Source organism: Phalacrocorax carbo, chromosome 17 (assembly GCF_963921805.1).
Source record: "Phalacrocorax carbo chromosome 17, bPhaCar2.1, whole genome shotgun sequence".
In the NCBI taxonomy this organism is placed as follows: domain Eukaryota; kingdom Metazoa; phylum Chordata; class Aves; order Suliformes; family Phalacrocoracidae; genus Phalacrocorax; species Phalacrocorax carbo.
The window spans coordinates 1,776,580-2,663,540 of NC_087529.1; the positions used below are offsets into that span (position 1 = coordinate 1,776,580).

Here is an 886,961-nt window from a genome sequence, read left to right on the forward strand (position 1 = left end):
TGGGGCTGCAAGGTGAATACTGTACATGCACAACAGAGAAAATGGGAATGTACCACACCCATCATAAAACATGCTGCCACAGCCAGCAACAGAAACCATTAGGGTGGATCATCATACACACCTTCTCATAAAGACAGAAAGATGGCATGAGATCCCAAGATGAACTCTCAAGTCACAGGGAGATGAGCATGACTCACTGAGAGAGAAAAGGAACGTAAAACAAATTATGGGACTGCTGAAGGATCTGTGCCATGTGTCCCTCACGCTCCCCCTCCAAGATGTCCCCCCGAGAGGGTTAAGAGGGTATACCACATTGCCTACAACCCTTAAGCTATCAATAGGTGATTCATGGGAACATCTTACTATTCATCACGCTTATTACACCAGCGCATAGGAAGCAAGGAACAGGTCCACAACATGTTATATATTGGGTACAGAGCAGCTGACAGCTCCTGACCCAAGTTCCTTATTATATCATCCAGTGGTGCTCACGTGTTTTGAAACGTTAACTAAGAGATTAAATATCTCTTAGCATTTGGCTTTAAAACCAACGGACATTTGCCTTTCAATTAAATTTTAACGGTGAACTCTATAAAAAGGGATCTTACAGAAAATATTGTCGATAGCCTGTAGATCACCTTGGAAACCAGGAACTAGAACAGCCACAGCAGAAGGGAAAGGGATACATTGGAATATACCAAAAGACCTAATAATGCGATAGAAGAAAGCAAAGTGGCAAGGACTTTCATTGTAGGGAGAGGAAAGGAAAGAGGATGGATAAAGGAAAAGTCAGAAGGAGACAGCCTACGTAGAGATAGGAGAATGGGGTACTGAAGGGAACAAAAGTTTATGTGAAACAGTGCTATAAAAAAGGCAAGAGTGAAGCATGGATGCAGGCACTGTGAGGGGTACCCAGAGAACAGAGTGGTAACTCCCCAGTATATTCTCCAAGCTTTCAGCAATCTGCAATTCAAGAAGTTTTGAGCCAAAGAAGGTATCTCTTTATCTACCACTCCATGTAATGGCTATAGCTGCTTTATCTTTGCTTACTCCTATGATTTTTTTTAATAAGTCACATGATTGCACTGACAGCTCTACTATACTTGTTGCACCTATGCATTGCTGCTCCCAGACCACTGCAGAGCAAAGCTTTGCTCTGAATTCAGCGCAAAGAATTCAGTTACATACTTGCTATGATCAGCCCGTGAACAGGCTACGCCGTTATCTCTTGTGCTGGTTTGACCTGCCAGCCAAGTTGGTTATTCATTAAAGAATCACACAGTTTCTGTATCATATTAACTACTTCAACTCTTGGAACTGTGTCTGACTTCATGCTTAGAAGTCTAGTATAAAGCAATGAAACTTCATACCCCTCATTCAGGAAACAGCACAATCATTCATCCAGAAAGCAGGACAGAGTATGCAAAGGATAGGGTTTTGAAAATACCATCAGAGTTGCAAAGCTGGTAGGGAGAGCTAACATCTTTTTTCATTAGGTCAACTGGTGTAGTCGGAAAGATGGATTAGTGTTTATTACGATGAGGAAAAAGGTGTGGAGAAAACCAAGTCCAAACGACAAGTTCATTCACCTTCTTAGCTAAATTTTTCCACGCTTGGTTTCTGTTCAATGCTCAGCTCCCTTTCTGCTGAGCTAATTATACTGGTTCTCTGTCAAGGGCTTCCCAAACGATGGGTCTGCCCAGTCTACAAGAAATATGGAAGTTTTTACAGCATTTTTATCTCAGCCATAATGCATTAATTTCTGCCATGTTTTCTGTTCCTGCATAAATGAATACTTTAGCGTTAGAGGTAAAATACATACCCCAAAGGAACAGGATATGCAGTGCAGCCGAGGAGAAAGCCTATGGTCTGCTTTTCTCGATTTTGAGTGAACCGCTGTGTACTTGGAAAATACCTGCTGTGTAAACACCATGGCGTGCCTTCTGGTCCTCCCCGTCCCAGAAAGGCATTTGCTGAACCAGAAGTAGTTCAAGGAAGGGCTGCAGGTGTAACCAAAGGTCTGGAATGGCTTCAGAGTGAGAAATGACTATGTTTCAGCCTGGAAAAGAGGCAATGGTGGGGAGGAAAATATAACAAACCACAAAGTCCTCTGCAGGGACAGACATGCCCCTTCCTTCCTCACAGTTGGTGTCAGAAGTAACAGATGCAGGATAAAATATAAGCAAAAAAGAAAGGCTTGAGTGTTGATCTAAGGATGGGAGCTGGGGCTAAAGACCACAGTGACAGTGACATTCTCTGTATATTCTACAATTTGGGCCCCGCAAAGAGAAGTCCTGATCTGACTTTTAAAATGGGGTTTTTCGTTTTTTCCATATAATAGATTTAGGACAAATGCCTTTTTTTGGAAAGAGTTTGTTTATAGATAGTTGTAGTACTGTATAAATGTGTTCCTATAGCAGATTATGCACCTGCCACAAACACTCCACTTTTCTCCCCACCCAGCAGCATCCGGATGTTCAGCGCTCCTAACCACTGCTGCTCGAGAGGCGTCTCTGGGCACGGTGGCAGTGACCCAAGTCTCTCTGTAACACTGAATAGCAGCGATCACTTGCTATTTAGCCCTGCCTACAGGTAGCCTTTAATGAAAAGAAATAAGCCCTAATAATTCAGGAATGAGCTCCTTAAAAAATGGCATCCTGCTCCCACGTGAATTCAGTACCTTGATGTAGGTGACCCGAAATACTGGTAGACCTCTTCATGGCCTGGGATACTGCAGACACGCTGTCTATCGCTCTTCAATTTCTCAGAGAATTCCTAGATCCAGGCTGCTGCCTTATCATTTTTCCATTTGTCATTACTTCATTTGCTATTTCATGATGCCACCACGTTTCTAACGCCCAATTCCCTTCAGAAATATTTGTCTTAAGGTACACAGTCCTAATTCACTACTATATGTGGACACCAATCGATTTACTTTCTGTTAAATCTCTAATAACAATAATAAATGACATTAGAATTAATCCTAGACCCTGAAGTACCCCACTAGACAACTTGCTCTGTTTAGACTTATCAAATTAAGTTCATCACTATTCTATTCAGGTGTCAGTTCACATAACAAGTCTCAAACCCAAACTCATATGGAATTATTCCACAACCAGATCTACTTGAGCAGAATCTACACTTCTGTAGAGTTCTGAAAACCAACTACCTACATGTAAACTCATCCAGTGTTGTAACAGCCAGGTTATTTACATTGCTCTCAGAATAACTATTCCATAGGAATTGGTTCACCTGGAGAGATGCAACATTAGGCAAGCCGTGATGCAGCTGTAGCCAAAACCCCTTCCCTCCTCGATAGTTACTGTTCAGAGGTAGCAAACGCCCCATGTAATATGATGCACAAAGGGTCTCATAGCTGCAAGCTTTCTTCACCCATACTTGAGATCATCACTGCTCTGGCCCTGATGAATTAAGCTTATTTTCCATGTGCTCCCACTAAATATGCAACAGCTATTTCAAGAGACAGCTAAATGTGGGCAGTAACCACTAGCTAACCATGAGAGAACTGAGCTCAGAACCCTTGAATAAGACAGCAAAAATAGCACAGTTAAATTAAACAAAGACTCACAAACAGATCTAAATTCAGGAGAGAAGAAATTACAGTCCTTAGAAGCTCTGTAAAAGCTATTCAAGTATCCTATAATCGAGGTCCAAGACATACCATAAAGAGAAGCAAGAAAGCAGTAAGAAACTGATGGGGCTAAAGCACAGTTTAGTGCTGTGCCGTACAGACTGAAACCCTGATCCTGAAAATGTCTGCTAAAAATAGGGCAAGGCTTAGTGACACGAATGCTAGAGATCAACAAAGCAATCATAGCTATCACCAACATGATCCAGCACAGCCTTTGGGGTCAATCTGTCAGGAATGAGCTTACAAAGGTCTTGCCTTCATTGTAAGCCACATAATCATCTGATTCTCATTAACAAATTCCTTTTCTTCTGAAAGATTCCCATATAAATAATTACACATAGAAATATTCCTGTAACCTGGCAAGCTTTAGTCACAAATTTTGGTCACTTCTACAATATCTGGAACTTGACATTATTGGGGGGGCAGATTTTTAACTATAAACTGAAAAGTGGAATTCTAAAACCTCATGGCTTCTCTGACTCCTTGCTCATAAAAGACTCAGGGGGAAAAAAAATCCCAAATAGCTACTTCTTTCTCGCATTGGAAAACAGCAGTGTGATTTGGAGAGGAAAGGATGATTTAGTGTTTTGAGGAGGGGGCAGAGAAGAGAGTAGATCACACAAGGCAGTGTCAAGCAAGGATCAGTGAGCTGCCTAAGGCATGCATGCAGAATGAATTACGGACGGGGGAACATCCAAACACACCTTCCTCTCATGAAAACTGATCTCAGCCCCAAGGAACGGAGAGGGCATTTACAGTAACATACAGCGTTTAGAGCGGTTCGGATTGCTTAGCTGGCCCAGTGCCAAGCTCTGGTGAAGTGTATCACCGGCAAAATGCCCTCCAATATCCAGAAAAGACACAAAACCAAGAATTGTTTAAACTGTGGATTGCTGCCACAGGACTCCAGTCATGCAGAGCTAATAGATCAGCTGCTGCTACCTTGCTTATTCAAAGACTCAGCTGAGGTTACAGTTTCTCACTATTTTCTTTTTTTAAAGATAGTTATCTTATCATAGGAGCCTAGGATTGTCACGCAACATTTACAAAAGCAAAAAATGACATGGGCTGGGGAGGAATGGTTCCAGCTACATCTGCGATAATCAGATACTTTTCCCAAATCAAAGCATCATTGTTTTCTTTAGCAAGTCCTACACCTAGGCAGCCCACAATTTCCTTAAGCTCCCTGTCTCCCAGGAACAATTTATTGCAAACGTTCTATTGTAATCCTGATTATTGACAGCCTCCACTGACCATAATTTCTTCCCTCCTAAAGAAGATTTGTCAGTAAGCGGTCTGATTTCTCTTTACTAAAATCTATATTAACAATGCACAGTGGTTTGATTTTTTCTTATATATTATTTCTACAGAATAAAGTTATTCTCTCTAAGGCACATTTTAGAAACAAAAACAAGACTCAAAGAACACTAACAGTAAAGCTTTTTCGGTATGTTAATGTGGCTGTTTCTGTTTATCCGTATCCATAGCCTGCCGTGACACATACTAGTGAAAGTAAAGTCACAAAAATGCTTTTGGAGTGAGAAGTTTGGGCTCCAAGAAAAAATTAGAAAGTCAGAAGTGCGCGGGCAGAGGTTTTTCTCTCTCAGCAAGATGTATCCACAGCACGTCATTTCTAGGATAAGGATAACTTGGAGAGGCAGTTATTACTGACCTGCTTAGGAACGGTGCTGATCTAAACGTGAAAACTGAAAACAGCACTGTGTCCATCGGCTTGGGATTTTTCCCATATGGGAGATCCCTCTGGAATGGATTCTTGACAAAGGCATTAAATAACCACCACTGAATGCAGGTTATCAGCTCAATGTTGTTGTAGTTAAATGAGAAGGCTGCTTCTCATTTAATATTCAGTAGAACACTTTCACTATGCAGGGAAGAATCTGTGTAGGATTAAAATGGCAGTAAGACTACTCCTTTCCTGCCAGCCTCCATGAGACAGCAACATGAAATTCATAAACAGAACCTCGCAAAAATCTTGCGGGGGACAAGAATCATTTGGTTTTCCTGGACTTTGTATTGACTGTCCAGATAACCACAATGTATTAACTCTGCCTTCAGAAAGGAAGTCTGATGGCCTTCAGTAAGCAGAGCCAGACTTTTCTGACCTGTGGAACCCTTTAGATAATGCTTCTTTTTACCTGGTTCCATCACAGATCCTAATGGTAAACGTAATGAGAAGAGAAAACCTTCAGGCATTTTTATAGTCTGCAATCAGAGCTTTTTGACTTACCCATTTTCTTATTTCCATTAATCTACTTTTCTTGAAATCAAGCTCTTCCTTTTTCTTTATTTATGACTGTTGCCAAACGCCTCTTGCAACGCAGAAGTCATTAGGAAGAATCGTAACTGTACAAAAGCTTTTAATAAAATTCTAATGCTTAAGACCACAAATTAGGCAGCTGGGCTGAAAAAGTGCAGTATAAAAGAGAGGCCAGACACAGCTTTGTATAACCTGCAGATAAGTGGGAAACCAGCACTAAGAGGGCAGGCAGCATGGAACACTTACAGACACACACACACACAGAGGTATTTCCTAGTTGTCAGTTCTCCCACCTGCTTCCTTCAAGATAAGCGTCAGTTAGAACACCTCCCCATCAGCCTCCAGTCAAGCTGCTGGGAGAAGAGCCTGCACCTACGACATTTCTGAACTTTATCTAACATCATTTTTTCCCTGATATACTACTATAGGCCTCATACTTGGTTTCCAAGCCCCATTGTGCTTTATCCCCTTGGGCAGCGCAGTCTTACTCATCATAAATACAGATTTCACTTTGAACTATAAGCGCAAAAAAGGTTTTGCACATCTTTAAGTGATATATCTTTGTTAACCAAACCCAATAAACCCCTTAGTTATTTACCTAACAGCCATTTAAACACGTGGCAAAGACTTTGCAAATGAACTCTTGAAGTACAGTGGCTTTTTCTCCCCGACTTGTACACCTGAAATCTAAACTATGAACAGGAGCCATCTTTACATAGGTGCCCACCTGGTGCAGCACTAGGTGCATGGCATAAGAGGAGGATGTGAGCTCTTCTTTTGTAGTTTTCCTGTATGGTTACAGTGAATGAGGACTGGGAAAAAACATGGTAGAAAACAAACTACTAGAAGATTAAATTTGTTCCTCTTAATCCAAAGAACTCCATCAGATGCGTCTCATATATCCAAAGATCAAAGATTGGGAACTTGAGAGGAGATATAGCTAACAAAAATGGGTACGGAATGATGAAGTTATTTATGTATCTCAGATACATTTAATCATGCAGAACAGAACAAAAAGGCTGAAGGGATTGGTACTATTAAAAAGGTCAAAGTGAAAATATAAGTCTGTAGTAACCATCAGCCTAAGTAATGATAGCAAAAACACCCTTTTATTTTATACAGTCCCACTGCAAGCAAAGGGGGTGCACTTGTATGTCAATCTCTCAATAAAGCAATGTCACTAAATTTGCACAACCACAAAGGAATATATTTTCATTATCTTATGAGCCTATAGAAAACAAAGTAATGGCTCATTTTTATAAAAACTGCGTGGTAAATCTGTATAACTCTGTACCGCACCTTCCTTGTAAATGCGCCTAGAGAGCACTTCTGTGAGAGCTAAAACAAAATTCCAGCTGCATTAGGAATTCTGCAGGATGGGTTATTGTCCAGCTGCACATCTAACGCCATCTAGTCACTGTACGTAACAAGATGGTTTCTTCTACAGTTCAAGTTTTAGAAAATATTTATTGTAATTTGATTTTGTCATAACAGGATTTCTATTTGACGTGAATTTGGTAATGGTTTCACTACTCCAAGATCAATCTAATATCAAATTTTCTCCTTCGGACGCTCTGGAAAGGGACCGACAAGACCTCATGAAGACACAGGGGGATTCAGTATCCCCCGTTCAGCAAAATGTGAGTAAGATGACCCAGTTTGGTTTCTCTTTCTCCAGCGGCATGAGTTCAGATACAATATTCAGCAACCGCTGTACTAAGTCTCAGCATACTTACATGTAACAAACACAGGAAGTTTTATTCTTGAAGAGTAGAACCCTGAGTTATTCTTCTGAGCTGAACTTCAGCCCCATGCCAAATCTCCTATTTGATTGCTTAAAAATCTTATTCCTTTAAAAACAAAAACAGGCAACCCAGCTAGCTACTAACCCCGCAAAAATGCAACAGTTAAAGTAATTCTCATCCTGCTTCTAAAATAAATAAATAAAGAAGCAGACAGACCAAGAGACACCAGCGCCTTTCTGCCTACTCCCTGCCAGTAGAGGATACTTTCAAGCAGTACAGAACTCCTTGGGACTTTTTTGGAATAAAATTATCTCTCTCCTGTTGCCTGTATATTCACCACATTTACTTTTCATAGCAAAAGTACAGCTGAGAACAGCGGTTTTCATCAAACAACAGCAAAGTAACCATTGTTATACCTTTATTATGAAAATTTCAGGTGGAGAATTGACAGTACTGCCATTCATACAGCCTAATATAACTAAATATGGGGGGGTTAAAATGCTTACTTAACAAAAGATATCATAAACACATATATTGGGACAATAGAGGAGAGCGAGGAAGTTACAAACTGAGCAACTTCCTGTGAAAAGCCAAAAGCCTCCTGAGGTCAGATTTGCTTTCTGCTGGAACCCCTGACAGACAAAACGTTAACAGCTTTGACACACAGACCCACGTGCCATGTTCCACGCTGCAGAAAGCACTGGCTTTTACGGCAAGTTCCCTTTGGAACTTCTTGAAATCTGATTCTCCCACGAAGGCATATATTCCTTTATCTGTTCCCCTCAAATACTGTACGAGCAACTTGGGTTTAGACGGGGAAAGAGGAAAGGTACCACCTGATAACCTGGTCTGACTTTTTGTGTAACAGAACATTACATTTGCCCCTTCACTGAACACAATAACCTGCTCTTGACTTAAGCATGTCTTCTCCAAAGGCATCCAAGTCGTTACTCATCCCTGATGTCAGGAAAAACACGCATATTTTCCGAGCTGAATGTGTTCAGCTTCAGGATCCAGACACTGGTCCTCGTTAAGCCTTTCTCTTCTAGATTAAAGAGCACTTTAGTAGCTGTCATTTTCTTTTTGCTAAAGTGCAAAAGGGAAGGGAGGAGATGAGACAGGAAGAAGGTTAACATGTCTGCCTAGAGCCTACCTGTCTCACAGGGGGAGTGTGGCTATGTTAATGAAAGGAAGTGATGTAACTAACAACGTATCTGGCAGCTTGTAACACCATAAGAGAATGAGATCAAGATTATTTGACTAAACTTGCATGTGACAAGACTTGCACTTATCATATTCCTGACATTTAATCTTTCATCACTTGATCATACATCATCTTTCCCCTGAAATCGTCAGACCTACTAGTCAATAGTTACCTAAGATGCCCTGTTTTTCCAAGATAGTTGCACAAATTAAGATTACTTCAGTCTTCTCAATGCTTTTATTAATTTACTTTTGAGGAGTTTTTGATACCAAGTAACCAGAAAACCCTCTAGATCTTTTAGAGCTTCCCTGCACGAAGGTGGCTAGGACTAGTAATTTTATACTTCTCTTCCATAATATATTTTAATGTATGTTTTTGTCAATAATAAAAATAATATTTGCTCATACTAATCCTAAATAAATGCCCATAATTCATTGCAGGATAATCCCAGTTATAACTGCCAACCATATGAGTCAGACAGCAGGACAGAAAGGAAGAGTTCAGAGTCTTCTCACAGCCCCAGCCCTGCTTCTCCAGCCCAGGATCAAATTCATGGGAGATACCCTACAAGCCAAGGAATTCACTGTGGCAAGAACAAATTTAAAGCGTCTTTCAGTACTGAAAAATTCAGACGGTACAGTTATGAGGAAAGCACAGTAGGAAATTATGACAGGTTTCTCAAGAGCAGCAGAAACCCCTTTCACCCTTACAAGAGGCAGATCAGCGAAGATGTCTTCCAGGAGGCACATCAAGCTCTCCCACCAGAAGGTTCACCCTTCAAAAATGCCAGAAGCATCGACAGCTTTGAGGGTTTACCAGGATCTACAGGCCCTGACGAGTCAGAGTCATTTCCTACACACATTCCCAACATCTCCACAGAACAACCGTGGTGTACCAGTCTCCAATACAGCAACACCAGTCAAGATCACAGTTCACAAGTCATGGTCAGTATTTTTTCTTTTTTCCATTTTCAATGGCAAAAATATACTTTCGGAATTATTTTCTTATTTCTTAATGTGACTACGTGGACGTTTAGTCTCTTGTCAAGTTGCAGGCTAGAGCTCATGACAGACATCCATACTTATTTGTCAGTTTTGCTATTTTATGGCCTTTCCCTACTGAAAAAACAGTCCTCAGAAAGGTGCACAAGGACAAATGATTTTCCACTAGACACGATACCTTCATCCTAAATATCCAAATTCTTCCCGACAACAGGTTTTATATCAGTAGTTGTCACCAACTAGTATTTTCAAGGCACAAGAGTTCACAAAACAGTATTTTTTCAAGCATCAGGACATATGTATCAGATTTGTTACAACCACCCTGGCTGACCTGCCTTTTCTGGACACAGATAGAAGAAAAACTCTAAGACATCAGTGCTACTTAAAATTAAATATAAGATCTGTTTATGGTATGTGCAGTGTAGAGTTACCTGGGCTAATTCACATACTGGACAGAGGCGACTGCCTGTTTAGGGCATCATAGAGATCCCTGAAAAACAAGGTAAATTACCCGCCAGTATCTCCACCAGGCATCTCTGCTGTGATCCGAAGTGTGAAGCATATCTTCATAATCTAGTACAGACAAACAGTGTCTGCATCTGCCAGGAGAGGGCCCTAACCACTGGTTCTAAATTGCTGTGAGGCAAAGAATTCAAGGGTTACCAAAAGAAAGAGGGGTTTAAAAAAATATATCTTAATTGGATTAAGACAATTTACCAGGGAATGGAGGGATGTTGTCAGGGTACTTGGGGATTGAAGCCATTCAGGTTAAGGTTCAGGTTAAGGAGGAAATTGATCTAAATCTCTTATTTCCTGGATAAATACTCATCTAGGTCAGACGAGTTTAATGCAAAACCTATAAGCAGTTGATGAAAAAAATTCCCACTCTCTTCCCAAATCCCTGGGCTGCGAGATGCGGAGCACGTAAAGCTAGCACTGCAGGAGCCCTTCACCACGTACATATGAGCACTCCGAAGGCTGGCTGCTTGTTAATGTCTCCCCTGGCTCAGTCAGCACGCAACTCCAAAGCTCCTAAACAGCTTACACGCTGCTGGCAGGTTGATGTTTCTGAAAAACTTTGGCTTATGGTCACCAAAATAGCATGGACATTTATTAATACTGGGCATGGCATTCGCTTGGTGCCAGGATATCGAACCAAGTCTTATGTACCCCTACACTAATCTATACCTTAAATGATGGTCATTATGGCCTTGTTTTAAAACAGAAGGATAAGTGCTGCTAGTTCCCTGAGATAGTAAGATGTCTACAACATCAGCTCTCAGAAGAGAATTCCTGGCCGTCAGTGTCTTAACACTTAACGGGGGAAGGAACCCGAGCCAGTCACCAGACGCATGGACAAGGACGCTCCTTAAGACACATCATTCCCCGCACTGTTTATTACCAGCTCTCTCTAGCTCTCTGCCTGGCGTGCAGTGTGTTTGAATTGCTCTTCTGAAGCAGAGGGTGTTACCACCCGCACCGCACGGTGTGCTCCGCGTTCTAACCGAGACAGAAACACACAACATCCAGGAGCCTGAGCCCTTAACAGAATCAAGGCCTGTGTGGAAGCCAGACAGGCAGCCGGGCAGACCTGTCAGAAATTCAGATCTAATAGACTTCTCTTCTGCAGCTGTGGCAATAAACGTAATAAACCACATTCTTACTGTATTTCCTATACCTTGATCCAATTTAGTAGTCAGCCTAGCTCGAGTCTCCCCTGCCACCTCTTTCCTGTGCATTATAGACCTCACCCTCTACCTAATGACAAAACTCCAGCGTCAGCTTGAGGTACTGACAGTCTGCAAGATAAAATCAGAGTATGAAGGAGAGAGGCAGGCACATGTGCACATGCAGGAACCCAGGCTGGAGCATGCAGTTGGGTGCAGAGGGAAAAAAGATAAACAGAAACTGACATTTTGTGAATTGCTCTTTGTATGGAATTTGGACTGGGATTTCCTTTTTCAAGCTGTAATTACATAAACGCAGGAAACAATGTTTCTTCTTGCACCACTAGAATACAAAACAAATTCTATGTAACACTGTGACAGAATCAAGTCCAAATAAATAGTAAGTATAATGAAAGACAAATGAGAATGGTAACTAACAGAATTATTCTATTTTAAATTGAGATGTTTTCTTTAATAACTCTTGCCTTAAATATTTTCTAGCAGGATTCCGACATCAAGCTTCGGACATCGCCGCTGGAAGGGCAGCCTGGTCTGTATTGCTATCAGCCTCAAGTGCAGCAGATGTACTGCCCCTCACATCCCTTCCATCAGGTCAGTGCGATATGCAGACCAAAATCCCCTGTATTTCTAGCACTAGGCTGGTATAGTAGTTATGGTAATAATACAGAAAGGCAGACAAAACAATACCTGCTAAAGTTGTGTTTGCGGGGCCATGTTTGCACACATACATTTTGTTTACGACAATGAGATCTCAAAAGCACCACATCTAAATGCATTTTTAAATGGTCATCCAGGATAAAAAAAAAGAAAAACCAACACCTTGTAAAAACAGAATTTTGCTACTGCTTATTTATATTTTCACCATTATGTTCAAGAAAATTGGCTTTGAAACAAAATACATTATGAACATAACCCTTGGCATTTCAGGAACCCATGGAATTAACTGTGCTTTAACTTCAAAATAAAAAATTAAATAGATGTGACCGTATACTTAAAATTCAGGTCAAACAGAAAAATACTTTTAAAGCAGAATTTTGACAGTAAGGTGATGCTCGCTTTCCTTGTGCTTGACGGCACCCACATCTCTTTCACAATCTTTTGACTGTTACATCATCCCCTGAAAGATTATTCAGCTGAAGCATAATTGACAATAATGCTGATGATGCATGAGAACACACAATACTAAGGTTGTTCTTCCATAATGCAACTATAATATTAATACTAAAAATGCACAGGAGTAACTGACACCTGGTTTTTCTTGAGTGTATTCAGATGTCATTTGAATACACGTCAGTTCGTATTTTCAAAGCAGCATGGACACAGCACCTTTGGAAAATCATACATACGTACCTTAATCTGACATGTGATCCTAGTACATATGTATAGAGGTGAGCAAGGGTGGCCTACTGAGCTTTGAGAACTTGGCATGGAGGGAGGGTGTGTTTCACAGAAAGTAATTTTCCTGACTCTGAAATGTCTTTAAATGATTTCATTATGCATTGAAATTTTCCTCTTTTGTGCTGTTATCTGCAATGCACAAAATTTTCAGTAAGAAAGACGTTTGAGGAGATAAAACTATGCTTGAAACACCCAATTTAAAACAAAAACAAACAAAAGAAACCCACCAAACTTATTTAAGGTGAAATTAAGGCAACGAGGACTTTTCAGATATATAGGCAGAAATCCATATAGAAAAATAGCACAACTACCAAAACTCCCAACCATTAGAACTGACTTAAACTTACAGGGAATTAATATGTATAAAATATTTGAACATAAAAGCTCACACCTGAGTTACGACTCCTTTGATCCCAGTGACTGCTGACTCTTATTGTGGAATCAACTGTACCATCTCATTCAACTTGCTCAAGAAGTACAAAAAATGTGACTAACAGAGCAGTGATTTAAAACTGTGCAGAGAAAACAAAACACAGGCTACCGTGTGATATTTCATTGGGATTGTGAATTCACACGGTGTTACTAGCCTGAGTCATTGAAATAGTAATCGCACCATTCATCATCAGGATTTAGTCAGGGAAAAGAAAGGTTATTTTTGGCATGATTTTCTTTAAGAGGAGATTTAAGTAACTTCTGAATGACCATAAAGAACAAGAATAAACATACGCTGGAATTTCACGATCATTGATAAAATTAAATCATCCATCACAGATGGCTTTTTAGGAATTTAATTTGTTAGAGTTTTGTAAGACGTTACCAAAGAAGAATGAAAATATTTCATACCTCAGTAGTGGATCTGCATATTTTTAAGTGTGTGTTTCTTATGCTTATAAATCCCCCACCTGTCTACTGAAACTTAAAGGAAGATGTCTCATGACTACAGCATACCACCCCTCGGATATAGAGAGGAATAAAACAGGACTGACTCTATCAACCCCCTGAAGAGCTTCAGGGGCTTCTACAGCCCTGCTGAACTGCTTGTGTCCGGGACAGGCTGGTGTGGCAGGGCAGCTCAATCAGCCCCACCAAGTACCAATGCTTGCAGGAAGTACCCTTCTAAAATCAGGTCCCTGTTACCTTTCCCTTCCCATGCCCGCAGCTGTGGCCGGCCCCCGACCACTATGTGGGCTTTGTGTTCCAATCACCTCAGGAACTCAGGGGCACAGAGGTTCTTCTCCAGCTGGGCGCTGCCCAAGGACAGACCAATTTGTTTTGGGCATCCAGCTACCACTGGAGCTCAGACAGTTTCAATACAAAGGGCTGCTTGTGTCCACTGTCCTCAGTGAGTAGCCTTGTAAAGCCTGAGAAGCGTACAGGGAAATACATGTGAGAAGTAAACAGGTGTGAAAAGGCATTGATAACATAAAGAAGTGGTTCTACTGAGTCAGAAAACATGGCTAGAGAATAATCTCACTCCTGGCTTGTTCTTCTGCCTGCCACTCTGGCATTCCACTAGCCAGAATTTACTGTATCTTTCTTTCCCCTGCAATGTGGCAGAAAGGTAACTATCTTCTAAGTTCTTATCAACACCATCGTAATTGATTTACTTGCTTTTTTCTTGTTAGCCTGAAATTCAATAGAAGTTATAAAAGGTAATAATAAAACTAAAATAGAATAAAAAGAAATGAGATATTACACTACCACCCTGACATACAAATCAATTGCTTTTATTATTGTTATTTTAGAAGAAAAGGGTCCCAGATAAAGGATTAACTTGCCACAAAAGCTCTGCTGCAAATATAAACCAGTTCCCCACTGGGGCTGCAGTGCAGACATTGTGGATGTGCCACAGCACCAGTATAAATGTCAGGTTTGCGCATGTGGCTTCAGCAGAAACTCCAGTTAGCTTGTTAATTCATTCCAATATTTCTTGATTTCTTCACTCATTCTGAAGCAGGCACCCTTCCCCTGCCAATGCTGATTCGATACCAGCATGATCTCTATACATTGGCATTAACCACATTCAAAAAAACTACAAAATTAAAGCTGAAACACACCTTCTGGGAGCTGCTGGGCAAGACATGACAAGCACTAAGAGGGAAGTCCTCCATCCACCTGCAGGCTGGCATGGTGACAGATCTCCTGCATGCAGCACGTTTCTGTTAGACTTTTCAATATTTGTGCTTCTTAATGTTACTATAGTAAAAGTATGGCAACATGCTCTACTAATCAGAGGAAGAAAAGAAAACCAAAAGGTATATGCAGCCAAAGCCGTAACAGGTAGAATTGCTGTCCATGTGCCATAATCAGATACTGGGAAATGAAAGAACACGTGATACAAGGCTGAGAAGAAGTGGAATAACATCTTTTGCATGAAGCAGCTCCAGTATTAATACTTTACATTTCAAATTTGCATGGAGCAGAGCAATTTAAATTGCTAGGAAGTTACACTCAAGAGAACGGGCCCTTTAGCCTGAAGTGAAGGATGTTCAAACTACACCTCACTTTTCATTAAAGGGATGAGAGAGATCAACTCCTTCGTTAATTTTGTCCAAATGATAAAATGGCCTCACCTTCCCCTTTGCTGGACACATCACACATGATGACTCATAGGAAAAATTACTTCTTACTGACCTGAAAGAAACAGCAGACACCTACTGAAGTCACTTACCCACCCACCATAAAACAGGGCCACCTTTCATGCCAGTTGTGCGACTGTAAAACCAGCTCAAGCCTGTCATACCAGACCATTCCCCAGCCTCTGCTTCCTCAAAAAGGAGTAATGAAACCAATAAAACAGAAATAATCCTTAAAACGCCCCGTTCTTGCCTTTGGTGGCAACATCACAACCAGTCCCATCTTAGTATCCCTTCCTTTCAAAGAGCCACTGAAACCAATAAAATCAAAATTATTGTATGAATTGCCCAGTTTTCTGCTCTGGTGAAAAGCCTGCACACAACGCAACAAAGCAGGCAGCACAGAACCGCACACGGAAATTCGCTCACAGCTGCTCTGGAGACTGCAGTTCTGTTGGTATTTAGTGTAACAAGGCAGGACATGATTATTTATGTACGTCTCATTTCTCTCACCCTGCTTACTGTAGCAAACAAATCCGTGTATTCAGTGTGTTTTTCCACATTCCATTTCAGGCAGTTCAATGTTAGAAAGATAAAAGCAAACAGGCAAAAACTCAAGCAACAACAATAAAATTACTGAGAAATTAAAATAAATCATTCAGAATCCAGAATACATAAATCACCTATGAATGTTTTGTAAGCACATGATAACCTCTCACAGGCATTTTAAGGGAACAAAGACGAAAAGCAACAGAAGCCCTTGGTCCAAAACCAGGAATGACAGTAAGAAATAAAGGAGACGTATAAACTAACTACACCAAGGAAATTTTCCCAACAAATCTCAAAAGCAACATTACAATCTTTCAGAGGAGTATAAAAACCTCATGACACAGGACTTGTAGAGGTAAGCAGTCCAGCACTAGAACAGGGCTTGGCAACCTTTGAGCACTAGGGAAGGCATGCAGGTAGATTTTTTTAATAGCAGATGACACGACTCCTAATTTTGGCCATGCCCGAGCCCTGGCATCTGGAAAGATTCATCTGTAAGAGGCAGAAATTCCTCTCACACTGAGCTCCAAGTTCAGTGGGAGCCTTTGCCTCACAGAGAGCCAACTGATGGTATCTTACCTCAGCAGGGCAGCGTGTCTTTGTTCTCGAAAGTTGCTTGCCAGCAGGTTTAAACTGCAATTTGGGAAAGAAAAATATGCGACCAGCTGCTCTGTTCAAAAATTAAGAGCAAACCTACAGCAACTCTGATGCAATCGAGGCTATCTCTATGTATTATCACCTCTCCTTCACCTATTTTTCTGCATTGGCATATTTCTATCGCAGTGATCGCCTGATAGGCCAGCTATTTCTTTAGTGTGTCTTGAGAGCTGGACAGGCTTAGGGATCCCTTGAAGAGCTAGCTTAGCATTTCAGTCTCAGGTAGCATTCTGCTGCTAGTCCCTAGGGGTGGTGTGAGGGCAGCATAAATGCTATCTGACTTTAGGTGTCCTGGCTATTCTTTCTAGCTTTCTGATATAGAAATTGGTAAGGGGGGGGCGGGGGGGAAGCAGCTACTTGAGGTGGTGGATACGAGCACTTAATGCCCCGGCCTCTTGGAGAACCCTGTTTCTTGCCATGACTATGGAGAGTAGCCTCAGCTTCAGCACGAGTCAGGCAATATGAAATCCACCTCTGAGAAATGGCTCACGTGCCACTCTCCTGACCCCTGGAACGACATTATAACTTACTCTACAACAATACATTCACTTTATATATATTCTGATGCCATCCACTGAAGATTTTGTTGTTGTTTGGGTTTTTTGCTGCCTTGGCTGGTAACAGCAAATTGAGCGGATGCTCTGGGACGCTAGTCTCTTAGGAGCACATTTTATACAGTTTCAATTTTTGCCCTGTTGCATCCCTCCCCACCCAGCACACAAACCAAACAAGGCTCAGTCTAAACTTCCCTATTTCTTCCTATATTTTTAGTGAGTTTACTTAGTAGGCTTATTTTTTCTATGATGCACATTGTTTGAAGTACTTTATTATGGGGTGTTTTGTATTTATATAAAAAAAAATTACACCATTAATTTACTTGTCTACATAGTGCAATGTTCAGGGGAGGCTGAGCAGGCCCAGATACTTCAACTACAGAAGAGATGGCTGAAGGGAGATGTGCTTTAGGTCTATAAAATTATTAATTATCTGGAAAAAATTAATAGGCTATAGTGACTCCCATTTTTTCACAAGAACACAGTAGCAGAGCAGGCAATAATACAAGAAAGCACTTTTTTACATACTTCCATTCAGAACAGCCAACAAGACAGTGAGTTCCTCCTCACACGCACCCTGTTTCTTCTGCTTCTTAAGCATTAATAGTCATATTAATGCTTTCCAATACCACGCTAGAAAGACTTTGGTTCTGACTTGGCATAACAGCTATTAAATGTAGGCAGAGGACAATATCCTCAGACTAAATAGTTTAATACTGTTATTACAAAAGAAATATTTTTGAGAGCTTGTTGCTCAGCCAAGTAACATCTCTCTCATTGTTTCATCAGTATCCCTCGGGAGGCAGCTATCCTGTGACTTACATTACTTCTTCGCACTACCCTTACCAAAGAATTGCTCCTCAAAGCAGTCAAGAATCCCAGCAGCCTCTATTTCCCAAACCCATCTACTCCTACAGGTAATAAAATATTTTTTAAATCCTTATGTTACAGGAAATACACTGTTTACCCATGGCCCATTTCCAGCCTAATTTGCAATAACATGCTTACTCTTATTTGTCTTGTTCCCAGTATGCTCTGTCCTGTTTGTATGAATCACGAGATGTTCCAGACTCTGGGGCCAAGGCAGAGGGAAATGAAATGCTGTAAAGCATGTGAACAGTCTTGATCACCCCCACAAAAGCTAGACGTTTCTCTAATACAAAATCTCAGGTGTTGCAAATTTCATCAGCACAAGACTAACCACACTCAGCTGTCTCTTCTAAGACCTCTGTTAAAACTAATTTTTTTTCTCCAGTTACTAAGGCAAGGAAATGCCTAGAAAACATAGCAGATATGCCACTCACCACACAGGTTTAGCCCCCAAACAGCAGTCTAACAAAGTAGATCAGACAGTTAAATTTTAATTATACCTTCTGTCACTGTCACTTTGATATTCTCCATGTGGCCTTTATCAGTTTAGGCATTCAAACACAACCTCAAATAAATACAACACACTAGACAGATTTGAAGGCTGGGGTCTTGATTCCACTTTCTATTACTTTATTTTAAACCCAGGTTGGACCTCCTATACGAGCTTTGGCAATCACCTCTAGACGTTAAGCAGTGTCAGGAGATTGCTTATAAACAACTGAGTGGAAACTTTAAGCATCGTTGGTGTATGACAGGGAGAGCCAGAGTAATTACACACAGCATGAAAAGCAGCCGTCTTTGCTTCTGAGGAGTCAAGCAGAACAGGCTAAAACACTTTTCTTTCTCTCCCTAAAGCATCCTGATCTTCATGGCACTCAAAAACAGCAAGACAGGGAGCTTGCCAGTCAGTGAGATTTACAATTTCATGACGGAACACTTCCCTTACTTTAAGGTGAGTTCCACAGGGAGGGGGGGGAATCTCTCTAAGCTTACCTGGCAGCAGAGGGGGAAAGGGAGGGGATTCAATCTGTGCAAAGGGATGATTTCTTAGTAGATTAATATCAAATCAGTCACATGCTATATACCTTCATGGTCACAAACTACCCAGCATTTTAGGCCTAGGCAGAAATTTGAATGTGATACATCATAATATTTAACACAAAAAGATATTAAGAACTGTTCCAACTCCGTGCAGGTAAGAGTGGCCATTCCTCACCAATAACTCATAAAAAGGATAAATATTTTTAAAAAGACATCCATTCCTTCCTCTCGGATCTCAAATACAGGCAGAACTGGTCTTGTGGCTTCCTCTGCCATCAGTAGCACCTCCAGACTCGTGGGGAAGCAGAGGTTCAAGGTTATCTTGCTCTGTTGAGCTGTGATATCCGTCTTAGGCAACTTCATCACTTGCATGCACTGTACAGAGGAAAGTGTAATATGGGATAAATGGTACTAAGCTCATAATTACACAGTAACGTTGGTGAAGGTAAGGGTGTAGGGCTTGCAGCAGATACTATTGAAACTTAAATCCATGCTATAAGTGAATGGTTTCTTGCACTTGGAATGCAAGTGGAAAGAGATTAGTCAGCACATGATCCAGGAGCAGGAGGATTACAGTTAATATTTTAAAAAGAGCCATAATAGAATTGTCAGCTGCTGCTCAACACAGAGCTTTATCATCACTGATTCTTCAAAAACATCTCACTAAAAGTCCAGACCAGGTGACCTGCAACTGTTAGCAAGGCCCAAAAATGAAAATAAAGCAACGTGAGCCAGTCCTGTTTCCTGCTGCAAGTACACATGCAGCAATTAAACCAAATTTGAAGCAGCTACAGAAAGGCAATTCAAACATTTGTATGAAGAAAAGAACACTAAGAGTGTCACTCTCAGTCACTACAAAGAAATGTTCTGATACAATTTCATTATGGTTTTGGACACTGAGGATAAATAATGCCCGCAAAAATAAAAAAAAATTAAACATGTCGGTAATCAGAGAAAAAGAATACACGTCATTGTGAAGGAAGCACTGTTAGGATCCATCACTCTTCTGTATTCCCAGATTCCCTCCCAGAGGAATCACTATTTGTTACAAGCATGATAAGGGAGAAAATAATAAAGAAACCTCCACCATAACTCAGAAGTATCGCATCACAACATGACTGGTCAGAAGCCACTGAAACAAATGTGAAACACTAACTCTGTTAAGTCCCAGGGACACAACTGATTTTTAGGCTAAGCACACACTCACTTAAGTAACGACGGCAATCTAAACAGGGAAAGGAAGAAGGGTAGAACGGCACGGACAAGAACATAGTAGCTGTAAATTTTTTTTTCATTTTCAAACCAATAATAAATTTCAAGATCTGTGTTTTGTCCCTAACAGAATATTAACTCTATTTTCCATGCACTTACCAACTAGTTGCAAGAAATATTAATAATCCAAAGGAAATAGTTTGAGGATTGTGAAAAATGTCCGGGGCCACATCTTGAAACTGACACTTTGCAGAACCACGTTCTCAGCATAATGCACAAGTCATGGGATCCACAGCAAAGTAACACACTCTCATCTGACTACTGGCTTCTAGAAAAACAGCGTGAGTTTCAAGCAGAGAGGTGGGAATATTAGAAGTTTTACAGGCATGTCCACATTTGTCCATCAGACCAATCTCAAATTAATTCTCCTGTGTCGTACAACACAATCGATTAGCTGCTGCTGCCAACACATGCAGAGTTCCTCAGACACAGGACCGTGGCTCTGCCAGGCGTCACCTTCCCACTCGTGGAGTTTGTTACTCTGATGCAGCAGAAACCCGAGGGAGATGTACACCCTTCCCTCAGCCACACACTGCGATGTTTCAGTGCACAGGTAGGCATGTGCTCATGCCTGCCCGCCTGCGTACGCATAGATGTGGGTACACACATGCTCATCTCTGCAGCAGGGATGTCTACCACAGCTGTAAATTAGCTGGTTTACACCTAATCTAAACTTCTCCCTTCTTATCAGAACTTGCCTGTTCCACAGGGAGTGTGTTTTGGTGGTGGGTTGCGTTTTGGTTTGGGTCGTCCCCCCTGTCCCACCCCGATCCTCATGTCTTTTTCTTAATTTAAAAATCATTGAGAATGAGGCTACTGCTGTCGTATGCATGACAGGAAAAGAACGGCGCAGGGGGTACTGCTGGAACATTCACTATTTTGTCATGGCTTTATTTCTGCATTTTACTTACAAATACAGGCGAATGATTGAATAGTTCCATCCCAAACATCCCTAAAATAAGCAGGGGAGATTAAGCAAGCAAATATTGTGTTTACAGGCACTATGCCCCGTCTACCTCTGGTCTTTACAGCAGCCCACAGAATAACCAATATATGGCAAAAGCTAATATCCTCTATCCTCCCTTTTTTTGGAGGGTCTTCAGCAAGATAAAGTAATATAAAAACCAGCACAGAACATCCTGTTGTTGCTACCAGAACTCACTAAATAGCAGGGCACAACAGGGGGAGGGGAAGCAATTTAAGCTGGAGAGAAACAGAGTACAAGTGAACACAGAATCTTGCTGGGAGACATTAGATGATACAAGCCTAGTCAAATTAACTTGTATTCGCTGCCACAGCAAATTTAGTTTCTATGATGCAACAATCTCATTTCTAGTTGAAACAGAGCAATCCAACTCCTACGTCCTAAAAAAAACCATCTACGCAGCTAAAGTTGAATTACTCTTTGATGTACCTCTCCCTTCTCTTGAGACCTAGATTTAAAGAGAAAGGGTTTTGCAAGATCACTGAACTCTTTAAACTTCAAGAGGCGGTCAGGATCAATGGCTCTGTACAATAATATTTTTTGCTTGTCATCCTTTTTTTTTCTTTGTAGTGATTAGTGAGTCTAACAGAAAGCTTTAATCTTGTTAATTGGAGTTATTGCCAGTGGTCCAAGAGGTTAGAAAGGTCTGTGGTCTGACGGAACTTAGAGCAGCAAGTATTCTCTTGCAGCGCCAAATTCCACGCAGCTTCATCCACCCCATGCCGAATTCAGCAATGGCAGAAGGGAGCTATAGCAAGGAGATTCCACTTCTACAAGAGCAACTTCAGTAGCCAAAGCTCAGCTCGCTAACAGACACTCAGATGTTAACTTAAAACACTGGTGACAGAGCTGTAACACACCACCGGAGCATTCCTTCGGGGCCTGCCTGGGTGAACGGCTCTTTTGCGCTGCTCAGCAATACCAAGTTTAATGCAAGAACCTGTTCAACTCCCAGCAGCAGTCTCCAGAATAAATCCGTGTACTTCTTGCTCTTACTTTTCTAAAACTATCCCATAGTTCACACCCCCACACATTCTGAAAACCTCTGTGAAACACATGCCACTCCCGCCTTCCCTGGTGCTGAGCAGAAACACTAATTATCCCGTCTAGATACAGAGGTACATGCAGCCTCACCTGCAGGGCGAGACACAGGAACAGCCTTTCAGGTCAGCTTACTCAGTAAAGTCCACATCTCACCCGGGAGAGGCAGTTTTATGGACTTTTGGAACTGCCGGAAAGCAACTTGAATATGATCTGCAAGGGAGAAAATCTGATTTATTCTCTTTAGCATCACCCTATGGCAGAAAGGGCTTTAAAGGGGGTTTTGTTGGTTTTTTTCTCAAATAGAAACCCCTGTTGTCTCACCTGTGGAACTGGCTGAGAGAGTAGTGAAATGCTGACATCAGGTGGGCCACAAGGGTAGAAACTGTGCTGCCATGAAGGGAAAGTGTTTCTTTTTTTAGTAAATAACACATATTTAACTTCCACCATTGATTAATTTTTTTAATGAGGAGAGAAAGTACTAAATTTGACCCTCAAATTCCTCAGCAAGGCTTCTAACACCTTAACCCTCAAGACAGCCTTTCACAAGCTGGGAGAGAACAGATTTTACATTCCTGGTAAAAGCAGAATTTCTGTCAAAGTACATTCAGAAATTCATGGTGTATCATGTGAGAGCAAAAATGGACACAATCCGTTTATAAAAGATGGTCTTGGAGGAAATCTGTTACACTAGGCAATAATTAGAAAATCTATCAAAAAGCTGGCTTTCTAGGAGAGAAGGATCCCCACCAATAAAGCACGAGAATGGAAACGAAACTTAATGCACAGAAAAGGGAAATTTTAGGTTTTAACCTCTTTAAAAAGACTAGGGAAAATCCTATTTACTTCTTGTGCTCTCTCTTCAGTAATTCTCTGTGGTTGATATAAACAATTATGATGAAAAATATTTTGCACCGATGAATATGAATTGATAGTGGCACATAGACAACTTCACCCGTCAGAGAGTTGTTTAATTTCTTTCAATTCTTATGACACACAGAAGGGGATTTTTTTGGAAACAAGGAAAGAAAAAGCATCCAAAATTGATTTAAAAAAAAAAAAAGAAAAAAGGCCTCACATACACTAGTATGGAAGATCATTCTTTGTAATCTGGTGAGGTCTCAAGTCTCTCTCTTGAGATTTCTCATCTCTGCAAATGCAGACCTTTTGGAAAGAATGTCATTTGACTGACACAGGTAAAGCCACAATTATTTTTTTTTTAAGTGGTCTTCCAGTGACGGGGGAAGCCTGCCTGGACCAGCAGTTGCACCTCGGACAATGAAGTTGGGTTTCTCAGGCTTTTTCCTACCATTATGGAGCGAGTCATTTCTCCTGCTCCCTTTTGGGTTTTTTAAGAAGATAGTTCTACTCAGATACACACAAACAGCACTGTACAGTACCCACCAAAAGAAAGGCGAGGAAGTGACACACCAGGAATTTACAATAGGAATCTTCTGATACGAACGCGCACACTAGTTGACAAAGCCTTCATGTGACGGGCAGCGTCTTCTGGCTGCGTGACTAAGTAAGCAGAAATGAGTGAAATCAAATAAACACCAGAAAAACTTACACGCAATAAAAGGATACAGTGCCATTTCTTCAAGACCAGTATTTCAGACTAGCTAACAGGCATTTCCCATCAGAATCTGAGCGTGACCATTCACTGGGTATATCTCTCTTCACCCCTTACAGCAATATTAATTTTCAAAGTTCTTTTACAAGCAATTGGGAAAATAAAAAGACCGCAAAAATTTAATTGCATGAACAGAGGGTTTGCGCTAGGTTTTCTTTCCTTTCCATTCTTGCAGTTGAATGCAAAACTGTCCTCAGGGAAAAGAGGGAATTTTGTTTCCCTCATTGATCCAAAACAGCCTAAATAGAGAAATCATTTTAAGGAAGCTTATATGTATTGTTCAGTTCAAAGAACCTTCCAGCTTCCGATACTAAGTTAAAAATAAATGCAAGGCAAAGAGATGCCGTGATCAGATGTGGAAACCTGTATCTCATCTGTAGGGCTTGTGATTAAACCATTTGGTTATCTACTTGGCTAGCATACAAAGTTACACCTACGGTAGCAGCCAAAATCCCTTTGAAGTCTGCCCAGACACTTCATTTGAGTCCAGGTAGCACGTAGACCTTCAGTTAAGTGTTTGAAAATTTTCTAGGTGTTCCAAAATAGAATAAGATTTTGGTTCACAGTTCTAGAATATAATTCTTTACACACTTAATTCTTGTAATTTGCAAATTCACTCTTAAGAGTTCAGCAGCCCCTCTGACAAGGCCAGCCTTCTTGCTTAGAAGATCAGTTACTATTTTATCTGATTCCTCTCTTCCCACACAACACGACTGTAACATTTTTGTGGCTTCCTTCTATTGTACAAGTCTCATATGGTAGAAAGTATAACCTATAAGCAGCTTTTCTTATAATCTCACCAGTCAAAATAGAGAAATATATTTATTTGGTTTTTTTTTCTTGAAGTTCCATTCTTAGATTGGATTTGTTTTTCCAGACAGCTCCAGATGGCTGGAAGAATTCTGTACGCCACAACTTATCTTTGAACAAATGCTTTGAGAAAGTTGAAAACAAGTCAGGCAATTCTTCTCGGAAAGGCTGTTTGTGGGCTCTGAATCCAGCCAAAATCGATAAGATGCAGGAGGAGCTTCAGAAATGGAAGAGGAAAGACCCAGTTGCTGTAAGGAAGAGTATGGCAAAGCCAGGTCAGTAATGTCAGTAACAGCGCTTCCCTGAACTTGTCTTTGCAATAGGCAGCAAGCTGTATAGAGGAATTCATACCTGAGTTAGGAAAGCATTTAAGAATTTTTCCTGGTTATAAAGCGACTGGTAAAACAATAGAAAAAATAAAAAGCAGAATTAATTAAAGTAGAATTGGGTTTATGTGAATGCTTCCAAATAGGCACAAAGAAGCTTCACCAATAAAACTTTCTCCCGGACATCTCACTAAACTTTAAGCTAAGAACAACACTGAAATAAGTACTATAGAATAAAATTTGAAATCAGCTGATAAGTATCCAACCTTTAACCGCAAAAATGCAATTTATTACATACTCACTTGGCAATGAACATTTAGAAAAACATTTCAGGCTTCAGAGTTCTTATCTTACATGGGTCAGCCCTTTTGTTCACCATCCCACTCCCCCATCTCCTGAGGAACACTAAAATTCTAGCTGCAAGCTACGAAGATTACAGCTCTGTTCAGAGTAAGTCGGTCATGGGCTTTTTTCTTGTTTTGCAGAAGAACTTGACACACTGATAGGCGACAAAAGTGAAAAGCTGAGATCTTCAATCATGTCCTGCAGTCCGCCCGGCGTTGCAAGTGCATCCCATTCCAGACAGATGGCAGCCCAGTCCCACTCCATATGCGAGCCCGCTCTTTCCTCCGGTATCCCACAGCCATTACACAGCATCCACGCATCAGGAGCTCTACATGTCAAGAACCCATTACCAAATTTGCTCGGGGGGCAGCAAACTGCATGCTATACATCACCGCAGGGCTTTCCTCAAATCTCAAGTACGTTAATGCAGCAGTCACCCGACCCTCAGACCCTGTTTCCTTCTGGGGAGGCCCAGAGCGAGCTCCGAAGGCAGCCCAGCATCACCCAGGATTCTCCGCTGCCGGCCCAGACCCCCCCCAGCTGTGGGGGGAAGATGCTGACGGAGCACTCCACAGCCCGGACAGTGCAGGACACGCTCCTGCAGGAAGGAGATCTCAGCAATGATATCGATGCTCTGAATCCATCCCTGACTGATTTTGATCTCCAAGGTACGTATCTAAGGCGGCTTTATTCTGCAGAGTCAGGCCTATTACACCACATCCCGGCCTCTGTAAGACGCATTTATGTCCTCCTTTTTTAACTCCTGTCCTTGCCACTGGTACAAGGGCCAGCTTATGCTATTTCGCACAACACGGAATTTTGCGTTGTGTCTTTAAAAAGTTTCCCAAGAAATCTACAGATTTACACCCAGGGTTTAAAAAAACCCTGCTTACTCTTGGCTATGACTGCTGGTATTAAATACTGCAATACATTATTTAGAACGTGTTTTTTAAATTCAGACACATTTTCCACTGAAAACTACTCAAGCACAACTATTTAGTGCATATCAAGAACTGTCATGTGAGGAGCCAAAGAGAAATAATTTTGATTCAATTAACATGTTAACATTTTTCGTTATCAATATTTATTCAAACACCTTCCACACCTTTGCTCAAAAGAATGCCATTTACTCCTTCACAAGTTTCACAGGCGTTCATATGACCTATGCCCTGAACAGTTATGTTTTCTGCAGTATGTTCTTAAATATTTAGTCATGTCATACAGACAGTAAAGTTCCTGATATTAAATAATTTAATCATCTTGAATGGATGGGATGTGGAACTCGAAGAACATGGTTTTCCATGCAAAAATAAGAAAAAACCCCACCAAGTTTACATGTGTGCATATATATCTATATTTATGTATGTATATGTATAAAATAAAACCGTGGGTTCCAAATGGTAAAGCTTTTGCTGTACCAAAAACCACGCAAGAACTGCCTTCCTGCACAGCCAGAAGTGGTACGCAAAGCAACCTGAAAGACGGAGCAAAAAACCACAGACGTCATAACCTACGTGACTCAGCAATGGCACTGCCTTGCCACTGCACTGTCACAACAGTCTGCAATCCTGCCACGCCCAGACTGCTTTACCAAGATGAACAACGCAGTTTTCTGCATCCTCAGCTTCCTCCTCTTTCAGGCAGCCGGATCTCACATTCCATTCGTTTCTCTGAACCTCTTTCCACTTTACTCAGTTAATCTGGAGCACGCTCACTTGTACTGAGAGTATTCCGTATGCTTCACCAATATGGTACAATTCCAATTTCCCTCTAATCTTGCCCTTTACCTTAAATTACTTAATCCTATCTGAGCTTTTTACTTTCTTTCTTTCTAAACTTACCTAATCTCAAATTAAGAGGTCCTAGTACTTAAGACAAGGCCTGCACTCTTGGTAAAAAATCATTATACACACAAACACTTAAAAACATTTTTAAAAACCCCCAATCAAACCCCATATTCTAGCAAAAGGGCAAAGTATTTTCCCATCTGATAGCCTGCAGAGAGTAGGTATCACTTTGGAGCAACAGCCTCCCTGCCACTGCCCCCCAAGAAGAAATCTTCAACAAAGAATGTGAAAAATCCAGCCCTCCTGCAGTAAATTATTTAATGCTTTCACTGCGATACACTCGCTCAAGGGAAAGACAGGAAACTTTTCGGTACACGTGAGAAAAAAAAGTAACATTACAGATCTTTTGATTTGTCAGGTCAATCACATATCCAGTAATTTAGTTTGCAATTCAGAGAACACTACGCTACCCCATAAGAACACAAGGCCAGCTGCAAAGCAATATTATTTGCAGATTTGTCCCCTAAAGTGTCATTAGACTTTCCGTACCTTATAAAGATAACAGAGGCAATTTCCTCTTTCAAAATAAGGGGTTTTTTTCAAATAGAAGTTATTCGTCATAAGGATACATTTGTAACAGAATCTTGCCAATTATCAAGTGAAACTTATTGCTTAATTAACTGCTTAAACTAATGCTGCTTTCTCCCCGATTTAAATTCATTATGGAGACAGACAAACTCTATCTACACAGTCTTTTCCTTTCTCGGTCCCAGGTGATCAAGAGTACCTACACACACAGCATGCACAACTATATGATTACCCAATTCTCCTGTAAAACAATGTTTCAAAAAGCATATATAAAGAAAGCCGAATCAATTAATTTCATTTTGTTACAGGAAATCTTTGGGAGGAGCTGAAAGATGACAGCCTAGCTGTGGATCCCCTAGTTCTCATTTCATCATCCCCAACGCCTTCCCAGTGTTTCCCTTCTCACTGCCAGATGGAGAACAGCAGCAGCAACGCCAGCATGCAGAACGGAACCCCGCACAGCAACCTACCCGACCTACAGCTCACTACTCTCTATTCTGCCTTCATGGAACTGGACACAGTGTCTCCTGCCTACCTAAGTAATCCTGGATCCAAACCCATTGCACTAATGTGAACCACGTGCCACCATAATCATTATTTTGTCTAACTACAGTCCTGGCTATCACACGCACTTACCCACCTGATTTGTGTCAGCTCAGATGCATCCATCGGAATAAGAACAACCGTTTTCCAGAACTCACCCGCAGGATGTGTAGCTTTACCATGATAATTTTTTACAGGCATACTAAAAACAAATTTAAAAAAAAAACTATTTAAAGATAATATTGTTAACGGCTGAACTGGTCAACACCATTTTATCAAGCCACTCGTCTTCTGCATCTTCCAGAAACAAATGACTATAAGAGGAAACCAAATGATTTAATGACCTTTTTTTTTTTTTTTTCTTCTTTTTTAAATGAAAGCTGCTTGCAAACAAACACAGAAGTCAAAGCAAACAATAATCTAACTTATTTCCTGGAGCCATGATGTCAACATCATCTGCCACAGACCACTAAAAAAAAAATAATCTGCATATTTCAACATTTATAGTCCCCTTGAAAGAAGTTCTGGGTTTTGAGAAACAAGAACATAAACTGAAAATGCTGCAAGTATTAGAAGATAGAGGACTAGCTGCTGACAGACTAAACCAAAGCAACAAATATACTTTAATGAAAAGTCTAAGTTTTACTGTGTTTAAAAAGAAATTTAAAACTCTGCTTTTTTAATAAAAAAGAACAAAAGAATTTAGTAGAATTTTTACTTGGCTGGAAATTATTAACATTCATTCCTTTACTTTTATCCACATAAGCTGAACATTAAGATGAATTATTCAACTGTTAAGTCAAGGTTTTGAAAAATGCCACTAAAAAAGAGACCCCTAACTGTTGCATTTAGGGTAGAGATGCTCTCTGGATTCTCCTAACACCCTGCTGACATCGATACATCCAGTGGGGTTCATGGTGCTGAACTGGCCCTTGCGTTAGGGTAGCGTACGGTTCCTAACAGGAACTAGACTAAGGCATTGCAGTAGCCAGTTTCTTAGGAACACGCTTCTCTCTCTGGTTTACCATAAAGGTGCTCCTTGTGACACGACACAACGGTTCATTTCAAGTGAAGCAACCTGAAACCAAAGCAATCGGGAGCAGGAACTTTTAACAACACTAAGGAAAACAGTCTGCAAACCAAAAAGATATCAGTGTCTTGAATGACATCTCTATTCAACTATTATGGAAACTGGGAAGAAACTAAGGAGGTTAAAATTTGAGTCAGATCGGGTCACTTGCACTATGAAAAAGAGGAAAGGAAAAAAAAGGAATTACAAAGAGAAGTACAGAGCAAGCAGGACAGTGAGACAGTCTTGTTACAATGAATGCATGCAGGTTTGAGTAGCCGCTTTCGCACAGCAAGGTGGGAGCACTGCCAGTTAGGACTGCAGCCAAACCCAGCTTCAGATCCACACCCTCAACCATGCCTACTAGCCCAGACTTAAAGCAAAATCAGATTAGGGGCAGACGGATAGGGAAGGCTTAGGAAGAACAGATGTGATGCAACGTTGTAATCCCTTACGCAGCTATCAAGAAATCCTCACTTGACTGGAGCCCCTCTTGCTCTGCGTTCCTGCAAACAGAATACGCAGAGTGAGAAATGCAGCCCAGCTTGCCAAGCTGTTCTACACAAAAAACCAGCAGGAAGAGAGCTACGCAAACATGCCAGCGCTGGGTGAACCAATTCTTGACCATCCTAACATTGACCTAAAGAAATCAGGAAGAAATTGAGTATGCCACATCACTAGAAATGGGCATATTAAATGATAAGCCTAAAGCATATAGTAAGTATAAAGCTGCTAAACATCAGATTCAGTATAATTTTAGAGTTACCAAGTTACAAATAAATATCTACCAAGTACAAAGGTTAAGAGCAATAATATTATCCTAGAGAACTTTTTTGAAAGAAAAAAAAAATCCAACAAATATGTATCCTAATATAACCATGCATTGAGGAAAAGCAAAACCTAACCGCCCCCCTGCCCTGCACTCAGACAACATGTTTTCATACCCAGCTGGCTCTGCAACACATAGCTATTATTATTCCTTAAAATATGTCAACATCACTCTTAAGCCAAAAATAATAATAATATTTGGTAAATAATGTTATCTACAAATACTAGACTGTTTACAGCAGATCTGGCTTGTGCTGAGAGACTGGTTTCCGCAGCTCTGTGTGTCTGCTCTCTCTCGGACGTCAAGAGAAGACCACACCACCGTGCTGCACCCCGCCGCAGGGCAGGACCTTCTTTCTCTCCAGGCCCCCTCAAACACATTTCCTTCACCCCAGTGAACAGCCACTCCGACACCAGCGGGACTTGCGCACACAGCTACCTATATCTGTAAGGACTTTTCAGGATAAGATTCCCCTTGTTTGGAAGTCCTTCACTGCAAACACCAGAGAGCTGGTATGCAGATCGACATTCTCAGAGGCCCGAGGGCGTGAGACACTCAGTTCTCGATTACCTTCAATCCCCATTCACATCAAATTCTTGTTAGCCCTTTTTAAAATCCTTATAACGATACGCACTGAGCAGCATACAGTGAACCACTTTATGGCCAGTTTATTGAATGATACAGACCTTTGCAAGACATTACCCTACAGAATTAATGATCTTCCCAATGTTTTATATTTGGCGGAGGAGACAATGACAAAAAAATGCACAAGAACATACCAGATGAAGGGCATTACTCCAAAAACATAGCAAATTTGTAATAAAATATTTGTGATTAAAGCAAATCCACAGCACAGAAAAATCCATTAAAATCAAGTGTATGATTCTGGACCACACTTTATCACAATGAGCTAAGTATCTGCTACAGAAACTCCAAATTCACAGATTTTAAATCAAGAAAAGCTAAGCTTCTTTTTCTGTGTTAGACTCGTACTTCAAGGGCATAGCAATTCATTCATGATTTGTAAATCCAGATGTGTCACCCCTCTGCAATCTGATCTGTGTTTAACAGGCCAGGGCCTTCTCTCAGATGCACCAACCTATTCCATGCTTGTGGCCGTACATGTGGTCACAAGGTGGAGGGGGAAGAGGAAATAGAGAAAGAAATTAAAGTGTCATACCGTATTCTATATTTTTCTTGGCAATAAGTCTTCGGAGAATTATCAGACATAAAGAACAACAGGGAAAAGAACAATTGAACATGCTTCTTCTTGTGTTTTGCTTGACTTTCTCGACATACTGTATTGACACAAAAGAGGTTTGTCCTCCCTATATAAAGTTATTTATTCTAAGCACCTTAAAGTATTTTCTCCAATGCATTCCATATTTAACATGGTTGGACATTTCACAGAAGTTAAGTCATTACATGATTTTTCTCATATTAAAAAAGAGTCATGTTTAAAGGGAAAAAAAAGACTGCAATTATTAACTCATACAAACTGTCTGGGTTTCCCTTCTCACCCCCTTCAGGCTCTTACATCTCAAATTTTATTGTCTTGCTTCAGTTTAGCATTAGCGATTCCAGTATGCACAAAAAAAACCCTGAAATATGCGTGCATGAGGAAAGAGTCATGCTATTAATTACAATTCTGGAACAATTTTTTTTTCTATTTAAATTTATATAGACAAATAATCCTTATCTTAGGCAAGTACTTTTAAAATAATTTTCCACACAGTTTATAGCACAGTAAACATTTTCATCGAACTTGCAGAGCTGGCATCACCTTACTTTGTACCTACCGTAAAAAAAGCATTTTGCACACGTGGCAGATCTATTTAAGATACATTTGCATTAAAGACCATTTTAAGCAGTACTCTGAAAATGGGGAGAAAGGAGGAAAAGAATGAAGTTTCCCCAGTCGGAGGCTAATGATGTTTGCTTAATCAGCCCAAGCCAAACACATTCTGCAAACAGCTATTTCTGTCCAGGAAAAAAAAAAATCTGAGGTGTAATTACCATAAAAATATCTTATTACCAAACAGAAGAAAGTGTTCACTGTTGCCCTCTCTGACATATGATTAGGAGAAATTTGCATTCTAAATCTAAATTTTAGGATTTATTAGTTTAACCTTTCTTATTTTATGTTTCTTCTAAACTTCATAAAATTCAAATTATAGCCATTTATAATGAAACTATGTTTTTAAGCTCTTTTTTCTTGACATGAGCTCAAATTTACTGCTACAGGACTTGTGGCAGAAGTAGGCTGCCTCCCATACGTTTTCCTGTTCTTGGTACAAACCCATCACCCCTGAAGATTTATTTGCTTTTGTTGATACAGTTCTTTCCAGACACGTTCCTATCTTCGTACAACCTTTCAAAACCCTGGCACAACACTAAGCTACTTAAAACCAACAGTGATTAATAGGCAGTATGGAACAAATGCAGTATTAAATAGCACATCAGTGTTACTTTACGTCTCTAACTTTGTACACAAAGCTGGAAAATAAAAGTGCAACTGACTTACTGGCACTTTCAAAAAAGTTCAAACTACTGGCAAAACAAGCATTTGGATGCCAGAACTTTGCTGATCAGCGCTGGTGCTCCATTTTTATCGTTCAGACTTCCAGATTCATGTGTAAATGTTTGTTTAGACTACTAAATATCAAAACCAGTAAACACTTTTACATGAGCCTTTTCTGACCCCTTAATCCATTTCTAGTCTAACACAAACAAAGCTAAAACATTCACTAGTGGAGTAAGACTCTACAGTTCACCATGCATCCTCTCACTGCAATAATGAAAATGGAAGCTTTAAACTAGCGTTTCCCATGTGTGACCGCAACAAAAATTTGAGAACTACTGATTTGTCCTTCACTAAAAATAATTAATGATGGAGTTAATTCATAGAATAAAATCTAAATCCAGTCCTTTTGGGAAGCAGAAAAGGGCAAATATTTTTTTTTTTGTCCATACAAAGAAACAAACGCACGCAAACAATACTTGTTTACGCTGAAAATAAGCAGCGGTAGGAAGACCATTAATGTGTATTGGATTTACCTCCCCTGGCTGCTTCGCCACCAGCTAGCACAGCGATGACAAATCCGGGATACTAGAGATCAATATAGCAAATATCAACTGGATGATGAACTGCCAGACCTCAGCAAATCGCTGTCAACATGAAACCATCAGCAGGCAGGAGCCCTCCCCGGCGGCGGCGGTGCTAAGCTGGTAGCCAGAGCTAGTCAGCACTGTGCAATAATGAGTTTTTGCCTTTTGTTACCCCACACCAAGGCTGGACACCTTTCCAGTCCCCTTTAGTGACAGATGTCTTAAGTTTGGGCTCAATACAGTGAGGGGCATGGGGGCAAGTCGGAAGCCAGTCAGCCTGGCACTGCTTTCTAGGATTCACCTCTCTCAATCAACAAGGGCCACAAGATGCCAATTAGTCGCTGGAATTAGTCTCCAAGAACTACTGAGTTCACACCGACTTCGCAGCAAGCCGTTTTTACCCACAGAAAGCATGCCACACGCCTCAAGGTGAATAAATACCGGTGAGCAGGCGGCAGTTGCTATTAAACCTCCGTAATTCTGCCATCTGAATAACAAAGCGCTGAAGCATTTTGCTGCTTAGATGTACCGAAGCCTTCCTAGCCCGAGTCGATCGATTTTCAACCTGGGCACAGAAGAGGTCAATAAAGCCACTAGATATTTACTCCTTACAAAGCCAGTTAGGCCCGGCTGCGCTCACTGGAGTCGCGTTACTCGAATTCCTTATCCACGCGATCGTCACCAGAAAATTCGTTACGTCAGGTAAGGAGCAGCCGGCGCGGGGGGGGGGGGGGGGCAGCCTGCCGAGCTAGCGCTGAGGTGATGTGCCGAGACCCACCTCGGCGGCAGCGCTTCCCCGCCGCTCGGCCGGCTGCCGTGCCCGCGGAGCCGTTCTGCCGCCTCCCTCGCGGCCGCAGCCCGGGGCGGCCCGGCCAGCGGGGGGCTGCCGCCTCACGGGGTGAGCGCTGACCATCGGCGGGGAGCGGGGAGGGGTGGGGGCTGCCTCCCGGCCTAGCCCGCTGATTGGCCGCCGCCGCCGCAGCCGTTGGGGTTTGAAGCGGAGGGCGGGAAAGGCCGTTGGGCGCGAGCGGCGTTCGCCGCCGCCTCAGCCCCGCGCGACGCCGGAGCCGGGCAGGGCGCGCTCCGTGAGGGGCAGGCGGGGGCAGTCAGTCCCTCAGCCAGCCCGTCCGTCCGTCCGTCCGTCCGTCCGTCCGTCCGTCCGAGGCAGGTGTGGCTCTGCCGCAGCCTCCGGGGCGCCTGCCCTGGCGGTCCGTGCTGCTCCTGGGAGTAGCTGCAGGTGGCCGCGCACCGAGCGCTCGGGTAAAAGCGAATCAGTGACAAATAAATAAATAAATAACACTAAAGGAGGGAATTTACGTGATTTGGATGAGCAAAGAATTTAAGATCTCACTCAGCAGGCAGCTACTGAGGAATTTAATTTCAACCACATGAGCAAGTCTGGCGTGTTTGTGCCTGTCTAAGGCTTAAATGATTACTTAAGGTATTTGTTATACTTACCTTTAACTCCATTACTTTAGAACATTAAAAAAAAAAACTACACAGGAAAAAAAAAACCCACACCAAAACCTATGGAAAAATACTTTCTACCAAATATCCAGTTAATCCAAGGGGATAAACTGCAGTGCTTTTAGTGCAATGTTTTTCTTCGGCTGGAAACGATCTTTCTCATTTCAGCTTAAAGAAATATAAATGTTAGCTGAAGTAATAGCCTTTAAAGTTATCTAAGGGGTGGCTCTTGTGCTTCCTGGAAGCGTCTCTTGCCAGCTAGCCGCAGGAAGCGTACACGTGTCTCTGTCCGCTGCAGAGAACTGTTATTTCAAATTTAGCTTATGGCAAATGCCAGCTGACATACGCCAGCGGGGGGGATGTCTTTCAAAGGTACATGGCACCTCGGTGGTAAAGGGACTCGGCGTGTCAGGGGCAGAAAGTTTTATTTCCTCTGAAATTATAATCAGGTCTCTGTGCACGCTTTAATTTTAGGGGACGTAGTGTAACCTCTGTTCTCCTGACTTATGAAACTGTACAGACATCAAAGCAGCCGGCAGGTTTAATTAGACAATTATATATATGGGTGGTAAGGTATGCATTTGGGAAATAAAACCATGATTTTTTCAAAACGAGTTGAATGCCGGTGAAATGGGCAACATTCGCGTAACTGTGGTACGCCGTACCTTTCACAACATCACCCACAAAGAAAATGTTTTGGGGTTGAGTTTTGGTTTTGGCAGGGTTTGTTGGTTTTTTTTTTTTCACTAAACCAGGATCTAGATATCTCCAGCTCTCGGGTCTGGTGCACGCTGCGAAGCACGCCTTTCACAGCTGAATCGGGGTCTGCGTACGCCCGCTCGAAGGACGCTTTGTGCCCGTTTCATTTCTTGGCTGCGGGCACGAGGAAACGCACTGTACCGCGCACGCGGGACTTGCAAGTGACACCTAAGTGTGGCAGTTTGATATTCAACTGAAAGCTCTACCTCTAACTGCCGGACGTTTCCCTTTGCCCAGGCTTTGCTGCTTGGGTTTTTGCTTGCCTTTATTGAAAAAACAAAAGCTGCGTACGCGTCTGAGGCCAAGCAAGTACAAGGACAGCTGTGCGCATAACTGTTCCAGTAAATATGGTAAAACCAGCATATTCCAATCATTCATCATCTGGAATAATTTTTTACTCTTTGTAGCTAAACTCTAAAGATTATAAAATATCCATTTTGCTCTTCCCCTCTTGTGATCCATTCTGTCATTCAGTAGGAAAGGAAGAACTGACAGTGTTTAGAGCCTTTCTCGCCCGCATGTGGTAACTTCCTTTCGTAAAGTAAATTTCAATATGTGTTTTCCATATTGCTGTTTGTAACTTCCCTGCCTGTTTTTATTTCTTGCTACAAATTACTTTCATATGCAGGCTTCACTAACACGGTTTACGCCCTCTGCTAGAATAATTAAATTATTATTAAATAAAACAGGCCTTTGTTACTTAAGGTCCCATGTCAGTTTTCAAAATAATGGCTGGGAGTCATCCAACTGCAATTATGCTCTACCTACCTAAATTCTCTTTGTAGTTTTAATTAAAATGCATTATCCAGAATGATTTCACCTCCTATTTTAAGTTCTTGTATAGCACTGATTAAGGAAAAAAAATTATCTCTGTAAAGCAATTACTCCTTTTTGTGGACTTAAGTGGGTAGAATACATACCTTTGGTTTATCCTAGCATGCAAAGATGGACGGCTGTAATCTCTAAAATTTTCTTTAAAAATAAGATGCATTTTCTTAACAATATACATTGGGAACCGGGGAACGGCACATCACTGAGCACTGCTCTTACAACAGTTAAGAAATGTTATAGGAACATAAGTCATGGATAGACGAATGCCCTTGAACAACAACAAGAGAATTCAAAGCATGGTGTGAACACGTAAGATTTGCCACAATAGCTGAGCAGCTGACAAATGCCCTAAAAAATAAGAATCTGAGGAGAGGTACAGAACATCTCCGGGATGATTAGGCATATTTATTAATAAATGAGACTGACACACTAGCTAAGGAAAAAAAATGAAAACGCATTGGCAATGCGGTGTATTTTTGGCAGACGTTTAACATGGGAAATTTTATCTAGAATAAAATTGGAACTTTTTTTTTTTTTAAATAAAAAGGTTCTCTTCGATCTCAGAAGTTTTTCAACCAGTCCAGGCAATTATACTGGAGCATCAAAGCCAGAGAAGCTCTTTAACCTCCCTTATTAGCGTTATTAGTACTGACTTTGCTATCTCTTCTCTTCAGGTATTCAGTGAAATCAGCATCTAGTCCCTTCAAGAACTCTAAGAAAATAGACCTGATGCTTCCAGTTGTTCGGGTAATTCCAAGAGTAAGCTTAATCAGGAGAGAGCATCTAACCGCAGAGAACCTGTACAGGCAAAACCAGGAATTATCCTCTGATTTAGAAGAGCCTGTAAGAGAGCCCATGTCAAACTTTGAGTGTATCTTCGTTGCAGATTTCAGATGAGCGATAGTCACACCGCAGCTCTGTGCTCGGGGCATCACCTCGTTGCAGAACTCAGCGGAGGGACTGCATGCGGCTCCAAGGAATGGTCCAAAAGTTAAAGCCTTGTAGTAACAAATTTCTCCCGCAAGTTCCAGTACACAGCAATTGTTCTGCTGGACACGGTGTAACCAAGGCATCCCCAGTAATTCCGAGGGATCAAAATGAGTTATGGCAGATATTTTCAAACACAAAGATTCTACTTCTTTTCCTCTGACAGCAGGTAAGTTGTTCTGCTTCACAGGCGAATACAGAGGTGTTCCCAGGAAGTTTTCACTAAAATATCAAAAATATCAGGACGGAATTACCCCAGGACAAGTCACTTCGGTCTGAGCAGATGTTTCAGTTTGAGTCAATACGGCGGAGACAGCAATTGCCGGTGTCATATTAATTTCAAAAATTGATTCTCCGTAGTGCAGCTGGCAGGTTTTTCAAAAGCGCAACCTGGCACATGAATGTGATCTGTGGAACAACTAAGTTCTGTTAATGGACTTTGAAAATAATTTAATTATGCCCCAAGATGTTTTCACCAATCAGAAAGCTGAATCCTATTTAAACACTTTTAATTTAATAATTTTACTCATGTAACTACGCAAACCACCAAGGTGTTTTTACATGTGCATCGCTTAGTTTGTAACCATCAGGAAGTGAAGCTAGTTACATAAATTTGCACAAAACTGGAGTTCAAATATTGACGGGAGACATCTGAAATGAAAATGTACATGTTTTTCATGTGCTAATAGAAACGTTTAAATAAAATAGACAATTACCCCCATTTCTAGGATCAATAATTTATTTAGGTTTATTTTTTTTACATTTTGCAATATGTTACAGAAGAAACACTTGCTAATGGAAGTGACATGGTTTTTAACCATTTTCCGAGGTAATGGAAAAAGTTAAGCATATTCCCTAGTACGCACATTTGTAACTAAGCTGCCAATATAAAATAATTTTAGGCAAGTGTGCTCCCTATTTAATCCTTGTATAAATTAATTTTAGCACTCTCCTCCTCCTACAGGAAGACTAAATTGTAGCATCTCATTTTCTCTATCCCAAAGCCTCAATCTTTGCTCTCGCTACGGATCTATCGGCAAACAAGTCGAACAGACTCGTTACTGAAGCTAAAGCCACAGAAGTGGAGTCGGTGCCAAGGTTCCTTTTTCTCCTGGCAACCTACTCTAGTTTCCGACTGTCCCAAAGGGAAACAAAAGCCTCCCAGTTTTCTGAAAACCAGACTCTCTGCACGACAGCGCACCGCATTGCCACTGAACCGGCCGCAGTGGATGTGCTGATAGGAAACAAATCGGGGACCTGACAAGATACAAAGAATTATAAATGAACTTGGTAAAAATGTTTCTAACGTTTTCCCCATGGTATATTAACTAGAATCCTACTTTCCTTCCACAAAAAATATATCTTTTTATAAATACATTTTAATACAGACAATTCTGATTCTATGCAAAAAAGTCAATGTCACATTCGAACAGGTTTTCTCAGTGTAGCATTAAGATAGAAGCAGCCGTCACAGTAGGCGTTAACACAGTGATTCTAGGGAGGCAGTTAACTACCGCTTGTGGACAGAAACACCGACACACAACTTCACCCGCTTAGTCACACTGTCCTGTGATTTAGAAAACAGCCCAGCTGCAGCTTGAGGCCCGGAGTGTCATGCTCCGCAAACACACGTCTGTGTTTAGAAAATTACATGAGCTGTCAAGGAGATTTAATAGCTGATTAATACTGAAACGTCTGTATGAACTTGGGGAGTGCCTACGCTGGGGGTGTAGAAACGAGCTGCTAACAGAAGCTACAAGCGTCCGTCTGTCTCAAACCCAAGAGAAACAGCATTTACAGTTACCACGGCCTTAAAGCTCTTGGTTCCAATGAGCCGAAATGAACTCTCTTCCTGCCCTCGCCCCTCTCCCCCGTTTGGCCCCAGAGATGACTTTCACCAGGAGAGCCAACGCGTGCAAACCGGCCTAGCTTTTGTGCAATGAGTGCCGTTCTAGGCGCTCTCCCCCGCCTCCCGTAAGCGATAGCAATAATCTCTCTGGTTTCATTCCTGACCAGATCTAATTAAAATTGAGCTGTTAACCGTATTTTTTCAGGTTATGAATAATTAATAGAACATTTACTAAGTAAGAGAGTTGGTTATTAGCATTTTCTTACCTTAAATAGCCCCCAAATAATCTTTGCATGAATAAAGAGTTCCCTTTAATTTTTGTCACAAATATTGGAACTTAGGTTTTATGGGTCAACCCGTAGCACCATTTCTCCACGTACTTTAATAGTCTGTTTGCTCAAAATGAGGGAGTTTGGAACTCGGTGGCCTGCAATGTTTCACACGCAGCCAGCCGCCGCTTTGACACTCTGCACATGTTCTTGAAATGAAACTCAGATGGAGTACAGAGGTGGCAAATACAGCTGTCTTACCGACCTGCTCCAAAACAAGGCGTAGAGAGAGATTAGGAGCAAGAACTAAACCCCACCACCTTGCTTTCAAACCTGAAGAGACTTTCTACATTTAAAAAAACCCAAAAATTCTCCTGAGTCAGGGAGAGGGGATTATTCAGTTATTTCGTAAGTGTCGCCACATAAAGGATACCTTCACAGAAACAATCTTGGCTATTGTCACTGATCTGAAAGCAAAGTTTCTAGAATTTAAACCATACCTGATGTGTTAATTTTAAAAATAAATTATTCTCTTTCTGCCTCTAAAGTCTGTGAACTATTGGACCATGCAGCATGGCAGTTACCCACAAATGTATTACTGTTGCTTTTCTTTAAAAAAACTGAAGTTTGAAGGAATCCAAGACTGAGGAAGTGGAAGAATGTGTTGAGTTATTTCCTTGTCTCTCGGGAAAATTATGTCACTATCAGCACTCACAGAGACTTAGTTTCTTTTTCCAGGATTAATTCACTCTGTAAAGTACACATATAATCCTGGCTTATGACGGGAAACAGCTAGTCATTATTAGCAGATAATCTTGGTTAGCTCTTAGATGTTTTCTTTCACTTTCAGAAAGTCAGATCCCGAATTTCCAGAGTGGCTCGTTAAAACAGAGCTAATGGCAACAGTGCTAACGGCAATCATTTTTAAAATGAGAACAAAGAAAAAAATACAGGAATTATTTTTCCAGAGCCAGCATCTGGTGATTTTGTAGATGAACTTCCAAAGTAAACCCAATAATGATTAATATTAAAGTACAAAGTAATAACTAGTCAAGGAGACTAACAAATGCCTCTGTGGACGATGCTGTTAAGATTTGATTTGCAACTGGTTTATAATAAGAATCAGCTGCCAAATTAAGGGAAAAAAAATGTGGGTTTCATTTTACAGCTGACCTGAGAGCTCTGGGCTCCCTTTCAGATGGAGTCGAAGATGTTCAGTGCTGTACAAAGCGCGGTCTTTAACATGACATTTTGCACAAAGTTTTGATGCAAAACAAGGACAGAAGTGGCATTAGGACAGCAACTGTGCTGCAAGTTTTTGAAGAAACGCTTTTCTAGTTCTGTTTAGGTGCTACAACATAATGTCTCTTGTCAACACTACACATCACACTGGTGCCTAAACAGGTAGAAAAGGAACAAACCTCTCCCTCGGGCAGCGATGCCACATGTTTGTAAACATCCTGGCTGTAGGTGACCTCAAGGAAACACTAACAAAGCATTTCCAAGTGAAATGGAGAGCTAACAGTGACACTGGCTGCGGTGGGACACAGAGGCAGGCACCTTCGTTACACTACCCCGAGAAGGTTCTGTTATTTGCCTCAGTTTAAGAATCAGAGCCTGTTATTTGTAGCAAACTGTGGGGACTTTTAAAAAAAGCAAAATTCCTCGGACTGAGAAGCTAAAGCTAAAATAGGTTGAAATTTATTTTACTGAGAGTGTCCAATATTTGTTCTTGCTTTAAAAGTATTCCTAATACTAGAAGACAACAAATCCACTCAATAAAATATCTCCTATATGATTCACACTAAATTTTCTGTTAGCCTGAAATTATTATCCAGAGAATCTGACTTATCGGAGCAGTCAGCAGAATTCAGATCAGTAGTTCATCGTTTTACATTTAACCTGAAACCTACCATAAAACGCCGAGTGTCAGAGTCCAGCCACCAAGATACTGCGCTGCTGGGAACAAGGTAACTTCCTCTCAGTTCTCTTGTAAAGGGGCACATCTACCACAAGTTTCTGTTGATTACAGTAGTATTTTTATGGAATTACTTTTGGTTTTGAAGTCCAAAGTCTTAAAAGGAAGTCGCATAAAGCATGAGCAGAGCATGACTCTCTCAGGTCAGCAGACAATGACACACTCTGTGATATGGCTGCCCGGTACCATAACCCAAGACTGATAAGAGTCTGTGCCAAAGTACAACTGCGCTCCCCAACATATGCCGAGATGTATATTTGTTTGTTTGAAATGTACGACCAGGCATTCTGGGCAAGCGCAGTTACTAGAAGGCTTTTAAAAGTCTCATGCACAGAAGCGGTTATTATGAACAGCAGGTGAGAGCTGACAGATTCCCCCAAACGCCTGCACAAGGCGCTGGTTACAAACACGCACGCTCTCTTCCGTCTTCAAACCGGTATATTTTCTCCTTCAGCTGTCAGAGCAAAATTTATAAACACTTTAAACTTGCAAAATATCGTTTAACATCTAGAGAGTTTCATAGCCCTGATGCAAAAAAAAACAAAAAAGGGGGGGACAGGGATGGACACCTCAACATTTTGAAACTATTTTCACCTCTAGTAATTATTGTGCTATAAAATTTAAGGATCGGTAGCTGAAAGCATTGTGCAAGTAATGACGAAATTCTTTGTAACTCTCAAAGAGATAAGTCAGCCGGAGGCTAATTGTATGATTTCATACACTAGAGACAAAAAATAGTGATAAATACAAGTCTCATTATGATAATAGCTACCACAAGATACTAGTTGTGTAAAATCAGGGAACTTTACATACTTTCTTAGCTATCGATCTTGATAAAGAATTCTGTGCTGTAACCTAAACTCACTGCATTTTCTTTAGAAAACCGAGTCCTCTGTCAGAAGTAGAGCAAGCCAAGCCAAACGCACCTGGGACCGCCTGGAATCGTGATCCAGCCCCGGTAAGAGCACAACCCTGCCTGTTCTCGGGCAGGTGGCTCCCCTGGGACCAGCTGTAGCTCTGCCTGACCTGGGCTGTGGCTGGAACGGTGTTGATCATGGCTGGAAATGGTCTTTTATAAAAACTGTTACAGTCACACCTAGCTGAGGCTACACATAACGTTCCACTTAAACTCACAGAATTAGACATGGAGACATCAAGTATTTATAGAAGTATCTACAAACTGCCTTGTGTTTTTTTCAAGTGTCAATGAGCTGACCTTTAGAGTAAGGGTTTCATGACATCGGGCCACGCCGCGCAGCCTCCTCAGGGTTTGGTTTGCCTGTGCCGGTTTACTCTTTTGGTATTGCTACTTCTTTGCCCTCCCAGCTTTCTAAGAAGCATATGTGGTGAAACTTGGGCAGAATTGGTCTTAAACTTCTTAGTCTGAAGAGAGCTTTTGCTAAATTTTTGCTGTGCCTTGAAGTCCTACATTATTAGACACGCTGTTTCACCTGCATCAATACCTGATATGAAACATTTTTTAATAAAGGGCAAACACTGTCATAAACATTCTTCAAATTCAGATACAAATGGAAAACTGGAAATTCCACACTCTCCAACTGCCCCAGACAAAGGAAAGCCCTTATCTTCGCATTGAGCAGAGATGAAAGAAAATAGGTATGGAAAAGGTAGAGCATGAATAGGCTGAACGTTAGCTATGTAAAAATGTTAAATAAAGCTAAAATCCTTCAATTTTTCCTGATTATTCTGCAATCAGCCTGCAAAAACTAAAATTAATGGAAAAGGCTTGTGGAGGTTCACAGACCTCCAGCGCTATTTTGCCTTCACCAGAAACGTAAAAGGACAGTACCTGATTAAGAACAGCTCTGCCATTGAACTGCTCATCTTCACTGTGTGTTTCAGTGTTTCCAAGATTAAACAGAATATTACACAGAAGGACCAAAACGGAAGGATGAGAGACTTATTTAGAGAACTAACCTAAAGATGAAACTTGCTTTGTGAGATGTTATGCTCGACATTTTCAGCTGGGTGTAAAAGTTAAATCGGCCGCGCCTTTGAAGCATTCAAAAAGAGAAGCAAATAAACAACACTGCATCTGCATCCATCCACTCAGGTGGTTTCCCAGATTACATTCGCTGAGATTACAATTGTGTCCTACCAGATACTTGAGGGCAAGAACACAAATCCGCAGAACGAGGGCAAAACCCCCCAGGTCCCACAAGGCCGTTTCGAAGCAGACACGTACAGAACTTGGGGACGTGGTATCCAAAGATCATTGCAGAACCGCTTAAAGTTCTGAGGAACTGGGTCCGCTTCAAAGCTCAAAAAATATGAGACTGGCAATTTAGTCATGAAACTCCTACTGTGGCAAAGAGTCCTTGGTTTGTGGATCCTTGTCCAGTTGACACTGTGGGCACCTGAACTGAAGGTGTTGGTTTCCCTGACGACTTCGATAGGAGGGGGAAGGCCAGCGCAGGTTGGCCATCCCATCCTGTGCTCAAGGTCCTCCGCTGTATGAATAATCTGCCTTGTTGTGCATCACGAGCTTGTTGTCTACAAAGTAGAAACTGTCCGACTGTGTCTCATAGGGATGAAGGATCATCTCTCGAACTGCAGGGGGGGGGAAAAGAAGAGAAAAATAAAATTATTTGTGCTACACAGAAGCCCTCCTGAGGTGTTTGATTGCTCCGGTAGCAGCAGACTCTCAAGTGAAAAACCAACATTGAAAGAGGGCCCTACCCAACCCATAGGATGACAGCGGCTTTCAGAGAACTCAGACATAAACCAGATACATTAAGGCTCCATACATAGGCTCTACCTAACCTCAAACCGGTATCACGCCAGAGTTGAGGGCTTTTGTTTTGTTTTAAAAAAGTGATGAAACAGTGAACTCAAAAGAAACGTGTTCTGGTGCGACATTAAATCAGCAGCAGTGCATCACTGTATTTTCCACAGACTGCAACATCAGTGCGACGTGCGTGGTTATGGGTTGTAAAGAATATCAGGTGACACAGCCTCAGTACTGGTGCTAGTGTGTCTTGGGAGAGAGGGGAGAAAATAAAAGTTACGTTCATACTAGAACTAAAACCTCTCAAGCTATCAATACAGCACGGCAAACAGACCATAACATCCAAGTCACCCACTTATTGGACCTTTTTTTAATCCAAGCTTTTTGGTTGGTTTATAACACAATTATCTTTTTTCTCCCTGACACTGAAGCTTCCCTTCTATGAATTTAAAAAAAAAAAAAAGCAGCAACTGTCTGGTGGGTGACAAGAGACACGCTACTAGAAAGTGAAATCTCTATTAACACAGCTACAAAACCTCCTGGAAGTATTCCACCCTACCCACTTTCTACAGACAGCTCTGAAGAAAGGGCTTCCTCAGAGCACCTTTGAGTAACGTCACTGTGTGGTAACCCCGTAATTAAAGCGAGCTTACTGAGATCCTCAGAGAGCTGTGGGAATTCATAGATGTGCTCACAAGTGTTTTTACTGCTGGGGATGCAGAACCCAAACTCAAAATCAAAACTCTTGAGCAATTGATCCCGGAAGTAGTGCCTCTCAATCATGCGGAAGTTATTAATGGGTTTGTCCCCTACTGTAAATTCCACCCTGAAAAAGAAGGATAAGACTGAAATGAGCTTTCTTCCTTAATTAAGCTTTTCAACCCTTCCTGAAAGGTAGATGAGAGCTTTTCTAAAAAAAGGCAAAAGTCTAAACCAATGGTACCTACCAACTTATCCTTTCCTCTTTTTCTTAAAACATGCTACAGGGACACAACACAGCGTTACAAATCATAGATTATACTAGATTTTGATTCTTTTTACAAAAAGAAAAGGACATACAAGACAATCTTACAATCTTAAACTCAACTTCAGTGAGGAACAGATCCCTCCAACGATCCTGGACAGGCACCTCACTAAATCACTCACTAGCCGTTCCTTAGGGCATTGGGTTTTTATGCAAGTTATTTGAATTCTTCTGGCGGGTACTAAAAAAAAAGCCAGATCTACAGAAAATGGTCTTTCTTCTGTTCCTGCTTTGTAAGTGGTAAAGGGAGACAAGTCCCAGCCAGCACTGTCTCCAAGCTTCTCTTACCAAGAAGCATGACCTCTTGGAGAAAGAGAGGTACCAGTTACACATGACAGGCTATGAGCAAGACAGGAAGCCACTGTTACTAGTTTGGCACGAAGTGAAAGGCCAAATAGTGGCCAAAGCGGTGCTCATTGACACATATCTTCAATTTTTCTTCCAAAACAGAACCTGAACGGTGCAAATCTTAAAGATCAGCAGGAAGTGGTAACGTGCAACCTCACTCTAAATACATTCTCTGACAACACATTTTAATTCTTTTGCATCATAACCAACGCTGAGTTTTAATCAAGCTCTCAAAAACACTTTTTTCTTTTTAAGCAAGACCACTGTACGTTAGTTCTTGTGAATGACATCTGCTGCTGAAGGGCCTGTCAAACTGCACTCCAACATGAGTCCAGTGTAATGATTTCTATATACTGAAACAAATAGGGTTGTGCTGGAAGCTGTAACTGATGCTCGGTTATAGTATTATGGGCTTAGTGACATAACAGCAATGGGCATAAAGCTCTTGATTAGATCTGCTAATTTAAACTTAAGTGAACGTCAAAATAAACAAAGATAATGAACCTGCCACGCTATGACCCAATATCCTTCTAAAATCTCCAGTAAGGACAAAGAAGCCCACCAGCCTTCTCTTTGGAGGGCCAGAAGAGGAAACACCAGCCAAAAATTGCATCTCCCCACGCATGCTACTTAACTGCAGGTAAACCTGGAGTTAGTAGTAATAGCATAGTTAGTAATAATCACTACTAACTTTTACTAAAGAAAAAATACACTCTGTCACCTGTATTACAGTAATTTTGGCCTAAAGCTTTACAGAAAGATGCTTCAGGTGCCAGGTTTGGCGTGGTTTATCGGTGGACACAAGCAGTACTACCAGACAGGTCAAAGACCATGCTGGCACATAAAGCGTCAAACATTACTTCAGCATTTCACGTGCAGCTATGCATTAATGTTTTCTGGCGAATGCAACGTGGAAGGCTGCAGACATGCCTTCCAAAACTGGCAGCACCTCTCACAAACAAACTAGCACTCAGGAAAGAAGACTTGGAATATCCGGCTAGTCTGTCCACCTTTTTTAGCCCCATTTAGCATTAATCTCTCGGTGCCATGCCTACTCCCGAGGTAAATAAACAAGCTAAAGGGACAGAGAAAGCAAGGCACCCAGCAAAGATGTTTGGAGATTGTCATAGTATCAAAAGATCCCTATTAAATCAACTCCCAGAAAAGATCAACAAGAGCCACTTTTTGTAAGATACCCGTTGTATCCAGCACTAGATAAAGTAGCCCAGGAGCAATTACTTACGTGGCTCCCACTTGCCGAAGTCTAAGAAAAGCTGGGGTAAACTGATAGCGTACAAACCGCCCAGCGTTGGGGTCGATGTCCTTCTTGTCATTGTGCTCACGTTCTGGAAAAGCGCAAAGCAAAGCTCTGTCACAGTCACCCAAGAAACAGAAACCCAGCGAAAAATACGTGCAATCATACATTATTGAGTCATATAGGCCAAGAACCTATTCTGAGAAAGCCTGGTGATGCGCTTACCCTCCTCCTATCCTCTCTAAGGCACCCACTGCTGGGCAGTCAGACCGAGAATTGCAGGATGGCTCTTTGGTTTGCTATGCTTCTTCTGAAGTGACTCACTGCTCCTGCCTTTGATTCAGGAGTGCTGCATGGCTCTGAACAAGGCATTTCACCTTAGCACATCTCGTTTGCTATCTCTAAGATGTTTCTATTTCTACAGAAAACTTCCTCTCACCTGCAGGGAGATGGGGAAGATTAAAAGAGTGCTTGAGTAGGAAAATAAAAAGTGCGCTGGGCTTTTATTACCGCTGGCAACAGGCAACACTTTGATGGTTACAAGTAACACTTAAAAATCATGAAGGAAAAAAAAAAAAGGCAAATTTTCAGTTTGTCTGATTTGCACAATTGACAAAGTTTCTCCCTTTTGGAAATACCATTTCCCTGACTCCTGAGTGAAAGACGTTAGGCTAACAGTTAAACTAAGCGCAGGGGGGCTCTAGCTGATGAACAGCCAAGAAACGAACACACGGTGACCTCCTCCTCCTCCTCTGCTTCTGTTTACACCATCCATCTGTCCTTTCTCATCACAGATGGCAATCATAAGAATATAGCAGCAACAAGTTCTGTTCACCGTGTTGGTACAAAGGGACACCTGAAGAGTATTTCTGCTCCAAGCTGGGGCTCTAGCTCTCTTGCAATTGAGAGCATCTCCTATTTGGGGGAAATGTATCAAGTAAAAGGAGCGGGAAAAGGCAAAAGGAAGCAGACACCAGCATTTGTTTGCTCGTGAAAACAGTATCTGTGCGCGTGCACGCTCACCTGAAGCTGCTGGTTTGGTGATTTCAAACAAGACTGTGCCAGACTCCATGTCCCGGATTTTGAACCTGGTGAAATCTATCTTGTAAACATTTTCCTCTGGAGTGCACAAATAATCTGCAGAGGAAAGCAAATTTACATGAAGGCCAGAATTACCAGGTATTTCTGGCTGTTCTTCGGAGGTCACAACCAGCAGTGAAAGCAGCCCAAACGCATTTCCGCTACTACCCTGGTTTTAACCCAAAACTGACACCTGTGAAGACAGCCCCAGTTCTGAACGCTCACACTGCCCTGCTAGGACAGGACAGGGAAAGGCTTCTCTCCCCCAGAACTCGGAGGTCATCACCTTTTTCCAGCCCTGTGCCAGCATCTTCTGCATCCGTTTCCCCTCAGGGTACTGAGAATAGACAGCACCTCCATCAAATCCCAGCCTTTTCAGCGTAAGAGGCTTTGCCTGTTTTAAAAACTGCCCTCTGGCAGAACACAAGCACTAAGCAGCTTTGTGAGCACTAAGCCGGCACGTAACTGCAGCAGGAGTGTCCTCCCTTGTGCCACCTCCCCGATCTCCAGCCCTCTGCAGACAAAGGACGGCCTCTTCCCTCCACCTATGCTTGGCCCATGCAAGGACTCGTTTACTCCTCAGCACTGAAAATGGTGTTGAAGCCTTTCCCTGTACTCGGAACACAGTTGGGGAACAGAGCCCTTCCCCGCTTCACTTCACTTCACAGGGAAGTGATTCACTTCCCTGAATCATTACCTTTGGGAGAAAGTTATGTTTCTGGCTTCAGCCTTGCTGCGCCCTGGGACAGCTAACCAGCCTGGGTACCAGCCTCCTCCCTCCGAGAGGGCAGTGGGGCTCCCTCCTCCCCACAGACACAAGCTCAGACAGAAACCAGAGCCATAAATTACTTTATCCTGGCAAATCTAAATAAATGTGTGTATACAAGCCAGGTTAGCTTCTGAACAACCGTGCATCTGCATGATGTGGGAGACTTGTTTTGAGGTTCTAAGGTGAAAGTAGTACTTTAACATTCTAATTCTAAACCCTTTCTCAGCCTACTAATCCCTGCTGTTGGTCTGAGTTAATCACTCAGCCAAGCACAAGTCTGCTTTCCTATTTCTAAAATTCAAATACAGCCATCCACCTAAGGCTTATTCATTGAATATATGAAAACAAGTTACAGTGCACTCGGAGATCATACCCGCCCATCACAACCCCCACGTCAGCGCCGGTATAACCAACCGGGTACCCACACCATGGTTGGGGGTTAGGGTTCATGGGCAGTGCTTAGCTCATCCCATAGGTAGGGGGGTTAATAAAGGACTGCTGTGGTACAGTAAGAGAACGTCCCAAATGCCACGCATTGCAGCTACCGGGCAGCAAGGTATCTCACGCTGGGATCTGTAATTACGGAAATTGGGTCCCTCCGCAGCGAGAGACGCAGCCAGCTGGAGGCAGTGCTGTGGAAGGTGGCTCCTAGGCGCTGCTGAGCATGGACTGCACATCCGGCGCCTCTGCCTTCCTAGAAACCTTTTATTCTCTGCAAATCTCCTTAACCTGGAGAAGTGTCTGGGTGCTCACTGGTACGAGGAACAGAGGCGTCCAGCGTACTCTCTGGACAGTTTTACTGCTCTCCTTTGTCACCACCATATGGCCAACGCTCAAAGGAATGGGCTTGAAGAGCGAGGACCGTGCTCGAAGCACCTCTGGCATTTGGCAGGGAGGTTTCCCTCTCCTATCAACACAGCTCAAAGGAAAACTAACACCAGCACCCACATTATCAGGAAGAACAAGATAAAAGCTCAACCTTTTTACTGCCACAAGAAAATGCCAGCCTACTGTTAGACAAAATAGCCCAAGAACCGCACAAAATCATTTTTTCTGTCTTTAAAAGTAGCCAAAGAGATGGGACAGACATTTAAATCACCCCCTTGCCTTAAGCCCCGACGTTTAGCAATCCTCAGGTAGATGCCCTGCAATTACACGATGATTTTAGGTTCCAACACATCAGCCAGCCCAAATCCTTAATCCACCCCACGACTTCCCAGCTCCGAGCAGCCACATGCAAAACTCAAATTGAAGGAAGCAGGAGCAGCTTCCCACAGTCCCGGCTTCGCCTCCCTCGGCCCACGGCCACGCTCAGCCCAGCTGCTCTCCACAAAGGCGAGGGGCTCGACCAGAACAGGCTGCCGGTCGCCTGGGAGCCCGGGACACCTTCCCTAGAGCACGCAGGCAACGTCTGAAGCCGCGTTTGTCTGCAAGTTAATTATTAAGTGTTTTTCCTCCTGCAGAATTCCTGCCCATCCAGCACCATGGCAACAGCTTTATCCCCCTCCTTGGCAGCAGCGTTGCTGCAGTAACAGTGTCCATGACTCATCTGGAGCAGAGGAGAGCAAAGCAGAGCCACCGAAGAGGAGTAAACCCCAGGCAGAATCCCCACCAGGCTCCTGCTCATTCATGTTTGCACCCCTGCACTATATTTTCCAACTCTTTTTGCACTGAAAATATTTTTAAAATAATTTAAAAAAAGGTTTAAATCAACATGCCAGATTCTAACTGGATGACATCTGGGAGGATCAGCTGCCAGAGTACTGCAGTCAAGTGCTTTTTCCTCTTCTGGCAGTGCCCAGTCTCCTAGCAGGAAAAAAAAGAGGACTATATATTCCTCTCAGTCTGTATAAAATTTTCTTGCTACAATTCCTGTTCAAAAATCAATCGAAGTAGCCACGTGCTGGTTTTTTCCCCCCATACATAACAGAAGCCCACAGCAACACTGGAAGGTCTTACTGGGAACGGGCTGCTTGCAGTTGGCAGATACTTCTGCTTAGCTGAGCACTGTCAGATTTGCTAATCTCATTCCATACGTACTTATTTTTAAATTACTGTAGGGCCCAGTTGCCCACACTTCCGTGACGCACTTAAACATGTCATCTGCTTTCATTATCCTCATTCACCAGCACCACAATTTGGGGAATGGAGGCAGCATCCGTGTCTATTTTAGACATAAGGCAGCTCCAACCTCCATCGAGCGAAGCAGATCATTACAAGAAAGGCAGGCTTGGTCTCTCAGGACAGAACATTTTCTTGTTTCTCCCATTTCCCCTGAAGCGGGTTGCGGCATTTCACCGTTAACAGCCAAATAACCACAGTATCTCCTTGAAAAAGTCTTCAGGACTCAGCTGGTTCAGGGCGTTCAGAGAGCTCGCTCTGAACAAGGGATGGACACACCAGCACCACCTCAGGAAACCCAACAGATTGGCTTTTGTCCCGCAGTACCCCCATTAAGCAGTGCAAGAACACGTCACAAAAGAGGAACATTTCCTACTCCTTCCTAAAGCCCGGCTAATTGCCGTATCCCAGACCTCCACACCCAAACTCTTCCTGGAAGTTCACCAGCTGAGCTGAACTTGTTCTCAAAGCAAAGAGCAAACTCTTGTGGCTTGCCCAAGCCTGGTATTAGCGGCTGCTTCTCACTCGCACATCACTCTTCCTGCCGGTGCCTCTGCAGCTTCTTCCCCATAACCTCTGGTTCATGCCCAGAGCTGCAGCTCCCCACTATTAGAGACATTTTCCACCTTAAGACCTACCACTGTTTTGAGGAGTTTGGAAGCACAACTAGCAACACTGTGGTGGTCTCGGGAAGCAGCAGCGGTGATGGACTTCCTGAGCCAGACACAAGGGATTCCTTCATGAACCCTCCTACTCCCTTTGATTGAAAAAGTGATTCCAAAAAACCCCAAACACCGATCTGTAGCAAGGCATTCGTTAAGAGGTCTCCAGCTTTGCTATCAGAAACAGCGGATGCTCACTCCCTGTTCACAGTTCTCAGGCGGTACCTCCGCTGCCCAATCCAGAGAAGACCCGGTTCTTGGGAAACCTTCCTCCCCTCCCAAAACCAACCAAGATTTGCAAAAGAAACCGGCAAAACAGCCTAGACAGTGACAGGAGGCACATTGTTGTGAACAATGATACCCAGTGAGCCCTGCTGCGTATTTCCAGCCATGTGTTTTAACAAGCTGGGGATACAAAGGAGCACAAAGGAGAGGAATAATACAATGCTAGGTAATACAAGAAGAAAGCTAATGAAGGCACTTTCCCCTCCTGCCCTCTCCCTGCTATTTCAGTTACCCAACAGATGAGATTAGGCGTTTGATCCTCATCTGAGAAAGCTAAAAAGTCGACGCTATATTTTCAGATTTCCTTTGCAAACACCCTACCAGGCACATTTTACCAAGAGGAGTTCATGGGCAATAGGGTTAGCGCTCCTTGTTGTGCTCCTTTCAGGCTCCCTTCTCCTCTACGACCAGGAGAAAGCACAAGTCCCCTCTCACAGACATGACAGATATTTCTGTGGTGCTCATCAGAGCGTCTAAGCTCAGACTGGGACGCTTCTATTTTAAGGCTTTGATAGCCCACAAAGGAAAGCAGAGTCTACCTGGGGTAGGAAAGAACTCAAAATCTAGTCATGAAAATGGGTGTAAATCAGGAGGATGCTGTACAAGAAAATGATGCAACAACAGCAACTTGTAATAGGGGCGTCTCTCCCCAACACAGGCAATAACAGGAACTTGGGGAACGAGAAGGCGCCTGTAGCTGTGCAGGCCTATTTCTTAACATGCATTGGCCAACAAGGTCAGGAGCTATTTTGAAGACAACTCCCAAGACATAAGCCAGGTATAAAGCAAAAACAACTGCAGATTAACTGCTAGGAGCTGGAGATTAGGAGATTATCAGATTGAAGAGTCTCAGGAGGAAGCGAGCAAAAATAGCACGAACCCTGTGAAGATGCAGAGCAGTAACGCAGGACAGAGTGCAAGACCTCGAGGGGAAGGCAGGGTGAGTTTCAAGCGGTATCGATATGCCTGCTTAGACAACAGGAATTCAATTAAAGAAGAAAACTAAACCGTTTCCCCTGCCCTGCCTCAGCAGTTCAAGTCCCGTAAAGAGAGGGGCAGAGAAACAAGCTAAGCCAGCCAGGATCCGCTCCGTTTCTAAAGCCGTGGGGTTTGGATAAGCAAAGGCAGCGGGGATGAAGGGGCAGGGAGGCACCTGCAGCCCTCCCACCTACCTTAGGCTACTGTGAACGCCCCAGAGGAAAAATCCCGCACCAGGAAGACCCCACGGGGGGTGGTTTCCCGCAGCGCTGCATTTACTGACCAGCACCGTGGATGAAGCAGAGGGGTGCCTCCAGCGGGCTCTGAGCCGGGGCCCGTACGTGGCCCGTAAGACGTACCCACCTGGCAGCGTGCCTGGCCACACTACGCACCGAGTCTATTCCACGGCTCACCAGGCTCTGCTTTTTGTGGCAGCCTGCTCATCTTTTCTTTTTTTTTTTTTTTTCAATTTTTTTAGCTAGAGCTTTCCAGACTTCTCCCTCTCACAATTAATTTGATCACAGCCCTCCAGGCCTTACTGAGGAAGGACAGAGCTGCTCTTCCCCCATCCCCAAGGCACACAAACACTCTTTCCTACCCCCTTGTTCATGCTGATTGCACTCAAATCTGAAACCAGGTGCACAACGTTAACAAAATCAGCTCACTTTGCCCTTACACAGGGCTAAGCCAAAGCAACCAGGCCCTGCCCAAGCTCCCAGGCTGGCTCCCCCTGTGTATGCCAGAGATTCCCCTTAGCTTTGCTATTTCCACCAGGGATGGCCCAAACCCAGGACACTGGAGGAACCCACTCAGCTGCCAGCCCAGCACCCTGTGCTACACACACGCCATGTGTGCTGCCCCTGGAGATCTTTAGAACCCCTATTGTACTGCGGGACTACTAATAAAACCCTTTATCTCACAACACTTCAAGTTGTGCATTATCACAAAGCCTTGAAAAGGTTCATAACGTCTATGTGGTGTCGCTGAGGAAAGAAGTCAGGTGAGAGCGGATTGACACAGCTCTGGGGCATCGCTCTGGACAAGAAATCAGCATATCAAAACGCTTCTACACATCACAGCCCTGGACAACTCCGAACAGTGATTCATTAACCGCCTCACCAACACCCCCGGCTCATCAGGGCTCCTAATACAGTAAATGTTCCCAATTAATTGGGGAAGGAAAGTCATGGTCCAGGAGCGGCTTTGAGGATTGACTTGCGCACATCAGCTTCCCACTAACACTACGGGGAAACTGGTGAGAAAGTCACCCACGGAGGGTCTGCCCTGACCGACCCGCGGAGGCAGCCCTCTGCCAAGCCGGCCTTCAGCTAAAGCCGCTAAGAGACGTCTCAGAGAAATCCTGCGTGACAGCTCGGGGGGAGATTAGTTTCAGAAATGATTAAGTGTGCATTCCTTATTTTTAGGTTTTGTTTTGTAATTGTTTCCAAGTATGTAATCAATTATTTAACCTTTTGGTCTGCTAAAATAAAATAAGCTTTAGAATAAAGCTTAAAATACAAGCTTTAATCTAGTATTACAGACAGCCTGTACAGGTGCCTGAAGCTGTGGCAAGCAGGGCGGTCTCAGAGGCTGAAGCTCGCCTTTCGTTACGTATCTGCTTGAAGCCTCGTACTATTGCACACTGGCAAAAAGGGATGGCGTTACCGGGGCTGTAATACCACCTTTCTGCTGACCACCGGTGACTCTAACCCCAAAGATGGAGGAAGAAATTAAAGCTCTGTTTGAATTAACCTTGCCCTGCAGCTAACGCGGGAGTAGCACAGCATGACCCAGCAAAGCTGCGAGATGCAGCATGGCCAAAGACACGAGGGACGGTGCTCGGGGGCGACAGGCCCCAGCTCCTCGGCTGGCTCCATGAAGCAGAACACGGCATTTACAGGCACCAGCATCCCAATAACTGCAGCCAGACTCCTCCGGTCCTCTGGCTGCTTCAGTAATTAATTGCAATTTGAACTGAGATCTGCCCCGCTCCTTTGCTAATCCTAAATTAATCACGTCGTAAGGTTTTCCCTCTTTTTGTAACCGCAGTTGTGTGAGCGAGTACCAAATCCTGCTAATTGCAAAGAAAATGGTTCATTGGCCTTACACCGAATCCAGCTGGAGCAGCGCCAGAGCCAGCCCAGCCAAAAGGCCCAGATATTCCGGGGCAGCACCCCAGACCCGTGAGGCTGGACCCTAGCGTGCCCGGAAACGTCACGGCCCTGGAGCCGCTGGAGAATTTAACATTGAAAGGACGCAGCATATGCAGGACAGTTTGCACAACTCCCCCTTTAAGCTTATTAGAAGCACATTAAGAGCAGAGCCCAGCTGGCTCTTTGCGCCGGTTCCAGGCGGGGTTTCTCTGGGTTAGCAGTAAGCGTGCTTTTGCCACAGAGCCACATCCTGCACCTCCACCCTCCCAGCCCGAGACATTTAACATTTGGTCACTTATCAGCTGTACCTATTGGAAGAGGAAAGCCCAGCTGTGCTTCCTGATGCAAAAGCAAGGGCTTTCCCTCGACCCAGATCCCAGCGCAGGGCTAACAGCCTGCCTGCAGCCTGCCCGCACGCTGCCTGCTCAACAGGCAGCAACCACAAGCAGCAGTTCGGCTCCACAGAGAGCCAGCTCTTCCAGGGCTGAAGGACGGGCAGATTTGCCCAGCGTATCAGGAAGCATCAAGGAGCTCCGCAGCAGGCAGAGCAAGCATAAGACGGCAAAACCCGGCTCCAAAAGAGTGTGTGCAAGATCAGCACGCCCCAGGCACAGGCAGGGCTGCAAGGGCCCTCCAGGTGCGAGCACGGCGCCCTGCTGCCGCAGGCAGCCATGCACGGAGTCCATGCTACGGAGTTCCCTGTGGAACTGGATCCATACGGGACTCCATACAGCAGCTAGGACTCTGCCTCTCCCCACACAAGCTGGAAGGCCATTCGGAAGCACGCAGGCTACTCGTGGTGTTAAGCATTTCTAAAACACACGTTCCTGCAGTACCGAGCCCTCCTCTAACATGGTTTATCCTGGGCTTTGTTTGCTGAAGCAACGTTAAGATGTGGCCAGACCGCCCCAGGCCCCTGGGCAGCGCATGGCTTAACCGCAGTCCCCCGACGGTGCGAGCTACAGTCACAGGCCGATGAGTTCAGGTAAAGATGAATCAAACGCCATCTGGAACGACAAAGGACATCCAGGGCACCAGGACATTTCCACTGCAACCCCACCGCCAGCTCCCCCTTCAACCTCAAACTGAGTGAAGCACCACAACTTTGGGCATCAAACCCAGAACTGCTGAAACAGGGCATCGTGTCTGCCCCGATCAGCGTCTCCATGGGAGAGATTGGGGCTGGGGTAGCCATGAACTTCTCTCCAGTCTCTTCCAGAAGACTGGAACGGTTTCACGTTGGTATTTTTGGCAATCTGTTTTTAAGAGCTTGCTGTGGCACGTGGAAATCAGAAAAGGCCACAGAATGACCCAAAAATAATAAGGGTCAAAAAAACATACTTGTATCTTTACTCTGTATTAAACCCACAAGGTGGAAACCCCAGCTTGGGTACTGCAAAATATTCCTACGTAATAAGATACAGTATGCTCAACGTGGATGTATCGTATACCCGTATCCCCAAACGCACACGGAGGCGTTCAGGTGCAGAGAGCATTTGCTGGCTCCCACGTACGCAGCAGGACAGACAAGCGCTTCCCACGGGGAGGCATTACCCATGGCTCATTGCGGTGCCTGGTCCGTGTTTGGCATGACCCCCCCCGCACCCCCTGTGCTACCCTCGTACCAGCAAGCCCCATAGCAGGAGGGGAGCAAAACATTTACATGCATTTCACATCCTCCCTGCGCTCCGGAGCATGCTGCCCCACGGTTGGAAGAGGCAGGCGACAACCAGCTCCTCTCCCAGCCTGGCTCTGAAGCCAGGGTGAGCAGCTCAGCCTTCCCTGCGCCCTGGGAACGCAGGTGCTCACCAAGAGCCATCCACGCTGGCCACGGTGATGCCACATGAGGTCCGCACGCCCCAGGAGCGAGGGTGCGGGGTGGCCACGTGCCTGCAGCCCCTCCAGACAGCACCGCCGAAGGCAGGGACACGCAGGCTAACCACAAAGCAAGCACGCAAAGCGCTTAATGCGGCCATCGCTTGGATTCACCATCTAACTGCTGCTCCTCCGAGTGTGCTGGCAGTACGCTTCAGTGCCTGCTGCACAGCTCTCCCGGCTCCAGGCAGGGGACTGCTGGGCCTGGGCAGTGAATCACGCTGCTGCAGCCCATCAGAGCATCTCAGCTCGGAGAAGGGGATGCGAGGACACCCCAGATCAGCAGCCCCTCTTTCAGCGCAGCCTCCCTGACCCCTGCAGCCAACACCAGGTCCCCGAGGGGCTGTTCTTGTTCAGCCCTGCTCGCCACACGCGGGCTCCCGGGGCCGCCTGCACGCACCAACGCTCGCAGCCGCATCCTTCCTCTCCAGGGCTCATCACACGGGCAGCCCCGGCCTGCGACAGGAAACCTGCTCTAATGCCACATCACAGAGCGCTCCGAGGCAAAGCGGGGCGCGGACGGGCACCCAGGCCAGCCCCCCTCCTCCCTGCCAGCATTTTTTCCTCCCCTGCCCAACCTACTGCCCACAGAGAGATGACCCAAAGGTCCCAGGACATGCAAAAAGGCTTTTTTTGGGAGGCAGCGGGGCAAACCACCCCTGGGCATCGCTGGGACCGGGCCGGCCTGAGGCACATGCCGTCTCCCAGCCTGGCGTGCTGCAATCCCGACAGGTCCCACGCCGCCGCCGCCGCGCGGGGCAGCCACCGGTCCCAACCGAGCTGTTCAGCCAAGCGCAAGAGACCCTCCAGCCGGCTCCCGCGCCCGCCGGCCCCCGAGGATGCTCTCAAGACCAGTGGTGCCATACTGGGGAATGGGAGACCGGGGGGCTGCAGGATGGGTCCAGAGAGAAGACCCCCGCCATGCTGAGGCCACGGATGGAGCCTGCCCCACCGCTGTGGGCACGGGCTGGGGGCTCAGCCCTGCGTGAGGGGCACAGGCACAGGAGGGGGTGATGGGGGGGTGATGGGGGCATCTCGCCACTAACCGGGGTGGGGGTGAGATGCTCCACAGCCTGTGCATCCTTGGCGGGGGGGGGCCCAGAGCCGCAGGCCCGGGCATCCCCTGGGGAAGGGCCGGTCCCCGGTCCTTAGGGGTCCCCAGACCCCAGCGCATCCCCGGGGCGGCCCCCGCGGTCCCGCACCCCGACTCCCTGTCCCTTGGGGAGGGGGGGACCGGCTCCCCCTGCACCCCCCCACCTCCCGCCAGCCCAGGCAGCCCCAGAGGGGCCGCGGTCCCCCTCCCCCGCGGACCCCCCGGCACCCACCGCTGGTGACCCGCTGCAGCCCCAGCACATCGTCGGGCCCGATGAGCGCCTTACGGCCCAGCTCCTCCTCGGTGCGGGCCGCCGCCGCCCCGGCCCCGGCCCCGGCGCTCTTCTTCACCTTCATGGCCCCGCCGCCGCCGCCGCCGGTGTGAGCGGCCCCGGCCCCGCCGCGCCGCCGGCCCCGCCGCACCGGGAGGGGCATCGCCGCCCCGCCCGCCCCGCGGCCCGCCCCCCGCCCGGCCCAGCGCCCCGCCGAGGGGGGAGCGGGGTACGGCCCCCCGGCTGCTCGCAGAGCCCCCCATCATGGCGGGGAGGGGCAGAGCCCAGCAGCCGGGAGGGGGCGAATAGCCCCGAGCCCCTATCCCTGCCCCCGGGAGCACGGGGGTGGTGGGCAGAACACCCATAATGGGGTGTGGGGTCCCATAACCGCCCCCCGAGCACCTGGGGCTAATGCACCCAGTGGAGGAGCTGGGCCCCATTCTGGTGTAACCCCCATGTCCTCATGTCCTTTAACAAGAGACAGATCCCCTTAAGTAAGAACAGCCCCCCCCCGCTAACAGTTGAACCCCATAACCATCCCCCCCAGACAGGAGCCAGCCCCCCTAAAGCAATGAGGGGGAGGTGCAGGGGCACACAAGGCAGGAAGGGAGGCTCACACAGCCCCACACCGGACCCCCACCACAACTGGGGGTTTTCTTTATTTATACAGCAGCTTGTTCTGAACACAGTGCAGGGATGGGGGTGCACCCAGGGACCCCCCCTCCCTCCTCTCAGAGCTCAGCAGGGCTGGGTGGAGAGCTCAGGACTGGACTGAGAGCGTCTCCCACCCCTCAAAGGAGCCTCTCTTTCCACTCCGGCATGGTGGCCGTAGCAGACTCAAGCCGAGCTGCCGAGCCCGGCCCCGCCACTGATCTGCGGCACCTTCTTGGGCCACGAGTCCGTAACAACACACTGCACGCAGTGGGGACAGCCCCAGCCCCAAGGCAAAACACCAACACCGTGGGCTCAGTCCATCTTGGTGGGCTCCTTCCTCTGCTGCCTGGCCTCCCGGACAATCTTGGCCAGGGACAGGAGAATGGGGACAGCCATGGGCAGGAAGAGGGGGATGTAGATAGCAAATTTCTGGTCGTCAGGGAAGTAGAGGAGATGGAGGAGAGATGGGTCAAAGAAGGCCCGCTCCGAGGAGGTGACTGCCTCCTTACTGGCCTGGAAAGCCGAGTGCAGGTGACCCATGGCCAGCTCGTCAACGGCGCTCTGCGCTGTGGCCACCGCTCGGTACACCTGTGTGGGAACAACACTGACACTCAGTCCCTGGGCAGGCAGGAGCACAAGAACAAGCCTGGGGGGCCTCACTCGCTGCCTCAGGGCACCCTGGCTCTACCTCAGAGGCAACGTCGTCTTTGATGACGATGTTCCCAATCTTGTCCAGGAGCTGGGCCAGCGAGGTCAAGGTGGTGGACACGGTGGCGATGTTCTCCACGGTGTGGGTCCAGAGCAGGCGGTCCAGCTCCCAGTCAGCCAGGCCCTCATTGCCAGGGCTCTCGAGCAGGAACTCGGGGGGCAGCTCCTCCCGAGATAACCCAAACAGTAACCTGGGAGGAGGATGGAAGGTCCCAGCCAGCAGCACAAGCCCGCGGTCCCACATGCGCTCCCCACTATTCCCTTCCCTGCTGAGTTTGGTCTCCGCAGGGCTCAACCCACCCCCACTGGCCTCCTGTGTCAGGGGCAGGACAAGACAAGCCTCCCAGCCCAGGAGAGGGGAGATGCACTAGCACCCCTGGCCCAAGAGCATTGCTGGTCCATCATCAGCCCCTCAAAGGCCACGAAAAGCCACCCTTGGCCTCCCAGAGCCCATGGAGGAGGGAGCAGGAGGCAGGAAGAGCACATCCTCACCGGAGCTGGGCCAGGAAAACCTCCATCACTCGCACCATGTCCACGTCCACGTGCAGTGGGAGGGAGGCTTGGGGGGAAGCTGGGGCTTCAACATTGTAAATCTGCAGGAGAGTGTGTCATGAAGGCGCAGCCGGAGCCCTGGGGCTGGCAGGGCTGCCAGCGCTCACTGGGGCTGGGGAGCCGCCACCTTGCCCAAGTGCTGCTTGGCACCCCCACAGCCCCGTACCATGATGCCACCCCAGCGGGGGCTGTGGAAGGCGTTGGTGCTCACTGGAGCTCCGTCCTTGTCCTGGATGTACAGAGGGGAGTGGGAGCGCTCCGGCACATACAGCAGGAAGTTCAGCACAGGGTAGAGGGAGGCAGCGCTGGAGCCTGCAGCAGGACAGAGTCAAAGAACTCCCCTGGCCGGCAGGCAAAGCGAGAGCAGATCGCCCACGCGCAGCGCTGGGGCAGAGCCCAGCCCTGCTCCTCCTGCAGCAAGCCCTGAGCAGAACTGCCAGCCCAGCAGGTCTCAGTCGCCCTCGCTCCCACCTGGGGCTGGCAGGGCACGGTGCTGAGGGAAGGGAAGGGGCACAGGACACAGGCAGAGCTGTCCCCGCTCCCTCAGCGGGGCCCGTGACAGCCGAGGCAGGAGCACAGCGCTTACCCAGCCTGGCCTCCACAGGGTTGATGACGTGTGGGAGGCTGTGGGCGCTCAGGAGGAAGCTGGAGGACTCTTTGTCAAAGCGTGGCGTCACTCCTAGGACAGCGTAGTACAGAATCTGCAGGCACATGGCAGAGAAGTGCATCCTGCGTCACCCAGGAAGGCCAGGCCTGGTCTCTCCCCACTGCCTCTCCCAGCCCTCACCTGCGAGTCAACAGAGAAGTTGGCCAGCAAGCTCAGTTTGTCCAGGACGGGCTGCACGTAGCGGTTCACAGCATCTTCAATGTCCCAGTCCACAGTGTGAGACTTGGGGTCGGGGTTCAGCAGGCTGAAGGTGATCTCATACCCTGCCAAGGGCCCGCAGCCTGTGAGGCGCTGGCACAGCCACCACCTGTCGATCCTGAGGCTGGGCACGTGGCCATGACAGAGCTCCCAAGAGCAACAGGACCTGATCCCCTCCTCCCTGGCCCTCCCCGACACAGGGCTGCGCACCAGTGCCCAGCACGCAGCGACCACAGCAGGGATCCTGGCCCAAAGCAACTGCCAAGGACAAAGGCAAGACCCCGGGGTCTGTTATCCCAGAAGACATCCTGGGATGCTACAGGTACAGCAGGACCAGCGCCTGCGCCAGAGCCAGCAGGCCCTTCCCAGGCCAGGGAGCGGGGCTGGGGTGCACGTCCGTACCCAGGCTGGATTTCAAGTGCCGCCGGGCATCAGGGCCAAGCTGGCCATCGGGCAGGCGGTCCGAGAGGGCGGCGGCGATGGAGCTGGACGTGAAGGACATCACCTGCGTGAGCTGCTGGAGGCGGGTGCGGAGGGTGGCCAGGCCCCCCCCAGCCCTCACCAGGGCGCTGCGGTGCTTCCCCACGTACACGCTGATGCCCTGGGAAAGGGGCAGGGGTGAGGGCCAGGAGCAGGGCTGGCTCCTGCCAACGCACTTGAGAACAGCACGGTGCCACCTGCAACAGCCTGGGGACAGATGCTGCCCTCCGGGGCACCTTCGAGGGGTGAAGTGCGCAGAGGCTGGCGCCGCAGGGTGCCAATCCCTACCTGAGGCAGGAGAGGGGAGGTTTCTGGGACCACGTACACAGTCAGAGCGCCCAGCAAGGCATCCTGCAGCAGGTGCAGACCAGCATCAGCCTCTGGGGAAGACAGAGGCATGAGCAGAGCTGGGAGTTTCACTTCAATCCTCCTCCCACTCTGAGATGCAGCAAAGCTGAGTCCTCTGCTCAACCAGCCTTCAAGAGAGGAGCCTGCTCCCCGCTGGTGCTGCCCCAGCTGCCACGATCCCGGTACCTCAGTCCCTCACCCTGGTACCTTGTGCGGTTGCCACATCCAGCGCCGCCTCTTCCTGAGCCGTGGTGCTGCGATACGCTGTCTCGTAGCGGGCCGTGACGCTGGTTCTCACTGCCGGGGAAGAAAACTTGAGTGAAGCCACTAGCCCTGGCCCCCAGGCCCTTCGTAGGATCCAGGTGCTACGAGGGACAAGGGACAGCCCCAGGGGAACACTTGCCACAAGGTTCTTTGGGCACCAGATCCAACCTCCGGTGACCGACCCACCCCGATGCATGCCCAGGGTGCCCCATAGGACATCCGCGCACCGGCCAGGGCTTGTCCCACCTGCCAAGGGCTGCCATCACCCCCATCCCCAGGGAGGAGAGCCGGCCTCTTCCCTGCAGTGCCCTGGGGACCTCACTGTCCCCCGGCACCGCCAGCCCAGGGCGGGGTGGCAGGGGTTCGGGGACCCCCAGGCTGACAGCCCGGCACCAGCCTCCGGGGAGGGAAACCGCGGGGACCCCCGGGACAGGGCGAGGCCGCCCGTGGGGACGGGGACGGGCGGAGGGGGCTCTCACGGTTCACGGCAATGTCCATCTCCTGCACATCCGTGAAGGGCAACGGCCTCGGCAGGTCCCCGGGCACCGACCGCGGCGCGAACACCACGGCGACGGGCACGGCCAGCTGGAACTGAGAGAGGCGTGAGGCCGGGCGGCCGAGCCGCGGCCCCGCGGCCCCGCCGCCCCGGCGCTCACCGGCAGCCGGCCCAGCCCCTCGATGCCGGCGTAGGGCAGCGCGGCGCGGTACGTCTCGGTCGTCCTCCACCACAGCGGCAGCCCCAGCACCACGGCGATGGCCGCGAAGGACAGAGCGGCCCGCCGGCCCCGCGCCCGCTCTGCGGAGACAGCGCTCAGCACCGGCCCGGCGCCCGCGGGCCTGCGCGGCGAGCGGGGACGGGGACCGGGACCAGCGGTACCTGCTTCATCGCCCACCATCGCCGCCGCCGCCGCCATCTTCACTTCCCGGACCAGCCGGGGGGTGGGTCCTAGTCCCAGCCCAGCCATTCAGAGCGCTCAATCCTTACGACAGCCAATAGAAGTGCAGCCTGGAGGGCCGTGGCGCAGACGGGCGGGAAGAGATACCAATCAGAACGCGGTTCCCCCCCCGAGGAGGTGGGATTTGACTGTAAGGCTTCTACGAGTGCTGCGGAGGGACAACCGGCACCGCGGGGCGGGGCCGCAGCGGGCTCCCGTGCACCGCCGAGCGCCGCAGCCGGGAAACGGGGGATGCGGCGGAACAGGGGCTCCTCACCCGCCCCGTGGCCCGAAGGGAGAGCCCAGCCACCGCTCCTGGCTCCCAGAGCCCCGCCACGGGTGTGGGTGGGCTGAGACCAGGCACAGCTCATTGCATGGGTGAGCATGACAGGCTGCAGGTGGTGCCCAGAGCCAGCGGAGGGAGGGGGCAGCATGCGGTCCCGGGGCGCCCTACAGCAAAGGAGGAGGCAGCACAGCACGTCTCTACCGTTTATTTGTTGTTAGGCTATTTGGTACACGGGGTGCACATGGCGAACACAACACAGGCGCCCCAAGGGCGGCAGCAACCAGGACTGCAAAGCTACGGCAGGGCAGGGGCACCCCCAGGCCTCCCCTCCCCCTGCCCCCCACGCGGCCGGGCCTCCCCCCCCACGGGCCTGGCTGGAGCCCACCACCAAAGGGGCACCCGAGCAGCTTCAGGGGCCGGGTAACCCGGGACCCCCCAGTTTCATCTGCGGATGCAGCAGTGTGGGGCTGGCCCACAGGGTGTGCTCCCCTTCCCCTCCCCGCGTGGCGGCTCCCCTGGGTGGCTGGGGTGGAAGCGGGGTGTGAGCAGTGGCGGGGAGGGGGCCGGGGCGGGGGCCGGGGCCGGTGGGGCACCCGGCCAGGGCTCAGTAGGCATGGTTGGCCACGTAGAGGGACTGCCCGGCGGCCCCCGAGTCGTCCCCGCTGCCCTCGTACTTGCCCAGCGCTGCCAGCCCGTTCACCTGGGGGGAAAGGAACAGTTAGCGGCCCCTGCGGGGTCTGGCCCCCAGGGTCCCCCAGTCCCTGGGGACGCGGACATCAGGGTCCCCCAGCCCACAGGGACGTGGCCCTCTGCGTGCGCCACCCCACAGGGACACAGCCCTTGGTGTCCCACGTCCTTGCGACACAGCCCTTGGCACCCAGGTCCCATGGGTGTGTCCCCCCATTCCCCACAGCCCTCGTTGTCCCCTGTCACTCCACAGCTTCTGGCATCCCTCTTCCCACGGGGACACAGTCCTCAATGTCCCGTGTCACCCCAGGGAGCACAGCCCATCCCACAGGGACCTGCCCTTCACATCCCCCATCGCCCTCTGGGGACATGTCCCTCACTGTCCCCCTTCCCGCAGGGAGACAGCCCTGTGTGTCCCCCCTTGGGGACCACGGCCTTTGGCACAGCCTTCGGTGTCTCCTGTCACCCCATGGGACATTGCCCTCAGCAACCCCCACCCCACAGGGCACAGCCTTTGGCGTACCCCCTCCCATGGGGATGCAGCCCGTGGGTCCCCGCCACCCCACGGGGACCATCCCCATCACCTCTGCGCGCTTGACGAACTCCTCGGTGGCGGCAGTGGCGTTGTCCCGCTGGCCGCGCCAGGCGTTGAGCGCCGATGCCTGCAGCGCCCGCCCGTAGGAGAAGGTGAGGGCCCATGGCCGCACCAGCGGGCACGTGTTGATGGCGTTGAGGTTGATGGAAGCCTCCTCCTCACTCTGACCCCCGGACAGGAAGGTGACACCTGCAGAGAGCAGGGTTATGGCACCAGGGGGGCCACAGGGCATCCCCCCCGGTTCCCGCCACATCCTGATGCCAGTACCTGGCACGGCCGGGGGCACGGTGCGGCGCAGGGCAGTGACAGTGGCCATGGCGATCTCCTCCGGGCTGTACTTGGTGGGGCAGGAGTGCCCGGGGGTCACCATGTTGGGTTTCAGCAGGGTCCCCTCCAGGTAGACGTGGTGGTCACTCAGTGCCTTGTAGACAGCTGCCAGCACCTGGGGGAGGACGGGCAGCGTGGAGTCCCCCGGCCTGGCACAGCACAGCGCCCACCCTGCTGCCCGCTCCACTGCTCACCTTCTCCGTCACATACTGGCACCTCTTGAGGTCATGGTCACCATCGGGCAGGATCTCTGGCTCCACGATGGGCACGATGCCGTTCTGCAAACACCAGGCAGATGCCATCATGGGGACATCCCTGGGCATCGCCCCAGCCCCATGGCAATGTAGGCCCATGCCTGGACCTGGGGGACAATGCTCAGCACCAAGGCTCAACACCCACCCTTCCTGGTGATGCCCATCCTAGTGGGGTGAGGCCTGGCCCCATGAGGTGATGCCCAACCAAGGAAGGCCCATTCTTGGCCCCACAGAGCAATACCCATGTTTGTGGGGTGATGCCCACCCCATGGGGCAATGCCCAGTCCTGGGGGGCAATACCATCCATGTGAGATGTTACCCAGCCCACGGGCTGATGTCCAGCCCCATGGGGTGTTACCCAGGTACGGGGGCAATGCTGAGCCCCATGGATCTGTGCCCATCCCTGTGGGGCAATACCTGGCCCCCTAAGCGAACAGCTACCCTATGGGTCAGTGCCCGTCCCGTGGGGCGATGCCCGGCCACAGACGCGTACCTGCTGGCAGATGCTGGCGTAGCGGGCCAGGACGTTGGCGTTCTCCATGATAGCGAGCGCAGAGGGGGTGTTGTCACTGATTTTCAGCACGCAGCGCCACTTGGCGAAGTCAGCCCCATCCTTCTTGTACTGGGCACAGCGCTCTGACAGCCCGTCCAGACCTGCCAGGCAGCAGGTCAGCCCCGCAGCCCCAAACCCCGCAGCCCCCCACACCCCTACCCACTCCACCCACCCTGCGTGGTGGTCTCGCCATCTGTCCCGGCCAGCGGCACGACGCCCTTGTCCACCTGTGGAGAGAAGGGGAAGGCGGTGCTGAGCCTCACCAGCACCCTCCGAGCACACTCGACACCCCACAGACCCACCGGACGCCCCCCACACCTTGATGCCCACGACGATGCCCTTGTCCTTGATCATCTGGACGAAGGGGGTGCCGTCATCAGCCTTCTGGTACATGGTCTCGTGGAAGAAGATGACGCCCCCGATGCATTTCTTCACCCGGCTGTCGGCGCTGAAGAGGATCTGGCGGTACAGCCGGCGGTTCTCCTCCGTGTTCTCCACCCCGATCTGGTTGAGGCGCTTCGCCATGCTCCCTGCGGGCACCCAGCACCCTCGTCAGCCTCCGGCGTGGGGAAAAGGGGCGGTGGGGCAGATCCCCCGCGCACTGACCTACGGACTCATCGGCGGCCAGGATGCCCTTGCCCGGGGCCACGATACGCAGCGCGATGTCCGACAATTCCTTCTTCTGCTCGGCCGTCAGCGCGGGGTACTGGTGCGTCATGGTGGCGGTGGCTGCGAGCGGACGGCGGCTGAGTCACGCACCGGCGGGGTGATACCCCCCCCCCGGCCCCGCACCCTGCGGGGCGCGGGGCCCCCCCCGCGGCCGGGACCCCGGCCCTGCCGCTCGGCACGTTGCACAAGCAGGCAGCTGCCCTCGCCCCGGACGGGCAGGGCCTCGTGGAGGATGCCGGGGAGCTCCCAGCCATTTTGCCGCCTGCTCGCCCGCCCCCAGCCCAGCCATCTTGAGGGAGCGCAGCTTCGGGGGGGGGTCCGGGGCAGGGAACGGGGGGGGCCCGGCGATGGCGGGACCCCGGGGCCGAGGATACCCCGGGTGCGAGGTAGGCGGAGGACGGTGGTAGCCCGGGGATGGAGATACCGGAGGGGATGGGATCTTCCCTGGGAATGGCGCTACCTGGAAAGGGGGAGACCCCGGGGGCGGCATAACCGGAGCTAGGGGTACCCGGGGGCTCGGGGTACCCCGGGGCTGGCGCCGCCGCGGCGCCGGGGAAGCCGCAGGGAGCCGGTGCCCCCCCCCCGGCCCGGGACGGCACCACCGGGGCTCGGGCAGCGCCAGCGGAGGGGGTATCTCTGGGCTCCCCCCCAGCACCCCCGTACCCGAGGCTCCCGGAGCTCCCCCCCCCCGCCCCAAAGCCCTACCCGAACCCCGGAGCCGCACGGAGACACGCCGGCTCCCTCCGGCGGGGTCCCCGGGCCGCCCCCCGGCTGCCCCCCCCGGCTCCCCCTTACCGTGCAGGGCAGGCGGCGGGCGCGGACTGCGGGCTGCTCGCTCCGGCCCCGCGGTAAATGGGGCTGCGGTGCCGCAGAGCTACGTGACCGGCGGGGCGGCACCCGGTAAGACCGGCCCCCCCGGCCCGCTCCGCCCCCCACCTCCCCCACCGCATGCACCCACCCCACCCCCCCCCCCGGCGCTGGTGGGGACCCCGGGGGGGACAACCCGGGGTCGGGGACCCCGCTGTGCCGTCCCTTTGCCACCCCGTGCTGCTGGTGGGGACCCATCTGTGCACCCCCCACAACACCCCCCTGCCCGGGACCCAACTGAGTCACCCCGTCGTGGGCAGGGACCCCCATGCCACCCAGGGACCCCAGTGTGCCACCCCGTCTTGCTGTTGGAGACCCCTCTGAGCCACCGACTCTGTTGTGCCGTTCCTGGTTATGGGTAGGGACACCCCCACCCCCGCCACCCCCTTGCCGCTGTTGGGGACCCACTGTGCCCCCCATTGCCACGGTCAGCTACAGGCAGGGGCCTTCCCCTCATCACCTGTGGGCCAGGGACCCCCCTGTGCCACCCCACTGCTGTGCCAGGGACCCTGGCCATGTCACTTCTGCCACCAGGGGCCAAGCCCCGGCAGCACAGAACCCCAGAGCCCTGGGTCAGGGTGGGGGTTCCCACCGGAGACCAGTGTCGTCCCCCCACCCCAGAAAAGCCGCCTGGAGCCGGTGCAGGGACAATAGCCGTGTCCCCCGCTCACCCCAGGGCCAGCTGCCAGAGCCACGCTCTGCTGAATCCCCGCCGTAAAAGGAGGGCTCAGCTGCCCCGCATGGCCCTAATCCAGGGAGGGGAGTGCATCTCCCCTGCATCCCAGAGCCAAGCACAGCTTGGGGCACCCACTGCCAGCCCCTCGTCTCAGGGAGCCCTATCTGACCCCTCGCCAGCAGGGTCACGGTCACAGCAGGGAGGGAGGCGATGCCAGGGAGCAGCAGGCGCTGCTTCCCCGTGAGCCACCCACGCACCTGGTAGGTACAGGCATAAACACCACCATTTCCTGGGTGCAGAGGTAAACAAAGGTGCCAGCGCCTGGGGTGTCTCAGTGCCTGCCCCATGCGGGGCAGCTGAGCTGCGGTGGAGGGCAGGGGAAGGTGATCCCCCCCCCCACCTCCCGGGCAGGAGAAACAGGGCATTAAAAAACCAGAGCACTTGTTGGAACGCTGCTATTTTGGGCCACGCCAGGGGAGGGAAGCGCTGTGTGGCCCCCATGGTGGCGGGGAGCATCCTTGGGGTCGGGAACACCGGGAGGGGGATCCCACAGGAGGTGCCCCAGCAGGGAAGGAGGCAGGCGATGCTGGAGCTGTGCTGGGAGTAGGGGGGGGCCCTGAGGGAGCCCCTCCATGCAGCAGCAGGGCTAAGGGGGGGCGGGGAGCAGGAGCTGGCAGAGCTCCCAGCGCCTGGCAGGCAGCACTCCCAGTGACCCAGGGGATGCTGCATGCCGGAGCCGCGCTGGGAGGGGAACCGTCCCCACGCAACAGGCGTGTGGCCCACAGCCCCGTGATGGGGGTGCAGGATCCAGCCTCCGATACCCTCTGTGGGGGAAGGACAGAGGGAATCTAGGGCAGGAGGAGGAGCAGGGGCCCGGGGAGGGAAGCTAGGTCAGCCTGGGCATGCTGGCTGCTGCCAGGGCCGTGGGGTGGGAGCCTGGGGAACACAGCGCCTGATTGAGAGCAAGCGCCAGCTGGGGGGGATGAGTGTCCCCTGGCAAGGAGGAGAAGCCCTGGGGCACAGGTGGTGCAGGCTGGACCAGTTGTCCCCACCCAGGGCACCAGGAGCTTCCTGCATCCGTGTACCAGGCAGGGTGAAAGCCAACAAAACTTTATTCAATAAATAATTACACAGCATTAAGAAGAGGAAGGTTTCACGCTACGGGCTATAGCGGCTCAGCAGCTTCCTTGCTGCCACTGGCCGGCTTCAGGCCCAAGTACCGCAGCAGGCCGTGGAGCTCCTGGCAGCTCGCTGCCACGTCAGGCATAGCCAACAGGACCTGGGGAGAGCAGCAGCTTTAGTGACGGCGTTTGGGATGAGGGGTTGGGTCACTGCAGTCACAGCAAGGGTGAGAGCCATGAACCACAAACCTTACCTCTTTCATCTTCTCCTGCATCTCCTCGTGGGTCCTCAGCACTTTCTGGGCATGATGGAGCCTCATCTCCAGCCCTTGGACCTGAAGTGGGAGATGCCTGGTGGGAGCCTGCCCTGAGATTGGGCAGGGACCAGCCCAGGAGGGAGAGGGGACTAGAGCCAGGGCAGCCCCTCAGAGCTCCCCGTACCTGCTCCAGGTACTTGTCAGAGAGCAGCAGATTCTCATCCTCTTTCTCCAGGAGCAGCAGCCGCAGTTTATCCACCTGCAAGAGCAGCAAGTGCCACTGAGAGCTCACTGTGGGGCGAGAGCCACGGGGTGGGGGGCTCTGCTCTGCTGTCCCACTGGTCGCCCGCTCAAGGAGCAAAGGCTGGAGAGATCCCCTGACCAGAGAGGTGGGTGACACGAGGAGCCCTCAGCCCCAGCAGCCCCCCCACCTCACCTCCTGCCGCAGCAGGACCCGCTCCTGGACGTAGGCAGCGTCCACCTTGGGCTCCTGCCCCCGCATCTCCTCCCACAGCACCTTGGCCTCCGTCTCCGCACGCTGGAGTGAGCGCTTCAGCTGGGAGATCTCTCCCTTCAGCCTCTACACGGGGAAAGGAGATGCTGAGAGGGGTCCTGTGGCCAGCACCCCCAGGCGTGCAGCTCGGCCAGGCCCCCATCACGCACTGTGACTTCCCCACTCTTGTCAATGAGTTGCAGCATCTTCTCTTCCTGCTGTTTCACCACGTCCTGCAGCTCCTTCTCATTCTGCAGGGGGAAGTAGTAGTGTCAGGCAGTGCCTGGCCCCAGCCACCCCCAGCACCCCTGGGGGGCAGGGAGCAGGTTTTCTTATGTTTGAGAAGGTCAGATGAGCCAGGAGCACCCATGGGGCATCGCTGGAGCCGGTCACCCAGATTTCTCCGTGTCCTAGATCAGCATCCGTCCCAGTTCGGCTCTGCCCTGGGGTGAGTGCTGGCCCACTTCTGGCACCGGCTCACCTCTAGCTTGCCCCTCAGTGCCTTGTTCAGCTTGGCAATGGTGGCAGCCTGGGCATCCATCTTCTCTTGACTCTCGGCCGTCACTGTCTCCAGCCGGAGCTCCAGGTCAGAGCTGGGAGAGAAGAGCTGGGCTGAGCGGGTGGGGATCGCAGCCAACCACCAAACCCCCTCCTGGGCATCCCACCAGCCCCGTAGTGGGAGAGGCCAACCCGCCAGTCAGAAAAAGCCCTTCTAGCCATGTCAGGAGAGGCCTAATCCAGAGCTGGGGTGAGAGGCAGACCCCGGACAGGCTGCCTGCAGGAGATACCATGCCCGGGAGAGCGGTGCCCATGCCTCGCCCTTGACACGATCCCCCACTGAACTCACATCTCCGTCTGCAGCGCCTTGAACTCGCTCTGCTCCAGGTCCTGGATGCGGGAGCTCAGCATGGCCAGGTCAGAGACCACAGTTCGCAGTTCCTTCACGCTCTCCAGCAGACCGTCCTCGGGCTCTGCAGGCAGGGCACAGGCTCAGGAGCGGCACGGAGGGAACGTCAGCCGCAGGGGACACAGAGCCAAGCAGGAAGGCATGCCTGCTCGCCCCCCTCCATGCAGGCAGCCCTGCAGCTTTGGAGCAGGGTCCAGGGCAGGGTGACAGCCCCAGTACCTAATGGCTTTGGTGTAGAGGCAGGTTTGTCCTTGGTAAACGCGCTCCCACCTCCGGCAGCTTCACTGGCATCTGCAAGAGGAGAGGACAGAGGCGCTGCTCCCACCCCTGCACGCTGCAGGGAGCATGGCCAGAGCTCACCCACACACCCATCTGCCCTGGGGAGCTCAGAGAAGACCCTGGCCACTCGCAGGAGCCATGACCCAACCCACAGCTGCCACAAGGGAACAACCAGGGGATCCACAGGGAAAGGCTCGGGGATGGCACCGGGATCGCCTCCTCGCTCAGCAACAGTGCACATCCCCAGCACAGGGGGAGCGATCCCCGATACAGGGACCCCTGCAGCACCCCGACAGTGGGTCCCAGCTCACCTTTCCCCGACACCGCTTTCAGGACGCTGCCCACGAAGGACCCCCCACTGCAGTACGGGGTGCGGCATGCCGGCGTGCGGCAGGCGGGGGTCCAGGCACGGCGAGGTGTCTGCCAGCCCGGTGTCCGCGGAGCTGGGGTCCAGGCTCTGCTTCTCAATGGGGCATCATCCTTCAGGGGGGAGGGAGAGCTCGGTGCTGGAGCGTGGCTCAGGACAGCTCAGTGCTGCCCCAGCAAATGGCGGGGGGTCTCAAAGCCACGCCATGGAGAGCCACAGGGGTCTGACCCGCTCCGTGGGCCACTCAGTCCGTGGGGCAGGGCTCCTACCTCCTCTTGCAGAGCAACCCTGAGGCAGTCAGCAAGCTCCTGTAGCCGCATCTTGCTCTCAGTGATGTCCGTGGAGCACCAGGAGACTTTTTCCCTCTTGAGATGCAAGTCGAGGAGCTCAGCCTTAGTGCTTTCCAGCTCCTTGCTGAGGGCTGCCTGCTCTTCCCTACAGGATGGCATCAGCCTCAGCAGGGGCAGCGTTCCCCCTCCTTGGTGTGGGACAGGAACATTTCCCACACCTGCCTGCCACTGTGACCCAGGGGGGTGCAAATCCCACAGATTTATGCAGCTTCCCCCAAGATGGGGGTCTGCTGGGCTTCCCCAGAGCCTCTTCCACCCGCCTGGGCAACCACCCTTGGTGGGACAGCAGTGACCAGAGCTGCGTCCCCCTGTGTGTCCCCTACTCCCCAGGAGGGATGCGATTTCCAAAAAATACAGGGGTTCAAGCAGAGGCAGTGAGCAGGGTCAGTACCGCAGGCGCAGGTGGGAGTCCATCAGCTCCTCGTACTGCAGGTTGTGCTCCTGCAGGGCGGCCAGCGAGGACTTGAGCCTGGCCTCCACCTCCAGCAGCTGCGTACGGGACATGCAGTTCTCCTGGTCGAGGAACTGCAAGAGGGCGGGGGAACAGAGCCATGAGCACCTGGCCAGACACCCGAGGGGGCCCACTGGGACCCCCAGCACGGTCCCTCCCACGCCTCAGGGTGCAGTTCCTGATTAGGGGCAGTTTTACCCCAGCAGACCAACCCCCAGAAGACCAGCAGTTTGCCAGGGGCATAGGATGGGCTGGGGGATGACACCATGCCTGCAGCCAGAGGAATTATCTCCAGAAGCTGATCCCTCCTCCCCAGGAATCGCCGCCGGGCAGGATGGAGAACAGCGCTACGTGCGGGATGTCAACCGCCCTTGCTGTGCTTAACCCCCCCGCAGGAGGGCTAATCCCGCTCCTGGCCGGCCGCCGGCGTTTCCACGAGGCCGTGACGGGGCTGGCAGCGCGTGACAGCATGGGCAGGGGCCGGCAGCTCCTACCTCCCGGCACTCGGTTGCCTCCCGCAGCTCCTGGCACAGCCCGTTGCACTCCTGCTGCAGGGTGTCCCTCTCCCGCGCCAGCCTGTGGGAAAGGGATGGGATCGGGGGGTGCCACGTTTTGGGGGCAAGGGGTGGCAGGAGGTGGCTCGGGGCGGGGGGTGGGTGTGGAATGCCCTGCCCCAGGGCTCAGACCCACCACGCCATCTCCTCCCACTGCTTCTCGTTCTCCTGCTGCAGCGCATCCCGCTCCTGCTCCACGTTGGCCAGATTCTTCATCAGGGAGCTCAGGTCTGCGAGGGGCAGAGCCGTCAGCGCGGGGCAGGGGATGGGGGCAGCTCCAACCCCTCCGTGTCACCCACCCCTACCTGTGCTGAGGCGCGAGTTGGCCACCGTCAGCTGCTCCAGCTGAGCCACCGCGTCCCGCAGAGCCACCGAGGCCTCCTCCAGCTGGCAGGATGCCTGCAGACATGGTGCCCTCCAGGCTTGCTTTGGGCTCCTCTTCCCCATGGGGGGTTCCCACACCAAGGGTGCCCCAAGTCCTCCAGGGGAGTATCCCAGACACCCCCAGGCACTGCTCAGCACGAGGCAAGCCCCTACCTCCTCCTTGGCTTGAAGAGCTTCACCTGCTCGCTGCCTCGTGGCATCGCGCTCCTCCAGGCAGCTCCGCAGCTTGTCGGGCACGCTCTCCAGCACGGCCCGGCACCGGGACACCAGGGCCCTCGCCTGCTCCCGCTGCAAGGGGAGACGGTGCTGGGCAGAGCCGAGCACAGCACAGCCGTGTCGGCTGGTGGCTCTGCCCGGCTGCGTGACCAGGGATGGGTCTGGCAGCCAGGCTGCCCGTGGCACCCAGGGCACAAAGTGCTGCGAGGTGGAGCGAAGCAGCACCAGCCTGGACTGCACTGGCAGGAAGGTGAGGGGGCTGAGCCTGCCACCAGTCCCCACGGGGACAGCCCTCACCTCCGCGTCCAGGGCTCGCCTTTCCTCCTCCAGATTTTCAAAGGTGACGTCTATGAATTCCCTGAAAGGCTGAGTCTCAGCAACCAGGGATGCCTGCAGGGCAGGAGAGACGGGTCAGTGCTGCCATGGTGGAAAAGCCACATTCAATGGTGGTGGAGGGAGGTGAGCACCGGCCCCAAAGCCAGATCTGCAGCAGCTTCCCAGCTTCGGCACCAAGAAACCTCTGACGGACCCAAGCCCATGGCAGACCATTGCTCAGAGCATCACCCAAGCCCAGGACACGGGGATGCCCTGCCAGCCCCGCTGGGACCCAGCAGGGAGGCAGCGGTGCCCACCCGCTCAGTACCTGCTGGTCGATGGCATCCACCAGCAGCGTGCCCAGCTCTCGCTGGGAGGCCAGGCTCTGGTCGCGGGCACTGATCCGGGCGCTGGCGTGGGCACGGAAGGCCTCCAGGAAGCGATCGCCCTGCCGAGGGAAGGATGCTGCTCCGGACACGGCATCGCACGAGGGGCAGCTCCCAGGAGCCATCCCCACACCCTGCTGTAGCCCAGGGCTCCTGCTCCCAGCAGGACACAGCCTGAGCCAAAAAACCATCCCGAGAGCTCCGGCCACCCCAGGCAGCCACAGCCCTTCTGGCCTTCCAGGGCCACATCAGGCTTTTCCCCCCAAAATACCAGAGAGACCTTCCCCCTCTGCAGAGACGGGCAGAGCCGTGGGTCACCCCATCACAGGCACAGGGATGGCAGAGCCTGCCCGTATCACCCCACCAGCTGCCCCCCTACCTCCTCCTTGGCTCGGAGGGCTTCATCTGCTCGCTGCCTCATGGCATCCCGCTCCTCCAGGCAGCTCCGCAGCTTGTTGGGCACGCTCTCCAGTACAGTCCGGCACCGGGACACCAGGGCCCTCACCTGCTCCTGCTGTGAGGGGGGACGGTGCCCAGAAGCACCAGGTATAGCCGACAGCTGCCATGTGCGCCGACAACGCCAGCATCTCCCAAAACCGAGGGAAAAGGGTGCCCAGCCCAGCTGCGTGGGGCTCACCTCCTGGTCAAGGGCTCCGTGCTCATCCTGCAAGCTCTGAAATGCAGCATCCGCAAGGCCCCGAAACAGGAGGCACTGCCTGCTCCAGGCACTCTGGGGAAGGGACAAGGGCACCGGCACTCAGGCAGCGCTCCCGGGGCTGGCACAGGCAGCGCCGGGCGTGCGCGTGCCCTGCCAGGCTGAGACCAGGCACACTCGTCACATGCCAGCCAGCCGAGACGCACCGTCCCCGCGGTGGTTAGCTCCAGCTCCCGCTGCAGGTCCCGCTCCGCGCCCCGCTGCCGCTGCAGAGCCTCTGTTTTCTTCCACAGCTCGAAGTAGAGGTTGCGGTAGATCTCTTCCTCCTGAGGGCATCCCGGCAGAGCGGAGGGGGCTTCGCACCGGCCCTGCTCCACCCTGCGGTCCAGAGCGAGCCATTCGGCTCTGACACCACCCATCCCTCCCTCCCGCGGGCCAGGTCATCCACAAATGATTCAAATCCAGCATGCTCAGCAGGTCGAGCTGGGCACGATAACGCGGCTGGAGCTGCTCCAGATGCATGATGCCATGTGCCGTGCCACGCCACTGGGCTGCGGTCCAGCCGGGGACACCGCTCCACCGAGGCCACGGAAAACGGGGTGGCATTGTCCGGGCAAGGGATCTTACCCCTTTGGGGTGGGTGACATCCGTCTGCGTGAGCACATCCCTCTGCTCGGCCGGCCCCACGCTGGGCAGCGGCCGCTGGCTCTCCTGCCAGTCACGCAGCTGGAGCGAGAGGGCTTCGATGATGATGAGGGTGCTCTCCAGCCGCCCCTCCAGCTCTGCCCGCGGCAGGGACTTCAGCTGCTCCCGGGGACAGCTGGGGACAGAGAGAGGGGCTTGAGGCAGGGACAGCCCGTGGGTGCCACAGCCCCATTTCAGGGGGGCACATCCCCACGCTTACTGCCAGAGCAGGGAGTCCGTTTCAGCAGCGCTGTCCTTGGCACAGGGGGGGCCGCCCATGGATGTGTTTGTGCTCATCTCCCGCAGGTCCCGGGGGGTCATGAAAGTGCCAGTGACCGCCGTGGGCACGGGGGTCACGCTGGTGCCGGCGACCGCCGTGGGCACGGAGGTCACGCTGGTGCCGGCGACCACCGTGGGCACGGGGGTCATGCTGGTGCCGGCGACCACCGTGGGCACGGGGGTCACGCTGGTGCCGGCGACCGCCGTGGGCACGGGGGTCACGCTGGTGCCGGCGACCGCCGTGGGCACGGGGGTCACGCTGGTGCCGGCGACCGCCGTGGGCACGGGGGTCACGCTGGTGCCGGCGTCGTGCCGTGGCAGGGGCAGGCTGTGCCGCAGGGATTCCAGCAGGGACGAGGTGTTGAGGCTCTTCTCCAGCCACATCAGCGGCAGCATCCAGGACACGGCAGCCGGGGCCGCCACGGGCAAGGGGGTGGTGGTGGCCGTTGCCTCTGGCCCGGCACGCTCAGAGCCACCTGCCTTTGTGTGAGGGGGTGTGGGGGGGCCCTGCTCTAGGGGGGCAGGGGCCAGGGACTCAGCCCCCTGAGGGGTGTCTTGGCAAGGCAGGGGACCCACACTCCCACCTCCAGACGGGGGCTCAGGGTCCAAGGGGCTGCAGGAGAGGTCGGCGTGTGCCACTCGCCAGCCATGGAAGGTAGCTTCCTGCGGGGTGGAGCTGGTGCCAGGGGGCCCAGGCGTGCAGGGTGCTAGAGTGGTGCTGCCCAGGGAGTTTGGGGTGCAAGGCGCTGAGCTGATGATGCCAGGGGACCCTGGGGTGCAGGGCTCTGCAGTGGTGCTGCTGGGGGGCTCCGGGGTACACAACCCCAGGACGGGACTGCATAAGGGGGCTGGCACAGTGCTGCTGGGGGACTTTGGGGTGCAGGGCCCTGGGATGGGGCTACCAGGGGGCTCCAGATTGGCGCTGCTGGGAGACTCTGAGGTGCTGGGCCCTGGGATGGGGCTGCACAAGGGGGCTGGCACGGTGCTGCTGGGGGACTCTGGGGTGCAGGGCCCTGGGATGGGGCTACCAGGGGGCTCCAGGTTGGCGCTGCTGGGAGACTCTGAGGTGCTGGGCCCTGGGATGGGGCTGCACAAGGGGGCTGGCACGGTGGTGCTGGGGGACTCTGGGGTGCAGGGCCCTGGGATGGGGCTGCACAGGGGGGCTGGCACAGTGCTGCTGGGGGACTCTGGGGTGCAGGGCCCTGGGATGGGGCTGCACAGGGGGGCTGGCACGGTGCTGCTGGGGGACTCTGGGGTGCAGGGCCCTGGGATGGGGCTGCACAAGGGGGCTGGCACAGTGCTGACAGGGGGCTCTGGGGTGCAGGGCCCTGGGATGGGGCTGCACAAGGGGGCTGGCACGGTGCTGCTGGGGGACTCTGGGGTGCAGGACCCTGGGATGGGGCTGCACAGCGGGGCTGGCACGGTGCTGACAGGGGGCTCTGGGGTGCAGGGCCCTGGGATGGGGCTACCAGGGGGCTCCAGGCTGGTGCTGCTGGGGGACTCTGGGGTGCTGGGCCTTGGAGTAGAACTGCCAGGGGACTCCAGGCTGGTACTGCTGGAGGGTTCCGGTGTGCTGGGCACCAGGGTAGGATTCCTAGGGGTCGTGGGGGCATGAGGCTTCAGTGTGGGACTCCCAGGGGTCTCCGAGGTGCTGAGCTCCAGGGTGGGAGTGCCAGGGGGCTCTGCGATGGTGCTGCTGGGGGACTCCAGGGTGTGAGGCACTAGGGTGGTGCTGCTGGAGGGGAGCAGGATAGCACTTCTAGGGGGTCCTGGCGTGCAGGGCACGGGGATGATGCTGCTGCGGGTCCCCCGGGTGCAGGACACTGGGGTGGCGCAATCATTGTCCTACAGGACATTTGGGGGGGTGGGAGGAGAGGTCAGGGCTGCCCTGCCCTTCCCCCCAGCATCCCATAGCAGTTTCCCCCAGTCTCCCCATTTCCCCTACCCCAGTAGATACACGTGTCCCACCACCACCCTGGTACCCCACCCCCGCATCCCCTCCTATTACCCCGACCCCCGTCCCGTCCCGCCCACCACCGCAGCGCTCCGCCAACCCCGCACCGACCTTGAGCCGCAGGCGGCGGAACAGCGGGGTGAGGCTGGTGCGTTCGGCGCCCGGCTGCAGCCGCAGCTCCTGCAGGGGGGCGCGCCGGGGCCGCTGCTGCGCCTGGGGCGGGGGGCGGTACCGGGGGTCACCGGCGGCACCCCCGGCGGCACCCCCGGCGGCACCCCCCACCCCCCCGCGCACGTACAGGGAACGCTCCGCCCTGCACCAGACCCGCCACCCCCGCACCCACCTCCGGGCACGGTCGGGGCCGCGCCCCCCAAACCGGTGGCCCCCCCCCCCGGCCCCGGGCCGCACTCACGGCGGGGATCTGGGCGGCCCGCATGGCGCGGACCCGCTCCGCTCCCGCTCCGCTCCCGCTCCGCTCCCGATCCGGTCCCGCTCCGGTCCCGATCCCGCCGCTCCCCGCGCGCTGCCGCCGCTGCCCGTTTGAAAACTACGCGCCGCTCTGATTGGCTGCTCCGCGCACGCGTCACTCCGCCGGAGAGGCTGTTAGAGGCGGGGCTATGCCCGGCGGTGGGCGTGGCTTGTAACGAGGCTCCGCCCCCCCCGCGGGCAAGCACTGTGCAGCGCCGAGCACCGGGGACGCGCAGACCTTGGCGGGGGAACGGGATCGGGCCCAGCACCCCCAGCAGCAGTCCCGGGGGAAGCAGCTCCGCACGGCCCCCCCCAGGCCTGCCGGGGGAGGGGTGGGAACCAGCCCCGCAGCCCCCCCCAGGGGTCCCACTCGAGTCAAGGCAGCACCGACAGCAGAGCCCGCGGCTCTCGGGTTTATTGCTCCTGTGGGGAGAGGTACAGTGTTGTGGTCGGGGGGACCCGGCCCAGCAGGGTCCAACCTGCTACTAGGGTGTGGGGGGGGGATGTCGATGTCCCTGAGTGATGCCGGGGGTCCCCGGGGCCGTGGGGGCTCAGCCAGGCCAGGGCCGGCCCGGAGGGGCAGTGAGGTCACAGTCGAAGTCAGCAAAGGCAGCGGGGTCGAGCGGGGGCTGCTCAGGGGCACGGGGGGCCACCGCCACTGCCACCGGGTCCTTCTGCAGCAGGTCGGCATCGAAGGCCACCCCACGGAAGAAGGGGTGGCCCTGGAAGTGGTGGAGGTAGCGTAGGCGACGTAGGGGGTTGTGGCACAGCAGCTGGGGACCGAGGGAGGACAGTGAGTAGTGGGGACCTCAGCATCCAGCCTGGGGGTCTGGCAGGGACCCCAAAATCTGGGCAGGAGGGTTACCTCAGCAAGCAACCGGGCCAGCGCACGACTGAGCGCAGGCGGGCTCTCGTAGGTGCTCGTCTTGACGCGCTCCAGCATGGCCACGTGGTCCGCTGCCGGCGCCACAGGGAACTGGGGGGGGCAGGAAGCAGATTTAGGGGCTCCATGGGGTGCCCTTATCCCCCCCACCCCATGGTCCTCACCTCCCCGCTGGCCAGGGCGAAGAGCAGGACTCCCAGGGACCACCAGTCGGCTGTGTGGCTGTAGGGCCCCCCACTCAGCACCTCTGGGGCTGCGGGGACAAGCAAGTGAGCACCCATGGGGGCCATGCCCCCCACCGCAGGCCCTGCTGCAGCCCCCTTACCCATGTACTGCAGGGTTCCACAGATGGTGTGGGCTCGCTCACCCCAGTGCAGGTGCCGGGAGAGGCCGAAGTCGGTGAGCTTGAGGTGTCCTGCGGGGCAAGACACCACATGGGGATCCACAGACGGGGTGTCCCCATGGACGGGGTGTCCCACAGACGGGGTGTCCCCACACTGGTGCCACCAGACTCTTACCTCTCTCATCCAGGAGGATGTTCTCCATCTGAAACAAGACAGGTGCTGGCATTGCCTCTCCATGCCAGGGGGTTCAGAGACCCCCCCCAACCCCCTCCTCTGGCCCCCCCGGCCCCGCTGTCACCCACCTTCACATCCCTGTGCACGATGCCCAGGTCGTGGAGATACACTGGGAAGAAGATGGAGCCGTCAGAGCCGCAGGTGCCCTCCCGGCACGGTGCCTGCTGCCACCCCCCTGTACCCAGCAGGCAGCTGCCCACCCCTGGGATGGCTGTCCTGCCTGCAGGTCCCCAGCAGCAGGGACAGCGGCGGCGGCTGTCCCCAGCATGGCAGGCCACTCACCCAGCACCAGCACCAGCTCGGCAGCGAAGAGGCGGACGGTGGCCTCGGCGAAGCGCTCGGCGGCGCGCCACAGCGCGTGCAGGTCTCCGGTGCTGCAGTAGGTGCACACTGCCGGGACGGGCGACGGGCCTTACCGATGGGCTATGCCACGGGGCCGGGCTGGCACGAGGGGCACCAGGGCGGCGGGGGGGGGGCAGCTGGGTGACTGGGGCCACACATGATGGTGACATGGGCACCAGGACCATGCACGGGGTTGGTGACAGCGCTGGGGCTGTATGGGCAGTGAGGCGGCACCAAGGTGACACAAGCATCAATTTGGGCACTGGGACTAAGGTGACACGGACACCACAGCCCAGGGCACTGGGAGCATACGAGTACTGGGGCCATGCACCGCAGTGACATGGCCACCGGAGCCCTGTGGGCACTGGGAACACACAAGCTACATGGACACCGAGGTGGCACGGCCATCAGTGCCACCGAGGTGCCTCGTTCACCCCATGCTGGTCCTGCTGCGGCTCGTCCCCATCCCCATCCCTGCGGTGGGTGGGGGGTGGGAGCCGGCAGCCAGCGCCTGGATCCCCGCAGGGCAGCGGGCAGTGCGGGGGGAGCGTGCGCGTGTGCAGGGACACGTGTGCGGGCGGCGGGGACACGTGCGCGGGCGGGGGGGACTGGGGGGAGCCCGTGGGCAGATGGTCACTCACTGATGAAGAGGTGGCGCTGGCCCTGCCAGCTGTCCCCCAGCCCGTGGACAAACGGGTGCCTGACCTGTCTCTGGGGACATAAAGCAGAGAGGGTGAGCGGCCCCCAGGGTGGGGGGCTGGGGGGGCTGGGGACCTCCCTCCTGCCACCCTCCCTCCGCAGCCCCAGCAGCCTCCTGCCATCCCCACAGCTGCCCTGAACCCCGTCATGGGCTGGGATCCACCCTGGACTCTCCCAACCTGGATGCTGACTTCTTCCTTGCACTGCTTGAGGGTGTCACGGCGCAGCACCTCCACTTTGGGCATGACCTGGGGATGCGAGGGGCCGTCAGGGGGGCAGGGGGTGGGGATGGGGCACCCACGGGCCCCGGGGACAGCACCCACCTTCACAGCGCAGACCTTCTCCCGCCCACAGTCCAGCACTTTGAGGATGGTCCCGAAGGAGCCTTTGGCCACGAAGCCCAGGATCTGGGGGGCGGATGGGGGGTGCAGCAGGGTCTGAGCACCCCACGGAGATGGGCTGGGGTGGGTCAGGGTGTGGGGTCCTGCGTGGGGTGAGGGGGGGTGGCACAGGACACCCAAGGCAGGCGGTGGGGACACTTGGGGACCAGGAGAACCCGATTGGGACCCCAGTGGGACACATGGGAACCCAGGATGGGGCACATGGAGATGGGGGACAGGGACATGGAGACCCCAACATGGCAGGTGTGGGTGCCAGCAGGATGCACAGGACCCCGACAGGACACACGGGACCCCGGTGAGACACTTGGGGACCCCATTAGGGTGCAGAGGGACCCCAGTGGGACACCTGGGGACCCCATTACGACACCTGGGGACCCGACATGGGGCACGGGGACCTGACGGGGGCAGAAGGGGACCCGGTGGGACGGCCGCGGCTGCCGGTAGAACACACAGGGCCCCAGCACGGCGGGAGAGGAGAGCCGGTAAGAGGGTCGGCGATGCCGGGATGGCGGTGCGGGACGCCCCGACGGCGCGGGAGGGTGCTCGGGGACCCCGGGAGGATGCTCGGCGTGCTGGGGGACCCCGGGAGGACGTGCAGGGACCCGGCACGGGGTGCGAGGGGACCCCTTAGGGCGCTCAGACATCCCCGTGGGACGGCGGGAGACCCCGTTAGGATGCACCGGGACCCCGTTAGGAGGGTGGGGGGGCCCGGGACGGCACCTTGAGCTGCTGCTGGCGGGCGGAGGGGCGGACGGGGAACTCCGGCAAGAACAGCGAGACGAGCTGCGGCAGCGGCCACCCGGGCAGCGGCGGCTCCTCGGCGGGGCCCCGCGGGGCCAGGGCGAGCCCCGGTGCCGGTACCGGTGCGGCGCGGCCGAGCAGCGCCCGCACCCACGACCCCAGAGCGCGGCCCTGCGGAACCGGGGGCAGCGTCAGCGGGGGGACCCCGGGGCCGGGGGGGCGGTTCGGGGGGACCCCCGGGGCCACCGCACGCACCTGGGGGGGCCGCACCGGGGCCGGGGCCGGCCCGGGGCCGCTGCTCGTTGCTCCCATCACCGCGCCCGCCCGGCCGCGCCCCGGGTCCGGGCCCCGGTAATCCGCCGCTTTACATAACCCCGCGGCCCCGCCCCGCCCCGCCCCGCCCGGCCGCGACCACCCCCCGCCCCGGGGCCGGGCACCGGGGCTGCCCCCCTGCGCACCCCGGGACAAGCCGCCGCACCGGGGCTCCCCCTTGCAACGGGTGCGCACCCAGGGACGCCCACCCGGGACTGATCCCCGCTACTGGGCGGGGCACAGCCTCCGGGACCCCCTCCCCCTTGCACGCTTTGGGGTTCCCCTTTCAACCATCCATCCTCCCTTCGAGACCCGCTTGCCGCAGCCCCCCCCCGCCCCGGGGCAGCCGGTGGGGTACCTGCAGCCCCCGCGGAGCCCTGGCACTGCCCGCGGCACCCACGGACTCACGACACCAGAGAGGGACAAGTACAAGGGCTGAGCCTGGGGCAATGCTGATGCTGCAAGGGAGCCCCAAACCCCCAAAGTGGGTGTCCCGAGTAACCCCCAGGGAAGGGGAGGGGGTGAAGCCACAGTGGGTGGGGCGCTGCCGAGCTGATATGGGGGACAGCGCCGAGCCCAGCACGGCAGCGTGAACGGGGAGGCGAGTAACGAGCTGCTGGCCCAACCAAGACTGTTCCAAATTAAAAACTCTTTATTTAAACTCTGTCGTTCCCCCTTTCTCCCAGCCTGGAACAATCCTGCTGCTTCACCGGGCCCAGGGGCCGGGCCCAGCACCCGCGCAGCAGGGAGGGGGGAAGCTCGCAGGAGCCCTCGGCATGGGGGGCTGCACCCCACGAAGCAGCCCCGGAGCACACTGCGCCCCTCATCCCCGTGCTGCCGCGCCCCTGCCCCACAACAATAGGGCTGCCGAGGGCCAGCGTGTGGCTAACCCCCGCCTCGGGCATTGCCGTGCCAAGCAGCGCGGCCCCCCTGCCATAGGGGTGTCCCTCCAGAGGGGGGAGCACGGGGCGCCCCAGTCCCTTCCCGGCCAGCCGGGTGCTGCCGTCATTTGCGCCTGCCGAAGATCGATTTCTTGCTGGGGTTCTTCTCACCCACACTCAGCCCGATGAGCAGACGCGCCTTCTCATCCTCCTCCTGCTGCTGGATGGTCCCGTCCGATTTGTTCTCCAGCTTCCCCCGGGCCTCTGCACCCGCCGCCGGCTTCAGGCGTAGCTTCTCTTTGATCACCTGCCCCGGGATTTAGGGGGCTCAGCACCCCACGGCCACACCCAGGCCCCTTGGCACGGGTGAGAGCCCGAGCTGCCGAGCCAGTGCAGCTGCTTCCCGCGTGGGAGAAGGTGCCGCCTGCCGCAGGGTTAGTGCCTCCGTCCTGGGCAGAGCAGCTCCAGCAGCCTCCCTGCGAGCGGGCAGGAGGCCCCGCGGGCTGGGGTCCCCCGTACCTGTGCCACCAAGGCTTTGCGGCTGTCCCTCTTCACCGCCATGGCGAAGTCCAGCCACGTCCACGTGTTGTTGTGGTACTCCAGGCACGGCAGCACCAGGTTCAGGTCGCCCCAGTCCACGCTGTTCTTCTCGCCCTGGGTGACAGGGGTGGCAGGCAGTGTGGGATGATGCCCCAGGCCACTGCCCAGCCAGAGGGGCTGCGCCCCCTCCCTAGCATGCCCCGTACCTTGTAGCTGACGCAGAGCGGCACCTGTGGGATCTTGATGTAGATGAAGGAGTTGTTCATGGCCGCGCGCTCCTTCATCTTGTCGATGTCATCCACGGGATGCTGGGGACAGAGCAGAAGGCATGAGCAGAAGGGAAGGAGAGGCGACACAGCCAGGAACCAGTGGGGAAGGGACAGCCGGGCACTAGGCCATGGCATTGCTTCACCGGGGAGAGGTGAGAGCTGCTCTGGCGTGGTGTTAGGAAAATGAGATGCTGCAGGGATCGCATCAAGCGTTCAGGTGCTGGGTTGTAAAGGATGCAAATCCTCATGGTGGGAGGGAGCAGGAGAAAATGGACAGGCAAGCAGGGGAGGAGATGGCTGCCCAGCCCCACAGCCGAGGGAAAACAGACTGGCTGCACAGCAGGGCTCTCCCAGATTCCCCCCCCAAAGCAGCAGCAGGTACCTCAGGTGCTTTTCGGAATGATCTCCTGACCCCTGACGTCCGATTCAGTCCTTGAGCGACTCCCTTCCCTGGGCCCAGCGAGTCATCGGCCACCATCAGCTGCCGCGGCTTCACAGGGATCCCTGGGACAAAGAGGGGGTGAGGCGGTGGCTGGTGTCTGTCTGGGGGCGTGCTGTGACCCAGACCATTCCCAGCTTGGCTGCTCTCCCCACTGAATCCCTGCCCACAGGGGAGACCACGAGTCCCCGCTCCTCGACGCGTGGCCTGCCAGAAGCTGCCCACAAATACATCCTGGACGCGCAGCCAGAGCTGCTCAAGGACACGGCTCACGTGCCACGGAGGAGGGTGACCAGGCACCTCTCACCTGTCGTCACCAGCTTGGACTTGTCTTCCTCATCCCCCACCTCCTCCTCCTCCACATTGCGGCCGGGGAAGAAGAAACCCATCATCCTGTGGAAGAACTGGTGGGTGAGCTGGATGGTGAGGGGCACCACGTTCACCTGTGGGGAGAGAGGCACGTCAGAGCTGGGCACACGCTGCCCGCGCCCCACGGGGACCCTGACACCTCCCAGCCCGGCCCCAGCACCTCAAAGTGCTCCTTGATGGAGATTCCCCCCACGGGTGGCCGGACCTTGCTGAAGATCCTCAGTGCCAGCTGCCGGCCGGACTGGCAGGAGCTCTGGGGACGCAACACCACCTGCAGGGAAGAGAGGATGGGTGGCCGGGGTGACAACAGGCCATCCTGGCCGGCGACCCCTGGGTCCCCAGGGTGCAGGGCTGCTCCCCCAGGCTGCCGCTTGCCTTGTACACAGCATTGGGCAGGAGGTTGTTCATCGTGACCCAGCCCAGTTCCAGCAGATGTTCGGCCGTGTCGTCGGACTTGTTGACCTGCGCACACAGACCCGTCAGCCCCGCACATCGCGGGCCCCGGCTCGGGGGCTGTGGGTGCCACCCACCAGCTCGGTACCTTGCTGTAGAGGAAGCGTTGGAGCTCCAGCTCAGCTATGCCCAGCTGCCCATCCTCCTCGGTCAGGCGCCAGCGTGCCTGGGCGAAGTAGAACTCAGTCCGCCGCGCCACGCTCACGTCTTCTGGCTGCTTTCGCAGCTCCATCTTGTTGGCTCGCTGCAGCTGGAAGTCCTTGAAGCACCTGCAGCAGAGAGGGGAGTGCTGGGACGGGGGAGCCCTGGAGTAAGGGGGACACAACTTCTTCTGGGGAAGCCAGAGATGGCCCCTACCTGATCAGTATGTTCAGCTCCTCGCTCTCCAGCTGCAGGTCAGCTTTCTCCTGGCTCAGCTGCTGCTGCAGCCTGTGGTTGAGGTCGAGCAGGCTCTCATTTTTGCTGTCGTCCTGCAGGGACTGAAGGACAGACAACCCTCAGCACCCTGTGCCCCGGAGCAGGGACTCTGGGGAGCCAGGCCCTGCCATGATGCGGGCTCACCTTCACGTTGGAGTACATCTGCTTCTCCAGCTGCCGGATCTGGGCGACGTGCTGCCTCACGGCCTCTTGCAGGTGCAGGATACTGCTGCGCTGCTCCTCGGGGTTGCTGGAGATTTCCAGCTGGAAGCGCACCCGTTGCTTCTTCTCACTGTGCTCCTGGACACAGGGACAGGGGAAGGTTAGGAGTACCCTGGGTGCAAGTGGGTGACACGGTGACCTGAAGCCGCACCGGTACCTTGCGTTTGGGCTCCACGTGCAGCAGCAGGTTGTTGACTATGTCAAGTATCATGGCATACTGTGCGGGGTTAGTGGAGATCTCCAGGTCATGGTGGATCAGCGTGAATGTGTCCACAGCTCCTGCATGGACACGCAAAGGGCAAGCGGGGCCTCAGCATGGCCAGAAATGGGATGCGTGTGGGGGCCAGCCGGAGATGGAGAGGGATGGGGAAAGAGCCAAGGTGGTTACACTGGCTCCAGGAGGCACAGCGTGGCCAGCACCACCTGGGGCACTGCAACGTGGCTGGGGACCCCTCTCACACGCACCCCTCTGATCTCAGCAGGGCTGAGACAGACCATCCCTGGACTTAGCTGGCACCTGTGGGTCAGCACAGAGCCCTACCCACTGGGACGCACTGCCTGGATGTACCCACCCTCCTGCTTTTTCAGCAGATCCTCCTTCTCCTGGTTGGCGGGAGTCTCAGGGGGCTTTATCTGCGTAGCCAGTTCAGGGTCAATGTCATGGCTGTAGCTGATATAGTACATGCGGCAGCTGCAGCGAGAGATGATCCTCTGCACCTGCTGGGTCTGCTGGGCTTCTGAGGGCTGGTTCCAGTCTGGGGACAGGCGGGAGGACCACGGTCAGAGTACCATGTACTGGCACGTTGGGAACCCAACAGTGCGGGGCTCAGAGCATCAGCCAGCTCCCGGAGCCGTCCGGGGACAGGCCAGGTGGTCTCAGCTACACCAGCCTCGGGGTCATGCATGAGCAGGATTGGGGTAGGCACAGCAGCCAGCTCTGCGGGCAGTACCTGTGGTGGTGCTGACCATGCCCCCCACCGCCTGCCCGCTCTCCATCAGCTCCTGCACCGAGTCCAGGCTCCGTTGCCGATGCTCCTCAATATTTTTCACCTGCGGACGCAAGGAGGCATCCCTGGCTGACCCTGCTCTCCCTGCCTTGGCCAGTCCCCCACAGAGCTCTGCCATCACAGCCTCCCCGAGCCGCTCACCTCCAGCCAGAGCTGCCCGTGCTCCCTCTCGGTGGGGCCGCTCTCCGTCGTGGCGAAGTACTGCATGCCATCCAACAGGCAGGTCCAGGACGTCTTCTGCTTCAGTGTGTCCCCGTACCAGGCGGGGTGGTGCTGGCACTGCAGCAGCTGGGCCTTTGCAGCGGACACGATCACGCAGCCCTCCGTCTCCGCGCCGCGTAGCACCATCTGCGGGGGGAGAGACCCTGGGGGTCAGAGGACCCCTTTTGGGCCAGGCACGGCCCCTCTCACAGCAAGGCCGTGGGGAGCGGAGAGCGTGGGGACAGGCAGGCTGGCCGAGGGCAGGTACCTGGCAGTTGACCAGCTCGATGAGGCAGTTGCGGTTGTAGATGTCGTCGGTTTGGCAGGCGGCGATGCCACACAGCTGCTCGCTAGCCCCCGACTCCTCCTCCGTGAAGACCACGAACTTGTCTGTCTCCTCAATGAGCTTCTGCAGCATGTAGGCCCCTGGGGACGGAGAAAGGGTCAGTGCAAGGCTGTGGCGGGCTGGCTGGGGGTGACAGTGGGGGGGGAAAGGCAGGCATGACTTCGTGTTTCCCATTGCTCCCCTCCCTGCAGCACTCACCCCCCGAGGAGGCTCTCTCGGTACGGCCGCTGACGATGGGAGCGGTGACTCTGGCAGGGACGGAGTGAGCAGAAAGCGGGCCCCGCTTCAGCTTTTTGGCTTGCAGCTGCGTGTCGATCTTCAGCCCCTTCAAGGCCTCGGTGGACAGGTTGCGCTTGAGCACAGCTGCTTTCTTGTACCCGTCGTAGAGGCCGAAGGCGATGTCCCGGTTGGTGGTGGTCCAGGATGCCCGCAGGTCCACCAGGTGCAGCTGGTGCGTGTGGAAACCATCGTCCCCATCACGCAGGGGCAGCTCCTGGGCACGGAGGGACAGAGCCTCAGCATGGCAAAGCCACCCACAGTCCCTGCCCACAGGCTTCACACACAGTGGGCTGGGTGCCCTGCCAGTCCCTGCAGGCAGGGCATGGGGTCCAGAGCCCGGGGGACCACCCTGGAGCCCTACAGCCAGGACCTGTACCAGGGATGCTGTGGCTGGAACAAGGTGCCTCTTTGGCCACGTGCTCAGGAGATCAGAGGCCCTGCAGGTCTGTCTCCTCTCCAGCCAAATCCCTCCCCCGTTGCACCCAAAGACCAAGGTCCCCTTGTCCCAGGGGGATGCCATCAGGCCAGCGCAGCCAGGGTTACGCCTGCCGTGCCCCGTGTGTTTACGGCGGTACCTCCTCAGCCGTGCGATTGCTGTGCCTCTGGTAGGTGAGGGAGGACAGGCTCAGCAGGTGGGTTTTCTTCACCAGGGTGTCGAGCCGGTGGTCGGCGTTCTCGTCGCAAGTGGAGGCCATGAGGTGCACAGTGACCTGGCTCAGGTCGCTCACCATCTGCGTGATGCTCCACTCCGAAATCAGGCGTCGCATGACCGTGCCAGCTGGGGGAGGGGGAGAGGGGTCAGCCGGGGCCCTGCCCTGCCTGGAAGCGCTGCCGGCAGGGCCCCCACTCACCTTGTGGGATGAGCCGCTGGGTGCCGCGAGTGAAGATGTGCCCCTGGCAGCACTCCACCTGGATCCCCCGCTGCTGGGCGAAGGAGGCCCAGTAATGCACCTGCAAGGGAGCAGAAAGCAGAGGCTGAGAGCCTGGCGCAGGCAGAACGAGGAGGTAACGCCAGACACCCACCCCCAGGACTTGCCTGCAGCCGGGGGAAGAGCGCGGTATAAGACAGCTGCTTGTAATGCTGCCCCAGCTTCTTCTTACTGGGTTTCATGTTATTGAAGAGCTTCCCGCGGCAGATGGGGCGCGTCACGCTGGTCCATGTGGCCCAGAAGTTCTGCATCCAGCGGAGGGTGCTGCTGTAGAGCAGGATCCGGGGCTGGGAGTGCTCTGAGAATACACCCGCCATCAGCCAGCACCGTGGGGCAGGGACACAGCAGCACCCAACCCAGAACCGATAAGGATCGCTAAAACCAGCAAGCCCTGCCCCGTCCCCCTCGTGTCCCCAGGGCGCTGTCACCCACCCTCACTGGGTCGCGTCAGGTCCATCCGGATGGAGAGGTTGAGGTTCTCGGAGCGGAAGGCACGGTAGGAGTCGTACTGCTGCCCCACTGGCACCTCAGGCAGGAACTCGGGGGAGCGCAGCACCACGCCGTGGTGGTCGTGGGGGTTCCCATGGCACAGCCACTGCAGGTCCAGCGTCATGCACAGGTTGGGCAGGTGCAGGAAGCAGCAATCGTCATATCTGAATGGGGAAAGAGACCCTGGTTACCCCCTGGCACCCGTGGCACCCCCCACGCTCCTATGCCCACACTCACTTGGAGGCTGTCCGGACGTTGATGTCCAGGTTGCCCTTGAAGACAAACTGCCCGGGCTTCCAGTGGAAAGAGAGGTGGCTCCACTCCCAGTGCATGTTCTCCGTGGTGTTGTAGGGGTCCTGCAAGGACAAGCGCGGGGAGATGCAGGTGTGAGCCAGCCCTACGCCGCGCTTTGCTCCCTACGCCGGCGGCACCCACCTCGGTGGCCAGCTGGTGCAGGTTGGCCTGTTCGATGTCCATGTGCCAGTCCCCGTGGAAGAGAAGGCGGCTCTTGTCCCACCAAGGCAATGGGGCACTGGGGTCCTCCGAGGGCTTGGTGAGGAGATCCACGCACTGGCCGATCAGGGTCCAGGCTGGGTCCCAGCAAGGCCCCCAGACGATGGTGTACTGGGAGATCTCAGCTGGGGACACACAGGTTGGCTCAGCCTCACGTCCCACGTAGCCCCGTCCCCACCCCGGCACAGACACCTCTGCCCCTCCAGCTCTTACAGTGGAAGTCGTGGTAGAACTTCAAAGGCGGCATGTTCCTCTCCACCGTCGCGTCCCCCCAGGGCAGCCCCAGCTTCAGGACCTGGCGGCGCCGGGAGCAGGCCTGGCCGCACTGCTCGGCTCCGATCAGCCGGCCCGAGAGCTGCCAGTTCCGGATCTCAAAGAGGTAGCGAGGGTAGTCACGGATCCGCACTGCGGGGCAGAGGAAGGGTTCAGAGATGCGGCAGCAAAGGGGCGCTTCCCCACTCTGGGCCACGGCAGGAGCCGCTGTCCTGTGACATCCCTGCTCCCTTCCTGCTCCCTTGAACCTCCAAATATCATTTCCCCTGCTTGATTACACATCACGTGGTGCCAGCAGGTCCCTGTCACAGAGTCACACGTGGGAGCCCAGGCCACCCAGCCACCATGCCGTCCTCCACGGGCACCCTCACCCGAAGCAACTCACCAAAGAAGCTGCCAACTCTGCCCTTCATCATGCGGCACCACTGGGTGACCATCTCCAGACCCTCGGGGGGGAACGGACTGACACCATCCAAGTCCCTCATCTGCTCCAACACACGCTCCGTGCCATGGAAGGACTCATCGGCCATGGCCACCAGCTCCAGATGGGCCAGTGTCCAGGTGAGGAGGGCCCTCCGCATGGGTGTGTTGGCATAGAGGCGCCGTGAGCGCTGGATGTAGATCTCGATGTTCTTCTTCTCCAGCGAGGCATAGAGCTCCTCGATCTTGCGGGCAGGCAGCAGCTCGCCGTGCTGCTTGCGCAGCGCGGCCACCTTGGCATCCAGCAGCTGCAAGCGCTTGGCGCTCTCCTTGCTCTCGTCCTTCATCAGCTCGTAGTTGTCTCGTAACTTGACCTCGAAGACGTCGTCCAGGAAGACCCAGGAGAAGTGCGTCACTTTGAGCAGGAGGTCGGGGGGCAGCGCTGTGCTGGCAGGGCGCCCGCGCCGGTGCAGACCTTTCAGCCACTTCTGCACGCCCACGGCAGCGTCCAGCGTGCGGGAGAAGTCGTACTGGTAGGGGAACTCGATGGTCACGCTGGCAAAGGAGAAGGCCCAGCCACGGTTGCGGAGGGTGCGCAGGGTGGGGAAGGCGCAGCGGTGCAAGATGACCTCCTCCAGCTCCGGCAGCAGCTTCACCTCCACCTCCTTGAAGCTGAAGATGCTGTGTCCATCAAAGCCGGCGGCCAGCTCGGGGCAGTAGCCATGCAGGGCACCACCATGCCAGCTCACGGAGGTCCTTTCAGCAGCCAGGCTGATGTAGTTGGCTTCGGAGACAAAGGCTGTGAGCTTGGCAGAGCTCAGCTCCAGTGACAGGGACAGGAGTCTTTTGGGGGGGGTCCCATCTGGCTGGAGGGGCTCCAGTGTCTCAGTAGGGGAGGCCGGGTGGGTCGTTGGGCTCTCTGGGGGCAGGGAATGAGGCGTCCTGTGGCCGAGGGCGCTCTGCAAGGCTTCGCGGCACTGCAGGGTGGCCAGGGTGTGATGGTACAAGTGCATGTGGTCGGGTGGGCTCCACAGCACGGCCAGTCCCTCACCACACTGCACCTACAGCGGAGAGAGCGAGCGGGCACTAAGTCACTGCCGGGTCCAGCACAGCACAGGCCCGTCCTCCTCTCCAGCACCTTTCGGTGCCAGCCATTCCTCTCCTGGCCCCATCCATCCCAGTCCCACCACTACAGGATAAAGCAGAGACCTGAGGCCCACACCCACCTCCAGGGAGCGGATGCTGCTGTGGTAGGTGACTGAGAGCATGGAGAGGTTGGCCACCGGGTTGGGGATGGCAGGAGCTTTGCAGCACGGCTGCATCTTCTCCGTGATGCTCTTCACCAAGGCCAGCACCATGCCCTGGACGCTGACCGTGCTGCTCTCGGCACTCCCCAGGATGGTCAACGTGTCCAGCCGCAGCTCCAGGGCACCTGGAGAGGTGGCACGTCAGTGCTGGAGGCACGGAGGAGGCACACCGTGACATGCCAGGTTCCTCTGACCGCAGGCCTGTTCCAGGACAGCTGTCTGGGATCAGCCTGGATGCTACTTACCCACCAGGGCTGAGAGTGTGAAAAGGTTCACGTCCTCCACCTTCAGATCCACCTTCCAGAGCAGCCCCCAGGGCTCGCTTGAGGCAGAGGGCGGCTGCTTGGCAAGCTCAGCTCCGCCGGACCGTGGGCAGAACAGGGGCAGGACCCTGGCCAGGCACTCGGTGCAGGTGTCTGACGACTCCACTTGCAACCCCCGGATGGTGCAGTCCAGGAAAAGCGTGTCCGACTGGGCGCTGGACGTGCCCAGGGGCTGGTTGTAGCTGCCCTGCACGACAAACAGGACAATCACTCTCAGGCTGCAGGATGTCCCCATGCCACCACAAGTCCCCGTGCTGCCTGCACGGAGTTGCAGATGGGCAGCCTGCCCCCCGAGAGCTGCTGCTCACCCCCTCGGCTCGCCCCTCACCTGCAGGTTGAAGGAGTCGAGGATCAGGGCTTCTCCCCACACATGCATGTTGGGGGGATGCGGGGCACGCTGGATGTGCGAGTCGTTGCCCACGCGCCAGCAGAGGTGGTCCACGGCCAGCACCACGCGCTGGTGCACACTCTGTGGCCGCAGGTGCTGGTAGTCTGTGGGCAGAGGGGAGTGTGGGCAGGGCTCGCCGCTGCCTGTGCAGCTGCCCCCTAAAAGAGGCAACCCAGACACAACCAGGCAGGGGTCCACAACCCCTAGCCAGACATAGACATGGGTGAGTAGAGGCGGTACAGCCTTCCCCAGTCCCACCCTGGTGCCTCTCTGACAGAGCCACAGACCCCCAAGAAGAGCCCAGCAGCCACCCTAGGGCCAGCTGCCAGCCCGTACCTGCAGAGATGGAGTTGAAGCCCAAGGCGAAGGGTGGCGTGTCCCCCAGCTGCACTGACACATTGACGTTGGACAGCGAGGCACACAGGATGATGGGCGCTATGATTTGGGGATAACTCCTGCACGGGAGAAGCGGGGACAGGCTGTTACTGGGGCACTGCGTGCCACGGAGCCTGGCAGGGAGCAGGCCCAGAGGGACGCCCTCTCCACACGGACCCCCCAGCTGCCCACCGCCCTCCGTACCAGCCTCCCCATCCCAGGGGCTGTGCACAGGGCAGAGACGGTGCTGGGTGCCTGGGCACCCTGCCAGAGCGTGGCAGGCAAGAGGAAACAAGCTGCGATACCAGCAGCTGTGCCGAAGCCGAGTTTACCTTCCCTTGTGCCCTTGGCTGGGGACAGGCACCGCCCGGCACCTGTATTCCTGTGCCAACAGGCCCAGCCAGTGCGAAAACTCTTGGTGGCGGTAGTGGATGATGCAGGTGTTGAGCAGCACAGCAGCTGAGAGGTCAATGGCTGTGACCTAGAGCAGGGAGAGGGCAGGGTGGCAAAAAGCTCGTGCCAGGAGCCAAACCAGCCCCCCACCGTGGGACAGGACTGTGCCCAGTGCTCGCTCACCTGCAGGCTGGTCTTTAGGGAGTTGAGGCACACGATGCGCTGGCGGCTCTGGGACAGGAGAAGGCCATCTGGGGAGAGAGGGGAGCAGAAGTGAGGGGTGGTGGAGGGCTAGGATGGCAGCCCTGTCCCACAGGCGCCCTTCCTGGCTACTTGCCCTCCAGCTGGAGGTCTACACTCATTTGGTCCAGGTCTGAGGTGGGTGTGAAGTTGCGCAGCGGGATCTGCTCCTCTTCACGCTGATATAGAAACTGCAGCAGCTTCAGGCTCCAGGTGAGGTGCCTGTGAGAAGCAGGGAGTCACTGCCAGAAGGGAACTGCATCATCATGGCCTCCATCTCCCCGTCCCTCATCCCCAGCTGACCGACACGCTGGCACGGACAGACACCAGCCAGTGCCCAGCTGCAGCCCAGCCCAGCGCTCTCATCCCATCATCATCAGAGGATACCATCAGGCTGTCCTGCTGGAGAACCAGCTCATGTGCCTTCCTCCTTCCCCAAGGGCCCGGCCCCCCACCAAGGTCAGCCCTTCCCACTGGGGTGGGATCTAGGACTCGCTCTCTGCGGTCTGGCAGAGCAGGGGATGAGCAGGGAATGGCACAGTTGTCCCCAGGTCCCTGTCCCAGCACTGACTGGGGTTAACACAGCCTCCACCTGCCTCCTTACCTCTTCTGGCTGTTCATAGACAGCACCATGCTGGTGTTCTCCAGCTTCACCTCCACCCTCCTGGGGATGAGCTGCAGCGTGTCCCTGCTCAGCAGAGACGGGGACTCCAGGGGTTCCCCCAGGCCTGGAGAAGGACACACAGAGTCACTGGAAGGCTCTCACCCAAGCCGCCACGCCCTGCAGCGGGAGGGAGCAATGGCACAGCCAAATCCCTCATCTCCAGCGCAAGTACGGGGGCTGCCAGCCCCTGCCCAGAGCCCGTCCCCGTCCCCGTCCCTGACCTGGGCTGGGCTGCTCCCCCACGCCGCTGCGCTGAGCGCCGGCAGTGACGCGGTGCAGCAGCGGGCTGCCGAAGAGCCCTTCGTGCAGCTCCGTCTGCAGGGTCCAGACGCGCAGCCTGACGCCTGCCAGCCGCCGCTTGCTGCTGATCTCCAGCGAGAGGGAGAGCGCCAGGGCCAGCTCCGCCAGGCAAGTGTCATCCTGTATGGGGACACGGGCAAGGAGCAGACGCTGCAGGTGAAGCGCTGGAGCCCAGAGCCCTGCGGGAGCCTTGCAGCATCACCCAGCCTCGGGAACAGGCTGGAACAGGTCTTGGGGTGTCCCAAAGAGCCGGTGTTCCCAGGCCCCAAGTGTTGGATTTCTCCCTTCCCCAGCACTCACCAGCTGGCTGCTCCGGAGCACTTTGCTGTTCACCTTTGCCAGGCTCACCTCGCAGGCCAGGCTGGGGAGAGCAGAGAACAGACGGAGGCTGTGGGCCCTGCTGTCTCCGAACCAAGCCCCTGCCCTCTCTTTACTGTGGGAGACAGGGACCCCAAGTCCCTGCTCCAAGTCCTCCCAAAAGCAGAGCAGACCCTAACACCGTGCACAGCGCAGCAACTCATAATTTAGAGAACACACAACTCGAGCTTCCCGTGAAGTGAAAAGGGACCAGGCCAGCCTCAGAGGAGGTTAATGTGTCACATCACAGGTGACACGGGATGCTACCGAGTGGGACGGAGCAAGGTGAGACAGCAGGGAGCCTGGCTGGGGTCAGAGCAGCCTCCCCGCCCTTTGGGACCCAGGGCCGGGCTGGGGGAGCAGAGCAGGACGCGAGCACAGCGTTACCTCTTCCCATCGCCATTCAGGAGGAGACGGGTCTTGGTGGCCTGGATGTGCCAGAGAGACTCTGAGGTGGCCACATGCAGAACTATGATGTTGATGGAGTCCATGTGGATGGAAAAGAGCTGGGGGGAAAGTGCTACCGTGAGGGATGTCTGACAGCAGCGCAGCCCACAAGAGCCTCTCATCTAGCCTCACCTGGCTAAGGAGCCTCAGCAAGGAGGGCTTAAGGGTCAGGTCTGCTCTGCTCTCGTTTCCATTGGCTTCTCTGGGAGCCTCCGGGACAGACGGCTGGAATACAGGGCCCTTCTGGAGATCCGTGCGGATCCGGACCTCGCCAAAACACAGCTCAAAGTAGCGCCTGCGGAAGAACAGCATGGGCAGCTCTTACAAAAGCTCACACATGGCACACCCGGCCCCATCGGCACCAGCACCAGGGACGCTGCCCGCCCCAGGACATGCAGGACTGGCTCGAGGGCATCCACAAGACATTGCCACCTCGGAGAAGTGTGATTCACTCCCACACAGAGCAGACCATGGGGAAATAGGGACCGCAGAAAGGCGTAAAGGCAGCAGAACCGCAGTCGGCGGGGCCAGGGATGAGCCAGACCCCTCAAAGAGAACAGGGAGGGCGCTGGGGTGGGGGTACGTACGGCAGCTCCCGGCTCAGTTTGCTAGAAATCCAGATGTTGTCGATCTCCTGCAAGGATGCACAGCTAGGTCAGAGAAAAAACAACTTGGTTCTGCCTCGTGATGCTCATCCCGACATGCCTGCTCTGCTCCCAACGCCTGGCATCACGCAGGGAGAATCGGGGAGCATCCAAAAACCCCAAGCTTGGCCACGGGAGGAAGGGCCTGGCGCCAGCCATGGGGCTGCGCAACAGGAGCTTGGCTGCAGGGGCTTGCTGCCAGGCTGGAAGTGACCACAGCCGCCCTGCCTGCCCTCGTCTGCCAGCCACCGCCCCTCGCCTGGGTACCCACCACCGTCTGCTGCTCCCGCTGGAACTTGAGGCTGACGTTCTGAGCCCAGAAGAAGCCAAAGGAGCCGATCTTCAGCTCCGCGTGAAGCTTCTGCCGGCACCAGGTGACGGCCAGGCGACATGCCAGCCACCTGCGGGGACAGGCGGAAGGCGGGGGTCAGCCTCCCCATGGACCCTCTTTGCCCTTGGAGCACCAGCTCCAGCAACCACAGCTGGACCGGGGCTCCCCGGGGCAGAGCCCTGCCGCCATCTACGACCCCACCCAAGCCCCCCATACCCTCCAGCCCTAGGACCATCCCAAACCGCCACAGTCCCCCCATGCCCTCCAGCCCCAGGACCCCTCCAAACCCCTGCAGCCCCCCAGACCTTGGACCTCCCAAATCCATGCAGCCCCCCCCCCCCTCCAGCCCTAGGATCCTCCAAACCCCTGCAGCCCCCCCCATGCCCTCCAGACCTTGGACCCCGCCAAACTCCCCCATGTCCTGCAGCCCTAGGACACCTCCAAACACCTGCATCCCCCCCATACCCTCCAGCCCTAGGACCCCCCAAACCCCCAGAGCCCCCCCATGCCCTCCAGCCCTGGGACCCCCCAACCCCCCAGCCCTCGGATCCCCCCAAACCCCCGCAAGGCTCTCCCCCACACCCCAACACCTCTCCCCCAGCCCTGTGAGACACCCCCAAACTCCTGATGCCCCCCAAAGGCCTCTTTGTCCCCCTTAACCCCTGCTGCCACCCCCCCAGACCCCCAACACCCCACCCTCAGCCCCGTGGCACCCCCCCAGGCCCCCCCTCCACCCCCCCCACCCACGTCACCCCCCCCGCAGCCCTGTCACCCCCCCCCCCCCCCGTCCGTGGGCTCCCCGCCCCCCGCCAAGGCCCTGACCGCGCCAGCAGCCCGGCGAGCAGCGCGACGACGACGAGGCCGAGCAGCAGGGCGGGCAGCGGCGGCATGGCGGCCCCCGGCCCCCGCTCCCGGCCCGGCCCGGCCCGGCCCGGCCCCGCCGCCCGTGGGGCCGCCCGCCCGCGCACCCGGAGTGGCCGCTGGGAGGGGCGGGGCGGGGCCGGCGGCGGCGGCGGCGGCGCGGCCGAGCGGGCGCTTTCCCGGAGTGAGCGGCGGCGGCGGCAGCAGCGCCCCGACGGGGCGGGCACCGGCATGAAGCGGGGACCCCCCGGGTCTGGTGTCGCCCCCCCCCCCCCAGCCCCGCGCGTCCCCGCCACAAACAGCCACACAACCGGGGAAAATTCAGCTCTTTTATGGCCCCCAGGGCACAGGGTTGGGGTACAGCGAGGTGAGGACGGGGTGCAGCTCCCCGGGGACGGCAGTGCTTCCGGGGGTCCTCAGCACAAGGAGGGAGCTACAAGGGTCAGGGAGCTCGGGAATCCGCTCAGGGTCATGTCTGGACATTGGGCTCGGCTTTTGTGCCAGATTTGGGACATGGGGAACCTGCTTCATGCTGGATCTCAGATGTTGGACTCTGCTTTGGGTCAGGCCTGGACACTGGGATCCGCTTTGGGTCAGGCCTGGACACTGGGATCCGCTTTGGGCTGGATTTGGGGCATGATGACCTGCTTTGTGCTGGATCTCAGATATCAGGCTTGGTTTTGGGTCAGGTCTGGATGTTGGGCTCGACTTTGCGCCAGATTTGGGACATGAGGACCTGCCTTGTGCTGGATCCGAGATATTGGGCTCAGTTTTGGGTCAGGTCTGCATATTGGGCTCGGCTTTGCGCCAGATTTGGGACATGGGCACCTGCTTCATGCTGGATCTCAGATGTTGAGCTTGGCTTTGGGTCAGGTCTGGACACTGGGACCTGCTTTAGGTCAGGTGTGGACAGTGGGACCTGCTTTGGGCTGGATTTAGGACATGGGGACCTGCTTCACGTTGAATCTTGGGCTCTGCTTTGGGTCAGGTCTGGATGTTGGGATTTGGGACACAGGGATCCACTCCATATCAAACTCAGGACATTGGGATCTGCTTCGTGTTGGATTTGGGGCTTGGCCTCCTGGTGTGTGTCAGACCCAGGTGGGGACAGGGGCCGTCCCCCGGGCCGAGCGGCCCCAAACACCACAGGGCAGCGCCCAGTGGCTCAGCGGCAGTCTGTCTGTCCATCACAACTCAGCATGGTACTGCTCCGCTTTGAAGACCTCGCTGGGCTGCATGAAGATACCTTCCATCACCTTCCAGTAGTTATTCTGGCTGGAGGCGGCCATGCCATGCACCTCCTTCTGCCCGTGGATGGGCCGCCCGTACTGCTCCCCCGTCACCGAGAGGAAGACGTCAGTGGAGGCGTGCTGGAAGCGCACCTCGCTGTCCCGCACCCAGTAGGTCCCGCTGCACACCACTGTCCAGTCATCCAGGTAGTCGCCCTCGCCGGCCTCCCCGAATGCACTCACCTCCTGTGGGTGACAGAGAGTTTGTTTGGGGGCTGGGATGAAGAGAGGGGGCACTCGGGGGTGTCGAGTTGGGTCCAGAGGGCAAGGCAGGGAGGGGGGAGGGGGGAAGGAAAGGGCTGGGTCTGGGGGACAAGATGGGGGAGCGGGTTGAGACTGGGGGCTCTGTTGGGACTGGGGCCGGGCCTGGGTGGGGAGCAAGGGGGAGCTGGTAGGGATGGGGAGAACCCAGTAGGGTCTGGGGGACAAGGTAGGGCTGGCAGGGACATGGGGGACAAAGTGGGGCCCAGTGAGGACATGGAGGACCAGGGGGAACCTGGCAGGGACCAGGGGGACAGGGTGGGGCTGGCAGGGACAGGGGGGCAGAGGGGACCCATTCAGGACCAGGGAACAAGGTGGTGCTGGCATAGCCATGGGGGACAAACTGGGGCCTGGCAGGGACCAGTCGGTCCCGGGAGAGCCGGCAGGGACTCAGGGAACCCGGCCAGGCCCGGGCTGTGCCGGGGGAGGGGTCCGGGCCCAGGGGACAAGGCGGGGGGTGGGGGTGTCGGTCGATCCCGGTGGGGCAACGGCCCCGCCTTGCCCGGCGCATACCTGGTTGCCGGAGAGCGGGGAGGCGAAGCGGTGGCTGTGGAGGTTGCGGCCGGTGCCCAGGTGGGTGAGGCGGATGGCCTGCCCGCAGCGCACCGGCCGGCCCCGCTCGCAGGCGCCTGCCGTGCGGCCCCGCACCCGCCAGTAGCTGTTCCCGTCATCCGCCGCCGACACCCCGGTCACCGACTGCTGCCCGCTGCCTGCCGAGGGGGAGAACCGCGCTCAGGCCCCGGTACCGGGGAAGGTGGTGATGGGGGGGGGGTAGGGGGAAGGTGGGGTGACCCGTTACCGGAGCCGTAGCGCACGTCGTGCGAGTGCAGGCGGACGTTGTGCCGCACATTGAGCAGTTTCACCACAGAGCCGCAGGTGACGGGCCCGGGGCCGCCGTGCACCGCCGCGCCCAGCGCCAGCACCAGCGCCAACAGCGGCACCGGCACCACCGGCACCATCCCGCCGCCGGAAGCGGAAGTGGTGCCGCTCCGCCCGCCCGGAGGTCGCCGCTCGTCTGCTCCGCCCCCCACACCACCCGCCCCCCCCCCCCCTCGCTCGCCGCCGCCGCCGCCGAGGCCTCCATTTTCCCTCAGCGCCTCGGGTAAGGCCGCGCCGGGCGGGAGCGGGGCCGCGAACGGGCCGGGCGGGAGCGAGCGGGGTGGGGGGGTGGCCCGGCCCAGGGAGCTCCGCGTCGCCCTGGAACGGGGGCGGCGTTGCCAGGGGAACGGCGGGGCCGCGCAGGGCCCGGGGCGGCTCCGAGGCCTCCTGGGTCGGGTGGCGGCGGTGGCGGGCCCGGGCCCCGGTGAGGGCGGCGGCGGCGTGTCGGTGCTTGGTGGCGGGCTGGGCCGCGGGCCTCAGTTTGGGGAGTGTGTGGTGGGGGTGAAGGCAGTGGCCGCCCCTGCGCTCCCGGTCACCGGCCCCGGGACCCCAGCCGGGGACGGTGCCGCGGCAGGGGGACCCGGGCGGGGGGACCCGGGCGGGGGCGGGCAGCGCCTGGGGGAAGGGGAGGCGGTGGCAGGGGGGCTGCTCCCCCGGGAGGGGAGGCGGTGGGCAGGGGGCTGCTTATCCTGGCAGAGACCGCAGCAGAGCCGGGAGCTGCGGGACGCCGCTGACATGGTGGGAAACGCTGGTAAAGGAGAAGTGATGGAGGTGGGGAGCGTCAGGCTGCTTCTGGGGGGTGGGGGGAGAGTGTCTGACCTTCGTTCCGCAGGTACACCGGTGGTCCGGGTCACCCCGCTCCGTAGGTGTAATCCCCGGAGCACCACGTTTGGTTTTGGAAACTTCTGACAAGGTCCTCCATGAAAGGCCTGGGAAGGGCCTTTTGGGGATTAATAGCTGACTAAAGGGTGGCAAATAAAGAGTAGGGGTGAGCAGCTGGCGCTCACAGTGGAGTCAGGTTATCATGGAGTCATCTCTGCTGCTTTTTTTTTCTGAGTATGGTGGTGGAAGGAAGGAAAATTTCAAGAAGCACTGGGACAAGGCCCTCAGAAACATGGTGTGAATTTGGGGGTGTCCTGTGCAGGGACAGGAGTTGAACTCGATGATCCTTGCAGGTCCCTTCCAGCTCAGGGCATTCTATGATTCTATGAAAATTTTTAATCTGAAGTTGTTTAGGATAGCTAAACCTGACTGTGGGAAGTTGCAGAGGCCAGATAACACTCGGTGGCTGAGCACTAGCGTGGTAAACAAGGTACGACGGTGATGGGTGTAATGAAGGTGCCAAGTGTCGCAGCAGTTGACTCTGCACCAGCTTTTATGATTCAGGAAAGGGCTGTTGGTGTCTCAGCAATTGTTTCTTTGCTCCAATTGCTTCAATGCCCCACTCTAGCCTAAAAAGGATATTTTGGAATTACTTTAAAGGAGCAGAGAACAAAGCAGAAAACATCGTTGCGCCGCTGCATAAATGGTCAGCAGTTTGTGCCCTGGCTGTTGCCGGCAGTTCTGGTTAGCCCGTCTGAAAGGGGAGCACTGGAAAAGGCAGGGCCAGGAGCAGTGTGGAAGAGCAGGTTTCCAGGCAAGCAAACCCTTCATTTCCTCACCTTAGGGGAGAAGCTTGCTGACAGGAGATACGATGCAGGTGCGTGAAGTCATGGGCAGGTCAGAGAAAGCAAGGAAGGAACGTATTTTCTGTTTCTTACAGGAAATTATGATGCAGCAGGTCTAAAATAAACAGGCGGAAGTGCTTTTTCACAGAACGTGCTATTAAACTGTGGCACTCTGCCTCGGGATGTTCCACCACCCGATAGCATCGGGGGTGGTGGGACCAATGGGGAGCATTAAAACTAACGAAGCAGGTACAGGAAGTTCCTGAGCTGCGGTAACTGGCTGCCTGGACTTTGGCTGTCGCAGCATCGTTGGTCTCCAGTCATCGTTTTGCCCCTGTGCTCCTTTGCGTACCTACCACGGAAGAGGGTGGGAATGTCTGGTTTAGGTCCCGCCTTCACAAATTTGTAAAACAGCTATAAAAGCTAAATACAAAACTATACGCTGCTGGTGCCGTATCAGGGTTGTCAGGCCTTGGCGGAGGTCGGCCCTATGTCCCTGCCTGTGTCGAGGAGCGGCTCTGACGAAGAGCTCAGTGCTGACGAGGTGTCTGTAAGGGTATTTTGTTGTGGTGCGAGGGCCTTTCAGTGCTTCACGGGGATGTTTTTGTTAGGCTCGTAAGCTTCCTTTGCAGTTCGTTTGGGTTTTTCCTAATGAACCATTTGTTGTCATAGTCTTTTACTTGGGCCATGCTAAAATGAATTTCTTGAGCATTTAATTGACAAAATGAATCAGCTGGGCTTTCTTAGGCTCTATGTTTTAATTGAGTTAAGTCTCCCGGCCTTCTTATTCTCACAGAGCTTTCCGAATCCTCTCCAGTTTAACTTTTCTCTCTGAAACATAGACATGAGAGCTGAGTGAAACTGTTCAGTGGTGGCTTTGCTAATGTGGTTCCATGGACCTACGTGATCTTAAGTGGACTGTGAGTTGAACCATGAAATGACAGAGATTAAAACAATTCCTGTCCAAACCGCCTCCCCAGACCAGTATCAGTGTGGGTCAGGGCCTTGTAGTTTCTCCCATGAAGGATGGGGAGAAGTCAGGACTTGCTTCTCTTCAGCACCCATGCTTGTTTTTGCTGTTTTGTGCATTGACCCTGATATCCTGAGGTTGACTGCTGAATAGTAAATGTACCTTGCTGTGGGGACACTCCTCCGTTATTCTGTGAGTGCTGCTGAGGTCTCGTGCCTTGTTGGCATCCCTGTGCCTGGAGAGCGTGAGATGGTTCTGGTTCCCCTCGCCCCATACCCGCTTAGGCTGTGAAACTGCCGTGGGACACTGTCATCCCAGATGCTGTCCCACACGTGGGTGTGCCCCTGCCTTCCAGAGTGCCACCATACCTGGCAAGGTGCAGGAGGTTTTCCCATAACGTATTCTGATATTTTGCAGGTACTTGCTGCGTATTTCCGTTTCTAAACCTAACGAGTTAACTTTTGCTTGTGTACAATGTACAAAGCTGCGCCTGCCTCCAGCGCTGCGATGTTTTGCAGTCCTGAGCAGCCAGCAGGTACCTGGATGCGTGGCTGAGGCTTTACAGGTATTTGAACATGTGCTTTGCAGAATCCTTAGGTCCATCGCAAAGCAGTGATTGTTCCAAGGGCGCTGCCTCACCTAGCCAGGGAGGCAGCCCACAGCGCCGGCCGCCGATGTCCAGCCCCATCGTGCTGACCCGGTCAGAGATCTATGGTCTCGGTGTTGACAGCAAAGAGACCTATCTGCTCAGGGTCATCCCAGTTAAAAGGAGCTTGTGGACTCTGGACAATTGCCGTTGTGCCTTTGAGCTGAGCAAAGTGCAGACACCCCTGGTCAAAAGCAGAGGCTGTGTAATTGCTCAGCCCTGAGCTACTCTGCCGTCACTGCCCAGCGAGAGAAGCCATGCTCGAGGTGCCTGGCTTGGTGCGGAGGCACCCATGATTCCCTCGCCTGCTGCCATGGTGCCATCGCAGCACTGCTCGCAGCTTTGCTGGGGTCTTTGGTCTGTCTCCATCAGTGTCTGGTGGCCATGGGGTGTCTCTGGGGTGGAGAGATATATATATCACTTGTCGGAGCCTGTCTGTTTGTGTACATGTAAGTGTGCAGGATTAAGCACCGTCTCCCTGCCTTTTTGCTGCTCTAATGCAATTTAGGACTTGCCTCTGTGCTGCAGCAATCTTTGACTCTCTCCCGGGAGCATTACAGGAGCAGGGGTGCTGCTCTGAGGAAAAGGCCCATAGCACGATACAGCTGGGCTGGCCCAAGGAGACTCTTAAACCCTCCCCAAGCTGGACAAGCGGTGCTGCTTGAGCGGGGCTTTCCCTGTGTGACTGGCTGCTGGGGGGGCTCCCACTGGGCAGCACTGCTGGCCTGAGCTCTGCCTCTGCACCTCTGCCTGCCTGCCTGGCCTGTTGTGTTTCACATGAAGGCCTCTCTCCGGAGCGGAGGGTGGGAGAGGCACCTTTAGTCCATATGTGATTCAACATCTCCTTGGTAATAGCTACCCTTGCTTCCGTTTGCCGTGCTAAGTGACATCCCCGCTGTCCTGAGGTGGATTTCACGGGAGCTGAAAGCACCCTGTTTTGTGGGTGGCTGGCTTGTGTGGAACCTGCTCGGCTGGGTCATTAAATGAGACGGGCTTCCTAAGTCATAGCTGTTCCCTGTGTCCAGACAAATTTGATTTGACATGAAGTGAAGTTGCCGAGAAATGGTAGAACAGGTGAGGAGGAACAAAGTTGGAATTGCGAGTGAAGACCTTCACTGGCAGAGAATAGTACAATCGCATGTGGTGCTACGACAAGGGGGTTGGTTTCTTGCTGGATTTGTGTTTTGATCAGGGACAGGAGAGAGGTGAGTTTATTTGACTTAGAAATGGAAACGCACTAGGAAAGGCCACTTAGCCTGCAGTTTTATGTATGTTAATACACCCTGATGGATACATGTAGAAGAATTGGTGAGAAAGTGTGAAGGTGACATAATATTTGTACACAGGCTGGTAAACATAACTCCTGTTCCTCTACTGTGTGTAGATACAGTTCTTCAGTGGCATTTGTTTTGGAAACAAATTTGTTTATTTCTGAGGGACGTTTAAATCCACGTGCATGACTTCTGCAGCGTTCTCTGGAGGACCAGGATCGCCCCGCGCCCACGCGGCAAGCCAGAGCAGCGGTGTCCCGACTGGGTGCTGAGCAGTAGCCTTGGCCTGCCACGGTTTCTGCCTGTCTGGAGCATTGTAGATAGATGTTGGCCACAGCCATGTAGTCTGCAGCCAAGAAGTATGAGCTGCTGCTGTCTGCTCGTGTCTGAAATCTGGTGGAGATCTTTCCCTCGTCTTTGTTGTGGGTTTTCTTTAATGAGATACGGCCGACGCATTCCTTTGGAGCTATTAGTATTATAAGACTTAAAAGATTCTCCAAGATTAGCCTTGCGCTTTTTTTTCTTTAACTGAGAAATAAGTCTCTGTTTTTCTCTAAGTTATTGTTTTTGTGTACCAGATGTGTGGATCTCAGGGCAGAACGAGAAGTCCTGCGCACGAGAAGTGTTGTGGCCAAGCCCCAGTTGGGTTGTCCTGTACGGGACTGATTTCCTTCAGCTATTTGTTTGCAGTGGGGAAATGATTATGGGAACGTTTTGAAGCATGTTTGTTTAGGTATCGTTCCCTGGTGTATGAAATTATTTTCTCTCTTTTTTTTTTTTTTTTGTTGGTGTTAAATTACATCAGATGTAATTTAACATGAAGGTTTTGGCTTTAGATCTGACATCTCCTCTGAGCTGCTTTTTGTACCTTCCCAAAGGCTGGTTGTTCTTCCTGGGCTGGCATTTTCAACTTCACAGCCATTTGAGGAATTGATTTGGTTTTTTCTTATAGCTGCCTTCTGTAAGCTTTTGTTGTTTCCTGTATGTAAAAAGGAACTAAAATAAAATCCTTTGAAAATTTTAAAAATGACAGCAAGTTTTGTAACCACAAGAAGTGAAAGGCTCAGAGAGACAGAACTTGAGCCATGTCTTTATGGACACACGCTTGCCTTTGTGCCAAGCTTGATTTATACTGCTTCCAGGAATGCCAGCTGTGGGGAAAAACATCAAACAAAAGGTTCTGGACAGATAAAATACCCCATTTCTATAGTCTCTTGTTACTTTTTAATCTCTGGCAGGAGGCTGCTGGCCTGGAACATCCCGGCCGCAGCCCTGGCTGTGCGGGACTGTGGAGTTGGGCGGTCGGCAGCCCCCAGCCCTGACCCTGCAGCACCCCCAGGCCTCCCTCCTGCCTCCTCCGTGGGGCTCCCCAGATCTCCGCAGAGCCTTGCTAACAGCCTGCAAGCGTGACTCCATCAGGGCCCTTTTCAGGGTCGCCCTGGCTTCATTAACTGAGCGAGAATTAATCACATTAAAATCCTGTGCCGGACACAGTGCTGCATCGGTGACAGCACGGGGTTGCTTTCCTGGCCGCATGAGAGGCCGCGGGCGGGATGGAGGGCTTGGGCTGCGTGCGCCGTTTCAGCCACAGCCGGGAGCTCAGCCGTGTAAGAAATGCTGCTGTGACAGGTCCTGTCCGCTCGCTGCGACGTGGGGTGACAGGAGCTGGCGGCACTTGGCTGCTGGCTCCGCTTGCCTAACCGCGGGTGACAGGGATGTGCAGGCAAGGTGGACACTGGGTAATTCAGGGCCTTGACAGATAATTCGAAACCCTCTTGCCTTAATTGTCTTCTCTCCAGAACCCAGCAGGGGGAAGTGCTTGTGTTTTGTTCCCGCTGCTGATGCGATGGATGTCTCCTCTTTCCCCAGTTCCTGTGGAGCCGAGTGTGAGACGCTGCAGTCATGTCTGACTTTGTAGAAAGTGAAGCGGAGGAGTCGGAGGAGGAGTACAACCAGGATGGGGAGGTTGTGCCCAGGGTGACCAAGAAGTTTGTAGAGGAAGATGAGGATGGTGAGTCTGCCTGTCTGTTCTGAGTTTGCTGAATTGTCTGTGTGCCTCCCTGCTCTGTTTTTACATCCCTTGACTCTGCAGATGGAGCAATAACCATGCTATAATAGCATGGTCATCTGTAGTCGATAATCTCAGCTGTTTAAGTGCTTCCCTTCTTCAGAGTGCTTGGGTAGTTTTTATATCTGCCAATAGAAAATGCACTGCCTCACCCCTGTGGGACTTGCAGTTGCACAATTTGGTAGTAAACAGTAAAAGCAGAGGAATTCTCCCAATGTGGCCACTCCACCTGTTCCCTCTGCAGAGAGCATGAGGCAAGAAGTGGGGTTCTGGCACGAGCAGCTGCCTGAGATCCATGTCAGTAAAAGTGTTCGGTTAAAACTCTCTGCGGGGATAGTGTGAAGGACAATGCTGTTTGCACCGAGCTGAGAAGGAGTCTCGGCAGATAACCAACGAGTACGCACTTAACACTTGCTTCTCTCCACCAGATGAGGAAGAGGAGGAGGAGAATCTCGATGATCAAGATGAACAGGGGAACCTGAAAGGGTTCATTAATGACGATGATGATGAGGAAGAGGAAGAAGAGGAAGAAGCCAGTGACTCTGGAGACTCTGAGGACGAAGTTGGCCACAAAAAGAGAAAGCGCAGTAAGTTTTATGATGATCATTCATAGCAGGCTACAGCGTAATGCTCTTGCACTGCCCTGTGGGAGAGCAGAGCTCTCCCTCTGCCCTGGGAGTCCGCCTGGGCTGAGTAAGCTCTGCCCTTCCCACTGCTTGGTCCATTCCCAGATTAGTAAAGTCTCTGCTTTCTTCTCTTAGCTTTTGATGACCGCCTGGAGGATGATGATTTTGACCTCATTGAAGAGAACTTGGGTGTTAAAGTCAAAAGAGTGAGTTGTGTTCCCTTGCCCCTGTTGATGGTGCGGCGTGTCTTAGCCCAGAGGAGGGTGGGCTCCTGCCTGGGACGAGCGAGTGGAGCCTCCCATCTGCTCCTGCCCTCTTGGAAGGAGAGCGCTGAGTGCTTGAAGGAAGGAGGATCTCTCCCTGCTGGGGCAATTCTGAGACTTTCCAAAACACTTTCTTCTGGTTCCTAAAGTCAGCTGTACTCCTCCTTTCCCACCTCTGCAAGACAGTCTCAGAGGAGCCCATCTTCCAAGAACTTTCTCCTGCACTGTGCTAACCTCAAAGTCAGCACAGGCTCTTACAGACTCTAAAGCTCCTTCCGTAATTCTCGCTAGTGGCACGTGAAGCTGGTGGTGACAGCACACAGGGGACACAGACCTGGACATGGCAGGCAGTTCTGTCGTGTACACGCTGCGCCCAGCGAGCGCCCGCAGCATGGCTCTCAAGGGGGTGGCTGCTCTCCCCCGTGTGCCTGTGCTGGGCTCCATCCCGCTGCCTCTCAGGTGCCGCCTGGGGAGCAGAGGAAGTGCAGTTCTGGCCTGACAGAGACCACACTGAGCTTGAGTGTCTGTGCCAGGAGTTACGTGCGCTAACAAGCCTTTTTGTTTGCAGCAAAAATTCAGGCGTGTGCGAAAAATGTCCGATGATGAGGATGATGAAGAGGAAGACTATGGAAAAGAAGAACATGAGAAGGAAGCCATTGCTGAAGAAATCTTTCAGGATGGTGAAGGCGAGGAGGGAGGGGAAGCCGTTGAAGCTCCTGTCGCTCCACCAGAAGAGGAAGAGGAGGAGGAGGAAGATGAATCTGGTGAGTACTGATGGTCAGTTACATCCAAAGTTTGTCCTGGGATCAGAGCACAGGAGCAAAGTTAAGACTTTCTCTGAGCTAGAAGTAACCTAAGGCTGTAGGCCTGTCGTGGTAAAGCTCTTGTTGGTCTGACGAGAACAATCTTTAGAATTAAATGTTTCTGGGTGGCAGGTTTAGGTTGTGTAAACTGCTTTGTCCAGAAGCACATTACATGCGCTGAGATGATGAAAGTCTCCTCTAAGCTGCCTCCAAAATGGAGGTGCTTCAAAGGAAGGAAGTGAAGGCACTGTTCAGTACCTAACAGCACAGTGCATGCCTGCCCTACTTCAGCATCAGCCCCTCACTACTGCTAGTACCATACTGAGAGAGTTTCAAGGATTCTTTCTGTCTGCTGTCCAAAGCAACAAGGCCTTTTCTGACTGCATGTTCAGTGCAGTGAGCTGCAGATATTTGCCAGATGGCTTTGCCTGTGTTTGGAAGGTCGATCTAGCTTGTTATTGAGGTTCAGACTCCTGGAATGTCTGAGGTTGGTGTAGGAGATGCTGTGGGTAGCTGGGCTGACTGACAACCAGTGGCAGCCTAAGTCTCTGGTGGAAGCTCATAGTTGCACTGGCTGAGCTGAGCTTTGCTAGAGGTACCAGTTGAATATGCGAGTATCCTGACCACTAAATTGCTTCTCAATGCCCAGACATCGATGACTTCATTGTGGATGACGATGGACAACCTCTGAAGAAGCCAAAATGGCGAAAGAAGCTCCCTGGATACACAGATGCGTAAGTATTGATTGGAAATTGGCCTGGAGCCGTGAAAACAGTGCTCAGCTTACTTTGTTCTTGTAACTGCAGAGTGATTCAGCTTGTGGTTGGATACTGCTGGGCTCTTTCCCCAAAGGAACCCGGTATAGTTAAACATGGAGCTTTTAGCCTGTGATCTCTTAAATGTCTGACTCCTTCCTTTCTCCCCTGGATTTTTTACAGGGATACCAAAGCCAATCCCTTAAGAGATATATTTGCATGTAAAGCTCAGAGTTGTGTACCTATCCATGACTTTTTAGCCTACCTGCAAGACTAAAGCTTAGACTTAGGTGCTCTGGCCACCTCTGTGTGGCTAGAAAGATGTTCTTTGAACTGCACCATGGGACTGAACAATAGCTTTTTGCCTTCCAGTGCTTTGCAGGAAGCCCAGGAAATCTTTGGTGTGGACTTTGACTATGATGAGTTTGAGAAGTACAATGAGTACGATGAGGAGATGGAGGAGGAATATGAGTATGAAGATGAAGAAACCGAAGGGGAGACCCGCGTACGACCCAAAAAGACTGCCAAGAAGCGTGTCAGTCGGCGTAGCATCTTTGAGATGTACGAGCCCAGTGAGCTGGAGAGCAGTCACCTAACAGACCAGGACAATGAGATCCGCATGACAGACATGCCTGAGAGGTTCCAGGTGAGGGAAGAGGGTGCTGGTGTGCAGGCAGAAAGCATTTCAGCTCCCACCGAGTACAGCAGGCCTGTGACCTGCAGGCCAGCTTTCTCACCTGGCTGCTGGCTGGATTTTGGCATCCCTTCTTCCCTTTTTGAAGATCCCGCCTCTCAGATGTACAGACTGAAACTCCACATGCAAACATAACAGTGACGTAGCGAACTGTTCTAGCTGTGTAAGCCTGGTTTTAGCACTGGTCATAGTTTCTCTTTGGCCACTGGGTGCCGGTGTTGGACTCCTGGGAGTGGTGCAGGGCTTGTGCTCTGCTCAGATGTCCTTTATGCTGGATTCTGTTACTAATCACGGGAGTTGTACCTCTGGGTGGCAAGAGGTACAGTGCCAGAGAAGGTTTGCTGGGGTTTCTAGCCTACCCGTGTGTCCGCCAACATGTAACTGTTCCATACGAGGTGTTTCTGTAACCCGCTTTAATCCAGTGACTGGGACTTACACTGCTCTCAGTGTGCAGTCCTGTTTGTGTTGCTAGGAGTCATTCTGGTATCTCGTATTTTTGTCTGAATTTTACCCTCTATTCAGGTTTTCACTGATCATCTCCCTTTAGGGTATGTTAATGTAATTCTGTGCAGAGGCTTGTTACCCTCCTGTGTAAAACGGGACGTCTGATGCCACCAGCTTTTCGGAAGGACCTTTTTTCCCATGCCAGGTGTGCACAGCACAAGGGAATGCTGTGTGTAATGTCTCCTGGCCATACGTGGCCTGTTCAGACTTTTTTTTCATCTTCCCGGGTGTCAGTGATGATTAGAGCGGGCCTTCTGAAAGAGAATTGGCTGGGACTAAATGCCCAGAGAGGGTTTGGAGCTGCTTTATGTTCTGTTATTCTGTGGCTGCAGCAAGAAAGGTGACAGCAAGGCTAGAACAGGCACTTAGAGATTGGAACAGAGGATGTAGCTGCTGAGGGTTTGGGAGCCTGGTAGGAGGCGGGGTACCCTGGCATATGATCGTCACAGAAGATTTCGCACCATTGCAGGCCTTTTCACAAGCCTTTGTCAGAACTGTTAGCTGCCTTTACCTAGTGTATAGCTGATGCAGGTTTCCTATGTACTCTGAAGATGCAGCCGGTGAAGTACTATCCTCAACAAAGCCCTGTGGGCGTGGGAGGTACTGAGACCCTGTAAGCAGCCTGCAGCTCAAAACAATAATTTCCAGGCATCTTGAAGTCATGCTAGCGCAAGCTCTGGCATTGCATGTGCCTCTGCTCATCCTGTTGTCTTCTCACAGTTGCGATCCATCCCGGTGAAGAGTGCTGAAGATGATGAGCTGGAGGAAGAAGCTGATTGGATTTACAGGAACGCATTTGCGACACCCACCATCTCCTTGCAGGTAAAGGACTATGCCTGGGACTCCTGTCAAAAGAGGACTTGGAGGTGTTGCAGATTTCCAGCCTGGAGACATTGTTCCAGGAATGTGATGCACAATATACCTTTCTTTCTGGTTTTCAGGTGTTGAGCGTCATTTAACATGCATTCATTTTTGCATCTATAAAACAGGACAAAAAGGAACACAGTGGAGTTGCAGAAATAATTGTCAAGAATAACTGAAAGATCCCTGAGCCACTGTGCTCTGTGGGCTAAGCTAGTATTCGCCGTTAACCATCAGTTACCTTGGCCAGATGCTGCTTCTCCATTTTCCTTTAAACCAGTCAGGGCTAGGATGCTTTTCTGTGGTCTAAAATCAGAGCGTATACCTAAGTCTGCTCTCCCAGCTAACAAAAGGACCACTGTGTTCCAGCCTGAGCCTGGGCTGGTCTTTCGAGGGTCAGCTCAGGAATAAGGTCAACACAATATGTTTCTCCTTTTAGGAAAGTTCTGACTACCTCGACCGTGGACAAGCCAGCAGCAGCTTCAGCCGCAAGGGGCCCAGCACCATCCAGAAGATTAAAGAAGCCCTGAATTTCATGAGAAATCAACATTTCGAGGTAATCCGCAACTCAGCTTCATTGCCAGGATAAGGTCTGTGTTGCTGACTCCTTATCCCGACAGGAATAACAGAGGGGCTGCTGGAAGCACTTAGGGCAGCAACCTAGAGGGGCTGAAATGCCATACCTGGTTGCCTCTCCTGTGACAAAACAGTACTTCATTGGAAAGTGCAGCTCATCTTATGTGAGCTGGGGCAACGCAGGGTTTTAAGGCCTGTTTGGGGCTTCTGTCATGGTATTTCCCTGATCCTGGACAAATTGATGCTAAGTGAGGTGGAGGAATTTCGGAGTCTCTTGAGCCTATCCTCTGACCTGTTGCCTGATGCTGCAGAAGCTTTTTGGTATATGTGGTGTATTCTTCGGTGGAATGATCTTAAGAGCTGGGGCGTAGCTTGGTACACCTCCCACACTGCTGCCCCGTCAGCTTGCGCTCCCACACAGAACAGGAGCATTCTCTGGATGCCTGCGTGGTGGTGACGAGTCTCATTTCTGACCCAGGTCCCATTCATCGCCTTCTACAGAAAGGAGTATGTGGAGCCAGAGCTGCACATCAACGACCTGTGGAGGGTCTGGCAGTGGGATGAGAAGGTGAGGAGTGTTTTCCCTGCTTGTTATCCATCAACATTTACCGTGCCTTCCCACCCAGCCTGATACTTGCAGCAGGTTTTCTTCTGGCTGTGGAGACCTTGTGTGTCCTTTTTTACCCACGCGTTTTTTCCACGTTTGCTGTCGTGTGGAGGTAAAGGGTTATCTTACAAAAGAGGGTTCAAAATGGTCCTTCCCCTTCACCAAGTTCCTTTTGTGTAGTGACCTTTCCTGCAAGGAGTGCAGGTTCCTTCTCTACCATCAGGTAGATCCAAACCTTGATTTCCCCCACCCCCACCCCGTTAATACAATCCATCTCTGAGATGACACCTGCCATGTGTGTCACACTGGGCTTGGCTGTGGGTGAATATTTTGATGATTATTTTTATATGACAAATATCCCAAAATCCTGGGAGCCGCTGTTTGAGAGGGGAGGAGACAGACACGACACACCACTGCGGTGTGTTTCACTGCAAGTCCCTGTTCTCATATTAGTGGACCCAGCTGAAGATCCGCAAGCAGAACCTGACACGTCTGTTTGAGAAGATGCAGGCCTATCAGTACGAACAAATCTCTGCGGACCCAGACAAGCCCTTGGCCGATGGAATAAGGGCCCTGGATACTACAGACATGGAGAGGTATGGTGCCATGACTTTCTTATATTCCAAAACAACTTAAAATGTGCATTAGCTTACCCAAACAGCACAGGCTCTGTGGCCACTGCAGCACATTGTCTTTAGCCTCCCCACAAAGCCAATAATGAGAAATATTTAAAACTCTCTTGCAAGACGGGCCCAAGCACTCCCGCTGCCTGACCTGTACCAGAGCAGGTTGCTTGAGTGCTCTGCCCACGGCTCAGCTGCAAGCAGGGTGTAACGTGCTGGCTTTGCATGCTGTAGGCTGAAGGACGTGCAGTCCATGGACGAGCTGAAGGACGTGTATAATCACTTCCTGCTGTACTATGGGCGAGACATCCCCAAGATGCAGAATGCTGCCAAGGCTGCTCGAAAGAAGCAAAAGCGTATCCGAGAGGATGGTGAAGAGGAGGAAGGTTTGTCCCCAAACTTGATAGTCTCCTAATTGTGGGCTGCTTGAAAATCCTGGTTCAAAAGAGTAGAAAGAAAGTTTGTTGAAAACCCCATTTGTTTGCGCAGGACACCTCCGCTGTTTGCTTCTCTCTCAGGTTAGTCCCAGGTCTTCCAGGCATCTCTAAAATGCTTAAAGTTTGCCACACAAGGTGCTGCTTTTCCAGTGGACTGAATGCAACCCCGCATGGCAGGGGCCAAAGCAAGGATCAGCCACCTTGATGTGTGTTTTAATGTGCAACCCAGAGATACTGCTATTAAAACTGCAAAAGAACGAAACTGAAGAGAAGATAATATTTGCAGGGTGTTTTTCAATCCCTGAATAATTTTAAGGCTACTGAGACCTTTGAGATGAGTTTATGGAATTTAGGGACTCTGCTGCACAACGTAAGTTGTGTTTGATCCCTTCGCTGTGCTTCTGAAACCCCGCAGCTGTCTGGGTGCTTCTGTAAGGAGGCCTTGCTAAACATATGCTTCCCATAGGTGAAGGGGAGGATGCAGATGATGATGAGCAGAAGGGGCCTGAGCTGAAGCAAGCCTCCCGTCGGGACATGTACACCATCTGCCAAACAGCTGGGCTGGGTAAGGGCTGTGCTCTGTCACGCTGAGCTTGAAGCGGCCTAGCCCACATGCTCTTCTGGGTGGTGTGGCTTACCTGTAGAAGGAGGACTGGTAGTTTTGCTCAGTATAAGCTACAGTACCCTCATCCTCATCGTTTCTGTGGTTTGTTTTTTTTTTCCCCAGATGGCCTGGCTAAGAAGTTTGGTCTGACACCCGAGCAGTTTGGAGAGAATCTCCGAGACAGTTACCAGCGCCACGAGACAGAGCAGTTCCCTGCAGAGCCCCTGGAGCTGGCCAAGGATTATGTGTGTAGGTCAGTGTCGGGGGATCTTCACTGAGGTTCTGCGGATGTGACACAGGGAGGGGATCGGGGGGCATTCTCAAGTCCTAAGCCTTCACGTTGCTTTTTTTGCTTTTAGTCAATTCCCAAGCCCTGAAGCAGTGCTGGAAGGAGCCCGGTACATGGTGGCTTTGCAGATAGCCAGGGAGCCTTTGGTCAGGCAGGTCCTGAGACAGACTTTCCAAGAAAGAGCTAAAATCAACATTTCACCAACAAAAAAAGGGAAGAAGGTAAGGAAGGGAGCTCTGACTCTGTAGGTCAATTCAGGGAAGGATCTAAATAACATCCAAACGCTCATTTTTGCATCTGAAAACTTCTCCCATGACAGTGGCAACTCTGAATAAATCTTAGAGCAGCATGTGGGCTGGGCTGTTGCAGAGGCCAGCTCAGCAGCGTGCTGCGTGTTCAGTCTCAGCGTTTCACCAGACCTGATTCTTGCTGTTGAGATGTTGCCTTCAAATTTATTGGAACAGTCTCTGTTTCTCTGAGACTGGGAACAAATTCCAGTGTGTCCTGCTGGGGAAGGAAATGCAGACTGGCAGGCATAGGGGTGAGGGGCTATTGAATAAAAACCAGTGTCTGCCACGTTATACAGAAGGGTCTGTCTTGGTGAATGCCCTGCGTGCATGCCGACTGTCTCTCCTCTCTCCCAGGATATTGATGAAGCCCACTACGCCTATTCCTTTAAATACTTGAAAAACAAGCCTGTGAAGGAGCTGCGAGATGACCAGTTCCTGAAAATGAGCCTGGCAGAGGAGGAGGCACTGCTGACTATAGATATCAGTATTGACATGAAAGGAGTGGAGGGGTGAGTCCTCGCTGGCTGTGCCACCTGTGCCTTGACAGAGCTCGTTCGTCCAGCGCTGCCATGCCGGTACAGCTCCTCTGTAACCCAAACTGCTGCTGGAAGCCGTGGCCTGGTGGTTTCCTGCACCTTAAAGCCAAGCAGCCTTATGTTTTTCTTCATCTTAGTGAAAACTGTAGCAGACGTCTGGCTTATTCATTTGAAGGATAACTCTGAAGCCTTGAAGATTTTTGTGAAAGATGATGCTTGTTTGCCAGCCACCCTTGCTGTGTGGCTCCTTGGTTCCTTCCCGGTGCATCTGGGGAGCCACACTGCAACGTGGGTGTGCTGGAGTGGCTGTGGGCTGCCCTGTGTTGCGCTGATCAGGCCTCTCTGTGCCGCCAGCATGGCGTTCAGCTGTGATCTGTCTAGCAGCATAGCTTTCCCAGCTAAAGGAGTGTTTGATGGGACGATTGGCTTTTCTCTAAATTTTCTAGGCAGCTTCTCGAATCTGAGGTGCTGCTATGACACCCCTGTGCAGGAGTCTGCCAGTGGTGATGCCAGTGCAGGTGTTTGGAGCCCTTCTGTATCTCCCTCTCTCGTTTCTTGCAGCTACGGTAGCGACCAGACATACTTTGAGGAAATCAAACAGTTCTATTATCGGGATGAGTTCAGTCACCAGGTGCAGGAGTGGAATCGGCAGCGTACGATGGCCATCGAGCGGTCCCTCAACCAGTTCCTCTATGTGCAGATGGCGAAAGAGTTGAAGAACAAGCTGTTGGTGGAGGCCAAGGAGTATGTCCTCAAGGTGAGCTGGGGGACGGGTGGGTTTAAGCCAGAGCTGGGGTTACCAGTGCTAACGGTCCTGCAGCATGCTGGGGAGAGCTACCGACAGGCCATGTGCAGGCGTTTGGGAAGGAGGAGGGGGCGGGCAGGGGTCTGAGTCTGGTGCTTTCCCAGGGATGGAGAGAAGAGCAGATACCTCAGCGGGAGGGGAAGGCGTGGGCTCTGTGGTTCTGGAGAGCTGGTCCCAATCCTGGCAGAATAGACTGTCTTGCCGCCTTGAGCAGTCTGTGGCCTTCCCTCCAGAGAAGGACTGTGCCAAAGCCCCTGCAGTGGATTTCCTCACTCCTCTCTCCTGTTCTCTGTCTACCAGGCTTGCAGCCGGAAGCTGTACAACTGGCTAAAAGTAGCTTCATACCGTCCCGATCAGCAAGTGGAGGAAGACGATGATTTCATGGATGAAAACCAAGGGAAGGGGATTCGCGTGCTAGGCATTGCGTTTTCCTCAGCCAGGTAGGAGGAAAGGAATTGCCTCTGGATCCATGCTCAGCTTTAGCAGTCCTCCATGCCTGAGTGATCTCTGTTTCACAGGGACCATCCCGTGTTTTGCGCCCTTGTTAATGGAGAGGGTGAGGTTACAGACTTCCTCCGATTGCCGCATTTCACAAAGAGAAGGAATGCCTGGCGTGAGGAAGAGAGGGAAAAGAAGGTGAGGCTTGGCGCAGCTATCGTCGAGATGAATGTCTGCACGTTGCTTTTGGTGCCGTGTGATCCACTGTGGGCTGGAGAGGAATAGTCAGTCTGAATACAGCTCAGGCCTTGTCATGCTTGCATGCAAAAATGCTACCTTTTTCTCAGCCTGTAATTACTCTGGCAGAACAGTTGCTTCCAGTTAGATTCCAGTTCATCTCTTCTGCTGCTCTTATGGGGAATGGCATGGCCTGGTCATTCCTGAGTTCTGCCGGAGTTGGGGTTTTGTGAGCTTCTGTGGACCCAGCTACAGAAACTTCCTCCCCTTTCCCTGATCACATAATAGCAAGAGGCTGTGGGACATCCTGGAGCTTGGGGCAGGCTTTTGACTTCTGTTCCTTCTTGCCCTGGTTTCCTGTAATACCAGACCATGAGGCCATCAGTCTTCCCTCTGCAGAGCCTTCCTCTTTGTCCTTACAGTAGTCAGCAGCTGCAAGGCCTGTGGAGGAGGCATTTAGCCGTGTTCACGTCATGGTGGCGGTGGGGGAGGATTTACCCTATGAAATACGAACCCAGGACCGGTAGCTAGCTCTGCACAGAAACCCTCTAGCTTTTCTGCTCTGACCTGTCTCACTCCCCTTTCCAGGCCCAGGATATTGAAACCTTGAAAAAATTCCTCCTGAACAAGAAGCCTCACGTGGTGACAATTGCAGGCGAGAACAGGTCAGTCTTTGTGTTCCTTCCACTTCCCGGTCTCTTTGCAGTCCTTTCCTCGTACCTGTCGGCATCTCACTGCTTCTGTCCATGGTGTGAGGTAACCCATCGGGGTTATGCCTCTAAGTGATTCCAGGACCTGGCTTTGTACTCTCCCCTCAACCCCCTTGGCTGTCTCTCCCTAGGGATGCTCAGATGCTGATGGAGGATGTAAAGAGAATTGTTCATGAGCTGGATCAAGGGCAGCAGCTGTCCTCTATCGGGGTGGAGCTGGTGGACAACGAACTGGCCATCCTCTACATGAACAGCAAGAAGTCTGAGGTGAACTTCCTGTTATTCCAGCTATCCCTTAGCCAGTCGCTCATTTGTGCTGTCTCATCCTCCATTTGTTGTTCTGGCCCTGCCTTCTGTCATCCGCTGCCTCATGTAATCCACCTAGATAGTGATGTACTGATCTTTGGCTCAAGGCAAAATGTCTTATTTAGGCTTCCCTGAAGAGATCAGCACCAGCAGATGTACGACATAGGTATTGATGTAGTCTGAAATGAACCTTGCTCAGCTGAGTGGATGGGGTTGTTTCATCCCTAGCTGCAGCAGAGTTCCTGGGAGCCTTTGCCCTCAGCTGTCTTTGCCCTGAGCACCAGACGCTTCCCTTGTTCCACTCCCTGTCTGATGTGTCTTTGCTACTTGTGCTACAAAGTGCGAAAACACCGTCAGGGCTTTCCCTGATTCTCTGGCCTCTTGCAGAATGAGTTCCGGGATTACCCACCTCTGCTGCGTCAAGCCGTCTCCCTTGCTCGCCGCATTCAGGACCCCCTCATAGAGTTTGCCCAGGTCTGCAGCTCCGATGAGGATATTCTCTGCCTAAAACTCCACCCTCTGCAGGTAACTTTGCCTCGTGGGATACTTCTTTGCAGGAGAAAGTGGTCTGGGAGGCTTGGGACAGTTTGCTGTCAAAGAAAAGTATTCCAAGTTGAACTGGTGCAAGTTTTGCCTGTTCTGTGCCATATTCAGGCTACACAGCACCTTTATTTTTGCCTCCTTTAGCTCATCTGCCTCCTGCCTTTAGGCTGTTCTCAGGGGTAACTCTGAGGTGCAGCACAGCTCCTGAGAGCCAGTCCGTTGCGTTTGGCTCAGCTTACTTATGGCAAAGCGTTGTGCGCATCTCCTTGCGAGGCTAACGCCTCTCCTTTCTGTCAGGAGCATGTGGTGAAGGAGGAGCTGCTGAACGCCCTCTACTGCGAATTCATAAACCGCGTGAACGAGGTGGGAGTGGATGTCAACCGGGCGATTGCTCACCCTCACAGCCAGGCTTTGCTCCAGTATGTGTGTGGCCTGGGACCACGCAAAGGCACTCACCTGCTGAAGGTAAGGAGGCTTCTGTCCCTGCCTGCAACAGCAGTGCGTCGCCCGTAAGGTGCGAGTTGGCCCGATGGCAGTGCTGTTACGAGCTGAGTCAGGGTCCCGTGTGCCAGATGCAGCTGACAGCTCCGTTGATGCGTGTTTTAGTATGTGTTATCTCACTGTGCCTAACCCTGAAGCTGCGCATGGGCTTACGTCCTTGGTAGACCCAAGCAGCTCAGCAGATCTGTCAATCCAAGCTAGCTCCTGAACCCACAGGAGCGGGTGTACTGTTACAGTATCAAGATGCCTCCGTACTGTAGAAAATACAAGGCAAAAAGCCAGTGCTTTTCCCGAGAGTTGGAGCTGTTCCGTGTGGAGTCATCTCCTCTCATACAATGTTGAGACACAGGCAGGGGGCAACAATTTCTGAGTCGTGATGGGCTTGATTACGTCAGATGCTTTGAACGCCGCAGTGTCCAGTGTGAGCCCTCTGCTTGTCCTGGGGAACCCTTGTGTTTGAATAGCAGGGTTTATACCGTTACCTCTTTCTCCAGATCTTAAAGCAAAACAACACGCGTCTGGAGAACAGGACCCAGCTGGTTACGATGTGTCACATGGGACCCAAGGTGTTTATCAACTGTGCTGGCTTCATCAAAATTGACACAGCGTCGCTGGGTGATAGGTGGGTGCTGGGTTGCGTTCGGTGTTAGCACAAGCAACAGGCTGAAGCAACCTTGTTCTGTGGAGTCCACATTCCCAGGAGTTTCTGTGTGGCCCCTCTGATCACTGGCCAAATTGCTGGTTATTAATCTGGTTCTTAAGGGCAGCTAAATTTGCACAGCAATGTGAGCTGCACAACATTAATTATATATAGCTTGACATGGCTTTGAAAGACCCTTTGTGGTCAAGAGGAACTAAACTAAAAACAGTTGTTCCCTAATATAGTTATCATTCATGTCCATCAGTAACCCTCATGCATTTTTGCTTTGTTTCTGCCTAGTCCTACCCTCAGTATTGTATCTTTCTGAAGGTTCAGGCTTGGCATAACTCAGCAACTTAGCTTCCTCTTAAGCTAGTCGCAACACTGGGATGTTTGTATAGTGTTAGGTTACTGGTAACTACACGAGAGATGTGTGTTTGGAGGACAGTGGTAACCTAGTTTCTAAACCTCTAGCTGACTGCTTGGCACAGAAGGGTCTCTTGTTGGAAATGTGCTTTCTCCAGGGCTGGCACGGTATCCTTCTTGCCTTTGAAAAGCAGTCTGAGAAAGGACGCCTGGCTAAATCCTTACGCTGAGTGATCCAACCCCGCTAGGTGCCTGGTTCTTGCAGGATACAAATCCCAGACGTGCCGGGGGCAAAGTGTAGGTTCCTCCAAACCGCTGGATGCAGATGGCTGCGCTGCCAGTTGGCAACAATTAATTTGTATGTGGAGCGAAGCTGTGAAGAGCTGCGTGCTCGCAGAGCAGCTGCGGCACGCAGAGTGATCAAATCCCGGTAGCATCCAAAATGCCAGGCTGCTTCTTGTAGTGCAGGAGCTGCAGACTGGAATTTGTCACATCTTGCCCTGGCTCCTGTGATTTAGCAATGAAAAATTCATTGTGTCCTTTTTAGAGTAGTTTGTTCCACTGAGGGCGGCAGTGGCAAAGCAGCCACGCAGCCGACAGTGGTGCTCGACAGCGTGATTTATTACTGAGCTGAAGGAGGTGACTCTGGAACCCTGCAGAGTCCTTACTGAACATTGCTTTGGTTTTATTTCAGTACTGATTCCTACATCGAAGTCCTAGATGGGTCTAGGGTCCATCCCGAAACCTATGAATGGGCAAGAAAAATGGCAGTGGATGCCTTAGAATACGATGAGTCGGCGGAGGATGCCAATCCCGCAGGAGCTCTAGAGGAGATCTTGGAAAACCCCGAGCGTCTGAAAGACCTGGATCTCGATGCTTTTGCTGAAGAACTGGAAAGACAGGTGTGCTGGGGCTTCCTGGTGCTGAGAAACGGGGGGGAAGCTCAGCTCTCCCTCTCGCTTTCTTATGTTTTATAGCTGGTGACCCTTATCCTTTTTAGGAGCTGAGCATTTAGTTGTTGCCATTGTTAAATGTACGAACAGCCAGGATTGAGTATTCAGTGTCTGACAACAGCATGCAGTAAATGCTTACAGAAAGTACGCTTGGGGCAGAGGGAGGAAGGAGGCAGGAGATAATTATTAGACCATTTAAGCTGTTGTCCATTAAATGATCTAACTTTTTTCTGGATGTATTGGTACTTCTGACCTCCTCAATATCCTGTGGCCAAGTTCCACAGTTTGATGGTACCTTGTGCATTCCTCTTTTCTTAAATTTGCTGTTTGATAAGTTGCTTGAGTTCTTTCATAACTTATACTGGATTCCCTTCTCACCTCCTTCCTGCTGCTCACGGCTTTATAACCTTTGAATACCACCCAGGGCTACGGTGACAAGCATATCACTTTATACGACATTCGAGCTGAACTAAGCTGCAGGTACAAGGACCTGAGAACCCCATACCGTTCTCCAAACACAGAAGAGGTCTTCAACATGCTGACCAAAGAAACTCCAGAGACTTTTTATATAGGTACATCCCTGTTTATATCCCTGGTTTCTGTCATCCTAAGTTGACTTGGGATGTGTAAAGGTGGGGCAGAGGGATCTTGATGAGGGTTATGTTGGGACAGTGCTGTGGTTGCGCGTAGGTGAAGCAGCTTTTCAGGTACCTGGGCAGTCTTCTAACACCTTCACGCACAACTACCTTAGATCAAGGGAGCTGCCCGGCCCTGCTGTTGGCTTTCAGTTTTTCATTCTTTCCTTCTCCTCTCCATCACACCACAGGTAAAATGATCATCTGCAACGTGACTGGGATAGCCCACAGGCGGCCACAAGGAGAAAGCTACGACCAGGCAATACGGAATGATGAAACTGGCCTTTGGCAGTGTCCTTTCTGTCAGCAGGATAACTTCCCAGAGCTCAGCGAGGTGGGGCTGCTTCTCCAAATGGGCCTGCCTTTGTCAGGAGTCTGCTATTGGCAGGCTTGAGCGATTTGTGGGGTTCTCGGAAGACAAGATATAAAAGCCAAGATTGTGTCTGCATTCCCCCAGGATCCCAACCTGCATTGTGGCCTTTGGCTGCAGATGTAATCTGTTCCACTTTTGCCTAATTGCTTCAGTATAGATTTGACAGGTCCTTTATGGCTGCATTATGGATTTTAGTGAACGGGGCTAGGAGTGAAATGGACCTGGGGGTAAGCCAACCAGTTCTTTGCAAATACATAGAGCAGGCTTGTTTGTGGTCTAGGATTGTGCTTTATGCAGAGAAACTGCCCATGACACTGAGAACAGAAGGTTGTTCTGCCGCCTTCTCAATTTTAAGAACTTACCTGGACTCCCTGCTGCTTAATGCAGCTGTACTGTAGGTCTCTTCTGAACACTGCTGAATTCCAGCCTTGGTAATCCGTGACTTTAGAACCCTATAGCATTCATTACAAACCAGCCCTAGCTGCGGGCTTGTGTTCAGGGTCTAAAAATGTTTTGACCTTCCTGGTTGCAAAGCCCCCCTAAGCTGAGCAGAACTGAAGTAGGAAGATCGCGTTACTGGGTAGCATTCATTGAAGTCCTCTGTCCCCTGCCCTTCCACACAGACATGTGGAAGACTGCTGGCTGCACCAGTTTGCTGACACAGCTTTAAGACTTGGTTGAGTGTGAACTGCCAGGGCTGTTTTGTTTCCATGCTGAATGACTTTTACTTTTGCCTTTCTCAAGGTTTGGAATCACTTTGACAGCGGTTCCTGCCCAGGTCAGGCCATCGGAGTGAAGACGCGTCTGGATAACGGTGTCGCCGGCTTCATCCCAACAAAATTTCTTAGTGATAAGGTGGTCAAGCGGCCGGAAGAGAGGGTGAAGGTATAAAAGCAGTGGATTTTCACATATCCAGCAAGAGCTGGAACAGCCTGGAGCCAATACCAAAGATCCAGAGTTTGGTTAATAACACCGTTCCCTAAATGACTTTTCAAACCTTATTTTCATTTAAGGACTTGAAATCAGCAGCAAGTTCAGGTTCTGGTTAGTGTCCTTCTCCCACAGTGCAAATCTCTCTTGGCAGCTGGTGGGAACCATGTTAATCAGTTAACATGTTGCACTGCGGGAGGATTTATTATAGTCTGGCTAAACTCTGGGCTTAGGAGACCAGAAGGCATTCTAATGCAGAGCTGCCCTTTGTTTCTAGCTTTCTAAAGAGTTCACAGCAGTGCCGTTAGATATGCAAGGATCACTTTCCCTCTCCCATAGCTTTTTCTTCTGTCTCAATTCATTTGTGGAGGTCACCTGAGTTACTGGTCTTGTTCAGGATGGGGATTGGGTTCTGAAAGAAACAGATTCAGGTGTTTTTATTGCATGATAAAATAGAGGTTTAACATCTTTGCTGTCTTTTGGGGTCCTTCTGACAGTCCATGCAGGTGATGGATAATTCTGTAAGCTCAGAGGTCTCTCAGCATTTCTTTAACGAGTCATTAACTTTAGCACAGTTAACTGGACTAAGACATTGCGGTTTTTGTGGGGGTGGTATTTTCTGTTTCCCAGTTCATTAGAGCAGTCCTTTAGGTGTCTTCCCCTCTGTTTCTGAACAGACCTAACTGCTTTCATACACATCTTGAAGTCCAGTTTTGCTGCTCCCATTGTTAAAGATATGTAAAATAGCAAACTTAATTGTCCTCAGCCTCCAGACACATGGTTTGCTGGGCGGTATGGAGCATAAGTAGTAGTCATGCTGCAGAACTGCCCATTTCTCATTTAATCTCTTTTGGTTCTAGTCATCTTGGGGATCAGTTGATTTTCCGTTCATAAGGAAGGTTCACTTGTAAAGGTTGTATCAGTCTGAAGTACATGAGGTAATTTGTACCTCCTTACTGGCAGCGTGAGCCCGCACTGATTGCTCTGTAGCGTAGGGAGGCTGGCCTGTCAGCCAGGCCCGCTGATCAGCTTTGCCTGCCCCTCACCGTAGGTGGGAATGACCGTTCACTGCAGGATTATGAAGATTGACATTGAGAAGTTCAGTGCAGACCTGACCTGCAGGACCTCAGACCTGATGGATAAGAACAACGAGTGGAAACTGCCTAAAGACACTTACTATGACTTTGACTCTGAAGCAGCAGATCACAAACAGGAAGAAGACCTGAAAAGAAAACAGCAGCGGACAAGTGAGTCTCTAATTTTTCTCTCCCTCGTAATGCCAGCCTTCTCGGGGTGCTTCAGGAGAACAAGCACAATAAGAACTATAGCGGCAATAACGCAGTTCCTCTTGGAAGCCTAAACACTCTGCTTTGTCCCCCAGCGTACATCAAGAGAGTAATTGCTCACCCATCATTCCACAACATTAGCTTCAAGCAAGCAGAGAAGATGATGGAGACTATGGACCAAGGGGATGTGATTATTCGGCCAAGTAGCAAAGGGGAGAACCACCTGACCGTCACCTGGAAGGTGAATGATGGCATTTACCAGCACGTGGATGTCCGAGAAGAGGGCAAGGAGAACGCCTTCAGCCTGGGCTCCACGCTTTGGATTAACACAGAGGTAAGGGCCCTGCGGAGGGAGGGAGTTAGTGCGGAAGGAGAAGTACCTATTTGGCAGGGACAGGTTGGCACAGCCTTTCTGTCCTTGCAGCTGCTTTCAGACTGTTGGAGAGTAACTTCCATTGCAGTTCTCCAGATTCTTAGACAATACTTGGCGCTTTTTTTTTTTGGTCTCAAAGCATCCACCCTTGCTGTGCAGAATGTGTGACTGAGAGCTATATGCTAGAATAAGAGTTCCTCATCATGCACCCTAAATACATCTTTAAATGTGTTTTGTTCAAAGGAGTTTGAAGACCTGGATGAAATTGTTGCTCGCTATGTCCAGCCAATGGCCTCTTTTGCCAGAGACCTGTTGAATCACAAATACTATCAGGACTGCAACGGTGGAGACAAGAAGGTAAGCCTGTTCCTGGGATGCGGTAGCTTCTGTAGGAGATACAGGAGCATTATATGAATTTCTTTGTCTCAGGACAGGCCTTAAACTCTTTGTGTCCGGCGTGAGCTCTCTGACCTTCCTCTTGTTGCTTGGGGCTTTCCAGCTGTAGGTGTCAGGAGGATTCTGTCTGGGAGCAGTGGAGTTAGGACAGCAATGGGAGTATGGTGTGCTGCAGTGCTGTGCCAGGGCAGCAAAGGGTTGCCCTGTCAGCAGTTACCACTGAAAGGAGAGTAACTGGCCTTCTGAGACATAGTGGCATTTGTGCACCAACCCTGCCCAGAGACAGTGCAATCGGTGGTGCTTGTTGGGTTGCTGGCATCAGGGCTGGGGGGAAAAAGGGCTCACCACAGCATGGAGGGACGTGTCTGTAGGCTCTGTGTGCAGTTAATAATGTGGGCCCTCCTTGAGAATTTCTCTTCCCCTCTCTCTCTAATTAGAAGCTGGAAGAGCTGCTGATAAAGACCAAGAAAGAGAAGCCAACATTTATTCCCTACTTTATCAGTGCCTGTAAAGATCTACCTGGCAAATTCCTCTTGGGATATCAGCCTCGAGGCAAACCAAGGTAAGTGAGAGGCAAGCCCAGCAGCTGCAGCTGCATACTCAGTACCACACCTCAACTTCTAGCTGCCAGTTTCCCCATCCAGCTCTGTCGGTATCCCCAGAAGTCAGACCTCCCCTTAGCCAGGGTTTGGCCTCCTGACAGTAGAGGACCCGTGTCTAGAAGTAAATCTCACCCAGGAGACCCCCAGCTGGCTGCCACAAGCAGTACTGTCCTATGCAGGGGGTGTCACTGGGGTGTAGGCAGTGACGGATGGATTTTTGCGTGGAAAAGGCATAGTATTTTCAAGCAATTGTTTGAAAACAGAATGAAAGTATCTTGGGTAGGTCTATCTGTTAATTATCTCTCCTGCATTCACTGCTCCTCACAGGATAGAGTATGTGACGGTGACGCCGGAAGGATTCCGCTACCGGGGCCAGGTCTTCCCTACCGTGAACGGACTCTTCAGATGGTTTAAGGATCATTATCAGGACCCTGTTCCAGGTGAGCATCCCAAAACCTGAGTGCCTCAGCCATTCATTTCCTGGGTGTCACACAGTAGGGGCAGTTAGTAAAGGACAATTTCATGTTCTTTGCTCCTGAAATGTGTCCTAGGATTTCCTAGTGTGGGAAGTTTCAAAGCAATGTTTAAGTGTTTGGCTTCCACAGACCTGTTGGGATCTCTCCTGAGAGCTGATCTTGCAGCAAAAGCCAGGCTTGTCCCTTTCCCTTAGCCTTCCCTCGCACACCGTTCCCTGGTAAAATAGCATCTTGCAAGTACAAACGTTGGCTGCATTTTTTCAAATCCTGAGCTTCAGACCAGTAGCAGCGCTTCCGTGGGAGCTAACCTACCTCTCTTGGTTTATATTTTATGCAGGTATTACCCCCAGCAGTAGCAGTCGGACCAGGACTCCAGCCTCCATTAATGCTACTCCAGCTAACATTAACCTGGCAGGTCAGTGCAGGCCTTTCCTGGTTGGAACTGGGATGCGAGCTCCAACTCCAGGCTTCGCTTTGTCTAACGTGATGGGTCTTTCTTGCAGACCTGACCCGTGCAGTGAACGCTCTCCCGCAGAACATGACCTCCCAGATGTTCAGTGCCATCGCTGCCGTGACGGGCCAGGGACAGAACCCAAATGCCACCCCGGCGCAGTGGGCGTCCAGTCAGTACGGCTACGGAGGCAGCGGAGGCGGCAGCAGCGCGTACCACGTAGGTGTCTCTTAGTTTTTCTGAGAGGAGGTGCTGCGTGGCTTCTCCTTGCTGCCGGAAACCACCCAGTGGGGGCCCCCCTGGGAGCACAAGGGGTTACTCATTGCCTGGGATCATCCAGTCCTAGTTTGTGCAGCACCACGGGTGCACGAGGAGCGTGGCTGGATTCTTGGAACGGGTTTCTTGTGCCTCCTGTGGCTGAGGAAATGAGGCGTGTAATACAGCCCTGCTCTGGGGAGACTTGAAGCAAGTAGCAAATTGGTCTGGCCCCCAAGGAATGTGGCAGGGTGGAGAGGCGGGCTCCAGCGGTGAGGGCGCACAACCTTCCGATCGTGCCCCTGAGTTGGCAACGTGAGCTGCCAATGGAAGAGATAAGCTGTGAAACTATGCGCTGAGTTTGCAGGGCTTTTCAGCTCAACGTGCTAATCTCCGAGCTGCACCGGCAGGCGAACACCTCAGCCTGGCCAAACACCCAGAGGCTTTGCAGGGAATAAGATGGAATTGGATGGTTTCAGCTCACGCTGAAGCCTTTCCTCATGTGTGCTGGTGCCTGCCTCCTCCCAGCCCATGGTGCCAGCTCCCCAGCTGACACCGAGGCTAAATCCAGCTGCAGGACTGAGGTGCCTGGGTACAAAAAACACACCCAGCCATTAGACCTAACGAAGAGGTGCTGCAAGACAAGGCTTGCAGGGAGGAATGATCCTCTTTTAGACCACCTTGGGAGGCTTTCCGAGTTTGGCACAGTAAAAGCTGAGCTGGGGATAGGCAGGGACTGTGGATAACACAATGTATTAATCATCGAGGCAATCTGAAGGAAAAGGGAGGTGAACACCAGGAGGCAAAGAGAACTAAGCGCTCCATTGGACTAACAGTGAGCCAGCCAGCCTGGGATGTGGGAGGGAGCCGTCTCAGGAGCTGCCGCGCCTTCTCTGCAGCCCACAGGGGAAGAATTCATCTGTTCTTCATGTCTACTGCAGGACATCTTTTCTGCTAGCTCGCCCCAAGTGATTTTTGTGCCCATCTCTTGCAGCCCTTGCCTTTGCTTAAGCATCTCCCCTTGTACCCTGTGTGGGGTGAACAAGGAAGGCAGGCTGGCAGTGGTCCTGGTGGCCCAGGTTGGGTAGGTGATCTCGGGGGAATGAGCGTCCTCTGCTCAGCAGGGTGTTGCTCCTTCTGCCCTGCCGCCCTCCATTCCCTGGGCAATGGTCACTGCAAACCTCTCCTTGCCCAGGTGAGGGGCTCCAGCAGGGCTGGGAGTGCGCAGCGAGGCCGTGCACCAGCTTCCCGGGCGAGCAGGGCAAGGCAGAGCGTGCCAGGCCCTGCCCCGCAGCCTAGCGGGGTTCGCCCTCTGTCCGCTAACAGCATCTGCTCTCTGCAGGTCTTCACGACTCCAGCACAGCAACCGGTGGCCACCCCTCTGATGACCCCCAGTTACTCCTACACTACCCCCAGCCAGCCGATTACGACGCCCCAGTACCAGCTCCAGGCCAACACCACACCCCAGTCCACCCAGTCCCAGACACAGTCGCAGCCGTCATCCAGCTCCAGACAGAGGCAGCAGCCAAAGTGAGTGGCTCCGGCGCCGGGTCCGTGTGCCTGTGTCCTGTCTCGATCGCTTCTGTTGATTTTTGTGGAACCAGCGTGGCGGGGTTACCTTGCGCCTTCCTGCGTGGCACCCTTGGGGAGGGAGGGCAGGGAAGCTCTCCCGCTAGCGTGTCTCACCTTCCGCCCGTGTCGTTGCAGGACCAACAGTCACGCTGCGATCGACTGGGGGAAGATGGCCGAGCAGTGGCTCCAGGAGAAGGAGGCTGAACGGAGGAAACAGAAGCAGAGGTTGACCCCTCGCCCGTCTCCCAGCCCCATGATCGAGAGCACGCCCATGTCCATCGCCGGGGACGCCACGCCGCTGCTGGATGAGATGGATCGATAGGCCGTGCTGGACCTGACCCGCAGCCTCCGCTCCCTTCTCTAGGAAGGGGAAGGGGGAGTGAACAGTTGAAAAAAAATTCCCTTCCCTTAGCCACATAACTCCTGTTTTATACGTCGTGAGATGGTGGGAATTGACTCTTGGTGACGTGCACCTGAGCGAATGAATAGACTTGGCAGGGCTGGTCTAAATATATATACTATATATATATAAAAATATATCATAGGAAGGGACGCTGCAGCAGCCTCTGCGTTCCAGGCCCTGGTTCACTGCTTTGGAAGCTCGGCAAAGTAATTATGAGGTCAAATGAGCCTGTCCTTGTAGATGCACAGAAAGCGGTCCGCTTTCACCGCAAAGACTAGGAAGCAAACGTAGCTGAAAGTGCAGACCATCGGCCTGGAGAGCCTGTTTTATTTGGAATCTCCCAAACCCTGACCATCACCTCTCCTTGTCCTGAGAGCACAAAGCAAAGTCACGGAGGCTGTGACAAGCAAACCGGAGTTCTCGAAAAGCTTCTGTTGTTTGCTCTGTGTTTTCGCGTGTAACGGGCTCTGCGGAGCCTGTGCCAACCCCCAGCTGCGGTCGTAGGGGTCTTGCACAGCAGCTCTGGGGCTCGGCGTCTTGCCGGAGAGAAACGCAGCTGTCGTACCAAAGGCTTGCTCTCTCCTCTGGCTTCTTTTGGAACAATATTTATTTAGTTTTGATTTGTTGTTTTTTTTTTTTAATCAGACTGCAAAGGAAGAACGGTAGCTTTCCCGAGCGCGGGACAGACATGTGGGCTAAAACGCTGCAAGAGCAACCGCTCCTACGGTGGAGAGCGCGAAGCAGCCGGGAGTGCATGACATCCTCCTCCGCATCCGCTTAACCCTGCCCAGCTGTAACCAAGAGGGGTGAATAAATAGTGTTTCTACTGAACGCTAGTTGAGAGGTTTTGTGCCTGCACCCTGTGCTGCCCCCCTGCCCTCTCCTCTTAGCCAGGGCTTTGCTCAGAAGCAGAGTTCGGTGGTGAAAGTCAGTGCTTCGCCTTCCTTTGTCGTGTGGAGCTGCCCTCTGTGTGTTCAAACTTCCACAGAGAAGCTGCTTTCTTCTGAGCTGATAAAGAATAATGTTTTGTTTTGAATGCGTCTTATAGAGACATTGCGGCGAGATCCAGGGCCCCTCCCGGAGGCCTGGGGGTCTCTGGCTGGGAGAGGTACTGGGGGGCCTGGGAGGGGGGCAGACGGCTTCGGTCACGTCAGGAGCAGCCCACCGCAACATCGCGGAGCCACGGCTGGTGCCGAGAGCCGTTCCTGACCTGGAAAGTTCCTGCTGCACACACTTTCCTCTCTTCTGCTTCGTTTAGTAGGGGATTTTCTATGGAAGCAGTCTTTGTTTCCTTCCAAGTGCTCCTGGTTAGCCTCTTCTCGCTAGGAAATGAGCAAGAACAGCAGATCTTGAGAAACAAAGGTCTTTTTGGCATGTAAATTCTCCTGAAGAATGGCAGCAACCGGGAGACAAAGCAAAGCTGTTTCCACAGAGAAATGCAGGTCCCGGCCCTCTCAGCAGTGCTGGGGGTCTGTTCCTCCCCTGCGGGCGGGAGGGCTGCGGCTGCCCGGGGTTGCAGGTGTACTAACTCTGCGCTATTTTTATTTTATGAAACCCTGTATGATGGGAATTTGACTGGAAGCAGCTCCTTACCAGGGATGCGTCGGACCCATATGGTGAAGGGCTAATTGTGCATGTCGGCTCCTTTTTGGCTGTCTTTGTTTTTAGATTTTCCCCTTTACTGTCAATAAAAATTCTACTTTTGGGAAGCGGCCCGCATGCCCCACGTCTGTGCCTCCTGCGCTGACCCTGGGGTTGCCGCAGGGACTTCGCACCCATGAGAAGCGCTCCGGAGGGTGCGATGCCTTGCTACAACCACGCTATTCCCCCCCGGGCTCTCATGCTCCGCTTAGTTCAGGGATTGGGGATTGCACCACACGCTCCTCTGGGAAGAGCGGGGCTTGCACGGGGCAGTTCTGCTCTCAGGGCCTCGGTGCTGGCTGATCCCCCCAAAGCCCTGTCGTGGCAAACCAGGAGACAGCGCTCAGCTCCTCTTGCTCCAGCTTTTTCCCATTCTGGAAGCTGATGCTGGTGTGGGAAGATCTTTCCACCGGCCTCACGGGGTAGGAGAGGGGATGCCGGGCTGAGCCACGCTCCTCACGGGGACGCGCTTTGCAGGAGGCGGTGGCGATGCCCCATCTCGGCGCTGCCCTCGCCCCCCTCACTGGCAGCAGCCCAGTTGTCAGCAAGGGGAACGAGCCAGGCTGCGATCAGCATCTGCTTTTGTCCTGGGGCTGGAAAAGCTGCTATTGTCCCCCTCCAAAGAGCTCTTGGACGGTGTCTGAGGAGCCTCCAGGGAGGGACAAGGCCCCAGCTCCTCCCAGAGCAGCGGCTGCCATTGCTGGGGGCTGGAGAAGGCACCAGTGCTTCCCCAGCCTGGGAAAAGGCAGCGGGTTAAGCCGGGGAGGGAGCCGGGATGGTGCAATTCATTAACTGGTCCTCCAGAGAAACACACCCCTGGGGCGCTGGAGCTCAACCCTTGGTGGCAGAGGAGCGAAAATCAGGGCTCTGCCCTGTGCCGGCGCGGGACGGGAGCTGTGTCCCCCACCGTGTCTGGGGCCCAGGAAGGGGCCGTGAGCTGGTGGGAGCAGAGGAACAGCCCGAACCCCCTCGGTGCCCACCCAGCTCCAGGCGCTTCCCCTCCCTCCTGCAGCCCCGCCAGCGGGCGCAGCCCCGGGATCTCTCCGGGATGGAGCCCTGGGTGCGATACTTTCTCCCCATGGAGACGGGGCCGAGGCTGCACCATCTGCTCGAGCGACCAACTTTATTACACAGCCAAGACCCGCGTGGGGTGAGGGGGGAGTCAGAGCCGCAGCTCTTGTGCGGGCTCTGCCTCCACTTTGCTTTTCAGCCTCTTCTTTCCATTTCTCTCCTTCCTCCTCCTCTTCCCGCTGGCGGTGAGGACCAGGGGTGGGGGAGCTGCAGATGGCTCCCTGCCCAAGCCCTCCCATGCTGGAGCATCCCTTGGGACGGTGTTAGCCGCTTCCCCCACGTCTGGCAGGACGGCCCGTGGGCCCTGCCCGATGGGGGCAGCGGCTGCAGGATGGCTCGGCTCCCTCTTCTCAGAAGGGTCTTTCTTTTTTGGACCTTTCCCCTTCTTTTTCTTGTCTGTCTTCTTCCCCTCCCTCTCCTTCTTGGCTGCCTTGTGGGGGGACAGCGGGTGGGTGGGCACATGATGCTCCACTGGGCCGGCTCCTCCGCCCACGCTGCTCCACGGGGGGCTCAGAGGGACCCCCCTGGGCCTCGCTGCCCGGTCAATGAGCTCCCCACCAAACTCATACAGCACCGGCTCCCTGGGCACTGCAACAGCCACTGTGTTGTACGCCTTGCACCTGCGGAGAGCGAGGAGGCGTGGGGTGAGGTGAGCCCCGGCGAGGCCGAGCTGGGGGACAGTCCCCACAGCGGGGGGCACTCACCAGACGTAGAGGTAGGGCTCCACGCACTCCTCCTTGTAGGCAAACTCAAAGCAGGGCACCTGGATGACGTTGAAGAAGGCTTGGCCCACCACGCGCGAGGCCGTGTCGTTCACCTGCCGCAGGCACTCCTTCAACCTGCCGCAGGGCACAGGTGGGGTGAGGGGGGCCGCGGGGGGCTGCCAGAGGGGCTGGGACCCGCCGGGATGGAGGGGTGCTGCGGGGCATGGCTGGGCGCGGGGCCGCTCACCTGCGGTCGCAGTCGCAGTGGCTGATGGTGTGCCAGCGCAGGTTGCGGTACCCGTAGCGGGCGGTGAAGGGGTGGATGACGTGCTGGCAGTGGTCATGGTCCCGGCAGCACCGGTCCGTGTCCCGGTGCTCCCCTGCAGGGACGGCATGGGGCTCAGGCAGGGCCCGCACGCATGGGCTGGGGCTAGGTGGGGTTGGGATCAGAGCTGGACTGGGGCTGAGCTGGGCTAGGCTGGGATCAGAATTAGAATAGACTGAGGCGGGACTGGAATCATACTGGGATGGGTAGGGAGTGGGACAGGACTGGATTGGCACTGGGATGGGAACTGGGCCTGCACCAGCACCACAGTGGGGATCAGGCTGGGATCGGGCTGGGATCAGAATAGGAACTGGTAGTGGACCAGGTTGGACCAGCACTGGGATGGGGACCAGAATGGGAGCAGGATAGACCAGGCTGGGGACAGAGGGTAGATCAGGACTGGACCAGCACCAGGATGGGGACTGAACTGGGACAGACAGGGATTGAAATAGCATGGGGTTGAGGACTGGAGTGGACCAGCACTGGGCTGGGGACTGGGATTGGTCTGGGGTGGAGCAGCACTGGGCTGGGGAGGGGATGGGGTGATGTGGGGTGTGATGGGGAGGGGATGGGATGGGATAGAATGGAATGGGATGGGGAGGGGATGGGATGGGATAGGGATGGGATGATGTGGGATGGGGATGGGATGATGTGGGATGGGATGGCGTGGCATAGCGGGGACAGGTAGCAGCGGACCCGCTGCCCTTACCCAGCTGCTCGTAGGCATCCGCGTTGCTGCCCGCGCCGCACCACAGCGTCCCAGGGTAGGTGAGCCCACGGCGGGCGCGGGGCCGTCCCGGTGGGGCCGCTCCGGTGCCGGGGGCGGCTGCCGCCAGCAGGAGGAGGAGGAGGAGGAGGCGGCGGCAGAGCAGCCCCGGGGCGCACATGGCACCGCGCCGGTCGCCGCCGTGGGGCCGCCTTATAGCGCCGCGCAGCCCGCCCACGCGGGGCGGCTCGCCACGGGCGGCAGCGTGCGGAGGGGCCGGCGGGGCCGGCGGCTGGAGCCGCTCCCGGGCGCCGCGGCGCGTCCCGGGCCCGCAGCCCGCGGGAAGGGGTTACCCCTCCCGTGGGGCCGGGCCCCGTTGCTGTGGCAGCCGGTGGGGTGATGGGCCGGGGCCGGTAACGAGCCGGCCCCAACGCGCCCGCCCCGTGACGCACCGGCCCCCGCACGGCCCCCGGCCCCTGCACGGCCCCCGACAGAAGAAGGATGCTCCCTGCAGCGCCCCGCATCCCATCCCATGGATGCTCCCCGCGGCCCCCCCACCTCCCCTTCCACAGATGCTCCCTGCAGCCCACCATGTCCTGTCCCATGGATGTTCCCTGCAGCCCCGTGTCCTATCCCACAGGTGCTCCCTGTGGCCCCACGGCTCATCCCGTGGATGCCCCCTGTGACCCATCCCACAGATGCTCCCCACAGCCCCCCACCTCCCGTTCCACAGATGCTCCTTGCAGCCGCCTGTGTCCTGTCCCACAGATGCTCCCCACAGCCCCGTGTCTCATCCCACAGCTACTCCCCACAATGCCACATCCTATCCCACAGATGCTCCCCATGTCCCCACGCCCCATCCCATGGTTGTTCCACGGTGCCTTTCGCAGGGGCAGCCCTGGTGCCCCGTGCCCAGCCAGGGTTGGCAGCCCACAGCTGGCAGCAAACCCAACGGCTGGCTCCCCTGCCACGGCGCCCATTGACAGTCCAGGCACGGACCTGGTGTGCTGGGCAGCCAAGGGAACCAGCGCTCGCCAGGGCAGGATGGCGTCCGGACACCCCAACGGAGACAAGCACAGCCTCAGACCCCGCAGGCTGCGGGGCTGCACCCTGAGCATCACCCCAGCGTGCTGACCCTCGCACCCACCGGGTGCCGCAGGCACTGCAGCACCCACACCGTGCCCTGGCACCGCTGGCGCTGACAGCTGGGTGCTGAGGACACCTGCACGGGGTGCGAACGCCCCAGCCCTGGTGCTCCCCACCACGCAACTGCCTGGCTGGGGCAGCAGAGCCCAGTGGGGGCACGTCACCGGCCCACAGGCAGGGCGCCCGCCTGGCACAGGCCCACGGCCCCGCTGGCCGAGGGTGCTGGCGGGGGCCCAGGGCCGCGGGAACTGACCCTCTCAGCTGTCGCTGTCTGTGACGCTCCCCGTGACAGTCCCGCTCGGCTCAGCCTCGCCACCAGCACCCAGGTACGGAGCAGACCCCGGCGTGCCAGGACCTCAGTGTGCCAACATGTGGGTGTGGATGGGGAGGATGGGGGGGTGCCGAGCCACGGGGAGCCCTGCGGGGTCTGTGGGAGGAGGGTCTCAACCCCATTGCATGCTCAGTGCTCGCAGTGCCTGCTGTCCCCGCGCATGGACCTGTGCCACGTCCCTGCCACCCGGGAGAAGGGCTGGTACCTGGCACTGATGGCCCCCAATGTCAAGGGTCCCAACTACGCCTGGCTGGACCCCTCCCGGCTCTACTGCCACCCGCAAGTACACAGCACCTGGGCTGGAGGGCACCCGTGGGGGGGCCCGGGCGGGCTGCAGCTCCGCGGGGCTGTCAGGGCACCCAGCCGTGCCCACGGGCACTGGCACACGGCTGCAGGTGCCCGTTGGTGGGCTGCGGGCACCCAGCACCTCCGCGCTCTCCCCAGGGCTTGCAGGACTGTGTGGCCGACCTGCTGCAGCCCTTCCAGGAGGACCCCATCGACATGGTGGCTGGTATCGATGCCATGGGCTTCATCTTGGGTGAGAGCGAGGATGCGGGTGAGCCCAGGGTCACCATCCCTCTTTCCCACGGGGCCTGATGGTGCCGTGCCCACCCCCAGGTGCTGCCATTGCTGCCGTGCTGCAGAAAGGCTTCCTGGCCATCCGCAAAGCCGGGCACCTCTGCGTGGAGACACTGGCGCAGCCCTACACCGACTACTCGGGCCGAAAGAAGGTGATGGAGGTCCGCACCGACGCCATCTCACCAGGTGAGCTGGCAGGGCACTCCCATCATGGTGGGGGGGGCTCCCAGCACAGGCACTGGGCACTCAGCCGCAGCCTCTGTCCCCTCCCAGGTCTGCGCATCCTCCTCGTGGACCAGTGGGTTGAAACTGGGGGCACCATGCGAGCGGCCATCCAGCTGGTGGAGCGGCTGGGGGGGGTTGTGGCAGGTAGGAGAGGGGTACTGGGGCACCCCAGTGTGCACCCATGGGTGCAGCGGGAGCATCGTCCCTGTAACCTGCAGTAGTCGGTGCTGAGCCCCCCCACCCCCTTGTCCCACAGGCGTCGCCGCTGTCTGCATCGAGGACAGCGAGGGCGGGCGGTGGATCCGGGAGCGCTACAAGTGTGCCCACTGCGTCCCTCCCAGCCAGCAGCCCCGCTTTGACCACCACCGGTTCGGCTGGGACTGATGGGGCGCTGGCACCCCACGTATGCCCCCTCATTCCCCCGTGGGGGTGTGGGCTGGCAGCTCTTCGGGGCAGGGATGCCTGGGGCATCTACCACCCAGTTGGGCTGTCACCGTACCCGAGATGCTCACCCCTCCGCGGCGATAGACATCCTCCCCTAGCTCCATCCTCCCTCCTGCCTGCGAGCCTCGGGGGCTGCGCCCAGGGGCAGGGGGAGCCACAGCCAGCCCCTGCCCCCAGCTGCACCCCTTTCTTAAAAAGCATAAAAAAGGTTTTATTAAGACAAATGGGAGCCTGGGAGCATCTCCCCCTGCAAGTGGTACCTGGGTTTGCATAGCTAAGGGAGCCGCACGGGTGCTCCTGCCTGCCCTGGCCATGGGTGCCCAGGCAGGTGGGGGGCTGGGGGGGCTGGGGGCAGCTCCTCGGGGCCGGCCGGGGCCGCCCCTCTTTGGTCCAGAGGTGTGAGCGCAGGGGGGGCCAGGGGCTGCCCCCTCACTGGCAACACTTGGGTTTCTTGCGGGGTGCCGACAGGTACAGGTCATTCTCGTTGCTGCTGATCCCTGGAGGGACAGGAGAGAGGGGTGGGAGATGGGGTGGGTGGGCGGGGGAAAGGGGGGGTCAGAAGGTGGGGGTACTCACGCACGGTGTCTCCGATCTTGCGGGCGCTGCTGCGCTCCAGCTCGGCCAGCACGCTGTTCTCGAAGGTTAGTGCCGCCACGCGGAAGAAGAAATCCCGCACGTTCTCCCCTGCCCCACAGGACGAGACCCCCTGAGTGTCCCCTCACCCGTCCGGACCCTGGCGCCCGCATCACCCCAGCCAGGGACCCACCAGTGAGCGAGGAGACGGCCCAGTACTCCGCCTGCATCTCCTGGGCCACTTTCAGAGCATCCTTCTCCATCAGGCTGTACTGCGCCGGCGTCTGCCAACCGAGCCGGGGGGGGTGGGTGGGTGGCAGGGATGACACCCCCCCCGAGCCAGGGTGCAGGGAGCCCACAGGAAGGGGGACACACTCACGCTCAGGTCCTTCTTGGAGCCCACCAAGAAGAGGATGACGTTGGATGGGTCATTCTCCTTCAGGGCATCAGCCAGCCACTGCCTGTTGGGGCCACTGTCACCGGCCGGCGGCTCACGGCCGAGCGCTACCCTCTTGCTCGCGTGCTGCAGCATTGCCAGCAGCCCCCTGCCCAGCTCCCTCTTCTCCATCCAGCCCCACCGCCCCCCACGCTCGTCCCCAGTCCCACCGGAACCCCTTGGCCACATGTCACCTACCGCGTGTGGTCCAGGGATGCCACGTCGTTGACATCGAAGACGATGACGATGGCTGGGGGGGTGGGAAGGAGGGGTGAGATGGGGACAAGGACCGCCAGTGGGGTGGGACATGGGGGGGACCTCACCTTGTGCTCCCCGGTAGTAGGTGGAGGCGATGCACTTGAAGCGCTCCTGGCCGGCCGTGTCCCACCTGGGGGGGTGCAGGAGGTGAGGGGGGGCCGCAGGGGTGTGTGGGGAGGGGGCTGGCACCTACTCACAGCTGCAGGCTGAAGGGCACCCCCAGCACCTCGAACCGCTCCATCTCGAAATCCACCCCAATGGTCGCCTTGTAGTTCTTGTCGAAGGTGTCCTTGCAAAAGCTGGGGGGGGCCCGAGGAGATGGGTTTCAGCAGTCCCCCCATGCCCTACCCCAGTGGCTCAGTGCCCCCCGCCCAAGGGGGGGCCAGCACCAGCGTCTGACTGGAGTCAGGGTCAGTCCAAGGTGCTGCTGCCCTTTATGGGGGGCGCCTCTTCCCCTGCCCCCCCCCCAAGCCTCTCGGGGGGGGTCCCGTTACCGGTTGATCAGGCAGGTCTTCCCCACCGAGAGGTCCCCCACCACGATGATCTTGGAGATCTTGAACCTACGGGGCAGGGGGACATACGGCCACTCAGCGGGGTGGGGGGCTCCCCGCCTGCCTCCCCCTGGCCAGCCCCACAGGTGGGTGGTTCATGGGGTGGGTGGGGGGCCATCACCCCGCAGTGCCCCCGTGTCTGGCAGCACCCTTCAGCCCGGCTCTCCCGCTCCGCCGCCAGCCACATCCCAACCCGGACCCCCGTGTCCCCCCCGTGCCGCATTCCTGCGTCGTGACGCAGGGCTCGGCACACGGGCAGCGTCGGCAGCCACGCGGCGTTTGCACCGGGGACCCCCCACCCGGGGCTGGCGGGGCCGTGGGCCCCCCCACACCCGCCCAACCCTGGGGTGGGGTCCCCGAATCTCCCCGGACTCACCCCACGGTGCCCGTCCGCTGCTCCTGGCAGGCGCTGGCCACCGTGGGGTGGAAGGCAGCGCGGGCGTGCAGGGCGGCCTCCTTCCGAAAACACTGCGGGGGGGCGACAAAGGGGGACCCCGGTGTGGCCACGGGGCTCGGCGAGGCCACCCCCAGGGCCAGCGTCCCCCCCAACTCACTGGGGGCAGGTCGGCGATGACCCTGTCCCTGCGGACCGGAGCCAGCACGTTCATCGTCCCGCGGGGCCGCCGGGGAGGGCTGGGTGGCCGGGGGGAGCGGGGACGAGCCGAGGACCACCGCGAGGCCTGGGGACAGAGGCAGCAGGGAGCGGCGATGTCCCCGTGTCCCAGCTGTCCCCACGTCCCCACGCACAGCATCCCTGATTATGGCCGTCCCTGCGTCCCCAGGCACGGCTGTCCCCAAGTCCCAGCCAACCCCGAGATCCCCACGTGTGGCTGAACCCACACCTTGGGGTGCAGCTGTCCCTATGTCCCGCTGTCCCCATGTCCCGCTGTCCCCATGTCCCTCTGTCCCCATATCCCTGCTGTCTCCATGTCCCAGCCACCCCAAGATCCCTGCGTGTGGCTGTCCCCACACCCTGGGTGAAGCTGTCCCCGTGTCCCTGCTGTCCCCATGTCCCACACCCCCCCCATCCCGTGCATGCCTGTCCCCTCGTCCCAGCCGCCCCCGCATCCCGAGGGTGCCGCCCGGGGGGGGGGGCTGTCCCCACGTCCCAGCCGTCCCTATGTCCCCAGGCGTGGCTGTCTCCACACCACAGGATAGAGCTGTCCCCTGTCCCGGCCATGCCCACGCCCCCACACCCGGGGTACCGCCGTCCCCGTGTCCCGGCTGTTCCCGCATCCCGCCCCGTCCCGGTCCCCTCCGCGAACCTCCCGGCTCCGGTGGCGGTGCTCGGCGCTGCACGCCCAGCCCCGGAGGAGGGGCTCCCCGACCCCCGTGGGGAGGGACCAGGACGCCGGTTCCCCCGGGGCTGGGCCACCCCTCAGTGTTGCACACACGACGGGCCCCCGCCCGCACCGGGGCTCACCCCGGCCCCCCCACCGGCGGGGTGGCGGCGACAGCGGGGGGGACACACGCTCAGAACTACAACTCCCATGAGCCCCCGCGGGGCGGAGGGTTGACCTGCGCATGCGCAATGGAGGCAGTCAGTGAGTACTACAATTCCCGGCGGCCCCCGAGGCATCGCGAGAGTCGGGGGCGCAGTGTGGAGGGGCAAAATCTCGCGAGATTTGGGGCTATAAGCCCTTGCGGCGTGGCGCAGGAGGCCCCTTTCGGCTTCCGCCTGGCCAAGATGGCGCCCAAAGCGAAGAAGGAGGGTGAGGGCTGGGGGCGGCGGGGCCTCTGGGCTGCGGGGGGTGGTCGTGCTGCGGCACCCCCGGGCGCGGCTGTGCGCGGGGGGGACCCGGGCTGAGCGGCGGTGGGGCTGAGGGGGGGGCCTGCAGCCCGGCGCTGGGCGCGGGCACGTGGGGGTGGCGGGAGAGGCCTGTCCCGGCGGGCCCGGCCCGGCTGTGTGAGGGAGGGCGTGGGGGGACGTAGGGGTCTGGAGGGGTCTTGGGGTTGGTCTTGGTTGGATGAGAGAGCGTGGGCCGCTTGGGGAGGTCCTGCTCAGTGAGGTGTGTGACAGGGGAAGCCACGGCCCGTTGTGATATCCCGAAGAAAACAGAATTTTTTTCTAAGTAATAACGATGAGCCACGTGAACCTGGCAAAACAAAATGTGGCGGCCAGAGAAGGGAACTGAGAGATAGGGAAGCACTTGTTTTACGACTTTATCCATGAAGAGAGCTGAGAGACGGATAAAAGGGAACATCCTGCCTCAGAAGATGCTGAGAACTGGGGGATAAAGTATGTAGTCAAAGAGAACAACTAATTGGGATGTTGATAAGAACTAAAACTAAGTGTCCTTTAGCAAAACTGTCCTCATTATAATACTAAAATCACATCCATAGGCCAGAAATCCCCTCCACTCAAATAAGCCCCTCACTCTGAGCATACATGGTAAATTTAAAGGGACCTGTACCTTTAATGTTAAGTGAGAAAGAAATTAACCAGTTATTAGCAGGGGGCGTGAATATTAGCTGTGACTGATACACTTAACTATATAAATACCTTGTAATTTCTCGGGGTGGGGTGCTAGCTTTGGGGGGTTACCACCTAGCACCCATCTTTGCGCAAAAGTGAGTTGACTAAAACACCTCTGCTCTGTGTGGAGTTTGGCATTTTGAACCCACTTTTTGGGATAACGGGTAGGGCAGGTGGGGGAGCTTATACTGGCCCGGCAGAGCCTGGTTGTGCTGACTCAGCTGTCATCGTAGCTGTGCCTCCGAAGACAGAGGCGAAGGCCAAGGCGCTGAAGGCCAAGAAGGCCGTCCTGAAGGGCGTCCACAGTCACAAGAAGAAGAAGATCCGCACGTCGCCCACCTTCCGCAGGCCCAAGACCCTGCGACTGCGGCGGCAGCCTAAGTACCCCCGAAAGAGCGCCCCACGGAGAAACAAGTATGTGTGGGGTGCTGGGCTCTGCCCTGCGGCAGGGCTTGCAGGGTGGGAGCAGCCCCCTGTGTGGGCTGGCGGGGGGGACCCGTGCCGCTTGGCAGGATGCAGGGTGAGACCTCACCAGCATGGAGCCGTACCTTGGTGACAGAGTGGCAGGTGTTTGGGGTGCAGGTGATGATTTCAAGCGACCAAAGCCTGAGAGTTTGTGATTAAAACTTTTTTTGGCAACTGATGCACCCCAGACTTCCTTAGGGGGTACCTGTGGTATGTGAAAGCGCCGAAGCGCAGAGGCAGCATCTGCCAGCCTTGGGTTAACCCCAGGGTCTCTCTCCTGCAGGCTGGACCATTACGCTATTATCAAGTTCCCGTTGACCACAGAGTCGGCAATGAAAAAGATTGAGGATAACAACACTCTGGTTTTCATCGTCGATGTCAAGGCAAACAAGCACCAGATCAAACAGGCTGTCAAAAAGCTCTACGATATTGACGTGGCCAAGGTCAACACACTGATTAGGTGAGAAGAGGGGGCAGAGCAGGTCACTGGTGGGTGGGAGATGCTTCAAGAGCCCGGGGTGGCTTGTAGCAGAAAACAGGAACACGTGTGGGTTTCAGCAGCTGAGGGCACCCTCGGGAGGTGCAGGACTAAGCTCCGCAGCGTTTTGAGCAAAAGTTTTGAGAATTGTAACTGGCGACTGAGGACATCTTAGTGGAAGTGAGAAACCTTGGCAGGCCTGAGGGTTGGCTTCATCAGGGAGCTTCTCTGGCACCCAGGGACTCTTGTGCAAATGATGTGAACGTGTTTTTACCACTGAGTAAAGTGATGTTTCCAAAGGAACCACTGATGCACACTGCCGTGGCGGGAGCGTGGAGCAGGTGGGGAGGACTTATGTGCCTCTGTACTGATGCCTCCTGTTCCGCTTTAGGCCTGATGGGGAGAAGAAGGCGTATGTCCGTCTGGCTCCAGATTACGATGCACTGGATGTAGCCAACAAGGTGAGAAACCTTTGAAACTTTGCAGCTCCTGTTGCCTCGTATCTCCTGTGCCCAGTTGTTCGTCCCGGCGTGTGAGTGAGGTATTCGTGCTTCAAGCACAGCGGCACTTCTGTGGAGTGGCCGTGTAGTTAGCGTCTGAGCGTTCAGAAGCAAGACCGCATCGTCTAGCAAAACGTAATTCTGCCCGGAAGATCGTGAGGCTAGGTGGGAAAAGTCAGAATCGCTGATGTTCTTCAGCTCCTCCAGGGAGGGGCTCCGCACCCCGGCACTACAACAGCTCCAGAGTATTAGTGGGGTGGATCCAGAAACTGCCCTGCAGCTTCTGGGTTAACATGGCATTTGTCTTGGGCCGGCCCTTTTGGCAGCTCATTTAAAAGGGGGAAATTATGTTGAGGCAAAGGAGAGGTTTCTGCGGTGCGGGTGGCTGGAATCAGCGGGCAGGTTAGTCCTTGGTGTGGCTGAGGTCGAGGGGAGGCAGTGGTGGTACGTACTGGAGCAGGGGAAGGTGGGTCAGCGCAGGGGTCACTGGAGCAAATGCTTACAGCAGTTGTGTAAAGCGCTTGGGCCGGTCTGGGACGAAGAAACCTGTCCTCGGATGGCAGGAACCCCGAGGTGATGCAGCCCTGGCAGGGATGTCTGGGGTGGAGGCGCTGCCATTCTGCCACCGTAACATCTGTTTTAACACGCTTTGCTTCTTTCCAGATTGGAATCATCTAAACTGCATTGACCCAGGACTGTACAGACATGATAATAAACCCTGTGACACCACTGAGGGGCTCTTGTGTTTTGTGACAGTATGGCCTGCGTGAAAGAGCGCCAGGAAACATTTGGGGCTTCACTTCAGTAAAAGGGTTCCTCCCTCCCTCTGCCCCTCCTGCTGTAGCCTGGTTCTAGGTGGGCAGAGCGGGCTGCTCCACGAGAGTCCCGCGGCTGGGGTCTCCTGGATCACTGACCTGTTCTCTCGGCTGTCAGTAAACATGAGGCGTTGCTGCCCTGAGTCTCCAATATCAGATATCTCTCTTTACCCGAGACCTCTGGTATCCTCCTGCGCTTTGTAGCCGTGTGTAATCAGCAGGTGTTTGCGCTCCATGTTCTCTGTGCCCTGCGTAGCGTCCTGGAGCGTAACGCAGGCTGGTGAGTGCCCAGGATGTACGTAGTACCCTCTGCGAAAACCTGTTTGTGGTTCAGGTCTGGCACAAGCCGAGTGTTGCACCTTTTTCCGAGCATATGGGCTATTTGCTTACGCTGCAAGTGTCACTCTATGACGCCCTCAAGCTAACGCTCTCACAGGGGCTTTGCGTGGGGTTTTTTCCTGGCATGACCGCCGCTCCCTGCGCTGCAGCGTGTGAATCGCAGCCTGGCTTCCCTGACACTGTTCGTGTTCCCTGTAACCTCATGGGGTTCATGGCCCTTGTCGGGGCTGTTTCCAAACCAGCTGCTGTTGCTGCCTTGGCAGTCTTTTGCTTCCTCAAATTTGCAGCTGAAATCGGCTTTTCAGAGCGCTTGGAGAGTCACGAGAGTGCGGAGCGCTGGCTGGGCAGCGAGTGGAGGTGAAGTATGGGTAAGCCTTTTGGGGTACTTGAGCTTAAGTACGTAGTTACACTCAACTGAGACGGTGAAAGCCGTGACCAAATATTGACTGGGGTAATTGAGCTCTTGGGCAGTGGGACACAGAGTTCCTTCCAGCCTCTTGCAGAGGGTGGCGGCGTCCCAGGGCGGTGGCTTGAAGGGGTTTGAAGGGGGAGCGGGTCCCGGTTGCTGCTGCTCTCAGGACTGTGGGGTGAAGATCTGTGCCAGGTTCTGTGGTCCTTGGCTGGAGACTTCACCTGGTGCTCATGGCTCCGGGGGAGCGCAGCTGGATCTGCCGGGTGCGCTGCAAGCAACTGCGATGGCAGGGCGATGCAAGGGCACCGGGGCAGGCTGCAGAGTGGCCGGGCGCGTCCCGGGGGGCTGTGGTGGTGGTGTGGAGAGGCTGGCTGCCCTCGCGCCCTGCCTGGGGAGGGCGGCTCTGGGTATCCCAAAGCCTGTGTGCTCACCTTCGGGCAGGCAGGCCTTGGCTTCCCTGGGCGCTGGTCCCTCCTGATCCGCTGGCGCTGTGCAGGGCTCTGCTGGCACCCTGGGCGCAGGCCAGAACCTAGGCTCTCGCCCATGTCCAAGCCCAGCTCAGGGGCTGGAAACTCGGAGAGCGAGGGCTGTTGGCCAGCTGTGCAGGGCCAGGTACAGCCGGACAACAGGCAGCTTTACCTGCCTGTGATAGCCCCACTGCTGGGAGTGCAGCGGTGCGAGGAGTTAGGGTGGCCCCGCTCCCTCCTGGGGCTGGTGTCTGCGCTGTGGGTTGAGGGCACCGACCCCACCTCCCGCCCTTGGCCCGGGAAGGGGGTCGGCAGCAGCGGGGGCTCTGTGCAGGTATGCGCTGCAGCGCGGAGGCTGCGGAGGGATTTCACATCAGCATGACTTGCAGTCTGCCCTGACCGTGCCTCAACTTAGCCCGGCGGCTGCTGCTGTCTGGCATTTTGCTTCCCTGCGCTTGCCTATCGCTCTGGGCTGGCAGCCGGCCCGACCCACAGCTGCCCTGGCCTGGCCAGCGCTGCGCTGCTGGGAGATGCTCTGGCTGGAAGCCAGGAGGGCAGTGGTGGGGAGCTGGGCTGTTTTGGGAAGCTTTGTCATGCCTGGCCCCTCCATGCTGCTGGAAAGGCAGTGGGAGCATGGGCTGATCCCCCCGAGTCTGTGACCTGCTGGGGCAGAGCCTTGTCTGTTCTGTGTGGAGAGAGGGAGAGGAGAAAGACGCAGTGATGAGGGTGAGGGGTAACTAAGATTTGGGCTTGATTGTGTTGGGTGTTTGCAGATGGAGTCGGCACACAGAGGCTGTGGGGCTTAAGCCACAGCTGAGAAGATGCATAACTGTTGGGATGTGCTGCTGAGGGTGAGGCTGTGCTCAGCTGGGGCTCTCTGCAGCTCGGTGTGGGGCTGCTGGGCTCTGCTTTGAGCGAGGAGTGAGGGGTGAGGCGGTGGGTTTGGAGCTGGCGTAGGTCCCCACCCAAATACCATGTCTCCCCTCTGGCTGCCAGGCTGGTCCCAGCACACCCGCTGCGCCCACCACTGCATCGGTGCACACCGGGGAGCACCGGCAGGATCCCGGCCCTGTGGGGCGTCTCCTGGCTCTCTGGAGGGAGGGTGATCCCCCACTGCCTCCACTTAATCACCTCCTTATTTCAACCACAGCGCCTGTCTCTGCCTGAGCTGGGCTGGCGGTGGGGTTGGTAGGACGGATCCTGCCCTGAAGCAGGGGCTGGGCAGGAGTCCCTCCTAAACCCCACTACTTTATGCCGGTCTGGTGCGATCCCAGAGCTGTCACGTCAGCAGGATTTGCCTTCCTGATGCTCTGGTGTTCCACAGGACTGGCTCAGCCGGTTCTAGCCGTGCTCCCCCAGGGAGCTGGACCCCGTCTCTTGGGGAGGGGTTGCTGGAGGCAGCCTGCTCCTGCCACTGCAGGAGAGTGCCCAGCACGCTCGCAGCAGGCTGGAATGGCGCTGGTGAAGACTGCTCTGGGGGGATGTGAGCACGCAGCAGTCTTCCAGGAAGAGCCCGTAGCCTCACACGACTTCCCTGTGCCAGCTCTGCTTCATGTGGCTGCCAGGCAAGTCATGCAGCCCAGCCAGGCTCCTTGCTGCCAGGCCAGAGATGGGCAGGTCAGGGACTGCAGCAGGGCTCAGTACCTCTCCAGGCTCCCTTCCCCTGCTCCCTGCACAGCCCTGGGTCTCTGGAAGAGCAGATGAGTGAGGAGGGGAGGGGAGAGACCCATCTGTGGGAGAGATGGGGTCTTGCTATTCAAGGCTCAGCATGGTGCAGCTGGGCTGGTAGGACCCAGCAGGCTTGAGTGTGTGTCCCTGGTGGGTCCCTAGAACAAAGCGAGCAGCAGAAATGTGCCCTCTCCCTCCCCAAGGGCTGCCAGCCCTCCACTGGGAACCAGGGCACAGCCTTTCCCATGGCCCTGTTCCCCCCATCCTCCCCCCGATGCTGCTCTGCCTCACAGAAAAGCCAGCCCAGGCGTGCTGCGGCAGCAGTAAACAGACTGATTTTAATGCACCTAACACCCAGCATCACCGCAGGAGGGACTCGTCCCTTCCCTCGTAACCCTCTCATGCCATCAGCTGTGAAACGCAGCCACCCCTGGCCCTCCAGCTGCCTGTGCAGAAGCTGGCTTGGGCTGCTTTTTCCATCGGCCGTGCCCCTGGCTTCAGTGGTGTCCCTGTGGCTCGGCGAGGCTGTCAGGCTGGTCGGGCAGGGAAGCGCTTTTAGGCAGCAGAGCGGGTGAAGGCAGGGCCCGGGGCCGGGGAGCGAGCCCTAAGGCACATCAGAGCAGGTTTGGAGAGGCTGAGACGTCCAGGAGCTGGAGCCTGGGTCCCCCTCAGCACACACATCTCAGTCTATCAGAAACTTCTCACCATCCACATCTCTCCCCGCAGAGCTCTTGCGCAGGGAGGGGAAAAAATCAGAGCGGAGAAGGCGGGAGAAGTACATGAGGATCATGGCGTCGAGCAGCAGGAGGTTGGCGGTGAGGAAGGCACCCTGGCCCTGCACCTCCACGTAGCGGAGGAAGTACCAGGTGAGGTAAGCCTGCGGCGCCAGGCGGAAGATGAAGTACATCACCAGGTTGACATACTTGTTGGCCTCGTAGAGCGCCGGGGAAGGCACGTTGCTCATCTTCAGCAGCATGCGGATGGTGAGGAAGATGTTGCTCACCTCCACCAGCAGCAGCAGCATCGCTGCCACCAGGAAACGGCCCGTGATGATGAGTGAGATGAAGGCAGAGATGGCCTGGAGGTGGGTGGGAGACACAGCAGGGTCAGCTCTCATCGTCCTGGGGGAGGAGAGTCCTTCCCCACCAAGGTTTGGGCACACGCGATTCTGCTCCCCCCCACCCAGAGATCCCAGCAGGGCCCCAGGGCACACGGGCTAAGGGAAAACCAGTCTGGAGAGCTAGTTCCCCAGGGACCAGTTCCACCTCCCTGTGTGGGGAGCTGGGACCAGCCTGCGGCTCTTCCCTCGCCTGGCGTGGCAGCCTGTCTGGCTCACGGTGGTCGGAGCCGACGCAGGCAGGCATCCTGCCCCACCGGGTATGCAGCCTACCTGGCAGCCAGGGCAAGGCGGAGGGAAGGGCTCTGGCTTGTCCCGCTGTAGCGCTCGAAACCTGGGTGGGCTGAAGCCCTGTGGTGCGTGGCAGCCCCTCGTCCCATGCTGGCCTTTTGCCTCCCTGGGGCCGTACTCACCATGGCGTGGTGCACCAGGTACTCCCAGGAGGAGCGGGACTGGTGGTTGAAGATGATGTCAAGGCTGTCATGGATGAAGTAGCCTGTGGGATGAAGAGAGCATTGAGGGGGGGGTCTGGCTTGTGCACTGCTGCAGGAAGGGGGAACAGTGAGGAGGAGGAGGGTGGCCTGACCATGCTCCAGGCATTGGAAATGCCTTCGCCCCGGCTGAGCGTGGGGAGGCGGCTGGGCCCCGGGGCTGGTGGCCTGCGGGCTCCAACGCTCATGAGTAAGGCAGGAGGCACGGGGAGCCGGGGGCTCGTCCCGGGCGAGGCTGAGGAGGGGAGTGGGCAGAGCCCGGCGGGGTGGCCGCGGCCGTCGCCCGGCCTGTCTCCCTACCTGCGGAGAAGCAGATCAGCAGGTGCCCTGAGACGCTGTAGCCGTCCTGGATGTCGGAGAGCAGCTCCGGGGAGTGCCAGAGGCTGAGGAGGGGAAGGAAGAGGGTCAGCTTGGGGGGATGCTGAGGGGACACCCAGCCCCGTGCCTCCTCCCCTGGGGGCAGCGCCGGGGGTCGTGCTCCCGCCGGGGTGCCGGTTCGCAGGGTGGGCACCGTCCCCCCATCCCCCTGCCCCGGGGTGCCCCGGGGTGCCCGGTACCTGAGGAGGGCCCACAGCCCGGCCAGCACGGAGTGTGCGAAGGAGACGAGGAGGTTCCGCCAGCGCCAGGCGCGGCCGGGGCGGCTGCGGACGGCGGCGGGCCGGGGCACGGCCAGGGCCGCCCGCCGCAGCCCCCCGAACAGCGCCAGGCTGCCGCCCACCAGCGCCGCCGACGGCGCGCGCCAGCCCGGGCCCATCGCGCCCGCTCCCGCGGCGGCGGCGGCCGGGCCACGCCTTCCCAGTGCTGGCCACGCCTTCCCAGTGCTGGCCACGCCTCCCCGCGCTTCAATACCTCCCCCGCTAGCCACGCTTTCCCATTGGCCACGCCCCTCTCTCTAGCCACGCCTCCTTCTTTAACGGCGCGTCCTTCCCTCTAGCCACGCCCCTTTCCCCTCTAGCCACGCCCCTTTCCCCTCTAGCCACGCCTTCCCATCTACGCCCCCTCCCGGTACCGCACAGCTGGCATGGGCCCCGCACCTCTGCCCGGGGCATCCTGCGGGCCGCAGCCCCAATCCCTGCGTGGCAGCAGGGTGCGGCCGGCTCTGCAGGCACGGCCAGGGCTGGTCCCTGCGTGGGGGGCGGGACACGGGGCGTGGCTGGCGCGGGGGGGGTGACATCCCCACACACCCCCCCCGGTGTCGCTAGGTGGCAGCATGGCCGCGTGGCGTGGCCCGGGGGTAGCACCGCCACCCCTGGGGACAGGGTTCGGCCACCCTCCCACGGCCGGCCCCACGCGTGCTCCTGGTCCCGGTCTAAGGCGGGTGTGGGAGGGGCGGCAGGCCCGGGGCACCCCAAACCCCGCACCCCGGGGGGCCGCCAGAGGGGACCCTCACTGGGGTGCCCACGCAAGCCCAGCCAGGCCGCCTTGGGGTGCCATCACCCCCTCCCCCGGCCGAAGGAGGGGGCCCCATTTCCCCCCGCAAGCCCTACACACATGGTTGTGGGGAGGAGAAGGGATGGGCGCGGCTCGCAGTGTTTCGTCCGCCCGCGGCCGCCGTAGCGGCTGCCGGAAGTGTTTCCATGGAGACGGGGGAGGCCGGGCCTGGCCGGAGCCGTGATGGAGAAATACGAGCGGATCCGGGTGGTGGGGAGAGGGGCCTTCGGGTGAGGGCGGCCCCGGCGGGCACCGGGAGCGGGGGGAGTGGGGTGCGGTTTCCAGGCCGTTTTACCGTGGCAGCGCGCGTCAGGGGAGCGCCGGGGGTACGGCGGGGCGGGAGGCCGCGTTACCTTGGCAACAAGGCGCACAGCCCCTTGTCGCCATGGTAACGTGGGGGTCCGCCGGCGTGTGGCACCCTTGTTGGGGGGGGGGTGTCCAGGGCATGGCGATGGGGGTGACACGGCACCGGGTGTGTGACACCAGGGGGGGAAGGCAGACCCCCTGTTACATGGCAACGCGGGGTATAGGGACCCTGTGTCACCCCAGGGTGGTGTCAGGCCCTGCCCGTGTCCCCCCGCCCCGCGCTGAGGCCCCGTCCCCGCCATCCTTGCAGCATCGTGCACCTGTGCCTGCGCAAGGCCGACCAGAAGCTGGTGATCCTGAAGCAGATCCCGGTGGAGCAGATGAGCAAGGACGAGCGGTTGGCGGCGCAGAACGAGTGCCAGGTCCTCAAGCTGCTCAGCCACCCAAACGTCATCGAGTACTACGAGAACTTCCTGGAGGACAAGGCGCTTATGATCGCCATGGAGTACGCCCCAGGTGGGCCCTCGTCTCCCCCAGCGCTTCCTTGGCAGGGCCGCGGGATGCCAAGTCCTCCGCTCTCCCTGGATTGGGCTGCTGCGGCCCTGTGTTGTGCTCCTTGTAAAGATCCTGAGCTTTGGACCCCCAAAGAATCCAAACACGTCTCTCTTGATCAGATGTTTTTGTAGAAAAGGATCTGGGGGTCACAGAATCCCAGAATGGCAGGGGTTGGAAGGGACCTCTGGAGCTCACCCCATCCCACCCCCTGCATGAGCAGGCACCCCCAGAGCAGGGGCACAGGTCCAGGCAGGGTGTGAATGTCTCCAGGGAAGGGACCCCACAGCCTCTCTGGGCAGCCTGTGCCCCTGCTCTGGCACCCGCACAGGGAAGGGGTTTGTCCTCATGTTCAGGGGGAACTTCCCGTGTTCCAGCTTGTGCCCGTGGCCCCTTGGCCTGGCGTTGGGCACCACTGAAAAGAGTCCAGCCCTATCCTCCTGACACCCACCCTTCAGATATTTATAAGCACTAATGAGATCCCCCCGCAGTCTTCTCTTCTCCAGGCTGTCCCAGTGAACACCAAGCTGACCATGAGCCAAGTGACTGAGCACTGGCACAGGGTGCCCAGGGAGGGTGTAGAGTCACCATCCTTGGAGATATTCAAAAGACAGGTCATGGTCCTGGGCAATCAGCTGCTGGTGGCCCTGCTTGAGCAGCAGATTAGTCCAGTTGACTCCCGAGGTCCCTTCCGACCTCAACCATCCTGTGATTCTGCAATTATATGCCTTACGCCTGCTAACTGTATCCAAAACAAAGAGATTTCTAACACCTCTGTCACTGATAAGTGTGCTACCATCTGCCCTTGGCTTAAGTTTCACATCCATTTCCCCCTGTCAGCTCTCGGCCATGCTGTTGGTCCCACAGCTCTGCGTGGGAAGGTGTGATTTCTAGCGAGATTTGTTGTGGAGTTTCAGATGAAATTAACATTTGCATGAGGGTTTGTTAAAAGTTGTACATGAGCCCCGAACCTGAACCTCCCCTTCTCGACAGGGGCCTCTCCGTGCCACGTGGCCTCTCGGACTGCAAGAATTCTCTTTTGCAGAACAGGCTTGTCTTGTTCTGCCATCGAGGTTTATGCCCCCCTCCAAGAGCTGTAATTTTAGCGTTTCTTTTCCTGCTGCCTTTGAAAATATGTCAACAGTAACTTCTCTCTCGCTGTTTCTTCGTCCCACCAACTGCGCTGCCATTGTTCTCCGCACGGTCTCAGGAGCGTTGGAGGACGTGCTGCCCGTCCCACCAGGACGTGTTTTTTTCCCATGCGCCTGGCTCGTTAAGATGCCGTGGCTAAATAAATCCCCCTGGCTTTTAGGCCGGGTTTGCGCTGCCCTGTGCAGCCACCCTTGCCGATAGCCCTTTGTTGTTCTTTGCAGGGGGCACGCTAGCGGAGTTTATTCACAAGCGCTGTAACTCCTTGCTGGACGAGGATACCATCCTGCACTTCTTTGTGCAGATCCTCCTGGCCCTCCACCACGTGCACACCAAGCAGATCCTGCACCGCGACCTGAAGACTCAGAACATCCTCTTGGACAAGCATCGCATGATTGTCAAGATTGGAGACTTTGGTATCTCCAAAATCTTGAGCAGCAAGAGTAAAGCCTACACGGTGGGTGGCTCGGCTTTGTGGAGGAACTACTTGCCACCGTGGCAGCGGGCTGGAACTCTGGACTTGGCTCACAATAGTCTCTTGAAGCCACTGTAGGCAGCGAGGTTGGATGTAGCGTACTTGCGGTAGGCCACGTTCAGGTGCCGCAATGGTGCTTTGCTTCTTGGAGGTTATAGAGGCTGATGTCTTCACGCCCAAGTCTGCTGCAGCTCTGTGGGCTGCAAAAAGCTGAGGAAGGCCTGTCTGCCCAAAACTGGGAGAGGACGGGGTGTCTGGGCCCGCTGGTGAGGGTAGACAGGGTTCCTCCCACTGTCACAGCGGGAGGGGTAGTGTTTGCAGGCTCGTCTGACACATACTTGGTGACCAAATTCCTGCGTGTGCCCCGCTGTCTTGCCTTGTCTTAATCTCCTCTCTCTGCTTGAGACTTAAGTATCACTCCCCACCTGGTCTGATCTGACCAGATGTTTATATCACACTCGTTGCTCTGGGCTGTGATTCTCTCAAGTGGATAGGAGCAAAATTAGAGGTAATCGCTGTATGTGCGAGGGAGGTCAACAGAAAGGTAAATCCTCCTGTTTTTTACTGAGATTGTCAGGCAGATGTTGACACCAGGGAACAAAAGCCCAGCTCCACTAAGCTTTGGTTGTGGTGCTCTAGCCAGCCTGCGCACTGGGCTCTAAACCGAGCCTTTCTCTTTCCACATCGCTGCCCCAGTTTCACAGCATCACGGGAAATTTCTTTGTCTCTCCTAGGTTGTGGGAACGCCGTGCTACATCTCCCCAGAGCTCTGTGAAGGGAAGCCTTACAACCAGAAGAGTGATATCTGGGCTTTGGGCTGTGTGCTGTACGAACTCGCCAGCCTCAAGAGGGCTTTTGAAGCTGCGGTAAGAGAGATACGGTTTACATGGAGCACAGGAAGCCGTGGCCTCTTACGGAGGTGAAAATGTATGCTTGGATTGCTCTTCTCACTGAGCCTGAAGGCGTGAAGGCAGAGGGCAGTGCTGAGAACATCTTGCTCCTTGGCCTCGCCTCTGACTGCCCAGCCACTGTATGTCTCTCTCTTGTTTTCTTTCCAGAATCTTCCTGCCTTAGTACTGAAGATCATGAGTGGGACATTTGCCCCGATATCGGACAGATACAGCCCCGACCTGCGCCAGCTCATCCTTAGCATGCTGAACCTGGATCCTTCCAAGCGGCCCCAGCTGAATGAGATCATGGCCCAGGCCATCTGCATTCGGCCCCTTCTGAACCTCTACACCGACGTGGGCAGCGTCAAAATGAGAAGGCAAGTGACACTGCCACCTTAGAGCCCCTTGGGAGGGGCTGCCACAGCCCACAGGGAGTCTGACCGGCTCGCCGTCTCCATTACGAGCTCTGAAGAGAGCGTTGTCCCCGTGCAGCTCTCCTGTGTTACCCGGCGCGCAGCTGCTGCGGGCCGAGCCTGGCCCAGTGGCTTGAGGCCACGGCAGGTGCCCTGGCAGCTGTGGGCTTGTCATCGCAGTAACAGCGAATAGAGAGTTGTGAGCTCAGGGGAAAGCGCACTGATGCCAACTCCCCTCTCAGGTGGTTTAAAGCACCTACCGAGGCGATTCTGTGAGCTATTCAACCGTGGCTTATGCTGTACCTCTGCCCAGACCTTCTGTGATCCAGGGCTCTGCAGGACCTCTGGGGCTGAGCTGACATTAAGGACTGGATTTTTGTTTGGCAGGCCTGAAAAACCCTTAGCTCCGGTGACGACAGTGACCCACAGCCGGACGGGGGGACGAGTGAGCAGTGCCAGGCCGAGGGGTGAGTCCTGCCACGGTGTGTTCCACACAGCTCCACTCAGGGGGACCCTTTCCTTTGGATGTCAGGGGGTCAGAGAGGCATTCGAGCTTCTGGGGAGAGGAAGTTAAAAGACGTCACCTTCCCTGAGCCCTGGAGGAGCCCACGGGTACCGTGGCTCTGGGGACCAAGCAGCGCTCTTTCTCCGGCTGCCTCTTCCAGGTTTTGAATCCTTGAATTAAGTTTCTGCTGCTTCTATTGCAAAGGCTGGCAACCAGCTGGTGATGCTGAGGGGGGATGTGCCAGCACAGGGCAACGCAGCTGGCACCGGCAACAACTAGCTAGAGCTGCCGAGGCGTTTCTTCCCTCAATTCCGGGGTAAAATATAAGGAGTTGTTCCCATGTGCCTCCCTCAGCCCTGACTGGGAGCTCTGCAGCAGTCCCTTGCCAGCCTTGGACCGGCACTGGTCTGGCCCTGCTGGCTAGCGGGCAGCTCCGCTCACACCCTGACTGGATGGCTGCTGTCATTTCTCTTCCCGTGGGAGGGGAATCAGGGCTCTGTGCTCATGATTTCTCTCTGATCCATAGGTGTTCGAGCTGGTTCAGCCAGGACAGGAATCCCTCCTCCGCTGTCGTCCATCTACACCTGGGGGAGCGGGATCACCACCCCGCTCCGCCTGCCCATGCTTAACACCGAAGTGGTGCAGGTGTCTGCTGGCAGGACACAGAAGGCTGGGGTCACCAAATCAGGGCGGCTCATCATGTGGGAGGTGAGTGATGGGCAGCCTGGGGCAGGTGGTGGCCGCGGAAGCCTCGGATGTGCGATTTCTGGGGAGGAGACGTTTCTGTTCACTGCGTAGGCCCTGGCACTGCATCCCCCAGCACAGCAGTCCAGTCCAGGGTGCGGGTGACACTGCTGAGCCTGTGGGAAGGGGCTCATCTGAGTTCTCCAACTGTTGCTGCACAGAGGTGCAGCACCCGACGTGGCTTCTCTCCACCAGGCTCCCCCCATGGGTGCTGCGGGAGGCCCTTCTCTCCCAGGAGCCACCGAGCAGCTCCAGCCTCAGTTTGTGTCCCGATTTCTGGAGGGCCAGTCTGGCGTGACCATCAAACACGTGTCCTGCGGCGATCTCTTCACAGCCTGCCTCACAGGTGAGCGGCCGCCTCCTGCCTTCGCCTGGCTGAGTCCCAGACGCCTCTGCACGGCAGCTGGCTTGCAAACGCAGCGTGCCTGCCCGGGGAGCCTGCTCGGAGAGGAACCGCAGAGATGCACTGGGCTGCGGTGACACAAAGGCCTCCGCGGCCTCTCGTGTAACATCGGGGGCGGGTCAGGAATGGCAGGCATGGTCCTCCTATGATGCCACACTGGCCAACTCGGCCCCAAAGGTCTGTCTGGTGTGGGGAGAGCCACAGATTTGTTGTCCTGGCCGCACTGGTGTCACCTGAAGCTCGAACTGGCCTGTACGGTGGGGACTGCAATGTGAGGGGTGTCTGGGAAGCTCAGCTTTTTTCTGTCACATACTGTGTGACACAGACACAAGCCGTGATGGGCAGTGACTGGTGTTGCAGTGAGAAGTCAGAGCAAGCTCTTGCAAGGCCGGCTGTCCTTAGCTGCAGGAAGGCAGGGTCTGAAGCCCCCTTAGAGTGGGCCAGGAGGCATTCTGGCTGGGAGGGGAGCATGTACACCAGCCTGAGGCCGTGCTTGCGGAGCAAAGCCCTCCCAGTGGTCCTCTGGGAGCCCTGTTAGCACTTCTGCTGGGGATCAGGGCAGCAAATGGCAGCTATGCAATGGGCAAACTTTGTAGGCATGTTTGTCCTACCTGTCCATGGCATTTCCTGCCACCCCTCTGCTGGGCGGCTGCTCAGTGAGCGGCTCTGTGTATTTAACACCTTGACAGACCGTGGAGTTAGCAGCTCCCGCGTACACAGCTGCAATAATGTTATCTCAGTGCTCTCCTATCATCTGCTGTTTGTTTGGCGAGTTGTCACAGCACATCGAGGCTGTTGCTCTCAGGAAGCTCGCTGCGGTCTTCTGGGGCCCGCAGCGAGTTATGAGTCAGAGCGGGCCCAAGCAGAGCCGCTGTCCCGGGAGCCACGGGCAGCCCCACGGGCTGCGTGTGCCTTGCAGGGCCTCACATGTGCCAGTAACACGACTTCTTTCTGCTTTTCCAGACAGGGGGATCATCATGACTTTCGGCAGCGGCAGCAATGGCTGTTTGGGGCACGGAAACTTCACGGACGTAAGCCAGGTTTGTCAGGAGGATGCTGGGCGCGCTACTCCCCCAAGGTAGAGGATGGATCGTGCCTTCTGCGCCACGCGAGTGGGCTCACCCCAGCTCCAGGGATGCGCATCCCAGGCACGCTCTGGCATCCGACCATCTCCCCCTCCTCTCCCTGTCATTGCGGGTTTTAAAAGACCCAACCTGCCTCTCTTTTTCTCTCTCCCCCTACACAATGATCCCTTTGAGCGTGGGGGAAGTCAAGAGCTGCCTTGTGGTTGCTGTTGGCAGGCTCCCAGCTTGGAGGCTGCCTCCAATCACACACCTGCCTGCTTCACTCTTGGCCTGCAGCTGCCAGGGTTCACTGAGAAAAGTTATTTTTCAAAAGAGCCAGTATTTAAAGAAGAGCTGTGTGTTTCCGATTGGCTCGGAGCGCCAGGGCTGAGGGCCCATCACTCCCTTCCAGCTTCTTCCTTGCCTGCCCTCGGATGTGGCAGCAGCCGATGGCTTCCAGCCGAGCCCGGAGACTGGTGCCATTTGTCGCTGTGGTCAGATGGCTTGTTCGTTCCTGCTCTGTCCAGAGCTGAGCTGCTTGGTGCTTGTTGCTGGGGAGGGGAGACCAGCTGGGAGCAGCAGCCAGATCCCGACAAATGGCACTTTTCACGTGAAGATGATAATGAGAATGAGACTCGCTGTGGCGAAGTGTCAGATCTAACAGCAGGTCACAGCAGGGGCTGGGCGAAATGTGGAGATCCCGGTCTCCTCACGCCCTAACGAATATGTAGCCGGTAGCTCACAGCTCCTCTGCCCAAGAGCCTTTCAGCCAATGCATCCTGCACCAAGCCCCTGCCTGCTCAGAGCGTGCGTTAACAGCCCCTGGCACTCCCCACGTGGGCAGGGGGGCGAATCCCAACCCTTCGGCTGAACCTATTCCTTCTCCAAACCGTTGTGCTGGCTGCTTTCTTCCGCCCCAGAGATGTTTGCATTATCTTTTGTGCTGCATGCACGTAGTCTCTAAACCCTTTGAAGACTGTTTGGAACAAAAATAATTCTCTGGTGTTTGTGTTGGATGAAAACTGGGAGGCTGCCAGCGCTGTGTTGAGGCTGGGGGGCCGGGTGGGAGGGGTGGGAGCAGCATGGCAGGCTGGGAGGTCTCGGCTGACGGCTGCTGCTCTTCCCCTGCCAGCCCAAGATCGTGGAGGCCCTGCTGGGCTACGAGATGGTGCAGGTGGCCTGTGGCGCGTCTCACGTCCTGGCGATTTCCAACGAACGGGAAGTGTTTGCCTGGGGCAGGGGGGATAATGGTAAGAGATGTCTGCTTTGTAAAACAGGGCTTGTGCTTTCCATTGCCTGTTCCTACTCCCCTCGCTGGCCCTGCTTGCCCACGGTCTTCTCCAGATGTGCCAGGCTAGGCGGGTGTGGAAGGGTTGCAGCTGCTTCACTGCATACCAGGGCACCAGTGCTTTGGCTTTCACTGCCTTTCCTGGCGATAGGTCCTGGGCTGGGCTCTCGCAGCAGCTATGTTGATGCTGTTGCTCGTGGGGGTGCACTCAGGTTGTGCATTGCCATGAGCCGTGCCCTGCTTTCTCCCGCCTTCCAGGTCGGCTTGGGCTGGGTACCCTGGAGTGCCACAACTCCCCCCAGCAGGTCACGGTCCCACCGGAGCACGAGGCTCAGAGGGTCATCTGCGGCATCGATTCCTCCATGGTCCTCACAACGAAGAACCAGATTCTTGCTTGTGGGAGCAACAGGTAAGGGTGTCTGTGCTCCAGAGCTTGCCCATAGCCTCCTGGGCCTGTCCATCTGTGTCCAGCCCAGGAAGAGGGAGCAAGGGGCTCCAGACGACACCTCTGTGTGATCCTACTCCCCAGCATCTCGCTGCCGGTGGTGCGGTCATGCTAGGGCAGGGCTCGTCTGCGCCAGGCTGCATTCAGCCGGCTCTGAACTGTGCTTTTCCCCGTGCAGGTGTAACAAGCTGGGCCTAGACAGGATCAGCTCAGCAGAGGAGCCTTCACCAGAGGAGCAGGTGGAAGAGGCCACCATGTTCATGTGTGCCCAGTCGTCCCCCTTGAACCAAGAGCCGATTGTGTGTGCAGACATCGGTACAGCGCACTCGGCTGCAGTCACAGGTGAGGGCTGTGTGCCCAAATCCCTGAGGGGGGACCTGCATTTTTGCTGTCTTCCTCCTGCTTCCATTTCCCATGGGTGGAGGCTTCAGAGAGGCTCAAGAGGCAGCGTGCTTTCGATGTTGGAGCTCTGTGGAGTGGGATGTTCAGCGTGGTAGAGAGCAGTGGGGTTCAGGGGCTTCAGTGCGTCATCGGGTGACACCCAGTTGTTTTTCTCCTCTGTTGTCAGCTTCTGGCCAGTGTTACACCTTTGGGAGCAACCAACATGGGCAGCTGGGCACCAACTCCTCCCGCAACAGCCGCATACCCCACCTGGTTGTGGGGCTCCAGGCAATGAAGGTCACCGTGGTGGCTTGTGGGGATGCCTTCACTGTGGCCATCGGAGCAGGTGAGGCTGAAGCCCCCGTGCCCTGAGCTGCAGCAGGCCCTGGCTTTCCTCCGCCTGCAGTCCATGCTGTGGCCAAGGCAGGCCCTGCAGACAGCCCCGGGTGGTACCAGGGAGACGGGAGGCCTGTTTACGGGTGAGCTCTGTGTGCAGCAAGGCCTGTATATCCCTCTGCAGACGGCGAGGTGTGCACGTGGGGGAAAGGAGCCAGGGGACGCCTGGGCAGGAAGGATGAGGAAACGGGAGCGCCGAGGCCAGTGCAGCTGGAGGAGACGCATCCATACCTGGTGACCTCTGTAGCCTGCTGCCACGGGAACACACTGCTGGCAGTAAAGCGTGAGTAGAGGCTTTGCTACTGCGATTCCTGCCACGAGGGCCCAGCCAGACACAATGCCTTGTGACCGGAGCTGTACCGAGTAACCCTGGCACATAAACTCTGTGTTATTCCAGGCCCTCTAGAGCTGTAGATGAACAGAAATAACTTGAAGCCTATAAAAACTCTCCTTCTGCTAGGCAGCACTGTGACACTGCCTCTTCCACTGGGCTGGGGGAGTGGAGGGACGGCAGAGGCGACAAGTGGGCTGGCCAGGCTGCGGCCGGTGGGGAGCTGGTGTGCTGGCGGTCCACCAAGTATCCAAAAAGAGCATCTCTCTAATTGATGCTGCTGAAATAGAAACTGAGATTTGAGGCGTCATTTTGGCTGCTGGCTTTCCATTGTGGTTTGGAAAAGATAGCAATGGTTTTGTGGTTCTTCTCTGCTCGGGCCAAAGGCAGCATCGCTGTGCAGTTAAAACGTGCCCATGGCGTGACCTGCCCTTCCGTTGCCTGGGTGTACGATGGGAGCCTGGCCCACACTGCTGGAGGGGCCTTTCTTCCTCCTCTGCCGGGCTGATTATGGCCTCAGTGCCGGGCTGAGGGATTCCAGTCCCAGCCCACTTCAAGGAGGCTAATTATACCCCGGAGGGGAGGAGGCCCGGCTGACTGCCCCAGCGTAGCGCAGTCAGCCATGCCTCACGTTCCTCCCCCGTGAGCGCTGAGCTCTCACGTGATGTGTGCTGCCACGTGAAGGGGATGGGGAACGGCCGAGTCTCCGGGCTTGGGAGCAAGTAAGCATTTGTCATAGGAGTAAAAGTCGTTTGTTTCTGCAGGAAGGGTGCAGGCTGCTCTCCCCTTCCGCAGCCGGAGTCACCCTGTGCTCTGGGGCAGCTGGTTTGCGGGCTCCCACCTGCAGCACCGTAAGGTCAGGGACTGAGTGTGTGGCCCCCATCGTAGCCCTGATGCTGACCTTCTGCCCAGTCTGAAACTGCCACCCTCTTTCCCAGTGCTGGAAGTACAGTCTCAGCAGCAGCGGTGTCAGGGCAGCAGCCTCGCCTGCGCCAGCATCCCTCAGTAACCGGGGCGCAAAAAGCATCGAGAGCTCTGTAAAAAGCTATGTTCTGGCTCTGGAGTTCCCCGCAGCTCGCTCCGCCTGGGAACCTCTCCAGAGAGAACACGAGAGCTGGTGACACTTTTGGTGCCGTTGCCGCTGTCGGCTCTGGCTGTGATCTGGCCCGGAGAGGGTGCTGGCACAGGCGAGCGGCGCTCCATCTGTGGGGCAGCAGTTCTGCTCCGCTCTGCGGTTTCCTCCTGTGCATCCAACGCTGTTTTTAACTGGCTTGGGCTTCTGCCCGCTTTATCGTGAGGCCGTTGCCGCACCCTTCTCTCAATCACACTGCAAACACAGGGATAACTGGGAGAAACCAGGCATGAGGAGAGGAGGGTGCAAGCCTCAAGAGATGGCGTTTCCTCCTGCTTGGGCTCCACGTGCTGGGCACTGCCTCCTGCTCATGCTGCTGCTGGGGTCTGGTGGTGGGACAGGGATTGCGGTGCCCGTCTCTTGGGTGCCTGGCCTGCGTGGGGCAGGGCACTGCTCCCTAGAGCTTCGAGGTAGTGGTTTATGGCTTATTTTTGGTCCTTGCCCTTTGTGTTTCAGCTGCTGTGGAAGAGTCACCTTCCCAGTGAGTCTGAGCTGAGAGGGGCCATATCCAGCCTCGTCGTATAGATGCGGAGGCACCCCCAGCCGCCCGGCGCGCCCGTCCTTCCTGCTGCCTGCCACAGCATGGCTCAGACCTGCGTCCCCGGACTCGGGGAGCTCCTCAGCTGCGCCCCGAAGGCAGCGTCTGGAAACAGGGAGCTCCTAACGATGGTTCCCACGGAACCGGAGCTGGTCTCGCTTATCGGATCCACGAGGGTCGCTGTGAACCTCCAGCGCCCGAGAGCTGCTGCCCCAGCCGTGCCATGGGGCCGACATCCCCGGAGCTCCGGTGCTGCTGTCAGGGGGTTGCGCTGGGGCTCTGCCCATCCCCACTGGAAGTGCCGGAGTAGAAGGGCGAGGAGCACAGAGGTTGTTTTCCCCCGTGGAAACTGTCTCTAGTTACAAAGCCCAGGCTGACAGCTTGGTGTCTGAGAGAGCTGTCAGCCTTTGCACAGCAGCGTCTGGAGTCAGAGCCCCAGGCGCTACGCTGGGTGACTAAGTGCAAACCTCTTTTCTAATTAGAGAAGTCTGTCCGTTCCCAACCCCCCCTTAAAACATTTTACCCATTTGTTGAGCTGTTCATCACGCGTCCGAGGGTCCTGGCCTGCACGGCTGGCTGAACCCGGCGCGAGCAGCCTCTCTGTGCCGCGCAGCCCGGCTTGCTTTCCCAAAATGCCGCCTGGAGCTTTCCAATTACCGCCTCCCCTCGCCCCAGGGGCTCCCCGGAGGATCCTCCAGCTGACATTTGTCCTCAGGCCCCTAAATCCTGCTGCTGACCAGCTCACTGGCTCCCAGCTGAGCTAGCAGAAGGCAGCAAAACACCACTAGCGATTGTCAGTAATTGAAGTTTTTTAACCCAGATCTCTCCAGGGAGATGATGAGTTTTCACCAGGGATCCTTTCTGCAGGCAGGAGGGGGCATATCACCATGTCACAGGCAGGAGTTACGGTTTTTTATCTCCAGAAGGGTTGTTTCCTTCCCTTTCCTTTTTTTTGTCCCCCTCCTCTTTTCTTTTTTTAACTTACATCTGCCCTGGGCCATTTTTTGATGAGCTTCTGTCTCTGATCTGTCTGACATTGCAAATGCTCTTGCCTTTCACATCCATCTTTGTGCTGTTGCCAATCTGTTGTGTATAAAGTCAGTGCTTTCATAAGCTGGCTGAGATGAAATCTCTCTAATTATTTTTGTGATTCTTTCCTGTTTTCAATGAGGGAAACCTCGCCGGGCTCTGGTAGAAGCCGACTGATCCCTCTGTCATGTGAAAGGTAATGAATTTCTGCAGGTCTCCTGCGCTTTCCTCCCTCGCCTCCCAGGCTCCGGCTGGGGCAGGGAGCAGGTCCCGTCCGGCCGGGAAAGGCGTGTGCAGCTCTGACTGCAGACGCGGCTCCTGGCAGGGTGGGTGCACGGGTTTTTCCCTGCCGTTTTTGTTTCTTGCGGAGCTGCCTTTTCAGGCGGTTACACCCTGCTATCCCAGGAAGCTGACTTGTGTTCAAAGGCTCTGCCAGTCCCTTGGCACTCGCCTTGTGCTGCCGGTTACGGGGACGGCCCCGGCTGCCTGGTGTCGGGGACGGCGTCCTCCACTCCCAGACCAACCTGGGCACCAGGGGAATCGCAGAGCTGGGTTAAATTGAGTCAAAGCCCCTCTGGGCCGCTGCCATCCCTGCGCTGAGCTGTCGGCAGCACCAGCTCCTACAGCAATGGTGAAATCTCACATGGCTGCGTCGTGCTCAGCTCTTGGGCCTCCCCCTTACCCCCCCCCACATGCAAGCACATCCCAGAGGAAGGGTCTCTCGCCGGGCCGGCTGGACGGAGATCTCTGCCACCCTTTGCCTTGTCAGTGGTGGCACTGAAATGCCACCGCTACAGGGGATGCGCAGCCCGGGGAGCCGGGCTCTCCCTGCTCCACCTGGGCTGCCGAACCCAGGGGTGAGCCCCTGGCAGCCCCCCTGTTCCCGCTGATGTGCTGGCGTTAGGTGGGCTGTTTTATGGCTTAACAATGCCCTTGCACGGCGGTGCCGGGGCTGGAGGTGTCACCGGCTCGAATATTGGGACCCCTCGCTCAGGGTAGGGGGAACCAGTGCGAACCAGCGCGCTCTGGGCTGGGCCGGGGGCTCGCGGCGAGGGCTGGAGCCCTCGGGATGTTGCAGCCTGTGCACTTGGTGCACGAGTTCAGCTGTGAAGCCCAGCGAGATGATTTGAATAATTTAATACCGGGCTGTGACCAAGCCTGGCGCAAGGGTAAAGGAAACAAAGAGGCCCCCAGCCCCGAGCAACAATAGCTCTTGAAACGACAAGCCGAGGCATGTCCGCGCTGCCGCAGGCAGAGAGCAGCCCCGGCAAATAGGCCAGTTGCATTCCTCACGTCTGCTGCTTTGTTTCCCTGCAGAAGCTCCCGGTGAAAACTGCCGGTCTTGGGGCTTCTCCCTTTATCCTTGTTTCTGTTCCCCCCGCGTCTTGCGGAGCTGCCGGTGGTGGATCAGCCGCGTCCCGGTGGCTCTTCCCGCTAAGGCAGGCAGGGCTGAGAGGGAGCGGGTCAGGGAGGCGATGCGGGGGTGAGGCTGCTGCTCCCGCGGGTGCGGGTCCCCGCTGGTCCCTGTCACCCAGCGAGAGCCCGTCCCTGCTCCCCTCCTCGATGAGATCCCGCTGACCTGGGGCCATCGCTGCCAGCGGGAAACAGCCCAGCCCGCCCGCTGATCCCAGAGCTGGTTCGATTTGATTTAATTCTGGCACCTCTGTTGTGGTCGTAGCCCCGTTCCCACGAGGCTTGGCAGAAGGTGCGTCTGCCGGCCGTCTGTCCAGCCACCTCGCTGCCCTCACCCTCCCGCCTTCCCTGGGCACAAGTCCCCAGAAGCAGGGAGAGGACCCTCCCCGCTCCTTTCCCCGGGGCGAAACGCTCCACCTTGGCTTCTTTAGAAGCCGGAGCGTCGGTTTTCTGTCCCTCCCATTGAAGTTAAACCCAGGACAGAGGGACGGAGCCAGGGTGCAGGGCAGGGAGCGGCCAGGGAAGGAGGCAGGAGGCCTCCCTGAGCCCAGATGGCTTCAAGGCCTGACCTGTCATGGGGGACAGAGAACATACCGCCTGCACAAAGGGGACTTGCCCAGCCCAGAGGTTGAGCGTCGCCTTTGTGTGAGACAAACGCCCGGCTGCGATGTTGAGCGCGGGGAGGGCGTTCGTTAGGGAGAGGGGGAAAAGGAGGGGAGCTTTGTTTGCAGGGTCTGACACCTCCCAGCCGTCCTGCCGGCACAGCCAGCGCCTTCAGATGGCTTTGTCAGCTCCTGGCTAATTAGCGGAGATGCTCTTTGGTGAGGTTAGGAAAGAAGAATTTTTAAAACATCAAAGAGAAGCAGTAAATAGTGATAAAAACGCTTCTGTTTCACGCCTGCCATCAGAGACGGGCTTTCTAAGCCTGTGGGAGTGGTGTGTCCTGTGCCTTTGGCGGGGGTCCCAGCAGCCCCATGGCCCCGTGGGTCAGCACCCATGGGGCCAAGGGCCAGCCTGTTGGTCCGGTAGCGGTGTCCAGGGAGGGTTTTTAGGCAGGACCCGGTCGCAGGGTGCTGGGACGGGTGTCTTGGGCTGTGCCTTTCTCTTGCTGGGAGGTGAGCCTGGCTCCAGGGCGCTTCATGGCAGAACCAGACCAACCCGCAGGGCTGCTTGTAGGTCCTGCCCTGGGGGTCACAGCTCTGAGCAAACCGGGGACACCTCAACCCCTGGCTGCCACCCCAGACAGCTTGGCGGTGCCCGGCACACCCCGCTGCTCTCTGTACGGTTGCCCACTGTCGTTTGTTTTCACGTGTTGGGTTTCCAGGCTCTCTGGCAGCTGGTTAAAGTTTAGCTTGCTGCTCCCCACTGTCGGAGCAGGCTGCCAGCTCATCACATCCCTTGGAAAACACCCCACGGTAGCCGTTCACGCTCGACATACACCGGCACGAGCGTCCCGGCGTCAGGAGCTAAAGCCCCGCTGCAGCTCGGGCCGTGGCAGGGTAACCGGTTATCCCTCAGGGTAACCCCAGAAATCAGCCACCCTTCTCCGCGGCTCCGGCAGTGAGCGCAGGCAGGCTGCCTCCTTCCCCCCCCCGGGCTGCCGGAGGATTTTATTTTAAGCAGAGCCTCTTGGGGAGAAGGGTAACGTGAGCTCCTTGAGTGACAAGTGATAGAGCTTGACTTGCTCAGCGTGTCCCCCAGGAATCCCTCTCCTCTGCCATTTGCTAATTGAAAACTGCTAACATTTGGGTCTGGAGCAACTGCCGCCCTTAATGGGAAGCTGGCTGGAGCGCGCGTTGGTGGGACTAACACATGCTCGCAGCCTGTCATCTGCTCGTCGCCATCTCCAGGGAAAGGGGCAAATACTCCCATATGCTGCTCCGGTTTCTGAAAGAGTGAAGTGGGGGCTGGAGCCAGACGGGTTTTTCTTTTATTCTCCCTCCTCCGAGCCCTCGCTAGGAGGTTAGACACCACGGGCTGGAGGGCTGCAGCCTGCGGCACAAGCTCCGAGCACCAAGAAGCCGTGGGAGTGCAGGGTCCTGTGGTGCTGGGGGGGAGCTCAGGGCAGCACCTCCATGTCCTGCTCTGCCATTGCCCAGCTCATGCCGTGGGTGGTGGCTGGGACACAGGTCGCTCTCTGGGGCAGGGGTGGGTGTGGGAGCCGTCTCCCAGCCCATCCCCCCCAAGGCCTCGCTCTGGGGGGAGCATGGGGCTACTGGGGCTGAGCCAGGGCTGCCAGGGAGGGGACACAGGGTGGGCGAGGACAGTGGGGTGTGCGCCCCCTCCCTGGTGTGTGCCCCCTCCCCACAGCCAGAGCCCAGCCCTGGGCCAGGGGAGGCTGCGGCTGGGCTCGGGAGGGGCTCTGCAGGTTGTGCACAAGCCCCTGGGGTGGCTGGGTGTGATATGGGGGGTCCGCACACCCTGGGGGTGGCTGTGCATAATGTGGGAGTCCCAGGGATGTCTGCGCATGATGTGGGCCTCCCCATGCCCCTGGGGGTGGCTGTGCGTGATGTGGGGGCTCCCGGGGGTGGCTGTGCGTGATATGGGGCTCTCCAGACCCCGGTGGTTGCTGTGTGTGATGTGGGGGTCCCCAGACCCCCGGGATGGCTGTGCATGATGTACGGAGGGGACCCCGTGCTCCCCCGGTGGTTGCTGTGCGTGATGTGGGGCTCCTGGGGGGGGGCTGTGCGGGATGTGGGGGTCCCGGGAGTGTCTGTGCGTGATGTGGGGCTCCTGGGGGCGGCTGTGCAGGATGTGGGGGTCCCGGGAGTGTCTGTGCGTGATGTGGGGCTCCTGGGGGCGGCTGTGCGGGATGTGGGGGTCCCGGGAGTGTCTGTGCGTGATGTGGGGCTCCTGGGGGCGGCCGTGCGGGATGCGGAGCCCCCCCACGCCCCCGGGGGCGGCCGTGGCCGGCGCGGTGCCCCGCGCTGGCGGGGTGCGGGGCGGGGGGAGGCGGGGCCGGGCGCGGGGCGGTCTCAGGCCGCTCCCACCGCCCCGTCCGGCCCCCGGGCGGAGCCGGCGCCGAGCGCGGAGCCGAGCGGGGCCGAGCGGGACGGCGCGGGGCCGGGGCCGGGCTGCGGGATGCCGGGCTACGACTACAAGCTGCTGGAGCGGCCGCGGCGGCGGGTGCTGTGCCCGCTCTGCGGGAAGCCCATGCGGGAGCCCGTCCGCGTCTCCACCTGCGGCCACCGCTTCTGCGACACCTGCCTGCAGGAGTTCCTCAGGTGAGCTCCGCCGTGACGTCAAGGCCGCCCCGCCATGACGTCACGCAGCGCACCCCTTCTTCCACCCCCCCCCCCCCCCCCAGATGCGGGGTTCCGCACCCCTGGGGGCGGGGGGGACGGTCCCGGGTGTCGCTGGCGGGTGCGGGGCCGCCCCGCACGCCGGGGTGCCCCGGGGAAGGGGTGCGGGGTGCCCCGGGGTGCCCCGGGCTGCGGAAGGAGTGCAGGGTGCCGCGAGGTGCCCCGGGGTGGGGAGTGCGGGGTGCCCCGAGGGTGCCCCGGGTCGAGGAGGGGGTGCGGGACGCGCCCAGCCCGTGACAGCCGCCCCGCGGGGTGCAGCGGCCCGTGGCCCCTCTCGGTGAGGAGGAGGAGGAAGAGGAGGAAGAGGAGGGCCGGGTGAAACCCGGAGCGGCGAGTTTCGAGCGCTTGTCAAGATTTACGTTTAACTCCTTCCTGCCCCGGCCCCGCCGGTAAAGCGACCGAGGGGGTGGGGGGACCCACGGGTGAGCGTGACCCGGCCGTGGGTGCTCGCTGGGAGTGAAAGAATGGGGCCCCTTCCCACTCCCACCCCCCGCAGCGGTCTGGCAGCCCCCGGCCCAGGTACCGGCTGCCTGCTCTTGGCCGCCGTGCCCGCTGCGGGGCCGGGGGTCTCACGGGGGGCACGGCGAGGGGGTGTCCGTGCCCCCCGGGCCGGGCGTGCAGCGGTGCGGATCGTCACCCTGCGGCCCGGTTTCCGCTGCCGCCTCCGGCTGCGCCTCACCCCACCGAGACGACCTTTGCCCGGGCCGGGGGCCCCGCGGGCACGGCTGCTGCGGGCTGGTTTCTGTGAAACCAGGCGTTCCCGGGGCCCACGCCAGCCAGCGACCCCGCACCCCTCCCGCAACCACCCCACGGGCACCCCGGCTCTAATGGAGCAGCTGGACACCGGGGTCCCCCCCAATGAGCCCCTCTGTTTGCACCAGATCAGGTTTGGGGGTCTCATGGGCTGAGCCAACCAGCCCTGCGTGGTGCCGGGGTGGGTGCTGGGGGTGTCAGGGGGTGCTGGGAGGAGCCAGGGCGTCCCCCGACCCATCACCTCGCTGCACCCCAGCACACGGCGAAGGTCAGAGGCAAGGACGGGTCCCCCCCGGGCGCTGCCTCAGCACATTCCCTGCCCGGCCGAGCGTGAGGAATGGGGAGGCTTTGTCGGGGATTAGGCGCTGGCTTTGGGTTGCCATCCCACTTCCCCGCTAGCCGCAGCACCCCGACACCGTGCATGGGGTGCAGGCAGGGCTGGCTGGCCCCAGAGAGGGAGCAAGGCGATGCCAGCCGTGGGGCGATGCCAACCATGGAGCGATGCCAACCGTGGGCGATGCAGGCTGTGGGCTCCCCAGAAAGGGCTGGGTGCCCAACCCCAGCCGGGAGCAGCTTATCTCGGCAGGTGCCTGGTGACTCTCACAGAAACACCCTGTGTGAACAGACCGGGCACGTGGCAGGGCTGGATGCGGCCGTGCCCCGCGGGGGTCACACCCCAAAGCGCTGGGCTGGTTTTCCTGGCAGTCACTTGGTCCCCCCCCAGCACGGGCGTTGTGGCTGCGGGGGATGTCACCGCGCCGTGCCTGGGTATCCCAGGGCAGCACGTTCCCGGAGGCACCGCTGGCTCCGTCCTACCATCTCGCACCCACTTGGCAGCCCCGGCCAAGGCCGCACCAGCGCCTGCCAAGGCCGCGCGGCGATTAGATGTGCGGGGGCTGCGTGCGGGCAGCATGACTTTGCGGCCTTATCCAGAGCCACCTCGGGGACACCCGGGGTCCCTGCGTGTCCCTGGTGTGTGTCTCTGTGGGCAGCACCCACGGCCTCGCGCCCCAGAGTCCATCGGGCTGTTTGGCCCCATCCACGTCCCTCCACCCAACGCTGCCCCTCCGCAGGTCGGGGCTGAGCGGGACCATTCCCACCTCGGGAGCACCACCCCGTCCTGGGGGCCCAGCAGGATGGGGACCCCTCCAGAGCGGCTGCCTGGCCCCCCTGCCCAGTCCCAGCTCACTGCAGTGGCTGGTGGGGCCGTTTCCTGCGGAGCAGGAGCCCCGGGGCCACACATCCGGGCTGCACATCTGGCGCCCAGCTGTTGCCCCCCCGCTGCCCCCATCCTGCCTGGGCCCCAGCACCTGGGGCTGTGGGCGCCCGTGGCCTCCGTCAGCACCGCTCCTGCCCAGCCACCGGCACCCTGCCTTAATCCTGGGGGGCCTGGGTGGGTGAGGGGGTTGTGGGGGCTCCAGATGGTGCCATGCTCGCAGCGGCTGGCCCAGGCCCCCAGGGGACAGTGGCTGCTGTGCCTGGCTTTGGCGGGGGTGGGGGTGGGGGGCTGCCTGGGGGTGCGTCTGGCGGGGGCATTTCCCAGCTCAGACAGATGGAGCGGGATTAGAGCCACGGCTCCCCCGAGGGTTGCGGCTGGATTTGGCACGGGGTGAACACTCAGCGGCGGAAGGGCAGCGCCGATGTCCTGGGGTGGGATGGCGGGGACCCCATGGGACATCGTGGCTCCCTGGGGACACGCCGTTCCCCAACCCCGAGTGATCCTGACCCCTCTCTGTGTCTTGCAGCGAAGGCGTTTTCAAGTGCCCAGAGGACCAGTTGCCCCTGGATTATGCCAAGGTGAGGCCAGCACCTGGCTGGGGTACCCTGCTCTGGGGGGGGACGCCCCCATCACCTGTGCCCCCCACCAAGGGCCCAGCCCCGGGCTCCGCACACCTGCCTGGCACAGCCGCGCCAGCCTGGCACAGCCGCCCCGGCCTGGCACAGCCGCCCCCTGCGGAAGCAAGAGCCCTTTGTGCCGCGGGGCCGGGGGAACGGAAACCCGCTCCCGACAAAGGGCGCTTGTTCGTGTGCCGGCGGGGGGGATCCGGCCGCGGGCAGCGTGCCTGCGGCTGCCGGCCAGGCTGGGCTGGGCTGGGGGCTCCGTGTGCCCCCGCAGCCTGGCGCGGGATGCTGACGCCCCGGTGCCGCCTCCCCAGATCTACCCCGACCCGGAGCTGGAGGCGCAGGTGCTGAGCCTGGCCATCCGCTGCATCCACAGCGAGGAGGGCTGCCGCTGGAACGGGCTCATCAAGCACCTCCAGGTAGGGTCCGGCAGGATGCGGTGGGGGGGCCCAGGCTGCACCCCACAGCACCCCCCTCACCACCTTTATGCCCCCCAGGCCCATCTTGGCACCTGCGGCTTCAACGTCATCCCGTGCCCCAACCGGTGCAGCACCAAGCTGAGCCGCCGCGACCTGCCCGAGCACGTCCAGCACGGCTGCCCCAAGCGCCGGGTCAAGTGCGAGTTCTGCGCCAGCGACTTCACCGGGGAGGCCTTCGAGGTGGGCGCTGGGGGGGGCACCATGCCGGGGGGCATGGCCGTGGTGGGGACACCCTGGGGGACACAAATGATAGGGGTTTCAGGGGGGCATGGCCCGGCTGGGGGCACCAGGGCGGGGTGTAGCCAGGTTGGGGGGGTGCAATATGGGGTGCAGTGTGGGGACCTAGATGGGCTGCAGGGCACCATGGGGACGCAACCTGACCATGGGGATGGAGCTTGGGTGGGGGACACCATGGAGGACACAGCCTGGCTGTGGGGGGCACCGCATGTGCCCGTCCCGGGCAGGGCTGGCGTGGGCAGCAGGAAGATGACGATGCTGCTGTGGTCCCCAGAGCCACCAGGGCACGTGTCCCCAGGAGAGCGTGTACTGCGAGAACAAGTGCGGGGCCCGCATGATGCGGCGCCTGCTGTCCCAGCACGCCCTGGCCGAGTGCCCCAAGCGCACCCAGCCCTGCACCTACTGCACCAAGGAGTTCGTCTTTGACACCATCCAGGTGAGACAGGGTCCACGGGGACCCTCGCCCCGCCGGCTGCCGGCCCCGGCTGACGGCCACCCTCTGTCCTCAGAACCACCAGTACCAGTGTCCGCGGTACCCCATGCCCTGCCCCAACCAGTGCGGGACGCCCAGCATCGCCCGGGAGGACATGCCCACCCACCTCAAGGAGAGCTGCAACACTGCCATGCTGCTGTGCCCCTTCAAGGAAGCTGGCTGCAAGCACCGGGTGAGTGTGTCACCATGCCACCGTGCTGGTGTCCCCATGGCCATCCCGCCCTGGCATCCCTAACATCCCCACCATGGCGTGTCTGTGCCCCACAGCGTCCCCACACCTCTCCTGCCCTGACACCTGTCCCATCCCCTGCGGCGTCCCAGTTCTGCTCTGTCCCAGCTGTGTGGCTCCGTGGTGTCCCCTTCTTTGTCCTGCCTCACCCCTGTGGCGCTTTGCCACCCAACTGTCCCCACGCCATCCCAACCAGGTGTCCCCACAGCACCCCTGTGCCGCCCTGCTCCAGTACCCCCATACTCCAACAGCATCTCCCTGACACGCCCACGGCGTTCTTCTCCTGCCCTGTCCCACCCCATGTCCCCACGCCGTCCCGTGCCCCCGGCACCCCCCCGATGACGTCCCGCTGTCCCCGCAGTGCCCCAAGCTGGCCATGGGCCGGCACCTGGAGGAGAGCACCAAGGCCCACCTGGGGATGGTGTGCGCCCTGGTGAGCCGGCAGCGGCAGGAGATCCTCGAGCTGCGGCGGGACGTGGAGGAGCTGTCGGTGAGCAGCGACGGGACCCTCATCTGGAAGATCGCCGACTACGCCCGCAAGCTGCAGGAGGCCAAAGCCCGCAGCAACTACGAGTTCTTCAGCCCCCCTTTCTACACCCACAAGTACGGCTACAAGCTCCAGGTCTCGGCTTTCCTCAACGGCAACGGGAGCGGGGAGAGCAGCCACCTCTCCGTCTACATCCGCGTGCTGCCGGGCGAGTACGACAACCTGCTGGAGTGGCCCTTCTCCTACCGCGTCACCTTCTCCTTGCTGGACCAGAGTGACCCCTCGCTCTCCAAGCCCCAGCACATCACCGAGACCTTCCACCCTGATCCCAACTGGAAAAACTTCCAGAAGCCGGGGGCTTCGCGCAGCTCCCTGGATGAGAGCACCCTGGGCTTCGGCTACCCCAAGTTCATCTCCCACGAGGACATCAAGAAGCGGAACTACGTGCGGGACAACGCCATCTTCATCAAAGCCTCGGTGGAGATCCCCCAGAAGATCCTGGCCTGAGCCCCGCTGCCCCGGGGGGACAGGACCCGAGCCGGGCGCCCACCCTGGGGTACCCCACATGGTGCTGAGCCCCTGCCCGCAGCCGGTGCCCCCGGCCCGGGGATGCCGCCGTGGCCGCAGCCGCTGGCTCTCAGGTAGGCAGGGGCTGGGGCTGCCCCTTTCCATGTCCCTCCCGGGGCTGGGACCCCGCTGCAGCCCCAGCTGCCCCCCCCCAGAGCAGCCCCTTCTCAGGTGCCCAGGTGTGCCGAGGGGGCTGGGCCCCCCACGCCTCTCACCGGGGCGCCCGGCCGCCCCCGCCAGCCTCGCTGGGGACCCTGCGGGACCCCACTGCCCAGAGCCATATTTTGTAAGCTGGTGCCCCCCGGGAGCACGGTTGTTATTTATTACCCCGGGCCGGGGCCTGCTGCCCCCTCCCCACCTCTTTTTTTTTTTTCAATAAAGTTTTCTTGTATTTATTACGGCTGCCTGAACCTCCTTCCTCCGCCTGGCCGGGGCCTGGGGGGTGGGGATGACACGGGACCCCTGTCCCCAGCCCCTGCCGGCCCGGGGGTGTAGCCGTGGGTGCTGGGGACAGGGAGAGCCAGGCTGGGCTGGGGGGCACGGCGGGGGGGTAATCCCTGACCCACATCCCAGCAGCAGACGGGCTCAGATGGAGCCGGTTAATTCGGTAATCGCCGGCAGTGGGGACAGCAGGGGAGGGGGTGTCACCAGCCCCGGGGTGCTGTTGTCCTGCAGCCCCGCCCCATCCCCATCCCAGTCTCACCATCCCTTCGTTAGCTCTGGGGCAGTTACAGCCCTGGGCGGGGGGAGGCAGGGATGCGGAGCAGAAATGGGTGGGTGGGCAATGGCTGGAGGGGCACCAGGGCAGGTTGGGGGGGGCCCAGCTGGATCCGGTCCCAGGTGTTTGTGTTCGTCCCCCCCCCCAAATCACCCCAGCAGCAATGGGGGGGGTGGGGTGGGGTGTCACCATCTCCGCAGGCTAATCCCACAATTGCATTAGTGCTGCTCCAGCTTAACACAATTAGCCCCTAATTAGCTGCACCCTGTGGCCCTGGCTGGGCTGGGGGGGGGCACCCGCTGGCCCTGGGGAACGGGGTGAGCCTCCTGCCCATACTGGTGCCCAGTTCTTGCCCCTACTGGTGCCCAATGCCTTTCCTAGAGTGGAGCCGAAAGCAAAGCCATACTGGTGCCTGATGCCCACCAGTCCTGGGGCCCAGTGCCAACCCCCACCGCTGCCCGGTTCCTGTCCATACTGGTGCCGCTGCTTGCCCTGTGCTGCTGCCCAGTGTCGGCCCATTCTGGTGCCCAGTATCAGTCTGTACTGGCGCCCAGTGCCATCCTGCCGCAGGGAGCCCCGCGCAATGCCCAGGCTGTGCCCCGGGGATGGCCGAGCGGCACCGCAGCCCCCCCCCCCACCCCGATGGCATTCACCGGTGCCAAACCCCGCTGCTCTACGGCACGTTCTCCCGTTATTAGTTCTTTTCTCCTACAGAGCCATAACCTGCTTTTTGCCCTGGTTCGGCCTGACGTGGCCTGAGCTACATCAGGGCAAAAGCATCAGCCTGACCTGCATAGATTTTATTTATATATATTTTATTTTTATATTTTATTTATTATATACATTTTATTTCTATAGTTATGTGTACACACACACAGAGCACAGGACCGGTCCTGTTCCTGTAGCCAGGCCACACAGCAGCACGTTGGCAGCCTCTTGTCGCACTCCAGTCACCTTATTTAAAAAACCCCAACAATCCGTAGATTATTTACTGTAGATTAAATCACTGTTGTGGCAAAGCGGTGCCGGTGAGAGCCTGCATGGCACCCCCTGGCTGTGCCCATTGAAAGCCCGGTGCCGGGAAGCCACGCTGGGAGCAGAGAGGGAAAATAAACCCAGGGAGCCGGCGAGCGTGACCCTGCCCTGCCTCAGCCCCATTTGCGGCCCTCTCTGCCGTCCCTGCTTGGGTCCCACCCCCCCACCGATCCCCCCCCATTTTTCTTTTCCCCTCGCCGATCATAAACGCGGCCTCTGCCGTCAGGCGCCGCTCGCCCGCGGTGCCCAGCCCCGCACGGCTGCGCCCGGGGCCACGGCGCCCTGCGGCGCCCGCCTGGAAATGTCAGCTGGATCTTGGAGCTCCTCTTAACCGTCTTAAAATGGGTGGTGATGTAGGGGGGGTGGGTGTGAATCCGCTGCAAGACCCGGGTTGTGAAGCTGGGGGGGGTGAGGCTCTTAATATGGATGGAGGGGGGGAGAAAAAAAAAATCAATTTGCTGCTAAATTTAGCTTCAAATATTAGGTTTAAAAATAAACTTCCTGGAAAGTTGTTGGTTTGATGCTTTATTCCAAAAGCCCAGACCCTGCCAGCTTGCTCCCTGCTGCATTGCCCCAACGGGGCTTGGATGCTGGCTGGGTATCGCACAAGATGCTCAAGCGTTATTAAATGCCCTATAAGTGGAGGAAGCCCCCGGCCCGGCTGGCAGGGGCCGGCGCTGGGCTTGGTTAAGCCCCAGCCACGCTGGCGCTGCCCTTATCGAACCAAACTCCAACGCCTGCTCACCCCTTACCCCGCCTTTGGGGTGCAGACGGGGAGAATTTTTGGCAAAACCCACGTCATCTACTGCTCCGGCGGTGGAGCCCCGGTTTGTGCTGATTATTGACGCTTCTTAGCCGAGACGGCTGAACCAGACATTAATATTTCATCAGGAGAAAAATGCAAGACAAATTTGCTCTTCACATCCTTTATTAAAATTCCGGCTGGGCCTAAAATTGAAATTAACTTAAACTAATTAGATAAACTACTCCAGTAATTTTATTGCAGTTTGGCCTTGCTGAGCACTGGAGGAGCAGGCGAAAGGCGGCCGTTGCTCGGTGTCCGCCGTGAGCGCCCCGCGCCAGAAGGCGAGGAGCTGACTTCAAAGCGCCCCTTTCCCTTGGCTCCCCACCCCCACGTGACCCTCCAGGACCCCCCCATCGGGCAGGACTTTTTTCAGCTCTGATTTATTTTTTGCAGCCCCTGCAGCCGTCGCTCCTCCACCGTGAGACAATGTGCCGCCGGCGACGGACACCTCGGCGCGGTGCCTGCCTCGGGCCAAACTCAACGTTCGCATCCCCCCCACCGTCTACCCGGGTACGGTGAGCTCAGTGTAGGGGGGAAAGCAAACACAGCAATTAAATCTTTGGAAGAAATCCCTGTTTCGCCCAAAAGGAGGAGTTCTAAAAGGCTGAATCTTAGTCTGCCGGCTGCCAGAAGCCTTCGGCGCGGTTACTGCGGCAGCAGGTAGCTCCACAGCGGGGGCAGCAGCTGCTCACGCCAAAGTCCTCGCTGGCTCGTTATCGCACCAGCGCTTTGCTCCGGGTCTAAGCGCAAAGGCAAGGTAGGCGTCTCCTGAAGAAGCTTTGCAGGAGGGATTCCTCCCGTTGTGGGGTACAGATGAAGAACCCAGACACCGAAGGCGCTCCAGCGATGCAGAGTCAAAGGGTGGGTGGAGGGAGCGGCTGCTCTCGGCACGGCCTTTCGGGATGCTAGAGCTCTTCCCAGCTAAGCTCAGCTGGGCTAAGCTGCCTGGTTTAGCCCAAATTCCCGGGAAAGCATGTGGGAACCCAGAAATGGTACCAAAGAGTGTCTGGGGAGCGCTGGCATCAGTACGAAAGGCAGTGCTTTGCCGTCAGAGGGTTTCTGACACTCGGCTGTCGGCACCAGCGCAGAGATGGGCTTCGCGCGGTTGCGTCCCTCTTAGCGACGCAAACACGCGGATTAAATCAGATGTACGCTCACGGGAAAGGGGAGAAAACCCTCGCGGCTCCTGGCTTCCAGAAGGGGTCTACAAACGTTATGAATCCCCTTGAAAACTTTGTATTATGGCGTGAATAAGCAAAACCCTGTGTTTCTGACACACGCCACGGGGTCAGCGCTCTGAAGGGCACGAGCCTCCAGGTCCAGCTTATGGAGCACCCCCATGTCTCCCCTGGCCAGGGGAAGCAGCCCTTGAGGGCACGTGGCAGCCCCAACCCTCGCAGCCGTTGCCAAAACTCTCTCCGAGTTCACCCCGACAGCACTTAAACCGCCGCCGCCTCCTTTTTTAAAATAATCATTTCAGCACCTTTCTGGCTCTCGGATTTTGTAGTTCTTGTTTTCCCAGGCCTTCTCAGTGCTCTCACGAGAGAAGGGCAGCCAGGCCGTGCCCGACGCATTCATACCCCAGAAACCCACGGGGACCCTTCCCCGAATTCCCTCTGGGACAGGCACCCGCCCCGCGCCGCCGCCCAGGGCCAGGCGAGCCTCACGCGCTCGCGCTGCATCGAACAAGGGCGGCGGGACCAGGTCTCTCCCTCTCTTTTATTCTTCCTGTGGACCAAAAGAAACCACGCTAGCTCCTACCCGTAGCACATAAGCAGCAGCGTTTATCATCAGTCTGGGGTTTAATGAAATACAGCAGCAATTCCCAGTTCTCTCCCCGGCGAGCCCCAGCAAACATTTCCGTTGGGTTTCTGAGGGAGCGGCCGAGTCCCACGGGGGGGGACTTTCACATCGTAAGCTTAAAGAAAATTCACGAGCGTATAAAATGTTAACTTTGGGCTGTAACAAACCGGGCTTGCGACTGAACAGCTTCAAAGCTCCTGCTCCAAAGACAAGCCGTGTCAGAGATGGAAGCTTCCTCGTGGAAGGGTTTACACCACTTTCATGTTTATCCCCCCTAGGATCTTTCTAAAATCCACCCCCAGCTGGCGAGGGGGGTGCCAGGAACCACTGGGACAGCGATATCCTGCTCCAGCAGGGTGGTACAGCACCGGGGACAGGCTGCGGCGCTGACAGGCAGTGAAAACAGCTGAGAACAGCTGAGAACACCTTACTCTCTCCTCAAGGAGCAGAACTGTCGCCTGCGAGTGCCCAGGATCCAGCAGGGGAAGAGCAGCCTTGTGCTGGAGGCGGAGGAAGCCGCCGACCCACAGGCGAAGACAAGACAGACCTGTGAGCCCAGCGCTGCGATGGGAACGGCGGCACGAAGCCCAGAGGTTCCACCATCCACGGCAGCCACCTGCGCCAGGGCCCCGGGGAGAGCCCCGGGCGAAGGTGCGCCCCCGGCCTTCGGGTTACTCTTAGCTCTGCACCGGGCAGAGCGTGAAATAAAACCGCGCGTGGACAAGCGTCTCCAGGAGAGCGCGGCTCCTGCCGCACGCCGGCCCCCGGTGCGCCTCAGCCGCGCTCCCCTTGCGCCCCTGGGTAAGCGGCGGGGCCGTGCCGGGAGCCCCACGGGTCCGCTCCCAAAGGCCGTACCTGGGAGCGAAGCAGGGCAGGGCGGGCGATTCTCTTTAGGGAAGATGCAGCGGGGAAGGGGAAGGAAGGAGAGCCCACCAGCGCCAGGCTGCGGCCGGAGGGAAAAGGGCTGGTTTAAAGAAAACAAATCTCACTCCAAGAACAAAAGGAAGTATTTCAGGATATTTTAATAGTAAAACAATCCCTATTTTTCAAGCCACGTCCCACCTGGATGCGTCTCGGGAGTATTTTTGCCTCCCGGTCCTGCTGCACCGGGCAAAGTCTCCGAGGCCGTGGCTCTACCTGCGAGCAATCCCCAGCAGCGCACGGCGCGCTGCCGCCGCGCCTCCCCGGCATCGAAACCGCTTCCACAAACACCACGACACGGGACTCGACTCCGTCTCTCCCTCGGGAGGGGAGCAGGAGGGAAAAAATTAGCTTTTAATAACAGTTTGGGTTGAGATTTGTAGCAGGCTACGGAACAGAGGAGATGGCAGTATTTTATTTAGTAAAAAGGTATGTATTCAGGTAGCAGAACACCTTACAGTAACTAACTCGGCAGGAAAGGTTAAAGTCATAGCACAGCCCTAGATCGATTTGGGGGAGCGGGACGGGGAAGACGACGGGGAGACTGTCAGGGAAGCAGCTTCAGACTCGAACCTTGGCTTCCAATATCATGTATTCAGAAAAATATTGCATGAAAAGCCTCAGGATTTTAGTTCTTTCATAGATGTATATTTACCAGTTTTCACAAAGACTGCAGGAATACGATTATAAACAATAAATTAGGACTTCATGTTGCTATCATTTGGCATAACACAATCAGGCAATTTTTCCTTTTTAAATATAAGGCAACACAAGCCAACACATAATTTAATCCGTCTTTAGTCAAATTGCTTAACTTTGCTAAAGAGTTACCACTAAAGAACGGCTTATAGTACACTTAAAAGAATTTAAATAATGACATGATATTAAGTGTACTAACTTACGCAAGGAGTCAGAAAACGTACTCTGCTAAGCTTTGAAACCTAAATATTTGTTACAGCCCAGGACTACACGTCTAAATTAAAAAAATACAAATAAATGTCTTCTAATTTTTCCATTTACGAAAAACTTTTAAGAATCTCTAGCCAACTATGACGTCACTTCAAAACTTGTTATTTTTTTTTTTTTCAATTTTGTACGATGTCTTAAGTTTGTGTTTTTTTTTTAAACCATGCTCGTTAAGGAAAGTTCAAGGAGCAAATACTTAAGGCTTTGTTTTTCGAAGGGCTGTGAGGGAGGCCAGTGGATGGCAGAGGCCAGTGGGTTCACCCATACACAATGCTACTCAAACCCACACTACCAGGCGACATTCATACAGAAATATTACACTTAAAAGTTACAGTGTAGAGCAATATTTTTAGCCAGTGTACATATAAAGAATCAATGCTTTTTTTTTTTTTTTTCTTTTTTAATTTCCAAACTTGGTTGTGATCATTACGTTCAAGTATTAGTCTCATTAACAGAGATGAGAAATTTTCTACTTACAACAAATTCGGCTGTTAGAAAGGAAAGGTGTAGCTTCGGTACACTGAGGAGAACAAGACGCTGAGGTTACCCAATAGTTAGTGTCCTACGGCCACGGACTCGCCTAGCTGCTGGAAGCGACGTGGGGCAGGAACAGGAGGAGTTAGGCACCGAGACCCTGGGAAAAAGGGACGTTATAAACAGCCTCGCTAATTCCCAGGGAGGAAAATCGTTCCATTAAACCCGCTGCGGCGTTTTGATGGAGGGGAATACGGGACCGTCGGTCCCGCAGCGGCTCGCGAGCGGAGCTTTGCTTCGGATCAACCGCCCCCCGCCCCGCCGGGACTGCTGCCGCGCCACGCCGCCCACTGCACCAGGGACAGATGAGCTCGAGTTACCTCTCCTCGCCCTGAAATGAATTCTAGCTACCAGAGAAGCGGCTGAACCCTTTTTGGAGTTGTCAGTGGGTCTGGATTCCCTTCACATCAGGATGCCCAGACTCCTAGCAGCGAGGGGTTCAGGCAAAGCTAGCTCTTACGCTGGCGAAGGGGAGCGGGGAAGGGAAATACGACACGGAAAGAAAGCAGCTACCTACGGCAGCTACGCTGCCTATGTCCTCCAGCGGCCATTCCTCCCTCCTCTGTACCCTGTCCACACACACAAAAAAAAAAGTGTCAGAAAAACCTCCCAGAGACTTTTGACTTTGGACAAAGTCTGAATGATAAATGTGGGCGTCTCGGCAAGAAACAGCCGAAAAGCTTCTTCCTATGTTAATGCCTAAATACACCCCCCTAGCTAGCTCTTCTCAAACGTAGGCTTCTTTTTCGATTAAAGAGGCCTCTAGACAGTGCAAATGGTCAATGTTTAATGCATTAATGAAATGGGCTTTCGAGTTGAAAATAAGCCCCGCTTGCTGACAAATTTTGTTGCTTTTAATCTTCAGAGGAAATTGAGATGGAAATTTAAGCAGCTACGCTACCTCGCTCTTTACGGAGCTGGCGAACAGATGCAACTGCGAAACCCTGCAGCAACTCGACATCAGTCCAGCAAGTAGCTACTAAGCAGAAGGCAAAAGCTGCACAAAGGGGATTCTGCGGTGAGGAAACAGCTGCGGCGTGAAGTAGTGTAATGAAATTCTTTGAAACAAAAAGGCATGTTAAATATTTGATGCATAAAGGAGATAGATAACATGTAAGCAAAGCTTTTAAATATACAGTATGTCTTCTTCCAATGGTTACTATAATGATCACACAAGTTTGCAAGTTAAAAATGCCTTGCTTATTAATTAAAATTAAGACTAAACCTCTAATTTTTGTCTGTGAAAGTGACTGCAGCCTATCTATACCCTGGGTGTTGAATATGAAGATTTCGACTATCGGTTGGTTCAGGTGCTCGGTTCATGGGAGGCCGATGGACTTTTCCCAGCACGGCCATGCTCTGATCTCTGAAGCAGGACTGCTGGAAGTCCCCGCTTAGGTAATCCATGGTCTGCATCACATTATTCTGGCTGGATGGGCCAGCTCCAGCTCTGTAATGAGTTCCTCCCGCGCAATCGAGCGGCGCTCCTGCTGGCTGTCCCCCGTGGAAAGGCATGGCGAGGTCCTGGGACCCAGAGCTGTCACTGTTGGGCGTGGGCAGAATGTTATTCCAGATGGGCTGGAAATAGTGCCCATTGGTGTATGGCAAGGGTCCCTGCAACCCGTTCACAGGCGGAGAAGGCGTAGGCTTCTCGATGGGGGGCTTCAAGCTGAACGACTGGCCCATGCACAGTTCTTGAGGGTAGTTTGAAGTTTTGCCAGGAAAACTCTGCCCTGCGATCTCTCTCTGAGGGTGCTTCCCTGCGAGTCCAGCAGGTCCAGCAGCATCCCCACACATTTGCTGCAGATGTGCAAGCTGGTGCTGGTTCCACGCAACCGATTTGATTTCGTTCTGGTACGCGGGCGGCACCCTGTTAATATTCACCATGGGCACATTAACAGAGGCAGGAGGAATAGCAGCAGCAGCATGATCTACAGGGTTCACTACACAGGAAGGCATGGGTGTAGGGACATTGTGAGTAGATACCCTGGTACTTGCATTGATAAGCAGGTTGCGACTTATAGGGCTGGGGTTTGCGATCTGTCCCTCACATACTGAGGTAGTGCTAATGCCAGCTCTGGCCTGGCAGAACTGGTTAATCTGGTGCACAATGCTGCTCAGGTCCGGTGGCTGGTTCTGCTGCAGGGTGGCAGCCATAGAGAGGGGAATGGTTGAGGTAGACACGGTCACATTCGGCGGCGCATCTGCATCCGGCATCTTTCTGCTTCCATGTAAACCTGGCTGCAGCAAAGGATTCGGGGGGTGCTGCAGAGTCTGGTGTGCCATGGTCTGAGGATGCTGCAAGCCCTGCGGCTGCTGCATATTCTGAGGGTGCGGCAGCGTCTGCGGCTGCGGTATCCCCTGAGGGTGCGGTAAGCTTTGTGGCTGTGGTATACCCTGAGGGTGCTGCAAAGTCTGTGGCTGCGGTATACTCTGGGGGTGCGGCAAAGTCTGTGCATGCTGGAGAGCCTGCTGGCGAGCAAGCGCCTGGGGGTGGGTTAAAGTGCTAGGTGCAACGTATGGTGTGGAAGGGGGATTCATCATCGCTTCCGGCAGCAGACGTGTGCGTGTCCCGTCAAAGTCTTTGATAATTCCTTTCGCTGGAGATTTCACTATCGCCAGGAGGCCTGTTTTCGTGGTGGCCTGAGACGGGTAGGGACTGTACCTCTGGCCCGAAGTATCAAGTCCGTTCACAGTACGGCGTATGTGTTTCCTCTGGGGAACCTTGACACTGTTTGGAAAAATTTTTATAGTCAGTGGATTGTTGGCGACCTTCTTAGCATAAGCATCCAATTCTGCTGGGGTAGGATACTGTGCAGATCTCATTTTCTGTGTAGTGTCCCCTGTGGAGAAAGGAAAGTCGTCAGTACCGATTCTCGTAAGCAAGGGATCAACCCCAGGGCAAGACAGTTGCACAACAAGGGTAGAAAACCTCCAAGGAATCAAGAGGCAAGACCTTCGTCTTCCCAGACCGGCAGATCTCGTACCAGATACATCATTCCCTTCACTACCTGGTGACCAACACAACCCCCCAGTTCAGCTTAAGGCAAGACCTGCCTCGGGGAGCAAAATGAAACCAGTGGTTTGACCACCGTTCAGTTGGACAAAACCAGGTAACACGCTACAAACATCGGGTTGTCTCCAGCTTGAAATACTTCCTACAGCTTGTGTGGCGGGGTAGTTTCTGTTCTCTTAATTTAAGGCTGCCTCGCCATGGCTCTGAAGCCATTCTCAGTATCTTTACCGTGTTAATTCAGAAATGAGGAAGTTATGAATTAAACATTAAACCCGTGTAATGCTGAGGTGGGAACCATACGAAGCACTTCAGCTCAAGCCTCCATTTACATCTGAGTTCTTTTCTAGATGCTGGCATCTGAAAGCACTTTGAGCGTCTTTTTGTCCATTAGGAAGCCCTTGTCAGTCCAAGTTCAGCAAATGGAAGGAGGCTACACGTGCGTTATTTGATGGCTTGCAATTATTTTTTCAGCTGCATTTTCAGTGTGGCACCTCGCTAACGGCAGCATCCTCGTATCACACAGCAAAACGACGTGATTACCTCACAAGATCAAGAACACACTACTCCCCAGACACAGACAAGGTACTTCTGGAGGCGGGGGTGGTGTTTCACTTACTCTGATTTACCAGATACCTACCTTGCCCACAAGCTCGAAGGGCTTCAGGAAAGAACTTCAGGAATCTAGGGAAATGCTTGTGCCTCTCTCACTATAATCGTATTCCAAGCAGAGTTGGGCCGTTCCCCTACCACAGCTGTGCTGCCTAACTCCTACAGGACTACCGCTTTAGAAGTGATTTTATAATCTTCAAATAATTGCTTGCAGCTTTGACAATCTGATTTTGCTTTTGCTTCTTCCCCGCCAACCTTGTAAACCGTTTACTGGAAAAAACAGCCCATCCTTTTTGCTAAAACTTCCAGCATCCCCGTGCCATCTGCTGCTGCGCTGGAAGAAGGGAAACGCATCAGCCAGCTCCTCCAGAGCCCAAGAGCACCTTGGCCCTGCACCTGGCCCTCTGACCCAAGGAATTCTAATGCTCCAGTAAAAAGCCTGATGCTCCCAGGCAAACAGCCCTTCCTCTTGAAAACCCACCTCTGATTCTTTTAAGCAAATTGCTTCCAAAGGCTCCTGAATACAGCTCACGCCTGAGTACCAGCCACCCCTCCTTGCACCCTGCAGCTTCCAGCCCTCACCGGTGAGGGAGAGCAGCACTGCTCGAAGAACACTCACTGTCAGAAAGTAAGGGCCAGGAAATGGAAAATAAGATGGGTACCAGAAGAAATTATAATTACAGAAATATTAAAAACTCCTTTTGTGAAATAGGAAGCTTTACAAGCAGGCTGTCCTGCATCTCTCGCACAGCACGTACCACGGCCCCAGTCATACTCTTGCTCTCTGCTGTCCCGACACTGCCACACACCGCCCTTTCTCTTAACCGAGGGCAATGCTCATTTGATATTAACCCGAACGTCCCCTCTGTTCATATCCCCGTGCCTGCCGCGGCAGGCGGGTGGTTTGTAGCTGTCCTTCCGAGCAAGCGGCTGTGCTCCGAGCGGAGAGAAGAGCCTCTGAATGGAGCGCGCCGGTACTACCTTGCCTCAACAGCCGAGGCCTTCATGAGCTTCCCAACTTTTGTTTTTAGCACTGCCCATTGCCCGCTGAGCTCTGTTTCTTCCCCAAGAGATGACCCTTGCAACTCACCATCAATCAGAGAAGAACCATCAACAACGGACAAAGGAATCCGCTCCTGTCTGTGTTATGGTTTATGTTACAGTTAGGGCCATTGTCACATAGAGCTTTATTTTTCAGATGAAAAATTAAGTAGATACTTTAAGACACCTTTACCATAAAAATTTCCCAGCCTGGTTTACATTTCTGTAGGCAGATCAGCAAATTAGGTGGCAAATATAAACACTGAACAGATACACTAAATATTCCTTTACCCGACCACCTATTTTTCTGTTATATGGGAACTGCGATGAAGTTTTTCGAAAGCAGCTAAAACAGCAACGTTTGACCAGGCTGCGGCTACCGGTAACAACACATCTGTATCCCCGAATCTGGAAGAGCTCCTTCCTCTGACGAGAGAAAATAAACCCTTGGTCAAACTGAAATGATGCACCAACATCAAGTTTGGCAGCGTACCAAACAGCGAACCACCTTTTAATTACCTTGGATGGGATCTTCCGACACCAACCACCATTTCACACAGGGCCCCTTTTGTGCACAGCTAAGATTATGCTCCGTTTTCTATGGACTCCCTTGGCCATTCTACTTAGGTCTGACCAAGGCGATGTACTTCCGAGTGCCCCAACGTGCTGCTTAAAATGTGCTTTGCTAGTAGCTCCACGGGCAAGATTCGATGACCGGAGTAATTAAGGCAACAAATGAAAGTTAGGAGAAAGGCATTATGGGGCGATCAAGAGTGTGAATAGCCCATACAAATAACCTACAAACCAGCAAAGAACAATGAGGTCTGGTTACTAAGTGAATGGAAAATCGGCTAAAACAGACTGAAAGAAAACGCTGGCATTAGAATACCGCAAGTGTGAGGATTCTGGATCGGGCCATTAAATGACGGGGAGGATGGCAGGTGAACAAGCTACATCAAGAAAACAGTGGGATGAGCTCTACAAAGTTACCTAATGGTAAATGCAAGGCAGAATACTTTTGTTGAAATGTAATTATTTCATGTTTACTGTAAGGTAGAAGCTGTGCATATGAGCAATTACCCCAATAAATTGGTGAGCTGCAAGTTCACGCTCCCGCTAATCCTGTGGCAACCAATTCATCCGGTCACATTCCTGCGCGCGTCTCACCGCTGGAGCTATTTTTATCATGAAATGAGATGTATTTCTCTGCCTCACCTTAGCAGCGATGTAACATTTTAAAGTGCATTTCGCATTAAGGCTTTAAACCCCACTGCTTTTAAAACTGCCTACGGGTAAATTTTCATTAACGTTAAACAAAATACAAACAGGCCTTCAGGATTCCTGCCCTAATGAGAGCATCCGCGCTGGGACAAGTGAGGAACAGCTGTGCCCATCTCCTGCATGAAAATCTCAGCTGCAGCAGTTTCTCTACAGGCTTTACAGAAGGAGCCCTCACCCCTAGAAAGACCTCGATTTTAGCTGGCAACCCCACATTCCTGATCCCAACCTGCTCTTCTCTCTTTTGTCCCCCCAGCCAAAAGCTCTCCAAGAAGTACCTTCCAACCTTGACTTTGCACCACCGTCACGAAAAATCACCCTTTTCCTCCCAGGCCCCGCGGCATGGTTGCCTCATCCAGCTGCGGCTGCGGACGCTGCCCCGACAGTCTTGCCTCAAGTATCCCGGCTGACTGGTCAGGTTTATACTGGAGTTACTGGGAGGAAGGGGAGAATGTCAATATGGAGTCAGTGAGAAATCCCCTGCATGGATAAGGATGAATTTCAGGGTTGGCCCTTCCTGTGAGGCAGGTTAGAATTAAAAGAAAAATACTGAAATTGGAAGTCCCATAGTGATCAGTTTCTAAAGGAAAAAAATACATGCATATTAATCTACAAAACTCCTACTGCACAGACCACCTTTAAGAAAAATACCTCTTATTTGAAAGCGAATAAGAAAAAAAAAAGATAATTGAGCTAATGGGGATTTTTAAGCATTAATAAGAAGTCTAATCCAGAAAACTACACTTAAAAAATTATTAATACAAACACTGTAAGTCTGAATAAAGGCTATCCTGTGGAGTTCTGTGCCTTTTAGAAAAGCAACAGCACTATTATTAAAGGCTGCTTCCAACCCCCCATCAAAAGTCACAAGTCACCGTTCATTAAAAATGCTCATTAACTCAGCTTTCCTTTGGCCAGGGGCTAGAGCGCTTGTGCATATACAGTACGGAGGGAAACGCACCAATTAATCTTACACACATCTGCAGCAGGGGTGAGCAAGGTCTGTACGAGCAGTTTCATTTTCCATATAAATCAGAACAAACGGGCACAGCTGAGCATCACCACTGCCAGCCAGTGCCTGCCAGCTACTTTATGTCCTAAATTCTTTTAAATGCAGTCCCCGAAGCTCCTCGCTAAGCAGGATACAGCAGGGCTTTCAGCACGGGGATAAGCAGCTCTCAGAAGCAGCATCAGGTACCATCAGGTTAAGAAACTGCCCTCATACAGCGCGTTGCCTCGTAAACGTGTAATTAGCAAATACCCGATCTGTGCACAGCTATCCTCACGTGAACCTCAACAATTTGCTTTCAGAACTAAGCCTTCCGATCCACCAAAGCGACTCCACGTAACGCGAGGACCTAGTCGTGTTCTCACCACAGCAGCCTCCCTTTTTCAAAGGCGTGTTTCCGTCACTGAAGCTCGAACTGGAAATGGGAAAGAGAAAGGAGGCGGATGCCCAGTTTCACGCCACCTAAGGAAGTCCTTTTGTGAGTGAAGATTTTTACTATTGCCAAAAGCGTCACTACAGTTACCAAGCCCGTGGAGTCGGCATAAATGCCGTTCAAGTGCTGGGGGGAGCACGCGTTGTGTCCGTGAGAAGCGTCATTCCCCTCTGGCAGGACCTGTAGCATGTCACCCTGAACTGCAGAAGTATCTTACCTATTTTCAGTAGCACCACAAGTCTCAACATAATAACCATTGTAGCTATAACTGGAGTGTAAATTACTTGCTTTTAAAGAGCAACGAGTCCATCGGCAAACTGAGGGTACAGAGGTCATCTCCCAGCGCACGATTCAAATACAAGAGAGAGGTCACAGCCCTGAGAGCCAAGTACACAGATCTTATGTAGAAACCTTGGTATTTCTGAAATTTCAACTGAACAATCAGTGTGCGACTTCAGTGATAAAGAGGAGAGACAGAGTAAGATTTAAAACAAAAAAAGTCTCTGGCCAGTAAACTCACATTTCCAAGCGTAGGTTCTTAAAGATACAACTATGAAAAAAAAAATTACTGAAGTTACCAAAAAAGAATTATCAGAGTACTCTGCAGATGTATTTTCAGAGGCACCAAAGAGACATCAGAAAGAAGACGGAAACTTTGAACTTTGGTAATTTGGGCTAGATCGCTAATATTTGCAGTACATGCCCCAGGTATGTAGAACAACAGAGCTGCTGACCTCAAAAGGTTTGCGTTAGCCTGAGCCAACTGTTACTGGTGTCTACGAGTAATTAAACGACTGGAAGAGAAAAAGAGTCAGGAAAAAGTTGTGTTAAGAAGCAAGTCAGCTGGCACACTTTTAGCACAAAACGTTTTCAGCAGAGAGGCACGAATCTCACAGAAACCTCACTTGCATTTCATCTCGCTGTGGTTAAAATTAACCTTTATAAAGCCAGGAAAGGAGGAGAGCTTGCTGCACACACGTGAACCTCCACAGCGATCTCTCAGAGCCATTATTGATGGATGCCTTGAAGGCATAACAAAAGACAGACTCTCACATTAAATAGTTTTTCCACTGTATCCTGAATGTTTATGTCACAGCTGTACCAGAGCCAGATTTAACAGTTAACCACATCCTGCAGACAAAACGTCACTCACATTTCTGAAGTCCAGTGTTCATCTGCGTGTAAGAAAGAAGCTGAAAGGAGAGGTCACCTGGTCCTGGCAGACAGGCCAGCATGGCAGACAGGCACTAACACAACATGGGGCATTCACTCCTCTGCACACTGCAACAACAGAGAGACAATTCAAAGTTATAATACAAGGAGGAACAGAGACAAGAAAGCGGCAAAGAGCCATCCCTGGGTGAAGGCCTGACCAAGCACAGATGCGTGACCGCTGCTCCGGCCCTCGCTGCATCTCGTAACGGCAACGGAAATACTTCAAGAAGCAAGTCATCTGCAGGGTTAAAACTAAAATAGCCATCTCGCTCTCCTCTGTGGCTTGACACACAGGGGATAATCCATAACTCTGTCCTCAAATTACAAAGGTGGTTGTTATGAATGGTAAAGAAACCACCATCGTTCATTTTACTACGTATTGAAATGTGCTGGCTATCTACCAGGTATAGCCAAAGCAAGTCCTCTGGAGAAATCCTGTCAACGGCTCTTTTACATTTAATAAAAAGGCATGGCATGCATAAATTGAAGGCAAAGTATGCAGCACTCTGCCTTGTGGCAAGATTAAGCTGCATGCTACAGCTTGTAATTTCTGTGGTCCATTAGGCTGAAAAGATGAATGGCTACGACTTCATTTCAGAGGAGACTCGCTAACCTGCGCGGCTCTGGGTTAGACAAACAGCAAGACGTGCCTTCTGCACAACGGAGCTGCAGAGGTGCCACCATCCCCTACTGCCGAGGTTCCGCATTTAGGAAGTCAAACCTCAGAACGAATGCAGGGAGCACTAAAGCTCCTTTACGTATAAACACTGCCCGGCTACCCTCAAATCCCACCATCGGCGTACCGATACAGGGGGGTTTCCAGCAACAAAGCTAACTCAGGCTCAAAGTCTCCCAATGTTACTAGGATTATGGAGAGAAATTTGAGTTGGAACGAGGTCTCCAGAGGCCGCTTGGTCCAAGCCTCGGCTCAAATCTCCCCTGCTGCAGCTCCCAAGGCAAGCCAGCGCCAGCCAGGAGCACTTTAGAAGCCTCTGGGAAATGGGGTGGCTGAGCCAAGCTGGAGAAGTCAGTCAACATCTCCTCCTTGCCCAGATCTCCACAAGCATCGGTGCTGCTATACAGTTAGTGCTTTTGCCAAAACACTTCAGGAGCAGCTAGAAAGGGCCTGGGGCTCGTTATACGGCCCCCAAAACACAGAAAGAGTTGAAGGCTTCAAAAGTTATAGCCTGGTTTATTTTCAGTCATCGTTTCAAAACCCCAATTAAAACCAACTGGGAAGGCATTCAAAGATCAAGGCAGGCGAAGCAGAAAGCTCGAGGCTGGCACGAGAGTGCACGGTTTCTGGCTGCAGAAACCCCGCAGAGACCGATTCTGAAAGAGTCGCACTGTCGAGGGCCGCACAAACGATGCAAAGCCTTCAGATGCCACCCAATGCGGCAACGTCAACGCCGCGTCCTGGATAGCACCACCACCTTCCTGCTCCAGAAAGCTCCAAAAGATGGTTTCTCCACAGGGACATTTTAAAGCCTTTATTTGAAACCTAACCTCTGGCCACCGCCACTAGCGAGACGGCTCAAGGAGTACCTGCACCAATACAGCAAACGGCGTGGACTCAAAGCTTACCCGCAGGACATCAATTACTCACTGCGTGTGATTCATTAGCTGTGTGTTTGTATGCACCTCCTCAGCTCAACACGCAAAAGCTGATTAAACCAACAGCCAAGAAAGCTCATCCAAATATTAAATTTATAAAAACTTCTGCGTCTTCACTGTGCCGGTGGTCTCAAAAGCTGAGCGAGCCCATTGGGTGCCACTGTGACCAATAATTAAAAATAATTTAGGATAGCAAATGTCAGCTTGAGTACTCTGCGCTATGGTCCATTCACCCTACCCGCTCAGAGCGACAGCGACTCGGCGCCGTGAGAAATACACACACACACACACACACACACACACACAACCTCACCAAGCTGCAGGGGCGACAGAGCAACCACCAACAGAACGAGTTCACATTCATTCTCCGTTTCATCCCTAGGAGATAAAAACAACCCACAGTACTGTAAGTTCACGATTCGTAGTTGTAAAACCTTATAAAAAAAGGTCAAAACCTGGATTTTCTTCTCACCCTCAGGCGTGTGCAGCCCCGAAAGAGCGGGCTCTGCAGCACAGCACTGCAGTCAAAGCGCTCTGTGACCGAACAAGCGGTGTTTCTGACAGCAAGATACGCGGAGGGTTTGCTCACCTGCTCCGTCATTAACGCTCATTAGAGCCTTAACGCTGTGCCTCCTTGAGTAAGGCTCTCGCTCAAGTGCCACGGAGAGGCTCTTTGCCACGCACGCAGCAATAAACAGGATAATGGCACATTAGGAGAGAGAACAAGTGATTAAGAGTGGTCACAGCATCCAATTCAGAATAGCCAGGCTTCTGCAGTAAGAGAGCAGTATTTCCTTGAAGGTCAAAACACGTATTTACAGAAGCTTTAGCTCCGATACAGGGAGTAATGTTTTAGAGAGGGCTATAAAGGCGAGCTGTTCCCACAGGCGGATCATCATTTTAGGCAATGCCAAAGGTTCATAAAAGACTGGGGTGGCAATAATCATTTTAAAAGAAATATTGGACTTAGAAAAATCATTTTAAGCAGAAACATAAAATCATTCTTTTAACTTGATTTGCAATAACCAAATTGATGCCATCTAGGTCACTGCTGAGCATTAAAGAAAGAAATTCAGACTAATACAGAAGTGCTGACTGTAACTCCATTGCTGAATTCCATATTATAATTAAAATCCTGCTCCAATTTTTGTTCTTGATTAAATTACTATGGTTTTTCAAAACTCAGATCTCAGTATTTGAAAACAAATGCATCTGAAATACCTTTACAAACAAGGCTGTTTATTTCATTGTAAATTAATTAACGTTTATTCCCTTTGAGATACTCGGCACCTGTCCTGCCTGATCTTCAGCACGAGCTAGCGCAGACAACTCCGACACACCACCCAGCTAAAACGAACCCAAATCCCCGGCACGGACTCTATTTGGGGTTGCGGTGAGCATTAACGGCTGCCTCGAACCGCTGTTACGTACGGTCTCAAGTCGGCAGCGCGGGGTCCTGACACAAGGCAGCTGCGCCCGTCATCCCCTCCTGCGCTCGGCTTTACTGCTTCTAATGAGTCCAGAGCAGGAGATAAACTGAACTTGGCACAGCAAGACTTCTCACCAGCAGACTTGGCTCCACGACGGCAACTTGTGTGGGTACCAGCACCTGCAAAGCTCCCCGCGGGGCTGCTGCCCAGCCCCTCCGAGCAAGGTGCTGTGTTACTGGGGGAACTGGAATGGACACAGTCAGTCAGGAACTGCGGGGTTTTTGCGCTCTTCCAGGCTCGGTAACATCGTCATCTAAACCAGTCAGCTGCAAACCGGAGAGCAAGCTGAGCAGTAGGCTTTGGCACCCAGCAATGGAGGGCAGCTATAAAACACTTACCTTTAAAGTTTTAAAATTGTATTTTAGACTGGTTCTGTATACTGCCAAACACAACATAATGAGCTGTCTTGAAAATATATACAAAAAGATAACGTACATTTCTAGAGGAAAATAATCACTTGCTTGGAATAAATAAATACCCCTCTCTGAAGTGATTTTAATCTAATCTGGCTGCAGGATATAATCTTAACAGCACACATACTGCAGGATGCTCTATGAAATAGTCAGCAGGTTTAGACACATGAACAGATTTTTTTTTCTCCTAAGGTTTATTAACAAAATTAAATCAAAGCATGTTAAGCTTAAGAGGGATTTGCAGCACATGGGATTTGGGGGCAACTGTCACATCCCCACAGTGTTAGGTTCAGCCTTACCTGCGTAGCAGAGTGCTTTTTGTTCCAGGCAGCACAGTGACCCCTGCGCTGATTTTCAGAGTAAGTCCTGTCACCAGCAAGGCTCACCGGGTCGGATGGAAGAACTCACCTACAGCCATTGCCCACAGACACCCTCCCTGTAGAGCTGAGAATCTCTTCCAGTAAAACTTACTGTGATACTGCCTTTCTGGACTAAAAATATGTGGTATTTTCTGGCTGATACTCAAAAGATTAGCATTGCCTCTGCCAGACCCGGTGCTCCTCCGGCCAGGGGGGACTTTTACAAGCTACAGTAAAAGCCAGGTGTAAAGCAAGTCGGTCCTACTAGGAAATTTCTAATACTCTGACACAGCTTTATCATTATATAAACAGACCACATATGCAGAGTTATTGCCAAGTTTTTAAATATGCCAGTCTCTGAAGCTCCCCACAGGCCTTACAGGGTAAGCGCACAAAGGAAACGCTCCCCGTAAACCATCCCCGGCCAGTGAAATATGGGAAACTGAGGTGGTTTAGACGAAAGTGAGCTGGTGAAGTTTAAAGTTAGGCTCCTGAAAGTAAACATGCATGTTTGAAATTCCACGATTAACTGTGGGCTTGTTCACAAAGCTCAGGGCTGGGAGGAAGCAGGAACATCTACCCACACACAAAAGAAAAGCTCCAAACTATTCCAAGTTTCCAGCACCCTGGGGTCCCGTAAGCCCTGCGAGGGTTGTTAAGCGCTTGCGGCTGACTGATACGCTTCGCTTCTCCTCGTTATTCACAAGGTAGCCCCGTGAAATTCCGTAACCACTGGTGGGACTTACAGCAATCCCCAAGCGCACGCGGGGCGTTCCAAGTTCAGCAGATATAAATGCGGCAAACCAACCCCAAAACTAACTTGGGTTGTAAAGTTTCTTTGGTACAAATGGCTGTAAGAGCTTGGCAGGAAACATAATTGAATCCGGGCCAATTTTCATGCTCCAAGGGAAACTCAGTGTCTCATTTACCCCCCGGCAGGCTGCTCGAGACCAAGTGAGACTTGTTCCTTTTCCCTCTCCCAAAGTAACCTAAAAATCTCAGGGTTTCAAAAATGTGTTCGTGTCAACTGCAGCTGCTGAACCCACCCCCACCCCCACCCCCTCCCACTGACCTCAGCGTTCAATACGATTCCTTCCAGTCGGCCATGCCTCGCCTGACGGTGTCTAGACTGATCCTGCAGGCTTCCTGCCATTCTCCAGCCCTAAAACTCCCCTTTATTCTTGGGCACTTACCAGCATGGCCCTTTCCCAGGACTGCTGAAGAGCCAGATATAAATCTTACCGTTTCCTGGAACAAAATTACCAAACTAGCACTGCATTCACCGCCGGCCGGTATCACCTCCTCTTAACGTATTTTATAAATGGAAAACTGCAAAATAATGCGCGGAGCAGTAGTCTTTTGAAATGGCAATAAATCACAATAGCATCGAGGGTACTTGGGGATAAATAAATAGGAAGGCCGAACAATAGAAAGTCGCCTTTTGTAACAAGCGGAGTGCGCCGTCAGCATCTGCCGGCACAGGACCTCTTGGCTTCCTGCGTGCAGGTGGACCTTTTGTAGAGCCCCGCAACAGTTTCGATCAAAATCAATTTTTGCTTCTTGCAGTTTAATTAACTATGATTTTGCTTGTAAACCATCTCACCTTTTAGGCTGACCTCCATTTATAATGTTACTCAGGGAAAAAAAATTAAATAGTTTGGAGGGGAACGCAGAGAGAATTTAAATGTACACGGGGTGCTTCGGGAGAGGGGAGGCACTGGCTGCAGCACGGCTCCTCTCCCCGAGCCGGGATGGCAAGGCTCGGCAAGGAAGAAAATGAAGAAGCTTTGGGGTAACAGCACTTAAATGGAATATTGTTCATATCATGCTCCTCGTGCCCAAAGGCTACCACTAAAGGCTTCTAGGTGAGTAATTTTGAGCAGGATGTAGTGCAGTAAAAAAAAGCCAAGGCGGCGGCTCTCGGCTCCAGGCGGGCAGGTACTGCCACGTGTGCCATCAGCTCCATCAAATTCACTCTTCGGATAGAGCAGCAGCACGCTCAAGGTTATGATCTTAGAGTTTAAAAACCCCTTTTTTTAGAATCATAGAATCATTTCAATAGGAAAAGGCCTTTAAGATCACCAAGTCTAACCGCTAACCCAGCACTGCCAAGTCCACCACTAAACCGAGGGTCAGTCCCAAGAGATTATTTTAAAACACGGTACTACGCATCTGCTGGGGAGTAGAACAGTTGGCTTTAATTGTAAGATGGATTTTTACATAGCTTCTGACCTTTCATCTAATTGAGGCCTAAAGAAGAAGAAAAGAGGAAAAGCTATACGTCACTTCAGTTATTAAAATCCATCAAGCTCAGACTTTAGCCTTGGGATAACCGCAGCCAAAAAATTGACTTGCAAGTAATTATCACTGCTATCTGCAATAAAAGTTAATTGGACATAATTGAACTAAAGCCCTAATCTGAATGAAGCTGTTGCTGGCAAGAAGCCTGCTCCTGCCTGCACTTTGCAAATGAAACTGCTAGCAGTAAAATGGACAAACACGAAGCTGCTCTTACAGTCTGCCCGCTGCAAATCACAGCGCAATTCTGCAAGCAGCTCGTTAGCTGCGCCAAGATAAAGCCATTAAGAGGGCCCGTCCTCTCCAAACACACCCTTCGACAATACCCAAACACCACGAAGGCGTAGAGTTTCAAAAACAAGTTTCAGTTTTACTGACCTCTTAATTACATGGACTGAAACATAAGATTCATGTCACGAGATGCTGGTTTCATCAGCCCCGGAACGCTATAAATGCCAGTACAAATAATGTACTTTTGGAGCACATAAAGATACCAACTCAAAAGGTTTTCAGGGCTGATAATTTACCACCTTCACGCAGTTCAATAGCCTTTCCTGTCGTAGGACCAGCTTCTTTCATCTCCCCAGCGGAGCAGACAATTAGCTGCTTTTTGTGCTCAGCCCGTGCAGGTGGCTGGGGGAAGGGAGCATTAAACTAAATTCCTGCTGATTCGTCCATTTATATTTTGTGTTTTTGTTAACTAACAGACCAGAAAGCGGTCGTCATCCCCCGTACTACTTTAGAACTTCCTTCCAATTTTAATTATTAACACTCTGCCCTTCACCAAAGCATATCAAAGCACTTAACAAACATTACTGAAGCCACATAACCACTCTGAAATGGGCAAAAATTGCACACGACTCCTTTTATGGAGGCTTAAGGTTTTTTGACCGGATTTATGTTAGAAGACTGGTCTCCTGATTACGGGCTAGCCTGTAACAGAAGGGATCAAGGGAAGTATCTGGCTCACCACAGGTTCCTGACGTAATTTTGGATGAAGCATTTAATCACCCGATGCCGTGGTCGCTCCTCGTTAAAAGGATAGGGGTGGGTGACAGTTTTCTACCACTGAAGACGACCGTGAAGATAAATGAAACTGCAGAGCATTCAATAGCACCTTGACTTCTCACGTCAGGCTTACAAGGTCACGGCCTGGGCAGTCTCCTGGGGAGAATTGGAAGCAGACCACGCTTCCCTCTCCTGAGCGCCATTTGCTCACCACCACTCCTCCGCATTCTCACAGCTCAGAACAGAACTTCTTAGCTCAAGAAAGCTGCAACAGAGAACCAGTGACATCAATTCCCTTTCATGACCCAAATCAGTGGCTTATTTTACTTTGCTCAAAGCCCTCACCTCTTTTAAAGCCTATTTTTAGATTTAACTCTCTATTCTGCAACGTGGCAGGAGCTGACAGACAACACAGGCATAAGTGGGTCTTGCCAGGTGTTACAGGCGGCTTCTAAGGCGAGGGAAAGATGTAGAAAAGACAAGTCGGGACTATTGTAGGGCCTGGCCAAAGCTTCAAAGGAGTATTTCTGGCTGTGCTTGAAACACACATGCTAGTGGTCAGCTATGAGACCGATGAGATACTGCTTTTACCATGGGAAGACACGCAAGAAATCGGAAAAACCGACCTGCCTGAAGTCAAAAGCGATTTGAATAACTTGTATCTGCCTCCTCTGAATTTTCACTACACTAAAGCACTCTGACCTTTAATTAATTTTCTCTCTCCTTTTATATGGTAACTTCCAAGTTTTTAACGCTGTGCTGGTGGGAAACAGGGATGAAGAAGCAGCCTGGGATGTATCTTGGTTACATTTCACAGTGCGTAAATCTGCACGGTCACTGAGGAGGGGGAGCCAAGGATGCAACAGTTGAACCGCAGCAGTTAAGAGCAGAGGCCAGGTAAATACGGCGTTGCATTCAAAACCATATATTGCCCAGGATGGTAGGCTTATGTTTGTATTTTCAAAATGCAAACAAGACTCCCTACCCATCACTGTTAACATCCACAGACGATACCATTTTCTTCAAAAAGATACTGAGAGGCACAAACAAACACTCCTCCCTCCGAAGCGTCCGTTATCCTTGGGGCAAACTTTATCCACCTCCTTCCTGGGTGCTCGAGCAGCGTCTGTAATATCACAGCAGCTACTATAAAATACGGAACAGACTTACCGATATGAGCGTGCACGTTTTCGTGTGAATGTGATGGTGTTGAGGTTAGCTGAGATGACTCCTACCCAGAGAAAACCCAATACAGACCAGCAACTACCAAACTACAGGATGCTGCTAACGCAGACCCCGATGGAGGCACCATGCATTCCCACCAACAGACGTTATCCATCCTTGTACGCGACTTCCTTCTGCCTTCAAGTGATAAGAAACCAAAATACACATCAACCCCTTTCCCATAGTGGAGAGAGTCTGCAGTTACAACCTCAATGTCTTCAGCAAGAACGCGCACCGTGTCGGTGCGATGTGCAGCTTTCCTACGTGTTCGATGTCTGGGAGCAGCGTAAGGTTGTCAACATGGGCTTTACTGTACCCCAAAGGACATGCAAGAGCTGTGAGCCTCCTCAGGCCACTCTCAGCCAGAATTCCTCCCTCTTGACCTTCTCACCTTCCCAGATCTGAAAAGGAAGCTTTTCTTTCTTACAGCAAAGGGCTGCCTAAGCGAAGGGGAAAGGAAACATGAAATACTTCCCTCTCCAGTGCTTGCTTCACACAGATCACCATTATCATTATCTTCTCTCATTCCACACTTACTCTACAAAAGCCCAGAATTAAAGTCTTAATCATGACTTACAGAAATCCTTGTGGCTGCACATGACAGAAGGATGACAGTTTTTCCTTCTAAAATATCGTTAGAAGTTACAGATTATGACACTTCCCCGAGCAGGAAAGCAGCTATCTTCCCCTGTTTATTACAAGCTGATTATTTCAAAAAACCCACGTTTTTCAGAGCTAACTTTGAACAAATTTTACCTCTATACAACACACAAACAACAAACCAGACATTTGTTAGATACTGAAAAAATACACTTCGAGTCCTGTTTTAAAAACAGATTCACTTGAAAATGAGAAATATTTGCAAATAAGATGCGGTGGAATGAATTAGGCTTCACACAAAACAAGAAACTGAACTCTCATATTAAGAAAGGGGAAAAAAAAGTGACTCACGGCCCAGGTGTGCCGGTGGTGTGTGAACACAGGCGGGCAGGCTCACGGCGGGATGGAGTTCAGTTTGCATTGGGTACGCACGTGTACCGTTTTGACCCGCACAATTACACTGACAGCTGTTTCCTTTAGCATGCAGCTCTTTGGATACTGAATTAAGGTCCCACCTATGGTGATGTTTTAACTGCCAATTTACAAGACAAGCGGAGGAATGTATGGCGGACTGTTATTTAAGATACAAAACTGGAGATCTCTGTCTACTTGCGCACAGCGCCAGAGCTTCCTGCCGGACCACGAACACATCAGCTCTTAGATACACGTTTTACCATTTGTAAGGGCAAGATAAGACCTTCTTCTGTAGCTGGAGATATTGTGCAGCCTGCTGTAAAGATGAAAAATATTCCAAGGACCTCAAAAAGCTGCAACACGAGCACCAAGCACTCGCCAGCAGAAAACACAAGCCGTCAGGTGAATACCAAAGAGTAGGACCAGGCACTGGGATGGTGTTTTCCTGCCAACCTTCAGAACGAGGTGCTGGTGCCCCGCTGGGTTGTCCTGACACAGACCTAGAGTCCTCATCAGCCTTCCCAGAAACTCAAAGGTCACCTCGTAACAACTCAACAGAAGAAAGGGCGAGAAATACCTTAATTATGAGCTACTGTAAAAAGTCTCTGCTATTCTCAGTGCCTTCCTGAGCAGCACGAAAAGCAGCCAGTTGCACGCCTGGCAGTTCAAAACAGCCACAAGGAAAGCAACATGAGTGTGCAAGATGTTTTCAAAACCTCTGTGCACCACAAGCACCAGAGATTTTTGTCTGCAGGTCTGATAAAACACTTCAGCGTGACCTCACCTGATTCTTGTAGCAGTCACCAACAAAACACCCTTACCCAAAGTTTACCTTCACAAAAGATTTCTTTTTTCACGTTAAGGTTCACTGACTACAGGCGAGCAGGAGATTTGCGTTTGCTTTTGTGCATCCTTCCTCCTCTGCACTTGCATTTTTCTTTAAAAAAATACCCAACAAACACACAGAGCAATAAATAAATTGTACGAACAGGACAGGGAGGCAGCTGTAACCGTACCACAGCCAGTGAGACATCCCTCTGCCGGGTAAGCACAACCTGGCTGCGTGGGTGAGGACAAATACTGCTACCGCAGCCCATACGACCGCACCTCCGCAGCAAACGCAGCACGAACGCTGAGCTCCCGATAACCCGGGCTGCAACGGCCACGGGCAGCCCTGACCTCCACGGTGCGTCTCGCCCCGAAAGGCGGCGCACCCCTCAGAACGCTGTGCGAGAGCCTGGCCAAGCGCGTACTCGAGAGAGTTACTGCGGCAATCCCCAACGTATCACTCTATTCTAATTTCCAGACAATTTGTCTTTCCAACCACGGAATTGCTAGAGTCAACGAATTCAAAAGGTAAATTTTTCTACCTTCAATTAACTGCATTAGTACTGTTTATAACTATGTGATTGATAAACGCTCTACAGAAGCTGTAATTAATGTATCTTTTCCTTGGAACACATACTGAACCCCTTGGCGCTCAGACACTTAATGAAAAGCAATTTATCAACTTGCTTTTGGATAGCTGAATCTGACTCCTTAATGCAGAGAGAAACACACTTTGCTTTAAGCACTACTACTCTGAAAAGTACCGCAACGTTACGAATGCCATCAGACACGGTTCGGATTTTGATCGGGATGACAGCCACCAGAGCGCTCATCTCACTGAGCAACTGGGTGTGATTTAGCACGGCTTAGCTGGGATCCTCTTCGCCGGGACGCCGCTGAGTGGGAGATTTGCAGACGTGCTTTTCCAGGGTGGAGGTCAGGAGCGCCTTTTCAGGACGCCGGACGAAGTTCCAAATTGTCCTGCGTCTGCGTGGCCAGGAGCCTCCTCACCGCTCCTCGTGCCGAGCGGCACCGGCACGCTCGCTGGGAAGCAGCGGCTCAGCGTATTTCTGCCTGGACATGTGTTCAGCTGCTCACAAAGCGGACAAAAATAAAATGCTTACAGAGAGTTTGAATGCGAATTTCTCAAACTGAGAGCTGCTTTGTATAGTTGACATATGCAAAAAAAAAAAAAAAAAAAAGGCATTTAGAAGGAAAGGCTTGACATCGCAGAAAATTTTATGTTGGTATTAACCGCTGGGGGGATTAACCAACCTTCAAAGCCTAAAATCTAAACTCACATTTCTGGAAGTACAGGCTACAGCTTTCTAATGCAGAAAGTGGTCTGTACTCCATGTGGCAGACTGAACGTAAGGATTACATATTTCCATTGCACATGTAAGTCTGTTTTCCATTCCTGCAGTGTCTTGCTCGCTTCCATTTGTCTTTTGATGCAGATAAAAGCCACTGCAGATTGCAACTGCTGATACAGAGAAAGGCGCAAGACACAGTGCGCCTTTAGACTAAGGGGAAAAAAAAAAAAGAAAAGGACTCCGGTCCAGACTGCTAGAGCATGTCAAGAGATTGTCTTTGAAACTACAAAACTAGAAATGAAAGCACTGCGTTTTTACTTGATTTGATCAAAGCAACTGGAGGGGAGGGGGAGAAATCGCATCCTACAGATGCAGGCTAAAATTTAACTACTTCACACATAAAGTGGGACCAGCTGATCCCACACAGACATAAATAAAGGGAGAAAACAAAGAGGTAAAGTCACTCTCACTCTGAATACACTGCTGCCACACATCGCTGCTTCAAGGTCTGCCAAAGAGCAACAGGAACCCATTTCAAAGCCAGAAAGACAGAGGAAGCACATACCCAGCACGCTCACCGCAGGCACACATTTTCAGTCTCCAGTGAAGAGTAGAGGAGCGAGCTCCTGTCAAATCAGAGAAAACATACTCCAAATGTAATGGCTATTTGAATAAATAACTGATTACTCGCTGTGTGACACCATTCCACCGACCTGACTGCGGGATACCGGGAAACCGTGGCAGTCTTCCGGAGGAGGGCTTTGTACTGCAGGCTGCAAAGAGACAAGACCCTAATTCTCCTCGAACGGAGCATCCGCCCCGATATGCGCTCGGCACTGGGAGAACGAGGCTTTGCAGAAGGACAAATTGCACTACAGGTAGCAGCCTTGTAGATCCCAAAGGGCAGCACAGAAGGAACAGATACCTTTAGCTGCCATGCTCCCTAACAGAAAGGATTTTAAATATCTGCTGGATAGGCTGTGCGTTCGTGGAAATTTCTAACTGCAAGAAGGTGAACCATTTAGATTGCCTCTGGGCTGAAACCATCTATGTCTTTGCCTTTCACTAAAAATTAAGCAGAAGTCAATTTAACGAGTGAGGCAGACAACAGTCTTGCACAGGAGATCAAAAAGCTCTCCAGATGTTTATTTTAAATGAAATTCAGAAGCCAGTATAAACCAGATTTTAAACACTGAATAATCCTTACCATAATTTGCATGAGAAAAATGGGAAAAGAGGTTCCATCCTGCCGCTCTGAAACTCTCCAGGAATGTGCAGGGTTAGATTTTGCTCCTAGGCTCTTCAGATGAGAATGTGAAAGATGAACAGCCCCACGCAGCAATCTGATGGCTGTTAAGCACGTTTCTCCCCTGCACTATACACTTTGACGGATGCTCAATGTGCATGTATGGAGGCATCCCATGTGAAGGAAGCTTTTGACCTTCCTCACCAAGACTATTCAAAATTATGGATTGAAAAGAGTCTAAAAACGTCAGTCCTAAATCTTAAACTCCTTCTCATCTTGCTACTTCATTGAATGCCTCCTGATTGTGCAAAAGCGGAATATTCAGGCGTCAATCTAAGTAGCTCGGGTGTTATGCTGACAATGTCTCTGGAGAGAGGAAGAGAAGAGAGGACAGATTTCCAATAGCTCAAATGCTTCTCCGTAAGGAAAGCTGCTACACAGCAAGAGAGATAAATAAAGAGGGAAAGTAACATGCCGGAGAACAACTCCCAAGGTCAGATCAGGATGCTGAACACTACCCATCTGCAGGGGAAGATTTAGGTGCCTGTTCCACTACACGTATCCATTTGCTTGTTGGCAACAACAGTCCTCATTAAACCAAACCGGTTCTAACCATGAAAGGACATCAGGAAGATGATATTAGCTAGCAAATACAAAAGGAAAGCCAACAGAGCCAGTCCGGGATGGGTGCCCTCCGCAGTGGAACACAGGCCCTGCATGAGTCGGGAACAGGCGACACCGGCTACCCCAGCCAAAAGGCTGGGCAAATCGGCTCTAACCGACGCCAGCGGCTCCCAGCTTGCAGCAAAGAGGAGATCCTGTACCCGTTTGGGCAGGAGCTGAACTGGGATCCCATCAGGACCAGGAGCTTTTATGACTGCGGCTACTCAGGGTCACCTACACGTTGCAGTTCCTCATGGCTTTGAAATCAAGGCCGTGGACCTGTGGCATCTGACTGCAGACACACCGTACCACGAAGAAAAAGCCCTGCCCCCCAAAATATTCTATCAGTTACTGCCGTGCCCTTAACAAGAGCGTTTCTTGCCCGTTTCAGCGATCTGAAAGACACGCTGGGCAAAATTTCAAGCTATGACAAAGTGATCTTATCACTTCTGTGCCGTTCTCGCTACACAAGCCCCTGATTCAGCAGCATGTAATAAAAAATCTTCATTTGCATGAAAAGCACTCTCTGATCACAAAGTCTTCTGTTCAACAGTCCTCTTCCCATCTACAGCAGAAGGATGCAAGCACCACCGTCATTTTGCTGGTGACTAAGGTGGAATATCTTATTTATGCTTTGTTTGGAGAAGCTTTCTACGTTTCAATACAATCTCTTCCTAAAATTGTAACAGTATTTTTGGATAACAGAGAAGCTGCACACATCCAAGCTATGCAAGCCCTGCAAAGCTCACGTACTACGCTTTCACCTGCATTCTTAATAACCGCGCCACGTGAAGGACATTTCAGATCAGCACACGGTGACCATAAACAGTTTTAAAATGCCTTTAGCATTCAACAAGTCCAGTCTTTTCCAGTTTGCATTTACAGTGCACAGCGTCATGGCATATAGTGCTCACAGAGGATATATTTCAAAGGAAAGGAAGGTGTAGCCATGCAAAGAACAATGCTCTGCCTGGAACAAGATTAATTGCTGTCATGGGAAACCAATAAAAACAAGTATCTTGTTATCTCTCTTTACAAAGAGACTGTTAAAGCTTAACTCTGTCAGGGAACTTTTTCCTTTGGACTAAATCATGAGCCTAATGTATGTGGGCAACACAGATACCAGCATGTGCAATTAATCGACTCTCTGCGGGAGAAAGTCCACTGTTTCGGAGGCAGGCTGAAGCTTTCACACCACCAACCTGTGCCCTCTCCCAGCTCGAGATCCCTCACCAAGGCCAGCCCCAGCTCCCTGCCCCGTGCCAGGTAACACCACCTCCCGTTTTAACCTGTTTGCCAGAGTTCATCACGTCCCACGCATACACCCCGAAATCACACCCGGCTCCCAGCAAGCTCAGCCAAAACAGAAATACCTTTCATCACGTCAGCAGTGCAGTCCCCATTTAGAAACGGTTTATTTCACGTTAATCCAGTGCCAAAACATTATGATGTATGCTGTGCTGATCCAGAAACGGTGCTAATGATGCCGCTGCCTCCTGTCTATCACCGAATGCCTCATCTAGTGCGTGGCCACACAGCGATGGCCCTGCGACAACAGGCACTTTAAATTGGGCAGCTCAGCAACACATGTACGCTGAATTTTTGAACAAGCTATTTTAAGCTGCTTTGCTAGCAATTTCTGGCCTGTGCAGTTTGAAAGCACACGGTTCTGGCCCTCACAAAGAGCAGACCTGTAAATGACATCTTGAGGATTAAGCTGATTGAGATGCAATTTGCCTAGCAACCATTCATTAAGCAGAGTTCAGAAACAGGCCAGCAATCTATTCCACCTCCTTATCTGAGCAGTAAACAGATAACAGTCTCTACTGTGTCCTCTATCCTCCGGTTCAGACACACTGTAAACAGATTTTTCAGAAGTTTAAACTCCTACGGTAAATCTCGGAGAACAATCCTGCTCTCCAAACGCGAGGGGTTCGGTTTCACCAAGGGCCCTACAAGCGTGAAACAGCTCTAGAGCGAGGGTAATGCACAACGTGAATGCATTTGCAGTTCCTGTGCCTCCACTGTCTTCTCACGTCGAGCACTAAGAGCCCATCCTAGTCGTTAAGAAAACCCAACCCTAATCACACGAGCATTTGGCATTGCCATTCTGATCACTGAAAAAAAAACCTCAGTAAAAATCTTATTCCCCTCCTTCATCTTCTGGAAGGAATCGATCGGCACTTCCAAAGTCTTTGGTAGAGGTTCCCCCCTTCAGAGAAGAAAACAGAAGTCACGTCCTCCCCTCCCATTAAGCATTTTTTTCCTCATAAAATAAGCAAGACAACTTAAATGTCAGCAGTGAAAAAATCAAACTGCCTATTTGAGCTTGAAGAATTTAGCTGAAAAGATTAAGCTAAATCATGATTTTGCATAATTGTTTCTCCACAAGAAACATCTGATAATACCCCATTCTGCTCCAAAATTAAACAACAAAGATTAGCGGGGACATATTTAAGGCTATATACCTGAATGGTTTTCCTTTGGTGTACGGTTCTTCTGGGAAATCACTGTGACATACAGCATGCTATTACAATTAAATATGCAAGAAAGAAGAATTAAACTGACTATGAATAATTAATACCCCATAATACTACTTCATAAGGAGAAGTCTGGCTGAATATTCTCGCAGATGAAATATCCTAAATACAAGGCACAGCAGAGCTGGCAGCTTTACTTTTACAACGGGGTCTAAAACACTGAGTAACTTTATGGCTGCTACTTGATTCTAGGGAAGGTGCCAGCCACCGGTGCTTCCCTTCCCCTGCTCTCTGCCCCTCCAGCTCCAGAAAAGCTGGGAGCAACGCAAGTGTTGCAACCGTCGCCCCGCTGCTCATCTGCATCCGGGAGGTAACAGGTTTCCCAAACGCTTCCCATTAAAAGGTATAAAGCAGTTATCTCACTTCCCAGTAGAGAGAATGAAGCAAGTATGATGCAACAATTACTTACACGATAAGATCAGGCTAAGGTTGTGAGAAAAAAACAATTAAAAAGGTTTGCAAGAGCTAAGGAATGCAGCTTACTTTCCCAGAATCTATCTTAACGAGAAAGATAGCATCAACTCAGAGAGCAGACCTTCCTGTTTCAAGTTTACTGTTTTGGAGGCTACGGAACATCAACTGTAGCAAAGCCACAGTTGGGTGGCTGGGTGCAAACTCTCCATCTCCAGCACAACCCTCCTTTATTAGCTCCTGGTGAAAACAGCAATTAAAAATATGCCTTTGGTTTTTTTTCTACCCACAGAAACCCCAAATCGCTTGAATTAATATTTACTGAAGTCCTCAGAACACTGGCATTCAACTCTTGGCATTTTCCACCAGACACGGGTCAGGTCAGTTCCGTGCCAATCGACACAATACACTTGTCGCACACATTTAGCTGGAAATCCCCAGCTCCCCTGTTTGTCCAAGCAGCACGGCACACAAACACCACCCCGCCGCAGAGCGCTACTTTTAGAGATGTACATTTGAAATCCAACCAACATTTGTGATTTCCACTGAAGCGGAACAGGGCACTACGACTGTATTTGCTGAAGGTGACAGCCCTACAAAGATGTGCCCCCCACCCCTCACCCCCTCAGCTCAAAGCACCTCGCTGCTCTGGCTGCCAGCTCCGCCATGAGGGTCTTGCTCCAGCAGGATCCAAGGCTCTTCTCCTCCAAAGCAAACACGAGCCAGGGGTCCTTCTGCACACAGGCAAAGTCACGTTAGAAGTATGCTAGTTTAATATTAATTTTCTATTAAAAATTCATAGGATTCAATGAAGCTCACAAGCTGGCAGGCACTGAGACAGCTATTTTGCCGACGCACTCGCTGCCCGGCGGAGTGGGATGCGAAGGGCGGGCTGCAGCATTTCTGCAGGATGGTGGCCACGGGGTCCGCGTGCTGGCCTGGAGGAGTAGCGGGGGGCTCTCCCCCACACCCCCAGCGGGACCCCGCATTCCACCAGTGCCGTGCCACTCCACTGGCGAGTGGCTTGTTCCCCCAGCCAGAAACCTACGGGGAAGGTGGAGCCCACGAAGAGATCGTGCTGGTGAAAATCCCAGTGTCTTCTCACAGGAGATCCAGTCTTCCAGGCCCGGATCCTCACGCACCTGCCCCTTTCTCACTGCCAGAACGAGCCCCCTGGCCAACAAGCATCCTGCAAATACCCAGAGTTTGCATAAGCCAAGTTTAACCTTCAGTCCCTATTAACGTTAACAGAATAGAAAAAATTAACCACGGTGCAACAAAAAAAGTCTGTATCTGCATTTCTAATTATACGACACCACACACCACGTGGCAATATTTCCAAGCACCTTGCTGGGAATAAAACCGCCAACGGACTGCGGCTTCCATTTTGAGCAGCGGATGCAAGAGCAACTGGCATTGACATTGTCAGCGTTACGGGATGAAGACGTAAGAATTAAGGACAATGAAGTGACGTACGTAAGCGATGACAACAAAAACGTTAATAATTAGAAAAACAGTCACCTTAAAAATTAAAAATTTTGCGCTCTCTCCTACTTTTTAATGACTTAGCCTACTTTTTCCAACCTAATTTGCATGATCAAAATAGGCCTCCTGCCAGGAAGCGTTAAAATGGCAGCCCCCCATCGAGACAAAACTCCCTTCACCATTCGAGACTGAAGGACTAATAACTACTCCTAAAAACATTTTAAAATCCATTAATGTTGTTTAGTAAACATTTATTTAGAATTAGTGCAGCTATCAGAATTTTCTTCATCATGCTCTACTAAAGCATTTTATAAAAGCCTTTGAGGGAGGTGCAGGTACCCCCACAGACACTGGTGCCATCTCCAGCCCTCTCCAAAACGCCCTCACGCTCCTGCCCTGCACCGCTCTGCAGGTTTTTCCACCCAAAACCCCTCCGAAGCTTTCTCCAATATCAACCACACAATTCCCAACAGCTCTTCGGGGTACTGGGCTGGGCAGCTGGAAGCACCCCACCAAGACACACGGAGCAGCGGGCTGGAGCACACCAACCCCGCCGACCTCTGCACGTGGCAACTCATTCTATCTGCTGAAAAAAACCCAGGCTGGCAGGACAGCAGAATACATCTCGGTATTACTGATGTACTGAAGGTTTGGATTCTGGTACAAATACACGGTGCTTTATACAAATTTGTCTGAGCTACGTGTTATCCTTTCAGTGCCATCTGCACAAAACCAGAGTTTTATCTAAGCGTTGGAAACTAAAATAAATCATTTTCTCCCTATCGGTGATCGTGCTGGAGACAGGCGCCACAAACCTGAGAGCTGGCTAGCGCAGGCTTGTCTAGTTAGAAATAGAATTATATCCACATCAATATGATTTATTTTTTAATAAAAAAATAAGGCAAACCAGACCCTTAATATCAAAACAGACCCAGCCAGCCCCCTCCCAGCCCACAGAAGACAAAATGTACGGTGTTAAATTGTGAAAATAAAACTGGGATCGGCACGGTCACTTCCCCCAACAAGAAACGCCACAATCGAGATACATTTTAATTGCCACGCATAATGAGAAGTACCTGCTCATTCGCCACTTGCTCTATCTATTGCCAACACAATTCAGGACTGCCAGGGCTTGGCAGGGTGTTTTCTGGTATCGCTAATGTTTCGGCCTGCCCGCGCCCCACCGGATCATTAAGAGCGAACTCTGCTCCCCAACACCACGCAACAAACGACGTGGCTCCGTCTGTCCTGCACGAACCGCTCGCGGTTCTTGGGTTGCGTTTCTTTCTCAAAGCATCCTGTCCTGCGAGCAGGGGAACCTCACGGTGATTAGCACGTTCTGATACTGGAAACTCAACCGATACAATCGCGGATCCCCGAAGACAGTACAGCCCCATGATGTGAGACACGCGGGTCCCAGAAGACCCCTTGTTTCTACCTTTGAAAGTCACCGAAGGCTGAATAATAAATAAATAATGAATAAATTATATTCTCCAAAAGCATCGCCAACAAGAGAAACTCCTTTCTTCCAGTTGAATACGTTCTCCAACCAGCAGCTGCAGCTAAGGGTTCACACAGGATCGCCGAAAACACCAAAACTGTTTTGTTTTCTTTTACAGATTAACTTTTGACATCCAAACTCGCTGCTGTGAGATTGCGATGGACTTTATTTGGCAAGCCAAGCTGTCTAAAGCACAGATTAGAAAAAAAATAAACACTAAACATTTTTAGAGCTAACTTTCCTCCGCAGACTGTTTTATGCACTTTCAATAGAAATGTTACATCAGAATAAAATCAGATTTAATTGGCTCTTAAATAACTGAACAGCCACTTTAATTTTATTTCAATAGCAATAATTCATAAATCAGGCAGCTGAAATTCCAGCACAGAATGACAAGTAAATAGAGCAGAACGCACTGAAGGAGAGTATGAACGCCACACAGTGAAAGGTGATTTTTCTTAAATTTCGTGCGTCGCCATTTTATGGACATCGCAAAGCTACCGCCACGTAAATACTTAAAGCTAGAACCTGTCAGCCCTGGGATGCCGCACGGTTTATCAACAGTAACTGCTTAACTGCAAAGTAACTGCAAAGACCAAGGGACGAGATGATCCTTGCCCAACTGGAACTGCTAGGAGAACGGCTGGGATTTTAACCACGGATGCAATTTCCCTCACGCACACTAGATGGAAGTATGTAAAATCTTAATTCTTTCCTGCCTTGACTTAAATTTAAGGGGTTGAAATGTTGTGTCATATTGTCACATTTTGAGAAGCCTGGTTTTTGTTCTTCATCAGCAACTTCACTCATTGATAATCTGTAAGTAAGAAGACGCCTTGAAATATTAAGCTAAGCTGTGCTGGCAATGAATAGTAAATATGAGAGAATATACATCAGAAATAGTAAATATATTATTCAGGCTAATTTCTAAAGCATGCTCATTCCGTTTCTAGATTTTTTCAATAATAATCACTAATGAGATCCTTCAGAGAAACTGAGGTTATATTTTTTCAAACAACAATTCTAAAAATACCACCTCATCAATGAAGAGGCAGGGAATAGAAAAGGTACAAAAGGCTTCATAAACACTGTTTCAGTTTTGACTGGAAAAAACCCCAAATTTCAAGAAGATATTGGGGGAGACACAGGGAGAAAGAGCAACTTGAGGTCTCGCAGAACGAGCTAAACGCAGCTCAGAGCAGCAAACCTGAATGGGATTGAATTACACACAAATCTTCTGGCAAACGATCTTAAAAGTGACTTGTTCCAAACCAAGCCATTTCTAAATTTAAACACGGAAGAGTTCACAGGCAGGAAAACTAAAAATCAGGCAATGGTGTGACCAGGAAAAAGGTGCTGGAAGAGCGGTTTTTCCTTGCCGGCTCTGGCCTTTTCACATATTGATTTTCCTCCACGCTCATTCACAAATGCTCAGCACAGTTGTGAACAATTTAAAGTCAAAGGATGCATGAATTACCAGCTCTAGGAACACGCTACCCATTCCTGGCAAAAGCTGAGGGCTTTTCTGTAGCCAGCTCAGAATCAGACCAGACTGATGAGCTGGAAGAGAAGGGCAAGCAAATACCTAACTTTTCCTGTGCACAATGAAGCCAAAGCACGTGACGTTCCTCTAGCTTAGAAGACAAAAAAATTAAGAAAAACAGGGACAGAATGGGAAGATGACTGAAAAGCAGTGCTGGATAGAGGAATAACAAAGTAGGCACGAAGGGTTCCCCCTTCCAGATGTTAAAAACGTATGCTTTTTCCATTCCAGATTTAAAAAAAGATTAGCAGAGGAGGAAGTTTACTTTGGAGACTGGGAGCATCTGCGTATTTTTTTTTTTTTAAAAGGCTCATACAATGCTATTTCCATCCAACAGAATTTAAACTATATATACACACATGGTATTGGCTCAGGACAGCAATCGTACGACATTTTTCGCAGCGATCTGCGCGCAGAAACTGCCTAGAGAGTGGAATAAAATGAGTGGCAAGGCAACAGCCACAGAGAAGGGCAGGACTGCGATACGCAAGTCCTCCAAAATGCACACTTGAAGTTTAACAACATGAAGGCAAGAAGAGGGATAGCGGGATACAGCAGCGGGATACAGCAGCGGGATACAGCAGCGGGATACAGCAGCGGGATACAGCAGCGGGATACAGCAGCGGGATACAGCAGCGGGATACAGCAGCGGGATACAGCAGCGGGATACAGCAGCGGGATACAGCAGCGGGATACAGCAGCGGGAGCGCTGGGGTCAAGGAATGAAAAAAATCCACAGCACTGACCTACTGACTTATGCAATGTTTTACCACATAAAAATAGGCATGATTTTTTTCTCTCTTCCACCGCGCTGTGCTCTCCCTGTAGCAGCGAACCGCCTGCCTCTGCCAGGAGCCCCACGCCCACCACGCAGGGAGGAATTGGCCGCGAAGGCTGCGCCTGGCTCCCATCTTAGCCGCGAAGCACGGGACAGGGAGATTGCCCAGGTATGAGAAGTGAAATTACAGAAAGCAACTGGATGCCAGATCCACTCCGCATAGCAAAGCGTGTCGTTTCACCTCCGTCCACCAGCTCTCACGTGGTTCCCAAATTAGAAACAATCAGAATCCTGCTGGAAACAATATACAGCACCTTAATTGGGTTGGCTGCGCTACAGACGTCAGCAACGCATCACTCGGTAGATCACTTTTTGACTGGGCTTTTTTTTTTTTTTGAAATACTAAAAATAGTTTCACTTTCATGGTTCACCTTTTCGGCATCACATTACTACAGACATCGTAAGAAATCAAAAAACCGTCTCACTCGTTGCGCACCAAAGATGTCACAGAACCCGCTCCCGCCAGAGGCAGGATCCATCACCTAATCTGACAGAATTTTACTTAAAGGTTTGCCTCAGATGCATTGCATTTACAGAAAACCCGTTTTCTAACACATTTCCCTACAGCATACCCATCAATGCATCTATTTAAAGCCTGGAACAGTTCAGTTATCTCTAAATACATCAATAACCCAGACGTTCAACCCGAACACTCCACGCATTCCAAGCACAACCCAGCAGACCAGAATCGCTGCACGGGACTCCAAAACTTATATTAAAAAATTGCTCCTGGTTTTCTTCCCAGCAGACCCCAAGTAACATCATATCCCACCCCCACCCCCCCCCCGCTATTCTGTACCGCAGCCAAACTGCATTCTGTGAAAGCACTCCAGTAACCAAATACCACCATTTTCTTCACAATCTCTGGAAGCTTGGACTAATCTTCAAACACAGTATGAAGAAGTTAAGCAATGGGAATACATAAACTACACATAATTCCTGCGCACAACCGGGGAATAATTACAGCAACAACACAGCAAATACAAAATGAGCGGGGAGGCACGAAGAAACACCCAGACAGAACGTCCCAGAGAAGTGAAAAGGTGTCTATAGGGTCTGCATAAAGCTAGGTTGGCCACGGAGCACAGTCATAGCTGGTTTTTGAAGCGTCCATTTAAATGAAATTACTAAAAACAGGGAAAGCTGCAACTGATGAACACACCAGTCTGTCAGCTCCAGGCACAGGCAAGACCAAGGCCAAGCTATGCCTATCCGGGTGACTAAGCTTAGCTTTTGAGGAATACAACCCAGTGGAAAAATATCTTTGGGCAAAGTTAAAACCGACTTTTCTGGACTCCAGTCAGCAGAATGACTTTTCAGGAGCTCTGTTCCTCGGCAGCTGAATCACTACTTGGAAAGCAATTTTTTTTTTTAGAAAGAAAAAAGATGAATAGTGTGACAAAGCCATTTTGGCATTCAGAGTTGAAGTCATGATCTGCGATTAAAAGAAAAATCGCTCAAAGACCGTTACGGTTAAGATTTTAATACGAGTCACAAAATACGATGGGAAAATAGGAATGCGGCATACCACAGAAGGAATAAGAATTTAAATTATTCACTTAACTTCCCAGTTTGAAAGTGTTTAAAATGCTGAAAATGGAAAGCGTTGGGGTGATGTAGAGAACTGTGAAACCTCTACCTATCTTCAGGAGCACCCTGCCCTGCCAACAGCTGGAGAGGAGCCAGCAGGCCCCGGCCACGGTCCGCAACGCGACAGTGACCCGCTACTCGACTGCTGGGCGTAGCATTTCAGCGAACTACGCGTTCTTAAAGCAATTATTTAAAAGTTCTGATCATCTGTTAAATAAATCACGCAAGTCAGGCTGTGGCGGTGCTCTTGCTGGTGTGTTTAGTAATTCCATAAATCCTAGAATCCTACAAATTACCAAGCTTTAGAGAAACACAGAATGGACATTACTTCATCTCTCATCTTCATAAATCAGTCGCTCCCCTCACTATCACCTCCCTGAAGACGAGCAAGCCGGCGATGTACAGGACACCAGGCGTTTCAGCGATGGAGGCTTTGGGCTCAGGCAGTCGGGGCACCCACCTCGACCCCCTCCCCATCCCTGCGTGCCAGCTGGCAATGAACCAAGGTCAAAAATGAAGAAGAAATATGAATGGACAAACCAAGGTGGAAAAATAAAAGTATTGCACCGGGGAGGAAGCACCTACAGGCGTTTCTATCCCACGTGCAGGCGTTTCAGCGAGCGCAGGCGAGGATACGAGGTAAGGCTCCTGAACGTCGTACAGCAGCCTGCATTTCTGGGAAATACAGATACTTCAGTCCTCGACAAAATGCTTTACTTCGCCTCTTGATCTGGTAACAGTTCCCAGAAGCAAACGTAGCTCTAAAAGCTTATCTATCAGAGGACAACTTGAAACAAGCACGAGTGAGACTTAAATGAAGGCAAATACCCAAGTTACAGCGCACATTGGGGTTCCTTAATTTTACATTTGGAGAAGAAACAACACTACGTGGACATTCTCCAACATGGTTTTTTAATGTTATTAACACAAACAGCACCCCAGGCTGCGCTCAAGCAGAAAAAGTGTGAATCTGTTTGCAGTGTGAAGTGAAAAGGGGATCAAAAAATACCATCTTATTAAATGGTATTTATTTGGTGATAAGCGCATTATTTATTCTACTGAGAAATTCACAAAGTGCCAGAGGTGTAACCATAAGTAAGGTCACGACTTAGTGTCAGTATCAAAGCTGATCCGTAATGGAATTTAAGCACCTGCCTTGTCTTTTATCTCAGCACAAAATGAGATTTTTATTTTTCTTTTTTTTTCTATTTTTACACTTCAAAAGCCATGTAACATAACAAAATACATGCCAAGCATGAAGGAACAGAAAGCATGCCAGCATCTTTCAGCAATCATCTTTCCCTTGTCATCCATTATGTCAGATTTATCTATTTTTGCTTAATTCCTGTTCCAGCAATACGCATCCTTCCCCCCTCTAGACTATCAGGCTGGTTGGGCTTGAACTCAATATGGCTTCTTAAAATAGTTGAGAAATATTGAAAATATTGAAGCGATGCTTGTAAATTACAGCCTATTCATCAACCTGTCTTTTAGATCCAGCTCAACCTGCGACTCCCCCAGAAAAGGGCCAATCCCCGATTTCTTCACCTCAGAAATCCTACCCAACTGCATGATGTAAATATGATTTAAAAAATAAACAGCCTTTCTTTTATGCAAGTGTTTTTCCCAAAAGCTTAGATGCCGTATTTATTGCAAATCCTACCCTCTGGTTGTTCTGACTCCTACTTGCTTTTGATCCAGACCTTCCTCTACTAAAAATTACTGACCAGTTAATTCACTGCTGCTTGCTTTCTGCTGTAACTGCCTTCCCCCCCGCACCCCTCCAGAGTTTTCGGACCCTCTGGACTAGCTTTACAGGACACCAGATCCACCTGTGCACTCTCCCTGCATCCTTTGCTCCCCCAGCTGCTGGCTGGGAGAGCCTTCTCCCTCCACCTCTAATATCTGTGATATGCTTCAAGAGCACCTTTCCCCACGGCTTTGTGTATTTACTTAAATGAATGGGCTCTAACAAGTTTAAATTCTTTAGGTGGAAAAAGACCTGATCAGAAACACGCACGCTGAAAGGAAAAAGCACTTATCATTGCTATATTCCCTTCCTGCCTACGTAGCACCCATCACAGAATTTTCTCAGCCGGCTGCTGAATCAGACGAAGTTTCTATGGCGCGCACACAAAATCACGAAGCCCGACGCGTCCGGCAGGATTTATTCAATCACAAAGTCATCGCCGTTGCTCCAGCACAAATGACATCACCCGGGAACCCAACCTCATCTGCTGCGAGCGTGCTCTCCTGCATCTACCAGTTCAACAAAGAACCGGGTTTGTGCAATAGAGGGGTAGAAGTATCGTTGTAAAAAAGTTTTCCCAAATAAACTTGGGTTTTCTTGAGACGGTGTGATTAAAAAAAGAAACGATTAGGAGTAGGATAAGAAGCGAGCGCAATGAATTATCGCTGAGCTAACTAACCTGCATCTGCAATTTATCCTGAAACTTGTACCTAGCGATTAGCGGCGATACCAAGAGGAGCACACGACATGTCCGCAAGCCCTCGCAGGTGCTGCTCTGGGGGGATCTTACGCTGCAGAACCCAAAGCATTTAAGTACTTTGCTTGCACGAGTGGACTGAAAACAGATAAGTCAAGCTCTGCAGTTTTCTTCACGCCTGTGTTAAGATGCTTGAAAAACGCTTGGCAGGAAACAAAAACGGCGAGAAACGTATTAACGACACCTCTTGCAAAAAAAGACACTTTCCTCGGGAAAGAATTACACAAAGGATTTGCACACACTGCAGCCGCAACACAACCCCCCCCCTTTCCCCCCCCCCCCCCCCCCGAAGGCATTTCTCTGTCGCGACGGCTGACGTAGTATCGCGATTCCCGCCGTGTGTCTGGGGTCGGGGGAGGGTCGGCGAGGCGCCAGGGCGGCAGAGGGGCCCGGCGGGCTGCCTGCACACCCCCCCCAAGGACGAGCCGGGGAGCCCCGGACTGGAGCACTGGGGGGAGGCCGCCGGGAGCGGCCCCGCCGCGCTGCCGCGACATGGGGGGGGTGTGTCGTGACAACCGGGATACCTCGCGCCGCCTCAGGGGGTGGGGGGAGGGGACACCCGGGAAGGACAATGGGGGGCGGGGGGGGGGGGGGGCTGGTCCCGCCGCCCTGTGAGGAAAAGAGGGGGGTGAGGGGTGGGGAGGCGGCGGGCCGGCCGCCCACCCGCCCGCACTTACTCTCGGTGCCCCTGCCCGGGCCTCATGGCGCCGCCGCCGCTGTGCCCGTCCCGGCCCCGGCCCCGCCGCTCCCCGCCGCCGCCGCCGCCCGCCCTGGCCGTGGTGGCTGCGCCAGCCGCTCCCGCGCATGCGCGCCGCCCGCCAACCGCCCGGCCGCCCCGCCTCCCGCGCATGCGCGGAGCCTCGCGGAGGGGCGGGGGGAGGAGGGGAGCGCCGCGCCGCCCCGCCCCCTGGCGGCGCTGTGCAGCGCCGAGCACGCGCGGGGGGGGGGGGGGGCGGACGGACACACGGACCCCGACGGGTCCCGCCCCGCCACCGCAACCACCCCCCCACCCCCCCCCCGGCCTTCCCGAAGTCGATTAAAACACCTCCCCCGCTGCAGGAAAGCGGCACTTCCCAGCGATGCGATGGGCTTGCAACGTGCTGATTAACCTAATTATCAAACCTCATTAACGCGCAGGCCGGGAAGGGGAGAAATTGCACCCCATCCTGCTCCTTCACTTGCCTGGAAGGAGCCCGGGAAGATGCTCTGCAGCAGCAGGGCACAACCCTGACCCTGCCTGCACAGAGCCAGCCCCCCCACCCCGTACCCCCACCCGATGAAACCCCTCCAAGAACACTTACTGGACCTCTCCCCTCCGCCCCAGCAAGGTCACAGCTTGGGACACGGGACAGAAACTCGGCTGGCAAAAAAGGAAGACAGACATAAAAGCACGCTGGGTTTAGTTGGAATAAAACATGGAAGTGGGCAGCTGTGAGGTCTGGGTGACGGGGAGGAAGAAAGGGCATGAGAACCATCGCTTGTGCCGGGACCTCGTTTTATTGCAAGTAAAATACAAAAGTCAGATAGAAGCGTTCAAGGGATGACGGCCTCCCCAGCACCCACCTCTGGAGGCTTCTTAGCCCGGCTGCCGGGCGATCCCGCGCTGCTGCGGCCCTCGGGGGCTCGGACACAGGCTTCTGCCAGGGCTGGTAAAGCACCTCCCTGACGTTGTACTGGAGAAGGACAGCACACGCAGGATTTGCTCAACAGGTCAGGGTTCCAGGCAGGAGCAGAGACCCCAGCCGACCCCACCAGATCTCCTGTAACTGTCAGCACGGCAGCCAGGCGCCCCTGCGCTCAGGGATGTTAATTTAGGGCAGCACACAAGGATTTACCTGGATTTCTGGCAGGAAGCTGCCCCGTGCTGCAAATACCTGAGCGCAGGGGTGTCAGAGACAGAACTCAAGCCCCCAAACACCGGGTCCATGGGCGAGCGTCAGGGAGGGCAGCGGCCCGCGCACGTGGTGCCGGGCTCCATCGTTCGGTGCCGCCGCGCTCCGCGCCAAGGGCTCCTCCAAGCCTTGCTCACACCCTGAGCTCTGCCAGTGGCTCTCCATCCCCGACACCCCACTAGCCCTCAGCTGCAGAACCCGCTGACGTTCCCAGTTTGGGCTTTTCTTCAGCTGCGACAGCCTCTAGGTTTGTAGCTGTGACCCTGGTGCAGAGAGTAACGACTTTACAGTAACGTCAGTGCAAGAAACTATTCAAATTCCTAAGAAAGGAGGTTCGCTCTGGTTTTGCATGATGAACAAGCTGTTCTTCAGAAGCAAGCATCTGTGAGACCAAATCACCCAACATATATTTGTTAGCCAGAGTGGGGGACACGCAGGACCCCACCACGCACCAGAAACAGGATGTGGAGAGGCAGAAAAACATCTATTCCCTGCTCAGTTTCCCTTTCTGATAAATATGCTCCAGCAAATGCTCACAAGCCCATCCTCTGACCTCCCTGCTCCTCTCACTGGCCGTCAAGGAAGCAGCTCGTACACACACTGAGAACAGGTCACAGTTCCATTTCTCCCTTCTCCAGCATCATCACAAGAGTCTGTGACTCCCTCTGGAGCGAGTACCACGTGCCAGGAGCACCGAACCGCTGAGGAAGTTGGAGGAAAGGATGAGAGGGGAAAGAGAAGGCATAAGCATTTTTACAAGCTACTGCACAGAAGAGGTCAAAATGAAAGCAGCAGCTGGCGGTCAGCTGCGAGGACGGTGCACGCAAGCCTGTGGGAAGCGCTCCTGCACAGGAGTTGGAAACCACTGGCCTTTAGGATCTACAGAGAGTTTGAGAGCTCCCTGTGTCACAGCCAGTCACTACGGTGTGTTTCAGCCAGCCAGCAAAGCCCTCCGCCTGGGCTGCCGGGGCAACACTGACCCCCTACGCAGTCACAGACTCGTGCCCATGAACTCCAACAGGGCAGGGAGCAAAGCCGAAATGAGGCCACCGCATGGGCTGGGGTAGCCTCTTCCTCCCGCGTGACCACGGCTGGAGTCCCTCAGCCTTCAGAAGAGACGATAAGCGTGTGCTGATGATCCTTCACTGCCTCTCTTTGCTAAAAGATGGGAGATGCTCCTGGCCTTCCAGGCACAAACACTTGACAGCAAAGATGTGGGATGGCCCAGAAGCAGCGGATGACAGCTCTGTCAGCACAGGACTAGAACTGCGCCTGCAGCTGGTTCGCTGATGTCTGTCCCCACCTTCCACAAGATAAGGTGCCATAGAAGGTCTGAAGATTATTTTATTTCAGTTTGGGCCATTCCCCAAAATAATAATATATTCTACTTCAGCCCACTACATGGTTCCATCTTCGTCTGTTTCTGGATTGAATAAAGGTGCCGAGACACCCACACGGGAAAATGGGACTGGTTTCTCTGTATGGCCAGAGAGCTCAAGGGCTGTTAAAACTTATGCAAAGAGCTCAACTCTTCATCTCCACCTTGAGCTTCAAGCGGACATCACACAGGAAAACGTTCATCAGGTCCTGGCCAGCCTCCTGAGCAATCCTGCTGATAACCTTACCTCCTCTTCCAATCAACATCATCTGTATTAAAACCCAGAGAGATGATCATCATCCTTATGTTGCTTAGCTGTGGGGAGGAATCACCCGAGAGAACAGCAGCACAGCCACAGCAGCGGTTAAAGGGGGCACAGCAGTTTGAGAAGCCCCAAGATCAAACCATGGGCAAGTGATCACTTCAGAAAGGGCTAAGCTGTTACCGAACAGCCTGTGACTGCGTCGGGCACCCGGCTCTTCCCCACAGAGACCCCACAGCTGCGGGAGAGGGGGGGTCACAGCAAGGATGCACATCCACTGGACCCACAGAATCTCCTTTCATGCTCCCCAGCACCCCATCTCTCTTCTGTTACTCACCATATGAGACTTCCTCGGGACCCTGAGGTTCTGCACGATGAGGAGCTCCCCGCTCGGTCCTTCCTCCCACATCTCAGTCACCTGCAACAGCAAGCACAAGCTCAGCAGTTCCGCAAGGCGCCTCAGGAACAGCAAACGCCCTCAGAGATGACAGACAGCTCAGCTCCCTGACACGAGCACACAAGCGCGGTCCCCCTTCAAACACACAAAGGGTCTCACAGCGCCTGACGTGGGGTGACCTGGCACTTGCGCAAGGACTCCAAAGAGTCGGACAGATTTCACAAAATCAGACAAAGGGATTGCTGTCACACAGCCCGATATTTCCAATAAAATAGCTCAAAGGCAAGCCTGCTCGCGCACGCTTCCCACCTGAATCACGCCGTAGGGCACTTCCAGTGGCAGGTACTCCAGTAGCTTCTCCCTGATGATGTTATCACAGATCTCCTGAGGTGACTGGCTGGTCAAGACCCCGCTGTGGAACTCCCAAGGGCCTGGCTTGGCTTGCATCAGGAGGTACCGCTGTCAGCACAGAACACACACATCACACCCGCTAGCTGTCACATTCCCCTCCCGTGGCGCCACCAAGCCCTGCGCTCGTCTTGCAGCGAGTCGCTACGAGGACACCACTACCAGGGCAGCAGCTGAGTATCTTTGGTGGGGAAAGGAGAAAGGGAAGCTTCTGAAACTCAAACCCTGCCAAAGGGTCACACCTGCCTAAAGCTGCTTGCGTGCGTTAGTGATAAAAGCCTACAGCATCCCTTGTAGCCGAAAGATCACGCGTTGTGTAGCTTCATCATTAGGAACAAGCTGCTGTTTGGAGAGCCCCAAGTAAGAGCTCTGTACAGAAAACTCTGGAGATACAGCAGGGATGTACTCCACGTTGACAGATGACACTTTCCCCCCACACCCCAGGCCGGGAACAGGAGCTCTGCTGCTTCCTCACAGGTGATGAAGCTCAGCATGAAGAACTGGGGTCCCACAAGGGTAAGAGCACGCCACTCTCAAAGCTTAACAGAAGCTCTGACCGCAGTTACCTTGAGCGTATCCACCTCCTCCCCATGGAGAGCTGCCAGCATGAAGATCTCCTGGAAGCACGGCCAGCCCTTCATATTTTTTAGATCTCTGGGTCCACAGTGCTTTGGCCCTTGTGCTTCTTCTGCGACCAGTCTGGTCTCGGAAGCCCTCGTATCACCGCTGTTGTCCAAACTAGAGCCTTGTTGGGCTTGATCCGTTTCCTGCAGACAGTGAGGCTCGTGGGCCCTCTTCTCAGGTGGAGAAGCCCGAGTGACTTGTAGAGGAGACTTTGATGAAGAACCGGAATTATGTGTAAGTGCAGTTCTCACTTCCAGTTTCTTTCCATTTACAATTCCCTCTGTTAGCTCAGTTACTAGTTCCAGCAGGATGTACTTCTTCTTCAGCAGATCCACCTAACGGGAGAGAGGGGTGTCAGGAATTTGTCCTAAACGAGGGCAGCAGCTGGGCCCTGGCTCCGAAACCACCCAGGGGAGCAGCTGCTGCGGGACAAGGCTTCTTGCCCAGACAGTTTTCCAACCACAGGCCAAACCAGAGCACATCAGCAGTTCCAGTACAGTTTGTCCAAGCACCGTCAACTCAACAGCAATGCCCACCCTGTCAGCTCTGCCCAGATTCTCGTCGCCCAGCCCCACTATGGTGCCAGCTCCTGTTCCAGGGCTGATTTAAGCCCCACTCTGCAGCACGTGGCTTCAGGGACACGTGAGCAAGCAACACGTGCACGCTTAAATATTCTGCGAGTAGAGGGGAAAACTGGTGTCCTTTAACACACCCAGACTCAGCGACCTGCAAACACGTCGCTGCCGATGCCGGGCACTGCCTGAAAACACCAGCATAACATCGTGTAAAAGGCAGAAAGAACGAGCTCCGCATTTACCTTGTTCAGAACCAGGACACTGGGGATCTGAGGAAACTCAGAAAGACACTTCAGCACCTCCTTGCTCAGAGAGTTTCGCGTCCAGTGATCTGACACGTCCACCAAAACCAGAACTGCCAGAAAAGAGTAGGGGAACTATGATAAAACTACATTTCCCAAAACGTTAATTTGCAGCTTCTCTGCATTCTACGGTCACCTCCCTCCTGCTGCTACTTCTCTCTCTTCTACAGAGCAGCGCACGGATGGACCCAAAAAGGAGAGTTTTAATTGATAAAAAAAAGAAAATGCAGTTTATACCTGTCATCCTAATGACATCATGCTAAAACTCAATATCCAAGTCCAATAATGAACCCAAGAGCTTCCTCCCCTTGGCGCCAGGCAATTCTCAAACCCTCCCCAGCTCAGCTCCCCCTCCCAACTCACACTCCCGGGGCTGCCTTTGCTGCCCAGTAAACGTCCAGATACCGCAACTACAGGGCTGCAGATTTCTGTGGCAGATAAAGGGCTTGGCTTGATCCAGGAGGAGTTGAGCACCCACCTAAATCTGCGTGTTTCATGCTGTCCCACGGGTCTCTCAGCATGGCTTCCTTTAGTTTATGTCTGAAAGACAAATGCAAATGAGCGAGCCAGGCACAATCACTACCGACTTCCTTTCCCTCAAAAGCGGGGAAAACGGTGTTTTCCACCATCCCAGCTGACACAAAGCTGCCTTACAGGCTGTGACGTCCCTCATTACGTGCACACATGCAGAATCAAATATAACAGGGCTCAACAGGTTCCACAAGCTCCGTGTGCTACCAAAATCACAACAATAAACGAGTTCAGAGACCAAAATAAGACCAAAACCATACATTCCTGTTACTCCTATTTTACAAACTTTGCCCAGTGAAAATCACTCTCTGCTTTTATCAAACCTTGATGGACAGGAACCCCCAGCTCTCCCCACAACTGTGGTGATACCTTTTGGCTTTAAGGGGATTAGTGAGGCCAGGCGTGTCCAGAATTATCTAGAAAGAGGAAAAGACAGATCTCATAAACTTGCCTGCAGGTCGTGGCCAAGGTAAAACTTCTATTTGTGCCACGAGAAGTGACCCCGTGGGATACAAATGAGAAAAGCCCACCCTTGCTGGCTAACACTCCCCCTGCCCCAGGCAGGAGTGGGTCGGGAAGCTCACCAGCTGTGTGTCCTCGTAGGTGACAACACCCCGGGCTTTGCATCGGGTTGTGTGCACTTTCTGAGAGACGGGGAAAACCTGTAAGAAATTGCACACATACACAGCCAGAATGCATCAAATAGCAATTTAGCAGCCAGAGCTTGTTGCTCCACCCCAGCTTTACCTTTCTGCCCAAGAGCTGATTAGAAAGCGTGGACTTCCCAGCGTTGGGCGCTCCGATGATGGCAATTCTTAAAACCTTGGGGTTCTGGGGCTGGTCAGGCTGATCCCGCAACAGGCGGTCCTGTTCCTCTGCCAGGAGAAAGAAGGAGCTCCAGCACTGCTAAAACCCCGCAGCGGGTCCGGACGCTCCGTGACGGCGCCGGGACTCGGGCGGCAGGTGGTACCACTCACCTTTGCTGGTGGCGACGGGCGGTGGGTGCCGGCCCAGGGCACCGGTTGGCTTCTCTGCGGGGATGCCCAGGATGCTGCCGAGCGCGGAGCAGCTCCGGCTCCAGCGGGCGGGGAGCGCGGCGGCCGGCGGAGCGCGGCTGGCCAGCACCCGGGCTGCGGGACAAAGCAGCCAACGTTGCGCGTCCCCAACGGCTGCGGGTACCCAAACCGCCCCAAAACCCTGTCGTCCCCCTCCTCCCGACCCTGCAGCGCCCGGCAGCGCTTCCCCCCTCACGCAACGCCCCCGGGCCGGCCCCGGAGCACCGGCCGCGGCCCCACCACCCCGCCCCGCGGCAGCCCCACCGCCCGGCTCGCCTCGGAAACGCGCCCCACGGCGGCCCCGGAGCAAGGCCGCGGCCCCGGTCGCGGCCACCCCACCTGGACCCAGCAGAAGCAGCCCCGCCGCGGCCGCCCGCGCAGCCCAGCGCACGGCGATGGGCGCCGCCATGCTGGCACGCCGCGAGGCAGGCTGGGAGCGCCTCATTGGCGCAAACCCCGGGAGCATAGAGAGGAGGCGGACGGGGCCAGCGCGCCGCTCGTCGCCGCGGGGGCCTGTGGGGAGGAAGCGGGCGGTGCGAGCGGGCGTGGGCGTGGAATGGGCGGGGCCGTGGGCGGGAGGGCGGGGCCGTGGGCGCGGAGGCGCTGGCGGGAGCGCCCCCTGCCGGCCCCGCCGCGCGGTGCAGGACGGCGGCACCGTGCCGCTCGGCCCAGCGCGCCCGGTGTCCCCGCCACACTGCCCAGTGCCCCCAGCAACACAGCCCAGCGTGTCCCAGTGCGCCCCAGTGCCCCCGGCAACACAGCCCAGTGCGCCAAGTGCCCCCAGTGCCCCCTGCAACACATCCAAGTGTGTCCCAGTGTCCCCCACAACATACCCCAGTGTGTCCCAGTGCACCCCAGTGCCCCTGCAGCACACCCCAATGCACCCAGTGCACTCCAGTGCCGCCCACAACATATCCCAGTGTGTCCCAGTGCCCCCTGCAGCACACCCCAGTGCACCCAGTGCACTCCAGTGCCGCCCACAACATACCCCAGTGTGTCCCAGTGCCCCCGCAACACATCCCAGTGCACCCCAGTGCCTCCCACAACATACGCCAGTGCTCCCTGTAATACTCCCCAGTCTATCCCAGTGCGCCCCAGCATGCTCAGGGCCCCCCCAACACACCCCGTGCATCTGACTGCTCTTCCGTGCTTCCCAGTGCTCCCAGTTCTCCCCTGTGCCCCCAGCAATACGCCCCAATACAACCCGTGCCCCTGCCCTGCCCTGCACCCCGAGTCCCCCTGAACTCCAGCACACCCAGTACACCCAGTACGGGCCCTGCAGCCCCTATGGGACGTGACGGAGAAGGAGAGACAGAGCCAGGGTGCCGTAACCCCATTTATTGCCCCGGGCCTGGGTCCCGGGCTCCATCACCGCGTGTCCGTGCCGTGCCGTGTGCCGAGACGTGTGCTGTGCCACGTGCCATGCTGTGCCGCGTGCCATGCTGTGCCACGTGCCGCGTGCCGTGCCATGTGCCACGCGCTGTGCCGCGTGCCCCGTGCCGCGCCGCGTGCCCAGCCGTCGGCAGAACCGTTACCATTACTAAACTCAGTAATGGTAACGGTTTCCCCGCCAGCCGGGGGGTCCCTGGCTGCGCCCGTTGCTGCCCATGCCTCAGGGTGCCCCACATCCCAGCTCCGCATCCCCCACCCCTCCGTGCCCTGTGCCGTGGTCCCACGTCGCGTCTCCCGCCCTGGGCCCGTCGGCGGGTGCCGCCCGGAGGAGTACATCATCTATACTGTAGTGTCTCATAGCGAACTTACAGTATACGATGATATCCTGCCCGGGGCGGCGGGCAGCGTGCCGCGGGGTGGCCGGAGAGCGGCGCCTGCACGGGGGGGAAGAGCACCGTTAGGGAGCACAGCACCGGGGCCGCCGCCTCGCCGCCACGGCCTCCCCCCTACGCCATCACGGTCACCCCGGTCCCGGTGCCCCGGAGCATGATGGAGGCTCCCAATGGTCTCCTTACTCCATCTTTATCGCCCCCAATCCCACCACCCCAGAGCAGGATGGAGACTCCCAATAGCCCCCAACCACAGCATCCCCTCATTATCCCCCCAGTCCCACCACCCCAGCACAGGCTGAAGGCTCCCAATGTCCCCCCAAATACAGCACCCCCTTCTTATCCCCCCAGTAACCCCACCCCAGCGCAGGCTGGAGGCTCCCAACCCCCCCCCCAACGCCAGCATCCCCTCAACCCCCTCCTTGTGCCCCCCAGTGCCACCTCCCCGGCGCAGGACAGCGGCTCTCCAGGAGGTGTCACCTACCTGTGGGGGTGGCACTAGGGCTTTGTGGGGTGCTGGGTCTGCACCCGCCTTATAAAACCTGCTCTGCCTCATCTGCATATCTCACATCTGCACTGCACAGCTGGATGGGGCCCCTTAACCCCTTCATGCCCGGGGGGGGCACAGCCCCAAGCAGCTCCCCCCAGCCTAGCACAGCCCATGGGGGGCTTGGGGACAGGGGTTTGCAGGGGGCCACCCCTCCTGCCTTGACCACTGTGGTCACCAGGACGGTCCCTCCCCATAGGATGGGGGACCCCAAACTGGGAGCTACCTATTGCAAACTGGTTCCCAGTTGCTGGACAGGGGCTTTGGACATGGCAGTGCGACAGCCCCATGGGGATGGGGCCCGGGGTGGTGGTGGGATGTGTAGGTGCAGGGGGTCACCCTGCACAGGCACCCCCAGCTGAGCTACATGCACATGGGTGTTGGGATTGCTGTGTCCCCTGGCCACATATGCTCCCCTGAGGGATGTGTCCCCCCCAAAAGATGTGCCCCCCAGCCTGCAGGGTCATGTCCCCCACCTGCCTGTGCCCCCCCACAGGGGGATGTGTCCCCTGGAGGGACGTACCCCCCAGCTGTTTGTCCCCAAAGGACATGTCCCGCTGTCCACGCGTGTCCCCAAGTGGGCTGTGTCACCTCATTGCACACAACCCTGGTCATACTTGTCCCTTGGCCACTCGTGTCCCCAAATGGCTACAGCCCCTGGCCACGAGCGTCACCTGCCTGTGCAGGACCCTGCTCATACGTGTCCCCCAGCCACGCATGTCCCCAGCCCTGTCTGTCCCCACAGGGCCACCTCCTGCAGCGAGTGCCATGCCACTGCGCCCGGTTGTTTGCGCCAGGACACGGCGGCGTTCCTGGAAGCCGCCTGCAGGACGGTGATAATCCCCCGCCAGGACCATCTGCGTGGGAGCCCCGATAAGCAGCAGCATCCGTCTATCGGGGACCCTGCCCTGCCCCGCGACGTGTCCCCAGACCCGCTGCCACCTCTGGGTGACGGGAACAGGGGCAGCATCACCCACATTCCCCCCAGCCTGGCCGGACCCTGGCAGAAGGTGGCACAGAGTCAAGCCCTGGCACAAGCCTGGCTGCAGGCATGAGGATGCCAGGACTTGGGGGGCTGCAAGGGACCATCACCTCCTGTCTTTTGCCCCTGCTGTGACCCAGAGGTGTCGTGGGGGGGCTGTAGTGCTCCCCAAACTGTGGCACAGGCACCCAAGCACCTAGAGCAAAGTGTCCCCAAAGCCTGGCCAGCCCCAGGTGAGCCCCATGGCACTGTCCCCACCCAGGTTGGTCCCTGCGCCCAGGGTGCTCGGGGGCAGCCCTGCCCCATGGCGCTGCACCCTGTGGGGCAGAGGGGACCTGAGCACCCCCGGGTGCCCTCCTGGCAGCTGTGCTGCTCCGTGGTGGCGTGTCTGGCTGCAGATAAGGAGCGCTGGGGGCTGCCCGGCTGTCCCCTCCCGGCATATCTGCAGGGCCACCCTGCTGTGCCCAGCACCCTGCGCACAGCACCCTGCCCAGCCCTCGGGGGACACCGAGGGTCTTGAGGGCACGAGGGAACTGCCTTTGCCCTGGGGAGGGCAGTGAGGCAAAGCCCCCCGTGTGAGCCCCACTGCTGGCTGTCACTGCTCCCGCTCACAGGCCGACCCCGAGAAGGGCAGGTACCCCCCGAGCCACCCTGCTGTCCCCCAGCGCAGGGAAGGGCTGGGAAGGGGATACCAGGCCCAGGGGGGGGCCATGGGTGCTGCCTGGCCCCCACGGGGTGCAGGGGGCTCTGGCAGCAGGGCAAGGGCATGGGGCTGCTCAGGGCCGGCAGCAGAGCAGGGGGAGGTGGTGGTGGCACGAGCTGCTGGGACACACAGAGCCTTTGGCCCACGTCAGCCCTGGCCCAACCCGGGGGTGCCACTGGCTGGGGTGCCCCCGCAGTGACCAGCTCCCAGGTTAAGGAGGGTGATGCAGCTGGACTCACCAGCCGCGCTCCGCGGCTCCTCGCTCCGTGCTCAGGTGTGTGGGAGCAGGACAAGGCTTTACCCCTACCTCGGGCTGGCCGGGGGCTGCCCCGGGGATGGGGCAAGGACCCCACGGGGACACAGCGGCCGCAGGGAGGCCATGAGCTCCCAGGGGCTTTGCAGGAGCCAGGACCTCACTTCCACGCACCCCTTGTTCCCCCGTGGCAGCAGGAACACGCGAGGGCTCCAGGGCCAGCAGCCCCCAGCCAGCCCACGCCTCGGCCGGCGGAGCACCGGCTCCGGCACCGCCATGGGTGCCACGGCAGGGGAGACGGGCACGGGAGGCACAAGACGAGAGCCAAGGCAGGTGGTGACAAGGCTTTATTATCGCACAGCAGTGACGGTCCCAGGGACGCAGGCATGCACACGCACATGCAGATAGGGCGCCTCGCCCGGCACGCCCGCCAGCAAGCGCCAGATCGGTGCCGGCGGCCCCGCGGCACCAGCAAACGCCGGCGGCTGATAAGGCCGATCCTCCCCGCCGCCAGGAAGGGGGACGGGGTGCCGTGGGCCCCGCAGCACCCATGCACCCCACAGCAGGTCAGTCCTGGCAAAGGGACTGGCCAGTACCGGGGGTCCCTGCACCCACCCTGTGACAACAGAGGGGTGACACTGAGTTGTGGGGAAAGAAGCCAGCGGTGGGAGCCCCAGCACCCCACAGCAGCGCCAGGCTGACTTCACGGGTGGGTTTGGCTGCTACAGCCACACTGAGCACAGGCAACGAGACAGGCGGGGAAGGGGCACGGGCCAGCGCAGGGCCCTGGTGGCACCGTGGGGAGTATGGGACACAGACACGGGACAACCTCGTTCACATCGTCACTCAGAGCAGCAAAGCCACTGGCCGTAAAAGGCAGGAACCAGAGGTGGGGGCTTCTGCACTGCCTGCCGGGCGTCCCCCGGCCAGCGTGGCTGCTTGTCAGAGCCCCGTGGCCACAGCACCAGTGGGGCTGGAGGAGCCTGTCCCCACCGCAGCACCCTGCCCGGTCCCCCATGTCCCTCTGGCCCGTGGCTTCAGTAGTTGTCAGGGGCGAGATGTACCACAGCACTCGGGGACAGCAGCCTGGGGGGGTTTCACCTGCCTTGTGGAGGATGGGGGGACTTTGGCACGGCCCTATGTTTAGGTGTTCCTGGTGGGAGGACTTTGCCAAGCCTGGCTCAGAGCAGGGCTGAGCTGGGCTCCCCGCTGACCTCTCCCACCTCGGGATCGCAGAAGGAAGCTTCCCTGAGGGAAGGCGGCTCGGGAGCAGGCGCCGAGGGCAGCACCCCGCCGCAGTGCCCGATCGTCACCCTCCCAGGGCTGTGACTGCCACCTCCGGGGAGCCCAGCCTGGGCAGGACTGCACTGCGGGGGCCCTGCGGGCCAGGCACTCAGATGGGGAAAGCCAGCCACAAAACCAGCGTGTGGGCAGAGGCAGGGGCTGGGGAGCGCCCAGGAGGGTCGCTGCAGGAGGGCAGGGAGCCCAGGGGAGGTGGGTCCTGGCTGTTCTCTTCCTACAGCTCCACGCTCTGCATCCCACCGAGCCTCTGCTCCGAGCTCTGGGCGGCCGCCTGAGGACAGAGAACAGCAAGGCACCAGGACTGCAACACCAGACAAGCTGCCAGTCGTTAACTGGGGATCGCACCCAAACCCCGGGCCTGATACAATATACAGTCAGCTACAAAATAAATCCCCTCCCACCCTTTGTAATAAAAAAAAGCAGCTGATTGGACATGCACCTTTCTGGCCCTACAAAATAAGGCACCAGAGCTTAAAAATGAAACTCCGATTGTCTTTGATATAAAAGGAATTCCCACGTGTTGAAGGCAGTTGATGTCTGAGTGCATAACAGAGTGATCTTCACTAGCTTTGGGTTGGCCAGCCTCACGCCTGGGCCCCGGTGGCTTTCTGGATCAGGGGAATCTGTAGGAGGGGAAGAGAGAAGCTGTTAGGGCTGGAGGAGGGGGAGGCAGGGAGCTGCCTGCACTCTGTGGCTGGGGAAGGAGAGGTGCCCTACGAGTCTGAAAGTTTTCAGGCAAGTCCTCATGCCCTAAGAGCCACAGGAACCCCCAGCTGCCAGTGCCCGGCTCACCTTTGTGAGATCCACGCCGGTGATGGCACGCACGGAGGCGGGGATCTCGGCCAGCAGACGGTTCACCTCGGACGTTGTGTTGCTGTTCTCTCCGCTGAGAATAACGATCTCATCCACTTTGGAGAGGGGAGCAGCCACTTTGGCAGCGATCTGGGGAGTCAGGGAAGGAAGGTGGGATGAGCAGAGAGCCGAGCTGCTGCTCACCAGCTGCTGGTCACAGCTGTGGGGCCTCTCTGTGCCCCCAGGAGACCTGGCCTAGCCTGGGAACTGCCCATCACTCGTGCGGAGCAGGGGAAAAGCAGCTCCCTCCTCACCTCGGGCAGCGCATCCAGCACTAGAGCCAGCTGGGCAGCTTCTCCGTACTGTTGGAGTGCTTCAGCCTTCAGTTTCATCCTCTCAGCCTCCGCCATCCCGATGGCCTCAATCACAAAGGCCTCCGCTTCTCCGAGCTTGCGGATCTTTTCTGCCTCCGCCTGAGCAATGAGGACTTGCTTCACCCTGGAAAGGGAAACCCAGGGCTCCAGCAGCCCAGATCCCTGCAGCATACCCAGCACTGCTTCCCTCCCTCCATCAGCCACGTGCCAGCCCCACGGAGAGCCCACCTGCTGGGTCTCAGTGCAGCACCCACCGCGCTTCACTCCCACCTCACCCCGACCCAGCGTGCAGCTGGGCTCCGGGCTGGACCCGGTCAGGGGCTCACTCACTTCTCGCCCTCGGCGATCTGCTGCATACGGTAGGCTTCAGCCTCGGCCGGCCGCTTCACGGTAGCTATCAGCTCCTTCTCCATGCGGATGATCTCTTTCTCTTCAACATCAATCTGCTTCTTGCGTTGCACCACCTCGATTTCAATTTCCTCCTGGCGGATCTTCTGCTGCTCCCGGGCGCTCTGGAGCTCGTAGGCCAGCTGCGCCTCCGCGGTCTGCACGTGGGAGAGAGGAGAAGCGGGGTCTTGGCCATGATCTGTGCACAGACATAAGGACCCGTGGCAGGCCCTGAAAACAGATGTAGCTCTTGCTCTGGACCAAACCTCCACCCAGAGGTGACATTCCTCTCCTCAGAGCTGCGCTTGCTGTCCTTCCCTGTGCGCTCTTCCCACAGTACTTGAGCCGAGCCTGCTCTGGGTTCGGCTTAGATGACCCTCCCCATCCTTCCACCTCCTCCTAGTCCCACCTAACTGCTGCAAACAGGAGAGGAATCTGCTGCAAGGAGCTCACACTGTGACACAGAAACCTGGGTCCTCCACCTCCAGCCCTCCTAACGCGTGCAGAAGGAGGGAGCTGGCAAGTCCCAGAGCTACCAGGACCATCACGAACCAGCCAGGGAGCGGTGGCGGGCTGTGGGATACCTCTCACCTTAATGTTGACCTCCTCATTGAAGGCAGCTTTCTGCAATTCAAAAGCCCGTCTGGAATCTGCTATTTTGGTGTCTGCCATGAACTTGACATCCAGCATTTCTTTCTTGCACTCTGCCTCCTGCAGAGAGGAAACAAGAAAGCAGAGCTCCAGGGCGTGCAGCTGGAGCAAAGCAAGCTGCTGTGGGGAAGGCCAGCACGTCTCCGGACTCACCCGAATGCCAGCATCTCGCTCGGCTTCTGCCACACCAATGTCTGCATCCCTTCGGACGGCCGCAGTCTGAGTCTTTCCCAGGGAGCTCAGGTAATCCACTTTATCGTAGACATCCTGGAGAGGGGAAGAGAAGTCACAACCACTTCAAACAAGCGACTCCATCTTGCTCCCTCCCTGTGGAAGCTCAGAGCAACCACGTTAGGCCAGGCTCAGAACGAGCCACGTCCGCCCGCTGCCAAACAGAAACAGGCGTGACAGGGAGAGGTGGGATCTCCCGGCATCTTCCCTGCGACTCCCTGGAGGCTCGGTTATCAGCGAGCTCTTTCCACGAGCCGTGTTTACAGAGGCAGCCACTGGGTGCTCTTCACCCGGCTGCCTGGACACAGGACACGCTGCGGCGGCTGTCATGGAAACTCCTGGAGGGCTGGGACAGGCTGCCAGCCGGAGCCTTTCAGCCAGCTGCAGCAGAGCAGCCAGGGCCAGGCTCTGTCGTGCTGCCTCTACAGCACTGCCGGGTGCCCACAGCGCAGCGCCCTATGTCTGGGTGTACCTTGATGGTGAAGCTCAGGATCTCGATACCCATGCGACCCACGTCGGGAGCTGCCACCTCCCGCACCAGCTTGGCAAACTGGTCCCTGTCCTGGTAGATCTGCTCCACTGTCAGGGTACCTGCAGAGGGAAGGAAGGCGAGGCATTTTCTTCGGAACAGGTAACACACAGCGGTGCAGATCTAAGCTCAGCAACATCCTGGTTGCCCCTGATCTCTTCAGGTCTGGGCACAAGGGTGTAATCCCCTGCCCAGGCCCCGCAGTGTGCACCAACACCTCAGTCTCACAAGCGCAACCACCGCGCACACGTGCTACCTGTAAACCCGGGGGGACTCAAGCACCTCTTACTGCAGGCACTGAAAACTCAATTTATCACAACACCCAGCCCCACAGCAGGAGCTGCTGGAGGGCAGGAACAATCTGAGATGCCACCTCTGCAGTCAGCAGACAAAGCACCCGTCGTGGCTGCGGCGGCGGCAGCAACACTGCTGGGACCAGCCAGCAGAGAAAGGAGAAAGCTACTCAAGATGCCCTCAAAAGCGTGAGCCCCTCCGCACCTAGGATGGAGCGCAGATGCCCCTCCAGCGTCTGAAGGACCACGTTCTTCACATCCTGCACGTTCTTCCCCAAGAACTGCTCACAGGCCACAGCCAGGAGCTCCTTCTCGGTCATTATCTTCACCTAGAGACAGGGGACAAAACCAAAGGGACTGAAGGTGCCTGTCCGAAGAGGGACAAGCACCCAACAGCAGCAGCAGCAGCAGAAGCAGCAGTACCACCACCAGGCTGCCAGGCCCCCGTGCCACCGATGCTCCAAGGGACCATGCTGAGCTGTCACCACGCTCAGCCAAGGCCACCGGACCAGCCAGCGAGTCCCCGCTCGCCGCTGCCGGGGAGAGCCCTGCCGCAGGCACGCACCTCTCCAAACCCCGACTGCGGCTCGGCGTGGAGAGGTGCTCCCTGCAGCCATCTATCCCACAGCAGCGCCCACGGGGTGACGTGGGGACAAAACCCAGCCCCACAGGTCCCACCTGATGAAAACTCTACCAAAGAGCTCTGCACTACCAGCCCAGCCACTGCACCGACACCAGAGCGAGGAGGAGAGGGCTTTCTGCCACTACCCCGGCCAAAAGCCGTTTCGTTACCCCTCCCTTCCTCCTCCTCTACTAGAAATATTTTTTTCTGACACAGGAAAGGCAGAGAACAAAGAAGAGTCTGAAATGCCCAAGGAGCAGCTTGGGAACAGGGGCCCTATTCAGTGTTCCCTGCAAGGAGAGATGAGATGCGATGGCCGTACCACACTGGTTTGTCCTGCCCGTGGCTGGGAGCCCCCCAGCCACCCCCTGCGGTGACCCCAGCGTGCCGCGGCCAGGACTTGCTCATCCTGCTCCCCAGGGCCAGTCCGGTAAGGATCCCCAGAGGGGGGACACAGCCGACCCAGCACCGCTTCCACCACCCACAGTCAGAGCCAGACGTAAAAGAATCCCTGGGTCCAGACAAGCCAGGGTCTTAAGATGGTCCTGCTGGTCACAGGGCTGCTTTTAAAAGCAAAGCTAGTTAGAAATCCCCCTGGGGTATGTTAGGCAGTGGAGATATGTGCTCACAGAGCTCTGTAGGATCCAGCCATGAGGAGCTACAGCCCACCAAGGCGACAGCTCCCGGTGGGCAGGTCCAGTCTGGGGGCTCAGGCGAAGCGCGGACACAGGGACGCCTGTGTGTCTGGCAGCACCAGAGAAGGGAGCAGGGCCACACCAGCCGTGCAGCTCTGCTGGGACCTCTGGGTGCTGAGCCGGTCCCACAGCACCCTCTCATGGAGATGCCTGGGCTGGGCAGTGCCTCCTGTCCCGTGAGGTGCTGGTGGCACCCTGCGTCCTGCCCCATGGGCCCTGGTGGGACCCGCTGCTACCTCTGATGCCAGTGGTCCTGGCTCAGGGACCTCCAAGGCTTCAGGTGCAGCACAGGGGCCCTCCGAGGGTCCCAATGCACACTCTTGATGGGTTCACGATCTACAGACCTCATCCTGCTGCCTACAAGACCGCTTTTAGGGTGGAACTACCGGCAAAAGCAAGGCAACTATTTATTGAGAAAGCCTGGTCTGATAGCCCACGACTCCGAAACGATCCCACAGCCTGAGCTCCGGAGCCGAACAGCAGCACCCGGCCCCGGCACTGCCAGAGGGCAGGACAACCGGGACCGGCCACCACCTTCTAAGGGGACCACACGTGAACCGTGTTAGATGCGGCGAGCTGACCAAGACTCAGCTGCCACAGCCCTACTCCTAGCAACATGAAGAAACACCAGCTGGGCTGAGCCTATCTCCTTTGCTTCTCAGGCCAGATCTCCCGGTCAAAATACCAAACTGAATCTCGGGCAAGTGTGGCAATCCTCTCCTGCTTTCTCCCGAAGACCTCTGGGCTCCTTACGGGGCCAGGCCACAGCTGTTTCTTGTCCCTGCACCCCAGGCCAGCAGTGTGTGCTTTCTACACAAGGGGGAGTTGGGAGTGCTCTCGCAGCTGCACCGGGGAGCATGGGCCCTGCACAGGGCTCATCTTGCAGCGAGCAGGAGGTTTTTGCAAATACCAGAACCAGTTAGATCCAGCAGGAATGTTTGTGGTGCGCATCTGCCGGCAAATCCACCTCTCTGAACAATCCCCACCCGTCGGGAGCTACAGAGAGGACGGCCCACGGAGCGGGATGTTCGTTAAGAGAGTCCCTGCGGAACTTAACGGAGGCAAGGAGTGATTCAGCCTCTGTGAATTAAGCCAACAGCAGCCTGGCCACACCAGTAAACGCTGGGCAGCCCGGACGGGCCTGGCTGTCCGTTCAATACGGACGTCAACCTACAGAGCCAAGGTGGCACAAAACAAAACAGAGTTGAGCAATTAGCGCTCAGCTCGTTTCCAGTATTTCAGACAGGGCAGTGCGACACTTGGTGCTTCTTCAGATGTCGTTCGCAGCAAAGAGGGAGTTTAGCTGGCAGGAAATCAGAGAGCCTCTATACGGCAATCCCATCTGGAGGATCGATACTGCCGCACCCAGCCCCAGCCAGCTGCACTCACAGCGAGGGGCGAGCAGAGACAACCCAATTAGCTTGAGACTCAGAAAAATGGTACGGAAGGACACGAAGCCCAGCACAGCCTAAGGCAGCAGCATCCCAGTGCCCCCCGAGCACCCAGCCAACACAGGAGGGAGGCTACTGGTGAGTACTCATTACATCTCTCTCCAAAAAGAGAACGCATCCCTATGCACATTAAGCGCTTCTATTATTACGGCGAAGCTTTAAAAGGTGTTTCTCTAGAAATAATCTGTTTGCTTTTTTTTCCTTTCTTGCACAAGCTCTTAAAAGTAAAATCTTTGCCTCAAAGGTACTTCTGCAAAATGAAGGTAGCCTCTGCCACGCACGTCCCCAGCTGCACCAGGCCTGCTTTCTGCATGGTAATTCCTTGCATCTCACAACCCTAAACCTTTAAAATTCATGGACGGTGAAAAAAAATGAACAGTGAGAGGAGAGAATGACATGAATGAGGTGAACTGAGAGCTGCATTTTGAAGTCAAGGCACCTGGCGATCCAGCCTTCTGCTACCACGCACCACCCAGCCTAGACCATTTTGCAGGCAATGGGTGTCCCAAAACTAGGTCACAAAAAGGAAAGCTGGCTTCAGAGATGCCTTTTCCAAATACAGAAAGAAAAGCCTACAGATTTATGAAGCATGTGTGAGGGGAGACGTGGGCGCATGCATTTTGCCAACCATGCAAAGTTGTGGTTATGTGTCACGTTAGCAGATAAACAGATATAAAGAACTGAAAAATTGAAAACAAGGGCGCTGGGTTGCAGCAGTTAGAGCCAGGACGAGCCCAGGGCTCCCATGCCGGTGCTCCTGCACGTAGCCACGCTCCCCAGCGGCAGCGGGGCGATGGATTATCCGCTGCTGAGTCACGGTCGTGCCCAGCCCTTCTGCCACGTGCAACACTCCAGAAACCGCTCCTCGCTGAATTCATATCCCCAGTTACACAGACACAGCACGCAGCTCCTCTGCAGCGTCACTTCAGAGCAAACCAATGAACCTAGGGAGGAATCCGCTGCTCTCGAAAGCACTGGGTGAAATTTGTCAAGCGCTTGGTCTTAAAAGGGCTGCAGCAGCCACGGAGCTCTTCCCTGGGGGGAGATTTTGGTCACATCACTGCGTCACTCAGCAGCTCCCCTCCGCTCCACTGCTCACCGCAGGGAACGTGGCAGTCACCTCTCCTGCAACGACAGACCTGGACGTGCCTTGGGCACGCGGCGACCACAGCCTTGGGTGCACTCTGAGAGCCGCTATCTTGGTTCTGTACACCCAGAAAGAGCTGTCAGGAGCAAATTTCAATCAAAGCATCCAGCTGCCCATTTGAGGAGACAAATTCAGTCGAAAGCTAACAACATTTTCTTCCCAGCATCCTCCCCAAGGCAGGACCTGGTCACAAGGACAGACTCCGTACCAGGGCAGCAGGCCCGGGAGTCTGTGTGCTATCACAAGCAGCAAGAGCTGGTTTTCACGTACGAAGAAGGCACAAGAGAATTAAAATTCAGTTCAAGCCAGAAATTTTATACACAAATTTTAGTGCCTGGAGGGACCAAGTTCGTTCTTTAAGCTTTAACTCACCGTGAATAATTACAAGGTCCGCAACCACGTGCTAATAATAATAATCCAAAGCAACATAACGCTCGACACCATCTCAGGAGCGAATGGCTCAGTCCTGCAGGGTCGCGCACAGCTCCCAGGGCACCGTGGTACGTCAGCGTTTCACAAGCAGATTGAGTCACCCACGCACACCTCATTTGCCACACGGACGAATGAGACACCAGAAAAAAACCAGCACGGAATGATTTTGGCGAGAGGAGGAGAGGTCACAACCCCCTTCGCAACACGGGACATACTGTAGCATGTCTGAACCACCGAGGACAGGGTGGGTTTTGTAGGAGAATTTGTTTCAGAGCAGTTGGCTTCTGTTCCTGCACAACAGTAACCTCTTAAGGGGGAAAACCAGACGGAAGTTAGAGACATGCATTCCTGAAATGATGTTTTGGAGTTACTGTACCTGTGCCACACCTGTGACAGTTAAAGCTACCCCCTCCGCCGTCTCTACGTCCTCACACCTGGGCTGTAACGTCATTATCTCTAGGGAAATCCTGCCAAAAAACGTAAAATATTTGCACGTTTCCAGGTAACACACACTCAGCTCTTCCCCTTGCATCTCCTGCCCTGGGCTACCCGCCGCACTCATCACAGGTAATGTAAGACAGGCGCTGTATGCAGCCAAGGGACCGCATCTGCGACCGGAGACAGACAAGTCACTTTAGCCAAGAAATAGATTTTCCGATAACATTTAAAGGCAATTTATGAGCAGAGAAAGGCCGGGAGCCAGACTGGAAACGATGCTGTGACCCTTTCCCTTCTGCGGGGCTAGCGAGGTGGCCCGAAGCGAGCAGCTTTGGGACCCCAAAGGGCCCTCCGTCAGAGCCTCGCTGCGCCACGCTGCCCAACGCTGGGGCAGCACGTGCTCTCGCTGGCTGCTGTCACCGGTTTAAAAGCACAGCATGGACCCGGGATGCTCCCGCCCGATCCCCGGTGCTTGGCAAAACTTGGTGCTGATGCTGCAAGAAGCAGCCCTACCTTTGCCCTCGGTGGGTTAGCATTAACACAGACATACCCCTTGACCTGGTTCACCTCTCCCTCTCTTTTTCCTGTGTCCTGTGACCCAAAGGCAGATAGGAGCGTCCAGCTCTTTAGGGCCATGTCTGTATAGTATCAGGCACCCAGGAACAGATCCTGCGGCTCCAGAGCTTTCTCAGTCACTGAAGGTGGGCTCAAGGTGCTCTGGCCAGACCCATCAATCTCGGTAAAACAAGAGACATGCTTGGCCGTGGCAGTTTCTGCTTCAGGAAGCAAAGCCTGGCCCTCGTGTAAGCCATAACGAGCCGGGAAGGCGCTGGGAGTCAGGACAGGGAGCCACAGGGCAGAGAGCTCGTGTCAGCGAACGTTAGGTCAAACATCTGAACCATGAAGGGGCTGCGCTGGGCTGCTGCGTGCGTGCCGAGTCGCCCCAGGATTGGCTATAGGTGCCGAAACGTATCTCTGCAAGTTCATGCCTGCCTTGGCCACTGTCCTAATTAAACTGGCACGCAAGCTGGGAGCTGATAAAACAGATCACACTGTCCACGACAGGCACAGGCACTTTTGCCATATGTGTTCACTTCGCTTTAATCAGCGAGTGCAGGATTTTAGCCTTCCGAAGACCTAATCTATACTTTGAATTTAATTTCAAAACCATGCTGCTTCTTAGCTGGCAAGTCACGGGGATGTTTGGTAATTACTGTTACACTGGTTCATAAGCGCTCACCGTGCAAACACTAGTCCTGTGTGTTGAAACGCATCAAGGTCTCTGTGCTGTACTTTCAAACGTGACAACATCCAAAACGGGCACTGTCTCCATGCGGAGGAAGAAGGGCCGAGTGGAAACCCATAACGAAAACTGCAGAGCCAGGTACAGGTGCAATTTCCCCACACGTGTACAAGGTTTCCTTTTGAAACGGCACAAAACCTGCCTTCCCGCCTGCCCCAAATCCCGTACGGGACCCAGTCTGGCCTGCCTGTGGCTCCACACAAAAGCAGATGCCCTTCTGCTCTCCACCAAGCGCACGATGGAAACAGTGCTGTCAAGGAAAGGGTTACAGCTGGAGCAAATGTCTGCAGCCTTATCAGAAGGAGCCAGTACAGCGATGCTGAATTTGGAATTTGCCAAGAATGCATCTGTCTGCATTACCTATAAACTGTGGAGTGCGCCCCAGGGCGAGTGCCGGGGAAGGGGAAGGAGAGGAGGGTATTGAGATTTCAACTATCCCATTAGAAACCCATTAGTTTTTGTTATCCTGCTGCTGCTGCTGCTGTTGCTGCTGCTCAAAACAGAAGAATAAACAGACACGATGTTAGGAAGCTGGTGGATTATTACCTGTGCAACCCCCGTTACGTACAGTGGGACCCCCTCCGACGTCTCAATATTCTCACAGCGACAGAGGATGGTCATAACCTCCAAAGACAGTCTGAGCAGCGAGGAATAAGGGTAGGACAGCAAATATACAAAGCAGTTATCAGAGAGTAAGACACTCATTGCAAAGGACAGACGAGACTTTCAGGTTTCAGCTTTTCCCTGTTCAGAGTTTGCCTTTCTCCCGCTGCCCGCTCCCAGGGGTCCGCAACGCTGGGCCAGAGCAGCGTCCCTCGGCACGGCAGGGAGCTTGCAGCACCCAGCTGCTCCTCGCAACGAGGCTGGACAGGCTGGGGGGGGGCTCGTCTCCACCCTGCGTCCCCGTAAGGCACCGCAGATGAAACGGAACCGCGTATCCCACCTGGACTGCCACCCTGGAGTCAGCCGGCATTCTCTGTTGGAGTAATCTTCGCACACAGAACATTCCTTTTTGTAATACTTTAAATGCTTCTATGCCAACACTTAAGAGGGGCCAGAAAAATGGAAATGCCAGGGACTTGGCTACCCACCCCTGGCTAAGGCACTGAGCAGAGAAGGTGCTTCCAAGTGCTGTCCTGAGAAGCTGAATAACACCATTTGGTTCCCCCAGAGGCATGTAAGACCGAGCTGCCTCTCTCACTGCTTTTATTTCTGACCCTTAAACAGGGACAGGAATTTTTTTCCCTTCCCCCCCTCCCCAGTCCTCAAGGTTGCAGCAGGACAAGAGCCCAGCACCCTGGCAGCTCTAACTGTTCCTTTTGTTCCCAGGTTAGTGCTACCTGGCGGGATGCCGCTGACAGCAACACAATCGCTGCTGTCTCTCTTGCTTTCAGCACTGGCAGTTCCAGAAAAGATGGCCTAATTTCAGAGGAGGAAATCTGCCTCTCTCTTCACGTTAATGCAGCAGGCTCCATCTGCGGCACAGCTTATGGTATTTGGGAAAGGGCCCGTTTTCAAAAGGAGAATGAAGCCCCATATCCCATGGCATGAAGCAGGGGGTATAGACTTTAAAGTAAAAGATTTGTACGGGTGCTGGCATTCCTGTCAAGAGCCCCGTCTGCTAAATAACGCGCAGACCTCTATCATATGACAGCTCATTCCCGGCAAGCAGTTCTTGGCCCCGGACTCTGCCTTTGCTTAACTTAATAAGTCAGCCTCCCGAGTACATCTGTTATCTCCTGTACACAGCAGGTCAGGGTCCTGCGCTGTTCTCTGGGCTTCTCACACCAAAGGAGGAGCAGAAACCTTTCGTTCAAATCAACGGTTCTCCCAACAAGATGCCTCACAAAAATTTGGGAATGAAGCTTGTTTGGATCAAACGCAGTTCTTAAGCACTGAGCCCACAAACCGGGCCTTTCCTTCGCCTCCCACCTCGTACGAGCATCGCTGGAGAGCCCGGGCTAAAGCAGCAGAGGTTAGCTGAGACCTCTTCATGCAGCCGGAGCGCTAGGGTAGGCTCTCGTAGCAATCCTGAGTACCAGCCACCTGGGAGAGGACCTGAGAGCTGTCGTGAGTCAGTTGGCAGCAGCAGCCGGGACCCCTTCGAACAAGGCAAGCTGCCTGAGCCCCGGGTGAACAGCAGCTACGGCAGCGTATCGTCTGCAGAGCGAGGGCAGCAACATGCTCGCTTTGTCTGCTGGTGGCAACACGTGAACAGGGGAAAGAGGTGGCAAGATCAGGCAGTAAGGGTTAACTACAACCTCTGGCCGCCACTCAGTGCAAAAACCCAAAAGTCACGTCTTTTCCCTATTATTTTCAACACAGATGGAGGGAACCTGCATTGGCGAGCATGAGGGAGGTGTTAGGAGAGAGTAACATTCCCACAGATCCTAAAGACGAAGAGCTACGTTAGCAGGACAGCAGCACTACCACAGCATGTTAGTTCAGAGACCAGCATGGTGAGAAGCAGCAAGCAAAATCCACGACCGAGGAAAGGGAGAGAAAGGAAATCCCGTGGTTTTACACAGGCACACAGTTTGCTCCCGAGGTGACAGCAGTCAGCATATCTTTAGAGAACAGAGACTCGAGGAGCAGGAGGGGGCACTGGCCCACTGCATGCCACAAACTTGTCTTACTGGGCGAGAGTTTGGGCCACACAGGGCAGAACTCAACTCCTCTTGTAAACTCATGGATGAGCCAGCCTGGCGGCCCCGCTGCCCAGCACCTCTGCAGAGGCAGCCTCGTAGCTGCGGAGCACCGCAGAGGCAGCAGAGGAGAGCAGGGCTCTCGCCTTCCCCAGCACAGGGAGAAACACGCTGACCAGCCAGGCTACAGCTCTTGAAGCTTGGTGGGTTTTAGGTAAGCCAAAAACAACCAAAAAGGAAAAAAAAAAACCAATCTGAATGCCTGGGGTTTGAGGAGAGGTGTGCTCAGAGAGGCCATTTGAAATGTACTTCAGGTGAAAGCATGGGATTTCTTTTCTTCTCTGTCTTTTGCACTGTAATACCCAGCTGTCCCCACAAAATCAGTCAGCACAGAACTCCCCCACCCTGCGATTTTAGTTTGCACATCATCGATCATCGTTACCGTCAGGTAAGCCTGAAACGCCAGGATTATCTCCTGCAGGGTCCTGGACAACCTCAGCCCCATCACTCAAGGCAGAGGACGGCCAGAAGCTGTGCGGTTGTGAGTGACCCCACATTCCCCGTGCTTCAAGGCAGGCCACAGGGCACGCGTTGCTCCTTCCCGCTACTCGCAGCGCCGCCCGCGAGGCAGCCTTCCTTCGAAGGACCAGGAGCTGCTCGCAGCCAAAGGCAGCGGGCTGGACTGATGCTCATCCATGATTTCCTCTGCAGCGCCCAGTCCCGTGTTCCTAAAGATACTGCTGACAGCCCCACTGGGATGGCTTTGCCTAACGCACACCCCACAAAAACACAAATAATGGGGGTCTCCTTACCTTTGGGTGTCAGTAATGCACCACCAAGCCCAGGCCCAGCCTCCGTATACATACTGCTTTACATCGGAGCCACAACAGCCACCTGCAGCACAGCAGAAAGCACAGAGGTGTACGGATTACACACACGCGCGTTGCTCTCGGCCAGGGAAAAGCCTGCGCCCAGACGGAGTCACAAGCAGAACAGCTTCACAACAAGCCTGCCCAGCCCCGGGGTGCTGAGGAAAGGGCATCCCAGGGGGGGCGATTGGTTCCCCCAGCCCCTCAGAGCAGGGGAAGCACTTTGGCTTGGCCACGTTACAGCGGTGGGTGCTACCAAGCTGAGCTCTGCAACACGACCCAGAGGAATCCAAGCACGCTTGCAGTGCCTGATAAATAATGAACACAGAAAACTCTTTCCAAGATCCACAGCAGCGCTGGAACACCTTCACAGGGTGGCCATAACACAGCCGGCCGCCGGGGAACCCAGTGCTCTCCTCACCTCCACGGCCTTCACACGGCAATTTTCCAAAGGCAACTTTTTTTTTCTGGAATCGTCTTATAAAATTGGAAACCAGCATTTGTAATAATTCAGCGTGACAAACAACAACACACAGAAAGCAACTGTATTTCAAGTCAGGGTTTTGTTTTATTTTAGTTTTGTTAAGCAGTTTATGCATTTTTAGCAAACAGAATCGCCGTAAGCACACGCTTCAGTATCTTTAACTGTGATGCATTAGCTCCGTCGTGGAAAGCCACCTAAGAAATCCATCTCCTTTCCCCCACCCACACTGCAAACCACCCTTCAACCCAGCAAAAAGCTAGCAGGTCAGCGTTGGAGGAGGAGAAAACCCTTGAGCTCCCCAAAACCAACTCTCAGTTCTGGCTCACACAAGTACCGCAGGTCCTGGGGCTTTCACGGTCCATCTCAGAGCTGGCTGCGCCCAGAGCTCAGGGCAGCCTCCAGAACTCCTCTGACACATTTACGATTTGACCCCAGTGAAGTCAGGAGGCGCTGCCTGGATTTCCACACCTTTGACACAAGGAATAAGACGCCTGCTACCTTCCAAGAGAGCACCCTGCCAGCGACCAGCCCCAGGTTTCGCGCCTGGTAAGGGAGGAGCTCTGCAGCTCCCTGGCTCGGACCAGGGCCGCGAGCTGCCGCCGCTCCGGCAGGTCAAGCCAGCAGTCCCTCCCGTGTCTGTCATCCATAATCACACTTATTGCAGCAGCGCCTGAGGGCCTCAGCAAGGCACGGGCTGTACCGACAGAGCAAGAGACAGTTTCAGCCCTGCGGGATGTATCTACGCAGGCAAGACAGAGCCAGCGCAGAGGAAGAGCGGGCGCGCAGGGAAAACAGCTCCCACAGGGCTGCAGCCAGGCTTCGCGCTGCGGGAGGGGAACGGCGGGACTACGAAGCCAGCAGACGGCAGCCACGGACCACAGCCCTTTCAGGGGGGACGACGATTAATAAGTTTGCTGCAATAGGTCAAAACAAAGGAGCAAAGGTGGCACGCTGGCCTGGATGTGGGCTGGCAGGGCCCTTTGGACCGCAGGAGGGGACTCTGTCCTCCCCACCCTCAAGTGTTTGACCATCTTCCACTGTCAGCTAAAGATACCACCTGCTTCCCTGGCTTCCATGCAGATAAACCAGCAGGTCGGCCCCATCTACAATTCTTCACCCTCCGATTTCAGCAGGAAGTAAAACACAAATGGAAGATGGATTTACACACTTTTTCAGGTCTCCTGTGCTCCCGTCACCGAGACGCCCTCTGGATAGTGTCTTCCTGTAGCTGGAACGCTATTTCAGCCAGGCACGGCGTTGCAGAAGCTGATGATACAATATCCTGCAGGATATTAACTGCAAGGCCTTTTAACATTTCTTGGAGGACGTCAGCCCTGTTAGCTCAGCCTTTTAGCCAGGCCCTTGTTTTCCAAGAACAGGAAGGGAGGTGTTCCTGGCAGTCAGGAAAAGCAGTTCTATACGGAAAGGGATGTGGTTTCACAGGGTCTATGTGGTCTTTACCGAGCCCCCGGTAATCGTTTTGTAATAACGTCCTGAGAAAACTCTGCACCCTAAACCCACCGTTGTTACGAGAACGTGCCTCTCCACACAGATGGGTCTTTTCTTCTGCAGGCAATGCAAGGAAACACCTTATTTAGTATCACACCCAAAGCGAGCCCCATGCTTGCTTCCCAGCGCTACGTAACATTGCTGCGCTGCAGTTTGCTAAGCCAGATTATATGCCAAAAAATGTTCAAAGCATAAGAAAAAAACAGGGAAAATTAACACATTAAACAGGAGGGGGATGTCTGCTGGTTGCTTTCATGCAGGCCGGATGTCTGAGTGCAGCAGAGCTCTGTCCTGGTAACCCAAGTCAGATGAGCTCAGCGCTCATTTTCCATTGCAGCCCTGCAGCCTCTTTCCCAAGTCTCAGAGAGCAAGTGAAAAAGGAACCAACAAAGCGAAATCTTTGCAAGGCTAAAGAATAAACGCTCTTGCACAATGAGATTTGGCAGAGAAATTGCCTTTCCCAGCTATAATACGCCCACTGTTCTAGCAGCCCGGGTCTCAGAGCCGCTTGGCCACGGCTTCCACAAACATCCACCGTGCCTCTTCCGGGGCAGTGCGCGGCGGCCAGGCGCGCGACAAACGGAGGATTCATAGCCGGGAAGCTGCCATCCAGCTTGGCCTCTTCCCAAACAAAGGGGTCCCATGTTCAGGCAAGAATTCCCAGAGCCAGGAGAAAGCACATCGTCTGTTCGTTGTTTTGTTTTGTGGTGGTTTTTTTTATATATGAAATGAGATTAATTGCCTGGGAGTTTGTAGATAAATGGAGCTCTCAGCAGATGCAGGAAGCTGCTGCCCTGAGGGACAGCATGCGAGGAAGAACAGGAGCCCCAACACTTACGGGGACACAGGGCTCAAAACATCCAAGCCGGGACAATCTGAGGTTGTGAACGAGCTCTGCGTTTGCCCTCCCAAGGTGACCTGCGGCAACGACCTCGTATTCTGGCAGGAAGCGGCGAGCGTTCAGAAATCGGGTTGCGGCAAACAGGCTGCTAAAACAACTCGGTCACTCCATGCCTTCCCGCAGCCTGCTGAACGCAAGAATGGAGCAGATGCCGCTGCCTTCACGTGCGCGGAAAGAGCTGCCACCTTCACGCCTCGGCTCAGGGCGACCTGGTGCCGGAGTCTCCTCCTCAGGGGGACCCAGTGCCCAAGCTGGGGATAAACAGCTCGGTCCAGTCAGACAGAAGCTGGGTGTGTTAGAAAAACAGCCCGGTGCTGGGAAATGTCACGGGGTGCTAGCAAGCGAGTGCAGAAAGACAAGGAAAAAAGTGGTAATTGAAAGCAGTTACTGACAAAAGACATAACGGAGAGGAGAGAAAAAGGCAAAGGCATACAGAAAGAAACTCACGTAATAAAGCAGGGTCTAGGCTAAAGTCAGTGTCTGGATTCTTAAGCCTACTGTGCATATAAATGAGGCTTCGCCCCATGCAGAAAAGGCACAAGGTTAACAAAAATTAATTTTAAAAGATGCGGGGCTCTGAGCTGAATCCATAAAATCCTTTGATGGTCACTACAGCGGATGAAAGCAGATCCTGCTGGCTAGCTTGTTTTGGATGTAATCCATATCAGAATGACTCATTTTAAGCTATGAGTATCAATGCCACAGAGCGAGTTTAACACACACGTTTAGTTTAACTTATCTTGTAAACAGAACCCCAGGAAGACAAGCCACAATGAAGCTACACAACGAAACCACAGAGATGCTACCCCAGAATTCCTCTTGGAAAGCAAAGGGAAAGCCCCCAGGCTGTTCTGTCCACCTCCTTCTCCTGCTAAGCTTTCTGAAGAGTAGTTTGCAAGTCCTGGAGATTTAAGGAGCAGCTGACAAGGGAAACCTTGAGCCCCACCACCTGCAAAAAGCTGAAGAACCACCTCCCGAGAGGGAAACGCCACAGAGGAGCTGCACCAGTTGCCTTTTGTGCAAGCGGTGAAGAGCTGTACCGGGCACTGGCAATCTCATGCTGCAGACTTGAGACAAGCAGCGATGTCGCACTCCGGACCGCAACCCCCGAGCATCACACGCAGCGCGGAACTGACCGCCGGGGAAGGCTTTTGGCTAGCCAAAAAAGAGCCGAGCTTTGCAGGAGCACTCGGTTAAACCTGGCAGATGACAATCAGTGCTACTACACGTTTTCTGCACAGCTTGCCTGGTGCGAGAGGCGGAATACCTTGATCTCAGCCCTGGGGAACAGTTTTGAACTCCGGCTCCAAAGGCACTGACATGGTTTTAGCTGGGATAGACTTCATTTTCTTCCCTGTAGCTGGTACAGGGCTGCATTTTGGACTTAGTATGAGAATAATGTTGATAACACACCGATGTTTTAGGTGTTGCTAAGCAGTGCTTACACTAGTCAAGGACTTCTCCAGCTTCCCATGCTCTGCTGGGTGCACAAGAAGCTGGGAGGGGAGGGGGCACAGCTAAGAGAGCTGATCCAAGCTGGCCACAGGGATATTCCATACCATATGACACCATGACCAGTACATTAACTGGGGGAAGTTGGCCGGGGGAAGCAGCGATTGCAGCTCGGGGACTGGCGGCGTAGGTCAGCCGGTAGTGAGCAGTTGCATCGCTTGTGGTTTTCTTTTCCTTCAGGTTTCACTTCTCTCTCGTTATTTTCCTTTTCCTTATATTTTTATTGTTGTTATTATTATAATCATTACCATTATTACTATTCCTACTTTATTTTAATTATTAAACTGTTCTTATCTCAACCCACAAGTTTTCTTGCCTTTGCCCTTCCGATTCTCTCCCCCAGCCCACCGGGGTGGGGACAGTGAGCGAGCGGCTGCGTGGGGCTCAGTCGCTGGCTGGGGCTGAACCACAACAGGCACGAACGCAAAGGGCAAAACATCACGTGGAACCCAGCCGAAGCTGCCTCTACTCCTTCTGCAAACTCATATTGCTTTTGAGGTTGAAGAGCTGGAACCGCAGCCCGCCAGTGTCACGTAGGCCTGCAGGTGGAAGCGGAGGGATGAGCCCGACGCCACCAGCCCCACCGCGAGCTTTAGGTCCCGGGCGGCTCTTGCTGCTCACCACGTCTTTCTGCAGGATGCGCCTGGACTGTCGCCACCCGCTCCATTTTCATGCGATCGACTGCTCTCACCTAAGGGTAGTTCTCTGCATTTCTCCATATAGAACTGCATCGTATTTCTTTCAGACCATTCGGTCAATCTGTTGAGTTCATTCTGATTCTAATCCAGCTCTTCAAAGCTCTCGAATCCACTCCCAGCTCAGTACCATCTGCAAATTCAATAAGCACGTTCTCGATTCCATTATGCAAGCCAAAACCAGGAATTGATAAAACCTTTCAGCTGAACAGTGAGCCACTGTCAGGCTCCCTGGCAATGGTCTTCCAGGCAGCTTCATGTTAGTTTTATAGTATCTGAGAAACCAGTTCCTCCTAGCGCTGCAGACTGCAGGCCTCTTGTAGGAAGGGCCTGCAGAGCCTCACGAAGACTTTATTTCAGGCTTTCAAAACTTAGAGAAGTACCATAAAACCAGCACAGTCACATCGGCTCAAAACCATGACCAGTTCCTCTTGCAGGAGTAAGAAGGACACAGTAATGGGATGCGAGAGCTTGGGGCAGCTCTGGAAGGGTTAACTACCCCTGACTGCTGGGGTGAGGCAGGAAATGTTTACACAAAACCGGAATTAACTGCTAGCTCTTCTTTTATTTTGAAAGAGATTAAGGAGCCCTGAAGGGTGCTGCACTAAGGTTTGAGAAACCGAGCTGGATGGTATTTCTCAAGCAGATCTCTGAGGAATCGTGAGAGCATAACAAGCCTTGGCAAAGGCAAGGCGTACAACCTCTGCTGCTTCCCCTCGCCCCTCGAGCACTAACCCAAGTCAGGTTGGCTGGGCACGGCTCCTGCTCAGCAAATACACGTCGGTTGTCTTCTTCTGGGTGTTTGAGCAATGTATTTGTTTCCGTATTCTCCCAGGAAATAAAGCCAGGTTGACTAGGCTGCGACTCCCTAGGCTTTTTTTCCCCCCTCCTTTCACTTCTGTGGAAAGAGCAGTTTGTTCTGACCCAGACACACGGTGGGCTGTGCCAACCTCCCCCTGCCACGTGTCTCCAGGTGCTCACCTTGAAGCTGCTGGACCGTTGCTGTGTGGTGCCACCCTGCAGCCCTCGTCAGCCTAGAGGAAAACGCCCCAAATACAGAGATTCGGGCAGCACCATGTACTTACGGGAACTGCAGGTTAAGGAGATGTAATTTATAACATCCCTGCTCGTTACGAGACTGTGCAGAAATATTACAGTGTTGTATTTCAAAGTGAGCAGATCGATCCTTAGCCGTGAAAGCTGCATTCACCCAGGCTGTAACCCAAACCCAGCATTACACATCTGAGACAACCCATTTATCTGGCGGGAACATTTGGGTATCGGGGTGAACAGGTACTTTGTGCATCTCCCTGAAAACTCAGCCGGCTCCAGCTGTGCTTGGAGAGGACTCAGCGATGGGCCAGGCGCCTGCCAAAGCCTCCTCAGAGCTTGCATCAAACCTCACCGGGAGGCTCCCAGCACCGCTACCCTCCAGCAAAGTTGGACCCACGCTCCAGAGAGACCACCACCGCCTCCGCAGGGCTTTGTGGAGCATTCCTACAAAGCCTGGGCTCTGTATTTCATGGCCAGACTGCCTAACCGAGTGCAACTTCTTAGAAGGACATTGGTGTTGCTCAACAGGGGAAGGATGCAAGTGCCAGCGGAGTGCTGACCCATGCCCGGGAAGCAGCTTCCCAAATAAGGCTGCAAAGCTCCTGCGCACACAGACGGTCCCGAGGCACAGCTGGCTGCTCCTTGAGCACTGGAGGAACTTGAGCGTCTCATAAGAAAGTGAAAAGAAAGAACAGCACTTCTCAGAACAAGCCCATGTGCCAGGGGAGGCATGTGACCAAACTTCCTCCGAGAGGCACGGGCTAAATTTACAATAAAGAAAACTTTCTGATCGGCTCCATGATTTGGAGGTCCCTTCCTGCAAAGCGAAGGTTTTCAGATAACAACCGTATGATGATTCAAGGCTGCAAGTCAAAAGCCTACTTTTAATACCATTTGCTGTGGGTTTATTCCTCCTTTCCCCCTCGCTCCCCAAATCCAACCTAATATCATGCAAATAAACGCTGGCCCCCAAGGTCCTCTCTGCTTTTCCCCGGAGAGAAACAGCTCAACTACAACTGCTTGTAGTTACACGCCTCCCACTAATGCCCTGGCATTCACCCTGTGCGTAAGCACGGAGGAGCTGCAGGGCTCTGCAGAGCTCCCGCAACCTCTCAGGCTGCCCTGAAGCTCAGAGACCACGCTCGCCGGGGACAGCAAGCGTTTGCAGACCACGCTGAGCAGTGACAGAGGACAGCCACGTCTGCTGCCAGCGGCAAACCCGACCCCGACTCGTGGAGCCTGGTGTGATTCGCGCTCCCTGGTGTGATTCACGCTCCCTTCCCAGAACATGGCTGTGCATCGAGGAGCATCCTCAGCTCGCTGCTCCTGGCTGCAGGAAAGCCTAACGCTTGGAACTGCAAGCAGATGCCATGAATTCCTGCTGGCTCATCCTGCAAGCCGTGCTTTGTAAACCTCGGAGCTGAGCAGAAGCGAAACCAAGCTTTTAAGGCTGGAGGGCATCCTGGCACACCTGGAGCACAGCTTCCCAATTCCTCCTGCCAGACGCGGCATTTCACCAAGCGGCGCCGATTTTGACGGGGGTCTCTTTGGAGGGAAGAGCAGCATCAGCTCTAGATCCCAGCTGGGAACTGCAGAAGCATGCGGAAGACCAGGAAAACTGCAAGAAAAACTGCTGCTCCAGGCAGCTGGTGGGCGCGGTTTGTAACTCCTTAGAAGCAGCCGTTACGGCGGGCATGTTTGTTTCCAGAACCACAGCTTGCTTCCGGCATCTCCTCGGTAATTCCCGTAACAGGTCTGTTATTCAGAGATGAACCGATAACAGACCAGCCAGAAGCAAGCGCCACAGCTCACCGGAGGCTTTGGCTCCAAAACAGACATAACAGCATAGTTTCACATGCACAGCAGAGCTGTGATTGTAGAACACCTTTGACATTCACGCGCTTTTTTTTCCTCCCAGGTGAGTTTTAGGTCTGAGCATCACAGTGCCCGCCACGAAACTAGTCCAGCGTTGACAGAAAGGATGTAGCGGGGTCGGGGGCTCACCAAGTGACAAACAGCTGTATCGAACCTGGGTATTACCTGGCACGCAGCCCCAGCCTGTCACACAGACTCCAACCCTTACAGCAAGCCGTTACATCACCTAATGGTAATTAAGCCCTGCCTGCATGCAGCCGGGCCTATGCCAAACTGCGCTCCGGAGCGCTGGCACAGTAGAGAAGCAGCTACAGGTTGAATCAGACACAGGGGATTTCAGTGCTGGTTTATTTAAGCCTAACCAAAGCAACCAGCGCACTCGGTGCTAACGTTACACGTATCTGCCGGGCATCGGCCGCGCCCGGTGGCAGCACCATGCAGAGGCCAGGTGACGATGCAGCAGCAGGATAGGATGGATGAGGAAGGCACCCAGAGACAGGCCGTGGTGCCCTCTCGGCCCCCCGGGGATGGTCACAGCCGGCTCCCCCTCCCCGGCAAAGCCAACCCGCGCCCAGGGACAGGACGGCTTCTGGCAACCCAAGGCAAAGGCTGTGGTGGCGGCCCGGAGCCCGGCAGCCCCGGTGCCGGTGCCGGACATCACCCCAGAGCAGCAGGAGCAGCACCGGGGTGTGCCCACGGCTCTGGGCACCCACCCGGGGTCCCTGGGCCTGCGTGGCGGGGGGCTGCTCACCACCCCCAGGGTCCCCCTCTTGGCAGGGACATCCCCCTGAACCGTGCTGCAAGGTCCCCTCATGACAGGGACTCCCCCAGTGCCCCCTCAAGGAAGGGCCCCCTCCCCATTACAGCCCCCTCCAAAACATCCCCAAATGGCAAGGCACCCTGCAGCAGACGCCCCCCCCCAGATCCCCCCCCCAGGCAGGGTCTCCCACTCCCCAGCACTTCCCAGGGTCCCCCCAAGGCAGGGACCCTTCCCAGCGCCCAAGAATCCCTCCCTGGCAGGGACACCCCCAGGACCCCCATCATAGGGCCCCCCCTCTAAGGACAGGGACACTCCCCCGCGCCAGGACCCCCATGACAGGCACCCCTCCAGCCCCTAAGGGTCCCCTCACAGCCAGGACCCCCCGATTCCCACCGGGGTCCCCCTCAGCAGATCCCATTACAGACACCCCCCCCCCATGACAGGGCTCCCTCAACGCCCCCCCCCGCGATGCTCCGGCCGTACCTGACACCACCAGCGCCTCGTTGGGCCCCACCGTGTGGCAGTTGCCCATGGTGCCCACGCCGCCGCCCGCCCCACGCCCTCCGCCTCCTGCCTCCCTCCTCCTCCTCCTCCTCGCCGCCCGCTCCCACAACCCCCCGCGCCGCCCCGCCCCCGCCCCCGCCCGTCACAGGCGCGACCCGCGGGCGCCGCCATCTTGGGAAGGTCAGCGCGGCGCCGCGCCACAACCCGGGGGCGGGGCCGAGGCTCCCCGCGCTGCCGCCATGTTGGGTGCCGCGTGTCGCGGGGGGGGGGGGGGGGAGCGAGGGGCGCGCGCGCCTGCGCACTGCAGCGCGTGCACGGGCGTGCAAGGCGAGGCGGGTGTGCAAGGACGGGCACGTGCCCTGCAGCGCGGTGTGCGTGTGCAAGGCGGGGCGGGTGTGCCCTGCGGCGCGAGGGGGGGGCGCGCAAGGCGGAGAGTGTGCGTGCCGCAGCATGTGCGTACACGTGCAAGGCAAGGCGTGCAAGGTGTGTGCATGCACGTGTGAGGCAGAGGGTGTGCAAGCTGCAGCAGGTGCATGCACGTGCAAGGCGGAGTGTGCATACTGCAGTATGACATGCACATGCAAGGCAGGGTGTGCTGCACTGCAGCGCGTGCAAGGCAGAGGGTGTGCATGCTGCAGTCTGCGTGCACACGTGAGGCAGGGCGTGTGAGGCGGAGCGTACGCAAGCTGCAGCATGTGTGTGCACATGCAAGGCAATGCGTGCAAGGCGGGGAGCGCGTGCTGCAGTGTGCACACACACACGCAACGCAGGGCGAGCTGCGCTGCAGCGCACGCTTGTCTTTGCAAGGCAGGCCAGCAGCTTTGCTGCAAGCGTAAGGCAGGCCGCGCCGCGTCGCTTGCGCACGCATTGGTGCAGCGCACAGCACCGTACACCACGCGCGCACGCCCGTTGCACGGGGGACGCCGCCCGGCGCTGCAAAACCAAGCGCGACCCACAAACGCGGCCGCTGCCTCCCACCCCTCGGGCTGCCGCGGCCGCGCGATCCCCCCGCGGGACGCCTCCGTCTCGCCCCAGCCCGGCGCAGCAGCCGATGCGCCGCATCCTCCCTTTCACCACCATCACTTTTATTGTCCGGGATCGGTGGGGGCTGGCGAGGGGCTCCCCCCGGCCGCCCCCAGCCCCACCAGCCGCTCGCTGGCCTCCCAGAGCGCCCGGGCCAGCCGGTCGTCGCGACCCGGCGGCCACGGCTCCTGCAAGTGACAGTCGGCAAAGTAGCGGCCGCTGAAGCGCTCGAGGCCCTGCTGCGTGGCGCAGTGCAGGGAGGTCTGGGCGCCCTCGGCGGCGTCGCGGAAGAAGAGCCAGACCAGCGGGAGGAAGAGAGGCTTCAACCACAGCGGCGCGTGGCGGAAGAGCTCCGTGTTGACGAACCCTGGGGCAAGGCGAAGCGGCCGAGTCGCACCCCGGCTCCCCGCGGGAGCTGGGTGCTCTGCTGCAAGAGATGGAAGCGGCCGCGCCAAGGCGGCCTTCGCTGCACCCCGGCCCGGTGGGGGAATGTTGCACTGGGCAAAGGGATGCTTCCTGCAAAGGGACACACTGAGCACAGGGACACCATGCGAGGGGATGCTTCGTGCAAAGGGACACACTGTGCAAAGGGACACACTGTGCAAAGGGACACACCGAGCACACGGACACCATGCGAGGGGATGCTTCGTGCAAAGGGATGCTTCGTGCAAAGGGACACACTGTGCAAAGGGACACACTGTGCAAAGGGACACACCGAGCACACGGACACCATGCGAGGGGATGCTTCGTGCAAAGGGATGCTTCGTGCAAAGGGACACACCGAGCACAGGGACACCATGCGAGGGGATGCTTCGTGCAAAGGGATGCTTCATGCAAAGGGATGCACCAAGAACAGGGATGCTGTGCAAGGGGATGCTTCGTGCAAAGGGACACACTGAGTACAGGGACACTGTTAAAAGTGATGCTTTGTGCAAGGGGATGCCGTGCAAAGGAATGCTTTGTGCAAAGGGACACACTGTGCAAAGGGACACACCGAGCACAGGGACACCATGCGAGGGGATGCTTCATGCAAAGGGATGCTTCGTGCAAAGGGATGCACCAAGAACAGGGATGCTGTGCAAGGGGATGCTTTGTGCAAAGGGACACTGTGCAAAGTGACACACCAAGCGCAGGGACACCAAGCACAGGGACACCGTGCAAAGGGACGCACCGAGTACAGGGACGCTGTGAAAAGTGATGCTTTGTGCAAAGGGACGCTTTGTGCAAAGGGACACACCATGCAAAGGGACACACTGTGCCAAGGGAAGTTTCATGCAAAGGGTGCCCTGCGCATCGTGCAAAGGGGCGCTGTGCAAAGGTTGCACCATGCAAACAGATGCTCCACGTGAAGGAATTCTCTGTGCAAAGGCTGCAGCGTGCAAAAAGCGCACCACGCCAAGGCAGCCCTGCGCAACGCACGCCCCGTGCAGAGGACGCCCCGCACAAAGGTGCAAAGAACACCCCACGCGAATGCTGACGGTGAGCCCCCCCCGCCCCGCCGCCCGCAGGGCCGGGTCCCTACCTGGGTGCACAGCGTAGCACGTCACCTGGGTGCCCTGCAGGCGCGTGGCCAGCTCGCGGGCGTGCAGCACGTTGGCCAACTTGCTGTCGCAGTAGTCCTGGAAGGTCGACAGCGGCCCGGGGGGCGGGCGGCCCAGGGTGTCGGGGTGCAGGCGGCCGGCGCAGTGGGCGCGGGAGGCGACGATGACCACGCGGCTGGGCGCGCAGCTCTGCAGCCGCTCCAGCAGCAGCTGCGTGAGCAGGAAATGGCCCAGGTGGTTCACCTGGAAGGAGAGGCTGAAACCGTCCTCCGTGGTGCCCCCGGCGCTCACCCCTGCAAAGGAGACGCCGCAGGGCACGGTGGGTGCTCTGGAGGGGGGGGGTTGCGGGGAGCGGGGTGGGGGTCCCGGGGCTCACCCGCGTTGTTGATGAGGAGGTGCAGGTGGGGCTCCTGGCGCAGGAAGGTGCTGGCGAAGGCTCGCACCGAGCGCAGGCTGGCCAGGTCCAGCTGCATGAACCGCACCTCGGCGTTCCCCGTCTCCTGCGGGGCGCAGCGCGGGCTCGGGTGGGGGCACCCCGCCCCGGGGTGGGGGCACCCTGACCTGGCGTGAGGCTGGGTCCGGCCCGGGGCGGGGGCTGCGGGGTGCCTGGGGGCTGCACTCTCCTGGGGGGGGGGGGGGTCGTCGAGGGGTGCGCATGGCCGGAGGTGCTCTGGGGTGTCCTGGGTGGGGGGTGTCTCCTGAGGGGCCCCTGGGGTGCCTGGGGGTGCGCCGGGGGGGTTTCCCAGAGGTGCTTGTGGGGGTGTCCTGGGGGTGCCCGTGTGATGTCCATGGGTGTCCCCTGGGGGCGGTGGCTCAGGGGAGCCCCCAGGGTGCGGGAAGGGGGGGCACGTGTGCCACGGGGAGGGTCCTGGGGGTGCCCATGCAATGTCCAAGGGTGTCCCGGGGGGGGGGGCGTCCCGGGTAGTGGTCCTGAGGGGGGGCTGTCCCGGAGGGGGGTGGTCCCGCGGTGGGGGGGGGGGGGCGGGCTGGTCCCGGGGGGGTGTCCCGGGGGGTGCCGGTGCCGCGGCTCTCACCGTGCGGATGCGGCGGGCGGCGGCCTCCCCCCGCAGAGCGTTGCGGGACGCCAGGACGACGCGGGCCCCGCAGCGGGCCAGCTCCAGCGCCGTGGCCGCCCCGATGCCGCCGCTGCCCCCTGCGGAGCGGAGCGGGGCCGGGCCGCGGTGAGCGGGGGGGGGCCGGGCCCCACCGGACCCCCCCCAGAGCCGCCCCCCCGAGCCCCCCCCGGGCCGCCCCGGGCCCGGCGCTCACCCGTGACGATGGCGGTGCGGCCGCGGAGCGCGGGGCGGGCGGGGGGCGGCGGGGGGCGGCGCAGCCCGTAGCGGAGCAGCGTGTAGAGGGCCAGCAGCACCCCGAGCCCCAGCAGCGCCCACCCCATGCCGACCCCCGGCGGCGGCGCCCGGCCCGCCCCGCCCCGCCGCGTCCCGCCCCGCCCCCGCCCCTTCCGCCACCGGAGCGGCTCCGTGCGGCGCCGGGGACAGGGCGAGGGGCGCACGGTGCCACCCCCGGCCCCCCCGCGGGGGCTGCCCCAGCCCTGGAGCCTCCCAGGTCAGGCTTAAGCGGGAGCTTAAGGGGTCAGAACTAGCTGAGGTTGAAAGCGACCCTTCCGACCCAAACCGTGGCGCGGTTCCACGCAGGACCCCCCCCCCCCCCCATCCCGCACCCCGCCCCAGTCGCGCAGCATCCCCCATCCCACAGCCCCCCATCCCCATCCCGCAGCTCCAGCTCCTCTTCTGCCCTCCGAGACTCGGGGGAAGCTCCGGCTGGTGGTGACAAAGAGTTCAGACAGACAGTCGGAAAACAGAATGTGAAGTATTTTTTTTTTATATACAGAATACAGGAAAGTTTCTGTAAAGTCTAAAACGTTACAATTACTCTGTACAGTGGAACTAGCTGTCCTGCTGCGGGGAGGTGGCTTATAAACAAAAGAGACAGACAGGTTACGACAAACGATCTGCTACAATAGACAATCTGAGGAACGTCATACCACATGTAGCACTGTACACAGCTTTAAAACATTGAAAAATGCCATCACTGATGTATTTACACAGAATCCAACACTTTTCCTTATTTGAAATTAATAATAAAAAAAAAAAAAGGATGGACACCAGGAAAAGAACTCGTTTCTCACTGCCCATAATACACAGTAGCTACTTGTAGTGCAACCATAGCGGGGAAGGATGGGAAAAATAACTGTGGGAAGAAGAGCGCTTCTTTACATTAAATAAAACAATGATATTGTATAGATTTGCTGTATGAAAACTGTATTTCTCTTTTAATATAAAACTATTGTCACTGGCACAAAATAGAACAAGTTTCTGATTATTTTACAACTGCATGGGAACTATCTGTCAGAGAGAGTCCTCGAGTCAGACGGCGGTCGTCGCCCCTTGCTCCGACGCGTCCTGCTCTCGCTGCAGTTTTCCTTTTAAAATGAAATGTATAGTACAAATATATGTGCAAATGCCCCTAAAACTTGAGCAAAAAAGAAAAAATTAAAAAAAGTTAAATGTTCTTCATTTCATGCAAACGGCGTGTGAACAGTCTCTGGGCCGACATAGAAAATCCCACCTCGGTCTGTACATTTTTGCATTGCAAGAGTCTGAGGGCGTTTTTTTCCTTACTCCAAAGTTCCCTTTTTCCTAAAAATTCCTAGGGAACCGAGTTGGACCGCAGCACGGGCACCTGGTGGGGTTTCAGAGAAAGCTTCTCCTCCAAGTCCATGTCTTGTACTAAGGCAGCGTCCCCCTTGGGCTGTTTGGTCGCAAATTCGGTAATGCTGAAAACGAACTGCAGGCAGCCCAGCTTGATGTAACTGCCGTGGTGGAGCAGGGCCGTGCCCTCCCAGCCAGCCCCGCTGCCCCCTATCAAGCTGGAGCTGCTGGCCTTGCAGTTACAGGGTTTCCGATGCTGCCCTTGTGCCTGTGAATTCATGACGGCGGCTTCTTCATGCGGCTCCTCTTCTTGTTTTCTGTTTTTATGTCGTTCTGGAAGAGAAAAGCAACAAACCGAACGTGTGAGATTCGGGCGGGCCGGCGGCAGCTTGTTTTCATCAAGGGGGAGCAAGACCCTCCCAGGATGAGGCACTTTGCTCTCCAGGGAGCGGCTGATACAAGGGAAAGGGGAATCTCCCCACAGCACCAGAGGTGTAGAGGCATTTACACATTTATTTCAGCAGCCAAAGAAAGAGGAAGCCGATCAGGCGGAGAGCAGGGGGAGCCGTGTGGGGCAGGGATGCCTGTAGCGCAGCCGGGGTCGCTTGTTCACAGCCCAGGATGGGAGGACACGCGCGGAGAAGCCCCTCAGCACAGCTCTGGGCTGTCAGGCCGGGGCTCGGGTAGCTGCGGCTCCGGGGGCAGCAGCGGGGCTCGCAGCAGAGCTGAGGCGCTCCCCAAGCCCCCAGAGGAAGGTCTTGTGCAACCCAGGCCGAGGCCCGTGGAGAGACTCCCCCCTTTTTGCAAGGGGCGCACCGACCGGTGCAGGACAAGGGGCACCGGGGCGGCATCGATCTGCACCCGCCCGTCCCCCTCCAAAGCCCCCCGCGCCGTTACGCGGGGCTGGCGCCGTCTCGGCACTCACTTATCACGCTCTGCACTTTGGCAACAATACTGCTGGGAGGAGTGGGCGTCATCTTCTCCGAGAAGTCGCACGAATACAGAACGTTGTCCACGGTCGTCCCATGCTCACTGTAGTTCAACAGCTCATAATGTTTTGTATTCTGAAAAAAAAGAAAAGGGAACCGAGATGTCAGGTTAGAAGGGCTTCTGCCCGTGTGCCCCTTCGGAGCACTGAGACACAACCCCTCTCTCCCGACCGCTGATGGTCGGGTAAGAGCGGTTAAATATCCCCCAGCTCCAGAGACCCCCGACCCAAACCTCGCGCAGGCCTCACGCTCACAGGCCTTCCAGCGAGAGCTGCTTCCCGGCTGGGCCGGAGAGCCAAAGCAGCTTCGAAGAGAAGTGGGTCTTACCGACTGCACTTGGACCAACAGAGCTTTTGGAAACAGGGATTCGAGCTGGCTCTCGCATTTTAAACAGGCACGCTAGATGCAAGCTTAGCCCCAGAGCCGCGCCCAGCAGGAAGGTGCGTGCTTTGGAAAGCAGATAGGAGGTGGCCAGAGGGATGCAGTGCGCTGCAGCAGCCACGAGACAGAGATGGGATTTACAGGCCTTTTGCAGACGCCGAAATGCCAGGAGATGTTACCGCGACACACAGCGTTATGCAAGCGGTGTCACGCTCAGCTGAGCTTTGCAGAGGATGTTGACAGAGCGGAGGAGATTTCAGGTTAGCTCACAGGAATCAGCTGAGGGCTGAAGACCTCGTCCCCCAAGGACTACAGAGCTTTAACCAAATTACAGAAATTCCCCATGCACCGGGGAGTAAATTTTCAAGCAACCTGCCCGACGGCAGAGGCCGAGGCCAACCCCGAGCTGCCGATGGCCAGCAGCAGGAAGAGCCGACAGCCGAGGAGGGGGAATTCTCCCTCGAGAGCGACCACAGTGTAGGTTCCCTGCTGGACTACGGAAGAAGTTCAGTGCTTAGAGCCTGATTTAGGATTGACCACTGTGAGGAGAAGGAGCTTCAACACAGATTTCGGGTCTGGATCCCATTACCGAGTGTGTTCTGTAGCTTGTAGCGCACTGGAGGAATGGCTAAAGCCGGCTGTGGGTTAATCCTGGATCCTGCTCAGTAGCTGGTTGACAAATGGTGACATAAAAGACTATCTTGCTTCAAAGACTGTTTCCACACTAAGAGACATCTCCAGCGGCGCTTTTATTGGCAGACCTGCCAGGCTATTTACTTCAAGACCAAACTAATCTCTGGACAGTAGTAAAGGAGCAACTGTAGATCTCTGTTTATGCTGAGAGCTTAGCTGAAATTTTAGTTAAATAAAAATAAATGTATAGAGTGCTGCAGGTGGCACGAACTCTTTGCACCACCATCACACCTGAAAGCAAGAGACTCGGAGCAGCTCCCCGTTTCATTCCAGCCGAGGATCAACACTGACACTTAAAGTTTAGCTTTTATTAACAACGCAGCTGGATCAAAAAGTATCGAACCGTTTCTAGGACTTTTTCTTTCCCTGGACACCAGCAGTGACAGTGCTTCCTTCTGGTCAGCCATTGTCCCCAAGCCGTTAGCTCAGAGAAATCACGCTGGCAGAGCTCTGTGCTTCACAAGAGGGTTTGACAGAAAACGCTGACGCAGCCTTCACTGGAGTGAAACCATTCACAGCCCTGGCTCTCTCACTTTGTAGTCCACAAAGGAGCCCCGCACAAAGGCAACCTGCTGCCTGTGCCCCCAGCTCCTACTGCCGTACATGCCAAGTAATAAAGATTTAAGGAAAACCCCACCACTCCGGCACTCACCTCATCGTAGAATATGCAGGCATGTTTGCCAGACACATAGTTACAGTGACCGTAGCTTGTAAGGCACACATCCATATCGGCTCCTGTCGATGGGGAGGACAAAACAGGTTCAGTTCATTTCAGAAAAAAAAAAAAACAACAAACCTGTCAGGCAGCAGAGAACAACAGACAGAATTAAACTTCAATTAGCAAAACAACAGGGGAGCAACTGCCTTTGTCCGCCCTCCCAGGACTGCATGAATAATGCTGCGATAAGCCAACCAACAAAGTTTCAGTGGGGGAAGGGAAGGCGAGCAGCAACATGAAGGTTGAAGAGGATTTCGCAGTTACTGAGTCTAGCCAGAGCGCCAGAAAAATCTAAGCGGAAAGAAATGAAACCTGCAAGCAAACCATAACTCCCCTCTCCATCAGGCAGGCATTAAACCTCCAGGACAGCCATTCTGCTACCAGCCAGGTCAAAAGGCGCAAGCCCGCAAAGATTCAAGCGGACGGGGAATTTCCACGTTTCTTGGTAGTGAAGAATCCCAGCAAGAGCAGCTGCAATGGGTCTGGCCACAACGGGTCTGTTTCCTTCGACGCCCAGTTGGCAAACACGTCGGGAGGGTCAGGGAGAACCACCCTGATTCTGAAAGGTCAGGGCAGGAAAAAGCTACTCACCTGTCCCAATGTAGAGGGTTCGATAGCACATATTGACTGCACCCCCTAAGCCCATCAGAGGATAGAACACTGCCCGGGCTTGCACTTCCTTTCTTTGCGCTGCAAGATAAAAAGAAATTACTTGAACAATGTTATCGGCTACGAAGGCTGCTCGACCCCAGCATCCCCAGCGCTAGACTCTCCAGAAAGGACAGATCCTGAGGAGGATTCAGTCAGCTTTGGCCTCAACTCCAATTCCCAACCCTCTAGGAATGTTTGTGCATTCAATATCTTCTTGCCAGTCATCAGAGAAAATTGCTCTCTCCAGTAACCCACGCAAGCCATGCAACTGGGGGAACGTTTATACCGAGTGTGCACAATGGAGCCACACTGAGGAAAACGCAAGCCTCCTACCACTAGCTTCTTTCTTAATCTCTTCCACTTTGGGTAATCAAAGAGCTCAGTCTTACTGTCAAAGTGCCACTTAAAAAAAATTGGCGCTGGTGAATGTCACCGACTTAACAGCTGCGATTTCACTTCTTATCGAAGCCGCAGGAAAAACGCAGGGGCTGAAGAGGCCTCGGCCAGGGCCCAGCCCCGCTCCCCGGACAGGGCTTGGTCCCTGCGGCACACTCGGCAGGGGCTGGCCCGGGGCTGAGCCTCCAGAGCAGCTCCCTGGCAGACGAGTTCCGATCACGCATTAATTGGAACCACATTAACCAGACAGAAGATTCATCTTCTGTGGAATAGATATCCAACTCTGGCAGACCACGCAGGCCCAGCCAGGATTTCAGCAGCTGTCTTCTAGAGATAAGCGCCGTATATACTCAGAGTTTAGGCCTCTCCTGATAGTACATCTGCACGACAGTTTTACACCAAGAGTGTGAAATCAAGGAACAGAACACGAGGATTATGAGAGATGGTTTGCAGAGCCACCTACGTCAAGAACACTGGCCACACTGGGTGGCATCGCTGGACGTGCAGCGCTCGACGCAGCTGAGATGTGTGGGCTCCCACCTCTGCCCAGCGCAAGTCCTTTCAGCTGCCTGGCTCTATGGGGCTCACTACAGCCTTTGGATCTAATATTTCATCAGCAATGCTAAACAGTCAGCCGGATGCATCGTTCCTGCCCAAAAAGGGTGACGGGTTACGACAGTGTCAATCCGCCTTTTGAAAAGCGGACGGCTGAAGAATTTCCAGAACTCCTGTTAGGAGCAGCACAGGAACGCAGCTCGTATCACAGCCCGGTGCTGCGTCCTACAGCAGCATTCAAAAGATTGACAAAGCATTTAGAGAATGCTGTGATGCTACGGCAGCGAGCACAGTTAGTGACTGCTAGCAGACCTCCAGAGATCTTATCTTGGATATTTACTCCCAGGCCTAGCAGAGGGGGAGCAGACAACCGCTCCCACAACATGGCTATCCCGTGAGTGCTTGAAAGCAGATTTAAATTGACTGGCCGCAGGCAGAGGAACGTGAAACCACGTTCACCCCGCAGCTTTGGGTGTAACACGCCGATACCAGTGACTGTACACAAAGCCAGCGCTGAATTCGGGAATCTGGCGACTTCCAACAGAAGTGCAAGTTGTTTTCTGTTATTTGCGTTAGTTGCATTTAGCGTTTCAGCTTGAAAACGACATTATTCTGGACGGGCAATGACAGCGTCACACACACATTCTGTCCCCTGGGTTCCTCCTGTTCGCGTGCTTGTCTCACAAGCAACTTCTCCAGAAGGAGAGAGCAGGAATTCACACATTTCTCTTGCCCATCTTAAAGGCGAGGACAAAACAAAAAAAACAGCTGAACTGTCCCATCTCTTGCTAATTCTAAGATTAATAAAACACAACTTTCACTGAAGATTTCCAGCAAAAAATGAGAAGTTACCAAAGGTATTTCCATTGCCATAATTTGTAAATCATTAAATAGGAGTGACTTGAAGGAGTTTCTGGTCAGTGGATATCCAGAGTGGGGGATGAGAGGAAAGAAACATGAAAGGCAGCAGCACCGGACAGACAGCAGAAGAGGGAGAACTCCTTCCATGAACAGGCAAGGGAGCGCGGGCCACAAAGCTCTGGCTCAGCATAACCTGGCTATTCTAGAGCTGCTCTTACCTTCAGTGTGGTTTCCCACGGGAGACTGCTGATGGGAACTGACACTGCTCGCTAGAGACTGAGCTTTGGAAGGAAAGAGCTGATGTATTCTCTGCAAGGCCAGAAACTTGATCAGCTGCTCATCCAACATATTTATCTCAATCTCTGTTAATAAACAAAAAGCAATTAGTCAGTTATTCACGGAAAGGGTGCAATCTCAGCTGCAGTGGATTCAACGGTCCCGCTTTCAAACTCGCCATTTGCTTCAACGGCGAGGACTCGACAGATTTTGTAATACCAAGAATCTCACATAGAGGTGATCTATGACTTCATACTGTCTCCTGCAAAAAGCGTGCGAGGAGAGCGCCAGCAATGGCCAGAGAGCTACAATTCAGGCAGCAAGCAGAAGTTCAGGGGAACAAGGACTGATCATTTGAAAACGTGGTGGTTTGGCTCAGGATCAACGGGTCTGCGGAGGTGGACATTGCGTCCCTTTGGGCGGCAGGTTGGGTCCTTCCTGTGAAGCTTCATTATCTAGGTGGAAAGTCTAACCCTGCATTACAGAGGAAAGCTGTAACCACTTTTGAAGCTGCTACAGGCTCACTCGAGTCACGCGCTTTCATAGCAGCACCAATTAAACCAAACAGGGCAATTCAGACAATATTATTAACAAGCTTTAAAGCAGATCTGTTGCTGATAGCTTTGAAGTATTTATAATTGTAAAGCCCTGCAGAGGTCTGCTTTCTGGCAGCAAACAGGCCGGCTAACCTCTTCTTCCAAGAGCTTTCTCCACATCGACAACAGTTAAAACAGCAAGCAGGAGCCGAGCTCGAGCGGCCTTTCCCGACAGCAGAGAGGCAGTCTGGGCAGGCTGAGCAGTCAGGGTTCACCCAAGAAAAGAGGGTCACACTGGCAACGCCAGAAAGGCTGTTCTTCAGACGTAGGAGTCTCTGGCAACAGCCTCGCTGTGCTACTGCTGACTGCTGTTCAGAAATCTCCTCCTCCCAAACTCACTCCACTAAGGTTTGGCATTTCTTGCCAAGTGCGACAAAAGGAAAACAAAAAATGGGCCAGTCTAGGAGACTGCCAGAAGCAGAAATAAATCAGAAAGTTAACCGACCCATCAGAGCATCACCGCTCAGGTGACCGCTTGACTACAAGATCTATTGCTCTTGGACTTCACGCCCGTCGGGAACAGCTCTGGATTGCAGCTAGCACCACAGCATGGCAGGGCTGCAGGTTTCTGCCTGTGAATTGCACCTGGAACGCAGCCCCGTGCCATAGCTTTGTGCTTGTTCCCCAGAAAAGCTTCAGGCAGGAACAATTTGTTGGCCTCGCTGCCTTGGCAACGCTACAAGTAGGGAAGCATGTGACATATTTAAGGTAATGTATTCCCAGCCCCACCCTCACCTGACTGCAACCCTTCTTTACCCTCTGGAACTCTTCCTCAAGCAGGGACCAAACGCTCTAAGGAAGCAAACACACAGGGCTAGTAGAGACTGATCATGAACTAAATACTCACCGCCGTCCATAAATGCTTTCAGGGAACTGGTGAGGTCCAACATAGCTGCAGAGTTTGAAGTGAGCGATGAGGGTAGAGTTAAAGCGCTTCCTATGGATACGGTGCTGGGGCTGACCTTACCATCTAGAGGGAAAGATGGTGCAGAGGAGATATGTCACTGTGACGTTCGTGAGACATGCACCCAGCCCTCGGGCTGCACTGCGCTTCCGAGCTGCTCAGAATGACTAATTTTGCTCATAGTCACACTTTGAAAAGGGCCTGAACGAGCAGCCATTCGCATTCTTCTGCTCACAGAAGGACTAGTGTGTGCCTTCAACACGAAGCCAACTGCTGGCTTCTGCCTCTCACCTCCACTTGTCGGAGGAATTCCAGACCTACACATTTTAAGCTCCTACTCCCTGCCTGAAGGAGCAATGACTGACTGTAAACCACATCCTACCGAGACTGGACAGATGAGCACCAAGTCCCCAGGAGCTCAAAGAGCTCACTAAACCTAGAGACATTTGCCAAGGAGCTTGTCTAGGTCTGAACACGCATTAAAAAAATACAATTGCCCTATTTTTGTTTCTGCACAATTATCAAGTCTGGGGGGACTTCACTGTCCTGTAATGATGTGACAGTCAGAGGCAGATTTTATTATTTACAAAATAAAATCCTACTGCTTTGGCAGTGACCATGCAGCTGAAAGAGGAAACGGCAAATGCCAGGAAACAAAATCCCTTTAATGCCTTGTTGATACCAGATCTTCTTGAGCTGGTTTGCTTAGAACTACTCTAAGCCTGAAATTTATGGCAAAAAAAAAGGTCATTAATGATTTGTAATTTTGTACTCAGCAACAAGATTTGCATGCTGCAATTTAAGATTCACTATAAATATACGCATGCATTGTGTTAGATGGAAAATCTAAATATTTACACCTTTCCCAAGAGACACAGCACCAAAATGATGTTTTAACCTGCGTTTTGTAGAATGCAAGCTTTGCACCAAAAGCAATTATTTAACTTCTTAAGTAACTGCAAAATTATGTCGGGTTTGCAGTGCCCTTCAAACCACAAGCAAGAAGCTTTCTATAGTATGGTCTCATTTCCTCTACCAAAACGTCTCCCGGTCTTGCATTTCTAAGCAGGGCACGGTCAAACCAGCAGCCTCAGAGTAACCACATTTGTTCAGCAATAAGCACGGAGGCCAAGTACTCTGGGGACAGCTTCCAAACACGAGGTAAAGCTCAGAAGTTAGTCATTAAGGAAGTTTAAAGAGAAAAATAAAAAGATGTTGCCTCTGTCGCTTGCAATCACCAGCTCTGAGCCGCGCCATGCAAGCCTGCCACTGAGCAGCTAGGAACTGCAAGAGAAGCGACGGGCAGCTCTGCCGCACGCTTTTCAGCGGCTGCTTCAACCCAACCTGCAGAAAGGGTTGACTAGTCTGAGCGTTGAGCTGGTGCAGGGAGGAGAATGCTTTAAGCAAAAGCTTCTAGCAAAATTTGGGTTATGGGCAGTTACTCTGACTTACTCTGACTTCAACATCTATCAACAGCTATTAACATCTTTGACTTGATTTTTTCTACTGAAGAACGGGTATATACACTTGAACAGCAAGGTTTATGGGTACAAGTCGGGACAGAGATCGTCTATTCAAGTCCATAACTCCCCTGTACTAACAGATGAGCAGATCTTAAACAGATTACATCTTCCCAAGTCCGCACTTCCCTAACATCAAGGCTGTGCAACTGAAGGCTTCAAACACATCCGTACTAGGGGACACAACATCGCCAGAACAGTTGCCGTACACATGGATTGCTGGATCAGAGGCCAGAGAGCTGCTCTTGTGAGAAGGACCTTGCAATCAAACGAGTGCTTTGAAACAAATCAGTGGTTTTAAATCAGCATTGGGAGTGGCCAGTTGTCATAACAGCAGCCAACTGATTTAAAACTCCTGTTGCCTTCCAGAATTTAACTGATCCGCTATCCTGCTTCTCAGGACAGAGTTCTCCTCTCAGTTATACACAGCCAGCAAACATATCCTGTGGTTCCCATGAAGGGACCCGAGACAGAGGAGACCTGAGGAACTTCTCCCGGCTCTCCACAGAAAGCCCAGATCCCAGTCAGATGAGGGAACACTGCTGGAGCCTTGGGGTTCAGAATAACATTGAGCCTGAACACTTTCTCAGCCCGGGGTGGGCCAAGATCAGCTTTCTGGCACGTACCTGGAGGTGGTGCTGGTGAACAGAATCTGTTTGTGGCCCCAACAGCAGAGATGCCGTCTCCAGCAGCCTGCGGAGGGGTGAGAGCCCTCGTGGCAGTCAGAGGGGAGCCCATAGATCGCAGGTCTGCCGTCAGCGGCGGTCCTATCTGTGTCTGCACGTTCTTTCTTTGCAAAGTGCTGGTGGTCTCCAGGCTGGCACAGGAGCTCGATATGGACGTAGGCATACTTGTGACCGGCACAGAACCCCTTTGTGCACAAGAAACGGGTCCTGCTACGTTCTCCGTTTTGACAATGGTTCCAACGGTGTGATTCAGAAGTCCGCAAGTCGCCGGGGGCGTGAGGGGCCGAGGCCACGTTTGCCGGTGAGACAAAACAGGTATTGTGTTACCAGATCCGATTAGTCTCTGGGAGTCAGTCAACTGTGCTGAAGATTCGGACGAAACGCCATAGAAATGAGGACCGTTTACTTTAATGTCAGAAGCCGTCGGCCCATTCGAAGTCCCGCAAGAAGACACCTTCTTGGATTTATCTATACAAGAGCTGCAGTTGACATCTTCCTGTGACAAAGTCTGCTGGGACTGCGAGGAGCTCAAGGAATTCTGGGTGGTAATCCCTGAGGTGCAGGATGACATGGAATAGAGGGAAGGTGTGGGTGCCTTGTCAGCTGCCTGGTAAGGGTTGGCGAGTGAGCCGTCTGCCACAATAACAGGCTTAATATCAGCCTTCTCTGTTTGTTCAGAGTCCCAAAGCGAAGTCATCTGCTTAGCAGATAAATGTTTCAATATGCTGCACTGGAGCGCAACAACACTACAGAGCCACTGGGAGGAAACAAAAAGTGCAGGTTAGCTCCATGGGCAGACAGTGCTCCAAAACTCAACAGTTACTCCATCGTTCACCCAGCTCGAAGAAATTCAGCTGCCTCACTGTGCTGCTGCCCGCTCTGACGCAGCCTGGAACTACAGCATCTGCTCTGATGCTCATCTAGAATCGGGAGAAAATTTTGTCCAGAGGTACGAAAGTGCAACCAAAATTAGGTACTGTTTGTCTCCGTGCCGGGGACGGTACGCAGAGGAGCTGAGATGAGAGGAGGGAGAAGGCAGCAGACGCACTTCCTCACCCCCAAACTCTTCCCTCTCTTCACCTGCTAAGTGTGGCAAGTCTCCAGCTAGTTGCAAACTCATCTTTCACTGATACGGGCTTCTATCCAAACACAATCCTCCAACTTACTCTGTAGCACGCTGGGAAGAAACGCTGCTCTACCTTTGTGCTATAGGGAGTTCACCTGCCAAAGCTGGGGCGGAGAGCACCTTTCCTTTTACGCAAGGCAGAGGAAGGCAAAAAGATTTATTTGACATTTTAAGCTCCCTGGCAAATGTGCACCTGCCACAGCGAAGAACCCCACCTGAGCTAACAGAAGGACTCAGCCATACCACTGATTGCAAAGCAACATGCCTTCACGTTGTGGAATCTGGCAAGAAGTTTCATACAATATTTAAACACTCATTTGACCTTGATTTAAAAGTCCAATTCCATCAGCAATAAAAAGCAGCCCAGAAATGTGACATTAACATACAAATAAACGTGTCAGAGAGCAGCCTTACATAATCAAAGTGGAAAGTATTTCCCCTCAGCCATAAAAATGGCATCTAGACAGAAAGCCTTGACTCCACTATGGAGGCCAGAAGGCTACTTCACCACTTCCCCAAAGCTTCAAATGAGGAGTTTTACATTTCATCTGGAAAGCCAAAATGAAGTTTTAATGGACAAGGGTGTCAGAGGCAAGACAAGCTATCACCTTCAGACATGATTCTGAGGCTGGTTTCCCAGACAACTGCTCTGATCATGACTGAAATGGAAGGGATTTTTGTACCAAAGCAACTACAGACACAGAGTCCAAGCGTTTGACTTCATTTACCTCCTGTTGTTCTGTCTGGCTGGCTAAGTGCTCAGTGTTCAAAAGGTGCTTCTGCAAGGGTTCCTCAGGGATCCCGTTACAGATCAGCTCGCCATCTCTAATTGATGCAGGCGCAAGTAACGGGGGTGGAAGCCGGTATTGGGACTTTATAGCATCAGGAACCTACATAGAGAAAGAAGATCACACATGAGAACGATTACTCAAGAATGACTAGTTAAACAAAGCGCCTAAGCAGCACTTACAAACGCTTTGTGTTCGCTGCTCCCTGACCCAAAGGAACCCTGCAGACAATGCGCTAGAAATTTCAAGGACTGAGTACTTTAAATTGATGCAGCCACGCTGAAATTAATAGGTTTTATTCCCTCAGGTCAGGCATGACTTCAGCACAACGTGGTGGCTACAGTGTAAGAGAAGTCACACAAAAAAGGCCAAGTAAGAAGGGAAACCTGGATGGCATTTTTCAGGCATTCTGGCAGCAAATACTCTTTGGGGTTTAACACAGAACGCGCAGCAGCCCCAATTCTGACTGTAGGGCCACCTTCAGGAGGTTGTGTCTTGTACTTTCTATCCTTGTGCTAGATTCAAAGACTCACTTCTAATAGCTGAGCCTTCTGGTTGGCAGAAAAAGAGCTTCTCAAATACTACCCGTAGCGAAAACTAACTGCTGACTTCCAGACCGCTCACCAACACTCGAATTCAGACCCCACCCTCCTCCTCCTGCCCCAGGAGGCTATCCCTACAGGGCATGCTGGTTTCCCTTCCAGACTAGAATAAATATGCAGAGAGTTTCACCGACACCGACTTGTTTACACATACCTTCAAACCTTTTCTCTTTACTGATTGAAGAACTCTACGATTCGGAGGATGTTTCTTATGGATTCGGTTTAAGAAATCCACTTTGACAACATGCTGAGATATGGTGTCCTGGAACCGGTCAAATACTCGGCACCGATTACTCAGGGTCAAGTTCTTCTGGTTCAGCTGGGTGATCAGATAATGCCACAGGAGTTAGGGATCTGCAGGTCACTCTAGTGTACCCTAAGACTTTCATAACGCCTCGTAGCACTGGCAGTACAGCATCAGCTCAACTTTAGCCTATTTGTTTCCTGCAGCACTAACCATTTCTGTTAAAGGGCACATTGCTGGAGATGAATACAAAAGCATTTAGAGGCCTGCTAAGCAGCATCAATGCTCTCAGAAGCAGTTTGTCTGGGCACAATCCCTTTGTTTCAGCCCCCTGTTTCCTGAGTATTTTAAGTCTCAAGTACACTGCTTTTCCACAAATGAAAACTCCCTCTTGGAATGAAAGTTTTTTGGGTTAAGCATGCAAAGAATTACTTCCCCTATTTGTAGCACTGTGCTGCTTTGTATCACGGTTCTGGAAGCTCATCTAGATCTTAAGGAGTCCAGTCTGAAAACTAGACAAGCTGTCAGTGAGCCACAGTCTGAGCTGTCAGCTTCAGTTACAGGAAGGAGTTCCCCCATCTTTATATTTTATTGCAGATAGCAGCATCATATTCCTTTGGAGAGCGCGTTGCTTGCAGCAGGAGCTTTACAAGCGTTACAGGGAGCAATATGAGCTCAGAAGCTGTTTTACATTTGTTGTGCTTTGTCCTTTAATGGACCTGCCAGGTTCCACTCCAGCAGCCGGTTACCATACTGCAATCATAGTCCTGCTTACCACCACGTGTTCTATGTGATTTGGGCACATCCATCTACCCAGAGGCATGGCAGTAAGCGGTGGCTCCAGACAATCCATGTGGAACAGGAGTGGGCAATAATCACACTGAATTAGAGGTGCCACTCTGCAACTCCTGTGAAGAGAGAGCCGTATCTTACTTCCCATACAGAATATAGGGTATAAACCAAACACACAGGCAAGCTCGGCTAACCACTTCAGCTTACCTTTCCCCACCAATTCCCTTACACTACGTTACTTGCATCTAAAATTAGGCTTCAGATTTGTAACTCGATCTATATGGACCTTCTGCAGGACCAACCCAAGGCAAAGGTCTTGCCCACACACACGAGGGTTTCTCGGCGCGGAAGAGGTCCTTTTGCAGGAAGAGATGCCAAAGCTGTAAGCACGTGTCAGGTTCACATCAGCAACTTTTCAAGTTGACCTTGTGCATTAGTTCTGAGTGGCTTCAGTTAGAGCAGAATTCAGAGGTGAAAAGGAAATCTCAGATTTAGGCCATTACAATTTTGCTCAGATCAATCTTGTGTGAAGTTGGGACATGTACTTCAACAACATGTTCTCAGAACAAGTCTCAAACTCCAGAAAGCTACTACATCCGATTCCCCCGGCCTTAAAGAAGTCTTCACTCTATGACAAAAGTCATGGGCTGTCACCCACAAAAGCTCCACTCTCCTGAGTCTCCAGCCCACTTCCAGAACCTCTCCCTGCCTGGGTTCATGAAATACAGTTTTTCGTTTTCACCGACATTTGGAATTGGGATTTATCTGTGAATTTTTTATGCGGTTATAAAAAACAGCAGTATTTTGTACGGGTTTTCAGATTTACTATTTCAGCACAATATTCCTATTTGCCTTGGGCTTATATCTCTCTCAGTAGATTTCCTAAAGGTCACCTCTGCCTTGCAATACTTCCTTCATGAACCGTAAACAAGTACCTCCGTTTTTCTAAACCACCATCGCTTTAGAATTTTTCTTAGTAGAAAAATACTGAAGACAAGATGGCTTGCTCACTCTCTTCAGGCTACGTTTTAAAGCTCTTTACAGCCACACATGGCTGCAGAAGCCACACCTACACTTGCCACGGTTAAACATCTGTTATTTAGCAAAGATGATTATTCTCCCATTTGTTTAGAGAACTGTAAGCAAGTAATGACGGAGAAGGGGAAAGGGAACATGTCATCTACTTTTTTTCAGCGCAGACTTTGCTCCTGTGAAGGGTGCAGCTACACCCAACAGCTTCCCTGGAAGAGTCAAGTACCTGTTGCATGTGAAGCAGACTTTCACTGGCAAGGGAACCAAACCATTGTGGTCTAACTCGTGTTGTGCTTTCTTGACATTCTTTCCTGTGGTTTCTTCCTTTCTCCTCCTCTTACTAGTACCTGAAAGTAGATTTTAAAAGGCTTTGGGTTACCCACATAGCAGAGATTTGCTTTCTGGTAGATACACAAAATCATCTCAGGCAGAGGCAAACAGAAAAGGCAGAAAGAGCTGCTTAAGGAACCCTTATCAACCACTAAATCTAGCCTTACATTGACAGAGACCATCTTTACAGGCAGGCATATTTTATACTTAATCATGTCAGTGACATCCTATACATGAAGTCATTGCTTTGTTACTAGATTATCATATCATAAATCAGAAGCAAGTATTGGAATTTTTCTTCAGATTGATGACCTAGGCTAAGGTGAGAACAGTGAGCCTCAATCACAAGTGCTGAAGGAGGTGCAGCGTGTAGTGGCAGTGTCCCCACAGCTCACGCCTGAAAGGCTGTTGGACAGCTGGAGGAGGACCAGGGGTACTTCTGCACCCTCTGCTTTCACCAGTGAGCATCACTGGAGCCCCGGCTAGCAAGGAGTCAAGAGGGAAAAGAGGCGAGATGGCAGCAGGATGCCACTGCGGACACCTTCGCCAACACTAGACAAGCCATCGCTCACCTGGAAGTGCTGTGGTGCAGGTCAGTTCATTCGGCAACTGGAACTGCGTTGGGTTCCTTTCCATGGCAGCAGCAATAAGAAGCTCAAAGGGTCGCTTCAGCTGGGGCTGCCCACAGTCCATTTCTGCAATGGCAGAGTCATCATCCACGTCAATTATGTCCTCATCGACATCATTCTGCTCTGAGTTGGGGGTCTCGGTGCTGGCATTGGATGTGGGAGTGCCAGGCCGGCTTGCTCTCCTTTCCAAGATCCTGGCATGCGCATTAGCCCTGATGCTGCTGCTAGACCTGTCCAACAGGTCTGCGTCACTGGTGGGGGAGGTGGTCCTTTTCCCAGATTTGTCCACCAATCCATTTACCTGCCCCAGCTCTTTCTTCTGTTCTCGCTTCTGCACGACATGAATAGGCAGGCTTATCATGGAGGCCACAAACAAAGCACATCAACCTTGACAAATATGCAATCGAAGACAAACAGCATCTAAAAAGGCTTGAGCCACCTACTACAACTTCCCATGAAGTCATTAAAGCCTTGACCTAGCAAAAAGAGTTTGATTGCAGCTAACATAGGGATGGCAAAACAGCTGAAGCAAACTAAGCACGGGGAAGGAAGTTAGCCTGTCTCTCTCCCTTCAGGATATTTGAGTCCGGATCAGGACAGGGTTTCACAGCATCTAGACCTACTCGACAAATCGCACAACTCCGTTTGCTTTGCTAGCCAACACCGAAAGACTCCACAGCAGACAGTTCCCTGTCGATGCAGTCTATTAACCCTGGCAGTGCATCCAAACCCATTACGGAACGAGAAGGTCAGCTTGAGAATACAAGCAAAATAAACAAACAACACTACTATCTCTTGACGACAGGAATCTTGAACAAGGTGGGCAGGGAGAACCGCAGAGGGAAAACAATGCATTGCAATCACCGCGAGATCCATTTTGCAACAGGACGGGATGCTGCACGGCCTAGCACGGGCAACTGCGCGCTGCTCCAGTGCCCGACAGCATCGCCAATATGAATGAACCAATCTACTCGATCACTAAAATGGTCTATAAAAGGAGCAAAGTGTTATCAGGCAATTTTTAATATAGAAAAGTTGTGGAATTTTTTTTTTTTGTTCCCCCCTCCTCCCTTTATTTATTTTATTATTATTTTTTAATTTGCAACCTCCATTCTACTGTTGGCAGATGGCTGAACAGTACCCTGGAAACACAACAAGGCAATTGCTTCAGGAACAAAAGGCTGAGTACACAGTTTTCTTCCAATCTGTTTTGGGTGTCACTTCAAGGGAACAGTTGCTAGTTTGGTGCAGTTTCTAAACCCTCTGCTATGCAGTCTTACGTAGTCACGGCAATAAGATGTTTACATTGTGCAAGACTGCTTCCTGGAGAAAGAGCATCAAGGGGGGGGCGGAAAAAAAAAAAGGCAAGCCACAATCTTGCCCAATCATCTCCTCCCCATCCGCTTCAACAGCCCAGGAAATCATAACTCACTGTGATTTCACCCTCTGCTGATGTGCCACTGCTGTGAAGTCACACTTCTAAAAAACACACCCTAACCAGAATCCCAGCCCTGATGCCAAAGCTGCGTTAACGTGACTCCTGTTTTGCCTGTAGACAGCTCACCTCCTCGAGCATGGGAGCCATTCTCATTCCCTCTGTGCTCTCCCTCCTTTCCATATGGGGGGGGTGGGGGGTGGGGTGGAAAACAGTTTGAAAAGCACAGCTTGACCAGAAGCTATCAGGCACTTCTGGTGGTTCCTAGTAGAGAGGTTAAAAATACCAGGAGGGTCTCATCAAGACCCCTTAGCTTTAAGCTCATTCCTAACAACACCCTTCACAACTGCGAGCACAAAGCGCAACTCTGGTGGTATATACATGCACATTAATGGGAGAGGAGGGTATAAAACACAGCGTTCACGTTTCAGACAGACAGTTGGAAGGGCAGGGATCACGTCTGTTACAAGAGGCTTTACCTTGCGGCGTACAGTGCAGCGGTGACACATCCACTCCCCCGGAGGCAGCATTTCCTCGCTGAGCGGAGGGTTGCTACAAGAGAAACACAAAGCAACACTTTACTGTTATTTCTGGAACGCCTCTTCTCACATACCCGCGGCTTGAGCCAGGGCAGCTCTGCAGGTTCTGCTCCCGGGCACTTCCTCCTTTTCATTACGGTGATGCTCCCTGGTTTCACTCCCCCACACATCCACTTAGCAAGACACCTGAGCGGCTCGTCTTCCACGACGCCCATCTCATCTCCACAATACAGCATGCTCCACGGTTTCAGAAGAGTCTCAGAATTGAATAACAAAGATAAACGGAAGATTCACTCGTGTGTGACGCACATACCTTCCCCCTAACACCAACATCTCCTGAAATACCTTGATTACTCCACGTAAGACTACACAGATTCCCATGCAGCAAGCACAGACTCATATGTAGGCATTTCCATCCCTTGAACGTGCGGTGCGAGCCCGAGTGAACATGCTGCCATGAATCCTACCCACCGCTTCTCATGTGCTCCATCCCTGGGCACACTTACTTAATGGTGGAAACCACTTTCTATCTTAAGACAACCCAAATAATCTTAAAAATGTCACCATATACAGCTTGCCTTGGCTATGAAGCACAAGATACATCCTACTCATATGGATCTGCACTTACTATAAAAGCTGTATCACAGCGAAATGACATTCTCATTTTGATGCTAGAAATAAACCAAAGCAAATTAGATGAAGGAGTAAGGAGGACTATTCTGAGAAACACTTTTCCTCAGTTAAAGGCAGAGCAGCCTATGTCAGATGATACACTTCCCTTACAGATCCTACTACTAGCTCAAAAACTTTCCAACACCTCTTTGTCATTAAGATTTGTTATTTCAGCAAACTGCTGACTGTTGCAGGAAAAGTGTGCACGCCGTCAGAAAAACAGCCAGTTACCATGCAGCGTGGCTTTAAGATATACTTTAAAAAGTTCTGCCTGCTGATGCTAGAGACAGCTGCATAGCAAGTCTACTCTCGTGCTGAGCAGTCGACAGATAGATGCACTGTCGCAGGACCTGGAAGCTCCACTTCCCACTGGCTGGGAAATGGGCTACAAGGGATCCAGCTGGGACTGACTGGGTTACAAGGGGAACAAGCAGCAGTGTGGCCATGCTAGCAAGGAGATTACAGGACTGGCCCATGAAGCCACAGGAGCATGGGCAGCCAGACTGGGTCACTTCAGGAGTCTCTATACTGTTTATTGCACCTACAGACAAATATCAAACCAAATCCAAGTCAAGCTTTAAGACGTCTCCAGCATTAACAAGCCAGAGAGGATAAGGTGCGCATTTGTTGGCCAGTAAGAGCTGTGCTTTGCAGCAAAGGGAGAGGCTGTCTTCCTCGAGAATCCTGCTCCTAGCACAGGGAAATGGCACAGGATCCCAGCCCAGGCTCCCAAGCTTGAGCTGTAAAAACAAACACGCTTCCTTTGTTTAAACAGAGTCCCGGCGAGCCTTGCCCCGAGCGTGCCAACGTGCCGACAAGAAAGCCTCCGCAGGTACCGCAGCCATCCAGGGTCACACTCGGTCTTGCAACACCGTGCCTGGAAGACTGAAGGAAGAACACAGCAAGAACCAAACTGGTAATAACCTCAGCATTTCTGGTGTCAGGCTCCAGGGAATTCAGTAGAGCCAACACATCTGGCAGCCATTTTGAGGAGGAGCGCAGGGTTTCAGAGGCCTCCGTGTTCCAGGCGCTCCAGAAACGCAGCGCTCTGCATACACGCACAAACATACCTGCAGCTTATGTTTCTCATTTCCTGGAGGACTTGGATGAACAAGAGATCAGGCTCTAGGCGAGAGCACCAAAGCCTCAATTACTGGCTGCTTTACATGAAGTCTCAAATGTTTGGCTGAAGCAGTAACTCCCCCCTGCCCCAAACTAATCTTTTGCTAATAGAAGCGGGGAGCAGGGTGGAAGGAGAGGAACAAATGACCCCTGTGTACTTGCTGCAGCGTAAATCCATCCTGAGTCTTGAGGTGGATCCTGCAATAGCTCAGGTTTTGCTCCTCCTAGAAACTGAGCTTTTAGATCTGCAGCTACAGTGAGTACAGATTCATCTGACCCATTCCCCCCTCCCCTCCCAGCACCCCAGGGGAAAAAAACCTACAGACTTTGATTTGTTTATAGTGAATTTTAGCCCTCTGAAGCTACCGACGAGCGTGCCTGAACTGCTGGAAACACGTCTGCCCCATTCCAATGCACGCGTGGCGTGCCAGGGATCCACGCGCTGCCAGATGCCTCCGGTTATTTGTTTTAACTGTTACCTCAATCTTACGCATTTTACAATGAAACAATTAATACCACGGTGAGTCTTGAGAGATGCCTGGAAAAGTTAGAACAGGTTTCTTCTTAAGTGTGTATGTTATTGTCCCATTTGTTATGTTTGAATTATCTGCTCAACAACCATGACATCCGACATATACAGTACTCTTAAATGACAGCTTAGAGAAGCATTTTAATGAATGCCACTGCCCAAAGGCCTGTGGAAGGAGGGGGAAAGATTAGCTTCAGACCAGCAGCAAGGTTTTAGCTCTCAGACTAGCCTCCTGAGTTTTTTTGCTTGCTGTCAGGGCCTAAACGCTATAGCAAGTGTATTAAAAGACTGATTCTGCTTCTCCTGGTTAATGAACTGTTCATGAAGGCAGCTCGCTGCACTAACAAAGACTGATGAATGCTGTTCCTGCACTACCGGCCTCTCCGCAAGCAGAGAGCATTTCCTGGGTCTTAGCATAAAGCCAGGGAAGCGCTAAAGAACGCCGTTTTAATTGACTAGTTATGACCACATTCTTCAACCTTTTACTGTAAGCGTAAGACAAACTGATTTTTAAATCTGAACAAGATACTTGATCTTCATAACCAAGGTACGAATTAGCACTTTGGCAGGAACACCACGGCCACTTTCTCCCTATCTTTCAGAGGTTCATTAGCATGCAGATCTCCAGCCGTTAGCGTTTGCTGCCAACAAGACCTGGAATTGTACAGTACCAACTTTATCTTCAGTTACAACACATCTCCTTTCAGCTACGCACCGCTCAGCTGTACTGTTCTCTACAATTTCGCCGAAACTTAGTTCAGAAAGTTTCCCCTTTCTATCATCACGGGCAAGAGTGCTGGCCAGCACTATTTTACCTGGAAGTTTTGGTGGGACCTGAATCAAACCCGCTCAGAAATCTGCTCAGCAGAACATGTTTCTGAATTTAAGACAAAGGCAGCTCCAAAAACACAAGTCTCACTTTCAAGGTTAGTATCTATACAAACACCTGGAAGGCCAACTCCTACGAAGCCTCCGAAAATCAAAGCAGGTGGTTATCACTACCTATTCAAAAGCCACCGCACTGATACAAAGTCACTTGCTGTAATACTGGTCTCATGGCTTTTTCTAAAGAAGTAGCATCTCCTGGAATTCATACCAGATTTGTGTTGTCAAGACTTGCTCTTCTAAACTTTTAGACTAGCTCCCATGGTCAGAACATTATGCAATACGCCTCCCTTCAATAAAATTTAAATGGCTATGAAAAAAATCAAAAATCTTCAAGCCATAGATTGAGGTTTTATCAAGAAAACAATAGCATGAAGCCACTTAGCTTTTCAATTTCACACTCTTGGAGCTCTCATGCATCAGATGCCTGTTGTCAGCCTAAATCCCGTAATTACTCCTCACTTTGCTGACCTCAATAAATAAGTAAACAAACGCTTAAAGGAATGGCACCTTCTTCAATGTAAACTGGGCCACAGCTCTCAAAGGAACCAGTTAGAAGCAAACCTGAAGTTATTTACACACGGCATTCCCGGTGGCCATCTTGTACCACCGGCACGTTGACACGAGTGCGAGCAGGCTCTGGACCCAGCAGGCTGCAGCCAGCCGGCACGAAAGCAAACCGGCGCCTTCTTGAATAACTTGTCTTTGATGTCAGTTGCTTTCAACAATCAGACTTAGGTATTTTTTTTTACTGTGCAGGGGAAAACGGCACAAACAAATGTGGGCAAGAACATTTTTCCTTCTCAGAAATCTTCTTATTAATTTACAAAGACTCAATGACAGGCTTGTAACGAAGGATGCTGGCTATGTTTGCCAGTTAAAGGAAGAAGGCTTTCAGCTCTTCCATTGGACTCCTGTTTATCTCAATGATGGATAGAGCTACAGCTGTTCTACCAGCTTCATAAAGAACAAGGCTCCCTGGCTTCCTACAGCAGGGCCTCAATGGCAGCCGTAACTAAAACAAACCAGGAAACCAACCTCTCTGTCAGCGCATTACAAGCGCCCCATTCAGAAACAGAGAAAGTTGCATCATTTACAAATTCAGTTCTTTGAAACAGTTTTACTGCGCCCAAGTTACACACTTCTGGTCGCAGCTACTCCAAAACCCTCTGGGAGGAGGATACCTGGAACCCAGCGCTGTGGGCCCACACGAAACAAGCTAACAGCTACAGCCTGTTTGAAGTTCCTCCCCGTTGCAACTCTATTACCTTCCTACCACAACTCTTATCTCACAGAAGAGTTTACTCTTTTTCTGAAGACTGAAGTCAGACTCCATTACCTGGAAGATGGTTATCAGCAATACTGCCAGCTCCCTACTCTATTCCAGCAGCATCAGGATTATTCCTCAGCACAAACTACTCAGTGAAGGTCTACAAGTTCTTCAAACTCCATCTGCTCCTTTATATGGATGAAGTTGTGACGCTCAGGAGTAAAAGCTTCCTGATGAAGCCAAAGATTTCTCAAGCACCAAAGCAGAGACCACCAAACTTCAGGTAAGGCAGGCACAACCTGGTCACGTTAAAACTAACAGACTAACTTTTTGGCCTCGATTAGGCTCACATATTTTATGTTATACCTACTCGAAGCCAGTAGTTGGAATTCACATTAACCGCTGAGCATCAGCCACTGTACTTTTGTCTGTGGTGCAACTCCTCCTGAGGGAGCTCCTGGAAAAAAGCTTGATAGCAGCCAGCATAACTTCTACATTGAAGTTAAAATCTTGGGCATGCAAATGAAGTTCTAAATCAGTAACACCCAGCGAGGAGACCTGGACATCACCGGACAGGGCAGTACGTGATGATTTCGGCTGCCATTATGCAAATAAGGGAACCAAAATGACCGTTTCACAGGTCACCAATTATCCCATCATCTGGAACACTGCATCTGCTTAGCACGCATCTTTCCAACAGCATGGCCAGAGCTGGAAATAAGGGTTCAGCAACAGACAGAGAACAGAAGCAGGATTAAAACACCATTATATGGCCAGAGAGCAAGAAACAAAATGCACACAAGGAGAAGTAAAGGTACACTAGCACAATCTGTCCACATGCCAGTACCAGAGGAGAGGAAGACTTGAACTCATAAATCAGTTTAAGAAGCAATATCGCCAGGTATGCTATATTCCAAAATTTCATTGACTCTGTGCTTCTTTCTACCTCCTAAACTGGCCAACATTCAACACCGCGAGGGCAGAACACTGACCTCACCTGCGGCTCACCTCCGGCAGCAGCACTACCATGCTCCTAAGAACCAGGTACCGTTTCACAAGCCAAAGCTCAAATTCACAGTACACGAACGCATTTTGTGAATTTTGAAGCCAGTGAAGTTATTTACTTGCATCCTTCCTCAAACCGCTCCTGCTAGTCTCGTCCTGCAAAGAGAGGACTAAGCACAACCTCACGGAAGCATGTTACCTACCGTCCTCGCTTCCCTCCCTGCCTCACCAGGGTCCAGCCTCCTCCCCATGCCCTCGGGTGCGGGCAATGCAGAGACTCACGGGGGAGCAGGAAAGTCCCCTCCAACGTGACTGAGTAGAACTTTTTTGTCTCTGACCTGACGAGCAGGAGAGTCCAATAAACTGGACAGGCTGCATGTAAACATGTGGTCACCCAATGTAATTACTTACTTCTATTTATAGGAAGAACCTGGCCCCCAGAGACCATTCCCTAGACAACCATTAGTTATTACCCTCATTAACAGCTGACAAAGAAAATTTAAAGGAAGCGTTGATTTTTAAGATACTAAATTTCCACACATATATAAAAAACCAAGTATACATCTATATAAATAAAGATGCATTAAAATGTGTGTAATACTACCTGTACTGCACTGAGGTGTTTGTTTTGTTTTTTTTTTTTAATTACTTTGGTTGGTTAGGAACACTGATACTTGGGGCATATCTGCTAGGGAACCATCAGCTTTCTATTTGTAAGCAGAAATCATGGAAGTCAATAGGAAGGCTTGTTGACTTTGGAAAATTTGGGTCAGACACAGAAATTCAGGCATTGTGCACATGCCGATTCCCGTTTCTTTCCCAGGCATCACTCACGCCTGTACTGCAGACAATAGCAACAATAGCCTGAATTCAATGTCCAGGTTCATTATTAAGTGTTCAGATCTTTACAGCACCATCTTAACAGATTAGAAGTCATCTTCTCAAAGCAGGATGACACATAGGGCAGCATCAGGGAAGAGAAACAGGGCTGAGGAACAACACAGCTCTAGCGAGGATCACTTCATCCAATTTTGTCTTTAAAGAACAATAAACTAAGAAACATCTCTAGTGGGGAAAAAAAATAATGAAAACACAGGTCTGAGAGGTTCTGAGAAGTGAACACATTCAGCCCCAGCCATACCGAATGTGTTCAAAGGAGACGGGGGTGAAAGGACAGAAGCAATAAGGTGGAAAAAAGGAAAGCAGCACATCAGAAGAGGATGAAGGACAGACCCATAAAAGCAAAAGCATGAATTTGTCTTCATGCAGGCACAAGTGAAGTATAATTCTGACATCTACATGTGGACTAGGCTTTCCCAAGAACACTGGGGAGGAGAGGGAAAAGCGCAGCAATAGAAATATCCACCAAAAAAAACCCTTAAAGCAGGGTATACATTCTTTTCTGCCTCTTCCAGATCACCTTCATACCCTGCTCCTGTGGCTCTTCTGGACGGAGATCACTGGGAAGTTCACACGATGCCTTGCCCGAAGTCAGAGGCTTTAGAGGCAGGTGTTTCACACCAACCACCAGCGCTTGCCAGAAATTCAGCATGGGGTTTTCAGCCTGCTAAATTGCATCCTCAGGCCACTGCTTTCTGCAGGGTTCAAAGTCGGTAATCTCCAGCTCCATCTAGTTTACTTCAAGTGACTCGTGCAGAGCAGACGTCAGCAGAAATAGGTTAGAGCTGGGTTCAGGCGCTAGATTTCCCCCAGCTGGCTGAGATGCTCTTTGCCTTTTGTACTCAAGATCTAATACACCAACTGGAAGAACGATTTACAGAATTTTTTCTTCTTCATTTTTGGCTATAGGGAGCATTTACTCCCCACCCTAAAAAGGTATGGAATTGCATTACAATCGATATCTGTCAACCCCTTTATTAAAGGGAAGGTGCAACACTATTTTTACTCAGCTTACAGAGCTACTGGATACTGCAGCATTCCTTCGAGGAAGCTGGGCAGGCATCTAGCGAGCAGTAGAGCTGGAGGCAGTGTAAATCAACTCTGTAAGAAGAAAAAGCCAGATTTGACAATCTGACTGTGTCACAAAAATCACAAGTTTAGCCAGTAACCTGACGTGGCAAGATGCTTTTCACTTACACTCACTTCTTTCAAATCCAGTACTTCATACACCCATAACAAAGCCATATTATATGCTTAGATACATTAGCATTTTCACAAGTCCAAGCTTACTTCCTGACTGGTTAAAAAAAAAAGCCAAACCGAGGTACATCCTTCCCACATGGGATTTACATTGCAACAGGCAGCACTCCCTAAATATTCAGACTCTGCTTTCAGGAAGATACACCTCCTTCCTATTCTGGAAGTAACGGCTCCCTTTCTCCACAGCAAATTCCTGCTACTTACTACCGATTCGGGGATTAATAAGGGCTCCAGAGCACAGGAAAAACTCAAGAGCCTGACACCTACCAGTGAGTCAGTCTAGCAACAAAAACACTTTAACATCCACTTGTGTGGGTCAATAAACAGAAGAATTGATGTTAGTGCCTTTACTACGAAGAAAAACTGTTTCAGTATTGACTCTACAACTGAAATACCGAATTGACTCAGCCTGTCCTCCACAGGGAGACAAGCAGGAGCCCTGCCCTCCGCACAGGTGTTCTTCACAACAGCCCCTACAACCCGAGTCATAAAGGTCAGTTTCAGGGGGGGAAAAAAGGATGTTTGGTCCCGACTCTTACTATAAATATAGTTCTATTATACATATAGTGTGTATGTATATATTTCTATATATAGTACAGCTCTGCTGTCAAAAATCTGTAGCTGAGGACAGTGTGGGGGCACTCCCCGTCAGAGATGTCCTTCTCACGGGCTGTAGCGGAAGTACAGCAGGATGCAGACATGCTAATCGTGACTGCTTCCCGTTTGCTACCCCCACCTAAAGCAGCACCGAGATACAGAGAGGGGAGAATTGGGAGAGCATTATACGATTTTGTGTAACACACAGAGTAGGCCTCCCATTCCCAGCTATAAGATCTGCACGTGGCTGTACAATCCTAACAGCACTGAGCTTGTATGTGATAAAAAGGCACAAGGCAAGCTAAACGGAGGTGAATATATTTACGAGATAGTGCTAAGATCTCCATAACAAACATTCATTAGCAGATTAGTATTATGAATCTAATCCAATTAAGAATTTCCTTTGCAAATGCCTGGAGGAGCCCGAATTCCTCTGGGAAGACCTTTCCACATTTTGAAAGGCTCCCGTGAGTCATGCCTGCAGGCCTGACATACCAGGAAAGACCAGCTCCGGAGCAGCAGGAACAAAGCCATGAACCCCACCTCGAAGCAAGCTGTTGCATCCTGCTGAACTCAAGGAGTCAACTCAGAAACAGATCCCGCAGCAGCACAAAAAAGGACTTCTTGGTTCCACAAGGCCCAGCCAACACAAAACCGGCACTTTCTCAAGAAAAGGGACACAACAGCAGAGAACTTTCCTTATTAACAGCCTCGCACCATGCCCGTGCCCTTTTAAACAGCTCCAGATCATTATGGATGTTTGGCCTAATGCAAGTCCATGCAGCAGCCATGCCTGAAGACAAAGGATAAGTTAAGCAGTTAAATGTTGACTTTGACAGAACCTTAATGCCTTGCTCCTACAGCTTTACACCGATGTTTAGAACAGCAGCAGCAATCCACGGCTTGTTCCGAATGCCCAGCTCCTGCCCACGCTGCAAAACCTGCTCACGCTCAGCTTAACACAAGCAACATACAGGCACACGCAGGTGAGAATCGTGGTTTGCATGTCCCAAAATTAGATTAGTTCATAAAATTCTTACTGTGAATGGTTTTCTGGTCCCCTCAGCTTAAATTCATAGATTTAGGCTGACCTTACCTGCCTTTGCATCGAGAGATTTAGGACAAAATAAGGAGAGCGAAAGATCTCACTGGTACAACTTTGCTGAACAGAACTGCCAAGACTGATCATGTTACCACATCTGCAGACACATGCGCAGTGACCCTCCGCACTGAGAAACCAAGCCAGTGCAATTGCTTCCTTCTGGTTTAGGATCGAGACTACGCTGGCCCCAGCACTACCAAAACATCAAAACCAGAGAGACATAGAAGTCGCTGGTTTTCAAAAAAGGTATATTGTTTTAACAAGCTATCAGTGAAGACGGACACTTTTAAACTAACGTTTGGGACAGAGCAGCTTACTATCTGATCTTTAAAATGCAATTACATGAACGTTAAATTAGGTTTTTGCCAGTCATTTAATGGAAAAAAACCAATCCAAAAAGCCTCAAAATAAAAACTTTCTGCAGTTAAACCACAAGCTTTTTCAAAGCTGTCAGAAGCACCCGTGTGCAAGAGTCACACCAACACATGTAATCCAATGTTAGGAAACCCTGCTCCTCTGTGGTTCCCTGTCAGGCCTCAAGTTAGCCCCTCCAAGACCCTTCTGGGCATCCCAGTACTCCTTGCAGCCGCAGATGCTTCAGACCATTCAAAGTTTCACCTGAAACCCCCGAGGCAGCTGAAGATGCCCATTAAGAGGAGGATTAGCTAAGACAATAGACAGGCTAATGCTACCCTCCCCTCCCTCAGAATGGATATTTATGTGAAAAACCCAAAGCTAGACCAAATGCCAAGAGAACGTAGTAGACCTGGATAAAGTGGGGAAAAAGTTACCAATATCTTACCAATCAAAAGCAACTTTTTTCTGTTCCTTGCACAAAGCACTTAAACCAACGTGACTCATAGAAAATATGCAAAACTCGGGCTAGTTTAGCTTCACCTACTTCTCTTTGCAGCTCTGTTACTCCAGTTCTTCGACAACAGCACTGAGGCAAAGGCTGCCAAATCAGGGGGGGGAAATGGAGCCAAACACTCCAAATATAAACATGAAGAGGCAAGCGTTGCAAAAAAGTTAGATGGAGCTAGCAGGCCGCGGTACGGATGCAGAGTACCTCTCCCAGCCCAGCTGCGGGGCGACCCAGCAGCTAAGGGAAGGCTTTTTGCTGGGCAGTGCCACAAAAGCAGTCCCCTGTTTGCCGTAATGGGTGGCTGGTCAGCTTTAGGCACCTCGGGTCATTTTGCCGTGCTAGCAGTGCTTCACAGCATTCAGCAAGGTTTGGGATTTTGGGCTCCTCCAACCAAAAACTTGGGCAGTGAGACTTAAAAAAAAAAAAAAGAAAAACAAACACAAAACTGTTCTGTGTTAGTTCTCCCTCCTGTCGTCCCTCCCCTCCCCCATCTCGTGAACTAAACTTTTCCTCTCCCAGGGATTTTTCTAATCCTTCAGCGAAGCTGCGATGAATTTGCAACATCGGTCAGTTTGCAAACAGACTTCGATGTGAATCAAGTTTACCACAAGCTCAAGAAAATACAGGGAATTCTAACAATCACATAGCCAGAAGGAGGATGTAAACGGGGAAGAAGAGAAGTAGCACTGGAAAATTGGTTTTCAATCACGTAAAGAAGGAGCGTACACCATTCCCAGGGGCCTGGGTTAAGGCAGAACATCAGAATGAAAATGCACACTGCACCGTTACCCAAAGGAGCAGATTATGGGCAAACGACACAACCAAGAGCAGACTTAAGAGCTAAAAATCCTATGTTCTGTTTTCAAGAATTATTAAGGACAGGAAAAAAAACCTGAAGACAGTCACCTGACTACGGTATTAATCCAAGTATGTTGAAACTAAGTATCTGGAAGCGATTTTACACTTTCCTGTATCCCTCCCACCAAGCCAGTTTATCTGCAGCCAGGCTGGTAATCCTCCCAGTCCACAGACCCTCACAGTACCTGCAGGAGTTTTACGCTGAACTAGCGATTCTGAGACGGAGCTGTTGGAAGAGCTGACACCCCAGCAGATGAATTGGGAAGTCGCTTCCACCCACATTAATTCAGGAGAGCAGTCGTTCCACAGCGTCTCAACAAAACTTGTTATTTACCACCAGAGATGTGTAATACTATCGGACTCGGAAAGTTTCGGGGGTTTTGGCCGAGCGCCTTGTTTTCTGCGGAAGACGACAGGTTTAGGTACTAAGCTGAAGTTAAGGCGAACTGCTGAAGTTTGAGAACCTCACACTTACCTAAAGAAGCCAACTTGCTCGCTACAGGTTGAAACACCATGATACAGAAGAGCTTTCTCTACCCAGGAACAAAACAAAACTTAGTTCACGGGCCACTGAGCCGGGTTAACTCCTGGGTTTGTCTCCAGCCAACTGCGTGACTTGGGCTGATCATACCTTTGTCATTCATTTTCTTTGCTAATATGACCTCTCCTGTACAGCTTTAATCGACGGATTACAAATCCTAGATCAATTAAGAGCTGCTCTTCTTTCTTTTTTGCTCTATTGATAGTAAATGCAACCTGGTACTACAGCTTACAATAAATATTTCAGGAACAGGTAAGCTGCCGGCACAGTTCAGTTGGTACGCCCCAGAGCATATTTAAACCACTATTCAAATGACTTAAAACAAGCATTGCATTGCAGCTGCTGTCCTTTACCTAAAAAAAGGAGGCAGAAAGGAAGTTGCAAGTGCTGCCTTTATGCCTAAGTTTATATGCAGAAGGGAGGTTTACTTTAAGGAAGATGTAGGAGGTAAAGAGAAGAAAACACGACAACAAAACCTGAGCATCCCTTCAAAACAACCTGGTTCACTTCAAGGCCTCAGCCCAGCGACGGACAGAGTCCGCAAGCAGGGTGGCAGAACCGGGCCCAAGGCGGAGGCCTTTAGGCGAAGCCTATCGCACAGCTGGCCCACTGCGCCCGCCCAGCCCGTGCCACCCCCCGCTGCAGGGTTTGGGCTACTGTTGAAGTGATCGCCTGAGAGAGACCCCAGGAAAGGCAACAAATGGAGTGCCAAGGTGTAATCTGAATTGCCCCTTCTGTTTTGATTCTGAAAAGGTGACTAGCTAGCCAAAGATTTTTTTTTAATCATCATAATGCAGCTAACTCAAGCACAGCCAAAGCTTTACAGATCTGATTTACTCACTAACTACAAGAAACTTGCCAAATCAAAGCCACAAAATTTAGCCAGATTCAGCAATGCGCAGAGCAGTCTCGTTTACAGTTAAGTTTAACTAGGATTCAGAGTCAACCAGGAAACTCTACAGTGTTAGTCACAGCTCTTCCATCTCAGAATGTGGTTTTAGCCATTGCTCCAGCCTCCACTAAGAGAAGGCTCAGGATCTGTTCAGCAGCATCTCAAAGCAAACACCGAGTTTTAAGCAACTATGCCCGGCAGGAGGAAAAAAAAATCCCAACCCCGCTTAAATTAAAGCTCACCAAGAAGGCTGGACAAAATAAAAATAATTAGTGTCCTCCTAGTAAATATGGAGAGGATCTGCACTACCACCAGTAGCACTTCCTCAGGGCAGGAGGGATGATGTCATGGCTACATGCTACAGCATTGTCGGGTTCGTCTGGCTATACGCTGCTAACGGGACACTCCCTACAGAACTGTGACCGCACAGTCAGTTTTCCTGGTATCAGCAATCAGCTTAAGTGTTCAGAGACCTGCAATTAGCATATAAACACAGTATAACCACCGAACAAATGAAGAAAAAACAGAACAAAAAAAGAGAAACCCGAACAGGAATAAAAAAAAAAGCAAAGAGGAGACAGCTGTAACAGGGTGGCAAACAAAGCTCCAAAGCATGAAAGAGAGAAAGGAATGTGGTTAAAAAATCTTCCCCTAAGGAAGAATACTCAGTTCGCCCGAGCTCCAGCTGTTTGACTTGCCCCACTCCCTCCTCCACTCCATTATCCACTCTGGCTGCACTAATTTAACACAAACCGCCCGCCTGCGTCAACTGTTGAAGGGGAGATTCAGCTAAGGCGGCCTTCGGCTGCGTCTGGGCTCCCCGTGCAGAAAGGAAAAAACTTTGGGGCGGAAAGTTCAGGTGCCTTTGGCGGGTCGTTTTGTGCCGAGGGCTTCGGAAGCTGCAAGGGAGGGCAGCGAGAGTCCTTCCCCGCTGCAGCCTCTACAGACTAGAGCTTTGCCACCGCCTCCACGCGCACCTCGGCTCCCACACGGCACCCCGATTTGCATGCAGAAAGATCTGCCTTCATCAACAAAGCCACGCAACTCCTAGCAAGAGGACCCGACTGCCCCCAATTCACGGCAGTCACTCCCACAGATGAGACAAGCAGGTCCGAAGAGTCAGGAGGAAGGAAAAAAGGAGGGAAAAGAATAAACCCGGCTAATTTTAAAGTCTGGAGGCCTAGATTTCCACAGGGAAGGTTTTTTCACGTTTGAGATACTGGGGGAGCACTGCGAGGGTTTGGAAGTCGTATATGCAGCCAAAATGGCGCTGAGAATAAAAATATAATTTAAAGGAAGGTCGCCATATTGTAAACAGTGAGGCAGGGAGACACAGAGACAGCAACCTCCATTATTCCCAGCAGCTGCAGTAGCACGGAAGCGCTGGGAACGTCAGGCCTGGTGCGGAGCCGCTGCCGCCACTTCCCCCCCTCCGGCCAGGACCCTCCGGGGGCCCCCCCGAAGCAACGCACCCTTGGAGAGGGGTGAGGAGGGGAAGTATTCGGCTTGCAGGGGGGGTGTGGGAGGCCGGGCAGGGGCAGCACAGAAGCGGCCAGGCCGCGCAGCCGGCGGCCTCGCTCCTCCTCTAGGCCTCTCGGCTGCTGCTCAGCACAAAAAGAAAGGAGGGTGGTGGAACCCCCCCGCCACACGCACACAGAAAGCGGCGAGGGGGGCTCCTCACCTCGCCCGCCATGGATTAGTCTCGGGGGGGATGGACCCGAGTGGGGTTTGCACCTCCTTTTTGTTCCTGCCTGCTACCCCCGGCCCTGCGTCCCCCCCACTTTCCCTGCGCAGGGCAGGGACCTAACGGGAAGCGGGAGCTGCTGGAGGGAAGGCGCTGCCCGGGCCGGGCAGACCCGCAGGGAGACAGCGCCGAGCCTTACCAGCACTGGAGGTGGAAAGCAGCGGGGCAGTGATCGCAGCACAGCAGATCCCCTCCTTCCTTGCAGCTATCGCAGCTATCGTGGTTAGTGGCCCTGCCACTTCGCCTGGGCTCCTTCTCGGGCCTCCTGCTCTTCTTTTCCCCATCTTCGCTCTTGGGGGGAGCCAGGAGGGCTTGGATTTGCTACACAGGGACAGACAGAGAGACAGAGAGGGCTCTGAGGGGCTGGGACGGTCCCTGACCCCGAGCGCCCCTCTCCCGGCCGCCCTGGGGTGGGGGGAGCGGCCCCGGGCCCGCCGGGGGAGGACGGGGACGCGCAGGGCCGCGGCCGGGGCCGCCGCGCCCGCCGGGCCCGTGCCCGGGAGGGCCCGTCCCGGGGCCCGAGTCGCCTCCGTCCCTCCGCGCTTCCTTCTATGGCCACGGAGCCCCAGGGGTGGGGTGGGTGTCCCGCACCCGCTTTGCAGCCCCGCGGCCTCCCCGGCCGGAGCCCCCCCCGGTCCCCAGCCCCGGGCCTCACCTCCATGAGCCCCCCGGAGGTGTCCAGGTCGTAGACGATCGTCTTGGTCTCCATCTTCTCCCACATTCATCCAGCCCGGGAGCGGCCCCGAGAGCCCCCCCCGGCAAGAGGGAGCGGGGGGGGGGGGCGGGGAGGCGGCCCCTCAGCGGCGGCGGCTCCGCGTCGAGGGGGCGGGAGCGGGCGGCGGGGCCTAGCCCACGGGCCGCTGCGGCTTGCCCGTCGTCCTCCTCCTCCTCCAGCCGGGCCCGGGGGCGGCGGCGGGGGGAGCGGCTCCCGCCGCCATGCCGTGCGATGGGGAGGCGGGGAGGGGGGTGTGTGAGGGGAGAAGGGGGGGGGAGGCGCGGCCCCGCGCCCGCCGCCGCACGCGCACCGCGCACGCACCACACACAGGCGGCGCCGCCGCTCAGGCCCCGCCGCCGCCGCCCGCGCATGCGCACACCGCGCCTCTCCCCCCCGTCCACCGCCGCCCGCCGCGCGCAGGCGCGGCCCCGCGCCACCGCCCCTCCCCCTCCCCCCGCAGCCTCCCGCGCTTGGCCCCGGGGACGGGGGTGGAGGGGACCCGCCACTATTGCGCAGGCGCAACCCTGGCACCGCCCCCCCGCGCGCCCGCCTCGCTCCTCCCCCTTCCCGCGCGGGAAGAGGCGGGGCGAAAGAAGGCGGCGCGCAGGCGCGTGGACACCGTCACGTTCCGGGGCCAGGAGGGGAGGGGGTAGGGGGAGCGTATCCGTCGGTGACGTCACGACGCGGGGAGGGGGAGCCACGCCCGCCGGCAGGGGGCGCGCGGCGAGCGGCGCGCCGGTGCGGAGGGGGGCGGTACTCTGCGCTGCACGTCATGCCAGCGGAGACCACGCCTCTTAAAGGGGCAGCGCCTACCCGACTGCGCGTGGCGGGAGGGGGCAGTATGGGGGGTGTGCCATGGGGATGACGTCTGGCGGCGTGGGGGGGGTGTGTGGTGGTGGGGGCACGGGGATATGGGAGGGCTCAAGGACCACCCTGGGCGCGGGTGGGTGTTACACCCCCACTCCGGCCCTCCCGGGCCTGCTGAGGAAGACGCCACCGCTTCTTCTAAAACACCAGTTTTTATTAATGAAACAACCAAAAGATGGGGGGGGGGGGGGGTTGGGGCCGGTGTCACCGCCCGGGCGGGACGCGGCGGGGGGAGCAGAGCCGAGCCCGGTGCCCCCCCCCCGGCCCGGACCCCCGGCTCGGCCCCGGCGGGGTGCCGGGACGTGCGGCGGGGACACGCCGGTGGCAGCGGGGACGTCCCTGGAGAGGGCGAAGCAAGCGGGCGGGGCGGGAGGGGGACACGCAGCATGCTCGGGGCACGGGGTGGGGGCACACACACGCACGTCCCTGCGTGGTGGTGGTGGGAGACATGGGGGTGCGGGGGGGGGGATCAGGCCCTGTGCTGGGGGGGGGGGGGGCGAGGGGTGGGGGCCACCCTCATGGCCTCCCAGGCCCCTCTCCCCCCCACCCCCGCCCCGGGGCTTTGCAGGGTGTCCTGCTGCCCCCTCCCCACTGCAGCCCCGGGGAGCCCTGTCCATACCTGGGGGGTCCCCACAGCCCCACGCCCCCTGCCCGGGTCCCTCCTCCGTCGCGGGGGCCGGGGAGCTGCTGTGCACCGGGGTGGGGGGGCAGGATGGGATCCCCCGCTCAGCACCCCGTGAGCCCAAGGCAGGGGGCTGGGTGACAGCAGGGCTCACACAGACCCCCCCCATGGGGGTCTGGGTGGGTTGGGGGTGGCGGGGGTGTGGACGGGCACCCTGGTCGCTCCTATCGAGCGCTCGGCTTGAGTCTCCTTGGGAGAGGTGTGCCCGGCCCTCGGCAGGGGCCGGCGGGCACGGGGGGGCCCGGGAGGGGTGGTGGCGGCAGCGCCCAGCTCCACGCTGCCCGCGCCTAGATGGACACCTCATATTCCCTCGTCTCCTGCAAAGAAAACAGACTGCGAGGGGTTGGACACTCGGCGGTGCGATGGGGTGCCCGGGATGGGGACGGGGCATTGCCCACCACGCAGGGTCCTGGGGGCACGTCCCAGCCCATGGGAGGGCCCAGGGACAATGTCCCATCCCATGCGTGGGCCCTGGATGGTTGTCCCATCTGCTGTGTGGTGCCTGCGTGGATGTCCTATCCTGTGTGTGGTTCTTGGATGGATGTCCCATCCCATGCGTGGTGCCTATGTGGTTGTCCCATTCCACATGTGGTCCCTGGATGGTTGTCCCATCCCATGTGTGGCACCCAGATGAATGTTCCAGCCCATGTGTGGGCTGTGGATCGTTGTCCCATCCCATGTGTGGTGCCTAGATGGATGTTCCATCCCATACATGGGCCCTGGATGGTTGTCCCAGCCAATGTGTAGGCCGTGGATGAATGTCCCATCCCATGTGTGGCACCTAGATGGCTCTCCCATCCCATGCCTGGGCCCTGGATGGATGTCCCAGCTGATGTGTAGGCCCTGGATGGTTGTCCCATCCTGTGCATTGTCCTTGGATGGTTATCCCAGCCCATGCGTGGTCCTTGGATGGATGTCCAACCCACACATGGTCCCTGGATGGATGTCCCGTCCCATCCCATGCGTGGCACCTAGATGGATGTCCCATCCATATGTGGTCCCTGGAGCACGTAGCCCTGTCCCACCCCACACACAGCCCCTGGCACCCATGGCCCATGCGATGTGTGGTCCCCAGGGTGCCTGGCCCCAGCCGGGGCGGAGCGTGGGGGCCAGTACTTACTCCTGTCTCGTAGGTGGGGTTGTCAAAAGCTGACTCCACGGTGATGTGGTCGTAGGGGTGGGAGCCGGCGAGGGGCAGCTGCAGGGCTGGTTTCCCCTGGAGCCTACAGGGAGAGGGCAGCTGGGGCACCATGGGGCTGGGGAAGACCCCACGGGGGGGATGGGGGCCACCCGGCCACTCACTTGGAGAAGTAGAGATAAATGCCCCCGATGAGCAGGGCCACCACCAGCACGGGCAGGAAGACGGCGATGGCGACGTTGGTGCCCTCCAGTGCCGTCCCCGAGGGCACAGCCTTGGCCACGGCTGCCCAGGAGAGCGGGGGCTCACCGAGGGGGCACCCCACATCGGCTGCACCCCGGAGCGCCCATCCACACCCGGGCACCCCAGGCTGCCCCGGCAAAGCCTCGCCCTTACCATCCAGGTTGCGGTTGCTGTAAAACTCATCGTAGGAGGCTGAAGTGGAGCGGGGAGAAAGAAGCCAGCATCAGCAGTGAGAAGCGGGGTGCCGAGCAGTGCCGGCGGGGTGCTGAGGTGGGTGGGGGTCGGCTCACCCGCCTTGCAGATGGGAGGCGAGCCGCTCCAGCGTGAGGGGTGCCCGGGCAGGCAGTGCAGGCTGCCCTCGCCCAGCAGCGCCCGGCCGGCGGCGCAGGAGAAGCGTAAGGTGGCTCCCGCCGGGTACAGCCGCCGCTCGGGGCTCTGCCGCCCACCCGCTGGCACGCCGGGGTTGTGGCAAGGCTCGTAGGTCTCCGCTGCGGGGTGGGGGGATGGTGGCATCAGCACCCACCGCTGGTTTGGGTGATGTGACCGGGGAGGGGGTACCCAACTCACGGATGCACTTGGGGAGACGGTCGCTCCACTTGGGTCCCCCCGCGGCACGGTCGTGGCAGGTGAGGGTCCCGGCGCCCGCCAGGATGTAGCCCTTGTCGCAGACGTACTGCACAGTGGCTCCCACCGGGAATTTAGGGTTGGAAACCACCCTGCGGCTGTGCTCAGCGTCCCCAGGGTCCCGGCAGGAGGTCACTGCGGGCAGGAGGGCCCGGTGGTGACGGTGGCTGCCGGGGACACGCCATGGGGCAGGGGGACACTGGCAGGCGCCACTCACCCCGCTCGCAGGAGGGCAGGTCGCCGCTCCATGTCAAGTCCCAGTGGCACATCAGGAGGTCGGTGCCGGCCAGCTGGAAGCCGGGGTAGCAATGGTAGGTGACCACAGTGCCATGGAGCAGCTCTGGTTGCGAGGACGTCTTCCAGCCGTTAGCGATGTCCGGCAGCTCGGGGCAGGTGTCATTACGGGGGACCTCTGCGGGTATGGTGGGGTGAGCCGGGCAGTGGGGACACTGGGGACGGCAGGGACACTGGGGATGCCATCCCACCGTGGGGCTCACCAGAGAAGTGGATGACAAAGCCTTGCCGATAGGCAAAGGTGCCGGCGCCAGGGTCGGACTGGAACTGGACAGTGACATCGGCGGTGGAGGCATAGAGCTTGAAGCGGCCGCGGGCACCCGTGTACTGGCCCAAGATGCGCGCCGTCAGGTCGTCCCCATCATAGAAGGTCAGCACGTCCCCCGTGCCCAGCCGCAGCCTGGGGTGGCGGGGCTGTGAGGGCGGTGGGGTGCACGGCCCATCCCAGCCTCCCCGGCCCCAGTTGACCCCGCACTCACACGCGGACGTCCAGCATGATGCGCTTGTCCTCCTCCACGTGCAGCCCCCAGATGCAGTCCTGGCCCTTGCCGTACGCCTCTGGCCAGTTGGGTGACAGCACCACGCCAGCCACGTCCGTCAGCTCCCCGCTGCACACCGCTGCAGGCACACGCTGAGCTCGGCACCACCACAGGGGCACCCACCAGCACCTGGCACCCGGGGTCCAGCACCCACCACAGCCCCTGGGCTCCAGCTCCCATATCAGCACCCCAGCTCCAGCACCCCCCATGCCTGCTGGCTCCACCTCCAGCACCCCCCATGGCACAGTGCCCTTAGGATCCATTGCAGCCCATCCCCAACTCCAGCACACACAGCAACCCCCAGCTCCAGTACCCACCTTCCCCTCGGCTCCAGCATCCATCATGGCCTATCCTCAACTCCACCCCAGCACCCCCCAACTCCGCCACCCACTGAACCCCCAGCTCCAGCCCACCCAGGCACCCAGCCCCGGCGCCCACCGCGGCATGCCGGCTCCGTCTCGTTCCACTGTGGGTTGCTGGGGTCGACGCACTCAATGATGGTGGAGCCCTGCTCCAGCGTGTAGCCGGGGTCGCAGCTGAACTCCACCGTGGTGCCCACAGGGTACCGCGGGTCGCTGGCCGTGAAGTTCCCATACTTGACAAAGGGCTCATAGCAATGCCCCTGCTCAAAGGCTGCGGGCACAAGCGCGAAGGTCTGTGGGGGCCAGGCGGGCGTGGGGATGCCCGGGTGTCCCCCTGCACCCCAGCCTCGTACCCTCGTAGCGCAGCGCCATGCCCGCAGCAGCCCCACTGCTGTCGGTGGTGAGCTCTACGAAGAAGTGGCGCCCGGTGCTGAGCAGCCCCTCGATGGGCAGGTACTCCACCTCGTAGGAGTCATACACCGGCGGCGCCTCCACATTGTTGCCGTTGCGGATGATGAGCCTGCCAAGGCACGGCAGGGGCAGGGTGCTGCACCAGCCACGGCCAACACCCTTGGGCATGGCCAAAGTCATCTTCCTTGACCATGGCCAACAGCATCTATCCTTGACCACAGCCAATGGCCAACAGTGCCCACACCTGGGCATGGCCAACAGCACCCATCCTTGGATATGGCCAACAGCACCCATCCTTGAACGTGGCCCTGTGCCCAGTGCGGGGCTGCCCAAGGGCGCCCCCCACCTCCCCAATCCCTCCCTGCCCCAGGGCCAAACCTGTCATCATCCTCTGCCAGTGAGACCTTCTCAAAGTGGAGGTGCAGGCGGTGGCCGGTGGGTGCCTCCAGCAGCCAGTGGCACGTCAGGTTGTTGCTGTAGTTCCCGGGGAAGCCGGGAGAGACGATGCGTCCCACCGTGGCGTTCCGGACCACCCCACCACATGCCGCTGTGGGAGAGGGACGGTCAGCGGCCGGCTGTGCTGCGCTGGCTGTGCCGTGTGCCCCCGGTGCCGGTGCTTACCGAGGCAGAGGGGCTCGCGGGCACTCCAGAAGGGGCGGGTGGCATTGCGGCAGACGAGCCGGCGGGCGCCCTGCAGCTGGTAGCCAGTGGCACAGCGGAAGCGGGCGTCCCCACCGGGGTGCAGACTGCTGACCGAGACCTCCCCGAAAGCCGGCCGCGCCGGGAAGGGGCAGCTCAGCAGGTAGGCTGGGGGCAGGCAGTGGCGTTACTGGGGGGGAACAGATCCCCTGGGACCCCACACCCAGCACCAACCTCCCCAGCCCCCTGGGAGTGACTCGGTGCTGCAGGGCTGGGTGACTTTGTGCCTATCACCACCGGTAATGATGCTAAATGAGCCTGTAATTGCTCATGTCAATTAGCTCTCCATTAAGGTTCTTCGCCTGGTCGGTGCCTGCTTAACCTGCCAGTGGCACAGATTAAGTCCACCATGCGTCGCCACTCTCCAAATTAGCAGGGACCCCGCCAGGGGAGTACTGGGGGGTCTGTGCTGGCGGCGGGCGCTGCCCCGTACCTTGGTAGCGGAAGCGGTAGGAGCCGGGGCTGAGGGGCTGAGGGCTCTGGAAGCGGAGGGTGAGGAGGTTGGCAGGGCTGCGGATGACCTGGCCCCGCAGCAGGAAGGACTCGTTGGCCAGGAGGGTGGGCTCCAGGCCCCCCGCGCTCTCCACCGTCAGCGTCTCCCCCTCTGCCAGGCTGATGTTCTGTACCTGCGGGGCATGGCCAGGCATCACGGCCCCGGCATTGCCGCGGCGCCGGCTTGGAGCCGGTCCTTGGGTGGCTTGCCCGCAGTCGATAGCGCGCTGGAGCTTGTCTCCGCGGGGCAGCACCTTTCAAGCATTATTAGCAGCACCATAAATCATCCCGCCATGCAAAGAGCGGCAGGGCCCAGCCGGTGGCTCCACCGGAGCGCCACGGCACAGCCGGGCCCATGCTGACAGCCGTGCCGACAGCCAGGCGTGTGCTCCGGCGCTCCAGAGCAATTTGCTATTAATGATGTTAATTAAGCGGTGCCGAGTGGTGATTAGTGGCGGCACTGGCGAGCGCTGCTGCGCGAGGAGGAGGAGCAGAGGCTGGCCGTGGAGCCGCTGCCTCCTGCTCGCCGCCGGCTTTCGGCGCGCCATGGCGGTGCCCCGCGGCAGCTCAGGCGGTGGGCTGGGCCGAGATGGGGACGCGCGGCCACGTGCCGCTGACGGGAGCAGCACGTGGCCTCTGGACCACAGGAGCTGCCGCCGGCCTCTGCTCTTGGCAGATGGGTGCCAGGATTTCCTGGCTCTGCACCGCAGCGTCGCACCCGCCGGCGTTGCTTACACCTTCTCCGTCAGCGCATCATTAATTAAATCCCACATCGCTTCTTCCATGGAGGGTGCCAGCTGCGGCAGCCGGTGGGCACGGGGGTCCCACCAGCCCACGTGCCAGCATCCCTGCGCCGGGGCCCGAGCGTGGGCGATGCCCTGAGCCGGCTCTCCTGGCTCGGGGACACAGGGACAGGGACGAGGACAGGGACGGGACCACCTGTTTGCCGCACTGTGCGTGGCCACGCAGCCACGACACAGAGCAGGGGACGGGCCACGCTCGCCTGTGGGCACTTGGCACCCCAAACCACCCACAGCCCCCAGCTCACCTTGAGCTCCACGCCGTAGCCAGGATAGACGGAGACAGTGTAGGTGCAGTCCAGGCTGCCATCGTAGGGGACGGCGGCTGGCTCCGGGGACACCAGCCATCCCTCAGGGCCCGCGAGAGTCCGGTTGCAGGGGGCTGGTGACAGAGGAGACCCCAGCTCAGCTCCACTTCACCCCAGCTGCCCCCAGCTCCCTCCCCGGTGCTCACCTGGCCCCTGCAGCGTGGTGACAGTGGTAGTGGTGATGGTGGAGGTGGTGGTGGTCCCCTCCTCATCCCCAGGGACCATGGCAGCCCCGGCACGGGGTCCCAGGGATGTGCCAGCAGTGGTGGGTGCCTGGCTGGGGGACACGGGGCCTGACTCTGGCACCCTGGTTGGGGACCATGAGGGGTCAGCACCTGGCACGGCCCCCCATGCCTCCCCCCATGGCCCCGGGCGCCCTGCCGGCGTGGTCAGCGGGTCGGTGGGGAAGGCAGCCCTGGGCAGGGCAGGGGTGCGCGGTGGGGCCTCGGGGGCCGGGGGCCCGGGGTCCAGCTGGAGGGTGCCGGCAGGCAGGAGGGGGCCAGGGCCAGCGGGCAGGAACGGCGCCTGGCCCAGGTAGTCCTTCTTCAGGAAGGCTTCGTGCAGCAAGTCTTCCAGCAGCGGGTGGTGGTTGAGGAGCTTCAGCGTGGGCGCTGTGCTCACGAAGCGAGCCTCCGCCTCCCGCTCCGCCGGTGTGGGCAGTGCCGTCGGCTCCCCCTCGGCCTCGGCGCTCTCCCCAGCCTTCCTCGCCAGCCCGTTCAATCCTGGGGAGAGGAGAGAGCGTTGGGTGCCTGGGAGCCATGGACTGATGCTGCATCAGGGATGATGCTGCACCAGAGACCAACCCTTCATGCTGGACCAGTGATGAACCGTGGACCGATGCTGCACCATGGACTGATGTGGCCCTGGGGACTGGTGCTGCACCAGGGACCGACGTGATACCTGGGACCAACCCAGGACATGGACTGATGTTGCGCCGGGGATGGATGCAATGCCCGGGGACTGATCCTGCGCCGGGGACCAACACTTCACCGCGGGCCAGTGCTGCCCCAAGGACTAACGCTTCCCTGCAGACCGATGCTGCACCGCAGCCAGGACAGCAAACCAGCCCATCAACCACATGCAGCGGGGTCCTGCAATGCCCTTCGCTGGGGTAGCCCAGGCAATTGAGCCCTGGCTAATTAACACAGAGCTGCAGCTTGTACCACGTTAAGGGTGCCCACCCCTCCCATGACCCAGCCCTGGTGGGGACAGCCCTGGGTTGGGCGTCCCTGGTCCCTCTCCATGGAGGCGGCCATCCCATGACGAGGGTCCCCCGGGACCCCACATCCCTGTGGTGCAGACTTGTAGGTGGCTGCTGTGACCACCTACACCGGGGAGCCCAAACACCGGGATCCCAGCTCCAGGCCACCAGTGCAACGAGTCTGTGGGAGCTCAGCTTCTCCCCGTCTACCTGCCAGCCAGGCTGTCCCCAGGCAATGTCGATCTGCTGGGGACCACATCCCCCCTCACACCCCCCACCTCCCACCCGCAGCAACCACCCCCACCGTGGCCCTCCTGCGCATTAGCCCCTGAGGAAATCCCTGGCGTGCCCAGCCCAGCCATTTACAGCCTTTAGACCGCATTAAAAAATAATTTAATCAGCCCTAATGAGCCACCCAGCACCTCTCCCTGCCGGATCCGGCACCGCACGGGCCCCTCTCCCAGGGGCTCAGCTCCCCAGCCCCACCGCAACACGGCAGGGCGGATGCCACGGCAGCACCCAGCATCCCTCGGTGGCCCGGTGCAGGGCGCGAGGCCGTGACAGCACGTGGGCACGTCTCGGCGCCGCGCACAGGCGCTGATGACACGATACTGCCAATTACCGAGTAATTATACCGATCCGTAGCAGGGCAGGGCCCCGCAAAGATTAATTACTCTGCGACTGCCACTTTTAAGGGACAATTAAGAGACATTAGCTCAGGCGAGCGGCATAGGGGGAGCTGCCGGGCACTGCCAGGCACACCCACCACCCTGCCACCCCCCTGCGGCCCCACCGCCGCGGGACGGTGACGATGCCCTGGGCACAGCAGCATGGCGGGGAGCCGAGCACCCAACCGCACCAGCTCCGAAACATTCACTTGCCCCCCAGCAAGGCCAGAATTATTTTTTAATAGAATCCATTTATTAGAACATAAAAGTTAATGAGTTTATACTGAAGGGCGCCAAAATATCTTTTAGGTTTTAATAGCAGATTAGTACTCGGAGCTGGGCCCTGCACCACTTGCAAGCCCCCACAGCCCCCCCATGCAGCGAAGGCTGTGGTAGAAATGCTCACCCTGGCCCCCTGTACTCCCTGCCTATGGTTTCAGCTGCCCAGGGTGCTTGGGAGCACGGTGGTCCCCATCGGAGCCGCCGGGTGAGGCTGGACCCCGCAGCAAGGCTCCCATGTGGGTGCCGTGGCACCCTGGCCTGGGCAGTGCCTGGGTGCTGGGCGCTGTCCTGCGCTCTGTGTGGTGCTCAGGGTACCACGGGATGCTCCGGGCACTGGGGGATGCTCAGGACTGGGGATGCTCTTGGCCCTTGGGAGATGCAGGACGCTCGAGGCACCGGGGGAAGGCAGCAGGTGCCCAGATGTTGCCACTTGTGCCCAGACGTTGCCACCCATGCCCCTCGAGCACCACAGGATTAGAGCCTCCACAGATGTCTCTAAGCAGCTTATCTCCAGTGACCGTGCCACAGCTGTGTCCCTCCTGCGTCCCCAAGGTAACATGGGGCTGGTGACAGGGACTCCTGCTGCCCAGCACCCACCACTCCAGGCCCCGGTGCCCAGAAAGGACCCCCAGGGTGGGCACAGACCCTTGCAAAGGGGCCATCAAGCCCCCACTAGCCGGGTGCCTGCCAGGGCCCCTTGGCACGCATAGCACGTGCCCGCGGCCGCAGCTGGGCTGGGGTCCTAATCCCTCGCATCGGCTTTGCTGGGCGGGAGTCTATTAATGGCGGCCAGGAGCTGGGGAGATGCTGGAGAGTAATCTGGCTGCAGCGAGCAGCCACCCCCCCGGCAGGAATCAATGCCGCCTGCTGTCACAAATAAATAAATCGGGCAGCACGCGGCCGCCCAGGGAGCGCCGATCGATGCCACCCGCCAAGAAAGCAATAACACAGCACCCGGCTCAGCAGAGGGGACAGGGCATGGCCCTCGGCTGCCCCAGGAGCATCACAGCCCCATGGCATGGTGGTGCTCCGTGCCTCAGTTTCCCCATCTGTAGGAGGGGGCTGGCAGCCTGGGCAGGCAGGAGGTGCGGGCAGCCAGGCCCTTGGTGCAGGGGGAGGGCAGGGGTTGGGGCTCACAGGGATCCAGGCTTATTTTCCAATTTAAAATCCAATCTGGCTTTGCCCCCCGCAGCCGGCAGCCATGATGAATGAGCTGTCAGGCAACCGGCACCACGCTCCCCCACCCACAGGCCCCCCCAACCACCCCCAGCAGGCACGGGGGGGGGATGTGCCCTGTTGATGCCAGATCCCCACCTCTATCCCCTGGGGACGGGGACCCCCAGCAGGGAGGGGGGCACCCTCCTGCCTGCCTCCGGGTGGGAAGGCACCATGGGCAGGAACAGGCAGGGAATGAGGGTGGGTGCAGGCGGTGGGTGGGCAGGCGTAGGCAGCGTGGGAGTACTGGCAGCAGCAGGGTGCAAGCAGGCGCCGGTGGGTGGTATAAGAGCGCAGGGAGGGGTGGGTGGGTGCAGGCAGCGGGTGGGCAGAGAGCTGCAAGCAGGGGTGGGTGGGTGAGCACAGGCAGGAGCGGGTGGGTGCAGGCAGGGCTCCCCACCATGCAGCCCTGCTCTCAATGCCACGCAGCCGAGCCGCTGGTGCCCACCGCGGTAAGCTGGGCACCCCATTGGCACCAACCAGCACCCACTTGGCACCTACGTCCTGCTGCCCCATGGCCTCCACCACCCCAGCACGCCAGATGTCCACAGCCAAGCCGGGGCTGCCAGAGCAGCCAGGGGTGGGGAACCAGAGGGGCTGCCCTGGTGCCTGGGGGTGCCACCAGCGACCATGGCCGCCAGCCCCGGCAGCTGCCAGAGGAGCCCGGCTTTAATATTCATGGCGGCGCTGGCGGGGAAGCATTTGACCTTGTATGTTTTGCGATTCTCCTTGAATTGAACAGTCATTTACCCGCTGACACATGTCACATGTTGCCGCAACCGGTTCCCTGGAGCATCACGGCAGCGGCGGCCGAGTGCCGGCTGACATACCAAATGCCGAGCATCACCGACACCGGGTGGGCGCGAGGGCAGAGCCCGGCGGGCACTGGGGCGGCCATCCCCAGGGCTTTCCTCCCTCCTCACCCGGTGGGTGCCTTGGGGTGCCAGCGGTGCTCCCATTCCCTCCTCGCCGCCCACGGCCCGTGTAATCCCGCTTCCCCCGCTCTCCCTGCGGAGCTAATGCGTTTGTACAGCAATTTCCCTGAGCGGTGGCGGTGATAAATTGCATGTCTGCTGCTATTTCGGACCCGAGCGCTGGAACCGCACGGTGCCATGCTCCCCCTCCCCACGCCGGCAGCACCCGAATCAGCCCCGCCTCACGATCCCTTGCAATGGACTCGCCACCACCAGGCAAGCACCCACCCCTGTGCCACCCCAGGGTGCCAGCCCCCGGTGGGGCTCTGTGCCAGCTCCAGGCTCCCCTGGGACCCAGTATTGCTCACCGCTCCGGGGTGCCAGGGTAGCAGAGGGGACACCCAGGCTGCAGGGCACCCCTGGGTGCTGGGGGTGCCTGCCTGGCACAAGGCAGGAAGCAGGCAAGGAGAGCAGAGCCACGCTGCCCTCCCAGCTCCCCTTCCCTCCGCCCGCTGCCAGCCACAGTAATTTAAATCCAGTTACAGGAGGCGAGCAAGAGCTGCTTGTCGTGCTCTGTGTTGGGCTGCTCAGCCATGTCATCTTCCCCACAGACACCATTCCCTCCCAGCGGGCGGGAAGCATGGAGCATCGCCGCCTGCTCCCGCCAGAGCCGGCATCCCGGCTGCCCCCTGCGCCCGCCTTCGCCCCCCTGGGAATTCACCGTGAGCATCCCCTCACCAAACCCCTCACCCTGTTCCGTCACTGCTCTTCATGTAGGACAAGCCATCCAATTCTGGAAGATACCAAGGGCTGATGCTACGGCCACATCCCCCCCATCTGCTGCCACCCCGCTGGGCCGCTGGGGACCACCGGAGCCCACCCTGCCCAGGCATTGCCCCTGCACATCACCCAGTGCCAGCTGATCTGGCATTTCAAGCACCTCTCTCCATTTTCACAGGGTCACAGCAGCGCTCTCGCGGCTGATTAATATTTGATCCCTTCAGCTCAGCTCGTTACTGCATTTAAATTATATATGTAATAACCCCTGCTGGCACGGCGAGCGTGCGGGCCAGCTCCTGATGCCTCTCCTGCAGGCAGGGGATCAAATGCACCCCCAACACCAGTTGATGGGACCCGCCAATGCCTTCGAAGATGTGATGAGTTGTGTTGGGTCTTGGCATGGGGCAGGCCAGTGGGGAGCCAGGCAGATGGAGACACCCCCAGCTGCCTCCGATGGGTCCAGGCAGCCCCTTTGCCAACCCAGCATGCCTGTGGCAGAGGAGGTGCCGATCCCCCGGCCGGCCCATCTCCCCGGCAGCCAGAGGAAGGGATGCTGCCGCTCCCAAGCCTCTGCCTGCAAGTGGAGGGAATCATTACCTCCCTGGTTATAGGCAGCTTTCAAAGGCAATCTTTCAATTGTGCGCATTTAAAGAATTGATTGGAGGCGAAATTATCCTCTCCCGCTGGAGCTGCCGGAGACACAACTTCATCCGCCTCCCCCAGGGCCTGCGTGCACTCACGGGGGGGGCCCAGCAGCCCTGGGTCAACCCCGGCCCCCACCCCAGCACAGGGCTGCACAACAGAAGACACAGCCCTGGTGAGGCCTGTGCCAGTCTGGGGGTCCCACCAGCGGCACAGGGGGGTCCCCCCACTGCTCCACTCCAGGCCCGGGGCTGCCCTTGCCGTGTCCTTGCCCAAGCTCCTTTGCACCCCATTTTCCCCACCGTGATCCTGCTGCTCCAGCTCTACCCGGAGGCTACACAAAGCCCAGGGCCGGCAGCCCTGCCCGGCACAGCACCGTGTGCCAAATCCATCCCCACCAGCGCTGACCCGCAGCCAGTCCTGCGGCAACCAGGCTCCCAGGGGAACGGTGGAGGCGGCTGGCCCAGCCTGCACCCCGCATCCCCGCGGAGCAGCCCTGCCCTCCCGCCCTCCAGCTTAAGAGCATTATCCAGATAATCCTGGCCTGACGGCACGGCAGCGTGGCAGTGATGAACTCCTCCGAGGCACGCCGGGGACAAGCGTACACGCCGTTAATTACTGTAGCAGACGTCTGCTTCCTCCACCAGCCCCCTCCTCACACCGAGGCCCCCGACCAGCACCAGCACCCACACCCCCAGGGATGTCGCGTCACCTGGATGCATCCCTATGGACACGGTGCATCCAGCTGATGCACAGCTCATGGGGCACAGCCAGGCCCTGTGCCCCCCCCCAACCCATGCTGCTTCCCATTACCCCAGGCTGCCAGGACCCCCAATGACAAAGCGCTCCCTTCAGCATGGCGAAGGTGACCCCCCAAAAAAAAGCCAGGCCTGCTGCAGCTTTGGAGAGCCGGGGTGGGGGGGAGGCCAGGGTGGATGGACCGTACCCCCGGCTGCACCAGCGCTGCAGGGCCCAGACCCTGCTTTCTGCTGGGGCAAACCCCTGCGGGCACCGGGGATGAAGCTGCTCCACAGCTGGGACAGGGCTGCAGGGTGACAGAGACAGGATCAGGCCCTGCATTGCCACCACCCGGAGGACATCACCAATCCCTCCCAGCCTGGGTGAGGGGTTCAAGACCCCTGTCCCCGTGTCCCCCAGACACATGGCACATCCCCATATGCACCAGTCTGTCGATGCCAAGTCAAGGCCATGGTGACACCGAGCATGGCGGCACTGATTGGAAATCGGGGTGCTGGACTGGAAGCCCTGCCTTATGGAGGACAGGGAGCAAGCAGGCAAGCCCCATGGGCAGGACCCAACATATAGGGGTCAGGGTGCAGGGTGGACAGAACCCCACAACTGCCAGCCCTGGAAAGATCTCAGCACCTCCCAGGGCATCCCTACCTCTAACACTCTGGGAAATGCACATGCAGAGTTTAATTAACTTTATTGATATTCAGAAATTAGGGGACTGACTAGAGGTAATTGCTCATTAGAAATCATTAAACTGACACGATAAGCACCAGCCTCCCGTGGGGGAAGCCTGCCCTGCCCAGGGCCCTGCTCCTGGGACAGGGACACAGACACCCCTCCAACCTCACTGTCCCCCATGGAAATGGGGGGTGCCATGGCCATACCCCGCTTGCTGCCCTGCGGAGGGTCCCCCATACACCCCCTCAAGCAAGAGGGCTGTGGCAGCAGCCCCCGCGTGGCAGAGCAAGACGGGAATAGCAGCGGGCACAGGGCCACAGCGTCCTTCCCTGGCTGGGCTCGGCTGCCAGATGGGGAGTTTATGTAACTCCCCGCACGGCTGCTGCCTGCGGCTCGGCTGAGCCGTGCGGGCACAGCCTGCGTCCCACCGCCCGCATCCCACGGGGCTGGACCCCTGCCCGCTCCTCACCCCCTGCATGCTGCCCACCATCAGTATGGCTGCAGTAGACCAAGGCACCCCACGACCTGACAGGCCCCCCCCAATCCTCCGCAGGTCCCCAATTCTGGGTTTTTTTGGGCAGCAGAGCCGCAAGGCATCGAGGCAGCCCACGGCCCATGGGTGGCAGAGCCAATGAGCCAAGCTGGGTGTTGGCTGCTCTCCTAGAGAACAGCCAACACCCCATCCCTGCATCTCCCCAACGCCCTCCCCAGAGCCGGAAGGGTCCCCCCACACCCGGGGTGGGGGTGTGCAGGGGGGGAAGACCCCCAGACCCCAACACCCCACCAAGCCCCATGGATGGACCAGCTCGCAGCCCACCACCGGGCATAGCCAGCCAGGGGGCAACTCGAAGGGCCCCGTAGCCAGGGGAGCAGGTCCCACCAGGCAATGCAGTGCCCGCCCAGCCCCCGGTGCAGCACTGCCCCCACCCCCCCACCCCGGTAATACCGGCAGAGGGGCTGTCACCGGAGCTCACCGGGGGCGGCGTTGCACCAAGCCCGGCTGCAAACCGCTCTGCACGCCGGTGGCGGCTCCCGGTCCCCGCACCACCGGCGCGGTGGGAGGGGGTGAGGGGTGGGATTCACCGGGGCGGGGGGGTGGAGGGGAAGAACCCCCGCCGCACCGGGGGCGAGCGCAAGTTGGCAAAGTTTGACGGCGACGCAGCGGGGCTGGGGGGTGCCGGTACCGGGGGCGGTTGGGGCGTACCGGGGGGGATGAGGGGGCGTAGCGGGGGGGGGAGGGGGCGTAGCGGGCGGGTGGCGGGGAGGGGCCGTACCGGGGGGTCTTACCGTGCGCGGGCGCGCGGAGCAGCGCGGCGAGCAGCGGCAGGAGCAGGGCGGGCGGCGGGCCCATGGCCGGCGGCGGTCAGCACCGCGGACAGCTCCGCGCTGCGGGCACGGCCGCGCCGTAACGCTCCGAGTGCGGCGCCCGCCAATCCCGGGGCCGGGGGCCTCCCCCGGCCGCCCCCCCCCTCCCCTCCCCTCCCTCCTCCCCGCGCCGTAACGCTCCGAGTGCGGCGCCCGCCAATCGTGCAGGCTGGGAACGGGGGCTCCTCCCTGCCACCACCCCCCCCCCGCTCCGTAACTCTCCGAGTGCAGCGCCCGAAAATGCTGGGAGCTGAAGGCAGGGGGAGGGGGAACCTCCTACTCCCCCCCCCCCCGCCCCAAATACCAGCAACCTCCCCACGGCTGGGGATCCACCGGAAAGCGCCTGAGTGCCCACCCCATCATATCTTACCTCCCTGAGCTGCACCCTCCAGGACACTCACCCCAGCCACACACAGCCCCAGTAGTCCCCCCCGGCTTCTCTTCCCCACCCCTAAATAGCCCCAACTGGGCTGGGCTCATCATCCCCCAAGCAGGAAAACCTGGGCCCAGGGCAGCCATTGCAGCTGGGCATGGCTTGGGGGGGCTTATCCCTTATGGCGAGGGGCTGATGCTCACACCCCAGCTCCCCGGCTTGGGGTCCTGCTCCCTCGGGGCAGCGGGGGACAGCCAGCCCTACAGCAGGCAGATGGCGTTGGCACCAGCGCCGAGCGGCTCCGCGCTGGCTGCTGGACGGCTCTCACGTGTGTTAAAAATAAAAAAAAAATAACCAGCTCTTTGTTTAATAACCCCCTCCCCATCTTCGCGAAAGCCCAGATGGCTTTGCCTCTCCGCGCTGGCGCCGTGCGCGGCACGGATCCCCCGCAGCCCAGCCAGCCCCGGCTGCAAACACGGCCCACGCAGCCATCGCCGGGTGGGTTTTTATTTTTTAATCCCAGGCCCTGCTTTGCCGACATACGCCGCTTCTGCCACGGAGAACGTCAAACCGTGCGCTGCACAGCTCGGCACGGGGAGGGAAGAGCGTCGGCCAGCCCCACGGCGCGGGCTGTGCGCCACCGGCCCCACGGCTGCGGTGGGAGCGGGGCACGCGGCGACGCCGCAGTCCTTCTCGTCCCGGGGGGGCTGCAGAGCAGGCGGGGGGCAGCCAGCGCTCCCGCAAAGCACTTTCAGCTTTAAACCCAAAACTTTGATCCGCCAGTAACTCCATCAATGTTTAATGCACCAAAGCCCTGGTAGGGCTTGGAAGATGAGCGTTTTGAGGCCAAATTGGAGTTTCTAATATTATGATATTCAAATAATTTTAATCCGCCCAACGCTTTCCCAGACACGTACCTGGACTGCTAATGAGGGGCTGCCTTCGGCGGCTGTTGGTTTTGACACAAAGCAAACAAGCCCTTTGCAGATGCCTTCAAAGCATCGGGGATGGCGAGGGCCGGGGAGGCAAACGGGGGCGAGCGCAGCCAGAGCCGGCACGCCGCAGCCGGGCAGGGGGGACGCCGTGCTCCCCGCAGCCGCGCAGCCTCGGCCCCCTGGGGAGCAACGTTGCTCCCTAATTCTTTAAGTGCTGGTTTGTACCTGCTGGAGAGGCTGGCACAGCCCAGCAGGCAGCGCTGGCGTGGGTGGTGGTGGGCTTTCGGGGAACGTCAGCCACCATCGCAGTGTGCAGCCGGTGCAATGGGTGCAGCGGGTGCAGTGGGTGCAATGGATGCAGCGGGTGCAGCGGTGCAATGGGTGCAGCGGGTGCAGCGGGTGCAGCGGGTGCAGTGGGTGCAGCGGGCGCAGAGCTCAGGCCCTGCCTGGCCTTGGCCAATGCTCCTCATTCCCCATTTCTCCTGCCCCACCTGGGTCTGAGCTGGGGCAGCTCCTGCAGCCTGCGCCGGGCTGTTCCCCAAACCCCCACCGCAACCCCCCCGTGCCGGTGCCAGCCCCGAGTTTCCCATCCAGCCGCCCAGCCCGCGCAGGGAGTTCAGCTTTACTGTGCTTGGCACAGCTCTCCCGACCCGCGCCAGCTGCTTTAGGAAGTGGATTTCTTCCTGCCACAAGCATTGCCTCTGGTTAATTTAAACCCAGGTCAAGAGGATGACGGCACGGGTGCCGGAGGGCTGGGACAGGGACCCCAAAAACTCACCCCAAGGCAAGATAAGCCCATGCAGCTGCTTTTTGGGGTCTGGGGGTGCAGACCTCTGTGACGCCTGGGGTCATCCATGCAATGAAAGTAATGGCCTGAGGGGTCCCGCCGAGCCCTGGGGACAGTCAGTGATGCTGGAGGGGACAGGGACTGTCCCCCCACCCCACTGATGGCCTCCCCGGCTCCGTGGCGGCATGAGCGAGGCTTTTCCAGCCCGATCTATTAACACACCGTTAGCAGGAGAGGAGTTCATTTTCGCCATTTAACGTTTCATGGATAATTAATTATTCTTCATCTTCTCAGCGAAAAAGGAAGAGCAGGTAGAGGGGCTGTTCAAAGCAAAAAAAGGCAAGCTGAAACCCGGGGAAATCAGTGAATTATTTGTAACATCAAAGGCAAGGGAGGATTGCTGATTTAATGGGGCACCGCACAACACAGAGCCCTGGGCATCGCGGTGATGCTGAGACTGGCACGCACTCGTTGCGTTAGTGATCCTGGGCAGCAGCACGGAAGGGGGGCCTGGGGAGGAGCCCGGCCTTTGCCTGTGCTCCCCATCTGCCTCCTCTCACCGCCCCGTCACTGTTAGCTGCCGGTTTGGCCTGTGCATGATGCCGGGGTGTCCCCGTGACCCGGCTGGGTGCTGCGGCTGGAGGAGCTGGAAATTCCCCCCCCGGCCCAGCGTGGGCCTCCCACGCTTCCCAGTGCTTCATCCATCACTGGAGGCAAGCAGCAAAATAAATAATGATATTTAACATTTCATAATAACAACAATTAACCAGTAAATAATGTCTTTTACACCACAAAAGCCAGAGTAAATTAATTCCCCTAATTAGCTGTCAGGCAGCGCGGGGCAGTGGCGGTGGCGGGCAAAGCCAGCAGCCCCTGCTTGTGTTATCCCCCCCCCCCCGCCGCCAATGCATCGCTAAGTGTCCCCAAACCACACCCCAAAATTTTCCAGGCTTGCAAAATCCGTCCCAGCTGGTGGGACACAGGGCTCTGCACCACATCCCGGCTGCTCCGGCAAGCCCTAAATCTCCCAGTAAAAAAAAAAACAAAAACAACAACAAAAGATGGCAACAAAATAGTTTATGGCTGTAATAAATATTGCCGGAGGAAGGGAAAAAAAAACCTGTTTGCCTTGAAGCAAGCGGGGGGTTTCCCATCGGTGCGCAAATGGGAGCGTTACGGAGCCCTGCGTCCCGCACCAGCTGGAGCCAGCAGCCACCGGCGGGGAGGGGAAGGGGGATTTATTGGAAACAATTTTCCATCACATTTATCCCACCCCCTCGCTCTGCTCTCACCCAGCTGCTGGCGGTGCGGTGGGGCCGGCGGGGGGGGGAAGGCGATGGGGGGCGCGGTGCCCTGGGGTCTTGGTGGTCCCTGTGCCGGGGCTGGGGCAAGCGGAGGGTGCCGTGTGCGCCGAGCTGGGATAAAAATGCCCATCAGCAGCGGTGCGGGGGCGGCTGGGGAAGAAGGGGGCTGAGCCCCCCGTGCTGCCGGCTCTGCCATCGCTGCCGGACGAGCTGCCTTCCCCGCCGGGCCCGGGCGCTGGCGTTGGTGGGGGGATGGAGGCAGTGGGATGGGTGCAGCCCCCACGTGCCCCTGCCGTCCCCACAGCAGCTGGAGGGCGGCCAAGGCTCCGCCACCCACTAGGCTCAGCTGGACTCTGCTCCTTCGCTTCCCTTGGCTCAGCTCCTGGCTGCCTGTGGGGACGAGGACGAGTACGGACATGGCTGCCCTGGGCCAGCCCCGCCAGGCCACCTACGACGCCATCGTCATCGGAGCCGGCATCCAGGGCTCCTTCGCTGCCTACCACCTGGCCCAGCGCCACAGGGACACCCTCCTGCTGGAGCAGGTACCGGCGGCCCCAGCCCCGCCACGGCCCCAGCCCCGCCGCGCTGCGGTGGGCGCCTGCAGAACTGGGTGCCCTCTGCTGCGGCACGGAGCGGAGCCGCTGCCGCACCCCTGGTCCACGGTGACGCCAACCCCGTGTCCCCAGCGCCAGGATCCCCATGTCCCCAGTGCCAGCACTCCCATGTCCCAGTGCCAGGACCCCCACGTCGCCAGTGCCAGCACTCCCACGTCCCCACTGCCAGGACCCCCATGTCCCCAGTACCAGAACCCCCATGTCCCCAGTGTGTGCACTCCTGTGTCCCCAGGGCCAGGAGCCCTGAGTGCCCAGTGCCAGCACTCCTGTGTCCCCAGTGCCAGGACCCCCACATCACCAGTGCCAGGACCCCCATGTCCCCAATGCCAGGACCCCCATATCCCCAGTACCAGGACCCCCATATCACCACTGCCAGGACCCCCATGTCCCCAATGCCAGGACCCCCATATCCCCAGTGCCAGGATCCCCACATCCCCAGTGCCAGGACTCCCGTGTCCCCAATGCCAGGACCCCCACATCCCCAGTGCCAGGACCCCCACATCACCAGTGCCAGGACCCCCATGTCCCCAATGCCAGGACCCCCATATCCCCAGTGCCAGGACCCCCACATCCCCAGTGCTAGCGCTCCCATGTTCCCAGTGCCAGGACCCCCATGTTCCCAGTGCCAGGACTCCCGTGTCCCCAATGCCAGGACCCCCATATCCCCAGTGCCAGGACCCCCACACCCCGAGTGCCAGGACCCCCATGTCCCCAGCGCCAGGACCCCCCATGCCCTGCTGCCTCCCAGCGCCACAGCTGGCAGGGCAGGCTGTGTCCCCAGGTGCCCGCTGTGGCACAGCACTGGTGCACACGGGGCCGGTGGAGCTGGGGGGGCGGCGGTGGCTGCGGTCGCCCCTACGCCCCTCCTGCCCCACAGTTCATCCTGCCCCACTCGCGGGGCAGCTCGCACGGGCAGAGCCGCATCACCCGCAGCGCCTACCCCCAGGAGGTCTACGCCCGCATGATGCCCGACTGCTTCCGCCTCTGGGAGCGGCTGGAGGCTGAGGCCGGCACCAGCCTCTTCAGGTGACCGGGATGGGGACGCAGCCCCCGCCGGGCACCGTCCCCTCCCTGCGGGGCTGGGCTGGGGGCTGCGGCCGCTGTTCTGTCAGGGTGCAGTGCTGGGCAGGATGAGGCCGCCCCAGCCCCACGCAGCGTGGAGGCAGGTGCTGGCTCTGGGTAATTTATGGAGCTCCATAAAGAAAACGCCATTAAAGAAATGAGCATCTAAACGATCCCCCGCTGCCAGGGTCAGAGGTGATGGCGCTTGCTGTATTTGGGGGGGGTGAGCGTGATGCCGGCATCCAGACCCTCCCCGTGCATCACCCCATGCACCCTTGCCCAGCATCCCAGCAGGGTACAGCACATCCCGAGCACCACCGATGCCGCCGTGCCTCGGTTTTCCCCAGGGGCAAAGCAAGAGGGGGGTCTGCGCGGGGATGGGGTGAGGGGAGAGCTGACACAGCTGCCGGGGCGCAGGCGGACGGGGTTGGTGGCCCTGGGGCCAGCGGGCAACCCGGAGCTGGAGGGCTGCCGGCGCAGCCTGGGTGCTGGCAAGGTCCTTGACGCCACGGTGCTGGCCCGGCGCTTCCCCGGCCTCCGGCTCCACGCCGGCGAGGTGGCCGTGTGGGACGACACCGCCGGGGTGCTCTTCGCTGACCGGGCGCTGCGGGCAGTGCAGGTGGGTGCTGCCGAGGGGATGGGATGGGGGTCCCCCGGCCCTGTCCCCGCAACTGCCTCCTGTCACCATCCCCACCCAGGATGTCTTTCGCCGGCGCGGGGGCACCCTGCGGGACGGGGAGAAGGTGCTGCGCATCGAACCCGGGGCTGTGCTCACCGTCACCACCACCGCCGGGGTGTACCGAGCCCCCCGGCTCATCATCACAGCCGGAGCGTGGACCGGTGCCCTCGTGGCACCCCTGGGTCTCCGCCTGCCGCTGCAGGTAAGGCTCGGGGGCATCGCGGGGCGGCCCGGCCACGGCCAGGGCTAACGCGGTGACCCCAGCCCCTGCGCATCAACGTCTGCTACTGGAGGGAGAAGGAGCCGGGGAGCCCCAGCGCTGACAGACCCAGTCCCTGCTTCTTGGTTCTGGGGCTGAGCCAAGCCCCCCGCGGCATCTTCGGGCTGCCCGCCCTCGAGTACCCCGGGCTGGTCAAGGTGAGCAGGGCACGGCGGCAGCGGGGGCACCCTGCAGCGGCCACCCCCCTAAGCAGCTGCCTCCCAGGTGTGCTACCACCACGGCAGCCCCGCCGACCCCGAGGAGCGGGACCGGGCCCCCCTGGGTGCCCCCCACCCCGATGTCGCCCTCCTGAGCAGCTTCATCAGCAGCTACCTGCCCGGGCTGGAGCCCCAGCCAGCCGTGGTGGAGACCTGCCTCTACACGGTGAGACCCTCCCCCAGGAGCAGGACCCAGGCGTGCGGGGTCCCAACCCCTCCCCCCCTCCAAGGTGGACTTTGCCATCCCTTCCCCCCGCCGAGAGGACCCCTGACCCCACACCCTTACACCACGGCTCCCCCAGAACACCCCAGATGAAGACTTCATCCTGGACCGGCACCCCAAATTCAGCAACATCATCATTGGAGCCGGGTTCTCGGGTAGGCGAAGGCACCCAGCCCCCCTCCCCAGCACCCCAGAGCTGCCTGGGGCTATGGGGGGTGGCTGTGCCCCCCCAACATCCTCTCCTCCCCACAGGCCATGGGTTCAAGCTGGCGCCAGTGGTGGGGAAGCTGCTGTGCGAGCTGAGCCTGGGCGAGGAGCCATCCCACAGCACAGCCCCCTTCGCCATCGCCCGCTTCCCCGGCGTGCTCCAGGCTGCGCTGTAGGCGCGGGGCCCCGGCCGTGCCCCCATGGCATCGCCCTGACACCCCAGCACACTGGCATCCCCGCATCCGCATGTGCCACCGTCCCCATCTCCCTGCGTCCTGCTGTCTCCACCAGCCCAGCACCCCGCATCCCAGCAGCCCTCCATCTGTGCACCCCAGCGTCCCTGTACCTCTGCACCCTGACAACCCAGCATCCCCACATCCCGGCACCCCTGCATCCCCACACCCCAGCATCCTGGTGCCCTGCCTCCCCACATCCCAGCATCCCCGTGTCCCTGCATCCCGTCATCCCCCATGCCACGCCGTGCCAAGCTGTCTCTGTCGAGCACCCGCTCCCGGAAACAAATTAAGGAGCTTTGTCAGCCTCATGAAGATGGAGCTGGAACAGCGCAGAGAGACACACTCGCTTAGGAGTCAACTTAAATGTTTTAATGTTAAATGTGCCATTTTATTATCATTAGATCGCTCCCACTTAATGAAAGCGCATTAGCGCAGCGTGGCTTTATGGCAGCGGCGCCGAGCTTGGCCCATTTGTTTCCAAGAGATGGTGGGGAAAGGGAGCAAATGACCTAGTTTGCCAGAGTCCCAGGGGTGTGGGGGGGTCCCGAGAGTGCAGGGGGTCCCTGGGGCTGGGGGAGGCTGGGGGCAGCGCCCGGCACGGGCCAGCGGCTGCCGGAGCTGAGGCCGAGGCACGTGCAGCACAGGCGGCCAGCAATGCCCATCATCATCTCCGCCGTGTTAAATAATTAACGCCAGCAGGCAGAGGGCTCCCATCCCCGCTGCTCATCTGCATATTTATGAAGATTGATAAATGATTCAGTGCCGGCACCCACGAGGGCCGTCTCCCTTCTCCCCTCCCCATCACCCATGGGTGCAGCAGGCTTGGGGAAGGTGCCAGGCTTGGCCTTCCCATGCAGCCCTGGATCCTCACTGGGGCTGGATCCATCCCACCAGCTCCCACCACCACGCAAACACCCCCACAAATATGGGGTGACCCCCCCCCCAGCACGTGGAGGAGGCGGCAGCCGGTGTCACCGGCCAGAAATTACATTTATTTTCATACTGAAAGTAAAGGGGGTAAGAGGGGGGACGCACAGCTGGGCTAGTGCAAAATGACCAGGCAGGAGTGGGGGGCCAGGGCGGGGGTGACAACAACCTGGGGGGTGTGCGGGACCCTGTCCCCACGTCCCCCTCCCAGCTGTGGGGCGGCTGTTCCCCAGGGCCCGGCCGGCAAGAGACGTCTTTGGCTCAACTAAAAGGGGTTTAAGAGGATGGGGAGGGTGCCTGGGGTTGGGGGGGGGGGAGGAAGTTTAAGTTATAAAATAAGGAGCCAGCAGGCACTGAGGAATAAACCCAGGGTGCCGGAGCTGCCGGCTCTGCCGCCGAGGACAGACAGGGGGGTGGGAAGGTGGGGGTGGCATGGGGGCTGCAGCCAGCGAGCCGGCCGGGCTGCTCCCCCCGCGGCCAGGGCTGGGGGGCGGCTGCATGTCCACCCCCCCCACCCTGCTCCGGTGCAGAAGAAATACCGGCTGCCCAGGGTGGCCCTGCAAAGGAGCTGAGTGTTTCTGGGGCGATGGGAAAGGGGGGTGGAGGGCTAGGCGGGGGTCCCGGTGGCCCGGCTCTCCGCCTCGCTGGCGCTGGGGGAGCTGCGGGAGGAGTGGCGTGTGCTTTCCCTGGCGTCCTGCTCCTCATCCCATCTGTCGTAGGCGAAGGGGTGCCGGGAGCCTGGGGGGCTGTGTGGGAGAGAGCGGGGTTAGTGGGGGAACTGGGGGGCTCCACGACCCAGCGCGCTGCAGTGCCGCAGCAGGGCTCGTCTGCCGGGTGTAGCTCCCCTCTGGCTGCACCAGGAGCCGCGGCGAGCCGGCACGCTGGCAGCCAGCTGGATGGAGCCTCCATCGCCACCTTTTTTATTATTTCTGAGACATTTGGGGCACGCTCCACCGCGACCGACTCCTCGCTGGGCTGAGCCGAGCCCCTGCTCTGCGGCGGGGCCGTGCCAAGCCTGCCCAGCGGCTGCAGCCCCCAGGGGCACCCGGCCCCACGCGCTGAGAAAAAGGCACATGGGCATGGATGCAAATGCGGGTGCTCAGGGGTGTCACCACTCGAGGGTCCCGGTCGCCCTGGAGCTCATGGCTGGGTGCTGGGGGGGTTTCTCCCCCGCTCCCACCCTGGCCCTGGGACAGGCAGCCTGGCGGGCAGCCCAACTGCAACCACGTTTCCAAAAGGGTTTTTTTTTTCCCTCCTCCAGCCCTTCTCCTATTCAAGCCGTCGGAAAGGATCGAATCCGCTCCAAAATTGCTGCCGGTGAGCCCCGGTGCGCCCTCCCCTCTGCCGGCAAACAGGGTGCAGACCCCCAGAGCCGTGCAGGGCGAGGCTGTTCACACCCCGGTTCCCTGTCGCAGGCACCCTACGCGGTGCAGGGCAGCAGGACGCGGCCGCCCTGAGAAACACCTCCGAGCCCCAACTGCCCGCCCCGGCTCGCCCCCCGTGGGCGCTGCCTCCCCCCCACGCTCACACACTGCAGCGGGTGCGTGTTAGTACCCGCTCCGCTCCTCCCCGCCGCCGTCCCCGGGGTGGCAAATCCCCCGGGGCGAGCGGGGATGCTGCGCCGCCTGGAAAACCCTTAAATTTCCTGAAGGAATAAATTCAGCTGCCTGCTGGCTGGTGGCTGGGGAGCTGGGAAGGGATTAGCGCTTCCCGGTGTCCCCCGTGCCACAGCCGCTAATCCCAAACACGCCGCATCCTGGCAGCACAGGCAGCTGCCGGTCCCGCCACGGCCGTGCTGGGGATGCTCCCCACGGCCGGAGATGCGTTGGGGATGCCTTGCAGCACCCCAAAAGCAGGGCTGGCTGCGGGCACAGTGGCGTGCCCCATCCCGGGGCGCCCGGCGGAGGTGGGCTCCGCGCCCGGAGCTGGGCGAGGGTTAGGGTGAGCGGTTAGTGGCACACGGGGAGGTTCATGCTGCACAGCACACACCGCTCCCACCTCCTGCCTCAGTCGCTCTCGGGCCGGTACAGGTACTTCATCATCAAGCTGTCGACCTGCTTCTTCCGCTGCTTCTCCTCCTTCTTGCCCTGGCCGGAGCGTGCCGGCTCCTCGCCCCCCGCCGCCCGCGGGCCCTTCTTGATGCTGGAGGTGCTGCGGTAGGAGCCGGTGGAGCCAGAGGAGGAATCGGAGGAGGAATCAGAGGACGAACCCGAATCAGATGAGGACTGCTGCTTCTTCTTTTTCTTCTTGGATTTCTTCTTGGCCTTCTTGGAGCGCTTCTTGGCACTCTTCTTCTTCCGCTCCTCCTCTTCCTCGGAGGAGCCCGAGCTGCTGCGGTGCCGGTAGGCACGCCGGGAGAAGTCGAGGGCGGACGCGGAGCGGCGGAGGCTGCCGGCGGGGCGGTCGGCGGTGCCCAGGGGGGCCGCGCTCCGCGTGCTCCGCACGCTCCGGGTGTCGTCCCCTGAGTTGGCCTCAGGGCTGGAGCAGCCCCCGGCCCGCGGCGGGCGGTAGCTCAACACCTCCTGGATGGCGGCTTCCAGGTCGGGGTCGAGGTAGGAGCGGTGCCCCACGGGACGGGCATCCCCGGGACCCCCCTCCTCGGAGGCAGGGCTGCGGGGCCGGGGGGGCACAGAGAGGCTGCGCCCCAGGGTGGGCTGCCCACGGGACCCCTCGTCCGCCTCCTCCAGGCGGCTGCGGGCCAGGGAGAGCCGTGACTCGGGGCGACCCTCGGCCCCCCTGGACCGGCTCCGCAAGCTCCCAGGGCTGGAGAGGGCGAAGCTCAGCACCGAGCACCCCTCATCCCCCTCATCCCCATCCTCCAGCCCACGCCAGGAGGCGGAGGAGGCCCGGCTCACCGGGGCGGAGGCGACGGAGGCTTTCTCGCCATCGGCAGCCGAGAGGGACCAGCGCTTGCCCAACCCTTGCCGAGCCCGGCCGCTGGCATCGGCGAAGGCGCGGGCGATGACGGCCGCCCGGTCTTCGGCCTCGCCGCCCCGTGCCGCCCGACGGGCAGCACGCTCGGGGGAAGGCGGTCGCTCGCTGAGCGCGCTGAAGAGCGTCTGCTCGTCCCCGCGGCCGCCTATGGAGTCCTTGAGGCCCGGCCGCTTCCTATAGCTGAGGCAGCTCAACACCGACACCGGCCGCTCCTCGCCCTCGGGGCCGTCCGGCGGGGCTGACCTGCGCGGCGGCACCGCGGCCCCACGCACGCACCGGGGAGACAAGAGAGAGACGGGGATGAGCGGGCGAGGCGGGGGCAGCGCGGCGGCGAGGCAGCCTCGGTAATTTGCGTCAGCGAGAAATAGCGTAGTGGAAAAATGTCATGTAAATGGGGGAATTGTTCTAGCCCGGCACTTTGATTCCCCTTTAAAGTGTTGCGTTCAATTTATTTCATTGTCGGCTACCTGGAGCCGCTGCGTTTGATTCCTGGCTTCAGAAAAGGTGGAATTATCTCCAATAACAAAATGTTTTACATCTGCACCGCCGAATAAATTAAACCAATTAAGAAAAACCGGCTCAGATCTTTCCCCCCTGCTTGGCAGAGGCAGGGGAGCCCCCTGGGACTCCCAGAGCCCTGCTAGGAAATTGGGTTTGGATAAAAGCAATCTGCACTCAGCAGGCGAGTGTCCTCCCGGGGGGATCGGGGCTGTGCGCCCCAGCCCCACGCCGGCCTTGCGCCGCGGAGGCACCCTGGCATGTCCCTGCCCGCCGCCGGTGCTGCCAGGGGCTGCGCGGGCAGCCGGAGCTGGCAGAGAGGTGCAGGGAGGGATGTGGTGGAGCTGCAAACGAGGGGAGGATGGAAGGGGGATCCAGTCCCAGAGCGGGGCGGACGATGCGCAGGGCTGGAGCCCACCACCGCGACCCCCCGGGGAGGCAGACAGAGAGGGGGCTGCCCATGCACCACCGGGGCGGGTCCCTGTGCTGCAGCGGCTGGCTGTGGTGCTGCAGGTGGAAGGCTGGGGAGGGGGACCAGGGGTCCCCCTCCGCGTGGGGACATGCGTCCCCAGTGGAGACAGAGCCACTCACTAGCATTATCCTCTCCCTGGCCGGCCACGCAAGCACCGGGCAGCAGCGCAGCACCCAGAGTGCCATGTCCCACGGGTGCCCACCCTGCAGCCCGGCCGACCCCCAGCACAGCCCACCCTGTCCTCTGCCAGCTAGCGCTGCGCCCAGCCCTGCACCCACCTGCTGCCCTTCAGGCTGCCGTCATCCGAGAGCGCTTTGGAGGAGCCTTTGTTCTTGGAGAGCCAGGACTTCACCCCGTCCACGCGCTCCTCCAGCTCCGAGTCCACGTCTGAGTCACCGTCGCTGCCAGAGGCGCGGGTTGGGGTGGGAGAAAGCAAGAAGTGAGCGTGGGGCAGGGAGATTTTTGGGTGCTGGGGAGGCAAAATTGCGCTGGTGGGCGCCAAACCTCCTCAGCACCCACTGCCTGTGTACCCCGGCATGGGCAAAACCCCATCCCGTGGTCCTGCTCCATCTCCCGGGGCACAACCTGCATGCATACAGCTCAACCTGCATGCCAGGGGCTCCCCGAAGCACAGCCACGCACCCCCCAAACCACCCCCCCTGCCCGGCCAAGGAGCTCCTGCACCCTCTGCCCAACGTCCCCCGCTGCCACGGCACTGCTCCAGGGCTGCAAAGATAAGACAGCGGGGCCGGCACCGGGGCAGCGAGGGGCAGCAGGCAGGGCACGGCTCCAGAAACAGAGGAGATTTTCAGCTCCGGGGCTGGGAAGGAAATAAGCGGGTTCATTTTATAGGCCACTGTCGAGTGCAAAATTACAGCGAGGAAGAGCGATGTTGATGGCCCTGGGTAAACAGGAGTTTAGCAGGCAGAACAGAAACGACTCCGGCAAGGCGGGCGCAGGAGCGCGGTGGGCAGATTTACAGGCCTGCCGTGCCGGCGAGCCCCTGATTTACGTCCTGGCATAAAAAACGCCCTATCTGGCTTAAACCATCTAATTTATAACGGCCGTTCGTAACCATATTGATTGCCTTTAGAAAGAAGGTGCCGTATGCATTGCAAAATCCATTCCTCCGCGTTAAAAGCATCCCTGCATAAATCTCCCTTAATACCTAACTGCTTACTGCTTTCGTTAGGGTTATGGCAGTGCCGGCGGGATCTATAAGGAAATCGAAGCGGCACGAGCCCCTCTCTCCCCGCCCCGCCACCGGCCAGCGAGAGGCGAGGGCTCCCAGCGAGCCGCTGCCAGGGAAGGGATATATCATACGATCTTAAACGGCCGTTTTATTTTCCCGGCTTTGGGCTTATTCCCTGCCTGGGGACGGTGGCAGACGGCACGGGGGACGGGCTGGGATAGACCCTGTGTATGAATCCTCCTTGTTAAATTCAAAGCAACAAGCTGCACTCCATCACACGCGTCTCCCTCCCCTCCAATGCATCCAGGCAACTCTCAGCTTGGAAAAAACCCAACAAAAAAAAACCCCAAACCCTGAACAACAACAAAAAACCCCCAACGAGCCCCATAAACAAACTCTGAGGGCAGCTAAGGTTTTATAACTCGCGGAATTAAACTCCACGTCAAACGCAATTTATGTCCGGGCGAGCGTGCCGTTAGTTAAGCGGGACCCGGGTCGCAGGGGAGCGACCACGGCGGGGAATATTAATTGTGCGTGGCGGCGGGGTTCCGTCACCGCTCCACGCTGATACGCTCGTCATTAGCCACGGCAGAGCATCACCCCCCGCCCCGGCCCGGGGGCTCAGCCCCTGTCCGCCCGCGTGGGATGCGGTTATGTGCCGTGCCGCGGGTGCTGTTAGGGCATGCGGAGGTGGGCCAGCAGCATGCGGGGCCCCGGCCCTTGGGGGTGAGGTGGTGGTTAGGGGAGGGGAGGAAGGAAAGAGGAGCTCCTCACAGTTTACTTTTTCTTTTCTGATACTTTGCCACCATGTCCTGCAAACTGGGAGGGGTTGGGGGGGGGTCGGAGGGGGGAAAAAACACAACAGAAAGGAAATCAAATGAAAGGAAAAAAAAAAAGAAGACCAAGTGGGTGGGGAACGAATGGGGGACGAATTAAATGGTGGAGAAGGGCCAGGAGAGGGAGGTGTGGCTGCCCCCCAGCCCTGGCGGTGGGGCTGCACCCGGCTGGATCCCGGCATCCCAGGCTGGATCCCGGCATCCTGGGCTGGATCCCGGCATCCTGGGCTGGATCCTGGCATCCCAGACCTCCTGCCAGCCTGTGCTGCCCTGGCTCCTGGGGCTCCCCGGGCTGTTTCCAGCCAGGCGGCACGACCCTGGCTGCATTTCGGGCACCTCCACAAGCAGGTGAAGCTGCACGGGGGCTGCGGGTGGAGGGAGGGATGGATGCACGGACTGATGCACGTGTGCACGATGCATGGATGGACAGACGCACGGGTGCACGGGCAGATGCACGTGTGCATGACGCACGGATGGATGGAGGCACATGTGCATGATGCATGGATGGACAGATGGACAGGCGGTGTCCTGCCAGGGCCAGGCAGAGCCGAGGGGGCCCCCTGGCATTTCAGAAGTGGCGAGGAGAAGCGGTGAGCCCCGGTGATGTGCCCCGCGTGGGAGCCAGGCCCAGGCACTCTCACCTGTTGATGAGGTCCTCGTTGCTGTCGCTCTCCATCTCATCCTCAATGGCGGCCTGCAGGTCCCCGATGCGCTTGAAGGCCAGCTTCAGGTCCGACTGCAGGCTCTGGTTGGCAGCTTCCAGGCTCTCCAGGTCCATCTCCTGCGGGAAGGGAGCGAGGTGAGCCACGTACCGCAGGGAAACCACCCCCCGTCCCCCTGCCCTGCCCCGTCCAGGTGCCTCACCAGCTCATGCTTCTTGCGGCTGGCCTCTGCTTCCTTCTTGGCCAGCTCGCCCATCTCCTCCTTGACGTCGCGGAGCTGCCGCTGCAGCCGCTTGTTCTGCTCCTTCTCCCGGTTCTCGGCGGCTGCACGCTGATCCCGCTCTTCCGTCAGCTTCTCCATGTTCTCCTTCAGCCGCGTGGCCAGGCTCTGCAGAGCGGCGGGCGCAGCGTCACCCCGAATCCTCCCATGGGCCCCCCCCACCCTGCAGCAACTCCCACCGAGGGCTCACGCGAGGACGGATCCCATCCCCATGAATTTACACGAGGAGATGGAAGAGAAACCCCCCTCCCAGGGCCAAGGAAGGGGCAGAATAACCTGCAGGGGCTTTGTCAAATTGGAAAAATAGATTTAACTGTGTGTGAAGTAATTACAGCGTGTAACGTAGGGAAAAAATAGCTCCCATTCTCCCCCAGCCGCTGAGCCAGCCGCTGCATATTTATGGCCCCGGCAGAGAGAGCGGGGAAGGGAAATAACATCTAGGAAGATATTAAGAAGAGAGCTAAGCCGCTCCGCTCCCCCGGCAGAGCTGCAAAGGCAGAATATAAAGCAGGCTGCGTTTAGCAGGGCTGGGAGTCTATAATTTCCCTAAGTCAATGCAGGGAAATAGCAGCACTTTGCCGGGCTGGGCGGTGGATTATTGTTATCAGCGCTCGCAGGGAGCTTTCCCTGCGGGGCCGGGGCCAGGCTGCTGGCAGGGGAGGGCTGCGGCGTGAGGGGTCCCAGGGAGGGGATATTGGGGATGCGCTCGGTGGACCCCCTGGGGCAGCTTCCCATCACGGTCCTGTTGCATCCCGGTCCCGGACAGAGCGGAGGGATTGCCCAGCGCCCACCTCCAGGCGCTTGACTTGCGTCCGCTCGAACTCCAGCCTGGTCTCCAGCTCGCGGATCTTGGCCTCCTGTCGGCTCACCAGCGACTTGTCCACCATGGACTGCTCCAGGAACTCCAGCTGGCTCTGCAGGCCTTGCAGCTGCGGGGAGCGGGGGCACAGCCTCAGCCTCGACCACCACCTCCCCGGCCCCCCACCGCAGAGCTGCTGGTCACGCTCTTCCCAGTGGAGAGCTCCCCACGGGACTACTCTGCACCCCCAGGGTGTGGGGGGCCCCCCGATAGTGTGGACAGCGGGCCTCTGGGTGTCCCCCCCTCCCTTCACTTAGCACGCATGCCCGTGTGTGATGTCGGTACTCCCCACCTTCTCCTGCAGCTCCTGTTTCTCCTTGCTGACCTCCTCCAGCTGTGCCTGGAGGTCATTCATCTGTGCCAGGTCCCGGGATGCCTGCAGACACACCGAGGCCGTCAGTGGCTCCAAAAGGGGTGTTACGGGGGGACTGGGGTGCTGCGGCTCCTGCTCCCCCCCTCACCTGGGCCACAGCCGCCTTGTGCTTCTTCATCAGCTCATTCATGTCCTCCTGGTCCTCCTCCAGCCGACTCTGCACCTCGTTCTTCTCCCGCTGCAGCCGGCTCAGCTGCTCCTCCAGCTGGGGAGAGGCACCTGTGTCTCCCGCTGCACCCCAGGAGTGGGGCACCCACCCCCAAAACCACCCCGAAGGGCGCGGGGTCACCCTGCTGGCGTGTGGTGGGGGTCTCCCCTTGGGTGCAGGTGGGGCATGGCCCCATCACGGTGCATCACACCCCAAAAACACTTACCGCTGCCTTGGCCTTGGCGAGGTCATCGATCTGCAGGTGGAGGTCTTCGATCTCCACCTCCATGGACTTGCGGGCCTTGACGGCGGCCGCGCAGGTAAACTCCGACTCCTCCAGCTGTGGGGACATGGCTCAGTGCCTGGCCGGGGAATGGGGACACCCTGCACCCCTCAAGAGCTGAGGTTTTGGAGGGGGTCTGGGTGCACACCTGGTTCTTCAGCTGGGCGATCTCCCTCTTGCTGGGTGCATTGTTCTTCAGGTGGTCCAACATGATCTGTGCATCGGCCAGCAGTGCCTTCGTCCTCTTCAGGTCCCGGCGCAGGCGTTTCTCCGTCTCGAAGTCCCGCTGGTTGGCCTGTGGCAAGGTGGACCATGCCAGGACACCGTGCTGGCGGGACACCCACCCTGCCATGGCCACCCCAGGGTCCCTGAAGCGAGGCACATGCCCAGCTGCCCTGCACCCTACCTGCTCACTGACAGCAGATAACTTGCTCTCCAGCTCCCGTTTTTCTCTCAGCACCTTCTGCTTGTCCTCATACTCCTCCTCCAGCTGCACCTCCATCTGCTTCAGCTGGGGGACAGCAAGGACAGCCCAGTCAGGGTGGCGGGACAAGGTGCTTGCGTGTCCCCACATACCGGGGACACAGGGTGACCCCACTGGCCGGGTGTTTGTGCAACCAAAAGCCCAGCGCACGCCGGCCAGTGCAGCGGAGAGACCAGTCAGACCTGCTGGGCCAGTGGAGCCGGCGTGGGGGCCGGGTGCTGCGTGACAGTGCCCAGTCAGCAGCTCCTGGCACCTGGCTGGGGCGCAGGGACGCATCCCGTCCCCGACTGGGCAGGGGGGCTGCAGCCGAGCCCTACCTTCTTCTGGCACGACTGCCGAATCTCCTCCACCTCCTCATCGCGGCTCTCCACCTCCTTGGCGTGGGTCTGCCGCAGCCGCTCCATCTCCATCTCCAGCCGCAGCTTGGCCTGCAAAATCGGGAGGGAATGTGGTCAGAGCGAAGGGGACACGGGGACCCCACCATGCCACTCCCTGGGTGCCGCTCACCCGAAAAACCTCACGGTCTGAGGCCGGCTGGGCCGCCTGCCCCACGGCGACCTGCCGGGCCATGGCACGGAGGGCCAGGAGCTGTGTCGGCAGTGGCGGTGCCTGGCCTGACGCTGGGCTGAGGGCGACCGCCTCCGCTTCCCGGGCAAGCCCGGCCCAGGTAATAACAGCCCTGCACGAAACCACCCCGCCCAGAAACCTCGCCCCTCCCTGCCATACCTGCTCCAGCATCTGGATGGTCCCAGCCTGCTCGTCCAGTTCCTCCTCCTGGTCTTTGACCTTTGCCTCCAGGTCCCGCAGCTGCTTCTTCACCTTGGCCAGGGACGCCTCATCCTTCGACTCTTGGGAGGAGATGTCCTGCAGCTCGGCCTCCAGCGCCTCCACCTTCTGTGTCAGCCCCGCGATGTCCGAGTCCTTGTCCTGCCAAGGGAGGGGGTCACCGTGAGCCGGGGCTGTCTGCTGGCCAGGGGGCCGGGGAAGGGACCGGCTGCCGCTCACCTCCAGCAGCTGCTTGAGGCCGAAGACCTCGGCCACCAGCACGTCCTTCTCGCGGCTCAGCTTCTCCCGCTGCAGCCTCTCCCGCTGCGCCTCCTCGTGCGCCTGCGAGAGCTCGCTGTCGAACCTGCGTGGGGAGAGTTGGGAGGGTGCTCAGCGCCCCGCGACAGGCACCGGGGATGGGACCCCAGCCCCGTGCTGCCAGCCCTGCACCGAGCATCCCCATCCCACGGCAGCAGGCACCAGGAAGGACAGCATGCCGCCGGGCGCTCGTCAGAAACGTGCTGTTGACGAGCCTTTAATTGCCAGCACGGTGACACGGAGCCACCCCTGATGCCTTCACTCAGCGGCTCGTGGAGACCGCAGCGCCCACGCCAGCAGCCCCACCAGATGCCCCATGGCCCCGGTGCGTGCTGGCGGGGACCGTGGCTGCTAATGGTGGGGGCAGGGCTATTCAGTGGCAGCTGAGGACACCGTGGCCTCCAAGCAGGACATGGCAGGGCCATGGCACATGGTGGGTATCCAGCAGAGTGGGAGCTGGGTCCCTCAGCTGCAGCCCAGTGCCATGGTCCCATGTGGGATGGTACCAGTCCCATCCCCAGAGGGGACATGAGCCCCCAGCAGGGGAGTGCTCAGCGCAGCCTGGAGCCCGGCAGCACCGGGGCAGCCTCTCCCAGTGCTCCTGGGATGGGATCAGCCAGGTTAGCTCCGAAATCACTGCCTTTGGGGCTTGGAAAACAACCTCGTGCTTGAGTTTGTGACCTGCGTTAAACACCTCGGCAGCTAATCCCCATTTTTCCTCATGCTGGGTAATAAACAGCTGCATTAGCACAGACTCCAATCCGCGGAAATTGAAATTAATTAGATTGGTTTCTCTCGCTGTATTTGTGTGTGTGATCATTACCATAATGAGATGAAAGCGTCCCTGCTGCTTAATAACGTTAGCAAACTTTGGGGCTGGGAGAGGGGACAGGATGAGTTCGAGCACTGAGCAGAGCCGTGGGGCACAAGCAGCCTTCACCATGGGGCACGGGACCACACGGGGGGATCACTTAGCTTCGAGCCCCCCAAAACGGTATTGGGGTCCCCCCCCACAATGAACACATCTGACCAGGGCAGCCCCATCCCACTGAATACGCCCCGGCCAAGCGGGAGCTGGTGAAGTGCCCAAATCCCTGCTGAAATGGTAACGCCACGTTGCAAGGGGCTGGCTGTGTGGGGAGGATGCCGTCCCTCCCACGTGCCCCCCCACCGCCGGTGCGCGGCCCCCCACCTCCGCTGCTTCTTCTCCAGGTCGTGGTTGCGTCCTTGCTGGCCCTCGAGGTGCAGCTTGGTGTCCTGCAGCTCCGCGGCCAAGCGCTGGCATTTCTTCTTCAGCTGCTGCAGCGCCCGCTGGCTCTCCTCGCTGTCTGCCTGCAGGTCCGTCAGCTGCGGGCAGGAGCGGGCAGGGCGCTCAGGGCTCCACGAAGCCACCACGTCCCCGCTGCCCTGGCCACACGCTCCCTCAGCTCTGAGCAGGCAGCGGCTGCCCACCCCATCCCCACGCCAGGGGTGCTGGGGGGTCCCCGGGGCTGAACCCCACTCACCCTCCGCTCCAGCTGCCTCTTGCCCTGCTGCTCCACCTCCAGCTTGTCCTCCAGCTCTTGCTGCAGCCGTTTCTTGGTGAAGTCAATCTCCCTCACCGCCCGCTCATATTTCAGCCGCCATTCACCGCCTGCGTGGGGAAACGGGGTCACCGGGGGGTGGTACAGGGCCCCACGGGTGGGCGATGCCACTGTGGAGAGGGGGACATGGTGCTGTGACCACGGGGCACCCAGGGCGTGCCGGCGGCGAGCACCGGAGGCAGGATGGTACCCGAATCATCATCGTCAAGCTCTCCGTTGAGCTCAGCCGCCCGGATGAGCCGAGCCTCCATCACCTCCATCTCCATTGACTCCATCTGCTTCTTCAGAGCATCGTACTTGGCCTGGGAGGGGACAGGGCCACGGTGAGCACCGTGGGGGAGCCGGGAGATGCTGCGAGGCGAGGGAAAGGCGTGCATACCTGTAGGTCCTTCATCTCCTTCTCGGCCCGCAGCCTCTCGGCCGTCTCGGCGTCCAGCAGCTGGGAGGCTGACTCGCCGGTGTTTCGCTCGTCCGTCAGCTCCGACGTCAGCTCTGTGATCTGGGGTGGGGGGAGCAGGACCGTGGGCCGGGGCAGGTGCCAGGGCAGGCTGGCACAGCACCGCACCCCCTCCTGGTGCCAGCAAGGACCTACCCTGCTCTCCAGACGGTCGCTGTTGAGCCGGAGCTCGTTACGCTCCTTCTCCACCTTCTCGAGTTTGCTCTTCAGCTGCTGGATCTCTTCCTGCAACAGAGCGGGTGGTGAGGGAGGGGGCAGGCGCAAGGAGGAGAGGTTGGCAGGCAGGAGCCTGGCAGGTCTCCGCAACCCCCCAGCTCCCCCCCCCAGAACTGGGTGGGCAGGGTGGGGGCTCCCCGGGGCAGGGGCTGCTCTCCCCTGCCAAGGGCTGGGCAGGGACTTTCCCCAACACGCTCCGCCGCCGTGCCGACTCCAACCCCATAAATGGTGTCGAAACACCAGGCAGTCCCAGCCAAGCCGGAGAGGGGTCCCCGCACCCCCTGGGAGAGCGGTGGGAGTAAACCCACCCACCAGCAGCTCGCAGAAGGGTTTGGGTGCACCCAGCCCAGATGGGGAGAGAGGGGGCCCTCCGGGATGCACGGGGATCACCAGCCAGCACCGGGGCAGCGTGCTCAGCTGCCACCTTAAAGCATGTATTTCTTTCCCCTCCTCTGGTCCCAGCACAGGCTGGGGGGGCAGGAGGGGGCCCAAGTGCCCCCACCCCAGGCACCCGTCCTCCGTGGGTTGGCGTGAAAGCTGAGCCAGGCAGCGGCTCCGTGCCCGGAGGGGGCACGAGTGTCTGGTTGCCAGCGCGGTGCGGAGCCCCCGCATATGCCTCTCGGCGCACGGTTTCATTTCCATTCTCCACACCTTGTAATTGGGCTCATGCAACAGCCGGCTCTCGGGATGCTAATGACATGCTGATTCGCAAATTAGGGAGCAATTCGAGCCTGGCGCTGGCTGGGCACGGGGCAGCCACGGTCCTGCATCCTGCTCTTCCCTGGGGTCCTGCATCCCACCCCACTGTAGGATCCTGCATCCCACCCCACTGCAGGGCCCTGCCCGGCACCAACGCTCCCCCAAGCCCCCCTACCCCATCCAGCATCCCCCGGCACAGAGATACCCACGTCTTTTCCGCGGATCTGGTCCTCGGTGAGCTGCACCTCGATGAGGGGCCGCACAGTGGTGAAGAGCTTCCACCAAGGCCAGCCCTTCACTCCCTTGTTCTTCTTGATGTTCTTCTGCACGCACCGGATGGCCAAATCCTGGATCTGCACGGGGTACGGTGTCAGCACGGGGTGCCGCCAGCGGGGTGGGTGGGCGCTCAGCACCCCTGCCAGCACCCCAGCACTCTCCCCTTCGTTAGCATTTGGGCTAATTGCACCTGGCTTATCTACTGTTTGATTCCCTCCTGCCTCTCCAAACTCTAATCTTGTGGAAGGCAAGGCACTGCTGCGATGCCTAGCTTAAGCCCTCTTTAATAATAAAAGTAGGAGCCGATACGCTGCTTCATTCCACTGCGGTGATGCCCAGCACCCTCCCCGCCGGTTCCCCCCGGCCCCCCGGTTCCCCCAGGCCCCCCACGGCTCCCCACGGCTGGGCGGGTGCGGGGGGGGAGGCGGGAGGAGGAGGTGCTGGCCCAGGCGGCTGCAGAAAGGCTGCGCTGCCCATTTTAGGCGAAATTGTTGCGGCAGAACGGGGAGGGGAGAGCCGCTGGGACGAACCTTCCTCTTCTTGAACTGCTGCCGTGCCAGGAAGCCCCTGCACGCCGCCTGGAAGAGGGTGATGTTCCTGCTGGTCTGTGCGTCCCGCTGCTCCTCCAGCCTGGCCAGCGACCCGGCCCGGAAAAACACCTGCAGGAGAGGAGCGGGGTGAGATGCCGATGGGGGCTGGCATCCCTCTGGCCACGCCGTGCCACCCTCCCGCTGCACCGGCTGCTGGGGATGCAGCTCTCCCCTCTGCAGCCACGGGTCCTGTCCCGCCGTGGGGGTTTTATTCCCCAAGCACGAGGAATGCCGTAGGTGGGAGCAAACAGTGCCGCCCTTGTGCTGCCCCGCTGCGCCGTGCCAAGCCATGCCGCCCACCCCTGCCCGCGCCGCTGCTGGCACCCGCTGCCAGTGTCAGGCGCTGTACCCGGCTCAGGCCCATGTGGTAGCTGCTCTTCTCCAGGTCCAGTGACTCCAGGAGCTCCTCCACCGCCTGCAGGGAGTGAGAGGTGTCAGGGCTGGGCTGGTGGCACCCTGGGGTGCAGGGGACCCTGGACCGCAGTGCTGGCCCCGGCACGGAGCACATACCCGCTTCTCATCCACCACAATGTAGTTGCGCCCGTGCTTCTTGGTCAGGTGCGGGGCCAGCACGTCAAAGCGCCGCCTGAACTCCGCGAACACCATGTGGTCGGGGTACCCTGGGGGGGAGCAAAGGAGAGCAGGGCTGCAGGGGGCAGCCAGGACGCCCGGGGCATGGCCGGGGACAGCCCTGCGTGCCCTGACTTGCTGGGCCCCATCTTTTGGGAGAGCTGATGGAGTCACCCCACGTGGCACAAGCTCCCCACGGGGCCAGGCACGGCCGGAGTGCCCTGACCCTCCTCAGGAGGTTTTCCTTGGCCGTGTCCTCCAGCAGTTTTGGCCGGGATCTGGGGAGAAAGTGGCCAGATCCCACCTCGGGGGGAGCACAGGGACACGTGTGTGTCGCCTGTGCAAGAAAACAGGCTCCGCTCCTGCTCCACTCTGAGCCGCAGCCAACTCCTGCATCAGGCTCGCAGTGCTGAGCCTCCACATGTTAATTAACAACGGGGTATTGACGGCACGCTGACCCCGGCACAGCCGGCTGGCCGCGGCCATCGATCCAGGAGGTGTGCGGGCGGCATCGATTTCCGATCGCGGCAGGAAGGGTCCAGCCTCCAGGCAATAAAAACTCGGCTGGGCGGCGGGCCACGTATATTGATAAATGCTTTGCTGAGCACAACCCGGAGTCCCTCGCCCCAGCGGGACGGGGGCCAGCTGCCAGCGGGAGAGCTGCCAGGAGCCGGCGGCACCAGCGGAGACACCCAATTAAGGCCATGCCTGTCCCTGGCACAGATAACGGCCCTGCAGGGGAGGGGGGATGGTGACAGGACCGCCCCGGGGGCACAGCTGGCAGCCACGGGGCTCAGAGCGAGGACGAGTGCCGAAGGGGTTCCCGGGTGGGGCTGGCTCTCCAGGGAGGAGATGCAGCTGGGACCCCCGCAGCATCCATCCCCGCAGCGGGACACGCACCGCAGCCCTGGCATCCCCCAACCCTGGGTGCCAGGGGTGCCGGCGGCACGGCTCACCTTGGCGGTACATGCGGAGGGTGTCGAGCAGGCGGGAGCCGCGGAGCTGGGCGCGCAGGAGGGGCACGTCCAGCTGCATGAGCCCGGCCTCGCAGTGCTCCGCCGGCAGCTCCAGCTCGCTGCCGCTCACCCGCCGGCACGGCAGAGCCCGGGAGTCCCCGCTGCCCCCCGCCGCCTTGGGCAGGAAACAGTGCACGAAGTGGAGCTTGGACTTCTTGATGCTGTCGATGAGGGCATCCTGCAGGCGTAGGAGAGCAGGGTGAGCGGTGACAGGCAGCGGTGCCCCAGCCGGACCCAGGGACGCCCCCCGGCACCTCCTCACTCACCACTTGCAGCTTGATCTGGATGCAGAGGGACTTCTTCTTGACGGCGGCCACGCCGGTGGTGAAGGTCTTGCGCATGCTGGTGGCCCGGCGCAGGGCCAGCTGGGAGCCCCCCTCCAGCCCCGCCACGGAGCCCGACAGCACCAGCGCCGACCCGCCGCGGCCGGCAAACAAGCTGCTGATGACCTTCCTGCAGAGCACAGAGGGGATGTCACCCCCCAAAATCACCTCTCCCCCCTGCCGCGCCCCCCCACCCTGGGACCCCACTCACTTCTGCGACTCCTGCAGCAGGACGGAGGCGTTTTGGGAGGCTGGGTTGTGCTTGACGTGGTTGAGCCAGCCCGTGGCATCGTACTCGACCCAGTTGGTCCCCGAGCTGTGGCCCAGGAGGAAGTGTCGGGGCTTGTCACTGGGGAGCAGCGGGTTGTGCCCTGCGGGGAGACATGGCACCGATGGGCGCAGGACCGGCGCTTCGCCAATGCGTGGCCCCGCAGCGCCGGGCCCCCCCTGACCTTTCTTGTTCCCTTCCTGGGGGCCGTAGTAGGAGAAGAGCCGCTCCAGCAAGGTGTCCTCGTTGCCACCGGGCTGCAGTGCCTCCTCCTCCAGCAGCCACAGCAGCCCCCGCGCCTCATCCGTGCGGGCCAGAGACCGGACCTGCGGGCGACACTGCGCTTGCACCCAGCCCGGCCCGCTGGTGTCCCCCAGGGCAGGGATGACAGGACACAGGGGACCCAGGCCACGCAGGGAGCATGCAACCTCGGCTGCTGCCGGCAGCAAGGCAAAGTGGCACCACATGAGAAGGCCCCTGCTTAACGGAGACCCAGCAGGGAAAGAGTATGTAAGACTCCACGCAGCAAGATGCTCGCTGGGGTGGAAAATGCCGTGCTCAGGCACCCGCAGGATGAATCACAGCACAGGGTTGGTCCTAGAAGCCACCCTCAGTCTCTGCAGCCTCCACCAGCAGGGACTGGAGCACCCCAGGGACTGGTGCACCTTGGGGACCTATGCACCCTGAGGACCAGAGCACCCCAGGGACTGGAGAACCTTAGGGACCTGTGCATCCTGGGGACCTGAGCACCCTGGGGACCAGAGCACCCTGGGGACTGGTGCACCCCAGGGGCTAGAGCATCCTGGGGATTGCCCCCGGGCTCCTCGCCCTCCAGCCCACGCATGGGCAGCTCCTGGGGTGGTGGAGAGCACCAGGGATGCGGGCTGCACACTCGCTCGCAGCCACGCTCTCACAGCCAAGCATTCGGGACAGCCCCTCTCCTCCCCCCCTCTCGCTACAAACTGCCGTGACGCAGCCACAGGGAAGCGTGGCGGGCGCTTACCAGTGCCTGGTGCGAGGGCTGGTCCACAGCGGCCACAGAGCCAGAGAACCCGGGCTCGGCATCAGCCAGGGCAAGCTCTATGTTCTCCTGGCAAGGGGGCACAGAGGCACGGTTAGTACCCACGCGGTGGGGGAGCGGCGATAGGGACTGCCAGCCGCTCAGGGCCTTGGTCTCAACAGGGTCTAGGCAGGAGGCAGGGGTTTCCCAGCATCCCACCACCCCGCTGTGCTGGCACAGCACAGGGCGATGCCGGGTACCGAGGCAGGACCAGGACACATGGAGGTGTCCCCCTGGGCTGTTGGTGCCGAGATGGAGCAGCAGCAGAGGTGTTCCCCGCCACCACCAACCACAGGCACCCCATCGATTCCCAGCCTGGCATATTTGCAGGCAAATCGGGCTGGCTGGGGCCGGAGCTGCCGGCAAAGGCACCGCCGGCAGCGGGAGCGCTGGGGAAGCCCCTGCTGCACCAAGCACTGTGCCAGAGCTGCTTCGCTTGGACCCACTCCAGGGCGACTGTGGGGTAAGAAACTGGGGGGGACATCGTAGGAGACGCTCGCAAGGAGAGGGAAGGGGAGGGCAGGAGGCGATGGCAGCCCTGGGCGTCCCCGTTACCTCCTTGTAGCGCTCCAGCTCGCGGGCGAAGGTGCGCTGGTGGAAGAGGAGCTGCAAGCGCTCCTGGGCGTAGTTGTGGCAGAGCTCCTCGAAGGTGGCCCCCCGGCTCTGCCCCGCCAGCTCGGGGTTTTGCGCCCCAGGGGTGTCCACCACTGTCACCGAGCACACCGAGTGCTGGCTCGACTTCAGCGCCCTGTGGGGGACAAAGGGACACAGCGGGGTGAGCGGGCGCTGCCAGGTCCCCCCGGCTCTCCCCACAGCGCCCCAGCACGTACCTGTTGAGGAGGGAGATGAGGAGGGTGAAGAGCTCAGAGTACAAGCCGGCCGCCATGCCCTCCAGGCACTCCAGCGCCGTCAGCTTGGGACCTGGCCAAGGCAAGCTTGAGCGTCCCCAGCCCGGTGTCCCCCAGGGCCACCCGCTGACCCCACCGTCCCGCACCCTACCTGTGCCACCATCGCCCAGGGGGGGCTCGTCGGGGCCCTGCCGGAAGGAGGTGGATCGCTGCAGGGTGCCCTTGGGCTGGTGCTTGAAGATGGAGGAGGAGAGCTCCTCCAGGCTGCAGCCCAGCAGGTAGGCGGCTTTCTGAGCCCACTCGTGCCGTGCAAACTGCTTCCTCCCGGCTGGAGGGTGGAGAAGGGGGCTCAGCACCAGCTGGGACATCCCCCAAATTGGGGGAGTGTTTCCAGCCAGACCTGGGATGGTCTCAAGGACCCCCAGAGTGGGCTGGGGATGCTGTGCACAGCGGGAGCGCACAGCCAGTGCTGGAGGGCTGGGAAATGCATTTTGGGGTCTGATTAGAGGAGATGGGGAGTGAACAGCTTCGTGCCTCTGCAGGGCTGAGCCCAGAGCCACAGCGGGGATCGGGGGTCACCCCTCGCCACCGCTGCCCTGGGACCCCTGGGTCCTGCGACAGGACTCTGAGCTGCTCCAGCATGGGGACATGCCCCTGCTCGGCCACGTGCACGGAGCATCCCTGCCACGCCGCCGCAGGACAGACCGTGGCTGCTGGACACAAGGACACAGATGCCAGGGGAGGGCAGGGGTGGTGGGAGCAGGTTAATGGGGACACGAAGGGACATGACAGCGGGAAGGCAGTGGCATGTGGGGGGGAGAAGCCAGAGACACTTGCAGGGAGCAAGACTTTACCTTCGTCGGCGTCTGCATTGCAAAAGGGCAGCATGCACCATGCAAACAGAGACAGTGGTTAGAAACATTGGCACGCGACAGTACGGACACGCGGCACGGGGATGCCCTCCTGCCAAAACACGCCACGTGCAGGCACCGCCACGCCACGTCCATGCCAAGCCTGGTCCGCCCCAGACATCGCTGCAGTGAGACGCTGCAACCCAGCGTGGGGGCCCTTCCCCGTGAGCCCCAGCCGCACCGTGGGCACCGGTGGGGAGCAGCTCAGCGCTGCTGCAAGGCATGCGGAGCCGCTGTCGGATCCAGCCCAGTACAAGTGTCAAGGGGCTAAGAAATGGGGGCTAGGGTGGCTGAGCTGACTCTGAGCATCCCCAGTGTCCATAGGGAAGCCTTCAGGAGCAGCACAGAGCTAGGGCTGGGATGCTCCCCCCGAGAAGCATCTGGGGTTCCCCCCCAGCACGCTGCCACGAGGCTCTGGGGTCACCGGAGCATCCCGCTGCAGTGGCTGCAGCAGGGCCCTGCTGCCCTCTAGTGCCTCGAAGCACCCCAAGGGCCAGCAATGCACCCCACTGCACCCCCAAGACCCCTCCGGTCTCTCCTTCCCCGTCCCCAACTCATCTTTTTCCCCGGGGCTGCAAAATCCCTTGGTGCAGCCGCCAGCTCCAGGTGCCCCTTTGGGTGTGCCGTGCCCAGGCCCTCTGCCAGCGTGCAGCACCACGGGGGCTTCCAGCACCACAGGGGGAAGGCGAAAGCCCCGGGGGAGAAGAACAGCCCCACAAATGAATTCACCGCCCCCGGGGACGAAGAGCAAAGCCAGGGCCCATCGGAGCAAGCCCTACAGCCCATGGTGAGCTCTGGGTGCCAGGGCAGCCCTGCCCCATGCCACCAATCATGCCAAGAGGACTGGACTGGGGGGTCCTGACAGACAACAGGCAAATTTGCAGCTGCCAAGACCCAGCCGGGGGTCAGGGTTGGTCCCAGCACACCAGCAGCCTCCCAAGCCCCCATTTCAGCCCCAAAACCAGCACCGCGCAACACCACCCGGAGCAGAGCCCCCCACGGCTCCAATTACCAGCTCCGTCCGCCAGCGGCTCTGCAGGGAGGACAGGGGAAGAGGTGTTACGCTGGGGACGGGGACACACGCACCCCTGGCTCCCTCAGCCCCAGCTAGGCCCCCCGGTCCCCAAAGCTGGCAGGAGCCAGCCCAGGGTCTGGGGGTGTTCGATTCCCACCAGCCAGTGGGACCACCCCAACTGGAGGGGCAAAGCCGGGTGCCCCAGAGTGTCTGGGGTGGCAGGGCACTGTCCCTCAGCTGACATGGCCCTAAACTCTCCCCCAAGGCTCGGCCACACCGGGGGGATCTCTTGCAAGGTGCCTAGGTGCCGGCGATCCCTCCGGGACCCCATACAGGCTCAGCCCTGAGCCTCGGCTCAGTAATGCCTCCCAGCCCCGAGCAGCTCGTTACCTTTCGTGGCCCCCGCAGCCCCCAGGTGATAAATGGCCCCCAGGACAAGCCAGAAGGCTTTTTGCTCGTCGCCGGAGATGCCCATCATCTTCATGGCAGCCTGGAGCTTGTTGAACTGCTGGGTCGCCTTCTGCTTTTCCTCCGGCTGTGGAGAGCAACGGGAACCGTTGGTGTGGGAACCCGGCTCTGCCTCCCCCTGCACCTGAGTGGGTGCCCCCCCAGACCCCCCTAGCAGTGACCTTGGAGAGGGGCACGATGCCAAAGACGTTGTTCTCTGCCAGGTGGTTGAAGTGAAGCTCAGTCCTGTGGGGATAAACACCGAGATTGGCCCCACGTGGGAGACCCTGGAGATCCCCCGGCCCAGGGGCCGTGCCCTCGCCCCCCCAGCTCACCGCAGGGCGCTGTCGGAGCAGGCCAGCAGGTAGTAGAAGACATTGAAGGTGGCCTCGTTGGCCGGGCGCCTGGCGACACGCAGCTTCTCCAGCAGCAGTGTCTGGTGGAAGGAGGTGGGAGGGTTGGAAACCATCCCCGAGGGCCTTGCTCCCATCGATTCCCCCCCCAGCCCATCCCAGCCTCATCTTTGCTGCCTGCCCAGGGTCCCTGTGGAGGCATGAGGGTCTCAAGCCCACCGCAGGGCATTGTATGAATGCAAACATCATCCAAGCAACCCGTGAGCATCCCCTCTCCTGGGGCGTCTGCTACTACAGGAGCACAAAGAGGCTCTCTTGAATTTTAAGGGCTCTGCTGTTATCACACTGGGGTGGTGTCTTGAAGAAAGACACTCCAATATCAGGGCTTGCTCAGCAAGTCGGTCTGATCTGCACACACTTGGGTGTGAACAAAGTTGAGAGCAGGATTCCTGGCTGCTGAGTGCTGCGAGCACAGCTGGGCAGCCGGCGGGGGCCTGCAGCAGAGCTCGCGGGCTAGCACACATCTGGGCTGCCAGGTGGAAACACCCCGGTGAGGGTGGACAAGCTCCCGTGCCAAGGGGGGCCACCCCGGTGAGGATGGACTAGCTCCCGTGCCAAGGGGGGCCACCCCGGTGAGGATGGACCAGCTCCCGTGCCAAGGGGGGCCACCCCGGTGAGGATGGACTAGCTCCCGTGCCAAGGGGGGCCACCCCGGTGAGGATGGACCAGCTCCTGTGCCAAGGGGGGCCACCCTGGTGAGGATGGACAAGCTCCTGTGCCAAGGGGGGCCACCCCGGTGAGGATGGACCGGCTCCTGTGCCAAGGGGGGCCACCCTGGTGAGGATGGACCAGCTCCTGTGCCAAGGGGGGCCACCCCGGTAAGGATGGACCGGCTCCCGTGCCAAGGGGGGCCACCCCGGTGAGGATGGACCGGCTCCCATGCCAAGGGGGGCCACCCCAGTGAGGGTGGACCGGCTCCCGTGCTGGGAGGGCCACTCCGGCCCCCTCACCTGTACGGAGGCAGATGCCACCTGCCCAGCTTGGTCGAAGTCCAGAGAGATGATCTGGGAGAAGCGGGTGGCGTTGCCGTTCATGCCGGTGCTGCTATTGCCAAAAGCCTCCAGGATGGTGTAGAGAGCCTGCCACTTCTCCGCTGCGGGAAGAGAAGCGGGGCGGTGGGGTGCAGGGGCTGTGTGGTGGGCAGCCAGAGCCAGCACCGCTGGCCGGGCAAGCGCTGCTGCTCCTGTGCTGTGCTCTGCACCGCGGCAGCCCTCAACAGCGCGGTAAAGGGACCGGCGTGAGAAGGTGAAAGCTCGCCGTGTGGCGTGTGTCCGGCCACCGCCGGGTGCGGGAGGCTGTGACCGCAAAGCAAGGGGCGTGCGCAGGCGGCACGGGGACCCCGCACCCCGCTGGGGACTCACCAGAGAAGACCTTGCCGGTGCTGCCAGCGATGGTGGCGAGGTACTGGACGAGGTGCTGGCAGTTGGTGGTTTTGCCGCTGCCGCTGGCACCCAGCAGCACGACCGCCTGGTCCTGGCGGCTCATCAGCATGCTGCGGTAGGCGGCCTGGGCCACCGCGTAGATGTGCGGGGACGTGTCCTCCCTGCGGCACCCTTTGAACATGTGCATGACCTGGGGACGGGGGGCAAGCGGGCGAGGGTCAGCACCCCGCCACCCCCACCGGCTCCCAGCCGCCTGTGCCCCCAGGTCCCTCCCCTGCAGTGGGGTCACCTTCTCAGAGTACATGGAGGGGGAGCTCAGCGGGTTGATGATGACCATGGTGGGGCCGGCATAGGTGTGCAGGAGGTTTCCTCCGTAGCGCTGCCGCAGTGTGTGCAGCACGCTGGACTCATTGAGGTAGAGGAGGCTGGCGAGGTCCTCTGCCCGGTCACAGGAGGGGGGGTTTGCCTGGCAGCAAGGAGAGGGGGTGTCACGTGGGGAACGGGGGTCTGCCCCGCCGTCCCCCACCTCACAGCCATACCTTCTCCACGTCGTCCTCCTCCACCTCCAGGACGGCTCCATCGTGGTCCAGCTTCACCTTCACCTTGCCCTCGGGCAGGGGGCTGCCCTCCTCCGGCCGCAGTTGGCTGCCTGCGAGGGGTACGGGGTGCTCAGCGGGGTCATGCCAGCAGCCCCCCGGGGACACCGTGGCCAGGCCAGGGGCGGCTCGCTGTGCCACGGGGAGGACGGGGCACCCCATGTCCCGGTGGCACCGGGCTGACCCCCGACTCACCCAAGGAGAAGCCATCCCTGTGTACCAGCCACACCTTCTCGGTCTCATACCAGGCCTCCTCAGCTGCTATCTGCTCCTCTGTCTTGGCCTGCGGGACAGCAGGACATGGGGTGGTTGTGCTCACCTGCCCCCCATCTTGTCCCCTCCCAACACCCCTGGGGCTGGGGGAAGCAGGGCTGCCTGGCCACAGGGCCACGTACTGGGCAGCCACAGTCGCCCTCCGCAAGCCCCAAGCCCACCCGGCACATGGCCCCGGCTTGCCCACTGCCCCGGCGACCCCAGGGGGCTCGGGGCCGCAGAGACCACCAGGGCCCTGCCACGGCTCAGGGCAGCCATGAAGTAACAGCAACCCACAAGCACATTCACCACGGCCACCTCGGGCAAGCCTGGAGGAGCAGAGCTCCCAAATCGCAGCCCAGAGAGCGGGCACCCATGCCAGCGACGTGCCAGGACGCAGGGACACCAGGCATGCTGTGGGGACACGGGACATGCTGCAGGGACACGGGGCAGGGACACAGGACGCACCGCAGGGACTTAACGGAGGGACACGGGACATGGCACGGTGCTGGCAGAGTACCGCGGCATGGGACATGCCAGGGTGGTACAGCAGGCACAGCGGGGACGTCCCCGCCACCCGGGAGCAGGCTGAGCCCTAAAGCCAAACCTGAGCTGCAGCAGGGACGGGGCCAAATGGGGCTGCCGGGGCATCGTCCGCTTGACCCTGGCAAGGCCGAGAGATGGGGGATGAAGGCGAGAAGGGTTAACCTCTGCCCTGCAGACAGCACAGAAAGCGGCAGGGGGGAAGCGAGTCGGGGCAAAGTGCCGCTGCGCCAAACCCCCCGGGTGCTCCTGGTGAGGGCCACCGCTGCGGCCAGCAGAGCAGCAGGTCCAGCACGGCGCTGGGGACGCACGGAGCCAGGAAGGACATTGCCCGTGAAGCCCTGCCACCAAAGCCCCCCGGGTTGGGGGCCACCGTGCCGACCCGCCGCAAGCCCAGCCAGCGCTGCATGCCACGGCTGCTCCGGCACGAGCCACACGTCCTGCCTGTGCCGGGTGCTCTGCCCCTTTCTGTCCTGCTCCGCACCCCTGCCCACCCCAGTTGTGCCACCTCCACTGAGAGCACCCTCCCGGGACGCCCGGCTCCCCAGCACGGCCCCGCTGGGGAGAGGCACCCAGCCCCGGCCACCCCGGCACCCTCCGGCCCCGTGGGTGATGCAGCAGCCCACGGAGCAGGGTGGGACAGGGAAAGCCTTACGCTCCAGCACGAGGCGCGGGCGCAGACGCCGGCCCAGCGGCAGACAGAGGATGGCGGGGGGTCGCCGGCAGAGGCAGAGGGCTCCTGAGGACGGGGGTACAGTACCTGGCTGGGTGCCGAGGCAGAGGCGGCAGGGTCCAGCTAATGGCAGCGAGGAAGGAGGAGAGAAAGGAGAAGAGGAGTGAGAGGCAGAGAGCAGCAGCACCGCCACACACCACGGGGCCCAGCATGGCCACAACCCCCACAGCACTGCCTGGGCATCGCCCCAGCCACAGGCAGCCATGGGGATGCCACCAGCGGGGCCTGCTGAGCGTCACAGCTCCCCACAGCCAGGCACGCTGGTCCAGGCAGCGGCCCCAAACCCACTGGCATCCCCTGGCATCCCCATCCATCCATCCCGTTGCCGGTGCCACCCAGAAACAGACCACGGGGCTGGCGGCCAGGCAAAGGGTTGTGATCACCCCATGCCGAGCACACGGCACGGCCAGGGCAGCCACACACTGCCTACGCCTGTCCGTCCCCGAGCGGGCGGCACGCGAGCGCCAACATCCCTGGAATTACAGAAGCAGTGAAGATCCTCTCCAGCCGGCGCTGCGCCTCCTCCGACGGGCTCAGCTGGGACGCGGGGCCAGGGGCAGCCTGGAGGCAGAGCACCGTTAGCACCAGGCCGGCCGCCCCGCGGCCCCCGCCAGCACCATGCTCATGGCACGCAGGCGCCGAAGCGGCTATCGCAGAGGCTTTCCAGCCCTGCAGCCCGCCAGCGGTCAGGGTGGGTACTGGGGCGAAGGGTGGCGCAGACCCGTGGGTGCCAAGGCCGGCACGGCGGGGGTACCGCTGGATACCCCGCAATGACCGCGGACCGGGGTCCCTGCTCCCACACACCTGCTGGGGGGGTGCCGGGGCAGTTTTCGCAGGGGTCGACCGCTTCTCACTGGGCTGCAGCTTCTTCTCCGCGTGAACGGCGGGAGGAGACAAGGGGCAGTGTGATTGGGCAGCCGCAGTGCACAAAACCGCCCCCAAAACTGACCCCCACCCAGCACCGCACACCCCAAAACCACTGCAAACCATGCGGGTGAGCTCACACCATGCCGCGCTGGGTGGCACAGTCCTGCCACCGTGTTAGAGTATCCCCCGCCGTGCACACACCGGTACCTTGTGCCTCTCCAGGGCGGTGGGTTTTGGAGCGGACGCCTTTGCCGGCTCCGCTTTCCCTTCCGAAGGCTGCACTGGCGGCTCCGGCTCGCCTTTGGTGCTCGGGGACAGGGACGGCTTCGCGTCCCCGCCGGCCGGCTCGGGGGACTTCTCCTCCCGCCTGTCCCCCGGCCGGAGCCGCGGCCGGTGTTCTTTGGTTTTGCCCTTTGCCATGAGGGTTTTGAGCCCCGCTGAGATCTCATCCTTGGGCTCCGGCTTGGCGGGGGCTGCCGGCACGGCGGGGGGAGGCGGCACGGCAGGGGGAGGTGGGATGGCGGAACGGCCCGTGTCCTCCTTCCTGGGGGGCGGCACTGGCTCGGGAGACTTGACGTCTCGCCCAGGCTCCTTGGCACTGCCAGCGTCCTCCCCCGGGAGGACTTTGCGGACCACTTTGCGCACCACCCGGACCACCCTGCGGCGGGACAGCCCCTGGCCATCATCGCCCTGTGCCTCGGTGCCCGCCGCCGGGCCCTCCAGCCCGTTCACAGCCGCGCCGTTCAGCACCGGCTCCAGGCTCTTCCCTTGCCCGGGGGGTGTCTCGGGGCTCTTCGGGGGCTCAGGATTCGGAGGTGCAGACGCTGCATCCTTCGGGCTCTCTGACTGCAGCCACAACAACACCGGTGTGAGTGGAGGTCCGGCAGTGCTGCGCTTGCCACCGCAAGCACCCGCAGCTTGGGGCATGGTGGTGCCCAGGGCTTTGTGCTCCGCCTCGGGAGCACAGCTCCCAGCCAGACCCTGGCACCAGGGACGCAGCACCCAGTCCTCTTCCCCAGCCAACCTACAGCCCCCCGCCAGACCCTGGGGCAGGGAACGATGGTGACACCCCTGGCCCCGCTCGCAGGGACCCATCGACCCTCGGGCAGCCAGTACAGGGGTAAAACAGCGCTCAGAGCACTGGCAGCCTCTCTGCAATGCAGAGGGCAAGCCGCAAGATTTCCTCCACCAACAGCTTTGGCAGGCAGCACAGGAGCCGGCACTGTAACCATGGGGTGGGCACCGACCCGCCGCCCACCGGGGCGTGCAGGGCAGGGACAAGCCCTGGGGAGGTGCTGACAGCTGGGCACCCCTGCCGAAAACACCCGCCACCCTCCACATGCTGCCCTGGAGCAGCCACCAAGGGTGAGCCCCAGCCCCGTCACGGCTCCACCCTGCCCGTGCCCTGCGACACTTACAGCCCCGTCCTCCTTCCCAGGTCTTTTCACAGCTAAGGATTTGTCCTCGTCCTTGACCTGAGGGTCAGACAAACAAGAGGAGCGCGTTTCAGCCCGCTGCAGGGCCTCGCTGGCAGAAAAGCCACAGGGACCGGGAAAAGCCACCGGGAGCATCACTCCATGCCAGGACGCTGCTGCATGAAACAGCTTCAATCTGCAGCCTGTTGCAGCCCCAGGGACAAGGACATGTGTCCTTCCAGGCTTCCCAGCAGCTGAAAAGGGGCGGGGGGGAAGCACAGAGATGCGCCCCAGTTATGGCAAACCCCAAAGGTGGGAAAGCGCTCTGCCCGCCCGGCCCCAGCCCCCTCCTCGCGTGCAGCCCGTGAGCAAGCGGGTACACAGAGCCCTGTTGCCACTCCCCATGGGGGCTCTGCGTTTCTGCACGTCACCCTGCCGGGTGTCATAGCACGTTTTAAGTGTCACCAGCTAATCTCTGTGGCAGCCACACCACGGGACGTGCCAGCTCCCTGCCGAGCGGGGCTGGGGGGGCGGGCAGCCTGCCTCTGAGCTCCAGGGCTTGGCCGTGGCACCGTGACGGCAGCGCATGGTGCGCCCTGCGGGCAACTCTCCCCGACTCGCCATCGCACAGCTCCTGCGAGGGCTGGCCAGCGGCACCGAGGGGGCTCACACCGTGTTAGGGGCTGCACCGGCCACTCGCAAAGCGGTCGTTAGTGACGGCGTTAGTAATCGCATGCGTGGCCGCGTCGGTGACCGCAGTGCTGCGGTGGGGCACGGGGCAGCTCCCAGCATGGCAGCGCAGCGAGATGCTGGGAGCACCCCTCTGGACGTGGTGCTGACACTGGGCAAACCGGGGGAGCCGGTCAGCAGAGTGACCCGAACGTGGGGTGTGGGCGAACGTGCGAGAGACTTCCCTTCTGCTCCCAGAATGCAAACCGGGATGAAAACGCCATGGTGATGTCTCATGGAGCCGCAGCCCTGGCTGGGGAGAAAGGGAGAGGTGAGACGGGACAGGGCCGGCACATGGGATGCTGAACCATGGCACAGTGTACGTGCCCTTCCTCGCTGGCCCTGGGAGCCCAGGACCCTCTGGAACGGGAGTCTGAGCCCACCTGGCCCTGCTCAGCGTACAAACGAGCAGTGCCTTAAGGAAGGGCTCTGGGGACAGGCAGGTGGCCAGGATGACACCTGACAAAACTCACTGTGCACAAAAAGCCCCTTTAGTCAGGCCACAGGACTGTGCCCCAGTTTCCCCCCGGACGGGCCAGCCCGCTGCAGTAAGCAAATGCCAGGGTGAGGGAAGGGATATTTTCTGCCCTGGGCTCCCTGCTTGCCCTGACAGCCAGGGTTTATTCTGAGCCTGAGCCTGTGCCAGCGGCCAGGCAGCCCGAGCAGGACCCACCGCCCCAGCTGGCACCACGCTCCGAAGCCCAGGGGGGTTGCACCCGGGGCCGTCAGGTTGAACTCCCCCTCCCAGGGCTGGCCATGGCAGGGAGGAGCACCCCAGCACCGAACCAACCCACCCATCAGGGGGCACATCGCCCCATGCCAGAGGGATCCCCTGTACACCCCCCACCACCATAGTGTGAAACACCGGCACCCAGAGCACAGGCTGGGCATGGGGGTCCAGAGACAAACGTGCCCGTGGGTCGGAGCCCCCACACCCTCTGCCCGTGGCGCTCCCACCTCCACGCAGCCTGGCAGTGCCCCAAAGGTGTCCGTAGAGCACCGGTGTCGGGGCAGAGGGTGGGGTCCTTGGGGAGCTGCAAGAAACAGCCCCTGGCCACCAAAGCACCCCAGGGATGGGTGCAGCCATTCAGCCCCCGACCCCAAAGCCAGGACTGGCCCCCACGTGCCCCCCTCGTGCTCCCCCGTGCCGTGCCGGTCACGCTGGGAGTCCCGACCTTACCGCAGGGTTGGGGCGAGCCGGGAGCGGGGTTTCTGCCGGGGCGAGCACGGCGCAGCGCGGTGGGAGAGGCGCGCGGGGCGGCAGCCGGCGGCGCGGGGACAGCTGGGCTGATAGGGCCACCCTAAAAATAGCCGAGGAATGCGAGGGCCTCGCCGGCGCGCGCAGCAGCTGGAGGGAGCGCCGGGGGGGACAAGCGGGCAGTGAGGCCTTGCCGCCGCCACCACCGCCGCCGCCGCCGCCGGAGGAAGTGATGTGGGCTCGCGGCAGCCCGGCGCCGCGGGGGGAACTGCCTGGCCTCCGTCCCATCGCCCGCTCCGGGGGGGAGCAGGGAAAGACACCCCCGGGCTGAGCGCAGCTGCAGGGCTGGGGGAGCCAGGGAGGGTCCTGCGCCATGAGGGACAGGGTTGCACGCTCCTGCACCCCGGGGCTCCCACAGCAGGGTGCCCAGTGATGTAGCGGGGTGGCCAGCGTCGCAGAGGGGTGCCCAGCATCGCAGCAGGGTGTCCGGCATCATGCCGGGCGGTGCAGCCCCAACACCACTTGCACCTCCATTTGCTTCCCCATGAACACAACAGTCCCCCAAAACGCTCCCGCGGACGGACAGCCCCCCCGCCCCAAGGCGAGGGCCAGCGCCACAGAAGTGTGCCGGCCCAGCAGCCCACGGTAAAGCCACTTTCACGGCAAAGCTGCCTCTGGAGGTCCAAGGTCTCCCTGGAAACAGTGGGAGCGGGGCGGCGGGCGAGGGGCTGGGGGCCTCCCCGCGCGGGGCCTGCCGGGAGGAGGCCGGTGGCAGGGAGCCAGGCGTGCCGGCGGCTGGAGGAGAGGCGGTGACCGCCCGGGCACGGCGGGGACTCCAGCCGGCATCTGAGCAGGTCCCTGCCCGACCCCAGGGACGCAGACATGCCCCAAACCAAAAACCGCTCCTGGAGTGAGCAGGGGGTCCCAGCCTGACCGGGAGGGCTGTGCCAATGGCGGGCTGGAAATCCCTGTGCTGGGGATGCCTGCACCGGGCCGCGTCCCTCCTGGCCCAGTTAACACCAGGTTTTGCAGCACCGCCCTCGGGCTGGCACCGAACGGCAGCCCCGGCCCCTCTCCACACCAGGCACGCGCCGGGGAGAGGCCACGGCAAACACCCTTGGCAGGGCTGGCATGACGCAGTGGAGGGTGCCCGTGGTGTCCCCAGGTAGCGCCAGCAGCAGTCACTGGGTTCTTTGCAAAAAGTCAGTGTCACCTCCCCTGACAGCAGGAACAGGAAGCTTTGGAGAGGGCACCGGCTCAGCCCCGGCACGCAGAGCCACCGCAGCCCCCTCCATGGCGAGCCAAACCCACACAGACCTGGGCGATACAACGTGGTCCTGCCTTCCCGGGGCTCCTGAGCATCCCCGAGGCAGGGCACGGAGCCACCCACCAGGTAGAAGCCTGGCTCCCACCGGCCATCTCCACCAGGACCCCCAGCCTGTGCGCGCAACCACGGCACTATTTCTGCCCAGCCAGCAGATTCCTCTCATTCCTTCACCAGGAACTTCAGCAGAGACACACCAGCCCCGTGGACGAGCCTGCTGGACACAAACACCCTCCCCAGGGCCCCGACACCAGGAACACGGCGGCAGCACCATCCCCACAGTGAGGGAAGAGGAAGAGCCAACCCAAGAGCTTCCCCTGGAGGAAGCGTGGGCAAAAGGAGAAAGTGCCTCCAGCAAGATGGGACAGCTGCAGCCCCCACCCCACGTCCCCCAGCCTTCCCACGGAGTCCCCCCGTGGGACACAGGGCACGGCAAAGAGCTGGCACCCACCACGCCATGGCGTGGTGGCCTTGCACCCCGGGGGCAGCGACCTCCGGGGACCAGGGGGCCTGCGGCCAGCAGGCGAGCACGGTGCGCAGGGTCTGCCGGCACGGCTGCCGAATGCCTGTGGTCCCGACGAAGCGCTGGAGCGGTCGGCGGCGTTTCTGGAATATTTCTCCCCGGCCGGCACACGCTTGGGCCCTGCCAGAGGAATTTTCCCGGTAAATAAATAAATACAGGCGTGGAGCCGAGCCAGCCCGGCTGCCTCGCGCCGGGAGCAAAGCTGGGACATGGGGGGGTGGTTTCACCCGGTCCCTGATGCCTGGCCACGCCGTGCCACTGGCCAGCCCCCTGTGCACCCCACAGCACTGAGAACCCCCCCAGACATGGCGGATCCTGCCCCTGCCCGGCTGCGGCGTGGGTCTGCGGGGACAAGGGCGGCTCAGCATGGCCCCCACTGAGGAGGTTAAACCCCCCGCGGTACAGAGGGAGCCCGGCACCATCCCCACTCCAGCCAGGGAGGGGCTTTCAGAGCAACAGCCCAAAATATGCCTATAATTTCCTGTTTCAAAAAGGATCATTTTTATTTAAATTAGGACCAGAAACATTCCAGGGAGCTTAGCGGGGCCTGGGGGAGAGCTGGGCCTCCCTGCGCGCTGGCACCTTGCACGGCCCCGCTGGGTGAAGGACCCCTGACCGCACAGCCTTGGATCCCCAGCTCTGACAAAGCCGCGGCGCATCCCCCAATGCACCCCTGCACCATGCAGGAGGGGGACAGCATCCTGCACCGGGGGTGTCCATGCTGCGGTGGCACCCAGAGATGCCATGGACATGGTCGCTGCCACCCCTCTGGCTGGTTTCCTCCGCACCAGGACCCAGCACAAGGCCGTACGCTGCAGCCTCATCCCCGCAGCCCCAGGGGCACCGGCATCTCCTCTTCCCCTTGCCAGCCGCAGCACCGCGCTCTTGGCGGGCACAAGCACCTCGGCAGCCCCTGCACGCTGGCATTGAATGCACACCTGCTCCCACACCAGCGTGCTGCAGCAAGGGTGGCAGCCGTGCCCCCCCGCCCCGCGGGGTTATCCGGCCAGGGGTTATCCCAGCGGCACAGCCGGCATTGCCCAGTGACGCCTGCCGGGCTCCGGGGAGGAGCTGCCGGAAAACCAGAGCTCCAGCTCAGTGCAGACTCCACCCCGCAGCGTCGGCGCCTGCTCAGGGAGCACATGGAGCCCCACGGCTACCGCCGCGGCATCCCTGCACCACAGCCACCCTCACTTCATCCCAGCCACTGCCCCGCAGGGATGGGGCCCCGCCACGCTCGGCACAGCTCTCCCCAGCACAGGCGACCTACTCCGTGAGCGCAGGCACCCTCCTCTCCCTAAGGAAGGCTTAAAAATACACTAAACAAGCCCGGTTACAAACCAACGCCACGCTGCTGCCATAGATGGGGTCCAGCCCTGCAGGCTGTTGGCATTTTGGGGCCTCCGCCGGGACACTGGTCGGCCAGGACACTGGTCAGCCCGCGGCGGGGTCAGCAGAGCCGGCAGCTGACGCGGGGGATGTGGGTCACCCAGCCATTAAGGTTCTATTTATACGGCACCAACCACGCACGCAGGGCTGCACACGCTGCCAGCAGCTCCCGTCCCCCAGCACACCACGCTGCCCTCCCTGGTCCCCGGGGAGGGGTCCCAGCGTGGGGAGGCTGATGTGAGCAGCGGGGCAGGCAGCGGGGCAGGCAGCGGGGCAGGCAGCGCCCCTCCTGCAAAGCCGCATTAGGGATTTCCCGGCAGCAAGGAGCAAAGCTGCTTTCCCTGCTGGACTATGATGCCTCGGCGACCGGACAGGGACAGACTTCCCTCAGGTGACACAGAGCTGGGTTCTCCCAAAGCCACTCTGGCAGGAGAAAGACCAAACCCAGCAGCACACAGAGCATTTCTGGGGGAAAAACCCACCGGTGCCAGTTCACAAGCCCTGATGCAAACATGCCCTTGCAACTGCTCTACTGCTCCGGGGCACGGGCAGGCATCACCCCTGCATCCAAGCCACAGCCTCCCGCTCCTCCCTGTGCATTGCTCCCGGCTGGAGCAGCCCTGGCACCCACGGGTTCCCGCAGCCCCTGCCAACCCAAACACCCACCGCGGGGACGCTGGCGGGCGGCAGAAACCCAGGGCGCTGGCCCTGCGGCGAGGATGGCGTTACTCACATCCCAGGCAGTGCGGCGCGTCCCCTGGCCGCCCCGCAGCCAGCAGCGGCTCAGCTCGCTCAGCTCCAGGATGGGCTGCACCTTCAGCTGCACCGTCTCCCCCGACTGCCGGATCATCTCCACAATCTCATCCCGGGATTTGTTCTCCACATTTCGCCCGTTGATTTCCACTAGCCGGTCACCCGGCACCAACCCCAACGCCAAGTCTTTGGTGCCGGCTCCGGGTTCGGCGAAGTGCACGACGCGCCGGTACACCTGCCCGTCGGGCGCCCGGTCCAGCATGGTGGTACGGCGTAGGGAGAAGCCGAAATCGCCGGTGTTGCGCCTCTGCAGCTCCAGCTGCCGCGGGGTGGGGGGCTGCGGGGGCACCAAGGCGGGCAGCCGCAGCTCGGCAGGGAACCTCTTGCCAACGAGCTCCGGCACCCTGGCACGTAGGGAGGAGGCGGGAGGGGTGCAGGGGTGTCCCGGAGGGACCCCTTGCTTGGCGAGCTGGGTCTCCAGCATGCGCACCTCCACCTGCGGGGAGGGGGCCGCCGAGTGTTCGGAGGGGGTGGACGTCTCTGAGGTGCTCTCATCCCGGCTCTTCTGGGAGAAGGAGAAGCGTTTGACGATCATCTGAGAGTTCTGCTTGGCCAACGAGCCGAACTTGGCCGCCCGCTGCAGCACCGAGCCCTTGAAGTTGGCATCGTCCACCTTGAGATCGTCACTGGAGCTGGCCGTGCTCAGGTGGCCCGAGTCCAAGATGACGCTGCCCCGGTTGCTGTCGGAGTCAATGTCCGTGAGATGCAGGTCGGAGCCACTGGCCACCTTGATGGGGATGGGGTTGGAGATCTCCAGGCGGGTCTTGGAGTCCCGCTTGGAGGCACGGTTGAGGTTGAAGAAGCCCCGGCGCATGCTCATCTCCTCCAGGCTCTTGAGCTCAGCTGCCGACATCCGCTCCTTCTTCTCCTTCTTTTCCTTCTTCTCCTTTCGGGCCCCATCCTTCTCTTTGTCCTTCTTCATCAGGTTGAACATGGTGGAGGGGGGCTCGGGGCGCGCTCGCCCCCACGGCAGGGCGCTGGGTTGGGGCGCTGGTCACGGCACGGCCGCCTGCCTGCAGAAGGACAGACGGGCAAGGGTGCCGTCAGACAGCGGTACAGCCAACACCCACCCCACCGCCCCTCGCTCCACCCCACGGGTCCCCCCGAGCCCCAAGCCATGTCCCAGTGTCTCCACCCTCCCTGGGGACAGTAGCACTGTGGGGCTCTGACACTGCCCCAGTCATTGCATCCTTGCCCTGGCTGGGCACCAGGCCCCAGGGATGCAGCAAGGGTGGCCCTGCACCCCCAGGGATGCCCTGAAAGAAGCCCAGCAGCCTGGCACCCCCGTGCATCCCCATGCCAGCACCAGGGCTGACTGTGGGCAAGACCCCCAGCACCTCCTGCAGCTCGGGAGCCGTTTCGGAGCAGCACGGGTGGGCAGGGGAGGAAGGCATCCCAGTTGCAGCTGCAGCAGTGACCGCTGGTGTGGACGCTCCCTGGGCAAAACCACCCATCCCTGCCGGCTGCAGCACCACAGGAGTCCTGCCCGCTGGCTCAAAAGCCCCTTGTCGAAGAAACAAGAAGCCTCTCTGCCACTCGTCCCAGCCCCAGCCACCACAAAGTTGCAGGGGACAGACACAGGCAGTGTCCCCACAGGGGAGGGAGCTGGAAACACCGCCCTAAGTGAAGGCTGCTCTAATAAACAGGAACCTGTAAAATCACATCCCTCCCAAACACTGATAAGTGTCTAATTTTAGCTGGGACGACGCAGAAACTCATGACGCTGCCAATGACCTCCAGGAACAGTCGCTCTTTCATTCAGGCGTCCCATGCAGCGGGGGGGAGCACCCAGCCGGCAGCAAAACCATGGCCAGGCAGAAACCCCGGCCCCGCTGGAAAACCCCACGTGCACCCAGAGCCCAGAGGCTCCCACAGCCTCGCCCCACATGGGGCTGTTGCGGGACCCGTCTGCCCCCAGGGCAACCGGTGCCCACCAGCCCCCCCCAAGCTCCATCGAGCGCTTGGGCTGCGGATAAACAACTCCAAACTGGAGCAGCCGGCCGGCAGCGCCGTGCAGGACAGGCTGACAGCTATATATAACGGGGCAGGAAGCCGTGCAGGAACTTAACCTCAGCACAAAGGACAACAGGAAAACTCCCCGCGTTTGAAGCATCTGCTTTAGAGCTCTCCAATGGGCACTGGGATGAGGTTTGGGCAACCCGTGGGGATGGCAATGCTGCCCGTGCTGGCAGCGAGGGTCCTGCGGGCACCCTGGGATGCATGGATGCCATGCCATGCCGTGCCAAGCTACACCTTGGCTCCAGCACAGCCTCGGTGCTGCATCACCACCCTGGCCTGGGCCACCTCCCTACGGGCGCACACAGTCCCCCCTGCCCCTGCATGCACCCAGTGGGAGACGTTGCCAAGGCCTCCCCCTGGCAAAGCCACACGGGTTCAGGGGTGGCAGGGGTGCCCAAACCCCGGCGCCCCTCGGGGCCAGGGCGGGAGCACACGTGCCCCAGGAGAGGCCCGGCCGCAGGGCAGGTGAGGGCAGGGCTCTGCAAGCCAGAGCACGGTGCTGACCCCGGGCACAGGATACAGGGAAAGCAGTCGGAGGGACGGACAAGGTCAGGCATGCAGCGTGGCCGGGCGGCTGCATTCGCCAGCTCCAAGCCTCCTACCCACGGCCAGAAGCGCTGCCATGGCTCTGCCCACACCACTCAGCCCCAGGGCTCTGCCTGTTCTGCCTTCCCCTGCAGCACCCGGGGCTTTGCTTACACCCACAGCCAGGACCAGGGCTGGGCAGGACCCCAAAATGCGTGAAAACAAGCCAGCTCCTTTCTCCTCTCCCAGAAACGCCGGCTGTGGGGTGACCGCTGACCTCAGCCCGGGGATGGTGCGGCTCCTTCCCTTGACCCGCAGCAGGTGCTGCCAGCAAAGGGCCTCGCGGCCGTGCCACTGCGGTGGCTGCTCTCCTCCGGCTCCTCCGCGGTGGTGCCGGGGCCTCAGCACAGACAATGGCAGGGAGGGAACCACTTGCGCCCGGCCCCCTGCTGAGACACCAGCCACCGGTACCCCCAGCTGCCAGGGGGATGCAGAAAGGGCTACACCCCCAGGAGCACCCCGTGCTTGCCCCATGGCAAGGAGGGGGCTGCCAGGACCCCTTGCCAGGTCCGGGGTGGGGACCCTTGGGAGCAGATCCACTCGCCAGGCAGGTGCTGGTTAAAGCTGAGGCGCTGGGAGGCGGGCAGCCGGTGTGCTCTTTGTCCTTGGTGGTTTCTCTCCCCAGCACACACACTCCCTCCGGGCCTTTGTATGCTCAACAAAAAGGGGGAACAAGCGCTACCATCTGCATGGCTAATCAGGCAGCACCGGCAGCCAGCAGCCCGGCCACGTGTGCCCCACACAAGCACCCTACCGCTGGCAGCAGCAAGGCAGGGGGGACAAGAGCTTCGTGGGCCAGGGTAAAGACCCCAGCGTCCCCGCTGCACCGGCATCCCCAGCCCGTGTGAGATGCCATTGCAATTTGCTCCCTTTTCCCCCACGGAGGCTCCCGCCAGTGGCACGAATGCACTGGGGATGCCGGCTGGGTGCAGCCCGACGCCGCAAGCAGGAGACGGCCGCTGAGCGTCTCCTTGCTCCTGAATCAGACCCAACGCGCCTTCCCTGACTCAGCCTGGGCTCGCTCCGGGATGACCCATCGCCAGGCGTGTTCGGGGCAGCGGCATGCATGAGCCGTGACAGGGGAGGGAGAGGCACCCACAGGCGCCAGCTGTGCCCGGGGATCGCACGCGAGGGTGCTGCTGTGACACCTGGGCTGGCAGGGGACAGCGGACGTCACCCTGGAAGGGCTCGGTGGCAGAAAGGGACACCCAGCTCAAGGCCCCCGAACCCAAAACCCCTCCCTGAGCCCCTCAAACAGGAGTGATTAGCGGGCAACTTCTCCCTTGTCCCCCCACCACGGCCATGAGCCCTCACATCCCTGCCACGGCGCCGGGGAGTTTCAGGCAGGGAGGAAGGCGTTCACTGAAACTCCCGGGCCACTCCTTCCCTCCCTGAGACGCAATCTCGTCCGACACGCTCCCCGCGCAGGGACCTGCAGTGCAAGTTTCCCGGTCGCTTGCCCTCCCCACTCTGCTCCCCGCCACGACGCCGGCGGTAGGGCCGCGCTCACCCTCCGCTTCGGCACAGGAGCTGTCGCCTCCTTGGGCGCGCCGTGTTTGGGGCGCCCCACGCCCCAGCTGCGCCCGGCCGGGCAGGGACGATGCCGTGCCAGCGAGTGGGCGCTGCCGGCAGCGCAGCCGAGCGGCCAGCCCAGCTTCCACACAAGGCAAAGGGGACTGACCTGCGTGATGGCTCCTCGCCTCCTTCCCGGACACAAGTTTTCCACAGAACAAGGAAATTTAGGGGGTTTCCAAATCCCTCTGCACTGCCTGCCTTTACGGACAACACTGGGATGTGTCAGGAGGAAAACAATCCCGGATTTACCTGAGTCACGGCCAGGATGTGCCACCAGGCTGCCTCCAAAGCCAGACTTTGGGTCCTCCTGCTGCGGGAACCCTGTCTCCAGCAGCAAAGGGGACCCAGCCTGGCTTTGAAGCGTCACCCTGGGCTGGCGGAGGAGGCCAGGAGGGTGCACAGGGTGCGTGCGTGGGATGCAGGCACCCGCCTCGCCCCAAAGCTGGGTAATAAAACAGCCTGAGAGTCCTTACAAAACAGAGGTGGTGGGATGGTGATCGCTGCCAGGCTCTGCCGGGTGGGAGTGAAAGCAAAAGACAGTTTAGCAACCAGCTGGTGGGAGGCCAGGCAGGTCACAGCCCCGTCGCCATCAGGCACCATCCATTTCTGGACCCAAAGTTGCAGCCTGACCGCCCCGCACGGCCCAGCCCAGCCCACAGCAAAGGTGAAGGGCTGAGCCGCGTCTCGTCAGCGGGCAAAGTTCAGGACTGGCGCAGACGCTGCAGAAACACTCGGCTCCTGACGGCGGACGGGGCGGTGGGAGCTGCCGGGTAGGGGTCCCCCGGTTCCAGGGCCAGCCTGGGGTGCCGCGTGCCCTTGCACAGCCGCTGTGGGCCCACACTTTTCTGTAATTGCCCTAAGTTTAGCTCTGGCGCTTGTTGACCAAACGATTTGCATCTCACAGGCCGGCTGGAAACCACACTATTTCTGGACGCGCGTCCCAGCCCTCGCTTGCCGCTCTATATATTCCTCCCCGGGCAAATTAACGTGCAGGCAGGCGCCGTGGCGGCCGCAGGCCCCGCGAGCCCCCGCCACCCCCAGCGCAGCAGCTTGCTGTGCCACCCACCCCGGCCTAGGCCAGCCACTGCCCCGGTGTCACCCCAGAAAGGGACCCAGGTGCCAGCGCTGCTGGCCCGGGCAGCGATGTGGTTAATAGCTTCGGGTGCGATTCCCCGGTGGTGCGGGAAAGGCCCAGGCCAGCGGCTTCTCCCTGGAAGCGGGGCTAGCCCTAAGGAGCCCTGCTGCGGGCGCTGGGGCACCCAACATGGGCCACCCTGCAGGGACAGGCTGGCAGAGGGTGCGTGCCCACCCTGGGGGCACAGGTGCCCCCACAGCACCCGCAGCGGGGTGCACACACGCCTCCTGCACCCCACAGCCTGCACGGTCAACACGCACACAGGTGCTGCAATGCAACGGGGCGGGGGGGGGACACACACACACGCACAAACACACCCCGCAGCCCAACGCGGGGGGGAGCACGCACAAGGTGACACAACGGGGGGGGGGGCCCCGCACACGCACATGCACGCGCGCACACGCCCGCGCGCGCTGCAAGACACCGGGGGATGCACAAGCACAAGGCGCTGCAAGACAACGGCGGGCCACGCGCATACACGCACCCCGCAACAGCACCGGGGCGGGGGGGGGGGGCCGCACGCACACCCCCCCCCCCCCGCGCACACACACACCCCTCGGCTGTGCAACGCCGCGGGGGCACGGGCACGAGCACGGGCACGGGCACACGCACGGCCCGCCCCGGGGGGGGCGATACAGACGCATCCCGCCCCACCCCGCACCGGGCGGTGAGTGTCCCTGTCCCTGTCCGTGTCCGTGTCGCTGCCCCGGGAGCCGGTCCCGGGGCCGGCGGCGGGTACTCACCCAGCGGCGGCGGCGGCGGAGCGGGGCCCGGTGCTGGCGGCGGCGGTGCCGGGCCCCGGCGGCGGGGCGGGGCGGGGCGGGGCGGGGCGGGGCGGCGCCGCACCGGGGCGGGCACTGCCTGCTCTGCGCGCGCCGCCCGGGACGGGCACGGCCGGGGAACGGTACCGAACGGTCCGGGATGGAACGGTACGGCGGCGTCCGGGCCCACCCGGGAGCACCCCCGTGCGCCCCACCCCCCCCCCCCGGTGCACCCACCCCCGCAGCACCCCCCGAACATACAGACTGCGGGTGCACGCCCGGGAGCGGTGCAGGGGCTTGTGGCACCCCCACCCCGCTGGGCACCCACGGCCGGGGTGCGCCCTGCAAAGCGCGTACCTGCTCTGAAAGGGGAGCGCGCACCCCACGGCGCACGCTGGGACACACGCACACCCATTTTCGGACGGCTGGCGTACGCCCCTGCACGCACACGGTGCGCTCGCACCCCTGCAACACACGCACACGCCGGTCCTCGCCCTGCGACGCAACACACAGTGGAAAACACGCTCGCGTGGCGTGCGCTCACGCTGGCGCACACGCGGCCCCGTGCGTTGCACCGGTGTGTGCACACACGCTCCCGGGGTTCCCCTTTCCAGAAGGATCCGATCCGGAGCAGCGCCTGATCCGGCACAGGGATCAGGCTGCCGGAGCAGGGTGGTCGGTCCGCACCGGCCGGCAGCTGCACAGGCCGAGCCTGGGGAATACAAAGCAGGACATTGCAGAGCCACCTGCAGAGCCGTTTTGGGGCCCGTGCTTCTCCCCACACCGCCTGTCCCCAGGGAGGGCTGTGAGCCTGCAGGAACCAGACCGTTCCGGACAGTGCCTGATTGCTTTGGCCAGGAGACAGCATGGGATTGACAACGAGCATCTCTCAGTGACTGGGCAGTGACAGACGCAAAGCTTTTGTTATGCCCCTTCCACTCGTGTCCAGCTTTGGGAAATCACGTTGGGGTTAGTCAGCCACAGCTAAAATCCTGCGGGCCCCGCCGGGCCGTGCACAGCGTGAAGGCCAGAGGCGGCTGCCCTAGGACAGACAGTTTGAGGACAAGCCCCACAGTCTCTGTCCTGGGACAACCTCCCTTGCCATGGGACATAGGAGCAGCAGGGCCACCTCCAGGCCCTTCGTGGGATGGAGCAGCCCGGGGAAGCTGGAGCAGGGCTTGGGGAACAGGGACCCCAGAGGCAGGCATTCACGAGCTCTTTCCAACAGCACTTTTCAGTGAGTGCTTCATCTCTGCTGGAAAGCTCAGGATGGACAGAGGGACCTATGGGGACAGGGGTCTGCCCCCAGCACCATCCCTGCCACCTCCCACGGCTCCTGCCCTGCCCGGGGCACCCCAGAGCACTCACTCCAAAACCCTGCCACCACCCATCGGAGGCTGAGCCGGGCTGAGCCGTGTGGTCCTGGCTCTCGTGCAATTGAGCTGCGAGCGTGACGGTGAGGGGAACTTGGGTCTTCCCTGCGGTCACGGCCTCGCTGTCCTGCCTTGCTGCACGGCAGTGCTGGGCAGTTTGCTAGCCGTAGGCTGAGCCTTGCCGCGCATGGGGAAAAGGCCCCCTCTCTCCGGCCCTCAGCACAGAGCACCTCACAGCAGCGATCATCACGCCCACGAGCACTGGGAACCACACCGGATTCAACCCCTCTCTCAGGACACGCTTGCTCGAGTGTCACAAGCCCCTCTTCCCTTGCAGCGGTAAGGCTGGGTGTGATTTCCAGCCCACAACATGTGCTCAGGACACGGCCCCACTGCAGCAGCAGAGCAGCACGTGTGTGTGGGAGCATGGCAAGAGCAAGCTGGCAGCCGTGCAAGGGGCTCCACGCTGCGGCCTGGGCCGAGGGACCCGGCGGTGGAGGATATGCAGCTCTTGCAGCAGCAGAGGACGGCGGCAGCGAGCGCAGCCGCCTGCTTTTGTCACACTTTCCTTTGTCCCAAGCACGTGGCGCCCAGTGCGGGGAGCTGCAGCCGGCCGGAGAGCAGTGACGGGGACGGCTGTGCCAGAGGGGAGGCAGAGCCCCAGCTCAGCTGCCAGGAGGGTTTTCCGGCTGCGGTGGCAAGGGGACACATCGTGTGACTGTACCTCTGCCCTGCCTCCCCGGCACAGGTGGGTGAACAGCCGGTTACAGCCTGCGGCAGCTCCTGCTTCCTTATCGCACCAGGCAGGCGGCGGCATGGCCGGTGCCGGTTGGAACCGCCGAGCTGTGAGACAGCGCGGGGTCCCCGGCGTCTCACACAGCCCTGCCGCGATCAGCCACCCAGCGGGGCCAGCCTCCTGCCACCTCATGCCACAAGATCCTGTCCCACGTCGCCAGCCCCTCTCCCGGGGCCCGGCTGCCCTGAGCAGCTCTCCCCCAGCATGGGGTTTCACAGGCACCAGCAAACCCCACGCCCAAGGAAGGTCTCTGCGTCACCCAGAGCTTTCTAGGGAGAAGGGGGAGAGAGCTCTGGTGTGAGCGGCGTTTCATGGTGCCCCCAGCAGGCACAGATGGCTGGCCTGAGCGGCGAGGGCCCCGAGCCGGGCCAGGAAGGGAAGCATCTGTTTCGCAGCGCCGCGGCGTTTCCTAAATAGGTCACTGCTTCTTTATAGTCTCTGGGATCTAGAAAAACCAGTTGTTCCGGACGACCCATGGACCCACCGGCATCATCGAAGTGGTGGCTCCCCAGGCGCTCGCCGCCATCCCCCCAGGTCCTTTTTGGGGGGGACCTGCCCCACCAGCAGTGTGAGCTGGGAGGGCGGCTGGGGAGCCCGCCGCACCCTGAGCCATACCTGGGGGTCCTGCTCTCTGCTGAGGGTGACCTGTCCCCTGCCGTGCCCAACGCGGGCTGTGCAGGGGGGTCTTTACCCCCACCATGGCCCTGGTCTGGGGTGGCTGCCGGCACCAGGCTTTGCCCTGGGACCATTTGCAGCCAGAGCCAGTGTTTTCCCTTCGCAAGGGAAGGCGGGTGCCCGTGTGGGGTGTAGAGGGGTGTGCAGCGCCGTACACCCTACACATGCCGTACACCCGCATGCGCTGGCTGCGGCGCGGCCTGCTCGGGGTGAGCTCTCCCTCTAGTGGCATCAGGCTCCTGGCAAAGCCTCCGCACCGCCGGGGCGGCCGGAGCCATGGCCAGGCCATGCCTGAGGGGCTGGAGGGAGCCGGGGGACAAGCTCCAGCCTGGCCTAGCCCTCGCAGCCAGGGGTGCCCATGGTGGGGTGCGCAGGGAGGGTGCCCGGGGTTTTGCAGGAGTGCTCCCACCACCAGCCCACGTTTTGGCAGCCCTGCAGAGGGCAGGTGGCCCTGCTCCTCCCTTTCCCTGGACCCATGTTTGCTGGGTCGTAGCAGTATGGTCAGCCAGCATGCCGCAGGAGCTGGTGCATCTCAGGGGTGCAGCCCCACACCTCTGCTGTGTGATCCCCCCCCATTTTGCCAACCATGTCCCCATCCCTCCGCAGTGTCCTGGCCCTAGTGCAGCACATGGCAGCAGCCGGTGAGGGGAAAGCTCCCCCCGAGCCCCAGATTCTCCCCGCCATGGTGGAGCCCAGCTCGCAGGAGGGGTCCCCCAGGACCCCACTGGGCCCCCTTGGGCTGGGCTGGGTGGTGCCGTCCCTGTAGCGCGGCCCCACCAGGGTCCCCCCCGGGGTTGGGCGCCAAGCCGTGCCGCGGGCAGTGCTGACGGAGCGCTTTGTTTTGTGCCGGCCACCCGGCGGGGAGACAAAAGGGGCAGTCAGACGCGGGCGGCGCATTATGCCGGCAGCCATGCGCTGAGGCAGCAGCCTGCGCCGCCACGCTCGTGACCCCCAAGGGCCTGGGCCTGCGCCCGCCATGGCACCCCGGGGCCTGCAGCGCCCGCCCTGCCGCAGGGACGGGGGAGCGGGACCTGGTTGCCATGGTTATTGCGAGGCCTGAGGCCTAGGGGTGCCTCGTTGCCATGGTTACCGCAGGCCTGAGGCCTCCAAGGCCTATGGTGGCTCCCCCCCCCCCACCCCGGGCACAGGGCCAGGGCGGTGGCGGTGGCAGCGCTGCATGGAGCCAGGGGCGAGCACCAGCGCTCGGTGCAGCCGTGGCTGTCAGCCCGGTGAATGGGAGACCCCACACCAGCTCCCACCGAGCGGGGAGGTGCAGCCTCGCAGCCCCCCTCACCTGCCATGGGGCCGCAGTGGGAGGAGGGTGTCCACACCGACATGGAGACAGGGACCCGCCGTGGCCGGCGGAGCACGGTGACGCCGGTGTCCGGCAAGCACCCGGCCAAGCCCAGCACCCGCAGGGTCTCACCAAGAGGGTGCCGCGCCGTCCCCACCGTGCCAACCGGCACCAGGGCCGGGCCAGCCCCTGCGCTCGCCCCGCGACGGCGCGGTGCATTGCCCCTGGAAAATGCCAGAGCGGTCAAACTGTTGAGTCGTTTGTGCCCAAGATTATCTGTGCAAACAGCCCGATTATTTTTCTTTTTTTTTTATTATCAATTTTTTTTTTCTTTTTCCCTAAGAATGTGGCTCAGACCATGGGGATGAGCAGCTGAAATCTCCGGGGATCAGCGGGACAATGCCATCGCAAGCTTTGTGCTGACAACTCTGCAAACGCTGGCACCGGCTCCCGGCCAGCAGCACCCTATAAAAGCCGAGCCGCTGAAGTAGGCAAACATTACATGGGTGAAGCAGCAGTAACCGCCTGAGCTAGGTGAGTCCTGGGACCGATTCGCACCTCTCCCACCTCGCCCCCTGCTCGCCCCCACTGGCGCTGGCTGGCCAGGCAGACACCCTTCCTCCTGCCTGGTAGCAAAAGACACCCAGAGGGACCATCACCGTTTCCCATGGCAAAAGACAGGCTCACACGTCCCCACTGGCAGCTGGGGTGGCTGAGAGCCCCCCTACTGTGGGACACCCCACTGCTGGCACCCACCCAGCCCCGGACCCCGGCATGGCACACCGGTTGGCATCTCCCACCATTACCTAGGGCCATCTATGGGAGCCCACCGTGCCTCCCAGGGGAGGCATAGCAGGGGTGCCGGGGCAGGGAGAGGGGAGAAGGTGGGTCTGCTGGACACCACCAGGATCCTGGCAGCCCATGCCCCCTGCCACAGCTCCCCACTCTGCCTCAGGGGTGTTCTTCCTAGTGGTGAGCTGGCCTCGGGGAAGGAGAAAGGGGAGCCCTGGCAGTTGTGTAGGCTCCGTGCCATGGCTGGGAGGAGGGCAGGTGCACCGTGGTGGTGAGGAGGGAGCCCCCTGCTGTGACCCCCACCCCACACCGTGGCTAACAAGAGGGTCTTGCTGCGACTGGCATGGCTTGTCCCCAGCAGCCAGGCAGCTGCCTTTGAACAAACGCTGCGGGCGGTGGGTGCAGAGCTGGCCCCCAGCCCCATGAGCAGGCAGCAGGGATGCACGGGGCATGGTGCAGTGCAAACAGCTTTTCCTTCCTTCTCCAGACACCGTTCCAGCAGCAAAGATGGCTCAGACAAACCCTCTGCCTGTCCCCATGGGCCCGTGGAAGGTATGTCCTTGCACCCCTGTATGTCGCCTTTCCCTGTGTGCAGGTGGGGGACAAGGAGAGGGGCAAAGCCAGTCCTCCAGGGCCAGAAAAGCTGCACAGCGGGCAGGGAGGAGGGGGAGCACAGGAAGCAAGGCACCCCTGCCCTCTGCCAAAGGCAACTTGCCTCCTGCCTGCTCATACACCTCCCGGGTGTTTTTCATAAGCCTCTTTGCAGCACCCTGGCCCAGATGTGCCCTGCTCTTACCAGTTGTCCTGTGCCAGGCAGTTGCAGCAGTCCCTGAAAGCCACGCTGTTATTTGCCCTCCCCTGTCGGTGCAGGCAGGCAGGCAGGGGCAGGCACAAGGGCTGCAAAGGGGGTGGTGGGCACTGCAGAGCAAGGTGGGGAGCAGCTCCGAGGGGTCTGGCAACAGCTCTGGGGACCCAGTTCGAGGAGGGAGCCAAGAGGGAGAGGAGAAGCACGTGCGCAAGTGGGGCGCACCCCGCCGAAGCCTGGAGCTGTCATGGGAGAGGAGAGCATCAGCCGCAGCCCCCCGGGGGAGTTCCCCCTTGCCCTTTCCCCCCGTTAATCCTCTTTGCCCTAGAGCGTTCGGAGCAGAGGCCGGGAGAACTGCCAGCCACAGCCCTGCCACCCGCCCGTCCCAGAATGGCTCCGCTCCTCTCTCCGGATGGCACCGCTGCCCCGGGAACTGATCTCCGCACGGGTGAGCAGGAGAGCGGAGCAGGGGCCAGCGTGCGGCTCCCCCGAGACCAAGGCAGGGCGCCGCGGGGCCAGCAGTGCAGGGATGCGCGGAGGCGTGCAGGGCTGCGTCCCAGCCCAGAAGGGTGCCCGCTGCAGCCTCCGCCGGCTCTTCCCCGGACGGAGCGTGACCCTCTGTCTCGAAGAGGCACTGAATCGCCTGGGGCCGCTGCTGGGCAGTTCCCAACTCGGCAGCTCGCTCTCCGTTCCAGATCACCGTGTATGACCAAGAAAACTTCCAGGGCAAGAGGATGGAGTTCACGTCAGCTTGTCCAAACATCATGGAGTGCGGCTTCGACAACATCCGCTCCCTGAAGGTGGAGTGTGGCGCGTGAGTACCCGGCGGCCAGCGGTGGGGATGCTTTCCCAGGTGGGCTGGTGGGATGAGGGGTGCCTGAGCATGGAGCGGGGCCAGCTGTCCTTGCTCTGCTCTGCCCCCAGGAGCGGGGGATCCCACCCTGCCAGGGTAGAGCAGCAAGCCCTGGGTAGCACTGACAGACATAGGGCCAGAGGATGGCGGCAATGCCTCTGGCATCATCCAAAACTGCCTCCTGCCGCCTGGGAGCAGCCAGGTTTGGAGCTCGCTGGTGGCCCGCAGGGATGCTGCCTGAGGGTCGGTGCTCATGGGTGGCCAGGTGAGAGCTTGAGCTCAGCCTGGTCCCCATCCGCCTGTGTGACCCCGTGAAGCACCGTGCCTATGAACCACGTTTCGTGCCCCAGGGCCCAGCCCCGCTCTGCCCCGTGCTCTCCCCGCACCGTGCAGCTCCCCAGGGCCAGAGCAGAGCCTTCCCGCAGCCTGCGGTGGGCTGCGCCAGTGGCTGACAGGGGTAGGGAGCATAACCAGCCTTCTCCCTGCGCACGGACATCTTCCCTGGCACAGGCAAGACATCTCCCGAGCTGCTCCGAGACGTTGTGTGTAAGGAGCGGTCCCCACGGCAAGCATCCCGCTGGGCCAGGGAAGCAGACAAGATAGATTCGTGCTGCTATATTTAGGATTTGTAATGCTAATGGGATTACAGCGGCATGCGTGCTCACGCCGTAATCAGCTCACTGCTCCAGTTGGCATGTTCCTAATCAGGCTGGTCACCTTGCATGGGGGGAGGCCGATTGCGGAGGGCAGGACTGGGGCTCAGCCTGCCCCTCAGCACCCTGCGTACCCCACCAGCAGGTCTGTGGGCTGCACAGGCTGTGCCAACCTCCTTCCAGCTGCTGCCTTCCTACCCTACTGGGCTCCGCTGGGCTCTGCTGGGCTGCGGCCGTCCTGTCCCCAGCCTCTGTAAGGAGACATGCCCAGGAGAGGTCCCCACCCTGGGGACAGGCAGGCTCTCGTGTGGGCAGCACCAGGGCTTGCAAAATATTCCCCGCAGGGCGGAGGCATCCCTCTCACCCCTCCGTGTTTGTTTTCAGCGAAGAGGGGGAGCCGGAAAGGGGAGAGGCAATAGCTCCCTGCCCTGCCCGTAGCCAGATGGGTTCTGCCTCGGTTGGGCATTAGGAATTCAGGTCTTTCCAGCTGTGCCAGGTTGTAATTGGGAAACAAGTAAGAAATTAGGCCTTTGGAAGAGAAGGGCAGCCACGGGTGTCCTGCGGCATCCTAACGTGATGCTGAGCTGTGTAAATAACCACGGAGCAGTTAGGGGAAGGCGAGCCATCGTCGCAGGCTGGGCCCCTTGCGGGAGGGACCCCATCACCCGCTGGATCCGGGGGATGCTGGCGCTGCCACGTGGGCAGCCTCCCAGGCACCAGACACGGTTACACATCCAGCACCGCTTCCTTTCCTCCCCGACTCGTGGGCAGAGGCCAGACCCCAACCTCTTCCTCGCACCTACATCCGTGCCTCGGTGCCAGCCCCGAGCGGGAGGCCCAGAGCTGCCGCAGGAAGCCCTGGCAGCCCTTCGCTCTGTTTTTGCAGCTGGGTCGGTTACGAGCACACAGGCTTCTGCGGGCAGCAGTTCATCCTGGAGAGGGGAGAGTACCCGCGCTGGGACGCCTGGAGCGGCAGCAACGCCTACCACATCGAGCGCCTGATGTCCTTCCGCCCCGTCTGCTCCGCTGTGAGTGTCCTGGCTCCGATGGAGCTCTCGCGACTCCGATCCCATCAAAATGTCCCAGGCAATAGCAGCAGGCCAAGGGAATGAGGTTAGGAAGGGCAAACACAGCCATGCCAGGGGCTCTGTGGGTGGCAGAGGCTCCTCGGGGTGGCCTCAGCTCACCCCTCCCATGCCCAGTAGGAGCTCCTCTTTTTGTCCTGTTTTCTGAAACTTTTAAGGGAACTTCTGGGCCAGCTGTACATGACCAGAGCTCGGGGACAGCCAGCCTGAGATGGTAGCTGTGGCGTAGCTGTCACGGACACCTCCCAGGCCAACCCCTGCCCCATCCTGGCCCAGTGCCACCCTGCTGAGCACCTCCACACATCTGAGTTTTGGGAAAACCAGCCCAGGGCCCACCAGCCCACCTCCGTCGGGCTGTGCATGCAACCCCCAGGAAACCCCCCGAGCAACGCCACAGGGAGGGACAGCCATTGCCCCTCCACCCCCATCCATGCCGGGGAGGGAGCACCCGGCTCCCCCTCACCCTCTGCTCTTCCTGCCCAGAACCACAAGGAATCCAAGATAACCATCTTCGAGAAAGACAACTTCATTGGCCGCCAGTGGGAGATAAGTGATGACTACCCCTCGCTGCAGGCCATGGGCTGGGCCAACAACGAAGTGGGCTCCATGAAGATCCAGTGCGGCGCGTAAGTGACGGGCAGAGGATGACGAGCAGCAGGGACAAACCGCTGCCATCGCTGTGCTACCACGGCTGGAGGGGGGGACACCCCGTAACCCCCTTGGCTTACCTCTTACGGCCGCCTGACCATTCCTTTTCTTCCAGCTGGGTCTGCTACCAGTATCCTGGGTACCGTGGCTACCAGTACGTCCTGGAGTCCGACCACCACGGAGGAGACTACAAGCACTGGCGAGAGTGGGGTTCGCATGCCCAGACCTCCCAGATCCAATCCATCAGGCGTGTCCAGCAGTAGCTCCCCACTTTCCAGTACATCTCTGCAAGGTTTCTAAAGCTCACCGGCTCCCTTTTGGTGCTAATACTCCCCTCCCGAAATAACCACCCCTTCTTGTACTGCAACTGCTTATGGAACAACACTCCCAAACGGTACCAACTGCCACAATTGCCAATAAATGTGACTGAAGGAAAAAGATAAACCAGCTTGGTGGGTGTTTCCTGTTGTGTGTTCGGGACTGAAGCCACACATCCCCAGCAGCAGGGACCGGACCCTCCCCTGCCCACTTTAAGCAGGACTGAAGCCCAGTGGGGCTCACACCGAGGCAAGTTCAGCCCCCGGCTGTCGCACGCACACACACAGCAGCCGAATCCTTGGCTGCTGCAGCTCCGCAGCCGAGGGGCTTCCTCCCCTTCCCCTGCCAAGGCGAAGGACGCTCCCGGCCGCGCCAGCACCGGGCACCCGCACCGGGCACCCGCGTGTGCCGCGCTGCTCGTCGGCTTTGCGGCCGGCGCTGCCAGGCCTGAGGGACCGAGAAAGTCGGGTCGTCGGCCGCGCAGCATCCCCAGGGCCGAGGGACGCTCCCTGAGAGCGCGAAAAAGAAAGTCACGCTGACACCCACAAACTTTAAAATTTTTATTCAACAATTTACATCACTTATTGTCTGTCTTAACGTATTCGATCTACACAAATTTCTTTTTTTTTTCCTGATAAAATAATAAAATTTGGATAAATTTTGAAGACCTGTTGGTGCAGAATAAACAAAATTTCAGGTAACTTTTTTTTTTTTTTTTTTTAAAACATTTAGTGTGAAGTATGACATCATTGGTAAAGATACATCATGCCATTACAGCTCATGGACATTACCTATCCTTACAGTCCGTGACATCACCCATACCAGCGCAAGGGGCTGCGCCAGACACCGCTACAGCAGGTATTACACTAACTCTTCTAGCCACCCTCTCGCGACCGGGAAAACGCCTACGTTTCCAGCTGGGCACACAGAGTGCATTAACCTAATCGGAAATACCGGGGAGGGGAGAAGAAAACGACGACTACCTTTACCGATTCGTGTGGTCGTACACTACAACATCGACGACAAAGAGGGGCTGCCCCTCTCCGCGGGTCAGAGGTAATTCAGCTCCTGAGCAGGTAGAGCACAACCCCTCGCGGCGATTTTAATACACACCAGGAAAACGAACGGAATGAGAACTTATCGAGGAGGGTGGGCAGGAGGGGAGACGGCTCCGGCGGCTCCGCCTGGAGGGACCAGTCCCGCCCCAGCTCGCAGTCGAAGCCTGCGGTTGTGTTTCGCACCGCCCTTAACACTGAACTATTCAGGGGAGGGGGGAAAGAGGGGCGCCCGCCCCCCCCAGTAAACAAGTTGAGGACCTTCAGAGGCTTGCGAGCCGCTGAAGGTGTGTAAGTACACGTGTGATGGTAGATAGAAAAGCAGCCCTGTTCTGTATGAAAAAAAGCTGTCAAGTTAGTACAAATTTCTGCCATGGCGAAGGGAGCACGAGGAGAAAGCTGTCGGGGTCCTTCTCCCGTCACAAAAATCCCGACCCTCCTGCACAAAGGCTCTGGGCTAAGCAACAAGTTCCCAAAGGTGGTACCCGCAACCCAACGCGCCCAACTCATGAAAACAAAACCAAAATGAAGCTCTTGCCCCGGAGACCGGCGAGAACCCGTCCTCCGCTCCAGCGGGCCACGGACTACAGTCCCCACAGCGGGGACAGCGAGGAAGCCTGTCCCTCCCGCCTCACGGTGGGAACACGCAACGGTAGGGTTTCTCTTCGGTTAATTTTGTCATCAGAAGCCTCAGGTTTGCCCACGCCATCAGCCTGCAACGCGGCCGGCTGCTCTCCATCCCCCCCTCAAAGCTGCTTCGCGTGGGGCCGATCCCCGTCGCCGCCCGCACAGCCGGCGGACGCCGCGGGATGCCGGCGGGTACCACCGCCGCGGCTCTCGACCAGAGAGGAAAAAGGGCACTCGTTCACCCGACAGTACGAAGTGTATCTGAAGCACGAGCCAGCACACCCCACTCCCTCCAATGCAATTACTAAAGTAGGCTCTTTAAAATAAAAAAATAATATATATATTTATATAGCTATACAGAGAGATACAGAGAAAGCAAAGGAGAGAGAGAGGCTACTAAAAACATCAAGAAGCGCCAGTTTTCTGCTACAGCTGTCAGCAAAGAACTGTCACCTTACATCATACCCTCCGAGATGGTGAAGATAACGCAGGCAATGACAGCACAGGAATGCAAAAGAGGGCAGATAAGTCACTTCTGGTAATGAGACACAAATTAAACTTTCAAAACATGTGCATAGCTTTATTCATCTGCTTCAAACTAACCTTTTCACGGAGCTTCAGCGAAACCCGAGTGTGCAAAATGCATTTCTAAAAAATAATGCAAGCAAGCTTTCACATTTACAGTGGCAGAAGTACAGAAAGACTCGGACAGAAGTCACACATTGGGGCGAGTGAGTCGGGAGAGAGATGAAGAAACACGAATTGCACAGCTTTGTTTTCTGAGTCACTGACTGCAAACATAAGCATTTCTATTTCGTTAACTTTAAGCAGGGCGTGTTTGTTTACTTCTCCTTTACAAAAAAAACTGAAAAACCCCCCACAGTAACAAGAACCACAACCTGGAAGGGAACGAATCCCCGGGGTAACGGGGTCCCCGGCGCCGCAGAGAGCCCTAACCCCGGAGCAAAGCCGGTTCCAGACCTTCACTTGTTTTTGCTTTGCAGGCAAAGCATTGCAATGCTTGGCTTTGTCCGCAGGAGAACAGCGAAGCGGCTTCTCCTTCTCTCCCCCCTCGCCTCCCCTCCAAAGTCACAGAAGACAGCTCGCGTTAGGAAAGGAAAGGTGCCGCCCCACAGGACATCGCCCCCAAACTGTAAGACAGCCACTACGCGGGCTCGAGTCCAAGCCTCATTTCCATCCGAGGGGTCACCGGGACCGTGACGAACCCTCGACTGTAGATGGGGCAGAGTCATCGTGCTGCCGGCCGGGAGCCCGGCCGTCCCACGCCACGTCCCAGCAGCTCACGCACCACTACAAACTCTCTTCGGCAAGACTAAGCACACACGCAAGGCACGTTTAGTCAGATGTACACACGCACACGCGCGCATGGGCGTAAAAAATAGCAAACGCTGGCTAAGAAAAGAAAAAAAATCGATGCTGAACGAACTAATTAAACAGGCAGGGTTCTGGCCTAGGGTATTTATGGACTATTTTCCAGGCAGTTGTAATCCCCAAGCGTTTTTCCTACACGACTTTAGACCTTCCTTACCCTTCCCTCACTTTACAGAGGTACTTTATTTTCCTAAAGGATATCCTATAAATAGTCAAGTAAATTCCCTTTTTTCCCCTCCAGTAAACTCCTCCTTCGCCCTCCACATCCCCCCCGCGGCGGTCCAGGTGCGACCCATGAAGACAAGAGGTTCCGGACCTGCCCGTGCCCCGCGGCAGCACCTCGATGCGGCGAGACCTCCCCCCACTGCTCCCTAAGCCGTGGGCTTTCATGCCTCAGCCGTCGCCTTGTGGCTGGGTAGATGGCCCGGCGTCGCTTTTTTTCTCAGAAAACATCCGACTCCGGGTGCCGACGGCTCCCCGGCGCCCGAGGGCAGCTGGAGAAGGAGCCTAGGGCTCCCCAGCGCCGGGGCACGGGTGGGAAGGAGGCCGTGCAAGCGTTAATACTGCTGGTTAAGTTCACATTGGGATAAAGCATTGAAAAGATCTTTCTGCAGAGATGAGCAATTTCCTTCCATAGATTCAACTACAACCCAAAATATTAAAACCGGAGACGAGACAATAGTCGACTGAGATTTCTCTACCTTACGAGTTACTCGGGCACCTTTCCCGCACCACCAGCCGTCGAGGAAGAAGTTGAAAACCTCAGGGATTTGCACTACCCTTCCAATAGCAGCTTGAGAAAAGGAAGGAGAGAAAACAAAAAAAACAAACCCCAAAATGCACAGTGTTCTCTCGAGTTAAAGAGTTCTCCTTTGCTTGCGTTTGCATAGAAATTCCCGTAGGTCAGCACCAAGATCAGGTACGCCCTCTCCTCCACGCCGGCTCCCCGTCCCTACGCTACCCGCGGCTGGTGGCTGTGTTACCGGGGCTTCCATGTCCGCAGGGGATCTACATGGTCATGGGAAAAATAAAAGTGCATCACACATTCTTGATTTTCAGGGTTACTTATAGCAGCAGCAGCATTAATCCAAGACAATGAACAGTTGTAGATTCATTCTTAAATGCAGCAACACTTAATGAAATGTCTTCAGGGAAGGTCATAAGAGGGTCCTTCTCAAAAGGATAAAATGAAAATTAGACTATTCAATATAGACAAAAAGGAGATAAAACAAAAATTAAAGACACAATCTTATTTACATTAAAAAAACATTCTTGTTAAAATATCTTTACAACACCTAAGCAAAAAAATATGTATTTTAAGAATAAAGCAGAAACTCCTAAAGCAGTATCCATTTTTGGAACCCTTATTTAGCACCTGAGGAAAGACCGTATGGAAAGCAGACAGTTGTGGGGTTTTTTTTTTGTTGTGTTTTTGTTGTTTTGTTTTTTTTTTTAAGAAATCTGCAAGTTGTGTTTTTGCTAAACGTTCGTATGTTCGCAGTACACAAGTTTCATACCACAGAGAGAAATGAACTATTTTTTTTTTTCTTCTTTTAAGATACCCTACTCATTAATAAGGCTGTAGAAAAGGGATACTGCTATCTTACAAAATGGCTTTAGAGCTCTGGACACGTTATACGAAGCTTTCTGATTAACAGTCAAGATAAATACAGCTCAGCATCCCCTGCTGAGAGCACAGGTACGTCCCCTGCTCCCGCCCCAGGACAGGGAGCAGCCCGACGCCCCCGGCAGCCTGTCCCCGAGGGTCTCGCGCCCCGAAGCTCCCTCGCACCCCCCCAGACGGCCGCTGCTTCGGCGTCGCGCTGCTGAGCGATGCCGCTTTTGAGGATCTGGAGCGGGATGCAAGGAAGCCAGCCTTACCCTGTGGTGTAACGCGTATTGTGCAAATGTCTAAAGCTCTGTAATCTCTGGAAGGCAGCGCGTCCGGCAGCGCAGACCGAGATCTTCTGCTCCTTCGCACCAGCCCGGGTTCCTGCTTCTCAACTGCTTGCGCTAGGGTTTTTTCGCCTGGAAAAAATGCCCTTGCGGTGGCCAAAGCTAGATTTACTCTGGCTTCTTCAGCTCCTCCACCACACTAGAGTTCTTCCAGCCCCAGCCCTCCTCCTGCCTGACGCACCGGTGTGAAAATGTGTAGCAGCTTTAAGTTACGCGTAGCCTTGTTCTCTCCCCTCCTGACCTCGACCATCTCCCTTGTAAACAGCCTCTGTAAGGAACACACATCGCTATGGACGTACGTACAGAAAAGTCTTCTAGGGACGAGACTCCTGAAAGCTTCGGACACCATAGCAAGTCACTGAAAATGCTGAATCAAGAGCAAAAAACTGAACGCACAGGAAAACTACCAGCAGTTCCGACACACGCCTGTGACCGCCATCGCTCCCGCGTGTCCCCCACCGGCCACTGCTGGAAAGGACGCTATCGCCCTGCGGTAACGCTCTCTTGCAGGTGAAAGGCGCTAAGTGCACACGTGGCTGAGAGAACAACTTCCATCTCTCCTTTTTTAACCTTTTTTTCCTCGCAGGAAGCGATTTTCCTTTCGGTTTAGCTAGGCGGTTCGCCCCGCCGCTCGCTGCCAGCCTCAGCTGCCCAATAGCTGGCACACTCACGACCTAATGAGACTTGGGTTGTGTTTTTTTCCTGCATTTCAGAGAAGTTCACAGCAGCTACGAAAGGCAAACAGCGGGATTTACGGTTCAGAAAGGGCGATGGTTTGAAGTGGGTCGGCGACAGAAACCATGCCCTGGAGCTACCCACGTCGTCAAAGAGACGAGAGGTTTCTACCGATGAAAACAGGGTTTCACAGACGACTGAGGTGGGTTTAAACCAAAACCAAACTCCAACCAAACCTTGAAAGCCATCGCGTTGCCAATCCGCCGGACAGGCGGGGTGGGAGGGAGCAGAGAGGCCGAAGGTCCCCAAACCACCGTCGCTGGGAACGGGAGCACGGAACAGCTTCTAAACTGTCTCGTGGAGTGGAGGAAACACTCCCTGATCCGCCCAAGAGCGCGGATGCCGTGCTGGATCCGGCCGGCGGTACGCGCTCCAGCCCGCGCGGCACAAGACCCGCCGGCAGAGGAGGAGCGGTGCGGAAGGACCGGAGGGGAGAGGAGACAGCCCCTGCCCCTGCAGGAATTGTTATTCCAATAAATAGAAAGCCTGGCAAGGGAGCCGGAGGAAAGGGACTCGTCAGACCCGCACCGGGAACAGAAAGGGGAGAGAAAAGCCTTAACCTGAATTAGTATCTTCATAGCTAATAAAAAAATAGGTCATGATTTCACCCTTAGTGCCACTTTCCGATACTACACGTACGTAAGGGTTTCTGTTTTACAACTTTACTCAGTGTAATGAGAACAATGGCACAAATAAATACACGCTCGCTCTCCGTACGCGAGATGCTCGCACACGCACCGTCAGCTCGTCGCCCCCCGCGCACGCACAGACACCCTCGGGCGCGCACCCGGGAGAGAAGGCTGCCGCACCCCTTCCCGGGCTGTATTTGGTTTATGCTACAGTACTAATACTCTGAGTCAAACAAAAACAAAGGAAACCAAAACATAAGACTTATCAGTAACACCTCAGCATTATTTAAATGTGCTAAATTAGTCACAGCTCAATTTCAGGTTTTTTTTTTATAAGTTTACACAAAAATAATCAGAAAAACAGATTAAATCTTAAGATATTTTTAATAAGTGCTCAGTAAAGAATTGTGTGAGGACTTCGGGAGGACTGCAGACAGCGACAGGGCGAGTTATGTGACGGCACAAGGAAGTTCCTTCCGCGGTCCTGCCTGGCTCTAGGCAATAGTCTATCCCAGAAACCCCGCCTGCGCCGGCGAGCCGGAGCTCCAGGAGCTCAGAGAGAGGATTTCCTAACTGCCCAGCGCTGAGCACACGCCCTGGAGCTCACGGAGACAGACAGACAGACACACGCTTGAAGAGAGGATGGTCAGAAATACAGCGGAGAAGCTGCAGAGGGTGTTTCTGGATGGGTACCACCGGCGAGGGGCCGCGCGCAGCGAGGAAAAGCAGCAGGGGTGAACATCGGGGGCGGGGGGGAACCAACCCAACCCATCACTTGAACCGTGTTTGTTTCAGCGTTTCTTTCGCTATTTAGAAGACGGACCGGACTAGGCCAAGATGAGCGTCCTCAAATATTTAGCAAGACTCGGATCTTTCTAAACACGCAGGGTCAGATTCAGCACGGGCTATTGCTGTTCAGCTTCTGCATCGCGCCAGCCCCGACAGCGGAGCTGGGGCCGGGGGTACCAGGACAGCGCAGACCCCTGGGAAGCAAAACAGGGGTTGGTTTTGTCTTTTTTTTTTTTTTTTTTTTTTTACTCTTTTTTTTGGTCTTTTTGTCTTTTTTTTTTTTTTTTTAATGGAACCCAGCCCTTAAGGCGACAAGTGACTACACAAGGCAAATAAATACACAGCAGAGCCTTAAAGCCAGTAAAACAAACTGGAAACTTTGCTATTAGCCTTCAACTTTTCGAAAATAATAAAGAAGAAAATAAAATAGACCATTTCTTCCACCTCAATCTTCCCAGCCCCACCATCCAGTTTGTTCAACACTTTAAAGCTCAGGAACGCCCCAGCTCTTCCGCAGCGGAGCCGGACGCGATTCCGACTTTTGGCAAGCAGTTGGGAGACTCAACAGAATCAAAAATAGGAGCGTCGGAGGACTAGACGTCGGGCACATCTGTAAACATGTCATACATCTGAAAGTTACACACACCTGTGAAGGCGGTACAGTTTATAGGTGAAACAGAACTATTTGCGACTGGCCAACCACACGTTTCCGAACCTGGACTGATACAATACACGAGCACTATATAGTATTACACTACGGTATTATACTATATAGTATTTTATACATAAAATGGAGTAGGCAATCCATAGTCAAACTTTTAAGACTAAGCGTGGCAGAAAGCTAGCAATCTTACAAAAGGTACAGAATTAAGCTTCATTGTCCCACCATGAACCTAAACGTCTCATTCAGGAACAACCTTATTAAAAGAATAAAGACAATTAAAAAGCACATGCTACATACTCCTAGGTTAAAGAAAAAAAGAAAAAAAAAGTGGATAAATCTAAGCACAAGGGGTAGGCAAAAGTTCTGGGCTTATCTGCTTCCTGTAACGCCCCAGAGGGTCCAGGCTGATTTTGGGGGACACCAACCGCTGCCGAGCCCGATGCCCGGCCACGCATTAGCCAGCCTCCAGCCACATCCCCCCCGGTGAGCACTGGGTGCCTGGTGGAGCTCGGGTGGGTCAGGAAACCCATTGCTGCTGCATTGGCTGCTTGCTCTTGCACTGGACCCTGTAAAACTTTGCACTTTTTTTAAAAAAAAAAAAAACACAACAAAAAACAAGCCAGAAGAACTACCCAACCCCGAGATGATTTGGACGCGCTGCACAAGCTGCAATGGGACAGAGCGGGTTACACAGCTGGAGCCTGCAGTCTGCTCAGCCTTCTCTACCGCTGCCAGGGAGCTTCCCTGTCCTTGGGAGATTTTTAATTTTATTTTTTTTTTAATATTTTTAAATTATTATTTTCATTCCTAAGTCCTCCATTTTTGTAATAAAATATATTTTTATTAAGAGATAATTAGAAGCAGAGCCCGGAAATACACAGACTGCATTAAAATATAAAAGAGCATTTCCAACGGGCAGGTGCGGGAAGCCCAGCCATTGGCCTTCTATGGACAAATTGAAAAGGATTATTTTTTTTTTTTTCCTTTTTTCCTTTTCTTTTTTTTTTCTGATTTTTTTTTTTAAGAGAGAAAAAAAAATAATTCAAGAAGGGTGAAAGTTAGCAGAACTCAATTCCTCTTCCGTTTTCCAATGAAAATGGGAAAAAAATCCGGCACGTTTAGTGTTAGGAGACAGACAGAGCAAATATGAAGCACCTACAGTCGAAAGCAGATTTTTTTTTTTTTTTTGCTCCCAGTAATACAATGGCATTAAGCTATGGGAACAGTGGTTTTTTGTTGGTGTTTTGTTTTTTTTTTTTCCATATTAAATGCCTAAACAGATTGCTTATTTTTGCATGTTGTCTTTTAAAATGAAAGAACTCTTCAGTTGCAATAGTCCAACATGTAACCGGAGCCAGGCCAACTGTGAGGCTTCACCATGCATCCTAGAACTGCAGTGTTACCATCTTTCCCCCAGAAGAATGACGCTTTAAGACAATATCCCCAGCATAGGATTGGCTGCTTTACTCCTGGCAAAACATGCGGATTATAATTCTCTGGAAAATAAAAAAAGAAACTCTGCAAACTTCAAGGCGTTTCTCCAGCATTCAATGGAAAACAAAACTGAAAAAATAAAAACCCAAATAGGGGAGGTGGAAGGGAAAGGGGGGATGAAGGATGGTGAATCACCCCGATTTCCCTGTGATTAGTGTGTCACTACAGTCACAGAACGAGAAACAGAAACCTTGTCAAGTGGAAATGCCTCTCCAGTGGGCTGCTGCTGCCCGTGTAGACGACAGCAGAAACTTTAGAACCGGGCTTGTAAATCGAGTCTGTATTCGTTAATCACTTGCATTCACTCTTTAAACAAAAACAAAACAAAAAAAAAGGAAAAAAATCTATTCAGTACCGGAGATTAAATAATCACGTGTGTAGTCTCGTTGAAATAAATTTTCAGATTCCTTAAGAAGTCTAATTACTTTCAGTTGCCATTTTTAAATAACTATATATATATTTGTATATATTATCCTGTGATTCTAGTTATGGTTCCTCTGCTGCACTGAAGATTTAGAAGGAGCATAAAAGCCTTTTGTCCCCCACGAACAGCACAAATGCTGCAGAAAGGTTATAACAGGCAGTCTCGTCTTGCTACCTTCATTGATCCGGGCGATCCATGGCTTCGTCGTAAGTGATTATCCTTTTGGGATCTATAAAAAAAAAAAAAAAAGCAGAATCCCAAGTTTTCAACAAGCTCCTTTCAGGACCCGTGGCTGAAGCCACTTCCCAAGAGACCTGCTCGGTAGCGGCCCGTTAGCAACCCCTCCGCAGGGCCCGAGCGGCACCGCGTCGGGAGCCCCGCGTGACCCTAACAGCGCAGCGCCCGCTCCCCGCGTCACGCCCCGGGCAGCCGCGCCGCAAGGAGCACGCGAGTCTCCACTTACTGCCCGTCTCACAAGCTAGGACATCGTCACCGGTGAAGCGCGGGGACGCACCAGAATTTAGAACTTATTCTTGGGTGCGACGCCCAACGCCAGAAATAGAAAGCAATTATTGTACGCACACAGGGAAGACTTGTTAAATCTAATTTGATGCTGGATTTCTTTCTCTTTTAGAGACTCTGCTTCCCTCCGAACACCCCATTATGGCACAGCTTACTGCCCCGACTTTTAAGCGATCCAAACCACAGATAAACTCAGACTACGAACAGCAAGTGCTGAAGAACTCCGGACACCGGGACAACCCGCTCTCAACACCCACCCCAACAGACAGAGCAATTCGGTTTATTTATTCCTTCCAATATCCTTACCTTGCTTCTGCAAATTCCAAACCGATTCCATTTCTGTGGAGGCAAAACGAGAAGACCACTGTTATTATGCAGATTTATGCCGCCATCAGAGACAACTCCAAACATGCTTTAGTTTTCCGAGCGTGGCAAGACACCACCGCGGTTGTGCCGAGGCTTTCGCACAAAGCCAACCCCATCCAGCCCAGCCCCAACCAGGCCCCCAGGACTGCACGAATTGATGTGAACGATCCAGCAATAAAAGGCAGAGAAATGGCTGTACCATGGTCTTAAGGGTCAGACGGCCAAACCCAGCATCAGAAACATCATCGCCATTCTCCGCTCCTACAAATCACAATCTAACCTTGGGCTTCACTACTCGTGCCTCCAACGCTGCTTCCCACATCGCAGCCTCAACAAGTAGCCTGCAGAAATCATTTTTACGAGTTGACGACGCTTGATCTCTGTGAAATCAGAACCGCTGGACAAAGCAAGCTCCTCGTGGTTCGCAGCATGCATCTGCTGAAGCACACCGTGCCGAGATTCCTCTAATATCACTGCAAAACTGCCGCCAACATCCGAGAACAAGGTGCAATGCTCCAGATAGCCGGCTGCCTTCCCCCACCTTACCTCTACAACCCTAAAGACAAACCAACCCTCCCCAATCCTCACTGGAAGAGCACATGCTTTTGTTTACCTAAGAAATAACAGTTAAAGTTAAATGCTCTTTTCATTCACATGAATAAACAGAAGGCTCTTCCCCTTAAAATAGCCAGCAAATGAAGTCACATCTTTAGAGACCTATTCAAAATAACTACGTTAAGCCACTACCAAGTTGGAATTTTGTGAGCTAGAATATTTGTAAAGACAGTAAGTGTACCCTGCACCCAAGTTTAAGAGACAAAATTACTGCAAAGGAGCATTTAGTGGGAACACAACCTGCAGGAACCATCTTTCAAGTCTCCCTTCTGCCAGAAAGGAGGGTGGCAGGACCTTGGTAGCAGAGAATGGCAAGGGATTAAGCTGCACGGTACGGGCAGTAAAGCACAAAACAAGGCAGTAAGTAAACTAACCGGCATGGGAAAGGAAGAAGAAAAAGCCCTACAGAACTCATGGCCTCAGCACGATGTGTGCCAAGTGTCACCTCGATCAATCGCCTGCATGTTCGCGTCCCTTCTCCAACCCCTCATCTGTCCTTTGTCCGCTACAATCTCAAGCTCCCCGGGGCAGGAAATTGCATGCAAATAAATATTGCCAGCCCTCTCTGCACAATTAAATCTTTTGTAAGGAAGGTCCTGACAAAATTTTATGAGGTCTGTTATTTTTGCGTCATGACAGTAACAGCAATGCTTTGCACGTTCATTAAAGGGGAACCCTAAGGGCTTTGGGAATCGTAACCAGCCCTGAACATCCCCAGGGGTATAAGCAACCTAGCAAGGGACTACCTCCCTCATCCGCCCCATGCAGATTCCCCAGAAGAAAAATGAACCAGCTACTAAAATTACCTCCTGCAGAGCTAGTTTTCCATTCAGTGAAGTTAGATACATCATCTCCTGACGGCTAAAGAACATCGCCTATTTTAACAGCTTTTCCCGAAGGCTGGGGACAGGAAACTACTCTCAGGTTGTTGGTTCCTCCACGTTAGAACAACGTTCGAGCATCAAATACAAGGGAGAGGCTGGAGCGCTGCCTGCTACCGCATCTCCGTGCAAGAGACCATGCTTGCTTCTGTACTTCCATTTGGTCCCAACTTCACTGGGCACCACAAGAACATGAACTGCTTGTACTACGACGTGCCTGACAGCGAGATACTATCAAAACCACACCAACACGCTTTCAAGTTGTCAAAAATCAGTTGTTTTTTAAAAAACCAAACCCTAACAAACCAACACTCAAACTCCTCAAACTTTTCAGACTTCAATCCTCCTTCTCCTTCTTCAGAAAAAGAGGCAGGGAAGAGGGCGGCGTAGAGTGTCCTGTAAATCCCGAACACCTGGACGCACAGCCTGACAAAGCTACAAAACCAGAGACAGTTGGCAAACTGGATGCGACATCGACTGTTACTGAACATCATCTGCCAGAGGAGCAAGAGCGAGGTCCTCCCCTCTACCTGGCCAGCAGCATGTGGACATGAGATAGCACAGGTTAAGCACATTGACCAACTGAAACAACTTTGCAGAGGAAGAAAATAAGTCTTGGGCTAACTGCAACACAAAACTAGGAAAAAAAGAAAAGGTTTTCCTTCAGTCTTAAGATGGAATTTTATGATTTATTCTGCTTTACTTGGCCATACATTAGAGCAAGTTTTCCTCCCGGTTCTGGATTGGTTGCAGGCTGTGGTCACCTACAACCGTCACAAGGTGCTGTGACAAGTGCCATGACCGCTCCAGCAGCGGTTGGACAGACGTCAGTGACCGACGTGGGGGACGGGCAGCTCAGCAGAGCCACCGCGGCACGCCTGGCTCCAGCTGACCAGGGCAGCACGCATAGAGACGCAGGGTGGGAGAGGCGGCAGCCCCCACGAGTGGCTCATGTAAGAGGCACCAAGCCTGCTCTCAGCCCTGCTCCCTTGGGCTCAAGGAGCTCTTTTCTTGAGCCCACTTTCCCTGGATAAAGCTTCCAGGGCGAGTTCCAGCATGGATTCTTACAATCGCTCGCCCCCGCACGGGAAAAGGGCTATCCTCACCACATGCACCTCCCAGATACGGACCCAGAACCTCGCACTGCAGCTTGCCAAAGCAGAAGGTGGTGACAGTTGGACTTGATGATCCTAGAGGTCTTTTCCAACCGTAATGGTTCAGGGGCCACCATTCCCAAAAGAGGACACGTGGCCAGGGAAATTGCACTCTTCCTTCTCAGTGGACTCCAACCCAGCCGGAGCAAATGCCATCGGCAAACCCTTGCACAACCCAGCATCAAAGCCAGCCCTGCTCCGAGCCAGGGGCAGAACTAGGTCACCTCCTGAGCCCCTTCCAACCTCACGTTTTCCAGAATTTTTTACAATTAGCCAGCCTCTCCACAGCCCTCCGGCTCACGGGTTGCTGAGAAATTGCCGACAGCCCCAGCCACATCCACCTAACGAGCTCCAGGGAGAGGAACCATTTTTTCTGGGGACTATCACTGAAACAAAGGGTCGGTGGAGGAAGGCTTTGATCTCAGGAACAGACTAAGGCACGCTCTGGTGTATTGCGGTGAGATTCCTCATAGGTCAATAAACTTTATAGCAGGACTGGCACATAACCTTGGAGGGGAAAGAAGTCTTTCTGTGATAACTAGTTAAGACAGGCACTTCTATACACATTTCCCTTGCTAGAGAGGCTGCCCCTGCAAAAAGCAGCATCTGCATGATGCCACAGTACTAGTCCTTTGTTCCTAAAAAAATCTAACCTATAAACTGACAATTGTCCCTAAAATGAAGCGCTAAAAAAAAAAAAAAAAGAGAAATAGCAGAGAGGGACCATCCTCATCTGATTTTTCTGTTTCTATCTGCAGGACACAACGACTGAGTTAAGGGATTGCCCTGGAAACAAAGCAAAGACTGGAAGTTCAATGCTCTGGAGACTCATCCTGACAACTGGAAAAAGCAGAGACTTGAATTAAATCAGCTTTTGCCCCACAGCTCAGGCCCACAAGACCATAAGCACCAGACTGAGATCTCACCCCCTCCCACCAAGGGGGATGGGAAACCAAGGCTTTTTATTTTTTTCCTCTCCTGATGTAAAGGATGAAAATTGCTGAATTCACAGCTCTGCCATTTCTTCTGACCCAGTTCACCGTTCCGGCGAATGCCACTCCAGGCTGGCCCACGGTGCCTTGCTCCATTTTCCATGCTGCTTTTCTGCGCTTTCACGCGAGCAGAGGTGCTGGCGCAACTGCGACGCGGAGAAGGGGCAAAGCAGCAGCACAGGCAGAAACTTAGGGGCAAGGCAGAAGAGGGAAACGCTGCAGCTTCCTCTCCCCCACCTCTGTGGTCTTTGCTACTGTGCAGCTGAACTGGAGACCTCGGTTATTTGCTTTTTAGCTAGGGAAGCTCAGCAGTTTGCTTGTCCCAACACAAAGCTTGCCATATGAGCCCGGTGTTAGTGACAGCCAGCCTGGCCTGGAAGAATGCAACTGCCCAAACGTGACGGGATTCCGCAAAGCGTCGACAACCCTTCCGATACGAAACGCTTCACCCAGCTGTCTTTGGAAGGAGTATTAAAGCAGTAAGAAGATACTGATTTCAACAGAAGTAAAGCTGAGATACACCCAGCTTCCTCTTTTGAAGGACCAAAGAAATCTGTGCGGACCAGTTTTACCTCGAAAAAGGTGAGGATTTTGGCAATGCCACACCGAGGCAGAGGTTCAGTTCTCACCCAGATAGGGAGAGCGTCCCTAAGCGAGAGCATCACTCCTTCCTGCCCCCCATACTAAGCTACCATCCCCATCTCCAGCCACAAGAACAGTAGGCCCAGCAGCGCTCGACTAAATCAGGCCTACCTTGCTAAATCGGGTATGTCACCCGCGAGTGTTTCGAGGCACCATCGCAAGCACTGAGCGGCACGAGCTGTCAATGAAGGCAGCCACGTTGAAGGATCGTGTTTTACAGTCAAGCAGATCAGACGATCGAAGGAGCCTTTCTGCCCTTTAAAAAGGGGGAAGAAAAAAGCCAGGCATAGAGCGGGGACACAGGGGAAACCAGCAGGAAAAGCATCCAAGAGAAGAGCAGGGGGGTGTATCGTCAGCCCTGCCAGCCTGTTCCCGCTGCCTTGACTTCTGGGGGAAAAGGAATCTGGGCACACACAAATGAGCACAGCCTCCTCCGCCGAGACCTCGCTCCCTCCGCAGGCAGCCAGCCTCACACCCCAGCACAGCCTTGCCAGCACACACGCTGCTGCGGTGGTTTGAACGGGGTTGCTGCACCAGAGCCAGCCCACCCTGTGCGTTACCTCCTCCGTCCGTCCTTTCCCAGGGAAGCTGTGAAGCAGTTACAGTCTATAGTGCCCCTTGCAACCACCAGGCAAACCGTGACCAGGAAAGCCTGGTTTGCTGGAACAAAGCTACCGAGTAAGCTGGAGGCTTTCCCATAACCTATTTACAGTCCAAGATGAGGATCCACATAACCCGATCACAGCTACACACACAAACAAGGGTGCAAGCTTGCGACAGACGGGTCGAAGGACTGCAACGGGCTAGAGCCTGTTCCTTGCTGCAACACCCAAAGCTTCATCCTTGCGCCACGGGTACCTTGCACTGAACTACTGCGTATGGAAGAGCTCAGGGTAGGGACCCCACCAGTGCTCCACGCTCACCCCTGCCCTTGCCCCACAATCGTCCCTCTTTGCGGCCGTCCATAACCCCAGGGGCAGGGCAGATTCGAAGATCAAACTGTCTTTTGCTCAAAAGCAAACAGATCAATCTGAAGAGGGAGAAGTTCACCCTCCTCTCGAAATCAAAACCAAACAATCTGAGGATCCAGCTGTCCAGAACACCCTAACACTGGCCCCGGCAAACCCACACACTGTCCCGAGCGGGGAGGAGGGGAAGGCAGCTTGTGAAAAATAAGCAAGTGAAACTATTCCTTTCCTATTGCAGAGGAACTCGTTGGCCAGGAGTAGGACCTCAGGAAAACAGCCCAAGATAAACGGAGCGAACAGTGTGGGAATTAACCGCTACACTGCCGACCTGCAAACACGCCCTGGCAGCTCCGTTTCCTCAACATTTGCAGTGCGCCGTGCCACAGGAGCTCACCCACAGGGCTCTGGCTGCAGGACCACCGCCGTGAAAGGGGACAGCGTTTTGTACCTGCTTGGGGCAGAGGAAGGCACCATTCCTCCCCCTTAACCCAACTCACCCCAACAGACCTGAACACACACAGAAACGCAACACCGAGCATCATCACGGGAACACCCACTAAAACCTGGACTGATCTCCTGCTTTGTAAACCATCCATAACACTTGGAGACTAGAAGACAGACAAGCTCAAGCTGTTTGGAGCACCCATATTGCTGCATTAATGACAACATTGATGAGAAACATCCATCATCTTTCACCCCTAAGTAACACCTTGAAGTTGGCACAAACACAGCCTGAGAAGTAAATCAGCAGAGAGGAGTGGTGGGGCTGGCACCCATTTCCCCAGGGCACCCCGAGGGTGCTTGCTGGGGATGCTCAAAGCAAGAGCATTCACACCTAGAAGCATGGAAAGAGCAGAAAATGGTATTTTAAAGACTGCTTTAGGTGCCCATTCTTGCCACTGAATGTAATTAACTCCTGTGTTTAGAAGAACTAAAGGCAGCCAGGCTTTGAAGTTAACACCTCCTTAAGAGGACATGGGAAGGGAGTGTTCTTTATTTTCCTGTTGTTACTATTGTTTTACTGGGGTCTGTCTTTCACACAGCTCGTGAGAAAGGGAGAGCTGAAGAGTCTTGCCGTGGCTTTTCTACAAGAAAGTTGAGGCTGACCAAAACAAAACTTAAGGGTTAGGAAAATCTGCGACTCTTAAGAGGCGGGCTGCCCCTTCTACACCGCGCTACACTTCCTGGTACCCCCATTTTCTGATGAGAAAGTGGGATTTAGGCTGCAGGCAGACACAAGAAATGGGAACAGAAAGCTTGCTTTAGTACTGGAATAGGTTGAGCAGCGGGGAGAGAACGAAGACCCAGATAAAATCGATTTATGAACGCTGCTCTCAAGAATACTAGAGCTTAAAATGTTAACATTGTGAGAGTGTTATGACCTGGAAAAAATATTTGGCGTTCTTATTTTAAAATGACTGGGCTTACTAAAGAAAGCATTCTAAGTTTCCGTATGCTACACAAAGAGTTTGCGAACAGGTAATTTAAGAACTTCGCAGCGGATCAAAACACAGCAAATTTGCCAACGCCACCCAAATACCAGCCCCTCTGCAGGGGGGAGCGAGACATTACCCACACAGGTATGTGGAACAGTAAACCCAAAATGGACAACCTCCTTTTTCCCTTCTGGTAGGTGGATGCTGGGGGAGGGAAAGGGGGTTGAATAAAAAATAAGGAACTGCCCCTGTGTTGTAGGTAAGCAACACCGCGGCAAAAGGGAACGCACAGCCCGGCTCCCGCCAACGCTGAGCCAGGACTAAAAGCCAAGAGCTGCCACAGGACCTCAGCGCTTCTGGGGCCGAGGCTGAAGCAGCAAGCAAGCCGTTCCACAGGCTTCCCTCTCTTCATTCCCTGTTTATAGCATCTGTGTTATGTTTTGAGTCATTTCAGTCTCAAAAAAAAAAGCCCAGGAAAAAAAGGAGCTGGGCTACAAAGGACTCCATGAAAGCAACAACATAAGATTTGGCCTACAAGGACAACGCGAGAACCCAGTCTGGCACTTACAGAAGAGCTGATAAGCAGAGATGCATCTTGCTGTCACCTCAACACTCGAGAAGGGCAGGGGAGAAGTGTGTGTGCAGGGTTTGTTAAAACACAAATTAAAATAAGCACACCATGAAAAGCCTAGAAGTATTTCTTTTCTTCCTTCAAAGCTATGATTTCATGGCCTGACATGCCCAGGGGAGAAGCTGCAACACTTTGGTGGCAGAGGTGTGAGCACAGCTTTCGGTGCCCGAATATCACCTGGTAAAGCTGGAATGGAGCAGGTGAACCTCCCCATCTAACTCCTTCCGATGCCGAGAAGCTTAGGAGGACCTGCTAGCTCCAAAGGAATGAAAATGTAACACACACTAGCTATTATCCCTATGAACATCACTTACGCTTGTCTGGAGGAATGGGGAAACAACTACCTCTTGATGTTAATTAAATAACCGTTTGAATAACCTTCCCAAACCGCTACTGCCATTAGAGATAGGAAAGCAAAAAGCTCCATTTCAAAACGGTCAAAATTGCTGTAAGGAATAGATCATGTTAGAATATTGCACTTAAAATAATTAAGGAAAAAAAAAAAAGAGAATGCCCTTAGGCAGCAAGTTAAGCCATTACCTTTAGTGTGATATAGAATAGCAGCCCTCAGGTCAAAAGAACCCCAGCTATCTTTCCTTTCTAGGCCTCTCTGGTACCCCTGTTCTTTGGCGGAGGCTAGCAAATTGTTCGTAGGAGAGGCCAGAGGATTCTCTATTTCATAGTCTTTTGAAAGAAACACTAAAGCACCTTGGCTACCGGTGTCTGCCTTTTGTAGGTCACCTGTGTGATGCAACTCCAAAGCTAAGACACCACCCTCAACAGCAGTCCCAGGCTTAAGAATAGCACTAAGAATTTGAGGGCTAGTCCGTTTATCCAGCTCATAAGCCTTAGGAAACACAGGTTGTTCAGTTCCTGAGGGAATGATTTCAGCACACTGTGAAACCAAAGTGGCAGGATATTCCCCTTGAAATGTCACTTCCATTAACTGATTATCTGCAGATTTCCCCACAACAGTTTCGGGTCCAGCGCTGGGCTCGTTTATGAAAGACAAGCCCCACTGATTCTGGAAGATATCTCCCAGGTTCTGCTGATTCGTCTGCGATGGGAAGTCGACTTGCGCTGTACCCATAAGCACAGTTTGCATATTTGAAGGGTAGATAAAAAGGCTAGATTTCTTTTGTTCGAGAGCTGTTGAAGTTGTACTCATGTCCTGGGGTACTGACTCGGAGGAGGCTGATGGTACAGTACTAGCAGCAGTTGAGAGCAGTGGCTGGGTCCCTGGAGAATACACGCTTCCATCAGTCCCTGCTAGGATTGGCCCATTCGAGAAGCTAGCAGAAGTCACAGATTTCATAGCAGACATGGGGACTTGGGACAGTCGACTTGATGTTTGGGCCTGAGTTTCCCCGGCAGATGACGAAGATGACGATGATGACGTGGATGGGGTCTGAGCTGCTTTGTTGAGGTTTTCTTTGACTTTACTTGCATAACTTATTTTGGGAACTATTTTAGCACTGCTATTGTCCACTGGAAAAACTGGGGGTGGCTTAAATAAGGTCCATGAGTCCTCTTTAGATGTAGCTGACGATGCGTGCTTCCCTTTGGGCCGGTCATCAAACTTCTTGCTGCTAATCCCAGGTTTGGCATCAGAGTTTTTTCGCTGTACATCCCCAAGCCCAGGCTTTCCCCGGCCTGCTCCACCAGCCCCAGCCTCGTATTTCCAAACAGGCTTAGTATTTTCAATTCGGTTCCCCTTTTGTTCGCTATAATCAGGCTTGAAACTCTCAAGTTCCTGTTTTAAGGTTGGTGCGCTGACCTCCTGTTGCATTATTTTGTCCTGTACTAGATTCAAGTTCTCACAACCCTTGGCACTGTTGCGCCTGCCTTTCCGTTTTTTAGGTGTAGTATATCCACTCTCGGAGCCACTACCATCATTGTCGGCCCCTTTGCCTACGTAGCCATTCGTGATATAGCTAGAATTATTGGTTACCACACCATTTGGAATAGACACTCCCTCTGGCTTGTCTGAGGACTGGCTTTCTCTAAGTTTATTTTCGTAGGACTTCTCATTCTTTTTGTCCATGCTATTTTTCTGAATGAAGTTCTTGGGTTTGATTCCAGCCTTCCCCAAAGCACTGGCCTTCACAGTCTGCTTTGGGGTCACGTTAGTGTCTACGAGCTGCTGGCTGCCATTGGGTACCCTGGATCCTGGGGCGGTGGGTTCATCAGAGCACAGGCCCTTTAATGACACTTCTCTTTCTCCTGCGTTACCATTTAGCTCTCCGTAGCCTAGAAGAAAGCCAAAAACAACAAAAGGCAAGAGTTAGAATGTGAAATGTTAAACTTCTGATTGCAGAAAGCTGTAATCAGTCCCAAACATATCCAGTTTCCTCAAGCAGACATTTTAAAATAGGAAAACATCTCGTCTCCGGCATAAAAAAGCACATGCTGGAAGCCACGGCAAGAGGGGTTAAGCCAAAAGTACCAGCAGCTACTGACTCTCACGTATGAGAGGGTGATGTATAGACAACAAAGCAAAGCGAAAGTATACACAGGTACTAAGGAAAATATATTGTACTAAAGATCACTAGCAAGCTGAGAGCTATTTCATCAGCAACAACTTCCAGGGGATGCAGAGGGAAAAAAGGTTAATTCCCAGGATGCTTCAAGACAGAGGGATCCGCTGCCTTCGCTACAGGATCTGTGGCAGTTCAGAATCCATACTGTGAGCAAGGGCCAGTACCTTGGCCTATCATCTATCATCATCTATCCATCCTATCATCTCCATCAGCTGCCAGACCTGCAACCCCAGCAGCCCTCCTTCCCACCCTCCTCCCAAACACCATCTCCAGATGGGGGGGGGATGGACGGGATGGAACAACCAGAAAATGGGGGAAAAAAAGAGGAAAAAAAGCACGCCATTTTCCAAAGGGACACAGGCAAGTGCAGTTGGAAGTTACACCTCCTTGCTTCATTTGCAAATAGCGACCCACAGCTCCCTGCACGTGCTCTTTAGCTTTGGGAAGGATAAAACTGGGCATAAAATGGATATTTATGAAGGATAAAACGAGCACCCTTCCACCACTGCTGGCACCTGGCCTCCTGCCCACCAAGAAATTTCAGCATTTCAGAGTCCCTGGGAGACCCAGCACTAGCCTGAGACCCGAGCAGCGCCGTTCTTGCCGAGGGCTCCAACTCATCAACCCTGGAGGTTATGCTGTTCACTCAGCTTTCCTTTTTGCTTCTCACGTTCATTTCCAGGCTTTACGGGTCTGAAGTCAATCTCGAGAGAGCAACTTAACTGCAATTCAAGTGCAGCTGGAGGCCCAGGACAGGCCGCACTCAACCACCTCATCTTCAACTTTTTTTTTTTTTTTAAATAATCTCTGGCCAGAGGCCTGTCGCTTGCGAGGACCCCGGCTACACCGCCCCAGGAGAAGCCCCACTGAGAGGCGGGAAGAGCACGCTGTACCCAGCTCAGCAAATACACTCCAGCTGTGGACGGAGCAGAGGGACTCCCTCCTCCTGGACGAGCACTACCCTCACTCCTCCTCTGACTCACCCGTCCTCCTTCCCGCGGGTGGAAAGCCTTACATCTCCCGCAACAACCGACCCACCTAAGGCTCCATCCGCAGCCGCGCGACGTCAGCCCAGCGCACGGAGACCCCCAAGAACGGGAGCGGGCAAAACTCCAGCTCCAAAAAGAAACGTTTTTGTTGTTGCCGATGTTGTTGAAATTAACTGCCACACTATAAAAAAAATCATTGTTATCCTCACATCCTGGAGCCTCAGATGTCTGGCAGATGTAACTGCTCGAGTTATGTGCAAGTCGGGAACACAAGAATCCTTGTAGGAATCTTTACAGGAATTCCACAACCGAGTTTGCTGAGAGGGATCAAAAAGCATTTTGCTAGGCACAAGTATCTGCAACCACCGCAACTTCCACTATAACTTTCAGATACGCTGCTAAGAATACTAACCATAAATACTTCATCCCAGAGAAAAAGGATAGGATGGGATTCTCGGCCGAGGCAAGGACTAGAAGTTAAGTATCTCTGAAAAATGAGCAGAGGAAGCCTTCTCAAGAGCACCGTGTTATAGCTGACCTTGCATGACTCAAGACTTCTGACACCACTTGTTAATGAAACAAAACAATACGAGTGGTCATAAGACCATTGCAGATGAGTGAAAGAATAAAATGAAGAACAAAATCCACTTCAGCAAGTCAGTGTGTCAGCAGTTTCTAGTTCCAATTTTCGAGTATTCACAACTCAGCTGCCCGAGTTTTCTCCAAATCAACATTTGGCACAGCTGGCTCTGGCCTGGTCACAGAGGTGCAGCAACCAGAATTCAAGGGAGGAAACAAACAAACAAAAAAAAGACGGATGTAAAAAATGAACAGGTGAAGAGTATTTGGCAACCTCACGGACCCTTCCGTAGCTGGGGAGGGAGGGGTTTCAGGGTAAGCGCATTATTAAAACCCCGGGCACGCTGCAAAGGGTGAAATGACTCCTCGACTTATTTTCGCTCGGGAACTTATTTTAGCGTAAGCCTGATCGGGTGCTTCCCCTGCCCCGGGCCGGGGGCTGCACGGGGGGCGCCCCGGGCCGGGGGGGTGCGGGCGGGGGTGCCCCGGGCCGCCGCCGCCCCTGCCGCACGCCGGGGCCCTCCCCACCTCCCGCCCGATTATGTAAAGGAAAATTTCAAAGAAAAAAAAAATAAATAAAAAAAATAATCAACGTACGCGGCATTCTGGCTGCTCTTGTAATCACGCACTTGCTCCGAGCCCCCCACAAGCGGGGATTTTTCGGGGCCGCCGCGCCGTACCCGGGGCTGCCCGGCCACCGCCTCTGCGGCGCGGCCGCCGGTACGGCCCGGCCTGCCCCCCCCCCCCCTCCCCCGGCCGGCCCGGGGAGGGCAGCCCCGGCCCCCGCGGCCCCCGGCTACGGGCGGAGGAGACGGCCGAGAGCCCCCGGGCCGGGCCGCGCCAGGCCGGGCCGCCTCCCCGCTCCCCCCCGCCTTATCTGACTCATTGATTTTTTTTTTAAATTATTATTATTTTATAATGTTCATCAATTTTTAAGCGGCCCCTCGCCCCCCGGCGGGGCCCGCGCGGGGGCAGCGCCCCTCAGGGCGGCGCGGCCCGGCCCCACGTGCCCGGCGGTGCCGGCGGGCCCCGCGGCTCCCGCAGCCCCAACATGGCGGACAGGAAGCGGCCCCAGCGCGGCGGAGAAGCTTCCAGCCGGGCCGGGGGAGGAGGAGGAGGAGGCGGAGGAGGAGGAGGAAGGCCCCACCGCCGCCACCCCGCGAAGGTCACAGGCCCCGTCCCGCCGCCCGCCCCGGACCTGCTCTCCGTTTGGCCGCCTCCTGGTGCTGCGGACCGCCGTGCTTGTGTTCGTGTCGGAGCGGCGGCTTGGGCTGGGCTCGGCCGTCGGGCGGCGGCAGGTAGGAGCTCTGCGGGTGGTGGTGGTGGTGGTGGTGGTGACCGTAGTAGTAGTAATGGTGGTGGTGGTGGTGGTGGGGCTGCTCCTCCATGGGGGGCGGCTGAGCGGAGCGGGGCCGGGCCGGGCTGGGCGCTCGCTGCTGGGCCGTGCGGCTCCGGCGCGGGGACGCGGCTGGCGCGGGGGAGGCGGCGGCGGCGGACTGGCAGCGCCCGCCCTGCAATCAGCGAGCCGCGCCGCCGCGCCCGCCCCCCGGCCCGCCCCGCCCCGGCCCGCCCCACGCCGCACCGCACCGGCCCGGCGGAAAGGGAAACGGCGGCCGCCCGAGCCGGGAGGCGGTGCGGTGTGGGGGGGGGACCGGCCCCGCATCGCCCCCCGCCCCGCCCCGGGGGCAGCGGTAGGTGAGGCCGCGCTGCTGGTAGACGAGGCCGCCGTGGGGCGGGGGGGGGGGCTTCGCCCTCCCTTCCCCGTTCCAACGGGGCCGTAAACCGGAAAAAGAGGGTTATGGCGGAGCCATCTCCTTCCCCTGGGCGCTGAGTCAGGCCCCGGGGCCCGGCGGGCCGCCCCCCCCCACCGGATCGGGGTGTTTCGCCCCTCGGCGCGGAGCGGCCCCCGGCCCGGGAGGGTTTCGCCGCAGGGTCACCCGGGGCTGGGGTGGGGGGCTCGTTTTACCGGCAAGGAGCTGATAAACCGCGCCCCGCCGCTAAGGCGGGCGGCTGCGGCAGGGAGGGGTCGTTGCAATAGCCTCAGAGCGGGGGGGATTTGGTCAGGGCCCGTGGAGGGAGCACCGTGAGCTGCCGGGTGTCCAGCGGCAGGCACGGAGAAGCAGCGGCACCCTCGGAAAGGCGCCGGGCTGAGCTGCAGAGGCTCCCGCGGGCGCCCCGGCCTGCTCCCGGGCTCCACCCGCAGCCCGCCCGCCGGCAGCGCAGCCCGGCACCGAGCCCGGGGCTCCCCGGGGCTCCCCGGGGCTCCCCCGGCCGAGCGGGCCGCGCGTTCCGTATCGGCCCTGGTGAGGGGAAAACGGCGTCCGGCAAACGCTCCTGCCCGCCCAGAGAGCAGCACTGGAGATCTGACTGATGCTTGGCAGGTTGTTGGAAAGCCTGAGAGCGGAAGGGAGAGCCAACCTGAAACTTGTCAAAATTAATACCGTGTTTCATATCATTTCAAGCCTCTGATAATCCCCACCAGAACACGTTCAGTGGGGCGATCGGCAGCTCCTGCCTCTGCCCCGAGCATACTCGCCGCCGGAGCAAAGGGCCAGCGAGACCCTCCCCGCCGCTTGCCTCTCGGGCCCGTGGCTCCGTTCCCTCCTCAACACAGAGGCAGACACCACCAGACCCAAGGATTCTCCACGGACACCCCGGCAGTACTGAGACAAGGGGGTCGATCTGAGCACAGAGCAGCGAGGGACGGAGGCAGGAGTTCATCGGGAGGGTAGGGGAAGGGCAGAGAGAGGGATGGGGAGAGCCGAGGTTGGCTGGAGGTGGAGGCAGAGTCCTGCTCCGAGTTATTTGCTATTCCGGTGTGATTAATTGCCTCCAAATGCTCACAGTGTGCGCCACAGCAAACAGGGAGGGAGGGTGACGAGAAAATGTGATCAGGTAGTTAAAGACTTATAGCTGATGTGCACGAAAACAATAAAGAGCTATTTCCTCACTTCTCAGGGCTTCCACTCGCAGCTTTAATGCCCTGCTATTTTTTAAGTATTTTAATGAAGTAAACAAAATTAATAAAGTTCCCGTGTCCAGACAGCCCTATCAGGCCTTGGCTGTGTTTCTGCTGGGCACTGTACAAAAGACAGAGCCCTTGCCCGGAGATTTTACAGTTCCCAAGTTTTGTTTCAACAGACCATAGTTGAAAGTTTATGCCTCAAGCACAGCTTCCCACTCCACCCTCCTCTTTAATACATAGGAGGTAAAACTTTTCCTAGCAGAAATACCAACTTCTGCGTTAACATAGAGGACTTTTTCCAAGATTTGAGGCGCCTGAAATATCGTGAGTTCTGTGCCAAAGCGGCCCCGCAGTTTCCGTTTCTTTCAGCACAATGCAAAGCAATTTAAAATGCAGTGAAACCATTTAAGCAAGCAAGCGTGAACTTTGGGCTTTACCCATGCTCTCAGGAATAACGGTCCTTTCAAACGCTGACTCATAGAGTGACCTCACATTGCTTAGGAGACAAGTCTTGAAACGAGGAGTCAGGCTTTAATCACAGTTGACATTTTATTGGTGGCTTGGAAGAATTTATTTTTAATATAAAGAGTTGGCTTGAAGACATAAACTTCAAAAGACTCTGAAGAAAGTAAACAACGATGGACAAAGCAGCTCTGCGCACACATATACCAGAAATCTGAATACAGAGCGTGGCGGGTTGTCTCTTCGTGAAAAATAAAGCAACTATTTTGCTGCTTAGAAGCGTTATGCTGTCAGTGTTATGTTATCTAAAGCCTGCAAAAGCAGGTTTAAAGAAAAAAATAATCTAAATTAATAGAGCCCGGGGCCCGTCGCCTTCAGCAGACACGCAGGGAGCGAAGCCCAGGCGTCCCGCGCCGTGCGGCGGCTCACCGCACACGTGCCTGCACGGCGGCTCGCCGCCCCGCTCAGCGCGGGGATGCCTTCGGAAGGTACCGCGAGCTCCCGCAGGCAGCGCCGCACCGCGGCCCGGTGTCTCCTACCTGCCACGCTGGGGCACGCGGCTGTTGGAAGCTCCGCTTCGTGTTAATCCCATCGTTGGTGCAATGTTGCGCCGGTTACGCCGCGTGCTAATATTCGGCAGCTCTTTGGGATGCGTCCTCTGTGGAAAAGGGAAACCGGAGATTTCTGTGTCCCCTCATCTGCCGCGGTTTTCCTTCTTACTGCTCTGAGTCTGGCAAGCCAGCAGGGTCTTAAGCAAAGGAAAGGTGCAATTTTCCTTGGAATTCCACGCCCGGTGCAAAGTATTCCCACACCCACCAACAAAGTTAGGCACAGCCGGGATAATTTCTAACTCTGTAATTTCAGTGTTTTGTGAATTTCTGGCTTTTCAGAGAACCTGACATTTAAAGCTGCAAAATGAAGGCAGCAAAGAATGAATCAACTGCTACAGGAATCATCAGAAAGTTTTCCTGGAGAGTTTGACACGAGATGAGTTTTGAATTCCTACGAAAACGTAGTTAAACCAAGAGGCTATTCTAGTGATTTTCTAAGCAGAAATCATTTCCTTTCAAAGCCAATCCTCTTTAAGACACTACATTTAATTTCCATTAAGTGGTTTCAGGTAAGTTAAAACTGAAACTATAAAATTAATCCATGAAAAGAAAATGCTGGCTTTGTAGTATTTCTTGTGTCTGTCCCGCATTTTAAGACTCAAAATTGGGAAACGTCAAAATTACCATATTTCTAGATAGGGGGAAGGGCTCTTACACAAAGTGTGTGTGGCATTTATCGACATTACTTTTGCCACAGCATTTTCATTTATAGCAAAGGCTGAGACTTGCAAAATTCTCTATATTCTAACACATCCAACCTAGCAAAGCACTTAAGCAGGTGTTCAGTTCCAAGCAGGTTTACAACCATCCTGTTCAGAACCTCGCCACGTTTGGCCCCTGAAATCTAATGTATTTCAGTACAACACAGTCACGATTTACTGGATGATATTCAGTTGTTGGAGGAGGACTCGGATCTCAGAAGCAGTTTAGTCGGGATGGATGAGAGGGCTGGCGGTGCTGTCCTCACGGAGCTCACCACACCGGCCTTCGCGATTGCGTTCAGGTAAGGCGGAGCCCCTCCTCCGCTCCATCTTTGTACTCTGCTGTGTACATTATTTATAGGTACAGAGCTGGTCTCTTTAAAGACTTCTCTCTCTAGCGACAGCTTGATAGTAGACTTTGGGTTAGAGGTCTTAAAAAGCAGCCAAAAAAAGGGATTTAACCCCTAACTGGATGATAGGAACTGATACCGTGCACGCTCCTCTTTCCCATCCCTAACAATTTAAGCACTTCCACCTAATAGCACATGCTAAATTAAGACTCCTTTTTTTTCTAAAAACCTAACTTCCAAATGCCAGAAGCACACTACGTTAATCCTTCATTCACTCTGCAGAAAATTCAGACAGCCCAGCACCAAAAATAACCATAGGGCATAGTTTTGTGAAGCAGCAAAACTGACGTAAGGGCTAGCAGCTCCCAAAAGGGCAGGTCAGCTCTCTCCCTCCGCCCGCCCCTGCCCTCGCAGCACCACTGGCACTTCTCTCAGCCCGTTTGAGAAATTAAACTAAAAGACAATCCTTCCGATGAGAAAGTGCACATTTTCATTCTGGCTAAGCTTCCTGAACTGTTTCATGGAGGAGCCAGACACGTATTAATGTCCTTAAGAATGGGCTGTCACTGCAGCAACTCGGTTGTCCTCTTCTAACACGGCCAACCCTGCTGCAGGGATGACCCCTTCTGGGAATTGGGCAGTGGGGACACAGCTGGTGTTGCAGACACTTAAGCCACCTAATTTTATTTTGCTCATATTTGTGAGTCAATCCCCTCGAGTGCCCGGAGAGGGATGGCGTGACCACCCTTCAAAGTGTTTTGAGCGAGCTGTAACAGAATGGCTGTAACCAGCGGGACTTCCTTCTGGTGGGTGCATCCATTGTTAAATGGGACTAGATCTGAGGAACATCCCCTGTTGTAAACACATTGAAGTGTTCACACAGGCATGAGTAACATCTGCTGCCCATATCTGCATGAAAAATTGTTTACTAGAGTGCAGTCATGTAAACGGGAGGCAGCTTCTTGGACACGTATAAGCAGCAGCTCAGGAGGCAGGCTAGCAGGTTGGCCTCACCCAAGTCTCTCATCATTATTTGTCTGGGATTTGTTCTGGCTCCAGGCTTTCAGGCAGTTCTGATCTCCTCCTGCCTATGGGGAAACAAACCCCCTGTTTTTATAAAGGGAGAAAAGGAAGACCCAGGGAACTACAGGCCAGCCAGTCTCACCTCTGTGCCCGGCAAGATCACAGAGCAGATCCTCCTGGCACATGGAAAATAAGGAGGCGATTGATGACAGCCAACATGGCTTCTCTAAGGGCGAATCGTGCCTGACAAATCTGGTGGCCTTCTACAATGGGTTTACAGCGTTGGTGGATAAGGGAGGAGCAACTGATGTCATCTACCTGGACTTGTGTACAGCATGTGACACTGTTCCCCACAACATCCTGGTCTCTAAATTGGAGAGACATGGATTTGATGGGTGGACAACTGCATGGATAAGGAATTGGCTGGGTGGTCGCACTCAACGAGTTGTGGTCAACGGCTCCATTTCCAAGTGGAGACCAGTGACGAGCAGTGTTCCTCAGGGGTCGGTGTTGGGACTGGTGCTGTTTAACATCGCTGTCGGTGACATGGACAGTGGGGGTGAGTGAGCGCACCCTCAGCAGGTTTGCCGACAACACCAAGCTGTGTGGTGCGGTCAACATGCTGGAGGGAAGGGATGCCATCCAGAGGGAGCCTGACAGGCTTGAGAGGTGGGCCTGTGCGGGCCTCGTGAGGTTCAAGAAGGCCAAGTACAAGGTCCTGCACGTGGGTCAGGGCAATCCCCAGCACAAATACAGGCTGGACAGAGAATGGATTGAGAGCAGCCCTGAGAAGGAGGACTTGGGGGTGTGGGTTGATGAGAAGCTCAACATGACTTGGCAACGTGTGCTTGCAGCCCAGAAAGCCAACCAAATCCTAGGCTGCATCAAAAGCAGCGTGGCCAGCGGGTCGAGGGAGGTGATTCTGCCCCTCTACTCCACTCTCGTGAGATCCCACCTGGAGTGCTGTATTCAGCTTGCGGGCCCGCACCATAAGGACATGGACCTGTTGGAGCAAGTCCAGTGGAGGGCCATGAAGATGATCTGAGGGCTGGAGCAGCTCTCCTATGAGGCCAGGCGAGAGAGTTGGGGTTGTTCAGCCTGGAGAAGGGAAGGCTCCAAGGAGACGTTAGAGCAGCCTTCCAGTACCCGAAGGGGGCCTACAAGAAAGCTGGAGAGGGACTTTTTGCAAGGACATGTAGTGACAGGACAAGGGGTGATGGCTTTACGCTGAAAGAAGGTAGATCTAGATTAGATATAAAGGAAGAAATTCTTCACCGAGGGTGGTGAGGCACTGGCACAGGTTGCCCAGAGAAGCTGTGGATGCCCCATCCCTGGCAGTGTTCAAGGCCAGGCTGGACGGGGCTTTGAGCAACCTGGTCTAGTGAAGGCGTCCCTGCCCATGGCAGGGGTTTGGAACTAGATGATCTTTAAGGTCCCTTCCAACCCAAACCCTTCTACAATTCTCTGATTCCTAGGATCATCACAGGGACCGCAGAGAAAGCTGCACCAACACCTTCCATGGTGGTCTTGCAAAAACTGCCCTGCTGTTGGGACCTGACGCGCAGGCAGCCTAGCCTGACTTTCATGGGGGATTGTATCAGTCACTGCTTGCAGTAGACTTTGACCTCTGGAAGACAAATGAAAAAAAACTCAATCCACAAATCCCAAGCACTTTTTATCTTGTTATACAACACAACGGTCACAAGGTCGCTAGTCACTTACATTTCATTCTCATTGCATTTGGATACCAAGCATGTATTATTTTGAAAAGGGGGATTTTAAAAATTATTATTTTTTAAATATGCATTGGGTACGTCTGCATCTGGCACACGGGGGCTCAAAATACTTGTGTTTGGAGTCAGGGCCTCCAACCTAACAATGCCTGGCATTGGCAGAACATGGACTGTGGAAGGGTTATTACTGGAGTTATTACTACTATGGCTGTTTCATTATGTGATACAAGGCAGTGACGGTTCACTATAAGATTAGGGACTGAGAAGAGCCCTTGTCTGAAGGAAAATTAAAAAGACTGGGACCATTCTCCTCTGATGGAGTGAATCAAAAAGTCCACAGTGAAGACATTACAGAATGCATAGCCTGGAGATAGCAGTTTGAGAACTTTTGTTCACCTTATCTCAGAACGTAGGAACACAAGAACATGAAGGGGGAAAAAAAAAAGGTAAATTAAAAGATAAGCAACCACATTTTAATGCTTTGCATAAAATATATATGGAATTCACTGACACGCAACATTGTGAAGAGCAAGGTACTATTAGTATTCTCAAAGGATGGGCATAATTCAGCTAAAAGTAAATATTTAACATCTAAAATAGAGGTGTTAGAACGATTATTATCTATCATTCTTCAGGGCACAAGTGAGCTTCTACCCCTTAGGATTTAAGAGGAGATTTCTGCTAGGTATCCAGCACCTGCAGAGTGGAAATAGAAGCGAGGGACAGAATTTACTCATAATAAAACTGTCTACTCTGAAGAACTCATGAACTGAATATAAACAGGACAGCTGATGGCTCTAGCGAGACAGGGAGGACAATGCGAGGCACCACAGACCAGCAAGGACTGGGAAGGCAAGCAGTGGTCACTGTGCAGCAGATACCTGTTAATACCGAGACTCCACAGAGGGGTTAACGGATCTATATGGTAATTTATAAGATTCAGGTATTTTAGTTACTAAATGACAGCACGGCAGAAGGCAATCCAAGGCTAACTCTCGCCTCATCTTCAGCCCTGCTTCCTTATCTCAGAATTTGGTCCGCAGTGCCGTTCCTGTTCTCCCACGCCATTTCTATACTTCACTGCTTACCTACTCACGGGGACTGAGTTACAGGACAAAGGGCATTGTTCGCAGCAGTTTGTGGAACAGCTATTCTAGCACAGCTCCCCAGGTGGAGATACAGTTCATATAGGCAAAAGAACTCACTAAACCATCTCCTTAAAAGGCAAGCTACACCATCAGAATAAATCATCTCTACATCTTTGCTGTTTGCATGCCATCGTTGCTGCAGGGTTAAGTCTGGGATTTTTACATTCCAACCTGCATAATTATTGTGGCAAGACTAGTAGTTCCTTGACCAGGAAGACAAGATGCACCAGGAAACAAACAAGAAAAAAAAAAAAAGAAGAGCTTGGTTTGTTATCTTAACAAACTGCTTCTTTCTTTTTTGTACATATTGAAAGGGAAGAACGAACGAATGAGCCACGAGTGCTGGCTCTGTTATGAATGGGAGGGGAACTGTGTCCAGAAGTCACCTCTGGGGTGGAGAACAGGAACTGAACAGCAGTACACAGCAGCCCTTACAAAAGGGTTTATTTACTACACATATGGAACAAGAATATTATGTCCTAATGAAGTGATAGTGAAACACAAGTACAATCTAAAGACATAACATAAACAACTCATGTAGAATTGATCCAGGATTCCAGATACAAGACCCTCGCTCTACTGGAAAGCAGCCTAGGAATTCATGCAGCAAGTCCAATTAATAATATTCATTCTCCATTATCATCTTTACACTGCAATAGACCTCATGTCAGCCCCAGGAAAGGATATGAGTCAATCCTTGACTAACTGGCTCTGATTCACTAAGGAACCAACATATATAAAATCACTCAAGATAAAAAAATGCTAAGGTTTGCCTCACTGATAATTTATCTAATGGCTGCTAAGATCGGCGTAATAGGAGAGAGATGAGAGAGAACAGCACTACATTGCTATGGAAACTAGAATTTTCAAAATAAATACCTTTACAGAACTGAGGTTGCAGATCTAAAATAATCCATACCGTTTTCGATGTTACCTCCTTTTGCCACGAGATCCATCCAGGCTGACCAGCCAGGCGGAGGCAGAAAGCTTGCATGCGGTGACATAAGATACCCCACGGCTCATGTTCCTTATGCCAATGCAGGTACGGGCCCCGAAGAGAAACCTCAGCGTTTGGTCTGTTACCTGCACAATTTTGGGAGCCTTCCTGCCACGCAGCCAGCCTGGCCAGGCCAATGCAGAATGAGCCCATAACCACTTGAGGCGGGAAGAGTCACCTTTATCCCACTATGCTGATAATCCCAAATATTTGTAGAGTCCTTTTTGTTTATTTATTTTAAGTGAACTAAGACAACACAATATATACAGCTTTGTGAAGTTCCGATTCCCTTACTCACACTAGGGAACTCCTTACCCTGCAAATGGCTCCACTGCAGTTACCATTCAGCGTATCCAGGCCTTTGCTCCCTGTGGTCCCACTTTGGGAAGACGGCAATGTCCCTGCTCGCGCCCGGGCAAAGGGTTTCCCATTTTAGACACCCGTGTACCTCCGCACCCCACCTACCTAGTACCATCTCACTGACTGCTGCTGTAACAAGCCTAGGCTCTAGAAATGCTGACTCACAATGCTAGGACTATGGAAAATATTGAGAGTTGCTAAATAAGTGAAGCCCAGCAGGTTTCCTGCCCTTCCTCCTTATCTGCGAGCCCCTTGCCGTGACAGGCTGTAATGAAGGACCTTGCTTCCTGACAGGTTCTTGCTTCCTAAAGATAGCCCGGATTCCTTTGCACTCCCAGTTGCTAGCTACTAATTGCAGGCAGGGGAAGAAAACCCCCAGTGCTTACGACCATGGGGCTACAGATGTTGAGACCAACAGCTCCTGGGGAGGCACTCTTGCCTAATGCAGCACTGCTCGTTTCAGCGCGCTTCCTGGGACGCAGTCAAGCTCCTTTAAAATGCCTCAGTATCTGTTATGGGAGGCTATTCTTTACCTGTAGACTTTACTGAACTGGATTTAGCTCCGATTCCTGCCTTCAGCATAGCTGAGTCAGTGCAGACAGGCAAATCACTGTTTGCTTTGGGAGGGTTTGCCACCAATCGAGACACAGGCGAGCAGCACTGGGTTGCAAATTATGATTTACTGCGGGCGTGCCAGCACAGGCAAGGAGAGGGACCTGTGCTCGCGCTGAACTGCGGCGACGGCGGAGAGCAGTGCGGGGAGATCCGCGCTATCGAGGCGGGAGCCAGTCTGGGTGCATTCTGCCCGTGTTAGCACAATGCTGCGCCCAAACTAGTCGGCTCTGGATTTTAGCCAAATGACAAGCTGACTGCCCACCACATCAACAGCCTGCTTTCCCCTCTGGGAAATGACCTCCTGTGCAAAAGGCAGAGCATTTAGGGAAACAACAAAGTTTTATACCCACAAGATTCACGTGGCAAATAACTCCAGAAAGCCTAAGAAGCAGGGAGCCTTTGCGACTGGCTGGGATGGGCAGGTTGCCGAGCTGCCTCCTCCTCCTCCCATTACCTACGCAGCTCATTCGCAAAGAGGCAGGGGCTGATGAGCTACATTTGCGAGCTGGGCAGGGCAGACCAGGGAGCAACTCTCACTGGAGGGAAGGGGCAGGCTGTGGTCAGAGCTGTATTGCAGTGCTCAGAAATGACTGTGCTAAATGGTCATGGGAGTGGTATTGAGTGGATTTTACCTATAACCTAACTGCAGCCTGCAATCACAGCGGCCTGCAGCTTCAAAATGCACTAGAAGCACACAACTAGGGACGCAGAGCTTCCTTTTTTTTTTTTTTTGGCAGCTTACTTTCAGCTTGGCTTAGCTGTGCATCAAATGAAATCCTTAGCGAGCTGATCTTGCCCAGGATTCTCTCCATACTTGTCAATTTGGAGATGCGTTTGGCTGAAGTCTCCCTCTTTCAAGGCAACAGGAGCCATGTTGCATAGGTGGAGACTGGGGCTGGTCCTAGAAGGCTCTCACACTAGTTTAAGAGAACAGTAACTGTAGTGCTTTTGCCCTATTTATAGCGCTTACTCAAAGCAAACCTGAGGTCCTAGCTGTCATTCATCTCAGAAACTGCTGTTATAATGAAGGTGGCTCAGTGCAGAGATGGCCCTATATGAAGAATAGATCAGACCATAAATGTAGAACAGCTGCTTAAGCAGAATGCAAGGAAAAGAAGCAACGATGTTGCTGGGCAGAGAAAAGCATTGCAAGAGCTTACAGATAGCCTCCTTTCTCCCAAGGCACATGCGTACTGCTAGTGTTCAGTCACATTTCTCTCAAGCTTCCTGGTAGCAGCATCAGCAAGTGCATTCCGTCACATCTGACTGGCTACAGGACTCTCTCCTCATCTGACAGTAATGACCTGGCCTCGATTTTTCACAGTTTTGTCACCTCCTTCCTCTCCTTCAGCACCATAAAAATCACCAGGCATGAAACCTGCAGCACAAAGGAAACTCTCGCTAGCACAGCCTGCTGCAGCACGCTTCCCTCAGCGGCACAGGCGGCTGCAGGCACGGCAAACCTCTCATAACCTACATTAGATTCCCGGAACGTTTCAAATCAGGCACTTAACTTCCAAACTTGGCTGAGACTTCTCTCCATGGCCAGACTTAATATACACAACAGAGACTAAAACTCTGTGGATCATGGTGAGCAGTTTTGCTCCTTTGGTAAAATGTGATGCCTTACAACAACAGATGTTCAACCCCATAAAAACAGCCCTTTTTTTGGTCCAAGAACCAATACTGAAATCCCCCTAGAACCAAGGGCCATCTGGATTCCTCCACATGCAAATTACAGTGTAGAAGATCAACTCTGGTTGAACGGCCACAGGTAAACACACTTGACATTGCCACGGCCGTAGCCTCCGACCTGCCGCTGGCCAGAGGTGACGTCATGGGCTGCGTTTGCTGGCTGGGAACGAGGAGCAAGAAACGCGCTGGGCTGGCCAGTCCAGTGACACATCCCGACAGGGGCCCCAGCGCGACAGAAACGGGCAGGCTGGTGCCTCTTACACATCGTGGAAATAAAACCCCAGGGAGAAGGTGCCTGTGCAAAGTGTCCTGGTCAGTGGCAGGGGGACTGCCCAGGCCTTTGACGGTGTTGTCCATCTCTCTTGCTGCACCCCCTCAGTCCTTTCCCACCCCCCTTCACCCCTCTTTCCCCAAGGCTGCTGCCGATCCCCCTTTGTTTACCCACTTCTACCTGCACTGAATGGCAGCAAGAGTGCTCTCCCACTGAAGCCACCACTACCTTTAAGAAAAAAGCTGACCTGCAAGCTATTTTTAGCCACATTGTAAAGTTATGGAGCTATTTTGGTCACAACTCTGTACTGTAAGCTGCAGGACGCTGACAGGCTCTGTGTTCGCCTAGGGCAACAGGGGCTTTAGCTGTGAACGAGAACGGCTTGTGACTTTGCACTAAGGCCTCTCTGCCCTTCCCATGCCATGGGACTCTCTACACCAAGATTTGATCCTCCTGAATTCTGCTTGGATCCCAGAGGCTCTGTAGGGCCTTTGCATTGCTGTCCTCTAGCCTTTGTTGTTTCTAGATCTGCAGGAGGTGCTATTTATTCGGTGGGCTCCCTCGCTCCCATTTGTCTCGCTCGCTCGGAGGAGACAGGTGCAATCACGGGCCCACAAATACACCAGGCAAGATTTTATCAACCTCCCTTTGCATCAGACCTTTGCAAAAGATCAACAAACATTAGGATAGTGCCTGCCAAGGAGTCGGGTGCACGTAACTCCGTGGAGGTAGAAGGAAGAGCAGAAAGGAACCATTTGCACAGCACAACATTGTTCTGAAGACGGAGTAACACCTGGGAGCTCTGGGGTACATCAGGGCATTGGGCAGAAGGTGCCTGGCCTAGACACTTGTTTTCCCTGGGTGCCCAAGGGTGGGTGGCCAAGTTTGCTGGGGCTACGTAGTAGGTGCAAAGCACAGGCTGAGTAGAAGCCAAAGCAGCTGGATTTAATAAAATTAAACCCACAGATTCAAAAGGAAGCTTGAAAGATAGGAAACATGAGGTAAGAGAGAGGAGAGGGAAGAAAATACTGAAACTGGTGTGTTTAGGACAGGGACGGCCAAGTCAAATCTATGAAGGAGGAATAAGGCAGTAGCTGTACATGGAAGTTTTTGAACAGCTGTCAGCCACCCCTCCCCAGAAGACTCCTCTTCGGACTACTGCTGTCTTCAGCGACAGTGCATGTTTTCCCAAGACACTTCAGATCAGTACACAACTGTTGATAACACTATCTCGTTTGGGGCAAGCCTCTCGTGCCACCAGAGGAACCAGAGTTTCATCAAGTCAGGTTTCAAAGTCCATCTCATGTATTTTTTCACCCCACCTTTCCTCTAGAGGTTCTTCTTTAAGAGTTCTCACACTAAAACATACATCCTGCTCCTAAGGCGAGCCACTCCTTACTCTACTGACGCAACTTGTGCCTGTTTTCGTGAGTCAGCGCAACCCACATCTCTCCCCACAGCAGGGTCACCGCCTGCTAACAGGATGGACTGTCCCGGGCAAACACTGGCAACCTGTTGCAAACAAAGATTTGATTTACAGAGCATCACTGTATTTCACTGGGTATTTCAGTGAAAGGAGCTGCTTTAACTCATTTGGTCCCAGGCAAGCATTAATCTGGCCATGTTATATATGTTACAGTCTTCATACCAGTGAAATGAGCTGACCATTAACTAAGATTTTAAATAAATGTTAATATGAAATATTTAATATCATATGTAAATTTCAATTGGTTTAGTAAGAATTTAACTTTTTAGTCAATAGGTAGAATTGGCATTGACAGAATAATCACAGAATCCCAGACTGGTGGGGGCTGGAAGGGCCCTCTGGAGCTCACCCCGTCCCACCCCCTGCGTGAGCAGGCACCCCCAGAGCAGGGGCACAGGGCCGCGTCCAGGCGGGGGGTGAATGTCTCCAGGGAAGGGACCCCACAGCCTCCCTGGGCAGCCTGTGCCCCTGCTCTGGCACCCGCACAGGGAAGGGGTTTGTCCTCATGTTCAGGGGGAACTTCCCGTGTTCCAGCTTGTGCCCGTGGCCCCTTGGCCTGGCGTTGGGCACCGCTGAAAAGAGTCCGGCCCCATCGCCCTGACACCTGCCCTTCAGATATTTATAAGCACTGATGAGATCCCCCCTCAGCCTCCTCCAGGCTCAACAAACCCAGGTTTGTTACATTTAATTTGATGTTATTTTAATGATGTTTATATGTTTATAAACATCATATATGACCATATCATATATAGTAACATATATAAACATCGTATCATGTTTATAAACACCCAGTTTAAGATGATGTTATTTTAACAGGAGAGAACAGAACCACCGCAGTTCACATCAGAGACACGTCCAGCAGCAACAGGGCAAGACCTGTCAGGTCAAAAAGCTCAGTGAAGTGTTTTGTGTTTCAGCTTCCCCCAGAGCTATGCACAAGACCAGCAGTAAGCGTTACATAGCAAAAACATTTAGGTGAGAAGAAATAACATGGCGACATGTTGCATTTTTGCCCTGCTGAGCTTCAGCAGCCTTGCTCTGGGACGCTGCATGAGCAGGGTAACGGACACAGTGCGACAAGAGTGTCTGACAGAACACATAACCTGTCAGCTCCTGTACGGTGACCCTGCTCCTGCTAGCAGAGCTTGGCTGGTGTAGGGAGTTACTAGTTTACCTTCTATCACCTGCCTAGATCCTGATTTTTCATCCATTTTCACACAATTCATCTTACTGCGAGAGCGTTACCGGAATCATCGCTTCTCTCCACCAATTATTTAATGAAGACATCATATTGCCATCTCCACAATGCAGATATTTTACTAGTAAATATAAAGAAAATGCGTTTTTAAATATTCCTACACCTGTTCTATTTTCTGGCACGGAAACACCAGGCGTACAGTAACAAATCACAGGCAGCTCACCCCACAGACGTAGTCAGAGGTCGTCCACCAATTGTGTGGATCCAGACAAGTGCACATAATGCGCTTTAGCTGACAACTGCAATTGTTCCGAGTCTCCTCTAGGGAGTGCAGTCGTAAAGGAAGAAATGAAAACCGCAGCACACATGCCAGCTGGTAATCCGTGACTCAGGATATTCAGGCAGTCACAAATGGTGTCTGCCCGTTTCCAGCCGAGCACAGGGAGCAGCAAGGAGGTGAGCTTGATGTAAGAGCAGGATTCTGCTCGAACCCGAGGTACGCTTTAGTACGTGAAAGAAAAGTCTGCCAAGAAACGAAAAAAATCAAGATGTAAATCAAGCAATAGGACTTCAAATACTGGGTCAATCATTTAACCCCGCACGCCCACAGCTGAATGCAGCGGGGACAGCACCACTGTGGGGTTCCGTCTCTTGCCCACTAGTCTATCACGCTGCATATCCATCGGATCATCCAGGGAAAGCACGCTTGGTCTCCAAACATCATTTAGGCCTTGGCCTCTGTGCAAAGAGCAGCAGAGACTCATTCATTTCTAGAACTAGCTGTATTTTGTGTGTATGTGCACATCTCTGTACCGGAAACTGGGCAGAGCCATCCACTTATTTCACCCTGGATTCACAAAACAGCTAGGCAGATAGCATCTGGCTGACCTTGGTGGTAAGGAATCGCGATGAAAAGGCGTAAGGTTGCCTATTTCCTCCTTACAAATTGCGTGCATGCCTTGACCCTATGACCCTCTACGCCTTCCTTAAAGAAGCACCAGAACATAAAATGAATCCACTCAGAACAGGATCTTTGGAAAAAAAAACCCAAAAACCCAACAAAAACCAAAACCATGTTCCCAGTCTCAAGAAAAAAATTTAAGGAATGTGGGAATCGTACTAGCATCCACCTGAGGCAAAGGGTAAGGGAGAAACTCGCTCGGTAGGAGCCTGGATAGGAAGAGCGGGTCTGCAGCAGGGACAGAGCGACACTCCGACAGGTGCCAGGGCCCATCCCGCAGCGCAGCGGGGACGCAGCAGCTTCTGCAAAGTGATTGACTGCCTTGTGGCAAAGCGGCTCTATTGCATTTCCTAAGGACCGTCCCCTAGTGTCGCCATGACAGCGCACCTTTAGAAGCCGGGCATCCTTCTGTCCTTCCATAGCAGCCACTCTTCACTTTTCTATATAAGTGCTACAGAAGAAGCTGCTGTCACGTTAACTAGGGATTGCCCAGTGATCCACTGAAGCAGAGGCCTTTTGCAAGATCCTTGCTCTCTCACAGAGTGCCAGGCTCTGGGTTCTGCATCGGAGCCAGTGAGGAGCAGCACCTCTGAGGACAGTCGGTTTGGGAAGCCACGATGCAGCAACCGCTGCTGCTTATGGATAAAGCTGCCAGGCTGGCACAGACAGCTTTGCCCCATACAGAAATAATCTACAGCAAAACAGGAATGGACATTCACATATCCTAAGGACAGCAACTGGACCGGTGGCCAGGGATTTCACTTTCAGCCTGGCGTTCGAGCGGCAGCAGGTACCTGTGGGGCAATGCCAGCCTAGTGCTTTTAGAGACTGAAAGTTCCCTCTGTGGCAGGTGAGAGGACGATGGTTTCTGCTGTGTCTGTTACTAGATGTGGGTTCTGCAGTTGAAATGCCAGCAGCTGGCTCAGTTTAGACTGAGCGGCATTGCTAGTATCTGCCGTGTGTAACAGCCCATGGGAAGGAGGTAGAGGCGCTGAGCACAAGCTCCATGTTTACTCAGCAAGCACCAGCTGAAGGGAACCATCTGATTTCTACGCTCCTGTTGCCTCCCACTTTTTGTCTCATCATCACACTACATATCTAAGCTACACACGTAAGGTTCCACCAGCTAACTCACTCCTCCAGTCTCTTTATTATAGCCCCTCTTGCTGTTTTCTCACTTGTCTCCCTCAGCCACCATAGCAGAAGCCCTATGTACTGGTGGGGTGGGGTGGAGGGGAAGAGAGAAAAAGCCTCTAGAAGCTGCGATAAATAAAAAGGAACCATCAGCTCTTCCTTGCCCTTGCAAATAGCAGAGCATCTCTGCCCTGACCTGTCCCATCCTTTCCCACCAGCACTGATTTATATTCCTGTCTTGAATAGTTACAGGTGCTTTTTAATAGAAGCATGGGAAAGGCTGACTTGGCATTAAGAGATCCTCAGGAATCTGTAAGAATATTTCTGGTGAGGTCACATCTGATTTCTAGGGGGAACGTTTATGATGTCTGCACTATCACGGTCTCAGAACTTCGTTCTCCACCTGTTTAGGATTCCCACACTGGATTACAACCTGCCTTCACACATGAGATGTTGAAGCTTTCAGTGAGGTCACACCAGACTCTGACAAGCACTGATGGGTGAGTCATGCTGCAGTAGCCAGAGATACTAGCAACAGATTTGTTAATCTGTATGCAGTCTAACTCTTTTTCTGGTCTAGAATCTTATTCAAGAGTGGAACACAATGTCTCAGAGATAGGTGACTGCAGAATTGCTGAAGAGCAAGGCCACGTTTCACAACTGTTTTACAGGTTATAATGAGAATCAGTTCCTGAGAATATGTTTACAACAACACGTGTTGTTTCACCTATAAAATGGAAGATCAAGATCCAGATGGGGTCAACAGCAGAGCTATTCATTGCAGGTCAGTGGAAGAGCCGCCATGCTAACAAGGAATCTGATGGGTCTCAGAAGAGTTTCACCAACTCTTGCTCCAGCAGTTTAAACCATCATCTCCAGCAAGCCGCTCTTCCAGAGGCTACATCCCTGTACCAGGGTCAGCAGGTGTGAATACACGTCCATACGCCAGCTGATCCACACAAAGGCCAGTGTAGTAACAGGATTGTGAGGCTGGGTTTGAGCTAAGACATCTAACCATAACCCAGCAGGGTCAGGCACAGAACACTCTTCTGCTGGCTCTGCTATTGGGGGCGGGAGGTCTGTGGAGAAGGACTAGACCAGGCAACAGCAACATCCTGACCCGCCACAGCAAAATTCAGCAGAACTTGTCCATGAAAGCTTTGGAATCGTGGCAACAGGGACACAGAAAACCACAGAAGTAGTGAGATATGGGGACCGAGTGCATGACAGCGGAAAAAGTTTCTTCATTTTGGCTAAACTACCGGGCAGCCAGAAAAAGAGCCAGTCAGAATGGGAAGAGGCAAAGCAAACCTAAAAGAAATTCTGTAGAGGGAGAACAAAGAAATGAGGTGCTGTTTGTAATTGCATTGCTACAAAGCTAAATTAAGCTTCCCAAGTCAAGCAGAGAAGTAATTGTTTAAGACTTCTATTCAGAAGCCAATGCGAGCAGCAAATGCCAGTGGGACAACTAACAAAAGGTGTCTTCTCACAGAGAGAAAACCACATGGAGATTGCATAACTCTAATGAGTTTCCTCCCGGTTTCACATTATTAGTCACCTTTCACCCTTCTCTGCCAAAGGCCTCCTCTTATCCATCCATCCGAGGACCAGAGCCAAGACACAAGCCTTTCCTGTGCTGCTTCTTTCCATCAGTCACTCTTCAAGGTCAAGGCCTTCACAATACTGAGCCTTGCTGCCCATTCCAGCCATTCTGAACCAACTCCAGAGCAAAATCCTCTTCAGCCCTGCTGCTGGGAAAAGATCCGAGACACCCGAACAGACTCTCCTTACCCTCAGTTGTCACGGCCTGGGAAAACAGTTAGTTTTTGGACCGACACATTTTGATTTTGCCGTTAAAAGGGCGTCAAGAACATCGTTAGCTACAACTGTGTTTAGGAGCCACCCCACTTGTCTTTAAGCATCCTATATGATGTATCAAAGCGCAGTGCACCTTGTGCCGTGTCGGTCACAATACGTTGTACTGATATACTGGAAGTACTTCCTAGCATCAGTTCGTTTGGCATGTAAGTTAAAAGTTATATATAAAAAAAAAGTACCTGAAAAACGACAGCTTAATCAGCTTATTGTTATTCCCTTGCAAAGAAGGGTAAAAAGAATTCCTGGGTGTCCCTGGGCAGCATATATTACAAAAGACCCTGACAGTATTCAGGGGAAATGTACATCTGGCGAAAAGAGAATTTTTAATAAAGTTCTGGAAACATTTTAAAGCAAAACCATTGCCAAGATCCGTCGAGGAGCCCTCTCCAGCGGAAGACATGCCTACCTAGAGTCCCTTGGAAACCTATTAGACGCAGGTGGAAACGACCCACTGGCGTTTATTTGCAGTTGCCCAGCATGGCAGTTGCCGAGGAAGGGAAAGCTGTTGAGTCACCCTGCGAGCCACTTCTGTCTGGTTGCCCAGAGGGTAGAGGGGGACAGTCAGAAGGCTGAGATTCTGTTCATGCCTCTGCCACCAACTTCCCCGGTGACCTTGGTAAGCGCTGCTTTTGCTTGTGCCACTGTTTCCCCATCTCTTAATGGATAAAACCACTCCCTTGATTCATGGGACAATCGTAAGCGCACAGCAAGGAACACAACTGTTTATCTAATATAAGGTATGAGAGAAGCATTATTATTGTTGTCATATAATACAGAAGTGGTTATGTAATAACATCAGTATTGCTTCATTTCTGTCATTACGACATAACGATCTGTCGGAGGGATACTGTCTGACATGGTATCTTCATCCCAGCGAATGTACCGAAGTGTTTACCTCATTGATACAAAACCAGATTACAACAATCTGGAAGCCTCTACCTCGTTTATTTTGACCAGCCTTTCTCTAGAACGTGTTTTTCCTGTATAACCTTGTAACCCATAATAATGGGCCCAAACTACACTGTAGGAACGACGACAGGTTTCACGAGCTAGTAAAAGCAAAACAATTCCTCAGTTGTGCGTTTCACAACTAGTCACACACTAAAACACGCGAGTGCTTATCTTTTTTGCGACCAGAGAGCAAGCTGAAAGTTAGGTTCTATCTCGGTACATAATACCTACAAAACATTCTAGAAATCTCAATGCCATGAAAGAATTAAAAAACCCTCTGTAATGTGGCTGAATTACATTCTGCTTGTACGACAACATTTTCCTAAAAGAAAAGAATCGACAACTGCAGTTCATAACTACCATCATAATTAATACCCAAATTTCATTGGTTCAAGCTCTACGATTTATTCTAAAATTTACAATTGTTCACTTCAGAAAGGTCAGATTAAAGCCGCATGTGGACTGAAGGCCAAGGAAGGTACGACTGTGATTACAGTAGCTGAGCTCCTGCCCTAATCACGCTCTCATCTTTCTTATCTACTGAAAGTATTTATAAAGCGATGATTACTGTACTAGGCCCCATCACTCCCCTGAGCCGGTTCTGAACCGGCACCTTCGTGTTGCTGTAAGAAGGTTACGCTGCTAGAGGTGTTGCCATTCTGCTGAGACAGAAAGCCAAGCTTCTCATCACTTAAAGTCATTAAAAAAAATAAACTATGACACTTCTTTAGAAGTAGGGGTGTTAACCCCAATGTCCTGGCCAAATTCCCAGCTTGAGTAATTACAATGTGCCTTGAATAAATTCTTGCCACAGTTTCCGTTGGACATAGTATTGTTCTCTACTTCCTCTCCTATAATATTATGGAGCGCTGATGCACGCTCTTAAAGGTCCTGCCTGCACTGGAATGTCGTACGGGTCTACCCCGGGACCAGCTCCGTGGCAGAGCATTGGGAACAACGTGTTGGAACCAGTTCTGCCTGTCAGCTGCACCGCTAGGCAATTTGTAATTTCTATTTATTGATGTTCTGGCACCTCCTCCAGATGGAATTAGCTTTGGGTATAGGCATCTGATAGACAGACTGGTACAAATCCCAGATGCGGTCATACGTAAACCACTTTAGTTCATCTTTAAATGAACGAAATTTGCATCAGGAAATCAGCAAACTAAGCTAAACTGATTTAACTTTCTCGATGCCTCCTCTGATCATCTGAGAAGGCAGCAAGCACATGCCTAGTAGCACAGAGCTGGAAAAGCGTGCGAAATGTGTCTACTTAGTTTAGCCGGCGACAATAAACATCATAGTTTTCATATTGACTGTTCCTTCAGAATTTCAGCGGACTTTTTCTAAACTGGCGGCCGGCAGATGATACTCTCTGTTTCTGAAGCAGTCACTGAATACATATCAAATGCAGATCTAGCATTTTGAGTAAAATACCTGCTAATTAATGGCAAACCATTATTCCCATTTTTCTGCAGCCACCGTTAGAGACTCCAAGGATTCTTACCTAGAGCTATCATTATCTTTCTATATGTGTAACACAAAGGGCTGAGGCCCAGACGCTCTGCTGGCGTTTGCTGGGTTAGCTCCGCGGACCTCAACAACGGAAGCTTTTACTCTCAAAATTCATGAACTTTAAAGGCAATTTGTCTGCAGGGAGAAGTACAAGATCAAGAATCAGAAGAATCCGATTCTCAGTGCCACCTTATGACCCCATGGGCAGATCACTCCCTCTTACTGCTCCATTTAGTTCTCCCATCTGCAAAAGCAAATGATACTAACTTGACAAAGCAAGGACAACAAATTTATATCGATAGGCCACGCTGAGCAGATTCTTGTCAAACACCATTGTTCGAACATTTGAAAACACAAATATTTACCTTTCAAGCTCGTCCTTAGCTTCCCCAGAAGCATGCCTCCAAACCCATATTATTTTAGAAGACAGAAACTGTAGTTTCAGAAAGTGGATGGTTTTATTTTTGTGCCATTACAAAAATGCCTTTTAACTTGTCAAACGATACGCTACAAATATCTTTGGCAGATGAATGAAACCAAGTTTCCTGTCATAGCTGCCAACTTCAAGGTTGAGATAATCAGATAAACCTTTAGTTTGCCTCTCCCAATACTTACAACAACATATGTTTGAAGTGATCCACATTTGTCTTACTTTTCCTACTGGGATTTGAAAACGCAAAGTACTGGACCACTACGTGACACGTTTGCAAACATGAGATGCGGTCCACAATTATTACAGCCAACCTCTGCTCTCAGCTTTCCTCAGGTTTCCCCCATCCCAGGTTAAACAGTCCCCAGAAGCTCTGCTTGTCTGAGGTAAACGCAAAGTTTAGATCACGGTATCCAGCAGCATCCTCGATGCCGCCAGGATACAAAGCCTTCTTATGGTATAAAATACCTGTTAGTTTATGGGAAAATAGGAAGGAAGTTTGCTTCGCTCGGTTTATTCTGTGGAATCAGTGATACTGGATTTACAGAATTGTGCTATTTCATACTGGGGACTCCTCAAAACCATGAATATTTGCAGGGTACTTTAAGAACAGTCCCTTCAGATATAAATTTAAAAGCGGAAGCAATCCCTACAAACAGACCTTTTACAAACTTTGTGTCTTATCTAACTCCCTCTATTAATTTATTATCAGGATGTCAGTACAAATTGTTATTTTGATGGTTCCTTGCCCCCATACTTCTGAAAGGGAAAGCAACTATAAACACAAGGGAGACTGACCTCAGTGATTTCCTCTGTTCAGGCAGGAGCACAATGCGCTCAAACACCATGGCAAGGAGAGGTGGACTGTTTAGAATTCCTCCAGCTGTAATCTACAGTAAAAACAAATAAACAAATACGTGACTACAAGACACGATAATTAATCCCTGCGTGAGGCCAACTGTTATCTCAAGTTCATAGATGGAGATACCAAAGCACACAAAGGCTCAACAACCTACCAAGTTCAAAACCCACTGCTGAGAGCCAAGACTAAGCTCGGCAGCCATGTGCTCGGTCCACAAGATTTTTTTTTTTTGTTTGGGGTTATTTTTTTCCTCCCCCCCATCCTCTGGCCATAAACCGGATACAGTTCGGCCAAGGGCAGACAGCCTGAAACGCGCCCATTTGGTCAGGCCCGTTGCACAACAGTTAGCGCAAGCAGACACCTACCACCTCCTGGGATTATCGCCCGTAGCTGAGCTGCTCCCGGCGAGTAGGGCAGCTCTTCTCAGCCTCGCCCCCCGCTGGGCTGCCCCCAACCCACCTTCCTCTGCCCCACCTGCCCCCAACCCACCTTCCTCTGTCCCCAACCCACCTTCCTCTGCCCCGCCTGCCCCCAACCCACCCTCCTCTGCCCTCCACCCAACTCTCCTTCCTCTGCCCCGCCTGCCCCCAACCCACCTTCCTCTGTCCCCAACCCACCTTCCTCTGCCCCGCCTGCCCCCAACCCACCCTCCTCTGCCCTCCACCCAACTCTCCTTCCTCTGCCCCGCCTGCCCCCAACCCACCTTCCTCTGTCCCCAACCCACCTTCCTCTGCCCCGCCTGCCCCCAACCCACCCTCCTCTGCCCTCCACCCAACTCTCCTTCCTCTGCCCCGCCTGCCCCCAACCCACCTTCCTCTGTCCCCAACCCTCCTTCCCTGTCCCGCCTGCCCCCAACCCACCCTCCTCTGCCCTCAACCCAACTCTCCTTCCTCTGCCCCGCCTGCCCCAACCCACCTTCTTCTGCCCCCAACTCTCCTTCCTCTGCCCCACCTGCTCCCAACCCTCCTTCCTCTGCCCTCAACCCACCCTCCTCTGCCCCCAACTCTCTTTCCTCTGCCCCGCCTGCCCCAACCCACCCTCCTCTGCCCCACCTGCTCCCAACCCTCCTTCCTCTGCCCTCAACCCACCCTCCTCTGCCCCCAACTCTCTTTCCTCTGCCCCGCCTGCCCCAACCCACCCTCCTCTGCCCCACCTGCTCCCAGGCCTCTCCCCTGCCCTCATTCCTCATCTCCCCAGGCCCGTCCAGGCCCCGCCAGCCACATCCCCAGGCCCTCCTTCCCTGCGCTCCTCCCCGGAGCCCCCAGCCAACCTTCTCCCCGCCTTTCCTCAGTTTCCCCACTCCCCTTCAAGCCCCCCATCCCAGCAGCCCCGCTGAGCTCTGACAGCCTCAGCAGCACCCCCCCACCATCTTCTCCCTCAGCCCCCCCTCAGCGTCCCCCGGGTCCCCACACGGGGCTCCCACAAACCCTCCCCCCCCCCCCCGCCTCTAAACACCTCACTCCCTCCAGCGCCCCCCTCGATCCCGCCTCTCCCTCAGCGCCCCTCAGCTCCAACCGCCCCCCCTCACCCCGCCGCCCCCTCCCCACACGGCCCCCGCCGCCCCCGGCCCCGCCCCGCTCCCCCCCCGCCGCCCCCCGCCCCTCCCGCCGTGCTGCCGGGGGAGGGGGGGGGGGGGAGAGGGCGGCGAAGTCTCGCGAGAGGGGCGGGCGGGGGCCGCTGGCTGCGGGCAGCGCGGAGCGGCGGCGACGGAGCAGCCGGAGCCCGGGCGGCGCTGAGGGGAGGCGGCGGGCGGGCAGGCAGGCAGGCAGGCAGGCAGGCAGGCAGGCAGCCATCCCGGCCCGGCCGAGAGACCCGCTCCGCCGCGGCAGGCACGGCCGGCGCCGCCCGCCCTCCCGCACGCCGTGCCCCCGCGGCGCAGCGAGGCCTGGCCGCGGCTCGGAGAGCGGGGCCCAGGCGGCGGCGGCGGCCGTGGTGGTGGTGGTGGCGGCGGCTGGGCGCTCCGCCGCGCCTGCCCTGCCATCTTAGGTGCCGTGCCCCGCCGCCTTTGTGCCCGCCGCGCCCGGGCACCCGCGGGGGCCGGGCCCGACGCCCCTCCGGGGGCGCCTCCCCCCGCGGGGCCGCCGCCCCTTGCCCCGCTCCTCCTCCTCCTCCTTCTCCTCCTCCTCCTCCTCCGCGGGGGGCCGACCGGCGCTCCCAGCCCGGCTGCGGCGGAGGGTAAGGCGGGCATCGCGGCGGGGGGCTCGGCCGGGGCGGGTCGGCGGCGGGGGCGCCCCCGGGAGGGCTGAGGGAGGAGGAGGAGGATGGATTGGGGAGGGGGGGGCCCGGTGGGGCCGGCGCCTCCCCCGCCGCGCTCTGCGGCAGTGCCGCAGGACTCGGGGCTGCCGCCTCGGCCCCGGCGGCGGGCGCCGAGCACCGCCGGGGGAGCGGGAGGCGAAATGGCGCTTCCCTCGGAGGGGCGGCCGCCGGCGCCGGGCTCTTCCCGCGGCCGCCGCTGTCAGGGGCCGCCGGGGCCGGGTCGCGCCGCCCGGCCCTGCCCTGCGCTCGGGGCCCTTTTTGTCTGCGCGGCTCCGGTGGGCTTCGTCCGCCGAGCCCGGGGGGCCGGGGGTCCCTCGGGGGCCGGGGTCCCTCAGGGACCGGCGCCCATTCCTGCCTCTTTCTCCTTTCCCTTTTTTTTCCTCCCTCCCCCCCCCCCCCCCCCCCCGTTTTTTTTCCTCCCTTCCCTACCCCTCGCTCCTCCCCAAGCGGTGAGTTTTCAGTGTAAATACCATTTTATTCGGTGCTGGGATGGGATTTGGATGAAAGTGACCTATTTTAAAGACCTTTTATTGCTTCCCCCTCAGCAATGCATGTGGCGGCCGATTCCGTTAGCCAAATAGCGTTTCCCAACCATTTTAATTTGTCAGATTAAACCATCCTCACAGAGGCTAGATTTCCGTAACCTGTGTGTGGGTATGTCTTTAGAAATATCGTTCAGCCTGCTTTGCTGCAAGCATCTTTGGGGCGTTAGAGTTCACCTTTGTCGCTGTGAAAGCAGAAATAAATATAAAGGCGATACCTGGGCGCCCGTAACGTGCAGTTGTACCATTGTGTTGGGCGCGGTGCGAGAAATGGGGGGGGGGGGGGAGAGCCAGGAATTAAAATGGTTGTTGTCAAATGTAGATCTTTACCCGTCTTAGGGGAAAAAAAATGACAGAACGGTGATTAGCCTTGAGGACTTGCATTTATTTTCTTAGGAGAACGTTTCGTGTTTATCGTGCTTGCCTCTGCTGCTTATCATGGTATGGAGTATTTCATTAGGTGGCATTTTAGTGGCCGAGCTGGTTAAATAGCAGTTGCATTAACTAGTTGAACAAATTGCGTCCTTCACCTTTGACTATTGCATTTTGAGAGCCCTTACAGGAGTGTGTCCATGCATGCCAAGGACGGATTAATAAGATGTTACCTAAAGGTTTGGATGTTATTGATTCCTTACTATTAATGCTATTTATAGTGCGTTTGACATGGCTCTTGTTTTATGTATTTGGGTAAAGGTTATCAGTTGGAACGCTTCAAATGAAATGTTCCCAAAATACCACCCCTAATGTGTTTTTTAAATATAAATATATAGTTGAACTGTATAGTTTAGATCTTCAGTGTCTGAAAAATAGCTTCAGTAGCACATCATAATAGTAAAAACACAGTGGAAAACTGTGATATATTGGGACACTAGGGAAGGTTTGTTTTCACGTTTCAGGATTACAGAATAACAACTTCTGTTGCAGTAAATATGATTTTAGATACATTTTTCCCGAAGCTGCTTTGAGCCTACATTTGCCTTGCCTTTGTGCCTGTTCATAGTGAGCGTGTCGTAGTTTTTGCTACTTGTGTCCAAGGGCAAACCTAATCAACTGATTGGTTTGAGCCTTCATCTTAGATTCTCCACAACATTGGCCTAGTTCTGACTGGTATGTTTGCCATTTTTAGGACTCTTCCTTTTATCTCTATACTCAAATACATTGATACACTTGAACCTTAATTTGTCCTTTGAACTTGAGAGAATGCTTTTCTCCTCTGTTAAGAATGTCTCACTGAAGGGAAAGTGGTTCTGGTAGAACAGCTCAAATTAAATTTAATCCTGTTGAAAAACAGTTGCCTGAAGTAAAAACTCCTTGGATAGTTTGATATTTTTTTCTTTGTAACTAGGCTGAAATTAAGTGCTGCATGGAGAGGACCAGATGTTGGTGTTAAAATTATGCACAGATAAGGTGACCTGGGCCTCAAGTTAGACTATTGGAAAAAGTTATCTATCACATGTCCTTCTGTTAAATTCTGGTGTAAGCTAAGCTTGAGAATTTTAAATGTTTACTTCCATCTAAATAACATTTCAATCTGCACAGCTTTCATCTTTGCCTATCCGTTATAATGCATCAGGTCTTGTAGGATAACATATTTTTAATGAGTTGTAAGACGGCCTAAGTTTTTATGCTTGCTGAGATACATTAGGAGAGAAGCGCGTATCACACTAATAATTACATCTTCAGATGTATCCTAGTAGTGGATTTCCTGTAACGAGGATGTTTCGTAGAGAACAATAGATATGGCAACGAAATCAGAGATTTGTTTTAAAGATGTTGTAGGTTGCTGACTCTGCAGTAGTGATTCCCACTGTGACCCAACCGTTGCAACAGGAACATTGGGTGGTTTCCAGGTACTCTGTTTTCAGGTGCGAATTCTCTTTCTAGCAAAGACAGACTGGATGGACTGCTGATGTTTTCTCTTCTGCAACTACTCTGATTCCTCTGCAAGGATATACTTCTGATCTCGCTGAGTAGAGACTACAGCCATTTGCAAAATATGCCTTGAATAGTTTATTTGATGGTATGGATGTTTTGTCTAATAAGAAGATGTTTAGGGTTGATCTGGCTCTCTTTGTAATCCAGAAGTGGTGAGGAAGCTGTGATAAATACCACTTGTCTTATTCCATTCTCAATGTATTTTGGAGACCACTGGCATAATCGCTAAGATCCTGTCTTAGAAGCATGTTCTGTTGTGTTTCTGTTCATATTAAAATCACATAAACAACATATTATTGTGTTGAAGCGCACACTGAAACTATAAAAATCTTTGGTACCACCAGTGGTGACCCGGGCTCTGGTCATCTGGATGGCAAAGGTTATGGGCGGCCATTGCGTTTTTCCTGTTCAAGTATGTTATGTAGTGTGAAGGCTTTTCATGTTATTTCCTTGTGTGAACCTGGGCAAAGGGAAGAGCTTAACTCCAACTCTGGGCTAGAATCGCCCATTAGAAAGTTATCCTGGGTCTGGCAGCAGGGTTTCGAATACAGGTAACACAGGTATCCTTCCTCCGTTAACCGTCTTTGAGACAAGCTTGCCTATAGCAGTGCAGAGAAGGATGATTTGATACCTTCTGAGTCTGATGGCTCTCCTTGCTTTTATAACTCTTGAACATGTCTTACTCTTCTCCACAAACTGCTCATTCTTGACCGACATGATGAGGATGAACCCCTGGTCCGTGTGGTCTTGCACTCGCTGGTGAGTTCCTGTTACGCTAGAGCTGGATTTAGGTGCACGGTCCTGTCCTCCACCTGCTTTTCCATGTATGTCATTCCATTGGCACTGGTCTTTGATCCTGCGCTGAGCCACACCAGCAGAAAGCTAACCTAAGGAAAAATGCAGAGAGTTTTGTGCAAGCCTGGTGATCTGAAATGGCTCCGTGCACAGTTAGGGGATGCTGGAGACAGCCCAAGGGGCTGGGCTGCACCACGACAGCCAGCGGTTAGGTTGGTTTATGCTGCCGTGGAACCAAAGAGAAATGTTTGGAGACCGAGGTGGTTGGTGGCACTTTTCCCTAAACTTGTAGTAGTTAAGTTTCAGGATTCTTTTGTTTTCATTGTTCTTTAACATGCTGAGGAATTGTTCGTCATACATTGATTTCTGCGTGGAGGAAAAACTGGAAAAAATCCAATGGATAAAGGGTCAGAAAACCACTAATCCCCTCATGTGAAGTTCCAGAGGGAGCTCAGCTGTGCAGAGCTGTGAAGCAGAGCCCTTCCTGTGCGAACAGAACTTGAAATACAAAAACATTAAATCAGAGGTGAAGTGCAAAGCGTCTGAGGGGAAAAAAGTGTGCACAAAACAGGAGGAAAGGATGGAGGGCTGTTTAAAAGCACAGTTGGCTTTTAGACACCGTATTCCCTCCTCCTTGTCTAAGTGCTCATTTACAGTACAAAACATGGAGGAAGGAATACTTTCTGAAGGCCTTTAGAAACACAATGGACATTAGGCAGCACAATGGGTGCTCCAAACATGGTTTCTTAAAGCAGTTTTTAAACAAATATTTGGTGGTCACTGGAATGACAGTATTTTTCTAATTACCAAAGGGAAGCCATTGACAACTTCTAATACTTGGTCAGAAATTCGTGCGTTCTTACTCTTGGCAATTTTTTTTTTTTTTAACATCCTACTAAACCTTGGTTTCTTTGCCAGAAGAAAAGGCAAGGTAGCCACTGTAAACACAGCATGGAATTGCCAAAGCAGCAATAAGTTTCGCCTAAACAGAAGAGCTTCTCCAGTTTCACTGGATCTTGCTGAGGCCAGATATACACAGTTAGTTACACGCCTCCATTGTAGCTCAGGGATGAGGTTTTTCCTTCTCTTAGGGCTATGGTGAGGACGGCCCAACAGACGTTCTGAGTTATGGTGATGATGGCTTCTTCATGCGAGCGGACAGTAGCTAATGGTTTTGCCTGTTGTATTGCTTGGCTAGAAACAGTTTTGATTTTTCTCTAGGGGTCAGGATGGGGTGACAGCATGAGACTCACATATTGAGTATTGTCCTTAGAATGGAAAAGGCTAGAAATGTTTTGTTTTAGAGAAAACTTAGATCTTGAGGAAAGGAGTAAAAATCACAGAACTCTACAGCTGGCAGGCTCTGCAGTTTTCTGTGCCTGTGATCTTCCACTGACCCTTATTACACTCCTGGCTACAGCCATGCAAATATTTTCTTTAGAGTGAGATGTAATTTTATAAAAACAGTTTTCTCCTACGCTCATCAAGTGTAGCGTGTTTACAGGGCAGCCTTCTATCAGAATGTGGGTGAGTGGCGCCTGTGAATTTAGTTGGAAGCTTTTGCTGCATGGCAGTGATGTCAAGCCATATTTGAAAAGTAAACTTTGATGTATAATGTTAATCTCGGAGATAGAATATAGAATATCCTGAGCTGGAAGGGACCCACAAGGATCATCGAGATCAACTCGATGATGTTGCTTATAAGATTGCTTATAGCTTTCAAACTGAAAGCCAATATGCATTATACCTGAATTCTTCAAATCTGAATAAAGTGGCTTTCAGCCTTTCACTTAGTTCAGCTAAACTTCAAAACTGCTTTTTCTTCCCTTTAGCCTGCTGCCATTCACGGAGCATCAGTAGGCACAGTTTTTGAGGGGGCAGGTCCTTCAGGATCAGTCCCTCTCTTCGCATGGCTGGTTTCAGCTTCAGTTCCTTCTGCTCTGGCTGATTTCTAACCTGTGGAAAGCTTTGGGATCCAGCAGCATGGGAAAGTGGAATATGCAAATGCAAGTATGTTGAAAGGCTAGGGAAGGTTTCTTTTAACAGCTTTTGGCTTGTTCCCCGTCCATGTGTTCGGTCTGCTTTCCGAGCATCCAGCAATCCTTCCTTTTCCCTGACATACCGCTACTCAAAGGCGATAACGGACCTGTGAGCCTGTTCCCTGAGAACGGTTGCATTGGGATTTCTTGGAAAGAATCGCATGTGGTATTGCACATGTTTGTTATTTTTGCCTTCCCTCCCCCTTCTTAACATGCAATTCCTATTTCCCGCCTCGGTCCCCTTTTAATTGGTGACTGTCACTCCCTCCCCCAGCCGAGGAGATGAGAGGAGAGGTTATTTTTGCTAACGCTGTTTCTCAAATAGGCCACGGGTATACAGTAAGTAGTGCAGTAATTTTCTCCCTGGGAAACCATCAGTTATTAGGATTTCTCAAGCTGCGTCCCGGTGGCAGTGCAACATGTTTCTTCTTTAGTTCTGGCTTGCAGTTGTCACTAGCAGTAGCTCCTCCCAGTTCCCACTTCCTTGTAACCCAATCTGAATAAAGATCATGGGATTTGAATGTGCCTTGCTTTCCTGCTGTTGCTCTCGATGTTTGGGTTGTCTCTGTGTCCTTTGTAAACCGTATGCCGTGGTCTTCGCTTTTTGGCTTTGCCTGTTCCAAAGAGCAGTTGACAGTTGTTAAAATCAGTTCTGGGCCAGCCATGATTCGATGCGATTAAACTCTGTTAAATATGTTCCAGAACTGTTTCTTGGCCTAGATAGCAAACTAGTTAAACCCTGGGTTTGGAATCTATTTATGTATGATTTGGCCCTGCGCCCCTAGGTAAGCTGTCTACCTCTTCAAGGGTCAAACAGAGCCCAGGATCTCTGCACAGCACAGGATCTTCTGCCTTTAAATCCACCGCCCTCATGTCAAAGTCTTGCCTTGAGAATTATGTACCGGACTAACTGTAGTAATGTGGTTTCACCACCCGTAAAGACTAACTGTGTTGCAGCGGTGATTTTCCCTGGCATCAGCTGAACTGGTACAAACCCCACTTCATACTTGCTCGGTATGTCCTACTATGCAGGCAGGCTCCTAGTTTGAGGTTTTTGTGAAGGTTTGCAACTTTAATTAAAAAAGAGGGTAACCTAGGCCTTGACAAAATTTCATGCAGGCTTCTAGAAGTGCGTATCAAAGTTGGGAAGGAAATAATGATACGTTTCAGAGGCAGTGCCTTACTAAGAATGCCAAGCTCCGTTTTTATTATAGGTTAATTGCCATGTAGGCAAACCCTGAACTCTTACCTGCGTTTTTGGCTTAATTTTCCTTCTTCCCTTTCCACGCAAAACCCCCTCTAACCCGTGCTTTGAAGTATTTAAAACTAGGTTAGTCTCTGGCTGGAGGTGTGTGGTAGAACCTCCTGTTAATTCTTGCTGGGACCTGCCCGTTTTGCAGCAAGAATGCAGGCGAACCCATCTGAATGCTGATCATCTGTCCTTTGTGGAGGGTGGAAGATTATTTTTCCTTCATTTGACACAATGCATGGGCAAAGGAATCCTAGAGCGTCTCCATTCCAAAAGCCGTGCCCGGGTTCCCAGCGCCCTGCAAGCCGGAGGAGGTGGGGAAGGAGGGCTACCTGAGGATGCTCAGTCTGAGCTTAGTTGTTTGCATGACAATCGCTGGAGATATTTCCCTCTCCCGCTATCAGAAGATGTTGCTGTGAGCTGCCAGCTCAGTTGTTCTTACCAGATCAGCCTACGCAGCAGTCCTGAACTGACCAGAGTCTTTAGTTTCACTCCTGCTGACTGGGAAGGCAGAGCACTGGGTCCCACACACTAAGATAACCTGTACCTACGAAGAGGTCGTGATGGGTGCTTTTTATGCAAAATAAAATGTTGCAGAAGAAGCAAGTCCTCATCCTCGCCATTGGTTTTGATTTCATTTCAGTCCTGATGCAATGAATTTATTTGTGAAAACAAGACCAGGCAAAAGATTTGCTCCTGATTTGACAATAACCGGCAGAGCGCTTTGGATACTGGACTAACATGAAAATGGTGGTTTACTAGCGTAGTAACGTAGAACGTTCACTAGCTCATAATTATCTGGGAAAACATAAAGAGCGTTTAAAGAATTATTTGCTACTTTATTGGAAAAGATTTGACATGCATTCTTTGCGCACCGTTTTTTAAAATACTTTGGAAAAGTCCCTACATTTTCCAAAATTTTTTAATGGTAGGTGCTTTTTCTTAAATAGCCCCTGTCTCTTGAAAATAATAATTCACACATTTTAAGTATCTTGTATTTTCCTCCGCTGCAGGGATTGGAAATTGTGGGCGACCGCGCAGGCGGGCCATCACATGGGGGGCTCGAGTCTCTCCACGGTGGCTGGTCCAGCACCAGGGTGCATGATCCCCATTTGAATAGTCTTCCCATTGCACTCTCCAGTATTGAAAATGAATTACTGTAGTGACTATAAATTGGTATAATCCCTATGCTTTTGTAGGTATTACAAATATGTTTAAATAGAAATAGCTATAATTGATATTAATATGATGGGAAATGAAATATTAATACACAAATAGAATTTTAAGTAAGCTACAACACAGAAAAATTACCTTACGTGTGTGATGTTTTTATACTTTTCTCTGAGTTGGCAGGATAATAATAGTAATTCCTGGTTCTTAATTTCATCCATAAATCTCAAGGTATTTTAAACGAAGGATGAATGCATATTTATTTTCCGCATTGACAAGGCGGGGATCCTGAAGTGCAGGTAGCGCAGGCAGTGCTCTGCCCGGCGTAGCTGGCGACGGAGCAGAAGGATTTGCCTCCTTGGCCTCAGTTGCCGCCCGACCAGCAGGACTCCAGCACCTCCTGGGCCGCGAAGTAGAAGCAGAGGTGTTGGAGATGCTGCACTGCCCGTGGGGTGTGGTGGAGGAGCTCGGGCCTCAGAGTTCAGCAGCCCCACCGCCCCAGATCTCTTCCTGAGAGCCTGGCTGGCCTAATAGCGCACGGACGGCTCCTCGGATGAGCGCTATGCAGATTTTTCTTACCAAAACGGCAATTTAATGCTGTTCATGAATGAGCTGGCTAAATCTCGAAATTTGTGATACGACATGTGACCATGATGCGACTCGTTGCCTGATTTTTATTTCTTCTTTAAATAAATCTGAAAGGGGCCTTTAGTGCATTATAGATCAGTCCTTGAACCTGATGAACAGCCAACTAAGTATTTTCATTGTGGGAGTCGGTCACATCCAGGGATAACTGGGGACCGCTCTCCGAAGTAAAAATATTCTTGGGCATATATAATGTCCAGCCAATCCCCAAGTCTTGCGAACTTTATGGGGCTCTGTGGAAGCAGAGTGCCTCCTTTTATCCTGTTTGTGCAGTCTCTACTACAGCGCAATCTCGCATCTTCCTAAGGGCCTAGTTATTGTGTAACGCAAATACATGCTGCTGTTTTCTGTAAAAAGCTGAAAGCGTTCTCACCTGATGCACTAGGAAGAGGAGCTTCGAGCCCCTGTACCTGTCAGGAATCTGGAAGAGTTGCTGAGCGAGCTGTTGTCAGCTCGTCGCAAGTAACTTTCATCTGTTCTAGATTCTGCTTTAACTCTCTCTGCAGAGGGGCTTGCCGTGCTGGCGTTCATTTAAAGCACGTCTGTGCGGTAAAATTGCTGGGCCTTGCTTAGAAATAAGAAAACTAAGAATTTTGTTGCTTCAGTCCTGCTATTTTTAAACTAGAATAACCAAAAAAGCATAAAAACTTTGAAATTTGAGTTCCAGTGTGGAATTGCTCAATATTTTGGGACCTTGGTTTTCTGAGGGGTTTTTGGTCTATGTTGCCACAGCCATGGAGTATGAAATTCAGCAAGTTTCCTCCAAGATCTGCTTTAGGCTTTGGAACCGATGCTACCTGTGCTGGTTTGAAATAGTTCGTACCTGTTTATCATGCGCGTTGCAAAATCTACCTACCTGTTTACATAGGTGTTGGGGAAGAGGGATGATACGGACTAGCATGAGTGCTACGGAGCGGCCTGAGTGGAAGGAGAGTATGGTGTGAGTTGTGATCCTACTTGTCTGCTTATTTTCTGGTTTGGAGGCACGAGCACCTGCTGATTTAGGGGTTTTCTATATGTGATTTCATGCCTGTGATTAACATTTCTAAGGACATGACACATACAATCTCACCACTAAAATAGGTTCTGTAAATAGGTAAACAGAAAATTACAGAGGTGGTCATTGTCCGTCTGTCCTGACTAGTCTCCAGCGGTAACCCGGCAGGACTCGGCACGCTTCGTTGGGCCCATATGATACAACAGATCTCGGACTTCAAACTTAAGAGTGAAATTCCTTCTCTGAGTGGAGTTACCACCTCCTTTTGATGCTTCCTTAATGGCAGTTGCTGGTCTCATTTTCTTTCTTTTTAATCCCCGGGGCAGGAGATGGAGATATTTAGATAGCGTATTCCAGCGCCATACCATTTTACTGTTTAAAGTCGTAAAGTCAAACTCTGTAGAAAACTTCAGCTGCTTCACAGAGATCCGTAATTGCGTTTTATCTGAAATCAACCATCAGTTATGCCAGGATTTCTCAAGGTAGATGATGAATACTAATAACAGGACTTGTAAGATCTGGGGAGGTGCAAGAGATCCTGCACGATGGCATCTTCTAGAAATGTTTTTCTGGACAAAATCCGAGAACGATACCGGGTTAGCTGATGCTGTTGTTGGAGCGTTGTCCCTAAGGTAATAGCGAGGCTATGTTTGTTTTGCTGATTTGAGAAATGATTAGTATTCTGTCTGAATGGAGCAGGCTGCTAATACTGATTGCCATCTCCACCTTATGCACAAGCTAATCTCCTTAATTTCATATTTAATTACCAAAAAATCACAGCGAAGAGTTATCAAATGATTTGTCACCATTGTGCTGTTCAGTAGCTATCAGTGGAGCCATGTGACCGCTGGGTATTTAATATCTTCCTCTTCTATAATTCTCTTTTTTTTTTCTTTGCTGTTTTTTGCTGTTGCTGTTTAAAATTAAGTCATAAATTGTTAGGATCAAGGAAGGTGGTCACGTTCCATCTAGTTTGGTGTTTTGCCTCTCCAAGAAGCATCTCGGAGATTTGTTTCTAAGATCTTTACAGATATTTCTCACTTAAAGCCTTTTATTTCTTAGCTTGCCAGCCATGTCAATCCGTTGAGTTCAGGTATTACATGAAGGATAAACCTCCTTGTGACGTGGAGCAGTCAGTGCACGTGTTAGAGCATGGGCCTCTCCTGAGGTTTAATAAATACAGACAAGGTCTTGAATGCCTCTCCACTGCAAGAGGCGTGTTTTTTCCCTCTGCAGGTGCTACCTTCTGCATGCATACGCATCTAGCAATTCCTCCGTCTCTGGTGGAGCATGTGTACTTGCTCTGCAGGAAAGATGCTTCTTAGAACGCTTACCTCACAGGGAAGGAATAATTTTGTAGAGCCTTTAAGTAAGAGCAGATTCCAATTTACAGCCACTTAAACGTGCCATGCTTTGCTTTGTTTCATCGTGGTGAAAGCCACTTGCCTGTTAACTCAAACAATAATACAACAGGCATGAACAAGCAGAAAACAATGTAGTGTTCAAGGTATCTTTATAGGCGAACAGTAACGAAACACCTTTTAACTCGGTTCTGCCTGGCGTGGAAGGCATCAGGGCTGTCGCCTTCCCCCATTTTGACGGGCTGCTCCCGGGGGCCAGGGGTCTGAAGGGAAAACTATTTTACCCCTGGACACGTCGAGTTTTGAGTTGCCCAAAACGCAGAGCCGTCGTTCGGAGCTCTTGTTTGCGGGAGAGCTGCTTCCCTCCTGTTTGGGTTTTGCTTTTTTTTTTTGTGGGTGTGATGTCATCATTCTGCGAGGTCTGCGCCGCCGCGTCCTCCAGGAAAACAAAACGGGGGGACGAGACCTGAATGTCAAATGCAAAAAACAAGCAGATCTGATTCTTCTCCTCCTCCCTCCCCCTTTTTTTCTTTGAAAGGAGCTTTCAAGCTGACTTTTTACAACAGGAATTAGCTTAATAGAAAAAAGAGAGCGAGAGAAGCACAGTTATTTCCTTTCAGTTCTTACTATCAAGTTCTCAAAAATAACTCCCTCCTGCCTTGTATGCTGGAGGATGTGATGTGTATTATGTGCCAGATGCAATTATTTGGGCATTTTATAAACACCTAAGTCCTCCCTGCTTCAGGGATCTTTTTTCTTTTCATGTAACCTTTCTCTGCTTTTTACTGTTTTGGGGGTATTTAAGTAAGCACGGCGCGGGGACTTCTTGTCACACTCCAGTTGCTTTCTACCAGAGAACTCTCCCAAACGCTCCAAACGTTTGTATAAATGTCGTGGTAGTACTAAGGGCAGCTTTCCACCAAGATTGCTGCTGGGCTCTGGCCAGGGTCAGGGGAGCAGCCAAAACCAACTGCAGGACTGATATAACCAGGCTGGTTTTTTGTTCAAGCCTGTGAAATTTAATATAAGAGTGTATCCGAGTTCTTCCGTCTTTATGGGAGCCCTTTTGTGGCCTAGCAACAACTGGCTTTCATGCAGCTTATTAGCTATACCGAGTAATACGGCTCATGGAAAGATGGACAGGTCTGTTCTTTTTCAGGCTAGAGCTTTAGATATTTCCTCACGCAAGATGACTTTGCAGAATAATCTGTGGAGAGGCTTTTTTAGGTATTTGGAGGCCATAAACTCTGAGCGTTGGTCGTGAGAGGATAGGCTGGGGGTCTCCGAGATGCTGTCCAGATGCAGTGGCAACTTCTGGGCAGCGAACAACACTGGAGCTGGTATTCTTTGCCCCGTTGTGTTCAGGAACGGTAATTACTTCTTGGTTGCTCTTTATAGCTTGCTTCCAAAAAGTAAATACTCTTTTCTGGCATGGTGTGTTGAGTTCTCAGTAGCTCCCTGTCCAGCTGGGCTGCATGGGTGATCTGCATGCACGATGAGGGAGCAGTCCTCGCTTTTCGCTGGTTGTTAGGGGTGTATCTGCCCAAGGTATCAGGAAGTTGTCCTACTTTTCCAGCTCAAAAATCCCAAGATCCCTGGGATTTGTAAAATGGACACCTGACTTCCCCTTTGTTTATTAGCCAACAGGAGCAGTCAGCAAATAGATCTTCTTTTAATAAAGGAAATGTTGCTTGAAACTTTACTGGGGCTTTTTTTCTTATTTGTTTGTTCCTACTGACAAACAAAAGGCATAATCCATTATTCCAAACTGCTGAAAAAGAGGCTTTGAATTGCCAGGTACGGAATTATGCTGCTTGTTCAGTTACCAGTAGGAAATGGCATGTGAGATGTTTCAGAACCTACAAAGGAGAAAGTTCTTTGTACGTGTGAATTTAGTATTCACAAAAGGTGTCAGATTGACAGCCCTGGAGATTGTGGAGATTGGAATTTTATTTATCCCTAGAGTAAGTGCAGTGCAGACTGCAGTAGTGCAAAAATTTCCTATATTATTCTGCTGTTAAACCCTGCTAGTGCCCCTGGCAGGCAGCCTCTAGGGGCCAAGAGCTCCTATTTTCTCTGCGCCCCTTCAAACAGTTGGCTGCCAAAAGGATGTGAGGGTGGGTTTTTTGCGTGTGGTGCGGGTGCCTGTCTCCTGAAATCTAAACAGATGTGAAAGGAATTTGATTACCTCTAAACAGCCATTGGAGCAGAGGCAGCCTTCAGCCCCCATCTTCTCTGGTTGTGTGCGGGCTGGTACTGTCGGGTCAAAAGATGCTAGTGGTTGTAGTTCTGCTGTTCACTGACTTAGCCGTTCTTCTGCAAAGGTTTAACGCTCTGTCTTGTGATAAATGTAAATTATATTGAGATAGAAGATTATAAAATCAGATAAATAATGCTGCTCCTTATTTTAATAGGCTGGGCACTGGGCAAAACTTGAAAAAGAAACGCAGACCCTATGTATTTAATGGTTGGTGTCAGAACCGGGACGGCAGACCTTTCTGTTCCTGCTGTGACCTTGTGTGGTTTTGGACAGGTCACCTCTTAGTTGCATAGTTTACATGTTTGTAAGGTAAGAATGTTTACTGCAACTCTAAGCACTCAAGCAAATATTGGGTGCTATTTAAGCCTTTGTAGTGAAAGTGTAGGTCAGATGGGTGAGTTCTGGCAATTAAATAATGCCCTCTTAGGAGAAAGTAGTGAAAATAGGAAAAAAAAAAAAAGGAGCTGGAGCAATCTTTAGTCCCTAGAGCTCTGCTCTTCCCGTACTTTTACAGAGTCAGCATAAGACCTGAGCTCGAGCAGATCAAAAGAGGTTATCTTCCCCCTCTACTCCACCCCAGTGAGGCCACAGCTGCAGTGCTGCGTCCAGTTCTGGGCCCCCCAGTTCAAGAAGGACAGGGAACTGCTGGAGCAAGGCCAGCGCAGAGCTGCCAAGGGGATCAGGGGCTGGAGCATCTCCCTTACGAGGAAAGGCTGGGACACCTGGGTCTGTTCAGCCTGGAGAAGAGAAGGCTGAGGGGGGATCTTATAAATATCTAAAGGGTGGATGTCAGGATGATAGGGCTAGGCTCTCTTCAATAGTGTCCAATGACAGGCCAAGGGGTGATGGGCACAAGTTGGAACACGGGAAGTTCCCCCTGAACATGAGGCCAAACCCCTTCCCTGTGCGGGTGCCAGAGCCGTGGCACAGGCTGCCCAGAGAGGCTGTGGGGTCCCTTCCCTGGAGACATTCACCCCCCGCCTGGACGCGGCCCTGTGCCCCTGCTCTGGGGGTGCCTGCTCACGCAGGGGGTGGGACGGGATGAGCTCCAGGGGGCCCTTCCAGCCCCCACCAGTCTGGGATTATGTGAATCTGAGACAAGCCAAAGGAGCTGTGAATGGAGACGTCACAGGTGCGGTCTTTGCCTTCCTGTTGAGTTGACACAGTCGGCCGATGTTAGTCATGCAAAGCTGTCCTCCTCGCTCTGCAGGCTGTGAAACCATCGGCCGTGATCTGCTTTCTTCAATCAATGTGGACAATATCACAGCCTGATAATATTTCAGCTTCAGAGTGAATGGTCTTTATTTCTGATAGATGATTTTATTTTACTTAACACCAACAACTAAATGCCATCAACCCCAGTGCAAACCATCGCTTCTGTCCCAAAAGGAAAAAAAAGAGCTTTGTCAAAGCTTCTGCTGTTCACCAGGACAAAACTTCTAATACAGTTTCTTGGTATGATAAAATCTAAACGTGCATAGGTATCGCTAATGAAGCTGAATTTTAGGTAACAACTGGTTGTCTTCTCATGTGCTCTTTTACTTCTTAAATTCCATGAGTTTTCTTAAAATTTAGGTGAAAAATGCTGCAAATTTTTCTACCTCGGAAGAAGGGCTAGTTCACTGCAGCTGTAGCTCTGTATAAGGCAGATTCTTAAACACTGTAAGGAAGAGGACCATTTTAAGGGACAGATACAGTGACAATATTGAAACTCTAATGCAGTCAACTTCTCTTATTTTGTGTAGAAATGTTTGATAAATTCTCCGGGGAAATAGGAGGGTCTCTGGGAGGCATCATGTAAAAAAAAAAAGTGTAGTATTTTGTGTGAGTTGTCCATTTGCTAAAATGAAAATGGAGAAAGAATACCAAGCCCTGTTTCAGGGTGGGGGAGCGTGGGAGGAACCGAGGCCAAAACAAACCAGCAGGTGATTTATATTAGAAAATTTCTAATGTCTGCCTGGCAGGGCCTGTCCCAGGGCCTGTCCCACTGCTCTCCCGGGACTGTCCTTGTCCTGTGCTGCTTTATCATAGAGTCACAGAATGGTTTGGGCTGGAAGGGACCTTTGGAGCCCATCCAGCCCAGCCCCCCTGCAGTGAGCGGGGACATCCCCAACTAGACCAGGTTGCTCAGAGCCCCGTCCAGCCTGACCTTGGATGTTTCCAGGGATAGGGCATCTCTGGGCAACCGGGCCGGGGTTTAATACCCTCAGTGTAAAAAATTTCTTCCTTACATCCAGTCTAAATCCACCCTCCTTTAGTTTAAAACCATCCCCCCTTGGCCTGTCACAACAGGCCTTGCTAAAGAGGTTGCCCTCATCCTTCCTATAGCCCCCCTTTACTGGAATGCCGCAGTAAGGTCTCCCTGCAGCCTTCTCTTATATCCTCTCTTATATCCTGGTAGAGCCAGACCCCTGTTGCATATTTGCAGACAGTCTTAAGGAAGCCCTTCAGACCGTACAGCTTAACCCCGCTCCAGCTCTGCCATGTGGTTACAGCTCTGGGTAGCAGCCTTTGTCACCTCCAATCCCATCCTTCGTTAGGCAGTATGATTGTGTGCCTCTGAGAAGCGTGGTTTAGCTTTGACCAAATCACTGTTTGCCTTCAGATCAGAGGCTCCTCGCACCAGCCGTGTCCCGCAAGGCGCAGGGTGCTGGGCTGGTGGAGACAAAGGCCTTCGAGCGCAATCCCTGCCAGCAGTGAATCCTTAAGTATGAGACTGTTTTAACTGGCTTTTTCTTTGCGATGCTCTTCACTATGTCTCTCAAAGATCAGGTCAGTCCTGGAGAAGTCACCCGGTGGCAGCTCCCTGCCTCACTCACCACATGCAAAAGCTGAGGCCGGAGTCCTTGAAACAGGCAGGACAACCTTGTTTTCAGAAAGCCCAAGTGTGAGAGCAGGTTCCACCGTATCTCAATTAACCTTTTATTTAAAGGCACAGAAAATAGTTTGGTTCATCGACTGAAGCAATCAAATTATTGTTCACCTCAACTAAAGGGTAGGAGCGGAAATGGTTGCTGATTATTTCTTTTTCATTCATTTGCTTTTGTGAATGATTGCTGAGAACAGCTGGATTAAGCGGCTTTGTGTGCGCGCACACAAAGAACCCCTGAAATATAAAGGTGTTTGGATCTGTGCTGTTGGAATAGACCGATTTTCTGATTACAGTTTTCTGTCAGATTTAAGATGGATGTGTTCCTGCTTGAGCTGAAATTGCCTTTTCAGCCTTAAAATACTTCAACGCTTACTAGGTACGTTTAGTGACTTAAGCGCTTCCCTCCTCTCTTCAGGCCAGAAGAAAGCGCTGTATTTCTTGCCTGGGAGCTGAAGAGTCGGTGTACAGGAGAAAAAAATTTTTAAATACTCCCAGTAAGAGTCAACCTAGGTAGGATGGACCTTGGGCATTAAAACCTGCTCTGTGGCCCTTGTTTCTGAATGGTTGTTCCAAGTATTTGCTTCAGGTGCAGATGCTGACCTACCTCTTTCATCCCTTGCATTCAGGACAATTACTAATACTGCCAAAACCAGAACAGAGCCAGATCTTTTTTTTTTTAAAGCAGGTTTTTGGAGAGAAGATGTAGTCATTTACCTCCTGTGCGTGCACAAGGATGTATCGACTTAACCTGTCTTTCTAGTGGGGAGGCAGTCAAGCAACAGGATATCTAAGTCTGATTTGGTGGACTTTTTAGCAAACCTTCTGTAAGGAGAGATCTGCTGAAGGTACTGGGTGTGCCACTGCAGTGGATGCCACGCTTCACTTCTGTAGTGCTTGCAGGTGCTGGTGTTCAGAGAAAGCGCAGCACTGAGCATTCCATGCGTGTGTCCTCCTTCTAGCGATATATATTTATAAAATAATTATATAGGCAGGTAAACATAAAAGTTAATTTATTTCATGTAAGTTCCATCAAGACAGAGACTCTTTGTTTTGCAGAACACCTCCTGAACAGGGGCTTATTCCTTAGTGGGCCCCACTCTCACAGTGCAGCGTGCAGGGGTGATAGGAGGGTGAACCAGCACCACGCGTTGCTTAGGCATTTTGCAGCTCCTGGTGCTGAGCAGGCAGTTTTATCCTCCCTGAGCAGCTGAAGATGCTCCAGCCCTGGGCTACGGGAGATCAGAAGGACTTCTCCCTGCAAGAGAGGCTCCTCTTGTTTCCAGTTCCTAGACTGTCGGGAATCTCTGTCCTGTGTTCAGTGAATCATTCCTGGAGAGCGCCCAGGCAAGTGTGGAGGAGGAAAATGCCTGGTGTGAATGCAGGAGGTATAAAAGTCAGATGAGAGAGGAGAGATAAGAATACGTCAGGACAGAAGTGTAGGGAAACTGGGGCTGCAGAGGGATGGGAGAGGAAGGAGCTACAGCTGGTGGAGAAACGGAGCTGGAGGTTTGCAGGAGGGATGACTTGGGAGCTGGGGTGATGGGGAGGGAGGCATCAAGCAAAGACGGGCTGGCAAGGGAGATGGCTGTCTGAATTCTGACACCTTCTCGTTTCGGAGTGCCTGCCTTTGTAACCTTAATAATTTTGTTCTAATACGCTAGATACAAAAATTACATTATACGTTCTGAGGAATTTGGTTACTATGGCAATGGGTATATAAGTACATAAGAGATAAGATGTCAGCAAACGGAACAGCTGTAATGTAGCACACAAACCTGTGACTGCTTGAATTTGGGAAGCAGGCTGTTGCAAACTTCTCCTGCTTCAATTTCAGCTCACTGCCGGGACGTCTGTTCCTGTGTGAAAGTGGCATCAGAGCTTCTACGATAAAGCTTTTTGTGTTTATGGAATTTCAGCAGATGTGCCCTAAATTCCTGGGTAAACAGAACATGTGCCGCCCTTCCCTGCCAGGTCGGGGAGGTGTCTGTGGTCCCTCTGGAAGCGCAGGACTGGTGCTGAGCAGCCGGATCACACGTGCTCATAAGCCCGCGGGACGGGAGCGGGCGGCTGCTGCCTGCGCCCTGCCCTGGCACCCTCCTTCCCCTGGCTCGGAGGCCGGGGCTGGCCGTGGGTGGGCAGCTCGTTCCCGCAGTTGTACGACCGGTTTCCCCCTCCTCGCTGCTGGTGCCCTGACTAGATGGATTTTGGGCTGATACCTAGTTTTAAGTTTTAAGCTTTGCCAGAAGCCGTTGCTTTCATTACGGCAGCTTGGTCACTGCGTGGTCTTGCTCGGCCGTGGCAGTTGGGAAGGTGATGGGGAGAAAGAGCCTCCCGGGGGGTGTCTGGAGGAAATGTGTGGCAGCTGTTGGCGCAGGAACGGAGGCGATTGTCCCTTCTCGTCCCATCTGCAGCAGGGTTGTTTTGTACGCCCACCCGTACCTTATGAGGTAAAAACTATTCATGCGGCGTTCCTCGTGCTTGGGGATGGAAGGGTTGTGAGGAGCGGCCACCCTTGCCAGGAGGGGGTTGCTGGGGAGCTGGTGGAGCAGGGCAGTGGCTGGGGCGGAGGAGCGCGGCAAGTGCAGCTCATCTCACGTAGGTGGGTGCCAGTGCAGCGTAGGGCACAGCTCCCTGTTGGGAATTTCTCAGTGCGCTGTAATGGTTAAGGGACTGGCTACGGGAAGGGGGGTTAGTCCCATGGAGAAGAACGAAGCGTGGGCTAGAGGGAAACTGCTAGTAGTTTTCAAGGACCGCTCTTCAGACAAATTTTAAATGGTGTTTGGGTCTTGATGTACACGTGAAAGGGCTGCGTTAATAAAATTGGTTGGGGCAAAGTTGGGGGCCCTCGTCAGTCCAGAAGGCTGGAGTCTGGCTCGGCAAGACTGAATGAGCTGGAGGATTTGGAACAGAGACATAAATGGATGGTACAAAGTGTATTGTCATGTAGTGACAAAAAATACATCGTAACATACACAAAAATGTTTATAAGAATAAATGTATATAATATATAAAAATGGGGTTTATTAGTTAGAAGTGGGAAGATGTGAGAGACTTGACTGTATCCATTGATAACATGGTGATTTTAAAACTTTAAGGCTACGTGGTTGGGAAACACACAGACGTGGAGAATTCTGGTCAGGGATTATTTAAAAAAAAAAAAAGCCTTAGTTTGGGACAGATGTGAGGAAGGGCTGTTACGATGGTCTGGGAAGTGAATTCTCCCTCCTGTGTCGTAAAGGGAGGCAAAATTGGCTTGCCTTTTTCAGCTAACAGGCTAAGGGGACACGTATTATATCTCTGTACTTGTGCTTATTCCTCAATATTGAAAAGGGAAGAAACTGTTTAGGCTTTGAAGGGCAGTAAAGAAAAAAGAGTAAACCAGAGTAAACTGACAAATAATAAATACAAACTGTGAATCAGCCTTAATCAGTTCTTAATCTTAAATTGGTTCCTAATGAAAATAGACGTGGAGTTCAGGAGCAGCCTTGTCATCAGCATAGTGACTTTGAGAAGTTCTCAGGAGTTGGTTATCATTTGATGATTGGATTCTGTTATATGGTTCTTTAAAATAGCAGGAACAGGACTTCATTGGACCTTCAGTCCTATGATCTTAACTACCGAACTGAGATATTTCTGTGTCTGAACCACTGCTACCTAAATTGTTTTGTATATTAGTTGAAATGAGTGTTTTCCCCATGAAAGCAGATAAAACTCATACAATTAAAAGGGTACGCTTGTTATCTTAGTACACACTGAAAACTTCTTTTTTGTTTTAAGTGGAAGGCATAAAGAGAAGGAATCTAGACTTTGCAAAACTCACTGGAGAAGCAGTTCTTCAAGTAGGTAAAATAGCAAAAAAGAAGTGTTTTTTGATTTGTTATTGTTTGCTTTTGGTTGTTTGGCTCATCCCATTGGTGTGTGAGGTTTAAAAAATTGTTCTGCTCAGTCATGGGGAGACAGGAAAAATAAATACTCAACCTGAGCTGGAGTGAACTGGACAAATTGCCATGACTGGGGAAATCCAGCAGGAAAGGAGGTGCTCGTGGGCTCTAGAAATAATTGCTCAGTGAAGATACTCCGTTTATGGGTACAGATGACTGCTAAATCTGTTCTACCAGATTATAGAAGGTTTAAACTCCTTTGATGCTGGAACACATTTGAACCCCTTTTTGAACCTGCTTTAAGTTACAAACTGACGTAAGCAGCCATATAACCGTGCCATGCTGCTCATGCCTCTCTCCGTGTGCTCCGTCAGGTTGGGCGCTCCTTCATAAAGAACCAAATAGTCTTTCACTGCTAATCTGTTCCTCAGCAGCTCTTCTGCATTTGCCTGGTGATGGAGGTCCATCACGTACATGCCCCTTACTAGAACCTAGCAAGGTACTTTCTCATTATTTCTGTGTAGTCCTTCAATACATATTTATTTTTCTGTTTATGATAATAGTGGTATATTTTATAAACTGCGTTAAACAAAATTGACCTTTTTCATAACCAAGTGTGTTTTGACAATGCTTGTTTGTCCCTAGAAGAACAGCAACAGGAAAATTGTCACCCAGAATCAAATACACCGCCGGTCTGGTCCCACCTTCTGGTTCTGGCAGTGGTAACGACTGGATGCTTCAGAAGAGGCACCGGGAGCTTTCAGAAATACCTCCCCTGACCTGTCTGTGGATGTTCTTACTCGTGCAAATGTCTAGTTTAAAAAGCAATGTTTACATCTCTTGGGCTCAGTACCTTGCAGTAATTTCTGCAGGTTAATTTTGCTCTTTATAGCTGGATTGGTTGAATTCCTTCACTCTGTTATAGATCTGCTGCTCTTACATTTTGTGGACTCTCCCCTTGTGCTTGAAGCCTGAGCACTTGACGTGGCCACCTTATGTATGATCTTTAACTCTTACACCTTTTGTCTTCAAGCTTAGTTTGTCATCTTGGGCATTTACATCTTCCTATTTCTGAGGCCTTCTTGGTACAGTGCTTTCATTTTATTGCTAGACGTGAGGGAAGAATAATAGCTGGGACCATAGTGGCTCATGGCAGAGACTTCCTTAATGTATTGTCAGAAGTTCTCTATTATTTTCATAATTGATTCTTCATGTTGGGTTTCTTTTTTTTAAAGTTTGACATTGTCTTTGCATAATTGCGCAATTATTTTCACTGAGCTGTCTGCACAAGGCTCAGCTCCTGAGTTACGTTTAGTTTAAGAGTAGGCATGTGCTTGATGGTTCTTACCTTTTTGACCTTTCATCCCCTGCCTTATTGCTCATTCATGTTGTTTTTTTAAGGTTTCTGTGTACTTTCTGGTACTGTCAAGTGCCCTAAATAAAACTTGTCATGTTCCTTTCCCTCCCATTCCAGATCTTAAATGCAACTATTATGCAGGATCTGCACAGTATCTGTGGTCACTCTGGTTGCAAAGGCCTTTTCCCTTGCTCAAAATATGTAATTATATATTTGACCTTTTTTCAGAGTTTTCTATCAGTTCAGAGGCGATGATTCTGTGCTCCACCTATGACTAAATAATACCCAAAATAATTTTGTATCCAAGGCCTTGCCCACTTCTTTTTGAATATCCTTTTGAGTCGTTCTGGTATTTTAAGGACATATAGTCCAGTGCATAAGCGTCTGGCTTGTTAGCTCTCAGTGTGTCCCAGTCACCACGTGATTAGCCTGTTACTTCCACTAATTACTAGTTCAGTTGCTTCTTCAGTTTGGCTGCAGCCATTGTGGGGTCTTTCTCTGGAGCAGCAGCTGCTGGAAGGGGACAGCGGTTGTGACAAAAATATACATCACTCTGGAGCTACGTCAGGTGTTTAGGGCAGCTACTTGCTCATCTCCATAGGTCAGTAATGCTTGATTTACGAGTTTATTGAGGGACCAGCTTTCCTGATGTGCAGTCTGTGACAGCACCATGCCTTACACCAAGTGGTCTTCTCGGTGCAGATGATTTACCTCCCGTCCTGTCCCTCGCTCTCCTGCGTGGCTGTTTGCCGGCCTGGTAGCGGAGCAGGCTGGGTGACCGCCTGAGGCTTCTTGCTGTCACAGCCTGGTTTTTAAGATTATTCCCACAGAATCTTCCAGTTTCCTCTTGCAATTTTCCCTTTGTATTTGACTTTATTTTCTACCTTAGGTCCTTCCTACTGGCTTCAGTTTCGCCAGGTTTGTAACTTGCTCAAATAAGAGTCTGACCTGTGGCCGGGGTGGGGGGTTGGCTGTAGCCTCTGCCTGGGGTGGACGTGTCCCCTGGCCTCCTTCTGCACTCGGGTGGATTCAACTGCAAGCTCAATTTAAACATCTTTTTTTATTTTTTTTTTACTTACTGGTCAGAAAGACTTTAAATTACTTCCTTTCAGGCCTCCTTTCTAAAACTGCATGCGATACTGCTACTTTTTAATTACTTCTTTTCTCAAGGGTAATTATCTATATTGTGAGCTTTAGTAGCTTATTTCTGAGTGAGTTATGCTGAATCCAAAATAGCTAATTTGCTTACGTTTACTATATTTATTGTTCTGGGGCAAAATTGCTTAGGGGTCAAGAAAAGGTTTCTTTAAACTCAAGTCCCATTAGGGTATCTGACTAATTATTTTTTATGGGCAGCTGGAGTTTCCCAGTATTTTTGCCTCTAGACTTAATTGACTCTCATCAGCTAGCCGCTTGCTAACCTCTTCCTGGCCAGTGTGCTGCCAGCACGGCACCTCCCGCGCTGGGGTCGTTACAGCGTACGCTCTTCAGTCCGAGAGACGTGGCCTCTCAGTGATGCGGCCGCAGAACGTGCATTAATGTGGCGCTTTACGTAGTAAAGGAAAAGGGTTGGCAACGACTGTGAACTTAATGAATTGCAAAAGAAGGGGGACAGAAGATTTCATTTTTTCCAGTTGCCTTCCTCATAGCTTTGCTAGCCTAAGGAATTACTAAATTTAGAGCTGACCTTCTTAATAAATGTGCTAGAACTATCACAGGCAGAGACATTCAGGAGATGTTAGTGTTGAAGATGTCAGGGTATGGTTGGCACTTCTTGAACTTCCATGACATTGCTCTTTGAGAAATGACCGCTGGCTGTTCTTCAGTTGTCCTGTAGGTCTAACTTGTGATCCCGTGGGATGTTTTATTTCAAATAGGAGGAAAAATACAGGACACTTTTTGGCATTAATGTTTCTTTCGACTGCATCAGTAATATCTTTTACTTGTGTTATTTAAGTGGTGGGATCAGTGGTAGATTTGGTGTTTCCTGGGTAAGTTACGTTGCAGGAATCGGCAGTGAACAAAACTAGTATTTTCAGGAACACTGGTAGTGCTTGTTTATAACTGGCATATGTGACTTGTCACAATAGATTGAGTTTGTTCAGAATATCTGTCTCCAACACAGGGACAGGCTTACCCAGATAGAGTTATCTTTCCCACTACTTAGAAAAGTTGAAAGATTGTAGAAATAATCAGAAATACAAGAAAACTGTTTCCATTTTGTTTTAAATGAAAAGCATAGGATAATGTTGTGCAGTTGGCTTTACTGCCGGCGCGGATCATCCTAACAAAGACTTACACCCAACCCAGAGACACAGGTCCCAGGCTTGTCAATGGGAGTTTGGGAAACGTTCTGACCCTTTCGCTAGTGACGTTCCTGGAAAGTCAACACCCAAGCAGGCCACCTCAGCGGGATCAGAAGGTGGGCTGGGGTAAGGGATTCAGGGAGTCGATGATGGACATTTTAGTGTCAAAGACTTGAGAGGAAATCGAAGTCAGCCACACAGACTGCAAGTGCATGTGTAAGAGAATTGCAAGCAGTGCTCTAACATAAAAGTGTCTTCCTGAGGCTATTCTGTGAAGAGGTACAATACTAGAAAAAATACAGGTAGAGAAGCAGAGAAAGAAAGAAAAAAAAAATCTGCAAAGAGGTTTTTCCAGGATAGAACCATTCCTCAAAAATCTTTTTAAAAGAAATTGAAAAAGGAGTCTTCCTGGAATGGTAGGCTTGGCCTTTGTCAGATGGAGAAAAATTTACCGTGTTGGGGAAGAAAAGCCTGTTTGAACACAGGTGCTCACACAGGCAAAAGTCTGCCAGAATTCACCACAATATCCAGGTGCAGACTCATCTGATCCTTATAATCTGGTCCTTCTAGAAATACATAGGTGAGAGAATGTGAAAGGGGGAAAGAGGACCGCGTTTGATGACCATTCTTTGCCATAAACTGCCGCTGCGGACCTCGGTTCGCGTGCAGTAAGCAGCGCGGTTGCGACGCGGGCGTTCGTGGGGTTGCATGCCACACGAAGTGCTCCTTCCCGTCGTAACGCAAGTTATGGCAGTGCCCAGCACGGCTCTAAGATCTCACCTGCTTCAGGCTTTGGCAGCAGAAGGGGCTCCTGACTTTTCCCTTCCCCCGGGGACTGGCAGGAAGCAGGGGAGCATCGTGCACACGTAAGCTTGAGACTGAAAAGCACTGCGGAAAAGAGCAATGTCTCAGTGGGGCTTTCCCCGGCCCACAGGTACCTTCCACCGCCCGGTTTTCTCAGCCCATTCCAGGTGTCTTTGTTCTGCTTGTAGTTGGCACTGTTTCAGGGTGGTTCCTCTTTTAATCAGTTTTGTGACAGCGTTTTGGATTTTTTCTGAATAATAAACATTTTCCTGACAGTCTCTTGTAGAATGCCATTCGTCTGCACCTCCCTTTTCCCTTAATGACAGATAGTCCTAGTGGATCCAGTGTGGAGAACAAGTGTACCAAAAGGAATGATTTTAAGATAATTAAAGGCAAATTCATGACTGTGTCAGCATTTTTTCATCTGAGCTGCAGCTCGCTACTTAAGTGGTAGAAGTAAGTCAGCAGGATCCCGAGGGAGGTGTTCCCGAGTGCCCCTTGCCCCTCTTGCAGGGCATGGGAGAAGCTAAGTGCCACTTGCTGCATCTCCAGGTTTTTCTTGTTTCATTTCTGGGATTTTGTGTTTCTTCTTCCTTAATTATCACTCTAGGAAGATTTCCAAATTGCAGAACTAGGAGGTTAAAAAGTAACATGTTGTTAGCTCGGTGGGAGAGGCTTACCCAAGTGCGCAAGTAGTCTGTGGTATGTAGTTTCACATGAATCGAGTGACTAAAATTGCCGTCCGTTTTGAGAGGCTTGGAGATGCTGATAGACTTTCCATTGTGACAGTCACCTAGAATACAACTGTCTTGATACCATCTGCCGTGGTGTAACTGAGCATGGATGGGAAGCTGATTTTTAGCTGTTCAAGGAAACAGCCTTTTTCTGCTGTGAGCAGAGTAACTCGTGTTCCACGTGTGCGATGCGTGTTAAGGCACTTGAGAGTTGCTCTGCTTTTGTCAGAACAGGAGAGAAGAGTCAACTGGGTGGACCAGAGCCTAGATTAAGAGAGGTTTAAAGGAATGTCCGCAACACTTGGTGGGTTGCCAGGACAATTTTTGAATTGGGAAGCAGTAAAACCCATGGTATATAGTTTCGACAAGCTTGCTGGAAGGAGGGGTTGGGCGCAGTGATCAGAAATGTGTTTTCCCAGTAACCGCGAAGCGCCTGATCAACACGTGTCCCTGCGCTTGCTGAGATCTGCAGAGGTGGGTAGAAGACAATCCTGAATCCGGCAGTATTGCAGCAGATGCAGAACCCCTGAATATCAGATCAGCCAACAGAACTTCTGCCTGTGCCCTCTCAGGCACCACAGAAGCAGGTCCTTTCTCTCAGAAAGGATCCGCCGACTCGGGTCCCGTCGGCTGGCCAGCACCTGGCTCTGGATGAACAGCAAAGGTGGTGATAGGACACACAGCAGTTCATTTCTGTCGGCCCGTTTCATTTCCAGGTAAGGTAACGCCACGCATAGAATTCATCTGCCTAAAATTTTAAAGGCTGATGCATAGTCTGTGATTCTATGATATGCAGAACGCAAAATAAGTCAAGGTAGTAGCGTCGTTCCTGAAGTGCCACGTATCGGCACCGCCTGGCGTGGTGGGTGTTCGTTCCTTCCGACGCTTCATCATCTTTTCTGGCTTGTCCCCGCCAAGAGCACAGCCCTTCCGCTTCTGATGCCAGGTTAAAGTCAAATCATCACGCTTGTGTCCCCATGGCTTTGAGGGGCGGGTGTTGCAACATACTGTTGTTGCCCGAAGAGAGAACGCTGGTGTTGCAAAATACCAGTTTTGCCTGAAGAGAGTACATTTCGGAGTAAAACGAGAAACATGTTTCTTCTCAGACAACACGCGTGCCATTCATCGCCTTGTCTTCTCTCTCCATGCGTTGTGGCCTTGTTTTGTGGTGTGGTAGGTCAGGTATTTTGCTCTCAGTCGCGTAACAGCCAGGGCTCGGCCTCCTGGGCTTGGCAGCGCACTCTTGATAAAGCGCTGATGAGCCGTCCCGGGGACGGGGCCGTGTGTTGTGCTGGGATGGCCCCTTCGGCGTCTCCGGTGTACGGCCGAGAAGAAGCGTCCTCTACCCAACAGGCAATATTATACGATACTGAAATTCCAGCTGTGGTTTCCTCTGCACACTTTATAACCAAACAGCTCGTACATGCTGATAATTTCGGTTTGTATGCTAGAAAACTCTTATTTAAGATTTTTTTTTCTGAAAATGCATGGAATAGTGACGACTTCACATTTTGCATGCAAGTGGTAACTTGCATTCTATAATTTAGCTTACTTTTTTTTTATCTTCTAGGCTTTTATTCAGACTCTATCAAAAAGGGGGAGTGATTTGCCTGGTGCTTTCAGGTCAAGCATTCAGTGCTGCACAAACACTTTGAAAAGTCGGTATTTTAAGCATTCTTACCACCTAATCATTCCTGACACATTCTTACCATCCAGCTCTCACTTTAGGCAAAAATTAAGTTAGTTCAATAGTTCCAGTTTACCATATTTATGATAGTGGTGGGAATCTTCAGTGTCAGCTGGAAGCCATTCAGGAGATTTCTGATAGTGCGTTGAGAGGGTGGTTTCATCTCGGCTTCATGCGCTCCCTGGGTCTGACCCATACGCAAGTACGAGAAAATCCCTTTTCCCTTTTTCGACAGTTGCATGGTGACACTCATTCTCCATCTATTTGATGCTCTTGCATTAGATCCTGCCAGAGGAAATTACACTAAAATTTAGCAACTGTTTGCACTATGTGCAATGCAGATGCTTTTTTTAAAAAAAAAATAATATCAGTTTCCAAATGACGTTCTGTTGTGGTGGGCTGTTGGTTTTTGATGGTGGTTTTTTTGTTTGCTTTGCTGGTTTTGGGGTAGGTTGGGTTTTTTTTTTTTGTGGTTGTTTTAACGCCCCTCTGACTTTTTAGTAAGAAGACCTGCCAAGGGTCAGTAGTTTTCTGCGTGGAATACTCTTTGCTGTTGGAGTGTGCAGCTCTAAAGATCACCGGTGCTGTAACTGGTCACCTGGTTGGTTGGCTGGTTTGGTTTTTTGTGTGTCTTGTGTATTCTATCAGGGGAAAATACACAGTGCACCTACTTTTGATACTAAAGGTAAGTTTTTATGGATTTTACTGTGTTAAGTGTATTGTATAGCAGATGAGTATAGCATAAAACAAGATTTATGTCTGAAATTACAAATAATTTTTTGTTTGTAATTCAGTAATGGAGGACAGCGTTCCTGTCATTCTCATGAACCATCGCAGGACTCCGTGTAGCGTGCCTCTCAATAGGCGGTGCAACAGAGAGAGACACAGGATGACGGACGCATAAACCAGTTTGGTGTTTCCATTTTGCGCTCACATGGTATTTGTTTAACTCCGGTTATAATATTCTAGTGTATGGAAGCTAAAGGGTGTTGAATATGTTGATTCCTTAAAGCTTCATTTGTACGGACAAAGCATGCAGCTTTTGAATGCTAATAGTGCACAAGCAAGCCTGTATTGTAATTTGGTTTCTGCAAACTTTTGAACCATCTTAAGGAACTACAAATGCTTTGGTGCATCTCATGGTTAGTGCGAGCACATACCTTCTAGTCGCTGTCACTCTCGCTGAGTTGGTCGGGATGCGGACTTGAGAAATAGTGACGGATAGGTGCAAATCTCAGCGAGCGGGTTCCCTTCTCCTTTGCAAGGAAGGCTTAAGTACCTTCTCCTCTTAGTACGTTGGTTTATTACATGAAAACAGTTATCTATGACACTGACAGCCGTCAGATGTTATACTGCGGACAGATTGTAATTTCTCTGAGGTCTCTGCAGCAAAAGGCTTAAATATGCACTTTAAATATGGCAGCTGACCATTTAGAGCTTTGCTTGTTCTGCTCTGCAGGATCCCGGGGGATGTTAGTCACAGGGGTGGGTCGTGCTTGAGCTTGAGATGACGTGGCAGGGAGGCAGAAAACTCAGAACAGGTCTTACCCCGTCCTCATCTTCAGCTTCCTTATGTCAGTGGTTCAAGGTGTGTGTGTGTACGTTTAATACAGCCGTAATTACAGGGAATGTAACATCTTATTGATTCAGAGACTTTCGTGGATGTGTGCATGCGGTTCCTACTAACTGCTGGTTGTTCAGATGAAGGCAATTTGATAAAACATTTTAGCCTGCACTGGGTGTCATTTACACTAGTAATGGTGGCCATTAGCTAAACGTAGTTGGTTCAGCCTGCTATATGGAAACAGAGTTGGTCCAGCCTGGTGCGTTGGTCATTCCCTGGTTTATTTTGACCCTTGCCCATATTCCTACATCGCCTTGTTGGTTACGAGTGGAATTGATCTAAGTACCAGGAGTTGTTTATGCAATGCAATATTCTTTTTGTGTGTCAGTGACAACTAGGAAAAACACGTGGAATTTGTTTTATCTAATTTTAGCAGCCTGCAAGGTGGCTGGTAGGCAGACCTCTTCTTCGGCCGGCAGAGAGGCGGGCACAGTCAGAGGGTGCCGCGTCCTGTTTGCAGCGCCTGTCTCGTGGCCACAGCCAGGATCCGGCCACCTCATGATCTGAGGTGCTGGTGTTGTCGATTGTTGATGTTTGAGCCCATCTGAGCTGTCTGAGGTGAGATGATCAGTCCCATCCACTGGGAACAGTTGCGTTTAACAGTATGGCTGCTCCGATCCAAAAAACCTGTGGTAAAGAGACTGCATCGGTGGAAGAATTTAGAAAACCAGCTGCCTGCTGGTATGATTTAATTTTCAATGCAGTTTAGTTGCAGGGTTTGTTGTGTTTTTTTTTAATCTTAAAACTCGTCTGTATTTCTAATACATTTAAAATAATGCAATAACCACGTTGCGTGCCACTTCTCCCCGCTTCACTTCCATTTCCCCAAAGCGTTCAGGTGTCGTCGCAAGGCTGGGGGCAGAGCACCCCGGCTGCCGGCACTGTGGGGCTTCGGCAGGCAGCGCGTGTTGTCGGGGCAAAAAGACAACTGAGGAAATCCGATATTGTAACATCCATAAAAACGGGGAGCACTTCATTAAGTGAGACTGTGTAAAGCTTTCCTATGGATGGATTGTACGTTAATGCGTTTTATTGTTCCATCTAAGGAGATCAAATGATAAGCGTGGTGTCACATACGTGTTTGTGACTGTTCTGTTAAATAGGTCTTAATGTTTTTATTCTCATGCATTTCAAAGCGGCAATTATTTCCAAGAATAAAGATAATTAAATTTGTCTCAATGCTCTCGGGATTAAAGGGGGGGAAAAAAGCTGGATGTTAAGGTGTATCGCAACAGATGAGGAGCCGTGCTCTGATGTGCCGTTCGAAGCCCGGCAGCGCGGTGGCCAGTCCCGTACCGCTTCTGCGTGCGCTGCCAGCGAGCCTGGAAAGAGTTTTAGCAGCGGTAAAAAGTGTTGCCTGCGGATGACATTTCAGAGGCACGCTCAGAAACGGTGCCAAGAGCGAGTCTGGTGGCTGGTTTGGCATCGGGGGTAAGTGGGGAGGGGGAGAAAGCCGTAATCCATCTCAGCTGTGTGCGCGCAGGGCTTTTCTCCTGGCTCTGGCTCTCACACGCACGCTCGCTCGCGGGGACATGTGACTTTTGGCCATATTAGCAGGTTTATCCAAGCCTAGCCCCTCTGACTAACAGATGTAGGGAAAAGGGCATTCTGGGATTGCAGCAGTTGCTTTTGAACAACAATGTCCTTTTTGTAAGAATCCGATGCTTCTTAAAAGATGGAACATGACATCATTACCGTCGATCCAAGAAACATTCCTTCAATAATACTGAGTGTGCTCTGGTTATCAGCTCCCTTCCCCCAGCTCCTTTCTCTCGCTTTTCTGACTGACGCTTTTTGTCTATTGTTTCGTCGGGGGCTGTAAATGTGAAACAGTTGTCTTTCAGTGTTATGTGCTTGTTAGAGCTGGAATCAAGTGGAATATTGTTGGCTTATTTGAAAGAAAGAAAGAAAAATAACAAAAAACCCAACTTTTCTTCCAGTCTTCATAAATGTAGCTTCCATTCAGCCCGTACCTGAAGCATGCTAATTATTTCCCTTCCCACGCGGTATTAGTTACTGCGTTATGCAACGGAAGGTGGAGGTACCGCGGTCCCGTCCTCCGCATCTCTCGGCTTCGTTGGCAGCTGCGTGTTGTGCGCTGACGCCGCCCGCTTCGAAGGTTCCTATGATCGAAGGATCCTGCACTGGTACGAAACGCGTGTGTGCGTGCTCTCGAGCGCAGCGCAGCCGAGTTGCGGACAGCTGCCTGTTTTCCCTGTATATGTGTGTATACATATATACAGATACAGTTTTATACGCGGTCCACCACTGGGAGCTGGATGTCATTTTTTCCTTAGCCCCTGAGAGCGGGCTGTCGTGGAAGCGCGTTTCGGGTTGTGTTATAAATCTTTTTGAATGCTGACTGCTTGGAGAAAAGCTATGAAAATGCTGGATTTCGCTCCCCTTCCTTGCATTCTCTCTCCCACGCATGTCTTCATCAGAAAAACTGGAGATTCTTGTAGACTTTACAACTAGGTATGTCTTGGCTGTCTCTCGCACAATCGTGCTCTCCTTGTAGCGATTCTGGCAGTTATTTGAACTAACAAGGAGCCGGCAGTCTTTGGCACCTTAACATGCTGCAACTGTCTAGAGTACCACTGAGCATAAACATGCAGGAGTATGTCTTTTTCCATCCTTGTAGGAATTGCTCTGCAGGGAGGGGAAAACAAATGATTCATTGATGATCTAGAGGCTTGGAGAAAGGTGGAGTTACAGTGTCCAGAAAAGGAGGAAAAATGGATAGGGAAAGGGCCTTCTGATACATTGGTTAAACTCAGGTTTGTTGTCCTTTTTTTTCCTCCATTAAAAAAAAGTTTTACATCTTCATAAAATAACAAATTGAGATGTGAAATATTAATAAAAAAAAGCACAAGCCTTGACCAGACGGGGATTTTTGGAGAGAAGCAAGCAGTGTCATCAGCTGTTTGCCAGCAACAGGGTTGTTTTTATTGGTGACAATTTCCAGGGAATTGAGAGGGAATCCCAACACTCAGGCCCACCCTTTGGGGGGTGGGGGAGAAACATGCATTTTACTTGGAATCGTTGTTTGGCTTCACCTGTTGTACAGACACAGTAAGATTTTAGCGCAACTCGAAAGTATACTTTTATTCTGGATAGATTCCAAGACACACTTTGCGTAAATGAAAGCGAATGCACCGTGCAAACAGAAAGGATTTCATACGTTCCCAACGGTGTCTGAAGTTGCAAGTTCCTCTGAAGAAAGTGCTTCCAATGGGCTATTGTAGAAGGCTGTATCATGTGCTGTCACAATTAAAATGTGTGTTTGCATCTGCTGAGGCAGAGTAGAAAGACGTGTTGTGTGTGGAACTGGGTATCTCCTGTTCTGGATGCCCTTCCCCTAGAGAAGGGGGCTGCTAAGGAGACTCTGAAGAGCAGGCACTTTCAGATGGAGGTCTCAAATTTAGATAGGAGCGAAAACCAAAAAGGACCATGACTGACTGAGTTGTGGAAGGAGAAGCTTTAGAGAGGTCTCCAGGTGCGCGCTGAAAAGAGTCAAAATTGATCACTGGCTGCTTCTTAACCGGAGTACGATTGCAGAAGGAAAAATGCTGAACTGAATTTAAAACATATAAATACAGATTAGTGAATAGAGGCGGAGGTTCCTAAGCGTCACACTTGCACCACGTATCTTGTCTGGCAAAGATGATGATGCATGTACGCAATTGTGTCGTCCACTTCACAGATCCAAACGATACTTTAAGACGCGGTGGGCGTATCTCTTCAGAGGGAGGGGGGTCACGGTGACAAACTGGTTGTCGCTGTAGGTCAGAGAGCTGCTGTTGACCGCTCCGCAGGCGACTGAGCGGATGCTGGAGCAAGGGGTCGGTCTCATTTTGTCTTGATTTTGGTTTCTGTTCTGTAGTAGTGCTTGACTGCTGCCACAGTGGGACTGTGACACTATCCCAGCGGATAGGTTGCGTTGCCTCACGCAACACGGGTGCTTGCTTTGGAAGAAGTGGAAGCTGCTCTGCTGTAGCTTTGTTTCTGGCTCTTTGAGAAGAGGATAATCAGTGAAGGATTGCAATCTTTTTCTTGCAGTAATCCATGCTGAAGAGGCTCCATTCATACAGATGAACCAAGGGTTGAGGCAGCACTTTAAACCCAGATAGTCGGTCGGCTAACTGCCCAGCAGGATGCCATCAACCAGCCGAGCGGGCAGCCTGAAGGACCCAGAAATTGCAGAGCTCTTCTTCAAAGAAGATCCAGAAAAGCTCTTCACAGATCTCCGAGAGATTGGCCATGGAAGCTTCGGAGCAGTTTATTTTGTAAGTAGCTCTGTGACTTGTGAATTTTATGCGTGTCTCTTTTTATCTTTGAACTGTGGACGCTGACTTTTTTGAACGTGTTGAGGAAAAGAAACTGCTGCGAATCTTTTTCTATGGTGTTTGGGGCAAAGGTGTTTTCTCGTGCGTCTGTACAGTCTCATTGCGTTCACGGGCTTACAGTGTCTGTAAGGTGTTTCCATGCAAACTGAAAAGCAAAACTGGAAACCTGGCCCTTGCCCGGTGCTTTTAGGTGCATTGTTATGCTGCAGGCAGGGATTTACCCGCAAATTAAAACATGGACTTGTGCTCCATCAATTCTGACTGGCAACATCTCCTTATCGTCTCTTGTCCCTTGACAGAAATTGAGTTCTCTCTCCCTTCCTGCATACCCCCAGGCTCCCTTAGAGCCATTCTTTGTGTTGACACCTGAACGCTGGTGCTTTTGTTGTCGTATCGCCCTGTCACATCCTTCCCTACTGCAGGCAAGAATCCCACTGTTCATCTGCATAAAACTTACTTGACGTGAGCGTCTGGACAGCAGAATTTTTCCCAGGCTGCTGCCACAGCTCAACCAGAGGTGGGATGTCTCACGGTAACCTCATTTGCAGGTTGCTCTATGTTAACCGAAGTGCGTACTGTGAGACCTTCATTAAAAAACCATTTTCCTCAGAAAACCTTTTCACATTTATAATTATAGGAGGTGTGGCCAAACCTGCCAATTTTCCTTCACAAAACCATTTGTGTCAGTATTTTATGAGATGCCTATTCATTGTTAATAATTGCAGCAGACCATGTTGGGAACCTTCCAGCACAAATTTAATGCAGCACAGATGAACTAATTAGGAAAAGCTTCTTAATTTTGTTCCCTGCTTAGAACTATGAGCCGCCACTGTCTGGGAACAGATCTGGGGGAGGAAGTGTTTTCTAACGAAAGTGCTCACCTGTGGCCTTTCCTTCATCTCATTTACTCACTTTGGTTAAAGCGTGGATATAAAAGGAGGGAGCTGACAAATCTGTCTTCGTGCTGTGTGGAAGCATTACTGAAGTTTTCCAGGAATGCTGTACCTTCTAGAGGCGTGCATGAGCCACACGGGTATGGAACACCAGCGCAGAGCTGGAGGTGACCTGCGAGCCGTATGCTGACGGCATGCCCAGGCATCAGCAAGAAGCTGCCGTCCTGGCACTGGTAGAGTGCCTTAACTTCGTAGTTGTGGTACGGGCTGGCTGCCCGTTACCAGCTCCTTCTGCAAGGACATTGAAAGTCAGAGGTTGTGAATTTGTAGCCCTTCTTTCTCTTTTTCCCCCACCATTTCAGGCTACCAATTCCTTACAGGTTGGTATTTATTCTCTGAAGAGGGCGATTACTTGATGGGCTTTGGATTGTGCTTCTTTGACAGAAAGTACAAACGTAGCACTGGCAAAAAGACAAGTGTAAGCGGTGCATCGCCCTGCTCCACCCCATTTGGGGGCTTTTTGTCAAGTGAGAGAGAGCTTCCAACAAAGGAAGGTTGTTGCTATTTCTGTGTTACGAAGTTTTAACCTATAAGTGTTGTGTTGTGGTATCTTTTTACCAGTAGCAGGTCTGAGATCTTGGATCTGAAACTGTTTCATGCAATGTATTCGATACCGCAAGCAGAAGCCCAAAAGATGAGAAAGACAACATGGAGGGAGGAATTCAGTGTAAATTAAATAAGCATGAAGAACTAAGGTAGAGGAGTGTATGTCTTGGGTCTTTTATTCCTCTGTAAGCCGAGGGGAAAACCTTCTCTTAAGTTTCTTTCACAACATTTTGGTTCTGCTAGTGCAAACAATTAAACTTGCTCTAATCAGTGTAATGTTGGATTGTAGTTAATAACTGCTTGAAAGCGTATTTCCAAAGCTGATGACATACCCCACCTGTTCTCTGCTGAAGTTACTCTGGTCACTGGATGTTGATCCTTTGTACGGAAGTTTTCGGAGGAAAGCAGGGTATTTGCACATAAATGTCTGCTGTAAAACAAGCCTTGTTCCCTCGGATCGTTTAAGTTAGCTGGTCGTGTAACATCCTCGTGGCTTTTGCCTAGGAATTGTCTTTTTTCAGTTATTTGAGATCACAAGGAAACTAAAAAAGCAAATGAAACTCCACGATGGTAACATTCACGGGGAGTCAGCTGCGATGGTTCGTGCTCTCGCAGCCCCGCCGTAGCAGTGAAGGACGGTAGGCGTTAGGCAAACGCCGTCAGGGGTGGCTTGCTTGGGTTTTCTAATCCATAGCACCCCCACCAGCAGTCTGCTTTCATTGCATACAGCCTGGACCAAAAATGCTGATGACAAATAGATGTAGGAGTCATTAACAAGTAGAAAAATCCATAAAACCCTGGAATCTCCCTCTGCTTTTTTTCCTTAAATGCAGTTTAGTCTTTCATTGTTAGTTGCCCCTATCTTTCCTTCCTTTTAGCGGTGATCCCGAGAAGGGGTGATGCGTTTATCTTACGTGATAACTGGCTAAGAAGGTTCCCTCTTGCCTCTCTCTGTTTCCGTTACATCCTGCAAAGGGAAAGTTTCTTCTTTGTCTTTCATAATTGACATGAATTTTGCTGGTTCACCTCATGGTTTTAGTTTCTTAGAAACTGCAAGTCTGGCACCTCTGAATCATTTTGGTGTTATCCTTCCCCTACTCGCTGCTCTGCAGTGTAATAATAGCTTTCCCTCAGCACAGGAAACCTACTACACTGGAACGCTGCAGATGGAGCAGAAGAATAACCCACTCTCTTTTGTTAGAGCTGTGCTCCTTCTGCTCTACTCTAGTATTTTGCTTGCCTGTTTTATTGCGCTTCTTCGCTGACTTTGAGTGTTTCAGAGATTGCCTCTAATGAGTAAAGATCTAGAGGTAGAATTTTATTCTTCCTTTTTTTGTCTCAAAAAACAAAAATAGTCATGTCCCCCCCAACCCTCGAGGTACCGTAATATCAGCAAGACAGCAGGAAGGATCCTCTCAGACAGAAAGAAAACTGAAAATAGTATTGGTTCAAGCTTATCGTAACTGGTTGAAATAAAAGCTGTCAGGGAATTCTGGGTGTCTCTTTAATGGACGGCAGAATGAAAACATGACTGAAAAAGCTTTTTCGAAAAGGCAGAGTCCCGGTACTTCATTAATCCATGTTCTGGTAGGCTGTGCTTGATAGTACAAACACACTAAAAATCAGCATTTTCATCAGTCATCAGTGAGTGCTGTGGTGCACGTTATTTTGATTTATATCGTTTGGCTTCTTACCCGAGTTGATTATTCTTATCAGAGGGACTCGGGGAGGTCTTTTCCTCCACCACCCTCCCCTGCCAGCTGGGGTCTTGTCTGGAGCCATCCTTCCTGCAAGGTGGAGCAGTGCTGCCTCTTCTCCTGCCAGGGTGACCGAGCCTTTGCGTCGGTGCTCAATTAAACAAAACTTCTTGTCTCATCTTATCTCGGGTTGTTGCTCTCTGAAGTCAGGAAGCCTGCCTTTGAAGTGTGAAAAACCGCGTACGCGTACTGTGCAGTGTCAGTGATGATGTTACTGGACTGAGGAAACGAAAGTCTGAATGGGAATCTGCGGACGGGTCGCTTAGATCCCTGCCATTGCTCTATCGTCTCCCTTCCCTTAAGGCACAATAGCTAATCTGGGGGAGCACCGGGGAGAACGCTGCCAGCGCCCGGAGCAGGCATCTCCTGCGCACCCCGTGACGTCTTTGCCTCTGTTTGGGATGGAACGGGGGGGCCGAGCCTTGCTTCTGTTCGGTCTGGAATGGGCCTGGGCAGGGAGAGAAGGTGGTGTAGGGAAAATCCGTTCTGCTCGAATCCAAGCTGCTTTTACAAGCTATGATTTTTAGTTTAGAAGTGGTGGTACTTGACTCCTGCAGAGACTTGCTGGGCGCTGAGCGTGGAAAATTGTCGTACCTGACCTCACAAACAGCAGGTGATCTTTAAATTTGGAAGGAAATTTCTAATAGATGCAGCAGCCGCCCCCCTTGGAAGATATTTCAGTTTAACTCTTTGCAAAAATCAACAAATTAATAAAGATTTTTGATTGCTTCCTTGTGGGCGTGTTTGGTTTACATCTTATGGGAAATCATGATCTGAAGGAACTGACGCATCGTGTTTTTGTGTTTCAGGCACGTGATGTGCGCACCAACGAAGTGGTGGCCATCAAGAAAATGTCATACAGTGGGAAGCAGTCCAATGAGGTATGGAGAACGTGTTGCTGATTAAATCTTGACCAATGCAAACACTTATTATATGGGATGATGTTAATTAGCTTGGGTTACGACGAGAGGTCTTTCCTATAACTGTAAAGGTGAATGAGGGTACAAACCAAATCAGGTTACTGCTCACGGTGTGTTTCTGCCTAATCTGCTCCTGGTAAAGATGGGTAGGACTCTCTGCTTCCAGACACAAAGGGCTCTTTTATGGGACCACATAAACGTGTAGAAAACAAAAAAAGAAAATTAGAAGTGGTAGTTTTGTATGTTAGTATGTCTTGCTGCCCTTAAACCTTCCTTTTTAAATACCTTTTAAAATAACCGTGTTGCTTACTGGGCAAAGGAATAATAGCAACGGATGCAGTAGTGAAAGATTCAGAGGGGAACTTGCCTGTACGAAGTAGTAGGGCAGAACGCACCCTCCCCTGGAATGACACTGCTGATGAGGAGCCGAAACAAAAGCAAACCAGCAGTGAATAAACAAGTGTGAAAATCTGAACAGCAGCATAATTATGGAAGAACCACCAGGGCTGGGGATTAAGGCACCCTTTGCAGAGAGGCCTGTAAAAGTAGGCCTCTGAGATTTAGACGTTAAGTGTTTTCACGGCCACCCCAGATGTGTGTTTTTTCCCTAGGACGCTTAACAGAGATAATTGATTTTATACTTGAAATGTTTAAGTGCCGATACAGGTTCTTGAAAAGCCCAACACGACACGAACAGCTGATCTGGTATTATTTCTGGTGAACGACGTCTATCAAACCGTGGCATGATTTTTCGACAGAAGTATTTATTGTAACCATGTTGTTCAAGGCACTTACGGTTCCCTCCCTCCGTTCTCTATATTCCAGTCCTGGAAGCAGTCTTGCTCCGATGAGTTTCCCTAACAACTCCTTGCTTTCTGTGCCTGCCTTTTGTGTATTGATCCTCTGCGCTACAAGGAGCTGAACCATTCCTTCCTTTCCCTCTGTGTGTGTCTGTATCTGTGTAGGAGGTAGAGGTGGCAGTATCTCTCCAGCAGTCCTAAATTCTGGCTTCGCAGTTAAATTTGCCATGCGTGTCTCTATTTTGTCACTGCAGTGACTTGTTTAACTGTGTACTGATGAAAGAATAATTTGTACTTACTACTTGTCCTACTGTTTTAATTACTGTGAGCTATAAATACTCTATTCACATGAATGAAACAAACTGTGCATGCTTCAGAAATAGCTTTTGTTTGTCTTCAATGCGTATGTTTCTTTATTTTGAAGAAAGTAATAAGACCGGGATTAAAACACTTTCTATTTTACTTCTATATTTATTTGTTTTGTTCAGAAGTTTGCTAGAGTTATGATCCAGCCTATGTAAAGAAAATTGATTAAGGGCATTCTGGTATCGTTTATATTTACTTTGGTTTCGTAATAAGATTTTTTCCTTGGTGGGAGCAATTATTCACTAAAATAGGGACATATTTTATTCTAAAAATAAGTTTAAAGCCTTTGAAATATGTAGTACTGTACTCTTAATGTGATCTCGGAGCTTTTTTTTATGCAGGAAATCATGAATACATCTTGACTAATATATCACCTCTCTCTTCCCAATATAGAAGTTTAGCGTGGTGCTTTCTTGCTTTGGCTTTTATTGCTTAGTACCTCAAAGCCTTTGAGGCTAAAGGTAAAAGGCAGCTGAGTCGTTCTTGTACCGGAACAAGGGTGTCATGAGAGACTTTATGTTAGCAGAGCTGCACGGACGTCGTTCTCGTGAAGCCCCTGCTGTTGGGCAGTGCTTAGTCAATAAGCTGCCACGGGTGTGCCTCCCATGTTCCCTGGCTTCGTTTGTTTCTCTAACCATAAAATTTTTACTGGGGAGGATTTGGGGTTTGTACGTGTTTTCCAAAGCATTTGGGTATACGGGACCTCTGTCCGTCTGTGAACCCCAGCTACACACGTACACCTGAAGAAGTGTGTGCTGAGAGATTAGCAGGACCTGGAAAGCAGCTTTTGAACCTTTCAGTGTTGGGTGAGGATTCTCTGCTTCTGATTAACTTCAGAACTGATACTCTTTCTCGAAAACATTTTCTGTGTCAACACTGCCGTGCTGACGTCTGCTTACTGACATGGATTCAGCCACTGCCTTTGTTTCTGAAAAATCTTTTCTGGAAGTCATAGTTTTGCTGTTGCACTCGCAAGCTTTTGCCTTTCGTGCCGGAGGAGGTGTGGATGTGCAGCAAATGGGAGGACTTGGTGATTTCCTCCAAGGGGAGCGACGGCAGTGCCTGGGCACACGCTGGAAGTGGCGCTTTGGCCTCTCCTGTAGTTGCACTGGCAGAGCTCTCCTTACTATAAACCTGGATTTTGGTTTATCTGTTTATTCTTTTACTCCTGCAGAACCATTCCCTTATCTAGTAGGGAACTCATTTAAAAATCGGTCCTTGTAAAGACTAAACTGATAACGGAGAAACATTATCAAGAACGTAGTCAGATATTTGGTGGCTGATAAACGGAGCCTCATCCCGTGTAATTTAGTTACTAGTAGGGGTAGGTCTTCCTATGCGCAGGGGTTAAGTGGGAGACAGCTGATGCTGCCAAGGACACTCATCATCCTCATCTCTTTCAGGTTGGGATTTATGTTTGATTCGGCAACAGAAATTATATTGCTTAAGAAAACGCTTGCTTCTGTTTTGAGGACTTTCTCAGTTATTAAGTGTTTACCAGTGTATCCTATGCATACATATAAAGTCTTACACGGATGAGAGAGCCTTAGACCCTTCCCATACAGCCTAATCGATCAACTTCTTACTTTGTAGATCTGTTAAGCGAAGTAAAGCAGTGAATATCATGGTGTTGATGTAAATCTATTTTATTTGGAATCTTAAGATGGTTTTTGCCTTTTAAATTAATTAAATGACATACTAACTTAACAACAACCAAAAAAAAAAAAAGTAACAGTTTTACAAAGTCTTTCTATTCCTTTTATTTTCTACAGAAATGGCAGGATATTATTAAGGAAGTCAAGTTCCTCCAAAGAATAAAACACCCTAACAGTATAGAATACAAAGGCTGCTATTTGCGGGAGCACACAGCATGGGTAAGCATCTGCTGCACTCCGCGCTTCTCTTGCCTTGGTTGAGGGTGCTTTAAAATCTCTGCAGCTGGCTTTCGAGGGGCACCTGAACGTCTGCCCGGCACGGGCTCAGACGGGAGTAGCCAAGGACCCTACAGATGCTCAGCAAAACTGACCAGAGTTTTTGGAAACAAGATTTAGGGAAATTTTCCCTTTCGCCTGCAGAGTAGGGGGATTCTGCTGTTGTTCTGGTGCATTTAGCTTGCTGGGTGGGTGTTTAAAATAAATAATGAGCGGGGCTGGCGGGGGATACCCACCAAATCTAACCATCGCTTTTCTTGCTCTAAGAGAAGGTGAGAATTTCACTTGTACTGACTGGGAGGCAAGTGTGGCAACTTTACTAGAGGCTGCTGGGTGTTAATGGTTCAGTACTTCACAGGTTGCCTGAATATGTTCCAGTAGTAAGTGTTCAGTTGTATTTTAATGAAATAGATTAGAATCTCACTGATAATTGTAATTAAATTATATTTTGAGCAGCTAACATTTCTACTATTTAACTGAATTCTTCTGTTGTATATTGTTCACTTCTGTTGTCATTTTTGTGTATGGTGTTTAGGAGACAAAACCAAGTACCTGGTTTTCTCTGGCTGTCAGCTCCTACCCAGTTTCATACATTTGATCTGAACAAACAAAAACCCCCAGCCACCCCCCGCCAAGTAAATCTGGTTTATTTGAGTTTGCATAAAAATGTGTGTGTAGGAATAGACGCAATTGGCTCTGCAGAGGAAGCATTTTGTCAGCTGATAAGTGTGATGTAGCACCTCTCGTTGACAACATTTTTATAGTACGATGTACTGAAGAAATCATATGGTTGAACAAATAGTTTAAATTGTAAGTGTTGTTCGTGTATTAGCTGCGATAAATCTGTAGGACAAAGTTTTACTTGTTTTTTTTTTTTTTAAATCTGACTGGGACAAAATCTTAAGTACATCCCTAAATAGCCCTTTAATACTCTGATAAGCTTGTTAAGTGCAATTTAACATTCCTGTTAAGTACGTGCATATAAAATAAGATCTGTAATAGAACCCATAACTGGTTATGAATATGCTTTTGCCGTACAAGCTCTGCTGCTTGGTGTCTCACCCCGGAAGGCTATGCTAATTCCAGTTCGAGCTGTCCTTGTGGGAGGGGTGAGCGTGGCAGCGCTACGATGGGGCTTATGTTACAAGCAATACTTGTCTTGCTATAGCCTGCACTGTATGCACCAGAGGTTATTTCTAGATTTCTTCATAGAAATCTAGAAAACTTGCATTTACTATTAGAGGTTTTTCTAACAACGATTTTAATTTCTTCCCATACAGCTTGTTATGGAATATTGTTTAGGATCAGCATCAGACTTACTAGAAGGTATGTCACGCACGTTTATTTGATTGAAAGTCAGAAGTATAGTGCTGAAGTAGGAGGTTACAGCATCAGAGTTGTCCTTGAGTACATAGTCTTATCTGGGGGCAGAGTGTGTGTGAGCGGCTGCAGTTTTTCAAGCCCTTGCATGGCTTTTCTGTAGAATATTGGCTTTCCGAGGTGCCTCGTTTGTCCTCGGTTCCCACTGTTTTAAAGTTGTCAGTCAGCTGTTTATTTTCTTCTGAGTTTTAGGTTCTCCTGTCATGACAGTTCAAGACTTATTTCTGAAAAGCCTCGCTGTTGATCCTCATGCTTACTAACAACCGTAGGCCTGTTGACTAACATAGCACTGCAGCAGTATTAGGGTTTTGCTTGATGAGGTCTTTTGTTAAATGGTCGTTTTTCTGTCAGGCTTCTTGACGTGAACTTTCTTTGAAGATGTGTGTGTGGCCAGTAAGTTGTTCATCTCCTTTCCTTGCCAGAAGTGTTTCAGGACAAAGGGCTGAGCTGCCGGAGCATCATCTGTATTGCTACAGTTCATTTATTCATGTGTGAATTGTCGTAAAGTTCTGGGGTTTGGGATTTAGCTTCATTAATGGAAAATTGAATATCGGGTCTCAAAAATGTGTTTGGGCGAACGGACACAGAACTGACAGGAATAGAGTTTATGGTTGCAAAGTCGTCTCTCTTTGATAGTGCGTAGCCGCTGGTTTGCAGTGAGAAGATTACATCTGATTATAGAACTGACTCTACGCCGTGAACTATTTTTACATTTGCTTCTCACACTGAACCTAGGAAACATGAAGTTTTAGTATTTTCTCTCTCTTTACGTTGTTAACAGTACTCGCTTGCATGCTGCAAACTGCACTGTCTTCTTTGATATTGAATTTCAAATAAATTTTTTCCTTAAGTTCATAAAAAGCCATTGCAAGAAGTGGAAATAGCAGCAATTACCCACGGTGCTCTCCAGGGATTAGCATACTTGCATTCTCACAACATGATCCATAGGTAAGTGGTTGTACTTCTGTTGTCTCGATAACGGGTAATTTACCTTGTTGATTGTATCCCCTTCATCCCAAATTTAATATTTGTAAGCAGGGATTTTCTTTTTGCAGTGTCTGTATGCTCCCAAACTAGCGATTTATAGTAGTCAAATACCAGCAGGCTATGCGTCTCCGTGCGCACTGTCTCTTACAGCTGGCGTTCATAATTCCTGCGGAATTGCTTTGACCCTGCTAAGCTTCTCAGTACCTGATACGATGCTGATTGTTCCCTGAAGCAGCGAATAGCAAGGCAGGCCGAGTTCGCCTAAATAGCTTGTAGCAACTGCAAGGCAAAGGTTGCTGGGGCTGGGGGGGAGCGCTGATACTTGAAAAATCAGTTTTGCGTGAACACGCGTGTTGAGGAGCGCACAGCAAGCATGGGATGCAGATGCTCTTTGTGTTTGAAGTACCTGCTGCATTTTAGGAGGATGTAGGATTTGAATAGTTACATTATTAGGACTTAAGATGACACAGTTGGTTCAGAAGGTTTTGCTGAACTGTATATGAAGCTTACCCAGGTGTGCCATTTTACGCTGATTTTTAAGACAAACTAGATTCCAAGCTCAAGGGCCAGGTTAAGCAATTAACCTAAAGATTCAAGATTTTGTATTTGGAAGAAATGTGGGTATTCCGCAGTTCAGGCATGTGAATACTGGCATGTTTTGTGGTCTGTCCTATAGAAGGTTTTCTTTTTTTGGAGAGGAATAATACTGACACTTGTATTCCATAACCAGAGATATCAAGGCAGGAAACATCCTGCTGACGGAGCCAGGACAGGTGAAACTTGCTGACTTTGGGTCTGCTTCCATAGCATCTCCTGCCAACTCATTTGTGGGGACGCCATATTGGTAAGGCCAGAGTTCCGCGCATTTCCGGCTTTGTGAAGTAAAAGGATCGTTTACTGGGTATTTAATAAGCTTGGGCTTTATTGGAGGTAGCTTTGTGACCTTCCGGTTGTGGTAGTGTTAAAATGTACCGTGCAAAAAAAGATTGAATAGTAATCAGTCTCTGACTTCAAGAAAATGTGAATCCTTGTATTTGTAACTCACAAAAAGTAAGAAAAATGTTTTGTTGTTCTACTTACTCTGACTTTAAGTGGTGGAGGTGGGGTTGAATCATCTGTAATGTATTTTAATCGCTCCCCCCAGTGGTTTTAACAATTCGTATGTTCTCACCGCATCTGGTTGTTGCAATAACTGAAGTGTTTTTTCTTTCAGAGGAAAGGCCAGGTTCATTGAACAAAACCCTTTGCAGATCCCTTGTATGCTTTTGATCTCTTGCACCTGATCTGTGGTGTTCACACAACTGCATGCTATAACTGTTTCACCAGAGCTGGCCGGCCGGCTGAACTGTCGGAGGTGTGGGAGGGCGAGGCGGTGGCCGTGCTCACAAACGGAGAGCTGGGCAAAGCGCAGGAGAACGTCGCGCAGCCCCTGTGTAGGCTTGTGCTAGCGTGGGTGCCCGGCCTCTGTTCCCACTATCCCATGTTCATGCCCGATACCTCGGGGAACGATTTGTTTACGGTAGCTGAAATCGGTGAAACGGCCCGTTTCGCTGAAACACTGAGGATGGCAACGTGTTCCTTTGCACACGATTTTATGAGCACCGCTTTCCTATTTTAGGATGGCCCCAGAAGTGATTTTAGCCATGGATGAAGGGCAGTATGATGGCAAAGTAGATGTTTGGTCTCTTGGAATTACCTGTATTGAGTTAGGTAAGTTATTTTCTTTGGAAAATTATAAAATGCAGTTATTTAATACCTAGAACTTCTTCAACTGAATCAGGGTGCACAAGATCTTTGCTTCCTTCCTTGTCCTGGTTTCTCTGGGGCTTGAGTTTTAGAGAAAAGAGTTAAATGGGCTCTCTAGAATTCAAGACCAAGTCTCGAATTTGACGTTTATTGAACTGATGTTTTCATTACCCGAAGAAAGAGAGTTACATAGACAAAGAAAAGAGCTAAGCTGTATCACTAAAGGTGTTCACGTTGTGTGGGAGAGGCAGTTAACTTCTGAACTGAGAACAGTCTGTTTGCTGAACAGCTCTAGAAAGGAACCATTAAAAAATACTAGTGTGAAAATATACTTAATGATATAAGTTGATATTGTTTGCATGAAAATTTAAGGTACATTAACAAGTCCTGCAATAATGAAATTTTGGGTAAGCGGACAGCTTCCAAGCTATGGTCGGGGTATCTTGTCACTTGTGAACAGATTTTGCTGGAAAATGTTTTTTAAGAAAAAGATACAGAATAAGCCAGTTTTGCAGAGGTAACCTATAAATCAAACCCCAAGGAAATGACGGCACTGCCATTACAACAGACTCCTTGAAGCAGAATGTCCGTTTAAAAGGACGATGTTCGTATGGCATTCTATTTAAATGTAACGTGTAGTATTTTCTGGGAACACGAAGCACAGCGCCGCGCGCAGCACTGCGCAGGTTTTAGTCAGGATCCAGCTCTCCAGAAGCACTTCGCTGTAAGTTTTTCTCGGGAAGGTGAGGTTCAGCGCTGCTCGTTGCACCTGAGGCTGTCCTACCATCCTTGTCAGGTCTCATTGCTCACGCTCCAGACCGACCGCGGCGGAGGAGCGGCCCGGCCGGGCAGCAAGAGCACTCAGGAACACGCTAATCCATGTGAACTGCACAGTTTAGCTAAAAATGCTGTCTGGCATTCCAAACTGTCAACTTCATTTTCTTCCAGGACGTGAAATAGATTCTTTCTTCAGAGCAGAGGGTTTTTTTGGTTGCCAATATAAAGCAAGTTGAAGGGGTGTGACTGTCATGACAGAATCCTGCTCCGAGTGGAGTAAGGAGACTTGGCTGGCTGCAGCGCTCCAGGAATGCAGTGAGCTCATGGCCACCACACCCCCGGGTGCCTTCCTGCACGCTGCCTTTTTGCAACATGAGGCGTTAGGCTTCGTCTGCAGCATCTAGCGTGGTGGGAGGTGAGACCAGGTCAGGGCGGCAGAGCGTTGTGGGCTGGGTCGGTGCGGTTATCTCATTTGTGTTGGTTTGAATAAGCATGGGAAGAAGGCAGAAAAATGAGACATGGAGTAGTCTTCTCAAACTATTACTTAGTCTTAGAAATGGCCTCATTAAGGGCTCAGCTTCAGGGTTTCCTAAGGATTTTTATTTTATTTGGGCGAGTTAAGAGAAAAAAGTGAGAGCGGTCCCTTAAAATAGTTTAAGGGGTCAGTTAAAATAGTTTAATGGATAATCAGTCTGATTCTCGATCGTGGCGACTGGTTATCTGGCAGAGGTGGTAAAGTGCTACGTTAGAGGAAAGGCTCAACTCCTCCTCAGTTTACCTGTTCTGAGGAAGTTGTAGGGCTTGGTCCGTCCTCTGATAGCAGTGAGCAAACAGTGATCTCTGATACATAGCTTGCTGCCACTATTAGACTCAAAATTAAAAGCAGAATAAGAAAACTAGCGTTATTTTTTCCTTGTTCGTTTTTTTTTTTCAGGAAGGGAAGTTCTCTGTTACATTTTCAGCAGCGCAGCAACGTCCTCGTGGCCTGAGCAGCTTCTCTGGAATGTTTATGGCGAGGCTGAGCTTTATAGGTTTACCCCATAAACATTCTGATGAAGCTTCAATTTTGTTGTTACAGTGAGATCATCTCCTTCCTCATTAAGCTTTCATGCTGTGTCAGTCTATAAGAGTAACACAAGCTTGAAAGAGAGGAGCGCCAAGGAGAATGCAACTCTCAAAATAGTATAAAGAGTCGGCCTGTGGCTGACTTCCTGCCCATGTGCTTTGGGTCTTGTAACTGGGTTTTCTTCATCGCTGCTGTCCTGCTAGAATTAAATATTTGTTAGATTTTTAGCAACCATGGCTTGAAACAAAAGAGGTGGGGGGGAGGGGTAGGAAACCAAGAATGCTTAGTGGCTAAACACCGAGTCTAGCGCTTACTGTTAACTTACTCCTATTTTAGTACATTACAATGAGTCAGAGAACTCAACTATGATAAACCACGTAATTTAAAAGCTTGAGAGGACAAGGCATTTGATCTTCGCAGCGCTTTCATCTTCTGCAATGGTATAGGACGTACGCCAACATATCTGTCTGATTGCAGGGTAGGGTTGGTTTGGGGTTCCGTGTTCAGGCAACAGTGATTCTGCTGATGTGGTTTTCTTCTTAAAGGGATGTAAACTAAAAAAAGAGCAAAACCATGAGACTGTCTCCCTATATAAAAATTCTTTTCTTTTGTGTGTAGCGGAAAGGAAGCCTCCTTTGTTTAATATGAACGCAATGAGTGCCTTATATCACATAGCGCAGAATGAATCCCCTACACTACAGTCTAATGAATGGTGAGTATTACTGAGGGAGGAATGTTGTAGGGGATTGCTGTAAATGGAGTGCTTTGTCATGCTGAGTTCTTGAAATGGCTGGATTCCTGTCGGGAGGATGTGAGCTGGAAGGTTCTTACTAGGTTCACTCTACATTTTCTATACAAAACTGACCAATTACTAAATATACATTTTAGAGTCTAGAATGTGGTGGAAACAGGACATGCTGCTGGAAGAACACAAGATCCTGTAAAAAGTTCAGTTCATGGGTCAGTAAACTTTTGAAGCTCCCAGGCTAGCCAAAAATGTGGTTTTCAGTGTTTTTTAATCACAAACCACACTGTCAATTCCTAAATCTTGTTTTGTTGAAGTATTGCTTCGCAAGATGAAGACACTGCTTGTGTGTATGGCAAGTGTCTGTGGCACAAACTTCAGAGGAACAAAGCACAGTAGTAGCATTTTGTGTCTCCCAGCCTCAAGAACTCTCTCTTGAAACAGCAAACACAATAAACTAATTTCAAAAGTTAAAGACTTCCTAATTACATTTTTCTGAGCCATAATCCTAGGCCTCTAACAAAATACATTGTGCTGTATTTTTATACAATTTTTCTACTTTTGAGATTTTCTGGTTAGGCTATTTCACACCCTGGCGCTTGGCAAAAGATTCAACTCACTTAATGCATTTTTCTGACCAAAAAATGCAGTAATTTAATTTACTTGAAAAACTGCAGTAGCAAAACCCCCCCATTACATGATGGGGGGGGGGTGGGGGGTGGGGGGTGGAAAGAAATAAAACCTGTAAAAACTGATGTGCTGCTGTTTTCAGCGTATAATCCTGCCCTTCCGAAAACCTGTGTTCAGACAAAAGGGCAAAATACAGAATTTTAGCTTGCGGAGGGAGAAATGTTACCAAACAAATGGCGACGTTCAGCGTTGCTTGTGAGGGATTGCAGAGCCGCGTAGTTGTGTCCGAGGGGCCAAAAGCAACTCGGGAATCGTGCGTTAATGCAGTTTGCAGGTGAAACACCAGCACACAGAGCTGAACCAGGGCAGGGGCTCTGAGACCTTGAAGGGTTTGGGCAATCTAGGATTTGACAGGATTGATGCTCGCACCGAGATGGGTGGGTGTCTGCCTTTATACGGCACTTCCCTTCCTCTTGATCTGCCCCATATTTTCACATTCTTGAGCTGAAACGTTTTGTCTGGAAGCTGAGGTTAAAGGGATCTGCCTACGAATAGCGCTGGGCTTTGGGTGGCGAGGGGTGTCAGAGGCTGTAGTGTGAAGTTCTGGCTCTGCGTGGTTTCCCCCCGCTCTTTCTACGAGCAGTGCCCAAATGTAAATGTCTCAATTCCTTAAAGAGCTTTGAAAATTAAACCGGGTAGTTACCTCAGATGTCTGGGTGTTTTCTCTTCCCTGGCCACAGGTCTGATTATTTTCGAAACTTCGTAGATTCTTGCCTCCAGAAAATTCCTCAAGACAGGCCTACATCAGAGGAGCTTCTGAAGGTAGGCTTGCTTGTCCCTTTTGTTTTCCACGTGGTATTAAAAAGAGACACTCCTCTGTCTCGCCTGCCGTGCTGGGTTACCGTTAACGGTGCCCTCTCCGCCTGTCACCCCTAAGACCTTTGAGCTGCGGGTGCTGCGGAGCGCGCCGAGCTGGCAGTCCCAGCTTCGCAGTGTCTCGGGCAGTTCCCCAGGTGACTCTCCACGCCAGCCTTGTTCTCATCCTAAAAGAACGCCCCAGCAAGTGACACTGGATGACTGTCAACTTGTGGAGAGTTTCGGTTTCTTAAGCTCAGTCTATCCTTGTAGTGATTATAATTAATCCTGACAGAGCTGCCATGCATTAGTTAACAAATACCTTTTGTTACCTCCCTCTTTATGCTATATACACCCCTAAAGGCTTTCTGTCCTCTCCCAGTCACCTATGTGCCTTACGTATAGAACTGAAATTCGCTCTTCTAATGCTATCCCTGGGGGAAGGGGGGCAGAGGAAAGCAGATTTTCTCCGCATACTTTCCCTTGACACGAGTAAGCCTCGGCCGTCTGCAGGTTTTCTCCTGCTTTACTTCTTAGCCTTTTTTTCCTTCACTTGTGCTCCCATATGCTGCAGGTACTTGGTTTCCCTTGCTCTAGCCTGGAAACAAAGCCAGTGTGGTAGGTTGTTGCAAAAAGCTGACGTGTTCCTAAGTGAACGCCACTCGCACAGAAGTTAGGTGTTAGAGCTGCTTTATTGTAAGCGTGACTTTGATGGATTTCCTTTGTGGCACCAGTTGGCATTCAGAATTCTGCTAACTTGTCATTCCCTTTACAGTGCTCGTGACGTTATTTGGGGGGGATTTTTATCCCAGCCATGTTAGCGCTAAACAGCGATTTGTCAAAAATTTTGCATTACCGGGCAATGGATGCTATTTATGAAGGTTTTATCGTCACCTCCTTGCATGTTTTTACTTAAATGGTTCCAAGGACTTTTGCCTCTTTAAAAACTGTGTATTCAGAAAGTAAATGCAATTATCCAGTAAAGGTTTTGGTGTGGGTGTGTAGTCCTGCCATTTCAGAATTCTGCAGATTGGTTTTATTTTGAGCAATGCGCTGCAATTAAAGAGAACATTGATGGAAATTAAACGTTTGTGAATGTATTTGTTCCATATCTATAGTCTGAAACAGCTGCATGCCACTTTACAGGGACAGGTAGGGAATGTGACATGTTGGAAATGGCAATGCGGTTCTCCTAAGGAACAAAATGAAACTAGCGGTGGTGTTAATAATGACTCATGCTTGCACAGCACATTTCATCTGGAGACTGCAAAAGCTGCTTCTGACATACATAGGCAGGACTTGTTTTACCTTTTGGCAAAATGTAGCCACCTCTGCAGTGAAAAGCAGCAAATATTTTTTAAAAAAAAAAAAAAAGCATAACATGGCTAACTGTGCTGGGGCCGGGCTTGAAGGTTCACAGCCTGTTTTATGACTCAGAGCTGTGTGCCGAATATATTTGATTCTCAAGCTTTTCTAAACAAGGAAAAGGGTTTTATAGTGAGAGTTAGCTGATGAGTTAATTAACGTTTGGTTAGAGATACTTAACCAGTCTGACACCTTTACCATTTATATGTTATTTGTTGCTCCTCCCCCTCTAAACCACAAGTAGATGGTGCCTCTAAATACCCCAACATCCAAAGAAGTTTAGGTTTAAACTGGGCCCATTTTCATGGTATGTGAAATATCGTTTCTGCTTTTTTTTTTTAACATCATCTTGGTGGATGTCAGAAAGCAATCATTCTGAAATCTATCTGGATCATGAAGTCTAAAAATAGTGCTAGTGTAAGCTGTGAAGTTATTCTCCTCCTGTGCAGGGAAGAGGCCTAACAAGCCCAGCTAGAGCTCATAATTCTATCCTCAAAGCACGTGCGCTGGAGGCATTAGAGGTCACTCACCTATTTGTGTGTTCTACAGCACATGTTTGTTCTTCGGGAGCGGCCCGAAACAGTGTTAATAGACTTGATTCAGAGAACAAAGGATGCAGTGAGAGAGCTGGACAACCTGCAGTATCGTAAAATGAAGAAGCTCCTCTTCCAGGAGGCGCACAATGGCCCTGCAGTCGAAACACAGGAGGAGGAGGAGGTGAGAGAAGCTTTGGATTTCATCACTGAACCAGAGAATGGTGCTGTCATTTAAATAACCCCAACTCAGATATTGCTAAAGTGAACGGAGGCTGTTGGCGCACCTGGCTGTAAACTCCGTCGTCCCCTCTGTGCTTGGAGTAAAGCTACCTCAAGGCACAGACAGGGTAGATGCCAAGAAGCTGTGCCATGCGTTCATGCTTGAACAGTTAGCTCCCAGTTCTGTAACTCCTGGCTTGCTTTGCCTGTTTCCAAGTCTTCCAGGGGACTCTTTCAGCAGCTGCAGTTAACCTCTGACTTGACCATATGTTCAAGGCCCTTGACAGTCTTCTAGTTTTCTGGAGGATGCTGTTCTGAGTCTAAGACATAGAAATTTGTACCTGATTTAAAAAAAAAAAAAAAAGTCGTCAAGGAAATCCATTTGTCTTTTTTGGGTCTCTCGCTGCAATCACCGCGCAGAAATTGAGACTCTCTGAATCGCGGCGCTCTCGTGTACGCAGAGGAGCCGTGCGAGGTGCGGGGTCCCAGCTGAGCGCTTAGATGATGCTGGTGTCAGAACAGTTTCTGGTGACACGCCGTTGCTGATACAGGATAGAATTCAGCTTGTTAACAGGCTTGCTGTTGAAAAGAATCTGACATCAGCCAGTTAATCTTGACAAGGTTGATTCTTTCTCTCCCCAGCATCCCACAAGAGAAATGTTTCATGGCAATGCCTGGAGGGTGGGAACTGCCATGACGTGGCAGGTGGATGCTTTTAGAAAGGAATAGAATGAACGTTTCATTTGGTAATGACCATAGATACAGCTGTGAGGGATTTGGGTTTTCTTAATAATTCCTTTCTCCTAGGAACAAGATCACGGTGTCGGCAGGACAGGAACAGTGAACAGTGTCGGAAGCAATCAGTCCATTCCTAGTATGTCTATCAGTGCCAGTAGCCAAAGCAGTAGTGTTAACAGTCTTCCAGATGCCTCGGATGATAAGAGCGAGCTGGATATGATGGAGGGGGACCACACCGTGATGTCAAATAGCTCTGTCATTCATTTAAAACCGGTAAGTGCTGGATTTTCGCCTGGATAACTTTGAAGGTGTAAAGCGGGAGAGGGTTTTGTTGGTACCATGACAAAAAGTCAAGGGGTTCCTATCCTAAATCATTATCCGCAGGTTCTGATATTGTGCTCCAGTATATTAATGTGCACTGGAAACTTTGAAGGTTGCTGTGAAGATACTTTATTTCTGACGATTCACGAAAAATTATTTTACTAACTGAATTGTTTCAAGATCAGTTTGCTTTACTGTGAGGGCTTGGAATGGCAGGTTGTGAATAGGTTTGGTTCGTGCCCTTCGCTTGCAGGGCACCGCTTCGTGGGACAAAAAGGGTGGGAGAGTTTCCCCTTCTGACCGCCCGGTTAGTGAATTCTGAAATACAAGAGCCACAGCAGTGGTTGAAATCTGTTCCTGAAGCACGTAGCTTCCCAGCACTCGAGTGTTTGGGTAACGAACAAAGGTGCCTGGAAGAAGAAATGCAGCGCTCTGGCCGTGGCAAGCCGTGGAACTGCTTCCCCTGCCTTACCTCTGCTCGATGAAGGATGAACTGGGGAGCGCCTCTGAACCGTGCTGCTCGTGCCGTGCAGGGGTTATCGCTCCTTTCCTCAAACCAGTAGCGTTTCCCGAGCTAATGATAGGTGTGGTTAGAATGTTTTGTTCTTTGCCCAGATATGCAGCAAAGATGCAGGTATTTCCTCGGGGAGTTAATTAGTGTATCATATCTAACTACTCATCGCTCTGTGAAGAATGACAAACTCAAAATAAGACTGTGGAATACACCGTGACAAATCTTAAAATTTGCTTTGGGGTGTTTCTCTGGTGGGTGTAATGAAAATCTTCCTCTGTCTTTCAGGGTTACAAAGATACGTTTTTTTGTTCAGGCTGGATATAATCTGCTTTATAGCTTTTATGGTTTGAGGAAGTAAACTGTTTAACTCAGTTTTCAGCTATTTATTTTTCTCATTTTCAGCTTTAATTAGTAATTTTCCTCCTAGTAATAAAAATGCACAATGAAATTGTCAAAAATAAGGGTCCGAGATCAGAGCTCTTGTTGCAGCGTATCCCTTCAGCCAGCTTATTTGGCAGGAGGATCTCCCGGGGCTGCTGAATGCACAATAGTTTGTCTTCCTTTTAGAGGTCTTTTGAACCAGACCAACAGCAGCAAAAAAAGTCTCTAACACGGTTTCTCTTTATTCTTTCACGTTAATATTTGCTGATAAGGAGGAAGAAAACTACAGAGAGGAATCAGATCCTCGAACGAGGGTGTCGGAACCCCAGTCTCCTCCCCAAGTATCTCGCCACAAGTCTCATTATCGCAACCGAGAGCACTTTGCTACTATACGCACAGCATCGCTGGTACGTTGAGGCTTTCGTTGTGATGAAGTTGTGTAGGGAGGGACGCCTTTGAACATAGCGCTATGAAACTGCTTAGAGCTGTTAGGGTTTCATCAGAATGTGAGCTATCCTCACTGAGATGTTATCACTGAAATAGTTTAAGTTAATAAAAGCTTAAATGTGACACCTGGGCAAATGTAATTTGTGCATATTAGATATTTTCAAAACCGATACGCCTAGCCGAATGCAGGGAACTGTTTGTAATAATAAGCTGGCGGATGTTTTCACATGCATATTATGTATATTGGCGTGTGTACATATGCATACTCATTGCAGTGGGCTAAAAAACATTATTTAGTACCAGCTTTATAACAATTGTACAGTTTTTCTGCTGGAGCTTATCTTCTACAGCAGAATTCAGTTTTTAATCTGCTCTGATGCCATTAGGATGGGTCGTATTTCTTTACTGAACAGTTTTTCTTTTGTGGTTTGAAGACTGCTGAAAAGCAGATGAAGAAGCATTAGCTTACTTCTGGGCCGATGTGGTTACCTTCGTAGGTGACAAGGCAAATGCAGGAACATGAGCAAGACTCTGAACTCCGAGAGCAGATGTCTGGCTATAAACGTATGAGACGGCAGCACCAGAAGCAACTGATGGCATTAGAGAATAAACTGAAGGCAGAGATGGACGAGCATCGCCTCAGGTTGGACAAAGATCTTGAAACACAGCGCAACAATTTTGCAGCAGAAATGGAAAAGCTAATTAAAAAGCACCAAGCAGCCATGGAAAAAGAGGTAGGGGATTACGGTTTCGCAGACCAGTCTATATTTGTTTAATGACATTGAATTGCCCACTTCCCCTCACTGATGAAGAGATGACATTGTAGTCTCTTACACGTCTGTTTTCAGGAGCCAAGCAAATTGCTAATTAGAAAAAGGCTAATACATCACCTCCTTACACTAAGGGGTTTATATAACTAGAGGAAAGGTATGTCCTTCATCACAGTGCGTTATGCTAGATTTTGGTGTACTGACCCCAGAAAAAATACTGGAAGGGTTTTCCTTTCTCGTGCCATGTGTACGCTGTCAATACCTGACTGCTGTCGAGTGTTATGGAGGCAGTTCAGCCTGCAGAGAAATGTGCCAGCTACGCTTAAACGTCCACCGCCTAGTTGCTTATGGATATGGGGTTTTTATGCTTTTAAATAATTGATAACAAAGTGGTGCCGCCTGCAGCGATTATTATTGATTCTTGTTCATCGTGGATCTCTCGGTGGAGGGCTAAGGATATAGTTCATCATAAGGTGTTGACTTTGTTAGACGAGACTAGTTGAACAATAGGGAAATGAGGCACTGAAAAAGGACTCCTGCTGGGTGCGTTGATCTGGGGGTGGAATGAGAAGGGGTGAGGGCAAACTCCTCGGACTCGCGCTTACTCAGAGGCATGGTGAGTATCGTGGTGACTGTACCACGAGTTCTTGGTCTTGGGGCTGAAATGGAGCGTGAGCTGTAATCCTTCGGGACTCAAACTGATTTGCTGCTGGATTTGCTGCAGGCTAAAGTGATGGCCAATGAAGAAAAGAAGTTCCAACAGCATATTCAGGCCCAACAGAAAAAAGAATTGAACAGTTTCCTGGAGTCCCAGAAGAGAGAATATAAACTCCGTAAAGAGCAGCTGAAAGAGGTAAGTCACCTGTAATGAGAAACGTGAATATAGTACGGTGTGAGATACCGTGCGAGAGTGGTGAACTTTCAGAACTAGAAGTGCCCGGCGCGCAAGAGATCTTTCGCTGGGTTGCAGCAGGTTCTGCGCTTCATGAGCAGAGTCCTCTACATACTGTGTTTGTTTCGTATCTTTGACCTTAGAGTAAGATGTCAAATTCAAGGAATTTGATTTCAAGGTTTGATTTGAAATTCAAGGTCAATGTCAAGAGGCCAAAAAAAGAGGTCGAACGAGGTCAAAAAAAGAACCCAAACCCATCCAAAAGAGGGTTTGTTTATATATGGGCACCTCTATGTTTATCTTGTGAAAGTACAAACTTCTTCATTGTTTAATACTACTTTTTAGCCAGAAACATGCAAATTTGGCGACCCTAAGGAATGAAAAATGGTAGTTTAAGAAAGGTCGTGAACAGTATTCTATACCTTGTTGCTGCAGATACTGACCATGCACTGCAGCATTTAGTGAAGTTTCTTATCGCTTAAGTGATATTCCTGTAGCAGCAGTAAGAAAACAGAGCGGTAAAGATGACCTGCAGATTTTTTTTAATTAAAATATCTGTAAAAGACTACTTAATTTTAATGGAGAAAGCTGGGTAATAGTTCAGTAATCACTGTATTGTAGCGAAGATCATGACCTTTGTGAAACGCAGAGAAACTGTAGAATCAAACTTCCTGATCCTTCTTGTGGAGTGGCTGAAACCGTAAGCACTATAAATAATTTTTTTGAAAGAACCGTTTAGTGCTCAGCCATCAACTTGTGTGACGCAACTTTGGAACTTGCTCCAAAGGGGAATATTCCCAAACATAGACATTTCCCAGGAGGAAAAAAGGCTAAAGAGCAGCAGAGCCAAGAAAGATCTAACAAAAACTACAGTAGCGTGGGCTTTTTATAATAACATAGAATCTTTTTCTAAGTGGGCAGTAGATCACAGAGCACCAAGAAACACTGAGGAAATACAGAGGAGTTCTGTCTCATACTTAAGTTGAAATGTATCACAACAAGCCTAGTTACTGTACGGGCATCTCTAGTGTGCGATTCAGGCAAGCAGAGTGTTTTGCCAACGATGCTTCCAGCTACATATTGAATTTAATACAAATGTGGAAACCGTGGCCTTACGTTTCACCTGTGAGCTTCTTTCTGTTGTTTTTGTAAGTTGCGGAGTCTCAGTGAGCGGCCCGGCCTTGATGAGTTACTTAGAAAACACATATGTGTTCTGATCAAGCGAGACACAGATTTTCTGATGTGCTTCGCGTGGCTGGACGTGTTTCCAAATGAGAGAGGATGACAATGCTTTCCTGCTCTCGGTCCTTTGGGAGCCTGCAAAAACAGTTGTCAGGCAGTATGGCAGGACCTCCAAGTGTCTTTGTCTTCAGTGGCAAACCATCATTTTTGTGTTTTGAGCTAATATAGGCGTCTGGAAACTGTCGACGTGAACCAGCATTTTGGTGGGTTAAAATGGCCAATGCAAATAAAAGTTGTAGTTAAATTCGCTCCGCTGTGAACTGACTCCCAGCATTCCCTTAGATACGTGATGCAACGCGTTTTCGCAGAGGCTGGGGTGGTACCGGCCGCGAGAAGACAAGGTGGAACGGCTTTGTCTGAAATGTAGTTTATTAGGCAGGTCCATCCCGCTGTCCAGGGCCAGGGAGCTTAATGTGACTATTCCACAATTAATTACCTTGCTGTTATCAGGAACTGAATGAAAACCAGAGCACTCCAAAGAAGGAGAAGCAGGAGTGGCTCTCCAAGCAGAAGGAGAACATCCAGCATTTCCAGGCAGAGGAAGAAGCCAACTTACTGAGGCGTCAGAGGCAGTACTTGGAGCTGGAGTGTCGCCGCTTTAAGAGACGGATGCTCCTTGGCCGCCATAATCTGGAGCAGGACCTGGTTCGGGAGGTAAGAGAATAAGCAGAGATGAGACCCGGAACCACCGGTGTGAAATGCATCTCACAGGAGCACCTGCCACCCAAGTCCAACCTCACTGAAGTGTTCATTACGTCATCTCAAGTGTTTTCATAAAATAAGGGTTTGGTACGTTTTGCAACGCCATCTGGTAATCCCTGTGGCATTTGGGGGATCATGCGGAACCAAACGTTCAGATTAGTGCCCTATTGTGGGAGAACTGTTAGATCCAAAAAGCCAGCAGACACAACAGTTACGGTCCTTTCTAGAAAATGCTTACTGTGAATCCTGTTGAGCATCTAGAACAGGAAGAAGAAAAGTGAAATGAGGAAGGAGAAATTACCGGTGGTGGTGCTGTGTGCTTCTGATAAGACGTAAAAACTCTGTGCTCTGTCCTCAAATGCCTTGGAAAGAGAGAAATGCCCTTGTGAACAAAGTGAAATGTCACGCTGTGAACGGAAATCCAAGTAAGTACAAAGAATCTAATAATTCCCTCTGCCCTCCTGTTAGGAGTTAAACAAAAGGCAGACACAGAAGGACCTGGAGCACGCCATGCTGCTGCGTCAGCACGAGTCCATGCAGGAGCTGGAGTTCCGCCATCTCAGTACCATCCAGAAGATGCGCTGCGAGCTGATCCGACTCCAGCACCAGACCGAGCTCACCAACCAGCTGGAATACAACAAGCGCCGGGAGCGGGAGCTGAGGCGTAAGCACGTCATGGAGGTCCGGCAGCAGCCCAAGAGCCTGAAGGTACTAAGTGATGTAGGAGCTCTGGACGCGAGCTGCTGGTGGTGGTGGTGGAAGAGCGGTACATTGCAGCTCCGTTCTCATTTGCAGCGTACGCAGGTCCAACGTACTTTGAAGCTCGTTAATTTGAAGAGGTGTCTCATTCTGTAATGAATACTTCTTTTAAAATGTGTCGTATTTGTCAAGTTGTGTAACTGCCAAGGTGCAACTGCAGCCCTACAAGCACCGTGCGTGTGAACCGTAGCAATGGTGGTCAGGGTTGCGGAGTATTAGAGGCAGGCCGTAGCAGCACTATTCCCTCATTTCATTTGAAAAGCTATTTTGCTCAGCAGCGTGCCTACCTTTTTGTGGTAGTTTAAAATGCATTTAATCTTTGCAGTGCCCTTCCCCCCCGCCCCCTTCTCCCACCTACACCGTTTTCTGATCCTTTTCTCCCCCCATATACAAGAGGAAAATCTATTTTTCTGTAATGAAACAGTGCCATAAAAAAAAAAAGCTTTGCATTGCTGCGTGCATCAAAATGAACTGCACCATCGGTCTTGGCCAGCAGACCTTGTTATTGTTTTTATATTAAGGCTGGTATGCTAGCAAGTCTGGGGGGAAGAGAGAGAGATACCAGCCAACTGCAGTGTCCTCAGGCAGCTCCTAGCACTGACCTTTGCTGTGTTGCGCTCTCATGGCTTTCTCATGCCGCCCTTGTAGCTGCGGTGGCTGACCAGAACTGTAGGGCCTCTGTAATTGAGGCTCTTAGTGTTTTCATTGTAAGCCTTCACTTCAGCCAAAGAAGTCCAGTGGTTTATTCTGAAGTGTCTGAGAAGGGAGTATAAGGCCTTTCACAAAGCTGCCTGGTACATTTCCTTTGAGGAGGCAGACTTCTTCTCTCCACCCAGTGTTGAGCTGTGCCAGTAACAAAATGAGTGTATGGCATACTGAGCATGGGGTTTCTTTGTTGTTCTAGGTCTTTCCTCTTCGTGATATTTCCCATCCGACTTAGTTTTTACCACCTGCAAATTATCTTCTTACAGAGAAAAATAACCAACTTGAAAATAGAACTTCAGGAAAAAAAAAAAAAACAAAAAACCAAACAACCCTGATTTGTCAATATTAGAATAATATTAAATAGTGAAAAACCTAGCGTGTGAGAACAAGGGACCATCTGATGGCTGTTGAGAATCTCCAAGGATATAGTGTATAAATAGCTGATGACTTCACAGGGAAGCTGCACTGCTCTCTGAGCTGAATAGAACTGAAGCAGCTGTATTAGGTTGATCCTTCTGAGATTAGCATGAATGAGTTCTGCCTCCCCAAGGTGATGCGGTGCAAACACGAGTGGGCAGCACGTCCCTTGCCGTCCCCTCGCTGGCCGTCGGCGCAGCAGGGGCTTGGCTGCCCGCTCACCTCTGCAGACCCTTCAACCCCTGCCCTTTCCCAGTGAGGACGGGGCTGGAGCGTTTTGCTTTGCGTGGCTGTTCTGCGATTAGTGAAGGATTTCAGGCTTCAGCTGTCAGTCCAGCACCTTTGCCTACACACAGTGCTAATAAAGCAGCCCGCTGGACCAGCGTTCAGTCTGTAGTGCAATCCCTTATTTATCGAGGCTGTTCCCAAGTGTTAACTCTTCTCTTGCTTCTGACTAACGCAGGCGAGCGTTCTTATTTGGCTATTTGTCCTCAGCAACGTTTTCCCTCGAGGGCACGCGTTTCAGGCTTTCCCTTTGTTATTTAGTGAGGTCCTTTGTCCCGAAAGCAGACTTTTAAACGGTCCGTGTCTGTGGCTGCTATTGCAGCACCAGAAGGACCGATAACTAGAATTCACCCTTCAGTGAAAACTGCTCTGTTATTATTTCGAGTGTGTTAATTGTGATGCAAATACCTTCTTGCTGGTATTTCACAATACTAGGTCAAAATGATCTTGTCAGAAGTCTGACTGGAAATCTTACCCCTCCCTTCTGTTTCCTGTTGTTAAAGCCTTTGGATTGGAAGCCTGTAAACAGTCTGGTGTCCAAGCGAGACTTCACAGAAAGTGGGGACAAAATGGGTTGCTAGTGTTTTGCTGTGACCAGGTCCCTGGTGGGAATGGGTAACCTGCTGACATTTCCCTTAGGGGCGGGGAGAAACAACCTTAAAGGTTTCCTGGGGGGAAATAACTTGCTATGAGTTTAGAAAGTGTAAAAGCAATGTATTCCTCTCCATGATATCTGTTTTGGTTTGAATGAAGCCCATCTTTGTGCTGTTTTTCCACATCAGATTAGCAAAGTGGGATTGTTGGCTTATGCAGCAAAGCGTGCTGACGTCTAAATTGGGCTGGATAGATTGTCTGATCCCACTGCATCTTTCTAGGTAGCTACAAGTGCTGTGCTTATCACCTACCCTGCTGAGCCTTGAGTTAGTGCCAGGAGCAGGCAGCGGAGGAGCTGACGGGTGACATGCACATATTTATATCTGCCTTGCTGGTTCAGATCCCAGAGCTCTTCCAACTTATTCAAGGGACAGGAATCGATTCCTGTGCTGTGTTCCTGCGCCCAGTGCTTCAGGAGTTGAGCGCGGTGGCTGGCAGTGGGAATGGCCCGGTGCAGACCGACTGCCCTGATGTGGGGGCTTAGAGGGGTTTGTTTCCTTGTTTGTTTTTTGTTACCGTGGTGAATTTGACTGTCAGTTAACTGCCATTGCTCATCACTTCTGGGTTTTGCTTAGTTAGAAGTATCCCTGCCAGCCCTCCTGTACAAAGAAAGATACAGGGAACTCCAAAACACCTTCCTGTTCAGGGTCTTAAAGCACTTCGCAGATGTTAACCCTGACAGGCTGCTCTGAAGGCAGGTAAGGCAGGTGAAAGAAGAAAATAATTCATTTCTGCAAGGCCATAGAGCAAAATGAGATCCAGATACCCTTTCCAGGATAGATGTCTCCCAGCCCTGAGTGCAATCACAAAGTTAACAGAGATGCTAGCGAAGTGCGAAGGGAAAACTCAGTCTCCAGTAAGCCTCCACTGGGACTGGGGAATTGTTTTGTTTGCTAGACTAGCACAGTGCTAGTGTTGCTTGTGGCGTACATCTTCAAGCGTCTAATCTTTCCCAGCCATTTTTTGAGTATCTTTATGAAAACCAGGCTGGTAATACCAGGGGTTAGAAGACATCCTTCCTGCGTCAAACCCTCAATGGAAAAAGCGTTGCTCTTTTTCCCTGTCCCTTCCCGTGCACCAGATCTGCTTCTCCTCGTAACATTAGTGCTGTTCATATACATGTGCCATACAAGCACAGTCATGTGTAAGTATGGCTTTTGGTGCTAATAAATATTAGTCCTGTCCCTCAAGAAGTTTTCTTGAAAAGCAACACCCAGGACTGGATCCAGTCCAGTGACAAATGTGAGGCTCTTTGTGCGGAGACAGCTGTATTTAGGCTGGAGCTTTGTTATAAAAGTGTCTGTATTGTAATTGTTTCACACAGTGGCAGTGTCAAAGCAGCTGCAGCAATAGTCATTGCCTCTTGTGTATTTTGCTTCCCTCCTTGCACTGTAGTTGTTAATATACATTTGTGGATTCTTGAACTCATATCCTTAATGTTATCCTAAATATCCATTTGAATGGATATTTCTCCCATTTGAAACGTGCTGTTTTTTTCTTTGTTTGTGTCCCCTCCATCTTTCCAGTCAAAAGAACTACAGATAAAGAAGCAGTTTCAGGATACATGCAAGATCCAAACCAGACAGTACAAAGCACTGAGAAACCATCTGCTGGAGACCACGCCAAAGAGTGAACATAAAGCTGTCCTCAAACGGCTCAAGGAGGAGCAGACCCGGAAGCTGGCTATCCTGGCTGAGCAGTATGATCACAGCATTAATGAAATGCTCTCTACGCAAGCTGTGAGTCGCCTCCGAGGGACCCAGGGTTCCTCAGCCAAATTGGTTAAAATGCAAGCATCCCTATCTGTATCCTGACAGCAGGCTGTCTGCTTCCCTGCCACGCGCGCCGTACCCAGCACGGTCGTTCCTCTGTACCTAAAGCAGCGTTCAAACCGAGAGGAAAGGGGTATTACCCCCTTCAGGCAGGTTGAAGTTGAAGCTGCTGTTGCGGAGATGCAGTGTGATGCATCTGTGTGGCCAGAGGACTGCTTTCGCATGAAGTTTGACAGCATAAACAGCCCTGTTAGAGCATCATTAATGTGCAGCTTGCTGTCTTAAGTCATTTAGGTTTTGATTTGTCAATGACACCAACCAAAGCATGTCCCACCAGCGGGATATGCTCATGGAGTCATGCAGGAGTCCAGAGTTTTGACTGTAAACCTGAAATAATGTTAAAAGTGTTGTGAAAGTTCTGTGATTCCTTCTTTAAGGGATAACTTCTTTAAAGAATAACCACGTGAACAACACTTTGAGTCCTTGCTACAACTGAATGTGGGGTTTTCTTTGCACTTCTTGCGTATTCGTCCTGCTCGCATTACTGTACGAACATGACGCTGTGAGGCAGGGTAGCTGGTTTAATTTGTGTATGGGAAGGTTAGAAGTTCAGTATCTTATTGCTTTTAGGTTTATGCCATTATATTCTTTCACCCAAAGCCCTGCATTGGCAGGGGTATGGACCTCAGTCTCCTGTGCACAGGTAGTTGGTTAACCCAGTTGAACAGAGCAAGAGATCTTCTCTTTGCCTCCAGCAAAAGAAGAGCTGTAGATGTTAGCACCTCCAGCAGTCTGGTCTCTGCGGTATGGATCGTGGCTCCTGAGGCGCCACTGCACATCAGCATCACTTGCATCGGTGCTGCGGGCTCGCTGTCACCAGTCTTTGTCACTGTAGGTCCTCTGTTCAGTGGAACGAAGTACAATAGAGACCAACTGTATTGCTAAGAAAACAAAGTCCCATCCCATTCTCTCCCCCTCCTCGCAGTCCTCCCCCGGAGTGTCATGAGTGGTTACCCCATAGTGAAACGTCTCTATTGTCTCTCTTTCCCAGCTGCGTTTGGATGAAGCACAGGAAGCAGAGTGCCAGGTTTTGAAGATGCAGCTGCAGCAAGAATTGGAGCTGCTGAATGCATATCAGAGTAAAATCAAGATGCAGGCAGAAGCCCAGCATGATCGGGAGCTGCGTGATCTTGAACAGAGGGTATCCCTCCGTCGGGCCCTCCTTGAGCAGAAGGTAAAATGGGCAGGCGAGCATCGTTAGCACGCTGCGTATTTCAGATCTTAAATTGCGCTGTACTTATCAATAGAGAGGGAAATTGCTTTTACCTGGCTGTATATAGTTACACAGATCATTTGGGTATTTGCCTCTCTGGGGTGACAGCTCAGTGACACATAGGCTAAACTTTTTGCCGGCTCAGCCATCCTATGTGAGCAGCCTCTGGCAGGGATAGAGCTGCTTGAAGCGTGCCGGAGGGAGCCAGGCCTCTCTGGGCAGAAGGGAAAGTGTTCTTTCTGTCTCTGAGCTGCAGATTAGCTTCCCAGCTCGCTAGAGGATGGACAGTAACAGCCTAAAGCTGGGGGGTCTTCTGGAATTTGCACAGTATCAGTAGTAGGTATCTTTGTGGGGGGGGTGTGTGTAAAATGTATTTGAGACCCTGTGTTTCACGGTAATGCTATTTTACTGCAGATCTGCTCCATTTGTCAGTCTGTGGAGATCAGGCTGCAGTTTCCTGGTGAAATTACGCTTGTTATGGAAATGCTGCTGTCTGCAGGATCCCCCTAAGCAAACTCAAGTAGCCAGACCCACAGGCACGGGTGACCTGCTGCTCCCTAGATTTCAGCTTCTAATTGGCTATGGGCATTAAGGTGCTCCTTGTTGAGCTACGCTTTTCTATGGAGTGCCAGCCATGTGGTGTGTATAGAAATGAGTGGCCTAGACAAACCAGGGGAAGGGTAATGCACCAGTGAAAGGAAATACACAATCGACCTTCCTCCTGCAAATTTTTTCCCCTTTGATTTGCCCTGTGGGTGCCAGCCATGACCATTCACGCAACTGTTCCCAACTCTGCTGGTCGGCGGTTATTAAATTAGGGCAATTACTCTGTGGCCTCGAGGTTCTTCACACTTTAACTTCTCCCAGAGGCTAACAGATTGATGCTGGGCTGATAGAGGGCCCTTGTCAGAATAAAACTGCTCCACCTCATGGTCAGCTGAGGAAGCATCTCCAAGAGGATGGTACGGTCCTATTGTGCTTTGGTCTCCTGCCAGTAGGCTTGAATCCCTGGAAGCAACTGAATTTGTGAAAACAGAGTTCCCATATGGCACTCGCATGTGTAATAGGTGTTTTTAGACCCCATCGCTGGTCATTTTGCTCCCATCCAGAAGAGGACAGCTCCCATCACAGCCCTGCGCTTGAGTATATATTTATGCTGGGTGTGCATTGCCCTCTGGTGGCACGATCTGCCGAGAGCAAGCCTGCTGCTGGTCACTGCTCCTTGTCTGTGGGAGCAGAAGGTCTTGCATTGCATGTAGTCTTATGTTAAAAGCTGAAGTGAGGCCAGTGACTTAAGGGAACGCGTATCAACCCCTGATAATGTTGTACAGGTCTTTCAGTGTGGCTAAGGGTTGAAGTCTCTCGGCATAGAAAGTCCCTGTAAAGCATTTGGCATCGGTAACAGTGATAGGAAGCTTAGCAGTGCTACGTCACAGAAAAAAAAGGATAAAATTAAGCATAATTTTTCTGTGTGTGTTTGTGCCCTTGTGTCTCTATGTGACTGTTGTGTTTGAACAGTGAAAAATTGGATGGTCCTTGGTTTCCATAGGTGGGAGCCCTTATTTAGCAACCTAGGCAGTGCTAGTGCCTTGCGGCTCACGGAGTCGTGGCCCAGTGGTGAGCCTCTCCTTCCTGCTGGGGTTACAGTCACTAAGCGGCAGCTCAAGGGAAAATGTGTGAGTGCAGAGGTAGATGCCTCCTCCTTCTGCCAGGGTATTCTGTGCTCTGGTTTTGTAAGAATTAAGAGTTGCAAGTATTGTGTGGGTCGCTCAGCGCTGTCACCTGGTGTTCGCTTGCATGTGCTAACTGGAACTGGCAGCCAGAGAAAGGGCAGGTGTGTGAGCGAGATGAACGTCTGAATTTATATCCACAAATATGTACATAGCCCGTGGCAAAGTCAGTCGCTGATGGTCAATAATAAGCCAGACTCCAGAAGTTAGGGCGTGCACAGGGCTCTGCTTCCTTCTCAGCACAGTGCTCTTTATTTTTGGTGATGCCCATCACCATAGTAACTCACCAGAGCGCACACGGCTGACTTGGGCTAGGGAGGGAGTAGCCAGCCTTACCGATGCGCAGCCTTTAAGTGCCAGTGGCTGCGGCGCTGTACAAGCTGCACCCTGGTGCTGTGGTGTTGGTGTTGCACCAGTAACCAGCGCGTCCCAAGAGTGTCTTTAAAAGACTTCAGATGTTCTCATTTCCTTCCCACATGCCTCAGACACCTCATGTTCAGAGTCCTGCAGCCTGAGGCCGTTTCCAGGTGATGTCATTTTGGTGCGGCGTGTTCGGCATGCCTTCCCGTGAAGTCCAGTTGCGCTAAGCCCTGTGTGCCGCGCTGTCGCAAAGCCTGAAAACTGAGCAGCTGGACGTGCTGAAGACACTGTAGTTCTGAAAAAGGAAGAGGAGGGTTCTGCTCAGATAGCAGGACTGGAAAAAAAACAAGCGGAGCGTTTTAAAGGGCTGACGTTAGAGAAGGCACCTTCTTCCTCTTCTGCCTTTTCGGAGGCAGCTGACCTCTGCCTGGCTTCTAGCAGGAGCGAGCAAGGCTGCTCTGTGGAGAGCCAGTGTCACTCACCTAGCACTAAGGAACAGGCAAGTGGATAAGGCAGTTTCTGAAAGCCCCAAATGGCTCAGGAGGTGACTCACGCTGGAGCAGATTGTTTCCTAAATTCCAGATGAAATCACTTTGCATATTCCCTGACTAAGGCAAGAGAGCGCTTACAAGTACGACCTCTGCCCAGTACCTTCAGCACAGACCAAGATACCACCTCTTGGCCACGTTGCCGCTGACAGCAGGGGAGACGCCAGTGAGCTATGCTAAAAGTCTTGGCTGCTGCTTTTTACCCATTTGGTCTTTTCCACCAAGGCCAAAAGTAGCTTTTTTCAACACTGGCAAGAAGATAATGGAGAGATTCTTTGGTTCTCCACCTGACTGCAAAGATTTCAACAAGAAAGGCTTTTCTTCCCTGTCTGACGGGTGTCAGGCCGTAGCCCCATGTTTTCTGTGCTTACAGAGCTGAACCCAGTGCCCCTACCAAAGTACCGTTGGAAACCGATTTGGAACAGTGTTACAGGGAAGAAACTGGAGTTGCCAGCTTGCTTATCATCTAGCTAATAATCTGCCCCACAATTCAAACATCGCTGCCTGCTTGCTTCATCACACACCCTGGAGAAAGTCTCGGGGTAATGAAACATGAGAAGCCAGTTTAGGAAAGGGGTAGATAGGAGGCGATAAACGTGAACTAAGAAAATCTGGCTAGAGAACATTGGAGAGGAAACTGAATGTGGGCTCGTACACTGAATCCTGGAGAAAATAGCAGTTGTCATCATCAGATTCAGCTACAAACAGTGAAGGTCACGTTAAGCTGCGTTGGCAGGTATTTGACTGTACGGGCACTGCTTGGCTGTAGCTGACGGTGCTTTCCCGGTAGGCTTTTATGGAAGCTGCAGACTTTGCTGCCTCTTAAAAGATTAACCTACGTTGAGCTGTTAGTACCACTGCAAACGTTGGCTTTGCATCCCAAAAACTTCTGTAATCACCAGGGAACGGGGACCAAGACCCTCCAACGGGTGTTCACCGTGATTTGGCGTGCGCAGGTCTATGGGCTTACCCTTCTGCCTTCAGAGCAGATTGTGTGTCTGTGGGCATCCGATCTAGATCCTGTCTCGTGTAGAAACATGGGGAGAAGGTTTCTCGTTAGCTTGCTGTTACAAAGCCTTCAGAGAGCTGGGGCCACGCCTGTGAAGGAGTCCTGCTGCTACAGACTGTCTCTTCTTTTTTCCTTCCTAGATTGAGGAGGAGATGCTGGCGTTGCAGAACGAGCGTACCGAACGGATACGAAGCCTGCTGGAGCGTCAAGCTCGCGAGATCGAAGCCTTTGACTCAGAAAGCATGAGGCTAGGTTTTAGTAATATGGTTCTTTCTAATCTCTCCCCCGAGGCGTTCAGCCACAGCTACCCGGGAGCTTCTGGCTGGTCCCACAATCCTACTGGGGGTGCAGGACCTCACTGGGGTCATCCCATGGGTGGCCCACCACAAGCTTGGGGCCATCCAATGCAAGGTGGACCCCAGCCATGGGGTCACCCCTCGGGGCCCATGCAGGGGGTACCTCGAAGTAGTGCTATAGGGGTCCGCAACAGCCCCCAGGCTCTGAGGCGGACAGCTTCTGGGGGACGGACGGAACAGGGCATGAGCAGGAGCACAAGTGTTACTTCACAAATATCCAATGGTTCACACATGTCTTATACATAACTTAAACAATAACTGAGGGTGGCAATTCCACTGGAGCTGTCTGCCAAGAGAAACTGCCTACAGACACCAGCCCAGCAGCCTCCTCAGTGCGGTGCTGACGTGTGGAAGCTGGGTGCACATGGAATATTGTATTCATTTTGTAAAGCATTACGTTTTGTGTTTACTAACTGGGATGTCATAGTATTTGGCTGCAGGGTTTGGGGGGGGTGATTTTTTTGGTTGGTTGTTTTTTTTTTTTTTTGTTGCTGTTTTTTACTTTTTGGAGGGGTCTTGGGAGGGCGTCTGAGAAATATATGCAATTAGTCAGAAGGGTTGGCTGGTGGTTGTCACACTGACAGGACAGAAGGGCCTCAGACTGCCCTTGTCACGCCATCCATAGGAAGTCTGAGGGAGAATGAAGACCTCCTCCCATGTCCATAAATTTCGAACTGCCACCCTGCAAAAACCAGGCGAGCTGCCTTTAAACCAACATCCAGGGGAGGAACAGCTGGATCTTCTGTTCCATTTCCATTTGTCATTAAATTGGATACATTTCTAGCGTATTGCCTCTGCCAAGAGGCCTTGTCAAAGACTTGTAGGTGAGGAAGAAGGGTGAGAAGAGAGGCCAAGAGACACCAGGGCTCGGCAGGGCCCTTCTACCCAAGTGCCCGCTCCGTGTCGTGTAAGAAGTGACGTTCTCTCAGAAGGCACTGGTCAGCTTCCCGAGAAGCGTGTAGGTAAATCTGGAGGGAACAGGCTAGAAATGTTCAAAATCGTATTCCTGCTTTGGCACTCCCTGACTGTGCTGCTGGTAGCTCAGACAAGGTTGGGCAGAGGAGCGTAAGTAATGCACTTGTACAGCTAATACTGTGACATCTCATTTTAGCTAAGCATCGGAATAATTATTGGAGCCCAGCGTAGTCCTTTTTGCTCCATTCAGAAATGTTTAGACTTTCAGCCAATCAGTCTCAAATGCCAGGGGTGTTTTGAAGGATGCCATAGTCACAAAATGCCATTGATCGGGTTTTTCATTATGACACTACATCCACCAATTTATTACCTTTTTGGCTTGTTGCAATTTCCTGTTTACATGTAGAGTGTAGCCAACTGTTTAAATGTTTAGTTGCCACAGTGTACCAGGAGGAGCTGAGCCAATGACTCTTTCCCAGCTGATGACTAACCCACATCACCACTGTAGATCTTGCTGCATGTGAGGCTCCTTTTTATTATTTTCGTTGCTGCAATACTTCACAACTTTTACAGTCCCTTGAGGCGCTGTGATATTTTGGCAGCGTATCACACCGTGCGAGAAGGCACTACTTCCAGAGGCTCGTTGGAGCTGCTGTACTACTGAAAGGAAGCAAAGGAGGTTGTGAAATCCATACGGTGATAAAGGGGTCAGGGAGCCGCGTTAACCGAATGGCTTTGTGGCATCGTGTCACCCCTTAGTGCTGGGAACGGGAGACGCCCCCGTGCTCTTGTGCCGGTGCCGGGGCGGCCTGGGTCAGCCAGCACTGCGGGGCTAGGGAAAGAGCAGGGAGATGACGTTTGGCTTGAGGCAAAGATTTCCGTCTTGGGGACTGACCAGCCAGGGTTCTTTGTAGATGTTTTTTCCTTGCACACTAATCATCTTGAAGAAAACACTAGCTGCTAACTCTAGGATTTGCCTTTAATGTTTATAGGGCTCAAAAGCAAGGTTTTTCCGAATGTGTTTGTCCATGTGACATATTTATATAGTAAATACTCTAGTGTCTCGCTGCTGTTCAGTACTCTCGACAGGGCGACGTTCTCTCGTTAGCTAAATTAACATCCACTCCCGATCCTTAACTCTCTGCCAGTGTCCGGTGAATCCAACTGGGATTTCTAGCATCTTGACGTAGCCCATCGCTCTGATCGAAGATGGAAACTACCAAAATACGTTTGAGCAGCCCCTTAGTAAGGAGCTTTGTCGTACTAACAGTAGACGGAAGCCTGGGATGAGGCGGTGGTCCCGCGGAGGTGACTCTGGTTGCCCCACCCCGGGGCAAGTGGTGACTGTGAATTGTCCTGTCCTTTCCTCTGCTATGTTTTTTTATGTGGAATTGGATGTTTTGGGGTCATTCTTTCGCATTGCAGTGTTGTTGAAATGCCGCGAAACCGATTTAGGAAAGGTTACCTGTATTTTCCTGGGTTTAGAAAGACAAAAATGAAACGAAAGGCCAAAATTGCATGGGATTTACCACGTGAGAGCGGAGGGTGTGCCCAGAGCGTGGTGCTAACACGGCGTTTTGAAGTTCAGCTCCTCTATCACAAGCAGCAGCAGTGACAGCGGGGACAGGCTATACCTGCAAGTTCAGTGGGTTCATTCTTTTGCTTCTGTTATGGTTTGAATTTGGTCAAAGTCTCTGGCTTAAATTGAGCTACTTCAACAGAATTCTCTCAACCCATCTCTTCGTGTAATGTCAAGCATGACTGAATGCTGAATCCAAATGATGGCTATCCCATATTGGCTTTTTTTGTATTCAAAAAGAATTGTGTAGTAACCATTTTTACATGTATATCATGTGCAGACCTGGACTATTCCAACAAGTTAATATTTTAATTAAAATAGTTTGCAAAAACTGATTCAGATCACCTGGTCTAAATGTGTGTGTCCCTGTGTGTACGTGGGGGAAGGAAAGGTGTCCCAGACAAGCCTGATCTCGAGAGGAGGCACCCCATTGCGCAGCTGTAGCCGAGGGACTGCGGGTCAGGCTGAGCCTTGGAGGTGTACGAGGAGGCCCCTGGTGCTGAGAATTTTGACGTGTCTTGGGTACATTTCTGAGATACGTAAACAACCATAAAATACGCTAGAGAGACGCAAACACTCTCTGAATCAGTTTGCAAACTCTATTTTTAAAAGCAGGACCAGTTAATTACCCCATATTGTGCTCCTTGCAGTCATGCCCTAACTTTGGTTTTAAAAATACTGTAATCTGTAAATTGTGGAAATGACTCCAGTACCTCAGCAAAGATGTTCTTTTACATCTTTTATGCTCGTATTTAACACTGGGGAAACTCTTGTGTGTGGACTACTTTGCAAATTGTATTGCAGTATTTTCAAATCACCAGCTTGACCCCTGAAATCTCTTATTCTGTGGTTATTTTTCTCTCCCCCTTTGCAAAGACCTAAAGTTCTGATGTAGTTTAGCCCAGAGATGAAAAAAAAAAACAAAAACAGGAGCCAGCATTTTCACCTCTTTCGGAATTGGATTTCTTTTGATTTTATTTAATTAAAATTGGTGAAAGGGACCACGTTTTTCTTGTTCTCCATGGTCCCAGGGAGGCAGCAGCCACCTCTCCCTTCCATGTTGAACGTTACATGCTTTCTTCCTCGGATGCAGCGCTGAAACGGAGGCCGGCTCTGTTTCACCTGCATTCGCTCCAAGCCTGTGAGCTTCAAAGGGGTTGAAGAAAGAAATGTGGTACGATACCGAGCTTTCCACAGAAATTTCCCCGCAGCCATTCCTTGCCCGGCTTGGGGCCAGGCTGGCATCGCTCTGTGTCCCACCCAGCCCTCCCGCTCCAGAAGACGGCGCGTTGCACGCTAGCTGTAACCTGCACGGGGTGCACCCTGGTGTGGACCCCGGGATGATGCTGTTGATTAACCCCCCGCCCCGGGGGGAAGGGCCCCTTGCGCGTCAGGCTGCCCTGCCCCTTGACCCTGCTTACGTGCCATTTCCTGAGAGGCAATAAATTGTATTGTACCACTGTCTACCATTACTCTGTTGAATACGCACATCTCTCTGGTTATATATATGGTTATCTCATTTGTATATATTTATATACTCTGTACGTACGTGTGTGTGGGTATACGTGCACACACATCATGCTGTGCATTTCTGTCAGGGCGCTTCAGTTCTGCTGTTCCTTAGCACTCCTGTTCGTGAGCAAACGCCACCCCTGCAGCAGGGCTCTCCGGGGCGAGGGCGCCTGCGTCGGCGCAAGCTCTGCCTAGGGCTGAAACGCGGTCAAAAACCCTCGCTTAAATACGGCCCGGCTAATCGCAGCTTGCTTTTTCTGGGGAGCGGGAGGGTAGGCTAGCTGCTACGGGTGTGCTGGAGAGGAGGGGAGAGAGCTCCCAGAGGGTACCAGAAAGTCAGAAGCCAGCAGAGGAGAAAACAGGACGGTGTAGCGACAGGAAAGCAGCTGAGGCGGGGTACCGATGTGCTGGGGGGGCGGTGAGTGGGCCGGTGAGGCGCTCAGCGGGCTGAGCTCAGAGTCCCCAGCTGCGTCTTGCCACGGAGGGTCGCAAGCCCGGCACGGTCTTGGCACGCTGCACCGGCGCTAACTTGTGGCAGTCGCGAGTTCGAGCCGCCGCTGCCTCTGGACACTGTCTACCTTTGTGTGCGTCTAATAACCAGAGCAGGTTCTGTGGAGGATCAAAAGAGAAGCTAAATTGCCAGATTTAAGAGGTACACGCGTGTATGTGTGTACAGCGTGTACGTACGTGCGTGGATATGCCCTCACAGAGACGATTGTGGTCTGTTCCTTGTTCTGCTTGGGCACGTGTGCTGTATTACTCGAGCCCAGTAAGCGGTACTGGGTGCTTGCTCCGCACCTCTAGTAAGCTTCGCCCTGGTCTTTCTCGTAGCAGAGCGGCGAGTGCCGCGCTAGACACCGCGAGCTCCTCAAGCTGCCAAGACCCTTCTAACCTTCTCCTTTGTCCTCCACAGACCCCATCTTAGCGAGGCATCGGGCAGTTCGGGGGCTGGACGGTTCTTGCACGAGTCAAGTCACAAATGTTCACCCAGCTGTGAGATTTACCCCGCCGGGGAAGCCCAGGAAGCTCAGCAGCGCCGGCCGTGGGCTCTCTTCTTTGTGCTGTGAGAATTTGGAGGCAATTCTTCCCCCCGTCCCTTTTGGAAGGTCTCTTGTGAGCTTTTTGAGGCTCGGCTTGGGTTTGGTTCGTCTTTAGCTTGTGCGGCTGCCCGTGGGACTTCCCCGCCGCGGCGCTGGCCGGCAGCGAGCCCCGAGCCGCGTGCCGAGGTCGGAGGGGTGGTGGATGCCCAGGCAGGGGCGGCGGTCGGTGTCCCTCCGCCGTGTTTCACTTTGCACTTTTACGAGGCGATTGAGTCGGAGTCTTGAGAAATACGTGTGAGGCTCTTCGGAGGGTTGTGGGTAGCTGTTTTCAGCCAAAAAAGAAATAGCTGATAGATTTAGTGGTCATAATAAACGTCTCCCCACCAGGGAACGACGGCAGCAGATAACCCTGGTTCTGTTGCACAGTGAGATTTGGCCGGCTGGGGCTGTGACGGTGCCCGCTGCATCCCTGCCCCTCGGCCCGGGCTTCGCTGGGGAAGGAGAGGCCTCTGTCAGCTAGGGAGGGACTTAGTAAATCGGATTTGCCGGCAAACAAGCACCTTAACCACCGAGCCGTGGGTCTCGATACTTGTGCTTCACCCAAAGGCTCCTCTTGGGGGAGGGAGGCAGTTTGGTACGTGACCGTTGGCTTCGCACCCATCTGGCGTCCTCAGAACATCCTAAAGCCATGTCCTAGGGAAAAAGAAAACCCAAACCCGGCATCGGTTCCCTCTCTCCCTGCTTTCTCTGAGTGCACACACTGAGTCCGGGAACCAGTAACCAGGAGGGGTGAGCGTTGCCCCCACGGACGTGAACCAACGCGGGGGTGGGATCGTCCCCCCCGCCTCGCCCCTCCGGTCCCCTGCCCCGCTCCCCACCCCTGAGTACGGGTACCTCAGAACATGCACAGTTTGAATTTTCACTGACAATTAGTTTAATTATTGTGAGTGAAAAGAATTGTAATTATCTGTAAATATGTAGTTAACAAATTGACCTAGTTTCTGTATTTTTTAAGTTTTTGTACTAAAATTTATAGATACAGTATGTGCCAGCTAGCAAAAAGCTACTGTAATTGCCAGTCGTAGTTCAGCATGCATCTAATCCCCGAGACCTGTCAAAGTGATGCTGTGAGGAATTGTGCTTAAGTACCGCGAGCTGGGGCGGCGCAGCGGCCGACGGGCGGCAGGGCTGGGGGGCAGCAGCCCCCCGCCTTCAGCCGGCTTCTCCGCGTCCGCTGCGTGGCACCTCCTTCCCCTCGGCGCCGTGGGCCGTGCGGTGGGCAGCGCGAGGGACGGAGCGGTGGCTTCGAGCTTGCTCTGGGGCTGAACTCTGGGAACCGAGTTCGGGTTCTTTGCTGCAGTTTAATACTGGCTTACGACTATATTTTTCAACCTCTCTAGAAATGATCTGTTTTCCCCTTCTGACTGCTTTTGTCTTAAACCCGAGATCGTCTAAACCTACTGGAGGAAAAAAAAAAAGAGAGAGAAAAAAAAAAAAAAAAAAAAAGGCTTTCATTTAAGATTGTTGCCTGCTTTTAGTGCCAGGATCACGCATTTCTATGGCAACTCTGAGCTCAGCGGAGTTTAGAAATCAGCACAGGGTTGTTACCGAGCTGAAGTACGCGGCCGCCGCTCTTGCCCGGCGCTGGCCGAGCCCGACTGCCGCCGCCACGGGCGAGTCCGTGGGTGCGATGCGGCGGCTTGCGGGGGGTCTCGGTGTCCCTGCCCCGGCGGGCTTGCGCCGCGCGACCTGCTGCCCGGTGAGGGGTGGGCTCCCCTGCGCTTCCTAGGAACGACGTAAGGACCTGTGCTCCTCGTCTTGCGGCAGAGGCAAGTCTGCAAGTCGAGAATAGCTTTGCCGAGCGTCCCGGGAAGCTGCGAGCAGAGGGGTTGGAGCGCCGGTGAGGCCGTGCTCTCCAGGTCTGGTTATCCCGGAGGTCGTAGGGGTCGGGAGCGTGTAAGGATTCAAGGATCAGAGAAGGAGAGGCATACGTGCGCGTACGGGTTTGGCTTCTGGCAAGCAAACCACCCCCTTCCTTTCTTCAGCTTTTCTTCCCTCCTAACCCCCCGCAGCTCTTCCCCCTGCTTGCTTGGAACAGGAACATTTTTTACCTGCCTAGAAACAGCTCAAAAAAAACTAGGAGAGGGGGGGGGGGGGGGCAGCCCTGATGTAAATAATTAACGTTACAAAGTGAAGTGTGTATAACATAAAAGGCGACAGCCCTTTGGTGACTTGTAAATGCTTGAGAAGGTTGTGGTAGGAGGTGGAGGGCCGAGCGACCCCCCTGGGGCTCTGCCGCCGTCGCTGCCCCACCGACACCCGGGGCCGGCGGGTCGGGAAGGGGGGGCCCGCCCTGCCTGCCGTGGCCGCGGGGACCCCCCCCTTGGTTTAGTGGATGGGAGGGTAGCGTAACGTGTGTAATACGGATAGGAGAAGCTGTGTGAGGTGTGTATAGTGTATATTTTTTAAAAATAGCTTGCTTGTATTGTGAAGATTTTAAAGACAAACTTGAGAATTCTAGCCTAACTATTAACACAAGTTTAACATCAGTTACCCCACTGGGTTCAGAGCCTCTTGAATGTATATTCCTTTTTGTAACCTAAATGACCTATTCTTCTACCAGTCAGCCAGACATCCTATTTATATTTTTAATTTTATATATTACTTTCCATTTGTTTTCATTATTTCCAGCATGTTTCTGGTTTCGGTTTTTGTTTGTTTGGGGGTTTTGTTTCTTTTTTTCTTTTTTTCTTTTTTTTTTTTTTTTTGCACAAGCATTGTGTGAAGTCAAGGAAATGTTAACTCAAACCTGGTGTTTTCCAACCTGTTCCCCTCTTCCTCTCCTCCACCCGTTTTTTTTAATTTTCTTCTGCCAACAGTTTGGGATTTTCTGGGCTGGGATGCAGCGGGTGGGAGGAGGGGATGGCTATTTTCCATTTGCAGCTTCTGTGCAAATGCCAAGTCTTTTGCCAGTCAACTGAAAACGCTTCACTTGCTGATTGCTTAAAAAAAAAAGAAAAAACAAAAAAAACCACCAACAAAAATGTAACCTTATCAGTCCGCCGTCGACCATGGCGGGAGGAGGGGAAGTGCACACCTGTAGCCACACAACCCTAGCTTTGCTGCAAAACAAAAGCAACCCTTTCCTGGCGAGCAGGTAACGGTAAGGCAGCCCCCAGCCCCGCCGGCTGCCGACCCCGCAGAGGTTTTGCCGGGCACGAGCTCCCGGTGCCGAGCGCCGCGGTTCGGCCGAGCCGTGCCGTGCCGGGGGGCCGCGTGCCTTGGGCTTGCTCATCCCCGCTCGGCGCCCGCCTGTTCGTGTGCGCAAACCCGGGAGCTGCCTACCGCTGGCAGCAAAGCTGTTGCTGCTTTTCCTCTCCTCCTCCTCCTCCTCTTCCTCCTCTCCCCCTCCGTCAGGAGGTCTAGCTCACCCCGCAAGAGCTCGCCCAGCGCCCGGCCCCAGCGCCGTGGCCGTCCGCTCTGGGGCATCATCCAGGCACAGCAAAGCCCGGCCGCCGCGGTGCCGGGGGAAGGCTCCCGGCCGCCCGCGTTTTGTGCCGCAGAGCGTTAGTTAGAAAAAAAAAAAAACCACACACATATCTGCTGTTTTACTATGAACACTGGTCTGAGGTTTCCAGGCCCAGCACCACGGTGATGGGCCGCGAAGGATTTAACCAGGGGAATTAAACTCCTTCCTGCTTCCGTGTCTGGTAGCACCAGCTGGTATGAGTGAATCTACAGGTGTGCGTTTTCCTTCTTGTAGAAAATGCCACGAGCACTAACTGGTAAGGCTTAATGTACAGTATATTGTCAGTATTCTGGTATTCTTCTGGTTCAACATACATTATAGCTCATATATAACCTGTATTAATTGTATAGATTGTGCATTTAAAGCTGTTACCAAGTTGTCAGAAAATAAGAGAAGAGAAAAAAAAAAATAAGGTCATATGTAATATTTTGTTTGTAAGTATCCTTTGTATCATAGCAAAGGAAATGTTAAAAAAAAAAAAATCAACTGTAATAAAGTAATTTTAGTACACGGAGTGTCTGCCTGCCTTCCTGAGCCCCCCCCCCCCCCCGGCGCGCGCGGGACCCTGCCCGGGGGCTATCGGGTGTAGGACCTCTGCCAGGTGAAGGCGGGGGGCTCGACGGCGGGACCCCCGCGCCTGCGGGGCCGCGGCAGCCCCTTCCTCCGCTCCTCTGCCCGCAGAAACTCGGCCATGGCCCTGAAATACTCCAGCACGGCCTCGTGGCCCCAGCAGCGCCCCGGTCCCCGCCGGGGGAAGCCGCAGTGCCCCCCGCGCGGGGTCAGCAGCAGGAAGAAGTAGGGGCTGCTGCAGAAGAGCTCGAGGGGCAGGCTGCGGGCCGGGGGGCCGCGGACGGGGTCGTCGGCGCTGCAGAGGCACAGCACCGGCACGGCCGCCTCGTCGGCGTCCCGCAGGGGCTCGTTGCGCTCCCAGTAGGCCTCCCAGGTGCTGGGGCGGCTCTTGGTCCGGCAGAAGAGGGCTTCCTCCAGCTCCCGCAGCGAGCGGCTGCCCAGCAGCCTGTCCACGTCCACCGCCTCGGCCAGGGACCCCGCGTACCTGCGGGGATGGGGCGGCCGCTGCGGCGTGACTCCCGCCCAGCGTGGGGTTGTGTGTGGGGGGGGTCCCAGTCCAGCCCCTTGCCAGGGATGCTGGGGGGGGGTCCCCGCAGTGCAGCCTGTTCCTGCCCGGGTTCCATGGCAACGGGAGGCAGCCAGCACTGGGCTCCGTTGCCGTGACAGCAGCACTTGCAATGGGTATCGGGAAACTGGAGGGGGGAACACCCTGCTGCCCACCCCCACCACCTGGCCAACAGAGCCACCACCCCATCACCGTGCCTGGGCTTTGCCGGGGCTCAACCTGGCACCTGTTTGCCCCAAGGTTTTGGGGTTTAGCTGCAGGGCTTTGGCTCTCATTTGCCCACCAGCGGAGCCCCCTTTGTGCCCCCTCCCCAGGATCGCAGCATCACCCAGGGAGGTGTCGCTTGCTCAAGGCTTTGGCATGGGGCAGTTTGTCTCCAGACCCAGCCCTTGGCCCGCCCTGTGTTGGGCAACAGGGACACAGAGCCCTTGGGAAGGGGAGGGGGGGAAGCTGCCACAGCCCCCGGCCTGGCCATGGGGTGGTGGTCGTCCGTCCCCCACCCCACCCCCACAGGGCAGACACCCGGAGCTGGGGGCAAGCAGCAGAGTGGGGGGGGGTGGCGAGCCCAGCCCCCAGTGTCCGGGGGAGTGGGGGGGCTTTGCTTAACCAGCCAGTGCTGCTGTGCCGAGGTGACACATCTCTCAGCTGGGGACCCCAAGATGCTATTGCAGCCCCAGCCCGGCCGGGAGCATGTGGCGGCCAAGCTGGCCCCATGGCAGCTGCTGCAGGCTGGTGTTCATTAACCAGCGTGTTTTGCTGCTCTCAGCACCTCTGCCCCTGCGCTGGGGCTCCCGGTGCCAGCAGCAGCACCCGTTACACACAAGCCCCCCCCCCCCCCCCCCCCCCCCCCCCACTTCCCAGGGCTGGCCAAGGGGATCCCAGGGTGTGTGCACACAGACCCCCCCCACCCCAGCCCCGAGGGACCCCACTGACCTGCTGAGTCCCCTCTTGAGGTGCAGGAGCAGCGGCCACTCATAGAGCCAGGGCATCCCGGCCTCGAACCAGTCCCGGCCACGGAAGATGGGGGAGATGCAGGCGGCGGCGGCCAGGCGGCTGGAGGAGCCGCTCTCCCCCAGGTAGGCGAGCAGCAGCCCCGAGCCCGAGCCCTCGCTGACAGCCAGCAGCAAGGCGGCAGGGTGCCGGCACCGTAGGTAGGTCACCGCCTCCCGCAGGTCCCCAGGGTCCCCGAAGGGCTGGAGCCGGGCGGTGGTGAGGGGACAGCCGTTGTGACCCCGGCGGTTGAAGATGACGGGGATGAAGCCCCGCTCCAGCGCCCGCAGCCCCAGCTGCAGCAGCCCCGCCGTCACCTTCCCAGCAGCGTTGGGGATGAGCAGCAGCACCGAGCTGGGGCCCCCCCCGCTGCTGCTGCTCGCGGGCGCCTGCGGCCCCAGCAGCCAGTCCAGGGCCACCAGCCCGGTGTCGGGCAGCTGCAGGAGCTCCCGGGCCACCGCTGGCTCCGGCTCGGGCGGCTGCAGGAGCTGTCGCAGCATCAGGAGCCGGGGCCAGCACGGCCACAGCCAGCGGCCCCCCTGCAGCGCCGCCGCCTGCCCCAAGCTCCGCACCAGGTGCTGAGCCAGCGCCGAGGGCTTGCACAGCAGCCGGCAGCGCCCTGAGCCGTCCTCGGCGATGAAGGGGATCCCCTCCTCTTCCTCCGCTCCCCGCTCTCCAGGCACCTCCAGCCTCCCTACCCAAAGGCACCAGGCCAGGAGGCCCAGGCCGGCGAGCACCGCGGCTGCGGCCACCAAGCCCTCGAGGGACACCATGGGGGCGGCGGGAGCCCCGGCCGGCGGCCCCGCTGCTCAGCGGGTTCGCGGAGCGATGGCGGGGCCGTGCTGCGAAAGCCCTGCCCCGGGGCTGGGCAAGCAGTGGGGCCACGCCGGGGACAGCGGGGCTGTGCCGGGGACGGCGTGACCGGCCGCCAGCCGGGGCCAAGGGGACTGGGTGAAACGGGAGGGACACGTGGCTGAGCCCTGCCTTGCGCCGGGAGGGGGTGAAGCCCCCCGCAGCCACACCGCGGGGTGGACGGGACCCCCCCCCCCATTGCCGCAGGAGCCAGTGCAATGCTCACACCTTTATTGATACAAATGTACAAGGACACATCTTACAGTAGGGAGCGCGGCCCCGGTGGGGGGGGCAGGACGCCCGGGGAGGGGGTGCCCGCGGGCGCCCCGGTCCAGTGTAACGCTGCGGGTGGCCCCGGGGGGTACCGGCCGCCCGGCGAGGGGCTTTGGGGGGGTAGGGGGTACATCGCCGCCGCCACCGCGGACAGCTAGACAGGCTATGTACAGGATAAGTTAGGCGCGTGCCGCGGGGTGGGCTGCGCGGGGGCGGGCAGGGGGCTGTACAGGGGGACGCAGGCACCTACCCCGCAGGCTGAGCACCAGCTCCTTGGCGGCACGGGGGGTGAGGGGGGGCTCGCCCCACGCCCCGGCCCCCCACGGGCTAAGGCCACTTGCTCACCCCAGGTGCCAGCTGCTGCCGGAGGGGAGGGAGAGATGGAGAGCTTGGGGGCCAGGGGGGTGCAGGGGGGGGACACGGGCTGGCGCTCACTGCTTCTTCTCACGGGTGGTGATGGTGACCAGCTGCTTGGCGGCCTTGGCGATGTCGTAGGCACACTGGATGACCTGCTGGGTCAGGAGCTGGTAGTCCACGGCAGCGCCCGGCTCGGGCGGCACGGTCTTACGGCACTCGCTCTGCAGCCGGTAGGCGCTGGCGTTGAGCAGCCGCAGGGAGCTCCGCACCGTCTCCAGCGCCGGCTTCTGCAGCGGGCGCAGAGTCAGGACCCATGTCAGGGTGGGGACACAGTGCTGGGATGTAGCCACCCCACCCCACGCCGGGGACCCACCCCCCCTCCTACCTTGGGGAAGAGCGATGCCATCTCCGTCACAGCTGAGTGGATCTTCTCCGAGCAGGGCACGAAGCTGGGGGCGAGCAAAGGGGGTGAGCACTTGGGGGGACGACGATGGCTCCCACCACAGGGGTGGCAGGGATGGACCCTGGGACAAGGGGGGGGGGCGGGGCTCCGGAAGGACCCCGTGGACGTGCCCCAGCCCTACCTGTCGTGCTTGGACTCCTGCGCCGCCCGCAGCAGCTCCTGGATGTTCTTGGTGACCTGCTCGGTTTTGAGGATGACGTCCTCTGTGCTGGGCAGCCCGGGGTCCAGCTCCCCATCCAGCGGGTCCAGCTCGTGGGGGAAGTCTTCGTCCTTGCTCAGCTCCACGAACCGCTTCCCCTCCATGCTGCGGGGACCGACCCACGCCCCGGGGTCAGCGCCAGCCCCGTGTCCCCGGCGCTGACCCCAGCCCCGGCACTCACCTGATCAGGACCTCACCCGCCTGGGTGTTGTCGTAGTCGCTGTCGGTGCCGCTGCCGTGCCGGTCCAGCTTGCTCTGGAGGGGAGAGGAGCAGTGTCAGGCCCTGCCCAGCCCCGTCCCCGTGCAGGGCTGGGGTCCCCCCACCCCAGGAGCTGCCCCCCCTCCCCAGTACGTCACCATGTGCCGGGCACCGTCAGGCGGGCAGGAGAGCAGTGGGGAGGACGGGGGAAAGGGCACCGAGGATGCAGACGGACCTTTCCGGATCTGGAGGGGGAAGAAAGGGCAAGCCGGTGCTGAACGGGGCGCGGCAGGGTCCGGAGCCGATCCCAGTGACGTGCAGGGGAGGACGAGCACAGGGGACACCGCCGCCCTGCATGCAGGAACGTCCCGCGGCCACCGTCCCCCGGGGAGGTCCCCGGCCTGACCCAGGGGGTGCAGGGTGGCGGGGGGGCGGGACGTCCCAGGACAGCACGGAGGCCACTTCCCAGGAGGGTGACGGCCACCACGTCCCATGCAGGAGCCGCCCCCGCTGCGGCCCCCTTACCCGGTACACGCTGGCCGGGATGTGCATAGAGTACAGAGCCTCGTCCTCCACCTCCTGGCGACACATGAAACATTACGGCCCTGCGAGGATGGGACCCAGCACCCTGGGGGGCTGGGGGGACTGCTGCACCCCAAAAACCGCCCGCCTGCCCCAGGACACTCACGCCGGTGCCGAAGGGCTGCAGCCGTGTCACCAGCTCCTCCACCGGCTGCCCAAAGGGCTTCAGCGCTGAGCCTGGCTCGTACATGGAGAAGGCCTGGCGGTCCCGGCGGTGCTGGGGGGCCGTGCCCGGGGGGTGCCCGTGCTCCGGCCGCTCGCTGGGGGCCGGGGTTGGGTGCGCGGGACCCGTCTGCTGCCGGATCTGCGTGTTCTCCGCCTGCAGCTTGTGGATCTGCAGCGGTGGGGAAGGGAGGCATCAGTGGGGTGGTGGGGTATGCCAAGGCGGGGGAGGGGTCCCACTGGCCCCGCACCCACCTCGCGCTGCAGCCGGCGCAGCTCGTCGCTCAGGCTGTTGTTCACCTTCATCAGCTGCTGCACCTTGGCCTCGGAGGCCGCCAGAGCCTTCTTCACCTCCAGGTACTCCTGCAGTGTGATGGGGCCGTCCGAGAGGTCGGAGGAGTCCATGCTCTGCGGGGAGAGGGGCTCAGCACCGGGTTCCCGGAGCTGGGGAGGGGGCCGGGGCAGGGGGCCGGGGCTCACCCTGGCACGGTTGTTGCGGGAGGCGTTGCGCAGCAGCTCCTGGTCCGTGTCCTCGTCAGAGGCAACGCTGTCGTAGTCGTGCTGGTCGTCCAGGTCACTCTGGCTCCGCAGAGAGTAGTCAAGGGCGTCTGGGGGAAGGCAGTGGGGTGCTAAGCACAGGGCTGGGGGGGGGGATATGCTCAGCCCCCCTTGCTGGCCCCCATCCCTCACCTGTGGGGCTCAGCAGACTCTTCCCCTGCTGCCGACGCTTGGCTTCCCCGAGGATGTCGATGAGCAAGGTGGCGAACTCCCTGGCGTTGAACCTGGCCAGCTTCTGCCGGCCCTGGGAGGGTGGGGGGCGGAAAGGGGGTGAGCAGGGGTCTGGGTGCAAGCGGGGGCCTCGGGGCCTGGTGGGGGGGCTCACCTGGTTGCGTGTGGCCGAGTACTCGGGGTTGACAGGGAGGAAGGGGACGGCGCTGCGCTCTGTCACCAGCGTGCTGTGGTTCTGCGTCGTCAGCCAGACTGCGGGCAGACACCCGGCATCAGACCCCGGGGGGCTGCAGGGACACCCCCCGCAGCGAGCGGCCTGCAGGGCTTGGGGCCGGCAGCGGAGCCGGCAGGACGCAGGCGCGGGGCCAGCCTGCCGGGACTGGGAGTGGAGCTTGGCCGGGCTGACGGGAGTCGCCTCCCCCAACCGCCCCGTGGGGCTGGGATCCCCCCCCGCACCCCCCAGCAGGGACCCCCCGCTCCTCACACTTTGGGGCACCAGCTCTGCACCCCCTCAGACGGCAGGGAGAGGGTTTGGCATGCCTATAGGTGCCCACCCTGCCACGGAAATGGGGTGGCCCCCACCCCGCCACCCCCCAGCCCAAGGGCACCCCTCCAGGCTGAGCCCCCATCCCCGGGGGGTGCCGGCACCCACCTCTGGCAGCACCCCAGCCCCAGCACCCAGCGGCGGCCCCTTGCGCAGAGAAAACCTCCCCGGCCAGAGGAATGAGGAAGGAGGGGCCTGCGGTCCCGGCGGACGGATCCAGATCGGGGGGAGCGCTGGGCTCAGCCGCAGCCCCGCCGGCTGCTCCTCCCCGCGCCGGGACACCCGCCCCAGCCCGGGGGGGGGCTGCACCCCGCGGCCCCCGCTCACCCGCATCGTTCTCCCGGCGGTCCACCTCGTCGTAGACGTCCATGGCCAGCTCCTCGAAGAGGCGGTTGCTGAGCTGCAGCGGGACAGGGGGTGGCGTCAGGCGGGATGGGGGGGACGGACGGACGACCCCCCCCAACCCTCCCTGGCCCCCACTCACCGCCTGCAGCTTCTTCTTGGCTGCCTTGGCCAACTCAGAGAGATCCAGGCTGGGGGATTGTGGGAAGGGGGGAGACACAAAGCAGGGGTTATTCCTGGCCCATCCCAACCCGAACAGTCCCCAGATGCACCCCACCAGGACAGGGACCTCCCCCGGGCACAGGGGGCTTCACCGAGCGGGGCTGGCAGGCAGGCACGGGGGGATGAAGTGGCAAGGGGCAAGCGGGACCCCCCTCCCCGGGTGCCCCCCATGTGCCAGGCTGGGCCGAGCAGCTGGGGCTGCAGGGGGGCCCACGCCGGTGGCACGGGGGGGCCCCCGGAGCCGAGAGCCGAGCGGACAATACCTCTGTGCCATGCACTTTGGGCGCACCCTGCGCTCCGGAGAAGGCAGCGGAGGGAAGAACAGGATAAAGGCGGATGTTAAACGCGTGGGCACGTGGACCCCCCACCCCCCACCCCACCCTCCCCGGGGATGCTCCAGCGCCGGTCACATGGAGGTGACCGGGGTCCCCCCCTCGGCCCAGCGGGGACGCCGGGGGGGACACGGGACAGGGCAGCGGGGCCGCGGGCGCCGGGCATTCACCTGTCAGCCATCTGCGGGATGATGTAGTGCCCGTTCTTGTGGTCTGCGCAAGGAGAGGGGTGGTGAGCGGGGCTCCGTCCCCCACCCGAGGCCAATACCCCCGCCCCGGGACCCCCGCGCTCACCCGGCTTCCTGCCGCAGAGGTAAAAGGCCAGCCTGTCGGTCAGCTCGTACTGGCACTCCACCAGCCTCTCCGCCAGCTCGTGCTGGGCTGCCTGCCTGTGAGAGGACAGGCAGGGGTGATGCCCACCCTGACGGGGGGGGTGCAGGCAGGGGTGACTCCCCCCCACCCCTTCCTTGCCCTCACCTGGCGTAGTCGATGGGGGTGCGGCCGTTCACGTCGGGCGCCCCAGGGTCGGCACCGTAGACCACCAGCAGCTCTGCCTGCAGGATCTGCCCGGCCTTGGCGGCCACGTGCAGCGGCGTGGTGCCCTTCTCCTGCAGGCACGGGCAGCCTCAGCCCCGCAGCCTGCGGCTCCGGGACCCCCCCCGAAGCCCAGCGCTGCCCCCAGGGACCCCGATCCCCACGGGTGCTCACCGGGTGGAAGAAGTTGGCCTGGGCGCCCAGCGAGAGCAGGCGCAGGCAGGTCTCCAGGTTGCCCGTCCGCACGCTCGAGTGCAATTGCTGCGGAGGAGACGACCGGTAAGGGGGGAATCTGTCCCCAGTGCCAAGGGGAGGGGTCCCTGCACCCCCCCCCCACCCTGCACCCCACCTTGCTGAGGTCCTTGGCAGTGACGCCGTCGTCATCACGGCAGGGCAGCTTGTGGACGAAGGCCAGCATCTGGTACTTGGCGCGGATGAACTCCGACTTGGTGGGGCTGGGAGGAGGGGGAGCAGCAGGTTGCGAAGTGAGGGCGGGGGGGGGGGGCACCCAGCCGGCACAGACCCCCTCCCCACGGCGCAGGGGGCACTTACTGCACTTTGTCCTGGGGGTTTGCCTTCCGGCGCCCGCTCTGCACCTGGGCCGGATCCAGCAGCGAGTGCTCCCAGATGGAGTTGGCCCCGTTGCTCGCCAAGGTGTGCACCATCTGCGGGGGAGAGGCAGGGCCCGGTGGGTGTGGGGGGGGGTCCTTGCGTGTGTCCCCCAATGTCCCCGCGGGGCCAGCACCCACCTGGAGCAGGGTGGCGGGCCAGGGGCTGTGGCGCAGGTGCTTGACGATGGAGATGTGGCGGCCCAGGCTGCGGTGCACGCTGCAGCACTCGTCGCAGATGAGCACCCCGCGGTTGATGGAGGCCCAGCCGGGGTCTGCAGGGTGGCACAGGGGGTGTCACCGGGTGTCCCCGCCACCGCGGTCCCCTCCCGGTGCGGTCCCCTCCCCGTCCACCACGCACTGCCGGGTGGTGGGGGGGGATGCGTTGCCACAGCGACCGTTTCCCCGGTGACGGCGAGGGGCTCAGCCCATCGCCAGGGGAAACCCACAGGTTGCCCCTAGCAACCAGGCACCAGCCAAAAGGGGGGGGCAGGATTTGGCCTCCCCCATCAGTGGGGTGGCTGGTGGCAGGGATGTGACATCACCCCGTGGCACCCCAAGCAGGGGCACCCTGACCCACCACAGCACCCATCGAGGCCATGTACCCCCTGAGCTCCCCGCTGGGCATCTGGGGGGGGTCCTGGAGAGGGGCTGCATGTGCCCCAATGGGTGGGCACCCCCAGCCCAGGGGCTCCCACATACAGTGGTCACCAGCTTTGCAGCCTCAGCACCCCACCGCAGGCTGGCCCTGCGGGGCACCCCAGCTCTTGGGGCAGGTGCTGTGACCCCCCCACACTGCCATACGCCCCCCAAAGCCCGGCTGCCGGCCCTGGCCTGGCCGGACTGGAGCCCTTTGTGTCCCCGCTGGGAACAAAGGGCCATTTAGCGGCTGCGCCGGCCCCGCGCTGGCACCAGCCCCGGCACCCACGGGGGCCCCACTGCCAGCTGGGTAGCCACTCCCTACTCCCGCACCCCAAAAATGGGTCCTGGGGCTGGCCCGGGATGGGCTCCAGCCCCATGGGGTGGCTGTGGGGCTGCAGCTGCCCCAGGCAGCACCAAGGGCAGGATTTGGGGACCCGCCCGCTGGGTCGTGGCCCCCTCCCATGACACGCGGGCAGGCACGGGGTGACGATGCCGAATCATCCGTGGGTGGCCCCTCTGTGGGCACCGTGGGGGAGCCCTGCCAGCCTCTGCCCAGCCCAACCACTCCTTGTTTCTGTAGGGCCTACACAAACACCGCACCGCCCCACGGGAGGGGGGAGCCCCAAGCCGGGGTGTACAGGGCTTAGGGGGGGTGGCAGCACCGGCCAGCCGCGATGGCCCCGGGGGGGTGACGGTGGTCCCATGACCCTGCAGAGGAAGGCAGGCTGGCGGCCAGGCCCCCCCTGCTTCCTTCCTCCCTGCGGGGTCGCGGACCCCTCCCCAAGCCCCCCACAGAGCCCTGGGGATGCCGTTTTGGGGGATGCCCAGCCCCGAAGTGCTGCAGTGCCCTGGGGCCGCGGTGGGGTGGCTTGGGGGAGCGGCGGGCCCCCCCCCACCCCAGCCTGGCAGCCCCGCACACACAGATGGCAGCGCCTTGGCAGCCGGTGCGGCGGCATCTGTGCCTTCGCGCCCGCTGCCCACGGGGTGCTGCCGGGAACAGGACGCTCTGCGCTGGGGGGGAGCTGGACGGTGAGGCCGCCCGCGGCCCTGCAGCCGGGCGGATTCGGGGTACCCGCGGGGCGGCAACCCCTCCTGCTGCAGGGGACAGTCAGGGTACGGTGGGCTGCAGGCAGGCATTGCAGCAGCTCGGGGAGTGCTGGCACGGGGACACCCCAAACCCTGGGAGGATCCTGGGGCCCGAGGGAGATCCCAGCACCTCCGGCCCTGCACCGGGATGCGGGGTGACACCAGGACCCCCAGGACTCAGCCCCACACTGGTGAAAGGAGGGCTGGGGCCAACCAGCATCCCTGCACGGGACCAGAGGAGCAGGATTTGGCCAAGAGAGGCCAGGCAGAGGGACCAAAGCACCCCATGGCCACCCCACCATGCAGGGCCGGGCAGCACATCCCCGGCGGCGGGTGCTCCCAGCGTGGTAGGAAGCGGCCTCTGGACTTTATAACTCATTTCCTCACATGGCTGCCGGGTGATAAGAGATTGGAAGAAACTGGTTTCCATTTCCCCCCACCCCAGCAGGGAGCCTCGGCACCGCCCCGAACACCCCTGTGCCCCCCGCTTGCCTGTCGGCACGGGGGACACACCCCGAGGCAGGGCAGCCCCGCGCCCACTCGTGCCGCCAGCTCTCCTGGCAGGATCCGGCCATTGGCACGTGGCCGGAATAATTTCGGTACAGCCTTGGCCCGCGGGCAGCTTTCCGGGGGCCGGCTCGGAGCGAGCCTCGACTCTCGGCCCCATTCATTCATTGCCGTGGGGGCCACCCACACCGGCCGTAGGCAGGGTTTGGGGGTCTGGCCCCGTCACAGCAAGGTTTGGGGGTCCCAGCTCCACCGTGACGCCCACGGGCTCGTGCCCGGTGTGGGGGCTGTGGGCACCAGCACCGCTGGGGACGGGAATCATCTTGCCCAGGCTCAGGCTCCGGCTTGCAGCGCAGCCGCCGCCGGCCCAGCTCAGCCTGCCTTGCACCGCCGAGCCCGGATCCGGCCAGCATGGGTGCTGGCAGCGGGGTGCTGTGGGGCGCAGGAGGGTGTCCCCCCCATCCCACCCCCATTTGCAGGGTCCTTGGTGCTGCTGGCACCAACCGGAATGTCCCCAGCCTGTCTGCAGCTCCCACGCTGTGGGGTGCAAAGGCTGTGGGTGGTGCTCGGTGGGCGTTGGGTGCGGTGGGGGTACGCTGGGTGCACCAGGGCAGCACTGAGGAGGGCACGGGGGGGTTATGGGGTCACATTTGGGGTGGACCTAGAGATTTCTGGGGCATAAAGGGGGTGCACCAAGGGGGCCCAGGGGCCTCACCAGGGGCACATCAGAGGGTGTCTGGGGGCAGAGCAGGGGACTCAGCGGGGATCCCCTGGGCATGCACCGCAGGGTGCAGAGGGGACTCACCAGGGGACCGTGGGGTCACCCAGCGGGGGCAAAGAGGCCTCACTGTGGGGTGTAGAAGGAGACGCAGAAGGGCTCCCTGGGAGCAAGCTGGGGGGGGGAAGGTGCACCTCAGGGTGCAGAGGGGGCTCACGGGGGTGCCTGGAATGTAGTGCAGCACCTCGGGGTGCAGAGGGGGCTCAAAGGGGTGCTGAGGATGAAGCGGGGGGTGCAGAGCGGGCTCATGGGGGTGCTGGGGATGTAGTGGGGGGGCCAAGGGGGCTCACAGGGGTGCTGGGGATGAAGCGGGGGGCACCTCAGGGTGCAGAGAGGGCTCATGGGGGTGCTGGGATGAAGCGGGGAGCACCTCAGGGTGCAGAGGGGGCTCATGGGGGTGCTGGGATGAAGCGGGGAGCACCTCAGGGTGCAGAGGGGGCTCATGGGGGTGCTGGGATGAAGCGGGGAGCACCTCAGGGTGCAGAGGGGGCTCATGGGGGTGCTGGGATGAAGCGGGGAGCACCTCAGGGTGCAGAGGGGGCTCATGGGGGTGCTGGGATGAAGCGGGGAGCACCTCAGGGTGCAGAGGGGGCTCATGGGGGTGCTGGGATGAAGCGGGGAGCACCTCAGGGTGCAGAGGGGGCTCATGGGGGTGCTGGGATGAAGCGGGGAGCACCTCAGGGTGCAGAGGGGGCTCATGGGGGTGCTGGGGATGAAGTGGGGGGCATCTCGACGTACAGACGGGGCTCACAGGGGTGCTGGGAATGAAGTGGGGGACGCTATGGGGTGCAGAGCGCATACTGGGGTGCTGGGGATGAAGCGGGGGTACCACGGGGTGCAGAGGGCGCTGGGATGAAGCGGGGGCACCTCGGGGTGCGGAGGGTGCTGGGATGAAGCGGGGGGTGCCCAGGGGGCTCCCGCAGCCGCACCGGGGAGCGCCGGGCGGGCTCCCGGCCAGGCTCCGGGGGGCTCCGGGCGGGGGGGGGGGGGGCAGCACGGGGTGCGAAGGGCCCCGCCGGGGGGCGGAGGGGGGGAGGGGGGGCGGGAGGCCGGCGGGGGGCCGGGGCGCAGCGGGGCCGGGGCGGGGGTCCCGGGGCCGGCGGCGGGAGGGCGGCCCTTACCTGGGGCGCTGCAGTCGGCGCACACCTCCGCCCGCGGCGCCTTCCGGGACATCCTCAGCGGCGAGGCGGGCCCGGGCCCGGGCCTCTGCGCCAGCGTGGGGCGGCGGCGGCGGCGCCCCCGGGCCCGCCGGGGAGGGCGGGGGTCGGGGCGGCGGGGCGGGGGGGAGGGGGGGGGGCGGCGGGGGCCCGGGGCCGCGGCGCGCCGGGGGCTGCCGGCTGCTCCCAGCGCCCGGCGGCTCCGCAGGAAGCGGCGCAGGCCCGGCCCCGGCGGAGGAGGGGCCGCGCCGCCCCCGCCCCGCCGCCGGCAGCGCCCGCCGCGACCGCCCCGCACCGGCACCGGCACCGGCACCGGCGCCGCCCCGCGCCCCCCCCCCCGCGCCCGCCCCGGCACCTGCGTCCGCGCCCGCGCCGCCGCCCCCCCCCGCCGCGGCCCGCTCCTGGGCCCGCTCCTGGTTCGGGTATCCCGCCCGGTTCTGGCTCCAGCCCTGCGCAGCCCCCGCCTGGCCCTGCGCAACCTGGGCTGCTCCCGGGCACCCTCCCGGCCCTGCTCCTGCCCCGGCTCCTGCTCCTGGGCACACCCCCAGCCCCGGTCCTGGTCCTGGTCCTGGTCCTGGTCCTGGCGCTGGGCATCCCCCTGGCCCTGGTCCACTTCTTGGTCCTGGTCCTGGTGCTGGGCATCCCCTGGTACCGACCCCAGTCCCAGTCCTCGGTGCCCTCCTGGTCCCGTTCTCAGTCCAGGGCAGCGTCCTGGTCCCCGCCCTGGTCTTGGTCCCCAACCTGGTCCTGTTCATCCCCCCTCTGGGGTCCTGGGCACCCCTCTGGTCCTGGTCCTGGTCCTGGTCCTGGTCCCAGCCCGGGTCCTGCACACCCCAGTCCCAGCCCTGGGCACCTCCTACTTGCCCCAGTCCTGCTCTGGGCATCCCAGCACCGGCTCTGGGCACTTATCCTGCATTCAGGCCCACGCCTGGGCACCCCCCAGACCTGTTCCCAGTGCCAGCTGTGGCACGTTACACTCCCCTCCTGTTCACCCCCACTCGTCACCCTGGCCCTGTCACAGGTGCACCATGGGGTGCAGCATGGGCAGCCTGGGTCAGCCAGGGGGTCCTGTCCTGGGACATGGGGGACCCCCAGGGGGGACCCCAGCAGTGCCGACAGGACACTGCATTGGGGATGTGTGGAGTGGGCTACAGCAGGGGATTTTGGGGGGATGGGGGAGACTGGGGCCCATCTGGGGTCTGTTCCCCCCTCTGGGAGCCTGTAAGCACTTGGAGCAGTGGGGAGATGCCCCAGTATCCCCACGGGGACCCCACAGGCAGCTGTGGAGGCTGGAACCCCGCGACATGGCCATCCCAGGCAGGAGCCATCGGAGTGGGGCCAGATCCTGCCCCCCGCCACCACAGGCCAGGCTGTGTGGCCTGCGCCGCTGGTGACCTCACCGCTGGTTGCCGGGGAGATGGCTCATGACGTCATGGGGCAGCAAGGCTGGCAGGGACATGGGGGATGCTGTGTGGGGACCAGGGCAGGGGGATACGACCACCGCCGCCTTCGTCACGGCTGAGCAGAGAATAATGACGCGGGGGATCCAACCGTCGGTGGCAGCCCCATGGCGGGGTGGGGGGCGGCGGGGTGGGGGGCCAGGAGCGTGGCGCCGGCGGGAGGCCGAGGCGGCCGGCGGAGGCCCAGCCTCGCATTGTTCTCGGGCAGCAGCCGGAAAACGCGACGCCCGCCCCGGAGAAACGCAGGCGGAAAAGGAAACGGGGCCAGGGACCCGTGCCTGCCGCTGCCCGCGGTGGGGGGGCTTGGGGCCCCCCGCACGGCCCCCGCACGGCCCCCCGCCCGCCGCCTTCGCCCCTGCCCCGCCATGTGCCTGGGCCCGCTGGCCCATGGGGGGAGCGGGGGTCAGCTGGGAGGGGGGAAATCAGTCTGGGAGCGGGGGGAATTTGGGAAGGGAGGGGTGCTGAGTGCCAGCGGGGTCACCTTTTGCAGCCACCCTCGCCGGGTCGGAGGCCACGGTGATGGGCTGAGCGGTGCGGGGTTGGACGGGGCGGGGGGGGGGGGGGAAGGAGGAGGAGGAAGAAGGGGGCGATGAAGGGCAGGGTGACTACAAGTCCCATGAGGCCGGGCGGTGCCGGGGGGCGCGGGGGAAGCACCGGGCGGGAGGTGCCGTGCCCGCCCCGCCCCGCGCCCCCCCGCGCCCCGCTCCGCCCCGCGCCGCGCCCGCCGCGCCGCTCCAGCATGCACGGAGGATGCTCGCGTCTTGCTCAGGCAGGAAGGGGCCGGAGGGCAGGTACCCGCTGCACTACCTCGTCTGGCACAACCGCGCCCGCGACCTGGACCGGGAGCTCAGCGCCAAGCAGGTGGGGCGGCGGGCGGGGGGGAGCACCCCCGGGCCCGGCCCGGTTCGGCCCGGGCTGATGCAATGCTGCCGGGCTGCAGCCGGGCTCCTGCTCGCGGCTGGGATGAGGATGAGGATGGAGATGAGGATGAGGATGGGGATGAGGGTGGGCATGGGGTCCCTCCCGCGGCTGGCAGGGCTCTGGGGGCGTCCCGTGTCCCCCTGCACCCCGGGGCTGTGCCAGCTGCCCCCGGGGGCTGGTGCGGAGCGGTGGGTACCACCCGCGGGTCCCCTGCATCCCTCGGCCAACGCAGCCCCAAGCATCCCTCCCCACGTGTCCCCGGCTCCCTGCTAGGCCTCTGCGGGCCCCCGGCACCCCAACCCGCACCCCGCTTCTCAGGGTGCTGCCAGTCCTGCTGGGGGTGCAGCCCCGGCTCCCCACCTTCAGGCTGAGCCCCTCTCGGGGTGGGGACACAGGGCCCTGATGCTACCGGGGTGCAGCGCCCCCAGCCCCAGGAGGCCAGCCAGGTTCTCGGGGTGAGGGGACCCACCGTGCCCCCCAGCCTGGGAACCTTCCAGCCAGCGGTGACAGAGCGGGGCCGCGGGCACGTCCCCAGGCGGGTTCCCAGCCTCCCTCTCCCCCGTGGCGTTGCAATTCAGGTAATTAAAACCCAACCCCGAAGATGCAGGAAACCGCAGGCGCTGGAGAGAGGCCGGCAGCGAGGCTGTGCCGAGCACCCCCGTCCCTCAGCCCAGCTCCCAGCACCCCAGGGTGCTGAGGGCCATGCCGGATGGACCCCTGTGATGCACGAAACGGGGGGGGCCACCATGCAGTGATGCTCCCGCCGGGATGCGTGCGATGGCTCCCGCCACACCCGCCTCCATTGTGGGGGCCGGCCAGGGGGCTGCACCAGCATCGCCACGACCCCCCACCCCATCGCCAGTGGTTTTATTTCCGTGGTAATTTGGGGTCATTTTTCCCAGGAGCCCAGCGCGGCAGAGATCAAAGCTGGGCGCAGGCGGTGGTGGCTTGGCGGGCGCAGGGAGATGCAGGGGCTGCGAGGGCGGCTCCGGCCCCGCTCGTCTGCAGAGGGGATTTCTAACCCACCCCCCCCAAGCCTGGCCAGTGGAGGGGCTCTGCCACAGCCCCCACTGGGCTCCCACCACCCCCGCTGCCATTTGCAGGGCAAGAGCAAAGCCGGCCCTGCGTGCAACCCAGGGGTGCACGGGGGGGGGCCATGGGTGCTGCAGGCCAGACCCCAGAGTTTGGGGGAAGCAGGTGGGGAGGTCAGCCCAGGCTGAGCCCCCCGCCTTCATCCGGAGCATCTGGGGGCACGGCTCGGCCCTTGTCCCTGCTGGAGCATCTCCCGGGAAAGCGGGTCAGGGCTGGTGCTGTGTGGGATGCTGGGGGCTGGGGGTCTCCCTGCCTGGGGGCTCTGCCACCCTGGCGACCTGCATGGGGCAGTGGCACCACACAGGGCCCCCCACTCTACGTGCAGGTGTTTGGGTTTGGGAGGTGCTGGGACAGCTGGCAGCGTTGCTCCTCTCCACGTCCCCACAAGGGCCCTGCATGGGTCACCCTTGAATTGTCACCCTGAGCTCCCATCCACACTTGCCTCCACCTGGGGTGCGAGGGCCAGCGGGTCCCCGTGGCAGGGACAGCGTGGCAGGCAATGACACGGAACCAGTTGTGCCAGGACACCCCACATCGCAGCCTGCCCTGTCATGCGCGGCAGGGCCCTGGGGCTGCACAGGGACCTCCCTGCACTGACCCGTGTGTCCCTCACTGCCACCCGGGAGCAGGCGCTGGGGTCCGTGCCCGCGCTGAGGTCCCCCACCCTGGGGACAGTCATGGCAGGGGGGCTGCGCCGTGCCATGCACCTGGCTGGCACGGGAGGAGGAGCGGCCAAGCTGTCATCCTGCACTGCACTGCTGCCACCCCAAAGCCATCCCTGTCCCCGTCCCCATCCCCTGGGGGATGTCACAGTCCCAGGACGGGCAGCACTCAGAGGTCTGTGCCACAGCCCCCGAGCTGGAGCCATCCCAGCGCCAGGGCCTGGGACTGAGCTCTTGCTGGTGAAAACTGGGTCACGCCGTGTCCCCCGGGGTTGGCTCCAGTGCTGCATCCCCAGAGCGGGGACCCTCGTCCTGCCCGGTGCTGGGGCAGGGCTGCAGCTGGGAGCCCCGCTGAGCCTGCAGCACCCGTCCCCCGGCTGGGGGGCGATTGCTTTAATTAGAGTCATTTCATTAGCGCAATTAAGAAGCAGCAGTCGCCTGGAGAGCCTTGGAGCAGCACGCTAGCTCCTGGAGAACTGGGGGGCTGTTTCGCTCTGGCAGTGTGGGCAGCCTGGGGGGGGGGTCCCCCGGCCAGTGAGCCCCTGGGGATGACGGGCGTGAGGATGCCCACAGCCTGGGCAGGGATGGGGAATTCCCAGGGCAGAGGGACAGCAGGACATGCCCGAGAGCAAGACAGGGACTTGCTGCCGAGCGAGAGCCTGGGCACAGGGGAGCCCACACCCCACCCCTGCCCAGCCCCAAATGCCTCTGGGGTGCCTGGCCCCCTTGGGTGCTGCACTCCAGGTTTGTGCTCCTGGGAGTGGCCTTCCCAAAACCCTTGCCCTGATTCAGGGTGCACCCCCACTGCCTCCTGTCCTGGCAGCAGCTGAATGTCCCTCTCCGGGCACAAGGCTTCTGCCCCAGCTGGGTGCTGGGGGGGCAGAGGCTCAGCACTCCCCTGCTGCTCCATCAAGCCCCAAGCCATGCCCCCAGCCCTGGGCACGGGTGCAATGCTGCACCTTGCGTGGGGAGCGGGGCCCACAGGTGCTCGGGGCACCCACCGCCGCTGCCGGCGGGTGAGGGATTCCTCGGGGCTGGCTGGGCGCCAGGCTCCGGGCTTGGCACAAACAATCGCAGCCCCAGCGCGCGGCTCCCCAGGGCCCGGGGATCCTCCAAGCAGCCGCTCTGCTCACGCAGCCACCCGCCCCCGGCTCAGGCAGGGGAACACGTGCGCCCGCCGCAGCCCACATCGCCTGCCATGCTCCCAGCCCCGACGGAGGGGGGCTGCCGGCAGCTGCTGCCTGGCAACTGGGCAGCAACCCACCCCCCCCACCCCCCCGCCCCAAAGCCCAGAGGTGGGGGCTTTTCCTGAGCTTGCAGCTGCATCAAGCCCTGCAGGGCTCTCTGCACTGTGCCGGGGGCATCTGTGCTCCCCCGCTGCCGTGCTGTGCCCCTGCTCTGTGCCTGCTTGGTGGGTGCAGCCCAGCCTGACCATACCGAGCCGTGCTGGTTGCTGGCAGCCACCTCCATGCTCTCCCCACCCTCCCCATGGGGCTGGCAGTGGCTGTGGGGAGCAGGGAGAGCCTTTTGGGGTGCAGTACATGTGCATCGCTTGGGGGAGCTCGGGGATGGGGAAGCTCGCTGAGATATCAGCAAATGTCGGCTGCTTTCCCCAGCTGCTCCAGCTGGGAGCCTCGTGTTTACGGGAGGGCACTGGTGGGCATGAGATCCCGGTGCCCCCTGAGCCCCGCTCCCTCTCGGCAGGCCGACATCGAGCAGCTGGACCCCCGAGGACGCACCCCACTACACCTGGCCACCACGCTGGGCCACCTCGAGTGCGCCAGGGTGCTGCTGAAGCATGGCGCTGATGTGGGCAAGGAGAACCGCAGTGGCTGGACAGGTGAGCCGGGAGGACTGGCTGCCTCGGTCCTCGGTCCCTGGCACGGGCACAGGCACGGGTGTGCTCCGCCTGGTGCTGCAGCTCCCCGGGGGACAGCTCACGCGGTGGTACGTGTGTGGCTCCTGCGCAGTGGCCGGCTCCGCTGTGCCGTGCCGTGCCATGCTGTGCCGTGCCACCCCCCTGGGCACTGCCCGTCTCTGCCCTGCAGTCCTGCAGGAGGCCGTGAGCACCCGCGACCTGGAGCTGGTGCAGCTGGTCCTGCGCTACCGCGACTACCAGAGAGCCATCAAGCGCCTGGCCGGCATCCCCATCCTGCTGGAGAAGCTGCGCAAGGTACCCCCCTCTGGTGGGGCCACCGGGACGGGGGGGGAGGGGTGCCAGCCACAGGCTCCTCCTGACCCCGCTGCGCTCTCCCCAGGCCCAGGACTTCTACGTGGAGATGAAGTGGGAGTTCACCAGCTGGGGTAAGCTCGGGGCAGAGCATAGCTGGATGAGGGGGGAGCAGGAGTTTCCCAGCAGAGCCTCCCCCATCTCTGGTGCTGCCCCCAGCCCCAGCGCCCATCCCCAGGGTGGAGGATACCTGGCCCCCTTCCCCTCCCCTACACCCCAGGCTCACAGACCCCCATCCTGCCGACGAGCTGGGCCCTGGAGCACATCGCCCACCAGCTCAGCACTGCAGCCCACCTGGGGGGTGCAGCGTGGCCCCATCCCTGGCTGGGCTATCGCCATCTCTCCCCAGTGCCGCTGGTGTCCAAGATCTGCCCCAGCGACACCTACAAGGTGTGGAAGAGTGGCCAGAACCTGCGGGTGGACACCACGCTGCTGGGCTTCGACCATATGACCTGGCAGCGGGGCAACCGCAGCTTCGTCTTTCGGGGCCAAGGTGAGGCGGCACCGGCGTGTGTCCCCTCACCGGGGAGCCCCAGCAGGGCCCCTTGGCACTGCACCATGGGTGACATGGTGGGGACCGCGGTTGTCCCCATGTACCCTGATCCCCCTTCCCCTAGACACCAGCGCGGTGGTGATGGAGATCGACCACGACCGGCGGGTGGTCTACTCGGAGACGCTGGCCCTGGCCGGCCACGACCAGGAGGTGCTGCTGGCTGCTGTGCAGCCCACTGAGGAGCAGGTGATGGGGCGGCTGACGGCCCCCGTCGTCACCACCCAGCTCGACACCAAGAACATCGCCTTTGAGAGGTGAGCTGGGGGTGGGGGGCACTGAGGTCCCACGCCGGGATGCCTGTCCAGCGAGACCATCCGTGGCTCACGGTGCCCTGTGTCACCCCAGGAACAAGTCCGGGATCCTGGGCTGGAGGAGCGAGAAGACAGAAATGGTGAATGGGTACGAGGCCAAGGTGAGGGGCGGGGTGGGGGGGCTGAGCTGCCCGAGGTGGGTATGGCCGGTGAGGGGCAGGGAGTATCTACCTCTGGCGTTCCCCCTCCTCGGCCAGGTCTACGGTGCGTCCAATGTGGAGCTGATCACGCGGACGCGGACCGAGCACCTCTCGGACCAGCACAAGGGCAAGAGCAAAGGTGGAGCCGGCACGGGCTGGGCGGGCAGGACGCTGCGCCGGCTCCGGTCCTCACCCCCTCCTCTCCTGCAGGCAGTAAGACCCCGCTGCAGTCCTTCCTGGGCATCGCTGAGCAGCACGTGGGGCCCAACAACGGGGTGAGTGTCCTGGGGGTCCTGGTGGGTGGGTGGCCCCGTGGCTGGCACCCTCCGTTACCCGCCGAGGTGTCCCGCAGACACTGATCACGCAGACGCTGAGCCACGCCAACCCCACCGCCATCACCCCTGAGGAGTACTTCAACCCCAACTTCGAGCTCGGCAACCGGGACATGGGGCGGCCCATGGAGCTCACCACCAAGACACAGAAGTGAGGGGGGAAGGAGCAGATTTAGGACCCTCCTGTCTCCCCCCCCGACCACTGCAGAGCACCCGGGGAGGGGGGGCAGGCAGGGGTCCCCAGCCCGGCGCCTGTCCCCGGCAGGTTCAAGGCGAAGCTGTGGCTGTGCGAGGACCACCCGCTGTCCCTCTGCGAGCAGGTTGCCCCCATCATCGACCTCATGGCAATAAGCAACGCGCTCTTCGCCAAACTGCGGGACTTCATCACCCTGCGCCTCCCGCCCGGCTTCCCCGTCAAGATCGGTACGGGGAGGGGGGGTCTTTGCTGCTGTCATGGGTGGCACAGCCAGCTTCCCTCCCTGCTTTTTTTTTCCCCTTTCCCACAGAAATCCCCATCTTCCACATCCTCAATGCCCGCATCACCTTCGGGAACCTGAACGGGTGCGACGAGCCCGTCAGCTCCCTGCGGCACAGCCCCAGCAGCGAGGCGCCCTCGCCCAGCAGCGACTCCTCCAGCGTCAGCAGCTCCAGCTCCCTGAGTACGTGGGGTGGGGGAAACATGGTGGGGTGTATGGGAGGGGTGGAACATAGCGGGGTGCCCAACCATGCCGATGCCCGTCTCCCCGCAGCCTCGTGCCGGGCATGTGAGATGGACCCGGCGCTGTTTGAGGTGCCGCGGGGGTACAGCGTGGTGGGCACCCACCAGGACGCCCTGCGGGAGGATGAGGATGACCTGCTGCAGTTCGCCATCCAGCAGAGCCTGCTGGAAGCAGGCAGCGAGTACGACCAGGTGGGCCCTGCCACCCCCCCCCCCCAGCTGGGCAACCCCACTGCCCACCCTGTCCCGATGCTGCCCCAGGATGCTCACCCCACCTTGCCCCATCCCGGCATCCTGCAGTGGTGGGTCCCAGCTCATGCAGAGGGGCTGGGTTTTGGGGTGCTGGGGGAGGGGGTGTGCCACCCTCCAAGCACTTCTCTGCCACTGGCTACAGGTCACCATCTGGGAAGCGCTGACCAACAGCAAGCCGGGCACCCACCCCATGTCGCACGAGGGCCGCCGAGGAGACAGGTTGGTAAGGTCCAGCCAGCCCCCCGGGGAGGAGCGGGAGCAGGTACCGGCCCTGCAGGGAACCCCCCTGAGGCCCTGCTGCCCCCCCCCCAGGACTCCCCAGCACACAGCGGCCCCCCGGCCTCCTGTCGCCCCGGCCCCGGGGGGCGGCGGGGGGCCCAGCGCCCTGTTCCCCAGCTACGCGGAGCAGCTGCGGCTGGCCATGGCGCTGTCGGCGCGGGAGCAGGAGGAAGCCGAGCGCCGGACGCGCCAGGAGGAAGAGGAGCTGCAGCGGATCCTGCAGCTCTCGCTGATGGAGAAGTGACCCCGTGCCCCCGCTGAGCCCCCCCACCCCACCCCGATGGGGACGGGGACACAGCCGGTGCCACGTATGGGGGCACGGAGGGGGAGTGGGGTGGGAGGAGCGAGCCCAGGCACTGCAGGGGGCAAATGGGGAGGGGGGTGCAGGATTTGGACCTGGCGCGGGAGGGGGGGGACATCATCCCCGTAGCCAGGGTGGTACTGGGGTGTGGTGGGGAGGGACCCCACAGCAGGACGAGGCGGGGTGGGTCACAGCCCTGCAGCTGGGGTGGCAGGGACCAGGGGGAGCAACCCCATGGGCTGTACCCCATCCCTGGGACAGGCCTACCCCCTCCCAACTGCCCTATGGGGTGCTGCTCGGCCCCTCGCCCCGGGAAGGCGGTGGGGGGCACAGCCTGCCCCAGACAGGGGAGCTGCCAGCCACGTGGGGTCCTGGGGTGCCCCCGGAGCTGTGGGGCTCTGCTCAGCCCCCTCAGCCCCACTGCCCAGGCGCTACCAAGTGCACTTACCCGGGAGCTGCTCTGCCTGCCAATGGGCGGGGGGGGGGGGCTCAGCCCCATTGCACCCCACAGCCAGCATGGGGCTGCACAGCCACCTCACCCACCACCCTGGCGTGGGGGGCCACTGGGGCAGCCGGGGCGGTGCCTGCAAAAGGGTGCCCAGTGTCAGCCCGCCCCCCCCAATCCCCTGCTCGCACCCCCTTGCCCTGATCGGATGCCCTCCCCCTTGGCAGCGCTGCACCCCCTCGTCCTGGGCGCTGACCCCAAGAGAAACCTTACGTCAAATGGTGCTAACCCCCCGGCCCCCCCACCCCAGGCTGCTCGTCCTTTGCACATGGGGGCCAGGGGCCGCAGGGGGCAGGGGCCGGGCTCACTCCCCCGGGACTTTTCGTAGCTGGCGTGTCCCCCGCTCCCTGCCACGCACCCCACAAGCGACGTCTGGGCCAGGGCTGGGGGAGCCCGAGCAGCTCCGACCGCGGCCAACACCAATAAATGCTCTTTAATGTTTCTCTCTCTTGGCCTCTCTCTGCCTGCACCGTGGCCGTGTGGGCAGCGGGGTGCAGGCAGGGCCCCCCAACGTGGTGGTCCCACGTCCCCGGTACCTGCCACGCAGCCACGGGTGGCTGAGCCCTTTATTAAAGGGGGACCCAGGAGGAAAAAGCTGGTTGGGAGCACCTGCTGAGGGGGGTGATGGGGCAGGGGGAGGCGAGGAGGCACGGGGGAGCACCATACCCCAGTGCATCCTGGCCGGGGCGGCCGGAGCCCCCCTGTCCTGGGAGGGTGCTGGCACCCGGCTTGCAGGTCCCTGAGGAGGGAGGCTCAGCAGCCCCAGCCTGCGGGCACCGAAGCGGGACACCCACCCCCCGGGTGCTGCAGCAGGGTGCCAATGTGCAGGGCCACCCCAGGAGCAGGATGCCACTGATACCAGTGTTGGGGGGCGTCAGGGTCCGACCCCCCCCCCCCGCAGCCTTGGCTCCTGGGGAAAGAACACGGCTCTGGGCTCCTGCCCTCTGCGGGGACTCGGCTTTAATCCCCGGGGCGGCCGGGGCAGTCCTCGCCCTGCCCGTGGCCTTGGCCACCGCGCTAGTCCGTGCCGTTGGTGAACTGGCAGAGTTTGTTCTCCAGGTCGGAGATGCGCTTCTCCTGCGCTTGGACGGTCTCCTTCAGGGCACGGATCTCCTCCAGCACCTCTTCCAAGGCTGGCCGCTGCAGGGCGGGGGCAGGGAATGACACACAGGGTCACTGGGAAGCCCCCTCCAGCACCCCAAGGCCACCCCAGGGAGGGGGACAGTCCCGCCATGACACCCCCATTCCCAGGACACTCACAGAGAGGTCAGAGTCGCAGGACCTGCGGCGGGGGCCCGGGGGGGGCTTGTTGTCCAGGATGTTCTTCTTGACCACCTTCAGCTCCCGGTTCTTGACGGGGACGTAGCCGTCCCGCAGCGAGATGAGGATGGGCTCCGCGTCCTTCCCTGACAGCCACTCGTCCGCCTCCAGGGCTGGCTCAGGCCCCGGCGTGTCGGGGTACAGGTCATCCTGGAAGAGGTCTGACTGCAGGGGTGAGGGAGACAGCGGTGAGATGGGGGGGTGTCCATACCCCCCAGACCCTCCCATCTCCCCTGGGACCCCAGCGGGCTCACCTTGCGCGGCACCGTCATGACGATGGGCTCACACTTGCGCTCGTGCAGCTTGAAGAACCTACATGGGGCAGAGGGGGTTCAGGGTCCGGCTGCGCCCCCCGACCCCAAGCCGCCCCACCCACCCCCCCACCTCTCACCTGGCGATCTCACACTTGCTGACATCCAGCCCACGCTTGGGCATGAAGCCCATGCCCCGCTGCGGCTCCTTGCTGCTGTAGGTGTTCAGGTAGTGCACGTAGGGTGCCTCGTTCGTGATCTCGAAGTACCGGATGCTGCTGTCCCCCTGTGCGTGTGGGGACAGGTGTCAGCCGGCCCCGGCTCCCCCAGGGAAGGGGTGGCACGGAGGGGTTGCTCTCTGGGGGGCGTTACCTTCCCGCAGAGGTAGACAATGCTGGAGTCAGGGTCGTAGAAGGGCAGCAGGACCCCGTTGCTCGTGTCCATCTCCTGCAGGGCGATGGGCTCCTCGAAGTTTTTCTGCAGGGCCGGTGCAGGGGGGCGGGGGTGTGAACGGTGGCCCCGAAACCCCCATCCCAGTTAGTCACACGTGTTAGCCACGGCACACCGCGGGGATGGGGCTCGTCCCACCCTGGGGTACACAAACCCCCAGGCAGGCAGCTTGGCATGCCCCCCCGCCCCTCAGCACCCCCTGCCCCACACCTGCTTACCTGCACAACTGGGTGCACCCCAGCCTGGCTCCCCCCTCCCCCTGCTCCCAGCCCCCTCCCCACGCCCAGCACAGCACGGCACACTTGGGAACTTGGCATCTTTTTTGGGGGGGGGATGTAGTGGGTACTCCAAGCTGGGGCAGGGAGGGGCAGGGGGTCGGGGGGTGCCAAGTTCCCAGGGCAGCACTCCATGCGGCCTCATTACCGGGTCCCACAAGCCCAGCTCCCGCTGGCTCATTCTGGTAAAGCCCGTGGTAAAGATGTGTCCTTCCCGCGTGAAGATGGCCCGCACGGGCCTCAGCCCTTCGTGGGGGGCAAACCTCTCCTGGGGGGAGGGGGAGAGAGTCAGCACGGGGCAGGGGCGGGGGGGAAAATGGGGAGGGGGTCCGGATCTGTCCCCCAAAACAGCCGCTGAGTCCTGCTCCTGGGGGGTGCATGAGGCTCCCGGGGCGCACGTGCTGCCGGAAAGCATCCCTGGCACCCGGCGCATCCCTGGCTCCGCGGGGTCCCCGGGGCGGCGCTGGCCGGGCGGGAGCCGCCGTCTCGTACCAGGTCCCAGAGGCCCAGCTGCCGCTCGCTCATCTTGCTGAAGCCGGTGGTGAAGATCTTGCCATCGGCCATGAAGATGGCGCGGATGGGGCGGGCGCCGTCGTGCGGTTTGGCTTTCTCCTGCGCCGGCCGTTAGCGGGTTAAAACCAAAGACGGAGATGCGCGGGTGCGGGCGGTTAGTAGGGTCAGGCAGACACGGCGGGGAGACCCCGCGGCGGGATGGTGGGGGGACACGGCGGGGGCACTCACCGCCACGACCTGCTGCTTGCGGGGGTCGATGACGCGGACCTTCTTGTCCTTGCAGGTGGTGACGAGGAGGCTGCCGTTGCGGTTCCAGCCCACGTTGTAGATGAGGTCGGTGTGCATGTCCTCCAGCACCAGCAGCATCTCCCCTGTGCCCACGTTCCAGAGGATCACCAGGTTGTCACAGCCTGCGGAGGATCGACGGGGTCAACATCAACGGGGTGGACACCATCACCCCACGGATCCCACCCGACCCCGGGGAGGGTGAGCCTGGGCCCCCTTACCTGCGCTGAGCAGGACGTTGCGGGCAGTGGGGTGCCACGAGATGATGCCCACCCGCTTGGAGTGTCCCTCCAACGTCACCACCGGCTCCGTGATGTTGCGCACGGGGACGTAGTCGGGGATCTGCCACACCTGGGGGGGGGCGTGAGAGCGGGGTGTGGGGTGGCGGGGATCACCCCACGGGTAAACACTAAGCGGCTGAGGGCCTTGGAGCCAATTAACCGCATCGTTAATCCCAGCTCAGGCTGCAGGGAGGGTGGTGAGGGGATGGCAGCAATGCCTGCATCCTGGGGGGCATCCCCAGTACTCAGGGTACTGGTGGGCACAGGGAGGGGGGCACGGCTGGGCCCCCAGCCCCCCCCCCCAGCTATTCCTGGGTGCTGAGTCGCTGGGGCGGGTATATTTAGCACAAACTGCTGCATCATGGGGAGAGCAGCCGCCGCCAGCGCGAACGCATGGCACTGGGGCTAAAAATAGGCCAGTGACACTTCGCAGGCAGCAAAGGCGGGGGGATGCTCTGCGCCGCTCCCCCAGCGCCCGCCGCACCCCTCCCGCCCGGGGTCCGGCCCCTCACCATGACGGTGGTGTCCTCGGAGGCGCTGGCGATGACGTTGTCATTGTGGGGACACCAGTCGATATCCAGCACGGGAGCCGTGTGCCCTGTCACCAGTGGGTGGTTCTTGTCCACCCGTCCCGTCTGCAATACCGAGGTGCCAGGATGAGTCCCCAGAGGCCGGGGGGGCCCTGCCACGAGTCCCCCCAAGTCACCACGTGTGACTGTGGCACAAGTGGGGGCATGCAGGGGGCCCCGGCAGTGGCCAGAGCTTTGCACCCACCTCGAAGGGGGAAACTGAGGCACACAGTGGGAATGGGGCTCACTTAGCACGAGGCCCCATAGGGACGTGGAGGGGAACGATGTGCCCAAGGAGAGGTGGTTTTTTGTCCCCTCTGATGGCAAGGACGGGTTGGGGACCCCCTCCTAGCCCCTCTGCTGGGGTGGGCAGGGCAGACTCCCACCCCACTGGGCATCCCTGGGCATCACATGCCCCTGGGGAATTTGGCCTGGGGAGAACACAGCCAGGGGTTTCCCGTATCACCCCCCGGGCTGTCACCCTTCACAGGTGCCGATGGCCACCCCAGACTACCTCTGCCCTGAGCCCCCACGTGAGGATGGGGATGTCAGGGCAAAGCTGGGGGTCTCTGAGGCCACAGCAGTCCCCCAAAAGCAGAGCCCACCAGCATGTCCCCCTCCCCAACATATCCCAGGGGGACCAGACCCCCGCAGCCTCCCCGCTCACCTTGGCAAGGGGCAGGACCATGAAGGCCCCCCCGCCGCCAGACTCCACGATGATGGCCACAAACTTGGGGTTGACAGCACAGAAGGAGCTGTCCCACGTCACCTTGGAGACGCGGATGTCCTCGTACATCTGGTCGGCCTTCACCGGCTGCCCAAAGACGTGCCGGAACTTGCTCTGGCGCACCACGCGGCGGCTCATGGCTGGGGGGCGCAGGGTCAGGCCATGACCCCCCCGCGGCACAGCATGGAGGGGTTTCGGCCCCCTCAGGCCTTGCGCTCCGAGAGATCCCCCCTACCCTGGGCACTGGGGAAAGCCTGGGGACATGGAGATGGTGGGGGATGAGGGTGCAGGATGGTGCCTGGTGTGGCCCTGACCCCATTTTGGGGACTGGGGGCAGCCCTGGTGCAGGGGGCTGTGGGTGCTGCAAGTGCTGGGGACGGACATCCCGCGGCTGGAGCCGCTTGACGGCTGGGCAGGGACATGGCCGTGCCATGATGTGCAGCTGTGCCATGCCCCATGACTGTGCCATGCCCCACGGCTCCGCCATGCCCCACGGCTGGCACTGGGGCTGGCACATCAGCAGTAGAGAAGCGGGGCTGAGGGGAGTTTGGTGTGGCCAAGGAGATGCCATGTACTAGGTCACAGCTTGTCCCCTCGTGTCCCACCCTCCATTAGTGGCCCAAGGTTGCCTGGCTCAACCCAGCACCCAGGAGGGAGACTGTGCCCCCAGCTCTGTGCACCCCACGCCTCCCGCCATGGGCCCCTGCCCTGGGGCTCCGCGTGTGCCACCCACTCTGCACCCCCAACCCACGCGCCTGGCACTGACCCTGGGCAAGGGCTGGACCCGGCACATCCATGCGGTCCCATGGGCACGCCGGGGTGCGGAGCAGCCCCCGTGCTCAGCACAGCCCCAGTGGGGTCTCCAAGCCCTTGGCCACAGCTGGGCATGTTGCCTGTAACCACCCATCTCTGTCCTGAGCCTGCTCTGCTCCTGGGACCTGCGTGGGGGCGCTGAGCCCCTCAGGACCTCAAAACCGCGGGTGCTGGGGGTCTGCAGCACCCACGAGCCACTGGCTGCCTTGGGGACTCCCCTGGGCTCCTTTGCGGCCTCAGCCATTGCCAGGGGCCGTATCCAGCTGGGGAGCTGGGCACCGCTGCCCCCAGCCTGCGGGGCAAAAGCGGGCAGAGGTAGGAGCAGAGCTGCTCCTCCGCGTCCCAGCCGGTGGCTTTTGGGCAGGGCACGTGCAGCGCCAAGCCAAGCCACATGTGCCCGGTCCCTGGGCGTCCCCAGGGGTCCCCATGGCCCTTCAGCGCTGCCCTTGCCCTGGCAGAGCGGGTGCGGGTCAGAGCCAGGCGCTGGGGGGGCTGGGAGCTCTGCTACCAAGGAGGGGCTGGCATCGCCCCCGTGGCCCCGGGCATGGTTCCCCAGCCCTGAGGGGGAGCGGGTGGGCTCCGCGGGGATGCCCTCCGGTGTTCTGCTGGTGGGAGCAGAGCTTGGGGTGTGGGCACGCAGGGGAGGGGGTGAAGGCCTGGCTGGCTGGGCAGGGTGCAGGCAGGGTGCAGGCAGGGCACAGGCAGGGCGTGGGGTGCAGGAAAGGTGCAAGTGAGGCGCAGATATGGTGCAGGCAGAGTTGAGCAGGGCGCAGGCGGCGTGTAAGGTGCAGGCTGGGTTGGGCAGGGTGCAGGTGGGGTGCAAGCAGAGTTGGGCAGGGTGCAGGCAGGGCTGAATGGGGTGCAGGCAGAGTTCTGGCAGGGTGCTATCAGGGCGCAGGCAGGGCTGAATGGGGTGCAGGCGGGGTGCAAGCAGGATGCTAGTGGTCTGCAGGCAGGGTGCTAGCGGGCTGCAGGCGTGACAGCCAGACGGGGTGCAGGGAGGGTGTTAGCGGGGTGTGAGTGGGGCGCAGGCACGGCGCAGGCGGGGTCGGATGGGGTGCTTGCAGGGAGCAGGCGGGGTGCGGGCGGGGTGCGGGCAGGGTGCTAGCGGCGCGCAGGTGGGGTCAGGCGGGGTGCAGGCGGGGTGCAGGCGGGGGGCAAGGCACGGTGCAGGCAGGACAGCCCCGCTCCCCGCTCCCTCTCCCCGGCCGTGCCATTACGTTGCCACAATTGAATCCGCAGCGGCTGCTCGGGAACGACCAGAGGTCACTTTCCAAATATAGCCATCTCCTGCCGGGCGGCGGGCGGGCGAGGGGCCGGGGGGCCCGGGGGGCCGCAGCCCAGCGCCCCGCCGCCCTCCCTCCCCGCTGCCGGTACCCGCCGCCGGCCCCGGCCCGCCCCGGCCCCGCGTCCCACCTGCGCTCCGCGGCTCCTGCGGGCGCGCCCGGCGCTGCGCCCCGCTCGGCTCCGCCCGGCTGGGCTCGGCTCGCCTGGGCTGGGCTCGCCTGGGCTCGGCTCGGCCCCGCTCGGCTCGGCTCGGCTCGCCGGGGCCCGGCCCCGCTCGGCTCCCGCCCGGCGCGCCTGGGCTCGGCTCCGCGCAGCGCCGCTGCCGCAGAGAACAGCTGAGCCGAGCCGGGCGCCGGGGCCGGCACAGCCCCCCCCGCGGCGGGCACCGGGAGAGGAGCGGGGGGGGGCCCCGGCCCCGCCTGCCCCCGCACCCTGCCCGGCCCCCGGCCTGCCCCCCGCACCCCCCCGCAGGGATGGGGGCAGCCCTGGCACAGCCGGCCCTCGCTCCCCTCGCCAAAAGCGGGGGGCCCAAGGGTGCCCGCAGCCGCCCCCCCACCCCCCATCCCGGGCACGGTGCATGGGAACCCCTTTGCCCAGCGCCGCGGGAGGCTGGGGGGCAGGAGAAGCCCCTCTGCTCCCTCCTGCCAGGCAGCGTCTTCCCAAAGTACTGGGGGGACCAAGGGGGGGGTCAGCCCTCGACACCCCACTGCTGCCACCCCCCCATCTCCAGGTCACCTCTGCCTGGGGCTCAAGCAGGACCCACGGCTGCCGGGCATCCCGCAGGGCTGCCACCCTGCGATGGGTCCCCCCCACCCTGGGGCCAGTGCAGCCCCACAGAGACCCTGGGCTGAGCCCGGGGGCTCCCAGCACCCCGAGGGCTCGCTGCCTGCCCCCAGGAGCGAGGGGGCTGCAACCCCATGGGGGTGAGCCCACGCCAGCCCCAGCCCTGCATAGTGGGGTGGTTACAGGCACATTCAGAAGCCAGATTTGGGATTTAGCAAGGCCCAGCCCCGCAGGGATGCCCTGGCCCAAGGGGATTAAGGGATTGTAGGGCTCGGGGACCCATGGGAGGGGAGCCGTGGTTCCTGGAAAGGCAGCAAAGCCCTGGACCCTACAAGGGCACCGAGCAGAGCAGGGCGAGCATTGGCTGAGCCGGGCAGGAGGGGGCAGCTGGCAAAACGGCAGGGAAAAGGTGACATCCTTGCTTGTCTGGCCAAAGAGGTGGCAGGGAGGGAGGGGGCTGCGGAGGCACCCCCCGCCTGCCCAGTCCCACCACGGCCCTGGTTCGCTCTGCCCTTAGAGCCTGGGGATGGAGCGAGCCCCACGTCCTCTGTCCCCAGCTCCAAGCCACATCCCCAGCTGGGGGAGAAAAGGCCCCAGGAAGCCTTTCCCCAGCTGGTGCTGGGGGGAGCGAGGAGGGATGGGGCACCCCAGGGACGCTGCCAGCCCCACCATGCCCCACAGCAATGCCCCTGCACCCCTGGTCCCACGCCCCGGTGCTCGCTCAGCCCTAGCCCAGCGGGAAGCTTCATGCAGGGATGGTGAGGCTGAGCTCCGGGGGATTTGGCTCTCTCCGTCCACCCCTGCTCACAGCCCCACTGCTTCCCATGGCCAGGCAGGCCAGAGGGAGCCCCCAGAGACCTTTGCACCTTTGCCATGACAGGGGACACGATGGAGCAAACCCAGCTCACTGAGATGGGTGGTTCCCCAGCGCAGAAACCCACTCGTGCTGCAGTTATTCAGTGCTTGGACTTGGCTCAGCTCCCGCATGGGCCGTGGTGGGTCTGGTCTAGGGTCCAGCTAAAACCTTGCATCCTTGGAGCTTAAACCCCAGGACCCTCCCCACAGCTCCTCTGCCCGCAGCAGTGCAGCGAGGGCACCCGCAGCATCCCGACAGTTTTACGTACGCAACCCCCAGCATCTTCTCTGCAGCCGCAGCGGGAGCTGGGAGAGCATCTGCACGAGTGCACGGCCCCTTGGCCCCTGCACGGGAGGTCGCCTGGGACGGGAGGGGTCCATCTATGCTTCTGGCACGGGACACGAGTGAACAACCTCATACCGGCTCCCCAGACACTGCTGCTGCCCCGTGCTCCAACAGCAGCGCGGATCGCTCATCGCCCCCAGCCCCATCCCAAACAGGAGGCGGCAAGCCCGTGTCATCTTCAAAATAAAACTTTATTCATTCGGTAACAAGAACATTGAATCTGCACATCAGTGCACAAAGTTCACATTTAAAAACAGCTGAGCACATCGGTCATAAAATCTTTAAGGGAAAAGGGGACGATCCCAGCCACCAAGGAAGATCCAGGAGGGGTGGACAGAAGCGCTCCCCCTCCCCGGTTTGCAACTCCACCGCCAGCCGTCCCCGAGGACTCACGCTCCAGCACGGACTGCCCGGCCCCCGGGTGATCCCTACAAACCAGTGCACGGACGTTACATCTCCGTACAGGAAAATAAAAGGCACTGGCACCTGCTTTTGTGCCAACAGAGATATCTGCAGCGCGGGCGGGCTGTTAGCACCTCTGGTGACTGAGAGCCCTCTGCCCAGCCCAGACCCCTCCTGCGCCAGGCCAGCGCCCGCCTCTGCCCCATGCCAGCAAGGGCTCGGGGGTCCCTCGCTTAGGGAGAAGCGTGGGGGGGAAGGTTGCATGGAGCTAGGACCAGATTAAGGCAGGACGCACCACAACAGGAGCAGGGGACCTGCGGCAGGTATGGCTTCCTCCTGGTGCTGGGCTGGCAGAGCTGCTGGGCTGGCAGAGCTGCCGGGCTCCCCGAGCCCCCAGGCAGGTGCAGTGCCCCGGTGCCCACGCCGATTCCCGGCACCTCGCTCCTCCCCGGAGGTTCCCGGAGCAGCCGGAGCCGGGGTGGGATGCCTTCCATCACGCCTTTGCTGGCAGAGGGACACAGAGCTAATCCCTGCCCTGTTTCACATCCAAGTGAGCCAGAAGCGGCATCACCTCCTGACCCTCCTGCCACCCGCTGGGACCGTGCCCCCAGGAAAGGGCTGGAAGGGGAGAGATTTGTACATGTCACAACTTCTCAAGCAGACCGGACACACGCACACACACGCACACACACCATCGAGTGCAACAGAACGCAGTGTAAAAACCAGTTTCACGCACACGCTATCCGTTTGTGCAAGGCTCACACGTTACAGTACAGCCGGAGACCGGGCGGGCGAGGGGGGAGGCGATGGCTGAGATATTGTACAGGAGTCAATGTAAACAATAAAGCGTCCTCCGAGAGGGCTTCGCAAGAGACTGAAAGAACAGTTGCTTTGTACAAAAATGCCCTTAAAACACCCCATTTCTCCTAAAACCCCTCTATCGGCAAGGCTTGTCAGCCGCCGAGCGCTCTGGAGGTGCTGCTCCCCGCCGTGCTCAGCGGGTCACAAGAAGCTCTCGTGGGGAGGCCACAGGGCCCAGGAGCGAGCCACCAGCCTGGGGAAGGGACAACCATCCCCAGGCAGAGACCTCTGATGCCAGGGGCTTGGTGGCTTCATTGCCCAGGCACCGGCCAAGGAGGACCCAGGGCCCCCGCAGAGCTGCACATGACATGTCCTCCAGCCTGTTCCCCTCTCTGCCATCCAGGTCAGAGCCTCCAGACCTCCAAGGCCTTCATAACTCTGCCAGAGCAGCACCTTCCCCGACTCCCTCCGCCTGACCACAGGCTTCCCAGAGAAAAACCACAGTTGTGCTGGGCCAGAGCCGAGAAAGGGACAGCAAAGCACCTCCCTGCGAGGCCCTTTGCCCCCTCGCTGCTCTCCCCAGCTGAAGCCCCCGGACAGCAGCAGAGTATTGGAAGGAAGCAGCATTTCTGGTCTGCATGGAAGAGCCTTCCTATAGGCAATTTCTCCTGAGATCAAGCTGGGCAAAGAAACCCAGTCTCCTCCCTCCTCCTCCCTTCTCAAGGGAACAAATTATTCACAGGGCTTTCCCCTCCCAGGCAGATCCTTGTCACCGGGACACGTTTCCAGCCAAGCACACTCCCTCCAATGCGGGGCAGGCGTGGTGGCACCCTGTCCCTGCCGCCCACGGAGGGGCAGGCGGACATGCTCCTGGGGTCAGGAACGGTGGGGGAGGCAAGGACTGAAACTGTCCTTCGCAAGATGATATGAGCCACTTGGCCTTTCCACGCTGCCCAGCTCCGCAGCCAGCTGGAGCTGGCTAGGAGAAGCCAAATGTCTTTCAGCGTCCCAAAGTAGTACCCAGCTTCCTGGTCCAGGGACTTGGGTGACTTCTAGCGACTGAAATGGCCTGGGATGACGTGCTATTTGACCCAAGACAGGGCCCTGCTGGGCTACTTCGGGCTGCGCTGCAGGCCGCAGCTAGCATGAGTGACAACCCCCCCAGCAGAGCTCAAGCTCCTTGGGAGGGGAGGGACGAGACGCTCGCGGCCCCATGCCCAGGCTGAGGGCACACAGGCTCTGCAAGGCAGTGCCGGAGCACCCCTGGGAGCTACGGGAGGGCAGCGAGGTGGGATTACCTTGCAAATGGCTAGGCTATCTTCTGCTGCTGGCAAGCGGGGGGGTTACGGACACCCCTTCCCCTAGGGCAGACACATGCTGCTTCCTAATACTCCACAGCGCTCCGGTGCCATGCGCTCCTCTCCGGATGAGGTTGTCCCATTGGAGCCTGCAAGGCTCTGCAGCATCAGCGCTGCTTTCTAGGCACGGCCTTGCCTGCTGCTCCTCCCACACCGCATCCTCTCCGAGCTGGGCTTTCAGCAGCTGGAGCCATTCTGCATCTTCTCTGGGCTTCGCTCCTCCCCAGCGGGCAGGTCTGGGCCAGAGCCAAGCTCCAGCTCAGACGCGCTCTTCTGCCACGGACCTGCCACAGGACTGCAGACAGGACCCAGAGCTCTCCTGCAACCGCCAAGTGCCTTTCTCTCTGCTCCTCCAGCAATTCGCTGATATGCACGATTGGAAGTGAGGAGCTTTGATTTAGCCAAACTGCTCAGGAACTGTAAAATTAATTTGCTGAAATTTGGAGCAGACCCTTCAAACGCAGGTTCTCCGGAGAAGCGAGAACCTGCAGAATGGCTCGGAGCAGCCGATGGCTTTCCACGTCCGACTGGCACTTCTGAAACCCAGCGTCAAGCGGGAGGGAGGCGGGCAGACACGCGGTGCCCCCTCCCACGGTGGCGTAACGGGGGTTCACGCAGGACTGGAGAAGGGATACGTTTGGCAAAGGCTGGCATCGAGGCTCACTTTCGGAAAGGGAAGACAGCTTACAATGTCAAATCCACCCCCATTTCTGTGCAGATTACAGCGAACAGCACTGAGTTTGAATAAGGTGGTTTTGTTTTCCAGTTTACAGAATGCAGTCTTGCCCTTTTAAAAAAAAAAGAAAACAAAAAAACCCTCATAGAAACAGAAAAAAAAATTCTATATAAATACCATATATACAATTTAGGCAACAAAAAAACCCAACAACTTCCAGAAAAGATCTTCCCTCTGGGTCGAGCGTTAGGAGTGACAGCAGAGAGGACAAAGCTTTGCATTCAGGAGGGGCAGTAACACGCCATGTAACAATTATAACAGCCCCTAGGTTTGGGAGCGACCAGAGGTGCCTGTGAGCGTGGCAGAGGGGAGAGGGAAGCTCAGGCGGCACAAGACAAGGACAGTTTTTGGGCGGAGGGGAGGCAGCAGGAGGGCAGAGGACAGATGATATGGCCATGAACTCGGAAGGCCCACAGCAGTATTCAAGTAATGGGAGGGTTAAAACCCCAATGAGGCGTTTGTTTTAAAAGAACACTCTAGCTTCGGGGGCTCTCCTCCTCTCACCCGCTGGTCCGGGGCAGCCGAGGAGAGGTGCTCGCGGAGCAGCTCTGCTCCACCTCACCACAAAGCGGGGGGCTCGGCGCGACCCACCCCAGGAGGGGGGCGCTGACCTCAGTGCCAGGCTGCCCGGGGTCTTCAGAGCCCATCTGTCGGGAGGATTTACCCCCGTGCGCTCCCTCTGGGGGATGCGCCAGCCGAACCGAGGCCAGGGGGTCTGTCCTGAAGCAGCTTTGCGAGTGATCTGCCAGCATCGTGGAGTTCCAGTTTGCAGAAATAAAAGAAAGGCCAAACAGAGGGACCTTGGCACAGCCTTCACATTTATGGGGGCTCTCACCCCAACAACTGCCCAGCACCATTTCACCCCAGCATGGGAAAAATTCAAGTTAGGAACTAGGACCTGGTTCTAAGCAAAACTCCACCTTGCCGAAGCAAGCCAATATCAGTTTTCTCTCGATAAAGGTGTTCTTTTAAAACAAACTAAGAGAAAAAAAAAAAAAGGAACATTTGAGGTTATCAGAGTTAAAAAACTTAAAAAAAAACCCAAACAGTCCTGCAGTCAGAGTCACACACAGAAGAACCAACCCACACCTACATGCGCCAGGAACAGTAAAATGACAATATATATAAAATTAACCAATAAAGTGCATGTTCCTTATATTACACCTGCCCCTTGCGTGAACGCAACACCACGGGTTCTCAGTAAGAAATCACAGCCGAGGGCTCAGGATCACATAGTATTGTAGAGGGGATTGGTTGTCCGCTTTTTATCATTGGTCTTTCTGAGCCTCCTCAGAGGGTGAGTTCTCCCGTGCTGCTGCCGGGGTGCGACAGCCAGACCTTGAGCTGGAGGCAAGGAGTCCAGGAGCTGCACCTGGAGCAGCGGAGGACCCTCCTCGGAGCTAGTCCATGTCGGATCCACGCTGGAAAACAAACTCTGCTGGCTGGAGCCGCACTCTTTGGCGTACTGAGCTAGCGGCCTCTCCACCGGCTTGCTCTGGGCAATGCACTCGGCTGTTCTGAGCTGTTCCACAAAATGCTTAGCGGGCTCTGGGGAGGAAAGGCGATGCTTTCCGCACACGCTTTCCGAGCCCCTCTCCAACCTCCTCCCGTGAAAACCTCGACCGAGGGCAACGCAGGTGAGAAGCACCGGGTTGGTATCGGAAGAGGCCAACTCCCTCTCGGATAAGTCGTCCTTGGAGAGGTCCAGGCAGTCCAGTTTGGCCAAGGATGCCGAGCGTTTCATGTGGGAGGGTGTGGTGAGCCCCGCGTGCCGGATCCGAGCCTCTATTTCCTTCGCTCGCTGCTTGACCAGCCCAGGGCTGTTGCTGCACTCCTCCACGCTGTGGCTGCTGGAGCTATGGGGCAGGCTGTAGCACAGGAAAGAGATGTCCAGAAGGTCCATGTTTTCAGCATGTTGGCTGGTGAAGTCCTCACCGCTCAGCTGCCTCAAGGTGCCGGCACCCCCCCTGCAGAGAGGCTCGGGGCTGTCCCTGAACGGGAGAGTCGTGTCTCCCTCAACGCCACACGGCGTAACCAGCTCATCGTCTGTACCCGTGCTCTGCTCAGTGACGCCTTTCAGGTGAATTACATAAGGGTAAGAAGAGCGCTCGAGGTTGGCCGAAGGTGTGGAGGTCACCTGGGCAGAGGGGCAAGCAGCACCGAGGTGAACAGATAACCCCCCACCCTCCTCGCTGGGGCTGCCCACAGCGAAGATGGTCTGCTTGTGTACCGCGTGCTCCGGCAGCGAGAGATTTACCGGCGTCAGAGCTCTGGGACAGGTCAGTGCCTTCTCTGAGCACAACGAAGGGTTCAAGTTTTCATCTAAAGACGGGATGGCTGCGGCCAGCCCGCCCTGCTCACAGCTTGCGTCAGGGCGCTCTGCAGTCTGGACTGCAGGAGTGTATTCGATGATTTCAATTCTCTTTGGGAGGAGGGAGGGCAGGGATGGCTCCTCCGTCCCACCAAACGAGACCACTGTCCTGCACTCTTGTGCCGTTCCCTCCTGCCCTGAGCCGGGCTCTGCAGGCAGGGACTCCTGTGCAGAGGCGGCGAGAGCCGCAGGCAGGTGTCTGCCTGCAGGCAGCTCTGCCCCAGGAGGCAGCAGCAGCTCCTCAGCGCCTGGACCCCGTGCCTTGTCATCCTCCAGAGCCAGCTCCAGGGGCGGCTCCTCACTCTTTCCCCGGGGCAGGAGCTCGGCAGCAGGAGAGTCGTTCCTGGAGTTCTTGCGGGTCGGTAAGATGCAGACTGGGGTCACGTGCTGGTGCTCTTGCTCCTGTCTCAAGCGCTCCTCGAACTCCAGGGTGGCTCGCCGGACAGAGCCGGGGCACCACTTGGGCTCAGGGTTGATGGAGCCGCGAGGCTCTTGCTGCTCCCCCCCAGGGCTGCTTTCCTCCAGGTCCGATTTACCAGAATACGGTTGCAGGGATGGGGTAGCTTCTTGCTCAGCTTGCAGAGGGTCCTTCTCCTTTTCCTGGTGTCCAGCACAGGCTCCTTCGCTCTGATCCACCCTTTCCGATGCCCAGATTGCCTCCACTGGTAGGTCATGCACCGTGTTCCTCTTTGGTGTCTGGGTGAGGTTGGCTGAACCCTCCTTCTGCGGGGCAGGTCCTGCTCCCTGATTGATTGACTCGATCTCTGTGATAATTTCTTTCACAGAAATGGCATTTTCCGAGTGGGATCTGGTGAGATGGCCTGTGCTAGGCAGCTCGGGGACCTCCTGCAACACAGAAACAGGAGAATTACAAAGTGGATCAGCTGTGCCGACACAGAGCAAACGACAGCAGCTTAAAGGAAATGGAGGTGCGTTCCCAAAGGAATGAGCCACACACGTGCTAGCGTGTGGGGATAGATTACAGGTGCTGTGATCACTAACAGAGAAGTGTTATTGTCTCCGGGACTGCATTTAACATATTCCAGGCTGGATTTTCACATAGACTGAGATTTAAGAACTTTTATTTAATTGCAATAAATTCCAAGGGAAATTTAGGATTTTTTTTTTTTTTAAAAGAAAAGTCCAGTTAAAAAAAAAATCCTAACACTGCTAGAAGTGCAGTTTTGAACCGAAGACATGAAAGATTCTGCTCACGTATGGGAGCAAGCAGAAGTACAGCATAAAGAATGACCGAGCACTGAAATGCTCTGGTTTCCCGGAGGAAAATGGCCAGAGAGGCTCCCCCATCCACACAGATGCTCCTTCTGCCAAATCACTGGCGAGAGCGTTGGCCTATTATATTTGGAAGAGCCTTATTGCCTCACATGGAGATGGAAAAGATTCAAGCAATGCAGAGTGGAATTTAAATAAGAGAGGCTCCCAGGAAATGATGGCCCCAGACATCATCAATCCCTGCGAGAGCCCTGGAGGGCAGAAAGCAGTTGCAGGAGAAAGGTACCTTAAGTCAGAGGTTACTAAATTTTGTCAGGAACATCTCTCTACCCAGGAGAGAAGTGAGCCGTGACATGCCTGATCCCATCACCCCAGGCCTGGACAGGGGCTCGTTCTCTCCCTGCAGCAGCGGAAGCTCTACATCTGCCTCGCTTTACTATCCCAGTGCTGGTGCTTCCCAAGCAGGGAAAGGTGCCAGCTTTGTCCCGTTCTTTGGTGGACTTCTCAAATCAGATAAATACCCACGCAGGTTCGGGGTGCTGGCTGGCCTCGGCCGTTCAGGGTTCAGCTGCTTTAGTGGGTCAAGTCCCACCTATCTGCTCTCCTGATGCAAAACTCAAAAATAAGTTTCTCATGAGAACAGCGCAGCAGGTCAAGTCAAGGTCGACTCAGCCAGTGCCCCACCACTGCCAACAAACAGATGTTTAAGGACAAAGTGCAGAAAAGGGCAAGTATCTAAAAGTGAAGAGAAAGGGAAGCATCTATCAATCCCTCCCCAAACAGCTACCCTGTTCAGTGAAAGACAGGCCTGGAAAATCCCCCATGCACAGCAACCTCCCAGCAAGAAGACTACCAGCAGATAGGTTTGAGCAGCAGCTCCTAAAAAAAAGAGCAAGTTATTTTAACCTTTTGTTGCTCTTCGTCTGTGGAAGAGTCATCCGATGCCTGAGGCGAGTTTCCAGAGCTGTTCCTTCGAGCATCTGCACCCCCGTCTGCAGCAGGCGGCACTTCCAGCACAGGTACCCTGGAGACCCCGTTCCTTCCACTCCCTTGCTCCTCCGTCCTGGAATGGGAGCAGGTGCGTGACCGGCTCTCCTGGGAAAGCTCCACGAATTTCTCCAAAGCGCTGAAGAAATCAATCCTGTCTGTACTGAAGTCTCTCACTTCTGGCTGGGGATTCTGGTTTTGGTTCGGAGATTGGGGAAAGTCTTTTAAGCACGAAGTGAATTCTTCCATGGGAACCAAGTGCACGTTCATATCAGGCTTAAGGGCATCTTTTTCCAGATCATCCACTGTCAAATCAGGAAACTCTGTTATTTCCAAGGGGTGCTGGAGTTGCATTAAGGCCTCAGAAGCATGGCAGTTATCGGGGGGGACCGAGTCTACGCAACACCCTGCCGTACAGCCATTGATATTGTTCAGGTTCAGCTTGTCCTCCATCTGCTCAGTGTGGTAGTCTCGACACGTAAACTCTAGGTGGATCCTCCTCTCCTTCACACGCATCTCCTCGATCACATTTGCATCCTCTGGGAGCTGCTGCTCCCTGCCTAGCTCAGCTGAGTAGATGGGAGACATCGGCTGCTGGTTGTCATTGGTCTTGGCCTCTGAGATCTGGTCAGCTGAGGTGGTGATCTCCTTCTTGTTCAACTCCAGCCCAGACTTGCAGATGGGCTCGTGATGGTCCGAGAGGTCGCTGTCCGAGTGCGAGCGCCACAGCTTATTATGCCGCTGTTTGCTGTGGGGAAGGAAAGCAAACGAAAACATTGAGTAGTGTTTCCACACACCAGGGCCAGGCCCACCTTGCTGTAAGAGGACGCAACCTACATGAAAACCCGTGCCAAACACTGGAGTCATCGACCACAACTGCAGCTTCCCCTGAACCGTTCAGGGCCAAACCTGCTGCTGGAGAAGTTGATCCAGTAACAAACCACTCTCCAGCAGCTAAATCCCACTGCACTGCTGTGCTCCACACACACGTGCTCCCCAGCAATATTTTATCTGTCTATTCAACAAATGCAATGTTTAACTGACTACAGAATCTGGTCCTTTCTGAGCCTGCAAGTACTCTTGCATTTGCTTGCGGGTGAGCAATGGCCAGAAGAGTCAGGGTCCCCAGTCCTGGACGTGAGCAGACTGTTGACACTGAATGAAACCCCCTTGCTCTTGTGGCTCCTTCTTTGAAGAGTTTCAGTGATCAACAACTGAGCTCTGGCACCAAGAGGGTGGGCTGGGAGGATGTGGGTGTGCGTAAAACACAGAAGACATCCTCAACAGTCAACAAGCAGCCCAAAACACCACCTGCCTTTCACAGGAAGGAAGCTCAAGAGTTCTCCAGCTCTTGGAAAGCCCCTTTAGGAAGGTCTGAGCAGTCACAAGGCCAAGCAACTGCCAGCGGCAGGGCACCACCTTCCTTATCTCCGCCTGCCAAAAAACCCAGCCCCAGGGCTTACAGAGAGCAAAGGAGGCAACTTCTCACAGTGAAACCACAGCCGTTAGCCATGTCTAGCGGCCGCTAGCAAGGGCTTTGCTCAGCGACCACGGCCACAGGGCTGTGCTTCCACGGTTTGCCCCTAGGAGGAGAGCAGATACCACAGAAAGGTCCTTGGATCTGCAGGAGACCTTGCAAAACCCCTCCAGTCCCCTGCTAGTGTGAGCAGGCGCTCCCAGACACATCCACTGGCTGCAGTAAGGTAATTAACACATGCTATTGAACTAACTACAACGCACCCGTTTAGTTTTAGGTGCCCAAAAGCTATGGAAAATAATCTATCATGGACTTAGCTTTCTAACCCCATAATCAGTTACGACTTTCATGTATGACACAGGGCAGAACCAGGTCTTTTCAGAGGGGAGGAGAGTCAAGGCTAAAGGCCAAAGGCATTGCTCTGGCGTGCACGTGCTCTGTCTCTAATGGGTTTTGGAGCAAAATTTGACACTGGCAGCAGATCCAGGCTTGTCCGTGAGGCAGGTTGTTGCTGCGGCTCTGTATGGGATGCCAAATATTTCCCGTGCCTCTGCTCATGTAACCTGGGGAGAAGTCGCTGCTGCTTTCTGAGGGCACTCCTCACCCTGGTGCTTTGGTGCTCAAATCCAGCCCTCTGCTACACACCTGGTTTTGAAAGTCAAAATCACCCTTGCGCATGGAACCAAACTTGCCTAGCACAGCCTTGATCTGAGAACCAGAACAGTTGTCAACAACCGCTGGGAGAGAGAGGTGTGTTTATTAACTTTTAATCTCACACCTCCTCTGGTTTTACAACCTGCAAGGGGTGCTAAGAGCAGGGTCAAAGAACAGGAGCCCCAGTCCCTTCCTAGAGCTCACAGCCACCTCTTGCCCATCCTGGGCAGTGTTCCCGGTGCCGGGGCGGATAGCCCACGGCCGCCCAGGCGTTCGGTGTGCCAGGCACGGCACGAGCTCCGGGGGCAGCACCAGGGCTGGCCAGCTTGTGCCCACACCAGCCTTGGACCAGGAGCCCCCCACACCTCCCCCCACGCTGCAGCCAGCTCACCAGGCTCCGGTATAAAACTATTGCTGTTGATTCATAAGTTGCACAAGGCACAGGGGATCCCAGACACTCTTTTCCTGTAACTTATCCGTAACTAATAAAAGAAACAGGGCTGGCTCAGCCTTTCTGTGTCTATCACCAGAGGGAGGGGACAGTTTAACTAACCCCAGGAAGTACGACAGTCCCAAAGAGCAAAACACGCTTGTTGTGGTGACTAAAAGCAGGCAGGGGGTTTTCATTTTACAGCTGGAAAACATATCCCAGTTGCTATAAGCCCAACACAAAACCGTAACTAGATAGCGCGAGCACATGGCTGCCCTCGCCTTCCCTCTGAAATCGGAGCAGTCACATGAGCGTGAATCTGTTGTTTTTCTGGGTTTTTTTTTGTTTGTTTGTTTGAGTTTGGCTTTTTTTTTTCACCTGTCCTGGAATACCGCAGCAATAAACAAGGCGGCCAGAGGCCAAAGCTAAATAACACAGAGAAGAAAAAGGAGAAAAAGCAGTATGGAGCTGAGAAAGGAACCACATAAAGAGGGACCATTTCTGCAGCACAGAGAGGCTACTCCTTCCTTCAGTAAAGCTTCACTTGCTGCAGGCTTTTTAGTCCTACGCAGACAGATGTAATGCACTGCTCTTGCATTTTTTAAAGCCTCACGAGTAATCCTGTTCGTGCCATTGTATGGGGACTTGCAGAGTAGGTCAGGAGCAGTGGTGTGCTTAAGTGGGAGGGGAGCCACACACCATACAAATGATGGCAGCAAGAAAGATTTACCTCCTGAAAAATAAATTACTGGAAGACAGCAGGGGAAAAAAATATCCTTAACAAAAATGTTTGTACCGGGTGGCTTTGCAGGTGTGCCATCAGCTACCAGACTGACAGATTACCTAAACCAGCTGCAGGGCTGAGGGCTTGAGGATGTGATATACCAGCTGCCACCAGCCCAGGGCTCCTCACAGATGTTCAACAACCTGTGGCAAAGGACACTGGCATGCTTTTCCCACCTGAACAGCTTCTTTTCCTCCACCCAGTCTACCCCAGTGAGATCTAATTTCCCAGTCTGCCCAATGCTACATAGCACACCACACTGGTCAGGTCACTTCTAGCTCAGAGTTACGCATTGACCTTTCTTAACTGGTGCCAGCAGCATGTTTGGTGTCACACGAGGAGGCACCAAAGGCTGGTGTGGTGTCTGTCTCAAAGGATTTCAGTCCAGAAGAGTGCAATTTCTTAAAATATCTATTCCACTGTGATCTGTCCTGAGACTCCATACTACTTGGCTGCTTTTTGTTCAGAGAGAAAGAGGGTCATTATGGCAGTCAAGGTTTGGGGAGCAGAAAGAGAGAAAAGCAGGCATGGGAGGAGGTGGAGGACAAAGATCCTGGAGTGCACCTGATCAGGGAATTAGCTGGGAGGAGCCCTCGGGTCGCTAATCTGTACAGAGAGGGAAGGAGGAAGCACATTTCAGTGACAAAAACAGCTTACATCAGGGATTTGGTGTAAAAATTGGGCATCCAGATGTGGTCCAGCAGCAGAGGTAGCCAGGCTGCTGGGAGCAGGTGGAGAGCACAGGAGGAATGACAAGTCATTAGCATAGAAAAAGGGAAGGGAGATCTTCACAAGTGGATAGGACAGACCTGAAGGGACAAAACCAAGCGGAGGACGGAGGACCGAGGTAAGAAGTATGCCCTAAGGAGAGCACACAGGTACCTGAGTTGCTGTAAAGCACCTTTCAAAGGCACTAAGCAGCTATGAAATAATTACTTTGGTCAAAACATGCTAAGAGCCACCTCCTGCGGCAGGAAGCTCAGCTTGGGTAATTCTGCTTTCTTCAGTCCTGCTCCCTGGCAAAGCACACCAGGATCCTAAACAAAATACCGTAATCTGGTGAAACACGAAGTATCACTACCTCCTTCCAGCTGATCACGTGAAGACATTGCTCAACACAGCGTACAAGCGGATTTCTCAGAAACATGCCATATTTATGTCTTTTTACTAATCAGGTGGTAGGCTTGGGATTACAACACACTTGCCCATCCCAGGCCCAGCTCCAGACCGGCCTCAGGATTCCACGCAGGAATAAACACCGCTGTTGCAATGCACAGAACATCCTGTCCCCTCCCCTAACACCAACACTTACCAAAGGGATCTAAATAAAACCAGACCAGCTGCTGAGGAGGGGCACGTCCAACAGGGAAGTGTAAGGCCGAGATGGAGACAAAGTGAGTTCCCTGCCAAGTGATGTTACAAGCAATAGGGACACTGTTTCTCTCTGCTGGAGTCTGCACAGCTCTGAACGCTGCATTCGGATGGCAGTTCAAGGGATGCTACTCTCCAAAAAACAGCCGTCCTAGAAGCCAAATAGCCTCCTAAAAGCTCTTTATTACACCCATTTTCCCAGGCGCAGCTGAGATAACCCATGAAAAAAGAGCGCTGCCTTTCCCAAGACAGTCGTGAGCTTACATAATGCAGTGATGCAAGTTCTAATTAAAACAACGGAGTCAATCATTTAAGCGTTATGCCTTAACACGGGTAATCCGGGTCATTCCTTCCACTCACCTGGCCAGCAGGATCCCTTGGTATTCCTCCAGCTGCCGCATAAAGCTGGGGTTGGGCTTGGTGACGGTGCGCCGTTCCTTCACGTAGTCGTACGCCCTGTCCAGGTTCCAGCCGTACTCCTTCATGGCGTAGGCGATCACCGTGGACGCCGAGCGGCTCACTCCCATCTTGCAGTGCACCAGGCACTTAGAACCATTTTTCCTGAAGCGGGAGAAAGACAAAAGAGGATCATTAAAGAGAAAATACAGCCTCTGAGAAGCTTAAGAAAATAACTTCTTTACCAGAGCATTATCAAACATTTCCAACACTGTGGCCACAGCTGAAGTCTGGGATGTGATCTGGTAATCCAATTTACAAACTGGAGCAAGACACACAAGAAAGCAAAGAACAAGGCCTTGATATTCTGAACAGATTTTGTTACAACAGCTCTTCCGAAGCTTTTATCGCGAGGCGGACAGACGTCGGTTGTTTGCAGAGATCTGTGAAGACTGCTAACGACTAACACGGCATCCTTGAACTCGGCCCCAGCACCCCACTGGTATCAAGCGGTATTCCAGATAAAAAGGGCATCTATCGCACTAACATGGCATCACAGTTTAGAAACACATCCCTGGAAGATACTGAGCAGTTCAGGGCAGCTCCTAGCACAGAGATGGTTCTTCTACCGCAAACTTTTGTCGGTGTGTTATTGGGTTTGGCAATTGGCTGAACAAGACCAACATTGCTTTAGTCAGGTGTCTGAAACCCCACCTAGCTCCCACCCACATCTCTCGAGGCACCGATAGGTGCAAATCCAGCCAAAAGCCCCACAGACCAACCTGGCAGGTTTTTCTTGATACCACCATTTCTTAGGACTGTCTATAGGTAGAAAGCTCACCTCCTCTGCTCTGTTTGTAACAGCCCTTCACCTCAGTACTTGTCTAAATGCAAGCAAGTGGAAAAGATGGCCTCCCCATGGCTGGGGGCAGAGACCTCAAATGATGGCTGCAGCGTAGAGCCCTGCTGCAATCGGGTGGAAGGTCCTTCTGTTTTAATTGGGTTTTCTTATTGAAGGCAAAGCAAACAGTGCCTTTGAATGCAATGAGCGGCTACTCTGCTTGCTGAGGCTGGTATGGAGCCTGAAAGGGCAGCCAGCGCTCTGCTCCAAGGAATTAAAAAACATTTGTCTGCCATAAAATACAAGGAGGAAGGCGACAGCCGTTCTCTGTGAACTCCATGCGCCGGGCAGCATTGGCACGGAGCAGGCTGGGAGAACCTGCGTTTGGCACTGTTAATTTTCTCCTTGAAGCGCTTGGTTTTCTGGGTTGCCAGCCATGCGAAGCTCCCCCAGGACAAACCAGGAGGCCATGGAGCACACACAGTCATGTGCCTCAACAAGCTCAGACCTCAGCTGCTCACCGCCTGAACCCGCACCCACGCTCCCCAGGCACAGAGAGATGCCTGCACTCTTTGGGGTTTACGGGGCTACAGCAGCCTTTAGACAGCTCTAAGACTTTTCCAGCTTTGCAAATCAAATTAATCAAAACGTTGCAATGCTTTTGGTGACAAAAAAAAAAGCCCAAACACTACAAGCAGACAGGGCAAAGAAGGGGGTAGAGTGATTGCCCCAGTTTGGAAGATTACTAACTTACATCACCTCATACACAGTACTGACGCCCAATTGTTTAAACCCCAGTGGAAAATACTCTGGGCGGGAAAATACTTCTGAGGATGACAATTCAAAAAAATCAATACTTAAGGGAATACAATGATGTCTTTTAAAGAAACCATCTTAAATAAAATAAATCTTGAGCCACACTCAGACAAGTCAGCTTTTAAAGGCTATGAGATATTGCAAGCACCAGCTACAGTTAAGAGATGACAGGCTTCTATAATGGAAATAATACTTTAATGGCAACATATGCCAATCTACTTTCTGACCAGTTTTCCCTTAAGAAGGCTGCTGAATTGACTGGAGACTGCTCGTATAACTGGGATGCAATTCTTTGCAGTAAAAAGGCCCTACTTTCAGCATCCGCTATCAGATTACGCACTGTAACTGACAGCTCAGAGACCTGCACAGGCACTTATCCTGCTAAAGGGAGGAGTTTGCTCTGGAGCATTACGCCACAAGCCATCACTCCCAGGCTGCGGGCTTCATCGTACAACCTCACAGTGCAGCAACAGCTTACATTTGGGTTTGGCTCATAAGGTTTTGCTTCTTACTTTTGTTAAGCCCTGCTCGATTTGTCAGTGCCCTTTCCTCCCAGCAGCACCTCTGCAGATCCACCGCACTTCCCAAGCAGCAGGCAAACTGCCAGCTCTCTTGCACAGAAGTGATCTCCTCCATTGTTTGCCTGGACTGCGACCGGGCAGAACCCCCTGCCTAGTCCTACCCGCTCCTTGTACAAGCACCCACAAGAATGAGAATTTGTGGAAGGCAGCTCTAACGCTCAGACAGAAACTACAAAATAAAAATGCTTTGATCCTAGGTCGGCAAGGAGGAAAAGCAGTTAAGAAAATCAGTAGGAAATATAAAATGCTTAGTATACATCTTCTAAATGTGTGTGTTCCGTTCTGAAAAGACTTACTTTGCCTTGGAGATGAATTTGTAGGTGTCGTTCCAATACGCCAGAAGATCTGTTGCTTCTTCATCATATACCCGAATATTATGGTACTCAAAGAGCCCAGGGAAGAAGTTATCTATTTCTCGAGTCACATTCAAAATATACCGCACCCTGCATGGGAACAGGCAGCAGATAAAAATGCAGACTGTGCAAAACACAGCAAGTTTAGAGAGATAGCGCAGCTGCTACACAACAGCCTTGCCCTGCTTTGCGAGCGGTAAAACTCAAAGCATTTGAAGCTGCAGTCTTTAACATACCTCCTTGGAAACCGGGCCTTAACGCAAGGAAGCAGCAGCTGACACAGACGAAAGGTTCTGCAGAGCAGTTTAGAGCCTAGCCTCTGATAAAACAGCTTCCATCCATACAGGGTAGAAGCTTCCCCTACAGAACGTCAGGTTACACTGCTTGCCCACCGCCTCTCTCCTGAGTGCTGGCACCACTGTGTCCCAGGAGCTCCTGCACAGAGCGTCCAGTTCGCGTTTGGACACTTTCTCAAAGCCCCTTTGTGAATCTCTCCTCCTGCTGCACCAACAGCGCAGGAGGACTGAAGGCATAAGCTCGTGAGCAACACCAGAGTTAAACAAATGCATAAAATAACTATGGAGAGATGTAACAGACAACGAGCCACTGGGGAGGATTTATTTCTTATCCCTAAATTTTCTGGAAAGGAAACTGCTAGAGAAAGCATATGGTATTTATGTACACTACATGCAGTATTTTTAGCCCTGAGGGTTACTCGTAAGATGCTTATGAACAGCACTCATGCGGGGGTATCAGACAGAAGAGCACCGCAAGGGGGTGACATCCCTTTTCCCTAGCAGGTACGAGATCTCGGGCAGTGAAGTAGGACCTGTCTGACCCAAGGGAACTGCAGCAGACCCTGAGCTGAATGAGGAGAGTCAATGTTGCCAGGCTGACTCTCCAAGGCACAGAAGTATGCTATCAATTCAATTCAGTAGAGTGATTAGTTTCTTCCACTGGATTGGCACAAATAAGCCAAATGTGTAAATAATAATTTAATTGCAAAATCTTGGTGCTTAGATCCACCGGGCCTAGAGAAAGGACACTAAGCTTAACCCTGAAAGGTAGAAAGGGCAGGAGCCAGAGGAACCCATCAGTGCTAAGCCCAAGAGCAACAGGACTTCCCTTCCTACGGGGCCCCACTAAAAGCAACAAACGCTATTTACATATTTTCCTTCCTACCGCAGTCTGGAGGTCCAGACTCCAAAGTGCCCCTGTAATCGTGACACCTCAGTCCAGAACAACAGGCTGGAGCAGAGGGCACAGAGCCAATTGCGCAGCATCCAGTTCAGTAATTGCAGCTTTTTTGCTGCTTATAGGTATGAGATTGCTGGCTTCGTCCGCCAAGGGGATGTCAGTCAAGGTCAAGGAACAAAGTTCTTTTACTTTAGGGTGCCTGTTTGTGGACGCGGAGTTTGGAGGAAACAAGAGCTTGTTCAGATCTGCAAATCCTTTAGTAAGACTCAGGTTACGCAGCAGGTATGGAACAGAGTTTGTTGCACAGACAAGTGTTGAGGCCAGGCTCTTGCTTTTAAGCTGATGGCCTGAAGCTACTTACCCTCTGTTCTGCAAGTCTTCCAAGTTGGAGGCGTTCCATTCTGAGCCCTGCAGGGAAAACATGCAAAGGGACACATCAGCCAGAGGGAAGGCACGGCTGGGCGACTGGAAGAGGGAAGGATTAGCCACCAGTGAACTGGAGGAAGAAGTTGACCAGCCAAGTGCTGGAGAGCAGGGGGTCTTTTGAGTAAAGGCGTTCACAGAAGAGTGGTAACAGGGCTGATGTTCAACACCTTATCTCGCCCCATTCACCAGATGCATTCTGAAGCAAGAGGCAGCTCTGCAAAGCAGGAGCCCAGCACCACATGCTGGCACTTCCTGCAAACCGCTGACAAAACCACCTCAGCAAAGACAAGACCACTCCACCCTTTCCCTGGAGGCTGCTGCCAGCTCTACCCCACAGAAGAGAGACTGCCTGTGTTTAAAAACCATCCAGGTGCTCTTTATCCATGAAACACCCATCTCACACATCAAAGGCAGCAACACTGTAAGCTCGCTTGGGTTACATCTCTTTTCCCCACGTTCAAAGCCTGCGTGAGCAGAGGAAGACACGCGTTTAACCCCGGCTAGCTCACTCTCTTCTCTGCAGCACACGCAGGGCCTCCAAGCTGCTTGCTTCCTGCTCAAACACATAAACCCTTACTGAGGACAAAATCACTCAAAGGCTTCTTTCAAAAATTAAGGTGCACAAGTATCTGCTTCCTTGCCCTAAACCAGCTCCTAAATAGAAAGATGGTTCAGATGACACTGCTCTGGTGAGACCCCCCTGCAGTGCTGTGTCCAGCTCTGGAGCCCCCAGCACAGGAAGGACATGTAGCTGTTGGAGCGGGTCCAGAGGAGGCCACAAAAATGATCCAAGGGCTGGAGCAGCTCTGCTACGAGGCCAAGCTGAGCGAGCTGGGGTTGTGCAGCCTGGAGAAGAGAAGGCTGCGGGGAGACCTTATTGTGGCCTTCCAGTGCTTAAAGGAGGACTGTAGAAAAGATGGGGGCAACCTCTTTAGCAAGGCCTGTTGTGACAGGACAAGGGGTGATGGTTTTAAACTAAAGGAGGGTGGATTTAGGCTGGATGTAAGGAAGAAATTTTTTATACTGAGGGTGGTGAAACTCCAGCCCAGGTTGCCCAGAGAGGTGGTCGATGCCCCATCCCTGGAAACATCCAAGGGCAGGCTAGACGGGGCTCTGAGCAACCTGGTCTAGTTGGGGATGTCCCCGCTCACTGCAGGGGGGCTGGGCTGGATGGGCTCCAAAGGTCCCTTCCGACCCAAACCATTCTGTGACTCTATGAATGAGTAAACAAGAGGGTCCCAGGCAGCACTACCATCACCAGCAGAACAGCACTGCTCCCACGGCACAGGCTTCCACACCGCCCCAGGGCCAGGAGAGGCACCGCCACGGTGAGCCGGCCCTCGGAGCATACCCACGGCCAGCCTGCAAACCCAGCCAGCCTGAGAGTGAGAGCCTCCCAGTCTTGCAGAAGCAGCAGTGTCCACCCAGAGGATGGGTTGCTGCTTGCCCCAGAAAGCGTGCACAGGCACCCCGCGTCTGAGATGGGGGAGGTACAAGAGCTCTGATTCAGGCACGCACTCGCGCCCATGGCAGTGCTTGCAGAAAAGTCCTGAGCACTCGCAGCCCGCGTCTAGACATACACACACAGGAAAGGGCTGCATTACTATTCTGGGAGCTACTGGGGACCAGTCTGTTGTCTTGTCTTGACAGTTCAGGAATAGAAAGAAAAAGCAGCTGGTTCTTCCCAAACTGAACTACTTCATAAGGGAAATCATGGTAATGAGGACACCAGTCAAGGGTTCAGCACAGATGGGACTCAATTTCAAGCAGAATAAAGGGGCAAACATTACATGCCACGGTAGCCCAGATTTCAACAGAATCCATCGCCTTCAGCCACAGACCAGGTCAATCCCAAAGTCCAGAGAGGTGCACACTCTGAAGGAGGACTACAGGGGCTCTTGCTATTCAGTATCTACCAACAAACATGTTTTAATCCCTGCTGTATTTACCCTACCCCCCAGATGTACTTAGCTTCATGTCGTCTCTTTCTGGTCAAGGAAGAATACTTTAATTCAGGCCTGAGAACCACCCATGTCCAGAGGTATGGACTACAATGCTGCAGTGGTGAAAGCCTCTTCTCCTGTCCTTTGATCCACAATTACCAGCATCATCATGTCTCTTATTTCCTGCTTAGTCATTTTAGCACTCCCTAAGTGGGATCCCACAGGGCTCTTGCCTCCACCTGGAAGGAAACAGCTCCATGCCTTCCAGTACACACACTCCTGAATTAAGCTGGCGCCCAGCCCCAGCAGCACTGCTCCTCACTGCAGAGAGCTGCTTTGCAAATACTTCTATTCCACACATTAGCCACAGCTCTTCTTGGTGCTGCCTGCAAGCCTTGTTTTAAAGGTCTCGTTCCCACTAAATGTACTCAGAGCCAAGACTACAAGCCCTGCAGCGGACCAAACCGCCTGAACTGCTTTTGACTAGCACTGTAAGCCTGTAACAGGTCTCTCTCTCTCTGGAGAGCAGAGTCTGCAATAAAAGAAAATCCATTGCGCTGTAGGTACTTCAGGTTTCCTGGCTTTAACCCACCACCATTCCTTGGGAGTGCTCACACTAACATACACCATCCCTCTGAGCCATGGCACTAAGTTTCAGGAGATGGGGAGAGGCCCTCTCATTCTGTAAAGACCAACTGGTCCAAAAGGAATGGCTTTGTTTAAAGTTGAGCCAACCTCATAGGCTAGACAGCCCAACCAAACCCGCGTCCGTTGCTTCGGGGCTGGGAAATCCAGTGGAGCACTGACTCACCAGAAGGAGGTCCAGTAATTAGACAGGCCCCAGCAGCAATGAAAGGCAACTGAGCAAGCAAAACATTAAAAGGCAAAATGTTTATGTTTCGTTCAGTGACTTATCTCCAGGATTCTTTGTTAAGCTCCTTTGTTCCTCCTGGATCACGTGAGCTCGGAGCTTTCCATGTTACAGTAGCGTCATTCCACCTGAATGTGACACAGTCCCCCCAACAGCTCCCTTCCCTCTTTGCTGTAGTTATGCCCTTCCCAAACACACGTATACTGAGAACTTGGCATGCGGGTAGCCTGGACAGTTAAAGCTACAAAACTGGTCTTACATCAATGGAAACGGCCCTGAAAAGTAGTTGGAATTAAGACTTTTCCCCTCCCATCCTCTAGGGACAGGGTCTACAGCTAGGCTGGTGTTGTATGGCAAAGTTTAGTACAGCCAAGAAGCCAGGCTGCTCTTGTTCAACGGCACTGGTGTCTTGTGTCTTGCTTAAGAGTACGCGACCCCAGGATCAGCCAACCTCTCCTTCAGAGTTCCTTTAAGTTCCTCCAGAGGCCCCTGTGTCAACCATGACATAGTGAGAAGCGTTAGGCGTGTTTATTCTTGAATTCACTGTTAGACTTACCAAAAAGACATGATCAAATATCTGGGTGGGGCTGTCCATCTGCCCAAGGATCACTATCATTTCATTGTCAATGAACTCTTTGAACTCCCGCAGGTTACACACCATCTGCATCTCCAGCTCAGTGCGTATCTGGGTGGGGAGGAGGAATGCATGGAAGCCACGTGAGGTTTTTGCTCTAGCCTTTCTTCAAGGCATAAAGTGCAGAGCTCTCTAGTTTGCACAACAGCGCTTCCAGTGCTGCTCCCTCACCACTCACCTCTTTTGATGTGATGTTCTCCAAATCCTTCTGCATCATGATCTCCCTCAACTTGGTCTTAATTAGCCGTTCCGTACGCTCCCGCTCTGTTGGGCTATCAGAAGAAAGCAGAGTCACCGGGAGGGGAAACAAACTGGAATCATGGCACTTTTTAAACAGGTATTGTATAGGCTGGATACTCTGCAGAGAGATGTCAGAGTATCTGAGATACACTACCCCCAGGCATGTCCTCAGCTGGAGGGAATTCAGGTGACTGTAAAACCCAGTTTAGCTTCCCAGTTGTATATGAGAGAGACCAACTGAATGCTCCTAATCCATTGTAGTCATCCAGAGAACCTCTGGTATTTGGTAAAATTTAAATTGGGAAGGCTGCATTATACTCTCTGGAGCAACGTCTAAGCCTTCCCCTACCTTTCTTGGAAAGGTAACAGCTCCAAAGCTCCTTACATGGAGACACGAGGGCAGCTAAGCCTCTGTGCATTCCTCCAGCCTCTGCTGCCAGGGGCCTTATCACCAGCTGCAAAAATAGCCTGACTAACACCAGGGGAAGTTGCAACAGAGCAGCAACACAAAGCTGCCTCACCCATCATCTTTAGAAGGGACCCGGCAGTAACATCTCGCACCACCTTCCCGTTCCTCTGGAGGGCCGCCAGGACGGTGGCCGCACAGACACTTCTCTGCTTTACAAGTGTCCAACCGGTCGTTCACAAATAAAAATCATGGAAGCTCCTGGTCCTTTTAACCTCACGCATTATTTCAGGACTCAGTTAAGAGAATGCTGTCTAGGTGTCCCCAGGAAATCATTCAATTGCTCCCACCAGGGAAAGGGTGGGCTACATAAAATTTATACATGAAATGTGTCAAGAGAATAGTAATCCGACAGCCTGCCAAAACTTTTCAGCCACTGTCCTTGTACATTAAAAAACAATCAAGTGTGAGGACTTGTTCACAGCTGAACAACTGCTCTTAGCATTATTATTCACTCACTGAACTCCAACAACAGGAAATATCAGAGCATAAATCAACCGATGGCACTACTATACTGGGAAAGCAGCTGGGGCTAGTGAAGTCATTTCTTCTGCCACAAACGGGGGAACTAAGCCCTCACGCTTGGCATCACATCTGGACACAGACCACCTTTGAAGTTATATGGTATCAGCCCCATCAGCAACACTAAGTACAGGGGTTGTAAATGTTGAATGTTGATACAGCCTACAAATTTTGCCTTTCCAAACTGCCTACCTATCCACCTCCGCCACTGTGTTGGACCACCTATCACCAAACGTCCAACCATGTAGCTGGAGACAGCTTGGGACCTATACACTGTCCTGTTGCACACTTGCTGAGCTCCTCAGAACGATGAAAACCAGCACTGCTCTTTGTCCCCATTCTTAGGTGTATCAGATGGATGCCTGTGAGGATGCTTCCGAGCTCACAGTCTCAGAAGTCCGTATATAAAACCTTCGCTTTACAGCAAAATGAACTGAGTAAGGAAAAAAAGACCCTGTTACTCTAAACATGTGCTCAGATGTGTCCCAGCGAAATAGCGAAGTTCAGAGAAACCTGTTCCTTCCAGGACACACCAGGCCTGGAAACCAGAGGACAAAACCAGCAAAGAGGAAGGTCTAGGTGCTTGAAAATACACCACGCCTCCCTCACTAGTAACATGGGACTTACCTTGCAGAAGCGAAGTGCAAGGTAAACAACCAGGCCAAAAACAGAGGCTGGAGGAGATGCAAGGGAGCCCCAGAAGGGCTAAACTTCCAGTGCTGGTGTTTACCTAACCAGGGGTCCGCTAATTACCTGGAACAGGAAACCTCTCCTCATTAATACCTAATTGAGAGTAATCTCTTGTGGAAACCGCCTCCTCATTTGGAGATTGCAGTGCTTGACAGGCAAATGCTTTGGCTCAGCAGAGCCATACCGACTTACACATCTGTGAAGAGGGCGGGCGAGTCAGGCCGGTGGGACTGGACATCTTGCATGGCGTTCCACTCATTGACAGATGACTGGTCAGAGTTGATATGGCTCTCATAGTAACTGACCCACGTGAGGAAGAGGCTCCCTGGGTAGTAATTGTTGCTCCGTGCCACCTCACAAGCCTTATGTAAACTCTGCAAAGCTGACCTAGAAAGGGAAAAATACTTGCAGGATTGTAATTTCTTCCCCAGGCTGGTATCGAGCACAAAGCAGCAGCCAAATCCAGGATGCTGCTCGCATCCCATCAGCTGGTACAAACCCCAGTGCTACATGCAACAGCCCCTGCACCGAGCAGGAGGCCATCCTGCAAGGGTGTGCGTAACCACGCGTCGCAAGAGCTCGCGTGTCTTAACTGAGGTATGCAAAGGCAAGCCTGGATAGTGGCGAAGATGCCCACAAGTCAGAGGGCTGAGGCACCTGTGTTTCTGGCTCCAAAAACTGCTGCAACTACCTAAGCTGTAAATAAGATGCACAGAGTTCTTGTCCAAGACAGCTCCTACTGTGCCATCAGCTCCCCTGCGTGCAGGGCAGGGACACGCAGCAACGACACATGGAGAGCTGCGCAGCCAAGGGCTTGGGACTTTACTGAGGTGTTTAGGTGTCTGCGCTCTCTTGCTGCACAAGGGATGCCAGAAGTTTCTTCAGCTGCTGCTGGGAAACAAATCCCCCTCTCCTATTTTTAGCTTGTTTTAAATCTTTGACTGGGATCAGAAGGATCCAGGTCAAAATCACTGGGGTGACACAGTAGCATGACACCCTGACAGGCAATGTATTTCTGCAATGCAAAGAAGCTTGAGCCAGGAATACCTTCGTGGCCACTACATTCTTACATGAGCCACCCTAAAAGGAAAGAAAAATGCAGGCAGCTTCTCTTTGCTTCTCTCTATCACAATGAACACATCTCACTGGAGACAGACTCCTAAAATATGCACAGTGTGTATTTCCTTATTTATGACAAGTAAAATAAAATAAATAAAAATTTATTTCAAACACATGCTCAAAGCAATTCTGCTTTGGAGAGATTCAAAGCAGCAGCCGTTTGCACAGGAATTTACCCCATTCCTTCCTGCCCCAGCTGAGACGAAGGTGTGGCTGCAGCAGTGCTATAAACTCACTCACATATACCAGCACTTGCAGGTTTCTTTTTTTCCCTTGGTATCAAACTCCCTTCCCTGTCTCTGAAGGAGACCTCTGGCTGCTCGAGCAGGTCTCAAGATACCAATAAGGCAAAGCAGCACCTGCTTTTTAAAAGCTCAAGCAGCCAACACACCTTGGAAAAAGGATCACTAGGACAGGTTATAGTAAGTACTTACCACATTGCCTGTACAGACACCGGCTTGAATATATGAACCCTGTTATCTGTCGACACGCTGAATCCTCTGGAGAGAGGAAAATAATCACAGTAAAAATGTGTCCCCAAAGCAACTTTTCAATTAATAACTGATAGTTTGTAGCACATTAGATCAGCAAAGGAGCAGCCCTATGCATACACTGCTGAGTTCAGCTAGCCAACACATCAAAATAGCATGCTAAAAGCTCTAGGGTAACTTTTTAAAGCAGCTGCTGTCCGGGAAGAGAACTAGAACAGTGGGACAATGCTGGGCTGTGCCGTTTACCTTGGCAACACAAATTCAGTGCCACAGCTGGGAGCAACAGAGTCCAGCTAAAGTGGTCCTGGGGCAGCTACCAAGGAAAGAAAAGTCATTCCACGCGCTGCACTGGACAGCCTTTGTAACTGGCACAAACAGGAGTCTGCAAGTCAGGTGTCTATCTGGCAGAGAAACATCATTCTTTCTTCATGTTCGGTCGAATGCTGCCTGCTGCAAGCATGATGGAGGGACACATAATAGGATCCCTTTAAGGAGCTTTCACTACACACCCACTCACCAGTAAAAGCTCCTTTACTCCAGCTTAAACACACACACAAGCCACTGTCTCAGTGCGTGTTTATTCATAGATAAGTCAATTATTGGTGCTCCCTGCCACAACCACGGTGATTTAGGGCCTTTGAGCCTACTACCCTGACACAGGGCAACAGCAGGAGCTCTGCTGGACCTGTCAGGGCTCTGCCATCATTTGAATCCTCCATATACCGTGCTGTAAGCTAACACACGGAGACCCCCTGCTACAGACCCAGAACAAGAGACACTCACCCATCCCCATCCAGGTGGATCAAGGTATCACTCCACAGTGGCAGCACCAAGCCCATTGTACAAGTGCTACTGTAGTAAGAGAGAGAAGGTCAGCCCATCTACTGCAACACCGGGCTATTATTCTAATTTCACAGCAATGGTTGCAGATGTCCACACTCATTAGAAAAAAAATGAAAAACCCCAGTGTTGCTTCAGGGCAAACAGAGCCAGTGTTGTTCTACAGGTGTCTGGCAAGGATCATTAGCCAGATACAGGCTGCAGCGGTACTCTTTCAAGCAAGCTTAAAGGGTTAACATACACCCAGGAGAAGAGCAAACTGGATTCAGAAGCAGCAAGCTTTGTGCGGAAGGTCAGAGGGGGCTCACAGTCTTCGGTAAGCTCAAGGCTTTCTTTACAGATTAGTCCCTCCCAGGCTCAAGTGGTTTGGTTCTAGCTCTGATTTTGCAATCCTTAGCTTTGTTTTCTTGTTTGTCCCTCAGCCACAGCTGCGGGGAGCTGGGATCGGTCTAGTGTAACAGCAGGGTGACCGGCAGCGTGGTAGGTTAGCAGTCACAGCCTATCACCCGTTGTTGACTCCTGCCCCTTCTTCTCCCTCCCACTCCTCAAGGATGAGCACAACAGCCAGCCCAAGACAAACAGCTTCTGGCAATCCCACTCCTCTCTCAGCTGCTCTGACCTTTTTACCCTCGCAGTCACCTGCTTTCTGTAAGGCTGAGTGGAAAAAAGCCAAGTTAAAAGCAGAAGTCGAGCGATGGAAAAAAAGGCAGGGGCAGAGGAACCCCACACAACCCGCACCAGGTTGTCAAACAAAAGGCTGCATCTCATATAGCTGTAAAATAGTCCCTAATCAAAGCAGCGTCTTGAAGAAGAATCGGATTCAGCTGCCTCCTGTTCTCATGCTTTGCGCTAACTGCTCTCAAATGTCCACAAGCCCTAACACCCCCACCAGTCTCTGCAGCTCATGAGAAGTGGGGGAAGAGGGCGAGACTCGAGGCTTTGGAGGGTCAGACGGCACGAAGCCTCAGAGCGACTGGTGCCCAGCACAAGGAGACAGTGTGGCACACAGCTATTTCTGTTGACAACATGAGATGAGCTCATGGAAAGATGTGTTTTTAAAAGGCTTCCCAAGGTGGCCGGGTTATTTTTAGTGATACTGTTCAGCAAGCGCTTTTCAGAGACCATAGCAACAAGTCTACATTGAGTTATAAATACCAAGTGGGCTAGGGGAGGGTATATCAGACTGACCATCCAGAACCCAAGTAACTCTACCAGAAAGCGAAAATGACCCTGCTATGTTATTAGAGACTGAATACCAGCGAGCTCTCAGTTATCAAACGTGGCTGTGCTGGTCTATCACAGCCAATAGCAAGTTCCAAGCTCACAGCAACCTGTGCAAGGACAAGTTATTCTTACCCCACCGCAAGAGCATCGCTGAGCTACAGCTGTGCACAACATGCACAGGAAGGGAGCCAGGAGCCGGTGGCAGCATCAAGGCAGTCCCCCTTTTTAGCGGGCGTCACTTGAGCTAAGCATCAATCAAGCCGCTTGGATTAAGCGTGGTGGCTGTTGTGGTCAGCAGGCTGTTCGGAAGGCCATTTCTTAGCCAAACAGTTCAATAAGATTTTCTAGTGACCTGCTAACTACCCGAAAGTCACTTCTAGCGACCAGGGTCAGTAGCAAGACTCATTCCTGTAGCAGCTAGAACTAAGCATGTATATGAAGCCTTCCAAAATGGTTTGAATAGCCACGATTTTCTTTGCCTGCATATGCCAAAACTTACAAGACTAACTTATAACCCTTCAAAAAACCCACATGCCTCCATGCCCTCTCCAAAGTGCCTAGTCTCCCTTTCTAAGCCTGAAGCTTCTAGGGGTGCTGCACCCTGGCTTACGGTCACTCCAGCAGCAAAAGCTGCTTCCCAGCCACATTCTGCAGCCTTTTGGAGAGGTCAGCAGCAATTTAAATGAACGAGGCAAAAGCACTAAACCCTGATGACATACTGATGTGTGGGGAGAGCACACGTGTAAGGTCTGCCACCAGCAACCCCGACATTCCCACCAGGCCCTTAGTGCCGTGGCCTTGGCAAGGGGCTGCCTGACAGTCACTTTCTTATTAGCTGCTCTCCTGAACCCTGATGTCCATCTTCTCTAATTGCAGCTTTTCCCATCTTTGCATGCAAGCTGTCTCTGCCTCTGGTGTGCAGATGCAGGGCGTAGGGACCTCACCATTCAGAGACACTTAAGGGCACTTAATGCCCTCACACAAGCCTGAGGCTCGGAGGAATGGAGGAAACGCTGACCTGCGCTGTTGCCTTCCCATTTGCCACCTCCTTTAAAGAAATAAAAGGGGAATTTTGGATCTCAAGAGAGGTGTTAAGCTTGAAAATCTGAGGCGGTCTATCCTCCAGAAAGCACGGACACCAGACAGCGGTGTCTACACTTGCCACGAGGGTGAACACAAGGACTTCCCCCACCTGGACACTGTGAGTACCTGTCATTGGAAGAGAAATCCATTCCTAGGACAATGCTCTCTTCGGTGTCTTGTCTGCCGTTGGTGGACACCACCACCATGTACCTAGTGCGGTTCTGGTAGGTACTTTCCAGTCTTACAGCCTAAGGAAAGGAAGGGGAGAGATCAGCAGCGCAGCCAGCAAAACACACACTATTACCGTTACAAGCCACCTTTTCATGCTGAGTGACAGGCGCAGAAGCAGTGATGCAGCTTGCACTGGTACGGACGGCCCGTACCTCTCAGCTGGGTAACCAGAAGAGGGAGAAGCGGCTTACTCCCTCGCACACAGTGCTTTCCTCCACAGCTGGCATGCCCCCAGTGCCTTCCGCACACCTTGCTGCAGGCCTGCTCTGCCCCGCCAAGGCTGCCGTTAAGCAGCAGCCCACAAGGCTGGCTGCCACAGTCCTCTCACTGGTCCCAGCCTACTGAGCTTCATGGAGCATCACACGTCAGCGAGAGAGATGGGCATCGAACGTGCTCTTTGCCTCTCACAGGGCTTTGTCCAAAGAGCTTGAGCTTTCCCTTAAGCTACAGTGTGCTACAACACCTCCAAAGAGACTCTTTCCACCAACTTCCCAGATGGCTGGACAATAGGATCTAATTGATATGTGGTTTCTCACTGGTCCTTTGAATTTTTCTAGCAAGCTCCCCAGTGCAGAAGCAACCCTACTGCCTTATAGCTGGCAGGAAAAGATTTCCCTGTTACTAAGGTGTACCCATGGCTGGATTTGGATTGCTCAGAAGAGGTGAAAGTCATTGTGCTTCATTGCTCCTACCACAAACTCGTGCACCCCAGTCCCAGAAAGATCTAGCAGGGCCAGAGGATGCCTGAATTTTTCCCCAAACTCCCCCAAATTAAATACTACTGACAGCATTCAGAAAGCAGCCGTGCCACTAAGTTGTGAGTGTCAGACCAACATTGAAGCTCCCAAAAAGCTACACTGAAGCATAACGCTCCTCCAGAAGCCACGAGGAAGCAAGAACTGAAGTGACTGCGGCAAGTCTCCTTACAGACAGACCGCTGGTTAGCAAGGAGCCCAGGGAAGGGAGCCAGCCTTTCAGGTTTTGCCTATAAACATCTGCAGTAGGCAGCCTTTACTTGCAATGCTTTTTGGACTCTGTTCCAAGCCATTTGCAGTTATTTTAGTCACAGGATCCCAACTAGAGAAACTATGACATCCCTAGAAAGGAAGTGTCTTAATCATGTCTATTGAATCCTATCTTGGATGGCCTAACCCAACCCCAAGACGCTGTCTGGCTTCGGTGTTTATTGTTAAACTGCTTCTTGAACTTTGAGCAGGGCCTGCAGAGAGCAAATACGGGCGAGACTGAAGCGTCACAGCCCAGCCTTGCCCCGTGCTGCGGACAGACACCGGTCTGCTGTGACAGGATCCAGTTGCCGAACTCCTAGCAACCCAACGGTTGAAGCTCAAAGCGGTGTTTGACATCCTTTGCCAAGTGAACCTGAATTCCTCAAACGCCAGCAGCCCTGCTGAGCCACCGCTGGTGTCAACACTTCCTGGTGGCCCACAGGGGTTGGCTCAGAGACCCAACAGTTACTTTATCCTTAAAAAAAAAGCTCACAAAACAACTACTGTGTGAGATGTCTCAGGGTTGGGCTGCTTGTCCCAATACACTCCTGTAGCTCTTTCTAACCTGGTCTTGAGGCCAGAATGGCACCTCCTTGCTTACACGAAGCCCCCTCTGACCTCCTCACACCTCACCTGTCCGCTAGCCAGCATCTCAGCCACAAGATGTGGCAGAATCTACAACAAAGGTTAAAGCACCCCGCACGGCAGCCAGAACAGAGCTCGCTCTTTCATCGGAGTGCTCTACCGCAGGAGGCTATGCTGAGAGCAGCGGGAGAAGCTTCCCAGTGGCGTTGCAGGGAGCAGCAGCTCTAGTGATGAGGGCGGAATAGCAAGTGCAGGCAAGAGGCGGCGTTGACCACGTCTCCTAGACTTGTCCAATGGGACTGAAGAGTAACAGAAACTACCCAAATGCTGATGCCAGCAGACAAGACGTGCTCTGTACAGCGAGAGACTGTGCCCCACCCCATCTCTTTAGGATAAGTCATGCTAAAACCAGCCTTATTTTCCTTCTTGCTCCTTGAGTCACTGAGATTCCTTTGGGAACACGGAGGATCAAAGTGGTCAGGCCTTCAAGGGGTGAATTCTGCCAAAGACGGCTGTTTCTACAACTAACCACTTGTAGCAAAACAGAAAGGGTGCTCTTCAACCTATAAGAGCAAGCAATCACCAAGGTCCTGGTGGTTAAAGTCATTATCTACCTACATTAGGAATCAAACCTCTAACAGAAACAATAAAGACTTGCTTAAAACGGGAGCAGGCAGACAACAGCTGCCCTATGTCCGGGACATCCATGCACAAGCTCTGCTCTGCCTCTCTTGAGGACAGTACAGCAGCAATAGGATTAACATAATCTAACTTACTTTGCTAAACCAATTTGGCTAGCAGTAATGGGAAGTGTGGTCTGAATGCAAGACCCTTTAGAACATGGCCAGACAAACAGCAGCCAAAGGTCACACAGCTCAAGTCACTGGGGTAGGATTTTCAGAGGACCAGTTATTGTGGTTCTCTAGATCCAACACTTACACCCTTACCACAAAGCAAAGAACCACGACTAGAGCAGATAATGTGTTTTGCTAAATTTACTAGAATAACAGAATAGCAAACTTGCCATCCTAAACCAGCCGACCTCAGAGGTTACTATTAGCCCTCCGGCATGCCCATCAAATCAGAGATTGGTCTCTAACCTTTTCATTAAGCTCTAGTTCCTATGGTCACCCAACAGTAGGAACATGCCAAGTAAGTGGTCTGATGCCTTTTAAACGAAGATATTTGAAATCCCACTCAATCTAGGGAAGGTGGCCTAGCTTAGGGACTGTAATGAGATGGAAGGTCGCAACAGCTCATCTACATAGGGCTAGCTTTCTCCTCAGTTTGGGCAGGTTATTTATATTCTTGCTCATGAACAGACGTTCTTTCTATTCCTTTCAGGGCCAGCAACACTTTTCTTAGTTTTAGGCTCACATAAACACAAGCCAACTTTATCTTCTGCTGCATTCTTGTCCATCAGAAGCGCAGTGTGGTATTTTACCAGCCCTTATGAACAGCACATTCCACTAGGCAGGTTCACACTGACCTTTCATCTTTTTAATGCTACACAATAGTAGGTATTTCATACAATAACACTTCTCATTGGGATATTTGATTTGAAGACAAAAGAGTGCCCAACTTTCTGAAGTCTTTTATTACTGGACACATGTAAGGGACCAAGTCCCCATTCTGCTCAGCTACAGGAATAGTTTTAATCAGTTTATATACTTTTAACTCCTTCCTACTGATCTTACACTGGTACCATTGCTTTAATCCTGCTCCCATGGAAGGCTAAATACTCTGCCAATAGCTCCAAGAGAAACAAGAGTTGTTCAAAATTTTAAGTGTAGGTTTATAGAGGATTCGATTCCTCTGCTGCCCTCTGAGCTGTGAAATCTGCCCTCCGAATGACAGCAGCCAACACACAAAGAGAACGCATTTCTCTCAGTACTGTTTACATTTCAGATCTCATTTGTATCTACTATTTTATGAGAGAGTCTATTGCAGCTCTGCACACCCTTCGTTCGTCAAGAATCAATTAAATTCAAGTAGACTATCGAACTTAACCTCATGCAAGATTTCAGCATTCCAAATGCAGCTCCAAACAAAAGGGTTTATGTCTCAGCCCACAAAGTCCTTATTCAGCTCTTAAGGCTAATTTGTCCCAAATCACACAATGTAGCCACTGATATTGCTGAACAATGACTTGTTCAATAGCTTCCAAAGTTGTAACCCTGGCTCAGATTCTGAAAAGCACTGAGAACCCCCATTCCCATCACTTTCACTGAAATTCTAGTGACAGCAAGGTGGGCCTGACAAAGTTTGGGAGTAGGTCCTCTACTTCATTATGGCAAATTATTTTCAGTCGTCATTTTTAAAGTTAAAGCATTCCATAGTAATCTTGGCTGTTCCCTAGCTATACTCATAAGATCAGTCCGGCTCCAGCACAGCTCAGGAGGGTTCAGCAAACCCGAGGTGCCAGAACAACACTTCTGATGCTGGCAGTCCTACTTGGGGCACACGTTGCTAAGATGCACCAAGACAACACAGGAAAGAAACTCCAGGCTACTGAGTGATGAGAGATACAGATACACTGCAGTCATGCCTGACCTTGTAGAGCACTTCAACATGTCCTAGGCAGATTCCTCCCTGCTCTTCTTTAGCTTCTGGAGGTCTTTAGGACAGCACATCAATGCTATAAACAGCAGTGCCCAATTTTCATTACCTCATTACAGGAAGCAACAACCCAGAGACGCAGAAAGACAAGGCTCAATATAGGTGCGTAGCAACACGGGGATCCTACGTGCTCCTTCCTGATAAGCCGCGGCCTTTTGGGATGCAACAAGTTTGGAGAGCAGAGTGAGGAACACAACCAAACTAACGTGGAAGGGCAGGTGTTCGCCCTGGTCAGACATAAGTCACTACTCTTGATTTAAATGGGACATCAGGCTAATTTACCCAGCTTCTCTGGCAATTGTCACAGTGCTTTTGGAGAGCATAAGTACTCGGTACTTCGTTCAGACAAAGGTACCCTTCCAGCCATACAATTTGTCTCACTGAACAACCAAATAAGCAGGCCTTTCGTAGCTGGCTGCTCTTCTGCCTTTGTGGTTGCAAAGATGACTCCCCAAACCCACGGATGAAACCACTCCAACATACACACACCACTGCTTTAATGAGTTACACGGTGTATTTGTCAAGTGGAACTCAGCCATTGTATTTGTTAACAGCAGATAGCAAAAGCCCAGCCTACCAGTCTGATGTTATCTTCTGGGCGGAGCAGTATGAACATGGCCTGCAGGTGTTGCTGGAGATCCCCTGCGGGAAAGAGGGAAAAGTGAATGCACAAAAATAGCTTTAAATCACATGCAAGTTCCCGGCTCTCCAGCTAGAGCAAACATCTACCAAGAAACCTGACACGTCACCGTGAGGGATTGCCACTTCCACACACTCCGAGATGACAAAACTCCATCTCCTAGCTGCTCTTTGCTCTGTGTGCTCACCTGTTCCCCTCTTACCACGCTCTCTCCTGCTAAATCCTGTTACCTTTTTAACAGAGGTAAAACACATTTCAGTACTCTGTTCCTTTAAAAGACACAGCACACTAGGTAGAAATGGACCCCTCCCCCCGATGGCTCAACATCTCGTCCTACTGTGAGGTTCAAATCAGGAATCTGTCATTTCTTTTAGACCGACATTACTTAGCACAGAACTACTACCCAGACAAAAGTATCCCCTTTGAAGTGAGATTCAGTCCCACCTTAGAGCAGCACATGCCCACATACGCTTACACGCCAACCCCACCCAAAAGCAGCTAAGAATTGCCACCTGAAAAATCAAGCAACCGTGATTTTTGCTAGAAAATACTTGCTACGCTTTGACTGGTGAGGCTGAGGAAGGCTGGAAGGAGGGAATCAAAAAGGACACCACAGTCAGGCAGCAGCTTTAAAGTCGTCTTAAAAAGAGCCGAGCGTCCCAGGTTCCTCAAGCAGCAAGCATTTCAAAGACAGGCGAGATGCCTTTCTGTTGGCACAGCCACACCGAGTTCTCAGCACTCCTCCCCAGCCCGCAGAGCGCCAAGAGTCTCTCTAAGCGCAGTGTCCTCTGAGCGTCAGTACGCAATAACACCTCCAGCAACGGGCTGGTTTTTTTCAATCGCTACCTGGAAAATGAATCTGCATTCCCAGAAAGGAGAGCGCAAGGCTGCCAGGTGGGTGGCACAGAACGGCAAGAAGAGGAGCCTTTGCTCTTCCGCCCTCTCCCGCTCCCACACGGACGGGAGGCCGAGTTTAGGCAACACTGCGGGGAAGAGCACAAATGCTGGAGCAAGTATTCAGCACGAATGGCTACGAGAGCATTTTCTGGGAAGGCTGACTAACCTTCCTGACCTCCCTTTCTAATTCATCGGTGGTGCTAGAATCCATGCTATTTCATGGACTTTCTGAAATGAGGAAACCTCGGACACGGAGCAGCATCCAGAAGTGCCACAAAAGGGAAGGGGAGGAAAGGAATCGCTGCCCAGCGAGAACGTGGTACCTGGTTTCCTAATGATTTTTATAGCTGGTGGAACAGCAGGGCTGAAGGGCTGCTGCAGCCTCTCTCCTGATGAGACAGAGGAAAGCCTGCATGGAGTTGGCTATGCAGGACGCGGTATCCCCTGCTCTCCCCTTCCTTCCTCCTTGAAGCACATTTCAGCATATGGAGAATGAGTCAGTGCCCTGGGATTGCATTTTTAACTGCGGGTGGGAAAAACTGGCACTCTGCAGTGCTAGGGAAGTCACATACAAAGTACCAGCAGTGACGAGCTCCTGAAGCTACTTCCTGCCCAAAGACGTTCCCAGCGCTGGAGTAGCTGGCACATGCCCCCCTAAACAGCAATTATTTAGGGAGATGGGTAACATAGGAAAGGCCAGCTCATCCATCGGATGCTTGTCCTCCCAGACAGGATTTGCCCACGTCAACACCAGTGCACAGTCTTGGCAATGCTGCTCAGTCCCAGCAAGTTTCAGCGGCTAGCGCAGGTGGGAATCGGTGAGAGCTGGACTCAGAGGTCCCCCTGCTTCAGGTGGCACCTCCTGCCTGCAGCCTGGAAGAGCCCAGCAAGTATTTGACTCAAGACAACCACATGACTGACGCAGCTTGAAACGAAAGATGCTTCGCCTCAGTTTCCCCCTGCCTCGAACTGTAACGGCTCCCACCTACTGATACCAGTAATTCAACATCAGGAACCAGTTTAAGAGCTGAAGTTTCCAGAGTTTAAAAAAACACCGCCAGGACTGCTGGATTATCTCAATACTTAAAAAACAGACAGGAAGTTTCTAAGACAACCCTTTCTGCAAGGCTCAGTCAAGGAGCTCCACTATCCCTCATCCTCAGAAAGTTTATTGCACTCCTCCCTGTTCCCCTGCCTCAGGAGCTCCAGAGCTGGAACATAAAGTATTGCTTCCTTGGCCGGCTTTAATCGACTTGCAGCATTTTCAGCCCCAAACACACAAGGCGTTTTGTAAGCTTCCTGGATTAAGAAAAAGCAAAGGAAAGATTTTAGCATGCCAGAATCAGCACAAAGATACCACATCCTGTCCTATGAAGAGCTGTCGGCTTCGCTGACATTCATGGCGTGACTGCTGCTTCCTATCACTATTGTCCGGCAATGAGCAGATGCTTTTGTTCCCTTGGAGCTGGCAGGCTAGGTGTAAAACATCAGCTAGAGCGGGATCTTAAAACTGATTTACAGTATCCCAGAGATGACAAAAGCCACGGAGAAGCTGCATCCTTTTCTGGCCTCCCCCAGCACTGCTGGAATGCAAAAGCAAGCCCCCCGTCCTAGAGAACACAGCCCGCTTGCCAGGTGGCACAGGGCGCGGGACCGCCCAGCGAGAGGAGGGTGGACAGCTGGTGCCTTACCTAGTCAGTCTGCCAAGTAGTGATTCCCACTGCTGGAGACGACACGCTTAAAGAAATGGGTGTGAGTGTTGTTTCCTGTTATGCATTTACTCTTTATGCTGGATTCTAGCACCTCCGATGAATTAGAAAGGGAGCCCAGGAAGGTTAGTCAACCTTCCTAGAAAATGCTCTCGTAACCACTTTAAATACTATTGCATCCATAGGCAGCAATTTCATACTGGAAAGTTATGTCCGCTCTCCACCCCGCTTCTAATTTCGTGTGCCAGAGATAAGTCACGACACACACACGGGAATGAAAGTTGAGCACAGATTATCAGAGCCCAGGAATGAAGACGGTTTTCTTCACCACACACTCTGCCAGCTCACTGCCAATGGCCGGTTCACCTCTCGGAGCCACGCTCTCTCCAACGCTATTTTAATTTTGGTGGCACGGATGTTTTGCTCAGGAAGGTAACACATTGATCCCTTGGTGTCTTGGTCTGCTGGCATGTATTGTACGTTAGAAAAGTTCAAAGAAAGGCGGTGCGCTCTCATACAAAGGCCTGTTTTCAGTGAGACCTCCAAGCACCATAAAAAAATACTGTATCATTCACATCACTTGGCAAGCAGGGAAACTGAGGAAAGGACGAGTAACATGCCTCATTAAATCTCACCCCATAAGCTGAAGAGACAGGAAAAAAGAAAAAAAGAGTCTTCTAAGAACAAAAATCCCATCCCTTGGGCAAGCCAGCCTCCTAAACACAAAACATCTTGCTGTAAGCAATTACAACACACCAGATTTGCTTTCTTGGCAACCTGGCTTCTAAAAGCTCTGGGCTGATTAGACAAGCAACTCAATTTTCCACCAACATCTCCAGACCTGGTGTAAGTCAGCTCTAGGCAAGCAGATGAGGCAGCAAGAGAGACTCAAAGCTGTTTGTGCTGCCTTGCTCGGGTTCACAAGGAAACCTACCCAGTGGGTCTCCCCGCCAAGGCAAAGCCAAGGCAGCAACGGACCTGGGCCTCGATTACACAGAGTTCTTTGGAGAGATTAAAAACCAAGACAGGCCAAGATAAACTTTTAAAAGACTGCTGACTCTACTTTCACACTGAAAACCATTGCCAGTCTTAAACAGAAAGGCCAGCTTAAATTAAGTTTTGAACAGTTTATTTTCTTTTGATAACTGGTAATTAATGCATCTCACCCAAAGCTATGTGGGTGCTGCTTCTACTATGTCCGAGTGGGAGTAGGTAATTAATTGCCTTTAGACTTAAACTCTTTCTATAAAGATGTTTGTACACAGACTTGGAGGTGGACTGGTCATCAGGTGCGTAACTCTGCCGGATGTAGAGCTGGATTACAGTTTGACGGTATCAAAGTACAAAGAAACCTACACCCAGAACCAAAGCGAATCACCTTTCGGCAGTCACTTTTTTTGGCAAAGAAAGTGGACTCCAGCCTCTCTGTTTCTGCCTCTGTTCTATGGGCAAAAGCCTGAAGGTCTCAGTGTTGTTTTTTTCCTGCTGATTGTTTAATGGAAGGGAAAAACCCCACACTATCTGATCCCTGTAAAACACCATCCGTGAATAAGCACCATATACATGATGGAAAACAGCCTACCCTGAAATGTTTGACTTTCATTATTCAGACTGACTTTTCAAACAAAGAGTCAAAGCAAAAAAATAAATCAAACTTTCAGCAGATAAAGGGGGTGGAATTATGACTGACTGTATTATTCACTCTGCTCACATGTCTCAAAAGTCACACCGACTTTGCTCAGAGGTTTCTTCACCACCACGTAGAGGTAAGTCTCCTCCCCTTCTTCCACCGCAACCAATTACTTTCCAATCAGGAAGGACAATTATTCATCCCGTATCACCACCTCAAGCCTCCCAGTGCAATGCACAAAGGCTCTGATGGCAATCCTCCGGCCCCAATCTCATACAAAAACTACAGGGTGGTATTTTGGGGGGCAGTTGTTCTCAACTCTCCACGATGACACGATTGCTGCCCTGGTGTCTCTCATTTGTTTGATTCTGCAGGATAAACAAGAGTACTGAAATCTCTTTTTCTATCAGCATTACACATCGCAGCCTAGAGACTGGCAGGTCTAGTTTTAATATACACTTGGTGCAAACAGAAACGTGTGTCATCTGGTGAGAACCCCCTCAATGAAGGTGGACTTGGAAACGGGAGTGGGCAGCCAAGCCCCAGCTGTCGGATGCAACGCGTTTACCTGCGTGCTTGTTGCGCCTGTGACTGATCCTGGGAGTAGACGACCCATTCCCTCGCGGCAGGAAGAGCGCTGCACCTTTCACAGTGAGGAAGCTTTCGCTGATGCTGTAAGGGAAGAGGCAAACAGTGAATAAGGAAAGCTTTACTTTGTCTTCAGAAGGAGAGAAGCAATGGAAGAAGAGAGGTTCAAGGCACTGAATGCACGCTCTGCTCTTCTGCAAGGAAGCGATTTAGACCAAATTACTTCGCTGGTAAAGAACTTTTCCCCCCCCAAAGTCTGCAAACATTCAAAGCATAACTGAGAACAACATGAACAGAGGAACACTGAGAAGCAGAACATAGACCTGGTGCCGTTCTGCCTGCAGAGGTAGAACCTGAGCAGGCAGAGGGGATTAACCTGTGGCTACATTTTCGATTTGAAAGTCAAGATGAGAGATCCACGTTTCTAAATGGCGATTAACACAGCAAGCCCATGCACCTCTGTAATTACAGGTTCTGTTAACCCTGTGCTTTGTGGTTCAGACGCAGCCGATGCCCTGCAGAAACAAATGCCTCGCTTCAGCAGTTAGTCAAAAGAAAATTGGTGTACATAACAGATTAAGGAATCATGAAACTACTGTCTATGAGTCGTATAGTAATTATCTCTCAAAGGCTTATAAATTAAAAGCAAAACTAATGTTGCTGAATTCAGACACCACTTACTGCCTTGATTTTGGCCTTTCTGATGTCACATGAGGAAGGAGGTTTGTGGAAAGGGGCAATAAGGAGTTCTCAAGTTCTGTGGAACAGCTGATATTTTAAGCACATCTTCCAATAGTTTACTTAGAGATGCTGTGGCTCACGGAAAAAGCCAGGCACTACAGATTTTGCAATTAAGCCATCCTGTTGCATAGCTAAGGGTTCCTGCTTTTCTCAGAATTGATAAGATAGTCATACATGCTTTGAAGAAAGCCAGAAACAATTCTACAGTCAACAGGATGGTTGATGAATATGATAAGACAGGATGGGAGAGTCCCTGGCATCGTGCACCCCAGCAGCTCCACGGCTTGAAAAAGAGGTTGGCTTGCTCTCTTCAACTGAAGAAGAGACTAGGAACTACTCAGTTCCTTTCTCTGCTTAAACAAATACCAATCCTAATTATTTATTCCCTTCCTTTAAGAGACAAGGACTGGGAAATAATAATAGAGTAAAAAACCCCCTCATATGTTTGAAGAAATTCCATGTTACAAAATGCAGGTGAACGCTAGAACGTGCCAAGTCACCACCCGTCACAGCCTCGGAATAAGCGAAGGCTAACTGCTGCCCGCAGCCCCCGCTCCAGGGACGCGTTTCAGTAGCTCCTCAGAGGCAGGCGTACACCTAAGCACGACGGAAGACAACGGCATCAGAGAAATCAAAGTCGACCAAGAACCACGACAGCACGGCACGAGCCTGCGATCTAGTTTCACGACTCGAGGCTGACCGCTTTAACAACAGGCTTTGCTGACTACGTTTTTATAGCTACGAGAATTATAAAGGCTTGTGTTAAAGCTGGATTTCCCCCTAACCTCAAGCACATTTCTGGGCACCTCTCCATCTTCCTGGTGGGGATATAAAAAAAAAAAAATCAAGCGTTCTGAGCTCCAGCAAAGCAGATGCACACACTCAGAAAGCCCTTCTTCTTTAAGCCTGTAGCACATCCCAATGTTATGTGCTGTCTGTCATAACCTCAGCACTCCTCCTTACTGGCGAGGTTTCTCCCGGGACTATTTTCTAAAATTAAACCAGATGTCAAACATGCGCTGGATGTTTCAATAAAACCAAAATTTTTAAAAGGAAAAAGCCATCACTTGTCCCAAACTAAAATGGATCAGAGATCTTTACCTATGCTAAAGTTTAAAACAAAACAAAAACCAAAATTTAAATTCATTGGGCACACTGAGCACAGATGCTTCCTCAGACCCTCCTCATATAAAGAAGTTTGACTGGGCCTTTCTAGCTTTTGGTGACAAATAGGTCCTCTGAAAGCCCTCAAGCCACACAGCTTCATAAAGCCTGAACTGGAGAAACACTGAGTTATCCTGAAGCCATTAACTTTTTTTTTTTTAAAAAAAGTCATTCTCCCTGACTTAGCTTGAACATGTTTGGATTCAGCAGTGCCCTGAGGTCCTGAAGAAGCACACTTCTGCTTTCAGACTGGCACCCAGAAGCAGGAGCGGGGCAAGGCAGCACGCCGTGCTTTGCTAAGCCTCTTCAGGAGGCAGGACAGCGAGGCAGGAAGAGCGAGACGGCCTCCTCTCCTCATCCTTTCCCTTTACAGTCTCACCAGAGGCAAATGAATTTCAAGCTGCACAGGAGGAGATAGAATTCAGCAGTCAAAGACAGTTTTCACATAGTTAATTTTATCAGCAAAGCCAACAACAAATATTAGCAGTCCTTTAGCCTGTGCCTGAGGCTTCCCCAGAAGATTGAATTAGCAACTATTTTTAGTGGATAAAGCAGCGTGTAGCTAGAGGGCTGGGAGGTTAAAAATCTCACTTCCATGGCTTTCTCTTATCACCAGCGCTCTGCTGTTGGCCACCCGCCTGGAAAGGCAACATGGGCAGAATCGAAGAGATTCCCACCAGGTCCAGCCTTGCAGGAGGCCACCTTCTCTCCTAAGGCCTCGGAGAGCCTTGTTTTGAGCCATTAACCACAAGCAACAAGTTTGACTTGGTAAGGCTGGGGAAAGGGAAATGAATGTAATTTCCCGTAGGAAAGGTCGGAACAGGTGAAGGATGTGGCAAAGCAGACCATTCTTGCAGAGCAGGGAGGTCAAGCAGGCAGGGCAGCACCTCCTGCAGGAGATGGCCATCGGCACCCTTGGGAAAAGAGCAGATCAGCAGAGACAGGAGCCTCGTCCTTCTGCAATTACAGCTCTGGGGACGCCCACTGTGCGGATGAGGGCATGGCATGCTATCGGCATCACCTGCCCTGAGACCCTAACCCCAGACACACGGCACACCTGTACCCAGCACAGCGCCTGCAAAAAAGCCTATAATACACCACAACCAAGCCCTTGCTCTGAGATTCAAGCAGTAAAGAAAAAGTTGGGAGGCAAGGCAAGGAGTTTATAGGAAAGCCCAAACAGTTGCAATAACAACTACCAGTGAAGCTTAACGCTGTTCTTTTGGAAGATGCTGATTTTGGTGCCCGTGATGCACTATAGGGACAGAAAAAGCAATCGCTGGCCTGACATCCCCTTACCACCCACGGCTGGCTGCTCCACTTGGGTCCATCCTGCCTGGATAACCCCAGCCATGATCCTTCCCCAAAAGCATCATACTTCAGGGCAAGATAACCTTTGGATACTGCCCCAGATATATAAGGAGAAAGGATTGCTCCAGTAGGATACGAACAGCAGGCCCCACTCTGAGATGCTTCAGAAACCCAAGAGGTGGAAGAGATGTGTGTGAAAAGGGCAATTAAAGACTCAGAACAACTCTCATGATGTGGGACTGTGCTCACCTAACAGCAGAGCCATGCTACCATCCACCACTGCTTTTGCCCTGCTGACAGCTCAATGGCTCCTAGGCATAATCCGGGCTTTGAAATACTTCATAAAATCTGGTTTGCCAGAGCCTACTAGAGCACCAATGCCCTCTGAAACAGCCTCCTGGAAACAGACTGGGTATTAAAAGACACTACGTGTGGTTAGGGGAGAAATTGAGTCCAGGAGAACAGAAAACAGGGAGCCAACTTGGCAGAGGTAACAAGCTGAGCTGTCTTTATCAGCACACCAGGCTTGTCATCAGTCCTCTGCACTACACAGTGGCTTTCTAGTGGAGAAGACTTCCCTGGGACACATCTATGAAAGCAGCACTACAGCTGTGGGGAAAAAACAGCTTCTGTTCCACGTTTAGCCCGTTCGCCTCTGGAGTGAGGCGGCAACCTGAAGGCCACCAGCGATGTGCCGTTTGTAATGCATCGCTCGCTGGGAAGGGAAGCAACTTAAGCGGAAGACAAACTCCTACAGGAGTTACTGCTTGTACCAGTTTTTCTCCCAGGCAGAAGAGGGTTTTGTAGAAATTGTACGAGGCACTGCATCAAAACTATTTAAAGCCTTTTGCACAAAAAGCACAGACATTCCCTTCGGAAGACCCAGTTTCTGAACAGCAGTAACTGCACAAACAGAAGCGATTCCTGTGCTCCCTGACTCGCTGCCCAGCGGCTGAGCTCCTCGCGCGAGGGACGCGCTGCGCGCTTCATACCAAGTTCTCATTATGGTACAAAACTGGGGAACCACGTAAAACTTACAGATGGCAAACAAATAGCGACTGCCTTCCCAGCGGTCACCCTGCACAGCTCTGTTCATAAATTGCAGGCACAAACACCAAATAAAAGGTTTTGAAGACACTAAAGAGAAAACGTTACTGGGTTATGGGCTATGCCAAAGCTGTGAGATAACGTGAATCGTCGGATGCTTTGCCATGAGCCCCCCATTCGACGCCTTCCACCTAAGGGGCTGCTCGGCTGGGAGCCGCTCGTCCAGAGCGCTGCGTCGCCTGCCAGGAGGGAGGTGACTCTGCACCACCCACTGGTTTTCAGTGAAAACTTCTCAGTCCCCAATGTAAAATACTCAGAAAAGCACCCTGTAGTCTTCTTTAGAAACTATTTCATAAAGACAGGAGAGAAAACCCTTTAGAAGTACAGCACAGAAAGCAAAGAGGCACCTAACAGCTTCTGGCAATGGTTTATCCTAATAAACACTTAATTAAAAGTTATTGCGAGCCTGAGGATGACTTTCCAGTCGGCTCTACTTCCTCATCGGAGCTGCTCCTTCGCAGCAGCCTCTGTCCTGTCCAGCCCAGCCTTTAGTCGGGCACTTGCCAAGTAGCACAACCGGCAGAGCTGGCACCATCCCCTGGATGGTTCAGCTGGAGAAGTCCTCCCTGCACAGCGCAGAGCAGCGGGTCAGCGCGGCGAGGAGCAAACCTCCTCGTGCTGTCAGCTCCTCACCGGCCGTGCCCGCCGCACGCACGGCGGCAACACCGGCGCTGCACGGAGCTCGCGTCCTCGCTCCCCCTCGCCGTTAGAGAAAGGGGGAAATGAAAAGGGGAAATTAAGATCAAGATACTTGACATTTGAATAAAAGTCCACTACCTGTATTATGTACAGAAGCACAAACATAATTTCTCTGTCAGCCTCAGGCATTTATTAACCCGAACCCTGCAGAAAAGTGCTCCGAAGCAGTGTCCCAGCAGGGTTTGTGAGCTACAGCTCAGCACCAAGAGGCTGCGTTGGGCTTTCAACGCCAAGCCCGGCCCCAGTTGTATCTCCCCATGACAAGAGCATTGAGCAGTAACCACGGAGGCTTCCAACTCCTGAGCAAAAGGAGGTTTTTCTAAAGGGCACCTCTTGGGACACAACTGCCATGCAGCACAAGCTTTGCACACGCAAGAGGCTGCCCGGCAGGACTGTGCACGGGCAGGAAGGGCTTTGAGTTTCCGACCCATCTGCAGGACGTACCCTTCCCCTCCAGCGGCCGGTTAGACCAAAGGCAAACAAAAGAAAAGCAGAAACACTGACTGAAAGCAGGCAGGGAAGCCTGACAGTAAGGAATGACACAAGTTAACCCTGGTGTTGACTAACTGGGAACATTCAGCAGCCCAGGCCCTGAAAACGGGAAGTGTCAATGCAGACATCTGTACTAAAGCGCTGGGGATTTCAGCCGGGAGCCCGCTCTACCAAACGCCGCTCGCGTGTGCAGCGAAAGGCAGCCCCCGTCTGAAGAGCCAGCAGCTAAAGAGGCGTAGGACGGGGAACAGATGCACTGCAGAAGGGTGTCTACCAGGAAGTGAAAAAATCTTGTGTGCCCCACTGCTTTCCCTTGTTTTAAGCCAGGTTGCTCCCTCAAGAGCCCCCGACATTTCCCTCTAACATGAGCGGTCGGAGCGTGCTGCAGGGGGGAGTGCACATCTCTGCATTGCACATCTCACCTGCTGCCAGCTCAGCTCTATCATCCTCCTTTAATCCATAGGCTGCAAAACACAAAATCAAGAAAAAGACCAAAATTCAGACGCTGGCAGGAGTGGCGTCGCAGGCGTCAATACTTAGCTCATTCCCGAGGCCACGGAGCCAGGCGTGGAGGGAGGGCAACCAGGGACATGAGAGCAAGCTCTTGTAGCACGCCAAGACTCACCCTGCAAGAGCAGCAATTCCAACTGCAGCTTGCTGTGCCTGATGTGGAAAAAGTTACAGGAGGGCAGCCCAAGCAGCCTGCTGTTTTTCTCAGCACCTCAAACCATTTCCCTCCTCCCTCCTGCTCCCCTTCCCAAACTGACTGCTTCCCTTCCTCCGCAGGCAGGCCCAGGGCACGGCATCCCTGCGGGACCAGCTCTCACCGCCAGCCTCGAGAGAAGTCCTGGTTAATAAAGCATCAGTCCCTCAGCCAAGGGTGCAGCGGTGGCTGGGCACGCAGCTGGGAGCACGTGCAGCCTGGCAGCCATGGGCACTTCTCCTTCAAACCACTGGACGAGAGCACCCCGCACCTCCAGCATCCCTCCCTAGAGAAGCACCCGACTCCTTCACCTCCGCTGCAGTTTGATCTTCAATGACCACCACCCCTATTTCCCTCACCTGCTATTTAAAGCACCTGGTTTAATAATTGCCTGTCACATCAGTATTAGTGAATAATTCAGAGGAGAGCAATGTTTGGCTTCCAGTTTAAGCCTTTGCTCCTAGGCAAGTGATGAAGGCACCCAGTTCTCTTAACACACAGGGCAGACCTCAGGGCTGTGCAAAGCAAAGTAGTACCAGGAACTAAAAAAAAAAGCCAAACCCAGTAAACAAAACCCCCCCACAACAACAGGGAAATGGGAAAGGCAAGGATAACTCAGGATTGCTCTACACTGACATTTGTATTAACAGGGTCAGCTGGCAGCACACACAGACAAGTCTAGGCTTCTCTGATATCCAAAATAGAAACAAACCCAGTGCAGAGCAAAACAAGGGCCATGACTTACCAAAAAGGGCTCTGTAACACTGTCAACAGAGGTGACAACACTGAGGGCAGGGAGAGAAAGGGGAAGTGGTTCTCCAAAGGCCGTTTCTCACCACTCAGCACTTTTGCAACTCAAGAAACAGCACAAGGAGAAAAACAAAGCAAGCGTGGGAACCCACTCCATCGCAAACATTTGACGCAAACGGCATTTTTAGCAACATCTGCATTCGTGCCTTTTTTTTTTTTTAAAGGAACTGTCTACAGGCACTTCCTCTGCTTTAAGGTTGGGCTCCCTGGAGAGATAATTCAGCTGCAGTGACAGGCATAATCACAGAAAGGTCTGCAATGCCAACGGTAACTCGGTTGTTCTAACCTACCTACTGATCCCTTCTCACCATAGCCAAGTCATCTTACCCTTGCTTCCATCTCCAATATCAATAGCTGGGCTAAGGCAATGAGAACAACTTACAGGTTGCTAGAAGATACCCAAAGGTAAGGATGATGGGTGTGAATCTGAACTCTACAGGCATTCCTCTTACTTGCTCCCAGCAAGGAGCGAATTGATGGTAAATTCAGGGTACAACTTGCCCAAGGGAGTGCTGCTGAGCACGGCTGTGCTCGCAAGCGAAGAGCAACCACTTCAGACGCACAAAACCACCCTGCTCATGGACAGAGTTTCAGAGACAGGATCTAACCAGCCTCAGGTCATCCAACAAGGCTGTAGGGAGTGCTGACACCCACTCAATACCCTACCGCGTTAACAATCTACAAGGAAAAGGTCATCGCGCACACGTGCCATCAACGCTCCTCTGCCACCAGGATCGTTTGAATTGAACTCCAGAAACCATTTTGCAAACTTCAGCGCCAAAGCAGCTTGGGCAGCCTGGGTATGCTGGTGAGAGCAGTGGCATCCTCTGGAGACAGCACCGAAGACGACAGCTCTGGGCGGAGAAACCCATCCCTGCCAGAGATGCCGTGCTGCCGGCAAGGGGAGCACTGACAGCTGCTGTTTGCAGCCAAAGTTTTCGGCCCACGCAGCTGCAATGGGCCGAAGACAACCACAACCACCTGCAGCATTCCTCCGCCTCCCGGTGCCCTGAGCCTCGCTCTGCAGGGTTGAGCTGACCTTTGGACTTCTGTCAGATGTATTCCCCCTTGCAAGCAGGGCTGGGATTTGTTACAGGCACAGGAAAGCAGAGCCGGTTTTGTTTTAAACTGGACTCCAGGAGACGGCATTTTATCATTTCATCTGCTGCTCCAGATGTCAAAATCTGCATGGGTTTCCCATTCCCCTCACGTACCCCTGGCCTACGAATGAACCAGCTCAACAACGCACGAGCTCCTAAATCACAGGCAACGCAGGCAGACCCCTCGCACAGGCAGGGCAGCGCGAACGCGGCGAGCTCAGCGCTGCCCTGCCGCCCATGCCTGCTGCCGGCAGCTCCGCGTTACGTGTCACCGGGCTGCTGCCGAACGCGTGCTCGTAGGGTAACGCACACGCGACGCTCGCCGCGTCACCTCGCCGCTGAGCCTGTCTGCATCGCTTCCTGCCGGCGACGGATGGCCCGCAGGCAGCCTCCGAACGGCTTCGGAGAAATGGTCCAGAGAGAAAGAAAAATATTCCAAAAAGCATCAACAAAACAAGTTGTACAAACAAAGCTTGGACGTGCCCTGGAATTTGGGGCTGGAGATATGCACAAAATCATTTTTTCATACAGTTTGAGCGCAGCAGGTCACGTCCTAGAAAGGGGGCAGCTAACACAATTAGGATGCTTATTAAGAAATCCAGGCACTTGGTGTTTACAGAAGAAATCTGATTCTGTGCACTTCTCCCACACCGGAAGCGAGACCGTGAAAGGAATTTGTTTTACATGATAGTCCCCGAAGGATTCCAGGTCTCCAAGTCAAGACATTCCCAGATTAAAGCCCTACATGACATTCTTGCACTATATACTGTTTAAACATCCACAGACTTTGATGCATACCATCGGGTTCACGGAGCGGGACAGTTATACCCAAGAGATCACTCCGCGATGTTTGACGACCCCGCGCCGCGCTCCTACCAGCTCAGCCTGTCCAAAATCAGGCAGCTGCTGTGGTATGAACAAAATGCTTTCAAAAATACATTCTTAAAAACGCTTTAATCAACATGAGAAAACTTCGTAAGGAGAATCTATTGCATCAAGGATCAAAAAAACCCCTTTTTGATTAGTTATATTTGGAAAGAGCACGCCTCTGATTGACACGTACTCATCTTTTTTCCCCTCTCAGAATTAACACGGTCCATGTTGATCATCTTTAAACCGCGCAACCATCTCCTCTGACACCGCAGTTTGAAAGCGTTCCCTTCATACCCAGCACGTTTCTTTCTAAACCTTAAACAATAGCTGACACATCCTCCACAAGTCAGTTAACAACCAGCAAGCCTGAAGGGTCTCCCCACTACTTAAATATGTTTGAGAGAGGATATTTTATAACTAGACTTCACTCTGGTCTTCCTGCACGTGCGGGTGTAGGATTCATCGCTGTCACAGACCTGACCATGTTTGGCCTGACTGGCAGCGCCCTGCAAGAAGGACCCCTCTGCTTTAAATACGGCTGTAACACAAGTCGAAGGAGACACGCTAAGGTCAACATACTGTCCCCTCCCCGCAGCAGCCAAGTCCAGGGGCACCTATATTTAGACAAAGTATGCCCAGCATTTTAAAGATGGAAGGAGACCACTGACTTGCCTGAATCACTGCCAGCGCTGGCCGTCTCCCCGGGACGGGGACAGTCTGACCAGAAGCTGGCAAGCCCCCTGGCACCCGCCGAAAGCGGGGCACCCTGTGCACCCAACACAGCCCGGCGCCCTGCCCGACGGCCACGGCTCCCCCAGGCACGAGCCCAGCCTCGCAGGCTCGGGAAGAGCAGAGCAGCCACAGCGCGGGCACAGGCAGGTCGAGGAGGCCATCGCTCCATCACTTCTTTTGCAGGTTAGGGCGGAGGTGGCCAGCACCGAGCGCGGCTGCGGTCAGCCGGAGAGCAGAGGGCCTGCCGCCTCATGGAGCGGCTCCGTGCCAGGACTCGGCTCTGCAACTGCCCCGACGCACGGAGCGGAGGAGTTATGCTGGGGAAGCAGCCTGGCCCTGGTCGCAGCCTCCTTGCCTGCCCTCAGCAAATACATTAATGGACCCCTGTAAATAGAGCACCAAAACAAGGACCACTCTGTCTCCACACAAATAAACCAATGCTGAATAATAAGCCTTTTCCTCTGTGCTAAAAAGAAGCAGATGCTTATTTACCAAAAGCATCAAAAATCATCAAGAGGCTCTCGGATTTGATTCTTAAAAAAAAAATAGAAGGAAGTTACGTGTTCAGTATTCTAACTTCTGCGGCACTCAGCACTTTCCATTTTCTCTCATTCTTATTGCATCCTCCCCATGCACGAGGGCTTTTTGATCCCTAAATGACAGTTTCCAGCAGAAACAGTAAAATGAGTTTAGGACTGAGTGTCCTTTTAGATTAGCAAAAAGGACAGTCAGCTGTAACCAGCAATGTGAGATGGTGTGTGAACAGTTTCAGAGAGAACAGCCACGTGCCAGGTTTCTTTCAATAGGTTTTGAATTGAAATTAGAAGTTGCAGGGAGCTTTACCTGTTGTGCTGATACAGCCCGTAACCAGGCTATTGATCACCCTTGCAAATACGCCAGCGACTTCATTTTATGGAATAGCAAAGCCACAATTAAGGGAATACAAACTTTAATGTGGCTGCAAACAACTTGAAATTTTAAGCAGTTAGTAGTGAGAAAACAAAAGACAAAGGATCAGAAACGTTTTATAGTTGGAAGTTTCACGGATTCTGCGTCTTTTCTTCAATCCAAGGCAACACTTAGAGGACAGTCCTTAGCATAAGCAAGGTTAACCAAACTTCAGATTCAATTTAAAGCTGGAAACCAAGCAAGAAATTCAGCATTGCTCCGGGTGAGCCAACCCAACGCCACGGGGGATGGGGTAACTCGGCCTGTGAAGACAGCCGGCTCCCCAGCAGAGAGGTGACGCACTGCCTCGCCCGCTGGTGCCCGGAGCAGGCAGCCCTCCCCTGCAGAGCACACCTACCCCGGCAGAAGCCGTGAAAAGCACTCCAACGTCTTGCTGGTGTAAGCCAGCCATCAGGAAACGCTCTCCAAATCAGACCACGAGATATAATTATGATGCATTTCAAAAATGCAGACTCAGCATCGCTTTCCAATCCAACTCTTCCCCCTGCGGATGTAGCACGTTCTTCCTGGAGACAACATCCCTTGTGGCTCTGCTTTTCTTTTGGCTCTCTGAATAGGGATCAGCTTACCAGGAGTCCTTTATTCCTGAAATAGCTTCCATTAACCACTCACCATACACCACTTTAAACAGAAGCTGACAGACTGTGGGATGTCTAAGGCTGCCGCAGCATCTCCCAACTTGAATAAAAGCTGAAACCAAGGGCAGCCCAAGAGGCGAAAGAACTCGGAGATTTCCAAGTAGCAGACAAGTGGACTTCTTCAAACTGTTCCTAAGCATTGCAATGTTTTTATACAGACACTTTAAATAAAAGCAGGAAAGCAATACCATTTGAACCATCCGCTCTTCGTGAGATCTGCTCACAAAAAAGGGAAATAAAAGAAAACGCAGCAACGTGCATGATTTTGAAGCTTCACACCGTGGTTTTGCATTTGTGATCCCACAGTACAGCTGCAAATTAACCTACTCTTTTAGCACCTTAACGTGACTTTTGGCTAAAGGACGTGTCAGTGCTTAACTTCAAAATGCATTTTAAGGAGTTTCTGACTCAACATAAGAACCCTGCAAAGTTTTGCTGACTAAGACTCAGACTGGAAACACATTAAATAAAAGTTTTATTTTACAAGAGCCTGAACTCCGAAGAGTAGAGATTCCAGATGTGTTTATCCCTGCAAAAGTCAGGTGCTAAATTTCATCAGAATTAGCACTTCAGGCAGTTTGGCAGCCTGTTTTCAGTGGTTAACTCAGGTCTTCGTATTTCCTAAAAGCATGCAAACCCCTTTAAAAACCACATATTAAAGTAGAAAGATCAATGGAATACTAAACACTGCCGAGTATCACAGACCCAGAGAAGTCTCTAACGAGAACAGAGTGTACTTTAGGGAAAAGGCTCTTAAACGGCTTTTAAAAGGCTCTAGAACAGCTATTTGCTTCATTTCAAGCTAGAGAGCCTCTCGTAAAACATTTCACAGTGTACTTGAAGGAACTAAGGACAAAGAAGTCAGTAACTTTACAACAGCGTCAAGGTTTTGCTCTGGCGACTGTGCTGGGCAGCTCGGTGATGTCCTGCCGAGCAGGCGCTGCTCCCCGAAACGGGGGCTCCCGGCTTGCTCGCCCAGCGCGGCGTTTGGGGGGGGTCGGCTCAGCACCACGCGCCGGCCCCGCTCCCCCGCACGCGCCGAACCTATTGCCACGAAACTCTCCGATGGACGTTTGCTCCCTGCTTGTTAACCGGGCCCGTGAATATTCCTCCGTTCGCTTTCTTACAACTTTCTCATCGTGGCAAACCAACAGGGGGGCTAGAAATGGTGCTGACAAATTGTTTGTTTTTATTTAGACTAACTGGCTTTCGGGCTTTGCAACACAGAGGAATGCAGCTGTTCCGCTTTGCATTTGTTTTTTTTTTTTTTAATTTCTCCATCTTTTCCAAAGCAAATAAAGGGAAAAAAACAACCCTAACAATAACAACAACAACAAAGAAGCCAGTGACAAACTCTTCACACACCACCACACAGAGCCTTATAAAAACCCAAACCAAACCAATTCTGGGTTCACTTTAATCCAGCACCAAGCTGCAGGAAGCAAGCAGAAGACTAACAAAGCTTCAGAACACAAAGGTTAAGAATAACGACAGATAGCCTTTCCCATCTGTACCTTTACACAAACGAGGTTCCCTCTTAAATTATCACCTGACAAAGAGAAATTTATCATTTGCTAATCAAAACGACCCTCCTCCAGTCCCACCTGCCGTTTGGAGCCTTTCACAAAACATCGGCAATGCACCCGGAATACGGCTGCCCGCGCCCGCCCGCCACCGCCGCGACGAGCCGGAGGCGGCTGAGCCACAGCACAGGTAACAGCCCGCTCCAAAGCGTCCCGCGAGGACGCCGCAGGAACGGAGCCTGCAGGGCAATAAGGGGCTCAGACGAGGAGATTCGCGCTCTTCAGGCTGGCGAACGAAGCACGGGGTGAGAGGAAATACAGCACCATTCGTTACGCACAGTAACGCTGGCGTACAGACAGTTAAGTCTAAGCTCAGCTCATCAAGAGTCCTCTGGAGGGGCAGGAGTCCCAGCCCACCCCAGGCACTTCAAGACAGCACTGGATCAAGGGATGAACTTACTCTGCTTCATCCCTGTGCCTCCACCAGACCCGCAGCACAGAATTCACCTGTAACAAATCTGTGCTCTTCCGGTGAAAAGCTGGAAGTTTAACAGAGTGAAGCAAAGGCAGAACCGCGGAGTTACCGAGGAGATCACAGGCAGGACAAAGCCCGGGCTGGTGGGACAATGTGGACCTCAGTAAGCCATTGTGAGAGGCGTGTGAACAAATTAAGGACTTCACTACTAAGTGACAAAGATCATTTGTTTAAAAGAAAGGACTAAATCATTTATGGTTCAGCAGCCCCTGGATTTATCCTACTTATAACAAAGGTGTTTTGAGAAAAAGCATACTTCTTAAATGGCTTATTACAAATAAACCCAGAGACCCCAACGGGCTGAGTACAATGTTGATGAGGGCCAGATAAGTACGGGATAAACAGCAAAACGCAGTGACCGAGGAGCCTGTGGCCTTAATACACCTAGAAATGCCCAAATTTGAAAAGCTGCCAATGCCAAGAAGCGCCGTCCCTATGCGGAGAGTTGACGGGCTGGATTCCTCTGTCGGCCCCAGCCCTCCCCAACGCTGGGGTACGGCTTAATTTTACCATTCGCCTCCACAGGGTTTTCTTTCCCCCACCTCCCTCGGTTGCGGGCTGATGTCCTCGAACCAGGAGGGTCCCCTCTGTCCCAGAACACTTGGTTAATCCTACGCAACACCGCAATAGGTGCCTGCAGAACAACTACCGCCAGTCTCCAGTTGCTTCCCAAGCTGCCGAGTTCAAGCTCGGGCCCAGGTGCCTCGGCAAAGCAAAGGGGCGTCTTCCGAATACTTCGGCAAAAGCACGAGCATTCAGAATTAGCGACAGCCACGAATTTTACTCCGTGCGTTTGTGGAAGTAAAAGTCTTCAGCCAGCTGCTACAGAACACCAGGGCTGGAAACAAGCTGCAGATTCGCCCTGTACACATCACATGCATTACAACGGGGAAAAAAATATCGCTGAACTGGTTTTAAACCCATACAGGCTGATAATTTAAATGCTGTTTGCCAGACTGATGCAGAGGAGACGGCAACTCTTCAGAGCCTATCGTAGAGCAGGATGCAGGATTTTAAACTTTCTCTGACCCCACAAATACGCGTGAGAAGCAACATTTCAGGAAAGTTAGCTTTAAGTTGTTTAAAAAACAATGAAGTAATATCTTAGCCAGGGGCTCCCAGATAAAGGTACAAGGAAGTACAGTCCTGCAAAAAGAATCCCAGCCAGCCTCTTCACTGGCCCCAAAAGGTCCTTTTCTGCTGATAATCTCACTCAGGTCCTTCTGCTTCATAGCCTTTCGAAAAATCCCAAGCACTTCCAGAGAGAGGAACATCTGCAGAAGTTTCAAGAAAACACAGAATCTCAGAGGTAACCTCTACCATTCACCGCCTTTTAAAACCTGAACTTGGCAGCCCAGAGCGTGGGCTTCCTCACTAAACATATTGCTCAAAAACTGGTGGCGGTGTGGGGGTTTTGTCCTTGAAACACTGGTTTGCTGCTCAAGTTTTGATTTTACGTCTGATAACCATCTCTGTCTCTCTTCCAACCCCCTACCAGGAAGGATCGGTGAGACAAATACCCACAGCTTCCAGGGCAATAAAAGGAAAAGCCAAGCAGGAAAAGGAGTTATGAACAATACAGCCCTGGCTTAGTTAATGATCAACTTCAGAGCACACAGCATACTACCTTTACACAACTACCACAGCTGATTTGCATAGAGTTTTTAATTATCAGAGGGTAGTAGGAGGCCTTTTACACACTGCATTTGTGTTATTGCAATCAGCAAAGAAATAAAAAAAGATGAGAGATCGCTGACGGCCCCGCTCAGTCAACAGGAAGCCTGATCACTGTGCTGGGGGAGCTCAGCCGCGCAGAGGAGGAGTGGGCAGGAAGGGTAAGGGGTCAGGTTCCCCTGCCTGCACATTCCCACCGCGTCCTTGACGGAGCACGAGGCTGTCTTCAGCAGCCATACAAACCCCGAGGACATAATGCACACTTAACCGGAAAGCAGCGCTGCTATAGTCCGTACCGATCCCACCATCCTGTACGAGAGGTGAAGAGCTAATCAACTTGTCTCCGTATTTCAAACACCTCCAACCTGAGTGACCCTCTGCTCGTAAGGCGGCCTCAGCTGGAGCCAAGAGCGGTAACCGGCATCACTCTGCTGATCCTCAGTCTTTTGAGCAGCTGCTTCCAAGCATCTCCTCGTCAGCTCTTAAAAACCATCGACTCTCAGCACAATGGTAAAACGCTCACAAAGGTACAGCACTTACAATGGTACGGAGGCAATTAAAGATTTCCAATAACCCGCTGCTTGGAGGATTAGGGTCTAATGGCTGAAGAGTCAAGGTTTTTGGCAGCAATAACATTCTGGGCAGATAAAATGGTTGTAAGGCTTCCCGTATGATAAATAAATAAGCAGCTCCCCAAACAATGCCAACAGCAGCCGCACACCTACCTAAAGTTCCTGACTTGGCACTTGGCGTAATTTAAAATTAGATGGTCATGAAATTTCCTAGCAGATAGGCCGCATGACAAAGGTACGTGGAAGGGGTGGGGGAGAACAAGGGCCAAGGCAGGCTGGGCACAAAGGCAGGCTGCGGCGAGGAGGAGGAGGCCATACAATGAGGTGTTGTTAACTTAGCGTACGGTCTGTGATTACCTGCGCAGCCTGGGACTTCCTCTTAGCTGTGAAGTGGTGTTTCTTCACACTATGCAGAAAAAGGGTTGTCACTTACAAGAAAACTGATTAGGTGAGAGCAGGAGGCTGCTAAGCCAAGTCTGCAACAACAGCGTGGCTACCTTTAACCTTTCGCTGAAAATAATTCTGTTGAACTTGTGGGTTTTACTACTTTTTTTTAAGAGCTCCAAGATATACCTAAAACACTGTGAAGAAACTATCTATTCTAGCTCCTTTTCCCCCCCCAAAAGTTTAAAATACTTATAAAAACTATCAGTTAACATCTTATAATAGAAAACAGACTGGTATGAAGCAAGTACAAGAACCGTGGACATATTCATGTTTTTAGATCCATCTGGCTCCCACAGCGTCGGGAGGATGAAGCAGTAAACGGTATCAGAGTGCGTTAACACATGCTTAACGCGAGCCCAGGGAGGGCTCTCACGGCTGCTTTGCGGAAAGGGAGCTGAGGCAGAGACAAGAAGATTTAAACACCCCCAAAAATGCCAGGGGGTGCGGGAACCAAAGCTAGGCTTTGGTTACTTCTCAGGTTCAACCACAAGGCGAAGCGCCCATCGCACTGTCAGGCAGCGCTCCCCTGCTGAACACCCGCCTGGTGGGACCCGGCCACGCACGGCTGCTGAGATAAAGAGGAAAACTAAGTGACAGAGGAATCCGCCGTTATCGCAGGGACACGGAAAAAACACTTCAGGGGCACCAACACAATGAATGAGCTACCTGAAACTTGGCCAAAGGCAGAGGAAGCGACTGCAGGCAGGAAGAATGGCTCTACGGCAATCTCTGCAGGTTTCTTCTGTTAAAAATGCTTTGGTATTTGCAGACTGTCTGAAGTTTTGCTTTTTTCTTTCTACCTTTCCATCAGCTGCCTTAGAGTTTCAGCAGACCAAAGTGAAGTTTGAATCCTACGCACAAACAGACCAGCAGATCAGCACAATTCCCACGAGGTTCAATGAGAGCAGCAAGACTTTCTGGAATGAGTTACAACCATAAATTCTGAGCGTTCTGCTAAACACAAGTCTCTCGGACATTGATTTGAATCCTTGTGAACCTGAAATGAATTAGTCCCAGACCAGCTGACTACGTTACTGACTAAAAGCGTCAACACAAGAGTAATTTCTGCTGATCTCTGAAAGTCAGAGCTGATTAGCCAAATACATCTACTAAAGAATACACTGAAACAGAAGTTTCTGATAACGTTTGGGTCACTACTGCCCTTCCCATTCCACAGAGAACACATTTTTAGCACGGCAAAACAATAAAATCTGGATTTTTAGGCCTTACCCACGATGAAATAAGGACATCCAATATTAACCAGACTTTGTGAACTTGTAATTAGGAGTATAAACTTTAAAAGAGGTCCTTCTTATGCCAGCCCAAAAGCCACAGCACCGGCCTGATTGACAACGCTATCGAAATATTAATCCAGTGCTCAGCCTTGTGCAAACATTTATGTGTGGGCCAAAAGCTCAGTCATTCTCATGCTTATTAATCTTTCCTTCCAGCAGGCAAAGGACAGTGTAAGCTCCTCTGATAACCCAGTTATCTCCCTCCCCAGAAAAGGAAAGGGTGGTCCTTCCCACCTAGTGGCAATTTAAACCACTACTAGACACAAGACCGCAGGGCTACTGGCGACGGAGGGAGCCGAGACAAGCTGTATTTCCCCTCTCTTTTGATCCCTTTCTGTGCAGTCTCAAACCGAGGGCTAAGTGTTTGAGCAGCATATAAAACAAACATCTTAAAAGCACTTAAATTGTTACCTACCTAACATAGTTTGGAAAGTCATCCTGAGCTGTAAGGAAATGTTTCAGCCTACAGTAGGCTGGGTTTTTTTCCACAATTCCAAAATTACTGCCCAGGGCATATCCAGTTCGCACCCGTGCTTCCACAGACCACTTCAGGTACATCACCCTTAAACCTACATTATTGGCAGCCACAGGGAAAGCCGTCATGTTCACAGGCAACACCCCCAGCGGAAAAAAAAATGACTAATTGCAAGTATTTTGGGTAGACTCTGAAAGGCTCAGAGAGACTTAACTGATTACCAAATAGAGCAGTGATTGCTTACGCTCCAATTAAAGGCCATGGAGTCTAGGGACTTATTTCCCCGTCAAGCATAAGCAGGGATATCTACTGAAGACCTCATAGGCGCGAGGCAGCTCAATTTCTAGCAAGACACTGTCTTCTTGCAACAAGAACACGGTTCCAGGTGGGACTCGGCATTTTATCCTACTATCTTTAAGCCTTTCATGATGTTTCCAAGAGATAAAACAGCCGTTGGCTTCTTTAAAGAAATAGCAAGCGTGACTAGACCGCAGGGACTATCTCCGAAAGCCTTATCTGCCGCCCCATAGCAGCCCCTTCCCTCCTTAATCCTTCCAGCCAAACCCCCGCAACTCAGGCGGTTGATGTTTAATTGTCTACAAATTAAATGATTATTTATATCTGCATTTCAAAGGAGGGTGTGCAGCTGGAGAGGCTGATTTTGCAAGCGGCTTAGTCTGAGGCACAGAGACACTCTGCACCTCATAGCTGCCCAAGACTGGCAGCGCTTAAAAACTGGCATCAGCTCATGTCTCTCCCTCACGACCTGCAGGTCCCGGGTGTAAGGTCTCGCTCCTGCTCCTATTGCACCGACCTGAAGAACAAACCCCAACCCCGCAGCCCCCATCTGCTGCCTCGTGACGAGCCAAACCGAGAGATCAAATCAGGGGGCTAATCTCTGCTTTAAGCCCGAGAGAGCGCCAAGGTACACGGCCAGGGGAAGCCTGTATCTCCTCTCAAGGCACGGCACGGCTGTGTGTCTGCTGGGGGGCAGCGAGGGGAGCCTGCGGCATCCCGGACCCGGGGGGGTCCCCGCGCCGCCCCCAGGGACCCCGCACGGGGAACCGGCGGCTCCGGCAGGAGGACGGGCAGAGCCGAGCTTCCCCCGGGCAGTTCCCGTATCACCGAAGCGCTCGGGCGGGACCGGGAGGTTTGTAGGGGGAAAGCACAGGGCGGAGGAGCGGGGCCGGGGAAGCGGACAGCCCTGCGGTGCCAGCGCTCCCCGCAGCCCCGCTCCCCGCAGCCCCGCTCCCCGCAGCCCCGCTCCCCGCAGCCCCGCTCCCCGCAGCGGTGCCGGCTCCGGCGCCGTCGTGAAGTTTTGCTCGAAGGAAACCTGCGGCGGACGCGGCTCCCGAGAGCGGGGCCGGCGGGGCCGCCCGGCCCGGGGGGAAGCCGCGGGGAGCCGCGCCGGTGGGTGCGGGTGCGGGACCCCCCCCCATACTCACAGCTGGGCGATGGCGCCCTGCGAGATGACGGCGTTGTCGGAGAAGTAGGGGATCATCGCGGCGGCCCGCGCAGGCGGCCGCCCTGCCCCGCGGCATGGGGAACCGCCGCCGCCCGGCCCCGCTCTGCCCCGCCGGCCGCCCCCCGCCCACTGCGCACGGGCGGCCCCGCCCCGGCCCCGCCCGCGGCCCCGCCCCCGGCCCGCACGTGGCGGCGCGGGGCTGCGGGGCGGGAGCAGCGGGCGCGGGGCACGGGGAGCAGCGGGGGGCAGGGAGAGGGTGCTTGGGGGAAGCAGGGGCAGGGGGGAAGCTGCGGGGGGCAGGGGGGAAGCTGGCAGTGAGCAGGCGAGGAGAGAGGGCAGGGGGGAAGCTGGGGCAGGGGGGAAGCAGCGGGGGGCAGGGGGGATGCCGGGGCAGGGGGGAAGCTGGCAGTGAGCAGGCGAGGAGAGAGGGCAGGGGGGAAGCCGGGGCAGGGGGGAAGCAGCGGGGGGCAGGGGGGATGCCGGGGCAGGGGGGAAGCCGGGAGTGAGCAGGCGAGGACAGAGGGCAGCGGCAGCGGGGCACACACGTCCCCCCTCCCTCAGGGCTCAGGATGAGACCCACCGCTGGCTCCTTCAGGAGAGAGGGAAGGGGGCGGCGGGCACCACCACTGGTGGCTTTTACTTCCCCCCCTCCCCCAAAATCTAGGCCAGAAGGGCCGGGGAGGGCTGCAAACTTTGCACATCAAAAGATGTTTTGCAAAAGGCAGGCAGCGACAGCTCAGGTGCTTAGGAAACGACCTTAATTTCTCTCCTGCAGGAGACAGAGGAAGTAGTTCTTGGCAATAACTTTCATACGCAGAGACCTGACAGCTCCTCTTCTGCCAAAGGAGAAGAGAAGCAGCTGCCTTTCGCTGCTATTTAATCTTTAGCTCCATCGCCCCTCAGGAGAAAAGGAAGAAAGGAAGTTCTTTAGAACAAAAACCTTGTCCTCTGGGTGCTGGGAATGCCGAAGTTGCAGCCCAAGGGAATAATCTCCTACGGTTTTCCACTGAGGAGAGGCGGCAGGGCAGGTTGCTTAATCCAGCCCTGTGCACAGGGCAGCCCCAGAGCAGACACTATTCCAGATCTGCGTTCTCCAACCCTTACACCGAGCGAGCAGTTTAACTAAGGAGTGTGGGAAAACAGCCGGGAAACCTCGGAAGCTAGCTCCGTTTTCTGTTTCCCATAGGAACGCGGGACATCCCAGCGCAGAGGGACACAGCTACGGGGCCACTCTTAAGTAGTCTGGTGCGGGTGGCACGTGCTCAGAGCCAGTAACACAGCACCAGAAGATGCCCCATTAAATGCATGTACTTATTAATGGTTCCTACTCAACAGCAAAAAACCACTGCCCCTATGATCAGACAGCGGAGCTAGAAGCCAAAAGGCGGCTTCATCTAGGGTTTATTTCCAACTATGAACTAAAACCTTCAGAGAAGCAGAGAAGGGTTTAAAAAAAACCCAACATAGTGTGACAGCAACTGCTTCAGGTCTGACACTTCACAGGAGCAAGACAGACACGTGTCCCAAAGGTCTCAACCATCCCCACTTCAGGGGCTCCCAGACAAAAGGACAAAGCAGTAGAATTTGCGATTCTGCAAGTTTTGCTACAATATGGTTTGGTTGCATTAATTTAAGCGATGTCATCTTATATAGCCAAGAGCACATCTCTGGTAATGGTTCCTCACAGCTGTAAAGAAAATGCAGTGCCAGCTTGCTGCAGCGCCAAAAAAAAATCATTTTGTTAGGCAGAAATGAAGTCAGTTGCAAGAAGCAATGGAAAAATCAGGACATTAGAGAAATGGAGGGTAACTCAGTCCTTCCCGAGGTCAAGAGACTGGCAAGAACCTCATGCTCAGTAGTAATGCATACCACACATTCATAGACTGAAAAACAAACCCAGAACTTCTGTTCTATTCTAATTAATAACTTCAGGGCTTTATTCAAGCATTGTATTAGACTAAATGCACTTAGATACTGTCCAGACCAGACTCACATGCAACTCACATGACAAAGGCAAGCCCCTAAAAACAAGTTCAGTGATTAACTACAAGCAATACCTTAGAGCAGCTACTCATAACATACGGATAATAGATTTGTAAATGAATTAGTCCTGGATTAAATACAACCACACACTGTGTCTCCATATGCCAGGAGACCAAACGATGACAGAAATATCCCAGCTTGTTTCTTTTTCAACCTTTAGAAAACAGGAGTAGGGAATCCTCAAATAAGTTCATCTGTTGAAATCGGCACTAATAAAATGTATTTGAACGTGGTTTTGTTGCCATAAAGACTGAAACACCAGCTTGAGACTGACACTGCCTTCAGGCTACGTGTTAGTGAGATTAGCAGTTCAGTTCCCCCCTCCATTTGTATAGCGTGTGCCATTTTCATATTCTGCTTTTTAAAATCAGGCTTAAGGAACACCCTATAGCTTTGTCAAAGTTGCATCCTACACTTAGACATAAGCAGAAGTATTGGCCCAGCGACCAGATCTCGGCACGCAGGAGCAGGCAGAAAGAAGGGGCTGCGAGGGGTTGCACAGGAGGGAGTTGAAGGCTGCAGGTCACCAGAGAGCCAAGAAACTGCTCCTTGCTGGAAGCAGGTGCACTCTGCTGGGACAAATACATAAAGAATTTAAAGTGCACAAAATTGCAGTGATGACAGGTAACGGCCTAAATCACTGCCGTGCTGCAACAGAGCATGTGAGCACCGCCATTAATCACTGCGTGACAAGATGTAAATAAGTCTGTCCGGGGCTCCAGCGCTTCCCAGCCCAGGGCATGAAACGACGCTTTGCGGCAGGGGAAAAGGGCATTGCCCGTACCGGTTCGGGGCCAGCCTTTCGTGCTCCCCAGGAGGTCACAGGATTAGCAGGGCCATGCCGGCCGCTGCAGAGGAGTGGTAAACGCCACCGCATCCGCACACCGTACAGCACGGCCCTTGTTGGGCAGCAGGGTTGCATTTCATCTTTGAATACCGCACCCACTAATGAACTACAATTACATACATCGTGCAAGACACGCCGTTAAAAAAAAACATTCCAAAATCTTTGCCAAGCTAAGCCAGCTACTCTCCAGCACCTAGAACCAGTTATGGAAGCATCGTGGAAAAAACCATGAAGAAAAGCACACAGGGTGTCTGGCCAGGCGCTTCAGGAGGAGGGAACAGAGGGAATGCCCACCAGAGCTGCCTCTGGAGAGAAGAATAAGGGGATGGAGTGAGAAGACGCATGCACAAATCTCTTGCATTGACTGGTAGTGTTCTGTCTGCAGACAACAAGGCTGAAAACACATGGTTTATTCATACAATCCATCATCTCCCCCAGCGTCTGTATCTCAAAGCAACACAGTCACCGTAGCTTGCACCGGTGACTTCAGCTGCCTTACTTTGTGCGTTTTAACACGCTTTGACCTTGCAATGATGTGATAGAGTAATTCTGTGTCCGGCGCGGGGCTAGCAGCTTGCAAATGGGATTCCCCCTGTACAGCTGAGCCTGCGGTACATAGGTCACCAGTAAAAAATGCATGAGGCACTCTAGTCAGGTTTTGCATTAGCATGCACAGATTTGACGCTTGCAGAGAGCACGCCTACTGCTGGACACGGAGTCCTGTCGGTGCACATGGTCCCCATGCAGAGAAGACATTAATCAAGCTAATGTTTCCATCCAAGATCAACAGCTTAAGGCTGAATTGCTGCTTCTTGTCAGACCACACAAAGGTGTGGGTGTCACCGTATTCCGCCCACTCCTATCTCACAGAGGTTTGCTGAGTGTCTGCTCACATGCTGAGATGATTAAATCTGGAGCATGGATTGTCTTATTAGGCATGTTCAAGTCTTAGCCTACACTGGGGCCCGGCGACCTCTTTTTGTTACAGAATATGTCTGCCAGCAAGACTTTTCTCTGCTCCTCTCAGTTCTCTCCTTTTGAAGAACCCTCATGAAGACGACATATTGCCATAGTCTCTCTCAACTTGGGTATGAAGAATTGGGTATTATTTTAAGTCTGTTGGGACTGAAGTCCAGGTACTCTCAGCAAAAGCAAGGAACGTTTGTGTCTTCCTCCGACACAGCAGGGTAAGCCTGGGGAAGGCACTCCAGCCCCAGTGTCAGTCATGTTCAAGGTAAAGGGAACACCGGGATGTTGTCAGGCGTAGGAATTTTGGCCTCCATCTATTAGCATCAGTGTGATGGAGAAGGCAATGCAGAACCCGAACCCATGTTTTCAGGGGATTATGAAAAAACTGGTGAAGCTGCTGCGTTAGGCAAACAAACCTCCCCCTCACCACCATCACATCCTCTCCCACAGGGCGATGAGCTACGGCAGTGCCTGCTCAGCCACCTTTACTGCGCGTACGGAAAGTTTGTTCTTTACTGCTGGGCAGCTGTTTCCGGTGTCGTTTATGAAGAGTTACAGAATTTTGAAAACAACACGCAGCCGAGCACTGGAGCCTTGCGCAGGCACCGCTGGGGAGAGCAGAGGTAGCGAGTTCATTTCCGTGCGCAGAGGTGGGGCCAAACACTTTGTTTTTCTCACCAGCAGCGATACTCAGCCTTTCCCCACAAAGACAGCTGTCTCAGCATCAGGTCTGATGGGTAAAAAGGGTCCCGAGAGGTAGCTTTGAAGAATACTGTGCCACACTCCAGCTGTTTGAGGGTCAGAGGATCGGATGCCCCTGCTTTTTTGGTGGGAGGTCAGTTAATTTATCCTATTGCTGTGAGGACACGTGGCTTTCAGCAGTGAACAGAGTCCGCAGATGAGTCTGAGTGGATTAAGAGTCCAAACAGATGACTTATCTGGGGAGAGCCTTAAATGAGCGCAGCAAACCTGTAAACAAGTAGAGACTGATCCGTTGGGAGCAGCACCTCCTGTGCTCGTCCCCTCCTGCTGCCTCCCCACCTCGGAGGGAGAAGCTGATCTGTCAGAAGTCTTCTGGCCATTTTTAGCATGGGAGACAAAGCTACTGTGTTACGTAGTCCCGTTTATCAAGAAAACATGAATCCATTTCAGTAGCAGGGATCATAAACAAGCCAACGCACGCAGGGCAGAACGAGATAGAGCACAGTAAAGAAACAAAGATTTCCCAGTAAGCGAGAGGCATACCACCCACCGAGGCAGCGCTTTATTACACCAGCTTTATTACACACCATACGGGAAATTTAACAAAGTAATTATGAAGGAGCCCATATCTAGTTAAAAAAAAAAAGGGGGTGGGTGGGGGGAGGAACAGGGAAAGCATGCAAAACTATACTTGAATCCTGAAGAACCAGTCAGAACAGGAAGCCACATTCTAAATTTGGTTATTTAAGCTGTCAAAGAGTACTTCTGTTTCCAGTTCTTGAGCAAAGAAATCAGACAGGTGCAGGGGCAGAGTGATAAGCATCACAGAAAGAACAAACCCCTGCTTTTAAAGCCCGTTTGGTCAGTTGCCCATCGTGATCGATGATTAGGCTTCTTAGCTGAGAATTCAACACCTATTTTGCAATATTATCACTTCATTAAACCCTTCCCTCACAAACCCCACACCCAATCATTGTATAGCGCACTTATCATTAAATCTTAGAGGGTCTGACACACCGAGGTCAATGCTCAATTACACCCGTTTTACAGAGGCGAAGCAAAGATCACCGAAGGGACCCAAGCAGTGCCACCAGGCAGCAGGGGTAGGAAAAGGGGCACAAGCCTCTGTCACTCCGGCGTCTCAACAGGCAGCACTGATGTTGGACAAGGGTAACGCGCCGAGACAACTTCTGCTGAAACATCTTCTCCCACAGCCACCTTCTGCTTTCTGGAGAGCTGCCTTCCCCATGTGTTCGAACAACTCAAAAGAAGCTTTGAAGAAACTAGTTCTTTGGATGCAAAACCTACAGTGCATCCCCTTTGCACAGCAAACTGCCCTCCATGCAAACATCTACATCGCTACTAAAAAAAGTTAATCCAGACCCTCACAAACTGCTACAGCACTGCTCCAAGTCCAGCAAGGAAGAAAGATGTGTGAATGATGTGTCTGAGGTCGTAAAATAGGCAGTGTGTTATTTCAGTGACCTATGAAAAAGGAACATCTAAATCCTCTGAACCGTCAAAAACACCCCCCTAATTCTATAAAGGAATGTTTTTGATGCAAAGATACCAAAGAGCTGAATGGCAACAAGTCCAGCAACCCTGGCCCAGATTCTCAAAATACATTTAAGAGCCTGAAATCCACACAGAACGGAAAACTCCTGAGGATTCACATTTAACTTGGAAGCCTTGCCAAGGTGCCCTACCAGGAAAGGGACCAGAATGGCTATTCTGGATTTTCCCTTTCCATTTACAACCAGAACCTTTCCTTAACTTAGATTCCTCCTGCTTTGAGCACCTGGTTCATGCTCAGCAGGAGACACAAGCACGTACGGAATCCTTCTGGCACCTCCTGGTCTGCCCCTCCTTCGCTAACCTCTGAAGGAGCACAAGTGCATGCGGGCGGCTGTTCTGGGCTTGCTCGGTGCCCCCTTCGGTAGCTCAGGGATCTCACCCACCTTCATTCCTTTTACTTCCCAGTTTGTCCTTGCCTTGTTCCTCATTCACATCCGTTCACACACTTAGAATGACAAATTTTAAAAAGCCCTTTTTTAAGCATTTGTATTTTGAGCGAGCTCCCTGCAATGGCATCGTACGGTTACCTGGTAATTTGGTAACGCAACGATATTAGTCTGCTTGATCCGTCAACCCGAAGATCACACCTGAAGTCATCTTCCACATCACTGTGACCCACAGGTATGCAAGCGGACTGGACTGAGCATCTTGTAACCGCAGACATAGACCTTGCAGTGAACTAGCCCTGCAGATATCTGTTACTAATCTCATAAACCCAATTTTACTACCAGGGCTATGCCTTTGCTCACGGTTTGGTGATAAAGCACCTGGTATTCAGAAATGAAGACCACAGACCCACTTTCACAAATCGTGATGTGCGGGCCACAGCACCTTTTCTGGTGGTCAGCAGAGCTGGCAGATTAACAGAAGAACAGTTCTTTATCTCGGTATTACGCTTTCCACAAGCAGCTGGAGTGAATGCCACAGGGAGGCTAAGCTGTCACTGAAAGGAAAGACAGAAAGATGGACTCAGGAAACACGTTCTAAAGATAAGGGTCATACTACAAGAGCTTAGTAAACTCTGGCATGGATAAACACAAGCTTTCCTGTACATGACACACAGTCCCCTCTTACTCACGATCTGGAGTTAACAAGCTGCCTTGCGCACCCCTTAGAAGATTCAGCTACTGTTCAAGTACCAACAAAACGAACGTTTGGCAGCTGCAGCCACAAGCAAAGGAAGGGCAAAGAAGGTTTCGTGGCTAGAACTCACAGCGCATGGCTTTTGTAAGTCTCTCTTGTAACACAAGATATGCTTTAGGGCTAGCCAGAAGCGTCAGGAGCCTGCCACAGAGCACCGAATGGCGACGATACCCATCTCCAGAAGTCACAACAGACGCAGGATGCTGCAGATTCGCACGTCTCGGTGCGGACTGAATGAGCCTCCCGAAGTGCAGTCAATTCATATCACAGAATCGCCCCCCTCTCTCCCAGAGACGAGCACGTCTGCTGCAACCCTCAGGGAGTGAGAAGCCTACAATAGGTCTCCGTTTTAAAAAACAAAAAATCAAACATGTTGGCTTACAATTATTGAGCTGTTGCCCTATACACGGCAGCACATGCACCAGTTCCACTTACTATTTGAAAATCAACTTTTATAGTGTTATAAACCATAAGCTCCTGCATCAGACTGTGGTCTTTTGCTCCTAAAACAAAGGTATTTACTCACAGCTTGAAACCTTGAGGCATCTTGGCACATCTAACTGTTATCATGGCAATAATCTGATTTGCTTTCCTTCCCAGTTCACTCCTGGAAGGAACTATCTTGACTAAAAAAAACAAGCCAGAAGGTAAGCATACTTAGGCTGCAAAAGGTGTTGGGTTTGTTGAGGTCTTTGTTTGTTTGTTTTTCCTTCTTTTTTAACAGCACCCTCCCGCCCCCACCTGAAAAGGGGAGGACAAGCACTTTTTGAGCACAGTCTCAGGTAACAAACCCCAGATGTCGAGCAGGACCGAATCGCACGCTATGGCACTTCAAGGGAACGACAGGCTCCTCGGCTTTACCAAAGCAAATGGACTTTAGTCTGACCAAGTGCCAGGCCATAAAAGCTCGAAGAATTGCTCTGAAGCCCCCAGCAGCCTCACTAGGCAATACAGCTTGCTCAATTTTACATGTAGCTGTTCCTGTGCAGCCTCAAATGCTGCATTTCAGCAACAAGAGCTGTTTCAAGGCACACAGGACTGGAAGATACACAGATAGTGTGGAAATGGAGGCACCATTTCAAACACAAAGCCAAAAAGCAACCGGCAGATCCTGACAGCAAATCCAACGCAGACTGCAGCACCGCTGCTGCCCCGGGCCCTGGAGATGTCATTTGTCAGCAAAACAAAGATGCTGAATCCTTGCAACCTTGGCACAGAGCACACAAAAACTGAACGTCGATACGTCGGTTGGTGTAAACACAACTCAAAGCTCGATACACATGCGTTTTAGGGAAGCGTTAATAACACTGGGACGATGCAAAGAGATTGTTAACAGAAATGCTCCATTAAGAGCGTATTCAGCGCGGCAGCAGCACGTCTGGGGACGGGAGGAGATGCGCAGGCCAGCTAGCTGTACAGCCTCCAGATAGCCTAATAAAAACGTCTAGACGGTAGCTATGAAGGTAATAAATGTAATAAATAGACTGTTCGGGACATCTGCGTATGCAGTACTCTGTCTCAGTCCCATTAGCCAAGAGTGAGACAGGTGACAAGGGCTGGCTCCATCAGGGACTCCAGAGCAAGAACTTGGACCCGTGTGTCAGGGGTTCGGGGATCTCGCCCATAAGCTGCAAGAATGGTCACAGCTACGGCAGGGTGCAGAGACCCTGCTGGCCTTCCCCAGAGCAGGCCTTGGGTGAGAGAGAAAAAATTCCACAAGCCTAGCTGGTTTTCACCTGTTTGCTTGACTTCAGGTATTTGCAGTGTTAATTTACTGTGTTTTTTAGTAACAGATAGAAGTCTTTTTAAAAATTAGGTCTGTGTTCACAATACCTAAGAACTTTGCTCAGGTAGGAAGACAAACCATTCCTCTCTGCATCGGTACAAAAGAGTTTGTCAGAAAATACTGTTCCAAGCATCTTCCAAGGATAATTGCAGAGCCCACATTGACTCTCTTTCTGCATATGTAATAGCTTTTTCCATCTTTTGGAGAAAAGCTTTAAGTGGATTCTGCTAATTCATGAAGCAGAAAACTCCTCATTCCGTGATGGTGCCGGTGGAAGCAGCCTTGTGGCGAGTGCAGACTTGTCACATCGTTTGCTCTGTAGAGCAGGTTTAAGTTTAAACAATGATTTCACGCACTTCCTCTCCCGTCTGCGGGACTCGAGCCCATGCAATCACAGTCGCCTGTGGTGTTCGGTCCTAAAGACCCAGATAGGTTATTTGTTCTGGGTATGATGATCTCGATGTACCTACCTACAAGTTTAAGCTCCCCTTTGAAGGTGATTTCTCTGCCTCTATGGAGGACATTTAGACTGATTGCTCTTCATAGCCTCAGCTCAACAAGCAGTGCTCACTCCCGCTGTCAGACTGCCAGTCTTCTCTGCATGTTCCCCTCACCTCAGTATAAACCCCGTATCTCATCAGGGAGAAAAGATCAACAGCAGAACCCTAACAGAAGAAGCTCTCTAGAAATTGCTAGCCACAGGTCTAGCAATGCTGTTGAGCTGGATCTAAGTGGAACATTCATCTCATTTGAGGCAGCAAAGCCTAGACCGTGCAGACACACATGGGGACTCAAGGGGATGGAAATGAAGGCTGCACAAAGTGACCTTCAAGACAGACCTCTGCAAAAATTCACCAAAAAAAAGACACCAAAAAAAAGACACCAAATATGTCTACGTGCTTTTGGTTAGGTCTTCCGCTAATTCCCTTGCAAGCATTAACATTTCTGTGCACTAACATCCTATTTAATAAATATTGAAAAGTTATTTTATTAGCCCAAACATGCTTTAGCCACAGCAGTACTCTTGTAATTTAACGCCCCGTTAACAGGATGAGTTTGGGCATGCTTGATGCCAAACATGCTACCCTGAGGTAGTGTCTGAACAAATTTTACATGAGTGCAGGAGACAAAAGGACTCCTGGTCAGAAGAATTTTACAAATAGCAAAAATCCCACCCCAGCCGACTGTAGCTACAGCCAGGTCACCCGAATTATGCCTCAGGAGAACTTCAGCAGCCTGGCCGTGCCCGGGCAGGCGGCTAGGAATGTCAGCCTGCTGCAGAGCGCTGCTTCGGCGACACTGCAGCTGGTAACGTGCCTTTCTTTAAAGGCCAAACTCAGTTCATTGCCTTTTTACTGTCTGGATTTTTAATAGCTACTATTTGCTATGTTCCCTTGAAAACTGGGGATCAGATACACCCAAAAGCTGTTTACAGACCACTGCTGCTCCTCCACAGCAGGGCTCCAGGTTGACTACTTACCACATTTGACTGTATTATTTTTATCCTACTGTAATCAAACACATTTAACACCCACCCCCTTGTTTTCCCTAAGAAGGATCTTGATTTCAGTTAGCTTTCTGACCCCAGCAACAGGAGTCACGGAGTTCAGATCACCACATCAACAGCAGGTTGTCATTTCCTACCGCAGGAAGTTATTTAAAATATATTAAAACAACACTCGTTTCAAACCTAACCTACAATTGTTGCTAAGTGCCCACAACAATTACATACCTCCCATCCCCTCCAATACATTATGTATACCGAGATCAAGTCATGAGTTGATCTTGTGACTGCTGGAAGGCTAAGTGAAATTGAAAATCAGAGTTTAGCTGAGTTCAGTTCGAGCCTTTGGGAATTGTCCTTTCCAGCTTTCCTCTCACTCATGAAAGTTGTAAAATGAAGAAACGCAATTCTTAAATCATCATTTAAGGGTAGAAGACTGAAGGAAACAGACCAGTCACCTTCCCCGGGCCACACAATCGCAGGACTACACTGAAATAATGGGAATTTGTAACCAGGACAGCTTTTCCTTTCACAGATTCATCCAAGCTGGCCCCAAATCCAAAGCCCAAATCTTGTTCAAGTCTTAAATACTAGAAATTACAGCTTCCGTTGTCACCTACTCACACAAACAACATTTAAGTGAAGAACTGTAACAGCCAAAAAGCTCATAAAGTGAGCACTGTTTCACCTTCACTTCCCCTTTACTCCCTCTGGAGGGAATCTTACACCTTTCATAAAATTTGACTGCAACATTTTAAGCCAAGAAAGTGCTCCTGCTCCTGGAGAGGTTACCTAGTATATACAGTTTTTGCTTTTATTAAGTTTAGCTGAAATAATTCTGATGGCTTAGAGGATAGGAACAAAGCTTGCGAGACTAAGAGGTCTACACTTAAGACTACAACTATGTTATAAAACCAGCATTAATACTTGTCACTGTTCGATCAGCTGAGTTTCATGTTTGTTTGGTTTTTAGGGATAAGCATTTATCGAAGAAGGTTCTTCCTGAAGCAAATGAAACCTGCATTTACTAAAGTGAACATCTCAATGCAAATCAATCCCAATTTTTTTAAAAAATCCTGTAAATTCTCAGTGTTTTCCCGGCGTTGGAGTAGGCGTTTGGCTATCTGCATCAGTAGCAAATACCTACGCGTCCACCAAACGTGCTATTTTAAGAAGCACGTGCCCTTACGGCGTAGGGTCACCCTGTGCTTCAGCTGCTAGAAACTTCTCACAGATCCCAAAGATGTGCACAAGGGCATAACCAGGAGGTGAAGAAACACAGTTCAAGGACAACTATCACTGCTGAAGTCTCTCCTGTGATGCTCCTACTAACTACAATAATCCAGTTCAGCTCTTGATCGCAACAGAAGCTTTTTAACCAGAGAACAAGAGTTTATTGGTGTGGTTATTCCTCTCAGAATATTCTGATGATGGACCAAATCCTGAGAAACAACACACAACACTGGAGGGAGCTAAGGAACAACACACCCAGGATTTGCTCCTAAGATATAAGCTAAGTCTCCACCTGCACCGAGAAGTGGAGTATCACCATCTTATTCAGAACACGTCTGCAGGCAAGACACCACTCCCAGCAAGCAAACAGCAGCCTGGAGAATATACTCGCCGACATCTTCGTGAACTGTTCCCCATATATATTTTTTTAGGGTGTAATCTGACTTCTCCTGTTTCCTGCTACAGCAAACTCTTTACTGGGAGCCTCATTTAGGCCACGGTTAAATGTCTTTTCCCGTAAGGTACACATAAGACAGTTGTGCAACATTAACAAGAGGCAGAAAATGATGCACGTTTGCAGAACATGCCAGAGCAACAACAGAACCCCCTGTGGAACATTTCCCACAGAAAGGTGTTCTCGAGGGCTCCTGCAAGCCTCAGGTGACAATCTTACCTTCTGGGCTGGGACCGGCATTCTTCTTCCCCACTGTCTGCCTCCTGCGTACATAGGAAAGGAGAAAAAAGTTAATGGGCTTTAATACATGCAGAATCCAAAGACTTACATTTCACTGGTTTGATTGCAGAAGGCAGAGGAAACTCTCACTGCTTCTGCATGTAGCTGCCACTGCAGAGGAACTCGCTTTCTGCTCAGCTGTCACTTTGTGTTCTCTCAAAACTCTTAAAAACTCTATATTACAAGACTTTTTGCCACTGCAGGATTTAGCATGCTGTTGCATGGACTTCCAGTGACCCCTGCCAAACAAGGCAGGCCAAGAGCCAAACACACAGTTTGCTTCTGGGTAAAAAACTCTGGGTTTTTACTACCTTTAGGTAGATCATATTAAATCATAGTCCAGTGTCAGCAATCAAGTGTAAGAATCCACAAAACCAAAAAATAATAAACCTGCCAAATAGGACTGGGTGAGCGCAGAGAGACTATAAAGTGGAAATCTGACATACTGTGCTGCTTTAGATGCAAAATTAATACGCACAGTCTCTAACGTGCTGCGGAATTTTACTAGGCCTACCTACCAGAGCCCAAAGCTAAACCTCGGTAGGGAGATCTCAGCAACTAATTCCGCTTCACAGTACAGTTACGTATGCATTGCCAGGCACCGGCTGGAGATGGGGTATAGGATCTGATTTATCAGTGAAAACTTACTACGGTCATGCAGGTCTGAGGGAGCAACGCGTTTTAAAACACACGAAGCGGCCAGTCAGTGCAGGGGCATCCCAAGAAAACCGGAGTTCAGCGCAAGGTGACAAAGGAAGCAAAGTGACAGTTTTGTGCCTAGCTTGCTTTGGGCTCCCCCCTGCAGAAGATCTCTCCAGTGAGCACGTGCCGCTTGCGGGCAGCGTACAGTCCAACAGGAGCTGCACAGAACTGACCCACAGGAAAGAGCAAGACCTCGGTACGGCGCCATGTGCTCTGGTCATTTTTCAGGACACAAAGCACCAAGTAAGTGGTTGCAAGACCACCATGACCACAGGGGTGCTAACATTTCACTAACAAAGTCATGTGGTGGGCACTTAATTCTCTGAAGTGCTCTCTGTTTTTTTTCTTTTTAATGGTTACAGAGTTCTTTTCTAGCTTTTACTGAGCTCCAGCACAGTTACTGCATTTCTCTCATTTTTCTACCCCTCATCCCACCATCCTTTAAGATGAACACATCCTCTCATGAGCAAAGACGCTGGCATGGATTGTCCCGTGGCAATAAGAGAGTGAACTGTCATGTTCTGTAGCTTGCGTTACTCCTGAGCCCACAGGTCACTTTATCAACACAAAATGATGCACCTGTACTGTGCTTGTAAAGCAGGAAAGCAGGGACAAAGAAAGTCCAGAGTTGCTCTTCTACAAACACCTGCAGAAGAGCGGAAGCTCTGAAGCCCAAACGTCAGCAGAGAGCGATGGCATTTCACACAGGGATGAAGTCAGAGGCGATTTATACCAATGCAGTCACCGTGCTCTCCTCCCCAGCCCTGTCCCTGCCCAAACACCTCCGCAACAGGCTCCCATAACCGTCTCCCACAAACAACCCCAGGGGGGACTCTACAGCTCTTCTGAGAAGGGAAACTATCCTCTTCCTCTTCAGCTTGCTTCAGGAGAGCAATTTGAAAGGTGGTCCATCATGCACGCACTGTTTTCTGTTTTATGTACCATGGCACACAGATGGGAAACGAGAAAAGGTGTGTAAGAGATTTCATGGGCTGGGGAAGGCTGGGGAACGAGATAAACGTCAAATCCAAGTGGAGTCAGTGATAAAAAGGAAAAGAGGAACTGCGAATGGCCAGGCCTCTGGTTCAACCCCAACAAAGAGGACATGTACGCACCTGCGCCCAGGGCAGGAGAGGAAGGGAAGCAACAGGAGAGGGGCAGATTCTGGAACAGACACATTTACAAAACCTACAGAAACTAACACATCTAAGCGTCAAGCTCAGAAAAGGGGAGGAGTGGAAAAGTTAAGTTTCCGTAAGATAACCATATAAACAGCTGGTTTTTTCCGGCAGATCTTTTGAACTACGGTCTTTGGGCTTATTGCATGCAAAGCTCATACGAAGTTCATTTTTTAATACAGAGTTAAATGCAGATACTCCTGCCGGGTATTCTGTTTCTCTCTTATTTAAATTATCTGAATCTGTGAGATATAACAATAACTGGAATATGCATGCTTGCTACTGGTGTTCTATTTCTAAGAACAGAACTAGAACACCACCATGAATTAGTTCACTTGGAGCCACCTGCAACCACAAATTCAAGCTAAAACCTGCAGACCATCTACAACAAGCAAGAGCTGGCAGAAATACCTTCTACTCATCATACCTTAGAATTACCTCAGCGACTCCATCAAGAAGCCAGCATTCCTGCCCCCTTCAAAATGAAAACACCGATGAACTCTGTGGTCAACAGAAAACAAGCTGTAGCATCATTCAGAAGGGTGCAAATACCCAGATGAACAGCAGCGATCGCATGAGCAGCCACAGAGCTCTTTCAGACCAGGGAGCCAAGCCCTCGTTCCCAAGATGAAGCATCGGCTGTGTTCCGTGGCTGGCAGGACACTCTGGGATACTCTCGGGGTTACAGACCCAAGACTGGCCTTGCTAAAGAGGAATCCAATGGCGTGGAGTCCTTTTCCATTATTCAAGCTTTTGCAATAACCACACTGGCTCAGGACCCCCCTGAGCCAGACCATTTGCTGTCCACGGCTCCAGATGCCGGACAGCTGTCCTGGCGATCCCTGTTCCCCACGCAGCCAAAGTCTCCGCACATTGTGACTCCCTTCCTTAACACCTCAGGAGCAGTAGCTATTCAATGGACCATGCTGCTCGTTCTGCATTTTGGCCTATTTCGGCTTGACAGGTGGTAACAGCAGCACTTTAAGGTTGCAAAAGTAAAACATCAAGTACTTCCAAGCAGTTGGCTAGTGCTTAACTACCTTGGCGTGCATGAAGGCAATAAGTAGCTGCATTTCTAGAGCAAGGAAAAGTCTACTTCAGTCCTAAATACTTCTCATCCCTCCTTGCCTTGTTCCTCTTCCACTAAATTTGTAATCCTAATTACTAGCACTTCCCAGGAGAGGGTATATTCATTTCTCACCCCAGTACTGGAAAGCATGGGCAATTCCTAGTAGGTTGAAGTGGAAAATACTATGGTGAAAAAGACAGGTCCAGCCCCTGAGATCACACAGTGGCTCTCTCAGCCAGGCAGCCGGTGCCACCCCAGAAGCCACAGGGACCACCTCCACAGTGCCACACACCAGTTACAGCACACAGGTATGGCATGCAGGGTTAACCTCACCGGCTCTGCCAGTGCAGCCAACTGCCCATTGCCCCTGCGTTTGAAAGCAAAGGACCTTCTGGATAATCCTGAGCAGACTGCACTAGCTTCTAGAGACCTGCCTGCAGAAAGAGAGGGATGCAGCACATCCCTTACACTACTAGCTGCTAAGTGCAATGGACGAATCTCGTGAAACTTTACACAGCTCAGCGGGTTCTCCTCAATGGAGCCGCATATTAGAAGTCTGTAGCCGAAGTTAAAAAATAAACACAAATAAAACACGCAGATGAGATTTGCAGGATGAGGATTCAGATCTCCAAAGGGTCAGTCACTCAAGTATCACCAGCAACAGAGCCCCACTGAACCAAGAAAGACACCAGCACTACAGTGCTCTGCCCAATCCCCAACCCAAGCTGCTACTTTGGGTTGCATGACCTGGTGTAACAGCATTAGGACGGAGGTGTTAGATGGGGATGAGAAACTTGAGTGTAGGAAAGATACTAGAACCACCCCACCTTTCATTCAGGATGCTGCATCACCTTAAGGACTTGGTGTGTGAAATGTCCTAAACCACATGGGCAAGACCAGAAACTGGAAGCCAGCATCAGGTGTGCAGTTAGACTCCTTTGAACAAATTTAGTATTTATCTCAAGTCCTTCTGAAAACACCATTAGCTGTTGTAGGTGTGTTTGTTATTGCTGGAACCTCTCAGATCCTGCCAGAGCATAAGGTCTGATGAGTTCCCTGTGGGTTGACAAAAAAAAAGTTGACTTGGTGGGACAAGAGGAAGAGGTCAGAGGGGAGGGGAAGAGGCTTCATTACATGCAGAATAGCGAAAGACATGATGGGGTTTTTGAATAAGCCAAAACAGCTCAAAAACGTATATTCGGCTAGAGGACAAGTTCCTCAAACCCACATCAAGGAAAAACCACTGAAAGAGCGCTTGAGATCTGTAGTGCACTGTTCAGAACCAAGACTACGCAAACATTTTTAGTATTATAATGAACGGCCATTTCCACACGGCAAAAAAATCCTCGTCACAGCAACTGGCAAGCCTGGTATGCCACAGCCCAAAGTCCCACAAATGACAGGAGAAGATCCTGAAATATGCCGATCGTTATCTTAGCTCCACTCAAAATTCAGCCCTCAAGAGCTCAGTGTGGAGGAGGCTTGACGTGGCCCAATCAATTACCATCTGTCTCTGCTGAAGCTTTTTCAAGTTCTCTTTAATATTAGACATAAATGTAGCAGATTTGTGCGAGAAGCACATCTATTCAGAATATAGCTGACCATCTACAGAAACAGAACTGTAGACGAGGGCGTTTTGAGCAAGAGATCCATCGCCAGTACCGGGATGCTATCTGGAACAAAACTAACCTTTACTAACCTCCTCCTCATGAGCAACTCTGACCAGCGTGCAGCCTGCTCCTTCCCTGCATCTCATGTGTTTCCTGGTACTTACAGCGCGGTCAGGTTCAGATATCTGAACCATCTCCACCCCATCAACTATCTCCTTTGCAAATGCATCCACACCGCCTCTCGGACAGAGGGCATTCAGTATGGAAGAAGATACAGCCAACACTCCCATATTTCACATATCCAACCACTACTATTTCTCCTCTTCCCCAAGTCCGTGCTACCATCCGGTGTTCGCCATACGCGCCCTGCGGTTCTCTGTGCTGCATTCCGGTCACGATGTAATTCTGCAACTGCAAAACATCACAGAAACCTCCTTAGTAACTGTCAGCACCAAACTAAGCTGCAATGACAAGTCATCCCACTAGAGGGGAGGGCAGGACAGAGAAGACATGCCCAACGCATGGCCAAGTGCAAGCTTCCGTGAAGGAAATTACTCCAATATTGACTACTGAAACGAGCACCTTCCAATTTTCTTCCCATTTGCAATTCACTTCCGAAGAGGATGAAGCACTGCCGTCAGTGCAACAATTCATCAGCCAAAAAGTGCATCAAAATCCGTAAACGTTCCTTTCTGGGGACACTTTTGAGAAGGCAGTTTACACTTTGAGAAGGAACGTGCTTGGACCATATCCTTGGACACCAAAATCAGCCATCTGGAGGTGTGACCTGTGACAGTGACCCACTTCAGCTTTCAAAGCTGTCTTCATGGGCAGCAGCGAGAACCTTGGACCTTGCCCCGGCCCCAGGTTCCCCGTGCCATGCAGCACCCGTGCTGTAGCCACGGCAATAGGTGCAAGACAGCAGCTTCCACAAACACTCCTTGGGAGATTCCTGATGCTGCATTGCTCCAGCCTCAAACCAGCCTCCTCCACCAGCCTGCACCGAGGAGGAAGCTGAGCAGCACTGATGAGCTCCAGAGGGAGTCGTGCCCTGCTTTCCTTGACCAGAAACAGAGGCCTCGGGGGAAACAGAAGGAGCGAGTTGCATAGCTCTAACTAGGCCACGATATTAAATGCAGTTTAAAGTGAAAGATGAAAAATTCCATGTCTGCTCCTTTCAGGCCCTGTAGGACAGAATATGCAAAACATTAATCCTGTTTGTGCTTTGATCCACTGCCAACTATCTGTCATCAAAAGGGCAAGGGAGAGGAGAGAAATTTTTGAGTGCTATTCTGTTCTATACAATGGGAGTCACTCCATGTCATGCAAACAATTCTGCTCTTATAAATCTCCTTTTTGCAGACTGATGTAATGATAAACAAGATGCAATCTGCATTCTTACTTACAGGGACTGGAGCTGTCTGCCTGTATTTAACCTTAGGAACATCACAGCAAGTTCTTTTACTGTAAGAGATAAGGTTATTAGCATAAGTCATGCGTCTAACATTCACTACATTTCTATTAACCAAGGATCATTTCACACAGACAACACTTCACACAGGCTATGCCTCAAAAATACATCCTTCAAACCTTAAAAGAGATTCCAATTTAGCAACTGCTTGCTATCTGTGATTTTATGCCAACTTACCTGACTGTAGAGACAATGCCTGGGAAGTGTTTCTATCCATCAGGAGTGTGAGTGGTCACAGCCATCAGTATCAAGGGAACACTGACAATTTAGACAGGACAAGGAGTCCAGTTTTCACCCCACGCATCAACATTTTGCTCATAGTTGAGATGTGCAATGGCTGAAGGGTGCACAACTTCTCTCCCCTTCTCCATTTTCTAAATCTTGGCCAGGTATTGCTCTCTGGATGGGCAGCTTCGTTATTTTCGTTGTTTGGTACACTTTCACTTGCACAGCAACAAACACCAGCAGTGAGTGATCCCGAATTCCTCACAGGAGGGCAGAACCAAGACGTGGATATGAAACTACTCTCATTTCTTGAGGCTGTTAATCTTCAAAGTCAATATTGTTCATTTTAAAAAAGATTCTTATTAACGGGGCAGAGGGGCCTTGTGCAAGAGGAGGGACACAGAAGCTATTTTGTGAGAAGCCACATGAGACAAGGGACTTGAAGCCTTTTCACCTCTCCTAGGGAAGTGCAACTGGCAGCTTCTTATTTTTACAACAGAAACCTAGTTAATATAGATCCTCCAGAACCTGCTGCAAGATTCAGATGTAGCCACGCCATCAGAAAGGCTTTTCACTTAACACTGTCAAGCCACCATCATGCAAACAACTCTGGACCCCATCTCAAATGAGGTACTACGAAGAAAAGGCTTGTCATTAAATAAGCTGTCTCCTAGGTCTCTGCCTACCCTTTCCTTGGCTAGATCCCGTCCAGTTGTTCAAACACACGCTAAGTGACTCTTGAGCCGAACATGACCCTTGCTGGGAAGAAGGCAGCTGCTTTAGTCAAATCAGAGGCTGTGCATCCAGGCACCGATCCAGCTGTTAAACCGTGCAAATACTCCTCTCCATAGCATCCACCAGTCTCCCAGTGTATGTTTGTTTGGGCTACAGCTGGCACAGTGCATTGCAAGCTCCTCCATACAGGAGCTCTCCTCGTGTGTCAGCAAGTATTGAGCAAGTCAGTACAAAAACCACCCTCCCCCAACTATTACCCAACGCATGGATAACCCAGTCTGGTCGAGTACTGCAGAGAAGGTGCCTACTACTGCAGCCACAGCCTCTCCTCTAACGCAATACAAGTCACCCAGAGATAAGAGCATCCACTGCACGTTCAGGTTCCTTAGGGCTCAACTCAACTCTTGACACAGTCACATAGTGACATTAGAGATGCCCTGGGGTATCCGACATCTGCACGGGTCTGGCGTTAGATGCCCCAAAAAGCAACTGAATAGAGGCCCTTGAAGGCCAAAGGACTGAGATCTGCACGTGGACATCACATAGAACTGAAGTTCAACATCTTCCAAGAGGAAATAGTTGACAGATGCCTATTCAACAGCAGGCCCTGCCCAAGGCTGGTCCCATCAATAATCTCAAATCATCTGCTGGAACAAAGTAAGACAAATGTTTGAGTCAGATTGCCAAATATCTTACACATTTCTGTGGCAGAGAGACTCTCATACAGTAGTCTGAGTTGTATCAATCTCTTAAATAAACTGTGTTAGCAAAAAGCCCACACATACTGCATTTGCAGTAAGGCTGAAGCGCCAGCAACAACACTCTGGCTGGTAGAAAGAAACAAGGGCTGACTCGAAAACCTGGGTTGATAAAAGGTTTCCTTTCTTCTTGCAAGAAGCCCAAGACTACACACAAATTCACCAGCTAGAGCTTCTGGGGCCAGAGGGGGAATGTTGAACTCTAACAGGTACCATTTCCAGCCTGACCGTGTCTAGTAGCAGTTTGGTATTCAAAAGGGTGACTTGACCACCAAAAAAATGGGCAGCCAGGGTTTGCAAGTTCCACAGCTGCAAGATGGAGAACAAAGACAACTAGAAATCTGCAGCAGTTTGTGTGAACCGATTTATTCGGTATATTATAGAAACCATCAACATGGTAGCCGTGTGCAAGTACTCACGTATAGAGGATAGGACTCAAAGCCAAATTGCAAACCAGCTCACTTCAGAATCCCTCAGTCTCTGGGGACGGTTAACCTTAACCATTACTAAAAATTATGAAACTAATTAAGAAAGCCACCTAGTATGCTCTAGAGAGCTAGCTCAGTGCTACTTTTTGAAATACTTGCATTTGCCATCAAACACACTTTAAAAATAAAGGCTGCTACCTGGAAGCCTTTAAGTTTGACATAAGAGTTCTTCAGAAAGCTAAGCCGAGCACACTAGGCCACAGACGGGAAAGGGGAGAACCGCGCTGTGTTTTGCATAGTCCTTTTACCTCTCCAAAGCTACGGGGATAAGGGGTAAGCAAGCAGATTCCTCCAGCCATCTCTCTCTCACCCATCACTATTTGCATGAAATGTTTTGAATGAACACGGTTTTCCTCCTCACATTTCTTCTGTGTTCGAGGTTTCACATAAGCAATAGGTTTCTGCAGCCAAGTGTTCATTCAGAGGTTGGCATTCCTTCTGGATTGTTTTCTGTATCACTTTGCTGTGTCAGTAATTGGTATATTTAGGTCAAAGACATTGTGCTCCTGCTCTGGAGAAAGAAAAAAAACAAGTTCCTTATCAAAGCTTTCATCTTCTCACTGGAGCCAAGAGATTTATGCAAACCTTGTTTAGGTTAGGCCTCACTAAAAACTGCAGAAATAAAACTCAAACACTTGAAGACAAAAATTAGAAGCCTCCGACTGGTACAACAAGAGTCAGGATGAGAAATACAGTGTGACGCAGCCTGCTACACTACACCACAAGAACAGATTAAAAAGGAGATTACTGTCAATTGAATTTCTGCAGTGAAATAAGCTTGCCTGATGGGGAGTACAACAGCTTTTGCCTTAATCACAGAGACGCACCCAAGGGAAGAAAAAAAAAAAGAATACAAGCATTGCAGACACATATTCACATGAAATACCCCTACATCAAAGGGGTATTATACATAACTTCTCCCTAAAACCGTGTAGTAGCATATCATCTCCAGACACTTACAGACACTATGCAAAAAAAATCTATTGTCTCCCTGAATAGACCTTTTCTCTAACTTTTAGAAGGCCTTTCGACACTGTGCAAGTATGACAGAAGGCGGCAGATATTTAACATAATTATGATGCTTTGCTAGATTTAATGCCTCCCAGTACCTTGAAGATACATGCTCAGTCTCCTTGTAGGCAAAGCTAAGGAAGATGTCCACTGGAGATCTTAAAAATCTAGAAGCATTTGTTTCCCTACAACAAAAAACAAATGCTTACGAAGATGGGACAAGTGTGACAAAGCTCCCTTGCCGCATAAACACAGGCACTTAACTGCAGTTTTCATGCTGGGAACTGTTGCTGATGCCAAGGGTATAGTTTGACTAAGGCCAAGTCAAAGATACGTGTGTGTACACTAGTGAATCTCAGGGCAGGGCTTCTACACAACCAACAGCCTGTGATTAAAATTAAAACCCAGCTCCACAGGTTACTGCAATCAGCAGCCGTTCATTATCCATTCATGCACGGTGACATATTTACATGTGTGAAATTACCCCTATGCAATTATGAGGGATGGACATTCACACCTCAGACCCTCTCCAGTCACTACCTGTTAATACACAGACCTTGCTCAACCTTCCAACGCACTCAAGAGCGTTCAGAAGCAGCATGGCCACATGCACCTCCTCACCCAGAGGGCTGACATCTTCACCTTAGAAGCTAGGCCTGTTTCCAGCTGGGAGAGAGACACTCCTGAACTGCTGCATTAAAAAACAAAACAAAACAAAACAAACATGCAGATAGAACTAAACAAGGTTGAAGGAGCCTGAAAAGCAGCCGACCTATGAGCTGTAGGTAGAGAAGTTGGAGACCTGGAACTGCAGCTGATAATCTTTCATCATTCGTGAGCAATTCTATTACACTTTACAAGGAATAAGGACATAGAGCAGACGTAGCAGATGCACAGCATGAGCTTTGGTTTAAGTCAGATTCCCGTTGAAATGAACGAACGTTAAACCTGCTCTTACAAGAGGGAAGTAGTTGGTTTTCACTCCTCTTGCTGAAGGGCTATTTTAGGAGGAGGAGGGTGGAAGGAAGGGAGGTACACTGCAATGGGAAGGGTCTTTGTCTTGCAATCAGCCATCTTCCTGTTAGCATCCAGCTCACCTTGGTGCACACTCACAGCAGCCTCATTTGTGTTCCTGCTACAGCTATCTCCATTAAAATCCAGGACATTACTCTAAGGCTCCACGCAGGCACAGTTCAAATTACAACTCCAGAGCTCTGACCTCCCAGAACGCATAGTAGGATCACTAAAGCAATGCAGATTCACCTGCATCATATATTAAATATATTATTCCCACAACGGGACAAGAATAGAGCTACCTGGATACTACTCCTGTCTATGTCTGTGTCCTTATCTAACTGTGCCCACAGAATGAAGCTGCACCAGCACAGCCCTCTTGATAAGTCTAATCCCTGGTCAGCAGCAGCACAACCAGGCACGGGCTTTTCATTTTGACAGCTTGCCTTAAACTACGCAGAGGAGAGCACACGCAGCCATCTACAAGACACACTTAGGTTGCGTCTTCACCCCGTACCGGCTCAGCAGAGTGCTCTTAAAGCCGAGCGGCTGACTGCAACACGCAAGCGTCTTTCTCCCTGCCAGAGCGTTAGAAGAGACACTCACCCACTCAGTTCCTTGGAGATCCAATCCCTGCGAGCTCCTGTCAAATCTCCCCTTGACGTAACGAATGTACGGCAGAAAGGATGGATTAGGAGCAGCACAGAAATCTTCATGACCTACCTGAACTAGAAGCACCAGCAGGCAGGCCACTTAGGGCCCTTGGCCTACTGCATCAATAATTAAAGGATAATTTTCTGGATGAAAAAATTTCTCCAAGTGAGAAGTTATTTAATACTTAAGAAAGTGAAATAAAGGCTCTGAAAAGGAAGCAGAGCCACACTCAATCTTTTCAAACTCTATGATACGTATCCTCTAAAAAAGCAATTTGGAGGGGAAGGCATTAATATTTCCAATTCCTAACACTGCTTACCCTGAATCTGTGCTCAGTGATACAATTATAAGTTGCAAATTGTTACCTAGTGTTTTTGAGAAAAACAACAACAAAAAAAGAGGTATCCAAGCAACTACATCGCACAGCATGTCTGGATGCAGCAGCATCCGCGTTGGCACTCGCAGGCTGCTATTGCGTAACCCTGGATTCAAGCAAGAGCACAGCCAGGGAGTCTCTGCTCTGTTGCAGTGACATATCTAGAACAGAAGTGGCTCGTAGAGGTTTAACAGCAGGAGTTTAGACTACATCAGAAGAGAAATTGGCAGGAAAGTCTCTTCACCTCTAGCCTCCGTTTGGGTAGGGTTAAAAACCCAAGTGTTTTAGGCAAAACTTCAAAAGCAATTTCTGGGACAGCTTTCTGCACACACAGGACACAAAGCAGAGTCTTCGGAGAGCAGAGGAAAAGGAACGCCTGAAGACAGTCCCGTGCAAGACACTGCGGAGAGAATCACACAGTACAACGCATACTCCTTGTTCACATCCTCATTCCCCAGGTCGCAGAGCAGCCTCCCAGCTGCCCCGCTTCTGGCAGGGAACCACCCCTACTAGAACTAGAACACAATGATTATAAACTACTTACTTAAAAAAATACACCCAGGAATTAGTCTCATGCTGTTGGACCTTAAGCCAACATGCTGAGCCATTTTACTGCCTGATACAGCTGGTTTATAGGCTTTTGTACGCTGCTTCTCCACAGCAGAGTTCTGCCTACACTCTTTCAGCACTGCACGTCTACAGCCAACTGGAGATACAAGGGTCTAAGCAGTTCCGAGGGACCAAAAACAAGGCAGCAAATATAATGATATCTCCTCCAACAGAGGTTGAAGGAGGGGAAAAAAAAAAAAAAAAAGAGAAAGGAAAATGAAGCTGAGGAGTAGAACAGGGTTTTCTGCATGAGTCAAATATGAGCAGAACAAAGTTGCATAACGAGCGTCCCTTGACTTTTGTTATTTCTCCCAGCCAGCTCCTCCAAAAATCTATTTGTTATTGTTTATTTGGGTATCAGTCCAAATTGCTGTGGGAGGAGAGAAAAGGAAAAAAGGAAATGCTGTCAAGCCATTAATTCTAGTACCGTAGTCATCTAGTACTCTCCACCTATTAATGAATCAGTGTCCTGTTTACTGCAACACTCTCTAGAGCCTGAAAGTTAAATACAAAAAAACCCAGATCTTAATTAGACTCTCGCAAAAGCGGCTCCAGCGCTGTTTCTCCTTGGCCAGGATGAATTCTGCCTCTGCTTATTTACCCACCGCTCAGTCCAGAACGGCAGTGTCGTTTCACATCTCTCTCCAGAGAGAGCAGGCAGCAGCGGGGGAAGCAGGCGCCCGGCGAGCAGCACGCAGCTGGCAGCACCACTCCTGAAATTTAAGCCTCCACGAAACATTATATTGCAATAAAGGCCAGGCTGTGTCAAAAGCCAGGAGCGACTGTGGCCACCACCCATCCTCCCAGGATAGAAAAGAAGTCACGTTCCTACATGTGTACATCAGTTACAGGAGAAAAGCCGTACTAAACCAGAATGCAGCATTATGCTGGACCACACGGCCACTTGCCCTCGGTCTCCCGTGCCAACCCTGGCTATTCCCAGGAGCAGGAACGGCTCATGCAGAAGCCCACTCTCCAGAACAGCCTTGAACGACAGAAGGACAGAAACACCGTGCCAAAGGCAAAGGAACTGCAGTAGTCTTGGCACAAGACTGGATTTGCCTGACCCCTGAAGTTCGATAGATGTATCAGATTTGCGGCCCCTCTATAATGCCAGCCTCCCTTGTACCATCTGTTTCCCCTTCATCAGGCTGCCCATTAGAGACAATGCTAAAACTCATGTCTCCTTAGTAACAGGTTTCTGTTGATCTCTCCTGCGCCTCCCAATCTTTCTATCAATCCTGTAATCTACCAGGATTTTCCCTGCAGGGGATGCCTAAGAGCATCAGTGGGAAAAAAAAATATGGGACAAGAGACACACTTTAGGACAAGGGTAAAAAGTGTAAAAGGGGAGGGTAGAAGGTGTAAAAGGGGAGGGTTGAAGGTGTAAAAGGGGAGTGCATGAAGTTAGAAGAGCTACAAGTCTATCACAACCAGATGTTCTCATTATATCAGAGCAAGCAACCGACACACCTTCTCCGTGCCAGGCTTAAGATCTCATCTGAACACTCAGCACTTCAATAGTTTTTTTCTTAAAGAGATGCCAATTACGAACGCTTTGCCATCAATACACAAGTCTTAACAGAAAACACCCTACACATACCCTGCATCCCTAAGACCATCTTCTCTAAAACCTCAAAAGTAAAAACACTGCCGATCTCAACACTATGTAGGTAAGGAAGGACTGTATTTCCAGTCTATAGAGACCAGCTCTCTTACAGCTGGTTTTAAGCCAGTGATTGCTGGCTGCCTTTGGTTCCTTAATCCCTAAATCCCCATCCCCTCCTCTTGAGGTTAATCCAGTTAAAACTCTCCTTTCCCTTTGGCTGGTGCCTTGCATGAACAACCACCTGAAGAGCAGAGCTGCAGAAGCCAATGCTCAGAGCATGGCACTTCCCAGAACTTTGTTCTGCTGCAGGAGACAGCACAGAGTAAGTACTTGCTGCCTATGCCAGAAAATGAAATCGAGATTAGCTAGGTAAGGGCAAAAGGCACTCCTCATGGATTGTTTAAATCAGCAGGAACCAATCATCCAGCCCAATCCAAATCCCCCAGTCACTTTCTGCCTTAAGATAACCAGAAACAGGTTTATGATATCCTAAGATAAAGCAGCCTTAAACCAGTATAAGCCCTTATGTGAAAATCCCCCTTTTTGGGAGGAGAAGACGACTCGCCTTTGAGGTCAGCTCTAAATGACATGGCTATACAATTATAGTCATAGAGGCCATATGGTATTTGGAAAAGCAACACTGCTCAGCAGAAGAAAATCACTTCTTTAGACTTTGCCTGGCTGATCTGGCCCAGCCAGCACTGAGCCCCTGTGGGCAGGAGAGCAAAGGCAGCACTAGCAGCAGGCAGCCAGCCCTCGGTGCACAGCCTGCCAGGAGAGGCCAGTGCAGAATAGTCGGGCACACGCAGACCATGAGGTCTGTCTCATTACAGATGAGGCATCAACAGACTCATGCAGTGAAGATGTATATTTGCCCTGCAGAAAAACCAAAACACACCCAGGGAAGATGCAGAGGTATCCCGAGAAGAGTCTTGCCCATTCCCTGCTACAGCACAGAGAAAACGAGGACAAGTGGCTGTATGAAAGCATCTCCCCGTCTGACAGGCGAGGCCGTACCCACTTCCAGTGGCACTTGTCCCCTGGGAGGGAGCCCTGCGCGACCTGGCACCAAGTCCCGGGCAGGCAGCGAGCAGTCACAAGAGAAATCCTTAAGCTGGGACAGGCTTTAGGTCAGTGACCTGACGGACCACACGGATCCTGCCCCCACACGTAGCCGCAGGTCTTACTCTCACTGTGAGCCTGGGCCAGAGGCTCTGGCGCAGCACGCGGTGCCGTGGGCAGCCTGTCAGAGAGAAAACGCTGCACATGGGCTCCCCGGCGCTTGCCAAGCTCTTCAAGCTATGCACTAGAGCCAGGACGCAGACCATAAGCTCTTTGTGTTCCTGGTCATTCACAACCAAGAGAAACAGAAATCTGGTTCTGAGGACTGTTTATCAGCCTAGTCCTTCCAAGAGCCTCAGTCCTGGGGGCAGTGAGAATGAACAACCCCATCGGCTTGCTTGCCCAATCGAAGAGATAGCAAGCAGAACACGCCTTCTGCTTCCCAGGCCAGAAGCAGTTACACCGAGCTAAGCAGGCGTGGGGTAGGAGGACAAAACAGTGAGCAAGGTGCCTGCACAGCTCTGAGCTGCAGTACGTTTCTAACTCCATCCACGTGGATATGGAAAGCCGCCGCTCAGTCTCTGGTGCATATTTAAATGCTCATTCTGAATGGCCAATTAGTCAGAAGTGGAATGTTTCTGCATTCATGGAATAGCTATTTTAAGATTACATTATGCACTCTGCTTCCATTAATAGGTACACTTTAATAAAAAGAAGGAAAGGCGTTACACCCAGCAATGCATTTGCCTCTGCGGGCTTGAGCGCTGCGTGTACTAACACCCAGCACAAGCAGAGGAAATCTAACTAATTCTGTTATTGACAAGCCGTGTTCTTCTCCAGAGATCGCCAAGTCATTAGGCTTGCCAAATCTTGATGGAACAAGTCAAATCTCTGTGTTCACCAGCCACCTCCGCTACAGGCCTGTCAACCTGCATCTTCCACGGAGATTTAACGCAGCCATAAAGGTCACCAAACTGAGAGAAATGAAGCTGGACTATTGCAGCATCTCTGGAGGAGACCGACCCAGATGCTCTCATTCCAGAGAACAGTTTCCCCGCTCGCATTGCCCCTGCTCTCCAGCACCGCCTTCACTCAAGCATAACCGGTACACGTCTCTACCCCTCCAGGACCGCTGGGTCCCCTTAGAGGCCCTGGAGTCCCACCATTATTTGACAAGCTGAAAGTCTACAGGAACTTGTTTTGGAGCAAGTCAAGAACTCTAAGGATTTTTTAAGCTACCAAAACTCAAATTATTAAATGCTGTCAAGCTTTGATGAAAGCCAAAGGCAATTTTAGGGAAAATACAGGCCTGGGATTGGCTGAGACCCTAATACACGCAGGAGAGACTGGGGGGATGGCAGCCGTACCCATAAAATTCACACACAATCACCCATCAGCTGTAACATCCAGGTTTGCTTCTCGCACCCTCTCCAAGCCTGAGCTGCGATATCAGGGTTTGATCAGTGTGGTTTCCTGGGAGGGAGGACTGGAGGAGCTAAGAAAGGAAGCACAAATACACGCACTTTGCCAAACACCACAGATAAGTTGCACGCCAATGGCGCAAGGGATATTATTTCAATTGCTAACACGGGGCAGATTCAGTATAAAGGGTCAGTTTTCTGCCAACACTTTTGCTTTACTAACAGGTTTATGCAGATTGTTTTAAAGATGAAAGCTGTAGAATCCAAAAGGTACAGGTATAATAAATCTCATTAAAACTAGAGCAGGTCAGCCCTCTGGTGAACTTAAGCTGTAGATCCGTCTAATGCTCTTGAAAGCTCGAGTGACCAGCCAAATGAGGATTCCCTCGGCTCACAAACCCACATCTTTGGAGCCAAGTGGAAGTACTGTATGAGCTAAGCCAAACAGAGTTCTGTGTGTGGGTTGGGGTTTGGGTTTGTTTTTGTTTTTTGAACAACACGAAGAGCAAGCAAAAATCCCCGAATTATGAAGCAAAGAATACTAGAGTCAGATCGAGAATAAAATCCAAACTTGGAGGAAAAAAAGTGATATAAAAACCATTGTATTAAACCAATGTTGTTTGGATGTTGGATTCAAATTTAGAGAAATGCATTAGCCCACGCAGACATAAAAAGTACAAAAAAGTCTAACAGTATGTGAACCCTAGAGCACAGCCCATCTGCTGAAGAATGAAAGCTCCTCCAGATAGACAGCTTTGCTGTCAGGGCATCCACACAGAGACTTCAGGACACTGCACAACTTCACCTGACAGTCGTCCCTCCCAGAAAGCCTTCATCTCAGGGAGTTAAGAGCACTGAATTATACCCAACAGCAGTGGCTGTATTGAAGGCGGGGGGGGAACACAGAGGACTAGACGGCAGTAGCAGCACAGAGTATATATATACACATGAAAAACAGTATCACATGGCATCAAGGAGAGAAAGTAAAGCTAAAGAGAAGGGTGCCCAAATGCTTGAAAGCACTGCTCAGAACAAACCTCATATGAAGTCTGACCTTGTCAGCCCTCAGCCCTGGGAGGGCCCAGCTGCCACTGCGCGGAGGTGGAACGGACGCAGGCATCGCACGCTGGCAGCGGCACTAGCAGCTCTACACCCGCTCAAAAACTTTGGCCATTGGGGAGAAAGAGTAAGCACTTGGTACAATATGGTCACTTCAACTTTGTTCAGTTTACCGCAGTAATAAAGACATTGCTTTACAGATGCCACAGTTGATATACGCAAAAATGTGGAAGAGAGTAGATAATTTCTAACTCTGTTGGTCAAAGAACACACCTCTCACCAAGGTTTAAAAATAAAAATTTAGAAATCTCTTCCTCCAAGATTTCAAGATATCTCCTTTACCAAAGCATGGGGATTTTTCCCCCTCTCTTTTTTTTCCAAAGTGGATAGTAAGGAAAAAAACAAACAACACAACAAAACCACCCCAGCTTCTAAAGCAGAAAACAATTCTGTGAAAATATGAAAGAGGTAGACAATCCTGGATTGTATTTAACCAGTGAACAAGGTCAAAAATTAAGTAGTCTGAGAATTTCTGGTAGCTTAGCCCTGAAATAGTCCCCCTTTTTCCATCCCCCAACCCCTCCACCCTTAGCTCAAAATGCAAGACCAACATGAACACATGATACAGCCTGCCTTGGTACGGGCAAATACACGGCTGAAGTCACAGGAGCACATTCTTCAGGGCTCATGAACCATCACATGACAAACATCACAAGAAGCCAATTTACTAAACAGAATTTAAACTTGAAAAAGTTCATAATAATAATAAAAACCATTATGGAAACATCTCTTAGGAAGGGAGGAGCTACACTTAGAAAGACAGCAGCAGACAACAAAGCAAAGATCAGTCCTCATGTTATCTGGAACTTTGGATTTCTAGTGCTACGCAGTTAGTATTGGTTACAAGTCCCTAACAGATACTTCTAGTCACATAGCTTACAGCCAATAAAGAGTTGGCCAGCAGTGAAGTCAGTGAAGACCTTATCAATAAGCCTCTCATAAACATACAAATATTTTACTTTAATTGCATAGAACTGAGCTAAAACCTTTCTGATTCTGCATGTTTGAAACCTAGCAGACTGCTCATTTGCTATACAGCTTACAGGTAAGAGTGACTTCTTTTTTAAGAAGCAAGAGGACGTGCACCCACAATCCTTCTCCTTAGCTGTCCAGAAGTACTGACAGCTCTTCAGCACGCATACAAGGTCTGCTTCCAACTCCAACCAGATAAATGGAAATGAAAGCGGAACTGCCTCTTAACAAGACGGCACTGTACAAACTGATTTGCACACTTACTTCTCCTGTCTGTACTGATTCCTGTACCAGGACAAAGGAACTTGGGGTTTTATTTCGTAAGAGCCACCTTCACTGGAAAAGTGTCAAAGCTATACTAACATTTTGACCTGACAATTTCATTAGGGTTTGTTCCAGTCCTGGAGTAGCGCTCAGCACTCAGGGATCCTGAAGGCTCCTAGCTGTTTAAAAAGGTTACAGAGATCTGCAGGGCCACTGTCAAACAGATCACTGTAGATTCACCCTTGGGATTAAGTCATCTCTATTTGTAAGCCCTTATGTGATGATCTGTCTATTACAGAGCACAAGTAGTGCATGAAAGCCTCTTCAAGGCCCTCACCACCATCTGTGAATTACATTATTAACAATGGTATGAACTTCCTAAGAGCATCTGGTTGTCTCCCCACCCCCTTCTCAAATCACTGCAGAGGGCTCTTCAGGATCCAAACTGGCAGGGGCGAAGCCATTTCCCTCCTGCCCTCCAACAGCAGAGGACAGAGGGGCTCGGTTCTCCGTCTCCATGCCCGACATGTACCCTGCACAACTCTTGCTATTGTTAAATGAACTAAACCAACTAAGTGGCGCGTGTACCACTGGCGTCTTACTGGGAAAAGCGGAAATTTATCTCACGCTCTTGCAGAGGCAGCAGCTGAAGTACGCCCGAGCTGCTGCTGCAGAACACGCGTGCTGAGGCGCGACAAGGCCTGCACAGCCCTGCCCCGAGACCTCGCTTCTCACCAGTCCTGAACTTAACCAAACCAGGCAGCAGCCATTAAGCCGGCTTGAACAGCTACTGCTGTAGCTAACTTTCTAGATGCAAACAAGTATTTTGTCATCCCAATCCTCCTCCCCACCAAGGGTGTTTCAGAAGCTTATTCTGAAAACATGCCAGCTCCTTGTAAACAAGAGACAGTATCACCCGGGACATCAGAGCACACTCTCATCTGAACTTTACAGAGAGTTCACATCAACCAGCCTCCTCGGCTACTCTAAGGGATCATTTGCTCTTACAGAAACAGAGTTCTTCCCATCTAATTTTCTGCTGCTTGCTCTTCAAACCCAGCTTCTTTTCTTGCTCTTGCATAGCCCTCTTGCGTAGGGCTTTTAAGAGCTTCTCGTCATCTCAACTTTCTGTATACACCATCAGCAGTTTTTCCCTTCTGTTTTGCACAGTATAGCCCTTCAGTTGCATTACAGATCATGGGTCAGGCAACATTGCTACAGCCCTGCAAGACACAGCATCTTCCTCTGCCTTAAGTTAGCAGCAGTATTTCTTGAAAGAAAAGAGCAACATTACGGCCAGCTTGATAAAGACTTCTATTCAGCAGGAAACAGCATCCAAAACAAACAATCCTGTAATGTAAAATAACAGACAGAAAATACTGGGTGGGGGGAAGGAGACAACAACATTTGTGCACAAATTCACATGAACTCTTCTTCTAACATACTGCTTCTCTTATGCCCATGCTTCAAATAAATAAATAATCGGGCATACGTTGAGATGCTGGACACTGGCATCTACAACATACTCCTACTGCAGTTACAGGTAAATATAGAATCTTTTCAAGTCTATGAAGTAACGGGCACGTACTTTTATTCGAGGTCACCACCACGCCGATGTGCTGCCCGAACGCACGCTCTTTGTGCGGGTTGTAAGAGGAAGGCTGCAATTACTGTTGACCGCAAGCTACAGGAGGGGAGGAGGCCAGATGCGCACAGCAGCTAGCCTCCAGGACGGTTCTGCCAGGGTTTAATTGTATTTTGGTCATGACCAGTCACTCCGCTTCGGGTGGCAGGTCAGGCTGAAGGGGAACCGCTACCCAGACTCCTGGGAAAGGACAGAGCTGTGTTTTTATGCAGCTGCTTAAACAAGTCAAGAGACCCATAAGAAAATTAAGTTTTATGAGTGGCTTTAGAGGGATGGCTTAATAACAGAATCCCAAACTCTTACTCCCTATAGCTTATTGGGAGGGGTACAGGGAGAAGAAAAGGAGGAAATCTGGAGCAATTTAGTGGCACTTAGAGACAGGCTCCGCCAAGCCCAGCTCCCAACATACAGTGGGAGAACAGCATCCTGTCAAAAGGAGTTTAGGATTGCAGCACTAGATAGTTCAAATGACAGCAGCTAGAACTGGAATGAATTCCCATCTTTCAAATAGTATGTACAGGTGACCATGTAATCGAATTAGCTAATATTTTGCTAAATCAGTGCACTGAATATCAGCCAATGAGCTCATTTTTGGAGGCAGTTCAATGTCTCACTTCTAGGACTGATGTCAGTGTCACATGCTTGGAGAGAATCAGTCTGCAGCTGGATATTTTAAAGCCTTCTATTAGGAGTACAGAAAAGTCAGCGGATTTCAACAGCACCAACTAATGAATTTGTGTTTTATCATAACAATTTAGGCCCCAGACCCATCTGTCAATCTCTCTGTGAGAGTATCAGGCCATTTCAGACAGTTCCCTTTCCCTCTGCTTTAAGCCACTAGCTGGAAACTGAAGAGTGCAGCAACTACGTTGTTTCAACAGAGAAAGTTGTGTTTCAACAGAAAAGGAAATCAACAAAAAGACAAGGAAACAGGAAACTCTCACTGTTTCTGATTGGCTCGTGATATAATGAAAAGCCACTGAGAGACTAAACTCCGCAGTTGTAAAAACAAACAAACAATAGCAGGACCAAAGGTGCTGAGCATTGGTAGTGCAAACGCGTCAGGCAGTGACATTCAACCCTACCTTCAAATCCCATTCACTCGCAGACCAACCGTGAAGTCACTTTTTATTTATCCCTATCTTAGGTCAGTCACCGAAGTTCAGAGGCAAGTGTTCATGCAGTATCTGTGAAGTCTCCCGCGCTTTGATGCTCACACTTTGTACTGACAAGTAGGAATGGATTTGCGTTACACAAATAAGCAGTGTCTTCATTGTGCAACCGCATGCGACTTTTTTGGAGGAAAACAATGCTCAAATACAAGGAGTGTTGTGTGCATCGGGCTACAGGGTGGGTGGTGGTGATGTTGTCAGCAAGCACTCGGCACTGCTTACCTCCACGCCCATTGACTTCGGTAGAAGGCTACATAGGAAAAGTCGCGGAAGATGAAGTGGAAGCGTTCCCTAACCCAGGGCGCTGTCCGTACACTATACTCAAGAAAGAGACAAAACAACAAAACCACAGAAGTGAGGCAGCATGAAATTGTAGGTTTGGTTTGGGGCTTTTTTTGAGACTCCTGCAGTCCCCACTCTAGTTAAGAAGTCAGATGATGACCCCTAGCTCTGAGCAAGCCCTTCACCACCCTGCCTGACCCTTTTACATCGCAAGAACGTAGGATGAGAACAACAGTGATTTACCGCATGCCTATGTTGCTCCCGGAAGACCTTGGATGAAGGCACCTTAAAGCTCCACGTTCTACTAACTGTTAAACGGCTCAGCGTTACTCAGCTAGTTCAGTCAGGGGCTGTATGCAAACACACAGCCCTCGCACACAGCGCAGGGCAAGGCCCCTTTTAAGGTCCCTGGGAGCTCCTCTCAAGCTCACAAGCTCTGAATCTGTTTCAAGGGCATTTCAGTTCACCCTCGCTCAGGCTTCAACTTTTGTTTGTAATAGTTTTAAGAACAGGAGAGTCAAAGGCAAGGAGCACTACACTGCCAGGAACGTGCAGCCCCACGTACAGGATTATACGCAGGAGTGCCAGAGCAGCTCGGGTACTCCCCGAGGAGCCGGCGGAAAGACGGGGCACTCGAAGCACTTCAGCGTGCGTGACACACACCCTGCTTGCACCGTGTGAACCTACAGGTGGGTAAGTAGGCCTGGTGTACAGACTGCAGCTGGGGTCGGGGAAGGTTATTGTAACCGGGCCAAACTACCTCACGGTATTACTTACTAGTAGTTAACTCCCAGAGGCTTATGACTTATTTTCTGACTGCAGTTTTTATCCTGGGCATTCAGTCAAAGAGACTAAAGGGAATAACAAGATTCTTACACATACAAGTTCTTATTTAGCTGCTTGTGGCTCAGTAAGGTATTCCCTCTCATTTTAAGATGAGGCTTATAAATCCAGTGTGCCTCAAAGGTTTTGAAGTGAGCAGAATACACCCTTAATTCCAAACTATCCCATTTCAGCCAGAACTCCCCTATGCAGAGCTCTATTTTTTCATATGTTTGAAGCTATTTGGCAGTTACATGCAGCTCAGACCAGCCTGCACATTTTTCTCTCTCTCTCTTTTTTTATTTATTTTTAGACTTAATGTAGCATGTACTCTCAGAAAGGTTTACAATGCAGCCTTTTGTAGTGAACTTGCTCCAAGCTGGGCCACTGCCAGGTTGTTATCAATGACATTTTAAAGCAGATGAATGAAGTTCTTATGTACGGTGACAAGCAGAATTGTGATATGGCACATGCATACACTGAAAGAAGAGAGCTTGCTATTAGTTTGTCAGGTTAATAAATAAATAGTGATTTCATGAGTAAAAGCCTTTTATTAGGAAACAAAAGAGAAAAATTAATATTTATAAAGCTTTAATGGTTTAGAGCGCTCTTTAAAATAAGATTATTCCATTTCAGTCAGAGCCACCATCGTGGACTGGAGATTCTTGAACACGGCTTCCCCTCCTAATTCTCTTTATCATAGCAGTTCGAGACAGAGAACAAAGCTCTGCCTTCTGATCTGGTTCAGGCCAGGTTTAGGCCTGATCCACTACTCCTTCACAAGTAAGCTACTCAGTTTGAGATTGACAGTCCTGGAGGCTCAGGGCAGCAAACATTTCTGTTAGGGCTCCAGGACTGCAGCTAAAGGCTGCACCTGTTGGAAGAGCCGTCGGTTCCTCATCGCAGCAGGAAGCTCTCACGTTTGGCACAGCCTGCTTCCGCACCACGCCGAGGCACTGACACCAAGCCAGGAGGAGTGACGCTACGCGTTTGCAAAACTGGCTGCCATCAGAAGTCAGCTGGCGAATCACTTGCCATCCTCTGCCCCCAGAAATGATTCTTCACTAACACCCTGTTGGTATCTCTCAACCGCTTCAGGGTTCTTCAGTATTTCCCCCAACATGTACAGAGAAGTGTTTACCATCAAATCAAAGTGTAAGAAGACTGAAGTATGCCCAAGATGTCCTATCTCACAGCAAGCAAATGAGATTCTGACAAATACAGATCGCTTCTCACCTCAAGCTATCTTTGCACCTACTCCCTTGGGCCCAAGGCATTCCGTGCTCATCTGTCCTAGAGCCAAACTTGCAAGTTAAGTTTAAACAAGATGATTAGTTTTGGTTTGGGGTTGTTTGAGGTTTTTTGGGGAGTGTTTGCAGGAAGGGGTGTGTGTGTTTGCTTGGGTTTGGGTTTGTTGGGTTGTTTTTCGGTGGTTTTTTTTTCTTTGTTGGGGTTTTAATTTTTTAATTTTTTGAAATGAGGCACATCTCAAGTTCAGAATTAAGCTTGAATACTTGCTCATGTCTTGAAAATTTACTTGGGCTCACACCATCTTCTCCCCAAATACTACAAAGATGTCAAACTTTTCCCTTCTCCTCAAGGGAAAGCAAATGTTTGAACACCCTCACTCATAAGAGAACCAGATAGAAACTGCCCCAAAATAACTGTCTCGACCATCCAACTGGACGCCAGAGGGAAATTTTTCACACTGAGGACAGTCACCACTGGAATAATCTCCCCAGGGAAGTGGTTGACTCGGCCACATTGGACACCTTCAAGAGTCGCCTGGACAGGGTGCTGGGCCGTCTTGTTTAGACTCTGCTCCTCCTAGAAAGGTTGGATTAGATGATCCCTGAGGTCCCTTCCAACCTGTGTGATTCTGTGATCTACAGTCCACATGAACAAATTGAAGTTAAACAGAGCTTCCTCCAGGCAAGAGCAGTTTCTAGTGTAAGAGAAAAATTCCACTTCAAAGACCAGAGGCATGGGTTGCAGAAGCCTGTGGCGCATGAAGCACAAGTTGAGCTCAGGGATCTGTAAAGTATACGTGAACAATATTTGTTCCACCCTCCAAGACTATGCAAACTCTATTCCAGTCATCCTATAAACGTTAACTGACAGTGTCTCCCTTCCCTTAAAGTTTATATAACTATGCCCAACTTTTGGGAAGGCATCTGAACATACGCTCCGTTCCTGTTGTTTTGCCCTGATAATCTCTTTTAAGATTCAGGAGCGGAGCGGAAGCTGCACAGGCAATTTGCTCCCGGCACATGACGGAGGCAGCCACCCCCAGCAAAGTGCTGAGGGACACCGGGGCAGGCTGACACAGAAAGCGAGGGATAACATATATTTGATTTCCACATGCAACCGTATTGACACGTTTATACAATATTAGACTTGACCCGCACTACAGGGGTAGCAGCTGTCTGGAGGTTTACTTAAATGTTGAAATTTAGGCTTCCATGTTCTATTAACTGCTGTGCAACCAGAGCGCCACAAAGAAGGAAGAAATGCCAGAAAGAACAACAACAACAAAGACTAAGCTGTCCTGTTTCACTTCACTTTTTGAAGTCACAAGCTTGCTACCCCACAGAAGGACAACTCAGCTGAAAACAAAACCAGAGGAAACTCCCAATAACAAAACTCACTGGATGTTACATAAGAAAAACACTTGCTCAGAAAGTGAATTAAGTCTTTGCCAACCATCCTGCAATTTTAAAAGGCAAAGGCGAAGGCTGTCATTCCAAGGCTTACCCTTCACCCAGGAAGGCAATATAATATGGCAGCTAGTTAAACTGTTTCGCACCACATTTTGAAGCACTGTATTTAAATACAATGGTTACAGCATCATCTGGAGAACATGCCCAGAACTGTTTGTCCTTAAACTATTTTAAACTATTGAGGAGGATTGTGGAAAGGGAAACAAAAACAAAAAGGCAACAACAAAAACAAAGAACAACAACAAAAAAAGACTTAATCCTTATTCCAGAAACATCTTTATCTTTTCACCTAGCATTTCCTCCTGCAACTAGGTTTAGCTCCTGCCTGTAGGTCAGAGAGCTGAGTCACTTTCCTGCTTGCCCCACATCTACTTAAGAGCTAAATTTTCAGCGCGACATCCTGCTTCCTACAAGAGATGCTCCAGAAGTCAGGATTACTGCAAAGAACCAGCAGACTCCGTACAAGAAGCAGGCCACCTCACAGATGACTGCTGACCCTCTGCTCCTACGCAGACATTCACATACAGAAGTTCTGGTTTTTTAATTACAGTTTGCTACGGACGGGCCCCTTCCTGGCTGAGCAAGACCTTGCAAATTGTTTTCAGACAGAGGGTCAGCAGCCCACAGGTTTTTCCACATGCAAGTGAAGGTTAGGGACTTTTGGTTTTAAATGCCTGGAACGTGGCACTTGGGACACTTAACAGCATTCAGCAGCTTCAGAGGTTCGTGGGAAACTCCAGCTGCAGATATATTAAGCCGAAGGGTTGGTCCTGCATCACGCAGAAGACTCGGACTACCTCCAAGTACCAGCAAAGCTCTCCTCTGGAAAGCCAAGCTTTTTACACATGCAAGGCATATGCCCTATCCCTCCCTCTCATCATCACACTAAAAGGTATAGAGATGAAACGCTTCAAGGGTTTTGGTTTTTTGCTTAAGAATCCTAATGTACACATTTCTCAGATGTTAGCCGTTGAAGCAAAACCAAGCTAGTTGAACAAGTCTTAAAAGTTCTTGCTGCAATTTTCAGTGTGATAATTTTGTACATCAAAACAGAAGGGCCGTGGCAGCAGCCAGCAGGAGTGATAGGACAACCACAGTCCCCTGCGACAGGACCAGCTTTCCGCATTAAGAATCCATTTCTCAGGTATTTAATCCAGTTAAAAGTTGAAGACAAAGGTGCTTAGCACAGCAGGTTTTCCCTTTTTCCTAGGGAGGCCTTGAGACCTAACAAATGAATGCAGTATTCCTCAACAAAATCCCTACGGTGCCATTCTTCCCCAACTACTTCCTATTGCTTAGTGTCTGTTCCAAGACGGAGAACAAACTCTTGGATTTGGAACCTGCTCCAGATGCCCTTTGGGCATCCCCACTCATACAACAGCAAAGCCAGTTACAGGCAAACTAACGGAAGCAGCCTGCAGATTTTCTCCTAAGAAGAGAGTATCATATACCAACCGCTACAGCAAGCGTGTTAACGTAGAGAAAACGTGTGACTCAGTGGACTTGCAGTACACAGGAGTCAGGTTATGGCCTTCTGCCTTTCAGATCCTGCTTTATCTCGCCGCAAGACTTGTTTGTGGCTCACCCCACGGGGGTGTGGGCGAGGGGTAAGCTGTGCATCAGGGATCCTGGCATCACAAGACCCAGAGCCATGCAACTCCTGAGACATCATCTCTGGAATTCACTTTCTAGAGATGTCCCGCACTGCTCTACTTGGAGCGCAGTGGAAAGCTCAGGCATCCAAGCCACCTCCTGAGCTCTGGTATGAGCTCAGCACAGGGACAGCACGATCTGTGATAAAACAGTTCTTTCAAAATAGGTCAGATTAAATATTCCAATGTCTTTGATTGCCTCAATACAAGAAGTTTATACTGCGGCCTTGATTTCCTCACTAATTTCACCTTGAAACTGTTACGCTGATGCAGTAACTTCATTATTTCCGTGAAGCCTCAGTTGAGGAGCTCCTCGGTAGAAGGAGCACCAGTATACCCAAAACCAGGGAGCAGCGTTTCAGCGAGTGCCACAGGCTGTTTTACCAAGGCCATAAGAAGTTCACGTCACAGGGTATTTGCCAGGAGTTTCATGATTGCTGGCACACACAGCAAGGGTGCCACGGAAGCAACAAGCTGTTTAACCGTGTGACTCATCTTAGAGCAACTTTTTATGCCTTCTGAGAGGAGATCAGCCTGCAATGAGCAACACTGATAAGATGCATATTCAGAGCAATTCTATTCGGGCAAAAAGCTATTGACACATTGAAAACGGCATATACAGAAGCCTGCCCAAAGGCTAACTGAAGCACACGAACACACACGCTGCAATACTATACTATTGCAATAAGACAATTTGCAGATGGTTGACAAATATCAGAATCAATTTATACAGCCCAACTCAGAAATGCAAAAATGGTTTTTAGCCTTCATAACTTTTTTATCCCTTTAAACAGAGCACTCTGGAGGAACAGCTTCCAGCCAAAAGGTAAGAAACCCTGCATGCTTTGTTTAAATCACTGACCACCTCCAATAGATATCACCTATTTCTCTTGCTACGAAAGATATGAGCTTCACTGTCACTACCCAAAAAAACAAAAGGATGCTCAGGCAAATCAATGGAACAAAGAAGAGACCCTATTTAAATTCGCAGGCTGAGCTAAACAACTGGAAGTCTTGTCAACTGCCTGCTCCAAGCCCAGTGCTTTCATCTTGCAAGGCCAGTTTACATAAAGGAAGTATCCGTCACAGAAGACCAGCAGCTTAGTACAACTTCTTGCTAAGGGCACCAGCAAGAGTCAGACAGGAAGGCAGTAAAAGCTTCAGGTCAGTCAAACTCTAAAAGTACAGAAGCATTTTTTAAGCTTCCCATCCATTACATTCTTGCAAGGACAGCATGAGCTTCCAGCGGACAGATGTTCCTGAGAGCCAGTCAGCAAAACAGCCTTCTCGCTTCAGCGGGGTGAAGCTGTGCTGTGGTACTGGGAGGATGTGGTTTGTTGTGACTGAAGAATGAAACCTCGAGCTGCAGGCTGTGATCAGGGAGCAGCTACACTGAGCTAAGCTGCCCAAAGGCTATTTTCTTTTTTTTAATTTCCCAAGACAGAATAGTTGCAGCTATAGATCTTTCAGGATTTTTTTCCGCAGTAACTGCAAATCCTCAGGCATTACCCCTGCATGCAGGCAGCCCTCTTACACTAGAATACTTTCAGAGACTGCTTTTTGAATGGCAGTCTCCACTCAAAATAGCATTCTCCACGTAAGTAAATGTGTCACAGACTCTCAGAATAACTGTAGATATTACAAGTACCCTGCCCTTTTCAACTGCCATTCATTACTTAAATAGCAAGAATCAATATTGGTCAGATAATATTCATTACAGCATCACAGGCTATTTGCATTTTCAAATTACAAGCTCCTTTTCAAAACACAGGAATTTATGTACCGAGACAACAACTTCAGTGCATATTTCACTCTGTTTCAATGTAACTTCATATTTTGAAAGCTGCACTGATAAAATTTCCCTCTGAACCTAAAAATGGCCACTTTAGGTCAACACCGACAAAATACTACAAGAAGCCTGACTTTCCCCAAGAAAAGCAGGCTTCAGCTTGTAGGCCAGCTACCATAGCCTCTCTTGGCTGGACTTCACTGGTCAAGGCATAAATACTACAAAACTGACAACTTGTAAAGCAATGCCCCAGTAAACTAAACAAAAAGAAAGGGAAGGATATGGGAGAAGCAGCTGCCACCTTCACGAAGAAACCTTGCACTGAGTGATCTAACGTAAAGCACAGTATGAAAGAGGTATTTTATATTTGGTGCATCCTTCAGCTCAATAAGCACAGTAACAAATAGCGCGACATATTAGACCCAATAGTCAGTCACAGCCAGGTCCAAATTTACACCCCTCTTCTCACAAATCAGATTAGAAAAAGCCAGGAAAAACAAAACCACTCCACTACACAGTCCAAACCTAACGATCATCAGGTTAGGTAAGGTATGAACACTCAGAAAAATCTACAAACATATCTGGGAAATGCAAATAAAGGGTTGGCTATTTCTGGAAGAAATTAACAAAAAATAATCAAGCTATAATTGCTACAAAAGGACAGTTAGATCCCTTAAAAAAAAAAAAAGAAAAAAGATACAGACTCTTTCTCGTACTCTGCAAGTTTTAAGAATGTTCCTATGTAATCCTCAGTGAGGTCTCAATTCAACTGTCATCATCCTCCTTCTCAGCTCCAAATACTGTTCCCAACCTGAAAAAGGACCGCACATGGACCCCGGTCCAGTGCCCCCTGCTCTAGGTGTGCCTGCTCAAGCAGGGGGTTGGACAGGATGATCCCAGAGGTCCCTTCCAGCCCCCACCATTCTGGGATTTCATGCAGATCCCTAGAAGATCCTGCTCTGTGTGTGGACAACAAATCTTCAGGAGAAGGATCAGTCTTTTGTCACAAAGTAGCTTCAGCTTAACCATCCAGCTGCTTAAGGAGCTGAGTTTCACCACATATTAATGCATTTACACACACAAAAATGCTCGGCAACCCAAGCGCCTGGTCTTGTGCAGCTGGATAGAAGCATTTTAACAATACAGCATCACACCCAACGCCAGGCAGACACCTCCCATGTTCCTTGCAAAGCTTTCAACAGAAGTTTCAAAGATAGAGAGGAAGTTACAAATCACCTCACTAATATAGTTTTATCTCCCAACGGTGACAGCTGGCAACACAGGAAATTGAGGTATCTGTGAGGCCCTATGAGAAGTTTGCCTGAAGCAGGAATCAGCACGTTCTTCTGGTCCACTGCCTCTGAAAACTGAAGTTTACAGAGTGAGCTACGCCTATACCTGAAAAACATCTGTTGAGGAAAACCAACAAATACAAGATGACACCATCTTGAAAGATTAGGCATTTCTAAGTCTACTAAATATTTCACAAGAAGCTTCTGTTCCCCTAGCTACATTGTAGTCCCTTCCAAAAATCAACTCCCCACAACCCCATACAAGCAGCAGCTAACAAGATCTCAACTAATTAAGAAAAAAAGAAAAAAAAAAAGTTCTATGTTAGATAGACCGGACTTACCAAGGATTAAGTAAACTCACAAATACCACATTGTTTAATAGCAACTGCAGGACCAGGGGTAGAGAAATGTTATATTTAGCTTCCCCATAAATAAATGGGAAAATATTTCCTTTCTGTTCCACCAGCAAGGAGCTCTCAAGCACAACATGACAGAGACTCCCCAAACACATTTGTAGGGCTCTGCTTCCTGCTCAAGCTGTTCTCCTGGGAATAAGGAGGGGAAGTCAAATGGCTTAAGTTTTCATTTGCTTTAAACTTTTTTTTTCTTAACTGTGCATTTTAGAACAATATCTGCAGCATATCCTCTCTTTCTGGGTCAGTCACTCCCTTCCAATAAAAGCATATTGTCTCCCTGAGGGTAGGGAAGACAAGTGAACTGCGAGAGCTATCAGGGCCAGACTGCCTGCCCAGCTTCTTCGCTTCTCAGGAAGGAGTCGTGATAGAGAAAAGAAAACCAGCACTTAAAAGAAATTACAGTTTTTGTTCTGTACAACTGTGCAAAAAATTAATTCAAACAGGCAAGTTCCAATAGATTATTTCTCAATACAGATATCATCAGACGTCTTTTCGAAAGCTACAGAGTGTAAGAGCAGTTTCCACCGCTCCCGTCATCATGCTGACACAGATTCGATGCTAGCCTGGTGACTGAAGTTACCCAACAACTCCCAGCGCCTTAGAGAACAAGGCTCACAGAGGATTTTGAGGCAGGCCTCTTTTACCAGCTCTCTGCTTCAGCTAATGCTCCTTCTTGCACCTTGTCCCTAGACCTGACAATGCGGCTGCTGCGCCCACACTTCGCTACAGAGTGAGCAACAGAGATACTGCGTGTTTGTCAGCCAGAGCGAGACATCGCAGCTTCATACCAACAGCAGGTTCAGAGAGACGGTTCACTGCTTAGAGATCCAAGCAGCAAAAGTAACTTCAAAATGATACGCAAACAAGGACAGTGTTAACAACTGCATTCAACAACAATGCATGCACACCAACAGCCCACACAAAATAACTTACTCCCTTTTAAAATGTTATATTTTGGTTAACAATGCTGAATAACTTTTTTTTTTTATTTAAACCCCAAAAGCAAAGGATATAGCAAGTTAAGTTCATTCCGATTTCTTTCTGTTCACTATCTTACAGTTGTCAAGAAAGAACCCAAAGAAAATATGCTTTTTTTTTTACCCCTCTGAAATTAAGATACTAGAAGGGATGGATGGAAAGCCCTACCACTTGACAAGATACCATCCAGCAAGTCAGGGGATATGGCACAGATGTTTGGAAGTAGGGTCAAGAAGTCTGGGGTATGGGGAGAAAAAGCAACAGGCTAGGTTTTTCAAATCGCCCTAGCAAAGCTCTGCCTGCATGTCTGAGCAGCACTTGGTTTTATTCACCGCTTTCGATCACAATGGGGCTCCTGTGCCCACCTGCTGGAACACAGACGCACACTCCAAGGACCCTTCTTTCACTTTGACTTGAGCCATCCTCCTCCTCCCCAAAAAAAACTTCTTTGGGGGATGGGAGGGAGAACAGCCACGCCCCTCAACTCCCCCCAAAAAAAAACACAGAAGGGGGAAGGGAAAAAAAAAGAGGAAATCTTATTTTGTGTGACAAGATAAACAAAGGCCTTGCTCAGCACCAAGCAGCCCCTCTCCGCTCATGGCATCTTTACATTTTACTGTTGTTCAGCCCTGCCTTGTGCTCTGTTAGCAGAAAATGGTACATCAGAAGACAATTGTTCTGCCGTATAGAAGTGAAGATTGCAGCCCTATTTCTCCAAAGCAACTGCATAACCAAAGGCCAAAACAAACAGACAGCAGAAGTCTGGACGGACAATTAAGGGAATTTTACAAGTCATCAAGCAACCAGAGGGCTGTAAATGTATAATCAACACTTTGTATGAACTGCCCTGAAACTAATACTCATGAGATGCTCTATGGCAATGAGAACAAGATAAAAACCTATAAATAAAAGCCATCCAATTTCAGAGTGATTCAGATCAGCTATTCCCCTGAATCCGTAAGAGCCAATTATAACTGTTTATAGGGCACACTTAATGCAAAAAATCACTTTGAGGGCATCAATTTCACCCTTTCTCCTTGTCTGAGAAGTTCATCTCTAAAACAAAGAGACATCAAGCAATTTAAAAGGGAATCCATCTCTGCCCTCAAAATTCTGAGTGACCTGGAAACAGAACTAGACATAGCCATATGCTTGCACACCAACATCCTTCTTCCTAGCCTACAAGCTGGAAGAGCAAAGCTCCAGCAGTCACCACATAATCCTTCTTCAGAAACAGCAGGATTTCATGCAGAAAGTTCAACCCTTATACAACTCATAAAATTATTTAGCCAGATGAGCTGTCTTTTAAAGAAGTAATTTAGAGCTAGACTTATCAGTCTGTACAGAAGGAAGCTACCACCAGTTTACAACAGACTGTTTCAACCAATTTCACTCAACACTGAACGAATCGAGCCCCCCTGCTGAAGTCAACAAGGATCCATAGGAACAGCAAGCATGGCAGGCTTGCAGGACCAAAGCCTTCTTAAGGACTGAAAAGGTGGCTGCCCTGCGGACAAGCCCTTGGCAGCCCAGGAAGGATCATCAGCTGAAACGACACCAAAGTTTTGGTTAAGAAACAACAACTTTGTGGCAAAGGAGGAACACACACAAGCTCAACAACATTGTGACAGAAGAACCAACCAAGCCCAGCTATCTAATAAGAGGCTAAAAGGGCAGTCAAACTCCTCAAGTGTGGTTAGGAAGTTATTACAGGAAATGCAGAAGTACTCAAACAATAGCAGTTAAGGGCAAAATATGATGAATATCATTTCCACTTTGGACAGCAAGAAAAGTCTGAGAAAGTAGAAGTAATTGTAAGAACCAAAACCAGGCCAGGAAAACAGTCACACGCTTATTTTTCGCATGGGGCACCAACAAGTTACAAATACCGCTGGTACAGAATACACCTCCGTACTGTGAGACTGAAGAAAGATAATATAGATAAATATGGAGAAAGCTGCATTCTCTTGATCTATCAGGCTCTGGAGGGAGTTGTTTATATATTAAAAAGTAAGTAGTGTTCAAAAATCAGTACAGTTTCAATTTAATTGAATGGATAGGGAAGCAGCCTGGCTGTTCCAGATGTGAAAGCTTTACAGAATACAATTAATTGTTCATATATATCAAATATTTAACAAAGGAACGGGTTATGTATGCACCCACGCGGGAGAAAGGAAGATGCCAAGAGACACATACCTATTCCCATAAGATGCCTTAAAGGCAAGAAATGTATGAGAAAGACAGTAGTGGAAAGGGTAAAGAAGTCAAAAGGCAAAAGCAACCTGTGAAGTAATGCAGCGTATTAATATTTGTAGTAGAGAAATAAGCGAAATTAACCCGTGTTGCTAAATAAACATACTTTAGGAGAGACATGGGAGTGAAGGGGGGAAGTGTTCTGACAGTTAAAATGCTGTCAGGGCAGGCAGGACCTGTCAAGTAGCTGATCTAGTTTCAGAAGAGGTTACCTAACGCAACACAAAATCTTTTCAGAGCAGTTGGCTCTTTCATCCCCCCACCGTGATGGAAGCAACTGGGATCTCAACTCTCCTCCTGCCCAAACATTTGCAAACCAGACATAACACCAGTGTGATAATGCATGGGGTCTTTTAAGGAAGAAAGCTGAGAACTAAGCATACAGAAAGCGAAAGCAAGCTCACTATTTTCATCCTCATCCTTAGCTGTATTAGAACCAAGCCACATAATCAGTAGGCAGCAGTTTAAGGGGCGAACGTGCAAGATTTTACAATACAGAAGTACTAAAACAACACCCTGTCCCAAGTTTAAAGATCATGGAAAGCAAGAAGTCTTTGGAGCTGCCTCCCTCACTTCCTGACTGAGGGCAGTGATGAGAACATCTGCTCATTCTGCACATCTCACCCAGGGATGGGAAACCTGGCCTTTATGTATCTGTCTTGGGCTTGACACGGCCTCTTGAAGATTGCATTCCACATTCAAAATAAAGGAAAGAAAAAAGAATTTTAGCTCTTCGCAAAGGGCCAAGTACCGGAGATACCCAGAGGGTACTGTCAGATTAAATCATCTTAAAACAGCCGTAACTGGAACAATGTCAGTTTGCTTCCACGCACGCTTCCCGCCTCTCTCCCACTACGTACAATGAAAACAAAACTAATCCAGGCTGCTTTATTTAGCCAGTTCCGCGCTGCAGCTGGGGCAGCAGCACCTTACACAGAGCGCTGGGGCTCAGCCGGTGCTGCAGCACCTTCCCGCGGGGCGCTGGGGCTGGGGCTCTGCCCAGGACCCTGCGGGAACCACCCGGGCTGCGCTTCCCGAGAGCCCGGAGCGCGGAGCCCCCCGGGCTCCCCGAGGCCGACCCGGGCCCGCTGAGGTGCCCCCGGCACCCCCTCCTCTCCCCTCGCCTGTCACCAGGCCACGGCCACGCAAGCGCGACTCGAGGGCCCCGCAGGGGGGTCTGACCCCGTTCCCAGGGGCCGGGGGGCGCTGGGGCAGGAGGGCCGGGGGGCTGGGGCTGGCCGGGGGGCGCTGAGGCGGGGCCGCCGCTGCCCACCCACCCCCCGCCGGTCCTGTCAGGGCCCGGCCACCGGCGGGAAGGGCGTGAGGGGAGGGGGGGTGTAAAGCGAGCGGTCTGGCGCACGCATGCGCACCGCCGCGCGCCGGACCCTAACGGCCACCAACCGCCGCGCTCCCCTCAGCGCCGGGCGGGCGGACGGACGGACTGACTGACGGACGGACTCACCGAGGCGCAGGGGCTGGAGGTGGCGCTGGGGGTAGGCGAGCGCTGCACCGTAACCAGAGCCATCGAGGCGCGGCGGGGCCCCCCGTGCGGCCGGCGGGGCCTCACTCCATGGCGGGAGGGCGGGGAGGGGAGCGGGGGCGGCGCCGGCCGCAGGGGGCAGCAGCTCCGCGCGCGCCAACGGCCTCTCGCTGACTGAGGCGCGCCGGGGCTGGGCCGGCCGGGCACAATAAGGCGGCAGTGCGCATGCGCCAGCTGTCAGCGCGGCGCCGCCCCCGGGGCCGCGCCGGAGGATTAACCCTTGCCGCGCCGGCGGGCGGCCGCGCTGAGCCTGGCCTCGGCGAGCGCGGCCCCGGCAGCACCTGCGATGCCCGGCCCCGGCCTCGGCCTGGGAACGGGTCTCATCGTTCCTCCTCAGGCCTCTCAGCCCCAGAGATGAGTTTTAGGAATGTCAGAACGTGCCTCCCGTAAAAAGTGGAGTTTTTCTGGAATCCCAGCCTGCTGGGAGCTGTAGCAATGCGTATGGCACCTACTCAGTGACACTAAGCTGGCCTTAATGCTCACACGCTGTGGCTTTTCCTTGGCTTAGGGAGCAATAGTAACTCCTTCTGTAATAAAAACAGCATATAACACCTATTTATACCTCAGTGCACAAGCCTAAACACCAAAAAAACAGTCTAATAAGTATATGTGACAAAGCATTTAAACACCCCAAAATGCAATACTGCTTCATAGTTCGGGTTCTGAGACACAGAGCCTATTAAGCTTTTTAAGACACTATTAAGCTTTGTGTATTTTGCGGTTTCAGCCTGGTACTACTGAAGCTGTGGGAAGGTTGGCATCACGAAATATCTTGGGCATCCAATGACAACACTACATGTGACAAACAGAAGCCAGTCTGAATATTAAACAGAGCAAACTCTTCTTTGTCAGGAGTGTGTATTAACCCACTGATTCCTTTTAAGCACCTGGTCCGTATTGCGTTCATGTGCTCCTCAGACTGACAGGGCTGCATGAGACTCTTGCCCCTGTAAATCTAAGCACCAGAGAAGCCACACGGTAGCTCTTCGGGCTATTCCCCAGAGCCCTGCAGTCAAAATAATTAGCAGGGCTGCTCTGGTAGCTGGGCTTCACTGCAAGGGAGAAGTCAGGCTTGCTAATGAGGCATTTTGCCTCCTGGTGGACAAGAGAGGATGAAAGGCCCTAAACTGGACTAAAACTGAGCTTACAGAGTGAACTGCACAGCAAGCCCAGATCTTGAACATGAAAGAGCCCAAAAGAGCCCCCAGTGGGATCTGAGCACATGGGGAGAATAAGCAAAACCCGTAGGTAAACAATGAGTCATTGTCCTGCCTTTTACAGCCATCATGTTGTTATTTTGAAACACAGTATTTATGGAAAGCATGCTAGCAGCGCACTCAGGTTTATGGCACAGAGGCCAAGAAAATGTCTTCCAGACCCCCTTTAAATTAGTATCCCCCAAGTGCCGAGTATCTTTTCCTGAGCAGCCTCTTGTCCGGCCCCTCCCTCTCATTTATTTATTAAATGCTTTATCTTTTTTGTGGGCGAATCTGCAATACAGAGTGGTTTTAGTGTATCTCCACAGTACATATAGATTGGCAAAGACCGTTCCAAATACAGACATCCTTTTGCCATTATAGATAAAGCAAGTTGCAAGTTTTGGGAGAAAAAGGACTCCTCTGTGCTTGCAAGTTGCACGGACCAGATTTTGTCACACTCTGGAATGACTTAGCTGGAGCAGTAAGGCTGTTAGGTGTGGCTGCTGAAAAAAGCTCTATCTGTACTTACAGCAGAACTTCTTTCTTATCGATATTTGCTACTCGTTCCAGCTGTATAACTAAACTGCCTAAAGTATATTTTCAGACCATATTAGTCACCTTTTTATTTAGTTCATACCCAGCTCAGGAAAGAACAGGAATAAAACCTTAACTAAAAATGTCATGGAATGACACTATAATGGAGCACGTGGGAACCTTTTTGTTTTCAGTAATTTTAAAGATTATTTAGGTTTGCTGCTACATCCATTGTAGGTGCTTTTTGTTCTATTTCACTTTTTCTGCCCTATCTTCCGTGAAACTGAAAAAGAGCTTTGGATCCTGGCAAAGCATTTCTTTCTTTTAGGTAAAAATGATCCTGCGTCACTTAGGAGTCCCTTGGAGAAGGTGGTGGGAACATAAGAAGCGAGGACTTGAGTGCTTGGCTACACATTGGTTACACAAAACATTGTGAAGCTTAGCAGAGAGAGAGATCCTCTGTGGTTACCAACCTCCGTGTCGAGGCGGTGGCCAGCTACGAGGCCTTGCTGCTCTCAGGTTTTTGCCATGATTTTCAGTGCAGGCAGGAGTCACACTGGAGGGTGGGAAAGTTTTTTCTTCTCTGGTGTATGACAGGAGTCATAACGCTCTTCACCTTCCTCTAAAGCATAATATCCACGTTACTGTTCTGTTTCACGCAAATAGATTCCTGCAAATAACAGGGCTCCTTTGAGGCATGTAGCTTCTGCCCAGGTACGTCTGCACTGAGGCAGAGGATAGGTGGGAGGCTACGAGATCCCGGAGCATTCTAGCAGTTTCCTCACCTGGGGGGTGGTGTTTCTTCCTGGATTTTGAGCAACAGTCACACAGGGATTATTACCAAGGAATGATTATTTAAACCAGCTTCTAAAATAGACTTTTGTGTCATTTTCATAACCCTGGTAGCTCTTCCAGGTATTTGAACAGCAAACACTTTTAAAAAACATTTACCGCAAGTAAATAATGGAGTTGCTATCTACAGTTAGCCAAAGGTCCAACATATCAGTTATTAACTACCATAATCACAGATTGCGATGGTTATCCGAGCCATTAGAAAGGTATCATTTGCATGTGCAATGTTTTTTTCGCAGCAGAATTTAAATGTGGAGGAGGAAGCTATACAGCAGCTGTATTCTGATTGAAAAGAGCCATTAGAGGACAGCCCGTGGCCACAGCATCGTGGTCGGTACAAAAGAGAGACTGGAAGCCTGTGGCCTTGTTCTTCCCCGTGCTGAGAGCGCTGTGGTCAGCACCTGCAGCTTTAGCCCAGCATGTTACCATTTAAAGGATGGGAGGATACACATGGGCTGGTTTTGTATGCATTTCCAAAACTGACTATTTTCCTTCTTTAATCCACTGCAAACATTTCTCTGGCTAACACAACTTATTATTACTACATGTCGGGGCTTTTACTGCATAATCTTGGCATCAGCTGCAAAAGGCAACAGAGTGCTCCCAAAATGTATCTTGCGCAGAAAAACATAAAAAGATAGAAGAGGCAATTCCAGCAAAACATCTGTGATGACATATTCAGCCCATTATTTTGTCAACAGTGCGAGTATTTGATGGCATAATAAAAGGATACACTTTGCTTAGCAAAAACATTAAGGGATAACATCCAAGTTAAATAGGGTGCGATTAAAGGTTTGCTTAACCCATGGGATTCCACTTCCAGAAAAATAAAAACAGAGCCATTTTAATCCCTCCTTCCCCATTCTATTTGTATGCTCTTGTTTGGGGTTAAAAAATCACTTTAAGAAAAGGGAGAGTATTTTTTTAATTTATGTTTCATAGCGAATAAGGAAGAAGTTTTGTAAGTTAATCATAATAGCAACAGAGTTCTGTATTGCAAAGGGGAAAAATCAAGCCCACCTGGGAGAAGAGATAACAGGAGTTAATCATGTGCAAACTGCTTTGAGGAGAAAGTGCACAATCCAATTTAAGCCTCATTTTAAACTACTCCTGTGCACTAATTTTCTGCTTCGTTTTATTGACATAATTGATGTTGTACTTCAACACATCATGGAAATACACTGCAATGAGCACATTTCCTTCTGATACATGTTTTTTCAAATAAGTAGCAGAGAAATGATAATTTATTACAGCCTATTTTTCATATGAAAGACAACTTATATGTTTCTTGTGGGTTTTTTTTTTTGTGCTGTGTTTCCTCTCTGCAAGCAAATAATGAATTCTAAACTCAGCCAGTACTGTAGCATCTACGGCATATTACCACACCGGCAAGCTTGGCATTCCGGTGGCATCTGAGAGTCTCCAGAAGAAAAGTTTTTTCAGAGGGACACTTAGCACAGATGGCCAAAGCTGTCTGCAGAAGTTACAACCATACAAATTTTTCTGAAATATGTACATAGAGGAAAATAAATATTGCCAGGTACAACCACCAGGAATTTCTATAGCGTCCCCCTTTCCAGAAAAGACAGTATAAAAATAAAATACAACTTGAGGCTTTTGACTGGCCACTAAAGTACAACTGTTGTTGCAATTTATGAGCAAGTTTCCTCCTTGTAAAGAACCCGTACGCAGTATGTACACGCCCTAACTTCTGTGGCAGGTCTGAGGAACGAAGCTAAACCTTTTTCTTAAGGGCAGCATGAATGTTGTACTGGGTTTATGTCGGGACTCTGGGTACACGTCGCTTAGAGCTATTTCCAATTCCAGAGTTTTACAAATTAATTATTATTTACCTTGGTGTGGTGGGTGCTGTAATAAATAACAAGTGCCTTGATGAAGATGACAGAGAATGGAATATTTGAGTACGCAGTTAAAACTCCAGAGTTCCTAAACCAGAGAACAAATGTGACTCTGAGAGTAACTGCTTCAGATTTTGGAGAAATTCTGTTATTTGTATTAAACCTCCTCTGTTTCAAGTTTTGTAACCAGCTCAGCTGCCCCATAAAATGGAGGCTAACGCTCTGCCAGAGGGTAGGGTACTGTGCAGCTGTTCCAGTGACAAATACTGGAGATAAAGTCACGGTTCAGTTTTCCTGCAGGTGGGCAATCCAAAGATCTTGCCTCTTCCAGTGCAAAATACAGGAAAGAAAAAACATTAGAATAACCTTGTTTCTCAGCAGAAATTGCCCTAAGTTTCTCAGCTGGAAGTCCTGCAGAACGCCAAGGAACTCACTGAACAGACACCTGATTTGCATTAGTATAAATGCGTGCAGAATGGCTGTGGTAGGCGCTTTTGTCTTTTCCCTTCTCCTTTCCCTGTGTTGCGTATTATTCTTTAAGAATATAGGAGAAATTATTAAAGGTGATTCATCAAATTCCTTTAGATTCATGTTTAAAGACAGTCTAACAAAATGGCATTATAAACTCCCCTCTTATTAGTGCTGTACGTGCCTTTCCTGCAAGGCTGCTTCAAAGCGACACGGTTCTTTACAAAAAAAAGAGCCTGGAAATGTCTCAATTGAGTTGGTAATTAATTTCTTTTTATCTCTCAGAGTCTCACATCTGGTTAATACAGCCCTCAGTTCAGCTTGTAATGGACTGGTGACAGTTCTGGACTCCGTGACCCTTGACTCCAAAGGTCAGACTCCTGTCACTGGGCACCTGTGGGTTCTCTCTGGCCATTTGTGCCCTTGATGGTGTCTGTTGCTATTCATAGCCCTTTTAATTTCATTTTCTTTTCAGTCATGTGATGCCATGATCTAAGTTCAGCACAGACGAGTCTGTTGGGCTGCCAAAGCCAAAAGACAACCTACAGCAATTCTGAGTCGTGGAAGAGACATAGCAACCTTTGGGATTATTGCTTAGCAACTGCAAACACACAGAGGAGCAAAACTCACAGCCTGGCTCCACAGCAGGTCTGAGAAATCCCTAATTCACTCTAAGATTTTTAATGGTTGAGAACAGATGGGCGTATATTAAATTCCTCTTCATTTGCAAAGCCACTTTGAAAGCAGGAGGAATAAGATCTATTTTGATACCTGCTCTAAAGGTAAGAAAAACAGTTCTTCAAAGCTTCAGAAAGGAAAAGAGAAAGTATTTTTAAATTTTAATTGTATTGAAAAGAAGCTCATGTATGAAAAGGGTACTGGGCTCTTTGTGATCGGTGAGATAAACATGCTCAGTGAAGCAAGTTAGGGAAAGGCAAAACTATTTCCGAACGATAGAGTGTCAAAGAGATCGGACTCTGGTTTTGAAAAGACTTTTGTAACTCAGACATCTCCAAAAAATTCACCTAGACAAACTTTAGTCTTTCCTGGCCCTGTCCCACCCATCAAAATCCCCTAACAGAATAACAATGAAACCATAAAAATCTTATTTATGAGCAGATTTGGGGTTTGTACGGAAAACGGAGATAATCTTTTTGTACCTGCAGGGATTCCAACAAGAGTATTTCTCTCACAGAAGAGGAGCCAGGAAAGTGGCATCCTACTAAATAATGAAAGGCTTATCTTGCCTTCAACTTGAACAAAGGCTTACAGGAAACTTTATATCACATTTCAAATTTCCTGGATGTTTCTAAAGCTGGTCTCTGTGCACCATGCTTACTATTATTTGGGCAATCAAGCCTCCACTTGGGAATGTCATAGGCCGTGAGAGCTCTGTATATTATGGGCTGAGTTCTCAACTCATGTAAATCAGCCCTGAAGTTTACGAGCCACTGGCGTCTTACACAAACTGGAGGTGTGTCCCTGTAATCCTCAACAAATTCCAAGTTTCAGGGCCTGATTCTAGCGCTCCTTTGTTGTTTATTTTAACAGTTACCTGCTGTCTGTATGCTCTTCCATACCCTCTTAGTCTTCTTTATCTGTCCTGCATTAATGCAGAGGGCGCAGTTCTCTACGCTCCGCTGCAGTCCTTGGAGTGATGTGAATGCTGCGGAGTCGAGATAGAAGAGTCGTACTTAGATGGGTTTGTTTTTATTTTGTTTTGTTCAGAGACACAGGGGTACTTTATAAACATTTACTAATCCTCCAAATCATCCTAACAAATGGTTGAGAGCAGTGTAGAAAATACATTCATCATCATTCAGAAGCAGCCATCTCACAAAGCAGAGCGCAGTTGTCACTTTAACATTGCACAGAAACTGCAGAGCGATTTCATAAAGGATGTTAAAAAATAACAGAAGTATTTGAAACTGCAAGAACAGTTTATTTTGGCACAACAAAACCAGCTGATTTGGAACGTGACCAGAACATTTGGTTAACACCCTGCTTTGAACCTCAAAGAGTCTGGTTTTACAGCTTATTGGAAGGAACTCACCTAAGCAAGGAACAATTTTACAGGGTTGACAGGTTTTCCTTTCTACCACTATAAATCTGGACTCCTTTACAGCTCATGTCCTTCGGTGGCAAAACCGGCTACCACCTTAAAACCCTCTGCGTGGGTCAGGCAGGCAGCTTGATCCATAAATCCATCTCACTCCCCAGCACATTGTCATCTTTGAAAACAAATTACCAGAAGATGCCAACAAGCCCATCAAGAAAACAGACCAAGAAGTTCAGTGCTGTGCAGCATCCTACCTATCCAAGCAGTTATTTGGACTCAAGCAATGGTTATGAACCAGAAGGTCAACATATTAGTAATTATATTTGTGTGCCAGGAGGGCTGTAGATCACATTTATGCATCCCCTGGAAGGCCGAACTCTCTTCAGAACAGCTACAAATGCTTAAACGGTATTGCTATGGATACTGGAAAGGCCTTTGTGAAAAGCACTTTTAAATAAGAGCATGAAAAGAATAGTGTGGCAGCAAGTTCAGAGCGGAGTTTCATCTTTCATTTGGAAAGGCGTTAGGCTCCCTCTATTAATGTCACCTTTCCCTTGCTGTTGTTTAAGACTGAGCTGGGGTTTTTGCAGCATGCTGATGATTTTCCATGCCTTGAATCAAGTAGTTAGGCAGCACCCTCTCCATTCTATGTAAGTCCCATTACAGATGCAGGCGGTTATGGTGGAGACATAGAGCAACGGTTTTCAAATTGCGCCCTTGTGAGCGACTCAGGTTCTCCCTGATATGTCACAGAATGAACGTTCTGAGAAGAAAACAGTGGAGTTTGGGAAATGGTAGAGGGAGATATCTGCAACTCTCTGTAGGTCTGTCTTTTACAGAATAATCTACAAGATTAAGTGCTTGTGAACAGTTTAGTTACAGAGTTCATGGTATAGAGTTTCCCTTTCTGTAGGAGCTCTGCTGACCCATACACCTGTGTCCTTGTTACCTCAACAAAACATCCAGAGGAAAAAATAGTCATCAAAGTTGAAATTAAGTAGTCTATGGGACAAGCTTCCTCACTGTTTTTCACAGCTACAGAAAAGATGAAGCAGAAGACGGCATGTAGAGAAAGCTCGCTCCTAGGCATCTGGTATTTTCCATTACTTGCTTCCTTTGTCTTGTATCCAGTGGATTTCCTGGAGGCATGGAATGGGACTCAACCAGAAATAACGATACTAGGGGTAAGAGGAATCCACTGGTTAGAACTGGGGGACAAGACTTCCGAGCACTGTTCACCACTTGGTTTCTGAGTCTCACTGACCTGGAATTAATCACTTCTCTGCTGTGTCTCGGTTTCTTCTCCCGTAAGTAAAGAACACACTTATTTAGTCACTCTGTCTCCAAGGGCTGTTGTGATACATAATTAATCTTTATAAATCATTTACTGATCTTTGAAGTAAAAGGGCTGTAGTTATTTAAGAGTACAAAGCAGCAGAAACAGAATAAAAGGAACATAGGAAAATAATATTCAGTAATTCCTAACTATAGGCTTTCTTCCCGTGTCATCTGCTAGGTCACTGCTGCATCTTTTGGCGTTATATATCACGCTGCTTTCGTTCTGGGTCACCGTGACTGACGTATGGCTGCGCAGCCAGAAGCAGCCCAAAGGGCAGGCCCAAAACATCCCAAACTTGGAGGTGAGAATAGGACTGCCACAGGAAGGAAGAGGAATCAGGGGAATGATGAGCTGCCGTATCTTAGTAATTATGCTCCGTGGAAAGAGTGTTTTTACGAAAAGGTGCAGCAGAGGTGCCTGAGACTGCAGGAGACAAAGGTGAAGATGATTCGGGCACAAAAGGCGAAAGAAGAAAAGATAAAGAGGAGAGAACCCTGGGACTGGCTGTCCAAGGCGTGGTTCAGTGAGGAGAAGGAGTCCCTAGATACTCGCATCTATTTGCTTGACAAACTCCTACCTACGTTAATCCCAGGAATGGAAAAACTGTTAATGGAAGTGGAAAGAAAGAACGTGCTTGCACCAGACAAAGAACCAACCAAGTTTAACCCCATTAATTTTCTTGGAGAATATCTGATGAGACATAACCCTCGGTATAGTATTTCTGCAAAACCAGGCCCGTACGTGAGAGGAATGAAGATGGTCACGGAGGAGCTGAAATCTGAGGTGCCAGGTACAACATCAGAGAGGTGAGAGAGCTGAAAGCGCGGCTGGTCACAAGGCCGGAGCTGGTGTCTTGGTTTCTGTTTTACAGAAGGAATGGTGTGACTGCAGCCTGGCTGGTGAAGCATCGCACAAAATGAGCCTTGTGGAGTGCAGGTGGTAGCTGTCTCTCATAAAAACTTGAGAAGCAGGACAAATGGCAGGACATGTCACGTAAAATGAAACACTAGCTATTCCTGTTTAAGGCAATATTCTGCCCTTCGCAAGTATTTAATTCCTCTTTAGACTCTGTCTGAATTACATATGTGGAATGCAAACTGCTTTCAAACCGGTCGAGGTTAGTGACAGCAGTTCTTTAGGACAGGTGGTGGTGTCGAAGGTCTATGGACTCTTCAGATCATTTCTTCTACATTCTTCCAAACTTAATACAAAGGTAACCTTTTTTCCCTCCTTCAGGATGATTTCTCTTGACCAAACCAATGGCATATTGACAACAATATTGTCCTGGCAGATCGTAGAAACTCCTTCTCCTGGGATTTTTACTTAGGCCTTCCTTTCAGATTCTTTTTCCCCTTTAAAGTAGAAACTGCTTTTTGTTTTATTCTGTTGCTTATTTCCGGGGTGTATTCTAGGCTGCTTTCTTTAGTATAACATTTAATGAACATTGGAAGGGGGTTCCATGGCGTCTTACAAGATGCTAAGGTTAGAATGTGGGTGCATTAGGTGAACAACAGTGCTTTCATTTTCATTGCTCTATTGAGAAAAAGACAGAAGCGAACTTTTGTGTTTCCCGATGACCCAGAGGTGATTGTGAATGATGTCAAAATTACTCATTCACTAGTAGATCACTTTATTCTATATCTGTGTTTGTAGAATAATGACTTGTATTTGAATGGCTGTCTCTTCCATCTGCATAAATAGTACATACAGCTTGAAAATTGGTCTCAGGGTTTCAGTGTCAGGAATTAGGTGAAGTAAAATGTTGACATGTCTTATGTATAAAGTCTAAATGAAGATAATTGAAGTTCCCGGTATTATAATGAGTAAAAGGATATGTTAAATCTCTCTCTACTGCTCTGAGTTTCTGCCGCTCTACATTTCTAGTTCACACACTGTTACAGTTCATAGGAACATGCCTTGTGTGAATAGACTGGAGCAGTGTGGTAAGTGAATTTCATACAGCCACTTACCTCCACAGATAAAAATCATTTTAAATGACTGATTGTGGTCAGTGTGGAAGAGCTTAGCTTTTGGGGTTTCTTCAGGAGCAGACATACAGTAGTACAACCAGAGCTGGTAAAAGATTTTCCATTTCTTTTTTTTTTAATGCTGCTCCACTGAAACAAATGATCTGAGGCAACATCTTTTTTTCCTATGAGCTTTCACTCAAGCACAGACTGTTCGGGGGGGATGTTTGGGATGCCAGCCTGCCACACCTTTGTTTTGGGGACTGTTTCGCCATTCATATTGCTTCACAGAGGGACACCAGGACGCCGGAAGTTCAGAACCATATCTCATTTTTATTTTTGCAAAAGAAATTGAATTAGAATACATAAAATTTCCTGGGGTTTTGGGTTGGGTTTTTTTGTTTGGTTTTGGGTTTTACTGGTGTTTGGGTTTTTTTTTTTCCTTGCTAAAATACTCTCAGCTCATTGTGAATCAGAGCTTATTTCTGGAGAGGTCAGATTTTCCCATAGAATGCAAAGTGTTGTCTACCGGTGACACGTTATCTTGGCTGCGGCTGTTAAGTCCATGTTTACATTTGGAGACAGGTTCTCAATTTGTAGCTACCAGAGCTGATGCAAAGGAAGTGACTATCAAGACTTGTAGGAATCAATCTCTCCGCAGACAGCACTGCTGCGGGGGTTTATGTAGCCATAGCTGTAGCAGGTTTTGCATATCGGCTGGTAGTAGTCTCATGGGATTTGCATTCACAGCAGCTCAGGATTTACATATTTGTGTATTGTGGGATTTGCATAGGATCCTTAAACCACAGCAGCACAGAGGATTTTACCGACACCATGTAGCACAGAGGCTCTTAATGTGAGTCACTGGCTTTCTAAACAGGAAGAGAATGTTACAAGAGAAATGCCAAAATCCCAATGCAGAAATGTGCTCCAAATCTCTCACATAAGCACCAGAAAGATGAGGAGTGAAATTCCGGCCCCAGTGAAGCTCCCGGGAGCCTTGACATTACCTTTAGGAAAGGCAGGATTTCAACACAGGTTCTTATCTAAAGCTGACCGTCCCTCAGTGAGCTCTCTCAGGCTTCTTCCAGTCTCTCCTGAACTGCCACCTGAGTGGGAGTCGAGGCATGCAGGAGAACAGACGGAAGAAATTCCGTATCCCAGTGGACTGATACATGAAACAGAGACTTGATTTGCCCAGGGATGGTAGTCCTTCAGTCTGAGTCACCCGTCCTCGTGTGGGAGTTAGGCGGCTGTCTTCCTGAAGAAACATGTTTCATTCTGCAGGGAGAAGTCACCCTTGCTGCCACCTCATCTCTGGAAATGTCTAATACTGAAATGAGCTCACTTTGAAACGGGCGCCCAGCGCTGGAATGGCCTGTCTTGCTGTTGTTGTCTAAGAGGGAAACATTTTTCCCACACCAGACAGAGGATGCAGCTGCCTGGTGTTTTAGGACCCTAGAAATAAATGCAAAGTTGCAGCACAGTGCAGGTGCAGCACGCAAGGTAACTTGTGCTGGGCTCTGCCCAGATTAATCACCAGAGTGCCTCAGCAACTCCTAGCATGGCCTTAGCTCTGCTTTCAGCTTGCAGACCGCTCCTGAGGCGGAGCTGCAGCTAGAAATGGTCTGGTTTTCTCTTTCTGTCTGTAGCATACATTGGAAAAAAATCTTTTGTCCATTTAGCGTGGTACCTGCTCCATACCTCCTCTTTGCTGTGTCTGTGAAGGAGTCAGGAGGTAGGAAATTATTTTACCCTTCCCCTGCTATCAAAGTGCCGGAGGCTGAACTGCCTCAGCAGGCACTTGTGCAATGCCCACGATTAGGGAACCCAGTTATTCATTAAGAAACCTCTGCAATAAGTGGTCATGAAGAACAAGTACCTAGTGATAAAACTGGCTGTGATCAAAGTACGTTGCTGTACCATGTTAAACAGGCCTTTCGATTCATTAAAGAAAATATAATTGTTTTATAATTTCTAGGATGACCCCATAGCAACAGAAGAGAGCCGGGACAGAATCAGCCCATCTTCACAATAGGTGAAGCTCAGGGAAGAAGGGAGCAGAAATCATTACTTAAAATAGGGTTTCTGGACTAGTGTGTTTTCAGGTACAAAAGAGGGGCGATTCCCCTTACTCTGACTAGCCTGAGAGGGTGTGCGGGAGAGCCACGGAGGTGAGCAGGGCAGCTGCCGCAACGCAGAGAGATTCCAGCAGCCTGCGTGAGCAGGAGCTGTTCTCCCCTTATGAACTGAACCTTTGGCTTTAAGAATTTTTAACTTCCTAAAGGCTTTTTTTTTTCCATTTCCTAAATGAACAAACTCAAAACCAATGCAGATAAGTTCTACGGGATCAATTTTATTCAGTTCTTTTGTTGTGCAAAATGGAGGATTGGGAAGAACATGGCTGGGTGGTTCGAGAAGCAAAGCAAACGGAAGGAAGAGGAAAGGAGGTGTTTTTAGTCCAAGCTTGCAAACTCTACGTGTCCAAAGTGATGGAGGGGTTGGTGTATTATCCCCGTCCTAAGGCAGTAAGGACTTTACTGTGTGAGACTGCTTAAGAATTTTCATTGAACGTTGTTCTCTGCCAGTGAAGCGCTCATGTGAAATGGGACTTAGGCTTTGCGACAAATGCATACTGATGCAGTTTTGTCGGTAAATCAAGTGTAGCAAAATCAAGCACCTCTGTTCCTGCTAAAATCGAAAGAAAATTGCAGGACACCAACACAATAAATGATTAATGCCATTATAAGTGTGCAGGTAAAATTTATCACTGTTGAAACTACACAAACTGGGAAAGCTGTACGGATGATTTTCCCTTAAATGTCTACCATGTACTCTACAAGAGGCTCTCTCCACATGCACGTGTCTGACAATCAGAGGTTATTTCTTCAGATTCATACTTACACTAGATTTCAGGAGATGAAACAAGTCAGAATAGAAATACTCTCACCTCCTTGGTGCTGCCCTCTGAAAACACAGATGACTAACATCTAGTCCAATAGTCACGCTGGTAATTTTGTGCCCCGAACACCAGGTATTTCTTTGGAAAAAAATCTGCTTGTACTAGAAGGACAAGAATTTCAGTAAGAAGTTATTTCCTTTCCTTTAGTTCTTCAGGGTAGGCTTAATCTAGCTTAAAAATGTTTATGATGGTATCTTTCTAAACCACATTCCCATGTCCTACAGGCTGGCCAGGATGAAGTCTGAGGCAAAGAGCAAACGTAAGGAAAGGGAGCAGGTGGACAATCTGAAGTCTCAGGTGAAAGAGATGAGAAAGGAGGCGCTGGCAATTCAGTTCAAAGAGTGGACGGTGGATGTCAATGGCAGAATACCGATTGCACTGGTAACTAGAGATGATCCCTGGTAACACAGTGCTACGATTGTGCCAGACAGGCGGCAGGTTTGTGCTAGTGCTGTCTGCCCTGGCACGGCAGCACGGAGCGCAAGGACGGGTAACGGCTCCGACGTCCCTTGGGGTCAGGGTGCCGGCCGCTGTCTGCCGCTCAGCCTCCCCACGCCCTGATTCCCCACGAGCACGTGGAAGGATTGCGGCGCAGTCTCCCCAGAGGGCCTGGGAAGCTAAATGCCCCATGAGGTACTCAGACACTCCTGAGGTTGTTGGGTACATACCTCACCGCTGGATGTCCTTCCCTGCGGCTGGGTATCCCTCGGGATCCCCTTCAAAAGGTCCGGGGCAGCCACTCTTGCTCTCCTGTGGCCTCCGTTAAATCTTCTTTCTACCCCTGTGACTCATACAAATTGATACTGCAGCTCATGAAAGATGAGAGTTGCAGTAATTGTAATACATCTCTTGGTACCAGCATCTTTCCTACAAGTCACACGAGGCCCTAGGAAATTGTCCTACGGTTGCACGCAGCACAACACAGACAAGGTCTACATTTAACAGGGCCCACCTATGTGTGGTAAGAAGCATTGCTGGCCCATACACTAATTATTCGGGGTGATTTGTTTCAGTAATTACCTTCTGTTGTCTGCATGAAACAGGCCTTCGACTGTTACCTTGATTTGTAGGTTCAGAGCGCCCTGAGGTCTTTCCCAGATGTCATTGCTTCCAATCCCATGGACGTGAGAAAAGGTAAGTTTTCAACGTGTCTCCTTTAGTTCTATTTGTGTGGTCTGAATTCTGTTGCAAACTGTGAGAAAACAGTGAATGGATTTGAGAGCAGAGAAAGAATCTCTAGGGGTAGTTACAGCAGCTAGGATAATAACCACAGATCTTCAGACAGATTGGAAAGAGACTGAACCACCACATGGTTCATTAATGGGATCTTGAAAAGCATGGAAAGAAGTTTAAAAAATCTTTCAGAGAGATAGAGAGATCAGGTGCAGGCCCTTTCCGCTTACGTTCTGGTTTAGCCAGGCATTGCCACGCGCTTATCTCGATTTTTAAGAATCACTGTACAACCTCCTTCATCTACTCTATCCCTCGGCGTTCCTTGTCTCACGGGAGGGCTTGGAAATCCCACGGACAGCTTGGCATACTGGGAGGTACGGAGGAAAGGCAGGATCGACAAAAACTGAAGTCTGACAGTGTTGTTACCTTGTACGGTTTCAGGGAAAATCCTGCAGCTTACCTATCGCTCCACCAAAGCACCCACCTTGCCTCGCCGTTCCCTTGGCCCGCGCAGGGCACGCCGGTGGCACACAGCACAGGGGCCCCTGTACCACAGCACTCGGCGCAGGAACATTTCCCTAATTCCTGTGCACTTTGCACAGCTTACACTTGACATCCCCGAGTAACGGTGATTGCCTAGATAGAGCCAGGAACATTGAAGGGCAACACGCAGCCTGCTGCCCGCCCTTTACATCGATAGCCTGTAATGATCACCAATAATAACAAATCTGCCTTTGCTGGAAGGCGGGATGATAAGCAGGGAGCCTCCAGAGTGCATTTCTGCTTGCTGCTGAAGTCACCTCTGCCTAGAACTTGCCCTTGCTCAGCCCTTTCTATATTACAGAATTGCTCTTCTGAGTAACCATCCTGTATCGGTAGGATGTCGTGCGATGCCAAACACAGCCCTGGCGCTCCTGCTGCGGTGGCTGTGGGTCCCCAGTGCGAGCAGATACTGGGACGTCAGGCTGAGACAGAAGTTCTATCCGGGCGCTTGCTCTCCAGCCCCCGGAGGTGCTTTATGGCGCGTTTCGCTAACAGTGCGGCTCCATTTCTTAGTGTATTTCCTTTAATTGCATCTCAAAGACAGAAATGGAACATTAAGCTTTGTTTTACCATTTAATAAGGATAATGTACAGTTTAGGAATGACTTAAGCAACAAGAGAGAAATGCATTCTATGGTGAATTTTCTCTTTCTTCCTGATACACTGTAGAAGAAAGAACAGAAAAATAAGCCCAACAGAAATAGCATGTCTGTGCTCGAAGACCTCATTCAGAAATCTCTGCAGACATTTGACATACCTCCTCGGTTCTGTTATAGCAGCCCAGAAGCTGACCAAAAGATAGTTTTGAATATCACAATCCCTAAAGTTGTTCCCACAAAGCTTCTTGGGAAAATTACTGACTTCCAGATTCCACCCTTGCAAAGCAGAGTCCACGTCCCCAGAATTTTAAGGCTGTTTTATCTGTTTGTTCAATCAAAAGTCATTTCTTCCCTCACATAATTAGTCAGAAGTACTGTTAAAATCATTGCAATTTGCACGGACGTATGTCAAGAATAAATATGACCATACGGTTCTGAATAGCTAAGTGCAGATTCTCAGTGAGAGAAATATGTAAGGATCAGAGTTAGATAGGCTCTGGACAGTCAGACGTTCAGCTGTTGTGTAGGATAACCTCCCATAAATGTAACCCGACATGAGAAGAAAGTTATTGTAACAAGGTGTGCAAAAAATGTGTACGATATGCAAAACCACAACTGTTTGCTTTCTAAACCAATATCCCTTCGTTTTTTACCAGCAATCTATGCCAGGAAGCTGGAAATCATAGACACATTGGGAAAAAAATTAAACATAGATGAATTCACAGAGGTGAGAAATGAAATAAGAGGATCTGATTCAGAATGTGATGTTTATGACACAGTAACAGTGTTTCCCTGGGGACAGCTAAGATGAGTAAGTGAAGGGCTTCACTTCTCCAGCACCCCAGGTAACCGTTGTACCGGGACATTTCATGCTCCATCTCCATATCCCTCCTCTGCTGTCACAGCGCTGCCGTTCTGGCCGGCAAGGGGGAAGTGTTTTGCTTTGCTCAGAGCCGCAGCCGGTGCCGCCCCCTGAGAAGGTACTCCAAAAGGAGGGGGTTTTAGGACATCCCTCTCAGTCCCTTTCTAGCAAGCCAAAGCCCCGAATCACCTATGAATTCCGATTTTGCGTTGGCTGCTCACGGGAGGTGCGGCGTCCCGATATCACCATTAGCCTGAGGCAATTAGTCCCTTCCCCAAAGTATCGTTATTTCTGATTAAGTTCTATTAACCATAGAAAAACCTAACACGTGGTGAACTGGGATGAGAAGCTCTAGTGGTTTTGCCCTGAACCATAACCAAACTGCAACAAGTATCACAAATGTGTGAGAAGCATAACCAGGCTGAAAAATACTCAGTTTTAAAACCAAAAGCTGTCACTGAGAAACATCAGAAGGGTGTTTTTAACTCACCAAACCCCAAAAAATGTAGTTGGAAGTTTCACCCTATTACTCTACTCTTCATCAATTTGAAATCCTCCGAATATTTACTGAAAAACTCTCCTGGCCAAGACTTTGCCAGCCATTCCTACCTACGACAGAGCTAAATTTTACGGCTGGGTAATTAAACCCGTGAAAAGGGATGTTTAGACTAGAAATGGTGACAGACCCTCAACTGCAGCAGTGCTAGTGGGTGCTGTTGCAATAATTAAAAGCAGAGTATAAAGCAGCTGTGCAGAGACTAATTTCAAGCAACCATGTGTGATTTTTGTGCTAGCTTCGCTCTCGGGAGACTCACACGTTCAGTATTTTGCACAGAGACGCATTTTTATGATAACTTGTTGAAGGCTTTTTTAAGCATGAAATGAGGTATTTTTAAATTTAACCTCAGAGTAACTGCATTTAATTAAGAAACCTATTGTGGATAATGGGAGCCCAGAGAATTGCTTTTGTCACTGAAATGAAGCTTCAATCTGTAACCCCTACGGTACATGTATAAGCACTGAATGAATTCATGCTGCATTAGCATTAGAAAAATGTTTTAAAATATATTTTGTGTACTCTTTATTTTAACTCAATTAAAGATATGACAACAGAGATCAGAAATACAAAAGACATGGACTGTCAAGCTGCCTGATTTACCAGCCAGTGCAAGGTTCTTCTTGGAATATATTCTCTGATGTTTTTTCCAGTCCGGTTTTAACTGAATCAAATGATGAGGCTTTCATTACGTCCCTTGGGAAACTGTCCCATAATCACAGGCCTCGCTCTCAAGACAGGGGTGTTTCTAATCCTCAGCTACAATTTACCTTTGTTCATCAGTTTGCATCATCCACCAAAGCCAGAACGAGAGATGATCTTCTCCACGCTGGTCTAGGCCCTTTCCCATGTGGAGAGCATTGCTTTTTAATGCACCTTAAAATTAAATGGTGCTTTTTTCCCCCCTCTCCTTGAATTCAGCGCAGCTTTGGGTTACTTAAAGGCTGTCTCTCTGCAGAGAGACCCCACACATTGTTGTTGTTGGGTTTTGGGGGGGTTTTGGGGCTATGCAAAATGGTGGCTGCTAAATTTTTACATCCTTCGTGACAAGCTCATGGGGTCGTTTATATTAAAAACATTTAAATCCCAGAGACCAGCCCTTAGTAGTTGATTTCACAAGCTTTGTACGTGCAGAACCCCGAGCAGTCTGGCACAAAGCTATTGACACCAAGGGAAATACCCACAATGCCTTTGTAGGGCCAGAACCAGGCTTTAAAGGTGAAATTATTTTTCCTGATTGCTTGCGGCTTCCTGGAGTTCTGTAGAGAGCAGGAACAAAAGGCAAAGATCCATTGTTATCGATGATAAAGTGTCCGCAAGCTTCAGCGAGGTCTCACACTGGAGAGCAAGAAGGGGGTGTGCCGGCTTTCTTCTGATGGGTGTCAAAATCTCTTGGTTAATAATAAATAAATGTATGCTATTATGTGTACAGTACTTTACACCGCTTTACACACATCAGCTAAGAAAAGCATATGACTCTACGATAGTTCCTCCTGCCCACACAGCCGAACATACGCTCCTAACGCACCTTGTGTGGAGCTGTTAGACAGCAGTACTAATACACAAGCCTTTGGCTGTGTCATCCAGATGACATGCAGAACGACGAGCTGCTCGGCCAACCTGCCTCCTCCCAGCTGCTGTCATCCCTAAGGTTCGTCTGTCACGGGGCTCCAGGCTGTAATAGCTCTGAGAAGCTAGTAGATACATGTTGCCCCAGATCTGCCACCTTCTCTGCAACCCACCTACACCCTCTCTTTTTATGCTGAAATGTAGAAGAAACATAAATTTTGTCAGGAGCTCTTCTTTCCCACCAGCCACCCCTCAGGCCGTTGGCTGCCGCGCTTCTGCTCTTCCTCTTCTCCACTTGTCCCATAGATTTGGAAATTATGCAACATAGACCTGAATAATAAAAGCATATATTAATATTTCAGTTCGTTAATGCCTGTGCAGCATTTCAAGAAGCCCAAGATGTTCTAGCACTTGTGTCAGGTATCCGTACTCTAAAATTGGGATAACGGGAAACATTCTGTGTTTCGCAAATTCCTCCTTTTAACTGTATGGGCTCCCCGTTACAGTGGCCGGCTCCGGAAACCTGCTGTAATAATTCAGCTTTGGGATTGTGGTTTGTTCTGACGGCCATTATTATTTATGTCATGCACACCACATTTTTAGAACCGTATTGCTTTTGCTCATAAAAACCACATGGCTATAAATCCGAAGTGTTAAAGTGTCTCCAAGGCTAGAACTTAAAATAAATCTCGAGTCAGTACTGTTCCCAGTGTCAGAGGACTTAGGTGACAGCAGGCTCATTTTCAAAAGGTTCTTTCCCTTTTGTATTGTATCCAGACTGGTTCTCTGAACACTGAAATTGTGGGCAACGGTCATTTTGTGGCATTGGAGAGTTGAGTGACTGTCAGTTCTGCAACAACTAATGGCTCAAAATGCCTCCTTGGGAGGAACGTCAGGAATACTAAATGCTGCAGAAAACCATGGAGAACTTGCATCGTCCCTGAGATAACCTGGCTTAAGCCATGACATGTCACGGGGGGGATTCTGCTCTGGCAGCTTGAGCATGATAAGTGACCTCGGGGCAGTGCCTGGTGCAGCAGTGGCCCAGCTTGCTAGGAGGTATTGCTGCTTCTGAAAGAACGAACGACGTAGGCAGTGTAGCACCCGTGCACCAAGTCTGCCTTAGGTGAGCAGACTAAACTACCCAGTCACATATATTTCATTGCATACAATAGATTTTTAAGAGTTCAAATAAAGGTGAAAATACTTGAAGAAAGCAAACGATTTACACTACTGCTTTCTCTCCATAGTATGTCCATTCCTACACTGAACATTTTTCAAATGACCTGTTCCAAGAAATCCTGCAGCATCTCTGCCAGTGTGCTGATAACTTCCAAGGCGCAATAAGACGTGATATGTGGAGGCAAATGTTTACTGATCTCTTCCTAGACTGCGATTATGGAAAGGTAGGCAAAGCAGCTCTCAACCGAATTTCAATTGGAGGATGCTTCCAGTTTGGTATTTCTCTGGGTCACTGCCTTCTGTCTATTCTTTATGACTCCAGACACTCTCTTTGTGCTTACTCAGCACTATTGTAGAGGACAATAGCGCTTCAAATTCGTAGTTCTTAGACTCAGAACTAGCCAACAGCCTCTAAGCTGATGGCTAAATAGAAACTGAATGATCTGACGTGGTGACTCGGGCCTGAAGTTTGATGATTCTGGAGAAGATATTAACCACAGACATCACTAAGTCTGGTCATTACCTGTTCCCAAGCAGGTTTGGAATGTTTGGGTGCTAATTTGTCTGTTCAGCCATATTTCAGCACAGATAACCTGATACAGACCGACCTTAACAAATGTGCATGGGACTACAGTAGTAACATATATTGTGTTCATTATGTTGCACTAATTTATACACCTTTAGGGCTTCTACCAATAAATCTCATAACAGTTTAAATTTAAAACGCAAAGTAATATATCTTTACAACCTCTCTGAGAAAAGTACTGTGAACTTCAGCCACAGTTTATGGGCAGGAAATTAAAATACAATGAGTCAGTTACAGAGCTGGAACTGGAACTCTAAAGCCATAATCTGGCTTTCAGCAGCTCTAAACTCTACCTATCGGCATCTGAATACACCTGCACGCCCATTAAAAAAAAAAAAACAAAACACAAAAACCAAAAACCAGCTAGACTTCTTAGAAAACCAGGAAATAATAGGAGCTGAAGAATCAATGGCTTAAGCTATTGCTGAAAACTTGGGCTTCATCCCAGAAGTATGGTGCCTGCTACAAGTAGCCACAGTTGGGCAGTTGCTGGCTACTGCACAGCAAACAGTTGCCCTAAACCTACAGTTTTGCCCCTACATGAATTATATATATTCCACCCAGCACTCCTCTGGTGATGTTTACAGCATGGCTACCCAGAATGAACTGTGCTCTACAGTGTCATGCTAATAACGTCATTACCTCTACGAGAATGGAATTACAGAGCATGTTGGGACAGCAATGGTGTGTGTTAGGGAATAGCAGGCAAGACGCTGTTTCAGGGATGAGGAAAGAAATGTGTCTGCCTCTCAGTTAGAAGGCGTCTCGCTTTCCTCTTGCTCTGTCAAGGAGAGCTATGATGGATCCTTCCGGGTAGAGCAATATATAAAGCTGACTCCTATCATTGCCATGCATTTTGAAAGGATCCCTTCTTCCCCTTTCATGTTTTAATGTGACTTTCTTCCTATTATTTCCGTGGCAGTAATCACCATCTCCGTGCTAATCCCAGTGGAATCTCGGAGGCAAAGAGCCAAAAATGCTAGCACAACATAACGAGAGTGAGCAGCTATCAGCAGACGCCGTTGCTGCCCGGCAAAAAACACGATCAGAGCACAAACATGGTTGCTGTTTCTAGCCTCCGAGGTAGCCTCGCTCTGCAAACGGAGTTCACTCATCTGTAGTGTGGACCATGCAGTTCTTTTAAACCTGACCTGGTTTCTTTTGTATAGCTCTAATAAGTCCTGCCCTACTGCACCCACAGGGAAGATAAAAGATGCAAACTAACCCAAGGACTTCCACCACTTGAATGTGATCCATTACCTGTAGTACTCATTCTGCAAAGCACAGCAAAGCAGTTGTTTCAGTTCCTAATTTACATTTGTTTGGAAGCAGGCAGTTATTCCAGTCTGCATGGTGAGTGTGGCTGGCTGCCTTGGTGAGTTGCAATTAGGGCCAGGGAGCTGAGAAAGCAGTGTTTAAATTACAGTCAAATTAGAAGGTATCCACATGATCATTACTGTGATCTCAAATGCATGCATCCAGAAGGAAAGGATGGCAGCTCAGCAAGAACAGCCTGGGCTATACAGTGAAGCAGAAACTTTCCAAGACAACACCAGAACACAGCCGAATCACTGCTCTAATGCCCAAAAAGGCAACAGCTCTGGGAATTTTCAGCTTGCTGTCTCTCTGTGCTCACGTGCATCAAGTATAGTTTATTTTACACGTTATAACAGAAGCTGCATTCGTTTTCAGGGATGTTTTAAGCCCAGGATCTTTAAATGTTACTGAATTTAGTCAGAGATTCGTTTTCAAACTAATGAAGTTTTGAGATGCTTCTGATTACCTTCCTTGCAGTACAGCAACAACAAAGGCTGCTTTCCCATGACCTTTTCTGAGTGTTCTCCCCATCTTGCTCACGAACAAGCATATTGTGGTGTTCAAGATCTACATATCACATCTCCAGAAAAACAATCAAGTGGTTAAACACTGACCTATCACTGCTTAAATGGCAAGTCTGGTTTAGTCTGTGTTGCTAAAGGAATTACTCATAGATCGCAGAGCGTTGCTGAAAACAACTGCGAATCATCACCTGCCAATATCTGGGTGACAAGAAAATTAGGTCAACATGTTTCAAGTCTCCAGCCACTCGAGCTGGCACTCGTTAAAAGTGGAGACAAGTTCTGGGCGGTTGTACAAACACAGATGGTCTGCTGTTATTTATAGTGGATGCTGTACCTGTCCTGCCGACAAGCCTCAGCACCAAGGGCTGACGGGCAGGAATCTTTCACCAGCCTCCCATCACACACGAAATACAAAGAAACATGACCTTTGCTAGTAAATTTAGGAACCCAGAAAGATAGCGTAACTGGGTACAGGACCTTGGAACTGGTTTCCTGTCGTGATGCTCCTCTCTTCTATAGATAGCTGTCCTGCGACACGCTCCTCCCAAGGGAAGTTGTAAGGAAAAGGGCCCTGAAATAACGGAGACCTCTGGTAGAATGGCAAATCTGTAGAAATTGTAAACGTTAAAACGAGGTGGAAAACATGCCCCTATTTCACATTCAGTAAGTTCTGAAAAGGAATTTACTATTTTTAACAATATCTAAATCCAAAATAATTTCATCTAAATCACAAAAATCCTCTTCCAGAATCTGCGTTATCTAAATCCTCCAAGTATATTACTTCAACATGACAAAAATGTATCTGAATCCCAAACCAACATTTTTATTTTCTGTTTAATAAGCTTCATTCATTGATTTACCTTTTCAGTAAAACAAAGCTTTGCATTAGCGCTGACAGCTTCAAGGCAACCAGCTGATGACTGTGACAAGTAACAGCTGAGGAAATTTAAAGGGAAAATTAAGTGTGTGTAATGGAAATACTGAACAGAGAACCCAAATATTACGCGGCGATCTGGTAACGTCTTCAGAAACATGTTCTGTGTTTGTATATCCACTAAATGGGTGCAGAATCCAATCTGATATATTCAGCTGAAATGCAAACAGCGTAACGAAATGCTTGCATAGGAGCGTGCAAGATATTTGTATATCGAGAAGATGAAGATACTGGGAATCGGGGCCTACGTCTCGTAAGTTTAGGGACAGAATTATGTGATGACGTTTGTTGTTCCAAACCCACACATGGCTGGAACTCAGCTGTAATTTCCAGCATATTTTTTACCAGTGGGAATTAAGTTACAGGAGTCTGAAACTCTAAAACTAGGCTGGACAACAGGTTACATTTCAGTTCCGATCCTTTCCTCAGAATTTGCGAAGAGCTTTCAATTGCCTTTAGAGGAAAGGTGTTGCAGTAACAGAAAATGTGATTTATTCACTCAGTTTTCAGCATTAGCTTCCTTGGGAGGCACTTCCAAGTGATGGGTATCTCTCAGCTGTTTTCAAATCCTCTGTTCCTAAACATTGATGCCGTTAATTATGTTTTTAAATTATAAACAACACAGTCATCTTGAGCTCATTTCCAGAAAAGGGCAGCAAACAACTTCTTTTATTTCTTCAGCCTAAGGGCAGGAAAAGTTCATAAAGAATTAAAAGCTTGGTGAATTTTACATTTTGTGATCTTTTAAGAGCAAAACATGAAAAGGAAATCAATAATTCAGTTGGAAAGCTACTTGCTATGACTAATGAACTTAAGTAAATCTGTTCTCTAATTAACTACTGTGTTTCACTAACGGGAGGGAGATTACAAAGGTGTCAGGACTTAAATAATGACAACAGGAATTAATCATAAAATGGAAAACTTGCAATCGTTTAGATTTGCTTTACTTTTTAAGCTCACTCATTTCCTGATTGGAAATGACCCACTTCATTGTCTTTTCCTGGTTTTACTCCTGTATACACTCGCCCTGAGCTACAAGGACTCAATAAACTCCGTGTGTTCCTCCGCACTGGAACTACGGATACCTCTCTCACCTCTGCGGTCAAACGTGCACAAATTTTTAGAGGAAATGAGGGACGTTGTCATAACAGCTCAGATTTTTGGACTAATTATTTTCCCAAGCGGTTGCCGATACATAATGCTTCAAAGGAAATGGCGGGGCACAAAACCAATCTACGATGCGCAGTCACTGACGTAATACAGCACAGTATTCTCACAGTAATACGTGAGAATTCTTCCACTGTCCTGTCAGGCGATCAGTGCCTGTCCTGAAAGTGCGACATGTTGAAGCTTTGATCTTGGCACGAAGAACTCCTTTGGCAGAAGTGGGTACAATCACCCAGCTGTAATCTGTCAAGAATATGCAAGAGGATGGGCCAGTAGTGTGTGCGAGGAGTTCCTGCGAAGCCCTGAGAAGACATTTTTGCCCTAGGAAAGATTCACTTCTTTGAAATTTGTACTGATGTTCTGGTAACGGATAATTTACCATCACAGGTAGTTCTTAGCTAATGGTGCCTTTGTAGAGCTGCGAACGTTGATGTAAGTCCCAAGAACCAGAGAAAAAAATACAATAATTTTAATCTTTTTGTCTAGGTTGGTCTCTTGGACAGGCGAAAAATACTTGCCCTACTGGCAGACTTCTATGACAGAAGCCCGGTGATCGCTAAGAGGGGATTCTGTAACCCAAGACAGTGTAAGTACGAGGGATGTCCCAACGGTGGTTGAAACATTAGGAGGTCACAGGAGGCTGTATAGTTAATGTGTGTTTTATAAGTGTTACCAGAAATGGACAGAGCCTAAAAAAGGACCCAAGAGAATGCTGTGACCGAACTCTGTGATTTGCAAGTGTGTTTTGCAAACTGTGATGCAATGCTCAGAAATACTTCAGCATCCACAACTTTTCCTTCCTACAAAAGTCTGAAGTCCTTTTTGGAAGTAGAATTAAAGAAAGCCTACTTCTCCTGAAACAATTGTTCTTTCTTACTGGGCAATATTAGAAGTGAATTTTGTGTTTACATTAAAATTTCTCCAGGCACAGGGAAGGATAAAGAAAAAAACACAGAGAATTAGCTACATGAAAGTAAAATATTTTTAAGATACTGGACATTAATTAATTGCTAAGATCAAATGCAAGGCGAATTACAGCCTTCCTTCTTAGTATGGAGAATTATGAAACATACTGATTTCAAAAGAAATACGGTGTAATGCCAATAGCAAGGGCAGTTCTCTGCAGGCAAAGACATTATTCTGAAGACATTATGTGTTTCTGAGATGTGTGTTTGCAGAATGTACTTTCTGATCATTTATATTTGCTTGGGAATACCTTTTTTCTTTTTCTTTAAATTTTCTTATGCAATACTAGAGAACACCAAGGCAAACTATCAGCTTATCAATATTTTTTCTATTTTAGGGCCAATAATTGAGCTGCAAGAGATTGAGCTTGCAGATTTATGGGGAGGCCTTGATGACCAGGAGGGTTGTGAGGAACTCAGTGAAAAGTTAGTCTTGTCTCCAGCAGGAATCTCTGAGGGAGAGATTTTAGCATGTCAGCCTGTAGAAGACAATAGACAAAGCACAAACACAATGAGAACTAGTGTCAGAGGAGGTCTTTTTGAACAAATGGGCATGAGGGAAGCTGAGACTGGAGGAATTTCTAAGGCAGAACACCAAGCACCAGAATCAAGTGATGCTGAAGTGAGAAAGGAAGGGGAAGGCGCTGTGTCAGCAGTGAAAAGCACTGATTTTAAAGCCAGTGATTTGGATGGAGATACAATACCTAGTGAGAAATCCTGTTTCCATGAAGACATCAAAACTGGGAGGCAAACGGAGTCTGCAAGCGCAGACAAAGAGGAGGAAGCTTTCCCAGGATCAGCCTCCACTGGGTACAGTCTCAGTAGAGGTGGAGAACCTGGATGTGAAAAACAGGTGGAGGAAGAGGAATTTAGTCAGGGTGGAGAGCCTGAAAGAGAAACAAATAGGGAAGGAGATTGTCGTATCTCGGACAGAGAACCTGGCTCAGAAGGGCAAGTTAGTCGGGAGAAGGACAACTGCATTGCAGAGGCAACCCACACAATTTCAGAACCAACACCTGAAGCTATAACCATGACCTTGGAAGACAGAGCTGTGGCAGACGTGGACATCATTGCTTCAAAACAGGCTGCTCCAGTCGCAGAGGTTGTGAAAGAAACTCCTGCAAGAACAGACACTTTTTCTAGGCGGCATGGCAGCCAGTTTGGCCAACAGACAAGCTCCGAGACAAGACCGCAGGATGAGGATCTTCTGCAAGACCAAAGTAAAGGTAAAGCATTCTTTATTCCAGCAGACCTTAATCTTTTTCAACATATACATTTGGAGTGGTTTAACTTCAGGTGTGGTTTTAATCCATTTCAAAACTACTGGAAGCATGTGAGTGATTTCTGAATACACAAGACGATAAGCTTTGACGTCTTCTCAGCACAGTGTTTTCTGCCAAGGTTTCAGAGTGTGTTCCTCTCACAGGACGGCAGGTGGGTCACTTTGCTGGTGATCTGTATTCAGGGCACTGAGCAGACATCTTAATTCAAGTAGGGACGTTCTGAAGCAGCAGCATTTTTATAATATGGAGAAACTTTATGTTCTGTTTCACTCTGTAAGCAAGACGGGAGCCTGAGCATGTTATTACACTGTGATTGCCCACAGGGAGGTATATTATGGGATGATATATCCCGCTGTGTTTCCAAAGGAGTTATCATACTTAACCGTGTACAAAAGCCCTTGTTCTAAGAAGGCTTTGGTCGGGCAACTGTGTGTTTCGTAAAAGGTACTTTAATATCTTAGAAGGACCAACTTCCTCACTAGCGCTCTGTGAACACGCTCTTGAGTCTCACAGTTTAAAACACTGCAAGAACTGGGTCCACATTGCCAGAGCAGTCTAGTGACAGACTCACTACATAATGGGCTGTAAAGCTGATGGCAGAGCCCACTGGTACCTACAGCTTTCTGTGGTTAACTTCCAGTACACAGCACTACCCTGTCATTCAGCCCGTCCCTGGTGCGCACATCCCGCGTTGTTTGGGGCACGCAGTACTTCCGTCTTCAGAGCAGATCCCCACCCTGTTCTTGCAGAAACGATGGTGTGATGGTACGATGCTCTTCAAGAGAAAGGTGGACAGAAACAACAAGTCTGAATAGAATTTTGAACCTATCTTGGAAAAAAGTTATCTTACTGCTCTTGCTAAACGGGTATTTGTAGCTGGGCTTAAGAAATGTAACATTCACCAGGTGAATTTCAGGAAGCAGTATTTCCAGACAGTAAAAATAAATAGCTCCTGATAACAAGGGTAACTCCACAAACCCAGAGGTAGATTTTACACATTAATCAGAAGGGTGCTCAGACTAGTAAGCTCTGCTTCACGGAAGATTTCTTTTTAAAATTGCAGGTCCAGCACACTCAGACAGACAGGATTCTCCAGCTGAAGCTAGCCAGGAGTTTGAAGTGCCATGGTCAGGTGACTGCTCATGTCAGCTCTTTTCATCTGCTTTAGAAACTATAGCTTGGATAGATGTATTTAAAAGCTTCTGTAAATGTATCTTGTGTCTTTTTTAAAAGTTTATATCATTACAAGGTATATGTTATCTTTCTTCAGGTGACCTTCTGACTTCTGACCTAAGTTGCAGGTATAGCAGCTATGGAGAGAGAATTCCAGAGGACTGGAAGTGTGAGAACACTAGATTTCCAGGTATTTGATCGCAAAGTTGTGTGTTCATTTGGGCACATAGTGGCTGGCAGCGTCTGCAGACATGCCAGTACTGCTGTGAGCTGAAAGTTTTGGCAAGAATACAGACACCAATTCCTGAAGCTGACTTTGAGATGAGCAGTGCAGCCTGTCTCAGAAGGCCACTTGCTGTGTAACAGTCATTTCAGCTCACCTGTATTCAGTGATTGACCTGCCTATACGATAGCATCCATGCTAGGCTGGAGCATAACTTTTAAGAGGTACTATTAGAAAAGTATAAGCAGATTAAGGCCCTTCATCAGCATGGAGTGAGTCCGTATTCAGCCATAATTTCACTGGACAGGAAGCGCAGGATTCAGGACTGCGCTGATATCCGCCGTGTAGCTGGCTTTTGGGCAGCACTTGGCTTCTTGCGACACACTGTGCTTTCTGCCTTTCAGACTTACATCCCATCATGGCAGAGATTCAGAACCGCTGGGCTTCTTGTACTAGGAGTGCCTTTGATGAAAGCTGCCTCAACCTGCCACAGTTTGTACAGCTCATGGAGACATTTGTTGGTGAAGACATTTCTCTGCCTACGGTGAAGAGGCTTATTGCATTTATCAGAGAAGAATACAAACAGACAGAGGAGGAAAAAATGGAACAACTAGAGAAAGTAAATATTGATAAGTTTTGCTGATCCCATGTGCAAACAAAAAACAAGCAAACGCCTACAGACACTGACAGAGTCAACTTTAATCTCATGCTGGCAGAGCTATTCACTTGCAGCCTTGCATTCTCCATTTCTTCAGAAGACCTTTTACCCCTTTGTTTTCATGAGGATCCTCCCTCCCTAGCCCTTAGCTCTAGAAGTGATGACAGACTCATCCTGTAAGAGGTTGTCTGTCTGTTCTAGAGCCGGACTCAGTGAGGCAGCAGGTTGATAGTCAATTGTGAAAGAGCTCAAAACATTCCTTTCTGCTTATTCACCTTTATAATAGCCAAGAACCTGATCTCTGACCTACTGCACTGGCATGTACGTATGAGGTTGTGGATGTTTTGGGGACGATTTTAAAACAAGTGTGTGTGGTTTTGCTCTGTGCCTGGCCGTATGTGAATGTGCACACGCTTCTTTGTGTTTAAGTTACAAGGTGCTCTTGTGTGTGTTGAAAAAATATATTCCCCTTGTGCACTATCCTCATGCACATCCTCAGGGTGCCCCAGATCGCCTCGGAGAACAGATGTATTTTGTGGTGGGTCTGTCCATAGTAGCCTCTCTAGCTGCATTTTCCTCAGACCTCTTTCTAGCTTCCCTCTGTGCTGCTGACCTAATTTGGATGAGATATTGGATCTGACGGCCCGACTGTCCTCACACTGAACACAACACACGCTGCCAGTACTTTGGCCTTTGAGAGAATTCCACTCCTGCCATTTATCACTGTATGCTGTGCAAAGGCTGGGCTTAAAGGACAAATTGTACGTGCATTTGCTTGGAGCCCACACACTTCAGGGCAGCACCAGCAAAATAATAATGTCCGGAAATACAAACTGTGGAATCCTTGGTGTTACTAACAAGGCTGGGGTTAGTTTTTGGTAGGAGGACATCTGTATTCTGGGAAACTGGCACTAACCTGAGTTGATCTCACCTTAGATCCAGCACACGCTTCATTTGTTCACTGGGAAATAACCCTCTGCAGTGCCGATTCTCCTTGCTAAAGCTGAACCCTCGGCAGTGCTTAGTGTTTCCAAATATCTCCCAGGTTTAACAATTTGTCTCCAAGTCTGAGCTGTGTATGTACAGATTTGGCCTGCCCATAGCAATGATGTGATCAGTGCCACTGCCGTTTCCGTACTTGTGTAGACACTGACCATCTGTGTCCAGGAATTATCAAAGAGCAGCTGTTCCTCTGTTATAGGTTCACCACATCTCTCGCTTGGCCCAACGCAAACTGCTTCTGGAGGCACTTTTTGAAAAGTGGGACAAAAATGCATCTGGGTTTCTGGACCTGGAAGAAGTGGATGCTGTTCTGAGCACATTCAAGGAAGGGATGGAAAAAGAGGCCTTGAGGAAGGGTAAGGAGACAGCTCTGCTCTGAGAGAACGATGTCAACACGGTAGGCCTTGAACCGCTCACCGACGGCGCTAATGAAGTTGCTGGCAAGAACCAGTCATCGCTGGTTTTTGTAAGCAGTCATAAGCGTACAAGGGAGGATGTATAACATGAAAAGGAACAGTTATGCAGACCTGCTTGTTAATGCATAGGTCCAGTCCCACCTCCTGTGCGAGACTCCCCTGCGACGGATTCCCAGTCAGGGAGGTAGCCCGATGCTTCTGTCACGTTGAGATGTGCTGAAAAATTATTTCAGCTATAATATGCAACGTGTCCTTGTGATAGGGCAGTGAAAAACACATGTAAAGCCTGAGGATGTTCTGCACTTTTAGTCCAGCCTGTCTGGGTTACCCAGCTATTTTTAACAGATGCATTTTGCTGTGCTATCTGCAGGAATGCACCTCATCGCAGAGAACACCAGCTTTCCTTATGGGTCTCAGACAGCCTTCAGTAATCCACACTGGGGCACAGCTCTCATGAATTGGATAGCAACTTTGAGTCTCACTTCTCTCTTCATTCATTTCTCCAAATAAACTTAGCAAATTTGGTCCTTGACAGAACAGGCTTGGGTCAGACAGAAGCGCTTCACCTGGACCTGCCTGGCAGCCTCATACACATTAACATGCGGGCATTAGGTGCTCTGAAATACTGTATTAGCAATTAAGAACACGTCTGCATGTGTGCTTTGGTGGAGAGGACTGGATTATTCATCTCCACGCTCATCTTCCTGTTGCTTGTTCTGCCTCACATTACTAAAAATGGCTCATTTTGGCAACAACCAAAATCTCTTTGTCCTTTAGCTCACTGGAGGCAGCTGGTGGGGTGGGGAGCGCACCGGCCTGCTACCATTAATTGTCCCCAGGCTGCATGGCCATAGAAGAAACTGGCAGTTCACAGCTCTCTTGTATTCAAAGCATGCCAGAACACACTACAGAAATATGAAAGGACATAGTCTCTTCCATGAAGGGCTCATAAACTAAAGGACAAATAAATAGAACAATAGCATAGCAAAATCAATACCTCCTACAAGCAACACAGAACTATTTCTAGCAGCTTCAACTTCAAATCTCAAAGATATTGTGGAACAAGCAGGTTTGGGGAAAGGGTTCACAGACATTGCACTTCTCCCAGGTGAAAACAGAGGGTGAAAAGTGGGGAGAATTATTTGGTTTTCCTTGTAAGTGTAACATTACAGATAAAATAGGGAAAACAACTCATTACGCTGTAGCTCAGTAATGAAGGAACTGATCATGCCATGTTCAATCTCATGTGTATCTCTTTCTTCATCTTCTTCTTAAAAGAGAGGAAAGTGGAGCTGAAAATCCATTTTTATACCATCAAAAAATTCTCCATCCTGATTCTGTCGGAAAATCAGAAATTAAATTTAAAAATATTGAACGTTGTTTAGTCAGTGGGCAGGATAAGCCAGCATTAACAGTCAGCTCCACCAGTGAGTACTTGCTGCTTCTACAGCTAACATCAGTGATAAAACGCCCCTGACTTCTGGGGGGGAAGGAGGCGGCGCTCAGCTCCCATAAACATCGGTGTCTCGGGTGCACTGGGAGGCAATCGGGGCAGCTCCCTGCCTGGTCCTGTGCATCATTAATCAAAGCATTTTCTATTGCACGGTTCCTTATAGCCCATTGTATGTATTGACCACGAAATGCTCCCTGCTTAACAGCAGTCACTCTTCTACCCGTATATCTTTGCTTGCTTTGTTTGCCAGTAGGAAGCAGCTTGGCGGAGGGCGCTCTCTCCTTTTCTTTACTTCTTCGGGTCCAACAGGATTCGAAATCAGGAGGCAGGAAAAAGATGATGAAAGCGTTAGTCACGGCAGCGCTCAGGGGAGGCACAGCCAGGAGCATGATCAGGCAGGCACAGCTTGGGCAGAGCCCCCGTGAATCCCGGCTTTGCAGAGCCGGGAAGCCGCCTGCGGCTTGGAAAGCCTGTGCAAGAGCACCCCCGTGAGCCCAGAGCCGTGGTGCGGGAGCCGCAGCAGCGGGTCCGGCACGGGCTGCTACAGCGGCTGAACTACCCTGTTAGACTGGCGGCGATTTAGGCGGTATCTGAATAGAAACCGGTGAGATAAATTCACATTTTCATGCTCAGTCTGTTAGGATTACAAGTCTAAAATGAGTCCCATTTGTCTTCAGGATCTCTGGGCAAAATTGGAAGTTAATGAACTAGAGTGAGTGGATACAGGAAAGCGATCCTTGGGAATCACGCATTGACACTTGTGGCGTTCCTTGTTCCTCCTTCCTTCAAGCAAAAGGAAACTCTTATTTGCCCGTATTTGGGCCAGCTCGGCTGCGACCTCTGGGACGTGACAAAGGGGGCTGGGGCACAGCTCCGCTCCCCGGCCTTGGGCAAGATGGGAGGGAGCAGCCCCCGTGCAGTGATCTTTGCTCCTTCACTCCCCTGAGAGCTAACAGGCAGCACTTCACTCTTTTAGATGTTTTTAATATTAATTTATTCTTCTAAACCCTGTATTTTTTACAAAAGCTCTCTTGCTCCACATCTACACCCCTTGGTGCCGTACAAGTGATTCCAGAGCGCTTTTGCCCTGATCTCTGTACAACTTCAGTAGAGTTTTCGTTTTCTTTGCTCTTCATTTATGAGATTTAGCACAATACAAATGTTATTTCAATAATTCGTCAAAGGCATCTAAAGAAGGATAATTTAAGAATGATAGTTACTCTGGAAAGCCTCAAAATTAAAATATAATGTCTGCAGTATGGTACGTAATGGAAAATCCAGGACTATGAGTGATCTGTGAAATCATCTGTAGACGCTGACCTTCACATTCTTAATGGGCTTGATGAACAGTTTTGCTGTAAGGTTTCAGCTACTATGACAGTATGCGGAACGCCCACCTGCAGCCCAGTCCCACCAGCCCCTCGAGTGTCCGTAAGATTTGGTTCTGACATGAAGATACCTCTGAGTGTTGATAACTCCAAGCAGCCTTCCTGTTTTCCATTGACCTTTATTGTTTAGGTACGTTGCAGAGGTACAAAAGGGGCACAGGAGCAATGCCTTGCAGGTTTCATTCCCAGTAGGTAAGACAGCAGGCATCTAGAGGAAAAGGTGCATCCAGTGTGGAAGCTGGAGGGTACCTGTCATGATGCCAGCTTACATTTAGGAGATAGCTTGAAGAAACCCAGGCTGAAGGACTGGAGTACTTCACCCAAAGCCAGTTTAGGGCTTGATTTGTATTTTGCACAAGAAAAGCAGAACATTTTATTCAACTAGACTGTCCCTGTCTTCTTTTCTGTTTCTTCTACTAGCAAAGAAACACCTTTGCTCCCGTTACCCACAGCTCAGCAGAGTGGGGAAGCTATCCCCAAAGGCATTCCAGACTTTCCTTGAGTTAGTCGCTTCTGAGTTCACTGGTGATGAGGATGAAGCTATTGATAATTTGGTGGAATTTCTGACCACAAGCGTGGAACGAAGTCGCATGGAGTGCCTGCAAAGCTTAGCCAGGAGGAAATGGCTGTACAATATCCAGCAAGCAGCTGAGACCAGCGGAGCAAGCATGGAACCGGTTTATAAAGCAGTGTTTAAGGCCCTCTCCCAGGTACGCACCCCAGGGAGCACGGGAGTCATTTGTGTGGGGATTGTGACACTTACTTCGAACCCTGGTGCACTTGAGTGGAGCTCACAGGTAGCACGGGGAGCTGGGCTGAGGCTGGTTTCCTTGTGCTTTTCTGCACTTAGCTGATGAGAGCCAACAGCAATGCACAGAAAGGGCCACAGGTCAGATCTGCGACACCAGAATGCTCGCCCGTGCTCTGCCAATGCAGAATGCATCTCACGGGTACTTATCTCTCACTTTTTGAAGAGCTGACTTGCATCCAATCTGGAAATCCACAGTTATAGTTTTGGACCTTCTGAAATGAAACACACTGGAGTCAGTCTGGGACAAAGATGGTTAATGTGCAGTGGAGATAATAGTTTCGTTTTTAACTTGCAGCTGCAACTTTAGATGTTTGCCCTCACCATTAAAGCCCTCCTCAAAGCAAAAATTCTCTCGTGGTAGCTGGAATGTTCTTACAATATTGTCTAGATTTGCAATAGCAACTCTGGCACTTGTCTGATTGTTCCAAAGTAATCTCCTACTGGAGAAGAATCCATAGGAGTTTTGCTAAGGCACAGGTTATAATTAGGGATTACTTTTATGTGAACTTCTCCCCATTAGCAGCAGGACAAAAGAAATCCATTTTCCTTGCTAATCAAAACAGCAAGTGTTTTTGCTTGTAACGGAGCGTAGCAGTCAGACACGATCGCAGCGTAGACACGTCCATGTCATGCGGTTGGTGCATGACATACGACATCAGTGACCCAGAACAGCATCTCAGCAAAAAATGAGACAAGTGCTAAGTACATGAAATAAGTGTAATGGCCAACGGCTAATGTACATAATGTAATGGGAAACATTCGGTTGCTAGGATGCAGAAGCCCACGGGGATAACAAGAAGATCAGCGCTTATATTGCCCTTTTGGAAGAGAACCAGCTCTCACCGGAGCGGGGACAGATTCTCCTACACTACGTGGCATGTACCGCAGATGATGCTCCATATGTTCTAAACCAAATACTTTACAGAGACATGAAAGGAGTAAGGTAAGAAAAGCTGCAAATAACTGTTCCTTTTTCTCAAAAATATGTGGAATGTCGGAGTGCCAGGCAGTGGTTTGGGGTGCACTGGAAACCGAGGTTGACAGAGTAGTCCAGAGAAGAAATCCCCTCAGGGACCCTTGTGGAATGATTCATTATCATATACATGCCTTTATACTTTGCGTGGTCTACTTAGAACTGCTCTGTTAGGGACTTCGCTCCTTTCCTTGGGGAGATTAGCTCACAGCCTAATCAATCTCATCCTTTAGCAAAAGTCTTTTACCTTGGGCCTACATTTTCTTCTTTAAAAATTAATTCCCTTATACCAGTTCACATCCACAGGATATTTGTTGAGGACAATGCCTTTCCTTCCCTAGTGTTTACACTGTAAACAGCTTTCATGCCTCTTTACTTCTCATTTCCAAAAGCTAGACATATTTGTCTCTTTCTGTAAATATTCCTTCTTCGAACCTATTAAATGTAACTGCTGCTCACTTCTGTATTCCCTTTCATTACATTAATTAGTTGATGTTTTTAAAATGTCCTAAGGATGAAAAGTGCCTTATTTATTGCCACTGTCTTTGGGGTGCAAGTGGTAAACAAGGTATTTCTGGGTGTGGCCAGAATGAGGAGCTAACATCTTCCTTCTCTGATGCCCAAAAGCAGGGAGAGATCAAAACTGCAGTTATTTATTGCTTTGCTAGAGGTTTTCTGCTACTCTGAAAGAACCTCCTCATAAATTTATCTTTCAGCTTTGCAGCTGTTGAAGAGGGAAAGCCAATCCATGTTCCAAGAGTTCAGCTCCACGGAAATATCCACTTCTGGAACTACGACCGCCCAGTGGAGGAGAGAAGAGGTTCACTCCTGATACTGCCATTGCACGATGTGCGCTGGAAAGTCTTCGGCATTCTGGGCCTTGACACTCTTCGGGACCAGCGTGAGAAAACCATCTTTCTGACCCACGAGATCAGTTTCTATCAGGTGGGCACCATTGGAAAGCAGATGGTTAGACCACTCTTCAAAGAAGTGTGTATGGACCACATGAATTTTACATGTTCATTCTGAGTAAACGTAAGATGTACAACAAAGCACAGAACTGTGGGCCCCTTTCTACTCTATATGGTGAAAGTGGTGTGAGCCGAACACCTTAGCAATATCTTACTGATTAGCATCTTATCTGTAACTGATTATGAGGTATCACTTTACCAATAATTTCTTTAAGCTTCTCCTGACTAGTAAACTAATTGCACTTTTGTGCAAAGCCCACAGATAGTGGCTTTTGTTGCCTGAAGCTCTGAACCTCATGTTTGCGTTTGTTTCCATAAAGTGGCATGAAACCTTGCTTTTTTACATGGTGGACTAATTATAAGCAACAGCAGTCTGGATTTCTTTGGGATGCTCTTTAGAATCAGCCTCGCTGTGGATGCATCATCCGGGCAGCAGGGAGCGCAGCGAGCCAACATTACCAGTCAATTTGGCTGTCTTCACTAAACCCAGCTTTGTCTAGTTTAGGACTTGGCTGTGACCTGGGTACTCCAGAGCTTTAGAGCATTATTTGATCAAGGGACATTTCACAGTCACTATTCAGCTTTGCAAGTTGTGATTAAAGTAACCTGTTATGACCATTTTGGTTCATTTTGCTGCATGAAAGTTTCCCCAGATTTTTCCCAAAATCATACGGAATTGTCTGGCTCATTTGGGGATTCTGCTTTCACAGGGAGTTTCTCAGGCGTTCAGCAAAGCCTACCACCATGTCTGCAGACTGGAAAATATTCTACAGATGACTGTTACTGCTCTGGACTGGTTGTATCCCAGGACACCCAGCATCCACGCCATTGTTATGTACCTGGTGGAGCCTGGCAAAGACAAGGTACACAGATTACTGCAGTGAGAAGGCCTGCAAGAGTCGGGGCTGACAAGGCTGCTTTAGCAAGGAGCTGCCATTTCTAGTTGCCTGTCATTTCCACTGGTTTTGTCATAAAAACTGAAGCCTGTCTGAGATTCTTGTGCCTGCCTGTGGAACAGAAAGGCTACAAACGTAGAGAGAGAAGGCTCCCTCTGTAAAGGAGGCCACTCTTCATTTTTTTCGTCCTCCCATGTAAAACAATTCAAGAGCACTGCTACTATAGTCCCTTCTTCATGGGAAAAGGGAATATTCTCCTGCTTCAATGCTCACAGCTGCATAGCAACCAACAGAGCAGAAACCCCACACCTATCCATCCACCCATCCATAGGTTAGTCAACACCGCAAGTCCCCACTAAAGCTTTCTTGCCTGGGACCTCCACAAATGGAAATACTCTTCTGTGGAGATTCCGTGCCTGTCAAAATTATGATATTTTATAAGAAAAAGGAATGTCCTAGCTAATGTATTCGCTCTTCATTCTGAACTAATGTCAGCAGCCAAGACTAAATACAACTCAGGAAGTGGCTGCTCCCAAAGCTAGCTTGTAAAGGCAGCCCCGCTCCCCGCCGGTCATACTGCAGTTGCTGAGCAGGCACTTGGGCCCTGGGAAGCTTGTCACTTCATAAACAAGTGAGTTAAGAAGATGAAAAGTGTATGCAATATTTAGGACCGATCCTGTGTCATCACAAAGTCTCTATGACATCTGCTGTAGCTGCTTCCTCTGATAAGCACAGTTTATGTTGGCAGCTTTCTGTTGCCATTCCAGGCTCTGCTCTGTTCCCTTGTTAGCTGCCCGATAGCCAGGTCATTTGCTCCTCTCTGTGCTTTTCACGTGTCAAGGCACATTGACACAAACGTGACATGAGAAAGGGGACTGCAAGGGGATGAGAAAAAGAAGGGAAACCTCTTCTTGGCCTGTGGGTGTTCCTCAGTGTGGAGCCTAGGGATGGATTGAATTGTCTGGCTGAGGGAGGTCCAGGGCACATTCTTCATGCGTCTTGAGCAATACATTCTGGGAATAAAACCAAGCACTGCTGGGAGATGTCTTTAACCATCCCATTGCCCTCGAATGTAGATAGGAGTTCAAGAAAGAAACAATTCCCTCCCTCTCCGTGCTTCAAAATAGCTGTTCCTTTCCTGGATGCTGCTAAACCTCCTTTTTCTCTCTGGCAGACACGTGACTACGCTCTGCGCAAGGTGACTACTACAGATAATACAGGACAAAAAGAAATTCATAGCTCTCCTGTTCTTCTCCTCAGAAAAGAAAACCTCTTAAGGTAGGCTCCAGCACCTGCAATTGAAGTAGATACCTCTGGTCCTAGACTCTAGCCTGCATTGGGCATGATCCCCATTACATATAGCCCATGGTAATGCAACCCTGCATGAGCATCTGGCTGTAGCTCTCTCACTACCAAGGCTTCTGGTGCGTGTGCATGTGATAGTGTATCATGAAGGGCTGAGGAGTATTTTTTCTTTGAGTTTAGGCCTGCAAAAACTTAACTTCCAACTTAATGGTCATCAGCTGAGCTGCCAAGCAAGCTCTACGTCTGCTGCGAAAGGTTTGCAGGATTAGAGCCTACCCTGAAACATTTTGCTCTTTAGGATAATCAGTCTTTTCTCCCGGCCAATATTAGTCTCATTTCCTTCACTATCTGTTTCCTTCCACTGCCAAGATCCTCACACACTTGTCTTTTACACGTATCATCCTTGTTGTCAAAGCTGGTTGAACAGCCATTTGCTGTTCCAGCAGATCTTTTACTTTTTATAAAACTCTATAGAACAAATGTCAGTGTGGCTATAAAAAGGAAACTGTTCTTAAAGCAAGACTACAACCTAATTCAGGTTTGTTAAATTCTTAGGATTTTCAGCAATTGCCTTGGCTAAGCAATATTCTTCCACAATATTGTATTTGTATATGGCTTGAATGATACTTAAAGCTGTGCGTATTTCAGTCCAAGGAAATGAACAGTGATTCAGCAATGTAATACCTTTGTTTTAACAACAAGAGATGAATGGCATCTTACTAAAATATGCTAAATAAATTGCCAAGAGAAACCAGAATGGTAAAGTCTAGTACATTTTCCTCCCTTAACTCCCATTGCAGAGTTTACCTATTTAAGTGCGCAGACAGTTCAGAGGTCGCTCGCACTTGTGTCTGTGGAGAATACCACATTGCAGTACCCCTCCGTGACCTATCAGGACGAGCTCTTGGGATATTTGATATCAGCACCAGACACCACCAGAAATTACCACCTCATGAACACAAAGACCTGCAGAAAATGCTGAAGATGGCCCAAGCTGCCTGCTCTGAGATACTGAAGAGGTCTTTAGAGGAAACAGAACCTACCTACGTACTGGGTACTGTGCATACAGAGCCAAGCTAGGTTTTTTTAGAGTTGAAATTAGGAGTCTCAGTTAAACCATGTCTAAAGCACCATTCCTGTAAGTATAGAAAGGCAAATACAAACTTCTGCTACACGTAAACTACTCTTGAGCAAGACCAAGTGCTTAGCAGCGTAGGGGTAAACAGAATGTTTAGATTTTGACTCCGTTTCACAGGATGTTTTATGCCCAATTCCCACTGAAATATAAGGTGTGAAGCAAGGTGCTTTGTTGTATCAGGGATCTCCCATGCCCTCCTCAGAACTGTACCAACTAAGATCAAAAGAATTTGAATGTCACAGTTCCAGAATTACCTGCATGCCTGAACCCCTCATGGTCTCAGGACCTCTGCTCGCCCCTGAGGCAAGTTTCTTCTCCTTCTCAAGCACATACCCAACTTTAGAAGCTTCACAGGGTACTTGGGCTGTATACGAATCAATGAGTCAAGGAGACAAAGAGTTAGTCATAAAGAGGGCAGAGCCTTCCAGTCAATAACCCAAGTCTTGAGTAGCAGTTGTCTCTGAGAAACTTGTTAAAAGGTTTGCTTCAATTGCAGAGGCAGAACAAATGGCAAATTTGAGGCACGCAGGGGTTCTGTTCCATCGGTTCATGCTGCAGGACCTGCGTGAGTGCATCCAGAAACTCGATGCTGAGAGCTTTGCTGAAATAAAGAGCTATGTAGAACCACCAGCTCTGGTACATAACATAGTTAAGGCTGTGCTGTTGCTTCTCCATCCAGACTGGAAGGGCTCAAAGAAGACTGAGAACTGGAGTCAGTGTATACTGGTGAGACTTCAAAATATTGAGACTTTGTTTTCTGTTCTTCCTCCCCCGAGAAGATAGAGTGGAATTTGCCAAGTGTGAATTGGCAGTGAAATACTTCATTACCTACAGATTTCCTATACGCTTGACTTAGCCATCTTTAACTCTGTAATCCTCTCTTAAGTTTTGCACCACCACCTGACTCTTTTTGTTCTCTGCATTGCAGAAACTTGATGACAATTTGATTCAGGAGATTTATCACTTTGATCCAACTGCTGCATCTGTGCAAGTTCAAGCAGAGCTGCTGCTGGACTGCATCACTGGTAAATATCATAAACTAATTGTGAGATTACTAGACATGGCTCAGCAATGAAATAGCATCAGTGGCAACCTTCAGCTGAGTGCTTTTAAGGTCCTAACTTCAGAAATTAACTTTGATTCCACAATAGATTAAACAACAGATAAGGGGTCCTAAACATCTGCAGTCTCTTTTGGTCAATAGAAGTCAACCTGTTAAATTTAGAATCAAAATTCACTCCCTTAAGGAAAGGGGAGCAGATCATCTTTGAAACCTGCCAGAACAAGTGATCTCCCTGTAAACACCCAGATAAACACATTAAGAATGACAGTTCTTTTGGCAAGTAATATGTAAAAACATATTAAGAGTGATGGTCCTTTTGGCAAGTAATACGTAAAAACATATTAAGAATGACGGCTCTTTTGGCAAGTAAATCTACCTCAGACCTCCAAGCCCTGCCCGAGGGACTGACCCAGCTCCAAACAGCAACACAATTGTGGAAGGACAGCGTGAGCCCTCCTCTTTGTAAACACCATCTGCCAGGTACTTAATATACTCACTGGCCATATACAGGAGCGGGGTTTCAGTCTGTATTTCTCTCCTTTAATAAATGTGAGCTTTTTTGGTGCCAAAGCAGTCAAGAGGCTATTATTATCTGTAATATCTCTGCATGAGGAATGACTGTTGTTCTTGTTGAGATCTCTCCCTTGATGATCTAATGCCAGACTGAGAGGCCTGTTAAAAATCAAATGTGGACAAGACTCGTTAACTGAGCCGGGGATATTTATCAACAGTACACTGCCTACTGATGAGGAGTGAACACTTAATGCAGTCATCGTTCCTTTTCATGTGTTCTCCTCGTAGATATTAAACTAATTCACTGGAGAGAATGAAGGAGGCCTAGAGCATCCAGTTCTCCAGTTAGGGACGTAGATGTAACTAAAAGAACACAGCTTTGGCAAACTGCTGGTGTCTTACAAAAGGGTGGTTTCCTAGCATGGAACTTGCTCCAAGAGAGCAGTGACAGATCAGTTACAAGAAGGTGTAACTCACAGTTATAGGAATTCTTTTCAAATGAACATCAGTGTTTACACATGGTGTATGTTGGATAATGCCCACTTGTGCTCTAATACAGAACGGAGCACAAAACAACCTCCACTCTATCGACAGAGCAACCTTTAATGGTTGTTCTATGGTTGCTTTAATGGATTCTGTGGTGACCTGTAATAGCATTTATTAAAACAGCGTTGAAGGATATTACTCTTTAATCAAATCTGAGCTTGGAAAAAAAAGCACTTTTCACTTTACGTTTTTAATTATCAAATGTTTAGCATTAAGATATAGCAGAGCATGTTGTACAACAGGGGACCTACCACAATACACAAGAAATTATAACAAAAAGGCAGCACATTCACTGTGACAATAATGCTGTGTGCTTTTCCAAGCATCACCGTTTTCCAGGGTGGAACTACTGGACTCGGGGAAAGCTCCACCGAAGGGATGATATTCTCTGTTCGGTCTTGTAACAACACTGGTCACATAGTTTTGACCTGGCTTTTGGAGTTACCTCTGTCCTTTGTTTCAGGCGTTCCGAGAGCGGCGGAGTGGCAGCACGGCTCAGCTCCAGCCCAGTGCCTGTGCACCTGGGTGCTCACCTGCCTCTCCCTGGCAGAGATTGTGAGTAAACCCGCTCCACCCTTGGCCCCGCTCGGCGCCCAGCGCTAGTGTGCCTCCAATTAAACCCCCAATCCCTCATCTAACCTTCGCGATGCTGGTATTTGGCATCTTTTATTAAATTAACTGTTGTTTATTTTTTATGCATAGCCGCCAAGTATTTGTTGTTAAGATGGCAGGAAGTCTGTTAGGGATTATTAAGAAAATAGGAATACAAACATTGAAGGAAACAATTTTGCTAGTATAGCTACTGAATTTTAAAAGCTTCATTAAAGGTTGTTTTTCTTAATTAATTTTGATGGGTTTAAGAGAGAGGCAGGGACACGTTCATGACTACCAAGCTACAATGCTCATAAATGATACAGCAAAAAATTTCAAGATTCGGTCTTCTTAAATTAGTTTTTAGGAATAATTTTAAGTAAAGGTTGTTAATCAGCATTTTGTCAAGTTGTTCTAAACGTGTTGCTGAAAGGCCCTGCATTTTTAATATAGCAAAAAAAGCTTTCTTATTGGGATAAAGCTCGAGATTACAGCCCACAGCAAGATTTCATCTTTCCAATAACGTTTCTTTCGGCAGAATCACTTTTTTAATAAAATGTTGGGAAATTAAAACTCTTTTTTCTTTCTTTCATCGCTAACAAGCGACGTCTCCCGGCAGGAGATGCCTGGCGGGGGCAGGGCGGCTTCGTAGCCCACCCGCGGGGAGAGACACGCCTCAGGGGCCTTTCCCGCCAACGGTCCCACGCGGGTCCCCGGGCCTGGCCGCCGCCGTGACGGGCTGCCGGCACCCTCGGCTGGACTGGGCTTGGCTGGGCTGAGCTCAGCTCGGCTCGGCTCCCCTCAGGCCGATGAGGGCGGGCGGGCCGCCACCCTCACTCTATCCCACACACCCTCTATCAGCACTTTCGCCACTCACCAATGGTCCGTTAAAAATACTCGTCCTCAGCCTCCGGCCCCCTCGCCCGCTCTCTGTTTTTCTCCTGGAGCGGGGCCGCGGTGCGGTGTGGCGCGGCGGGAGCTCCGGGGCGGGCGGGGAAGGGGGTGTCCCGGTCACCGAGGAATCTGCGGCCGCGGAACAGCAGGCGGCTCCGCCCGGCGACGGCAGCGGCCGGGACAAGATGGCGGCGCTGGGCAAGCAGTGAGTGAGGGCGGAGCGGGGCCGCGCCGCCGGGCTCCTGGGGCGGAGGGTCCGGCCCGGTCCCGCTCCGCGGGGCAGCGCCGGGGGGCCCTCGGGGCGGGCGCAGATGGGGCCCTGACTCGGGCCGGGGCGAGCCCTGACAGAACCCCCAAGGCCGGGCCGCAGGAGCGGGGCTCGCTCCTCCCGGCCGGCGCGTCTCCGCCGCGTAGCCTTGCTGTGTCGGCCTGAACTTAAAACTGTGTTTATTAAAAAGAAAAAAAAACCACCCAAAACAAAGCAGCGGGAAGGCCTCGGAGGCTGCTTCCGTGTTGCTGGGGGGGAGTTTTCCCCCAGAGGAAGCAGAATCCCCTCAGGGCGCCGAGGCGGCCGCGGTTGGGGTCCCGGCCCGCCGGGGCAGCGGGAGCTCCTGGGGGCGGGCTGAGAGCTCACGGGTGCAGATAGTTCGTCACAAAGATGACGCGGTACGTACGGCATCGTGGGGTTCTCTGGCTGAACCCCCACGCTGTGACGAGCTGTTTACTCGGTGGTGGAGTCGGGGAAAGGCAGGTGGGGGAGAGAGCCCTGATTTGGAGTCTGCTCGTTACCACAACCACAGGGAGTGTTTCAGAGCGCAGAGGTTGGCCGCGTCAGCGCAGGAGTTGCGGGTGCCTCGGTTATGTCTGCATTCTCTGCACGACATAAGATGACTCTAAATCTTATCTTTAGCCGTAGCTGCATCTGCGTGTTGCTGGTTTACGTTGCCGTGCAAAATAGGTGAATTTCTTATTGCCCCAGCACGTGTAGTTACAGATCAGTGTCTAGTCTAGGCTGCGACTAAACCTCTGGAGGTTGAACTGTAGTAATTTCTTACTTCTCCAAGGGAAAAAAAAGAAGTCACTTACAGAACGCTGGACAAGGAGGGTTTGTGGCCTAGTTTAGGAAGATTATTGCGTCCAGAAACTTTGCATGGAAGAAGACAGCAGTAGCTACGGGAGAAGCTGCGAGCGTGTGGCAAGGCTGGGCGCGCTGCTGCAAAAGCTGCTCAGATCTATACCCGACACATTACATTGATGCTGATCTTTTGTTTCTAGAATTGTGAATGGTAGATTTTTGTTTTGGAACATGCTATGTGTTTTGTCGTAAGTAGTGTTAAAGGTAACTTTAAATTTTTTTCCCTAGATATGGGCTCATTATGCCAAAAAAAGTGCCACAGAAAAATCTCGTTTCGAAGAAACTCTCAGTGTTTGCAGATGACTCTGATGAAGAGGTCAGTTCAACAGTTTTCTTCTGAAATTTGCCCTGTATTCTGCAAATTATTTGCTCACAACCCTTAACCCATCAGCTTATGGCACTGTTGCTAAGATATGTGTCATCATTTTGGGTTTGGGTGTGAAATACCATCTGTGTTTTTTCCTCAGTGGAAGTGATGACTTGATTGTTAGTTACTTTCTGTCAGCTCTTCGGAAGTTGATCCCATGTGACAACCTGTTCGCAAGAGTTAACAGTATCTAGCTCGTAAAGAAATTTGTTGGCTGTCGCTGGTAAATATGTCTGCAAATAGAAAGAGAGTAGTAATCAACAGTCATTTCTCAGATATTGACTTGAAAGTGTAGTTGTTGAGTGTATTTTATCCTTCAGCTCATTCCATCCAAATTTGACAGAACTGATTTATGATGTTCACACTCACTGTAAACCAAAGCAAAGCTGTACAAACCAGAAGATCTAAAGCACAGAAAAAAAAAGGAAAAAAAGTGGCAAGTAATGAGAACTTGTAACTCTGGAAGTACTCGCAATACTTGTAATATTAGATTGAACAATACACAGCTTTTCTATGATCACAGAGTTTATTGATACTCTGATGGATGACTGCATTGCGTGATGTTGATACTGTCCTATAGTCACCTTTAATTTTAAAAAATTTTTTAAGCATTCCCTCAAAATACTAGCTTTCTACCTGCCCCAGTAGAGGGTGCTGCACACTATAAAAATTACCCTTCTGGATGCACTGCTACGAGTATGGGGGGCATCCAAGAACTGGTATGGAGTGTAGGCTGGTTTGGAAACCTTAGAGAAACCCAACTCCAAAACCAGATTTTTTGAAGGATTTTAAGCCAGTAGCTTCAGAGTTTACAGGTAAAGAATAGAAACTCAGAATTGTGGAGGTGAACTCTCTGCGTGGATGGAGCTTTCGGGACATAATGTTACAATTTACTGGGTTTTATTGATCTGGAATTACTTGTGATAATTTAATCATAATGTCTTCCTGTGTGTATTGAACTTTTTTCCACAAACCCCAGAAAATAAACTTTATATATAGCCATAGGTATAGAATTTTAACTTTTAAGAAGTTGAAATTTAGAAACAGTTGAAATTTACAAACAGAACTTGTTACTAAAATGTTCTTGCTGCTCTAGAGCTTCACTCAATGCTCGCTCTTTTGTGTGGATGAAAACAGCAGTGCTAATAAAGTGTCGAATGGGGTTTGTAGTTTGAGTCCTATTATCAAACATTCTTTTTTAAAATGTTCTTTTAATGAACTAGCAGTTGTTGGGCTTATGTCAGAAAGCCTGAATCTAGCAATTCCCAACCTCTGTGTGCCTGGCTCTACTCCAGAATCTAGAATGCTGCTGTTGGAGGCTCTGAGCTCCCTTTATACAGGGCTTGAGAGGGCTGAGGGCTTTCCTAGTAACATCCACTCAGTCCCCCAATGTGCAGCTGCCTCAGTGCAGTTTATAGGACTTAGAGGAAACAGAGAGGACAGGAACATGTCTTAAATCCCATCTCTTTCCTCACTTAGCTGTTGTCCTTGGTGCTCTGAGGTGTGTCCAGCCACTTGAGCTCTTAGGTGGCACCGTGGCCCTAAAGAGAGGCTTTCCTTTAAATACACCCAAGGGAGATGACAGCGGGTCGGCTGTCTGCAATGGCAGGAGCACTTTCCCTGTCAGTTTGGGATTTGGTCTTTCTTGACATTAAGGGACTGACCCCACATTTTCCAGATCCAGGAACGCCCTTGAATTAATCTATTACCATTAAAAGGTTACACAGTAGGACTGGGAACCTTCCTGAGTATGGAGCTATCTTGTGGGGTTTTCACTTCTTATTTCCTTCTAATATCTAAACATTAAAGCAAAATAATGCTAATAATTCTAAAAATGTATGATGTGGTCTACTAACTTATAGCTTAACAGATCAAGTATCCCCCCTTTCAGAAAGGCTGACAGATTTGCTGCTAGAGTCTGCTCTAAAGACTCTTCAAAGTTGTCATGCTCATCAGTATGGTACATAGCCAGCAAAAAGTAATAATCTCATAACTGCCTTTATCAAAGAGGATCATTTTTAAAAAAAGCAAAACTACTTTATTAGTTCAATAATAATTTTAGAGCTTTTCAAGATAAGGAGCAGCATTTGGGAGGGGTTTCATTTCCTGTCTGCTACCGTATCAGTCAGAACTATATCTCAAATGTCTGGAGATTATGTATTTTTAACTGAACTCTAATAAAGTTTGTGCTGGGAAATCTGCACACCTGACTTGGTCTGTGATTATATATTAGATACCAAACTTCTGCTCCCTTTTTTTTAAAATGTTACTCTGCATATTTCATTAAGATTTTCCCTGTACCTTACTGAAGGAGTTTTAAAGGTTTTTTTTGCCATGGCTAAGTTCATTAATGGATGGTAGTTGCTGATGAAGATTTGGGTTGGTTCATAAGAAGTAGAACATCTGGGATGGAAATTTTCTTGAAATGCAATGTTTACTGGGAAAAAGTAAACCAGGCAGTTACAGTTACTTCTAGCCAATATAGTTCTGAATTATTTGCCTTCATAATGAGGAGTCGCTGCTGTCTTTAAAAACTGGGGGGAAGGTTGTTACCCCTAGGAGAGCCCGTTGTACAGAGTAGATGTTACAGCAGGAAACAAGGGTATGTTAGAAGTAATTGTCCATTCTGGCTTACAGTTATTTATGATATATCCATTTTCTCCAAAATATTATTCCTTTATTCATGCCTTTCATTTTCGGATGTGGCTTGTCAGTATTCCCAGTGCACTGTCCCATGTTCTGTTTTCTCTTTGGAATTTGGTTGAAAATATCTCTGTGGTACAGCAGATAAAATTTCTGTTTCTTGATTGTATCAGAATTACCCAACGTACTTTCCTGCACCTTACCAGCCTTTCAAAACTGATTGTTGCTACAGGATGTAAAGTTTAACTGGGAAGAAACCTGTACGTAGACCACAGCGGGTGCTAAAGTCAGGAGAGAGATCGTGGAGTCAGTGTGGTTAGTTCTGTGAAAATATCAGCTTGATTTGGTGGGGTTTTTAGTGACCATCTAGAAGATAAATGGAGTGTGTAAGCAGGCTCAAAGGGAGAAGCTGAAAACAAGCAGAAAAGTATGTGCTGTTGTAGACTCCATTTTTTTGGTTTTGCTTACAGATCTTTCCATTCACTTTGCAACTTTGCAGAGGGTACTGTACGACTGAAAATTGGCAAAGTAATGAGTACGGATGATGACCAGAGCTTATGCAACAGTTTTCATGCGAAATAAGACTTAAGTAGACAACGGGTGGGGTCTAAGGAAAGAGATTGCTGAGCAGGAAGTGGAGAGGAATAACTTGAGAGAGGAAGGATGTGAAATCAAGAGCGATTCAGGGAAAGTAAAGTGATTTTGCCATTTCTCATAATAAGAGCAGTAGAGTATATTAAGGAATTACCAAGTAACTGGTTTAATCTAAACAAAAGGAAATTGTTTTTTTTTTCTCCACACAAAGTATAATTAGGTTGTGGAACTTATTGCCACAGGATATTGTGGCATGGCCAAAAATAAAATGGATTCAGAAATGGATTAGTCAAATTAAGGGCTGTTCTTGGTGTCAAACAATGGTCCAGGTGCATCCTCCAGTTCAGGAAGTCCCTATCCTCGTTTCTGGAACCTAGGAGGGAACGCCAAGGAAAGCTAATTCTGTATGTGACTTGTTTTTCATGTCCTTTCTCTTAATCCTCTGCTAGTAGCCATGACTCGTATAGCGTGTGAATTGAGGGGAATCTGTTGCCTGACTTGACTTTTTGTTTTGTTTTGTTTTCCTGTGAAGGCTTGAGTCTCCTGTACATTTAGTGACCATCCATGTGCACGCTGTAGTTAGATAATATAGGTCTGAGGGCAAGCCTTAACGATTCACTGCTAAATACATATACATGAGAGTGTAAATAGCTCATTTTAAGATGCTTTGGTACCAAAGTGCCAGGAATCCAGAGATCTCACAGTCTGAGATTCCTTATCTGATGTGAGAAAAATGAAGGGAGCAGAGTTAGATCTCAGCCTTTCAGGGCCACAAACCTGGGGAGATCCATGGAAGCATATGCGGTTATCTACACTGGAGCTCCCTGATCTCCCTGTACAGCCAACAGAGATGCAGGTACTTTTGAGGCACAACTTCTCTCATTCTGAAGTAGACACCTAAAATCGGTGGGATGAATTTTGCTCTGAAAGTGTCTATTTCTCAGCTCTTGGACTGGCTAGTTCAGTATAAATGTAAAATTAGCATTTTGTGAACTGGCTGACTACCTGTGCTTCTTTCACTTGCTCATCAAATAGAGCTCCAAATTACCCTGTTGTTGCCGTTAGGTCAAATATTTTTCTGTGCATCCAGTTAAAACTAGATGGTTGTGGTGAGAGATTAAAATCAAACTACATATAATCTGCCCAACATCACTGAAGCATTTCATTTCCCTTTAAAAATGTATTTCACTTTAAACAAAGGTGATTTATTTTAATGTGTCTACTATAAAGCAGCATGCAGAGAATTAAAAAGGGCCATGTTAAAGGGCAAAGCCCCCTCCTGGGTCTTTCATAACAGGTTATATTAGAGCAGAAGCATCTTTTGGTTTTAAAAAAGGAATGGTGTGATGGTTTACACGGTCTGTCAGTAAGTACCACACCTGGGGTTTTGGTAGCAACCACAGTACCTTAGGAGGTGGGCTGTGCAGCTAAGACAGGGTACTCCGTTAATAACAGTTATTACGTCAGAATTTGTTGGTCTCATACTTGTGGCAGTCAGTGGGGAAAAAGAGGTCGGGCGTCTCATGTATGCTTTGAGAGCGCCTCAGAGCGTAACTTCCTAGAAACCAGCGTCAGCACTGAAAATGATACTAGTCACAGACTAAGACTTGTTTTCTGAGACTGAGCTTAAATGGTGCTGCACCCTTTGCTCTGGAACTTGTGCTGTTTACAGCAGCAGTTTAGGAGTAATTACTTCTAAAAACTCGATGTCAAAACAAGGTTTTTCTCAAGAACAAATGAGATAAGTGAGAAGGATAAGTAGAGCCCAAGAATTATTCAAACTAGGCATATTCAGGTCGATCATTTGCTATCCTCATTTTGGCTTTCAGAAAAGAGCTTTATACAATTCATTGTCTTGACATTTGCCCATAGTAAGTTTCTGAATGTACAGGCCACTTTAAAGTGAATTCAACAAGACTGGATGTCTCTAAATGCAGAACAAAGACCCTGTTAATGCCCCGATGAGGAGAAAGACAAGATGATCTCAACCCTCCCCAGTTCTGTTTGGCTGGCCTGGAAGCTGAGGGCTGGCTGCCTAGTCTAGGTGAGGCATGAGGAAGCAGGAGATGCAGAGGGAAACCAAAGAACTGCAGCTGGGACTGAGATGTGGGAGGGCAGAGAGGACAAATCTGTAAGAAAACGAAATTTTAGTTGTCTCACTTGTGAAATTGCCTTTTTAGGTATTTGCGTTTGAACTTTGGATCGAGCTTTTTGTGTAAGCTGTAAATGGTCTGCACGCTCTGTCGTGAGTTGAACATAGCTGAGACAAACCAAAAAACATTGGCCAGTAATTTGAATGCATTGTCATCCTTGGTTGTGTAGGAGGGATGTGAAGATGATGTTTTAAGAAGTAACTTAAAGGGGTGCTTGCCTGCAGGATGAAAATAAGGAGGTAGCTCAGGTACTTATGAACCTGAAAGAAGCTTATAGATACCTGAAGGAGATAAGACATGGGAGAGAACAATGAGAAGTGTTAGTAGAATGGGGTAATTACTCTTTTTTTTTTTCTTTTTTTTTAACCTTTTCAGTTGCATGCAAGTTCTCTTCCATGGTCTCGTAGGAGTGGTAGACTCGAGAGTCTTACTTCTAGGAGTTTCCTGATTTGCACGGCTTCTGTGTCTCACAGGGTAGGGTTAAAAATGTTCTCCTTCCAGAAAAGATTAAACTATAAGCTTTGTGCTTCAGAAGAATAGCTTGACTGCAGGGAAGGAGAAGGTGTGAGACAGATTGCTGAGCTTGTAGGGCCTTTAATAAATGGACAGTTGATAAGTAAAAACAATACAAAAGAACGGGAAGTTCTCATCTATCAGAGCTCATACCACAACAGGAAATTGTCAACCATAAACCATTAGGGAAGCTGTTTGGTTTTCGTAAACTTACTGCCACTCTAGACAAACAAATCACAGGTGGGCTTCTGTACAGTTATATGTACAATATGAGGATCATATATTGCATTTGTGTTTATGTAATCTTTGTAGATCAACACGTTTATTTCATGTAGGCAGACAAGAAAGCATCCTCAGCAGCGTTTATGTATTTTGGTGGAATGAAATATATAACTGTATATTTACTGCAGTAAATATAACTGCAGAATCTCTTTTGTCTTCTCCTGAGCCCTCATTTTCTGGCATAATGCAGGGGAGATTCCTTACTCTTTAGGTACCTTTCTGTAAAGCTGGTGTAAGAGTGTCTGGTAGAGGAATCCTCAGTGATGGCCCTTAGTATGTCAAGCAGAGGACATCCTCTTCCCCAAGAGCCAGGAGGAAGTCTAGGTCTTCTGTGTAATGCTGGTGTATGTTCCACTGCCAATTCAAAATAGTTGTTTATTTTAAGAAATTTATACTGGCTTATTGATAGTGGTTTTTTAGGACAAAGCATGTGACATAAAAATAAAGTACAGCATTTTAAATATTTCTCAACATCAGCTTATCACTCCTGAAAGCCAGAGGTAAATACTACATGAATGAAGCCAGGATTCTTGTAGGTTATTTTAGACTAAATAATCTGCTGTCTGCTTCCCCCAGTCAACCAGCTACACAAATAAACAGGAGGCTATATCCAGTTCTAGTCCAAATAATCAGCGAGCTGCAGTAAGTATACAGGGTGTAGTCCCTGATACCACGCCGGACTCTGCGAGTGTGCTGCTGACATCTGCCAAGCTCAGCTTCCTAAAGCCTGGAGCGCGCGCTGCGTCCTTACCCGGTTACCTGCAGCTGGGTTAGGCAGAGGGCTGCTTTCTGGTGACGAGCGTAACTGGATCAGCGCAGGGCTTTTCTTCCATGAAAGTACACATCACGCTTTCCCTTTATTACTGTTGTTTAACCACGAGGTTTAACATTTTGAAAGCAGAGGTGGATTTTATCTGAGTCTGCAGGTAGCAATTAAAGGACCAGAAAAAGCTGGAATATGTGCCCTTTCAGGTTCCCATTTTTACTTGTCTGTAAGTGGCTCACTTGGAGCGGGCTAGGAAGGAATATTTTAAATACTGTGTCTCTTTTTTTTTTTTTTTAATTGTAGTATTACTCATAAAAGTAAGCCCTAGCCTGTTTATGGGATGTGAGCAAAGTTCTGAGTATCTAGAACTCAATGGATGCTATTACCTGGTACCATATGTACTTCTCCAAATATTAAGCATTGTCGTAGCACCTTCTCTTACTGAGTTTAGAATTACTTGATACTCCTCTGAGATACTACCTTTTTGGCTCTTAAACAAAAAAAAAGAACTACACAGAAGCTTGCAACTCTTTTTATTATTTATGGTTTGCATAGCAGAAGAAAATCCCATAGAGATGATGGCTGTGTGAACCTGTTAGTTAATCCCATACAACTTGTGAACGCACTAACAATCTTAACCGGCCTCGGCGGGTGGCAGAGGCCCCAAAGGCGCTGTGTTCCTGCGGTCTTCCTGAAAACCGGCAGCTGGGCAAAGGGACAGACATAGATGAGAATCTGTGATTTTAATCTTTCTCAGCGTTGAGGAGGAACCGCTGACCAACCGCTCAGCACTGGGCTAGCTCTTGGTCGCACGGTGTTGCCCACCTGCCAAATCAAGCTGGCAGGGTGTCTGAGGAGGTGATGGGGAAAGAAAGAGGCAGAGGGCACCAAGTGACATATTACGGAACTCCGTTAATTCTGCTGCTCATGGCACGGCTTGTTCCCCGTTTCTGAAATTATCTGTTGAAAAATACTCAGACTGTTTACAGTCTGTCATGTAGAAAATTGTGGAAAAGCACTTGATTTTCTTCCCTGTTGACACATCTGTTAAAATGTTAATAGCATAAGAAAGGGGGGTCATGAAACATTATTGTATTTTAAACATCAAATGAAATAAAAAACCTTCTTGTTCAGGGGATCTGTTTGCATTTACACGGTACTAATTCTGTTTGATTTCAGAAGATCCTAGTCCCTGCTGCCAGGCTTCCTGCTGCTCCTTTCCATTTTTTAATTTTATTAAGAGCTGATTACACAATCTGTCTTTTTAAAATGTGATATAGAGCACATATTAGTCAAAGTTGCAAAACTTGGGAAGCTGCCAAAATGCAAAAGAATTTTTCTTTCCTATTTCTGCTTTTTAAGATAAAGAGATACTTAATTACATAAACAAGGGTACAAGTCCTGTCATGGATAGTGCATCTCTTTAATAAGCAGTATTATCTGTTGTTTGAGGAAAGATAGACATGCAGTTTAGTTCAAAGCTAATTAAAAGATAAAACTAAATAAAATGTGAAGTTTTTTTAAAATCAGTATGATTAAAAGCATGTTTTCAGTAGTGGATATGGTTTTTCTTAGGGAAGGGCAGAATTGCTATTTCCTAGCATGTTAATCTTGAGAAATTAACCATTAACATGTTTACATGTTTGAAGTACAGCAGCATTCTTATTTGTTCACATCAGACTTGAAGTAAGCGCCAAATCCTTTTGGATATTTGTTTTTTACTATGAATGCAGTTTTTTCATGTGATTGTCAGTGACAACATCTGCTCATGACTGCTGCGCCTCTGATGACATTTACGTGCTGGCAGAAGAGTTTGGGTATTCTGAATAGCACCCATCTATTTCACAGAAAGATAATATAAAAAATCATTGAGAATATTTATCCTTCTTTATTCACAGTCATATAATTCCCAAGAGCATTAAAATGTTTTTGATACATAAATTGATGTGAGGGTATAACTCAAATTTCTCTTGATTTTGGGGGGGTTTGTTTTCTTTGTTTTCCCTTTTTTTCTGTTTTATGGCAAAAAAGTGAAATAATTGTAGTGTTTGCGAGTGAGTAGATGTATTACAAGCATCCTCTTCTTAGGAATTTGTTCAGTACTGGCTTTAGCTGTCCTTTGCTAGATGCTTTGCCTGCTGATGCGCTAGCTGCTTGTGCCAACAGACTGACCCTTGCCGTAGTGGAGGGGTATCAGCCAGTTTTTGGCAGTGGCTGGAGGAAAGCATTGCAACTCCACAGTTTTCACAGACCTCCTCTGTCTCTGAGCATTTCTTTGCCGGAGGTTGCTTGTTATGTGAAACAGGATGAATTTTTATGCAGCTTTTGAGGTACATGTCATTGAAGTAGTGTTCTTAATCTCATCACCATTTTCTTTAAAAAAATCCCTATATACATACATATGTTGAGGTACTGCAATACCTTGCTCATGGAAAAGGCTGATGGATGGTATGTGTGTGCATGAACGTCTCATTTCCCTTCCTTACAGAAAAATACGATTGAAGTGAGAGGCTGACTTATGTAATGGGGCTGTTATATAGTTATTTGTTAGAACGGTAGAAAAATAATATGAAGTGTGTCAATGTACTGAATTTTATTTCTGCAATGTTTCCTTCTATAGCCAACTGTTGGTGAAAGTCTTCAGAAAGAAGCATTGAAAAAACAAGCAATGAAACAGGTAAGATGCAGTGGGAACTCTTCATGCCCATGGCAAATTACAAAATTACTGAATCCATTCTCTTTTATTGAATAATTGCAGAAACATAATTGTGCAGGTTCAGAGTCAGAGTTACCCTTTAAAAAAATTCCACATAATTTTATGATTTTGTGCATTGCCTTGTGCAGCACAAGACTTTCTTTAAAATTTGGCTTGACGTTCTCAGAGCCTTCCCGCTAGCAAAGATTTCGTTTCGCTTTTCTGGGCAAGATTTTTCTTTTTGAAATTCTTCTGGCTGTGGTCAGAGCAGCTGAAAAGCTGCCCAATGAAAGCTGCACGAGTGAGGTTTAACAGAGTTGGCCATAATTTAAAACACAATAAAATTTCTGTTTAATCAGTGGAAGCACTTAAGCACACAAGATGTTGAAGTTTGTTTTGTGGCATTGAACACATTGATGTTTTTAGAATTTCTCAAACAGTTTGTTGCATGTGTAGAATGTAACACCACAGAGGACTGGGGTTTTAAATATTTAAATATATACCAACAGTGAGCCTTTTGCTCTAATCGAGGAACAAATTGTATAGAGGAAACATGAATTTTACATTTAAAAAAACTCCAGACCAATAAAAGATGTCGCTAGAAGAAGAAGGTGTTTATGCACCACGCATGTAACACATCGCTGTTCTTTGCTGGCATGGTTGCGGCTCAGCATTCCTCTCCTGCTGTCAGGAGGTCTGACCCCCAGTAGTTGTTTTTTTCCAATCGGGCTTTTAAAAACTGATCGTTTTCACAGTTCTTTCTTCCAAGTTGACTGTGCAAACAGAAGACAGAACTGTGAAATATGGAGTCATATCCTGAATTATACTGGTACATATTTATTATTTGGAGCTTTGGGGAGGGGAGATAAACTATAGATGAAAATAGACCGTAAAATGTATTGAAATGTTGTTTATTTTTTATATAAAAAACGAAATTGCGTTATTGGATGGAACAGTTTGCTCATTAAGAAGTTTCCTGAATTGTTTTGACTGTTGTGCTTTGCCTCCTGTATTTCCTGCAGCTGCCAACACTGGTGATTATTCGGTTGTTTGTTTTCTCAATCCTGTAAACAGTTTAAGAGTTTTGTAGATCAGACTGTTTCTAATTTGCACTCCATGTTTTAATGGATAGGATTATACTATAGATCTGTTTAAATTCCAACATAGGAATAAAATGTTTGAAAAGAGTAAAAATATCATGCTTAATTTTTTGGTATCTTTTCTTCTCCTCCCCTCTTTTTTTCTTCTAGACCAAACTGGAGATTCAGAAGGCTTTGGAGGAAGATGCTACAGTGTACGAATATGACAGTATTTACGATGAAATGCAGCAGCAGAAGAAAGAAAGTAATGCCAGAGTGTTATCTGGAACAGATGACAAAAAGGTCGATACCCGAAAATGTATGCTGTCTGTCTTATCTCTGTATGCTTGGAATAACTGATTGATTAACTTTTAAGCTTTGCCGAGTGTATTTTCTCAAGGGGAATGCAAGTGTTTTGCTCAAACCCTGTTCTATAAGGCAGTAATTCGCAAGAATTTTGGCAAAACGGTTAGTTCATCAGATACCTCAGAGTCCTGATCCAGGGGTATTCTGGAGGGTGGCAGACCACAAGTTTCCTGCCCAATTTATGATGTACATGTAGCATATCTTTCTGTGTATTTCTGAAGAGAATGTTGCAATGGGATAACAGGATTCGAGGCGGTGGGCCCTGCAACGATCCTACTTCTGGTAATAAAGACTCTTCAGTTATTAAGCCAATGAGCATAAATCGACCCTCCTCTGACAGTCCTCCAGTACTGGCAGAAGTCTAAAGTAATTAACTTCCGTGGGTGAAATGTGAGCCAATTTCCACAGCCCAATGCCTTGTTTCAAAGCATTGCTGAGTTATCCTGAGAAGTGATACTTTCATTGTTCTTTCATTTGAAAGCTCTTGTCAGGTCATGTGGGTATAAAAGGAAGCTTCCCGCTCCTCTACAGCAATAGAAAGGCAAGACTAATACAAGACAGAGGGGCGAGAAATTAAAAAACATTTCATTTCACTCAGAGCAAAAATAATCCTAGTCAGAGATGGGCTGAATGTTTTGATTGAGTACAGCAACGCCTTTTGTTAGGGAAGCATGCCGTGTTGGTGATCTAAAAGGGAACGACAGTTTATTTCAGAGAGCTGCCAAACAGTGTAAGAATATGTTAGATTAGCTTCTGTTGACTTTCTTCCATTACAGAAGTTCCTCAACATCTGCAGCAATCCCAGTTTGTGTTTTCTGAGCCACCTTAATTATCTCTCAGCATTATACCCTTTTTATCTCCTATTTTAGCCCAGATACATCCAAAATATCCTCAAAGCAGCTGAGATTCGAAAGAAGGAGCAAGAAAAAAGAATGGAAAGAAAAATTCAGAAAGAGCGTGAAATGGAAGGAGGAGAGTTTGCTCACAAAGAGGCTTTTGTGACTTCAGCCTATAAGAAGAAGCTGCAAGAAAGGGCTGAGGAGGAGGAAAGAGAAAGAAGAGAGGCAGCTCTCGAGGGTAAGGTTCACACTCACATAAGGCCCTTAAAAAGGCATATGGCCTCGTACAGGATTTGCTGTCATCTGACCTCTGTGAGGCTTGAGATGATTAAAATAAAAAAGAACCAGATAGCAGGTACTGAACCAGATCCCACTTTGTTATTTTCTGTTGTACATGTTACTGAAGGAACAGAGGAATCTCCTCTCTTTGTGTCACTACTATCTGGGTTGCTACTTCTAATTTCTGAGGAAGGGTCAGCTGTTGAAGAAAGACTCATAAGCCTGGGGTACAATGGTGCTTGCACTCCTTACTTCAGACATTCCGTACAGTGTCCCAGAAATAGGGGTAAGGAAGAGGATATGGGATCGTAAGATAAACCATGTTGGAGTGACCTCTGACGGTCACCTGTCCCAGCCTTTCGCTTGAAGTGTGGTCTGCTGTGAGGTCGAATCAGATTGTTCTGAGCTTTTTCCACTCTGGTCTTGAAAACCTCCTGGCTGGAGATTGATGTCTTGGTGGTGTCTACCAATCGTGAGTTGTGTGCGGTGAGTATTTGCGGCATGGTAAATCCAACCTTACTCTCTTTCTCTTAGCGTACCTGGATGTGACCAAACAGAAGGATCTCAGCGGATTTTACAGACATCTTCTAAACCAGAGGGTAGGGGAAGAAGAGATGCCTAAATGCAGCTTCCGTGAAGCCAGGTAGGATGCAATTCCAGAAGGCTTTCGGGTACGACCCAGCTTCTGGCTGTTTGTGATTCTGGACTCACTGGGGCACTGCAAGAATTAGAGAGTCCTAAAATGCTGGTAGGGTAAGCTGGTTACTTTATACAGCTGGCTAACTGAATTGTGTGAAAATGTCTAATGATCATCAGTGGTATAGACCATAAGGCAGAAACGAGGAGAGGGATGCCATTTAAAAAGTATTAAGAGGACAGTCGTACTTGTAATACTGCTTGGTATTCTAATCTATATTTACTTTGGTTTGCGTAATATTTGGCAATCTGCATTAAGTTGCATATTTTGAACCATGAGGGAGACAAAAAGTAAAATAATGAGCATAGAGGTAAGTCAAAGGAAACGATGATGTGATATGAATTCCCTGAAAAGAATGCGAGTCTCTAACTTCGTCCTTACTCCACATTTACAGGTTCATAAAGAATAAATTAATTGAGTGTTGAGGCTGTGGTAAATGGAAATTAATCAAATATACAGGAATTCCAGTGGGATTATTTTAAAATCTTAATACGTGCACATTCCAAAGCAAAGTAATGAGATGAGGCTGAATTATTCATGTAGTTGAGACGGTGAAATTCTGCCCTGTGGATAAATATGGTGAAGGGGATGCGTTTCTTACATGCAACAACGGATCGTTTGAAACAATTAATTCAGGTTAAACCTCACTTGAGATAGGCCGTAAACCCAGATGTCACTAGTTAAATGCCTGCCATCCCAAAGAAAACGCAGCTTTCATCAAGAGATCTTCTAGATCTGAGGTTGGATTATTAGAAAGTAAATCCGTAGCTTAAATGAAGAATGTGATCACAGTGAAGTTACTCGGCTATCTGTAATACCACAATTCTCGATTGTGTCTTTAGTATAAGGGTATGCCACCTTATTGGAAATAAATAGGGAAAAGTAGTATAAAAGAAATAGGAAGTAAGAATTACTGCAGAACAGCTTCCTGAATTTAAGCAGAAAATGGGAAATTTATTGATGAAATCTAAGGTACTCAGTTGCATCTCTGTAAAAACAGTAGCAGTAGCAGTCAGCCCACTTGTTGTCTGTTTGCTTTAATAGTTCTTTCAGAGTGTCTTCAGGAAAATGTAGTTTTGCACTATGTAGAGATCATTTGAAATGATGGTTTCTTAATGTTGCAAATTAAGGAAATGTTCCTTTTGTGAACTATATATAAAATTAATGCAGGTCCAGACAAGTAGTACTGTAGATGGTGATCCCAGCGAGGCTTTCAAATAAGCTTAGGTGTATTTCTTAATTTTATTCTTTCTCCTGGTGGTACAAGAGCATGCAGAGAGAAAACAGCTCAATTTTTAGATCTCAGAATTTGCATCACTTGTCCCTGAAGTGATCCACTTTGACTCGCCATTTTAATTGACTAGATTGCTAAACAAATTATCAAACTTTTCAGCATAATTTTTAGTCATTGTTCGTAGACTGACCATGCTTTCAAGCATTCAATCTCACTAGATGGTGTGCTGATTCATGAGGATTTACCACAGGCTGTTACTGTAGCTGTATGCTTAGAAAGAAGAGACATGTGGCTCGTGTGAGTAAATGTGGATTTCCTTATCAGCCCGAAAAGAATGACAAAACATAACCCTTCTGTCTACTGCCCAAATTGGTCCTCCGTGGGTCGACCTTTTGTATTTAAGAAGCTGTTAAAAGGTGCTAATTTCAATCTAGCCACAAGAGTGTGATCTTCAGAAATACTGGATTAAAAAGAATCTACTCCTGCTACTAATGGAAGCTATGTTCCTACCTCTGTCGACAAGACATACAACCTGCTGCTTCTCTGGATGATTATTTGACATGAATAGAGGAATAAACACATAGGGAAAAGCATGTAGCTTGCCAAAAGCTTACGCAAGAATACAAATCTATGTCTTTCTCCTTAGATGGAGGCTACAGATACTTAACCATAGTCGTTCTTTTAGGTAAATTCACCAGCTCACATTTAGCAATGAACCAGATACTTAATAGAAATCCTCTGCGCTGTATTCCTGAGCCAAAGATAGCTTTGCTTTCTTATGCTTTTCAGCAGCATCTTTTGCTTAAGTCCTGACCAGAAGTCAGTTTGTAGAAAAGTCTGAGATTTCAGGCTGTGTAATCTTTTTTTTTCTTTTTTAACATCAAAAATGTAGGATAAAGGAAGAAAAATCTGACACTTGTTACGATGAGTCCACTCAAAGGAACAAATGCCCCTATGAAAAGCAAAGACTGAAGCCCTCTGCTAAGAAGGAGAATAATCCGGACGCCGATACCGACTTAGGAACTGATAGTAGTGATGATGATAAGAGACACAGAAATAGTAAAGTAAATTTGAAAAAGAAGAGGAGAGAGAGCTCTGTGAGCAGTGAAGAGGAGGCTAAACATCACAAGAGCCAGAGGCATTCCAGGTCACCGAGCTCCTCTGGTGCGGAGGAAGAGCTGCGCACAAAAGCCCATCTTACAAAGAGGGGAGAGAGCAGACCAAGCAGGAGGGGGAATGATGAGCAATACAGGGAAAAAGACTATGAGAGAAGTAGGACCCACGAAAAGGATCACCAAAGGGAAAAGGAAGAGCGACACAGATACGGGGATCACACCAATAAAGATAACTACAGAAGGAGGGAAGAGCAAGATGATAAACAAAGGGGGAAGGAAAGAAAGGAGAGGGAGGGACATGGCAGAGAATGGAGGAAGGCAAAGGAGAGGGAGGAGAGGGGCTCAGAAAAGGAACGAGAGAAAGAGAGAATAAGAAACGGTAAAGACAGATATAATGACAGAGAGAAGGAGAGAGGAGAGAAATGCAGAGAAAAGGAAGACCATGTGAAGGAGAGTAGAGAAAAACATGGTCGTGATGAAAAGAAGTACAGAGAGAGGAGGGAAACCACTCCTGCATCTTTAGAAAAAGATGGAGAGACTGATCTGGAAAAAGAGGGAAAGGGAAAAGAGAGAGAGGTGGATGAGAAGGGAGGATGCAGCTCTGGGATTTTGTCTGAGCAGAAGCGTAAAGCTGGAGAAGGGGAGAAGGAGGAGAAGGAACAAGCACAGAAACCATCTGAGAGCATGAGCAAATTTGCCAAACGAAGCAATGAAGAGACAGTCATGTCAGCAAGGGACCGCTATTTGGCGAGGCAAATGGCACGCGTCAGTACTAAATCTTACATCGAGAAGGAAGAAGATTAACGGCCCTGTGGTGGACAGAAACACTCGCTCTGTCAGCCAAGAGGAAAAGCCACTGCTGCATGGACTCTTGTACAGAAGTTCAAGTGTATCGTAGCTATTTATTCCTGTCTTTCATTTAAGAAATTGTGTGTGGCGTAATAGAGGAACAACTTTTGAAATGGATTAACATATCACTTGATACACACCCTTAGTCTCTTTATACAGTTGAAATATTAAATTTGGCTGACTCTCTCCACCCTGGCCTTGAGTACCTTATCATGGTACTTGAAGGTTCTGGGACAGACCTAGGAGTGTTAAACAACGTAAGGTGAGAATATTGTCCCCTTGGCAGCCGCTACTCCTTTCACCAGCTGAAACTGTGAGCTCTGCTGAAACAACGGCATTCAGGCCTTCGCAGGAGTCCTTGTTGCCCACTGATTCTCTCAAAAATGAGAAGCAGACCTGTAAAAATGGGGGGGGGGGAGCAAGAAAAGCAGCCTGAATAATAATCTAGGAGATTTCTGTACGTAGTACAGCATTTTGTAGGCTGAATGCATATTGACATACAAATTTTGTATTTATGTGTGGGCTTTGGTTTTGGGACCTGATGTACAGAAACACTTAAATAAAATGTAAGATAAATACTGGGTCTAATGCCTAGGTCTTTTTTAATGCTGTGTTACTTTATTTCCTCTTTTTTGTGTGAAATATGGTACACGAGACTGTTTTCATGCATTACAGCCATATCTGCTCATTCTGCTGGAGGTAACCTTTCAGATTTGTCAACCTGTCTGTTCAAAGGTTCATAATCAAAAGTAAATTCCTCTCCAAACTATAACTCGGTAAGTAGGGTATCTGACGGTGGTCATAGTTTTTAAAATACATTTTCAACGCTTTTCACAATGGTTTCTTTCGCTTTGTTTATGAGTAAATTTATTGCTTTTATGCTATGGTAAGGTGAACCAATGTAAAAAAAGGGTTTGAGATTTGTGTTTCACTAATATTTTGTTCAGCAGACATAGCAATGAGGCAAAGGGTGAGTAAAACTAAAAGCCAAGCCCACCAGTTTACTAAGACTTGGAATGAGTTTTATATGTATAAGTTAATTGAGTAGCTGGCACTTACTCCAAGTGGGGGTGAGTTTGGTTTTGCTGTTCTGTCTAAACAAATGCAACGTGCATTGGTTCTTCTGCTGGAATAGAACAAAACGAATGTCTTGCAGTGGGCCGAGGTTCAAACACTGAAGGAAATTCTCTGCTTTTTGTTAGAGAGGCCTTGTTGGTGGAGTAAACTGGACTAGGTATTCTGCTTTTTCATGGAACTAAGCTTTATCTTTGCGATTCCCGTAAGAGAGAAGCACAAGAGACGTCTACAGATGGATTATGAATATTAAATTTATTACCATAACAGTTTACAGTACAAGGCACATACTGATGACTTACAATCAGCTTGCAACACTTGTAACTAAACGGCCGCATAAATTAATACAGGTGCATCATGTACAAGTTGGGGGGAATACTTAGTTCTGTACAGCTAAAACTCCAGTTTAATTCTCTTTGCTTAAAAGGCAAACATATTCCCAATTTACCAGTTTCATAAATTGCTTTTCACTGTTCAGAATAGAGGGTAGGAAATACTTGTGTGATAGATAAGCGGAAGATGAGCTGAAGAGGAGGAATTTGTTTGTTTGCCTCACAACACACTTAATTGCAGTGCAGCCCATTTGGTACCAGTAGAACTAGGTTTTTGTACAAAAACAGTGTTTAATATGTGGCTGCTTCTTGACCTACCTGATAAATATTGGTTACTCTAAATGTTTTCAGGTGAATATGTAAAAGGAATAAAAAAGAATCAACAACAAAAATAAATGAAACCAATTCCTCAATATTTCAGCCACTCAGCTAAACAGACACTAATAAATGAACTTCTCATAAGAAGATTTAGAAAACTTCAAACCAGTGTGCCATATAAAAAAGAGAAGGGGGACTAAATTGCCTTGCAAGTTCAGCTTTTATAGAGTGAAAACATAGATGTGTTTTGTCTTTGTATTATTCAGGAAAAGAAAAGCCTTTTTAATCCACTTGTGGAGGGCTTCCTTGCCCCCATTCCCATAAAGACCTCAGGCTGGATTATCCTGGTGGAAAGAGAGCAAAGACCTAGCATCACCAGTGATCGTCTGGACTGCCTGTTTCTAAAAATATTTTTCCTGTGATTTTGCATGTCTACATTGCTTTTTATATCTTCAAATAGTTAAAAAAACCCCTTTCACCTCTCTCAGTACCTCTGTACTCACAGTGTATCATTCTCATTTTTCAGCTGAGAAATTCAGGCCGAGACACCTTGCCATATTTTACACTGTGGCTGTTGCAGGGCTTGCATTAATATCGGGGCTTCTTGGCTGACTGTTAATCTGCTAGAAGACAGCAGCATTTCTTGGGGAGTTGCTCGGTATTCTGTGCTAAAACCACCCAGAGGGACGACGTCTATCGTGTATTAGTGTCTTAAAAAATGCAAATTAACAATGTGTCTTTTGCCATTTCAAATGCCGTATAAAAAAAATAACGCCAGTAGTAGCGCATGCTAAATAGCAGTGATTTCTGCAATGGTTACGCTGCAAATTATTCCATTAGAAATAACGTTCCAGGTCTTGGTTTGTTTTGAAGGGGTGAAAGAGAAACTTTGGCTTTGCTACAGAGGGTGCTCGTACTTAACCATTTCTGCCCCCACCTTCACCCTTCCTCCTAAAAGGTGGCAGAATGTCTGTTTAGCGGGGGTTGTACGTAAATGACTACACAGCGGAACTGGAGGGTTCGGGTTGGTTGGGGGGAGGTTGGTTTTTGTTTTGTTTTTTTAATATGCCTAACATGGAACGGTATCAGGTCTGGCAAAAAAAAAAATCAATTCATAAGGTTTATCTGTATAAATACTTACGCATTTAAGAGGAAACCTATCTAGTGTTAGTTGAGCACCAGTGGGAAGAATGGAGAAGCTGGGTAGGGTTTTCTCCTTGATTTCCCACACTTTGATATTGGATACGTGCGAGTACCTCATTTATCTTACATTGACATTTCATACGTATTTTTTTCGACTAATTAACTCATAACAGAAAATTTAATTTTTAGAAAATCACTAATTTTCTGATTGGTAACTTAACAACTAAATGGCTTTCTAATATTAAAAGAATTCCCGAACTGTTCCTCTTTCGTTGCAGTGAAGCCAGTTTTGGAAGTAGTTTTCAAATATACTTGAGGGATAAGGTACAAAACTGTTTCTTACGAGTAACTGTCCAGTAAGACAGATTTATTATGTTTTTCTGGTGGCAATGCAGGAACATATTCCCTTTTTACAAACAGTTTAGGAGTCTTTTTCGTAGTTCTGGAAGAACAGTCATTGTCCCTTTAAGTTATTTCCTTATTGGAAGTTGGGCTTGAGACCTGCCGTTAAGTGAACTCAAGCCAGTAGCTGAAGTGTTACGGGCCTTCCTCTGGGAGGTGTCTGCACACTGAAGGAGGAGAGCCTTGGCGGGAGTGGTGAAAGCGGTTTCAAAAGGCAAACGGACCATCTCTGCTCTCCTCTGACATGGGAAGCTCTTCGTACCAGTGTAAACTCAACAGGTTTCTTAATGCCTGCTGTATGAATGCGCGTGTAACCTTGTTAATTTTAGCAGTACGTTACCTAAGCAGACCGTGAGATACAAAAAAGACTTTTATCCTCTATTTTATTTTACGTTTGGTATAATCTATGTGGTAGAGTAAGAATACAGTGTTTCTCCGTAAATGGTGACTACTTAGGTTTATCTAAACTTCCATGCAACTGCAGCAAAACTGTTGTCCTCCAGCTGACTTGGCAATTGCAGTCGGTCTGAAGGGCAGGTACGTTTGGAGAGCACGTGTATGCATATGATATAAAGACGTTAGTGTGTGCATGGAAGTTAATCTGTGTATCAGTGCCTCGAAACTTAATATAAATAGTTCTGTTGAGAATCAATCCTGCTGAGCTCTACTCAACTTCTTATTCAAAGAAATTTCCCCTCTTCTTCAGGGTGAAAAACAAATGCTTTCACATTAGAATATGAGCTAATAAATCTTCAAAGTAGGTTTGGATAGTTTGTTAAACTTTCCTCAGGCAGCCAAAAGGATTGTTCTAAACTTTAGTTCAGTTCTAGGAAAGAACAGAAGAAGCCACAGGCTCCAGCATATTTTAGGGGTGAAATTAAATTTAGGAAAAAAAAAAAAAACGAGGCAAAGCAGATCGTTAAGATTCCACTTTTTGGCATCAGAACTCAAAAAAATTGATGTTGTCTGTAGTTTCTTTGGGTGCAAGCGTTAGCTCTGTCAGGAGAGTGATGTGAATCTCTAGCTTAGTTATGAAAACAGTGCAGTATGTGCCAGCAACGTAGTTACTTGTCGAGCAACCCATGATGAGTTTTTGTGGCTTGATTTGGTCTAAAGGAAAGCGAAGCCTACAGCATTACAAAAAATGCTTTTGTGGTATTTGCTATGCGAGAAACAATTAGTAGAAACAGTTACCGTCTACAAAATGCAGTGAGGATAACACTACCAAATGTGTGTGCTAATGTATGCAGAGCTGTATATAGTGATGCTCAGGATCGTTTCCTTTTCCTTTGTCTACTCCACTACAAACCTGGGAATTTACTATTTATAGTTTATAAAACCCTGCGTTACTTGAGTAATGTATGGCTATCAGAAATATTTTTGTATTTTCAATGTAGTTTAAGCAATTAGAACCTTAGAAGCGAATACGACATTGCCCAGTACGAACGATCACATTGAGGAAGATACAGGAGTACTGCCACAGACTCGGGGTTCTACACCTAATCCTACCCGCTGGTACTCGTCCTGGAGTGGCCTGTGCAATCGCGCACGCTCAAACAGCCCCCGTGCCCCCGCAGGGAGCAGAGGTGGTCTCATGCACACAGCCATCCTCGTGTTTCCAGGGGGAATTAGTCCTCACTTCAGTCTGGTTAGAAGTGCGCAGCAGATTTCATTGGATTGCTTGGATAAATGTGCTGGAGGCATCGTGTTTCCAAATGCCCGTTGCCAGTGATGCAGCCTCCACAGAAAACTCCTCCGTTTGTTGTTTCAACTGGAAATGTAATTCTTTGGGGGGGAGAGTATGGGGAAAGTTACCTTTTATGCTCCCCCTCTCCCCCCCAGAAGACGGGGTAGCTTATACTGCGTTCATGCGGATGTCTCCAAAAGGAATTTCTGTAGCCGTTTCTGGAGTAATGCTTTTCAGAATACGCTGTTGGAAAGAAATCAGTATTAGCAATTGATTAATTTGAGAGATAATTTATACCATGACAGCCATTTGGGAAGAGATTTATAATAACAATTTGACTCTGCTTTGAGTTATACCTCTTGAACCACACAAGGATGTTTCAGGCTTCTGCTATCTCACCTCTGTGAAGACAAAAGGTGCCACAGAAGTACACGGCATTAGTTTTTAATTATTTGTAACATATCAAAGCCTGACAGATGTCGTATTAACACGTCAGGACTTCACAGTTTGCTTGGATACCCTGAGCCAACTGGAAATATTCTTTCTGAACTGGTATTTACACGAACTTAGAAGAAATCCCCAAAATGTCATCACAGACCACCACAGATTTATGGCAGAGGAATCTTACTAAATGTGGGAGAGAAAAAGAAATTTCTTCTTACGGACATGCCTAAGGGAACCAATCTTTCACTGCCTCATTTGCATGATACTGTGTCTTGAGTGATTTCTAGGAAAAGCCTCCAGTTCACCAGAGCTTAAAAAAAAAGTACTTGATTTAATATTTTATATGAATATGTCAGAGGCTTCAGGAAGATTTGTGAATCACTCTGAATGGGCAGAAGACAGTTAGCTGTCAGCTGGCTAGGAACAGAGCAGCAACAATCCTCCAAGTCCCAGGGCATCAGACCCTAGAAGAATCTACACATAATATTTCTAGGAGTCAGCTCCTTTCTGATAGTCAAATAGAAGCAACAGAGCATCGTGGATACCTCCTTAAGTGTTCCTGGAGTGATGATCAACCGATAAACCATGTAGATTGGAATACAGATGATAGAAGAGGTTCCTATGCAATAACCCACTACTGTGGTCCAGTAGGGGTAACTGTAATCAAAAAGCCGTAGCTCAGGAGGATTGGACAGAAAACTGCAAGTGACGAACTGAAAAAGAAGAGAGGAAAGTGTGAATACATGTGTTTTGATGGCACGCGCTTACTTTAGGGAAGCCTACGTTCCAGCATAGCAGTGACCTGAAGACAAATCGGTAGGACTCAGGAAGGTGTAAACACGTCAACAGTGACAAAGTCCTAAATTACATTAGTGTGGATTTTTAAAAAAACAAAACCAAAAACCTGCCAAACCCACTTTTGGATATCCAGGCGTTCCTTCAGGAAGTTTAAAACAGCTCAGGAGCTTTACAGTGTAGCCCTGCCAGTAACTAGGTAGGAATTTGTATATGGATTGCTTACTCTGCAAATGCACACGGTGGTGTTTCTTGCTTAAGAAGCATTAGAGAGAAAATCCAGGACCACGTTTAAAGGATAGAAGGATGTTAGAGGGACAAAATCAGATTGATTGATTCCAGTCTGCAGAATTTCATCCAGTTACCCTTGTACTGAGCCCCATAACTTGATTCCAGCTAAACCATCCTTTCAACTTAATTCTAAGCCACCAGAAATGGGACGTGTGTGGTTTCCCCTAGCTACTTGGCCCAGAGTTAATCATGATGGTGTCAGTTCTGCTTTGAATTTAACTCGCAGCCACTGTTGGGTTTTTATGCTGCCCTTTACTGGGTCGTAGACCCTTTTCACACTCTTTCAAATGCTGTTAAAGCACTTACCTGTGGCGACCACATCAGCCCTCAGTTTTCTCTGGTAAGTTACACAGATCCCATTTCTTCACTGTTACTTATTTTCTACAAGTTTTATCTTTCCTGTGATATTTTTCCACAGCACTTCAGTTCTTCAGTAGCTTTTACAGATGTTAGTACTAGTTAGGGTATAGTATTCTGGTATCAGCTCGATTAATGCTGTCCATATCCTTCATGACTGAAAAATCTCTTGTGAAACAACAGATAGTTTTAGTCGAATACTCCAGGAATAATATTTGTGACTATCCTTGGCAGGATCTCTGACTCCGTTTTTTCCAGAGTATCATCAGAAGATCAGGATTACCAGGAAAATTTCCATACAGAAATAACATTCTGCCTTCTGGGCTTTCCTTAGCTGAGTTTATTTTCCACAGAGCATACAAATAGCTCTGCCTAGTAACCGCATCGCCAGAGCGGTATTCCTCTCTGTTTGTTTTACTGTTTTAGGATCACAAAGAGGACACTGGTATAAAAATTACTTGCGGTGTCACACTTTTATTTATATCCTTTCTTCCCTTCTTTTTCGAGGGGTAATAAAATGAAAGATCTGTTAATTATGCATTGATCATTATACATGTTTTGAATTTACTCTGTAGGTCTTAAATCTACATTCTCTTCTTCACAAACTCCATCTGGACCTGCTCTGCTCCCGCTAAGGCTGGTAACAATAACAGCGTGAACTAATTTTGGATCAGGAAATGAACACTTTATGTTAAAATGCTATTGATAATACTGCCAAGTCAAACACTGGGACGGTATTTCCAATTCTGAATTATAGTTTTAGAAAGGTTGCAATTAACTGCCATAGATTTTGAGTGGAATATTCTGAAGTCATCAGTCAGCGGTTGCTGAGACAGTATATTGACTTATCTTGGTTTGCCTCCCCGGGCAGTATGTTCATCATCATCTTTTATGGCTTCATTTTGCTGAGGTAAATATAAAGCAACAAAACAAAGTAACATTGTTCAGCAGAGGGAAGGAGGGGAGTTACTCAGAACTCAGGATTATTTATCTACCTCATCTACAAAAATCCTTAATATAATGATTTAGTAATGAGACCTCGCAGCATTATATTGGATTTTCACTAATTGAGCCTTTTTGGTTTAATGAGGATTGTTACTAAAGAACTTCACAAGCAAATTCTGTAATTAAGCTTTTAGAAGTCTCAGTAGCTGCATTGTTCAACGGTGATTTTCTTGTGCTGGGAAGGAAAAGCTATAAAGAGAACTCACCAGAAGGAAGATGGGGCTAATTGCTACCCAGCAAACTCGCCAGTACCAGCCTGGGGTAAAGCCCAGCATCTCCTTCACATCGTTGGAAAACTGGGTGACGCCTGTGGAGACAAGTGGGAGGAGAGTGGTGACAGCAGATATCAGTTTTTCGTAAGTAGGTGCGCAGCATTTTATAGGCACATCAAATAAATGCAGAATCCATCATGAAAGACTGTTTTGTTCGTATAGCTCTTAATTAAATCCTTAGTTCTGAATTACAGCTGTCGTTACTTTTAGATGTCGCTATACTTCTGTCAGAGGACAATTAATAATTCTCACAGATTCGGTAATCGGTGAATTTGTAAAAAGGTGTGGTAAACTTTTTTTGTATGAGACATCAGTGATCTTGTCTGCCAAACCAGGAAATGCCGTGCTGCGGAAGCTCCGGAGCGTGGGTCAGCCGCGTTTGTCAGCGTGGCAGGAAACGTACCATAGAACCAGGCCACAGCAACTGCTTCCAGAAACACGACTGTTAGGACGGCCGGACCCGTGGCATATTCTTCAAACAGCTTTACCACATACGCGCCTCCCTGGAAAGGAGATCATATTATCAGTGAGCCAAAGATGCAGTGACAGAAGTCCTTTAGTACCGTTGTTTGTTACTGCCTTCGTCTGGACCAGAGCATCCAGAGATGGCTAATTCAGCCAGGCCTGCTGCTCTGCGGCAGTTCCTGCCGGTGCAGGGCTCGAGCGTGCTGCTGAGCGGCTCTCTGGTGCCGTGCAGAGAAGCTAAAACTGAATCTGCTGGCAGTTCTGGCTGGATTTGAGCGACCCGCTGAGATTTGGTGGGTTTGGTGGAATGGCTTCTGGCACGCCTTCTGCGACGGCTGCTTCTTCCTTCAACCTGAGTCATAGTTACTGAGCAGGAAACAAACAGGGAGTTACTTTGCTTTCTTTCCATTTGGGATCTAGCATCAGATGAAGGAGGAGAGCATTGTGTCTTGAAGAGGAACTAAGTCTCCTTTTACAGCAAATGCTCTACATGAGGAGGAAGTTGCTCATAAATGTGCAAGTGGAGCGAAATGTGACAGGAAAACCCCATATTTTTCCCCTTGTCCCTTATGATCACTACACTCATTGTTCAAAATGTTGCTTTTTGTGAAAATGAAATCCTACGAGCCCCACAGGGACTAATCGGTGTGACTGATCATGATTTCTGGCCCGATTTGATGAGGAAGATCCAGGAAATGCACGGCTAGAAATTTTTGGAGAACAGCAACAGTCAATTACAGCGTTTTCTACCAGATAATTCTTTGATCACTCATTTTTTCAGTCAAAATATATTTTAAACACTCCAAAAATTAAAATAACGATTCATATTATTTTAAACATGGAGCTTTTGAGAACAAGAAGTAAACCACGTGCAAAAGGCGGACAGTTGTCTGCTTACTGGTGCAGTGGTCGGAGCAGCGGCTGCGTCATTAGGGTTTTGCTGAATTGCAATAGGAACATTTTGCAACACATTTCCTAGTGAGAGATTCTGTTCACTTTCATTCCAAATCTAGATTTCTAATGCATAAAGAAAACAGGCTGAAGATTTAATCTGATTTCTTGAAACTCTCTTCAAAAAATACTACCCTCTCCCAGATGTCCTTTGCAGGAAACTGCCAGTAAGGAAGGCCGAGAAATGGGTAAATTACTTACAAACGTCAGGGTTGCTAATGACCCCAGAAAGCAAATGATGGTGAGACCAAGGACAAACAATTCCCTGCGTTTGCTCCAGACGTGTGGGAATTCATCCAGGACTCCGGTAATCACTCCCTCTAGTCCTGCAAACTGAAAAGCGTGGGAAAATCACTGGGAAATAGAGGGCAGTTTTACCTGCTGTAAAGTATGTTTCGGTGCTTAAAGGAGCTCTAAAGCATTGAACACTGGTGCATTACTCTGCCTGTAGAGTTGGTGTGACTTGTTTAGACTGTCTGTCTTCAGAACTTCTAAACTTTTTAAGGTGGGGATCTAGTGTTCACGTATCTGCGGGAAGCAAGTGCCTGTCATCCAGAGGAAGTACTGGATGACAAGTAATAGGATGCCGGTAAGTGGTAGGTGGCTCAGGAGAGCCAGGGTTGTGAAACCGGCCGAGTTCAGCCTTCCTGGAAGGAGCCGATTCTCAATCTGTAAAAACAGGCGCACGTGGCAAGTTTTTAGAACATCTCCTTTCACGGTGCTGTTGTGAGGCCACCTCCCATTCGCACCTTTTAAATCCAGTTAGTGTGGAAAAATTCCAAAAATTAATAATTGCTTTGTAAGTTTACAAGTACAAGAGAGAAGGAGCCTGGAAGGCTGCGTTCAGCCAGGTGTTTATGAATCACGTGCTTTTGGTTGTGTTTCCAGGTCTTACTAATTGCCACAGTATGACACTGACAAATCATGTAATTTTATTTCGGCCTATTGAGGTTAAAATTGGAGTAATAGTTGCTGTCTTACAGAAGGCACATGGAGATGCCAATCCTGCTTTAAACCCTTTAGTGACAGTGCAATACTTGTAATTCTGTTTCTTCCGATGTTGGCGGGGGTGAGGCCATACACCAAAGAGCCGAGAGGTCCGCCGTCTCGCATGCTGCCTACTCACCGTGCTGTCTAATCCCAGCGTGAGTAACATCAGGAAAAAGATGATGGCAAAGAAAGTGGAAGCCGGCATGTTTGCAATGGCCTCAGCATACGTAATGAAGAGGAGGCTGGGTCCTGATGTTAGAACAGAGAATTAGGGGTAACTGTTAGCGCAGTACTGCTGCGAGGAGGACAGGCCGTTTCGCTGTACCGGGTTCATAAATCATGGAATGCCCTGAGCTGGGAGGGACCCACAGGGACCGTCGAGCCCAACTCCTGTCCCTGCACAGGACACCCCAAATTCACACCATAAATCTGAGGGCGTCGTCTGTGTTGGCTTCCAGGGGAAGACTTCTCCCCACAGGCTATTTTGCAGTGTGCAGTTACTGCTGTGTCTGTGAAGCTGCGTGCAATGTGACTTCTATGTGCTGTCTTTATGGAATAATTTTTTAGCTGTACTGTATATTTAGAACAGTGCCCTTACCATAAAATAAGTCAATATCCCGAATTACGTACTAAATACTTAGCCTAATTTGGGCTGTTCTCAGTCTAGAGGATAATATACAAATCTGTTCTGTCTTAGGAGCAGTTTGAGAGATGTGTACAAAGAGTTAGCCTACCGGTATCTTTGGCAACCTCTGACACATCTTCATTCCTCATCTCAGCCATGTATCCCAGCACAGTGAAAATGACAAATCCGGACACAAAGCTAGTCACGCAGTTCACGGTACTGGTAACCAGAGCATCTCTGCAACAGAAGACCTAACTCATGTCAGGGAATCGGCATCTGCTAGGGCGGATAGTTTACTACCAGATGGAGCGAGTCACTGATCTGGATAGACTCTACAAAAACTGGGGTAACACAATGACAAGAACAAGGAGCAGATTTGAAAGGAAAAAAAAAACCAACCCAAAACAAACCAAAACCCCACTTTTTCTTCTTCAGCTTCAAACAGATGCTGTAAGATTAGTCTGACACTGGGCTGGGTGCTGGATGTATACTGGTGTTTTAAAAAAATAGTATTTACTATAGGAATAGTAAAGAATTGAAAGAATTGAGGATTTTTTTTTAAGATAATAAGGAAACAACTATAAATCGCCTTTCAGCTCAAGACTCTTAAAGTAATTTCCTAACTGACTGCTGAGATTAAATAATTATAATGAGATTGTTAGGCAAGGGTTTCGGCCGTTTTGTTGTGGCAGGCTTCTACGCGTTAGATTCCCTTCTCCAATTGGTAGAGATTCTCTCTCTTTAGGGTAGGCACAACAGAGAATAAATGTTTTAGGTTGCAGGTTCTTTTAATAAGGAGTTTTGTTCTGTTACGCTTCTGTCTGGTTTATATATACACAGGTCTGACAGTTCAGTGCTTTTCACCAGGACTCTCTGGTTTTTAAATACCCACAGTTACTTTTCTAAACTCAGTTTTACATATAGAATAAGGTAGAACTCACTGGTAGCAGTTGTTATGGAATTTGTTGTAGCTGGCATAAGCCAATAGGACCCCAAAACCTGGACCAAGGGAGAAAAAAATCTGAGCTGCTGCATCCACCCAAACCTGAAAAATAATGAAGAAAAAAATGACGTGAAACAGGTTGAATGAGTTTGGCATATTCAGAATATCATGCAGCTCTACAAAACCATGTTTCACTAGTCTGCCTATATTCTAGTCCTGGTCTAACAAACATTTTGTTAAGAGAGCATGTTGAAATATGAATATTTGTTGTAGACCTGTAAGAGCTGTAAATATCCACTATAATTTCAGTGCCTATGCTGTGCTTACTCTATCTCTTTACATTCTTGGTAAGTACTCACTGGCAGTTTCACTTCTGGCAGCGTCTCAGATTAATTCACAGCGATTTGCCTGCAATCAGTGTAACACAAGTTTTGTTACGTATAGAGAACGTTCTGTCCATGATTTTGCAGTGGGCTTGGCCCATCTTCCTCCAAACCCTGTGTGCTGTGGAATAGTCCCATGTTTGGCTGTGTGTGCTCCGGCAGTAGATGATCGCTGCTCCGGTTTTTCCTAGACTTAATGGAAATACGTGACAGTGTGGCTGCAGTTCTAGTCCTTAGGACTCAATTCAGCTTTGTTGTAGCCGTGACAGATGCAAGTGTGATGATCTTGTTATGAAAATCCTGTTGTACTTGAGAAGTGGCCACAGCCTTAATGAGTAGTGTTCCTAAAGTACAGTATCAGTTCTCTTTCTGAGGGTGAAAGTCCTCATTCATTTATCCTCTTTTGATTGAAACGTGAAGTTCATTACAAGCCATTTCTAATATTCTCTTCCATCGCGTGGGGCCACCCTGTATCATCCACAGACAGAGCTCTGTCATCGTCCGGCACACAGATTGCAATCTGCTGTCCTCACTTCAGATACATCCAATACAATATCAATGCCCTTTATTGCTTTTTCAGAAGATGTGGTCCCTTATTGGAGATGCTGCTTTATCAGAGGCTGGTGTCTTTTCATTTCCTCTTCATTCAAAGCTCTCCATATCAGCTGGGCAGCGGCAGACTTGCAAACATTATAATTTTTAATCTTTGTATTTGTAGTATTTATTGCTTTGGGGTTTTTCCATCACCCTCCTCACTAGACACCTTCATAGGCAGTGAAGTAAGCGCAGCCTTGAGCCTGATGGACTACTTGTCATCCACAGAGTTTGAAGCTGAATCAGATACTGGAATGCTTGGGTTTGTTGGTTAGCTCAGTCTTGTCCTCGTTCCTCCTCTCTTTTCAAACCTTGGTGGCGTATGCGGTCCTGACTGGTTTATTCCTTCTCCGCATGCACTTGCATGCATTACTGAGTCGTGTTTTAGTTGGTGGCTGCAGGGAGTCTCCTTGGGCTTATCTGCCAAAGCATGTCACAGGACTTTCAACTCTGTTAACCCCAGTTTTTAAATATGGGCAACTGTGGATGTCGCTGGGCTGTGGCAAAGCCTGCCTGAGTGTGTAATGGTCCCCTCACAGCCAGAAAACCTGCAGCCAGACCAGTTGTTAGGGCTTAGTAAGTTTAGTTTGCTCAGTGTGACTGTCATAGGTAAAGGATTTTATTGTAGCGTTGCAACAATCATAGCTTCTCGCTCAATGTCAGGCTCTTCACCATTTTCCTGGTGAAAAATTGTTTGGTCACTTGTTGTCGTTCTAATCATATCACTAATTCTAATCAACCGCTGTATGGGAACTCTACTATTACCCCGAGCTAAATTGATGGTGGACTCTAGTCTTTAAAAAAACATCTTTATAATTATGGAAAGAATAGCATGGCTGTTTAAAGAAGCATGAAGTCAGGCTTTTAAGTCCATGCTAAGACATCTGTTCAACCATGCTCTTATGCTGAAAATAGACGTTGAAGTGTGTACATGCCAACACACATGCTGGTAGGCTAAAAGGAAATCTCTACCCTTTTATAATGTTTTATACCTCAGTGGCCAGGAGTTTCTGCCAGTCAGGTTTCAAGTAGTAGAGGACACCTCTCCAAGCCCCAGGCAAGGTCGCACCTCTCACTAGCAGGATAAAGAGGATGATGTAAGGGAATGTGGCAGTCACCCATACCACCTGTGAGGGAAAACAGTAAGATAGCGTTTGCCATGGGTAGGAGGTTAACAGGTGATAATGAGTTATTCTTATTATAGCCTTAGCATTTATAACATTAACTTCTCGGAAGGTCTGTAAACAGGCGGTTTGCACTTATATACCCATGCTGTCTCGTGGCAGGGTTGGTCTCATCCAGAGAACAGTGGCGTAACTTACTGTTGTTATATATAACTTGGGTAACGGTAGCAGTCACTCTACAGTAATGCTCCCCAAATACGGGAGCCTATGACCCCTGTCACGAAGACAAGCTGAGATAATTCTCTGTCCAGTTAATTGGCTCATTTAGAACTACTGATAGACCATACTGTACCAAGTTGATTTGTCTTGCTTTTGCATTCACCTTGCCAGATGTTTTGACCCCTTTCCAGATGCTGAAGTATACAATGGTGAAGATTAACAATAAACAGAGGGTCAGTTGCCAGCTAATGCCCCCCAGGTCATCCAGCCCGTTGGACCTGTGCACCTGTAGAACTTGGCGGCTGAAAGAGGAAAGAAAAACACAGTATAGATATATTTTTAACAAATGCTTCTGTTGAGTATGCTGTGAACAGTCCCATACTGAGGTCTGAGCATTACAAGTAGTCCTGAGGCCTTGATGAGTAAGTAGCCTTCAGAGTCACGTCATTTGGGATTGGGATTTATTTTTAATTAAAAGTTTTATATTAATGGTACACCAGTGATGATAAATGATAAGTGATGACAGCTGACAATGGTTGGGAACCTGCGATATAGAGCACCCTCCAAGCCTACATACATCCACAGTACTTAGTTATTTGAATGGTTCAGAAAAGGGTACCATTAATAACAGCCCTGCTCCCCCTCCAAAGAAAAGCTTGCTATGCGTTCCACCGTTCTCGCTAATATCACTGTCCTCACTTACATGCACTTACGTATAAAATTCCTCCGCGGGAGAGATGGAGTGCAGAGACCAGCTGACATTGTCCTTGCTGAAGTAGTCAGTGCAGTTGCCTGTGTTCCAGGCGTTTGTGCAGCTAGTCCACGGCAGCTGCGTCGTGAAGGAGGATACGAGGTAGTAAAAGGCCCAAGCCATAATGGTGTTGTAGTAGGAGGCTACGTAAAGATCTATTACACAGATGGCAAAGCCAATTCCTAGTAAGGCAGGAAATAATTACATGAAGTGAGTGTATGTTTTAGGCCAAAAAGAGGAAGGAATTGGCTATCACATCAACTGCGATCAGTAACTATCTAAGGCAGCTCTGCAGGAGGTACACATACCCTCTCAAGTGTTTACAACACTGGAATTTCTTGTGGCTTCGGAAACACTCAGGCTCCGATTCCAAAAAAGCATCCGTAATCAAGACAGAACATGCTTATATAGGTTTTTTCATCTGTTCCTAAATTCCTGGAATTTAGAAATAGGCATCTTGCACTTTCCGTAAATAAAAAAGACAAGACCAGAGCTACAACACTGGGAGCAAGAGTAAACAAGCGTATAGAACAGGTCCTACTCTAAAAGACTCTGGTAGGGTAGCAGTTGCTGAAGATGGGGAATCATTTCTCTCTAGCACCTTTGTAGTAGAAATAGTAGGTCTTGTATTCTTTCCTGGTTTTAATTTTGCCTTGGATTCACTTACTTTATTAATTACATTTTTTGCCTTTTTAAAAATACATATTATCAGGCTTGGGTCAGAGAAAGCGGACTGGCCTCTGATCAGTCGAAAGGTGTGTGTCATGCGCGTATATGAGAGTACACACACCTCTGCAGATGTACATAGTTTTATGAAGGCTTTCTTTGTAAAGCCAAAATCTTGTGTAGAACAAGACTTACTTTGTTTTATGAGGTTTTCAGATTTTTTTTCCAGAAATTTCACTTTTATAGGAAAATCTTCCAGTTATTCAGAAAGTTCCTAGTAATTTTCCATTTCCCTTTTTTACCTTTGAATATAGGACATATTTTTCTCCAAATTGAAATACACCCATTCCTGTGGTACTGTCCTAGTGCTAGTTCCATATAGAAGAGAGGAATCCCTCCAAAGATGGCCATAATTGTGTAAGGAATGAGGAATGCTCCTGCAAGAAAGCAAGCAGATGATTACAACTCTTCATAGGACTTCTCTTCCAACAGCACCAGCACTCCATAAACAACAGTTCCTTTTATCCCATGGGGAAAATGCATATCCCCTCCCTAGCTGGCATGCCCCCTGAATTACCATGGGCTTTCTCCTAAGAGAAACTACTCCACAGGGTGAATAGAAGCAAAACTCAGGCCAAAGTTCTCACATTTCTGTAACAAGTATACGTGGGATTCGCCAGACTGCGCTGCCTACACTGGCTACGGTTGTGAGGTGGGGTATGGGTAAAAGGATTAATTTCTTGAATAAAATGCCTTTGTTACCTCAGGGAGACAAAAGTCCTTTCCAAGATCTCCTCGGTCAGATTTATATTGTGGCTGAAATGTGGCTGAGCCTAAGACCTAGCATTCCTGATGAGTGTTTTGATCTGTTGGCTTATCTGATTTTAAATACTCCTTGGGGCAGGGATTGAGCCTCTTCTCTTGGAAGGGGGCTCTGCACCTAACTGGCTCTCAGCTTCTGTACTGAATTTTTAGATCTTGCTAAATAGTTTTTCTTCCCTCTTAGTGTGTCTAGTTATCCTATCCCAGTATTTAGGTTTTCCAGTCTGCTTGCAGAGTGAGCAATTTCCCCTTAGTCATTTGTTACATAAGGTATTAAAATAAGCCACTCAGCTCATCCATTTAAAAGCAAGGAAGTTCAGCATTAAGGAACAGCCTACAGAACTAGTCACTGACCTCCTCCGTTTTGATAGCATATGTAAGGAAATCTCCACACATTTCCCAGATCCACTGCGTATCCAATGACAGAGAGGAGAAAGTCAATTTTTTTACTCCAGGTCTCTCTGTCTTCTAGCTCCATCAGCTGCTGCTGGCCCTCTGCTCCGCAGGTGGTAGAAGTGGTGGTTGTAGTGGTGGTTGTGGCTGCTGGGGCAGTGCACTGGGCATCTTCCATCTCCCCCGTTGCACTGCAGGGAACAGAGCTCTGAACCCCTGAATAACCGTTTGAGATCTGAGCTGCCTCCCCTTTATCTCCCTGGCTGGGATGGACTTTATTGCCATCCTCCACTAGCCGTAGGGCAGACTTAGGGTTCCTGACCAGAAGTCCGTTCTCTTTACAGTCTTCCCCTTCGTTACAGTCTGAGGCATCTTTCTTGGAAGTCAGCGGCTCAGTCTCGTTGCTTGTTGCCTTTTTTTCCATTTTTCCCCGAGGTTTGTTCTGATCACTTGCAGATGGACAGCAGCGGAGAGTGCCCTTGCGGCTTGTCTTCCCAGCGTATTCCCAGCACTTCTAGAATTCCTCTTCCATATTTATATCCATTGGATTGAAGGCACAAACACCATCTAAGAAATGAAAAATAGTTAAAATGCCATTACAGGGCTTACTGGTGCTGGTAACTTTCAAGTTAAAACTGACGGATTCTGTGATTAAAGTAGTTTCGGAAGTAATTAACCATCACAGCATGCAACATGACTCGTTTAGCAGATAACGCATTCAGGATTTTGTACAGAGAAAGGAAGGAAGCAATCATCCTCTTCTACAGCAGAAGTCAGTGTACCTGGTTTATAACCTCTCAGGCAGATTTGCTGGACTCTGTGTATTGTTGGACAACTCACAGGCAGTCCAGTCCTGCTGTCTTCTGGTACCACTTTCTCCCTTTGAACACTGGTTTCATGCCCAGGGAGGCTGTGGGACTCCCACAGTCCACAGTTTGCAAAAATGAGGGCAGAGTTTAGTGTGGCTTGTGTTTTCATTTTCATAAGTTCATCCTGTGACTTCTACCAGCAATTTCTAGATTCACCCAGTACGAAGGGAAAAGAATTCATTAAAGAGGAATGAGGTAACAATGGACATACAAATTACATTTCATGACCACCTTTCTTCAGAAATCCCACGGTGCCTCTTGTGTTTAACAGCAGACCTAGAAGGCTTAAATGAAAGTTCACAAAAGTATTTAAATCTCAGTGGTTTTGCATCAACTGACTTTTGAGGCTCGGCCAACACTAATAACAAGGATAAAAAGATCAGAAAAGTTCAATTTGATTGTCCTGAGCAAGAACTAACATGCGGGTCTAAAGGACAAAACTTGTCCCCAGTTTTATTTCACTCCTTGGGGAAATAAGGGCATCTTTCATTCCGTTTGGATCTGCTAACACGGTGGCTCCAGCCCCGGGAGGGGGAGTGGGCACTACTCCTGTTGCACTGCCCACCGCCAGCAAGAAAACAGGCGCCGGGAGAATCTTTACCTGCCCTCTTTGTATGTGCTAGAAGCGTAACCCAGGGGTAATATATAAAAGAAAAAGTATACAGTAATTAACTTTTCCCTCAGAACAGAAAGAACGGAAAAAGAATAGTGATTCCGTGGGTCACATTTTGTTTTCTGCTCCTTTGTTGAGGTAACGGCAATGCCCAGCTGCCTTTGCTTAACAAAATCTCGAATTAGGAGCCGATCCTCTGCGCTGCACGTTCCCTGGGGTAGCGGCGTTGCTTTACAGCTGGCAAGGTGTTACGCAATCGACACGATGCCACCACAGATGAAATTATTATATCTAATCTTTCCTTTTCAAAGCATTTTACCACCATAAGTATCATTGTCACATCCTAGCAGAAGAATAAACATTATTTCACTTTTAACTGTTAGAAAAACTAAAGCAGAGAGGGGATACTATTTGTTCATTGCTAGAATTTGCGCATTGCCAGAGCTGTTAAAACTCAAGTTTTTCCCAGCTTTCAGCCTTGTGCAGAGACTGTTAAATCACTTCCTAAACATTTATCAGCGCAAGCAGAAAGAGAAGGAAAGTTATTGAGCTGCAGAGCAAACAGGAGGACCTTCTTTAGGTAAAAGTCCCTTGAAGGTGTTGTTTATGGCTTTCAGAGATCTCTAGTTCTTCAGGCTTACGTTCTGTCTTTACCCAGATAATGCTGTTTTCATCAAACACCAAACAGTGCATCAGTAGTGCTGAATTCTTACAAGAGCAGTACTTTGCTACCATTAGTTAATCATCCACAAAGACCAAAACATCTTCAGAGTCCCAGAGGAAAATACTACGGCAAAGAGTTTCTGTTTTACCTGCGTGACTATAAAAACTGAGTGTCTTTGGAGTCCGAAACCTTCCAAATGTCCCAGAAGAGCTTGTGCAGATGAAAACAGCCCTACCACTGCTGGTGGCAACATAAAAATCCGGGGAAAGGCCACAGCCAATCCTCCCTTTGTACAGAGCATGTTAAATATAAGGTAGGAATATGGAAAAGTAACCTGAGCCCTTCTGGACTTTACACCTCTTTCTCATAAATGGGAAAGCAATAAATGATGTTGATTAGACAGCATTATCTCATGAGACTGGATTATCCATACCTGAGACTTAAACTCTTCGTGCATTTGTAAAACACTTTATTTCTGCACATAGATACTTCTTGGCCCTTCCTTTGCTGAGGAGAAATTGTTGAACATATTGTTGATTTCCGTGATCTGTGACAATCAGGAGAGTTGTCTTATCCTGATCTGAGCTCCTTCTGGTCTTCTGCAGACCACAGGAAAGAAATACTACACTATTTGAAATATTTTTGTGGAATTTTCAGTAGTTTGAGCCGCAAATATGCAAAATGATGTGTGAACTTTCAGGGGCTTCAGCTGGAATTTGAACTATTCCTTTCTGAAGGAGAACTACAGCTCCTCAGCTACCCTGGGAAATCTCTGGAGTGACGGCCTCTACAGCTATGCAGCGGTGTTCGCAGCAGCGTAGTTGGCACATGAAAACAATGGCTACATAATCAGAAGATTTCATTACGCTGTAAAAAACTGTGGGAGAATGTACTTTTCCCCCCCTCTTGCTACAATGCAAGAAAAAAAAAATCTGACGGAATCGTAACTGCTACAAAGAGTGTCAACATCTGCAGCACTAGAGGGCTTGGGGTCGAGAAGCACGCTAGGCCCACTAGGGAAGATATCCGGGGGGAAATCACACTAATAGTGAAGGATTTTGCCCACCTCAGCTCCCACTTCATCTCTGCGCACCGATCGCTCGGTAGCTACAGACGCCAGAATGACGGTAGCGAACGACATAAGAATATGTTCAATCCAAGCTGTGGCAAAGGTTGCTCTTAGATAAATACACATTGGCTTCTTATCACCCACGTGATCAGCTACAGAAGAGAAAGGGAAAAAAAAGGAAGACGATAGCTCTCAACGGGGGTTATTCTAAAGGGCAGCTGCTGCCTCGGTAACGCCGTGCTGTCTAGGAGCACGCGAAGGGTGCCCTGCTGCCCTGTCACCGGCGCTCCTCCGTGCGCTGAGGGCCTGAAGAGGGGTGACCCTCAGCTCTGCCCCGAGAAGCACCCTGAAACAAGCAGCGTGTCCTGCACGACTCTGCCCTGCTTGGCTTGTTTGTTGGAAACACTGGGATGGATAATTGAAGACATGTGTTTGTACGAGCTTGCCTGAAGCCACCAACGCAGTTCACATAAGTCAAATAGTAATTAAATTATGATTTTTGGTTATTCCCACACAAAGCTAAGCTTGGAGCAGCACTGTAAAAGCCCTCTGTGTCCCTCGATGCACAAACCCAACTCCTTTGCCTCTATCAAAGCGATCCTCAAGGAGCATCCCTGCCCAGGGGTCCGGTTCCTTCCCGAGCGGGGAGCTGCACAACTGCTGTACCAGCGCTTCTTTCCCGAGGCGTGCAGTGACCTCTCGTGGCAGTGCGGGAATCCCTTGCCTTTAATGCTCTGCCATGTAGGAACCCGGATCTTTCCAGTACTTTAAAACCAAATTATTTTCCTGTTTTCTGTATTTTGTAAAGGAGAACATTGGCTTTTAATGTGTCTCGGAGGTTAAAACAATTGGATTGAGGTGCAGCAAATACCAGATGCTTCAAGGGAGGCAAATCTTAATGCCTCAAGTCATCTAGAGAATACTTCATTTGAGGTGGGGCAGCGCTGACTTCCTGAATTCCTCAGCACGAGGCTTGTTCAGCCTCACCGTGCGCAGCTACAGAAGTCGTTACTTGTCTCCAAAAGATCAAATACGTTTTAACTTGCAAACGGTATATTTGCCTGTATTTCACTTCATACAAATTATGTTCTCTTCCCAGGTGTTAATTTTATAAAGCAGTGCTTGCCGGAGCGCCAGCGGCTCACTGGGCTGCAGCTGCGTTCCCGGAGCAAAACCCGCGCTCCCTGCCTCGCGCGCCCTGCTCCTCCCTCTGTCCATTCACACACGCGAGCGCTTGCAACGAATTAAAGTACTCGGAGCTCTAAGACAAGAAGCCTACAGTGTTGGCAAACAGAACCAAACACGGAGATGATGTCTGTTAACTTGACCTAAATCTCACTTTTACCACAAAGCATTTAAGGTTGTTAAAACTACATCGCTGCCTGCCCGTGTATTACACCCTGCAATAAAGATGCAGTTCACACAGGCAGTTGTATATAAATGGACAGAGTCCAAGGAAATTACTTTTCTCTAGAAAATCAAGCAAGAAGTTTGTATGGCAAGGTAGGAATCACCCATCGCACAGAGGATAAGGCTGCGCTGTTTATCTGTAGGTACTGCTCCCACCTCTGAGCCGCAGCATCAGCCGTGGCCCTCCAACAGCCGCACACCTGGGTGTTTCCAGGTACTGGACTCTGATAAACACAGCAATAAACATTTCTGCTCTTCACCCGTATCTCCTCACACAGCCCTAGTCTTTTTGCACGGGGAGGGAGGTGCGTGACCTGGATGACAGCGAGAACCGCATGAAAACCGTTCCCTTTGACAGGCCGTTGCGGGTTAGCGTGTTCCTGTTTGGCTGCACGTCTGCTGCGAAGGAGTGGAGAGGCTTCATATTTTGCCTCGGATTTTGCACCGGCCAGTAGCAGCCCTTTCGTCAGTCACTACGGCAGAGCGCAGATGCGCCCGTGCTGGGAGGAGCCGCTAGGAAATAAACGTTTCAGCCAATTGACTCTTCAACCTAGATTGCACTAGATTATCATAAATTTCACCTGCTGTTTGCCATACGTGAGTCATATTTTGAGTTCATAACGCAAAAAATCAACACCTTGTGCTTTTGACTGTGTTCACACACACTGATTTCATTAAAAAACGAGTGCCTAGAATATCCTTTCTACTAGCTTGTTTCCATTAGGTGAGCTGATGGCAAGTGTGACAGATTGTATTTCAGATTTCAAAAACTGCTGTTCATAAATAGATAGTAAGAAGATACAGAGTCCCAGCTTTGGCAGGGCTGCTGGTGACCACAGAATCAGGGGGATTAGGTGCAAAGCAGATACCAGCTGATCTCTAGACCACCCCTCAACAACTGAAAATTGCTTTCTTCAGGATTTTTTTTTTTAGCTATGCTTCTCTAGTCTAGTTTAAGGCAATAAAAACTGACTTTTGATAAAGAGTGATCAAAAATTAATGGCTCCGATGAATTATTTCCATCCATAGCAGGTCTGATCCCAGTGCCGGAGATTTTAAATATAACTGGATTGGGTAGTTCTGTGCATCACTGTAATATGTGAGTATTTTTATAAGAAACTTGCAGTACGTAGATGACAAAATGGACCCTGTATATGAATATTTGCAGTTCTCCAAGGGCTTGCTCACATTCGTACAAAAACAGAGGAGGACTGTACTCAACAAGTAGTCCCACTGAGACAATGGCCCTGCTGGGAGAATAAAAGGCTACTTACCAAAGCAAGAATGGCATAAGTAGTGAGCTCTCTCCAGTTAACTACTGTGTTCCCGGAGAAGGCTAAATGTAGGTAAGATGTGAAAAAAATGCTTCTGAAAGCAATAGTATTGGGGGAATATAAACCTGTACTGTGGGTTTTATGTCATAATTTGTCCCTGTTTCAGTCTGAAATTAAAAAGTCAGCAGGAAAGAGGGATTTTTACCTTTAAAAACTTGTTGAGAAGACAGACGCTGTGTTGTAGTGGGAATGCTGCCAAGCTGATGACAGTCATTTAAAGAACGGGGCGGGGGGGGGAGAAAACACATTTTATGGCTGAGAGTCTCTGTATGTAGTGCAAGGAAACAGATAAGCTTAGAGGGCATGATACTCCTTTTGTATTCTTCCTCAAATTATTTATATAAACTTGAAGGAAGAGTCACAACACAGCAAATATCACCAAATAAATAGAGCACTGTTCCTTCATATAACTCAGCACAGGCAAGTTAATGGGCACGGTGCTTGAAGTGAAAGACCTCTCTGCAGCCTCCAGGACTGGCTGCACAGACACGCCAGCGTGCAGACACTTACGTTTGTAAGGTTTTTACCTAAAGAAAGTCAGGAAACAGTCACCATTGTTTCCAGATGATGTTTCTTTGAAGGAGACTGGTTAATGGCTACCTCCAAATTACAGCCCCTTTATTCAGGCTCCAAGTTGGACTTTAGTTCTTTATGAAACACCCCGTAGAGGGGCTTCATATGTTGTGTAAGTTCTGTGAGATACAGATTGCCAGATCAATGGAGCTGCAGATACACAGTTTGGGAAGAGAGTTAAAACTTTAGCATCAGAAGGGACACCGGGATACGGAATGAATGTTTCTTCAGGCTCTTAATACTAATGAAAACTTGGCGGTTTATATCTCCATAGAGGGAAGCAGGAAAGAGCCTCAATGCAGTGCACAATTCCATGTGTGGGAATAATTTAGGGGTTTTATTAAATTCCAGTTTTGGGGCAGATTTTCTTAATTTATATAAGCATGTGAAATTCATCACACCCTGTCCAATTAGAAGATGGACCCACACCAGTCCTTTGCGAGATGCCAAGTTTACAAGGTACCCTCCAAGAAAATTACGGTCGATTCACTTGTCAAAAGCACCAGAAGACGAAGCCTAAGTGTATGAGACCTTTCTGGTAAAACGCCTGACAACCTACATTAAAAAATGTCCACAACGTTTCCAAGAATCCAAACCCATTAAATGCACGATCCTTTTCTCCCCAGGCTTTCCTAACACATCAAAACATGTTTGCCATGACTATTACATCTTCAATTACATTGCATTCCTCACTTAAACTCCCATATTACTTAGCAAACTATCCCAGCAAGCCAGCTGCTTTCAGCAGTAAACATGATTGACTATAAATACATGTATAGCATACTCTTCAGATTTATTACTTCCAATAAATCCACCCCATTGAGTTAGATAATTTACTGTGCTGGAACAGTTTACCTTTCAAAATAGAACTTAACATGGTTAATAAAGCTTACTCTACCCTTTTAAAAACAAATAACAGTTTGCATTGATTTTTTTTCCCCTTCAGATTCTGCTTCTTTCCTTTATTTTTCCTTACAGTTTAATGCCTCTTTGTAAATTTTAAATAAACTTTAAGTTCGTAATGCAATTACAGGGACTGCCAAAGCTCTAATTTCATATTGCCGTAACATGTTCTGCTACAGGCATTTGACTCCCAACATTCATAACTGCTGGACAAGTGCCTGAACAAGACGGAGTAGAGCATGTAACATCAGAAAAGCAAGAAGAAGCATTAAAAGTTTAAAAAAAAATCAAAGCAAACTCACCAAAAATCAATGGTTTTCTCCCCCCCCAAAGCTTTGTTAGATGTACATTTCCCCAATGTTTTAGAAATTACTCGAAGACCTCAAAAGTTAATTTTAAATGAAACAAAATATAGTATACATATTTTAGCCTGTCATTCGTATTTCAGATTTTATAACCAAAGTTGAAAGAGGCAACGAGGAGTGGAAGTTAATGAACCCCAGTACCTGCTTGCTTCTGAAGGCAGCGTCTGGGAGTCTGTCTGAATTTCAAAAAGTACTTTGGATAGCAGTGTGTTAAAAGCAAAATCGTAAAGTACCTGTCGTTCGGATGGGTTTGAAGCGCTTCCCTTGGAGTTATCCAAGCTCGAGTAACCTTCACCCACATTTACTTCAGAGTCTCGGGCACTCAGCCTGTGGGCAACTCAGCATCTTGGTGAGGTTTTTGTACGCCAATCCCCCTCACATGGTCTGATTTCCAGATAATCTGCTGCCAAAGAGCTCTTTAAGAATTTTTTGCGTCACTTTAGTCAAATAAACTTTATGTTTCACCAGGGCTGCAGCTCAGTTTTCCTCCTAGAGGTGGGTGGCTACATTTGCCTGTTCTGATCAGTTCAAAAGAGCAGGATCCAATGAAGGCAGAGGGAGAAGGAGGGAAGCTTTTCTGGTAAGGGACAGTTTTGCTGGCTGTTATTACAGCTATAAATAACAGGATGATGATGATGATGATGGAGACAACAAACGGGACGGAAGTTTTGAGGGAGGCAGTAAATGACAAGTTTGCAGGTGGGTCTGTAGATTACGGCAAGATAGGAAGGGCTGGAATGTTACCACAATAAAAGGGCTTGGAAATAATAATTTCTTTTGCTGAACATTTACATTATTTTAGTAAAGCAATAAGGTTTAGTTTTGTTTTGAAGCATTAAGTGCAAATTCTATAAAAGCATTTTGCTGCCTCAGTAAGCTCAACAAGTAATTTCCTTTCTTCCTACTGCTCCTCAAAATATCTCACTCAACCTCTGACACATGCTTTTTCTGCAGCTTTTTTTCATCCAGGGTTTCTTCATTCCTAGACTTTACAATTTGTTTATAAAAAGTCATAAATGACAGATCAACGAAATTGTGCCATAGTTTGGGTGGCAGATTTGGGGGGGGTGTGCATAGAAAAGTGGAAAACCAGAACGGGGACAAGTGAGAATAGGTAACTGTTAGCGCAACAGCAGTTTCGCTGTAAGTGCTTGCCAGTTTTCAGAGACTTCTTCCAAACAAATGAAAAGAAAACAAACTCTGAAAACTGAAAGGCATAAGGGGTATAATTAGCCCTTCCCTTTCCCTGCCTCCTGGTCCCCTCACGGTGCGGCAGGCACTCAGCAGCGTGCCATTTGCACCATCTCAAGGATAGCCCAGGTATTGCAGTTGCAAACGTTAAGTGCTTTCCCATTAATTCCTGTGGGCAGTATCTTAAAAACATTTTGTCGAATTAGGTTTGTTGCCTTCAGCTGTATTAAAAGATTCATCGTTCTTTTAGTGAAAACAGCACTATCTAACGCGCCTTCTCGCCGCCGTGCGAGGTCCCCTCCTGTACTCTTCTTTCCAAAATAAACAGCTTTGGTCGCGTTAATCCCCGCTTAGCTGCGGACAGGATCAAACCCCCCACAAGTTAGTGTCCTTGCGCATCGTAGTCATTCACAGCCTTCCCCGTTTCGTCCCGTTCTGCAGGGTTTGCAAGGACAGACACCATCGTGGCTCACTCACTAAGCCCTTACGCCGGTCGAAGCACGGTGGGTTAGTGCGTGAGTACCCCTCTGCGGGTGAGAGCCCCTGCGGTGGATGGCAGGCTGCTTCTTTCCTGGGAGGTGGGAGGACGGATGGTTCGAGGAATCTGCGCCTTCCCTTTCCTACAGATTTCCAGCTCACCGCTGCTGGGAGGCTGGAATGGATTTTCCAAACTCACTTCTTCTACCCTTTCACGAGAAATAAATTCTATCTACTTTGGGCTTTGGCTCCCTCTGCTCTTTACATAGTTGTATGGTTTGGTTTTTTATGTTTTAAGGGCATCATGACCTTTGAGGATTTTCTCTGTCTTAGTCTCTACTTAGAGTAGGTTCTTTTAACAAGTTCTGAAACACTACTGCACACCATTCATCTTGGTCAACGCTTGCAGTTAAATTGCTTTCATCCGCTCACCTCAGTGGCACCCAGTCAGTATTTAGTTATTTTTGTAGGGCATACAAAGCTGTATATTAAGAACACAAAACCTCCTTTCATGACTTATCCTGGCCTTTTTGTTCAGTTGATTTTTTTTTTCATTAATGTCTTCTGCAGCAGCATGGGGGTTTTTTTTTAATTTCTTGCCAAACAGTCTGGAGCCTTTGGGGCATAATATAAATAACAGACTTGAGATTTCAGGCAGACCCCTCAACTTCATAACATTTATTTACCCCGTATGTGAAAACCTTTTGGGTCCTGTATAGAGTCAGTTCCAGAATTTCATGAAATTTTCTATGCATTGGTGGGCAAAATCCTAATGATTTAGGGAAAGTATGAAAAAAAAACAAAGGGAAGAAAATGGACTTTACGCAAAGCGTAACTTCAAACACTTCCACAGTTCTCCACAGATCAAGCAGCTGTAGATCCCAGTGACTGTCACCAGCACAAGAATGAGAAGCATCAATCAAATTACCTAATGACCGTAGTGCCAGCTGTACTAAGAAGAGATTAATAATAATGCTGCAAGCATGTCTCGGATTCACTGCTAGTAAGAGGATAGGAGCAATCTTCCAAATAACACAAACCAATCAAATCCTAAATATTTATTTGTTCCCATCTTTCACTTAGTTAGGAACCAGACTGCATTAGGAGCTATTACGATTGGCTTTGGGACAAAGGAAATTCTGATTGTCCTTCCCTACTATTTTCTAAGCTGACTGTGCTGGGACGTACATCTGGGAGTTAGATGGGCTTTGGAGAGGTTTTGCTATTTATTTCCACTACAACTGTTTGGAGAGTGCATTCGGGTGGAGAAATTGATTCCGAAAACCTAATAAATGCCACCACACATAACCTCTCCTCCTGCCCCTTGCTTTTCCTAGCTAGCAGCAGTTATTATTTTCTGACTTTTGATTGAATCTGAGATACCTTTATAACATTTTCTGTCAATATTTTCCACCTGTCAGAGGAACCGTCTTTGAATTATCACATGAAAACTACATCGTTTCGTTGACAGACTGGAAAAGGAAACTGGGTTAGCTGGCTGCTTCCTCAAGAGTCCAAAAGTCTTTTTAAGGATTTGCAAAGGATGAAAACTGAAGAAAGAAGCAGCACTGAAACACAGAGGGGATTAATTGGGTTTGGTTGTTTTGTTCTAATCTAAACATCTTTTTATCAGTTGGATGTTAATTTTTTGTGGTAATCTGAGTTTACAGTTGATAAGGCATAGAGCTTGCTTTGCTGAGAGGCTAAACCTGCAGCAAGCTAGGCTTATTCCCACAGTATTTCCATTCCATCAGTTGGAAAGAATTTAAATTTTTTATCATCCCTGAACCGTTTCCTGCGAACTGGCAGGAGCAAAGTAGCCTGTTCCTCATTTACACGCTCCCCTTCGACCCTGCGGAGAGGTGCTGGGCCAAGTCTGCTAATTCAGTGTCGCCGCTGGGCTGCACTCGGGCTTCCACGCACCTGAGAAGAGACCGAGTTTCTTGTGGATCCAGCTGTGCCTCGTACTAAGCAGGACTCCGAGAACTTCCTCCTCCTCTGCACGGAGCATATGGCCTCTCGATCATCTGCCTCAGTTCTTAATCCCCCACGTGAGGGCTGCTGATCACATCAGTGATTTTTCCTTTAGGACGAAAGGGCAGAGCAATCCAGTAAACATCACATCAACAGGAGCTGTCGATGGGAAATCATTTTACACATACTGGTTTTATTCACATTTCAAACCCCTGTTTAAAAACAAGCCCACTTGCCTGGAAGACGTGACAGTCTGTTTTATGGATAACAATGGCAGCTACTTGGCAAGAGCGCGCAGATGTTGATTCCTACCAAAGGCACAGAACTGGTTTTCACGGACGGGTATCACACAGGCAGCAACACAGAATATCCTAATATTGTGCCAGCCTTGAATTAGAGAGTGTCATTAGCACGACCCTTAGAACTTCTTTGTTCAACTGGAGTCCCCAAAGTAGAAGAAATATAGATCTCTCTTTGACGTATGTATTTCCCCTCCTCTTCCCCATTCCTTCTTACGAAGAACTTATAAAATTGCTGGGCATAAAGGCAAAACTGTTTCTGCCAGATCGGCTTCATTTCCTATAACACATTTTAGCCATGTGGGTTTTCTGTGCTTATTTGAAGGAAAGGAAAAAAACATACTATTGTATAAGCTGTACAGGGAAATATCTGGGCAACAGCTGCAGAGATAAGCACACGTTGGACAATACTTTTAAACACTCAAATTAAAAAAACTGGCTTGGAGACTGTTTTTAATTTGTCAGACTCAATCCTCATCAGCGCTGCCATGGGCAGCAAAAATGTTAGTTAAACTCCAGAGAAAAAGTTAACTCTGTTTGGCTGCTATCCCCCTCGCATAGATAGCTTAAAGGAAATAGAAGAACCAGTGTAATGTCATAACCAGAAAGATTTTGGAAGACTAAAATACTGACCTTTTGGAAGGAAAAAAGCCCCCAAAACACCACATGCATTAGTCATAATCAAAATATTGTGCATAATACAGCTTCCCAAGAGATTTGGCTTTGTTTCAGAGCCACCAGGGTTCAGCATCAAGGACAAGACTGTTTACTCGCAAGTAACACAGTGTGAGGTAGAGGTTGTGCATCACAGGCCCGTAAAGCCAAAAGGGACCTCAAGAGATCATCTGGTCCATCCCTTTGCCAAAAGGAAGGATCAACTCTACCAGTGCCGTTTCTGACGCGTTCTTCTGTAACCTGTTCCTAAATATCTCTAACAACGGAGGCATCACACATCCTCAGGCACTCTGTTCCAGCTCTTCACCATTTTTACCACCAGAAAACTTTCCCTAATCTCACTAAATCTTGCTGCAGTCAAAGCTCATGACTTTTTGATCAATTTATCATGAGCAGTGGGAACAAAATTCCCTTCTGTAAAGCATCCGTTTATGAATGAAAGGAATGTGGTGGCTCCCCTTTTCTGACTAAACACCATGTTTCTTTCAGCCTTTTACCCGTCGCAACTTCAAGTCCCCTGGTCATTCTAACCCCTCCTCTCTACACTCATTTTGGTTTGTAGAACCCTAAACTAGACGCTGCACTCCAGCGCGCTCCCCAGCAGCCTTGAGCAGAGCGTGAATCGGGAACGGTGGCAGATTTGACAACAACCTGACAGATGTACTTGACAAGTCAACTACTCAACATGGCCCTGATAATTAAAAGGTATGCCCAAACTTCCACAGGGATAACTGCGCCTGATGCACGCTTCTGCCAGCCAACACTGCAGAAAGCACAAAAGGTCATCTACCTGTCTCAAGACACAGAAGATCTGAGCGTTGAACTTGGAGTCTTCTAGATTAGGAAAAACCTACTGCAGAGGAATGCAGCCTTACGGTACCGGTCATGACCATTGCTGCTAGAACAGGCAGGCTGAGAGCAACAGCCACTTGCTCCTGTACCCTCACGGGCCTTGAGATGCCAGAAAGCCTTTTGGACAAGCCCAGGATAATATAAGCTGAATTTCACTAGAAGGGAAGCAAATTATAGCATCACCACACTGCCAAGATACATCCTCTACCTCTCCAGAACAGCTTTGCTACCTTTGCAGAAAATACTGCAAGAGGCAGAGTCTCTCAAAACACATCATTTGAGGACAGTAACAATAACCTGCTGCTGTTCCACACCCAGCTCTTATCTAACCAGCACTCCTGCCCACTTCAGGAAGCATTAGTCACAGCAGGTTGAATCACCTTGGGTGACTCCTAGATAAACCCTAATCTGGATTTAGTTCAGCAGGCAACACGCAGGCTTGATTCACCTTGGCATTTTAAATGTATGAACATACATATACACATATTTGTAGAACTAGCATGAGACACTTTCATAATAACTTAATAACTTTCTAGCCCTGTAGTCCAAGGGGAAGAGTCAGACCAAACTGTAGAATGCCACGGCCATACCAAACATCCATTGGCTTTCTTTTCCTTTGTTCTTGACTTAAGCACCATCTGCCTGCTACCCATTGCAGCTGCCAGTTGTGTTTCAGCGTGGTTCTCTATCCTCACTTACCCTTATTTGCCTGTGACCCAAGCCAGTACAGAACAGGAACGCTGTCAGCGTGCACACAGAGGCCGCCGGCCATTTGGGCACCATTTAAATGGAAGGATTAGTACCGTGCTCGTCGCCAAACCACGAGTGCCTGTAGCGCATGAGATGCTATGTTTGTGTTTATCTTTGTTCAGTCAGAGGAGCATCTTTACTACAGAGAACACAAAGCAGCATGTTTTCCTGATATGTTCATGTTCTGGCCCACTTAGATTTGTTTTTAAAAGTCATTAATCTCTTTCCATTTCATTAGTTACACGAGGCTCATTTAAAAAAGAAAAACAGATGTACAGTCACTTTAGAAAGTGTTTATTCAAAAGCTTCATAGCACCATCTTGTTTTTTAAAACATCCAAATAAAATGCAGCAATTAAAACATTGGTTTTTCTGTTGAGCATGACACTAACTCCACCTGTGAACATATTCATGTTTGTTCTTGCTAATATAACTGAAAAATAGCGCTCCTGTGCACACAGACATAGCACTGGGCCTTGATACGGGTTGTCCAGTCTAGCTCAGTAATGGAAGAATAAAAACAATGAAACTGGAAACCTCAAGCTCAAGGAAACCGTTCCCCCCCTCCCCAAATACTGCTGGAAGAGAAGATTTTCCTAAAGGTAAAATTTAGCAGTTTCAATCTTCCAAGACTTCCAACAAATCTAAAACCATAAATCTATGAAATATGTTGGACATTCTTTTAGGGTACAAGTCAGACCATGGATGGTTAATTTGTAAGTATTTGATGTATTTGTTCTAACAATCACCTAGCTGTTAATTCTAAAGGGCCTTTTTTGGCCATCTTTTCTAGGGAAAACACTGGTCAAAGTAATTCTATTGAGTTACTATGCTGATTTTTATTAAAAATTTAAGGTAAAATCAAACTGCCATTGATTAGCATAATACAATACATTTTCATTTTTTTTTTTTCCTTTTCCCTTTTTAGTTTTGCAGAGTAGCCTGTCTGAGAGCTTTATTCAGCCAAGTCATTAAAGCGCTATTTCCCAAATATCCTTAACTTATATTTCAATAATATGGACCATGCTGAGTGCTTGGTCACATTATCATTTGGCTATGGCTTCCAACCACGGGAATTCTCTATTGCATCTACTTCTGGTTGACCGTTAAGAGGCAAATATTCTGTAGTTCACTTGGCTAAAGCCCCCATAGGGTCCCAAGCTGGCAAAACAATTGGTTCCTGCTGCATCACTGCCAGGACATCTTCTGGTACGTGCTTCTTATCCACCACAACTTCGTACACGTACTCAGAAAACCAGTCGTCCGTCATGATCAGGTAACCTGGGGATGAAAACAGCGCGTTACAACCGAGAACCATTCCCAATACAGTGAAGCAGCCACACGTCCGGGTTTCACCTATGAATGATACATTACAAATGGGACTTTATCCTACTTGGCATCTCTCAAGACAAAGGAAAAAAATAAAAGTAACATATAGGCTAGCCGAATGTACTTTGTGTGCACTGAAAGACCAAGCAAGAAGCCTGTGAGGAAAAACATTAATCATTTATGCTTCCTCTGTTAAAATAGGCATTGAAAAATGCTCAAGTGAATTACAATGCCTTAAAAAAACCCCCACCTTAGTATTTAAGGCAGGATGTAAAGTTATCTGAATATCTGGCTTTAGGAGTTTTCAGGGTTTTGGTAAGAAAAGGGCAGTTTTCCAGGCAAATATCCAAACCATCTTTTGCTTAAGAAAACTTTGCTGCTTTAGGTCTTGCAGTAAGGGAAGGAGGCCATCTGCTTTCCTCAAAAACAAAGCCGTCTAAATCATACTTTGGCTGAACTAAACCTTAATTTTCTCCCTTAATATAATTCTTACTGAGAATTTTGGTGAACAGCCTTTGAACTGGAAGACAAAAGGTCACACAGTAGCACAGGTTTTAGCAGAAAGCTACCACTGGAAATAAGCCATTCGAGGTGAACTGAAAATAAGAGTGGCTGGGAGAAAGACAGCGTTTAGAAGACAGATGAGAAGGCTTTATGTAATAAAGTTCCTCCTGTCCTTATACAGTATCATCACACAATCAAATGAAACAAGAAAATGTGCAAAGAATATGGACAATAAATGCATCTATCTACACCATCTTGTTTCTAAAGCAAGAGATCAGATAATTCCCATAAATTAAAAACCCTATCAACTGTAACCTAAGCTAGAAGCCATTTTGGAAACACTGCCAAAGGCAGCTGCCTTGATTATTCTCTCTTCAGGATATGAGTTCTTGGGACACACAAAAACCTCTCACTCCCAAGAGCCAACAAGTAATTGCACCCTGAGAGGATAATGAACTCTGCTGCTGACATCCTGTATCTCGAAGCTTGACAGTGCTGATTAGGATCGCGGTGTCTGAACAAGAAGGAAACGTCAAGCAGAACTTCAGAACATGCAAATAAGTAAGGTCGCTCTCTGAGAATGCCTGTGCCCGGTGTCACAGTGAAAGCCATTACCAATTTCTTCATTAAAAGGAGGCACATACTTCAGACGCAGCAATACATACACCTAAGAGCCTGCCTAAGGCAACCCTGAGCTCTGCACTCCACACAGGTAACGGGCTGGAGCAGAACTGAAAAGTTTAATGCATTTCTGGGCAGGGCACACAATGCAGTTTTACCTCAGGCGATTAATCAATGGCTTCTCCTCAAACCATTTGTATGTTAAGGCCAGAACACGGAAGAGAACTTGGAACAGCATCTTGTAACAGAGCATAGCACCTGACCACGACAGCGTACTCCTCTGCTTATGAGGCTGGTCCACATCTCTAACTCACCCAAAGGAAAACCTAAACATGCAGCGTTTTAAAACTGACCAGCCGCTGGCCAGGGCGAGCCCAGGCGAGGATGAGCAGCCAGCGAGTTATTGCATAACCTGGGATTTGAGCACATGAAAATAAAGCGCTTGCGAAGTTCCCAAAGGGCCTCATGCAAGGCACTTTGTGCTTCTGCCTTAACTCCTCCACAGGGGGGAGGAATCCAAGCCATTCTGTCACAGCGTACTCACGGGATGTATATACACGCACGGATGAAGACACTAAGCATCTACAGTTAAATCTTAAAATGTCTTCATGCAGAAGAAGTATTTTACAGTCAGTACAAGAGATTAAAGAAGTCAAAAGGGAGCTGACTTCTAGCTGGAGACATACCACGAGAAAGTTTTTTTTAAGCCAAAACAAGCAGAGGGACCCCTATCAAATGGATGTGATAGTGTGGTTTAGTGTTCCCCTCTTGCTTGCCTTTTTTTTAAAAAAAGCTATCCGATGGGATAAGCCGGGTTCAAAGTTAGGTAATAATGTACTGTGCCTCCAAAACAAAAGAGTAAGCAGAATAAACTTGCCTGTATGGCTGTCAAAGTGCCAGTAAAACACAGAAAGGAAATATTTGACTGGGAAGTGACTTTTTTACCTCAAAAAAAAAGAGCAATGTTTGTCAGCAGCTGTGTTCATTCCTTGAGGAAAAACAGACAGGATTCCAAGAAACACTTTTACAACAGATATGAATGTAATTACTAAATATTTAGGAGAGGCAACGCTAGGCTGTTCCCAGGGCTTCCCTTTCTCCAGGACAAGCGCTACCACAAGAATCCAGTCCTACCCACTCCACAGTGTGAGCGTATAAATAACTTCACCCCACGATACCCCAACCAAGAGTCAGTGTCTTTCCAGTCCTGCACCGTGCAAGTCTGGGGAAACAGGTGTTACCTGGCACCTCAGACCGTACTCAGAGCAAAGCAAGAGGGACCCCTTGTGAAAAACCACTTCCATTCCTGACCAACCATAAGTCATTTGTTTGTTTTTTAATGACTCAAAGCCTGGTCTCTGGTGTTTTGTTGCAGACTACCCTTTATCATCCTGTCTAAGAAATTATGGAGTTGGGGCTTACTTGTATCCCCCACACCCAACTGGGCCCTCAACTGGGGTGTGCCAAGTTTAACATCATTCTTGGCTGCCTCTTTACTGATGTGGATTCTGGGTCGCTGCGCGGGGCTTATCCAAGCACAGCTTCCTAATTCCTTAACAAGGCAGATAAGATAAAAAAATAAGTCACCGCCAGAGTCAGTGACACAGCAAGAGAGCTAGGACAGACTGCGAATCCTCACCCTCCTACACCAGCTAGCACTGGATGTTGAAGAATGAAAAAGCAGGGCAGGAGGGAGGGGAGGAAACCCTGTTAAATTACCTCTTCTAATGTTTGAGAATGAGCTCTGAAGGCTACGTCCAACTGCCTGTAGCTCAACAGCGGGTTTTTTGGTCATTTAGGAATTCTCCTCCCTGAAAAATGTAGTCTAAAATAGAGTCAGGCTTATCAAGTTCTGATGGGATTTTCTGTCAAGGCACTCTTCCAGGCAATTCCCCAACAAAACCAAAATAGAGACCGTGAGTGAGACTTTCCAGAGACTGTGGTCTCTACCAGAACAGAGCAGATCAGTGACACTGACTCACCCAGAGAAGTTCACACAGATGGCACACCTACTATACATGCATACAAGGTACAGGCAGGGTTTATTCAAGTCACTCTGAGGTCCTATTATATTTCAAAGGAACAATTAGCTCCTCTTCAATAGCTCTAGAAGAACTTACTCTTGAAAAGTGAATCTGTGTTTGGAAAAGTAGTAACATCTAAGGAGAACAAACTGTTACTGCAAACCACGTAGCAAGTTAAGCTTACAAAGCTGGCAAACAAGTTCAGTAATACTCAAAGACTAGCTAACTGGGTTAATTTCGTGTTACTCCTGACTTCAAGACTGAGGCACCACACTTCTTCCATTTCTAGTTGCTGTAGGGGTTTGGTTTTTGATTTTGGGTTACACGCTCAAAAGCCAAAAATGCGTGCAGCTCTCCCCACGCATCGATCGCGGCCTCCGCGGCTCCCTCAGCAGCCGCCGACGCCCCAGCCCAGCGGCACCAGCACAGAGCTGCCGCTCTTCAGTCACAGCTCAACAGGTACAACTTTCACTGCCAGTGTCAGGTTTCAGCCTCCTGCACTGTGGTTTGGGAGCAACAGCCAATATCCTGAACTCGAGCCTGGTCTTTCTGCAGATCTAACAAAGAAGGATTCTGAACCTTGGCCAAGGAGCATATATGGCTAGTGCAATCACGGCTGCTGACAGACGCCTATTAACTTCAGAGCGTTTGGAGTACTAACCAAAGTCCACGCTGAGCGGTTGGTTGTAAAGCACGCTGAGTAAGGCACTTCCTTCCTGGAGGCATTCCTCCAGTAGCATCTAACTTCACAAGTATCTGGAGTGTCTCAAAACAAAGTGTTCTGATAAGAGCACAACTAACCAGGCATTGTTATACGTTATAGTCTCTATTACACATAAAGGCACGTAACAAAATAGTTATTAGTTTTTATTTGGAGACAAGAAAAGTTTTGATGTTATTTTTGTATTGATTTGGCTTCTTTACTTAATCCCACATTCCAAAGTACATTTTACTACTGTCACCCTGATGAGCCTTGAAGGCCGAACGTCACCTCGGTTTCACCGTTTGGTCAAAACTAATGATTTTCATTGGAATACTTTGCTGTGAATGTATACGGCTAACTCAGAACAGACTACTGTAAGAGCATGGGGCCAGAACAAATCAAGCCACTGTTCCAAAAATACTCTATGTTTTAGTTAGCTGTTCATGTATAAGATATCAAAAGCTTATTCATAAGGCCACATCCTAAAACAGAGTTTTCCAGAAATAGTCTATTCCCAGAGGAAACCCCAGGCATCCTGGGAAACTTCAGCCATACCAAATCTTGTGAGCACAACATTTGGGATTAATCTGCAACAGAAAAATGTGGTCAGCAATGACTACTGCCTTGTGCCCTGGGACACACTGCAGCCGGCTTGGCATGCTTGCCAGTGAGTTATCATGGCACGGCTGAGTCCGCATCCGGCCCGTCTCAGATAGGGGATGACAAAAATCACGGAGACCTCGCTCCACTCCGGTTGTTTAGGAAAAGCTGACTGCAGGCCTTGGCAGGGCAAGTAGAAACGCTCCACGCCATGAGCCCCGCTCACCCAGGGCCAGGGGAGGTCAGAGCTGGCAGGGAAGCACTCTCATCATTCCCAGGCTGAAGAGACTCAGAGCATCTCCTAAACCACCGCTCAGCTGGGACTCCCCGTTGTGCCCACACTGCCAGCCCGTGTGCCAGGCCAGGCGGGCGCATCCACCCCGCCACAGCCCTCCGGCGCTCACAAACCCTCTCTACCGGAACAATAGCGCAGGCCGAGACAGTCGTCAACAGGAAAGCAAGTTCATGCAGAAAACCTGGCATGGGCTGAACTGCATGTAACTGGATTTCGTTGTTGCTAGTGCTTGTCACAGCAGGGGAACACTGCAAGGATGCCGCAGGTCAGGTTTTCAGCACAGCTTTAGAAAGGCAACCAGAATTCTATTTTTTTTTCCCCTGCTCCACAGACTGCTTTTGGAGCTCGAAGAGTTTACATTGCAGCTGTCCACAGCACAAGCTGGAGCCAGCCATACCCTCGTCTCCTCATCTACAAAGCCAGCAAGTAAAAGCTTGCAGTGATTGATAAACAGTGCTTTAGAAGAATATAAACCACTTGGGTTTCACACACGACTCAAGAAGATGATTTAAGTAATATCAGTGACAGCCAGCATGAAGTCCCCAGAACAAGACAGCTGTAGTGTACTGTTTTAGGTTCAGCTCTGTTACCAAAAGCTTTAGTACGTTTAGAAGTACTGCAATGAAGTCTTTATTTCTCCTTTCATACCAGGAGGAGAAAGCATTTTATACAGTGCAGTTCTTGGAAGTGATGCTATCTTATTTGATGCAGCAAAGCATTTCTTATCTGTCGTCCCTTTATTAAAAGATCGGTTTATGTGCCCACTGGAATTCTTGGTATTTCAGAGAAGCACTACCATATTTTCAGGACAATACTACCAGATTTTTCAGACTTGTGTTCTGCAGCAAAGGATTATGAGCAACAAAATAACAGAGGTTCAGCTCTCCCCTTCACACACTTGTCCAGCTCCCACAGCTGCTGCTTTCTTTTTTTGACAGGGATAATAGCTGGCAATTTACTTGTGACCAGCAGCAAACCAGTATACAATGCTTAGGAAAATAAGCAGCTTTACAGCAAGGAACTAACCAAGCTTAAAAAAGTTATTTTCTCAAAGTTTAAATACTTCATTTATGAACTCAATCTGAAGTCTACCGGTATCTTCCCATTACCTTCCATACACAAATTAACCAGTCTGGTTGTTGGACTGTCAAAAGCCGTAGTGGAAGGACAAGACATGCCCCGTATCACTGAGCTACACTCCGCGTTCCACTCCCAGCCTCCACAGGGGCTCCTCTCAGCTTTGTCCTCCTGCCTTTGGCACAAAGATGCCCTGCCTGTCAAGAAGCATCAGCTTCTATCGCTTACGGCCATCTCCCAAAAAATGCATTTCCCTCTACAGCTGAACCTGCAACCACAGTGTCAGTTTATCCAGTGACATTTCCTGCTTCTCCATTCAATGTTTACATTTGATTACTTAGATGTAAATCACACTTAAGCGAAGAGAGTTTGTCGTCCAGGAGTACAGTGCCATAACTCTGATCTGTGTTCGCAGGCTTGTTTCATGCACGCCCTGGTGAAGGGCACACGACACCCCCCTTTCCCCCTTCCACCTCCTTATTCCCAAACATTAAGTGCAGCTTTCTGTGCCCGTTACTATAAATTACTTTACCTTTATTACCACGGTCTTCGCCCCAGGAGTTTTCCACTCTCCATTTTTCAAATCCCTCTTCTTGCCCATCCTGTGACAAAACAAGTCGATGGCTATTCAGTAGTGAAGGACCACGTCAGTTTACAGCAGCCAGCCCTTCCAAGTCTAAATCCAGCACCAAACCTGAGCTCCGCTCCCAGAAGTCTACAAGCACTAGCAAGTTTTAGACAATGGTTTCTTGCTAATGGTTGGAGAAATGTAGTTTTTAAAAATATTTGTCTATCTGCTAACATGAACTATGAGGAAACGTGGTCAGGAAGACAGCCAGCAATAAATATTTATTTTAACTGGAAAACTTACATTGAACTAAATTCAAGTTTGGACTCGACTGACAATTTAAGCATCCTTCCCCATCACCTGTCAGGACACTGGGCCCTTCTGAAACACAGAAGGCACAGCTTGCTTGAACGAGGCGTCAGAGGAAAGGAGCAAGGGCAATGAAGCAACCGTAGCGGTGTGTAGCAGTACTGCTAAGAGCAAGTGCAAACACGTGAAGAATCTAGCTGAAGGACACAGGCCCAGCTCTGGTGCTCTGAAAGATATACAGGGCTTCTAAGGAGCACGAAGCACATTTGGTTTCACGTTCAGAAGCACGCCGTGCCCTAGCCTGCACCGTGTGTGTCTGAAGTCTGGTTCAAATCTACCAAGTACATCAAAGCTGTGAAAAAACCAGCTTCATAGGCTTGTGCCACAAGGGAACTGTTGCTTCCTTCAAGCAGCCTCTCCTGAGGAACCAGCAGGTCCCCTGAGGAACCAAAGAACAGTTATTCTTCTGCTACTACTTTTTTTTTTAAATGCAAAATACCTGGAAAACACCCTACAAATCCATTTTTTAATATCAAAAGGAATCTTGTTGTATAGGTTCTATTCTTGCTTAATATATAGGACAGTCCTTAAAATGAGATACTCCAGAGCTACCAGCCGGAGGACAGGTCAACTCTTGATGCTATTGGACAGAAACTGGGATAAACACATTTATGTACATTAAGTTTTTAAACCAAAAGGTGCATTTAATCCACATCAATTTTTAGTGTTGTAAAATCATAATAGGATTTTTTTTTAAAATCTTCAAAGCCTTTTTATGAAGTAGGTAATCCAAAGCATTACATTTTACAACCTAGTTTATCAAAGCTCCTTTAGATTAAGTTAAGGTTTAATGGAAGACAACATGTTCAAACACAAAATAGAAACAACTTAGTCCACTTTGAATAGGGACAAGCCTCTCAGTGCTGAACTTGTTTAGGGTAACTTCTTTTCAACTATTATTTTATTTTAGAGATACCGCCCATCACACACTGACCGTATGCACATCCTTTCCTTAAAGGAATCAGATCACACTTGATCACATTTTATGGAACTATAAATTTAGGCATCGAAAAGTGTGAATTTAAAAATACCAACCGTGGACTACAGCTGCCAGTGAAGTGCAGCCAGTAACTGGGTACAGTAAGTACCAATATACACACTTCACTTGTGGATAAATAGGCTTGGAACACTGGAAGAGTATCATGTTTAGTGTCTAACTGAAAAAAATGAAACTAAGACTATTTGTTCATGCAATCTGATACACACAGGAGTGTTAAGAGCTCAGATGCAACAGGAAAAGTTATGCTGAGTTGTAAAAAGTAACTCAAAAATTCTTCTGCCTCACAAGTCCCATGTCAAGTCCTCAAACTCCTGAGCTCAAGCAAACTCTGTTACGTGCCAGCTGTTATTTCTCAAGCCAAGGTCATGTTGGACAGGAAGAAATCACTTCAAAGAAACTTAATAATGACATCTTCTGGAAGTAAATGGAAAACACAAATATTGCAGATAACCCTGAGCTGTAAATTTTCACATGGTTTTTTTTTACTTCATATGCGCTTTGTTATGCTGCCAGGAACAGATTTAGTTGTGGATTCGTCTCAGCCTACTGTCTGCCACAGAGCTGTTTTGGACAACGTTTTCCTTCCCTAATTAAGAGGGGGTCAGAGGTCACATGCCAGTGAGTTGCAGGAGGTTAGGATTGTTGCTACATGCCTCCTACTGGCATTTTAACAGAATGCTGTAAAACAGATTGGACTAACCCATGGAATGGGGTAGGGTAGGAAATACTCGCTGTCATACCAGATTTCTTGCTCAGCAAGATACAGAGTCTTTATTTAAAAATCAGTTAATGTAAGTTGTGTGGATTCTTAAAAATAGCTTTCCTTTCCCTTTCTCCAATAAAAGGAAAGAAGCCCTTGCCTTGCCTAAAATTCTTCCTTCCTTGTTAAATATTTATAGTCCTGAACACTCAGTCACAAACAAACAACACGGGGAGCCTGGACAGCCTAGGCTTGTGCACCAGGGCGCTGTGGCACACGCGCTGAGCTCTAGCAGAACCGCTCACACACTGAACGAGCCCAGCACACAGAAACAAGCTGCCAGAGGATTTGAGTACCTCTGTGCAAGCGCCAGAGCTCCTGGAGGGAGACCCTACCTTCTCGGTGACGGCCGTCAGGACCATGGCATGGGTCATCATTGATTCCCCGAAGATTAATCGTTCTGCTTTGTTCATGTTCTTGACAGAGACACCAAACACCAGCTCATGATTATATCTATTAGGAAGAGAAGCGATATCTAAAAGGACGCAGAGAGGATTCTCCCTACTAAACCAGAGAAGCAGCCAGCTGCACTGTCCCAGGAGCCACCGCACAGGCATGTTAAGTTCAGCTATTTTTAGAATCAGAATAAATGTGAAAACTGATCCCTTTGGGAGTTTCCCTCACCAGATCATAGACAATCCACGTGAGTAAGACTAAGAATTGCTTGTAGTGTATCATCTAAAGATGCACTTAAGATTTTAGCTAACAAGTGAAAAAACCAAACATTTCTGCTACTGCTGAATTACTTAAACATTTTTTGGGGGGGTATATAACCCAAACTATGGGCAAATTAGTTTCATAAGCAGCCAAAGCACCGTTTACATCCTAGCCAAGTATCCCAAACGATATTCCGCTTTGATTTTCTACTTACATATTCATGTCATTGATTCCCAGCTTGCAATAGAAGTGCTTTGCAACGTCGCAGCCAAACCACACAGCCTACAAAGAGAAGGAAGAGTCGCGTTAGGCTGATTCCCAGCGAGTTTTATGTTACGAGAGTTGTACCATGGCATCCGTGAAGAGAAACCAAACAAACCTCGCCGTCCTTAATAGATGCCGCAGCTAATTTTTTCAAGACATCAATGGGCTGGTTGTTATAGAGTGTTTTCCTCCCTCCTACCATGTTGCCCAGGTACTCCACTGTATACAGCCTGTTGTACGGGTTCTGAGGTCGAGGGTCGTTCACCAGACAAATCTGCAAAAAACCAAGATGTCGTAGGTTAAGGTGTGACTTAACTGAAACCTTTGAGAAGTGAATCTGGATGGATTTCAGAGCATTGCTTCTGTCCCAGCTAGCTGCGGGTCCCATTAGCGAACAAGCCACTTGGCTGAAGTGCCAGGTTTTTTAAGGTTTTGTTTGTTTTAAGTTTGCCTCATAACTGTGGCATAGCAGCTTTGCACATTATTCCTGCTCTAATGGCCATCTTATGGCATTTTATGCCTGGTTAGATCCTTACATATTTTATCATTACAAAATGACAGGTTTTGGCTAATTGAATGGTAGAGCACAAACAGGAGAACAAGAACAATAACCACAGGGCTATCTCGGACTTGTGGGAGCAGTATCCATCCCACACGGCAGTTACGGGGAGGACAGTACCCTTGCAACAGCGGGAAATAAGTGGCCTAGCAGCAAGAAAAGAGGTCTTGGGAAGCTGCTGCCTTTCAACATCCCCAACCTTGTCCTCCATGTTGAAGTAAGGCTTCACATGCTCATTGTAGAACTGGAGCGGCGTCACGGGGCCATATTTGTGGTAGTTCTTCTCCTTATCCCGGAACTCCCAGCAGAAGGTCTCCGGAGGGTTGCCCAGGCAAGTACTCACTATTCTGAACACCTGCCCAAAGAAACAAACAGCTGTGAACTTGCTGAAACCTGCAGGTCTGCCTCTCCTACCTCAGCGATGCCACTGAGGAATGGACTTCACATGAGAACCAACTGGAGAAATGGGGTCTTAATGACCACCTTTGAAGAACATTAATAAATATACACATATGAATTATTTGCACTCAGCTCTGGAAACCTCAGTGTTTCAACAGTTCAAAATTCATCTGAAAAGCCACAGAAAACCAACAGCCTCTCACTCCATTCTTATACTCTATATTATCTGGCAAAAGAGAAGCTTAAGGTTGAACTTATAAATTCTAGGTTATCCTAGGAATGCAGCAGCCAAGAGCAAAAGCCAATACGCTGCCCAGTCTCATCTCAACATCTCATAAGTAATTCTGAAGCTCCTCCAACAACATACTTCTTGACTGTCAAACTGAGTCTAGAAAGGCCAGAAAGGCATTCAGCATCGCCTGTTCCACCACACTGAGACAATCCGGACCTTCTCACGTGCATACAGCACCAACATTTTAACCCGGTGGTTCTCCTGTACTAATCCCTTTTTTCCTGTAACATTCATTTGGATTTCAAAGACAGGCCTTTGCTTCTTTTCAAAAGCCTAGAATAATCTCTCTGTGTTAATACATTTAGCAACGTCTCAGTTTAGGGTTGAGCTGGCAGGTTATATAATTTAATTCAAGATCCCTGCCTGCTGACCATGACATCCTTTGCAGCTGGCAGCTTTCTATGGATTTTTTTTTTCTTAGCACAAAAATTTGACCTTCAAGTCATCAGCCTCCCTATACATCTCAATATGAAACTGCACTTAAGGATTACTACTGTGCTTTCTCACAGGGCTTATCATAAAACGTGCCAACACATAGGCAGTGTAACCAGATGACTTGCTTTGGGGAAATTTAGCAGGACCTGCAACAGGTACTCTGGGGACAGAATTCAGTCATATTTAAACAGGTTTGAATCTGGTTTACTTCAGCTGACACTGTTTCAGGTCTGTCCATCTCTTGAGCACAAGAAGTCTTTTCCTTGCAAGCAACCAACAGGTTATTTAAAATAAGAGAAGGGGGAGTAAAATCTCAGCTGCACCTTCTGCACTGGGATCCAACGCCTGTGGTTTGCACCGGCTCTCCCAGGCTGCGAGTCTTCACACTTCCCTCTCACTGACACTTCACAGGAGAGGAGACAATACCTTTCCCAAAGCTGACTTACTTTCGGGAGCTCGTTGAGGTGATTTATATAGAACCTACGGCTCCACACGAACCAGCTTTGTGCTAGCGGCAAAAGGAGCGCCACGTTCACGCTAAGTAATGCCACGCGCTGTGCACAAGATACAAATAAAGGTTCCTCCAAGCAACTTAAGAAAACAAGTGGAGAGATTAATTACAGGTTGAAATAAGGCTGTGGGCTTAATGTTTTTACAGGAAGAACTACACATTTATTTCTCAATAAATATGTAAGAACAAACATAAACCCCATAGCTACTACAAATATTTAGTTTTGCACAGACTGCACAAAAAGGTGGCATTTGCTGTGGACACACCCACACTCCCTCAGACAACCTCAAATGGTGAGAGATGAGGCTAAGAAAAAAACACCTAAAAGGAGCACAACGAGCAAGGGGCCTCCAGCCCGCGGAAGGAAAGTGATGGAGACAGAAGTTTCAAGCTAACAGAGGCAGCGGAGCCTGGGAATGGCCTCCCTCAGTTGTTTGGCCACCACACCCACCACAGGCCACCTCTTAGTATCTCACAAGCTTCCTCTATCAATAAATAAAATAAGGAGATTTAAAACTAAGAGGTGACATATCACTCTAGTGACAATTAGAGCCAAGATAAGGCAAAGATATAGCGACATGTGCTAAAAACAAAATGATTAAGGAGGGGAAAAGGACACTCCTGATAAGGAAGGGTCTACAAAGGACAACAGTAAAGGAAGAAAAATTCAACCACATGCACTGCACTGATTTCACCTTCTGACCTGCTGTGCACTGCTTTGATAAGAGGGATGTTTATACAGTTCTGGAGTGAATATTTAATCTTGTATTCCAGCCCCATTTTAGCTAGAGCGCTGCCTTCCAGCATGAGCAAACCAAGGTTTGCTATGCAAATAAAACTCCACAGAACAAAACCAAGTTCTGCTTTGCCATATACAGAAATAGATGCGATGCCACTTACATTATATATAAGCACATGACATAAGTGTGATCTCAAGCCTTTAAAAATAAGTGTTTTTAAAGTATACAAGACAGGGGCAATTGCACACTCCAACTAAAATGCTTCTTGAAAGAAAATCCACTTAAGCTGCAAACCACTATTACTGCTGCAAGAGGAAATACTGTGTTAACTTCAGAGAATTATGCACAACCATTTTACAGAAGGAACTGCAATCAGCTAACGAGCCTTTAATGCCTGTTCCAGGATCCCTTGGCAAGAGGCTCCAAAGAGACAGACATTTTGCAGTGAACTGTATGTCATTGCCCTAAATATGAACATCTCTAGGAAGCTTTTGATGTCTGCTGTAAAATCCTCTGACAGCTTTTGGATGCACATGCTGGATCTAACTTGTACTAATTCACCTTTACACTAAGTGCTGATCGGCATTTAGTTTTAGTTTCAATAGTATAACCCAAGGAACACAAATCAGTTTCCTTTTTTAATCTAACCTTAGATAAAAAGAAGCAACAGGTTTTTATGTGAAGTGCAAAGATGAATTTCCAGAAACCAGACCAACATATTACAAGGACCTTGAGGTGCTGGAGCGTGTCCAGAGAAGGGCAGCGGGGCTGGGGCAGGGTCTGGAGCACAAGTGTGCTGGGGGGCGCCTGGGGGAGCTGGGGGGGTTTAGCCTGGAGAAGAGGGGGCTGAGGGGAGCCCTTCTCGCTCTCTGCAGCTGCCTGAGAGGGGCTGGAGTGAGGGGGGGGGGTTGGCCTCCCAAGTAACTAGCAATAGGACAAGAGGAAACGGCCTCAAGCTGTGTCAGGGGAGGTTTAGGTTGGATATTAGGGAGAATGTCTTCACTGAACAGGTTGTCAAGCACTGGAAGAGGCTGCCCAGAGAGATGGTGGGGTCACCATCCCTGGGGGTGTTCAAAAAGCATGTAGACATGGCACTTGGGACATGGTTTAGGAGGCCTGGGTGTGTTGGGCTGATGGCTGGACTTGATGATCTCAGATTAGCGGGACCGCCTGAAGCTTTACAGAACTAGCCCAAGGTAGGTTCTGGACCACAGGGATGTTTCCTGGACTGCAGAAAGACTTAACACACAACCGAAACATTTGATTTCTTGAGTCACCTAAAGACAGACATTGAAGCCACTCAGACACTTTGTATGTTTGAGAAACAAGTGAAACTTTTTAAAAAATGCATGCACTTGGTCATGCTAAAGCAGCCTCAACTTTTAAAATTGCTTTTGGTTAAGAATCAAGTGTGAGGACCACTGAATACAAAGAGGGACACGTGCCACTGTCATATTCAGTGTAAAGAGGTGGAGGGCCAGCCACTACGCACACACTGCACACTACAGACTCGCTGATTGAGTTAATTCACAGCCAGAAACAGATGCTGCGACTCCTTCCTCTGCTGCCGCCAGGATCAGACCACAGCTGGATTCAGCCTTGTGTTCAGCTCACACCTTTTCCATACTGCAGAGAACTCCCTTTTGTTGTTCTTTTCTGCTCTCTTGTGGGGAGTTTCTGCAACAACACTCATGCAGTAAGATTTTACATTCAAAGCCATCAGAATGCAATAGTCAACCCGCCTCCTTCCTACTACTTCGCCCGATAGGCCACTCTTTTGACCTCTCAAGATACAAAATGGTGCTTTCCTACAGAAACAGGCAGATGCCTCTAAAATGTCATAGTTCTGGAACCTATGAATTCAAGATATTTGTCTGGAAGTATTAACTCAGAATGAGATAAGCAACAAGCCACTGAAAACACCTCATGTGAATACCTCCAAGCGCACTGCCATACAAAACGCCCTAGTTAAGCAAGCAAAAGGCTGATCCAACAGCTACAGAACAAGAGTAAGCAAGAAACCCCATCCATTCCAGCCTCATGCTCCAAGAAGATTCATGTCAGACAAGTATATTTACCTCTTCTATCATCGTGTCCATTGCAGCACAAATTTCTCCTTTAGTTGTTCCACTTTCCACCATGTTTCTTAACCTCAGGCAGTATTCTCTCATCTATTTAAAGAGAAACTTATTTTATTATAAGGGTATGAAAGGTGCCATCTAATGAGGTTTCAGGACTTCCTATCCAGTTGTTTCAAGCACCTATTTTACTCTCCATAACGCACTTTCAAAATGAAAATCCCTTTCAGGAGGCTTTGCTAGATATTGATTTTTTAAAACAAATCAAGATAATTGAATTATTTAAAAGATTACAAAAAATCCAAAGTTAGCAAATAGTTGCAACTCAATTACTATTTTCCAGGCATTGATTTGAAGCTTACAGTCATTAGATCTTCTTAAGGCTTGACTTCTCTTGGTTCTGTAAGTGATGCTGCAACATCCATATGCGTTGCCGCCTCTGTGACTCAGAACAGACTCTCTCCATACTGCAAAATTTTGCAATTCTAATGCATAATTGATCTCTTGGTTGATAAAAAGAACGGAGCATTTCCCCACCGTGTGCAGAACTGCGGTAAGAGCCACACGCACTTCCCATTACTGTCACCATCCGTAAGGCCAGGAGCAGTGAGCCGGGCTCCCACAAGACCAGCTGGTTTGCAACGATCAAGACTAGAATAACATTAACACTATTCCTTATGTCTAAGCTCATTCCAGCACATATTTTACATTATTAATGTGGATTTCAGCAGGCAATTCTCCCCAGGCACGTAGCATATGAACTGGGGGAAAAGCTTTATTGGCTTTTCATCTAGCTACCTAGGCTAGCCTCTTCCCCGGTGAACTCATTTCTGTAGTTCAGGGAGCACGCTTACACCTTCCTACAAAGCCGCACGCTTCTAAACTGAAAGCTGATTTTTAAGATTCAGTGTCCTGAAAACACTTTCTTTTTTTAATCTTTTCCATCAAATTTGGCAGTAATCTCTAGAAACCTTGGCAGACTCGTAGATGAAATACTGAGGGGGCAGAAAAAAGTCACATAGATGCCAAGTGGTAGTTTTGCAGAAACAGGCTTCATCAGCCACCCATCAAGAATTAACTTTTGGGGAATTTGAGGATTAGGAACAGTTGCTACTAAAACCACGCGAGGTATTTCCAAGCTACTGAAGCCTGGCAATGGCCGTCTTCCATAAACACACTTCCCTGCTCCATGTTTCAGGATTAACATCAGACTTTGAGACTTCAGGCTGCTTTTTTAATAAAAGCAAGTGAAGTTGCTAAGATGCACTTAATACTTTGGCCAATAAAGAGAAATGAAGGTGGTTAGGAACACCTGGAGCAGGGTCACTCCCATCCCCTCCCCTTCTTTAACTGTATCATTTAAATCAATTTTACCTTATGATTCAAGATCTCATTCATCCTTCTGGTAGCCTCTGTGGTATGAGACTCCGGGAAGTATTTCTTGGGGACAACACCATACTTTTCTAAAAGTAAGTAATAAAACTACGGGTTAACAACTGCCTCCTCCACACAGCAGATGCTGTGCTTCCGCTTACACCCACATAAAAGCTAAATGTAGTTGGGTTTTGTGCAGAGATTATAAGGGAAAGTCTCTTAAATAAGAGTTACAAATACTCAAAGTTTACATTTTAATTTGTGACTGAATCTTGACCTCTGATTGCATTCCACAGGGATCCCAAAGGGTGGAATCCCTGAAGGGCTCAGTGTCATTTAAAAGTTCTAAACTAATTATTGCTTAAGAGGCTCTTTTTACCAGGAGAAAAAAAAAATGATTACTTGAAAATTAGGCTCCTGAATATCTTCTAAATAACTGAGCCTCTTATGAATTATTCCCTGTATTTTATCTAAGATTGACTAACTTCCCAGTCTCCTTTCCTCCTCAACATTTATAAGACAGCAGCAGCAGCTCAGTTGCTTCCTGCATCATGGTACCAATCGAAGATCACACCGCACAAGGCTCCGGATGTGACCGCAGCATCCAAAGTCTTCTCTGCCCTGATTAAATATTTATAACAATTGGATGGGGGAAAAAGTAACCTCCAGGCTTCAAAGAAACAAATCCCTTTTGTGATTCTAAACTGGCATTATTGGCTTGTTGATTTACAAAGGCATCGCATTGTTTCCCAATACAAATGAAAGCAAATGAGAGTGTAATTCAGACCTGGAGAATTATCTCCTTAATTAGTGTAAGGAGGATCCCACTTAAACTGCATCTTTGTGAAACCAGCGTCACCACATTCCACATAATTTCCCTCTCACTGATCCTTACATAATCCTTCTCCAGGCTGCAACTCTGAGTCGTTTTGCTTCTGCCTTGCAGACACACCCAGGTCTAGCTGTGTTTTTTCCTTACTGTGTGCTCTAAAAATTGTATACATCGATATAAACAAATGGGGTAGGGTTGATGACTGACAGAAAAGGGGATTGAACTTTTTTACTACAGGGAAAGTCTGGGCTATCTAAGTACTTCTGCTGATCTCCTGAGCTTCTACCAGCAGCAGCAACATGCGAGAGTGAAGATCCCAGACAAGATCTAAGCCTAATATTTATAAGCTGGCATAAAAAAGGTCTTTGACTAAAAAGAGGTCGTGGCCAATGGCAGCGTGTTCCTTATCAAACGCCCAGGTCTCAAACTCAACCTCTTTTCCTATTTCACTCCAATGTGCAATTTCAGGGAGGGCTCCCAGTGACCAGTTCTCTCACCAATAATGTTAACCAGCATATCCCACTGTCCACCATCATTCGTGGGGTTAGAGAGCAGGAACTGTACCAGTCTTCCTTCCACAGGCTCTTTTTTCTGAGCTGTTTCCACAAAGGCATTTAAAAAGTAGTAACAACGTTCGACCTGGAACAGACACACGGGAAAAATAGAGATTTCAAGCACAATATTGTGCATTAGTTCATTCCTGAGCATTCAGTTCTTCAGAAGTCTTCACTAGATGAAGCTACCGTCTGCTCATCTAGTGAGGGTTTCATTTTCCCTCTAGCATTCCAGGGCTTATCCAATAAACTTATTTCTGTCACAGACCAAATATTTAGGAGTTAGCACAGAGCTTGAGGGTAAGGGGACAGGAAACAGAAAACAGACATTATGCAACAGAGCCTGGCCCAAATTAGTACTAGATTTTCTTGATTTCCCTTAGGGGAAAAAAAATCAGGCACACAGCTCGCAGATCAGTAGGTCACAAGCACGACTAAAAGCTCAGACAGTTACAGTCACATTTCCCCCGAGCCTCCCACAAGTAACTTTTGGACAGGACTCGAAAAAAGACTTCTACTATTCTAAAACATTAACATGTCGACAGCTAACTTCTCACACTGGAAGTCCCGCTTTGCTCAACCCACATTTAAAATACATATTTAAAGAACTTCTGAAGTGTCTTCTCGTGTACGTTTTCCACCTGGATCACTGAGACGGTCCAGCCTAAAAGAAATTCTGTCCCAATACTAATATCCGATGGCGTAAGGCGTCCCAGCACTGCCCGCGACCTGCCCGACTGTACCTTATCCCAGAAAAACAGATACGACTGGCTGAATTCAAACTCTTCAATGTTGTATTTCTTCATGAAAGGAAGACGCATTGCGTTGAGGCAGGAAAAGATCCAACATCTCCCTGAGAGATCAAAGGCAGAAGAATTAAACTGGCACGTTTAAGAGCTACGTAAGATTTTTAAACACAAGATTCGTGACACCGTTCCGCCGCGAGCCTTTGGCCCGCTGTTCTGGCCAGGGTCGTAAAATACCGAAAGGCTTATGAGAAGCTTGGAAGTCTCTTACTGCGAAGGCAGGTCTCTCAACTGGCTTCATCTTATGCTGGACGGAAGGGAACACGGGCAAACGCTGTTATTAACCCGAGAGGATGCTGCAGGGATGCAGCCTTGCCCAGAGCCCGGCACAAGGACGCCAGAGGCAGCCACCGCTCCGTTATTCCCCCCCCCAACGCCAGGGCCGCCGAGGGAGCGCCCCCCTCCCCACAGCGAGCACCGACCCCGCACCGGCGGCCCGGGAGCCCCTTACCGGAGTTCTTCTGGTTGGTGACGGGCTTGCCCTCGGCGGGCACGGCGTGCTGGAAGACCTGCACGGTGTCCTGCACCACCTGCCGCTGCAGGCACACCTCCAGCGGGTCGCTGCACGTCGCCACGTTCTGGGCCAGCAGGAACCGCGGCTCGGCCCGCAGCCGCCGGCTGAAGGCGGCGGCCTTCTCCGTGCTCAGCCCTGGGGGGGGGCACGGGGCAGCGTCACCGCCGGCCCCAGCACCCCCCACACCGGTAACGGCCCCCCGCTGCCCGGTAACGCTGTCTGTCGGTCCGTCCCCCCCCTCCGGGCCTTTCCCCTCCGCCCCCCACATGGGGGGGGGGGGCCCCCCTCCCCAGCCCGTTACCCCGGTAACGGCCGGGCCCCGCCCCTCACCGCGAGCGTTCATGGCACCGGTGGCGCGAGGTCCCGCGACGGAAAGCGCCGCTCAACGGCCGAGCCCACCGGCAGAGGCGGCTCTTATAGCCCCGGCACCGGAAGCAGGAAGAAGGGGGGCCTCACGCAGCGGGGCCGGCGGCGGACGGCGCGACGCGAGGGACAAGATTGCGGCGGTTGCGCGCGCCGTTGCGGCGGGGACCGGGAGCTCCGCCCCCCTCCTCTCCTTCCCCCCCACCTCCCGGCGTTCGAGAACGTTCGGTGGCGCCGCCTCAGGCAGCGCGTGGCGGCCCCGGTGGTCCCGGTCTGGTCCCAAGTGGCCCCGGTGGCCCTGAGTGGCCCCAGCCCAGCCCCGGTGGCCCCGGTCCCAGTGCTCCCGGTGGTCCGGAGCAGCCGTGTCCCCTCAGGCCCGGCGCGGCCCTGGGCGATGGCGGCATGGCCGGAGCACCCCGCGCCTCGTGGGAGGGCCGGGCCGGGCCCCGCGGGGTGACGTCCCTCCCCGAGCACCCGCCAGCCTCCGTCAAGGACACGCTGTGGGTCACGCTGCCGAGGCGCCCCGTTGAGCAACAGCCCCGCTCCTCCGAGGCGAGCATTCGCGCATCACAGACTCAAATTGATTTACAGCACGGGGCGTTTATTGACGGTGTTAGTAACGAGCAGTTCCAAGGCACGATGAGGCCCTAAAAGCTTGCCAGGACCTTGAGAAAAATGCTGGAGTGGCGTATTTGTTGCGGGGAGGGACGGAGAGGTTCTCCTGCCGTCACAGTGCTGGAGCATTCACGCGTGTCCCTGCGTATCATCGAGCGCTCGGGGCTGCCCCGAGCCCTGAGGGCTGCTCTCAGCCAAGGGAGGCGTGCGAAGTGCCGGGCAGCATTCGCCCTGGCCAGCAGAAGCCGAGGTGCCTGTAAGATTACCGGGAAGGGGCAGCAAGCTGGGTGCCCACCACCCCTAACGCCCCGTGGAACGGCGCTGCAGGACGGGGCCGAGAGCGCGGCTGCCAGCTCAATGCCTCGCTTTATTCCTGCACCAACACCGTGACCTGTGGCAACCCCGTGTGGATTCCTCTGCACACCGACTGGCGGCCCCGCGCGCCTGCCTGCACGTGCAGTGGGGTTTCTGGTTTAGTTCGTTTCCTTTTAGGAATAACCACAGAGGGCAAGATCTGGCAACAGCTCAGGCAGCCCACCCCCACGGCGGTGCTCTACGCAGTAGGTTAGGATGAACAAATGCAAAGAACCACTTGTAATTTGAAAAGACCGTATAAACTTGACCCAAAAAAATCTTGTTTCAGTGCTTTATCTCATGATCTCCCACAAGGGCTTATGTTCCACCGCTAGGAATGATGTTTTCTGAGTATGCACGGGAACCTTGTGGTCTTCACCTGAAGCAAAATGAAAAGAAGACATGAAAAAGCACCTACTAGGGAAAAGATCCAACAAGTGAGTTGAATTCACTTGGGCTGCACTCAGCTCCAGAAAGCTTTCAGCCGGCTGGGGAGACGCCGTCAGGTTTGCTCCCCGCTGCCTCCGCGCAGGCGTAGCCAGAGCCCGGGGGTGGCCGGGGCGAGGGCAGGAGCCCCGCCGTGCCTGGGGTGGGATCTGCCCACGTCCTGCTGGGTTCCTCGGCCCCGTGGGGCCTCTCTGCTGGGAGAGGCGCGGGCTCACGTTGGCCAGCCGGAACGAGAGCTCGGTAACTCGGCATGGCTGGCTTTAGCGAGCCCAGTGCTCTTGTCTTCCCCAGGTTCTGCCAAAGCTTAAAGAAGGGGGTTCATTAGGAAGCTGCATGAATAAGCAAATACTTACAGAGCTGTTTCACTTGATCTTTTGAAGCACTGAAAATAAAGAAACAGTCACGTTATCTTCTGTATTTCCTGGCCATAGCGTTATTTTTATTAATATTTTGCAAGTGCGTAATGCCTTCCACCTTAAAACCTCAGATATTTGGTTTATCTACTGGTAATTCTAAAGCAGGAAGGAGTATGTAGCAGTTTGCTAACAGTGGAAAGCAACACTACAAGGTAGCACAGAAAGGGTAAAAAACCCCAGGGCATTGCAGCAAAATGATACTGATTTTTTCCTAAGGAACTAGAGCTTTCCATACCTTAAAAATTTTATCTTTTCGAGCCACAATTCCAAACAGTATCGTGACTGTAACCACCACAGCAGCAGCAATAACAGCCTCCTTGGGAAAGACAGGTTTTTTATCTGTCAAGAGGGAGAGGAGGTTAAATGTGCGATAGAGCAGCGCAGTCGGGTAGAACAGAACATGTCCCCGAAGTGCGGAAAGACGTGTTTCTTTTCCCGTGGCTGCCCCTGCTGATTTCAACTGTTGCTCTCTCTGCTGCCTGCAGACTGCTGTGTGGATTAGTCCCCTGGGAAGGAGCGAGCCAAGCCTTGGCAATTTTAGCGAGCGGAAGGAAGAACTGAAGCGGTGGTCTCTGAAGAAGACGACCCCCAAGGCACTCGTACGCATGGAAAGCAGGGTGGCCAGCCGTGTCCCTGGCACAGGTAACAATGCTTTCCTCCCTGTTCCCAGAGTGCAGAAATGAAAGGGGCACGGTCGGGGGCTGGGACGTGGATGCCTGGTGGGTCACCTCACCTGCGTCACCCGCCTGAGACTTGAGCCCCCAGCCCCTGCAAGGCCTCCAACCTCCCTGTTGCCCACAGGGCTATGGCCACTTCGGGAGGACAACTCCTCTCTCTTGCCTTAAGCAGCTCTTTTGGCATGACAGAACACCAGGGGCGGAGTAAGAAGTTTCAGGGGAGACCTGAGGTGCCTCAAACCACACTTGACCGTGCCCTGTCAGCGTGGGAAGTGAGACCTTGGGAGGAGCCCACCTCAGGTCACGGTTGCCAAATGCCTTTGAATAACAGGTAGAGCCGGAAAGGCCCTTCCTGGTGCTGTGGTCCAAGGCACAGGTGCAAGGAGAGCTCCTTGCTGTTGCCGTACCCTCAGAAGGTAACATGGGGAATTTACCGCTTTCCACTGACACTTCTTGATATGAATGAATTGCTATCACTATAAAAGAGAATGGAGAGTTATTTGTAAAGCTTATTATTTGACAGCAGCCTTGTTACCTTCAACAGTCAGGTGGAAATCCCTTCTCCCCTCTCCCAAAGAAGATTTCACCACGCAGGTGTAGGTGCCGTGGTCAGACTTCTGTACTTTTTTGATAGTGAGCTGAAAGACCTCGCTGGTCTGGTGCAGCTGGTAACGATTTTGCTGTAGGATCAAGATGTTGTTGTTCTTATACCAGGCTGTTTGGGCTTGAGGGTTGGATTTGGCGTTGCAGGTCAGGGTAACATCTTTGTCTTCTTCGATTTGGAGGGACTCTTCTCCAGTCAGCTGGGGAGGAACTGTTCACAGCAACGCAGTTCAACAGGTCATTAATAATGCTGCTCACTGTTTAACACAAAATAAGTTCCCTTTACACGTCTCTGGTGCACCTTTTCGATGGTGTAACCATGGAACACCATCACAGTTGTGCAGCCTTTCATGATCCCTGGGAATCAGCAGGGCAATCAGTGGCAGGGACGGTCACTCCCGTGACTCCCCTGCCCTGACTTGTATCCTTGAGAAAATCTAGGTGGAGGCAGGGACATATCCAGAGCATCTTCTTACTTAAGGGCCCACCCACTCCCTATAAAAGAGGCATTAGGTCAGGCCATAAGCACTAGTGTGCAAAGGGAGTGTCTTATCACGTGAGTTATCTCCTCCTAAATGCATTTTTTCTTGGTGAAGACAGCGTACAAGGGTGCAAAACACCCCGCCTTCACCTAGCGCCCAGACACCCAGGTGCTCAGCCCATGATTTTCTCCCATCCCAGCCATTCTGCACAGATATATCCACAGCTGCAACTCACACTGGACATCCAGGACCACAGACACCTGGACAGACTTGTCCCGTGCCAGCTTGCACGTGAAGGTGACTCCATTGTCGGACTCGGTGACCGGGAATACACAGATGTTACTGGTGTTCACTTTATTCCCATCTTTCAGATCTACTTTCCCATCTCCTCGGTACCAGAGCAGCTCCTCAGCCTGGCTGCTGTTCTGTACCAGGCACGAGAGGGAGACGGCAGGGCCGGGCAACGTAGACAGGGAGAAGTCAGCTGCGTGGTTATTTACAGACAGTTCCAAACCTGCAGAAGACGGAGAACAAGAGCACTAAGCACCCTCAGCTGTACCCTTCCCACAAAAGCTGCCCTGCCAGCTTCTCCAAGCCCTCGACCTCGGAGGAGGCATTTCAGGTGGGACTTCAGTTTTTGAGACAAGAAGTGTTTTCATCACAAAGCTGCCTTCGCAGTTTTTTTAAATAAACCAGGCTTTTGCAGCTGCCTGCAAGAACGCCAAAGCCCGACCTGTAATAAGGAAAGCTCTTTAAACCAGCAGTTACATGTAACACACAGCAAAAGATCATCCCCGTCCCGCCAGTCTTGCTCGCCCTCTTGTTGCACATCCGCGTTGCAGCATACCTGTGCCCTCTGGTTTTGTGCCCACAGCTCGACACACTGGCTTTTGGTTGGAACTGAACACGATTGAGAGTATAAATTAATCACCTCAGCCGTACCCCGGCCCATCTGAGTCCGGCTGTTGGAAAGGTGCAGTTTATCTGATGTACAAACCTCAGGATATATTAAATGAAGAATCAGTATGGGAAATAAATGTTTGTAACGGGCTGAAACTCGCTACTGTAGCCTGTGTCATAGATGAACAAACTTAAAATATGGCTCAGAATATAAAGGCAGTATAGTCCTGTGAATATGAAAAAGTCTGAAGCTCCCCGTCTCCTCCCCAGTGTTCCCAGGGGGCCAAAGCTATCACGCTTTCCACTTGGAGCAGGTTTGAAATAGGTGGCCTTGTCACCCCTGTGCCGCTCCTGCAATAACTCTGGAAAACTCAGAAGCTTCCCCATTCCCTTCTCTGCTAGTCTCAAAATCAGAGGCCAGTTTTTAGGCAGCCCTCTGGTCGCCGGGGTGCTGGTGTGGCACATCACCCTGGGCACTGCCCAGCCCCGAACAGTTTCGTACCTTGGCCTGAGGGGGCTTCAACAAAGCCACAATGGATTATTTTTCCCATTACTTACCTGTGGCTATGCAGGCCAAAAAGCAAAGGGCAAGGACAGGCGCTTCATGGGGGACTGCGAGGCTGCTTCTCTGCGCCATCTCAGAGGAGCCCAGCCGGCGTCTGTCGGAGAGAGGGTCACGGCGTTGCTGCCTCTGCTCAGGGTGCGCAGGGGGTTAATCGCTTGCTGCCATCAGACCCCCTGGGAAGGGCCCTGAAGGTGGGGACGGGGTCACCAGGGAATAGGCTAAGTTGATTTTCCTGGACCTTTTCCAGTGCAGAGCAGAATCAAGGGGATTTTACGTCTCTAATCTCTGTTGCATGAGTCTGTTGTCGCCGATCAGCTGCCTATCGGGGAGCCCATCTCTGGGACGTGTAACGCCAGACTTACCTTGGGAAGAGTCTCTGGAGAGGCTGCTTCTGCTGAGGAATGTGCAGCTCTTTCCCCTCCTTATTTATAAGGTCTGAATTTTAATATTTTATGGTAGCTCAGTAAGAAGTGAGTCCATAAAATGGGTTCAAGGCCTTGTTCAACTCCTGGATTTCTGAGCTCCCAGAAGACTGAAGAAAAGTATTTGCTGGGATCTGCTGGCTGTTTTATGAGACTTGCCGAGGCAATGAGTAACTAATGAGAGAGTTCCTGCACCAGCTATAAAGACCTTCAGCCAAAAATAATACCTTTTCCCTCTCGGCTTTCCGGGTGTTCATAACACTGTTTCAAGCCGTAGGGAGTTTATCCTACATTATCCCAGAGCAGGAGTAGGCTCCAATTCGCCCCTTCCTGCCCAAAGCTCTGCTGCTGTGTCCTCCTTTGACTGGAAAAGGAGAAAACGCACCAATTCAAGACTTTGAACTGCTTGTTGGCAGAAGAGCGAGCAGAGACGCTGTCCTGCTCACCCATGTGTACCCCCAGGGTGCTCCTGCGGTTAGCTCAGCCCCGGGCACCCCCCGACGTAGCGTGAGGATCCCCCCGTGCCTTGGACAGCTGCGTGCGTGGGCCGTGTGCCCGCTGAGGGCACGGCTGAAGCGCGGGGAAAACAGTGGCTGAAATTGCCGGCTTATACTTCAGCGGGGTGAGGGTGACGTGGTCGCAAGCGATGGGGTCCTCGCAGCCTCCGGCACATGTTCTCACCGCTGTCGGTGTCCCCACACAGGGCACAGGGCATGTCACTCGTCGGGAACTGGCTCGGCAGAGCCATAAAGTGCATTTCATGAGCAGGAGGAGCCTGGGACACGTCCTCGGCGTTTTCTTCGCCCGCAGACGCGGCGGCCCAGCTCAGCGGCGCAGAGGAGGGCAGTGAGGGCTGGCTGTGCGCAGAGAGCACGCGAGCACACAGCGCTGTTTATTGCGGGGCTGTTGCAAACATGGGGCACCTTTGAGTGTTTCTTAATATAACTTTTTACTGGTTTACCCTTAAAACTAACAGGGAATCATTTTCAGTTAAAAAAATACTTGTGTACAAAAGCCCCTTAAAGAGACAGTACTCAGCCTGTCTTCTAGAAGACTACTGGTTTAGAAATTAGTGTCCAGCCTTTGACTTACTTTTTACCTTCAAACTCAATTTAAGAAATTTTAATAAATAATTTTAGCTTTTCCCACCATTTTTAGGAAGTTATATGTCCTGTCCTTGTAGCATTCGACTAAATGTTGGCTCACGGTCCAGTACAGACTTCAGTCAAAATGCTTCTCCTAAGAGTAAAGTAATCTTTGTGGTTTGGGATTAAGCTGAGCTGAAATGGAGAGGGAGGCAGAGGAAGGGGCTGGGAAGCGGCTCGTGTGCTCCTGCCAAAAGGTGAGCCAAAGGCAGGGAGCGCGGGGAGCTCTGCACTCCCTCTGGTCCCGGCGCTGCAGTGATAATCCAGGAGCAGCAGGAGGTGTTTAGGGTAAGTGAGGATGCAAAGAATGAAAGTGTGGAGTTTTGGGGGTATTTTTTTTAGTCTAGAAATTAGAGTGAGGGAAAAGATTGTCAGACAACAGCTGGTCTGTGGTGGCTTTGTCGTGATGCAAGGCACAGCATCAAGTGGGACCTGGGAAAAATTCTGTCCCAGGTTTGCGGCAGGTCTGTGGCTGGCAGCAAGGTGAGCTCACGTTCATCCGGTTTACGTTTTTTAAATGAAGGCAACGGCAGCATCCTGTTTGGCAATGGGCTTTGAGATCTGCTGAAGGAAGAGAGACTAGAAAAGCAAGGTACTTGGCCAGAGGTACTCTAAGGCAGCATTTTTAAACCGATAAGAACTACTTTCGCAATCACTTTTTACACTTTTCTTTTGATACAGGGTGTAATTATCTCGTGGGTGTCTAACTAATGAGGTCTAGAGTTCTGTGGGTTGTGTTATCCACCTTTCCATTACGTTTATGAGGGATGTAAAGCTCATGTTCCCGAATGTAAAGTGGCCACTAATGACTCAGACTGGGAGGAACCCCTTTGGTGAGGCAGATACTCCGTAACTCTCCTCGGCAAAGGATCCAGCCCTCTCGTTTGAGGTATTTGGATCGGGCGCTGTCAAGGCTGGATTAGACAGACCACGGGCTAGAGCCAGAGTAATCCACCGCAGCGGGTCCTGCTTGTCAGCCTTACGCCAACACTGGACCAACAAACCCAGGGTAAGGCTGCTGTTAAATATGACTCTCAGCAGCCCCAAAGGGAATTAATTAATAAACACCGGTCTATTTCTGGGTGTAATCCAAGCCTTAGAAACCTGAGAGGATTTAAACATGATAGAGATCGGGCAGAAGTTTCTTTTCGACTGGGTCTCTTAACCTCTGACTCCAAACTTCACAGCAGTTTGGGTTCCACTTGGTTATCCTCAGTACCTGCAGGGGTAGGGGGCACAACCCCCACCCCCCCGCATTTTCACTGGCAGACAAGAGCTCAATTTATATTCAGCAGCGTAGTGAGGGCCGAAGGTTGCTCTTGGAGTCTGGGGCATAGCAGGATCTGCACAGGCGTGTGGAAGCTGGGGATGGTATCCATGGGTTGGTTTGTCAGGCAAACAATGCCTGTAACATGGCTGTAATCCTGCTCCAGAAAACAGGTTTCTGCAACAGTGCCTGAGGCTCTGCTGGAAGGCTGCTCCTGTCTTCCTACTCGCTGTGGTTCCCCACTCCTAATCCCTTCTTAATATGCGGTGCCGCATATTTTGCAACACTTCCATTGTTGGAGAATGATTGTAACACCCAAACCCACTGCCTCCGCTTGCCAGATATCTGGGCTGGAAAGCGAGGCTGTCGGGTAATGCTACTCGAACTTACTCAGCACTCCTGCTCCCTCCCACAAAACCTATTTTTCCCAAGTATAAAGATTATGGAGGTGTGATGTGCCCTGATTTCTCAGACTCCCAGCCCAAACCCCACGGATTTTCCACTGTTGAGATGGGCAGATCTCAAGTATTTTTTTCATCCTTTTGTTAATATTTCCATTTTCTGATGGTCCTTCTATAAAAGGTCCCAGACTACGCCATTGAACGCAGAGGAATGATGAGTGACTTTTATTTTTGGGAAGGAATAAGAATAGCGAAAAGAGCACTAAATCAGTGAATATTTTGAAAGTTTAAAATAAATTGCTTAGAGGACATTAAACAGTCAAATGAAAAGTAGGCATTAATGAAGAGACAGACCCGGAGACAAATAAAGCAGCCGAGAAGCCCTCAGGAAGGCGAAGCTCCGGCACAAGTGTTGGGCGCGGATGCCATCTGCTGGATAGCCACCCACGGGAGCTGCAGCCCGGCGGGTGAGTGTCCGGGCGGGAGGAAAGTCACCTTCTGGGAGCCCTGAAACAGGATGAGATCCCTGCGATGTCCACGGCAGAGGCCCAGAGGCAGTAAATCCTGCGGAAGACTAAAGCAGTGCCACGCGCCTGGACAGGTCTGCCGAAACCTTTGGGTGACTGGCTCGGAGGAGGAGGCTCTGTTTCTGAGAGGGTAGTTCCCCTCGTGCTTTTCGTCTGTGCTCCTGGTGATGCAGCAAAGGACCATATCCTGGCCTTTTACTGACATGGCTATACTCATATTTCTCTTGCAGAAGGATGAGTAAATTAGGCTTAGAGAACCTCAGTCATCACTTTAAACAATTGCTCCTGGATCTTTTAAACCCTTCCGCTTTGAAATGAGTGCAAGAAACAGAACCTCGTTCCAGCAGGGCAAGCCTAACCTTTCGTCAAGAGCATCGAAGCACTTGCCAGTGTTTCCTCTGCGGTGAAGAAAATATCCAAGGACTGTGGAAACCCTTAGGGCTGCGCATGAAAGCCCCACCGAATCGCTGCAGTGCAGTACGCGCGGCTGTCTGTTGCCAGCAGCCAGTGTCGTCCCGCTCTTTGCTGGCCGCTCTGGGTTACATCCAGCGCTGGTGGGTGCCCAAAGTCACCAGTCTTGGCTTAGCAGACTAAAGATAGTACACTAGCGTGGCCGTTGCTATCCGACTCTGAGAATTACGTGCCAAATAAAAGGAGATGTGAAAAGAACTTGGCGTTAAATTAGCAATATAGGTCCCCTGCAGGAGATAAAAGTGACTTATCTGCATTAAATTCCACTTAAATGCCGGCCCGTGTAGCTTCAGCTTTCACACCTAGCAGTGCTCAGGGAAATTAATACTATTAGTCTTTGCTTTGCACCATCCACTCATGAAACTCCATTTTCTACCTCATCGAACCAATCTGCAAGGCGGTCTGCCTCAGCCACGGGGTAAGACTGTATCGTAGCAGTGATTATCTGCAGGTTCCCATGATTTTGTTCTTTTTCTGGACAGAAAACATGCCTCTGGCACAGATGGGTTGGACTTCGAGGGGGTTTTGTTTCCTCTGGGAAGACAAAAATGATGGAGGATGAAGCTGGGTGCCTGTTTCTTGCCTGATTTAGATGCTCTCTGATGGCCGATACGGGATGTGCCCTAGCAGTATTCCCAAACGTGCTTCTTTTTCAAGACAATTCTGCTGTGGCTGCTCTACAGCCTGGACCTCAGATATTTTTGTCTACCTAGGAACTTTCATCGCCAGTGGGATTTCTTGTAAGTGCTCTGCTGGAAAACCAAGTGCTGATTTGATCTTGTGAAGTGCTGCCAAACAATATTAGCAGTTTTAACTTCCCTGCTGTGGCGTCATCCCTAGTTCCCTCTGCGAGGAACCTGCAAAGACCGAGCCGCGCCGTCTTTCCAGTTCGTGGGGAACCATTTGCGGCCAATCTTGAGGAGGAAACTGCACTCCTCCTCCGTGACTGGAACCACTGCGGAGAGTGTCATAAGGCAAAAGCCACAGCCCCTCAGAAACCACCTTCCCGAGTGCCAGGGCTGCAGCTCTCAGCAAGCCCGAGCGCAGGGCAGAGCCGAGGAGGAAGAGGAAGACGCTTCTTGCAGGTCGGTCCCTAATCTGTGGACCTACCTGGGGATGAGGAAGGCAGAGCTCTCTTAGGTTGGCCCAAGGAAGTGCGAAGGTTTTGCTCTTACTGGCTGCCGAGAAGATGAGTGGATCACTCATCAGCCTCCTGACACATGCTGCTTTTACAATTGGTTTGTTGAAATTCCAGACAACTGGGGTTTTATCAGCTAAAAAGGGAAACGAGTTCAGTTACTCTGCATAAATTCAGAGCAATTTATTTGTAGACTGAGGACTTAAAGCTATGTAGCTGTGATCACTTCTGAGACAGCCAAATTCCCACTTGACGTTCCTTCTCCCTTTTGGCTTAAGAACATCCCAATGACCGAGGTCTTTGGCTTTTCCAGTTTAATTAGATCTGGGATATCTTTTTGATGGTTAATCCCCATTCCCTGCTCGTCCCTCTCCTAATGACTGTGCAGCGCAGATGAGCCCCAAGAAAGAGAAGCCAATTTACTCTCCTTTTCCTCGGGGCCCTTTTGATGCTGTACCATGCTCGGCTTGCATAAAAGTTTGCATCATCTGATCTTCCCACAAAGGAGCCCAGAATGCAGTGGGATGAAAGAGTCATACCGCTGACGGTTCCCCTGAAAATCAGTTTTCTGTGCTAAGTTCGGAGCTTGTGTCTCCAACAGGAAATGCCAGAGCTGGGAAGCAGATGTGCACATGAGATACTGCTGACAAGTTAAACAGCGATCGACAGGAATCTGCTGTTGGAGATGGACGCTTTCAACGTTTCGTGTACTGTGACGCAATTATTATGGAGCAAGCTCTTCTGCTTGTTATTCCTTATCATCTCACCCGCCTCAAAAAAGGAATTAGCAAGGACGTGAATGGAGGAAACACCAAAGTACTATTTATGTATCTCCTCGGGGGCATGGAGTAGATCGCCATACAGCGATGTGCAATACAAAACATCAAACGGTGTTAAAACGTCTGTAATCCCCCGGAGGTGGGGTCTGAGCTGGCAGCGCCGTCAGGGCAGGACACACGCGCTTCCCTCCAGGAAGCTGGGCAGCAGGAGAAGCACTTTGGCCCCTGTGAACTGCAGCTTGTCACCGTGCCAAGGCAAGAGGCCACCCCGCTCCTCCCACCTCCAGCCGCGCTGGTGATTTGTGTTTAGGCTTTATCCTTTCAATCACAGAATGGTTTGGGTCGGAAGGGACCTTTGGAGCCCATCCAGCCCAGCCCCCCTGCAGTGAGCGGGGACATCTTCAGCTGGACCAGGTTGCTCAGAGCCCCGTCCAGCCTGACCTTGGATGTTTCCAGGGATGGGGCATCGACCACCTCTCTGGGCAACCTGGGCCGGGGTTTTACTACCCTCAGTGTAAAAAATTTCTTCCTTACATCCAGTCTAAATCCATCCTCCTTTAGTTTAAAACCATCCCCCCTTGCCCTGTTTTGGAGGGGATTCTGCTGCAACGGCGTGTTGTGACACCCTTCGAGGGACGGGGTGCATCGCCACGCGCTGGTCTTTGCCCCCCCCATGGGCAATAACTCGCTCTTGGGTTATTATTCGTGATAATAATCCCCCTGCCCTGCTCCCGCGGGGGCTGGGGGGAGCGCGGGGAGCCAAAGGCTGCTTTCTCCTGGTGGGGGCGGGAGAAACACCCTTTCTCAGGGGAGCGCAGGGGGGTCCTCGCCGCCGCCCCCCCCCCCGCCTCAGCCCCCAGCGCCGCCGTCCGCGGCCCTCCCCGCGGCGGGGGCAGCGGCGCGGCCAGCAGGGGGCGCCGCAGCGCTCACCGCCGCCTCACCCCGCCGTGACGCAGCGCTCCCTACCGCCTCTCATTGGTCACTCGCCGCCTCGCCCATGCGACCCCGCCCCTCGGCCCGTCGCTCATTGGCGGGAGGCGGAAGGAGGGTCCGCCCCAGGGTGGGGCGAGAGCCACCGCCTCCGCCTCCTCGTCCTCCCGCAGCCCGGCGGAGCGGCGGGCCCGGGGCGTGCGGCGGGGCCATGGCGGGCGCGATGCGGGGGCTCGGCCGGCGGCGGGGGCGGCTGCTCCTCCCGCTCCTCTGCGCCCTGCTGCTGGGCCCGGCCCGCGCCGCGCACATCAAGAAGGCGGAGGTGGCGGCGGCGGCGGCGGCGGCGGCGCCCGGCGAGACGCTGCGGTACCTGCACTCGGCCGAGCTGGGCGAGGCGCTGCGGGCGCTGGCGGCCGCGGCCCCCCCGGGCCTGGCTCGGCTCTTCAGCATCGGCGACTCGGTGGAGGGGCGGCCGCTGTGGGTGCTGCGCCTCACGGCGGGGCTGGGGCCGGAGCGGGCCGGCGAGGAGCCCGGCGGAGCGGCCCTGCCCGGCCGGCCGCAGGTGAAGCTGGTGGGGAACATGCACGGGGACGAGCCGCTGGCGCGGCCGCTGCTGCTGCGCCTGGCCCAGGAGCTGGTGCGGGGCTGGGCCGGCGGCGAGGAGCGCATCGGCCGCTTGCTCAACACCACCGACCTCTACCTGCTGCCCAGCCTCAACCCCGACGGCTTCGAGCGCGCCCGCGAAGGCGACTGCGGCGGCGGGGCGGAGGGCGGCCGGGAGAACGGCCGCGGCCGCGACCTCAACCGCAGCTTCCCCGACCAGTTCGGGGCCGCCGAGCCCGACCTGGAGCCCGTACCCGAGGTGCGAGCCCTCATCGCCTGGATGCGCCGCAACAAGTGAGTGCGGCCCGGCCCCGCTCCCCGCACCCCGCTCCGGGGATGGGGGACCCTCGCCTCCGCTCCCCGGCGGCTTCAGCTCGCTGTCAGCCTTTCCCAGCGCTTCCTAGCAGTGCTTGAGGGGCGGGGAAGCCATTTCCCACCTGTTTCTCCCCAGCCTGCGCAGGGGTTGGCCTGTTTTCGCACGTGGTGGACGTCCCGCACCTAGTGAGCGGCTGACCCGCACGCCGGCCAGCGTGTGCAGGAGAGCAGTTCAGTGGCTGCGGTTGCCACGCGCCTGGTGAGGGGTCACGCTAGCCCCGCTGGGCACAGCCCGTGCCCGGGCACCCCCAACCTCCGTAGCCATCCGCATGTCTCCCTTCTCCAGGAGCATGTGGGTGGAAACTCCTCATCTTGAGCTTCTCTGTGGGTCTTGCTCTTGGGACCAATAATGCTTTCACCATGAGCTGTGGGATGCTTAAAGTATTTGGGGTTAAGCGTTTAGCTGGTCTGTGAACAAACATGTAAACAAGAGAGTTGTGTCAAGCAGGGCTTCTCCCCCATCTTCGTGTTTCATGGAAAATTCCCTGGATTTAGCAATAATGCTTTGTGCAGCAGCATTTCCAGATGCAGGCCCTGCTCCCGCAGCCCTCTGCCCTTCTGTCATGTCGAAGCACGCGGGGCTGAGCCGTAAGCACCCACGCTGACCCGTCAGGCTCTCACCTGAACCGAGGGGGTGAATGGTGAGAGGCTGCTGTGCCCAGAGAGGGACAACCTGGGAGGGGAGACGGTGCCTGCGGAGCCCAGCTCCGGTTCGGGTCCCTGGGCGGCCCCGGGCGGTGCAGCGGCCGGGCTGGGCGCTCTCTTCGTTTGCTGTGTGTTCTTTAGAAAACTCTGGAAGGTCGAACTACTAAGGTCAGCACAACCACCTGTGTGAAGTTGTGCAGGGAAAGCCATAATGCAAAGTCTGATCGGACACGAGCAACGCGCTGAGATGAGCTGCGGCCCTCTTCCCAAGATGGGGATGGAGAGAGAAAGGGGCAGGGGTTGGCCGATGGCCGGGGTGCGCTGGAGGGCTCTTGGCCAGACCCAACCAAGGCGCGCAGTCTTCGGCATCGTACCGTGTTTGCTCAGGTTTAGGGAACAAAATTTGCTGGGAAGAACTATGTTTATAAAAACTTGGTGGGTGGTGGTGCCCATGGGGATTGTTGCTCTAGAGGAGTTTTGTGAACGCACCAGTAACTGGCTTGTGCTGAGGATCCTTTAGGACAGCTCTGATGCAGCAGTTTGCACCAGACTTAGTTACTAGGGAAACTCATGCCCATTCTTAATACCATTTGGAAAATACCTTGAGCTTTTAATTTTTTTGCAAGTGCTTGAGGTGAGATTTGCCTGTAAGCCGATGTGAAACAGGAAGAACGTGGTGCTCTGTGCACCCCTCTGCCTGGCAGCACCAGTTAATGCTGGTACAATCGTTAGACTAACATAACCGCTGATAGAAAAACAAGTGGGTAAACAGAACTGTTTGATTAAAAAAGGAGATAGTGGGTGTAATGCAATTTGAATGCGGCACTTTAAGCGAGGCAAAGGTATTGGTCACGTTACCTCTGCTCAGAAACTAAATCCCGTTTGACCAAGTGAGGAGGAGAGCTCTTTTCCCCCTCAACGCTGTATTTGATGGAAAGAGGAAGAGCAGAGACAATTGCCTTTGGGATTCATTGAAATGCTTACGCTGCCTGTGATCAAATTAAAGTGTGATATAGGGCATGCCGTGCTGTATTTTCTGACTTGGGGTTTTAACAGCTCTGTCACATGTCCAGATTTTATTTGTGCAAGCCAGTTCTGTTGCACATACTGAGCATTGCTCAAAGCTCGATGAAGAGCCATGTACGTCGCTTTACGCGCAGGGCGCCGCTTGTTGAGGTCTCTGTCTTAGGCTGGAGCAAGAAACTTGTTTTGCCTCCAGTAATGCCAGATGTCAGTTTGGGGAGTGAATATAGCCGTTCTGAGAGTTGGTTAATTGCAAAAACCTGCTGACTTCCCCAACGTGCTCCCTCTTGGATGCTGTTCAGACCCTCTGACGATCCTGCTCGCTGTGTTGGAGGCGGGTGTTAATGGGAGGGGGTATGCCTCTGGGGACAGTGTATCTTTTATCCGACTCAGTGTTGGACGAGAGCATATCTGTTCCTGTAACCCTGGTGTAGCTGCAGCTCCGCAGGGGTTCTCCCTGCACGGGGCTCGTGGAGCCGCAGCCGATCGCTTCCTCTTCCAAAGTCGCGTTACCGCTGGGCAGCTCGTCCAGTTTGCCTTGTTGATCCCAAGCAGAGTTTGGAGGCTCCTGAGAGAACACGGTGTGGATGGGAAGGCAGCAGAATAGTGGGTTGGGTGGCTGTAGCTGGCTTCCTGTTGAAACTGTTCCAGTATGACTCTTTCTTTCTCTTCTTTTCCTCCTTCCCAACCCCAGGTTTCTGCTCTCTGGCAATCTTCACGGTGGCTCGGTGGTTGCAAGCTATCCCTATGATGACTCTCCCACACATAAGCCCACAGGAGTCTACAGTAAATCAGCTGATGACGAAGTGTTCAAATATTTGGCAAAAGCTTACGCGTCACACCACCCTATAATGAGAACTGGCAAACCCAATTGCCCTGGCGAGGAGGGAGAGACCTTCCAAGATGGTATCACAAACGGTGCCCAGTGGTACGATGTGGAAGGTAAGCTGTAGTGGTGAATCGCCCCAGCTCTGCTGGTTCCCCTAACAGACTGTCTTAGAGAAATAGTTTCTTGCTCTCACTGAGAACTGACATCCAAACCAGTGGCAATTATTGCAGAGGAAAGGACAGTGGGCGGAGTGATATTTTTAGCTTTTGAATTTGTTCTAGCAGCTTGAAGTGAGGGGAAGCAGTATCACAGGCACACCAGTAAGTGCCTGATGAATCACAGCCTGGGAGATGTTCGTAGGGAATAGATCACGGCAAACTGGAGGGTTCTTTCTGACCCTGTTAGGTGCTGGAGAGTTATCCTGCACGTGGGAGGCTTCGATTGGCAATTGAACTGTCATTTGGTCTCCAGGTGGCTACTAAATTCTGATACAGGAAAGAGGAAGCTCTTGTTGAAGGTATTAAATCATGCTGCTGTATCGTGAGGTTATTTGAACCGCCAAACTTGTAATTCTACAAATGATTATAGAACAGCCTGGTGTAAAACTATGTAAAATGATTTAAATGTGTGGTATGAGCTAACATAGCTGCTCTCGGTGGAGGTGGGGTAGGGAGCTTTTCCGTGAACTGCTCTGCTGCCAGACCTGTGCAGAGAGTGAAACCAGTACAGCCTGTTCTCGTCCACTGGTGCAGTGGGATGTAGAAGGGATATGAAATTTGGTCTGCCGGGGCTTCTAGGAGAGCTCCTGTTCCCTCCATTAGGCAGCTGCACTGGGAGGTGATCTGAATATAAGGAAATTACCTCCCTGTGCCAGCGCTCTGCTTGTGTGGAGGTGGCTGGCCTGGCTCAGCCGCGCTGAGCTGCTCTGTGTGCACTGGTTTTGCTTAAAATGGGCTTTAGAGGACAGCTTTTGTGACGAGATGTTCTTGTGGAAAAGGCTCTCTGGGCTGTTGGGATGAGAAATCATGGCTGTGTCATTAGAAGAAGTTACACCATTGCTGTGCTCCCTCAGCGGATGTTGTACAACCGTGGCCTCGCCAGGCAGTGCAGAAACTCCTCGGGTGAGGACACCACAAAAACCTTGCATAAATGATCCGAAGAAGTTGCGTTGCTGCGCCTGGACTGCTCTGCTTTGCCTCACGCGAGGGCTGAGGGATGATGGCAGGAGTGCTGAGCAAGCAGTGGCATCGAATGTTGCTCATCCTTCAGAGCTTACAGCTGGAGAAATTCTAAAAAGATGATGTTTTGGAGAAACATGGGCTTCAGAGCTGACTCCGATCTTAACCCTGCATCCACCTTGCTCAGGAAGGAGGGAGAGGGATCCAGCACTGGGCCTGAACACGTCACCTCTGCTGGAAGAGGAATTCTTGATTTCAGTAGTGACTGAATCATCCCCCAGGATTTCACTGGTCAAGATTTCAGCCTGGAGCAGAGGAGGCCGAGGGCAGCCCTCATGGCGCTCTGCAGCCCCCTCCCGAGGGCAGGAGGAGGGGCAGGTGCTGATCGCTTCTCTCTGGTGACCAAGGCCAGGCCCCGAGGGAACGGCAGGGAGATGTGCCAGGGGAGGGTGAGGCTGGGCATTAGGGAAAGGCCCTTCCCCCAGAGGGTGGTGGAGCCCTGGAACAGGCTCCCCAGGGAGGCATCGCGGCACCAGCCTGGCGATGTTCAAGAAGCACTTGGACAAGGCCCTCAGAGCCATGGTGTGAATTTGGGGTGTCCTGGGCAGGGACAGGAGCTGTACTCGATGGTCCTTGTGGGTCCCTCCCAGCTCAGGGCATTCTAAGATGATATGAAATAAGATGCCATGTTCAAATAAGAGGCAGTTTTACCTCTTTCTCTAGCAGCCATCTCCTTCCCTCCACCCTTTGGAGCACACCAGCCCTGATGGTTGCCGGCTCGAGGTTCACTCTGCTGCTGTGGAAAGTCCAGCAGGAGGAAGGTTTGTGTAATCTGGTGAATTTGCTTACGAGGGAACAGGATATCCTGGATGATCTGTGCTGCCTTGTTCTGGTGGCAGTTGTTATCGGCAAACATCTCAGTCGGGAGGTTTGTTAGCTGCAGCTCTAACACTTTCTGCCCTTGTAATGAAGCAGGATGGGTGTGCTCTGAAGGGAGGCTGGTTCCAGAGCTTTGGGCCTGGGTTCCCCCGCTCCCAGTGAGCGTCATTTTTCACCACAGCGTTAACCACATCCTCCTGCTGGGATGTGAGGCCCCTGGCTAGTGGCTGTGGCACTGGGTGCAAGCCTTTCAGGCTGCCTTTGCCTTGTCAGCGAGCAGAGCAGTGGTTTCACCTACTTTCCTTTCACAGCAAACGGCAAGGTGTGAACTGAAGACTGGTTTGCTCCATGCTGCCGTCACTGTGGTTTATACTGTGTCTAACAGCCTCCATCCCCTGCGGAAACAAACCCTTTCGCTGTGAGAAGCCGCAATCTCAGTCTCGGCGCTGATGGCTGTAGGCGATTCATGGGCAGAGGTTGTAGAGAGGGTGCACTGACACCAACTCTGAGTAGAGCATTGCTGAGCTTGGCAGCCCTGGGCGGTTTCTCCCCTAAGCGGTGATTTACGTCTCGTGGCTGTTGAAGGCGCACACGTGGAGGGCGATGGCAGCCCTTGGAGCACCTCCCAGACTGTCGAGTGTAACCCACGGGGGCTGAGATCCAGGGAAGAGCTCGGATGAACGAAGATACCGCAGAGGCCAGTACGCCTGTTTTTTTTGATGCTGTCTGTAGTTACTGTGCCCCTTCAGGGTTTTAGGGGCTAACATTTATTTTTAATGGTGGATGAAGAGCAGGCAAAGGGGGGTCAGCTGTACGCAGTGTGCGGCAGAAGTGGCAAAACCACCACAGTGGCTGTATTGACTCATCTGACTCTGCCAAGGACTGCCGAGGCTCCTACTCGGACCAGGAGGCCTTTCCCAATGACCGCAGAATGTAATTGTGCGGTAAAATGAGGCTGGGGAAATCCCGGTACCCTGCGGGAGCTCGCTGGGCTGAGCTCTAGAGATACCCAGAGCGTGCGGTTCTGTGAGCGGTGCGGGGCATGCACTTGTGGCCTGTGGATCGGGTTGTGTCAGGAGAGGCTGCTGGCTCCAAGCGAACTAAAGCCAGGAAAAACAAAGAAATGAGAACATAATGTCTCAACAGGTAGAATTTTCCCTGCCACGTTTTATCCTGTGAAATCAGACATGCTGGAAGGCCAGCTGCTGTGGGATTCATTGTCCCAGAGTTCCCAGTTCAGGTTTATGCTGGTGCCAGACCTCGTTAACTTTCATTTGAGTTTGCAAACAACCTTTTTCATGTGTCAAACCGAGGTGGCAAGTACCAACCATTGGAGTAATTGTTAAGGTCAAGTGCGCCCAGAGAGAGGCGGCTCTCCGCCAGACGGCTGAACTTGGCTTCTGCATTCCAGCTGCTATAGATAAGCACGTGTGTGACTGGGGTTGTTCTTTAGAGGCTATCTCTGTTGTACATGCCATAACTCTTCCTTCCTTTTTAACCTCTGAGGGCTTTAACTACCAAGTGGCTGGTTCAGATGAAGAAAATACATGCAGATCTGGGCTGGTGTATGGTCCAGGTGACGCTTGGAAAGCTGTTAAGAAACTCTTTAAGTCTTATCTGTGGGAAGGATGTGCTTGCCTTTATTTTGTAAAGAGCCCAGTTCAGAAACTGAATTCAACGTGACTTTCAGGGGGGTGTTTTGTGGGCAGCCCTGGAAGGTCTTGTTATTTGCAGTCGCTTCCTGTAAGTTATTTTCCTTGCTAGTTTGACTCTCTGATGTCCAAGTGTTTGAGATGTTTCGTGTTTCCTGGAAGGCGCTTCTCAGGTTGAAAGTAGATTTAGGTTATGTTTGTGCTTACTGGGTTGTTTTGAGTGTGGCTGCTAGCCACACTGAGCTTCCGACCAGCTTTTAGTGGTGTCAAACTCAGAGCAATTAAAAGCAGTGCTGAGAACAGCGGGTGCTCATGGCATCGCTGCAGTGGCCTCTTTCCTGGGCACGGCAGAAGGCGGGTGACAGAGTGTGAGCTCTGGTAGAAGCTTTCAGCCACATCTTTCTGGGATATGCACAATGAGCTGCCCGTATGTGTTTGTGTTTTTATAAAACCCTTACTGCAAATGTTTCTTTCTTGAGAAAAGTACTGGCTTGGTGGTGTGAGGGTCTGATGCCTCTTTTCACATCTAACGTGAGCGGGTGGGCAGTGCTGTGGCGCTGCAGGTCTTGGGAAGGCTCTACCCTCCTCTTTGAGAGAGCCCTGGGAAGGCTGCAGGGCTGTGCTGCTCTGGGCTGTGCCATGCAGCTGCTGGAGTGGGAGGCTGAAACCTCACCTCTGAGTTTCAATGATTTCAGAATGACTTCAGACCAAAACGTTCCTCTGCCTGTTTGGTGCTGCTGCTGTGCTCACCTGGCCTCATGCTACGAGACGGTCGGTTCTGTCCGCAGAGTAAGCAACTTGTGCCCCGTATTTAATCACGTCTCTAGCTTGCTTTGTGCTGCCTGTGCTCTCTGCAGAGCATACAGGACCATTTCTCTGCTTTGCCATAGCTGCCTGCTTCAGCAAGAGCTGGAATTAGAGAGCGTTCTGCATAGTGCAGTTTGAAAATAGTCCTTCCTGGCTGGCCTGGAAGGCTTCTCCTGGCACGTGGTGTATTTATGGTATCTGGATCCCCGGGCTTGACTGTAGAGAGCTGCATTCCCTGGCTTGCCTGCCTGGTGCAGAGCTTGGCAGGGAGCAGAGGCACGCTTGTCAGAGCAAACTGTGCAGTCCTCGTGCTGCGAGAGGTCTGGGACCCTTGCCTGAAGTGCAGTCCTGATGCTCAAGGGCTGGGACAGAGCAGGGGAGAGGTTTGTTCTGAGCATTTTTGTGACCTACTGCCAGCCAGGGACTGGCTTGCTGTGACTGGAAGCTGTTCACTTTTGCTTTGCTTTCCTCGCTGGTAAAACAGGCGTGGTGGTGTTGGGTTGACGGTTGGACTTGATGATCTTACAGGTCTTTTCCAACCTTAGTGATTCCGTGATGCTTCATTGGGAGGCTGAAGCTTTACACAGTGTGGGCTAAAAGACACCCTGTGGTTAAAAAATGCTGGAATAAATCCAGCAGGTTATCCCAGATAGTACCCAAATGGGTAGGTGCAGCAGAAGCACTGTAGTCTGGCAGTTCTTTGTCTCGGGTGTGCTTTTTCTGCTCTGCTCCTTGAATGCAGTGCTCTGCTAGTGGTAGGCTGTGTGCAGGTCTCCCTCTACACCTCCCGATCTTCTGCAGAGCCAGGAGAGGCTGTGCAGATGGTATATGGAAAAATACATAATTCCATATGCTGTAAAAATAACTGTCCTGCCCTGTAATGGGGCCATGCGAAGGCCAAATCTGTGCAGCAGATACAATCCAAATTTTCAAGCATGCAATGGACTACTTTCTCAAAGAGACAGTTTTACCAAAATTGATGTAGCAAGCTCTAATTTAGTCCGTTGCTGCTCTATTATGGGTGAGCATCTGTCCTAAATTTACTTGAAAGGCAGATGAAGCACTAAATATGCTTTATAATGGCTCTGGTTTACGTATGGCTGTTTTCAAATGCATTAGCGTCCCGCTAAGAACAGATGGTTCTAGGCTGGCAAATTGTTTCATTCTGCATGGTGTTTACTGGCGAGCGAGCAGCCCGCTGTGTGTTACTCCTCTGAACCTGGTGGTAGGAGCTGAATTAGAACTGGGTGTGTATCAGATTCGCAGCCCTTGTTCCTCTAACCTTTTCAACTGAGTTTGAGAGTTTTAAAGTCCTCAGATGCCTTTTTGGCCCCTCGTGCTGGACAGAAAAGTCTCTTTCCTGTTGATCTCAGCCTGCGCAAGGCTGCGCTGCTCTCCTTCTGGCAGCAAGCGACATTTGATTTTTTTTTTTTCTTACAGTAAAAGCTTTGTGTTCCCTTAGCAGCAGGCTCCCAGAAGAATTGAGAGGAACTGGGACATCTTTGATGTGGTACCATCCCGTGCATCTTCCCAGGGGTCTGCTCTTCTTAAATCCTACTTGGTGCTGTCAGGCCACCTCTGCGCTTCCCGGGTGTGGTGGGGCTCCCGCGTCCAGAGCAGCGGCCCCTGACCTTTTGGGACAGTGAATGCTCACAGCCACCACATGTATTGTAAGGCTCCTCTGCTTGGTAAAGTGCTGCTGCTAGCTTTTCCTGGCCGTGCGTTAACACAGCCTCTGCAAATGCCAGGTAGTGCATTTACATCGTGGTATTGATCGATTCTGGCCGGTTAATTGGCCGGTACCCCAGAGGGTCCCTCGCTTGTGAATGATTAGGAAACGGCTTGGACAAAGCGAGCAAGGTTTATTAGCATAGCGCTAATGTAGCACTTTGGTGGGCAAAGCAAATGGTGGGAGTACAAAGTCTGCATTTCTTACAGACTTGCCTGCTGAGGTCCTGCGGGCCGTGCCATGATGTGCCACAGGCCGTCTTCTGCTCTTCTTTCCTCCTGGAGATTGCATCACCCTCCTGCGGAGCAAATATATAGCTGTTCCATGGCAGGTGGGCTTCTAAGGGCCAGTTCGACTTCCTCAGCTCATCCAGAGGAGGCCCGTTGCCTGGGCCCCCGTGTCCGGCCGACGCCGGTGGGAGTCGTTCGGTCGGTGCGCGGAGGCCTCCGGGCTGAGCGGCCCCAGGCGCTGCTGGGCAGGTTGGGATGGAGCCGCCCGGGCAGCGGCGGCCAAGGCCGTGGCATGCCAGTCCGCCCGGATTGTAACTGCATAAGGTCGTGTAACCCAGAAGATATCATTAGTATGCGTAAAACTTAGTGTGGTGTGTCTTCTGTACTGACACAACTGCCTGATTTACTGGTGGTGGTGGGAACGATCCTCTCATGTGGCTGTGACATCCGGCTATAGTCATGTGGTGGGGTTTGTCAGGGTGACTCTGAAACCTGTTTCACAGACTTGCGGTGGTTTTGGAATGTCCTTTTTACTATTGAAGACTCCCATGAATGTTTACAGGGCTGAACATTTACAGACTTCAGCAGCATGCTGAAGTCTGAGCTCCAGATCGTGAGCGTTGGTACCTGCGGACCTCAAGTCCTGCTGGTACGTGATTCATTTGTGTTTGACAAACAGGTTTGCTTGCTGAGAGTTGGACGTAAACTTCGGTAAATAGGGTCAGGACACTTGCTGGAACAAGGTGACTTTTTTGTTTCGTAGCAGTACCTGTAGTTTCTCTGAAGGGCAAGAATAACAAGGGGAGCTTAATACTGGGAAGCAGCTCCGTGCACTCCTCTTCTCTGGTGCTCACGGAGGTGTGGCTGGTTTAACACCAAGCTGGGACGCTGTCCCCGTGTGCTGCAGCATCCTTAAATTAATTGAGACTGCTGCCTTAACGAGGAAATGCGGGAGGAGGCTGCTGACTTGGCTGCAGGGCTCAGGGAAAAGAGCGAGTTTCCCATTCGGAGTTTCTAAGGTGGACAAGCCTGTGTCCTGTTCTCCTCTTGCAGGACATGGCTGTTGTGGGGTCACAGGAGTCCTCAGCGGTGAGGGACATGTCACTGCCCTCCCCGATCAAGAGGAGAGTTTCCTGAAGGTGATTTGGACTCGCTGCAGTTCACTGCATGCCGTCACCATGTCAGACCTTGTCAGACTTTCTGCTAGGGCTGCCCTAAATATCAAGTAAATGGAGACCTTCAGATAAGGAGTTGGAGGAAAAGAGCAGCCTGAGGAAGTAGAGAAGGGGAAGCATTGCTCTCGTCTCGTCTAGGGTTTTGCTAAGATTATTTTAGGAGAACGGCTGTGTGGTCCTTGAAACTTTTCATGTGCAAACTTGAGCTGCCACCTCCCAGGCTGATGGTCTGGTGTGTTCTTTTGTATCAGAGGCCTGAAGCTCAATTTGGGTAGAGTAACATCTCTTGCAGGAAAACCTCGCAAATCTCAAGCTGGCTTGGAGAGCATAGCGAAGGACGCGGCAGCAGTCGTGTCCAAACTCCAGCCTGCCTGCCCTAGCCTCCAGGACTTGTAGTGTCTGGAAAATGTCTTCACAGTGAAATGAACCCGTATGAGTTTCCAAGTGCTGTGCGGCTGAGTTCAGCTGGCAGAGCCGTGAGACCGAAGGGACCGTCATCTTTGAACTGTCTGTGGCTGATCTGAATGGCCCAGTCTGCCGGTTGCTGGGGGAGACAGAGCTCAGTCTTCCCCAGCACAGGATCTCACCACGATCTGATCTGACGTTTCTCCGTAGGTTGTTCACTCTGGAGCTAGGACAGCAGCCTGGTGAGATGCCGTGGGGGGCTATAGGACAGGGACAAATGTGCATCCTGTGGTGGGATGTCTGTGAGTTGCTCTTTGGGACATGTCTCTGCCTCCTTTTCTCAGGTGGGATGCAGGATTACAACTACGTGTGGGCCAACTGCTTTGAGATCACGTTGGAGCTGTCCTGCTGCAAATATCCACCGACCTCCGAGCTTCAGCAGGAGTGGGAGAACAACCGGGAGTCTCTCCTTGCTTTCATTGAGAAGGTACTGCGGGTTGGGACGGGGCGCAGGGCAGCAGCTGTGAAACCCGCGTGTCCGCGGTGGGCTGAGAGCACCGTGTTCAGTTGCTCCTGCGGCTTTGTTTGCTGCGTGCGGTAGCACGACTGCCACAGTTGCTGCACAGAGGTCGGTGGTTACAAAGCTGCTGTGTATCTCTGTGGTTCTGCCACAGTTCCCGCATCCTCCACAATAGCGGAGCTCTGCTCAGAGAGGCCTCGTGGGGCTCAGTGTTAAACAGAGGGACCAATCAGTGCAGTTCTCACTAAGCAATGCAGAGTTCCTGTATGGCCTCAGTGCCGTGAACCTCCAGTGATGTGAGAAAGCACCAGCGCTGCTGAGGCCTTGGCTTGCAGAGTCCTCTGCCAGGCTGTCTCCAGACGCCCAGGCATGAGTCGAGTAGGTGACAGTTTGGGGAAGGAGGCAGCTGCATTTTTTCCCTCGGCATGGCCCGTAACCCTGCTATGTTCACATCGCCCATGTCGATGAAATAGAGGATTAGTTAGGGAGGATCAGTTCTGAGACCTTGCTGCCTTCCCGGTGGATACTGGAATTCCTGTCCTTGCCATCTGGTCAAGCACTGTCTGAGTCACGGGCCCGTGTGTGTCTTTGCCTGGCATCTGTCCTGCTCTGCTGCTTTTGGGGAGGGCAGGGGGGTATTGCTGGGGGAGGACACGGTTCTTCTGACATTGCCTGTCTTCAACCTGGCTCTTGCATTGTTTTCCTCAGGTCCACATTGGTGTGAAAGGCTTTGTCAAGGACGCAGTCACTGGAGCTGGCCTGGAGAATGCGACCATTGTTGTCGCCGGTATTGCTCATAACATCACAGCGGGCAAATGTGGCGATTACCACCGACTGCTTGTGCCTGGGACCTACAACGTGACCGCAGTTGTAATGGGGTAATGTCTCTGCGGCAGCCTGCGTCCACACTGCCAACTGCTCGTGTTCCTTCGCTTGATTTCTTCCCCCCAAGCATCTTGTTGTCTATTTAAGGGGCTTGGCTGGAAGCTGTAGGAGTAAAGGGCTCCAGGTTAGAGCTGCAGCTGTGTTTGCTCACCCCATGCCCCGCTGCAGCAGGGTGCTGTTGGGTGCACAGCATTTCTGTCACTTTTTGATACAAGCAATTAAACAACTGCACCTTACTTCCTGGGAAAAGGGAGAAAGTGGAGTAGGGCCACCCCAGTAAGAGTTCGTGCTGTCTCAAGTCTGGGTGTAAACGTGTAGCCTGCCCCTAGGCTAGCCCTGTGATATGCCTGTGGCTTCTTCCCGATGAGTCTGTAAACAGGAACTCGTGCCTCTGTGACACAGCAAGGCCAGCAGCATAGTTTGTTCTGGTGGCAGTTGGGTGAGTCCCATCAGCTTGTCTGCTGGTGAATCTCTTGCGTAGTCATTAACATCCCAGTGCCTTTGGGCTGGGAGGAGTAGGCTGGAGTGGTGGAGAGGCTGCAGGGGGTTTTGGCCTCTGTTCTGCAGAGCCGCCTTGCTGAAGCCAGCCCTTTTGTTCACAGTTACACACCAATGACCAGAGAAAACATCGAGGTGAAGGAGGGAGCTGCAACAGAAGTGGATTTCTCCTTGCAGCCAACTGTAATGCCCCCAGCTCTTAACATCACGCAGTTCACGGCAACACCCGCTCCTGTCTCTACCGTCACCCCCACCCCTGTGCACGCAGGGGCCCCAAGCCCAACGTCTCTCCATGAACCCATCCAACCTGTGGACTTCCGCCACCATCACTTTTCAGACATGGAGATCTTCCTGCGGCGGTACGCCAGCGAGTACCCCAGCATAACCCGACTCTACTCTGTGGGCAAGTCGGTGGAGCTGCGGGAGCTCTATGTGATGGAGATCTCTGACAACCCTGGCACGCATGAAGCAGGTAACATGGGAAATCCTTTTTCGCGAGGCACAAACGCAAGTGACAGATGTCTTGCTTTGGGAGACCGTGGGCAGAGCAAGAAGGAATGTAGAGCTGGCACCTGTCTGAAGAGGGAGTGAGCTGCGCCTTGCAGTATCCCTTCTAAAAAGACCAGGTGTGGTGGGTGGCGCTAGTGTGTTAAAGAGCATTGCTGGGGACATCCACGGATCTACACTACACTTAATGCCCTCAGAGATATGGTGTAAATTTGGGGTTGTCCTGTGCAGGGACAGGAGTTGGACTTGATGATCCTTGTGGGTCCCTCCCAGCTCAGGGCATTCCATGATTCTATATAGGGTCATGGAGCTCTGGGGACAGAAGGATGCAGGGGCTGCCCCAAAACAATATTCATCCTTTTTAGTGTTGTGGGAGCAGAAGGGTAAATTTTAGGTAAATGCTCTCCAACCCTGCAGGACGGCCTGAGACAGCAGTGCTCAGCGTGGTGAGGTGTCTCCAAGCTTTAATGCAGTGGTTATAATTGTCTCTCTGGTGTGGCCATGTGTACGCAGGTGAGCCGGAGTTCAAGTACATCGGTAACATGCATGGCAATGAAGTTGTGGGGCGAGAGCTTCTCCTGAACCTCATCGAGTACCTCTGCAAGAACTTTGGCACAGATCCTGAGGTGACCGACTTGGTCCGGAGCACACGGATCCACATCATGCCGTCCATGAACCCTGATGGCTATGAGAAGTCCCAGGAAGGTAGTGCTGTCTGCACTGAAACATCTGTGGGGTTTCTAGCTCTGAGAACAAGCCTTTGGGCTCATGATACCTCCCTGAGGAATCGGGAAGCCTTGCTGGAGCACAAGTGCACAGGGAGGCTGGGAAGGCACTTGGTCTGTGCTGTGGGCTGAGTGGGCAGCCCTGCTCTGCAGGATGTGGGCGGTCAACTGATGCTCGAAGCCGTTGGAGAGAGCTCTTAGGCTTCGGCAGTGCTATATGCTGCCCCTGTTTGGGTCCCCTTATGGTTTGTGGCTATCCCAAGGCTTATTTTAAAAAGAGACATTCCTTTGACACAGCTCATGCTTGCTGTGCTTCGGTCCATGCTTTTAGTAACATGTGATGTGGGAGCCAGGCTGACTGCAGAGCACTTGTCCAAGGATAATATAGGCTTCTATTGTGATGTTGAAATTGGCAAAAACATCCCTCAAGGAAGTCCTTAAAGCTGCGTGGCTCTTGCAGATTGGCAGAACAAAGTCTGTCCAGAACAATTTTCTGAAAGCAGAGCTCTGCTAGGGTTGAACAAAGAACTTGTCCGGCTGGTTTGAGAAGGTGAGCTCTGAGGTTTCTGCAGTCGGGACATTGGGCTGCTGGGATTGTTCGTGGTTCGCTGCCTTTCTGGCTGGAGCTTTTCAGCTGTGGTCTGGCTGGCACCGAGTGCCTGTGCAAACACCTGCTGAAACGGCCCTCGGACACCTGTGTGCACAGAGCGGGCCTGCCGCTGGAGGAGGGCGTGGGTGTCCCCTCTCCGCAGCGCGTAGGAGGCCGGCACCGCTGTGCTCTCTGCTGCCTTCCATTGATAGCTGTAAGCTCTGTAGTCAAGAGGATGAAGCCTCTGCACTGAAGTGGGAACGTGCATAGGGCGCAAGCTTGAACTTGTGTTTAATTTTCAGGAGATAGAGGAGGTACCGTTGGCAGAAACAACAGCAACAACTACGACCTGAACCGGAACTTCCCAGATCAGTTCTTCCACGTGGCAGACCCTCCGCAGCCAGAAACTCTCGCTGTCATGACCTGGTTAAAGACTTACCCCTTTGTGCTCTCCGCAAACCTGCACGGAGGTATGGCGGCCAAACCGAGCGCCTCCCTTTGCGCTGATGTTCAAGAGATGGGGGTTTGCAGGGCTGTCTCCTTGGCATGAACTGAGGAGCTCTTGCAGGGAGCTCTCTGCCCTTGGCATTGCCGTGAAATGGCAGGAGCGAGGGCAGCCAGGTTCCTGCAACAGGGGTGAGGCCGTTTCCACAGGCCCTGCACAAACAAAGAGGAAAACAAACCTTCTGTTCATGCTGCTGGAAGGTGGACCAGAAGCTGGAAAGAGAGGGTGAAGCCCGTGTCCCCAGGCGCATTTGCAGGGAGTCGAAGAGGCTGCTGGGAGGATCACAACCACTTCTCTGAGGGAGCGCTTGCGTTGGGGAGTAGTTAGTTCATTGCCTGGAGGGAGATGGGAATGGACTCTAGTCAGCGGCCGCTCGGCGGCCAGGTCTGGGAATGTGATAATAATGCTGTGGCTGTTGGAGACTTCATAGCGTTTATAAAATTAAGGGAAGAGATGTAATCCTCAGGGTTCCCTGCCTTGAATTGCATGGCGGAACTATGAAATTTGCTGTAATTTAATTATCGTTTTGGAGAGATCTAAATTAAGTCTCTGTATTTCATCTTATTCCCCAGACGGTTTGTCTGCTGGCTTGTAGCTGTGGTAACTTGCAGGTGGTTGCTCTGCGCTAGCGTGTTTAATTTTGGAGTGCAGAAGTACCGTGTGTGGGTACGAGGGAGCTGGCAGTTCTCCAGCAGCGGTGGTGTCTGGGGTTCCACGGTGCTATTAGCACAGCTTGCTTAGGGAAAGCTTCAGTAAGCCAAAGATATTATAATCCGACAGTGCTTGCAATAAACTCCAGAAGGCTGAAAAACTACAGCAGTTGGGCCAAGGGCACTATGCATGTTCTAGGAAATTCCTCCCCTCGCTCTCTCTCTCCTCTGTGAAAGTGGTTATTGGGAGGTTGTGCTCATCCCTCCTGCACGTAAGAGCCAAACCTTTGATGTGTCGCGGCTTGGGTTCACCTTCCCAACAGGGTGTGGTCTTATCGGTTCCTGGGCTTTTGTTGTCTCTTCTAGCCACGGGGCTTAATGCTTTGTTTAATGCCAAGCCTTGAGAAACAGAAGACTTGGCGCTCTTTGGAGAAAAAGAAAAACTTCCCCTGTTAGGCTGAGGGATCACTTGGAAAGCGTGCAAGTACGAGTCAAAGCTTGTTTCCCCTGCAGGTTCTCTGGTGGTTAATTACCCCTTTGATGATGATGAACAAGGAATAGCCATATACAGTAAATCCCCAGACGATGCTGTGTTTCAGCAGCTGGCGCTTTCCTACTCCAAGGTAAAGCTCCAATGGGAAAACGGGCACATCCTGCTGGGTTAACTCGCGGTGCTGTCGGGAACCTCCCGAGCGGCTGGTGGAGGAAGGCGCAGGTACCGTGGGCACCTGGTGTTGCAGGCACAGCAGGAGGGTCCCGCGGGAGGCGCTGGTGCCATGAGTGGGTGCCATGAATGGGTGCCCAGCGTGTTCTGTCTGCAGGCACTGTAGGAGGTAGCTCTGTGCAGGCCCAGGGGCCGTACATGCTGAAGGGTGCTAGAAAGTGCTAAAAACACGGGCCGGGAGGAGAGCAAAGACGTCTACGAGTTGTGGTTGGGTGTGGGTGCAGTCTGTTTGTGCTACAGCCATACAAACACGTGCCTGCATGAACCTCTGCGTTTGGTAACCCCAAGTGCGTGACTAACGCTAGAGCAAAAGTGCCAGTGGCTGCAGAGTGCAGAGACTCGGCTTCACATGTTGCATCTTGTTTTTCAGGAAAACACGAAGATGTATCAGGGAAGCCCTTGTAAGGATATGTACCCCACCGAGTACTTCCCGCACGGCATCACTAATGGGGCTCAGTGGTACAACGTTCCAGGTAAAGTAGACCTTAAATCTCGTGCACTGTTTGTCTCCAAATTAATGCATATGCAGGCTGAAGAATCTAGCCTGAGCAGTCGCAAACTCTGCATTGGTCAGCCTAGATTACTGGGACTCAGGTTGCTTTTATAACTTCTTAAATAAGGTGCCCAGATGAAATTCCTTCCCTCAAGTATAACTTTTAGCGGAGTTTTTCTGGGTATTAGCAAAATAGTTTCATAAAACTTTACAGGGGTATATTAGCATGAAAGGTATTTACAAGAAGGCCAGTTATTTGTCGCTATTTTGGCATCCCTTTGAAGCTTGAATCTTGCCCTGTGTAAAATCCTCTGTCTCCAGCTATAAAATGCATGCTGTAGTTTGTACTTCACCTTTATCTACTATTCGATACATATTTTTTTTGACTGCCTTCAGGACATCCTGTCAAAACGCTGTTTGCATTCCTGTTGTAGGTGGCATGCAAGACTGGAATTACTTACATACAAACTGCTTTGAAGTGACCATTGAGTTGGGCTGCGTGAAGTATCCGAAAGCTGAGGAGCTGCCGAAGTACTGGGAGCAGAACCGCCGATCTCTTCTCCAGTTCATGAAACAGGTGAGGCAACGAGACCCCAAGCAATAGTGTGAGCTGCCTCTGGGCTTTGCATTACATGTGCCAGAACGAGCAGGCTAATCTGCGGCTGAAGCAAGGGCTGCTTCCCGGCTGGACTGGCTCCCTGCTCTGTGGAAATCACCCCCATCAACACATGTCTCAGCTCCTCTCTCCTCCTTCTCTACATACCAAAAGCCTGTATGGAAACAGCAGCCAAGTGATGCTGGTGCAGGCTTTTTATTTACCACTACCTTGGCTTTGCCTAGGCCGGAGTGGCCTTTATGTGCTGTTCCTATCCGAGCCAGGGCTGGTGGTAGTGCTGCACACCTGGGGCGTGCAAACAAAGGTGTGGAGCAGGGAGCCCTGTGGTGGCACCCTGAGCCAAACAATTGCTCCTTGTACTCATCAGGTGACCTTTGTCCACGCCAGCTGTTGGCGACTCTAACCTGGAGCCTTTTGGAACATGTTGCTCCCCTGGGAACGCTGAACCTCCCGGCCTGGGAGTGGTGGGATGTCAGTGGTCCCACAGCGATGTGTGGGGCGGGAGGCAGGAGGGCTGGCTCTCAGCAGGGCTCCGCATCTGTGCTCAGGTTCACCACGGCGTCTGGGGGTTTGTGCTGGATGCTATGGATGGAAGGGGCATTCTCAACGCCACCATCAGCGTTGCCGACATCAACCACCCGGTGACCACGTACAAGGATGGAGACTACTGGCGCCTCTTGGTCCAGGGGAAGTACAAAATCACAGCATCTGCGCGAGGGTGAGTGAGCACAAGGAGCAAACAGCTGCTCTCCTGGCTTCCCAGTCAGGAGTGGTCCCATTGCCTCTGCCTACAGCAGCTGTAGGCATGGGTGTTTCTCCTGCCCTCTGGCTTGTGCGGAGTTAGCGATGTGACGCCACCCTGATGTCAAAGGCTGCTCACCTGGCACCGGTGTACAATCCAAATCTTCCCTTGTTTGGTGGTGGTGTGGGGAAGGAGCTGATAACTTAGCGTCTTTAGGGGGAATTCTCTTTCAGGCAGCTGCCCACAGAAATGACTTCACTTCAACAGCTGCCAAAAGCTTTGGGTTAAAGCAGCCTGACTTCTTATCCTGCCGGTCTGCCACGTAACTCTGCAACACCTGAGCCAAAGGCAGCTCAGCCCCATGTCGGGCCCTGAGCTGCTCCCTGTCCTCCTGCCGTTCCCGTGTCCCTTGGAAGTGTTCTTGCTCTTTTTTTAATGCTTATCTGTTTTGGCTGGGGAGCAGTTGCAGTCCCATGTGAGTGTCTAGTCAGGAAGAGGAGGGTGGCTGGTCATCAGGGGTTCGAGGCCTCACGCATTTCCTTGTGCCTTCTCTTCCCTGGGCAGGTATGATCCAGTCACTAAGGTGGTGGAAGTTGGCAGCAAAGGTGGGGTACAAGTCAACTTCACTCTTTCACGGACAGACATCAAAGCGGAGGAGGGGAAGGTGCCAGTCCTGAACACCCCAGAAACCAGTGACCCCAACGAGAAGGAGTTTGAGACCCTGATCAAAGATCTGTCTGCTGAGAATGGCCTGGAGCACCTCCTGCTTACCTCCTCGGGGGACATCTCTCCTTACCGATACCGCCCGTACAAGGACCTCTCCGAGTCCCTCCGAGGCCTCTATCTGAACTACCCGCACATCACAAATCTCACCAGGTGAAAACTCAAAGCAGCAGTGCTCAGCTCCTCCCTGAGCAGCAGCCTGTGGTAGGGAAGCAGTGAAACGATGAGCCATGAACGCAGTGCAGAGATGGGCAGCTCATCCCTCCCCTTCCCTGTGGTCCCTGAGTTTGAGGGAGCCTTGGGCGTAAGGGCACGGTGGCAGAGCATTGGCTGCAGTGACTCGCAGGTGCTTCCATGTGCTTTTTCCTGAGACATCATTTTACTGACTTAAATCTGGGGTGCTGTCGGCTCCCCAGGGGTGCCTGGGACTGGTGATACTCCCAGCACTGATGTCCCAGGCTTCTGCAAATATCTCTGTTCTGTGCTCTCCATTTCTTCCGTTTTCCAAATCCATTCTGACTTCTACCCTGCTAAAGACTTCCCAGCAAAAGTGATCAAATTTGACTTACAAATCTCAGATGGCCTTTCTCGATTGTCTGCCTTCAGACTTTAATTCAATAGGGCGACACGTGTTTGAGCTAGCTTGCCCTGAGCTAAGGTTTCTGCCCTCCTGCAGGAGACCAGCTGTCTGCAGTCCCTGCTTCCCTTTGTGACCTGCAGCCCTCACCCTCTGTCAGCTTTACAAAGCACAAGTCTCTTTGTCTCAGGACCTCATTCGCTTGTTACCAGGCACAACTTGCTCATGTGCTGTCCCCGCTGGTGCCAAGGCTGCTTTTCTGATCTGTAGCCTCTATTGTCCGTCCAGTTGCATCAGCCCCGATTGTGTTCCCTGCTTTGCTTGCATTCGGTTTGCTAATTTAATGGCGTGACTGTAGCAACAACTTCTGCGTTACTGGAAATAGGCCTGCTTTTGTCCTCTAAACCGGGTGCTTTATAAATTAGTTTGATGTCCAGATATATCCCGCTCTGAAGGAAAAAAGAAAGAAAAACCCAATATTGGAAGCACAGAGGCATTTAGCAGTTCTCACCTATGGTGATGTTATGGGCCATATAGAGATATATGGAGCATTGGCATCCTGTACCTCTGGAGCTGGATACATTCTTACACAGATGCTTGTGCTCAAACCGATGTTCATAGTCCATTTGGGTCAGTGCTGCTGCAAATCTCTTGTGATGTGCTCATGTTTTGTGTCCTGTGTCTTTGCAGCCTCCTCATGGGGGTGGGCAGCAGTTCCTCTCCACACCGGGTTTCTCCATAAGGTCAGGCTGGGGGCATGGCTCTCTTCCCGAGCTGACGCTCTGCTTTCTCATCTCCTGGCAGTTTGGGTCAGAGCGTCGAGTTCCGTCAGATCTGGTCCCTCGAAATCTCCAACAAGCCCAACCAGTCCGAGCCTGAGGAGCCAAAGATCCGCTTTGTTGCTGGTATTCATGGAAACGCTCCCGTCGGTACGGAGCTGCTCCTGGCACTGGCAGAATTTCTTTGCATGAACTACAAGAAGAATGCTGCTGTTACAAAGGTGAGAAGCCAATGCGAGGGACCATCTTGGAGCCCTCCAGGTATGTCCTGAGAAGACGCTCACTGGGAGAGGCTTTGCCTTGTTAACAGCACCTTGTGGGTTGCCGCGAATCCCACACGTGATGGGGAGGAGTTGTGAAATCTGTGGGGCCACTGGGAACCTCTGAGTGCTGATATCAGTATAAGCAGCAGTTCCTAGGATGAGAGCCAGACAAATGAGATGTACAGAGAATGAACCCTACTAATTGCACGTTACGTGCTATTTCTCCTCCTTTTGTTCAGCTGATCGACCGAACACGGATTGTGATCGTGCCTTCCCTGAATCCAGACGGACGTGAGATAGCGCAGGAGAGAGGCTGCACGTCGAAGATAGGCGAGACTAATGCTCACGGCAAAGATCTGGACACGGACTTCACAAGTAAAGCAAAGTGATGTGTAGCATCCCTGTAGAAATGCAGGCTGCTGTAGAAGCCTCCTGCTCCAGGGCTGGGTGTAGCTGTTTAGTTACAAGGGTCTGCCTGTAGAAAGAGCAGCACTCCTGCCCTGGAGCCCAGGCAGCACAGCTGCTGGGAAGCTTCCAAAGCTTGGATCCCCCCCCTTACAGGTGGTAATTTGCCAGCCCTTATTTGCAAGGAAAAGATGAAGCAGAGTTCTTTTAGGAATAGTTCAGAGGTTGGACAACACTTCATGTATTTTTCCTGTTAATTGATTTTTTTTTCAAACCCCCATTTCTGAAAAAATGCCCTCTGTTCGTGCTCCCTGAATGAGGGAGCTTTTCTGGTTTCCATCTAACTGCTTGCTCTGTCCATAGCACCCTATCAGTGCTACGCCTACCCTTCCCGAGGGCAAAGTGTTCTCCCTGGCCAGGTTTGGCTGGGATCATCATGCTTTCTTAAGAAAATGTCAGTTCAGTGACATTCACGAGGGCAAACACACACGAAATACCCTCTGCATCAAAAAATAAATACCTTGGGGGACATAGTGATGTGTCACATTTGTTTGGCTTTGCAGGTGAATTCTCCCCACGGGTAGTGGGGACTAGGCGCTTTACCTGCTGTCGGGTGCATCTGCTGAGATCTGACAATACCTTTTAAAGCATGCAATGGACTTAATTTCAGTCATAAACAAAGGATGTGCTTCTGCTGGCCTCTCAAAGAGTAGAAACAGTTGTCAATTCCCTTTTCTGTTTATTGTTCTGATTTACAGGCAATTACTCCCGGTACTCGGGGACACGAGAGCCTGAGACCAAAGCCATCATTGAGAACTTGATATTGAAGCACGATTTCAGCCTCTCTGTTGCGCTGGACGGAGGATCTCTGCTCGTCACTTACCCGTATGATAGGCCAGCGCAGACAGGTACGACTGACTCCTCCAGGGCCTTGCACATGTAGTTACCCTCAGGCTGTCCCTGCAGAAGTTCATGTGACCACATGGTGCCAGAGCTTCTTGCGCTGGTGGTGTTCTGTAGCCTCCTCTTGTGTTCAGCTCGTCGTGTATGGAGTTGACAGTCTGTTAAGTAAAGCTATAAAACCTCACAGGATTCAGCTAGGGGTCAGAACACTTAAAAGTCCTATTCTTACCCCAGTATTTCAGCCTTTTCTCTGCCAAAGCCATTATAAAATCTGCTTTTGATACCAGCCCTCGGTGTTAGAAGAAACCTGGAAGGCCCCTGAAACAATGTGTGTCGCTGCTTAATACAGGTCACGGGGTTAGAATGGGAGTCTGCCCCTCCAGTGAACGGGAGTTGTGCTCCAAGTCTCGCTTTTCTCTTTGTAGTGGAGAACAAAGAAACACTGAAGCATTTGGCATCTCTGTATGCAAACAACCACCCGCTGATGCACTTGGGCCAGCCAGGCTGTCCAAATAAGTCGGGTATGTTTGGTTGAATCCTTTAACGTGCCCCCATCAGCTTGTGCTGGACTCCGCTAGGAGCAGATCTGTCTGACCGCTGTGTTCTTGCTCTCACAGATGAGACTATTCCTGGCGGTGTGATCCGTGGCTCTCAATGGCACAGTCACTTGGGAAGCATGAAGGTACTTCATCGCAGCACGCGGCTTGCCATCTCGGCTAAAGAAGCGTTAGAAAGCACATTGGTTCTGACGTCCGGGCAAAACTTCCCCACCTCCAGCTGCTCTTCGCAAAGCTTTTTAAATACCACCTATTTTGTTGTAACTGTGGTTTTGGTTTTTGCAGGACTTCAGCCTTATGTTTGGTCACTGTCCTGAGATCACTGTTTATACCAGCTGCTGTTACTTCCCGAGCGCAGGGCAGCTTCCCGGCCTGTGGGCAGACCACAGGAAATCTCTCCTTAGCATGCTTGTGGAGGTGAGCTGCGGTCTGGGGGGGAATCTCTGGCAAGGAGTGGAGGTAGTGGGCCGGGTGGGGAGGGGGAGAGGAAGAGGGCAGTATGGAGAGCCTTTGTGTTTTTATTGGTGCTGTGTAATTAGACCGTCAAAATATGGACTGCATGAGGAGTGGATTGAACAGAGGCAGCAAGTGACCAGGAAATGAGAGTTAAAACATCTGTGCTGCTTTGCCGCATGGTGGGCTGAGCAGTCCTTGCAGTATTGAGTGCTTTTATTTATTGTGAGAGTCGGGGGTGGAGAGCGGGCTGTATTTTGAGGGGAGGATTAGATCCTCTTTTAGTTACAAATGTGCCATACGCTTGGATCTGAACGTGAAGTGTTTGAAATGCTTTATTTCAGGTTCATAAGGGAGTCCACGGGTTTGTCCAAGACAAGAGCGGCAAGGCAATTTCTAAAGCTACCATTATCCTTAATGAAGGTTTGAAGGTCTACACTAAAGAAGGTGGATATTTCCACGTGCTGTTGGCTCCAGGTTTGCATAACATCGATGCGATAGCTGACGGGTACCAGCAGAAACATGTCAAGGTATGTGAATGTCTCTATTGGAGGTCTTTTCTCCGCTCCCTGTCTTATAAAGGCATCCCCTGTTTGGGCTCTGCCTCGCTGGCTGTGTTTAGCTGCTGATTATGTGCCCAGGGTAGCTCTTTTCTGCCTTGATTTAATGGGTGGGGAAGAATTTCCTGGCACAGCAGGGTTGTTTTGGGCAGTAGCTTTTCTTCCCAATGCACTTGCCTTTGGCATCTGCCTGGTCCTGCCCTGGTCAGCAAGTACCTCTCCTGTCTGGACACCTAACAGAGGCGCATGCTTTGAGACAGTCTGAGCTCTCGTCTCTTTCTGCAGGTCTTTGTACGCCATGACGCACCCAGCTCTGTGTTCATTGTGTTTGACACGGAAAACAGGATATTTGGTCTGCCAAGGGAGCTGGTTGTAACTGTTGCAGGTAAAGTGCCACTTCTGAGCAAAGCTTTGAGCTTTGCTTTCTGTACCAGTTCCTGCTGACAATGACCCTTCTCTTCATTGAACTGGAAAAGTAGCCTGCAGGCTTAAGCCATCTCCTGCTTCCCTTCTGAACACGTGCTTGTCCTTGCAAAGCTGTCCAACAACCCTTGGATCTGGTGGTGTTGGGCTGGCAGATGGGAGGAGGGAGGAAGCAGGGTCTGAAGGGTCCAGAACGGACTTTGAGATGGCTGGAATGGGGCAAGCCTGTTTTGTGCATAGAGCTGGGACCTAGGAGACCTTGCTTCTTCCCCCAAGTTTCTTCTGGGTGGTGTGGCACCAGGTAAGTGTTAAGAGATTTTTTTTGTTGAGGTGGCAGCTGCTGGGGAGGCTGGAGTTGATACCCAGTGGTCTGCAGAAGAGCTCAGTGACGCTATCCTAGACTGCGAGCACAGAAAACAAAGGTAGCGCAGTGCTGCTCTGGGAGCAGCTCTCCTGCATGGCATGGCCTCCATGGCCTAGGAGGAAGGAGCAGGGTCACAGTGGAGTGAGGAAAGTGGTTGTGACTGTAGAAGAGAGATGGTGGCAAGCCTACCAGTCTCTGGAGTGGGGGCGCATGGCATTAACTCGAATGTCTTCTTTCTGGTAGGTGCAAGTATGTCTGCTCTGGTCCTCACCGCCTGCATCATCTGGTGTGTCTGCTCGATTAAGTCCAACAGACACAAGGATGGCTTCCACCGCCTCCGGCAGCACCACGACGATTACGAGGACGAAATCCGCATGATGTCCACCGGCTCAAAGAAGTCCCTCCTGAGCCATGAATTCCAGGATGAAACAGACACTGAAGAAGAAACACTGTACTCCAGCAAACACTGACACCTCCCGGGCAGGGAAGGAGGTTCCCATGGACCAGACCCGGTGGCGGGGGGCGATCCCTGTGGTTCAGTCTGGAAACATTAGCTTGCAGGATGTGTCCTCCAGAGGTGTGGGTGGCAGCTCCCAACTTCCCTCTCCTATTTGCTCCGTTCCTATGTACGTGCAAATCAGTGGGTGTTGGAAGCTGTGTTTGGGCTAAGGACGTGGCTTGTTTTATTTTTGGGTCAAGATTTGGAGGTTCGCGTGACATTGTTTGAAAGGCAACTTAACGGGGTGGCCGGCAGAGTTCCCAGCACTTCCCCAGCATCTCGGCGCAGTGAGCAGATGGTGGGGAAGTGCCCTAGACCTGCATGGGGTTGTAGTTAAAACGCTCCAAAGCAGTTTCTCTACCTGTTTTCATTTCATGTTTTCTACTCTGTACTTGGGGGAAGCCAGAGCCTTCACTTGACTCCACGTTCTGCAGAGCAGCCCTCGGAAAAAGACTGTACTTGGTTCTCAACTGCTCCCTTGGAGCTTTTCCCCACGGTGAGATGCCGTGGCCTGCCGTGGTTGTGGAGCACCTCTAAAGCGTTGCTAGTTCCAGGCAGTGACTTGGCATCCTGAAAGCTGGGGGGGATGGCACCCGTTCTTGATGTGAGCTGGAGGAAGGAGCAAATGTCGGAGCTTCGGTGAGCTCTGACAAAGTTCGCTTGCTTGCCAGCTCTGTGGTACTGCCGTTCCTGACTTCTGGGGAAGAAACTTCATCCCCATCACCTGTGGTGGCTTCTCATTCGTGTAGCAGGCTTGGCCTTTGGGGTCTCTTGTTGGCATTACAACGGCACGGTGTCTGAAAGAGCAACTCGGGGTTGTTCTAAGCAAATGGATAAACTGATTGTGGTGGATACTGTAGAAAAGCAATCGGTTACTGACTCCACCTGATTGGTTTTGCTCAAGTCCGCCACTGCTTGGGAGGAAACAGTGAAATCTGACCACCTCTTTGTATTTGAGCATTATTGGAGCAGCAGGGAGAGGTCGTGGGGGTATCCATGGCCCAACTTCAGTCTTAAATTTTGAAGAAAAGCTGCACCATTTGTCGTTGTCCACCTAATACCATTTAGTGATCAGAGCACTTCAGAAACACCTCATCAAGCTCTGGTGATGGTAGGCATCAGATCAGCCTGCTGGCTTGGCTCGGTTCTGCTCCTACAGCATCCCTGAAGTGTGTAGCACGAGCTCCACCTGCTTGTGTGTCAGCAGTTGTCTGCTGCTGTGGGGGCCTGGTGCAAGGCGTGAGGAAGGGCTGAAGGGCTGTGCTGAGGGAGGGAGAAGCAGCAAAGTTCTGTTGCCGTAGCACTTGGCAGGAAGTTGGAAAGAGGAGCTGCAGCATGCATCCCCAGGGCACATTAGATTTGGGGGGGGATAAAGGGATGTCCGGAAAGGAAGGATGGCTGAACTGCTTGATTTCCAAAGCCTTTATACATCTCTGACATTCCTGTGCTTTCTGGGCAGAAGGCTGGGGTTAGAATAGGCACTTATTTTCTTGCTGCTCACTTTCTTTTCTAATTCTTGCCCCACTGACCTGAGCTCTGGGGTGCAGGAGTTGGGTGCAGCAATGTCTTAGGGCAAACTAGATGCCTGAGCTGATCTGTTCTCCAGCAGCCTGGGGAGGTCCTTTAGTGAAACCTGCACGGGGTGTCTGTGGGGAGTGTTTGTACCCAAACATATGACGGGGTCTGTTCTGCAGGGCTCTGGCCTGGTCTCGGGGGTGGAGCAGCGCAGGGCCTTGCCTGTTCAGGGCTGCTGGGCCACATCACCTTGGGAAGGAGCTGTTCCTCGCCTCTGCCTGTGGTAGATGCCCTTCCGGAACCACGCGCCTGTGGCCATGCTGCCCCCACGCTCATCTTCTCAGCAGCTGCATGCTGATCTCGTGCAGCGGCCTAGAGGGACAAAGATAACCCTTAGACACCGATACACCTTCTTCCCTGTTCCACGGGGAACTGCACCGCAAGAAGCTCGCGATAACATCTGGCTGGGGCGATGAGGCTGAGCATTCCCTGTGCTCCTGTCCTGCATTTCTGTGGGCAGAAAGGGCTGCTCTTGTTGCCCCCATTCCCCAGGAGCCACCAACGCCCGTGTGCCTCCTCCCAGCTCCTCGCACTGAGCAGGGGCTGGGGTTTGGTCCCGGGACACGACGCTGTTCCATGTGTAACAGGCTGCGGCACACCAGCACCCACAGCGTTAACCCTGCCCCATCTCCAAACTTGTCCTGCGCCTGAGGGCTTTAACCAGCCACAGCTAGGGTTTCGTATTAAAGTTGAGTGTGCAAATGGCTCTTGGGCTCTTGTTTGGGCTTTGTTTGCTCTGACAGCAGGTCAGAGCTGGCCTTGCTTTGTTCCACTAGCAATAAGTCTCATTAGGAGCTGGCCCTTTCCCTCTGAGAGTGCAGTTTGCAATTAGCTTGGAGTAGGTGCGTATATTTAAGGTGAGTGGATTTGAGATGTTTTGCAACAGTGTGAGACTTTTCTACACAGCAGGACCAGGCGGGGGGTGTCTGGCTCTTGATCTGCTCTCGGAGCTGTAGCAAGTAAGGGCTGGGGCTGTTTGTCGCCAGTTTTGGGAAGGCAGGAGCGGCCTCCCCTCGCTGTCAGTCTGTCTGTCCGTCCATCTGTGGGAGTACCCATGCCCCTTCTGGCGAGGAGCCGGTTCCCCCACGGGCGCTTGTACCTGGAGCGTGTCCGTCCGTGCACTGTGCCTTCAAATGTACATTTTTAAAAGGGACTTGAATCGCCTTTTCGTGGAAGCGGGACGGGGCGCTGTGAGGCGAAGCCTGGCTCTGCCCTCAGCGGGGCTTTCTTTTTTTTTTACCTGTATACTGAGATCCAATAATCTGTATAAAACTATTTTGATGTCCACCGGGGTTGTCTCGTTCTTCCTACAGCGGGCAGTGGGGGTTCGGGGCTGCAAGGAGGCCGCTGGGGGCCGGGCCCGGGCCGGGGCGTCCCGGCGGTGCTCGGCGCTGCACGGGCGCCGCGGTGGCGAGGAGCCGCCCAGCCGCTTGGGGGCGCTGCCGCGGGAGGTCCGCCCGTCCCGTCGGGCGCCGCGCCGTCAGGAAGACGCTCTGGCCCGCCCTTCCCGGCGGCGCGGTCTCGCCGGGCCGCGGCTGACGTTGGACAACAAAGATGGCGGCGGGGAGCAGCAACTACTGGGAAGGCGAGTGGGGCCTGAGGGCGGCGGGGACGGGGCGGCGGCGGCTGCGGGGCCCTCCCGGCGGGGCGGCACGGCCCGGGCGGGGTGGAACCGCCGCCGGGTGCCCTCTGTCCGCCTCCGCGGGGGGAAGGGAGGGGAGGCCGGCGCCGCCCCGAGGCTGCGGGGGCCCCGTTGGTCCCTCAGCCATGAGGCGTTCGGTGCCCGGTTGAGCCCCGCGGGCGGGGAGGCCCCGGGGCCCGCCGTGAGGGGAGCGGCACCCCGCGCCGGACCCTCCCGGTTGTGTGGGACAGGGCCTGCGGGTGTTCAGCCGTGAATCCCCTCTTTCAGTGTGGGGTGCTCCCCCTTCCCTTTGGGGTGCTCCCCCTTCCCTGTGGGTCTGCCCTTCTCTTTGGAGCTCCCCCTTCCCTATGGGTTCCCTCTTCCCTGTGGGGTTCCCCTTCTCCGGGGCTCCCGAGCGATCTTTCGGCCAGATCTGCTCGAAAGCACCCCGTGAAAACGCGTCCCCCAAAGGCGCGGGGTCAGGGTGCGGGTGCGTGACTTCTGCCCCGTGCAGATCTCAGGAAGCAGGCGAGGCAGCTGGAGAACGAGCTGGACCTGAAGCTGGTCTCCTTCAGCAAGCTCTGCACCAGCTACAGCAGCACCCGAGACGGAAGGCGCGACAGGTATAGGTACTAGCCCGTTTCTTTATGTTTTAAATGCCGCTTGCGGTGCTTGGCTTATTTTTATAATTTGCTTAGTCCCACTTGTGGCTTTTATGCTTAGCTTCTGAAGAGGCTCGTGTCAGCACTTCTTGATGCTGGGGTTGGTCTCGATGCGATGTTGAGCGACACTGGCTTGTGAGTCAGAAGGGTCTGTGGGCTGCAGCGGTGCTTCGTGAGGGTGGGTGTGTCACTAGGGAAAGCTGAATTCAAACTTCAGTTTGTAACCGCGGGGTTAGCGTTTCAGCTAACGATAGGGCTTTTTAATGCATGCCACATTGGCTTATTTCCTGTTTTTTCTTGTATTAAAGCAGCAGGAGGTTTTCAGGGCCTTCAGTATTAGGGGAATTTAGCCTTACGCCTCCCAGGTGGGCTGGTGTGGCGTTTGTAATCCCCGTTTTAATGATACGGGAACTGGAGCGCTGAGCAGCTGTGACTGGTCCAAGGGTGCGCAGGGGACCAGCCCTCCCTTCAGGAAGGGTAGCCATTTCTTTCTGGCTTTCTCCTAAGGTGACTAATAATAGCGAAAGCTATATATATATTTTTTTATATACAAACCAGATACATACGTACAAGCATGCATATATATGAATAGTTTCTGTTTGTTTTAGGCAGATTCATGTTTGACTGAAGAATTAACTTCTCAAGTCTTTCTAGCTTATGGGCCAGGGTTTAGGCCTATCCTGCAGTCCCACCTCACCAATTACCAATGTCCCTGTGTGTAGCCTTCAAAAATTGCCATTCTTTGCTTAGTAACTGCAGGTCCCAACACTGCTTACTGGTTGTGACTGTGGCTGCTGTATGTGCGCATGGTGGTGGCTTTATTTATCTATTTAATTTGATGATTGAATCAATTTTGAACCTTTCCTTGAATTTCTGGCTCTGGAAGCCTGAGAGCGGCTCAGGAATTGATCATGTTACTCTTGAATCAGAGTCCTAGCCCCTCTCTTGTTTCTGGCTCTGTGCTGTTACTCGCCATGTAGCGTAATTATGATGGTTATTTTTGCTGTCCTGTGCAAAACTAATTTCTCTTACTCTAGTTACGGTAGTTCAGCAAAGCAAAGAGACATCTCTGAAAGGTACTAGTTGTACCTCTGCAGGATGGCATGCTAAGTGTTGCACTTCTATTCTGTTGCTTAGCTACGTCTTCTCACTGTGGTTTTAGTTTCTCTTAAGGGAAGGTGCACTGTATGAAATTGTAATTGTGATAAATTGTGTGGTTTGTATTGTTCTGTAGAACATTGACTGCTTAACAGGTCAGGAGTTGTCCTAGCACTGTGCTGTTAAGGTGTAATTATGTAGCTGGTTTAACATGCTAATAGTGCAGAGCTCCCTCCCACTAATAAATAAATAAAAGTTGGGGAGAGGAGGGAGAGGAGGGCATTGGTGCTAGACACGTGCTGGTAGTAGGCAAGTGTTTGGTGTCAGGCATATCTTCCAAAGAGAGGTTATATTTTACCCAGGTGATACTGTGTCTGTTAGTTTAGATAAGTGTTAAAGGCATGTGTTGCAAGAAAATGTACTTTTTCTGAGCTTAATTCATCTCTGTAGGAAATCTGGGTAGCGGGGCTTGCCAAGACCTAACACTAGTGTTTCCTTATTTCTTGCATTCATGGAGATGATGTAATTCTCAGTAACTGCTCCTCCACTCTTCCCTTAGCTCTGACACAACTCCTCTCCTAAATGGATCAAGCCAGGACAGAATGTTTGAGACCATGGCTGTGGAGATTGAACAACTTCTGGGAAAGGTAACTCAAGTTACTGTGGTTTTACTTCAACATCTAGGAAATATTGCGGGACAGGTTCTTGTGATGAATGTCAGGAAATACTAGAGTGAGTGATAGACAACTGTTTGTGAAGGTACGTGTCTGTCGTTAGAGTCAGCTCCTTCGACTTACCCGTTGTAACTTCCTTACAAGAATAAGCCGTTTCATGGGTTTGGGGTTGTTTTTCCTTCCTCTAGCTTACTGGAGTAAATGACAAAATGGCAGAATACACAAACAGTGCGGGAGTCCCGTCCCTGAACGCTGCACTGATGCATACGTTACAGCGTCACAGAGACATATTGCAGGTAACAAACGCGCGTCCTTCTCGCTTTTCTTTTGTTTCTGTGTTTGGGAGAATTACTAGCGGTGCTGCTATCACAGCATGCTTGAGTGTCTTACCAGAAGATTTAAATGCCACCGAGCCCATCCCATTTTTCTTGTCTCCAGGCACCCTGACCAGTGAACTCCGAGTTGAAAAAACAGCATTTTTTATGTCATATTGGTGACTTGTACCTAGCTAAGAAAGAACAGTGAAGTGTGCCGTCTTACGTAGGGGCCTTTTATAGAGCAAAAGGGGAAAGGTACTGGAATGAATTATCTGGTCTGTCACGCGGCAGTGCGAGAGGGAACATCACGCTTAAGAAAAAATGATGGTACAGCCATCTAAATGGCTAAAGGGAGTTGAAGGAAATGTGATGGCTAAAGCCGCTAATTAGCGTTCTAAACCAGCCATGTTTCAAACTGGTGATATTTTCATGGCAAAGTAATGTTAAAGTGCATGTTTTATTCGGCCGGTCGTGCACAGTTCAGTCTCTGTTTCGTATCTGTGCAATACACAATGTAAAAAGCATAGCGTCGTGTAAAAGCCGTAGCGTTTGTATGAAAAATAGTGCTGGATGTTTACAGTGGTTTTGGTGGACACCAGTTGCCACTTAAATTGGTTTTCGAGAGGTATTAGCTGCCTGAAATGTTTTAAAATGTAAAACTGCAGCTTGAACATTATATAAAGAAAGTAATCTTCACTGTTCAGAAGATATATTTTTTTTCATCTGGTGTAACTTTACACAATAAACCCAAGAACATCTTCATCACACCAAATAAGTAGGTTTTACGAGGGCTTGTGATTCAACCAGTAATGGGAAATTCCAATGCAAAATGGTAATTCAGAAAGGTGAAGTTACATGAAATTGGGAGAAGGAATTATGGTGGACTCTCCTCTAGACCTTGGCTGTAGCTATCGAAAGTTAGCAACTACTGCAAGAGCAGCGAGTTTTAAAAATACTTTGCGTTAACTTCCAAGTATTTTTTATGTTAATTTCATAAGTTGTTCTTGCACTTCGCACTAGGAAGCAGGTGGCATTTTAAAAGATCGTTGGGTCTTACTTGAGTATTTTGTGGTGTTAAATTGATCTCAGGATCCTAATTTTGGAATAATTGTTTTATTACAGGATTACACGCACGAATTCCACAAAACCAAAGCAAACTTTTTGGCAATACGAGAAAGGGAGAATCTGTTGGGATCAGTACGAAAAGATATCGAGTAAGTTGTGGTGTTCAGTACAGCGGTGGCAGGGGACTGTCCTCGGGGGGGAGAAGGTGGAGACCCTCCTGTAGGAGAATACTCGGCATAGCTTATTCGTCTGTGCTCTAAAGAAAGCAAACCAAGTTACTTCCATTCACAACTCTTATTAAAGTTGTGGTAAGATTCTGTTTTGTTTTGTCGTTGGGTTTTAGATCCTATAAAAGTGGGTCTGGCGTGAATAACAGAAGGACAGAACTATTCCTGAAGGAACATGAACACCTTCGAAAGTAGGTGTCATTTGTTATTTACTTATGTTGGACGTGCCTAACTTTTCTGGGGGGTGAAACATTCTCAATTTCAATTACATGTGAAAGCTTTGTCCGTCTGTAGAATCCTTGTCCGCACCAAATGCCTTGCACTGTGTATGCTGTGACAGTGCTGCTACTTATGCAGCTGGATAAACTATTGCTTTTGCTGTCTGCGAAGTGCATGTTGTAGGTAGTAGTCACGGTAGTTTTCAGTGATTTTTGACTTTCAGATCTTGTCAATACTAAATGACGTCTATGTGTTGTCTTCAGTGGGCTTTCGCAAGTCACTTGTGATTCAGACTTCATGTTTGGTGTCCTTGTAGGGGAGTAGATGCCTTCATAGTCTACTAACTGGGATAAGGGTTAAAAAACAAAACAGCAGGTCCCAGTGATTTAGAATCATAGAATCGTTAAGGTTGGAAAAGACCCTTACGATCCTTGAGTCCAACCACTAACCTATCACTGCCCAGGCCACCACTAAACCATATCCTCAAGCACCACGTCTGCCCTTCTTTTAAATACCTCAGGGGTGGAGACTCCACCTCCTCCCCGGGCAGCCTGTGCCAGTGTTTGACAGCCCTTTCGGTGAAGAAGTTTTTTCTAATGTCCAACCTAAACCTCCCCTGGCGCAGCTTGAGGCTGTTTCCTCTCATCCTGTCGCTTGTTACTGGGGAGAAGAGTCTGACCCCCCCCTCACTCCAGCCCCTCTCAGGCAGCTGCAGAGAGCGAGAAGGGCTCCCCTCAGCCTCCTCTTCTCCAGGCTAAACCCCCCCCAGCTCCCCCAGCTGCCCCCCAGCACACTTGTGCTCCAGACCCTGCCCCAGCCCCGCTGCCCTTCTCTGGACACGCTCCAGCCCCTCAAGGGCCTTCTTGTCCCGAGGGGCCCAAACCTGAGCCCAGCATTCGAGGTGGGGCCTCCCCAGGGCCGAGCACAGGGGCCCCATCCCTGCCCGGCTCCTGCTGGCCACACCAGGGCTGACACAAGCCCGGGGGCTGGTGGCCTCCTTGGCCACCCGGGCACTGCTGGCTCATGCCCAGCCGGCTGTCAGCCAGCACCCCCAGGGCCTTCTCCGCCGGGCACTTCCCAGCCCCTCTGCCCCAGGCCTGGGGCGCTGCCTGGGGTTGGTGTGACCCAAGGGCAGGGCCCAGCACTGGGCCTTGTTGAATCTCATACTGTTGGCCTTGGCTGTTTTCCCCTTTCTTCTTTATTTGTCAAAGTCAGACAGAGAAGAACCTTTTTTCCTTTTGTCTCTACTGAAGGTGTACAAAGGTGATGGAAGAGTCTAATCCCCAAATCACCTGTGCGCTTACGTATTTGCAAATTGACTCCAGTTTATTGGCCAAGATAACAAGCAAAATAGAGAGCACTTCCTTTCTCTTCTTGCTGCAGAGAGGGCGTTGGACTACGAGTCGCTGCTTTGTGTGCTCCCCATTGAGCAAAAGCAGCAGACTCAGACAAGTGCTGGGAGGGTCATGTTTTCTACATAGTCAAGAAGTAGCGCTGATTTTCATGCCTCGCTGTTCTTGACTAGGCATGCTAAACCTCAGCCTTACACAAGAGGGCAGGCTTACATTTTAAATAAATAAATAAATAAATAAATAAAGAACCTGTGGCTTTCTCAAAAGTGCTTTCTTAAAGATAACTTAAACTTCTAGCCAGAACTGCACAAAAAGCTTTTACAGGACATTAAAATAAAATTTTTCGATTGTGGCTTACCACCACTTCACCCTCAATTTACTTTTGTATCTTTAAAACGTAGAAATTAATAGATTTAAAGCTGAATTATGACTTTTGTTGGGTTGAATTTATTATTAAACATCCAGGATCAGGAAATGTAAAGTTTCCAGGAAAAAAACCCCAATCTTAATATTATGGAGGCGAATGTTACCTGAAATGTTGTACGTTGAAGAATCAATGTCAGTTAACCTGAGTAAACCTGATACTTTCTAGATGTTGTGTTTGGGGGGTTTTTGTTTTGCTTTGTTTTTTTATTGGAAGGGTGGTAAATACTTTTATATATTCAGCATTTTGTTAAAGGAGGCTCCAAATAAAATATTTCTGCAGTTGTAAAATATACTGTTGTAAAAAACTGACATTCCTCTCAGTGCACTATTTTGAAAAGTTTGAAACAATGAGGAGAGGAAAACTTAAACCATTTTGTAAACTTTATGTGGCAGATGTCTTCAGAATTTGAGCCTAGCATTTGCTGAGGTGTTGATTACTTTGATCTCTTCACACCTGCTAAACTCTCCAGTATGTTTTTAGGATAAAAATGCGCGAAAAATAGAATTAAATAAGGCAGTTTCAGAAACAGTTAAGCCGTCTTCTAGGTGATTAGTTGAAAATGTCAAGACTTAAAAAAAAACTGCAACACTGAGAAAAAGAAAATGAGAAATAAGTGTGAGTTGGGGATCTTTAGGAAACGGGTCCAAAACTACCCGTGGAATGCTACTGCGAGGTGGAGGTAACTGCAAGGTGTATGAAGAAATCTGGTGTAGAAGCAGAAGGCGACCGTGGCGAGAAATCAAAGCTTGCAAGGTGTTAAAAACTTTTGAACTGAGAATCAGTAAGCTCAGAAAGAGATACTGGCAGGGGAAATTACTAGAGAGTTTCAACATATTTGTCTTCAGAGAAAGCAGTTAATGAGCTATTAATGCCAAAAAGCTGTAAAAGCTAGCAAAAGGTCCCAAGAAATCACCAGCAGCTGGCAGATTACACCAAACGTGCTCCTGGGCTAAGGTGACAAGCTCTGCGCGAGTCTTGATGCTGAATAGTTGTGGTGCAGTAAATCATGGCGCCAGGCTGATTGATAGAACTACATGCTAAATGTATATATATGTTGCCACAAAGGCGCAACGGTACAAATTCAGATGTATTTTAGTGAAGTTGTGAGACCAATTAAAAGAGCTTGAAAAATGGAGATGGGAACATAAACTTTGCAAGTGTATTAATATATGCTGCAAAGTAATGGAACAGCGCCACAGGAATGATGTATTCATATCAGATATTGGAGCGTTCACGTGGTCTTGACCCTGCTTAATTTATGATATTAAGTACTTGAACCTATTACATATTTATTCCATGATCCGATAACGGAGAATGTATGAGCTATTACCCCACTGCAGAGTACCAGACTCCTCTGTCAGCCTTTTTCTTTATGCTCCACCATGTGAGATAGGATACGTGGAAACCTGAGTTTACTCTTGGTGGCGTTTTCCGTGAATGCCCTTTAAAAAGCATGCTGGCAGCCCCAGGCGGTATTGTTTGTGGTGGTGTCTCGCTCGGGAGTGAGAGGAGGAGCACCAGAAAGCTCTTCTCTGGGAGGGATTTGGAGAGAAGCTGGACCTCTGCTTTTTGCCTAAATCTGGCTTTTTTTTTTTTCTGTCATATTTTGAAAAATCACCTCTTCTGGAAGGACTAAGAATGAAGTCTTATAAATGAAATTCTAAATTAATCTGCCTTAATTTTACGTAGGTACGTAATCGTAAAAAAGGAGGGGACTTAAATCTGTGAGTCCAAAGTTCTGATGAATAAAAGGATCCAACGTATATCGAGCACCAAGGGAACCGGAACGGCCGAAGGGCTGTGCAAACCCTTGCTGTGCCTGCGATACGCAAAACCCCTGTCCGTTACGGCGAGAGGATGGTGCATCCGTCTGGCTTCGCGCGCCCGGGGCGGGGCCGGCTGCTGCGGCAGCGCTGCCGGCACACGGGTGTCCTGCGCTTTCCCGTGGGATCGTGGGGCAGCCGTGGGGCTGGGGGCGCGCGGGGCTGGGCGCTGCTGCGCCCCGCTTCTGGCAGGGTTGGAGAAAGCGTGTCGTGTTCTTCCTTTGAAAGCTTCGCAGCTGGTTCAATTAACTTGATAAATCAGCTGATTTGGGGCGTTACCGGGAAAGGAGATTTGTCTAGAAATGTTATTGACTGTAGGTGGGAGGCATAAAGTTTCCAAGCCTCTTGGTTTGCTACTTAATTTCTATACGGATAATTTAAGGAGAGTTTTACCTACCTCTGGAAAGAAAAACAATAATGCCTCATTTTTTTAATACAAATGTGAGCGCCTGTTAATTAAAATGAGGCTGGAAGACAGGTCTTGTTGACTATTGATGCCCTGTTAATACTTTTACCTAACACCTCCGATCTCTTGGCATGTCACGTGCTTAAGGAAATAGCAAATCTAGCACGGTCAAGTTTGTGGTTGACTTTGGAATGCGTGTTTCCTCGGGTCCGTGCCACTCCCTAACGGTGTATGTCTCATCTTTTCTGTTTGTACGCTTTTGGCCAGGGAGGTAAACAAGTCATCCTTTTTCTTGTAATACTGTTTTCCATCTAAAGACAACAATTTTGATGAATAGACCTAGCTTAGCATTTTAAAAACTGCTCTGAAAAGTGCTGCCTCAGATGAGAGAGTCCTGTCAACTCAGTGTTTGCCCTGAGAAGTTCTGCAGTTATTGATGAATTACAGCCTAAGTCAGCAAAGAAGGGATTAATGTGTTTGATTAAATTTGCAATATTGCATGTGTATGCGAGTGAAAATTTCCCTTGTGTTGGTACTTGCATCGTTTGTGAGTCATAGCATATCGGGTGATTCTGAGGAACTTGCGTAAAAATTGATGGAGGCTTCCACGATTTCGATAGAAATTACAGATTTTATTACCTCTGATGAGTTCCTTGTAAAACTAGATGAAAACTGGACCACGTAGTGGTCGCCACCATTTGCTGTAGTAGATCGGTGCTGTCATTGTGGGGCCATCGTATGACTATTGCTTTATTACTCAGTGCAAAAAATGAGGCACGTGTCCTTTTCCCAACGAAATGGCTGGTGGTGAAGCAGGTGCCAGTGCTGGTGCAGATATCATTGGCTGCGGTTTTCATTGTTGTCGGATGACGGCACGTTTCTGGTGAGTGTTGCTCTGTGGCTATCAGTCTACCCAGTGAAAAATTCCTGAGTTTAGATAATCAGGTGTAAGTGATGCAGGTGGATGAGATGAACCTGCTGAAAGCATTCAGGCTAGCTAAGGACGTAAAACACCGCTGTGTCTTAAAACATCTAGCACTGGGAACAGAGAGGGTAGGGGTGCCAGGGTAGGTGGGTGCGAAAGTTTGAAGGAGAAAAGGAGGAGAGCAAACAAATCAAAGAGGGATGTGCTCTGCATGTGAAAGAGAGAAGAGGGGTAAGAGACGCGAGCAAAAGAAATAACGGGAATCTGCAGCAGTTGTGTAATGGTGCTATTAATAATACATACCTGATTCATGGAGATGATTAGGATAAATTAATGTTTGTGCCGTACTTCATATATGTAGAGTACTGTGAAGTACTAAATATTGTTATTACTATTATTATTGCATTTCATTTTTCAGCAGAACTATTTCAAATTTCCTGTTGTTGTTTGAGCAGAAATGGCCACATTCAGTAGAGAATAATCACCGGGAAACTTGCTTCGTAATACAGTCCAGATCTTAATAAAGGGAGTGACTTGGTAACCGTTTTTCTTCTAAATATTGATGTTGCTTACATATTTTTACTTCAGTACTGATTTGCACGGGGAAGTCAGCTTAATGAGATGCTGAGACACCTGACGGGGTGTTTGATTACAGGTGTGTTGGTCTTGGGGAAAAGCTACCACTTTCCTACTTTAATTTAATTTCCATTTCTTTGTTATCCCTGTTCTCTGCTCTGCACGCCCTGATTTCCGTTCACTGCGCTGTTGCTGCTCAGGCTCCTGCGGGTTTCAGCGGACCCTCAGTATTGGATTAAAACCAGAGGACTGCTGTGTCTCCCCTCCCATCCCCTCCCTCGCCTCCGCTTGCAGGGGGAGGACACACAGATGCCTGGGCGGTAGCTGCTGCGGCCGGCACGTGGCTCGCCACTGCATCTCCTTCATCTTCTCTTGGAGAGAAAGAGGCTGTAGGAAAAACAGCTAATTCACCGATTCCTTTTTTTCTTCCCAAGGTGGTTGGGGAAGCAGCAGTGAGGGAGGAGCGTGATGAGCCTCTGCCCTGGGTGCCTGCTGGCTGCCTGCTCTGCAGCCTCCAAACTGCTGAGCTCCACTTCAGTTAGGCCAAATAAGGTGTTTGTTTTTTTTTAATTGCAAAACTTGCCTCAAAAATAGACTTATTTTTTTTGTTCCTGTCAAAGCTGAATGTGGTGTTCTTGTCGCTCTATTCCCTTTCATTTTAATCAGATTTTAACTGAAGCAGCATTTGATAATGAAGAATTTGCTTTATAGCAGTTATGAAAAAACAAACCAGATCTGCTATGGGAGGACAATGCAAGCTCTCCACAGCCTCGGTTTGGACTGTTTGCCAAGAAGCACCGGATACGGTGTCATTTGGCTGCAGACTTGCTGTGCAGTAGTAATGGACGGCTGCAGCACTTTGTCTATTGAATTGGACGATACAGTGCAAGGAGAGACTGAGGAGTCTGGGTTAAAATGTTTCTCTGCTGGCCATTAATTGCAAGAGCGCTGGCAATGGTCTGTCGCTGCTTTCCCAAATGCAGTTACATACCATTGGCTTGTTTTCATTGTTTCTGGAATACGGAAGTTTGGGAAACTAATTGCATTAAAAGTGCAGGCCGGTGCCTCAGCTAGCCAGCCAGGGTGACTGCGGTAATCACCTGACTGACCGACCGACCGCTGGGTACCCGTAATACGGACCTGCTGGGTAGGGCTACGTGCTCTGTCTGAGCGGCAGCGCAAATAAAACGGTTTTCAAGGAAAGGATTTGAACAAAGGAGGATTTTTGGTGTTGCAAAAGCTTACTTAAAGATGCACAATGGCTTGTACTCTAATCCCGTTTCAAAATACGATTCTCTTTTTTCCTTTCTGCGCTGTTTCCTATCGCTGCAGTTTTCTTAACCGCAGTTATACATCAGTGATTCCTTCCTTTAGCCTTATATGTGGAACTGAATGGGTTTTATCTCCCAGCCTGCTGGCAGAACCTCTGTCTCTTAAAGATTCATGGCAGGACGACACAAGGCCACTTCGTAAGTGGCTGGATTGGCTCCCCTCTAACAGTCCCAGACTGAATATGAGACTCGGGCATATCATATACTTAATTACAACACCAGACTGAGCACAACTTGTCTGTTTCCTTATTTTAATAGTAAATATTCCTCAGCGAGGGAGACAGTGCATATCTTCTGGAAGAAAGCAACTTCCCTGCTTATTATGTGACTGTAATTCTATGATTGTATGAGCAAGTTATGGAAGTAGTTTAATGAGAATTTGAGGAGGTTCAAAGCCTTCAGGCAATGAAGGAAGATGCTCTCCTGGGTATCGTTATTATTTATAAATAACTTAATAAAAACATGAAAATCAGCCAAGCTCCTCAGGATTTAAAAGAAGTTTTCCTTCTAAAAATAGCTTGAGCTTCATTAGAGTAAAATCAACTGGTGCTTTTCATCTTCCGGTGCTGTATTTAGGGCTTAAAAAACCCAAACCTACCCCAAAACTGAACCAAAGATTATATCTGTCTCACAAGGTTTATTTGCATGCTTTCCTTAGAGTTGGGTTGCTTTAAACAAATACGGTAATCAATAATTTCTCTTACACTGATGACTGTTGTGATATTTTTAGACTTCAATATGTCTAAATGAATGCTATTTGAAGAAAGGGGGGACGCACACACACACAAAAGACCCAGTGATCCCACCATACACGCACAAAACCCGGCTGGGGGACTTCCTTTGTACCTTCCACTACAAAACTGAATTATCCAGGTGACAAAGGATGCAGTCACAGAGCTGCTAGCATTAAGAAACTCAGAGTCGTTTGCTTTTCATGTGTATGAAATGTGCAGGTTTGTGCCTGAACTTCCAGGTACCCCAGGAAAGAGGTGAAGAAACTATCCTAGGTCTTTCTGAATGTCTGCAGAAACCAAAGAACAAACCCTCATAACACAGTGTGAAAAATTACCTGAATATCTCGCAGAAAAAGGGTGGTTGGGACTAAAACCTCTGCTCTGGTTCTCGGTTCTGGGCTTTGCCTTAGAAACAACACCGTGCCCCTGATTTGGGGAGAGGGAGGGATCTAAAACCACACTTCAAACTTCAGAGCTCTGTGTTTGCTTCTGAAGTTTCTTGCTCGTTTCAGAAATAAACAAGTCAGTGATGCATGTTTTATTTGTTTTTAGCTTTCCTTTCAACACTGTTTCTTAACTAGGACAGCTTCCTTCCCCCCCAAGGTCTGTATTGAAATTAGGACTTTGACAAGTACTTGAAATCCTTATTACGTGGCTTGGTTCTGAAAAGTAGGTGCATCTTTCCAACAGACTCAACAATTGTGGAGTTTTAAAGAATTTCTCATGTGGAATCGGAGAATTGCTTGTTATTCTAATGCGACAGGTCGGGGGTTTTGTCAGCGTGGTTGTGTACTTCCTTCTTCTTTAAGGCCAGAAGCGCTTGCTCATTATTTGCTATTGGAACCTCCAGTAAAAACAAGCTGTTGAATTTCATTTCACGTTAAATAGTGATTATTTCCATTTTGCTCAAACGCAGAGCATACCTCTGCAAAGTTGTTATATTACTGTGTAAATGTCATTCTGGAGGTTATTTAATTTGAACCTCTGTACTAATGCATCAGAATGAGGCTCTCGTCATTCGGACGGCGTTCTTGGCTGCTGTATGGCAGGCTGTGCGGATGCCTTAGTGTGTTCCTTCTCCAGTGGCTTGAAAAAAGACATCATTTCCCATCTGCTGAGGATACTTTCTGTCAAATCCATGCTGGTAAGCAGAACTAGACCCAAATTTCCACTAGAGCATGCCTCTTTTAGCCTGATAATGTAATTCTGCTTACGACCTTTCGAGGACATTAGTTTTGTTGTCAAGTGAAAGATGCAAGAGTGCTTTCCTCTCACTTGCGAGCCTTGTTGAGGTTGGGATCTTCACCCGTTAATTGCATCCTGAATTTGGATTGTAGGTGGCTTAAATGTAGCGTGCACTTGAAATTTTGAACCACAGGTGTTTGCTGTATTGTTATAGGGAACCGTGCAGTTTTAAGAATAATTTTCTGAAACTTAATAAACACGCAGGTAGATAGTTGTGACGTTAGGTACCTCAGCCGAGCCCTGGATGAAAGCCATATAGCTTTCTGCGTCTACCAAGGAAACCCTCAAAACCACAGCAGGTGAAAATGCAGTTAGGAAGCAGAAGACATTTCTATCAATGTGTGTTTTAGGGTTTCATACTAAATTAAAATTGGGTTGTCGTCCTAGGGATAACTCTCACTTCGTTTCTGTGTTAGCTCCACTGGAAATAGATGTTAATTACACAGTTGTTTATATGATAGGGCTCTTCTGGACGATATTCCCCCTTGTGCTCTCTTCTTTTGCTTACTCAGGAGTGCGTGAGTAGCAGAAACATTTTTTTTTAGCTTTGGGTAGCTTTAGTCAAAAACCACAGAGCTAGAAAAGTGGCACAATCTTTTTGTTGCAGTACAGATTATAAACAGCTTGTGTTTCTTGTAAATTGTGCGCATCTCTCGTCTGCGTGTGCCCCACATATCAGGAATGACAGGTTAGCTCGGTAAAGCTCATTTTTTGTCAGATCGGTGTTGGATATCGAAGTCTGGGTTGCTTGGTTTTGAGGGTTTTCTCCCTTTAGTCAAAGGTATAATCTGAATTATATGTTTTTAAACCAGAGGAAATAATGAAAACAGCACTCCCACTGAACGCTAGTTCTGCACACAGCATGTAAAATTTGAGGAAATGCCGATATAGTCCATTAGTAAGTTACTGGAATTGTTCTGACAGTTGTGGTTAGTGATAATGACTTACAGTAAGGCCTGCCCTTCTCAGTTCATTTAACTTTGTTCCTATGGGTAATATGGAGCAATTATATGGGAGGGTCAATCTATCCAGGAACTTCCACAACCATGAATAGAAAGCCTCTAGAAACCTCATTATGCGGCTGGTGGTGCCATCCTGGCATTGGTTTGGTGCTTACTAATAGGCAACCAGCCGCGCCACTTCATTTAGACAACAGGAGCTGTTTTCATTTTAAGTTTTTAACTGCGTTCTTTGGGTAAACTATATACTGCAGATTATTGAGAAGGCTCTTATTTCCTTATAGATTAGCTTTAAAGGAAGAAGTATTGCTGTTGCTCACCCTCTTGGGGCTCTCAAACATCAGGCACTCTCCCCAGTAGTCTGTGTGCCAAAGAGCTTTCTTGGCTAACTCCTCTTTTTGCAGAAACATTTCTTTCACTCTGATAATTCCCAGACAAGCCCACGGGGTTCAGTGGAGGTGCAGATCGTACCCTTTGGAAATCCAGGAGAAACAACCTGTTGGTGTTCTCCAACCTGTGAAGGTGCATCCATGGGTTCAGGGATTTCCCCCTATTTGCTCGCATCCATCAAATTGTTCTTTATAATGGGTTAGATCAACTAATCTTGTTATTGGTTATGGTGCATATGTAGACATGTTTATAGACGTTAGCTGCAAAAAACTACTTATGTTAGCTTATCTCAAGTCCAAATTGTTGGAACTGATACGCTGTTGAGATATTTACTTACTAATGTAGCTAGGAGTCCAATTTTTAGTGAATTTTGTGTCATAGGACTGCAGGTTGGAGGGAGTAGGCTTCAGCACCACCAGTTGATTTTCCTGGAAATCCTTTGGCAGATTCTTCCCTCCGGCAAAAAGCATGCGTCTTACATTGTTTTTTTTCTCATGTACAAGGTACGTGTGAACCATCTGGAAAGAAATTCAACACCAAATAATGTTGTTTAACTCCTGCCTAGAGCAATGGATTATGCTCCAGTGCCTTTCATTTGAGATTTAACAAATTGATTGCGTCGATTAAAAGCAACGTGATGTTGTGCGATTGTGCTTTTTTTCTTTTCCATTTTTGCAACTATTCCTCATTCTTACTGGAGGAGATCGTTGGGTGTCAGACTGCCCAGAAGAATGATCTGCAGAAATAAGCTTACTTACGTGTTTAGAGTTTGTAGGTACGATGTTGTTAACGTATTGTTCCTTTGGAGCAAATCTATACATTGACTTACTGCTCATGTTTGTGCTGGGTTGTATGTTTGTAGGCTCTTATTCCATTCCGTCTACTGCAACAGAAAGCGTGAAAACCTTGTACCCCCTTAGCATCCGGATTTATGCTTTCATTAACATAAAGGGAGCCCACAAAAGACAGCAGTTTGCATCGGTATTTGAACCTTTCTCTGCCTCTGAATGGTTTCTGTGGGCAAACTGTTCATCCCTGAAAACGCCCGTTTACCTCGCGTCTATGTTTTTGGCCAGCTGGCTCTTCTCTTGCTGGAAACGTGAGATGCAGGCTTTGTAGTCAAATACATTCCTTTTCCTCCCCGTGCTGTTGCATGCTGTGCATTCGGAGCAGGCGCTGCTTCTGCCCTTCCGTAAAAACACAGGAGCCAATTTTGTGTTGTCTGTACAGTCCTCTATTATAAATTTTCTCTCTTTGGGTGTTGTATACGCTAGGTATGTTTGTCTCACTGAGACTGTTGGGTCTCGGTCAATGAGTAGGCTTCCACACCAATTTTTCTCTTCATTAGCAGCTGCGGGAGTCTGTCCAAACTGGCTAAGCAGCTCCGGTGCAATTCACTCTTCCTTTGACACAGAATTGAATCAAGCACAAGATGAGTCTTACAATATCTGGGATATCTTGTTTGTTATCACAACAGAAAAATGTGTTCTGCTTTATGTTTTTCTAGTTACATTTTTGAAGAGTGTAATGATCTTCAGCTTTTTTTTAGATGATGAGTTATCTTGATGGCAAGCAGAAAAAAATGAGTTGGAGCTGGGGTTTCTTTGTGTTTGTGTGCACGTTTCTTTCACTTGTGAGTTAGCAATGGTTGTTATGATGGAAATAACTGTGTGTCTGATTTGCTTCCTCAAAATCTGTCTATTTGTATTAGAATATCAAGTATATTTTGCAATATTTGCATTCCTGGAAGCTCCATGTTTCCTGGTGATCCAGGACTGTGAAAATACGAAAGATTTAGTGCAGGCAGTTCGAGAGCACTGAGACTAGTGATTACTCTTGCAGTTAGAGAAAGAACAAAGTGAAATTATTATTTCTGTAATTATTTTTTATGAAAGTAAGAAAGTAGTTATCAAGTGCTATATTAGTTTATTCTACAGGGGTTTCCCTAATCCTTTTAAATTCTTCTTCATTCTAATATTGCTCGTAATTTTATCTGAAGGATTTGAAGTGCATTGTGAAATGAGTCGTGTGCTGTATCTTGTTTTCTCTGACAAGTGCTTGTATTGGGTATCTAGCTAGTAAGTCAGCAGCAAAATCTATGGATATGGGAGAAGCCCAGTCTTCACCTAAGTAATCATCTATATTACTGAATTTTAACTACTGGCATAGAGATTGGCTTTAAAAAAGCAAAGAACATAAAATACTTTCTTTAATTGTAAAAGCTTGATGTGACGGGCAGGCTTCTTTTCCATCCTAGAGGCATATTTCACTGAATTTTTCCTTTAGATTAATTTACCCGTCTGCACATTTAAATGACAAAGTGCGCAGTCTTTTCTGAAGACAGCAGTTTCACGGAGGCCTGATTATTTTATATGCATGACTGCTGCTCCTGGGTTTGTGCCATCTATTACAGTAGGTGATTGCCTCAGCATCTTTGAGTGTTTCTTTCGTATAGTATTTTTAAATGGCTTTGTCAAAGTGCCATCTGTCTCGACAGGTGAAAATGCATAGTTTATTGAAACAGATGGCAAATCAGATTAATATCGCCCAGATCCATCGTCTCCTTGCTTGGATGTTCGTAAGGCAATGTCCACTGGATTGGTTGTGTTTGCTTGGAAAGCAGAACAACAAAATCAAGAGGGCTTGGTTTTGATTTTGGGGGTTTTTTGAGCCTCTTTTTGTAGTGTTTTGAATGTGTAAATTCAGCAAAATTACCTCTTTCAATGCTGTTATTTTCCATTCTGTCAAACAGTTGAAATTAATGTTATTTATAATTGTGAGAACAGCTTCTGTTTGTGTAAAACAGGTTATTAATAGTCAGAGATCTGCAAACTTCCCTTGGGTCTCTGGGCCCCATTGGACTTTGTGTTCCTGATCTTCCATAAATCTGACTTATTTTCTGTAGTTATGAACTGTAAAATGATGGAACGACTGCTGGCTTCTGGATATTGCTGTAAGTGAATGTTATGGTCTGTATTTGCAGGAACTTTGAAAGACTTTAAGAGATGCTGTATGAGAGCATGTTATTGCCTTTAGAAAAGCCTCTAGCATCTGCCTAAACTGAACTTTTGCAGGAACTACTAAACTTAACAGAACTCTAAGGGATTCTGGTGTGCAGATTTTTACCATAAAATGTTCCTGCTCACACTGCCTTTACCAAAATTTCAGTGAATGTCATTGCCATTTTCTGCTGGAGTTTGTTCACCTGCTGGAGGCTTGCAAGTAGAAATGTTTTTGGAAATCCTCTCAGGGCCATTAGAAGATGATGCTCCTTGGGGTGGGAAGAACATACGGGGAGTTGTGCTTAGTAAACCTGCCTGCTGCCCAGCTATTTAAGACAGGAAGAGTTAGTTCAGTAAGAGTTAGTTCAGTCTGCCCTTAACTATGTATCAGTCATTCTGAAGAAAATTCATGTGCATCTCATCCTTTTAAATCATCTTAGAATGCCCTGAGCTGGGAGGGACCCACAAGGACCATCGAGCCCAGCTCCTGTCCCTGCCCAGGACACCCCAAATTCACACCGTGTCTCTGAGGGCCTTGTCCGAGTGCTGCTTGTATCTCGCCAGGCTGGTGCCGTGATGCCTCCCTGGGGAGCCTGTTCCAGGGCTCCACCACCCTCTGGGAGAAGAGCCTTTCCCTAATGCCCAGCCTAACCCTCCCCTGGCACATCTCCCTGCCGTTCCCTCGGGGCCTGGTGTTGGTCACCAGAGAGGCAATCAGCGCCTGCCCCTCCTCCTCCTCCCCTTGGGAGGAAGCTGCCTCCTCTTCTCCAGGCTGAACAAACCCAGGGACTTCAGCCGTTCCTCGTACGGTTTCCCCTCTAAACCCTTCCCCAATCCCGTGGCCCTCCTGGACACTCTCTAGCAGCTTTATACCTTGATGTCCTGTGGCTCCCAACACCGCACCCAGCCCTGAGGTGAGGCCGCCCCAGCGCGGAGCAGAGCGAGATGATCCCCTCCCTCGCCCGGCTGCGATGCAGGGCTTGGTGCCCCCCAGGGCTCGGCTGGCCCTCGCGGCTGCCAGGGCACGCTGGTGGGATGCCCTCCCTGTGAGCTGGGAAGCGTTGATCGTGTGACCTGTGATGCCTGTTAAATGCCTTGCGTCGGCATTTGCATCTAATGGCTCTGTGTGTTGGTATTAAGAACTGTTTATTACTGGGCTTATACATTTTTATTAACTTCTGCCTGTCATTGCTTTACAGGTAGCTACATTTCCAGTGTTTGTTTTTATATGTGTGTATAAATAAATACAGATGTAAAAAATAATGCAGTATAATGTAATTGAATCTGAAGCATTTAAATGCTTTTCATGTTTATGCCTCTGATTAAGTAATAAAACTGCCTAACTACAGCTTTCTGTAACATAAGACACATTTAGTGTCTGTGCTGTGAATGGTCAAGCTTAATTTTTTGTACTCTGAAAACCTTGGAGAACACCCTAGTTCATTTAAGGTCTCCAAATGTGTTCACCTTCCCTGCTGTCTTCAGTTGATTAACAGGAAAATACTATAGTTTCATCAGTTAAGTGGACAAAGAGCTGGTAATGCCTGTGATTATTTTTTCCAGGGTAGGGTTTTGTTTTAATAAGACTGTTGCAGCAATGTATTTTTATAAGTCTGACTTATTTCCAGCTAGGCTTCTGATACCTTTTTGTTGTTAGTAAATTAAAAAAAAAAACAAACAACAAACCAACCCCAACTTTTTAAAAACAGTGCCTTCTTATGCTCCATTCTTGCTTTTCAGACTGGTGTTTTTCCAGTTTATTCTTATTTTGCACTGCCCACGTAATACACTTCTCTGTTAGAGACTACCTATGTATTAGAGGCACATTCACGGTTGCATTTTGTGTCTTAGAGAATCAGCAATTACAGAAGTCTTTAATGCATCGCTTTTTTCTTCTGCTTGCCTTGGGGACATTATCAGATGCTGTGGGACTAGGGACTGCTTGCATTACTCTGTGTACATAACTATGGTGTTTTACTTCTCTGGGCCAGTGGTAATAAATATCACACAGTAAATGCAGACGGTTCTATCTGATTAAACCGATGGACTCACAACTGATGCGAGTCTTTGGAGCGTGGCTTTGTTTTGGGAGCAGAAAGAAGTGTTCCAGTTCAGTGTTTTCAGTGTTTGCTGCCCCAGTTGAGTCCCTCTCAACTTCAAATCGGGCAAAATATTTTTAGTGCTCTGTGTGCTGTCTCCATATTTCAAGCCATGGACTAGACTGAAATAGCAGCCTTCATGTTTTCACTCCTCTTCACAGACAAATAAGGACATTCTGTTAGCATCTCCCCCCGCCCCGAGCAGGTTACACACGCGCGCTGCACAACGTGCTCTTTCGCTGTGCCTCCAGCTGGAGGTGTGGGGGGATTTCCAGAATTTCTGGGGGTAAAGTTCTAAATTGGGCAACTCTGGCTGAGTCAGAGGCGGAACTGTGCTGTGCCGGAGGCTTTTGATGCCTTCCCTTCCTGAGGTGGCAAAACACACGGAGGATGGAAGTTGAAGACCGTCATGCCCCTTCAGTGTCTCTTAATCCTTTCAGTTTGGCAGCAGTAAATTTCTGCTTTAATACCAGAAGCAATATCCAGTACCACATAAAACTTCTTCCTGTCAGATTGGTTTCCTCCTTAAACTGCAAACGGACATTTTTGCAGCTATTCCACAAGAGTCTGTGTAAATCTGGGGGGTAAACGGAGCAATTGTAGGGGTGCATCGTTGTTTCCGCAATAGGGGGAGCGGGGATGCAGTCACCTCTTGTATGGCAGTGTCACATTTGGGATACTGATTGCTGCAACAAGATATGTTTTTCTGGGATTTCATAATTGGCTGTAAAACAGTGATTAAAAACCTGTCTGTAACAAGTTGAGTACAGACAGAGAAATTGCTTGAGTCTTCTGAGGATGTTGTCGTTTTTAGAGTGAAATGTGCTCTCGGTGGCGCTGTATTTTAGGCTGTCCTTTTCCCAGGGATGCTGCATAGAAACTCAATTAATATGTGGCAGCGAGGGGGAAGGGGCACGTGTTATCAAGGTCTTTCTCTTACAGATGGCATGTATTCTGTTCCCCCATAAGCATCACTTTCGTTCTCATCCCACTGGTATTACTACAGAAAGAGCTTGCCTCGTTAACCACCGCAAACCAGTGCTTGGTAAACTAGATGTGAAGCAGCGTTTTGAGATGATGTTGCCTGGAACTAAGCCTCAGCTTTTATTTTTAGTTGCTTTTTCTGAGGGGGTAGGCAGGAATGAGCAGGATTAAAGGGGAGTGGGGGGGAAGGTACTTCCTTCTCTAATACTCCTTTCCAAACTGCCCTGGGCTCCTGGTACACATCAGGCTCAGTTAACATTAATTATCCATGAATCATGGAGTCCATTCCCCTTTTTCCATCTTCTTGGTATTTTGTGTGTTCTGAGCATCTCCTCTGCATGCAGTTAGAAAATGCTGCTGTAGAGGACACTACACGCATCTTCTGAAGCAGAGACTCTCGTATGTACCAAATCTATGCGGTAGCAAAAAGTGACAACATCCTGAAATAAGACATATTAAGGGCAAATTTGTTAATGGTTATATTATGGAGCTCTTTGATTTAACAATCTAAAATAATACTTAGTGGTTGTTCCTTTTTTAACGTCACTTTTTTCTTTTGGCTTTCAGCTCAGATCGACTGATAGAAGAAACAATAAGGTAAGAATGAACTTTCTAATCTTCATTATTTTCTGTACAATCAGTGTTTACGTTGAATTGTGTCCAAGGACATCAGTCATTTTTTTATACAATAACTGCATTGTTTACAATTCACAGGCAGTATTACAACGAAATGATGGTGTGGGTTGGGTTTTTTCCCCTATTCAAGATTGACATATGGTGTTGCTTAAATATTTTATTCATCCTAGTTTAGAAAATTTGGGTTTCTGTTCAAAGGTGATTAGCTCCTACAAAAACAAAGGGCACGATGGAGCAGAGTCAGTCACAGGTTGAGCTGTTGAGGGCTATTCCAGTAGTGAAGCTGTTTCTTCTCCTAGTGACACTCTTCTACAGCATGACTTTCTGTGATCCTTCAATGTATTCAGCACCCTAATACACAGCTGATAGAGGTAAAGGCTTTTGCCACAAGGGCTTGAGAGGTTCTTGCTATTATATAGTTAGTTATCTTTTGGTTTTCTACATGGTTCGAATACTTGAGTGATACCTTCCCTAACTGATCTAGAAATTATTAGAACCCTAGCATCATAAATTACTTTTATCATCTGTGCCCTTCCCAATCTTCCACTGAACTCTGGGATTTTGCAAACCAATAATTCAGAGTGCCTGACTTAATGGTTTTAAATTTTAGATTATTGCTTTTAAAAAAAAAAAGATATGCTTTTAGATAATGCATGTACTGGCATAAGTGATCAAGGAGAGTAATTAGAGGTGCAGCAAGGCTCTAGGTCCATTAAGGGCTGGCTAGCTCAGGTACATACAGTGGGCTTGGTGTAATTAACATGGTGGAAGAATGTGTTAAACCCACATTAATGTGCAGTGAGGAACCAGAAGTGGTCAGTATAATAATGTCTGAAAAGGTGGATATAATCTCACCACAGCTTTGTAAAGATATTTGCCAAATTTAGCAGAGTTATTGTGAATATTTGTTTGACTTTGGGTTCTCATCCCTTCCTGATCAGAACCCCTCTCCTGCTTGTCGCACTACTTTTCCGTCTCGTAAAAATGCTCAACATTTGTTGAATCTCTTACTTGCTGCCACTCCAGTAACAAGAACATTAAACAGCATATGGTGATTTATTAAGCTTAATATCCTGCAAAACGGCTGGTATTTTATCATTGGAGCTCTTTGGCTGGCCTCTTGGTTATGTGTCACCAGAGAAGCTGAGCGTATGTGTGATTTACCTGCGCAAGGGAACGCAGTCGTGGCAAACCGGGGCTCACCGGGGCAGCAGAACATTCACCCAGGTTCTTCTATCGGTTTCGAGCCCGCTCAGAAGCTCCTCGGTGTCATCAGTAGGTGCCCTGGCTGGTTTAAAACTGCTTTGTGTTTCATTTGCCTGAGCTGCAGTCCTGTGGTTGGCTACAAATCGGCTCTCTCCACAGTGACAGCTTCTCACGCAATAATCCCTTCCGCAGGGCTTGGTTCAGAGGTCCTTGGCCTGTGTACTGAAAGCATTCCTTCTCGTAATAAATAAACTTTGATTTTTAAGAGGCTGGATTTCAGCACTCCTTGTTGCACCATTTATTATCTGTAGTAAATGAGCTACTTCTTTTTGTTGTTGCCAAAAATGTTCAACCTTTCTTTTTGTAGAAAAAGAGTTTGTTTTGGTAACGATGTTGAGCAGGAAATGTAATTTCATTTATAGCATCTTAATTCAGTTCTGACACTGTTGAAACCAGGGTGAATTTTTTGTTTTACTCTCTTTCTTATTCCCAGTAATTGCAACTGTTCGGGTTTGATATTAATTGGCGGTGAACCCTGCTGCATTTTAAGTGCATTTACCAGATAGAAATTGACCCAACTTCTGATATCAATTGCTTTATCTGCTGCAAACCAAGTAAAAGAGGGAACTGTGCAGGGGAAGCTGTTTGACTGCAGATTCCTTGAGTGAAGTGAGATGTAATTAGCTTATTCTGGCTACTAATCCGGCTCTGTCTTCAAGGCTTACATCTGCTGTAGTTCATTACTCATTATTTGGGTGTAATTCAGGCAGTTAAGACATCACTTTTTATTTTTTTTAGGGGTTGTTATTAAGCAGTGATTCTGAACACCGGAAAGGCTTTTTTCTGTGCGTGCAGAGGCTGTGGTTGACAAGCCGCATAGCGGTGGCCCCATTGCCAGGGACTCCTCGTGTAGGCAGCGCTAATGGCGAAGCCCTTGCTCTGACTTCTGTAGCGGGGAGAACCGGAGGAGTGCAGAGCCTGACTCTTCCTCTGTACGGCTCCTCCGCGGGAGCAGGCGTACGGGCAAGAGAGTATCTGGGCACCTAAGCTGAAACGATGGGGTAACAAAGCCAAGGGTAGGGCTGTCATTCCAGATGTTTGTTGGTACTGAACTCCTTAATCAATTTTTAAATGAATTACGTGCCATGGGTTCTTACTGCAGCACATTTCTTTCCAGAAATGAGTGGGATGTGTCACTTTGTACTGCAGCTCTTTTGGAACAGCGTTCACTTCTCTTGGATTTAAACATAAGCATAGATTTTGCTTAATATGTTTGGTGTTCTCGGGTTTTCATTTTCAAACATTATCACTTCTCCAAAATAGCAAACGATTTATTTCTTGTTTTCCAACAACTTACATTTGTAGGTTGTCTCAGTTTGAATTTTTGTGTAGTTTTGCATGTACAGTGTGATGAGTCCTCAGGATTTTACTGTAAGACTGTTTCTGAGGCCTGATTTAGGCTGGTCTGTCAGTGTTTGTACATTAACGCATTGGACGACTCCGCTTCCACTGTGAAGCCAGACCAAAACCATAGATTTAATTAAAAAAAAAAAAAAAATTGTCTCCTTAGGTATTTGGGGTATTTCTTTAGGTAATAATTAGGGTTTAATAAAAGGGAAAAATCCACTTGCATTGAACCTTGACTTCACAGAATGGAAAGGTGTGAATTAGATTTTGAGTCGTAGCTCTTTTTCAAAAGAGCCTTGCCAAAATGTCTGGGCAAAATCGCTTGCATTTCTGGGGAATCGTTCCTTTTGTTTTCATCTTAGGCTTCATCAAAAGACACAATAATCTTGAAAGTAATTTGAAAGATTGTCTGCGTGTGTATCCGTATATAGACACAGGCATGTGTATATTTATAGATAGGAATATACGTATGTATATGCAAAGAATAAGTGATATAATCTGAACTCTTACCAAATGAAAACTAGAGCTTGCATTTCTGTGCAGGGTCACAGAGGCTATTCCCTTATCATAGATGTTATCATGAATTTTAATGAGCAAGTATGATTCATGGAGTACAAAATGAAGCAGTTGTTCTACTAATACGTGAATTATTTGCTTTTTGAAAGCATGTCTTGTCCTTTAGAGCTTTGTTTTAGTTCTTCGTCAATGTAGATTTGAGCTGTCTCAATGGGTGAAGCAAGGAGTTGACTTTTTGGTGTGTTTCGCTTGATAAAGCGCTGTATGTGGCTGCAAGGGGGGGTGAAAACACCCAACAGCTTAAACATTTGTCTAGGTAAAAACACTTTGCTTCCAAGTCAAGCAGCATTAAAAGGGTATCTCTGCATGTTAGACTAGTTTGACTGTGATCAGGACTAGAAATGTTTATTGCTCTGTACTTTTTAATCCCAGTGAAAACTGTAAACTCTGTACAAATACCAGTTGGTTTACTTTTGAAGAGAAATTTGATTGCTTGCGTTCCTTCAGTGCTGCTGAACAATCAAGGGCAAACTTGAAATGTAAGTGAAATGTTGAGGAAATGCTGCTGCAAGCACAGGAATTTGAGGTTCTCCTGCTGATCTGTGGAAGGGACGGGCGGGCTCTTTGTGGCTCTGACCTCAGGCTTACCTAAAAGAGATTTCTCCAGTAGCGCAGCAATCTTTAATGTTGTACTTCAGCAGTGCTTTAATATTAAATACAGAGAGCAGAATACCATCTGGTTTTAGAAACTTGGTTTACACCCAACTGTGGTAGTTCAAGCCAGTGCAGCACCGAGAGCAGTTCCTGCTAGTTTCCAAATGAAACATTAAATCGGGGTCATCTTGATTCCAGTAAGAAGCATTTAATCTTTTATCATAAACGTGGCCTAGAAGTTTCAAAATGTAAGAAAAATGTATTCTTGGTCTTGGGAGATTAGTGTGTTGAGTAACTAAATAGGGCCAATATTGTGAATGGGAAGAATATGATTAATTTTCTTAAAAACGCGTTTGTCAGTGGAGAAATGGCAACAGTATGTCAGTGAGCATATGTTAGGGATGGGACTGAACCCAAAACTGCCTCATGAAGGATATGAGGAAGCTGCAATACTTAAGATGGTACAAGGCCAGACCCCAGGAGCTGTGTGTTTTCTGCTAGTGCTTCAATTTAATAGTCTCATTTACAGATGTAAAGGCTCAGGTAAACCAGCTCTTGTTTTGAGTGACCAAATTATATCTGAGGGAGCTGTGCTTTTTACTTGAATTTTGACTTGTTAAAATGTAGCCAGAATCCAGTTAAACTCTTGTTCACGGATATCACAACTACATTTGGGTACTAGGCCGTATGATATTAAAAATAGTAATTGCTACAGTGATTTTTTTTTTTTTTTCCTAGCCCATTGACCTAAAGTTTTCAAAATACTGGGTAAAAGAAATGAAGAAGGCTCCAATCTTGGAATATGTAAACTTAAACAGTTACATCCTGCCTTTTTATATGAAACAGACAGTTTCACTCCTCAGATGTTAAAGCAGGAACCTTGTGTTCCATAATAATCTGGAGTAATTATTTCCAAAGGCATTTTGGAAGGGTCTCAGGGACGCTTTACATCCTGGCAGCCAGCTTGTATTTCCACTTCTGTAAATTAATGGATGCCTTAATGAGTCATTGGATGCATCTTATGAAAACATGTGGCTTAATTCAGGAGTGCTTTGAGAAGTGCTGTATTAAAACTTCATCTGGACAAGTATCAAGACAGTGTGGGGGTGTAAGTAGCTGTGGGTTACTGAGCAAGCTCTCCTGTGTACAGCTAGGAAATCTTGTTTTTTCCAGCTTGGATCCTAGTAATTAAAAATTTCCTGAGTGCTCTTCTCGGTAGCAAATGCAATGTTGTGAGCTTGTGGCTTTTCGCTTGAGAAAACTGAAACACCTGTGTGCTGAGCTGTAAGTGTGTGTTATGTCAAATGTTGTATCTTCTCGCATACGATACAATTTGATTTGTATTTCCTGTTCTGATTTTCTAGTCTCTTCTTCAGCCCTTGGCGGTAACTGCTTTTTCTATATTGATACAGAGCACTCTGTTCTCTGGTCAGAATTTCTGTTAACACCTTCTCTTAGATGCTTTTCTTTGCATACCCGTGCACGTGGGGTAGGCAACGATGCGATTCTTCTGTCTTCTTCTCCAGTCTTTCACTTTCTTTTCTTGTAATTCTAGTCCTGAAAAGACTCTCCCGTGTAATCCAGTCGCTCGGTTGCGTTTCTGCCTTGGATGAGCTAGTATATCCGCAGGAAGGAGCAGGCACAACGTGCTGAGTGGCGGTGCTACGCAGTCTAAGAGGAGAAGCTTTGTAGGCTTCCTTGTGTTCTTGTTGCAGCAATAAAGAGCATTGGTTAATGGGTTCTGGCAACCCCTTTATAAACACCAAGGAGGCGACTGCAAGCCCTGTTGCTTCCAGTTAACCATGAGTTTCATTTTCAGTTTGTGCTGGTTTGGCACGTCAAAAGTATAAAAGAGAAAAGTGCTAAATAGCCGGCTGCAAATAAAAAAATACTTGAAGGTTTTTCTTAGTTCTGCCCTGAAACTTCCCTTTTTTTTTTTTTTTTTTAAACCTAATACTTCAAAACTCAGTATGAAAATGTTAAAACTGTTCTTCTACAGCTGCTGATTGAAAATGTCGGCGTTTTGCCTGCACGTTATCAAACTGTTTATATTCTCTTTATGGCTGATAAATTCCCAATTTCCTAATATATGTCCAAGTTTACAGAATCCTAATATAACCTTAAAATAATATATTGATCTGACCTGTCAATGCATGTTGTTCTATTTAAAAGAATTCGCTGCGTTGAGCTTTTGGAAGAGTTGTTGCTGTGACCTGAAAGCTACGCGAGCCGTAGGCTGGCCCTCCTGTCGCCTGGCTCTCACGTCCGTCCGTGTGACCAACCTGCCTCGCTTTTCTGCTAAAAACAAAATCATACCCCGTGTGACACTCGGGCCTTGGCTCTTAGTTTTTACGGGCAAAACCCAAGTTAGAGAAGGCAGCCTCCACCTGAAGAGGTGGCAGATCTTTTTCCTTTTCTTTTTATTTTTTACTTTTTTTTCCCCTTGACGTTTGCCTGGCGTGTTCTAGGAAGGCTGAAGGTACCATATCAAAGGCTACTTGAGATGGAGTAGGCAGGTAAAATGGAAGGGAGCCCAAAGGAACTACTACTCCAGAAATACTTTAGGGATCATTGATCCTGTTTTCCTCTCTGAGGTGGTTGTGAACTGTGGTAGTGACCTTTCGCTGGAAGCCGTGAAGGACAGTCGTTAGGCTTGGCTCTTGTTGCGATACCGGCTGTAGTGTCGTGGTGGGGAAGCCAGCGGTACCTCGGGTGATCCAGAGCTGCTCATTCCAAATGTCCTTTTGTTTAGAGAGAAACTTAAAATGTATCAAATGGTCTCTGTTATATCAATGTCAGGAAGGCCAGTTCTGTGTTTAATAAGTGTACAAGTGTCATTTGTGTGTGTGACTTTTCCTACCAGATTTACAGATTTACCTGGAAAGATATGCTAAGGGCGATAAAAGTCCTTTTATTTTATTTTTTTTTTTTTTGAATCACCTTCCAGAGTACTGAAATGCCAGGTCAGCCGAAGTACTTGAGTACTAATATCTGGACAAATGATATTTTAACTGTTACAGAAAGATAAGCCCAAAGCTCTGAAACCCAGATGAATTCAGCACAGAACACTGCATGAGAACCGGTTGTACTGAGCAAGTGCATTCGGAGTTCAGCAGTAAATATTTACGCTTTCTGAAAAATGCAGTGCCCAGTTTATATTTTATAACTGGAGAATAATATTAGGCTTGCACTGCGTGTATCGGTGCTTTGTACCTGCCCCTCCTCAGAAATAATGCTCACGTTAGCTGTGATTTTTGTATCGCGTTTGTATATAGGTCACTAGCGACAGGACAAGAGGAGCCGGCCCCAGGCTGCATCAGGGCAGGTTTAGGTTGGATATTAGGGAAAACTTCTTCCCTGCCAGAGCGGTCAGGCCCTGGCACAGGCTGCCCAGAGAGGGGGGGGAGTCACCGTCCCTGGGGGGTTCAAACACCGTGCAGACGTGGCACTTCATGGCATGGTTTAGGAGGCCTGGGGGTGTTGGGTTGGGGGTTGGCCTTGATGATCTTAGAGGTCTTTTCCAACCTTAATGATTCTGTGATTCTATACAGACACTGAGTATGAGCAAGCATAAAATGCTCTTGAAAATTTGGATGTTTTTATTGGGTAGAAGCAGCATTTTGCATTGTCCTGTCTGTTTGTTCTCCTCTTAAATGATGGCTTTAGTTCCCATTTTTCACATTTACATCTGTTGTATTGTGTTGTTCCACTTAACTTTCATTCTTCCAGAACACTTTCCGTCCATATTTCAGGCTCACAAACTTTTCCAAGAATTTGTTTTAATCGTAGTTGTTCACATAGACATAGTCAACAGCAATATAGGTGTCACTTTCCGAGTTGTTACCCAGCCATGTCGTATTTATGTCCTACTTTGTTTATTTTTGAAATGCATGCCAGCCAAGGAGAGCAGTATTTATCATACTGTTCTTTCTTAAGCACCCTATCTCCAGAGGCTAAACTTTTATATACTGTTTCTCTAGATGTAAATCAGTCTATGCAGGTTGTCTTGACAAAGCTATTGCATGAAATACTACCTGGGGCTATAAGTAGTAGCCTACCCTTTCATCTTCCATCCTATAACTCTTTGTTTCACAAGCTGAAGAGAATCTTAAGGTAGAGAAAAAATTTTGTCAGCCGAATAGTTCTTTAAAATCTTCCTTTAAATGTCTTACTTTTAGGAGCACAGTTGCTTTTTTCCAACTTTCAGAATATATTAGATTTGAAAGGGGAAATTCTGTTCCATATTCACCTGTATTGTGTCCTTCTGTCTGGATAAAGTCCATACAGCTGGACCACGTATTAGTAAAGAAACAGAGTATGAAAACTTAAATATACGTGGATGATGATTAGGACCAAAGCTCAAAAATGTATTTCATCTGTGCTGTGATGGAAGCGTCATTTGATAGCATCTCATTACACACCAGCTACCTCATCTCCAGCTTGTGGAGGTCAGTTGGGGCTTGCCGGGAAGAGCTGTTAATGCAAGAGAACCCAAGCTTTGCCCACTTGTCTGGAGTGGGAGGACAGTGTCAGTCCTGCGTCACAGCAGATCTCAATGCTTTGTTGTGCTTAAATGTCTTCAAAGACCTGGTGGCTGCATGTCCCAGCTTGATAATCCAGAAGCCTTCCGTGCAGAGCTCCGTGAGCTGTGTCGGGTCTCGAACAGCACTTCCATCTCCTCTCAACCAGCACATTCGCTTTGCAAATTGATTTTTTAATTGTGAGTCAGCTCTTATTTGCTTAATGCTTCTGTCGCCATCGTATCCTGATGGCAGACAAGAAATTTCATATGCTTTCTAGAGTGAAAGTAAGTGTGGGGCTTCTGTGAGTAAACAAACTTCTAAATGTAAAACTTATGCCAGAAGAGTTGCCTTTAGGTTTGTTTGTAATGTCGGACCTTTTTTTGTTGGGGCTGGGGAGGATATGCCAAAACCCTGCCTGTTTCAAGAAATTGCGATGTTTTCAATTATTAATGGCTTATATAAAAAGATAAATCATTTAAGCGTAAAGGATAGAGATTAATGGGAAAAATATGGTTTCATTCATATCGCTTCACCTCATTCATTGTTCTCTAAAGAAGCGTTGCCCGCTTGCTTTCCTCTTGTTTTAGCTGTAGATTATTCTTAGCACCAACAACTTGATCCACTCTCTTTTTTTTCCCCCTTTCCCCAGCATCGCCATGGCAACTAAAGAAAATATGACTTCGCAGAGAGGGATGTTGAAGTCAATACAAAGCAAGATGAATACCTTGGCTAGTATCCTTTCCTAAGAACTTGTGTTGCCAGCGCATGAGAAGAGGTATAGTACAATTCTTCACCCTGTCATTTGGGGATCGAAATGCTTTGCGATGTCCATGGCTGTATAACCTGCAGCGGTGGTGTTATTGGTGACAGACAGACCACTTTGTAGCCAGGCTCACTGATAACCTGACTGAAGTATCTTAATGGTGAATGTGGTTAATAAGTTGTTTTTACTCAAATTTGAACACTGCATATAAATCAGCATTGCTTAATTTTCAGGTAGCGAACTGCAACAGCATTTTATGGCCTCCCCTGCTATCTGTTCTTGTAAAAGCATGACTTTATTTTACTTCTTGCTTTTTGCTTTCAAGATTGTCCAGAGCTTGGCACGCACTGCTGCTTGCTATGGCTTACAGCTAGGAGTATTCATGAGCTGAATATCCTCTTGTCTGTCACAGGCTTGGAGCCGTTAAGATTTTCCGTTTGTTGGTTTCTCCTCATATTCTGTGCTCATGGCTAAGGAATGCGCCGGACTGTCAAAGCATGCATGTTTGTCGTTTTCCCACTTGCTCCTTCCTTTCTGCCATAAGGGCCCAAAGAACAACATCAGCATCATTTGATTAGGCAGATTACATTCTGAAGAGACGTATCTTAGTAACCCATAAATTTCATTACACTTCTTAGCAACTGGCAAGAACAAAAGAAGAAATTCAATAAGCTTTGGCCTTGAAAGATTCTTGGTTCCAAAGACATGAAGCTCTGAAACTTATTATCTTTTTGGCAATTGTATTTTTTACATTAAAAGATAGATTTACATCTTTATGATTTTACAGTAGGAGTTCTTCCTCACGTGCTGTACTCGAGCAGCGCGTAGTCGTGCAACGTGCATGGTTTTCTCGGTCAAATGCCTTTGGTTGTTCCCCTCACCAGGAGTAGAGTTCCATTAAATGAATTCCAGAGATGCTCTATTTAACTGCCCTCCCCCCACTTTTTTTATTCTCATTTAAACACAATTATTAAGAGTAACTAAGTCTCACATGCTGGAGATGAAAAGTATATCAGACCCTGGTAATTGAGGCGATCAGGTGATGGATTCTGTGTAAATGTGAACTCTGAGCTGTTCTGTTCTCTTTTCTCTGACTGCCTCTTGTTGGTGAGGTGCAGCTGTCATCCTGCTAACTATCCATCAGGGTTTTTTACTGCATCTGCTCTCTCCAGCTTTGGGAGTAGTGCTGCATTTTTTCCAGTGTTGGGATTTCCACGCACAGAATTTGGGGTTTGTTAGTGAAGATACTGTTTGCTTGATACGACCTTGACTCAGACTCCTTCAAGATCGGTTTCCAGCGGTGAACAGCCTGATACAAAGGATCAACCTCCGGAAACGACGAGATTCTCTCATCTTGGGCGGCATTATTGGCATCTGTACCATCTTACTGCTGCTATATGCTTTTCATTGATGGATGTTCCCCCATAGACTCTGCTAAACTCATCACCACCATCCCTCCCCCCCGGTCACGGAGAAGTGAGTGGGGGAAGCGACAGACTTCAAACAGCCTGCTCGTTATGGCTGGGAGTATCAGCATGATGTCTAGAGCTTATGACGGTAGACTGCGACACTGGTTTGGGGTTGAAGCTGCAGTGTTTCTCCTTCCTTGCCATGCATCTTCCTTTGGTTAAATTTTGTGGGATTTGTTTGTCTCTAATTCGCTTTCTCAGCTGCGAGGTAAGTCAATATGGGCTGCTTACCAGAACTGGGAGAAGACTCTCTGTGCTGAGCAGTGCTGGAGAGGTCTGCTCTTGGCTGGTAAGTGGAAAAGGATTGTTACGCTTGCCTTGGGTGGAAACTCTGCAGAAGCCTGTTTCCCCTGCGGGCCAGGCACAGTACTGAACGCTTCTGCCCCGTGAGAAGAATATTGCAGCTTTAAGCCGTCAGGTTGCTTTACTACTAAATACATGTCCTGTAATTCTTTTAAACTCATGGTTGAGATACTAGTTATTTCTGCATAATTTGTGCTGTGAAAACTGTGCTTCACACAAATTCCTCAAAGTAAAAAAAAAAAAAAAAAAGGGTGTTCAGTTCACTTTTTGCACAGAATACGAATAAACTACCCTCTGAGGAAGATTCGTAGGGTTTCTCGTGGCTTTAAAGGGACTAACAAGTCCCCCTTTGTAAAAAGGGAGCGCAGTGTCCTAGCAGCTGTTCACTAGAGTGTTCAGTCATCTGAAAAGTGACCAAACCTGAGATCACCTAAAAGTAGTCTTTTGGGTGTAAATACTTTTGATTTTTGGCTGGTATCATAAAGGTCTTTATAAAGACATGATAAGCAGTTTGCAAAGTCTATATTGTAATTTAGATAAAAGTTATACAATAGCATTAATATTTTTACACCGCAGGTAAGATATAATACAAACTGTCGATTGGAAATGAAAATTATGATGGTTATACCGAGGCAAACGTATCTGCGTGCAAAATTATTTGAAAGAACTCCTTATAGTAAAGAGCTGAATGTATGAACAGCGAAACAAGTGTTATTTACCGCACTCGGCGGGCGGGGAGGGAATTTTTTTGTCCAAACCTGCAACATAACCCTGTTGCGTTTGCATCTCTAAAGCTGATGTCAGGAATGGCTTTGATATTGCAGGTTCACAAATTACAGATTTTTCTGCTCTTTCAACAGCTGTTTTCCACCTGTCATATCATAACCCAATAAATTCAAACGGAGGCGCTGAAATATCTTTTGAAAAACTTAATTAACTCTTTTCACAATCAATTTACAGCGCTCCTAACAGATTTCGTGTACGCCATTACCCACAAATGTCAGATAGTCTCCAGGTTCTCTTCTCTAGAGCAAAGTCTAGCGGGACGGACGCGAATTTTTACTGCATTTTATAGTGCCTGTGAAGTACCTGTTGGAGGGAGTAGAGATTTGTGCCTGTGTAGTGTGCAAAGCCACGCTGTTGCACCTAAAGCGTCCGTGGGGATTCGAAGGCTTATTTGCAGACTAACAACTTTGTGCTAAAAAGTCAACAAAGGGTTCTTTCTAATCAGTCATCTTGTCGTTGGGGTTAGAAAGCGTTTGGAATTAATACGTGTAAAACTGTTGGGGCTTGTATTCTAAATAAAGGGTGATTATTTGGTTGATTCGGGAACGTTCCTGGTTTGAAATGTTCATTAAAGGGGTTTATGAAAAACCTTGATGGATAAAGGAGGTTTATTAAAGAATCTGTGTGTTGGGGGATCAACCTTCTTCTCCCTGATGCTTGTTCTTTGATTCCACCACCACCCTGAGGGACCCTGATCAGCAGTCGTGCTTCTGTTTAGGATTTGTAGGATTTGGTTGCTCTATAGTTGGCAATATGAGATCTGCAGTACCGTAAATAAATTCACTTATTTAATCTTATAACCAGTCTTTTTACTGGACTTAATTGATTTTTTGGTGCATATATTTAATCTTATTGTGTGAAAAAGCTGCTATGGAAAATATGTAGATTATAATAAATATGTAAACATAATTGATATTTCATGTTATGAAAATGTTATGGAGGAACTGATATATTTTAGTATAAAATTATGGAAATACGCTGAATTATCTCTGATAAAGCTTTACTGGAAACGGTTTCAGTGTTGGCAGCCCCTCTATGTTTTAATTTGTGTTGGTTCTGAGACGGAGTTTTGTGTTGAAAAATACAGGTAATTACCCTCGTAGTCTCCCCTTCGCCGTCATCCTGTGGGCTGGTGGCGGCGTGGCGGGGCGCGCGTGCAGGCGGCCGAGGGGAAGGACTTGCTGATTCTGCTGAACGTCTCCAATGACACGGACCTATAGTTAGGGCAGCGGACTGTAAATGGAAACCGTGCATTGTAGTATTTAATCTCAAACCCCCAAAATATAGGTTTGTGTGTCTCCTGTTGCTAAATGCGTCCTCTGGGTTTTTCATTCTGTGTGGTTCCTCTTGCTCTGCGGAGAAAAAGCGGTTAAAGAACTCTCGTTTCCGCAATTCCTGGCAAAGTCGCAGTTTTGTAACTCGGCCAAATACTTTTGTGCTAAGAAAATGATTGCCAAGGCATACAAATGAAGTGAGAAAATCCATAATATTTCTTCAGGGCCCATTTCTCCCCCCCCCCCCACGCGCTTTTTAAATATCTGATTTATTCTTGCCGTTGCACAGGCACCTATTTGGCACCTGCCCCACAACCCCATAGCTCGGCGTCAGAACGTAAGGGATCGTACTGGTGACGTCTGACGCCACGCTTCACCCGGACGCGGAGAGTTTTATCCTGGCTTTATAGACCATTGTTTTACGCGTTCATCTGATCTTCAGGCGCTGGGCGCTAGAGCGGAGGAACGGCGTTCGGGCAGCGCCCCGCGTTGAGTCGGGGCGAGCGTTTGCGTGGCCGTCGCTCGCCCCCAGCCCTCCACGGGAGCGAGCCTAGCGAGGGTGAGGGCAGGGCTTTCGGTCCGGCGCGTCTCCGGGACCGAGCAGCGCGCTGCTTCTCGCAGTAGGAGAGTTCGCCCTCGCAGGGAAAGCATGCTTTTTGTTAACCAATATGGATTTCGGGACCTTTTGCATATCGAAGCGTAGTATAAATTCCTGCTGGATTAATTACACTGAATAATCACCTAGAATCTTTTCATTTGTAGTTTTAGAAGTCCTTTCTTTTGGACAGTCTTAAGATTACTGTGAGAAGAAAGTGTCGGTTCCTTGCTGGATGCTGAAAATGAAAGAGCAAAAGTAGATTTTTTAGGTGACGAGAAGGTTTCAGGTAGTTGTCGGCAGCTTGTGGTCCCGGGCTGCGCCCCCCGAGGAGCTGTGTTCCTGAAGCTCCCCCAAAGCTGCTGCACAGGGAGCAAAGCCCGGCCCACCACTCCTGGTTGTGTAACTCATTTAGTCGGGACCGTTCTAACTCGGAACCTAGCAGCTTGTTTCCCAAGATGACTTGATGCATAACCTTTTCCTATCTCTGCTTTTTTTTTATTCCTCCAAAGCTTTCGTTTGCAACAGGAAGGAGAGGTAACAGCTGTATTGCTTCTGAAAGAGGAAATAATTCCGAAACTCCTTATAGCAGTGTCTGGTTGTGAAACCCTTCAGAGCAGGGCTTCTATTGAGCAATATGCAGGACAGGAGACTGCAGCGAAAGACCTACTGAGGCAAAACTGAGCCATACTCTAGGTGACACCTGCAAGGCCTCTTGGTGCCCTGTATCTCTCCTGTCAATGGGATATTTGAAACCAGTGTCATGCTTCCAGTTCCGAATACACAAGCGGTTGTTGGTCTGTCTACTACTGAGTGAGGAAAGCGGTTCAGATAAGTGCTCAAGACAAAAACCAAATCCCTTTCTCACAAAATATCCCAGTCCAGACCCTTGTAAATGATTTTCTGATTGCACTTTCTGGTTTTTTTTGCTTTTCCTGTAGCTTCTTGAATATGATTTTATTGTAACTGTAATTATTTTTGTTCTCACCTATTGTGCATTCTCTGTGTGTATTAAAAGAAGCTTTGATATGTAATTTAATAATAAATTAGAATTCTAAGCAAGGTGCTTGGTTCTTTCCCCACGACAATCTTTGCCTGCCTAAACTTCAGGGAGGATGCAGAGAAGACTCATCTCTCCGCTTTGGGATTGTCACCAAACATATGAATTAGTTCGTTCTCCATTTTGGTACCGAAGTTTGGATGCGATGGAGCATTTCCTGACCCGAAGCGCGGGGTGTGGGGGATGCGCTCCTCCTGCCTGCGCATGCGTCCGCGCTGGAGGGGTCTGAATATAGGCGTGACTTCTTTGTTGCTGTTCTTTGACAGGTAGAACAAGGCTGGTGTTCTTTACAGGTAAGCTTTAAAAAGTTTTCTATGTGTCTGTAGTATAAAACATGTAATTCCCAGATGCACACCAAAAGTGATGTTGATCTGAAGAGCCTTCGCAGCGTAAGGTGCCTCCCCCCTTTTTTAATACCCTTCTCAGTAATTGGTACCTTCCCCCCCTTCTGCAGTCGCAACGGAAACACCGAAAATAAGCCGATCCTTTGAACGTCGTACAAGCAGTCGTGAGAGCTCTCCCTGTGAAGTCCTGTCGTAGCCTGCTGTTCTCGAGCCGTGCTGCGCTCTGCACCACCTCCATCCTCAGGTGTGCGCGCCGGGCGTTGCCTGAAGGACCCGTCTGTATCCGCGGGTTTTGCAGATGGAGCTAAATCTTTCAAAGCCACTCAAATTTATTTTCTCAAGCGAGAAAATCTGCCTGGTGGTGGGATACCTGTCTGTTTGCTTAAGGCTCGGCGTGAAGAGAGGGAGTTCTCTTTGTTCAGAGCTGTCGTGCTGTGCCTGTAGTGCTGCTTTAAAGTAGAAAAAGATTTCTGTAACCTTAATGTGCCTACTAAGTATTCCGGAACGACCATATGCTTTCTCAAGGGAAAGCTTTGACTGTATGTTTCAAGATAGAGAAGAAACTTCAAAAACTCTTTCAAAAATGGAAAGGCAATTCTGGTTTCAGGTAGTGGGACGTGCAGCTCGTTTTTCCAGTTTGCGGCGCTGGTAATAAGTGGTGCATAAAATTCCATCCTCTTTTGGATTAGAAAATAAATTCTTAATGGAGCTGAATCCTTTTTTCCAGCTCCCTGTACAGTCAATAATTTATAGTGACACAGGCGTAAGATAGATATTTTTAACCATCCGCCTCCCAGAACACCGTTGTCCATATTGAAAACTGCTCTCCTTCCTGACAAGCTCCGGCGCGGCGGGCGTTCGTGCATTATGGATGAGCCCCGCTCCGCTCCTCGGTCCTGGTGCCATTCCATGAGCAGGTGTCCTGCTGAAAGGGAGCTCCATTAGAAATTCATAGGGAGAGGCAGGAGCGCCTTTGTTTCCTCCGTTCCGCTGAACGTGGGAGATGTGCTGCTGCGTGGACTTGATTTGAATGTTTTAATAGAAAATGTCGATGTTTACAGCCGGTGTTTACATTTCCCGAACGCCAGCCCTTCACCCAAAACGGGTACAAAAGCTGTGCTGCCCGTGGTTGTGCCTCAGCCGCCGGGACGAGCTCATTAAGCACTCGGAGCCTGCTGTTGCCTTCATCTTCCTCCTCCTCTGCAGGCCGTTTGCGACGGTTACAAGCACGTGTGCTGCCGCTCGTCCCTTGCTTAATCTTCCCCTGCCGTTGCAGCCCTCCTCGCTCTTTGTTCTTAATGGGACCCTGAGGCTTTGCTAACCCAGTTTTGGGAGCGCTGCTGGTGGAGCAGAAGTCTGGCCGTAATCAAAGCCCCTCTGCCTTTGAAACAGCATTTGCAGTCTTCTTGTTGTGGATTATTTTCTGGTTGTCTTTTGACTTTCACGCCCTGTGAATCCTCTGGCAGCCAGCGGTGTGATTTTGAGAGGTCACCTGCGATCGTGTCCGTTTAGGGCTCGTATCTTGTCTCACTTTCTCTGCTCACTGCACTGCCCGTCAGATTCTCCTCCCTTCCCTGCCTGGGTGTTTGGCTTCGACTAGACATTTCAAACACATGCGTTTATTTTTCGTCTCATAATTTTCATTTCTTTTAAAAAATCCGTCCTTCCTTTGAAGTCCAGCAAGCCTGGAAGCTTATCGCTCAAAACCCCGCCTAGAGCTCTAGCTGAAAATTCACTGATAACAGCCGTGGTGCACGAGCACAGCGTGCTCTTCCACAAACGCTGCAAACAGGTAGGCTTTGGTCCCTCCGGATGGTCTTGTCTTTTCTTTTCCTATCCTCCTTGCCCTTACCCGCCCAGCTGATGCAAGGTTCTCGGAAGTGGCGACAATATTCGTTATCTTTTTGTCTTTCTAAAGATGCACGGCAAAGAACGAGTGGCTCCTTGCTGCAGGTTGCAAAGTGCCGCCGAGCCGCCGGCTGTACGGTGGAAACTTAAGATGTTTGCTGGTAGATGTGCCGGGGTGTGTCATCTGCCACGGATCCATCCCACTCCAGACCTGTGCTGAGCTGGCTTCTTCCAGGGCAAAATGCTGCTGAAACGTCAGATTATTTTTTTCTTTAAAGGGAGCCTTATCTTAAAACTCTGCAGGATGCTGGGGAATATTGCAGGTGTAAAAAGAAATTGTGTGAGTAGCTGCGAAAGCGCTGCTCAGGCGTCCCTGGCAGGCCCGGCTGTCAGCACGCAAACCATCGCTCGTGGCGTTAAAGAGTAACTGGACCGTGCAGGGACCGTGTCGCCGCTGGGGAGCCGAGGGTACCTGTGTCACGGTGCTGCTCAAGCGGCAGAGCCCGTGAGCGTCCCCCACCTCCCAGCGCAGGGGCAGCGACACTTGCACTTCGTCAGCCCGGCTCCTTGATGCAAGAGAAACGCCCGAGTAGAGAGGCCGAGCGCAGGAGGGGGCATACGCAGATATTTCCCTGCTGTGCTATAAATGGAGTTCCCTCTAGGTCAGGCATGTATCACCAGTGCTAAATTTACTTTAAAATATTACTGAGGTGGGGAGGTTTGTGAGTCAGGTCTATAAAAGCATGCACTGCTTATGTAAAGAAAAATAGCTCAGAAAGAGGCAGAAGGCGGGAGGGCGCTCAGCCTGCAGCAGAGACCTTTCCTCGTGCCCCTCTGCCCTCCTGAAATAGAGCGTGCTCTGTACTCGGGTAGCAACCGCGCCTTCAGGTTGTGTCTGTTCCGTGCGGCAGGACCAGGGGATGCGCTCGCCTGCTCCTCCTGAGCTGCCACGCGTTTCGGGAAATAATTTTCAAGCCTACGCTTTGGCTTAGATGAAGTTGTTTGGTTTTGTTTTTAAAGAAAACAACAAGCCTTTAGGGGATGATCAGTTCTCGTAATAGTTATGGGGTACTTCAGCTCGAGTTGTGCCGCGGTGCCTCCGGGAGGGGAAAGGAGGAGGGGAGCTGCCGTGGGGATTTCGGAGTTCAGATCTGTTCCGCGCGTTCAGGTGCCTGTATCTGTCTGGCCTCTGAAAACTCTGAGGCTCGGGGCGGCAGCTGTGTCTCCGCGAGCGGAGCATCGCTCTGCACTTTGCCGCGTCCGGCAGACGTGGGCCGTCCCGCGCCACCAGCGGCCTCCTCGCCGTGGGGCAACGGCCCTCTCCTGCGCTTCGTGGGACGGGGGGCTGCGCGTCCCTTCCGCCAGCGCGGTGCCGATAGCGCCCTTCGGAGGCTGGACCGGTCGCGGGCCGGGAGCTCTCGGCAGGAGAGCCCGAGACAAGCCGTCGCCTGGGCAGAGGAGGAAGAGCCTGTTCCACAGCTGTTCACCTATTTTTTGGGGACGCTTCAGCTTATGCCCACTGTATGTTTTGCAGTGTAGAAAACCAAGGTAAAAACAGAGCATCACTTCAGAGCTTTAAAGATACCAGGTCTTATCAACATTCCTTATTTTACTACGGTTTGCCGTGTACCTGGGCCGGCTGTTTCAGACCCGTAACGAATTACGGTGCCACGGGTGAGGTGCCGTTTTGTTTTCCTGCCCAGCCGGAATCGACAAAACGATCCGTTTGCATCGATTGTCGCTGGGAAAGGAGTATAAAATACGAGTTTTATGAAACGGGTCCTGAGACCAAATAATTGGAAGAAAATGCTTTAGAATCTGCAGCCTATAATTAAACATTTCCAAGAGGCAGCCAGATGCAGCGGGCTCAGCAGAAGGAGGCATTTCGCTGGGAAGACTTCCCGACTTTGCTTTGTTTCACGCTGTGTGCTATTAAAGCAAACAACTTTGCAGGCTTCCAAAGTGTTCAGCAGCTCTTGACCAAGAATAGCATCTAACGTTACAGCTAAGCTGGAAACGATGAGGGCCATCGTCGTCCTTTTTTGGGTTTTCGCACGTAAAGTAGGTAGCTTAACTCATGGAGAAATCCCCATTTCTCTATTTTAGGTATTCTAGAGACCGCAGGATGGGAGTTTTCATCTTCTGAAGGATCCAGCAGTAACCACCATAAAGGAAAGGTCATTTGGAGCAGTGCCTTGATCTGCCGGCACAATTCATACTCCCTGTGCAAGCCAGGCTCTCCTTTTCCCCATTGTATAAGTCCTAACCGCTGGTCCTTCTACAAAGTTTGTCAAATATGTCTTGTCTGATTGAAAAAATGAGTTTGAGACATGATAGAAGCGTCTACCTTGTGCCGTGTAGGATCAGCTAGGCTCCCGATTAGATGTCTCGCTAGGTGGATGTGGGAGCCGGGGATGTGTCGCTCTGACCGCGTTTGCAGGGGAGCGGTGACAGCTTTGAGCTGGAGACAACGTGCAGAGTCGTGCTGCCAAAAAGTCTCTGTCTGTGAAGGGGGAGGCTGGTTCTGGGTTGGAGCATGGAAGACGGAGGCTTTCAGCACCCTCATAAAGTCAAATTCCATTTTTCTCTGCTCTTTTACTGGAGCCTACCAGGAGTGTGTCTGGTGAACTTCAGATTTGAAGGAGACATCCATCACGCTCTAATTTTGCCCTTTTTTTTTTTTTTTTTTTAAACTCTACAGCTAAGAACCTGTTCTGTGAGTAGAGCGGAGCTTGAGGTGCAATCTGTTATTTTTTCTGGCCAGCGTTGAGCTACGAGCCCCTTGTGCCTCTGCAGACCGGAGCGAGCTGTACCAGAGCCAGGCGCGTCTGCGTGCTGCTCGTCACAAGGTCTTGCTGCGGCAGTTCCGCAGCCCCGAGCTCTCCCGGAGCCATCGCGCGGTGCCGCTGCCTGCGTGGCTCCGGCGCCGTTGCCTCACAAATGACTTGCCGAAGGGCTGTGCGTGGCTTTGAGGGTGCCCAAGGAAACCCTTAGCTGCACCTTGTTTTTTCAACAGCAGCCAGTGTTAGGAATGAGGGAGAAAATGGAAACATTTTCCCTGTGCTTTTAATTCCTAGCTCCTCTCCGGAGCAAAGTCGTGGGGACCAGCTGAAGAACTGGTGACCGGCTTTTTGTCCTTTGCCTGAACCCCAAAGCTCGTGCAACTTCGTTAGCAAAGAGAAGCATTAAGCGGCGAACAGAGAGCCTATAGTGTTTAGTAGAAAACATATGCAACATGGAAACTGGATGTAAACCTCCTGCTGTTCCTTTACGAATCTATTATACATGAGCCCATCAGAGCAGCCCATCAATAAAACAGGAGGCTAAAGCACTTGGCACTCCCACCTTTTTAGCGAAACATCAGAGGCGAGGCTGTCAGCTTCGGTCTTTGAAGTCTGGAACTTGCATCTGCCCAGCTGCTTCGGTGACACGGTCAGGATGCTCCGAGGGGAGTCTCGCCGTGGTGTGGGGGTTTTTATGTCAGTGAAATCCTCCTCCTCCAAGACAAAACCATTGTTCTTTCCTGCGCAGCCTTCTTGCCTGCTGAATTCTTTAAGCCATGCGTGAAGAAGGCCAAAGATGGCTCAAAGCAACCTCAGACATCATATGCTGCAGTGCAAATTGCATCTGCTCCTCGAAGCTCTCCCCACCAGGACCGCTCTGACCCACTCTTTTGCTATGCGCAGGTAGCACCAACCACAACCACAAGTCCCTTTGCTTTGCCAAATACTCCAAAGTAAGTTGCACTGAATTTTCTACACATCTGCATTTTGTTTCTCCGTCAGGACAAAGGCAGCTCTTTGACCTCCCCTGTCATCGCACCCGTGTTGCCGAGGGCCCTTGAGCAGGCAGTGACACCTCTTGCGCCTCTGGGTGAGCAGAGGCAGCGAGGGGGTGCTGCCGCTGAATTACACGGGCTTCGTGCAAAGTCCTGCCTCAGTGCAAAGTGGGAGTAGCAGTAGCGTGTTGTAAGTCTGGACCCGCGCGCCGCCGGAGAGTATTGAAGGCTGGAGGCTCTGAGGGGTTTGAGCAGCACGTATCCTCGCCCCAGGCGGTGAAACTAAGCTTCAGGAATGCTGATTTAGGTAGCGTTACAAGGGGAGGGTATTTGGGAGTAACAACCAGCAGATCTAGCTAGACTTGCAGTTTTCAAAGCAACGGGGAATGGATGCACCAAAGAGGTATGCTTAATTTGTTAAAAACGGACTGGCAAGGCACAGAGCCAGGTGGGGGGGGTGTAGCATCAGAGAAGGGCTGTGGATAAACAAGGAGGCTGAGCTCGCCGCTGGTGGTTCGAGGCTGCAGAGCAGCTCTGTCTCTCTGGGAGTTGTTTGGGCAGCGACGTACCGGTGCCGCGCTGCCGGAACCATAGGAAGCCTTAGGGACAGACCTCGTATTGAGGCAAGCTCCAGCTTATGGGGGCTGGGCTTTGTGTTGTGGGCAGCGGCAGGTCTAGAAGAACTACCTACTGTTCCTTTGATCATTTTCTGAGATGCACGTGAGGATAACAGACCTGTTTTTCATGAGTTCGCGAACATTTAATCTGCTTCCTTTCTGGCTTTGAGTATCTGGGGGTTTTTTTTTCCTATTTATTTATTTTTCACAGCCCAAAAAACCCAACAGCTTGCACCCTTAAGAAAGGAAAAGAGTTTATCATAACACTGCTTATGGAAATGACAGGTAGACCAAAGCTTTGCTGTGTCACGGCAGAGGCTGAGGGATTTGGGTTTGGACCACAGAGGTGGTCTTGAATGGCCTGTTCACCCTGCTGCCTCGCCGGCGCGGGCGTAGCCGGTCCCTAAGTGTGACCGCAGCAAGCCAAAGAGCTGAATGCGTTTCACTGCAGCGTTTGCTGCTGAGTTACTGCCCCGTGGGCTCGGCCGGGTGAGCTGCCCGCGGGGGAGCGGCGCCCCGGCCCCCCCGGGCTGCTGCCGCCGTGCTGGTGGCTCCGCGCTCCCCAACGCCGCTGGCCGCTGCGGTGGGGAGCGACCGGCCCCTGCCCTGGGGGGAGCCCCATCGCCAGGACGCGCTCCAGGCAGGGCCGCGAAGTACGTTTGCTGCTGAATCACCCTGCGGGCTGCCGGCGTTGCAGAGAATTTACATCTATCTGTTTCCATCATAGACATGGATGAAAGTGGAAGTGCTGTGTCTGATACAAACTCGGGGGACATAAAGCCTCATTTTTGATCCCTGCTGCTGGTGGTGGCGGCACCTGCCTCCCATGTGCGTGCTTTGTGTGTGCTGCTTTGCTGGGAGAGGGAGGGAGTCGTCCACGGGAAGCCGCAGGACTATGTTATCTCCAGTAAGCCCTACCCTGAAGTCTGGACAGCTTGAGCGTATTGCTACAGAGGAGAGAGCTCTGTAAGACAACGAATTCATCTCAGACTTGGCAAGTCTCCTCTCCCAGCTGGGCTGGCTTGGAAGCTGCGTTGCCATTGATTCCGGGAGGATGCCAGAGATGCGCAGCCAGAGGAGGGTGTTAGGGTTCAGCTGAATGAGGTGGTCGTGCTACTAATCTTCACTACAGACCAGTAGCCTTGACTGACCGGCACGCCGTTACACAGAAATAAGCTCTGGTAGTGACCCAAGGTGCGTGTTACACGCTGTCGACAGCTTTCCAGTCTGGTTGGAAAAACTCCTCCTGGGAAAAGACTAAAGCCGATGGTTTTGGTAATGGCTGAATTTTCAAGCCTTGTCTTAAGGCACTTTTTTAAAAAGAACTTGCTTCCTGGGAGCAGCCTGCATTTAGGCTTTTTGAGCAGGGATCAAATACTGCCGCGCATTCTTGAAACCTACGGTTTTGATCAATAATTTTGGGTTTTAAGCAGGTTTGGCATTTGTATATGTTCTCTCGGATTCGGTTGTGCACCCGCTATCGACCTGCAGTGGCAGGGCCAGCCATAAGAAGCAGTTCCCAGCGGCTACTCCCCATCCCACCCCTGTGCGCCGCAAGCAGGGAGGGTTTCTCCTGCTCCCCGGGGCAGGCGCGGCTCGGGGGAGGCCTCCCACGATAGCTGTGCTTTCCCAGGAGCTCGGTGCCGCTTGTCTCTGCAGCATGAGGCTGATCGTTCCGGACCTTTCTCTGCTCTGACTTGTGCTGTTTTCCTTTGCCTTTTGCTTATATGTATTTATATGCAACCCACTGCACCCAAAATAAGAGCTGATCTACTTGTTCTTGGAGTGTGGAGCAATAGTTAAATGAGTAATTTGGGTATTTTCTTTTTTCTCGTTTAAACAGAAGAAACAGGTTCGGCTTTGACCATGCATGTTACATTTTAATTTTTTCTCATGCCAAGAAATACAAAGAAAGTATATAAGATATACCATATCATCCTGCAGAAAAAGAAACATTTATCAGCAAAGAGAAGCGCCCAGCTGCAGTTCCTGGTGTGTTGGTGCTGTGCGTGGAGCACGGCTCTTCCAGTTGGGCTTCAAAACAGGAGGAGCCGGGGCATGGTCAGTGGTGACGGCAGCGGGGGGCGATAGACCCTGCGCTTCCACGCGGACGATCGTCTCCTGGGCACCTTCTAACCAGGGCACCTGCTCTGAGCTGGTACCAGGGTTGCCTTGGCGAATCCTGCCCACGTTCCCTTTCTCATGTTTCCTATCCTGGATGGGTATTTATAGGTTTGAATTTTGCTACCTACCGGTGTCAGCAAATACTTTACAAATATTCCCGCTTTGAAAAGGCTGCTTTCCCCACCACCACCCTTGGCTTGTGCCCAAGCATGGGAGCCTTCAGTCCAAACCTAATGGTCTGCCAAAATTAATTATAGGATGTATGCTGAAAGAAAATCGACCTTAAATCTGACATTATTTCAGCTGTGAGCCCTGGCTGTGGTTCTGTGATAAGTAACAAAGTGACAGGGCAGGGTTGGGGGTTATCAGGAATAAAGACATAAAGTCATGGGACCAGCCCAGTGGGTGCGTTTCTGCAGCCTCTTCCTGGGCTCAGACCGAATGGGAACGGAGCTTTAATATTATCTGAAAGGCAGAATCTGCTCCCCTTGTCTACATGGAGAAGTCTGTCTTTGGAAGGGTAACCGCTGCAGCGGTACGTGCTGGAGTCCGCAGCCAGCCTGGGCCAGAGCCTTAGCGAAGCAGGTTCCCTGCCCCTCGGTAACCCCTTTCGGCGAAGGCCGGCGATGGCATCTCATTGCCAGCAAGACCTGTGCGGGATGGATGGAAAGGCAGGGGGTGGGAGGGGAGAGCCTGCGAGACGCGTGCGTTGCTCTGGGGGTAGAAGTGCTGAGGGGAGAGCACGTTAAACTCGCAGAGGTGGGGAGGGAGGGGTAAACGGGGACGGAGAGAAACACAGGCCGGGAAAAGCAAACTCCTCATCAACACAGCAAACTTTGAAATCGACTCTTTTGTCTCTTTCTTTCCTCCTTTTGAGCTCAAATCCCGCTGGTCTCCTCTGCAGGCACCCGGGCGGGTACCAGCCAGTGTGCTGCTGGACCAGCTGACTCGTGCTGGGCCTTTTCTGACCGTCGGGCATCGCATCCTGCGAGGAGGTGGTACGAAACCAAGCTAGCCCCTCTGCTCGGCAGCAGCAAATCACTCGTTCGGCTTGAGCCTTCAACCTAGCATTGCTGTACCCAGCAAGGGCCCTTCTGTGCCGCCCCTCAGAGCCCGACTGTCCCCCAAACCCTGGCGAGAAGAGCCCGGGGCCACCAATGCCAGAGAGGTGCCATCAGCCACACACTGCTCATAGACTCTTCCCGAGCAGTGCAACCCATGTATTTATATCCCACCAGGACCTCACACTTGTCGATCGTAACTCCTACTTCAACTTACATTTAGAGATGTTTCCCACCTTCTCCATCTCTTCAGCAAGCTATCCTCCTACCAGCTCAACTTCGCTGTCAGGTAAGGCTGGATTGCCACTGCATCGCATGCATCTCTCGCCTCTCCTTCACCAGGGGGTAGAAGTTGGCCAGACCCTGAGGATTTCGTGACTGTTATAGTTGTGAACACATAGAAAACTCGAATCTGACGTGCTTAGGGGAGGCTGCAGCAGGTGGCAAAGAGCTGTGATATAAGTAATAGGGGCTTGTTGGTGGGGATGGAGAGGGAAAGTCTTTTCATGACATAGTTTTTGCGATCGCCCTCCTGTGTGCTAAAAACAAAGTTATGGAGAGGAGGGGTTGTGCCTGGTTGTGGAAAAGAAGATGCTTGTGCTTAGGTGGTCAGGGCGTCGGTGAAAAATCATGAGGGAAGCTGTTGTACCCCAGAGGGAGACCAAAGGAGGACCCTCGCTTGCTGGCAGCCTCAGGAGGTTCTGCCGTGCTTTAGCCCCTCCGAATGCAGCCACAGGTGAGGTGTACGTCAAGGGCTGGGGGCTCAGCAACGCCTGCTAACGCACCCAAAAGGGCCGATCAGGCAGCTGAGCTGGGGTAACGCTGTGCGTGATGCGGCGAGCGAGGATCTAGTGGCAAAACCTCTGCAAAATAGCAGGCTGCAAAATGTACGGGGAAGTTCTGGGGGGAGCAGGGGGAAGAGACTTTTACCCTGGGGAGCCTGTTTAGCACGGGAGAGCCAGGTTACAAACAGAGAAAATATTTTGTCAGGAGTAACTAGAGGCTTTCCCCTGGATTTAAGTGCAGGATAAGAACCAAAAAGCTGTATTCAAGAGTGCAATTGTATCTAATCAGAAAAAAGATTAAAGATGAAAGGAATTGAAGTGACTTGGTTTTTCTTTTTTATTATACTTAATAGTGAGAGGAGAAGCAATTGCCTCAGCAGCCTGGTGATACAGGCTAAGGCAGGAGGCACAAACCACGTTTGGATGCGTGCAGTAAATCATCACCGTGGGGGTTTTTTGGGAAAGCTTCTGCCTTCTCCTGCATTCAGATGAATTCTGGTATCTCTACTGCTCTGTGCTTCACCAGCCTGGGACTTCTCCTGGCAAGGACCACTGCAGCTGCCTCGCAAAGCCCCCTCGTTCCTACGACTGCAGGTACCCCGGTCCATTTGTTAGTGTGTGTTTGCCAAGATCCCTTTGGAAAAACCAGATTCAAGGGAATTCTGTATTCGTACACAGCTCTATTAAGGAGGAGAAAGAAAAACAGGTTTCTTTTTGGAGCAGGACGGTGCCTCTGAGCAACTTTGCCATCCGTGCGATTAGAGCAGCGTAACGCTAACCCGCCTCGTGGGGGGTGGCAAGGTTTAATCCTTTAAATGTGGTAAAGCACTTTAGATGAAAGGCTTTATATAATGATAAAAGAGCATTTAAATTCTTTCTTAATAAACACTTGGCGCTCTCAAGTACTATAAGTCATCGCAGCAGTGTTCCCTGAATGCCGGCTCTTCCTGCCCAAGGAGGAGCTTGCTCGGCTCTTTCCATAAGCCGAATTTCAGCAGCTCAAAGAGCAGAGGGCAGAGGATGCACGGAGGGGCAGCACGGCCCTTCCGTCTCTCCAAAAAAATAACGCGCGGTTCCCAGCAAGCAGGTTTTGGGTTCAAGTGATAAAGGAGAAAACGTTTGGGGGATTTGATGGGATGGCATTGACCGTAAGATGAGAGCTGGAATCCCCAAGGGAGGGTTTCTGATGAGCTCGGGAGGAAGAGCTCTGGTGCCAAGGGGCGCCCTGGCCGCGCTCAGTGGCCCCTGTTTGCTGAACCTCACCAAAAAAATAATGAATTGCAAAAGGAAGGTTGCAAATTTGGTCCATTTTAAAAGCCAATAGTTTGTAATAAAGCGCTGGCAAAAGGGTGGGTGGCAATGGAGCCCCAGAAAGTGCTGCAGTGATGCGCTATTGCTGTGAGTCCCTGGAATCGTTTTAATGTAGAGAAAAACATTAACGGTGTGTCTAGGGCATTTGGCTTTCTTCCCCCCTTGGATTCAAACAATGCCTGGCAAAAGGAAACAGGTGACAAGAATTTTTACGGCAATTCCCACGGCTTTGCCCATGAGTAACTACAGCGTGGCTTTACCGTGGACCGCTGCCCTGTGCTAACCCCGCGCGCACACGCGCCCACTCGCGTGTTCCAGAGAAGAAGTTAGCGCCAAGCGTTTGCCATGCTGGGTGTCGTGCGGCAGATTCTCCATGTAGACAAGCCCTCAGAAGCATTAAATTTGGTCTAAGCGTTGGGTTTTTTTTTTCAGGAGACTGATGGGAGGGAGCAGAAGTGCCTTGAAGCACCTCATTTCTCAGGGCAGTCCATATTTCTGGGTCCCAGGCTGTCAGCTGGAGACAGCAGAAGGGCCGGGGAGTGCAGCTCTTGGCCGTGTACTTGTGACCGCAAAGTTTTGATAAAAGAGAGGCTCAGCTAATACAGAGCCAATGGATATGGCCAGAAGCCATCTACAAAGCCTGAGTAAAATAACAGGCGATGAAACTTTGCATAGTCTGGGTGGCCAGAGAGAGGACCAACCCCAGTAACAACCTGCGGCAAGGGCAGGGGAGGGGACGGGGCTGGATGGAGGCTCGAGGGAGCCTGGCAAGATCAGATCCCACGGGACACGGATGAGGAGCCGCGTGTTGTGGAAGACGTGGCGGGGCACCTATAGGCAGATCAGGAGGAGCCAAGTCTATTTTCTTGTTATGTTAAATATAAAACATTAAAAAATAATACTACTTGTGGAACTGACCCCAGCCAGCTCCGGGGATGCTGGAGATTTTCAGAGAGGGAGAAGGGCATGTGAGGGGTGCAGGGACAGGAGCGGGGATCTTAAACTCCTCCGCGCCTCTGAAAATCTCCTGGAGGGCCCTAACCTGAAGCCCAAAAGGGTCGGGGAGATGAGCACTGACAGTGGCGGGGGCTGGATTATGCTGAGGCTTTGGTGTGTTGGACATGACATGACATAAATGCCTAAGTAGGTAGAACAGGCTCTCTGTGCTTTGGTACAGCTCTTTTCTCAGCTCCCTGAGGATTAACCTCACTTTGGGGGCACAGAGAGAGAACTGTGTGGGTTCACAGAGAAAGCATGATTTTTTTTTCCTTCCATTAAAAACCCCACCGTGGGATCGGGGTGAGGAGGAGCCTGGCGCTCTCATGCAGTAACGTCCTGCCCTGCCAGCTCTGAGATCTGCCCGAAGTGGTGAAAGAGCTTGTAGGAACAGACATGGAGAACATTCCCAAAGGCATGCAAATGGTCATTGTCTCTTTTTTTTTTTTTTTTTTTTTCATCAAAAATACAAAAGCACCCACCACATCCTCCACCTTTCGTGGCTGCATTCCGTTTGGAGCAGAGCTGTGGTCCTGCTGCAGCTCTGCTCTCCCTCCTCCTCCATGGAACAGCTCTCAGCTCCTGACGGCAGTTTGAGCTCTGGTTTTTTGGTGTTTGTTTTTTTTTTTTTTTTCGTAGAGACAGAGAACTTGATGATTTAAAAACCAACAACCCCCCAAAAATTCAGTGGACTTGTGCCAAAATTCTCAGGAAGATTCCTCAAAACGTCCTGTTCTCGCCTTAGATTTTTCTTTTAAAATATGTTTCGTTCTTGAAACTCTCTCCTCCTCTTGTACTTTAGTTGTCTCCCCGCTCCGTGAGTTTTGCTGGAGGGGAATGAGGTAGTGGATTTCCCCCTTCTCCTCTCCGCTCGGCATCTGATATCCTTTCCCATTCCTTCTTGCGATGTTTTTACTTATCCCATCACTTGTACAAACTCATTTCCAAGAGGCGGTGAAGTAGAAGCACATGTTCCTTCGGACGGCGCTCCAGAGCAGGCTGTCCAGGGCTGCCCACGTACACTGTGACAATTTTTTGTTGCAAGGCTGAAAGTAAAAACCCCAAAAGGAAAGTTGTCTTCCTCCTCTTCGAGGTATTTGCATGCTAAAACGTCTTCTAGGAAACTGTAAAATAAAGAGAGTCTTAGGGCAGTTTCCAGTAGTCACAGATGTTTGCCTTGTGCGCTCGGTTTGGGCTGTGTGTGTTTCTGAGGTTCCCGTTTGCCTGAGCCACATACTGGTCATGCTGGTTGGGCAGGAGGGTTTGTGTTTGGGAGCTTCCCCAAACGTTTTGGGATTGCATTTCTGGGCAGGCCAATTTGTGTCCTTTAACCCTTCAGTTTTCACCCCACTACAGGCCGCTAAACCCACCGCAGCCTTTGCCAGGGCTTGACCTTTCACCAGAGGGACCTCGTATGGTCACCGCTGCGCTGTGGGCCAGCACGGGGGGACTCTTCGATCTGGTCATTTGAACAGCGTGTGTTGCTCCTGCAAGGAGCCCGTTCTCCAGGGAGTTTTGCATGTGTGCAGCTGGTGATGGTCAAACCAGCCTGGACTGTACAGGTGCTTAGTGCCCTACCACTGCAGCCGGGGTGGGAATGGAGCACCACCTGCCCTGGGGGGGGTGGGCAGGTGTATCCTATACTGGGCTGCAGACAGGAGTCGCGTGAGGTTCCTGCTCTAGCCGGGCTGGGGAAAAGAGAAGGAGAGGTTACCTCTGACGCTGAGTGAAATGTAGAGCACGATGATGATGGTCCCCAGGATAATGGAGACGATGCTCAGCAGCCTGGCCATGCGTCCGAGTCGCCGGGCTCCGTCCATGTCCCCTTGCTGCCCGCTGTTCCTCGACTGGGGGGAAACACAGAGAGAGGCTCTTGAGAACGGCCGCAGCTCGGGGGCGACTCGCCGGCTGCAGTCCCCAAAATGAGAGCTGCTGGGTCTGCCCTCCCGGCTCTCGTGTGGCACGTGTATCCCCTCCGTGACCCCATGGCTTGGACAACCTGTGGTCCTGCTAAACAGACGTGCCCGGAGAAGCCCACCTGGGACGCTGTTCTGCTTGCCCCGGGTAGGAGCTGGACTGGCTCGAGTCTGTCTTTTGTTGGAGTGACAAAGAAATAGCCCCGGCGTGGGACAGCAGGCACAGCACGGCCCCGGCCAGCAGCAGCCCCTCTCTGACTTTTGCATGGAAAACCCTGACATTCTCGACCTCAGCCCCCAGAGCAGCCCAGTTCTACGGGACTGCGTCCCCCAGGGGTACCACTGCCCGTCTGCAGCTCGTGTGCAGGAAAAGCATTCTGCCTCTGTCATCTGCAAATGTACGTGTTGAGAAGCGATGTATGCTGCAAGTTTAACTATCGCTGACAAACTGGGAAAAAAACCCAAAGCAGTGACATTTCCAAAGCGGGCTGTGGCCTCTTTGCTGGCCGCGGTGTGTGCGAGAGGAACGGGCTTGGGTAATGCGGGCAGTAACTGCTGGCTTTCATCCTGCGATGGGGTGAGCTTTGGTGCCTCTGCATTACCCTGAATTTCTGCATCAATATAGATGGGTTGTGTTCACCATCTCTGTTCTTAAATGCCGTCCACCTACAGTGAATCCCTGCTCTTGTGTGCGCTCTAGGGAGGGAAGGAATAGTCCATACAGCTTCTCTATTCTGCTTCTAGTTCCATTGTGATTTCCTCTGCTGCTCTATTGATTTTTTTCAGGCTTCAAAGCTTTCCTCTGCTCTGTTACTAAAAGAAAGGGCTCCCTGGCTGTGGCAGGGCTGAGGAATGGGATGGGGGAAGGCACTAGTAAGTGCCTGGAAATTATTGTGTGTGCACTCCTAAGGGATGACGAGAGATCCCCAAGAGCTGGAGCTAGGACAGGACTTGCCTGGTGCTGATGTTGGTGGGCGCCGGCGTCTTAATGGGAGGCTCTTGGTGGGATAAATTGCAGCAGTCCTTGACTTTGGGAACAAGTGGCAACCGAGGGTGGATGGCAACACAGCTTGGAGCTTTCCTTGGAAACTTTGCTTTTCGCTGCTCAGCCAGGGCTGGCCACCCATGGGCTCGGCAGAGATCCAGACCCTGGGGGCATCTCCGGGGGGCGGTTAGCGAAGCTTCCCCAGGGTTTGCCCAGCAGTGCTGCCGGGGCCACAGCTGCAAGGGGCTGGATGGGCCGAGCAGGATCCGGGCTCACACCCAAACAGGAGAGACAAAAGAGTGGACGCCCATGGGCTCACCAAGACCTTGCCTGGTGGGGCTGTGAGGGTGAAGCTGGTACCTGACTCCTCTGAGCTTCAGCGCCAGCTCTTACTGCCCTGTGCTGAGCAAGAGAAGCCACCACCTGTGCCAAGCACACACAGCAACCTGAAGACCAAGCACAGCTCATCAGAAAAAGTATAATACACAGATGCATCGTAAACTTTGAGAGTAAGCGATTAAAGAAGGACCAATCTTGTTTCTTGCTCTGGTACTTGGCAATCATTTGGTTCCCAAGTGAAAAAATACTGAAAGTAAGAGCTCCTGGTGAGGGAGAAGCATTACTGCTGCGAGAAGAGCCCAAAGTGCTCCCCAGCCTGCCGGAGCGAGTGTGCTGGGCTTCCTGCACTTGGCTGAGGGAGGCCCTAGCACTTAGCAGAAGGGCAGCTGTGCACTACCACGGCGAGGTTATTATGGTGAAATTACTCACCGTGCGTCAGCATTCGCTCTGCGTGCGGTGGAGAGGCTGGAGCCCCTCCATCAGCAAAACAGGAGCTCCCTGCTCGGGAAGAGGCAGACGGTCTGCGACTAGTGCAGCTCTCTGGACCGAAAAGCCTTCCAGAATTCATGCAGAGCCCTTCTGCCTCCCATGAAACCCATTGCCAAGGGTTTTGGGAGGGAAGGAAATTGGATAAGGAGTTTTAAGGTCCATCAGTAACATTTTCACCTGGTTGGGAAGGCTTGGAGAGGGGGCAAAGAGAAGCGACACAGGCTGGGTGGAGAGACCAGGGCAAGGAGGAGGGAGCCCAGCACACAAGTCCATCACCTTGATCCAGCACAGGAGTCAGGCAAAAATCCCCTCGACCTCACTGGGGACAGGGTTTTGTAGACACTTTACTGCCTTGAAGCAGTTACTCTTTCTCTAGAGGAGCTTTTAAGTATTTAACATATTTACGTGGGTTAAAGGCTTCTTCCCCAGCCTGCCTCCAGCCACGCCGCCTGGGCTGAGGCGGGTTTCAGGAGAGGAGGGAGATCTGGGGCAGGCTGCAGAGGCAGCAGCTCCCCGCAGCCCTGTGCCACATGCTGGCTCCTCCCTTTGGAGCGTGGCCGCTAAAAGTGGGGAAAATCCGAGTTAAAAGCATAAATACACTAGTTAAAAAGAGTTAAAGGTGGAAGTGTGTTAAAACAATCCCACTTTCCTCTCAAAAAATGTCTATCTCAAACAACAACTGCACTGGAAAGGACCCCCTGTCAAATGTTTAAAAAAGAAAAGAAAATTAAGAATCGTGAGGCCCAGCACAGCTCCAGCACCAACTGTGAAACATCACTGAGAATTCAGATGAACAAATACTTGATGTTACTACCCCATTTCCCGTTCATCCTGCTTTAATACCACTACCCTCTTGGCAGTACCGTGACCGAAAAGGCCCCAGCCCCACCTGGGCTGAACGCTGGCTGCTGCTCCGTAGTGCTCGGGCAGGTAAAACGCAGCTTTGAAGGTTTCCATGTACTCGTTTTAGTTTGTATCATCATGTAAGTAACACAGCGGACCCTCAAACAGCCGGCTGCTTCCACTGCACCCCTGCAAACGTCCCGCTCCGTTCACGTGCCGCCCCGTACAACAACGTCCCCACGGCTGACACCAAGAGAGCTCAAGAACCTGTTTCTTCTGGTCTCAGCAGCACGTTTGACAGACAACATCTAGAATTTATGGGATGCAGCCAAGAGCCTATTTTTATTACAGAACAGGAGGTGACAAGATGAAGCCTCGTGGGCTGGTGGCAAGGGACGGGGAGAACGCAGCAGCCCAGGGACTGACAGGACCCCTGCCCTGCTCACTGGCACCTTCCAACATCTGGGCTTTTTAGGCACTGAATTTTTGTAACAAGTGTAATATTTTTGCAGGGTGTGGGTTAGGTTGCAGTGAAATATGCCATTTTATCTGTCTTATAGGGAAAATATATAGGCTAATGGATATGATACATTTATCGCTACAGCTTCTGGAAGTGTTTACTGCTCATTTACCCCAAACAATTACGAAAAACACATTGGCAAGGAGTGTTTAGCAAGCATTTGTTACTGTACATATATTATTCATCGGCATGGAACAGTTTGATTATAGCTCTCTAGTATCACTAACCCTGTGCTTTGCTTTCCACATAAAAATATGAACATCTTGTTTATTAATTGAGACTTGCTGAGGCAGAATATGTCAGAAAGGCTTGAGGGCTATGGGGGACTGAGTCACTGCGTGTGTGCCAAGGGACTCCGTATGACAGCGGAGCGTTAGGAAATCTGCAGGACCCTAGAAGTGGGGCTGGAAGGGCACGCTGCACCGCAGCACCCGTGGGGCCAGGTAAGTCTGGGTGATTCAAAAGAGTGATTAATCTTACCTGTTTTCACACTGTTGTCAGTTCAAGTTACTGTTCAGAGGGGGTTTTTTTTCCATAATAAATCACCTAAGCTGTCTTGTTGCAAATGAAGGCAATTACTTTTCTGTGCTAGTCCCAGGGACAGAGAAGACGAATCGTCGCCTCCTCTTCCCCGCAATCTTTCCCAATTTATGAACGGGCTCTGGATGCACTCTGCTGCCTTCCACCAGTTACTCAGAATAAATCATTAGTCCTCGACACTTGCATTTTGCTTAGGAAAACATTCTGAGAGGTACAAGTCAACATCAGACTTAGACGGATGACTGTGCCATTTAAAATGGGTGAGGATGGTTTGACTTCCCACACATCTTTCAGGAACGATGATACTTATTTCGGACACCAACTGCTGCGCAGAATTGCCCTTGGCGTTACTTTATGCTGGTTCTGGCTGGATCTACCGTTCTCTGTCACTTCATTTGTTCAGAGTTTTGTAGGCTGGTAAGTGACCTCTCTGCTTCTTCCTTCCGTTTTGGTACAAAGGGGAAGGGACTCGATACCAGCAATACAGTGTGTGTGTGCGCGGTACCCAGCCCTGCCCTCCTCTGAGCTGGGTCCCACGGGGCTGGGCTGCCCCTGTGTCCATTGGCCCTGCTCTCCGGCTCGGGGAGGGACCCAAACCCCTCAGTGCAGCTAGGTCCTCGCTTGGTCAAGAAATCACATCCAAAGGTCAGTGGAGGAGCCGCCAGGTAACTCGTTTCCACAAGACCAGTGTTATCTGGAACAAGCTGGCGGCTAAAGCAGATATTTTTTCCACCTCTGGCCGTAGGCCCTGCTGGGATCTGAGAGCAGCTTTTGAAAAATGATTTATGAGACACTTAACCCAAAAGCATTCATTTGCTTTCCTCTCTGGTTGCTGCTTATTACACAGAAAAAAGCTTTCATGTGCAAAAAGAATTGACTTAGGAAAGAAAAATACAATTGCAGAGCTAAAGGAACGTCAGCACATTGTGGAAAGGCCCCCCCTGCCCCCGCCCCAGGCACCAGGAATCGTGAAAACCTGGCTCCTGCTCAGACTTGTGCGTGATCAGGCACTTCTGGGTCTTATGCTGCGGGGAGTCCTAAGCCTGCAGGAGCCTCGGGGGCCACTGGGAACTAAATTCCTCCCCACTGTAAGCAGGTGGAAACATCAGCTGATGCCCCAGGAGCTCTTCCTGCTGGCAGGAGGACCCAGCCAGATGTTTCCTGGCTCCCCAGGGTCGGCACGGAGCAGGGATCGCTCCTCGTCCCACTCCCCAGGCACCGTGCAGGGGTCCCTGACTGGTGGGGGCGGGTGTAATGGTATAGGCATGGCCAGGACTAGAAAGGGCAGAAATAAATTAAGTGTCCCATGGGACAGGGAGTGCAGGGGCAGCTGTGAAGGGGCCGGAGGATGTGCGCTGGCTACTTAGCATGCTGGGTGTGCTAGAAACCTTGTTCTGGAGAACAAGCTCATCCAAGTGTGCCTCCTGCATCTGAGTGTGTATCCCCAGAGGGCTGGGGTCGGGCTTCCCCTTCCCCAGCTCTGGGTGGGCTCTGGTAGATGCTGTCAAGGACCTTGGAAGCTGAGGGCAGCTTAATAGTCTTATTGCCTTGCTGGTCCTGCCTCCCTTTGTGTTTAACACACTAAATACACACCGGTACCTCGCCATCTAGCAGTACTGACTCACTCCTGCTCTTTTTTCACTATTTATTCTTCTACTCCACGGGGCTTGTGTGGCCCAAGGCACACCCCCACTGAGCTGAAGGCTCTAACGCCTGCAAGGGAGAGTGTGAGAATCTATTTTGCCTTATGGCTAATGTGGTTGGAAAATCCCCGTGAGAGACCTTGTTTATTACCATGGATATGCAATACCCAGCTGCTTTCCCTCTCGTTGCAGTACAAAGCCAAACAAGGCTGGCTGGCTTCCCCGTATGCTGCCTAAACAGGCTCTGCCACGCAACTGTACTATGCAGATGACAGCTGGCACTGGCAGAAATGATGATTCCTCCTCAAAATGGAAACTGGTCTCTCTAGAGGGCTTTCTGTGGCAACTGCCGGCGTCTGTCTTCAAGTTGGTGGTGGTTTTGGGGGAAGTGCTGGCTGCAGGTGCCCCTCAGTGTATTTCTGTGGGGTGAGCAGGTAATTGCTTTCCCTGAGCTAATTCTCAAAGAAAAGATTTGCCTCTGTTGCAAATTAAGGGCGTAAAGGTACCCGGGGGCTGTAAAGGCGTGGGACATCCTGATGGGTAAGGAGGTGGCCGTACTTGCAGGGCTGTGCTGCCAGAGCCACCTGGACCTGGGATGGGTGGGAGGATGGCTGGCTTTATTCTCCCCTGCTCTGATGTTGGTGTATTTGCTGAGGTGCATTTGTAAGGGATAATTTTGCTTCTCCAGGGCAACTAGAAGAGCTGCAGGTGCAGCCCGTCCCTTTGAAGTGTCTGAGGACAGGAACCAGCCCCCAGCCAGGGTCTCCCCAGTGCTGCAGGGCTGGGCTCGGCTGCTGGGAGGTGCGGGGGGGAGATGCCTTGTCCTTGCTTCGCCTCGCAGCTCCTTCCCGGGGAAGCCCGGTGAGCGAGCCGCTCTGGACGGCTGCCTGCGGCAGGGACCGGGCTTCCCGGAGCCCTGCCCTGGGTGCTCCCGGATCCCACCCCCAAATCCCGGGCCACCCCTCTCCATCCCACCGCCTCTCCACCAGTCGTCCCGGCCTCGGGCACCGGCTCTACCGGGAGTCCCCGACGGTTCGGAGAACCCGCTCCGGCCCCCGATCGGAGCGTCTTGCGGGAGCCGAGCGCCCGGCGGAGCTGCGGGAGGCGTGCGGGCTCCTCCCGCCCCGCGCCCCGCCGCGCCCGGTGCCCGCCGGTGCAGCACCGCGGACAGCTCCGGGGCCGCCCGCTCCCGGCCCCGCTCCGGCCGTCGGGGGCGGCGGGAAGGGGGTGGGGGGGAGGGCGCCGGTCCCCGCACTCACCATGATGGAGAAGACGAGAGCCACGACGTTGATGGGCCAGACGGGGCAGAAGCAGGAGAAGATGGCGAGCACCAGGTAGTCCCGCGGGCGGCCCTGCTCCGGTGCCGCCGTGCTGGTGGCCGTGGAGGAGGCTCTGCCCAGGCTGAGCCGGGACGGCGAGAGCGGGGCCGCCTCCAGGTGCCCGACCGACACCGACTTGTAGGCGAGCCCGTGCCCGTTGCGCTCCGCCTCGCCGGGCAAGGCGGCCGTGAAGGATTTGGAGCAGCGGAGGCCCTTCTCCTCCCGGCACTCGGTCGTCGCCAGCAGCTTCTCGGTCTCGTGGAAGCGGGTGGGCAGCGCCGTGCCCGAGCCCGAGCCCGAGCCCGAGCCCGAGCCCGAGCCCCCGGGCGCGGCGCCGCCGCTCGCCATGGCCCGGCGGAGCGGGCTCCGAGGGCGCCCCGCCGCCGCCGCTCTGCGCTCGGGGCCCGCCGCCCCCCGGGAGGCCGTGCCGGAGGAGGGGCCAGCCCGGCTCGGCCCCCGGGGCAGGATCGGGGCCGCGGACCGCCCCCGGGATGTCCCCGTCCCGTTCCCCCACCCCCCCATCTTCCCCGCCCCCGCCCGACCCGGTGCAGGCGGCGCCGCCGCTGCCCCCGGGGGGGGATGCGGTGGGAAAGGCGGGGTGTCCCCTGCCCCAGGCTCTGTTCCTCCCCATCGTCCCCTCCCGCTCTTCCCGGGGGCTCCGCTCCGCCATAGCGAGGTGGGAGAGCCCCCGAACGGGCTCCGCCGGTGCCGGCGGGGCTCGGGGCGCGCCTCCAGCCCCGGAGGAGCCGCGGGATGCCGAGGGTAGCCCTGTGCTGGGCGCCGGTACACGCAGCCCTGCTGCCCCTGGCTCCCTCCTGGCGGAAAAGCTTTCCCCGGGCAGGCGGGGGGACACGCGGCACAGCCCAGGCCCTGGGCGGTGTGGGGGTGCCCGGCCGTGCTCCTGGCTCCAGCTGCTCCGGGAAAGCATCAGCCCCGGGCACAGGGCGAGAGAAGCCCCCCGCACGGTGTGCTGAGCTTGCCCTGCCCTCACAACGCACCGGTGATCCCGGGGACGGGGGTACCGGATCGGTGGCAGACACTGCATCCCTCCATAGGACCTGCAAAGGAGAAAGGGGGCAGGGGCAGGGGTGGGTTACGTGCTGTAAAGCGAATAACAGCATCCTTGGGCGTGGGGGATGCTGCAAGGGGCAGGAGGGAGGGCTAAAACAACCCACAGAGCCTGGATGCCTGGCAAAGATGGATGTTTTCCACCCATTCTGTATTATCCTCCCGTTCCAAATTTGTCAGGGATTTCCCTGGCAGTGAGTGCCATCTACGGGGCACACCCAGCACCTTCTGCCTCTGCAAGAGGTGCACAAGGAGCCTGGGACCGCCCGGGGCCTGCTGACCAACACCACACAGAGCCTGCCTCCCCTGGGACAGAATTAGGAGCCACATTTTGTACTTGTGAAACTGAGATCAGCAGGGTGACCCTGCCTCAGAGGGGTCTCACAGGGTTATTATGCCTTCCCCCGTTTCTGCCCCTCTGGCCATCTGTTTCCATCTGCCTTGCCACCAAAGCTAAAAACCTGGAGATGCAAATTTGGATGGAAGGAGGGGGGGTTTACGCCTGGGTTATGGCTGGGTTTCTCTTAAACCTCTGTTGAATGCTGTTATTGTGGGGCTCTCACCCCCCACTGTGTGATGGGTAGAGCAGGGGCACACGCTGCTCCAGGGAGAGCCAGAGCAGGGGAAACCACCCAGCGCAGGGATGCTGTTGGGAGGAGCAGGATTCCGTCAGTGGACATCGCTGCAGGCCTTCTCCTGACAGGGGGACAGCTGTGGGAGATGAAAGCCAAGATACCTCACACCATCAGCACTTTAAAGAGGATCCATTGCTGAGCAAAGAGCTCTCTCTCCTGGCTGCTGCTGGCTTTCCTCGGCTCATTTCCCAGTTCCCTTGTCCCACCTGGGGATTGAGGGAGGAGGAGGAGACCCTGGGGAGGGACTGGCACACTGGAGCAGGGATGTTGAGGTGGTTGTTCCAGCGTGTTCCCCACCCCAGCCCAGCAGGGAAAGAGCTCAGACTGCCCTTGGGGCATTGGCAGCCAGTGCTGGAGCTCGGGTGGGAGCACTGGAGTGGGAGGGGAAGGGCTGGAGGAGCTCTGTGGGGGCTCAGCGCTGCAGGAAGCATGCAGTATGATTTGCCCTGTCCAAAAATCTGCCAGTTGTCATGTGTGCAGCTGTAAAACCCTGCCTGATTCCTGTAGCAATGCCAGGTTGCTAAGCCCAGGGCAGAAGGGAGCCCTCTCAGCCAGTCCGAGCTTGCTGAGCTGGAGGGAAGGGGCCAAAGGGGCCTTTTTAGTCAAATTCTCCTTCCTCCCCGCGGCTGGAAAAGCATGCTATTGGCCTGTCCCACTTTGCTGCGGTCAGGAGGAAAGCGCAAACGGATGGGTTCATTTTAGGAAAGCCAACCCCTGCCTCCCCTCCCAGCCTGTCCTCGCAAATATGCCGGGCACAAACATCTGCACCAATGAGCTTAGCATCAAAAGTCCCAGGGCACTAACCTTTCCCGCTTCTGCTCCTCTCCTTCACCGGGAGCCACAGCGACCAGCCAGCCAGGGGCTTTAGCGTGATCCCCACGGCCCATCTGTCCACCCCACACATATTAACAGCCAGTGCCCTGGTGTTGGGTTTTTAAGTCATGTTTTCTCACAGAGCAAGCAAGAGAGAATAAATAACGGTGACAATCTGCAGCAGTGAGACCTCGCAACAAGAAGCAGAACTGGCACTTCCAGAGGAATTCCCACCTTCTCCAGTTTTCCCGCAGAGCGGAAAGCCACAGCCGGGCAGTGCTGGGGTCCCGTACAGCATGTCGGGGGCTCACGGCTCTCACCAGCATCGCAACTGAGCTCTGCATCCTGCAGCACTTCTCTCTCATGCAACAGTCCCTTCCCACTCGCCCCGTCTGTCCCACGGATGTGTTACCTTCCTGGCACCGTCTCGCCACCCCAGCCCTGCAGGTCAGTGGATGGGGAGGCACTGCTGGTGTCCCCAGCTCTGGCAATAGCCCAGCTGCCAGGGGACCGCCCCGGCCAGGGGGTCTTGCAGGCTGCCCGTGTATCTCTGCTGGCAGGCGCTTCGCAGCCCGGGGTGGTGGGTCCCGCTGGAGCAATAGACAGGGCTGGGCACAGAACAATCCTCCTTCAGGCTCTCGTAGTGATGGAGCTGCCTCTCGGGGGAAAACACGGCGTAGAGAGGGGATGGAGGGCAGCGCGGCAAGCTGGCAGCACCTGCGTAACCAGGCTGCCAGGGGAGCTGGGGGCGGCTGGCCTTCGCCCCCGGCTCCTGCACAGGGACCCCGGGCCGGCCGCAGCACTCAGAGTGGGTGCAGGGCCAGCAGCGCCCGGCGCCGTGCAGGGACAGGGACAGAGCCGTGATCCTGTTGATGGCTCGCCGGAGGGTAGCGATTTTAGAAAGCCTTTTGCCACCGAGGTCATGTTTAAGGGCCAGCCGCAGGGCATTGAAGGCTTGGTTGTAGTCCAGGATCCTCTTGCGCTCTCTGACGTTGGCAGCCATCCTCCTGGCCTTGGAGCGCACCGGCCTGCTCCTCTTCCTCACCTTCATCCCTTCGGTGTCGCCCAGGTGGGCGGCTGCCTCCCTGCTCTGGGGGACCCACAGACCCTGCCCGTAGCATGCTTGGGGTGCGCCCCCCGCTTCCAGCTCCTCTTCGGAGCTGTCAGGCTCTGGCGCTGTGCCTTTCCCCGCGGCTGCTCCGGACATGGCCGCGGTGCGGGGGAGCGTGAGAGGTGCTGCTGCTGCCGTCCTGCCTCCTGCGGGGTGTGGGAGACACTCCTCCAGGGACATCCAGCCGCCTCTAAAAACCCCACGGCGGGGCTCGTCACGTGGCTCCCTCCCGACCCTCCTCACCTGCCTGCAGGTGTGCTGCCTTGCGGAGAGGCACAGGGCGAGCCCTGCCTGGCCTCTGCCCGCGGGGCTGCTCCTGAGCATGGTGACAGGCTGGAGTGTGGGCCACTGGTGCTGGGGTGCCCAGAGCTGGTGGTGGGATGCTCACAGGCCCCGGGGAGGGGAAGCACCTCTACCAAGCAACCACATGCAGCAGTTGCTTCAGTTTTTGCTAAGCATTTGGTCACTGCAAGAGTTCCTCGGGCTGCTCTGCCCTCTCCTACATTAGGCGGCTCAGCCTGGGCCAGGTTACCCTCGGGTTTTATAGAGTGCTGTGGGGCACAGCCCTGTGGGGTATCACCACCCTGGCATGGGGCTCAGGCTCTGCTCCCCCACACCCACTGATGCTGCAGCATTTCTGTTATTTCCCAGCTAGAGGAAACTGAGGCACAGAGCGATGAGGTTCCTGAGGAAAGCAGTGAGTCTTTTGCATGGGTGCAGGAGAAGACAAAATTACTCCTGCCCCAGGAACGGGGCTGGAGCACTGGGCTGCCTTTGAGAGGGTGCCTTAGGGCTGCTCCACGCAGCTGCACCCCGGTGAGCTGGGAGCATCCATGGGTACAGAGGTAGGTGGGTGCCTGGGCAGGAGCATCCCCCCAGGAGCCAGCAAAGGAATGCGTGGGGCTTGGTACGCCTCTGCCCTGCGGAGCAGGAAGCAGGAATGTGGCAGGGGGGATTGGGGCAGGTGATAAAGGAGCTAAAGTGCTACCTGCCTCCAGAGCCTTCCTGTCCCTTCCCAGTCGCGGGGAGCCTGGGGGCAGAGCTGTCTGGGCTGGTGCTGCCCGGCCTGCCCTGCACTTACTCTGGGGAAGATGAAAATAAAAGCAGCTCCTTGTTTCCTGCATCCCCAAGCTGGTGGGATGGAGGGACTTGCCAGGTGCAGTGGGTCCAGAGGCCATAGGGAGGGCCAGGTCCCTGTCCTCTGTGCAGCGCGGGGCCGCCATGTATGTTTGCCCATCATTTCATTAGCGAGCAGTCGCTAAATGCCTTCCTGTGCAAGGGGTAATGTGTTGAAAAATGGCCCAGGAGTGGGTCTGACAAATTGTTGGGGTGACTCATGGAGAAGCAGAGCCTCTGGGAGAATATGCCCCCCTTGATCCAGCCCTTCCTATCTGATTGTCCTGGTTCATGTTTGATCAATAGCCACAATTAGCGGGGGGCTATTTGTCTATTGCCCTTCTCCTCTCTTGGCTCTTTGAAGTCGGAGCTAATTTAGGTGCCTCTGCTCCAGGAACCCAATAAATCAGGAGCTGGGGCCTCAGGGAGAGGGGAGGACCAGGCAGTAAGACTTCAAAGGGAGGTGAAGCTTGCAAATATTTTTGAGCACTCACCTGTGCTCACTATGGCCCTCTTGTTCTCCCCAGTGGCCTTCTGGTCTTCCTCTGCCCAGGCATGGATGCTCCCCTGGCCACTGACTTACATAGTGAGCCTGCTCAGGAGCAAGAGGCTCTTCGGGATGCCTGAACGCCGGCAGGATGTGCATGCTGGGCCCACTCAGCCATATGCCTGTCCCAACCCCAGCTAAGCATGGTGGATGCCTGCCACAGGGATGTTTTTGCTCGTGTGGGAGGTACAGTATGGAGCAGATGCAGAGGTGGCTGGGCTGGCACAGAGCTGTGTCCCAACTGGGGCGATGCTTAGGGAGGCAGCAGCCCCGAGGTGCCCACCAGGCAGGGCAGAGCCTGCTGCCCCCATCCTGCCCGCAGCCCTCAGGAGCTCGCCGGGGAGCACTGCCAGGGGTTCGCAGCATCTCGGCTCTGGGCAGCCCTGGCCCTGCAGGGATCCATCACCAGCTCTCGGAAGCAGGCAAGGCCAGACCATAAATCACGGGTCATTGGATGCCACCTGCCGCCTGTAATTAGTGCATCTTGCTGGGCCGTCCCCACCTCGTCCTGGATGCTTCCTACCTAGGTGCCCATTACAGGGTGGGAGGCCAGGAGGAACGCCTACCCTGGCCCTGCTCCCTCAGCCCCTGCTGATTTATTGCCATGTGCCGGAGAGATTTATGTGCTGAGACGGGGAGCCAGAAATGTGTTGTAAGGCTCTGCTGGGTCTGTCTGCCTAACCGATGATGAAAGAGCTGTAATTATCTGTCGCCACGCATAAATCAGGCCACTCACGGCACCCCCTCCTCCTCCTCCCCAGCCTCCATGAAGGGGTTTGACCCCTGGGGATACCCCACCTCTCCAGTATGTGTCACACCAGACTGGGGCACCGCTGAGCACTGGGCACCTGCCCGTCCTGGGCAGCATCGTCACAGCTCTCGCGGGTCCCACAGCCCGAAGGTGTTTTGGGTGGTTTTGCCCCTAACACTGCTGCTGAGTGGGGGCTACAGCTCCTGCAAAGGGCCGGGGACTGGCCACCCCCCACTCACGTCCACCCAGCACCCCCAAACGGCTGCCACTTCCAGGTGAGAGCTACCAGGGCCATCTGGGAGCACAGCCCTTCACGGTGATGAAACCCCAATGGGGTGGTGAGGGGGTAGCTGACATGGGCTGGAGGGACTGCCCAGCTCCTGGCAGCGTCCCAGCACCATCCATCCTCCCCAGGAAGGCTGCACCGGGAGGCACAGCTGTGCTGGAGGGAGAGAACAGAGAGGGAGCCCATGGTGCCGAAGCATGAGAGCCAGGGACTGGCACGCAGGGAGGTGCCCAGCCCTGCGCAGCTCCTTGTTCTTGGGTGGTGATAGAGGGAGAGGAGGAGGCGGTTGTGGCAACACTGCCCGGGCCCCTGGGTAAATAAATAGGGTGCTTTGTTCCTGCTGGGGCACAGCCAGGTGACACAAGGGACACTGGCTGGTGAGTCACCCACAGTTCCCAGGAGGAGGCAGGGGAAGGCAGCTCCCCACGGCCGTGCTGCCTGCAGGCTCCTGCCTCTCTGCCCCCAGCACCCTGCGAGGTGCTGTGCCCCAGGGCCTCGCGTGGCACAAGGGAACTGCTGACCCTGCAGTGGGGTTGGGGAGCCCCATCCCATGGGGTGGGAGTGAGCCTGGGGGGGCACACACTGCCCTGGCAGCTCAAATGCAGCGGGCACGTGTGCTGTGGCACGGAGCGGGTGAAAAGCCTTATGTAGGCCTTCATCGCCCACCGCGTGAGTTTGTGCCTGTCCCTCTGTCTGGTGGGAAAGGCCCATCCGTCCCGAGACAGACTGGGCAGGCAGAGCATCACCGGCCCGAGGATGAGGGTGGCTGGGAGACTGGCAGAGCTCCATAGCCAAGGCCGGGGCACGCGCTGGCGGGGGGCGCAGCAGCTCGGTGGCACGGGAGCTACGCCGCACCTTCAAGGCTCAGTTGTTCCTGGCTCGGGAAGGGATTTCTTGCGGTGCGTGGGATTGTTTGTGTCATTAGCTGTCGCTTTGTTAACTGCTCAGACGCCGCCGGTGCCAGGCGCTTCCTCGCCTGCTCGGCATCCTCCCGGCCCACGTCCCCCAGCTCCCCCGGGGGGACCCGGGGTGCGGACGGAGGAACGGGAGGTCGGAAAGGCCGGGCATACAGCACCCCCGCTCCGCTCCCCGCTCGGGCTCCCGCAATCCACCGGCTAAGGCGGGGCTGCTCCCCGGGGAAGGAGCGGCAGAGGCGGAGCCGCCGGTAACCGGGCCGCTCCCTGCCCCGCGTTTGCAGCCGGCGGGAGCGGGGGGGCGGCGGCAGCGCTGCTCCCCGCCCCGGCGGGGCCGTGCCGAGGCGAGGCGGGGCGGGCGCCGACGTCAGGCCCCGCGGCGGCGGGGGGGGGGCGGAAGGCGGCGGCGAGGAGGAGGAGGAGGAGGAGGAGGTGTTGGGGGGGAAACTTCGGGCCGGCGCGGGGGATGGCGGCGGGCGAGGCGGCCCGGGCGGACTTCGCTCGGCACTGGCAAGCGGAGTTCCCGGGAGAACCGGCGCCCCGCATGGAGCTGGGCTCGGTGCGGGCCATGGAGCGGGAGCTGGAGCGGTGCCGCCGCCGCCTCCGCCGCCTGCAGCGGGCGCTGGCCGAGGAGCGCTTCAAGGTGGGCTACCTGGAGGCGGCGCTGGCCCGAGCCCCCCCCCCGCCGCCGGCGCCCCCCCCGCCGCCGCCCGCCGCCCCCCGCCCGCCGCCCAGCCCCGGCAGCTCCCCGGAGGGAGGCAGCGGCGGCAGCTCCGACGCGGAGGACGCCTCCTCGGCAGGTGGGTGCCGGCGGAGGGGGGGGGGGCCCCGGGCCGCGGCACGGCCGAGGGGGGAGCCCTCCCCACGCTGCGGGCCGGGGCACCCCACGGCAGGGACCGGGGTGTCCCCTGTGTGCCATCCCCGTCGCGTGCTCAAGGGCACCCCGTGCCGCTGCCCCATCCCTGGGCTCTCCGTGGCGCGGCAAGGGCACCCCGTGCGCTGCCGTCCCCATGCCGTGCCGCTGCTGGGGCCATGCCGAACCCCCTTCCCAGCCCTGTCACGCAGTTGGTGGCACGGCAGAGGATCCGACGGTCTCCGCAGGCTGTCCCCATCACGCAGCTGGGGTCACCCCATTGCCGTCACGTGGCTGAGGCCACCCCAAACCCTTGTGCCATCCCCATCAAACAGTTAATGCCACCCCTGTTCCTTGTGCTGGCCCCATCCCACCACTAAGGCCACCCCAAGCCCCTGTCTTGCGCCTGTCCCACTTGTGAGCGTGCCCCATGCCAAGGCCCCATCCCCAGGCATGCGAGGCGGGAGGGTGGCTGCCCAGTCCCCTGCAGCTGCCTCCTGGTGATGTGCCACTGGCCCAGGAGCCACCTCTGGGGCTGGGACATTGCAGGAGAGTCATTTCCTCCAGGTGTGACCTGGCTCACCGGGACACCTCTGCTCGGGTGACACCCTGTGATGTCCCTTGGGGAAGTCCTGGAGCTGCTAAAGCAGAAGCACGCTGGGGTGGCGAGGTGTCCCGGGGCGTTTCTCTGGGTGGATTGAGGACGATGCTATTTTGCAAGCGACTAGCTGTTCCGTGACACGGAAGGAGCAGCCAGCTAGCGCTGTCACCCGTCACGCTGTCCTACTTCCAGCGGCCTGGAAGTTGTTATTGCATCATCTTTAATCCCGGTTCAAACGCAGTCCTGACAGCTAGGGAATGTCACTTTTTATGTTGCTAATTCTGCAGCTGACTTGAGTTAATTTTATTGCTGCCTGATTGTTTGGAGTGGTGGTTTTTCCCCAAGGCTGTATTGTGCTGGTTTAAGATCAGCCTGGGTAGCAAGCGGTCTGATGTCGAGCCGTGCTTAATATTTAGCATAATTTATATTATTGCATTAGTCTAGAGGGCTGGAGAACAGCTCAGTTTCCATTTCACCTTCTCGAGCTGTCTGGAGGTGAAATGTCCAAAGTACACGGCTTCTCTCGGCGTTGTCTCCATACGGCGCCGGGCTCGCTCACACGTGTGTTTGTGTCTCTCGGTGCAGACCGGCCGTGGGAGCCTGTTCCTGGCCCCATGGTGAGGATCGAGGATGTTCGATTTGTTGCCTTCAAAGGGCCACCCCAAGGCCTCTCCACCGCCCCTTCAGTGGGCACCGGTCATGGTTTTTAGAGAGCTGCTCAGCGGCCAAGGGGGCTCGAGTGTGTCGGAGCGACCAAGCGCAAATCCTGATTTACATGCAGACCCTGCATTTTATTTCTATCTGGGTAGTGCTCCTGAATGTTTCCAAACACCCAGGACTGTGCAAGGCAGCTCTCAGGCTGTGGAAGGTGTTGTTAATGGGGCTTAGACTGGAGCACAGTGTAAGGCATAGGTCTCTGAGTCCCTGAGGGTCCCAGCTTCATAACCCAGAGGGCTCCTCCAGCCCCACGCTGCCCTTTGAGGCGGCTGGACCAAGACCTTTGCAGCCAGTCGGGGTGAGTCTTTCAGGCAAGACCTTGAAATCCAAGGTTGAATCTGCTGTGATTAACTGTGGCCTCTTCCTCCTCCTCCCCCCCCCAAAAGGGGCTCCATTGTGGTCCCCAGCTCCTGCACTCATCCGAGGAGGCGGCGTCCCCTCTGCCGAGCGCTCAGCTCCTTGCCCCGTGGCACGGCCAGGCTCTGCATGGAGGTCGGCTGATGGCGGTGGTGATGAGCTCTCCCCAGCCTTGTCCAGAGCCTTTCCCAAGCATCAGCACTTTTCTTTGTTGCATGTTATAAGGGCGCCTGTGTGCGCTGACGGCGCTGACATTTAAAAGCAGAATTTGAGAGCACAGTAAAATGTGTGTGGTCGTTGCCTGGATCCCCCTTTCTCCGGACAGTTGGTTAACTTAGTGCTCCCATTGTCATCTTCTCACTTCTCTCTATTTTTCAGATAAAATTAAAAATTCCTGATAGCAGTGCTGTTTGCTTCTCCCACCAGCAGTCCAGGTGGTAACTTGGTTAGTGTTGCTCTGCCTGGGATCCCTCAGTATATTAATGGGAATTTTGGAGCTTAATGGTGCTGCTGCTGTGGCTGAACACGGTCGGTCCCTGGCCATTTCACCATAACCTACGGCAGCGCAATGTGGACAGCAAGTGAGGGAGTGTTGAGGATAATCTTTATGGGCATTACCAGAGCAAGACAGTGGTTTCCTTTAAGTAGCTTGTGATTAATCTGATTTAAAGTGATGAAATCTGCAAGATGCCCCTGTTTGCAGCTATTGCATGAGAGCCGCGTGTGTGACAGCCAGATACATGATCCTGGCATTTGAGATAATGCCTGTGCCAGCTCACCCGGGACCGACAAAATCTGAGCGTCAGCGAGCAGATGGCTACAAACGAAGCGTGGAAAGGACTAAAATTCCCTTCATCTCGTTCGTCACCTGTCCTTGTGGCTAAAGGCACAGCTGGCCTCACAGCTGAGTATGCACGGTGCCGCGCGTGGCTGTGCCGGGGCGCGGCGGTGCCTTGGCTGGGTGCTGCCTCCGTCACCTCCCTTCTGCCACGGCATGGGGTGAAGGGTCTGGTGCTGCGGGTTGGTACCCGTGAGGAGAGGGTGAGCTCACCGGGTGGGAGGCGACTGCGCCGGTGACCGGGAGGAGGGGTGTGGTGATGCTCATTGGGAGATGCTTTGTGCCTGTGGGTAGCGTGCGCAGAGGTGGAACAAACTCAGTGCTGGGTTTCCCCGCTTTGCCCTTGGGAAGCTGAGAAAGAGGCCGGCCTTGCCACAGAGCTGGGGTGCTGCAGGAGCTCCTGACGCTCCCCTGGAAGGCTGCTGGGTTTGGGAGCCTCTGACCTGCCCCACGCAGCGCCCTGCACCCCAGAAATATGAGCTGGGGGTGGGGAGCACTGGCATTGCTGGAATAGCCCTTGATGGGGTTAGCTGGCGGATCTGGTTACAGCAGGATGCTGCGGCTGCAGGCTGCACTGTAAATGAAATCCTCAGCCCTCTGTTTAGCTGGAATTACAGTTTCTGCCATGGAAAGATCCTGGAGTCATGTGGGCTCTTCTGCTCACCCCACCACACCGCCTTTGCTATTGCCTTGGGAAATAGGGAGGGCAGCTGCCAGCAGCAGCAGGGGCCCTGCCTTGCAGGGCAGTGAGCACAAGGAATGTGGCAGTGTCTGTGAGTGCACCAAAGGGCTGAGATGGGGAGGAGGCCTTTGGGCATCTGGAGTCCCTGGGGCATTGGCCTCCTCACCTCTGTGCACTGGCTGGGGTCTGGCTCGCCATGGGCATCATGCTGGGGGCTCCTGGTGTGGCTCAGGTAAAGGCAGGGCTTGTTCTTGCTGCTCCATCGCTCCTTTCAGCTCATGCTGCTGCTGGCAAATACATGATATCTCAAAAGTAGCATCTCTGTCTGTCTTTTGGAATGGGGCAGTGCTGTGGGCAGGACTCTGTCCTGAGCCACCCTTGGACCCTGCTGGTTCCTCATCCCTTTCCTGGAAAATCCCGCAAGAAGCCCAGCAAAAGGAGAATGGGAAATAGTGAGCCAAGTCCAGAGTTTATCCCGGTGCATCTCTTTCTCTCTGGGGTAGGTCACGGTGTGAAAGAGGCGAAGGAGCGGTGATCCCATGGTGCCCAGAAAGGTGAAGTGGTGCATTGTCTGTGCATCCATTTCCCCTCCTGTAGCACCACGAGGGGTTTCGAAGGCGGTGCCGAAGCAGGGAGGTGCATGGGTGGGAGTTGTCCCTCCCTGAGAGCCCATCTACCGCCTCTGCATCCTCTTTTATTCTTTTAATTTTTACTTTATTGTTTTTTCCCCACTGTTCAAAAGTGCTTGCTTGGCTCTGAAGGTGCTAGAAAGTTCCTCTTCTGGCTGGGGAAGGCCAGGCGGAGTCACTGTGTTTAATTTTAACTGCTTAGGCGAAGACAAAACCACAGTGTGCGTGTGTGTGTGTGCGCGCGCGTGTGCCTGCTGGGGACCTTTGAACCGTCTCCATCTGCTCTGGGGCCTGGAGGCGTTTTGGGAGGTGGCATTTCCCCACAAGCCCCCCTGACGACAGTGTGACCACAATCCCTGCATGGCGTGGGGCTGCCTCCCCAGAGAGTGGTGCTGCCTGAGCCGAGGCCTGAAGGGTTAACATTGGGGCAGGTTCGCACCATTAAAGCAAATCATAAATAAATGCAAAAGTTCACGAGGTTAAAAAGCCTTTGAGTAGAACAGTTGCTGTTTAAAAGCATGGCTTTTAAATGAGAGCGGTAAGTGCTGGTTGTTGGAGTAACTTCCCTGTGAGGGGCAAATAGTGGAGGGCTTGTAAAGGAGCTGGAAGAAGGAGAGGAGAAGGAAGGGGAAAGCTGTGACCAGCTCTGCCCACGGGCACCCCTGGGATCTCTGCTCTGGGGCAGAGCCACAGCGGCCGCAGCATGTGCTGGGTGGAGAAATGGGCCCTTCCAGGAGCCGGCACCCTGCGAAAGCGGAGCAGCACGGACACACGGTGGGATGGGGGTCTCAGGGTGAGCTGGCCCCGGTGGGCACGTCTGTGCTTCTGGCAAGCGTGGCTGGGTCTGGCTTTCAGCTGGCCTGATCCCCTCTGCCATCAGCTCTCACGTCAGCTAAGCGTGGTTGCAGTGGGAGTCTGGCTGCTGCCCAGCATCACGAACCTGCATCTCCTCCAAACCAGATCCTCAAAATTGCTGTGAGCATTCCTGGGGCGGCTTCCTGCTCTCCCCCAGTCCAGCTGCGGCACCTGCTCTTGTCAGCGCAGAGATGCCGACATCTCACCTGCAGGAGGTGGGTCTGGCTGCAGCATCCCTGTGTGCCAGCAGCTGAGCACGGTCCCCCTGGCTGCATATTTGCCCCCCAGTATTAGGGGCAGAGACAATGCTGAGCTCCCCCAGCTCAGCAGCATTCAGGCGGTGGGCAGCGGTGCTGGGCTGTGGGGTCTGCCCCAGAGCCCTGTGGAAGGGAAGGAGGGGACAAGGTTCCCCTTGTGGTGCCATGGGCCGTGCCCAGCGCAGGGGTGAGCGCTTTGGCTCGGAGGTGACCCCCTGGCCCCCTCGGGCTTGGTGCAGCGGTGGCTGGTTGTGGCGTGGTCGCCGGTCCCCATGTAGGATCAGGTCCCCATGTAGGAGCAGCGGCAGCAGCAGGGCACGCAAGAAACCCTCATTAGGTGGCTGGCTACAGCCAGAAGTGCCCTGCGGGGCCTGAATACATTTGCATTGTAAGTCTATTGAAATCTGGTTTGGGTTGTTTTTTTTTCCTGGAAAGACACTTCTGTGCAGCGGCGCCCTTTGTTCGGCTGGTTCCTCCTCCCCTCCTGCCCAGTGTGGCCAGTGATGCCGCCAGTTGGGATCCCAGCGGATGGCTCCGCTCTGTCTTCTGCTGGATGCTGTCTGCTGCGGCCAACCCTGCAGCAGCGAACAGAGGGAGGTGCTTTCCCCCGTGCTGGCGGGGAATTAATATTCCCTTGGGTTAGAGAGGGGAGCCTGATTTAGCCAAGGCACCTCACTGGAGTGTGCATCCAACCTGGGAAAATGGCACCTCTGCCCCTGGTTCATGGCACTGCTGGGATTCCCTTCCCAATGAGGTTTGCCTGAGAGCCCGGCCAGGGCTGAGCAACTGGAGGCAGCACACCGATCTTGCTGTGGCTCCAAAAGACATCTTCAAATAGGCTTGGCTTTCCCACCCCTAGTTACTTTATCAGTGTTTGTTAAGCAGGATAATCAGTAGCAGCAATGCTTCTTGGCTCTCTTGGCTGTGGTTGGGGAGCAAAGCCTGGCCAGCTTAAGCAGAATTGTGGAGGATGTCCTGCTGATCTGCTCCAAGATAAGTCCCAGCTGCAAAGTTCACTGCTTGTTTGAAGATCTGGTAGATAGGGAGACTTCTGTGCTCCTGACAGGGGTCTTTCTGCTGTGGGCAGTTTTCGTTCTGAAGTTGCAAACCAACACGTCTTCATTCTCCTTTGCGGGTCCTGTGGTGGGAAGCAAGCTTGTCCACGCCATCTCGGCAGTGATAGTGCTGGGACTGGGTGGGAGAGGAGCAGCCTGGGGCTGCGGAGGTGGCGGATACAGCTGTGATCTCTTCGCTCTCAGAAGAGAGACGCAATATGATAGCTGGCCCAGGCCTTTATCTGATATTAGAGGCTTTTTCCTGCAAGCAGCCGCCACCTTTCTTTCCTTCTCTGTCTGTATTGTGAGAGGCCAAGGGTGCTGCTGCTGTAGCTGGGACTCTGCCCTCCTCCCCACGCCTGCTGGGGGGTGCCTGCCTGGCCCTGGTCCCTTCCTTGGCTCCCTGAGGGCAGGAGGACCCGAGCAGCTGCCCTGTGCTCCGGGCACCTCTCAGCCATTCCCCGGGGCTGTGAGCGGAGCTTGGGCTTGAAACAGTGCTGACCTCGGGGTTTCCATCCTGCAGGAAAGTGATCGTGGGGGAAAAGTGTAAAGCTAAGTTGGAGGAGCAGCGTGTTCAGGACACACAGCGGGAAGGATCTGCTGTGCTCCTTGGTTGAGAGGGTGGAAACATTTTCATTTATTCCTCTTTTCCCCCCCTCAGAGGGCTCTGCTGTCCTGGCTGGGTCCCTGCCATGGCTCCAGGACATCTAGGCTTCCCCTCTCCCAACCAAAGGATTCTGGCTGCTCTCTTAGTCCTTGTCTAACGCTGCCACTTGCATGATGCTCCCCAGCCACCCTCTCCTTCTCTGTTCTCCCCCCAGGAAAACACCCCCGTTGCCCCACACCGGTGTTGGAGGTGCAGGCGGCTCTGGAGCTGCTCTCCGGTTGCTGCCAGGCCAGGGTGCCCACCGCCAGCCCCAGGAGAGCGCTGAGGCTCGTCAGGCTGCGGCTGGAGGAGCCTCTTGCACAAGAGTCCAGAAACAGCAATGCGTGGGCTGGCGGGCAGGGGCTGGGCAGGTGCCAGGCAGACAGCTAGACACCATGCAGGCTGCGCGGGGCTGGCCGGTGGCGAGGAGGAACCGTGGGACTCGGCTGTCGGCTCTTGCAGCGAGGATGCTCCTGGCTGGAGCAGTGCTGTGGTTGGAGCTAGGGGTGGTTGCAAGGGGGTTGAGGACGTGGTTGGCAGCATCTCCTCATCCAGGGCTGGTCTGTGTCACCGCAGGGTGATGGGTGTCTGCATGTGGGCGGGTGCTCCCCCCGGCTGTGGGGAGAGGAGAGAGGTTCAGCTGCTTTGCAGGTTTTGGGGTTTTGTTGTTGTTGCAAAGGTGAAAAGACCACACACACACAAAAAAAAAAAAAGTAAAAATAAAGCCCAAGGGTTTGGTGGGCTGCTTTGTCTGGGCTGTGCAAGGGCATCTGCACACACCTGGGCCGGTGTATGCAACCAGATAAGGCCTGTCGCGTGCAGCACGGAGGGGGCTCCAGTTCGGGCATCTCAGTGCACGGGGAGGCTTTCCAGGGCAGCCGCCCGGCCGGGCTCTGGGCACTTGGCTGCCTGGTCCTCCTAGGCCATGGCACTGCCAGTGCCTGCTGCGCGGTGTCACGCCGGGGGCGACCAGCTGGCAGAGGGACCCTGGGGGTCTGGTGGCCCACGGGTGGTTCGTCCGAGTGCTCAGCTCATGCACCATGTTGGATAAAGGGGAAGATGTGCAAAGGTGGGTTTGCGCTGTGGCGTGGAGAGGCTGGTGCCATGGGTAGGAGCAGCCAGGAAGTGTGTCTGGTCAGGGGAAGCCTGTGGAAAAACCACTGCGTGCATGCAGAGAGCGGCTGCACCTTGTGCTGCTGCTGCTGCTCCCCAAGGCATGAGCAGAGCGCGGTTTCCTGCTGCAAACAGGGTTGATGTGCTCGGCCGAACTGCCTTCGCCTTCCTGGGGGGCTGTAGCAGGGGGCTGTGGGTACGCAGGGTTTCGCTGTGGAGGATGGAGGGGGTCTCTCCATCGGGACCTGTAAGGGATGGAGCGGGGACAGGCCGTGGTACTGAGCCGGAGTCTGGGCAGGAGCAAATGGGGGGGTTGGTGGAGGATGGAGAGTGGCCAACGCATCCCACTGTCACCCTTGGGCAGGGCTGGTGCTGCTGTGCTAACGGCTTGGGGACAAGCGGAGCTTTTGCAGGGGTGGTGCTCAGAAGCATCTCATGGAGCAGATGAGGGGGTGCACTCAGGTCCCCGAAATACCTGGGAGTGGGGCAGGCAAGGGGTGAGAAATGGCAGCTGTGGGGCTGTACCCTGTGCTGCTGACTCAGCAGCTGGTGACACACAGCCCCTGGGGGTGGTGGGCTGTGGGTGTGGGTCCTTACCTCACTGGGGCTGGATACGGCCCCCTGGGAGGCAGATGCCAGGGGCAACAGTGGCTCCTCACCCTGGATGCCAGGTGCTGGTGGCTCCACATGCCCAAGGAATGCGGAACCACAGCCTTGGCATTGCTGCACTCCCCTAAAATGTATCGGCTGCATCCGAGCCTGGCGTGGACACCCCTGGGAGCGGGGATCAGGTGGTGGCAGCACCTTGGCAGGGTCCCCTCAGGTTTCCCAGACAGGGCAGTTGGGGATGCTACCCGCATCCTGGCACTTCACGCTCCAGTGGCTCTGCCTTCCCCTTGTGCCCGGTGGAGCGTTAGCCCTCCTGCCTGGTTCCCATCTGGCCCTGGCGCCTGGTCCAGGCCCTTCCCTGCACACAGGCAGGATGCGGCCAAGGGTGCTGGCAGGGATGCTGCCTGCACTGCTGGGACGGGGGCAGCGGTGCCGGCACGGGCTGAACGAGGGCAGCGCTTGAACGCTTGGCTGGTGCCCTGACATATTGGGGTTGATGACTCTGGCACTTCAGATTTCCTTTGGTTATATGCAGCTGGGGAGGGTAGTTTAACCCCTGCCTGCCTGTGCTCCACTCTGCTGACCCTGGTTGTACGGGGCAGGGCAGCTCCCGGCTCCTGGGGGTCCTGGTTCTTCCCACGGTCACCGGAGCTGGGGGTAGCGGGGCCAGGAGGAGCCTGTGTCCTTCAGCCAAAGCAGTTTGAGTGTTTGGCAAGGTTTTGCTGGGGAGGGGGCACAGCATCCCTGGGTTGTAGGGAGGGGATAAGACCATAGTGGAAAGGGTGATGGAGCTGGGCTTTCCCTTTCCCCCCGCTCTCCTTGAGGCGGCCTGGAGGGCAGCCACATGCCCCTGTGCTACCACCGTCCCCTCCTCCTCCTCCCTGGTCCCCAGACCCCTGCGGAGGGTCGGCGTGGCTGCATGCGGGGGGACGCTGAGCTCGGCTCCCCCCGGCAAGGCAGGGGCGGGAGGCGGGACGCGCTGCCATTGCCAGGCGGCACCTCCTTCCCTGGGCACCCCTGGCAGAAGAGCCACCGTGTGCCCGGGCAGGCGGCCGTGCCCGACTCTCCCATCCAGCCCCCGCCTGGGCCTGCGGCCCCCCGCCTCCCGCCCTCGCCCGCTGCCTTTGTTGTGAGATGAGAGCCGGCTGGCGGAGCTGAGAACCAGCGCAGCCCTCCCGAGCATGGAGCCGCTGAGCCATCGCGGCCTGCCGCGGCTCTCCTGGATCGACACCCTCTACAGCAGTACGTGCTCTGGGCTGGGGGGCGGCGAGGGGGACTGGGGCGGTGGGTCCCCCCTACCTGTTGTGTAACGCTGCGTCGCACTGGGGAGGGATGCTGTGCTGGCGATCCCATGCCGGGGGGGCTCCCGGGCTGAGCTGAGCCCAGGCAGGGGACAGGCGGTGCTGGCTGGGGGTTGTGCTCCCCTTCCTGAGCATCCCGCATGGCCCAGTGGCAGGGTGGTGCTGGCTGGAGTCAGGCCAGCATCCCCCAGGCTCTGGGGACCTGCTGCCCGCCCTGGGGGGCTGCATAAGCAGGATGGGTGGTGGTGGCCCTGCCGAGGTGGGGCTCAGTGGAGCCGGAGCAGCCTTACAGCTGGTGCTGCCCACAGGGGTCCTTGGGGACATGGGTGCTTTCTGTCCTGTGTCCCATCCCTGTCCTTCTGTGGCCATGGGAAGGCTCCTCTCCCCGAGCTGTGATTTTCGCAGCGAGCTCCGAGGCACTGTGCCGAGGATGCTGTGGCAACGCGGTGTCGGTACCCAGGGGCTGGCAGCCGGTGGGGCTGGGGGCATCCTGCATCAGCCGGGGGAGGGGGTATGTGAATCCTCCCCGTCCCACGGACAGGCAGCAGGGAGGAGCGAGCCCCGGTGCCGTGCTGGTCCTGGTCCCGCAGCAGCTGTCTCAGCAGTGGCCAAGGGAGCCAGGGACATAGCGAGGGGGGCTCGGTCATGGGGTCCTCGGTGTTTATTCTGGGGGAGTGTTGAGCTGTGTGGGCATCCCAGTGGTGGGTTTTGGGGTGCAGGGTTGAGCTCAGAGCCTGGTGTTGTTGGGGCAGCGAGGTTTGGCGAGGGTGGGATGCTCCAGAGAAGGGGACGTGGTGCCCCCTGCATGGACCTGGCATCTGCCGTGCCCTGGAGGGAGCGGGGGCTGCAGGAGGCATGTTGCAGACGGCTGAGGCCCCCCAAGTTTTCCAGCCTGAAGCCTCCAACACCCACAGCCGGAGGCTGCATCAAGCAGTGTCAGTCCCAGGGTCCGGCGCAGCTGTGCAGCTTGTGCAGGCGGCTGGGCTGGAGCCCAGGGGCCACATCCAGCCCCAGCCTCCGCGCGCTCCTTCCCAGCCCTGGCATCTCTGCAAAGCGATGGCTCTGCCATCCCAAATCCTCCTCCAGCCACCCTCGCTGTGGAGGGAAGCGGCGCGGGGGAGGCTGCTCGGTGTGGTGCCCACGTTTTGAGGGATGCGGGGCAGGGTCTGGTCTTCGTCATGCCGGGGAAGGCGGCGGCGCGGAGGAGATGCTGTTTGTGTTGAGCCACCCTTTGGAGGAGGCCCACGGAGGCAGGTCCGAGGCCAGCTCACGCATCTGTGTTGTCATGGTGAATTTTCACCCAGGCACAGGGAAACTGCAGTGTTTCCCCAAAACCTTACAGGCTCCGTGCAGATGTTGGGCTTCTCCCAGCAGTGTGATAAGATGGGTGAGCGCTGGGGTGTGCTCTTGGGGTGCCAGGGATCAGCATGCACCTGGCTGGAAAGCAAAGAAAATGCTACCCTGAGCTGCTGTGACTGTGCTGTCACTCGCCTGGGCTGGGAAGGAGCTGGCTGCTGTCCTTGGCTGCGCTCCCTCTTGGGGACCATCATGCTGGGATTAACCCAGGTCACACCTGGGAAGATGTGGCAGAGTGGAAACATTATTTTCCTGGGGAAAATAATCCCCCATGGGGACATATTCCTGGCCCCATCACCCTCCTGGGGCCACATGCCAGCCTGCAGGACCCAAACCCCTGTCCTGTGGGTGCCAGCCCTTGGTGCCTTAGGGGGCTGGATTCAGCTTGGGGTCGTAGGGCTAGGGTGTCCTTGCCCCCTATAGTGGCTCTGCGGGGCCAGGCTGCCTCCCTTCTCTCAGCCTCAATGCCTGGGGTGGAGTAGGAAGATTTCTACTGCTGCTAAAACTGGTAGCAAAAAATAGCGCTGGGTTTTGGCACGGGCACAGGAACAGGCTGCAGGGGCAATGCAGCTGTGGGGGAAGGAGGGAGGTGCTCGGTTTGGGCTGGCTGGGTGACAGGAGCACCCCACAGGCAGGGAGATGCAGGGGCCAGCCCCATTGTGTCCCCTCGCCCTTCCTGGATGCTTGGTGGTCTTCTGTTCCCTCCCTGCAGTGGGTGCTGGGGAAGTCCTTCTGCCTGGCCTCCCTGGGTGAGAGCCCTGTACATACTGCACGGCCACAGGTGGCACAGCTGGAGCCATAGGGACATGGCTCCATCCTCCTTCCTGTGAGCAGTGCAGGGTACCTCCGCCTGGGTGCCTGTTGGGCACTGCCTGTAGGTCTCATCCCCAGCTCAGGTCTGGGACTGGGATGTAGATCTACTCCAACTGGGTGCAATGGCTGTGTGAGCACTGGGTCATTCCCGTGTCCCTTCAGGCCATTCCCTCCCCCCTCCATCCCATTGATGCTGCCTTCTTCCCTGCAGCACTGCGGGTGTCACCTCCCAGGGTCCCCAGCTGCCTCATTAAAGCTGTGTTTCTTGTTACCTTGCTGCTGAGCCGCCGTGCCAGGTCTCCCACAGTGCCGGTGCCGCTCTGGGTGCCCCTGTTGCCTGGGCCACGGTTGAACTCAGCATTGCAGACCTTGGCCTTGGTGGAGGTGAGGCAGTGGAGCTTGATGGCCTCTGAGTTGGTGGGCCTGGTGGGGACCATCAGCTTTGTCCCTTCCCTGCTGCCTTGGCTCCCCCTTAGACCCTGCCTGATGCAGAAGGGTGCTTGGGTGAGAGGTTTGGGTTTCTCTGGGCCATCCCCAGCGAGGGGACAGTGCCCAGTTGGGTGGGCTCAGAGGAGCTGTGTGGGTTGGGTGTCCCAGGGAGGTGGCCATTGTGCAGGGACACCAACACTAATGCACCTCCTGCTGCTTCACTCCTGCCTGGTGCTGGAGGCATCCCAGCTGCAACCCGTCAAAGGCAAAAGGGACAAGGGACATCCCACCCCGAGGAGGCAGGATGAGTTAGAGCTCGGGATCCCCTTTCCCTGGAAGCTGAGGACCAGGGGGAGCTACGGACTCCTCCATCTCTGCCCATCCAGCTACTTTATACCTAGTCATTCAACCCATTCCCAGGTTGAATGGGGCTGCTGTGGCCCAGTGTGGGTGTCACCCCAGCCTCTGAGGGATGGTTATTAGCTGCTAATTGCTAATGAGGCAAGGTCTGAGAGGGGCTGTGGTGCCCTGGCAGAGCTGGGATGCATCTGGTCCATGTCAGGGCTCTCCTCCATCCCAACACCAGATGCAGGATGGAACCCCCATCCCTCCCTACCGGCACCAGCAGGGCTCCTAGCCTGAGCGGGCTTCATAGCAGTCTTTGATTTAAAGCTTTATCCACTTTAAATATGAAGCTGAATGCAATATTAATGTGCTGAGTGGCGTTGGCAGGAAGTGGGGGAGTCCTTGGCCAGAGGAGCTGGGCCATGGGGGCACGAAGTAGCAACGGTGTGGGGTTTGGTCTGGGACAGCTGCTCCAGCCCCACGCTCCCAGTTTTGGCCAGGGTCTCTGCCAGGGACTTGGCTGTGGTTCCCCCGCCACCCGCAGCTGGGAAGCCCATGGGGGCGGCTGCTGGGCAGGGAGGGGAGCAAGGAGCTGATGGTTGGGTGAGCCATGCCCACCACCTCTCCAGGCGCAGCCAAGGGGGTCTCAGCTGTGGGACCCAGGCAAGGGGTGCCGGCTGCACCCCGCGGCTACCCCTGCCGCAGCCGGGCTCCCTTCCCCCTCCCCTTTGTCAGCATCTCGGGGCTGCTGCGGCCGCCTCTTCCCTCCGCCACCGAGCCACTGCCGTTTCCATGGTAACAGGTTAGGATGTACCCCAGGTCCCCCGCTGCGCCCCGGGGCCCTGTCGCAGACTTTGGACACCCACTCCCACTCGGGGCTCCAGCTCCCCAAAATGGCTTCTTCCCCCAGGCTGTGGGTGACAGAGGGGTTGTACAACAACGTAGGGCATCCAAAAATGTGTGCTGGCCTGGTGTGGCAGTGGCCTCATCCTGTGCTGGGGTAAGCAGACCCCTTCTGCTCCCACAGCATGGCCCGAGCCACCCACCATGGAGCTGCTGCCATCCCCCTTCTCCCAGGGTGGGTGACAGCGTCCTCCATGCTGCGGACCCAGGCATCCTGGCACCCGTTCCCATGCTCCGAGGAGGATGGGCATGGGGAAGCGGGGAGGACGGCGGCCGTGGCTGCCAGCCCAGCTCCATCCCTCCCCGGGGATGGCATGGGGATGGTGGCTGCTGGGCGGGCAGGGCAGAGCTGTTTGCGTGTGGCCAGGGCTTCTGGCAGAGCAACTGTCCCTGTGCAGACAAGGCCTGCAGCCTCTCGGTGCCATTAATTATGCAAATGTAGGGAAGTGTGTTGAGCAGAGGCCTGAGGATGCTCTGTGATGCCCTGCCTGCTCTGTGGGGCAGGCAGAAAGCAGGCGGCTGGGCTGGGCTGGGCTGCAGGCGCGAGTGTGCGTGTCTGTGCGTGGCCCTGGGTATCAGACATGGGGTCAGTCGCCCGCAGGTAACTGCAGACTGGGGTGGTTGTGGCGTGCCATGCGGTGACCCACGGCCGTGCTGCTGCCTGGATGCTCACCACCACCTTCTCTTCTCCTGGCAGACTTCAACTATGGTGCAGACGAGTATGATGCTGAGGGCAATGAGGAGCCCAAGGCACTGCCAGAGGGCTCGGAAACCATGCCCTACATCGACGAGTCACCCACCATGTCCCCCCAGCTCAGCGCCCGTGGCCAGGAGAGCGGGGACGGCGTCTCACCCACCCCCACCGATGGCCTTGGCACAGGGGTAGGTGCTCGGGACGTGGAGCTCCGTGCTGGCTGGGGTTGAAGTCAGCGCTGGGGGTGCTTGGCTCGGTTGTTTCAGCAGTGTTGGCGGTGCTCTGGTGCTGCTGTGACCTGGGGGGCTGCCCCTGGCATCGCAAACCTTGCTGGCCGTGGCCCTCTGGGCTCTGGGGCACAGCGCCCTGCTGAGCGGCTGTTTGTGAGGGTGCCACATCTGTGGGACACGTTGTGTCCCTGCCCCGTCGTGCCATCCGGAGAGTGGGGGGTGCTGGAGGCCAGCCGGGCTTGCTGGGCGGCGGGGGGGTCCGGGGGGGTCCTCGGGGTGCGCAGCATCCCCCGCCCCCTGCGCCGGGCAGCCCGTGGGGACCGGGCGCAGCCGCTCCGCCGGGCCGCCGGCTCCATCTAGCGGCACTTGGCGACGAGCCGCCCGCTGGGGAGGGACACCTCGTGTGTCCCCCCCTTCTGGGGAGCTTAGCTTTAACCCCTCCTCTCCCTCTGCTCTTTCGAGACCATCCTCGGAAGCCCTCGGGGTTCATCCAGGATCTTTCCCAGGAGGGATGCTTGGAGAGCTGCGGGGCGGGAAATCAAAGGGGAAAAAGCCTTTTTCCAGAGTAAAAGCTTCCGTAAAGCCCGGGGGCGGTGGGGCCGCAGCTCCCGGGGCCACTGGGGACTCCCCGGCCCCCCCCGGCCCCCTCCGGGCTGTGCCCTGGGCCGGTGGGCTCTGGGCAGGGCACGGGGCTGCTGCGGGGAGCGACCGCCCGGCCCCGGGGGTCCCGCCGGCCCCTGCCGCTGCCCGGGCTGCCGGGGTCCCGCAGCGGGCCGGGGTTTGGGTGGGGGGAGGAGGCTGGGCTGGGAAACGTGAAGGTTTTTGTCGTGGAAAGAGTTAAGCCCTTAACCCGGATGCTGAGGCAGAGGAGGCGAGAGGTGTGGCTTCCTCCCCAGGGCTCGCTGCTGCGCAGCATCCTCCTCCCGGCACCCAGCGCGGCCCCACGGCGCTCCCTGGGTGGGGAGGAGGAGGGAAGGAGGAAGGGCGGGCTGCCGGCCCTCTGCCACCCTGCTGCGCGAAGTGCCCTGTCCCAGGGCTGGGTGCAAGCCCCTGGGTCGGGGCCCCTTGTCCTGCGAGCCCCAGCCCAGCCACCGCGGTGCCAGGGTCTGGCGGTGGGGATGGGCAACGGGGGTGCTGTGGGCGATGGGCTTCGTCCCCCGGGGCCGGCAGCGGTAGCAGAGGGTGGTCCTGGGGAAGCGGGGTTGGGGGGAGACTGTGGGAGATGCTGACGAAGCCCAGCAGCCCTTTGGGGGCTGGTGGAGCCCGCTGGGGCTGGGCGCAGCTGGTGACGCCAGCTCGGTTGGCACTAACAGGATTGGGAAGTGTTGGAGCTCAGCGCCAGCTCAGCCTCCATCTCCTTATCTGCAGCTGCTTGCGCCGCGGCTTAGCAGAGCACCGTCGAATACCAGCATGTTTTATCCCTCGTGATGGGCACGGGTTTGTGTGTGGGTCCCACTGTGGCCAGTGGCATGGGGTGCTGGGCTCACCTCCATCGCTCTTCTCCGGTGACGCAGGACTGGTGTTGCTGCCCTTTGGAGGTGTCACCTCCTGGCCTAGGGTCTAGAGGAGGTTTCTGGTGGAGCGTCTCTTCTCACAAGCTCCTGGGGCTGCTGTGACCGTGTCTGGGGCCACCTGGTCACTGGGTGCCAGCGTGGCCCGCCCCTCCTTCTCTTGCCTGGAAAATGCAAACGCCATGGTCCCGGTGTGGGGTGGTGGCCCAGCTCCTGCTTGGGTGCTGCTGGGTTTGGCACTGTGGGTGGCTTTCCCCCGGGCAGTGAGTGTTCCCTGCTCTGGGGACCCAGCCGTGGCAGGCAGGGTCCTACTACCCTGGTATAGAGCCCACTTAGAAGGCTGGGCAAAGCCTGAGCTGCGGCGTGGACACAGGCTCTGGAAAGTCCCCATGCCTGTGTCCCTGCCCACTTCTCTCAGCAGGAGTTTTTTCCAGGCTTGGACAGGCGTGGGGAGGAGAGCTGGCTCATGTGGGCAGAGCACATGCGGTCGCTGGTTCCCCTTTTGCCACCGAGGAGCAGGGGGAAACTGCTGAAACAGCTCTTGCGTTAGTGTCCCTTCCTCCAGCCCATTCTTGCCCCATTTGCCAGAGCCTGTGATGTCCCTCACAGGCGTCACACCACGGCTCGTGTCCCCGCTCCCTGGCTGCCCTGGGGTTGCAGTCGGGCTGGGGCAGTGGCAGGGTGCTGGTGCTGATCCCCATGGGGTGCAGGGCAGATGCGGTGGGAGGGCATGCGTCTCGGCTGCATTGCCCTGCGGAGCTGCTGGGTCCCCTCTGGGGCAGGGAGGGGCCCGGGACCCTTCTAGGGGTGTGGAGCCAGGTCCCTTTATGGGACCTGATCCTGCTGCTGTCCTCCAAGGTCACGTCTCACTGGTGGCAATCCCTGTGGTCCAGCTTTCTGCCTGCCCGCAGGACACAGGGGGACCGGGGTGCCATGGCAGGCAGGATGGGTGCTCTCCCCTTGCTGTCTGCTCTGCCCAGCGAGGGCTCAGGGTGCTGGCAGGGGCCAGGGGACCCTTCCCCATGGGTCTCGCTGTGCACGCCGAGCTCTGCTAGCATTGGGAGAACCGGCTTGGGGAAGGCGGCTGCTGCACACCCCAGCGTTGACCACACGCCGCCGGTGGAGCAGCCCCACCTCCAGCGCCAAGAGATGCATTTCCTGTAGCGAGCACGCAGGGCGGAGCGGCGAGGCTGGCTGGGGCGCTGGGCGGCGGGCAGCGGCCCTCCACCACCGGTGGCCCCCCCCTCCAACGGGGGTGAGCAGAGGCCAGGGGAGAGTCGGGCTGTCCCTCTTGTCCCACCGCTGGTGACCCCAGAGTTGCCACCGCTGCCGCTCGGAGGCGGTTGTGCAGCCACCCTAGGAGCGCCTGGTGCTGCGGCCGGGACGCCAAGGGCCGGAGCTGGGGCAGGCGGGAACACCGGGGATCCCATAATGGCTCCTTTCATCCCACGGCGGTGGCCGGCATCCAGGGCTGAGTCAGGCTGGGCCGGTTCAGCTGCGTGAGCCCCTCGCCTGGAGCCTCGCGGGGTTCCCTCCACCCCCCCGCTGCCCAGCCAGCCATGGAGGAGGAAGAGGAGGCCATAGGGTACCTGGATAAAGTGCTGGAGGATGAAGATGACTCTGAACCGGGAACCCCCACCAGCCCCGGGTCTCCGTTCTCAGCTGGCGAGAAGGTGGGCGGCAGGGGCAACCCCGCTCCCTTGCTGGGCAGCGGTGGGGGGACAAGGGGCATCTTGCTGGTGATGGTGATGCGCAGGTCTCGGGGCAGCTTCTGGGTCGGTGTGGCGGGTGCTGTTGCGGGGGTAGGGCTGGGAGGGGCAGCAGGAGCATCACCACAGACCCACTGCCCCCACAGAACTGCCTGCGGTGGGGGGCACAGGACAGGGCTGCACCAGACATCAGGTGCAAAGGGCTCAGTGGGTGCTTGCGCAGAGTGGGGCGAGCAGCCGGCCTTCCTCCCGTGGGGCAGTGGTGGGCATGTGTGCTGCTGGGGGGGCGGCTGTGTGGCTCAGCAGGGCTGGCACCGGATGCTCAGGAAGGGGCTGGACCACACTCTGCCACTGCCCCACCGCACAGCCACTGGCAAACCCCTAAACGGCCCCAAACCCTGGTGCTTTGGGGGGGACCCAGGGGGACCCCTGTGCTGACAGGCGCAGCCTGGCACCCTTCTCTCGCCCACCCTGCTGGGGGTGCTTGGGTGCCCCAAGGGGTCTGGCACGGGGATGGAGGAGGGCTCTGGCTCCGCTGTCCCTGGGGTCTCCTGCACGGGGTGAGCACCAGACCCTGCTTTAGGGCTGCTCCTCTGGGTCACAGGGGTCCAGCTGGCATTGTCCCACGGGGCACTGCGGGCTACGGGCATGGACAGGTCCCTTATCTCCCCAGCTCCTGTGCAGGGCCGAGGCTGGGGGAAACAGGAAGAGCCCATGACTAACCCATGGCAAAGAGCCTGAGAGTTCCCAGTGCACAAAACTGCCCCCCCCACATCCCCACACCCCCTTGCTGCACTGCTCACCATGGCCTGGCCTTAACGGTGCAGCCTGGCGGGGAGCCACGGGGTGGACACCCCAGTTGGTGCAGCAGCCCCTGGGGCTGGGTGGTCGATGCTGGAGCAGGATGGGGAGATGCTGCTCTGTGGCTGTGCCCACCCTGGGGCCGTGCACCCCTGGGTGTTTGCAGCTGCCAGGCACAATGGCCAGGGCTGGCAGGGGTGAAAGAGAACAAATATACCCACAAACTGTCCCAAATGGCTCATTGCCCAGAGCAACTAATGTCTCCATGGCTCTGCTTGGTCCTGGTCTGGGTGGCAACACCCAGCTCCTGAGTGTGAGTTTGAGAACAAACAGTGCTGTGGGGGAGGCCAGGGCACACCTGGCGTTTGGGGCAGCCCAGGGGCTGGAGCACCCACGCATGGGTGCTGGCAGAGCCTTGCTGGGCATCCAGGAGCCACCAGCCTGGCTGAGCATTGCCCATCTCCTTGCTGTGAGGGTTGAGCTGCTGGAGTATTGGTGCTGCAGCAGACATGGGCACGGGCTGAGCCACCGGCAGCTGGAGTGGCAGCAGGGCCCCGCACAGCCTGGGACCTGCCCCGGTGCCACTGGGCAGTGACCGCTGGGGAGGCACTTTCCTGGGAAAGCCTCAGCTGGGATGAAGGGTGGTGCTGGATCACATGGCAGCGCCATCCGCCGCCGGGCATGATTTCACTGGGCGCCTCTGGACTCTGCCCTGGGAGAGTCCTGCCATGCTGTGCACCATCCTGGAGCGCTGCCAGCAGCACCGGGCTCCTGGCCAGCCGGGAGCAGGGAGGGGAGCAAAGCCAGCGCAGCCCGTGGCTTCCCAACTGGCTCCAGCCTGGCTGTGCTGCCCAGCGGGCACGTGCCCGACCCTTGCCGTGGAGCTTCCCCAACGCTGGCAGGGACACGTGCCCATGCGGGGATCCTGGAGATGGGATGAAGGGTTTCCTCCTGTGCCAGTTGCTGGCTCAGCTGGGTTCCTTGCTGTGTTGCACAGGGTGAGCGAGATGCTGGCAAAGGCCTGGAGATGCGGAAGCTGGTGCTCTCTGGTTTCCTGGCCAGTGAGGAGATCTACATCAACCAGCTGGAGGCCCTCTTGTTGGTGAGCGCAGCCCCCAGGCCCGGCACCCCTTCCAGGGACATCCCCCAGCAGGCGTGGGAGGATGGGTGGAGGTGTGTGCGGTTGGATGGGTGGGTGGATGGATAGGGCAATTTCTTCCTGGACAGCCTCCCCAGGCAGGTCTGGCCTGGGAGCTACCTGGGCAAGAGCGAAGCTGCAGGAGCCATGCTAGAGTTAGCCTTGCTGTGGTCTGTGGCCACCCCCATCTCACCTCCCCCTGCTGCCACTGCGCCTGGCAGGGAAGTATTTATAGCCCCGCTTCCTCCTGCGGACTTGCTGGCCCTCGTGGCAGAGATGCTGTTGCACAACGCGGGGGTCACCACCATCACGGACAGGGAAGTCTGCAGGGATGCACGAGCCGGGAGCAGCCCTTCGGTCCAGCTGCTGGCTGAGATCCGACCTGGGCAGCCCTCACTGCTGGCTCAGACCCCCCTTGTCCCCAGCATCCCCAGGCACCTGCACCAACAGCATTAGCGTGGCCACGGAGGAGGTGGCTATTGCCGCCCGTGGTGCGGTGGCAGGGTTGGGCAGGACTGCCTGCAGGATGTGGGGCTGGGCTGCCGTGAGCCGTGGTGTGGGGCTGGAGGAGTATCGGGGTCGCTTTTCTTCCCAGCCCTCCTCTCAAATGCTCTCCCCTCTCCCTCGGCAGCCTATGAAGCCACTGAAGGCCACAGCCACTACGTCGCAGCCTGTCCTCACCCTCCAGCAGATTGAGACAATTTTCTACAAGATCCAGGACATCTACGAGATCCACAAGGAGTTCTACGACAGCCTGTGCCCAAAGGTGCAGCAGTGGGACAGCAATGTCACCATGGGTCACCTCTTCCAGAAGCTGGTACGTGCCTCCCCGGGGCTTGCTCCACTTGGAAGAGGAGGAGGGCTGGGGAGATGGAGCACCATGCTGTGGGGCTCGGCCCCGTGGTGTGGCTCAGCTCACGCCCTGCCATGTCCTTGCCGGTGGCTATGGGACTTGTCGCATCCCTCCCTGCAGCAGCTGCTGCTGCCTGCCCAAGCCCTTCTATCCCAGGATGGGAGTTAGTGCTGCCTCCGTGCCCCTTGCTGCAGCAGGGACGGCCGCAGCTCTGGGTCCTGGGTGCAACCGTGGCCGGGTTTTGGCTGGAGGTGCGTGGCATGGCTTTGTCGTGGTGCTGGCTGGAGCCCGGGCGTGCGGGTGACTCTCTGGGGAGAGGCAGAGGGTCGCTGCCTGTTTGCCCCTGGCTGCCTGTGAGTGCTGCAGCGGTGGTTCCCTGGGGTCGTGCACTGGGTCCTGCTGCTGCTGCTTCGGACTTGTGATGGGGGCACGGGCTGTGTCCGCAGGTACCATGGCTGTGGCCATGCCAGGGAGGGGAGGAGGAGAGGGCAGGTTGAAGGGTGCTGGGAAGCAGCTGTAGCTTCAGCCTCTGCCATCCAAGCACCTGTTGGCTTTCTGCTGGATTTCAGAGGGGTTTTGGGCACAGGGTGTGACCAGAGCCCCACCATCCTGCCCCAGGCAAGGGCTTTACCTGTGGGGGTAAGTGTGCAGTTCCCCCATGAGGCTGTGGTCTGGCAGAGTGTCCTGCCGGAGGGGACAGCTCTGGGCACTGTCCCCTTGGTGGCTGCCTGGCCTCTTGTGCTGTGTGTGGGGGGCTTCAGCATCCTGCCGGGTGCCTGGCTAACCCCCACTCCCTGCAGGCCAGCCAGCTGGGGGTCTACAAGGCCTTTGTGGATAACTACAAAATCGCGCTGGAAACGGCGGAGAAGTGCAGCCAGAGCAACAACCAGTTCCAGAAGATCTCGGAGGTAGGCTGGACCAGGGCTGTGCAGGGGGAACGGGGCTGCCTCGGCTGGGCTGTCCCAGTGCGGGACAGAGAACATCATGCCCGTGGCTGAGTTGTCTGTGTGTCCCCTACAGAGATGCTCTCCCTGCCCTGGGGACTCTTGGGGACTGTCCCCTGGGGTAGGGCCGTCGGTGGCTATGCCAGAAGGTCGTGGTTTCTGGGTGTTGTGGGGGTTTGTTCCCGCCTCACGCAAGCTCAGGTTGGGCTCAGCCCTCACTGCCGTCATTTCTGGGATGCCGGGGCAGCCTGCACCCGCTCACCCCATCCAGTGAGTGTGGGTGCTGGGCGCCTGTGGCTCATCTCCTGCTGGCTGCATCTCTGTGCCTGGCTCCCCTATGGGAACAGAGACCTCCCTGGCCGCAGCCTGGGTCCCCACTCCCTCCAGCCCCTCCACAACAGGGCTGTTCAGCTCGGTGGGACCAGCCGTCTCCCCACACCAGCTGTGGGTACCCTGCTTCAGGAAGACTCATGGGGCACGTGGGGGCTGCCCTGTGGGTCCACCATGTTGCAGCTAGTGGGTGCAGCCTAAGCTGCTCCTGGCCAGGCACCATCCCGTACAGTCCGCACCTCCACCCCAGCACCCACGTGTGGCCTCCAGCGTGAACAAGCTGGGGCTGGGGGGAGATATCAGGGTGCAGGAAGGGTGGGGGGCACCCCGTGACCTTGAGCAATGACCTTCCCCCCCCTCCAGACCCCCATGGGCTGCTCTGATGGGCCTTTCCCTCCCTAGGAGCTGAAGGTGAAGGGCCCCAAGGACTCGAAGGAGAGCCACACGTCCGTCACCATGGAGGGTACGGCAGGCGCGGGTGTGGGGAGGGGGATGCAGCCTTTTGTGTGTGTGGGGGACCGGCGCGGATGAATTACTGAGCAGCTCCCGTGAGTGGAGCCCTTTGTGTTCCTGTGTGCGGAGCTGGTGAGGATAGAGGGGAACGCAGCTCTTTAGGATGCTGGGGGCGTGCAGCAGCCCCCCACCCCCTGCCCACCCCCTCCTCCCCGCCCGCTGGCTGCGCCGAGAGCCATGCTGAGGGGCCGATGCCGTGCCGCAGCCGGGCTGAGCTGCTGCGGGGCGGCAGAGATGGCTGCGCGGAGACAGGGCTGCCATGGAAATCCTCGTCGTCGTCCGGCTCTGCTGTAACTGCACCTATGGTGAGGTGGGGGGGCGCAGCTCCGAATTCGCGTGCTGGTGGGGAGCGATGCTGTGGGGACACTGGTCCGAGGCTGGCTGTCCTTGCTGGGGGGGTGGCGGCTGCGTCGTGCTCTGCAGCCTGAAGTTGGGAGCGTCTTTGTTCCAGGCTCTATTGAATCATCTTGGCTCCGGCACATGCGGCCACGCGCTCGCCTTGCCTGCTGGGCAGGGGCTGCTGCTGGTGGTGGGACGGCGAGGGCCTGGGGCGGGTAGGGGGACCCCCCTCTGCCTGGGCTGTACTGTGAAGAGGGTGATGGAGAGGGGTCCCAGTTTGCTTGCTGGCAGCTGTGAGCATCGTGGAGCTGGAACGCCCATCTCTCCGCAGCTGGGGAGGAGAGACACCGGGCATCCCTCCCTGCTGGTGCCTGGCCCCATGCTGCCTGTGTGTGGGTCCTGGGCTGGCATGATCGTGCCAGCGAGGAGCCCGGTGCTCCTCCCTTGAGCCGGGACTGCCCTTCCCGGGACTCCCCGGTGCTTTGCATGTGCTTGTAGCAATGAGAGTCCATCCTCCTCGTGGGTCCGGGATGGGGAAAGGAGGGGACACCCTGCCTGCCCCCCCCATCCCAGAGCAGGGCTTTTGCTGGCTGCGACAGGGTGTGGGGCTCCAGTTTTACCTGCTGGCACAGAGTCATCGGGGATGCAGCCTCTGGTTCAGGGTCCAGCCCCATGTCCTTGCCTCCTGAGCAGAGACCCCCCTGCTCACCGGGACAGGGGGTCCCTCTCTCAGGACTGGGTGCCACGAGGCAGCACCCTCCAGGAAAACGGGATGGGAGCCCCCTGCAGCTCATGGCACAGCGTGGGCGGGTGGCACCTTTCCCTCCTCTTCCCTGGCCCAAAGCCCAGCCCCGCTTGGCCCCTGCAGTTTGGGGAAGTGGTCTGAAGCAAAGGGAAAACCCAGAGGCATCGGCCTGGGTGTGGGCAGCCCAGGGAGATATGTGAGGGGATGGGTGCGGGGAGCAGCACCGTAGATGTGCTCTGTACCTTCACCCACCCAAAAAGCCAGGGAGGAGGAGGAGGGTCCAGCTGCTTGGAGTGAAAAGTGCCTCTGAAGAGCCCCTCGGGCTGGTTTCCCGGTGGGTGGGTGTGCAGCAGAAAAAAAGGGGGTGTCTGTGCCCCGTGGGGGGGGCAGCTGAGTCCCCCTGCGCCGGATGGAGCTGCGTGTGCAGGGATGGGGGCTGCAGCGAGTGGACATGGGGCAGCAGTGTTGGGACGATGCCTCAGCCCCTGGGGTCTCTGTAGGTGTGGGTTCCCCTTGCTGCCAGGGCAGGGGGATACGGAGTATCTCATGGGGTGGCAGAGCCTTGTGAGGGCAGGTGGGGATGGGACCCACCGCTGAGCCAAAAGAGAAACTGAAAAAGCTGCCGGCTGCTGGGGGTGACGAGTGGCTCTTCCGCTCCACAGCCACCGCACGGCAAGCTGGCGGTGCCAGTGCCCACGCCGCGCCTGGGAGGTCCTTCACCCTGGAGGGGGATGTGCTGGCACAGTGTGGCGGGGACGTCCCGCAGCTGGCAGCAGTCGGGGCAGAGCGGTGTTTGCGACGGCCCCTCCAGCTTTGCCACTCGTGACCTGTGGCAGCAGAGAGGTGGAGGACGTGGTGTCTGGGTCGGTGTCCCCATCATGCCCCGTCCCAGGACAGGGTCAGACATTACCAGCACTGGGCTGTGGCTGGAGGCAAGCACCATGCGGCAGTTGTACGGCCTTGTCACCCCACTGGGGACCTCACAGGTGCCCGCGCTGCTGGTGAAACCCCGTGGGTGCAGCCCCAAAATCAAGGTGCCTGTTGGGCAGCTGCCAGCAGCGGGCTCTGCCCTTGCTCCGCACACCAGCCCAGCCGCGGTGTCTCCTGCCCCTGGCACAGCAGGGCACGGGGCCGTGGCGTTGAGCCTTGGCTCACTGCCGCTCTGGGTGGCGATGCTCACCCAGGGCTCTGTGCAGACCTAGGGGGTCCCTGGGCATCTGGTTTCCCCTCCTTGCCCCTGTGGGATGTGGTGCTGGCTCTCGCGGGTGGGAGAGGGGCTGGGGCGCTGGCGGGGGGCAGCTGCTGACACCTCCTCTCTCCCTGCAGCGCTGCTGTACAAACCCATCGACCGGGTGACGCGGAGCACCCTCGTCCTTCATGTGAGTGTGATGCCAGTCTTGGGGCACGGGGTGGCAGGGGGCTCTGCCCCCGTTGCTTCTAGGGACCTGCAGCTGCGGGGAGTGCTGCTGGGGGTCTCCAGGGTGGGTGCTGCTGGCAGGGTAGTGCCCTCGGGCCACTCACCCACATGTGTCCCCTTCCAGGATCTCCTCAAGCACACCCCAGCCGACCACCCTGACTACCCGCTGCTCCAGGACGCCCTCCGCATCTCACAGAACTTCCTCTCCAGCATCAATGAGGACATCGATCCCCGGAGGACAGCGGTCACCACCCCCAAGGGGGAGGTGAGGCAGCGGGGAGGGCAGTGCCTGGGCACAGGGTAAGGGCTGAGCCCTCTGCAAGCCCCTGGCTGGTGTCTCCATCCTGAGGAGCTCCATGGTGCTTGGCTAGGAGATGCAGGGTTTCCTCTAGACACAGTCCTGGGTGCAAGGTTAGGGCTCTATCTGGTTCTTGCTGCTTGCTGGCACCCTACTGGGAGTATGGGACCCAAAAAAGCACCAAAAGGACACGGACCTTCCCATGCCCCTGATGATTTAGCCATGGAGAGGGACAGGAGCATCTGTCCCCTGTGGTTTGTTGGCCTTTGCTCCCTGCCTGCTCTCACGCCAGCCCTGCTGCCCCGCAGACCCGGCAGCTTGTCAAGGATGGCTTCTTGGTGGAGCTGTCAGAAGGCTCGCGGAAGCTGCGGCACGTCTTCCTCTTCACCGACGTGCTGCTCTGTGCCAAGCTGAAGAAGACAGCGGTGGGGTAAGGAGGGTGCTGGGCATGGGGGGGGGATGCATCACAACCCCGCTGTCCTCCGGCGGGCAGAGGGACGTGCCAGGAGGGGGGTCAGGCGTCACTCAGCGCCCGCTCCCCGGCCGCAGGAAGCACCAGCAGTACGACTGCAAGTGGTACGTGCCCCTGGCCGACCTGGTGTTCCCCTCGCCGGAGGAGTCAGAGCACTGCCCGCAGGTCCACGTCATCCCCGACCACGAGCTGGAGGACATGAAGATGAAGATCTCGGCCATCAAGAGCGAGGTGCAGAAGGAGGTGAGAGGAGGATGTGTGTGGTCACGGAGGGCATGAGACCTGCTGCCGGGGGGGGTGCCTTCCTCTGGGGTCAGGGGTGGGACGTGATGGGGCCAGGGGCACCTGCGAAAGCTCCTCTCCACTCCCTGCCTGCAGAAAGCCAATAAGGGGCAGAGCCGGGCCATCGAGCGCCTCAAGAAGAAGATGTTTGAGAACGAATTCTGGCTGCTTCTCAACTCGCCTGCCATTCCCTTCCGCATCCACAACCGCAATGGGAAGGTGAGGAGGGTGGGCTGGGGGCTGGGGTCAGCCCTGCCTGCACACAGCCTGCTGCATCGCCCCCTCTCTTGCAGAGCTACCTCTTCCTGCTGTCATCTGACTACGAGAGGTCCGAGTGGAGGGAGGCCATTCAGAAACTACAGAAAAAGGGTAAGTTTGGGGCTGCCAAGGCCCTCTTGGGGCTCCTAGCCCCGCTAGGGACCATGAGGAGGTCCCGTGGGATCACAGCCTGCTTGGTCCCTGGGACAGCACAGTCTGCATCTCTCTGAAGCTCCTCTCCTGTCCTCTCTTAGACCTCCAGGCCTTTGTCCTGAGCTCGGTGGAGCTGCAGGTGCTCACGGGATCCTGCTTCAAGCTACGCACTGTCCACAACATCCCGGTCACCAGCAATAAGGACGGTGAGTGTCCACTGGACTGGGGGGTGTCCCTCTTTGCCTCCATGTGATGCCAGGAAGGAGCTGTGGGGTCCCTCAGCCGGAGCAGGGTCCCTGCTCGGGGACCCTAGCTGTGCAGGGGGACAGCTACCCACCAGGTGGCACTGCCGGAGCGGAGTCGGGCTCCCAGGCAGTGCAATCCCAGCTGCAACATGGGGCTGCTTTTGGGGTGTCCCCAGCACCCCCATGGGCTGGGCAGGACCGAGGTGAACCCAGGGCAAGGAACTACTGGGAATCTCCCCCAGGGCTGTCCAGCAGCAGGAGAGCTCAGGGTGTCTGGCAGGGATGATCAGCAGCAGGGGATATGTGTCCTCTTCCAGACCTTGGGGATGGCCCTTCAAGGGGCTGGGGACAGTGGGGTGTCACCGCAGGCACCTGGTGCTTGCTGTGGCAAAGGCTGCCCTGGGGATGGCCGGCCCTGCACGCTGGCCCCGGGGCACGGGAGGTGGCAGCTAAGCCCTGACACAGCCTCTGCTCTGCTCTCCCTACCGCAGATGATGAGTCCCCCGGGCTCTACGGGTTCCTGCACGTCATCGTCCACTCCGCCAAGGGCTTCAAGCAATCTGCCAGTAAGTGTGGGTGCCCACCCTTGCTCGGAGGGGCCAGTGCCAGCGGGGGAGCTGGGGTCTAGCATGTGGCCCTGCTCTGCCTGCAGCAGACCCCCGGTGGGGAATGTTCCTCGGGTGCTGAGCAGTGTCTGCTCCCCCAGACCTTTACTGCACACTGGAAGTGGACTCCTTCGGCTACTTTGTCAGCAAAGCCAAGACCAGGGTTTTTCGGGACACCACTGAGCCGCAGTGGAATGAGGTGAGAGGAGGGTTGGGTGCAGGGAGGGGCTTGTGTCCCCCCTTTCCCTTCCAGCCCCAGTTCTGAAGCTTCTCTGGGGTGCTGGAGCTGAGCCACCCTCCCTCCACACCCCAGGAGTTTGAGATCGAGCTGGAGGGCTCCCAGTCCCTGCGCATCCTCTGCTACGAGAAGTGCTACGACAAGACCAAGCTCAACAAGGACAACAACGAAATCGTGGACAAGATCATGGGCAAGGGGCAGATCCAGGTATGTGCTGGGGCTTTTGGGCATCTTCTCACCCAGTGTTGGACCTGTTGAGGCCAGGCGCCTGGGCTGGGAGGGTCTCCTAGGTGATGCTTGGGATGGGAGACGCCTGGCAGCATGGGCAGGCAGCTCTGCTTTTGGGAGAAGAGCACAGGGATTGTTGTTTGGGGTTGAAGACAGCGAAGTGGGTGGGCATCAGGTGTGTAGGTGATGGTCCCAGGGCATGGTGGCTGCAGGAGGAGGTGGGACAAAGTGAGAGGAGGTGGCAAAGCCAGCAGCCGCCCCCCAGATGTGCAACCAGCCCCAGCTGTGGCCCTGGGGGGCTGTGGAGAGGGGGTCGGCACCTGCATCAGGGAGGGCCCTGAGCATGCAGACCCCATCCCTCCCTGCCAGCCCTCTGTCCCCCTCTGCCACTGTTTGCTTCCCCTGCGCCACCATCAGCTGCTGTTATGGCAACGAGGGTTTCCAGGACAACGCTGAGCTGCCTCTGATTGGTGGTTGCCAGGCAGGGAGGATGGAGACCTGGGTTGCCCTGAGATGCTCCCAGGTGAGCAGGACCTGGAAGATGGAGTGGGGGGACAGGCAGGCCCCAGACCCTGCATCCCCCCAGCACCTGCCTTGGCCAGGCTGCCGGCAGGCCCAGGGCAGTGGGGATGGTTCAGGATGGGGGTGTGCCTGTGTTTTCCTGGTGGGGACCCCTGGTCTGGCTGCCTTCCCCCCTGTGCTGGGGACAGCGTCACGCCCAGGCCACAGCTCTTGACCCAAGGCCACTTCAAAGGGCCCGGCAGGGCTGTCTGCTCCGTGGGAAAGTGGCTGAGAGCAGGTCCCTGGGGAGTGGGGAGCAGCACGGAAATGCTGCTGGGAAGGGGACGCTGCGGGGGGACGGCACCACACTGGGTACAGGGTGGGAGATGGGGGCTCGGCTTCACCAGCTGCTTGTTCGTGCCTGAAATCACCCATCTGTTGCCCCTTCCCTGGGGGGTGGTGGCGTGGGGGTTGGCACTGAGCCAAGCGGGTGGGCTGGGGTGGGGAAGGGGCTCGGTGCCCCGCAGGGATCAGCCCAGCTGCGCGCTCTCGGAAATAGCCTGGGTCAACAAACATGAGTCACGCTGGGAGACACGGGGTTGGGACGGGGACAGCACAGTTCGTCCCTGCCATGTGAAAGCTGTGGGGGAAGAAAGGGAGGGAGGGAGGGAGAGAGAGGAGGCCCCGGGGCTGCTTATCCCAAGGAGGATGTGGCTGGATGAAGCGGTGTCAGGGTTGGGGCTGTCTCGCTGTCACCCAGAGCCACAGCTGGGCCCCTGCCCTGGGAGCAGGGTGGGTGGCAGGGCAGGGACGGGGAAGTACAGCTATGGGCAGTGCTGCCTGCGGGGCTGTGGGTTGTGTCCAAGCCCCAGCGCTGCCCCTTGCTCTCTGCCCTGAGCTGTCCAGGCAGCGATGCTGCCCCGGCTGCTCCTTACCCTGGTCAGTCCCTGGGCTTGTTTTGAGCTGCTGCTGGTTCCAGTTAGCTGGAGGAGTGGGAGACACAGGGAGCGCTGGGGTCAGCCGCTCAGCAAATCAGGGGAGGGCGTTGCTTCCAGGATGGCTGAACCTCCCTCTGCGTGGCTGGTGCTGTGCCCACGGCCCAGCTCTAATCTGCTGGCCCAGGCACGTGGGTCAGCCTCGAAAGCAGCTTAGTGACATCATGGGCTGGTGGGAGCGGGTCAGTGTGGGAGGGGGGACACTGCAGCCCCTCTGCGGGGAGCAGTGGGGGGTGTCCTGAGGCTGCCACGGTGTCGCAGGCAGGAGTCATGTCCTGCCAGCCCAGAGGATGTGGCTGGGTCCGCGGAGGGGCCAAGGTTGGCACCAGCCTCCTCTTGAGCATCCTGGCAATGAGCCCCGAAGGGTCCGTGGCGTGGCGAGCCCCTACCCCACACCCCACTCCTATGGCTGGTGGAGGGTGGGCACCCTGTGCGACATGTTGGGCTGGGCCACAACACCCCGGCTGCTCTGCGGGAAGGTGTGTCTGGGCGTGGAGACTGGGGACGGCTCTGCTGCGGTCGGCATTAACACTGCTCTGTTGTTGTTAACCCTGTTTTGCATGCGGTTTCAAAGGCTGGGATGTGCTGTGGTCAGGGTAGAGGTGCTGTGGGGGGGGCTCGTGTCCCCATGGGGCACTTGTGTCCCCAGTGCTGCAGGGCTCAGCTCTGCTCTGAGCTGCCCCAGTTGCTCCCAGCAGCCGTGCTGCTTCGCGCGGGGCAGTGTCCGGTGGGTGCCTGGGGTTGCCCGGTGCTGTGGTGGTCTGGCAGACAGACACTTGGGGTAGGCAGAGCAGGCTGCAAGTACTTGTGCAAGAGGCTGGATCTGGGCCCCGTGCCTTGGGGTGAGCAGGGAGACAGGCAGTGGGTGCATAAAAGGGGTATCGGGGCGATGCAGGGGTGACAGGGCAGGATGGAGGCAGGGCTTACCCAGCCCCCATTTGATGCACAGGGGAGATGTGGCTGTTGAAGTGGAGCCTGTGTTGTCATGGGCACGGTAGGCGCCCGCAGGGAATAGCTGCCTGTCCGTCTGTCCCCTCCACACTGGGCTGGCGGAGGCTCCGGAGGGGGAGATTTGTGGTGTCGGGGCTCCCTGAACCTGCAGGGACCCACAGGGTGACCCCTGCGGACTCAGGGGGCTGCTGAGGGCTGGACCTGGGGGCAGTGCAAGCCCCCCCTGCCATCCTGCACCTCACCATGTCCCTGCCTGTCAGAAGAAGTGGGGAGCAGGCAGGCAGGGACCCTTCTAGGGCTGGAGCGCGGGGCAGAGCCCTGCCTGCACCCCATCCCCCTGCCCCGCAGCCCTGCCCCACCGCATCACCCCCTGGCAGTGGGGCAGGCTGGGGAGGGGGGGGACACGGGGGGGAGTCCCCACCTGTCCCTAGGCCTGAGAGGGGACCCCAAAAGCCCCATCCGCGTGCCCGTCGGGATCGAGAGGGAGGGCCGGGAGGTCCAGCCCGGCTCCTCGGCGCAGCCGGGGATGCTGCGGCCGGCGATGGCGCAGGGAGGCGGGGGGGTGGGGGGGGGCAGGGCAGCCCCTCCAGCCGGTTCCCGAGCGGCGGCGGGCGGCAGGGCGAGAGTTAAACGCGTGGGGTGGGGGGAGGAACGGGGAGGGGGGGGGGTTGCCTTTGAGTCACTTCCTCGCAGGGGGAGGGAGGCTTTTGGGGCTGCCGAGCCGCCTCTCGCCAGCCGGGCTCTCACACCCTGAAGATGAGCCCTGCCCGCTCGCCGCCCCCCGCCGCCGCGGACCTCCCGCCCGGAGCAGGAGGGATGCGGGTGCTGTCCTAACCCAGCCCCGGCCACCCTCCCCCGGGCTTTCCCGGCCACCCTCGCCTCGCCTCCCGGAGCCGAAGCGATCGCCGCGATGACAGAGGTGCTGGTGCAAGCGGAGCCCGTGGGCGAGCAGCCGGAGCGCGGCGTGGAGGAGCCCGAGGGCAAGCGGCCCCCCAACACGGGGGCCCGTCTCTGGGGCAGGGTGCGCAGCAAGCTGCTCCGGCAGAAGGTGCCTCTCGGGGTGCGCGGGGACGGTGGCCAGACCAAAATGGGCTCTGGGATGGCTTACGCCGTGTCGCCGGGCTCTGCTGTGTGGGGCAGTTGTGGCTTTTTGGCTGGTGGTTTTGTGGGGTGCAGGGGGCACTGATATTGGGGGGGGCTGTATTGCTTGTGGAGGGAGGGCTCTGGGGGCCGTGTATGGAGCGGGGAGGCTGTTAGGGTGCTTTGGGAGCTCTTAGAAGCACTTAGCAGCCCGTGGGGTGCTCGTTTCCCTCCTTCCCTCTCCTGTGCACTGGGGGGCTGAGGCGGGCTGAGCCCTTTGTTCTGGGGGGTCCTACAGATGCGGGGGGGCTCCCCTGCCCAACCCTGGGGCTTGCCCAGGAGGCAGCGATGCTTGCGGGCTGGCTGGGGCTCTGGCACTACAGCACCCGGTGCTTGTGTAGCCCCTCTCACCAGGGTGCTGCTTGGTTTGCAATGCTCCCCCCCCCGGGTCTATCCAGGCTCCCCTGAGCTTGCAGTCGTGTCGCAGCCCCATCAGCCAGTGCTGCCCATCTTTGTGGGAGGATGGAGGGCAGGGGTGGGCAACAGAGGTGACAAGGGAGGGGGACAGCACCCTCGCAGACTGTCCCAGAGCCCCCACAATCTCATGGGGGACCCCGGGGGGGTTTCCCTCTACGGGATGCCCCTGCACAGGGAGCTGCTGGCTCAGGGCTTGGCTGCGGCCGCGGGCAGGAGCTGCCTGGGCACGTGGGGGTTCGGTTTGGCAGCAGCGGGGCCGAGGTTTGCTCGGCGGTGGGGCTGCCTGTGACGCAGCGGCATTAACCTCGATTCTGTGCCGCCGCCGCTCCTGCAGAAGGGATTAAGGGGCAGCGAGGGCTGTACAGGGAGGCTGCCCAGCGGCTGCCGCTGGCTGTTGCTGGGTCAAAACATGAGTGGATTTTGTTTCCTAGACCCATGCGCCCTCACCGTGGCCACCAGCTTCCCTGCCTGCTGCCAACTGGGAGCACTGGGGCTGCAGGGACAGGATGTGGCCCCAGTGGGTCTGTGCACAGTCCTGGCATGCTGTGGGTGCTTGCAGCTTATCGGGTCACTCTCAGACAGGGCTGTGAATTGCTGCTTTTTTCGGGGCTGTGCTTTGCCACCAGCAGTGTTCACTGGTGTGGGGGGGCTGCTCTGCCCCCACGGCACGGAGCGACCCAGGGACCGCCTGTTGCCTGGGGAGGGAGCTGCCAGCATGGGGGTCTGGTGGGGGCATCTCCTGACTGGCAGAGCCAGGGCAGCCTCAGGAAGCCGGGCTAGGTTGGCCGTGGTTGCCATGCTGATGGCACCCAGTTGTAGCAGCTCCCCTGGGATCCCGCTCCCCAGGACCATGGCAGAGATGGCCTCACCGGCTGAGTCACCCATTTGCTCCCAATGGCTTCACCCTAGGCTGATGGTTGGGTGACCTCATGGGTGTGAGGCATGAGGAAGGTATGTGCCCAGCCTGGCAACCCCTATTGCAGCATCCTGGTGATCGGGGCTCTGGAATGCTGTCACAAGGGTTTGGAGCCATCTCAGCTCCTCACCTGGGAGCCCCAGCGACCTGGCACTGCCTGGGTCTGTCTCAGCTGCCACTGCCTGCGCAGGAGCTATATCCACAATGCACGGCTTGAAGGTGCCTTGAGGACAAAATCCCAGGATGCAGCCTCATGCCCTTGAGTCCAGTCGCCCCATGCATGGGAGAAGCAGCAGGCAGGGGCTGCGGGAGGCGAGCACCAGCAAGACTGGGGACGCCTTCTGCAATCAAAGCCTCCCCAGAATGCATGAAGCTCTGCAGGGCTGCTGGGATGCTCATTGCCTGCCACGCTGCGAGCAGGGGCCTTGTCCTGCGAGCAAACACCTTTGGATAATTTGGGAAAATGGGATAATGGCACATCCCTGCAGCCAGGACCAGGGGGTGTTTCGCCTCACCGTGGATGAGCGTGGCACTGTGGTGGATGCTGGTCTGGGCATGGATGCTGTGTTGCTGCCATGAGTCCCTGGAGGCACAGGAGGGAGCAGCCTGGAGAGGTACCGGTGACTCCACTGAGCCGTTTCCCTGGGGCACAGGCTGGTGTTTAAAGACAGCTGAGTGCTGAACTGCTGAAGAGGAGCCGACATGTCTGGGACAGCAGCATGTCACTTGTGCCATCCTGCACAGCGCTGGCAGGGAGGCTGTTCTCCGGGGCTATGAGGCCAGCAGTTCCCCACTGGCCTGGGACGTCCCTGTGCCACGCTGGAGCCAGGCAGCTCCCTTTGAAGGAGGAGGAGGTGGTGGTGGTAGCTGAGGTGGGGTGTTTGCCAGCACTGCGTGGGCAGGAGCTGCCTCTGGCACTGTGGGTGGATGCTCCCGTCTGTCTCCCACGCCTGGAGATGAAGCATCAGCCACGGCTTTGCTTTCCGCAGGGAGCGGGCAGCGTGGCGGTGCTGCCTGCTGCGTGGGGTGTCAGCAGGCAGGGCTGGGGGAGCGCTGGGGCCAGGCCACAGCCCAGTGTCCCATGAGTGCACAGGGACATGCCCCATCTGCAAGGGAGCTTGGGCCAGTGGTGCCAGCTGAACTAGCTCAAATGCGGGGCCGTGCCGGCTGCTGCGGGGAGCTGGATGGGAATGATTCTGCTCAACCAGGGGAAAGCAGCTACAGGGAGGTGGCATGCTCGGGGTAAGGTCCACAGCGCTGACAGCAGCCAACCTGGCTTTTATTAAAGCTTTCTTCAGAGCCCTGCTAAAACCCTTCCAGATGTGAGCTGCCAGGGCCTTTGGAGCCAGGGGAACCTGGGGGATGGGGAAGATGTATGTGGTGGTTGCAATTAAACTCATGCTGCAGAGCGGGGAGGCCCACGGCTCCCGACTTGGCTGGGGGTGAAGGGCTTCGCTGCTGCCGCCTGGGGCTCGCAGCGCTGGACACTGCCATGAGCAGGACCTGGCTATGCCAGGGAAGGGGTTGAAAGCTCCATGGGACAGGAGGCGTTGGGTTGGTGTTGGCCGTGGTGGGCGCCTGGCAACGCTGCAGGGGGAACCGGGGCTGCGGAGGGAACACAGGGGAGTTGGAGCCGCAGGGCTGGGGTTGGCGGCGGTCTGGCTGCAGCCTCGTGATCCTGGCGTCCAGACCTGCTGCAGGGCCCCACGGGAGCCCAGGGCAGCTGCAGCCTTCCTCTTCCTCCTCCTCCCGCTCCCCCCGCTGCCCTTCCCAGCAGCCGCAGGACTGGCGGGGCTGGGGCGGGGGTGCTGGGGAGGGCTCCACATAGGGAGCCGTTCCTGGGCCGTGCTGGAGACCGCAGGGTTTCCCGTGGCACTGCAGCCGCCAAGGAGCTGCTCAGGCTCACCATGGCGTGGGGCTGGGTGTGGGGTGATGCCATAGCGCTGGGTCTGTGCCAAGAGCCAGGGCAGCTCGAGCCTGTCCTCAGGAGCGTGAGGTCTTGGTGTGCAAGAGGGACATGAGGGGCCTCAGGGTCCCCCCTCCCATGATGTGCAGTAGCTGGGGCAGGGGAATGGCAGCTCCATGGCTGGAGCAGCGGCTCTGGACATCTTTGCGCTTGGCCGGAGCATCTCCCGAGCCAGCAGCTGTAGGAAACCCCCGCGTCCTTGAGGACTGACCCTGCACGCTTGGTGCGAGCCTCGCCTGGCAGTTGCATGCACGCGGCCCTGGGAGCCTCTGCCAGCCCCTGCATCCCATCCCCTTCCCCGAGGGGACATTAGTGCCGGGCTCTGCCCCACTGCCCGCGCCGTGCATTACGGGGATCGATGGGCTTGGATCGATACCACCAGCTGGGGACCAAAAAATCCCGAAAGGCAACTGCACCCGCCTCTGCCCAGCCCTGGGGCCCGGTGCCCGGCCACGGCGCGTGCCGGGGCCTTGGGAACGCCGGCACCTCGCTGCAGTGGCCGGGCGCCGGGGCAGCGTCACTGAGTCCCCTGCTAGCCCCAAAGCCAGAAATAGCGGAGCCCGTCATTCCCAGGGGTTATAAATAGCCTTGGCTATGGGGAGACGTTGTTTTTCTGCATGGAAAACGCTGCCCTAGTTCTGTTTCATCAATCTGCTACCAGAAATAGTTCTGATTTCTTGGAAGTTTCTTGCTGCTTGGGTGTGGGTTAAAGCACTGCCTTGCGGGGGCTTGAGGGGGACCGGGTGGGGAGGCTGAGCCCACCTGGCTCTGGGGCACAGCCAGAGGGACCCCAGACCTTCCCATCGCCGCCATCCTGCCATGGGCAGCACGCTGTCAGGGAAGAGCGTGTCCTGTGTGCGATGCTGTCTGTGGGTCAGGGCCTTCAGGGGCGGTGGGGCTGGCATGGGGCTGTGTCCCCACGGAGCTCACACGCCATCTCTCCCTGCAGCTGGACCCGCAGGCCGTGCAGACGAAGAACTGGCACATGGACGTGATTGAGATGAATGGGGTAAGCGGGGCTGTGGGGGCACACAGCCGGTGGCTTTGATGGCAGCCCCTTCCCCAGGGCTGTGCTGTGCCCTCACGTGATGTGGGGGTGATGGGCCAGGGCTGGGCTGCTGCAACTCACCCCATCTCCTGCAGATCAAGGTGGAGTTCTCCATGAAGTTCACGAGCAGAGACATGAGCCTGAAGAGGACCCCATCCAAAAAGCAGACTGGTGTTTTTGGGGTCAAAATCAGCGTTGTGACAAAGTACGTGCAGGGCTGGGGAGGCTGATCTGCTCCGGTCCCTGTGGTCTTGGGGATGGGGGACTTGCGGGACCTGCTCTGTCCTTGCAGCATGTCCCCTTGCTCCCACCAACACTGGGAAAGCTCAGCTTTTGCTCTTTGCTGGGGACTTGCCCGTTCCTTCGCCGGCCCCAGCCCTCCCACCCAGCATGCCCATCCTGCCCCTGGCCCAGGGCTTGCAGTGCTGGGCTGGTCACGGTGGGGTCCCCCGCGAATCTCTGCTCACGTGCTCACACCTCTGCTTTCTGAGCCAGGCGCGAGCGCTCCAAGGTGCCTTACATCGTGCGCCAGTGCATCGAGGAGGTGGAGAAGAGGGGCATCGAAGAGGTTGGCATCTACAGGATCTCTGGCGTTGCCACTGACATCCAGGCGTTGAAGGCCGTCTTCGATGCAAGTGAGTGTCTTGGAGAACGGCTGCCCTTTGTGTCACGTTCCCCTGGGAGGAGCCACAGGCACCGAGACCCACCCCAGACCCCTGTCCCGCAAGCCCAGGGTCCGGTTATTGCACTGCACGTGTGTAAAGTGTGCCGGTGTGCCCAGGGAGGGACTGGGGGTGAGGAGGAGAGCGTAGCTGGGAAAGCAAACACCCAGAGGTCCCAGCCTCGTTTGTGCCTTGCTGTCTCTGAGCTGCTGCCACGCCTGGCCGGCTCCTGGGAGACACTGACTCAGGGCAACGTTGCAAATGGATTTGGAAATTGTTCCCTGTCCTGTTGCCCGGCTAGGCGGGAACTGCTCGGTTCTTCCCAGCCTCGGCCTGACTAAACGGGGCCATGGACCTGGAGATGCTGCCCCTGCCTTCTGACCAGCAGCCTGCCCAGATAGCTGGGGTGATGTGGGGAGTTGAGACCCAGAGGGGAAAGAGGCACAGGAGGCATCACATGTGGGTGCTCTTTGGACAGATAACAAGGACATCTTGGTCATGCTGAGTGACATGGACATCAACGCCATCGCCGGCACACTGAAGCTGTACTTCCGCGAGCTGCCTGAACCCCTCCTCACTGACAGACTCTACCCCGCCTTCATGGAGGGGATTGGTAAGGGCTTAGGGGTGGGGAAGGGGTCTGTGCCCAAGCGTGGCTGTTTGACACTGCCTGCTCTGGGATGGGAGGCTCCTGAGGGTCCTTCCCTGCTGGGCCAGCTCAATCCTGGCTGTCCTTGCCGGCTCCAGGCCAGCTTGGGGCTCGTGGTGCTGCTCCCCAGGGTGCAGGCAGAGCCCTGTGGGGCAGGGCTGGCCACTCATGCACCGGCTGCAGGGAGGCGTCCGGCCACAGTAGGTCCTGCTGCTGCACAAATCTCACCGGCCCCTGTCCTGAGCCCTCTCCCTCCTTGTCTCCAGCCCTCTCGGATCCTGCTGCCAAGGAGAACTGCATGATGCACCTTCTCCGCTCGCTGCCTGACCCCAACCTCATCACCTTCCTCTTCCTGCTAGAGCACTTGAAAAGGTAATGGCTCGGCTTGGCCCCCAGAGCAGGGCAAGCAGCGGCTGCCGGAGGGCTGCCCGGCACAGGGGGGAGGTGTGGGATGGGTCTATGTTGTCACTTTGCTGTGGGGATGGGATGTGAGCAGAGTTAGAGCTGCTGTCTGCTTCCCGTGGTGCCTGTGCGGCCACAGGCTGATCCTGAACTGGAGGCAGATGGTGCCGTGCTGGTGCAGACTGGGGCTGCGGGCAGCAGCTGGGGCCAGCAATGGCGACTCAGTGTTGGGCAGGTGGCAGAGTGCCCCTTTCCTCTTCCAGCCCCTCTGAGAGGGTGCAGCCCCAGCTGTTTCCCACCTGCACCGTCTCCTTGGGCTCTGGTGCATTGACCGGGGTCCTGGCCAGGCTGCAGCCTGTTGAAGCTGGGACCCCAGCGCTCTGTGGGTCCCTTTGGCTGGTGCCAGCATTGGCTTCCCACGGCTCCTCTCTGTGGGGCCTGTAGGATGCTGGAGGGATCCTGGAGCCATTCTGCCCCACAGAGCAGCCCCCGGCGCCCCAGGGCCGTCGGCCACGGTGCCAGCGGGGACTGCGCGGCGCGAGGCCGCTCAGGCGGGTCAGCTCTGCAGGGAGCACACGTCCCCTGGCAGGATGCGGCTCTTGGCTGCTGCAGCCGGTGTGCAGCTGGTTGGACGAGCTCTCCACAGGGAGCAGCTGGCCTCGGTGCAGGATGGGGAATCAACTGGGAGCTGTGCAGTGTCCCCCTTAGTGGGAAAACTGTGTGCAGCATCCCCTCCCACCAGTCCAGCAGTAGCCCCTGCAAAACAAGGTGCAATAATCCCTCTAACTTACCTGCAGTGGGTGGCCAAGACCCAGAGACGGTTAGCTCAGCAGTTGTGTCCCAGAGCTGCAGGTGACACCCCTCATCGCTCATCCTGGGGCAAGTGCAGCAATGTGTGGTTTGCTGGGCTTTTTCTTGGTGTAGCTAAACCCATCCAAACCTGGGAATGGAGGGGTTCTGGGGCCCCAAAACCTATGGAGGGCATGGGGCCGTGGGCAGGGCAGCGGTGCAGCAACATGCAGAGCCTGGCCAGAGCTGGCCATGAGTTTGGGACTGGGGCTCACGGCTCATGTTACTTGCATCATGAAGTGGTGGGGTTTTTTTTTTTCCCTTTTCTTTGGTTTGGCTAAAACCAAACAGAAAGTGATTGATGCTGGGGGGTGGAAAAGGAAAAATTCATTTCCATCCTGAGAACCGGGCACAGCCAGTTCCCACATCTGCTCCCCTGGCCAGGGCTCAACCGTGCAGCCTGTGCCGGGGAGCACAGCTGCCTCCTAACATGGCAATGTTGTGGCCCTGGTTCCCTCGGTGTAGGCTGGCTGGGGTCCCGTGGGGTTGGAGGGGTAGGGAGCCTTGGGGGGAGTGGGTGCAGGGAGGCGCGGGCTGGTGCGGAGCTCCCCGTACCCTGCCTGGGCTTGGGAAGGGTGGAGGCTGCACAGCACATAAGCAAGCAAGGGCTTGGTCGCTGCCACATCACACCCAGGGCTCCCGGCCAGCCCCGGCGGCTCCGGCAGAGGCCGTGAAGGGGGCAGCGCTCCCTGCCCTGCACCTGGGATTGCTGGGGGCTGTGAAGGGCAATGGCAAGCTGGGGCTGGGAGAAGGGAGATCAGCTCTCCCACATCACCCCATGGCTGCCCTGCTCCAGGAGAACAGTATTAGGGGCTCAGGCTCCCTCTCTCCCTGTACCCCACAGGGTGGCTGAAAAGGAGCCCATCAACAAAATGTCTCTCCACAACCTGGCCACGGTCTTTGGGCCGACACTGCTGAGACCCTCAGAGGGGGAGAGCAAGGCACACCTCACCCTGGCCTCCGACATCTGGTCCCACGACGTGATGGCCCAGGTAAGAGCTGTGCTGCCAGCGTGAGGCCCCAGCACCCCTGGGCTGGGAGTGGAGCAGTTTACCTGCCTGACTGGGTAGGTTTGCCCCTCTCTGCTGGGACGTGGCAGCTCTGCCCTTTTTTTTATGCCTAACACCCCCCATTTGCCTGCTACAGGTCCAGGTCCTTCTCTACTACCTGCAGCATCCTCCCATCTCCTTCACTGAGCTGAAACGCAACACACTTTACTTCTCCACGGACGTGTAGCCTGCTGGGAGAAGGCACCAGCTGCAAACACTCCCAGCTCCCTGCTAGGCCACATGGACTGGATCGCAGCCCCCCCAGGGAGACTGGCCCAGACCCAGGACGGTGCTGCCTGCAGCTTCTGTACAATCGCGTACCAGTGGCCCGGTCCCACCCCAGGCGCTGTGCCTCTCTGTAAAGTAGTCGTGTCTTATGTCCCTTCTTGTGTTCAAGAATTGTTTTTATGTATATTTGTTCAACGGAAGAGGTAGTGACTGACAACGGCTGTGGACACAGGCTTCCCCCTTGCCTAGTTTTCTCCTGGATTCCTTTCTGCCTGCTCACTCCTACCAGGCACCCCTCGTCTCGCCCAGCTCGAAGCCTGCAGCATCCCACGAGTGCCTGTTTCTCTGCCCAGCTCCCTTGCCCCATACCTGCATGTGCAGCACTGGCTCGCTTCAGAGGCTGGGAGCTCACCGACTTCCCTCCCCGGTGACAGTGACGACCAGTTCTGCTTTGGCTTGCTGCCTGCGCAAACGTTGGACCCCGTGCCTGGATCCTGCTCTGGCCTGAGCAAACCTACGACCATGAGAGCAGAGGAGCAGGGTGCTGCTTCCTCCTCGTCATGTCCTTCTTCTGGGCGCTTTCAGGCCAGTCCCCTCTACAGCCCTTAGCCTGTGCTTTGCCTGTGTGCATGTAGCATGGCGGTTACTTCCCTCGCTGTTTCTCGCCTCCGAGTAGTGTTTTGGGGTAACCCATCGCACAAGGCTGGAGCGAGAGGTGCTGTGCTGGTCTCGATCCATGGCAGGCTTGAGGGACGGCCAGCTGGGCAGGGCTGCTCCCAGCTCTGTGCTCTGGCACTGCCGGGGTCCCCCAGTTTCCCCAACAAGCCCTGGCAGGGCAGGGAACAGGGTCCGTGCCATTTCCATGCGCCCACATCGCTGCCGTAGCAAGGCGTGCACGCCACTGCCAGCCCAGCACTACCGCAAGGGCTGCCGACGCTGGCTGCGCCCCGTGGCAGAGCCTGCCGGGGCACCAGCATTCCTGCTGTGGCCATGAGAATGGGGAGGTTTTTGTTTCCCTCCTTGGCCTTTCCCACTACCCCAGGCACTGGGCAAACACGTGGCCCTGCCTCGGTGCCAGCCAGGCTGCCAGAGGCGAGTGCTCTGTGCGGCAGCTGGACGGTCACGCAGCCTGGAAACCAGCACGGAGGGATGGGAGGAGGAAAGCCTTCGTGGCCTTTTTGCTACCGGAGACAGAAGTGCTTCGTTTGCTGCTTCTCACAAAGCAGTTGCTGCTGGGTTAGCTGTGCCCAGCCAGCTCAGGTCTGCTTCAGTTAGTGGCTCCAGTTCTTGACCCCCAGGCTGATGTCTGTTGTCACGCCATGTCCCAAGGCAGGACAGCCACATGCCTGTGCCAGCCGTCAGGCTGTGCTCCAGCTGCCTGAGGGCCTGGCTCCCGCTATGTCCCCTGCCCTCCCAGGTAGGTGCTGGTACCTGTTGGGACACGAAAACTTTAGCTCTGTGAGCTGAGACCGTGTTCTCATGGGAAAAGCCCCCTCCCCGACTGCGTTGGCCCTATGCTCTCCTGTGCCAAACGGAGATGGATGAGAAGTGACCAAGCATATCCCTGCTAACAGCGGCACTGCCTTTACCCTCCCGACTAACAAGACTGTTCCAGGTAGAGCCCGGCCGCCTGCCAGCGGTGCACCAGGTATGTCCTAAGCTCACCTCCCCGGGGAAGGCAGCACCTGCCGGCCCCACACCAGCAAAGCAACTAAAGGAGAGGAGGTCTTTCAGTCCCCCTCCAAAGGGCTCACACTCCAGACCCTGCTCCTCTTGACTACCAGCTAAACAGAAGGGAAACAGCATTGCAGAAAATAACCAGGCGTCTGTCTTGGCCCTGGACCCAGTAAGGAGGCCGAGTTTTAGATGTGACTGCACAACGGATCCCTGTGTGTGTCTGATTTGTTACATGTGTCCAAGTCTCTGTCCACGATACTGTCATTCCAGATGGAGACTCTGTACAGCCAAATCCTGCCCCCCACCCCACGTGACAGTGGCTGGAGGCCTGGTCCACACAGCCCCTGCACAACAGGCTGTGACCGTCCCTGTGACCGCCTTTTGCTTGTTCCTACAGGAAGAAAAAGGGGGGTGGACTCTTGCAGCTACAGGTAGAATAGAACTGTTAATTAATATTTGACTTTCAAAGTTGTTAAGGATATATTTTTGTTTGTTTGTGTTCAGTTTTAATTTCTGTAGATTATAAACTTTAAATGGCTGTAAACCATGTGAGGAGGAAAGAAAAATGTTAATAAAAAATGCAAAGCCCCAACATTTGCACAAAAGGAGCCCCGTGGTGTTGCTGTTTGCACTAACCGATCACCTTGGCATCGCAGCTTCTCTTGAAGCGCAACTCGCAAGATTTCCAGAAAGCCAGTGGTATAAGTACAGGCATTGTGCCAGATAGTTTGTTTTTTTTTTTTAAGAGACATCTTATGGTTTGGGCTACATCCTTGCATTTCAGTACGTTCTGCAGGAAAAAAAATGGACTGTCTGGAGCCAGCCTGTTTAATCAGCCCAGAATTACTCAAGCTTAAAATTCAGCTGACTTGCACAGCTTCTGGCCTGAGGATACTGAACAGGCACAGCAAGGGACATTGGGCGATCTGGAAACCTCATCTGATAGATCACATGGTGCCGTCTTCCCCACTTCTTTCCATGCGGGAATGGGAGACAATATGCCTCCAGACTGACCACTGACCACCACATCAGCCAAACAACCCTGCTAGTGCCGCTCTTCCAGGTAAGCAAGTGCTGCCACCATTCTGGGGTGTCACACCATGGATGCAAAGGAGGGGAAGTGGGTGGGAGAACCCCCGTGAGGTATGTGCCCTGAATCTGAAATCACACTGCCTCAAAAACATGAGGGTGGATGTTTGCCCTTGTGGAGTGGCTCAAGGAAGGTTAAAATCAGTCTGAACTATTCCAAGTATAAAAATTACCCCCTGAGGTCTGGGAACAGAGCTTGGTTGGACAAGCAAGAGAGCTAACAGGAACGCAAATCAAAAAGGGAGCAGCTCCTTGAGCTAGCGAACAGATATTTCAGTACCAGTGTTCTGCAGAAATAACACCTTGCTTTCCCCAGTGTAGCACTGGGGTGCCCAGAGGTGGTACAGGGACACGATGAGCAGCAGTCTGTGTGCTAAGTGAATGCCTGGTTATCTGTCCAACAGCGGTTTACTCTCACAACTCTAGTTTCTAGTCTCGCCATCAAACTGCTGGAACTAATGGTGTGAGCCTGTGGCAGTCAAAGCAGTAGCGAGATCACTTGCACTCCCACAGTGAGGTTAAATCAGGCTAGCCCAGTGGCTACAGAGAATTATACTTCTGCAACAACCTCTTTTTCTTCCCCCTTAAATTGTTTTGTTCATCTGCCAGTAACCACATGGTTCTAAGGCTAAGGACTCCTTTTTGCTTTTCCCTTTAAGACATGGTAAAGAAATCTGGCTCTCATCTCTGTACTTGAAATAAGACAAGTTGTACAGATGGTGGTTTGTCTTCAGCTGGTATTTTAAGAAAAGCCTGGAACAAACTATTTCTCCACAGGATCTTACCTCTCCCCAACAGAGTAGCAAGCTGCAAACTGATAACTGTTTTAAACACTTGCAGCACGTTCAAATACATGGTGACCTGAATCACTGCATTTCTTTTTGAAGATGCTAGCAACAGACTTAATCAAAATCAGACCCAAAGGATCGAAAAAAACTCAGAGTCCAGGCTTGTTTCCTGGAAACTGACAGTCAGCTGATCCATCCTGGAGATACTGCTCACTGCGCCTGGCTCCATCCTCGCATACTCCCGCAAGTCTGCCTGAAGCAGCACGCCAGGGCTCAGAGCCAGATTATTGTTAGTCATTCAGGAAAAGCAGCCAACACCATCCAGCTTGCACTGATCAGGACTCGAAAGGCAGTGGAAAGGTAAGCCTGATGGTTCTTCTGCTGTGATGAAGGCTCTTAGCAGCACCACTGGAACAAAAGGGAGACTTGCTCCCAAGGGATCCCATTGTTACCGTAGATAGTAATCAATCGCGGCGGAGAAAGCGGCAAATCCACCACAGCTGATAACCCCTGCCTTCAAACCAGCTGCAATGCAAAAAGGGTGGGAAAGAAAGAGAAAAAAGAGGAAAAATATTTTTATTCTCAGTAACTAGCTTATGCTGTACTGGCTTGAAGAGCTTACACCTGCAGGAACCTGGCGGCCTGCTACCAGGGTCACACTAGCACTACTACTGCCTGAGGTGAGGGGGGGAAACTGGCACACACTGGACTTGAACTACCACGGCTGGGCTAGCACGGCGTGCTGGCTGGGTGCTGTGTTGCTAAGCCGCCCCCAGGGGATAGAAAATGCCAGTGGCCATTGCCCATTTCAGTGTGCTCTGATCAGAGCGCTGCAAGTGGCTTTGTGTTGGACTAGGGAAGGATAGGAAGGGCAGCTACTGCTTTGAAGGCTCTAAGAGGATTAGGTCCAGGACAGACACAACAGGCTCAATTAGAAGCACTTTCAAGAGCACTTTCTTTTATGCTCTGTGGACAGTTTTTTTTTCTTAAGCAGAAGTGAGAGAAGTTTGGTATTTCTGATGAGCAGAGCAGCTCTCTTCCTACTTGGGACTTTTCTCCAGATGTTGTTTGCACTGAAGGCTTTCCAAAGTCCCCACTAGTGCCTGCTGGACTAAAATCCCAGTGCTCCTGCTCTTTTACAGTTAAATAGAATTGTCTGTCTGAATTGATACATGAGAAAGGACTAAAGCATTTTACACACTGTGCAAATTAACAGAGTTATCACCAGTGAAATAGTATATGTAAGTAGAGCTCTGTTAACACAAGTGCTGTAGCTTCAGAGTGTGGCTCAGTATGTATTTTTGGCTCCCTCCCCACACCACCACGGAAGAGTGTGGATAGCTAACACCATTTCCTGATTTTTCTTTCAAGTCAATTCTGTTCATTTTCCTCCAATCTCACTGTCCTGTACAACCAAGCCTTCCCTACCCACGCATACATTTCAAGCTGACAGGAAAGCGATAGAGAGAGCAGTTCTGCCAGTCTGGAGTACACTCTCATGCTGACATCAGCATAACCCCATGCAAAGAGATGTGTAGTGTGAGATGCGTTAAAAACACCGCATGCTGCATAACCGAATTAGTGTCTTATCACAGAAATAGTTCATAGCAGGCACTACCAACCTCTGAAGCCGATTGCTCCTCCTGTGATGCAGCCACTAATAACACTATTCTTCCAGTCTGACTTTCCACGGTACTGTGGAATTAAAAATCAGAGTCAACAAGTAAATATGGAATAAGCACTCAGTATCTGTACTAATACCAAGCAGCATTAAGTGACCTTCCAGCCCCTTCTTAGCTGAGGATGTTTTTCCCTCTGTTCTCAGTAGATGGCCCCCTGCACTCTCAAACCTAAGACTTGCAGGGCCAGGCGAACTGGAAGGAACGGGTCACCGTGAGAGGTAAGACAAATCCATATGGTGCAATGCAGTGCTATGGCAAAGATCCTCAGGCGAGCCGATACAGCCCCCAGAACACAGCACTGTGCACTAGCACCAGCTGAGAGATTTTCAAGGCACTGTAACTACATTGCCCCTGTGCTGGGCACTGGTGAGGCCACACCTTGAATACTGTGTTCAGGTTTGAGCCCCTCAGGACAAGAAGGCCCTTGAGGTGCTGGAGCATGTCCAGAGAAGGGCAGCGATGCTGGGGCAGGGTCTGGAGCACAAGTGTGCTGGGGGGCGGCTGAGGGGGCTGGGGGGGTTTAGCCTGGAGGAGGCTGAGGGGAGACCTCGCTCTCTGCAGCTGCCTGAGAGGGGCTGGAGTGAGGGGGGGTTGGTCTACTCTCCCAGGTCATTAGTGATAGAATGAGAGGAAACGGCCTCAAGCTGCATCAGGGGAGGTTTAGATTGGAGATTAGGGAAAATGTCTTCACTGACAGAGTGGTCAGGCCTTGGCACAGGCTGCCCAGAGAGGTGGGGGAGTCACCATCCCTGGGGGTATTTAAAAGACGTGTAAATGTGGTGCTTCAGGACATGGTTTAGGAGACATGGTAGTGTTGGGTTGGCGGTTGGACTTGAGAATCCTAGAGGTCTTTTCCCACCTTAATGATTCTATGATTCTACAGGCGTGCAACACTGAACCTGGCCATGCAGCCTAGTTCTCAGCACAGGTGAGAGCCATGGCACCCTGCTGACATAGATGTACTATTTCCATAGCCAAAGCATGCTAGTTTTTCACCAGTACAGAGATCTCTTTGTTCCACTTCATTGTGCAAGCAGATAGACTTTTCTTCTAGATGAGTTAGGAAAATTAGCTTGTTACGAATTTGAGTGCTGCCTTTTAATTGAAAGACACAATTATTTCTTATTTAAGAAAATGGATGATAGATTTACCAGGGAGCTGCCCAAGGTCATTTCTTGCTGTAGGGGCAAGATGAAAATAGGCCCGTTACTTAACTTTCATCAAAGGATCCGTTTCTGCATCTAGAATTTTTAGAGGTGCAAATTACCATGTTGCAACTCGTGGTTTGATGCTTTAAAGTAGCAACAAGAACTTGTAGGTAGGGTTTTAAAAAGCAATGCCTATACATGCCAATATGTTCAGGACTTGAATGGAAAAGGACTTTGCTGTTGCATGCTCTTCTGCTCGTTCTTTCTGCCAGAACAGCAGTTCTGAAGACAGGTCTCAAAGCTGAAAAGCTCTGATGGCCAAGAAACAGAACAAACTAGCCTACTCCCTTGCCCTGTTACAAACGGGATATACGTACTTATCTGGATCTAATAAAAGAGGCTGAGTGTACAGGAAAACATTTCTTAATGCTTAAGAAGTTATTACTCACAGATTCTACCACGCATTCGGTGCAGGAGAACATGGCGCCCACAATGGCAAAGTTCTTTGCGTAGGATATGCCTCGCTGCCCCATATCTTTGAGAACCTCTTTTGCGGTTGGCGTGCGATACGGATCCTTGGGATCAAACCCAACGTTGGTGTCGATGCCAGCTGTGAAGACACCAAATGCGCCTCCCAGAACAAATCCTGTAAAAGACAAAGAGTGTAAAACGAACTTTGGCTGGATTCGAGCAGCACATTCCCCACAGGCACCAGAGCACCTCTGCTCCCACCGTCCGGCAACGCTGCAGCGTGCAAGGGGCAGCGCAAGAGCACAAATGGCCTACAAATGGTACTACAGCCGCTGTTGCGGACACCCTGCTTGCTGACAGCCTGTGCTGCGCTGAGGAAAGGCTGTGAGCACCTCTTCCTTGGTAAGGAAGGCAGGCAGGCACAGATCCTCCCCTGGGACCCGTGACTGGCACCGGAGGAGCTTACAGGGAGGAAAATTAAACACGGGGGTCCCTGTGCTGCAGCTCCTTCTCCATCGGCCCCTTTCCCGGCGCCACGGGGACGTCGCCTTCCCACCCCCACCCCGGCTGACTGCCCCACCACCGCTCCCCCTCAACGCCCCGTCCCTCCAGCCTCTCCCGGCTCCCTCAGCCGCCCCCGCCGCACCTCCCACGCAGGCCAGCGCCGCCTTGAAGGCGCAGCTCTCCATGGCCCGCTCCACCATCTTCTGCTCCTCGCTCTTGGGCGGGCTGGGGATGCCGCCGAGGGCGGCGGGGTCCCAGGCGCGGGGCCGCCGCTGCTCGCCCACCAGGTGCTGCAGCAACAGGCTGTACTGCAGCGGCGGCGGGGGAGGCTCGGGGCCTCCCGGAGCGGAGGGCGGCGGTACTGCCGCCATGACCGACCTCGGACACCCGCCGCCGGCTCGGCACCGGTAACGCGACTCCCGGCAGCCGTGGCGGCGCGCGGGTGCTCACGGGAGCTGTAGTTCCGCCGAGGGGAGGCGCCGGCCGCTCTCTCAGCGCCCGCGCGGAGAACCACAACTCCCGGCAGGCCGCGCGGCGCCTCAGGGCATGGGCGGTCCCTTGGGCCCTCGGGGACTACATTACCCGGCGTGCTGCGCGCCAGCCCCCTGCCGGCCGCTCGGGCCGCTGCAGGTGAGGTGAGGGCGCCGGCTCCGGAGCATCCCCGAGAGCGGCGGCGGCAGCAGGTGAGCGCGGCGCGGGCTCCGGTTCCGGCTGGGGCAGGCCGGAGGCCTCGCCCGGGGCAGCCCCGGGCTGGGCAAGGCGGGGTGGGGTGTCTGTGTGTGTGTGTGTACTGAGGTGCCGCAGTGCGGGGACCGCGTCCCTCTGCCCTGGCTGAGGTGCGGGGAGGAGGCGGGAAGCTCCGAGGTGTCGCGGCGTTGGCGCCGTTCCCCGCAACATCCTCCCCCCCCACGCCGAGCCGTTCCCCTCCGTGACTGACTTCTGGCTGCGCCGGTGTCTGGGGGCAACAGGTCCCGCACCCCGCGTTGCAGCCTCCCCCCCCCCACCACCACCACCCCTCGAGCCGCCGGGACGAGGGGACCCCCTTGGGTGAGGAGACGGTAACGGGGTGGGCGCCGAGCCCTGCTGCCGCTGCCGGTGCGGAGACCGGCGCCCGCCGAAGCCCTCGCCCCAGGGAGGGGCGGCGGGGCGCGGGCAGCCTGCTGTTACCCCGGCAGCCTTCGAGCGGCGGCTGAGGTGAGAGCCCCGGCGCACCTCGGCGGGTGAGCTCTGGAAAAGATGCCGCCACTCTTCCGTGCTTCCCACAGGCTCGGTGGAAGCGCTCGAGTATCAGGCCGTGTCCTGTAGCCTTTCTGAGGAGACCCTGGCCGCCTGTGGTGTAAAGCGGGAACCCAGGACCTGTGTTTCCCCAAAGAGTTTAGGGAATAGCCAAAATCTGTCTTTCCGTCGCAGAATGCAAACCTAGCTCGCGCCAGATCACATAGAAACCTTGGCTGTCGTGTGCTCGCTCCGTTTTAGTGAGGTGAGAAATACTCCTTTTATGCTTTTCACCCTCGGTGCTGTGAAGGTTAAAAATCCCCTGCGTGCTTCGCTTGTGTTGCATTTTGCCTAGCCTGTCTTTCTTTCTTGTTCTGGACTAGAAGCAGTTTTCGATTCAGGTTGGCACAAGTGAAGATGCCGTGCCTCAGAAAATAGCTTTCTTGACTTATTTTTTTTGGTATCTTTCTATTTTAATTTTAAAAGCTACCTGTGGGTTTTTAACCCCTGTGAAATAGCCGTGGTGGTTTCATTAGGATGCTTCGAAGTAGTGTATTTCAATAATTGAAAATTATTTAAAAGATTTAGTAATTATTTTTAAATAATGCATTAAGTATGAAATCATCTTGATACCCTGAAATGCAACTCTTCAGAGATCATGAAGTAATCCAATTTCTTTCTTTTTTAGCCGTAGCACTTCATCTTCTTTCTGTCTCAGTTTAGGACTGGATTGGTAGGTTCAACTAACAATTTAAGTTGATGGTTTTACCACTTCAAGTACTTCATTATACGAAGTTCGCTTTCAACAACTTTCCTCTTAAATTCCACCGCCCTCTACTGGCTGAACCAATAGGGTCCACCTGCCCAGTGCTCTTCCCTCTCCACTTTTTTTTTTTTTTACTCTTTTTTTGTTTTGTTTCGGTGGGTTTTCTTTTTCTTTAAGGTCAGAAACCGTTGAAAAGCGTGCTGTGAAAATCTACTGAAACAGTATCTTTACAAGGTAGAGAAGGTTGCTGGCAGGATGATCTCCCTAAGGAGCCCTGAACTTCAGATTTCAATCTTCTCCTTACTCCAAAATAACCTAGTTGAGCTGATCTTCATGTCACACTGCAAAGCCTATTTTCCAGAGGCGTAAAGGGGGAAAAAAAGATATGTTGGATTTGGAGTCTGAGCACTGAGAGGGTACATGTAGAGCTGGAATATTGCTTTGACTTTCTTTTCTCTGCTCCCAGGCTTTGGAGAAAATGCTGGGTTACTATTTGTTTGTAAATATAATATTTTAAATAAATACTTTGTAAATATCATTATATAAAATACTTATGAATATTTATAAATAAATATATATGTTATATTTTCCCCCTTAGGTGTTTGAACAGCTTTTTCCTTTCCCCATTCTTGCTGTTCTGTGTTCTACATATGAACCAGTACATGTGCTTGAGTATTTGAATAATCTCATCTGCCTGAGCGGACTTTTCATGGGAGTGAAATCAGATGGAGGATCAAGGCTTGGAGTGAGAATCTGAGAGTTCAACATGTCTTTGATAAATAAGTTATTCAAATGAAACTTTCAGGTGTTTCTCTTTTATACACCCGTGAACTTTCATTGTTGCAGACGTGTGTAGCCAATACATTTGATCCTCTTCCTTCACCAGGCTCTTATCATCCAAATGCTGTGCCTGAAATCCCACTTTCATCTTGGAACTGTTAAGTCCAGTATAAGAGCTTAGGTTATTTTTAACCTTGCTTAGTCCCAGATGAAACATTCTGGTTTCATCTCAGTGTGCCTCTTTCCTGTTTGGTGACAGCATTAAGTGCAGACGATCATGAAATTTTCGGCAGCCTGCAATGCACCCAGCGCTCTGACATGTGCTCAGTGTCTGTTTCAGCAAAGGGCAGCACATGGCGATATTAATTGTGTTTCACTTGACATTTACAGTGACTCAGTCTTTCTCCCACACTTCAATATCCTCCAGAGAGGATAAACCTTGGAAATAACGGGGTTTTTGTCTGAAATCCTGTTTTTGCATATGTCTCTTAGTTGTACAGCTCCCAGGTTTTGAATAGGCTTTGGCTGTCAGTTTTGGCATTGCTATTTAAAAATAAAGTTAGTTTTCATAGTTCCAAACTGCCAGTTCCAGAGTCTTTTCTGAAGTTATCTAACTGGGCAGGAAGCAGCTGGAGGTGGAATTCAATAATAATTAGATTAAATCCATTCTTTTTCACTCATGCCTACCTGTCTGCACCTTTTTCTTTTACCAGAACTATGACGACCTAGGGGAATGAGAGGAAGAGGGGGGATCAATGGATGGATATTTTCAGGAAAAAGGGAAAAGCCTTCAGTCATGCCACAAGCAGAAGAAAGTACGGCTGCTTTGCAGTTGGTCACACTGCCAACCTTGCCTTTTGGGTAGCAAAGAGGCTTCCAGTGGCTACAGAAGGAAGTGTTGGGGCCCGCTGGGCTCTGATTCTGGCAGCACCACTTAATGTTTCTATTCTATAGCCTTTTCTTCTAGATATTAAGACTGGTGCTTTCCTCCTTCTCATCCAGGCTGTGAATGTAGGTTTTTGGGGTTTGGGGATTTTTTTGTTTAAAAGATTTTAGGTGTGAAAGGGCATCGGAGAAGTGAAGTGCGTTGTGAAATATACTTAAATGCAGTGAAGCAAAGTTGCTTTAACTTCTGTACTTCCTTTGGCTTATATGAGTTTAACCAGTTTATTTGTTTAGGTGCAGTTATTTTTTTTTCATCCAAGGTAGCAAGGCTTCCCGTGTTGGAGAATACTGTCACTACCATGGCAAACAGCTAAAGTACTCAAATAAGGTTAAGTTGTAGCTAGATGGCAGGTCTATGGGAGTTAAAACTGAAAAGGCATCCTGACTCATTGATTTTTTTTTTATATTTTTTTTTCTTTAGGTCAATACCAGATAAGACTGCAGAGAGTGACTTCTAAATAAAATTTCCTTTTAGGATCAGCAGACTTGATCCTTGTGACTCTGTTTTGTAACTCAGAAAGAAGGAGCAGGATGTGGTTTTTCAAGATGTTTGTTTGATCGTGTCTTTGACGTTTCATATCTCAAAGTGCACGTCCTTTTTGAAAGTAAGGTGGTTTCTTTGTGTTTGACCCACTTCAGCAAGTTACTCCTTCCCCTCTTCCCAATTTCTCTAATATTGCAGATGCTTTTGGTTTCACCTATGAAATTTGAAATGTGCTTGTGTTGTAACTCATAGTCTAAAAAAAGATCTGTATAAGGTTTTGGGCATCATCATCTCCAAGGGATTTTAGTTGTTGCTATAGAAGCCTAGAGTCTCTTTTGAGAGACCTTTCCAATATAAAGTTGATACTGGGGGAAAGTTGTCATGGAAATATGCAGCAAAAAGAGAAAGGAAATCTCAATTTGATGACTGTTACATAGGCTTAGCCAGCTTGGTGAAGTGGCTTCATATCTAGTGATCTGATTCTGCAGATTCTCTTTGCTACATTCCAGTGGACTGGAATGCTACAGACTAGAACCCAAAGAAATCCATTATTTAACATTTATATCACCAAAGTTACGTCCTCAACTCAGTGAGCCTCGTGTTTATCGAGATTCAAGTTTCCTCACTGCATAATAATGTCTACAAAGCAGTATGATGCTGCTCCTTAGGCTACCCAACCCTCCAGGTGGGAAGGCAAGGTCCCTTTCGAGCCGAGTTTGTGGCTGCGTTACAGGAAGGGGGCTCGCTGCTTCCCTGGTGTCAGGCCGCTGGGGTGAGTGCACTGGTAGCTGCAGCTGCCGTGGGTGCTCCTCTCTCGGAAGGAACCCCCTCCAGGTGATGTTGGTAGGCTGGGGAATTTCCAGCAGCCTGGTTCTAGTGTGGGATGAGCTGTAGCACTGCTTCATTATACTTCTGGCAATGACTGCTCTGAAAGGATTTATAGAGCTACCACTATTGAAATGAGGCTTTCAGAACCATTTTTTAATTGACTAACTAAAAATAGTTTGTTCTGTGCAAGCTTCAGTGCCATTTCAGATTTGAACAGAAGGAGTCCTTTGTGTCCAGCTAAATGGTGGTATAAGCAGATCTCTCTCCATAAATTTCTTGTCCTCTTTTACCATTGCTAAGCCTGGCTGGTTCCCTGGTTTCAAGCTTTTTGTGTCTTACTAAAGCTTCCTGATATCTAATAGACATGATTATGAGTGAGCTGCCTTTAAATATCTATTACAAGTGTCACCATGGTAACTGCTGTAAGAGTTTCTTGCCGGCAGAAGGCTTCCAGCTCCCTGAGATACGACAGGGCAAAATGCTTAGCCTGTCGTTTTCACAGTTTGTTTGAGATCACATGCAACATCAAAGAGGGAAAAAAACCACATACTATTTATTTTTAATAACAGTGACTGTTAATGGTACTGAAAGGAGTAAGATTGATTCTGGAGCCTGTCCTCAGAGCAGAGGATAGAGGACAGTTACATGGGAAGAGACAGAGAAGCGTTCCCTGGCATGGAGAGCATGCCGTCACCAGCAAGCTCCTGCAGGAACAGGAAAACGTTGCTCTCCTTGACTGAGCCAGTGCTTGGCCTTTCTTTTGATGCTGTCAACAAGTGAACTAATTAATCCTAATGAAGGACGCAAAATCGTGATATTCCACTTGCTACAGGGCAGGCAGAGTTGCTCAGTGATTCAGTCTGGAGTAGAAAAAATTGAGTTGGCTCACGTGTTCTCTCCTCATTTCTCTGTATTCTGAAACTGCTGCTTTTTTGCTCTAGGCCTTCAGCTGCTGTGACCCAGGCTAGCAGAGTTAGTTGGGCAATATCCAGAGTGACTTTCCTGTTGTTCCGGATTTCCTAATCTTCTCTTCTTCCATGTCTCATGTTTGCTTTCTTTCCCAAGTTCTTGTTGCTTGGCCAATCAATCCTCTTTTGCTCTGTAATGACAGTTGTTTCTACAGGCTTCTCCACATGACAGGTTCACTAATGTCCCTCATGCTAACCCAGTCACCCCAGGGACTTGTTTTGCTTTCATTTATTTATTTATTCATGGCAAACAGGTCACAAACTCCATAGGATACGTCTTCCTTTTCATGCAATCTGTTCTCTTGCTTCATTACCCTCCTATTTTAGTATCTGCTGGAGATTTTAAATTATCACTTGTTTTTATAGAAACTTGGAAAGCTGAGTGCCAATTTCTGCTGCTCTCCCACTTCATTAGCTGTGCCTGCTGGTTTTGGGATTTGGGCCTTCGACCTTTTGGTAAGGGAGGCTTCCGTTCGTGTAGCGGGCTGTTCAGTGTAGCTGTTCTGTACAAGAAAATGGAAGGCTGAGCTTATGGACTTTGAGCAGAGGTGCAATTTGCCTTCATTTTTTGGGTTTGTGTGTGTGGACAACTCATGTGACAGAGCCAGAGCGAGTGGTACTGTGCACCTCTGTGAAGGAAAGAGTTCCACCTGTCTGGAGGAGGAGTTCGTGCCGATGAAGCACTGTTAGTTGTCCTTACCTGCCTCAGAGGCAACATGATCCACGTACTAAGATCTTTTTGGCAGAGCTTAAAAATGCTCATAATTGATTTTAGTTATAATGTTTATTGCATGTCAAATTTGGACTGAGGGTTTAAAATCTGAAGTAATTATGATTGCTAACCAACAAATCCAAGGAAATTATTTTCATAAGAAATCCTGAAAGCAGAATCAGGATCTCAGAATGGAATTTGCTTGTACTACACCACTGCGTGTTTCTTCATAGTTATTCTGTAACATTGCAGTTAATACTGGGAGGATCTCACTGTTTGGGTACTTCACGTTTCAGCTGCATGGTTAAATTTCTCAAGTGTGCTAAGTTGATTTCTAAGTTTAAGCAGCAGCAAACATGTTAGTTCATACAAGCTGTCTGGAAGCAGGAATTGCTGAACTTCAATTTAGATTGTCCCTTTTTTTTTCTGGATTTGATTAGGTCACCAAAGCCAAGCTTTTATGCTCTGATTCTGGGTGCCTATGTACAACAATATGCATGTCTCTTGCAAACTGCTGACTTATCATATGGGAGCTAAAATCAATGGGCACTGTAGATCCTTACTAGCACGTGCTATTTTGTCAGTAATTTAGGTGCCTTTGTTTCCCTACCTGTAAAATAGGTAAGTTTATTAAGCTACTGCAATGATTAGCTGATTTTGTTTAAGTAATCTGTAAAAGGTGCAGAGCGTAAGAACGCGACGGAAACACTAAGACATTGCTATATGGGGAATCAGACCTTACCAATAGACTTTTTTCTTTTCTGAAATGCTGATCTACATTAGAGGGCTTGTTCCTCTCCTGGGACTTGAACTCCCTGTGCTTAATCAGTTTTCTCTGTTAATTTGTCCTACTTTTTGTTGCTGCTGGGCTCCCTGTGATGCACTCTGTGCATCTAGGCATAGCCCGCAGTTCTGCTTCCATTCAGCGGCTGTCAGCAGTTCCAGCGCAAGTCCCTCTGAAGCAAAGCTGACAACTCAGGTCTTTTATTTGCATCACCCTGAAATGCACCAAAAAGTTCAAAGCAGTGGGGCATTCTTCCACCATCCTGTTGGGGTTTTTTAATTCTAAGGCAGCCTCCAGCACCCACCTTCTCCACTCCTTAATTTTCCTGCACAGCTTTCCATTGTCAGTGATCAGCAGAAATTTAATGAAACTGTTTTCTGTTCAAGGCTCCTTAGCATTTCTAATAGATACCTGTTGTGATTCCCTTCCCGTTAGGTGATAAAATGCAAGCTTTTCCAACATGTGATCCCCCTCGGATAATAAGCAAAGGGAGCAGGTAGGGTTGTGCGGTATTTTGCCTGTGTCGGTAAGAACTTGCTGTGCTACTTGAGTATGGTAATTCTCTATGAATTGTTAATGATTGCCACATTACAACCTATATATCAGAAAGCTAACAGTGAGGAATAATACAGAATGGAGATATTGCCTTTCTCCTAAGTCTTTCATTCAGTTATTGAAATAAAAAAAATTCAGTTCAAGTAAAAAAATACTGAAAGTCTTACCTTCCCCTTTCAGGGAAGAGCACTGAGTATTGCCTTTTTCACATATTTAGGTTTATCTTCATTTTGAATGCATGCATGACTGCAGTAAAGCTATCCTTGGTTTGTTGCTGTGTCTCTGATGCGTAAGGAAAGTGCAGACATTTGAGAATTGCAGAGAAAAACAAACTTTGGAGGAATGTGTGCAAAAGTGATCAGAGACTGAAATGAATGAAATACATGAATATTCCTTCACCACATAGATTTCCTTCCTCACTTCGCCTTTTTCTGTGGGTTGCCTTTTTTTGTTGGTAGGTAGATGACTGTTAACTCTTCAGTGTTCTATTCAGAAATGACAGAAATGCTGAAAAATGCTGGCGTCTCTTACAGACTCTTACTTTTGAAACAGGCAGCTTCCTAATTCTATTTTTGACAGACTTAGTGGCTGTTCCCTTGGAAATTCTAAAGTTGTTGTCTGGTCTTCTGAAATTTTGGCAGTAGGCACCGGAGGAAGCTGTTTTTCTTGTCTCCTGTAGCACTCCACGTACCATAAAACGTATCTGCGTTTTTTCCAAATTTAATGGTTCTAGTCTCTTCCAGCAACAAAATTTTGTCTAGTTGCAGGTCAAAGCTGATCACTGTGCCACAGACTGGGCTCCTCAGGTACGGGAGTGGGAACATGAAACTATAGTAGTCCCCTCAGAACAGGGAGGGGAGGGAATCTGACTTCTCCAAGACAGCACACACAGCTTTCTTGCACTGGTGGGGCCTTTTTGGCAACTGTTATAGGAGTTCACTCTTTATATCCACCCTTGTAATCAGCATCATCTTGTTCACTGAACAGCAGTTGTTTTTGTCAAAATGGAAAATGGTGCCCCATGATTCATTCTGCAAATGTCCACTAGCTGCTTGAACTTCCTGACATCTGTAGTAGAACTGAGAAAATAAAGACGTTTCTATCAGTTATGTACAAAAAGGAAGAAAGCGTGGAGTAAATGCTGTACCAAAGCCATGGCCTGACTCCACTAATACCCACTGTCTGATGCAGACTTTCCTTTGTAATTACTCTTGGTTTTATAACTCCAGTCAGTAATGTTCCAAGCCTTACAACTGAATTAGAGACTTGCTTTAAAAAGACATTGTTATTGACATAATAGCCTTGTTTATGGAATCTCTGTCCTTTGTAATCAAGGTTGTTGCATGCACAAAAGCAGTTAAATATTGCGTAAATATCTGTAAATGCAAAGACATTTTAGATCTTGTTCCTTGTGTGACCTTTTTTTCCCACACTTTCTCTTTCTATGCATTTGCTTCTCAAATGAGCTATGCCACTAGAAATTCTGCCCTTTGCCCATTCCATCAGTTGTGTCTCATCCATATTTATTCTTGTAAAATTGCACAGGCAGTGCAGGCTGCAACATAAAGCGTTTGAGTTCCTCAAATGCGGTATTTTACAAGTGTATTGATTTGGGTTTGGTGTTCTGCTCTCATACCTTGTTGCAGAGTTGTGGGAGCTAGAGGATTGAGCAGCATGCAAGCAATATGCTCACTGTTATTTTGTCTGTCAACCAAATTTACCAGCTGGGTGAGAAGCTGGCAGATTCTTTAAAAAAGTTTATGTCACTACTTGACATTGTTTTTTCATCCTGATTTTGTGAATGTTATCGTTAAGGCCCTGGACAGGCCATAGGCTTTCTTTATGATCACGGCCAACTCATTTTAGCTGTCTGTTTCTGGGCTCTTTGTTCATTAAACAGAAAGGCAGTTTTTCAATTCAGAAGGTCTTGTGCTGATTAATTCTTTGGTCTAAGTAAAGAGATCAGGTAATTATAGCAATAAGTGCTACCAGAAAACCTCTAAATAAACAAATGTACTGTCTGGTCTTGTTGGGTTTGGGGAAATTGTATGCTGCTGTTCCAGCCTGTCGACCAAGGCTGTAACACATAAATGCTGTGTCTGTCTCCTCATGTCCAAGCACTTTCATTTTTAGGCTTTGCTCAAGTTATATTTATCAAAGCTAAAAATATCTTTGCAGATGAAATATAGTAGCTCATCTCCTCTCCCCACTCCCCTCACTTCAGTTCTTTATTTCTCTTGGCTGAGGGATAGGAAAACCTATTGAGCTGACAACGCTGCTCTCCCACTGAGCCCACACGAACTCACCAGCAATGGCAAAGAGACAGTGTGCTGCACTCCAAAAAGTGTGCTTGTTTTCTTCAGACGAAGCTTTTCAGCAAGGTGTATGCAACTGGTGTCCTTCGCATTAATGAGTTCAGGGTCTGAGGACCTGCAGTCGTTTGCTTCCGAGTCAGTATGTTTCAGCTGTATCTGTTCAGTTTTTGAAGGTGGTCCATAACCAAGGCAGAGGGAGTGACTTGAGGTCCCTCTGCTGGGTACCTCAGTGACCTCATTGCTTACGCATGCAGCACTGAGTGTAGTGTCACTTCCTCAGGGAGGAGAAACACCGTGCATATAGATCACAATATCTACAAGAACTTCGTTACTATGGTTGACAGAAAGTACTGCCTTATCTGAGCTGTGAATAATCTCAAACTCTAAATGTTAGATGTACATTCCTCTACCTGTGATCACACAGCCTGTTCTCGGGTACTGAAGAAACTGGCAAAGTAGGCTGGATAGAAGGTTTGGTACTGAGAGCATCTGTAAACTTGGAATAGCACCTGGAACGATTGGTTGAACATTTAGGGACTTACAACTAATAATGTATGCTTGAGACCTGCCAAACATAGATCACTATCACATGCTAAATAAGTCATGATGTGGTTGTCTTCTAGTTCAGGCATTTTAAGATCTGAAGGCAGGAGTTCCTCACTCTTAAGAATATCACGAGAAAGTCGGATTCCAAATCCATAACCTTCAGAAAGGATTCAGTTTGGACTCAGCCTGTGTCTTAAGGTGTGGTTACTATGCGATGACAGTACTGGTGCCAATACTGAACTGAAATGTAAATTTA

General features: G+C 52.5%; 43 protein-coding genes, 5 long non-coding RNA genes and 2 other non-coding genes across 109 annotated transcripts; 19 read left to right on the forward strand and 31 right to left on the reverse strand.

The window, feature by feature from the left end:
• The first annotated feature begins 7,450 nt into the window (after nucleotides 1-7,450).
• Nucleotides 7,451-28,574, forward strand: FOXN1 (forkhead box N1). Its single transcript, XM_009514764.2, has 8 exons — nucleotides 7,451-7,570; nucleotides 9,320-9,823; nucleotides 12,049-12,159; nucleotides 18,092-18,219; nucleotides 19,028-19,124; nucleotides 25,022-25,229; nucleotides 25,766-26,293; nucleotides 28,309-28,574. Exons 1-8 carry the CDS (start codon nucleotides 7,451-7,453, stop codon nucleotides 28,572-28,574), a joined length of 1,962 nt encoding a protein of 653 aa, XP_009513059.2.
• LOC135316063 (uncharacterized) lies at nucleotides 22,609-25,938 on the reverse strand. The gene is made up of 4 exons (XR_010375509.1): nucleotides 25,306-25,938; nucleotides 23,916-25,202; nucleotides 22,836-22,896; nucleotides 22,609-22,724 (listed from the first exon to the last, which is right to left on the reverse strand). It is a non-coding gene; the product is annotated as an uncharacterized LOC135316063 (long non-coding RNA).
• A 5,538-nt stretch (nucleotides 28,575-34,112) lies between the features above and the next one.
• Nucleotides 34,113-38,630, forward strand: LOC135316062 (uncharacterized). Its single transcript, XR_010375508.1, has 3 exons — nucleotides 34,113-34,251; nucleotides 37,281-37,762; nucleotides 38,558-38,630. It is a non-coding gene; the product is annotated as an uncharacterized LOC135316062 (long non-coding RNA).
• UNC119 (unc-119 lipid binding chaperone) lies at nucleotides 38,140-58,460 on the reverse strand. Of its 2 annotated transcripts, none has more exons than XM_064467737.1 (5): nucleotides 58,314-58,460; nucleotides 48,089-48,202; nucleotides 47,054-47,156; nucleotides 45,092-45,264; nucleotides 38,140-44,260 (listed from the first exon to the last, which is right to left on the reverse strand). In XM_064467737.1, the coding sequence occupies exons 1-5, from the start codon at nucleotides 58,435-58,437 to the stop codon at nucleotides 44,148-44,150; spliced, it is 627 nt and encodes a 208-aa protein (XP_064323807.1). In that variant the 5' UTR covers nucleotides 58,438-58,460; the 3' UTR covers nucleotides 38,140-44,147. The 2 variants fall into 2 exon arrangements, with proteins under 2 accessions (XP_064323807.1, XP_064323808.1); XM_064467738.1 differs by lacking the exon at nucleotides 58,314-58,460 and adding an exon at nucleotides 50,120-50,198.
• A 518-nt stretch (nucleotides 58,461-58,978) lies between these two features.
• On the reverse strand, nucleotides 58,979-63,188 carry PIGS (phosphatidylinositol glycan anchor biosynthesis class S). Of its 3 annotated transcripts, none has more exons than XM_064467787.1 (12): nucleotides 63,101-63,188; nucleotides 62,880-63,019; nucleotides 62,703-62,814; nucleotides 62,167-62,256; nucleotides 61,900-61,991; nucleotides 61,534-61,732; nucleotides 61,054-61,196; nucleotides 60,853-60,967; nucleotides 60,433-60,578; nucleotides 60,207-60,307; nucleotides 59,695-59,905; nucleotides 58,979-59,594 (listed from the first exon to the last, which is right to left on the reverse strand). In XM_064467787.1, exons 1-12 carry the CDS (start codon nucleotides 63,186-63,188, stop codon nucleotides 59,319-59,321), a joined length of 1,713 nt encoding a protein of 570 aa, XP_064323857.1. In that variant the 3' UTR covers nucleotides 58,979-59,318. The 3 variants fall into 3 exon arrangements, with proteins under 3 accessions (XP_064323857.1, XP_064323858.1, XP_064323859.1); XM_064467788.1 differs by having other exon boundaries at nucleotides 62,703-62,808; nucleotides 63,101-63,161; XM_064467789.1 differs by having other exon boundaries at nucleotides 60,478-60,578; nucleotides 63,101-63,161.
• Nucleotides 63,189-63,633: 445 nt separating this feature from the next.
• On the reverse strand, nucleotides 63,634-67,450 carry ALDOC (aldolase, fructose-bisphosphate C). The gene is made up of 9 exons (XM_064467786.1): nucleotides 67,325-67,450; nucleotides 66,467-66,589; nucleotides 66,179-66,390; nucleotides 66,033-66,087; nucleotides 65,801-65,961; nucleotides 65,248-65,331; nucleotides 64,994-65,168; nucleotides 64,716-64,915; nucleotides 63,634-64,144 (listed from the first exon to the last, which is right to left on the reverse strand). Exons 2-9 carry the CDS (start codon nucleotides 66,576-66,578, stop codon nucleotides 64,049-64,051), a joined length of 1,095 nt encoding a protein of 364 aa, XP_064323856.1. The 5' UTR covers nucleotides 66,579-66,589; nucleotides 67,325-67,450; the 3' UTR covers nucleotides 63,634-64,048.
• A 1,716-nt stretch (nucleotides 67,451-69,166) lies between these two features.
• SPAG5 (sperm associated antigen 5) lies at nucleotides 69,167-78,239 on the reverse strand. Of its 2 annotated transcripts, XM_064467682.1 has the most exons (25): nucleotides 78,137-78,239; nucleotides 77,836-77,937; nucleotides 76,711-77,615; nucleotides 75,712-76,647; nucleotides 75,435-75,627; nucleotides 75,014-75,133; nucleotides 74,790-74,882; nucleotides 74,532-74,666; nucleotides 74,095-74,214; nucleotides 73,749-73,841; nucleotides 73,389-73,523; nucleotides 73,157-73,250; nucleotides 72,988-73,081; nucleotides 72,792-72,873; nucleotides 72,238-72,371; nucleotides 71,766-71,931; nucleotides 71,441-71,609; nucleotides 71,070-71,141; nucleotides 70,791-70,914; nucleotides 70,425-70,536; nucleotides 70,114-70,194; nucleotides 69,887-70,030; nucleotides 69,635-69,709; nucleotides 69,448-69,528; nucleotides 69,167-69,351 (listed from the first exon to the last, which is right to left on the reverse strand). In XM_064467682.1, exons 1-25 carry the CDS (start codon nucleotides 78,158-78,160, stop codon nucleotides 69,238-69,240), a joined length of 4,398 nt encoding a protein of 1,465 aa, XP_064323752.1. In that variant the 5' UTR covers nucleotides 78,161-78,239; the 3' UTR covers nucleotides 69,167-69,237. The 2 variants fall into 2 exon arrangements, with proteins under 2 accessions (XP_064323752.1, XP_064323751.1); XM_064467681.1 differs by having other exon boundaries at nucleotides 75,712-77,615.
• Nucleotides 78,240-78,597: 358 nt separating this feature from the next.
• RSKR (ribosomal protein S6 kinase related) lies at nucleotides 78,598-82,174 on the reverse strand. The gene is made up of 12 exons (XM_064467908.1): nucleotides 82,092-82,174; nucleotides 81,816-82,007; nucleotides 81,018-81,101; nucleotides 80,874-80,942; nucleotides 80,637-80,706; nucleotides 79,936-80,043; nucleotides 79,722-79,762; nucleotides 79,594-79,621; nucleotides 79,401-79,490; nucleotides 79,240-79,328; nucleotides 79,058-79,168; nucleotides 78,598-78,965 (listed from the first exon to the last, which is right to left on the reverse strand). The coding sequence occupies exons 1-12, from the start codon at nucleotides 82,146-82,148 to the stop codon at nucleotides 78,744-78,746; spliced, it is 1,161 nt and encodes a 386-aa protein (XP_064323978.1). The 5' UTR covers nucleotides 82,149-82,174; the 3' UTR covers nucleotides 78,598-78,743.
• Nucleotides 82,175-82,777: 603 nt separating this feature from the next.
• On the reverse strand, nucleotides 82,778-96,943 carry BLTP2 (bridge-like lipid transfer protein family member 2). The gene is made up of 39 exons (XM_064467911.1): nucleotides 96,787-96,943; nucleotides 95,905-96,034; nucleotides 95,577-95,623; nucleotides 95,122-95,284; nucleotides 94,930-95,048; nucleotides 94,486-94,546; nucleotides 94,107-94,305; nucleotides 93,826-93,949; nucleotides 93,319-93,443; nucleotides 93,165-93,232; nucleotides 92,921-93,069; nucleotides 92,550-92,668; nucleotides 92,154-92,317; nucleotides 91,748-92,012; nucleotides 91,422-91,627; nucleotides 90,161-91,256; nucleotides 89,716-89,907; nucleotides 89,425-89,627; nucleotides 89,227-89,345; nucleotides 88,933-89,153; nucleotides 88,608-88,798; nucleotides 88,423-88,522; nucleotides 88,147-88,349; nucleotides 87,491-87,785; nucleotides 87,215-87,372; nucleotides 86,887-87,093; nucleotides 86,689-86,788; nucleotides 86,311-86,493; nucleotides 85,896-86,017; nucleotides 85,661-85,816; nucleotides 85,457-85,578; nucleotides 85,188-85,368; nucleotides 85,022-85,108; nucleotides 84,807-84,917; nucleotides 84,585-84,720; nucleotides 84,221-84,342; nucleotides 83,776-83,877; nucleotides 83,549-83,683; nucleotides 82,778-83,336 (listed from the first exon to the last, which is right to left on the reverse strand). The coding sequence occupies exons 1-39, from the start codon at nucleotides 96,852-96,854 to the stop codon at nucleotides 83,154-83,156; spliced, it is 6,732 nt and encodes a 2,243-aa protein (XP_064323981.1). The 5' UTR covers nucleotides 96,855-96,943; the 3' UTR covers nucleotides 82,778-83,153.
• A 197-nt stretch (nucleotides 96,944-97,140) lies between these two features.
• On the reverse strand, nucleotides 97,141-99,365 carry SDF2 (stromal cell derived factor 2). Its single transcript, XM_064467910.1, has 3 exons — nucleotides 99,175-99,365; nucleotides 98,889-99,085; nucleotides 97,141-98,300 (listed from the first exon to the last, which is right to left on the reverse strand). Exons 1-3 carry the CDS (start codon nucleotides 99,332-99,334, stop codon nucleotides 98,013-98,015), a joined length of 645 nt encoding a protein of 214 aa, XP_064323980.1. The 5' UTR covers nucleotides 99,335-99,365; the 3' UTR covers nucleotides 97,141-98,012.
• A 38-nt stretch (nucleotides 99,366-99,403) lies between these two features.
• Nucleotides 99,404-129,304, forward strand: SUPT6H (SPT6 homolog, histone chaperone and transcription elongation factor). 2 transcript variants are annotated; one of them, XM_064467912.1, is made up of 37 exons: nucleotides 99,404-99,477; nucleotides 105,678-105,819; nucleotides 106,305-106,463; nucleotides 106,638-106,708; nucleotides 107,334-107,529; nucleotides 108,218-108,302; nucleotides 108,696-108,969; nucleotides 110,242-110,343; nucleotides 110,822-110,938; nucleotides 111,437-111,526; nucleotides 112,019-112,161; nucleotides 112,423-112,574; nucleotides 113,092-113,190; nucleotides 113,353-113,482; nucleotides 113,589-113,739; nucleotides 114,163-114,317; nucleotides 114,906-115,101; nucleotides 115,450-115,589; nucleotides 115,668-115,785; nucleotides 116,413-116,489; nucleotides 116,666-116,801; nucleotides 117,228-117,365; nucleotides 117,681-117,848; nucleotides 118,379-118,506; nucleotides 119,585-119,792; nucleotides 120,268-120,415; nucleotides 120,670-120,812; nucleotides 121,596-121,736; nucleotides 122,833-123,028; nucleotides 123,163-123,401; nucleotides 123,684-123,797; nucleotides 124,274-124,398; nucleotides 124,766-124,878; nucleotides 125,252-125,329; nucleotides 125,418-125,584; nucleotides 126,963-127,150; nucleotides 127,328-129,304. In XM_064467912.1, exons 2-37 carry the CDS (start codon nucleotides 105,711-105,713, stop codon nucleotides 127,512-127,514), a joined length of 5,181 nt encoding a protein of 1,726 aa, XP_064323982.1. In that variant the 5' UTR covers nucleotides 99,404-99,477; nucleotides 105,678-105,710; the 3' UTR covers nucleotides 127,515-129,304. The 2 variants fall into 2 exon arrangements, with proteins under 2 accessions (XP_064323982.1, XP_064323983.1); XM_064467913.1 differs by lacking the exon at nucleotides 99,404-99,477 and adding an exon at nucleotides 99,660-99,678.
• A 1,036-nt stretch (nucleotides 129,305-130,340) lies between these two features.
• PROCA1 (protein interacting with cyclin A1) lies at nucleotides 130,341-132,475 on the reverse strand. Its single transcript, XM_064467642.1, has 4 exons — nucleotides 132,046-132,475; nucleotides 131,259-131,391; nucleotides 131,012-131,146; nucleotides 130,341-130,927 (listed from the first exon to the last, which is right to left on the reverse strand). The coding sequence occupies exons 1-4, from the start codon at nucleotides 132,221-132,223 to the stop codon at nucleotides 130,399-130,401; spliced, it is 975 nt and encodes a 324-aa protein (XP_064323712.1). The 5' UTR covers nucleotides 132,224-132,475; the 3' UTR covers nucleotides 130,341-130,398.
• On the forward strand, nucleotides 132,214-134,970 carry LOC135316048 (adenine phosphoribosyltransferase-like). Its single transcript, XM_064467648.1, has 5 exons — nucleotides 132,214-133,802; nucleotides 133,964-134,057; nucleotides 134,138-134,284; nucleotides 134,372-134,467; nucleotides 134,580-134,970. The coding sequence occupies exons 1-5, from the start codon at nucleotides 133,680-133,682 to the stop codon at nucleotides 134,705-134,707; spliced, it is 588 nt and encodes a 195-aa protein (XP_064323718.1). The 5' UTR covers nucleotides 132,214-133,679; the 3' UTR covers nucleotides 134,708-134,970.
• RAB34 (RAB34, member RAS oncogene family) lies at nucleotides 134,954-137,934 on the reverse strand. Of its 4 annotated transcripts, none has more exons than XM_064467643.1 (11): nucleotides 137,851-137,934; nucleotides 137,140-137,265; nucleotides 136,962-137,053; nucleotides 136,529-136,594; nucleotides 136,232-136,333; nucleotides 136,100-136,164; nucleotides 135,975-136,026; nucleotides 135,720-135,801; nucleotides 135,534-135,624; nucleotides 135,344-135,451; nucleotides 134,954-135,264 (listed from the first exon to the last, which is right to left on the reverse strand). In XM_064467643.1, the coding sequence occupies exons 2-11, from the start codon at nucleotides 137,191-137,193 to the stop codon at nucleotides 135,197-135,199; spliced, it is 780 nt and encodes a 259-aa protein (XP_064323713.1). In that variant the 5' UTR covers nucleotides 137,194-137,265; nucleotides 137,851-137,934; the 3' UTR covers nucleotides 134,954-135,196. The 4 variants fall into 4 exon arrangements, with proteins under 4 accessions (XP_064323713.1, XP_064323714.1, XP_064323715.1 ...); XM_064467644.1 differs by lacking the exon at nucleotides 137,851-137,934 and adding an exon at nucleotides 137,791-137,849; XM_064467645.1 differs by lacking the exon at nucleotides 137,851-137,934.
• Nucleotides 137,935-138,161: 227 nt separating this feature from the next.
• Nucleotides 138,162-141,233, forward strand: RPL23A (ribosomal protein L23a). Its single transcript, XM_064467647.1, has 5 exons — nucleotides 138,162-138,297; nucleotides 139,295-139,475; nucleotides 139,810-139,986; nucleotides 140,396-140,465; nucleotides 141,168-141,233. Exons 1-5 carry the CDS (start codon nucleotides 138,273-138,275, stop codon nucleotides 141,180-141,182), a joined length of 468 nt encoding a protein of 155 aa, XP_064323717.1. The 5' UTR covers nucleotides 138,162-138,272; the 3' UTR covers nucleotides 141,183-141,233.
• Nucleotides 139,637-139,710, forward strand: LOC135316155 (small nucleolar RNA Z17). The gene has a single exon (XR_010375593.1). It is a non-coding gene; the product is annotated as a small nucleolar RNA Z17 (small nucleolar RNA).
• On the forward strand, nucleotides 140,252-140,319 carry LOC135316166 (small nucleolar RNA SNORD42). The gene has a single exon (XR_010375604.1). It is a non-coding gene; the product is annotated as a small nucleolar RNA SNORD42 (small nucleolar RNA).
• Nucleotides 141,234-144,518: 3,285 nt separating the features above from the next.
• On the reverse strand, nucleotides 144,519-146,621 carry TLCD1 (TLC domain containing 1). Its single transcript, XM_064468346.1, has 4 exons — nucleotides 146,371-146,621; nucleotides 146,114-146,196; nucleotides 145,736-145,818; nucleotides 144,519-145,283 (listed from the first exon to the last, which is right to left on the reverse strand). Exons 1-4 carry the CDS (start codon nucleotides 146,565-146,567, stop codon nucleotides 144,888-144,890), a joined length of 759 nt encoding a protein of 252 aa, XP_064324416.1. The 5' UTR covers nucleotides 146,568-146,621; the 3' UTR covers nucleotides 144,519-144,887.
• Nucleotides 146,622-147,135: 514 nt separating this feature from the next.
• Nucleotides 147,136-159,373, forward strand: NEK8 (NIMA related kinase 8). 2 transcript variants are annotated; one of them, XM_064467662.1, is made up of 15 exons: nucleotides 147,136-147,474; nucleotides 147,861-148,066; nucleotides 149,476-149,708; nucleotides 150,461-150,592; nucleotides 150,785-150,993; nucleotides 151,417-151,496; nucleotides 152,061-152,242; nucleotides 152,474-152,624; nucleotides 153,645-153,721; nucleotides 154,878-154,995; nucleotides 155,292-155,442; nucleotides 155,657-155,820; nucleotides 156,047-156,205; nucleotides 156,380-156,538; nucleotides 158,175-159,373. In XM_064467662.1, the coding sequence occupies exons 1-15, from the start codon at nucleotides 147,428-147,430 to the stop codon at nucleotides 158,201-158,203; spliced, it is 2,097 nt and encodes a 698-aa protein (XP_064323732.1). In that variant the 5' UTR covers nucleotides 147,136-147,427; the 3' UTR covers nucleotides 158,204-159,373. The 2 variants fall into 2 exon arrangements, with proteins under 2 accessions (XP_064323732.1, XP_064323733.1); XM_064467663.1 differs by having other exon boundaries at nucleotides 147,137-147,454.
• A 4,302-nt stretch (nucleotides 159,374-163,675) lies between these two features.
• Nucleotides 163,676-169,485, forward strand: TRAF4 (TNF receptor associated factor 4). The gene is made up of 7 exons (XM_064467664.1): nucleotides 163,676-163,922; nucleotides 166,499-166,550; nucleotides 166,910-167,014; nucleotides 167,093-167,254; nucleotides 167,586-167,747; nucleotides 167,821-167,976; nucleotides 168,395-169,485. Exons 1-7 carry the CDS (start codon nucleotides 163,780-163,782, stop codon nucleotides 169,025-169,027), a joined length of 1,413 nt encoding a protein of 470 aa, XP_064323734.1. The 5' UTR covers nucleotides 163,676-163,779; the 3' UTR covers nucleotides 169,028-169,485.
• A 7,492-nt stretch (nucleotides 169,486-176,977) lies between these two features.
• On the reverse strand, nucleotides 176,978-211,167 carry FAM222B (family with sequence similarity 222 member B). 6 transcript variants are annotated; one of them, XM_064467539.1, is made up of 3 exons: nucleotides 211,033-211,138; nucleotides 184,409-184,536; nucleotides 176,978-178,712 (listed from the first exon to the last, which is right to left on the reverse strand). In XM_064467539.1, exons 2-3 carry the CDS (start codon nucleotides 184,488-184,490, stop codon nucleotides 177,127-177,129), a joined length of 1,668 nt encoding a protein of 555 aa, XP_064323609.1. In that variant the 5' UTR covers nucleotides 184,491-184,536; nucleotides 211,033-211,138; the 3' UTR covers nucleotides 176,978-177,126. The 6 variants fall into 6 exon arrangements, with proteins under 6 accessions (XP_064323609.1, XP_064323611.1, XP_064323610.1 ...); XM_064467541.1 differs by lacking the exon at nucleotides 211,033-211,138 and adding an exon at nucleotides 201,531-201,548; XM_064467540.1 differs by lacking the exon at nucleotides 211,033-211,138 and adding an exon at nucleotides 196,597-196,614.
• A 666-nt stretch (nucleotides 211,168-211,833) lies between these two features.
• ERAL1 (Era like 12S mitochondrial rRNA chaperone 1) lies at nucleotides 211,834-218,271 on the reverse strand. 2 transcript variants are annotated; one of them, XM_064467702.1, is made up of 11 exons: nucleotides 218,119-218,271; nucleotides 217,702-217,854; nucleotides 217,472-217,599; nucleotides 217,309-217,386; nucleotides 217,094-217,140; nucleotides 216,672-216,733; nucleotides 216,134-216,246; nucleotides 215,259-215,651; nucleotides 214,594-214,743; nucleotides 214,225-214,305; nucleotides 211,834-212,948 (listed from the first exon to the last, which is right to left on the reverse strand). In XM_064467702.1, exons 1-11 carry the CDS (start codon nucleotides 218,243-218,245, stop codon nucleotides 212,859-212,861), a joined length of 1,422 nt encoding a protein of 473 aa, XP_064323772.1. In that variant the 5' UTR covers nucleotides 218,246-218,271; the 3' UTR covers nucleotides 211,834-212,858. The 2 variants fall into 2 exon arrangements, with proteins under 2 accessions (XP_064323772.1, XP_064323771.1); XM_064467701.1 differs by lacking the exon at nucleotides 211,834-212,948 and adding an exon at nucleotides 213,574-213,894.
• Nucleotides 218,272-223,771: 5,500 nt separating this feature from the next.
• On the reverse strand, nucleotides 223,772-245,583 carry FLOT2 (flotillin 2). Of its 6 annotated transcripts, XM_064468161.1 has the most exons (12): nucleotides 245,479-245,583; nucleotides 236,150-236,231; nucleotides 233,261-233,329; nucleotides 231,328-231,418; nucleotides 226,810-226,933; nucleotides 226,255-226,373; nucleotides 225,705-225,818; nucleotides 225,492-225,611; nucleotides 224,844-225,058; nucleotides 224,454-224,637; nucleotides 224,140-224,289; nucleotides 223,772-223,970 (listed from the first exon to the last, which is right to left on the reverse strand). In XM_064468161.1, exons 1-12 carry the CDS (start codon nucleotides 245,525-245,527, stop codon nucleotides 223,932-223,934), a joined length of 1,356 nt encoding a protein of 451 aa, XP_064324231.1. In that variant the 5' UTR covers nucleotides 245,528-245,583; the 3' UTR covers nucleotides 223,772-223,931. The 6 variants fall into 6 exon arrangements, with proteins under 6 accessions (XP_064324231.1, XP_064324226.1, XP_064324227.1 ...); XM_064468156.1 differs by lacking the exon at nucleotides 233,261-233,329; XM_064468157.1 differs by lacking the exon at nucleotides 231,328-231,418 and having other exon boundaries at nucleotides 233,239-233,329.
• Nucleotides 245,584-246,563: 980 nt separating this feature from the next.
• Nucleotides 246,564-249,508, reverse strand: DHRS13 (dehydrogenase/reductase 13). Its single transcript, XM_064468163.1, has 5 exons — nucleotides 249,333-249,508; nucleotides 249,098-249,216; nucleotides 248,440-248,563; nucleotides 248,045-248,356; nucleotides 246,564-246,889 (listed from the first exon to the last, which is right to left on the reverse strand). Exons 1-5 carry the CDS (start codon nucleotides 249,457-249,459, stop codon nucleotides 246,585-246,587), a joined length of 987 nt encoding a protein of 328 aa, XP_064324233.1. The 5' UTR covers nucleotides 249,460-249,508; the 3' UTR covers nucleotides 246,564-246,584.
• A 372-nt stretch (nucleotides 249,509-249,880) lies between these two features.
• On the reverse strand, nucleotides 249,881-282,807 carry PHF12 (PHD finger protein 12). The gene is made up of 15 exons (XM_064468342.1): nucleotides 282,376-282,807; nucleotides 281,860-282,041; nucleotides 267,419-267,491; nucleotides 265,448-265,835; nucleotides 264,772-264,892; nucleotides 263,497-263,629; nucleotides 262,632-262,796; nucleotides 261,816-261,977; nucleotides 259,902-260,718; nucleotides 257,699-257,821; nucleotides 256,198-256,341; nucleotides 254,108-254,206; nucleotides 253,451-253,533; nucleotides 251,661-251,799; nucleotides 249,881-251,068 (listed from the first exon to the last, which is right to left on the reverse strand). The coding sequence occupies exons 1-15, from the start codon at nucleotides 282,439-282,441 to the stop codon at nucleotides 250,734-250,736; spliced, it is 3,030 nt and encodes a 1,009-aa protein (XP_064324412.1). The 5' UTR covers nucleotides 282,442-282,807; the 3' UTR covers nucleotides 249,881-250,733.
• A 673-nt stretch (nucleotides 282,808-283,480) lies between these two features.
• Nucleotides 283,481-298,429, reverse strand: SEZ6 (seizure related 6 homolog). Of its 2 annotated transcripts, XM_064467904.1 has the most exons (17): nucleotides 298,315-298,429; nucleotides 290,041-290,616; nucleotides 289,835-289,968; nucleotides 288,728-288,920; nucleotides 288,217-288,402; nucleotides 287,974-288,142; nucleotides 287,538-287,704; nucleotides 287,261-287,455; nucleotides 286,763-286,901; nucleotides 286,487-286,683; nucleotides 286,207-286,401; nucleotides 285,933-286,124; nucleotides 285,656-285,853; nucleotides 285,519-285,557; nucleotides 285,287-285,407; nucleotides 285,105-285,207; nucleotides 283,481-284,317 (listed from the first exon to the last, which is right to left on the reverse strand). In XM_064467904.1, the coding sequence occupies exons 1-17, from the start codon at nucleotides 298,376-298,378 to the stop codon at nucleotides 284,285-284,287; spliced, it is 2,901 nt and encodes a 966-aa protein (XP_064323974.1). In that variant the 5' UTR covers nucleotides 298,379-298,429; the 3' UTR covers nucleotides 283,481-284,284. The 2 variants fall into 2 exon arrangements, with proteins under 2 accessions (XP_064323974.1, XP_064323973.1); XM_064467903.1 differs by lacking the exon at nucleotides 298,315-298,429 and having other exon boundaries at nucleotides 283,484-284,301; nucleotides 285,287-285,557; nucleotides 290,041-290,192.
• Nucleotides 298,430-302,190: 3,761 nt separating this feature from the next.
• On the forward strand, nucleotides 302,191-305,644 carry PIPOX (pipecolic acid and sarcosine oxidase). The gene is made up of 8 exons (XM_064468070.1): nucleotides 302,191-302,333; nucleotides 303,283-303,431; nucleotides 303,885-304,086; nucleotides 304,166-304,348; nucleotides 304,411-304,563; nucleotides 304,631-304,789; nucleotides 304,926-305,001; nucleotides 305,099-305,644. The coding sequence occupies exons 1-8, from the start codon at nucleotides 302,208-302,210 to the stop codon at nucleotides 305,227-305,229; spliced, it is 1,179 nt and encodes a 392-aa protein (XP_064324140.1). The 5' UTR covers nucleotides 302,191-302,207; the 3' UTR covers nucleotides 305,230-305,644.
• Nucleotides 305,637-344,912, reverse strand: MYO18A (myosin XVIIIA). Of its 17 annotated transcripts, none has more exons than XM_064468057.1 (49): nucleotides 344,834-344,912; nucleotides 338,697-339,789; nucleotides 332,804-332,860; nucleotides 331,593-332,231; nucleotides 331,323-331,385; nucleotides 331,002-331,079; nucleotides 330,546-330,581; nucleotides 329,850-329,906; nucleotides 329,186-329,273; nucleotides 328,934-329,043; nucleotides 328,684-328,860; nucleotides 328,374-328,584; nucleotides 327,963-328,105; nucleotides 326,935-327,035; nucleotides 326,782-326,845; nucleotides 326,543-326,687; nucleotides 325,081-325,092; nucleotides 324,378-324,554; nucleotides 324,209-324,299; nucleotides 323,934-324,126; nucleotides 323,322-323,408; nucleotides 322,503-322,644; nucleotides 322,262-322,421; nucleotides 321,994-322,180; nucleotides 321,668-321,905; nucleotides 320,652-320,761; nucleotides 320,491-320,556; nucleotides 320,082-320,210; nucleotides 319,485-319,628; nucleotides 318,496-318,585; nucleotides 318,283-318,402; nucleotides 318,094-318,205; nucleotides 317,826-317,953; nucleotides 317,513-317,667; nucleotides 316,243-316,366; nucleotides 315,964-316,164; nucleotides 315,555-315,665; nucleotides 315,160-315,264; nucleotides 314,902-315,048; nucleotides 314,697-314,810; nucleotides 314,411-314,527; nucleotides 314,242-314,325; nucleotides 313,882-314,019; nucleotides 313,013-313,198; nucleotides 312,790-312,929; nucleotides 312,087-312,131; nucleotides 310,399-310,521; nucleotides 308,215-309,393; nucleotides 306,824-306,962 (listed from the first exon to the last, which is right to left on the reverse strand). In XM_064468057.1, the coding sequence occupies exons 2-48, from the start codon at nucleotides 339,708-339,710 to the stop codon at nucleotides 308,223-308,225; spliced, it is 8,130 nt and encodes a 2,709-aa protein (XP_064324127.1). In that variant the 5' UTR covers nucleotides 339,711-339,789; nucleotides 344,834-344,912; the 3' UTR covers nucleotides 306,824-306,962; nucleotides 308,215-308,222. The 17 variants fall into 17 exon arrangements, with proteins under 17 accessions (XP_064324136.1, XP_064324127.1, XP_064324122.1 ...); XM_064468052.1 differs by having other exon boundaries at nucleotides 330,441-330,581; XM_064468053.1 differs by lacking the exon at nucleotides 344,834-344,912 and adding an exon at nucleotides 340,114-340,339 and having other exon boundaries at nucleotides 330,441-330,581.
• A 3,682-nt stretch (nucleotides 344,913-348,594) lies between these two features.
• Nucleotides 348,595-354,861, forward strand: CRYBA1 (crystallin beta A1). The gene is given in 8 exon segments (XM_064467922.1): nucleotides 348,595-349,509; nucleotides 349,511-349,523; nucleotides 350,269-350,333; nucleotides 350,915-351,034; nucleotides 351,282-351,400; nucleotides 352,979-353,120; nucleotides 353,661-353,803; nucleotides 353,941-354,861. Coding segments are annotated over 8 exon segments (768 nt in total). The 5' UTR covers nucleotides 348,595-349,491; the 3' UTR covers nucleotides 354,089-354,861.
• Nucleotides 354,862-358,655: 3,794 nt separating this feature from the next.
• On the reverse strand, nucleotides 358,656-400,019 carry NUFIP2 (nuclear FMR1 interacting protein 2). Of its 6 annotated transcripts, XM_064467920.1 has the most exons (6): nucleotides 399,935-400,019; nucleotides 399,506-399,597; nucleotides 380,190-380,308; nucleotides 372,656-374,365; nucleotides 364,737-364,769; nucleotides 358,656-364,137 (listed from the first exon to the last, which is right to left on the reverse strand). In XM_064467920.1, the coding sequence occupies exons 4-6, from the start codon at nucleotides 374,157-374,159 to the stop codon at nucleotides 364,085-364,087; spliced, it is 1,590 nt and encodes a 529-aa protein (XP_064323990.1). In that variant the 5' UTR covers nucleotides 374,160-374,365; nucleotides 380,190-380,308; nucleotides 399,506-399,597; nucleotides 399,935-400,019; the 3' UTR covers nucleotides 358,656-364,084. The 6 variants fall into 6 exon arrangements, with proteins under 6 accessions (XP_064323990.1, XP_064323988.1, XP_064323987.1 ...); XM_064467918.1 differs by lacking the exons at nucleotides 380,190-380,308; nucleotides 399,506-399,597; nucleotides 399,935-400,019 and adding an exon at nucleotides 377,422-377,767 and having other exon boundaries at nucleotides 358,656-363,486; nucleotides 364,083-364,137; XM_064467917.1 differs by lacking the exons at nucleotides 380,190-380,308; nucleotides 399,506-399,597; nucleotides 399,935-400,019 and adding an exon at nucleotides 377,422-377,767 and having other exon boundaries at nucleotides 358,656-363,790; nucleotides 364,083-364,137.
• LOC135316103 (uncharacterized) lies at nucleotides 377,387-379,929 on the forward strand. Its single transcript, XR_010375553.1, has 2 exons — nucleotides 377,387-377,521; nucleotides 378,686-379,929. It is a non-coding gene; the product is annotated as an uncharacterized LOC135316103 (long non-coding RNA).
• A 1,216-nt stretch (nucleotides 400,020-401,235) lies between the features above and the next one.
• On the forward strand, nucleotides 401,236-475,689 carry TAOK1 (TAO kinase 1). The gene is made up of 20 exons (XM_064467868.1): nucleotides 401,236-401,744; nucleotides 434,143-434,369; nucleotides 438,495-438,566; nucleotides 441,544-441,645; nucleotides 442,983-443,028; nucleotides 443,934-444,030; nucleotides 444,800-444,913; nucleotides 445,688-445,779; nucleotides 448,277-448,370; nucleotides 449,774-449,855; nucleotides 451,803-451,970; nucleotides 452,816-453,019; nucleotides 454,235-454,369; nucleotides 454,907-455,143; nucleotides 455,904-456,032; nucleotides 457,764-457,967; nucleotides 458,484-458,723; nucleotides 462,362-462,574; nucleotides 463,659-463,841; nucleotides 467,668-475,689. The coding sequence occupies exons 2-20, from the start codon at nucleotides 434,238-434,240 to the stop codon at nucleotides 468,127-468,129; spliced, it is 3,006 nt and encodes a 1,001-aa protein (XP_064323938.1). The 5' UTR covers nucleotides 401,236-401,744; nucleotides 434,143-434,237; the 3' UTR covers nucleotides 468,130-475,689.
• A 609-nt stretch (nucleotides 475,690-476,298) lies between these two features.
• Nucleotides 476,299-479,498, reverse strand: ABHD15 (abhydrolase domain containing 15). The gene is made up of 2 exons (XM_064467874.1): nucleotides 478,527-479,498; nucleotides 476,299-477,512 (listed from the first exon to the last, which is right to left on the reverse strand). The coding sequence occupies exons 1-2, from the start codon at nucleotides 479,354-479,356 to the stop codon at nucleotides 477,035-477,037; spliced, it is 1,308 nt and encodes a 435-aa protein (XP_064323944.1). The 5' UTR covers nucleotides 479,357-479,498; the 3' UTR covers nucleotides 476,299-477,034.
• Nucleotides 479,499-479,652: 154 nt separating this feature from the next.
• On the reverse strand, nucleotides 479,653-489,285 carry GIT1 (GIT ArfGAP 1). 4 transcript variants are annotated; one of them, XM_064467869.1, is made up of 22 exons: nucleotides 489,116-489,285; nucleotides 485,123-485,256; nucleotides 484,926-485,038; nucleotides 484,723-484,828; nucleotides 484,548-484,634; nucleotides 484,317-484,447; nucleotides 484,134-484,228; nucleotides 484,010-484,052; nucleotides 483,771-483,797; nucleotides 483,428-483,476; nucleotides 483,271-483,343; nucleotides 482,554-482,651; nucleotides 482,361-482,472; nucleotides 482,151-482,278; nucleotides 481,926-482,078; nucleotides 481,615-481,842; nucleotides 481,452-481,505; nucleotides 481,085-481,171; nucleotides 480,909-480,982; nucleotides 480,650-480,832; nucleotides 480,451-480,514; nucleotides 479,653-480,352 (listed from the first exon to the last, which is right to left on the reverse strand). In XM_064467869.1, exons 1-22 carry the CDS (start codon nucleotides 489,165-489,167, stop codon nucleotides 480,140-480,142), a joined length of 2,304 nt encoding a protein of 767 aa, XP_064323939.1. In that variant the 5' UTR covers nucleotides 489,168-489,285; the 3' UTR covers nucleotides 479,653-480,139. The 4 variants fall into 4 exon arrangements, with proteins under 4 accessions (XP_064323939.1, XP_064323941.1, XP_064323942.1 ...); XM_064467871.1 differs by lacking the exon at nucleotides 483,771-483,797; XM_064467872.1 differs by lacking the exon at nucleotides 481,452-481,505.
• A 1,920-nt stretch (nucleotides 489,286-491,205) lies between these two features.
• ANKRD13B (ankyrin repeat domain 13B) lies at nucleotides 491,206-499,363 on the forward strand. 2 transcript variants are annotated; one of them, XM_064467695.1, is made up of 15 exons: nucleotides 491,210-491,472; nucleotides 494,991-495,126; nucleotides 495,335-495,459; nucleotides 495,545-495,590; nucleotides 495,866-496,009; nucleotides 496,134-496,323; nucleotides 496,415-496,481; nucleotides 496,578-496,659; nucleotides 496,731-496,795; nucleotides 496,873-497,003; nucleotides 497,118-497,275; nucleotides 497,359-497,511; nucleotides 497,602-497,762; nucleotides 497,965-498,041; nucleotides 498,135-499,363. In XM_064467695.1, exons 1-15 carry the CDS (start codon nucleotides 491,362-491,364, stop codon nucleotides 498,343-498,345), a joined length of 1,857 nt encoding a protein of 618 aa, XP_064323765.1. In that variant the 5' UTR covers nucleotides 491,210-491,361; the 3' UTR covers nucleotides 498,346-499,363. The 2 variants fall into 2 exon arrangements, with proteins under 2 accessions (XP_064323764.1, XP_064323765.1); XM_064467694.1 differs by having other exon boundaries at nucleotides 491,206-491,472; nucleotides 497,965-499,363.
• Nucleotides 499,364-499,459: 96 nt separating this feature from the next.
• Nucleotides 499,460-506,056, reverse strand: CORO6 (coronin 6). 3 transcript variants are annotated; one of them, XM_064467697.1, is made up of 12 exons: nucleotides 505,808-506,056; nucleotides 503,519-503,718; nucleotides 502,795-502,917; nucleotides 502,223-502,352; nucleotides 501,945-502,126; nucleotides 501,696-501,815; nucleotides 501,352-501,471; nucleotides 500,851-500,955; nucleotides 500,619-500,764; nucleotides 500,482-500,539; nucleotides 500,168-500,392; nucleotides 499,460-500,047 (listed from the first exon to the last, which is right to left on the reverse strand). In XM_064467697.1, the coding sequence occupies exons 2-12, from the start codon at nucleotides 503,714-503,716 to the stop codon at nucleotides 499,925-499,927; spliced, it is 1,530 nt and encodes a 509-aa protein (XP_064323767.1). In that variant the 5' UTR covers nucleotides 503,717-503,718; nucleotides 505,808-506,056; the 3' UTR covers nucleotides 499,460-499,924. The 3 variants fall into 3 exon arrangements, with proteins under 3 accessions (XP_064323767.1, XP_064323769.1, XP_064323768.1); XM_064467699.1 differs by lacking the exon at nucleotides 501,352-501,471; XM_064467698.1 differs by lacking the exon at nucleotides 501,696-501,815 and having other exon boundaries at nucleotides 505,808-506,054.
• A 1,778-nt stretch (nucleotides 506,057-507,834) lies between these two features.
• SSH2 (slingshot protein phosphatase 2) lies at nucleotides 507,835-611,855 on the reverse strand. The gene is given in 17 exon segments (XM_064467883.1): nucleotides 507,835-514,176; nucleotides 515,470-516,298; nucleotides 520,627-520,827; nucleotides 523,197-523,343; nucleotides 524,812-524,858; nucleotides 528,247-528,375; nucleotides 528,503-528,596; nucleotides 530,435-530,629; nucleotides 531,796-531,861; nucleotides 532,636-532,704; nucleotides 535,126-535,247; nucleotides 540,019-540,083; nucleotides 544,886-544,989; nucleotides 576,706-576,749; nucleotides 611,596-611,695; nucleotides 611,697-611,827; nucleotides 611,829-611,855. Coding segments are annotated over 17 exon segments (4,344 nt in total). The 5' UTR covers nucleotides 611,841-611,855; the 3' UTR covers nucleotides 507,835-512,187.
• Nucleotides 557,485-564,304, reverse strand: LOC135316088 (uncharacterized). 3 transcript variants are annotated; one of them, XR_010375541.1, is made up of 4 exons: nucleotides 564,211-564,304; nucleotides 561,662-561,846; nucleotides 560,906-560,954; nucleotides 557,485-559,576 (listed from the first exon to the last, which is right to left on the reverse strand). It is a non-coding gene; the product is annotated as an uncharacterized LOC135316088 (long non-coding RNA). The 3 variants fall into 3 exon arrangements; XR_010375542.1 differs by lacking the exon at nucleotides 560,906-560,954; XR_010375543.1 differs by lacking the exons at nucleotides 560,906-560,954; nucleotides 561,662-561,846.
• Nucleotides 611,509-653,265, forward strand: EFCAB5 (EF-hand calcium binding domain 5). 2 transcript variants are annotated; one of them, XM_064467885.1, is made up of 21 exons: nucleotides 611,509-611,626; nucleotides 616,871-616,956; nucleotides 617,061-617,233; nucleotides 620,161-620,789; nucleotides 625,137-625,293; nucleotides 625,983-626,046; nucleotides 627,883-627,953; nucleotides 631,464-631,619; nucleotides 636,410-636,509; nucleotides 637,227-638,114; nucleotides 639,235-639,303; nucleotides 639,442-639,534; nucleotides 639,972-640,186; nucleotides 641,427-641,583; nucleotides 644,905-645,194; nucleotides 646,066-646,238; nucleotides 646,985-647,213; nucleotides 647,950-648,102; nucleotides 649,310-649,413; nucleotides 651,507-651,603; nucleotides 653,164-653,265. In XM_064467885.1, exons 4-20 carry the CDS (start codon nucleotides 620,227-620,229, stop codon nucleotides 651,523-651,525), a joined length of 3,501 nt encoding a protein of 1,166 aa, XP_064323955.1. In that variant the 5' UTR covers nucleotides 611,509-611,626; nucleotides 616,871-616,956; nucleotides 617,061-617,233; nucleotides 620,161-620,226; the 3' UTR covers nucleotides 651,526-651,603; nucleotides 653,164-653,265. The 2 variants fall into 2 exon arrangements, with proteins under 2 accessions (XP_064323955.1, XP_064323954.1); XM_064467884.1 differs by lacking the exons at nucleotides 651,507-651,603; nucleotides 653,164-653,265 and adding an exon at nucleotides 651,075-651,264.
• On the reverse strand, nucleotides 629,164-637,678 carry LOC135316089 (uncharacterized). The gene is made up of 3 exons (XR_010375544.1): nucleotides 637,593-637,678; nucleotides 634,300-634,428; nucleotides 629,164-630,543 (listed from the first exon to the last, which is right to left on the reverse strand). It is a non-coding gene; the product is annotated as an uncharacterized LOC135316089 (long non-coding RNA).
• A 1,019-nt stretch (nucleotides 653,266-654,284) lies between the features above and the next one.
• On the forward strand, nucleotides 654,285-672,374 carry NSRP1 (nuclear speckle splicing regulatory protein 1). Of its 2 annotated transcripts, XM_064467886.1 has the most exons (7): nucleotides 654,285-654,390; nucleotides 655,549-655,636; nucleotides 665,259-665,315; nucleotides 666,584-666,715; nucleotides 667,648-667,855; nucleotides 668,431-668,539; nucleotides 670,720-672,374. In XM_064467886.1, the coding sequence occupies exons 1-7, from the start codon at nucleotides 654,371-654,373 to the stop codon at nucleotides 671,744-671,746; spliced, it is 1,641 nt and encodes a 546-aa protein (XP_064323956.1). In that variant the 5' UTR covers nucleotides 654,285-654,370; the 3' UTR covers nucleotides 671,747-672,374. The 2 variants fall into 2 exon arrangements, with proteins under 2 accessions (XP_064323956.1, XP_064323958.1); XM_064467888.1 differs by lacking the exons at nucleotides 654,285-654,390; nucleotides 655,549-655,636; nucleotides 665,259-665,315 and having other exon boundaries at nucleotides 666,605-666,731.
• A 727-nt stretch (nucleotides 672,375-673,101) lies between these two features.
• SLC6A4 (solute carrier family 6 member 4) lies at nucleotides 673,102-697,218 on the reverse strand. The gene is made up of 14 exons (XM_009504694.2): nucleotides 696,871-697,218; nucleotides 688,799-689,404; nucleotides 687,925-688,059; nucleotides 686,919-687,138; nucleotides 686,369-686,507; nucleotides 685,855-685,989; nucleotides 683,884-683,987; nucleotides 683,052-683,179; nucleotides 682,454-682,566; nucleotides 681,529-681,660; nucleotides 680,315-680,414; nucleotides 679,846-679,946; nucleotides 677,737-677,904; nucleotides 673,102-676,990 (listed from the first exon to the last, which is right to left on the reverse strand). Exons 2-14 carry the CDS (start codon nucleotides 689,259-689,261, stop codon nucleotides 676,916-676,918), a joined length of 2,013 nt encoding a protein of 670 aa, XP_009502989.1. The 5' UTR covers nucleotides 689,262-689,404; nucleotides 696,871-697,218; the 3' UTR covers nucleotides 673,102-676,915.
• Nucleotides 697,219-703,128: 5,910 nt separating this feature from the next.
• Nucleotides 703,129-723,190, reverse strand: BLMH (bleomycin hydrolase). The gene is made up of 12 exons (XM_064467548.1): nucleotides 723,050-723,190; nucleotides 722,657-722,854; nucleotides 722,143-722,252; nucleotides 721,343-721,484; nucleotides 720,014-720,102; nucleotides 718,640-718,732; nucleotides 714,384-714,539; nucleotides 713,741-713,899; nucleotides 713,576-713,643; nucleotides 713,040-713,157; nucleotides 710,540-710,609; nucleotides 703,129-704,135 (listed from the first exon to the last, which is right to left on the reverse strand). The coding sequence occupies exons 1-12, from the start codon at nucleotides 723,060-723,062 to the stop codon at nucleotides 703,984-703,986; spliced, it is 1,368 nt and encodes a 455-aa protein (XP_064323618.1). The 5' UTR covers nucleotides 723,063-723,190; the 3' UTR covers nucleotides 703,129-703,983.
• Nucleotides 723,191-724,339: 1,149 nt separating this feature from the next.
• TMIGD1 (transmembrane and immunoglobulin domain containing 1) lies at nucleotides 724,340-728,825 on the reverse strand. Of its 2 annotated transcripts, XM_064467549.1 has the most exons (7): nucleotides 728,504-728,825; nucleotides 728,135-728,235; nucleotides 726,912-727,190; nucleotides 726,127-726,405; nucleotides 725,150-725,253; nucleotides 724,852-724,880; nucleotides 724,340-724,430 (listed from the first exon to the last, which is right to left on the reverse strand). In XM_064467549.1, the coding sequence occupies exons 2-7, from the start codon at nucleotides 728,211-728,213 to the stop codon at nucleotides 724,427-724,429; spliced, it is 774 nt and encodes a 257-aa protein (XP_064323619.1). In that variant the 5' UTR covers nucleotides 728,214-728,235; nucleotides 728,504-728,825; the 3' UTR covers nucleotides 724,340-724,426. The 2 variants fall into 2 exon arrangements, with proteins under 2 accessions (XP_064323619.1, XP_009504391.2); XM_009506096.2 differs by lacking the exon at nucleotides 724,340-724,430 and having other exon boundaries at nucleotides 724,848-724,880.
• A 6,541-nt stretch (nucleotides 728,826-735,366) lies between these two features.
• On the forward strand, nucleotides 735,367-763,573 carry CPD (carboxypeptidase D). Its single transcript, XM_064468193.1, has 21 exons — nucleotides 735,367-736,118; nucleotides 738,562-738,809; nucleotides 747,096-747,238; nucleotides 747,980-748,149; nucleotides 748,759-749,126; nucleotides 749,675-749,866; nucleotides 750,778-750,945; nucleotides 752,144-752,253; nucleotides 752,725-752,827; nucleotides 753,282-753,424; nucleotides 754,012-754,181; nucleotides 754,770-755,081; nucleotides 756,310-756,505; nucleotides 756,787-756,922; nucleotides 757,711-757,860; nucleotides 758,281-758,376; nucleotides 758,473-758,537; nucleotides 758,698-758,829; nucleotides 759,210-759,395; nucleotides 759,711-759,810; nucleotides 760,456-763,573. Exons 1-21 carry the CDS (start codon nucleotides 735,433-735,435, stop codon nucleotides 760,680-760,682), a joined length of 4,101 nt encoding a protein of 1,366 aa, XP_064324263.1. The 5' UTR covers nucleotides 735,367-735,432; the 3' UTR covers nucleotides 760,683-763,573.
• A 216-nt stretch (nucleotides 763,574-763,789) lies between these two features.
• On the forward strand, nucleotides 763,790-799,616 carry GOSR1 (golgi SNAP receptor complex member 1). 4 transcript variants are annotated; one of them, XM_064467625.1, is made up of 9 exons: nucleotides 763,790-763,871; nucleotides 764,422-764,536; nucleotides 766,227-766,314; nucleotides 766,530-766,637; nucleotides 767,781-767,872; nucleotides 768,067-768,141; nucleotides 784,990-785,019; nucleotides 794,014-794,096; nucleotides 795,414-799,616. In XM_064467625.1, exons 1-9 carry the CDS (start codon nucleotides 763,841-763,843, stop codon nucleotides 795,536-795,538), a joined length of 747 nt encoding a protein of 248 aa, XP_064323695.1. In that variant the 5' UTR covers nucleotides 763,790-763,840; the 3' UTR covers nucleotides 795,539-799,616. The 4 variants fall into 4 exon arrangements, with proteins under 4 accessions (XP_064323695.1, XP_064323697.1, XP_064323698.1 ...); XM_064467627.1 differs by having other exon boundaries at nucleotides 764,422-764,530; XM_064467628.1 differs by lacking the exon at nucleotides 784,990-785,019.
• An 8,444-nt stretch (nucleotides 799,617-808,060) lies between these two features.
• TRARG1 (trafficking regulator of GLUT4 (SLC2A4) 1) lies at nucleotides 808,061-821,488 on the reverse strand. The gene is made up of 3 exons (XM_064467894.1): nucleotides 821,013-821,488; nucleotides 814,193-814,325; nucleotides 808,061-813,602 (listed from the first exon to the last, which is right to left on the reverse strand). Exons 1-3 carry the CDS (start codon nucleotides 821,418-821,420, stop codon nucleotides 813,595-813,597), a joined length of 549 nt encoding a protein of 182 aa, XP_064323964.1. The 5' UTR covers nucleotides 821,421-821,488; the 3' UTR covers nucleotides 808,061-813,594.
• A 2,540-nt stretch (nucleotides 821,489-824,028) lies between these two features.
• Nucleotides 824,029-824,795, reverse strand: BHLHA9 (basic helix-loop-helix family member a9). The gene has a single exon (XM_064468229.1). It carries the CDS (start codon nucleotides 824,793-824,795, stop codon nucleotides 824,037-824,039), a length of 759 nt encoding a protein of 252 aa, XP_064324299.1. The 3' UTR covers nucleotides 824,029-824,036.
• A 4,299-nt stretch (nucleotides 824,796-829,094) lies between these two features.
• Nucleotides 829,095-870,733, forward strand: ABR (ABR activator of RhoGEF and GTPase). Of its 4 annotated transcripts, none has more exons than XM_064468295.1 (23): nucleotides 829,095-829,113; nucleotides 843,370-843,554; nucleotides 848,615-848,719; nucleotides 849,387-849,572; nucleotides 850,409-850,516; nucleotides 851,285-851,345; nucleotides 853,806-853,858; nucleotides 854,021-854,161; nucleotides 854,503-854,624; nucleotides 854,744-854,909; nucleotides 855,045-855,167; nucleotides 855,242-855,317; nucleotides 855,461-855,565; nucleotides 856,096-856,170; nucleotides 856,311-856,408; nucleotides 856,523-856,654; nucleotides 864,511-864,570; nucleotides 864,705-864,814; nucleotides 865,105-865,244; nucleotides 865,750-865,884; nucleotides 866,187-866,292; nucleotides 868,016-868,163; nucleotides 868,318-870,733. In XM_064468295.1, the coding sequence occupies exons 2-23, from the start codon at nucleotides 843,447-843,449 to the stop codon at nucleotides 868,405-868,407; spliced, it is 2,448 nt and encodes an 815-aa protein (XP_064324365.1). In that variant the 5' UTR covers nucleotides 829,095-829,113; nucleotides 843,370-843,446; the 3' UTR covers nucleotides 868,408-870,733. The 4 variants fall into 4 exon arrangements, with proteins under 4 accessions (XP_064324365.1, XP_064324366.1, XP_064324367.1 ...); XM_064468296.1 differs by lacking the exon at nucleotides 829,095-829,113 and adding an exon at nucleotides 838,662-838,767; XM_064468297.1 differs by lacking the exons at nucleotides 829,095-829,113; nucleotides 843,370-843,554 and adding an exon at nucleotides 846,163-846,780.
• Nucleotides 870,734-871,933: 1,200 nt separating this feature from the next.
• TIMM22 (translocase of inner mitochondrial membrane 22) lies at nucleotides 871,934-876,229 on the reverse strand. Its single transcript, XM_064468299.1, has 4 exons — nucleotides 875,950-876,229; nucleotides 875,282-875,478; nucleotides 873,625-873,697; nucleotides 871,934-872,527 (listed from the first exon to the last, which is right to left on the reverse strand). Exons 1-4 carry the CDS (start codon nucleotides 876,176-876,178, stop codon nucleotides 872,451-872,453), a joined length of 576 nt encoding a protein of 191 aa, XP_064324369.1. The 5' UTR covers nucleotides 876,179-876,229; the 3' UTR covers nucleotides 871,934-872,450.
• Between the last annotated feature and the right edge of the window lie 10,732 nt (nucleotides 876,230-886,961).

Excerpts from the sequence above, each read along its gene's own strand:
- DHRS13 (XM_064468163.1), bottom strand. The coding sequence starts at position 249,459 with ATGGGGTGGGCGCTGCTGGGGCTCGGGGTGCTGCTGGCCCTCTACACG. Across the intron at positions 249,217-249,332 it reads CCGCACCGCCATCGTCACGG|GGGGCAGCGGCGGCATCGGG; the intron begins GTGAGCGCCGGG and ends TCCGCTCCGCAG. Across the intron at positions 248,564-249,097 it reads CCGCCCGCCGCATCCGCACG|GAGACGGGGAACGCCGAGGT; the intron begins GTGAGAGCCGCG and ends TGCGCCCCGCAG.
- TRAF4 (XM_064467664.1), top strand. The coding sequence starts at position 163,780 with ATGCCGGGCTACGACTACAAGCTGCTGGAGCGGCCGCGGCGGCGGGTG. Across the intron at positions 163,923-166,498 it reads TGCCTGCAGGAGTTCCTCAG|CGAAGGCGTTTTCAAGTGCC; the intron begins GTGAGCTCCGCC and ends TGTGTCTTGCAG. Across the intron at positions 166,551-166,909 it reads TGCCCCTGGATTATGCCAAG|ATCTACCCCGACCCGGAGCT; the intron begins GTGAGGCCAGCA and ends CCGCCTCCCCAG.
- NSRP1 (XM_064467886.1), top strand. The coding sequence starts at position 654,371 with ATGGCGGCGCTGGGCAAGCA. Across the intron at positions 654,391-655,548 it reads ATGGCGGCGCTGGGCAAGCA|ATATGGGCTCATTATGCCAA; the intron begins GTGAGTGAGGGC and ends TTTTTTCCCTAG. Across the intron at positions 655,637-665,258 it reads CAGATGACTCTGATGAAGAG|CCAACTGTTGGTGAAAGTCT; the intron begins GTCAGTTCAACA and ends TTCCTTCTATAG.
- CPD (XM_064468193.1), top strand. The coding sequence starts at position 735,433 with ATGGCGGGCGCGATGCGGGGGCTCGGCCGGCGGCGGGGGCGGCTGCTC. Across the intron at positions 759,396-759,710 it reads ACCAGCAGAAACATGTCAAG|GTCTTTGTACGCCATGACGC; the intron begins GTATGTGAATGT and ends CTCTTTCTGCAG. Across the intron at positions 759,811-760,455 it reads GCTGGTTGTAACTGTTGCAG|GTGCAAGTATGTCTGCTCTG; the intron begins GTAAAGTGCCAC and ends TCTTTCTGGTAG.
- BHLHA9 (XM_064468229.1), bottom strand. The coding sequence starts at position 824,795 with ATGTCCGGAGCAGCCGCGGGGAAAGGCACAGCGCCAGAGCCTGACAGC.
- ANKRD13B (XM_064467694.1), top strand. The coding sequence starts at position 491,362 with ATGCTCGCGTCTTGCTCAGGCAGGAAGGGGCCGGAGGGCAGGTACCCG. Across the intron at positions 496,010-496,133 it reads CTTCGTCTTTCGGGGCCAAG|ACACCAGCGCGGTGGTGATG; the intron begins GTGAGGCGGCAC and ends CCCTTCCCCTAG. Across the intron at positions 497,763-497,964 it reads CAGGCAGCGAGTACGACCAG|GTCACCATCTGGGAAGCGCT; the intron begins GTGGGCCCTGCC and ends CACTGGCTACAG.
- GIT1 (XM_064467869.1), bottom strand. The coding sequence starts at position 489,167 with ATGTCCCGGAAGGCGCCGCGGGCGGAGGTGTGCGCCGACTGCAGCGCC. Across the intron at positions 485,039-485,122 it reads GGCCCGCCACCCTGCTCCAG|ATGGTGCACACCTTGGCGAG; the intron begins GTGGGTGCTGGC and ends TCTCCCCCGCAG. Across the intron at positions 480,833-480,908 it reads GCGGGTGAGGTCCTGATCAG|CATGGAGGGGAAGCGGTTCG; the intron begins GTGAGTGCCGGG and ends CGGTCCCCGCAG.
- SDF2 (XM_064467910.1), bottom strand. The coding sequence starts at position 99,334 with ATGGTGCCGGTGGTGCCGGTGCCGCTGTTGGCGCTGGTGCTGGCGCTG. Across the intron at positions 99,086-99,174 it reads CGACGTGCGCTACGGCTCCG|GCAGCGGGCAGCAGTCGGTG; the intron begins GTAACGGGTCAC and ends CCCCCTCGGCAG. Across the intron at positions 98,301-98,888 it reads CCCCGCTCTCCGGCAACCAG|GAGGTGAGTGCATTCGGGGA; the intron begins GTATGCGCCGGG and ends TGTCACCCACAG.
- UNC119 (XM_064467737.1), bottom strand. The coding sequence starts at position 58,437 with ATGAAGGTGAAGAAGAGCGCCGGGGCCGGGGCCGGGGCGGCGGCGGCC. Across the intron at positions 47,157-48,088 it reads CACCAAACCAGCAGCTTCAG|AACGTGAGCACAATGACAAG; the intron begins GTGAGCGTGCAC and ends GCGCTTTTCCAG. Across the intron at positions 44,261-45,091 it reads ACAGCTCTCTGAGGATCTCA|TTCGAGAGATGATCCTTCAT; the intron begins GTAAGCTCGCTT and ends CCCCCCCTGCAG.
- ALDOC (XM_064467786.1), bottom strand. The coding sequence starts at position 66,578 with ATGACGCACCAGTACCCCGCGCTGACGGCCGAGCAGAAGAAGGAATTG. Across the intron at positions 66,088-66,178 it reads GCATCGTCGTGGGCATCAAG|GTGGACAAGGGCGTCGTGCC; the intron begins GTGTGGGGGGCG and ends TTCTCTCCACAG. Across the intron at positions 64,145-64,715 it reads AGTTCGTCAAGCGCGCAGAG|GTGAACGGGCTGGCAGCGCT; the intron begins GTGATGGGGATG and ends CTTTCCCCCCAG.
- PROCA1 (XM_064467642.1), bottom strand. The coding sequence starts at position 132,223 with ATGTGCGCCCCGGGGCTGCTCTGCCGCCGCCTCCTCCTCCTCCTCCTC. Across the intron at positions 131,392-132,045 it reads GGATGCCTACGAGCAGCTGG|GGGAGCACCGGGACACGGAC; the intron begins GTAAGGGCAGCG and ends CCGTCCCTGCAG. Across the intron at positions 130,928-131,011 it reads GAGCCCTACCTCTACGTCTG|GTGCAAGGCGTACAACACAG; the intron begins GTGAGTGCCCCC and ends CGCTCTCCGCAG.
- CORO6 (XM_064467697.1), bottom strand. The coding sequence starts at position 503,716 with ATGAGCCGCCGCGTGGTGCGCCAGAGCAAGTTCCGGCACGTCTTTGGG. Across the intron at positions 502,353-502,794 it reads CCGAGGACACCACCGTCATG|GTGTGGCAGATCCCCGACTA; the intron begins GTGAGGGGCCGG and ends GCCCCCCCCCAG. Across the intron at positions 500,956-501,351 it reads AGCTGGGCTTGTGGGACCCG|AAAAACTTCGAGGAGCCCAT; the intron begins GTAATGAGGCCG and ends CCGGCCCTGCAG.
- TIMM22 (XM_064468299.1), bottom strand. The coding sequence starts at position 876,178 with ATGGCGGCAGTACCGCCGCCCTCCGCTCCGGGAGGCCCCGAGCCTCCC. Across the intron at positions 875,479-875,949 it reads GGCGCTGGCCTGCGTGGGAG|GATTTGTTCTGGGAGGCGCA; the intron begins GTGCGGCGGGGG and ends TGTCTTTTACAG. Across the intron at positions 873,698-875,281 it reads CCGAATGCGTGGTAGAATCT|TACCGTGGAAAGTCAGACTG; the intron begins GTGAGTAATAAC and ends TTAATTCCACAG.
- RAB34 (XM_064467643.1), bottom strand. The coding sequence starts at position 137,193 with ATGAACGTGCTGGCTCCGGTCCGCAGGGACAGGGTCATCGCCGACCTG. Across the intron at positions 135,802-135,974 it reads GCATCCCTGGACCACACGCG|GCAGTGGCTGGCTGATGCCC; the intron begins GTAGGTGACATG and ends TGGCCCCAACAG. Across the intron at positions 135,265-135,343 it reads CAAGATCGGAGACACCGTGC|GGATCAGCAGCAACGAGAAT; the intron begins GTGAGTACCCCC and ends CTGTCCCTCCAG.
- ABHD15 (XM_064467874.1), bottom strand. The coding sequence starts at position 479,356 with ATGGTGTCCCTCGAGGGCTTGGTGGCCGCAGCCGCGGTGCTCGCCGGC. Across the intron at positions 477,513-478,526 it reads CTCAAGAGGGGACTCAGCAG|GTACGCGGGGTCCCTGGCCG; the intron begins GTCAGTGGGGTC and ends CCATCCCCGCAG.
- SPAG5 (XM_064467681.1), bottom strand. The coding sequence starts at position 78,160 with ATGCGGGCCGCCCAGATCCCCGCC. Across the intron at positions 73,524-73,748 it reads GGCGAGCCCTGGACGCGGAG|CGGGAGCAGGCGAGGGCCCT; the intron begins GTGAGGGCTGTC and ends CTCCCCTTGCAG. Across the intron at positions 72,372-72,791 it reads AGGCAACCGAGTGCCGGGAG|TTCCTCGACCAGGAGAACTG; the intron begins GTAGGAGCTGCC and ends GCCCTCTTGCAG.
- MYO18A (XM_064468052.1), bottom strand. The coding sequence starts at position 339,710 with ATGTTCAACCTGATGAAGAAGGACAAAGAGAAGGATGGGGCCCGAAAG. Across the intron at positions 314,326-314,410 it reads ACAAGGCGGCTGTGGCCCAG|GCATCCCGGGACCTGGCACA; the intron begins GTGAGGGGGGGA and ends GTGTGTCTGCAG. Across the intron at positions 309,394-310,398 it reads GGCAGCCTGAAGGGCAGCAG|GTCAGCCCCGCCGGACGGCC; the intron begins GTGGGTGCAGGG and ends GCCGCCGCGCAG.
- FOXN1 (XM_009514764.2), top strand. The coding sequence starts at position 7,451 with ATGGTTTCACTACTCCAAGATCAATCTAATATCAAATTTTCTCCTTCG. Across the intron at positions 25,230-25,765 it reads GAAGAGTATGGCAAAGCCAG|AAGAACTTGACACACTGATA; the intron begins GTCAGTAATGTC and ends CTTGTTTTGCAG. Across the intron at positions 26,294-28,308 it reads GACTGATTTTGATCTCCAAG|GAAATCTTTGGGAGGAGCTG; the intron begins GTACGTATCTAA and ends ATTTTGTTACAG.
- RSKR (XM_064467908.1), bottom strand. The coding sequence starts at position 82,148 with ATGGGAGCAACGAGCAGCGGCCCCGGGCCGGCCCCGGCCCCGGTGCGG. Across the intron at positions 82,008-82,091 it reads CCCCGGTGCGGCCCCCCCAG|GGCCGCGCTCTGGGGTCGTG; the intron begins GTGCGTGCGGTG and ends CCGGTTCCGCAG. Across the intron at positions 80,707-80,873 it reads AGGAAGAAGTCAGCATCCAG|AGACAGGTCAGGCACCCGTT; the intron begins GTTGGGAGAGTC and ends TTATGTCCCCAG.
- TAOK1 (XM_064467868.1), top strand. The coding sequence starts at position 434,238 with ATGCCATCAACCAGCCGAGCGGGCAGCCTGAAGGACCCAGAAATTGCA. Across the intron at positions 456,033-457,763 it reads GTAAAGAGCAGCTGAAAGAG|GAACTGAATGAAAACCAGAG; the intron begins GTAAGTCACCTG and ends TGCTGTTATCAG. Across the intron at positions 463,842-467,667 it reads GGGCCCTCCTTGAGCAGAAG|ATTGAGGAGGAGATGCTGGC; the intron begins GTAAAATGGGCA and ends TTTCCTTCCTAG.
- FLOT2 (XM_064468161.1), bottom strand. The coding sequence starts at position 245,527 with ATGGGCAACTGCCACACGGTGGGGCCCAACGAGGCGCTGGTGGTGTCA. Across the intron at positions 231,419-233,260 it reads ACGTCGGAGGGGGTCCCACT|GATTTCCCTAGAGATAATGA; the intron begins GTACGTAACGGG and ends GTTTTTTGGCAG. Across the intron at positions 226,934-231,327 it reads CTGTCACAGGTGTGGCACAG|GTGAAGATAATGACCGAGAA; the intron begins GTACAGTAACTC and ends CCCTGTCTCTAG.
- ABR (XM_064468296.1), top strand. The coding sequence starts at position 838,707 with ATGGAGCCGCTGAGCCATCGCGGCCTGCCGCGGCTCTCCTGGATCGAC. Across the intron at positions 855,566-856,095 it reads GGTCACCAGCAATAAGGACG|ATGATGAGTCCCCCGGGCTC; the intron begins GTGAGTGTCCAC and ends TCCCTACCGCAG. Across the intron at positions 864,815-865,104 it reads AAAATCAGCGTTGTGACAAA|GCGCGAGCGCTCCAAGGTGC; the intron begins GTACGTGCAGGG and ends TTTCTGAGCCAG.
- PIPOX (XM_064468070.1), top strand. The coding sequence starts at position 302,208 with ATGGCTGCCCTGGGCCAGCCCCGCCAGGCCACCTACGACGCCATCGTC. Across the intron at positions 304,087-304,165 it reads GGGCGCTGCGGGCAGTGCAG|GATGTCTTTCGCCGGCGCGG; the intron begins GTGGGTGCTGCC and ends ATCCCCACCCAG. Across the intron at positions 304,564-304,630 it reads AGTACCCCGGGCTGGTCAAG|GTGTGCTACCACCACGGCAG; the intron begins GTGAGCAGGGCA and ends GCTGCCTCCCAG.
- EFCAB5 (XM_064467884.1), top strand. The coding sequence starts at position 620,227 with ATGGCTGCGCAGCCAGAAGCAGCCCAAAGGGCAGGCCCAAAACATCCC. Across the intron at positions 639,304-639,441 it reads GTTTGAAGTGCCATGGTCAG|GTGACCTTCTGACTTCTGAC; the intron begins GTGACTGCTCAT and ends ATCTTTCTTCAG. Across the intron at positions 639,535-639,971 it reads TGAGAACACTAGATTTCCAG|ACTTACATCCCATCATGGCA; the intron begins GTATTTGATCGC and ends TCTGCCTTTCAG.
- BLMH (XM_064467548.1), bottom strand. Across the intron at positions 714,540-718,639 it reads TGGACACGATGATAGAAGAG|GTGTTCAGAATAGTGAGTAC; the intron begins GTAAATATACTT and ends TTCTTTGGGCAG. Across the intron at positions 704,136-710,539 it reads CGAAGACCGTGGTAATAAAG|GTTACCTGATCATGACGGAC; the intron begins GTAAAGTAATTT and ends TTTCATCCCCAG.
- GOSR1 (XM_064467625.1), top strand. The coding sequence starts at position 763,841 with ATGGCGGCGGGGAGCAGCAACTACTGGGAAG. Across the intron at positions 766,315-766,529 it reads TTGAACAACTTCTGGGAAAG|CTTACTGGAGTAAATGACAA; the intron begins GTAACTCAAGTT and ends TCCTTCCTCTAG. Across the intron at positions 766,638-767,780 it reads GTCACAGAGACATATTGCAG|GATTACACGCACGAATTCCA; the intron begins GTAACAAACGCG and ends GTTTTATTACAG.
- TLCD1 (XM_064468346.1), bottom strand. The coding sequence starts at position 146,567 with ATGGGCCCGGGCTGGCGCGCGCCGTCGGCGGCGCTGGTGGGCGGCAGC. Across the intron at positions 146,197-146,370 it reads GGGCTGTGGGCCCTCCTCAG|CCTCTGGCACTCCCCGGAGC; the intron begins GTACCGGGCACC and ends TCCCCTCCTCAG. Across the intron at positions 145,819-146,113 it reads GCTGATCTGCTTCTCCGCAG|GCTACTTCATCCATGACAGC; the intron begins GTAGGGAGACAG and ends TTCATCCCACAG.
- SUPT6H (XM_064467912.1), top strand. The coding sequence starts at position 105,711 with ATGTCTGACTTTGTAGAAAGTGAAGCGGAGGAGTCGGAGGAGGAGTAC. Across the intron at positions 115,590-115,667 it reads ATTGCGTTTTCCTCAGCCAG|GGACCATCCCGTGTTTTGCG; the intron begins GTAGGAGGAAAG and ends TCTGTTTCACAG. Across the intron at positions 115,786-116,412 it reads AGGAAGAGAGGGAAAAGAAG|GCCCAGGATATTGAAACCTT; the intron begins GTGAGGCTTGGC and ends TCCCCTTTCCAG.
- NUFIP2 (XM_064467918.1), bottom strand. The coding sequence starts at position 377,611 with ATGGAGGAGCAGCCCCACCACCACCACCACCACCATTACTACTACTAC. Across the intron at positions 364,770-372,655 it reads TATTCTATATCACACTAAAG|AAATGGAATCGGTTTGGAAT; the intron begins GTAATGGCTTAA and ends TTGCCTCCACAG. Across the intron at positions 364,138-364,736 it reads TTGGAATTTGCAGAAGCAAG|ATCCCAAAAGGATAATCACT; the intron begins GTAAGGATATTG and ends TTTTTTTTATAG.
- PHF12 (XM_064468342.1), bottom strand. The coding sequence starts at position 282,441 with ATGTGGGAGAAGATGGAGACCAAGACGATCGTCTACGACCTGGACACC. Across the intron at positions 260,719-261,815 it reads GCCAGACAGAACAACAGGAG|TGGCTCTGTAGTGTTGTTGC; the intron begins GTAAATGAAGTC and ends GTTTCCTCCCAG. Across the intron at positions 256,342-257,698 it reads GAAAGCATTTATGGACGGCG|AGATTGAGATAAATATGTTG; the intron begins GTGAGTATTTAG and ends GTTTATTAACAG.
- SLC6A4 (XM_009504694.2), bottom strand. The coding sequence starts at position 689,261 with ATGGAAAAAAAGGCAACAAGCAACGAGACTGAGCCGCTGACTTCCAAG. Across the intron at positions 682,567-683,051 it reads AGAGGTTGCCAAAGATACCG|GACCCAGCCTCCTCTTCATT; the intron begins GTAGGCTAACTC and ends TTCTAACATCAG. Across the intron at positions 681,661-682,453 it reads CGCTGGGATTAGACAGCACG|TTTGCAGGACTAGAGGGAGT; the intron begins GTGAGTAGGCAG and ends CACGCTTTTCAG.
- RPL23A (XM_064467647.1), top strand. The coding sequence starts at position 138,273 with ATGGCGCCCAAAGCGAAGAAGGAGG. Across the intron at positions 138,298-139,294 it reads GCCCAAAGCGAAGAAGGAGG|CTGTGCCTCCGAAGACAGAG; the intron begins GTGAGGGCTGGG and ends CTGTCATCGTAG. Across the intron at positions 139,987-140,395 it reads AAGGTCAACACACTGATTAG|GCCTGATGGGGAGAAGAAGG; the intron begins GTGAGAAGAGGG and ends GTTCCGCTTTAG.
- PIGS (XM_064467787.1), bottom strand. The coding sequence starts at position 63,188 with ATGGCTGGGCTGGGACTAGGACCCACCCCCCGGCTGGTCCGGGAAGTG. Across the intron at positions 63,020-63,100 it reads GATGGTGGGCGATGAAGCAG|AGCGGGCGCGGGGCCGGCGG; the intron begins GTACCGCTGGTC and ends CTGTCTCCGCAG. Across the intron at positions 61,733-61,899 it reads CCTCCCCTCTCCTGCCTCAG|GGCATCAGCGTGTACGTGGG; the intron begins GTAGGGATTGGC and ends CCCCTTTCCCAG.
- ERAL1 (XM_064467701.1), bottom strand. The coding sequence starts at position 218,245 with ATGCTCCCGGGGTTTGCGCCAATGAGGCGCTCCCAGCCTGCCTCGCGG. Across the intron at positions 216,734-217,093 it reads AATCCCCTTAAAGCCAAAAG|ACATAAACTAAAGGAAGCCA; the intron begins GTATCACCACAG and ends TTTGTCTTTCAG. Across the intron at positions 216,247-216,671 it reads CATGAAACACGCAGATTTAG|TTCTGGTTTTGGTGGACGTG; the intron begins GTGGGTGCTCAA and ends CTTTTCTGGCAG.
- NEK8 (XM_064467662.1), top strand. The coding sequence starts at position 147,428 with ATGGAGAAATACGAGCGGATCCGGGTGGTGGGGAGAGGGGCCTTCGG. Across the intron at positions 148,067-149,475 it reads CGCCATGGAGTACGCCCCAG|GGGGCACGCTAGCGGAGTTT; the intron begins GTGGGCCCTCGT and ends TGTTCTTTGCAG. Across the intron at positions 149,709-150,460 it reads GCAAGAGTAAAGCCTACACG|GTTGTGGGAACGCCGTGCTA; the intron begins GTGGGTGGCTCG and ends TGTCTCTCCTAG.
- TRARG1 (XM_064467894.1), bottom strand. The coding sequence starts at position 821,420 with ATGGCGAGCGGCGGCGCCGCGCCCGGGGGCTCGGGCTCGGGCTCGGGC. Across the intron at positions 814,326-821,012 it reads CTCTCGTCTTCTCCATCATG|TCGAGGAACAGCGGGCAGCA; the intron begins GTGAGTGCGGGG and ends GTTTCCCCCCAG.
- BLTP2 (XM_064467911.1), bottom strand. The coding sequence starts at position 96,854 with ATGCCGCCGCTGCCCGCCCTGCTGCTCGGCCTCGTCGTCGTCGCGCTG. Across the intron at positions 87,094-87,214 it reads TCGAGCTGGTCAACTGCCAG|ATGGTGCTACGCGGCGCGGA; the intron begins GTACCTGCCCTC and ends CTCCCCCCGCAG. Across the intron at positions 83,684-83,775 it reads CGCTCTGCGTCAGCTACAAG|GGCGAGAAGAACAGCGTGGA; the intron begins GTACGGGGCATG and ends CCTGTCACCCAG.
- TMIGD1 (XM_064467549.1), bottom strand. The coding sequence starts at position 728,213 with ATGGCGCAGAGAAGCAGCCTCGCAGTCCCCCATGAAGCGCCTGTCCTT. Across the intron at positions 727,191-728,134 it reads TTTGGCCTGCATAGCCACAG|GTTTGGAACTGTCTGTAAAT; the intron begins GTAAGTAATGGG and ends CGTCTTCTGCAG. Across the intron at positions 726,406-726,911 it reads TGTGGTCCTGGATGTCCAGT|TTCCTCCCCAGCTGACTGGA; the intron begins GTGAGTTGCAGC and ends TGCTGTGAACAG.
- LOC135316048 (XM_064467648.1), top strand. The coding sequence starts at position 133,680 with ATGGACCTGTGCCACGTCCCTGCCACCCGGGAGAAGGGCTGGTACCTG. Across the intron at positions 133,803-133,963 it reads GGCTCTACTGCCACCCGCAA|GGCTTGCAGGACTGTGTGGC; the intron begins GTACACAGCACC and ends CGCTCTCCCCAG. Across the intron at positions 134,058-134,137 it reads TGCCATGGGCTTCATCTTGG|GTGCTGCCATTGCTGCCGTG; the intron begins GTGAGAGCGAGG and ends GCCCACCCCCAG.
- SEZ6 (XM_064467904.1), bottom strand. The coding sequence starts at position 298,378 with ATGGGCCCGCCGCCCGCCCTGCTCCTGCCGCTGCTCGCCGCGCTGCTC. Across the intron at positions 290,617-298,314 it reads GCTCCGCGCGCCCGCGCACG|GATTGAACGGGCTGGCGAGG; the intron begins GTAAGACCCCCC and ends TCCTCTCCCCAG. Across the intron at positions 284,318-285,104 it reads ACCCCACCTACGAGACAGGA|TCTGTTTTCTTTGCAGGAGA; the intron begins GTAAGTACTGGC and ends AACCCCTCGCAG.
- FAM222B (XM_064467539.1), bottom strand. The coding sequence starts at position 184,490 with ATGCTGGCCTGTCTGCCAGGACCAGGTGACCTCTCCTTTCAGCTTCTT. Across the intron at positions 178,713-184,408 it reads GAACACTGGACTTCAGAAAT|GGGACACTACACAGAAAATG; the intron begins GTGAGTGACGTT and ends CTTTCTCCACAG.